This window comes from Heterodontus francisci, chromosome 24 (assembly GCF_036365525.1).
Source record: "Heterodontus francisci isolate sHetFra1 chromosome 24, sHetFra1.hap1, whole genome shotgun sequence".
Taxonomy (NCBI): domain Eukaryota; kingdom Metazoa; phylum Chordata; class Chondrichthyes; order Heterodontiformes; family Heterodontidae; genus Heterodontus; species Heterodontus francisci.
In genome coordinates this window covers 40,595,416-41,748,848 of record NC_090394.1, presented here as the reverse complement: position 1 = coordinate 41,748,848, position 1,153,433 = coordinate 40,595,416, and the positions used below count along the sequence as shown (strand labels likewise).

Here is a 1,153,433-nt window from a genome sequence, read left to right as displayed (position 1 = left end):
CCTAAATTCAATGAGGGAAACGTGGAAGCATTTTTTGTATCTTTTGAGAAACTGGCAAGGCAGTTAAAATGGCCAGCTGAGAGTTAGACTCTTCTCCTGCAAAGTAAGCCAATAGGAAAAGCACAGGAGGTTTATTCCCCGTTGCCAGATGAGAGTTCATTAAATTATGAACTGACAGAAAATGCTATCCTCAGGGCATATAAGTTAGTACTGGAAACCTACTGCCAGAAGTTTCGAACCCTCAGGAAGCAAGCTGATCAAACTTATCCGGAGCTTGAGAGAAGTAAGCAGCTGGCTTTTGACCAATGGTTGAGGGCTCTTACAGTGCAGCCCAGCTATGAAAACCTCAGATGGGCGATTTTGCTACAGGAATTTAAAAACTCTCTCCCACTCTCCATAAAGACCCATGTGGAGGAACAAAAGGTTCATAGAGTGAGGCAAGCTGCAGTTCTGGCTGATGACTTTGCTCTAATATACAATTCCCCAGGGGAAAACCTTTCCTAGTCACCCCCACAAATCAAAAAAGGACAAAGGGTGGGAAGGTGATAACAGCCCAAGCAGTCCTGGGAGAGAAAGGAAAGCAGGAGACACAGGGGGGGCCGCCTCCAACCAAAAATGAAAGTGCTATAAGTAGGAGTGAGACCCAGAGACCCGTGTGGTTCCATTGTAATAAAGCAGGCTATCTAAGAGCTGGTTGCTGGACACTACGGGGAAAGCCTGTAGGGTTAGTCAGGGCACACCCGCTCAGTGAAAGAGAAAGGACCCTGATGGAAAGCACAGCTGAACAAGTTGCGGCTTTAACTGCAGCAGTAGTAAGACCCAGAAAACATACTGCTGTGGGTGCAGGAAAATTTAATAGGATTCCTGAAGGTCATCAGGATTTTGTATCTGAAGGGAGAGTAACCCCATACCTCTCAAGTGGGTCAAGCAAGTCCTTGGTAATCCTCAGGGACACAGGGGCCACTAGATCCCTTTTACAGGGAAAAGGCCTGACCTTTCCCCCAGAGAGTGCAGTAAATACCAGAATGGTGGTGAATAGTTTTGGAGGGCAGTGTATGCCTGTACCTTTACACCGGGTGCACTTGGAGTGCAACCGAGTTTTGTGACCGGTGACCACAGGGATTGGTCCTAGCTTACCTGTGGACGGGGCTGACCTGCTCCTGGGTAATGATCTGGCAGGCGTGAAGGTGGTAGCTTCCCCAGTAGTGATAGAGAGACCGAAGGAGGTCAGAGAGACAGGGCAGTGGCAGGAGACAGTTCCCTGCAGTTCCCCTTAACGTGTAGTGAATCAGGCCATGCCCAAACCGGCTCCCCCAGAGGAGACTGAATTGGCACTGCAAGCAGATGACCATGAGGTCTGTCTGTCTGAAACTTTCTTTGGAAAGTTTGAGGACCCAGGGAATGGGTTAAATGATCTTCCCTAGCTGAAACTCAGCAAGCCAGCACAGTACTGAGAGAGTTAGCGCAGGCTGCCCAGACAGAAATTGAAGCAGAGGGAGTCCCTGATTACTACTATTTAAAGAATGAGGTACTGATGAGGAAATGGAGTTTTCCTCACAGACATGGGTGTGGGCTCCTCGCGTATTTTTTATTAGTTTTAACTGAGTTAGAGTTTTAAGGTTAATAAACTTACACCTTTCCTGTTTAAATCTGAGAAAACCTGTCTGTCTGGTTGATTTCTTTGCAGTTATAATTAGAGAGCAGTGAGCAAGGACTCACTGAGGGGAAGCTAAAAACACATGTTTTAAAAGTTAAACACCAGTATGACCAAACCAGGAAAAGGCTGAGAGGAGAGCCTTAGACCCCTTTCTCACCTGGTCATAACAAGCATAACTTTTGGAGAGGAAAAAAGATTTGGACCTATTCGAGACCAGAAAGGTAATCTGTGTGTGGAGACAGAAGACATGGGCTTAATAGTTCTTAATAAATACTTCACAAAAGAGAGGTCATTGTAGACATTGTAGTTGAGGAGGAATGTGAAATATCAGATGGGATGAACATGGCGAAGAGGAGATATTAAGGGGTTTAGCATTTTTGAAAGTAGATAAATTGCCAGGCCTGGATGAAATATATCCCAGGCTGCCAAGAGAAGCAAGGAAATAAATAGAGGAGGCTCTGACCATCATTTTCCAATCTTCTCTGGCTACAGGTGCAATACTGGAGGACTGTTAACATTGTACTGTTGTTTAAGAAGAGAGAAAGGGATAGAACGAGTAATTACAGGCTAGTCAGCTAACCTCAGTGGTGGGCAAATTATTGGTAAAATTTCTGAGGACAATATTATCATCATTTACAAAGGCCTGGATTAATCGAGGACAGTAAACATGGATTTGTTAAGGGAAGGTCTTGTCCGACTAACTTGATAGAATTCTTTGAAGAGGTAACAATGAGGGTGCCAAGTTTGATGCAGTCTACATGGATTTTAGCAAGACTTTTGCCCACACGGCAGATTGGTCAGCAAAGTAAAAGCCCATGGGATCCAAGGGAAAATTGGATCCAAAATTGGCTCAGTGGCAGGAAGCAAAGGGTAATGAGTTGACAGGTGTTTTTGTAAATGAAAGGTTGTTCCCATTGGGGTTCTGCAGGGCTCAGTACTAGGTCCCTTGCTTTTTGTGGTACATCCCACTGTTTTTTTAGACTTATATGTATGGGGCATGATTGAGAAGTTTACAGATAATTCAAAAATTGTCCGTGTGGTTGATAGCAAAGAAGAAACCTGTAGACTGCAGGAAGATATCAATAGACTGGTCAGGTGAGCAGAAAAGTGGCAAATGGAGTTCAATCCGGAGAAATGTGAGATATTGCATTTGGGGAGGTCAAACAAGACAAGGGAATATACAATAAATGGTAGGATTTTGAAGCGTAGAGGAGCAGAGGGACCTAGAAGTGCATGTTCACAGATCCTTGAAGCAGCAGGACAGGTAGGTAAGGTGGTTAAGGCGGCATTTTAAAAATATATATATTCATGGGCTGTGGCAAGACCAGCATGTACTGTCCATCTCTAACTGCCCCTGAGAGGTTGATGGTGACCTACCTTCCTGAAGGCAACTGATTGCCTTGCTAGGCCACTTCAGAGGGCAGCTAAGAGTCAACTACATTGCACTGAATCTGGAGTCACATATAGGCTAGACTGGGTAGAGATGGCAGATTTATTTTCCAAAGGACATGAGTGAACCAGATTGGTTTTTATGACAATCCGGTAGTTTCATGGTCACCAGCGTTCGCCAGAGCTGGCGGGCAGCCATAAAGGCGGGGCTAAAGTGTGGCGAGTCGAAGAGACTTAGCTGTTGGCAGGAAAAAAGACAGAGGCGTAAGGAGAGAGCCAACTCAAATTTTTCTGCAGCACCTGTGGAAGAGTCTGTCACTCTAGAATTGGCCTTTATAGCCACTCCAGGCGCTGCTCCACACCCACACACCACTGACCACCTCCAGGCGCTTACCCATTGTCTCTCAAGACAAGGAGGCCAAAGAAGAAGATTACTGATACTAGCTTTTTATTGCATATTTTATTTAATTAATTAAATTTAAATTCCCCAGCTGCCATGGTGAGATTTGAATTCATGTCACCAGATCATTATGCCAGGCCTCTGGATTACTAGTTCATTAAACATAACCACTGTGCTACCACACCTCTAACATGGGAGACTTTCCTTGATTGGTCAAGGCACAGAATACATGAGCAGGGAGGTTATCCTAGAACTGTATAAAACACCAATTAGTCCACAGGTAGAATTCTGTGTTAAGTTCTGGTCACCGCATTACAGGAAGGATGTGATCGCACGAGAGAGGGTACAGAGGAGATTTACATGGATGTTGCCAGGTCTGGAGAATTTTAGCTATGAGGGAAGATGGGATAGGCAGGGATTGTTTTCTTTGGAACAGAGGAGGTTGAGGGGAAATTTAATTGAGATTTGTAAAAGATGAGAGGCCGAGATACAGTGGGAAGGAAGGATCTATTTCCCTTAGCAGACCTAATAGCAGATCGATTTCCCATAACCGAAGGGCACAGATTTAAAGTAATTGGTAGAAGGATTAGAGGGGAGTTGAGAATTTTTTTCACTCAGAGGGTGAACTCACTGCCTGAAAGGGTGTTAGAAACAGAAATCCTCATGGTATTTAAAAAGTACTTGGATATGCACTTGAAGTGTTGTAACCTACAAGGCTGTGGACCAAGAGCTGGAAATTGGGATTAGGCTAGATAACTCTTTTTCAGTCAGCACAGACACAATGGGCTGAACGGCCTGCAGTGCTGTAAATCTCAATGATTCTATGGAACTGTGAGAGGGAGGGAGAGTTCCAACACTAAGGTGGAAATCTCACAAATACGCTCATGGTTACGAACAGAGAAAAAAACCAACAGAAACTCTGGGCAGCTGGAATGCAGTCCCCCTACTCGGGGCCACAATGGTGCCTGGCACGGGGGCAGTAGCCTAGGTCCAAACCCTCAAGTAGATGGAGAATAGCTGAGGGGGAGCAGTGGCCTGCTGCTAGCGAGGGGCATGTGGGAAGGGACCCAATACACACATAACATCTCACATCTGCTCTTAACGCCTTCAAATTAAAGGAGCTGGATCAGTATCCAGTTGGGAGGTTGGGATAGTCAGATTTTATTTGTGGCTATAGCATCTCATTGGTTGCTGGGAGCGAGGGTGTTGACTGTGAAGAGCAGGCGAGGGGTAATAACAGACGTGAGAGTAGATGAATATTCTGCAGTTTTATTTGATTAACTTTGGGAATCAGGGATCATTTGTACATAGCATTCCCTCACGAAATTCAATGGGTAGAATCCATGATAGGATAGATTGTACATGGGATGTGGAAGGAGATTGAATGGGTGGGTAGAGTCTTTGATAAGCTTAGCATGTATTCTCTTTCATATAGAAGAGCAAGGGGAGATCTAATCGAGGCATTTTAAATTCGATAGGGTACAAAAGAGAAACTATTCCCTCAGGTGGGGAATTCTGAACAAAGGGGTACAATTTCAAAATCAGGAAGCACTTCTTCACACAAAAGGTAATGGAAATCTTGAACTTTCTCCCCCAAAAGGATGTTGGGGTTAATTGGAGCTTTCAGAGCTGAGGGACAGATTTTTGCTGGGAAAGGTTATCGCGGGATAGGAAGAAAAAGAGCAAATGGAGTTGGGGTGCAGATCAACCGTGATCTGATTGAGGGGTGGAACAGGCTCAAGGGGCTGAATAGTCTCATCCTGTTCCTATTAGATCAAAAACAGCAATAAAGCAGGAGAGAAATTGATGGTTATAAGATGATAAAATGTTTGGCTTGGAATTGGTTCGTCGCGACTGGGATTTGTTCACTTACAAGGGGAAAGTTACAAAAGGTTAAACTGCTGGAATAAAATGGATGTACTAGCACATCAAACCTTGTAATGTGTCGAGTTGAAAAATAACACTCTGTATTTTCAATAAGATTTCTAAAGGGCATCTTTACCAGAGTGCCAACAGCTCTCAGCCCGGACAAAGGTCACTTACTGTCCCATTATAGCCAATTTGTGCTTACGTCCCACTGAGTAATGGGGTGCAACACAAGGTGAATTCATCCCAGATTCACAGAGAGGGTGAGGACAGGCAGTCACTGACTCTACAGATAATTGGACATGGCTAAAGAGTGACCAGAGAGTTTAGCCCATAATCCAGGCAGGACTGAGGGAGTGTTGCACTGTCAGGGGGACAGAATAGAGGGAGTGCTGCACTGTCAGAGGGTCAGTACTGAGGGAGTGCTGCACTGTCGGAGGGGCAGTACTGAAGGAGTGCTGCACTGTCAGAGGGGCAGTATTAAGGGAGAGCTACACTGTCAGAGGGGCAGTATTGAGGGAGTGCTGCACTGTGAGAGGGACAGTACTGAGGGAGTGCTACACTGTCAGAGGGGCAGTTTTGAGGGTGTGCTGTATTGTCAGAGGGACGGTACTGAGGGTGTGCTGCACTGTCAGAGGGGCAGTATTGAGGGAGTGCTGCACTGTCAGAGGGGCAGTATTGAGGGAGAGCTGCACTGTGAGAGGGACAGTACTGAGGGAGTGCTGCACTGTCAGAGGGGCAGTATTAAGGGAGAGCTACACTGTCAGAGGGGCAGTATTGAGGGAGTGCTGCACTGTGAGAGGGACAGTACTGAGGGAGTGCTGCACTGTCAGAGGGGCAGTATTGAGGGAGAGCTGAACTGTCAGAGGGACAGTACTGAGGGAGAGCTGAACTGTCAGAGGGACAGTACTGAGGGAGTGCTACACTGTCAGAGGGGCAGTTTTGAGGGTGTGCTGTATTGTCAGAGGGACAGTACTGAGGGTGTGCTGCACTCAGAGGGGCAGTATTGAGGGAGTGCTGCACTGTCAGAGGGGCAGTATTGAGGGAGAGCTGCACTGTCAGAGGGACAGTATTGAGGGTGTGCTGCACTGTTGGAAGGGCAGTACTGAGGGTGTACAGCACTCTCAGATGGACTGTCCTGAGGGGCTGCATTGTCAGATGTGTAGTCTTTCAGATGAGACATTAAACCAAGCCCCCAGCTGGCCTCTCAGGTGGATGTAAAACATTCTATGGCATTATTGTGAAGAAAAGCAGGGGAATTCACCTCAGTGTCCCAGCCAATATTTATCTCTTAGCCAACAACACTAAAACAGATTATCGATTAATTATCACATGGCTGTTTGTGGGATCTTGCTATGCACAAATTGGCTATGACGTTACTTACATTACACAGTAACTATGCTTCAAGAAGTACTCAATTGGCTGTAAAGCACTTTGGGAATTCTGAGGGACTATATAAATGCATTTTTTCTTTCCTTCTCACAAAGAAAGAGTCCTGAATTTACATTTTAACTATCCGGTTGTTTTCTCCCTGCTCTGAGCCCCAGTAGCTTCCTGTCCTGTGTGAAGGTTGTCACCAGGACAAGAAGAGACCAAAATGCCTCAATATAACCCAGCTGTGTGACTGTAACAGATCCTAATCCCCAGAGCTCAGGTAGCATCAGTCCAACTACTACAGTCTTATCAGACATGATTTTAACCAGAACAAGGAACAAAGAACAGTACAGCACAGGAACAGGCCATTCGGCCCTCCAAGCCTGCGCCGATCTTAATGCCTGCCGAAACGAACACCTTCTGCACTTCCGGGGCCCGTATCCCTCTATTCCCTTCCTATTCATATATTTGTTAAGATGTCTCTTAAACGTCGCTATCGTATCTGCTTCCACCACCTACCCTGGCAGCAAGTTCCAGGCACTCACCACCCTCTGTGTAAAAAACTTGCCTCGCACATCCCCTCTAAACTTTGCCCCTCGCACCTTAAACCTATGTCCCCTAGTAACTGACTCTTCCACCCTGGGAAAAAGCTTCTGACTATCCACTCTGTCCATGCCGCTCATAACTTTGTAAACCTCTATCATGTCGCCCCTCCACCTCCGTCGTTCCAGTGAAAACAATCCGAGTTTTTCCAACTTCTCCTCATAGCTAATGCCCTCCAGACCAGGCAACATCCTGGTAAACCTCCTCTGTACCCTCTCCAAAGGTGGGAATCGGAGTGCTAGCATCGGTTAAACTGACCAAGCATGACTCCCAGAAACTTCAAATCCCGGGCCACATTTCAATATCCCAATGCTGACTCCCACTCAATGACTGCTTGACACAATCTCCACAGCCCTGGAAACCTGGGTTTAAAACAGCAGGAGGGGAGGGAAGTAACGACCTCTGTTTTGACTGCCCCCCGCACCACCCCCCCCCCACACCTTTCCTGGATAATTCGCACAGGGTGGGCAGGGTTTAAACTCGCCATTTGCAGCTGTTCCTAATGAACCTTAAACCCCAGTATCTAGAGTACCACCTGACCACTGCTCCCAAATGTCTGTCCCCTGTCCTTTGACCTTTGCCAGAGTAGTGCAACTTCTTCCATTTCTTTCCACATCCATCCCAGTAACCGATGTGACTGAAATTCACATATTTTGGGTAAATCTGTGACTTGTCCTAAACTCACTGATCCGCCAGTTTTCTGCGTACATGTTCAGGCTGCAAATGTCACCCACTATCCGGTGTTCGATGGAACAGTGTAGACAGAGCTTTACTCAGTATCTAGCCCATGATCAAACAGTACTTGATCCTGGATATGACTCCCTGACATGGGATCCACATCACAGTACCGGGACCCCTCAGAACAATTCACCCTGAAAAAGTGATTTATAGCGAGTTTAGCCAACACCCGATCTAGGGGATGATGAGCGAGCTGACACCGAGGGAAGGGATACAAACTTGGTCGTGACCTGCTCCATTAAGAATAATTGATAGAAAGCTAATATGTCGTGACTGTCAATGCCTGTGACACCAGAGAAAGATAACACATTGACCTGTGAGCAGCAAGTGTTTGTGTTCTGTAATGTGAATTGATGATCCATTACATTCCTCAATATTAATCACCATCTGCTCCTCAGCTGTGCACCTGCCTCTTGCGGATATAAGCCATTTTGCTCAGAGCAGATCTTTTGAAATTATTTGGTACATTATTAAAATCTTCAACAAAGGTTTTCTTAATTTTGTGAAGAGGGAGTCCATCAGTTTAGCAGAGAACAAACATCTGTAAATCTCTCTCCACACTGTCCCATCAAACACTCCCAGACAGGTACAGCATGGGGTTAGATACAGAACAAAGCTCCCTCTACAGCAAATCTTATTCTGTTTTTTGAGCCATTCACAGTGGTAATTGTGCGATACAGGTGCAACCAACATTCTCAGAATAATCTTTCTAAATGTGTTTATTTTGCAATAGACCTATGCAAAAAAAAACACTGGGGCAGGTACAGCATGGGTTAGATACAGAGTAAAGCTCTCTCTACACTGTCCCATTAAACACTCCAGGGACAGGTACAGCATGTGACTCTCCGGTTTTGCAGGCAGGTGTACTGCTTGTGGTCTGAATGATACAAAGATGTTTTTTAATCTGTTGAACTGAAGTGCTCAACCTATCACCGCCTCCCTCCAACTCCCCTCTATTACCTGGACTGTTACTTCTGGCTGCAGTACAATCTCTACAATACCGTGCTGCTACACAAATCTCTGCACGGTATTTCCCAAGGACACATTGAGAATTCCCACACCACACTGGGAGTGATAAAGGGCATACTCGTCTTGACAATCCTCCCGGCCTCTGTCAGCGCTTGCTTCCAATTGTATCTGACACTCACTACATAATTCAGAAGGATAACACGCCACAATTTTCAGCATTAGCAGCAAGAACCAGCAGCTGTGATTTCTGATCAACCCAACGAGGAATGGAATCATGATAATTGGAGATCAGCACTTCAACTGTGAGCAGGTTAGCAGTGGAAATAATTCACTGCTGCATTAAACCTGACATACACACGTCTTAAACTGTTGTCATTATAGCAAATAATTTCATTTCCCTCCATGAGCAAAACTTTGAATTTAGCTGTTTGATCAAGGGTTAATGCCTATTTCTATCTCGCTTTCTCCGCATTGTCTCCATGCCAATGTTAAAAGATTTTTCACACAATCACTTCACAAGATGCCTTGTGACCCACAAGTTTGCACTTTTTGATACCTCCCTCCTTGTACTTCCGCACCCCATGTACAATCGCGATGGTTGCCTCTCATCCAACCTTATGTACCGTGAACAGTCTCACTGCACTCAGGTTCCCCTCTGTGTTCGCCATACTCCTCATCTTAGAATGGGCCAGATTTTTCTGTCAAAATACTGATTGAGCTAACGGTGCTCACAGTTATTTGCTCATAACATCGACAGCAACTTCAGGCCAGGGGTAGCAGCACGGTTAAACATCAAAATCCATAAGTTTTGTCTGAGATGTGCTGACCCACTGTCACCTTTGCAAAAACAGCATCTCACTGCCTGGCTCACCATCAACAGGCATTGAACATTATGAAGTTGCTGCATTTGTGTGGTAGATATAAACTAAACATGCCACAGATGATCAGAAACTGAACACGACTTTATCATTGCCACTGAGTACAAAGAGATCGCACAAACACTTCATGGTCAGGGCTGCAATAAATCACATTTTACATTCAACTATCAATTTCTGGCTCCAGTCTGGGTCGCGACCTCCAGTACGGTGCTGATTGTTACACTTGTATTCCTGGGTGAGTTGAATTTGTTCCACAAACAGCTCCCAACTCAGATTTTAGACACTTACAGGATTTGAGTGTGTCACGACAACGTTTGTTTTAGCTGCTTGAGTGGCCTGCATGGGAAGGAGGGAAGGGGAAGGGAGGAATGTAAGAGGGAAGGGGAAGGAGAGGACTGGAAGAAGGAAGGGGAAGGAGAGGACTGGAAGCGAGGGGGAACAGGGAAGGGATGAGTTAACTAGCGGAGCTCCAAGTCTCAGTGTAACGTGGCCTGAACTGTCGGACAATGTGAGCGCCCATGGGTTTGCCAGAGGGCAGACTCATGACTAATTGAGTCCAAAGTATGTCTGGAACTCCGAAGAGTTGTAGTCGTGTCAGCCGACACGCTCAATCCTCCACATGTCACACGAGGCAGGCATAAGTGTGGAGATCACCATTAAAATAGATTGAGAGATTTCTGGGAACACAGCAGCACTCCGGTGCAATGTCTGCAGATCAGGTGCTCCCTGAAAATCTTCATCTCCTCTGAGGCAGAAGGTCAAAGGTTCAAGGCTGACATTCCACCACACAAGAGAGGAAGCACCATACTACTGGACAGGCACGAGGGAGCGTTGCACTATAGCAGGAACAGCATTGAGGGATTGCTGTACTGTTGAAAGGCAGCACTAAGGGAGCATTGAGGAACCGCTGTACAGTTAGAGGGGCAGTACTGACACAGCAATGCATTGTCGGAGTGTCAAAACTGGGAGCATTGAAGTGTCAACGGGTCAGAACTAAGGGACAGTTGCACAGTTGATGAGGCAGTGCTGAGGGAATGCTGAACTTTCAGAGGAACAGTACTGAGGGAGTGCTGCACTGTCAGCGAGGCAGTGCTGAGGGAGGGTCAGTGTTGTAAGGTCAGTAAAGATGGGGCACAGCACTGTCAAAGGGAGTGCTGGGCTGTCAAGAGGGACAGTAATAAGGCAACTCTGCACCGTAGTTTGGTCAGTAAAGGTCGGGCAGTACTGACCAAGTGCTGCACTGTCGGAGGGGCAGTACTGAAGGAGTGCTGCACTGTCGGAGGGGCAGTACTGAAGGAGTGCTGCACTGTCGGAGGGCCAGTACTGAAGGACTGCTGCACTGTCGGAGGGCCAGTACTGAAGGAATGCTACACTGTCGGAGGGCCAGTACTGAAGGAGTGCTGCACTGTCGGAGGGGCAGTACTGAAGGACTGCTGCACTGTCGGAGGGGCAGTACTGAAGGACTGCTGCACTGTCGGAGGGCCAGTACTGAAGGAGTGCTGCACTGTCGGAGGGCCAGTACTGAAGGACTGCTGCACTGTCGGAGGGCCAGTACTGAAGGACTGCTGCACTGTCGGAGGGCCAGTACTGAAGGACTGCTGCACTGTCGGAGGGGCAGTACTAAGCAAGTGCTGCACTGTCGGAGGGGCAGTACTGAGCGATCACTGCATTGTCGGAGGGGCAGTAGTGAGGGGCTACTGCATTACAGAGGGGCAGTTTTGAGAGTGGACTCCATGGTCAGAGGAGCAACATCGAGGGGGCATTGCATTGTCAGAGGTCCATTAGTTAAAGAGTGCTGCACTATCGAAGCATTTATACTGAGGGAGTACTGAAATGCCAACGGGACAGCACTGAGGGAGTGCTACACTGTCGGAGGAGCAGAAATGAGGGAGGCCTGCACAGTTGAAAGGGGATAACTGAGGTAATGCTGCACTGTCAGGGCAGTACTAAACAATCGCTGCAGTGTTGGACGAGCAGTAGTGTTGGAATGCTGCATTATGGAGGAGCAGTACTGAGAGAGTGCTGCATTGTCTCAGTGAGAGCACTGTTGGAGGAGTAATACTGAGGAAGCACTGCATGGGTGGAGCAACAGTACTGAGGGTCTGCTGCACTGTCATAGGGCACGGTTGGAAAATCAGTGCTAAGGGAGTACTGCTCTGGCTGAGGGACAGGACTGAGGTGACGCTGCAGTGTCGGAGGGCAGTGCTAAGATACTGCTGTACTATTAGTGTAGTTGTACTGAGGGAGTGCCACACTATCAGAGATGCAGTACTGAGGGATAGCTGCACTGTTATAGGGTCAGTAGTGAGGGAGCTCGGCACAGCTGGAGCAGCAGTACTGAGCGTGTGCTGCGCTATCAGAGGGGCAGTACTGAGGGGACACTGCACTGTCAGAGGTGCAGTACTGAGGAAGATGTGCACTGTCAGAGGGGCAGTACTGAGGGAGTGCCACACTGTCAGAAGATGAGTAGCGAGGGAGCTCTATACTGTTGGGGGTGTGGGTGCTGAGCTGAGGTAATGCTGTGCTGTTTCAGGGGATGTTCTGAGGGAGCGCTGCACTGTCGACACGTCAATACTGGGGAAGCATTGCATTGTCTGATGACTAGCACTGAGTAAGTGCTGCACCGTCAGAGGGCCAGTACTGAGGCAGTGCTGCACAGTTGGGGGACAGTACTCAGGCAGTGCTGCACTGTCGGAGGGTCAGTAGTGAGGGATCGCTGCACAGTTAAAGGGGCAGTACTGAGGAAATGCTGCACTGTCGGAGAGCCAGTACTGAGGGAGCACAGCACTGTCGGTGGGGCAATAATGAGGAAGCATTACACTGTCAGAGGGCCAGTACTGAGGGAGCGGTGCACAGTTGGTGAGATAGTACTGAGGGTGGGCTGTACTGTCAGAAGGTCAGTACTGAGTGAGTGTTGCACTAGCAGAGGACCAAAATCAAAGGAGTGCTGCACTGTGGGAGGGGCAGGACTGTGGGAGGGGCAGGACTGAAGGAGTGCTGCTCTAACAAAGGTGCCATTTTTTTGGATGCAACATTAAGCTGAGACCTTGTCTGCCATCTCCAGTGGATGTTAACACTCCCACAGTCACTGTCAGACTTTCCTCCCTCCACCACTGGAAACAGATTCATTGGTTATTTGTCTCACAGCTATTTGCTCTGTGTAAAACTGATCTCATCCTATCCACACGACGACAGGTTTGTGAGATGTGATGAAATTCAATACAACATCCACCTTCCCTCCATTATTGTTCATGAGCTTATACTGATTATCTCTGATCCAGAACGCAAGGACATTAATTAACTGTCCCGTGTGTCAATGGAAATTTCAGGCTTGGCACCATTCTGAGCTACACCATGTCCATCTTGTGGCAATACTGAATATTGCAGCATGCCAGATTTTCACAGACTGCATAAGAAATCCAGCAGGTTTTCCTAAATGTCCTCCTTTTTAAAAAGGCGTCTCTGTAGGAAATTGAAAAGGAACCACGATCTCCCTATTTATGGGTAATTTAACTGTAGCCCTCTGTGTAATAAACTAATGGGGTCTGATTGGCTGCCCGCTTAAGACCCCACTTTCCATTGCAGATGTTGTTGGGTAAGGGTGTCAAAGGACATGGAGTAAATGTGGGTAAATGGAGTTGAAGTAATGATCAGCCATGATCAAATTGAATGGTGAGGGACTGAATGGCCTCTTCCAGTTCCAATGGAACAGGCTTGAGGGGCTCAACATCATGCCGAGCACAAAATTCATTGAGTTGGGTGCGTAAGGGGCTGTATGGCCTCCTGCTATTCGTGTGTAACAGGTTCAGCTCCCATAAATTACGAAAGAGTTAAAGTAGCCAAAATTACATCTCCCAATAGCTATCCAACTGAAAATTGTTGATATTAAATGAGAACAGGGTCAGAACAGCTTGGAGATCTATTATTAATTGGCTGTAATAAAAGCAAAATACCGAGGATGCTGGAAATCTGAAATAAAAACAGAAAGTGCTGTAAATACTCAGCAAGTCTAACAGCATCTGCGGAGAGAGAAACAAAGTTAGCGTTTCAGGTCTGTGACCTTTCATCAGAACTGGCAAAAGTTAGAAATATAATAGGCTTTGAGCAAGTGAAAGGGGGAGGGGGACGGGGAGAGGGGGGAGAAGAACAAAAGGGAGGTGTTTGATAGGGCAGAGGGCAGGAGAGATTAAATGGCAGAGATGTCACAGAACAAAAAGCAAAGGGAGTGCCAACAGTCATAGTAAAAGACAAAGCACAAGTCCGGAGAGAGTCAACATTCAGATGCTGCCAGCCCTGCTGAGTATTTCCAGCACTTTCTGTTTTTATTTCAGAATCAGCTGTGATGCTCTCCAAAGTCGAGTAGTTAAACGACTCTGTCAGTCTGATCTCACACACAAGCAGACAGCTAAACGAACATCTTGTCACCAATTGAACTGTTTTATGACAATGGGCACTGGAATCATTCATCTGTGAGTAGAGGTAATTGTGAGTATTGTCAGCAAGATCAAAGCTAACCACCAAACCATAACCACACCACTTCACATCAATCCCAAACAGTAAACATACAGGTCCCGCCCGCCTAGCCAATAAAAAAAACATTCCTTTTAATCATTATTTCATAAAGCTTTCCTGATTCTTGAAGACATGCAGTCCTGAGTTGCAGTGTGGGTGAAGTATAATGGAGGGTTCTTTTGTTCTTTTGGGCCTCCTTATCTCGAGAGACAATGGATAAGCGCCTGGAGGTGGTCAGTGGTTTGTGACGTAGTGCCTGGAGTGGCTATAAAGGCCAATTCTGGAGTGACAGGCTCTTCCACAGGTGCTGCAGAGAAATTTGTTTGTCGGGGCTGTTGCACAGTTGGCTCTCCCCTTGCGCCTCTGTCTTTTTTCCTGCCAACTACTAAGTCTCTTCGACTCGCCACAATTTAGCCCTGTCTTTATGGCTGCCCGCCAGCTCTGGCGAATGCTGGCAACTGACTCCCACGACTTGTGATCAATGTCACACGATTTCATGTCGCGTTTGCAGACGTCTTTATAGCGGAGACATGGACGGCCGGTGGGTCTGATACCAGTGGCGAGCTCGCTGTACAATGTGTCTTTGGGGATCCTGCCATCTTCCATGTGGCTCACATGGAGGGTAGAGCTTAGTAAAAGAGAGCGTCTGATCCCCCTCATAAATCATTCTAAAAAGGAATGGATTGAGCAGCTTGGAGATCTATTATTAATCAGCCAGGGACCAACATCTTCATTTTACCAGGCTAGTTCCAGGCAATGGTCAGTAGTTAAGGTTTATTAAGTATCTGAAAGAAGAATTGCTAAATATATGTCAACATATTAATGACACTTGTCAGAGTGAAAGGTGCTGGAGAAGGTGCAAGAACAGTGGAACAAAGCAAATATCTCCCAGGGCATGGGATTGGCAGTTCTTGGGATGGTCAATCACTACAAGGACCATAGTGGTTTAGTTGCATTTCCCAGCACTTGTCCTTGCCCTTTAATATTTTCCCTCCCCGAGTGTCTACTTCCTTCATAAAGTCATTAGCGGCTGTGTTTCCATAGCATCTTGTGGAAATAGATTCCAGATGCAAATAATCCCAGCAGTTCAGAGCCAGTCATGTTGGTGTGGGACTGCAGTCACTTATAGGCCAGACCAAGTAAGGACGGCAGGTTTCCTTCTCTAAAGGACGTTCGTAAATGAGATCCAACCTTCATCCAATATGGGCTGTGGTTTCAACTGTCATTATGGGATGATCATTCAGCTGCCCAAGAGTTAAAATCTACCTCAAAGAGTCAGAGATAAAACCAGACCGAGAGGGAGAAATACAGACATAAGGAGGGAGAGAGACAGAGAGATCAAGAGAGGCAGAAAGGAGAGAGGTGGAAGAGGAGGAGAGACAGAGGGGGAGAGAGAGATGGGGAGACAGAGTGGGGCAGGGGAGAGAGGTTATTTACGTTCCTGATATTTGTGCCTTTTTAATGGTTAAAAGCTTGAAGCCAATTGGAACAATGGCCACAGTGGGGCTGTAGCAAGTGACTTAGAATTAGTTACCAACCCTGGTAAAATGGCATTTGTTTAGTGAGAGAAGACAACCCAATTCTATCTGTCAGCTCCAATATCCCTTCCCTGTACACTGCCCGCTACTCCATACCTGTACAGCACTCGACTGGGCAATGAGACTTACTTGATCCCTGATTACTGATCGCTTCAGTGAGCCCTGCTGCTCACAACATGGAGAAATATCTGAGGATTAAGTTCACAGATAAGACACATTAACAGTAATAGCATCCTGGGACTCCCAGTGCAGACATCGCTGCAACTTGCTGCATCTCACCTGAAGCAGCTGTTCCTCCAACATTATAAATTATTGAATGCAACAAGGTATTAATACAGATATCTATTTGTAAAATAGATTTTGATATCCCTTGTTTCACCAAAAATAAAGTTGCCTGAAAGGGTGATGGAAGCAGATTTAGTGGTAATTTTCAAAAGGGAATTGGATAAATAAATATTTTAAAAGAAATTGCAGGGCTCTGGGGAAAGGGCAGGGCAGTGAACTAATTGTATAGTTCTTTCAAAGAACCAGCACAGTCATGAAGGCCTCCTTCTGTGCTGTAAGATGCAATGATAAACTGAAATTTTTGACACACCCAGTGCCCTGTGTAATTGATTGCATCAGATCAATGCACGCGAAAAATCGAACATCACTATTGGGAGAAAAGCACAGACCAGTGTCCTAACCAATATTTATCCCTCAACCAACATCACTAAAACACAATCTGATCATTTCTCACATTGCTATTTGTGGAACCTTGTTGTGCACAAATTAGCTGCCACATTTCCTACAGTACAACAGTGACTACACTTACACAAAAACAAGAAATGCTGGAATCACTCAGCAGGTCTGGCAGCATCTGTGGAAAGAGAAGCAGAGTTAACGTTTCGGGTCAGTGACCCTTCTTCGGAACTAAGTGACTACACTTAGTTGACTGAAAAACAACTTAGGACATCATGAGGTTGTGAAAGGCACTATATAAATGCAAAGTTCATTGTGGCTTTGACACATGGGCAGATTGTGTGAGTAAAGCAGATTAAATGATTGATCTGATCTGGGAGAGACACTAGATATTTTAACCACTGTGCTAGGTTGTCATGTTCTGAGTGAGAGTGGGCAATAATTTCTTTAGCTCTGTACAGAGAAACTTGGAGTGTTGATCCTATGGGTGACATTAGGGCTCCTTTAAGACATTATATTAATGCTGAATTGCTGGAGTGTGGAATTCAGCTAACTGTCAACTATAAATTGCAACCAGTTACTGAAATACTCACAGAGACAGGATTAATTTCAGTGCAGGGGGCATATCACTGAGAAAGGGGAGGAAATGTTTCCAATCAGAGCAGAACTTAGAAGCCCTGTGGGTACATGTGACTCTCTAATCAAAACACATCAAAGGACTTTTGTTTCTGGTTCCGTTATAAAATTAATTTGCTGACTCACTAGCCTCTCCGCAACAGGACAGAGGTTGGGTCTAAAGTCACAGATCGCGGGATCTTCCTGCAATGTTTTTAGTGCGTAGTTTATGAGTTGGAAAAGAAAGACTTACATTTTGATAGTGCCTTTCACAACCACAGGATATCCCAAAGCACTTTACAGCCAATGAATTACTTTTGAAGTGTAGCCACTGTTGTCTTGTAGGAAGACAGGCGATGTTTCTTGTGTAGGAAGTAATTCCTGGAGACTGGGGTGGTGAGTGTGATTGATATCAGTTATATTAATAATCTATTGATAGATTGGGGAGAATTGGGGTTACGAACTTAAGTTGTGCAAGTCAGAATAGACTGGATGTTGGGTCTCTGGAACGTGTTGCTATCTGGTGAGGGAGATGCTGACTCTCTGCCTTCAAGAAGAAGCTGGACTGGTTCCTGACTGGGGCAGAGACCACATTATATAGATAACACTTGTGGACTCCTGGGCTGGTTTTGATCGTGTGAGATGGCCAGAGAGGAAATTGCCAGAATATTTTTTCTCTTATTGGCCTTGGTTTTTTGCATGCTTTTATGTCTCTCCCAGAAGATTACATGTCTGTGGAGAGTGGGGAGGGAGGGGGGGATGGGGAGGTAGGGAGGAAGAGGAGCTTGGTGGGTATAAAGTGCCTAGTCACAATGCTCTGGCCATCGTGAGTGTGGGGCAGGCTCAATGGACCAGTTGACCTGCTCCTGCTTGCCATGTTCATGTGGGGTGACCATTGTACAATTCCAATAGGAGGTTGTTCAGATTTTGGGGGAAGGGTTACTTTAAAGAGACTGCAGCCTGGTGTTAATGCAGATCCCACCCTGCAAGTTGGGCCTCTCTGTGCCCAGGTTCAGGGACAGGGTTCAGACACAGGAAATTATTAAAACCTAGCAACAAATAAACTGACCCAGTGACTTTCAGTGCATCTGCTCAAACACACAGCCAGCAGATCCACAACACTGAGGCTACACTGCACATTCAGGCACTGCCAACCCTTCCACTGGCAAATGCAACATACAAACTTCTTAGAGAGCTTGACAGGGTAAATGCTGAGAGGTCGTTTCCTCTGGCTGCAGAGTCTAGAAATAGGGGGCACAGTCTCATTTAGGACTCAGCTGAGGAAAAATTTCTTCAATTGGAGGGTTGTGAACCTATGGAATTCTCTAGCCCAGAGGGCTATGAATGCTCAGCCAGTAAGTGTATTCAAGACTGAGAGTGATAAGACTTTTGGGCACTAAGGGAATCCAGGGTTATGGGGATAGGGCAGGAAAGTGCTGCTGATGTCGTTGCTCAGCCATGATCTTAATGAATGATGGAGCAGGCTCAATGGGCTGTCTGGACTACTCCTGCTCCTATTTCGTATGTTATTTGCCCAGCATTCCCAGCTCAGCAGGGTAACACAAATTAAACAGTATAGGTTGGAAGTTGGACCATGCGATCAGCTGTCCAGACCTCCTCCTGCCACCCCAGCATTCACAGTCCAGTAAAGACACTGCTCAACAAATGTAGGTGGGTTGACTCCCGGCCCATAGCTTAGATTGGAACCAGTTAATTGCTGCCCCCCCCCCACCCCCCCACTCCCAACCCACAAGTCAGGTTTCTTCCTCAATGCTAAGCTTTGTTTACATTTACTGTTGTGAATCCAAATCTCATTTTCTTTGGTACATAATCCATTTTGAAATACACTGAGTGAAGCAGCTGTTGGTTGGCAGTGTCAAAGTCAGGTCTGGTCAAGAATGTGAATCTTCAACTCTCTCTTTACCTCATTCCCATGGAATCAATCATTGATTTTCTTAAGTTTCAGGCATTTTTCATTGGGTTATCTCAGAAAAGGGAATACAGGATGACAATCCCACTTGCACGTGACGAGTCATCACTCACTTAAAACAGAAACAACATTTTAAAAACAAATTCACTCTCAGGTTGTGGGCGTCACAGGCAAAGTAGGCATTTATTACCCATCCTCATTCCCCCGAGTTTGGTACAACTGAGTGCCAACGCAGCAACTTCAAGGAAGAGTCAACCACATCAGTAACATACTGGGGATACCATTGACCAGAAACTTAACTCGACCACCCATATTACTGTGGGTACAAGAGCAGGTCAAAGGCTAGGTATTCTTTAGATAGTAACTCAATTCCTGACTTCCCAAAGCCTTTCCACCATCTACAAGGCGCAAGTGAGGAGTGTGATGAAATATTCTCCACTTGCCTGGATGAGTGTAGTTTCAACAACACTCTCAAAAGTACATCATCATCCAGGACGAAGCAGTTCGCTTGACTGGCACCCAATCAATCACCTTAAGCATTCACTCCCTCCATACCAACATATGAATTAGGAGCAGAAGTAGGCCATTCATCCTTTCCAGCCTGCTCTGCCATTCAATAAGATCATGGCTGATCTGTTTGTGGCTCGAATTCCACATTCCCATCTACCCCAATAACCTTTGATTCCCTTGCCTAACAAGAATCTATCTATCTCCGCCTTGAAAATATTCAATGACCCCATCTGCACCACCATCTGAGGCAGAGAGTTCCAAAGTCACACAACCCTCTGAGGGAAAAAATTTCTCTTCATCTCTGTCCTAAAAGGGTGACCCCTAATTTTAAAACTGTACCCCCCTAGTTCTGGACTCACCCAAAAGAGGAAACATCCTCTCCACATCCACCTTGTCAAGACATTCAGGATCTTATATATTTCAATCAAATTTCCCCTCACTTTTCTAAACTCCAGTGAAAACAAGCCCAGTCTGTCCAACCTTTCCTCATAAGACAACCTGCTCATTCCAGATATCAATCTAGTAAACCTCCTCTGAACCGCCAACGCATTTACATCCTTCCTTAAATAAGGAGACCAAAAACTACACACAGTATTCGAGATGTGGTCTCGCCAATGCCCTGTATAACTGAAGCATAACATCCTTACTTTAATTTTCTATTTCTCTCGTAATAAAGGATAGCATTCCATTAGCTTTCTTTATTACTTGCTGTACATGCATACTAACTTTCTGTGACTCATGCACTAAAACACCTAGATCCCTCTGCATCTCAGAATTCTGCAGTTATTCTCCGTTTAAGTAATACTCTTTTTTATTCTTCCTGCCAAAGTGAACTTCACATTTTTCCACATTATACTCAAATCTGCCAGAATTTTGCACACTCTCTCAACCTATCTAAAATCAGTCTGCAACCTCCTTATATCCTCTTCACAACATACTTTCCTACCTATCTTTGTGTCATCTGTTAGTTTAGCAACTATGTCATCGCTCCCCTCATCATTGATATAAATTGTAAAATGTTGAGGCCCCAGCACAGACCCCTGCAGGACTCTACTCGTCACCTCCTGCCAATCAGAAAAGGACCCATTTATGCATACTCTCTATTTTCTGCCAGCCAGTAAATCTTCTATCCATGCTAATATGTTACCCACTACACTATGAGCTCCTACTTTGCACAATAACCTTTTGTGTGGCATCTTGTCAAATGCCTTCTGGAAACCCAAGTGCACTACATCAACGGGCTCCCCTTTATCCACAGCGCAGGTTACTCCTTCAAAGAACTCCAATAAATTGGTTAAACATGATTTCCCTTTCACAAAACCATGCTGACTAATCCCGATCACCTTGAGTTTTTCTAAGTGCCCAGTTATAGCCTCCTTAATTCTAACAGCTTCGATTCTAACAGCTTCCTCACGACAGACATCAAGCCAACAGGCCTATAGTTACCGGTTTTCTGCCTCCACCACCCACGCCACCCCCAACGCCCCCCCCCCCCCGGGGACTTGTCATCCCACATCTCCATCAGTTTGCTCAGTACCACCTCCCTGGTGATTGTAATTTCACCAAGTTCCTCTCTTCCTTCCACCTCCTGATTTACAGTTATTGCCAGAATGTTTTTATATCCTCTATAGTGAAGACAGAAGAAAACTATTTGTTCATTTCATCCGCCATTTCCTTATTATCTACTATTAACTCCCTATTCTCTCTCTCTAGAGGACCAACACTCACTTTACTTACTCTTTTCCTTTTTAAATACCCATAGAAACTCTTGCTATCTGTTTTTATATTTCTAGATAGCTTCCTCTCATACTCTAATTACTTTTTCCTGATTAACCTTTCTCCACCACTGGCACATCATGGCAGCAGTGTGTACCATCTACAGTTTGCACTACAGCAACACACCAAGGCTTCTTCGCCAACACCTTCCAAACCCACAACCTCTACCAGCTCGAAGGACAAGGGCAGCCGGCGCATGGGGAACACCAGCGCCTGCAAGTTCCTCTCTAAGTCACATCCTAAGTCGCAAATATATTGTTAGGTAAAGAGTTCCAGGATTTTGACACAACAACAATGTGGGACTACATTCACCACACAGACTGCAGAGGTTCACCACTACCTTCTCATTTTGGGATGGGCAACAAATTCTCACCTTGCCAGCAACGCCCACATCCCATGAACGAAGAGTGACAAAACAGGACAACAGGTTTCCTTTCCTATAGGACATTATTGAAACAGTTAGATTTTTACAACAATCCAACAGTGTTCCTAGTCACGTTTACTGATACTAGCTATTTATTTCCAGATTTTTTTGAAACCAAATTCAAATTCTTAAACTATCAAGGTGGGATTTAAACTCATGTTCTCTGGATTATTTGTCCAATGGCTAAACCACTACACCGCTGTACCCTTTTGAGTCACCCTATTAACACAGGAACATTAGCAGATCATTCAACACTTGGCCCATTCAATGAGATCATGGCAGATCCTACACTAGGGAAGGGAACTACAGCGCCATAGGCATCACAGAGCTGACTTGCATTTTTATAATGCCTTCGCAACCTCAGAACATACCAAGTGACTTTACAGGTAAAAAAGTTTGACTAGTGTAGCCACTGTAGGAAAAACAGCAGCCAATTTGCACACAGCAAGCTCCCACAGTGATGAGATTAATAACCAGGTGATCGCTTTGTGATGTTTGAGGGATAAACATTGGCCAAGGACACCAGGGAGAACTTTCATGCTCTGTTCACCTGAGGGGACAACCAGGGCCTCAGTTTAATATCTGATCCAAACGGCAACTCCAACAGTGTGGTACTCCCTCAGTACGGACAGTGAATTGTTAGCTTGTAGTTTGCGCTCAAGGTTCTGGAGTAGAGCTTGAACCCATGACCTTCTGACTCAAGAGTGCTACCCACTGTGCCATGGCTGATACCTACATAAGAACATAAGAAATAGGAGCAGTAGGCCATTCAGTCCCTCAAGCCTGCCCTGCCATTCAGTAAGATCTGATATGACTGATCTGTCCCATGCCTCAACTCCTCTTTTGGGCCTGTTCCACATAACCCTCGACTCCCCGAGATTTCAAAAATCTATCCACCTCCTCCTTAAATACATTTAGTCACCTAGCCTCCACAACTCTGAGGTAGAGAATTCCAGAGATTCACTACCCTCAGAGAAGAAATTCCTTCGCATCTCAGTTTAAATGTGTGCCCCCTTATTCTGTAACTATGTCCCCTAGTTTGAGATTGCCCCACCAGTGGAAACATATTCTCAACATCTATCCTGTCAAGCCCACTTAAAATCTTATATGTTTCTATAAGATCACCTCTCATTCTTCTAAACTCCAATGAATAAAGGCCTAACCTGTTTAGCCGTTCTTGATAAGACAACCCCTTCATCCCAGGAATCAGCCTGGTGAACCTTTTCTGAACTGTCTCCAATGCTAGTATATCCTTCCTTAAATACGGGGACCAAAACTGTACACAGTACTCCAGGTGTGGCCTCACCAACATCCTGTACAGTTGTAACAAGACCTCCCTACTTTTAAACTCTAACCCCCTAGAAATAAAGGCCAAAATTCCATTTGCCTTCTTAATTACTTGCTGCACCTGCATGCTAACTCTTTGTGTTTCATGTACAAGAACACCCAGATCACTCTGTACTGCAGTATTTTGTAGTCTTTCTCCATCTAAATAATAATGTCTCTATTCTTCCTACCAAAGTGGTGACCTCACACTCTCCCACATTGAACTCCATCTGCCAAGTTTTTGCCCACTCACTTAATCTATCTATATCTACAGTTAACAAGGAGTTCTTCACATGCATAGGTCAATAGTCACCCTTCAGCGATCAATTATCATCTGTTATTCGTGGGATCCTGCTGTGCATAGAATAGCTGTCGCAATCACCATACTTCAAACTGTGTGAAGCACCTCAGATGTTTGATGGTCTAAGATGGGCGGCACAGTGGCTAGCACTGCAGCCTCACAGCTCCAGTGACCCGGGTTCGATTCTGGGTACTGCCTGTGTGGAGTTTGCGAGTTCTCCCTGTGACCGCATGGGTTTTCGCCGGGTGCTCCGGTTTCCTCCCACAGCCAAAGACTTGCAGGTTGATAGGTAAATTGGCCATTATAAATTGGCCCTAGGTAGGTATGAGGGGAAGGGTGGGGATGTGGTAGGGAATATGGGATTAATGTAGGATTAGTATAAATGGGTGGTTGATGGTCGGCACGGACTCGGTGGTTCGAAGGGCCTGTTTCAGTGCTGTATCTCTAAATAAAAATATAAACTAAGATCCGACATAAATCCAAGTGTTAGATATTCAGCATCAAAATACAGAGTATCTTGCTTTTGAATAATTACAGACATTTACAGTCTCTGAAAGTTTGCCGTTTTGCAGATTTTTCAGTAAGATCTGATATATTTATAGCAACTCTCAGGCTGGATAAAGGAGGTTGTATAGTCCAACACCACCATCTGCTGGCAGCAAGTAGGCATGGCCAGCATAACATATTTTAAATTCTGATGAAAGATCATCAACCTGAAACATTAACTCTCTCCCCATGTACTGCCAGACCTGCTGACTATTTCTACTTTGTTTTTACAACATATTTTAATTTCGTTCCATTCACAGTAGTAGGCCAAAAGCAAAATGCTGCGGATGTTGGAAATCTGAAATAAAAAGAAAATGCTGGATATACTTAACAGGTCTAGCAGCATTGGTGGAGAGAAAATGGTAACTCTTGTTTCTGTCTCCATAGATGCTGCCAGAGCTGCTCAGTGTATCTCGCATTTTCTGTTTTATTACTGTAGCAGGCTTTTCGGCCCTTCGTGTCTGTGCCAGCCCTTTGAAAGTGCTATCCGATCGATTAGTTCCACTCCCCGCTCTTTCCCACACCTGTAAATTCATCTCCTTCAAAGATCTATCCAATTCCATTTTGAAAGTTAGTATTGAATCCGTTTCCACCACTCTTTCAGGCAATGCATTCCAGATCACAACTGGTATTTTAAAAATTCTCATTTCCTCGCTGGTTCTTTCACCATTTATTTTGAATTAAGGTGACCAACTGTGGAACCCGACAGGAGCAAATCAGCTGCTTCAGGACAGTGAGAGAAAGAGGGAATTAAAAGTCACACAGTAAGAGCATGAGACAAGGATTGGACTTGTTCTTTTATTTTTTTTTTTAACTCCTGCTCCTCGTTTATGATTATTCTGACTTACATGAACTTTATACAAACTGTTCCCAAAGAAACATTTTTAAAACATAGAAAACAATACAGACTCTGAATATTAAAAAGTGCATACACCTCCTGTTAATAAAACATACAAATAAATTATCGAAAGGCAGCAACACATTCTCATGCACCTGCCCAAAATAACTTAAAAAATGGTTTCAGCAACACCAAATAGGTGATCTAATTTACAAGGAGAAAGATACACTACACATGGGTCTGGGAACTGGGCCAATATTGTTCACATCTCTCTTCTTTTCCAACTCCATTGGAAAATCTTGTTTGTAAGTTGTGCTGCACATGGAGCCTCACAAAGTCACCTGCACAGCTGTGAGCAGGGGCCCTTGCTGAGGGCGAGCCGAGTCGTGTCAGCGGCCGGGATGAGACCGCTCATTTCCTTTACCCCGCTCCCCACCTTACCAATATTTAGTGCCTTGGTGGGATGGGGCAAACCATTGGTGGATCAGTCAGCGCCTGTGGGGAGAATCGAGGAGTTATCGTTAAAAAAAAACCGCAGTCGCGACAAAAGGTCCACGGCCAACAGATCAACCAGCCTGCCCTCTGCACAGATGCTCACCGACCTACTGAGTGATTCTGGTGTTCCCTGTATATTTTCAAATTTGCGGCATCCGCAGGCGTGCTACCCGGATGCAATAGGCAGCGAGGCCGCTCTTAATTCTTTATTCCAGTGTTCAATGAAATAATAATGGCAGTGGAAGCTACGTGGGCGCAACTCTGACAGCCGAACACCACATTCAAAAAGAAAATACAAGGTGCAATTTACAAATCATTAAGTTGTCCAGGTCGACTCCTGGTATAAAGAATTTAAACCACCCACTTCTTATTGACCCGATTACATTCACATGAAAATCTGGCAGCGGCTAACAAAGCAGCAAGTTTACAGCACTACTGTACAAGCGTACTGTCCTGGAATATCGTTTCATATAGTATGGTGGGCCATACACATCCAGGGAGACTAGTCACAGGTAGCTACACCCATCAGAGGTCTTCTTCCCCTATTAAACAACGGTGCATGCGCAGGATGTTTTTATAAATCTCATTTTAAAGTCACTAACTTTGGTTTATACAGAGAAAGCAAGACCTCCTCGCTCTATAACTCAGGTCAATGATTTAATAGCTCTAGTTATACAACCCAAAAGGCCGTCTCACCCTGCTCAGTAAAAGAAACTAATGTAACAAGTCATTGGACTTTTGTGGGGAAATATGAGAAAGTGTACTTCCGCTGTCAGCTTAACATTTGTATAATGCCCCTGTTGAGAGATAATCAGAAATTAAACACTAGTGTTAATACGTCCCACCTCTAAGCAATATTTCCATTAGACCAGCGACTGAAATTGGGCGTCAGGAGTTAGTCTTTCTTCTGTGAAGAAATTAATCTTAAATTGCGTGCATCTCTGCAAAATATCAGATTGGCATGCATTTGCAGGTGTATTAATGAGGATCTATTGACAGATCCACAGCTGCCCGCTACCACTGCATGACAACATCCGTGTGTTTACGACTGGTAAACACACCTTTCACATATCATAGGACTGGGCCATGGGATCAACCTTTCCCCCGAGATCGGCACTGGGCCCTCGAATCGAGGTGCTAAACTGCTGCGACGCAGGATGTGCTCCCCATTTTAACAACTGTTCAAGTAGTGCCAATTAATTGTTACAAAAAGGTAATTAAACTGTCATCTCTCCCTCCTCCCAGCCCCATCTTCATTCTCACTGGAAACGTTCAGAATGCAGCGGGTTTAAAGCAAAATCACGCTCTGTCCACTTGTGAATCATGAGGAAGATGAAAGTATGAAAGGCAAGAATTTTTACAATCCAGTAGCCGACAGAAATATCAGGGAAGAATCATTTGTATTTTTACTGAGATGTCGTTTTGTTTCAAACACTATTAATAAAGAGGGAGTGAACTTCATCTTTGAGTCTACTTGTTTACAGCTTTCAGGAAAGATGATTCTGTTCATTATAAATTACTAATCTACAACCACTGGCACTGAACACACACCCGGGAAGAATCAAGTTGTGCAAACAAAGCAATGGAATCAGACAAGCCCACAGTCCGGAGAGTTCGGACTGTAGGACTTGGTATCAAATGCAATATTAAAACTTGCATAGTAATACATTGTGTTAAGTGCATGCAGACAGGAGCTGGAACAAGTGGAACAGCAAAATTATGCAGGAAGTCTCCTTTACGGACAGAAGTAAAATTGCAATTGGGTTCTGTGAATCAGCATGGCGTCAGCACCTGAATTATGTCCCCTCCACTGGCCTGGGCAGAGAATCCATCTCTTCCCCCCACTGGCCTCGGCAGAGCTTCACCTCACCCAGTCCCCAAACTTCCCCCTCGCCAGTGAAGACAAGTGTAGATCCTTTAGCACTATCAGCTATCTCAGCAGTGACAGCTGGCCGGGGGGGGGGGGGGGGGGGGGGTAGAGTCGTCGCACCTGGGATCCTGCTTTTCCTGTTGGTTCAGTTCCACCGCGGATGCTGCACTTGCCGCTGCACCATCAGAATAGCTGCTGAAAAGATTACGTTGGAGGAAAGGCTCTCAGAGCTTTAAAAAGAGATTGCTTTCGCTCGCTACAGGGTCTAGGAACCTGTTAAAACATGCATGGGAAAGCAAGATTTCTGTCAACAGACAGCTCCTGTAAAGTCCCTCATTGCCCCATACAGATGTTTGAGGGACAAGGATGTTACTGGATGTCACTGGATGTCTCTAAAACCCAACTAAGCCCAAATCAGAGAATGCAAGTTTAAAGCCGGCGAGCCAGGGTGAATGGCACTTGAGCAGGTTTCAATGAACATTATGGTGTACACGGTATCATTGAGGATAAAGAGACACTTTGTGGTTTCACTTTGCTGTCCCTATCTACTGACGTTTATAATTGCAAAGCTCTTTCCTGAATAGTTGAGCATAAAGTTGTCACTGCAACTAAGTGAAGGCAAGAGTTAATTGAACAAGCAAGGGACTGAACCACTGATGCTTTCCGTACAATGTGCGACCCAGTGAAACAAATCTTTGCTTCTGCAGAAAACACAAATGCGTTTGGATAATCCACAGCTTTGTTGGGGGCCAAAGACCTGTCTCACCATCTATTGCGTACTCCAGCCGTGGCTCAGCAACTATTGGTTAATGCTGCACATTAATACCCAGGTGCAAAACACAGAGATCCTCCCACACAGAAACTGCCAAGAAATAGACACACCTGTGCTCATCGGATTGGTGCAACCAGCACATGCTCTCTTCAGGTCTGGAGGCTTCAAGGCATTGTGGCAAATACTCAATGACAATAGATATAACCTACAGTCATCAAATTTACCCCTCTGCTGTTTGTGGGATCTTGCTGTGTTTACCTACGTAACAGTGACTACACTTCAAATGTACTCATTGGCTGTGAAGCACTTTACCATATCCTGAGATGTGAAATGTGCTATTATAAATACAACTTCTTTCCATCTCTCAAGTTCCACAATTTGAAGACCATTTGTTGTGAATTTCAAACCTTCATGTAATTTCCATTCTACGTTAGTAGGAACACATAAGGCTGATGCTGACATGTGCATGCAAAAATAGTACTGTCACCATCAAAGCCACCTCCTTTTGGCTTCTCTGTCGGGCAAGACAAAAACCTCCAATTAGTGGTGAAACCCCAGGGCTCAAGAAGCTACATGTATTACTTGGAGATTCAATCCCAATTCAGCAGCCTCGCAGTAGGATATTGGCAATGTCACATGCAGTTCCCCACCCAGTTACAGAGAAAGCTGGTAAAAGGCTCCTATAAATTTTAAAAGGCCAATCTCACCCATAACTAACTACACATCGCCAACACACCCTTGAGAGGATAACAGTGATGACATACATCAAACTGGGCAGCTCTGATCCGGTTTCACAATAGCGTAAACACCATTTCTCCAAGTCCATTAAAACCTCCTGAATAGGAAGCCCCATCTCAAATAAAAGTGAATCAGAGCATGGTCTGGCTGGGGTAATCGGGTAGTAGTATATAAGGATCCTTTTCCATGCTCAATTTCAACTGGGGTCTTTAACATTTGCTTTTGGACAGGAGGTTGGGAACAGAGCAGGAATTGCAAACTTAAGGCTCAAGAGCTGCACTCTTTTCCCATGATAGCGAAAATTGTACATTGGGTGTAGAAGGCAATTCAACACGTGGGTGGAGTCCATGATAGACTGTACAACATAGGTAACTGGCATATACCATAATTGGATAGGACTGGTCATTGGCTCCTTACAACTCATAAGTTTACATTATTACACTGGAGAACTAATCTGCCAATGTTTACTACCCTGAAATACGAGTGGACAAGGAAGAGTTAATAGCACAAAGCTGGAATGCAGTGCCTGACGGAGCAGTGGAAGCAGATTCAACAGTAACTTTCAAAAGGGAATTGGGTAAATACTTTAAAAAGGGAACAATTTGCAGGGCTTTTATGAAAGGGCAAGAGAGTTGGACTAATAGGATAGTTCTTTCAAACAGCTGCCAAATTCACAATGTGCCAAATAGACTCTTAGTGCTGAAGGAGGCTATGAAATCAGAAATCAAACTTTTAAAACTTTTTATGGAAGTTGTCTCTCGAAATTGAAACAAGAGCTTAATGTGAAAAAAAGACTAAAGTTTTTCCCTGTACTCAGTAAGAGGCTAAATGAATGTCATCCATCATTAGCCTAGGTCAGCTGTGTGATGGCTTATTAACCATATGGAAACTACTATTTGATTACCTTTGGTGCTCAGCAACCATGAACTTTCAACAGGGAGACCAAGTTCGCCCTTAACTCAAATGTAGTGACCCCCATAAATACCTTCTCTCAAGGTGAGGATATCACTGCCTAGGATATCAAATCTCAAAGTTCAGCCTCAAAAATTACACACAGGGCTCAATATTCACTTATTTCTGACTGAGCATTTGAGCTGAATTGTTTCTCTGGCTCACTGAAAGGTTAATCAGGGTAAGACCTCTGCAATCACGTGCCAATAGGTCATTTCAGGCCGTGACGTGGTGGCAAGACAGGAGATGTCTTTGGGACAGGTTACTGCAACGGAACTAGACTGAAGGATCTCTGTGAGGGGCTCTCAAGCCTTGGGGTATGCCAATATAGCACTCACCCACCAAGCTAACAGAAAATAGCAGAAGGTTATACTCTACCAATCTCACCCTTCTTTCTGCAGCAAAGAACTGCTACAACATGCAGACTGTGGCCATTTCAAAAAATGGGCACATTGTAACCAAAATAATCAAAGCTCCCATTCATTCCTTATGTGTTCACCTGAAACTTGCAGTTAAACAGTACTTAACATTGTGTCAAGCAAACAAACCCTAACTGGAGAAAATGAAACTGATTACTTAATTTGAAGGCTTCCTCTGAGCATGCAGCAGTCATGTTAGTCTTAAAAACATTTATAAAAAAAACTTTTTTTAAAAATCAAACCATTCATTGAACAGTACATAGTGTTATTCAGCAACAAAAGAAAGTTCTTAAGGTCAATACAAAGTGCTGTGTTAAAACCCACCAGGGAAGGCCAGCCTCTGGGGAAAAGAAAAGAAAATGATGAACTAGTTCCATGATCCTCACATACCACACTTCTGTCTCACGGGGCCGTTATTTGGTTTGATGACATAACAAAAGGCGCTTAAAATCAATATCCTCCCTAACCAATGTAGGCACAATAACCACAAAATAAAAATTAAAACCTTCCTCCAACAGAAAGCCGTGGTAATAAATGGAGAGTCAGAAAGAATGAGAGAAAGCATCATAAAACAAAACCAGACTAGCATTTTGGGAGAGCCTTTTTCCTTTTGATTTGTTTTTTTTTCTCGCGTTTACTTTTTGCTATGGCGCGCAGAGGACTGCATGCCACTAGTGACAATCTTTCTGGATTTAAATGTCTTTTCTGCAGGTTTCTTTCTGCTTGTAGGAGACTGAGCCCCCACCTCTGGCAGTGCTGACTTGGATTTGGCAGCAGGAAGCAGTGGGCGCTTGGTGGGAGTGACATCTTTACTCAACAGCTTCCCTCGCGTAACCGTTTTGCTGGTCAAGGTCAAGGCAGAGGCGGTGGCAGACGGTGGCTGTTCAGTTGTCAATCGCCTGCCCTCCTTGGCTGCCCCCTCACTTGGCACTTTTTTGCTCGCCATTTTGGAAGGTCCATCCACCGATTTCTTGGCAAGAATATTGCTCTTCCCCAAGTCGGCTGACCTCCGGCTCTCCTTCTGCCTCAATGCCGCCCGAAAGAATGACAGTCCTTTATCATCTGACTTGCTGCTGTCCCTTCTCAAATCAGTCCTCGAGCTGGTATCCGATGACTTTGCTTCAGTCATGGAGGAGCTGCTGCTCGAATTTCTGAGCCTTCTATTCTCCAATCGGCTCCCCGACTTAGCTTGTGACAGCCTGCCCGTGCTGCTGGCTTTGGAAGACGATGTTAGCCTGCGTTTTTCAGGAGAGGGGCTTCGTTTGGACCGACCTTCAGAAGTCTTGGACCTTCCAGGCACCTTTTTCCGTGTCGGGGAAGGAGAGAGCAACCTCGGTTTCTGCTGAGACGCTGACAAGGCAACTGGCTCCTGACCTTTGGCCGTGTCCTTTCGGAGGACCGGGTTCGACAAAGCATGCCGGGCTCCCACTTTTGGCTCAGCTTTTTCGCGCACAACAGAACCCTTCTGGGGGTTCTTCAGCGATGAAGACAAAGTTAACTGAGCTCTGGATGACGAGCCTTTGGCCTGCTCATGGGGGACTCTGGAAGCAGTGGCCTTCTTCTGCAGGCTCTCCGCATTCGCTGCTGTAGTCGCAAAGCCTTTTCTTTGTCTTTGCTCTTCGGCTGAAGAAGCACCACTGATACTCGGAGAGCGAGGGCTGCCCAGGCGAGGTGTGCTTTTCCGACTATCTAGAGCATCTAGCAAAGGGCTCAGCTTGTCCAATCCTCCCACATCATTCCCACATTGGTCCAGCTTTTTATCAAGGGGCAAAGTGGGTCTACTCTGCCCAGTTGCTTTTCCTGTGACTCTCAATTCCTCCTCTCGGACCATGCTTTCCATGACTGCCAGAGGCGCCCTGCCAGACTGTCCGGCATGAGACACCCCCTGGCCTGGCAATGGGGAGGTGCCTCGGTTGGGGCTCCTGCGCCCCAGTACGTCTGCTGTCGGAGACGGGCTGTGAGTCGGAGACTCGAAGGAGAATGGTGATGGAGAACTGGACCGCATGTGCAGCTTGCTGGATAGCGACCTCTGAGACTTAATTCCGTTCTCATTGAGCACCAAGGGACTGGCAAAAGAGGATCTGGACGACAGACTCTGGCGCTGGACACTCCTCACAAAGGGCCGAGTAGAAAACCCACCTGAACAACAGGAATAATTAATTAATCTGACCTTCAAACTGATTAAAAATTATGAGCAGCACAGATGTCACAGACCAGAGTGAAACTTCTTTATGATGTCACATTAACCACACCAATGGTACAGACATCATAAAGCAAGGTCAGCAGCTTCTGTCCTCAGCCCTTGGAATTAAAACAGCACTGCTTTTAAAACTTTTACCATAAAAAAATACAGTCTGACAGCAAGCAGCAGTGTCTTCAGTTGTCTCTCAGTGGGCAGCACTATCAGAATCAGAAGCTCTTGGGTTTAACAGCATCCACCAACCCCCCTCCCCCCACCGCCACTCACGACGTGGGCACATACCCAAGTTAACACTCCAGTGCAGTACAGAGGGAGTGCTGCACTGTCAAGAGGTGCTGACTTTCAGTTGAGACATCAAACCAGGGCCTCACGTGCTCTCTCGGGTGGACAAAGATCCCATGGCATAATTTCAAAGAAGAGCTGGTTCTCCTCAGTGTCCTGGCCAACATTTATCCATCAACCATCACAAACAAATTAGCTGGTCATTTTCTCATTGCTGTTTGTGGGATATCATTGTGCATAAATTGCCATATTTCCTACATCAAAACAGTGACTACACTTCACAATGTACTTCACTGGCTGAGAACTGTTTTGTGACATCTGGACATCACAAAATAATCAGAGAATCATAGAATGGTAATGCACAGGATTGCTGGTTCTTTGAGAGAGCTATCTGATTAGTCCCATTCCCCTGCTCTTTCCCCATAGCTCTGCAAATCTTTCCACTTCAAGTATTTATGCAATTTCCTTTTGAAAGTTACTGTTGCATCTGCTTCCACCACCATTTCAGGCAGCGCGTTCCAGATCACAATAACCTACTGCATGAAAAAGGTTCCATATAAATATATATCTTCCTTCCCTTCCCAATTTCAATCTTTTGAATTTCTCAATGGTAAAGACAGACGGACAGGCTTGCATTTATATAGCACTTTTCACACCCACCAGATGTCTCAAAGTGTTTTACAGCCAATGAAGTACTTTTGAAGCGTAGTCATTGTTATAATGTAGGAAACATAGCAGCCAATTTGCTCACAGCAAACTCCCACAAACAGCAATGTGATAATGACCAGATAATCAGTTTTTGTGAGGTTGTTTGAGGAATAAATATTGGCCAGGACACCAGAGATAACTCCCCTGCTCCTCTTCAAATAGTGCCATGGGATCTTTCACATCCATCTGAGAGGACAGACACGGCCTTGGTGTAACATCTCACCCAAAAGATGGCACCTTCAACAATGCAGCACTCCTTCAATACTGCACTGGAGTAACAGCCTTGATTTTTATGCTCAAGTTTCTGAGTGGAACATAAACCTTCAACCTTCTGACTCAGAGGCGAAAGTGCTAACCACAGTCAATATCTGGTGTATATTTCACAATTACCCGCGACACGTCCTGCATCTCTCACATGAGAATTAAGCAATGTTTGTCACATTCATAACATTAGCTTGACGAGGTTACTTTACAGCACAGCTTTCATCTGGTTTTCTTAAAACAGCATTTGGTTTTGTAGTTGAGAAGTTTGTGTGTGTATATATATATATATATATATATTAAATATATGGAAACACTATGGGTACCTGGGATCTGCTTTCACAAGTTGAAGAGTCACAATTAACACTGACCTTAACTCTGGAAAGCAGTGATTGACAGAAAAAGAAGCAATAACTGACTGGGAGAAGACACAGGGCCCCAAGTGGCAGACAGTGGAATGAGTGTGCCTTAATGTCCACACCATTTCAACTTCACAATCTGTCACACTTTCTTTCTGGATATTTAACTTTGGGGCAGGTGGGTAGGTGGGAGAGGAGTTGGTGGAAAGAGATGGAGGTTCTGTTTTTTTTTAATGGATTTTGTTACAGTAGAAATCAAATTTGCACTGCTCCACTCCTTTCTGTTCCAACTCTCAGACCTTTATTGCTAGAAATTAAGATTATTCAAATGTGGGGTTGGGGAACAGAAGGGCAGAGGAACATGCATAGACTGTACCATCATCCTGATCACTGCGGTCCTGTGTAAATTCCACAGATTCAGAAAGCGAAACGAGAGATGTCCGGCGTGACGATGCAGTGGAAGTGATGCTGGGCTGCTTGCTGCCTGTGAGGCGATTTACCCAGTGCTCACAGAGAGATGAGCTGGTAGATCCTGCAAAACATTACTATACATCTGTAACAGAGTAAAATATGTTTACAGAGAAACAAGCACACACAACCTCCAAGAGTGACCAAAACTGGACATCTCAGAAAAATGGCTTATTCGGCAGACAACATAGCTGAGGTACTAAATGAGTACTTTGCATCAGTCTTCATTAGAGAACAGGATGTTGCCAATGTAGCAGTAAAGGAGACAGTACCAGTATTTACAGGATTAAAATAAAGAGCTTCTTAAAAGTTAACAGTCCTCAAAGTAGAAAAGTCACTCCGTCCGATGGGATGTATGATCAGTTACTAAAGAAAGTAAGGCTCAGTGGCGCAGTGGTTAGTACCGCAGCCTCACAGCTCCAGCGCCCCGGGTTCAGTTCTGGGTACTGCCTGTGCGGAGTTTGCAAGTTCTCCCTGTGACCGCGTGGGTTTTCGCCGGGTGCTCCGGTTTCCTCCCACAGCCAAAGACTTGCAGGTTGATAGGTAAATTGACCCTAGTGTAGGTAGGTGGTAGGAGAATGGTGGGGATGTGGTAGGGAATATGGGATTAATGTAGGATTAGTATAAATGGGCACAGACTCGGTGGGCTGAAGGGCCTGTATCAGTGCTGTATCTCTAAAATAAAATAAAAAATGAAAAAGGCTGGAAATTAGAGGGGCTCTGGCCAGAATCTTCCAATCCTCCTTGGATATGGGGATGGTGCTAAAGAACTAGAGGACTGCAAATGTTACAGCCCTGTTTAAAAACGGTGAGAGAGATAAACCCAGGTGAGTCCACTTATCAGTGTTGGGGAAATTTTAAGAGACAATAATCTGGAAAATTATGGCTAATAAATGAAAGCCAGCACAGATTTGTTAAAGGCAAATCCTGTTTGACTAACCTGATTAGAGTTCTTTAATGAAGTAATGGAGAGGGGTGATGAGAATAGTGTGGTTAATGCTGTGTATGTGGACTTTCAAGAGGCATTCGGCAAAGTACCACATAACAGCAAAATTAAAGCCTGTGGGATTAAACAGACAGTGGCAGCAAGGATGCAAAACTGGCTAAGGAACAGAAAGCACAGAACAGTGGCAAACAGTTGCTTTTCAGACTGGAGGGAGGTACACAGTGGTGTTCCCCAGGGTCAGCATTAGGACCACTGCTCTTTTTTATATATATTAATGACCTAGATTTGGGCATACAGGACATTATTCCAAAGTTTTCAGATGATACGAAACTCAAATATAGTAAACAATGAAGATAGCAACTGACTTCAGGAGGACATAAATAGACTGGTTAAATGGACAGATGAAATTTCACAGAACTGTGAAGTGACACATTTTGGTAGGAAGAATGAGGAGTGGCAATATAAACTAAATAGAATTTTAATAGAGGTGCAGGAACAAATAGACCTGGGGCTGTGCCTACACAAATCTTTGAATGAAGCAGGACAAGTTGAGAAGGCTGTTAACAAGCATATGGGATCTTTGGCTTTATTAATAGAGACAAGAGTACAAAAGCAAAGGATTATGCTAAACCTAAAAAAAAAAACACTGGTTCAGCGTCAGCTGGAGCATTGTGCTCAATTCTGGGTACTCCACTTTGGGAAGGATGCCAAGGTCTTGGAGAGGGCACAGAAGATATTTACTAAAATGGTACCAGGTATGAGGGATTAGTTACATGGAGAGACTGCAGAAGCTGTGGTTGTTTGCCTTAGAGCAAAGAAGGTCAAGAACATGAATGGTTTTAATAGAGTAAATAAGGAGAAATGGTTTCCAGTGGCAGAATGGTTGATAACCAGAGGACACAGAATTAAGGTGATGAACCAGAGACGTTATAACCGCAGTGAATGGTTACAATCTGGAACTCACTACCTGAAAGGGTGGTGGAAGCAGATTCAATGGTAACTTTCAAAGGGAACTGGAGAAATACTTGAAGGGTAAAAAATTTATAGGGCTATGGGGAAACAGCAGGGCAGTCAGACTAATTGCCTAGCTCTATCAAAGAGCTTGCACAGGTATGATGGGCTGAATGGCCTCCTTGGGGGCTGTATTACTCTATGATTTCCATTACACATATTGGAAATGATACTGCAAAAGAAAAAGACCCCCTCCTCCCACTGCAGACTCACTAGAATGCTGTATGGCATCAGTATATACAATAAGAAAAACGCAAAAGTTTTTTAAAAATATTAGAACAATGCAGATTAGATGATAATATTAAATGCCTGTATCATGTTTAATCTATGAAAGATAATAGAAGCAGTCTGTTTGCAACAACTGAGTTGTCTAGAATGAGGAGCCATAGATATTCTATTAATTGTCAGTGATTTAAAAGAGGCAGGAGAAACTACTCGTAGTTGTGAGATTTTGGAAATTATTTCCAGGGTTAGTGGTTGTTGCAGAACTGTCAAAATTCCAGCTTACATTGGCTAGGTGGATGAAGGAAGAGAGATTGAAGGGACATGGGAACAGGGCGAGTAAACATAATTGGAACTCTGCTCGTGTGGAGGGTAAACACCAAAATGGACTGGTTAGGCCAAATGGTGTGTCTCTGTGCAGTAACTTCCATCTATATTTTCATGGTTCTATGGTTTGTTAGCAGCTAACAATACCACAAACCATCTGCAGCTGGCTCTGTGACCCAGTTCCTGATCTGAGGGGGTAAAATGAAACATTAAAAAGAACCAACTTGACAGTTTATCGGCAGTAAACTGTTTGACAGCACAGTGATGGCATTAATCCCTCATTACTGTCAGATTGCCTGGGGCAACTGAACAGTGTTAGATTTAGATTTAGAGATACAGCACTGAAACAGGCCCTTTGGTCTGTGCCGACCATTAACCACCCATTTATACCAATCCTACACTAATCCGCACTGACACGGAACACAAAAGTCCGAGTGCATCAGGCCTGTGTCCTCAGTACCTTGCTCTACGGCAGCGAGGCCTGGACAACGTATGCCAGCCAAGAGCGACGCCTCAATTCATCCCATCTTCGCTGCCTTCGGAGAATACTTGGCATCAGGTGGCAGGACTATATCTCCAACACAGAAGTCCTTGAAGCGGCCAACACCCCCAGCTTATACACACTACTGAGTCAGCGGCGCTTGAGATGGCTTGGCCATGTGAGCCGCATGGAAGATGGCAGGATCCCCAAAGACACATTGTACAGCGAGCTCGCCACTGGTATCAGACCCACCGGCCGTCCATGTCTCCGCTATAAAGACGTCTGCAAACGCGACATGAAATCGTGTGACATTGATCACAAGTCGTGGGAGTCAGTTGCCAGCATTCGCCAGAGCTGGCGGGCAGCCATAAAGACAGGGCTAAATTGTGGCGAGTCGAAGAGACTTAGTAGTTGGCAGGAAAAAAGACAGAGGTGCAAGGGGAGAGCCAACTGTGCAACAGCCCCGACAAACAAATTTCTCTGCAGCACCTGTGGAAGAGCCTGTCACTCCAGAAGTGGCCTTTATAGCCACTCCAGGCGCTGCTTCACAAACCACTGACCACCTCCAGGCGCGTATCCATTGTCTCTCGAGATAAGGAGGCCCAAAAGAAAGAACACTAATCCCATATTCCTACCACATCCTCATCTGTTCCTATATTCCCCTACCACCTACCTATACTAGGGGCAATTTATAATGGCCAATTTACCTATCAACCTGCAAGTCTTTTGGCTGTGGGAGGAAACCGGAGCACCCAGAGGAAACCCACGCAGACACAGGGAGAACTTGCAAACTCCACACAGGCAGTACCCAGAATTGAACCCGGGTCGCTGGAGCTGTGAGGCTGCGGTGCTAACTACTGCGCCACTGTGATCTCTTGCTATCGTTGGTGATGTAAACCTTTATCTCCCCAATAATTGGCGGCAATGCCAGGTAGAACAGTCAGTGGCATTTAGGCATGATTAACAAACAATCTTTAAAAAAAAAAAAAAAATTGTTTAAAAAATTTCAGAGAACACTCTGTCCAGAAACCCCAGAAGTTGATTGGGTCACTTCTGTTCAGCTCTGAAAACTTTTGCCAGCTCTCTTATCCTGACTTGTTTGCCCATCTGGTTGTTATAGTTCAGGATTTCTCAAAAAGCTTTTGTATTCACAACCAAAAATAGCAGCTCCATAAGCACACAGGCTGCTTCAAATCAAACCCTGCACCCACCAGATCAAACTTCACTATAAGACAAAAATATCAGATCACATTCAGGCTAAAACTAGGTGAAATTTATTGACAAGTAATGCAAAGAAGCCGCAAGATACTAAAATACAGATATAAAAAGTCCACAAAGGTTTCCAATAGCTTTTTAACAACTTGTATTTATTTAGCAGTTTTAACGTAATAAAATGTCCCAAGGCACTTCACAGAGATAGTCTAAGGATATATTAGGTCAGATGACCAAAAGCTTGGTCAAAAAGGTAGGTTTTAAGGAATGTCTTAAAGGAGGAAAGCAAGGTGGAGAGGTGTGGTGAGGGAATTCCAGAGCTGAAAAATATATTTCTTTTGCAGCTGGTTTAGCCAAAGGGCATTTGGATAAAGAGCCCTTCATAAACCCTTACAATGCCATGTTGCACATAAATGATATGAATGAACTATCTTTAGATGGCACTGAAATTGAGTAACCAAAGCTATGATTTATTGCCATGGGAAACCTCCACATCACAGCTTATTCTACAAAGGTGCAGAAATCCAAGACAACAAGAGGACTCAGATATTATTGTCTTCTTCACAAACATCTCCCTTAATGCTTCAAAGATTAAATTGGTCTCTTCCCCTCGTCTATCGAGCTACAGACATTAACATTAGAAACAGACTGTTCTCGTCACCTTCAACTGACTGAACTCATTGACACCAACCAATAAAATCTATTTTAGCCAGAAGATTTTGAATTAAATATGAAGGGGAAGTGTCGAGTCAATTCTATGCACTATCCAGTACCCACAGAAACAAGCTTCCTTCACAACAACAAATTTTCACATTCACTATTTCAAGTCATAAAATGTAACCAAATTCTCTCATTTTACCAACGAATATTTAAACCAGGGATAGAGGATAATCTCATCACTTTTATGTAGACAGATTTTGGAAAGATGTAAAGGTAACAGGGTTGTAGTGGTGGGTGATTTTAACTTCCCCTATATTGACTGGGACTCACTTAGTGCTAGGGGCTTAGATGGGGCAGAATTTGTAAGGAGCATCCAGGAGGGCTTCTTGAAACAAGATGTAGATAGTCCAACTAGGGATGGGGCCGTACTGGACCTGGTATTGGGGAATGAGCCCGGCCAGGTGGTCGAAGTTTCAGTAGGGGAGCATTTCGGGAACAAAAGGTGAAGTCACACGGGATCAGAGGTGAGCTGGCAAGATGGATACAGAACAGGCTCTGTCATAGAAGACAGAGGGTAGCAGTGGAAGGGTGCTTTTCTGAATGGAGGGCTGTGACTAGTGGTGTTGCATAGGGATCAGTGCTGGGACCTTTGCTGTTTGTAGTATATATAAATGATTTGGAGGAAAATATAGCTGGTCTGATTAGTAAGTTTGCGGACGACACAAAGGTTGGTGGAGTTGCGGATAGTGACTAGGATTGTCAGAGGATACAGCAGGATATAGATCGGTTGGAGACTTGGGCGGAGAAATGGCAGATGGAGTTTAATCCGGACAAATGTAAGGTAATGCATTTTGGAAGGTCTAATGCAGGTGGGAAGTATACAGTAAATGGCAGAACCCTTAGGAGTATTGACAGGCAGAGAGATCTGGGCGTACAGGTCCACATGTCACTGAAAGTGGCAACGCAGGTGGATAAGGTAGTCAAGAAGGCATTCGGCATGCTTGCCTTCATCGGTCGGGGCATAGAGTATAAAAATTGGCAAGTCATGCTGCAGCTGTACAAAACCTTAGTTAAGCCACACTTGGAATACTGCATGCAATTCTGGTCACCACACTACCAGAAGGACGTGGAGGCTTTGGAGAGGGTACAGAGGAGGTTTACCAGGATGTTGCCTGGTCTGGAGGGCATTAGCTATGAGGAGAGGTTGGATAAACTCGGATTGTTTTCACTGGAACGACGGAGATGGAGGGGCGACATGATAGAGGTTTACAAAGTTATGAGCAGCATGGACAGAGTGGATAGTCAGAAGCTTTTTCCCAGGGTGGAAGAGTCAGTTACTAGGGGACATAGGTTTAAGGTGAGAGGGGCAAAGTTTAGAGGGGATGGGCGAGGTAAGTTCTTTACACAGAGGGTAGTGAGTGCCTGGAACGTGTTGCCGGGGGAGGTGGTGGAAGCAGGTACGATAATGAAGTTTAAGAGGCATCTTGACAAATACAAGAATAGGATGGGAATAGAGGGATACGGTCCCCGGAAGTGCAGAAGGTTTTAGTTTAGGAAGGCATCAAGATCGGCGCAGGCTTGGAGGGCCGAATGGCCTGTTTCTGTGCTGTACTGCTCTTTGTTGTTCTTTGTTTTGCACTAGTCTCAGAAGAGCAGTATAACCAACACTGTTTGGGTGGATATGAAGCAAAATAGATTAAAATATGCAAAATATTGGCATGCTCACCATGTGACTCCATATTCCCAGTAACAGCCCTATCCACCCCTGAATGTGGTAACTCTTGCTGGGTAGAGTTCCAACAATGCTCTCTTGGAAATCACCCATTATCAGCATGTTATTTAACTATAGAGTGCATCACAACCAAGTCCAACCCTACATTTGCCAAATATGGGGGCACAGTCTCAGGATAAGCAGCTGATCATTTAGGACTGAGATGAGGAGAACTTACTTCACTCAAAGGATTGTGAATCTTTGGAATTCTCTCCTCAGGGGGTTGTGGATGCTCCATCGTTGAATACATTAAAGGCTGGGAGAGACAGATTTTTGGTCTCTCAAGAAATCAAGGGGTATGGCAAGCAGGCAGGAAAGTGGAGTTGAATCCCAAGATCAGCCATGATTGTTTTGAATGGCAGAGCAGGTTTGATGGGCCATATCATTTACTCCTGCTCCTACTTCTTGTGTTCTTAACATCCACACATGCACACCTTCCAGCAAGTCACTAGATAGCAATCAGGAGCTGGAACCTTGGCTGATTCGCTCTCTTCTCCCCCTCTGCCACTCCAAGCATACTGAGGCTAATTCCAGAAATATCTAACACATTACCTGCTAAAGAGCTGTTTGCTGACCAGGAAGGAATGGTGCTTCGCCGCTGGTAGAACAGGATGTATGCAGTCTGCTTGCAGACATCTTCATCTAAGAGCTGCTGAACATCACTGTCATCGAAACAATACCACAGCCCATCCACAGAGTTCTTGCAGTAAGCTACGTAATAGAATGGGAGAGACCGGGGGGTCAGTCAAACTCAACAACTGTATGTGCATGGATCAAAACAAAAGCAGCATTAGTACACCTGGTGATCAGCACATTGGCACAGTAAAGACTGATTGCCCACTCAGCTGTAGAGGAAGGGCTAAATTCTTGGACTCTCTTCCACATCCAGACAATGAAGGATGCTCTTCAGAAAAAGATGGTTCAGCAATCCAATTAGTGGATTGGGCTAATCCCAGTCTGCACACAGCAAGGCAAAGGGTCCCGTCAAAAAGACTTGGAAAACTTTTGGGTCTTACAAGCATGCGTCCCCCCTCCTCTTCCCATGGGAAACCTGCGGTGTTACTGAAATCTAAGCAGCTCCTGACAGCTGCAACAGGTACACACAGTTCAGCAAGACACTGGTTGGGATGGCAGACAGCAACAAAAACAGAGCAACACGAGGCTAGGTGCAGCATTGGGGGGCCCTACCAGTGTAATGCCCTCCTTGCATGGTGCCATGATGATTGCACACTGCGTACAGATCGTAGAGGTAGTCTTCAGGATCCCTGCCAAGCCCATAGGGTCTTCTCCATGGCGACCAGTGAGAAGGGAGGCTCCAGCTGCTCTGGCTGCGTTTCACCATGTGAGGAGTCATGTCCAGACCTGTGAGGGGGAATTTCACCAGGTTCTGTAGCTTGGTCCTTTTATCCCCTTCCTGTTGGAACGGAGACAGTGCAAATGTTTATTTAAAACAAAGATACGCAGTTACACAGCAAATACCAGATCAATGCAATGGCAATGGTGTGAAACCTTGGATGCTGAATACAACAAATACCAAATACTGTATACAGCACCCATTGATGCACAGAAAGTACCAGATTTACTCAGATTCATAACACTCTGTATAGGACACCCATCTTGACCAAAACATTACTTCAACTAAGACCGTAAACCACAAAACAGAAAGGGTTGCCTGATGTCCCTCTCCCCTGCCTCGGCCCCCCGTGACATCTTGGATGGAATCAAAAGCAAGGACACTGCTTTCGCCTCCCCCACCCCTCTTTAAAGCACTCACCTGTTTAAAGCGTTTCAGGTGGATGATGAGAACATCAGGAAGTGTCCACAAGCTCAGCTTGATGCTGCCCTGCTGAAGCTGCTTACAATGTGGGCAGCGCCAGGCATCATCTGGTGCTAGCTGTCAAACACAACAACAAAAGACAGGCAGTCAGAAAAGGCATTCCAACACTCAAAAAAAACCTCAAGAATCTAAAGACAGGAGCAGGTCAGTCACTCCAGCCTTTTCCGCATTCAAATAGATCATAAGTTAGCAATTACACCAATTATAAAACCTGCAATGTTGCTATTTGTTTTTGGCCACAACACTTCAATGTTGCTTTGGGGGAAGAAGGTTCTTCAGCTGATTCAAAGTAACAGTGCTAACAGACTGAACTATGCTGACACTTGCCAGCAGACAGCCCGCAGTAATTTTACAAGTGTTCACTAGAGCATTCCTGTAACTTCAAAGCATTGTTCTGCCCCGCACCATGTGGTCACACATGCACCCGTCCGCACCATGTGGTGTCACGTACAGATACACCCACACACAATATGTGGTCGCTCTCTCACACCCACACAAATCTTGCAGTCACACGTGTAAGGATTTGTTCAGAGCTAGTGCCCCCCTCTGCATTTACCTGTTCTTCTTTGGTGTAGAGATGAAAGCACTGGGATAAGGTGTAGGTCTGAGGTTGATGATGAAGCTGCTGCTGTTGACGAACACTCTCAGAGTCTGGCACGTATTCATCCTCAGCGCTCCCGAACAAGCTGCAAACCAAACAAGGGCACTTTAAATTTGGACACCAGAACTGTCCGAGAACACAAAACAATTCACCATAGTATCCTGCGCGAGACCCAAACTTTGGCTGGCTTAGATTGCTAGCCTGTCTGAATACATAGGAAGCCATGAAGAGATGCTTAGAAATACAGAAAGTTTACACAGCTTACTATTCTTTTGTGTCTCTGTCCCATTCCACAACGATCTTAATATGCTGGGGTCCACCAGGTCTGCAGGACTTCCACGCTCTGTAACAGAGGACAGCCAGTTCAAGTTACATCAAATGGACATGCAAACATTGTGGCCCTGGTTCCCCCTTAAATACTTTTAGGATTGAAGCCCAAGTCTCATGTGGGGGTAGAAAATCTAAAAGCTCAGTTTTAGTGTTAGATCGTAGCCTCAGTGCAACCAGAGCCCTGGGGCTAATCCAATGCAGGATTTATTAATAAACTCTAGACATTAATTCCTATTCTGCAGTCTCTAGGATAACTAACATTTTCAGGGAAAATCACCAAAAAATCTCAACAGCTTACATTTAAATAGTGCCATTAGCGCAGCAAAATGTGATAAAATTCTCTTGACATCACCCAAGCAACAACTAGTTCTGTTTATTCAGGCGGAATCAGTAGCATTTGCAGCCTGGGCACTGATTCAAGGGAGACATGTTAAAATGAACATTGGCTGTATATGAGGGTGGAGTACATAACTGAGCATTATAACCGAGGTAGGGTGTAACTGTGAGCACTATAACCAGGCTGACAGTGGCCAAAGACCAAAAGGAAGACTTTAAAAAAAAAAATCTGAATTTTTTTTGACAAGGCATCATGTAATTATAGCACTGTTAATGATCTGTAATGAATGCAAATGATTCCAGGCCACTCCAAATGTGTAGAAACATTCATTTTCCCTTTATTAACACAAGAAGTAGGAGCAGGAGTAGGCCATTCAATCCCTCAAGCCTGCTCCGCCATTCAATAAGATCATGACTGATCTGTCCCTGGCCTCAACTCCTCTTTTGGGCCTGTTCCGCATAACCCTAGACTCCCCGAGATTTCAAAAATCTATCCACCTCCTCCTTAAATACATTTAGTCACCTAGCCTCCACAACTCTGAGGTAGAGAATTCCAGAGATTCACTACCCTCAGAGAAGAAATTCCTTTGCATCTCAGTTTAAATGTGTGCCCCCTTATTCTGTAACTATGTCCCCTAGTTCGAGATTCCCCCACCAGTGGAAACATATTCTCAGCATCTATCCTGTCAAGCCCCCTTAGAATCTTATATGTTTCAATAAGATCACCTCTCATTCTTCCAAACTCCAATGAATAAAGGCCTAACCTGTTCAGCCTTTCTTGACAGCCCCTTCATCCCAGGAATCAGCCTAGTGAACCTTTTCTGAACTGCCTCCAATGCTAGTATATCCTTCTTTAAATACAGGGACCAAAACTGTACACAGTACTCCAGGTGTGGCCTCACCAACACCCTGTAGTACAGTTGTAATACTTTTAAACTCTAACTCCCTAGCAATAAAGGCCAAAATTCCATTTGCCTTCCTAACTACTTGCTGCACCTGCATGCTAACTTTTTGTGTTTTCTGCACAAGAACACCCAGATCCCCCTGTACTGCAGTATTTTGTAGTCTTTCGATTACCATCAAGACGGTGGATCAAAGATGCAGTAAGAAACCACAAAGTGTCAAGCAGACAGGTGAACTGTCCTCAAGAATCACTGATGTTTTAAATTTTGCAAGTTTTATACTTTGTATGAATGGCTATAAAAAAAAGTGCAAGGCAAACCACATAAACCTCGGTTTGATGTTTCATCTTCAAAAGTACGTGTACATTGCTTCAAGGATGCTATGCTGTCTCAGAAACAGGTTCATTTATCACCATCTATTATGGCATTTCACTGAAGTTGTTACTGTTATTTAGTATGCAACTATTTTAAGATCCCTTTTATATCATTCAGGTTACAAGCTGTGAACATCCTAAATGTCAAGCATTAAATAGTCAAAAGTTATCCGAAAATTGTGAAATACTACTACCCATGACAAAAATTATATAACTAGCTGCCGTGAATCAAAATTTCCATCCACCCCTAAATAGCTTTCTTGTTTACCTCCATTTGCTATACCGTACTGATTTGGTTAAAAATGAATTAACAGCATATAGTGAAGCAATATAACTTATCAATTTACTACATGTAGTAAATGTCTAAAAATATATTCTTCAATGCAAGTATTAGTAATGTTACAACCGAGGCAGGAGAAAGGCACTGTTTATTCTAGTCCACAGTCACAACACATTTTTAAATTTCCCCACTTACTGATACGGTCAATCATATGCTCTATTTTCCCCAGAACAGAACACACTAACCAGGTTTCTCTAATGAACAACAAAATTATCAGTTCATTATAAAACAAGTCTCAACTAGTAATGAAGTAAAACAAAGTTCCCTTTTTACCTTAGCCCCTTCACACTCACATATATACATGGGGTTAACTGAAAAAATAAAAGGGATTTTTATCAATTCAGAGCTCGGTTACAGACAAAAAAATACAACCCAGGCAGAGTACTTGCTCATTTTTTTTTGAAGAAAACAGATGAGATATGTTGTTTCAAAACTGGCACACAGTCTAACTTCTAAGTACACGTTGACAAGTCACTGGGATCTTTTAGAACAGTTCTTTTCAGGTGGCGTTGAAAACTAATTTAGTAGGCTTTCTTCAAAGATAGGAAACGAGATGAATCGACACAGTGGACCTCACAGGGTCTTTTATGGAATTGCTGGAAAGCGAGCTGGGTTGTTGTCTTCTCTCCTTTTTTGGGAATTCTCCAGCAGACTTGACTTTATCAGCCGCTCACTCCAGAAGGTAAAACACACACTGACACACAACCAAAAAGCTTGAGAGTTTTGTGCCTATCCCCGGTGCTCTCTGCTGCTGCTGGGCTTATCCAATCAAGGGACGCTCGTCACTTCTCTGCCGTTACTAGGGTTTCTGTTCTATCTTTAACTTGAGTCCTGTGACAACCAGTAACATTGTTGCCAATCCCATTCCTTCAGTGTCTCCTTGATGGCTTTTTTTTAAAAAACTGGTCCAACATTTATTCAATTTGACTATGAATTCCTTTTAAAAAATATTTAACAGAAATAGAATCACTTTCATAACAGAAAAATAAAGGTTAACTTGGAATATCAACTTGTCATGACCTCTACCTGACTAATAAGATCTCCTGTAATCCAAAAGTTAGTGGATAGTAGTTTTCTTGCACTGTTGTATATTTGCTAACCCAAAAGTTCCTAGCATTTTAAACCTAAAGATATTTGTCACAGCCTTGAGATCAATACCTACAACTAGTACAGTCTTAGTGAAAAGATTTTTTTTTAATCACTAGTAATGAATTAACATTTACAGTACAGGTTCTGTATCAACTCATGTCTTCACAGGAAGTCTGAAGCAATCATGAAATGAGTGTATTATTTTCACTCCCAGCTGTACATTTTGCCAAAAAGCTTAAGTGGGACACTATTCATTTAATGAAATAACTCACCAGTTTGGCCATTTAGGTGCTGGTAATGTACTGATTATGAAGCTGGTTGAGTCAGCTGCTTGTGAATTAGACTGATGGAAAAGTTTGCTGTTAAAAAAAAATGCTCACTGCTGAGCTGGACAAATACTTCCAAGCATGGGCCTGTTTCTGTGCTGTATAACTATGACAGGGAAAGCTGTCTCTCAATCATCCATGTGGCAAAAAATTATATACACTCTACCTCATTTCTGCTTTGGTTTAATAATTCAACCAACTTAACATTTGAAGAATAAAGCTTTTCAATCGCTCACCCGGATTTGATAAAGTCCCTCCTTATTCCCCCTTTTTTATCCTCCTCTTGCCCGCCTTGCCACTGAATGATCTAAAGCGTTTGAGCTCAGCCACTGCTGCAAAGACCCAGATTGACATGACAACCGACCAATCAGCTCCTGGCTGCCGCCAGATTCCCACGCTCATTCCCACGCCCTGGATAATCCAATGAGAATAAAGGGGGTGGCACTGATCTTCACATTGCCGTCTGCCGCCATGCGATGCTGTTGTCGAGTCGCAGTGCCGAGTTGCAGCAGGAAAGGTCGGAAAGAAGCCGCCACGCGGATTTCGGAAACCCCAAACTCGGAAATCCGCTATTTGGCAGAAATTTCTCACCCGTTATGATAACTGACCGTATAACGAGATCGGCGTCTAAGAAAAAGTACTAATGCATTTTTTAATAACTGTGTTACACAAGGACGGCACAGTGGCGCAGTGGTTAGCACCACAGCCTCACAGCTCCAGCAAACCGGGTTCAATTCTGGGTACTGCTTGTGTGGAGTTTGCAAGTTCTCCCTGTGTCTGCGTGGGTTTCCTCCGGGTGCTCCGGTTTCCTCCCACATGCCAAAGACTTGCAGGTTGATAGGTAAATTGGCCATTATAAATTGCCCCTAGTATAGGTAGCTGGTAGGGAAATATAGGGACAGGTGGGGATGTGGTAGGAATATTGGGATTAGTGTAGGATTAGTATAAATGGGTGGTTGATGGTCAGCACAGACTCAGCGGGCCGAAGGGCCTGTTTCAGTGCTGTATCTCTAACTAACTAACAAAGAGCTGTACAATTTTATATAGCTTAAAACTAAGAAAATGAACTTTTGCTGAACATACTATAAAGGAGCAGACTCAGTCTCACTCCAACTACATGTTAGCTACTGAACTTTTAACTTAGTGAACTCGGTTTATTCTGCGATTCCCTGCCATCTGTGAAATTTACCCCAAACCCCCGTTTCCAGGACACAGCTCATTATGTCACCGCTCCCGACTCTGACAAAAAAAAATCTAGCGAACGCAATGGGACAGAAACAGAGTAATTACCTTTCCGCCGCCAATTGGCACAAGGGATACTCTTCCTGAGGTGAAAGGTAAGACTTCCCCATGCCACCTCCAAGCACTCGCAGACTAAAGGGACCAACCTAGGGAAAGAGCCAAGGGAATGTAAATACATGAGCAGCTCCACGCCTTCACACTGATTTCAACACACAACAGCAGGGAGCCAGTAAAATCTCATAGCAAGTCAGTCAGCATCGGTACAGAAAGATTATGCCCCAAACAGTACCATCTTGATCTTATCCATGTTCTTTGCCCCTGTATTCTCCCAACCCTTCAGTTTCACATTCCTAGTATTCACAATCTTTATTCAATCTGAAGCTTGACGCAGGGTCATTTAGCTTATCCTTCCAGAAAGTATCTACAGCCCCACCCCACCCCTATCACAATGTCTGTTCAAGATCAGGAATTGATCCCTCCACTACCTGATCTCTTTCACCCTCTCTGAAGAGCTTCCTGACAGAAGTTTTAAATTTGCCTCTCTGATATCACATACATTCCCTGCTCAGACACCATCTTCCAAGGCCAAAGTGCCGGAGTCTTTCCCACCTCTTATAACTCAGCCTTCTGTTGCTAATGTGTCATAAATCTCCACGGAATGGAAGGGTACTATGGATAAAGAGGAGCAACTAACATGGGGGTCCTTAATGCAATTTAAAAGGGATGCAGATCCAAATCTAATAGCAGCAAAACCTAAGCATTTTAAAACGGATTGACTTAATCGCAGATTAACTTATCGAAAGCAACTCTCCTTCCCGACGCTTAGCATAATCATGCTTACTAAGAATCAAAGAGTGCTACCATGCAATTTTCATCTTTCACACAATGCAGAAAGCCAAAGAAAAAAAATCAGCAACTGAAGCACATTTTTTTGCAGATGGTTATGGATGACAGACACAGCAACAGGAACTAGACATCAAAACTTTGCCAATCAATCTCACTAATGCTTACATAGTAGATATATCAATTACTAAAGAGAACCATTAAATATTTAAATGCTCCTATTTACTGGTACACATCAACCCCTCCACTTGATGGTGCATTATGAGGAAATGCCCATTGCATGGTTAGTTATTAAACTTACAAATCTCATTATATTTTGGTTTTTCAAACTGGGATTCGCACAGAGTCCCCAAACTCACTGGTTTTCTATCAAGGGTCAGGCACACAGTTCCCTCATAATTCTGTGTTTTCTCACTAGCACATCATTTCTGTTTTTGTGCAAGAGTAAAAAGATATTTTCTGCTGCAGCAGCAGCATTTGCCTTGGAAATTAATGTGATATTGGCAGGGGACCCACACACTGAAACCACCAAATTCAATTGAAAGTGTGGGTGCGAACGCGTCTTTTTACCCTCTTTCTCCACTAACTGAAGTAGTTAAAATGCTCCATGAGCAAGACTGGTTGATAGTACAAAGCTGATCTTGGATCCCGCACTAGTGCTGTTACTTCTCCTGGAGTATGCCTTTAAATAGCGACTCAGTAGGTCATAGGAACCCAGCAGCTGCCCTTACCTCAGTGAACATCCCTGGCCTAAACAGATGTCGCATCTTTTCCAAAATATCTTTTTGCAGTCCTTCCCATGTTATTTTACGATCCAAACAGAGTACAAAGGGATGACCAAACCTAGAAAACGGATGCCAATAGGGAGTTAGAGAGGAAACACAGTTGAAAAGGAATCCAGATGTTTAATGACAAAGTTTCAGGGATTGTTCATTTAATCCTAATTTTTATTTCTCATTTAACCTCAAGCTTGTCACTACACTGCACTGTTAACCAGTTTACTGGATTAGTTAATTAAGTCAGAGGTTGGTTTATTTGATCATTTTGCCAACAGGACGGCAGAATTAGAATTCTGAATTGAATCAACAAATGAGTTTGTGTTTGTGAAAAACAGGGGCGGCACAGTGGCGCAGTGGTTAGCACCGCAGCCTCACAGCTCCAGCAACCCGGGTTCAATTCTGGGTACTGCCTGTGTGGTGTTTGCAAGTTCTCCCCGTGTCTGCGTGGGTTTCCTCCGGGTGCTCCGGTTTCCTCCCACCTCCAAAAGACTTGCAGGTTGATAGGTAAATTGGCCATTGTAAATTGCCCCTAGTGTAGGTAGGTGGTAGGAGAATGGTGGGGATGTGGTAGAGAATATGGGGTTAGTGTAGGGTTAGTATAAATGGGTGGTTGTTGGTCGGCACAGACTCGGTGGGCCGAAGGGCCTGTTTCAGTGCTGTATCTCTAAATAAAAGAAAACGGCTGCAAATGCCTGCACGGTGTCAACGTGCCACAAGAAGTGGACATTAGCCTTTGCAGCTTGGCCCCACAGCATCCAGAAGGTTCCAGGAAATTTCCACATCAGTTGGCAGTTGCAAGAGTTGATGTTTTAAAATAAAAAATCAACGATATTGACACACAAGACCAGTCAATAAGAGAACTAATGGATTTATATGGATTATAGTCATATATCAGCTAGATCTAACCCTGTTAGTTAAAGACCCATTTAGCTCGGTTTTATTGATGGCTACGGCCACACTTCACAGCAGCTGGCGAGTCATCTACTATTTATGGTTTAGTGTCACAATCAATTATTTCCAGACCAAATGTAGGATGGAGGAGGGGGCAGCTCACCACTCCCTCTGGAATGATGCAACAATGTGCCTCAAACCCATCCTCGCATCACCACCTGGTGCACTTTCATTTCAACTGGTCCATATGTCAACCAAGGACTAGAAGCGTTCTACCCTAACAGCTCACCACCCCCACAACCCATCCATCTGGTCTAAACTTAAAACCCAAAGATAAATGACTCCCATACAGCAACTATGTCAATAGTCATCAGTATGCAAATGAATCTTTTGGTAGTCTAGGGCAGGGTATCACTGCCAGAAAAAAAGGTTGGTATGGCTTTATGGTGCAGGAAGTTTTTGTTTAGTATTACAGTCGATGTCTTAGATCTGGACTGCAAATGAAGCAATCATCAGGAATGCAGTTAAAACAGATCATTTGAAGTTTGAAGAACACAGATTCAATGCCAACACAACAGGTGACTGAACAGTACCACTCAGAATGTCAACGAAATGTTACCCAATCTGTTGTAAAGCCCAGCACCTCATCTATCAAGCATTTATATAACACTTGAGAGTCAGGCTGTCCTTGGGAATGGGCATTTGAGGCACTTGGTATTCATGGAAAAACAAAAACAATTGTGGGAACAGATGGTCCCCAAAAATGTGGTAATTTTAAAACAAAAATCCTGGATCCTGCGCAATAGCAAGGGAATGCAACTTACTCAGCTTGTTAATGTAAACTCTGGCTAGTTAACGTGTCTCTTTATAGATTCAAGGCACCTCCAAGCACGTTGCTGCATGAGATGAATGATTTATGCATGTGTCTTCACTGGTATCACATCCTGCACTTCAACAACTGCACAACAACAATTCCATCCCTGAAACTACTACCCCACAACTTGGTGAGCACAAACATTCAATTACTTAAAATATTTAAAATAAAATCAACATTTCACTCCCAAAACAATTTACCTTTTTGCCTGCTGCCCAGAGCAGCAATGGTTACACACCAGCAGCATCCATTTCTCATAGCCTGAACCCTTGTTATACACTCTCTCCAGCTTGATCTGCTTCACTCCTCCATGGGAGTAGACTGTGGACCTGTGATCTGTGCTGAACTTCAGGTTATTTTGATTTATGTTTGTAAGCATCGCTGAGAACAAACAGAAATAGAGGATTAGAAACACACATAGATTACATAAACATCAAGACAGCTTTAATTACCAAAATTATACTCCACGATAGAGAGATTGATCACAGAATGTAAGGAAGCTGTTCTAGCCAAGGTGCTCTGTTCCCCCTACAGTCCCCCTCATGGGCTTAGCTAGTATGGGAAATAGCATAGTACAAATACCTTTGTAAAGTTCAGATTAAGAGATAGTGTAGAGGGAGTTTTACTCTGTATCTGCCCAGGGAGTGTTTGATGGGGCAGTGTAAATGGAGCTTTAATTTGCTTTCAACTGCTATAATTGATCTGGGATGGCTCAAAGTTGTAACTTGGTGACAGAAGTGGAAAAATAAGTATTCCACTCTGCACTGACATGCTTCATGAACAGAAAAGCAATCCAAAAACTCCATGAAAGATAACCAGCATTTCTTAACTGTCTATTTAACAGAGGTTTCCTAGAAAACACACACAGGCATACACCAAAAATAAATAGCCTAAGTTACAGGAGCTTTACGAAAACACGCTATTAGATACTGTGTTTTAACTCAATCACAGGCATACCTCTTTGACCAATATACACATCGGGTGTCTCAAAAGCATAGATACAGTCGTTTTCATGAACAGTGTCCAGGGCATCACCATCACTGAAGGTACGATGGAATCCATCATAATAAATTTCAGTTAGAACAATCTAAAACAAACATTTTAAGGAGTTAAGTAATGAAGGTGCAACATTTGACTCAAATAAGAATCTTAAATAATTGAAATGACTTGCTCAGTGGCTACACGGCACAGTAGCCTCAGTGACAGACTTAGCACAGTAAGCCCCACTATGCTCAAATTGAACAGCTCAGGATTCAAAGACTGGGTGATAGTCAGATCATGCAGTCAGTCACCTCTGAAGACGTGGATTGTACTGTAGCACAAGTTAATGGAATAAGTTATGTCTCTTACCGGCTGACAAGAGTTGTACGTGTAATCAGTATTGGCATTTGGAACCAAATTCCTAGTTAACACAAAGCCACAGCACAAACTGCTGGTTTTTGAGGATTCTGCATTGATGTCGCACCTCTCGGGGACATCCCAAAGCACCTTGCGTACAATTCATTACTTTATAAGTGCAGTCACTTATGTAGATGACTTTAGCGTCATGGACACACAGCAAGTTCTCACAAGCAAGATGCACACAGCACAAGAATGAAAACATTTACAGTCATTATACACCTGCTCTTCCAAAATCACTCTACCTCACCCCTTTCCCATTGAAAAAGTATCTTAACAGAACCATCCAGAGAACAAGTGAAAGAGAATCAGAAGAAGCCACTGCAAAGAATTCGGTTAAGGCAACCAAGCCAAGAAGAATGCGTGAGGGTCCTTTATATATGGGGAGGAGGGTGTTCAGTGGGGTGGGAGGGTGGATGGCAAGACTAGTGCTAGGTCAAAATCACCAAGCACTTTGAGATCAGCAGCATTGAATAGGAAATACTATCATTGTGAAAGATTCCAGTAAGCTAAAACAGCCGTTGTACAGTCAGCAGGGCAAGCAGTGACCTAGAAGAATGTTTTCAAGCAAAACTATCACTTATGACATTGAGTGTGGAAATATCTCATGATTAATCACACGAGAAATGGAGGAAATGGCTCAGCCCATACGAGTCTCAGCACTCAGATCTCCTCAAGGAGAAATGGCACACAGCAGTAGCCAATCTACCCTACGCCTGGGAAACAGGGGCAAGAGCTCGTCTCTCTCTTGTTGGGTCTCAATAATCACTGGCTCTGTCTTAAAAGCAGATTATCTTTCCAACATGGGTCACTATCTTAAGAGTGCAAAGGACAAACATCCCCTGATTGTCCTTTGAATGTGAAGGAGGAGTTAATGAGCCAATGAGATTATCAGCACTCAATGTTTTAACTAGTTGGGGTGCAGTGTCAAAAATTCAGAGAGATCCTTTTTCAGCTGACTGAATGGCGAGAAACGTCTCCTCAAAAGAAACATCTCATGCTGTTGGAGGGAGGCATGAACTATGAGCTGCTATACAATAAAACAAATATTATTGAAATAAGTGCAGTTCTTTTTACCCGTTTTCTTCCCTGTCCCCACATGAAAAAAAAGACTGTATCTAGAAAAAGCATTACAGGCTGTATTCATTGTAAACACTTGGAAGAATTCCTGGTATTTTGTCAACTGGAAATCCAGCAGAGTTTCCTGCCCTCTAGTGATCAAGACTGCGCACTGCTTTCAGCTGACAGATCACAAAATACCGCAGTCTGCTTCAACTGCAACCTGTTCTTTTCACGATATCTAATTGGTTGCTCTTCAGGAAGCTCTCCACCCAAACCATCTATAAATCCAGTTAACAGTCCAGGCAGTGACTTTGCACTGTGCCTGGAGATACTGCAGTGAAGGCACAGCAAACAATGCTGCAGTGGTGCTAACACAGGAACTACAGGATTACAACACTGAAAATCCAGACCAAGTCAAGGATGGGGAAATATTACAAATGCTGGAAATATAAACACCAGAAAACAAGTAACAAGTCTGCTATATCAGAGGAAAGAGGCTAATGTGCAAAAAAAAAATCAAGATTTACACATTTACTGTGCAGTTACAGCAATCTCTTTTAAAAAGTCAGACAGACTTGCATTTATATAGCACTTTTCAAGACTAGCGAACATCTCAAAGCACTTTACAGCCAATAAAATACTTGTCAATAAATAAAATAAAAGCAAAATACTGCAGATGCTGGAAATCTGAAATAAAAACAAGAAATGCTGGAAATACTCAGCATCTGTGGAGAGAGAAGCAGAGTTAACGTTTCAGGTCAGTGACCTTTCATCAGAACTGGCAACGGTTAGCAATGTAATAGGTTTTAAGCAAATAAAGTGGGGGTGGGGCAAGAGATAACGAAAGTAAAGGTGTTGATAGGACAGGGTCACAGAGAATAACTGACCAGGTGGTCATGGAGCAAAGGCAAACAGTATGTTAATGGTGTGCTGAAAGACAAAGCATTAGTGCAGAGAGGGTGTTAATTGACAGAAAAATGAACAGCCCTGGCCCAAAGCACAAACTTGAAAAACAACAGTGGGCAGACACATGATAAAAGAAACTAAACAATAAAACAAACTAAAGGCTGCGTTTGCTAACATAACCACTAGGTTGTGCTGTGCTAGCACATGCACAAATGCAGCCTCTTCCACGGAAATATCACTGTCTGCGACGTTCAGGCTGCTGCCAGGATTAAAGATGGCGCCGCTCAATTTAACACAGAAAAACAACTTCAACCCATGGCAGCACACAATGGACATGTTTAATACACGAGAACATTGCATTATTTAAAGTCTCATCAGAAGGACAGCACCTCTGACAGTGCTGCACACCCTCCGTAATTCTGTGACGTTTCACTGCCATCCCACTCTCCAGCCACTCACTCCCTCCCCCCACCCCCCAACCCACTCTCCAGCCGCTGATTCCCCGCTTCCCCCCACCCCCCAATCCCACTCTCCAGCCACTCACTCCCCGCTTCCACACCACCGCCTCCCTCCAGACACTAGCTCTAGGCCGCGCTGCTTCCCTCCTCTCGGCCACTCACTCTTACATCGTCCCATCACCCCTCGCGGCCCGCTTTGCTTCTTCAGGCAGAGAGAATGGCTGAGAGGAGGGAAGTGGCCTCCGGCCTAGAGCTAGCGTCTGGAAGGATGGTGGGGGGTGGTCAGTGGGGAGCGAGGGGCCGGAGGGGGAAAGGGGGAGGAGAGAGGAGCGAGTGGCCTGGAATGAGTGGCCGATGGGGAGAACGTTTTTCTGCGCATGCACTTGTCCTGGCAAGGCAACATGTAGGCTGTGCGCGCGCAGCATCCCGTTTGCACATCTTCACAGCTTGGAGCACTCTGATGACATCAGCGGGCCACTGCGTTGTCAGGAGTCACTTTGCAAACTAAAATAAAATAAACAAAGAAAAAATAACTAAAAATAAAAAGGGAGGCCCGTCATGCTCTGAAATTATTGAACTCAAATGTTCAGTCCGGCAGGTTTTAGTGTGCCTAATCGGTAAATGAGATGCTGTTCCTTGAGCTTGCGTCGATGTTCACTGGAACACTGCAGCAAGCCCAGGACAGATATGTGGGCATGAGAGCAGGGGGAAGTGCTGAAATGGCAAGCAACCGGAAGCTCAGGGTCCTGCTTTCAGACTGAGCGGAGGTGTTCCGCAAAGCGGTCACCCAATCTGTGCTTGGTCTCCCCAGTGTAGGAGGAGACCACATTCTGAGCAGCGAATACAGTATACTAAATTGAAAGTACAAGTAAATAGCTGCATCACCTGAAAGGAGTGTTTGGGGCCATGGATAGTGAGGAGAGAGGAGATAAAAGGGCAGGTATTACACCTCCTGCGATTACATGGGGAGGTGCTGTGGGAAGGGGACGAGGTGTTGGGGGTAGTGGAGGAGTGGACCAGGCTGTCAGAGGGAACGATCCCTCCAGAATGCTGATAGGGGAGGGGAAGATGGTTTGGTAGTGGCATCACTCTTGACATGGTGGAGGATGATCCTTTGGATGTGGAGTCTGGTGGGGTAGAAAGTGAGGACAAGGGGAACCCTGTCGCAGTTCTTGGAGGGAGGGGACGGGGTGAGGGAAATGGGCTGGACGTGGTTGAGGGCCCTGTCAATCACAGTGGGGGGAATCTTCGGTTGAGGAAAAAGACATATCAGAAGTGCTATCCTGGAAGGTTGCATCATCAGAGCAGATGCGTTGGAGACAAAGAAACTAGGAGAACGGAATGGAGTCCTTACAGGAGGCAGGGTGTGAGGAAGTGTAGTCGAGGTAGCTGTGGGAGTCGGTGGACTTAATATTAGTAGACAGCCTACCTCCAGAGACGGAGACAGAGAAGTCGAGGAAGGAAAGTGTCGGAGATGGACCATGTAAACAAAGAACAGTACAGGAACAGGCCATTCGGCCCTCCAAGCCTGCGCCGATCTTGATGCCTGCCTAAACTAAAACCTTCTGCACTTCCGGGGACCGTATCCCTCTATTCCCATCCTATTCATGTATTTGTCAAGATGCCTCTTAAACGTCGCTATCGTACCTGCTTCCACCACCTCCCCCGGCAGCAAGTTCCAGGCGTAAAGGTGAGAGAAGGGTGGAAATTGGAAGCAAAGATGAAGTTTTCCAGTTCGGGGTAGGAGCAGGAAACTATACCGATACAGTGATCAATGTACTGGAAAAAGAGTTGGGGGAGGGGGCCTGAGTAGGACTGGAACAAGGAAGGTTCGACATATCCCTCAGAAAGACAGGAATAACTAGGACCATGCGGGTACCCATAGCAACATCTTTTACTTGAAGGAAGTGAGTGGAGTTGAAGGAGAAGTTGTTCAATGTGAGAACAAGTTCAGCCAGGCAGAGGAGGGTGGTGGTGGACGGGGACTGGTTGGGCCTCTGTTCAAGGAAGAAGCGGAGAGCCGTCAAACCATCCTGGTGGGGGATGGAGGTGTGGAGAGATTGGATGTCCATAATGAAGAGGCGGCGGTTGGGGCCAGGAAACTGGAAATTGTAAAAATGACGCAGGGTGTCAGAAGAGTCACAGATGTCGGTGGGAAGAAACTGGACCAGGGAAGAAAAGATAGAGAAATGTACTTGTCAAGTAGTCACTGTTGTAGCAGACAACTGGTGCACAGAAAACTCCCACAAACAGCAATGTGATACTGACCAGATAATTTATTCTTTTGTGATGTTGATTGAGGAATAAATATTGGCAGGACACAGGGGATAACTCCCCTGCTCTTTGAAATAATGCCATTGGGTCTTTTACATCCACCCAAGCAGGCAGATAGGGCCTCGGTTTAATGTCTCATCCTAACGATGGTACCTCCGACAGTGCAGCACTCCCTCAGTACTGCACTGGAGTATCAGCATCGAGTTTTGTGCTCAAGCCCTGGAGTGGGACTTGAACCTTGAGCCTTAAGAGGCAAGAGCGTTACCAATTGAGACCGATTATTAGACCAATAAAGCACTGTGCACCAGCTTACACTTGAATAGGGTGTTAACGTAATAAAAAGTCCCAAAGATGTTCCAGAGGGGCCGCCTGGACACAAAGGGAGAGGATTAATGGAGATAGTTGCAGGTGAGGATGCTTTTAAAAGGTAGGAAGGGATGTGACAAGGTGGACAGCTTTAGAAGAAAATCCCAAAGTTCAAGACTGCGACTGCTAAAAATAGGACTCAAAAGCAGAGGGTGCAAACTGGGCTTCCTGAGCTCCGGCCAACACAAAGTGCAACTTATCCAGAACTGCGACCCCCCACCCTGTCCCACTCTCGCATCATCCCTGCACTTGGCCCTGTGCTACTCCCCTTTCCCGTCACACAAGAACTTCAAATTCCTCAACTCTATGGGCCAAATGGTCTCCTGTGCTGTACTATTTTACGATCCTATCCTAATCTACAAATCCCTGCATTCCACTCTTCCTCTCTCAAGGGATGAATAACCAGAAGGGATGCACTACACTCAGGGAGGAGGAGGAAGAAAGACCTAGATTTATATGGTGCCTGAAGACAACAGATTACTTTACAATGCAGTCATTTGCATTGACAAAGATGGCAGCCATTTTATATACAAAATGACTCCTGCTAACGCAGCTGCCCGGCGACGTCATCAGAGTGCTCCAAGCTGCACACAAGCGCAAACGGTCTCCTGCTCTCAGCGAGATGCTGTGCATGTGCAGCCTACGTCTTGCCAAGACTAACTGGCGCTTGCGTGGAAAAACGTCATCGTGTAACACCATCACATAATGCCGTCATTGCGCATCCGGACCTGGTCAGTCTTCGCACATGTGCCTGTTGTTCTTTGAGCCTGGAGGGAGCGCCAGAATGAGAGACTTTGAGGCTGGAGCTCGATCCCCACCACTTGCTCCCCCCAACTCAGCTACTTGTTCCCGCCCGACTGGCTGCTTTCTCCCCTCAGCCGCTTGCTCCAGACTTCAGCACTGCTCCCCACAACTCCCCTCAGCCGATTGTTCCCCACTCCCCGCCAGGGCAGGGGGAGCGGAGAGTGAGGGGCCGGAGAGAGGGTTGGCAGGGGGCGGGGGGGGGCAATGATGAGGTGTGGAGCGACTAGCTGATGGAGAAGGGGTACCAGCTTAAGGGAAGGCACCGGGGAGCCAGCAGTGAGAAGATGGTCAAAGGAGGGACCGATAGAGAGATGCTCAATGGCAAGGGGGGAACAGGGGACTGTTGGAGGTTGGCAGCCATTAAGGGGATTTTCGCAGTCTGTGTTTGCTGACAATGCAACCACTAGGTGGCGCAGTAGTTGCACATGCGCAAATGCAGGCTCTTCAACTGGAACGTCAGTGTCTGTGACATTCAGGCAGCTGCCAGAATTAAAGATGGTGCTGCTCAATTTATCACAGGAAATGCTTATGGCTAGATCATTCTAGCAAACTAACCTTACACTAAGTTGGATGGATGCTCAGTAAAATACTATGTAGTTATAGGATACTAACTGTAATCCTCAAATCCACTTAATATTCCAGTAATCCTATTAAATACAAAAGGAGTTTCATGATTGAATTTCCATTGGAAGATAGTGAATGGTCACCCCCATCGAAAATCGGGCAGAGTATAAAATGTGCTGCCAATTCGTTATTGTGATTTGTTTACATGACTGACCAAGACTGATTTCACCCGAACGCAGCTACTAGCTCCCGCCCCACTGGCCGCTCTCCCACCTCGGCAACTCACTTTCTCCCCCCTTCTCCCCACTGGCCACTTCACCCCCTCAGCCACTCGCTCCAGACCTCGCTGCTTCCCACATCCACGCCCCCGGCCGATTGTTCCCCGCTTTCCAGCTGCTCACACCCGCCCCCGCCCCAGCTGCTAGGTCTAGGCCACGCCCCTTCCCTGTTCTCAGCCACTTGCTCCCATGTTTTATCAGTCTCCACGCACCGCTCGAAGCAGCAAGGCAGGCCGCAAGGGGCGACGTAGGAGCGAGTGGCCGAGAGGAGGGAAGCGGCACGGCCCAGAGCTAGCGGCTGGAAGGCGGACGGGGGGTGAAGCAGGAGCGGGAGGCCAGAGAGCGGAGTGGCACAAAGTGAGGAACAATTGGCTAGGGGAGTGGAGGCAGGAGCAGTGAGGTCTGGAGCGAGTGACTGAGAGGAGGAAGTGTTGAGGCCTGGAGCGAGTTGCCGAGCGGGGAGAGCGGATTGTGAGGCGGGAGCGAGTGACAGGGATCGAGCTCCAGCCTCAAAGTCTCCCATTCAGCCGCTCCCTCCAGCCGATTGGGGGGCTGGATACGCGATGACATAATTCCGCACATGCGCCACTTAGTCCTGGCAAGATGTAGCTGCGCATGTGCGCAACTTGGCACTCTCTGATGTCGTCAGCGGGCAGCTGCGTTGTCAGGAATCACAGTTTGTTTTTCTATGATAAATTGAGCAGTGCCATCTTTAATCCTAACAGCTGCCTGAGCTTCATAGACAGTGACGATCCACTGTAAGAGGCTGCATTTGCACATGTGCTAGTATTGCACCACCTAATGGTTGCGTTGTCAGCAAACGCAGCCTTTTACATACTACAAGATCTCACAGACAGCAATGAAACAAATGACCAGTTGTTCTGTCTTTGTTGATTAGTTAATGGAGGAATATTGGCTGGGTCACAAGCAGAATTCTCTCCTTTCCTTAAAGCACTGTAGAAAAGAGAAGGCAGAGGGTGACCTGATAGGGTAGATGTAGAGATTTCCACATGTGGGAGACACCAAAACTAGGACTCAAATACAAGGTAGTCACTGATAAATCCAATAGGGAATTCAAGAGAAACTTCATTACCCAGAGAATGGTTAGAATGTGGAATTCACTACCACATGGAGTAGTTGAGGCAAATAGAATTTGAGAAGCTAAATAAGCATGAGGGACAAAGGCAAATAAGGATACATTGATGATGTTAGATGAAGAGGGGTGGAAGGAGCCAGTTTTGGGCTGTAAACTTGATTTACAAGGAGCTCCCTGCACTCCAAATAGTGCCATTGAATCAACAGGCAGAACATGGCCTTGGCTTAAAAGCTCATGTGAAAGGCAGCACACACTCAATATTACAGTCAGCTGATATTACACAACTCTAGTGGGAGATTTGAAATCCCAACCTTCAGAAGTGAGGGCTACCAACCAAATCAAATCAAACAGGCATCTCAGGGGTATGAGGTAGGTAGAACAAGCATACTAAAATACTGCTTCTTGTTGAGTGCAACATTTATGGAAATTCAGATACAATAGTGACTGCAGGAATTTAAGGACATCACATTCATCACCTCAGGACTATTGCAGTCCTGTTGCTTTCACAGCACTGCACAAATACACGACCTCTACCACCTCGAAGGTCAGGTCAACAGGTGCATGAACACCATCGCCTCTAAGTTCCCCTCCAAGACACATACCACCCCTACTTGGAAATATACTGTCATTCCTTCATCATCGCTAGATTTTATAAAATGTGCCACATACAAACAGCGCGAACAGTTTTGCACCCAAAGATTCCAGGAATATTGTTCAAGTATTAATTGTCCAGAGGAGGAATGCAGTTGGAGCCTGCACATACTTTACACAAAACATTAAACCAATGGTTTTAAATCTCGGTAGTCTAAAACTCTCTTTGACCGCCTCTTTACACCAACTCCACCTCATACCAGAACTCTTCCACCGACATCCTATCCCACACAACATCCTTCTCAGGCACCCTGCCTCATGAGCCTTCACCGGCTCTCACCTTCCCAGCACTTTGATTGTAAAATACTCATTTACAAATTCTAATTTGAACAGTCTGCACCTGGCCCCCTGCAGCTCAGCTCCATTTTCCCACCTCTCAGCAGAGCAGAATGCTAACTGAAGTACATCCAGCACAGAATGAACAGAAAGTTCCTCCAATTAAATATCGGGAAGGCCGAAGCCATTGTTTTCGGCCCCCACCATAACCTCCATTCCCTAGCCAACAAGCCCATCTTTCTCCCTGGCACTGTCTAAGGCTGAACCAGACTGTTCACTTCCTTATTGTCTTATTTGACCCAGAGATGAGCTTCAGACCACATATCCACACCATCACTAAGACTGCCTAGCTCCACCTCTGTAACACCACCTGACTCCACCCCACCTTAGCTCATCTGCTGCTGAAACTCTCATCCTTCCTTTCTTTACCTCTATACTTGGCTATTCTAACACACTCCTGGCTCACATTCCATGTTCTCCCCTCTGTAAATTCGATGATACCCAAAACTCTGCTGCCCATGTCCTAACACACAAGTCCCATTCACACATCACCCCTGTGCTCACAGTCCTACACTGACTCCCAGTTAAGCAACACCTTTATTTTATAATTCTAATATTTGTTTTCAAATTCATCCACATCTTTGCTTCCCCCTTCCACTCACCATCTCTCTAATCTTCTCGTACCCCACAACGTTGAGATATCTGCATTCCTCTAATTTTGGCTTCTTGAACACCCCTAATTTTATTCATTCCACCACTGGTGGCTGTGCCTTTAGCTGCCTGGGTCCTAACCTCTACAGTTCCCTCCCTAAACCTCTCCGACACGCCTTCCTCCTTTAAGACGCTCCTTAAAACCTATCCCTTTGACCAAGCTTTTGGTCACCTGCCTAATATGGCTCAGTGTCATTTTATTTTAATGCTTCTGTGAAGTACCTTGGGATGTTTTATTAGAATAAAGGTGCTATATGAATGCAAATTGTTCTTGTAGTAATCGTATTTTCAATGGAACATTTGATTAAAGGGAAAGATCACTTTATTCTCATCATGAGGAGGGATGTTGGTGAAAAATTGAATACTTTCCACATCAAACACCTAATGTCAGTAGCAAATATTCCTTGGTCAGGTACAACGCAATTAAAGAGAGAGTAAACCCCTCGACTCTGCCTTTCAAGGCTAAAACTTGAAGACCACTTACTAATCCAGTGCGAATCATCCCTCCCATTTCCCTCCCAGTTATCCAATCATTTCTCAAGTGAGATGGGCAATTTAGTGACAAACTAGGGATTACTTTGAGCTGTGGACTCTATCACACTAGACATCTGGATTCAGACTATCCAAAGTCACCACACAGGACCCTTACAGCCAGCAGAGAGGAAATTTAAGAACTTTAAAAAGTTTGTTTGGATAAAAGGAACACAGCATCGCAGGTGCGTCCCTCAACAGGAGGTAGCTGCAGGGGTGGCACTGCCAATGTAACGCACTTACCCATTTATGTGCCCCACAGTAGATTTTAACTGCCTCCTTCCTTTGTGGAAAAATCCTTAGTTGAAGAGCTTGTCCAGAGATCCCAGGATGCAGGCATTCCCTCGGAGCAAAGCAGACACAATTCACTGACATCAAGCAGAAGGTTCCTTGCGCAGCACGCCCAGGCACAGCTGTAGTCGGTCTGTTTTACCATCTGACTGGGACTACGGTCCTCTTTTAAATACGTTGCCCTCCAAGTTTTGCTGTGTTAATAGAAAAAGACTTCGCTGAGGACCCCCACGGAGCAGCACTTCAACAAAGGGATTTTCCACAAAGCTAGAAAGTAGTTTAAAGATGACGTGATGTGGGGCACGCAAAACAATAAATACTTTGACATTTAAAGTTGCCCTCCCCATTCCCCAGGCTACAGAGCCTAAACAGTCTACTTACACTATATGGATTTACAGTAGTCACAAGCTCAGATAAAGTGGATTAATCTTACTATAAAAAATATATGTTTACCTGATCAGTGGGGATTTTAGTTTCTTGCGATATTGCCTCACGGAGTTTAGCCACTGTACCTGACAGTGGAACGGCTACCCCAATTCGCATGCAATGTGAACATTTTCCTTCGTAAACCACGGTGATATTTAATGGCCTGCAAAAGAATAAAGGGAAGTAGGAGATACACTTATTTCCAGTCAGCAATAATTAAACTTGCATCCATGATTAATTTAGGGCTCTCCACTGGCGACTGGATCCAAGCAAAAGGAATCAAGCACGCAGCTATTGGTGAGAAAGGCAAATGGGAACAAATGTGCCATCAGTTTCCTCTCACCCGCCCCCCACAACCTATTCCCATGCTCCACTGACATCCCTGTGCAACCTACTTCCATCCACTCCCCTACCCCCAGCCCATGCAACCTATCCCCATCCTCCTCCAACGCTGTCCATGCTTTAGCCCATCAGCTGCACACTCACCCCCCAATGCCCGGCAATATGGCCTTCGCAGGCAAGCCAAGCCAGTTCTATTGACGCTGAAACTTTCTTACTTGCTAGTTTATCCTCTCAATATTGGTGGCCTGGAGGTTGGCAATGGTTCTTGGCAGAGGCTGTCATCTGAATCTATAGATTTACAGGACTTGAAGAGAAGTGGCTGCGTCAGCAAAATGCTGGGGGAAAACAAGCCCAAAACTATTTTCAGCAGGGCTTACAATGACTGGCTCCCTACCCTGCAGGAAGGCAAAATGCCTGGAACTGTGGCACTTTGCACTTCTTAATACTACCTTAACTAAGTTGTAGAGACAAATCAGTGCTCGACACCAACACGCACACTCTCGTTAGAAAACTGCCATTTGAACATAGGAGCATGGTTGAATAACTACAAATACATTTACTCTACAGAGAGCAAATTAAACTAATTACGTTGCAGCTACTCCATTAACACAAAGAATAAAATCTATTATGGAAAAAAGAGCCCCTTCACAGTGTTCAATATTTCACTACTTTATAGCACATTAACATGCAATAGCCTTGAAATTACACTTGTGCTATTCTGGCATATAAACACTTAACCTATTCACACTCCCGTTTTATAGGAGGTATGAACACATTTCTGGTTAATGGTTGTTAAAATAGCAGAGGAAGGAATTTCACAGACACATGAAGCAATCTGGCATGCGTGAGATACGCTGCCAATTCTATAGCATTTTTCTTGAACAGGAGATTTTTCAGCCTGTTTATATGAATGATTCCAAAATAGTGCCGACGCAAATTTTCTGACATCTCGAGACTGAAGCTCTGAAATTAGCTCAACAATGTGTTCTATACATAATTGAAAACAGCACCACTTTCATTTATGATTAGACAGTGACATAACCACACTGAAGGGCACATTTCAGCATGCATTATGTTCTTGAAACCGTTGGGCTTATGTTGCTGCCAGCCAGTCTGACAAAAAGCTGCAAAGTGTTTTACAGCCCACTGTGAGCCAGCAAGATGAATATCAGCATTCATAGCCACATTTCCCCTCCTCACCACAGCTCACAAAATGGCAGTTTTGTAAATACCAACATCCATTCAAAGTTGGCCAGCAAGGAATCGCTATCCAACGTTACACTACATCTTCATCGGAGGATTCAACGGAAAGTTGAAGAGATTGCAAAAGCACGACATCACAGATGAGTTTTGAGTCTGGGATTTCTCACTAGCTGTGAAGCTCCAGAAGGCACAGAGCAGAAGAAGTCAGGCTGCAAGTGTCAGAGCTCAGAATGGCATTGATAGAGGCTTGGGATGAGATTACGTGCCCACCCTAGCACATTCAGCCACGGGCAATGCTTGGTGTAAAAAAACAAAAAGGGATATATTTGTTTGTTCATTGACAAGAACCACTTACATAGGTGAGCCTTCAAGCACTATTAGCAGGAGTGTACCTTCATGAATCCAATACGTAGCTAGCCCAGGGACCAAAATAAACTATTATTGTAACTGTCTTACTGGATCTATCCAGCCCTCATGATTTACCCAACTTCAAAAAGCAGAAAAATAAACACACAACAGGCTGTGGTAAAACTGGACCTGAACACTGGTCCTGGATCACAGGGGCTCACCAATACATTCCTCAGACACCCCTACCCAACACAATGGCTTCAGAACATCGACTCAATTGGGGCAAGTCAGCCAAAATCCTGTGAAGCGGAACTGGTGAATGAAGGAGATTAAATATGCATCTGCGAACGCACCTTAAGAAAAAATTCAATATAATGCACCAGAAATGAAAATGCTCCAATTTTCCAACCGGAATGTCACTCTCAAAAAATATAGACTGAGAAATGGATACCATTGCCTCAGTCTCTCCAATGACACAGTGACAAGTCTATGCTACCACTCCTTGCACACTGGACCGTGAACTTGTGGAAGCCTGATGTGCAATTACCAACAAATTGCAAGATTCATTTTTAAAAAGAGGATCACAATATGGGAAGAGTGCAGTCAACACTAATGAATAGCTAACATCTAAATCGTTCTGATGAAAGGTCATTGACCTGAAACATTAACTCTGTTTCTCTCCACAGATGCTGCCAGACCTGCTGAGTATTTCTAGCACTATTTTGGTTTTATTTCAGATTTCCAGCATCTGCAGTATTTTGCTTTTATTATCCAAATCATTAGCCTTTCTCCTTCAGATTCTAAAAGACCTGCAGCACATTTCTAGCACTTGTTTGCTCCAGCCTTAAAAATAGTTGCTCGATTCCAGAGTTCCTTTCACAATCTAGACAAGTATCCTTTCCACCCACCCTCAATAAATTGTTACGGTTACTTAATTCACAAAGGAGTCAATACCTGCTCAATAAGGATTTGTTCCGCAACTTTTTACAGGTGTTTTTTTTACAACAACAACTTGCTTTTATACAGTGCCTTTAACGTAGTAAAGCATCCAAAGGCACGTCACAGGAGCGTTATCAGACAAGAATTGTCACCAAGCCAGAGCAGATATCAGCACAGGGTGACCAAACGCTCGATCAAAGAGATAGGTTTTAAGGAAGGTCTTAAAGGAGGAATTCCAGATTACAGCCGAGACAGCTGAAGACAGGGATGCCAATGGTGGAACAAAAGTTTGGGGGAAATAATTTTTATATAACTATGACCATCTACTTTGGCCTGTAAAGCAGCAATAGGTATAGCCTGGCAGAGAAAAAAAAGTCACTGAACAGGGGTGAGCTCCTTTAATAGGAATGAATAGAATAGAGCACAGTTCTTGCTGCAAGCAGCAAACTTTTCCAATCCAAACTGTGTTCCTGCAGCTGGGAGTTTCATTTCTGTCTCTAGTCTTATTTGATGCCAACTTGCTATGGGGGGGAAAAAACAGCACTTAAGCCAATACTCCTAAATGCTGTGCCACTAAAAGATACTTAAACTCATGGCTTCAGATTGCTCCCAACGCTAGACATCAGCTCTGCTTGTAACTTTTGTAAATACACCATTAGAGATACTTAAAACACAATTTTAAATCAAAAACATCAATTTCTCTCCAACAGCCAACAAGCATCTGAAGGATATATTCTGATTGCAGCCGAGATTAATTCCGTGGCACTGGCCCTTGAATTTAATAGTCACGAATTGTTGAGCTGACTCCTCCACATAGTTTACAGCAAGGTTCTCACTGCAGCTCAAATATTCTCAATACTAACTCATTTTAGAATGATAACACTGCATAATGAAATGCACTAAATGCAGCCTCAAAGTCCACTGCTGATCCCGTCACAATAAGTGCAAAATTCACTGTATTGCCCATTTACAAGCTATTAGAACATGGCTGATCTGTACTTCAACTCCATTTACTCGCCTTTGCCTCCCTTTCCCCGATATCCTTAACCAACAATTTATTCATCTCAGTTTTACTCCAATTGTCTCCCAGCATCCACAGGCTTTAGGGGAGTGTTCCAGATTTCCTCTACCCTTTGTGACAGAAATCACACATGCTAAATGGAAAAATATTAATTTCATCGTATGAAACTCTGCTTGAGAACGTTTTACTGGACATTACAAACAATTTTTAAAAACAAAAGCAGAACTGAACAGCTAAAAATGGCCACACACATTTGCATATGAGAAGACAAAGGCTGGCTGAGAGACAGAGGTAAATTACCCAGTCTAGCTGGAACAATGGGGGTGCTCTCTGATTCAATTAGCAAGATTGGTTTTGTCAATTGTGGTGATCAGAAGACATTGACACCCTTTGACTTTCAAAGAGCCAACACCCCCTCCACCCCCCGCCCCAACCAACCATGTCTGAACAGCCTTGAATTTCAAAGATCCTTCCAGAAGTTGCTGTTTCAAAGAGATGGTCACATGACATACATGCTGGTATAACACTGAGATTTTTGAACTGTGTCTGAGAGAGAGAAAAAGAGACTGAAATAGAACTCCAAGGAAAAGCTATCTCCCTCTCCAGCAAAGTCCCAGGGAAACCAAGGTGGTAGCTACTAAGTTTCAAGACTAAAGATCTTTACCGGTGACCACCAAGGCGGCAAATAAAACCTCTCTTCGGCCTTCTGGAACAAGAGAAGCAAGCCTGAAATTGTGTATGTGGCCCCAGCAAGGATTCCAAGACATTAACTTCAATTAAGAATATTACAACCCAGTATCTGAACTATTTATTCCAAACTTGACTTCAACCTCCCAACTCTTTCTTCCTCTCCGTATCTATGTGTGTGTGTGTGTGCCTCTCGTATGCATGTGAGCGTGGATGCATTGCGTATTTTAGTAATTTTAACAGGTGTAGAGTGATAAGGTTAATAAACTTACATCTTTCTTGCTTAAACTCAAGAAAACCTGTCCGATTGGTTCATTAGTAATTATATTCAAGGCACAGTGAGCAAGGGCTCACTGAGGTGGTAAGCTAAATCACTGTGTTTAAAAAGATAAACTCTGTTACAGCCAAACCAGAGAAGGGATGAGAGGGGAGCATGAGACCCCTTCCTCACCTGGTCGTAACACCTTAGATTGAAATAGTACTTCCCGATTTCACTCCTGAATGGCCTAGCCCTCATTTTGAAATTGGGCCCTTTTCACAGAATCACAGATTTGACACCATTCGGCCCATCGTGTCTGCACCCCCTCTCCGAAAGATCAATTTATTCCGTTCCATTTCCCCACCTTCTCCCTGTAACCCTGCACATTCATCCTTTTCATATAATAGTCTAATTCCCTTTTGAATACTTCAATTGAACCTGCCTCCACCATGTTCTCAGGCAGCATATTCCAGACCTGAACCACTCACTCCCTTTAGAATTGTACTCTTCTATATTGACTCTCCATGTTCTTCCTACCAAAATGAATCACTTCACATTTCTCTGCATTCTCTGTCCATTCCACCAACTTGTCTATGTCCTTTTGAATTTCTACACTATCATCCTTACAGTTCACAATGCTTCCAAGTTTCACATCATCTGCAAACTTTGAAATTGTGCCCTGTACACCAAGGTCTAGGTCATTAATATAGATCAGGAAAAGCCAGGGTCCCAACACTGATCCCTGGGGAACTCCACTACAAACCTTCCGCCAGCCCGAAAAACATCCATTAACCCACTATGTTTCCTGTCACTCAGCCAAATTCATATCCATGTTGCTACCGTCCCTTTTATTCCATGAGCTACAAGTTTGCTCACAAGTCTGTTGTGTGGCACTGTATCAAATGCCTTTTGAAAGTACATGTACACCACAGCATTGCCTCATCAACTCTCTCTGTTACCTCCTCAAAAAAACTCCAGCAAGGTAGTTAAACATGATTTTCCCTTAAGAAATCCATGCTGGCTTTCCTTAATGAACTCGCATTTGTCCATGTGACTATTGATTTTGTCACAAATTATTTTTTTCTAGAAGTTTCCCCACCATCGAAGTTAAACTGACTGGCCTGTAGTTGCTGGGCATAACTTTACACGTTGAACAAGGGTGTAATGTTTGCAATTCTCCAGTTCTCCGGCACCACCCTCGAGTTTAAGGAAGACTGAAAAATTATGGCCAGTGCCTCTGCGATTTCCACCTTGACTTCCCTCAGTATCCTTGGATGCATCTCATCTGGTCCTGGTGCTTTTTTCCACTAAGTACAGACAGCCTCTCTAATACTTCCTCTATCAATTTTAAACATCTCGATTGTCGGACTTACCTCCTCTTTCAACATTGCCTGGGTTGCATCTTCTTCCTTGGTAAAGACAGATGCAAAGTATTCATTTAATACCTCAGCTATGCCCTCTGCCTCCATGTATAAATCCCCTTTCTGGTCCCTAATCTGCCCCACTCCTCCTTTTACCACCCTTTCACTATTTATATGCCTATGGAAAACTTTGGGATTTCCTTTAATGCTAGCTGCCAGTCTCTTTTCATGCTCTCTCTTTGCTTCTTCACTTCTCCGCCGGACCTTCTATATTCCACCTGGTTCTCAATAATATTTTCTACCTGGCATCTGTCATAAGCAGAAGAACTTTTAAAATTGAGGCATTGCCAGACCAGGAGCCAATGAAACCACTATACATTTCAAAAGGGACATCCCCTTTATTACAGTCATTTAACTTCATTGCATATTGCAATGCTAAGCAGTGTCCACAGCAACTTGTACAAAAGAACTTGTGAAAATTGGGAGCAGTGATAAACTCTTACACAATATACACGAACATAATTAGAGACAAGCAGGTGTGCAGCACTAAACCAAGCCTCATCCTTCAATTCCTTTATACTGAGGGAACTAAAAAGTAGGGGGCAATTTTAACCTAACCCACCTAGTTCCCGTCGGGATCAAGGGGAACGCTGGTTTTACACCATAGCCGATGATACTCTCAATTGAAGTCAGTGAAAAGTAATACCGGTGTAAAACCAGTGTTCCACCTGATCACATGGGTTTCCTGCCCAGTGAGTTTGGTTACAATTGTCTCAGTAAACTTCTGTTAACACAGCGCCGACACCAGTTACACGCAGTTATCGTACTTCACTGATGGAACTGGTGTCAGAGTACACATCAAAACCAGTGAGTGGGCTACACAGTATGCATGACCCACACTGAGAATTGAGAGACTTCTAATAAGCATAAAAAGTGAGAAAGTGAGGTCTCCAAACCTGCAAAGTTTCAACCCTTTATAAGTTCTCAGGTCTGGGAATGGTTGCTTCCTGACTGGTGAATTTTGACTAATCAGGGTCCAGTCTTTCCCAACCCCACGCCCAAGAAATTTACGGAGAGTTGGGAGTCCAAAGCTGCTGCACTTTGCTTTGTTTTCACTTTGAGGGACTATCCAGCCCTACCTTACCACAAAACAACTGGAGAGGAGATTGCAACATCCACGCATGAAATAGTACTGGAACCCAAAGCCAAGTCCATCAATGCTTAAGTCTGAAAGTAAAAGTTGATCAGTAAGCAGCTGACAAAGTAAACCAACTCAATGTTTCAGATGGGAGCCTTCATCAGCTCAAGACCAAACCCTCCCTGTTTTACAACACTTGGAAAGTACTTCATTGGCTTTGGGCCATCCAGAGGTTGTGAAAGGTGCTATATTAAGGTAAGTTATTTCTTTCTCTGAACTCTGTATACCAAAGAAGGTTCTGAATCATTCTCTTTCAGACACCGATTTCCAGCTTAGCCTTTCATCTCCAATTTTTATATGGGTTCAAGACAAGGATCAACCGAGTAGCTGACTATGTCACAATAGAGTAGGTAATGTACATCCCAATCCTCTTACAGTAACTGGTACATCTGAAAGAAAACCCTAGAACCCTGATCAATGCACAACCAGACATCACAGAACTCATCAATCTAGATTATTTGCATTATCACAAAAAAGTCAGTTATAAACTGCAAATGACAAGTCTGAAACGCAGCATGCTTTCATCTAAACCAGGTTTACATTTGAACAAGTACAAATACTGCTACAGCCCTTGCAGTTAGTATAAAATCAACTCCTCCAGAACTGCTGTTCTGCTATATGCAATCACCCAGTTATTCTTGGAGCCTATGCTCTACACTATGTTTCCTCTTGTACGACCAAAGTATTTTCACCAGCTATTTTACATCCGATAATTCAAAGGCGTTCTCAGCACTAATAAAAAATGGAATTATGTTAATCTGAATTAAGCAAAATAAATAACCAGATAGTAAGAAATTCATGCTAAAAAGTTTGAAACAAGTAATGTGAATTAAGCAACTGATGGAAGAGTAGACTATATAGAAACCTGGACACAAAAGACAGAGCAAATGATTGAAGATTTGATTAGAAGGCTTCTGATAGCCATTAAGTCTTAATGTAAAAGTGATTAGTTTATTCCTATTAACTATAACTTTAATTTGTAATTTTATGCAGTTACGAGAAGCTCTACAAAAATTCCACAACTATTGCAGAAGGAAACAATCTGTTTGAAAAGCTGACTGATGCTTCAGTTACAATCCTGGGCTTTAGACATTGATTTTCTTTTAATATAAACTTAATTAGCATTTCTACACACTCAAGTTTCCATCTTTAACTTATTTTATAAAATTAATACACTGGACCAGCTTTCATCTAAATCAAAATTACGTTTGAACAAAAATGATTTGAATGTAGGGGGTATGATTGAGAAGTTTGCAGATGATACAAAAATTGGCTGTGTGATTGATAATGAAGAAGCTGTAGACTGCAGGAAGATATCAAAGACTAGTCAGATGGGCGGAACAATGGCAATCAATCCAGAGAAGTGTGAGGTAATTTGGGGAAGGCTAACAAGGGAAGGGAATACACAATAAATGGTAGGATGTTGAGAAGTGTACAGGAACAGAGGGACCTTGGAGTGCACGTCCACAGATTCCTGAAAGTGGCTGGACAGGTAGATATGGTGGTCAAGATGACATACCGGATACTTGCCTTTTTTAACTGAGGCACTGAATACAAGAGCTGGGAGGTTATGCTGGAACTGTATAAAACACTGGTTAGGCCTCAGTACTGCGTGCAATTCTGGTCACCGCACTATAGGAAATATGTGATTGCACTAGAGAGGGCACAAAGGAGATTTACAAGGATGTTAACTGGACTGGAGAATTTTAGTTACGAGGAAAGACCGGATAGGCTATGGTTGTTTTCTGTGGAACAGAGGAGGCTGAGGGGAGAACTAATTAAAGTGTATAAAATTATGAGGGTCTAGATAGAGTGGATAGGAAGGCCCTATTCCCTTTGGTTAAGGGATCCATAACCAGGGGACATAGATTTAGGAGGTTTAGAGGGAATTTGTTTTCACCCAGAGGGTGGTGAGGATATGGAACTGTTTGAATGGGTGGTAGAAGCAGAAACCCTCATAACATTTAAAAAGTACTTGCATAGGCACTGGAAGTGCCATAACCTAATAAGGTTACAGATCATGAGCCAGAAAATGGGATTAGGCTGGATGGCTCCTCATTGGCCTCTGTAGACACGGTGGGCTGAATGGCCTCCTTCAATGCTGTAAATTTCCAGGATTCGATTATAAGTACAAATATTGTTGCAGCCCTGGCAGTTATTGCAAAACCAACTTCTTCAGCCCCAATCTACAGCACTGCTGTATGCAATGGCACCAGGTATCAGCAATTCAGCAGATACTTTAGACTCCTTGAAATTAACAAATTCAATAGGGAAAGGAGTTTAGACTTTTGATAAAAGATGAAGGATTACTTCTGGGGAATTAAACACTTTCAGGCACAGTACGAAGTAATGCTAGGTCAGCTACTGCATGGTTAGATGCAGAGTAGAGCTCCCTTTGCACTGCCCAATAACTTGTCTCAGACCCAACCTCTGAAGCCTGCCTTCTCTACTGCACCAATGTGGCATTTTTCAAATGGGCTTATTGGGATTTCCAAGTTAGTGCCACATTATGGACAGTACTGTGCTATGGACATATGCCAAGAACTGGATTGTGTCTGTGTAAACTCATCACACAATTACTTTACAGGCAAACAGAAAAGTCTTCCATCCCATCAGTTGGAGGTGGATTTGAATCCTGATCCAAGAGTTGAGAAAGAGAAGTCGGCCAGTCAGCCCCTTGGCCTTGCACAGGTTATTCTAAGAGATTATGGCTGTTCGGTAGCTCAACTTCATTTACTTGCCTTTGCTCCACATCTTTTGATACCTTTATCAACAAAATCCATCAATCTCAGTCTTGAAAATTTTATTTGATCCCTAGCATCCAGTCTTTTTGGAGAAATGAGCTCCAGATTTCCACTGCCCTTTGTGAAAAAAGTTTTAAAGTTTAAAGAAATAGCAGCATTATTCTGCACCACGTAGTAGACAAACATATCCATTTGCAATAGTTTGAAACTCTGATAGAGGTGTAAAATCACTGATCAGACTTTCGTTGCATTTTCTTTTCCTTCAGATTCAATGCCATCTCCCATCCATTCCACAGCAAAGCGGTTCCATCTGCAAACAACTGACTAGATCCTGGGCTTTTCTGCCCTCCTCCCAGCCATGGTCTGGAACTCTGCACAAAGGCACAATCCAACTGCTCCTCAAAACAGCCAATTAGTCACTAATTGATTCAAAATTCCTCTTTTCCTCCCAAAGATTTCTCTTCCCAACAAAGCAACTGTCCACTCAATGCAGAGTCAGACCAAGATCTAAATTCTGCCCCAGTATCTGGTACAGTTCCAACTCCACTCACACCCCTGGCCATGATACAAGAAAAGCTCATTGTATGGGTGATTTCCCCCTCTCTCCCACCCAGTCTCCCATTTCTCTCCACTTATCGCACATATTCCTCCAAAACACCACCCGATATACAATTGCTCCAATCTGCATCCTCACTAAAAGCACTAAGCCACTTACTACTCAAATGCCTTCTCTCCTCGAACCTCTAAACTGTGGAATAGTTTCCTCTCTTCTGCAATGTCCAGGCTTTTAAATACCCTTGCTGCCTGGTGTCACCATATTCCTATTTTCTAATTTGCCTGGCTCTACAAGCCTTGCCCCTTTTCCGATTGAAATGTGTCACAATACAAAGGCACAAACATAATTCTGTGGGATGGCACTATAGCAGAAGCCAAATTCTTTTCATTTATTACTCAGTATCCTCTCCAAGCGAAGAGAAATACCAGTAGTGAAGCTGTCTTTAACCATTCATTCTTCAATAAACCAGACTGTTTCTCAGCTATCTCCCACTCTGTTCCCATCAGAGAACATGGTACTCTGAGAAGATTTGATCGTAAGAAATCTAAGTATATGGAGCAGTAGGATGCAGATTCTTATTGGATCCCTGTTCTGCACATTTAGCTGAGAGAACGAGAGAAAATAAATCTGGTAAATACTTTGACCGAGCAGATAACATGGCTACCAGCAATAGGTTACAGTGACATTGGTAAAGGCAAAGGATCAGCCTTTCTGCCAGTAATGACGCAAATGTGTACTTGTGAGGAGGAAACATCAACAACTCAATCTGAGTAAATGCTGCTCCTCCACAGAACTATATCCAGGTGTGCAAACCAAAAATGTACTGCATAGGTTTATTCAACATACTTCTCCTCAGCTGTGTATAGTCTGAATACTGTAAGTGACAAATTATTGGTGCAAAACCATAACTGTTTAAAACCTCATTCCTGATTCAGCATTCTGCTGTGTGTACAGTATTGTCTACCCCCATATACTGATAAATGCACAATGCTTCTCTTCACAAAGTTTATATTTCAAAGGGGCAGGAGATGCAAAACATTAAAATAAAGCCTCAGCACTTCTACTAATTTTCTTCAAGTACATGGCAAATATAGCAAGCGGTTAAACATTAAATTTATGTGCTTAATTGACAAGAATTAAAATGCTAGTGGGAACTGAAAGTAGCACAGCACCACAACAGATGACCTGCCTTCTGGCTGCTTTCCAAATTCATGGATCATGTGCAAAGTTCCACACAGCATCGATTCAAAGTCCCAGTCCTTCACTGGGTTTCCTTTCAGGCATTAAATGATTCTCTTTTTCCTCCAAGTGCAGGCACTATACAGATGTTTAGCCAATCAGCCTGCTGGCTGTTTCTAAATACTCTTCAGTACTCATTTACAAATACAACCAGGATACCACTGTCTGTGAACGTTCATCTGAAAACGATCAGTCGAATAGATTTTTTAAAATGCCTCCAACTGGTGGCATTTGCCCAGCAAGCTATAATGTCCAAATGTCCCTTGAAGCATGGTACTCAGATATGACATCTGGCTGCCCTAGGATACTGGCATCCTCTTTCTCCTCTCTCCCTCCCTCCCACATTGCTTCCTTCACCCACAGGAAAATACTAAGCAGATAGAGTTTCAGGCTGAAAGAATGTCAATCAGCATTTATCCCACTGTGTACTTGGGTCACTGACCCGAAACGTTAACTCTGTTTCTCTTTCCACAGATGCTGCCAGACCTGCTGACTGATTCCAGCATTTCTTGTTTTTGTTTCAGATTTCCAGCATCCGCAGTATTTTGCTTTTATTTATCCCACTGGACTACTTTAAAAACTCTGCTCCTTGAAGAGGAAGGCAGCCGGGCCCAAAACAAGAGTGATGGATTTTTAATCCTCTGAATCTCCTTGGAACAGAGACGATTAAGGGGCGATTTAAGAGAGGTGTTCAAAATCATGAGTTTGGATAGAAGTAGATAGGAAGAAATGGTTTCTACTGGTAGGAGACTCAGTAACACGAGGAAGCAGATGAGGAGAAATGTCAACCAGGCACAGTTGGTAGCAACCTCACTTCAATCAGAAACTTGCACGTTCAAGTTCCACTCCAGGACTTGAGCACAAAAACAAAGGCTGACACTCCAGTGCAGTACTGAGGGAGTGCTGCACTGTCGGAGGTGTCGTCTGCGGGCTGGAGGTTAAACAGAGGTCCCATCTGCAGCAGACATAAAAGATCCCATAGCACTATTCTGAAGAACAGCGAGAGTTTTCTCCTGGATAATATTTATCCCTCAATCAATTATCCGGCCATTATTACATCACTGTTTGTGGGATCTTGCTGTGCACTGCACTTAAAAAAAATGTAATTGGCTGTAAAGTGCTTTGGGATGCCCTGTGGTTGTGAAAAGCACTATATAAATGCAAATCTTTATTTCTTTACATGAGTTATGATGATCTGGAATACCTGATAGGGTGGTGGAAGGAGATTCAATAGTAACTTTCAAAAGGGATTTAGATAAATACTTAAAGGAGAGTTTTCAGGGCAATGGGGAAAGAGTGGGGGAGTGGAACTAATTGGATTGCTCTTTCAAAGAGCCAGCACAGGCACAATGGTCCGAATGGCCGCCTCCTGTGCTGCATGATTCTGAACTAGCTACTGATAATTTTGTGGCACAAAATTAACTCCCCTCTGGAATTTCCAATATTTGCAGTGTTTAGAATAATCACCTGACTGTAGCAGAGCTGGGGGATTAATAATAGCCAGGAATTATAACATTAGTAGCTGTAACTCAAACACTTACCGGGTCTGAAGCGGAGGGATGGGTAGGGAGATGCAGAGGAATGGGTCAAAGGTGTTGCTCTGTTTTTGGCAATGAGGACATGTCAATGAAGACCTACAAAGGAAAATAAAAGAGTAACAAAGTCATTTTATTTCCAACCTACCAAGGACAGCCACAACCAGACAGAAATTCAAGACTTCTTTCCAAATGGCTTGAAGATACAATGGCTTATAAGGGGTCCCATCCTGCAACGACCAGAGATATGTAGTTGCTGGCCCTTTAAATTCAAGGTACTGTACATAGTGGTTATATTACTGAACGAGTCACCCAAAGGCCTGGATTAATGATCCAGCAGCATGAGCTCAAATCCCACCACAGCAGCTGGGAAATTTAAATTCAATTAATAAATAAAAGCTGAAACAAAAAGCTAGCATCAGGAATGGTGACCATTAAATTACCAGATTGTTACAAAAACCCACCTAGTTCATTAACTTCCTTTGGGAACATAGTAACATAGAAAATAGGAGCAGGAATAGGCCATTCAGCCCTTCGAGCCTGCTCCGCCATTCATTATGATCATGGCTGATCATCCAACTCAGTAACCTGTTCCTGCTTTCGCCCCATATCCTTTGATCCCTTTAAACCCAAGAGCTATATCTAACTCCTTCCTGAAAATATATAATGTTTTGGCCTCAACCCATTTCTGTGGTAGCGAATTCCACAGGTTCACCACTCTCTGGGTGAAGAAATTTCTCCTCATCTCAGTCCTGAAAGGTTCACCCCGTATCCTTAGACTATGACCCCTGGTTCTGGACTCCCCCACCATCGGGAACATCCTTCCTGCATCTACCCAGTCAAGTCCTGTTAGAATTTTATAGTTTTCTATGAGATCCCCCCTCACTCTTCTGAACTCCAGCGAATATAATCCTAACCAACTCAATCTCTCCTCCTACGTCAGTCCCGCCATCCGAGGAATCAGTCTAGTAAACCTTCGCTGCGCTCCCTCTATAGCAAGAGCATCCTTCCTCAGATAAGGAGACCAAAACTGCACACAATATTCCAGGTGTGGCCTCACCAAGGCCCTGTATAATTGCAGCAAGACATCCCTGCTCCTGTACGCGAATCCTCTCGCTATGAAGGCCAACATACCATTTGCATTTTTTACTGCCTGTCGGACCTGCATGCTTACTACCATCCTGACCCAGTCTGGCCAATAAGTGACTCCAGACCTACAGCTTCAATGTGGTTGACTGTTAACTGCCCTCTGAAATGGCCGAGCAAGCCACTCAAGCAAGGGCAATTAGGGATAGCAATAAATGCTGACTCCAGTGAATGAAGAAAAGAAAGCCCAATAAAAATAAAGGGTCTTTGGGGGCTTTATGACCAGATCATTTTTTTTTTAAATTAAAGATGTTGATTGAGGGATAAGCACAGGCCAGGACATTGAGAACTCCGCTGCTCTTTTTCAAATAGTTCCATGGATTCTTTACATCCACCTGAGGGTGTAGGCGGGATCTCAATTTAATGTCTCACTTAAAAGATGGCACCTCCAACAGTGCAGCACTCTTTCAATCCTGCACTGAAATGTCAGCCTGGACTATGTGCTCAAGTCACCGGAGTAGGGCTTGAACAAAGAACAAAGAACAGTACAGCACAGGAACAGGCCATTCAGCCCTCCAAGTCTGCTCCGATCATGATGCCTGTCTAAACTAAAACCTTCTGCACTTCCGGGGTCCGTATCCCTCTATTCCCATCCTATTCATGTATTTGTCAAGAGACCTCTTAAACGTCGCTATCGTACCTGCTTCCACCACCTCCCCCAGCAGCAAGTTCCAGGCACTCACCACCCTCTGTGTAAAAAAAACTTGCCTCGCACATCCCCTCTAAACTTTGCCCCTCGCACCTTAAACCTATGTCCCCTAGTAACGGACTCTTCCATCCTGGGAAAAAGCTCCTGACTATCCACTCTGTCCATGCCGCTCATAACTTTGTAAACCTCTATCAGGCCGCCCCCTCCACCTCCGTCGTTCCAGTGAAAACAATCCGAGTTTATCCAACCTCTCCTCATAGTTAATACCCTCCAGACCAGGCAACATCCTGGTCAACCTCTTCTTTATCCTCTCCAAAACCTCCACATCCTTCTGGTAGTGTGGCGACAAGAATTGTACGCAAATATTCCAAGTGTGGCCTAACTAAGGTTTTGTACAGCTGCAGCATGACTTGCCAATTTTTAAACTCTATGCCCCGACCGAGGAAGGCAAGCATGCCGTATGCCTTCTTGACTACCTTATCCACCTGCGTTGCCACTTTCAGTGATCTGTGGAACTGTACGCCCAGATCTCTCTGCCTGTCAATATTCCTAAGGGTTCTGCCATTTACTGTATACCTCCCACCTGCATTAGACCTTCCAAAATGCATTACCTCACATTTGTCCGGATTAAGCTCCATCTGCCATTTCTCCGCCCAAGTCTCCAACCGATCTATATCCTGCTGTATCCTCTGACAATCCTCATCACTATCCGCAACTCCACCAACCTTTGTGTCGTCAGCAAACTTACTAATCAGACCAGCTACATTTTCCTCCAAATCATTTATGTATACTACAAACAGCAAAGGTCCCAGCACGGATCCCTGTGGAACACCACTAGTCACAGCCCTCCATTCAGAAAAGCACCCTTCCACTGCTACCCTCTGTCTTCTATGACCGAGCCAGTTCTGTATCCATCTTGCCAGCTCACTTCTGGTCCCATGTGACTTCACCTTTTGTACCAGTCTGCCATGAGGGACCTTGTCAAAGGCTTTAATGAAGTCCATATAGACAACATCCACTGCCCTTCCTTCATCAATCACCTTCGTCACCTCCTCAAAAAATTCAACGACCTCCCCTTCACAAAACCATTCTGCCTCTCGCAAATAAGTTCATTTGTTTCCAAATGGGAGTAAATCCTGTCCCGAAGAATCCTCACCAATAATTTCTCTACCACTGAACCTATGACCTCTGACTCCGAGGCAAATGTGCTCCCACTGAGCCACAGCTAAAATCTTGTATACAGTACATCAATGCATATGAGGCATTATTAGAGCAGGGGTTTGCACCAATTGATAGATAGCTAGTCAGAATAGTGCACCACACTTGGTATTTCACCAACTAAACTGCAAAGTTTGTAACCCAGGGAACACTCTAACCTCCTGAAATAGTCAATTACAGAGTATAACAGCCTGTGTGATGACAGCAGGTTATCTCCCCACCAGGGAAGTTGTTCCTGATGAGGGGGCATAGTAATCCAATAGTCCAACACCTCTACAATGTCACAATTCTTTTTATAAAATAACTCCTCCACCACTATTTACTGTTCACTTTAAACTCAAAGAAACTCTCACCTATACTGTGCCTGAAAGAGCTCCTGCACAAAGCTGCTTCTCACTGGAAGAGATGGTCCTTCACACAGCCCGTCTTCATTTTTTGGAGGCTATATAAAAGCAAAATAAAACTCATCATACAAAGCGCCCCATACATTGCACATATTATCAATGTGTCTGCAATCAATAGGGAAAGAATGAGAGATGTGGCAGGTCAATTTAAGTGTGTTTTACTGCAGATTTAGCACCTCTGGATCAGGGTAGAATTCATATTCATTATGTGCAACTAGAAATTGTTTTTTGGGGGAAAGGGTTTGATAGCTCATGCAGCTAAAGATGCTATTAAGACTGCCCAGCCTTATTAAAAACAAAAAGGCCAAGAAATGCACATAAAGTAAAAGCACTCAAGCCTAGTTATAGAGGATAAAGAGATGGCACAGGTAATAAATACATATTTTGCATCAATCTTTACAAAGTATGGTGGAAATCAGAACATAGATGTACTAAAAGTGAACATGGAGCAATTTTGAGAACTGTAGAAAAACAATTGATTCCGAAAAAAATACAGCAGCATTGAAGCGGGTCAGTCACCAGTCCCTGATGGAATGCACTCTACACTGCTAAATATTTGTTGATTGTCCATGTCATACGATCTGGTAAGTGCAATTATCCAACTGCTAGCCAAAGAATAGGAGAGCCAGAATGTCAATTCAGTGAGCTTCATGACAGCAGTTCATACTCTAGGCTTTGTGAAGGAAATCTGCCAGATTGCCAGATATTGTGCATACAAAGTCTCACTCTCACTCCTGGGGAGCAACTTACAGTAATGGTTCAGAGCATGAAAATATCTTCATTTTTATCTATCATCTTCAAAAACCAGAGACTCTTCCAAGTTCCTTTCAAACAGAAATAGTTCTGACTCTCTCACATTTGAAATAAGAATTGATGCAGTGGAAATCACAGCACTGTGTATCCTTACAACTGAGCTTTCCCTGCATGTGGCAACAGCCTTGACTGTGAGCAAAGGCAGTTGCAACTAGGAGGTCTTGTTCTCAACTGTGTTGTCAGAGATGGACGAAGCAGCCATTAACCTCAAATAAAACAGCTGAAGGGGGAGGAAAGGAGATAGATAATGCATTACATTGAAACACTTTTCCCAGGTTCTAGCAGCTAGTATGCAATTTTGGCCTAAAATAAAGACACTTGAATACCCAATCAGGCAGCAAGTCCTGAGAGAATTAGAGGAAAAACTGTATAAATATTAGACCCATGTATTTCTTGCATACAAGATAAATATGAAGGGCCAAATTGTCTTCTTCGGTGTTATATGATTCTATGAATAACACTTAAAATGAGCAGCCTAAATATCAAATTTATTTAATTTTTCTGTTCCATTTTTTAATTAAATATAAGCAATCATACCTTAGCAGCAGGCCTCCCGTTTGTTAAAACAATATTGTGCAGGTCCTCATGCACCCTGTCGAGAAGCCACAGCAGAAACTCCTGGGCATCGTGCTGTGAGTTGCCACGATACTGGAAAGCATTCTTGGATACGACATTCTGAAAGAAAATTTAAAAATACAAGTTTACTCCTCGGTATCCAATTTAAAGAACGAACTTGCATTTAAATCACATCTTTCACGTTCTATGGGGCATCCCTAGCACTTTACAGCCAATTATTTACTTCTGAAGTGCAGTCACAGTTTTATAGGCAATGTGCACGTGGTAAGGCCCCACAAAATGGAGCAGTTCATGTGTTTTTGGTGATGGAGAGGCAAACGTTGTCCAGAACGTTGCTCTTCAAAAAAGTCCCAGAGGATCTCTTGCATCTTTCCGAGCACGAAGATGAAGCCTGGTTTAACACCTCATGCGAAAGACGTATACAAGAATGAAGGAGAAAGCGAAGGTGATGATTACAGAGAGTAAGTGGGAGAGGATTTAAACAAATAAGGCAAAAGGAGCAAGTAAGGCAGAGGGAGAACAAAGCGAGGAGATCAACTGGAGAATGATGGCAGTGGGGACAGCATCTTCCTTGCCCTCGTGGTAAAGGATGGAATACTAGGTGCTATGGCAGAGAGCAGACAAAGGTTCAGGTACATACATCGACAGAGCAGGAAGTGGATTAAGTACATGAACATATGGGGAGCATACCAACACTAATAAACATGCCATTATTTAAACAGCAAGTACTCTCCTGCTGTCTTGGCCAACATTGTTCCTGCAAATACCACCACCAAAAACAGGCCATTTATCTCATTTACGATTTGTGGAATCCTGCTGTGCATCTGGGACAAAACTTTAGGGCAACTACAGTTGGTTCATAAATGAAGCCTTTGCCAGCATCACCCACATCCCAGGAAAAAATAATTTTAGGATGTACCTCTTGGCAACATCTATCTAACAAATTTGACCTGAATGACGATGGAGAATGCAAGCCTACCGCCACCCATGGCCCAATGCATTCCAACAGCCCTGATTACCTGGTGATAGTTAGCTCGACATCTGAATTGCAAGGGGCAGCATTCTGGTTTCCAGTGGATATGCAAAACTGAACAAAAAAAAAAGGAGTAGGTCATATGGCCCCTCGGGCCTGCTCCGCCATTCAATAAGATAATGACTGATCTTCTGCCTCAACTCCACCTTTCCATCCTTTCCCCATGTCCCCTGGTTTCCTTTGAGTTCAAAAATGTAACCGATCTTGGTCTTGAATATCCACAGCTCTCTGGGATAGAGAATGCCAAAGATTCACAACCCTCGGGTGAAAAAATTCCTCATCTCAGTCCTTAATGGCTGACACCTTATTGAAACTGTGACTCCATGTTCTAGAATCTCTAGCCAAGGGAAACAGCCTCTCAGCACCGACTCTGTAAAGCCCCCTAAGAATTTTATATGCTTCAATGAGATCACCTCTCATTCTTCTCAACGCCACAGAATATAGGCCCATTACACTCAATCTTTTCTCATATGACGGCCCTCTCATCACGGCAATCAATTTAGTGAAATAAAAACAAAGTGCTGGAAATACTCAGCAGGTCAGGCAGCATATGTGAAGAGAGAAGCAGAGTTAACGATTCAGGTCTGTGATCTTTCAGCAGAACTGGCAAAGAAACTGGTTGGAAAAGAATTAGGTTTTAAGCAAGTGGGGGGGGGGGGGGGGGTTTGGTGGGAAAGAGAACAAAAGGAAAGGTGTGTGATAGGGCAGGAATCAGGAGTGATTAAATAACAAAGCTGTCATGGGACAAAGGCATGGTGAAAATGAGTTTTGGTAAACGCCTTACTTCTGCTTTTCCATTCGTCCTACCAAACTGGATAATTTCACACTTCCCCACATTATGCTCCCCCTGCCACCTTCTTGTCCAATCACTTAACCTGTCTATATCCTTTTGCAGCCACGTTACATTCTCCACAGTTTACTTTTCCCACCTAGCTTTGTATTATCAGCAAACCTGGATATATTTCTTGATTCTCTCAGCTAAAGTATACACAGAAATTCATGGAAGTTATAACACAGAGACAAGCCATTTGACTCAAAATGTCTGTCTGTGTTTAGCCTCCACACATGCAGAATTCTAATCCTACCTAGCCACCCTGTTCCCATATCCCTTCATCTCCTTTTCATCCACCTATTAAATCTAATCTGGAATGTTGATACTATTTCTGCCTCAACCACTAGCCCTGGAAGTGAATACCACAGCCTCAAGTCGCTGGGTGTGAAGGTGGTTCTACAGACCTCTGTTCCAAATCTCTTGCATTTAATCTTGTATCGAAGGCCCCTCAGGGGCCCTCATGCGGAACCCAAACTGAGTGTCACTGAGCAGGTTATTGTTAAGCAAGTGCCGCTTGATGGCACTGTGATGACACGTTCCATCACTTTACTGATGATTGAGAGCAGGCTGATGGGGCGGTAATTGGCCGGGTTGGACTTGTCCTTCTTTTTGTGCACAGGACATACCTGGGCAATTTTCTACATTGCAGGGTAAATGCCAGTGTTGTAGCTGTACTGGAACAGCTTGGCTAGGGGCATGGCAAGTTCTGGAGCACTAGTCTTCAGTACTATTGCCAGAATATTGTCAGGGCCCATAGCCTTTGCAGTATCCAGTGCCTTCAGTTGTTTCTTGATATCATGCGGAGTGAATCGAATTGGCTGACGTCTGGCATCTGTGATGCTGGGGACTTCAAGAGGAGGCCGAGACGGATCATCAACTCGGCACTTCTGGCTGAAGATTGTTGCAAATGCTTCAGCCTTATCTTTTGCACTGATGTGCTGGGCTTCCCCATCATTGAGGATGGGGATATTTGTGGAGCCACCTCCTCCAGTTAATTGTTTAATTGTCCACCACCATTCATGACTGGATGTGGCAGGACTGCAGAGCTTACATCTGATCCATTGGTTATGGGATCGCTTCGCTCCGTCTATCGCATGCTGCTTACGCAGTTTGGCACGCAGATAGTCCTGTGTTGTAGCTTCACCACTGACACCTCATTTTGAAGTATGCCTGGTGCTGCTCCTGGCATGCCCTCCTGCACTCTTCATTGAACCAGGGTTGGTCTCCTGGCTTGACGGTAATGGTAGAGTGGGGGATATGCCGGGCCATGAGGCTACAGATTGTGGTTGAGTACAATTCAGCTGCTGCTGACGGCCCACAGCGCCTCATGGATGCCCAGTTTTTCATCGCGAGATCTGTTCGAAATCTATCCCATTTAGCACGGTGGTAGTGCCACACAACACGAAGGAGGGTATCCTCAATGTGAAGGCGGGACTTCGTCTCCACAATGACTGTGCGGTGGTCACTCCTACCAATACTGTCATGGACAGATGCATCTGCGGCAGGCAAATTGGTGAGGAGGAGGTCAAGTACGTTTTCCTCTCTTGTTGGTTCCCTCACCACCTGCCGCATACCCAGTCTAGCAGCTATGTCCTTTAGGACTCAGCCAGCTCAGTCAGTAGTGGTGCTACCAAGCCACTCTTGGTGATGGACATTAAAGTCCCCCACCCAGAGTACATTCTGTGCCCTTGCCACCCTCAGTGCTTCCTCCAAGTGCTGTTCAACATGGAGCAGTACTAACTCACCAGCTGAGGGAGGGCGGTAGGTGGTAATCAGCAGGAGGTTTCCTTGTCCATGTTTGACCTGATGCCATGAGACTTCATGGGGTCCAGCGTCGATGTTGAGGACTCCCAGGGCAACTCCCTCCCTACTATATACCACTGTGCCGCCACCTCTGCTGGGTCTGTCCTGCCGGTGGGACAGGACATACCCGGGAATGGTGATGGCAGAGCCTGGGACATTGTCTGTCAGGTATGATACCATGAGTATAAACTATGTCAGGCTGTTGCTTGACTAGTCTGTGGGACAGCTCTGCCAATTTTGGCACAAGCCCCCAGATGTTAGTAAGGAGGACTTTGCAGGGTCGACAGGGCTGGGTTTGCGTTGTCGTTTCTGGTGCCTAGGTTGATGCCGGGTGGTCCGTCCGGTTTCATTCCTTTTTATTGACTTTGTAGCGGTTAGATACAACTGAGTGGCTTGCTCGGCCATTTCAGAGGGTATGCAAGAGTCAACCACATTGCTATGGGTCTGGAGTCACATGTAGGCCAGACCAGGTAAGGACAACAGATTTCCTTCCCTAAAGGACATTAGTGAACCAGATGGGTTTTTACAACAACCGACAATTGTTTCGTGGCCATCATTAGACTAGCTTTTTAATTCCAGATTTATTAATTGAACTCAAATTCCATGGATTTGAAACCATGTTCCCAGAGCAATACCCCGAGTCTCTGGGTTACTAGTCCAGTGACAATACCACTACGCCACTGCCTGCCCTAAGGTGAGAGCGACTGCCCTTGACATCAAGACAGCATTTGACAGAGTATGGCATCAAGGAGCACTAGCAAAACTGAGGTCAATGGGAATTAGGGGGAAAACCCTCCGCTGGTTGGAGTCATATCTAGAGCAAAAGGAAGATGGCTGTGGTTGTTGGAGGTCAATCATCTGAGCTCCAGGACATCACTGCAGGAGTTCCTTAGGGTAGCAACCTAGGTCCAACCATCTTCAGCTGCTTCATCAATGACCTTCCTTCAATCATAAGGTCAGAAGTGGGGACGTTCACTGATGATTGCACAATGTTCAGCACCATTCATGACTCCTTAGATACTGAAGCAGTCCGTGTAAAAATGCAGCAAGACTTGGACAATATCCAGGCTTGGGCTGATAAGTGGCAAGTAACGTTCGCGCCACACAAGTGCCGGGCAATGACCATCTCCAACAAGAGAGAATCTAACCATCTCCCCTTGACATTCAATGGCATTACCATCACTGAATCCCCCACTAACACCCTAGGGGCCACCATTGACCTGAAACTGAACTGGAGTAGCCATATAAATACCATGGCTACAAGAGCAGGTCAGAGGCTAGGAATCCTGCGGCGAGTAACTCACCTCCTGACTCCCCAAAGCCTATCCACCATCTACAAAGGCACAAGTCAGGAGTGTGATGGAATACTCTCCACTTGCCTGGATGGGTGCAGCTCCAACAACACTCAAGAAGCTCGACACCATCCAGGACAAAGCAGCCCACTGTTTGGCACCCCATCTACAAACATTCACTCCCTCCACCACCGACGCACAGTGGCAGCAGTGTGTACCATCTACAAGATGCACTGTAGCAACGCACCAAGGCTCCTTTGACAGTACCTTCCAAACCTGCGACCTCTACCAACTAGAAGGACAAGGGCAGCAAATGCATGGGAACACCACCACCTGCAAGTTCCCCTCCAAGTCACACACCATCCTGACTTGCAACTATATCGCCATTCCTTCACTGTTGTTGGGTCAAAACCCTGGAAATCCCTCCCTAACAGCACTGTGGGTGTACCTACCCCACATGGACTACAGCGGTTCAAGAAGGCAGCTCACCACCACCTTCTCAAGGGCAAGTAGGGATGGGCAATAAATGCTGGCCTGGCCAGCAACGCCCACATCCCATGAATGAAAAAAAAATTCTTGACCGCTCAACTACCGGTAACAGTCTACTTCTAGTTATGCTGTCCTATCCTTTCATAATCTTAAACACTTCTAATAACAGCACTCCAATTAAAGGCTTCATCAATTAATACCTTTGCAGGCAAAGAAACAGCTGAATAAAAGACTGGCTAGCAATAAAACTGAGGGTTATAGGGCAAGTACAGATAGGGATAATAAAATGTTGCATGAAACTAGATACTTCCTGAGCTCTTGGGGCCAAGGGAATGTTGACAGGGAAGACAGCTGGTCAAGGACATGTAATGCAGGATGCAAGATTAGATTGGCATGCTGGAATTTGGCTGGATTCTGTAAACAGGGAGAGAGTTTGCATAATCTTTCTGCAGGAAAGTAAATGGGTTAGGGGTAGGTGATTACACAGTCTGTGGAAGAAGCCAGTTTGACAGGCCAAAGGCTTTGTTAATTTCAAGCATTGTGAGGTTAACATTCCATACAATGTTCCCTCTAAACTGCACAGCTATCGGAATGTATCGCATAGGGAACAAACAGGCCTCGCCGAACCAAAGTTCCCTTTTAAGATGCGTGCACACGCAGCCATCTTAAAGGGACAGCACAGTGCAACAGGTCACACACAAAGAAAAATTAGAGGGAACATTGATTCCATAGGCAGGCTATTTGACATTTGAGACATCCCTAAAGAACAAGGAGTCAAAACCCCTGTCTATCCTTAGCCATGAAACAGAAAAGGTTGGACTTCTTGTGAAATTGAAACTGCTCGAGAGATTATTGTATTTTTAAACCAAGATTTAAAAACGTACAAAGTTAAATGCAGGAAAAAAAAACAAAAAAGAAAGCACGGTGACATGTCATAACAGAAGAGGGGGGGGTGGAAATACTGAAACAGCAATCCAGAAAACCTATAGGAAAACAATCAAAAATGCTATTTAGCAATGCTTTGGAATAAGGATCAGTCACCTGCTACACATCAGCAATTCAGAACAATTGCTGACGGGGTCAAATTATTTTAATTTTATGTACAGTGACCAATTAAACTACTATACTGGCTCAAGACAATACTAAGGCTGCACAACACCTATGTTAAGTCAGTACCCCCAACCCCAACATTAAGTACACATATGCTCAACACCCACACACCCAGTTTTCAACAGATTACCACAGGGTGAAACACTGAATCAGTTCAAGTATTCAAGAGAGCGCTGGCCCAATTCCTGGTTTGGTAGCAGGGTCAGGGCAGTGTGCTTGGAGCAGGAAAAATTACTACTTGGGACTCACTTCAATCATGCAATTTTTGCCACGTTTTTACACTTGGATTCGCTTGGAATTTTCTAAATATACTAAACTATCCCGAACTCTCTGGGAAATCAAAACAATTTTTAAAAAATTCTGAATATTGAGCACACAAGTATAGACAATACTGCTGAAAAATTGCCAAAACCAATTCTGAAAGGCAGAATGATCCAGTGGGGCCTAAGCAGCTTTATTCATTCCCCATCCTTTGAAGCAGCATTAATCTCAAACCCCGACCATTACATCGCTGATCAGTAGCCAATGTTGAATATATTGGTCACTTTCACACCTTTCTTCCCCATTCCTAGAGAAAGAGGTGATTACAATCAATGAATTGTGAGCAGAGGATAGTAGCCCCTTTCTATTGCATGTACTTTGCAAGTACTGCTTTCTAAAAAAAAAGAAAGAGAGAAAGAAGAACTTTGCAAGTACTGCTACCGACCACTGCCCTGATGTCACCACCTGCACTGTGTAATAAATGAGGTACCTCCACAGAGCTGATATTCATCAAATGGTGTTTTCCATCTACACAAGCCTCAGTACAAGCAGCCGCCTGTTCTGATGACCAAAAAACTCAGCCTCTCTGCACAGGTCAGTGCTGCAACCTTCCTGCCCACTGATAAGACATATTTATATTATCACTTGTTTTATGGAAGCAAATACAATGAAATGAATGAGCAGTTAACATGCTACTGGTGGCATTGTTGGAGAGAAGAATGTTGGCCAGGATACCATGGGTTACTCTCCACTCTTCCTCCGGTACAGTCACAGAATCTTTACCACCCAGAATACAGACTGGGCACACACCTTCGCCAGCCTTTCTGGGAGGGTCAGGCACCAAAAACCTCAGCAAACTACAACTTCCAAAACACATGGATACCCACAAGCTTACTGCTTCATGCTGTGGAACCCAACCAACACCAGCTTGGCCCATAACAGATCTTCAGATAAATCTGCAATAAAAACACGAGGATAGAGATCTATAAACAGTTAACCAGGTGCATTAATTGTGTCTAAAGAGACTCATAGTCCCATATATCACACAACTACAAACAAAGAATTATTGATATGCTTAAGCGATCAGACAGTGTCTACAGATTAACATGAAATTAATATTGAACAGCTGCCACAAGCTAAGGATTTTCATATGTATAAATTATCAGCTTACGGTCACATTCCAAGTACAGCACAGGGAATATACACAGAGTAACCCCTCTCCTCACCCCAATGAAAGAACAGCTCTAAGAGTGATGTGTAACACAGACAGCTTTAAATGCTAGCCTGCAGTCAGAGAACAGATTTGCTGCTATTTTGATGGCCTGAAGTCGAGCTACTGAACAAAGATGATTCACTGGACTGAGTTCATAAACTCCCAAATGGGCTTTTCTGTTTGGGGCTGCATAACAGCACTGGCAATCTGCTGAACCCAGCTGCAATATCCCACTGCTGGTCAGTGATGAACAGCTGCTCATCCCTTATCCTGCCACAAAAATCTATATTTGGTTTTGAACAAACTGAGCCCCACATCAGTCTGTGCCTGATTGTCCTGAGTTTTGTCATTTGGGTTTAAAGTGATGCTCTAAACCTATGTGACAGTGGACTATTCACAGGTCAAATACAGATTGGAATGCAAGAAAACTAGGAATCAGTAAATACAGCAAAGACACAGCACATATCCATGGGAAATTCCACAATGGGGATTCCCAATTCATGACAAGTCAACAAGAGAATGAACGGAGTGTAGGCTGCAGAGTTGTCCCTGTGCATCAAGCTCCCTGCCACTACTCCTTTTTAAGTCCTGCATTCCCCAAGGGCAGGATCATAGTAACATTAGTTGGGAACATAATGACTACCCAATTACTACCTGCCAGGGCGACTGGATGAACAATTAAAAATGAGGGTACAAACAAATTCATTCAATCAGTAGTGAAAATATTAAAACACTCAATCGACCCAACAGATACTAGCTTCCTATCAAAGGGTGAAGTTGGAAAAACAGACAAACTGAACCACCACCATCCTTCCACATACATTCTTTACCTAATCCATCATGTTGATCTTTGAGTGCGATATACCGAACCTCTTCCTCCCCTCCCCACATATGCACAGCTACATTCAGATGGCACCAGACAGTTAAGATCCAGTCCTAACCAACAGAACAAAGAGAGAAAGGCTTGCATTTATTTAGTATCGAATCACTTTTCAAATGCCAAATTATTTCATGGACAATGAATTACTCTGAATTGCAGCCTGTTTTATAAGCAAATAGGCACATTTTACATTGTGGTAGTTTTGAATTGCAACAAGGTCACTCCTGCACCAGTACAACACCTTCCAATTTCCTATAGCCTCAGAGAGACTATGCCGAATTAGGAACCATTTGGGGTGAGGGCAAATCAGTTTGTGCGACCCCCAAATTAATTTCCAGCGGGCCCTCAGCAGCCATCACTTTGGGCTACATTTCAATCCAGATCCCAGGAGAAAATAGAAATAGAAAATGCTGGAAATACTCAGCAGGTCAGGCAGCATCTGCAGAGAGAGAAACAGAGTTAACATTTAAGGTCGACGCCCTTTCATCAAAGCCAATCTGATGAAAGGTCATCAACCTGAAAGTGTAGGATTGCGTTTATTTTATTAAGTACTGTTAGAACTTGGTTGTCATATCCTTAAGTATATCGGTTAAATTGTAACATAACCACATGGATAAGCTCAGTTGAATGTTAGCTAGAGTTCTTTACATGTCATGAAGCGATGAAAAGGACCAATTAAGACCGTGTAAAGATTATTTGTTTGAAAGTTGTTTGAGTGCGGATAACCCCAGGGAGACAGTTAGCTTTTTAACCAGTAAAGACTTTAAAAAAAAAAATCCCTGTCTGGTCACAAAGCTGTGAAACGAGATAAGCGTACATCAATCCCATTAAGTGGTCACTGTAGTTGAATAGCCACAGCAGTGTGGCACCAGATCAAGATATGAACTCTTGTGAAGGAATTCATACAATCAAATAAGCTTGAATCTGGAGGCCACCCCCACCACTGAATGACAATGACTCAAACCAGGCTCGTAGTACCATCATGGAAGGGCAGTTAGGTAATAACTGACAAATCAGACGAACAGAAGTGAGGTTTTACCTAATAGGGCACAGAACCAAGCTGGAAAAGGTGTATAAAGAAAGAACTTTTAAGGCCCCAAAAGCGCGCATCATCATCCAGAAGAAGACAGCAGACAGAGACAATCAAGAGACAAGGCGCTGCAGTTAACCAGAGTTCCATCATGAATGCAACTGCTGACCACTGCCCTTTGCAAAGTATCACAATTTTGTGCTTATTGTGGAAAACTTAATAAAAGTAAGCTTGTGAAAGCACCCTCGTACCCGTGTGGTTTTGTAGCTAGTCTGAACTGCAAATCCCTTTTAGATCTGCTCTCCTAACTTAAGACTGTAATTGTAACTGACCCAAGACTTACAACTAAATTAAAGCAAACCCCAGAATTTACAAAACATTAACTCCATTTCTCTCTGTACAGATGCTGACTGACCCGAGTATTTCCAATATTACCTGTTTTCATTTCAGAATCCGTCATCATTTTGCTCGTCAGAGAGAGGTGGTGTCCCATTTCTGCGCTCAACAAAAGTGCTTGTAACAGGTCAACTACATCACAGTAACTCCAAAATATCACCAATTTCACCATTCATCATCCTGCATCAATAATGAGCCCTTAGAACATAACAGCGCAGTACAGGCCCTTCAGCCCTCGATGTTGCGCCGACCTGTGAAACCATCTGACCTACACTATTCCATTTTCATCCATATGTCTATCCAATGACCACTTAAATGCCCTTAAAGTTGGCGAGTCTACTACTGTTGCAGGCAGGGCGTTCCACGCTCCTACTACTCTCTGTGTAAAGAAACTACCTCTGACATCTGTCCTATATCTATCACCCCTCAACTTAAAGCTATGTCCCCTCGTGTTTGCCATCACCATCCGAGGAAAAAGGCTCTCACTATCCACCCTGTCCAACCCTCTGATTATCTTATATGTCTCTATTAAGTCACCTCTTCTCCTCCTTCTCTATAACAAAAACAACCTCGTCCCTCAGCCTTTCCTCGTAAGACCTTCCCTCCATACCAGGCAACATCCTAGTAAATCTCCTCTGCACCTTTTCCAAAGCTTCCACATCCTTCCTGTAATGCGGTGACCAGAACTGCACGCAATACTCCAGGTGCGGCCGCACCAGAGTTCTGTACAGCTGCAGCATGACCTCGTGGCTCCTAAACTCGATCCCCCTACTAATAAAAGCTAACACACCATATGCCTTCTTAACAGCTCTATTAACCTGGGTGGCAACTTTCAGGGATTTATGTACCTGGACACCAAGATCTCTCTGCTCATCTACACTACCAAGAATCTTCCCATTAGCCCAGTATTCTGCAATCCTGTTACTCCTTCCGAAGTGAATCACCTCACACTTTTCCGCATTAAACTCCATTTGCCATCTCTCAGCCCAGCTCTGCAGCCTATCTATGTCCCTCTGTAACCTACAACATCCTTCGGCACTATCCACAACTCCACCGACCTTCGTGTCATCCGCAAATTTACTAACCCACCCTTCTACACCCTCATCCAGGTCATTTATAAAAATGACAAACAGCAGTGGCCCCAAAACAGATCCTTGCGGTACACCACTAGAAACTATACTCCAGGATGAACATTTACCATCAACCACCACCCTCTGTCTTCTTTCAGCTAGCCAATTTCTGATCCAAAGCACTAATTCACCTTCAATCCCATACTTCTGTATTTTCTGCAATAGCCTACCGTGGGGAACTTTATCAAACGCCTTACTGAAATCCATATAGACCACATCCACGGCTTTACCCTCATCCTCCTGTTTGGTCACCTTGTCAAAAAACTCAATAAGGTTTGTGAGGCACAACCTACCCTTCACAAAACCGTGCTGACTATCTCTAATGAACTTATTCTTTTCAAGATGATTATAAATCCTATCTCTTATAACCTTTTCCAACATTTTACCCACAACCGAAGTAAGGCTCACAGGTCTATAATTACCAGGGCTGTCTCTACTCGCCTTCTTGAACAAGGGGACAACATTTGCTATCCTCCAGTCTTCCGGCACTATTCCTGTCGACAATGACGACGTAAAAATCAAGGACAAAGGCTCTGCAATCTCCTCCCTGGCTTCCCAGAGAATCCTAGGATAAATCCCATCTGGCCCAGGGGACTTATCTATTTTCACACTTTCCAAAATTGCTAACACCTCCTCCTTGTGAACCTCAATCCCATCTAGCCTAGTAGTCTGTATCTCAGTATTCTCCTCTACAACATTTTCTTTCTCCACTGTAAATACTGACGAAAAATATTAATTTAACACTTCCCCTATCTCCTCCGATTCCACACACAACTTCCCACTACTATCCTTGATTGGCCCTAACCTATCTCTAGTCATTCTTTTATTCCTGATATACCTATAGAAAGCCTTAGGGTTTTCTTTGATCCTATCCGCCAATGACTTCTCGTGTCCTCTCCTTGCTCTTCTTATCTCTCCCTTCTTGACCAGACAGTGCCAGTTACCCAAAGGATAAATCTGTTCCTTCAACATGTATATATAAAGCATCCCCAACCGCAGCACATTTGTCTCCTGCAGTTAAGTGACAATTTACAGCTAGTTCTGATGGATTTATACCCATCGAAGGAGTAGATTAGAGTCAAAGAGTCATTACGGCACAGGAGGTGGTCATTGGTCCATTGAGTCCAAGGCAGCTCTTTGTAGAGCAATCCAATCAGTTCTGTTGCCCTGCTCTATCCCTGTAGCCCTGCAAGTTTATTTCCCTCAAGCGTCTATCCAATTTATTTCTGAAATCATTCATCGCCCCCCCCACTGCCACTAAAGGCCGGCTCGGGTCTGCAAATGAAACCTGACCCAAGCCCGACAGCACCACATCTGACCCAGCCAGAGTCCTTTAATTTTTTCCCATGCACGACCTGACCCGACCATCAGTTAACCTAGCTTCCGTTTTTCACTTTGTTGCTTATCTGCACAAACCTATAAAAACTGTAACTAAACAACCTTTCAAGTCCAAAAAGTACATCAACATTGGAGCCGTGTACCGGAGGTGGTGATGGAGCGTGTCCGACCCAACCTGAGCCTGAATGCCAGACCCAGAAGAGCGACTCAACCCGAACCCGACATGTTGTCAGGTCCCATCGGGTTCGGGTCAGGTAGCCATGCTCTAACTGCCACCACCCTCATAGGCAGCGAGCTCCAGCTCATACCACTCAGTGTGTAAAAATGTTCTTCCACACATTCCCCCTGCATCTCTTGCCCAAAATCATAAACCTATGCCCCCGAGTCCTTGTACCAACTAATGGGAATAGCTTTTCTTTGTCTACCTTATCTAAACCTGTCATAATCTTGTATACCTCTCTCCGATCTCTCTTCAATCTCCTTTGCTCCAAAGAGAGCAACCCCAACTTCTCCAATCTAATCTTGTAGCTAAATTCTCTCATCTCTGCAACCACTCTGGTAACTCTCCTCTGCACCCTTCCTAACCAGAACTGGACACAATACTCTAGTCGTGGCCTAACCAGAGCTTTATACAGGTTCAGCATAACTTTCCTATTTTTATACTCAATACCTCTATTCAGGAAACCCAAGATCTCATATGCTTTGCAACTATTCTCTCAATATGTCCTGCCACTTTCAAAGATCCATGCACATGAACCCCCAGGTCCCACTGTCCCTATACACGCTTTAGAACTGTGCCATTAAGTATATATTTTTTTTTATATAAGAGATACAGCACTGAAACAGGCCCTTCGGCCCACCGAGTCTGTGCCGACCATCAACCACCCATTTATACTAATCCTACACTAATCCCATATTCCTACCACATCCCTATACTAGGGGCAATTTATAATGGCCAATTAACCCATCAACCTGCAAGTCTTTGGCATGTGGGAGGAAACCGGAGCACCCGGAGGAAACCCACACAGACACAGGGAGAACTTGCAAACTCCACACAGGCAGTACCCAGAATTGAACCCGGGTCGCTGGAGCTGTGAGGCTGCGGTGCTAACCACTGCGCCACTGTGCCTCTCCCTACCCCTTCTGCCAAAATGCATCACCTCACACTGGTCTGCATTGCATTCCATTTGCCACTTGAGGCACCCCCAAACCCTTAACAGCCAGCGGCAAGAGAGGTGTATTTTGGCATCAAGATTCAGATCTGAAGAGGATTGGATAGTGCAATGAGTTAGACAGAGTTTTTATTTAAGGGATTTAGGTCACAACTGAAAGATTAGACAGTGAAAATGAAGATCACAATGCCTGCATTGTTAAATGACCCCCACAGCAGCTAACATAGGTATAAGAAAACCATTGCAAGAATGGGGAAAACAATGGCAGTTGTTTTTTGGGGACAGGTACAATTCAAGTGTGGCATGCATCTGGCCATGCTTCCAAACTGAGTGGAGGTGAAGGGCCAATTTACCTTAGTAGAGAGGTCAGTGACTAGGGGGCATAGATTTAAAGTGATTGATGGAAAGATTAGAGGGGAGATGAGGAAAAGTTTTTTTCACCCAGAGGGTGGCAGAGGTCTGGAACTCACTGCCTGGAAGAGTAGTTGAAACAGAAACCCTCAATTCATTCAAAAGAAGTCTGGATATGCACGTCAAATGCCATATTCTGCAGGGCTACGGACCAAATGCTGGAAGGTGGGATTAGAATGGGTGGAACGTTTTTCAGCTGGCACAGACACAATGGGCCAAGTGGCCTCTTTCTGTGCTGCAAACTTTCTTTGATTCTATTCTATGACACACAGCGAGAGGGACCAATTCACAGACAGAATTTGCACGTTTCGCAAAACATTATGAACAGATCAGTATTTGATCTGTGCAGGCAATGTGATTGATGGGCATCATCACTGGCAAAAGGGACTGGGGTGGGGCAAGAGATGAGGAGAATTATTTTTTATGCAGTGGGTTGTGAATTGGAATACACTGCCCGAATAGGTGGTGTAAGCAGATTCAACAGTACTTTTAAAAAGGGAAATTGGATAAATACTTGAAAACTAATCATTTGCAGAGCTGTAGAAAAGAGCAGGGGAGAGGGACTAATTGGATAGCTCAGCACAGACATGATGTGGCGAATGGCCTCCTTCTGCACTACAAAATTCTATGATTTTAATCATTGCTCAACAGTGGACTCACCAAGATTCAAACTGACTGCACATGGGACAGAAGGATAACCCCACAGGAAATGGCCTTGTTTAAAGCAAGTTCAATTCTTGTGGCAATGAAATGGAACTGAGATACAAATAGGCTGAAGTGAAGTGTCTGTTTTCACCACCTGTTGTCCCATTTGTCCCAGATTGAACTAAACTGAGTCACTGTGCAGAGGCATTTCAACAACAGTTACGGGTTCATTCTGGGCTGATAGGTCTCATTGCATTTTCAGTTGTTACTCAATTTCTACAGTCCTGCTGAGTGCAGAGCATGGTTTAAAAAGCTAAATCTAACACAATCTGCTTTAACAAGTGATTCTGCAGTGTCAGCTCCAGATCCTGGGTGACCAGAAACCATGCCATTTATATCTATACAACAGCCAGCCCATTAAATTGCACATGCTTAAGTTTGCATCTACTCAGTTCAACTTGTAATCTGCGAGCATGCACTTTGAATATTCATTCCGGGGATACGGGTATAGTTAGCATCCCTAGCTGCTCGAGAAGGTGGCGGTGGGCACTCTTCTTGAACTGCTACAGTCCACATGAAGGTACTCCCACATTACTTTTAGATAGGGATCTCCAGGATTTTAACCTAGTGGCAATCAAGGAATTGCTGATGCATGTCCAAATCTGGATGGAGAGTCTCCTCGGTGATGGCAGAAGGCACTTTGAGGTAATGTTCCCATGCACCAGCTGCCTTGACCTTCTATGTGGCAGAGGTCGTGGGTTTTGGAGGTGCTACCAAAAAGCGTTGCCAAGTTGCTGCAGTGCATCCTGTAGATGTACCTTGAGATGGCTTGGCCATGTGAGCCGCATGGAAGATGGCAGGATCCCCAAAGACACATTGTACAGCGAGCTCGCCACTGGTATCAGACCCACCGGCCGTCCATGTCTCCGTTATAAAGACGTCTGCAAACGCGTCATGAAATCGTGTGACATTGATCACAAGTCGTGGGAGTCAGTTGCCAGCATTCGCCAGAGCTGGCGGGCAGCCATAAAGACAGGGCTAAATTGTGGCGAGTCGAAGAGACTTAGTAGTTGGCAGGAAAAAAGACAGAGGCGCAAGGGGAGAGCCAACTGTGCAACAGCCCCGACAAACAAATTTCTCTGCAGCACCTGTGGAAGAGCCTGTCACTCCAGAATTGGCCTTTATAGCCACTCCAGGCGCTGCTTCACAAACCACTGACCACCTCCAGGCGCGTATCCATTGTCTCTCGAGATAAGGAGGCCCAAAAGAAAGAAAAAGAAAAAGAAAGAACCTTGTCCAAAGGTTTAATGCATTTCTAAAATCATACAGAACAAGTGCAAAACTACTTCACTGGGTTCCATGTCTGGGTTAAGCAGCTGAGCTTCCCAGTCGTTCAAAGACTTGGTCCTCCCAACTCCCACTGCTTTCCTCAATGGCTATGCCTCGAGGCATCCGCTAAAGTCGACTGTCTGGTTTTGGTGACCGCAGCAGCAAACAAATTATGAAAGGGAGCTTAGGATCAGCCTTTTAGGGGTGTGCTTACATTGCGTGAAAAGCAAGATGCAGCAATATGCTAAATGAAGCACAGCATACAGTTTCCTTTTCCTTCTCCCATTCAATATGCACAGGTTTTATCAATTACCTGTTAATAAAATCAAAACGTTAAACATTCTTTCTGGGATTGTCCTGCAGTCCAATATAAACTAAATTCAATTGAGCTAAGTGGATGGAATGTGCATTTATAATCCTGTGCCATATTCTAAACCAGCTGGCTCCATAACCAAAGACTCATGGATTTAGTTTTCCATTGACTGGATGTTTCAAAATTATGTACATGAGAGGCAGAGTCATCAATTAACTCCACACAAAAGGTATTTAAGAGGCCCCACCCTGGTTAGCCACTCTGCTGCGTCTGCAGATATTTAAATCCACTACACAAACATTCCATGAATTCAGTGGTCTCAAACCATATGCAGTTATGATAGCGCCTGGCTCCAGAAATTCATATTACGTACAATAGCAAATCCCAGTGGATGGGGAGCTCAGAGGGAGAGTAACAAGTTACAAAAACAGAAGCAATTTGTACAGTCTTAAATCAAGGTGAAAAAGATGGGGTCCACAGATCATGAAATAAAAGACCCAAGCAAAGCCAGAATGTTGTCCTAACCCCTAAAATTCAATAAAACCCTCGTGGCTCACTCCATTTGTCCTCTCCAGTACTGTGCCCGGTCACTGGACACATAGAGAGCTCCTATATGCTAGAGCGGTTCCATTCAGTCAAATGGAGCACAACAATCGAACTTTTTGAGAAACTAATCCACACATTCCCAACTCTGAGAAAATAAAAGTTACCCATTTTAGCATTGCACTATATCTTGTCAAATTCCAAGATTCCAACATGTTAACAGAAAAGGAGAGCACATTCCCAAGATGTTCTTTCACCTTGACCCCATGAAGTCTCATGGCATCAGGTCAAACAAGGACAAGGAAATCTCCTGCTGATTACCACCTACCGCCCTCAGTACTCTTCCATGTCGAACTGCACTTGGAGGAAGCACTGAGGGTGGCAAGGGCATGTACTGTGGGTGGGGGACTTTAATGTCCATCAATAAGACTGGCTTGGTAGCACCACTACTGACCGAGTCCTCAAGGACATAGCTGCTAGACTAGGTATCCAGCAGGTGGTGAGGGAACCAAGAGGGAAAAATATACTTGACCTCGTCCTCACCAATCTGCCTGCCGCAGTTGCATCTGTCCATGACAGCATTGGCAGGAGTGACCACCGCACAGTCCTTGCGGAGACGAAGTCCCCATCGTGTTGTGTGGCACTACCACCGTGCTAAATGGGATAGATTTCGAACAGATCTAGCAATGCAAAACTGGGCATCCATGAGGCACTGTGGGCCATCAGGAGCAGCAGAATTGTACTCAACCATAATCTGCAATCTCATGGCCCGGCATATCCCCCACTCTACCATTACCATCAAGCCAGAAGACCAACCCTGGTTCAATGAAGAGTGCAGGAGGGCATGTCAGAAAGCGCAATAGATTTCCTGATAAGCCGATGATGGTAAAACCCTCTTGTATCATTTAAGAGCCAGTTGGATGTTACGGTTGGTGCCAGGAGTAGGGAAGACGACAAATGTAGAGATTTGCCTCAAAGGTTAGGCTCTGATCATTGGGGCAGATGGTGGTGTAGTGGTAATGTCATTGAACCAGTAATATAAAGGCCAATGCCCTGTGGACATAGGTTCAAATCCCACCACGGCAGCTGGAATAATTTAAATTCAATTAATTAATAAATTAAATTTTTTTATAGGCAAGGGAATCAAAGGTTATCCGGGATAGATGGGAGTGTGGAATTCGAGACACAATCAGATCAGCCATGATCTTATTGAATGGTGGAGCAGGCTCGTGGGGCCGAATGGCCTACTTCTGCTCCTAATTCGTATGTTCGTATCTTCCAGCTTAATGAGAATAGCTACAATCCGATAGTCACCGGGCTAAAACTGAATGATGAACATATAGCAAACATTGTTCAGAGAAATATCCAATCATTAGAGATTGGATGATGGGAAATAAACTGAAAAAAGCAGAACAGTGCAAACAGAACTGAAACCAAACAAGTATCGATTGATGTGAATAGGGTAGTAGACACCTTTATTACCAAATGCCCAGGAGAAGGATGAAACCATGCACTGCAAGCACCACAGAAAATGACCCAAGTGTACAACAAATGGCAAACATTTTTTTTTAAAAATCACCCTCCATTCCATATGCTACAGGTGAATCACTGAACTAAGGTGATACCTACAGGGACCATCAAAATGAACAACCCTTAACCAGGCCAGCAGTCACCCTAGGAGGCCCGCTTACACAGTCAAGATGGCGTGGGTTACCAAAACACATTGGCTCTCCTACGGTGGACTGGCATCAGGAAAGCAGCCGAATGATAATATTTCACCACGACTCAGCGCCTCCAGCAGAGCAGACACTCCCAGCAACTCATCTTTCTCATTGTCTTTCTGCAGGTCTCAAGACTGAACATCTTCTTCAGCAATGCCAGACCTTAGCCGTCTCCCATTTATCTCTCAAGTTTCTTCCACTCGCACTTCATTTCGTTCACCTCCATTTCCACTGGTTTCACTCATTGTTTGCCTCTCTAATGCCCTTTGGACATCAAGTATGTTTCATCCTGTGGGATCGCGCTGGCATAGAATTACTACTTTATCTGTCCATGAACAATTGCTGCATTTCGAAAATGAAATTCATTGGGAAGCACCTTAAGACACTTCCACTCACTAAAAGTGCTTAAAATTTACAATCTGCTCAGAGACACAATGGTAGCTCCATCAGATCCAAGTGAAACTATATTTTAAAAGCCCTTCTGAAGAGGGAGGACCCTTTTTCAAAGCTTTGCAACATTCAGGCAAGACTATTGAGTCTTCTCTGCAACTACACTCCCTCAGGAATGGGAAAAGAGAGCAAATATATTCATAAAAATGAGTAGAGACAAAGGCCAAAAATATTCAGCATCAATTTAAAATACATCTTATTCAACTTAAACAAACCCAGAGGCAGATAGTCAGTCGAAGGCCCCATTCAAAAACGCAACATATTTAAATCTTTCCAGATCTCATTAGTTGCATAGAGTACCAAATCTTCATTCAGAATCAGTGAGCAATACCATTTCCCTCAGTTCCGATGAAGGGTCACTGACCCGAAATGTTAACTCTGCTTCTCTTTCCACAGATGCTGCCAGACCTGCTGAGTGGTTCCAGCATTTCTTGTTTTTATACCATTTCCCTAGTGTTGTTCTCTCTTCAGCGCAAGTTTTAATCTGTTGGGGACATTTTCAACACCATTGGTTCACTAACCATTGAGAATCACAAAGCACAGCAAGTGGCCATTCGGTCCACTGTGCCTGTGTCAGTTCTTTGAAAGAGCTACCAATTAGTCCCACTCCCTGCTCTTCCCCCATAGCCCTGCAATTTTTTCTTTTTCAAGTATATCTCCAATTCCTTTTTGAAAGTTATTACTGAATTTGCTTTAACTACCCCTTCAGGCAATGCATTCCAAATTATAACAATTTGCTGAGTAATAAAAAAAATTCTCATTACCCCGTGGCTCTTTTGCTAAATACCTTAAATCTGTGTCCTCTGGTTACCAACCCTCCTCTAATACCAAAAAATGGATCAGAACTGGTGCACTTCCACCAAGTGGCTCCATACAGGTTTCCTGCTTGCCCAACGAGGTGAAAAAGGAGGCAATTCAGACACTAGAAGGGTTTAAAATTGATAAGGAGGAAGTGTCTGTACTTAAAGTGGATAAGGCACCAGGATCAGATGAGATGCAGCCAAGGATACTGAGTGAAGAGTGGAAATTGCAGAAGCACTGGCCATAATTTTTCAGTCTTCCTTAGACTCGGGGGTGGTGCCAGAGGACTGGAGAATTGCAAAATTGTTCAAAAGAGGGTGTAAAGATAAGCCCAGCAACTATAGGCCAGTCAGTTTAACTTCAGTGGTGGGGAAGCTTCTAGAAAGATTAATTGTCACATGAACGAAAGCAGGTTAATTTTAAAAAGGCAGCACAGATTCCTTAGGGGAAAATCATGTTTAACTAGCTTGGAGTTTTTTTTGAAGAGGTAACTGAAAGGGTTGATGAGGGCAATGCAGTTGATGTGGTGTACATGGGCTTCCAAAAAGCATTTGATGCAGTGCCACACAACAGTCTTGTGAGCAAAATTATATCTCATGGAATAAACTGAACAGTAGCAACATGGATACGAAATTGGCTGAGTAACGGAAAACAGAGTATTGGTTAATGGACGTTTCTCGGGCTGGAGGAAGGAGTTCCCCAGAGGTCAGCGTTGGACCCTTGCTTTTCCTGATATATATTAATGACCCAGACCTTGATGTACAGGGCACAACTTCAAAGTTTGCAGATGATGCAAACCTTGGAATCATTGCGAACTATGAGGAAGATAGTATAGAACTGCAAAAGGGCATAGACAGGTTGGTGGAATGGTTAAACAGGTGCAGATGAAGTTCAATGCTGAGAAATGTGAAGTGATTCATCTTGGTAGGAAGAACATGGAGAGATAATATAAAATAAAGGGCACAATTCTAAATGGCATGCAGGAGCAGAGAGTCCTGGGTTTATTTGTGCATAAGTCATTGAAGGTGGCAGGACAGGTTGAGAGAGCGGTTAATAAAGCAGACAGTATCCTGGGCCTTATTAATAGGGGCATACAGTACAAGAGCAGGAGGTAATGTTGAAATTGTATAAGACACTAGTTCAGCCTCAGCTGGAGTACTGCGCCCAGTTCCGGGCACCGCACTTTAGGAAAGATGTGAAGGCATTAGAGAGGGTGCAGAATAGATTCACGAGAATGATTCCAGCGATGAGGAACTTCAGATATGAAGATAGATTGGAGAAGTTAGGACATTTCCTTGAAGAGAGGCCGAGAAAAGATTTGATAGAGGTATTCAAAATCACGAGGGGGCTGCAGAGTAGATAGGGAGAAACTGTTCCCAATCCCGAAAGGATTGAGAACAAGAGGGCGCAGATTTAAAGTAATTGTTAAGAGAAGCAAAAGCGACATGAGGAAAAACTTTTTCACGCAGTGAGTGGTCTGGAGTGCACTGCCTGAGAATGTGATGGAGGCTGGTTCAACTGAAGCATTCAAAAAGGAATTAGACTGTTATATGAAAAGGAAGAATGTGCAGAGTTACGGGGAGAAGGCACGAGAGTGGCACTAGGTGAACTGCTCATTCGGAGAGGGGGTGCAGACACGATAGACCAAATGGCCTCCTTCTGCACTGTAACAATTCTGCTGTAACAGCTAACCACACCTCTGTCCAAAACACATATATAAAGATGCCTGAAGTAAGTGGTCTATAACCAAGGAATATGTGTGGTACAGAGAGCAATGATAGAAGATGGAGAAAAATATATTTTGAAATTTGAAATGAGACATACATATTCAATCTTTAATCATGCAACAAGAATTTGTGGCACACAGGTAACGGCAGCAGGAGAGGAAAAAAGGACAAAAATGAAAACATCCACAGTAATGCTGTTTAGGTCGAAGAGGCACAACATAAGAATCCATGTCAATCAGCTAGATTCAACTGATAAATACAACAGTCACTCAACCCAACGGTACCGGTCTTAGAATTAGCTCTGACCTATTGCATGAATCTCAGTGCAAAAGGTACAAAATCTGGCATTAAGAATTTTACTGCCATGTAAAAACTGAATTGTTGACTTTTTTTTTGGAGAGATTATGGCAAGAGTAACTGTCAGTCTTACAGCAGAGATCAAAACCTTAAATCAGAGTGAGTATACAGTTTTCTGACCTTACAATTACATATCAATCGGTGTAGCTTAAACTTCAGACTGAAATTCTCTACAATTATCCTCCCAGTAGGTGTGAAAGAAATGGCTTAAAATACTGCAATTCAGATGCTTCAGTTATCAATCTCACAAAAGAGATTTGGTTGGGAAAACTACTTGGTCTCTCAGAGTTCAACCGCTCAAAGAACCCAGTATCTCCTGGTACAGCAGTCAATGATTTTTTTAAACTGAGACCAGGGATTTTGCATCAATGGACCTACCCTGAAGATTGCTGCACATATCACTGACCAAGCCTTAAATTTATCTTTCGCTAACTTCAATTTGGCCTACTGGCATTCAAGTAGAACATTTTAAGAAAAATGTTAGCATCACTGCAGCGGGAGAGATTTGGCTATTTACTCTTTATTCTTTAAACTCTAAAATGAGTGCATTTACAGAGGTCTGTGCTAACTGTGATGAACCGATTCAATTCCTGGACTAAACTCTTCAACTTAGGATCTTCTCCCATTTTTTCTTTCCAAGAGTATGTCTGAAGACATTGGTGAGTGAGGGGTTGAACTGTGGGTGCAGCTGGTACCAAGACAGGAACTGAACAACTCTATCACAGCTGTTACTGTTTCAAGTACAGCAGAGAAAAATAATTAATACATTGGATTTATTTAGCAGATATATGACATTACTGAATTATACCAAACATAAATTCCACCTTAAACCTACAGATCTCACACAGCTATCCAGTTGGCTCAAAGTTACACACAACCTTATAGCAATTAAATACATGAACAAGTCCAACAGCATCTCTGGAAACAAAAGATACATAATGTTTTAGATGTAATCCTTTTTCAGTTCTGACAAAAAAAAAATTACAACTCAAAAAATAACTCTCTACAGGGCGGCGCAGTGGTTAGCACCGCAGCCTCACAGCTCCAGCGACCCGGGTTCGATTCTGGGTACTGCCTGTGTGGGGTTTGCAAGTTCTCCCTGTGTCTGCGTGGGTTTTCGCCGGGTGCTCTGGTTTCCCCCCACAGCCAATGACTTGCAGGTTGATAGGTAAATTGGCCATTATAAATTGTCCCTAGTATAGGTAGGTGGTAGGGGAATATAGGGACAGGTGGGGATGTGGTAGGAATATGGGATTAGTGTCAAATTAGTATAAATGGGTGGTTGATGGTCGGCACAGACACGGTGGGCCGAAGGGCCTGTTTCAGTGCTGTATCTCTCAATAAAATACGATTTTTAATTTGAAATGTTAAACCAAATGCAGAAAGATTACAAATAAAATCCCAGGGAAGTTGAAATTTTAGAATAAGTTTCAATCTTCAGATAACTAGCAGCACCAAGCCAAACCAGGATAGCAACTGTATGCACAGAGAGCTACAAGATGTTCAGCCACAGCCTTCCTGTGAAAATAAATTACGTCACATCAGAAAATTACCAGCTTTTGTCAACTAGGAGAGATTAAATAAAAGTACCATCATATTTTCCGCTTCCACTCCTGGGCAGGTCTGGTCAGATCCATCTATTATATAAAAATCATTCCAATAGTCAAAGGGAATGCAACTTCCTCTCATGTGCTAGGGTGCAGCACTGCAATGTCCAGGCACCCTCCATGGTCATCAGGCAAGGACAGGATTAGATCAGCAACCAGGAGGGGGATCCCTAGTAGATTAATGCCTCCTCTATCCCTAGCCCCAAGCACCAAAGCTCAACTGTAGCCTCCAAATGCTCCCTTCGCAAGTATCAGCTAACTCAGCATGGTCCAGATAGGGAAACTGGGACTTCCTGCCCTCTATCACATTGAGAGCATTTTAGGACATCTCTGAAACACACCCTAAAAAAAACTCTCAGCCCTCTCCAAATGAGCTATGTAGGTTCCCATGTGCAGAGTGAATACACCATATTGTGTGTGTCACAAGCTGTTTTACTGCAGTAAAGCACCGTTCAATTCAATCCACCTGAAACAATCATCCAACTGATTCGAATTAAACCACATACCTAGGTGCAACACATGATATTTTAAAGTAGGGAAAAAAAAGGAACACTGCAAATGATGGTAATAAAATTGAACAGAAAATGCTGAAATTATATTGTAGGCCCATCAACACGCGAACAGAAGAGACAGGTTGTGGTATTATTTGTTTTTGCACGACGTTAAGTCAGTAATCCGATTAACATCATGGCCACACATGCTGGGCTCTGTGAAGCACCCTGGGCTTCCACCCCACCCCAAGTATCACACAGCACGAGGCACAGCACCAATAACTATTGCTATTCACTGGCCATATTCCAGGACTTGGGATGTCTAACATACTACAGTGCATTATTTTTTCCCCGGAGGAGAAAAAAAAAAGTACACAGTCACAAATTTAAGGCAAGCTCCCCTTTTAGCTTTGCTTAAACTAACTGCTGAAAGCAGTTTTATGAATCAAATTTGCACTGAGGTATTGGTGAAACATTACACAGCTGTTGCTGGTTTGTGTGAAGTCACTGCATATCCATCTCAACCAAATGACCGGATGTTAAGCTGTTCATTCTTTGTTGTCATCCAATGTCTCTTTAAAAAAAAATTCAAATGGAAAGGCTCCCTCTTTAAAGTTTCCATGAATTGTTTTTCTGAAATGAGAAATTGTCAACGAGGTGCTTCCTGAATCTGCAGATGTTTGTGACAGTTTTTCAAACAAACATAGAAACAGTGGGCTGAGTTTCCCTTAAATTCACTTTCCTTCCCTGTGTTCACATTGCAAGTTGTGCCCACAGGTTTCATTTTTGATCTGATAAAAATCAACTAGGGGAGAGAAAAATGTACAAAGAACAGTACAGCACAGGAACAGGCCATTCGGCCCTCCAAGCCTGCGTTGATCTTGATGCCTGCCTAAACGAACACCTTCTGCACTTCCAGGGCCCATATCCCTCTATTCCCTTCCTATTCATATACTTGTCAAGATGTCTCTTAAACGGCGCTATCGTATCTGCTTCCACCACCTCCCCTGGCAGCAAGTTCCAGGCACTCACCACCCTCTGTGTAAAAAACTTGCCTCGCACATTCCCTCTAAACTTTGCCCCTCGCACCTTAAACCTATGCCCCCTAGTAACTGACTCTTCCACCCTGGGAAAAAGCTTCTGACTATCCACTCTGTCCATGGCGCTCATAACTTTGTAAACCTCCATCATGTCGCCCCTCCATCTCCGTCCTTCCAGTGAAAACAATCCGAGTTTATCCAACCTCTCCTCATAGCTAATGCTCTCCAGACCAGGCAACATCCTGGTAAACCTCCTCTGTACCCTCTCCAAAGCCTCCACGTCCTTCTGGTAGTGTGGCGACCAGAATTGCACGCAATATTCTAAGTGTGGCCTAACTAAGGCTCTGTACAGCTGCAACATGACTGGCCAATTTTTATACTCTATGCCCCGACCGATGAAGGCAAGCATGCCATATGCCTTCTTGACTACCTTATCTACCTGCGTTGCCACTTTCAGTGACCTGTGGACCTGTACGCCCAGATCTCTCTGCCTGTCAATACTCCTAAGGGTTCTGCCATTTACTGTATACCTCCCACCTGCATTAGACCTTCCAAAATGCATTACCTCACATTTGTCCGGATTAAATTCCATTTGCCATTTCTCCGCCCAAGTCTCCAACCGATCTATATCCTGCTGTATCCTCTGACAATCCTCATCATTATCCGCAACTCCACCAACCTTAGTGTCGTCCGCAAACTTACTAATCAGACCAGCTACATTTTCCTCCAAATCATTTATATATACTACAAACAGCAAAAGTCCCAGCACTGATCCCTGCGGAACACCACTAGTCACATCCCTCCATTCAGAAAAACACCCATCCACTGATACCCTCTGTCTTCTATGACAGAGCCAGTTCTGATTCCATCTTGCCAGCTCACCTCTGATCCCGTGTGACTTCACTTTTTGTACCAGTCTGCCATGCGGGACCTTGTCAAAGGCTTTACTAAAGTCCATATAGATAACATCCACTGCCCTTCCTTCATCAATCATCTTCATCACTTCCTCAAAAAACTCAATCAAATGAGTAAGACACGACCTCCCCTTCACAAAACCATGCTGTCTCTCGCTAATAAGTTCGTTTGTTTCCAAATGGGAGTAAATCCTGCCCCGAATAATCCTCTCTAATAGTTTCCCTACCACTGACGTAAGGCTCACCGGCATATAATTTCCTGGATTATCCTTGCCACCCTTCTTAAACAAAGGCACAATATTGGCTATTCTCCAGTCTTCTGGGACCTCACCTGTAGCCAGTGAGGATGCAAAGATTTCTGTCAAGGCCCCAGCAATTTCTTCCCTTGCCTCCCTCAGTATTCTAGGGTAGATCCCATCAGGCCCTGGGGACTTATCTACCTTAATGCTTTGCAAGACACCTAACACCTCCTCCTTTTTGATAACGAGATGACTGAGACTATCTGCACTCCCTTCCCTAGGTTCATCATCCACCAAGTCCTTCTCTTTGGTGAATACTGATGCAAAGTACTCATTCAGCACCTCGCCCATTTCCTCTGGCTCCACACATAGATTCCCATCTCTGTCCTTGAGTGGGCCAACCCTTTCCCTGGTTACCCTCTTGCTCTTTATATATGTATAAAAAGCCTTGGGAGTTTCCTTAATCCTGTTTGCCAATGACTTTTCATGACCACTTTTAGCCCTCCTAACTCCTTGCTTAAGTTCCTTCCTACTGTCTTTATATTCCTCAAGTGCTTCATCTGTTCCTAGCCTTCCAGCCCTTACAAATGCTTCTTTTTTCTTTTCGACGAGGCTCACAATATCCCGTGTTATCCAAGCTTCCTGAAGCTTGCCAAACTTGTCTTTCTTCCTCACAGGAACATGCTGGTCCTGGATTCTAATCAGCTGACGTTTGAAAGACTTCCACATGTCAGATGTTGATTTACCCTCAAACAGCCGCCCCCAATCTAAATTCTTCAGCTCCTGCCTAATATTGTTATAATTAGCCTTCCCCCAATTTAGCACCTTCACCCGAGGACTACTCTTATCCTTATCCACAAGTACCTTAAAACTTATGGAATTATGGTCACTGCTCCCGAAATGCTCCCCCACTGAAACTTCGACCACCTGGCCGGGCTCATTCCCCAATACCAGGTCCAGAATGGCCCCATCCCTAGTTGGACTATCTACATATTGTTTCAAGAAGCCCTCCTGGATGCTCCTCACAAATTCTGCCCCATCCAAGCCCCTAGGACTAAGTGAGTCCCAGTCAATAATGGGGAAGTTAAAATCACCCACCACTACAACCCTGTTACCTTTACATCTTTCCAAAATCTGTCTACATATCTGCTCCTCTACCTCCCGCTGGCTGTTGGGAAGCCTGTAGTAAACCCCCAACATCGTGACTGCACCCTTCCTATTCCTGAGCTCCACCCATATTGCCTCACTGCATGACCCCTCTGAGGTGACCTCCCACAGTACAGCTGTGATATTCTCCTTAACCAGTAATGCAACTCCCCCACCCCTTTTACATCCCCCTCTATCCCGCCTGAAGCATTTAGCTGCCAATCCTGCCCTTCCCTCAACCAAGTCTCTGTAATAGCAACAACATCACATTTCCAAGTACTAATCCAAGCTCTAAGTTCATCTGCCTTACCTGTCATACTTATAGGCAATATCCTATCATACGGAACACAATTCAGCCCCTCCAAAAATCAGCTTTTCAGTTAAAGAATCATGATTACAGATATAGAAAGTTTTCTAGTGATCAACCAACCAGATCAAGCACAATCTATTCCTAAATAAACTAACCATCGTATCACTTGCAATGACAACTTTTAAAACAGAATCCAGGCCAATCAGCAGCTTTTTCTGATTCCCTCCATTACTATTAACAATTCTTCTGAAGAGGGGAAGAGATGGAGATAACAGCATCTGTTTGAAACTGAAATGGTTACAAGATGACATCTGATGATGGGAGACTGGAACCAGATCAATCCTGGGTGGCAGATTCAGTAACAGACTACCTCCACTAGGCAGGTCTGCAGGAATCAGAGCACTGCTCATGTTGATCCCATAGCCTGGCTCACTGAAGGGATGTGGAGAGGGGCAGGCAAGTCTGGTTCAATTCGGGAGTGGCTTCACCAAGTGATACAATCAGTGTCAAAGGCACTGAGTTTGCAGAGATGTCCAATTAATAGCAAAAACAAACCTCGCTCCAAAAACATTCAACTATTTTAAATGACAGTGAAGCCTGGGAAGAGATGCCATTATCAATCAAAATTTCTTCTGGAATTCCAATCTAGATTGTGTTCCGAGTCTCAAATCACAAAGTAAGAGTTTTTGAGAAAACATGCATGGTTCCACGACTGCTGCAGGTGCTCACAGCCATCATTCTCGGTAAAATGTGGGAAGCAGACACTGTGCAGTTGAAAATAAAGACGAAACCTCGCCCTGCTGCCTTTCAATCCAAGTCCCAGGAGTCACCTCCTGTATTACAATACCAAAATAATTCATGACAATTCATAGAAAAATAGATCCCCATGAACATTTAGAAACACTTGCATTTTTTGAAAGGTCTCATCACATTTCTCCATCATCCCAAAGTATGCCATTCATAGTAAATTACTTTGAAGCATCGGCACATATGTAGACAAATGCAATCAGCCATTGTGCATGCAGCGAGATTCCACCAATTACAATTCGATAAATAGATAGCTGCTCTTTTTCAGAAACAAAAAAAAAATCAGTTGAGAGTGCAATATTGGATTACTCCCTGGCCCTTCAAATAGTGCCTTGGAATCTTCATCAACCACCCAAAATACTCCAACAGGTAGATTGGGCCTCACTTTCATGTAACTGCTCAAGAACAGCACCACCAACCATGCAGCACTCCCTCAATACTGCACTGGTGGGGGTTGCAGGAAATCTGAAATAAAAGCAGACACTGCTGGAAACCCTTACCAGGTCAGGCAGCATCTGTGAAGACAGTGAAAGTAGGATTAACTTCACAGATCAATGAACCTCTCTACTTCTGAGGAAAGATCATCGACATGAACCATTGACCCTACCTTCTTTTCTCCGCAGATGCTGCCTGACCTGCTGAGGGTTTCCAGCATTTTGTTTTTAATTTTATACGCTCAAATCATGGACTAAGGTTTAAAATCACAGTCTTCAAATTCAGCTAAGTGTGGATTTACAAAAAGTTACATTTTTCAAGATTGCTGTCGGTGCAGCTTCCTTTCCAGAGAATACAAAATTGCAAATCTAGAGAATGCTCTACAAAATTTTTCTATAACAAGTGCCCCGTCAAATAAGATGCACTTCATTCATGTCTTTGCTCCTAAGTCTACAATACAAGAGCAAGTACAACCGCATTAATCCCACAAAAGGGATCAGCATCAGAATTTGTAGGCTTTTTCAAAAAAAAAATCTGTCCAAGCTCAAAACTCCAGAATCAAAGGGTCATTCTTTCAAAGTTCAGTTGCAACTTTATGTTGTTTGAAGGCAACAGTTGTTTTCTGGATGGTTACAGTTCATTACAGTACATTTTTATATAATGCTTTACCACTCCCTCAGTTGCCTCAAAGAATTTGAGTTGGAGTCATGAAGACTAGGAAGCTCTCAGATTGGATCCCCAGCCCAAGTTGATCATTATAATTAGCCTTAGTGCCATCATAGTGCGGGGAGAGGGGAGGGGAATGCAACTGGTTAGCAAGGTTTAAAAAGGTCAGTTTCTGCTTCTGATGAAACCTTCAGATCAGGATTAGAATTACTTCCGATACCGGCAGTCAAAAAAATCTGAGAACACTCGCCCAGCCTCACAGATGAGGAATGGACACTTAGATGATGCAGCAGAAGGCACTCACAACCCACACAGGTGTCAGCAGCTTCATGAGAGGTTGGGAACAGAAAACTGCTGGGAAGTACTCCTTGCACACTGTTTTCCCTCATCGGGATATTGCAGTGTCGTAGTTGTTACTGGATTAATAATCGAGATGTGAACTTCAAATCCCGCCATGGCAGTTTGACTTTAAAAAAAAACAGGGACCCTAACCCTAACATGTCGGATTGTCGTAAAAACACAACTGGTTTGCCAATATCCTTGAGGGAAGAAAACCTGCTGTCCTTACCCAGTCTGACCTATATGTGGCTCCAATCCCACACCAATATGATTGAATAACTGCCCACTGAAGTCGCCTAGAAGGCTTCTTCAAGAAGGTGAGGCTTATCACTACCTCAAGGCAAGTAAGCATGCGCAATAAATACCTGTCTTGCCAGAGACATCCACATCACAAGAATGAACTTTTAAAAGTCAGAATGCTGACCACCACAAAACCAATTTATTTCACTGATGAAGCTCCACATACTCCTTTTCCCACCCTCCGCCTGCCCCAATAAAGAATGTGGACCCGTGTTAGAATAGGAGAGGCAAGTGCCATGCTGCTCAGACAGTGAGTGCTCAACATGCCACAATGTACAGAGGCACTGCCCAAGAAGCACTGAGGAAAAGCAGGCAGAGTGCTATCTTAAGTAGCACAGCAGCAGGGATTCATGCAGCCCATGACATAGTGCAGCACAGATCAACACCAAATAGATGGAGAAAAGATTTTAAGCAGAGGTTCAAGCTTACAGTAGGCATGTGAATTCCCATTGGGCTGCAATGGTTAAACGAGGAGATCTTTCCCCAAATAGCTGCATATTTATTCCGACATTACAATTTGTATTGTGCAGGAAGGGAGAGAGATGGGGAGTTTTTTTTTTTAAATATAAATACAAATTGTTTTTACTCACCCTTCCAGAGGCAACAATTCCCCAATCAAGGGCTCCACTTGTATAGTTACAAAATATAGGCTGTTACAGGATGCAATGGAATGGGGAAAAATGTTCAATCAGCTGAAAAGTACAGTAGCCATTTTGTAGCAGGGAGAGGTAACCCATCAAGATGGTTCTCCTGGGGATCACTGATGCCCATTTAATTTGCAGCTCCAACTTGGAGCAAAAGACTTTACTTCAGCATTCAACTTATCTCAGGTGCAAACCGATTCAGAGTTTCTCCACAATGCTACGGACCATCCCAAACACTCAAGTACCATTCCGTCGAAAAAAAATACTAAGATTGAGAGAAAGACCATTTTCACGGCAGTCACTGAATTGCTTGAAGAGAATTTTCCCCCCCTTTCCAATTTGAAAGAAAAGCTAGGAGTTTTGGAGTCGGAACAAACAGGCTATGAAAGCTTTATATATTTGCTGGGGATACAAGCTGGGAAGCAACTTCCCAGGTTTGTAACCATGATCCCGCAGAGACACAACTGGAACACCATGGGGTAGTGAACTGAATTCTATCATAGGTTGGACAAAACCACAAGCATTTTACATTTGAGTACAGGCTGCAATTAACGACTGCTTCTTTTTGTATCAGCTTGCAATTTCCAAGTGTTTCATGCTGCAAAAGCCACTAGAATACCTTTGGAATTGTAGGACAGCAGCAAGAATGCTGATCAGCTGAAAATTCAAGGACAATCACAACAACCTTCGACAGAAGAGGCCTCTATACTAGCCATACAGTAAAACTGTACTCAGAATCGAATACTGTAACATATATTTGCACAAGGGGACACACATTCTCCCTAATGCACCTTTCTGCATATAGGAATCTGTAATTAAAGAATGGGTCTCTGCTAGTACCAGCTCTTTTGGGCCTCCTTATCTCGAGAGACAATGGATACGCGCCTGGAGGTGGTCAGTGGTTTGTGAAGCAGCGCCTGGAGTGGCTATAAAGGCCAATTCTGGAGTGACAGGCTCTTCCACAGGTGCTGCAGAGAAATTTGTTTGTTGGGGCTGTTGCACAGTTGGCTCTCCCCTTGCGCCTCTGTCTTTTTTCCTGCCAACTACTAAGTCTCTTCGACTCGCCACAATTTAGCCCCGCCTTTATGGCTGCCCGCCAGCTCTGGCGAATGCTGGCAACTGACTCCCACGACTTGTGATCAATGTCACACGATTTCATGTCGCGTTTGCAGACGTCTTTATAGCGGAGACATGGACGGCCGGTGGGTCTGATACCAGTGGCGAGCTCGCTGTACAATGTGTCTTTGGGGATCCTGCCATCTTCCATGCGGCTCACATGGCCAAGCCATCTCAAGCGCCGCTGACTCAGTAGTGTGTATAAGCTGGGGGTGTTGGCCGCTTCAAGGACTTCTGTGTTGGAGATATAGTCCTGCCACCTGATGCCAAGTATTCTCCGAAGGCAGCGAAGATGGAATGAATTGAGACGTCGCTCTTGGCTGGCATACGTTGTCCAGGCCTCGCTGCCGTAGAGCAAGGTACTGAGGACACAGGCCTGATACACTCGGACTTTTGTGTTCCGTGTCAGTGCGCCATTTTCCCACACTCTCTTGGCCAGTCTGGACATAGCAGTGGAAGCCTTACCCATGCGCTTGTTGATTTCTGCATCTAGAGACAGGTTACTGGTGATAGTTGAGCCTAGGTAGGTGAACTCTTGAACCACTTCCAGAGCGTGGTCGCCAATATTGATGGATGGAGCATTTCTGACATCCTGCCCCATGATGTTCGTTTTCTTGAGGCTGATGGTTAGGCCAAATTCATTGCAGGCAGACGCAAACCTGTCGATGAGACTCTGCAGGCATTCTTCAGTGTGAGATGTTAAAGCAGCACCTGTGCTCAGAAAAATCAAAACAAGTGACTGTAAGGAAACCCCCAAGGGGCGTGAACGACAGAAGGATCACCTGGCTTTCTCCATTTGATCCTCTGCTTCTGGAGAAAAGTCAGCTTGTCACCTCTTCCATGTCCAAGGTCAGGTGCTCGCCATTTGACAATGAAGTGCTTAGCACTTGCACCACAGTTACCCTCACCCGACTCCTAGCACACCCTTGCACCAGTTATCCTTACCCCTCACCGCACACTTGCATCAGTTAACCCCCATCCATAAACCCTTGCCCCCACCTCCACCACCCACCCCCCACCCCCCCACCCCAAGCACACAAACACAAACCCTTGCACTGCAGTACCAACCTCCCCCACTCACCCCATCCCACAACCACATCAATATCCAGGTTCAGTACTTTACAATTCAGGAGGCCATATTTAATTAAATGGCCTGTATGATATTGTTGGCACCCACCAGGCACACATTTATAAAATTGAAAAGAATCTGTGAACTCATGTGTCCAAATCCACCAATTAATATATTCAAGTTGAAATGATGCAATAATAAACACAAAGGGAGGATGCAATGAGTTTAGTGAGTTGGCAGAGGTGGAGGAAGAGGGAGAAAATCGGACAGTGACAGAGAAAAGATATTGTTTGTTCTGAAGCAGCACTGGGTGCCAATGACATATTTTTAAAAAGACACTTGTGCTTCAATTCCCAAATCATGTCTAGTTAGCACTGCTTTCCACAGGTTGGGTTGTAGGTAATTTCAGATCTAACACAACCTCCAAAAATGCAGCACACTCTAATTTGCATTTCACATTACTGCCATCAACAGTTCATTTTTATGCAAGATATAGAAGAATGAACTCATCCTCCTATTTGTATGTAATGTTCATTTTAATGATGACATCATTCAGAGACCTGGTTGGTAACTGTGCCAGAAAGCTAAACTAACACCGATGATATAAATCATTACCCAAGGGCGTTTCAGTTTCAACCAAGCAAGTTAAAATCAGCCTGAGGTACTCTTTCAATCCACTACTTCTCCGATGAGGTCATCAGTACTCAAGAGTTTAAACAAAAACATTTCAATAGAAGAGCAGAATTAAACAAGGACCAATAATGATGCTCATTTGTTAAAAAGGTGCATAGCACTTGAGCAGTTGGATGCTAGTTCATGTCCAAATTCCTAAAAATCAAATTCTCACATCCTGCAGACCTGCTGAGCAAAAGGCCTCGTTTTCCCCCTCAAAGACAGAAGCTGGAGCGGGGGGGTGTTAAAAGAAAAGGAAGGAGGGGAGGAACAAGGCGAGCCACCGCTCGGACACTTGATGTCACCTCTCAATGATTATAGTACAGCATCTCCAATCCACCCCTCATCTGCACAAACACTTTTCAAATATTTTGTGGGAACTCACTGCAGATACTGACACCCTCTAGGGAACCCCTCAAAATATCCACACATCAATGGGGAGTCTCTGTCCCAACTTCCAAAAGACAGTTTTGTTGGTGGACATTTCACATATATTAGTGCACAGCAACAGAAATAATGTGTGAACCAACATGTACGGAATACATGACACATGCCACATGATATACCTTAGTCCAGGCAGCCAAACAATTAATGGCTACTGAAGTTCTGATTTCCCTCTCAAAGGCACCAGTTTGGAAACCTACCATCCAAGGAAGGAATTTTGCATATTGAGAGTTCATAGATTAGAGGCAAAAGAATGATTTTAAAAAAATCAGTGTTCATTAATTATAACTTGTAGGGAATGAATTAGTGTGTCAATAAGCTCGCATTTTTAATTTCTGTGTTAAATATCTTACCTTAGCCCATATGGCCCACTTCAGCTTCTTCGCTGTCTCTTCACCACTGGCGACCATTCTTTCAAACTCTCGAAACCCATCCCTTAAAATGGTTCGTGGGTATAACCACCTTACAGGGAGAAAGGGCACCAGCAGAGCTTGTCCTGACAATGTTGTCTTTTCTTCAGATGCAGCAGTCAGTCCAACTCCAGTAGAATCTTCTGCTTCAACAGGAACGGACAGGGGATAAAGCGGGGGAATGGCACTGACTGGATTGCTCTACAGAGAGCCAGCATGGACCCGATGGGCTGAGTGGCCTCCTTCTGTGCCCTAATGACTCTGATTGCATGACAGAACCTCAATATCCTTCAAAAAGGGACTTGACATGGTCATCAAGGCAGTGACACAACTCCCACATTCTGCAGAGCTGGATCGGTCAGCAAATTGTTCCATCTTAGGAGGAAGTGGGGTCAAAGAAATACTCAACCGGGGTAATTGACTGGTTATTGATTCAACTACTCAAATTGGCACATTCACTCCTTCTAGGATATTTCACGCAAAATTGCAATACTTGGACAGTGAATCGCCCTACATGCAGGAACAGCCGCACGTCATACTAAATTACTTGCCCTAATCTCCTCCTCTACCCTCCAAAAAAATGCAACAAGTTCTGCATGCAGAATTTCCCAAGCCCCAGAAGACACTTTAGAATAGTGCGGTGAATCTTGGACACATGGCCTTTAAAAAGCCCAGACAAGAGAGAGAGGTTTCAGAGAAAAGTGACCTGAGAATTCAAAAACTCAAAATTAGGCTGAAAAAACGATTTCTCGTTGGAAAATAGATATCGGTTGGAGGGGAGGTGGGGGGAAAAGCTAATTCAAGTCTTTAATATGCCAGAAGAAATGGACAGAATCAAGTTAATTAAATGAATATAACTAAATGCCAAAAGTATAAAACTGGCGAACAAGAACAGAGATAAAAGAGAAATTTTCTCACAATCACCACTATTTATCTTTTTATTTTTATTTAGAGATACAGCACTGAAACAGGCCCTTCGGCCAACCGAGTCTGTGCTGACCATCAACCACCCATTTATACTAATCCTACACTAATCCCATATTCCTACCACATCCCCACCTTCCCCTACCACCTACCTATACTCGGGGCAATTTATAATGGCCAATTTACCTATCAACCTGCAAGTCTTTGTTACCTTTTAAAAGAACTAAAAATCTAAATTAGGAAAACAACTGAAGAGTGCAGGAATAAGAACAGATTATCAGACAGTGCAGAACACTGCGGTCCTAACCTTGTAAGGACCATGAGAATGTCATCTGAGCAATCCTCCATTGGGCAGGAGGAAATTCTTCTAAAATATTTAATTTTTTTTATTTGCTCCCTCCCCAGGACAGAAGGAATCAGTGCAACGGTGGAGGTGGGGTTCTCATTTTGTTAGTGGCCTGCTGGAAGGAGCAAACACCTTGATGACTACAACCTCTCCCAAGGGCAGATTACTAGTGACAGCAGTCAACCACCCCAGTCAAAAGCAGCAGCTTTTCTGGGGAAGCAAAAGAGGAAATATTTACACCTGTTTTTGCCTTCAATTCAACCACTATGGAAATGTATCATTAACCTTACTTCAAACCAAGCTGTGACAACAATAGGGCATTCTGCTCACTGGGAATACAGGCACTCCTTAATTCCTCTATAAACCTTTGCCATCACTCACAGCTGGGCTTCATCTGCTAATTCACTGACAGATCATCAACAGTTACTAACCAAAGCAGGAAGCCCTAAAAGGAATACCAAGTTACAGATCACTGTATTTTTATGTATTTGATATCCCTGGTCAGCATACAATATACACAGACAAACACTTATCTCAATTAAAGAATACACAACATCCGAGTGCCTTTCTCACAGATGACGATCACCAATATCAGTTCAGCTCCATCTCGATAATCCTTTCTGGATATATTCTTCCAAATTTCCAAAGCTTCATCCTCCAGCAGTGGTCAGCCTATTCAGCCTTAAGCTGTTTGCTGAGTTAGGAAGGCAACCTGTGTACTTAACAGGCCACACAACTGACCCCTCATGGCTTTCATGTACATCTAGAAGGCAAGAGTAAATGGTCCTACTTGGCACCAATTATTATGGTGGTCACGCACTATATTTTGATGCAAAGTTTCCATTGCTTCCTTTGGCTATTTTTATGACCAGGTGAGGGAGGGGTCTCAGGCTCCCCTTTTGCCCCATCTCTGGTTTGACCGCAATAGGATTTATCTTTTTAACATAGTGATTTAACTTATCACCTCAGGTGAGCTTTTGCTCCTTTTAATATAATTGCAAATGAACCAGACAGGTTTTCTTGCGTTTAAACAAGAAAGTAGTAAGTTTATTAACCTCAACATCTAAAACGATTAAAATTACCAAAATACACAACGCATCCTTGCTCACATTCACGTGAGCCACACGCACATACACAAATAGATGACAGAGGAAAGAACAGAGTTGGGAAGTTGAAGTAAAGTCCGGAGTAAATGGAATTTAAATACGGAGTCTCAGTGTCTTTAGTTGAAATTAAAGTCCTGAAGTCCTCGCTGGGCCACATGCACAATTTGAGCTTGCTTCACTGGTCCTGGAAGGTATAAGAGGCGCTTTATCCGTGTCCTCTTTGTTGTTGACTGAGAGGATCTCTAGATCCGAGACTCTGCTGAGAGTAAGAGAAAAAAAAAAAGAGATGTTCCTTCCCTGGATTTCAGTTACTGTCTGCCTTCTAAGGCACAATTCACAAACATCCAGAGTTACACAAGCAGTCATGTGATGTGACCACCTCTTTGTTTGAAACAGAAGCTTCCGGGAAAAAGGTCTTTGAAATTCAAGGTTCTTCTCTCAAGCTGTTCAAACATCCTTGGTGGGGGTGTGGAGGGGGTTGGTTCTTTCAAAGTCAATGGGCATCGATGGCTTTTGACGATCAACATTGGTCTAATTATCTAGAATGATTTTGTCAGAGAGCACCCCCATTGTTCTGGCCAGCCTTTGGCTTCTCATATGCAAATTGTGCGTGGCCATCTGAGCTGCTCTGTTCTGCTTTTTAAAAGTTATTTGTAACAGTCTCAGTAAAAAGTCTCAGGCAAAGTTCCAGACGACAAAATTAATATTTCCATTTGGGATGTGGGGTTTCCATCACACTATGATAACCTATTCTTATGACTCAGAGGCCACAATGAACTGCACCTAAGAATGCAATTGCAGTATTAAAAAAATTGGGGGCTCCAATTTTGCAAAATTCATTATTATTGGCTCCTCCACACAACTTTGGAAACCTCTGTTCGGACAATGCAAGGCAGGAAAGCCTTGCAAACCCCTAGTTTTCCTTTCACAAAACAAATAAGCAGAGAATCATAGATTGATACAGCACAGAAGGAAGCCATCTGATCCATCGTGCCTGTGTTGACTCTTTGAAAGAGCTATCCAATTAATCCCACTCTCCTGCTCTTTCCTCATAGCCCTGTAATATTTTCCTCCTTCGAGTATTCATCCAATTTCCTTTTGAAAGTTACCGCTTCCACCACCCATTCAGGCAATGTATTCCAGATCACCTCAACTTGCTGCATAAAAACATTTCTCACCATACCTCTGGCTCTTTTACCAATTTCCTGAAACCTGTCCCTTCTCGTGACCTACCCTCCCACCAGTGGAAACAGTTTCTTCCTATCTGCACTGATCAAAACACTCCATAATTTTGAACATCTCTATTAAATCTTCCCTTAACTGTCTCTATACTAAGGAGATTCCAGATTATTAAACCAAGGTGCAGCATCAAGGGGCCCTAGCAAAATTGAAGTCTACGGGAATCGGGGGGAAAACTCTCCAATGGTTGGAGTCATACCTAGCACGAAGAAAGATGCTTGTGTTTGTTGGAGGCCGATCATCTCAGCCCCAGGTCACTGGCTGCAGGAGTTCCTCAGGGTAGTGTCCTAGGCCCAACCATCTTCAGCTGCTCAATGACCTTCCCTCCATCATAATGTCAGAAGTGGGGATGTTTGCTGATGATTGCACAGTGTCCAGTACCACTCGCAACTCCTCAGATACTGAAGCAGTCCATGCCCACATGCAGCAAGGCCTAAACAACATTCAGGCTTAGGCTGATAAATGGCAAGTGACTTTGTGCTACATAAGTGCCAGACAATGACCATTTCCAACAAGACAGAATCTAACCAGCTCCCTTGACATTCACCCACAATAGTATCACTGAATACCCCACCATTAACATCCTGGAGGTTACCATAAATCAGAAACTTAGTTGCACCAGCCATATGAATACTGTGGCTACAAGGTAAGATCAGAGGCTGGGAAATCTGCAGCGAGTAACTCACCTCCTGACTGCCCAAAGCCTGTCCACCATCTCTCCACTTGCCTGGATGAGTGCAACTCCAACAAGACAAGAAGCTTGACACCATCGAGGACAAAGCAGCCCGCTTCATCGGCATCCCATCCAGCATCGGAGACATTCACTCCCTCCACCACCAGCACACACGTAGTATCGGGTACCATCTACAAGATACACTGCAGCAACTCGCCAACGCTCCTTCGACAGCACCTTCCAAACCAATAGCCTCTACCACCTAGAAGGACAAGGGCAGTAGACACATGGGACACCACCACCTGTAGGTTCCCCTCCAATTCACTCACCATCCTGACTTAGAACTATATCGCCATTCCTTCACTGTTGCTGGGTCAAAATCCTAGAACTCCCTCTCCAACAGCCCCATGGGTATCCCTACACCACATGGACTATAGTGGTTCCAGAAGGCAGCTCGCCACCACCTTCTCAAAGGCAATTAGGGATGGGCAATAAATGCTGGCCATGCCAGTGATGCTCACATCCCAATTAAATAAAAAAAATCAAATCTATTCTCTCAGAACAGGAGCTACTGTAAGTCAGCCAGTATACGGGTGATGGGTGAACAGGACTTGGTGCGAGTGAGGATATGGGCAGCAAAGATTTGAATGTGCTCATGTTTACATAGGATGGATATTCAATAACCTGCTCAGGTGGTCACTAGAAACCCTACGGCACCACATCAACATGGGGAGGGGCTGATTCTCTTGTTTGTAGATACAAGCAAAAACAGCCTAACTAATCAATCAGCTCACTATTTGTGTGGGATCTTGCTGTACAGGAAAACAGCCTTCAGAAAAATACTGTATGCCATTGTATGTGAAGCACAGAGATATTGGAGACACGTGAGCAGGCACTGTATGAAAACAAAACTTTTTCAATCCCCTGTCACATGTCTCAGGCTGTAGGCTTTCATTTGTTCCCATGCGATCGGTTTTGACCTTCCCACAGTATTTTAGGATTTTAAAAATATGCTCCATTGTGTTTTTCATATGAAATGAAGCACCCAGGAAATTGGCACTCTGTTGACAATTTCAGAATGTAATTAAAACCACATTTTTTGTGGATTACAGTTTGCTTCATTGCCAATACATTGATCCACGCCTGCTCGCACTCCAGTATGCTGTAGTCTCAATGGTTATGGCCCAATCACCATTTGTTCTGTGTCCATACACTTAATGCAACCACAAGACAACACATAATCGCTTTGCAGCACATTAGTCTCTGCGTAAGAAGGATGTGGGTTTGAGTCCTTCCTCAGGACTTCACAATCCAGGCTGACACTCTTGTGCCGAGCAAGCACCGCACTGCCGGAGGGGTCGTGTTTCCGACGAGATATTAAAGCAAGGCCCAGTCTGCACACTGAAGTGGGCACAAAAGATTGAGCAGGGGAGCATCACGATGTCATGACCACTATTTCACTTTCGTGCCTCTCTGCAGCTAGACAAAAAAGGCACAGCAGAGGTGTGGCAGCAAATGCATAACCTGGCTGGAGGAAGTGAGACACCCAGCTTTTGAAAAAGGTAAATAACCTCACCAAAAAATTCTGCAGAATTCACAGTATCATCACTAAAAGGGAACGTTAAGTGTTGCTGTATCCCTATATCGGAGCAGTGGCCCAGATCTCAGGCTGTGTCACAGATAATAGTTCATCAACAATCTTTAAATATTCCACTTTTCTTTTTTTGGAAACCACTTTCTGGGCCTGATTTCAGTTTCAGTTAATGATACACTTTCAATGCAGCAACATGGTGATTGACAATTAAATAATCCAACTTGTCTCGGGAGCAGGAGAGGATAAGTACAGCTTGAAAATTATAGTTCTAAGCTGCGTCTGAAAAATCACAATGCTTGCATCACCTCCTCTCCAAAGCAGGCAAAGTATCAAATTGCAGGAGTATGGGTCAAAGGACAAAATCAGCAAGCTCACTGCATCTTAAATATTACACACATCCACAGTACTCTAGAACAAAGAACGCTATGGGTTGCAACAGCTTACTGCTGTCTCTCAACATGCGAAATCTAAAAGAATACCTTCCCTCAATTGTGTCCCAATGCCACAACAGGCTCAGAGGCAGCTCCCATATAATATGCTCTGGGCTGCACCACTAATGAGTTAACTACTGCAACTGAAGCTAAAATAGAAACTAATGGATGTTCTGGGACATAATGCCAATGGAATTAGAGAATTATACCAGATCCTGAAATTAATGGTTGTTAGAGCCAACCCTCATAATACCCCCTCCTCCAAACGCCAACTCAAATCATACTGCAACATCATAATACACTGCTGACATTAAATGCAAGATGCTACAGCATTACCACACAGCAATCAGGACTCCAAACAGAAATCTGAAACTTCAGCCCAGAACATCTGAACAATTGTTCACACCAAAGACCATTTGCAGTTTTCAAAAGTTTAACATTTCAACAACTTGCTTTTATATAGCACCTTTAATATAGTGAAATGTCCCAACGTGCAAGTTTCAGAGCAAATGCCATTCCTAAAAAAAATGGCTCCCTCCTTCCATGACATACAACCATCACTCAACAAGTCTTCACTGTTACGACCAAGAAAGGAGGTGTGCACGGTTTTCTCTAGTCGCACTTCTCCATGGGTCACAACATATATTTAAACATTTACCCAGTTACCACTACAGCCAATTATATACTCTACTTTTTATTTCAGAATAAAATACACCAACCAGTTTTCTTTAATAAACAACAAAATAATCAGTTTATTATAAAACAAGACTTATCCAGTAACGAAGACATTAACACAGACTGAAATATGGAAGTTCCCTTTTTAAATACCCAACACACACACACACACGCACAAACAGGTTAAAGAAAAAAAAAATTAAGAAATTTTCTCTGCAGAGGTTTTTTACAAAAAAAGACAAAGGAATTCTTTGGCCAAATACTTGTTAATTCTTGAAGAAAAAGGATGCGATATGTTGTGTCCCAAAAACGGCATACAGTCTGGCGTCCGAGTACACGTAGACGGGTCACTGGGATCTTCTCTGGAGCAGTTCTTTTCAGGCGGTGTTGAAAAGTAATCTGGCAGGCTTTCCATGTGCTTCTCGGGAGAAATGCAGTATCAGGGGTTTTAGCTCTCACACACTGGATTCGCAGGGTTTTTTCAAACAGGTACTGAAAGAGGAGCTGGGTATTTTTCAGCAGGCTACAAACTCAACTGCTTTCAATACAATCCACACCCCAACTGAACCAAAACAATATCCCAAAAGTGAAACCTCCTGACCACCATAAATCTTAACATGTTATTTCTCTGGAAACATCTCCCCAAGTCACCAAGGTTTCTGTTGTTTATTGAGCTTAAGGCATATGACATCCAGTAAATGTTTGTTTTCAAACAAGAACTCTCGGTGACCCTTGTAAAAAACACATCCGTGGCATCTTTTCAGCTTTCCAAATGAACCAATGTCCATAATTCTAAAATACGTCCTCAAAAATAAATTTTAAAAAGCACTTTCATCATCACTTCACAGGATTTGTTGAGAATATAATCCAGTTATTGTCTCGTAACATGGCCTTAAAACTCAAAGGATGGCACAATGTAAAAAAAAAAGGAATAGAGTTGACAATTTTGCAGTCTGAAAGTCATTTGTGAGGAAGCTGCGTAGAGTTTGAGAATCAATAGCAGTCATCACACTATGACAGTCATGGTTATGCTCATGGATTTTCTTTTTTTACAGATAATTCAGGACAAAAAAGGACAATATGATCATGAAAGCCTAATGATTTGCAATTACAAAAAACCCAATCAAATGATGTCAAGTCGTCTATCGCCAGTCATCTGACATGCTCTATTGCATCATTAACTTGTAAGCAGACTTCGAATCTGTTGTTTACCAGGCTTTGATACCAGCAGAGGGTGCTAATACAATCAATATGCTCCATGTCCAATGCCTTTACATTGCATTGTTGCCAAATCCAGACATGGCAGTCCCACCCATAGCCTGCAGCATTACCCACTGTAAATGTGCCCGCTGCCATTTAGCTAACAGCACACAGCCCATTTCTGCTGGGACCGTTAAACTATTGCCAGTAGCGCAAGCTCCCAGTAGCCTAGTAAAGATACTGAGCCAGTTTCACACAGCATTTTTGTGTCACCACTCAAACTTGCATTATGGTGCAAGCACACCTCATGCAGCATCAAAGAACAAAAGAAGAACAGTACAGCACAGGAACAGGCCATCCGGCCCTCCAAGCCTCTTCATGCCTGCCTAAACTAAAACCTTCTGCACCTCCAGGGTCCATATCGCTCCATTCCCATCCTATTCATGTATTTGTCAAGATGCCTCTTAAACGTCTCTATGGTACCTGCTTCCACCACCTTCCCCGGCAACAAGTTCCAGGCACTCACCACCCTCTCTGTAAAGAACTTGCCTCGCACATCCTCTCTAGACTTTGCCCCTCTCTCCTTAAATCTATGTCCCCTAGTAACTGACTCTTCCACCCTGGGAAAAAGCTTCTTACTATCCACTCTATCCATGCCGCTTATAACTTTGTAAACCTCTATCATGTCGCCCCTCCACCTCCGTTGTTCCAGTGAAAACAATCCGAGCTTATCCAACCTCTCCTCATAGCTAATGCCCTCCAGACCAGGCAACATCCTGGTAAACCTCTTCTGTACCCTCTCCAAATCAACTCAGTATCTTCTTGGAGGCGTCACCAGCTGCAATTATATTTTTTTTTAAAGAATGTTTTATTTTAAATTTACTACAGTTCTATCCTGTGCCTCCAAATGGAGATCTGCCCTGCCTGCTTGCACATAATAAAGACTGGTCTCAGACTTCTGTACAGTCACCAATAGACCCAAAGGAGACCAGTGACTCAGAAAAGCTTGTGAAAGTGAGAGGATAGTGTAGAGTCAGCTTTGTATCACTAAGGGGTGGGGCGGGGGGGGATCTGTAAAAAGTTTGCATTTCTATAGCACCTTTCATGACTTCAGAATGTTCCAAATGTGCTTTACAGCCAATGATGTACTTTTAAAGTGCAATCACTGTGATAATGTTGGAAATGCACCCATACCTTTACAGCTAAGAATATTCGGTAATATCTATGATGCCAGGAACTGAGGTCGGCTTGCAGAGTTCCTCAGCTAGAAGCCATTAGCAGAAGCATTTATCCAGTGAGAGCATTATTTCTCAGCACAAAGCAATCAGCTGTCAGCCTCCCTTGTGCTGCCAATTCTGCATGGAGCACAGAACTGAAAATCTATTTTTTTTTATTTATTTCAGTTAAGGTTTGAAGAGGAGATTGAGCAAATCCAAATAATTTCCAGAATCTCAACATACAACCTGCAAATTTAGAGCCAGCCTTGCTGAGTACAGATTCATCGGATCCAAGCTGCACACTCTTAAAATGCTTAGAGTAAGATTTGAGACTGCCTCAAGAAAACGATCATGGGACAGGATGTCAGAAATGCTCCATCCATCAATATTGGCGACCGCGCTCTGGAAGTGGTTCAAGAGTTCACCTACCTAGGCTCAACTATCACCAGTAACCTGTCTCTCGATGCAGAAATCAACAAGCGCATGGGAAAGGCTTCCACTGCTATGTCCACACTGGCCAAGAGAGTGTGGGAAAATGGCGCACTGACACGGAACACAAAAGTCCAAGTGTATCAAGCCTGTGTCCTCAGTACTTTGCTCTGTGGCAGCGAGGCCTGGACAACGTATGTCAGCCAAGAGCGACATCTCAATTCATTCCATCTTCGCTGCCTCCGGAGAATACTTGGCATCAGGTGGCAGGACCGTATCTCCAACACAGAAGTCCTCGAGGCGGCCAACATCCCCAGCTTATACACACTACTGAGTCAGCGGCGCTTGAGATGGCTTGGCCGGCCATGTGAGCCGCAAGGAAGATGGCAGGATCCCCAAAGACACATTGTACAGCGAGCTCGCCACTGGTATCAGACCCACTGGCCGTCCATGTCTCCGCTTTAAAGACATCTGCAAACGCAACATGAAGTCCTGAGACACTGATCACAAGTCGTGGGAGTCAGTTGCCAGCGTTCGCCAGAGCTGGCGGGCAGCCATAAAGGCGGGGCTAAAGTGTTGCGAGTCGAAGAGACTTAGCTGTTGGCAGGAAAAAAGATAGAAGCGCAAGGGGAGAGCCAACTGTGTAACAATCCCGACAAACAAATTTTTCTGCAGCACCTGTGGAAGAGCCTGTCACTCCAGAATTGGCCTTTATAGCCACTCCAGGCGCTGCTCCACACACCACTGACCACCTCCAGGCGCTTACCCATTGTCTCTCAAGATAAGGAGGCCAAAGAAGAAGAAAATTTGCATCACAAAGCTTTTCAACCAATCCTTTAACGGTATGAATATTCTTTCCACTTTGCATATTGTGTCTTTTAAATACACATTTTTAAAAATGTAGTAACTGATATTTAAGCAGGTAAGGACAGGGTCAGCTTTTGCTACAAGTCTAGGACCAGTCAGCCGAACAATGTTTAGAGTCCAGGCTCACACAGGATAACTGGGTGAGGTTTGGTGGAATGCGCACTACCAGTGGCACCAGACCCCAACACGAGCCAGCAACTTTAGGAGAAAAATACAGTGTCTTCATTCACCAAAGAATATAATCGCTTTACAGTTTAAGAGAATGTATGCTTTCCATACATCTTTAGCCAGTATTTTTGACATTGGCGTTAGTACCAGCAGTCGTGCTGTTCCATGGGTGACCAAAAAAAAATCAGTCGTAGTTTTCACTGAATAATCTATAGCTAGTGATCTGCCATTGAGGAACATCACTGATGGCATCAGAGGGCACTCTCCTATACCAAGTGCATTTAGGCTCTGCATCACTACCTTTCCCATTTCAACAGTCAAGCTTGCCAATGTACTATGAGCAGCTCCATGTACATTACAAACAAAACACAGCTAACTGTAAACTTAAGTTTAATCAAGCTTTGCTTTGTAGTTTGAATGCAACAAACACCAGAGACTATTGCTGCTTGGAGGAGGAGGAAGGAACAGTTGTTTTATCCTCCTTTTTCCATTTGTTTACTGCCCTCTCCCAATGGAGCCAACTCCTTGCTGAAATACAGCCTCCTGGGCACTCTCCAGTATCTCATCAATCTTCATGTGTGAGGGCAGGTGGCGAGCACTGACAGAATAATTGACCACAAGGGACATTATACTCAAACCCATTCCTGTCCCCCACCTGATGCCTAGATATGTGCACTTCCAGCAGGGGTAACTGGGCATTGATCAGAAGCAGCAAACAAGGCAACTCGGGGTCAACTGTGAACATTAGTGCCTCTACCAACTGAGCCAAGACCAGTCTAACGCAATCAAAGCTGTAACCTTCCAGATCTATGCGGCTGATGGACACATTGCCTTCACCATCTGAGCTATCTGACAAGCCCCAATGCTGTTCTCTAACAAACATTTGAGATTTGTACAACTCGAGAAGGATGTTGAAACAGCATTTCACACAACTGACCACCAATTAGTGGGAAAGACAGAGAAACAAATTTGCAGGGAAAATACAGAGAGGTGCAAAAACTATAGCGTAGTGATAATGTGGGACTTTAACTATCCTAATATAAACTTGGCTAGAAATACTGTAAAGGACAGAGAAGGGAAAGAGTTTATGAAGTGTGTTCAAGAGAATTGTCCAGATCACTACGTTTCCAGTCTAACAAGGAAGGAGGCATTGATGGATTTGGTTCTGGAGAATGAGGTCAGTCGAGTGTATCAAGTGTCAGAAGGGGACCATTTTGGGGAACAGTGATCATATCATAAGGTTTAGGTTAGCTATGGAAAAAGTCAAGGATCAATCTAGAGTAAAAATACTTAACTGCAGGAGAGCTAATTTCAATGGGGGTGAACACAGATCTGGTCCAGGTAAACTGGAATGAAAGATTGGCAAGAAAAACTGTAACAGAACAATAAGCTGCCTTTAGAGAGGAGATAGTTCGAGTACAGTCCAGGTACATTCTCATGAGGGGGAAAGGTAAAGCAGAAAGCCAAAACAGAAAAAGGGTGCATATGACAGATGTCAGTGATAACACAAGTGAGAAACAGGCTGAATATAGAAAGTTGAGAGGGGAAGTGAAGAAGGAACGAAGGGCGGCAAAGAGAGCATGAGAAGAGACTGGCAGCTCTAATAAGAAAATCCAAAGTCTTCTATAGGCATATAAATAGTAAAAAGGTGCTAATAGAAGTACCCAACTGTGGTACTAAATGAGTACTTTAGGAAAAAGATGCTGAAGAAACTACCTCCTTTTTCACTGAGTTGAGACAGTGGATGGGCTAAATATTAATAAAGAGGTGTCAGAAAGGCTGGCTGTACTTTAAAGTTGGTAAGTCATCCGGATCAGATGGAATGCATCCAAGAATACCGAAGGAAGTAAGGGTGGAAATTGCAGAGGCACTGGCCATAATCTTCTAATCCTCCTTAGATATGGGGGTGGTGCTAGTGGACTGGAGAACTGCAAATGTTACACCCCTGTTCAAAAAGGATAAACCCAGCAACTACAGGCCAGTCAATTTAACCTCGGTGTTGGGAAAGTTTTCAGAAATGATATGCCTGGACAAACTCCCGAACAATGCACTCCAGATCCTAACCACTCGTTGCCTATCTACTCTGTCCACTCCCCTCATGATATTGAACATCTCTATCAGTAATGTCCTCTAAGGAGAACAATCCCAGCTTCTTCCATTTATCCACATAACTGAAGTCCCTCATCCCTGGAACCATTTTAGGAAATCTTTTCGGCACCCTCTCAGTGCCTTCACGTCCGTCCTAAAGTGCACTGCTGAGAATTGTACACAGTACTCCAGTTAAGGCCAAACCAGTGTTTTGTAAATGTTTATCGGAACTTCCTTGCTTTTGTACTTTATGCCTCTGCTTATAAAGCCCAGGATACCTTATGCCTTTTGAACCACTTTCTCAACCTGCCCTGTCACCTTCAACGATTTGTGCACATATACCCCAGGTCTCTCTGTTCCTACACCCCCATTAAAATTGCACTCTACCATTGCCTCACCACATTCTTGCTATCAAAATGCATCACTTCACACTTCTCTGCATTAAATGTCATCTGCTATGTGTCCACCCATTCCACCATCTGGATTGCTCTACGGAGAGCCAGCATGGACTCGATGGTCCTCGTCCTGACCCCTGGGGAACCCCATTGCACACCTTTCTCCATTCCAAAAGACAACCGTTCACCACTATTCTGTTTCCTGTCACTCAGCAACTTCATGCCCATGCTGCCGCAGTTACTTTTATTCCATGGGCGTCAGTTTTGCCGACAAGCCTATTATGTGGCCCTTTATCAAATGCCTTTTCAAAGTCCATGCACACCACATCAACTGCATGGCCCTCAAATAACCCGATCAAATTAGTTAAAACATGATTTACCTTTCACAAATCTGTGCTCGCTTTCCTTAATTAATCCACACTTATCCAAGTGACTGTTTTTTTTTCTTAATATATATTACACAGAGTCAGAGTGTCATTTACGGCATAGAAGGAGGCCATTCAGCCCATCAAGTCCATGCCAGCTCTCTGCGCAGCAATCCAGTTGGTACTTCGGTGTGCAGGACACAACTTCAGAATTTGCAGATGATACAAAACTTAGAACTATTGTGAACTGTAAGGAGGATAGTGATAGACTTTGTGAGCACATTGACAGATTGGAGGAATGGGTGGACACATGGCAGATGAAATTTAACGCACAGAAGTGCGAAGTGATATATTTTGGTAGGAAGAACGAGGCGAGGCAATGATAAAGAGTGCAATTTTAATGGGGGTAGGTGATAGAGCAGCTTGAGAAACTGGTTAAAAAGGCATACGGTATCCTGGGCTTTATAAATAGAGGCATCGAGTACAAAAGCAAGGAAGTTCTGATGAATATTTATAAAACACTGGTTTGGCTTCAACTGGAGCACTGTGTACAATTCCCAGCAGTGCACTTTAGGACTGGCATGAAGGCACTCAGAGAGTGCAGAAAAGATTTACGAGAATGGTTCCACGGATGAAGGACTTCAGTTAAGTGGATAAATCGAAGAAGCTGGGATTGTTCTCCTTAGAGGACATTACTGACAGAGGTGTTCAATATCATGAGGGGAATCGACAGAGTAGACAGGGAGAAACCGATCTCATTGGTGGAAGAATTGAGACCAGAGGACACTGAAATAAAGAAATGGCAACAGAACAAACAGCAAGAGGAGGAAAAACTTCTTTCGGCAGCAAGTGGTGAGGATCTGGAATGCATTGCCCGAGAGTGTTGTGGAGGCAGATTCAAGTGTAGTTTTCAAAATGGAATTAGATAAGCAATTGAAGAGAAAACATTTGCAGTCTGCAGGGAAAGGGCGGGAAGTGGGACTACCTGTGCTGCTCTTGCAGGGAGCGGGCATGGATGCGACCAGCTGAATGGCCTCCTTCTGTGCTGTAACCATTCTAAGAACTAAACAAAACAGTGAACAAACAATAAAAACAAGAAATGCTGGAACCACTCAGCAGGTCTGGCAGCATGTGTGGAAAGAGAAGCAGAGTTAACGTTTCGGGTCAGTGACCCTTCACCGGAACTGAGCAGAGTTAACGTTTCGGGTCAGTGACCCTTCTTACTTTATGAATTTGCTGGGCCAATGTAAACATCCCACAGATCAGAACCATGGATTGCTCTGCCAGTTAGTTAGCAATAGTAGATTGGTAAAACTGTAATTATGCAAGCAACTTTAAAAAGAAGCACATTGCGTCTCAACAGTGTTAAAGACATTTCCAGTGGATTTCATATCAGACCAGTAATAAATCTGTTGATGGATATATTTAATGCAGCAAATCATTTTCCTAATTATTAAGCATTTCCCAGCAACACCCAGAAAGGAGAGCCTGGCAGAACTGAAAATAATCTCACTGGAGACCAGAAGGCAGAGAAGATGACAATTGCTTCTGTACACCCACATTATCTACATAGTGCAGCATTTCAAACAGGTTATTTAACAAGCTGTCTGCAGCACTGGAGAACAAGTACAAAGGAAGAGAGGGGAGATCAGATGAAAATTCCCCTCCTCCCTTTCACCCCTGAAGCCACATACTGTATTGGATGATTTGTGGAGCAAACTCCCAAGAAAAGGAGCTGGAATCTTTACAACAGCAGGTTGCTGATGCAGGGTACACAGCCAAAAGCTAACCCCTGGGTTGGACAGTATCTGAACATTCCCCCATCCTGCACCGTACAGTGTTGGGTGTAATTTTATTTCCCTTTTAACATTTCTTCAATGTAAATTCACTTTAGGTGGATGCATCTTAGTTGCTCAACGCTGTCCCCTATCTAGGACAAAAATATTTATGACAGCACACTGTATCCTGACGAGATTAAGTGCACTGCATTCAAACTGCAGGCCTGACTTTCAGACATGCGAGCCAACCTCATACCACATGGCAGTAAAATATAGCAAGAATAACCTTAAATAAATGATCTGTCCAACACTACATAGCAAGCAGATTATAGGTGTGATTTGGGCACAGAGACTGCCTGCTCTTTTGTGAAATAGCTGCTATTTGAGTCCCAACCAGGAATTCTTCACCAAGCTGCAGTGACAGGAAGATGCTGAGAATAACATTCTGCAATCATTATGCTATGGAAGGTGTCTTCAAATAACTGATTAAGACAGCAACTTTATGGTATAATTTCACAATTCCCAAGGAGATTATTTTACAACCCAATGGGAAGACAAAAGGCAAAGAGACTAGTGTATTTTGCATTTATATAGCACCTTTAACATAGTAAAACATCCCAAAGCACTTCACAAAAGTGTTATCAAACAAAATCTTGACATCAAGATACAGGAGGAGATATTAAGTCAGGTGGCCAGATTCTTGGTCAAAGACAATGTCTTAAAGGAGGAGAGAGGTAGAGAGGAGGAGAGGTTTGAGGAGAGAATTCCAAAGCTTAGGACCTCGGCAGCTGAAGGCACAGTAGCCAATGGTGAAGCAATTAAAACAGGGAATACACAAGAGAATTGGAGGAGTGCAGATATCTCAGAGGGTCATAGAGCTGTAGGAGGCTATAAACATAGGGAGGGGGCAAGGCCATGGAGGGACTTTAAAACAAGAATGAGAATTTTAACACTGAGGCGTTGCCAGACAAGTGGACGTCAGCAAGCATAGGAGGCATGACTAAATTGGATTTGATCCAAGTTGCAATACAGGCAGCAGAGTTTTCAATCAGTTCAAGTTTATGGAGGGTGGAAGATGGGAAGGTGGCCAGGAGAGCAATGCAATAGTCAAGTCTAGGAGGTAGCAAAGGCACAGATGAGGGTTTCAGCAACAGAGGAGTTGAGACAGGAGTGGAGTCAGACAATGTTATACAGGTGGAAATGGGCAGTTTTGGTGATGACACTGACACGTGAGCAGAAGCTCATCTTGGGACAAGGTTGCAAAAAAACTGGTTCAGTTGCCAGGGAGAGAGATGGAGTTGATAGCTAGGGAACAGAGTTTGCAGCAAGAACCAAAGACAATGGCTTCAGTCTTCCCAATGTTTAGTTGAAGCAAATTTCTGCTTAACCAGTACTCGATGTTAGACAAGTAGCGTGACAAATCAGAGACAATTGTGGGATCAAGAGAGGTGGCGGTGAGGTAGAGCTGGATGTTGTCAGTATTCATGTGGAACATGATGCGTTTTCTGACAATGTTGTTGAGGGGCAACATGCCGATGAGAAATAGGAAGGGGCCAAAGATAGAACCTAGGGAGTTTCCAGAGACAACAGTGCAGGAGTGAAAAGAGAAGCCATTACAGGTGGTTTTCTGGCTGGAAGCAAAAAGGGGCAGTCTCACCCAGCTGGACGACAAAGGAGAGGCATTGGAGGAATATGATGTGGTCAATCATGTCAAAGGCTACAGAATGGTCGAGAAGTTTGAGGAGGGAAAGTTTACCATGCTCACAGTCACAAAGGATGACATTTGTGAATGTCTGTTTCTCTACTGTGGCAAGGACAGAAACTTGATTGGAGGGATTCAAACGTCAAGCTCTGGGAAAGATGGGCAAGGATTTGAGAGACACCAATGTGTTCAAAGAATTTTCAAAAAATAAGTCAATGCCATAGATCACATAAAATATTCTGCCATACTTAACCTCCAAACATAAATATCAAGATTACAAGATAGTTATTGTGATATGCCAAAGCTGCCTGATGCCCACTTACACTACAAAAGATTGCAAATCTTCCTTATCTAGGAAGCTTCATGTAGCTCTAGGTAGAGAAGAAAATGGGGGAGGTCTTTCATCCCCCAACACATTGACTCCACCTGGAGCGCAAAACTCACAGGAAGAGGCAGTGTTTTGTAATCAACAAATAAGCCTATTCCATCTGGACCAGTTAATAAGGGGGAGGGAAGGGTCAGCTCCACCTTTCTTGACCCAATTGTCTCTGATTTGTCACGCTACTTGTCTAACATTGTCTATTAATGTGAAAGAAAGTACTTGCATTTATATAAAGTCTATCAAAACCTCAAGATGTCCCAAAAAGCGCTCAACAGCCAATGGGTTACTTCTGAGTAAGAATTACTGTTATAACTTAGGCAAATGTTACAGCCAATTTGAAAATAGCAAGGTCCCACAAACAGCAATGAGACAAATGGACATGTCCTTTGGTTTTGGTAGCACTGGTTACTGAGGGAAGGTCCTAAAGTAAAAACAGAAAATCCTCAGGTCAGGCTCTGCAGGAGATAGTGCAAAGTACCGTGCAATCTTGTCACGCTGATCACCTGCAGAGCTCTCTCCTGGCTGGGAGAATTGCAATTATTAGGCAGCATCGATAAGGACCTACCAGACTCGAACTATATTTTAACTATCAAGTGAACGTGAAACCCTGCAAACTTGTGACCAGTCAATACTAAATCTGAGGAAAAGCTGGCTGTCCTTAGTTCAAAATTGCGACTTATTTTGATGCATCTTCAAAACAATTTAAAGAACCCCTCTCTTCCCAGATGATAGTTTTCAGTCCTGTATTGAACGGGGCACTAGTCCCGAGATGGGAGGCTGTGACCTCTCCAGCAATGACAGTCCTACCTTGAACTCCCGGCTGAGTTGCGGGGTGTATTCTGACGTCCAGAGGGCTCGGACCAAAGAAGCGAGCTGCTCGGTGACCTCTCCTCGCGTGTCCGCCTGGCATTTGGGTCGGAATAAAACCCCATTGGATTTGGGAGTCTTGTCCTGCTCCGGCAGCTCCACCTCGCCCTGGCCCTCTTCTCCCTCAGGAGGCTCCAGTGCAGCAGCCGGCCGCTCCCAGTACTGCTCCAGGGCCAGGAACTCGGCGAAGAGCTCGGTGTTGCTCAGGCACTGAAGCACGGCGTTCATGAAGCAGGTGTTCCCGTGGTTCTTGAGGCCGGCCACCCCGGGCGGTTGCCAGCGATCCCCGGAGGCCGGCGAGAAGCAGCTGTCGGAAGAGTCACTGTGGCCGGCCGCAGAGCTCTGGCCGGTGGCTGCAGCGGGGTTGATACCGCTCATCATCATAATGATGGAGGAGGCCGAGGAGACCACGCCAACCCCGGCCCCCAGTCCGATGCCCATTCCCATGGCCGCGCCGGCCATGGCCGCGCCGGCCTCGGCCGCTCGGAAGTTCTTGAAGCCGCCGTCGTCCTTCTCCTCCTCGGCCGGCTCCTCGGTGCCGAAGTTTGAAAGGGTGGACAGAGTCTTCAGCACTCGGCTCATGAAACTCCCGACCGAGCGCGCCGAGCCCCGCCGGAAAAGTTTCTTGCTGAACGACTTCTTCTCCTTCGCTGCCGACTTCGACATCTCCCCACCCTACACACAATTTCTGCAAAAAATATATTAAAAATGCAACACCTCCCAAAAAAAAAATCTGCAATTGCAAAAATAAGCTTAGAAATGTAAAAAAGATACAAATCGTAAAATTAAAGAAAATTGAGGAGGCAAAAACAGATCGCTTTCACTTATTAGGAACTTAAATTGAAACATTTCCAAATTGCAACTTGAAATGTTTTAAATTTGCAACTGTTTTTATTTTAACAGCAACAGAAATGTAACAATTTGTAGAATGCAAAAGAGAAACTTGAAGGGCGGCTTTTAAGTTGCAAAAAAAAAATCAATGGGAAAGTGTTAAGAATTGCAATGTAATAACTCAAAATGGGATGGGATGAATTTGAAGACGATATTTTAAAAGCACGGGAGAGTGCTGGATGTTGAAGTTTTAGTGGTGGGTTGCAGCCGCTCCCTCTCCGGGTCCCGGGCAAGTTTGGGTTTGTAGCTGGTTGTCAAGAGCGTGCCTGCGCCCCGTCCCCCCGGGCCTGTCCCCGGGCTGCTGTCCGCCTCGGCCGGGTGCGTGTTTTCAGTGAGGCGCCAGATCCATGAGGCGCCGCTCGGCTCCGCTGTCCGGTTCCCTCCCTCGGCCCGGGATCGGGATCGGCATCGCCCCTGCAGCCGGGCGGGGTCGCTGTGGCTGTGCGTGGGTTTGTTTTTCCTGCTGACTCTCCTTCCCTCGGCGCGGCACGGGATTTAATTCGATCGCCTCAGAAGCCTGTGGGCTGGCGGCCGCTGTCCGAGCCGGTGCTCTGGGTCCGGCTCATTCTTCTCCCGGAGACCCGGCATGTGCTGAGGGCTCCTGCTCCTACCGGCTCAGCCTTCCCACTCACACCGCCCCGCCGCTCTCATGAACCATCGCTCCGGCGAGCAGGCGGGCCTGCTCGCTCGCTCGGGTGGGCGGCATCCTTCCCTCTTTGCCATGGCAACCGCCGCGTCTTGGCCTGTTTGGCCTTGCATTGGCGCCTTCGAACATTGCCTTGCTTCTGATTGGGTGCAAATGATGCCAATCACCTGCCCCACCCTGCGGCATTGGTTGAAGTCATTTAAAGGGGAGGAAAATAGTGGGGGCGAGTAAAATTAATTTAAAGGGGAGGGAACTTTATGGAAAATGTCTCACAATTTTGTTTTCTTCCTGCTGTTCCCTCCTGATACAGTTTATGTTGCAATGCAACACAATCTGCTCCTGAGTTTCCGGTTCTATTTACCTCCCATTACCCAATAATAACTTGTATAAATACCGCACCTTTAAAATAGTAAAATGTCACAGCACCGTTATCAGAAAAAAATTCCACATTGAGTCACATGAGATTTTAAGACGGTTGAAATATGAAATATGACCAAATAGGCAAGTTGTAAGGAGCATCCTGAAGAAGAGACAGGTAAGGAGAGGATTGGGGGGAAATTCCAGTGCTTTGGGCCTAGGCAGCTGAAGGCACGGCCGAAGATGCTAGAGCAAAGAAAATTGGGGATCCTCAGGAAGCCAGAATTGGAGAAGGATAGAGTTTTACCTCAGTCGTGCGCTGAGTGTCACGGTAAATTAAAAACCTGAATTCTGGAGTAGGATTTGAAGTCACAAAGTTCTGACTCAGGAAAAAAGTTCTACAAGTTTATAAAGCAAAGGTTATTGGAAGAGCCACAAGTAAATCTTTCAGTCACTAAAACATCTGCTAATAAGCACCTAATTTCTTTTTTTCTGTTGTTACATGCCCCTCAGAGATAATCAGAAGAAAGCTAACCCAGTAGCAGGGTCATGGTTTGATGTAAATGTAATATTAAAATATTGGTCAAAACAGCAAGCCAATATTGGTGCCACATCATTCATGTATGTTGCCCCAGAGTGATAGTGAGCACCTCCCAATACATAGCTGTGACTAAGACATTTCATTCAATACAATGATTGCATCAGCGATGTTACAATAAAATCTGACCACAAGAACCACACTATACAACCACAGGTAGAAGACTCAGCAGTAAGGAGTAAAGTGGTGCACTAGCTTTTTAAATGTTATGTGATTGTATGTTTTGGGTCGAGTTTGTGGCTTGAAACACAAGTCAGTTTGAGGGAGGGGAGGAATTCTTTGCACATATAGATATAATGCCAGCATCAAGCTCAGACAGGGCAAGTATAGCACAAGTTGTAATGAATTGCTTTGTTTCATTTTCAGATATGTTTTAATCCTAAATGAGATTGATTCACTGATTTAAATTGCCAATGGCCATATTAGTTTAAATAGCAAGGGTCTCTTGCTATTGAAACACACTGTGCATCATTGTGAATGCCTGGTTGTGCCTGAGCCAACAGAAGCTTGAAAATGTGATGAGTCTTTGCAGACATGAGCGCTGATTGGAAGTATGAATCTATAATTGCATCAATATAATTTTACAGATACCTTTGTATGTTGCAATGTCAGTTGTGGTTGGGAAATTTGCAGGGCTATGGGGAAAGATCAGGAGAGTGGGATTAATTGGGTAGTTCTTTCACAGATACAAACAGAAATTGCTAGAAATACTCAGCAAGTCAGGCAGCACCTGTAGAGAAAGAAACAGAGTTAACATTTCAGTTCTGACAAAAGGTCATTGACCTAAAGCACCAACAGTATTTTTCTCTTGTTTTAGAGCTCTTTCAAAAAGCCTGCACAGACATGATGGGCCAAATGGCCTTCGCCTATGCTGTATGATTCTATGATATGTTAAGTTTGTCTGATTACCTGACCAGAAGGAAACTACAACAAAGTCCCTGAAACAGTGTCAGAATCATTTCTGCCTCTGGTGATTGATCAGACAGAAGACATATTGAACTCCTCATTAATGGAGATTAGATTAGATTAGATTAGAGATACAGCACTGAAACAGGCCCTTCGGCCCACCGGGTCTGTGCCGAACATCAACCACCCATTTTTATACTAATCCCATATTCCTACCAAACATCCCCACCTGTCCCTATATTTCCCTACCACCTACCTATACTAGTGACAATTTATAATGGCCAATTTACCTATCAACCTGCAAGTCTTTTGGCTTGTGGGAGGAAACCGGAGCACCCGGAGAAAACCCACGCAGACACAGGGAGAACTTGCAAACTCCACACAGGCAGTGCCCGGAATCGAACCCGGGTCCCTGGAGCTGTGAGGCTGCGGTGCTAACCACTGCGCCACTGTGCCGCCCCTAATAATTCAGCACAATATGTTACACTGATGCTGAAAGTGGATTGAGGGTCAAAACCTACAGGACTCACCTTACTGGTTAACAGAACTTTGTCTTTAAAAATGAAAAATACTGTTGCATTTCGTCAGAAGGAATAATTATTAAGGCTAATTGACCCATTAAGGACCTTTTTGATGTACACATGTTATATATGATAGTATTTGCCAAACTATTAGACTTGACTACTGGACTTCATAGCCTTATTTAATTGTAAATAAATATATAAATTGTAGTCTATAAAGCCTTTTATCATAGAATTGTAGAATCATACAGAAGGGAAGGAGGCCGTTCAGCCTATTGTGCCTGTGCTGGCTCTTTGGCAGAGCTATCCAATTAGTTCCACTCCCCTGCTCTTCCCCTTTAGAAGCTCACTGTGTAAAAAAAAAGGTTTCCTCATGTTGCTTCTGGTTCTTTTGCTGATTACCATAAATCTGTGTCCTGTGGTTATCGACACTTCTGTCATTAGAAACATTTACTCTACCAAAACCGTTAATGATTTTGACCATCTCTATTAAATCGACTCTTGACCTTCTCTGCTCTAAGGAGAACAATCCCAGCTTCTCCAGTCTCTCCAGATAATTGAAGTCCCTCAAATCTGGTACCATTCTGATAAATCTCTTCTGCACCCTCAACAGCCTTGACATCCTTCCTAAAGTGTGGTGCCCGGTATTGAACACAATACTCCAGCTAAGGCCAAACCAATGTTTTATAAAGATTTGTCATAACTTCCCTGCTTTTATACTATATTCTTCTATTAATAAAGCCAAGGATCCCATATGAAGTTTTAACAGCATTCTCAACATGTCCTGCTTCCTTTAAAAATTTATGTAGGTACACCCCCAGGTCTCTTTGTTCCTGCAACCCCTTTAAAATTGAACCATATAGTTCATGTTGCGTCTCCTCATTCTTCCTACTAAAATGCATCATTTTGTACTTCTCTACGTTACATGAAGTTTCATCTTCCACATAAATGCCCATTTCACAAGTCTGTGTCCTCCTGAATTCTGTTTCTTCCCTCCTCATTGTTTACTGCATTTCCAAGTTTCATGTAGTCTGCAAACTTTGAAATTATGCCCTGTATATCCAAGTCCAGGTCATTAATATATATCAAAAAGAGCAGTGGTCCTAACACCGATCCCTGTGGAATAACAGTATATACCTCCCTCTAGTAGTCTGAAAAGCAACTGTTTACCACTACTCTCTGCTTTCTGTTCCTTAGCTAACTTTGTATCCATGCCACCACTGTTGTTAATTCCCATGGGCTTTAATTTTGCTAACAAGTCTGTTACTTTGTCAAACGCTTTCTGAAAGTTCATATACACAACAACTGCACTACCCTCATCAATCCTCTCTGTTACTTCATCAAAGAACTCAATTAAGTTCATCAAACATGATTTAACAAATCCATGCTGATTTTCATTTATTAGCCCATACTTTTCCAAATGTCCCAATTTTGACCCCGATTATTGTCTCTAGAAGTTTCCCCACCACTGATGTTAATCTGACTCGCCAGTTGTTGCTAGGTTTATCTCTCTTCCCGTTTTTAAACAGGGTTGTAACATTTGCAATCTTCCAGTCCTCTGGCACCACTCCCATATCCAAGGAGAATTGGAAGATCGTGACCAGAGCCACTGCAATTTCTACCCTTGCCTCCGTAACCTAAGATGCATCCCATCTGGATCAGGTGACATTTCTACTTGAGGACTGCAGATGTTTTTAAATACATCCTCTTTATCCTATCCAATATTGCTACTGCCTCCTTTACTGCTACATCGGCAGCATCCTGTTCTCCAGTGAAGTCATATGCAAAGTAATCATTTATTACCTCAGCCATAGCCTCTGCTCCCACAAGACTATCTCCTTTTTGGTCCCTAATTGGCCCGACCCTTCCTTTGACAGCCCTTTTACTATTTATATGTTTCTGAAAGACGTTTTGATTCCCTTTTACGTTAGCTGCTAATCTGTTCTCATACTCTCCCTTTGCCCTCTTTTAAATCTCCTCTGTACTCTCTATATTCAACTTGGTTCTTTATTATGAACCTTACATTTATCATAAGCCTCCTTTTTCTCTCTCATTTTAACCTCCATATCATTAATCATCCAGGGTAGAGGCCTGCTAACCAACCTGAACCCGACGGGACCCGACGACATGTGTCGGGTTCAGGTTGGGTCGGGCCCATCTTCAGGGTCCGGCTTTCGGGTTTGGGTTGGGTTGGGTCGAGTCGGTTCGGGTCGGGCCGGACACACAGGGTAAGTGCTCTGCCGGTAAGTATTGAAATTAAAAAACTTACCTGAGCTGGGAGTCTGGAACGAAACTGAGTCTGCGCAGTGAGCGAGTGACATCACTATGACATCATCACGCATGCGCTGCAGGTTCGGTGTCAGGAAGGTAAGTAAACGGATGGTCGGGTTGGGCTCAGGTCAGGTCGAGTCAGGGCAGTGTCAGGTCAGGCCCGGGGCTAAATCAGAGGGACTCGGGCTGGGTCGGGCACGGGTCCACTGTGGAGATACAGAACCTTAGAAAATAGGCGACATGTTTAGAGAGAGGATCTGGATCGGCGCAGGCTTGGAGGGCCGAAGGGCCTGTTCCTGTGCTGTAATTATCTTTGTTCTTTGTTCTTTCTTTGGGTCGGGTTCCTTTTTCCCGACCTGAGCAGGCCTCTAATTCAGGGAGCTCCAGTTTTGGATGCCCTTCCTTTCCCCCTCATGGAAATATGACTGCTCTGTCCTCAAACCATTTCCCCTTTGAAGGTCTCCCATTATTCAATTACTGTTTTGCGTAACAATTTTTGATCCAGTCCCCTTTTCAATTTACTGAAGGGGCTGGATATTCTCAAGAGTTGAGAAGCCCTGCCGCCAGGACCAAAAGTGGGACCCAACTCTGCATGGGCTGACTTTGGGACCCTGGTCAGCATTTTACTGGAAGTGGCCAATTCAGAAGCTGATGCCAGGAATGCCATCCACAGATCCACAGGAACTTATCTGGCAGGGGAGAGACCATGATCAGTGGCCTTTGATCCTGTTCCAGGTAGGTTTTGAGTAAATTGGCTGTAACCAATTCTAGAGCTTCAGGTCAGAGAGTGCTTAACACCTTTCAGGTGGTGGTGAAGGATAATGAAGGAGGTGCCTCTGTTGACCGTACCTTCTTCATTAAGAAAATCCTTATTGGTGGTTGTGGATTCCAAGCTGTGGACATCTTCTGCCTGCAGGACTTCCCCAGCAGTTGATATTTCGATGTGACGTTCAAGAATGTGGCGGGATGCATCAAGTTCCTGAAGGTGTTCAAGGAGAGGGGAAACCAGGCACCACTGTTGATCCTCACAGTGGAGACACTCTTCACTCTGTTGTTGCAACGCGACCGGGTGGTGACAATCCACCTCTACAACCTCCATGTTCCTGTCGTGGATGGTACGTCGAGGGGGCCGGCAGCAGCACTGATGTCAAGGACCCATTTGGGATTTGGACCAGCAAGCGGCAGGTCAAGGTGACTTGAAGGTCGATGCCAACAGAGCCATCATCCATCCTCCCTCCAGCTTCGCAAATGGGGGAAGTCGAGTCTTCTTTGTCTATGCCGGGCAGCCCAGAGTTTATCGGACCTCTGGCAAATCTGGTCATATGGCAGCCAACTGCAGCACAGTAGTCTGCAAGAAGGAAGGCCATCAGACCAAGGACTGTAAACAGAGTAAGTGCTGCAACCTGTGCGGTGGGGCAGGTCACCTCTAGAAAACCTGTCCCAAACACTGCCTCAGTTATGCACAGGTGGCAAGGTCCAGGGAAAGGCCGGGAGAAGGAATGGTGAGCGCGTCTGGTGCTGGGAGGGAGACGAGCAATCCTCCCCACAGCGAGGAAAGTCTATCTGAGAAGGAGAAGAAAGGGGAGGCAGCTGCGCCCAGTGACCCAACATCTACCCCGTGCCCGGAAACAACTCCTCGACAGACAGAATCAATGGAGGAGGAAGCAGCAGATGGACAAACTGGTCAGTGGCAAGTGGTTAAAAGGAAAACCATAAAGAAGCTGCCTCCAAAAAAGGAACAGGTCGCCACCCAAACCAGTGGCAAGGGGAGGCTACCATCTGAGACAGACTACAGCAGTTCCTCCTCATTGGACGAGGAAGGGCCGGAAAGACGGCACCTGCAAAAGAAGCAGCAGAACTCAAAGAAGCTGGAAGAGCAAGGCCTCCAGCTCCAGGGCACTGGAAGCTGTGACGGACCCAGCGCACCCCAACCCCAAAGCGCCAAAACCAGCAAGATGCCCAGCGTACCCCAGCTCCGGGAGACCGAGAGCAGCGAAGTATCTGGCGCATTCCAGCTCCGGGAAGCTGGGAGCAGTAATGTCTCCGAGGAGAGACAGAGGGGAAAGAGACCACCTGCAGAGGACAGTCCAAGCCTTGCTGCCCACAAGACCCCCCGATGTCACCCCAGCGGAACAAAACCCCCATGAGTAACCAGGAGGGATTTCTGAGCCCAACGAATGTGAAACAGTTTGTGTACACTATGGGTATGCAGGAACATACCCAAGGACTGGGACCAGCAAGGACACCTGGTGTGGTAAGCAACACCCAACTTTAAAATGGGTATAAAGGTTGCTTCGATTAACATGCATAACGTTAAATCCATGACGCGATGTGTTTCAACCTTGGGTTACGTTGCCAAGGTCAAAGCCGACCTGCTGTTTCTACAGGAGTGTGGAATCCCGCACTTCAGCACTTACAGTCAATGGTCGCGATGGTGGTCCCACAAGCCATCGATCTCGTCCGGTGGAAATTATTCACTTTCCTCCTGCCTGGGTATTCTGCTGTGGGGAGGCGCAACTTCACCATCTCCGAAGTTAAGGAGGTGGTGGACGGTTGCCTCCTCGTAGCTGATGTAATGTGCAACAATGCTCCACTCCGGTTAATCAACGTGTACGCCCCGGTTCAATGCAGCGACCAACTGACCGTCCTCCAGCAGCTCCCACAGATGCTGGTGACATCCAGGCCAGTCTTTCTTGGCGGTGACTTTAACTGCATCATTGATGCAGCTGGACAGTCCAGCAGTGATGACAGCAAACTGGATACTACGTGCAGATTCCTAATGGAAACAGTAAAAGATGCCAAGCTGCACGATGTCTTCAGCAAACCTGCAGACGGAGCACAGCGTAGATACACCTGGTCAAGACCGGAAGGGTCTGCCCAATGCAGGATTGATTTCCTGTTTGTGTCCCGTGCTTTCACGGTCAGATCCACCAACGTCAAGCCGGTGTTCTTCTCTGACCACTGCCTCCTACTGGCTGACTGTCTACTGACAAGACGACTAGCAGGTCGGCAGGAGGACATGGAAGCTGAATGATACACTGCTAACCTCAGCGAACACTGAGGAACTCAAAAGAGATTACAAAGGTTGGAGAACCCGTGAAACCCCTCTTTGAGTCTCCGGTGCACTGGTGGATCAAGGCAAACATCAAGAGGTTCTTTATCCGCAAAGGTGCTGAGAGAGCAAGAGAGAGACAGAGGGAAATGTTCCGACTCCAGAAAAGAATGCAAAATCTGTTTCGGCTGCGGTCAATGGGGGTCGAGGTCAAGGAGGTTCTCCAAGATGTGAAGAGCCAACAGGCCGCGCTGTTTGCCACGGAGGCCTCCAAGATCATCTTCCAGTCCAGAGTCCACTCAGTTCAGCAGGATGAGGAGTGCTAGTGTTTCTTCTTCCAAAAGGTACGCAGAGAGCTCTGTGATCAGCAGCCTGAAGGAAGAGGATGGGTCGGTAACGTCTTTGCAGTCTGACATACTCTTCTTTGACCTCCTTGTCTCGAGAGAAAATGGGTAAGCGCCTGGAGGTGGTCAGTGGCTTGTGAAGCAGCACCTGGAGTGGCTATAAAGGCCAATTCTAGGGTGACAGACTCTTCCAGAGGCACTGCAGATAAAATTGGTTGTTGGGGCTGTTACACAGTTGGCTCTCTCCTTGCGCTACTGTCTTTTTCCTGCCAACAGCTAAGTCTCTTCGACTCGCCAGTCTTTAGCCCCGCCTTTATGGCTGTCCGCCAGCTCTGGCCATTGGCAACTGACTCCCACGACTTGTGGTCAATGTCACAGGACTTCATGTCACGTTTGCAGACTTCTTTAAAGCGGAGACATGGACAGCCGGTGGGTCTGATACCAGTGACGGAGCTCGCTGTACAATGTGTCCTTGGGGATCCTGCCATCTTCCATGCGACTCACAAAGCCATCTCAAGTGCCGCTGGCTCAGTAGGGTGTATATGCTGGGGATGTTGGCCGCCTCAAGGACTTCAGCGTTGGAGATACGGTCCTGCCACCTGATGCCAAGGATTCTCCGGAGGCAGCGAAGATGGAATGAATTGAGACTCTTGGCTGACATACATTGTCCAGGCCTCGCTGCTGTAGAGCAAGGTACTGAGGACACAGGCTTGGTACACTCGGACTTTTGTGTTCCGTGTCAGTGTGCCATTTTCCCACACTCTCTTGACCAGTCTGGACATAGCAGCAGACGCCTTTCCCATGCGCTTGTGAGAGACAGGTTATTGGTGATAATTGAGCCTAGGTAGGTGAACTCTTGAACCACTTCCAGAGTGTGGTCGCCGATATTGATGGATGGAGCATTTCTGACGTCCTGTACCATGATGTTCATTTTCTTGAGGCTGACAGTTAGGCCAAATTCGTAGCAGGTAGCCGCAATCCTGTCGATGAGTCTCTGCAGACACTCTTCTGTGTGGAATGTTAATGCAGCATTGTCAACAAATAGGAGTTCCCTGATGGGGACTTTCCGTACTTTGGTCTTCGCTGTTAGACGGGCAAGGTTGAACAACCTGCCATCTGATCTTTATGGAGGAAAATTCCTTCTTCTGACGACTTGAACACATGTGAGAGCAGCAGGGAGAAGAAGATCCCAAACAGTGTAGGTGCGAGAACACAGCCCTGTTTCAGGCCACTCAGGATAGGAAAGGGTTCTGATGAGGCGCCGCTATGCTGAATTGTGCCTTTCATATTGTCATGGAATGAGGTGATGATACTTCGTAGCTTTGGTGGACATCCGCTCTTTTCTAGTAGTCTGAAGAGACCATGTCTGCTGACGAAGTCAAAGGCTTTGGTGAGATCTATGAAAGCAACGTAGAGCGGCATCTGTTGTTCGTGGTATTTCTCCTGTAGCTGGTGAAGGGAGAACAGCATGTCAATGGTGGATCTCTGTGCTCGAAAGCCACACTGTGCCTCGGGGTAGACACGTTCAGCCAGCTTCTGGAGCCTGTTTAAAACGACTCGAGCGAGGACTTTCCCCACTATGCTGAGCAGGGAGATTCCACGGTAGTTGTTGCAGTCACCGCAGTCATGCATGTTCTTATAGAGGGTGATGATATTGGCATCGCGCATGTCCTGTGGTACTGCTCCCTCATCCCAGCACAGGAAAAGCAGTTCATGGAGTGCTGAGAGTATAGCAGGCTTGGCACTCTTGATTATTTCAGAGGTAATGCCGTCCTTCCCAGGGGCTTTTCCACTGGCTAGAGAATCAATGGTATCACTGAGTTCCGATTTTGTTGGCTGTTCGTCCAGCTCATCCATGACTGGCAGAGACTGGGCTGCATTGAGGGCGGTATCAGTGACAACATTTTCCCTGGAGTACAGTTCTAGGTAGTGCTCCACCCAGCGGTCCATTTGCTTGCATTGGTCAGTGATCGTGTCCCCTGATTAGACTTGAGGGGGGCGATCTTCTTGATGGTTGTCCCAAAAGCTCTCTTAATGCCGTCATACATTCCTCTGATGTTTCCGGTGTCAGAGGCCAACTGAATACGACTGCATAGGTGTTGTCAGTAGTCATTTGCACAGCGCCTGGCTGTTCTTTGTGCAGCGCTTCTGGCTATGTTAAGTGTTACAGATGTTAACTCGCTGGGGGCTTTCTTGTAGTTCAACAGTGCAATGCGCTTAGCGGCTATGACAGGTTCCAGCTCTTCAAAGTGAGATGGAAACCAGTCTGCATTCTGCTTCTCACGTTTGCCAAAGGTGGTTATTGCTGAGTCATAGATGGCGTCTCTGATGTCGGCTCATTTGGTCTCTGCATCCCCTGTAGGAGTGTTTTGAAGGGCTTTTTCAAGTGAATTTAGAAACTTATGTAACAGCTGTGGATAAAAAACTGAACTGAACAGAAACTGAACTGGAGTAGCCATATAAATACCGTGGCTACAAGAGCAGGTGAGAGGCTAGGAATCCTGCAGCGAGTAACTCACCTCCTGACTCCCCAAAGCCTGTCCACCATCTACAAGGCACAAGTCAGGAGTGTGATGGAATACTCTCCACTTGCCTGGATGGGTGCAGCTCCAACAACACTCAAGAAGCTCGACACCATCCAGAACAAAGCAGCCCGCTTGATTGGCACACCATCCACAAACATTCACTCCCTCCACCACCAACGCACAGTGGCTGCAGTGTGTACCATCTACAAGATGCACTGCAGCAACACACCAAGGCTCCTTCGAAAGCACCTTCCAAACCCGCAACCTCTACCACCTCGAAGGACAAGAGCAGCAGATGCATGGGAACACCACCACCTGCACGTTCCCGTCCAAGTCACACACCATCCTGACTTGGAACTATATTGCCGTTCCTTCACTGTCGCTGGGTCAAAATCCTGGAACTCCCTTCCTAATAGCACTGTGGGTGTACCTACCTCACATGGACTGCAGCGGTTCAAGAAGGCAGCTCACCACCACCTTCTCAAGGGCAATTAGGGACGGGCAATAAATGCTGGCCTGGCCAGCAACGCCCACATCCCATGAATGAATTTTTAAAAATAAAAAAATTCTGTTGATGCATGGGCGGCCCTTCTGCTTGGAGTGATGTAGCTTCTTTGGTTTGAGTCAAACTTTGCTGCACACCAGGGAGTGGTCGGTGTCGCAGTCTGCACTGTGGAAGCTGCGTGTGATTTGTATATTGGTTATAGAGGCTCGCCTTGTGACGATGAGGTCCATCTGGTGCCAAAGACTTGATCTTGGGTGCCTCTAATGAAACCTGGTGACAGGGTTTAGTATGAAAGAACGAGTTAGTGATGCAGAGGTTGTGATAGGTACACAACTCCAGCAGTCTCTGTCCATTCTCATTCATCCTTCCAATGCCATAGCGCCCAAGGCAGGAGGGCCATGAGCCATGGTCGGCCCCAACCCTGGTGTTAATGTCCCCCAGCAGAAACAAATGTTCGGTATTGGGGATGCTACTAATGATATTATGGAGTTCCTCGTAGAACTGTCTTTAACTTCAGGTGGGGAGCAGAGTGTTGGAGCATAGATGCTGAGTAGGTGTACTGGACCAGAAGCGGTGAGCAGTCAGATGGACAGTATGCGTTCCAAGAAATTTGAAGATGGCTCTATCATGCTGAGCAAAGAGTTTCTGATGGCGAAGCCCACTCCATGCTGTCTTGGTTCTTCAGGATCCCTACCCTGCCAGTAGAAGGTGTAGTCTTGCTCTCTTAGAGATCCGCTCACAGGGAGGCGTGTCTCCTGAAGTGCTGCAATGTCCACATTGAGTCTACTGAGCTCGTTGTTAATGATGGCGGTCTTCCGAGAATTGTTGATTTGTGTAAGGTCTTCCAACGGGCCAGGACACATAATTCTGACGTTCCAGCTTGCAAAACGAAGGGCTGGTACCTTCTTTCCTTTTTTTGTCGTGCTGTTTGGTGCGGTGTTACATACTAAGTCTGACATACTAAGGATTAGCAAATCCTTTTATGCCGGGCTTTACGACGTGAAGCCAACGGACTGCACTGCCTCCCAGTCCTTCCTGTCATCTGTCACGGAGGTGCTAGATGACAGCATGCGGGACAGTCTGGACAAACCGCTAACTCTGGACGAGCTGACAAAGGCCGTCAGTTCCTTCGAGACGAGTAAAACTTCCAGAAGCAATGGCTTACCGATTGAGCTGTATTCGGCTCTGTGGGACTGGATCGGCCCAGACCTGCTGGAAGTATACGAGAGTATGCTTCTGGCCGGCAGCATGTCAAAATCCATGAGGAAGGCATCATCACCCTCATCTACAAGCAGAAGGGGGTGAGGGTGGAAATTAGAAATTGGCGGCCCATCTCACTGCTTAATGTAGACTACAAGATTCTGTCCAAAGTCATAGCCAGTCGGATCAAGTCTGCTCTGGAGTTGGTGATTCACCCTGACCAGACCTGCACTGTACCCGGCAGGAAGATCTCTGATAGTCTCGCGTTACTCAGGGATACGATATACGGGACAGGGGGGTGGACACCTGCCTCATCAACTTGGATAAGGAGAAGGCTTTTGACAAGATATTGCACACATACATGATGGATGTGCTCTCCAAAATGGGGTTTGGGGAGGGAATCCGCAATTGGATCAAACTGCTCTACACAAACATCAGTAGCGCAGTTTCAATCAATGGGTGGGAATCAGAAAGTTTCCCAATCCAATCTGGAGTCAAGAACAAAGAACAAAGAACAGTACAGCACAGGAACAGGCCATTCGGCCCTCCAAGCCTGCGCCGATCTTGATGCCTGCCTGAACTAACACCTTCTGCACTTCCGGGGCCCATATCCCTCTATTCCCTTCCTATTCATGTATTTGTCAAGATGTCTCTTAAACGTCGCTATCGTATCTGCTTCCACCACCTCCCCTGGCAGCAAGTTCCAGGCACTCGCCACCCTCTGTGTAAAAAAACTTGCCTCGCACATCCCCTCTAAACTTTGCCCCTCGCACTTTAAACCGATGTCCCCTAGTAACTGACTCTTCCACCCTGGGAAAAAGCTACTGACTATTCACTCTGTCCATGTCGCTCATAACTTTGTAAACCTCCATCATGTCGCCCCTCCACCTCCGTCGTTCCAGTGAAAACAATCCGAGTTTTTCCAACCTCTCCTCAGCTAATGCCCTCCAGACCAGGCAACATCCTGGTAAAACTCCTCTGTACCCTCTCCAAAGCCTCCACGTCCTTCTGGTAGTGTGGCGACCAGAATTGCACGCAATATTCTAAGTGTGGCCTAACTAAGGTTCTGTACAGCTGCAACATGACTTGCCAATTTTTATACTCTATGCCCCGACCGATGAAGGCAAGCATGCCATATGCCTTCTTGACTACCTTATCTACCTGTGTTGCCACTTTCAGTGACCTGTGAACCTGTACGCCCAGATCTCTCTGCCTGTCAATACTCCTAAGGGTTCTGCCATTTACTGTATACTTCCCACCTGCATTAGACCTTCCAAAATGCATTACCTCACATTTGTCCGGATTAAACTCCATCTGCCATTTCTCCGCCCAAGTCTCCAACCGATCTATATCCTGCTGTATCCTCTGACAATCCTCATCATTATCCGCAACTCCACCAACCTTTGTGTCGTCCGCAAACTTACTAATCAGACCAGCTACATTTTCCTCCAAATCATTTATATATACTACAAACAGCAAAGGTCGCAGCACTGATCCCTGCAGTACACCACTAGTCACATCCCTCCATTCAGAAAAACACCCATCCACTGATACCCTCTTTCTTCTATGACCGAGCCAGTTCTGTATCCATCTTGCCAGCTCACCTCTGATCCCGTGTGACTTCACCTTTTGTACCAGTCTGCCATGCGGGACCTTGTCAACGGCTTTACTAAAGTCCATATAGATAACATCCACTGCCCTTCCTTCATCAATCATCTTCGTCACTTCCTCAAAAAACTCAATCAAATTAGTAAGACACGACCTCCCCTTCACAAAGCCATGCTTTCTCTCGCTAATAAGTTCGTTTGTTTCCAAATGGGAGTAAATCCTGTCCCGAATAATCCTCTCTAATAGTTTCCCTACCACTGACGTAAGGCTCACCGGCCTATAATTTCCTGGATTATCCTTGCCACCCTTCTTAAACAAAGGAACAACATTGGCTGTTCTCCAGTCCTCTGGGACCTCACCTGTAGCCAATGAGGATGCAAAGATTTCTGTCAAGGCCCCAGCAATTTCCTCCCTTGCCTCCCTCAGTATTCTACGGTAGATCCCATCAGGCCCTGGGGACTTATCTACCTTAATGCTTTGCAAGACACCCAACACCTCCTCCTTTTTGATAATGAGATGACTGAGACTATCTGCACTCCCTTCCCTAGGCTCATCATCCACCAAGTCCTTCTCTTTGGTGAATACTGATGCAAAGTACTCACCTTGCCCATTTCCTCTCGCTCCACACATAGATTCCCATCTCTGTCCTTGAGTGGGCTAACCCTTTCCCTGGTTACCCTCTTGCTCTTTATATATGTATAAAAAGCCTTGGGATTTTCCTTAATCCTGTTTGCCAATGACTTTTCATGACCCCTTTTAGCCCTCCTAACTCCTTGCTTAAGTTCCTTCCTACTGTCTTTATATTCCTCAAGTGCTTCATCTGTTCCTAGCCTTCCAGCCCTTACAAATGCTTCCTTTTTCTTTTTGACTAGGCTCACAATATCCCGCGTTATCCAAGCTTCCCGAAACTTGCCAAACTTGTCTTTCTTCCTCACAGGAACATGCTGGTCCTGGATTCTAATCAGCTGACGTTTGAAAGACTCCCACATGTCAGATGTTGATTTACCCTCAAACAGCCGCCCCCAATCTAAATTCTTCAGTTCCTGCCTAATATTGTTATAATTAGCCTTCCCCCAATTTAGCACCTTCACCCGAGGACTACTCTTATCCTTATCCACAAGTACCTTAAAACTTATGGAATTATGGTCACTGCTCCCGAAATGTTCCCCCACTGAAACCTCAACCACCTGGCCGGGCTCATTCCCCAATACCAGGTCCAGAATGGCCCCATCCCTAGTTGGACTATCTACATACTGTTTCAAGAAGCCCTCCTGGATGCTCCTCACAAATTCTGCACAGTGGTGCAGTGGTTAGCACCGCAGCCTCACAGCTCCAGCGACCCGGGTTCAATTCTGGGTACTGCCTGTGTGGAGTTTGCAAGTTCTCCCTATGTCTGCGTGGGTTTCCTCCGGGTGCTCCGGTTTCCTCCCACAGCCAAAAGACTTGCATGTTGATAGGTAAATTGGCCAGTATAAATTGCCCCTTGTATAGGTCGGTGGTAGGGGAATATAGGGACAGGTGAGGATGTGGTAGGAATATGGGATTAGTGTAGGATTAGTATAAATGGGTGGTTAATGGTCGGCACAGACTCGGTGGGCCGAAGGGCCTGTTTCAGTGCTGTATCTCTAAATCTAAAAATCAAAATCCAAGCCCCTAGCACTAAGTGAGTCCCAGTCAATATAGGGGAAGTTAAAATCACCCACCACCACAACCCTGTTACCTTTACATCTTTCCAAAATCTGTCTACATATCTGCTCCTCTACCTCCCGCTGGCTGTTGGGAGGCCTGTAGTAAACCCCCAACATCGTGACTGCACCCTTCCTATTCCTGAGCTCCACCCATATTGCCTCGCTGCATGACCCCTCCGAGGTGTCCTCCTGCAGTCAGACAGGGCTGTCCTCTCTCTCCTGCCTTGTTTGTCTGCTGTATTGAACCTTTTGCTGAGTCCATTAGGAAGGATGCGGGCATAAGAGGAGTGACAATCCCAGGCAGCCCAGGCATTCAGGTCAAAGCCTCCCTGTACATGTATGATTTCGTCGTCTTCTGCTTGGATCTGCTGTCTGTTCGCAGACTGATGAGCATCTGCGACCAGTTTGAACTGGCCTCGGGAGCCATAGTAAATTGCTGCAAGAGCGAAGCCATGTTCTTTGGGAACTGGGCCGACCGATCCCTTGTCCCCTTCACCATCAGGTCAGACTACCTGAGGGTGCTAGGGATATGGATTGGAAGGGCCAAAACATGGAAGGAGCAAGTAGCCATGGTACATTATAAACTGAGCATGTGGGAGCCACGTTCTCTCTTTATTGTGGGTGTGAACCTACATCAGGTGCAAAGTGATCACGTTGTTGCTGAATGTGGCGCAGGTCTGGCCCATACCCACTCCTGTGCCGTGGCGGTCACCCGAGCCATTTTCTGCCTTATCTGGAGATGCAAAATGGACCAGGTCCGGAGGGACACGATGTTCAAACCTCTGGATAAAGGCGGAAAAACATACCCAACATCGCCCTCATCCTGATGACCATCTTCGTGTGCAGCTGTATCAAGCTGTGCGTAGAGCCCTAATACGCAAACACCAAGTGCCACTACATGCTGAGGTTCTGTCTGTCTCCGGTGTTGTGAAGGATGGGTCTGGCCACATTGCCGCGGAATGCTGCATCCAGTTGGACCGTGCCATCCCACCTGTCCTTCGTGGAAAAGTTTGTGCAGAGAAACACCTTTGACCACCAATCCATCAGGCAGTGGTCTGCATGGAATGTCCTCAAGGCCCTACGGGAAAAGGAGATAGTGGATCCTGTTGGATGGTTCCCCGAGCAGACTGCCAAAGTCATTTGACAGAATGCCTTATCACCAGAACTTTCAAACAAGCACCAAGACGTAGCTTGGCTGGTGGTGTGAAGGGCCCTCCCCGTCAGATCCTTCCTGCACGCCCGGAATCTCACCGCCTCCGTATGCTGCCCCCGCGGTGGCTGTGGTGGGGAAGAGACTGCTGCCCACCTCCTTCTGGAATGTGCCTTTGCAAAGCAGGTGTGGAAAGAGAGGCATTGGTTTTTATCGAGGTTCATCCCTAGCAGCTCTGTAACACAGGAGTTTGTGCTGTACGGGCTGTTCCCAGGGATGCACACCAAGATAAATATCAACTGCTGCTGGAGGACCATAACTCGCGCTGAATTTTACCAGCCTTCTAAAGACAGGTTGGGAGTCGGAAGGCCTCGTAAAATGGCAGCGGAAGATGTCAGGAGGGGAGCCCGATGTCTTCCTGATGCCACAGTATATTCCTACCAGGCAGCCAATTAAGTACCACTTTGTGCCCCTGCTGACATTTTACTGTCATTAGGAGGTGCCACTCTGCATGGGGAGGCCACCAACTAAACCGTGGCAAGGGACAATCAAGCATAAAAACACTTTACTGGAGGAAGGATAACTAGGGCTGAATTTTACCAGCCCTCTGAAGACAGATTGGGAGGTGGGAGGTGCAGCATTCCGCGGCAATGTGGCCAGACCCATCCTTCACAACACCAGGGACAGACAGAACCTCAGCACATGGTGACACTTGGTGTTTGCGTATTGGGGCTCTACACACAGCTTGATACAGCCGCACACGAAGATGGTCATCAGGATGAGGGCGATGTTGGGTCCGGTGAAAGACACTCTTTGGTCTCCCAAAACTTGCTGGTCTTCCAGCGCAAAGAGTTGTCCACGACCGAGTGTTGCAGACTGGCACATTCCAAGGTCCAGGACTATGTGCTGAGGGATGCACTAAAGCTTGGGGCAGCTGCTGCAAAGGCTCAATGGGGAAAGACCACTGTGTAAGGTCCTCCCGCCATAGTGAACTGAGTGTCTGGACCCTTGGGAAACCCCTCGGGCTGTACACACCAAATATGGTTTTGCTGTAAAATGTACATGGCATGTAAAGTGAAATGGAAGGGTGGTGAGGCAACTCACTCCTGTAGTGAAGAAAACTGATTTCCTTTGCACTTTCTGAAATGTCAACTTGGTGCTATTTTGAACTGGTTTGTAATGTATTTTTTACAGATTTTTATGAATAAAGTCTATTTTTGAGGGAAAAAAAAGGAACACCATCCAATTGAGGATGGCGGGCCACCTCCCACAGCTGCCGGCCCAGTCAGAAGGTCAACAGTTTAGCAGCCACGGCTGAGGCTACAGGAAGGAGAGGGTGCCTCCGTGCTAAGGTGCCCTCAAAGATAAGGTAAGTTTGTTTATGTATGGGACCAGGCAGGACCCGATGATCGGTTAAGGGGGATGCACCATCCAGCGGTGGTGCCATATCCACAGAGGCAGCCATTGCCACCGGATGCCCCTCCATGAGCCATGGAGCTGCCATAAAAGAGGACACCCCGCAGGAACCCACTGGGAGGTTGCCACGGTTTAGCTGTTGGTCTCCCCATGCAGAGTGGCACCTCCTAATGGCAGTAAAATGTCGGCAGGGGCACAAAGTAGTACTTAATTGGCTGCCCGGTGGGAATATACTGTGGCATCAGGAAGACATCGGGCTCCCCTCCTGACATCTTCCGCTGTCATTTTACAAGGCCTCCCACCTCCTAACCTGTCTTTAGAGGACTGGCTAAATTCAGCCCTAGTTATCCTTCTTCCAGTGAAGTGTTTTTATGCTTGATTGTCCCTTGTTCTTTTCCATAACTCGTCAAAACCTGATGATAATATAATCACTGCCCCCAAATTCTCCCCCATTGAAATATGCTCCACTTGCCCCACTTCATTGCCCAGAAATAGATCTGGCACTGCTTCCTTCCTCATTGGGCTGGAAACACAATGATCATGAAAGTTCTCTGGTACACATTTCAGGAATTTTTCCCCCTCTTTACCCTTACACTGTTACTAACCCAATCTATATTAGGATAATTGAAGTCCCTCGTTAGCACTACTCTGCAGTTCTTGCATCTAGGAACATAGGAACAGAAGTAGGCCATTTAGCCCCTGGAGCCTGTTCCGACTTTCAGTGAGATCACTGCAGATCTGTGACCTAACTCCATATTCCACCTTTGCCTCAATCCATTAATACATTTGGTTAGCAAACAATCTTATCAATTTCCAATTTAAATTTAACAGTTGACCTAGCATCAAATGGCATTTGTGGAAGAGAGTTTCAAACTTTTACCATTCTTTACATGTAGAAGTATTTCCTAACTTCATTCCTGAAAGGCCTGGCTCTAACTTTTAGGCTGCATCCCCTAGTCCTAGACTACTCAACCAACGGAAATAGTTTCTCTCTATCTACCCTATCTGTTCCCCTTAATATCTTGAAAACTTCAATCAAATCGCCCTGTAACCTTCTAAATTCCAGGTAATATAATACTAGCTTGTGTAATCTCTTCTCGTAATTGGCATCCCTTGGCATCAAGGTATCATTCTAGTAAATCTACACTGCACTCCCTCTAAGGTCAATATATCCTTCCTAAGGTATGGTGCTCAGATCTGCTCACAGTACTCTAGGTGTGGTCTAACCAGGGCCTTGTATATCTGAGCATAACTTCTGCCCCATTGCATTCTAATTCTCCAGATATAAATAACCTTTTTGATGATGTTCACTGTGACATTTTAATGATCTGTGTACCTGGACTCCCAAGTCCCCAGACCTCCACTGTTTCTAGCTTTTCACCGTTTAGAAAGTACTCTGATCTATCTTTTTTTTGGTCCAAAGTAGATGACCTCACACTTGCCTACATTGAAATCCATTTCCCACAATTTTGCTCATTCACTTAGTCTATGAATATCTCTTTATAGGGCAGGATTTTTAGGCCCCAATGGGGGCGGCACGGAGGTGGGTGGGTGCAAAAATTAGCGCTGCCAGCCATCATGCCGGTTTGACGTTGTCGTTCCTGCCACCAGCGATTTTGCTCAGGATGGTGGAAGGCGGGACCTGGCAGTCGGCCCGATTTGGTTAAGTGGTAAATTAATCTTCTTAATGAGCTTATTGTCAGTTCATTAAGGGCCAGTTTTGAATTTTGGTGGCAGCTCATGAGTTTCACAATGGATCCAGAATGCTCCAGGTGCATTCAGGCAGCAACACAGCTGGGAGCCAGTCATGGCCACGCCAAGAAATTAGGTGGGCCCATAAAAGGGAGCACAGCTGAGAAGGGCACTCAGCCATTGATACACAGGTGCCAACGGGTGAGCAGAGGTTGCGGAGCGAGTGGTCTGTACGCGCTCGGACAGTGGAGGGGGTCCTGACCCTCCAGGTATCATGGGGCCATAAGGGGAGGGGTGTCCAGAAATTATTGTGAGTGCAGATGACCAAGAGCAAGGCAACAGCTGGATATGGGATTAAAATATTGGGTCGAGTACCGATGAGGATCAACATCCTCAGCAGCAGAGGCAGAGCCCTAGGCATGAGGAGGGCAGAGAAAAGGAACAAGGAGCAGGAAGGCAATAGAGGCCATATCCGCAGCATAGCGCGTACCACCGAAGAAGAAGCTACCTGGGCATGTCAGACAACCAGTGCCGCAGCTGTCTCCACCTATCTAGCCAGATAGTCACAGAAATTTGTGCCCTCATTGTGGAAGACCTCACACTTCGCAGCATTGCTCACCATGCCCTGCCAGTTGCAACCAAAGTCACTATGGCCTTGAACTTATTCACCTCTTGCTCCTTTCAAGGATCAGGGCGGACTTTGGTGGCATCTTGCAGGTCACTGATACCCTGTTTGTGAGAGCTGGGCAGTACATGCAATTTCAAATAGATGGAGCTTCACAGGCACAAAGGGCAATGGAATTCGCTTCCATCTCTGGATTCCCCCAGGTGCACAGCGTCATCGATTCCACTCATGAGGCCATCAGGGCACCGAGTGACCAGTGTTACAACCACGTGATGTGACGTGGGTGGATCCCACTGTTCAACTCCCCATCTGACCACAGCAAGTTTAATTTTATTACAGTTTAGCCCCTTTGTGTTCTTTTTTTCAAATAAACAAACAGGTTTCCTTGTAGGTTTTAAAACCAGAAAGTCAATTGTTTATTGATCAATATGCCTTATCCCAAAATTGTCGCAACCGCATCCACTCACACATTCGCTCACACCCATATGCACAAGAGACAGAGAAGGGAAAAAGGCAGGTGACTTTTAGTGGGGATGGGGGTGGGAAGGTTACGATAAACCTGTTGAATTCTTTTTGAAATCAAGTTCTCGATGGATGCAGGCCTGAAATGAGTGTAGATTTCTCTCTTGATTGAAGGTTCAATTGAAGATGGTGGGTTACTTCTAGCTCTCACTGCTGTATAATGTAGGTGTTGGATTCTGCAGTGGGGCACATGGTTTTTCTGACTTGGCCGGAACACAATCCGTTAGGATGTTGCTTCACCCTCTCTCTCTCTCTTTCTCTCTGACTGACTTTTTTTAAGGTAAAGCTGTTATCTTTCGCCTCCTATTAGGTGACGCTCTGGTCTCTCCCCATGGTGATCGCACAATGGCCCATGGCGTGGCTACTTCACACCTTCTTTGTTTCAGAAGAAGAATTCAATTCTGCAATGTTTTAGGATAGGTGTAGGATGGGTTCTGTTGACACTTCTTAGCTTTGAAGATTTGACCTTTTTCTTTGTCAGACAGTTTGAATACACAAAAGGCCAATCCCTTTTTCTTCAGTGGCCATTTTGGACCATTGTGCACTTTTAAAAATAAAGGTTCAATTTTTCAAGACAAAGTACATTTTTTCATAACTCTTCAGAGTTAGTCCATGATTGTTGTATCATTGCACTTCCAGTGTGCATGACATCAGCCCGTCAATTCATCAGCAGGAAGGGCTTCCACTCCCTCAACATTCAGGCAGTCTGCAACCACAACTCGAGCTTCTCGCATGTGTGCGCCTTCTTTCCTGGCAGCTGCCATGACTCCTTCATCCTCCAGCAGTCCAGGCTGCCGCAGCTCTTCATTCTAGCCCACAAACTATGTAGTTAGATTCTAGAGGACCAGGGATGTCCATTGAACGGATGGCTATTCACCCCTTTATGCAGCTTCGAGAGCCACAGAGGTGCAATGAGCCATCTGCTTGCAAGAGCCACCATTGAGCAGGCCATCGGACTTCTGAAAATGTGGTTCTGGTACCTAAACTGGTTGAGTGGCACCCTGCAATACACTCCTGCAAGGCTCTTGTACATTGTTGTGGTATGCTGTGCTCTCCATATCATGGTCCTCCACAGAGATGAGGATCTTGAAGAGGATAAAGTCAACCTTGGAATGACACCGCTCTTTGGAGGAAGAGGGGTAGGAGGAGGAGGAGGATGCAGAGCAGAGGTGCCCAGGCTGTGCAGGGAGGTGGCCAGGGCCAGCGCAGGACTCGAAGGTCTCATCAGGATGATGTCAACGCCAGGAACATCTGATCCAGTTAAGTTTCACCTGAACACTTCTAACCCCGCAGGACTGCATGCTCTGAAACTCACTTTGAGCTGCCTGTGAGAACACTTCCATTGAGGACGGAGCCTTGAATAGATCCACTCTTACCGCCAATTAATGATGCTCATCTGTCCAGTGGTCTCACTGACTTCCTTCAAATACCTTTTTCTTCCCTTCACTTCATCCCTCTTTGAGCGTTCCTCTCAAAGAATGAAAGCTCACACCTCTGGAGTCAAGTGTCAATATTTACAGTTAGCAGAAAGTAACACATTGCACATTAACAAATCACATAAACCCCATTGAACCGCTCAGTGTTCTGACCAAAGTGATGGTCTCCGCTTTCAGCCACTTCTCCGCTTTACTCTTTTTGTGGCCATGGATGAGGTGAAGGCAGCCTTCGCACATGTGTCTGCTTGTAGCTGAGATGCCTGTGACAGTCCTTGTCGTGGAGGTGCCAGTGGGGGCACCTCCAGAGACTGTTGACCCGGTGTCAATGCAGGGGCAGCCTCCATCATGGGGCCCTGCTACATAAATGCTCCCTCAGTCACCGGGGCCAAGGATGCCAATGATGATGATGGTGCCCCGTGAGCAGAGGCTCCCTCATCCTCATCGGTGACTACCTCAGCCCTTGGATGGTGTTCTGAATCACTGAAGGGGACTACCAGTTGGAGGCACAACTAGCATCTACTCCAAACATCTTTGCAGCACCAGTGCTGCTGACCGGTCCATGCTACAGAGTGTTGCATACACTCTGCACGTGTCAGTGCACTGTTCTTGCATCCACTCAGAGTGCTGCCTCATGTGGCTCACCATGATGTTGGCCACTCTCTGAATGGAGGAGCTCATGCGTTCAAAGCCCTGAGGCATAGTGGCACTAAGAAGCTGAATTGACTCCTCCATTCTCAGCCCATTACCCCAAACTGCCTCAGGGAACTGTGGGTACACATCTGTCACTGCTGGTCAAAGTAGAATCGCTTTTCTTGTGACACCAGAGGCTCTGCATCCGTGCCCAGCTGAGCATGGCTGTCTCTGTCCTCCAAGGGGGACTGCCCACAGCTTCCTCTGCCTTCCTCACCTCCCCCTGCTCATTAGTGCTGTGCTCGTCATCCAATGTCACCCTTTCTAACTGCACGCAAGGACCAACCGATGTGAGTGTATCTGTGCTGGTGGCGGGTGCGCTTGTAAGATGTGATGGTGCAGGCTGTGCTATCTCGGATCCTTGAGTTGGCCCATGTGACGCAACAGAACTCAGGCACTCGCCCTTGATGACTGAACCAGTGGGAGAGACAGAAGGAGATCATGAGAACTTGCCTGTGACAGCAGAAGCCTCTGCACTGCTGAGGCTTCCCAATGCAGCTGAGTATATGGCATATTGTCAGACAGGGAGGAGTGCACTCCACCCACTTCATGTACAGATGGCAATATCTTTTCATCTCCTCCGGGCATGCCCATCTCTCCGGCCCCTACTAGGTCCTGTGGTGCCACCCTGGCGATTTTCATTGCTGCCTTCTCCATTACAGTCCTCCTCCAGTGTGAGTCTCTCCCCCACATTATATCCACTTTCCTCCTGCAAGGACAAAAGAGAGATAAGGCACTGCTGGCCTTTCTTACCCATTCCAGTGACTCATTTACATATGAAGCTGCATGCATCAATGCTGCCAGGTCCTCAACAGTGCTAAGGCTCTGGGCATTGCTGAGGGGTCAGTAAAGTTCCCTGGGCACACACTGCTCCCACATTCAGGAGTGGCATGCACCCACAGCCTCCTCGGGTGATGTGTCTGCTTAAAACCCAGAGGCCTGTCAGCAAGGTCTCGTGTTGCACTCACTTGCCAGAGCAAAGGTTCAACTTTTGCTCCACACTACACTCCTGCTGCCTACAGTTTCAGCCAACTTGAGCCAGGCCTGCTTTGTTTGGCTGGCTGCCACCCTCTGGAAACAGCACCTCCCTCCTTTTTCTAAATGCCTCGAAGTAGTACCTCAAGGTCTGTATCTGTGAAACGAGCATCAGCTCTGCCCTGGTTGCCAACTCTCTGCCCCTACACCTGCTGCTTCCTGGCTGTCTCAGTAATGACTGCCATGATGCCTTTAAATCAGGCCCAACTTTGGAAGTCCTGCCTCCATCCTGCACCCACCACTTCGAATTGGCCGCCCAACCCACCCTCCAGTCAATTAACAGATCAGGTCTGCCAAAACTGTGGGCTGTGACTACTTCCCCACCCCCAATGGTAGATTGTGACCCTGAAATAGTCCCAAGGTCAAGTTCCCAACCCCAGAAGCAGAATCCTGCCCATAATTATTCAACTACACTGCTTACAATCCTGGCTATCTTTGTGTCATTTGACAAACTTGGATATATGGTTCTCTGTCCCATCATCTAAGTTGTTAATAAATATGGTGAATAGTTGAGGCCCCAATGCATATCTTTGCAAGACACCACTAGTCACATTCTGCCAATTAGAGTACATATCCATTATCCCTACTCTCTCTCTCTGTCTCCTGCTCCTCAGCTAATTTCCTAACCAGGTCAATCATTTGCCTTCAACTCTATGAGCTATACTTTTGTCTGTCTCATGGGGTCTTTATCAAATGCCTCTGGAAGTCCATATAATCACATCTTCAAAAATTCAGTCAGGTTCATCAGACATGACCTACCCTTTACAAATCCATGCTGGCTCTCTGATCAGCTGAAAATGTTCAAGATGTTCAGTCATTCTATCCTTAATTGTAGATTCTGGTAATTTCCTGACGACAGACTAACTGGTCTATAATTCCCTCTCTCACCTTTATTAAATAGTGAAGTGGCATGTGCAATTTTCCAATATAAAGGAATGGTTCACGAATCGAGAGAACTTTGGAAGGTTATAGTACGGGCACCTGCAGTGTTCTCACCTACTTCCTTTAAAACCCTGGGATGGAAAATATTTGGTCCTGGGGATTTAACACTCTTTAGTGCCATTATTTTCTTCATTATTGTTATTCTCATTATGTTAATTTTAGTGAGTCCTTGTCCCTGATACATTATTAGTTTCCTTGGGATATCATGCATACTGACCCCTTCCTCTACTGTAAATACTGATGCAAGATAATTATTTAATATTTCCACATTTCCTTATTTTCATTGACAATATCATCATCATTCAGTTTTCAAGGGGCTCACATTGCTCCTAACCACCCTTTTTTTCCTAATTGTAAAAAAATATTGTGTTAATTTTGATACCCCTTGCAAGTTTCTTTTCATACTCCCTTTTTGTAGCTCTTACTATCTGTTTTGTTACCCTTTGCTGTTCTATAATTTGCCTGCAGATTTACTCCTCTATCTCCTTCCTATTTGGTGTTTTAATCCAGATGAGAGGTTACTAAAAATTGAATATTTGTTAATTTTCATGTCAAACAGCTGAAGGTGATGATGGGCCTTCTCCTTGCACCACTGCAGTCTGTGTGATGAAGGTGCTCCCACAGTGCTGTTAGGGAGGGATTTCCAGGATAATAGAATTGGATCAGACCTAGCAGCAACTCTCAGTGTTCCCCGGCAGACCACACCACAGGACCACCATGTGCACATTCCTCCTGCCCCATGCATCCCCACTGTCTCTCCTCTCCCTCTGCCCCAAAGCAGGGCTCAGATTTACAACACGTACCCTCTGTCACTGCACCACTGAGGTCCTCAGCTCGGGAGGCTCCAAGCTTGGTCTGTGATTCTGTGAGGGAGTCTCACCCATCAAGGATGCACATCAGAAATTCAGGGATGCCTGGCCCACAATTTCTGATTTGTAATCTTGGAAGCAGATGATCAGAAAATCCTCCTGCCCAGTTTAATCCGTGTTCCTATCTGTCTCTCAAGCTAACAGATGTAGGTGCTCTAATTTTAGGATTTATCCACCAATGAGGCAAACTTTCCAACAGTTTCAAGCCCCCAGAATTCAGACAATTCAAGGCAAACATGCTATCGATACTGGAGTCTTGTGCACGAACTGCAGGGCTCAAAGTCTGCGTGTGATCCAGCAGATGGAGATGGGACTGTTCCCTCTGCCTTAGTTGTCTGTAATAACCCAGGTACTACCAACAACAACTTTTATTTATATAGTACCTTTAGCATGGTAAACCAACCACAAGGCACTTCATAGGAGCACTAACCAACAAAATGTGACACCAAGCCACATAAAGAGATAATAGGACTGATGACCAAAAGCTTAATCAAAGAGGTAGGTTTTAAGGAGTGTCTTATAGGAGAGAGAGTTAGAGGGGTGGAGAGGCTTAGGTAGGGAATTTCAGAGTTTAGGGCCTTGGCAGCTTAAAGCATATCTACCAATGGTGGAATGATAGAAATTAGGGGTGTGCATGAGGCCAAAATTGAAGGAGCACAGAGATCTGGGAGGGTTGTAGGGCTGGAGAAGGTCATTGCCATTGGAGTCAGGCTGCTCTGCAGCTCTTTTAGTTAATTAATTAGTATGATTAATTCTTAAACAGAAGGACTTAAACTCTTAAATCACATCATTTCTTTTTAAAGGGACACAAACAATAAATTCAAAATTCTAATAAAAAATTCAAATTATAATATTGTTCCTTATATCTACCTTGCACTCCATTCCCTCCAGTGCCCACCAGTCACAGAAAGCCTCAAACCTACCAGCAGACACTGCGTGCTCCCTCTCCAGGGACACCCGGGAAGGTTGCAGTACAGGGTACACTCAGCTTTGTGAGAGTGCTCGGCTCCTCCTGTGAAAGTCTGCCCCAGGAGTGCGGCTAACATTTTTTTCAAAAAATATACTTTATTTATAAAATTTATAAAAGTACATTACAAAACAGATCAAATTTGACAACACATGAAGTGCAGTACAGATCAATTTCTTTCCTTACAGTGTGTCGCACTCTGCAAGTGTAGTGAGGCACCTCAATTACAGGTTATATTCACAACGTACATTTCATGTCAAACATAGAGCTAGGAGCTGGACTAACAGTCAATGGCTAGGTGGCAGCACAGCATTGGCTTGTGAAACACTGCAGCCTTGCTCAGTTTACATGCCTGTGGGCTGCACTCATATCAAGGCATGGGTGATTGGGTAATCAAGACATAGCATTGATTATTCCCACCTCATGGGTTTATTGGGATAGGACCATAGTTTTCACTGTTACATAAAAATATAAGAATAGGAGCAGGAGTAGGCCATTTGGCCCCTCGAGCCTCACCCACCATTCAATAAGAACATGGCTGATCTGATTGTAGCCTTAACTCCACTTTCCTGCCTAACCCCCCACCCTGCCATAACTCTTGACTCTCTCGTCAAAGATCTGTCTAAAATCTGTCTAACGCAACCTTGTTACTGTGAAACATGTATTGATTAGAGATACAGCACTGAAACAGGCCCTTCGGCCCACCGAGTCTGTGCCGAACATCAACCACCCATTTATACTAATCCTACACTAATCCCATATTCCTACCAAACATCCCCACCTGTCCCTATATTTCCCTACCACCTACCTATACTGGTGACAATTTATAATGGCCAATTTACCTACCAACCTGCAAGTCTTTGGCATGTGGGAGGAAACCGGAGCACCCGGAGAAAACCCACGCAGACACAGGGAGAACTTGCAAACTCCACACAGGCAGTACCCGGAATCGAACCCGGGTCCCTGGAGCTGTGAGGCTGCGGTGCTAACCACTGCGCCACTGTGCCGCCCAAATTATGCCATTATTACTAGTTTTTCAGTACAATCATCAGTTATTGTGCTACATATTAATGTAACCCATGACAGGTTTGATTATACATTGTATCATTTAAAGATTTTTTAAAATCAAAACACTGATCTCAACACAGATCAGTAGTTCAGTCCTGTGCCTTTAATGTGAGGAAGCTTCCTGTCACTCAGAGCTAACTTTAGACAGCCATCTAACCCAGAGCAGAGGGGACATACTCTGAGGGTAAATGCCGGCAAACCCAGTCTGGAGATGTGGGCGTCACTGGCTAGGCCAGCATTCATTGCCCATCCCTAATTGCCCTTGAGAAGCTGGTGGTGAGCTGCCTTCTTGAACCGCTGCAGTCCTTGGGGTGTAGGTACACCAACAGTGTCATTCCAGGATTTTGACCCAGCGACAGTGAAGGAACGCCGATATAGTTGCAAGTCAGTGTGGGGCTTGGAGGGGAACTTGCAGGAGGTGGTACATACATATGAACATATGAATTAGGAGCAGGAGTAGGCCATTCGGCCTTTCTAGCCTGCTCCGCCATTCAATAAGATCATGGCTGATCTATTTGTGGCTCAAATTCCACACTCCCATCTACCCCTGATAACCTTTGATTCCCTTGCCTAACAAGAATCTATCTACCTCTGCCTTAAAAATATTCAATGACCCTGCCTCCACCACCTTCTGAGGCAGAGAGTTCCAAAGTCGCACAACCATCTGAGGGAAAAAAATTACTCCTCATCTCTGTCCTAAAAGGACGACCCCTAATTTTAAAACAATGCCTCCTAGTTCTGGACTCACCCACAAGAGGAAACATCCTCTCCACATCCACCTTGTCAAGACCATTCAGGATCTTATATACTTCAATCAAGTCTCCCCTCACTCTTCTAAACTCCAGTGAAAACACGCCCAGTCTCTCCAACGTTTCCTCACAAGACAACCCGCTCATTCCAGGTATCAATCTAGTAAACTTCCTCTGAACTGCCTCCAACGCATTTACATCCTTCCTTAAATAAGGAGACCAAAACTGCACACAGTATTCGTGCTATGGTCTCACTGTATACCTGAAGCACAACATCCTTACTTTTATTTTCAATTCCTCTCGTAATAAAGGATAGCATTCCATTAGCTTTCTTTATTACTTGCTGTACCTGCATACTAACATTTTGTGACTCATGCACTAGAACACCCAGATCCCTCTGCATCTCACAATTCTGCAATCGTTCTCCGTTTAAGTAATACTCTGCTTTTTTATTCTACCTGCCAAAGTGAACAACTTCACATTTTCCCACATTATACTCCATCTGCCAGATTTTTGCCCACTCATTTAACCTATCGCTATCAGTCTGCAAGCTCATGTCCTGTTCATAACATACTTTCCTACCTATCTTTGTGTCATCTGCAAATTTATCTACCATGCCATTGCTCCCCTCATCTAAGTCATTGATATAAATTGTAAAAAGTTGAGGCCCCAGCACAGACCCCTGCAGGACTCCACTCATCACATCCTGCCGATCAGAAAAGGACCCATTTATGCATACTCTCTGTTTTCTGCCAGCCAATCTTCTAACCATGCTAATATGTTACCCCCTACACCATTAGCTCCTACTTTGCACAATAACCTTTTATGTGGCATCTTGTCAAATGCCTTCTAGAAATCCAAGTGCAGTACGTCAACAGGCTCCCCCTTATCCACGGCACATGTTACTCCTTCAAAGAACTCCAATAAATTGGCCATGCTGACTATTCCCGATTACCTTGAGTTTTTCAAAGTGTCCAGCTATAGCCTCCTTAATGATTGATTCTAACACCTTCCCCACGACAGATGTCAAGCTAACTGGCCTATAGTTACCTGTTTCATGCCTCCCCCCCCCCCCCCCCCCCCACTTCTTGAATGAAAAATTAACACCAATGCATCTACTACCTCATTAGCCACCTCTTTTAAGACCCTAGGATGAAGCCCATCAGGACCTGGGGACTTGTCAGCCCGCAGCTCCATCAGTTTGCTCAGTACCGCTTCCCTGGTGATTGTAATTTCACCACGTTCCTCTCTTCCTTCCACCTCCTGATTTACAGCTATTACTGGAATGTTTTTTGTATCCTCTATAGAGAAGACAGAAGCAAAATATTTGTTCATTTCATCTGCCATTTCCTTATTATCTACTATGAACTCCCCATTCTTACTCTCTAGCAGACCAACACTCATTTTACTTACTCTTTTCCTTTTTAAATACCTGTAGAAACTCTTGCTATCCATTTTTACATTTCTAGCTAGCTTCCTCTCATACTCTAATTTATTTTTCCTGCTTAACCTTTTAGTCATTCTCTGCTGTTCTTTATACTCTGACCAATCATCTGACCTGTCTCTCATCTTTGCGCAATTATCCGCCTTTTCCTTACGTTTGATGCTTTCTTTAACTTCTTTAGTTAACCACAGATGGTAGGTCCTTCCCTTAGAATTTTTCTTCATAGTAGGAATATACTTATCCTGAGTATTCTGAAATATCCCCTTGAATGTCTGCCACTGCTTCTCTATTAATCTGTCTCCTAGCCTAGTAACCCAGTTCACTTCAGCTAGCTCAGCTTTCATGCCCACATAGTTGCCCTTATTTAAGTTTAAAATATTAGTCTTAGACTCACTCTTCTCTCTTCCAAACTGGATGTAAAATTCAATCATATTGTGATCACTGCTACCTTCTTCTTCTTCTTTGGCCTCCTTGTCTCGAGAGACAATGGGTAAGCGCCTGGAGGTGGTCAGTGGTTTGTGCAGCAGCGCCTGCAGTGGCTATAAAGGCCAATTCTAGAGTGACAGACTCTTCCACAGGTGCTGCAGATAAAATTGGTTGTCGGGGCTGTTACACAGTTGGCTCTCTCCTTGCGCTTCTGTCTTTTTTCCTGCCAACTGCTAAGTCTCTTCGACTCGCCACGCTTTAGCCCCGCCTTTATGGTTGCCCACCAGCTCTGGCGATTGCTAGCAACTGACTCCCACGACTTGTGATCAATGTCACAGGACTTCATATCGCGTTTGCAGACATCTTTAAAGCGGAGCCATGGACGGCCAGTGGGTCTGGTACCAGTGACGAGCTCGCTGTACAATGTGTCCTTGGGGATCCTGCCATCTTCCATGCGGCTCACATGGCCAAGCCATCTCAGGCACCGCTGGCTTAGTAGGGTGTATATGCTGGGGATGTTGGCTGCATCAAGGACTTCTGTGTTGGAGATACAGTCCTGCCACTTGATGCCAAGGATTTTCCGGAGGCAGCGAAGATGGAATGAATTGAGACGTCGCTCTTGGCTGACGAACGTTGTCCAGGCCTCGCTGCCGTAGAGCAAGGTACTGAGGACACCTATAGGTGCTACCTAGAGGTGCCTTTACTCTGAGGTTATTAATTAATCCTGTTACATTACACAATACCAAGTCTAATATAACCTGCTCTCTGGTTGGTTCCAGGACATGCTGCTCTAAGAAACTATCTCAAAAGCATTCTATGAACTCCTCATCCAGGCTACTATTGCCTATCTGATTTTTCCAGTTTTTATGTAAAATCACCCAAGATGGGCCTCCTATGGTATCAAGGACCTCAGCAACGAAGTCCTGCCTTCTGAGAGCTGCCAGCCAATCAGAGGCTGGCAGCTCTTTAACAGCAGTGCCACTGCAGAGGCAGTGGCTGCTGCTGGTGAAGCACCCAACCAAGGCCAAGGAGTGGCACTGGACCCAGGCCACAGGAAGGTCAGGGTGGGAGGGATGTTGCAGGGTGAGGGTCGCAGGGGCAGGAGGGTGTTTGAGGAAAATCGGCAGCAAGGGCGGGAGGTGGAGGCTCTCAACAGCAACCCCCCCCCACCTTCTTGATGACGGGTCCCTCGTTTAGGCACAATGCCTTTTAATGAGCCTCACCCACTACCTCCACACCCACTCTGGAGCTGGCAAGCAACCCCCACAGTTTTTCTTGCTGTGCTCCCCGTGCGGCAACAGGCCTGCATGCTGATGGGCTAACTGTGGCAGCAGTGGGATGAGGCCCTTAATTGGCCACTTAAGGCCCTCAATTGGCAGTGGGGCGGGAAGGTCATTCACAGGCCTTCTCACCCCGGATTTAATTTCACGGAGGCAGGAAGGTGACGGGATCCCCTGACCCGCCACCATCCCACCAAATTACATGCTCTCCCTGCCTCCAAACCTGTCGTGTGGGAGAGCATAAAACTCCTCCCAGTGTGTTTCACATCCAGCCATTGTGTATTTCACTCTCAGCCCAATGTGTTTCACACCAGACATAATGGGCTGAATTTTCCCTCTGGGGGTGGGAAACAGGCATTGGGACTGTTTCTGGTTCCCAACCCCACCCCTGGGGGAAACAGTCACTCTTTGAAATTTTGACCAGGGTCTACCACCCACCCATCCCCTTAATTAGCATAGAGACAGGTTCCCTGTCCAATTAAGGGCAACAGGTGGGCTCTCAAAGCTGGAGGACCAATCAAAGGCCTTCCAGCTTCAGAAAAGCACTGGCTCAAGTCAGGGGTAAGTAACTAAGGGACTTTCCCCAACCACCCCTCCCCCTAGAGCACTCGCCTGGCTGCAAGAACTATTTTTTAATTAAAGTTTTAAAAACATTGGTGAGAAGGTGCCTCCATGTTTAAGCACCCTCTGTTACTTGCCTGCCATCACAGCCTGCTGCTCCTCTCAAGCTGGAAAGCTTCTGATTGGCCCTCCAGCTTCAAGAGCCCGCCCATTGCCCTTTAATTGGAGACGGAACCTGTCTCCATGGCAATTGAGGGGCACCTCCGTGAAAATCCCAATGAGTGACTGTTTCCCCCCCGGGGGCAGGTTCGGGACCCAGAAACAGTCCTGACTTCTGTTTCCTGCCCCCGTAGGAAAAATCCAGCCCAGTGTGCTTCACACCCACCCAGTGTGTTTCACACCCAGCCCAATGACCAACTGGGATGCCTAAAACTTTGGTCCCCACAAATTTAGCAGTTGGACCAATGCCTGTGCAGATTGGGCATGGGCCCTCCCACTGCTACATTGGTGCATTTTGTGCCTGTTTTACACTCCAAAAAAACAGGTACAACCTGTACCCCTTACCCCTGAAGTGGTGGAACAGGTCCCTCATTTGTATCATCAATCACTATTAGCAGTTAGGGTTGGGCAATAAATGCTGATCTTGCAAGTGTTCCCATACCCTGACAAATCTGTTGTATAATGATTTGTATTTTTAGCTATGTTCTCACTTATTGTGCTTCTTTAAACTGTTGTTTGGTTTTGTCTCCCAGCTTTCTTCAATTTCTTGATTTCCCTGAGACATAGGGCCCAGTTTGTTTGTGTAATATATAAAAGGGGTGTTTAGGTCATTGACCAGGAACTGTACCAGAAGGTGTCACTGTGAGTCCTGGAGCAGTCGATTCACCTGGGGGTGAGTTCTGTGCAGCAAGAGCTGGGAGTTGAATCAAGTCTCACTGTCCAACAGGCTACGCACTGAACTCCAGGATTACGCAATCCCAGTTTCCAGGGAATTGCTTAGTTAAACTGCAGCTCCATGTCTCTCACGTCCTAAACAGGTATGTTCAACTTTTTTTTAATGCGAATTAGAAGGTAATTTAAACTGTAATAATACTGAAGAGAACAATTGCAGTTTGCACAGTTAAATGGATAATCAAAACAAAATCTCACTGGGTGTTGGTAAAAACTTTTTAATAACTAGTTAACCATTGTGTTTGACTGAAACTCTTTTTTTCTTCCTGAACTTTTTAAACTGCAGTTAAATGGGATTGATTGATACATCAGAGGGCATTTTCTGGTAAATTGTGTGTTTTTCTCCATTTTGACTCCAGGAGCTGAAGCACCTTGGAGTCGCTGTGTTCCTTTTTTTTAAAATGATGAACCACAAACAGTTTAGGAAAAAAAAGCACTTCAAAACTTTTTAAACTGTAGGAAGGGGCAGTAAATCCCCCAAACCCTTGGGGGAGTTGGAGTTAGTGAATACTTACTTAATAATTCACAGTGCTGCTGGTGAGAACAACTCTGATCGCTTCAAAAGAGGCAAACTTCTAAAAAGTTTTAAAACTGAGTTTATATATAAAGGCAGCTGGATCGTTTGTTAAAGAAGGACGCTGTTCTTTCCTTCTTTATCTGTAACTCCCTTCTCCCTCCTCCCTCACCCCCAGCCCCCCGCCTCCCCCCCCCCCCCCCCAAACAGTCAGCACTGATTTTCTTCTGGGGTGTGGGTCCCACAAGTGCTGGTCAAATTTGTGAACCTCACCTGGTTGCTCATTCTCCAAGTGTGAGCCCAATTGGGAAGCCCGGGTTTTTCCTCCAATGTGGGCATTATTTCCTGGTCGTCAACTGTAACTCATTTAAAATAACACTGACTGAAAGACTAAGTCAGCTAGCTATTTGACTGTGGGGAGCAGCATTATTATTGTTGGGGTCGGTTACCCATTTTACACTCCACCCGACTTTACTCACCATTGATCTCAAAGAATTCCGACCTGAAACCATCCCTTTCTTGGCCCGGTGAGTTGGGTTAAAATTGGAGCTACAATGTTCTTGCTATTTATTTTGTACTTGAGCAATGCCACTGGAGGTGGGCACATTTCTACTCTTGGGGAGGGGCACGTGGAGGAGGGGCTTGGGGTAGGATGGAGGAAAGAGGTGAGAGGGCGAGGGTGCAAAATGCGAGGAGGGAGAGAGAGGTGTGGGAGAGGAGGAGGTGGAGGTAGGATAAGAGGGAAAGGAGCAGAGGGGAGGGATGATGGAGATGAGAGGGGAGAAAGATGGGAGGGTAGAATGGGGTGGGGTAAGGGAAGGGAGGAGGGAAGGGGGTGAGAGAGGGGGAGGAGGGGAATGAGGGAGGGCTGGTGGGGGAGGGGCAGAGGTGGTATGGTGGAGACAGTCCTTTAGAGTTTACTGTGAAACCTCTTCCTGTGCTGAGGGCCCACTGTGGAGACACCATGGAATCGGGAACAAAGCGACTGAAGGAGAAGATCAAAGAGAAGCTGCCGGTGACTGGACCACAAGCTGCGACTGCCTCCGAGTTGGTGCGATGGTATTGCTACCACACCAACACCCATGGCTGCCGCAGGATTGTGGTATCAAGAGGCCGGCTGCGCAGGGCAGCCTGGGTGATCCTGACATTCGGCACAGTGGGCATCATCTTCTGGCAGTGCGCCCTCCTCATCACGTCCTACTACACCACCTCCGTCACCATCACAGTCCAGTTCCAGGAGATCACCTTCCCTGCTGTCACCATCTGCAACATGAACCCATACAGGTCAGTATCTGTGACCCTCAACCCGCAGCTCCTCGACTGTTTATCCTCAGCCTTCACTAACTCTACACTCTCTGTGAAGCCCAGGGTCTGTCCAAAAGAAAGACCTCCCATTTATATAGCATCTTTCACAATGTCAAGACATCCAAAAGTGCTTTATAGCCGCTGAAGAACTTCTTAAGTGTAGTCACTGTTGTAATGTAGGAAATACAGCAGACAATTTGCACACAGCAAACTCCCACAAACAACAAGATAATGACCAGAGTGTCTGTTTCAGTGATGTTGATTGAGGGATAAATATTGGCCAGGACACGAGGGAGGACCCCCCTCCTCTTCTCCTAAATAGTGACATGGGATCTTTTACATCCACCTGAGAGAGCAGATGGAGCCTCGGTTTAACGTCTCATCCAAAAGACTTCCTGGGGAGATGGTGGGAGCAGTTAGTGTTGATGCATTCAAATGCAAATTAAATAGATTTCTTGGACAAAACAATATTTTGGGATACAGTGCATAAATAGTTTTAGATCTGACATGTGCTAAGCGTAGCATGTTTGGGAGGAACAGGTGACTTTGGACCTATGGTTCCCAAAGCTCTCCACCACTGCGGGTTTCCTCACCTCATATCTGGGTCTTTGTAGACTAATTGATAAGAGATTGATTGCTATGATTAGTCAACATATCCATTATTGTTAAATCATGCAACTACAAGGATGGTAGAAGGTAAACCAGATGCCCTGGGCTTTATTGGTCCAGCAATTCCTATTTGCCCTGGGTTTACTCATGTCTCTTCACAGATACAATGCAACAAGACATCTCTTTGAGAAACTAGACCAGGCGACTCTGATTGCCATCAAGGAGCTGTACCACTTCACGAATGGTCCCAACAGCAGCCAGGCAAGAGCTCTGCCTGACATCGTCACAAAAGGCCAAGATGATGTAATGTTCCAGAACATTCCATTGTTGCAGATTGAGCTGATAGACCAGGAGTACAGTGTCGTGTCTGACCTCATCACCAGGAGACGCCACAGGGTCAAGGGGATGGTGAAAACCCAGTCCTTTGGGAGCGTCAACACACATAACAGGGCCAAACTGGTCGGCTTCAAACTGGTGAGTTATACCTCCAGCTTCCCAGCTTGTAATGAGACTCATTGGGCCCCAAATCTAACCTAGGCTGGGGTGCAGAGGTGGGGGGGAGGCAAAGCCGCATGCGGGGGCCAGGGGGCAGACCTGGATAGGCTGGATCTGGACTTCATGCCTGAATTTCTGCCATGGCCTTGTGAAGGCATCCAGGGCACCGAGAGCCCTGACTGACCAGAGCAAGCAGCCTGGGACCGACCACAGTGAGCAGCCTGGCATTGACCGGAGCGAGCGGGCTGACGCTGACCAGAGCGAGCGGGCTGACGCTGACCAGAGCGAGCGGGCTGACGCTGACCAGAGCGAGCGGGCTGACGCTGACAAGAGCGAGCAGCCTGGCATTGACCGGAGCGAGGGGGTTGACGCTGACCAGAGCTAGAGGGCTGGCGCGGACCAGAGCGAGCGGGCTGGCGCTGACCAGAGCAAGCGGGCTGGCATTGACCGGAGAGAACAGGCTGGGGCTGACCAGTGCGAGCAGCCTGGCATTGATCGGAGAGAACAGGCTGGCGCTGACCACAGCGAGCAGCCTGGCATTGACCGGAGCAAGCGGGCTGGCATTGACCGGAGCGAGCGGGCTGGCGCTGACCAGAGCGAGCGGGCTGGCGCTGACCACAGCGTGCAGCCTGGCATTGACCGGAGCGAGCGGGCTGGCGCTGACCAGAGCGAGCAGGCTGGTGCAGACCGGAGCGAGCGAGCTGGGGCTGACCAGAACGAGAGGCCTGGCGCTGGTTGGACCAAGCAGCCTGGCGCAGACCAGAACGAGCGAGCTGACAGTGATCAGAGCGAGTGGCCTGGCACTGACCACAGCCAGTGGCCTAGCGCTGACCAGAGCTCGTGGCCTAGGACTGACCAGAGCAAGTGGCCTGGCACTAACCGGAGCCTGTGGCCTGGCACTGACCGGAGCCCGTGGCCTGGCACTGACCGGAGCTCGTGGCCTGGCACTGACCGGAGCTCGTAGCCTGGCACTGACCGGAGCCAGCGGCCTGGCGCTGACCAGAGCGAGCAGGCTGATGTTGACCTTTTGCTGTTGTTGCTGCTGTTCCTTTTTGTGATGAGTATTCTCTTGTTTCCCTCTCCCTGGTGACAGTGCGACAAAAACGATGATAAAAATTCCACCTGCATCATCTACACATTCAATTCTGGCATAACCGCCATCCAGGAATGGTATCGGCTGCACTACCTCAACATCATGGCAAAGGTGCCCCATCAAACCAAACTGCAGATGGGTTACTCTGCTGATGACCTCATATTCACCTGTCTGTTCGATGGACTACCCTGTGATTCAAGGTTTATATATTCAGCTATAGATAAATTGGGCTGTTTGAATATTAAGCCGAGGCTCAGTGAGCAGTAATCAATCCTATGAATCAGGAGGTAGTGGGTTCAAGGCCCACTCCAGAGCCCTCAGCACATCATCCAAACTAACACTCCAGTGCAGTACTGAGGGAGCGTTGTACTGTTGGAGGGAAGGTCAGTTCAGAGGGACGCTGCACTGTCGGAGGGTCAGTTCAGAGGGACGCTGCACTGTCGGAGGGTCAGTTCAGAGGGACGCTGCACTGTCGGAGGGTCAGTTCAGAGGGACGCTGCACTGTCGGAGGGTCAGTTCAGAGGGACGCTGCACTGTCGGAGGGTCAGTTCAGAGGGACGCTGCACTGTCGGAGGGTCAGTTCAGAGGGACGCTGCACTTTCGGAGGGTCAGTTCAGAGGGACGCTGCACTGTCGGAGGGTCAGTTCAGAAGGACGCTGCACTGTCGGAGGGAGGGTCAGTTCAGAGGGACGCTGCACTGTCGGAGGGTCAGTTCAGAGGGACGCTGCACTGCCGGAAGGTCGGTTCTGAGGGACGTTGCACTGTCGGAGGGTCGGTTCTGAGGGATGCTGCACTGTCGGAGGGTCAGTTCAGAGGGATGCTGCACTGTCGGAGGGTCAGTTCTGAGGGATGCTGCACTGTCGGAGGGTCAGTTCAGAGGGACGCTGCACTGTCGGAGGGTCAGTACTGAGTGACGCTGTACTGTCGGAGGGTCAGTACTGAGGGATACTGTACTGCCGGAGGATCAGTATTGGGGGAGCGCGGCACTGTCGGAGGGTCAGTACTGAGGGATGCTATACTGTCGGAGGGTCAGTACTGAGAGGCGCGGCACTATCGGAGGGGCAGTACTGAGGGATGCTGTACCGTCGGAGGATCAGTACTGAGGGAGCGCGGCACTGTCGGAGGATCAGTAATGAGGAAAGTTCCACCATTGGAAATAGTTTCTCCATATTCACTCCTTTATCAATTTGAACCACCTCAATTAGATCACCCTTCAACTCGGTATACTCAACATCACTTTGTGTGGGGACATCATTCTGAGGCTGGGCATACAGTGTCTAAATGGGAACATTTGTCCTTTCTTTCCAATAACTGACCTACCCTGGCTGGTTGTGTTTCCTGTCCAGTTGCTAAGGTTTATGTCCGTCTCTCTCTCTCTCTCTCTTGCAGGAACTTTAGTCTAATGCACCATCCCCTGCACGGAAACTGCTTTACTTTCAACGGCGGAGAGAACAGAAGTGTTCTACGGACCATCAGCGGCGGCAGTGAAAACGGTAAAACCCACTGGACAAAACACATATACCTGCGACAGAAAGACAATGTCAAAAGTTAAAGAGAAAACAAACCAACATTTTACTCTGCTGATGTGGCCTACCCTTTACTCTGGGCTCCTGGTGCAGCCTATCCTTCACTATAGTCCACCCCACTCCCCTGCTTGGCCCCTACTCACTCCCCCACTCGTCACCCGCTCGCTGCTCAATCCCCCCGTCGCTGCTTGGCAACCCCCTCGCTTCTCCCCCATCCCGCCACTCGCTCATTACGTGGTGGCGTAAAGTGCATAGTGACATCAACAATGTAAGTGCGTGGTGACTTTGGCACACGCACGCACGCACGGATTAATGCTGGCAAATGTGGATGGACTTGGGATGACATAGGCCATCGGTCTGCATTGTCAGAAGACAAAATGTTTAATAACAGGGTGACATGAGGAATTCCTGCTATAGTTTGCTCAGCCTACATGTGCTGTGTAGCATGACCTGGAATACACCTTGTAGCAGACACCTGGGGGGAATTTGCTCTCCCCAAATTAAGTCCCTTACAGGAAGGTCTGTGAATGGCCTTCCCACCCTACTGCCAATTGAGGCCCTTAAGTGCGCAACTAAAAACCGTGCTGATTGCTTGCCGGCTCCGAGGTGGGAGCAGGAGCAGGGGCAGGGGGTGGGGGGAGTCCCCCGTTAAAAGGCACAGTGCCTGAATGAGGAACCTGGCACGTGAAGGGAGGGGCCCACTGAGAGCCACACTCTGCCCTTGCTGCTGACCCTCTCCCAGGAGACCCCTCCCACCTTGACCTGGGTCCAGCTCTGCTCCTGGGCCTCGGGTGAATGCTCCACTGGTAGCAGCCACCGCCTGGCGGTGGCACTGCTCAGTTACAGGGCAGCCGGCCTCTGATTGGCTGGTAGCTCTCAGAGGGCTGGACGTTTAGTTGCCGGGGTCCTTGATTCCGTGGAAAGCCCGCTGCTGTCCAGGTAAGTGCCTAATTAGCACTTGATGCACTTGGGCTTCCACATAAGGGGTGACACAGGAACTCACTTTTGCTGGAGGTCGACGCCCATCGCCCAGATAAAATCCTGGCCCATTCCAGCTCAAAAGTGTACATTTGACTACTCGATTCACATTTAACACGTTAACAGGTACCAGTGAAGTTGAACTGGTTCCAGTTTAAATCAGCTGGAAAAAGCTGCTTACAACTGGACAACTGGAGTCCCAACAGCCTTCCAGTTCTACTTGCCAGTTAACCCAGTTGCCCCAGTTTACATCAGTTGAGACCAGTTATGACCATTTGAAATTCGCAACTGGATCAACCTGGTTTTTCCTTCTGGGGAACGTGGCCTATCCTTCACTCTGGATCCCCGGGTAAATGAGGACTACTCTTTACTCTGGTGTGGGTTACCCTTTACTCTGCCCCTCCTGCTGTTACAGACTACTGTCAGCCAACAGCACAGAACAAGACAACTCTGGGTCCTTCGTAGTCTGAATAGCTCTGCTACTGGTTGGAGAAAACTATCTGAAATCTCTTATCACACATTTTGAATCTCCTTTCTCCTCCAGCAGTTTCCATTTTTCTCCTAAGCTTTGCTATAATTATAACCACTAGGTAGATGACCTTCAAGATAAACTTCTTCTTGCACATAAACTCTGACCGATAACCATCTTAATCTCTGACTGATAACCATTTCAATGTGTTCCTTGTTCCTACCCATTGTACTCTTATCAACTGGTTTCAACTTGACACCAAACACACTGTCACACTTCAATAGGTGTATGATTACTATCAATAACAACTAGAATTACACACTTGGACAGCAAAGGAGGCCATTCAACTCATCATGCCTGTGATAGCTCTCTGAAAGAACTTAGACCAGTTCCTTCACAGAGAATCACAGAATCACAGAATAATACAGTGCAGAAGAGGCCCTTCGGCCCATCGAGTCTGCACCGATGCATTAAAGACACCTGACCTGTCTACCTAATCCCATTTTCCAGCACTTGGCCCATAGCCTTGAATGTTATGACATGCCAAGTGCTCATCCAGGTACTTTTTAAAGGATGTGAGGCAACCCGCCTCTGCCACCCTCCCAGGCAGGGCATTCCAGACCGTCACCACCCTCTGGGTAAAAAAGTTCTTCCTCAAATCCCCCTTAAACCTCCTGCCCCTCACCTTAAACTTGTGACCCCTCGTAACTGACTCTTCAACTAAGGGGAACAGCTGCTCCCTATCCACCCTGTCCATGCCCCTCATAATCTTGTACACCTCGATCAGGTCACCCCTCAGTCTTCTCTGCTCCAGCGAAAACAACCCAAGCCTATCCAACTTCTCTTCATAGCTTAAATGTTCCATCCCAGGCAACATCCTGGTGAATCGTCTCTGCACCCCCTCCAGTGCAATCACATCCTTCCTATAATGTGGCGACCAGAATTGCACACAGTACTCCAGCTATGGCCTTACCATAGTTCTATACAACTCCAACATGACCTCCCTGCTTTTGTAATCTATGCCTCGATTGATAAAGGCAAGTATCCCATATGCCTTTTTCACCACCCTATTAACCCGCCCTTCTGCCGTCAGAGATCTATGGACAAACACGCCAAGGTCCCTTTGTTCCTCAGAACTTGCCAGTGTCAGGCCATCCATTGAACACTTCCATGTCACATTACTCCTTCCAAAGTGTATCACCTCACACTTTTCAGGGTTAAATTCCATCTGCCACTTTTCTGCCCATTTGACCATCCCGTCTATATCTTCCTGTAACCCAAGACACTCAACCTCACTGTTAACCACTCGGCCAATCTTTGTGTCATCCACGAACTTACTCATTCTACCCCCCACATAGTCATCTATGTAGTTTATATAAATGACAAACAATAGGGGACCCAGCACAGATCCCTGTGGTACGCCACTGGACACTGGCTTCCAGTTACTAAAACAGCCGTCTGTCATCACTCTCTGTCTCCTACAGCTAAGCCAATTTTGAATCCACCTTATCAAGTTACCCTGTATCCCATGTGCATTTGCTTTCTTGATAAGTCTCCCATGTGGCTTTGATGAAATCCATGTAAACTACATCAACTGCACTACCCTCATCTACACACCTGGTCACATGCTCAAAAAATTCAATTAAATTTGTTAGGCGTGACCTCCCTCTGACAAAGCCATGCTGACTATTCCTAATCAAATTTTGCCTCTCCAAGTGGAGATAGATTCTCTCCTTCAGAATTTTCTCCAATAGTTTCCCTACCACTGACATGAGACTCACTGGTCTGTAGTTCCCTGGCTTATCTCGACAACCTTTCTTATTTGGTGGGACCACATTAGCTGTTCTCCAGTCCTCTGGCACCTCTCCCATGGCCAGAGAGGAATTAAAAATTTGGGTCAAAGCCCCTGCAATCTCCACCCTCACCTCCCACAGCATCCTGGGACACAAATTGTCCAGACCTGGAGAATTGTCCACTTTTAAGCCTGCCAAAACCTCCAATACCTTGTCACTCCCTATGACAATTTGCTCAAGAACCTCACAGTCTCTCTCTCTGAGTTCCATATCTACATCCTCATTCTCTTGGGTGAAGACAGGTGTGAAGTATTCGTTCAACACCCTACCAATGTCCTCTGGCTCCACGCACAGATTTCCCCCTTTGTCCCTAATGGGTCCTACTCTTTCCCTGGTTATCCTCTTCCCATTGATATACTTATAGAATATCTTAGGATTTTCCCTACCTTTACCAGCCAGAGCTTTCTCATATCCCCTCTTTGCTCTCCTAATTGCTTTCTTAAGCTCCATCCTACACTTTCTATCCTCCACTAATGCTTCCATTGATTTGCTCTCCTTGTATTTGTTAAAAGCCTCTCTTTTCCTTCTCATCGTACCCTGAATGTTTCTGGACAACCATGGTTCTCTGGGCTTGTTGCTCCTACCTATTACCCTAGAGGGAACATGTTGGGTCCGTACCCTCCCCATTTCCTTTTTGAATGCCCCCCACTGCTTTTCTGTAGATTTCCCAACAAGTAACTCTTTCCAGTCTACCTTGGCCAGATCCTGCCTTATTTTACTAAAATTCACTCTCCCCAATCCAAAACCTTTTTTTGCAACTTGTCTATTTCTTTCTCCATAACAAGCTTAAATTGTACCATGTTGTGGTCGCTATCACCAAAAAGCTCCCCCACCAACACATCAACCACCTGTCCGGCTTCATTCCCCAGAATTAGATCCAGCACTGCACCCTCCCTTGTTGGATCCTCTACAGATTGAGCCAAAAAGTTCTCCTGTATACATTTTAAGAACTCCACTCCATCTAAGCCCTTAAGACAATGACTGTCCCAATTAATGTTGGGAAAGTTGAAATCACCTAATATAATTACCCTATTATTATTTTTACACACCTCTGCGAATTGCACACATATTTGCTCCTCAATTTCCCGCTGACTATCCGGGGGTCTATAATAAACACCTAGCAATGTGGCTGTCCCTTTTTTATTCCTAAACTCTACCCATAAAGCTTCATTTGATGCTCCCTCCAAGATATCATCTCTCCTTACTGCAGTGACTGACTCCTTAACTAATATTACAATGCCCCTTCCTCTTTTACCCCCTCCTCTGTCTCGCCTGAAGATTCTATATCCCGGGATATTGAGCTGCCAATCCTGCCCCTCCCTCAACCATGTCTCCGTGATGGCTACTATATCACAATTCCACGTGTCAATCCTTGCCCTTAACTCATCCGTTTTACCTGCAATACTCCTGGCATTAAAGTAGAGGCCTTCCATCCTGGTCTTACTCCCTTGAAACTTACTTCCGCTGTATTCCCTCTGACTTGTTTGCTTTCCTGTGTTTAGCTGTGTCCCTATTCTGCTGGGAATCTGTATCCCTTCCCCCTGCCAAATTAGTTTAAACTCCTCCCAACAGCACTAGCAAACCTGCCAGCAAGGATGTTAGTTCAGATGTAGACCGTCCCACTTGTACAGGTCCCACCTTCCCCAGAAACGGTCCCAGTGGTCCAGGAACCTAAAACCCTCCCTCCTGCACTAACTCTTAAGCCACGCATTCATCTGTGCTATTCTCCTATTTCTATACTCGCTAGCACGTGGCACTGGGAGTAATCCAGAGATTACAACCCGAGAGGTCCTGCTTTTTAGTCTACTGCCTAACTCCCTGAATTCTTGATGCAAGACCTCATCCCTCTTTCTACCTATGTCATTGGTACCAACATGTACCATGACCTCTGCCTCATCATCCTCCCCATTCAGGATGCCCTGCAGCCGTTCAGTGACATCCCAGACCCTGGCACCAGGGAGGCAACACACCTTCCTGGAGTCACGTTGATGGCCACAGTAGCGCCTATCTGTTCCCCTGACTATAGAATCCCCTATTATTATTGCTCTTCCTCTCTTTCCCCCTTCCTGTGCAGAAAGGCTGCTTGTGGTGCCAGAAGCTTGGCTCTGTCCGCACTCCCTGGAGGAACCAGCCTCATCAGCTTCCAAAATGGAATACCGATTTGCAAGCGGGATCCCAGGGGACTCCTGAACTACCTGCCTGTTTCTCTTGGACTGCCTGGTGGTCACCCATTCCCTTCCTTCCTCAAGTCCCTTCAGCTGCAGTGTGACCACCTCTCTAAACATGCTCTCCACGATGCTCTCAGACTCGCGGATGCTCCACAGTGTTTCCAGCCGCTGTTCCAGCTCTGAAACCCGAGCTTCCAGGAGCTGCAGCTGGACACACTTACTGCACACGTGCTGGTCCTGGGGACTGGAAATGTTCCCGGATTCCCACATGCAGCAAGAGGATCAAACCACGGCTTTAAGCTCTCCTGCCATGACTAAACCCTTTAAATTTAAAACTTTACAAGACTATTATAATAAAAAAAATCAACTAAGTCTTGCTAAAACAATGACTTACAATTCAATCCAGTTTGAAAAATACCCACCAGGACTTACTCACCAGTCAGCTGTGCTCTTTGGAAACTCTCGGCTCCCCTCACGCTCTTTGAGGACAGGGAGGAAATGAAAGGAGCTCCTCGCTCCCTCCTCACCGAACTCCCTCAGTCACAAAACTCCCACTTTAGCACTTTAATGCAGCCCCAAGTCAATACTCCAGTGCAAGCCTTCCCCGATCCCATTAATTATTTCTTCTTCATGTATTTACCACTTCACTTTTAAAAATTGTTGTACATTCTGCTTCCTCCACTATCTGTGGTTGGACATTTCATATCCTAGCAACCCTCTGCTTAACCATCTTTCTTCAACCTCTCCCTTTGTTCTTAAAGTGTATGTACTGTTGTTACCAACCCATCGCCCAATGGAAATAGTTTTTCCCTACATCAAGGCCTTTAATAATATTGAATCCCTCCTCTTAACCACCTCTGCACTAATAAATAATGTCCCTGTTTCTCTTCATGAAAGTTTCCCTTGGTATTTAAAAAAATACTTCCCGGCATCACTGGCAAGGCCAGCATTTATAAGTCCATCCCCAGTTTGAGAAGATGGCGGTGGGCCTCCTTCTTCAGCAATTTGATACAAGAGAAAGGCCTGCTAAACCACTTACAGGCGGCATTTAAGAGTCAACCATGTTGGTGCGGGACTGGAGTCACAGATAGGTCAAACTGGGTAACTATATCTCTGAAAGTTAGTGCTTTCAGCAGAGGACAGGATAAAACTTAGGAGGTGGTGCGGGGGAAAAAAATGAAAAAAACCTGCATCACACAGGAGCATTAACGAACAATGGCTGGTATCAGCCACGGCTCAGAGGGTATCTCTCTTGCCTCAAACAGGTCATGGGTTCAAGCCCCCCTCCAGAGACTTGAGCACATAATCCAGACTGACACTCCAGAGCAGTACTAAAGGAGTACCACACTGTCGGAGATGCCGTTTTTCAGATGAGACATTAAACCAAGGCCCCATCTGCCCTCTTCGGGCTAATCAAAGAGCAGCAATAGAATTCTTCCTGGTGTCCTGGCCAATATTTATCTCTCAATCAACATCACTAAAACCGATCGTCTGGTCATTCTCACATTGCTGTTTGTGGGAGCTTTCTGTGCACAAATTGGCTGCTGCGTTTCCTACATTACAACAGTGCCTACACTTCATTGCTGTAAAATATTTTGGGATGTCCTGAAGTTATGAAAGGCACTATATGAATATAAATCTTTCTTTCTTTTCTATCTCAAAGGCCTGAAGTTGACTCTGCACCTGGATGAGAATGAGTATAATCCATATCTGGTCACCTCAATGGGAGCAAAAATTGTCATTCATGATCAGAATGAACAGCCCTTTGTTGAAGACGTAGGGATTGAGATACAGACAGCAACCGAGACAGCCATGGGCCTCGACATGGTAAACCACCCAACCAGAAACTCGTCCACCAGGGCTGGGGGAGGAGGGGAAATTAAACATCATGCATGAGCTCATAATTCTGGTTCAACAGATGCCATAGCAAACCTCATGGCCTTCTACGAACCCTGTTTGGAACTGGAAACAAATGTCAGGGCTGTTTTCTTCGGGAGAAACAAGGAAGACTTTGAGGTTACCTGGCCAAAGGTTCTTAAAGGAACTGACAAAAATGTGGTGATGCAATTTAAAAATGTTGTTAGTTAGGAATAACGATGGAAGTGAGGGGGGACTTTATCACTCAGAAAGTAATGGAGTTGGCATAGAATGTTAATTGTATATTAATTGTGCTTAATTGTATGCAGGTGTTGAGCATTAACTGGGGTTTCACTTGAGAACATATAACAGATACTTATTGAAACTGGGGGGTTGGTTGAGTTGGGAGGTATATGCTTGTAATGTTTAACTCTGTAAATAAATGGAAGACTGAGTAAAGATTGGCTCCTGTACTATCCCTCACCAACTGTCTTTCTGCAATACAACACAGAAATGCAGCCAGTATAGATGGGCTCAGGAGCAATTTGATGTGTTTTTGGAGAGAGGGAGAGGGGTTAGGGAATTGATGAGAAAGTGAATAGGTGAGGTTCAGGGATATGGTGTGAGGGTGGTTAGGCTGGACTGAGGGAGCAGGGAGAAGGTGGGATTGAGGGGTGATGGGGAGAAGGTGGGTAGGTGGGGTTGCGGGAGATGGGGAGAAGGTGGGTAGGTGAGATTCAGATCTATGACCTGGAGATCTAATGGCTTGTTCAATATAGGGTGTAAGGATAAGCTCAGGAACTACAGGCCGGTGCCAGTCAGTTTAACCTTGATGGTGGGAAAGCTTTTAGAAACGATAATTGGGGACAAAATTATGAGTTCCTTGGATAAATGTGGATTATTTAAGGAAAGCCAGCATGGATTTATTAAGGGTAAATTGTGTTTAACTAATTTGGTTGAGTTTTTTGATGAGGGTAGTGTGGTTGATATGGTGTACATGAGCTTCCAAAAAGTATTTGATAAAGTGCCACATAACAGGCTTGTCAGCAAAGTTAAAGCCCATGGAATAAAAATGACTGTGGCAGCATGGATACGAAATTGGCTGAGTGACAGGAAACAGAGAGTAGTGATGAACAGTTGTTTTTCAGACTGGAGACAGGTATATAGCGGGGTTCCCCAGGGATAAATGTTAGGACCCCTGCTTTTCTTGATCTATATTAATAATCTAAACTCGGGTGTGCGGAGCACAATTTCAAAATTTATAGATGACACAAAACTTGGAAGTATTATGAACTATAAAGAGGATAGTTATAAACTTCAAAAGGACATAGACAGGCTGGTGGAATGGGCAGACACATGGCAGATGGCAGAAAAGTATGAACTGATTCATTTTGGTAGATGAATGAGGAGAGGCAATATAAATTAAAGGGTACAATTCTTCAGGGATGCAGGAGCAGTGGGACCTAGGGGTATATGTACATAAATCATTGAAGGTGGCAGGGAGGGTGGTGAAAACAGTTAATATAGCATATAAAGTACAAAAGCAAGGAATTTATGGTGAACCTCTATAAAACGCTGGTTTGGTCTCAACTGGAGTATTGTGTCCAATTGTGGGCACCGCACTTTAGGAAGAATGTGAAGGCATTAGAGAGGGTGCAGGAAAGATTCACGAGAATGGTTCCAGGGATGAGGAAATTCAGTTAGTGGATAGGTTGAAGAAGCTGGGATTGCTCTCCTTCAAGAAAAGAAAGTCAAGAGGAGATTTGATAGAAGTGTTCAGAATCATGACGGGTCTGGAGAGAGCAGATGGGGAGAAACTGTTCCCATTGACAAAAGGGTCAAGACCCAAAGGACAAAAGGCAACATGGAGAAAAACTTTTTTATGCAGTGGGTGGTTAGTATCTGGAATTCACTGCCTGAGAGTGTGGTGGAGGCAAACTCAATCATGGCTTTCAAAAGGATATTGGATAATTATCTGAAGGGAAAAAATTGCAGGGCTACGAGGAAAAAGCAGGGAAATAGGACCAGCTGAGTTGCTCTGGCAGAGAGCTGGCATGGACACGACAGGCCGAATAGCCCCCTTCTGTGTTGTAACCATGGGGCGGCACAGTGGCGCAGTGGTTAGCACCGCAGCCTCACAGCTTCAGCGACCCGGGTTCAATTCTGGGTACTGCCTGTGTGGAGTTTGCAAGTTCTCCGTGTCTGTGTGTGTTTCCTCCAGACTTGCAGGTTGATAGGTAAATTGGCCATTAGCAATTACCCCTAGTATAGGTAGGTGGTAGGGAAAATATAGGGACAGGTGGGGATGTGGTAGGAATATGGAATTAGTGTAGGATGGTCGGCACAGACTCGGTGGGCCGAAGGGCCTGTTTCAGTGCTGTATCTCTAAACTAAACTAAACTAAACAAAACATTCTATGATAAATGAAATGATGGGTTTAGTCTGCGCACAAAGGCTTGTTGTACTGTGCTGAATTCCCACTGCTGGGTTAACATCTGTGTGGAAACAGCGCACAGGAATGTGTTGAGTGTTTGTACACAATCTTCACTGATTGGAAGATCTACTTTGGTGGTTTTGTTAGCTGTAAATTGCCTCTTCCTGAAGACTTTCAGAACTGTGCTTTACACAGAGTCCTTTTTGTTGTTTCAGACTGTATTGAAGAGGCTGAGCAGCCCGTACAGTGACTGTACAGTGGACGGACTCGATGTGCCGGTGACGAACCTCTACAACAAGACCTACTCATTGCAGGTAAGGTTCCAGCTCACTTGCAGCCAGCGGCACAAATCTGAGGGTTGAAGGTAAAGACTGCAGACTGATGCCGCTGATTTTTCTGTTTCCCGCACAGATGTGTCTGCACTCCTGCTTCCAGATGGAGATGGTCCGTAGCTGTGGCTGCGCTCACTATGAGAAGCCATTGCCAGCGGAAGCAGAGTACTGCGACTACACAAAATACCCGGGATGGAGTGAGTTCACACTTCCTCTGCCTGTAGATATCTCCAGTTGTGTAGCATTCTGTCACATCCAAAGGTCATGACATAGCAAGTCACTTTGAAACATATTGACCTGTCTTCTTCTTCTTTTGGGCCTCCTTATCTCGAGAGACAATGGATACGCGCCTGGAGGTGGTCAGTGGTTTGTGAAGCAGCGCCTGGAGTGGCTATAAAGGCCAATTCTGGAGTGACAGGCTCTTCCACAGGTGCTGCAGAGAAATTTGTTTGTTGGGGCTGTTGCACAGTTGGCTCTCCCCTTGCGCCTCTGTCTTTTTTCCTGCCAACTACTAAGTCTCTTCGACTCGCCACAATTTAGCCCTGTCTTTATGGCTGCCCGCCAGCTCTGGCGAACGCTGGCAACTGACTCCCACGACTTGTGATCAATGTCACACGATTTCATGTCGCGTTTGCAGACGTCTTTATAACGGAGACATGGACGGCCGGTGGGTCTGATACCAGTGGCGAGCTCGCTGTACAATGTGTCTTTGGGGATCCTGCCATCTTCCATGCGGCTCACATGGCCAAGCCATCTCAAGCGCCGCTGACTCAGTAGTGTGTATAAGCTGGGGGTGTTGGCCGCTTCAAGGACTTCTGTGTTGGAGATATAGTCCTGCCACCTGATGCCAAGTATTCTCCGAAGGCAGCGAAGATGGAATGAATTGAGACGTCGCTCTTGGCTGGCATACGTTGTCCAGGCCTCGCTGCCGTAGAGCAAGGTACTGAGGACACAGGCCTGATACACTCGGACTTTTGTGTTCCGTGTCAGTGCGCCATTTTCCCACACTCTCTTGGCCAGTCTGGACATAGCAGTGGAAGCCTTACCCATGCGCTTGTTGATTTCTGCATCTAGAGACAGGTTACTGGTGATAGTTGAGCCTAGGTAGGTGAACTCTTGAACCACTTCCAGAGCGTGGTCGCCAATATTGATGGATGGAGCATTTCTGACATCCTGCCCCATGATGTTCGTTTTCTTGAGGCTGATGGTTAGGCCAAATTCATTGCAGGCAGACGCAAACCTGTCGATGAGACTCTGCAGGCATTCTTCAGTGTGAGATGTTAAAGCAGCATCGTCAGCAAAGAGGAGTTCTCTGATGAGGACTTTCCGTACTTTGGACTTCGCTCTTAGACGGGCAAGGTTGAACAACCTGCCCCCTGATCTTGTGTGGAGGAAAATTCCTTCTTCAGAGGATTTGAACGCATGTGAAAGCAGCAGGGAGAAGAAAATCCCAAAAAGTGTGGGTGCGAGAACACAGCCCTGTTTCACACCACTCAGGATAGGAAAGGGCTCTGATGAGGAGCCACCATGTTGAATTGTGCCTTTCATATTGTCATGGAATGAGGTGATGATACTTAGTAGCTTTGTACACTTAGTAGTGTAGTTAAAAATGCAGTATCCATTTTGTGCACAGCAAGATCCCCCAAACTGCAACAAGTTGAATTTACCGTTAGTCTCTTTAGATGGTGATTTTGGGGGAGGGATGTTCAGCAGTATATCAGGAAACGGATAACGGAGAGCTATGATCAATGCGTTTGAAATCATTAGGGGTTTTGATAGGAGAAGCTGTTTCCTCTGGTGGGGGCGTCCAGAACAACGGGTGATAGTCTTCAAATTAGAGCTAGTCTGTTCGGAAGTGAAATCAGGAAGTACGTGTTCACACAGTAGTGGAAATCTGAGACCATATGGATTTCATTATGTATTCGTCATTCGAGATTATTATGTTACGTGCGATTGTTTAAGAAACTGCTTTTGTTTTCCCACAGTTTCCTGCTATTACAGACTGCGCAACCAGTTCATTCAGGAGCAGTTGGTTTGCCAGAAGACCTGCCGACCTGCCTGTCAGTGAGTTCCTGAGATCCGAAACCTGACAATCATTCCGCAACTCAGAGAGAAATCTGGAGAGATGCACCAAAGATACAGAATTGTAAAATTTCCCCATAGCATTTACAACCCCGCACCTTCTCAGCATTTGTTACAGAGAAAAGCATCTCCCTCCCTACCTTCGGATTCTCAGACCACCCGAGCAAATACAGTAGAGAACCGGTGTCCAGTTCAAAGCTGGTCCTGTACTGGGCCAGCGTCCAGTTCAAAGCTGGTCCTGTACTGGGCCAGCGTCCAGTTCAAAGCTGGTCCTGTACTGGGCCAGCGTCCAGTTCAAAGCTGGTCCTGTACTGGGCCAGCATCCAGTTCAAAGCTGGTCCTGTACTGGGCCAGCGTCCAGTTCAAAGCTGGTCCTGTACTGGGCCAGCATCCAGTTCAAAGCTGGTCCTGTACTGGACCAGCGTCCAGTTCAAAGCTGGTCCTGTACTGGACCAGCGTCCAGTTCAAAGCTGATCCTGTACTGGGCCAGCGTCCAGTTCAAAGCTGATCCTGTACTGGGCCAGCGTCCAGTTCAAAGCTGATCCTGTACTGGGCCAGCGTCCAGTTCAAAGCTGGTCCTGTACTGGGCCAGCGTCCAGTTCAAAGCTGATCCTGTACTGGGCCAGCGTCCAGTTCAAAGTTGATCCTGTAGAGCCAATGCCCAATTCAATTTTCCTATCTTTGTATTTAGTAGCAAGCTGAGTCACTGAGGTAATGCTCTGTGTAATCTTTCCACAGTTCCAAGGAATGGACAATGACCATCAGTGTTGCCCAGTGGCCTTCATCACCATCTGAGGTGAGCAGAATCACCTGGAGAGATGTATCCATTACATACGAACATACAAATTGGGAGCAGGAGTAAGCAATTCGGCCCCTCAAGCCTGCACTGCCATTCAACAAGATCATGGCTGATATGATTGTAACCTCAACTCCACATTCCCACCTACCCCCAATAACCTTTCACCCCTTGCTTATCAAGAATCTATCTACCTCTGCCTTAAAAATATTTAAAGACTCTGCTTCCACCACCTTTTGAGGAAGAGAGTTCCTAAGACTCATGACCCTCTGAGAGAAAACATTTCTCCTCATCTCTGTCTTAAATGGGTGACCCCTTATTTTTAAATAGTGACCCCAAGTTCTAGATTCTCCCACAAGGGGAAACATCCTTTCCACATCCACCCTGACAAGACCCCTCAGGATCTTATATGTTTCAATCAAGTCGCCTATTACTCTTCTCAACTCCAGCGGGTACAAGCCTAGCCTGTCCAACCTCTCCTCAAAAGACAACCCGCATATTCCACGTATTAGTCTAGTAAACTTTCTCTGAACTGCTTCCAATGCATTTACATCCTTCATTAAATAAGGAGACCTATACTGTACACAGTACTCCAGATGTCCATCCTCTCGTAATTGGATTATTCATTTACTGTCACTGTATCAGATGAGAAATAGTGTGAATAGACATCTGCACACACTCATTCATACACACACACATTCAATTACCCACACTCACAAACAACCTTACACACATAGTCCAGTCAGTCACAAACCCAGTCACATCCATGAGCACTCACAAATAAAAACACATTCACATCATCTCACATGCTCACTCATTCTCATTACAGTCAGAAACACACACATAAAAACACATGCAAACCTACAACTGAGATACACACAAGCCCCCAGACACAAACACATACACTGACACCCATACACTCCCCTGAAAAGAAAGATAGATTTGCATTTAAATAGCACCTTTCATGACATCATGACATCCCAAAGCACTTTATAGCCAATTAAGTACTTTTGAAGTGTAATCACTGTTGTAATGTAGGAAGCGTGGCAGCCAATTTGCACACAGCAAGCTCCTAAAACAACCATGTGATAAATTGCCAGATAATCTGTTTTTTTGTGATGTTGATTGAGGGATAAATATTGGCCAGGACACTAAGGATAACTTCCCTGCTCTTCTTGGAAATAGTGCCATGGGGTCTTTTCACATCCATCTTAGAGAGCAAACAGCCTTGGTTTAATATCTCATCTGAAAGGCAGCACCCCCAACAGTGCAGCACTCCCTCAGTATTGCACTGGAAAATCAGTTTACATTTTTGTGTTCACATCTCTGAAGTGAGACTTGGACCCACAACCTTCTGTCTCAGAAGCAAGAGTACTACCAACTGAGGCACAGCCAACACACCCTGTACTGGTGAGCTTGTGCAACTTATCTCTGGGAGGGTGGAGCAGAGCACATGGAAGGTTTCTCAGGGAGTTGGATTGGCTCAGTGGTAAAGTGTATCGGACATGGTGAGGGGGAAGAGAGAAAAACAGCCTGCTGATGGTGTTACCGAGCTGCTCCCATTATGATCTTTGGCTGAATGTGATGAGATTATCTCACTCCATTGTCTTTCCTGTCATAGGAGTGGATCCTTCGTCTTCTGAGCTGGGAAAAAGGGCTTCATGGAAACAGAACATTAAGAAAGTAAGTTCTGATTTGTTAACTTGCCCTAATCTCCTCAGGGTGCTGCATCACCAGTACAGGATGGGTTTCACTGAGCTGGAGCCCTCTAGTAGCTCACCCCAGTGACATCCTTTGTGAGTCTGGACAGTAAGTGGCATTGAGCAATTCAACTGTGGTAGGATTACCACACATGCACACACTCAAAACCATACCTGGCAGGGCCTTTGTTGACCAGGTGACCAGGTGTTCCACACCACTTACCAACAACAGATATAAAAAAAACAGATGGGAAGGGTATTGGTCCATTGGGATTCTGTACAAGGGGCTTAATTAAGACCCTGTACAATGGAGGTGAATGGGAAGAGATTTCCTACATTACAACAATGACTACACTTCAAAAAGTACTTCATTGGCTTTAAAGCACTTTGAAGGCACTATATAATACAAGGCTTTCTTCTTTCACTGGGATTCCATGCAATGAGAGTTAGGGGCAGGGATTTAGCCTATTCTGTGCTTTATGTCTGTACTTAATAGGCATGTATATAACAGAGTGCACAGACTACACTGAGATTTCATGGTCTTATTTCCACTTGACAGGAATGAATTGGCCAATCTGGGCATCTTCTACAAAGATCTGAATCTGAGGAGCATCTCTGAGACAGCTGCAAATAATGTAAGTATTGGAATGATATGCATTGGACACCCTGATGGCCCATAAAGCTTACTGTGGGTGCTTGAGCCAAACAGAGCAGGAAGATCCCAGGTTTGTTCACTGGTCTGTGCTAAGCTAATTGATCTCAGTTGGGACAACAGCAGAGGCAGAGTGTCTCAGTGCCAGTGGGTTAGGGATTAGAATGTTGGTAAAGGTTCCCACTCCTGATTGGTATCCAAAGGTGCAGACTAGAAGTGGACCAAACTGGGATCAGGTGATTACGGGGATCAGTCCTGTGATACCTCTGTGATTGAATAGCTGATGACTATCACACATAAATAATAGTCTCCAGATGAAAATATCCATTGCTGAAATTGTATCCCAGCAAGGAGTCTTCAGGAGAGTTAAATAGGAACAGGAGTAAGCCATTCAGTCCCTGGAGCCTATTCTGCCATTCAGTTAGATTATGGTTCATCTATATCTTGACCTCCATTGTTTTTGTAACCCATAAATTTTTCTTAGGCAAGGATATTATCAATTTTAGTTTTGAAATTTTCAGTTGACCTCCAGCCTCAATATCTTTTTGGTGAGAGAGTTCCAAATCTCGACCACCCTTTGTGTGGAGAATGCTTCCTAACATCACTCATGAACAACCTAGCTATAATTTTAAGGTTATGTCCCTTTGCTCTGGACTCTCCCTATCAAATCCTTTAATAACCTTAAACACTTTCCTTTGACCACTCCTTAATCTTCTATATTCAAGAGAATACAGCCTTCTCTATGCAATCTGTCCTCATAATTTAAACCTTTTTGTCCCAGAGAGGAAGGGAGAGAAATGGAGAGAAAACAGTCCATGAAAGGGACTGCAAACACTGGCATTCCAACAATCATCTCTTAACTGTCAATCAAAACCATTTACCCCAGATGTCAATCACCTGGGATACTCTAGAATTCTAAAATAGCTTGATGCATTGATCCACAGCAAGTACATTCAACTGCCTGTGATAAATGATAATGACACATTGTACATCTTGGTAACTGATTGACTGAAGCATTCAAACAACACTTTATGGAGCAGGGGTAGCCAGCCATTTTGTGGTGAGGTGGTGGGGTGGGCACATTACAATTTCTGTCCTACATAGGGGGCTGGTGAGAAAATTTCGGAAAGATAAAGGCATTAAAAATTTATCTTACTATTAAAACAACAACAAACGTGCATTTTTGTGAAGCGAGCTTTAAATGAGAAGACTAATTTATTGACTTACTTTCTCGTTACTGTATTGAACACTGATTTAGTGGCATTGCTTTTGCTTGCATAAGTACTCAATCTCTGCCCGCACACTTGATGTAGCGATGCGGAGTATTCCAGATAGATGTCCATCTGTCAGGGGTGATCTTGATCTCTTTCTCCCACCCTCCCTCTTCCCCCCTCCCTCCCCCCACCTTCCCTCCTCTCTCAACCCTACCTCCCTCTGTCTCTCCCTTCCCCCCTTCATCTCCCCTCCCTCTGTCTCTCTCTTTCCCCTCCCTCTGTCTCTCTCTTCCCCCTCTCTCTGTCTCTTTCTCTCCCCCTCTCTCTGTCTCTTTCTCTCCCCTCTCTCTGTCTCTCTCTCTACCCTCTCTCTCTCTCTCTCTCTCCCCCTTCCCTCCTGTCTCTCTCTCCCTTTCTTTCCCCTCTCTCTCTGCCTCTCTCCCCCCACCATCTCTGTGCCTCCCCCTCTTTGCCCCCTCTCTCTGTCTCTCCCCACTTCTCTCTCTATCTCCCCTCTTTCTCTCTGTCTCCCTCTCTCTTCCCATTCTCTTTCTGTGTCTGTCTCTCACTCCCCACTCCACGTTCGCTGCTCCCCGCTGTCCACTGCTCGGTCTCCTCTCTCAGTTTCCTGCTCCCTGTTGCTCGCTCCTCGCTCGCCATCTGTGCACTCCCACCGTAAATGTGGATCATAGAGACAGGCTGTGAATGCCACATCTCTGCTGGGCACAGCCATATTGTGTGGGCGCAGGGTGCTAACAAACCTATAGCTGCCCACCGAGGTGCCTGACATTCTGGAAGTTTACACCCCCAAGCCGGATGGAAACCTTTAGAGGGTGGGACTCTGGCCCACAGGCCGTATGTTGGACAATCATTTTATGGAGGGACACAGGATGTTGGGAACTAGACTGAATTGAATGACATCCCACTGGAGAACATATCATCCCATCCCACCTGACTGCCGCTGTAATAAAGCACTTGTCACCTGTCTTCCAATAGCAACTTGGAGTATAATGTATCAGGTCAGTCCACTCAGCACAGAATGTTAAAATACAACAACTCGCATTTATATAGCACCTCTAGCATAATAAAACATCCCAGGGTGCGTCACAGGAGTGTCAAACAAAATTTGACACCAAGCCACACAAGGAGATATTAGACTAGATGACCAAACTGTTGGTCAAAGAGGTAGGTTTTAAGGTGCATCATAAAGGAGGACAGAGAGCCAGACAGGCTGAGAAGTTTAGGGAGGGAATTCCAGAGCTTAGGGCCTAGGCAGCTGAAGACACGGCCACCAATGATGGAGTGATTAAAAGCCAGAATTGGAGGAGTGCAGAGATCTTGGAGGGTTGGAGGAGGTTACAGAGGTAGGGAGGGACAAAACTATGGAGGGATTTGAAAGCAAGGATGTGAATTTTAAAAGTGAAACTTCGCTGGACTGGGAACCAATGTCTTGATTCTTCTCTGTCTTGTATCGATAAGGCTGGCCACTTTCTGCAAGTGAACTTTAAGAGCCCATGCTGTCGCTATAAAATATAATTCTAATTGAATGATCTAACCCAAACAATAGGCTCATTTAGTGAAGTAAAATACTGCAGTTGCAGGAAATCATTAAAAACTGGCAAAGGGGTGCAGACCTCAGGAGCCTGGTACCAGGTGCCAGCACAGGGGTCTGATCAGCGACTGCACCTCAAGTCCCAACCCGCACCTTCCCCAAATTCAGGGGTCCAGGCCATAATCGATGACTGTTTTAATACTTCCACCTCTCTCATTCCAGGTTGTCACCTTGCTGTCAAACTTTGGAGGCCAGTTGGGTCTGTGGATGAGCTGTTCTGTAGTTTGCATCATCGAGATTGTAGAAGTGCTCTTTATTGACATGTTCTTGATCGCCATGCGGAAAGGTGTGCAGACCATACGCAAGTGGTGGCAGAAGGAACAGGAGGAGCTGCCAACAACCACCAGTAACGCGGCTCGCGAAACTCCATTCTACATCAGTGATGAAGACCCACCAACTTTCAACTCTGCCCTCCAGCTGCCTCGTCCCCCTGTCCAAGACAGGCTTCCCCCCACTTATGAAACCGTGCGGATACGCAGTGGTTTCAACCCGGACACCTCCACTATGGAGTCCTGCAGTCATTGATTGCAGTGTTGGATGGATGTTTGACACTGTAATTTAGTTTAGCAGTAGAATGATCCATTATAGGAGGGTTGGGGGCGACCAAGCCAGCGTAGGGTGAGCAAGCATAGGGAGAGGTGAGCTGATGCAGCGGGAAATATGTCAGTGCAAGGAAGGCGTGAGCCAGTGCAGGGGAGGGGCAAGCTAATGTAACACAATCATTCGGAGCTAATGATTCCATACTTCCAGAAACTGTGCAGTCTTCTCATCTTTTATCTTTGTGATTCAATCAGTAATAAATGCTTGTTTCAAATCATTGCCAATAACAAACTACTGATTATCCAGCTGGAGCCAGTTCTGTCCATACAAAACAAGTTTGTTTGGTTCTACCATGTAACAAAAGTCACAGATTATACACAGTGTTTGAGAGGTTAGAATGACTATTGTTTTAGCTTGCTGCAGTAGCATGACCTATAACTGGTGTCTAACATATTGTAGGGGAGACTGGCATAGGGAACCATAGGATACTTGGCGTAACTTAGGTCCCTGTAACTTGAGAAAGCTTGCCTGCTAGACACACAAATTATATGAATACCTAATCAGAAGGAAACAAGCTCAGGAGGGAGAGACCCGAATCCTATGGATAGAGTAATCAAGAGGTTGACGAGGTGAATAATATAATCAAGGCAGGATGAGATCAGGGAAGGCAATAGATGGGGGATGATGTAATTAAGAAACAGTTTATCAAGTAAACCTCCTGTAAAACTGTATAAAATGACTACTGGAACACTGTACTAGCAGAACCCCTACAATCATTCATGAGAGTAGGACTTCTTGCATGCTCGGAAATAAAGATTGCTGATTTGTACAAGACATCCGACTCTCAATGCGTTTTTGGGTACCGGGGCAAGCCCTCATGCTTACAATATTTTATTGTAAAAATAAATCTGATTTAAAATTACAAATGGTTCACTCTCATCTGGTACTGTGTGTCTCAGTTTCAGCTCCTGCACATGTACAGTACACACCAGTTGGCGTTGTTCCCTGCATTTTCTTGCATTTGCCGCACAGTGACGATCATGAAGATTTCAAATCCAAGAATAAGATCATGTTTACCATGCAGCAGTGATCCCTGCATTCCTATATGCTCTGGAAACTTGGACAACCTACAGCAGGCACCTCAAAGCACTGGAGAAGTACCACCAGAGGTGCCTCCGCACAACCTTCCAAATCTTGTGGCAAGAAAGGTGGTCCAACAGCAGCCTCTTCTCCCAAGCCAACCTGCCCAGCATTCAGGCACTAATCACCCAAAACCAGCTGGGCTGGACGGAGCATCATTCGCATGCCTGACACCAGACTCCCAAAGCAGCTGTTCTACTCAGAAATTGGTTGCAGCAGGAGACTCCCCAGTGGACAACGCAAAAACTTTAGAAGATGTCCTCAAAGCATCCCTGAAGAGATCAAGCATCCCCGTTGACTTGAGAGTGTCCCTGGCTCGTGACCGTCCTAGATGGAGAAAGCTCATTCGGGAAAGCATTGTGCACCTTGAGGGACTTCATCAGGAACATGTGGAGGGGAAGTTGAGGCATTGGAGGGAGTGCACAAGCCTCCAAATGACTCATCTACCTGACCCTTCAAGCACCACTTGCCCCCTCATGTGGCAAAGTCTGCAGATCACGCATTGGACTTATTAGCCATCTCAAAACCCATCAAGCCTAGTGGAAGCAAGTCATCCTCGATCCCGAGGAACTGCCTAAGGCGACGATTGTACACAGCAGGTAAAAGGGAATGATTCACTCCCATCTGGTACTCTGTCTCAGTTTGACTATTTAGAACATTGGCGAGCTTTTATTTTGCACTCAGGATGGTGGCGTATTCTTGGTGCAGGTTTTGTACTGTGCCTTAGTGTTGAGGAGCTTTCTGACCTCTATCCCTCCAGTCACCATTCACAAACTCTGTTTACATCAATAATAGATAATTTAAGAATCTCCGGCAAGGAATATCCTGCAGGCTGCAAACATGGTCCAGCAGTTACCATTGGAATTGTTCCCTTTAGAAATGGCACAGAAGGAGGCCATTCGGTCTGCTGTGTCCATACCGACTCCCTGTAGAGCAATCCAATCATTCCCACTTCCAGGCTCCACCACTGTAGCCCTGTAAGTTTATTTCCTCAAGTGCCCCTATAATTCCTTTTGAAACTATTCATCACCTCCGCTTCCACCACCCTTGTAGGCAGTGAGTTCCAGGTCATTAGCACTCACTGCATTTAAAAAAAGTTCTTCCTCACTTTCCCCCCTGCATCTTTTGCCCAAAACCTTCAATCTGTGTCCCCTAGTCCTTGTACCATCAACTAATGGTAGAGCAGAGAAGGTCAAGAGGAGATTTAAGAGAGGTGTTCAAAATTAAGAGGGGTTTTGATAAAAGGACAAAGGTTTAAGATAATTGGCAAAAGAAACAGTTGAGAGATGAGGAAACTTTTTTTATACAGGGATTTGTTACGATCTGGGTTGTTATGATGTGCTGCCTGAAAGGGAGGTGGAAGTATGTTCAATAGTAACTACCTACATGGGAACTAGAGAAATATTTCAAAAGAAATAAGTTACAGAGCTATGGGAAAAGAGCAGGGGAGTGGAATTGATCAGATAGCTGTTTCAAAGAGTCAAGTCAACACAGGTATGATGGGCCACATGGCCTCCTTCTGTGCTGTAAGATACTGTGATAGTATAAGGAGAATTTGACTTCCATTCATGTGCAGAAAGTAACCAATAGCCTCAGGCAGTTCTGAAGGTTATCAGATTTTTTTAAAGACAGTTTAGCCCATTGCCATTGCCAGTTCCTTTCCCAATCACAACAGAGGGAGGCAGGGCTGTGATTTCAGCCCCAGCTCATTCAGGACAGGATGGTTTTGTGTAAAGGTCACAGCACCAATATACAGCAGCATATTATGACAGGTTGCTCTACATTCCTCTCAATTTAACACAAGTACCAAATGTGGAAAGAAATGAACCCCCCTTCCCACGCTCTACCCCTCGGAGACTCCCCTGCCCAACACTCTTCCCTCAGGAAACGCCTGCCCAACAATCTGCAATCTTGGGGATACCCCCACAATTAATCTACCTTTCAGGTGGATGTTAATTATCTCACAGCACAATTTTGAAGAACAGCAGAGGAGTTCTCCCTGATGTCATGGCCAATATTTTTTGCCAATCCCTCAACCATCAAAAAAACAGCTTTTAAAAAAAATTTTCATGTGATGTCAGCATTTGTTGCCCATCCCTGATTGCCCTTGAGAAGGTGATGGTGACGGTCAAGATCCAAGGTGAACCACTGGACAATGTGGATCATTTCCCATACCTTGGGAGCTTCCTCTCAGCAAGGGCAGACATCAACAATGAGACTCAGCATCGCCTCCAGTGTGCCAGCGCAGCCTTTGGACGTCTGAGGAAAAGAGTGTTTGACGACAAAGACCTCAAACCTGGCACCAAGCTCAAGGTCTACTGGGCAGCAGTGTTACCTGCCCTCCTGTATGCTTCAAAAACATGGACACCGTAGAGCAGACATCTCAAAGCCCTGGAGATAGATCACCAGCGGTGCCTCCGCAGGATCCAGCAAGTTCAGTGACAGGACAGGCACTCCAATATCAGTGTCCTCTCTCAGGCCAACATTCCCAGTATCGAGCCATTAGTGATGGCTAGTCAGTTACGCTGGGCGGGCCACACCATCCACATTCCTGACACAAGACTCCCAAAACAAGCTTTCTACTCTGAGCTCCGTAATGGCAAGGGGCTACTAGGAGGGCAGAGGAAACGCTACAAGGATGTCCTTAAAGCCGCCCTGAAAAATGTGACATCTCCACTGATCCATGGGAATCTGTTGCCTGAGATTGCCCAAAATGGAGAAGCATCTGTGAAGGTGCCAGCCAGTTCGAGCCACGTCAACAGGCCCAGGCAGTGACCAAGTGCAAACAGCGGAAGGAGCATTCAGAAATTCAAGCATCCCATTCACTCGCCTCACCAAACACCACCTGCCCCACCTGTGGCAGAGTGTGCGGATCCAGAATTGGACTATTCAGTCACCTAAGGACCCATAACTTTGGAGTGGAAGAAAGTCATCCTCGTTCCGAGGGACTGCCTAAGAAGAAGGAGGTGGTGAGCTGGTCATTTATCACACTGCTGTTTGTGGGATCTTACTGTGTGCTAATTTGCTGTCACATTTCCTACGTTACAATGGTGACGACACTTCAAAAGTACTGAACTGGATGTAAAGTGCTTTGGAATGTCCTGAGGTTGTGAAAGGCACTATTGAAATGCAAGTTCCTTTTAGAGAAGTGAAGGAAATCTCTCTCGAATCTTTTAAAAGAACTGCTACCCTTTTAGTTTGGATTCTGGGAGTGGAGAACACGAGTCAGCTTATGTGTGTTTTACTGTCAAATTCATTCGGGATGTTAGATCCATTTCTTCTTGTACCCACGCATTGTGAGAAGGAAGCTGATTTGTGGATGCTGGGCTCCTGGAATTGGGTCCCACTCTCACCTCCGATTCAGAGGGTCATGGGTTCAAGTCCTGCTCCAGAGACATGAGCACATAATCCAAGGTGATGTTTCAGTGCAGTACTGAGGGAGTGCTGCATTGTCAGAGGTGCTGTTTTTCAAATGATACATTGAAAGACCCTAGCTGCCTGAGCAAATTCATTTAAAAGGGCCATGGTCATATTCAAAGATGGGCAAGGAAGTTGTGCTGCTACACTGCCTAAATTCCTCCCTCAACCAACATCACCAAACACATTATCTGCTTACTCGTTCTACTGTTATACATGGGAGGTTGTTGTGCACAAACTTTTTCATCCCATTTTGTATAAAACAACAGTGACCACACTTAAAATATTTTTTTTTATTATTTGTTTCATGGGATGTGGGCCTCGCTGGCCATTATTGTCCATCCCTAATTGCCCTTGAGAAGGTGGTGGTGAGCTGCCTTCTTGAACCACTGCAGTCCATCAGGTGCGGGTACATCCACAGTGCTGTTAGGGAGGGAGTTCCTGGATTTTGATCCAGTGACAGTGAAGGAACAACGATATAATTCCAAGTCAGGATGGTGTGGGGCTTGGAGGGGAACTTGCAGATGGCGGTGTTCTAATGTGTCTGCTGCCCGAGGTGGTAGAGGTCACGGGTTTGGAAGGTGCTGTCAAAGGAGGCATGATGAGTTGCTGCAGTGCATCTTGTATATGGTACACACTGCTGCCACTGTGCGTCAGTAGTGGAAGGAGTGAATGTTGAAGATGATGGATGGGGTGCTGATCAAGCGGGCTGCTTTGTCCTGGATGGTATCAAGCTTCTTGAGTGTTGTTGGAGATCCACTCATCCAGGCAATTGGAGAGTATTCCATCACTATTCCTGACCTTTGCCTTGTAGATGGTGGACAGGCTTTGGGGAGTTAGGAAACGAGTTACTCATCACAGGATTCCTGGCCTCTGACCTACTCTTGTATCTGCAGTATTTATGTGGTTGCTCCAGTTAGGTTTCTGGTCAATGGTAACCTCCAGGATGTTGATAGTGGGGGATTAAGTGATGGTAATGCCATTGAATGTCAAGAGGAGATGGTTAGATTCTCTCTTGTTTGAGATGTCATTGCCTGGCACTTGTATAGAGTCATAGAGTCGTACAGCATAGAAACAGGCCCTTCGGCCCACCGCGTCCATGCCGACCATAATGCCTATCTATACTAATCCCACCTGCCTGCATTAATTCCAGATCCCTCTATGCCTTGCTCATTCAAGTACCTGTCCAGATGCCTGTTAAATGTTGCTACTGTTCTTGCCTCCACCACCTCCTCTGGCAGCTCATTCCAGATACCCACTATTCTTTGTGTGAAGAATTTACCCCTTTGATCCCCTTTAAACCTCCTCTCTCTCACCTTAAATCTATGCCCTCTAGTTTTAGTCCCCCCCACAATGGGAAACAGACTCTGGCTATCTACCCTATCTATGCCTCTCATAATTTTATATACCTCTATCATGTCTGCTCTCAGCCTCCTTCACTCCAGGGAAAACAGACCCAGCCTATCCAATCTCTCTTTATAACTCAAGCCCTCCAAACCAGACAACATCCTGTGAATCTGTTCTGCACCCTCTCTAGCTTAATCACATCTTTGCTGTAGTGCGGTGACCAGAACTGCACACAGTACTCCAAGTGCGGTCTAACCAACGTTATGTACAACTGTAACATGACATCCCAACTCTTGTACTCAATGCTTTGGCCGATGAAGGCAAACATGCCATACGCCGCCTTCACCACCCTGTCTACCTGTGTTGCCACTTTCAGGGAACTGTGTACTTGCACCCCAAGGTCTCTCTGCTCAACAACACTCCCCAAGGCCCTGCCATTCACTGTATATGTCCTGCCCTGGTTTAACTTCCCAAAATGCATCACTTCACACTTGTCTGCATTAAATTCCATTTGCCACTCCCTTGTCCACTTTCCCAGTTGATCTATATCCTGTTGTAACCTTAGACAACCTTCTTCACTGTCTACTATACCACCAATTTTGGTGTCATCTGCAAACTTACTAATCATGCCCCCTACATTCACATCCAAGTCATTAATAAATATGACAAACAACAGAGGGCTCAGCACCGATCCCTGCAGCACACCACTGGTCACCAGCCTCCAATCTGTAAAACAACCCTCCACCACCACCCATTTGCCTCCTGTCACCAAGCCAATTTTGTATCCAATTGGCTAGGTCACCCTGGATCCCATGTGTTCGAACCTTCTGGACCAGCCTACCATGCGGGACCTTGTCAAAGGTCTTGCTAAAGTCCATGTAGACAACGTCCATCCCCCTGGCCTCGTCAATCCTCTTGGTCACTTCCTCAAAAACCTCAATCAAATTTGTGAGACATGATTTCCCATGCACAAAGCCATGCTGACTATCCCTAATCAGGCCTTGCCTTTCCAAATGCATATAAATTCTGTCTCTCAGAATCCCTTCCAATAACTTTCCCACCACTGATGTACGGCTCACCAGCCTATAGTTCCCTGGCTTATCCCTGCTGCCCTTCTTAAATAAAGGCACAACATTAGCTATCCTCCAGTCTTCCGGTACCTCACCCATGGCTAACGATGATACAAAAATCTCTGCCAGGGACCCAGCAATCTCCTTCCTTGCTTCCCATAGCATCCTAGTTTTACACATGGTCAGGTCCTGGGGATTTATCCACCTTAATGCACTTCAAAACCTCCAACACCTACTCCGTTGTAATGTTGATATGCTCCAGGATATCGCTGTTCCCTCCCTTGAACTCACTAGCTTCCATGACCTTCTCCATGGTAAATACAGACGAGAAGTATTCATTTAAGACCTCGCCCATTTCCCGTGGCTCCACACATAGATTACCATACTGATCCTTAAGGGGACCTACTCTCTCCCTAGCTACCCTTTTACTCTTAATATACTTATAGAATCTTTTAGGATTCTCCTTTATCTTATCTGCCAGGGAAATCTCATAGCCTCTTTTCACCCTCCTAATTTCCCTCTTAATGGTGTGATTGTTACTTGTCACTTATCAGCCAAAACCTGGATATTGTCCAGGTCTTGCTGCATCTGGACATGGGCTGCTTCAGCATCTGAGGAGTCGCAAATGGTACTGAATATTGTGCAATCATCAGCGAACATCCCCACTTTTGATCTTATAATGGAGGGAAGGTTGCTGATGAAGCAGCTGAAGATGGTTGGGCCCAGAACATTACCCTGAGGAACTCCTACAGCAATGTCCTGGGGCTGAGATGATTGACCTCCAACAATCACATCCACCTTCCTTTGTGCTAGGTATGACTTCAACCAGTGGAGCATTTTTCCCCTGATTCCCATTGACTTCAATTTTGTTAGGGCTCCCTGATGCCACACTCGGTCAAATGCTGTCTTGATATCAAAGGAAATCACTCTCACCTCACCTCTTTTGTCCATATTTAGACCAAGGCTCTAATGAGGTCAATAGCCGAGTGGCCCTGGCAGAACCCAAACTGAGCATCAGTGAGCAACTTGTTGCTGAGCAAGTGTCGCTTGATAGCACTGTCAACAACACCTTCCACTAATTGGCTGTGAAACTCTTTAGATTGTCCTGAGGATGTGAAAAGTCGTATGTAAATGAAATCAAAACAAAAATTGCTGGAAATGCTCAGCAGGTCTGGCAGCATCTGTGGAGAGAGCAACAAAGTTAACGTTTCAGGTCAGTGACCTTTCCCTCTCAACAGATGCTACCTGATCTGCTGAGCATTTCCAGCATTGTCTGACTTTATTTCAGATTTCCAGCATCTGCTTTTCTGCTATGTAAATGAAGTCTATTTCAAACTGTGAACAGCCATCATCAAGGTGATGGAACCCTGAACAATGCAAATCCCCCCAAGGGACACTAATTCTGAGATCGCAGTCTGGATCTGCAATTCACTCTACTCCACCCTGATCAGTTGCATTCCAAAGATGCCAGCTCAATCATCACTGTCTGTAAAACCACATGTTCATTCAGTTCCTTGTCAGATAGCTGCCATTGCTACAGAAATCATTGCTTCAGCAATAGTACCTTCAATCGTGTTCTCTGATGAGGACCGAACAATCTTGTTTGGGTTATAATGAAAGGTCATCGACCTGAAATATTAACTCTGTTTCTCTCTCCACAGATGCTACCTGACCTGCTGAGTATTTCCAGCATTTTCTGTTTGTATTTCAGATTACCAGTATCTGCTTCAATAACTATAACTTATGCTGCACTTTTAATGTAGTAAAACGTTGCAAGATACTTCACAGGAGCATTATCAAACAAAATTTTGCACTGAGCTACACAAGGAGATATTAGGGCAGATGACCAACAGCTTGGTCAGAAGTAGGTTTTAAGCAGCGTGTTACGACCCGGTGAGAAAGGGGTCTAGGGTTCCCTCTCAGTCTTCACCTGGTCTTACCGTAACAGGGTTTAATTTTAAACACACCATGTTTTTAGCTCCCCCTTGGTGAATCCTTGTTCACTGCTTTCCAATTGTAAGGTAAAGAAACCAGCCAAACAGATTTTCTTAGGTTTAAAAAAAAACGTAAACCCTAATTCGGTTGATGCCTATGGATATGCGACACGCCCATGCTGGCATGCATACGCGATACACACATGCAGATAGAGATAGAAAAGAGCAGAAGAAATAAAACAGAAAAGTTTGAGGCAATTTCTGAAGATGGGTTTGGTTACTGTTCTTCGAGCTCGTTGTAGAGTCCTTGATTGTAGGTAGATCTTGTTTTTCGTTGGGGCCCAGTATTCTTCTTAAACCTTGTAGGAGACTTTTCTCTCTTGAGGTTTGTGTCTTCAGTGGATTTGGAATTCCATGAAAAACAGATGGGAGCAGACAGGAGAGGTCTTCTCAGTCCAGGGGCCACTCTCTGTGGCTAGTTCAAAAAAACCCTGGAACAGCCAGTTTATCCAGTCCTGGCTTTTGTGGATTGCATCACCTTAGCAGTCTCTGGACTGCTCTTCCTTACACCTTCAATGTCTGATGATCAAAATCCATTGTGGGTTAAGTGGACCATGGAATAGCCCTTTGTCTCCACAAGCACTGTCTGTTAGTATGCAAATATCCTTCCAGCCAAATGTCTGGTGATTTTTTTAACAAGTCCTTTCTTCACTCCAACAACAGTTTAAAATCGATGTTCATATGACAAAATTAATATGCCTCATTCTTGGCAGGTGGGGACCTGCATGACCAGCACCATGAAGGAGGAAAGAGAGGGAGAGAGGTGGAGAGGTTTAAGGAAGGAATTCCAGAGCTTACGGCCTATGCAGCTGAAAGCAAAGCTGCCAATGATGGGGCAAGTAAAATTGGGGATGTGCAAGAAGCCAAAATTGGAGAATACAGAGATCGAGAGGATTGTCGGGTTGGAGGAGGTTATAGGTACGGGGGCGTCATGAAGGGGTTGGAGGAGGTTACAGATACGGGGGCGTCATGAAGGGGTTTGAAAATAAGGATGAGAATTTTAAATTGAAGCTTTGTTGGACTGTGAGCCAATGTAGGTCAGCAAGCAAATGGGTAATGAGTGAATGGGACTTGGTGCGAGTTAAGATACAGGCAGCAGAGTTTTGGATGATCTGAAGTTTACAAAGGGTGCAAAGTGGGACCTTTGCCTCCATTTGCCACAGTTGAGTCTCGACACTAACTGTTGCCAGTCTAACAGTGACTAGCAGTGTAGAATTCTTTGAATATGCTTGGGTTACAATGCCCCCTGCAGTCGAATAGCATGCCGCGCTTACGACCCTGATTCACATAGGCTGAGACACTGAAGTGTATGCCCGTGTCATAAGAACATAAGAAACAAGAGTAGGCCATTCAGCCCTTCGAGTCTTCTCCACCATGCAACAAGATCGTGGCTAATCTTCTACTTCAACTCCTCCTTTATCCCTTATTCCCTAAATTTCCTCAGTATCCAAAAATCTATCAATTGCTGTCTTGAATATACTCAATGATACTCAATGATCCACAGCTCTCTGGAATAGAGAATTCCAAAGGTTCACAAACTTTTGTGACAAAATATTTCTCCTCATCTCAGTCCTAAATGGCTAACTCCCTTATTCTGAGAGCACATGTTCTATACTCCTCAGCCAGGGGAAACAACCTCCCAATGAGATCACCTCTTATTTTTCTAAACTCTAGGGAATATAGGCCTAGTCTGCTCAATCTCTCCTCATAGGACAATAATCTCATGCCAAGAATTAGTCCAGTGAGCCTTTGTTACACTCCTTCCAAGCAAGTATATCCTTCTTTAGGTAAGATGACCAAGACTGTAGACAGTACTCCAGGCATGGGCTCACCAAGGCACTGTATAATTGTAGTAAGACTTCTTTACTATTTTACTTCAATCCATTTGTAATAAAGGCTAATATGCTATTTGCTTTCCTAATTGCTTGCTGTACCTGCATGTTAACACCCAGGTCTCTCTGAATACCAACATTTCCCAGTCTCTCACCATTTAAAAAATATTCTGCTTTCCTATTTTTCCTTCCAAAGTGGATAACTTCACACTTCTCTGTAGTACATTCCATCTGCCATTTTCTTGCACACTCACTTAACATGTCTATATCCCTTTACATCCTCCTCACAACTTACTTTCCCACCTACCTTTGTAACAGCAGCAAACTTGGTTACATTACACTCAGTCTCCTCATCTAAGTCATTGATATAGATTGTGAACGGCTGAGGCCCTAACATTGATCCTTGCATTACCCTGCTAACCTGAAAATGACCCATTTATTCCTACTCTGTTTTCTGTCCATTAATCAATCCATAATAATATATTACCTGCAATCCCATGAACCCTTATTTTTGCAATAACTTCTCGTGTGGCAGCTTCTCAAACTCTTCCAGAAAATCTAAATATACTACATCCACTGGCTTCCTCTCATCTACCCTGCTAGTTACAACCTCAAAGAACCAACAGATTTGTCAAACATGATTTCCCTTTCATATATCCGTGTTGCCTCTAACTAATTATATGATGATTATCTAAGTGCCCTGTTACCACATATCTAAAAATAGATTCCAGCATTTCCCCTACTACTGATGTTGGGCTAACTGCCCTGTGGGTCCCTATTTTCTCTCTCCTTCCTTTCTTCAATAGCTAGGTTATGTTTGCTACCTTCCAATCCATGGGGATTGTTCCAGAATCTAGGGAATTCTGAGAGAACAAAATCAAGGCATCACTATCTTTGCAGCCATTCTTTAAAAGCTCTAGGGTGTAAGGGATTTAACAACTTTTAGTCTCATTAATTTTTCCAGTTTTACTTCTTTACCAATACTAATTTCTTTGTTCCTCATTCTTGCGAATCCCTTCATTCCCTACTATTTCCAGAATGTTTTTTGTGCCTGTGGATCTGGACCCCAGTAAGAATCAGTGCTGTTGGGTTGAGAGAGGGAGAGGAAGGAAAGAACACAAGAGAAATGGGAGGAGGGAAAATAAACACAGAAAATGGTGAGAAGTGCCTTTTTTGTAGGTTCCCAGTTAACATTTCAGTAATAAGTCTCCCACTGATAGCTGAGATGTTACATTTCTCTAAAGGAGCTATCTTGTGGCCTTTATTGGGATCACTCCCACCTCTGAGTCAGAAGGTGAGGGTTTGAACCCCACTCCAGACAGTCCTGGGTGTGGAGACTGGAGTTCCAGCTTAGCATTCCAGTGGTGGATGTGAGTGACCCTCATTGTATGAGTTGTGGGAGCCCATAATACCACCCCTCTCCCATCGACAGGTGTAAAGATTCTGTGTGTGTGTGTAACAGTTGGAAATTCTCAGGAGAATGAGTGTATATTGCATATTATTTACAGCACAGAAACAGGCCACAAAGTCCAACTGGTCTGTCAATGTTAATGCTCCACACAAGCCTCCTCCCACCCTTCATCATCTAATCCTATCAACATATCCTTCTATTCCTTTTTCCCTCATGTGCTTATCTAACTTCCCCTTAAATGCATCTATGCTATTCACCTCAATTACTTCCTGGGGTAGTGAGTTCCACATTGTAACCACTCTCTGGGTAAAGAAGTTTCTCCTGAATTCCCCATTTGATTGATTAGTGACTATCTTATACTTATGGCACCTAGTTCTGGTCTCCCCCCCCCCCCCCCCCCCCACAAGGGGAAACATCTTTACATCTACCCTATCAAACCCTTTCATAACCTTAAAGGCCTTTATCAGGTCATCCCTCAGGAAAAAAAAGGTTCAATCTTTCCTGATAGTTACGATCATTCAATTCAGATATCATTCCACAAAATATTTTTGGCACCTGCACTGTCTCCAATACTTTTATATGCTTTTTATAATCTGGACACCAAAACTAGTCATAGTACTTCAAGTGTGGCTTAACTAAGGTTTTATGCAAATTTAACATAACTTTTCAATCTATCTCTCTAGAAGTGAACCCCAGTGCTTTTTTCTGGTTTTTAACTTGCGTTGCTACTTTTAGTGATTTGAGTATCTGTATTCTCAGCTCTCTGTTCCCTTACCCTATTTAGACACTTGCTTGTAGTTGGAAATTCTCTTGTGCACCTATATGTATTTAAGGGAGTGTGAATGTGTTTCAGTAGGTGTATTATTTGTGAGTGTGATTGTATATGTGTCGTTATGTGAGTGTGTGTAGCTGCCGGTCTGTTTGATCTGGATGACTTGCTGACAAAGTCACACTGATGAGCCGGATTTGGTTGGAGTGGTTCGCTGTCGAGACTGATTGCCGGCGCCGGTCCTATTTTCTCGCCACACACTTGGGCAGACCAAGAAGGTGAGGCTGATTTTTTCCTCCTCTCTCTATCCTTTCTCCTGAATAAGAATTGCTGTCAGTCTCTCTCCCAGTGTAAAGTTACACCTTAACTCGTGTCTACTTGTTTTTCTGGTGTTTTGGGGCGACTCTGTGCCGCTTAATAATGAGTATTATTTACAAGGGGCACCTATTTCTGGCGGTGAGATTCTTGTTAATTGAATCCGGACCACTCTGGGTAAAACACACGCAATTTTCTAAATGTAATCAAGCAGAATTTTCCAAATCAAAAATTTAGAAAATGGCTCGTGCTTAATATTAATTAAAACTTCAATAAAATACCTGGACAAACTTCTACCAATATTCAATAAATATTCGTATTAACTGCAAATAAATTCAGCTGTATTGCTTTTTCTAACCATAATTTTGCATTATATATTACACAGAAATGTTAAATATGTAGCTCAGATTTATACTAAAACATGGAAATTGTGTAAATATTTCTTATATTGTAACTGTCTTTCTATATTATATGGATTCTTATATATAAATTCGTAATATTCCTAAAATATTAAAGATCTGAGTTGTTGCTGACCGAGTGGATTAGTGATTATCTGTCTCTCTCAGCCTGATTCTCGGCTGGAATACCCAGCGGCTCGCCCTCTCCGCCCAGCCGGGTTAAGCGCTCCTGCAGTGGGCACGGCTGTTGGGGGGTCCCTGGGGAAAGGAGGGCGATTTGGCCGGAGCTCGAAGATTATCCTGCAATTAAAAACCCAGTGTCCCACTCTTTGCTTCTGAACTAACAGGATTAGAAATATCGAGAGATTAAAATGAGTCCTAGCCGATTCCATATTTATATACACAAACCAACCGTTTAGTAATGACCCGTCAAACTGTTGAATTAGTGACAAATCTCCCAGACACTCAACGCAGTTGAAGGTAATTAGACCTGGAGTGTGAATTAAATACTAATACAGCCCTGCGATGAAACGATAGTTGTGAGGAGAGATCTGAGATACTGGGACTTGTTCCCACTGAACAAGAGAAGGGGGCGAGAAGAGAATGAGGAGAGAGCATTTCCTCTGGGTTGGGAGTCATTGAAGAAGAAATCAATATAAAATTATCACTGTGATGTAAAAGTGTGCGATGTTTTACCACAGCAAGAGAGCATTGCAACTTTATAGAGAACATTGGGTACATACTTGAAGCAGAGGAAGACACTAGGCTATGGGGAGAGAGTGAGATTAGTGTTGGATTGATTCAGGGCAATGGGGAGAGTGCAGTGCAGGGCAGTGAGATTAGTGTTGGATTGATAAATGGCAATGAAGAGAGTGCAGTGCAGGGCAGTGGGATTAGTGTTGGATTGATAAAGGGCTAAGGGGAGAGTGCAGTGCAGGGCAGTGAGATTAGTGTTGGATTGATAAATGGCAATGAAGAGAGTGCAGTGCAGGGCAGTGGGATTAGTGTTGGATTGATAAAGGGCTAAGGGGAGAGTGCAGTGCAGGGCAGTGGGATTAGTGTTGGATTGATAAATGGCAATGGGGAGAGTGCAGTGCAGGGCAGTGAGATTAGTGTTGGATTGATTCAGGGCAATGGGGAGAGTGCAGTGCAGGGCAGTGAGATTAGTGTTGGATTGATTCAGGGCAATGGGGAGAGTGCAGTGCAGGGCAGTGAGATTAGTGTTGGATTGATTCAGGGCAATGGGGAGAGTGCAGTGCAGGGCAGTGAGATTAGTGTTGGATTGATAAATGGCATTGGGGAGAGTGCAGTGCAGGGCAGTGAGATTAGTGTTGGATTGATTCAGGGCAATGGGGAGAGTGCAGTGCAGGGCAGTGAGATTAGTGTTGGATTGATTCAGGGCAATGGGGAGAGTGCAGTGCAGGGCAGTGAGATTAGTGTTGGATTGATTCAGGGCAATGGGGAGAGTGCAGTGCAGGGCAGTGAGATTAGTGTTGGATTGATTCAGGGCAATGGGGAGAGTGCAGTGCAGGGCAGTGAGATTAGTGTTGGATTGATTCAGGGCAATGGGGAGAGTGCAGTGCAGGGCAGTGAGATTAGTGTTGGATTGATTCAGGGCAATGGGGAGAGTGCAGTGCAGGGCAGTGAGATTAGTGTTGGATTGATTCAGGGCTACTTGGAGAAAATGGTGCAGTCAGCTGAGTTTGGATTATGTGCTCTAGTCTCAAAAGCACAGCCTTCTGACACTGAGGTAAGGGTGCTAACATTGAGCCTGACTGGCAGCTGAGTAGATTACTGGAGTTGAATGATTACAGTGACAGTACTTGAAGTAAAGTGACTTTGATAAGGTGTTGTACAACTTGATCTTTCCCACTGTGCCCAGCAGGATGGCTTGTCTGAAGTTGCAGCAATATTTCACCCGTGCACTGCATCGGCTGCAGAAAGGACCAGGTTACACCTACACTGAACTCCTGGTCTGGTACTGTGAGAACACCAACACACATGGGCCCAAGCGCATTGTGACTGAAGGGCCCAAGAAGCGGATGATGTGGTTCATGCTGACTCTGGTGTTCATGGGGCTGGTCTGTTGGCAGTGGGGAATCCTGATCCAGAGCTACCTGACCTGGGAGGTCAGTGTGAATCTACGGACTGGCTTCAGAGCAATGAACTTCCCTGCTGTCACTGTCTGCAACACCAACCCTTTCAGGTAAAGCTGTGCTGTTGAAATATTTCACCTCGGGGCTTTCCCCCACACCCACCTCCCTCCCTCCCTCCTGAGACACTTGGGAGGTAAATTCTGAGCTTTGTGCTCCCGACAGGGAGGGTCACGTGTCTGAAGGATGCACCATAAATTCTGTCGCAGGCGCTTTTCCAGTTGTTGTTTGGAAAGCCCTGCATAATGCATGTCTGATCTTCTGATTTGCGCTCCTGCCAGAAGCAAAAGATGGGAAGCTGCCGACCAGAGCAAACCAAATGGTCCCACTACCCATCTCTCACCTGTGCTGGGTGAACTGAGCTCAGCCGGCTGGCAGTGACTGGAGCATTGCCAATGGGCTCAGTGCCCGTAGGCCAGAGACGGAGAAATCAGGCAAGATTGATCATGATCCATTGACTCCCAGTGGAAAACACACCCAAATGGACATCGGGTGAGAACAGCATCAGGTGTTCTCGTGATCCCAAACATGCACCAACTCTCTCAGTCTAGACTCAACCTGTGAAGAATTGGCACTTTGGCAAATTGCTAAAATTAGAGCCAGGCCATTCAGGAATGAAATGGGGAAGCACTTCTTCATAAAAAGGGTAGTCAAAATCCAGAAGTTTCTCTTCCCAAAATTCTGTGGATGCTGGGGGACAATTGGAGCTATCAAGACTGAGATGGATAGATTTTTGTTGAGTCAGGGTATCAAGGAATGCAGCACAGAAAGAGGTTATTCAGGTCAGCATGCCTGTGCAGACTCATTGAACGGGTTATCCAATTAGTCCCATTCCCCTTCTCTGTCCTCATAGACAGAATTATTTTTCTTTTTCAAGTAATTATCCAACTTCCCATTGAAAGTGACTATTGAATTTGCTTCCATCAGCCTTTCAGGCAGGACATTCCATATCATAACTACTGTGTAAAGAAATTCTCCACATCTTGCTCTGGTTCTTTTGCAAATTATCTTAAATCTGAATCCTTTGGTTACCAACCCTCCTGCCACTGGAAACATTTTCTCCTTATCTACTCTATCAAAATCCCCCATAAGGAGCTGAGGCAGGTAAATGGAGTTACAGATCAGCTATCATCTAATTAAATGGCAGGTGGAACAAACCTACAGGGCTGAATGGCCTCCCTTGCTCCAGTAATTCTGAAGGTATGTTGGTTTCTTCCCCAACCATAATCACTGCCTTCAGGAGAGAAAGAGGAAGCACTCATGCTTCAGCTATACCAAGCCCTGGTTTGACCACAGCTGGAGTACTGTGAGCAGTTCTGGGAACCACACCTTAGGAAGGATATATATATTGGCCTTCGAAGGAGTGCAGTTTACCAGAATGATACCTGGACACCAAGGGTTAAATTACAAGGAGAGATTACACAAACTAGAGTTGTATTCCCTGGAATATAGAAGGTTAAGGGGTGATTTGACTGAAGTTTTCAAGATATTCAGGGAAACAGATGGGGTAGATACAGAGAAACTATTTCCGCTGGTTGGAGAATCTAGGATTAGGAGGCAGAGTCTAAAAGTTAGAACCTGACCTTTTAGGAAATTCGCAAACATTTCTACATGCAAAGGGTGGTAGAAGTTTGAAACTCATTTCTGCCAATGACAATTGATGCTCGATCAATTGTTAATTTTAATTCTGAGATTGATCGATTTTTGTTTACCAAAGATATTCAGGGATTTGGTGCAAAGAGTTAGGTCAGAGATGAGCCATATCATTATTGATAGTGGAACAGGCTCGAGGGGCTAAATGGCTTCCTCCTGTATCTATCTATTGGAAGGATCTTCTGGCTCTCTATTTTCACACAGTCTGTTCCCTGCTTCAGATACACAAGGTCCAAGCAGTTGTTGCAGCATTTGGACAAATTTGCCAAACTTGCACTGGAACGTATTTACATTTACAACCAAAATGGAACAATTCCAGAAGATTTCCCGTTATCACAGACAAACTGGAGCAAGGTGGCGTCACTAGTGATCATTGAGAGGAGTGACCAGGGGGAAGAGACTGTCCTACACATCCTGGGATCAGATCAAAGTCAAACCCACTCAGCAACAAGGAACTGGTCACAGACAGGGAGCTACAAGGTGGCACTACAACTGGTGAGCAAAGGCAGTGCAGTGTGTGTGTGTGTGTGTGTGCGTGCGTGGATGTGAGTGTATATTTGCTTGCGCGCATGTTTGTGCATGCATTTGTGTGCGTGTGTCTTTGCAGTGTTTCGAGCAGTATTAGTATAGTATTTGTGAGTACAGTAGATGCAGTGTTAATCAAGTTATTATGTACAGTATGAGAGTAGTTGGTGTACAATGCATAGTGCGTACAGTGTAGGTACAATCAGTGCAGTGTGCACAGTATGACACCATGTTTGTGTTTTCCTCCTAGTGCAATCAGGACAGGTCGAGCTGTATATACAGAAACTTCAGCACGGTGTTAGAGGTGATGAGTGAGTGGTACTCCCTGCAATACATGAGCATCCTGTCCAACACACCTCGATCAGACCGCCTGGTGATGGGCGAGCAGGGCGAGGATTTCATTCTGGCCTGCCTTTTCGGTGGGCAGCCCTGTAACCTTGAGTAAGTTTTTAGAACTTAGAAAGAAGCAACGTTTCCAAGGGTCTTATGCTGCAAGATGGCTACAGTTCTAATTGCATTATCCAATGGGGAAGGGGTGGCCTTCCTACTGGTTTTGCACCATTTGACTGATGGGATCAGTTATTTCTCAATTCCATAAAGATTAAACATCCATACCAGCCACCACATTAAACATTCACTCCCTCCACTGTGGCTGCAGCGTGTACCATTGACATGCAGCAACTCACCAAGGCTTTTTCAGCAGCATCTCCAAAACCTGTGACCTCTACCATCTGGAAGAACAATGGTAGCAGATGCATGAGAACACCACCACCTGCAATTTCCCCTCCGAGTCACTCACCATCCTGACTTGGAACTATATCACCATTTCTTCACTATTGCTGGGTCAAAATCCTGGAACTCCCTCCCTAACAGCACTGTCGGTGTATCTACACCACATGGACTGCAGAGGTTCAAGGTGGCGGCTCACTCAGGGCAACCAGAGATGGGCAATAAATGCTGGCTTTGTTAGCGACACGCACATCCCAAGAATGATAGCATAAGAATAAAGACGTGAGGTGCCCAAATCTGAGAGGAAGGGTATTTCTTCTTGATATTCTCCCCAGATTCTGTCCTGTGGGTTACCATTCCTTTAGGTAAAGCTCTGTGGTTAACCCAGTTAAATTCAGTACCTCACCTAGTGACTACTGTTGACATGTAGCTCCAGTCAAGGAACTAGCACCAGGACCTGAGGGTTTGAATTCCATGATTCAGTGGGGTGAAATTCTGTTGCTGCCCAAGCAGAGTGCAGAGTGGGAGGGCTCACCCTTGACTGAGCCTCTCTAGCCCTGGTGTATTGACCCCAATCGTGGTTATCCCACATCCTCTCAGCTGGGCAGCACAGTGGCGCAGTGGTTAGCACCGCAGCCTCACAGCTCCAGCGACCCGGGTTCAATTCTGGGTACTGCCTGTGTGGAGTTTGCAAGTTCTCCCTGTGTCTGCGTGGGTTTCCTTTGGGTGCTCTGGTTTCCTCCCACATGCCAAAGACTTGCAGGTTGATAGGTTAATTGGCCATTATAAATTGCCCCTAGGTGATAGGGACAGGTGGGGATGTGGTAGGAATATGGGATTAGTATAAAATGGGTGGTTGATGGTCGGCACAGACTCGGTGGGCCGAAGGGCCTGTTTCAGTGCTGTATCTCTAAACTAAACTAAACTAAACAAAACAATGCAGACCAGGATGGAATCTGGTGCCCACCTGTTCATTGATCCAATGGGGGAATAAAAGCAGCATGCCCAAAAATAATTCTGCACAGCAAGAGTCAATAACAGCAGATGGGGATGGGGATAAAAACCAAAGATAAAATAGCTCTCTTGTCTTTCAGGAACTTCACACAGTTGATGCATCTGACTTACGGCAACTGTTACATCTTCAACTGGGGTTTGGACAGGGAGGCACTAATAACATCCAACCCTGGTGCAGAGTTCGGTACAGTCTGCCTTGTATTTTTGTGCCATTAGTTATACTTTCTCCAAACCAAAGTTTCACTTTAATTGCGTGAACGGAACAGTCCATTAACTCACCAGTGGCAGCCTTAAGTGTTCAGTATGTCCAGTCTCTCTTCATATCTTTAAAATAATCCTTAACTGCCACTCAAACACCTGCACTATATTTTGTGTATTTCTATATGCATGTCTCCTTTCCTTTCTGTCCATCTGTCTTTCTCCATCTCTCTCTGCCACAATGTCTTTATCTATCCACCTCTTTCTGTTTCTCCCCATCTCTACCTCTTGCTCTCTGTTTGTCTCTTTCCTCTCTATTTCTATTTGTTGCTCCCTCCCTTTCTGTCCATCTCTCCCTCCGAAGTGCCAAATCAATTCCCACTGTCCAATTAAAACACCCTGCAAAAATCTACAATCCTTACTCGGTCTGAGCCAGACCAACGTGGTTAACTCTTAACTGCCCTCTGAAGTGGCCTGGCAAGTAACTCTGTCACATCAAGCCACTGCCTGAGTAACCAGGGATGGGCAATAAATGCCAACCTTGTCAGTGACTCTCCACGCCCCAAGAAAGAAAAACATGTTTTACTCAGTAGCGTGTACGTAGAGATGAATTGTCTTATAGTTTTTCTGGCGCAACAGCTGAGGGGATCTGTCTTGAAATGATTGTTGCTTTTTGCAGGACTGAAGCTGGTGCTGGATATCTCTCAGGAGGATTACAACCCCTTTCTTCCCATTGCAGCTGGAGCCAGGCTCATGCTGCACCAGCAAAACACCTACCCATTCCTCCAGAATCTGGGCCTGTATGCCAGGGCCGGCACAGAGACCTCCATTGGCATATTTGTGGTGGGTATAGCACTTGTCATTGTGTGACAGATTGTAGGGGCAAGGGGCTCCTCTTTTACCTCTACGAGCTGGGTTGCAATAGGAGCCCCAGACACGGAGGTGAGGAGAAGGAGAGATGATGCTTTCTACAGCTCTCAGCGCCTCCATTTCAGATTCTCGATTGGAGCATTGGTCCAGCTGACAACATCCAAATCAGCACAGACCAGGATCTTTCTTAGTCTGTTAGACTCAGTGCCATGTTGGGTGGTGCCTTACTCTTTGAGCCATTGGGTTCACTCATCAACGCTGGCACCTGGTGAGAGAAGGCTTGCCTCCACAGACTTGGCACCATTTAAAAAAAAATTTTTTTTTATTTCCAAAATATACTTTATTCATAAAAATCTGCAAAAATTACATTGCCAAACAGTTTCAAACAGCACCAAAAAATACAAACATTGCAAGGGAGATCAGTTTCCTTCTATACTATCATGAGTTTCTTCACAACCCTTCCATTTCACTATTGTCATGCCAATTACAGTTTTACATTTACAGCAAATGAAAATATCAATGATACAGTTCGAGGGGTTTCCCATGGATCCAGCCCCTCAGTTCAGCTTGGTGGGGGGGACCTTACACTGTGGTCTTTCCCCATTGAGCCTTTGCTGCGGCTGCACCAAGCTTTAGTGCGTCACTGCCTCTTACTGGCCGACTGTCACTTACAGGACGACCAGCGGGTTGGCAGAGGGACGTGGAAGCTCAATGCTACACTGCTGACCCCAGAGAACGTTGAGGAACTCAAAAGGGATTACAAAGGTTGGAGGACCGTGAAACCCCTCTTTGAGTCTCCAGTTCACTGGTGGGAAGCGATCAAGGAGAACATCAAGAGGTTCTTCATCCACAAAGGTGTTCAGAGGGCGAGAGAGAGACAGAGGGAAATGTCCCGACTCCAGAAAATTATGCAAAATCTACTCCGGTTGCAGTCAATGGGGGTCGAGGTCAAAGAGGGCCTCCAAGAGGTGAAGAGCCAGCAGGCCTCGCTCTTTGCCAAGGAGGCCTCCAAGATCATCTTCCGGTCCAGAGTCCGCTCCATCGAGCAGGATGAGACGTGCTCGCGTTACTTCTTCCAAAAGGTACACAGAGAGAGCTCTGTTATCAGCAGCCTGAAGGAAGAAGATGGCTCCGTAACGTCTTCGCAGTCCGACAAACTAAGGATCAGCAAATCCTTTTATGCTGGGCTGTATGACGCGAAGCCCACAGACAGCAGAGCCTCCCAGTCCTTCCTGTCATCTATCACAGTCTCATCAGATCCGAGCAGAAGACGGCGACGTCATCCATGTACAGGGAGGTTTTAACCTGAGTGCCTCCGCTGCCTGGGATTGTCACCCCTCTTATGCTCGCATCCTTCCTAATAGACTCAGCAAAGGGTTCAATACAGCAAACAAACAAGACCGGGGAGAGAGGACAGCCCTGTCTGACTCCAGATTTGATCGGGAAACTTTCCGATTCCCACCCATTGATTGAGACTGCGCTACTGATGTTTGTGTAGAGCAGTTGAATCCAATTGCAGATTCCCTCCCCAAACTCCATTTTGGAAAGCACGTCCATCATGTAGGTGTGCGATATCCTGTCAAAAGCCTTCTCCTGGTCCAGGCTGATGAGGCAGGTGTCCACCCTCCTGTCCCGTACGTAGGCGATCGTATCCCTGAGTAGCGCGAGACTATCAGAGATCTTCCTGCCAGGTACAGTACAGGTCTGATCGGGGTGAATCACCAACTCCAGAGCAGATTTGACTCGACTGGCTATGACTTTGGACAGAATCTTGTAGTCAACATTAAGCAGTGAGATGGGCCGCCAATTTCTGATTTCTGCCCTCTCCCCCTTCTGCTTGTAAATGAGGGTGATGATGCCTTTCCTCATGGATTCTGACATGCTGCCGGCCAGGAGCATACTCTCGTATACATCCAGCAGGTCCGGGCCGACCCAATCCCACAGGGCCGAGTACAACTCGACCGGTAAGCCGTCGCTCCCGGGAGTTTTACTCGTCTCGAAGGACTCGGCGGCCTTTGTCAGCTCGTCCAGAGTTAGCGGCTTGTCCAATCTCTCCCTCCTGCTGTCATCTAAGACCTCTGTGATAGATGACAGGAAGGACTGGGAGGCTGTGCTGTCTGTGGGCTTCGCGTCATACAGCCCAGCATAAAAGGATTTGCTGATCCTTAGTATGTCGGACTGCGAAGACGTTACGGAGCCCTCCCCGTCAGATCCTTCATGCACACCCGAAGTCTCGCCCCCTCCGCACAGTGCCCCCGCGTTGGCTGTGGTGGGGAAGAGACGGTCGCCCACCTCCTCCTGGAATGTGTCTTTGCAAAGCGGGTGTGGAAAGAGATGCAGTGGTTTTTGTCGAGGTTCATCGCAAGCAGCTCTGTAACACAGGAGTCTGTGCTCTACGGGCTGTTCCCAGGGATGCACACCGAGATAAACATCAACTGCTGCTGGAGGACTATCAATTCGGTGAAAGACGCCCTTTGGTCTGCCCGAAACTTGCTGGTCTTCCAGCGAAAAGAGTTGTCCACCACCGAATGTTGCAGACTGGCACATTCCAAGGTCCAGGACTACGTGCTGAGGGACGCACTAAAGCTTGGTACAGACTTGGCACCATACTCCAGGCTGACACTTCAGTGTAATCAGTGCTGCACTATCGGAGGTGCTGTCCTTTGGATTAGACCAAGGTCCCCGTCTTTCCTCTCAGGTTGACATAAAAGACCCCACAGCACTCTTTGTAGAACAAAAGAATTCTTGCTGGTGGCCTAGTTAATATTTATCTCTCAACCAACATCACTAGATGACCTGGTCATTATCACATTGCTGTTTGAGAGTTCATGCTATGTTTAAATTGGTTGTCATTTCTGCATAACAAAAGTGACTACACCTCAAAAGCATTTCATTGGCTGTAAAGGGCTTCGGGACATATTGAGGTCATGAAAGGTGCTTTATAATTGCAAATTTACTGTTCTTAACTGTTCATCTTGCCTTCTGTCTCTGGTCAGGATGAAATAGTGCGTCTGGGTGGTTCCTACAGTCACTGTACATTTGATGGTTCAGATGTGGATGTGAAGACTCTTTACAATACCACATACACAATGCAGGTACTCCAGTCCTTCAATCACACAGGTTCCTGTCTCTTTTTCCATCTTTTTTTCTCCCCTCCTAAAGGTGCAGCCTCATTCACAGCCTGGATTTTGATTTCAAGGTTTGTCATTCAGGGTACGGGTTCCTTGGACACTGGTTTTCATTGGGGTTTGGGTCCTGCAGGCGCTGACTCTCGCTGAAAGGGATTTGGTCCAATTGGGATTCTGTACAATGGGAGTGAATGGGAAGGGGCTTGGTCCATTGTGCACCTTTATTGGGAGGTCAGTAAGCTGTAGTAAATTTACTTTGTCTGGGAATGGAGCTTCTATGATATTGGTTTCTCTAATGTTCTGGTTATATTCTATCGTCAGACCTGTCTGCATTCCTGTCTCCAGAATCACATGGTGAAGTACTGCGGGTGTGGCTATCACAACTACCCTCTACCAGAGGGAGCATATTACTGTAACAACAAGGACAACCCGAACTGGGGTAAGTCAGTGTCTTAAGCTTACAGGCTCCGTCCAATGTTCCCTCTAAGCTGTGTGGGTGTGTGGCCATGCAGCAATCGGAAATGTGTCACACAGGGAATGAACAGGCCACGCACAAGCAGTGTTCCCATCAAGATATGCACATGCGCGGCTACGTATCCATCTTAAAGGGAATGGACATGTGACAAGCCAGTGCATACAGCAAACAAAAGTTAGAGGAACATTGGTCCAGTCTCTCAATATAAGGACTATATTAAACTGACAGGTTCCCATCATTGGACATAGAAACTGTATTAAACCGACAAGAGTCCTGTTTCTGAATGTAGTCCCATCTCTCTGAATATAGAAAGTGTATTAAGCCAATAGGGTCCCTTCTCTGAATATAGTCCTGTCCCTCTGAATATATAAACTGTATTTAGCTAATAGGGTCCAGTCTCTGAATACAGAGATTGTATTAATCCGACAGGATCACATCACTGAATACAGAGTGTGTATTAACCTGGTCCCAATGTCTGGCTCATGCATGTAAGAATATAACAAACAGGAACAAGAGTAGGCTATCTGATCCTTCGAGCCTGCTCTGCCATTCACTAAGATCATGACTGATCATCTACCTCAACTCCACCTTACTGCACTATCCCCATATCCCTTTATTCCCTTAGTATCCAAAAATTTATTGATCTCTGTCTTGAATATACTTAATGACTCAGCATTCTTAGCCCACTGGGATAGAGAATTCCAAAGATTCACTATGCTTTGAGTGAAGAATTTTTGCTCATCTCAGTCCAAAATGACTGATCCCTTATTCTGAGAATGTGACCCTATGTTCTAGACTGTCCAGCCAGGGGAAATATCCTCCAATATCTACCCTGTCAAGCCCCTTAAGAATTTTATATGTTTCAATGAGATCACCTCTTATTTTTTATACTCTGGGGAATATAAACCTAGCCTACTCAATCTCTCCTCATAGGACAGTCTCCTTATCCCAGGAATTAGTCTAGTGAACCACTGTTACACTCCCTCCAAGGCAAGTATATCCTTCCTTAGGCAAGGAGAACAAAACTGTACATATTACCCCAGGTGTAGTCTCACTAAGGCTCTGTATAATTGTGGTAAGACTTCTTCACTCAAATACTCCAATCCCATTGTAATAAAGGCTAATATACCATGTGCATTCCTAATTGCTTGCTGCATCTGCATGTTAACTGTCTGTGATTTGTGTACAAGGACACCCGGGTCTCTCTGATACCAACATTTCCTAGTCTCTCACCATTTAAAAAATATTCTGCTTTCTATTTTTCATTCCAAAGTGGATAACTTCACACTTCCCTGCCTTATATTCCATCTGCCATGTTCTGCACACTCACTTAACCTGTCTATATCCCTTCGCAGCCTCCTTGCATCCGCCTCCCAGCTTACTTTCCCACCTAACTTTGTATCATCAGCAAACGTAGGCACATTACACTCGGTCCCCTCATCTAAGTCATTGATGTAGATTGTAAATAGCTGAGGCACAAGCATTGATCCTTGCAGTACCTTGCTAGTTTCTAGCCTGCCAATCTGAAAATGTTCCATTTATTCCTACTCTCTGTTTTCTGTGCATGTAGATAAAGATGGATGCTAATATTGATATACCGAAAGATTATCATGAATGGATCAATAAAAAGGGCATAAGCTCACGATTAGAACTGGTAGCTTACAGGAGGAGAGGAGAAAGGATTTTTTCAGTTATTAGATTGTGGAATTCATTCTCAGAAGACGAATTAGATAAACACCCAAAGAAGAAAAATATAAGGAATTATGGGAATAAGTCAGAGAAATGGAATTAGAGTAGGTTGCAGCAGTTGCAAAGTTCGGATTGAATGGGCCTCCTCCAGTGCTGTAATTTAGTTGGTTCTAATCGCCACTGTTCTTTGTCCACTAGGTTACTGTTACTATCACCTGAAGGAGAAGATAGAAGCAGAGCATTCAGATTGCATGAAGAGCTGCAAGCAGCCCTGCAAGTGAGTACTGTAATGCTCAATTCTCAAACGCACAATCCAAGGAGGTCATTGGGGCCATCATTCCGTAGAAGCCCTGCCCCTCCTACACCCCATCGCACCACCTCCTTAATGGCTCCGGAGCTATTGTCTCCAGTCCTGGAGCCCATTCAAGGTATTGGTCACTCTCTGTGTGAAGTGTTGCCCTTGACATCCCCTCCTGGCCCTGATCAGGGACTGCAAGACCCCACAATTGTGCTGCCAAATTTTTAAATCAAAATTGGTGGGGTGGGGGGGCGGGGGAGTGTGGGGAGGTATGGGTACCAGTTCCAAACTTCAAGTGTCCAACTGGCATCCCATCTTCCCACAACTCCCACCCACATCCCCTCAATGGGCACCCATGATACAGCCACACAGCTTTCCCTCAAAAAAGCAGATGAGTCCCAATATTCAAGGGAGGAGTGGGGCTCAGGAGCAGAGGTCAGCAGTATATTGGGATTCCTGCTTCCTCACACTTGCGCAATACAAGCTCAAGGGTTTTTGGACACATTATGTCAAGACGACATATCGCACAAGCACATTGAGTAACATTTAATTGCTCCACTGAGACCATTAAAAATAGCACTGGTTGGAGCCTTCCTGGAGCTCAGAGTGGTGAATACACCACTGGTACTGAGTCCCACACAACAGCCAGGTGCCAGCTTCCATCCATAATTTGTGCTGTGATAGCCAATCTCAGCCAAGGTGGCAGCACAGCTTTGACAATGAGGCTCAGTGCCCCTTGAGATGGGAAATAGAGCCCAGTGTCATAAAGAATAGAGAATACATGCTGGGATAAAGGGTGGATTGTGAGTAGGGAGGGCAAGGCAATGGATCGGTTTGTAAATCAGGAGAAGGTTTTTGAAATCATTGTGTTTTGGAATGTTAATGGGGCATGTTAAATGAGCACAAATGGAAGAGAGGAGGATGAATTAAGAAAGAGAGAGAGAGAGAGACCAAAAAAGTAAGTGAGAAAAGATGAATGAAAAAGAGATGGAGAAAATGAGAGAGGGGAGGAAAGATTGAGTGAGAGGATGGGCAAGACAGCAAGGAAAAATGAAAGCAACAGAGAGACAGACAGACATACATACATTGGGAGCAGCAAGAAAGAATAAGTGATGCTAGAATGAAGAGATTATGAGAGTGACTGATAGACGGGGATTTATTGGGAGTAACTCACTCAAGCATCTTGTTTCCCTACAGTGAGACCCAGTACAGACTGACCATCTCTATGGCAGACTGGCCATCTGAATCCTCTGAGGTAGGCCGAGCTTCCAGTGCAAGTTGAAAAATATCTGATTAGCTCATTGGCTCAGTTGGTAACTGCACTGCCGTGCGTAGTAATAAGTTATTCAGAACAGGTGCATCCTAGGGTACATTCCTCTTCCCCACATCCACCCCCCACCCCCTGCCTCCACTGTCTGTACCGATACCAGCTGGGGCACGAGCTGTAGGAGGTGATTAGACTCATTATTGCTGGCTTCAGGGGGGAGGGGTGAAACTAGCCTAGGTTCCTGTTCCTGACAGGTGCTGGGAGGTGGAGCTGTGGCAGGGTCAGGATTGGGCATGTCCGTGATGCCGACACACACTATCCAGGCTGATACATGGCCACCTGGGGAAGGGAGGGTGCAGAGACCACACCTACACATTCCGCGGGACAAGGGGCAGAGAGGGTGGTCACTGAGCTCAGTTTATCATGGCAATTTCATGCCAACTAGGAAAAGGATTCTACATTAAATTTTAAATTCTGAAAGTGAGGGGAGAGGTCAGGAGAAATTTCTTGATACGGGGGGTTGTTGGAGCATGGAATGCTTTGCGATAGAGAATATTGAGGCAGACACAATTGTGTCTTTTAAGGGAAAATTGGATAAATATTTGTATCACAGGAAGATTCAGAGCTATGGGATGAGAGCGGGGCAGTGGGGGTAGATTGGTATTGTTATAGGTCTATGGGGGAGAGAGCAGGATACTGGGATTAGTTTGTGATTGATACAGGGCTAGGGGGAGAGTGCAGGATAGTGTTGGATTAATACAGCAATGATCTAGCATTGGGCCAAATGGCCGCCTTCTACGCTTAAAACTTCTATCATTTAAAGAGATATATACTATGGCCAGACTGTGATTGAGCCATACCTGGAGCAGTTCATTGGCATTTATTTCTTTTTCAAAAGTAAAATGTGTGTGTGTAGGGTTCCTATCTGTGTTGCACTGATTGTGAATTCTGGTTCCAGGAGCTGGCACTTACACCTCAGCCCAGCCATGTTCACTTGCCACTTCTTTCTTTCGGACCCTGGTCAGCTGGTCTGAGAGTAACCACCTGCTAACCGTCTAAGCAGAAAAACAAGAAGTTGCATTTATATAGCGCCTTTCATGCTCTCCGGACATTCCAAAGTGCTCTATGGTTAATTAAGTACTTTCGAAGTGCAGTCACTATTGTAATCTGGCAAGTGCAGCAGACAATTTGTGCACAGCAAGCTCTTTGGAACGTAATAATGTCTGAGAGTGGCAACCTTGGTTGATTTGACCTTTCTCTAATGCAAGGTTTTATTATTTTGTGCTCCTGGCTGGAGTCAGTCATCTCAGCACAGCACACACATGGAAACTGCAAGGTCCTGGGTTTGTGACTCAGCTACTCACTGGATAAATCTGGTGATCAATCGGAGATTTTGCTCCGAAAACCTTTCAATAAAAGTCTCTAAACTTGTTTCTCATTCGGAATTTCAGGACTGGATTTACCACATCTTGTCATACGAGAGGGATTCCTCAACTACTGTTAGTGTGAACAGGTGAGTTCCCAGAGTCAGCCAAATAGCAGGGTCCATGCTCCCAGATCTTAAAATATATTTGGAGATTTCTGGAGAGGGCTTTGAGCTTTTAACACTTGCTACCCTGTACTGGTAACCAGTACGTGGGCTGTCAGCAGCAGACACAGTAGGGAATGCCCTGTCTGATGTACAGATCAGAGTTTACAATAATAACTTGCATTTATATAGTGCCTTTAATGTAGAAAAGGATCTCGAGGCATTTCACAGGAGTGGTATCAAACAAAATTGGACAGCCAAGGTGTTCCCTTGGCTTTAGAAGGCTGAGGGGTAACCTAACTGAGGTATTTAAAATGATTAAAGGATTCAATAGGGTAGATAGAAAGAAACTATTTCCTAGGGGGTGGGAGGAGGAGTCCAGAACAAGCAGGTATAACCTTAAAGTTAGAGATGGGGAAATTGAAAATAACAGAACTGGAAAATTGGAGATATGCTGGAGAGTTGAGGAGATGAGTAACAGATACAACATGTAAGTGAACAGAATATATTTGAGAATAAAACTGGCATTTAACCATGACCTTAAATGTTTTACAGGACAAACATTCTGAAATTAAACATTTACTTCCAAGAGATTAATTACAGGACGATACGGGAAGACCCTGCCCTGACTGTAAGTTTCCACGGTGCACATCACCCTCTTCGATCTTCATTCCACACAGTATCTGTGGGCTCCACAGATCCTTTGCAGCTGCGACACAGATGGGGCGCGCAGTGCCAGACACTGCGGCGCAGACGGGGCGCGCAGTGCCAGACACTGCGGTGCAGACGGGGCGCGCAGTGCCAGACTGGAGTGAATAGTTCCCTTTTACCCGGATATGGATGGAGATTCAATGGGAGTCCATGATAGGGAAGCTTGTACATGGTGCGTGGCTTGATGGTCCAAATGACCTCTTCATGTTCCCTGCGCTCGTGTGTACATTTATACTGTAAGAAAAACCTTTTCCTGATGGTTCCTTGGCTGTTTTTCAGATTGATTGGCTTCCCTCCAAACTGGGTGGCCAGTTTGGGTTCTGGATGGGCGGCTCCATCTTGTGCATCATCGAGCTGACTGAGATCCTGATTGACTGCCTGTGGATCACCATCATCAAAGTGGTGAAGTGGTATGCGGAGCGCAGGTCCCGTCGAGCTCGGGTGCATTACTCCGACCCACCGCCAACTATGACCCAGTCAAATGAAGACCACACCAACGCTGGTTTCCAACCGGACCAAGCTGAAGCTCGTATAGAAAGACCATGTGCCCTGGCTATCCCAGGGACGCCCCCTCCTCAGTACGACTCACTCCGGATATATCCAATCCACCAGAGCGCCACAACTTGGAATTGTGGTGAGAATTGATGGGTCTTGTGAGCCACGTTCCACAGACGTTGGTGATGGACTTTCCAACAAGCTCAAGAAAATTTATCGCTGGTTCCTCACATGTCCTGGGAACTCTATGGCATAATCCATCTAGCTCATCCCCTAAAATACATGCACTACAATCTATAAAGAGAGAAAGAATTTGCACTATTCACGACCTCAGGATGTCCCAATCGCTTCACAATGAAGTGTAGTCACTTTTGTAATTTAGGAAATACAGGAATTTGCACACAACAAAATCCCACGAACAGTACCAAGATAAATAACCTGATCTGTTTTAGTGATGTTGCTTGAGAGATAAATATTGTCTAGAATACAGGAGAGAATGCTCCTGCTCAACTGCGAAAGTACTATGGAATATATTACATCCACTTGAGAGGGCAAATGTGCCCAGGTTTAATGCTTCATCTGAAAGACGGCAACTCCAATAGTGCTGTGTTTCCTCAGTGCTGCACTGGGAGTAGCAGTCTGAATTATGGGCTCATGTCTCTCATAAGGGACTGGGACTTGAATCCACAAACCTTCTGATTCAGAAGCAAGAGCGCTACCCACTGAGCCATGACTGATACTGCATTGAACACAGGAAATATTGACTCTGTTCCAATCACACTATATTGTGGTTTTAAATGTTTAGCCACAAATATGCTCCAAATGTGATGCATTGAACAGGCACCAAGGCTAATTTAAAAATAACGGTATGTTAAAAATTGCTTGCTTCGTGGAAAATAAAATAAAAATTGTTAAAAACATGCTATTGAAAAGTATGGAAATAAATGAGTGTTGTAGAGAGTTATGAACAGTGTGCATCTTGTGGGTATTGACATTCCAGAAACTTCTCAGCCATGACAAGTTTGGGGGAAACCAAACCAACCTTGGGCATTACCAAAATGTTACCATAATGCACTGGTTGACCATATGGGAAGGGCAGTAGGTTTAGTTCTGGAGTTCAAATCCCAGCGTGGCAAGTTGAATTGGCTGAATATGATAATTTGTGGGCTGGCACTTGGGAAATGAGCCTGAAAAGTGCCAGACTGTCGTAAAGATCCAAATTGGTTTACTAATGTCCTTTAGGGAAGGGATCATATCTGCTCCAATCTATATGGAACTCAAATCCCACACTGTGTGGTTGACTCTCATGTCCTATGTAAGCCATTCAGCAACAGCCACATTCTTGGGGACGAGCAATAAATGCAGTGCAGATTTCAAAAGCAAATATAAATCTGAAGTTCAACATCAAAAAAGGTACTAAAATCATGCCAATGAAATAGTAACAGCTCAATTCCTGGACTATACTTAGTTAACTGATTTCAGCCAGGGTGAGGGATGCTACAATTGGCGTCAGGATGCCCAAGGTTGGGGAGGGAAATTAGCCTGATGCCATCAAGCAACCATTCCGATAAGAGACAGAGAGAGAGAGAGAGTGTGTCAGTGGGAGGACTACTTGGTTTTGCCTTGCTTCCCACCACTGTCAAACATTGGGCCAACACAAGAACACAAGAAATAGGAGCAGGAGTAGACCATATGGCCCAATGAGCCTGCTCCGCCATGCAATGTGATCGTGGCTGATCTTAGCCTTCAACTCCACTTTCCCGCCCACTTGCCATATCCCTTGATTTCCTGAGAAACCAAAAATCTGTCCATCCCAGCCTTAAATATATTCAACAATGGAGCATCTGGGGGAGAGAATTCAAAAGATTCACTACCCTTTGAGTGAAGTAATTTCTCCTCATCTCAATCTTAAATGATCGGCCCCTTATCCTGAGACTGTGCCCCATGTTTTAGATTCCCTGACCAGTGTAAACAATCTCTCAGCGTCTACCCTATCCAGCCCCTTCAGAACCTTGTATGTTTCAATGAGATCGCCTCTCATTCTTCTAAACTACAGAGAATATAAGACCAGTTTACTCAGTCTCTCATCATCGGACAACCCCCTCATTCCAGGGACCAATTTAGTGAACCTTTACCTCCAATGCAAGTATATCCTTTCTTAAATGTGGAGACCAAAGCTGCACACAGTACTCCAATGTGGTATCACCAAAACCCTGTACAATTGTAGCAAGACTTTATTCCTGTACTCCAATCCCTTTGCAATTAAGGACAACATGCCATTTGCCTTCCTAACTGCTTGTTGTATCTGCATGCTAACTTTTTACGTTCCTTGTACGAGCTCATCCAAGTCTCTTTGAACAGCAACACTTACAAGTTTCGCACCTTTTAAAAAATATTCTGCTTTTTAATTCTTTGACCAAAGTGAACAACTTCACACTTCCCTAGGTTATACTCCATTTGCCATCTTGTTGCCCACTCACTTACCCTGTCTACAATCTCTTTGCAGCCTCTCTGTGTCCTCCCCACAGCTTACCTTTCCACCTAGCTTTGTACCATCAGCAAACTTAGATACATTACTCTCTGTCTCTGTCATTGATATAGATTGTAAATAGCTGAGGCCTCAGCACTGATTTTTATGTCGTCATTGTCGACAGGAATAGTGCCAGAAGACTGGAGGATAGCAAATGTTGTCCCCTTGTTCAAGAAGGGGAGTAGAGACAGCCCTGGTAATTATAGACCTGTGAGCCTTACTTCGGTTGTGGGTAAAATGTTGGAAAAGGTTATAAGAGATAGGATTTATAATCATCTTGAAAAGAATAAGTTCATTAGAGATAGTCAGCACGGTTTTGTGAAGGGTAGGTCGTGCCTCACAAACATTATTGAGTTTTTTGACAAGGTGACCAAACAGGTGGATGAGGGTAAAGCCGTGGATGTGGTCTATATGGATTTCAGTAAGGCGTTTGATAAAGTTCCCCACGGTAGGCTATTGCAGAAAATACAGAAGTATGGGATTGAAGGTGAATTAGTGCTTTGGATCAGAAATTGGCTAGCTGAAAGAAGACAGAGGGTGGTGGTTGATGGTAAATGTTCATCCTGGAGTATAGTTTCGCTGTTTGTCATTTTTATAAATGACCTGGATGAGGGTGTAGAAGGGTGGGTTAGTAAATTTTCGGATGACACGCAGGTCGGTGGAGTTGTGGATAGTGCCGAAGGATGTTGTAGGTTACAGAGGGACATAGATAGGCTGCAGAGCTGGGCTGAGAGATGGCAAATGGAGTTTAATGCGGAAAAGTGTGAGGTGATTCACTTCGGAAGGAGTAACAGGATTGCAGAATACTGGGCTAATGGGAAGATTCCTGGTAGTGTAGATGAGCAGAGAGATCTTGGTGTCCAGGTACATAAATCCCTGAAAGTTGCCACCCAGGTTAATAGAGCTGTTAAGAAGGCATATGGTGTGTTAGCTTTTATTAGTAGGGGGATCGAGGTCACGATTAGTAGGAGCCACGAGGTCATGCTGCAGCTGTACAGAACTCTGGTGCGGCCGCACCTGGAGTATTGCGTGCAGTTCTGGTCACCGCATTATTGGAAGGATGTGGAAGCTTTGGAAAAGGTGCAGAGGAGATTTACTAGGATGTTGCCTGGTATGGAGGGAAGGTCTTACGAGGAAAGGCTGAGGGACTTGAGGTTGTTTTCGTTGGAGAGAAGGAGGAGAAGAGGTGACTTAATAGAGACATATAAGATAATCAGAGGGTTGGACAGGGTGGATAGTGAGAGCCTTTTTCCTCGGATGGTGATGGCAAACACGAGGGGACATAGCTTTAAGTTGAGGGGTGATAGATATAGGACAGATGTCAGAGGTAGTTTCCTTACACAGAGAGTAGTAGGGGCGTGGAACGCCCTGCCTGCAACAGTAGTAGACTCGCCAACTTTAAGGGCATTTAAGTGGTCATTGGATAGACATATGGATGAAAATGGAATAGTGTAGGTCAGATGGTTTCACAGGTCGGCGCAACATCGAGGGCTGAAGGGCCTGTACTGCGCTGTAATGTTCTATGTTCTATGATCCGCAGCACTCCACTGTTCAAACCTGCTAACTTGAAAATGCACCATTTATGCCCACTCTTTGCTTCCTGTCTGTTAACCAATCCTCTATCCATGCTAATATATTACCCCCAAGCCTTTCTTGTCTTTTGTGTAGCACCTTATCGAATGCATTTTGGAAATCCAGGTATACTTAATCTACTGGTTCCCCTTTATCTATCCTACTAGTTACATCCTGAAAAACTCTAATAAATTTGTCAAACAGGATTTCCCTTTAGTAAAACCATGTTGACTTATTCTAATCATACTATACTTTTCTAAGTATTCTGGAGGGTGAGGGTGCAGAGCCAGATAAAGGCCTGCTCGGGTCTGGAAAAAAAAACCCGACCCGGACTCAACAGAACCACATCGGACCCGAGCCCAACCTGGCCGAGTCCTTCCATTTTTTCCCGCGCCCAACCCGACCCAATCACTGGAATGTTCACTTTCTCCAGTTGACAGCATTCATTTTACATCCATAGTGCACTCACTGTACTTACCACTTTTGGATGGATGGAATGGAAGGAAGCTGCAGCATGAGCGTGATGACATCATAGAGACGCTCACTCGCTCACTGTGCAGACTCAGAGTCTGTGGAGTCCGGATGCACGTTTCCCTCCTTGACGTCCCAGACTCCCAGCTCATGCAGGCTTTTCAAATTTTGATGCTTACTCAACTTCCCTTTTCTTCCCAGCAGAGACCCAGACCCGGCCCGACCCGGAAGAGCGAACCGACCGGAACCTGACACATGTCATCGGATCCCGTTGGGTTCGGGTCGGGTAGCAGGCCTTTACAACCAGAGGTCATGGTCCACATTGGTACCAACGATATAAGTAGAAAGAGGGATGAGGTTCTGCAACAAGAATTTAGGGAGCTAGGTAGCAGATTAAAAAGCAGGACCTCAATGGTTGTAATCTCTGGATTACTCCTGGTGCCACGTGCTACTGAGTATAGTAATAGGAGTTTAGAGCAGATGAATACGTGGCTGAAGAGATGGTGCAGGAGGGAGGGCTTTAGTTTTCTGGACACTGGGTATGTTTCTGGCAAAGGTGGGATCTGTACAAGTTGGACGGGTTGCACATGAACCGGAACGGGACCAACATCCTTGCTGGGAGGTTTGCTAGTGCTGTTGTGGGGTTTAAACTAATTTGGCAGGGGGATGGGATACAGAGTGCAGGTACAGTAAGGGGTGATGCACAATCAAATATAGAAGAGAAACTAAGTCAGTCTGGAAGGCAGAACAAATATAGACCTGTTAAGGCACAAGCGAATAATGCAAGGCTGGATTGCATCTATTTTAACGCAAGGAGTCTTACTAGTAAGGCAGATGAATTGAGGGCGTTGATTAACACATAGGAATATGATATTATTGCTATCACAGAGACATGGTTGAGGGAAGGGCAGGACTGGCAGCTCAATATCCTAGGGTATAAAATCTTCAGGCGTGATAGGGGAGGGTGTAAAAGAGGAGGTGGCAATGCACTGTTGATCAAGGAGTCAATTACTGCAGTAAGGAGGGATGATATCTTAGAAGGTTCCTCAAATGAGGCCATATGGGTAGAACTTAAAAACAAAAAGGGGAAATCACATGGCTGGGAGTGTACTACAGATTTCCAAACAGTCAGGGAGAGATAGAGGAGCAGATATGTAGGCAATCTCAGAGAGGTGTAAAAATAATAGGGTAATAATAGTAGGGGATTTCAACTTCCCCTATATTAGAGGGGATAGTATTAGTGCAAAAGGCTTAGAGGGGGCAGAATTCTTAAAGTGCATTCAGGAGAGCTTTTTGAGCCAGCACATAGAGAGTCCTACAAGAGGAGGGGCAGTACTGGACATAATCCTAGGGAATGAAGCCGGACAAGTGGTAGAAGTGTCAGTGGGGCAGCATTTCAAGGATGGTGACCATAACTCTGTAAGATTTAAGGTAGCTATGGAAAAGGGCAAAAATGGACTGGAAATAAAAGTACTGAACTGGGGGAAGGCAGACTTCAATATAATAAAACAGGATCTGGCCAAAGTGGACTGGGAGCAGCTTCTTGTAGGAAAGTCTACATCAGACCAGTGGGAGTCATTCAGAAAGGAAATAGTGAGAGTTCAGGTCCAACATGTTCCTGTAAAGGTGAAGGGTAAGACTAACAAGTCCAGGGAACCCTGGATGTCAAGGGATATAGAGGATTGGATAAGGAAAAAAGAGCTTATGGCAGATTCAGAGCGCTGAAAACAGCAGAGGTCCGAGAGGAGTATAGAAAGTGTAGGGGAGTACTTAAAAAGGTAATTAGGAGAGTGAAGAGGGGGCATGAAAAAACACTGGCAGACAAGATAAAGGAAAATCCCAAGGTGTTTTATAAGTATATTAAAGGCAAGAGGATAACCAGGGAAAGAGTAGGGCCCATTAAGGACCAAAGTGGCAATCTGTGTGTGAAGCCGGAGGACATAGGTGAGGTTTTAAATGATTACTTTTCATCTGTGTTCACTATGGAGAAGGACGATGTAGGTGTAGAGATCAGGGAGGGGGATTGTGATATACTTGAAGAAATTAGCATTGAAAGGGAGGAAGTATTAACTGTTTTAGTGGGCTTAAAAGTGGATAAATCCCCAGACCCAGATGAGATGTATCCCAGGCTGCTATCTGAGGCAAGAGAGGAGATAGCAGGGGCTCTGACACAAATTTTCAAAGCCTCGCTGGTCACAGGAGAGGTACCAGAGGACTGGAAGACAGCGAATGTGGTACCATTATTCAAGAAGGGTAGCAGGAATAAACCAGGTAATTATAGGCCAGTGAGTCTAACGTCAGTGGTAGGGAAACTATTGGAAAAAATTCTGAGGGACAGGATTAATCTCCACTTGGAGAGGCAGGGATTGATCAGGGATAGTCAGCATGGCTTTGTCAGGGGAGATCGTGTCTAACAAACTTGATTGACTTTTTCGAGGAGGTGACTAGATGTGTAGATGAGGGTAAAGCAGTTGAAGTAGTCCACATGGACTTCAGTAAGGCTTTTGATAAGGTCCCGCATGGGAGATTGGTTAAGGAGGTACGAGCCCATGGGATCCAGGGCAATTTGGCAAATTGGATCCAAAATTGGCTTCGTGGAAGGAGGCAGAGGGTGATGGTCGAGGGTTGTTTTTGTGAATGAAGGCCTGTGACCAGTGGTGTACCACAGGGATCGGTACTAGGACCCTTACGGTTTGTAGTGTACATTAATGATTTAGATGGGAATTTAGGAGGTATGATCAGTAAGTTCGCAGATGACACGAAAATTGGTGGTGTCATAAATAGTGAGGAGGAAAGCCTTCAATTACAGGACGATATCGATGGGCTTGTAAGATGGATGGAGCAGTGGCAGATAGAATTTAATCCTGAGAAGTGTGAGGTGATGCATTTTGGGAGGACTAACAAGGCAAGGGAATATACAATGGATGGTAGGACCCTAGGAAGTACAGAGGGTCAGAGGGACCTTGGTGTACTTGTCTATAGATCACTGAAGGCAGCAGCACAAGTAGATAAGGTGGTTAGGAAAGCATAGAATATTTGCCTTTATTAACCAAGGCATAGAGTATAAGAGCAGGGAGAGTATGATGGAACTGTATAAAATGCTAGTTCGGCCACAGCTGGAGTACTGTGTACAGTTCTGGTCACCACATTATAGGAAGGATGTGATTGCGCTGGAGAGGGTGCAGAGGAGATTCACCAGGATGTTGCCTGGGCTGGAGCATTTCAGCTATGAAGAGAGACTAGATAGGCTAGGATTGTTTTCTTTGGAGCAGAGAAGGCTGAGGGGGGGGACCTGATTGAGGTATACAAAATTATGAGGGGCATTGATAGGATAGATAGGAAGAAAATTTTTCCCTTAGCGGAGGGGTCAATAACCAGGAGACATAGATTTAAGGTAAGGAGCAGGAGGTTTAGAGGGGATTTGAGGAAAAACTTTTTCACTCAGAGGGTGGTTGGAATCTGGAACACACTGCCTGAAGGGGTGGTAGAGGCAGAAACCCTCACAACATTTAAGAAGTATTTAGATGAGCACTTGAAATGCCATAGCATACAAGGCTACGGGCCAAGTGCGGGAAAATGGGATTAGATTGGATGGGTGCTTGATAGTCGGCGGAGACGCGTTGGGCCGAAGGGCCTGTTTCTGTCCTGTATAACTCTATGACTCTATAAGTGCATTGTTAAGACTCCCTTAATAATAGGTTCCAGCATTTTCCCTACGACTGATGTTAGGCTAACTGGCCTGTAGTTCCACTGTTTTCTCTCTCCCTTTTTTGAAAAGCAGTGTAACATTTGCCAACTTCCAATCGGATGGGACCATTCCCGAATCTAAGGAATTCTGGAAAATCATAGCTAGCGCATCTAATATCTCTGCAGCTATCTCTTTTAGCACCCTGGGATGTAGGCCATCAGGCCCTGGGGATTTGTCAGATTTTAGTCCCTTAAGTTTCTCCAATACCTTTTCTCTGCTGATATTCATTTCTTCACTCTTTTTAGTCCCAAGGCTACCGTCTATTTCTGGTATGAAATTTATGTCTTCTACTGTGAAGACAGACACAAAATATTTGTTCAATGCATCTGCCATTTCCTTATTCCACATGATAATTTCTCCTGTCTCTGCTTCTAAGGGACCAACGTTTACTTTAGCTTCTCTTTTTATATACTTGTAAAAGCTCTTAGAATATGCTTTTTATATTTCTGGCTAGTTTACTCATATTCTATTTTTTCCCTTTTTACCAACTTTTGGGTGGTCCTTTGCTGGTTCCTAAAACACTCCCAATCCTCAGACTTGCTACTGTTTTTGCAACATTGTGAGCCTCTTCTTTTAATCTAATACTATCCTAATCTTCCTGGGTGAGCCACGGATTGATCTTTCTTGCTGAGTTTTTGTTTTTCAATGGAATGTATTTTTGTAGAAAATTTTGAATGGTTTCTTTAAATGTTTCCCACTGTTCATTTACCGCCATACCCAATTAAACTTAGCCAGTTCTCCCCTTATACCTATGCAATTGTCTTTGTTTAAGCTTAAGATTCTTATTTGTGTTTGGAGCATGTCACGTTCAAACTTAACATGGAATTCAATGGTATTATGATCACTATTTCCAGTCGATCTTTTACTATAACATTACTGATTAGCCCGGCTTCATTACATAATACAAAGTCTAGGCCAATATATAATGGATACATCAGCAAACTAATGGATGGTATTCTATAGAATTTGCACCTGATCAAGGGTCTACACCTTCAGGAGACAAGGGGGAAAACTGGGAATGCGTTGAATAAAATCTGTTCCACTTTAAGGTTGGGGAGGAACCAGAGTCAGGTTGTGACAGGACCTAACTTAGACCAGAAACCTGTTCCCCACCGCACCGCTCCCCCCCCCCCCCCCCCCCCACCATCCCCCATCAAGTCTCCAACCTACCTCCCATCCCCTTCCCCTCCCACCTTCCTGGAATGGAAACAAGACAATCAATAATTCATCAGATTTTTTCTTGATATTTGTGGAAAACTACAGAATGCCATTACATTGCAGCATGACATTGAATTGTGAATGCTTCTAACCAGGGACAGGGCACTAGGGTATTAATGACACATGACCTTACTTGGTATGAGGACAGGGGAGCAAGTAACATTAACTCATACATCCTAGAAACTCAGAATAAAATCATTTCCCTTAACTTAAACACAATGATCTAAATGTAAAGATGAAGGAAATCGCTGCTGGGAAATGGGACAATTACTCACTTTGCACACACCGTGAAACCATCGAACTTTCCAAATTAGGTGCAAGTTAGATACAAAGTAAAGATCCCTTTACACTGACCCATCAAACACTCCCAAGGGAGGTGCAGCATGGTTAGATACAGAATAAAGAGGCACCTTAGTTGCATCAAATTAGCTTCTCAGGCCAATTCGGGATGGGCAATAAATGCCAGCCTTGCCAGAGATACCACATCCTGAGAATGAATTAAGAATAATTAAAGGTTTTGCAGCACAGGAGGTAGTAATTTGACCCATTGCTCCTGTAGTGGCACGAGCTGTTCAAATGGAGCCATGCTGGGTACAGTTGAAACTGAATTGGAACTCTACTGGGGGACTTCCTGTTTCTTCATATTTCAGGTGAGGCATCTGCCTGTCCTTTCACTGCTGACAGTTTCTCTCGCAATTGTTCAACCTGAAAGAAATGCCTTGATTAAGAAAATCTATCCCTTCCACCCTCAGGCAGACGGAACATCACCAACAACAAATACACACACAGTCTACAGTAACTAAATGGCACTAAAGGCTGACTGAGTACAGGTTTAACCAGGATCTAACTGGCCAGGACTCAGACACAAAGCCTTTGCAACAGGTGTGAGTCAATTCTGCGTCTGTGAACTGAAAGGGGAGCTATGCAAGAGGAAGAAAGGTGTAATTATCAATCTGTGTAGAATGCCCTTCCAGTCAATTATGTCTGAGATTGCTTATCGGCCTTTCAAAGAAACAGTTTTACATGAAACTGCCTGCATGGCTGGAATACTGTGCACTGCTCTGAAGACCTGCTTGCAATTAAGTTGGGTTTGAAAGAGGAAATCAGGCTGTACAATGTGTTGACAATTTTTTCCACTGGCAGGAGGGTCAGTGATCCAGAGGACAAAGATTTAAGATAATTGGCAAAAGAGCCTGAGGGGAGGGGGCAGGGGTGGAGATGAGCAGTTTCTTCTTTACGCAGTGAGTGGTTATGATCTGGAAAGCATGGCCTGACAGGGCTGTGGAAGAAGATTCAATAGTAACATTCAAAAGACAAATGGATCAATACTTAAAAAGAAACGATTTGCAGGGCTAGGGGAAAAGAACAGCGGAGTGGGACTAAACAGATGGTTCTTTCAAAGAGCTTGCACAGGTAAATGACCTATTTCTGTGTTGTACGATTCTATGTTGGACAGCGGCAAAATGTGTAATTGGGCGAAAAGCAATTAATAATTCAGTTATTAAGAGCAAGAATGCTTCGCGTTTTGCTCAATAAGCTGTAGCAGCAGCATACAAACCAGGACAGCTCCAGATCTGGTCGGCTGTCCTAACCTGAGTTAGCTGGTCAATGCCTTGGTTCAAACGGTAAACATGGACGGAATGGAGAATCAGTCAGGTTCTAGCAACCACTGTTGGAATATCTATATGTAAGGATGTTGGCTGAAGACAGGATCAGACACTGGTGCGATTCCCCACGCAGCTGCATAGCCTTCTAATATGCTGCCCAGAATCAGGCATGAACCTAGTATTGGAGCACACACCAGCAAGGAGGCAACACCTTCATGATAGAGTGGGAAAGAAAATTTGGTGAAGGTTAAAAAAAAGTGCTGTCAGTAGAAAATAGAGGTACAGTCTTTGGCTCTTGCATTGGCTGGCTAACACCAGCTCCCTCTACACAGTCCCTTTAAACACACCCAGGGCAGGTACAGACCTAGAGCTGAAAAGAATGCAAGGAAGACAGACTTGCATTTAAATACAACTTTTCACAAACACTGGACATCTCAAAGCGTTTTACAGTCAATTAAGTACCTTTGAAGTGTAGTCACTAGTAGGAACATAGGAAATAGGAGGAGTAGGCCATTCAACTAGATCATGGCTGATCTTCTACCTCAACACCATTTTCCCCACACAGTCCCCTTGCTATCTTTAATAGCTAGAAATATATCCATCTTTGTCTTGAACATACTCAATGACTGAGCCTCCACAGCCCTCTGGGGTAGAGAATTCCAAAGATTCACCACCCTCTGAGTGAAGAAATGTGCTCCTCATCTAAGTCCTAAATGGCCCACATCCTATTCTGAGACTGTGTCCCCTGGTCCTAGATTCCTCCCCCGCCCCGTCACCCAGCCAGGGGAAGCATCCTTCCTGCATCAACCCTATCAAGCCCTATAAGCATTTTGTAAGCTTCAATGAGATCATCTCTCATTCTTCTAAACTCTAGAGAATACAGGCCCAGTCTCCTCAATCTCTCCTTATAGCCCAATCCTGCCATCCCAGGAATCAGTCTGGTGAACCATCGCTGCACTCCCTCTATGGCAAGTATATCCTTCCTTAGGTAAGGAGACCAAAACTACATAATACTCCAGGTGCGGTCTCAGCAAAACAATACAATTGCAGCAAGCCATCTTTACTCCTGTACTCAAATCCTCTTGCAATAAAGGCCAACATACCATTTGCCTTCCTAATTGTTTGCATGCTAGCATTCAGTGACGTATGAACAAGGATACCCAGGTCCCTTTGGACATCAACACTTCCCAATCTCTTACCATTTAAGAAATACTCTACATTTCTGTTTTTCCTACCAAAGTGGATAACTTTACATTTTTCCACATTATATTCCATCCGCCCATTCGATTAGCCTGTCTGTATCCCCTTGAATCCTCTTTGCATTCTCCTCGCAACTCGCATTCCTAGTTTTGCATCATCATCAAACTTGGAAATATTACATTTGGTCCCCACATCCAAATACTTTTTTTATTTGTTTGTGGGATGTGGGCACAGACTGGCTAGGCCAGCATTTATTGCCCATCCCTAATTGCACTTGAAAAGATGGTGGTGAGCTGCCTCCTTGAACCACTGTAGTCCTTGGGGTGTAGGTACAGTGCTGTTAGGAAGGGAATTCCAGAATTTTGACCCAGTGACAGTGAAGGAACGGTAATATAGTATCAAATCAGGATGGTGTCTGGCTTGGACGGGAACTTTCAGGTGGTGGTGTTCCCATGCATAGGTCAATGCCAGGTGGTCCATCCGGTTTCCTTTTCTTACACCTTGTAGCAGTTTGATATAACTGAGTGGCTTGCTAGGCCATTTTAAAGGGCAATTAAGAGTCAGCCACATTGCTGTGGGTCTGGAGTCACATGTAGGCCAGACCAGGTAAGGATGGCAGATTTCCTTCCCCTATGGGCATTAATGAACCAGATGGGTTTTTACAACAATCAACAATGGTTTCATGGTCACCATTAGGCTAGATTTTAATTCCAGATTTTTATTCATTGAATTTCACCAGCTGCCGCAGTGGGATTCAAAACCATGTCCCCAGAGCATTAGCCTGGGCCTCTGTCTTACATTACCACTACGCCACTGCCTCCGCCTTGATATAGATTGTTATTAGCTGTGCACCCATCACTGATCCTTGTGGTACCCCACTAATCACAGCCTGCCAACCTGAGAATAACCGTTTATTCCTACTCTCTGTTCACTAATTCTCAATCCATGCCAGTATATTACCCCTCCATCCCATGCGCTCTAATTTTGCTTACTAACCTCCTGTGGGGACTTTATCGAAAGCCTTCTGAAAATCTAAATACACCACATCCACTGTTTCCCCCTTATCTATACTCTAGTTACATCCTCAAAAAGCTCCAACAGGTTTGTCAAACATGATTTCCCTTTCACAAATCCACGTTGACTCTGCCCAATCCTACCATTATTCTCTAAGTGTCCAGTTATAACTTCCTTTATAATAGATGCTAGCATTTTCCTACTAATGATATCAGTCTAACAGGTCTGTAGTTCTCTCTTCCTCCTTTCTGAAATAGTGAGGTTACATTGTACCTTACAATCTTCAGGAACCATTTCAGAATCTATAGAATTTTGGAAGATGATTACCAACACATCCATTATCTCTACAGCCACCTCTCCCTTGGTTCTTTCGCATTTCTGGGAGGTTTTTTGTATTTTCCTCCATGAAGACAGACACAAAGTATTTGTTTAGTTTCTCTGACATTCCCTTATTCCCTATTAGAAATTCTCCTGTCTCTGCCTGTAATGGGTCCACATTGTAGGAAATGCGGCAGCCAATTTGTGCACAGCAAACTCCCACAAACAGCAATGTGACGACGATAGGATAATCTGTTTTTGTAATGTTGATTGAGTGATAAATATTGGCCAGGACAGCGGAGATAACACCCCTGCTCTTTGAAATAGTGCCATGGGATCTCCTACATCTACCTGAACAGGAAGATGGGGCTTCAGTTTAATGCCTCATCTGAAAGAGCACCCTCGACAGTGCATCACTCTCTCAGTACTGCACTGTTAGCCTTGATTTTGTGCTCAAGCCCTGAAGTGGGATTTGAACCTGAACCGTGTGACTCAGAGGCTAGAGTACTACCAACTGAGTCACGCTCAGCTCTTGAGCAGCTGGGAGTGTCAGTAAGAGAGTGAAGGTGTATAAGGGAGAGGGAGAGAGAATGAGAGAGTTAGGGAAACAAAGTATGCTTGTCAGAGTGTTTCAGAGTGAGGCAGAGTGTGAATAAATGAGGGACACTATGAATGAGCATGAGAGAAGTATAGTGCAGGAGAAAGAGTAAGCAAGGAAGAATAAGTTTGCAAAAAAAAGACAGTGAGGGTATGCGAGAGCCAGGCACATACACAGAGCTTGGAGGCTATAAGTTAGAAATGATAATTGTCAAACGAGCTTTCTCTCATACTTTTGCGTCAGTAGCTGGGAGCAGGCGTTGAAATCAGGAGTCAGTTATATTGACAAAACCTTCTAATAGGATATCTGAAGCACAAGGGGAACCACAGCATCATTATTTTTATTTCTGAAGAATTTTAATCAATTTAATAATCAAGGCAGCCAGAGATCTGCCATCTGGAAAGAGTTTATAAACCATCAGCTTTTTAAAATTCAGTCATTGGAACAGATACAGAGGGGGAAGAGAGATACTTTGCAAGAAACAAATTTCTTAAATGATCTGTGGCGACACTGATACTGAGCTGAGAGAGGGATAAATCATAAACACAAGTTAAGGTTTAAGAAATGAAGTGTCAGAATTGGTTGGTTGAAAGGCATGTGAGCAGCAAGATGCGAGAATACGCAGAGGGGATAATGATATAATATACACTCGTGCAGTTTTTTATTCATTCGTGGGATGTGGGTGTCGCTGGTTAGGCCAGCATTTATTGTCCATCCCTAAATGCCCTTGAGAAGGTGGTGGTGAGCTGCCTTCTTTAACCTCTGCAGTTCTTGGGGTGCAGGTACACCAACAATGCTGTTAAGGAAGGGAGTTCCAGGATTTTGACCCAGCGACAGTGAAGGAACGGCGAAATAGTTCCAAGTCAGGATGGTGTGTGGCTTGGAGGGGAACTTGCAGGTGGTGATGTTTCCATGCATCTGCTGCCCTTGGCCTTCTAGGTGGAAGAGGTTGCAGGATTGGAAGGTGCTGGTGACCCACAATATGGGAGAGAGAAAGAACTTACATTTATATTGCACCTTTCCTGATCTCAGCATGTTCCCAAGAGCTTTACAGCCAATGAAAGTGTACTGTAATGTAAGAAACACAGTAGTCAATCTGCACACAGCAAGCTCCCACTATCAGCAATATGTCAATGACCAGATATTTTTTTTTATTAATATTGGCCAGGACACAAGGGATAACTGACCCGTTCTTCTTCAAATAGTGTGATGGGAACTTTTACAACCACCTGAAGGGGCAGACTTGGTTTAACATCTCATTCTAAAGATAGCATCTCTGACAATGCAGCACTCCCCTCAGTACTAAATTGAGTGTGTCAGCCTGGACTATATGCTCAAGTCTCTAGAATGGAATTTGTACCCACAACCTTGACTCAGAGGTTAGAGTGCTGCCCACTGAGCCGCAACTGACATTTAATTCATTAACTGTAAAGTGTTTTGGGATGTCTTTCCATCAGTGCCTGACCTTCTCAGCCCAACCACTGTAGGAGTAGAGACCATAAATTCACAATTTGAGGAACCAGGACATGATCCCACATCTGCTCACAGCACAAGCTGCCAACACTGGGTGACAAAGGCAATCACATTCCTCAGCTCTGACATACTTCAACAGATCACAAGATTCCCTTTCCAGTTTCTTACCATGCATCCCCTGGCATTAGCACCCAGTGTGGGAATCACTGCATGCACACATGCACATACCCAACTCTCTCTCTCTCACCCACAAACACCCAACCTACTGGTTCTGAATTTACATTCATCCAGTTTGAACGCCCCACCCTCACATCACACTTCAATTTGAAGTGTCCCACATTTCCTGGTCCTATACGGTTTACACCCCTCTGCAAGTTGCCCTTTCAATCACTTCCATCCAAGGCAGAAATTCCAAAGCTTTTCCAACCAACTCAGGGATCAACCTTGTGGCTCCTCTCTGCTGAAGGGGCACTGGTCACAGAGTGTCCTAAAATACAAGCTGGTGTTGTAAACACAGAATATTCCACCCACACACTGCACAAAAGAACACAAGGTTACAACAAATGATTCTTTTATCGAAAGGTAGCCATTTACTTTTTTTTCTTGATGCCAACACAGGATGTTAAAATAAAACCCAGCGCCTCCACTCCCCAATCCACCACCGTTTGCAGCCTATAGAAACCTCAGCCAGATATACTTTGTGGCTAACACTTGAGTATTGTATTCAACTGCTGACAGAACCATGCAGGCATGCTCCACACAGTTCTGATTGGGGCGTGGAATCTTCTGCTTGGTCAATGCGGCACGTAGATCAGCCTCGATAGGGAGGCAGGGGCAGTAGGATGAGCCTGTGTGAGACTCAGGCTGGGAGGAGGCTGCACTCCCATGTGAGGCAGTATCTTAACATAAAGCCACACTGCATCACCTAAAATACCATCCTCTCCCGAACATACCTTCAACGTTCAGTTATTCCCCATCTTGCCAGTTTTCCTTCCTCCGCTCTGGGAGGCTTTGACTCCAGGTGCTGGGTCACCCCAATGGGTCATTTTCAATTACGTGAGCTGAACAGAAAGCATCAACAGGCCATCACATTAATCCTGGGCTTATCCTCCCCAAACACACATATATTTCCAGCTTTGGGAGAGGGTGGGGGGAGTGGGTGATGTCTCTGGATATTCAAAGTTGGGGGGGGGGGGGGGGGGGTTGGTTTTGGTCAATTTCTCCCTCCCTAACCCAGGGATACTGAGCTACTTGCAGCATTCTGATCACCAATTCCAGCTTATTCAGCACAGGACTGGAGACCAAACCTGGAACAGATACTCAGGGCCTAAAACCATGAGCAGACTCCCACTTGAACCTTTCTAAAAGAACACATCCTCAGATCTGAGCAGGAGAATGGAACACTCTCATCATTTGGTACAAGAGCCAATTAGAATTAGGGTAGCCCTCAACCACCAGAATGAAACAAATTTTGTTTATAAACAGTGTATGTGTCCCATTGTTGGGTGAGCAGGACTGCTGGTCAGTAATGGATGTTCCTCATGGCTGTGATTGTGCTGGTCAGTCTCCGGGGGAGTCCCTTCGCTGCTTGCCTGAACTCTTCAGGCTTTACTTTCAGGAGAGTCACAATCTGTTGCAGAGTCCGGGAAGGCTGTAAGCCAAGAGCATCCATGACATTGCTGAGGTAATCTGGAGACAGAAGAAACGCAACATTCCTTTTAGAAAGATTAAATTTCCTTGCAAAGCTCACCAAACAACACCTTCCATTTATATAGCACCCTTTGCAGAACAGCATCAAGGTTGAAAAGAGGACAGAATATAACCTAAAGGGGAAGTCACATTAACCTAAGGTTTTTAAAGCTTGTAGGTGCAAAGGAGTCAGGGAGAAGGTGGGCAGCTGAACAATTCTGAGGTCCTGGGTAAGAATGAATTTACTTTAATTCATTCACAGGATGTAGGCATCACTGGTAAGGCCAGCAATTATTACCCATTCCCAATTGCTCTTGATAATATAACCAGTTGCTCGCTAGGCCATTTTAGAAGGCAGTTAAGTGTAATAACCACGTTGCTGTGGGTCTGAAGTCACCTGTGCAACGACAGCAAACTTCCCTACCTGAAGGACATGAGTGAACCAGATGGGTTTTTACAATAATCTAGTCATCTCATAGTCACCATTACTGTTACTAGTTTTTTATTCTAGATTTTATTTAATTAACGGAATTTAAATACACCTGTTGTTGTGGTGGGATTTGAAATAATGTCTCTGAATCATTCGTCCAGGCCTCTGGTTACCAGTAACATAGCCACGATGCAAGCATATCCCTCAATATAGTCAGGATATAGGGAGGAGGAGGAAGATTGTGCCTGATGGAATATTTGGTGATTAGGAAAAATTCAGGGAATCTTTGCTTTGGCATGGCTATGGGAACGAGCAGGGGGAGCAGCATTAATTGAATAGCTCTTTCAAACAGCTTGGACCAAAGGGCCTCCTCCTGTGCTGTATGATTCTACCACTGACCATAGGAGAATCAATAAAACACAAATGCTTCTTCCCTGTTTACATTACACTTACCAATATCTGTGGCGAGTTGTTTGGTTGCGTGTGGGGTGAGCTCTGGGATCTGTAGAATGGATTCACAGTAAGTATGCATTGTTGCCCGAGCAATTGAGCCAAGCCAATAATCAGCCATGTTGTCCAACTCTGGTAACTCATCCCCTAGGAGAGATTACAAGCACACCAAGTGTTAAATCCCATCTGTGAGTGAAGACAAACTGAAACTCCACACACCTTCCATCACAACCCTCCATAAACTCCAACATGTCTACAACTTGTGTACCTGCCCACAATCGTTCTGCACCAAGTCCCCACTAACCCATCACCTCACTGACCCCCCACCCATCTCACTGGTGCACACTGGCTGCCCCGTCCACCTATCTCACCAGTGCGCATTGGCTCCCCCCACCTCCCCCGCTTCCCCCACCCAACCAGCCTCACTGGCGCCCCCTGCCCACCTCACGTGTCTACACTGGCTCCCTGCCCCACCTAGACTGCCTCCCTGCCCCGCCTCACTGGCCTCCTGCTTCCCTCTGCAATGCTTCCAATTTAAAAACTTTGTCCAGGTTCTCAATTCATGCTGAAGCCCAGCTACACTCTAGTTCTACAACATTCTCCAGCCTCACATTCAGCTTCGGACTGTGGGCTGCTGTAGACCCCCTCCTCGCCCCACCATCCTGACCCAACTCTCTTGGACTTGCCACTTAAACAACCCTGCTCAAATCCATCTTTCTCATCTACCCAAACCTCTCCACAACAGCTTGACTTCCATTTCTTATATCTCCGAAATGATTAGGAATTGGGTGAAGACTGCCTTAAAGTTTGCAGCAGTTAAGGAGTTCTAACTGGTCAGGATTATCATCAAATTTAAGCCCCGAACAGCTCCTAAGGCACCTTTCAAGCAGTACTCATGTGTGCAGTCCTAATATTCGACTGGGATGCTGTGGAGAGGTTACTCATGTGGACCCTATATCCTCACGTCCCTATCCCCTCTGCTCTAATCTAGATATTGTGTACATGTTGAAGACTTAACTTGTGATCAAGCAGCCAGGGTACAAGCTGTTTTTGGGGTGAAATTCCTCAATGGAAACAGGAGCATGGCTGCTTCACATCGGAGCATTAGGAACAGGAGCAGGCCATTTAGACCCTCAAACCTACTCAGCCTGCTTTGCTATTCCCAATCCATATAAAAATGCGACAGGATATTCTTGGGATTCGGAAGACTGTAGGGCTGGAGGAGGTTACAGAGATAGGGCAGGACAAGGCCATGGAGGGATTTGAAACCAAGGATGGGAATTTTAAAATCAAGGCATTGCTAAACCCCGAAAGATTGTAAGTCAGTGAGCACAAGGGTGGTGGGTAAATGGGACTTGTTGCGAGTTAGGATATGGGCAGCAGAGTTTTGGATGATCTTAAGTTTATGGAAGGTGGAAAGATGGGAGGCCAGCCAGGAGAGTGTTGGGATAATAAAGTCTAGAGTTAACAGAGGCACGGATGAGAGTTTCAGCAGAGGGCTGAGACACGGACAGATTTGAGCAATGTTTTGGAGGTGAAAATAGGCAGTCTTAGTGATGGTGCAGATACGTGGTTGGAAGCTCATCTTGGGGTCAAATACAACAGCAAGGTTGTGATAACAGTCTGTTACTCAATAGAAATCTATCCATCTCAGTCTTGAAAGCATCAATTAGCCCCCAGCATCTACAGGTTTTTGTGGGACAGAGTTCCAGATTTTCATTATCCTTTGTTTGAAGGCGTGCTTCCTGATTTCACTGAACAGCCGGGCTCTAATTTTAAGAATATGTCTTCAATGTTCTAAATTCACCCACCAGAGGAAATAGTTTATCTTTATCTAACCTATCAAACCCTTTTAACATTTATGACACTCAAGGGAACAAAAGCCATGCTTAGGCAAATTGTTCTCATAATTTAACCCTCCAGGCTCTGGTATCATTCTGATATAATTTTCCTCCATAACTGAGCTGCTAACAAAATTACATTCGGAGAAACAGCAAGCTTCAAAGTCACGCATTTGTCGATTAGTCAGTTGGTCCAATAACAGACACTAACAGGCACCCATTCACCCAACAGCCAGACAAACTTAACTCCACTTCGTCTATTTTTAAACTTTCACTTCCTGTCATTTAGTTTTTCTCCTCTCACACTGCAGTAAACACCACCACCCTGCTCGCCCACCCCCACTCCCACCCACAGCCCACACACCCTGCCTGCCTGCTCCTACTGTAGCCCACTCTCCCTCCACCCTGACCCCATTTACTCACCCTGCACAACCATCTGCCCGTATTAAGTTCCTATCCCCCTTACCTTGCTCTGGAGGGTATGGAAGCTTCCCGGAATGCAGTGCCAGCTCGAGTGCTGGATCCTCCTGTGTCACAAAGGGTTCCAGGTGCAGAGGCAGGGACATGATGTACTGGCCAATCTGGGAACAACAGATCCCACCGACAAGCAATGAGAATTGCAGAACCTTGGTGATGCTAATATACTTTGCATGCTCACTCCCCCCAATTCCTGTTCCAATGAGATGACAAATGCCAAATCACATCTCAAAGTATGAGCGAGGACAAGGGTTAAATACACACAAGCACATCCTGCAATGAGTAATGGCACTACCAGCGAGCAGCAGAGCTACTCAGAGCAGAACGTCCTAACCTTGTTTCTAACCCTGTGCCGAGTGTCCCCATCTCACTCAACAGGAGTGATAGTTAGCCTCAGGACCCCTGGCCAAGGAGGAGGCAATCAGCGAAGAGTTCCACTCCTGATACTTCCACAGGAAGTATAGTTATTGGGTGTAGCTATGTCAAACTGCATAGAGAAAGGTGATGTGGAAGAGACACACAAATATCCAAGCTATTTCGAGAGCCATTGGGAGTCGCTTTAACATGACAAATTCCTGTCTGTGCTAGAGTCTCGAACACATTAACATTGAAAATACAGAGCAGATTGATCAGCTTCTGAAAGGGAAAGGTGAACATTTCAGATATGACATCCTCCCAACCCGTTCCATCAGAACTCCAATTCCACCTAAAACATGAACTTGTTTTGTCCCTTTCAGGCTGGCCTGATGTGTACTTCCTGCATTCCGGCTTTTTCTTTTCATCGCCCTCCTTCATGGTTTTAAAAATGATCCAGCAATCAGCTACACAACTGGCCCTCTAAGCCACATTCGCAGTCAGGGAACACTACATAGCAATGGGATGGACTACTCGATCCTTCTCTGGATATCACTGTATCTACTTCACGCTTTCTCTTACATCAGGAACACTGGATTTGAGGCCCTGAGAGTGTGGTCACATGAAACAGAGGGGAGATGCTTCCCTCACAGGAGGATCACCCACGCTGGACTGTTGTTCAAAGTTTCGTTCCCAAACTGTACTATCCACAGGATGTACTGCAGCAATTCACCAAGGCTTCAACAGCACTTCCCAAACCCTCGACCTCCACCATTTAGAACGACAAGAGCAAGGGAACACCATCACCTCAGAGTTCTCCTCTAAGGCTCACACATCATCCTGACTTGGAAATATGTTGGCCATTCCTTCCCTGTCACTGGGTCAAAACGCTGGAAGTCCCTACATAATAGCACTGTGGGAGAATCTTCACCATATGGACTACAGCGGTTTAAGAAGGTGGCTCACCACCAACTTCTCATAGGCAATAAATGCTGGCCTTGCCAGCGGCACCCACATTCCGAGGATGAATAATAAATAATTTTTTACTCCGAAGACACACCTGGTCAGAGTGAGTAAAGAAATTAGAGAAAAAAAAGATACCAGACTAGTTTAAAAAAAAAACTGCTGCTGTTAAAAAATCATGTTTATTGAGTGGACAGAAACCACAGAATAATTTTTAAAAAGACTGACAAACAGTATTTTTAAGTGGCCTAAACAGCAGTTCATAAGATGGCTGAACATTTACATGGCTTCACCTTGCAAATTACAAAGCTATCAGAAAGGAGCTGGGCTGTCCGGAAGTGAACCACCAGAACCATCAGCTTCGACGAGTGCGAATGGCCCATTACCTGAACTACACTCAGACATTCAGGCATAATCTGTTTATTCAGGTGGATGCGGACCAGTTAAACTCATCACTTTAGACTATGGATCTGGAATGAGAGTTTCCCAGCTTGCTGTGACCATATTTGGTAACTGGCTAGATTGTGAATAGAGGTCATGTAGTAGCAAAGTAACCCTTTGAGTTAGAAAGAGACTGCTTCTCCGGAGTGTGTCAGAATTGCACACTAACCATGAGTGGATAACAGCAAGAGAACTCGTGGTCTCTCTCTCTCCAGCTGTTCTGCAAGCGTGTGCCCTGCCTGTATATGACCAGCCAAACACTGTAGGCAGCATCTTCAATATAAACCAAACAGCTGCTGATTTCAGAGGAAAAGACAGAGATCGTCCGTCAAGACTATAAATCGTCTCTGCGCAGAATCCAGGAAAAATTACTGATCACAGCCTGAAACCATCCAACACATCAACCTACAGGACTCGTATATAATTGACTTTCTTTTGGACACTCAAACAAATTAACCTACCCTCTCTTCTTGTAACCTACTTGTGTGTGTGTCAATTTCTTGGGTGCATGTGTGAGCGTGAGTTACAGCATTTTTATTATCGGGTATTAAGAGCAATAAACACTATTTTCTTTTCCTTTAAAACCTTACATGAAAACTGGTGTGCGTGTGTCTTTTACAGTCACAGCACTTAAACAGTTAGACTAAATTAACAAGCAAATTCTTTTAAAACACCTGCTGCCATCAACCGAGAGGCAGAAAGAGAGGGGAGACAACTCACCACTTCTCAACTGGTTCTAACAGCCGCTCATGAAAACAAGACACTTACATTGCTGATGTATTCAAGAGGAGCAAGGCTAAATGTTGGGAGATCCTCGGTTAGTGTCTCTCCCATTGTTCCTGTGTTCCAGGTCTTTTCAGGAGTGTAGGAAAAAACACAAGGGTCAATATAAACGTGACAGAGTAACTGAACATTGGTGCAAACCAAAATAATTATGGCACCAACAGAAATATTTGTGCTTATGCTATGTTTCTATTTCATCAACACAGCCGCTTCCCCTACTGACAACCACCATCCCCCAATGACCACCGCCACATCCCCCCCCTCCCCACCCACAGCAACCACCGCCACATCCCCCCTCCCCACCCACAGCAACCACGACCACATCCCCCCTCCCCACCCAGAGCAACCACGGTCACTTACCCATCCCCCACAACCACGGCAGTTCCCCCCCTCCCCTTCCTTACAACCACAGCCACATCCCCCCCCCCACCCCCCCACCACATCCTGCACAGCCTAGGAGTGAAGGATAAGCTCTAATGGGCTGAACAACCAAGCTCCCACCTTCACCTCACCTCCATCCTGGGCACCTGTGAGAGCTGTTGCTTGATGCGGAGTAACACAGAGTCAAAGGCGAGCTGATGTGCCTGCTGGTTGAGTCGGGTCAGAGCTGTGCGAACTTCTGACAGCAAGTTATTGTTTCCTGTTCCCTTTTCCTACAAAGCAGAAGGGAAGAATTTTAGTGATGAACCCTTAACCACAAGGGACCAGTGCACTCGACCTTTTGAAAGACAGTCATATTTTCCCCCTCCAGTTTTCTCACCTTCTCTGTTGTACAGAATGGAATCTTACCTTCAGCATGTAAAGCATTTCCATCAGACTGGCATATTCACTCGGATTTGCCTTCAGTAAATAATTATATTCTTGCCAAGGATTCTTGGTGCAAGTTTTTTTCTCAGAGAAGCTGGTTTCTTGTATACTGGTCAGACTGTGAGGACTGTATGACTCAGACAAATACTTGCCTGCGGTAGATAATATCCTGCAAGGGAGATTTGGTAAACTGGTCACAATCCGGCTTAAACTTGGCAAGGTATTGAAAAAGTGGAGAATAGTGTCTCTCTTTCTGTCGCTGCCCCATACATAGAATGCTACAGGACTGAAATAGACAACTGGACTGTGCCAGTGTTTATCTCTGCATCACTCACCTGCTTGAATCCCATTCCTCATACTCTTAATATTCCATTTCTTAAAATAAGCTTCTAATTCCCTTCAGAAGAATTTACAGACTTTGCTCCAAAAATGGTTTTTGAGAAGAGAATTACACATCTTAACCAAGCTCTACGTGAAGATCTTGTTTTCCACCTCCCAGTTAATTAATGCTTGTGATTACCTTAAGGTTGCTGATCAGTGGAGTCACTGTTAGCCCTTGAAGTGCTGAGGTTGGGTGGAGAAGCTTTTGGGCACACTGAGCAGAGAGAAGACACTGCCTGCATTAGGAACTCTCAATCTTGGATACTCAGCCTAAGTGGCATTAAGAAGGCTTTTCAATTACTCAAGCAGTCAGTGCAGTGAATGGCCAAGGATTCTTGGTGCAGGATGTTTTGTCAGAGAAGCTGGTTTCTTGTATACCAGTCAGACTGCGGACTGTATGACTCAAATACTTCCCTACGGTAAGGATCAGGAAAGCAGAACATTGGCTGGCCTCAGCTGAAGTGGCCAAAGGGATATGACAATCAGCAAAAAAAAATACAGCCAAGGCTCACACTGGCCATCCATTGGCCTCTGCTGGGAGTGTACACAGGGTAGGATCAAATCCTGTTGTGATGCCCTGTAGTTAGACAGGCAGCCAACACTCACTATCAAGTTTTACCCATGAATAACAGTCACTAGGGGATCAGACAGCAAGGAAAGATACCTCTGCAAGGGGTCAATGCCTTAGGGGAAGGTAGAAAATGACAATGAAAATTACAACATTGCTTAAAGACAAGAAACATAATCCTGGAATGGCTGCATTTGATTATGAGCTGCTAACCAGCCACCATGCCCAATATCGTGTGGCTCCTGGCGAGCACACTGCTTCCCAATAACCCAAATTGACATGCCCACCAGATTTCCACCCTTACCCTGCTGTAACCAGCCTCACAGGCATCCTACCCCCTACCTAGCCTCATTGGCTTAATACCACCCCCACCAGCTGCAAAGCTAGCCTTAATGGCTTCATATTTCACCAGAACCTGATGGCCTGCATCCTCGGGTCTTAAAAGTAGTAGCTGATGAGATAGTAGATGCATTGGTTGTAATTTTCCAAAATTCCTGAGATTCTGGAAAATCAGATTGAAAAGTAGCGAATGTAACTACTCTATTCAAGAAAGGAAGGAGACAGAAAGCGGGAAATTACAAGCCAGTTAGCCTAACACCTGTCACAGGGAAAATGCTAGAATCTATTATTAAGGAGGTTACAGCAGGGCACTTAGAAACTCGTAATGCAATCAGGCAGAGTCAACATGGTTTTGTGAAAGGGAAAATCGTGCTTGACTACTTTATTAGAGTTCTTTGAGGAAGTATCGAGCAAGATGGATAAAGGGGAACCTGCAGATGTGCTGTACTTGGATTTCCAAAAGGCATTTGATAAGGTGCTACATCAAAGGTTACTATACAAAATGATGTACGGGGTAACATAGAGTCATAGAGAGATACAGCACTGAAACAGGCCCTTCGGCCCACCGAGTCTGTGCCGACCAACCACCCATTTATACTAATCCTACATTAATCCCATATTCTCTACCACATCCCCACCATTCTCCTACCATCTACCTACACTAGGGGCAATTCACAAAGGCCAATTTACCTATCAACCTGCAAGTCTTTGGCTGTGGGCGGAAACCCACACGGTCACAGGGAGAACTTGCAAACTCCGCACAGGCAGTACCCAGAACCGAACCCGGGTCACTGGAGCTGTGAGGCTGCGGTGCTAACCACTGCGCCGCCCCATATTAGCATGGACAGAGAACTGGTTAGCTAACAGGAAGCAGAGAGTAGGGATAAATGGGGCATTTTCAGGTTGGCAAGCTGTAAGTAGTGGAATGCCATGGGGATCCGTGCTGGGGCCTCAATTATTTACCACCTATATCAATGACTTGGATGAAGGGACTGAATGTATGGCTACTAGATTTGCTGACAAGAATAGAAAAGTAATATATCATTTAAATGGAAAAAGATTGCAGAACTTTGCAGTAATGAGGAAAATGGGTGCCCTGGTACATAATTCACAAAATGTTAGAATGCAAGTATAGCAACTGATGAGGAAAGCAAACGAATGTTGTCATTTATTGCAAGGGGAATGGAATATAAAAGTAGGAATGTTGCTACAATTGTACAGGGCATTGGTGAGACCAGACCTGGAGTATTGTGTACAGTTTAGGTCTCCTTACTTAAGAAAGGATATAATTGCATTAGAAGCAGTTCAGAGGAGGTTCACTTGACAGATTCCTGGCATGAAGGGGTTATCTTATGAGGAAAGGTTAGACAGGTTGGGCTTATATCCATTGGAGTTTAGAAGAATGAGAGGTGATCTTATTGAAACATATAAGATCCTGAGGGGGCTTAACACGGTGGATGTTGAAAAGATGTTTCCCCTTATGGGACAGACTAGAAATAGGCAACACAGTTCAAAACTTGGGGGTCTCCCATTTAAGACGGAGATGAGCAGAAATATTTTCTCTGAGAGTTGTTAGTCTGTGGAATTCTCTGCTCCAGAGAGCAGTGTTGGCAGGGTCATTGAATATTTTTTAAGGCTGAGTTAGATAGATTCATGACTGACAAGGGAATCAAAGGTTATAGAAGGTAGACAGGAAAGTAGAGTTGAGGCCACAATCAGATCAGCGATGACCTTATCAAATGGTGGAGCAGGCTAAAAGGGCCGAATGGCCTACTGCTGCTCCTAATTCATATGTTCGTATGCACCCGCCCCTTCAAACCCCGATAGCCAGCCTCACAGACTTCTTTCTCCACCTTTATAACTAGCCCCATTAGACCCTCGTAGGCTTTAGTGGAAGTGTGCATGTTACTTGGAGCTGACCTGTTGGACAGTTGCTGTTCGTAGTCCCCACACTGCCGCAATAGTTCACCGCAGGTCGCTATAATTCTGAAATTAAAACAGGGTGCAATTAGAGACTGGAATGGAAACCGTCAGTCATAACAAACTGAGAACTTTGGTACAAAGCGAAACGAATGAAAACCAAAGCGCACGCACAACCTAGTAACAGTTCTCCAAATTCCATCTCCATAGCATCGCCTGAATTCACTCCTGCCTGAGCTCACTGGCTGCTGAAACCCCTATCCATGCCTTTGTTACCTCCAGACCTGAATATTTCAGTGCACTCCTGGCCAGCCCCCCACATTCTACTCTCCATAAACCTGAGGTCATCCAAAACTCTGCTGCGCCAAGTCCCGTTCACCCACCACCCCAGTGCTCACTGACCTACACTGGCTCCCGGTCAAGCAATGCCTCGATTTTAAAACTCTCAAACTTGTTTTCAAATCTCTCCATAGCCTTCCCCATCACTGTAACCTCCTCCAGCCCCTTAACCCTCCCAGATATCTGCACTCATTTAACTCTGGTCTTCAGCATTCCCAATTTTAATTGCTCCAGCATTGGTGGCTATGCCTTCAGCTGCCTAGGCCCTAAATTCCCCAAACCCCTAAGCCTCTCCACCACTCTTTCCTCCTTCAGGATATTCCTTCAAACCTCTCCCTTTGACCAAGCTTTTGGCCATTTGCCCTAATATCACCATATGTGGCTTGGTGTCAAATTTTTCTTGTCAACGCTCCTGTAAAGTGCCTTGGGACATTTTATTACATTAAAGGCGCTATATAAACACAATGTGTTTGATCACAAGTCGTCGGAGTCAGTTGTCAGCGTTCGCCAGAGCTGGCGGGCAGTCATAAAGACGGGGCTAAAATGTGGCGAGTCGAAGAGACTTAGTAGTTGGCAGAACAAAAAAGACAGAGACGCAAGGGGAGAGCCAACTGTGCAACAGCCCCGACAAACAAATTTCTCTGCAGCACCTGTGGAAGAGCCTGTCACTCTAGAATTGGCCTTTATAGCCACTCCAGGCGCTGCTTCACAAACCACTGACCACCTCCAGGCGCGTATCCATTGTCTCTCGAGATAAGGAGGCCAAAGAAGAAGGAAACACAATGTGTTGTTGAAAGCAGAAGAAGCTTACGGTTACTAGCCTCACTGAACATAAACATCAGTACCATTAAACATAGCAGCTTTCTCCCTGTCTCATACTGAATGGTGCCAATGTGGGGCCTGTCAGTCTGTCTACATCAAACCTCAAAGTCTGCTGTCACCCCGTCTGTCATAGCAACTCACAGCAAATAGAATAGAATGCAGAAAATGCCTTTCATTGGGATATCAGTTTTAAAAACATTTTGTTGACCCCTTAAACCAAACAGACTGACAAGGTAAGAAGGAGCATGAAACAGTGCATTAAACAGGCAGTGGGGGGGGGGGGGGGGGGTGCAAGGGTGAAGGCAGAGACACGTACAAAAGGACTGGGTACACTCCCAGCTATAACAATGTTTTATATCGGCAATCTGGGTGGAGAAGAGGTGGTGTATATCGACACATATATCACTGGCAGGGGGTATCAGTGACCGTGTTGGACTGACAACAAAAGGGTTGGGAGTTCCACTCTGTATTCACTTACTGCCCCATCACCTGATAGAGTTTTGGAATGCAGTCCAGTCTTCCTGGAACAAGGATCCATTGGAAATTTCCTCCAGTTTGCATTTCTTGCGGATAGACTGCAGAGTGCTGGCGAAGCTGGACACATACCTGGAGCAGAGAATTAAAACATCAGCTAGCATACCCCCTCTCAGGTGTAATTCAATCACATACCAACCACCTCCTTCCTTGAGAATTAACCTGTAACCTTTATATTTTAATCTCATTCAGAATAATCCGTACCACAGAGCATGTGACAAATTTAAATAGTCAACACAGATTATGTTCTGCATGAGTGCATCAGATGTTGGAACATAAAGAACAGTTGGTGCTGCTACAAGGGACTGAATTATAGTACAATGATCTGAATGCTTGCATGTGTATAAAACATGATTAGGTGGAAATTAATGAGATCAACAGTTTGTGTGCGGGGTCAGGTTGCAGCCACAGCAGACCAACACAGAGAAAGATTTCAGGCAGGAATCCCTCTGGACTGCCATGTTGATTTTCTAACAGTTCTGGAAAGGTTACATGATACCAAAAGTGATAGGTTGTTTAAAGATCAATGCATGGCTGCTGGCGGCACGGGGCCACTGGACAACAGAAGGGGCACTCACTTCAAGAAGAGAGCTTTCAGTGCTTTGAGCAGGCCGCAAACTGCAAGGCCATCAGTCAGTTTAACGCATCTGTCCACTGCCCCACTGGCCAGGCTGAAGAGTTTATTCACTGACTGACTGAGCTCCTGGACACAGTCGATCAGCTCTCCGCACTCCTGAAGCAGAAAAGCACACAAAGGGAATGGTTATCAACAAAGGAAGATGAACATATAAAATTGTCACTGAAGGAGAGAAACACAATTCATACTGAAGGACAGTTTTTTTTAAATTCATTTGTGGGATGTGAGCGTCACTGGCTAGGCCAGCATTTATTGCCCATCCCTAATTGCCCTTGAGAAGGTGGTGGTGAGCTGCCTTCTTGAACCGCTGCAGTCCATGTAGTGTAAGTACACCCATAGTGCTGTTAGGAAGGGAGTTCCAAGATTTTGATCCGGCGACAGTGAAGGAACGGCGATCTCGTTCCAAGTCAGGATGGTGTGTGGCTTGGAGGGAACTTGTAGGTGGTGATGTTCCCATGCGTCTGCTGCGCTTGTCCTTCTAGGTGGTAGAGGTCGCGGGTTTGGAAGGTGCTGTTGTAGATGCCTTGGTGAGTTGCTGCAGTGCATCTTGTAGATGGTACACACTGCTGCCACTGTGTGTCAGTGGTGAAGGGAATAAATGCTGAAGGTGGTGGATGGGATGCCGATCAAGCGGGCTGCTTTGCCCTGGATGGTGTCGAACTTCTTGAGTATTGTTGGAGCTGCACCCATCTAGGCAAGTGAATAATACTCCATCACACTCCTGACTTGTGTCTTGTAGATGGTGGACAGGCTTTGGGGAATCAGGTTGTGAGTTACTCGGTGCAGAATTCCCAGTCTTTGACCTGCTCTTGTAGCCACAGTATTTATATGGCTGGTCCAGTTAACTTTCTGGTCTATGGTGACCTCCAGAGTGTTGATGGTGGGGTGGAAATTGAGCAATTGTAATGCCTTTGAACATCAGGGGACATGAAGCAGCTGAAGATGGTTGGGCCGAGGACACGACCCTGAGGTACTCCTGCAGTGATGTCCCGGGGCTGAGATGATTGGCCTCTAACAATCACAACTATCTTCCTTTGTGCTAGGTATGACTCCAACCAGTGGAGAGTTTTCCCGCTGATTCCCGTTGACTTCAATTTTGTTAGAGCTCCTTGATGCCACACTCAGTCAAATGTTACCTTGATGTCAAGGGCAGTCACTCTCACTACACCTCTGGAATTGAGCTCTTTTGTCCACGTTTGGAATAAGGCTGTAATTGGATCTAGAGCAGTGTGGCCCTGGCAGAACCCAAACTGAGCATTCATTATTGCTGAGTAAGCGCCACTTAATAACACTGTCAATGACACCTTCCCGTACTTTGCTCTGCTACCTTTCACTCAATACATACAGTACATACAGGGGACCTGAACCAACCATCCCGCTCTATTTTGTTACTACTACAGCCCTTTCTGCCCTGATTATTCCTCTCCTGTTTCTCCTAAACTTCGAGAAGTCCATCCGACACTCTTTTTCCTCCTGGTGTTTCAGCCGTGTTGAAATCAAGGCTCATTCCACTGTCTCCTAACTTGTTTATCACAGAACCTCGAGTTTGTTTGAGCTGATCACCTCCCTTGACCTACACTTAATTTTTTTTTTTAAAAACTAAGCTTGATGACGATTATTTCCAATTCACTTTGCATTCACTTCATTGGCTGTAAAGTGCTTTGTGACGTCTGGTGGTCATAAAAGGCTCTATAATAAATGCAATATCATGACCCACAGTGAGACCCACATTACAAAAATCAAACATATTATACTGTACCGTTGTACAGACTGGTACTGCAGTGTACAGATTATACTGGTCATGTCCAGTCCACTCCATTCCACCTATTTACTGACAAATAAATTAAATGAAGACATTTTATGCCACATTCCTTTCTGCCAGATTTTAAACAAAACTAAAGGATCAGCAACAATTTCACAATGAGACCAGCACTAATTACCATGACATAACATCCACCCTGCCTTGTCCCTATTACAGTCTCCCCACTGCTGTTACACCAGTAGGATGCCAAACAGTGACCTGAGCAGAGTGCAATACGAGTCTTACCAGTGGGATTGCACTGATCTGGATGAGTAGGTTTGACCCCTCGAGGTCACCATACTGCAGCTGATAGGGCAGGTAAGGGCTGTGGATTGCTGCAACCAGTTCCGTTACCTTCACCAGATTGGCCTCGCCTGCAAATCAATGAAAATTAACCATTGTTTAAAGACTTGCTGCAATTTCCCAGTTTCCCCAGTGTATCGGTTCATTTAAGCTAGAGGCAATAAGTATCCAAAAATTTTTGTCCAGTGTTTAGTGCAAGTTAGTGTATAGAAAAAGAAAAAGAAAAATTACAACAAACTAAGAAGTAGATATAAATGATCTAAACTAAGATATGGCAGAACAGGCTGTGTGTTTGGACTGCAGAATATGAGTTTGAGGAGTGGGAGACTGTCCTGAGCGAACACATCTGCAAATGTCTCCATCTCGAATCGCCAGCTCAGAGTCACTGAACTGGAGTGTGATTTGGAGACACTCTTAGTATCATGACCCACAGTGAGACCCACATTACAAAATCAAAGGTATTATACTCTACCGTTGTACAGATTATACTGGTCATGCCCAGTCCTCTCCATTTCATGTATTTACTGACAACTAAATTAAATGAAGACACTTTATGCCACATTCCTTTCTGCCAGATTTTAAACAGAAGTAAAGGGAGGGGAGGCAGTATCTGAACAGTTTCCTCCAGGCTTTGGTCACAACTCGTAAAGAGGTGCAGGATCAGAATGGGGTTAGTGTAACCGTTAGTGTGCCGAGTAAGGGGAACCCAGGTGACATAAAAGAACAAAGAACAAAGAAAATTACAGCACAGGAACAGGCCCTTCGGCCCTCCAAGCCTGCGCCTATCCAGATCCTCTATCTAAACATGTCGCCTATTTTCTAAGGGTCTGTATCTCTTTTCTTCCTGTCCATTCATGTATCTGTCTAGATACATCTTAAAAGACGCCATCGTGCCCGCATCTACCACCTCCGCTGGCAACGCGTTCCAGGCACCCACCACCCTCTGCGTAAAGAACTTTCCACGCATATCCCCCCTAAACTTTTCCCCTTTCACTTTGAACTCGTGTCCTCTAGTAATTGAATCCCCCACTCTGGGAAAAAGCCTCTTGCTATCCACCCTGTCTATACCTCTCATGATTTTGTACACCTCAATCAGGTCCCCCCTCAACCTCCGCCTTTCTAATGAAAATAATCCTAATCTACTCAACCTCTCTTCATAGCTAGCGCCCTCCATACCAGGCAACATCCTGGTGAACCTCCTCTGCACCCTCTCCAAAGCATCCACATCCTTTTGGTAATGTGGCGACCAGAACTGCACGCAGTATTCCAAATGTGGCCGAACCAAAGTCCTATACAACTGTAACATGACCTGCCAACTCTTGTACTCAATACCCCGTCCGATGAAGGAAAGCATGCCGTATGCCTTCTTGACCACTTTATTGACCTGCGTTGCCACCTTCAGGGAACAGTGGACCTGAACACCCAAATCTCTCTGGACATCAATTTTCCCCAGGACTTTTCCATTTAAGGATAAAGACTGTCCAAAGGACAGCCAGACTTTGGAGTTGAAGGCTGCCTGAAGAGGGATGGGAGGGGACATGTAATGCGGTAGTTGTAGGGGATTCAATAATTAGGGCAACAGATAGCATCCTTTGCTAGCAGGGTCAAGAATCCCACATGTTATGTTAAGCAAATTAGGGAGGTGAACATGTGGCTGAAGGAGTGGTGTGGAAAAGAGGGGCTCCATTTCATGGGCACTGGCACCAGTTCTGGGACAGGAAGCAACTGTAGCACTGGGGCAAGCTCCATCTGAAACAGGCTGGTACCAGGGTCCAAGTAGAAAGGATAAATAGGGCGGTCACAAGGATTTTAAACTCGTAAGTGAGGGAGGGGGAGGGCTTGGGTGGAAAAGGTAGTATAAATAATAGTTCAAAAATAAAAAAAAAAGGAAAGAATCGAGTAACAGTCAGAAATTGTGCTTTAGGCACTACAGGTAAAGGGAAAACTAACAGATGTAAAGTAATTAAACCAGGAGACAGAAATAAGAAATGAGAGTGTGTAAAACATTAGGGCAGAAGGACAGATTAGGATGTGTTGCCCAAATAAGTATTCTTTACACAAACGCATGGAGTATAAGGAACAAACTGAATGAATAACTTGGAGGCCATTAAGTAGACGTGGTCAAGACTATTGGGACTGAAAACTAAATATACCAGGTTACAAGGTCTACAGGAAATATACAGGAAAAATGGTAGAGGAGTAGGAGTAGTCTTAGCAATTAAGGATAAAATTACTTCAATGCTAAGAAAGGATATAACAAGAGACAAGTAGGTAGTAGAGACTATGAGTAAAATTGAGAAATAGAAATGGATTTAAAACTGTAACAGAAGTTGTGTAGAGTGTCCCTGGTAGCAGCTGTGACGTGGTAGAATGCATATGTGCTGAGATTGGACAAGCATGTAGCAAAAGGCAGAATGGCTTTAATGGGGGATTTTAACTGTCATATAGATTGGAATAAGTAGACTAGCATTCCAGAAAGGCAGTGATTTTCTTGTGCGTGTCTGGGATAGTTTTCTGCAGCAATATGTCCTAGAAACAACAGGGAGCATGCCTTCCTAGATTTATTAATGAGTAAATTAGCCAGATTAAGTTAACAGCCTAATGGTGCATAAACACTTTTCTAATAGTAGTAATATGATTCGATTAAGTTCAACAAATCTTTTGAAAGGGAGAAATGTGAAAAAGCTACAGAGATTCTAGATTTAGGTAAGCCTGAGTTCAGAGACTGCCCACAGTAAACTGGGCAAATCCGTTAATGGTTAAAATGACAGATCAGTGGGAGGTGTTCAAAAAAGAATTTAAAGTGGTACAGAACTAGTTTATACCCTTAAGGAGCAAGAGCCAAATAATTTATTTATTTAGAGATACAGCACTGAAACAGGCCCTTCGGCCCACCGAGTCTGTGCCAACCAACAACCACCCATTTATACTAACCCTGCAGTAATCCCATATTCCCTACCACCTACCTACAGTAGGGGTAATTTACAATGGTCAATTTACCTATCAAGCTGCAAGTCTTTGGCTGTGGGAGGAAACCGGAGCACCCGGCGAAAACCCATGCGGTCACAGGGAGAACTTGCAAACTCCGCACAGGCAGTACCCAGAATTGAACCCGGGTCCCTGGAGCTGTGAGGCTGCGGTGCTAACCACTGCGCCACTGTGCCGCCCAATAAGACAGCTATGGAAAAATAAAGAGGTAAGAGAAACGATAAAACTGGAAGAAAAAGCATACAAAAATGCAAACAGCACAGATCCTAGCAAATGGGAAAGATACAAAGATGAACAGAGGGTGACAAAGCTACAAAAGGGAGTATGAAAAGAAACTTGCAAGGGGTATCAAAATTAACACAAAAAGTATTTACAATTACATTCGGAAAAAGTAAGTGGTCAGAAGCAATGTGGGCCCCTTGAAAACTGATAATGGTGACATTGTCAATGAATATAAGAAAATGGCAGAGATGTTGAATAATTACTTTGTCAGTATTTACGGAAGAGGTCAGCGTGCCAGACATCCCACGCAAACTAATATTCAATCAGGGTCAGGGACTCACCCAAATTAACAGTAACAAAGAAAATGAATGGCACTAAAGAGTGGCAAATCCCCAGGACCAGATGGTTTCCATCCCGGATTTTAAAGGAAGTAGGTGAGAACATTGCAGACGCCCGTACAGTAATTTTCCAAAGTTCATTCAATTCAGAAACTGCTCTTGTAGATTGAAAAATTTCATGTCACTCCTCTATTTAAGAAACGTGACAGAAAGAAACCAGGGAATATTCGACCAGTTAGCCGAACATCTGTTGCCAGGAAATTACTAAAGTCTGTAATTAAGGATAGGATGACTGAACATCTTAAACATTTTCAGCTGTTCAGAGGGAGCTAGCATGGATTTGTAAAGGGTAGGTCATGCCTGACAAATCTGACTGAATTTTTTGAAAAGTTGACTACAGTAGTGGACAGAAGAATGTCTGTGGATGTTATTTATATGGACTTCCAGAAGGCATTTGATAAGATCCCACATAAGAGACTGTTAGCTAAAGTTAAAGGTTATGGATTGAAAGCAACTTATTGAACTGCTTAGGAAATTGGCTGAACTGCAAGAGATAGACAGTAGGGATAATGGACAGAATGTGTCTCGTGGTGTCCTGCAAGGATTGTGTTAGGAGCTGAACTACTAACTGTATTCGCTGACGACTTAGATGATGCAATAGAAAGCCACATATCCAAATCTGATGATAGAAAGACAAATATCATTGTAAGCAGTGTAGGAGGAGTCATAACATTACAAAGACATATTGATAGATTAAGTGAATGAACAAAACTGTGGCAAATGGATTTCAATGTAGGCAAATGTGAGATCATCCACTTTGGACCTAAAAAGAATTGAACAGGGTACTTCTAAATGGTGAAAAACTAGTTACAGTGGAGGTCCAAAAAAATTGGTCGTCCAGGTAAATAGATTAAAATGTCATTAACAGGTACAGAAATAATCAAAAAAGCTAATGGAATACTCGCCTTTATATCTAAAAAGAAATCAAAAGAATAATAGGGGTAGAAGTTATGCTTCAGCTATACAAAGCCCTGGTTAGATCACACCTGCAGTACTGTGAGCAGTTCTGAGCACACCTTAGGAAGGACACAATGACCTTGGAGAGAGTGCCACATAGATTTACCAGAATTATACTTGGACTCCAAGGGTTAAATTACAAGGAGAAATTAAACAAAATAGGACTGTATTCACTGGAATTTAGAAAGTCAAGGGATGATTTGATCGAAGCTTTCAAGATATTAAGGGTAGATAGGGGAAAACTATTTTGGCTAGTTGAGGAGTCTAGGACCAGCTTTTAATGATTGTTACCCTGCACATCCAAATCCCTTTGATCGCCCACAGCTCCCAGTCTCTCATCATATGGAGCACATTCCAATTCATCTTTCTCAGATCCCAAATGGATGACATCACACTCCCCCACATTGAACTCTTTTTACCACAGTTCTGCCCAGTCACTTAGTCCCTAAGTAACTTCTTTCTCGCACCCTCAAAATTTTCTGCACCTCTTTTTCTTTCATTCTTTCTCGGATTGTGGACATCGCTGGCAAGGTCAGCATTTACTGTCCATCCCTAAATAACATTGTAAAGGTGATGGTGAGACACCTTCTCGACTACAAATGAGAAGTTTACTAGGGCAGTTCAGAAGCAACCATATTGGCATGGATCTGGACTTTCATATGTCAGACTGGGTAAGGACGGCAGATTCCTGCGCCAAAAAGGCATTAGTGAACCAGATGGGGTTTTACGATAATCCGGTTTTACAACAATCCGGTAGTTTCATTGCCCCAGTTACTGATACCTTTAATTAGTTAACTGAATTTTAATTCCCCACTAGCCATGGTGGGATTTGAACTCCAGTCTCAGGATCATTAGGCCTCTGAATCGCTAGTCCAGTAACATAGCCACTATGCTAGTGCACCCATAAACTTCATGCTGTTTGCAAACTTGGATATGCAACACTCTGTCCCTTGATCCAGGTGAATGAAAAGCTGAGGCCCCAGTACAGAATCCTGGGCAACACCACTTGTCACATTTGGCGCACCTCAACAATCTGGATTGGTCCAAAAGGTTCTGCACAGAAGCCCCAAGACGAAGATTCTCAGGCAATCTGCATCTTGTACAAGGTATAGCAGCTGTAAGGAACAAGGTCCCATCAAAGCAGGCAGTAGAAAGAGAGCTCCAGGTGACTAGATCCATCAGGAATTAAGGGATAGGAGGGTAAATCCACTGGTCCTGCACTACTAAGGGGAGATGTATTCAAAGTGCTGACAAGTTGGAAACAGGCAACGACAACCTGGGGCTGGTTCTCTGCCCCTTCCTTCCCTTCGGGAGCAGGATGAATTTACCCGGGTGTACATGGCAAGATCGATCTATTTCAAAGGGTTGGGTTTTGCGAGTTGGCTTGTTTGTAGGAATGCTTCTGCTCCAAGAGGAGAGTTACCCAATACGTTGCCCAGGATAAATGCCTTCCCTTACCCCTGCTATTCTTGTAGGGTACCAGGTTCAGTGTGCCAACATACCCAGATGCGGAAGCATTGCTGCCTCCAGGCCCTTAGCAAAGTGAACGGTACTGTCGTGGAGATCCAGCAGCATGAGAAGCTTGTCCTCCTGGCTTACTCTCTCCATTGCCGTGCTGAGGCAGACAGGGATTGATGGAACGATAGCCCCCAGGGTCTGGATCTGCAGCACAGTAACAATCTCACAGGGGTTCTTGAAGACCTGTCCAACAGAAAATGTTTTTCTTAAGTCAGTCATCGGTTACAAAGTCTGTACCTCAAAGTATAAAACTAGTCAAAATTGGAATAAATGTTAGCAAGAATCATAACATTAAAAAGTAATGAGATTTAATTCAATGTTAATTCTTCAACTGTGATTATTATTGGTGAAAATACCAATTCTTTTTGGACTATAAACTCTCACCCTTCATCCAGTGAATTCCATACAAAAGCAGAGACTACAGCATGTAATGTATGGGAACTATTACATCGAATTTACAGCACAGAAACAGGCCATGTGGCCCAACAGGTCAATGCTGTTGTTTATGCTACACACAAGACTCCTCCGGCCCTTCTTTATCTCACCCCATCAGCATATCACTGTTCCTGTCTCCCTCATATGTCTATCTAGCTTTCTATTAAATTCATCTATGCTATTCACCTTAAATACTCCATGTGGTAGCGAATGCATTCAGGATATCAAGCCTGCCCCTTTTATATGTAAAACTGACAGCCACGGCTCCATAGATAAGATTTTCACCTGAGTCAGCAGGTCATGGGTTCAAGTTCCACTCCAGAGACTTGAACACACAATCCAGGATGACCTTTCAGTGCTGTACTGAGGGAGTGTGGCATTGCCGGAGGTGCCGTATTTTGGATGAGACATTAAAATAAGACCTTGTCCACCCACTCAGGTGGATGTAAAAGATCCCACTGCATGATTCGAAGAACAGCAACAAGGTTTTTCCTGGTGTGCTGCCCAATATTTATTTAACATTTTGTTAACTACACTTTGAAAGTACTTGATTGGTTGTAAAGTGCTTTGGGACATTGAATATCTAAATGCAAGTTTCTCTTTTTTTGTGAAAGAGCAGTATCTAAACCACTGGCCACCCAGTTCCCCAAGTTCTTTCTTGAAAAGGATTCTGAAGTGTAATTGACCAGAAAGTCTCCGGTTCTTAAAGGGTTAAAAATCTGTGTTTTTATTTTCTTCTTTTAATAACACCCTGGGAACTGATTATTTTTAATTTTGCCTCCGGGGAACATGGCTTCAACAGCTTGTTCATTAATCATTTGCTTGGGAAAAGTTTTTTTTGGTGAATGTAGACCACTTAATAAAGGTTTCTCAACTGCAAAGAGGAACAATTTTCCTGATGTTTATAATGTTATGTTCCCCCTTTGTGTTAATGACACTGAGACCCTACACAGAAATTACTGATGACATTCTGAATGGGTTTACATGATAGCAGACAAAGTGGCGTCAAACACACACTTGATACAGGCATTCAACATTCCTTTGTCACTAATTACATATTGTTCATGCACCTAGGAAATACATCTGTGAGGAGTCTATGTACAGTATGAGAACACACTCTATCATGCAAAATCAGAGCAACACAGTAGGATAACACACAAGATGAATGTGCTCCAGCTAGATCATGTGTGGATAAAGGACACATTCTGCAACGCTGCTAGCACTTGTACACTTGTGGGTGAACCATCAACCAGTATCGTGTAGCACAATGAGAACGAGAGAGCTAGCTCCCAGAAATGTCTCCAAGTCACTTTATTTCATAGACACATATAACAAGTATTTTGACCTTCCCTCCATCGTATCAGCAGTAGGGATGTTTGCACAGTGTTCATTCAGTTCCATTCGCAATGCCTCATATAATGAAGCAGTCTGTGCCCCTGTGCAGCAAGATCTGGATAACATTCAGGCTTGACCTGATTTAATTTGCAAGTTAATGTGTGGGAAGCACTTTGGGAACCATATAAGGTTGCATCACAGAAAAAGGCAGTTCAGTCCATTGTATCGATGCTGGCCCTTTGCTAGAGAACTAAAAAAAAACTAAATCCAAAACTAATTCCACTGCCCCACTCTCTCCCTATAGGCTTGCATTTTCCTCGCTTCAAGTATTTAACCAATGTTCCCTTAAAGGATACAAAGGCCTCTGCCATTTCCTGTGGCAAAGCATTCCATGCTCCAACAAACTTGAGTGTAAAGAAATTTCTCCTAAACATTCCTCACTCTCAGTGATAACGTTAAGTTAATGGTCCCTCGTCACTGATTAGTGGAAACAGTGTCTCCCTATTCATTCTACCAAAATTCTTCAGAATTTTAAAAACCTCTATTAAGTATTCCCTTAGCCTTCTCTGCTGCAGTGGAAGTCGTCAGTTTCTCAAGGTTTACCTCATAACTATGGTTTCCTAGAATCACAGCATAGCACAGTACAGAAGGAGGCTTATATTCTGTGCCCCTATTTATAAAGCCCCCAAATATTATTGGCCTTTTATAGTGACTTTATCTACCTGCACTCTCACCTTCAGGGAATTCTGTATTTGAGCCCCTGGCTCTGTTTATCCTCGCCCTACGATGTCTTTCCATTGAGTAGATACTTTCATTCCTTGTATTTCCTCCTGCAATTATCAGTTCACATTACATTATACCCATTTCTCATTCTGCTAAACAATATTTTCCTTCAGTCTTGCACAATCCTCTTCACTGTCTGCCAACTAGCCTCTTATGAAAGATCAAAGGCCTTCTGAAAAATCAACATACACATCCACAGCATTCTCTTTATCTATCCAATCAGTCATTTCGACAAACAAAAACTCTACTCAATTTGTCAAGAACTTTGAGAATTGATAAGGCCCTGCATAAAATCAAAGTCTTTCCTTACTTCTGTCTGTGGCATGTTGACTTAAAAATACGTGTCTTTAAATCCACCCATACCCTCACCCCACCAACTCCGTGACTGTGCCTTTGTTCCTCTCCCTAACTTCCCGCCACCCTTCCCACCAACTCTCTTTAAAATTCCTTGTCGGGATATGGGCACCACTGGTAAGGTTGGCATTTATTGCCCTGAGGGGGGTGAGCTTGCTTGAGAATTACTGGTAGTGGTTTGCATACACATTCTGGCCACTTCAGTTGACCACATTGGTGTGTGACTGGGGTCACATTTGGTCCAGACTGGATAAGGATGGCACGTTTCCTTCCCTAAAGGAACATTAGTGAACCATTTGGGCTTTTAATGACAATCCAGCAGCTTTACGATCACTTTTACTGAGACCAGCTTTTAATTTCCAGATATCCTAAAACCTGAATTCAAATTCTCAACGACACATGATGGAATTATCTGGATTCATTTTGGTCGGAAGAACATGGAGAGACAATATAAAATAAAGTGGACAATTCTAAATGGGGTGCAGGAGAAGAGGGACCTGGGTGTATATGTGGATAAATCATTGAAGGTGGCAGGACAAGTTGAGAGAGCACACAGTATCCTGGGCCTCATTAGTCGGGACATGGAGTACAAAAGCAAGGAAGTTATGTTAAACTTATACAGAACACTGGTTCGGCCTCAACTGGAGTATTGTGTCCTGTACTGGGCACCACACCTTTAGGAAAGATGTGAAGGCATTGCAGAGAGTGCAGAAAAGGTTCACGAGAATGGTTCCAGGGATGAGGAACTTCATTTACATTGCTAGATTGGAGAAGCTGGGACTGTTTCCTTTGGAGAAGAGAAGGTTGAGAGGAGATTTGGTAGAGGTGTTCAAAATCATCAGTGGTCTGGACAGAGTAGATAGGGAAAAACTGTTCCCACTGGTCGAGGGATCGAGAACAAGAGGACACAGATTTAAATTATTTGGCAAAAGAAGCAATAGCGACATGAGGAAATCTTTTTCACGCAGCGAGTGATTGGGATCTGGAATGCACTGCCTGAGAGTGTGGTGGAAGCATGTTCGATCAAGGCATTCAAAAGGGAATTGTTATCTTAAAAGGAGGAATGTGCAGGGCTACAGGGAGGAGGCCAGGGAGTGGCACTAGGTAAATTGCTCCTTCAGAGAGCTGGTGCAGACATGATAGGCCGAGTGGCCTCCTTCTGTACTGTAACAATTCTGTGATTCTTGGTCTAGTAACAGAATCAATACACCACATTACACTTACTCAGGGTTCAACTCCAACCCCACTCCCCTCACCCCCAATGGGGCATTTTAATATGCGAAAGGTGCTTTATATTGTACTTCCAGCTTCTCCTGTTTTATTTCAGATTTCCTTTAACTTGCAGCTTATAAATAGGAACCAGGCCCATGCTTTTTTTCTCTCTCATGTCCCTAGAGAAATAGAAATATTAGCCATGCCTTTCACAACCTCACAGGATGTCACAAAGCTCTTTACAGCTAATAAAGTACTTTGGAAGTCCAGTCTGTTTTAATGTAGAAAATGAGACAGACAAATGTGTACACAGCAAGCCCCCACAAACAGCGCTGTGATAATGACCAAATAATATATTTTTTTTTAGGTGGTGGTTGAGGAATATTGGCCAGGACATTGGGGACAACTCCTCTGCTCTTCTTCAAAACAGTGTAATTTATGCCACCTGAAGGGACAGATAGGGCCACGTTTTAGCATCTCATCCAAAAGACACTTCGAATAGTGCAGCATTCCCTCAGTACTGCACTAGAGTGTCTGCTTGGATTATGTGCTCAAGTCACTGAAGTGGGATTGAACCCACAACCTTCTGACTGGTTCCCCCTTGTTTGTCATCCCATGTCTATGTACAGGTAAAGTTCCGGTCAAAGACTTGATTCCCTGTTAATGAGAGTCTTGACTATGGCTGACTGCCCTGAATAAGTTGCCTGCAGTTATGGAACACAGCATGCGAGATCCGGAGATATTTTACATGACATTTTGCATTTATTGCTTTTCAGAAGTAATGTCTTAATGTTTAATCTGCTAACACAAAGTTATTCCTGGAAATAGATCAGAGATAAGGCAGAACATTTAATACAATTGTAACAAGTCGTACTGGACTGGAGACTATACCCTCTGGGAAACAATTAAAAGGGAAAGCAAGAATTTTCAAATGCATGACATGGCGAGGGGAATATTTCCATTAAAGAGTGAAAGTGTACACCGAAATTCAGAAATAAAATCTCAACTACAGGAAACTTCATCCCTCTTAGGCTCCCTCTACAACCTGCTGCACCCAGTCCAACTCATTGCTTTGCCCGGCTCTTCATTACTATCTCTCTCCACGGTTCCCCATAGATTATACACGTGCATAAACAGACACCCGCTCACCCATCAAACAAAATGTGAAAAATGCAGTCATTGTAGTATACATGAACTTTTAGAAAGCCCATGACAATGTATTACCAGAATTCGTGATTGAAGCAGAGACCATGTCAACCTTTTAAGGATAAATTATTGAAGGAAAGAGGGTTAAAGAAATATGGATACAGGACAGGCAAAAGGAATTAGACTATTCCTCACATGGAGGATGAACACCATTGATAACCTTGCTTGGGACAACTGGGAGTGATGGGATAATGACCTTGTCTGCAAGAGTTGGGAATGATGACCTTGTTTGGGTGAGTTGGAGTGACAGGATGGCCACCTTATCTGGAATGCTGGGAGTGATAGGGTGATCATTCAGTGTTTTCTTAAATTATTTGAGAGAGTACAAGACCAAATAAGGTCGAGTGGCATTCAGATGGTGTGAACACAGCTCATATTTACTAGCAGTGTCAGTCTACAACAGTCAAGAGTGGGAACCCTGATCAGCCTTTCTTCATCCTCCAGCCCAGAGTTGAGGCAGTTTTGCAGGATCCTAACCATACCCTCAGTTGAGGTCAGCTAATTCAGCACAGGTCAGAGATTGAATTGTGAACCCTCCAGGTTTGTTGTGTTTCATTTATCAGTCCAAGAGGTTGGAAAGCCGACAGCTGGGTAGGGTGCACCCAGCAGCTGTTGGGATCTCCAGCTGACTGTCAACTCGGGGACTTTGAAAGTAGGGGAGAGAGAAAAAAGGGAGGCTTAAGAGAGGCAGTGAAACACCAAGCAGTTTCAGAACACTGTGCAACAGCAGCAAACAACCAGCTCACAAATTGTCATTAAACAAATTCCACTTACACAGTCCAGTGGTTAATGGAACTTGTTATCTGGATCAGTTCAGAAATTAAATTGTCAAGGTGTTGTTCTTTTTACTGTTATGGGAACATAAAAATGGGCACATTGCGATACCTGCAACCAGCTGAGAACAACTCTGCCCTTGCACAATCCCACTTGGCATTTTGAAGCTGTGGTGTCCAGACCAAAACATGGCACGTGAATGTTGTAAACTTGCCCGATTCGTCACAGCCACACACCACCCTCCAGCCAGCTGCACCAGTGCAGAAAAACAACACTTACTCCATAGGTGCTACAGTGGCCCTGGGATTGAGGTTCATTCCCACTGAGGTCCAGTCAAATAATCATTGGGGTACATTAGCATACACCGGACATCAGAGCCGGGAGTGTGTATGCACGCAAGCCAGAGATGGAAAGAGCAAGCGAGCATGCACGCGAGCCAGAGAAAGAGAGACAGACAGAGAGCAGGCGAGCGAGTGCGGGGGGGGGGGGGTGGGGGTGGGGGTGAATGAGAGAGACCACAGAAGCCAGAGACAGAGCGTGTGCGCGTGGACAAACAAGGGAAAGAGAGATCCCACGTGCGAGCAAGGGAGAATGAGAGCAGAGGCGCGAGGGGGCAGGGGCAAGGAACAGAGCGAGACAAGCATGGGTGGGCCAGCCGAGAGAGCCTGGGCCAGCCAGCCAGGTGAAGAGAGAGGAAGGGAGAACATGGGAAGGCCAGAGCAAGCACACGACACACGAATGCACAACAGGTGGCTCGGGTGCCGGGAGGGATCCCAATTACAAGCATCCCACCACTTAATACTGGTACTGATATTCTAATGTATCAAGGCAATGTGACGATTGCTATGGAATTTCCACATATTTTTGTTAAAACATGGAATCTATATTTTTAAACTAAAGAGGCTGACCTCTATTATTTTTGAAAGAAAGTTCAACAAACGTCGACTGGTAAACATCTTCTTCGTCTTCTTTGGCCTCCTTGTCTCGAGAGACAATGGGTAAGCACCTGGAGGTGGTCAGTGGTTTGTGAAGCAGCGCCTGGAGAGGCTAAAAAGGCCAATTCTAGAGTGACAGGCTCTTCCACAGGTGCTGCAGATAAAATTGGTTGTCAGGGCTGTTACACATTTGGCTCTCCCCTTGTGCTTCTGTCTTTTTTCCAACCAACAGCTAAGTCTCTTCGACTTGCCACACTTTAGCCCCGCCTTTATGGCTGCCTGCCAGCTCTGGCGATCACTGGCAACTGACTCCCACGACTTGAGATCAATGTCGCAGGACTTCATGTCGCGTTTGCAGACGTCTTTAAAGTGGAGACATGGACGGCCAATGGGTCTGACACCAGTGACATCGCTGTACAATGTGTCCTTGGGGATCCTGCCATCTTCCATGCGGCTCACATGGCCAAGGCATCTCAAGCGCCACTGGCTCAGTAGGGTGTATATGCTGGGGATGTTGGCCGCCTCGAGGACTTCTGTGTTGGAGATACGGTCCAGCCACCTGATACCAAGGATTCTCCGGAGGCAGCGAAGATGGAATGAATTGAGACGTCGCTCTTGGCTGTCATATGTTGTCCAGGCCTCGCTGCCATAGAGCAAGGTACTGAGAACACAGGCTTGATACACTTGGACTTTTGTGTTCATATATTTTTGTTAAAACATGGAATCTATATTTTTAAACTGAAGAGGCTGACCTGTGTGTGTTATTTTTGAAAGAAAGTTCAACAAACGTTAACCGGTAAACATATTTTACTGGAAAGCAGGAGATTTCAAGTAAACACAACAGGGGATTTGACTTGAGAGCTATTCTTTTTTGTGACAAGAGAGAATTTATGATTAGCATTCGACTTGCCTGAGAACTGCTTTTGGTTTCACTTTGAACTGTTAAAAGCCATTTTCTTTTTTGGACTAAAGAGGGAGTTGTTGGAGAGCAGAAGAACATCCAGGACACTGTTATGTCTCTTTGAAGAATCCCTGCTCTCGAAAAGCGAAAGCCTGTATGAAGTGGTACTGTTGCCTCCTGCATTTTTTAAGAAACCCTGAATAATTGCAGAAACCTTGCACCTTCAAATGAACATTGCATCGAATGTGTGAGTACGCTGTTGCTGAACACCTGCTGTAAGACCTATGTGAAGCCTTCTGCAGTTGAATTTCTTTTAACGCCTACCCAAAACGGACTGTTCAACCACCTCGCCTGGAAAGACTTCTAGTGGCCACCAACTATTCGACTTTGGGACACCTCGCCAAACTAAAGGACTTGCTTCTAGATCTTTGCAGTCTAAGTTGTTTTTTTTTATTCCTTCCATTCCTTTGTAACAGCTGTAAACAAAAATCCCTTTTTTTTTCCAGTTAACTAGTTTTTGGATATATCTGCATCTGCGTGAGGGCTAGGATAAAAATACGGGGCTTTAATATCTCAATTCGCTTATATATTTACTTCATTATTTGTTTAGACTTGGTTTTACAATAAACAGATAATTTTGTTGTTTATTAAAGAAACCTGGTTGGTGTGTTTTATTCTGGGGACAAATAAAGTATCTAATTGACTGTTTCGGTAAGTGGGAAAATTTATTGATATGTTGAATCATGAATGTATGAATTAACAGTGCACTCCTCCCACCTCGGTCGTAACACTAAACATGACACAAAATCACACAGCCCCTCGTCTCATCATTCGCAAAATATTGCTGGCCAGAACAAGAGTGCCACACTACTGTTCAAGCAGGTTAGGCCCCGTGTAAGCTGATACACTTAATGAGTTAGTTTCAGCTAGTTAACAGGGGGTGGGTATGGCGCTCTAATGGTTATGGCACTGGAGTAGCAAACCAAGAGATTGCAAGTTCAAGCACTGACCAGAAACTTAACCGGACCAGCCATATAAATACTGTGGCTACAAGAATAGGTCAAAGGCTGGAATTCTGAGGCATGTAACTCACCGCCTCACTCTCCAAAGCCTGTCCACCATCTACAAGGCACAAGTCAGGAATGTGATGGAATACTCTCCACTTGCCTGGATGGGTGCAGCTCCAACACTCAAGAAGCTCAACACCAGCCAGGACAAGTAGCCCGCTTGATCGGCACCCCGTCCACCACCTTCAACATTCACTCCCTCCACTACTGGCGCACAGTGGCAGCTATTGTACCATCTACATGATGCACTGCAGCAACTCACCAAGGCTCCTTTGACAGCACCTTCCAAACCTGCAACCTCCACCACCTAGAAGGACAAGGGCAGCAGATGTATAGGAACAACAGCACCTGCAACTTCCCCTCCAAGCTTTCATCCAGATTTGGAACTATATTGCCATTCCTTCACTGTCGCTGGGTCAAAATCCTGGAACTCTCTCCCTAACAGCACTGTGGGTGTACCTATACCAGATGAACTGCAGTGGTTCAAGAAGGCAACTCACCAACACCTTCTCAAGGGCAATTAGGGATGCACAATGAAAGCTGGTCTTGCCAGCAATGCCCACATCCCAAGAAAGGGAAAAAAAACATGTCAAGCTGTTCAACTGAATTCAACAAATTTGGCAGTTTGTGACTGCAAGAGCTTGTTGTAAAAACCCAACTCGTTTACTAATGTCCTTCAGGGAAAGGATCATTTCCACTTACCCAATCTGGTCGAAAAGGTGACTCCAGTTCCACACCACATGGCTGATTCTTAATGCCCTGGAGGCAATTAATAGGCAATAAATACTGCCTTGCTAAAGACACCTATATCCCAGAACAATTTATTTTAAAATAACATACTCCCTCTGGTGACTGGAATATGTTTTGACCCAAATGTAGTCAGGGCTGTCTTTCAGATGAGGCATTAAATAGAGACCCCTGTTAACTGGATGTAAAAGATTCCACGGCACTAATTTGAAAAATAGCAGCGGAGTTCTGCTCTGAAAAACTGCGCCATTGGAATGGTCCATCTACAGTTATACGCCATTATTCTAGTGCAGAAGATCCAGAAAATTATGGTGCAAGTAACTTAGGCCACATCATAATTTCCTGAGTGATTTGTGCTGCTCTACTGTTACCCTTGCCAAAACTGCGAGAAGTTTTAGATTGGACTGGTGGATTTGCTATTTATCCCTCAACCAAGAATCACAAACAGATTATCTGGGTCATTTATCCAACTGCTGTTTGTGGGAGCTTGCTGTGCGTAAATCAGCTGCCGCATTTCCTGTATTACCACAGAAACTATCAAAGTTCTCTGTAAAATTTTGTTGTTGTGCGGGGCTAGTTTTTATTCAAATGCACGGTACCTTCACAGAACAAGGCCTACGCAGTACCTTACAGGCTGCTGCGCGGTCGCACATGCATGCAGCTTAGCAGGAACATTGGTAACTACATTTCAAAACTACGTCATTGGCTGTAAAGAGCTTTGGGACATCCTGAGGTTTTGAAAGGCTCCATATAAATGCAAGATCTTTCTTTCTTTACATGAGTATGGGGCCTTTATTTGAGGTCTTGGTTATTACCTGACTGGTCCACTGTAGCTGGGAGTGCCATGTTGCCAGAAGAGTATCATAGAATTCTGTTAGTTGGTGATTCAGACTGAGGTCACTCTGACACAGCTCCTGCCATACAGAGACCAGCTGACTCTGCAGATTGCGAAGAACAAATTCAATCAAATGAGTAATATAATGCGAGTTCACTGCAACCAACAGCACACACCTAACCCCAAACCCACCCAAGGCACAATTACAGTTTAATTCACGCTTTTACTTCCTTTCCCTTCCTGTGTCTCCCAGCTGGCAGGCAACAAATATTCTATAATTCATGGGGATTCACAAATGCTAAGAGGCATTGAATAAGGATTGAGCATAGAGAGGGGGCATGAATAAAGAGCCACACTACCCCACATCGCCCCCCACCCAGTTCTCAGCTCCTCTCTCTGAAGGCACTCGGGGCTCACCCTGGGACTCATGCTGGCACTCGGGGCTCACCCTGGGACTCATGCTGGCACTCGGGGCTCACCCTGGGACTCATGCTGGCACTCGGGGCTCACCCTGGGACCCATGCTGGCACTCGGGGCTCACCCTGGGACCCATGCTGGCACTCGGGGCTCACCCTGGGACCCATGCTGGCACTCGGGGCTCACCCTGGGACCCATGCTGGCACTCGGGGCTCACCCTGGGACCCATGCTGGCACTCGGGGCTCACCCTGGGACCCATGCTGGCACTCGGGGCTCACCCTGGGACCCATGCTGGCACTCGGGGCTCACCCTGGGACCCATGCTGGCACTCGGGGCTCACCCTGGGACCCATGCTGGCACTCGGGGCTCACCCTGGGACCCATGCTGGCACTCGGGGCTGACACAGCTGCCTCCAGTACACTGCTCTCGTCGCCATTGTGTGTCTGCCTGGACAGCGAATGAGAGATGAGCCCAAACTTGCATTTCCTGGAAATCCACGTGGCAAGAGCTGCTGGATAGTGATCAGGAGCAGGGTCTCTACAACCTTCACCCACCCACCAAAGATGGGTTTATTAGCAAGAAGTGGAATCAGAGTCCGGGGTGGGTGTTCGGATGGAGGGGACTGAAGGAGGCTGAAGGAGGCAAGGATTGTTAGTGGCTGATTGACCATGCACATTGCCCAAAACGAAACAAGAACACAGCAGGCACGGAATTACCCACTGCTTATTGCCCAGCCACGTGACAGTAATTTCAGCTGTTTCTCTGGGAACCACTGTGGATATTCTACCCCTTAGACTTCAGGCAATCCCCATACTGCCCTCACCTCCCTCCACCCACCACAGGTGCCTGGCCGGTCCCTGCTTTGAGCATTGGGAAGAGAGCTCTGTATCCAACCTTGTGACACTTGTAGTAGTAGGTAAGCAGCTGGGGCATTCGGTCCACTGCCACAAACACTTTCACAAAAAGCCGGGCCTGATCTGAAACAGAAGCAATTACAAACAAGTAAATACTGTAACCTGACCCTCCCTAGATCTGTATTTATATCCTCTCCCACCTATAATCTTGCTAGTCTATCCTTTCAGGTGAATGCAAAACATCCCACAGCAGAGCCACGGAGTTCTGCCCATTGCCCTTATCAATATTTATCCCTCAAAGCAACATCATCAAAAACAGTCATTATCACATTGCTGTTCGGTGAGCGAATTAGCTGCTGTGCTTCCTACATTTAAACAGTGACTATGCTTCAAAAGTACTTTGTGAGATAAAGGCTGCAAAGCACTTTGGGACATCCTGAGATCATGAAAGGTGCTATCGAAATGCAAGTTCTTTATTTTATTTCAGTTAGTTTTAGGGGCGCCTCAGTGTGAGTAGGTTACTTGCCCAATGGCATCTTCCAATGCTGCTCCACAACCAGTACCAGCTGCTCGGAAGGCCCAAGTAAGGGGGGGTTGGGGTGGGGGAGGTGGTAAGGGAGGAAGAGGTGTGATGGCCTACCCAATTTGGCACATCTCTGGTCATCATTTTTAGACTTACCCAATTAAGACCATGTAGTGTGGATTAAGGCCAATGTGAGCCGCATGGAAGATGGCAGGATCCCCAAAGACACATTGTACAGCGAGCTCGCCACTGGTATCAGACCCACCGGCCGTCCATGTCTCCGTTATAAAGACGTCTGCAAACGCGACATGAAATCGTGTGACATTGATCACAAGTCGTGGGAGTCAGTTGCCAGCATTCGCCAGAGCTGGCGGGCAGCCATAAAGACAGGGCTAAATTGTGGCGAGTCGAAGAGACTTAGTAGTTGGCAGGAAAAAAAACAGAGGCGCAAGGGGAGAGCCAACTGTGCAACAGCCCCAACAAACAAATTTCTCTGCAGCACCTGTGGAAGAGCCTGTCACTCCAGAATTGGCCTTTATAGCCACTCCAGGCGCTGCTTCACAAACCACTGACCACCTCCAGGCGCGTATCCATTGTCTCTCGAGATAAGGAGGCCCAAAAGAAAGTGTGGATTAAGGCCAATGCATTCTCCGCTGATTCTTAACAACAAGCCACAATATGATGCCATTCTACTACACACCAAGGATTTGAGGAATATTACAGGGTCGAGCCCTACAGTAGACTTGTCCTCGGTGGCCGTGTAGATACCCACATTTTGAAATCATGTGGAACGATATGCACAGGAGGCCATTTGGCCCATTGTTCTTGTGCCAGCTCTATGAAAGAACGATCCAATTAATCCTACTACTCCTTTGCTCTTTCCCATAGCCTTGCCATTTTTTTTCTTTCAAGTATATTCCCTTTGAAAGTTACTACTGAATCAGCTTCCGCCACCATTTCAGGCTGTGCATTCCAGATTATCCTAGCTCACTGCATAAAAACAGTTCCCATCATCTCACCTCTGGTTCTTTTGCCAATCACCTTAAATCTTTGGCCTCTGGTTACTGATCCTCCTGCCACTGGAAAACAGTTTCTCCATATTTACTCTATCAAAACTGTTCATGATATTGAATGCTTCAATTAAATCTCCCATAACCTTCTCTGCTCTAAGGAGAACAATCCTAACCCCTCTAGCCTCCAAGAACGTGGCTAAAAAAAAACTTGCTGGAGACACACAGAGGAAATCCACCATGTTCTATGAATGTGATCCAGACAGATCAGGAAGCTTCCTGGTTCAATCCTGGAGTCAGCTGACCCCAGCTGTGGGAGGGGCTGACTGGGGTACAATTAGTTATTTATGTCCGAGCTATTCTGAGGTTTGGAGTTGTGGGGGGGAGGGGGGTGAAGTGAAGGGGCTGGTAGGATGAGGAAAATCAATAAGGGTTCTTATTTGTGATGAAATAGCCACTGACTCATCGTGTGAGGACGCTGGATGAAGGCTCAACTGAACAGTTGTGATGCCTGACCACGCTGATAAGTGAAGAACAGCCGCTTGGGCAGTGCACGGCAAGGTGGCTAACTTATCACATCAACTGCAGAAGAGGAACAAAAGAAGCAAAAGAGGAAAGGAGGGGTGAAAGAAAGCTCACCATCTGCACTGACAGCTGCTGGAGGGCACAAAGTGTGAAGAAGGGAGTTTGGTAAGTGAGGAAGTTCAGTAACGAGGGGAACTATAAATTAATTAAGAAAAACTAAATTTAATTAAATTAGCAAAATAAAGTTGGCATGACAGGTGATGTGTCGTGGCTGCAGTATGTGGGAGCTCCTGGATGCCATGACAATCCATGGCAACCATGTCTGTAGTATGTGTCTGCAGCTTGAGGAGCTTCGGCGAGGAGTCACTGAGCTGGAGGCCGAGCTGCAGAAATGCAATGCATCAGAGAGGGGGAAAGTTACCTGGACATTTCGTTCCAGAAGACACCCCTTAGGATAGGGTCATCTGTTTTGGTCAGTGGTTAGGGACAGGAGAGTGTGACTGCAAGTCAGGCAGGTAAGGGGATTGAGAAAGTGGGAGTGGAGGAACCTCAGCCCTTGCAACTGAGCAACAAGTTCAAGGTTCTTGCAGCTTGTATGGACAAGAGCGAGGGCTGTAGTGTGGATGAGCAGACTGACCACGGCATAATGATACAGTAAGCCGTTCAAGTGGGAGGAGGAAAAAAGAAAGCAGTGGTAGTAGGGGACAGTATAGTGAGGGAGATTGACACTATTCTCTGCAGTAAAGAACGAGAGTCCAGAAGGCTGTGTTGCCTGCCCAGTACCAGAGTTCAGGACATCTGCTAAGGGCTGGAGAGGAACTTACAGTGGGAGGGGGAGGATCCAGTCGTCGTGATCCATGTAGGTACCAACGACATAGGCAGGGCAAGGAATACACACAGTATGAGATGCTAGGCACCAAATTAAAAAGCAGAACCTCAAAGGTAATAATTTCTGGATTATTATCTGAGCCACGTGCAAATTGAAGTAGGGCAAATAAGATTAGAGAAATGAATGTGTGGCTCAAAGACTGGTGTGGTAGAAATGGGCTCCCATTTGTGGAGCACTGGCAGCAGTACTGGGAAAGTTGGGGCTGTACCACTGGGACAGTCTACACCTGAACCGTGCTGGGACCAATGTTCTAGCGAGCCGCATATCTAGAGAAGTAGAGAGGGTTTTAAACTAAATAGTAGGGGCAAGGATCAAATTTTGGAAGATGTGGTAAATCAAAGAGACAAGGCAAAAGAAACAGGTAATAATATGGGAAAAGATACAAACCGTGACAGGAAGGGACAGTGAGTACAAATCTAAGAGTAAATCAGCAGACGAGGCTAGAGGTTACAAAAATAATAAAAAGGACAAAACTAAATGCTCTGTACCTAAATGCACGCAGCAACTTGAAACAAAACAAATGAACTGAAAGCGCAAATAAAAATAAATAAGCACGATCTAATAGTCATTACAGAGACATGGCTGCGGGATGACAAAGATTGGGACCTGAATATTGAAGGATATACGACATTTAGGAAGGATAGGAAGCTAGGAAGAGGTGGAGGGGTGGCTCTGTTAATTAATAATGGTATTAGCACAATAGAGAGAGATGACCTAAGTTCAGGAAACCAGAATGTAGAAGTGGTTTGGGTCGCGATGAGAAATGATAAAGGCATGAAGTCACTTTTGGGAGTAGTGTACAGGCCACCTAACAGTAGCCACATGGTAGAATGGGGTATAAAGGATGAAATAATGGGTGCTTGTCAGAAAGGGCGTAATCCTGGGGGGTTTTAATCTACATATAGACTGGAAAAATCAGATGGGCAAAGGTAGCCTAGGTAAGGAGTTTATAGAATTCTTTCGGGATAGTTTCTTACAACAGCACATTCTGGAGCCAACCGGGGAACAGGCTATACTAGACCTACTATGGTGCTACGAGATAGGATTAATTCATGACCTTATAGTGAAGGCACCCCTAGGCAGCGGTGATCATAATATGATTGAAATGATTGAATTTTACATTCAGTTTGAGGGACAGAAGAGTAGGTCTAAGACTAGTATTTTAAACTTAAATAAGGGCAATTATGAGGGCATGAAAGCAGCTAGCAAAACTGAACTGGCAAAGTAGGTGAAGGGATAGGTCAACAGAGATGCAGTGGCAGACCTTTAAGGGTATTTCAGAATACACAAAATAGATACATTCCAACAAGAAAGAAAAGTTCCAAAGAGAGGAGTTCTTTGCAGACAGAAAGAATATGTACAAACATTGTGCCTGTTTCAGCTGAACAAAATAAGTAACAGCCATTTGCTGGTTCATTCTTCAGGGCAATCAGAGTCAAGCTGCCTGGTTTAGATTTCAAACAAAGCCTGGCAGTTAACTGTCAGTCACTGTAAACTGGTGCATTCTCCATAGCAATGCCTCTACCAATCAGAGTTCACTTGCCAACCAATCAGCACTCTCTTCTCATGCAGTATAAGTTGTTGTTTTCCCTTACATGGGTTATTCTTGCAGATTGTCCTGATGACTGCAAGACGAAAAGCTTCGACAACATCTCTTTTTTCAGCAATACTCAAGTTCCGTACTACCAAACAACTATTATTTTAAAAAGTTAAAGAGAGCATCATACTTAAAGAAAAAGCATATAATCACGCAAAGATGGGTGGCAGGTCAGAAGATTGGACAGAATATAAAAAGCAGCAAAGAACGACTAAAAAATTTATAAGGAGGGAAAAATTAGAGAGAGAGAGAAAGCTGGCTAGAAATATAAAGACAGATGGTAAGAGTTTCTATAGATATTTAAAAAAGAAAAGTTAACAAAGTGAGCGTTGGTCCTATAAAAAGTGAGTCTGGGGATTAAATAAGGGAAAATAAGGAAATGGCAGATGAATTGAACAGGTACTTTGCTTTGGTCTTCACCTTAGAGGATACAATTAACATCACAGAAATAACTGCAAATCAGGAAATGGAAGGGAGGGAGGGAGGAACTCAAGAAAATTACAATCACCAGGGAAGTAGTACTGAGCAAACTGCTGGAGCTGTGGGCTGACAAGTCCACGGGTTCTGATGGATTTCATCCCAGGGTCTTAAAAGAATTGGCTAGCGAGATAATTAATGTGTTGGTTTTAATTTTCTAAAATTTCCTAGATTCAGAGAAGGTTCCATTAGATTGGAAAATAGCCAATCCTTTACTCCTTTATTCAAAAAGGGAAGACAGAAAGCAGGAAACTACAGGCCAGTTAGCTTAACATCTGTCATAGGGAAAATGATGGAAGCTATTATTAAAGACGCTATAGCAGGGCACTTAGAAAAATTCAAGATAATTAGGCAGAGTCAACATGGTTTTGTGAAAGGGAAATCATGTTTAACCAATTTATTGGAGTTCTTTGAAGAAGTAACTTGCTGTGGATAAAGAGGAACCAGTGGATGTACTCAACTTGGATTTCCAGAAGGCATCTGATAAGGTGCCACATCAAAGGTTATTGTGGAAAATAAAAGTTCATGGTGTAGGGAGTAACATTTTGGCATGGATAGAAGATTGGCTAGCTAACAGGAAACAGAGAGTAGGCATAAATGGGTCATTTCTGGTTGGCAAATTGTAACAAGTGGTATGCCACAGGGATCAGTGCTAGGGCCTCAACTTTTTACAATTTATATAAATGACTTGGATGAAGGGGCCAAAGGTATGGTTGCTAAATTTGTTGATGGCACAAATATAGGTAGGAAAGTAAGATATGAAGAGGACATAAGGAGGCTACAAAATTATATATATAGGTTAAGTGAGTGGGCAAAGATCTGACAAATGGAGTATAATGTGAAAAAATGTGAAATTGTCCATTTTGGCAGGAAGAATAAAAAAGCATATTATCTAAATGGTGAGAGATTGCAGAGCTTTGAGATGCAGAGGGATCTGGGTGTCATAAAGCATAAATTGCAAACGGTTAGTATGCAGGTACAGCACATAATTCGGAAAGTTATTGTTTATTGCGAGGGAAATTGAATACAAAACTAGGGAGCTTATGCTTCAGTTTACAGGGCATTGGCGAAACCACTTCTGGAGTACTGTGTACAGTATTGGTCTCCTTATTTAAGGAAGGATGTAAGTGCATTGGAAGCAGTTCAGAGGAGGTTTACTAGACTAATATCTGGAATGGGCAGGTTGTCTTATGGGGAAAGGTTGGACAGGCTAGGTTTGTATCCACTGGAGTTTAGAAGAGTAGGAGGCGACTTAATTGAAACATATAAGATTCTGAGGGGTCTTGACAGGGTGGATGTGGAAAGGATGTTTACTCTTGTGGGAGAATCTAGAACTAGGGTTCACTGTTTAAAAATAAGGGGTCACCCATTTAAGACAGATGAGAAATTTTTTCTCTGAGGGTTGAGAGTCTTTGGAACTCTCTGCCTCAAAACGCGGTGAAAGCAGAGTCTTTGAATATTTTTAAGGCAGAAGCAGATAGATTCTTGATAAGCAAGGGGGTGAAATGATATTGGGGAAGGCAGGAATGTGCAGCTGAGATTACAGTCAGATCAGCCATGATCTTGTTGAATGGCAGAGCAGGCTCGAGGGGCCAAGTGGCCTACTCCTGCTCCCAATTCGTACGTTGGACTGACAAATGTGCCTCTGTTCCCAATACTTCTGATAGTTTCCAAAAAACCAGTGGTGACGAGTTAAACCATTAATCTTCTTTCAAAAAAAAAGTTTGGATTTCTGCTCTTTCCACAACCTAACTCTCCATACCAAAGGAAAAACCCTAATGTAGGAATAGCCACCGACATGCTGCACCATGGACATTTGACAAAATCATTGACTCGGCCACTGACATGGGGGCGAATAATCTGTACTTAAAGTATACAGCCAATCTGCCATCAAAACACAGTCCAGATTAAAACACATTTCTTCCTGTAAATTAACTAAGCATAAAAATATCAATGGAGAGCAACACAACTGTATTAGCTAGCCAGCATGTAATACCAATGCGAATTACTTTAGCAATTACTTTTGCTGCTAGGTTATTTTAAAACACATGTTTAAAGGCTTGAAGAAGAGGTGTCCAACATTGTGGAGTGGTGGTGGTGGGGGGGGGGGGGGGGGGCCCGGGGGGGGGGGGAACACATTACAATTTTTATTTTATATAGGGGGCTGGTGAAAAATTTCGGAAAGATAAAGGCATTAAAAATTTACCTATTAAAACAACAAAAGTGCACTTTTGTGAAGAAGCCTGAAATCAGAAGACTAATTTATTGGTCACTATTTTAGTGAGACACCTGGCATTTTTTGCTTGCACAAGTAGTCAATGTTTGCCTGCACACTTCTTGTGACGATGCTCTCTCCCATTTATCTCTCTCTCTGCCCCCTCACACTCTCTCTGTGCAGCGCCCCCTCTCTCCCCCATTCTGTGTCGCCCCCCGTTCCCCCACCCCCCCGTGCAGCCCTCCCTCTCTCCCCCACCTCTGTGCAGCTCCCCCTTCTCTCACCACCCCGTGCAGCACCCCACTCTCTCCCCTCCTCTGTGCAGCTCCCTATCTCCCCCCCTCCCCCACTCTGTGCAGCTCCCCCTCTCTCCCCCCCCCCTCTGTGCAGCCCACCACACTCCCACCCACCCTTCAATGTGCAGCCCCCCTCTCCCCGCCCCGTCCAGCCCCCAACACTCTCTCTCCCCACTCTGTGCAGCACCCCACTCCTTCTATCCCTCCGTCTGCGCAGCACCCACTCTGTCCAGCACCGCCTCCCTCCCCCCACTCTGTGCAGCACCCCCCACTCTCCCCACCTCTGCGCAGACTCCCACACTCTCCCCACCTCTGCGCAGACTCCCACACTCTCCCCACCTCTGCGCAGACCCCCACACTCTCCCCACCTCTGTGCCGCCCCCCACTCTCTCGCCACCTGTGCTGCCCCCCACTCACTCCCCCCTCTGTGCAGCCCCCCACTCACTCCCTCCATGCAGCCCCCCACTCACCCCCCCCCTCTGTGCTGCCCCCCACACTCGCCACCTGTGCAGAACCCCCTCGCAATCTCTGTGCACATCTTCCTCGCTCTCTCTGTGCTGTCCCCCCTCTGTGCAGCCCCCCCACTCTCTCCCCACTCTGTGCAAGCCCCACTCTCTCGCTCGCTCCCTGGCTCCGTGCCCCCACCTCGCCCTCTCCCGCTCCCTGGCTCCGTGCCCCCACCTCGCCCTCACCCGCTCCCTGGCTCCGTGCCCCCACCTCGCCCTCTCCCTCGCTCCGTGCCCACACCTCGCCCGCTCTCTTGCACCGTGCCCCCACCTCGCCCGCTCCCTGGCTCCGTGCCCATACCTCGCCCGCTCCCTGGCTCCGTGCCCCCACCTCGCCCGCTCTCTCGCTCCATGCCCACACCTCGCCCGCTCTCTCGCTCCGTGCCCACACCTCGCCCGCTCTCTCGCTCCGTGCCCACACCTCGCCCGCTCTCTCGCTCCGTGCCCACACCTCGCCCGCTCTCTCTCTCTCTCCAATGATTCCCATCTACTGGGTGACCTTGATGTGGGAGAGGTCCATAATCTGCATGTATAATAGTCACTTTTAACATTTGGCAGCCAAGCTTATTCTTACTATTTGACATTTCATCTCCTTACACCTAAGCTCTGCAATTCCCTCCCTAAACCTCTCTCTCCTCCTTTAAGATGCAGCTCAAAACCTACTCCTTTGACCAAGATTTTGGATGCCTGTTCTAATGTCTCTTCCTTTGGCTTCCTTTCAAATATTGTCTGATCACAGGGAAGTTAAGTGCCTGGGACATAATTGCTCTGGAGCGAGTTCAGAGAAGATTTTGACTTCAGTAAGGCGTTTGATAAGGTCCTGCATGGGAGATTGGTCAAGAAGGAACGAGCCCATGGGATCCAGGGCAATTTGGCAAATTGGATCCAAAATTGGCTTATTGGCAGGAGTCAGAGGGTAATGGTCGAGGATTGTTTTTGCGAGTGGAAGCCTGTGACCAGTGGTGTACCACAGGGACCGGTGCTGGGACCCTTGCTGTTTGTCGTGTACATTAACGATTTAGACGTGAATGTTGGAGGTATGATCAGTAAATTCACAGATGACACGAAAATTGTTGGTGTCGTAAACAGTGAGGAGGAAAGCCTTAGATTACAGGACGATATAGATGGGCTGGTAAGATGGGCATAGCAGTGGCAAATGGAATTTAATCCTGAGAAGTGTGAGGTGATGCATTTTGGGAGGACGAACAAGGCGAGGGAATATACAATGAATGGTCGGAACCTAGGAAGTACAGAGGGTCAGAGGGACCTTGGTGTAAAGGCCTGCTACCCGATCCGAAAACGACAGGACCGGACAACGTGTCGAGTTCGGGTCGGGCCGGGCCCATCTTCTGGATCCATCTTCCAGGCTCGGGTCGGTTCGGGCCAAGTCCAGGTCGGGTCGGGCCGGACACACACAGTAAGTAAGTACTCTGCTGGTAAGTATTGAAATTAAAAAACTTACCTGAGCTGGGAGTCCGGGATGAAACTGAGTCTGCGCAGTGAGCGAGTGACATCGCTATGATGTCATCACGCAAGCGCTGTGGCTTCCTGCAGTTCGGTGTCAGGAAGGTAAGTAAAGGGATGGTCGGGTCGGGCTTGGGGCAAAATCGGAGGGACTCAGGCCAGGTCGGGCTCGGGTTCGCTGTGGGAAAGGCTTGGGTTCGCTGTGGTTCGGTCGGGTTCTTTTTCCCGACCTGAGCAGGCCTTTACTTTGGTGTACTTGTCCATAGATCACTGAAGGCAGTAGCACAGGTAGATATGGTGGTTAGGAAGGCATATGGTAAACTAGCCTTTATTAGCCTAGGCAGAGAATATAAGAGCAGGGAGGTTATGATGGAGCTGTATAAAACACTAGTTACTCCACAGCTGGAGTACTGTGTAGAGTTCTGGTCACCACACTATAGGAAGGATGTGATTGCACTGGAGAGGGTGCAGAGGAGATTCACCAGGATGTTGCCTGGGCTGGAGCATTTCAGCTATGAAGAGAGACTGGATAGGCTGGGGTTGTTTTCCTGAGAGCAGAGAAGGCTGAGGGGGGACCTGATTGAAGTGTACAAAATTAGGAGGGGCTTTGATAGGGTTGATAGGAAGAAACCTTTTCCCTTATAGGAGGTATCAATAACCAGGGGGCATAGATTTAAGGTAAGGGGCAGGAGGTTTAGAGGGGATTTGAGGAAAACATTTTTTGCCCAAAGGGTGGTTGGAATCTAGAACACACTGCCTGACTACATTTAAGAAGTATTTAGATGAGCACTTGAAATGCCAGAGCATACAAGGCTACGGGCCAAGTGCTGGAAAATGGGATTATAATAAATAGGTGCTTGATGGCCGGCACAGACATGATGGGCCAAAGGGCCTGTTTCTGTGCTGTATAACTCAGTGCTCCCACCTTGCTCTCTCTCTCTGTGCCCCCACCTCGCTCTATCTCTCTCTCTATGTGCCCCCACTTCTCTCTCTCTCTCTGTCTCTGCCCCCACCTCACTCGCTCTCTTACCCTCTTGGCCCCCACCTCGGTCTCTCTCTCCCTCTGTGCCCCCACCTCACTCGCTCTCTTACCCTCTTGGCCCCCACCTCGGTCTCTCTCTCCCTCTATGTGCCCCCACCTCGCGCTCTCTCCCTCTCTCTGTGCCCCCACCTCGCGCTCTCTCCCTCTCTCTGTGCCCCCACCTCGCGCTCTCTCCCTCTCTCTGTGCCCCCACCTCGCGCTCTCTCCCTCTCTCTGTGCCCCCACCTCGCGCTCTCTCCCTCTCTCTGTGCCCCCACCTCGCGCTCTCTCCCTCTCTCTGTGCCCCCACCTCGCGCTCTCTCCCTCTCTCTGTGCCCCCACCTCGCGCTCTCTCCCTCTCTCTGTGCCCCCACCTCGCGCTCTCTCCCTCTCTCTGTGCCCCCACCTCGCGCTCTCTCCCTCTCTCTGTGCCCCCACCTCGCGCTCTCTCCCTCTCTCTGTGCCCCCACCTCGCGCTCTCTCCCTCTCTCTGTGCCCCCACCTCGCGCTCTCTCCCTCTCTCTGTGCCCCCACCTCGCGCTCTCTCCCTCTCTCTGTGCCCCCACCTCGCGCTCTCTCCCTCTCTCTGTGCCCCCACCTCGCGCTCTCTCCCTCTCTCTGTGCCCCCACCTCGCGCTCTCTCCCTCTCTCTGTGCCCCCACCTCGCGCTCTCTCCCTCTCTCTGTGCCCCCACCTCGCGCTCTCTCCCTCTCTCTGTGCCCCCACCTCGCGCTCTCTCCCTCTCTCTGTGCCCCCACCTCGCGCTCTCTCCCTCTCTCTGTGCCCCCACCGCGTCTCTCCCTCTCTCTGTGCCCCCACCGCGTCTCTCCCTCTCTCTGTGCCCCCACCGCGTCTCTCCCTCTCTCTGTGCCCCCACCGCGTCTCTCCCTCTCTCTGTGCCCCCACCGCGTCTCTCCCTCTCTCTGTGCCCCCACCGCGTCTCTCCCTCTCTCTGTTCCCCCACCGCGTCTCTCCCTCTCTCTGTGCCCCCACCGCGTCTCTCCCTCTCTCTGTGCCCCCACCGCGTCTCTCCCTCTCTCTGTGCCCCCACCGCGTCTCTCCCTCTCTCTGTGCCCCCACCGCGTCTCTCCCTCTCTCTGTGCCCCCACCGCGTCTCTCCCTCTCTCTGTGCCCCCACCGCGTCTCTCCCTCTCCCTGTGCCCCCACCGCGTCTCTCCCTCTCCCTGTGCCCCCACCGCGTCTCTCCCTCTCCCTGTGCCCCCACCGCGTCTCTCCCTCTCCCTGTGCCCCCACCGCGTCTCCGCCTCTCCCTGTGCCCCCACCGCGTCTCCGCCTCTCCCTGTGCCCCCACCGCGTCTCTCCCTGTGCCCCCACCGCGTCTCTCCCTGTGCCCCCACCGCGTCTCTCCCTGTGCCCCCACCGCGTCTCTCCCTGTGCCCCCACCGCGTCTCTCCCTGTGCCCCCACCGCGTCTCTCCCTGTGCCCCCACCGCGTCTCTCCCTGTGCCCCCACCGCGTCTCTCCCTGTGCCCCCACCGCGTCTCTCCCTGTGCCCCCACCGCGTCTCTCCCTGTGCCCCCACCGCGTCTCTCCCTGTGCCCCCACCGCGTCTCTCCCTGTGCCCCCACCGCGTCTCTCCCTGTGCCCCCACCGCGTCTCTCCCTGTGCCCCCACCGCGTCTCTCCCTGTGCCCCCACCGCGTCTCTCCCTGTGCCCCCACCGCGTCTCTCCCTGTGCCCCCACCGCGTCTCTCCCTGTGCCCCCACCGCGTCTCTCCCTGTGCCCCCACCGCGTCTCTCCCTGTGCCCCCACCGCGTCTCTCCCTGTGCCCCCACCGCGTCTCTCCCTGTTACCCCACCGCGTCTCTCCCTGTTACCCCACCGCGTCTCTCTCTGTGCCCCCACCGCGTCTCTGTGCCCCCACCGCGTCTCTCTCTCTGTTTCTGTGCCCCCATCCCCCCCCTCTCTCTGTCTCTGTGCCCCCACTCCTCTCTCTGTCTCTCTGTGCCCCGACCCCTCTCTCTGTCTCTCTGTGCCCCCATCCCCCCCTCTCTCTCTCTGTGCCCCCATCCCCCCCTCTCTCTCGCTCTCTTCCCCCCCCCACCCTCTCTCACTCACTGTCTGTCCTCCCCCCCCCCCCACTCTCCGTCCCCCCCCTCCACGCCTCTCACTTTTGCTCTCTCTCGCTATCTATCTATCCCCGTCTCTCTCTCTTTCGCTCTCTTCTTTCTGTCGCCCTCTGCCTGTCTCTCTCTCTCTCTCCCTCTCTGACAGTTGCAGAGAGCGGGAACTCTCAGCATTGTGGTTGGTCCGTTTCTTTTTTAAAAATCGCAGCCGTCAGATTCACAGCTGACAGGTGCTTAAAGCGAGATCTGCGCTTCCAAACCTCGGATAAGTTTGGGTTTTTGGCAGGCTTATAAAAAAAAATTGGAAACTGCCGGAAAAACCCAAACTTGTCTGAGGTTTAAAAGCACTGTTCCCACTCTAAGCCCATATCAACTGTGAAACTGACCGCTGCAATATTTTATCAGATTGTCTGGAAGAAGTCAATGGGAAATTTCTCATCCCTGAAATTACCAGTCACGGACCCCAAAACTTTTACCTTGTACATTGATGTCCATGTACGGACACATTGCCGACCACTGCTCTCATGTCTTAAGTGTTATTTGGTGTCATTTGCATTCTCTCCACTCAGTTCTCAGTGTGAATGATCAGAAATTGCTCACTGCTAGCCCCTGCTGTTTGGTTCCTGGCTTTGCACCCAAGCTTCTTATAGAATGTTACAGAACAGAAGGCCAGTTGCCTGTGTTTCTCTCTTTGAAAGAGCTATTCCCTTAGCCCTGTTCCCCCAAGTCTAGTTAACCTATCACCTGTGTCCCATGACCCACACTGACTCCTGGTCCAGCACCTCAATTTTAAAATTCTCATCTCGGTTTTCAAATCCCTCCATGGCCTCATCCCTCCCTATCTCTGTAACTTCCTCCAGTCCTACAACCCTCCGAGATCTCAGCACTCCTCCAATTCTGGCCCCTTGCGCACCCTAATTTTAATTGCTCCACGATTGGTGGCTATGCCTTCAGCTGCCAAGGCCCTAAACTCTGGTGCTTCACCCCTTAAATCCCTCCACCTCTCAATCTTTCTCCTCCTTTAAAATACTCCTTAAAACCTACCTCATTGACCAAGCCTTTGGTCACTTCTCCGAATAAGTCTTTATGTGGCTCAGTGTCAATGTTATTCTGATAATATGCCTGTGAAGTACGTTGGGACATTTTAAAAGCGCTATATAAATGCAAGTTGTTGCTCATTTTGAAACAAGGGGCAATAGATGGGTACTAAATGTTACTGTGTTCAAAGTAAATACACCATATATCCCATCAGCACTCACGGGGCCAGGATCACTCACCGACAGACTGAGAGTTGAACGCAGCTACAATCTGTGTGCTCGCCATGGCCTCCAGCCGGTTCTTTAGCGCCTCAAGGTGAACGCATTTCTCAGAATAATCCGGCGTGTCGACCAGCATTGCTAAGCTGTTCTGCATACTGGTCAGCTTGGCCGAGATGGTCTCGATATCCTGCGGGGAGTAAACAGTTTCTGTCACTGGATGGCACCATATAAAGAGCAGCTACCCTACCCCAGAGCAACCAAGGCGGCAGCATATGGCAAAGCTGGGATCCCAATCTGGCTACTATGAGAGTGTGTAGCACAGGTTACAACAAGGTATAACCACCCTGCTTTGGTTGGGGTGGGGTGGGGTGTTGTTCCATGGGAACTCAGCGACCTTTGGTATGTCATCCAGGTCAGTGTTCTTTATGGGTTGCCCTACACAGCACTGCGAGTCAGCAGACTTCTCGACCGTGATGGTCATCACAACTGATCCAAAGCCTATCTTCTTGTGACACATGTGCACAAGCGCATGTAGACAGACACAGACACACTTCCCACCAGCAGATACAGCCCAAGCTGATTTTACCAGTTTCGTCATACCAAGATCTCTTTGGCTATTTCTGACATTTCCTACCTGACAACAAAGCTCAAAACTGGCCCCTTCCTACTTGGTACAATACAGGGTGGCGCATTTACTAATTGAGCTTAACATCTCGTTTGAAGATGGCACCTCCAAAAGTGCAGTGCTCCCTCAGTACTGCACTGAGTGTGTCAGCCTGGATTAGGTGCTGAAATCTCTCCAGTGTGAAACTTGACCTCATGACCTTCTGAGGTGAGAGTGCTGCCCACTGAGCCATGGCTGATATCCAATTCATTAACTGCAAAATGTTTTGGGATGGTTTTCCATCAGTTCCTGGAGCAGAAAGCAGGAATTAACACTGTGGGGAATCTGAACCCACATCAGATCACAGGGCAGCACAGCAAGCTGCCAGTTCCAGACCCTTGTGACAGTACAATTTTAATATATTGCAGTCTGCTCACAATCCCCAACAGCGCAGCACCGAAACAGGCTCCGCTCCTACCTGCGATTTCAGTGTTTCTTCAATGTCTGCACTGAGCGTGCTCCACTTGTCGGCCTCCTGCAGTGCTTCAGAGGCTGACTGCATCCTCGACTTCACTTCATCGAGCTCGACCAAAACCTGCAGTACGAGCCAACAAACAGAAGCTGATCATCGGAAAGAGGAGGAGGAGCCCAGCTGGTTATTCGGTGGCCACCTGGGTGTTGACTCACCTTACCAGAGGCATTGGAGAAGGAGCAACTAAGATTCACAAAGATGATACCAAAACTGGGAGGGTATAGCCATCAGGAAAAATCAAGCATACTGGGACTCTTTTCTCTAGAAAAGAGAAGACTAATAGAGGTTTAAAATTATGAGTGAGATTGATAGGGTAGATGTAGAGAAGATGTTTCCACTTGTGGAGGAGACCAGAACTAGGGGCCATAAACATAAGATAGTCACTTATAAATCCAACAGGGCATTGAGAAGAAACTTCTTTACCCAGAGAGTGGTTAGAATGTGGAACTTGCTATCACAAGAGTAGTTGAGGCAAACAGCATAGCTGCATTTAAGAAGGGGAAGGGGGGGGGGGGGGGTCAATAAGTACATAAGGGACAAAGGAACAAAAAGATATGCCAATAGGGTTGGATGAAGTGGAGTCAGAGAAGACTCATGTACAGGATAAAAACTGGCATAGACCAATTGGGCCGAATGGATGTTTCAGTGCTGTACTTTCTATGTAACTGTTCGTGATAAAGGGTCCACCACACAAAACAATGAGTGCTACTGACTTCAGCCAAACTGACAGGCAGGGTACTCATTTCACTGCTTTGGGAGGAGAATTCTCTTTTTTTGAACAGAAATGAATAGAAGATTTTTTAGCATTTCAAGAACTACCAACATACATCATTGAGTAAGCATGAAACCAATCCAAGTCCCAAGTTATTTAACGTCTGTACCTGCATGGATTGCGCCGTGTCCTGTTCAAATTTCCGAATATCTTCCTTGACAAGGATCATTTGCTCCTTCAGAAAGGAAGCTTCCTGTTTCAGTGCCTCCACATCGCGGAGTGCCCTGGGCATGTTCTGTAGTGCCTGATGACTGGTCTCTGAGAGCAAAAGAGATTGTAAGAGAGAAAGGTCGTGCACATGTTACACAACTGGACATTTTGCAACCTGCACCAACTGAGAATAGTCATAGAGTTATACAGCACAGAAACAGGCCCTTCGGCCCATTGTGTCTGTGCCGGCCATACAGCACCCAACTATTCTAATCCCATATTCCTGCACTTGGCCCGTAGCCTTGTATGCTATGGCATTTCAAGTGCTCAACTAAATACTTCTTAAATGTTGAGGGTTCCTGCCTCCACACCTCTTCAGGCAGTGCGTTCCAGATTCCAACCACCCCCTGGGTGAAAAAATGTTTCCTCAAATCTCCCCTAAACCTCCTGCCCCTTACCCTAAATCTATGCCCCCTGGTTCTCGACCCCTCCACTAAGGGAAAAAGTTTCCTCCTATCTAACCTATCAATGCCCCTCATAATCTTGTACACCTCAATCAGGTCCCCCCTCAGCCTTCTCTGCTCCAAGGAAAACAACCCTAGCCTTTTCAGTCTCTCTTCATAGCTGAAATGCTCCAGCCCAGGCAACATCCTGGTGAATCTCCTCTGCACCCTCTCCAGTGCAATCACATCCTTCCTATAGTGTGGTGACCAGAACTGTACACAGTACTCCAACTGTGGCCTAACTAGCGTTTTATACAGTTCCATCATAACCTCCCTGCTCTTATATTCTATGCCTCGGTTAATAAAGGCAATTATCCCATATGCCTTTCTAACCATCTTATCTACCTGTGCTACTGCCTTCAGTGATCTATGGACAAGTACACCAAGGTCCTTCTGACTTTCTGTACTTCCTAGGGTCCTACCATCCATTGCGTTAGTCCTCACTTATGTCCTCCGGCTCCACACAAAGATTGCCACGTTGGTCCCTAATGGGCCCTACTCTTTCCCTGGTTATCCTCTTACCCTTAATATACTTATAAAACGCCTTGGGATTTTCCTTTATCTTGCCCGGCAGTGTTTTTTCATGCCCCCTCTTCACTCTCCTAATTACTTTTTTTAAGTGCCACCCTACACTTTCTATACTCCTCTAGTGCCTCCGCTGTTTTCAGCACTTGGGATTTGCCGTAAGCCTCCTTTTTTTTTCCTGATCCAATGCTCTATATCCCTTGACATCCAGGGTTCCCTGGGCCTGTTAGTCCTACCCTTCACCTTAACGGGTACACGTTGGCTCTGGACTCTCACTATTTCCTCTTTGAATGACTCCCACTGATGTGATGTAGACTTTGCTACAAGTAGTTGCTCCCAGTCCACTTTGGCCAGATCCTGTTTTATCAGATGGAATGATCACCATAACAAGGAAAAGGTTCACATTGAACAGATTTGCTGCTAATCCACACAATGTCAAAACAGACACATTCCCTGGGGGCCTCCTGTAAAAAATGGCACATTCCCCAGGGATCCCCTATAAATACTGATACACACCCGGGAACCCCTGTAAATACTGACACACTCCTGAGTAACCTCTAATTTACACATACCCAGATAAAGTGCGACACGCACCTTCAATCGCATTGTTCACCTCCTGAATGAACAACTGCAGCTTCATCACCAGGGTGGCAGCATGACTGTCTACCTTCCCAGGTTCCTCCTCCTGAACAGTCTTGAAAGCCCCATTCACCCAGTCCTTGACATCAAAGTTGTCATCCAGGAACTTCGAGAAATCCATTCTTCGCTGGTTAGAAAAGATGAATCTCTCTCTGTGGAAACAAGCCATATCTCAACAATGTTCCAATCATTCAACGTTGTGCCATGTCCAAGAGAAAACATATTTGTCAGTGTGACGGGATATACCCAAGGATATTACGGGAAGCGAGGGAAGAGATTTCCGCGCCTTTGGCGATGATCTTTGCGTCCTCATTGTCCACTGGAGTAGTACCAGATGGTTGGAGGGTGGCAAATGTTATTCCCTTGTTCAAGAAAGGGAATAGGGATAACCCTGGGAATTATAGACCAGTCAGTCTTACGTCGGTAGTGGGCAAATTATTGGAGCGGATTCTGAGAGACAAGATTTATGATTATTTGGAAAAGCATAGTTTGATTAGAGACAGTCAGCATGGCTTTATGAGGGGCAGGTCATGCCTCACAAGCCTTATTGAATTCTTTGAAGATGTGACAAAACACGTTGATGAAGGAAGAGCAGTGGATGTGGTGTATATGGATTTTAGCAAGGCGTTTGAAAAGGTTCCCCATGGTAGGCTCATTCAGAAAGTAAGGAGGCATGGGATACAGGGAAAGTTGGCTGTCTGGATACAGAATTGGCTGGCCCATAGAAGACAGAGGGTGGTCGTAGATGGAAAGTATTCAGCCTGGAGCTTGGTGACCAGTGGTGTTCCGCAGGGATCTGTTCTGGGACCTCTGCTCTTTGTGATTTTTTATAAATGACTTGGATGAGGAACTGGAAGGCTGGGTCAGCAAGTTGCCGATGACACGAAGGTTGCTGGAGTTGTGGATAGTGTGGAAGGCTGTTGTAGGTTGCAACGGGACATTGACAGGATGCAGAGCTGGGCTAAGAAGTGGCAGATGGAGTTCAACCTGGAAAAGTGTGAAGTGATTCATTTTGGAAGGTGGAATTTGAATGCAGAATACAGGCTTAAAGACAGGATTCTTGGTAGTGTGGAGGAACAGAGGGATCTTGGGGTACGTGTCCATAGATCGCTCAAAGTTGCCACCCAAGTTGATAGGGTTGTTAAGAAAGCGTATGGTGTGTTGGCTTTCATTAACAGGGGGATTGAGTTTAAGAGCCGCGAGGTTATGCTGCAGCTCTATAAAGCCCTGGTTAGACCACACTTGGAATATTGTGTTCAGTTCTGGTCGCCTCATTATAGGAAGGATGTGGAAGCTTTAGAGAGCGTGCAGAGGAGATTTACCAGGATGCTGCCTGGACTGGAGGGCATGTCTTACGAAGAAAGGTTGAGGGAGCTTGGGCTTTTCTCATTGGAGCGAAGGAGGATGAGAGGTGACTTGATAGAGAGGTACAAGATGATGAGAGGCATAGATAGAGTGGATAGCCAGAGACTTTTTCCCAGGGCAGAAAGGGCCATCACCAGGGGGCATAATTTTAAGGTGATTGGAGGAAGGTTTCGGGGAGATGTCAGAGGTAGGTTCTTTACACAGACAGTGGTGGGTGCGTGGAATGCACTGCCAGCGGTGGTAGTAGAAGCAGATACATTAGGGACATTTAAGCAACTCTTGGATAGGTACATGGATGATAGTAGTATGAAGGGTATGTAGGTAGTTTGATCCTAGAGTAGGTTAAAGGTTCGGCACAACATTGTGGGCCGAAGGGCCTGTACTGTGCTGTACTGTTCTATGTTCTACATGGCAGGGAAAGCTGGAAACACTCAGCCTGTGGAAAAACAGGAATCAACAACTCGAGTCTTCAAGGAAGGCCAACAGTTTGAAACATTGACTGTAGTTTTGTCCACAGATGATGTCTGGCCTGATGAGTGTTTCCAGCTGTATGTTTTTATTTCTGTATTTAGGAACATTGAAACAGGAGTAGGCCATTCAGCCCCTCAAGTCTGTTCTAAAAATTGAATGAAATCATAGCTGATCTATGGAGGTGAAAATAGGCAGTCTTAGTGATGGCGCAGATATGTGGTGGGAAGTTCATCTCCGTGTCAAATGTGACACCAAGGTTGCGAACAGTCTAGTTGAGCCTCAGATTGTTAACGGGGGAGAGATGGAGGTGGTGGCTTGAAAATGGAGTTTGTGGCGGGTACTAAAGAAATGATTGTGGTCTTCCCAATATTTAGTTGGAGGAATTTTCTGCTCATCCAGCACTGGATGTCAGACATGTAATTAAACAATTTAGAGAGTGGTGTTATAATCTAGATAGCCAGGTGGGGAAGGATAGAACTGGAGCCTAATCTTTACACACTGATGAGCTTTTATTTACAGAGACATACATTACAAACACCCAAACCCAACAACCACAGTTTCAGTCTGCTCCTACATCTAGGAGCAAAAGTGAATCTCCAGTTAACGCACATCACCTAAACACATTTAAACACTCAATTAATAAATGGAGAACCTAAGAAATAAGAGGGGTAGGCCATACAGCCCCCCGAGCTTGCTCCACCATTCAATAAGATCATGGTTGATCTGATCTTGGCCTCAAATCCACTTTCTTGCCTGTTCGCCATTACTCGACTCCCCTATTGTTCAAGAATCTACCTATCTCAGCCTTGAATACATTCAATGACCCAGCCTCCATAGCTCTCTGGGGTAGAGAAGACCAAAGATTCACAACCCTTTGAGAGAATTCCTCCTCATCTCCGTCTTAAATTGGCAACTCCTTATTCTGAAACTATGCCCCTAGTTCCAGATTCGCTCACGAGGGTAAACATTTTCTCAGCATCTAACCTGTCAAGCCCTCTAAAGATCTTCTTTGTTTCAATAAGATCACCTCTCATTCTTCTAAACTTCAATGAGTATAGGCCCAAATAGCTCAACCTTTCCTCATAAGACAACTCCTTCACCCCAAGGATCAATCTAGTGAACCTTCTCTGAACTGCCTCCAATGCAAGTATATCCCTCCTTAAATAAGGAGACCAAAACTGTACACAGTACTCTAGGTGTGGTCTCACCAATGCCCCATACTGGCAATAAAGGCCAACATTACCTTCCTAATTACTTGCTGTACCTGCATGCTAACTTTTGTAATTCATGTACGAAGCCATCCAGATTCCCCTGTCCTGCAGCATTCTGTTGTCTCTCTCCATTTAAATAACATTTTGCTTTTTTATTCTTCCTATCAAAGTGGACAACTTCACATGTTCCCACATTATACTCAATCTGTCAAGTTTTTGCCCACTCACTTAATCTATCTATATCCCTTCGCAGACTCTTTGGGCTGGATTTTCAATCCGCGGTTGTGAACCTGACAATCGGACCATTTCTAGGTCCAGACCCCAAGCCGGCCCAAATACTGGACAATAGGGGAGTCAAGGGCTATTTTAATATGCAAAACCCCTAATTGGGCCAGAGGTGAACTCGGCACCCAATTTGGGGCACCAGGCACTGCCTGGAAGCAGAAACTAGTGCTGGAGTGCAATGCTCAAAGGCAGACAGCAGCCATGACTGGGCTGGTCATTGCCTTGCAGAGTTGAGCAGGCAGGACAGTAGAGGGCCAACAGCCTCACAGTGCATACAAGTGGCCAAACGGTTAATCACAAAGTACTTGACCCGCTCTACTCAAGTGATGGCAACTTTGTGTCACCGCTTGAGCACCACAGTTTAAATAACCCTATTATTTCAACACTTTAATTCAGCAGCAACATCACATTATGGCTCCCCACAGTGCTTCCGACAGGTGCGCACTAGCATGCCCCAGTTTGTTCTCTCTTCCCGTTCGCTGTTTGAAAATTTCCTTCTGGACCTCTCCAGCTCACTAACAAGCTCTTCAATGAGCTTAATGAGCAGTTAATTGGAGGTGAGCAGGTTTCCTGCTTCCTTCACCCACCCTTGCTTTGAAAATGGCAGTGCGTTCCGGAGGTGTCGCGAGACTGATGCACCATCCGGGAGTACTATTTTCAAACTGTGCCTGCACCCGACCTCACCCCCACAGGCAAATGAAAATCCATCCCTTTGCGTTCTCCTCACAACTTGTGTTTCCACCTATCTCTGTATTGTCAGCAAATCTGGCTTCAATACACTCGGTCCCTTCACCCAAGTTATTGATATAGATTGTAAATAGTTGAGGCCTCAGCATTGATCCCTATGGCACTCCACTAGTTACAGTTTGCCAACCTGAAAATGACCCATTTATCCCAATTCTCTGTTTCCTGTTAGTTAGCCAATCCTCTATCCATGTTAATATATTACTCCCAACGCCATGAGCTCTTATCTTGTGTAGTAACCTTTTATGTGGCACCTTATCAAATGCCTTTTGGAAATCCAAATACACTATATCTACTGGTTCACCATTATCCACCCTGCTTGTAACATCCTCAAAGAACTCTAAAAAAATTTGTCAAACACAATTTCCCTTTCTTAAAACCATGTTGACTCTGCTTGTTTGTATTTTGATTTTCTAAATGTCCTGCTACTACTTCCTTAATAACGGATTCCAGCATTTTCCCGAGATGTTGCCCTATGGTTTCCTGCTTTTTCTCCCTCCTTTTCTTGAATAGGGGCATTACATTTGCGATTTTCCAATCCACTGGGCGCTGTCCAGAATCTAGGGAATTTTCGAAGATTACAACCAATTTATCCACTATCTCTGCAGCCACTTCTTTTAAGGCCCGAGGATGCAGGCCAATAGGTTGAGGGGACTTGTCAACCTTTAGTTCCATAAGTTTTCCTAGTACTTTTTCCTTTAATGATAATGACTGTTTTAAGTTCCTCCCTCCCTTTTGCCCCTGAATTTTCTATTATTGGGATGCTTTTAGTGTCTTCTACAGTGTCATCAGCAGACATATGGAAACTGACACTGTGATTTCAAACGATGTCACCAAGGTGCAGCTGGTAGATGAGAATTGGGATTGGGCTAAGGATAGATCTTTGGGGGACACCAGAGGTAACGGTGTGGGAATGGGAAGAAAAGCCGCTGCAGGTGATTCTCCGGCTACAACTGGATAGATAAGAATGGAACTAGGTGACTGCAGTCCCGGTGGACAGCAGCGGAGAGGCGTTGCAGGAGGATAGCGTGGCAAACGACGGTTGAGGAGGGAGAGGGATAGTTTACTATGGTCACAGTCAAATAGAATGGCCTGGTCTTATCTGAATCGCACTGCAGTATCTTTAACATTCACCCACTGGTTGGTGAGCCCATAACTGGCCATCATCACAACAAAAACTAAGGGAGAGGTTAGGGGAGATTGTTTTTGGCAGAAGGTTGTCAAGACACTGAATGCCCAGGCAGAAACAGTGGGCAAAGCAGGTTCCATAATTACTTTTACACGGAATTATAAAAAATTTACAGCACAGAAACAGGCCATGCGGCCCAAATGGTCCACGCCAGTATTTATACTCCACATGCCCTATTAGGTCACCCCCTTCAACATTCTCTTTTTTGAATAAAGAGTCCCAGCCTGTTCAGTCTTCCCTCATAATTATAAACTCTCAATTATGGTATCATCCTAAAGGGAAGTGGAGAAATACTTGAAGATGAAAACACTGAAAGGGAAAGACTCCCACTTCTATAGCTCAATTAAGTACTTTTGAAGTGCAGTCACTGATGCAATGTAGAAAATGCAGCAGCTAATTCCAAAAACAGCCACATCATAATGACCAGATAATCAGTTTTAGTGATGCTGGTATAGGGATAAACATTGGCCAAGACACCGGGAAGAAGTCCCATGCTCTTCTTCAAATAATGGACATAGAATCTTTCAACGTCCATCTGATATTTAACGAGGTTAAAGTCTCGTCCAAAAGCCGACCCTTGCAACAGTGTCGCGTTCCCTCGTACTACCCCTCCAACAGTGCTGTGTTCAGAGTGCTGCCCCTCCCAACAGTGCGGCGCTCCCTCGGCGCTGCCCCGCCGACAGTGCGGCGCGCCCCCGGCGCAGCCCCGCCGACAGTACAGTTCCGAAGAAGGGTCACTGACCCGAAACGTTAACTCTGCTTCTCTTTCCACAGATGCTGCCAGACCTGCTGAGTGATTCCAGCATTTCTTTTTTTTGTTGTGTTAGTACAGGGCTCCCTCAGTGCTGCCCCGCCGACAGTGCGGCGCGCCCTCGGTGCTGCCCCAACAGTACAGGGCTCCCTCAGTGCTGCCCCGCCGACAGTGCGGCGCGCCCTCAGTGCTGCCCCGCCGACAGTGCGGCGCGCCCTCAGTGCTGCCCCGCCGACAGTGCGGCGCGCCCTCAGCGCTGCCCCGCCAACAGTACAGGGCTCCCTCAGTGCTGCCCCTCCGATAAGGTTCTGCTCCACTGGAGTGGGACTGGAACCCATGATTTCCGGACTCAGAGACAATAGTGCTGCCCACTACACCACAGCTGTCACTAAGGGGATAAGGTTCATTCTTGCTAAGAGCTAGGACGAGCGCGATTGGCTGAATGGCGTCCTTATCTAATATACCCCGGATCCCTGTACCTCAAAACCCGAGTCCCACTGTTAGCTCGGTAAGGATTGCGTAACGCGACTCAGTACCTGCTCCCGGATTCAACACCCGCCCTTAAACAAACCGAAAACTGGGCGAGAAAAACAGCAAAATCCGCGTCTCTGCCGCCACGCAACCGGAAAGCGGATCGCACCCATACACTGTCGCAAATCATCCGCCGTAAAGTGGCCTGTGGCCCCCCCCCCCCCCAATTCGGTCGCCATCTTGGTAAGGACATTTCCAATGAGCGACATATGATCTGTGGAGTTTGGCAACTGGCAACCAAAATCAGGCAAGGGCCAGTTAGACGTCAGGCGTCTTTCCTACAGTGTCCTATTGAAGTGTTATCCCAGAACAGGGATCAAGAGCGGGAGCTCTGACTGATTTCCCCTTCTTTGTGTCAGGGAATGTAATGTCAGTCAATGCCAGCTTCTCCATCTTTTGTTTCACCCTGACTGGGCACAAACCCAGGGCTTTCTGGTCTATGCAGTTTAGTTCCACATCATGGAATGACTCAGCAAGGAGGGGGCCATTCAGCCCATCATGTCTGTGCTGGCTGTTTGAAACAGCTATCCAAATTCTCCCATTCTTTCCACATTGTCCTTCAAACGTTAACTTTTTAAGTATTTACCCAATTCCCTTTTGAAAGTTATGATTGAATCTGCTTTCAGCCAGTGCATTCCAGATCATAGCATGCTATCCCTCACGATTTGATCGTGAGAGACATGATTTCTCAGTCAAATCCAGCCTCGCTCATGATCCCACAGGATGGCTGCGAATCTCGCGATTTTTCTGCTGCTGCTCTTTGCAGAGCCGGATCCAGACCAGTTTGCTGATTCTCGTTTTGATGATTGCTGACTTGGTTACAGAGAACAGCTGTGCAAGGCTTCAAAGTTGCTGCTGGCTTTTTTAAAAAACAGATAAGCACCCCACAGAAAAGGCTGGAAATGGTGAACCAGGCAGGGCTGAGGCTCTGCTTAATGGGCCAGAGTTTGCTGAAGACAGTGTGTCAGGGGACCTGAGTGCTAGCGCCGCTTTTCCAGGGAATCACCTCCAAACCCCACTCTTGAGAGCTGTGCGTGCAAAGAGTAAGCGTTGCAATCACAGGCTGAGGGTTTGAGTTTGAAGCAAGGCTCTCCCAAGTGCCCATGGGACCAGGTGAGATGCTGCAGCAGTTGTGGACGATGGCCCAGCTGATGGTGGCAATGGACAAGATGTTTCGCACCTGGGCTGCCCAGAGCTTCGACAGGCTCCTGCTGAAGTGTTTCCGATACTTGTTCACCTTTCTGGGAGGTTCTGGGCTTCAGGGTGCTGACTGGTTACTGGGCCCAGCTGACAGATTGCATCAATGAGTGGGTGGCATAATTTGAGGCCATGGCCCAGCTCAATCTGAAAGTGTCACTTGGTGTCTGGAACATATACAAAGTACAATTGTCACCAGAACTGCAGAATCAGATGCTGTCAGTGTGACCGGAGCTAAACAACCACCAGAGCCATGGTCTTCAGGAAGTATCACAATCATCTGTTGGATGTGCTGGTGTGGGACAATCAGATTGCAGAGAAACAAAGAGTAATAATTCAGGTGGGGAAGGTATCCAAAAACCTCAGAGATTGGAAGAGCTGAAGAAAATCTGGAGACTGCTCACTGAAGAACGGAAAAGATTGAGCCAGGAATTCAAGAGATGCCTGGTACAAAGTTAGAGCAAGGACACGCCTGACCAGTGTCACCCGAATCCCCTCCCCTCCCCTCCCCTCTCTGCTCTACATGACCATATCTGTTTGTTAAATTACTTCAAGATATTGCAAATGAAAATTATTAAAACTAATAATTGAAACTGATAATTGCAATGTTCAAGTTTTATGGCTGGGAACCATATATATGGTATCCGGCCAACTTGCTTTGTTGAATGATAATTTTCTTTCATCCACTGACTCGAGATCTGAATTTATGTTTTTTTCAAAGCAATTAAAAAAAAACATGTCTTTGCGAGCAGCTTAAGATGGCTACCTAATTTGCAGCACTGAATCCTACAGGGCAAGGCCTGTAGGGAGGGAGATGAAATGTCTTCTCATCCCAGCAGGAACCAAGACCCAGGAAGTTTAAGAGAACTGCTTATTCTTTTTCTTTTAGCAAGAAGAAATACTGCCAACTACTATGCTTGAATCACTGAGTGACTGTCATGTGACAAGCCCCTCCCCATCTGTGGTTTTATGCTCGCGTTTCTCTGCAACAGAAAGGAATAGCATCTGGACTCTGACATGTGCAGACCCAAGTCGGGGTTCCTCTCTCTATCTCTCTTCCAGCTTGCAAGCTTCAAATCCTGCCTGACCACCTTTGCATACTGCGGCTACGATCAGAAGCCCTATTGGAGGAAATCATCTGTATCGCTGTCTCCAAGAGACCCACCAAACCAGTCATCTACCTCTTAAACTAAAAGCCTCAGATCCACTGAATTCAGCTTGAAGCCAGCCAAACCACCAAACCCCACAGACTGTATACCTTTTTCTTCTATGGATTCTGTTATGATCAGGTGAGGAGGGGTCGCAAGGCTCCCCACTTGCTCTTCCTCTTGTTTGACCGCAACAGGTTTTATTCAGATATGTGGATCATTGGGATACCTTCTGGGGAAGGTGGGACCTGTACAAGAAGGATGGGTTGCATCTGAACTGGAGGGGCACCAATATCCTGGGCGGGAGGTTTGCTAGAGCTCTTCGAGAGGGTTTAAACTAGTTTGGCAGGGGGATGGGAACCGGAGCTGCGGATCAGTGGGTGGGGTAGCTGTTGAACAGGCAGATACAGAGTGCAGAGAGTCTGTGAGGAAGGTTAGACAGTTGACAGGGCAAAGTTGCAGCCAGTATGATGGGTTGAAGTGTGTCTATTTTAACGCAAGAAGTGTCAGGAATAAGGGTGATGAACTTAGAGCATGGATCAGTACTTGGAGCTACGATGTTGTGGCCATTACGGAGACTTGGATATCACAGGGGCAGGAATGGATGTTGGATGTTCCAGGGTTTAGATGTTTCAAAAGGAATAGGGAGGGAGGTAAAAGAGGTGGGGGAGTGGCATTGTTAATCAGGGATAGTATCACAGCTGCAGAAAGGGAGGTCGTCGAGGAGGGTTTGTCTACTGAGTCAGTATGGGTGGAAGTCAGAAACAGGCAAGGAGCAGTCACTTTATTGGGAGTTTTCTATAGACCCCCCCAATAGCAACAGAGACACGGAGGAACAGATTGGGAGGCAGATTTTGGAAAGGTGCAGAAGTAACAGAGTTGTTGTCATGGGTGACTTCAACTTCCTTAATCTTGATTGGAACCTCCTTAGTGCAAATAGTTTGGATGGAGCAGATTTTGTCAGGTGTGTCCAGGAAGGTTTCCTGACTCAATATGTAGATAGGCCAACTAGAGGGGAGGCTATGTTGGATTTGGTGCTTGGCAACGAACCAGGCCAGGTGGCAGATCTCTCGGTGGGAGAGCATTTCGGTGATAGTGACCACAACTCCCTGACCTTTACTATAGTCATGGAGAGGGATAGGAGCAGACAGGATGGGAAAATATTTAATTGGGGGAGGGGGAGTTACAATGCTATTAGGCAGGAACTGGGGAGCTTAAATTGGGAACAGATGTTCTCAGGGAAATGCACGACAGAAATGTGGAGGTTGTTTAGGGAGCACTTGCTGCGACTGCTGGATAGGTTTGTCCCAATGAGGCAAGGAAGGGATGGTAGTGTGAAGGAACCTTGGATGACAAGAGATGTGGAACAGCTAGTCAAGAGGAAGAAGGAAGCTTACTTAAGGTTGAGGAAGCAAGGATCAGACAGGGCTCTAGAGGGTTACAAGGTAGCCAGGAAGGAACTGAAGAATGGACTTAGGAGAGCTAGAAGGGGACATGAAAAAGTCTTGGCGGGTAGGATTAAGGAAAATCCCAAGGCGTTCTACACTTATGTGAGGATCAAGAGAATGGCCAGAGTGAGGGTAGGGCCGATCAGGGATAGTGGAGGGAACTTGTGCCTGGAGTCGGAGGAGGTAGGGGAGGTCCTTAATGAATACTTTGCTTCAGTATTCACTGGTGAGAGGGACCTTGTCGTTTGTGAGGACAGCGTGAAACAGGCTGACATGCTCGAACAGGTTGATGTTAAGAAGGAGGATGTGCTGGAAATTTTGAAAGACATGAGGATAGATAAGTCCCCGGGGCCAGACGGGATATACCCAAGGTTATTACGGGAAGCGAGGGAAGAGATTGCCGCGCCTTTGGCGATGATCTTTGCGTCCTCACTGTACACTGGAGTAGTACCAGATGATTGGAGGGTGGCAAATGTTATTCCCTTGTTCAAGAAAGGGAATAGGGATAACCCTGGGAATTATAGACCAGTCAGTCTTACGTCGGTGGTGGGCAAATTATTGGAGAGGATTCTGAGAGACAGGATTTATGATTATTTGGAAAAGTATAGTTTGATTAGAGATAGTCAGCATGGCTTTGTGAGGGGCAGGTCATGCCTCACAAGCCTTATTGAATTCTTTGAGGATGTGACAAAACACATTGATGAAGGAAGAGCAGTGGATGTGGTGTATATGGATTTTAGCAAGGCGTTTGATAAGGTTCCCCATGGTAGGCTCATTCAGAAAGTAAGGAGGCATGGAATACAGGGAAAGTTGGCTGTCTGGATACAGAATTGGCTGGCCCATAGAAGACAGAGGGTGGTAGTAGATGGAAAGTATTCAGCCTGGAGCTCGGTGACCAGTGGTGTTCCGCAGGGATCTGTTCTGGGACCTCTGCTCTTTGTGATTTTTATAAATGACTTGGATGAGGAAGTGGAAGGCTGGGTTAGTAAGTTTGCCGATGACACGAAGGTTGCTGGAGTTGTGGATAGTGTGGAGGGCTGTTGTAGGTTGCAACGGGACATTGACAGGATGCAGAGCTGGGCTGAGAAGTGGCAGATGGAGTTCAACCTGGAAAAGTGTGAAGTGATTCCTTTTAGAAGGTCGAATTTGAATGCAGAATACAGGCTTAAAGACAGGATTCTTGGCAGTGTGGAGGAACAGAGGGAGCTTGGGGTCCATGTCCATAGATCCCTCAAAGTTGCCACCCAAGTTGATAGGGTTGTTAAGAAGGCGTATGGGGTGTTGGTTTTCATTAACAGGGGGATTGAGTTTAAGAGCCGCGAGGTTATGTTGCAGCTCTATAAAGCCCTGGTTAGACCACACTTGGAATATTGTGTTCAGTTCTGGTCGCCTCATTATAGGAAGGGTGTGGAAGCTTTAGAGAGGGTGCAGAGGAGATTTACCAGGATGCTGCCTGGACTGGAGGGCATGTCTTATGAAGAAAGGTTGAGGGAGCTAGGGCTTTTCTCACTGGAGCGAAGAAAGATGAGAGGTGACTTGATAGAGGGGTACAAGATGATGAGAGGCATAGGTAGAGTGGATAGCCAGAGACTTTTTCCCAGGGAGGAAAGGGCTATCACCAGGGGGCATAATTTTAAAGTGATTGGAGGAAGGTTTCGGGGAGATGTCAGAGGTAGGTTCTTTACACAGAGAGTGGTGGGTGCGTGGAATGCACTGCCAGCGGTGGTAGTAGAAGCAGATACATTGGGGACATTTAAGCAACTCTTGGATAGGTACGTGGATGATAGTAGAATGAAAGGTATGTAGGTAGTATGATCTTAGAGTAGGTTAAAGGGTCGGCACAACATCGTGTGCCGTAGGGCCTGTACTGTGCTGTACTGTTCTATGTTCTATGTTCTATTCCTTTTTAAAACAGTGGTTCTGCTTAGCACCTCAGTGAGTGTTTTACCTTTGCTGTGATCAAGAAGAACCAATTGGACAGGTTTTCTTGAGTTTAAATAAGAAAGAGGTGAGTTTATTGCACTTTAAAAAAACTAAACCCGATGTAGATAAAATAATAAAATTACGCTACACTTTCACTCACACATGCACATGAGAATCATACATACAAATAGAGTACAGAGTGAAATGAAATGGTTTGGTTTGGATTAGACTCCAGAACAAGTAAAAATTAATACACAGTTTGTGGGGTTGAATGATTTTGTTGTCTTCTGGCTGAAATTGTGATCTTGAAGTCTTTGGCTGGTATCAGTGCACTTTGTGGCTGACTCATCTGGCTCAGGATTTTCTTGGACACAGAATTGTAGGTCACTTTCTCCCTCTGGGGTCTCTGTCTGTAACAATCTTTAGGCTTGGATGGTCCACAGTCGCAGATAGTTTTTAAACTTGTGATGGTATCTGGAGAGAAAGTGACACACACACAGTCCCACCTGGGTTCCGCCTGGTTAGCATGAGATGCCTGTCTGCATCAAGGTCTCAGTAGTTTGTTAGCTGTGTGTAATGAAACTCCCAGTTTTACACAGCCTGGGGAGACAGTTACATGGTTCTCTCAATCCCCCCTTTGTTTTTAATGAGGTCGAAAGTCTAAAACCCAAAACCTCTCTCAGGTGGTATTGTCAGTCTTTATCTCCTGGAGTGACGTCTCCACTCATGGATGCATCAAGATGGCTTTGAATGTCTCACTAACAAGGGTGATATGGATAATCTACTCAGTTAGCCAATGCATTGTTCTGGATGGGCTTCTTGCTATATCTGTATCTCCAATTCGATGTCCTGGAATGTGAGGTATTTTAGATGCAAATTGTGGTGGACATCTTGGCTGCCAGTTTTTTAAAAAAAAGGTAACTGTAGGATCCCAGCTCCTTTTTTTAATTAAAAATTTAATGTCAGTTTCCAACTGATGAATTAAAAAAATCCTCCTTTGGCATGGCAGGTTCTCTTGACAACTCTAACTCAACCAATCTATCCTTCCCCACTCTGTAACCTATTTGTGTGTGTGTAAACCTCTAGTGTGTGTGTGTGAGTGAAAGTTTCTATGCCTCGGCTAATAAAGGCAAGCATCCCATATGCCTTCCTAACCACCTTATCTACTTGTGCAGCATGAATGTTACTTCCCTTATCAGCCCAAGCCTGAATGTTGTCCAGGTCTTGTTGCATGTGGGCACAGACTTCTTCATTATCTGAGTAGTTTCAAATGGAACTGAACACTGTGCAATCATCAGCCAACATCTCCACTTCTGACCTTCAGATGAGGGAAGGTCATTGATGAAGCAGTTGAAGATGTTTGGGCCTAGGACACGACCCTGAGGAGCTCCTGCAGCAATGTCCTGGGGCTGAGGTGATTGGACTCCAACAATCACAGCAGTTTTCCTTTGTGCTAGGTATGATCTATCCAGTGGAGGGTTTTCTCCCTGATTCCTATTGTCCTCAATTCTATTGGTTCCCCTCGAAGTCACACACCATCTTGTCTTGGAATTAGGTTGCTGCTCCTTCACTGTTGCTGAGTTATAATCCTGGAACTCCTTCCCAAACAGCACTGTGGGTGTACTTACACCACACAGACTGCAGCGGTTCAAGAAGGTGGCTCGCCACCACATTCTCAAGGGCAATTAGGGACAGGCAATAAATACTGGTTTTACCAGTGACACTTACATTCCATGAATGAATTAAAAAAAGGGCTCCTTTGTGCCACACTTGATCAAATATTGCCTTGATGTCAAGTGCAGTCACTCTCACCTCACCTCTGGAATTCAGCTCTTTTTGTCCATGTAATGCTGTAATGAGGTCTGGAGTTAAGTGGTCTTTGACAGAACCCAAACTGAGAATCAGTGAGCAGGTTATTGGTGAGTAAACGCTGCTTGATAGCACTGCCAATGACCTTCCATCACTTTGCTGATGATTGAAAGTAGACTGTAGGGGCAATAATTGGCCAGATTGGATTTGCTTTTTGTGGACAGGACATACCTGGTCAATTTTCCACTTTGTCAGGTGAATGCCAGTGTTGTAGCTGTACTGAAACAGCTTAGGTAGGGGTGTGACAAGTGTTCAGCACTACAGCTGTATTGTTATCAAGACCTGTTGCCTTTGCTGTATGCAATACACTCAGCTGTTTCTTGATATCAAGTGAGTGAATCAAATTGGCTGAAGGCTGGCATCAGTGATGCTGTGAACCTCAGGATCAGGCTGTGATGGATTATCCAATAGGCACTTCTGGCTGAAGATGGCTGCTTCAGCCTTGCCTTTTGCACAGATGTGTTGGGCTCTGCCATCACTGAGGATGGGGATGCCTTGGAGCCTTCTCCTCCCATTAATTGTTAAATTGTCCGCCACCATTCATGACTGGAGAGCTTTGACCTGATCCCTTGCTTATGGGATAGCTTAGCTTCATCTATAGGATGCTGCTTCCGGTGTCTAGCATGCATGTGTTGTAGCTTCACCAGGTTGGCACCTCATTTTTAGGTATGCTTGGTTATGCTCCAGGCATGCCCTCCTACACTCTTCATTGAACCAGGGTTGGTCCTCTGGCTTGATGGTAATGTTAAAGTGAGGGATATGCTAGGCTATGAGGCTACTGATTGTGGTTGAGTACAATTTTGCAGCTGCTGATAGCCCAAAGCACCTCATGAATGCCCAGTTCTGAACTGCTAGACCTGTTCTGAAACTGTCCTATTTAGCACAATGGTAGTGCCACAGAACACAATATGGGTGTCGCCAGTGTGAAGATGGGACTTCATCTCCACAATGACTGTGTGGTAGTTACTCTTACCAATACCATCATGGATAGTTGCATAGTTGGTGCGAACGAGGTCAAATTTCCCTCATGTTGGTTATTTCACCACCTCCGTAGGCCAAGTCTGACAGGTATGTCCTTCAGGACTCAGCCAGCTCAGTTAGTAACAGTCAAAGCCATCAAACGGCAAAGCCAGTCTTGGTGATAGACATTGAAGTCCCCCAACCTCTGTGACGGACATACGAATTAGGAGCAGAAGTAGGCCATTTGGCCCCTCGAGCTTGCTCCGCCATTCAATAAGATCATGGCTGATCTGTTTGTGTTTTGAATTCCACACTCCCATCTACCCCCAATAACCCTTGATTCTCTTGCCTAACAAGAATCTATCTACCTCTGAGTTAAAAATATTCAATGACCCTGCCTCCACCACCTTCTGAGGCAGAGAGTTCCAAAGTCGCACAACCCTCTGAGAGAAAAAAATTCTCCTCATCTCTGTCCTAAAAGGGCGACCCCTAATTTTAAAACCGTGCCCCCTAGTTCTGGACTCACCCACAAGAGGAAACATCCTCTCCACATCCACCTTGTCAAGACGTTCAGGATCTTATATACTTCAATCAAGTCTTCCATCATGCTTCTAAACTCCAGTGAAAACAAGCCCAGTCTGTCCAACCTTCCCTCAAAAGACAACCCGCTCATTCCAGGTATCAATCTAGTAAATCTCCTCTGAACCGCCTCCAACGCATTTACATCTTTTCTTAAATAAGGAGACCAAAACTGCACACAGTATTCGAGATGTGATCTCACCAATGCCCAGTATAACTGAAGCATAACATCCTTACTTTTATTTTCAATTCCTCTCTTAATAAAGGAAAGCATTCCATTAGCCTTCTTTATTACCTGCTGGACCTGCATACTAACTTTTTGTGGCTCCTGCACTAGAACACCTAGATCCCTCTGCACCTCGGAATTCTTCATTTAAGTAATACTCTGCTTTTTCATTCTTCCTGCCAAAGTGAACAACTTCACATTTTCTCGCATTATACTCCTTCTCATTGAGTAAATTTAAGGAGGAGATAGACAGATTTTTAATTAGTAATGGGTTGAAGGGTTATGGAAAATGGGCAGGAAAGTGGAGTTGAGGCCGAGATGAGATCAGCCATGATCGTATTGAATGGCGGGGCAGGCTCAAGGGGCTTAATTGCCTACTCCTGCTCCTAGTTCTTGTGTTCCATCTGCCAGATTTTTGCCCACTCACTCCACCTATCTATATCAGTCTGCAACCTTCTTATGTCCTCTTCACAACATACTTTCCTACCTATTTTGTGTCATCTGCAAATGTAGCTACCATGCCATCGCTCCCCTCATCTAAGTCATTAATATAAATTGTAAAAAGTTGAGGCCCCAGCGGGACTCCACTCATCACATCCTGCCAATCAGAAAAAGACCCAGTTATACATACTCGCTGTTTTCTGCCAGCCAGCCAATCTTCTATCCATGCTAATATGTTACCCCCTACAACAAGAGCTCCTACTTTGCACAATAATCTTTTATGTGGCACCTTGTCAAATGACATTGCTACCCTCAGTGCTTTAGATTAGATTAGATTAGATTAGAGATACAGCACTGAAACAGGCCCTTCGGCCCACCAAGTCTGTGCCGAACATCAACCACCCATTTATACTAATCCTACACTAATCCCATATTCCTACCAAACATCCCCACCTGTCCCTATATTTCCCTACCACCTACCTATACTAGTGACAATTTATAATGGCCAATTTACCTATCAACCTGCAAGTCTTTTGGCTTGTGGGAGGAAACCGGAGCACCCGGAGAAAACCCACGCAGACACAGGGAGAACTTGCAAACTCCACACAGGCAGTACCCGGAATCGAACCCGGGTCCCTGGAGCTGTGAGGCTGCGGTGCTAACCACTGCGCCGCCCTTCCAAGTGTTGTTCAACATGGAGGAGTATTGATTCATCACATGAGGAAGGGCAGCAGGTGGTAATCAGCAAGTTTCCTTGCCCATGTTTGACCTGATAACAGACTTCATGGGGTCTGGAGTTACTGGTGAGGACTCCCAGGGCCACTCCCTCCTGACTGTATACCACTGTACATTGGCTGAAAGGTATGATTCTGTAAGAATGACAATGTCAAACTTTTGTTGATCAGTCTGTGGTATAGCTTGCCCAATTTTGGCAGATGTTAGAACATTACTGGGCCTTTCTCATATTTTGGTGCCTGGGTTGATCTGTTTGATTTTATTCTTATTTGACCTTTTCAGCTGGGTGGATCATTTCAGTGGGAAGTTAAGGGTCAACCACATTGCTGTGGGTCTGGAGTTGCATACAAATCAAATCGGGTAATTAGAACATTAGAACATTACAGCGCAGTACAGGCCCTTCGGCCCTCGATGTAAGGACAGCAGATTTCCTGCCCCAAAGGGGCATTCATGAACTAAAATGGTTCTTACAGCAATCCAGTAGTTTTCATGTTATATTCCAGATTTATTGAATTTAAATTCCCCAGTTGTCATGGTGGGATTTAAATTCGTGTCTCTGCAGTATTTGTCCAGACCCCTGGATTACTATTTCTGTAATATAACCACTTATGCTATACCTGACAATTAACCATTAACTTACACTATCAAATTTTGAATAACTCAAATTTGGAGGTGATAATACCTTTATCTACAGTAGAGTAACTATTTTTAGTGTATTAATGCATTAAGGTGGGACACATGGGTTATGTTTCATCTTCTAAGGAGACAACTTTCAGCCAAGTGACTGTGGTGAGAGAGAGGATCCTTCTTTAACACGTGAGATAACAGGATTTTTAAAAAGTTTTTTTTAAAGCATCTTCAGATGCAGTAATATAGTTTTTGTAAAGCTGTTAGCAATTAAGTAAGCCATTAATGAGGTTTGTAAAGCAACTGTCAATCCAATATTGGTTTATGTTTAAAAAACACAAGATTTTTATACCAAATTTCTTGATGTTTAAGAATTTGTTTCAATTTATGAGATGATGGGATTGGCATTACTGTGAAAAGAACATTGTGATATTGAAAGTCACTGGCTTGCTGAACACACAAAGCATCTCCCAGGAGCCAGTGTGGAAATACACTATTGGGAGTAAAGGCCTGCTACCCAACCCCAAGGGACCTGATGACGTGTCAGGTTCGGGTCGGACTTCCGGGTCCGGCGTTCGGGCTCGGGTCGGACACGCTCTATCACAGGTAAATGGCTCCAATGTTAATTTAATTTTTGGACTAGAAAGGTGATTTTGTTATAGTTATTTTAAGCTTGTGCAGATCAGCAACAAAGTGAACAACGGAAGGTAAGTTAACTGATGGTTGGGTCAGACACAGGAAAAAATGGAAGGACTCTGGCCGGGTCGGATGTGGTTCTGTCAAGGCTCGGGTCGGGTTTTTTTTTTGTAGACCCGAGCAGGCCTTTAATTGGGAGTCTGGATACCTATGATCTGCAGATCCTGGAGACTGTTCAGGAGGACAAGAAAGCACAAAAAAACTGAGGAGTTTAAAAGATTTATTTTACTGTTCTCAACAGATAGAAATACTAAAACAGACCAAGAATAGTATGTCAAAAAGTAAAGCACAAACCTATCAGTTCACATAACTTAAAGTGCATTATCTATGGCTCTGTTAGAACATATTGCCCAAGTACCAGAAACAGAAGGAGTATATAATAACAACTTGAATTTATATAGCAGCTTTAATGTAGTAAAAGTCCCAAGGCACTTCACAGGAGCGTGATCAGACACCAAACCACAGGAGACATTAGGGCAGGTGAACCAAATGTTTGGTCATAGAGGTAGGTTTTTAAGGAACGTCATAAAGGAGGAGAGGTGTGGAGAGCTTTAGGAAGGGAATTCCAAAGCTTAGGGCCTAAACTTCTGAAGACATGGTGGAGTGATTAAAATCATGAGGAATGCAGAGTTTATCCTCCAAGGTTCTGTTATACCACCCTCTCTGTTACACACTCTTCTCATTATAAGGCTGTCAGTTATAACAGTGTTGCACTCCATCCTCAGAGATGAACAATGAACCCACTGCACAATACAATGGAAGTCGTCAAAATTTATTGAAGCAACAAAAGGGTTTTTAATATAAAACAAACTGCCAGAATATTAATATTGAACTTATGTGCAACATGTTAGCAATCGGATCACCTAAGTTTAACAATGAAAATGATAACAGAAATATGGTGATCCCCACCATCTACCACTTTATTAACGTACAGGGCTCAGGAAGGAGCACAGCATGCAGTTCCTGTATCTACAGACCCTTCCCTGCCCACCCCAGTGAATTAACATACAATCCAGAGCACAAATCGCAGTCCTTTGCAGCTTAAAAATATCATACAAAGCCTCAACCCATCTGTCTGCTAGGAGTGAGAAATGGAATTTATTACATAGCACCCAAGAACTTCAGGTATGTCCCAAAGTGCTTCAGATGCCATGAAATTACTTTAAAGTGCAGACACTATTGTTAGGCAGAAACATCAGATATTGCACACAGCAAGATCCCACAATCATGTCGATTGAGTGAAGAATGTTGGCTGGGGAGAAATTCTTGCTCTCCATTAAAATAGTACCATAGGGTCTTTTACATCCACCAAAACAGGCAGACATGGTTTAATGTCTCAACTGAAAAAAGGGCACCTTTGACCTCTGCACCAAGCGTCAGCCTAGATTATGGGCTCACTTGAACTTACAACTTTCTGATTCAGAGGTGAGAATGCTACCCACTGAGCCAAGGCTGACACACATTATGACATTGTTATTATTTACCAAGTAATTTCCAGGCTTTAACCTTCTAAATATATCAACTGGCATGCACCTTAAATGTAAGTTTACATAATCTGGATTGTAATGTTGTTTAAAATGTCTGACAAACCCACAAAGGTACAAAGCCTGACAGTTGTATTATTGCATTTTCTAAAATTACAAAAATATACATATATATATATAATATATATATATATATATATATAATACATACACACACTGATTGTATTTGCAAGACTAGTTTCTCTCATTTATTTCTTTGACAATTTCCAAGAACTTGCTTTAGTTTTTTGTAAATTGTCTTAACTCAGAAGGCTGTGCAGAATTTCCGATGGTATTTTCAGTGGCATGAGGTCTTCTAATCTTTGCTTTCTGACCACTAGTTAATTTCTTCAGCCAAGTAAGTCAGGCAAATGCCACCCCTCTGACAGCAGGTTGCTATTTCAATTAGGCACTAGGAAAGGTGTTACTTTCTTCTGCATATTGAGTAATGCAAGCACAGAGAAAATTAAAGCCAGTGTCCAAACTGGGCAACCAGTCACTTCATTTAAAAAGAAAAACAGACAGGCACACTTGCTGCTGGGCCTCTAGGTGTCACCATCACATACTGACCAATCTTATTCATGGTATGTGCTAGAGACACTAAATAGCAGACTGAGATTACTACACCACCTTTTTATAATTCACTCGGATTAAAGGGACAAATTACTCAACGATGTGGAACAGGTTCAAGGGGCTAAATGGCCTATTTCTGTTTTTACGTTCTTCCCCTTCCCACAGTATTAGCTTCTCCTGTCTCACCACAGTTGTTGATGTGTGATGGGTTATACATGTCGGAGAACAGCCATACTTCCAGCTACAATTAATGCCAAGGGTCCAAAGTGTAAAGAATTGGAGGACCTTGGAATTGGAAATTGAAAGGAATTAAATCATACACGCCTCCCTTCCGGTGGCTGTGTTTGTACTGGGAGTCCAATTCTGGATCCATGGGGTGTAAGTGATTGCAGTGAAGATATATAGTGTGCTTTGTAATCTAGTGGTAGAACACAAATGCTCCAATACCCCAAATAATATCTGTGCAAATTTCTACTGCTTGTATCTTCCATGCAGCGACTGTTAGATAGATGAGCATCTAATCAAACAGAACATTGCAACTCGTTGGTGGCGCGTGAACTGTAGCAAATCTCCATGGGCGAGGGTCAGGAAACATGAGCATTGCTGTGTAAGGGTGGGAGGCAAACTCATGACATCAGGTCTGGTACAATCAATCAACAGACTTTATACCCTTGCTCTCTAATACTTAATGGGTAAATGGCACATCAGTGTGGCACTGAGCCACACAAATCAAAAGGTATGAACTGGGGTGGGAGGTGAGGTGAGAGAGCATTCCCAATGTTTGGTGCTGGGTATGTGGTATATCTGTGCAGAGGGAAAGCACCCCTGCCTGTTGATGCTAGGATGTGCAGCATAATTGTGAGGAACAAGAGTACCTTCTGCACATTGATGCTGGATGTGTGGTGTAACTGTGGGCAGGGAGAGCAGCCCAACTTGTGCAGTATAACGAGCATTAGTGACCACAGTTCTTCATCTGCACTGAGCACCAATTCTATAGAAAAAGGGGAGAACAAGAACCAACATGGCAAAATTGGGGTTCCAAGCCTGTCTGGATCTGCCTAAAGTTGCAGTATTTCTCTGCGAGAATAAAGCTATCCCAATAATCATCAATCACTCTCGGAATGGAATCCAATATAATTCATGGGAATTCTGTGGCATTTTTGTGAAGAGAAACAGTGATAATGCTTCATGTTTGGGGGTGGAGTCCCCCAGGGGCTGTGCCCTTCTATGATCATCCTTCACACTGATCCCATTCACTCCTCATAGACTGCCCCACGTGTCTGTAGCTGGGAACTCGGTGACCTCCCCGACCTCAGTGAAGGGCTGTTCGTCCAAGGTGTAAAGTAGCTTGTAACGTAAGCGAACCTTCTCCTGAAAATGAGCACGAAACAGGAAGCGCACAAATTAATAAATAACCACAATCCACACACTTGGGTTGCCAACTCTCCAGGATTGTCCTGGAATCTCCAGGACACTGCTATGAGCAAATCTCAGGAGAAAAAAAAAAATCACAGGGGCATTAAAAGAAAAGATGATTATTTCATTTTCTTTTGAGTGCTTTGTAAATTAGTTATGAAAATATCGGAGATGGGAAAAAGACGGTTTGACTGATGGTCAAGAATCATCCAATCAAGTAATGGTGAGCCTGTTTACTGTCCAATTGGCTTGAGGCCTTGTGAGGATGAACCTATGAGTGTGGGAAGATGGGGCATTCTGTGGATGGACTAATGGGAATGGATAGGCAATGCAATGTGAGGACAGGGCTCTTGGGCATTATGGGGTCAGTTGGAAGTCCAGGAATACATTCTCACAGAGAAATAGAAACTGGGTGGTTTTATTTTAATTTAAAAAAGTCAACATATGAAACTCTCCGCCGAACAAAGGTGGTGGAGGGGTGCCACCACCACCCGGTAAACGGGACCTGGAACAAGCAGAGATCAGCAGCCCTGATAGCACGTTGACCTTTACACTTACCTCAGCCATCAGACACAAGGTGCTTGTAATAAAACCCGACTCCATCATAGCAACACAAAAGCCCTTCACCTCGATGAAAGGCAATTTGTTGCTTTTTTTTTTAAAAAAAGAAAAACAGTTTGAAATGACTCAATTTAAGAGGTGGAAATGGGACCAAAGGAAAAGGAGGGAAATTATAAAGCTGTTTCTTCAGAGCAGCAAAAGCAGATCCAACTTCATAATTGAGGTAAATAAAAGCAAAATACTGCGGATGCTGGAAATCTGAAAAAAACAAGAAATACTGGAAATACTCAGCAGATCTGGCAGCATCTGTGGAGAGTGAAGCAGAGTTAATGTTTCAGGTCAGTGACCCTTCATCAGAACAGAGGTGGCACAGTGGTTAGCACCACAGCCTCACAGCTCCAGCGACCCGGGTTTGATTCTGAGTACTGCCTGTGTGGAGTTTGCAAGTTCTCCCTGTGACTGCATAGGTTTCTGCCAGGTGCTCCGGTTTCCTCCCACAGCTAAAGACTTACAGGTTGATAGGTAAATTGGCCATTGTAAATTGCCCCTAGTATAGGTAGGTGGTAGGGGAATTGAGGGAAGGTGGGGATGTGGTAGGAATACGGGATTAGTATAAATGGGTGGTTGATGGTCGGCACAGACTCAGTGGGCCGAAGGGCCTGTTTCAGTGCTGTATCTCTAAATAAAATAAATAAAAGTAAAATTGGGTAGAGAAAAGTCTGTTCTCTTTCCAATGGCCGGGTATGCAGCAAGTGGCAAGGATCTGAAATGCACTGCCTGAGTGTGTGGTGGAGGCAGATTCAATCATGGCTTTCAAAAGGGATTTAGAGAAGCTCCTGAAGAGAAAAAATTTGCAGGGCTACGAGTAAGGGGAGAGGGAAGGGGAGAGGGACAAGCAGAGTTGCTCTTGCAGAGGGGCCAAATGGCCTCTTTCTGTGCTGTAAACATCCTATGATTCTACACAATACATGGCAAGATCAAGTGCACGGGTGTCCAATGGCCGGGTACACAGTGCATAGTGGGGTCAGGTGTACGGGCGACCAATGGTGGGAAGTGATGTGACAAAACCTCCCAGAATACGTCCAGAGTTGGTTTATCGAAAGCAAGATGTCCATCTAACCCTTACCTTCTGGGGATTGGCAAGGAGCATGATTTGCGAGATGACAGGAGGCGGGAGGACGGGATTACACGCGGGAAGCTCCGTGCCAGAGGCGGGCTGCAGCTTCACCTTCATCACCTGGAAACAAACAAATACCCAGAGCAATGAGGTCACGGCCATGACTCATCCAATACAACACCAAGGGAGGTTACACTGCAGTGTATAAATGGAGCAGACCCTCCCTCAGACACAAGGCACAGGTGAAGCACACATTAGCAACAGTCACATCCAGTTCAACTTGGATGCGATTGATGTGAGTAAACCGTGGCTTTTAACACCTTCACACAAACACACAATGTGCAATGAACACCCTTACCTTTGGCACTGCAGCTTGGAATACGATGCTCTTTATGGGTGTTGGTGCTGAGCTCAGCAGTGTGATGACGACGACCAACAGATCAGACCTCCCGAGGGGAGGAGCTTTGGCGAAGTGGAAGAGGACTTGGAAACCGTCTCTGTCAAAGGCTGTGATATGCGGAACACTACCTGCGGGATTAATGGGGGAAGGAAATGAAGCTGACTGTGCCAGAGTGACAGAGGGGAGAGACAACTGGGATCCTGCCCTACATTGTGGTGTTAGCTGATCTCACCAGGACAGCAATAAGGGGACTAAAACTGGCCTCAGCACCCATGGACTGGGAGGGGAGGGTGGAGCATCTCTCAGCCAGGCCTCCTGACTCCGTTTGGTATCCAGAGCCCAACCATTGGAGGCTGTGCTTTCAGCTGCCGAGGCCCGAAACCCTGGAATTTCGTCCTTAATCCTCTCTGTCTCTTCATCTCTCTCCTCCTTTAAGATGATCCTTAAAACTTTTTTGACCAAGATTTTGGTCCCCTCTCCTAATGTGTTCTTATGTGGCTAAGTATCAAATTTTGTCTGATTGTTCCAAGGCACTTCACAGTTTACTGCTTTAAAGGTGCTATATAAACGCAAGTTGTGGTCACAAAGAAAAGCATAGATGAGGGAGGCCTTTTGGCCCATCTAGCTGATTCCCCTTACAGGAATCCACAGGGCTCAATTGAAGTGTCTAGCTCCCATTCCTCTTCCCGAGCCCATTCCAGGTACTGATCCCTTTGTGTGTCAATGACTGCTTGCTGACCTAAAGTTCACCAACAAAACTGCATCTCCCCAACTGAATCCAGTAATCATTTTGAACACCAATAGATCCCAATCCCACTCGTCAAAACTCAGAAGGGTTGGAAATCCCTCTCTTGATGATTGCAAATGGTCACCCCTTCTCCTTCCAGTCACTCTTGTTGCACCTACTTGCTTTGATGCTCTCCAAAGGCACAAAGACATTCTTCAAGATGTCCTTGGTACCAGTTTGCTGGGGACTAGCAGGCGAGGGGTTCGGTGGAGCGGGTGAGACAGGCTGAGGAGGGGTGGCCTTGCAGAGCCCTGGCAGTCCAGAAGTTGCCCATTGAGGGCAAAGAGCCAGTGCTCTGAGCTGAGCTGAGGCTGTGGGAGAGCTGAGGTCTGAGGCAGTGGCCAGTTGGTGGGTCAGAGTCTGCTTCTGAAGATCCTTCAGCGTGGGTTTCACTTGTGGCTGGTCCCTGGTCAGATATCAAAAAGAATATTGTTATTTTGAAAAGAAAAGGAGGTTCAAATCATTAAATTGTTTTACGTGCCTTGCTCCCTGAAACAATCTTAGATTTGGCTAGAAGCCCTGAGACCCATTTTACAAACTGAGAGTACTGAAGGAGCATGACACTGTCAGAAGGGCAGCACTGAAGCAGAGAGACACAGAGAGAGAGAGAGAGAGAGCACCAGAGAGAGAGACAGAGAGAGGAATAGATGCTGCCTCTCACCATCGGACTGCCTGAGCTCGGGGCCCGAGAGATTGTTCCATCAGTGTCCTGCCCAGCAGGTCCAGGCTGGCCAGGCCGCTGCTCTCACTGGACGTGGAGCTCGGTATGGTTACAGCAGGTGTCGCTTCCTGTAACAGAGACACATCAGCACAGAGAATTAAACCAGAGTTGTATGTGGATTATAAAAGGGGCAAATTTTATACAAGTTTCCAGCGTGGTGGGAAACGGGTTGTGGGAGCATAGGGGAGAGGCTCTCCAAACCTTGCACAGTGTGACACACTCTACACACCCAAAACATCAAACAAACACATTCACTCACTCAACACACATTCACTCTTAACAAAGGGTCTAACAGCAGGGGGAGCAGGTCATGCACCAGAGGAAGAGGGAAGGTCACCCAGTTTCTTATGTTATTTACCTCGAATGTGTTCCAATTCATGGGCTCCCGTGCTTGCTGCATCAGTGGGGGATCATTCAGGCCTGGAAGAGTAATGTGTCAGTGAATCACCATACAGAAGCTAGCCGCACCCTCCAAACACTCTGCCCCTCACCAAGAGTGACCTCTCTGGGCACCAATCCATCACTTGATCCATGATTCTTGGACAGGGCGATCAGTGGGAAGCAACACTGACCATCTCCAATTTCGATCCACATTTTAGATCAATTGGAGAATATTTCTCAGAATAGTCAAAGGGGTAAAAGAGGGAAATGATTTCAAAGTTTGGGTGACAAAGGACAGTCAGCCCCGTTGATCCCATCTCGCTTCCCACTTACAGCACAACCCAACTGAGAGGCAGACAGGGCCTCAGTTTAACAGCCCATCTGAAAGACAGCACCTCCAACAGTGCAACATTCCCTCAGCACTGCTTTGGGAGTGTCAACCTGAATTATGTCCTCAAGTCTCTGGAGTGGGACCTTCTAACTCAAAGGGAAGTAAGATACAACTGAGCCAAGCTATCAGTTTCTTTCTCTGTGCTTATTTTGTGGATACATTAGGGATCGAAAGGCAATGCGAGATCAGCAAATGAAAGTTGTCATGGTACACAGTAATGTTGTTATTTAAGCTTAAGTTATGGTCGGGCCAGCACTCCGATGTCAACTGCACATTTGACCAATCGAGAAGAGAGATAGAAAGTAGCCAAAGGGGGGGAAACTGCATATTGCCACCACAGCATACTGTGGACGGAGACAGTCGCATGACTTAGTGCTATTTTGTTTCATTAAAGGGGCAGAATGTTACTCACCCAATGACATCAACTCTTCATCCAACCAGGGAGGCAGCTCCTTCCCGGAGTCTGCAGTCCAGAAGGTTCCAGGATTTCTAAAGTCCGACTCCAGATCAGTTAAATCTGCCAGCAAGGGATCGGCTTCAAAAATGAAATGACTGAGTTTAGATCCTGATTTTAAAAGTCGCGATTTCATTCAACCACAGACCACATACACGCTCACTTTTCTGTCCTAGATCCCCCCACCAACACTGGCACTCTGAATGCTCTATCCTCAGACCCCTCCCACATTCATACTCTGAACACACAGTCCTCGGCACCTCTCAAACACTTGCACTCTGACCCGACTCCAGCCTCCACACTCGCACACTGGGCACTTCACAGCTTTTCGGATTCAATATCGAGTGCAACAACTTTAGATTTTAACCAACACTCCAATTTTCTCTTGGACATTCTGTAACCATTTACACCTCCTCTGAACCAAACTACTGTTTCCATGTTTGTGCCTCTATCACCTGTTTTTGTCATGTAATCACTCTGGCCCTCTACACTTTTGTTCTTGCCCTAACCCATCATTTTCCCTGGCTCTGCATTTACTTAAAAACTGTTACTTGTTAACTTTGTTTTTCTCTCCACAGATGCTGTAACAAATGCTACTTGACCTGCTGCCTTTTTCCAGCATTTTCTGTGAGCTAAGAATTATGCCGACAACCAATTTAACATTGTCAGTAGGGCTAGCAGTGTGGTGCATCTGCGCATACTGGAAGCTACATATATTAATACACATGGCATTGTTCTTTGCAGACAGAAAGAACATGTACAAACATTGTGCCCGTTTCAGCTAAACAAGTGACATCTATTCGCTGGTTCATGCCTCAGGGCAATGCCTTGATCAATCAGAATCAAGCTTCCTGGTTTAAATTTCAAACAAAGCTTGGCTGTTAACTGTCAGTCACCGTAAACTGGTGCATTCTCCATGGCAATGCCTCTACCAATCAGAGTTCACTTGCCAACCAATCAGCACTCTCGTCTCATACAATATAAAGTTGTTTTCCCTTACATTGGTGTTCTTGCAAATTGTCCTGATGAATGCAGGACGAAAAGCTTCAACGTGTCTCAATTTTCAGCAATACTCATATAAACTTTGGTGAAACTGTGTATTAACGTCTGCCAGTTTCAGTGAGTAGCAGGCAAGTGCCCAGGATTACCTTTGGAGACTGCTTCTCTGGAGACGCTGTTCGCCTCGTGTCCCTCCACTATCTTCTTGTACGAATTGACCACGAGAGTCAGTGAATCATTGGCTTGTAGAATCTCCACTAAAAAAGTGGGAAAGGAATCAACATTACTGGGGTGTCTAAACTGGCACCTGGCTGGAAACAGTTCAATGACTCCCGCCCCCCACTCCCTTGCCCTGTTTCCCCCCAACTACGCCACAATCCACATTAAATAAGACACCCCACACCTCCAACCAGGAAACAATGTACATACCCAAAGCTTCATCATTATCTATGGTGTCGCTTGCGAGTCGGAACAGTGTCGGCCGCAGCTTCTCACAGCGCTGATACAAACCCTGTACACAAACAGCAGGGACCACAGTAAGACAGCACATGCCCAGGGTGAAAATAATAGTCAGATTGTTAAATTAGCAGAGAATAACAGATATCCAGGAGCAAATTACAGGCTGGAATCTGGTCGAAGGGTTCGGGTGGTTTGTATAAAATTGTCACCTTCAGTATTTCTCTCTGGTTTTCTGGCACACTGTCTCTCTCGTATAGGCTCAGCATCTCGCTCAGCAGCTTTGTGCTGTTGTTCACTTCCTCGATGGTTTGAATCCTTTTGCTGATTTTCTCAGCCTTCTCTTGGTCCTGTGAACAACTTCACTTTTAAGAATTTACTAGGTAACAAGAAAACGAATATATTTGTTCCCTTTTCTCTTCCAAGAAACCTTCAGCCTTACACTTCGAGGGCAGGCAAACAATGTGTTACACAAATCTTCAAGAGCGAGACTAGATGGGGAGTGTTGGTTGGCTGTTAACCGTGGCCACCTTCACAAAACACACATTTTCCAGTGAGTGCTGGAATCCCTGGCTGGATTACCTGCCTGGACACTAAGACTGATGGCAACCGTTGCCTTTGCAGCACCACCCTCCAGCCGAGTTCATCTGACATGCAGACCACAATCGTGCCTGGGACCCTGCAGAAAGTTTTGTACCCTACTTATCCACCGAACCAAAACTCATTTATCTTGTATCTCAACACCAGCTGCAGGAACTCGGTTATAAATATCACATTGCTGAGTTATTCCAACTGATTTGACTGAAAGACCTGCCCTCAAGTGCTGTTTAATGTACAGAGTCCTTCACCCTGCCTCATCACTGCTGGGTCAAGTGCATCATGAGATATAAACTGCTGCTAAAGGGGGTCAACGGGAATACACATTGTAGGGTTTAAGCAGTCAATGGGGATACATACTGCTGGGTTTAGTGTCAATAAGGATACAAATTGTAGCATTTAGGTTGTCAAATGGGGATACACACTGCTGGGTTAAGGTACAATGGGGATATACATTATAAGATTTGCATTGTTAATTGGGATACACACTGCCGGGTTAAGGTCAATAGGATACACACTGCTGGGTTAGGGTCAATGGGGATACATACTGCTGGGTTAGGGTCAATGGGGATACACACTGCTGGGTTATGGGGCAATAGGATACACACTGCTGGGTTAGAGTCAATGGGGATACACACTGCTGGGTTATGGGGCAATAGGATACACACTGCTGGGTTATGGGGCAATGGGGATACACACTGCTGGGTTAGGGTCAATGGGGGTCCACATTGTCGGGTTTAAGTTGTTAATGGGATACACGCTGCTCGGTTAGGGGTCAATGGGGATACACATGTTCCCGTAAAGGTGAAGGATAGGACCATCAAGTCAAGGGAACCTTGGATGTCAAGGGATAGAGAGGATTGGATAAGGGAAAAAAAGGAGGCTTATGGCAGATTCAGAGTGCTGAAAACAGCGGAGGCCCTTGAGGAGAATAGAAAGTGTAGGGGAGTACTTAAAAAAGTAATTAGGAGAGTGAAGAGGGGGCATGAAAATCACTGGCAGACAAGATAAAGGAAAATCCCAAGGCTAGGTTAGGGGTCAATGGGGATACGCACTGCTGGGTTAGGGGTCAATACGGTTACACTCTGCTGATTTGGGGGTCAATGGGATAAACACTACTATTGCCTGGAATTGTGTTTTACAGAAGTTGGAAGGAGCTGGATTGTTTGCCAGCCGTTCTGAATGAACTCACCTCTTTAATGACATTCTTGATCAGCCTGTTGGCAGCCTGCAAGTCCTCTGGGTTGTTGCTTTTGATAAGTCTTGCAAGGAGCTGTGGAGACAGGATTTTACAGAAAGGATTCACTTTTTCCACTTTCTTTGGGCTCATTTACAACTCAAGAGGGTAGAATTGGGAATCTCCAAGTGTTAGCCGGGTCTCAGTTGTTGGCCCTCTCGCCTCGCAGTCACAAGATTCTGGGTTCAAATCCCACTCCAAGGCTTGAGTACAAAAATCTACACTGACATTCCAGTGCAGTACTGAAGGAGTGCTGCACTGTTGGAGGTGCCATCTTTCAGATGAGACCTTAAACTGAGGCCCCATCTGCCTGCTCGGGTGGATGTAAAAGATCCCATAGCACAATTTTGAAGAACAGCAGGGGAGTTATCCCTGATATCCTGGCCAACATTTACCACTCAATCAACATCACAAAAAAAAATTATCTGGTCATTATCACATTGCTGTTTGCGGAACTTGGCTATGCACAAATTGGCTGCTGTGTTTCCTACATTACATCTGTGACTATACTTCAAAAGTAGTTGATTGTCTGTAAAGTGCTTTGAGACATTTGGTGGTTGTGAAAGGCACTATAGAAATGCAAGTCTTTTCTTTTTTCTACAACCCTTCAAATATTACATTTTATTTACTTTCCATGTTTGCAGTAAGATAATTTTTTTGTTGCAGAATTTCTTACACATTAAAAAGTCATATTCCATTGATTTGGCCAAACTTTACTGTCCCACCACCATTGAGATTGTGGGCATCAGGGTAGAGATAAGAAAAGACTTTACCTTTGTATTGCGCCTTTCACAATCCCAAAGTCGGTTGAATAAGGGAGGCAAGGTGAGAGAAGGTACGATTTGCGGTCAAAATCACAGATACAGAGAGGTCACATGGGATGACCAGGTCAAGGTAATGAAGAAGGATATAGATTGGGGAGTTGAGGTGAAGAGTGGTACTGAGGAAGGTCAGGAATGACGCAAAGTCGGAGGAGTGGAGCTAGGGAGTTAAGGAAAGTCAGGAGAGAGGTGCAGTTGGAGGAGAGGAGTTGGGGGATTTAAGGAAGGGCAAGTTGAAATCACAGAGGATGGGAAGGCTGGTCAAACACCTGACTAGGGTGGCAGTGCCCCGTGAGTGTTTGCATGTGGGTACTGTAGGAGTATATTTTTATAACCTTTGATTTCTCTTCATCATCAAAAAGCAAGCTCTTCATTCTCGGAGAAGGCGGTGGAAAAGGTTTTTCATCCGGTAATTTAGGATCCTTCTTTATGACACCTAAGGAATGAGAAACAAAACACGAGGAAGGAAAAGTTCAGGAAACCAGGATGTACAAGCAGTTTGATAAAGGCAAGAAGTCACTTGTGGGAGTGGTGTAGAGGCCCCCTAACAGTAACCACACAGTAGGACAGTCTTCACTATACAGCATACAAGTAACATCACAGAAATAGCCGCAAATCAGGAAATGGAAGGGAGGGAGGAACTCAAGAAAATTATAATCACCAGGGAAGTGGCACTGAACAAATTGTTGGAGCTGAAGAGTGACAAGTCCCCGGTCCTGATGGACTTCATCCTAAGGTCTTAAAAGAAGTGGCTCATGAGATAGTTGAAGCGTTGGTTTTAATTTTCTAAAATTCCCTAGATTCGGAAGGTTCCATTAGATTGGAAAATAGCGAATGTAACTCCTTTATTCAAAAAGGGAGGGAGACAGAAAGCAGGAAACTATAGGCCATTTAGCTTAACATCTGTCTTATGGAAAATGATAGAAGCTATTATTAAAGACATTATAGCAGGGCACTTGGAAAAGATCAAGGTAATCAGGCAGAGTCAGGCAGGGCGGCACAGTGGTGCAGTGGTTAGCACCACAGCCTCACAGCTCCAGCGACCTGGGTTCAATTCTGGGTACTGCCTGTGTGGAGTTTGCAAGTTCTCCCTGTGTCTGCATGGGTTTCCTCCGGGTGCTCCGGTTTCCTCCCACATGCCAAAGACTTGCGGGTTGATAGGTAAATTGGCCATTATAAATTGCCTCTAGTATAGGTAGGTGATAGGGATAGGTGGGGATGTGGTGGGAATATGGAATTAGTGTAGGATTAGTATATAAATGGGTGGTTGATGGTCGGCACAGACTCGGTGGGCCGAAGGGCCTGTTTCAGTGCTGTATCTCTAAACTAAACTAAAACATGGTTTTGTGAAAGGGAAACCAATTTATTGGAGTTCTTTGAGGGAGTTACATGTGCTGTGGATAAAGGGAAACCGGTGGATGTACTGTACTTAGATTTCCAGAAGGCATTTGATAAGGTGCCACATCAAAGGTTATTGTGGAAAATAAAAGCTCATGATGTAGGGGGTAACATATTGGCATGGATAGAAGATTAGCTAGCTAACAGGAAAAAGAGAGTAGGCATAAATGGAACATTGAAATAAAAACAAGAAATGCTGGAAATACTAAGGAGGTCTGGCAGCATCTGTGCAGAGAGAAGCAGAGTTAACGTTTTAGGTCAGAGACCCTTCTTCAGAACTGACAAATATTAGAAATGTAAAAGGTTTTAAGCAAGTAAAGCGGGGGTGGGGCAAGAGATAACAAAGGTGAAGGTGTTGATAGGACAAGGTCACAGAGAATAACTGACCAGAAGGTCATGGAACAAAGGCGAACGGTATGTTAATGGTGTGCTGAAAGACAAAGCATTAGTACAGAGAGGGTGTGAATGACTGTAAAGCACAAAGCAATCCAAGGACAAACATTAAAAAAAACCAGTGGGTAAGCACAGTGGAAACAAACTAAACAAACTGAAAAACCTAAAATAAAATAACCAAATAAAAAAGGGAAAAGAAAAAAAGAAAAAATAACTAAGCATAAAAAGGGGGACCCGTCATGCTCTGAAATTACTGAACTCAATGTTCAGTCCGGCAGGCTGTAGTGTGCCTAATCGGTAAATGAAGTGCTGTTCCTCGAGCCCACCATCTCATAAAATGCATGCAGTGTAGAAAGGATATTTAATATGAGCAGCACCTTTCTGAAATTGTTCTGCTCTCTTGAGGGAAGATTATACATGGGATGTGAAAAGGAGATTCAATGGGTGGGTAGAGATCATGACAGGAGAGATTATACATGGGGTGTGGGAGGAACCGTCCGTCTTTTGATTTACAAGGGAGTACAGGGTTATGGGGGGCAGGCAGGAGAGTGGAGTTAAGGCCACAATCAGATCAGCCGTGAGGTCATTGAATTACAAAGTAGACTCAAGGGGCCGCGTGGCCTACTCCTGCTCCTATTTCTTATGCTAGGCTTTGGATGAGATGTTAAACTGAGGCCCTGTCTGCTCTCTCACCTGGACATAAAAGATTCCATGGCACTATTTCGAAGAGCAAGGGAGCTCTCCCCAATGTCCTGGCCAATATCTGTCAGCCACTACCGTTAAAAAAATCTGATCACTATATTGCTTTTTGTGGGATCTTGCTCTGTACAAATTAGCTGTCTTGCTTCTACCCTTTAAAAGTTCTTTGTTGGCTGTAAAATGCTTCAGGACATCCTGAAGTTGTAAAAGGTGCTATAGAAATGCAAATTTTTTTTTTTGTTACTCACTGTTTGCTGAGTCAGTCACATATTACACACCTTGCTTCTTCAGCATCTGATAGGCATCTCTAATTTTTATTTCACTTGGTAGCCACAGTGTCCAACTGTACAACATTTCTATTATCTTGGTCTTCACTTGTTCTGAGGACCACATGCCCAGGTACTGCAGGGAAGAAAAAGCAGATCAAAAAAGGTCTGACTGGAGGGGATGGCAGTATTGGCCACCTTTAACTGAAATGCACTTGCTCAGGGAGTTTATAATGTGTCAGAACAAAGTCAGGGAATCCAGGAATAGAAAAGTGCTGACTGCCAACCTGCCAGAAAGGGTTACGTCATCCGTTAGGGTCTCCTCCAGTCAATAGAGCCACTTTTGGGGGCAAATCCTTTCAGCAAGGGGTGCATTTGGCAAGTTCTTAGGTGGCTGGAGGTGCGCGGATCAGACCCCATCTTGCGTACTGCGTTCAGTTCTGGGTACTGCAACCCAGGAAGAATATATTGGCCCTGGAGCAGGTGCAGCACAGATTCACCAGAATGAAACCAAGCTAAAAGGGTTAAATTACAAGGACAGGTTACATAGACTAGGCTTGTATCCTCAAGTACAGAAGATTAAGGGGTGATCCAATCAAGATGTTTAAGACGATTAAAGCATTCAATAGGTAGATAGGGAGCAACTATTGCCCTGGACGATTGGGGGGGTGGGGTGGAGTTTAGAACAAGAGGGAATACAGATTTAAAACTAAAGCAATGCTGTTTAGGGGTGATGTCAGGAAGCACTTCATAAAAAAGGTAGTGGAAATCTGGAATTCTCACAATCAAACTAAGAAAATTGGATATGAAAGCACCATAACATTTATCATTAGCACCAAAGCTCAAAGAAATATTATCAAGAATACATTCTACAGGTACCTTGGGTGATAAGACTTTAATTAGATCATTTAAAAATCGATATTTCCCAGCTTCGTTCTGAAAACGTTTTCCGCAGTTATTCATACAGGTCTCCAACACCTGTGGAAGACGACAATCAGGTCATCAAACTCCAAACAAACATCAAACCAAAACCAGACACAACAAATGGTGAGAGGTAAATCTATGGAACATGATCCTTAGGGAGAGAGTGGGAGCGATTAGTGAGCAAGAGGTCAATTTATGGAACTAACTCCCTGGGGGGGACATTGGGAGTGTGGATTTATTTGGATACTGTCTGAATAACTTGAGACATGACAGGTGGTGAGTGTGGCATGGCTTGGGAGGAAACGATTACTTAGAACCTCCGGTTCCCAAATCTCTTTGCCACTGGGGGTTTTCTCGTCTCATGCCTGGGTCTGTTGTGGACTAATTAATAGAGTTTGGTTGCTGTGATTTATGAACACATTCTTGTTGCATTATGCAACAACCAGGATGTTAGATAGTGAACTAGATGGACATTGAATTTTTTTGTCTACCAGATGCTATGATCCTGTGACATATTTTTGCATTAAGGAGAACAATGGATGTAGAGGAAATTTTAATGGCTGCATTTGCTGATAATGCAACCACTTGGTGGCACTGCAATGGCACAGGCGCAAATGCAGCCTGTGCCCGTAAAATGTCGCACTCTGCGACGTCAGGCAGCTGCCAGGATTAAAGATGGCGCTGCTCAAATAATCACAAGATGGCAACCTAAACACATGGCAGCACACAATGGCCGGGGAGGGGAGGGAGCGAGCGGGCCGGGGGGGGGAGGGAGCAAGCAAGCGGGCGGGCAGGCAGGCAGTGAACGAGCGGGCGGGTGAGCCAGCGGTCGGGGGTGTGGCGAGCAGGCAGTGAGCGAGCGAATGGTCGGGGCTGTGAGCAAGCGGGGGTCGGGAGCGGGGGGGAAGGAGGAGAGCGCGCCCACCACCAGCAAGGTCTTTGGCAGCACTCTCCCCGCTCCCCCCACCCCCGCTCACCTTGCTCCCCCCACCCCCAACCCCTGCTCTCTCCAGCCCGGATCCCCCACCATCTGCCCACGTTACGCGATGACGTCTTCTGCGCATGCGCCAACCAGTCCTGGCACTGCGGAACGCAACGCATGCGCAGAGGGTAGGAACCAATTTGCGCATGTGCGCATATTGGCGCAGTCAGATGACGTCAGCTGCCGGCTGCGTTGTCAATAATCACTGTGAATTTTAATTTAGCTCTATCCAGTGCTGTACATCCCCTGAGAGTGTTTAATGGGACATGTAGACAGCACTTTACTTAGTATCTAACCCATGGTGGTACCTGCCCTGGGAATGTCTGATTTTTTAAAATATATTTGTTCGTGGCATGTGGGCATTGCTGGCTAAGCCAGCATTTATTGCCTAGCCGCCCTTGAACTGAGTGGCTTGCTAGGCCATTTCAGAGGGCATTTTAAAAGTCAACCACATTACTGTGGGTCTGGAGTCACATGTAAGCCACACCAGATAAGGATAGCAGATTTCCTTCCCTAAAGGACATTAGTGAACCAGATGGGCTTTTGCAACAATTGACAATGGTTTCATGGTCACCATTAGGTTAGCTTTTAATTCCAGATTTATTGAGTTCAAATTTCACCACCTGCCATGGTGGGATACAAAGCCATGTCCACAGAGCATTAGCCTGTGCCACTGGATTACTAGGCCAGTGACATTACCACTCGGCCACCGCTTCCCCATGGGACATTTAGAAGGAGCTTTACTCTTCATCAAACCCACGGCATACCTGTGAGTGCTTGATGGAACAGTATTGAGGGAGCTCTAATCATTTCAGCCATGGCTCTGTTGGTTGCACTCTCGCCTTGAGTCAAAAGGTTCTGGGTTCAAGTACCACTCCAGGGCTTGAGCACAAAAATCTACGCTGACACTCCAGTGAAGTACTGAGGGACTGCTGCACTGTCAGAGGTCCTGTCTCTTGAATGAGGCGTTAAACCGTGCTAATTAAAGCATTATTTGGGTAGATAGAGAGCAACTATTTCCCTGATGGCAGCTGCCTGCTCGGGTGAATGTAAAAGATCCCATGGCACTATTTCGAAGAGCAGTGGAGTCATCCTCAGCCTTGGCCAATATTTATCCCTCAACCAACGTCACAAAAAAACAGATTATCTGGTCATTATCACATTGCTGTTTGTGGGAGTTTGCTGTATGCAAATTGGCTGCCACATTTCCTACATTACAACACTGACTACACTTCAAAAAGTACTTGATTGGCTGTAAAGCACTTCGAGATGTCCGATGGTCGTGAAAGGCACTATATAAAAGCAAGTCTTTCTTTCCTTTTCTTTCAGTATCTGAACTGTGGTGGGAACCTGTCCTGATGGGACTTGTTTTCAAGTTATGATGCTGCTGGTAATTAAACAGTTTTGTGTAAAGTTATGTGTTCACTGCAATCAGTGAATAAATCTCACCGTTAGTGCGTACAGCGCCTCCCCTTCTTGTGGCGATTGGATTTTGTGACCCAAAAGGCGTGTTGCAATCTGTGGGCTGAAGACAGAGGAACTTACATTTTCAATTGTCAGTCATTCTTGTTTTCTCACTCTTCATTTCATACCTTTTTGTACAGTGCCTGTACAAAGAGGGCATCCCAACATCAGGACCCATCATCCCATTACATTTGCCCTGATGCTTATATCATAGAATGATACTGCACAGAAGGCCCATTGTGCCTATTTTGGTACTTTGACAGAGCTATCTAATTGGTTCCACTCTTCCTGTCCTTTCCCTGTAACCCTGTCAATAATTCAGTGATCCTGGAACAGGGTTAAGAATAATAATCCAAATCGCCATGCACGTCTCATAGAACAAGTACAATCTCTCTCTATACCGTCACTTTGCTACCCAATCTCCTTCTTACCCCTCCAGCTCCAGATTGACCTGATCGCAAAATCCTTTGATGTATTCCCATTTCTCTTCAGTATTTAGAGGGTTGGTAGCTTTATCTTTAAAAGAAACACACAGACACATTAGAACAAACAGTGTGTGATGATGGTGCCACACCTAAGGCATCAACTCCTTTTATCCTCCAGTGATACTGACTGACCTGCTGAGTCGTTCCGCCATATTTCAGTTTGGTAGCAGCCTGGTTGAGCCTGATTCCGGCTTAGGGTTCCCAACCCACTATGACTATCCAGGAACTTCCTGGAATTAAAGATTAATATCCCTGGACACTATTGCAAGTAACCCAGGAGAAAAGGGACATTAAGAAAATGGGGTTCAGGTGGTTTATATATAGATTAATGGATACCAGGGAGTGAGTGTTTTTTTATATATAATAAAAACAAGAAATGCTGGAAATACTCAGCAGGTCTGGCAGCATCTGTGGAGAGAGAAGCAGAGTTAACATTTCAGGTCAGTGACCCTTCTTCAGAACTGGCAAATATTAGAAATGTAAAAGGTTATAAGCAATGAAAGCAGGGGTGGGGCAAGAGATAACAAAGGAGGTGTAGATAGGACAAGAGATAACAAAAGAGGTGTAGATAGGACACAGAATAGCTGACCTTGTCCTACCCTACTCTTGCCCCACCCCCACTTTACTTGCTTATAACCTTTTACATTTCTAATATATGCCAGTTCTGAAGGGTCACTGACCTGAAATGTTAACTCTGCTTCTTTCCAGACGCTGCCAGACCTGCTGAGTATTTCCAGTATTTCTTGTTTTTATTTCAGATTTCCAGCATCTGCAGTATTTTGCTTTTATTGTGAGTTTTTTTGTGTCTTTGTCTTGAATTCCAGATTTATTAATTTCACTATCTGCTATGGTGTGATTTGAACCCATGTCCCCAGAGGATTACTAGTTCAGTGACATCACCACTATGTCACCGCCTCCCCATAATAGTTACAGGATGGAATCTAATCAAGAGGTTTCGGATGTGTTTATATATATAGAATAATGGATGTCCAGGAGTGAGTTATAGGTTGGAATCTAATCAAAGGGTTTGGGTAAAGTGTGGAATTTAATATCAACGTTCCCTCTAAGCTGCACGGGTGCCACTACTGCACAGCATTCCGGAACATTATGTGCAGAGCAACAAAGAGGCTGCGCACAACAAAGAAAAATTAAAGGGAACATTGGTTTATATATAGAATAGTTGAGAGTTACAGGCGGAAATTTAATTGAGGGTTTGGGATTGGGGGGTGATAGGGTTTATATATAGGATAATGGATATCCATGATTGAGTTCCAGGTGGAATATAATGGAGGGGTTTGGGTCGTTTATATATAGAATAACAATGAGTTACACATTAACACATTAAGAAGGTAAGACTGTGGGAACAATGTTGAAATATTTTTTTTTTAGATTAGAGATACAGCACTGAAACAGGCCCTTCAGCCCACCGAGTCTGTGCCGAACATCAACCACCCATTTATACAAATCCTACACTAATCCCATATTCCTACCAAACATCCCCACCTGTCCCTATATTTCCCTACCACCTACCAATACTAGTGACAATTTATAATGGCCAATTTACCTATCAACCTGCAAGTCTTTTGGCTTGTGGGAGGAAACCGGAGCACCCGGAGAAAACCCACGCAGACACTGGGAGAAATTGCAAACTCCACACAGGCAGTACCCGGAATCGAACCCGGGTCCCTGGAGCTGCGAGGCTGCGGTGCTAACCACTGCGCCACTGTGCCAAATGTTACTTTGACCTCAGGACATTGGAATTATCCATGGCAAACCTGGAGAGACAGATCAAACAAGGAGAATTGGCATTCTTCCCAATTGGCTCTGGCCACTTCCCCATGCAGGGAGCTCATGGGTGGGCCAGTGTGAAGCCTCCTAGTCCTCCATTCTGTGCAATTTTTGCTGCTTAAAAGAAAGATCTGGCATCCACACAACAGCTTTTCATGACCTCAGAAGGTACCAAAGATCTTTACAACTACTTGTGAAGTACAGTCACTATTGTAATGTAGGAAACATGGCAGCTAATTTGTGCACAGCAAGCTTGAAAAAATGAGATAAGGTGTTTGCGCGGTCAGTTGAGGAATATTGCTTAGAACTTAAGAAAGGTTGTAGAGATAAGCCAGGGAACGACAGACCAGTGAGTCTCACGTCAGTGGTAGGGAAACTATTGGAGAAAATTCTGAAGGAGAGAATCTATCACCACTTGGAGAGGCAAAATTTGATTAGGAATAGTCAGCATGGCTTTGTCAGAGGGAGGTCATGCCAAACAAATTTGATTGAATTTTTTGAGCATGTGACCAGGTGTGTAGATGAGGGTAGTGCAGTTGATGTAGTTTACATGGATTTCAGCAAAGCCTTTGACAAGGTCCCACATGGGAGACTTATCAAGAAAGCAAATGCACATGGGACACAAGGTAACTTGATAAGGTGGATTCAAAATTGGCTTAGCTGTAGGAGACAGAGTGATGACAGACGGCTGTTTGAGTAACTGGAAGCCAGTGTCCAGTGGCGTACTACAGGGATCTGTGCTGGGTCCCCTATTGTTTGTCATTTATATAAACGACATAGATGACTATGTGGGGGGTACAATCAGTAAGTTCGCGGATGACACAAAGATTGGCTGAGTGGTTAACAGTGAGGTGGAGTGTCTTAGGTTACAGGAAGATATAGACGGGATGGTCAAATGGGCAGAAAAGTGGCAGATGGAATTTAACGCTGAAAACTGTGAGGTGATACACTTTGGAAGGAGTAATGTGACACGGAAGTATTCAATGAATGGCCTGACACTGGGAAGTTCCGAGGAACAAAGGGACCTTGGCGTGTTTGTCCATAGATCTCTAAAGGCAGAAAGGCAGGTTAATAGGGTGGTGAAAAAGGCATATGGGACACTTGCCTTTATCAATCGAGGCACAGATTACAAAAGCAGGGAGGTCATCTTGGAGTTGTACAGAACTTTGGTAAGGCCACAGCTGGAGTACTGTGTGCAATTCTGGTCGCCACATTATAGGAAGGATGTGATTGCACTGGAGGGGGTGCAGAGACGATTCACCAGGATGTTGCCTGGGATGGAACATTTAAGCTATGAAGAGAGGTTGGATAGGCTTGGGTTGTTTTCGCTGGAGCAGAGAAGACTGAGGGGTGACCTGATCGAGGTGTACAAGATTATGAGGGGCATGGACAGGGTGGATAGGGAGCAGCTGTACCCCTTAGTTGAAGAGTCAGTTACGAGGGGTCACAAGTTTAAGGTGAGGGGCGGGAGGTTTAAGGGGGATTTCAGGAAGAACTTTTTTACCCAGAGGGTGGTGACGGTCTGGAATGCACTGCCTGGGAGGGTGGTAGAGGCAGGTTGCCTCACATCCTTTAAAAAGTACCTGGATGAGAACTTGGCATGTCATAACATTCAAGGCTATGGGCCAAGTGCTGGCAAATGGGATTAGGTAGACAGGTCTTTAATGCATCGGTGCAGACTCGATGGGCCGAAGGGCCTCTTCTGCACTGTATTATTCTGTGATTCTGTGAACACTGGGGAGACCTTCCCTGCTCTTCTTTGAATAGTACCATGCGATCTTTTACATCCATTTGAGATGGCAGACAGGACCTCAGTTCAATGTTGCATCTAAAAGACAGTACCTCCGACACTGCAGAACACCCTCAGTATTGCACTGGAGCATCAGCCTGGATATTTATGCTCAAGTGTCTGGAGTGGAACTTAAACATATGGCCTTCTGACTCAGAGGCAGCAGTGTTACCCACTGAGCCACAGCTGACACCTACACATTGAGGTATTTGAACGATTCCCCCAGCTCCATGCACAGCCCATACGTGACTCAATCAGACTGCCGGATGTCTCACGTTACTTTTGACAAGAAATTTGTTCTGGGTGATGGGTGGGGGCATGCTCCACGAGAGAACAGTGCTAGGCATAAGCACGCAAAGGAACAAAGAAGCTGTATTCCTCAACATGGGTCTTCTACCTCACACTTATGCCAGCAGCTAGCAGCGCATGTTCCTGGTGCTGGCTTCAGTTTGGCTCTGTAACACGTTAGCACTAAACATGCCAGACAGTTCCAGCAGCGGAATTTTTCTCTCCTGAAATGACGAATCACAGTTAGATCCTTATCGGCTGATTTATAAACTTGGATGGAGTCTGTGCTCGAAGTTGTTAAAAGTCCTGTAATGACTAGATATTAAACTGCAACGAGAACATACAATTTATTCTGTACACAAATGAAGTACATTTACCTGGATTGTAAGGTGTTTTCTACTGAAATGAATGCACGAGGCTAAAACAATGACACCATAGCCACCAGTGTTACTACAAATACTCAGATAATGCACACACTTCTTGCATGTAATATAAAAAGAATTTCCTCACAGCCAAACCAGGACCTCCCCAAGAGCAACCCTTGCTGCTGAAGGCAGTGATGTTCTGTATCAAGGAGCAGTTACTCTGTTACAGCCACATGGCCCTGTGCTGATCTTGTGACTTCTCCCATGACTTCCGAATCAACCAATTTCTGCAACCACACTGGGTTGCTGCAATTCTCAGTTCACTTCCGTTATCAGAACGCCACAGTAGAAGCATGTTAAAATTAGGATCTTTCCACCCACCACCATCACCATATCGAATACAGCAGACAATGACTCGTAAATTGCCTTAGAGTATTAATTTTTAAGCAAAACTTGTGGAAATGGTCACGTTGCACTGTATAGACATGGATATTCGCAGGATTCCAGGGCAGAGAGTGTGACAGGTTAATGCACAGGCCGACAGGGCACCAGCCAGCATTCTGCACCACACAAACAGCAAGAAAGTGGGTGGAACTGCTGGATCAGTTTAATTTAAGCATAGTATATTGTGATATGATTTACTTAACTTTGACGGCAATGTAAAACACACTCAGGGTCAATTTCTTCCTGCATTTCAATAAACATTGCAACCGGTGGTGAGGGGGCGGCTAATATGATACTTTTCTTTAAAATGCAATAAATGGAGTTTGCTGCAATGCACTATTAGTTTAACACCCAGTTCATATCTGGGTGACCCCCCCCCCCCCCACCCCACCCCACTAACCATTTTTAACGGTTGGCCACAACTCAGTGGGTTGCAGTCTCACCACAGCCTCAGAAGGTGGTGGGATCAAGTCCCACTCCAGAGACTGGAGCCCATCTGCTAGGCTGACACTTCACAGCAGTACTGAGGGAATGCTGCACTGCCAACGGTGTTGTCTTTCAGATCAGATGTTAAATCGAGGCCCCATCTGCCCTCAGGTCGATGTTAAAGATCCCACGGCACTATTTGAAGAGCAGGGAGCTCTCCCTGGTGTTCTGGTCAATATTTATTGCTCAACCAACATCACTGATCATCATGTTGCTGTTTGTACACAAATCGGTCGTCACGGTTCCTGCTTTAAAATAGTAATTTTTTTTAATGGTGCCATAGGCACACCAGGCAGATCCAGCACCGGGATGCCAGGCAGTTGGTCACTGGATCACCCACTTCTACTCCTCCTCCCCTCATTCTCTCCATTCCTGTTATCTTTATTTACTGGCTCAGGGCCCAGTCTCGCCTCTTCCTCCCTTGTCCTGAGACTTTTACTCTGAAATTAACTCAAAGTGCCCGACAACACAGCCTCAGTCACTCTCCCCGGCCACTGGCCTTAGCCAGGGACTGAACCCCCTCCTCTTCCCCCTCACAGCGGGATGCCCACTCCCCTCCACCGCCCCGCCCGCGATGGGGGCCCCGCACTCACTCAGCCACGACTCCAGAGTCTCTCCTTCCTCCGCCGCCATCACCCGGGCTCCGGCTCTAATGGCCGCCCAAAAACAACACCGCCTCTTTTAAAGAGACAGGCCCGGGATCCGCCCCAACCTGGGGGCACGGGGAAACACGGTGGGGGAGGGGATACACGGGGGTGAGGGGAGATACACGAGGGTGGGAGGGGAGGGAGGGGAGGGGATACACGAGGGTGGGAGGGGAGGGGATACACGGGGGGGGGAGGGGATACACGGGGGGGGGGGAGGGGATACACGGGGGGGGGGGGAGGGGATACACGGGGGGGGGGAGGGGATACACGGGGGGGGGAGGGGATACACGGGGGGGGAGGAAATACACGGGGGGGCACGGGGAAACACGGTGGGGCACGGGGAAACACGGTGGGGGAGGGGATACACGAGGGTGGGAGGGGATACACGAGGGTGGGAGGGGAGGGAGGGGAGGGGATACACGGGGAGGGAGGGGAGGGGATACACGGGGGAGGGGAGGGGATACACGGGGGGGGGGAGGGGATACACGGGGGGGGGGGGAGGGGATACACGGGGGGGGAGGGGATACACGGGGGGGGGAGGGGATACACGGGGGGGGGGGAGGGGATACACGGGGGGGGGGAGGGGATACACGGGGGGGGGAGGGGATACACGGGGGGGGGGGAGGGGATACACGGGGGGGGGGGAGGGGATACACGGGGGGGGAGGGGATACACGGGGGGGGGAGGGGATACACGGGGGGGGGAGGGGATACACGGGGGGGGGAGGGGATACACGGGGGGGGGAGGGGATACACGGGGGGGGGAGGGGATACACGGGGGGGGAGGAAATACACGGGGGGGGGAGGGGATACACGGGGGGGGAGGGGATACACGGGGGGGGGAGGGGATACACGGGGGGGGGAGGGGGAGGGGATACACGGGGGGGGGAGGGGATACACGGAGGGGGGGGAGGGGATACACGGAGGGGGGGGAGGGGATACACGGGGGGGGAGGGGATACACGGGGGGGGGAGGGGATACACGGGGGGGGAGGGGATACACGGGGGGGGGAGGGGATACACGGGGGGGGGAGGGGATACACGGGGGGGGAGGGGATACACGGGGGGGGAGGGGATACACGGGGGGGGAGGGGATACACGGGGGGGGAGGGGATACACGGGGGAGGGGGGAGGGGATACACGGGGGGGGGGAGGGGATACACGGGGGGGGGAGGAGGGGATACGGGGGGGAGGAGGGGATACACGAGGGAGGGAGGGGAGGGGATACACGAGGGAGGGAGGGGAGGGGATACACGAGGGAGGGAGGGGAGGGGATACACGAGGGAGGGAGGGGAGGGGATACACGAGGGAGGGAGGGGAGGGGATACACGAGGGAGGGGGAGGGGATACACGGGGGGGAGGGGATACACGGGGGGGAGGGGATACACGGGGGGGGAGGGGGAGGGGATACACGGGGGGGAGGGGGAGGGGATACACAGGGGGGAGGGGATACAAGGAGGGGAGGGGAGGGGATACACGGGGGGGGAGGGGATACACGGGGGGGGGAGGGGATACACGGGGGGGGGAGGGGATACACGGGGGGGGGAGGGGATACACGGGGGGGGGAGGGGAGGGGATACACGGGGGGGGGAGGGGAGGGGATACACGGGGGGGGAGGGGATACACGGGGGGGAGGGGATACACGGGGGGGAGGGGAGGGGATACCCGGGGGGGTAGGGGATACACGGGGGGGGGAGGGGAGGGGATACACGGGGGGGGAGGGAATACACGGGGGGGGAGGGGATACACGGGGGGGGAGGGGAGGGGATACACGGAGGGGGGGAGGGGAGGGGATACACGGAGGGGGGGAGGGGAGGGGATACACGGGGGGGGAGGGGAGGGGATACACGGGGGGGGGAGGGGAGGGGATACACGGGGGGGGGAGGGGAGGGGATACACGGGGGGGAGGGGAGGGGTTACACGGGGGGAGGGGAGGGGATACACGGGGGGGAGGGGAGGGGATACACGGGGGTGGGGGGGGAGGGGAAGGGGATACACGGGTGAGGGAACGGGAATACACGGGGGCGGAGGGAACGGGAATACACGGGGGCGGAGGGAACGGGAATACACGGGGGCGGAGGGAACGGGAATACACGGGGGGGAGGGAACGGGAATACACGGGGGGGAGGGAACGGGAATACACGGGAGGGAGGGAACGGGAATACACGGGAGGGAGGGAACGGGAGTACACGGGGGGGAGGGAACAGGAATACACGGGGGGAGGGAACGGGAATACACGGGGGGGGAGGGAACGGGAATACACGAGGGGGAGGGAACGGGAATACACGGGAGGGAGGGAACGGGAATACACGGGAGGGAGGGAACGGGAATACACGGGAGGGAGGGAACGGGAATACACGGGGGGGAGGGAACAGGAATACACGGGGGGAGGGAACTGGAATACACGGGGGGGGGAGGGAACGGGAATACACGGGGGGGGAGGGAACGGGAATACACGGGGGGGGAGGGAACGGGAATACACGGGGGGGAGGGAATGGGAATATTCAGGGGGAGAGATATTCAGGGGGGGAGTGGATGGGGATATGAGGGTGTGGATGGGGATATGAAGGAGAGGGACTCGGGTTGTGGGGCGGATGGGGATATATGGGGGACGGCATATATGGAGTGGATGGGGGATACATAGGGGCAGGGATATGAAGGGGAGTGGGTATATGGTGGCAAACGGGGAGATGGGGGAAACAGAGATATATAGGGGAATGGAGATATGAGAGGAAACATTGGATGTGAGGGAAATGTGGATATAGGGTGGAACAGGGATAAGGGAGGAATGGGGATATCGGGGATATGAGGTGGAATGGGGATATGTGGGAGAACGAGGATATGTGGCGGAACGGGGTTTTGGGAGGGGGAATGTGGCTATGGGGGTTGGAGGGGAATGGGGAACTAGAAAGGAACAGGTAAATGGGGTAAAATTGAGATATGAGGGAAATGGGGATAATGAAGGAAACAGGAATATGGGAGGCAACAGTGATATGAGAGGGAACTGGGTGATGGGGATACGAGGGGGAACAGATATGGGGGGGAATAGGGGATAAGGAATGGAACGGGGATATGGAGGTGGAATATGGATATGGGGGAATGAGGAAATGGGAGATGGGGGGGGGGGGGGGGAACAGGAATGGAACAAAAGGGAATGATAGACAGATCAAGAGAGACAGACTGACCAAACGTCAGACAGGCAGTAACAGAGATCAAGCCTAGGAGACAGACACACAAAAAATGACATACAGCTGGTGGAAAAAATAACGAAAACAAACAAGTTCCATGCTCAAATATTTTGCCACACGAGGTTACAAATGCAGAAAATTCTAGTGGTACACTAGAGGCCCACTACTGTCTGAAAGCGAGAAGACAGGCTAACTGATCAGATGAAATGTGAAGAGGCTAGAAACTAATAGCAACTGAAACTATAAGCGCCTCTCTTCCAGATGCTGCATATTTCCAGTATTTTCTATTTTTATTTCAGGTTTCCAACATTGGCTATCTTCTCTCCAATTTATATTTCTTCTTATCCATCCCCAAATAACAAAGCAACAGCAAATTATAGCAATAACGTTTTAAAGGATACTTTATTTTATTTAGACCTCGATTAAAGAAATAAGGACATTTATGGTTTTGTTATGAGAGGTTGGCACAGCCACAATTATTGCCCATCCCTGGTGCCCTGAGTCAACCAGTTTTCAACTGCAGTCACATATAGGATAGACCAAGCAGCCATTAGTGAGCCAGTTTGGGTGATAATGACAATTTGACAGCCTTCATGGTCATTTTTGTTAGTGCCAGCCCACAAATTACCAGATTTACTGAACTATATTTCACAAGGTGTCCAGGTGGGAATTGGGCTGCGAGTCCAACACTACAGTTTAACAAATGACAGTACACATCAGACACTATATCAGACATTACCGTACGTTTTACTGAAATGGCTGACAGGAATCGTTTAGAATAAAGAAGCAGATGCTTTTATGGTTCTATTAAGAGGTTGTCATGAAAGCATCTGTTTGAATTCACATTGTTGTCTGGACTAACACTTGCGCTTTCTTCTAAAGAAAGACTGGCATTTTGATTTTGCATTACATGACCACTAGACATCCCAAAGCACTTTAAAGCCAATGAAGCATTTTTGAAGTGTATTCACTGTTGTAATGAAGGAAATGTGGCTGCCAATTGTTGCACAGCAATCTTCCACAAACAGCAATGTGATAATGATCAGATAACCCGTGCTTATGATGTTGATTGAGAGATAAATATTGGCCCGGATACTGGGAATAATTCTCCAGCTCTTCTTTAAAATAGTGCCATGGGACCGTTTACATCCAGATGGAGCCTCAGTTCAACACCTCATCCAAAAGATGGCACCCCTAACAGTGTAGCACTCGCTCAGTACTGCACTGGAATGTCAGTCTTGATATTTGTGTTGAAATCCTGGAGTGGGACTTGATCTCACAACCTTGTGACTTGGAGGAGAGAGTGTTACCAACTGAGCCAAGGCTGACACAGTACAGGAATTCCAGCTTCAAGGAGCACTGCAGCAACTTGACAAGGCTCCTTCCAAACCTGTGACCTCTACCACCTAGAAGAACAAGGGCAGCAGACACATGGGAGCATCACCACCTGCAAGTTCCCCTCCAAGTCACACACCATCCTGACTTGGAAATGTAGTATCACTGTTTTCTTTACTGTCACTGGGTCAGAATCCTGGCACTCCCTTCCTAACAGCACTGTGTGTGTATCTAAATCACCTGGACTGCAGTGATTCAAGAAGGTGGCTCACCACCACCTTCTCAACAGCTATTAGCGATGGTCATATTTTCTGGCCTTGCCACATCCCATGAACAAATTTTTTTAAAAGCTTCTAGTCCAGGAATCTCCAAACTACACCAGCAGATGCTACATATAAACCTTATGCTGATTCTCATTAATTTCCATGTTATATACATGAGAGAGGTTATAACCATCAGGAAATAGTGAACAGGCTGTGGCTCTTTGCTCTGGAAAGGAGAAGGCTGAGGGATGATCTAATAGAGGTCTTCAAAATTATGAAGGGGTTTGATTGGATCACCGTAGAGAAGATGGTTCCTCTTCTTGGGGAAGCCAAAACTAGAGGATGTAAAAACAAGATAACCACTAATAAATCCAATAGGGAATTCAGGAAAACTTCTTTAACCAGAGAGTGGTGAGAATGTGGAACTCATTACCACAGGAAATAGTTGAGGCAAACGGTATAGATATATTTAAGGGGAATTTAGATAAGTACAAGATGGAGGAAGGAATAAAGGGATATGCTGTTAGGTTAAATGAAGTAGGGTGGGAGGAGGCCCATGTGGTGCATAAACACTGGTATATACCAGCTGGGCTGAATGGCCTGTTTCTGTGTTGTAAGTTCAATGATACGGATCTTGGTGTTCAGATTTTAGGATTTATCAATCAGTGAAGCCAAAAGCAGCTCTTTGCAAACCTTAATTCAAAATTCAATACAGGAGTGAGAAATATAAATACAAGGAGCAAGTGGGCTGGGGTGCTCAACAGTCAGATAATCAAAGCCCAAGAAACCGCGTGTGGTCCAGCAGTCACGGGTTTGAGACTTAGAGCGGGCGAGTGTCATGGGGCAAGCTGGCTGGGGACAGGGCTGTCTCTCCCCTCTCTGCTTGAGTGCAACTCAATTATTCCCCAGCTCCGCTGGCCAGAGGGCTACAGTCACAAACCAGGGCCCAACACGGAGAGAGGTTGTTAATACACCAGATGGCTACATCCAGCAATATAAAAAGTTTGAGTATATGTATGTCCCCTTCCTGGACTATCTGTCAGCAGTGAAACATGTTCATTGAAGTCCGGGGTGCTGCATCATGTATGACCTCCCAAGTGCACAGGTCCCAGGAAGACTACTCTGGTCAATGGATGATCACTTGCTGCAGACGTTGACACACTTCTTTAGGCCCCAAAGACAACATCATCTCAGCCACACTCGGTCCTTGCTGTGAGGAAATTAAAATAGAATCAGTTCCTCAAAAAGTGTATGAGAAAAACATTAAAACATGCAACATTAACTAGTTAAAATATCCTGTTCAATGGGCTCCTTCCCCTGGGCTCCCCCTGTCAAGTATCAGATCCACACACCCATGTCCATAGGGTGCCAGGACTGGACATTGTACCTATCATCAGACAAGCTTACAGCACAGGAGACCATTTGGCCCACTGTGCCTGTGCCAGTTTGTTGGTAGAACTATCCAATTAGGCCCAACCGCACCAGACCCCACCCCCCATCCCCACAGCCCTGCAAATTCCAGATCATAAGAACTTGCTGAGTAAACAAAGATTTTCATCTCCCCACCAACCCCACAGTTTTTTTGCCAATTATATTAAATCTGTGTCCTCTAGTTTCAGACCCTCCTGCCAGTGGAAAATAGTTTCTGCTTACTTCATCACAACCATTCAAAATTTTGATCACCGCTATCAAATCTCCCCTTAACCTTCCATACTCGAAGGAAAACAATCCTAGCTTTTCCAGTCTCTCCACGTAACTGAAGTCCCTCATCCCTGGTAAAACTCCTGTGCTCCCTACCTGCTGCCCACTAAGAGCTAGTCGAAGGAGCTTCATCATGACACTGTACTTGGTGCCTATGAACTGTGTCTGTAGCGCTCTCAGTTCGGAGTTCAGCTCTGTTGGGGTCACACTGCCATTCGGCCAGGTCTGGAACAGGCTGGAATTCAAAGGGTCAGTTCTAATTAGCTCATTGTAAATCTGAATTTCTAAAACTGACTTGCAGGATGCCAGGACTACAGGGAGATGCAGGGGGGTTGCGGGGTTGATGCCAGGGAGAGAGCAATAGGAGATGGGAAGAGTTCTACCTGCCGGGAGAGGGGGAAGAGAGAGAGGAAGAGAAAGACAGAGAGAGACACACACATGGAGAGGGAAGAGACAGAGACACAGGGAGAGGGAAGGGACAGAGACACGGGGAGAGGGAAGGGACAGAGACACGGGGAGAGGGAAGGGACAGAGACACGGGGAGAGGGAAGGGACAGAGACACGGGGAGAGGGAAGGGACAGAGACACGGGGAGAGGGAAGGGACAGAGACACGGGGAGAGAGAGGGACAGAGACACGGAGAGGGGGAGACAGAGACACAGGGAGAGGGGGACAGAGACACAGGGAGAGAGGGACAGAGACACAGGGAGAGAGGGACAGACACACAGGGAGGAGGATAGAGATAGAGAAGAGAGACATAGAGAACGATGGAGAGAGAGAGACATAGAGAGGGATAGAAAGAGACCGAGACAGAGAGGGATAGGGAGAGAGAGAGACAGAGACAGGGAGACACAGGGTGAGAGGGTCAGAGACACAGGGAGAAGGAGAGAGAGAGACAGCCAGATACACAGCGAGGGCAGGGGGTGGAGGAGAAAGAGAGAGAGAGACAGACAGACAGGCCAGATAAGGGGGAAGGTAGGGGGTGGGAAACCAGAGAAAATGGGAGAGATGGGAAGAGAGTGAAGCCTCCAACACTTGCACCATCCACATTCATCACAAGTAGGTGCCTACATTGGGAAAATGCCAGTGACTATTCACCAGTTCCATGGGAGTCAATTACAAAGGTGCTGTTTATAACTTATTAACTGTGCAGCTATTTTGGACAGTCCTTCTCACCTCGTTACCCACTGTACAGTATTTAGTGATGGCCAATGTTCAGTGTAGATCCATGACGATGTCCCCAGGGAGCCTCGGTGCTGCCGTGTCTCTCTCCTGCAATTCTCTCTTCACCAACACACTGGTGGTTTTTCCGGAGCAGGAATTGAGTGAGTGGAAGCTGCAGCCTGCAGCGATCTGTGTTTTAGTGACTGGCAGAGCCCATAGGGATGGTGACAGTAAATCATACTAACACTGCTGTGCCTGCTATAAGCTGTACACCTCCCAGGGCAGGAGGGTAAGGTGGAATGGGCAGAATATTGTACCTGCTGCTTGAAGTAGGGGGAGGAGAAAAATTACAAATGGGAAGTGTTATGTTACAAACTGACGTATGTTCCATATAGCTCCTGTCCAGGTAGCCTGTGCAAAGCTTGCAAATGAGGCGGCGGCAAGACAGATACTTACCGCAGCACCATGCTACAGATCTTCTCTCCTTCTTCCGACAGGTTCAGCAGTTGCTCACGGGGCACACTAGGCCGGATCCACAAGTAGGAGTAAGCCGGTGATACCAGGTCCCGCAAAAGGGTGATGTGACCCTGCCAGCATGTAAAAAACACATTGCAGTTTGTTAACACTGGACTTTCACTGTTGGATCCTGGGTATGAACTCTAATAGGTTGGAAATCCAGACCAATGTCGGACCAGCAGAGGAAATGCCAGACCATCACAGGAAGTTGTTCCTGTCCTTATACATTAGCAGTCTGGGCAGATAACCTGTCCCTGGCCTCTGACTGCAGAGTCCTGAAAGAGGGGCAAGATTAAAAATGAGGTTTAGCATTGTTCCTACCTTCCGGTGTAGCAGCACCCGCTCGACATAGTCAGTGTGCAGGGCCTCTCCGTCCATCAGCTTGTTCCTGTATTCCTTCTTAACCAGGGCTTGCAGCTCTGTCACCAACTGATGCCGTGAGCTGGCACTCTCAATACGCCGCAGAAGGTGAATCCTGACAAATATGAGAAGGCAGCATGGGTAAGGATAGGAATATAGCAACAGGAGTAGGCCATTTAGCTCCTCGAGCCTGTTACACCATTCACCCAGATCATAGCTGACACACCTGCCTTTGCCCCATATCCTTTAACACCCCGGTTAACAGAAATCTATCTCAGAATTAAAATTAACAATTGTTCTAGCATCAATTAATGGAACTGCTACCTCACCCAACATTCCTCATTTTCTTTCACTGTGAGGGCTATCCCATTCTGTGGGAATTACTGTGTGCCAATCAGTTGGGCCCTGGTTGATGTTTACCCTCCTCAACCCGAGTACAGAGGCCAACTGTGGTGCCCCGACTAAGATTAGCTAACTCAGTACAGACCAGGAATAAAATCCAAATGGTAATGGTCTGTATGGCCATGTAACAAACCTGCATTTCTATAGCACATCATCATGATGTCCCAAATGCACCTCATGGGCAATGAATTAATTTTGAAGTACAGTCACTGCAGCAAGGACCCCCAAACAACAACTGGCCAAAACCCCTGCTCCACTTTGAATAGTGCCATGGAATCTTTTACATCCTGTACAGATCGATGGGGCCTCCATTTAATGTCTTACCCAAAAGGTGGCACCTGACAGTGCAGCACTCCCTCAGTACTGCATCAGAATGCCAGTATGGACGATATGCGCAGCTCCACAATGGGGCCTGCATCCACAAGTCTCTGACTCAGAGGCGACCACTCAGCCACACTGTGCAACAGAACCATGCTAGCTGAGGTATTTCCCACTGCATTTATAAACATTTGCCTCAGCAACTTTTTAAACTATCGCTGGATGGAGTACTTTTGGATGAATACTGCAAATAGATAGAACAAAAATTAATATACACTGACAGTAAGGATACATACTGCCGGTACAGGATAGTGCAGGTGTAGAATAGGGCACACACTAACAGCCTGGGTGGGAGACAGGGCACACCCTGCCACTGAGGACAGGGCACACCCTGCCACTGAGGACAGAGCACATGCTGCTGGTACCTGTGGAGAAATGCATTTAAAGGGTCTGCATGTGTGTGCTTGTGTTGTGTTGCACACTTGGATACTTACACACCTGTTGAACTCTGGCAGCTTGTCGAGATCCAGGAGTGCAGAATGGGTTGTGATCCTGGTCACAGCAAACTCGCTGACCAGCTCCTCTAGGATTCGACCTGGCCGATTTCCTGTAAACAAAAATAAAAGAACAGATTTCACACATCCTTCACTTCACTTGTGTTTCTTTTCCCTTTTCTCCAACTCATCTCTTGGGGTGGCATCTATGCTGCTGTAAAGCTGGCACTATCCTGTAGAAAACTACTCCAGTCTGTGTACTATCCTGTGCATAACATGTCTGACTCGTGCATAGGCTTGTGTGCAACGGATGCCAGGCTGCACAGTCCTGAGTACAACACAACCCAGCCTGCAAGCAACGAGTGCCAGCTTGTGTGCAGTCCTGTTTCTAATACTACAGCCTGCGCACAGTCCTGTGTGCAGTCTCTGTACAACACATCCTAGATAGAGTAAAGCGCTTTCCCTATTCACAGCACCTGAGAAGCCGGATCCACAGTTGGTGACAATGTCGAGTAAAGCCTCAGGCAGGAATCCATTCCGGGAAAAGTTGTGGATGAACAGATCGCCCTGGCGCTTGGACAGCTTGCTGCCATCTTTGTTCAGGAGGAGAGGAAGGTGAGCAAAAGCTGGCGGGTCCCAGCCGAAGGCCCTGTACATCAGCACGTGCTTGGCGGTGGAAGCAAGCCACTCCGTGCCCCGCAGAACGTGGCTGATCTTCATGTGGTGGTCATCCACCACGTTTGCCAAGTGATAGGTTGGAAACCCGTCCGCCTTAATGATGACAGGGTCTCCCTCCACACTGGCAGGATCCATCCTGTTCAGTCCATACACCAGATCTTCAAAGGGCTCGGCGCCCTCCTCCAGACGAAATCGAATAACATGAGGGCATCCTTGTGCCAGTCGCTCCTCGATCTGTTTTGAAGTCAGGTGCCTACAGCGATTATCATATCTGAAAAGGGACAGCATTTGTATTACAGGAGGAGTCAGAAGATCATGTGTACAAGTCCCACTTCAGAGACAAGTCCACAGTCCAGTCTAACACTCCCAGAGCAGTACTGAGGCAGTGCTGCCCTGTTGGAGGTGCCATCTTTCAGATAAGATGCTAAACTGAGACCCGTCTGCTCTCTCAGGTGGATATAAAATAAATCCCACAACACTACTCAAAGATGATCAGGAAAGTTCTCCCCAGTGTCCTGATCAATATTTGTGTCTCAACCAACATAACTAAAACTGATTGCCTGGTCATTATCTCAGTGCCGTTTGTGGAACCTTGCTGATTGGCTGCTGCGTTTCCAACATTACAACAGTGACTACACTTCAAAAGTACTTCATTGACTGTAAAACTCTTTGGGATATCCTGAAGTTGTGAAAGATGCTATATAAAGTTTATTTCATCTTAAATAAAGGATAGGCTGTACTGTATAGGACAAGGAGTACTGTATCATAAAGTCACAGAAATGTTAAGGCACAGAAGGAGGTCATTCAGCCCATCGTGTCTGCACCAGCTGAAAAAATCTAGCCACCTAATCGAATCCAACTTTCCAGCACCTGGTCCATAGCCTTGCAGGTTACAGCACTTCAGGTGCATGTCCAGGTACCTTTTAAAAGAGTTGTGGGTTTCTGCATCCACCACCATTCCTGAATTCCAGACACCCACCACCCTCTGGATGAAAAAGTTTTTCCTCATGTCCCCTCTCAGCCTTCTACCAATCACCTTAAATCTGTGCCCCCAGTAATTGACCTCGCCGCTAGGGGAAACAGGTCCTTCCTGTCTACTCTATCTAGGCCCCTCATAATTTTGTACACCTAAATTAAGTCACCCCCTCAGCCTCCTCTGTTCTAAAAAAAACAACTCTAGCCTATCTAATCTTTCCTCATAGCTGCAACTTTCAAGTCCCGGCAACATTCTTGTAAATCTCCTCTGTACTCTCTCCACAGCAATTATGTCCGTTCTGTAATGTGGTGACCAGAACTGTACACAATACTCCAGCTGTGGCCTAACCAGCATTTTATATAGTTCCAGCATTACATCCCTGCTTTTGTATTCTATACCTTGGCCAATAAAGGAAAACATTCCATATGCCTTCTTAACCACTCTATCTACCTGTCCTGCCATCTTCAGGGACCTGTGGACATGCACTTCAAGGCCTTTCATTTCTTCTACACCTCTCAATATCCTCCCATTTATTGTGAATTCCCTTGCTTTGTTTGCCCTCCTCAAATGCATTGCCTCACACTTCTCTGGACTGAATTCCATTTGCCACTTTTCCGCCCACTCAACCAAACCATTGATATCATTCTGGTGTCTACAACTATCTTCTTCACTATCAACTGTCAGACAAGGGACTACATTAGAGGACAGTGTGTACATTAAAGGGCAGGGCATACGTTATAGAACAGTGTGTATATTAAAGGACGGACCAAAGGTGAAAGCCTGCCCACATATTTTTAAACTATTTTTCTACAATTTCTTTAGGCAAGCAGGGCTAGATGGTTTACAGTTGACAGTGCGACAGAAGGTAAGATGATTGAAGGGGTTGGGGGGAAAAGGGTCAGAGGTTGGGCGTACGGCGGGGTACACTTGCAGGTAGTCCTGGTCCCAGTTTCTCCACAGTATAGTTTTGCACAAAGGAATCATATGAATATGAGTAGGCCACTTAGCCCATTGAGTCTGTTCCGCTATTCAATCAGATCATGGCTAAGCCTCTTCCTTCTAGTAAAAGAATAAAATCAAAGGAAGGAGTCAGAAGGATAGTTAAATGACCTGTGTCCATTGGACAGCTCCCTGTAACCAAATGCTTCAAACCTACTTTGGTGTCTGTCTCATTCTCAGTGCTTCCTTCTTCAACATTTCCAGACGCTGGGGGCTGCAGAAGCAATAATACGCTGCATTCTTCATTACCAGAGTCTCAGTGGCTTTTAAGTACAGGTCCAGTCGCTCCGACTGCTGGTATGGTCCACAGGAGCCTCCTCGCCGAGGGCTTTCATCAGGGGGGATACCTGTGTATCAAGTAAAACAGAGTGTGATTACTGAGTGTGCGCGACAGAGGGATTGTTATAGCTGAGAGCCTTATACCGATTGTAACAGAGAGTGTTATAACCAAGAATCTTCTATTATTGCATGTAACAGAGAGTGTCATAACGGAGAATTATATCGAGTGTGTGTAACAGAAACTATTATAACTGAGAGCTTTATACTGAGGATAAATAACAGAATGTTATAACTGAGAGCCTCCTAGTTCAAAGTTGCGCACAATACCTGCCCACTCCAGTACATCCTCAATATTTTCGGCTGCTCCAGGTACGAGACGATTCTGATCTGTATCTTCTATCCGTAGAATAAAGCTGCCTCCATTTTTTTTGGCAAATACGTAATTGTACAGAGCTGTGCGTAGTCCACCTAGGTGGAGGAAGCCTGGTGAAACAAGCAAAATTAACAGGATTTTAGAAGGACCCCATCAACAAAGTCATATCTGAGGGGCACTCCAATTGGCATATGGGTGATCTGGTGTAATTCAGAGCCACGGAAACTGGGAATAGAGTCTGAAATGTCCCCTAGTAAGATTTCAGGGAAATGTCCGATGACCTAAAATTGGACCTCAGCACCCAGGGGAGCAGAGGGCACACAACTGCATGCAGGGCAGGTGGAAAGGAAGGAAAAGGCAAGACTGAGGAGTGGGTTGCCATGAGGACAAGGGTTTTCATGGGAGTTTGGTGGGGTGAGAGCAGACATGGGGGGGGAAGGGGGGGCTGGGGTACGTGGAGGATGATGAGGGTGGGTAAGGAGTGAGAAGCAGTTATAGGTGGGGAAGGAGAGGGTAATCAGGGAGAGGGGAAAATGGAAGGGATTGAGGAGGAAGTTGGGATGGGAAGAAGGAAAGGTGTGAGAGGGAGGCATTGAGGGGAAGGGGGAAGCATTGAGGTGACAATTGGGAGAGGCTTTGAGGGGGAAGAGGAAAAGGCATTGAGGGGAAAGGGGAAGGCACTGCTGCAGAGGGAGAGGCACTGAAGGGGCAGAGGGGGAGACATTGAGGGGGCAGAGGAGGCGGCATTGAGGGGGCAGAGGAGGCGGCATTGAGGGGGAAGAGGAGGAGGCATTGAGATGGGAGTTGAGAGAGGCTTTGGGAGGTGGGGGTGGGGGCGGGGGGAGAGGCGCTGAAGTGGGAGTTAGGAGAGGCACTGGGGGGATGAGAGGAAGGGGGGAGGTGTTGAAGTGGGAGTTAGGCGAGTCATTGGGGGGATGAGGGGAAGAGGGGAGGTGTTGAAGTGGGAGTTAGGAGGGGATGAGGGGAAGGTGTTGAAGTGGGAGTTAGGAGGGGATGAGGGGAAGGTGTTGAAGTAGGAGTTAGGAGATGACGGAGGAATCGAACGATGGGCAGGTCTCAAACTGAGATGCCCTGTGGGCAGCTGGAACCCAGGACTCTGTTGAGCGGATAAATGACTTTCAAGCCAATAATACTCGACATTATTTGCATAATTTATGTATTATTGAATATTCATAAATGAATACTAATTGAGCAAATTTTGCTGCCTCCTATCACCAGTACCTGTGGGGCTTGGCCCGAACCGCACCCTCACCCCGTTCTCCGGCCGCTCGCCAGCCCCGGACCCACTGCACAGGCCTGATCCTAGTACCGCTTTCCACCCCACAGCCAGGCCAGAGGCGCCGGCCTGAGGCCCCAGCTGCCGAGTCTGGTACCTCAGTACCGCCAGCAACATCCCTGCACCAAAACTCGCCACTCTCCACACACTCCGAGATCCGAGCCCGACTGCGCACACAACTTCCGATCCGAGATATTTATATTGGGGGCGGGGCTTCCTGCTGTCAATCAACTCAATAGCCCCGCCCCTAGAGGGAGTGAGGGACAGTGACTGAGAGATGACGACAAAGAGACACTGAGGGTGAATCAGGGAAGTGAGAACTGGCAGCATCGGTGGAGAGAGAAATAGAGTTAACGTTTCAGGTCAGTGACCTGAAGTGAAAGACTTAAACAGACCCCACCGTCTCCAATACCCACAGATCTCTCCCTATTGAAACTATCACTGCAAGCGTCGATAATTCAAACAGAATAGTCGGTTGGCTTGTGCCATTCAGTAGCATGGAGGGGTGTGCTGGTGGTGGAGTGAATGGTAATAAATCAAGCACCACGCAGTCATAAAATAATATCTTTTATTGGATCTAAACAGTGAAAAATGTATTAAAAATATTGTCAGCGGCTTAGTTTTGATGTTGAACTTTGTCAATGATTAGTTGTCTCATGGTGGGGGGGGGGGGGGGGATGCGAGGGGAGAGAGGTCTGGTGGGTCACATAATTGTTATGGGGGCCGATTGTGATGGCTGTCAATCAACAGTTGGTGCAAACTGAGCCAATCCGTGGGCAAGGTCACGGAGTTGCAGAACCCTTGAAACCTTCGTGTGGACCCCACAATTGAGAACCCCTGTTTCAGACCATTTCCTGGTTGCAAGGCTGGGCTGGAGGTTCTGTCTCCAACCTAACAAGGCCATTCCTGGGCTGTGTTGTGTTATTGATTTCTCAACACAAATGTACCAAACAATCTGAGGTTGAATGGTAAATTGAATGAAGCGTTCTTTATTACAAAATAACAGTCTTTTAGGAGAGTTGTAAAATACACATGCTCACTATTCCAACCGTTGTATCACGTGTTGGCTTCGCATGATGATGCATGTTAGACTAGTTACATACTCAACAGTTAAAGCAATATCACAACATCCCCCTTTCCTTAAATGGAAGTTTCGTAAATTATAAACTATGTACATAATGAAACCAGATAGTTGTGAACAACATTTACACATGTATTGACTCTTATGTTCATTAATAAAGTGTCTCTGAAACATACAGGTGGTCTGCCAACTCGACCTGATCTTGTAATTGTGAAACTTTGTTGAGATTTGGCATGGTCAATTCTTATCCTTTGACTTGTAGGTTTGAACTGACAATTATCTTTGACTTGAATCATAGAGTCATAGAGTTATACAGCACAGAAACAGGCCCTTCGGTCCATGGTGTCTGTGCAGGCCATCAAGCACCTAACTATTCTAATCCCATTTTCCAGCACTTGGCCCATAGCCTTGTATGTTATGACGTTTCAAATGCTCATCTAAATACTTCTTAAATGTTGTGAGCGTTCCTGCCTCTACCACCCCTTCAGTCAGTGTGTTCCAGATTCCAACCACCCTCTGGGTGAAACTTTTTTTCCTCAAATCCCCTCTAAACCTCCTGCCCCTTACCTTAAACCTATGCCCACTGGTTATTCACCCCAATTGAGTGTGGCATGTGTCATTTTTCTGAGCTACACTCTCAGGACTCAAACTCGACACGATAGGAGTGTCAGGCCTGATTTTGCTCGATAACTCCTTCAGCTACCGTCTGTTCCTTCTTACCGTTGCTCCGTTCAAGGTGGTAACTTCATATGATCGTGGCTTGCTACAGATCTTTCACACTTCCACAGGGAATTATGTCTTCTCTTGTAGATGGATCATTCCAATCCTCTGTCCAATCTGTAGAGGGAGCAACTCCACACCTGCATGCCTGCCCTGTGTGACCCCCCCCCCATCCCCATGCCCACCCCCACCCCAACCCCGTCTCCCCAGTAGTTCTCCCCAAATCGACGATGATCTCACCAAGTGATGACTTGGAAGAGTTGTCCCAACTTGCCTTTCGAGCATGATCTCTGCTTTTAGCTTGTCCTTGATATGGACATTGCACTTCTGTGGTGGATCTATAGAGGGAACTGCATCATCTTTTACATGAAGAACAGCATCTCCTTGAAAACTGCCCATGGTATCAAATCTGCAAAGATACTTTTGTTTCAAATCCTGAATGGACTCAATGGAGGTCGCATTTACCTTGATTGTGTAACATTGGCCCATTACTAATCTCGTGAATCGTCACAATCTGGAGTTCACTGCATGCTGGTAGTCCTGCTACCACAGCATATTGATGAACCATTTTATGCAGTGAGTCTAGCTCTCGTTGGCTGTAGCATGGATTCCCATTTAGCCAGATATCCTTTAGTATCTGAAGTGTTGGTGCTTGCCCTAGTGTCATCCTTTAGTCGCAGCTTGTGCTTGCCACTCTTATTCAGGCATAGTGAAGGCTTCCAGCTGTGTAACTGCATTCATGTGGTGCACAACTGCTACTGTGTGGAAGGCTTGTTCATCTTCAGTGCCTTCTTCACTGATCATGTCCTTTCCTACCTCATGGACATGCTTTTGTTTAAATGGGTATTTAGCAAACTTTTTCCTGTTTTTCCACTATGCGGTGCCTCTTTCTTATTGAGTTGTGGCTTCTGAGTGTTTCATCATTGCCAGACCTACGGCACAGTCTTGTCCAGTGCCCCCTTAGACCATGCACCTTGCAGGTACCACCAAAGGCAGGACAATGTTTTGGTGTATCAGACCGCATTTGCCAGATGCCTTAGTCTGTCGAGGTGTCTTGGCTAGGTCGCCTATGATTGTTGCTGCTCCATGCGCTTGTATACATTGCTTGCTTGCGACTATAGCTTTGTACTTACTGCCTTCCCTAAGGAGACTTTCGGTGTTGTATCCTTTTTCGTTATCTAACAGGTCTTTTTGGAATGCCTCTGTTGGGGTTGACGCAATCACTAACTCCATTATCCTTTTGGACAATGCTGCACATTGCTTTCCCTTTCTCCTGGCATCTGCTGGCAAATTAATCGATGGGTTCTAGTCTGTATGCCATCAGCTCCAATTGATGGATCCTGAAATTAACCATGACCTTCAGTTGGTCTTCTAATGTCCACATTTTCGATGGGTCTTTCTGGTCTGCTTCTGACAGTCCAGAGTGTTGATGTGATGGAGTTCTTCATTACCAATCACAATTTTTATTGTTTGTTTGTCAAGCTCTGTGACAGCAAAATTCAAAAAGCACAATTCCATGCACTGCTTGAAGAGTTGGAACTCGTGGAACAGATCTTGAACCTTTCAGTTCATCGCTGGGTATTTTGTGGGTTTTTTAAATTCATTCATGGGATGTGGGCGTCACTGGCTATGCCAGCATTTATTGCCCATCCCTAATTGCCCTTGAGAAGATGGTGGTGAGCTGTCTTCTTGAACCGCTGCAGACCATGTGGGTTAGGTACACCCACAGTGCTGTTAGGACGTGAGTTCCAGGATTTTGATCTGGCGACAGTGAAGGAACGGTGATATAGTTCCAAGTCAGGATGGTGTGTGACTTGGAGAGGAACTTGCAGGTGGTATTGTTCCCATGCATTTGCTGCCCTTGTCCTTCTAGATGATAGAGGTCACGGGTTTGGAAGGTGCTGTCTAAGGAGCCGTGGTGCGTTGCTGCAGTGATCTTGTAGATGGTACACACTGCTGCCACTGTGCGTCGGTGGTGGAGGGAGTGAATGTTGTAGATGGGGTGCCAATCAAGCAGGCTGCTTTGTCCTGGATGGTGTCGAGCTTCATGAGTGTTGTTGGAGCTGCACCCATCCAGGCAAGTGGAGAGTATTCCATCACACTCCTGACTTGTGACTTGTAGATGGTGGACAGGCTTTTGGAAGTCAGGAGATGAGTTACCTGCCGCAGGATTCCTAGCCTCTGACCTGCTTTTGTAGCCACGGTATTTATATGGCTACTCCAGTTCAGTTTCTGGTCAATGGTAGCCCCTAGGATGTTGATAGTGGGGGATTCAGCGATGGTAATGCTGTTGAATGTCAAGGGGAGATGGTTAGATTCTCTCGTGTTGGAGATGGTCATTGCTTGGCACTTGTGTGGCATGAATGTTACTTGCCACGTATCAGCCCAAGCCTGGATATTGTCCACGTCTTGCTGCATTTCTACATGGACTGCTTCAGTATCTGAGGAGTTGCAAATGGTGCTGAACATTGTGCCAAACATCTTGTTTACATCTTGGTCATGGTGCCAAACATCTTGTTTACAAGAATACTGTGCTAGAGTGTTCCCCTTTTAATTGCTTTCTTTTTACAAAAGCTTCCCTTAAAAGGAAAAAACAGTGCAGGTCTGCTGTGCAAAAACACAGTGCAGATCTGCTGTGAAAAAAACACAGTGCAGGTCTGCTGTGAAAAAAACACAGTGCAGGTCTGCTGTGCAAAAACACTGTGCAGATCTGCTGTGAAAAAAACACAGTGCAGGTCTGCTGTGCAAAAACACAGTGCAGGTCTGCTGTGCAAAAACACTGTGACGATCTGCTGTGAAAAAAACACAGTTCAGGTCTGCTGTGAAAAAAACACAGTGCAGATCTGCTGTGAAAAAAACAGTGTAGGTCTGCTGTGTCGGACCTCTGCCACGCCCTGAGCTCTGTGGCTGCAGCAGGGGGCTTTCAGCCTGTGATCAAGGAGACTCTGCCCACAGAGCGCTTTCAATGGGAAAAACCCGAGCAGCAATAGTGGTGCCGTACCGCAGCCCTGACTCGAACCGACTCTCCGTCTTGTGATCCCGATTCTGCCCAATTATTGCCTTTTCTGCCGGCCGCCATTCAAACAAACTACCTCTTGCATCTACTCACACTTTCCCGGAATAACAATTTTTGAGGATGGCCATCGAATCTGTCTTTGATGCGCTGCCGCTACTTCCTCCAATGATCTGTAGTATTGTCCCAAACTCTATGGCTTTCCATTGGAGAAACTGTCATCCTTGATATCACGCTGGTGATCTCTGTCCAACATCGAACACCACTACTGACACGCTGAGCACCTCTACATTGCTGCTACTCTGTTGTGTTCTGCTGCCACCACATTATGTTATTGATTTCTCAACACAAACATACCAAACAATCTGAGGCTGAATGGTAATTTGAAGGAAGGGTTCTTTATTACAAAGTAACAGACTTACAGGAGAGTTCTGAAATACACGTACTTACTGTTGACTAATACTACTCCAGCTGCTGTATCACATTGGCTTACATTACTTGCTGTGATGAATATGTAGTCTAACATGCATCCACTGTTAAAGCAATATCACAACAGGTTGGCCTACAGATGTTGCACCAGAGCAGCTCTGGACGACTCTCTACCCTTGCAACATGCTATAAGTGTCAGCTGCAGCTCAGTGGGTCACAGGATCGTGGGTTAAGCCCCATCATCCAGGCTGACTCCCTCAGCACAGTACTGAGGGATCGCTATAATGGCCGAGGCACTGCCTTTTGGATGAAATGTTAAACTGAGGTCCCATCTGCCCTTTGGGGTGTGTGTAAAAGATCTCATCGTACCTTTTGAAGAAGAGCCGGTTGTTCTCCCCAATGTCTTGGCCAACATGTATTCCTCAACCAACATCACTAAAACAGATTATATGGTAATTATCACATTGTTGATTGTGGGATCTTGCTATGCACAAATTGGCTGTCACATTTCATACAACAGTGACTACACCTCAGAAGTATTTTGTTGGCTGTGAAGCACTTTGGCACATTCTGAAGTCGTGAAAGGCGTGATAGAAATGCAAATCTTTCTTTCAATAGAAATGATTACAGTGAGAAGTGCAAAACATTTTGTCCTTGGCTGCCCCAAGCTCCTTCATGTTGGAGCAGGCTCCTCTCTTCGCCATGCATTGTGTTGGAAGGGGTGAACTGGGTCCATGATTGGGCAGTTCATCCCCTGCTTACAGTGAGTCAGAGCATACTCTATTTTAGAACAAGAACGAGTGTTACCTATTAAGTATTCCAAGGAATCTGTCACAGGAAGTAAGTGTGACACTTACAAGAAGTGTACTTTTTATTTATTCATGGTTGCTGCAAAAGGCCTTTTCACAGCCTGATGGTCCAGGATTTCCACCTTTGGGCAAGCATTTATTGCCCTTCTTTAATTACCATTGAGAAGGTGGTGGTGAGCCACTCTCTTGAACCACTGCAGGTAAAAGGATTCTCACAGTGCTGTCAGGGAGGAAGTTCCAGGATCTTGACCCAATGACAGTGAAGGAATGGCAATATATTTCCAAGTCAGGATGGTGTGTGATTTGGAGGGGAATTGTTGGTGATGGTGTTCCCAGGCACCTGCTGCCCTTGTCCTTCTAGGTGGTGGGAGTTACAGGTTTAGGAGGGTGCTCTATACCAAAGAATTTTAATGTAACACTCGTGAACCCCAGCCCCTACGTGGCAATGTTCACTGTTAATGACCTTGGCTGGAATTTTAAAAACTTAGTCCCTGGTGAAATGGTGATACCTGTAGTTGGATTCTTCAGCGGGTTTTGCTGTCACTCTTTAACTGAGCCACAGCACTAGCATCCCACTACTGGGTTCCCCAAACACTTAGGGCGGGCAATTAGGGCATCTGACCAGCAATCAAGAATATAGACGGATGTGCTGGATCTATTAAAGGAAGACTTTCTAATTAAAGGGTCCACAGTATGAATTACATTGAGTGACAATGACTCACTGGCACATGGAATTTTGAGGCTGGAGCAATCACAGGAATGGAGAGGAGATCTTGGAAGGCTGTTCTCCACCCACCCAGTTTACCCCCCCCCCTCCCCGGCCTCTCTCTCTCTTACCTGGAGTCCCTGCTGTGGGACCTGAGGAGCTGCAACGAGGTGAGCTCTCCTAAGGACGAGAGGAAGAGGACAACCTCCTCAACCAAGCAGGAGTGGATGGAAGTGGCTGAGGAAGTCGGCAGCAGAAGTGTGGTCCCTCCAACCTGGAGACAGTGCACCAAGATCCAGGACCTCAGAAGGGCAGGAAAGATGAGGGACATAACACTTTCAGATGCCAACCCCCACTCTCTGACTTTCCCAGCATTCTGCTGCACAACACTCCTGACCAACACACCTTGCAGCTTCACTCATTCCTCATCTCTCCAGGCACAAACTCACACCCCATCTGAACAGCCAACACTCAATCATCCTATTGCCCTCTCGCACCCATGTCTCAAAGTCACCCTCTCCAAACGTTGCCCTTCCTTATTATCCACACAAGCCATTCCTAACACTCATAACCCTTTGCTTTCAGAAGAAGCACACAACTTCAGGGAGAGGTAGAGACCCAGAGGAGTGGCCCTCCTGTGACACGCACCTCGACAGCCACTGGCAATGCGCGCCCACCTGACCAACTGGGAAGAAGGTCTGGTTCCAGGAGGCTGCAGGTATCAGCAGCAACCTGCCTTGAAAATCTGAGCCTTCTGAGGCACTGGTACTCAGATATATTGAGAGAGCTGATTCACTATCTGTAGAACCCTGTGTTGGTGGTCTTTGTGTCCATTCCTTTTGCCCTGTGAAGCATGTGACTGAGGAGAAGGCAACACATGCTAGTACTGGTATTGCTCCCGCTGCTGCTGTTGTTGGTGGTGTTGTTTTGGCTGCTTCTTTTGCTCTTCATCAGAGGTGCAAAGTGAAACTGTATAAGCTGCTTCCAGACTGTGGTAAAGGCTGGCAGCAGGGAAGTGTAGCTGAAGGTGAGTGATGTGCAAGATAGGTGAAGTGACTTCCAAGCTGGCAATCACCTGTCAAATACTGAAAGAGTACTCTCTCAGAAGCAGTTCTGTGAGCAGTAGCTTCTCACCCGGCCATGGCGGGAGCTCTTCAGTTTCACTGATCAAAGGCTTCCCAGCCCGTCAGTTTCACTGAAGAAGCCCTCCCCACTGTGCCCGCACCTCAGTGACCCTGGTGAGTTCTGCACAGCTTGGGAAATAGGTCCGCTGCCTGTTAAAGCCAGAATCCTTGGTTGACACAGAATTAAATTGCTTATTAGAATATTTAAATGACCTACCGACTGCTACACAGGGGTTCCCTGCTCGTCAGCAAACCCACGCAGGTGAAACCCAGAAGGCAGCGGGATGACGTCAGGATCCTGACCCGCCATCACTTTTAGGGGATTTAACTCCCTGCCTGCACCTAAACCCACTTCCCCTTGCCTGAGAAAATTCTGTTACAACAAACAGCTAAAGACACAAGGGGGTAACAGGCTATGAGGTTAAGCGTCACCTGTGGAGCCAGTAAGAACTCATTGACTTCAACATACTGGGGCTTTGAGTGACACCAGTTTAAGGATTTAATATATTTACAGATATACGTACATAAAATCCACAATTAAATACATACAAATCGCAGTGCAAATGCCTTGAATTTCAGATTCACAACCAGAGGTTGAATTATTAAAATATATGGTCTCCATTTCATGGTGAGGCCCCAGAGGCTCTCAAAGACTAAGGGCCCAATTTTAACTCATTCAAAACACGTTCACTTGTACAGAATTAAAATTGGGACTGATTAGCGAGAAAGTTGTGAATCCCAGTCCAACATTACAAACGGCCTCATTCAACCCCACCAATCTCATTCCACAGGTCAAAGCCCCAAGGTCCCAATGGCTTGGGAATCGTCACAATACAGAATGCCTCAACATCCCTGTTTAAATTTATTAAAACCAACAAATTGGTTTTATTTAGTTCTCTGCTCAAATCTGTTGGGTAAACTTGAGAGAGCATTTTCTCGAAAGCAATGACACATCTACTTATATTCACTCAGATAGAAAGTATATTTTTGCATCAGTGGTTTGTATCCTATGAATTTCATGAATTAATGGATTTTACTGATAGTGATTCTGCCATATTCAAATCGAGTGGTAACGATATGGGATTCTGGTTTTGGCAGGTTTGGGTTCTGTTTTAAAATTCTCATCCTTGTATTCAAATGCCTCCAGTCGTGTCCTCCCTATTTGTGTAACCACCTCCAAGCCTCTTCTAGATTCACGATTTTAACTGCTCCACTATTGGAGGCTATGCTTTCAGCTTCTGAGGCCCTAAGCTCAGGAATTCCCTCCCTAAATCTCTCCACCTCTCTATCACTTTCTCTTCCTATAAGACACTCCTTAAGACCTGCCTCTTTGACCAAACCTTTGGTCACCTGCCCCAATATCTCTTCATTTGGCTTGGTGTCAAATTTTGTTTGATAACGCTCCTGCGAAAAGCCCTGGGATGTCTTATGATGTTAAAGACACTACATAAGTAAAGGCGGTAATAGTGGAGCGATAAAAATTGAGGATGCACAAGAGGCCAGAATTGTAGGGGCACAGATATCTCGTAGGGTTATAGGGCTAGAGGACATTATAGAGATTGTGAGGGGCGAGGCCACAGAGGGATTTGAAAACAAGGATGAGAATTTTAAAATTTAGGCATTACCTAGTATTTCGCTCAAGCATCAAGTGTGAGACTTGCATTCGGACTTGAGCCAGGGGCAGAAGGCAATGGACGGACTGAAATACTTGCCTTTTTAATGAAGTGGCTTTGTAACTTGCACCTCCAGTCACATGATGAGTGATGATTATTTAAGGTTACGAGCACACAAAGGGCTCTTGTCAATTCCTGGGAGGGAGCAAATGACTGTAATAAACCTGGCCTGTCTGACCCTGAACTATTACCAGATATTGTGCGTACATGATTATATTTTGGTTTGTAGGGAATGAGCACTTGCTTATGAATAAAGCTTGTGAATTCCCTGCATTGACAGAAATAACAGCTGATTTGTGATATCAGTGAGTGCAAGACAGAAATAGGATACAGGAAAGGGGAGAACTCTTGTAGTGTAATGCAATATTGTAAATCTATTTGGTATTTCCAGTGATATCAAAAGTATTTTTAAGTGCCCACAGAAGTTCTCAGGTTGACTGACCTCTGGCTCATTTCTCCTGTTATGCTTATTGAAGGGTCAACATTAAAATATGACATAAGACACACACACCTGACATCTCAAAACATTCAGTGCCTAAGACACTTTTGCAAAGGATTGAAGGTCTGTTGGAAACACTGCAGTACCTGCTCTCTGCCACCAGAGGTCCACAGTGATTCAAGTACTGAGCTCTCTCTAGTGGCAGAGGAGAGCTACTGCAACGTTTCAATCTGCTCCACAAACGCAAAGAATTTGCCCCATCCAATCCCTGCAGGTTCCAAAACAGCAGATCCTGGAATTCAGAGCTGTGGAAATTCCCCACTACACCTGCACTTACAGAAAAATTGAAGATTACAAATCTTGCAAGTCTGAGGCATTGTCTTCGATTCTCTCCACAGTGAAAAAGGAAAGTGTGCCAAAAAAACAGAAGGTGGTCAAGATGAGGAGCTGCCAGGACAGCAACAGATAGTTGCTGTATCCAAATGCCACTGCTGCAGAAATGGACTGTAAGCCAAGGAGAAAGAAAACAGTCACACAGATGAGGACAATGGTTATCTTCTTTATTGACTACGGTTCTGCACACAAACATATGAAAAGGGTCCGGCAAACCCATCCCCGTCCACATATGATGCGGCCATTTCAAACAATCAAGCTACCCCCTACACACGGGAAAGGGAAAAGTCAAGGGATCAACTGAGGGAAATTGCTGCCCAAAAAAAGCTCCCACAGAGTAACCTGGAAACCCTTCTAATCCCAGCTAACTCCCTGCTGTATCCAGGAACATGCTCTCTCAGGCAGAGGCACTGGCCATAATTTTGCAGCCTTCCTTAGATTCAGGGGTGGTGCCAGAGGACTGCAGAATTGCAAGTGTTACACCCTTGCTCAAAAAATGGTGTGAAGATAAGCCTCGCAACTACAGGCCAGTCAGTTTAACCTCAGTGACAGAGAAGCTTCTAGAAACTATAATTCAGGACAAAATTAATAGTCACTTGGACAAATGCAGGTTAATCAGGGAAAGCCAGCATGGATTATGAAGGGGAAATTGTGTTTACCTAACTTGCTGGAGTTTTTTGATGAGGTAACAGAGAGGGTTGATGAGGACAATGCTGTTGATGTGGTGTACACAGACTTCCAAAAGGCATTTGATAAAGTGCCACACAACAGACCTATGAGTGAAGTTATAGCTCATGGAACAAAAGGGACAGTAAGGGACAACATGGATACGAAATTGGCTGAGTGACAGGAAAAATAATAGTGGTTAATAGATGTTCTTCGGACTGGAGGAAGGTTTGTAGTGGAGTACTCTAGGGGTCAGTGTTGGGACACTTGCTCTTCCTGATATATATGAATGACCTAGACCTTGGTGTACAGGGCACAATTTCTAAATTTCTGGATGATATGAAACTTGGAAACATTGTGAACTATGAGGAGGATAGTGTAGAATTTCAAAAGGACATAGAGAGGTTGGTGGAATGGGAAGACAAGTGGCAGATGAAATTTAATGCAGAGAAGTGTGAAGTGATTCATTTTGGTAGGAAGAACACAAGAGACAATATAAAATAAAGGGTGCAATTCTAAAGGGGATGCAGGAGTAGAGGGACCTGGGTGTATATATGCATAACTCATTGAAGGTGGAAAGACAGGTTGAGAGCACGGTTAAGACAGCATACAGCATCCTAAGCTTCATTAATAAGGGCATTGAGTACAAAAGCAAGGAAGTTATGTTAAACTTGTATAGAACACTGGTTCAGCCTCAGCTGGAGTATGGTATCCAGTTCTGGACGTCACAGTTTAGGAAAAATGTGAAGGCATTGGAGAGAGTGCAGAAAAGATTCACAAGAATTGTTCCAGGAATGAAGAACTTCAGTTATGAAGATAGTCCCAATTTCTCCAATCTGTTTTCCTTGGAGAAGAGAGGAGATTTGATAGAGGTATTCAACATCATGAGGAGTCTGGACAGGGTAGATAGGGAAAAACTGTTCCCATTGGTGGAAGGATCAAGAACAAGGGTTGCCCAGATTTAAGGTAATTAGCAAAAGAAGCAATGGTGACATGAGGAAAACCTTTTCACACTGCGAGTGGTTAGGATCTGGAACGCAGTGCCTGAGTGTGTGGTGGAGGCTTGTTCAATTGAGGCATTCAAGAGGGAATTGGATTGTTATCTGAAAAGGAAGAATGTGCAGGGTTATGGGGAGAAGACTGGGGAATGGCACTAGGTAAACTGCTCTTTCAGACAGCTGGTGCAGACACAATGGGCCGAATGGCCTCTTTCTGCGCTGTAACGATTCTGTGGTTCTGTGATGTGCACATCTGTTGAAGGAGCACAGGGAATCCATAATCACCATACAATTCAGTCTGTTCCAGAGGATAATGACTCTCTCTGTAAAATAAATACTTCCGAACATGTAACCTGGCTTCTTGCCCAAAACGTTTCACACATGTTCCTAGTCCTGCCCATCGGGGAGTCCTTATTCCCTTCGTCCTTTTAAAAACCTCAATTGTATTTCCTTTAAAACTACATTTCAACTTTGACTTCACAAACTCCCTCCTGATAACTGAGCCCTGGACTGGGTATGGTTTTGGATATCATCCTATGTGCCTTTACAAGGTCTTTAATATCATACAACATCCACAGGGACCAAAACTCTAAGTGTGCTGGATGTATCGTAGTGCAATGTGATATGTAGTGGATACTGTGGCTGTATCATAGCTCAGTGAGATTAAAAACACTAAATATAGAATCGTAGAATGAGTGATTCCAGTAACTACCTGTACGAATTTGAAAATTGCGAAAGCCGGGCCGCCTTGCTGTGGGTACAGGATGCCCAAGGTGCTGTAGAGCTGAGTGTTGAAGCAACTGTCGCCCAACCCGAGCAGGAAGCTACTCACTAACGCTGCAGTGGGGCTGTAAATACAACAACTGTTACTGCCCTGCCCGTGATACCGGGAACCACCAACAGACCAATAAACTGCCCGATCTGGCATACCGCCCGGTGATCTGGCATACCACCCTGTGATCCCACTACCGCCCAATGATCCGGCATACTACCCGGCAATCCGGCTTACTGCTCAGCATCCTCACTACCGCCTGGTGCCCCCACTACTGCCTCGCAACCCCCCTCCCAACAAAATACCACTTGACACTGAAATGCTACCCAATATACCCCATGAACCCTGCAACCCTGCATCCCCAGTTACCGTGAAGCACTTGTTAACTGCTTGATATGACAGAGTCCTGCTGGGCCACTTCGAGGGCAGTGAAAAGTCAACCATGTTGCTGTGGGTCTCGAGTCACAAAAAAGAATGGGTAAAACAAGAAGTTTCCTTCCCTGAAAGATACTAGTGAACCAGTTGGATTTTTATGACAAGCCGACAGCTTCATGATCACTTTTACTGATCCCAGCTTTTTATTTCCAGATTTATTAAACTAATTCAAATTCTCAAACTACCCATTGTGGGATTTGAGCTCATGTTCTTTGAATTATTAGTCACGCAACAAAATCACATCACCGACTGCACCCCCCACAATCGCCACATCACCGACACCACCCCCCCCAATCGTCACATCACGACCCCCCCCACAATTGCCACATCACGACCCCCCCCCCCCAATCGCCACATCACGACCCCCCCCCACCCCAATCGTCACATCATGACCCCCACCCCCCCCCCCCCACTCCCCCACATTGCCACATCACCTACCCGCTAATCACTACTCTCCCTCACCATTACCATGCACACCCTGGATGGTCTGTACTCCACTGGTTGCTGGTCTCGGCTCCCATCTCTGGTCCTGCGGTTTCAGGCAGAGTATTCTTTTTACAGAGCAGGGGAGAATGGCCCAGGCAGTGCCCCCTGCTGAGGAATTGAGGAATTGGACAAGGACAGAGATGCCCTCTGTAGTCAAATTGCTATCTGGTGACTAATTTAAGTAGTTCAGGATCAGTAGAAAATGGGGATCTTTATCCTTGATTTCTCAAACCAATGGGAATTGTTTGATTCTGGCTTCAGGGGTTGTGTGGCTGGGGGAGGGGGATTGACTAAAGGGGGGGAATTGACTGGAGGAGGGGGATTCCTTTCTTTCAACAACTGCCAGCAAAGGACAGGTACAGCCGCTAGTGGCGATTTACCTGGGGTCAGGTAGAATGTGTAACGGCAACTTACCTGAGGAATAGGTCGAGCTCAAAACTGTGACTTACCTGGGGGACAGGTAGAGCTTGTAACTGTGACTTACCTGGGGGACAGGTAGAGCTCGAAACAGTGACTTACCTGGGGGACAGGTAGAGCTCGTAACTGTGACTTACCTGGGGGACAGGTAGAGCTCGTAACAGTGACTTACCTGGGGGACAGATAGAGCTCGAAACAGTGACTTACCTGGGGGACAGGTAGCACCCATAACTGTGACTTACCTGAGGGACAGGCAGAGCTCGTAACTGTGACCTACTTGGGGGACAGGTGAAGCTTGTAACTGTGACTTACCTGGGGAATAGATAGAGCTCATAACTGTGACTTACCTTTGGGACAGGTAGGGCCCATAACTGTGACTTACCTGAGGGACAGGCAGAGCTCGTAACTGTGACCTACTTGGGGGACAGGTGAAGCTCATAACAGTGACTTACCTGAGGGACAGGTAGAGCTCGTAACTGTGACTTACCTGGGGAATAGATAGAGCTCATAACTGTGACTTACCTTTGGGACAGGTAGAGCTCATAACAGTGACTTACCTGAGGGACAGGTACAGCTCGTAACTGTGACATACCTCGGGGAGAGGTAGAGCTCATAACTGTGAGTACCTGAGGAAGAGGTAGAGCTCGTAACTGCGACATACCTGGGGAAGAGGTAGAGCTCGTAACTGCGACATACCTGGGGGACAGGTAGAGCTCGTAACTGTGACGTACCTGGGGGAGAGGTAGGGCGTGTAGCGACTGCTGGTCGGGCCCACTATCGGGGTGTCACCTGGGATCATAAGGAAGATCAGGTAGAATGCCAGGAGATGCACAATGACTCCAAAAAGGATTGCTGAGGTACGTCGGAATTGGTTATTGACGCACAGCAGCCCGAAGATCCCACCCCCTGTAACAGAGAGACACACACTCATCGTCTGAATCCTTATTGAACCTGCCCTCGATTTCCAGCCATCCTCCGTTAAACTTCCATACAGGCCCACAAGGATTTCATCTATAAATGGGCCAATCAGGCAGACTTGCCAATGGGTCTTTCGGAAATGATAGCTGTCATGCCCCACCCACCCCAAGGCACTGCACCAGCTCCTAAGCACCCATTCAAAAGGGACGCAGGGTGGGTCTCCCTAATTTCCACCACCACAGTCTGTAACCTGCTGTCTGAATAGCACAAGCCCAGCGCTAGCGTGATGTGATTTGGCCCCTCCCAGTATATTTCATCCACAGAACAAGTTACTGAGTATGAAACTAAGAGCTGGCAGCACTGACCGAGAAATCACTGTGGATCAAGTTATGGCCTATAATCCCCATGTTCTCTCACCTTCCAGAAACTCATTCCAAAAAAGGGGGCCATTCAGTCTACAGGAACAGGAAGAGGCCATTTAGCCCCTCAAACCTGTTACATAGGAACAGGAGGAGACTATTCAGACCCTCAAGCCACTGTTCCGCCATTCAATTCGATCAAGGATGATCCATATCTTCCTCTGGGGAACAGAGTTCTAGATTTTCACTCCCTTTCCTGTTTCCTGATTTCACCGAGAATGTCCTGACTCTAATTTTAAGATTGCACCTCTTTTTCCCTCACAGGTCCTCCACACGACCTCCGACAATGCTCCCCCAAACTCCAGCCTCCCTCCTTCAACCTCTGACCTCCCTGATGACCTCCCTGCCCTGGCCTCCATACAACATCTGACCTTCCGCCCTCAACCCTCCCATCCTCTGATCTCCCTCCTGTGTTCTGATTGGCACGGACATTTTTCAAACTTACCGAGAATCTCTCCAATGCCAATGAACATCCCCGTGAGACCAACGAGACCCTTGGCCACTGTCCCGAACTGTCTGGTGGCTCCAATGCATGTCCCGTACACCCCACTGTAAAAGGTCAGCACCAGCCCTGGAACACCAACAACCCCAATACAAGAAACAAGAGTTAAACAGGGATTGTCCCATCAAACACTCCCAGGACAGGGACAGCACAGGTTAGATACAGAGTAAAGCTCCCTCTACACTGTCCCATCAAACACTCCTGGGACAGGTACTTAATGGGTAGACAGATAAGAACATAATTAATAGGAATGGGAATGGGCCATATGACTACTCAAAACTGCTTTGACATTCAATAAGATTATGGCTAAGGAAAAGAAAATAGGTTAGATACAGAGTAAAGCTCCTTCTACACTGTTCCATCAAACACTCCCAATGTGATGATAATCTAATTTTCCACATCAAATGTGAATATAGTATGCTGGGTCCGCCCCCATTAAGGACCAGGTCAAACCGACACCAAACTCAGGCCCTGGGGGCAGCGTGGGGGTGGAGGACGGGGGTGCAGTGTGGGGGTGGGGAGAGGGGACCCTCACCCCGGCCCCAGAAGTAGTGTTTTATTCTCAGATATTAAGTCTCACGAGATGTAGTCTGTCCGCTCGCTCACTCACCACTGTCCACTCGCTCACTCACCGCTGTACACTATTGTCACGCTCAGTAGCAGCATGTTCTTTGTCCGAAACAACCTCAACATTGACCCTGAAAAATAAAATTGAGCTCAATGAGGAGAGACAGAGAGAGAGAGAGAGAGGTCATGTCTAATTCTACATTAACTGTGAACGGTGAGGCTGGAGAGGTTTTCAATTTTGAATCTGTTGCGCATTGATCTGCGGCTGGGTCACTTCTGGAATCTCTTGCATCCATTTGCAGCATCCTCTCCCACGCCACACGGGAATCACAGGCCACTTCACACTCAGAGTCTGTTCCCAAGCCAAATGTCTCTCGTCACATTGGGGCTACGACCCTCCCGCTTCTCGGAACACTCCTGTCACCCCTCAATCACCGCACTGCCGCACACCCCAATCACCGCACTGATATACCCCCAAGCACCCCATTGCTGCACCCTTAATCACCGCACTGCCATAAACCCCAATCACCGCACTGCCATAAACCCCAATCACCGCACTGCCATAAACCCCAATCAACGCACTGCCATAAACCCCAATCAACGCACTGCCATAAACCCCAATCAACGCACTGCCATAAACCCCAATCAACGCACTGACACACACCCCAATCACTGCACTGCCATAAACCCCAATCACCGCACTGCCATAAACCCCAATCAACGCACTGCCATAAACCCCAATCAACGCACTGCCATAAACCCCAATCACCGCACTGCCATAAACCCCAATCAACGCACTGACACACACCCCAATCACTGCACTGCCATAAACCCCAATCACCGCACTGACACACACCCCAATCACCGCACTGACACACACCCCAATCACCGCACTGACACACACCCCAATCACCGCACTGACACACACCCCAATCACCGCACTGCCATAAACCCCAATCAACGCACTGCCATAAACCCCAATCACCGCACTGCCATAAACCCCAATCAACGCACTGATACACACCCCAATCACCGCACTGCCATAAACCCCAATCACCGCACTGCCATAAACCCCAATCAACGCACTGACACACACCCCAATCACCGCACTGACACACACCCCAATCACCGCACTGACACACACCCCAATCACCGCACTGCCATAAACCCCAATCACCGCACTGCCATAAACCCCAATCAACGCACTGACACACACCCCAATCACTGCACTGCCATAAACCCCAATCACCGCACTGCCATAAACCCCAATCAACGCACTGACACACACCCCAATCACCGCACTGCCATAAACCCCAATCAACGCACTGCCATAAACCCCAATCACCGCACTGACACACACCCCAATCACCGCACTGACACACACCCCAATCACCGCACTGCCATAAACCCCAATCAACGCACTGACACACACCCCAATCACCGCACTGCCACACACCCCAATCACCGCACTGCCATAAACCCCAATCACTGCACTGCCATAAACCCCAATCACCGCACTGACACACACCCCAATCACCGCTCTGCCATAAACCCCAATCACCGCACTGACACACACCCCAATCACCGCACTGACACACACCCCAATCACCGCACTGACACACACCACAATCACCGCACTGCCATAAACCCCAATCACCGCACTGACACACACCCCAATCACCGCACTGCCATAAACCCCAATCACCGCACTGCCATAAACCCCAATCACCGCACTGACACACACCCCAATCACCGCACTGACACACACCCCAATCACCGCACTGACACACACCCCAATCACCGCACTGACACACACCCCAATCACCGCACTGACACACACCCCAATCACCGCACTGACACACACCCCAATCACCGCACTGCCATAAACCCCAATCACTGCACTGCCATAAACCCCAATCACCGCACTGACACACACCCCAATCACCGCACTGCCATAAACCCCAATCACCGCACTGCCATAAACCCCAATCACCGCACTGACACACACCCCAATCACCGCACTGACACACACCCCAATCACCGCACTGCCATAAACCCCAATCACCGCACTGACACACACCCCAATTAGCGCACTGACACACACCCCAATCACCGCACTGACACACACCCCAATCATCGCACTGACACACACCCCAATCAACGCACTGACACACACCCCAATCAACGCACTGACACACACCCCAATCACCGCACTGACACACACCCCAATCAACGCACTGACACACACCCCAATCAACGCACTGACACACACCCCAATCAACGCACTGACACACACCCCAATCAACGCACTGACACACACCCCAATCAACGCACTGACACACACCCCAATCAACGCACTGACACACACCCCAATCAACGCACTGACACACACCCCAATCAACGCACTGACACACACCCCAATCACCGCACTGACACACACCCCAATCACCGCACTGACACACACCCCAATCACCGCACTGCCATAAACCCCAATCACCGCACTGATACACACCCCAATCACCGCACTGCCATAAACCCCAATCAACGCACTGCCATAAACCCCAATTACCGCACTGCCATAAACCCCAATCACCGCACTGCCATAAACCCCAATCACCGCACTGCCATAAACCCCAATCACCGCACTGACACACACCCCAATCACCGCACTGCCATAAACCCCAATCAACGCACTGCCATAAACCCCAATCACCGCACTGACACAGACCCCAATCACCGCACTGCCATAAACCCCAATCACCGCACTGCCATAAACCCCAATCACCGCACTGACACACACCCCAATCACTGCACTGCCATAAACTCCAATCACCGCGCTGCCATAAACCCCAATCACCGCACTGCCATAAACCCCAATCACTGCGCTGACACACACCCCAATCACCGCACTGCCATAAACCCCAATCACCGCACTGCCATAAATCCCAATCACCGCACTGCCATAAACCCCAATCACTGTACTACCGCACACCCCAATTACCGCACTGATATACCCTCAATCGTCATACTGCCTCACACCCCAAGCACCGCACTGACGTACCCACAATCGCCGCACTGACGTACCCCCAACCGCCGCACTGACGTATCCTCCAACCGCCGCACTGACGTATCCTCCAATCGCCGCACTGCCACACCCCCTCAATCGCCACAATGCCATAAACCCCAATCACGACACTGCTGTTCCCCCTAATCGCCGCACTGCCGTACCCCCCAATCGCCACACTGCCGCAACCCCCAATCACCACACTGCCGCACCCCCCCCAATCACCACACTGCCGCACCCCCCCCAATCACCACACTGCCGCACCCCCCCCAATCACCACACTGCCGCACCCCCCCCAATCACCACACCGCCATAAACCCCAGTCACTGCGCTGCCAAAAACCCCCAAACACCGCACTGCCCTACCCTGACTACACCTCAGTGACAAGTGGTGTCAGCTTGCAATTACATCTTTATTGGCAGGAACAAGAATCCAGAGCGAGTTCAACAGCCTTAGTCCCTTGAGCACACAAACAACTTACAGAATTCTGACGTGATCTGATCCACAGTCGAGGTCACTTTCTCTTTAAGCCTAGAAAACATCGAAACAAAACTGGCAGTTGTAAAGACTAAAATAATTTTAAAACAGAAGACTTGCATTTATATAGTGCCTTTCACAACCTCAGGACGTCCCAAACCACTTTACAGCAAATCAAGTACTTTTGAAATGTAGTCAATATTGTAACGTAGGAAATGTGGCAGCCAATTTGTAACAGCAAGATCCCACATCACTGAAGTGTTACTGACTAGATAATCTGTTTAAGATGCTTCTTGAACAATAAATATCAACCAGAGCACCGGGAGAACTTCCCTGTTCTTCACTGAAATATTATCATGGGATGTTTTACATCCACCTGCGAGAGTAGACTTGTTTTGTCCCTCAGTAGCAGATGAAAACAACAGCCTGGATTTTGTGCTCAGGTCTCTGCAGTGGGGCTTGAACCCATGACCTAGTGACTCAGAGGCAAGAGCACTAGCCACTGAGCCATGGCTGCCACACATTTGTTTTAAGTACTTTATTTTCCCAATGATTTTCTCGAGTTCTACACACACTGTCAATCCCAACACAGTGAGTTCCCGATCTCAGCCAGGGTTGTCTGAAGCAGGGTCAGGCAGCTCTCTCGCACTCCCGAGTGGCCAGTTTTAGAACAACACAGAGGTGGTGTCCTCGTGAGCATAGAACCGTCCGTGGCACAAGGAGGAGAGCCAGCGCGTTGGTTTCCAGTTGCGCACTTACAGCTTAGATTCAAGAAGTGGAGGATCATTGATTTCAGAGCTGTTGTCCTCTGGTCTGATGTTTTTCAGCGCAAGAAGGATGGCCGTCCCAGCGAGAGCGCACATGGACAACACGATAAACAAGGTACTCCTGTCATGATCTGACATAACAAAAAGAACTTGCATTTATATATCGTCTTTCACGACCTCAGGACATCCCAAAGGGCTTTACAGCCAATTGGGTATTTTTCTGAAGTGTAGTCACTGATGGAATGTAGCAAATGTGGCAGCTAATTGTGCATACAAGATTCCACAAATAATGAGCTAATGGCCAGGTAATCTGTTTTAGTGATGCTGTTTGAGGGATATATATTGGTCAGGACACGGGGGAGAACTCCCCCAGTCATCTCCAAATAGTACCATGGCATCTTTAGCATCCACCTGAGGGGGCAGGGGGATCCTCTGTTTGATTTAATTTGATTTAGATTTAGAGATACAGCACTGAAACAGGCCCTTCGGCCCACCGAGTCTGTGCCGACCATTAACCACCCAATTATACTAATCCTACACTAATCCCATATTCCTACCACATCCTCACCTGTCCCTATATTCCCCTACCACCTACCTATACTAGGGGCAATTTATAATGGCCAATTTACCTATCAACCTGCAAGTCTTTTGGCTGTAGGAGGAAACCGGAGCACCCGGAGGAAACCCACGCAGACACGGGGAGAACTTGCAAACTCCACACAGGCAGTACCCAGAATTGAACCCGGGTCACTGGAGCTGTGAGGCTGCGGTGCTAACCACTGCGCCACTGTGCCGCCCAAATGTTTAATGGCTCATTCAAACGACAGCACCTAAAACAGTGCAGCACCTCCTCAGTACTGCTGTAGAGTGTCATACTATAGAGTATGGACTCAAGTCTCTGGTGACAGGCTCAAACCCATGACCTTCAGGAGGCGAGATCCTGTACCAGTGGAACCTGTCTCGCAGCGAGTTGTTACCCTTTAATATCACTCAGAGCCTGAGCTTGTGGGGGCCATGTACAGATCATGCAATGGCCCCACGAGTGGGTCAGACACCCCGCAATGGTCAGAGGGGGCTGAGTGGATCCATATTAACTTGGCTGAATTTAATATCATTGTCTAGTGAAGTGCTGAGGCCCCAAGTTGGGCCTTTGCTCAAGGCCCCCGCATCCTAAATGCTCCCTCACTCCTCCACTCCCACCAACTCTTCCAAACACCCTGTTAGCCTCCATCACCCTTGTTACCCTGTCACTTTCCCACCATGACTCTCCGCCCCACCCTCCCATGATCCCAAAACCCACTTATCCCCAAAGCCCCTGTCAAAGCCCTCCATTCCTCACTTCCTCCACCCTCCCCCATACATAAACCAGGAAGCAAAGTCAGTTCTTTACCTGAGATCACTGTTGCGTCTCTCCATTGCAGGTAAACATAGAGGTTCCCAAACAGCATGCTATAAAAATATATTGAACCATTCAGATTAGAGGCACTAGACTGCATCAGTCACACAGAGCAAAACAGCAGGACTCAGAATCCCCTCACAGCAGCTCAATATGGGGCAGGCACCTGTAAAAGGATTGACAATACTGGAAAATCAATATCTCTTTTACGCTCAGATCCGTGTTTCAATGTTCCAGGACATGTAGAATTACATACAATTTACAGCACGGAAACAGACCATTTGGCCCACCTGGTCCATGCTGGTGTTTATGCTCCACACGCCCCTCCTCCCATTAAAATTGAGCACAGGCACAATGAGCCAAATAGCCTCCTTTTGTGTTGTAAATTACTATCTATAAGGGAGGGGAGGGTCCACTCCATGATAGCCCAAATGGGGGAAGAAAATTTGCCCCCATGGACACCCTTATCCTTACCATATCACCCCCGACCCCACCTGCGACCGCGCCCTCACCCTCACTACCCTGCCCTCATTCTCACACCCGACCCTGCCCTGACCCTCAACATCACATCCTGCAATTCTGCCGTCACTCACACCCCACAACCCCACCCTCCCCCACTGCGACCCTGCCCTGACCCTCACCCTTACACCCTGCAATCCCATCCTGACCCTCACCCACACACCCCACCTGCACTCTCACAACCTGTGACCCTGCCCTGACCCTCACCCTCACTATCATACCCCTCCAGAACAGAGCTCCGGCTGAAGCACTTTAAGGGATTTTACAGCCATCAGCTCATCTGAAAAGTATTAGGTTTATTGAGTTCAATCCTGCCAATTTACCATGGCAGAATTTGAACTCATGATCTCTGAGTTACCATAATCATTAGTTTACCGTGTTGGGTCTCCAGGAAGAATACTAAAGGATCTGCCTAGAGCTATGTTGCCCAGCTCTTGCTGGGGTCTGCAGTTCCCTTACCTGCCCTGTAACAGAGCCCAGAAGATGCCAGTGTTTCTGTTGATAGTGGTGTAGTCAGAGTTCAAGATAAGGAAACTCCCCTGAGCTGTCCAGAGCACTGAAAGAGCAGGAAGAATAGTTAGCTGATCTGTGGTGAGATAGTGGTCAGAACATTACAGCTGGGCTTGGAGACCCTGGCATAGGGAAGTGGACGGGGAACAGAAAGACTGCCAGCATTGCCAATCCTGTTGCTGCCCTGGTTAATTGGAAGCATGGACATCTGGTGAGGCTATGAACAGAGTTGGCTGCAGCCCCTGCCCCCACTCCCCGCCCAGTTCAATAGCCTGTGGACCCTCAATGTCCAGGCTCAAGCACAAAGATTGACCACTTGCTTAAAGCACTTGAGGGGGGTTCCGGTGAAATTGTACCCCAGGGTGGGGTGGGAGGGGGACAAGGTCCCTCAGGTTAGGACAGGAGATACACTGGTACTGAAATTTGGAAATAATTGGACAGGAAGTGCTGAGCATTCCACTCACCAGCTGCAGCGAATCCAATGAGGATGGAGGCAAGGTAGAGCGACCAAGTCATTGGCTTGCTGAACAAAACCACATAACCGCTGGAAAAAACAAACAAATCACACAACAGTAAAGAACAGGGAGAGGCCCAGCCAGTCAGAGCTTCACTGCAAGTGCTTATGCTTCAGAATCAGTCATAGAAACACAGGAGGAGGCCATTCAGCCCATCGAGCCTGTTACACAGAAACAGGAGGAGGCCATTTCACCCCTCAAGCCTGTTACACAGGAACAGGAGGAGGCCAATCAGCCAATCGAGCATGTTAGGAACATAGGAGGAGGAGTAGGTCATTCAGCCCATCGGGCCTGTTACACAGGAACAGGAGGCCATTCAGCCCATTGAGCATGTTATGTAGGAATAGGAGACCACCATTCATCCCCCTTTCTCAACCTTCCTTTCCCCCCCAGTTTGTGCAGTGCCATGATCTATTTTCACAGGCATCTGGATCACCATCCTGTGGCAGCTCCAGCTCAGCACTCCATAGGGTGGAAACTGCTAACCTGCCCAGGCAACATTTTTTTTCTTCAATGAGTAACTGAATAATCATAGTGTTTCATTATTTTAAATTAAATATAATTTGCTGAAAACACATAATCAGAATTATTTTTGCACTCAACTGAACTGAGGAGGACATTTGCCTGCAACCTCGCTCCCCCCAGCATTGGCTCATATTCTGTATCACCCACTGACTGTCTACAGATTCTGGCCCCGACAATCCCCAATTTTGCTGTGCCATGGCAGAGAGGGTCTGGTGTCTGATCACCCCATGGGTCAGGGCCATTTCCATGAAGTGGGTGGGTAGGCCCCACCTGTAGTGACACAACTGGATGAAAAAACTGGCAAAAGGAGGCCAGAGACTGGCACACAAGTCATTATAGAATCTCACAGCACAGAAGGTGACCAATCCTCCATCATGGTCTGTGCTGGCTCTTTGAAAGCGCTTTACAATTAATGTCACTCCCCCACCCTTTCCCCATAGTCCTGCGTGGATTTATAACTCAGAAGGAAAAAGAATGGAAAATTCTCAGGGTACAGACCAAGGGACTATCAATTGAATAGAGGGGGATAAGTTTTATCTTGGATGTGATGCAGGAGTGCGGGAGATGACCCAAGAGCAACCAGTCTTACCTGTAAACAACTCCACTGAATACCATTGACAACTTCGGTCCAACAACTGCGACCACAGATGGTGCAATGAGGTTAGAAGCTGAAAATACCCCATAGATGATGGCGAGGCTGGCAAAAAGCACAAGGAATTATGATGCAGGGCCGGTCATTCAGCCCTTCATTCCTGTTCCTCCCACAACAAGCACTAGCAACACTATCACAGATGCTAACCACCCACTGAATCGTCTTACATACCCCATGTAAAATTATGAGGATGATTAGAACAGGCAGACACCAGACAAGATGTGCTCATTGCCCATTGATACTGAGCAGCACTCTGCAGCTCAGAATTACAGCCCTGCAATCCTAACTCGCACCAAGTCCTGTTCACCCATCACTCCTGTGCTCATTGACTTACATTGGCTCCCAGTTTGACAACACCTTGATTTTAAAATGCTCATTCTTGTTTGCAAACCCCTCCAAGGCCTCATGCCTCACTATCTCTGTAACCTCCTACAGCCTTACATCCCTCCAAGATCTCTGCACTCTCCAATTCTGGCACATTACTTATTCCTGACATTGGTGGCTGTGCCTTCAGCTGCCATGGCCCTAAACTTTGAAATTCCCTCCCTAAACCTCTCCACCTCCTTTAAGAAGCTCCTTGAAACCCACCTCTGACCAAGGTCACCTGTCTAAATACTTATTCTTGGGCTTGGTGTCAAATTTTGTTGTATGAAACCCTTTGGGATGTTTTACTACATTACAGGCAATATAAAAATACAAGTTGTTGTTGTAATGGGTGTGTTAGGCTGACTGCCAAAGGCAACAGGGTCAAGTGAGGTCACTCAAGCAGAAAATTATTTTTATGGCAGTGCAGGGTTGAGGGGTGGGGAATGGTTCTGAATGTTCACCCTGGCCTCGCTATATGACCCCACACACAGCATGGAATTCCTCTGCTGTGGACAAGGCTCAAGGCTGAAATCAGGGTCCACTGAATCACGACAGCCAGGGCAATACCAGATTTCCAGCATGCCATGAAAGAAGGGAGAACAGTGTGGCACACGAGTATTAATGCCAACCAAATCCAGTGAATATGACCTCCCAACTTGGAGCAAAGAAAAGCAAACTTCATAATCCGCTGGGATTGGCATGGACTTGTCGAGATCAGCAGTTGGAAAAAAAAAACGACTCCACACGTGGAGTTACTTGATAGCAGATCCAGCAGTCGGGATTCCCAGCTACAGAACCCTAATCGATGTAGTCACTGGGTTTCAGGAATGCTCGTGGTCAGTAAGACTCCCACCAGAAGCACGGTGTAACATACAAACATACGAATTAGGAGCAGGAGTAGGCCCTTGAGCCTGCTCCGCCATTCAATAGGTTCATGGCTGAACTGATTACTCCACATTTCCACCTAACCCTGATAACCTTCCACCCCCTTGCTTATCAAGAATCTATCTACCTCTGCCTTAAAAATATTCAAAGACTCTGCTTCCACCGCCTTTTGAGGAAGAGAATTCCAAAGACTCACAACCCTCTGAGAGGATAAATTTTTCCTCATCTCTGTCTTAAATGGGTGACTCCTTTTTTTAAACAGTGACCCCCTAGTTCTAGATTCTCCTACAAGGGGAAACATTCTTTCCACATCCACCCTGTCAAGACCCCTCAGGATCTTGTATGTTTCAAGCAAGTCGCCTCTTACTCTTCTAAATTCTAGTGGATACAAGCCTAGCCTGTCCAATTTTTCCTTGTAAGACAGCCCGCCCATTCCAGGTATTAGTCTAGTAAACCTTCTCTGTATTGCCTCCAACGCATTTACATCCTTAAATAAGGAGATCAATACTGTACACAGTACTCCAGATGTGGTCTCACTATTGCCCTGTATAACTGAAGCATAACCTCCCTACTTTTGTATTCAATTCTCCTCATGATAAATGATAACATTCTATTAGCTCTCCTAATTACGTGCTGTACCTGCATACTAACCTTTTGCGATTCATGCACTAGGACACCCAGATCCCTCTGCATCTCAGAGCTCTGCAATCTCTCATCATTTAGATAATATGCTTCTTTTTTATTCTTCCTGCAAAAGTGGACGATTTCACACTTTCCATTATACTCCATTTGCCAGGTCTTTGCCCACTCACTTAACCTATCTATAATCCCTTTGTAGCCCCCTTATGTGTTCTTCACAACTTACTTTCCTACCTACCTTTGTGTCATCAGCAAATTTAGCAACCATACCTTCAGGCCCTTCATCTAAGTCATTTACATAAATTGTAAAAAGTTGAGGCCCCAGCACAGGTCTCTGTGGCACACCACTTGTTACATCTTGCCAACCAAAAAATGACCCATTTCTGCCTACTCTCTGTTTCCTGTTAGCTAGCCAATCTTCTATCCATGCCAATATGTTACTTCTTACACCATAAGCTTTTATTTTCTGCAATAATCTTTGATGTGGCACCTTATCAAATGCCTTCTGGAAATCTAAGTACAATACATCCACCGGTTCCTCTTTATCCACAGCACATGTAACTCCCTCAAAGAACTCCAATAAATTGGTTAAACATGATTTCCCTTTCACAAAACCATGTTGACTCTGTCTGATTACCTTGAATTTTTCTAAATGCTCTGCTATAACGTCTTTAATAATAGCTTCTAACAGTTTCCCTAAGACAGATGTTAAGCTAACTGGCCTGCAGTTTCCTGCTTTCTGACTCCCTCCCTTTTTGAATATTCGCTATTTTCCAATCTAATGGAACCTTCCCCCCTGAATCTAGGGAATTTTGGAAATTAAAACTAACGTATCAACTATCTCACTAGCCACTTCTTTTAACACCCTAGGATGAAGTCCATCAGGACCTGGGGACTTGTCAGCCCGCAGCTCCAACAATTTGTTTAGTGCCACTTCCCTGGTGATTGTAACTTTCTTGAGTTCCTCCCTCCCTTCCATTTCCTGATTTACAGTTCATACTGGGATGTTACTTGTATACTCAATAGTGAAGACCGATGCAAAATATCTGTTCAATTCATCTGCCATCTTCTTATTATCCATTATTAATTCCCCAGACTAACTTTCTATAGGACCAATGCTCACTTTGTTAACTTTTCTTTTTTAAATATCTATCAAAACCCTTACTATCTGTCTTTATATTTCTAGCTAGCTTTCTCTCGTACTCTAATTTTACCTTCCTTATCAATCTTTTAGTCATTCTTTGCTGTTTTTTATATTCTGTCCAATCTTCTGACCTGCCTCCCATCTTTGCACAAGAATAGGCGTTTTCTTTAAGTTTGATACTATCTTGAACTGTTTTAGTTACCCACAGATGGCGGGTTCCACCCTTGGAATTTTTCTTTCGCGTTGAAATGTATCTATTCTGTGTATTCTCAAATATCCCCTTAAGTGTCTGCCACTGCATCTCTATTAACCTATCCTTTAACCCGATTTGCCAGTTCACTTTAGCTAGCTCTGCTTTCATGCCCTCATAATTGCCCTTATATAAGTTTAAAATACTAGTCTTGGACCCACTCTTTGCTCCCTCAAACTGAACATAAAATTCAATCATATTATGATTGCTGCTACCTAGGGGAGCCTTAACTATGAGGTCATTGATTAATCCTATTTCATTGCACAATAAAAGGTCTAGTATAGCCTGCTCTCTGGTTGGCTCCAGAATGTATTGTTCCAAGAAATTATCCCGAAAACATTCTATATACTTTTCATCTAGGCTACCTCCGCCTATCTGATTTTTCCAGTCTATATGTAGGTTAAAATCCCCCACAATTATCGCTGTATCTTTCTGACAAGCTGCCATTATTTCTTCCTTTATATCCTGTCCTACAGTGTGGTTAATGTTAGGTGGCCTGTACACCACTCCCACAAGTGACGTCTTGCCTTTATGATTTCTCATCTCTACCCAAACTGCTTCTACATCCTGGTCTCCTGAACTTAGGTCATCCCTCTCTATTGCACTAATACCATCATTAATTAACAGAGCTACCCCTCCACCTTCTCCTAGCTTCCTGTCTTTCCTAAATGTCAGGTACCCTTTAATATTCAGGGCCCAATCTCTGTCATCCTGCAGCCATGTCTCTGTAATGGCTAACAGATCGTACTTATTTATTTCTATTTGCTCTCTCAGTTCATCTATTTTGTTTTGAATGCTATGTGCATTCAGATACAGAGCCTTTAGTTTTGTCCTTTTATTACACAGCTGTGGGGAAGGGGGCCTCAGTCCCCGAAAAAGGTTGTAGACTGATTCAACAGCCAGTAGTAAAGAGCTGGGGCCTCTCATACCTGTTGTAACCGCTGCCGGAGAAACTGGTATTGGTCAAACTCCTTATTACCGTTTGCTGCAAAAGACAAACATTGAAAGGGTTTACATTTATACATCTCTCAGAAACATCCCCAATTAATTACACTGAAGTGTAGCCACACTATTGCTGCACAGGCACACAAGGCAGCCATCTCCACACAGCAAGATCCCACAAGCAGCAATGAGATGAATTCATCTTTTTTTGGTGGCGTTGATTGAGGAAGGAATATTGAGTTAGGGTACCAGGTAGGACTCCTCTTCCAGTTCTGGGCATGGGATCTTTAACATCCACCCCAACTGGTAGATGGGGCTTTGGTTTAACGTCTCATCTGAAAGACAGCATTTCTGACAGTGTAGAACTCCTCAGTACTGCCCTGAAGTGTCAACCTAGATTATGTGCTCAACGGTGTGTGGCCATAGAAGATTTAGTAATGAATAATGAGCCAAATTTAGTTCATAGCCTAACTGTGCATGAACATTTTTTTATCCAATAGTGATCATAATATGATTGATTTTAATGTAGTGTTTGAAAGGGAGAAATGTGAAAAACCTACTAAAATTCTAGAAGTAAAACGGGAAAGGTAGCCAAACCATGACTTACAAGGGAAATTAGAGATAGCGTTAGATCCAAGGAAGAGGCATATAAATTTGCCGGAAAAAACAACAGACCTGAGGATTGGGAGTAGTTTAGAATTCAGCAAAGGAGGATCAAGGGATTGATTAAGAAGGGGAAAATAGAGTAAAAGAGCAAGCTTGCTGGGAACATAAAAACTGACTGTAAAAGTTTCTATAGGTATGTGAAGAGAAAAAGATTGGTGAAGACAAATGTAGGTTCCTTACAGTCAGAAACAGGGGAATTTATTATGGGGAACAAAGAAATGACTGACCAACTAAATGCATACTTGGTTCTGTCTTCACAAAAGAGGACACAAATATCATACCAGAAATGTTGGGGAACACAGGGCTTAGTGAGAGAGAGGAACTGAAGGAAATCAGTATTAGTAGAGAAATAGTGTTGGGGAAATTGATGGGATTGAAAGCCGATAAATCCCCAGGGCCTGATGGTATGCATCCCAGAGTACTTAAGTGGCTCTAGAAATAGTGGATGCATTGGTGGTCATCTTCCAAGTTTCTATAGACTCTGGAACAATTCCTATAGATTGGAGGGTAGCTAATGTAACCCCACTATTTAAAAAGGAAGGTACAGAGAAAGCAGGGAATTATAGACCAGTCAGCCTGACGTCGGTAGTGGGGAAAATTCTAGAGTCCATTATCAAAGATTTTATAGCAGAGCACTTAGAGAACAATGGTAGAATCGGGCAGTCAGCATGGAGTTACGAAAGGGAAATCATGCTTGACAAATCTACTAGAATTCTTCGAGGATGTAACTAGTAGAGTTGATGAGGGGAGACAGTGGATGTGGTTTATTTGGACTTTCAGAAGGCTTTCGAGATTAGCGTGTAAAATTAAAGCGCATGGTATTGGGGGTAGTGTATTGCGATGGATAGAAAATTGGTTGGCAGACAGGAAACAAAGAGTAGGGATAAATGCGTCTTTTTCTGAATGGCAGGCAGTGACTAGTGGGGTACTGCAGGGATCGGTGCCAGGACCCCAGCTATTCACAATATATATTAATGATTTAGATGAGGGAACTAAATGTAATATCTCCAAATTTGCAGATGACACAAAACTGGGTGGGAGGGTGAGTTGTGAGGAGGATGCAGAGAGGCTTCAGGGTGATTTGGACAAATTGAGTGAGTTGGCTAATGCATGGCAGATGCAGTATAATGTGGATAAATGTGAGGTTATCCACTCTGGTGGCAAAAACAGGAAGGCAGATTATCTGAACAGCTATAAACTGAGAGAGGGGAATATGCAGCGAGACCTGGCTGTTCTCGTACACCAGTCGCTGAAGGTAAGCATGCAGGTCCAACAGGCGGTAAAAAAGGCAAATGGTATGTTGGCCTTCATAGCGAGAGGATTCGAGTACAGGAGCAGGGATGTCTTGCTGCAATTATACAGGGCCTTATTCAGGCCACACCTGGAATATTGTGTACAGTTTTGGTCTCCTTATCTGAGGAAGGATGTTCTTGCTACAGAGGGAGTGCAGCGAAGGTTTACCAGACTGATTCATGGGATGGTGGGACTGACGTATGAGTAAAGATTGAGTTGGTTAGGATTATATTCACTGGAGTTCAGAAGAGTGAGGGGGGATCTCATAGAAACCTATAAAATTCTAACAGGACTTGACAATGTAGATGCAGGAAGGAGGTTCCCGATGGTGGGGGAGTCCAGAACCAGGGATCATAGTCTAAGGATACGGGGTAAACCTTTCAGGACTGAGATGAGGAGAAATTTCTTCACCCAGAGAGTGGTCACCCAGTCTGTGGAATTCACTACCACAGAAATCAGTTGAGGCCAAAACATTGTATGTTTTCAAGAAGGAGTTAGATATAGCTCTTGGGTCTAAAGGGATCAAAGGGTATGGGGCGAAAGCGGGAACAGATTACTGAGTTGGATAATCAGCCACGATCATAATGAATGGCAGAGCAGGCTCGAAGGGCCGCATGGCCTACTCCTGCTCCTATTTTCTATGTTTCTATACCCTAAAGGACAATGGTTTTACTTGCCAAAAAAGACAGTCACAGACAAGTAAAGAAGTGAGAAATAGCATAAAACTAAAAGAAAAAGCATACAGAATGCAAATAAAGCACAGATCTTTGCAAATGTGAAAGATACGCAAAACAGCAAAAGGTGACAAAACAGAGAGTAGAAGAGCTACAAAAAGGGAGTATGAAAAGAAACTTACAAGGGATATCAAAATTAACACAAAAACCTTTTACAATTACATTAGGAAGAAGAGGGTGGTCACAGCAATGTGGGCCCCATGTAAATATATAAAAGGTGATGTTGTCAATGAAAATAAGCAAATGTCAGATATGCTGAATAATTACTTTGTCAGTATTTACAGTAGTGGAAGAGGTCAGCGTGCCAGACATCCCAAGGAAACTAGTGTTCAATCAGGGACAGAGATTCAACAAAATTAACGTAAATAAGAAACCAGTAATGGAAAAATTAATGGCACTAAAGAGTGACAAATCCCCAGGACCAGATGGTTTCCATCCAGGGTTTTAAAGGAAGTAGGTGAGAACATTGGAGATGCCCGAACTACAATCTTCCAAATTTCTCTTGATTCAGGAAAGATTCCTTTAGATGAGAAAATTATGCATGTCACTCCTCTATTTAAGAAAAGTGACAGAGGGAAACCAGGGCATTATGGACCAGTTAGTCTAATATCCTTAGTTGGGAAATTACTAGAGAGTGTGTATTTAAGGATAGGGTGACAGAACACCTTGACAATTTTCAGCTGATCAGAGAGTCAGTACGGATTTGTAAAGGGTAGGTCATGCCTGATGAATCTGATTAGATTTTTTGAAGAGGTGACTAAAGTAGTGGACAGGGGAATGTCTATGAGTGTTATTTATATGGACTTCCAGAAGGCATTTGATCAAGTCTCCCATGAAACACTGTTAGCCAAGGTTGAAGGAAAATTATTGACCCGGTTAGGAAATTGGCTGAACGGAAGGAGACAGAGAGTAAGGATAATGGACAGGTACTCTAATTGGCAGGATTTGACGATTGGTGTCCCGCAGGGGGCCTCAACTATCTACAGTATTCATGAACTTAGATGATGGGATAGGAAGCCAAATATCCAAATTTGCCGATGACACAAAGATATGTAAGTAGTGTAAATGGAAGCATAAAATTACAAATATTGGTAGATTAAGTAAATGGACAAAAACTGTGGCAAATGGTTTTCAATGTAGACAAATGTGAAGTCATCCACTTTGGACCTAAAAAGGATAGACCAGGGTACCTTCTAAATGATGAAAAGTTAGAAACAGTGGAGGTTCAAATGACTTGGGGGCACAGTACACAGATCATTAAAATGAAATGAACAGGTACAGAAAATAATCAAAAAGACTAATAAAATGCTGACCTTTATATCAAGAGACTAGAATACAAAAGGGTAGAAGTCATACTTCAGCTGTACAAAGCCCTGGTTAGACTACACCTGGAATATTGTGAGCAGTTTTGGGCACCATACCTTAGGATGGATGTATTGGCCTTGGAAGGATTGCAGTGTAAATTCACGAGAATGACATCCCACAGAATTGTTACAGCACAGGACACGGCCATTCGGTCCATCGTGTCTGCACCGGCTCTCCGAACAAACAATTCACTTCATGCCACTCCCCTGCCTTCTCCCCATAACCTTGCACATTCTTCCTTTTCAGATAACAGTCCAATTCCCTTTTGAATGCTTCAATTGAACCTGCCTCCACCACGTTCTCAGGCAGCGAATTCCAGACCTTAACCACTTGCTGCATGAAAAAGTTTTTCCTCATGTCACTTTTGCTTCGCTTACCCATTACTTTAAATCTGCGCCCTCTCGTTCTCAATCCTTTTACAAGTGGGAACAATTTCTCTCTATCTACTCTGTCCAGACCCTTCATGATTTTGAACACCTCTATCAAATCACCTCTCAGCCTTCTCTTCTCCAACAGTCCCAACTTCTCCAATCTATCTGCATAACTGAAGTTCATCATCCCTGGAAACATTCTCCTGAATCTTTTCTGCACTCTCCAATGCCCTCATATCTTTCCCAAAGTGCAGCACCCAGAACTGTATACAATACTCCAAGGGTTAAGCAATGAGGAGGGATTAAACAAACTAAGTATGTATGATAGATTGGGAGAAACTATTTCCGCTAGTTGGGGAGTCTAGGACTCGGGGTCTTAGCCTAAACGTTAGAGCCAGATCTTTCAGGAGTGAAATTAGGAAGCACTCCTTCATGCAAAGGGGTAGAAGAAGTTTGGAACTCTCTTCCACAAACGGCAATTGATGGTAGACCAATTGTCAATTTTAAAACTGAGATTGACAGATATTTGTTCGCCAAAGGTATTAAGGGATATGGAGTTAGGTCACAGATCTCATTGAATGACAGAACAGGCTCGAGGGACTAAATGGCCTGCTCCTGTACCTATGTTCCTATGACTCGAACCTATGATCTGACTCAGAGGCAAGAGTGGTACCCACATAGCCAGACTGACCTTTTTTCCTTCAACAGTACTGACATTCAGTATGGTTCTTCTGAGTGACTATTTCAAACTAAGCTATTATCTGATTGAATGGTGGAACAAGCCAGAGGGTTGAAAGTTCTAGTATTAATCCTAACTTTATGACTTCTTGTCATCGACCAATAGAATTAATGTTTCACTATTTACTTTCAAGCTTTCCCAGAATACTGTTGTTAGCCCTCCACTTAACCTTCTCCACTCCTTTGAATACAGACTTAGATTTCAGCTCACTCATTGTAACTCAACTTCTCATTCCTAGAATCATCCTGGTGAATCTATACAGCAGCTTTCACACAGTGAAGGAAAGAGAGAGATTAAAGAAGTCCACGAGTAAAGAATTAATAATAAATCTGTCCAAATGCCCTTTAGGCCAGAGTTGGAGTGCTGTGTGTTATAGTTATGAGGAGAGACTTGAGTTGCTGGAACAATCTGTATTGGAGCAGAGAAGACTAAGGGGTGATTTATTGAGGTTTATAAAACTATGAAGAGTTTTGAAGATGCAGGGCTATAGTGACAGAGTGGGGCAATGTGATTAGTGTTGGATTGCTTGACCAAAGAGCCAGCACAGATATGATAAGCTGAATAGCTTGCTCTGTGCTGTAAACATATTATGGTTCCAAACAGAGAGTTTAATAGAGCTGGGCCCTGTGACTCCTGTTCAAATGATGTCATGATCATGGGTTGCTGGTGGGAGATAAAGTTATTTGAAGAACAGAGTTTCTGTTTGTGCCCTAGACAAGGGATCACATGCTGAGAGTTGATGAGTAAATAGTAACAGTCGCCAATTATTTGTTTCTCCTGCAAGGTCTAATTTCCCTTCTGTGGTTTTCTCCCCTCATCTCCAGTTGAACCCTTGCTGTTGCTCCTCCAGTACTTCACCCAAGTGGCATTCCTTACAAGTGAGTCGGACAGTGAGTGTCAGGAGATTGCTCGACTGTGGAGGGCATCACATCAAAGTCTGATTCCGTCCTCACCTAAGATCTCCACACGTGTACTTTCCAGAGGTTGTCACTGGATATTGATTGAGGGCAGTGATACTGGTTGTCACAGCCCTTTCACACCTTGCAGTGACTCTTATACAACACAACCTTACCCCAGTAAACTGTTACTATCACCCTGGGACACTGTAAACTAGTTGAATCCTTACTTTAGCTGCTAAAGTGCCACTTTAAACAATACAATGCCACTTTAACTCAAACAATGTTACTTTAACATTTCTCCCACCTCTAGTGTGATGCCAACACCAAACACATCTTCCCCTCCACTCCCCTTTCAGCCTTCTGAACCAACCATTGCCTCTAGAACACCCTGGTCCACTCCTCAATCACTCCCAACAGACCCCCTTTCCCACAGTAACTTCCCATGCAAGTGCAGGAAATGCAACATCTGCCCATTTACCAACATCTTCAGACCATAACCTCTGCTCTTTGTTTTTTGGACAGCGGTGATTCTACTTTGCCCATTTACACATCCTCTGTTCCCATCACCTCTTTTTGCCTTGTACCATCATCCCTTTTGTCACTTAATTTCTCCTGCCTTCCACCGTATCAGACCTTCCAGTTTGTTCTTTCCTCCTCTCCTGCCTTGTTTAAAAACCACTAGATCCCAAAGCACTCCCAGTTCTCGACCTGCAACTTTAACTTTTGTTTCTCTCTCCACAGATGCTGCCAGACCTGCTGAGTATTTCTAACTTCATTTCAGATTTCCAGCCTCCAAACTATTTTAATCCTGGATCCTGTGGCACTAGTACTCGCTGCCGTTATACTTCATTAAACTGGGTGAAAACTCACCTCTATGTTCCCGCAGGTGGTGAAGGCGGTGAAGATGAGCATGAAGCCCACTCCCAGAAGGTAAACGTTGATCAGCCTGCGATCGCCCATTGAGACTGCGAACGGCTGTGGCTGCTGCTGGTCAAAGAAACATGGGGGGGGTGGGGCGCCCGCTGTCAATCACAGGGAGGGGCGGGGCACAGACGATCAACTCCACGGAGAAGGGCGGGGACATACACTAGCGATCAAACCGGGAGGGGCGGGGCACCCGCTGTCGATCACATGGAGAGGGGCGTGGCGCTAGCTATCTGAAGATCGCATGTACAGGTTGTCAATCAGATCGAGAGGGGCCGGGCATTAACTGTCAATCAGACAGGGGGCGGGCTTTGGTGGTCTATATCATATTGGAGGGGGGTGGGGGGGCTGATGCAAGAGGCTTGCCGGATGTCAATCAATCACCCTGGCAGCAGAAACTTTGTTCTCTTCTGATTGCTTTCCCACAGCCTCTCTGGCTCCTTACTGGAGAAGGAGCAGCAGACACCCTCCAGCACCTCACCCATGTCTCCATGAATGAGACTAGGTATATCGCACAATATTCGACTGTGAGAGTCATCACAGCCTATCCCTATTCGTTTCCTCACCTGATATCGATATGCATTTCTCAGCAGGTGTGGGGTTACAGGATAGTCATCAGGAGTTAATTCTTGGTTAATTCTTCTCCCTAGCAGACAGACACATTTAGCCTTCCGATCAAGCTTTGTCCTCGATGGTGTCGAACTGCTTGAGTGTTCATTAGAGCTGCACTCATCCAGGCAAGTGCAGGTTAAGGGGACACAGGCAGTTAGCAGGAGAGGAACAGTGAGTAGTGGATAGATGGTGAGTGGGGGAGACTGAAAATGAATATGGTCAAATATATAATGAACAGGGGAATGTCCACCAAAGCTACTAAGCATCATCACCTCATCCCATGACAATATGAAAGCATAATTCAGCATAACAGTGCCTCATCAGACTCCTTTCCCATCCTGAGTGATGTGAAACAGGGCTGTGTTCTCGCACCCACACTGTTTGGGATCTTCTTCTCACTGTTGCTCTCTCATGCGTTTAAGTCTTCAGAAGAAGGAATTTTCCTCCACACAAGATCAGATGGCAGGTTGTTCAGCCTTGCCCGTCTTAGAGCGAAGACCAAAGTACGGAAAGTCCTCATCAGGGAACTCCTCTTTGCTGACGATGCTGCATTAACATCTCACACAGAAGAGTGTCTGCAGAGACTCATCGACAAGCTTACGGCTCTCTGCAACGAATTTGGCATAACCATCAGTTTCAAGAAAACGAACATTATGGGACAGGATGTCAGAAATGCTCCATCCATCAATATCAGTGACCACACTCTGGAAGTAGTTCAAGAATTCACCTACCGAGGCTCAACCATCACCAGCAACCTGTCTCTCGATGCAGAAATCAACAAGCGCATGGGAAAGGCGTCTGCTGCTATGTCCAGACTGGCCAAGAGGGTGTGGGAAAATGGCGCACTGACACGGAACACAAAAGTCCGAGTATTTCAAGCCTGTGTCCTCAATACTTTGCTCTACGGCAGCAAAGCCTGGACAACGTATGTCAGCCAAGAGCGACGTCTCAACGCATTCCACCTTCACTGCCTTCGGAGAATCCTTGGCATCAAGTGGCAGGGCCGTATCTCCGATGCAGAAGTCCTCGAGGCAGCCAACATCCCCAGCCCTACTGAGCCAGCAGCGCTTGAGATAGCTTGGCTATGTGAGCTGCATGGAAGATGGCGGGATCCCCAAAGACGTATTGTACAGCGAGCTTGTCACTGGTATCCGACCCACCGGCTGTCCATGTCTCCGCTTTGAAGACTTTTGCAAACGCAACATGAAGTCTTGCAACATTGACCACAAGTCGTAGGAGCCAGTTGCCAGCGATCGCCAGAGCTGGCGGACAGCTATAAAGGCAGGGCTGAAGAGAGGCGAGTCGAAGAGACTCAGTAGTTGGCAGGAAAAGAAACAGCAGTGTAAGGAGAGAGCCAACTGTGTAACTGCCCCGACAACCAACTTTACCTGCAGCACCTGTGGAAGAGTCTGTCACTCTAGAATTGGTCTTTATAGCCACTCCAGGCGATGCTCCACAAACCACTGACCACCTCTAGATGCTTACCCATTGTCTCTTGAGACAAGGAGGCCAAAAGAAAAGCAAGGAAGGGGGAAGTGGTGGTTTGATGGTAATGTCACTGGACTAGCCATGCAGAGGCCCAGGCTAATACTCTGGGGACATGGGTTCGAATCCCACCATGGCAGATGGTGAAATTTGAATTCAATTAATAAATCTGGAATTAAAAAGCTAGTCTAATGGTGACCATGAAACCCTTGTCAATTGTATCATTGACCATCTGGTTCACTAATGTCCATTAGGGAAGGAAATCTGCTGTCCTCACCTGGTCTGGCCTACATGTGACTCCAGACCCACGGCGATGTGGTTGACTCTTAAATGCCCTCTGAAATGGCCTAGCAAGCACTTAGTTTAGTTTAGTTTAGAGATACAGCACTGAAACAGGCCCTTCGACCCACCGAGTCTGTGCCGACCATCAACCACCCATTTATACTAATCCTACACTAATTCCATATTCCTACCACATCCCCACCTGTCCCTATATTTTCCCTACCACCTACCTATACTAGGGGCAATTGCTAATGGCCAATTTACCTATCAACCTGCAAGTCTTTGGCATGTGGGAGGAAACCGGAGCACCCGGAGGAAACCCACGCAGACACAGGGAGAACTTGCAAACTCCACACAGGCAGTACCCAGAATTGAACCCGGGTTGCTGGAGCTGTGAGGCTGCGGTGCTAACCACTGAACCCTTAGTTCAAGGGCAATTAGGGATGGGCAATAAATGCTGGCCTAGACATGAACGAATAAAAAAAAGAAAGAAAGCAGGGTGGCAGAGGCCAGTGACATGTGGAGAGACTGACAAAGAGCAGGTAAAATGGCCTTACTCCTCCCTATTTCCATTACCTCTCCAGCCCTACATCCCACTCCACAGTTCTCCATTCCTCTGACCCCGGCCTCCTTTGTATCATCCTCTTTAACCCTACCATTGGTAACTGCCTTCAGCTGTCTAGACTCAAACTCCCACCATAAACCCCTCCATCTCTCTCTCTTGAGACCACTGTTAAAACCCACCTATTTTTGAATATCATCTTCTTTATTTCACCATCCTTTTTTGCCTTACCTCTCTATGAAGTGCCGTGGGTCATTTGCTGCTACTTTTAAAGCACCAGTTATTAAAATTAACTAACATGTAATTTTTAAAAACAATTTAACATTTTCCAGGCACTCCCTTAGAAATGTATAGGAACATATGAACGGGAGGCAGCCATTTAGCCCCTCGACTCTGTTCCTCCGTTCAATTAGATCATGGCTGATCTGTATCTTAATACTCACCTGCCTTGGTTCCATAATTCTTAATACCCTAGCCTAACAAAAATCGATCAATCTCAATTCTGAAATTTCAATTGACCCCCAGCCTCAACAGGTTTTTGGGAATGAGATTTCCAGATTTCCACAACCTTTTGTGTGAAGTGCTTCCTGACATCACCCCTGAATGGCATAGCTCTAAATTTAAGGTTATGTCTCCTTGTTCTGAACTCCCACCACAGAAAATAGCTTCTCTTTATCAACCATATCAAATCCTTTAATCATCTGAAACACCTTGATTAGATCACCTGTTTATCTTCTATACAAGCCTAGTCTCTGCAACCTGTCCTCATAATTGAACTCTTTTAGTTCTTAACTTTCTTTGGCCTCCTTATCTCGAGAGACAATGGGTAAGCACCTGGAGGTGGTCAGTGGTATGTGGAGCAGAGCCTGGAGTGGCTATAAAGGCCAATTCTAGAGTGACAGGCTCTTCCACAGGTGCTGCAGAAAAATTTGTTTGTCTTTTTTCCTGCCAACTGCTAAGTCTCTGCGACTCGCCACACTTTAGCCCCACTTTTATGGCTGCCCGCCAGCTCTGGCGAACGCTGGCAACTGACTCCCTCGACTTGTGATCAATGTCACAGGACTTCATGTTGCGTTTGCAGACGTCTTTAAAGCGGAGACATGGACGGCCGGTGGGTCTGATACCAGTGGCGAGCTCGCTGTACAATGTGTCCTTGGGGATCCTGCCATCTTCCATGCGGCTCACATGGCAAAGCCACCTCAAGTGCCGCTGACTCAGTAGTGTGTATAAGCTGGGGATGTTGGCCGCCTCGAGGACTTCTGTGTTGGAGATACGGTCCTGCCACCTGATGCCAAGTATTCTCCGGAGGCAGCGAAGATGGAATGAATTGAGACGTCGCTCTTGGCTGACATACGTTGTCCAGGCCTCGCTGCCATAGAGCAAGGTACTGAGGACACAGGCTTGAAACACTCGGACTTTTGTGCTCCGTGTCAGTGCGCCATCTTCCCACACTCTCTTGGCCAGTCTGGACATAGCAGTGGAAGCCTTTCCCATGCGCTTGTTGATTTCTGCATCTAGAGACAGGTTACTGGTGATAGTTGAGCCTAGGTAGGTGAACTCTTGAACCACCTCCAGAGCGTGGTCGCCAATATTGATGGATGGAGCATTTCAGACGTCCTACCCCATGATGTTCGTTTTCTTGAGGCTGATGGTTAGGCCAAATTCATTGCAGGCAGCCGCAAACCTGTCGATGAGACTCTGCAGGCACTCTTCAGTGTGAGATGTTAAAGCAGCATCGTCAGCAAAGAGGAGTTCCCTGATGAGGACTTTCCGTACTTTGGACTTCGCTCTTAGACGGGCAAGGTTGAATAACCTGCCCCCTGATCTTGTGTGGAGGAAAATTCCTTCTTCAGAAGACTTGAACGCATGTGAAAGCAGCAGGGAGAAGAAAATCCCAAAAAGTGTGGGTGCGAGTTCCTAACAGTACCGCAGTAATTTTGTGCCTTCAGTATTTAGAATCCCCTTGGACTTTCATATACCTATGCTTATATTCTCTCCAGTAGGAGTGAAGGAATGTTTAATATTGACTGTTTGGGATACATTATTTGAAGTAAAGGATGTTTAATATTCTGACTGTTTGACATATTATTTAGCGCAACTATTGATTTTCACAAGGCATAGGCTTCCTACCAGGGCTCTGCTTCAGTTCTCAGTTCCTGGGACCGATAACTGATTTTAAAAAAGTATATGTTAGGTTTCTGTTTCTTTTTGCTGTGCATAGATACTCTCTTTGTTGGAATTCTCAGTGTCTGGGATGGTGATTATGCATCTACATGTGCTGGATCATGAGTTCTGTACCAGTGTGGAGCTAACTGTCTGCAAAGTTTATTCTGTATGTACAGGAAATAGAACTCAGCTCACATGATTTCCAGAGTAAAGTAGGAAATGGGTAATAATCCTTAATGGAATGGGAACAACTGCTGATTCAATTAAAATTAAAGAAGGACTTGCATTTATACGTCACCTTTCACAATCTCAGGACATCCCGAAGCACTTTATAACCAAAGTATTTTCAAGTGTAGTCAATGTACTAATCACAGGATCATAGAATGATACAGGACAGATGGAGGCCATTCAGTCTATTGTGCCTTTGCTGGCTCTTTGAAAAGGCTAACCAATTAGTCCTACTACCCTGCTCTTTCCCCAAAGCCCTGTAAATGGTTTCCCTTCAAGTATTTATCCAATTCCCTTTTGAAAGTTGTGATTGATTCTGCTTCCACCATCCTTTCAAGTAGTGCATTCCAGATCATAACAACTCTCTGCATAATTTGTTTCCTCATATCACCTCTGGTGCAGCAGCTAATTTGTGCACAGCCAGATCCCATAAACAACAATGAGATAATGACTAAATAATCTATCACAACACTATTAACACACTCTTTGCCTTTGCCCCATGACCCCCTTGTCAATTATTCTCTGTGACCCTCTGTCCTTTCAACACCTTCCCATTTGTTCTCTTTTGCCCCATCCCCGCTTTATTTGCTTAAAACCTATTACATTTCTAACCTTTGCCAGTTCTGATGAAAGCTCACTTACTTGAAACGTTAACTCTGCTTCTCTCTCCACAGATGCTGCCAAACCTGCTGAGTATTTCCAGCAATTTTTGTTTTTATTTCAGATTTCCTGCATCTGCAGTATTTTGCTTTTAATCTATTTGTGATGTTGGTTGAGGGAAAGTATTGGCCAGGATAACAGGGAGAACTTGCCTAGTGCCGTGGGAACTTTTACGTCCATTTAAAAGGGCAGATGAGGTTTTGGTTTAATGTCTCATCCAAAAGACGGCTCCTCTGACAATACTGCACTGGAGTGTCAGGCTGAGTTTATGTGCTCAAGTCTGGACTTTCTGACACAGAAGGGAGAGTTCTATCACTAATCCAAGGCTGACACAAATTAAAAACACCCCAACACCATCTCTGCTACTGTAGCTTGAGTGAAAGATTCAGAATGTGAAGCTGACAAATACTGACGCAGGGTGCGAGGCTGCAATTCAGAGGATACACTCGGACCGATTTTTAACTCTGTTCAAGTGGATGGGTTTTGGATGAGTTGAAATCTGGCCCATTGGAATAAATCTGCACCAGCAGGATTCTCAGTTCCACCGCACCCATGCTTCATATTATATCAGCTGTGCTGCGCCATTAACCACGTCCACCAGTTGCTAAGGGGACGAATCAGCTGCCAATCATTTAGTGCTAGCCCAGTCAATCACAACAGCCGCGCCCTCCAGCTGCAGTAAACCACCAATCAGCTGTGCGAGAACTACCATGGCCATCATCATGGCAATCAATGACCACGCCCACATAAGGCGATCTGCACAGATGCCACGGGGCGTTCCTAAACAAAGCCCCGCCCCTAGTAACCATCAATCATCTATTCCCGCCCCCAGTTGCTGCCAATCATATTTTAACACCGGCCCACGCGGTTAGGAAGCGGAAGTTGTCAGCGCTTTCCCAGCGGGCTTTGGGATCTCACGGACAGCGATGGCGGCTCGGGATGGTAGGTAGTGTTTGTGGCCGAGCGGGGAACTCGGGGCTGCGGCACAGTAACAGTGGGACACTGCTCTCCTAGTTGTCCAGTCCGTGCAACAGACCGACAGCCACACTGCAGGGGACCTCTCGTCATGGGACAGGCGCTGAACAGGGACCCGAGGCCCAATGAGGTCAAGAGATTAGCAAGAGACCCTAGTACAGGCGGGCAGGAGAGCCGGGGGCAAGGCGGGTGAGGTTGGGCAAGGGAGGGGAGAGTGGTCAAGTGACCTGGGTGTAATGGAGGGGGGTGTTGACGAGGCCCAGGTGTAACTGAGCAGGGGGGGGAGTGGGCAAGAGACCTGGGTGCAAAGTGGGGGGGGGGGGGGGGGAGGTGTTGGGCAAGAGACCTGGGTGCAGGGGAAGAGGGGGGTTTGGGGAAGATACCCAGGTTCCAGAGGTTTTTGGGGGGGTTGGTGGCAGGGGACCACAGTGCTGGAAGGTGGGGTGGGGGTGGCAAGAGACCAGGGTTCTGGTGGGGTAGGGGGGCCTTGGTGGTCTGGACTGTGGTGTGAGGAAGCAAGATTTATTCCAGAATTATGCTTGTGGCATCTTTGATAAATTTTAAGTTGTTATGGGGGATGGCAGGTGGCAACAGCTAAAATTCTGTGATTGTGGTACCTGCATCATGTGGGATATTCAAGATATTTAAAATCTGTTGAACGAGCTCCTTAGAGAAATGATGCAGTAAGAATTAGATACAAATTTGATTGATTTCTTTCAGAAAATGTTTTTTGATGCAACATGTGAATAATTTGTGACATGATGTGTCGTGATTGTAGGTTGCTTGGGAAGAGCTGATGACTTTGAACCGTGATTCCCAAAACTGGGAAACCTTGGGTGCTGAGGAACTGGGAGTTTTCATTCCATTATGGCTGGGTCTGTCATTGACTAATTCATCAAGATTGATTGCTATGATTAGTGAACGACTCCTTCAGTATTGTATTATGCAACTACAAGATTGGTGAAATCAAACTAGCTGGAGCTGAGACTTTACTGTTTATAGTAATTCCCTTGCTTTATGTGTGTATGCATGCATCAACTGTTGATGCTTGTAGTCAAGCTCAAGGTTTGAAGTTGAGAAGCAGAGGCCAACATTGTCACTTTCACCAGGATACTTTGAGCACATCCATCAGAAGGTGGTCAACTCACTTGGATGAATGAGGATGCAGAATGGGTGACTATCCATTGGAGAAAGAGTAGGCAGGCAGGTTTTGAATTGATGGGTGTTCAGTACCAGATACCCATGACCAGGGCATCCATGGGTGCAACCAGCTTGCCCTACCAGTTAATGAAAAAGACCAACTGGTCAAGAGATGGTGTAGCCTACATGTGCCATTGTCTCTTGCCACATCATGCAGAGGCAGGAGACGGAGGAAAAAAATCCACTAGGAAATACCAGCAGACTGCAGTGACTTGTGACAACCGCACCAATTTTTCCCCCCCACCAGCACCACGTCTGTAATTTGAGATTTGTCTTCAGTTGTCAATGTTTCTTTAAAAGAATTACTTCTCTGTATTTAACAGAACAGTTTTGGTATCTTCTGCTGATACCTTCCAAGGCAAAATAATTTTGGAGAAGAAAGAACAACCTGAAGTCGTAGTCTACATTGGAATAGATATAGCAATAGAATTGGAGACCAGCAAAGGGACTTGTTGCAATTTAGTTCTGAAAGGTAGGGTCTCCAGGGGAGTCATCCTAGGATGTCCCCGTGCTGGTTCATATAGAATAGTGGGGTAAGAGATGCATGACTGATGAGATGGTGTAAGTGGTGGGGGGAGATTTGCTTCCTGGGACAGAAGTGGTATGTACAGAATTGCTGCTGTTTGTCTGAACAGGACTGAGTCAAGTGGTCTCACTGCCCACTGGCAGTGCTTTGTGTGGAGGGGCAAAAGATGCAGAAGGAGAATAGGAATAGAATGATTATTCAAAGCTAGATGGGTTCAATTAATATAAGTGGCAAGGGTTCTGCAATATGCCCAGAATTGCTGCTTAGATCAGTACGTGTTAAGCCCAAAAAGATAAGGGATACAAATACAAATGCTGGAAATATTTCAGTTCAGACAGCATCAAAGGACTGTGAAACAGAGTTAACGTTTCAAGTTGATAACTTTTCATCAGAACTGGAAAAAGTTAGAAATGTAACAAGTTTTCAGCAATTACAGGGAAAGGGGGTGGGGGTGTGGGGTGGAGAGAACAAAAGCGAAGGTCTATGATAGAATGGAAGGCAGGAGAGATTAAATGACAAAAGGGATGCTGGTACAAGGCAAATGGTAAGGGGGTATTCTAGTATCAGGAAATGAAGGAGGGTGACTAGATAAAAGAACGATGTCCATAACATAATTAAATTTGATAGGAAACTTGAAAAGGAGTGGAAAGAAAAATTAGTAGTACTGGACTGAGAAACCAAAGTCAATTTCCATGAGATTAGAAGTGAAGTAGCCAGATAAAACTTGGCAAATAAGAGTGCACAAACAATGGGAAGCATTCAAACCAGAGAGGATAAACTAGACCTATTTCCATAAGCCGTGTAGGTGTTGTGACAAAAACTAGTTACTTGATTAGAGAAATTAGAGGCTTATGATAATTCTGGGGCTAATCAAGTGAAACAGAGAATATAGAAAGGTAGTAAAAAAGTAGAATGGGTTCAAGCAGATATGATGGACTAACTGGGGACAAGGGGGAACAGTAAAATATTTTACAAAAGTTAAAGAATAGTTAATGGATAGGGCAGATTGGAGGATGAAGGAATAGGAGAGAAACTGAGGTCATTGCTTTGTTTTTCACAAAAGAATGTGGTAGTGGAAATTGAAGGAAAGGGGGTGGATGGGAGCAATTTGATAGGATAATTGTTCTATGAGGAGGTAATGCTGGAAAATTGGTGGAAAGCAAAAGTGGAAATGGCGTGCGGCCCAGATACTGAGTTTTTAAAATATGGAGCTAGTTGGTGAGAGAAATAGCAGAAGCTCTGACTGCAACCTTTCAAAAGATGAAGAGCAAAAGTGCCCTATAGCAGCCATTCAGTGCAGACCGGAAGGACTGTGTCCCCTTCTGCAGCTGACATCCACCAGGACGATAAGTTGCACTTGTATGAACCTTTAACAGAAAATGCCCCAAGGCTCTTAATGGGAGCTATTATCAGACAAAATGTGACACCAAGCCGTCTAAGGGGACATGAGGGCAGGTAACAAAGCTTGGTCAAAGGGGTACATTTTACAACGCACCTTAAAGGAGTAGGGAGAGAATTCCAGAGCTGAGGGGCCAGGCAGCTGAAGATGTGACCTCCAGTGGTGGAGGGATTAAAATCTGATGTGTAATTAGCCAGAAATGGAGTAGCACCGAGATCTTGGAGGGTTGTAGGGCCAGTGGAGGCTAGAGAAAGGGAAACACGTAACCATAGTTGAATTTAAACACAAGGATGAGAATTTTAAAAGATCTGCTGCTTCATCCATTTAAAACTAATTGATCCCTCTTCAAACGTTGGTGGGGATCTAAAACATTCACGCAAACAGATGGAAAGGCCCTCAGTTTAATGACTTATCTGATGCACAGCCCCTCTAGCAGTGCAGTGCCCCATCAGGACTGCACTGGAGTGTCAGCCAAAATAATGAGCTGATGAATCTACCGCCACCTGGCTGGGGAGAGTGCTACCATCATAAAAGCAAAATAAACCCTGTTATTCTTCGCTATGTCACTTCACATCAAGTAAATAACTTATATAAAGCTTTCAAAATGTTTTGAGATGTTGTAAGGTGTGCTTTATAAACACATGCTGTCATTTCCCTGGTATGTGTGTACACATTTTGAGCAAAACTCTTTCTACTTTTTAAACAGTCAAAAATTGATTTATGGCCATCTTAAAACAAGTATGTACACAGAAATCTTACACAAGTTTTCTGCCCAATGAATTATGAGAGAAAATTACCCTCCTCTTGATTTTCCCCCACTCCCACCTCCTCTTTATCCTTAAGGAAGTTCATTAACCGTTTGTTCCTAGAACTAAATAAGCTTTTATTTTGTTTAAACAGGAAAGAAAGTCTGAGTGAATGTTTTCAGCTTACGGAGAGCAACCGTTCTCTCAGAACCGATCAGAATTTCGTCAATAGACGAGGTCTCCTTGCTTGGTGCTACTGGATTAGTTTCACGTGTAAGCATTGTGTATTAGGAGGTAGATTGCATTTGAGAGCTGTATGTAGTTTATTGAAGGGGTGAACTCTGTTTACCTTTGCCTTAGTAATATTATACTGGCCACTAGTTAATGTGTGTCAGCAGGCTATTTCCCCTTGAGTTATCACAGCCGAGCCTGATCCTGTCCTTAGCTGGTGCCTGTATGCACTCTAATATGTGTTTTGTTGGTTAGCAATCGGAAGAGAGCTTGCTTTACATAGTACCTATCAAATAATTGAAATGTTGGAAGGGGTTTTACTCAGTGAATTACTTAGTGACTGTTAAGCATCTAGAGTAGCCATTCTGCTCTGGTAAATGGCAGTGAATTGAATGACCGACTGGTCTGTGATGGTGTTGGCTAAGGGACTCGTGGGTCAGCAGGACACGAGGACACTCCAATTTTCGTCAAATCATGCTGGGGGCCTCTTAATATCTTAGGATGGTACTTGAGTACCAGGTGGTTCTATGTACACCAGACCTACTGTTGCAGATAGTGCCCAGTGAAAGTGTTTGGGCACTGCAGCCAATTGTAAAACTCTCATCCTTGCCCTAGTGAGGGTGGAATCTGACCTGTGAGGCTGACTATTGAAACCCCTACAATATTTACCACTGAACAGTGTGCCCTAGATTTAAAAAAATAAATTATATGCCAAATCTGTAGCCATCAAGCACTTAGTTTGGTGTTCTCTCGAGCTTGATACCAAAGGAGTGAAGTACAAATGGTATTGTCGTTAGTGGGCTGATTATTACTTTCTTGTTCAGCGCCCTGTAATGCTTATTATTTGAGGCTGAATTTCCATTTTTTGTAAGGAACAAGTACTTTCTACTACCACAGAGCTACTGTGGACCAACTGTTATGTTTACTTGTACAGTAAATCATCTATACCTTTAGAAATTCAAAACATTTAAAAGTTTGCTGGTAGATTTTTCCTGCAGTGATGCACATGGGCAGTTGAGACCAGGTGAAGCAGGGCTAGAAGCCTTGGGATAATAGGACCAGGGCATGCAGATAAAATTCAGTTACTTTTTTTATTTAATAAAAGTCATACATTCTATCACTTTTATAATACTTTGATTTCATATTTATAGTTAAATAGCAAAACTTTCACCAATTTGGGAAGTGGAGCAGTAGTTGGTTGGAGAGTAGGAATTTTGTTGTGGGAGCTGCTTGATGCAAAAAAAAAAAAAACTACTGTGCTGCCACTGATTAGATTTTTAACTACCAATGTGAAAGTTTACATTGTCACAGCTTTTGATTATAAAATACAAATGTTCTGTAGATAGCAAAGTGCATATAACTAAGAATTTCATTATATTGGATTAAGTGATTTGGCCTCATATTTGTTCTAGAGAGGAAGCTTTGCATTGTTAGCTTCACAGGGAGGTTTTGTACCTACACAAGTGGTTGCTTTTCCTGCAGGCTGAGTGGAATGGTAGGGCCCCAGTTTGTATTTGTGGGTTTTTTTGTTCCCGTGTCCAGTGAGGTTTTTGATCTTCGGCTGATTTTGGAGGTAAGTTGGATGAAGAAAGCTGCCTGGCAGAGACCCTTATCCTGGGCCTGGCAGCTGATTGTGTAGCAGCATTGGTTAATACTAAAAACAGATTTGCTGTTGGTTTTATTTGGGAATGAGGGAGTGGTTAAATTGAAAAATGTAAAATATTAGTTGATCTTCCATGGGATTGAACGCTGTGACTGAGATATTGGACTAGGGTGCGGATGTAATGCAGGCCACATCTTATCCTTATTTTATACGTTTCTGTTTAATTTGACAAGTCAAGTAGTTAGTGGGTGTAAAGGAATTTCTGTCCTGTACAAGCTCGGTAGTTGGGAGATACAAAACTGAGGTATTACAGCCCTACCAATGGTGGAAGGATGTAATTGCGGTGTGACGTTTTTACATAGGTCGTTTCTATTATAAATGGACCTGTAGTAATTTATAATGAGGGGTAAGTTGACACAAAAATGTAAAAAAAGGAGGCAGTAAGGTTCTGTAGGTATGAAGTGTGCTCACAAGATTTTTTAATATTTCGTAGATAAATGATAAATCTTGCTACTCGGATAGTTAACCTTGGAGTTTTATTGAATGTTTAATTGCAGGGGCAGACACTGGTGGAATGGAAACAGAGGCTTGCACAGACACAACCGTTCAGAAAGAGAAACCAAGCTGTGGGACAGCTGGTGAAGGGGACGCTCAGTCCTTACTGACCGAACAAATGGAGAACGAGAATGCACTCCCTCAGACTTCAGTCAGCAATGGTGGCGAGTCGGATGCTGAGAAGGAAATGGTAGACCTGAAAATTATTTGGAACAAAAACAAATATGATCTGAGAGTTGCACTGGATAGTACAGGAGCCAGTCTGAAAGAAAAGATTCACTCGCTCACAGGTGTGTTTTACTGGGAGGATGGATCCACATTAATTTACCAGATTTTCTCGTTGAGAATTAAATAGCAGAGGAGCAGGACAATGACAAAGCATGGTGCACTGAGAAATGCTGGAGTCCCTTGATTCTACCACTAATAGCCCTGAATTACATAGAATTTCCAGCACAGAAACAGGCCATTTGATCCAAGAAGTCTGTGCAGGCATTTGTACTTCACACAAGCCTCCTTCCACCCTACTTCATCTCACTCAATCAGCATCTTCTATTTCCTTCTCCCTTGTGCTTGTCTAGCTTCCCTTTAAAGGCACCTATGCTATTTGCGTCAAACACTCCATATAGTAATGAGCCCCACATTCTCGCCACTCTGAACAAAGAACAGTACAGCACAGGAATGGGCCATTCGGCCCTCCAAGCCTGTGCCGATCTTGAGGCCTGCCTAAACTAAAACCTTCTGCACTTCCAGGGTCCGTATCCCTCTATTCCCATCCTATTCATGTATTTGTCAAGATGCCTCTTAAACGTCTCTATGGTACCTGCTTCCACCACCTCCCCCGGCAGCAAGTTCCAGGCACTCACCACCCTCTGTGTAAAGAACTTGCCTCGCACATCCCCTCTAAACTTTGCCCCTCTCACCTTAAACCTATGTTCCCTAGTAACTGACTCTTCCACCCTGGGAAAAAGCTTCTGACTATCCACTCTGTCCATGCCGCTTATAACTTTGTAAACCTCTATCATGTCGCCCCTCCACCTCCGTCGTTCCAGTGAAAACAATCCGAGTTTATCCAACCTCTCCTCATAGCTAATGCCCTCCAGACCAGGCAACATCCTGGTAAACCTCCTCTGTACCCTCTCCAAAGCCTCCACGTCCTTCTGGTAGTGTGGTGACCAGAATTGCACGCAATATTCTAAGTGTGGCCTAACTAAGGTTCTGTACAGCTGCAACATGACTTGCCTATTCCCCAACCGATGAAGGCAAGCATGCCGTATGCCTTGACTACCTTATCCACCTGCGTTGCCACTTTCTGTGACCTGTGGATCTGTACGCCCAGATCTCTCTGCCTGTCAATACTCCTAAGGGTTCTGCCATTTACTGTATACTTCCCACCTGCATTAGACCTTCCAAAATGCATTACCTCACATTTGTCCAGATTAAACTCCATCTGCCATTTCTCCGCCCAAGTCTCCAACCGATCTATATCCTGCTGTATCCTCTGACAATCCTCATCACTGTCCGCAACTCCACCAACCTTTGTGTCGTCCGCAAATTTACTAATCAGAAGGACGTGGAGGCTTTGGAGAAGGTACAGAAGAGGTTTACCAGGATGTTGCCTGGTCTGGAGGACATTAGCTATGAGGAGAGGTTGGATAAACTCTGGGTAAAGAAGTTTCTCCTGAATTCCCTACTGGATTTAAGAACGGTACATATTTTGTGAATGTGGAAAGAACTCCCCTTGAATGGCAGGAAACTGGTTTTGCAGCATTTCTGTTCCTTTGCTTTTCCCTGACACCTGTGTAGTCTTCTCTCTCCTCCACTCTAAGAACTACTGAACCAGTTGGATTTCTACATGCTGAACTGTTAGTTGAAGTTTGATTGGCACTATATAAATTGGTGTTTTTGTCACTCTTGCTTGAATCCAGTCCAGCACCATGGGCTGAAGAGAATTTTTTCTGTGACCTGAAAGATTGGAACAGTAACAGTCCAGATGTTGGCACAAAGGTACAGTGCAAAATGGCAAAGTTTTGTATTAATTTTCTATGTTCTCACTTGAAGACCTTTTCAGGGAAATGGAAATATTAGTGGTGGAGGGATTGTTCTGACACTGAAGAATCGAGGGAGCTCAGTATCTAACCTGTGCTATAGCTGTTCTGGAAGTGTTTGATGGAATGGTGTAGGAGTTCTTTACTCTCTCTAGCCCATGCTATACCCGTCCTGGAAGTGTTTGGAGTGGTGTGGAAGGAGCTTTATTTTGTATCTAGCCCATACTGTACATGTAGGGTGACTGTAATTATAGATTCTTTAAGTGTGATATTGGAGTGACTGCCAGCTTTAGTGTACTTGATCCAGCAGGAGTCAGTGCCTTCAGGAGGGGAAAAAAATTGCTGTTCGAGTTTATTTAAGTATTGTACGCAGCCACAGATGGCAGCCCATGTGTATCTGGGTGTGCTGATCTACAGCTGTCATTCTCCCTTGCCCCCACCACCCACTGTCACTCCTCCAAAGCAATGGGTTCTTGATCTGTTCTGTCAGGAAGGGAGAGGTACTCTGCCTTCTTGTGTACTTTCTAATTATGCAGTTTCACAGCAAGAGGTCTCTGGACCATCTCCTACTAGAGGAAAAAGGATGTAGGGAGTGGGGGAGAGATTTCAAATTGGTTCTCTCATTTGCATAACCTATCGCAGGCGCTGATCCGTGTCACTGGCCCCAGTAGTGATGTACATTTAATCTGATTTTTCAAGGACTGGTCTAAGATCAACACTTTTGTTTGTCAGGTCTCACTCCTGCTATGCAAAAGGTCATGTACAAGGGACTGCTCCAAGAAGATAAAACCTTACGTGAAATTAAAGTCACAAATGGTGCAAAGATAATGGTAATTGGATCAACAATTAATGACGTTCTAGCCGTAAACACGCCAAAAGAGGTAGTACAGCAAGAGGCCAAAGCTGAAGAGCCCAAAAAGGAACCTCTATGTAGGCAAAAGGTAAGCACCTTATTTACAATAATCAGCATTGGGTAACACCTGATCTGGTGGCTGTTCAGCCCCATGAACCCCCACCCTTGTATGGAATGGGGGGAGGCCATTCTGCCATTCAATCACACTGTCACTCATCTGTAATTCGACTCCATTTTTACCACCTTTGCTCCATATCCCTTGACTCCCATCCCTAACAAAACTTCAATTGACTGTCTCTCCCTTTTTAGGAAGCAAGCAAAAATTAATTATCTCCATGTCATACTACGAGTTTTTATACTGTGTTGCTGTCACCATCTTGCACAGCCAGCCACACGAGCAAAGTGTGGATCTGCTGAGACTCAACAGGATTGGCCACCCAGGAGACTCGCTGACTGACTGCGGTGACTCTCTGCCGTCTTGCTTGTGGCTGCCTGTGGGGCCCATGCCTTGGTGGTTGGGGTGGTGTTGTGGGGGTCTGCTGGGAGGAAAGCTGACCACTGGTCAGGGTTACATGCATTGGCACAGCCTGACCCCTCTCTCTATCCTATGCCGGACTACCTTTTCTTCTACTGGTGTCCACAGTTGACATCTAACTAGTCAAAGTCCATGAGAGTGGGTATTTTGCCAGACTAAACAGGTGTTCTATATTCTCTCATTCTGTGCTTTTATCCTGTTTTTCTGTTAAACCCTGGCCAAACTTTTGGTTGCAACAGCCATTAGTGAGGAGACGGTAGTGTTATGGTATTGTCACTGGACTAGTAACCCAGAGACCCAGGGTAATGCTCTGGGGACATGGCTTTGAATCCCACCACGGCAGAAGATGGAATCTGAATTCAATTAATAAATCTGGAATTAAAAGCTAGTCTAATGGTGGCCATGAAAACATTGTCGATTGTTGTAAAAACCTGTCTGGTTCACTAATGTCCTTTTTTAGGGAAGGAAATCTGATGCCCTTACCTGGTCTGGCCGACATGTGACACCAGACCCAAAGCAATGTGGTTGACTCTTAAAATGGCCTAGCAAGACACTCAGTTGTGTCTCGGCACCACAAAGTCAATAAGGAATGAAACCGGACAGACAATCCGGCATTGACTAAGGCACAGGAAACGACAATGGCAAACTCAGCCCTGTCGACCCTGCAAAGTCCTCCTTCCTAACATCTTGGGGCCTGTGCCAAAGTTGGGAGAGCTGTCCCATAGACTAGTCAAGCAGTAGCCTGACGTAGTCATGCTCACGAAATCATATTTTACAGATGTTACAACCAAGGTGGGAGCAACGCACTGTCAATTCAGTCCCATCAGTCCACAGGTCGCAGCATATTAAGTAAGTGTTTTTTTTTTTCCCCACCCAACTGGAAAACAGACAAATTAAACACTCTAGTAAACCCCCACCCCCACACTCCAATATAAAACTGACAAACCAGGTATCTTTAGACAACAGATTAACTATTTATTAAAAACTAAATCTTAAATACTATTAAGATAAACCCATGTCTAAAGATCTTATAACTTCGTATTTTAACCTAACTCCCCCATTCTCTCATTCAAATCAAGGGTTAAGTGGTTTTTAAAAAGAATGTTTTAAAAAAAAAAGCTGTTTCTTTAGAATAAATAACTGCGTTATTAGTCTTTGTGGGTTACGTTTCTGATGAGTGAGATATCTTCGTGTAAAAACAAAATATCCAATGCACTCTAAGTCTCCACATGGATTTGATGAAACATTCCTTCAACAGATAGGCATTCAAAACATTCTGGCTGCTGCAGGCATCAAACAGTTCTTTCAAAGATGAGCACAGCAATAGGTCTACTTGAATTTTTAAAAATCGGCAGTCTTTTAGTAAAAGCTTTACTGAAAATTCCAGCAAACACAATCAGTCAAGAGAGTCAATCTTGAAGCCAAGACTCTTGGAAGTAAAGAAAAGGAGTTTTGCTACCTTTAGCAATACAAATGATCTCTTCAAAGGGTTTTTTCCTCCGGCAATTAACACAGCCTGTGACTTATTGTAGAATTTCTGCTGAGAAATAGACAGCTCTTTCCTTCAGTAAGCATGCTTTGCTGGTGTCTCAACTGGTATTAGCTGGTTTTTACAGATAAATTGAAACATTATGCCATGTGACCTCACTCCTTCTGTTGCCTAGGTAACAACTGCAGCTGGCACACTGTGCCTCATAAATCTAAAACTTCTCTCTCTGTTTGAAGCAGTGTGCCTTTAAGACAGAGGAGAAAAAAATACAGTTCAGTGTCCCAGACACTGCCATCACCATCCCCAGGTATGTCATGTCCCACTGGCAGGACAGACCCAGCAGAAGTGGCAGCACAGTGGTATACAGTTGGGAGGGAGTTGCCCTGGGAGACCCCATGAAGTCTTGTGGCATCAGGTCAAACATGGGCAAGGAAACCTCCTGCTGATAACCACCCACCACTCTCCCCTCAGCTGATGAATCAGCACTCCTCCATGTTGAACGCTACTTGGAAGAAGCACCTGAGGGTGATGAGTGCAGCATGTACTGGGTGGGGGACTTCAATGTCCATCACCAAGAGTGGCTTGGTAGCACCATTACTGACTGCTGGCTGAGTCCTAAAAGACATAGCTGCAAGACTGGGTCTATGGCAGGTGGTGAGGGAAAAACATATTTGACCTTGTCCTCACCAGTCTGCCTGTTGCAGATGCATCTGTCCATGATAGGAGTGACCACAACACCGTCCTTGTGGAGATGAAGTCCCATCTTCATATTGAGGATGCCCTCCATCGTGTTGTGTGGCATGACCACTGTGCTAAATGGGATAGACTTCGAACAGTTCTAGCAACTCAAAACTGGGTATCTGAGGTGCTGTGGGGCAGCAGCAGAATTGTACTCCATCTTTAACCTCATGGCCGGGCATATTCCCCACTCTATCATTGCCATCAAGCTGGGGAATCAACCCTGGGTCAATGAAGAATGCAGGAGGGCATGCCAGGAGCAGCACTAGGCATACCTCAAAACGAGGTATCAAACTGGTGAAGCTACAACCCAGGACTATTGCGGGCCAAACAGTGTAAGCAGCATGCGACAAACACAGCTAAGCGATTCCCACAATCCATGGATCAGATTTAAGCTCTGCAGTCCTGCCACATCCAGTTGTGAATGGTGGTGGACAATTAAACAACTAACTAGAGGAGGTGGTTCCACAAATATCCCCATCCTCAATGATGGGGGAGCCCAGCACATTAATGCAACAGACAAGGCACAATCTTCAGCCAGAAGTGCTGAATGGATGATCCAACTTGGCCTCCTCCTAAAGTCCCCAGCATCACAGATGCCAGTCTTCACCCAATACAGTTCACTCCACATGATATCCAGAAATGGCTGAAGGCACTGGATACTGCAAAGGCTATGGGCCCCTGACAATATTCTGGCAATAGTACTGAAGACTTCTGCTCCAGAACTTACCATGCGCATAGCCAAGTTGTTCCAGTACAGCTACAACACTGGCATCTACCCAGCAATGTAGAAAATTGCCCAGGTACGTCCTGTCCACAAAAGCAGGACAAATCCAACCTGGCCAATCACCACCTTATCATTCTGCTCTCTATCATCGGTGAAGTGATGGAAGGTATTGTCAACAGTGCAATCAAGCGGCACGTGCTTAGCAATAACCTGCTCAGTGATGCTCAGTTTGGGTTCTTCCAGGGCCACTCAGCTCCTGAGCTCATTACAGCCTTGGCTCAAACATGGACAAAAGAGCTGAACTCCAGAGGTGAGAGTGTCTGCCCTTGACATTAAGGCAGCATTTGACTGAGTATGGCATCAAGGAGCCCTAGTAAAACTGGAGTCAAAGGGGAATTGAGGGAGGGGGGAACTCTCCGCTGGTTGGAATCGTACCGAGCGCAAAAGATGATGGTTGTGGTTGTTGGTCAATCATCTCAGCTCTAGGATGCTGGAGGGGTTCCTCAGGGTAGTGTCCTAGGCCCAACCATCTTCAGCTGCTTCATTAATGACCTTCCTTCCTTCATAAAGTCAGAAGTGGGGATGTTCACTGTGCAATGTTCAGCACCATTCGCAACGACTCAGATACTGAAGCAGTCCGTGTAGAAATGCAGCAAGACCTGGACAATATCCAGGCTTGGGCTGATAAGTGGCAAGTAACATTTGTGCCACACAAGTACCAGGCAACGACTATCTCCAACAAGAGAGAATCTAACCATCTCCCCTTGACATTCAATGGCATTACAATCGCTGAATTCCCCAGTATCAACATCCTGGGGGTTACCATTGACCAGCAACTGAACTGGAGGTAGCCATATAAATACCATGGCTACAAGAGCAGGTCAGAGGCTTGGAATCCTGGGGCGAGTACCTCCCCTTGACTCTCTCAAAACCTGTCCACCAACTACAAGGCACAAGTCAGGAGTGTGATGGAATACTCTCCACTTGCCTGGATGGGTGCAGCTCTAACAACACAAGAAGCTCGACACCATCCAGGACAAAGCAGCCCACTTGATTGGCACCCCATCCACAAACATTCACTCCCTCCGCCACTGCGCAGTGGTAGCAGTATGTACCATTTGCAAGATGCGCTGCTGCAATGCACCAAGACTCCTTAGCACCTTCCAAACCATGAGCTCTACCACCTAGAAGGACAAGAGCAGCAGTTGAATGGGAACACCACCTGCAAGCCACACACCATCTTGACTTGGAACTATATCGCCGTTCCTTCACTGTCGCTGGGTCAAAATCCTGGAACTCTTTTCTTAACAGCACTGTGGGTGTACCTACACCACAAGGACTACAGCCGTTCAAGAAGGTGGCTCACCACCACCGTTTCAAGGGCAATTGGGGATGGGCGATAAATGCTGTCTTAGCCAGCGATGCCCACCCCCATGAATGAATTTAAAAAAAGAGAAAATAGTCCTAGCTTCTCCAATCTATCCACATAACTGAAGTCCCTCAACCCTGGAACCATTCTCCAATCTTATTTTGCACCCTGTCCAATGTCTTCACATCCTTCCTAAAGTTGGGTACCTAGCATTGGTTGCAATACTCCGGTTGAGACTAACCCAATGTTTTATAAAAATTCACAAAACCTCCTTGTTTTTGTACTCTATGTATGCCTCTTTTTATAAAACCCAGGATCCTGTATGCCTTATTAACTGCTTTCTCTACCTGCCCTGCTGCCTTCAACAATTTGTGCACATACTTCGAGGTCCCTCTGTTCCTGCACCCCCTTTAGAATTGCACCCTTTATTCTATATTGCCTCTCCTTGTTTTTCCTACCAAAATGTATCACTTCATGCATGTCGACATTAAATTTCATCTGCCGTGCGTCCACCTAATCCACGATGTCCTCTTGATGTCTCTCACTATCCTCGCAGTTCGCGATATTTGTTTTGTGTCGTTAGCAAACACAGCCTTTCAAAATTTGCTGACAATGCCACCACTCGGTGACGCAATACTGGCACGTGTGCAAATGCAGCCTCATTGACTGAAACATCACTGTCTGTGACGTCTCAGGCAGCTGCCAGTAATAAAGATAGTGCTGCTCAATTTGACACAAACTAATTGAACCAAACCCTCACCCCTCAATGGCTGCAATTGCCACCTCCAATCCCTCCTGCAATTGCTGCAGCTTCCTGTTCACTCTCAATTGCTGCTTCTCTTTGGTCCTCCTTCCCGCTGTTCATTCCCTGCCCCGCTGCCCAGTCAAGCGGGGGGTGGGGACAAGTCGGGAAGTGAGCAGCAAGCAGTCAAGAGCGGAAGAGGACAGCAGGATGGAGCTATGAAGAACCGGGATGGAGAAGTGGGCACAGGAGACAACAGTGGGAGGGAGTGGGGAAGACAAGTGGTGGTTGAGGCAGTGACCATGTGATGGGGGTGGGGTGGGTGGTGGCGGCGTCTGATATCATTATGTGGTGACATTGCCGCCCACATGTGCGGCGGCGGACCCGTACTGGCAAATGTTCGGATGCGTTGATGACATCAGTAATTGCTCTGCATTGTCAGGAGACACTCCAATTTTGAAATTGTGCCCTCTTTTCTGCATTCAGTCCCCCCTCCCTGCAATGGGCAGGGTGGAATTAAAATAGGGAACCCAGCAAAATCCAGTGTTCTGCATTACCGACGCTACCCTTCCTTGTGTACGCTGAATGTGAATAAAACACTGCATGTTTGCTTCCAGCAGGAATGTTGACGCAGGTGGAAAGAAAGCTCAGGGGCGATCTTTTAATGAAGGCTTTGATTTGTAAGTGGTATGGATAAATTGAACCCCAGTAAAGCGCAAACCCTGTGGCCGGGCCATGGACCCCAGCTCGGAAGAGGGAAAGTGAACAGGTGGAGCGGACTGCCCAGGGTGAGACGTTTTGGGGAAATGCGAGAGGGAGTTGGATAGATTTTTTTTTTTCAGTGAGGATATTGTTTGAGACAGCATTGGGTGCAATTTATTGAACTTTTTTCTAGTTCTGTATTTTGGTGTTCCTGCAGTTCACTGGAGGGTGTTCTGTTAAATGCAGATGACAGAATGCTCATGTTTCACTGCACTGTTACCGGAAGAACATTTTCAGTTGGGAGTTCTGTCAGTGATTTTGCTGAACACTTGTCCTTTCCCTCTGGTTTCCTTGACTGCTGCTTTTTTCCTTCTAGCAACACAGGAAAGTATTAGACAAAGGAAAACCAGAGGACATCATGCCATCCATTAAAGGTGTTAAGGTAAGTGGCTGCCTTTGGTGTTCGCTGTGCTTTGTAAATTTTCCATGGTGTTTCTGCCCCTGTCAGCTGTGACTCAATGGTGCCCTCTTGCACCCCTGAGTCAGAAGGTTATGGGTTTAAGTCTCACTCCAGAGACTTAAGCATAAAGATCCAGGCTGACTCTCCAGTGCAGTCCTGAGGGAGTGTTGTACTGTCAGGAGACCACAGCTCCAGCTTCTCGCTTTGGTTGGTGTGAGGCCCATGAGCCAGAGCTGCAATCCATGGCATTCCAGGTCATAATGAGATAGTGAGTTCCTGTTGATGATTTGTGCAAGGCCTTTTGAAAATCCTGAAGCCTTCTGCAGATTGAGGAAGTTTGGAAGACTGAAGAATGTCACTGACTGCCCATCAACATCAGTGCTGATCTTTTACTGCCAATAAAAACACTCAGACCGCATAGAATAAAGCTCCCTCTACACTGCCTCATCCTACGCTCCCAGGGTAGGTACAGTATGGATTAGATACAGAATAAAGCTTCCTTGACACTTGTCCTCCATTTCAAAGTAACCTGCACTGCACCAGTGTGACACTTCAATTTATTGTAGCTGTCCTTGTAGGCCTTATAAATGTGACTCTCAATTGGTGCGTGCTTAGGTCTGGTTTGGGCTGCCCAGTGGCCAAGACAACTATTAATTCTTCAATTATTCTGAAACACTCAATCTGAAGGTAATGAGACAGTGATGACCTACTGCCCCAATCCCTCATAAATGGAGCTGGGATCTTGCTTCTTTGCCTCCCTACTCACTGCTGTGTTGTTAACTGCTGCCCTCTGAACTCTGCAGGAACGTTTACCAAGTGTACCATTATCTGGCATGTATAACAAGTCAAGTGGAAAAGTAAGGTTAACCTTCAAACTGGAGCAGGACCAGCTCTGGATTGGAACCAAGGGTGAGTTTTACAACAGCACGTGTTCCTTTTGAATCATTGATCACATTCTCCATAACCCACTATGTATGGGGACTGATGCTTGCAAGTTCATCCTGGTCCGTTCAGCCTCTGAAGGAGGGATGTCATCAGGTACTATGTAAATGCAATTAGTTGCAAGGGAAGGCACCTGGGCAGTGTTCTGTCTGGTGACCACCTATCTTGTTAAGTGGGCTTTATTGTAGCTGATTTCTTTCTCCACCCTCAAAAGGGAATATATACTTGCAAAAAAAACAATTGTAAGGCTATGGGGAAAGAGTGGGTAATTTGATGGTTCTCTCAGCTGGCATGGGCACGATGGGCTGAATGGACTTTCAGTGCTACAAGATTCTGTGGTGGATGACTGTTATTTTGTTTTTAATAGAGAGAACAGAAAAAATCCCTATGGGCTCTATCAAAAATGTGATCACTGAACCTATTGAAGGACATGAAGATTATCACATGATGGTGAGTATTGAGGCCAGTGCCTGTTGACAGGTTAGCAACTGAATATGGAGGGGCAGGGTTTCTGGATATTGGGGGTACGGATCTATAAATATTAGGCTGTGTATGTATATATTGGTGAGAATGGGTTTGAGGTTTAGCGAGTCTTGATGCTGGATCAGGCATTGGCAGCACAGTTGGATGAGCTGGTTTTTGGAGGATGGAGAATGGGACGCTGACCAGGAGTAATAGTCTGGAAGAACAAAACCATAATTGACAGTTTTGGCAATGTATGAGCTGAAGGAGGGGTAGAGTTGGGTGATGGTATGGAGGTGTGACGCATCTTCATGATGGAAAAGATATGAAAGCTTAGCTTGGTGGTGGAATAGAATGTGGGGGTTGCATGCAGTCTGGTTGAACTTTATACAGTGTTTAGGGAGTGGATGGAGTCAGTGATGAGGCATGGTTTGTGACAGAGGCTACTGTTGGATAGGGCAGTGCAGAAGAGTGCAATTTCTATGTGATCTAGCTATCCCTTTTTTTTTCTTTGCCTCCTTGTATCCTGTTACTACAAAGGCATGTGGGCAAACTTTCAGACCTTTAGTGATGCCATTCTGTAACCAGCCCCCAGGGGGCACATGCACCTACACAGCCTTTATGCATTGTCAGAAACTTCAAACCCTTATCTGCTGATCTGTAATTAATGGCATTATGTTCCGGGCCAGTGACCAGTCTGCAACAATCTGTATCCAGTACCCAATTCCAAGTTTAAAATTTTGCATGATTAGTGCCACAACTGATTGACTACTCTAATGCACTCCCATCACCTCAACTCTTAAAAGTAGACACACTGAGATGGAAAGAAAGATTGGAGAGAGATTGTCCCACTCTCACAACAAAGGTTTAGAAAAATGGAGTGGGAGAAAATCAGGAAGCAGTACATAAATGACACCAAGTTTGGGTTTTAAAAGTCTTTTTAGATTGTAGAGCAAAAGGGAGAGTGGAGGAGAAAAGGGAATGGGTTGTCCCTAAGAATGCAAGTTTGATTTCCAGTGCACAATTCAGTGTTTTTGGGCACGTCCAAAGATTCTTGGCCCTTTTTAGTGCGAGTGTGGGATATTGTTAGTCCTAATTTTTGGGCTGAGTGAGGTGAGGTGGAGTTTTTTCATTGCCATTATTGTTAAACAGGCTTCAGAATACTCGCAGTTCAGGTGGACGTAAAAAGGTCCCTCAACATTAATTGAAAAGGAGTGAACTCTCCTGGTGTCCTGGCCACCATTACTTCCTTGACACCACAAAGAACAAAGTAACTGGTCATTTCAGATGCAGTATAATGTGGGGAAAATGAGGTTGTCCAGTTTGGCAGGAAGAATAGAAAAGCAGAATATTTAAATGGAGAGAGACTGCAGAATACATAGGGACCTCTGTGTCCTTGCACATGAATCTCAAAGTTAGCATGCAGGTACAGCAAGTAATTAGGAAGGCAAATGAATTGTTTGCCTTTATTGCAAGGGGGATGGAGTAAAAAAAGTAGCAAAGTCTTGCTACAACTGTACAGGGTATTGGTGAGACTGCACCTAGAGTACTGTGTACAGTTTTGGTCACTTTATTTAAGGACGGATATACATAAGAACATAAATAGGAGCAGGAGTAGGCCATTCAGCCCTCGAGCCTGCTCTGCTATTCAATGAGATCGTGGCTGATCTACTTCAATGCCATTTTCCTGCACTATCCCTTGATATTTTTAATATGGATTAATCTATCGATCTCAGTCTTGAATATACTCAACGACTGAGCCTTCACAGCCCTCCTGGGTCAGACAATTCCAAAGATTTACCACCCTCTGAGTAACGAAATTCCTCCTCGTCTTAGCCCTAAATGGCCTGCCCTTTATTCTGAGACACTATCTCCTGGTTCTATACTCCCCAGCCAGTGGAAACATCCTTCCTGCATCAACCCTTTGAGCCCTGTAAGATTTTTATATGTTTGAATTAGATCACCTCTATTATTTTAAACTCCAGAGAATAAAGGCCCAGTCTATTTAATCTTCCCTCACAGGATAATCCTTCCATCCCAGGAATTAGTTACATACAAATTAGGAGCAGGAGTATGCTGCTCCGCCATTCAATAAGTTTTTGGCTGAACTGATTACTCCACATTTCCACCCACCCTTGATAACCTTCCACCCCCTTGCTTATCAAGAATCTACCTACCTCTGCCTTAAATATTCAAAGACTCTGCTTCCACCACCTTTTGAGGAAGAAAATTCCAAAGACTCATGACCATCAGAAAAAATTTCTCCTCATCTGTCTTAAATGGGCGTCCCCTTATTTTTAAACAGTGACCCCTAGTTCTAGGTTCTCCCACAAGGGGAAACATCCTTTCCACATCCACCCTGTCAAGACCCCTCAGGATCTTTATATGTTTCAATCAAGTCGCCTCTTACTCTTCTATATTCCAGTGGATACAAGCCTAGCCTGTCCAATCTTTCCTCTTAAGACAGCCTGCCCATTCCAGGTACTAGTCTAGTAAACTTTCTCTGTACTGCCTCCAACGCATTTACATTCTTCCTTCAATAAGGAGACCAGTACTGTACACAGTACTCCAGATGTGGTCTCGCCAATGCCATGTATAGCTGAAGCATAACCTCCTACTTTTTATATTAAATTCCCCTCACACTAAACGATAACATTCTATTATCTTAATTACGTGCTGTACCTGCATACTAACCTTTTGCGATTCATGCACAAGGACGCCCAGATTCCTCTGCATCTCCGAGCTCTGCAATCTCTCATCATTTAGATAATTTGCTTCTTTGTTGTTCCTGCCAAAATGGACAATTGCACATTTTCCCACGTTATACTCCATTTGCCAGATCTTTGCCCACTCACTCAACCTATCTATATCCCTTTGTAGCCTCCTTATGTTCTCTTCATAAGTTACTTTCCTACCTATCTTTGTGTCATCAGCAAATTTAGCAATCATACCTTCAGTCCCTTCATCAAAGTCATTTATATAAATTGTAAAAAGTTGAGGCCCCAGCACCGGTCCCTGTGGCACACCACTCATTCCATCTTACCAACCAGAAAATTACCCATTTATGCCTACTTGCAGTTTCCTGTTCGCTAGCCAATCTTCTCTCTATGCCAATATGTTATCCCTACACAATGAGCTTTTATTTTCTGCAATATCTTTTGATGTGGCACCTTATTAAATGCCTTCTGGAAATCTAAGTACAATACATCCACTGGTTCCCCTTCATCCACAGCACATGTAACTCCCTCAAAGAACTCCAATAAATTAAACATGATTTTCTTTTCACAAAACCATGTTGTCTCTGCCTGATTACCTTGAATTTTTCTAAGTGCCCTGCTATAACATCTTTAACATCTGTCTTAGGGAAAATGTTAGAAGCTAAGTTAACTGGCCTGTAGTTTCCTGCTTTCTGTCTCCTCCCTTTTTGAATAAAGGAGTTAGATATGCTATTTTCCAATCTAACAAAACCTTCCCTGAATCTAGGGAATTTTGGAAAATTAAAACTAACGCATCAACTATCTCAATAACCACTACTTTTAACACCCTAGGATGAAGTCCATCAGGACCTGGGGACTAATCAGCCGGCAGCTCCAACAATTTGTTTAGTACCACTTAACTGGTGATTGTAATTCTCTTGAATTCCTCCCTCCCTTCCATTTCCTGACTTGCAGCTAATACTGGGATATTACTTGTATCCTCTATAGTGAAGACCAATGTAAAATACCTGTTCAATTCATCTGCCATCTCATCCATTATTAATTCCCCAGACTCCTTTTCTATAGGACCATTGCTCACTTTTGTAACTTTTTTTAAAAAATTATCTATAGAACCTCTTACTGTCTTTATATTTCTAGCTAGCTTTCTCTCGTACTCCAATTTTACCTTCCTGTCAGTCTGTTTGTCATTTCCCATATTAATACCTTTCTGTCTTGCCTTGTCTCTACTCAATTTACCATATCTTCTCAAATTTGATCCCTTACCCCCACTACTCAGTTTTAAACCCTCTCTGCTTCCCTCGTTCTATGGATTGCTAGAACACCAGCCCCAGCATGGTTCAAGTGTAGAGTATCCCAACGGTACAGCCACCACTATCCCCGGTACTGGTGCCAGTGCCTCACTAACCAGAACCCACTTCAACCACACCAGTCTTTGAACCACGCATTAATTTCTCTAATCTTATTTGTCCAATGCCAATTTGCATGTGGCTCAGCTAGTAATCCAGAGATGATTACCTTTTGAGGTTTGCTTAATTTGGTGACTAGTTCCTCATACTGACTATGCAGAACCTCTTTCCTTGTCCTGCCTATATCGTTGGTATTTACGTGGTCCACGACGACTGGATCCTCCCTCTCCCACTGTTCCTCTCCAGCCCTGAGCAGATGACCCGAACCCTGGTACCGGGTAGGCAATACAGCCGTCTGGACTCTCTGTTTGCTGCAGAGAACCGTGTCAATCCCCCGAACTATACTGTTTGTCTACTACTGCTACATTCCTCCTTTTTTTCTCCCTCCACTTGAATGGCTTCCTGTACCATGGTGCTATGGTCAGGTTGCTCATCTACCCTGAAGCCACCACTCTCCTCTAAACAAGCTGAAAACCTCAAACCTGTTGGACAATCGCAAAGGCTGAGGCTCCTGCACTCCTGTCCTCTGGGTCCCCTTATCTGCCTCAGCTGCAGCCACACTCTCCTGTCCCTGACCACTGACCAAATCAGAAGACCCTATTCTAAGGGCGTGACCGCCTCCTAGTACCCGTGTCCAGGTAACTTTTCCCCCTCCCTCCGCGGTATCTGCGGCTCGGCCTCCAGTTCAATGACTCTGAGCCGACGCTCTTCGAACTGCAGATTTGGATCACACTGGCATCCAGGAGCTCCCACATGCTGCAGCTATGACACATCACTTGCCCCACCATCCTTAATGTGTTTTAATTAACTAAATTATTTTATTTTATTTTCCTTTTTTATGTTTTCTGAAGCTTCCCACTCATTCCTTTACTATTTTAAATGTTAGGATTAGAATAGACCTTAATCACTTACCAGATACTCACCAAATGGGTAGCTTCTTCCTTAACCAATCACCTAGTTTGGTGAACCTTTGTTGCATTCCCTCTATGGCAAGTACATCTTTCCTTGGGTAAGGAGACCAAAACTGCACACACGACTCCAGATGTAGTCTCCCCAACGCTCTATATAATTGCAGTAAGACATCTTTACTCTTCTACTCAAATCCTCTTGTAATAAAGGCTAGCATACCATTTGCCTTCATTGCTTGCTGTGACTGATGAATAAGGACACCCAAGTCCCTTTGAAGTTCAACACTTCCCAGCCTCTCACCATTTAAGAAATACTCTGCATTTGTTTTTCCTACCAAAGTGGATAACATCTCATTTCTCCACAGGGTATTCCAAATTTTTGCCCACTGGCTTTGCCTCTCCAAATCTCTTTGAAGCGTCTTCGTATCCTCCTCACAACTCCCACTTGGAACCATAGAAAAGTTACTTCCCCTTAGTTTTGCATCTGCAAACTTGGAAATATTACATTTAATCCCCACATTCAAATTAATGATTGTGAATAGCTGGGGCCCAAGCACTGATCCTTGTGGTACCCCACTAGTCAGCCTACCAACCTGAAAATGACCCATTTATTCCTACTGTTTTCCGTCCTTTAGTCAGTTCTCCATCCATGCCAGTATATTTCTCCCTGCCCCCATTCCATACGCTCCAATTGTGTCTTGTGTGGGACCTTTTATCAAAAGCTTTCTGAAAATCTAAATATACCATGTCCACCAGTTTCCCCCTGATCTATTCTGTGAGTTACATCCTCAAAAAAAAAACTCCAGGTTTGTTAAACATTTCCCTTTCGTAAATCCATGTTGACTCTGCCCAATCCTACCATTATTTTCTACGTGTCCTGTTATCCCATCCTTTATTATAGATTCTAGCATTTTCCCTACAATTGATACACTAACAAGACTGTAGTACCTCGTTTTCTCTCTCCCTCCTTTGTTAAATATTGGTTACAATTGCCACCTTCCAATCTGCAGGAACCATTCCAGAGTCTATAGAATCTTGAAAGATGACCAGCAATGCATCTATCTCTACAGCCACCTCTTTCAACACTCTGGGATGTAGATCATCAGGTCCAGGGGATTTATCTATTTTAAGCCCCATTAATTTCTCTTCTACTTTTGTTTTTACTAAACTTGCAGTTCCTCATTTATACTGGTCCCTTGATTCTCCATTTATTTCTGGGAGGTTTTTAGTGTTTTCCTCAAGACAGCCACTGTATTTTTTTAGTTTCTCTGCCATTTCCTTATTCCCCATTAAATTCTCCTGACTCTGCTTGTAAGGGACCCACAGTTGCCTTTGCTAATTTTTTCCTTTTTTACATATATGCTTTTGCAGTCCACTTTTATGTTTCTAGCTAGCTTACTCATATTCCATTTTCCCTTTTTCTTGGTTCTCCTTTTTGCTTCCAAACCTCAGGCTTACCATTTTTTCTGACAACTTTATATGCTTCCTTTGATCTAATACAGTCCTCTTTCTTTCTTTAGCCACAATTGGAGCACTTTCCTTCCTGAGTTTTTGTGCATTAAAGGAATGTATTGTTGTAAGCTATGTATTAGTTCTTTAAATGCTCATTTAATTTCATTGGAAGCAGTTCAGAAAAAGTTCACTAGGCTGATTTCTGGGATGAAGGGTTTGTCTTATGAGGAAAGGTTCAGCAGGTTGGGCCTATACTCACTGAAGTTTAGACGAATGAGAGGTGATCTTATTGAAACATAGATTCTGAGGCGGCTTAACGGGGTGGATGCTGAGAGGATGTTTCTCCTCGTGGGGGAATCTAGAACTTGAGGGCACAGTTTCAAATTAAGGTGTCTTCCATTTAAGACTGAGTTGAAGAGGAACGTCTTTTCTGGGTTGTTGGTGCTTGGAATTCTCTTCCCCAGTGAGCAGTGGAGGTAGGGTCATTGGAACTCAGCCTTGAGCATATTCAGATTTTTGATTAAGAACGGAGTTGAGGGTTATGGGGGGGCAGGCAGGAAAGTGATAAGGCCACAATCAGATCCGCAATATCTTATGAATGGTGGATCAGGCTCAAAGGGCTGAATGGCCTACCCCTGCTCCTATTTCTTATCTTCACGTTTGTAGAAGCTTGCTCTCGTGCAAGAAAACAGCATGTAATTTGCAAACAGTCGTTTCATTTCATGGTAATGCAATGTATGTGAAGTGCTTTGAGATGCTTTATGTAAAATATTGGATGTTGTATAAATACAAGTCTCATTTCTGTAGCTGTAAAGAGGACCACTGTTGATTGGAGATCCGAACTGCAACAGCAACATATTTGTTTTCATTTTTCTTTCCAGGCATTTCAGCTGGGTCCCACTGAAGCGTCGTACTATTGGGTTTACTGGGTGCCTACGCAGTATGTTGATGCAATCAAAGATACAGTCCTTGGGAAGTGGCAGTATTTTTGAATGTGCCTCCACCTCTGGCAGTGAAGGATAGACTGAAACCAAAGGACTATAAAACTGATCAATTGGAACACTCATGTACTGGATTGTAATTCTTCCTCTCCTCCCCTCCCCAAACCTTGGAAGATGCCAACAATGATAAATAGATTTATAAAAATGCATTGAAGATCCTCACCTGGAGCTGGAGGTGGTCTGTTCAATCTGACTTTACCTAGAACTTCAAATTAAAAAAAAAAAACAGTTTCGAAGAAGGAAAACTCCAAATTATTCAGGAAGTTCTGTAAGAGCCACGATTACCCGCAGGTGATGCACTAGAAGCATTTTATTGTATCTGCTGTACCATGGATAACCTAGGCTTGTTTCTAAAGTCCATCCAGGGCTGTCTAACACAATACAGTGGGCCTCTACTTACTTGTACTTCTCAGCTGCCTGCTTCCCCCAATTTATCTACGTGTGGATCTGTTATACCAACCCAGTATAAAGCTTAATTGGAATGTTTATTTCTATAGACAAACTTGCATCACATGTCTGTTCTCAGGACATTTTACATTTGGTTGCCTTGTATTTAAATAACTTCCCCAGTTGCCCTTTCTAGTGTGCTGCCCAAACAGCAATTTTGACTTGCCTTGTTTGCAAGATCCAAGGAAAAGGGAGAGCACAGAGAGGAAATGGTGCACAGGTAAATTGTTTGTCTGCCTTCTAATCAATTTATAACTGGCTTTGCTAGTTAATTGCATAAAGAAATTTCCCAGGCCCAACACTATGCAATTAAGCAGAACCCACTATACTTCCACTAATTTCTGTTGCGGGACAAAGAAACCATATTTGGGTGAACCATGTGATTTCAACCTGTTGCCATAATGCGGTACCAATTTTAAGATGCATGACCATTTCCACTTCACTAGTTTCAGTTTCTGTAGGGTGTGGGGGGCAGGGGATGAGTTACAAAACATTTCAGCTTTGTCTATAATTTCAAAGTTTTTTCCCCTCCAATATTGAGACCACTTGTTCCAGATAGATGACAGCTTTACTTGGCACTCTGGATGGAGGAGATATAAGAGAAAGTGTTTGGGGTTGAAGGCTCCTCACTCTAGTGCCATAGCACCTCTTCAGTGCGCTGTCCTGTCTATCCATGTTCTCGATGTAAAGTTGGTAGCGTGCACATGGCCAGGACAGGCATAGTCAATTGAATTGTGTGTAAAAGGTGATTACATGTTTTTAAATAACTTCAAAATTAAACCCAATTCTTCTTTTCTTCCTTCCCCTGCCCTTCACAGCAAGCAAATGTTTGAGTAATTTTGAAATTAGAACACTGAACAAGTTCTCAAACCCAGTTAATATCTTGCACTTGATTAAGGATGATGGTCATTAGTAAGATGAGGTTGTGTAGGTTTTTCAGCTTGTTTGCTGTGTAGTTTTCTTATGTTTGAGTTGCTGAAAAGGGAGAGAGTTCTCAAACCTGTAAACTTCTCATCGGAGACTGAGTGGCTTGTGCTATCATTCACCTTCAGAATTTTCCAGAAAATACTAACTGTTTGGGACAGTGTAGAGGGAGCTTTAATCTGAATCCAAACAGTGGTTCAAACATCTCTATCCTGTTTTTTTCGGATGGGACAATGTAGAGGGAGCTTTACTCTCTAATGCTTTTTCTTTTCTTTTAGAGAAGGCTTTACTCTTATCTGACCCCTTTTTTTAAGTGTAGAGGGAGCTTTAATCTGAATCCAAACAGTGGTTCAAACATCTCTAACCTGTGCGGTATCTGCCCTGGTAGTGTTTGATGGACAGTGTAGACGGAGCTTTACTCTGTACAGTACTAGTACTGAATACTTGCACTTGTGGCAATAAATGACAGTTTCTAATCATTGATATCCTGACTTGGATTAGTATAGGTAATTGTGAAATGTTTTGATTTAATAAGTTTCTGCTAAGTTTATAGATATTAGACCTGATGACCATGAAAGGAAGTGGAATATTTCAAAGTAAATACCATCTTTTTACAAAAATCCTCTGCCCTGTTCTGGAGTTTTCCATGTGCACAAACTGATACTATGGCTTAGATTGTAAAGGGTCATGCAGCTTTTTAATACAACTGAACTTGCAGAATGCATGTTTCAAGCACCCCAATATCTGTTGATCTGAGGGAGTTGTCTTGGTTTTAGAGTTGCACTGCTTCTGATTTTAGTGCTGACCATTAGTTAGCCCAATGTTTAATTCTAAAGACTAGTCTTTATTGCCAATTAAAGTTTGTTACTTTACAGTATTAGATTTGTGTTGTCTTCTGTTGAGTTTGCGTGGAATATAGCCAAACACTCTTGTGGACTGCTGGGATTGGCTTTCCCTCACTATTGTCTGATTGAAGATGTCATGTATTGGAACATTGGCAAAGGAGTAGGCCTTTCTGCCTACGAATAAAAGTGAGTAAATGGAGTTGAAGTACAAGTAAGCCATGATTTGAATGGTGGAACCAGCTCTTGGGGCTGAATGGTCTACTCCTGTTCCTATAATAATTTAGATAATTACTCATATTTTCTATTGGATTCTTACTCACCTATGTAAACTGGTGTTTGAACTAAACTAGACTTTTGCATGGTCAGCACGCTCCCGGAACAGGAAGTTGCCAGAACCTGTCTCTGCAACATTTACAAACAAAACAGCTCCACGTGTCAGAGTGTCACTTTCGCTTTGTCGGCCCCGTCCCTACCGCGCTGCCACCGCTGATTCGCTGAAGCTTGAAAGCTTGGTCGTCTGTTCAGACGACAGCCAATTTTTGCCTTCTCCTTGCTCATTGGTTTTTAATGTCACACTCGCGTAGTCACGTGCATACGCTACCCAATCACAGCCCTCTCCGCTTGAGTTCTGGTCTTTTCAGCCAATCGGCGGGGCCGCGGCGCGCGCGCCCAGACCGGACGTGTGCGAGCGCGCGCTGTGGGTTGTCCGCTGGTGGTCGAGGTAGGAGCCATGGAGCAAACTTGCGGATTGGAGGCATTTCCTCACTACGAAACCTTCCACTGAGCCAGACAGCGAGCCAGGCCATGACTGAGCCCCGGCGGCTCCGAGTCCGCTTTCTATTAGCCGTACTGTTCCTGGTAGTAAAACAGGTGAGTGAGTCCGGGGGGTTGGGGACGCTTCCCTGTCTATGCGGGATAGAGTCAAGTTATACAGCATAGAAACAGGCCCTTTAATGGCCTGAAATCTCGCCCCAGACCTGGGGCTCGAGTCACCTGCCCTGTAGGGGATTGTCGGTGATCTCCGCAGTCGGCAATTTACATTTTACACTCTGCTCTGCGTCTTTGGGGATCCTGATGGTACAGCTCAGTGTGAATCATGCACACACTTGGATACTGTATCGCAATAACACCTGTTGAGCTTACTGAAGGAAGAGCAGTGCATTGTGTTAATGTGATGTAACGTGACGGACTATAATTGGAGGATATGAAAACAACTATTTATCCTTGAATTTATTCAAGGTTTTGGGAGTTTATTGTAAAGAAGTACCATGTTATTGAAAACATGAGTAATAGTGGCAGGTTGTAACTTAAAAATAGCGGATATTAAAAGACTGTGCGCCCAATTCCTACTATTCGTGTGAATAGTTACAAGTTTGTTAGATTGTTCAGTTGGTCCTCCGGATTTCGGACTGCTCCTGATAAGTATTTGAGTTGCATGCACAGACTGACATTTGGAAATATGTGGCTATAGCAGAGATCTGGCTGAAAGGGCAGGACTGGGTGTTAAATATTCCTGGATACAAGGTGTTCAGGAAAGATAGAAAAGGGAAAAAAGGGGGAGGGGTAGCAATATTGCAGTGCTGGAGAAAAAGGATGTCCCAGAGGGGTCGAGGACTGAATCGATTTGGCTAGAGCTAAGGAACACATTGCTCGGTGTTGTCTATCAACCATAGGAAGAATGGGAACCATGGGAAGAATGTAGAGGAACAAATTTGCAAGGGTGAAAAAATTGGAGTCAAAGGTCAGTAAGAAATAGTTCAGGCGCAGTTAAGGTATGTTCCTTCAAAGGGACAAGGTAGGATAAACTAATCCAGAGCTCCCTAGATAATGGAAGCGGTAGAGATTAAGATAAAGAAGAAAGTGTACTTGCGACAGATGCCAGGCAGAAAATACTATTGAGAACCAGGCTGAATATAGAAAGCTCAGAGAAGTGAAAAAAGCAAATCAGAGAAGCAAAGGGAATATGAAGAGATTGGCAGTTAACATAAATGGGAATCCCAAAGTCGTCTTTAGGTATATAAATAGTAAAAAGGTGGTAAAAGGAGGAGTGGGGCTGATTAGGGCCCAAAAAGGGGATTTGCGCATGGAGAGAGGGCATAGCTGAAGTATTAAATGAATACTTTGCATCTGTCTTTGCCTGAGTTGCATCATCTTCCCTGATAATGGTGAAAGAGGAGGTAATTCAGACACTAGAAGGTTTAAAATTAATGGGGAGGTATTGGATAGGCTGACTGTACTTCGATATGGCATCCGGACCAGATGCGATGCATCCAAGGATCCTGAGGGAAATGAGTGGAAATTGTGGAGGCACCAGCCATAATTTTTCAGTCATCCTTAGACTTGGGGGTGGTGCCAAAGGACTGGAGAATTGCAAACGTTACACCCTTGTTCAAAATAGGGTTTAAAGATAAGCCCAGCAATGGCAGGCCAGTCAGTTTAACTTTGGGGAAAATTCTAGAAAGAATAATTTGGAACAAAATTAATTACATGGACAAATGCAGTTTAATTAAAACCAGCATGGATTTCTTAAGGAAAAATCATGTTTAACTAGCTGGAGTTTTTTGAGGAAGTAACAGAGGGTTGATGAGGGCAATGCTGTTGATGTGGTGTACATGGACTTCCAAAAGGTTTTTGATGCAGTTCCACACAACAGACCTGTGAGCAAACTTGCAGCTCATGGAATAAACGGGACAGTGGCAACATGGATACAGAATTGGCTGAGTGATGGGAAACAGTAGTGGTTAATGGATGTTTTTCAGGCTGGAGGAGGGTTTGTAGTGGAGTTCCCCAGGGGTCAGTGTTGGGATCCTTGCTTTTCCTGATGTATATTAATGATCTAGACCTTGGTGTACAGGGCACAATTTCAAAGTTTGCAGATGATATGAAACTTGGAAGCACAGTGAATTGTGAGGAGGATAGTGTAGAACTTCAGAAGGACAGACAAGTTGGTGAAATGGGCAGACAGGTGGCAGATGAAATTCAGCGTGGAGAAATGTGATGTGATACATTTTGGTAGGAACATGGGGAGACAATATAAAATGAGGGGTACAATTCTAAAGTGGGTGCAGGAGCAGAGGGAGCTGGGTGTATATGTACATAAGTCATGGAAGGTGGCAGGACAGGTTGAGAGTGGTTAATAAAGCATACGGTATCCTGGGCTTTATTAATAGGAGCATAGAGTACAAGAGCACGGAGGTTATGTTGAACTTGTATAAGACATGTGTTCAGCCTCAGCTGAAATATTGCATCCAGTTCTGGGCACTGCACTTTAAGAAGGATGTGAAGGCATTAGAGAGGGTGCAGAAAAGATTCACGAGAATGATTCCAGGGATGAGGAACTTCAGGTATAAGGATAGCCCCACCTTCTTCAATCTAGTTTCCTTGGAGAAGAGAAAGCTGAGAGGAGATTTGATAGAGGCATTCAAAATCATGAGAGGTCTGGGCAGAAGAGAAACTGTTTCCACTCGTGAAAGGATCTGGAACGAGAGGACACAGATTTAAAGTAATTAGTTAATAAGCAAAAGCAACATGGAAGACTTTCACACAGTGAGTGGTTAACATCTGGGATGCACTGCCTGAGAGTCTGGTGGAGGCAGGTTCAATTGAAGCATTCAGAAGGGAATTAGACTGTTATCTGAAAAGGAAGAATGTGTAGGGTTACGTGGAAGGCGGGGGAGTGGCATAGATGAAGTGCTTGTTTGGAGAGCAGGTGCAGACCCGATGGGCCAAATGACTTCCTTCTGTGCTGTAACTATTCTGTGATTCTATCTAAAACTTGCTTGTCACTTCTTGTTTTTCTAATCTGTTCAGTATAGAGACTTGTTTTGGTGAGAGAACCTTGAATGAAAGCACTTTATCTATGCACTAGACTGTCCTGGATAAAATGAAAACCAGCTTTAATGTCACATGACTGCAATAGAATATGCATGGAGATTAAAGAGGGAAAAAAATTGAAAATCTGAAATAGTCTAATGCCTCTATCGATACTGATTGACCTGTTGTGAATTTTCAGCATTTACGGTAGGATGCCAGCTGGTAGTGGCAAGCTGGTACTGAACAATAGGTATTTTCCTGCTTATTTTTTCTAATCCCATGGCCATGTCAGGCTTGCAGAAATGATATTGTACAGATATCCGACCAAGAATGTGTAGCTGGAAGCAGTGATTGATCTGCAGATTCAAACCTACAATCTCATAGCCCCCATTTATAGTTATTTTTGTTGCAACATTCAAGTTGTAAAGTAAGTTTAAAATGTATCTGGCATAAACCCAAGATTCGAAGGAGACAAAAGATTGCCTTAAACTTACTTGGACATTGGCATTTCATGTTATGTGGTGGAATATTAATTTTACATTAATCCTTTTTTTAAATCACTTTTTATCCAGTGTGATAGAGACTACCTTACACAATACCAGGCTAGGGTAGGATATCTGAAAGTGTATCCCACACTACTGTATTATACATTAGTAAAATAATTCTAAGAATCTGGCATCAATATGTTACCTTTATATTACTGTACAGACTAGAAACGGAGTCTAGGAAAATAATTATGTAATTTTATTCCCCTCAATGCATGATGATTTTAGTTATTTTGAGCTCTCCATTTACTTTGACTATTGTGATATGTGGAACTTGAAGATCTACAACCCCAGATGGCTTTACCACAAGTAGTGTATTCTTTTTACAAACTGTCCTGAGTCCCAACAGTAGCTCTGTAAAGTATTTTGGCCCCCCTAAGATCCGGATGCAGTACATTTCTAAAGTTGTGCATATTTGAGGGACTAGTCACTTCCCCACTTACAATAACCTGCTTACTCTTTTTTTTTAAACTTGAGTATTGAATTATGATGAACTCTCCTCTAGGTGGCAGTTATAGTCTCTCAGCCGAGAAGTTCAGACGTTAACCTACTTAATATCTTTATTTACAAATAAATATCAACGCCATAACTGTGAAATAGTAGTACAAAATATATAAATATTCATGTAATTGTCAAATGTATGGTCCAGTTGTCCTTCATAAGAACAACTTTTGAATTGAGTGTACATCCTCTGTAAATGTATTGAATAAATTTAGTTTCTGAACAGCAAAATCAGACTGTCTTGTCTTAACTTTTGGTGCCAATTTATCCCTCGGGCAGGAATTGAAATTGATTCTTCTGTTCTGCCTGCACAGAAAAATCAATATTTCGAACATATGTAATAGAAGAAAAAACACACAGAATGAATACCCTTTAGAATATTATTTTGTCTATGCATTCAACACAGCAGTCTTTACAATAGAACCAAACTAGTTTTGTTTCAGTGGGATATGGTACCTCATTAAACGGAAGAAATAAACCATTCTGATTTTTTTTGATCAGTTCAAACTTTTCTACAACTAGATAATGTATATAGAGGAGACTGTTATTCTTTGTAGGTTTGAGAGCCTGAGTCATCTGAACCCCGAAGTATGTTACTGCTTTGCTAAAGTATTTGTGCCAGTGTATTGCTTCTAGTTGCTTAGCTTCATACATTGCTGAACTGCCTGACAGCAATTTTTCGTATCAGTGCTGCTGAAGTTAGGAACTCATTTAGTGGAGAATTAGAAGGATGAGCTCATCTTACTGTTCTGTGGTGTAATGTGCTGGTGTTCCAACATGTGCTGCAGATGTCTCCCTTGTATATGGTTTTTCCTTATTGAATTCTTGTGCACATTAGATGTCTTCCATTTTTGACACCAACATGATGGTGCTGTGTATTCTACTTAGAACACTAGCTACAGAGCCGGAGTCAGATGTAGTTTTATTTTTGCTGCTGAGGGGTTTAAGGATAATTTTTCTTCCTTTCTCCTTTTTTGGATCTTTACCAAATCACCTGGGTTTTCTCATTGCTACCTTATCTTCCAAATAACCATGAAAAAAAATCATGAACATCTCAACCTCACCACAATACAAGATAAATCAGTGGTTAGGTAATAAGTTTGGGTTCAGATGCCTGTGGATTAAAGAAGTAAGGGAGGTAGAGTACCACAATTTTGAGGTACTGCAAAAGAAAGCGTTTGTCTGATGTAGAGAAGTTTTTTATATCTAAATACCAGAAAATCTAGATAATAGTTAAAACAATATCTTGTTCATTAAGATGCTATGAAGTATAAAAACAAAGAGTTCATTATAATATCAAATATAGTGTAATATTGAGGCTGAGCAGAGTGCCGGCAGTACATAATATCCTCTCTTCCCTCAGGCCTCACGTGAAAGTCTTCTGTAGAGTGGGAAAAAGGTCATTTAAATTGCTCTCTTCCCTCACGTAATCTAGAATTTCAGGTTATCCAGCTGCTGGAGAGCTTCTCAACTAATGTAATTAACTTATTGCGATCTACATTCTTTTTTCATTGGCTGCTGATCAGAAGTAATCCATCACTTTTTGTAATTTAATATGAGCTTGGTTTAGGAAGTACATACAGCTTGAGCCTAGCCCACGTTTTGCCTTCCCTGATATGGCTAGAATCCCGAATTTTTCTGTGTAAGGAATTACAGGCCTCATCCTGCCATGCCTATGGCACAATATCCTGCATTAGAATTTGTAATTTGCTCATAATATGCAGGATCTTGCATTTTTAAAGATAGGCTGGAAATGAGACCTAAATGTTTGCTTGTTTATGTGGGTTGTATAACTTATTGACCAGATGACTGGGTAGAATATTACAGGGCTACCCTATTAGATGAGGCAGTTTTTTGAGTGAAAGAAGTACAAGCATATGACTTTTATTTTTTATAGATTGTAATCTGATAACTTTCCATTCCTTCTCGAGTATAATTTATAATAGATTTTTGAGCTCTCGCTTAGGAGACCTGACGTCAAATCAGTACCTTTGCAGACTTGATCTTGTCCTAGAAGATAGTTTGCTAGCCTCGGTGTGGTTGGATTATAGTTGTTTAGTCTCTGGTTACTCGCCTGCGGAATGACATTGATGACATCTGTGTAAGTTTGTGAAGTTGGCTGTCACAACTGAGGACTTGAGAGGAAGTAGAAAGAGTTGTTAGTGTAATTATTTGCCCTAAATGAACCCAGTTAGAACAATCAAGTGATTGTATGATAGCTTTGTCATTTATGATTTGAAGAAAAAATTCAAGCAATTCGCTAAGTGGAATGTTTTCACATTTAATTTACAGGGACAAATGAGATTTTATAGTTCTGCCCTTTTTACTCCAATTTAATTCACTAATCTAATGAAGCATAAGTGTGAATGATCAAGTTAATGAATCTAAAGCCCTAGAATAAGTTAAATTTATATTTGACTTTGGGGGTTTGGGTAACGTTGTCAAGGCCACATTTATTGCCAATCCTTGGTTTCCCTAAAATGCTGGTAGGTTGCCTTGAACTACTATAGTCCATGTAATCTGTAGTGATTGCTTTACACAGAGAGCATTAAGGGGGAACCATATATTGTGGGATTGGGGTTAAGTGCCTTCCGTGGCTCAGTTGGTAGCACTATTTTCTTTTTTCTCTCAATCTGATGGTTGCCGGTTCAAGTCCTACTTCTGAGACTTGAGCACAAAGATCTAGGCTGACGATCCAGTGTATTACTGAGTAAGTGCTGCTCTGTCGGCGGTCTCATCTTTTGGATGAGACATTAAACCCCTGTCCGCCCTCAAATGAACGTAAAAGATCCCGTGGCACTTTATTGAGGCAGAGCAAGGGAGTTATTTCTGATGTCCTGGCCAATATTTATTCTCAACAAACACTAAAACTGGTTATCTGGTTATTAACACATTGATGTTTTTGGGAGCCTGCACAAATTGGTTGCCACGTTTCCTACATTACAACAGTGACTACATTTCAAAAGTACTTCATTGGATGTAAAGTGCTTTGGGACTTGAGGTCGTGAAAGGTACTATATAAATGCAAGTTTTTTTTTCAAATGTAGGCCAGATTCAGTAGAGGTGGCAGGTTCCTTCTCTGAAGTACATTAATGAACTAGTAAAGTTTTTATATAGTCTGGGAGCTTTGATCATTTTCTTAGTACTACCCCATAAAGATTTATTGAATTCAGTTTCAAAATTTGCCATAATGGAAATTGAACACACTCTCCTTTTAGGTTGCTAGTCCAGTAGCAGAAGTGCTGCACTACAGTACCTGTTGTTCATTGTCAGTGATGTATGTTATTGTACAAATCTATTTAAAGACTATAGTTCTATGTAATGGGACACCATGTGACTTGTTAAAATGGTCCCTTTTATAGTGGATAATCCTGGAACTGTATTCATTTGGTGGATTAGTTGGCAGTGAATGCCTGATTCATGGGCTGACAGTAAGTATTCTGTATAGTTGGCATGAGCTTCATCAAAGCATCTAGCAAGTCTGCTCATTGAGCCTCTCATTTAATACCAAACCACATAATCCCACCTCTACTCACCTGGTCAGATAAGAACATGACACAACTTTTTCAGGAGTTGCAGGATGCAGAGCAGAGAACACTCTTCTACGTTGTAATTGTAAAGAGAAGAGTTTGAAACCATCTGTGCTGTCTGATCTTGACTTAGATATTGGAGGTTGGGTCTTGCAGCTTATATGGATAATAAAATGACAGTGTTACATAAAAGGCTAGGTCAAATCTCATGCCAGTCATCTATCAGAGATGCTGCAGCTTCTGACAGTACTGGTGCACTGTTGAAAGCTATGCTAGCTTTCAGATGAGAATTTAAATCAAGGTCCCAGTCTGTTGTCTTGGGTGAACGTAAAAGATCCCATGGCACTATTTGGAAGAGCAGGGGAATTGGAGACCCTGAAAAGTGAAGCTGCCTGACAAATGAAGTGTTACTTGAATAAAGGCTTTTTCTGTCTCAGCATACAGCATTCCTTTTGAATTCACCATTGAAGCCTTTCCTCCCTTGTTTTGCTGCATCACCATCTCCCTAGTGTCCTGGCCATATTTATCCCTCAACCAACATTCTTTTCAAAGATCTGGTATCACATTTGATGATTGAGAGTTTGGCTGCCATATTTCCTAGATTACAACAGTAACTGCACTTCAAAAATACTTCATTGGCTTTGAAGTGCTTTGACTTGTCGTGAGGTTATGAAATGCACTATTTCAATGCACGTTTGTTCTTAATGGCGCAGTTGAAGTAAAAAGCTGTCTGCTTCCCAAGCTCTGACTTTTGGCAAGACCTTGACCGAAATGGTTTGAAATGTTGAAAACCTGAAATAAATGTAGAAAATGCTGGAAATACACAGCTGGTCTACCAGCATTAGAAAAAGGGAAAAAAAGATTGTCAGAAGGTTGTGGGCTCACATTCCACTCCAGGGCTTGAGCATAAATATCAAGGCTGTACTCCCAGTGCGGTATTGAGGGAGTGCTGTACTTTAGAGTTGCTGTCATTAAACTGAGGCCCTGTCTCCTCTCAAGTGGATGTAAAAATCCCATGGCACTATTTCAACGAAGAGCAGGGGAACTAGCCAGTGTCCTGGCCAATATTTATCCCGTAATCGATATCACAAAGAAACATTATCTGGTCATTATGATGTTGCTTTTTATGGGAGCTTGCTGTGTGCAAGTCGGCTGCTGCATTTTCGACATTACAACAGTGACGACTGTTACAAACCTGTGAGGAGGGGTCGAAGGGCTCCCCTCTTGTCCCTCTCCTTGTTTGACCACAACAAGATTGTGTTTTTTTTTAAAGTGGATATACTTGCCAATTCATTGAGTGTTTAAGTATTTACGTGCTATGATCATAAGAACCAATCGGATAGGTTTTCTTGAGTTTAACAAAGAAAGAGGTTGGCTTTATTGTACTTAAACCAATCTAAGTAAAATAATAAACGATGCTCCAACTCTGTCTCGCTCTCTCTCTCTGCCTCTCTCTCGCTCGCTCTCTCTGGGTGCCAGAGAGTGAGAGACAATGTAGAATATAATACATCTTAGACCAATTACCTTTTCCTGGCCTTTGTGCAGACATTTTGGATTAATACACAATAGTAGCAGCAGCAAAGCAAGCCATACCAATTTGGTCCGCAACAGTCAACGTGGAACTCTTCCTGTTGGAACTTGTATTAGCAAACAGAAGATCTCTGAACTCTCCATTTCTCTGGGTCTGTCTACACCTGGAACCATGAAACTTTATCATTACCTCAGATTGCACCATGTGCTTTTTGACAGTATAATTGCTTAAATCTCAAGCGTTTTTTAAAAAAATCTTTGACTCTCAGAAATGGATAAAAAAACCTAGCCTACTCTGATTAAACTCCTTCATCCTGTACGCCACATTTTCACTCATAAATCCCAGCTCATATCTACTTTGAATCTACCATTGTTAAAAAAATTTTAGTGACACTAATAAAAATGTAGAAGGCTGTTGAAAATATGTGCACTTTATAATTCTGGGTCTATTTTACATGCCCAGTATCCTGTTGGATCTGTCTTCACGCATGTTCCGAATTCACCTGAGTCTATAATCTCTCTTATCCTGGCAGCATTGTTACTGTGGATCACATAGAAGCAGGAGTAGACCACTCAGCCTTGCAAGCATATTCTGTCATTCAATGATGTCATGGCTGATCTGTACTATAACTCTATTCACCTGCCTTGGTCCATGTCTCTTAATAACCTTGGCTACCAAAAATCTTATTGATCTCTGATTTTAAATTATTAATTGAGCTAGCATCTATTGCTTTTTTTGGGAGAGTGTTCCATGCTTCTATCACCCTTTCATGAAGCAGTGTTCGCTAACTTCTCTCCTGAATGGTGTGGCTCTGATTTTGATATGTCCCCTTGACCTAGACCCACCCCTCCCCTGCTCACCATCAGAAAAAGTTTCTCCATCGATTCCTTTCAAAATTCTAAAAACATCAATCATATCATCTCTTAAAACCTTCTTTATTTCAGGGAGCACGAGTCTGGTTTATGTAATTTCTCCTTAATTTAATCCTTGGAGCCCCGGTAACGTTCTGGTAAATTTGCACTGCACTCCTTCCAAGGCCAATCTATCTTTTGTAATGTGTGGTGCCCAAAATTGAACATCAGGGTTTTATATAGGTGTAGCAATACTTCCACCCCTTTATATTTTAGCCCTCTAGATATAAAGGCTAGTATTCCATTAGCCTTTATGATTTTCATCAGGGAACATAGAAAATTTACAGCACAGAAAAGGCTATTCAGCCCATTATGTCAGTGCTGGCCAATAAAAGAGCTATCCAGCCTAATCCCACTTTTCAGCTTTTGGTCCACAGCCCTGTAAGGTTATGAAACTTCAGGTGCACATCCAAGTATTTTTCAATGCAATGAGGGTTTCTGTCTCTACCACCTTTTCAGGCACTGAGTTCCAGATCCTCACCCCCCAGGTGAAAAAAATTCTTCTCAACCCCTCTAATCCTTCTATCAATTACTTCAAATCTATGGCCCCTGGTTATTGAACTTTCTGTTAAAAGAAATAAATCCTTCCTATCTGCTGTAGGCCCCTCAATATTATACACCAATTAAATCTCCTCTCAGACTCTTCTGTTCCAAAGAAAAGAACCCCAGTGTAAGGGAGACTGGCGTACAGCAGCATGGGATACTTGGTGTAAAACCAAAGCTGCCTAAAACTTGAGAAAAGCTTGTCTGTGAGACAGAGAATCACATGAATAATCTAATCAAGAGGTAGACGAGGTCAGGGGAGAAGGAACAGGGAGTCATATGATATGATCAAGGAAAGATGAAATTAGTGAAGAGAGTAAGATGGGAAGATGATGTAAATAAAGAACCCGCTTGTCAAGTAAACCTGTAACTGTATAAATTGACTGCTCAAACGTTGGTAGAATCTCTACGATCATTCGTGAGAGTAGAACTTCTTGCACTCTCATAATAAAGATCATTCGTTTGAACAAGACGCTGTACTCTAGCTGCAGCCTGACTAAAGTTTTATACAATTCCAGCATAACTTCCCTGCTGTAGTACTCTATGCCTCGGTCAATAAAGGAAAGAATCCCATATGCTTTCTTAACCACCTTATGTACCTGTCCTGCTACATTCAGGGACCTGTGGATGTGCACTCCAAGGTCCCTCTGTTTCTCTACACTTCTTAGTATCCTACCATTTATCATGTATTCCCTGGCCTTGTTTTCCCTCCCCAAATGCATTGCCTCACACTTTTCCGGATTGAATTCCATTTGCCACTTTTCTACTCACCTGATCAGTCCATGATATCTTCCTGCAGTCTACAGCTTTCTTCTTCACTATCGACCACACAGCCAATTTACATATCATCTGCAAGCTTCTTAATCATGCCCCCTAAATCATTGTAAGTCTAAATCATCGATATATACCGCAGACTGCAAAGGAGCCTGTACTGAACCTTGCGAAACCCCACTGGAAACAGCCTTCCAGTCACAATATACCTGTCAACTATTACACTTTGCTTACTGCCGCTGAGCCAATTTTGGATCCAACTCGCCACTTTGTCTTGGATCCCACAAGCTTTTAATTTTCCGGCAGTCTGCGATGTGTGACCTTATCAAAAACCTTGCTAAAATCCATGTAGATTACATCAAATATAACACCCTCATCAACCCTCTTTGTTATATCTTCAGAAAATTCAATCCAGTTAGTCAGACACTACCTTCACTTAACAAATCCATGCTGACTATCCTTGATTAATCCATTCTTTCTAAATGATGATTCATTTTGTGTCTCAGAATTGTTTCCAATAATTTGCCCACTGCTGAGGTTAGGCTGACTGGCTTGTAGTTACTAGGGCTATCCCTTCCTCCCCTTTTAAAGAACGGTTGCTAAACTTGCTGATGACACAAAGATGGGAAAGTAAGTTGTGAAGAGGACATGAGGCTACAAAGGGATATTGATAGGTTAAGTGAATGGGCAAAGATCTAGCAAATGGAGTATAATGTGGGAAAATGTGAACTTGTCTATTTTGGCAGGAAGAATTAAAGAAAGAAGCATATTATCTAAAGGGTGAGACATTGCAGAGCTCTGAGATGCAGAGGGATCTGGATGTCCTACTGCATGAATCGCAAAATGTTTGTATGCAGGTACAGCAAGTAATTAAGAAAGCTAATAGAATGTTATAATTTATTGCAAGGGGAATTGAATACAAAATAGGGAGATTATGCTACAGTTATATAGGGAATTGGTGAGACCACATCTGAAGTATTTTTTTATTTAGAGATACAGCACTGAAACAGGCCTTTTGGCCCACCAAATCTGTGCCGACCATCAACCACCCATTTATACTAATCCTACATTAATCCCATATTCCTACCACGTCCCCACCTTCCCTCAATTCCCTTACCACCTACCTATACTAGGGGCAATTTATAATGGCCAGTTTACCTATCAACCTGCAAGTCTTTGGCTGTGGGAGGAAATCCGGCGAAAACCCACACGGTCACAGGGAGAACTTGCAAACTCCGCACAGGCAGTACCCAGAATCGAACCCGGGTCGCTGGAGTTGTGAGGCTGCAGTGCTAACCACTGTGCCGTCCTGTGTACAGTATTGGTCTCCGTATTTAAGGAAGGATATAAATGCGTTGGAAGCAGTTCAGAGAAGGTTTATTAGACTAATACCTGGGATGAGCGCGTTGTCTTATGAGGAAAGGTTAGACAGGCTAGGCTGGAGTTTAGAACAGTAAGAGGTGACTTGATTGAAACATATAAGACTCTGAGGGGTCTTGACAGGGTGGATGTGGAAAGGATGTTTCCTCTTGTGGGAGAATCTAGAATTAGGGGTCACTTTAAAAATAAGGGGTCGCCCATTTAAGACAGAGATGAAGAGAAATTTTTTTCTCTGGGGGTCGTGAATCTTTGGAATTCTCTTCCTCAAAAGGCGGTGGAAGCAGAATCTTTGAATATTTTTAAGTCAGAGGTAGATAGATTCTTGATGAGCAAGGAGTTGAAAGGTTATTGGGAGTAGGCAGGAATGTGGAGTTGAGGTTACAATTAGATCAGCCACGATCTTATTAAATGGTGGAGCAGGCTCGAGGGGCCGAGTGGCCTACTCCTGCTCCTAATTCATATATTCGTATGTTAGCAGTCCTCTGGTGCCATGTCTGTAGCCAGAGAGTATTGGAAAATGATGGTCAGAGTAAAGCCTGGCTACCCGACCAAACCTGACTATGTGAATCGGGTTCGGGTCGGGTCAATATTCTCGGTCCAGCATTCGGGCTTGGGTCGGGTCGGGCTGGACTGTACTGTTTTGTGTTGTTTTCTTTTTAATCTATGATTTTTTTATGTTTCAGTAATATGTTTGATATTTTCAGGCAGCGTCGGACATGAGAAAAATTAAAGGACTTGGGCCCGGGCTGGGTTCAGGTTGGCTGTTGTTGTGTCTGGCTCGGGTTGGGTTTTAATTTTATACCCGAGCCAGGCTTTAGGTCAGAGCCTCCGCTATTTCTTCCCATGCTTCTCTTTGCAGCTGGGATACATTTCATTAGGGTTTGGTGATTTAGCCACTTTCAAAGCTGCTAAATACCTTAATATTTCCTCCCCCACTCCGTTTATCCCATCCAATATTTCACATTCCTCTTCCTTAACTACAATGTCTGCTTTGTTCCCCTCTTGTGATAACGGCCACAAAATATTCATTAAGAGCCATGCCCATGTCTTCCGCCTTCACACACACGTTACCTTTTTGGTCTCTAATTGGCCCTACTCTTTTCCTAGTTATCCTTTTGCTCTTTATGTATCTATAAAATATCTTTGTATTTGCCTTGATTTTACTTGCTAATTTTTTTTCTGTCCTCTCTTTGCTTTCCTAGTTTCCTTTTTAATTTCACCCTTGCACTTTCTACACTCCTCTAGACTTTGTGCAGTATTGAGCTCTTGGCATCCAACATATGCTTCCCTTTTTTCCCTTATCCTACTCAGTATGCTCTTTGACATCTAGAGTGTCTAGATTTGGGAGTCTCACCCTTTTTCTGCATGGCAACATATTTGTTCTGAGTTTTTCTATTTCCTCCTTGAGTCCTCCCATTGCTTGGATTTACCTTCAAGAAGCTGTTTCCAGTCCACTTTTGCCAATCACATCACAGCTTTAGTAAATTTGGCCTTTTCCGAATTTAAAACTTTTACTCTTGGTCTCACTTTATCCTTTTCCATAATTATGCCAAGTTTAATTAAATTATGATCACTATCACTAAAATACTCTCCCACTGCAAACTTGGAAGTATTGCGAACTGAGGAGGATAGTGATAGACCTCGAGGACAGGGAGAGGCTGGTGGAATGGGTGGACACATGGCAGATGAAATTTAATGCAGAGAAGTGTGAAGATACATTTTGGTAGGAAGAATGAGGAGAAGCAATATAAACTAAAGGGTACAATTCTAAAGTGGGTGCAGGAACAGAAAGATCTGGGAATATATATGTTCAAATCATTGAATGTGGCAAGGCAGGTTGAGAAAGTGATTAAAAAGGCAAAAGAGATCCTGAGCTTTATAAATAGAGGCCTGGAGTACGAAAGCAAGAAAGTTATGATGAATCTTTATAAAACACTGGTTCAGCCTTAACTGGAGTATTGTGTTCAATTGGATTTGAAAGCTTTAGAGAGGATGCAGAAAAAATTTACGAGAATGGTTCCAGAGATGAGGGACTTCAGTAAGTGGATAGATTGGAGAAGCTGGCATTTTTCTCCTTGGAAAAAAGGTTGAGAGGAGATTTGATAGAGGTGTTCAAAATCAGGAAGAGTCTAGATAGAGAGAAATTGTTCTCATTGGGGGAAGGGTTGAAAACCAGAGGACACAGATTTAAGGTGATTGGCAAAAGAACCAATGGCAACATGAATGAAAACTTTTTTTACACGGTGAGTGGTTAGCATCTGGAATGCACTGCTTGAGAATGTGGTGGAGGCAGATTCAGTTGTGGATTTCAAAAGGGAATTGGATAAGCACCTGGAGAGAGAAATTTATAGGGCTATAGGGAAAGGGTGGGTGGGGGGCGGGGGGGTGGTGGGTGACTAGCTAAATTGCTCTTGCAGAGAGCTAGCATGGACATGGCAGGCTGAATGGCCTCCTTCTGTGTTGTAACCATCTTATGATATTCTATTCTATTGATACCCTTTCCACCTGCCAAGCTTCATTCCCTAAAACTATGTCCAGAACTGCCCCTTCTCTTTTTGGGATTTGTACATAGCCTGGAGCACAGAGTTCTGCATTTAAATGAGTGCTAAAGTTGGGAATTTGGTGCAAGTGAAAATTCATTGCAGGCGGGGAAGGAGATGTTGCTTTTTATTCTTTTTGTTTTACCTCCAGTAGGTGGTGAGTATTCTTTTGTCTCCAACCTAGGAGACTGTAATTTACTATTACTGTACTTTAGTTAACGCATTACTAATTTAGTAATCAGATAAATAAGGTTTGATAGATATGGTAGGGCAGGTGGTGTGCCATAACTACAACATGTGGGAGTTTGTGGAAAGCATTGCAGTCCCAGACAATCATATCTGTGGTAAGTGTCTGCAGCTTGAGCAACTTCGGCCCAGAGTTTCTGAGCTGCAAACATTGTGGTGCACTGGGGAGGAGGAGAGTTACCTGGACCCTTTGTTCCAGGCGGTAAAGGCCTGCTCAGGTCACGAAAAAAAACCCGACCCGAGTCCCTCCATTTTTTTGCCACGCCTGACCCTACCCAACTACTGGACTATTACTTACCTTGCGACTCCCAATCTGCAAGAAGTTGCAGCATGAGCGTGATGTCATAGAGACGCTCACTTGCTCACTGCACAGACTCAGAGTTTCCTTCTTTGACATCCCGGACAGCCAGCTCAGGTAGGTTTTTTCACTTTTAACACTTCTTGCTGTGTGTCTCTGACCCAGACCCGGCCTGAATCGAGCCCGAAAGCCAGACCCAGAAGAGCGACCCGACCTGAACCCAAGACATGTTGTCGGGTCCCGTCGGGTTCGGGTCGGGTAGCAGGCCTTTACCAGGAGACAGTCAAACCCCTTAGGTTAACTAGAACTTTAGAGTTGGTTAGTGGTCAGGGACAGGAGAGTGTGACTGTGGTCAGGGGGCTATGGAGATCCAGCAGGTAGTGATGGTGGAGCCTCAACCCTTGAATTTAACCAACAGGTGCGAGGTACTTCCTATCTATGTCGATGAGAACAAGGACTGCAGGGTGGATGGGCAAACTGACCATGGCACCATGGTGCAGGATGCCATTCAAGTGGAGGGGAATGAAAAGGAATGCGGTAGTGATAGGGAACAGTATAATCGGGGGATCGATGCTTTTCTCTGTAGCCGTGACTGGGAGTTCTGAAAATTTTGTTGCCTGTCCAGTGCCAGGGTTAAAGCCATCTCTTCATGCCCAGAGACGAACTTGGAGTGGGAAGGGAGGATCCAGTTGTCGTGGTCCATGTAGGAACCAACGACATAGGTAGCACTCGGAATGACGTTCTGCTGAGAGAATTTGAGGAGTTAGGGTGCAAAATAAAAACAGAACCTCAAAGGTAATAATCTCTGGTTTGTAAGCTGAACCAATTGGCATAGGGTCTAGCAGATTAGAGAATTAAATGCATGGCTCAAAGAGTGATGTAAGAAGAAGGGGTTTTAATTCTTGGGGTACTGGCACCAGTACTGGGGGAAGAGGGAGCTGTTCCGTTGGGATGGGCTCCACCTAAACCAGGCTGGGATCGGTGTCCTGGTGAATCATATAACTAGGGTTGTGGATAGGACTTTAAAAGGGGGGAAAGGGGGTCAGGTGAAGGGAGATTTAGAAATCTAAAGACAAAAGTTGAGGCAATAGAGTGATTTGGGTAAAGACAAGCAGAGTGGGACAGAGAGTTTAACTGTAATAGTGCATCGGTGAATAAGGTATGAGGGGAGAGCTGGCTGAGGTTGATTGGGTAAATAGACTGAAAGGTATGGCGATAAATAAACAGTGGGAAACATTTTAAGAAACAATATCCAACCAAAATACATTCCATTAAAAAGCAAAACTCAGCAAGAAAGATCCATCTGTGACTTTCTAGGGAAATTAAGGATATTATTAGATTAAAAGAAGAGGTTTATAATGTTGCAAAGAATAGTAGTAAGCCTGAGGACTGGAAGTGGTTTAGAAACCAGCAAAGTGCGACCAAAAAGTTGATTAAAAGGGGAAAAAATAGAATATGAAAGAAAACTAGCCAGGAATAAAAGAAAATATAAGTTGGAAGAGTTTTTACAAGTATATGAAAAGTAGCGTACCTCAAGTAAACATTGGTCCTTTAGAGACAGAGACAGGTGACATTACCATGGGGAACTGGGAAATGACAGACATTGAACAAATATTTTGTATCTGTCTTTACAGTAGAACACACAAATTACATACCAGAAATACCAAGGGGCTATTATGAGTGAGGAACTTAAGGTAATTAATATCAGCAGAAAAAAAGCATTGAAGAAACTTAATGGACTAAAAGTAGACATATCCCCAGGACCTGATGGCCTATGTCCTAGGGTTCTAAAAGAGGTAGCTGCATAGATAGTGGATGCACTGGTTATGATCTTCCAAAATTCCCTAGATTCTAGAATGGTCCCAGAAGATTGGAAGTTAGCACATTTAACACTGCTATTCAGGAAAGGGGAGAGAGAAAATGGAACTACAAGCCAGTTAGCCTGACATCAGTCATCGGGAAAATGCTGTAATCTATTATTGAGGAAGTCTTAACAATGCATTGAGAAAATCATAGCATGACCAGACAAAGTCAACATAGTTTTATGAAACAGAAATCATGTTTGACACATTTATTGGAGTAGTTTGAGGATGTAACAGTAGAGTAGATAAAGGGGAACCAATAGTTGTAGTATACTTGGATTTCCAACAGGCATACAAAAAGCCAATATGCAAGATAAGGGCGCATGAAGTTGGCATGGAGAGAGGATTGGTTAACGGACAGGAAACAAAGAGTACTGATAAACGGGCCATTTTCAAGTTGGCAGGCTGTGACTGGTGGAGTGCTGCAAGGAGCAGTGCTGGGGCCTCAGCTATTTACAGTCTATATTAATGACTTTGACAAAGAGACCGAAAGTAATGTATCTAAGTTTGCTGAGGATACAAAGCTAGGTGGGAATGCAAGGTGTGAGGAAGACAAAAAGAGGCTGCAAAGTGAATGGGTAACAAGGTGACAGATGGAGTATAATGTGGGGAAGTGTGAGGTTATTCACTTTGGTAGTAAGAATAGAAAAGCAGACTATTTCTTAAAAGGTGTGAAACTTCTAAATTTTGTTGTTCAGAGACACTTGAGTGTACTTGTACAAGGAACACAGCAAGTTAGCATGCAGGTACACCAAGCAATTAGGAAGGCAAATGGCATGTTGGCCTTGATTGCAAGGGGATTGGAGTACAAAAATAAGGAAGTCTTGCTACAGTTGTACAGGGCTTTGGTGAGACCACACCTGGAGTGCTGTGCACAGTTTTTGTCTCCATTTCTAAGGAAGGATATACTTGCGTTAGAGGCGGTACAGCAAAGGTTCACTGGTTTGGTTCCTGGGATGAGAAGGTTGTCCTATGATGGAGCTGAGTAAATTGGGCCTATACTCTCTGGAGTTTAGAAGAATGAAAGGTGATCTCATTGAAACATACAAGATTCTGAAGGGACTTGACAGGCTAGACACCAAGAGGTTGTTTCCCCTGGCTGGGGAATCTAGAGCACAGGGGTACAGTCTCAGGATAAGAGGTCGATCATTTAGTACTGATATGAGGAGAAACTTCTTCATTCAAAAGCTTGTGAATCTTTGTACTCTACCCCAGAGGGTTGTGGATGACTATATTTAAGGCTGGGATAGACAGATTTTTGGTGTCTCAGGGAATCAAGGGATATGGGGAACGGGCAGGAAAGTGGAGTTGAGGCAGAAGATTGTACTCTCGTCAATGTGCTGTTGGTATTAAATGAGGATAGTAGACTTTAGATCAAAGTAACAGGAATTTGTTTACAGGGGCCTTGTCTCTAAGGTAATTTACATGAAGACTGAGCAACATGAGGTTCAGACTTGTGACATTACATCCTGTGATGATGCATCAAGTTTGTATACATAATTTACCCAGCAACAGCTTATGTACGTTATATTACATCTCCCCCAAGACTCTGACTTCATTCATCAGTACAGTAACGCTGTGGGTTCTCACGACTGCCATCGTGTCTTCTTTCACTTGTTTGCACTATTGAGTCTTTCGGTTCTTTTTCCTCACTTTCCTATGGGTGAGTGGAACTATTGAATGAACAGGGTTCTCTGTTTTCACTGTTGTTCGGGTGATCTGTTGGTTTTCCTAAGCCTTTCCTTCCTTAGCCAAGGTGTTTGGGCAGACAGGATAGAAACCGCTGCTGCTGTATCCAACTTGAAATTGGTTTTATTTTTCTCTACTAATATTTCTGCTTCCCAACAATCTTTGTTTTTCCTCTTGCACTTCTCCAAGGAAGGGAGTATTGATTGTTTGTTCTTCCTTTATTTTCTCTATCTTTTTACTAGTCTGCAGCATTTGTTTTCTGCTGCGACAGACCTGCTGAAGGTTCCCCCTTTTATTGCACCAGAAGCATTCAGCTTCCCGGGCTGGGCAAATATGCTGCTTCTGCTGCTCCCGGCCACACCTACTGCAATTCAGTGTTGCTGCCTTTAGATGTCTTTCCCGTCCCTCAAGCTTTCTGGTGCCATTATTCTCTGTCTTCTCAACAGACTCAACTGATCCCAGAATTTTCAAGGCTGGACTACCCCGATACCCCCGAACTAGTAGTCAATTATATTTTCGGACTTCTGCCTGCCTGCTCAATAGAATGGCTTTTTTCAACATCAAATCCTCTTTCGACTGAAGCTGGTCTGACAGTACTTCGTCTATAACCCTGATTACTATTCTAGCCTGAATCAGTTCCTCTTGCAAACTCCCGTAGTTGCAATTGTGAGGTATTTTATACAGATTGTTAATAAATGAATCGATATTTTCACCAACTTTCTGGGTGCGATTGTTGAACTTCGCCCTTTCCACGTTTACATTTTTTCCGACCTGAAATTATCCCTCCAATGCTTTTATTACTTTGCCATATGGGTTTTTTTTTTCATCAGTCCCCAGGGTAGTCAGAATGTCGTCCGCACAGTCTCCCATGGCGTAAAGCAAAACGCTGATCTGTTCTCTGTCCGGTCGTGCCATTAAACCTGATGCAGAATGGTACCTGTCAAATCTTAGAATCCATCTCTGCCACACTTCAGCCTGGTTGAGCCGTGCTGCTTTCTCAAAGCTCTCTGTTAAGGGTATCGACTTTTCCATGTTTTTGATCACTTCTGTTTTCTATACTACAAAAGTTGTTTTTATTGCTGCCACGATGTACTATCTTGTTAGTGTACTGTTAGTATTAAATGAGGATAGTAGACTTGGGGTCAAAGTAATATGAATTTATTTACAGGGGTTTTATCTCTAAGCTATCTACATGAAGAGTGAGGAACACGAGGTTCAGATTCGTGACATCACATCCTGTGATGATGCTTAAGGTTTATCTACATGATCTACCCAGCAACAGCTTATGTACATTATACTACAAAGATTAGCCATGATTGAATTGAATGGCAGAGCAGCCTCGAGGGATCGTATGGTCTACCCCTGCTCCTATTTTTTATATTCTTATACTGACAAATAAAGGTTTTCCTGAACGCATGTGAGAATTCTGTGCCCTCTGTATGTTTTACACTAATTTTAGCCAAGTTGAAATCTGCTGCTACTGGTGGCCAATCATTTCTGCACTTCTCAGCACTTTGTCTACATGTTTGCTGTTCTATCTCCCTCTGACTGTTTGGGGGTCCCAGCTCTGTAATTACTACTTTTTTTTGCTCCTCAGTTAAACCAATATGGCCTCATTTGATGATCTTTCTAGCTCATCATCAGCCCTCATAGCCGTGATTATTTCTTTAACCAATACTGCAACCACCCCTCCCACTCACTTTATCCCCCCTCTCTATCCAATCAGAAAATGCTGTAGTCAGGAATATGAGCTGCCATTCCCGCCCTTCTTTAAGCTACGTTTGAGTAATAGCTATGATATACTTCCAAGTGTCTACCTGTGCCCTCAGCTCATCTGCCTGATTCCCAGTATATACCACTTATCTCTGAACAATTCCTTTGTTGTCTATTTTCTAGCCTTTGTTTCCTTGACCTTCCATACTCGTTTACTAATTTTCTGCCTTCTGTTTCCAGCTTTGCTTCTGTCACTTCTGAATCTATGCTCAGGTTTCCATCCACCTTCCAAGCCAGTTAAACCCTCCCCAACAGCACTAGCAAACCTCCCACTACCATATTGGTTCTGGCCCTGTTGAGGTGCAAGCTGTCCAGCTTGTACAGGTCCCACTTCTGCCAGAACCGGTTCCAATGCTCCAGGAATCTAAATCCCTCCTTCTTGCACTCTCTCTCCAGCCACACATTCAGCTGTACTATCCTTCTACTTCTGTACTCATGAGCGCATGGCACCGGGAATAATCCAGAGATTACTATCTTTGAGGTCAGATTTTAAATTTCTTTCCCAGCTCCCTAAAATCTGCCTCCAGGACCTCATCCCTCTTTCTAGCTATGTCATTACCTATGGACCATACATCTGTCTGTTCATCCGGTGCCCTCAGTGACATCATTGACCCTGGAACTAGGATGGCAACATACCATCCTGGAGACACGTCTGCAGCCACAAAAGCGCGTCTTCTGTTAACTATCGAATCTCCTATCTCTCTTGCTTTCCTGACCTTCCTCCTCCCCCGCTACACAGCTGATCCCTCATGGTACTGTGGCCTTTTCTCTGGCTGTATTCCCCAGAGGAACCATTATGCTCACCAATATTTAGAAGTGAACGCTGGTTACAGTGTGAGATGCACTCAGGGGACTTCTGCACTACTGGCCTGGTGCCCCTTAACTGACTGGTAGTCACCCATTCCCTCTCTACCTGCCTGAACACACTTAAGCTGCAAGGTGACCACCTCTGGAAATGTGCTACCCGTGTAGCTCTCAGTTTCGCGGCTGCACCACAGTAATGCCAGATGTTGCTGAACCTCCAAAACCCTGAGTATGAGCTCCTCCTGCTGATGACACTTTTACACCTGTGGTTATCCCAGACACGAGAAGTGTCCTAGAGTTCCCAAGTGGAACAGGATGTACATTCAACAGAACTGAAGGGCCCTCTATTTATGAAACAACTAACTAAATTTGCCAGAAATAAACATAAGACTGACTTAGACCTAAGACTACTTAAAACTTACAAATTTAAAACATCTCAAACTTAAAAATTTATTAGACCACTAACAAAATTTCTTAGTTTAACCCACTGACCTAACTTGGAAAGAAAAAAAGAAACAGTAACACTCACCAACCAGTCAGCTACCTGCTCTCCTTTGACGTCACTCTGATTTGTTTTGTCAGCGAAAATAAGCTGCCACTGCTCTTTCTCCTTCTGTAACTCAAGACTACTCTCTATCCAGAGTCTTTTCTCCTGCTCTATTTATGCTGCCACTGCTCCTCCTCCTCCCACCGCTCAGGCCTGCGCTCTCACCTGTCCACTACATTTTTAGTGATTTGTGTGCATGGATCATGAAGTAGAATCAGTTTGTGTGGAAATTAGGGATAGCAGAAATCAGAAAACACTGGTGGGAGTAGTTTACAGGCCCTCTAACAGTAGTAATATTATGGGACAGAACATTAAACGGGAAATTATTGGAGTGTGTAAAAAAGATAATGTATTAATTGTGGGTGACGTTAATCTGCATATAGACTGGGACAATCAAGTTGGCAAAAGTGGTCTAAAAGATGAGTTTGTAGAATGTTTTCGTGACAATTTCTTGGAGTAATACGTTGTAGAACCGACAGGGATAAAGCTATCTTAGATCTCGTATTGTGTAACGAAGCAGGGTTAACAAGCAATGTCATAGTAAAAGATCCACTGGGAAATAGTAATCCTAAAACTATTGAATTTCATGTTAAATTTGAAAGTGACACATTTCAGTCACAAGCAAGAGTCTTAAACTTAAAGCCAATTACGAAGGTATGAGGGGAGAACTGGCTAAAGTTAATTGGGTAAATAGACTGGAAGGTATGGTGGTAAATGAACAGTGGGAAACCTTTAATGAAACAATTCAAAGAGTCCAACAAAAGTACATTCCATTTAAAAACAAAAACTTGTCAAGAAAGACCCATCCGTGGCTCCCTTGGGAGGTTAAGGAGAGTATTGGACTAAAAGAAGAGGCTTTACAACATTGCAAAAAATAGTAGCAAGTCTGAGGATTGGGAGTGTTTTAGAAACCAGCAAAGGACCATCAAAAAGTTAATAAAAAGGGAAAAAGTAGAATATGAGAGTAAACTAGCCAGCAATATAAAAACAGATTGTAAGAACTTCTATAAGTAAATAAAAAGGAAGAGAGTAGCTAAAGTAGATGTTGATCCTTGAGAGGCAGAGACAGGAGAAATTATCATGGGGAATGAGGAAATGGCAGAGGCATTGAACAAATATTTTGTGTCTGTCTTCACAGTAGAAGACACAAGTTCCATACCAGAAACAGGCAGAAACCTAAGGGCTAAAAAGAGTGAAGAAATTGAGGATATTGATGTCAGCCAAGAAAAAGTATTGGAGAAACTTGAGGGACTAAAATCTGACAAGTCCCCGGGGCCAGATGGCCTAGATCCTAGGGTTCTAAACGAGACAGCTGCAGAGATAGTGGATGCACTGGCTACGATTTTCCAGAATTCCTCAGGAGTGGTCCCATCAGATTGGAAGTTGGCAAATGTTACACCACTTTTCAAGAAAGATGGTAGAGAGAATACAGGGAACTACAGACCAGTTAGCCTAACATCAATCATTGGGAAAATGCTGGAAACTATTATTAAAGAAGTCTTAACATTGCACTTGGAAAAACATAGTATGATTAGAACAAGTCAACATGATTTTACAAAAGGAAGATCCTGTTTAACAAATTTATTAGAGTTTTTTGAGGATGTAACTGGTAGGGTAGATAAAGGGGAACCAGTAGATATAGTATACCTGGATTTTCAAAAGGCATTCGATAAGGTGCCACATAAAAGATTAATAGGCAAGATAAGGGCTCATGGTGTTGGGGGTAATATATTAGCGTGGATAGAGGATTGGTTAACAGACAGGAAGAAGAGAGTGGGCATAAATGGGGCATTTTCAAGTTGGCAGGCAATGAATAGTGGGGTGCCGCAAGGATCAGTGCTGGAGCCTCAGCTATTTACACTCTATATTAATGACTTGGATGAAGAGACAGAGTAATGTATCTAAGTTTGCTGATGATACAAAGCTTGGTGGAAAGCTAAGATGCGGGGAGGACATCAAGAGGCTGCAAAGAGATATAGGCAGGCTAAGTAAGTGGGCAACAAGATGCTCAATAATTTGCCTTCAATTCCATGAGCTTTCATTTTAGCTAACAGTTTATTTTGTGGAACCTTATCAAATGCCTTCTGGAAATCTATATTAACGACATCCATAGGCAATTCCCTGTCTATTACTTTAGTTACTTAAGAAATTCAATTAGATTTGTAGGAATCACCATAAATCCTGATTGGTACCCTCTAATCAGCGCAAATTATTCTAAATACTCAAGTCACTTTGCCCATAGATTTCAATAACTTCCCCACAACAGATGTTAGCCTAACAGGTCTTTAATTTCCTCGTTTCTCTCTTTGATGTACCACCTGTATCAGGCTGGGTTTATAGATCCTCTGTGTAGCTTCTGGATCTATCATGGCAGCAACTTGTGTTTTTTGTGTTCTTTCACTTGCTGAAGAAAATAAGGGAATAGGGAATAGTTTCCTTATAGTGGTAGCTGAAAGTGTGTAAAAATGTAAAGCTCAAATTAGCTCTTTGGAGTTATTCCTCAACGTTTTTGGAGTCCAGTTCAATTTTATTTTGAGATACAGCACTGAAACAGGCACTTCGGCCCACCGAGTCTGTGCCGACCAAGAACCACCCATTTATACTAACCCTACAGTAATCCCTTATTCCCTACCACCTACCTACACTAGGGGCAATTTACAATGGCCAATTTACCTATCACCTACAAGTCTTTGGCGGTGGGAGGAAACCGGAGCACCCGGCGAAAACCCACGCGGTCAAAGGGAGAACTTGCAAACTCCACACAGGCAGTACCCAGAGTTGAACCCGGGTCCCTGGAGCTGTGAGGCTGCGGTGCTAATCACTGCGCCACTGTGCCGCCAATGTATATGGCATTGGCACAATTGGCAGAAATTAATGCGTACACTTCTGCACCAATGGACTCCACTCTCAGACAATTATTGATACTCTTTTGTTAAAAATACAAAGGAACTAGGTTTAAAATAAAGGTTCCTATGACCTAAAGCCTTCATTGACATTTGCTCTGAAAATGTTACCTGACTAATGTTTTTGGCATTGAGCCAGCTTTGGGTGTGGTACAGTGCAGATCCTGTTCTTTAGGAGATTAATATTGTTGTAGTGATAAAGGCAGCACTAAAGGAATTGTATTTATTAACTAGGAAATTGCCGTTGTTCTACCAAGAATTCTATTTTAATGTTTCATTGAGTTTGACCTTGCATTTTACCTGTGTCTGAAAGCACATTACCAAGAAATGCTGCAGATCAAATCTTACAATCAATTGATCTGTTAGAATATACAACTGATCATCTCATATTTAAAATTATGGAATTGATGACCATAGCCTTGAGCTGCACAATGAACTAAATTTGTACAGAGATTTAAAGGTTAGAATGGCAGCCTAATGCTGCACTTGTTTTACTCCATTCCTTAAAGAAAAGTAGATATTTACAGTACAGAAGGAGGCAGTATATTTCCAAGTGTTCATAATAATTGCCACATAATCCTAATATCAGGAATGGAAATTAACATGCACATTTACAATTTCTGTACTGTGTGTCACAGCCTTCCCATGATTCTTTGTCTTGTGCTTTAAAGTTTAGTAGTCAAAAGTAACTTGCTTGCACAGTTGAATTCCCCTGACGTGGTGAAGTTCGGCTCCAGAGACAAGGGATTCTGGGCAGTATCCCCATTCCTGAATTCACTGAATTCTATCTCAGTTGCCATTAGGCTACTGCTAATCAGCAGTTTTAAAGTGTAAAGCAAACAAATACTAAGATGTTTATCTTAAGGAAAGCGCATTCATCTGAACATAATCATTTCACCCAAATATTAGAATTAGACTATAGAAATGTACATAATCCAGGTGTATGATGCGTATTTTAGATCACAAGATCTGAGACTCCTACAGTACCTCCCATAATGAGCAGGGGACGTTCACAAGATATGACGTGTTCCCATTGTCTAAAATTTATAGAGACTTGTATTTAAATTATATTGCATTCAGTAGGTGTGTGCACATTTGTGGAGTGAATCGAGGCAAGCCTGGTAACTACAAGGAACTGACTCGGAGAATATGCAGCTGATTCTGTACTTCTGCATTATGATGCAGAGAGTGAGTATATGTTCTGGGTTACCAGTCTATCATTGGAGTTGGGTTGCTTCCTTTTTTATTTTCCTTCTCAAAAAAAGAAAATCAATTGAAAATGTGTGGTGGAGAGGTCATATCTCCAGAGAGACAATGTTTCATTTCATGTTGAGTCATTACTGATCTTTTGCAATCTGTTCTGGGCTGGTTATGTTGACAAAAGTGGTGTGACTGAGGGCCTCATCCCCAGTGCATAAAGTAGCTTTCTGACTAAAGCATAACCTTGCTTGTCTAGCTCAGCATGAACCGTAGACAGGTTTAGGCCAGGAAATAAGTCACTATTTTTTTGGAAATCCACATATTAACGTTATAGTTCTGGTTGGAAATTCACAAGCTGAGTTCTAGAAAGCATTTTACTCCTGCATATTTTATCATCATAAGGTTATGATAGGGAACTCAGCAAATGTTCTACCAGGAGAAGCTGGTCATGCCAGTATATAGGGTGACGATTTACTATATTAGAGGTTTGTTAGTATCGGTTCTTTTTATTGAGCTGAGTTTTGTTGGTAAACTCACTAGCCACCCAAAGAGAAATATAGCAAAGGATAGTTAAATTATGGGCATTGAAAGTTTTTAATGTTGGAGAATTGAACATTTTCCCATTATTTTAGCACTCTTTTTGACAGCATCAAATATTCTTATGTTAGATATAGGAAAAAGAGCAGAGTGAAGCTCCCTATACTTACCTCAGATAAAGTGTCACCTGCTCCACACGTGTGGCAATTCCATTTTACACCTCGGCCCTCGCTTTTGAGTGACATGGCCAATTAGTGATGTGTTGTATTCTGTGTCACTAATTGGCCATGTCACTCAAAAGTTCAATGAGGGCTGATGGCTCAAATGGAAATACCATTCAGGAGCAAAATCAAGAAGCACTTTTTCATGCAAAGACTTGTAGAAATCTGGAACTCCCTCTCCCAAAATGCTATGGATGTTGTGGGATCATTTGGAGTCTGGAAACTGAGATGGGTAGACTTTTGTTATGTAAGGGTATCAAGGGGTATGGAACAAAAGTTGGCAAATGGAGTTGAGATGCAGATGATCCACGATCTAATTGAATGGTGTAGGAGGCTCGAGGAGCTGAATGACCTACTCCTGTTTCTAATGTTCCAACATATATTCTGGATGGAATGGGATTGATAGGCTGAATGGCCTTTTCTTGCGCTGAGAGTTCTTAAATTCTTAACTTCCTGTTGTGAGAAGGTACATGAGAATGGACTGGGAAAACCCCATCATTACTTAATATATTTTTGGTTAAATATTAGACTTGATTGTCCCCAATTTTATTCAAGTTTATTTTTTATTGGTTAACATAATCCATGCTTGACATTTTTGTCAACTATTTAATATTTAGGGCAAAAAAATCTCCTTGTCCCATCTAATTAAGGCCACTATTTAAAGTACAAATAACAACCGACTGCAATTGATATCCTAGACCTAGAAACATAGTAGGGGACCTGGTGAATACAGTTTTGCCACCATGTGTGACTTTGTATCAGGCTTCCCAAAGGAACTGCAACCTCATTGCTGCAGATGTCCTTTAACAGACCAAGACTTCAGCAAGTGAGTCAAGGAACTGCTGGAGTGTTTTGATTATTGAAGTACCTAGCATTTTAGGTATGAAACTCAAAGTTAATGTGAATCAGATAACCCTGTGTGCAGACCACAGTAGCGCCCAACACTATTTTGTAACCTTAGTCAGTATTCCCAGAACCTTATTATGGTCCACAACAACCTATATCAATATAGGGCGGCACAACGGCGAGCACCGCAGCCTCACAGCTCCAGTGACCCGGGTTCGGTTCTGGGTACTGCCTGTGCGGAGTTTGTAAGTTTTCCCTGTGACTGTGTGGGTTTCCTCCAGGTGCTCCGGTTTCCTCCCACATGCCAAAGACTTGCGGGTTGATAGGTAAATTGACCATTGCAAAAAATTGCCCCTAGTGTAGGTAGGTGGTAGGAGAATTGAGGGAAAGTGGGGATGTGAGAGGGCAAAATGGGATTGATATAGGATTAGTATAAATGGGTGGTTGATGGTTGGCACGGACTCAGTGGGCCGAAGGGCCTGTTTTGGTGCTGTATCTCTCTATGACTCTATGTTACAAGAAAATATAGATTTAAGTTTAGAATATAGCTTGAACAGGAAGTCCTTTAAATACAAATTTAGCATCTGAGATTTTCTACTCACAGTTTTATGCAATACTCTTAATCCGAAACTCTCCATCTGTCATTTGAGCATCCACAATTCAGTCAATAAGTAAACAGGCTTTGCAGGCTTAGTACAACTTTAAGCAAACTAACCATGAGCTTCATGGGCATTTGCCTAGATGCACATTGCATCCTGGTTAATGTTTGCTATTGTAATAAGTTCAGTCCTGATAGGTAAATGCTTTTTATTACTTTATGCATTTTTAAAGGGAAAATAGGATAATTATTTGAAGAAATGAAGAAAATAGAGCTATGGGGAGAGAGTGGAAAAGTGGAATTTATTTTGAGTTGCTTTAGCAAGGAACTGGCATAAATACGGTGGGCTGAATAACTGCCTGCTGTGCTGTAAACTTCTATGATTCTATGGTTACTGAGTAATTTGTGGGCAATTTGAGAGACAAATGGAGAGCTTTGTATTAAGTGTACCACAACAAACTATGATTAGAAAATCTCAGATTCTAAATTTGTATTTAAAGGACTTCCTGTTCTAGTTACATTTTAAACATAAATGTATTTTTTTAAGGAGAAACTATCTGATGACAGTGAGATCTACAGTGTGTTGGACCAAATAGTGAACTGAGAGTATATTAATGCTACCTCTTGTTTCTAAGGTTCTCACAGTGCCCTGTTCTGGCATTATACTAGGTGGAACAATTACTACATTAACTTGAAGGAGGTGTGGTTGAGAAGTTTGCCAAGGAATGTGAGTTAACACTTGCAGTTGCTGAAAGCTGTATTATGTTCTGGTCAGGCTGCACCTTGGATACTGCATTCAGTTCTGATCACTGAGGTGCAAGAAAAATATCCAAACCCAGGACAGCAATGCAGAGAAGGGTCACAGAACTGATCACTAGTGTCAGAGGGAGTATGAGGAATGATTAGAAATTTGTATTTGCAAAGAGTCGAAAGCTTGTTTCAGACATGGGGCCAGGACGCCAATTAATTTCTTTCATGACTATGGCAGATGGCGCACTTCCAGCTGGAAATGTGCGCACATTACTGTCCACCTTATTGGATGCTTACTAGGCCAGTTAACGCCTGAAAAATGGACCTGTGCACCTGAATTTATAGGCCTCAGAATTTAAGATCCTTGTCCTCAGTTTCAGATCCTTCCTTGGCCTCATTCCACCCTATCATTTTCAACCTTCTCCAGCCTTACACCCCTTCACAATTGTCTCAGTTTTCCAACTCCAACTCTCCCTCTTAAACGCCTCCATTCTCAACTTCCCTCTCCACCTGTAAAAACCTCTCAAATCCCATCTATTCAATCACTACTTCTGTCCATTCCTAACTCTCCCACCGTGGCTCAGTGATTGCTGTTTCATTCCTTTTATCTTTCATAAAAAATCTTTTCTTACCCTCTTTCTTCTTTACTGTGTAAAGCACTTTGGGACATTACTACATTAAAGGCACATTATGGGCTGAAATTTACACTGCTGCTGCCTAAATTGGCAGCGGACGAAAACGTTGCAGAGCCACCACGATTTTAAGCCCCGGTGGCTCATTTAAATAGTCAGGGTGCGCTGCCCCCCCTTCCACCCTCAATGACATGGAGGGGGTGGGCTGTCTGTGCCTGGCAATGGCGTCAGCTGCCTGTGCGCATTTATTTTGCCGCTCTCCCACCCCCCAATAACCATAGAATTAATTACTTGCCCTCTTCCCGCCCCCCCCCCCCTCCAAAACATTTACCTTGTCCACCTGGCCTTCACCCCACCCTCCCCCCACAAAGGGGGGGGGGGGAGGTTAAACTATAACCCTTCCCACCATCCCCTACACCATGATATTGCTTTGACCCTGTTTCCCGCCTCCCGCACTGACAAACTTACCTCCTCCCCGCCTCAGCTCCCTGGATGGGGTTCTGAAGGCGCGAAAGTGCCGGCCAGTGGCAGGCAGTTCGCACCGGGAGAGTAAGTTTTATTAATTCATTAAATTTATTCAAATATGTTAATGGGGGACCCATCCCCAAGCGGCGGGGGTCCGCCACGAGACCTCGCCGCCACCAGGAATATCGGGCCGGGCCCTCCTGGGTGTGTGATGGCCCTCTCCCCGAGGCATTTTCCGGCCCCCCCACTCCCACGACCTCCGACATCAGGGTGTCTGTAAAATTCAGCCCTGCATGTGTAAGTTTTTGTTATCATCATCATCATCAGGGGACCAGCTCCTAAGTTATTGTGAATAATTCACCTTCTGCCTGTTAGGATGCTCATGATAATACCAAGTCTTCTCTTTGCTCAGCTTTCCTTCAGGATGTGACTTAGTGGGTAGCACTCTCACCTCTGAATCAGTAAGTAGTGGGTTCAAGTCCCACTCCAGAGCCTTGAGCACAGAAATCTAGGCTGATGCTCCCAGTGCCATATTGAAGCACTGACTGAGGTGCCATCTTTTGGATGAGACATTAAACCCACACCCCCATCTATTGCAGGTAACAGTACCCATGGAACTATTTCAAAGAAGAACAGAGGAATTATTCTGGTGTCCTGGCCAATATTTATCCCTCAGTCAACATGACTAAAACAGATTAACTGGTCATTTTCAAATTGCTGTTAGTGGGAGCTTGCTGTCCACAAATTGGCTGCTGCATTTCCTACATTGCAACAGAGACTACACTTCAGAAGTACTTCATTGTCTGTAAAGCACTTTAGAATGTCATGAAAGTGCAATATAAATGCAAGTCTTTCTTTTATCTGGACTCTATCCAGTATGTTTCCTCTGGCAGGTTGGGAAGTTTGCTAGATGAGGAATGGTGGTTTTGAATTCCTGTTCAATCCTTCTGCCCCCCCCCCCCCCCCTCCACCAAAATTCAAATGGAAGTGTGAAGGAGACTCAAATTCTGAAGGTCTATAGCTTATGTTTTAGTTACTTTTCTTTCATAATTTTTTTGTATGTAATGTTTTCTGTTATATGTCATATTTTAGTACCGATTAGTGCAGTTTTCCATTAGAGAAGTATTTAATTGTGTGACAACTGATTGCATCTGGAACAAGAGTGGATAAATGGTCTATTATGCTCAACAGACTGGAACAAATGAGTCGGTAATGTATTGGTAGGTTGCAATTGCTGAAAGGGAGAACCAGTAGATTCTTGCTAACAGCGACAACTTCTATTCACATAAAATATCAATTGTGGGTGTGAAACTGGATCACCTTAGAGCAGGTGGAAACACCAGTAACTAATAGACTGAGACCAGGAGCTGCAGTGCATGCTGATTGTTGAATCTTTCCACCTGTTGTACATGGTGTCTAATACAGTGACTGCTCCTTTCCACACGCTTGTATTAGAGTTTGAAAAAACCCAGTTGCACAAGTTTTTAATTAATGGAAATTGCCTGGCAATTAATCACAGCACATTGGATTTGTAGACATTTCGGTAAATAACCACACATTTGGTGTGTCATAAATCTTGTTGCCACGCCAGCATCCAGATGGATGGTGATAGAATAGTAATAGCAGATGAATCAGCACTTTGCTCAACGACAGTAGGGACCAGCAGAGCCTCCCTGTGAATTCTTGTGCCAACATGAATCAACATGGAAAGTACTGTACTTCCTGTAGTTCATGGCCAAAATCTTTATTCTGCTTGTTGTAATTGCGAACCCTGTCATAGTGCACTTGGGAAGATGTTAGATCAGAACAGGATTGTGCTTGCCCACTGTGCTGTTCCCTTCTGTTGACTGATACTTGCTTTCAAAACTTATGTCATAACCACTACTTGCACAAAGTACCAAAAGGTGGTGCCATAAACTGCAAGGAGTCAATAGGTTTCAGGAATCAAGGGAGGGGAGAAGTGGTGAGGAAAAACAAATATTTTAAACAAAGCTAATATCAATAACTACAGTAGGCTGAATTATATGTGTGACAACTGATTGCATCTGTTGCATCTGAGAAAAATTCCTAATACAAGACATAACTTTTCTGTTTTTAAAAAAAAGTTCATTGGAACTAGAAATCTATCTTCTGGTTAGTTCAGCAGTTTTGTTAGAAATTTTCTAATTTGAGAAGCAGAGTACTGTGGTTCATGCAGATCGATTAGAAAGTGATAAAATTGTGTTGGTTGCTGAACAGACAGAAAATAGCACTTTTTAAAAGTCCAATCATTATAATTTTTTCCTGTAAACCACAGTGGAATTTGCTTGTCTTCCTTGGCTTATCAACTGTACCATTAGTCAGTCATTTTAAGGGTTTTCTAGAGCCTGCCGGATTGAACATTGAGTTCAATAATTTCATAGCATGACGAGCCCCCCTTTTATTTTCAGTTTTTTTCTTTTTTCTTTTTATTATATTTTGTTTTAGTTTGTTTCATCATTCATTTTTGTTACTATGTGCCTGCCCACTGTTTTTTCATGTTTGTGCTTTGGGCCAGGGCTGTTCATTTTTCTGTCCAGGAACACCCTCTCTGCACTAATGCTTTGTCTTTCAACACACCCTTAACATACCGTTTGCCTTTGCACCATGACCTTCTGGTCAGTTATTCTCTGTGACCCTGTCCTATCAACACCTTGCCTTTTGTTATCTCTTGCCCTGCACCCCCCCCCCCCCCCCCCACTTTATTTGCTTAAAACCTATTACATTTCTAACCTTTGCCAGGTTCTGATGAAAGGTCACTGACCTGAAACATTAACTCTGCTTCTCTGTCCACAGATGCTGCCAGATCTGCTGAGTATTTCCAGCATTTCTCTTTTTTATTTCAGGTTTCCAGCATCTGCAGTATTTTGCTTTTTTCTAAGGGTTTTCTGAGTAGCTTGAGATACACTGGAGTGATAAAGTAAAATGGAGACAGTCTTTTTAAACTATAGCCACTTATCTTCTCCGAAATAATAGAGCTCAACATACCTGGTTTTAGGTTCAGGCGGATCCCATGCACAGTGCTGCAGAACAAATGTGGGACTACCTCCCTGGTTGATTGGCACACCAATACTCGCTGTCTTGGCTCACATTGAATGCCTGATCACTTAGGCAACGTACCAAAGGGTGGGTGGCAGTCACAGAAGCATGCCCTAGCATAAGTAGGCATCCTTGACAAGAACAAATACTCCGATTTAAAAAAAAATGCAAAACAACTCATACCTGAATGTGAATAGTACCATGATTACTGCAAGATTCTACAATCTAATGACTAGGATCAGCCATTCTCTTCTAGGTGCTATCTGATGGCCAGCAAAGCAATACCTCTTCCTCCTCTCAGCCCATGGGCAGTTTCAGCATTTAGAGAAATATTTATCTTTCATTAACCAAAGCATCACATGTCGCACAGGGTGTGGGAATGGCAAATATAAAGCTATGTTATAATCAAGTAATGTGGAAATTCAAAGTGCCTGATGACCGTAACTATCTTGGACCTAGCAACTAAGAATTCAGCAGCACTTGGCAGTCAGCAGAGTACAATCTCCTTTAACCAGTGTGTGTTATTTCTTTAACTCCTTTATAGGTGTGTGCTAATCTAGACTGCATCTGCCAGGGGCAATAAGTGAGCAATGTTAGTGGTGCATGTGTTTTACCACAACAGTGAAATAATTTTGAAGTATTGGGCTGAAATTTATAGTCCCGCCGCCGAAATCGGTGGCGGGCAAAAACAATGGTGATTCATCCACGCTGGCTGCACGTTGCGAAGCTGCCGCGATATTAAGCGCAGCGGCTCAGTTAAATAGCTGGGGTGGACCGGGGATCCAAAGGCGCGGGGGTGCTAACGACAGGCATGACAATTGCTCCGGGACAGATGGCGGGAGTGTATCGGTAATTAATTTGTTTATTTTAATGAATTCAAATATTTAAATGGACCTCGTTGCCGAGCGGCGGGGGTTGGGGCACCATGAGGCCTCTCCGCCACCGGTAATATTGGGCTGGGCCTTCTCGGCCTCGAGGTCTGTTGCAGGTCTCTTCCGGAGGCATTTTCCAGCCCTCCCGCCATGACCCTTGACATCGGAGGATCAGTAAAATTCAGCCCATTGATTTTCTAATTCTTTTTTACAACTGACCTCATCCTCCTATTACCCACTATTGCACTATTTCCAGACAAGGGCATGAACAAGTGTTCTGTACTCTGACCTTTGCCGACTGTAGACTTAGGCCACCTGAGCTAGTTGGCGACCTCTAATTCGCCTTTCTCTCCCAGCGAAGATGTGCTTGGTCAGGGATCAGTGCCTCCTTACAGTACAACTGAGATCAGGAATGTGTGAAGAGGAACCTATGCCTTGCAGCTCCTTATTGCGTGATATTGGACATTGATCTGCTTTTAGCAATCTTGTATATTTCAGGGCATTCGATTCCTTAAAATCAAAGTTTATAAGCTTTGTTAAACAATACATGCCAAGAACTGAACCAAATGGGGCATCCTGGAGCCAGTGACACCTAACTGAGAATGTTTGAGTACAGTACATGCTAAGTCTAGATGAGAAGCTCCACTGAGAATCTCAGGCTGTAAAAGTGCTGATAAAGAAAGGGAGAATACAATATGAATGTAAACTAGCAAAAAACATAAAAATGGACTGTAAAAGCTTCTATAATAACGTAAAAAGGAAACGTTTGGCTAAAGCAAATGTGGGTCCATTACAGGCAGAGTCAGGAGAATTTAGAGAGAGAGAGATACAGCACTGAAACAGGCCCTTCGGCCCACTGAGTCTGTGCTGACCAACAACCACCCATTTATATTAATCCTACATTTTAATCCCATATTCCCTACCACATCCCCACCTTTCATCAATTCTCCTACCACCTACCTATACTAGGGGCAATTTACAATGGCCAATTTACCTATCAACCTGTAAGTCTTTGGCTGTGGAAGGAAACCGGAGTACCCGGCGGAAACCCATGCGGTCACAGGGAGAACTTGCAAACTCCGCACAGGCAGTACCCGGTATAGAATTTATAATGGGATATAGAGAAATGGCAGAGAAGCTAAATGATTACTTTGTGTCTGTCTTCATTGAGGAAGATACAAGAAATCTCCCAGAATTAGAGATCCAAGGGACTAGGGACAATGAGGAATTGAAGGAAATTAGTATGAGTAAGAAGGTTGTATTGGAGAAATTAATAGGGCTGAAGGTTGATACGTCCCCAGGACCTGATATTCTACATCCCAGAGTGTTGAAAAAGGTAGCTATGGAGATAGTGGATGCATTGGTGATCATCTTCCAAAATTCTATAGATTCTGGAACGGTTCCGGCAGATTGGAAGGTAGCAAGTGTCACCCCACTATTTAAGAAGGGATGAAGAGAGAAAACAGGGAACTACAGACCTGTTAGCCTTACAACAGTAGTAGGGAAACTGTTAGAATCTATTCTAAAGGATGTGATAAATGGACACTTGGATAATAATGATCTGATTGGGCATAGTCAACATAGATTTATGAATGGGAAATCATGTTTGACGAGCCTGTTGGAGTTTTTTGAGGATGTTACTAACAGAATTGATTAAGGGGAGTTGGTGGACGTGGTATACTTGGATTTTTAGAAGGCTTTTGATAAAGTCCCCCACAGGAGGTTGGTTAGCAAATTTAAAGCACATGGGATAGGAGGTAATATACTGGCATGGATTAAGGATTGGTTTACAGGCAGAAAGCAGAGAGTAGGAATAAACGGGCCATTCTCGCATTGGCAAACTGTAACTAGTGGGGTACTGCAAGGATCAGTACTTGGGCCCCAGCTGTTCACAATATATATCAATGATTTGGATGTGGGGACCAAATGTAATATTTCCAAGTTCGCAGATGACACAAAACTAGATGGGAATGTGTGTTGTGAGGAAGATGCAAAGTAGCTTCAAGGGGATTTGGACAGACTTAGTGAGTGGGCAAGAACGTGGCAGATGGAATATAATGTGGAAAAATGTGAGGTTATCCATTTTGGTAGGAGGAACAGATGTGCAGAGTATTTCTTAAATGGTAAGAGATTAGAAAGTGTAGATGTACAAAGGACAAAGGGACCTGGGTGTCCTCATCAATAAGTCACTGAAAGCTAACATGCAGGTACAGCAAGCAGTTAAGAAGGCTAATGGTATGTTAGCCTTGATCGCAAGAGGATTTGAGTACAGGAGTAATGAAGTCAATTGTATAGAACCTTGGTTAGACCGCACCTGGAGTGCTGTGTGCACTTTTGGTCCCCTGACCTTAGAAAGGATATTATTGCCATAGAGGGAGTGGAAAGAAGATTCACCAGACTTGTTCCCGGGATGGCGGGACTGTCCTATGAAGAGAGATTGGGGAAACTGGGCCTGTATTCTCTAGAGTTTCGAAGAATGAGAGGTGATCTCATTGAAACCTACAAAATACTTAAAGGTAAGATATTTCCCCTGGTTGGGGAGTTTAGAACCAGGGGACACAATTTCAAAATCAGGGGGAAGCCACTTAGGACAGAGATGAGGAAAAATTTCTTTACTCAGAGGGTTGTGAATCTTTGGAATTCTCTACCCCAGAGGGCTGTGAAAGCTCAGTCATTAAGTATGTTTAAAGTAGAGATTGACAGATTTCTAAATACCAATGGCATAAATGGATATGGGGATAGAGTGGGAAAAGTCATTGAAGTGGATGATCAGCCATGATGGTATTGAACGGCGGAGCAGGCTCAATGGGCTGACTGGCCTACTTCTGCTCCTATGTTCCTATGTGCTGCTATTGGCCTCAGTGTCCTTGTCCTCGGGAGAAAAATCATCAGCCCAAGTTGGACAGAGATGAATAGATATAAATTTGTATATTGATTTATTTTGTTTCTTTTTGAATTTTGACAGCAAATATCTTTTTTGTTTCATCAGTGTGCTGCCAGCACAGTGACTCTCCCAGAAACACTGCTGTTTGTATCCACGCTCGATGGGAATCTGCATGCTGTCAGTAAACGGACTGGGGAGATCAAATGGACCTTAAAAGAAGGTAAAACCTTTTTAGTGGAAGTAACGTTAAAAAAAAGTGATTTGCCATTGAGGCTTTTCTGCATATAACACAAAAAAATCACCAATGTGTTGCAGATAACTTACTGAATTTAATAGGGATGTAGTTAATTGATGGTAAGCTTTCTTCCCTTGCTTCTTGAAGCTGTAAACCCTGTACTATGTCAGGGCTTTAGGTGAAATAATTGTGGGGAACTGTCAGCCCAGTTCATACTAGGCTCGACAAAGCTCTCTGTAATTCAGGGCTAATAGTACTCAGTTGGCAATTTCACTCTGGGTAAATAGATATCTGCAGTGAGGCTGCTTTTCCATGGTTGGAGTTAAGGTACATTGTTTGGGGACTCTGACTCTATATATGGAGCAAACAAGCAGTTAATATTGTGGAGTGATATAATGTAGACCTAGCATTGGCTTTTCTGTGTTCAGAAGCACTGGAATATGTAGTACAGATGATACCTTGTGAGTCTGAGCCAGCACAAACTAAAACTAACAGCTGATGGAAACCTTTCACTCTGCTTACTATCAGCCTAGATCATCTACCAGAGTCTAACGGCTGCTGCAAGAAAAATTCTGTTATTAATTGCCCTTGGTGATAACACTACCAAGAAAGCTAATGTTAGTGAAGGTGCTGTGGGTTTCATTCAGGTTCTGGTGTGGAGTGCTGATTTTTTTTGCTGGCTATAAATAACCTCCCAGCTGTTGTAATGACCAAGAAACTCGTGATCTTTGATCGTAGAATATTGTTAATCAAAAACAAAAAACATGCAGGTGCACTGGCACTCTCTGCAGTATTAATACATGGATTCTCTTGCTCCATTAGTTTCCGCACTCAGTGAGTTTCCAGTCTTATTTGGGCTATGTGAGGAAGGTGGTGAGCAGATGTGAAGTAATTCCCTTGAAAGCAGGCAAATTAGAGATTAAGTAAAACATAGAGCTCCCTCCATGTCGGTTGCAATGCCTTGGTTGAAGACTGGTGTGAGGTGACCTGAGATGACACCAGAAACAGCATGGCAAAGAAAATCTAATCTAAGACACCCCCTCCCCAACCCCCCACCTCACCATAAAGTCTCTACATAAAAGTGAAACTGTAGTGATAGATAGATTTAACGTGGTTTTGGTGATATCTAATTACAGGACCAACACTCAATCATCAGTGTGAGAACTGACATGAGATGGTTTCACAGTTTGGTGGTCTGAAAGCTCTATACTATGCTTTTAGTTAAATGTAACACTTAGAATCATAGAACCTCTACACGAGATTATGACAGACTGTTCCTATCAGCTGATGTTACATTCCTATTAGTTAATGGCACAAGGTTAAGATTTTAGGCAAGAGGTATGGCAGGGGTGTGAGGAAGAACTTTTTTGCGCACTGATTAGTAATGACCTGGAACTCGCTGCCTATGAGGATAATGGAAGCAGAAATGATCATTGATTTCAAAGGAACTTGGATAGGCACTTGAGGGAAGTAAACTTGCAGGGCTTTGGGGATTGAGTGGGGGAATGGGACTGATTGGATTGTTCTACAGAGAGCCACATGGACTCGATGAGCAGAGTGACCTCCTTCTGTGCCATAATGACTCTGACTCTATGTGAATAGCTTGGTACTCCAGTAATGTAAGATGTTTGGCAGGCGAGTACAAACTCTACCAGCCTTCTGCTGTCAATTATCCCAACAGATTTCAAGAAAAATCTCCAGACTGCTTGGATAAATATAAAATGCCTGCATGTTCCATCTAAGTTTCCAGCATGGGTAGGTGAAGTTACTAGTGGGTCCATGTTTAGCACCATTACAAGGTCCGTGTTTAGCACCGTTACAGAGTCTGTCTTTAGTACCATTACATTTCTCAAACAGCACTGAATCTTGTCTATAATTTGTTTTTCAGATCCAATCATTCAGGTTCCAGTCTACCTAGCTGAGTAAGTTACTGCTAGAAATTATTATTTGTACTCTGAAAATTTCTGCAGAATTTAGACTTGAAGTGTTATGGCATGAAGACATTTAATCATATCGAACGTCAATACTTAGATGTCTTGCCCCTGGCATGTAACTGTTGGGCGTGGGGAATTGTTCAGTGTTTGCATAGAGCCATGCGATAGGTTGAGTATGAAATTTGACTTACTATACTTTACTACACTTTACTATCAAAAAATCCCCATTCATAAAAAAAGGGGCCAAACACATACCTCAAAAATATATCAGTCAACCTTTGAACACTATGGCAGTTTTCCATTCCTGCTTTATTAGTTCCCTGCCCTCCTGCCAATTTGGGAATGTTTATATTTGAACTTTGATTCCTTGATCTTCCCTCCTGTCCTAGTCTTTCTTCAGGAGCCTTCTTTGGTCTCCCTACCCTTATTAGGGCCTCACCTTTCTCACCAGTCTTAGCCTTATGTTTGTTCTGTTCCTGCAGCTCTTCCTGCCGTCCCTTAGACCCTTGTAATGTTTTTAGGTCCATTGTGCATCTGTGGCTTTTTTTCCCCGTCCATAATTAACCTTTAGTTTGATCTTTGATTCATGATCCCCATGATTCATGGCCTAAAGCTAACTGATGACTGCCTCTCAGTATTGATTTTTGTCTATGTGCTTTCCACCTTCAGTTGTATGATATTCATTTCCAGTTGTTCCTGGATGGCCTCTTGTGTATTTGCAATCTTTGAATCTTTGCCTCCCAGCCACGAAGTAACACATACTTAAGCACAGCTTCAATGTGTGCCTGTCTGATGTAGTGCTGTAGTCCCTTTGAACAATCAGATGATAGAAGCAATCATCTAAACTTGGCATGCCAAGCATTGACCATCAGCAGATCAGCCATGTTTGCCAATGTGATTTCTCAAAATAAGTATTGAGCACCAAGAGACTTTTTACTTGTATTTTGCGCACCCACTTTTCAAACCATTGTATTTGCCAGTTCACTGGTTGCAGTGCCAGAGAGGAGCACTAGAACCATAGCATGTTACAGCACAGAAACAGGTCATTCAATCCATTAAGTCTGTGTTTGTAATGGTATAAAACTATAGAATAGGAAAAAGGGAATGACTTGCAGGTTGATAGTTCCATTGAGGGATTCAGATTGTTTTATAAATCCCGAGAGAGTTGCTGATTATTCATGAATGTCATTTGAACCCAAATTAAATGCAGTTATTGCCTTTTGCTCATTGGTCTGTGTTAGTCAGTCTCTCCTGTAATGCGGTGCCTGTTTGATGCCTGGTTTACATAGAAATTTGTTTCTATTCTAATTGTAGGCCAGCATTTCTTCCAGATCCAAATGATGGCAGCCTTTATGTCATGGGAGGGACAACTAAAGAGGGCCTAATGGTAAGTTACAGAAGATTTCATTAAGCCCAAAGATGAGTTTTAATCCTGAATGTATCATTCAGTTACAGCACCAAGAATGTTATCTCCTCTGGTGTCTGTGCTATACCTACAAGATCATTTTTATAAAGCTGTTCCAACCTTTTGATTGTTAGGAAAGTTCACACTTCACGTGGTTGTTTGGTAATGTGCAGGAGCACCGATGGTAGTTGTCTTGCTTCTAATTCCAGCTTTAAACTTTAAATAAAACGTAACAAAAGAAAGCTTGGGATAAGAAGAGGCCATTCAACCCATCAAACTAGCTACTTTCACACTGCACTTACAGTCTACACGTTATAAACTCTACCCACCCACTGAATCTCCTTTCACAGCTCATGTACAATCTTGCATATCATGGACTCCACCTACCCATTGAATCTCCTTCCACACCAATGTTATGACTGGGTGAGGAAGGGGTCTCAGGCTCCCCTCTCGCCCCTTTCCTGGTTTGGCCGTAACAAGGTTTAACCTTTTTTTAAAAAAGTGTTTTAGCTTCACCTCAGTGATTCCTTACGCACTGCTCTCTAATTATAATTGTAAATGAACCAATCAGACAGGCTTTCTCAGGTTTAAACAAGAAAGGTGTAAGTTTATTAACCTGAATACTCTAACACAGTTAAAGTTACTAAAAATACGTGACGCAACCACACCAGCATGCATATATGATAAACAAATAGATACAGAGGGGGAGAAAGAATAAAGCTGGGGGGGTGCGGTTGGAGTAGTAAATAGAATTCAGTTACTGTTTTTAGTTTGGATGTAAAATCCTTGATTGAAGTTAAGTCTTGCAGTTCTTGCTTGGGCCCAGTGCACACTTTCAAACTTGTTTCACTGGTACTAGAAAGCTGAAAAAGTCCTCTTAAAATGCTTCCGTGGGTCCCTGGAACTTTGCTGGAGAGAGAGAGACAGAGAGAGAGAGGGGTGCTTTTCTCCTTGAAGTTAAATTGCAGTCTGCCCCAAACTTTTCTGAGAGGCACAATTCAATTAATTCCCAGGTTGGCCAGCAGGTTACTCATGTGACCAGCTCTTTGTTTGAAACAGCATCGCCTGCGAGGGTTGTTGATTCTTCAAAGCTTACTAGACATACTCGGTAGAGGAGTGGAGTTCTGGTTCTTACACAGATAATGGCTCTCAATGCCTTTTGATCATCACTGTTGCCCAGCCCAGTCTTGCTAATTGAATCAGGGAGCACTGCCATTGTCTCTCTATTCAACTGTCTCACAGAATGCAAATATGCAGCCATGTTTTCAGCCGTTCAGCTCTGTGGTCTTTTTAAACAAGTTATGTTCAATGTCCAGTAAAAGTTTAAATAGTGTTCCATATGAGGAAATTGATATGTTTCCATTTGGTAGGTGTGATTTCGTCGCACCAACATGTATAAATTCCCCTATAATGAACTCGATCTTCCCATTAAATCTCCTAAGGGAAAGTTCTGTATAAATATTCTCCAAAAGTAATCAATCAAAATTGCTGAATACTCATTGATGTTCACATCTCCAATATTTGGCCTTGGCCTGTTTTCCTGCATGGATAGATACTTCCATCATCATCATCTGAGCAGCACAGGAACCATTATATCTTGAACTATATTTTTGACTGTTTACCCATCCCTCAAATCTTATTCCTGACCAAATAATTTTCAGTTCCAAAAGCTCCTGTATTTTGGTTATTGTTGCCAACCCTTATATATTGCCCCTGTGGTTAAGAGGATAGTACTCTCGTCTCCCTGCTTGATATTTTTGGTGATCTGCTGCTTGCATGATTCACTAGGACGGGAAGGAAATCTCTCTCATGTTGTAGGTATCAGGTGACCAAGTCATGTTAATAATGGGAATGTGTTTCATCTTGATGCTGAGGATCCTGATTTCCTGGTCTGTTTCTAGGTTTTAGATTTCAGTGTAAAGAGCAGTACAATTTATATCATTGTCTTTTTATCTTCTGTCACAGTCGATAAAAGGACTCGTAAGTTGTGATTTAGTTGCTAAAATACTGCTTCAGTATACTATTAACTCCCTTGTGGTGTACAGTATTCTCTGGCAGTGAGAGAGGACAGGAACATTATTCCTAAAGCTCTGTGACTGTGTTGAAGTCCAAGGAGCATCTGCACAAGTGGCTGAGCTATGGACAGAATGCTGCAGCAGTGCAGGTCTGACTGAGACTGGAACAAGTTAATCTGCATGGGGAATCTAACATTTGTCCAGCATCTCAGATGAGTATAACCACCATTCAAATTGGAACTGCTGTTAAGGGCTGGAAAATGAGTAAAGGGCTTTTGTAACTCCCTCTGCAAGGAGAACGTTAAGTAGCATTTGGGAAGACAGAGTGACCAATACTGAGGCTATAAGAAAGAATGACCTGTGTGCAGTAACAGTATGAGAAGATTATTGTTGAGAGTACATGCGCACAGTATGGCTGTAGCTAGATACTTTTGGATAATGATGGAATAGGTCCCAGTGAGGAAGTAATCATGTCTAAGACTGAGCATGAGAAGGAACAGGAGTGGGGGGAGGGGGTGGGGGGGGGGGTGGAGAGTGACAATGAGTCGACAACTATGGAAACTGGCAGAGAGGGCAGCACTATACCAAGGTTTTAAGGCATCTGTAAGCAACCTGGTTTTAATGACTAACTGAAAACTAACAGATGTTATATGTTTCCTAAAATATAAATATATAAAATATAAAAAATCTTCCTTTTCAACATATTGCCATCACACATTCTAAATAATACATCAACATAGAGTTAAAAACCACTCCATTGAAGGGCATTGTCTGAAAGTCAGTCTCACCTCTCTGCTTATTGTCAAATACTGTTGCTTCTTATTTCAGAAACTGCCTTTTACCATCCCTGAGTTGGTTCATTCCTCTCCATGTCGGAGTTCTGATGGAATATTGTACACAGGTAAAGATAATTGGTTTATTAACTAGCTCTTTATCTCTTTGCATTGTTATAGAAAAGCAATTTTTATATATGTAGAGATCCCTCTCCCAGATGAAGGCTTCCCAGGTTACATACCACATCATAGCCAGCACTAAGAGCAGCAGTGCTAAGTTGTTCGCCAGTGTTTCTCTCCAGTGCCTGTCCTCCACTCATTATTCCTCCTGCTCATATCACAGACAATCTCAGGGACACAATTTATAGGTAACTACAGGTTTGAACCATCAGGTCCTATCACATCATGGCATAGCACATTGGAGCAGTATGCTGCACTGCTTCTACTAATCACCTTTTATTCAGATAAAGTCAGAAAGGCTTTGTTATTATAGTGTTTGCATACGTTCATGTCTTTGTATATGTGCTTGTACCTGTGTTTTTGTGTGTGCGCACATGTGCTGATGCCTGTGTGCGTACAGTTGTCTTTGTGTGTGACTGCTTGTACTTGTGTGCATATTCATAGTAGATATGTGAATAAATCATAATTTAATATAATTCTAATTCTGGGAGTAAACAATGCAAGAAGAAAAAATACAGTGTGAGAAATGGCTCACCACACCCATTCCTTCAAACAGATTAAGCACAGTTTTACATTGTCAGGGACTCCAGCCAATTTATTCAATCTCCAGAAACAGGTGAGTAAGCACAGATAAGTGGCGACTGGCCTGTGGAATTTTAATCTGGCACTGATAGACTGAGATCCTTTTACTAACATTAAAATCTGCCTTTTGCAACCCTGACTAGTTACATTCCTCAGACGAAATCTCCATAGTCCCAGAAGCACAGAAACAATTATGTTCCAGAGTCACTGGCAATTTCTGTATGCACTTATCCTTAGAACCTGTATTCATAGAATCATAAAAATTTACAGCATGGAAGGAGGCCATTCAGCCCATTGTGTCTGCGCTGGTCGACAGTGAGCCATCCAGTCCAATCCCACTTTCCGGTTCTTGGTCCATAGCCTTGTAGATTACGGCACTTCACGTGCATATTCAAGTACTTTTTAAATGTTATGAGGGTTTCTGCCTCTACCACCCTTTCAGGCAGTGAGTTCCAGATTCCCGACACCCTCTGGGTGAAATAATTTCCCCTCAAATCCCCTCTAAGCTCCTTCTTCTTAGCCTAAATCTATGCCCTCTGGTTATGAACCCCCTCAACCAATGGAAATAGGGCCTTTCTATCCACTCTATCTAGACCCCTCATAATTTTATGCACTTCAATTAGTTCTCCCCTCAGCCTCCTCAGTTCCAAAGAACACAATCCTAGCCTATCCAGTCTTTTCTCATAACTAAAATTCTCCAGTCCAGGCAACATCCTCGAAATCTCCTCTGTACCCTCTCTAGTGCAATCACATCTTTTCTATAGTGTGGTGATCAGAACTGCATGCAGTACTCAAGCTGCAGCCAAACCAGTTTAAAGAGTTCCAGCATAACCTCCCTCCTCTTACATTCTATGCCTTGGCTAATAAAGGCAAGTATGCCTCTTGACCACCTGTCCAGCCACCTTCAGGGATCTGTGGACATGCACTCCAAGGTCCCTCTGTTCCTCTATACGTCTCCTACCATTTATTGTGTATTCCCTTGCCTTGTTAGCTTTCCCCAAATGCATTACCTCACACTTCTCGGGATTGAATTCTGTCTGCCACTGTCCTGCTCACCTGACTAGTCTATTGATATCTTCCTGCAATCTACAGCTTTCTTCTTCATTATCACTCATACAGCCATATTTTTGTATCGTCCGCAACTTCTTAATCATACCCCCTACATTCAAGTCCAAATCATTGATATATACCACAAAACGCAAGGGACGTAGTATTGAGCCCTACAGAACCTCACTGGAAACAGCCTTCTAGTCACTACATCATTCATTGACTTTTTGCTTCCTGACTTTGAGCCAATTTTGGATCCAACTTGCCATTTTGCCATGGATTCCATCGGCTTTTACTTTTGTGATCAGTCTATCATGTGGGACCTTAACAAAAACCTTGCTAAAATCCATATAGATTACATCAAATACAATACCCACATCAACCCTCATTCTTACCTCCTCAAAAAGTTCACTCATCTTAGTCAGACACAACCTCCTTTAACAAATCCGTGCCGACTGCCTTTGATTAATCCATGTCTTTCTAACTGAAGCTTTATCCTGTCCTTCAGAATTTTTTCCAATAATTTGCCCACCACCGAGGTTAAGCTGATTGGCCTGTAATTACTCGGTCTATCCCTTTCTCCCTTTTTAAACAATGTCTTCCAGTCCTCTGGCACTGCGCCTGTAGCCAGAGAGGATTGGAAAATGATGGTCAGAACCTTTGCCAATTCTTTTCTTGCTTCCCTTAACAACCAAGGATGCATTTCATTTGGGTTTGGGGATTTATCCACTTTCAAAGATGTTAAACCCCTGAATATTTCCTCTCTCACTTTGATAATTTAATCTAATATTTCACACTCCTCCTCTCTGACTGCTATGTCTGTATCTTTCCTCTCTTTTGTGAAAACAGATGCAAAGTATTCATTAAAAAGCATATGCACGACCCCCCACCTCCACCCACAGGTTACGTTTAAGTTCCCTAATAGTCCCCGAATCTTTCTTTAGTTATTCTCTTGCTCTTTATGTATTTATAAAAAGTCTTTTGGTTTTCCTTGATTTTACTTGCCAATATTTTTTCACACCCTCTTTTTGCTTTTCTAATTTTCTTTTTAATTTTGCCCCTCCTCTACTCTTTTTATACTCTTCTAGGTCTTCTGCAGTATTGAGCCCTCAATATCTGTCATAAGCTTCCCTTTTTTCTTTATCCTCTCCTTTAAGTTCCTTGACATCCATTCCTGTATTAATCAGATATCTACCCAGCTCCTTTTGAAGACTTTAACTCTTTTCAGTGCTTGTCTGTTTCACATATCTACTCCTTTATGGGCAAATATATTTCAAAAAAAATTATAATTTTATTGATTAATTCAAAAGATTTATCTGTGACGCTGTTAACTCAGTGACAGCAGGCTTATTGGTTTACCTTGTAGAGGCTCAGTGCCAACTTTCAGACACTTCTTCCTACCTCCCCCTGGACCATGACCCCACCATCGAACATCAAACGACTGTCCACAGGACTGTCACTGACCTCATCTCCTCTGGAGATCTTCCCTCTACAGCTTCCAACCTCATAGTCCCGCAACCCCGGACAGCCCGCTTCTACCTCCTTCCCAAAATCCACAAACAGGACTGTCCCGGCAGACCCACTGTGTCAGCCTGCTTCTGCCCCACTGAACTTATTTCTTCCTATCTTGACTGTATTCTCTGCTGGTCCAGTCTCTTCCCACCTACATCTGTGACTCTTCTGACGCCCTACGCCATTTTGACAATTTCCAGTTTCCTGGCCCCAACTGCCTCCTCTTCACTATGGACGTCCAATCTCTCTACACCTCCATCTCCCACCAGGACGGTTTGAGGGCTCTCCACTTCTTCCTTGAACAGAGGCCCAACCAGTCCCCATCCACCAACACCCTCCTCCGCCTGGCTGAACTTGTTCTCACATTGAACAACTTCTCCAAGGAGTTCCCCTTGTCCTCTCTTTCCACCCCATCAGCCTCCATATCCAAAGGATCATCCTCCGCTATTTCCGCCACCTCCAGCGTGATGCCACTACCAAACGCATCTTACCCTCCCTTCCCCTGTCAGCATTCCAAAGGGATCGTTCCCTGCGCGACACCCTGGTCCACTCCTCCATTACCCCCACCACCTCGTCCCCTTCCCACAGCACCTTTTCCTGCAATCGCAGGAGGTGTAATACCTGCCCATTTACCTCCTCTCTCCTCACTATCCCAGGCCCCAAACACTCCTTTCAGGTGAAGCAGCGATTTACTTGTACTGCTTTCAATGTAGTATACTGTATTTGCTGCTCACAATGTGGTCTCCTCTGCAATAGGGAGACCAAGCGTAGACTGGGTGACTGCTTTGCAGAACACCTCCGCTCAGTCCGAAAGCATGACCCCGAGCTTCCGGTTGCTTGCCATTTCAACACTCCCGCCTGCTCTCATGCTCACATCTCTGTCCTGGGATTGCTGCAGTGTTCCAGTGAACATCAACGCAAGCTGGAGGAACAGCATTTCATTTACCAGTTAGGCACACTGCAGCCTACCGGACTGAACATTGAGTTCAATAATTTCAGAGCATGACGGGTCCCCCACTTTACTTTTATTTTTAGTTATTTTTTCTTTTTTTTATATTTTTTTGTGTTTATTTTATTTTATTTTATCTTAGTTCGTTCAGTTTGCCTACCCACTTTTTTTTCACGTTTGTACTTGTGGCTGTTCAGTTTTCAGTCCGTTAACACCCTGTCTGTACTAATGCTTTGTCTTTCAGCACACCATTAACATATTGTTTGCCTTTGCTCCATGACCACCTGGTCGGTTATTCTCTGTGACCTTGTCCTATCTACATCTTCTCCTTTGTTATCTGTTGCCCCACCCCTGCTTTACTTGCTTAAAACCTTTCACATTTCTAATATCTGCAAGTTCTGAAGAAGGGTCACTGACCTGAAACGTTAACTCTGCTTCTGTCTGCATAGATGCTGCCAGACCTGCTGAGTATTTCCAGCATTTCTTGTTTTTGTTTCAGATTTCCAGCATCCGCAGTATTTTGCTTTTATACTATTATTGGTTTTTAGTTTAGTTTAGTTTAGTTTAGAGATACAGCACTGAAACAGGCCCTTTGGCCCACCGAGTCTGTGCCGACCATCAACCACCCATTTATACTAATCCTACACTAATTCCATATTCCTACCACATCCCCACCTGTCCCTATATTTCCCTACCACCTACCTATACTAGGGGCAATTTATAATGGCCAATTTACCTACCAACCTGCAAGTCTTTTGGCTGTGGGAGGAAACCGGAGCACCCGGAGAAAACCCACGCAGACACAGGGAGAACTTGCAAACTCCACACAAGCAGTACCCAGAATTGAACCCGGGTTGCTGGAGCTGTGAGACTGCGGTGCTAACCTCTGCGCCACTGTGTGGTTTACTGCATCATTTCTGCAATTGGCATCAATTCCATGATTTATAATAATAATTCTGCATGTATTTTATTTGACGTCTCTGTTCCTCTCGCAGAAGCTGTTCTGAAATAGGGCAGTTTTTTAATAGCTTTTCATTATGACACTTGGCTGCCAAGTTGTAAGTTTTAAAATAATGTGAGGTGTTCTTTTTCTTGTACCAGGTAAGAAACAGGACTTATGGTTTGTAGTGGATCCCACGACTGGAGAAAAGCAGACCACGCTGACCACAGATATGTCAGAGAACATCTGTCCATCTGCCCCGCTCCTGTACATTGGGCGGACAGGTGAGAGTATTCAAAGGCTGAATCTGCGAATCAGGAATTAAGTTATGAGGAAAGGTTTGGGACACTGGGTTGCTCTGTAAAAGTTTTCGAGATTATGAAGGAAAATTGTTCACTATGGTGTAGGGTCCAAATCCCGGGGAGACAAGTTAACGATAAGTTGGGAGTCAGTGTCATTTATCGCATAGGAGGAGGCCATTCAGCCTATCGAGTTCATGCCGGCTCTCCATGGAGCATTCCAGTCAGTTCCACTCCCCCGCTCGATCCCTGTAGTCCTGCAAGTTTATTTCCTTCAAGTGCCCATCCAATTTCCTTTTGAAATCATTGATTGTCTCCGCTTCCACTACCCTCGTTGGCAGTGAGTTCCAGGTCATTACCACTTGCTGTGATAAAAGTTCTTCCTCACATTCCCCCTGCATCTCTTGCCCAAAACCTTCAATCTGTGTCCACTAGTCCTTGTACCATCAGCTAATAGGAACAGTTTTGCCTTGTCTAACTTATTTAAGCCTGTCATAATCTTGTACACCTCTATCAAATCTCCCCTCAATCTCCTTTGCTCCAGGGAGAACAAACCCAGCTTTTCCAACCTAACCTTGTAACTAAAATCCCCATCATAAAACCATTCTGGTAAATCTCCTCTGCACCCTCTCAAGGATCCTCGCAACCTTTCTAAAGTGTGGTGACCAGAACTGGATACAGTGCTCTATTTGGGGCCTAACCAAAGCTTTATAAAGGTTCAGCATAACTTCCCTGCTTTGTACTTAAGAAGCCCAAGATCCCATAGGCTTTGCTAACCACTCTCTCAATATGTCCTGCCACCTTCAAAGATTGTTGCACATGCACCCCCAGGTCCCTCTGTTCCTGCACGCTCTTTAGAACTGCACCATTAAGTCTGTATTGCCTCACCTTAGCCCTTCTGCCAAAATGCATCAGCTCACATTGTTCTCAATTAAATTCTATCTGCCCATTCTGCTAGCCTAGCTACGTCCTGTTGTAGGCAGTTCGTATCATCCTCATTGTTTGCTCCTCCAAGTTTAGTATTTTTGGCAAATTTTGAAATTCTACTCTGTATTCCAAGATCGAGGTCATTTATATATAGCAAAAAAAGCAGCGGTCCTGGCACCGACCCTTGGGGAATATGACTGTCTACCAGAAATAAAAACAGAAAGTGCTGGAAATACTCAGCAGGTCTGGCAGCATCTGTGGAGAGAGAAGCAGAGTTAACTTTTCAGGTCTGTGACCTTTCATCAGAACTGGTAAAGGTCAGAAATGTAATAGGCCTTGAGCAAGTGAAGTGGGAGGGGGGAAAGAAGAACAAAAGGGAAGGTGTGTGATAGGGCACCCCGCGCCCCCGCCACACTTCTCAGCATTGTTAGTATTGTCCAAAGGAAAGTGAAAAAGGCCACTACTATATGATACCAGTTCTGCTGCAGGAGTTGCCAGAAAACTGCCTAATAAATGACCGATAACCGCCTGTGGGACTCCACTCTGGATTTTCTGTCGGGGTTTATCTTCCTTCCAGAGACACCGACAAGGCAGTGAGGCAATTTACCCATAGCTGGGGATCTGGTTCGTGGGCACCAGGGTAGAACCACTCGTCAGTGGGCCTGCATGCCATGCATCTAAGGGCCAAGCCTCCTCTGAGTCCCCAGTAGTTTAGCCTGGGACCGTGAGGTGCCCAGTCTATGTATGCTGCCACAGGGAGATACTACATAGGGCTTGCTGACGGAGAGGCTATGTACTGGCAGGGAGAGGCTTACACACTCAGCTTTCTTTTTTGCAATACTTGTACTGCTAGCCAGCAGTGAGAGCTGAAAGTGAGAGGTGACAAGCAGACTAACCTCTATGCACCACCCACTACCCATCACTTGACACATCACATCAACTGGAGACTCACAATGGTGATTAACCTTCACCTAAAACAAATGATTAGGTCATTTACTTCATTGCTGTTTGTGGGAGTTTGCTATGCACAAATTGGCTGCCGTATTTCCTACATTACAACACTGACTACACTTCAAAAGTACTTAATTGACTGACCAGCACTTTGGCCGTGAAAGGCAAGGTCTTTCTTTCACATCGAAAAAGACTTCAGTGCTTGAAGGACAGGAAATCTACTATCTTTAGCATATGGTTCAGCATAATAAAACATTTCTCTGTGACGAGCTGGTCAGTAAAATAGTGTTAGGTATTATAGTTATGAGTTTCTATTACAGGTGCAATTAATAAAGGATGGCGGTGACATCTAGTGGTAGAAGTCGAGTAATGTGACAGAACAGAACAACCTTTAAATTTACTTTGTTCAAACATTTATAACACCACACAGTTCCAAGCTTCAAAACTATATCTGTCTGATAAATAAAATAACAATGGAATTGGAAGCTTCAGGTTGTGATATAAGTACAAGTTGTTATTGAAACAACCTCTATTAGTCCAACCAATTGTTTGTTTATACAGTGGCCTGTATTTTGCTGTCAGCAGTCACTGTCATTACTTCTCTGAAACTGACGGCAACTTCTGGAATCCATATATATGCAGTTAAACACGGAAATTCAGAACTTGCTGTCAGTGATCCTATGCTTCTCCATAGGATGTACTATTGAAGTCCCTGCAGTTTGTAATCAAGTAGAAATCACCGAACTGATGAGAATGTTTTATGCTGAAATATCACTGTTTAAAAAAAACCCGAAAAGTTATACTTTGTTAATGAGGTGTAACTGGATTTTTTAAAATGGTGTACTAAGTCATAAGTACTGCTGAAGAACCTCTCTGGCCCCGGAAAACTAATTTTATATTTGTGTAATGTCAAATTTTCCATTCTGATTTATTCCAAGTCTTTTAATATAATATAACAATTTTTTTTAATGTTTATGAAATTTTAGCTTTTAGTGTGTATGCCCCAATAATTTATTTCACTCTCTAAAATTTAAGTAAAAAGTGAAGGATAATTGATGTATTTTACTTCCTGGTTTGCTGTCTGTAAGAATACTTCAATATGATTGGCTGCTGATCCCACTTGATGACATTATTGTTGCTGAATGCCTAGCGATCCCCTTGACTTGGCTCCAGATTCAAACTAATATCGGGAAAAGTGAAATCCGCACACAGAGATCGCTAGATATTTATGGGCAGCTTTCTTCGAGGTCAGCAATGAGTGCCGGCTCTCCTCCGCTGATCACAAAATCCGGTATGATGTGTGCTGGTTGGGTTATTTTATATTTGCAGGGAATGCTGTTCTCTCATGACAGATAGCAGTGGATATATTGCGTAGTGGGATGAGTGTATAAGGACAATTTTGACAAAAACCTCAGATAGATTCTGTCATTTGAAATGTAACGGCAGGCAGCATTCATCTACTGTAGTGAAGCTGACATATAGTCCTGCAAACAAAAGGCCAATATTCTGACTGTAGCATTTAAACCCCTGTAAAATTCCTTGATTTATATTGAAAAAGAAAAGTTCTGAAGCTATTTGCTGAATGTTTTCCATTTCACATTTTGACAGAATATATGATCACTATGTACGACACCAAGACTCGTGAACTTCACTGGAATGCTACCTACTACGACTATTCTGCTCCTTTATGCAACGAGAACACAGACTACAGTAAGTTTTGTGTTTGTTTTAATTAGAGAACTTTAAAATTACATTTTCAGGAACTCACTGCCAGTTAGAATCTTTTGAACGTAATTTGAACCCACTTCCTGAGTGAAGTTTCAGCTCCTCATTTGCTGAAATCACTATTAGGCGGGTGAAATTGACGCAGATTCCATGTTTCTGATTTGTGCAGAAATGGCTCATTTTGCATCAAATGGGGATGGTTTGGTGGTGACTGTGGACAGGGAGTCAGGTGATGTCCTTTGGATGCAGAACTATGGCTCCCCCGTGGTGGGAATGTTCATTTGGCAACAGGACAGCCTGCATCGGATACCTCATCTCAATGTTGCCATGGAAACCCTGCGATACCTCACTTTTAACTCTCAGGACATCCGAATGATAAAGTGGAAGTATCAGTTCCCTAAAGAGCCCTCCACCACAAAGACCCAACTGGTGTAAGTTGATTCTTTCTTAATCCTAATGTAATCCCCTAAAGTCTAATAGATAACAACTGGTTTTCATTACCAGCATGGAAAGGAATATTATGGGATGCAAGGCAAAGGCTGCCAGAAAAACATTGCCTTTTTAACTTGTGTCTGTGCTCTAGTTATTCTGTCCATTGTTTGCTTCCCTCTGGCTTCTGTTAGTAATTCAGTGTAAATCATTGACAAAGGCCTCACCATTGCCTCTCTGCACTAGCTTCCAGAAGGCACAAACAAGTGCCTGGGGAGACTGTTCCTTTAGATTTCCTTCCTCACAGCAGTAAGATTGAACTTGTGAACTCAGAGGCCAGGGGGAATCAAACCTGCAGCTCACCACTGATACCGTGCAATAGTACTCCAAACTAGTATTGCAGCTTTAGTAGAGATACAGTTGAACTCCTCAGAGTTTACTTTCCAACTTGCGAAGCTGTATTTGAGACCACCATTATGAGACAAGGCTTTGTCTCTTCCAGTCACAGCTTTTCAATGAATAATACAACAACATAGTAAAGCATCCCAAAGCACTTCACAGGAGCATTATCAGACAAACACTAAGCCAAAGAAGAATATATTAAGAGGGGTGAATAAAAGCTTTGCCATAGAGGTATGTTTTAAGGAGGGTCTTAAAGGAAAAGAGGTGTAGAGACAAAGAGATTTAGGGAGTGAATTCCAGAGTTTAGGACCTAGAGAGCTGAAGGCATAGCCACCAATAGTGAGGTGACAGGAGCGGGGGATTCACAAGAGGCCACAGCTGGAGAATGCAGAGTCGTCAAAGGGCTGGAGGATATTACAGAGATAGGGAGGGGTGAGGCCATGGAGGATTTGTACATGAGAATGAGAAGTTTACAATTGAGGCATTAGTGGAGCGGGAGCCAGTGTAGGTCAGCGAGGACAGGGATAATGGGTGAGCAGGGCTTTATGAGGGTTAGAATACGGGCAGCAGAATTTTGAATGAGCTCAAGTTTATAGAGGGTGGAAGATGGGAGACTGGTCAGGAATTAATAACTTCTCGTAATTTAATTATAGTTCTTCCAAATTGTATGGTACTGTAATTGCAGAATTCTGGAAAGGATGGATTTACATTGAACTGTTTTGTTAATAACTCAATCACTGAGCTCACAATGCACAATGCTGCTCAATATATTTAGTGTGCTTCGTGCCACAACCAGTGAGCCCCAAGAGTAGATCACAACATTGAAATCACTGCAGGTTTTCCTTATTGTTTCTAACGTATACTGTTTAACTTTTATGTCAGAGCTTCATTCTGTGTACTTGTGTCAACAACAGCTATCAATGACTTTGATGCAGCATGACAATTAAAGCAGTGAAATTCTATGACCAGTATTAGAATCTATCTCTCGTACAATACATCTGTTGGGTTAATGAGTACCGTTAACTGCAGTCATTATTTTTATTTTATGTTCTTGAAAATTATCATGTGGATGTATGGTTTTCCAGTAATTAAACATGCTATGTATTTTAATCCTTATCCTTTTGTTACAGTCCCACACTTTATGTCGGGAAACATGCATCTGCCTTCTATGCCTCATCATCACTTGTCCATGAAGGTGTCGCTGTAGTGGTAAGTACACAACTCCGTGAGGGCCAGCACACTATCGTTGTGAAGTTACTTGCTGCAGGCTGATCTGGATTAGCAGCACTGGAAAGAAACATTGAGTTTCTGAAAAACGTGTAAATGTCAACAGGGAATCTTAACAACTTCTTGTTTTCAGAAGGATTGGGGAAAGGACTTGGGACAGAAAGTACTTTGCTTGCCTTTTATTAATTTACTCAGCTTTAGAGAATGCTGCATGGGAATTTGTTTTGATCTAAAAAAGGTACTGAACCTCCTGTCTTTTTCCCAGCCTCGTGGAATCACCATTGCCCGTGTTGATGGCCCCACAACCGATGATGTCACTGTGCGGGAGAGAGGTGCATGTGAAAGAACTCCAAGCACTCATGTCAGATATCCACAGGGGAATATCCTGTCATCTGGTAACCTCAAGAACCAATGGCTCTTCATAGGTATGTAATTAACCTCCCAGTGTTGTAATGACCAGGAAACTCATGATATTTGACTACAAAATATGTCTTAATCAAAAATTATATACAGGTGCACTGGCCATCTGTTTTGTGATAATACGTAGATTCTTTTGCACTGCTAATTTCTGCACTCAGTGAGTTCCCAATTTCACTTGGGCCATGTGAGGAAGGTGGTGAGCAGGTGTGAGGTAAAGCCGTTGAAAGCAGGCAGATTAGAAAAGTCTCAGCCTAGGAGCTCAAATTCCTGGTATGGGATTCCAAGCTGCAACCCTTCTGAACTAGAAATGAAAGTGCTCCCAACTGACCCATGCCGCTTTATTTAAGGCCTCCATTAAAATAGTAATAATGTAATTTTATACGAATGAATTAAGTGTGAATGAATGTATGGTTGCTAAATTTGCTGACGACACAAAGATAGGTAGGAGAGTAAGCTGTGCAGAGGACATAAGGAGTTTGCAAATGAATATAGATAGGTTAAGTGAGTGGGCAAATATTTGGCAGATGGAGTATAATGTGGGAAAGTGTAAACTTGTCCACTTTGGCCAGAAAAATGGAAAAGCAGCATGTTATTTAAATAGAGAGGCTGCAGAACTCTGTGATGCAGAGGGATCCGGGTGTCCTAGTACACGAAACACAAAAAATTAGTATGCAGGTACAGCAAGTGATTAAGAAGGAAAATGGAATGTTGTCATTTATTACAAGGGGTGTGAAATATAAAAGTATAGTTGTTTTGCTACAGTTGTACAGGGCATTGGTGAGACCACATCTCAAGTATTGTGTACAGTTTTGGTCTCCTTACTTAAGAAAGGATATAAGTGTATTGGTAACAGTTCAGAGAAGGTTCACTCAACTCATTCCTGGGATGAGAGGTTTATCTTATGAGGAAAGGTTGGACAGGTTGGGTCTGTATTCATTGGTGTTTAGAAGGATGTTTCTATGACTCATGTAAAGTGATCTTATTGAAATATAAGATCCTGAGGGGACTTGACAGGGTGGATGTTGAAAGGATGTTTTCCCTTGTGGAAGAGACTAAAACTCGGGAGCACAGTTTAAAAATAAGGGATCTCCCATTTAAGACAGGGATTAGGAGAATTTCCTTCTCTGAGGGTGATGAGTCTGTGGAACTCCCTTTCCCGGAGAGCAGGGCCATTGAATCTTTTTAAGGCAGAAGTAGAAAGATTCTTAACAAACAAGGGAGTCAAGGGTATCGGGGGTAGGCAGGAAAGTGGAGTTGTGTCCACAAACAAATCAGCCATGATCTTATAGAATGGCAGAGCAGGCTCAAGGGGCCGATTAACCTACTCCTGCTCCTAGTTCGTATGTTGGTATGTTCATATTTGTTCCTATTTATATAGTGCTTACCACAGTGCTGAAAGTCAGTGAATTGCTGTTGAAATGCAGTGACTGAGGGTTGGGTACAGATCAGCCATGATCAAATTGAATGGCAGAGCAGGCTCCAGGGGCTGAATGGCCTTCTCCTGTTCCTATAAACTAGGTACATACACCCGCAGTCACATGTGAAGTGGGCACATGGCAGACAGTGAGTGGACAGCTTGTAGTTTTTGTGATGTGCAACTATCAGTTAAAGCTTTACATATGGTGTTATCTTGTACATTAAGCTTTAATGTGGAATAGTGGTAGAGAACCTTTTCATTGAAAGAATCTAGCAGCCCATTTGATTTTTTGATTTGAAGGTCACCATGAGCTGCCACCCGTAGCACACACCACAATCCTGAGGACATTTCCAGATCCACTGAAGAAGAACGACAAGGCAGTCATCACTACAAAGACTAACACCCGGACTCTTGACGAAGTAAGTTGCAAGCAATTCACTTTATTTTTAAATGCTGATTTGTATCTATTTTTATCTCTCATGCTGTGCATTGTCTCTATATAAAGACAGAACTGCTTTAAACTCAGCTGCAAGGAATGCACTGATATGATTCTGCACGGTTGTCCTCTCTTCCTGAAGTGACATAGCTACTTCGAGGACATCACAAAAATGAATCCATGCCTTGTCACCTTGCAGCACATTGCTGCCTCATGCACTTCATTGGGTACAAAGCTGCACCTCTCAATCCCATTTACATTGACTTTTGAAAACAATTAAATATAATCCATAATCTGTGCTGAATATAACAAACATTATTATAAAATGGAACAACAGCAACGACTTGCATTTATATAGCACCTTTAGGGGTATGTCATGCCTGGCGAAACTGATTGAATTTTTTGAAGAGATGATTAAAGTAGTGGACAGGGGAATGTCTATGGATGTTATTTATGTGGACTTCCAGAAGGCATTTGAAAAAGTCCCTCATAATAGACTGTTAAGCTAAAGTTCAAACTCATGGAATTGAAGGTAAATTATCGACCTTTTTAGGAAATTGGCTGAACGGCAGGAGACAAAGAGAGAAATGATAATGAGCAGGTACTCTAATCGGCAGAATGTGATTAGTGGGGCTGAATCTTCTGTGCCGCCCCGCCCCCTCCCAGTCACATGGAGAGGGCAGGCTGTCCATCCCCGGCAATGGGTCAGCTGCCTGTGCGCAGGCGCTGATGCCATTTTTAAAGGGCTGTTAGCCCTACTGGGAAATTTAAATATTTAAAGATAAAGAAAATAAAAATAAATAAAGACATTTCTTCTGCCCCTTTCCCACCCTCACAGTAACAATGAAATTAATTATTTGCCCTCTTCCCCTTCCTAAAGCACTCACCTTGTCCATCTGACCCCCCCCAATTGCATAAACTTTAAACTCCAACCCTTCCCACCATCCCCTACTCCCATGATGTTACTTTGACCCCATTCCCCCCTATCCTGCACTGATAACTTGCCTCCTCCCCCTCCCCAGCAGTGTGGCGCCTCGTTTCCCTGGATGGGGATCCGAAGGCGCGGGAGTGTCGGCCACTGGGCCGAAGATCGTAGTGGGACATGAGGCGGTGGCGTAAGTATAATTTATTCATTCATTTTAATTTAAATATTCAAATGGGGGTCCCGTTGCCGAGTGGCAGGATGGCTGCCACGAGGCCTCACCGCCACCGGTAATATCGGGCTGGGCCCTCCTCAACAGCCCTCTTCTAGAGGCATCTTCAAGCTCCCCCCCCAACCCCAACACGGACCCCGACACCGGCCATGGTGTCTCGCAAGGATCTGTGTTGATGCCTCAACTATTCACTGTATTGTTGATGGGATAGAAAGCAACATATCCAAATTTGCCGATGACACAAAGATAGGCGATATTGTAAGCAGTGCAGATGAAAGTTGTAAAACAGTAAAGAGATATCAATAGATTAAGTGAATGGGCAAAACTGTAGCAAATGGATTTCATTGCAGGAAAATTTGAGGTCATCCACTTTGGACCTAAAAAGGACAGAACAGGGTACTTTCTAAATGGTGAAAAGCTAGAAAAAGTGATTGTCCAAAGCCACTTGGGGGTTCCAGGTACACAGATCATTAAAATGTCATTTGCAGAAAATAATCAAAAATGGCAAATGGAATGCTGGCCTTTATATCTATAACAGGAGTCGGCAACCTTTTCCTGAGTGAGAGCTACTTCTAATAAAGGAAAAGAATGCGTTTGCTGACAATGCCACCACTAGGTGCCACACTACTTGTGCATATGCAAATGATTGAAATGTCCGCGACGACACAGGCAGCTGCCAATAATAAAGATGGCGCTGCTCAATTTGGCACAAAAGGCCCTTCCCCCATAGCCACTTCTCTTTGCCCCCCAATCTAGCCTGTTCACTGCTACCCCTCGCCAGTCGCCTCTCATGCCCCCTCCCCGCCACACTCTCCCCACTTTGCGCTGACTGCTCCCTGCTCGAACACACCCTCACTGTTCACTCCCCTGCTTCATCGCTGTTTGACAGTCACTCCCTCGCTGCTCGGCCCCCTTGCTCGCTTGTTGCCCTGGCATTCACCACTGGGTTCCCCGCTCACCACTCATTCCCCCAGCATTCGCCGCTTGCTCCCTGCTCGGCCCCCCGCTTGCCACTCCTTTGGAGTTCGGCGCTGGCCACCACCGCTTGCTGTTCCCGTTGTGACATCAGTACATAGTGACATCAGTGCGCGGTGGCATCAGGATGCGCATGTGCGGATTAATGCTGGCAGGATGATGTGAGTGATCAGGAGCATTATGCGAGCTACTCAAAGGCCGGTTCGAACTACCAGTAGCTTGCAATCTATGTGTTGGCAACCTCTGATCTAGAGGAATAGAATACAAGGAGGCAGAAGTCATGCTTCAGCTATACAGAACCTTGGTTAGACCACACCTGGAGTACTGTGAGCAGTTCTGTGCACCACACCTTAGGCAGGATATATTGACCTGGGAGAAAGTGCAGCGTAGAATTGCTAGAATAATACCTGGACTCCGAGGGATCAGCTCCGAGGAGTGATTAAATAAACTAAGGTTATCTTCCCAGGAATTTAGAAGGTTAAAGGAGTGACTTGCTCAAAGTGTTCAAGATATTACGGGGAACAGATAGGGTAGATTGGGAGAAACTATTTCCGCTAGTTGGGGCGTTTAGTATGAGGGGCCAGGTCAAAAAGTTAGAGCCAGATCTTTCAGGAGTGAAATTAGGAAACGCTTCATGCAAAGCATGGTAGAAGTTTGGAACTCTGTTCCACAAATTATAATTGCTATATCAGTTGTTCATTTTAAAACTGATTAATACTTTTGCTTAACAAAAATATATCAAGGAATTTGGGGCAAAGGTGGGTTTGGAGTTCCCTTATAGATCAGCCATGATCTCTTTGAATGGCAGAACAGGCTCAAGGGGCTAAATGGCCTACTCCAGTTCCTATCTTCTTATTGCAGTAAAATATCCCAAGGTGCTTCACAGAAGCATTATCAAACAAAATTTGACATTGTGCCACACAAGGAGATATTAGGACAGATGACCAAAAGAAGTAGGTTTTAAGGAGAGATCTGCAGTCTTCGAAATCTGGGCTCTTGCCCATTCCCGATTTTAATCGCTTCATCATTGGTGGCTGTGCCTTCAGCTGCTGAGGTTTTAAGGAGGGTCTTAAAGGAAGAGAGAGGCAGAGAGGATTAGGGAGGGCATTCTAAAGCTTATGGCTGGAGGGATTTGAAAATAAGGATGAGAATTTTAAAATTGAAATATCACTGGGAGCCATTGTAGGTCAGCGGTGCATCAAGTGTTCTCGATTGGATCTGGTCAGTCTGCATCATAAACTTAAGGAAAGACAAGGTGCAAGTTAAGATACTGGCAGCAGAGTTTTGCATGAGCTCAAGTTTATGGAGGGTGGAAGATGGGAGGCTGTCCAGGAGAGCATTGCAATAGTCACGTCTAGAGGTAACATAGAAACATAGAAAAATAGGAGCTGGAGTAGGCCATTTGGCCCTTCGAGCCTGCTCCGCCATTCAATACGATCATGGCTGATCATCCAAATTCAGTAGCCTGTTCCCATTTTCTCCCCGTATCCCTTGATCCCATTAGCTCTAAGAACTATATCTAACTCTTTCTTGAATATGTTTAATGATTTGGCCTCAACTGCTTTCCGTGGTAGAAAATTCTACAGGTTCACCACTCTCTAGGTGAAGAAATCTCTCCTCATCTCAGACCTAAATGACTTACCCCTTATCCTTAGACTGTGACCCCTGGTCTTGGACTCCCCCGCCATCGGGAACATCCTTCCTGCATCTAGTCTGTCCAGTCCTGTTAGAATTTTGTAGGTTTCTATGAGATCCCCTCTCATTCTTCTAAACTCTAGCGAATACAAGCCTAATCAACCCAATCTCTCTTCATATATCAGTCCTGCCATCCCAGGAATCAGTCTGGTGAACCTTCACTGCACTCCCTCCATAACAAGAACATTCTTCCTCAGATAAGGAGACCAAAACTGCACACAATACTCCAGATGTGGTCTCACCAAGGCCTTGTATAATTGGAGGAAGATATTCGTGCTCCTGTACTCGAATCGTCTCGCTATGAAGGCCAACATACCATTTGCCTTCTTAACTGCCTGCTGCACCTGCATGCTTACTTTCAGCGACTGGTGCACAAGGACCCCCAGGTCTCGCTGCACCTCCCCCTTCCCAATCGCCATTCAGATAATCTGCCTTTCTGTTTTTGCCACCAAAGTGGATAACCTCACATTTATCCATATTATACTGCATCTGCCATGTATTTCCCCACTCTCTCAACCTGTCCAAATTACACTGGAGCTTCTCTGCATCCTCCTCACAGCTCACACTCCCACTCAGCTTTGTGTCGTCTGCAAACTTGGATATATTACATTTAATTCCTTCATCTATATCATTAATTTATTTTATGAATAGCTGGGGTCCTTCGCAATGATACCTGCGGCACCCCACTAGTCACTGCCTGCCACTCGGAAAAAGACGCGTTTATTCTTACTCTTTGTTTCCTGTCTGCCTACCAATTCTCTATCCATGTCAGTACCTTACCCCCAATCCCATCTGCTTTAATTTTGCACGCTAATCTCTTAAGTGGGACCTTATCGAAAGCCTTCTGAAAGTCCAAATACACCACATCCACTGGTTCTCTCTTATCTATTCTACTAGTTACATCCTCAAAACATTCCAGTAGATTAGTCAAGCATGATTTCCCTTTCATAAATACGTTGATTTTGTCTGATCCTGTCATTGTTTTCCAGGTGCTGTGCTATTACATCTTTTATAATGGACTCTAGCATTTTCCCCACTACTAAAGTCAGGCTAACCAGTCTATAATTCCTGTTTTCTCTCAACCTCCTTTTTTAAATAGTGAGGTTACATTAGCTACCCTCCAATCCGTTGGAACTGTTCCAGAGTCTCTAGAATTTTTAAAAATGACCAGCAATGCATCTACTATTTCTAGGGCCACTTCCTTATGTACTCTGGGATTTAGATTATCACGCCCTGGGGATTTATCGGCCTTCAATCCCATCAATTTCCCTAACGCCATTTCCCTACTAATACTGATTTCATACAGTTCCTCCTTCTCAATAGACCCTATGTTCCCCAACATTTCTGGGAGATAATTTGTGTCCTCCTTTGTGAAGACAGAACCAAAATATGTATTGGTCTGCCAGTTCTTTGTTCTCCATTATAAATTCCCCCGTTTCTGACTGTAAGGGACCCACACTTGTCTTCAATAATCTTTTTCTCTTCACATATCTATAGGAGCTTTTACAGTCAGTTTTTATGTTCTCTGCAAGCTTACTCTCATACTCTATTTTCCCCTTCTTAATCAGACCCATGGTCCTCCTTTGCTGGATTCTAAACTGCTCCCAATCCTCAAGTTTGCTGATTGTTCTGGCCATTTTATATTTCTCCTCCTTGGATCTAATACTATCCCTGATTTCTTTAGTAAGCCACAGTTGAGTCACCCTTCCTGTTTTATTTTTGCGCCAGACAGAAATGAACAATTGTTGTAATTCATCCATGCGCTCTTTAAATGCTAGCCATTGATTATCCACTGTCAACCCTTTAAATAACGTTCCCCAATCTATCATAGCCAATTCGCGCCTCATACCTTCATAGTTTCCTTTATTTAGATTCAAGACCCTAGTCTCGGAATCAACTCTGTCACTCTCCATCTTAATGAAGAATTCTAACATGTTATGGTCGCTCCTCCCCAAGGGATCCCACACAACAAGATTGTTAACTAGTCCTTTCTCATTACACAATACCCAGTCTAGGATAGCCTGTTCTCAAGTTGGTTCCTCAACGTATTGGTCCAAAAAAACCATCACGTATGCATTCCAGGAACAAAAGGTTCCAAGATAGTTGCTACAATTGTAATTTCTCTTTCCATTTTTTATTCACGCTCAATACAACAGCTTCCAAGCCTCCTATGATCTAAAACCAATTTTTGTCCCTGAAGTGACTTGGGTAGCTTGTTTCAGGATTGGCACTCATACCATGAACTGCTGGGATATATACTGGAAATAGTTTGGGATAGCCACTCTTTATTTATGACCTCTCTGATAGGTAGAAAAGCACCAAGTCAACAGACTATATATTTCAGACTAGACTATAAACTATATTTATTGGAAGGTATAACTTGTTACGAGTCATTCCATTTTTTTGTTAAATTTTGAGAATTTGTGTTTTAAAACTGAAAAGGAATCCATGGATGTGTTCTTTGTTTACAAGGGTCACTGAGAGGTTTGAATTGTAAACAGTTACTGGAAGGCACCTGTCTTCAAATAATTACCTGGCAGGGGTTGTTTTTGACTTGGGAAAGCTGTTTACAGAGAAGTGACAGGTCAAGGTTTTTAGAGGTCTGCAGGCTTGACTCCTGACATTGTTTATGGCTTCGCTTTGGGCAGTGAGTTGGGATATGGACAATAGTTTGAAATGACAGTTGGAGAAAACTTGCCAAGAAGAACAAACCACCCCATCTCAGTCTGTTCCAGCAGTTTGGAAAAAGCCTTCCAGTTTTCCATCTCTCGAGAAGCTGAAAAGCAAGTGTAATAAGCAGACTGAAACTGTGGCTGCATTCCTCCTATAAGGCCTGTGTCTGAAACCTCTGTTGTTGCATTTCCTGGAAGCCTACCCAAACTGATCTTCAACATCATCTGAAAAGAACTATTTGGGACGCCAAACCAAAACAAAGGCCATCTTTCCATATCTTCTCTTTCTTCTTCAAGAATTAGCAAGTATTTGACCCAAGTGTTTTTTTTTGTAATAGAGCTCTAAAACACAAATCATTTTATTTTTCTGGTTAACCGGTGTATGTGTGTTTGTGAGTGTGAGGGGTCATGGTAAAAGGGAACTTTAATATTTCAGTCAGTGTGTTTATGCTTTACTTCATTACTGGTTATAGAACATAGAACAGTACAGCACAGTACAGGCCCTTCGGCCCACGATGTTGTGCCGAACCTTTAGCCTACTCTAAGATCAAACTAACTACCTACCCTTCATTCTACTATCATCCATGTACCTATCCAAGAGTCGCTTAAATGTCACGAATGTATCTGCTTCTACTACCACCGCTGGCAGCGCATTCCACGCACCCACCACTCTCTGTGTAAAGAACCTACCTCTGACATCTCCCCGAAACCTTCCTCCAATCACCTTAAAATTATGCCCCCTGGTGATAGCCCTTTCTGCCCTGGGAAAAAGTCTCTGGCTATCCACTCTATCTATGCCTCTCATCATCTTGTACCCCTCTATCAAGTCACCTCTCATCTTTCTTCGCTCCAATGAGAAAAGCCCTAGCTCCCTCAATCTTTTTTCGTAAGACATGCCCTCCAGTCCAGGCAGCATCCTGGTAAATCTCCTCTGCACCCTCTCTAAAGCTTCCACATCCTTCCTATAATGAGGCGACCAGAACTGAACACAATATTCCAAGTGTAGTCGAATCAGGGCTTTATAGAGCTGCAGCATAACCTCGCGGCTCTTAAACTCAATCCCCCTGTTAATGAAAGCCAACGCACCATACGCCTTCTTAACAACCCTATCAACTTGGGTGGCAACTTTGAGGGATCTATGGACGTGGACCCCAAGATCCCTCTGTTCCTCCACACTACCAAGAATCCTGTTTTTAAGCCTGTATTCTGCATTCAGATTCGACCTTCCAAAATTAATCACTTCACACTTTTCCAGGTTGAACTCCATCTGCCACTTCTCAGCCCAGCTCTGCATCCTGTCAATGTCCCGTTGCAACCTACAACAGTCCTCCACACTATCCACAAGTCCAGCAACCTTTGTGTCATCGGCAAACTTACTAACCCAGCCTTCCACTTCCTCATCCAAGTCATTTATAAAAATCACAAAGAGCAGAAGTCCCAGAACAGATCCCTGCGGAACACTACTGGTCACCGAGCTCCAGGCTGAATACTTTCCATCTACTACCACCCTCTGTCTTCTATGGGCCAGCCAATTCTGTATCCAGACAGCCAACTTCCCCTGTATCCCATGCCTCCCCACTTTCTGAATGAGCCTACCATGGGGAACCTCATCAAACGCCTTGCTAAAATCCATATACACCACATCCACTGCTCTTCCCTCATCAATGTGTTTTGTCACATCTTCAAAGAATTCAATAAGGCTTATGAGGCATGACCTGCCCCTCACAAAGCCATGCTGACTGTCTCTAATCAAACCATGCTTTTCCAAATAATCATAAATCCTGTCTCTCAGAATCCTCTCCAATAATTTGCCCACTACCGACGTAAGACTGACTGGTCTGTAATTCCCAGGGTTATCCCTATTCCCTTTCTTGAACAAGGGAACAACATTTGCCACCCTCCAATCATCCGGTACTACTCCAGTGGACAGTGAAGACGCAAAGATCATCGCCAAAGGCGTGGCAATCTCTTCCCTCGCTTCCTGTAATATCCTTGGGTATATCCCGTCTGGCCCCGGGGACTTATCTGTCCTCATATCATTCAAAATTTCCAGCACATCCTCCCTCTTAACCTCAACCTGTTCGAGCATATCAGCCTGTTTCACGCTGTCCTCACAAACGACCAGGTCCCTCTCACTAGTGAATACTGAAGCAAAGTATTCATTTAGGACCTCCCCTACCTCCTCCGACTCCAGGCACAAGTTCCCTCCACTATCCCTGATCGGCCCTACCCTCACTCTGGCCATCCTCTTGTTCCTCACATAAGTGTAGAACGCCTTGGGATTTTCCTTAATCCTACCCGCCAAGACTTTTTCATGTCCCCTTCTAGCTCTCCTAAGTCCATTCTTCAGTTCCTTCCTGGCTACCTTGTAACCCTCTAGAGCCCTGTCTGATCCTTGCTTCCTCAACCTTAAGTAAGCTTCCTTCTTCCTCTTGACTTGCTGTTCCACATCTCTTGTCATCCAAGGTTCCTTCACCCTACCATCCCTTCCTTGCCTCATCGGGACAAACCTATCCAGCAGTCGCAGCAAGTGCTCCCTAAACAACCTCCACATTTCTGTCGTGCATTTCCCTGAGACTTGTTTTATAAAAACTGATAATTTTGTTGTTTATTAAAGAAACCTGGATGGTGTGTTTTATTCTGGGATAAAAATAGAGTCTAAATAGATTGATCGTATCAGTAAGTGGGAAAAAATTTAAATATATCTTGTGACCCGTGGAGAAGTGGAAATAGAATAAACAGTGCAATCCTCCCGCCTCGGTCGTAACAAACTTTATATAGAAGCATATACATATATCTAAATTTTTAAAAATAATCTTGTCTTTCCTTAAGTTTATGATGCAGAATGACCAGATGCAATCGAAAACACTTGAAGAAAGTTATCGGATGGACGGTGAAATGAAGCAGGCGACTGCAAGCGAGATTGTGCCTGACTTGGGAAACCAGGACATCCTGACTGTGACCATATTCACTGTGCTAGTAGGAGGCTGGGTGGTGTTTCTAATTATGTATCCAAAAGTAAGTTATTTTAACTACACAGAGTTTTGCGATGTACACCATTAACCTGATGTTACAGTGACCCCGCTGCCCCATCTCCTCTACATTAACCTGGTGTTACAGTGAACCCTCCTCCACCCCCAGCTGCTCGACATTAACCTGGTGTTACAGTAATCATCCCCCAGTTCTACATTCGCCATGTGTTACAGTGACCCCTCCACTGCCCCCGTCCCCAGCTCCTCTTCATTAACCAAGTGTTACAGTGAGCACTCCCCCACTCCTGCTCATTCATCCTCCTTGCTGGTCTGCCTCTCGCAGTACTCACTGACAGAAGTAAACTGATATGCCACTGGGCTTAAACACTACTGTGAGCTGTACTCCTGTGAGTCGGACATCTCCCAGTCCGCGCTTGATGCTCTCCTACAACTTCCTGTCATGGATGAGTTAGATGAAGAGCCCTCATCGCTGGAGCTTGAGAAGGCCATTGACCGTCTAGTGAACAGAAGGGCACCTGGCAAGGACGAAATCCCAGCCAAACTGCTCAAGCACGGAAAGTCCCATCTATTGCCACACCTTTATGCCCTTCTTCTCTGCTAGAAAGTAGGCTCTGTTCCACAGGAGATACGTGATGCCAAAATAATCACACTATACAAAAACAAAGGCAACAAAGGAGACTGCAGAAATTACAGAGGCATCTCACTCCTTAGCGTCATGGGGAAGGCCTTTGCTCGGGTCATACTTAAAAGACTCTATCTACTTGCAGACCGAGTGTATAGGAAGTGCGGTTTCCCTGCCAGCAGACCTACTGTGGACATTAAATCTTCTCCATACGCCATCTTTAAGACAAGTGTAGGGAACAGAGTATACCCCTTTACCTTACTTTCGTAGATCCCACTAAGGCATCTAACACTAACGGCAGAGCAGTGCTATACAAGATTTTGGAAAAAATTGGCTGTCCACCGAAGCTCCTCAGTCTCATCTGCTCCTTCCATGACAACATGCCCAGCATTGTACAGTTTGATGGCTCCACTTCTGACAGTTTCGTAGTGAAAATGGAGGGAAACAGGGTTGTGTCTTAACCCCCATGCTTCTCCATGCTTCTGATCTCCCCCGTCCCTGCAGATATGGAAGGAGTCTACTTGCACACTAGGTCAAACGGTAAGCTCTACAATCTATCAAAGCTGAAAGCGAAGACAAAAACACAGCACATCCTGATCAGAGAACTCCTCGACGCTGATGATGCTACGCTAGTCACTCACATGGAAACTCAGCTACAAAGACTCATGGACTGACTCTCCCATGCCTGTAGCTTGTTCTCATTGACTATAAGTGCCAAGAAAACTGTGGTCATGAGTCTTTGTAGCTGAGTTTCCATGTGAGTGACTAGCGTAGCATCATCAGCGTCGAGGAGTTCTCTGATCAGGATGTGCTGTGTTTTTGTCTTCGCTTTCAGCTTTGATAGATTGTAGAGCTTACCGTTTGACCTAGTGTGCAAGTAGACTCCTTCCATATCTGCAGGGACGGGGGAGATCAGAAGCATGGAGAAGCATGGGGGTTAAGACACAACAAGGTGTTGCATCTCCGCCCCGATCACACTAATTAACACCCCATTGGAAGTGGTTAACAAATTCAGATACTTTGGGTCCACAGTGATAGACAATCTGTCCCTTGATGCAGAGTTCGATACACGCATAGTGAAAGCAGCTACCACCTTTGGTTGACTCGTGAAACGTGCATGTGGTAACACCAAGCTGAGCCTTAGGACCAAGCTGATGGTTTGTAAGGCCTGTGTTGTTAGCACCTTGCTGTATGGCTGTGAAATATGGGCAACTTACAGTTACCAGGAAAAGAAGCTCAATACTTTTCATCTTCTCTGTCTGCAGCACATTATGGGTATATCCTGGCAGGACAAAATCACGAATGTGGCGGTCCTGTCAAGGACAGAGCTCTCAAATGTGTTGGCACTAATCGAACAGAGGTGACTTTGGTGGATTGCACATGTCCGCAGGATGGAAGACACATACCCAAGAACAAAGAACAGTACAGCACAGGAACAGGCCCTCCAAGCCAGCGCCGATCTTGATGCCTGTCTGAACTAAAACCTTCTGCACTTCCGGGGACCGTATCCCTCTATTCCCATCCTATTCATGTATTTGTCAAGATGCCTCTTAAACGTCGCTATCGTACCTGTTTCCACCACCTCCCCCGGCAGCAAGTTCCAGGCACTCACCACCCTCTGTGTAAAGAACTTGCCTCGCACATCCCCTCTAAACTTTGCCCCTCGCACCGTAAACCTATGCCCCCTAGTAACTGACTCTTCCACCCTGGGAAAAAGCTTCTGACTATCCACTGTGTCCATGCCACTCATAACTTTGTAAACCTCTATCATGTCGCCCCTCCGCCTCCGTCGTTCCAGTGAAAACAATCCGAGTTGATCCAACCTCTCCTCATAGCTAATGCCCTCCAGACCAGGCAACATCCTGGTAAACCTCTTCTGTACCCTCTCCAAAGCCTCCTGTATGGTGAGGTAACTGGGGCCAGATGACCAGTGGGGTGCCCAAAACTCAGCTTTAAAGATGCTTGCAAGTATGACATGAAGGCCCTAAATGTAGACTATTGCAGTTGGGAGTCACTAGTTGGCAAAAGAGGGAAATGGCAATACATCCTGTGAACTGGTGTGCACTACCACGACAAACTGGCTACAGCAGCTTGGCAACAGGTGCCAATGCTGAAAACAGCAACTCAGTGTCACTTGGAAGCTTCATGTGCGGCACTTGTGGCAGAACCTGCCTCTCAAGGATTGGCCTTCACAGCCATCAGCAAAGGTGTACCAAGAGAAGACACCCCACTTAAATGGATTGTTTTCTGCGAGTCCATCATCTTTCGTAGATGGGAGGATGACAACTGTGACCACCACCCCCCATCCCACCACCCCCCCCCCCCCCCCCCCCGCCCCGCAGTTCCTTTACATTAACTGGGTGTTATAGTGAACCCCCACAGCTCCTCTTCATTAACCAGGTGTTAGTGACCCCGACCCACCCACGCCCCAGCTCCCCTTCATTAACCAGGTGTTAGTGAGCCCCCGCCAGTTGCCCTCCATTAACCTAGTGCTACCGTGAGACTGATCTGAAGCTGTCCATGCTTACCTTGAGCTATAATGTTATGCCCTTGTTTAGTCTGGTGGGATGGGAGAAAGATTTAGAGTTTGAACTTTTTTTATCGTGAGCATTTGCCTCAGGAGTCAATCTGTTTACACTCCGATATATTGTTATGTAAGTTTCCCTGCCTGCTTTGAATCTTCACTTCTATCCTTTCTGTGGCAGAGGATGCACCAACAGCAGAAACTACAGCAGCAACAGCTGGAACAACACCTGGAAGAGAAATTCCAGCTGCTTCAGCAGCAGCCTTCACGCTCTGCCGACCAACTCAGGGCAGGATCTCCAGAATTCTCAGAAGAGGCAGCTCAGGTCTCCCAAAAAGATCCCCAGGGATCCAACTCCTCAGTTCAAGATAGCAGCAATCAACCCTCAGAACAGCCTCATGTTTACAGTTTGCACAACGGCACTGCCTGTTACGATGAAATAGTTGCTGGTTAGTATTTGAGCTTCTCTGTGCTAGTTTAGAAATATTGGTTTCCTTTCTTTATAAGTTGAAGAAAGACTGAAGTAACAGTGTGTAATGTGCCATCCTATCAAGGTTGAAAAGTAAGTAACTCCTGGAAATGTAGTGGTGGATAGATAGGCTTCCAATACATACCTAGAAATGACTGTGACAATAAAGATAAATGCCTATCAACTTCATTTGATTTCCCCATCTGCCTTTAATGTAGGTGACTTCTATTTTATATAGATTCATGCCTCCACCAAAACAGCCAAGAGAAAATGTCTCATTAGCAAGAGAAACTTTTGTATGTTAATATCGTAACCAGTAATTTCTAGGCTATAGTCTTCATTCATTTTGCTTTTGTCACTCTATTCTTACTGCTGCTGTCTGCCTCATTTCATTCTTTTTTCCTGTACCTCTTTCCTCCTGTCTGTCTGCTGTTCTTTCTGTATGTCATCACTATACACCATCCTGGACATTGGAAGTTGATGAGAGTGTTCTAGCCTGATTCTCTGATTTAATTTCTCTCTCTCTCTTTGTTATTTTGTCCACCTTGCTGTCTCCCCATTGATAGACACTATCGGAGATCTTTTTCAACATCAGTGGGCTGAAAACTGGCAGTAGTGGATGGGAGGCCTGTTATATACCTCGCCTGAAATCAGGTGCGATGTATAACAGGCGACCCATCCACTCCTGTCAGGTTTGGCAGTTTGTGTTTGTCCTGTGGACGAATTTTGACGCAGCAGATTTATATCTTGATGCACCTCCTCTTAGTTCCTTCTTTGTTTCAGCTGAGGATGTTCAGTGCTTGTTCAGATCAGGAATATAGGTCTGACGTAAAGAGCCCTAACAGGTATGAACATAGTGAGTGAACTGTGAAGCCTTCAGAGTATTTACTCCATGTACCAGGGGTTTAATGTGAAATCTGAAACAGAAGAGCTTTATCTCCTGCTTTCTGTCATCTTTCCTAAAATATACTTCTAAATTTCCCCTCTCTACACACTTTCCAATTAAATATTTAAAAAAAGAATGACTTATTCTTTAGCTTTTATCTAAAACTGTTACTATTCCCCTTTATAGCAAACTGTTCCAGTGATCTATTCTCGAGCTCAGTGTTTTAACGAGCAGCTGAGATCTCTCTGATGAGCTAAGAACGTGCTCCTTCTTTTTGTACCTTCCCCCAAAATATTTGTAACAATGAACTTCAACGAACAAATGGTCCCACTGATGTTCGGGAGATTAATGGAGTTCTGTCTTCCCTTTGCTCTAGATACTGGAACCAACTTGGTTACAATTGGAAAGATTTCCTTCAACCCAAAAGACGTGCTCGGTCATGGAGCCGAGGGAACATTTGTATTCCGGTAAGGCAAGGGAAACCTAGGGTGATAGGTCATCTTGCTTACAACAATAATAGAATGGATCAGAAAACAACACAGCTGCTATTGGGAAAGTAGCCTGGATACCAGTATCAAAGATGGAGCCCCTAGTTGCAGTGAACTTCACAATCAGGAATTTGTGTACTGGGGTATGAGTTCATGATCTGAGCATTGAGCTTCAGATGCTAAGTGGAGGCCGAATTCTCCCCCACACAGAGTGGAAGAGAATCACCCCCAAGTCATTCACCTGCGCTTCCTCAAAGGAATCTCCACAAAGTGACATTAGTGGAGGCTTGAGAGGGAACATAGGACAGGAGAAGGCCATTCAGCCCCTCGAGCTAGTTTTACCATTCGATTAGATCATGATTGGTCTATTTCTTAACTCCATCTAACTACCTTAGTTCCATAACCCCCAGAACCCTTGCCAAACAAAACTATATCAATAATAATAATAAATAAAAGCAAAATACTGCAGATGCTGGGAATCTGAAATAAAAACAAGAAATGCTGGAATTTCTCAGCAGGTCTGGTAGCATTTGTGGAGAGAGAAGCAAAGTTAACGTTTCAGGTCAGTGACCCTTCTTCAAAATTGGCAAATATTAGAAATGTAAAAGGTTATAAGCAAGTAAAGCGGGGGTGGGGCAAGAGATAACAAAGGCGAAGGTGTAAATAGGACAAAGTCACAGAATAGCTGACCATAAGGTCGTGGAGCAAAGGCAAACAATATGTTAATGGTGTGTTGAAAGACAAAGAATTAGTACAGACAGGGCGTTAATGGACTGAAAATTGAACAGACGCAAGTACAAACAAGAAAAAAAAACAGTGGGTAAGCAAACTGAACAAAGTAAGATAAAATAAAATCAAATCAACACAAAAAAAATGTTTTTAAGTAAAAAGAAAAAAAATAACTAAAAACAAAAGTAAAATGGGGGGCCCGTCATGCTCTGAAATTATTGAACTCAATGTTCAGTCCGCAGGCTGTAGTGTGCCTAATCGGTAAATGAGATGCTGTTCCTCGAGCTTGCGTTGATGTTCACTGGAACACTGCAGCAATCCCAGGACAGAGATGTGAGCATGAGAGCAGGGGGGAGTGTTGAAATGGCAAGCAACCGGAAGATCGGGGTCCTGCTTACGGACTGAGCAATATACTATATCAATGAACTATATCAATCTAGTTTAGACATTTTCAATTGAATCCCCAGCCTCAGCAGCTTTTTAGGGGAAAGAGTTCCAGATTTACACTACCCTTTGTATGAAGAAGTGCTTCCTGACGTTAATGTATCAGGTGTAAATCCTTTGTCAGAGATGTAATGCAGGGTCTCAGCTTGAAACATTTACCTGTTGTTTCTCTCAGAGTTGCTGTTATTCCACAACATTTTCTATTTTTAAATTTCTCATTTACAAGTTTTATTTAACCTCTCAAGTTTACAATAAGCATTTGTTCTACCCTCCGTAAACTTGGGGTCATCCAAAGCTCTGTTGTCTGTATCCTAACTTGCACCAAGTCCTATTTGCCTATCGCCCCTGTGCTTGCTGACCTGCATTGGTTCCCGGTCAAATAATAACTTGATTTTAAAATTTTCATCCTTGTTTTCAAATTCCTCCATGGCCCCATCCGTCCTTTTCTCTGTAATCTCCTCCAGCCCTACAACTCTACAAGATATCTGCACTCCTCCAATTCTGGCCCCTGAGTAGAGCACCCCAATTTTAATTGTCCACCATTGATGGCCATACCATCAGCTGCTGAGGCCCTAAGCTCTGGAATTTCCTCCCTACATATCTCCGCCTATCTACCTTGCTTTTCTCCTTTAAGATGCTTCTTAAAACCTACCTCTTTGACCAAGCTTTTGATCAACTGCACTAATATTTCTTTGTGGTTCGGTGTCAAATTTTGTTTGATAATGCTCCTGTCAAATTTTGTTTGATAATGCCTTGTGATGCTTTACTACATTGAAGGTGCTATATAAATACAATTTTTGTTGTTGTTGTTGTGGTAACTGATTTTCTGTTCATAACCCAGGGGCAGTTTTGATAATCGCAATGTTGCTGTAAAAAGGATCCTCCCTGAATGTTTCAATTTTGCCGACCGTGAAGTTCGGCTGCTTCGCGAATCTGATGAGCACCCCAACGTCATTCGCTATTTCTGTACAGAAAGGGACAAACAGTTCTACTATATCGCAATCGAGTTGTGCACTGCTACACTGCAGGAGGTGAGCCAGAGGCTTTTCTGTTTAATGACTTAAGTGTTTCTCCTTACTCTCTAGCAAAGGGCACAACCCCACTTATTTGAAGTTTTGGTTTCCTTGGAGATTCTTAATTGACCCAGTTGACGTTGCCAAGATTTTGAAGAGGCTGCCAGTGTTGATCTGGGCAAGTTGTTCACTTTGGTTGAAATACCAGAGGAAGCACCTTCAGAATCAGGAAATTAGAGGTTAAAAGGGAATCCAGGTTTTTTTTCATGCAAAGGGCAATGGAGTGAGGAAATATATGAGCAGTGAGGAACATTGAAGTAGTAGTAAGTTTGGGGGCGGCACAGTGGCGCAGTGGTTAGCACTGTAGCCCCACAGCTGCAGCAACCCGGGTTCAGTTCTGGGTACTGCCTGTGCGGAATTTGCAAGTTCTCCCTGTGACCGCGTGGGTTTCCGCCGGGTGCTCCGGTTTCCTCCCACAGCCAAAGACTTGATAGGTAAATTGGCCATTGTAAATTGCCCCTAGTGTAGGTAGGTGGGTGGTAGGAGACTGGTGGGGATGTGGTAGGGAATATGGGATTAATGTAGGATTAGTATAAATGGGTGGTTGTTGGTCGGCACAGACTCAGTGGGCCGAAGGGCCTGTTTCAGTGCTGTATCTCTCTATGACTCTAGATGGTATAATGGATTCAACAGGCAGCTGGAAATGTTTCTGATGAAAGCATAGACTAAAGGATAAGGTGAGAAGCTGTGTAAGTAGAGTTGCACACATATAAGATATATATATACACATACACATACAGCTTTACTCTCTCTAACCCATGCTTACCTGCCCTGGAAGTATTTGATGGGACAGTGTAGAGGGAGCTTCGCTTTGTATCTAACCTGTGCTATGCCTGCTCTGGGAGCGATTGATAATACATTGTGGTAAGAACTTTATTCTGACTCTAACCTGTGCTGCTCTTGAACTTGGAGTTTTGGTTCTAACACTGGGAACCAATAGACCCTGGTGTTCTGTTCCACATAACTATCTTACCCTGATGAATAATTATTCCTGATAAGTGTGATTCTTTTGCGCCCTATTTTGCTGGGTTAGATGGAAACATATTTTACTTCAATAATAAAAACAGAAAATGCTAGAAATATTCAGGTCTGGCAGAATCTGTAGAGAGAGAAACAGAGTTAACGTTTTGGCTCTGTGACCTTTCATCAGAACTGGAAAATGTTTTCCAATTCTGACAAAAGGTCGTAGACCTGATATGTTAACTGTTTTTCTCTCTCCAGATGCTGCCTGACCTGCTGAGTATTTCTAGCAGTTTGTTTTTTTTCAGATTTCCGGCATCCGCAGTATTTTGCTTTTATATTTTTCTTCAATTTGTTTACAGTACGTGGAAGGTTCCAAATTTGATCGCACTGATCTGGATCCAGTAACTGCGCTCTTTCAGACCATGTCTGGCCTGGCTCACCTGCATTCTCTTAATATTGGTAAGACCCTTCTCACATTCAGTGTTGAATCTAAAAATAGTACAGTTCATTTGACCCATCAAGTTGACATTGGGGTTCCTGCTTATGAGCCACCTAGTCTAATCCCACTCTCCCCTTTCCTCCCCATACCCTTTAATATTCCACCCAGTCTAATCACAGTATTCAGCTCTCCCCGTTGGCTTTCATATTCCACCCAGACTAATCCTGCTCTCTTGCATACTCCCATATACTTTAATATTCCACCCAGTCTAATCCTGCTCTCTTGCACACTCCCATATACTTTAATATTCCACCCAGTCTAATCCTGCTCTCTTCAACAATCCCATACACTTCAATATTCCACCCTGTCTGTTCCCACTCTCCTAATTGCTCCCTATATCTTTTAATGTCCCACCCAGTCTAATCACAATTTCCTGCTTGCTCCCCTTACCTTTTAATATTACACCAGTCTAATTCTGATCTCTTGTTTGCTACCCATAAATTTCGATCTTTGTCCTTTTTAAGCAACTATCTAAATCCCTTTCAAAGGAAATTGATTAACTCTACTCACCGGCATGGACCTGTTGCAACGAATGGCCTGTTTCTGTGCTGTAAATACCATGCAATTATTCAACAATATTTTGTGGCAGAGCATTCCACATTCTAACCATCCTTTGTTTAAAGAATTTTTTCTAACCTCCCCTTCAATTCCTTGTGATTACCTTAAAGGTATGGCTGCCATTCACTCTCGCTAAATGCTTCTGCATTACTATCTCCCTTCTCAAAACCATCTTCTTTGACCATATCATTAGTCACTTCTACTAACCTTTCCACCATGACATTCCATATCTGGTTGGCAGTGACATACTTTGGACAGGTTACTATGTTAAAGGTGCAAGTTGCTGTTGTTGAACAAATCTGATTCTCTCCTTTTTATTTCTGTAATTATGGTTCTAGTCCATCGGGATTTAAAACCACGCAACATCCTCATTTCCCTGCCAAACTCTCATGGGAACGTGAGGGCAGTGATCTCAGACTTTGGCCTGTGTAAGAAACTGTCCGCTGGGCATCACAGTTTCAGCCTGCGCTCTGGTATACCTGGAACAGAAGGCTGGATCGCGCCTGAGGTCTTACGAGAGGAGCCTAAAGACAAGCCTGTAAGTGCTGGCACAAACATATTCCGTTTAATGTCAAAACTAAACACATTGGATAAACAACCTCAGAAAATCAAAATTACACAGCTACAAAGAAACTCTGGAAATAGTCACCTGGTCAGTGAATAACTGATAGACAAAAGACAAGTTAACATTTTGATGGTGATCCTCCTCAATCAGAACCTGTCACAATAGTGCTGACAAATGGCTTTTTCCAAAAGGTTAATTTGTCTTTTCTCTCAGAGGCTGGCAAACCTGCTTTGTATCTCCAGCATTTTCTAATTTATGTGGCTGACTTTTCAGTTGTAAGTTCATTGAAGTGTAAGAATTTCATTCATATGTCTGAAACATATTTATAACTTAATCTCCATATATGGGCAGCCTTTCCATATTAAGAACTGCACATTCTTTCAATTGAGTTTGTGAACTGCTACTGAGAGTCAGGATAAGTGAGAGGACTGACATCAGGATTCAGGATAGGCAAGTGGGGCTGACATTAGGATTCAGGACAGGTGAGCGGGGCTGACATTGGGATTCGGGACCAGTGAGCAGGGCTGACATCAGGATTCAGGACAGGTGAGCGGGGCTGACATTGGGATTCGGGACCAGTCAGCAGGGCTGACATTGGGATTCAGGACAGGTGAGTGGGGCTGACATTGGGATTCGGGACTGGTCAGCAAAGCTGACATTGGGATTCGGGACCGGTCAGCGGGGCTGACATTGGGATTCAGGACCGGTCAGCAGGGCTGACATTGGGATTCAGGACAGGTGAACAGGGCTGACATTGGGATTCGGGACAGGCGGGCAGGGCTGACATTGGGATTCGGGACAAGCGGGCAGGGCTGACATTGGGATTCGGGACAGGCGAGCAGGGCTGACATTGGGATTCGGGACAGGTGTGCAGGGCTGACACAGGATTTAGGACAGATGAGCAGGACAGGTGAGCAGGGCTGACATTAGGATTCAGGACCGATGAGCGGGACTGAAATCCAGAGTGAGTTACTAACCCATTGAAGCAGTAAATGATGCTTGACATGAAGAGCTTTTAAAATGGTTACAGGGTGGAATGCTGTTTTTTCTAATAAAAGGAACCAAAATGTAACTAAATGGAGTCATTTGCGTACTGTGCGTGTGTGTGTCTGTCAGAACCACTTCAATAATAGTACTTGTATTTTCCCAACAGACGTATGCAATTGACATTTTCTCAGCAGGCTGTGTCTTCTACTACGTGGTTTCTGAGGGAAAACATCCATTTGGTGATGCGTTGAGGCGGCAAAGCAACATCTCATTCGGGAAGTACACTTTAGAGCATTTCGAGCAAGAGGTACATGGTAAGAATTAATTTATTTTTTGCTTATGATTATAGTGTGGATTTTGCAGCTCCCCGGCATCTTCAGCGCTGGGAATGGCTGGCTGCTATTGCATAGCTAGAAATAAACTGAGCTCAATTTTCTGAGCCTGTTATTTTAAATAATTAGCAGAGTCTCCCAAGGCATAGCTATGACCTTGCACCAACAGCTAGCCTAATGGGAGATCTGGAAAGTCTGGCCAGCAGTTCAGATGTGATCACTAAAATATTGTTTCAGTCTTGTTCAAATAGATTTGAAATATTTGTCAGCCTTTTGCAGGGCTATGAGGGAAGGGCGGAAATGATCATGTCCCTTGAAAGGATCTGCTGGAGTAAATGTTTAATGTAGCAGTGACTTTCATACGCACATGAATATCCCTGTGGTGCAAGTTGTCCAGAATTCATCACAGTTCTGCGACAGTCTCTGTTGTGAAACGGAGATGCCAAAGAAGAGTGCTCTCTAACATATATTCATTATGGCACAGAAGGTGGCCATTCAGGTCCATGCCAGCACACTGTAGAGCAATCCAGTCAGTCCCATTCCCCAGTTCTATTCCCGTAGCCATGCAAGTGTATTTCCTTCAAGTGCCTATCTCATTTTCTTTTGAAAATCATTGATCGTCTCCGCTTCCACCACCCTTGTGGGCAGCGGGTTCTAGGTTGTTACCACTAGATACGTAAAAAAGTTCTTCTTATTCCCTTGTATCATCTCTTGCGCAAAACCTTAAATCTGTGTCCTCTAGTCCTTGTACCATCAGCTAATGGGAACAGCATTTTTTGTCTACCTTATCTAAACCTGTCATAATTTTGTACACCTCTATCAGATCTCCTCTCACCCACTTTTGCTGCAAGGAGAACAGCTTCTCCAACCTAACCTTGTATCTAAATTCCTCCATCCCTGGAACCATTCTGGTAAATCTCCTCTGTACCCTCTCAAGTACATTCACACCCTTCCTAAAGTGTGGTGACCCAGAACTGGATGCAGTACTCTAATTGTGACCTAACCAGAGCTTTATAAAGGTTCAGCATATCTTCCCTGCTTTTGTACTCAGTACCTCTATTTATGAAGCCAAGATCCCATATGCTTTGCAAACTACTCTCTCACTATATCCTGCCACCTTCAAAGATCTATGCACATGAACACCCTAGGTTTCCCTGTCCTTGAACACTCTTCAGAATTGTGCCATTAAGTATATATTGCCTCTTCCTATCCCGTCTGCCAAAATGCATCACCTCACACTTGTCTGTATTGAATTCCGTCTACTACTTTTCTGCTTATTCTGCTAATTTATCCATGTCTTGTTGCAGTCAGTATCATCCGCACTGTTTGACACTCCTCCAAGTTTAGTATCATTGGCAAATTTTGAAATTCTACTCTGTATTCCAAGATCCAAGTCATTTATTTATAGCAAAAAAAGCAGTGGTCCTGACACTGACCCATGGGGAACACCACTGTCTACCATTCTCCAGTCTGAAAAACAACTATTTATCACAACTCACTTTTTTCTGTTCTTAAGCCAATTTCTAATCTAATTGGACACTGACCCTCCTATTCTATAAGCCTTAATTTTGGTAATCAGCCTTTTATGTGATACTTTATCATCCGCTGCATCCCTTCATCAATCTTCTCTGTTACTTCATCAAAAAATTCAATTACATTATTCAAACACAATCTGCCCCCAATTCCCTTCACAACCTGGGATGCAAGCCATCCGGATCAGGTAACCTATCCACTCTAAGCATAGCTAGCCTTTCCAGTACCTCCTGCCTATCAATTTTCACCCCATCCATTACCTTTGGGGCGGCACAGTGGCGCAGTGGTTAGCACTGCAGCCTCACAGCTCCAGGGACCCGGGTTCGATTCTGGGTACTGCCTGTGTGGAGTTTGCAAGTTCTCCCTGTGTCTGCGTGGGTTTTCTCCGGGTGCTCCGGTTTCCTCCCACATGCCAAAGACTTGCAGGTTGGTAGGTAAATTGGCCATTATAAATTGTCACTAGTATAGGTAGGTGGTAGGGAAATATAAGGACAGGTGGGGATGTTTGGTAGGAATATGGGATTAGTGTAGTATTAGTATAAATGGGTGGTTGATGGTCGGCACAGACTCGGTGGGCCGAAGGGCCTGTTTCAGTGCCGTATCTCTAATCTAATCTAATCTAATCTCTACCGTCTCCACTTCTACCAGTATTTTGTCAGCATCCTCTTCCTAAGTAAACACTGATACAAAATACTCATTAAATATTCTCGTCTTGCCTTTTGTCTCCAAGCATATATCACTTTCTTTGTCCTGAATAGGCCCCACCCCACCACTTACTACCCAGTAGAAGATTTTTGTGTTATTTTTTATTGTTAACTGCCATTCTATTCTCATATTCTCTCTTTACCAGTCAGAAATGTCAGCAGCAATGAATACACTAATGAAAACACAGATAAAGCAGTATAATAAGCTAAAAGATGGTAACATTCGCACAGAATTCTTTAACTCTAAATACAGTTCAGTGAGCGGGATTTCACATCCTGTTCTGCCATTTGCAGAGCTTCACAAAACAAGGCCGTATAAATTGGCTCAATTCCCCTATAACAAGTGTTGCTGGTAATGGCCTTTATTTAACATTGTTCCTTCTATCACTTTCCCTCGACTCTGACTTCTTGTTCAGATCGCAAAACTTTTTTTTTCAGAAATATACTTTATTCATAAAATTTGTAAAAATGCAGTACATAACAGTTCAAATTTGACATTACATAATGTGCAATACAAATCAGTCTCTTTCAGTACAATATATACATAAGAACATAGGAAATAGGAGCAGGAGTAGGCCATTTGGCCCCCTGTGTCTGCTCTGCCATTCAACTAGATGCTGGCAATAAATGCTGGCCTAGCCAGTGACACCCAAATCCCGTGAAAGAATTTTTTAAAAAGATCATGGCTGATCTTCTACCTCAATGCCATTTTCCTGCACTATCCCCAGAGCCTTGATATCTTTAATATCTAGAAATCTATCAATCTCCGTCTTGAATGTTCTCAATGACTGACCCTCCACAGCCCTCTGGGGTAGAGAATTCCAAAGATTCACCACCCTCTGAATGAAGAAATTCCTCCTCATCTCAATGCTAAATGGTCTACCTCTTAATCTGAGACTGTGTCCCCTCATTTTAGACCCTCCAGCCAGGGGAAATATCCTTCCTGCATCAACCCCTGTAAAAATTTTGTATGCTTCAATGAGATCACCTCTCATTCTTCTAAACACTGGAGGATACAAGCCCAGTATCCTCAATCTCTTCTCATAGGACAATTTCACTATCCCGGGAATCAGTCTGGTGAACCTTCATTGCACTCCCTCTATGGCAAGTATATCCTTCCTTAGGTAAGGAAACCAAAACTGTACATAATACTCCAGGTGTGGTCTCACCAAGGCTCTATATAATTGCAGCAAGGCTTCTTTACTCTTGTACTCAAATCCTATTACAATAAAGGCCAACATACCATTTGCCTTCTGAATTGCTTGCACCTCCATGTTAGCTTTCAGTGACTTTATGTGCCTCACTAACTCAGATCATACAGGTACTTTTGAGCTACCCATTGACTTGCTGAATATGTTTGTCAACCGCTGTGATACTGAGCCAGCAGCTTTCCAGACTCAAACCTCTTACCTGTGCTGACCTCAGTTGCTTGATCTTCATTGAGGAAGTGATTGCCCTGATGTAGCTGCCCTCAGCATGGACTGGTGGATGTGGTGGGGGGGGGTGGAAATCCCCTCCTCTTCATTGCTGCTCAGTGGCCCTTGATGGAATGTAAACACGTAAAAAGAGAATTGGACTTGGCTGTGGTGCCCTCAGCCCAATAGCTGATATGATTTGAAAATTTAAAAAGTTACACAATATCACTTTGTTTTTTTAGAGAATGTTGTAGGCAGACACCTGATTGAACAAATGATCAGTGAGGACCCACAGCAGCGTCCCTCCGCTCAGTGTGTCCTGAAACATCCCTTCTTTTGGACTAAAGAAAAGCAGCTTCAATTCTTTCAGGTAACTTCCTGCCAGGGGAAAATCAACCAGGTCAGTGAGGCCACATGAAGTAGGTGGAGAATGGGAAGAACATCTATGAACTGTCTTGGAAGGACTGATTTTCCAAATGTTCCTTCGACACTGAGCCTTGCCCACAAGGACCGCTGTTCAAGAAATCCCAGAGCTGTCCGTCATGATTTTCCGTTCTTTACTTTTAATGGATGGGAAATCTAGGGAAGTATGCCCCTGATTTCATGCTACCTGCACCCAGAGGGCTCAGCTCGCAAAACACATGTTTGGAAAACCTGCCATACAGTAACTAAATCTTACAGAGGAAGTGGGTGGCACTTATAATGCCTGTCAATTACTGTGTTCCTGACAATTAAACCAATGGCCAGAGACTATTTGCTTAGAAATCCCTAATGGATCAGAACTTACCAATGTCAGAAATGAGTAGCATTGTCCACAATGGACTGTTCCCAGTCATTTATACCTGTGTCCTACTGAATTCAATTTACTGATTGAAAAATTAAAGGTTAGTGATGGTTCTTAGAGCTGTATTCTTATGTAATGTCATCCTAGATAGTGGAGTATAATTCTCTCTTAATTGCAGCTAAAATGAAAAAAAAGTGAATGTTGAAATCTGAAATAAATAACAGGAAAAGTGCCAGACATACACAGCAGATTAGCCAGTACCTGAAGGAGGGCAGAAGGGATAACGTTCTGATGGAAGGTCACACCCCATCCAACACATTAACTCATCTCTTTCAGATGCTAACTGACCTGCTATGCATTTTCTGTTTGTTTTCTCACTTAAGTGGGTGCAATTTAAATTGCATGAATACAGGATCCAAAACAGCATAACTCATGTAGAATTCTTAGTAATGAGTTATCAGCCCAGGTATTCTAAAGTAGATGGGCTGAGAATTGTTAATTATGATTCCAGTCTCATTGCAGTGTTGGGTTAATTTTGTAACATTTAATGCCCCAAAGCTACAGTCTGCCGGAGTAGATCTAGATTTTACCCTTGTAACTGAGGTGGACATCGATTGCATTTTCTATTTAAATTGTATGAGTTAATTTCATCAAATGCAAAGAACGATCTGAAGCAACTAGTTTTTTTTATTCGTTCATTGAATGTGGGTATTGCTGGCAAGGCCAGCATTTAGTTGCCCATCTCTAATTGCCCTTGAGAAGTGCTGGTGAGCTGTCCTCTTGAGTACAACTGAGTGGCTTACTAGGGCAGTTAAAAGTCAACTGTATTACTGTGGGTCTGGAGTTACATATAGACCAGACCTGTAAGGACAGCAGATTTCTTTCCCTAAAGGACCTTGGTGAACCAGATGGGTTTTTACAGGAATCTGTGGACTATTAATCTGTTAGTGTAGTGGTTAATGCTAACTTGACATGAACCAGGGATTGAATTTGGGGCATTTTGGTCTGTATAACTCAGCTACTCTGTGGCCTGTGCCTTTACCCATTACACAGGTTGGTACAGTCAGTCTGTTGAAGTCTGATTATGTGCTGTCCAATTGGACTGAGTGATTTTATGGTTTCAAATTTTGAGCCTGTGACTACTCGAATTCCTAATAGGCATAGCCTGAAATATGCTGCAAGATGTGGAAACATAATACTGGAAAGTTACTGTACTGAAACGCCACATTCAAAGATTGCTTTGTGTTGTATTAGGATGTGAGTGACCGGATAGAAAAGGAACCATTAGAAGGGCCAATAGTTGGTACATTGGAATGCAGTGGAAGAATGGTGGTGAGAACAAATTGGAGGATGCACATCTCTGTCCCTCTGCAAACAGGTGAGATACCCCAGCATGGTGATTGATGCTGTTTAACACTGGAAATGCAGTTATAAATGTAGCAAATCCCAGTTTATAGTGTGATTTTTTTTCTCTTCCCAAGACTTGAGAAAGTTTCGGACCTACAAAGGAAATTCTGTGCGTGACCTTCTCCGAGCCATGAGAAATAAGGTGAGGAATAGGCTCCATGCCTGTTAGCCACAACATAGACTTAACATTCTTATAGGGTCCATAATGTAGCAAAACATATTAGGGGGCTTTTGACATCAAACGAGTGAGGAGAAGAGTTAGGGGAGGTGACCAAAGCCACATTTACAGGGGTAGTTTAAGGAGGCTTTTGGGGATGGGAGAGATGTGATGAGACAGAAGGGAATCACGGAGTGGGGCTGCAGTGGCTGAAAGCTTTACCTTGAAATGTGGATGGATGCACAGCAAGAATAATCTGTCAGAAGCAGACGTGAGCTAGTACATTGGGTCGGAGAGTTTGTAGGGATATATAGCTTCAATATCAATAGGGCGGCGCAGTGGTTAGCACCGCAGCCTCACAGCTCCAGGGACCCGGGTTCAATTCTGGGTACTGCCTGTGTGGAGTTTGCAAGTTCTCCCTGTGACCGTGTGGGTTTTCGCCGGGTGCTCCGGTTTCCTCCCACAGCCAAAGACTTGCAGGTGATAGATAAATTGGCCATTGTAAATTGCCCCTAGTGGTAGGGAATGTTGGATTACTGTAGTGTTAGTATAAATGGGTGGTTCTTGGTCAGCACAGAGTCGGTGGGCCGAAGGGCCTGTTTCAGTGCTGTATCTCTAAATAAAAAATCACAAATAGAAAGTTATGTATTTTGAAACATGGCTTGCTGCAGATTAACTGTACATCAATAAAGATTCATTCAGTTTCACCTGATACTGTTGTTTACCCTCAGACTTAATGAGGGTCTTGTCTGAAACATGTTTGGATGGTATCGGTTCAGTCCCTTGTGGTAATGGGCCAACAGCGCAAGACAGCCCATAATAAAGCACTGATTGTCAATGCCATTCAGCCGTAAGGATGGCTGGTGTGGGAAATGGAAAAATGTCACACTGGTGCAGTAGGGAGTGAATCTTCAGAATTTAAGCAGATTGGGGCAGAATGGAGGGAGCTTTGCTCTGCATATGCTATGGTGTACTTTACATAGGAGCCCTGATGCTGGTGGGTGCTTGAAATGGAAAGTGTTCCATTTCCCATTGTGGTCATCGCTCACCTCAATGAGCTCAAGAACATCTGATTATATTTTTAATAGTTTTAAAGATTGTTTTCACAAATCTGATGTAAAATGGATCTCCACAGAAACATCACTACCATGAACTGCCACTAGAGGTACAAGAGACGTTGGGAGAGGTACCTGACCAGTTTGTACAGTACTTCACATTTCGATTCCCAAACTTGCTGTTGCACACGTACAATGCAATGCGGATATGCAGCCATGAGAGGCTCTTTCACCCGTACTATCACCAGGGAGCTGGAGATGGGAGAAAATGAACCACCGTACTCACCTGCACTTCAGCTATACCAGAGCCAGAGAAGTTGGAAGAAATGCCCCAAGCAGCACGGGTATGTTTGTGGTATCCTTCCGTGGAACTGAGGGAAGTGTTCTTCAAGCTGGGGAGTTTCATGTCAGGTAGAACAAGACTACATCCACAGAGAACAGAAGAAACCTGTCTCACATAACCTCTGTGTTCTCTCTTGTGTTTGGAACCTCCCATCCCACAACAACAGTATGAACTGTTTTGCCAACAGAAGATTGGACAGGAATCCCATAGAAATTGTGAAATTGATCACATTGGGAGACAGCTCTGCCCAGGGGTGGTATATTACCAGTCAAATGGACTGTCCATCAGGGAGGTGAAGTGATCCATAATACTACTGCACCTTCTAACAATGAACCCACTACTGCAGGAAGGAAACTTTCTGTCTCCAGGTTAAGGAAGGCCAACTATGTTCTGGAGGCATAGTTGGGAGAAACTGGGCAGGTGAAAAATGAAAGGATGCTCCTCCGTTTATAAATGAACTGAATTGACTAATCATCAAGTTTGTGCCATACAGACAGCCACTGACGGGTGCAGAGGCTAAGACTAGAGGGCAGCAGGTGAAGATGCCAGAACAACAGGTTGTTTCATTATATATTTATAGTTTCAAACTGGAGGAATGGTTTCTTTAGTAACAAAGAATCATGATCAGGGGAGCAATGTTACTTAGTAATAATTTTACGCTGTCAGTATCTCAAAAGGGGAGAAAAATGGTACAGATCCCAACAACCATCAGTTCTTCGCAGAGTGTTGGAACAGATGATTCTATTGATTTGTGAAGAATCTGATAGTTGTGATACTGGCCAAGAACGTTTACAGGATAGCATCTTATACCAGTGGCTCAGAGAGCTCTTTTCTACACAGACTATTTTCATATAGATTAACTAATGTAACCTATTTTTTAAAAAAGAATTTAAATTATATCTGAACAACCAAAGTAATTTTACACATCAGTAAATGCATTTCCATCCTCTGATGTCTAGGATCGTTGCCATCATTTCCCACTCCTCCCCTGAAGCCCTGTAGGTTATGGCACCTGAAGTGCATTTCCAAGTATTTTAAAACGTGATTAGGGCTTCTGCCTTCCACCACCCTTTCAGGCAGTGAATTCCAGACCCCCACCATCCTCTGGGTGAAAAAATTCTCAACTCCCTTTCAATCCTTCCACCAATTACTTTAAATTTATGCCCCTTGGTTATTGATCTATTTCTCTGCTAATGGAAATAGTTAAAAAAAAAAAATACAAAAATTACTATTAAATAGTGCAATTGAAAATCAAACTGCCAAAGAGTTAGGAGTGGATGAAAAATGGGTTGCTTTGGAGGAATAGCTACAATAAGAGCTTTATAAGAGTTTATAAAACACTGGAAACTTTCTGAAGTGCACTATCTTTAGTCTGGGGTATGACTGTTTTCAAGACCTATATGCACTCTTTCATTAAAGTGAACTTTCTGACTGTTTTGCAATTATAAGCTATTTACACCGACTTTAGAGGGGCACTTGATACATTTGCCGTCAGTTCCATTCACAGTTCTTGACATTCATACCATCAATTCCATGGCTTTGCACTTGCAGCTCCTAACACATTTCTATTTTTTGACCCATTGGCACTATAGTTCCTGTTGAATTTGGCTGCTTTACAGTGAATTTCACCAGCTGGCTGTGCATTGGGAACTGGTAGTGCAAGCATCCCTAAAAGGACAATGTTAAAACAGCTGTATTTTCCACTGTATTTGTTAGGGACTCCTCTAAATATTTGCATCTCGACTAAGGCTGTCTATCGCTCAACCTTGCCTACTGCATATAACCACTTCTTATTCATCTGCTTACAACTCCCAAAAGAATGAAGACAATGAGCGCCACAGCCTGGTCTGACACTCAGGAGCAAATGAATGGCTTTAGTGGTGGTGGCAAGATGTGGATATTCTTTAAGTCAAGAGAAAGTGGTTCCTGGGGTGGTGGGATTTTGGAGGGACAAGGGAATGTTAACAGCAGTAACCTCACTCTCAAGTGAGCTACCCCTTCAGTGCTATGTTACTGTAATATAAATGTGATAAATGTTAGGGGTTTGTTTGTTACTTTCTTTATAAGCTTTGTACTTCAGTAACATGGGTCTTGCTGAACCAGTGTTAAAGCAAGTAAAATACAGCTAATTTCAATCCAATTAATCCTTTGAAAAGGCAAGCACCATTAAGTAAGTGGCAGGAACTGGCGAACATGTACTGGGTTGCTAACAGACCAAAAGCCCAGGACAGAGTATGAAGCAAAAGGTAGAGCCAGGCTTTCCTCAGCCTCCCACCCCCCAACAGAGCTTCACACACATTTTTGGGGGTAGGGAAAGAAAGGGGCTTATCAGAAAAAAAAAAAAATCACTGCTGCAATTAAATTGAGGGAGGAAAGTCATGTCAGTGAATTGTGGGGAAAGCCTCTAATTTTCTGATAAGCTGCCTACTGGTGCCAATGTTTAAGACTGCCAATGATATGGAACCTATTTTTGACAGGGCAGGGAAATAAATTATTTATGGATTTTTTTTTTAAAATAAAAAAAGTTTATCGAGTCAGTTTTATTGAAGCATACCTTCCTTTTGCTGGTCCTGTATTTCTTGAATTGATTGTATATAGAGTTTGCACTGTAAGTAGCAGCAGAAAAACCTTTTGTATTGGAAAGTAGAGGGTAAAATAAAATTCCAAAACACCTAGCATACTGGACTTTGTTCTAATTTAGAAAACACTGCTCCACACACTTTAATAGATAAAAGGCTTCACAGGCACCAGGTTAACACTATGGTCAGGGTGAAGAGTTTGCACCACTTTAAAATCATTCACCACTCCTGTAAACAGACTATCCCTAGCACATGCAGATGCCTGACTCATTCATCGAGAACAAATTTTGTAAAGACCCTTTAACAGCCACTTATACACACAAAGAAAAAAAAAAGAGGCAGTCTCCACAGATGTAGCAATGGGACCAAGGTGTGAAGAGCACTAAATTGCTCTGAAATGTGCTGTCAGTTTTTCTGTTCTGCCTCTAAATCAACACTGCAAGTTATTCAAGACAAATCACATACCGAACAGATCTTTATTTCTTTAATATGTTACATTAAAAAATCGTATTAAGTACAAAATGTTCTCCCGTTAAACAGAGAGAGACCAGTGTGAACAGCTATACAGAAAGTTGTTCTAAAAATGTTTGTCCAGCTGATCTCGGGATAGACTTTCTGGAATAGAAGTTAGGGCCAACGTTAAACATTCATATTGTGCGAGGTGCCCATTTCAGCCTCTCATCCAAACGCAACTACACACCAAACTGGAATCAGTCACTGCATCTTCCTACTGTTCAAGAGCACCAACTATCTAGGAACTAACCTGCTGTTCTTCAACTACTGGAGTTCCACATCTCATTAGAACAGGCTTTCATGTCAATGGGTGGGGGTGCAGGAAAATAGAGGAAGTGGCCAAGCCTCGACGGTTGCCCGAGAAGCAGTGGAACTCAAGGTTGTAAAGTGCTTTTTGACATTTGGATATAAAATTAGAACAACTGCACAAAGAGGAGTGAAAAAGCAAACTTCATGGCACACAATGTACAGCTTAATTTACATGATCCCATCTGCCTCAAGTCATTACACATAATGGAAAGCCATCATGCTTCTGCCCTTCCAAACTCAGTTCAAAACATCGTTTGCTTGGATATTTCAAAAAGTGTTTTAATACAAAAATCGAGCCTTACAAAAAAAAAATGGAGGGGTTTATTTACACAAACCTTTTGCCCCCTAAAAAGAAGAATTAGTCCAATCCAGTTAGGAGCAGATAGAAGTCAGCCAGTCAGAAGCTCCAGTCTTCATGCGGTGTGCTTGACCCGTGCTGCCACAGCTTTCGTGGTGAGCAGCTTCTCCACCATGGTGCGAGCGTAACGTAAACGGCTCGCCAGCTCCTTGCAGCAGCCATACTCCTCAATCATGCTCAGCTTGAATGTGTGGAACTCCCGCTTCTCATCGATGTAGGTCACTGCATTCATCAGTGGGCACAGAATGATCTTAGTGTGGTCCTGGAAGTGGGGGGGGGGGGGGGGGATGAAAAAAAAAAGTGTTCCTTGTATTTCTCAACTAAAAATAACTTCCAAATGGTGATTTAAAGAGGGGTTCTCACCTGAAAAAAGTTGATTTGGACGGTTCCATTGCTAAGATGCAAGACTATTGCACTGCGCGTCCTGAACCAGATCCGCAGGAATGGGAGCCTCGCCAACTCATCACCTTCCCGGGGGGTGATGTTGGCTCCTGCCTTTAACAAATGCTCGCTCATGTAGTTGTGGAAATATTTTAGCAGGGTCGCCTGCAAGCAAAACGATTCCATTAACAATTCTCCTATTGGCCATTCCTTCTATATGTTGAATTCCTTTCATGGTCCCAATTACTGACTCTGTTGGGCAATAAGCTGTCACCCAATTGAGGTCAACTATTCCCAACCCTCTTGAAGGTCCACAACTTTCCCTGGGGAGAAAGAAGACACTTGCCATCTTCCAATACTTTGGACAAGACTGAGGCCAGAGAGCAAGCATTCAATTGTAGTGGGGATTGGCCTTTCTACAATTCCAAGAGGAACCAGTGGAGCAGTAACCCGGTTTGATTTTGCCTGTCCCTAATCCCATGTAAAGAGATAATAATCTCAGATTTGTGTTAATAAGTAGGTTGATGTTTTCCCAGATACAGGTCAACATACCTGTTAGATCACCATCACATCTTTTCATACTGCCTTGGAAAACAGTACTGAAGTACTGTTTGCAAGCTGATTAATTGTCTGACAGGCCTGTGAAATGCTCTCTGGCTGTAACTATTTCTATATCAGCTGGTGGGATGGGTGGGATGTACAGGAGTTTAAAAATAACTCCCACAACCCATACTGCAGGGGGAAAAGGGATGGTGTGGATGGACAGACATGCACCCACTCAACTCCACCCCTGCAGGTATTCCACAGAGTTCAAACCCTCTCCTGACTGAGGCAGGAGTGATCCCACTAGGTTTACTCTCTATAAAATGTTAGATTAACAGTGCCATCTCCTAGCAAACTTGGCGAATCTCAGCAATTGATCTAATGCTTTATAACCAATAGCACAGATCAAATCTGGGGCCTTGAGTCCAAGTACCATGTTATGAGCTTCTGTTGAACGTCTACTCAGTTCTGGTAATTCTTCTGCAGCACCTCACCTTTTTACTTAGGTTGGGAGGGTAGGATCGAAAGTTCAGGTAAGTCTCAGTCATGTCCCGCTCGATGTACTGAAGACTCTCACCATCATTGTACATGATTAAACGAGTGGAATCATTGAAGAGAACACCAACGCTGTTGTCACATAACTGATAACCTAGAGAGTGATTTGCAGAGTCAGGATCAGACACTGTACAAGCTCCCAATATGCATGGGGAAAACTCCCTACTGATCAGATATCACATGAACCAAAATGAAAAAAAATAGTAATCTACGTCAAAGGCTTCAAGTGGCAGGATGCAGAATTACAAACAGATTTAAATATGGAGAATGTGAGCAAGCGTCCTGGGCCAGTGTGTTCATTAACCAGTGTCTCCACTCAGCAAGTTAGTGATCTCTTGTTTCTGGATGAGCCCAGTGTACAGGACAAGCCAAGCCTGCAAGGCTGAACCCACCATTTCCTCCACCAGGGGAGCTTCTCCCTCACAGCACTTCCCGAGTAGGCTGTGGGGCCCAACACCAGGGTCGTATTCAAGCAAATCCATTCCCTCCCAATTTCCAACAGCGCCAATTAAACTGCTCTACTTATCAGTCAGTTCAGGCTGAAATAGCCCTGAAAAATCAATCCAGACTCACATCCAGGCAGATAATCATAACCAAAAAAGACTGAAAGAAAATGGTGAGAGGACCCAAGGTATGTAGATACTAGTGCTCCATAATCACAGTATGACTGAATTATTACAGCACAGGAAGCAGCCAATCGGCCCTTCATCTTCGCACCAGCTCTCCGAAAGAGTAATTCCCTTTTGAATGCTTCAATTGAACCCGCTTCCACCACACACTCAGGCAGTGCATTCCAGACCTTAGCCACTCACTGCATGAAAGTTTTGCATGTCGATTCGGCAACCGATTACTTTAAATTTGTGCCCCCTCGTTTGCGATCCTTTCATGAGTGGCAACTGTTTCTCTCCATCTACTCGGTCCAGACCCCTCACGATTTTGAGCGCCTCTATCAAATCTCCTCAGCCGTCTCTTCTCCAAGGACAATAGTCCTAATTTCTCTAATCTATCTGCATAACTGAAGTTCCTCATCCCTGGAACCACTCTCATGAATCTTTTCTGTGCTATCTCCAGTGCCCTCATCTTTCCTAAAGTGCGGCACCCAGAACTGGACGCAATGCTCCAGCTGAGATCGAACTGGTGTCTTGTACAAGTTCAACTTCCTTGCTCTTGTCTTCTATGCCCCTAATAATAAAGCCCAGGATACTGCATGCTTTATTAACCATTCTCCCAACCTGTCCTGCCACCTTCACTGACCTTTGCACATATACACCTAGATCCCTCTGCTCCTGCAACCCCTTTAGAATTGTACCCTTTAAGGGCGGAGTTTGCTGACAATGCAACCATTAGGTGGCGCAGTACTAGCACATGTGCAAATGCAGTCTGTACCACTGAAACGTCACAGTCTGCAACGTTCAGGCAGCTGCCAGGATTTAATCACAGAAAAGCTTCAGCGCAAAAGTCCCCTCAAAGGTTGCAATCGCCACCTCCCCGCTCTCTCCTACACATGCGCCAGTTATATAGTACCAAGTCATCTTAATTCACGTAATTTGAATTACTTGAGGAGCAGTGACTGTCGTTTCATAAGGAAATATGGCAGCACACGATTGACATGTTTTGGTTGATACTCGGAAGAGCATTGCGCTGTTTAAAGTCATCAAAAGGACAGCATCTCCGAGTGCTGCACTCCCTCCATAATTCAATGAGGTTTCAGTGCCATCCCGCTCTCTGGATAATCATTCCCTACTTCTCCCGACATCCCACTCTCAGGCCGCTTCTTCTCTTCTCCCCCACCCACCTCACCCCCATCCTCCAGCTCTAGGCCGCGGGCCGCGCCTCTTCCCTCCTACGTCACCCCTCGCGGCCGGCCTTGCTTCCTTGGGCCACAGGGTGAGGAATTATCGAACATTGGAGTGAGTGGCCAAAAGGAGGGAGGCGGCACAGCCTAGAGCTAGCGGGGCGGGGGGGGGGGGGGGGGGGGGAGGGAAAGAGGGGAAAAAAAAAAGAGGAGAAATGATTTCCTGCGCACGCGTCAGTTAATCCTGGCGAGATTTAGACTGCACATGCGCAGCATCTCAGAGCATAGGAGACCGCTTGCGCATGTGCACAGCTTGGTGTGCTCTCATGACGTCAGCAGGCCACTGTGTTGTCAGTAGTCATGTTATTCTATATTGTCTCTCCAAGTTCTTCCACCCAAAATGAATCACTTCACATTTTTCTGCATTGAACTTCATCTGCCACCGGTCTGCCCATTCCAACTTGTCTATGTCCTTTTGAAGTTCTACACTATCCTCCTCAAAGTTCACAATGCTTCCAATTTTTGCTTCATCCTCTGATATCTACTATGCAGGCTACATATCAGGCACAAGCAGATACATTCTTACAATGCCAGTGGATTACACAAGTCATCTGAAAACGGCTGTCCAGACTGGTAAACTTACCCAAACCATATTTATCAGAGTAATCCACCCACTTGCTGACCCAGAAGATCGGTATACAGGCCGGGTCTTCAGCCTCCTCTACCAGGAGAGAGGGAGAGAAAGAACAGTGAACACTGCATTCATACATGCTCAGATTCAAAAACCTCAAATGGAGCAGGGGTGAAAAACAGAAAATGAGACAGTGACAGACAGGCCCATCTAGTAGGAAGGGCAACACATTAAATTTAATAAATTTGAGGTAACTTCATTTATAGGAACAGGAGTAGGCTATTCAGCACGATCATGGGTGGTCGTCCACTTCAATGCCTTTTTCCCCCACACCATCCTCATAACCCCTTATTTATCTTTACTATTTTAGCTAGATACTGATTCAGTCAATGTTTTACAGCACAATTACCCCAAAAAAAATCAATAAAAGGTAAGTGTGATTGCTAAACTAACTGATAGAAAATGTACAATAATTAATTGCACAGAAGGTTAACAGACCAACCATTACCTGGTTGGAGAGGTGACATCACTCTATCTCATTCCACTGCCATTAAATGTGACATCAATTCCAGGGGCACTAGCATTCCATCAGCACTCTAGGTGAACAAGACCTAAATTCCAACAACACAGCAAGAGCTACCATTTCTAAAATGCAGTTTCTGTACCTTGTCTGATGACTGCTTTGTCAGCTGGCCTTGCTGCTACTACACTGTTTAACTGCTGCAGCAGGTCCGAGAGGTAGAAATCATTGTACTCCCCTACTTCCCTGTAGAAAATAGAAATTAGTTTAGTCGTAAAAGTCATGTATTCATGAATGCGTGCAGTAGACAGAGGACTTGGTCACTCAAGCAACACCTATGCACCATGATTGATATCTAGTCCAAGTCATAAAGCATTCAAGGAGAAATGATAAGTCACCATATAAATAGAAGTAGTTTTTCTTCCTCCGGTACATTTTGGTAGATTAGAGCAATACAGCAACTGTAACTTAAGTTCAGGAAATTTAGCCAGTTTTACAACTGGATATTCTCAAGTAGTATCATCTGATGTCTTTCCTTCATTCATTTCCTTTCCAACATTTGAGCAGTCTACACATGGTACGAGTTGTAAAAGACTGGGTCCAGGTGGGAATAAAATCAACTGGTTTTTCCAACACTCAGAACAGTAAACTACTACAGGTTTTATGGGTAGTTCAGGGGTCAGAAACCTGTGGCTCTGGAGCCACATGCAGCTCTTCATCTAATTCATGGCTCCCAACATTTTCCAGTTGGATCACATTAACATGAAAAAAAAACTTAAGTAAAGTAAGCCACATTTTTATTGTGATTAAAGGCTAATTATGCTACACTTTATGGTTCCAAATAACGAAAATCACTGTGCTCTAAATAAACCTGTTGAGTGGTACAGCAACACCATATATATATAGATAATGCCTTCAATTCAAGGAATGGGTTTTATGGTTGTGAGCATCATCTTTCCTAATAAAGCCAAGATAAATTATTCTAAGTGTTATTTAGAAGCTTTTATTAATCATGACAATCAATACCAAAAAAATGTTAATCAAGTCAAAGTTTGTTTTAAAGATGACTTTAAAAAATTACAGTAAAGTCAATGCGATAATTCAGAGTTCGGTCTTGTTAATTGATTTTTCTCCTCCCGATACACAAATTCAATACATGTGTATTATATATGCAAATTATGCATTCTACCAAAGACACTTGGCAATTTGGTGAGTATTTGGTTTAGAAATGCAGAATTTTTGTCTCACGGCTCCAAATACTTTCTCTTTTATTCACACATGGGATGTCAGCATTGCTGGCAAGGCCAGCATTTGTTGCCCATCCTTAATTGCCATCAAGAAGGTGGCGGTGAGCTGCCTTCTTGAACCTCTGCAGTCCACCTGGTGCAGGTAAACCCACTGTGTTGTTAGGGAGAGTGTTCCAGGATTTTGACCCAGTGACAGTGAAGGAATGGTGATATAGTTCGAAGTCAGGATGGTGTGTAGCTTGGAGGGGAACTTGCAGGTGGTGGTGTTTCCATGCATCTGCTGCATTTGTCCTTCTAGGTGATAAAGGTCACTGGTTTGGAAGGTGCTGTCGAAGGAGGCTTGCAGTGCATCTTGTAGGTGGTACACACTCCTGCCACTGTGCATCGACGGTGGGAGTGCATGTTTAAGTTGGTGGATGGGGTGCCAATCAAGCGGGCTGCTTTGGGATGGTGTCAAGCTTCCTGAGTGGTGTTGGAACTGCAATCATCCAGGAAAGTGTAGAGTATTCCATCACACTCCTGACTTGGGCCTTGTAGATGGACAGGTTTTGGGGAATCTGGAAGCAAGTTACTTGCTGCTGAATACCCAGCCGCTGACCTGCTCTTGTAGCCACAGTATATGTATGGCTTGTCCAGTTCAGTTTCTGGCTAATGGTAACCTCCGGATGTTAATGGGGGATTCAGCGATGGCAATGCTGTTAAATGTTCAGGGGAGATAGTTAAATTCTCGGAGGTGGTCATTGCTTGACACTTGTGTAGCATGAACGATACTTGCCACCTATCAACCCAAGCCTGAATGTTGTCCAGGTCTAGCTGCACGTGGACATTGACTACTGAGGAGTTATGAATGATACTGAACACAGCAAACATCCTCACTTCTGACTTTATGATGAAGGGAAGGTCAGTGGTGAAGCAGCTGAAGATGGCTTAGCCTAGAACATGATCTTGAGGAAGTCCTGCAGCAATCTCCTGCGGCAGAACAACCACAACCATCTTCCTTTGTGCTAGGTATGACTCCAACCAAGGGAGTTTTCCCCCCCAACTCCCAGTGACTTCAAATTTAGTTAGGGGTCTTTGATGCCACACTCTGTCAAATGCTGTCTTGATGTCAAGGGCAGTTACTCTCATCTAATCTCTTGGGTTCTGGTCCTTTGTTCATGTTTGGACCAAGGCTGTAATGAGGTCTGGAGCTGAGTGGCCCTGGCAGTACCCAAACAGAGTATTGGTGAGCAGTTTATTGCTGCACAAGTGCTGCTTGATAGCACTGTCAATGATACCTACCATCACTTTGCTGATGATCTATTGATTCTGGAATTGCTGAGCTCTGTCTATTATAGCATGCTGCTTCTGCTCAGAATCACGACTGCACAGGAGGCTGCCATTCGGCCCATCGTGTCTGCACCAGCTCTCTGAAAAAGAGCAACTCCCTCAGTTCTATTCCCCTGCCTTCTCCCCATAACACTGCACATTCTTCCTTTTCATATAACTAATTCCCTTTTGAATGCTTCAATTGAACCTGCCTCCACCATGTTCTCAGGCAGTGCATTCCAGACCTTAACCATTCGCGTGAAAATTTTCTCCCCAGGTCACTTTTGCTCATCTTACCAATTACTTTAAATCTGTGCCCTCTCATTCACTATCCTCTCACGAGTGGGAACAGTTTCTCTATCAATTCTGTCCAGATCCCTCACGATTTTTAATACCTCTATCAAATCATGTCAGCCTTCTCTTCTCCAAGGAAAACAGTCCTAACTTCTCCAATCTATCTTCATAACTGAAATTCCTCATCCCTGGAACCATTCTCGGGAAACTTTTCTGTACTCTCTCCAATGCCCTCACGTCTTTCCTCAAGTGCAGTGCCCAGAATTGGATGCAATACTCCAGCTGAGGCCAAACTAGTGTCTTGTACAAGTTCAACATAACTTCCTTGCTCTTGTACTCTATGCCCCTATTAATAAAGCCAGGATACTTTAGTTTAGTTTAGAGATACAGCACTGAAACAGGCCCTTCGGCCCACCGAGTCTGTGCCGACCATCAACCACCCATTTATACTAATTCTACACTAATCCCATATTCCTACCACATCCCCACCTGTCCCTATATTTCCCTACCACCTACCTATACTAGTGGCAATTTATAATGGCCAATTTACCTACCAACCTGCAAGTCTTTTGGCTTGTGGGAGGAAACCGGAGCACCCGGAGAAAACCCACGCAGACACAGGGAGAACTTGCAAACTCCACACAGGCAGTACCCAGAATTGAACCCGGGTCGCTGGAGCGGTGAGGCTGCGGTGCTAACCACTGTGCCACCCTATACTGTATGCTTTATTAACTGCTCTCTCAACCTGTCCTGCCACCTTCAATGACCTATGCACATATACACCTAGGTCCCTCTGCTCCTGCACCCCCCTTTAGAATTTGTACCCTTTATTCTATATTGTCTCTCCATGTTCTTCCTACCAAAATCAATCACTTCAACGTTTCTCTCAATTGAGCGTGATCTGCCACCTGTCTGCCCGCCCATTCCACCAACTTGTCTGTCTTTTGGAAGTTCTATGCTCTTTAGCATGCATGTAGTCCTGTGTTGTAGCTTCACCAGGTTAGTACCTCATTTTCAGGTGTGCCTTGTGCAGCTCTTGGCATGCTCTCCTGCACTCCTCATTGAACCAGGGGACCCCTGGCTTGATTGTAATGGTAGAGTGAGGGATATGTTGGACCATGAGGTTACTGATTTATGGTTCAATATGATTTTGTTGCTGATCCACAGCACCTCATGGATGCCCAGTTTTGAGCTCAGTTCTGAATCTATCCCATTTAGCAGTAGTGCCACACAACACGACAGACACTATCCCCACTGTGAAGATGGGACTTCATTTCCACAAGGACTGTGCAGTTCTCACTCATACCAATATTATCATGAACAGATGCATCTGTGATGGGTAGATTGGTGAGGGCAATGCTAATCTGGATTTTCCTGCTCATTTTTGTTTCCTCACCAGCTGCCACAGGCTCAGTCTCAGATATGCCCTTCAGGACTCAACTAGCTCAGTCTGTAGTGGCATTACCAAGCCACTCTTGGTGATGGGCATTGAAGTTCCCCACCCAGAACACATTCTGTGCCCTTGCTACCTCAGTGCTTCTTCCAAGTGTTCAACATGGAGGAATACCGACTCATCAGCTGAGGTGTGGGGGTGATTGCAGTCGGTGGTAATCAGCAGGAAGTTTCCTTGCCCATGTTTGACCTTATGCCTTGGGAGTTCGGAGTCAATGTTGAGGACTCCTAGGGACACTCCCTACTGATTGTATACCACTGTGCCGCCACCTCTGGTGGGTCTGTCCTGCTGGTGGGACTGGGAGCAGGGATGGTGATTTGACTCCAGAACATTGGCTGCAAGGGATGATTTGGTGAGTATGTCAGGCTGTTTCTTGACTCATCTGTGGGATAGCTCTCCCAATTTTGGCACAAGTCCCCAGATGTTAGCAAGGAGGATGTTGCAGGGTTGACTGTGCAGGGTGTGTCTAGGTTGATTCCAGGTAGTCTGTTCAGTTTTATTCCTTTTCGACTTTGCTGTAGTGGTTTGGTACAACTGAGTGGCTTGCTTAAGTCAACCATATTTTTTAATTTTAGGCATTTAAAAAAAAACTCTTGCGGTTAAAAAAAAAAGTTGCTGACTCCCGCAGTAGTTTAAAACCTCAAACAGCTCAATGCACAATAGCATCATGTTGCACAACACTGAACCAATACAGCCTCCCAGGTTCAATTTCTGGTCTCCACTCATTCAGTAGATTCCATCTGGGCGGCAGGTCACTAAATTTGGCCTTTACATCCCTGGATTACAGGCAAGAGGAAAAAGAATCTGGAAAGATAACTCAACTACTTAAACCTGACTGGAAGCTGAAGGACTCAGCTCCACTGCGACAACACTACTCCCTAGAGGGACAAAATCTAACATGCACAGTCAACATATATAGAAAAAAAATCAAGAATTGCAATAGCTGAAGTTCCTCCCCAAATAGTCAAGAAAAGCTTGCTTTGATCTGCATGAAACTCCATCACTACCCAAGCTAAAACCCTATTTCTAATAGTAAGGGAATATTTACCTGGCCACTCCATCATCTTCAGACTTGCCTGGTTTGTCACCAGCTGGAACATCTATTGGATTAACGTTACAAAGATCAATCATTCAACAACGACACTGACCGTAATTAGAGAATCTCAAACCATTAGGGGAAGTGAATTACCAGCGGACTGTCTTGATAAGATTGGGACTGTGATGCTAGCAAATAGACCAATTCCCTTGGACTATAGGCAGAAAAAACATAAATCCTCCCCTTCAGCTTGAACCCAAATGATCCAGTGATTGGCAGAGACTTCAAACAAACATGGCGCATTTGTCACTTGCAAATGCTATTAAGAGCACAAGTTCAGATAGTCAGTATGCTATTCTACAGCATGGGGTGAGGGACAAGTCCTCCACTAACTCTGCCACATCACATCAGTCCCATGGATCCTAGTACATTCAATCGTGTGTTGGTGTATTCCTCAATATGCAGAAACTTCTGCCAGACATCACAGCTGCAAATAGAACATTAAGTAAAACCCCCAATATGACAACCTACAATCAGACAGGGCAAGTGTAATTTACTATGTTCCTAAAGTGTAAAGTTTTTAGACAGTGCCCCTTTCAACAATGAACAACTAACGTTACAGGTCCCTTCCTTTCAAACTAAATGTCTGGAAAGAGATCTCTTCTGCAGCACTGGATAAAGTATTAGTACTGGAGCAGTCAATGGTGGTGGAACAATTGGGACAAACAGCATCACACGCATGTTGGCTACAATTTATAATTTAGTACCAATACACCAAAGGAGCTTGATTGCAACACTGAATCATTAACTAAGAGGGAAAATGTTAAGAACATAATAGGAGCAGGAGTCGATCATGCAGCTCCTCAAGCCTGCTCCACATTCAATAAGATCATGGATGATCATCTGCCTCAACTTAATTTTCTCACCCACTCCCCATATCTCTAGATTCCCCCTCAGCCTTGAATATACTCAAGGATGGGAGCAGCAACAAACCTCTGGGTAGAAAATTCCAAAAACTCACAATCCTTTGCGTGAAGAAATTTCTCCTCATCTCAGTCCTAAATGATTGATCCCTTATCCTGAGATTGTGCCAGTGTTTTAGATTCCCCAGCCAGGGGAAACAACCTCAGTGTCTACCTCATCAAGCTCCTTCAGAATCTTGAATGTTTCAAGAAGATCACCTCTCATACTCTCTGGAGTTCAGAAGGATATGACCAATTTACTCAGCTTCTCACCATAGGATAACTCTCATCTCAGGAACTAATCTGGTGAACAATCACTGCACCACCTCCAAGGCAAGTATATTTATCCTCAGGTTATGGAGACCAAAACTGCATACAGTACTCCAGTTATGGTCTCAAAACCCTATACAATTATAGCAAGACTTCCTTAAAAGTGTACTCCAATCCCCTTGCAATAAAGGCCAACATGCCATTTTCCATTCTAATTGCTTGCTGTAACCACATGCTAACTTTGTGTTCCTTGTACGAGTACACCCAAGTCTCTCTGACCAGCATTTAAAAGTTTCACGCCTTCTAAAATATTTTGCTTTTCTATTCTCACTACCAAAGTAAATAACTTCACATTTCCCTCATTATACCCCATCTACCACCTTTCTGCTCACTTAACTGGTCTATAATCCCTTTGCAGTCTATGTCCTACTCATAGCTTATACCCCAGCTAGCTTAGTATCAGCAGCAAGTTTAGAAATATTACTCAGTCTCTTCATCCAAGTCATTAATATAGATTATAAATAAGACTCCAGCACTGATTCTTGCAGCACTCCACGTTACAACCTGCCAACTTGAAAATGCCCTGTTTATTCCTACTCTCCGCTTCCTGTCCCTTAACCAATCCTCGATCGACACTAATATTTCCCCTAACTCCATGAGCCCTTATCTCACCTTGCAGCCTCATTCGTGCACCTTATTGAATGCCTTTTGGAAATCTAATTATACTACATCTACTGGTTCCCCTTTATCTGCCCTACTAGTTTTTTGAGGATTGAACTAGTAAACTTGTTAAACACAATTTCCCTTTTATGAAACCATGTTGACTATGATTTTCTAAGTGCATTATCAAGACTTCCTTAATAATAGATTCCAGAATTTTCCCAATGACTGATGTCAGGCTAACTGGCCTGTAGCCCCCTGTTTTCTCTCTCCATCTTATTGAATGACAGTTTTACATTTACCAACTTCCAATGCACTGAGACTATTCTAGAATGTAGGGAATTTTGGGAAATCATAACCAGTACATCCACCATCTCTGCAGTTTTTATTTATTTTTTTTTATTAAAGAGCCCTAGGATGTATGCCATCAGATCCTAGGGATTTGTCAGCTTTTAGCCCCTTAAGTTTCTCGAATACTTTCTCTCTGCTGATATTAATTACTTTAGGTTCCTCACTCTCATCAGCCCCTTGGTTATCCTCCATTTCTGGTATGTAATTTGTATCTACTGCAAAGAGAAAATATTTGTTCAGCATCTCTGCCATTTCCTCATTTCCCAAAATAATTTATCCTGTGTAAGCTTCTAAGGGAAGAATGTTTACTTCCATTAGTTAACTTTCTTTTTTTACATACTTGTAAAAGCTCTAAATCTGTTTTAATATCCTTGGCTAGCTTACACGTTCTATTTTTCCCCTCATCAACTTTTTGGTTACCTTTTGCTGGTTGCTAAAACTCTCCCAATCCTCAGGCTTACTATCAACATTAAAAGGCTCTTTTAATCTAATACCATTCCTAACGTCACTAGTAAGGCATCTTTTTTGCTGAGTTTTTTTTTAGAAAAAACATTTGTTGAATATTTTACATCACTGAAAATCACTGTTTCCCATCATACCACTCTTGGTTGAGAGTGGCATATTCAAGTCTCAAACTTAATATGGAATTTAATTGTATTATGATCACTTTACCTCCAGACAATCTTATGTAATGAGATTACTAATTAATCCTGCTTCATTACACAATACTAGATCTAAAATAGCTTTATCCCCAGTACAGAAGCAAAATACTGCTGACGCTGGAAATCTGAAATAAAAACAGTAAATGCTGGAAATATTCAGCCTCATCAGAATGGAGGATAGATCACAGACCCAAAATGTTAAGCATTTCTCTCTCCACAGATGCTACCTGACCTGTGAGTATTTCCAGCATTTTCTGTTTCTATTTTAGCTTTATCCCTAGTTGGCTGCACAAACTATTGTTTTAGGAAGCTGTCACAGAAGCATTCTACAAACTCATCTTTCAGACTACCTATGCTGATTTGATTTATCCAGTCTATATGAAGATTAAAGTTCCCCACAATTATTACGTTGCCTTTGTTAAGTGGTCAGTTTAAAAATGGATCTTCTTGCTTCTAGATTGACAGATTCTTAATTCACCCAACTATAGTATGCATGAACACCAAGTGGAAATATCATGTCAAAAGAGTGGCCATCCCATCGCTGCTCAATATGCGGTACCTTTGTTAAGTTCAGTAAGTGGCCTCCTCATACTGGAATCAATCCCACCAGGAGCCAGAGAAAACCTGGGAGCCATCGTCAAGCATGTGGTGGGCAACCGGACAGGCAGGTAGCCAACCGTGAAGAACTCATCATTCAGCAGCTCGTGAATGTTGGGCCGTGCACTTGGATCTGATCGGAGCATCTTCTGTATGAGGTTGGCAGCTACAGGGTTGACGTGCTGGAAAACGTTTAGAGCAGTTAAATGATTATAAATGAATGTGGAGGACTACAAAAAGTTTATTACATGAAATTTACAGAACAGTAACAGACCATTCAACCCATCCATACCACCTCCTCATACAATTTCATCTCCCCCAATCATATCTTTCTATTCCTTTCTCCTTCTTGTACTTATTTAGCTTCCTTTTAAATGCATCAATGCTACTCACCTCAGCCACTTCATGTGGTAACAAGTTCCACATTCTTACCACTCTTTGGGTAAAGATGTTTCTCCTGAATTCTCTACTGGTTTGATTATAAAGCCTGGCTACCGGACCCCAACTACATGTGTCTGGTTCGGGTCAGGTAGGGTCTGAATTCTGCCTCCAGCATTTGGGCTCGGGTCAGGTTGGACTGTACTGTTTTATTTTGTATTGTTTTCATTTTAATCTATGATTTTTTTGTTCCATTAATATGTTTGTTATTTTGTCAGGTATGTAAAAAAAATTAAAGGACTCAGGCCAGGGTCAGGTTCGGGTTGGCTGTTGTCGGATCGGGTTTTAATTTTATATCCGAGCCAGGCTTTATTTTATTAGCAACTATCTTACATTTATGGCACCTAGTTTTGGATTCCCCACAAGTGGAAACATCTTGACATCCACCCTAATCAAACTCCTTCATAATCAAAGATCTCTCCATCAGGCATCACTCAGCCTTCTCTTTCCTAAAGAAAAGAACTCCAGCCTGTTTAATCTTTCCTGATGGATGATATCAGAACTTTGTTTTTTTTTTTAAATGTTGTCAGAAGTTAACATTACAACAAGGCAATAATAAATGTATGAAAGTAGTCCCCAGCAAAACAATCTCAAGGAATCCAGACTCCCATCCACTGATGGGTTTAAGGCAAACCTACCCAATTTAACACACTAGAGCTTTAAGTCCAATGCCCAGAGTAGTTGCTCAGTGCTAAGCACTCACCTTGGGAATATTATATTCATTTTTCTTTATCCTCAGGTACGTCTCTTTAAGACAGGAAGTTTCAAATGGAGGTTTCCCCACTAGTAGTGTATACCTGCAAGGGGGCAAAAATGGTGTGAGTAGGATGGAATTAAAACCCCCATTGAAACCCCCTCAGCAGTGAAGGATGAAATACTCACATAATACAGCCTAGAGACCAGACATCAACTTCAAAACTGTGCCCTTTCTTGCCAATCACTTCTGGGGCAATGTAGTTGGGTGTCCCACATAAGGTCTTCTTGCGCTCTCCTTCATACTGTACTGTTGTAGCCAGACCAAAGTCACCTTCAAAACAATCCACACCGCAGGTGAGTGATTATCCTGGTTACAACACAGGCACCATTTGGCCTGTCATGCCCATGCCAGCTCTCTAAGAGCAACTCAACTAGTTCCATTCATACCTTTCCCTGGAGGCCTGCAAATTTTCTCTTCAGAATTATCCAATTTCCCTTTGAAAGTCATGATTGAATCTGCCTCCAACACACTCTCATCCAGTGCATTCCAGATCCTAACCATGTGCTGCACAAACGTTCCTCATATCAAGGAACAAAGAACAGCACAGGAACAGGCCATTCGGCCCTCCAAGTCTGCGCCAATCTTGATGCCTGCCTAAACTAATACCTTCTGCACTTCCGGGGCCCATATCCCTCTATTCATGTATTTGTCAAGATGTCTCTTAAACGTTGCTATCGCATCTGCTTCCACCACCTCCCCTGGCAGCAAGTTCCAGGCACTCACCACCCTCTAAAAAAAGCTTGCTTCGCACATACCCTCTAAACTTTGCCCCTCGCACCTTAAACCCATGTCCCCTAGTAACTGACTCTTCCACCCTGGGAAAAAGCTTCTGACTATCCACTCTGTCCATGCCGCTCATAACTTTGTAAACCTCTATCATGTCGCCCCTCCACCTCCATTGTTCCAGTGAAAACAATCTGAGTTTTTCCAACCTCTCCTCATAGATAATGCCCTCCAGACCAGACAACATCCTGGTAAACCTCCTCTGTACCCTCTCCAAAGCCTCCACGTCCTTCTGGTAGTGTGGTGACCAGAATTGCACGCAATATTCTAAGTGTGGCCTAACTAAGGTTCTGTACAGCTGCAACATGACTTGCCAATTTTTATACTCTATGCCCCAACCGATGAAGGTAAGCATGCCGTATGCCTTCTTGACTACCTTATCCACCTGCGTTGCCACTTTCAGTGACCTATCGCCATTGCTTCTTTTGCCAGTCACCCTAAATCAGTGTTCTTTGGTTCTCAACCCATCTTCCAATGGAAACAGTTTCTCCCTAAATCAATTTATCCAGACCCCTCACTATTTTAAGCATGTTTATTAAATCTCCTCTCAACCTTCTCCTCTAAAGGAGAACAGCCCTAGCTTCTCCAGTCTATCCTTGTAACTGAAGTCCCTCATCCCTGGAACCATGAGGAGAGAATGAGGAGATTAGGCCTGTATTCTCTCGAGTTTAGAAGAATGAGAGGCGATCTCATTGAAGCATACAAAATTCTTACAGGGCAAGAAAGATGTTTCCTCTAGCTGGGTGGAGGTGGTGGGGGCAAGGATGGCTCTAGAATTAGGGAACACAGTCTCAGAATAAGAGGCAAGACATTTAGGACTGAGATGAGGAAGAATTCCTGCACTCAGAGGGTGGTGAATCTTTGGAATTCTCTACACCAGACGGCTGTGGAGGCTCAGTCACTGAATTACATTCAAGAGAGATTGATAGATTTCTAGATATTAAAAGATATCAAGGGATATGGGGATAGTGCAGGAAAGTGGCATTGAGGTAGATGATCAGCCATGGTCTAGTTGAATGATGGAGCAGGTTTGAGGGGCCGAATGGCCTACTCTTGTTCCTATTTCCAATGTCCCACTCAAATCTTTTCTGCATCCTCTCCAGTGCTTTCACATCCTTCTGAAAGTGCAGTGCCCAGAATTGGGCAACACTTCAGTTAAGGCAAAGAGAGTTTTATAAAGGCTCACCATAACTTCCTTGCTTTTGTACTCTATGCCTCTATTTATAAAGCCTAGGATCCCATTTGCCATCTTACCCACTTTCTCAACCTGTCCTACCACCTTCAATGATTTATGCACATATATCCCCAGGTCCCTCTGCTCCCGCAACCCCCTTTAGAATTGAATCCCTTAGTTTATATTGCCTTTCCTTGTTCTTCCTATGTCATACCATTCTGCATTAAATTTCATCTGCCATGGGTCTCGCCCATTCCACCAGCCTACATCCTCTTGAAGTCTCAGTAAAAAGAGGACAAAACTGCTAGAATGTAGGTGGGTCGTTGGGGGCTGTATCATTGGTCTCCTGGAGCTTGCTTGTTTGTGTGGGTGGGAGAATGTGGGCTATGTGGCACCATTCTCGGGTTGGACAGGTTTAGTGGCCCAGCTGATCTTTCCCTATCCTTTTGGTTATATCCAGTTGGTTTCCCAGTGGAAATCCTTCCATCCAAGGGATATGAATTAGAGGAGGGCCACGACCACAGGGAGATTGATCAGCACAGGAGGTGCTCTGTGCTCACTCAACCAAGGCCTGCATCAAAACACAGTAGACATAGAGGCATCAAACCTAAAGATAAATTTGTGACAAGGCAGCCAATGACAGGTAACTGTGAAGGTCTGTCTGACCATTATGCTGGATGGCTATTCAGAAGCACCCAAGCCATGTCATTATGACATGATACTGCATTAAGGCAGAACAGTCATTCGGTCCCAAAGCCCAACTGACTGCACCCAACATGCCAACTACATACTGAGACACTTTTGAACCTACATGGCAGCAGCTGGAGTGGCAAGAGTCCTCACAGGGGCCTGAGCAGCAGAAAGTCAGGTGCAGTGCTGGACTACCTTACCAGGGCGGCGCAGTGGTTAGCACCGCAGCCTCACAGCTCAAGCGACCCGGGTTCAATTCTGGGTACTGCCTGTGTGGAGTTTGCAAGTTCTCCCTGTGTCTGCGTGGGTTTCCTCCGGGTGCTCCGGTTTCCTCCCACATGCCAAAGACTTGCAGGTTGATAGGTTAATTGGCCATTATAAATTGCCCCTCGTATAGGTAGGTGGTAGGGGAAATATAGGGAAGGTGGGGATGTGGTAGGAATATGGAATTAGTGTAGGATTAGTATAAATGGGTGGGTGATGGTCGGCACAGACGCGGTGGGCCGAAGGGCCTGTTTCAGTGCTGTATCTCTAAACTAAAATAACATGAATCATTGTTTCTCTGGACATGCCAAGTCTGTCAACTGCAGTCTCTCAAAACGACAGAGACTTAATTTCCATTCACGCTGTTGTCCCTTACAGCCATGGCAAATGAGATGCACTCAAATTTTAACCACACCCATTACAACATTCTCCCTTTAATTGTCCCCGTCCCTTTAAATGGCACTTGCAATTTTGCGCACACCACCAACGACGCCCCTTACACTGGATGTAGGTCAGGGAACAGTGATGCACCTGGACTGATGTGGGTAACCCCGAATGTGTATGACTTGCACTGGTAGAGGAAAATTTGCCCCGCACTCACTGCCCAACTTCCCTTGGCAGTGTGGTGTATGGGCATGAGCAAATGAGCTCGATTTCAAAAAAAATATGTCCATGTAACAGTTTTGCAGGAGAACACCAATACGTGGCTATCCAGTACTGACACCCGGATAAGACACGGAACAATGCTTTACCTATCTTCACTTCCATATCATCATTGAGGAAGAGGTTGCCAAGCTTGAGATCTCGATGGATAACGTGGTTGTCGTGCAGATATTGGCCGCCCAGGATGATTCGCCTCAGGTAATACCGGGCCTCGGGTTCCGTGACAGCCTTCCGCCTCTTGTGCAATTCTAACAAAGACTGAACATTTTCGTTTTATTATCGTATCAAAGAGACGGTTGAAAAAGTTTCGCTAAGATCAGACAGAGGAGAATTACTGGCCGCACCCGATCCGCAGCAGGCGGATACGGGGCACCGGAGTCTGCGGAAACGGCTTTCCCTTGCTGGAGCAACAGCTATTCATGGTCACTTTACTGAGCCATTTGGCAAATAGATAGGGAGGTTGGTGAGGGAAAGAGCGTAAACAGGGAATATAGTGTAACAAACGTCCGATCCAATGAGTTTCAGTTGTTGACTCGGTGGCTCCACCTTCGTTGAGTAAACACGCCCGTCAGCCAACCCGCTCCGAGCTGCCGGATTTTTAAATATCAACTCCCTTTAAAGAGAGAGAGTCCCAACGAGGCGAACGGCCCGAGTTCAGAACAAACTCGAACTAGACCTAGAAGGGACGGGGTAGGGAAATGGACCCAGTGAAACCCCAGCGGTAGAAACTGACATGAGCTGAAACGAACAAAAGCCGAACGGTTAGAATTTAGCGCCCTGAGCGGATACATAGCGAGCAACCCACTCGATACATTGTTACCAGTTTGTCCACCTCGATACATTGTTACCAATCCCCCGGGAGGAGCCCCTTTGATTGGTGCCGTTGCCAGTGAGACTCCCCGCCCCTCTCCCAAATTGTTACAGTTGGTTCCACCGTCCGAACGCGGCGAGGCGCCACATTCTTTGTCCCGCAGCATCCCCGTTACAAACGGTCAATTCGGGCGGGGGTCGCGGGGTAATTAGATACAAGTCAGCTCCGGTTCTAGGGACTAGCAGCTCAAATTCCTATCCTGTACCCGCTCCCTGGACACTCACCCTCCGCCTGCACAGCTCCAGCACAACGTAGACGAAATCATCATCCTCGAAGAAGCCGTGAAAGCCCACCACATTGGCGTGGTTAAGGCTCTTGTGGATGGAGATCTCCATGGACATCTTCTCCCTCTGGTGTGGCTTCATCAGCAACGTCTTGGGCACGATCTTACCGGCAAACACCTCCTTGGTGTCCATGTCGGAGATCTCATAACATTTGGCGAAGCCCCCTTTGCCCAGGAAGCGGCCCCTCGTGTACCTCTTCATGGTCTTGGGGTTCACTAGGATATCGGGTATCTCCTTAGCCACCGGGGGGACCACCACCGGGGCCACTGCTCCCACCTTGGCTGACGGTTTACCGGACACCGTGGTCATTTTTAACTAGCTCAATACAGAAAAGGGAAATAAAAGTCCCAAGTCGAATGACGAGACTCCTTTCCGGGCCTGTCACACTCAGGTGCTGCTGCAATTGGAGAAAGGAGGTAGCAAAATCCCGGTCGCGTCCGTCCCAGGTCACCAGCTCGCAGGCTCTGATTCAAATCTGGAGCGTCGGCAGTTAGCGAGCTCAGCGACGCTTCCGATTGGCTGATTTTATTTAAATAGAACCCGGTGCCACGCTGAATGCCGGGAGCGAAGTTTAAATGCACCCGGGCGGCTGCCAGGCGACTGCGTGTGATTGACAGCACTGCCCACCAATCAGAGCGCGCTAAGCTTCTACACGCTATTTCCTGGGCAACGGAGGACAAAAATAGGCGGGGTCTTGAGCTCGGCTGAGGCCTTTCCATCGAAGCATGTCATTCACCCCAAATTTTTGCTCTCTTCAGAAGGCATTGACTCCTTGGTGGCTACAGGTCTCTGAAGCTCTGGCTCAGTGGATAACACCCTGGCCTTGTAGCTAGAAGGTTGTGGGCTCAAGCTTCTACTCGAGACTTTAACACAATCTTGACTAACACTCCTATGCCAGTACTGAAGGAGTGCTGCACTGTCGGAGGTGGCTGATGAGATGTTAAACACAGGCCCCAGCTACCCGCTCAGGTTGATGTAAAAGATGCCATCACTGTTTATGGGCTGCTCTCACCTGGCTCCATTCTTATCTATTTAATTGTAGCCAGAGATTCACCTGCAATGGCTTCTCTGTGCTCAAGCACAGTTGCCTCTGATGTCCCACAAAGATCTATCTTTAACCCCCTCCTACATTCTACATCTCAGGGACATCATCTGGAAACACATCAGTTACCATATGTATGCTGACAAAACCCAGCTTTACCACCACCTCCTTTCTTGACCCCTGCACTGTCTCTAAATTGCCAGACTGCTTGTCTGACATCCAGTACTGGATAGGCAAAAATATCTTCCAATTAAATATTGGGAAGACCAAAACTGGAATTTAAAAGGTGAAGGGGTGATTTGATCAAATTTAAGATATTAAGGGAAACAGCGAGAGTAGATTGAGAGTCTACAACTGGGTGCATAGTCAAAAAATTACAACCAGACCTTTTCAGAAGTGAAATTAGGAAACACTCCTTCAGGCAAAGGGTGGTAGAAGTTTGAACTCTCTTCCACAAATGGAAATTGATGCTAGATCAATTGTTAATTTAAAAACAGAGATTGATATATATTTTTGTTATCCAAAGGTATTGAGGGACATGAGGTAAAGCCTGGCAACCCAACCTGAACCCGACTAGACCTGACTACGTGTCGGGTTCGGGTTGGGTCAGGTCAATATTCCTCGTCCAGCATTCGGTTCAGGTCGGGTCGGGCTGGACACTGCTGCTTCCAGGAACTCGTGGGATCAGGCTCACCCATGATTCCCCACAACTCTATCTGCAGGAATAGCCTGCTGCTGGAACAGATGAACAGGATCACAAGTATTACCATTTGGACAAGGTAGAGCACAATAACATGTTTGGCATCATTAAATTTATTGCGATATTTGGGTTGGGTCGGGTCGGGCGTGAAAAAAAATTAAAGGACTTGGGCCCAGGTTGGGTTTCAATTTTATACCTAAGTGGGCCTTTAATCTGGGGCCAAGGTGGGTATATGGAGATAGATCGCAGATCAGCCAAATCTCAATGAATGATGGAACAAACTTGAGGGGCAAAATGACCTGCTCCAGTTCCTGTACTCACTGGGTGTGCCAAGGTGCAAGTTTACCTGAGTGTTTAAAATAAAAACAGAATGTGCTGGAAATACTCAGCAGGTCTGGCAGCATCTGTGCAGAGAGAAACAGAGTTAACGTTTCAGGTCAGGGACCCTTCATCAGAATCGTTCTGGCAACATTTATTGCCAATCCTTAATTGCCCTCGAGAAGGTTATGATGAGCCGCCTTCTTGAACCACTTGATCTTTGTGTAGGTACATCCACGGTGCTGTTAGGGAGGGAGTTCCAAGATTCTGACTCGGGGATGATGAAGGAGCACCAATGTATTTCCCAGTTGGGAATGTGTGTGTTGGGAACTTGCAGGTGACAGTGTTCCCATGTGTTTGCTGCCCTTGCTCATCCGGATGCTAGAGTTTGTGGGGTTTGGAAGGTGCTGGCAAAGAAGCTTTGGCGAGTTGAAGTGCATCTTGTAGATGGTACATATGGGAGGCACGGTGCACTGTTGGTGGAGGGAGTAAATGTTTAAGGTGATGGATGGGGTGCTAATCAAGTGAGCTGCTTCACCTGCCTGGTGTCAAGTCTCGAGTGTTGCAGCTGCACTCATCCCGGTAAGTGGAGAGTATTCCATCACACTCCTGACTTGTGCTTTCTAGATGGTGGATAGGCTTTGGGGAGTCAGGTGGTCAGTTATTTGCCGCAGGATTTCCAGCCTCTGACCTACTCTTGTAGCCACAGTATTTATATGGTTTCTGATCAATGGTAACCCCCAAGATATTGATGGTTTGCCCAGGTGTGGGTTTGCCTGGGTGTTCTTCACCTGGATTGTGATTCCCAACGGCCCCGTGCCAGTGGAGCAAAGCGAGGCAGCCTGGCAATTTCCAGGAGTCAAGGCAGAGTTGGCCGTGACCTTTCATGACCTTGTGGTGGGTAGTTGCTCAGGGAGGTGGGAGGTGCAGAGATTCATAAACAGAAATTAGAGGGTGGGGTACTGATGGGGATGGATGAACAGTCAAAAATAGAAAATAATTCCATGGAAAATTATTGTAAAGTTTCTCTTTGTGAGAAATGGATTATACGGAAGCATTGACTGTTCTGAATTAGACTGACTACTGGGGGCTTGATTATTTATATCTACACACAAGGCCTCCAGTTATGGCCCTGTTATGTATGGAGTACATGCTACACTGTATCCTATTTTTTACATTAAGGTACCAGACTAACTGCAGTTGTATGCATGTTCACCTTTTGACTGCTTAGCAATGGGAACAGTGCAGAAGGTTGGAACTGGAAATCATTGGGCGAGGAACAATAGTGAAATAGAGAGAGAGAGAAAGGCTAAGAGGAAATGAAGAATGTTAATAAGCATCGACTGGGGAATGGTGATAATTCAGGGTGCTCAAAAGACAAGGAGCTGCAGGTGAAAACCAAATATGAGCTGCAGAAGAGGGGGAGCTACCCTAGATCCAGAGAAAACAGGCCAGCAAACAATATAGAATGGCAGCTATGGATTTTTACAGAAAATATGGTATAAATAACCCAGGTGTGAGAGCAGGTTGTGTAGGGTCCCTAAATATTCTGGCCTGTAACCATAGTTAGCAGTGTTACCAGGTGATTATATTTATTTTTACTTCACTCTTGTTTTGTGTTTGATTTGAATATTGTTCCTCAAAGCTGTGGTCACAAGAGTGAGGACAAGGAGAGGCCATTCAGCCCATCTAGTCTCGTGTCCTGCTCCCTCTTGAATGACTCCAGAGTTTTTAATTCCACTCTACAAGTTTTAGGGTAAATTCCCTGATATAACGGTTGCAGCGGGAAACCATTACTGAAGAGCGGACAAAGTTAGAGGGTACAACATGGTTAGCTGATTCTCCAGCACTCATTCACTTCAACAGTGCCATCAAGCAGCACTTGCTTAGCAATAACCTGCCCAGTGACTCTCAGTTTGGGTTCTGCCAGGGCCACTCAGCTCCTGACCTCATTTCAGCCTTGGTTCAAACATGGACAAAAGAGCTGAACTCAAGAGGTGAGGTGAGAGTGACTGCGCTTGACATCAAGGCAGCATTTGACCAAGTATGGCATCAAGGAGCCCTAGCAAAACTGAGGTCAGTGGGAATCAGGGGGAAAACCCTCCGCTGGTTGGAGTCATACCTAGCACAAAGGAAGATGGTTGTGGTTGTTGGACGTCAATCATCTGAGCTCCAGGACATCACTGCAGGAGTTCCTCAGCATAGTGTCCTAGGCCCAACCATCTTCAGCTGCTTCATCAATGACCTTCCTTCAATCATAAGGTCAGAAGTAGGGATGTTCACTGATGATTGCACAATGTTCAGCACCATTCGCGACTCCTCAGATACTGAAGCAGTCAGTGTAGAAATGCAGCAAGACTTGGACAATATCCAGGCTTGGGCTGATAAGTGGCAAGTAACATTCGCGCCACACAAGTGCCAGGCAATGACCATCTCCAACAAGAGAGAATCTAACCATCTCCCCTTGACATTCAATGGCATTACCATCGCTGAATCCCCCACTATCAACATCCTAAGGGCTACCATTGACCAGAAACTGAACTGGAGTAGCCATATAAATACCATGGCTACAAGAGCAGGTCAGAGGCTAGGAATCCTGTGGCGAGTAACTCACCTCCTGACTCCCCAAAGCCTATCCACCATCTACATGGCACAAGTCAAGAGTGTGATGAAACTTGCCTGGATGGGTGCAGCTCCAACAACACTCAAGAAGCTCAACACCATCCAGGACAAAGCAGCCCGCTTGATTGGCACCTCATCTACAAACATTCACCCCCTCCACCAGCAACACAGTGGCAGCAGTGTGCACCATCTACAAGATGCACTGCTGCAATGCACCAAGGCTCCTCAGACAGCACCTTCCAAACCCACAACCTCTACCAACTAGAAGGACAAGGGCAGCAAATGCATGGGAACACCACCACCTGCAAGTTCCCGTCCAAGTCACACACCATCCTGACTTGGAACTATATCGCCATTCCTTCACTGTCGCTGGGTCAAAATCCTGGAACTCCCTCGCTAACAGCACTGTGGGTGTACCTACCCCACATGGACTGCAGCGGTTCAAGAAGGCAGCTCACCACCACCTTCTCAAGGGCAATTAAGAATGGACAATAAATGCTGGCCTGGCCAGCGACGCCTACATCCCATGAATGAATTTTTAAAAAGCAGTGCTCCATATGGATCACGTGACTAGGCCAATTTACCCTCTTGTGTAATGCAAAGTGCTTTCCCCTATGACTAATCCTGAACGGACCTACCTCTGAATTCAGGTCCATTTGGATGCGTCACTGTATCACCTCCCGCAGGAACAGGTGTTACTGTTTCTCCTCTCTCTCAGGTTTCACCTTCTCAAAGGCAATTTGGGATGGGCAATATATGCTGTCCTTGCCAGCATCCAATGAACAATAAGTGAAAGGTACAGGTATTACTATCTCTCCTCCTCTCCCCTCTCAGGTACAGGTGTCACCATTCTCATTTTTTGTAGGTACAGGTGTCATCATCTCTCCTCTCTCAGGTGTAGATGTCACTGTTATTGGGAAATATTAGGACAGATGACCAAAAGCTTGGTCAAAGAGGCAGATTTGAAGGAGTATCTTAAAGGAGGAGAGAAGGCAGAGAACAGGAAAATTTAAACAGGGAACTCCAGTGTTTAGAGCCTAGCTGAAGGCACATCCACCCATAGTGGGCGGACATGAGGGAAAGGGAAACACATTCTCAAACATACTCATACTCCAGGCGGTTGAAATTAATTTTTGACAGTAGCATAAAACAGGCTGCCTGTTTTACACCTGGCTGATCTTTGACTTCCATTAACATCAGACAGGTGGCTAATTTGCTATTGAGCCACACCAGAGCAAGATAATGTCCATGGAGCTGTCATTCACAAGGACTGTCTAAGGAAGGAGACAATAATAGTGCTTTGGTGTGTACCAAAGGAGGGGCAGGTTATGGTGATGATTTGGTGTGCTGAGGGTGGGACAGGTTATGGTGATGATTTGGTATGCACCAAGTGTGGGACAGGTTATGGTGATGATTTGATGTGTACCAAAGGTGGGGTAGGTTATGGTGATGATTTGGTGTGTACCAAAGGTGGGGCAGGTTATGGTGATGATTTGGTGTGTACTGAGAGTAGGGCAGGTTATGATTGTGCAAGCTCAACTTCAGTTCACTTTGTGGATCAACATCTCTCACTGACATTGGTTAGGTTGTTACACTAACCTTTCTGACTGTGCCACCCATCCCAATGCAGCAGTTTGGCCAATGCAGATATGCCCAGTGCAGGCTAACAAAGCAGCAACTTTATTTGATTTAGAGCCTCTGAGAGATCTGGGTCAGTAATGCCCTGGTCAATCAGCAAACTGAATATTGGCTGAGTGTTAAAAATCAGCAATTCACTGGAGCCTGATCAGAGGGGCAGCGCCACGCTGGCACAGGTGTCATCCTTTAAGTGAGATAAACTGAGGCTTTGATAAACTGAGAACTGATGAAAGGTCACAGACCTGAAACGTTAACTCTGCTTCTCTCTCCACAGATGCTGCCAGACCTGCTGAGTTTTTCCAGCACTTTGTTTTTATTTAACCCAATTTCTTTGCCCACTCTGCCTTCAACTGTCTGGGCCCCTAGTTCCTGTAATCCTTCCCTAAACCTGTCCCATTTATGACACACCTTAAAACCGACTAAACTTTTAAGTCATCTGTCCTAATATCTCATGTGGCTCAGTGTCAAATTTTGTTTGATTGCGCTCCTGGTAGCGCCTTGGGATATTTTACTATATCAAAGGTGCCATGTAAATTATTGCATCATTACACAAGGTCAGTCCTGCCCACACCCATCATTCTGTGGATTGGCCGCTAGCAGTGAGATGCAAAGCTCCTCCAGCTGGCCCACAGAGAGGGTCAAATGTGTGGGCTGGGTTGAGGGCCAGATACTGGGCTTCATCTGTACCAGACTGAGAAGGCCCTCAATACAAAACTGCCAACCATCTGGCACAAGTTGAAAATCTCCTTCAAGCAGCCTATCATGACAGCTGGTTTAGAAACATCCACTGTCAGTCAGCAGCAGTCATCTGACGTTAGGCAGAAAGCTGTTGGAACACAAGAACAGTCAAGGATGGAAAAAAAAGCCATTCAAACGTCGTCCTTCTGGTGCACCAACTCTATGAACGTAGCACCCAAATACTTTTTAAAAGTTAAAAGGGAAGCACGTAAGTATCTGAAAAAGATAATTGTGTAATGACAGGGTAATGCGATAGCAGTAAGAGTGCGAGCCAGGGGGCAGCTGGGAAGGTAAGTTTCAGTATAAAGTACTTACCTAGCGATTCGGCGGACGCGGACACAGGGACTGCTGGGTAAGTGAACTTATATATTCGGGCAGTGGCTAAACCTGAAACACTACACCTGTAGTGTCTCCCACCCATCCTCCTCCTCCTCCTCTAACCAAAAAAAAGAACTCTTGTGTGGAGGGTTTGGTAAGGTAAGGTTTTCCTTTATTTTTACTTAATCTCTGTGTCAATTTAGGGCAGAGGGGATGGAAGCTAGGGCAGTTGCATGCTCCTCTTGCAGGATGTGGGAGGTAAGGGTTACTACTAGTGTCCCTGCTGACTTCACCTGTGAGAAGTGCACCCAACTCCAGCTCCTCACAGACCGCTTTAAGGAACTGGAGCTGGATGAAGTTCGGATCATTCAGGCGGCTGAAGGGGTGATAGAGAGCAGTTATAGGGAAGTAGTGACACCTAAGTTACAGGATAAAGGTAGCTGGGTGACCGTCAGGGGAGGGAAAGGGAATAGGCGCACAGTGCAGGGATCCCCTGTGGCCGTTCCCCTCAATAATAAGTATACCGTTTTGGATACGGTTGGGGGGGGGGGGGGAACGACCTACCAGGGGAAAGCCACAGCATCCAGGTCTCTGGCACTGAGCCTGGCTCTGTGGCTCAGAAGGGAAGGGGGGGAGAATAGGAAAGCGATAGTGATAGGAGATTCATTGGTTAGAGGAACAGACAGGAGATTCTGTGGTCGCGAACGAGACTCCCGGATGGTATGTTGCCTCCTGGGTGCCAGGGTCAGGGATGTCTCTGATCGAGTCTACGGGATTCTTAAGGGGGAGGGGGAGCAGCCAGAAGTTGTGGTACACATCGGTACCAATGACATAGCTAGGAAAAGGGATGAGGACCTGAAAAGCGAATATAGGGAGTTAGGTTGGAAGCCACGTGCTCGTGAGGCTAGAAACAGAGAGCGAGTGCAGCTGAACACGTGGCTACAGAGCTGGTGTCGGAGGGAGGGCTTCAGATATGTGGATCATTGGGATACCTTCTGGGGAAGGTGGGACTTGTACAAGAAGGACGGGTTGCATCTGAACTGGAGGGGCACCAATATCCTGGGCAGGAGGTTTGCTAGCACTCTTCGGGAGGGTTTAAACTAGTTTGGCAGGGGGATGGGAACCGGAGCTACGGATCAGTGGATGGGGTAGCTGTTGAACAGGCAGATACAGAGTGCAGAGAGTCTGTGAGGAGGGTTAGACAGTTGACAGGGCAAAGTTGCAGCCACTATGATGGGTTGAAGTGTGTCTATTTTAATGCAAGAAGTGTCAGGAATAAGGGTGATGAACTTAGAGCATGGATCAGTACTTGGAGCTACGATGTTGTGGCCATTACGGAGACTTGGATATCACAGGGGCAGGAATGGATGTTGGATGTTCCAGGGTTTAGATGTTTCAAAAGGAATAGGGAGGGAGGTAAAAGAGGTGGGGGAGTGGCATTGTTAATCAGGGATAGTATCACAGCTGCAGAAAGGGAGGTCGTCGAGGAGGGTTTGTCTACTGAGTCATTATGTGTGGAAGTCAGAAACAGGAAAGGAGCAGTCACTTTATTGGGAGTTTTCTATAGACCCCCCAATAGCAACAGAGACACGGAGAAACAGATTGGGAGGCAGATTTTGGAAAGGTGCAGAAGTAACAGGGTTGTTGTCATGGGTGACTTCAACTTCCCTAATATTGATTGGAACCTCCTTAGTGCAAATAGTTTGGATGGAGCAGTTTTTGTCAGGTGTGTCCAGGAAGGTTTCCTGACTCAATATGTAGATAGGTCGACAAGATGGGAGGCTATGTTGGATTTGGTGCTTGGCAACGAACCAGGCCAGGTGGCAGATCTCTCGGTGGGAGAGCATTTCGGTGATAGTGACCACAACTCCCTGACCTTTACTACAGTCATGGAGAGGGACAGGAGCAGACGGAATGGAAAATATTTAATTGGGGGAGGGGGAATTACAATGCTATTAGGCAGGAACTGGGGAGCATAAATTGGGAACAGATGTTCTTAGGGAAATACACGACAGAAATGTGGAGGTTGTTTAGGGAGCACTTGCTGCGACTGCTGGATCGGTTTGTCCCGATGAGGCAAGGAAGGGATGGTAGGGTGAAGGAACCTTGGATGACAAGAGATGTGGAACAGCTAGTCAAGAGGAAGAAGGAAGCTTACTTAAGGTTGAGGAAGCAAGGATCAGACAGGGCCCTAGAGGGTTACAAGGTAGCCAGGAAGGAACTGAAGAATGGACTTAGGAGAGCTAGAAGGGGACATGAAAAAGTCTTGGCGGGTAGGATTAAGGAAAATCCCAAGGCGTTCTACACTTATGTGAGGAACAAGAGGATGGCCAGAGTAAGGGTAGGGCCGATCAGGGATAGTGGAGGGAACTGGTGCCTGGAGTCGGAGGAGGTAGGGGAGGTCCTAAATGAATACTTTGCTTCAGTATTCACTAGTGAGAGGGACCTGGTCGTTTGTGAGGACAGCATGAAACAGGCTGATATGCTCGACCAGATTGATGTTAAGAGGGAGAATGTGCTGGAAATTTTGAATGATATGAGGACAGATAAGTCCCCGGGGCCAGACGGGATATACCCAAGGTTATTACGGGAAGCGAGGGAAGAGATTGTCGCGCCTTTGGCGATGATCTTTGCGTCCTCATTGTCCACTGGAGTAGTACCAGATGATTGGAGGGTGGCAAATGTTATTCCCTTGTTCAAGAAAGGGAATAGGGATAACCCTGGGAATTATAGACCAGTCAGTCTTATGTCGGAAGTGGGCAAATTATTGGAGAGGATTCTGAGAGACAGGATTTATGATTATTTGGAAAAGCATAGTTTGATTAGAGACAGTCAGCATGGCTTTGTGAGGGGCAGGTCATGCCTCACAAGCCTTATTGAATTCTTTGAAGATGTGACAAAACACGTTGATGAAGGAAGAGCAGTGGATGTGGTGTATATGGATTTTAGCAAGGCGTTTGATAAGGAGGCATGGGATACAGGGAAAGTTGGCTGTCTGGATACAGAATTGGCTGGCCCATAGAAGACAGAGGGTGGTAGTAGATGGAAAGTATTCAGCCTGGAGCTCGGTGACCAGTGGTGTTCCACAAGGATCTGTTCTGGGACCTCTGCTCTTTGTGATTTTTATAAATGACTTGGATGAGGAAGTGGAAGGCTGGATTAGCAAGCTTGCCGATGACATGAAGGTTGCTGGAGTTGTGGATAGTGTGGAAGGCTGTTGTAGGTTGCAACGGGACATTGACAGGATGCAGAGCTGGGCTGAGAAGTGGCAGATGGAGTTCAACCTGGAAAAGTGTGAAGTGATTCATTTTGGAAGGTCGAATTTGAATGCAGAATACAGGCTTAAAAACAAGATTCTTGGTAGTGTGGAGGAACAGAGGGATCTTGGGGTCCATGTCCATAGATCGCTCAAAGTTGCCACCCAAATTGATAGGGTTGTTAAGAAAGCGTATGGTGTGTTGGCTTTCATTAACAGGGGGATTGAGTTTAAGAGCCGCGAGGTTATGCTGCAGCTCTATAAAGCCCTGGTTAGACCACACTTGGAATATTGTGTTCAGTTCTGGTCGCCTCATTATAGGAAGGATGTGGAAGCTTTAGAGAGGGTGCAGAGGAGATTTACCAGGATGCTGCCTGGACTGGAGGGCATGTCTTATGAAGAAAGGTTGAGGGAGCTAGGGCTTTTCTCATTGGAGCGTAGAAGGATGAGAGGTGACTTGATAGAGGGGTACAAGATGATGAGAGGCATAGATAGAGTGGATAGCCAGAGACTTTTTCCCAGGGCAGAAAGGGCTATCACCAGGGGGCATAATTTTAAGGTGATTGGAGGAAGGTTTCGGGGAGATGTCAGAGGTAGGTTCTTTACACAGAGAGTGGTGGGTGCGTGGAATGCACTGCCAGCGGTGGTAGTAGAAGCAGACACATTAGGGACATTTAAGCAACTCTTGGATAGGTACATGGATGATAGTAGTATGAAGGGTATGTAGGTAGTTTGATCCTGGAGTAGGTTAAAGGTTCGGCACAACATCGTGGGCCGAAGGGCCTGTACTGTGCTGTACTGTTCTATGTTCTAAAGTGGATTGCTCTGAGAGCTGGTACTGACACAATGGACTGAATAGCCTCCTTCTGTATTGCAAAGTTGTGATTTTAAAACTTGCTGGTATGAGCACCCCTTTTCAATATCTGCTGTAGACTAGATACTGCAGTGTACATATTTCCCTTGCCTATCCCCTGTGCTTTATAAACTGCCCCGGTGGCTGAAAATTACCATTTTTCATTTATATTTCAAGAAGAGAATTTGCAATGCACAAAAAAAGAGGTAACCATGAACATTTATTACATTTGCACATTAAACTTTCTACTACTTAAATCTTCAACAGATGTGACTGACAGCAAGTCTGAATATTGTTCTGGTGTTCCCCAGTTCCCTTTGGAGTATCACAGGCAGAGTGCACCTCAGAGGGAACCAGTTTGGAAACACTGCTGGAAAGAAGTGGCATGGGAAAATAAGGTACAGAATCTGGTTGACCTTCTAAAGATAGAGGGAGGCAGAGTAGGCAGTGCATGCAGTTGGCAACAGCAGTAAATCTAAGCTATGCTGAGAGAATGTGCAACATGGCCAAGGCTGGGCATTGTGGAACTGCACAATACATACAGCATGAAGCAAAACCGATGTCAATTGAATTTGGGGCATTTCTGGTACTTTTGCATCACTGCAATGAGTCACCGAGTGTTACATTATACGCTCTCATCTCCCATTATTCACATGCTTAGTCCCAGATAGCAAATGAGTTATCAATGGGAAGTACTGGCAGGAAGCAAGAACCATCCTAAAAGGGGAGAGTTAAACAAGGGGGTGGGGTTGGGGGGGGAGAAAGAGATTGGATGGATGAATTCAAGGTCAATGTACAATGCAGTCCTACTGTTCAAAGTTTCGCACAACCCTTATTCCAAGCACTGAGATGATCTCTACCCTCAGTTATGGCTTAGCCTGATGCCTTCCACAGGGAAGATGAACCTATGGGACACTGACCAGTCCAATCGAGTGAAGCAGGTGTCCCTAGAGGTAGGAAAGCACTAGGTGTAAACCCCCATCTACCCAATTTCCCAACACCCTTCAGCCATAGGAAGACCAAGAGCAACTAAATTACCAAAGAGCTCCCAATACCCAAAACCAACATATACCCAAACTGCTTGCCTCAAGCCCCCAAAATCTGTACTCTAATCCTTCTAAGGATATTCAAGTCTGCATAACTATGCAAGACATTAACTGCACATATCTACGAGCTGGGTTCAAATTTGTTACATGGCATGCATCCTACAGTGTGTTCAGAAACTGTAATTTTCTTTCTCTGTCAATTTAAAAAAAAAACTAAAAATTCTGTCCTCGGTGCCCCCATGAAGCCAATTCTCTTTCAATCACACCACTTTATCAGGCAACATGCCTTGCTTGAGGAGTTGGTCTGGATACATTTAGGTAACTAAACATCACCATTGGTTTGATAGGAAGTTTGGACCCTCACTATCAGCCCCCTGCCTTACCCCCGCACTAGTACTCACTGACATCCAAGCAACATCCAAAGTGTTGAAACAATGTTGCACATCTTGCTGTTGACTGATGCCCTCCAAGAATCCTGCCCCCTAGAGAGCTGTATCCTGCATTGCATCAGCGACAATCCCAATTGGTCTTGGGTTAGTTAAGCAGATTAAACAGTCACGAACTGTGCAAATAGCAGGTGGCAGGCAGTCTGAAGGGCATTTTACACAAACATTAAGTCTAGCATAGGTGAAATCTTGAGAGAGAAAACATATAGTCTTTACACTCGGCCACAATTGCAGCTCTTTTACAATTTAGAAGTGGATTAAACCTAATTGAAGTGTGCAAGATGCCCAGTGATGTAACATTTCACCACAGAAACAATTTCTAGAATAAATATAGTACATTCCCAGGCTCTAGATTTTCTCTGGCAATGTTCAGAGCCAGTTTATGATTTAAAATTGAAGTGAAAATTACCCAGACATAGAGAATCACTGAGTGTGGAGAAGCAGCAAGTCTTCACCAGCCCAAGGCTGAACACAGCTATAATTTAGAACACCCGGGTTTCCCTACGTTAGAGACACTCCATCACTTGGGAGTGCCCAGGCTGAACCTAGGCCTTCCTTCTGTCCAGTCGTTCACTTCCAGTTCCCCAATTAACTGGATTCTGCAACAAGAAAAACAAAGTTAAATGTAGAATGATGGATGCCCAGGATGGGTGGGCTTGAGGCTGGGAGCTAATGGAGGAGTTCAGATAGTTTATACATAAGAGTAATAGACACATGGGGACAGAGCTAGGATTGTGCAATCACACAGGACCCTCGGTGGATCCGGTGAGATGAGACTTGCACACTATTGCTAGCTGATTCCTGATCATTTGGTCAACTATTTTTATATTACCCATTGCAAACAGGATTATATATGTGCAGATTTGACACCAGATCAATCCAGCTGGGTGTTTTAGTATCTTTGTCTAGTAAAACATTGCAGCCGCAAACTGAACCTTTACACAAGACAAACACTGCTCTGATTAAGCGCGAGAAGGAAAAAAAGTGAGTAAATGCTTGTTCCATCAAAATCAGGAAATGACTGTGTAGCGGGACGGGATGGAAATGCTGTGTGTGCTTGTGTGCAGGTAGGCATGAGAGCACTGGTCACTAGAGCAGAGACATGCATTTTATCAGAAACTTCCCACAGCTCTTTACAGTAAATTACTATGCACCAGGCAATGTTATGTTGCTAAATACTACAAAGTCATTCTGCACATAGCAAGATCCCAAACATGTAGTTGAAATTATAGTTAACGCGTTGGCAGCTTCTAGTTGAGGGAAGAATGTTAGTCAGGACACTGAGAACTCCTTATACTTTTACATATAGTGCCATGAGATCTGGGGGCTTTAATATCCACTGAACAGGAAGATGGGGCCTTGGTTTAATGTCTCACCTGGAAGACAGCGCCTCCGACAATGCAGCACTCACTCAGCACTGAAATGGAGTGCCAGCCCTGATGATGTGCTCAAGTCCTAGTGCAAATGGAACCCTTCTGAGCCACTGGGGACAGCGCTACTGACTAACTGAGCCAGACCAACACAGCATCTGCTCGCTAACTCCTGGCTGGTGCACCTCTTTAGAATCCAGTGGAGAGCTGGTTGTAGATTGTTTTGAGTTAATTAGCGGTGGCGAGAACAGATCAACATCCTCCAAAGGGAAAGATTTAAAAATTAACATTTCTGCAGGAGCCAGAAGAGACGCAGGCAAATGAAGAAAATAAAAAAGTAAAAGCTGCAGGATTCAGCCAGCACAAACAAAACTGAGGATCTGAAGGCAAAACCAGCCACACCTCCATTCTATCCTGGAGGCTAAGGGCCCAGATGGGGCTGGAATGAAACAAGAACAGCTTAAATACTGAACTCTGTTCTCGCACTCATTTATGCACCCCAGGTATTTGCAGGTTTCCACCAAGAGCTTTACTAACGCAGGTTCCCTCCCCTTGCCGTACCTGTACTCGTGGTGCTCTGGAGAAAAAGGGCCGACTCATATCTGAGACAGTGGCAGGAATTTCTGGTAGTAGCTTTTTGTGACGTCCATCATAAGCTCCTGCGTGCACTCTGGGAGCTCACCAGCGAATAGGCCTGTCAGGAAAACACAACAAACCCATTTAAAAGTCAAACCCTCTCTCCTCAGCCCACAATGGACTGCAATCCTCTTGTATACGAGAGGACTTGCAATTATATAGCGCCTTTTGCAATCTCAGGATATTCCAAAGCATCTTGCAGCCAACAAAGTACTTTTGAAATGTAGTCGCTGAGGTAATGCAGGAAATGTGGCGGCCAATTTGTGCACAGCAGTGTGCCACAAAACAGCAATTTGATAATGACCAGATAATCTGTTTTTGTGATGTTGATTGAGGGATAAATATTGGCCAGGACAAGGGGATAACTCCCCTGCTCTTCTTTGAATAAGGCTATGGGATATTATATGTCCACTTGATAGGACAGACAAGATCTTGGTTTAACATCTCATCCGGAACACAACACCTCTGTCAGTGCAGCACTCCCTCAATACTAAACTGGCAGTGTCAGCCTAGATTTGGTGCTCAAAGCCCTGGAGTGGGACTTGTGCCACGTGCCAGTGAGGCTAGAAATAGGAAGATAGTGCAGCTAAACACGTGGCTGAACAGCTGGTGTAGAAGGGAGGGTTTCAGATATCTGGACCATTGGGATTTCTTCAGGGACAGATGGGACCTGTACAAGAAGGACGGGTTGCATCTAAACTGGAGGGGCACAAATATCCTGGCTGCGAGGTTTGCTAGTGTCACTCGGGAGGGTTTAAACTAGTGTGGCAGGGGGGGTGGGAACCAGAGCAGTAGGTCAGCAAGTGAAATAAATGAGGGGGAACTAGTAAATAAGGCCAGTAAGACTAAGAGGAAGAGCAGGCAGGGAAATGTTGCGGAGCACAGCGGGACTGGTGGTCTGAAATGCATTTGTTTCAATGCGAGAAGTATAACAGGTAAGGCAGATGAACTTAGAGCTTGGATTAGTACTTGGAACTATGTTGCTATTACAGAGACTTGGTTGAGGGAAGAACAGGATTGGCAGCTAAATGTTCCAGGGTTTAGAAGCGTCAGGCAGGATAGAGGGGGATGTAAAAGGGATGGGGGAGTTGCATTACTGGTTAAGGAGAATATCACAGCTGTACTGCAGGAGGACACCTCAGAGGGGTTATGCAGAGAGGCAATATGGGTGGAGCTCAGGAATAGGAAAGGTGTAGTCACGATGTTGGGGGTTTACTACAGGCCTCCCAACAGCCAGCGGGGGATAGAGGAGCAGATATGTAGACAGATTTTGGAAAGATGTAAAGGTAACAGGGTTGTAGTGGTGGGTGATTTTAACTTCCTCTATATTGACTGGGACTCACTTAGTGCTAGGGGCTTCGATGGGGCAGAATTTGTAAGGAGCATCCAGGAGGGCTTCTTGAAACAATACATAGATAGTCCAACTAGGTATGGGGCTGTACTGGACCTGGTATTGGGAAATGAGCCCGGCCAGGTGGTCGAAGTTTCAGTAGGGGAGCATTTCGGGAACAGTAACCATAATTCCATAAGTTTTAAGGTACTCGTGGATAAGGATAAGAGTAGTCCTCGGGTGAAGGTGCTAAATTGGGGGAACGCTAATTATAACATTAGGCAGGAACTGAAGAATTTAGATTGGGGGTGGCTTTTTGAGGGTAGATCAACATCTGACATGTGGGAGTCTTTCAAACGTCAGTTGATTAGAATCCAGGACCAGCATGTTCCTGTGAGGAAGAAGGATAAGTTTGGCAAGTTTCGGGAAGCTTGGATAACACGGGATATTGTGAGCCTCGTCAAAAAGAAAAAGGAAGCATTCATAAGGGCTGGAAGGCTAGGAACAGACGAATCCCTTGAGGAATATAAAGACAGTAGGAAGGAACTTAAGCAAGGAGTCAGGAGGGCTAAAAGAGGTTATGAGAAGTCATTGCCAAACAGGATTAAGGAAAATCCCAAGGCTTTTTATACGTATATAAAGAGCAAGAGGGTAACCAGGGAAAGGGTTGGCCCACTCAAGGACAGAGAAGGGAATCTATGTGTGGAGCCAGAGGAAATGGGCGAGGTACTAAATGAGTACTTTGCATCAATATTCACCAAGGAGAAGGACTTGGTGGATGATGAGCCGAGGGAAGGGAGTGCAGATAGTCTCAGTCACCTCATTATCAAAAAGGAGGTGGTGTTGGGTGTCTTGCAAAGCATTAAGGTAGATAAGTCCCCAGGGCCTGATGGGATTTACCCCAGAATACTGAGGGAGGCAAGGGAACAAATTACTGGGGCCTTGACAGAAATCTTTGCATCCTCATTGGCTACAGGTGAGGTCCCAGAGGACTGGAGAATAGCCAATGTTGTTCCTTCGTTTAAGAAGGGTAGCAAGGATAATCCAGGAAATTATAGGCCGGTGAGCCTTACGTCAGTGGTAGGGAAATTATTAGAGAGGATTCTTCGGGACAGGATTTACTCCCATTTGGAAACAAATGGACTTATTAGCGAGAGGCAGCATGGTTTTGTGAAGGGGAGGTCGTGTCTCACTAATTTGATTGAGTTTTTTGAGGAAGTGACGATGATGATTGATGAAGGAAGGGCAGCGCATGTTATCTATATGGACTTTAGTAAAGCCTTTGACAAGGTCCCTCATGGCAGACTGGTACAAAAGGTGAAGTCACGGGATCAGAGGGGAGCTGGCAAGATGGATACAGAACTAGCTCGGTCATAGAAGACAGAGGGTAGCAGTGGAAGGGTGTTTTCTGAATGCAGGGATGTGACTAGTGGTGTTCCGCAGGGATCAGTGCTGGGACCTTTGCTGTTTGTAGTATATATAAATGATTTGGAGGAAAATGTAGCTGGTCTGATTAGTAAGTTTGCGGACGACACAAAGGTTGGAGGAGTTGCGGACAGTGATGAGGATTGTCAGAGGATACAGCAGGATATAGATCGGTTGGAGACTTGGGCGGAGAAATGGCAGATGGAGCTTAATCCGGACAAATGTGAGGTAATGCATTTTGGAAGGTCTAATGCAGGTGGGAAGTATACAGTAAATGGCAGAACCCTTAGGAGTATTGACAGGCAGAGAGATCTGGGCGTACAGATCCACAGGTCACTGAAAGTGGCAACGCAGGTGGATAAGGTAGTCAAGAAGGCATACGGCATGCTTGCCTTCGTCGGTCGGGGCATAGAGTATAAAAATTGGCAAGTCATGTTGCAGCTGTACTGAACCTTAGTTAGGCCACACTTAGAATATTGTGTGCAATTCTGGTCGCCACACTACCAGAAGGACGTGGAGGCTTTGGAGAGGGTACAGAGGAGGTTTACCAGGATGTTGCCTGGTCTGGAGGGCATTAGCTATGAGGAGAGGTTGGATAAACTCGGATTGTTTTCACTGGAACTACGGAGGTGGAAGGGTGACATGATAGAAGTTTACAAAGTTATGAGCGTCATGGACAGAGTGCATAGTCAGAAGCTTTTTCCCAGGGTGGAAGAGTCAGTTACTCGGGGACTTCGGTTTAAGGTGAGAGGGGCAAAGTTTAGAGGGGATGTGCGAGGCAAGTTCTTTACACAGAGGGTGGTGAGTGCCTGGAACTTGTTGCCGGGGGAGGTGGTGGAAGCAGGTACGATAGCAATGTTTAAGAGGCATCTTGACAAATAGGATGGGAATAGAGGGATACGGACCCCGGAAGTGCAGAAGAACAAAGAACAGTACAGTACAGGAACAAGCCATTCGGCCCTCCAAGCCTGCGCCAATCTTGATGCCTGCCTAAACTAACACATTCTGCACTTCCGGGGCCCATATCCCTCTATTCCCTTCCTATTCATATATTTGTCAAGATGTCTCTTAAACGTCGCTATCGTATCTGCTTCCACCACCTCCCCTAGCAGCAAGTTCCAGGCACTCACCACCCTCTGTGTAAAAAAACTTGCCTCGCACATCCCCTCTAAACTTTGCCCCTTGCACCTTAAACCTATGTCCCCTAGAAGGTTTTAGTTTAGGCAGGCATCAAGATCAGCGCAGGCTTGGAGGGCTGAATGGCCTGTTCCTGTGCTGTACTGTTCTTTGAACCCACAACCTTTTAACTCAGAGGAGAATGCTACTCACTGAGCCATAGCTGACACCTTGAAAAGAAGAGGACACTGCACAATCTGGGACAACAGAAATAATTTACACCCACGAGTGAGGAGGCAAATAATTCAAAACAAGTGAGGACCATCAAGGTGAACGATGTCAGTGCTGGAGAATGGAAGTTTCCACTTCTGATACCCAGTTTCAGCATCAAGCGCTCCCAGGTCAGGAGCAGCATGGCTAGATGCAGCATAAAGCACTCTCTCTCTCCCCTTCTCAATCAGATCGTTTGAGAAGCTGTGGGAGTGAGGATACCTGAAGCAGAATGACAGGGCCCTTTTACTATGGGCCCCAATATTAACAATTAATATCCCCACTTTGAAGTAAAGGAAATAAATTATAGACTGGTGAAAGATTCTAGAAACCATTAGGTTCAGCTCCATCAGGTACTGCACTGATGTGTCAGAAGTGCAGAAATGTCTGCAACTACAAGAACTTGCATTTACATACTGCAACGTTTTAAGGTGCATAACTATGCTTAGTTTCCTCTGTATCCACCTCCCCATGCAAAGCCACACTATTACAAAGCAGTGTAGGAGAAGGCAGTATTACTAAAACAATAGGCACAATCACCACTTTGGACCCAGGCAATCAGGCACAATCCCAGATATTGTGGGTGTGAAGCTGGTGTTTTGACGTATTCACCTGGGCAGCCAGAGAAGACGGTGAAAGGCGGGACCACAGTTTCCGGTGGAAGTACAGTATTGTCCAGGATTTTGCAGCAATCTTTCAGAACACATCTCCGACCCTGTGGAGAGATAAACTTTGTACTTTGCAAGGTTAATCTGCAGCGCCGCACACTTACAACAGGCAAATATAGTGTTATCCTTTTCATTTGGAGACAGAAAGCCTTATTAGTCATTTATTATTCTGATCAAAAGCAGCAACTAAGGATCTGTATGCTATTGAACACTTTGTCCCTGACATCATCACCCAGTACTTGCTCTATGTGTAAGTGCATGTGCATGCATGCATGTGTAAGTGTGTGGGTACGTTTAAAACACAGCGGTTTAGGCCAATAAACAGCAGCAGCAGGAGACAAATAATAAGCATGTGAGCCTCCATCTGTCTGAGGCTGAACAAACGCCCCTGTCGCGATTGGCCACAGGACCTGAGAATCATGCAACATCTGGCAAGTGAACAAAAGACATCTGTTCGGTGGGTTAAAGGTGAACTTGGTCTTTGGATTCAGCTGTTGTGAAGAAAAGCTGATTTCTAGACAGAGCAACATAAACAGATGACCAAAACATACAATTACCCCCATACTATGAAATCCTTCCTTGCAACTCTAACTCCTCCCTCATTCCCTACCATGTCTCTTTGTAACTATATGTATACCCCCCAAAAAATGTAACCTTCAGCATACAATCCCTTACACCCCTGAATAGGTTAAACCCTGAGAAGGTCTTGTAACCCTACTTTCCAAGTTTCTACTTCTCAAGAGGCTCCGATTGTAAACCACATAACAGGAGGGCGCAGCACAGATAGAGTGGATATAGTGTGAACATGAGTAGGAGGCATTGTACTTACAATAACACAGTTCTTCCCTATGTGAACATAGGATCCAATCTGTGCAGCATTTACCACACAGTCTTCCTCAATGAACACATGGTCACCAATGTGCAGCGGGAAGAAGGCAACCCTATATTATAAAAGAAAAGCTTGATTCAATTATTGACATCTTGATCAATAGGAAATTAACAAACAGATGATTTAGCCCAGACCCACTCCTGTACAGCAGCTCACCCAAGGTCACAAAGTAGCACTGGCACAGACCCTTGCAATAGTCTGCTGTCCACCTACCTCTAATAATAGCAAACTACTGCAAGCCAACAGGATCTCTACATCCTCGCATGCTGAAATCAAGGGTTATTACAATCTCTGACTACAAGTCATTCTTTTTCAGGAAATTAGAACTGTGGAACTCCTCATCATCGCCAGGAAAATGAACATGATTTTAGGGCAAGGAGAAGAGGGTGTAATAACCCAACATGACAAAACTGCCCTTTCACAAGTTAATTAGAAGGCAGACTGCTACAATACAGCTCCGCTCCTCCATCCTACTCTAAGAAGTCCTGCTATGCAGAACTTTTGAGTGGAATCGGGCACTTGTCCAGCTGGACAGTCCAATAAGCTGACTCTCACCTAACCTTCAGCAGAAGATTCCAGATTGAGTGGTGCATGTGCAGTTAGCTCACCACAGCCAGAGCAGGTCAGGGCTACAAATAAGTACCACACTCCTGCACTAACTGAGGAGAAAAGAATAATCTGCAAAGGTTCCACTTCTGACCATTAGCCAAAGACTGTTGTTGGAAAGTGTGCATAAAGTTGTGACAGAATCAGTAGTGAAGTGTCCCCCCCCAACCCCGCAGACAGTCTGCAACAAAGGGCAGGGAACTGGGGTCTGGGGGGGCGGTGAGAAAAAAAAGGGCCCCGCTCCACAGGGCAGCAAACAGGGGGGAGGGGGGCAGAGAACCTTGGGCTGCCTGTCCCACTTTATAATCACCTTCTTAAACCCTCTGCCTCTCCCTCCTTTAAAAATCTTCAAATCCAGACAGAGATTTTAAAGCTTTATGAGAAATAACTGAAAGGGGAAGCAGGTAGTTAACTACATTTCTTGAAAAAGTATTTTTTTTTTATTCATTCATGGGATGTGGGCATCACTGGCTAGGCCAGCATTTACTGCCCATCCCTAATTGCCCTCAAGAAGGTGGTGGTGAGCTGCCTTCTTGAACTACTGCAGTCCTTAGAGTGGGGGGGGGTAGGACACAGTGCTGTCAGGAAGGGAGTTGCAGGATTTTGACCCAGTGACAGTGAATGAACGTAAAGGCCTGCTACCCAACCCGAACCCGATGACGTGTCGGGTGCGGGTCAGGTCAGGTCGCTCCTCTAGGACCGGCTTTCGGGCTCGATTAGGACACACACAGGAAGTCTTGCATTTTGCTCTGCTGGAGTGGAGAGTGTAAAAGTTGAAAAACTTACCCGAGCTGGAGGGTACGTCATGGAGGGAAACTGAGTCTGCACAGTGAGCGTCTCAATGACGTCATCACGTCATGCTGCAGCTTCCTTAATGCAAAAGTGGTACAGTGAATGTGTGCACTATGGAATCAAGGTAAGTAACCATTCCGGTGGTCGGATCGGGTCGGGCGCAGGAAAAAGTGGAGGGGCTTGGGTCCGAGGTGTTCTGTCGGGTTTTTATTTCCTGACCTAAACAGGCCTTTAAAAGGAACGGTGATATAGTTCCAAGTCAGGATGGTGTGTGGCTTGGAGGGGAACTTGCAGGTGGTGGTGTTCCCTTGCATGTGGTGCCCCAGGTGGTAGAGGTCACAGGTTTGGAAGGTGCCGAAGGAGTCTTGGTGAGTTGCTGCAGTGCATCTTGTAGGTGGTACACACTGCTGCCACTGTGTACTGGTGGTGGAGGGAGTGAATGTTGAAGGTGGTGGGTGAGGTGCCAATCAAGCAGGCTGTTTTATCCTGAATGGTGTTGAGCTTCGAGTGTTGTTTTTTTTTTGTAGCTGCACTCATCCAGGCAGGTGCAGAGTATTCCATTACACTCCTGACTGGTGCCTTGTAGATGGAGGATAGGCATTGGGAGACAGGAGGTGAGTTACTCGCCGCAGAATTCCTAGCCTCTGATCTGCTCTTGTAGTCATAGTATTTGTGTGGCTGGTCCAGTTCAGTTTCCAGTCAATGGTAACACCCAGGATGTTGATAGTGGGGGGATTCACTGATGGTAATGCCATTGAACATCATGGGGAGATGGTTAGATGTTCTCTTGTTTGAGATGGTCATTGCCTAGCACTTGTGTGGCGTAAATGTTACTTGCCACTTATCACCCCAAGCCTGATTGTTGTTCAGGTCTTGCTGCATCTGGATACAGGCTGCTTCGGTATCTGAGGAGTCGCAAATGGTGCTGAACATTGTGCAGTCATCAGCAAACTTCTTCACTTCTGACTTTATGATGGAGCGAAGGTCATTAATGAAGCAGCTGAAGATGGTTGGGCCTAGGACACGCCCTTGAGGAACTCCTGCAGTGATGTCTTGGGACTGAGATGATTGACCTCCAACAACCACAACCATCTTCCTTTGTGCAAAGTATGACTCCAACCAGCGGAGAGTTTTCCCCGATTGCCATTGACTCCAGTTTTGTTAGGGCTCCTTGATGCCATACTCGGTCAAATGCTGCCTTGATGTCAAGGGCAGTCACTCTCACCTCACCTCTGGAGTGCAGCTTTTTATGGAAATGTTACGAGTGTTTCAAAAATTAACTTCATGCCAGCTCTAGGGAAGTTTTTTTTAAAATTGCCACCGATCTTTGCTGTCATCTTGTGGCAGAGCACATATTTTCAAGTGGTATCTGATACATAACCTTCATCACGCTCGTTAATATAATTGCAGGGGCTTGTCTCAAATGTAAACATTCCTAATGCCTGTTATTATACAAACTCAGATTATTCTAATACACAAATCATCCCATTTTTCTCATTGTGACTTCAGAGTGCCTAGTATCTGCCATATTCAATCCCTTCCCAGCCCTCCTTGGCAAGTGTGAAAATGAGATCTAAATGATATATAAACACAAGCATTACACCCTACAGCAGTTAATGTATGCAGATTACACAGAATAAGTGCTTGCTTCAGGCCTGTCAATGACCATTACAAGTAAAGCCACTGTTCAGCCCTGGTAGGAGGTGTCAATCTGGAATCTGTGCGAAGCAGATGGATCTCAGATAAAAAGACCACCTCGTGTAAAATCAGATTTGATAGAAACTTCTGTAAGACAAAGAAAGGAGGACAAAGTGAGTTCTCAATCTACATGTTCAATCTATGAATCCTTCCCAGTGCCATGTTATTGTAATCTCTGGGTCTGTACAATGCAATAGCCTCACCCTTTGCTGAATTTCTTGAAAGGTGGGCGTATGACACTTCGGCTCTTGATGACACAGTGCCGTCCAACCCTCACATTCGCCAGGTCTCCACGGATGATACAATCGTTCATGACAATGGTCTGATTTTAAAAATAACACTGTCACAACAGATTCTCTGTATGAAGTAGCCACACAGGATAAAGTGTTAACTTTTTGTCAAAGCTGCATTTTTGTCAATCCATTTACTGATGTCAAGTGATCATTAGATTTGAATGAAATATTCCCAGAACAAGAGACACCTAGACATTCGTACAAACTTCTCAGGGAGTAAGTGCACTGACCGGTGCGGTACTGAGCCACACAGACCAGAGGGTCCCAGATCTGTGCTGTTATGTGACCTCAACCATGGCAGCAATCAGGGTGCTAGAATTAACTTCAACACTCCTGGATCTGGAGGGGAAGAAATAATGCAACCAGAATCTCAGATAGCTTTCCAATCAATTCTGCTGGGAGGTACTATGGGGTATTGTAGCATTGTGGTTATATTATTTGACTAGCAATCCAGAGGCCTGACTAATGATGCAGAAACGTGAGTTCAAATGCCACCAGGCAACTGGGCAATGTAAATTCAGTTAAAGAAATCTAGAATAAAAAGCTAGTATCAGTAATGGTTACCATGAAACCACTGGATTGTTGTAAAAACTCATCTGGGTCTTTTAGGGAAGGAAATCTGCCATTCTTCCCCAGTCTGGCCTGTATGTGACTCCAGACTCACAGCAATATGGTTAACTCTTAACTGCCCTCTGAAATGGCCTAGGAAGCACTCAGTTATACTCAAGAAGATGGTTCACTGCCAATTAAAGACGGGAAATACTAGCCTTACAGGGGACAATGGCATTCTCTGCGTGACAAAAAAAGGCAGCATCTCTGAATTGACATCAAGCCATATAAGGAAATGTTAGGACAGGTGATCAAAAGCTTGGTAAAGTGTTAGGATTTAAGGAATATTTCAAAGCAGATGAGAGGCATCGAGGCAGAAATGCTCAGGGAGCGAATTCCAAAGCTTAGGACCGAAACAGCTGAAGGCATGGCTGCCAATGACGTGGCATTGAAAATTAGGGATGCACAAGGGGTCAGCTCTGGAAGAGCAAAAAGATCTTGGAGGGTGTAGGGCTGGAGGCGGTTACAGAGATTTTGGGCAGGGGTGGGGTGGCAGGCCATGAACGGAGTTGAACACAAGGATGAGAAATTTAAAACTGAGCCATTACCAGACCAGGAGCAGGTCAGCGAGAACAGGGTGCGCAGAACTTGGTTCTTGACAGGATACAGGAAGCGGAGTTTTGGATGTGGCTCAAATGTGCATTTGAATAGGTTTCTGAACATGCCAACATCTGTTCCACTTACCTTCCCATTGAGAACTATGTTCTGGCTCCCACATAGCACAGACTGTCTGCTCACCTTGTTACCAGAGGCCTGTAGACAGAAAACATCATCTCAGATTAGCTCACAGAAATAGAGTGAAGAAAGTGGAAAGAATTAAAAAGTAAAGTCATATAAAATAGCTTTACCTGTGTCATTGTGTTCTTATAGGAAATTTCACATCACATTGTATTGTACCCTAGGAACCTGGCGTGGATATGGGACACATACTGACCTTTCCCCGGGTTCAAACCCACCCCAGGCTAACTGGGTGAAACCATCTCCATCTGCAGCCGACATAGACCCTATGTGAACTGAGTCTGGGTGGTGCCAATCTAGTTTCTAGCAGATATGGGCCACAACATTAATTGGTAGGGCCCAACCAAATTCACAGCTGTGAAAAATGTGTCACGGATTATGAAATCTTGGGTCTGCTGTGAAATCAGCTATTTTGCAAACTTTGCTCACCTTGCTGATTGGTTGATGGGGAGGGCTTCTGGTGCAGTCTTGAGAGAAGCAGTCTCAAGTATTAGCAGACAAGTGAATGCCAGAATGAGCAAACCAAAAAGGGACACAATCATTACTGCAGCACATTGAGTGAAAGAATTTGGAAGCCAAATTCTGCATGCCGATGGTGGAATACTATTTTGTACAAGCTGCAATGTTTCGTTGGATCATACACTGCGGGCAACGGTTCCACAGCACTTAGAGTCCGAAAACTATCGCAGCAGAAAGAGAGCATCCGCTAGAAAACAAACATGCAAAAAAAAAAAGCAACGATTTCAACTCTTTTTAAGAAGTCGACAGAGAGCTCAGAAAATCAGCAGCTGGTTACAATGGAACTGGTGGATGCTTTTGCAAGCGCCAACATACCATTGGAAAAACATGATCACCCAAAGCTGTGGGTATTCATTCAACGTAATGTGCAAAATAGTAGTTGCTTGCCAAGTGCAAATGAACGATGACAGGACTACTTACTGAAGGTTTTTGCCACACATTTTGAGGACATGAAGTCTCAGTTTAACACAAGAGTCTTTTGCAATTATTTGTGATGAGTCCACTGATGAACAAGACAACTATGTGCTGCATGAGCTACCCTCCCTGGTGGTCCATTGGTTAGAATTTGGCATTTTCACCATCGTGGCCAGGGTTCGATTCCCGGTCAGGGAATGAAAATGTCTTTTATTTTGCCAGCACAAACACAATGGGCCTAGTGGCTTCTTTCTGTGCTGGAAACTTTCTATGATTCTATGTTTTGTTGGATTTTATTTCTGGTAAGGCTAAAGATGTACAGTGCTCGCAGACTATATCCACTTAGAAGCTATTAATTACACCAGTTTCCCAAACGTTATTCAAAGCCATTTCAAAATACAGTGCAGATTTCAACAAAGTGTCTGCTTTCGTTAGTGACAATGCAACTTGGATGACAAATTCTTTCAAATCTGTGCTCCAAGGTGTAATGCCTAATGCTGTCCATATTACATGTAATGCACATACAATTTCTCGTCAGTGAGCTGTGGAAAAGCGAGTTGGGTAAAACCCAACAAGCTGCTCAGCTACATTAAAAAGATCTTCAAACACTGCCCTAGCCACAATCCTCGATACAGGCAAAACATTGCAAATGCAGCTGAAATTGGGGAACAAAACATCACCCTTCCTCCAGAGCCAGTAATTACACATTGGAATTTCTAGTTTCAGGCAGTGCAGTATCCTGCAGCTCACCTGAAATACTACTCAGGTTTAATCTCAGAAGAGCTCACACTGACACCGAAAACACAGGCTTTAACAGACATTGTAACCCTTCTAAGTGATACTCAGCTTAGTGAGGAGGTTCAGTTTGTTGCCAAGAATGCTACATGACTGATGAATTTAATCACTTGGTCTGAGTTTCGACAATCTACAAAGCTTACAATAAAGGGTGTACTGTTCTGGGCTGAAGCACAGTCAAACGAACAACACTCTATTGACGCTGAATTAAATATCTATGTTCAACAGGCGTTTTCTTGCATGGCAAAGGAGCTCTAACAGTCTTGCTTCTATGGGGTAGAGTCAAGTGGTTAAGAAAAAGCGGCTCAAAAGGTTTCAACAACTTTCTGAAAATTCCTGAAAGCTGTGCATATCTTTGACCCTGCACAAATACACCTGTTGATTGTGGATTTAAACTCATTTGATGCAATTCCTGGCTTTGGCAAGAATTATAGACTGGAGATCCCTGCTTAAAAAAGCATTGTGAAAGCAGATTGTACTTTGCCTGTGCTGTAGAAATGCAAGCGAGTTCACGAGTGACTGCAGCAGTTAGATGCTGCTGTTAATCAGGTCCAGACCCGGCCCCAGTTGACTCCATCGCGGAACAGCTCCTCGGCCACAGCTTCCAAGCGCCCGCGGGTGGTGACCGGCTCGAAGCGCATCTGCAGCGCAATGTCGGCGAGTTCCTGCTGGTACTGGAGCTCGAAGCTGTCGCCCACCTACATGAGGACGCGGTGAGCTTTCTCGGCGGCGATGGTGGGAGCTGATGAAATGTTTTATTACCTGCACCCCCTTCCCCCCACCCCCTTCACCCCACCGCTCCCCCTCACACACCCTTCCCCTGCAGCCCCCTCGCACCCCCTTCCCCCGACCGGCATCCACCTAGCCCTGAGCAGGGGCCCTAACAACCCCACTGCCTTATGGCTGTCTCGGGAGAGACCAAGGCTAAGGAAGTAAGCCCTAAAAGAAAATCCAGAGCGGAACACCGAAGGTGGTTATGTGTCACCTTTGGCATGTTTCCGGCAGCCATACCGGTGCCAAATGTCATGCTCTGCACTCCTTTGGACCCCACCAGGCCGAGTGGGTGTTTTGACGCTTGGGCAACTCACAACCTCCATACATCCGCCCAGGCATGCGCCAAGGAGAGGTCACTCCATAGTCACCTCACAGCGACCAAATCAACACGGAAGGCAGCAGTTATGGGTTATAAGTCCAGCTCAACTGGGCGCCATGGGTTGCCTTTGTCGGTGGGAGAGGTCATCGCATCTCACTGGACAGCTACCGCCCGCCTCAAACCGGGCAGCCCCCGGTCAGTAAGGTTCTGTCCCGCCACAGTCCACCTGCTTCAATGGGTGCTTGGAGCTCAGGGTCATTACCGGAAAAGTGGACTGCAACACCGCACCAAACAGCATGACAAAAAAAAGGAAAGAAGGTACCAGCCCTTCGTTTTGCAAGTTGGAATGTCAGAACTATGTATCCTGGCCTGTCGGAAGACCTTACACAAATCAACGTTTCTCGGAAGACCGCCATCATTAATAACGAGCTCAGTAGACTCAATGTGGACATTGCAGCACTTCAGGAGACATGCCTCCCTGCGAGCGGATCTCTAAGAGAGCAAGACTACACCTTCTTCTGGTAGGGCAGGGATCCTGAAGAACCAAGACAGCATGGAGTGGGCTTCGCCATCAGAAACTCTTTGCTCAGCATGACAGAGCCACCTTCAAATGGCTTGGAACGCAGACTGTCCATCCGACTGCTCACCGCCTCTGGTCCAGTCCACCTACTCAGCATCTATGCTCCAACACTCTGCTCAGCACTGAAGCTAAAGACCAGTTCTACGAGCAACTCCATAATATTAGTAGCATCTCCAATACCGAGCATCTGTTCCTGCTGGGGGACTTTAATGCCAGGGTTGGGGCCGACCATGACTCATGGCCCTCCCGCCTTGGGCGCTATGGCATTGGAAGGATGAATGAGAATGGACAGAAACTGCTTGAGTTGTGTACCTATCATAACCTCTGCATCACCAACTCGTTCTTTCATACGAAACCCTGTCACCAGGTTTCTTGGAGGCACCCAAGATCACGTCGATGGCACCAGCTGGACCTCATCGTCAAAAGGCGAATCTCTTTAAACAGCGTTCAAATCACACGCAGCTTCCACAGTGCGGACTGCGACACCGACCATTCCCTGGTGTGCAGCAAGGTTAGATTCAAACCAAAGAAGCTGCATCACTCCAAGCAGAAGGGCCGCCCGCGCATCAACACTAGCAGAATTTCTTATCCACAGCTGTTACATAAGTTTCTAAATTCATTTGAAAAAGTCCTTCAAAACAGTCCTACAGGGGATGCAGAGACCAAGTGGGCCCACATCACAGACGCCATCTGTGACTCAGCTATGACCCCCTATGGCAAACGTGTGAAGCAGAATGCAGACTGGTTTCAATCTCACTTTGAAGAGCTGGATCCTGTCATAGCCGCTAAGTGCATTGCACTGTTGAACTACAAGAAAGCCCCCAGCGAGTTAACATCCATAGCACTTAAAGCAGCCAGAAGCGCTGCACAAAGAACAGCCAGGCGCTGCGCAAATGACTACTGGCAACACCTATGCAGTCATATTCAGCTGGCCTCCGATACTGGAAACATCAGAGGAATGTATGATGGCATTAAGAGAGCTTTTGGGCCAACCATCAAGAAGATCGCCCCTCCTCAAATCTAAATCAGGGGACACAATCACTGACCAACGCAAGCAAATGGACCGCTGGGTGCAGCACTACCTAGAACTGTACTCCAGGCAAAATGTTGTCACTGAGACCGCCCTCAATGCAGCCCAGTCTCTGCCAGTCATGGATGAGCTGGACATACAGCCAACAAAATCGGAACTCAGTGATGCCATTGATTCTCTAGCCAGCAGAAAAGCCCCTGGGAAGAACGGCATTACCCCTGAAATAATCAAGAGTGCCAAGCCTGCTACACTTTCAGCACTCTACGAACTGCTTTGCCTGTGCTGGGACGAGGGAGCAGTACCACAGGACACGTGCGATGCCAATATCATCACCCTCTATAAGAACAAGGGTGACCGCGGTGACTGCGACAACTACCGTGGAATCTCCCTGCTCAGCATAGTGGGGAAAGTCTTCGCTCGAGTCGCTTTAAATAGGGTCCAGAAGCTGACTGAGCGTGTCTACCCTGAGGCATAGTGTGGCTTTCGAGCAGAGAGATCCACCATTGACATGCTGTTCTCCCTTCGCCAGCTACAGGAGAAATGCCGCGAACAACAGATGCCCCTCTACGTTGCTTTCATTGATCTCACTAAAGCCTTTGACCTCGTCAGCAGACGTGGTCTCTTCAGACTACTAGAAGAGATCAAATGTCCACCAAAGCTACTAAGTATCATCACCTCATTCCATGACAATATGAAAGGCACAATTCCTATCCTTTCCTATCCTGAGTGGCGTGAAACAGGGCTGTGTTCTCGCACCTACACTGTTTGGGATCTTCTTCTCCCTGCTGCATTCACATGCGTTCAAATCTTAAGAAGGAATTTTCCTCCACACAAAATCAGATGGCAGGTTATTCAACCTTGCCTGTCTAAGAGTGAAGATGACAGTACGGAAAGTCCTCATCAGGGAACTCCTTTTTGCTGATGACGCTGCATTAACATCTCACACTGAAGAGTGGCTGCAGAGACTCATCGACAGGATTGCGGCTGCCTGCAACGAATTTGGCCTAACCATCAGCCTCAAGAAAATGAACATGGGACAGGACGTCAGAAATGCTCCATCCATCAATATCGGCAACCACGCTCTGGAAGTGGTTCAAGAGTTCACCTACCACCAGTAACCTGTCTCTCGATGCAGAAATCAACAATCGCATGGGAAAGGCTTCCACTGCTATGTCCAGACTGGCCAAGAGAGTGTGGGAAAATGGCACACTGACATGGAACACAAAAATCCGAGTGTATCAAGCCTGTGTCCTCAGTAACTTGCTCTACGGCAGCGAAGCCTGGACAACGTATGTCAGCCAAGAGCGACGTCTCAATTAATTCCATCGTCGCTGCCTCCGGAGAATCCTTGGCATCAGGTAGCAGGACCGTATCTCCAACACAGAAGTCCTCAAGGCAGCCAGCATCCCCAGCATATACACTCTACTGAGCCAGCGGAGCTTGAGATGGCTTGGTCATGTGAGCCGCATGGAAGATGGCAGGATCCCCAAGGACACATTGTACAGCGGGCTCGTCACTGGTATCAGACCCACCGGCCGTCCATGTCTCCACTTTAAAGACGTCTGCAAACGCGACATGAAGTTCTGTGACATTGATCACAAGTCATGGGAGTCAGTTGCCAGTGATCGCCAGAGCTGGCAGGCAGCCATAAAGGCAGGGCTAAAGTTTGGCGAGTCGAATAGACTTAGCAGTTGACAGGAAAAGAGACAGGAGTGCAAGGAGAGAGCCAACTGTGTAACAGCCCCGACAACCAATTTTATCCGCAGCACCTGTGGAAGAGTCTGTCACTTGAGAATTGGCCTTTATAGCTTACCCATTGTCTCTCAAGACAAGGAAGCCAAAGAAGTAGTAGTTTTGGAACTCTGTGGATTGCAGAATCCCCCACCTTGCAAGGCTAGCTTGGCGCTGTCTGACAATTCCAACAAACTCAACGTGGAGAGAGCTGTGTCTAAACACAGACAGGTGTTCACAGCGCAGAGACAGGGAATGAAGAGAGACAGTCGAAGGTTGCTCCATGTTCACATTCAACCACTGACTTCAGTGATTAAAGAAAGTGACCTGTTTATAGTCAGCTTTTTACAATAGTTTTTGAGTATACAATTAATGCCATTTGAAACCAGAAACTCACAGAATCACAGAATAACACAGTGCAGAAGAGGCCCTTCGAGTCTGCACCGATGCATTAAAGACACCTGACCTGTCTACCCAATCCCATTTGCCAGCACTTGGCCCATAGCCTTGAATGTTATGACGTGCCAAGTGCTCATCCAGGTACTTTTTAAAGGATGTGAGGCAACCCGCCTCTGCCACCCTCCCAGGCAGGGCATTCCAGACCGTCACCACCCTCTGGGTAAAAAAGTTCTTCCTCAAATCCCCCTTAAACCTCCCGCCCCTCAGCTTAAACTTGTGACCCCTTGTAACTGACCCTTCAACTAAGGGGAACAGCTGCTCCCTATCCACCCTGTCCATGCCCCTCATAATCTTGTACACCTCGATCAGGTCACCCCTCAGTCTTCTCTGCTCCAGCGAAAACAACCCAAGCCTATCCAACCTCTCTTCATAGCTTAAATGTTCCATCCCAGGCAACATCTTGGTGAATCGCCTCTGCACCCCTTCCAGTGCAATCACATCCTTCCTATAATGTGGCGACCAGAATTGCACACAGTACTCCAGCTGTGGCCTTACCAAAGTTCTGTGCAACTCCAACATGACCTCCCTGCTTTTGTAATCTATGCCTCGACTGATAAAGGCAAGTGTCCCATATGCCTTTTTCACCACCCTATTAACCTGCCCTTCTGCCTTCAGAGATTTATGGACAAACACGCCAAGGTCCCTTTGTTCCTCGGAACTTCCCAGTGTCAGGCCATTCATTGAACACTTCCATGTCACATTACTCCTTCCAAAGTGTATCACCTCACACTTTTCATCGTTAAATTCCATCTGCCGCTTTTCTGCCCATTTGACCATCCCGTCTATATCTTCCTGTAACCTAAGACACTCCACCTCACTGTTAACCACTCGGCCAATCTTTGTGTCATCCGCGAACTTACTGATCGTACCCCCCACATAGTCATCTATGTCGTTTATATAAATGACAAACAATAGGGGACCCAGCACAGATCCCTGTGGTACGCCACTGGACACTGACTTCCAGTCACTCAAACAGCCGTCTGTCATCACTCTCTGCCTCCTGCAGCTAAGCCAATTTTGAATCCACCTTATCAAGTTACCCTGTATCCCATGTGCATTTGCATTCTTGATAAGTCTCCCATGTGGGACCTTGTCAAAGGCTTTGCTGAAATCCATGTAAACTACATCAACTGCACTACCCTCATCTACACACCTGGTCACATGCTCAAAACATTCAATCAAATTTGTTAGGCATGACCTCCCTCTGACAAAGCTAAGCTGACTATTCCCAATCAAATTTTGCCTCTCCTTCAGAAGCCAGAGATACATTCTCTCCTTCAGAATTTTCTCCAATAGTTTCCCTACCACTGACGTGAGACTTACTGGTCTGTAATTCCCTGGCTTTTCTCTACAACCTTTCTTAAATAGTGGGACCACATTAGCTGTTCTCCAGTCCTCTGGCACCTCCCCCATGGCCAGAGAGGAATTAAAAATTAGGGTCAGAGCCCCTGCAATCTCCACCCTCACCTCCCACAGCATCCTGGAACACAAATCGTCCGGACCTGGAGATTTGTCCACTTTGAAGCCTTCCAAAACCTCCAATACCTTGTCACTCCCTATGACAAGTTGCTCAAGAACCTCACAGTCTCTCTCTCTAAGTTCCATATCTACATCCTCATTCTCTTGGGTGAAGACAGACGTGAAGTATTCGTTCAACAATGTCCTCTGACTCCACCCACAAATTTCCCCCTTGGTCCCTAATGGGTCCTACTCTTTCCCTGGTTATCCTCTTCCCATTGATATACTTATAGAATATCTTGGGATTTTCCTTACTTTTACCAGCCAGAGCTTTCTCATATCCCCTCTTTGCTCTCCTAATTGCTTTCTTAAGCTCCATCCTACACTTTCTGTACTCCACTAATGCTTCCATTGATTTGCTCTCCTTGTATTTGCTAAAATCCTCTCTTTTCATTCTCATCGTACCCTGAATGTTTCTGGTCATGCATGGTTCTCTGGGCTTGTTGCTACTACCTATTACCCTAGAGGGAACATGTTGGGCCTGTACCCTCCCCATTTCCTTTTTGAATGCCCCCCACTGTTCTTCGGTAGATTTCCCGACAAGTAACACTTTCCAGTCTACCTTGGCCAGATCCTGCCTTATTTTACTAAAATTCGCTCTCCCCCAATCCAACACCTTTTTTTGCAACTTGTCTATTTCTTTCTCCATAACAAGCTTAAATTGTACCATGTTGTGGTCGCTATCACCAAAATGTTCCCCCACCAGCACATCAACCACCTGTTCAGCTTCATTCTCCAGAATTAGGTCCAGCACTGCACCCTACCTTGTTGGAACCTCTACAGATTGAGCTATGGGAAACCCCTCGAACTGTATCGTTGATATTTTCATTTGCTGTAAATGTAAAACTGTAATTGGCATGACAATAGTGAAAGGGAAGGGTTGTGAAGAAACTCATGATAGTACAGAAGGAAACTGATCTCCCTTGCAATGTTTGTATTTTTTGGTGCTGTTTGAAACTGTTTGGCAATGTAATTTTTATAGATTTTTATGAATAAAGTATATTTTGGAAATAAAAAAAAACCTCTACAGATTGAGCTAAAAAGTTCTCCTGTATACATTTTAAGAACTCCACGCCATCTAAGCCCGTAACACGATGACTATCCAAATTAATGTTGGGAAAGTTGAAATCACCTAATATAATTACCCTATTATTTTTACACACCTCTGCAAATAGCACATATTTGCTCCTCAATTTCCCGCTGACTATCTGGGGGTCTAATATAAACACCTAGCAAAGTGGCGGTCCCTTTTTTATTCTTAAACTCTACCCATAAAGCTTCATTTGATGCCCCCTCCAAGATAACATCTCTCCTTACTGCAGTAACTGATTCCTTAACTAACATTGCAATGTCCCCTCCTCTTTTACCCCCTCCTGTCTCGCCTGAAGATTCTATATCCCGGGATATTGAGCTGCCAATCCTGCCCCTCCCTCAACCATGTCTCCGTGATGGCTACTATATCACAATTCCACACGTCAATCCTTACCCTTAAATCATCCATTTTACCTGCAATACTCCTGACATTAAAGTAAAGGCCTTCCGTCCAGGTCTTACTCCCTTGAAACTTACTTCCGTTGTATTCCCTGTGCCTTGTTTGCTTTCCAGTGTTTAGCTGTGTCCCTATTCTGCTAGGAGTCTGCATCCCCTCCCCCTGCCAAATTAGTTTAAACTCCTCCCAACAGCACTAGCAAACCCGCCAGGAAGGATGTTAGTCCCCCTCTGGTTCAGATGTAGACCGTCCCGCTTGTACAGGTCCCACCTTCCCCAGAAACGGTCCCAGTGGTCCAGGAATCTAAAACCCTCCCTCCTGCACCAACTCTTAAGCCACGCATTCATCTGTGCTATTCTCCTATTTCTATACTCGCTAGCACGTGGCACTGGGAGTAATCCAGAGATTACAACCCGAGCGGTCCTGCTTTTTAGTCTACTGACTAACTCCCTGAATTCTTGATGCAAGACCTCATCCCTCTTTCTACCTATGTCATTGGTACCATGACCTCTGCCTCATCACCCTCCCCATTCAGGATGCCCTGCAGCCATTCAGTGACATCCCAGACCCTGGCACCAGGGAAGCAACACACCATCCTGGAGTCACGTTATTTTTTTTTTATTATTTAGAGATACAGCACTGAAACAGGCACTTCGGCCCACCGAGTCTGTGCCGACCAAGAACCACCCATTTATACTGACCCTGCAGTAATCCCATATTCCCTACCACCTACCTACACTAGGGGCAATTTACAATGGCCAATTTACCTATCACCTGCAAGTCTTTGGCAGTGGGAGGAAACAGGAGCACCCGGCGAAAACCCACGCGGTCACAGGGAGAACTTGCAAACTCCGCACAGGCAGTACCTAGAATTGAACCCGGGTCCCTGGAGCTGTGAGGCTGCAGTGCTAACCACTGAGCCACTGTGCCGCCCATTTGATGGCCACAGTAGCGCCTATCTGTTCCACTGAATATAGAATCCCCTATTACTATTGCTCTTCCTCTCTTTCCCCCTTCCTGTACAGACAGGCTGCTTGCGGTGCCAGAAGCTTGGCTATGTCCGCACTCCATGGAGGAACCAGCCTCATCAGCCTCCAAAATGGAATACCAATTTGCAAGCGGGACCCCAGGGGACTCCTGAACTACCTGCCTGTTTCTTTTGGACTGCCTGGTGGTCACCCATTCCCTTCCTTCCTCAAGTCCCTTCAGCTGCGGTGTGACCACCTCTCTATACGTGCTATTCACAATGCTCTCAGACTCGCGGATGCTCCACAGTGTTTCCAGCTGCCGTTCCAGCTTTGAAACCCGAGCTTCCACGAGCTGCAGCTGGACACACTTCCTGCACACATGCTGGTCCCGGGGACTGGAAATGTTCCCGGATTCCGACATGCAGCAAGAGGAGCAAACCACGGCTTTAAGCTCTCCTGCCATGACTAAACCCTTTAAATTTAAAACCTTAGAAGATTATAATTTAAAAAAACCAACTAAGTCTTGCTAAAACATGACTTACAATTCAATCCCATTTGAAAAATACCCACCAGGACTTACTCACCAGTCAGCTGTGCTCTTTGGAAACTCTCAGCTCCCCTCACTAAGGACAGGGAGGAAATGAAAGGAGCTCCTCGCTCCCTCCTCACCGAACTTCCTCAGTCACCAAACTTCCACTTTAGCACTCTAATGCAACCCAATTCAGCACTCCAGTACAAACAAGGGCAGCACTTACTAACTCTAGCCCCTGAAAACTGGTTTAAGCCAATTCTCTAATTAACAAGGTACAGCTGCAAGCAGACCCTGAGTAAACCCTGTTTAAAGCTGGTCTAAAACTCACCTTCTCCAACCCAAACAGCAACTGTTAAGTTAATCTGCTAAATAAAAGACAGACTAGACTTAAGATAAAATTAACCCTTAATTACCCTCAGTCACCAAACTTCCACTTTAGCACTCTAATGCAACCCAAGTCAGCACTCCAGTGCAAACAAACAACTCCCTTGTCTTTTGTTGTCTCAATTAGATAATTTTCATGGTTTGTTGCAACACCGTGAAATTTACAATTTAAATACATGAAATCATGAAAATCACAATTCTTAAAATGCTGTGACTGTGAAATTTTACTGTTAATTTGGTAGGGTCCTACTAATTGACAAAATCATTCAGAAACACTAGTGCAATGGGAACAGAAGCTCTTCGGAGATTAAGTAAGGCACCTTCACCCTGCATCTGGATGACTGAGATTTGACCTGAAAGCATACTAGCCAGACGGAGAATGATGATCATTAGTCGGTGCAGCACATCACAGAATTGTTACAGTGCAGGTGGCCATTCAGCCCATCATTTCCGCAACAACTCTCCGAAAGAGCAATTCACTTTGTTCCATTCCCCCACCTTCTTCCCATAACCCTGCACGTTCTTCCTTTTCATATAACCGCATAATTCCCTTTTGAATGCTTCAATTAAACCTGCCTCCACACTCTCAGGCAGTGCATTCCAGACCTTAACGACTCTCCATGAAAAGGTTTTTCCTCACGTTACTTTTGCTACATATCACATTATCCTACCCAAACACACCCCACTCACTACAGGGCATCCAGTCAAGAAAGAATGTGCATTAATAGAGCATCTTTCATAACCTTAAGGCATCCCAAAGTACTTTACAGCCTTTGAAGTATTTTTGAACTGCGGTCACCATTGTAATGCAGGAAACCCAGCAGACAATTTGGTAAAACAGCAAGCTCCCATGTACAGCAATGCGGTAACGACCAGATAATGTTTCTGTGATATTGATTGAGGGATAAATATTAGTCAGGACACCAGAGATTACTCCCTTGCTCTTCTTCAAATAGTGCCCATGGGATCTTTTAAATCAAACCGAACACACTAACGGGACCTTGGGTTAATATCTCATTTAAAAGGCGGCCCCTCCACCAGTGCGGCACTCCCTCAGCTGCCGATTTCCCCATTACTCAAAGCAAGACAAAAACTTGTCCGGCACCCTCACCGTCTCGATATATTCTGCCTTGTTATACAGGATCTCGCACAACTCCATCATCCCTCGGTTGTCGGGGCGACCGCTCCCCTTCTCACCCGGAAACACAACGTACACTTCCGGGACAAATGGAAAGTCGGAATAAAAATAAAATGTCCACTGTATTTCTTTTCAGTTTCCTTTGTCAAAATTTTATTCTGCATAAGTATCAATTAAAAGTAATAGTTTAACTAACATACGTGCGAAGACTTTTAATGATTGTCACTTGAACTGACCAATAGCGTCGAGAGTTACTGCTGTCGTTCCTCCATTCAGCTGACAGAAGGGGCGGGGCGCGCGTTGAGCTTGCGCGCGGATTGGTTAAAATTGGCGCGGGAATTGCAGTTCGTTTGCTGAAAATGCTTTAGGTTTGGTCCCACCCCATGTGAGGCATTGGCGGCTTGTCCACTTCGTTATTACACGGCGTCCTGTTAATAACCACCTGAGCCTCAGCTCGCAATGGAGAGTAGTTTGAAAAAGCCCCTGACCTGGGAAGCCAGGGAGCAGGTAAAGCAGAACCAATACTTTGGATCTCTATCTAATTCACAGCGAAACAACATGAACTCAATTCGTTATTTATTTTATTTACAGCTCAAAGAAAGGTTGGCCTTGCTCAAGAAAGAATATGCAAAGACAGTCTATAAATTACAGGTAAATATCCCCGTGTTATAACACATCATACGAATAGTGATAGAAACCTGAAATAAGAGTAGGAGGTGAAAATGTACAGTTGGTCAATCAGCATTGGCGTGAGCAGAGAGATTGATGTTTCTGGTGTGGGTTCTTCATTCTGACTGGTCCTACTTCTCAAGTGTTAACCTGTCGTTTGAAGTGCAGTCACTGTGATTATGTTGGTAGCCAATTTGTGTACAGCAAGGTACCTCCTAAAGCAAGTGAGAAGACTAAGCATATAATCACTTAAGACAACATAGTACGTTAGGTTGTCGGTTAGGCATTCTAATGAGTTATCCTTTGTGGCTTTACCTGGTCAAGTTCTATCTGTACCCCTGAGCACACACTAAGGTGTTGAATTTACCAAACCGAAATTAACTATCTGCTTAGATCACTTGGTGTGATACTTACTTCTGAGTTAGAAGGCTGTTGGTTCAAACCAACAAATGGGAGTTGAGCCCATTATCGATGTTCCGAAGAAGGGTCGCTGACCCGAAACGTTAACTCTGCTTCTCTTTCCACAGATGCTGCCAGACCTGCTGAGTGAATCCAGCATTTCTTGTTTTTGTTTCAGATTTCCAGCATCCGCAGTATTTTGCTTTTATTATATCGATGTTTATCTCTGACTGACTTGATGCCGGCCAGTCTGATATTAATCTCTTATTTTCTGCTACTAGCGTGCACAGAAGACTGAGCGGGTGAGGAAACATGTTAAAAGCACGATTGTGCATCAGAATAAGCTGTTGGAAGAGCAGAGCAAGACCCAGCTGACAACTGGTAGGTTTTCAGCAAATGATTTAACTTGAAAGTAGATATATCTTTCAGTTAACTATTTCTTGATCATAATGGCCTTGGTGCAGAACGTTGCTTGTGGTCCTGATTGGCTTTCCCACAAGAAACTGGAGTTGATGCTACTCAACTGTCCCTAATGTGGTTTTGTAATCAGCACTTATACATGTATGGGTCGTCTCCTCTGAGAGGAAGTGCCCTAGCTTGTCACCCACCTTTCTTCACCCCCCCCCCCCCCCCCAAACTCTGCCTCCCTGCTGATTAGAAACAGGAGGAGGCTATCCAACCCCTCAAGTCTGTTCTGCCTGCTGGCTTATTTACAGCTGTTACACTAATATTTTCAAAAAAAAGTTTTAGCCCCTTTATATTCAGATTGTTTCCTATTCTTGTCTCTGTTTCCTATTCTTTCCCCCTCTTCCCCCAAGGTAAAGAAATTCATGCCCTAATATATATTTCTTGAATCTCATTTTTAAGAAGGTGAGGCCTCACCATTTTTGGATACACGTCAGTCAAGCTCTCCATATCAAAGAAGCAGAGACCCAGTTGAAGACAGCAATGAGAAAAAATCAGCAGTGACCTTTAACCTCGAGCCGGAAATCATAAACTTCATTGGCAGCCCAAATTTGGCTTTGGCAAGCATATGTGAAAGTGTTGAAGACCCTTCAGCAGAATCCATCACTTCCCCAGTTGTGGAAACTGACCTTGTTACAAAGACAGACAGTCGAATTCAGAGTCGTCTGAAACTGAAGAAAAAAAGGTCATGTGAAATACTGACAAGGGAGCTGTGTGAAGCAGCCAATGGGGTGAATGAATCTCTGGTTGATGGTGGAGAGCCCTGTGTTAAAGAAATAAAAGAACTGGATCCAACTGTTAATGAAGAGAATGCAAGATCTTCCTCCTTTAACAGAGGCGGCGATGTATCTGAGTCACAAGGTAGAGATGTAAAGGAGAATGCACGGTGCAAAGTATTCCACGGTTCCCCTCAAGGTGAAGAACACTCTGTGTCGTTAAAGAATCGAGCACAGGTGGTGGAAAGTGATTGTTTGACCTCACCTGTGGGAAGAACTGTAAATGACACTGTTTGCTGCAGTCCTGGGGACAAGTCTACAGCAGTGTCTATGTGTAAAAATGAAGCTTTCATTTCAAGTGACCCAGAGGTACTAACTGAAGCTACCCAACCACAGCAAGCAAAGCCAAACTGCTCTGAAAACCTCATTGACGCCTGTGAGAGCAATGTTGCTAGTGAGGCAGTGGTGTTAGAACCAGATCGGCTGCAGACAAGTACTGCTGTATGTGAAGCTCCAGAAGATAGCCCACTGAACTCTTGTACCCTTGTTGAGGGACTTCTCTTCCCTGTTGAGTACTATGTGCGGACAACTCGACGCATGACTAGCTGTCAACGACGTGTAGATCTGGACGCAGTGATTCACAGCCACTTGGGAAAGTGCAGAAATGGTGGCAGAGGCAGATCTAGGAAGTCTGCACATGACCAGAGCTGTCCTGTAAAAGGTTCCCCTAAAGCAGAGGGAGAGATCAGCGACACGTTGTTACTTTTTAACAGTCAGGAGGATGATGTTGGTGGGTCTGATGCAGCTTCCTTGCAGCATGATTCACAGGACCCCTGGAATATTGCTGTTGATTCTCAGAGTATTAAATCAAGACGAGAGAAAGGGGGAAAAAGAGGCAGAGGAGAATCTATAAAATCCAAGCTCACTGATGCTGAGGTGTTTAAAGATCAGGAACATGCAGAGTGGACTTTAAATAACCATAGAATTCCTCATGTTCATGCTGTGACTTCTGATGTTCAGAGTGAGAGAGGGCGCAAGGGGAATGAAAGTAACTTCTGTCAGTCAGTGTCCAACACTAATGAACTGTATGGAAATACTGTAAATAACTTGAGTAGTCATGAGTTTTCAAGCAGTAACAACTTGAATATCAAGAGTTCCAATCTGTATCAGAATAAACTCAAACACATTGTGAAACCACTACAGAACTCTATCAAAAGTCAGACCAATGATGTGTTAGTAAGGCCTTTCAAAGAGGACACAAATAGTCCGTCAACAGCACAAGGGGAGTCTGTATTGAGTGTGCCAGAGCATCACTTGGGCTTAAACAGTGATACTGACAGTCAAGAAATGATCCCAGAGACTCAGCAAGATCTCTTTCTTGACATCTCATTGAAGAGGAATTTCAGTGGTACAAAGCAATCGTTTCCATTGGGGATTGACTCGAACAGAGCAGAAACTCGGTTACAAGTCTCTCAACCCAGAAGGAGGGTGAGGCTCTCAAAAGGTGAGCTTTGAGTGGTCATGCATTGTTGAATTTTAATAGATTTGACTCCAAATCTCCAGATTGATTTGCTTCGTTCTGAGCGCTGACATTACCGAGTGGGTAAAACACATTAGTTCTTGTTTAGGAGAAGGAAATAAAGAACTTGCATTTCTGTAGCACCTTTTCATGATCTCAGGATGTCTGAAAGTCCTTCACAGCCAATAGAATTACTTTGTGAAGTGTAGTCACTATTGTAAGGGACAGGGCTGATGACCAGAAAGATTGCAATGATTTATAAATGGGCAAGTTCATGGGGTCATTTAATTAGTCCCCAAGTTGAGTGTCTTGTGTACTATTTGATCCTTATGTAAATGTTTATTTTTTGGTTTTATCTTGAATCAATAAACAATGTCTGTTTTTTTAAAAAAACTTTAAAGAACTACCACATTTGTGAAGAAAAGTTTTTTTTTTTTAATGGTTTTTAACAAACACTGAGAGGGAAATCTAAATGTTTAGATACTGGACTGTTTTTGTAACAGATCTCGGTGTAAGCACTAATCCCAGTGCTGTGGAGCAAGTCTGGTGTATTCATTCACTCTGTACCATAGTTGGGCGTATGCTGCATGAGCAGCCTTGTAAATATAATTAAATAAAAACTTGGGCGATAGTACTTACCTCTTTGCCCATTTAATGATTTGTCTAACTTCTGTGACTGTTTGAAAAGTTCATTATGGATAATCTGTGAGGCAGGCTTGGTGGACCAGCTGGTCATTTCCTGCCCGTCAATTTCCATTTCCATTTGAGATTGCTGATGTAATGTGATTTGTGTTTTCCCAATAGGTAACTATTATCGTAGAACAAGTGCCGGCTCCAGGAAGTTCCCCGTGGGACTTGAAGATGGGACACTGACGTGCTCAGAACCATTACTCCCTGTTAAAAAGCCTATTGTCAAAAGGCTGTTTCACAGCCTGGAGGTCCAGGATTTTGACCTCCCTGACGAGGACTACGGTCAACTTAAAGAGAAGCTCCGAACCGAGTCATTGAGGAAATCACTTCTTCCTTCCCAGCACAATATAATTGACTGTACTGTGGAAACTCAGGTGAAGGCTGAGAATTGGGATACAGGGCACTGCGAAAATCCACATTCACAGGACATTAAACAAGCTACAGAAAACCTTGAAGAACCTCACCCACAAAGTAAGATGGCTCAGTCATTCCTAAAGCAAGAGATTTTGATATTCTAATCAAAATACATCAGTTTTTTAAAAAATGCCCAATATTTACCTTATTCTCTGTTTGCCAAGTTAAATATCCTTATAAACTAATGCACATTAACAGAGGTAGGACTGGAGATAGTGGATACTGGAGATATCCACTGTTTTTGTAATAGATCTCAGTGTAAGCACTAATCCCAGTGCTGTGGAGCAGTTGTCGTACAGGTTTCTCTTCACGCTGTTGACAGAGCTTAATCAGTCCAGCTATTTATAAACTATATCCATCCATAAGATTCTTTGTGTATATTAACTATAGACTGTATGCATATTAGCCATAATAGTGGTAAAGATATTCTGTATTGAGTGTGCAGGGTGAGCTGCAGTTCTCCAGTGACTTGGGTAGTGGCAGACTATGCGAGACGCTTTAAAGTTGGACTCAGACAGTCTCCATTTCTTGAAAGAAAGTGAATTTGAACTTTACATTTTGTCTGGTGCCAGTGAAGGCCCAAATCACAGTTTCCTATCGTCGCCTTGCAGCTGCTTTTACCCAGGGTGTATTCCAAGCAGTAATTTAAAAAGTTCAGTATAATAGTGAAATTAAAGAAGTGTACAGTCAGTCATAGTATTTAAGTTTTCATTAATTGTCAAGGAAACTTGATATAGGGATTTCCCAGAATTCTTACAGTCCACACCTTTGAGGGGGAGGAGCAATATTCATTATTTTCCGGTTCTGTTCTGGCCCCGCCTGGGATAACATTTAGTTGTTCTTTTCTTTTTCTGCAGGAGGGCCGGTAAATTATTAGTATGCTGATTAGGTCTGTACATTTCCTGCAACAGATAATGACACAGATAAAGAAACTCAAATGCATTGCACTGAAAACTATAGTTTACCATATCGTCAATAGGTCTTGCACTTGAAAGATTCTCCAGCTCTCCCTTTACCCATATCCATCTTGTGGATAGTTCTTACTAAGTATTATTTCTCATAGCCCTCAATTAGTCAGTCATTAGGACATAGAAGGAGACCAGTTAGACCTTCAAGTACACGCTGATTCTCTGTAGAGTAATCCAATCAGTCCCATTCCCCTGCTGTATCCCCACAGCCCAGCAAGTTTATTTCCTTCAAATGCCCATCCAATTTCTTTTTGAAATAATTCATCGTCTCCATTTCCACCATCCTCCTAGGCAGCGAGTTCCAGGTCATTACCGCTCGCATTAAAAAAAAAAGCTTGTCATCTCTTGCCCTAAACCTTAAATCTGTATCCCTTTAGTCCTTGTACCATCAGCTAATGGGAACAGCTTTCCTTATGTACTTTATCTAAACCTGTCATAATCTTGTACACCTCTATCAAATCTCCCCATAATCTCCTTTTACTCCAAGGAGAACAACCCCAACTTCTCCAACTTAACCTTGTAGCTAAATTCCCTTAGCCCTGGAACCATTCTGGTAACTCCTCTGCACCCTTTCAAGGACCCTCACATCCTTCCAAACCAGAACTCGACACAATACTCTAGTTGTGGCCCAACCAGCGCTTTATACAAGTTCAGCATAACTTCCCTACTTTTGTACTCAATATCTCTATTTATGAAGCCTAAGATGCCATGTGCTTTGCGAACTACTCTCTCAATATGTCCTGCCACCTTCTAAGATCGATGCATGTGCATCCCTCTGTCCCTGTACACTCTTTAGAACTGCGCCATTAAGTATATATTGCCTCTCTCTGTCCCTTCTACCAAAATGCATCACTTCACACTTCTCTGTAGTAAATTCGATCACCCACTTGTCTGCCCATTTTGCTAGCCTATCTATGACCTGTTGCAGTCGATTGGTATGGTCTTCGCTGTTTGTCATTCTTCCATGTTTGGTATAATTAGCAAATTTTGAAATTTTACTCTGTTTTCCAATATTCAAGTCATTTTTATATATATCAAAAAAGCAATGGTTCCAGCACTGACCCTGTCTACCATTCTCCAGTCTGAAAAACAACCATTTATCATGACTCACTGTTTTTATCCAAGCTGACATTGTCCCTCTTATTCCATGATCCTCAATTTTGTTAACCAGCCTTTTTATGTGGTACTTTTTCAAACACTTTCTTAAAAATTTCAATACTAGGATTAGTAGATTTTTGTTAGGCAAAGTTATTAAGGGATATGGAACCAACGTGTATAAAATGTTAGTTAGGCCACAGCTGGAGTACTGTGTACAGTTCTGGTCACCACACTATAGAAGGATGTGATTGCAGTGGAGAGGGTGCAGAGGAGATTAACCAGGATGTTGCCTGGGCTGGAGCATTTCAGCTATGAAGAGAGACTAGATAGGCTAGGGTTATTTTCCTTCGAGTAGAGAAGGCTGAGGGGGGACCTGATTGAGATATACAAAATTTATGAGTGGCATTGATATGATGGATAGGAAGAAACTTTTTCCCTTAGAGGGGTCAATAACCAGGGGGCATAGATTTAAGGTAAGGGGCAGGAGGTTTAGAGGGGATTTGAGGACAAAAAATTTCACCCAGAGGGTGGTTGGAATCTGGAACAAACTGCCTGAAGGGCAGGAACCCTCACAACATTTAAGAAGTATTTAGATGAGCACTTGAAACGCCATAGCATACAAGGCTATGGGCCAAATGCTGGAAAATGGGATTAGAATAGATAGGTGCTTGATGGCTGACACAGACACGATGGGCCAAAGGGCCTGTTTCTGTGCTGTGTAACTATGACTAAAGTAGGTAAGTGAAATTAAGGTATAGACAAGCCATGATCTAATTGAACAGCGGAACAATCTTGAGGGGCTGAATGGTTTTCTCTGTTCCTCTGTCTGCTCTTAATATTTTATTAAATGATATGCTGCTCTAATTTTGTGAAAGAAAATTTAAAAATGTACCATAGCAGATTTATCAGCATGTGAGAAAAACGGCAGGGTTGGGGGCTTCTGTTTCAAATGAGGGGAGAGTAGTAAGCAAAGATATTGTTTGCTCCATGTGTGGTGTGTGTGTGCAATCTGCTTATACAATGACAATGGGGGTTAGTTGTGCTTTTTTTTTAAACTCCCCATTGATGGGTGAGCATCAGATAAATGATCGGTTTATTGCTGTAGTGGTGAAAAATTTCATCTGCGTCAGTGAGAATTGCACAATTTTGGCTGTTGATCACCTAAATGTATGTATGTGCATCTGTTATCCAATATTGAAATATATCCCTGTTTGTTCATCGCTGGGGTGAAATCCTGGCACTCCCTCCCCAACAGCACTGAGAGTACCTTCACCATAAGGAATGCAGCATTTCAAGAAGGTGGCTCACCACCCCTTCTCTAGGGCAATTGGGATTGGCAATAAATGCTGGCCTGGAGGTCGAAATCTTGAACCACCAGGCTATGAAAAGGCCTTTTGCCACATTCCATGAATGAATAAAAAGAATTACACACTGGCCATTTGTTTTAAGGCTGGATATAAGGGAAAGCTAGCACCTTGTAATGGAGCTATTAATATACACATGTTTTTTCACCTAGAGAGTTCGGACTACAAGGAATTGAGCAGGACCCCAGAAGAACCAGTTGCAAATGATGTAATTTACCCTTATGGTCAGGAGATGCCAGAAACTACATCTGGCTATAAACTATTCTCTAGTGTTCTGCTGTCAACGCCTTCCTGTACTCCACAGGCAGGGAGCATCCACCAGCATGAACAAGGTGCAGGTAGCCCTATGTTCCCTTCACTTGGCTTCACTCCTGCATCTAGTTCTCCAGTCCTTTCCCAAAGCAGCTGTAGAAACCAGAATTGGTCCCAAACTGGCACACTGCCACATGTGTGTGAAGATGTTCGGAATAATGATGGGAACTATGGGCAAAAGTTACAGACGCCTGCTGAAGGAGTGGTGGCACCAGTAATTAGAGAAGGCACTCAGTGTATTTTGTCTGCAAGGAAACCTCTAGATAAGAAGGATGAGCAACCTGAGGAGCACTTCCATGGCAATTGTGGGATGAAGTTCAGTCAGCCAGCGGTGCTGAATGAGGATTGTGCTGTAAAATCTGCTGAAGCGGGCACTATTGAAGAGGTAGGTTTTTTTTTTTTATGGCACATGCTGGTCGATGTGGTGGTGAGGTTTGTTACCATGGAGAGTTAGAGTGCAGAATCCCTGATCTCGAGTATGCGGATAAGAGAGAAGTGCAAAGTGGAGGTCAGTGACTCTCCCACAAGGGGTGAGATTATTTGGTGGGCTCTCTGCTGAGCCAGGTGCTGCAACATGCCTCCCCTCTGGTGAAATATAAATGACTGAGGAGTGCAGATTTGAAAAGAGTGCCTTTTTTTTGTACTTCTCTGAACTGTTCCTGTCTATAACTGTATATAACCTTAAGCAGAAGAAATGCAATTTATTATTTCAGTAATATGCATTAAACCTGCCACCTTTGGTGGCTGCTTCCTTGCCCTCTTCTATGTTTCCCTAAATGCATTTGGTAGGAGACAGCTTTAACTAAGAGTATGTGTGTTTATGTAGCAACTTGTAAAGCCTGGCTTGGTTATAAAATTAAAACCCTACCACAGCCAACCCGAGCCCTTTAATTTTTTTCACGCCCGACACAAATTTCCTTCATCTGTTCCGGCAGCAGGCTATTCCTTCAGCTGGAGTTGTGGGGAATCATGGGTAAGACTGATCCTGTGACTTCCCAGAAGCAGTGTCCAGCTCGACCCAGCCCGAATGCTGGACTTGGAATTTCGACCCGACCCGAACCCAACACGTAGTTGGGTCTAGTCGCGTTCGGGTCGGGTAGCCAGGCTTTAGCAACTTAGCAGTTTTTACCTTTGGTTCATTTTTGAAACATGGATGGGGGACAGCACTGACTTTGTGTACACACCTGGAATCTGGCAATTTCTACTGTCTTGTGCAAGCTGTGTGTAATGATTTTCTTTTGAATTCAAAGTCTTTTAACTAACTTTGTGGGGTTCTTTTGTAGGAGAACGATGTTGTCTTGACTCCTGCTCTTCCTGACAGCCAGTTAGAGCAGAAACTGAAGAATCAAACATTGCAGCTAATCTCCAAGATACAGGTTTGTAAATACAGACCAATGCCAGAATTTAAAAGGTAATGTTTTCTCTGCAGTGATGCAACCTGGTTTAAAAACTGGTTCAATGGTTCAGAATATTGATAAGCTCTGTACTTGCCCCTCGGAGTGATGCTTGGAATTCTGTTTGGTTGAACAAAATCCCAAGAAATTAGCCATCGCAAGAGCAGGAGGAACAATCGTTTTCTTTTAAATAGGAAAGGTGAGCTTTTGCGCCAATAAAAGGACAAATTTATACCTGTTCTAATCAAGATTCTGGTGTAGATATAGAGGACGGTTTTATGAATGCACACTCCTGACAGGGAGCTGTGTGATTTCACAATATTTGCAGTTTGTGGGAGAGGCTTTCCATTGATAAAACCAGTCCTGTACAGCAGCCCTGGTTGCTACTGTGAAGCAGACTTGCTCTGTAATAGCAATAGCTTATCATTGTATTAATATTTAAGGAGGCTAAATGGTTTTATCACTTGTATTCGTAGAATCCATCCACTTCCTGTGTTATTGACTTGTGTACAGTATTCTGGATGCTGAAAGAGGCCAGAACTTTATGTATTGCCTGTGCTTGCGAAACAGCAGTGTTCCTGTGGGCCCCACAGGGGCTAAACCAGTGGACTAATATCCATACATGGACCTTCGATAAGGTAAGAATGTTTGTATTTTTCTTGTTGCGAATTATCTTCTGATCTGGTCTAGGATTCCGTGCTAAGTAATTCACTTTGAATAGCATTAACATAAATGTTTGACTCAAATGATTTAAATTCTGACAGAATTATGGATAGCTTGTCAAAATGATAAAATTTAGAGCCTTATCAGCCTCTCTTGTGATATGTAAGAATCTTCATACAGCTATCAGCTAATGAGGGTCTTCGCACACAATGGAGTCTTTGGAAAAGGTTGGAACAGTGTGTTATTAATAATAAAAAGTACTGATATATATAATGAATTTTAAACTGTTGCTGGAGTGAAGAAATGATTTCTTTAAAAAGAGATCACCAGACACTTGGCTGGAGGACATTTGCATACTAAGAGACGGTGCTTGGAGAGACAAAAGAATTGCTCACTGATTCAATTAACAGAGATTGGGCTGGGCAATGGTGCTGCACATCTTGTTGGGGCAAGAGATAGCACTACACCACCCCACCCCCCAACCGAGAACTTTGGAATCCACAAATGCAGGAGTGGTTACACCAGCTGGTCACATGACTAACCTGCTGGTCCAAGCTTTTTGAACTAGACGCAGGACAGTTTGAAGTCAGACTGCAGTTTGCAACTTAACCTGGAACAAGAGAACCTCTCTCCTGGCTGGCTGTTTCCTGCTTTCTCACAAGCCTCCGGACCCACTGAAGTCGCTTAGACCTCGAGGGAGAAGACTCTTACATTGAAACAAGTTAAAGTGTGCACTGGGCCCCAACGAACAGCAAGACTTACCGTCAACCAAAGACTCCACGTTGAACTCAAAGGACTAATTACAACCCATACAAGCCTCATACTTTTCCCCTTTATTCTTTCTAATTTTTCTGTCTCTATCTGCGTGTGTGTTTATTGCGTATGCATGCTAACGTGGTCACGTCGCGTATTCGTAGTCGTTAACCAAATTAGAGTTTAAGATTAATAAACTTCCACCTTTCTTGTGTAAATCTGAGAAAACCTGTCTGATTTGATTTCTTTGCCTTGCAATTGGAAAGCAATGAACAAAGGATTCACTGAGGGGGAACCAAAAAAATTGTGTTTTTAAAAATTAAACCCCGTTATGGTTAAACCAGGCAAAGGCTGAGAGGGAATCCCTAGTCCCCTTCTCACCTGGCTGTAACTAATATACATACACACTCCATTCTTTTTAGGTTTTGTCTTGTATACCCAGATTCCTTCCCCCCCCCCCCCGCCCCCCCATCCCCACCGAGGTTGGGAGGAGCCTTAACTTCCTAAATTAAGGTATACTCCAGCTCCCTAAAATATTACTGGCTTACTAACAGATATGACTTTTACAGTGCCTCGAACATCTTTTAAACTTGTGTAGTATGCTTAAAGCAAACCTAATTGTGTTTGTGTTTGGTATTTAACCTCCAATTTACCTTGTGTTTCATATTCACTAGTCTGCAGATGGATATAGCAGGGAGGGTAGATAATTGTGTCCCTAGATTGGGACCAGCAGATAAACCATTTGCTGGAGGACACAGAACAGCAGGCCAGCGATCTGTTACTTCTACTTTTCCCCCACCACCTCATTCTCTGTCAGTAGGAAGCTTTTTGGGGCATCTTGGGCACCTCCCTACTGTGACAAGGCTGTGATTAGGAGCTCCTCTGAATGTATCTGGAGTCTCTGCTTTGGCCTAATCTGGTTTCACATCACAAGTCGCTGATGTCTTAGTGCAAGTTAACACTTTTTCCAAGAGATTATGTTCACAGACCAGTTTTGTGTAATTTTGGTTTTGTGTAAAGCTTGTACTATGTTTTGGGATCAAACCTGAGCAGGAAGTGGGCTTAAAAGACTCTTCACAATTGTGATCACTAGTGAGGTGCAAGAGCCCTCTGCTTTTTGAATTTTTTGCCTGATTTTTGTGTTGATTTGGTTTCTACTCTCACTTTTGCAGGCTCCTATAATCGAACTCATCCCCATTCCAGATTCTGTGAACATCCTGTGTGTGGCCTTTGGAAGCCTGGAGATAAGGGAAGTGAAGTAAGGCTACAAAGTGCATTGACAAAACTGTGAAAATACTGCAGAACTGGTTGATAACACACGAATGATATTTGGCAGAGAAGTGGGGGGTTTGTGCTAAATTTAAAATTGTGGAGCAGTTTTGTATTCTGACTTATTTTGCAATTGGGAATTTTTGTGGTAGTTATACTTTCGTAGACTGGCTATTTTCATAAAAATAATCAATTCTACAGTATATTGTTACATTTTATAACTAAACATATCGGAGGCCAGGTGCTTCCTGACATAATGGGTGGGGAAAGCAGCAGGAGTGTCTTCCCTGACCCAATTAGATACCCCTCTTAGCGACTGGTAAATCGTATAACTAGGGCTGTCGAGAGGGCTTTAAACTAAATAGTCAGGGGAGGGTTCACGTGAGGGGAGATTTGGACAAGGCAGTAGTGCAGGATAATGTTCTGGGTAACAAAAACCTGACTGTGATAGAAAGGCACAGAACATCCAAGCATAAGAGTGCACCAGCAAATAAGATCAGAGTAGGGTAAAAATGGTAAAAATACAGAATTAAAGACTTGTTACGAATGCTGCATGCATTCAGATAGAAAGATAGATGAATTGATGGCACAAATAGAAATAAATGAGTATATGATAGCCATTACAGAGATGTGGTTGCAAGGTGACCAAGGCTGGGAACTGAAAATTCAAGGGTATTTGACATTTCGGAAGGATAGGAAGAAAAGAAAAGGAGGTGCGGTAGCTTTTATTAATAAAGGATGTGATCAGTACAGTAGTGAGAAATTATCTTTGCTCAGAAGATCAAGATGTAGAATCAGTTTGGGTGGAAATAAGAAATAACAAAGGAAAAAAAGTCACTGGTGGGAGTAGTTTATAGGCCCCCTAACAGTAGCCACACTGTTGGACAGAGTATAAATAAATAATGGCATGTAAGAAAGGTAATTGTGGGAAATTTTAGTCTTCATATCAGTTGGACAAATCAAATTGTCAACGGTAGCCTGGAGGGTGAGTTCATAGAGTGTATTTGGGACAGTTTCTTGGAACAGTACATTGTGGAACCAACCAGGGAGCAGGCTGTTTTAGACCTGGTAATGTGTAGTGAGACAGGATTAATTAATGACCTCATAGCAAAGGATCTACTAGGCAAGAGTGATCATAACCTGATAGAATTTCACATTCAGTTTGAGGGTGAGAAATTTGGTTCTGAAACTAGTGTCTCAAACTTAAATAAAGGCAATTACAAAGGTATGAAGACAGAGTTGGCTAAAGTGGACTGCGAAAATAGGTTAAAAGGTAAGACAGTAGAGAAGCAGTGGTAGACATTTTAAGAGATACTTCATGACTCTCAGCAAAGATATATTCCATTGAGAAAGAAAGACTATGAAAGGATGCATTATCTGTGGTTAATTAAGGAAGTTAAGGTTTCGTGGTAGGCCAGAAGATTAGGAAAAATTTAGAAACCAGCAAAGGATGGCTTTAAAAAAAAAATAGAGGGAGAAATTAGAGTATGAATGTAAACTAGGAAGAAATATTAAAACGGACAGTAAATGTTTCTACATGTTATGAAAAGGAAAAGAGTAGCTAAAGTAAGAGTTGGTTGCTCAGAGGATGAGACTGGAATTAATAATGGGAAACAAGGAAATGGCAGAGACTTTCAACAAGTATTTTGTATTTGTCTTCACAGTAGAAGACACAAAAAGCATCCAAAGAACAGTAGAAAATCAAGAGGCAAAAGGGAAGGAGGAACTTCTATCACTAGAGAAAAAGTACGAGGAAAACTGGGACTAAAGGCTGACAAGTCCCCTGGACCTGATGGCCTGCATCCTCAAGTCTTAAAAGAAGTGGCTGCAGAGATAGTGGATGCATTGATTGTAATCTTCCAAAATTCCCTAGATTCTGGAAAGCTCCCAGCGGATTGACAAACTGCAAATGTAACACCTCTATTCAAGAAAGGAGGGAGACAGAAAGCAGGAAACTATAGGCCAGTTAGCTAACATCTGTCAGTGGGAAAATGCTAGAATCCATCATTGAGGAAATAGTAGCAGGACATTTAGAAAATCATAATGCAATCAGGCAGAGTCAATATGGTTTTATGAAAGGGAAATGATGTTTGACAAATTTATTAGAGTTCTTTGAGGATGTGACAAACAGAGTGGATAAAGGGCCACCAGTAGATGTAGTGAATTTGGATTTCCAAAAAGCATTCGATAAGGTGCCACATAACAGGTTATTACACAAGATGAGAGCTCATGGTGTTGGGGGTAATACATTAGCATGGATAGAGGATTGGCTAACAGGTAACAAAGTCAGGATAAAGGGCCATTTACAGGTTGGCAAACTGTAACAAGTGGAGTGCCACAGGGATCAGTGCTGGGGCCTCAACTATTTAGGATCTATATGATTTGGATGAAGGGACCCAGTGTGTTATAGCCAAATTTACTGACTATACAAAGGTAAGTAGAAAAGGAAGTTGTGAGGCAGACACAGAGTCTGCAAAGGGATATAGATAGGTTAAGTGAGTGGGCAGAAATTTGGCAGCTGGAGTATAATGTCCACTTTGGGAAGATTAGAAAGCAGAATTATTTAAAGAGAGGCTGTGGTACAGAGAGATCTGGGTGTCCGTGTACATGAATCACAAAGCATGCAGGTACAGCAAGTAATTGGGAAGGCAAATGGAATGTTGGGAAGGGGGATGAAGTAAAATGTAGGGAAGCCTTGTTACAACTGTACATGGCATTGATGAGACTGCACCTAGAGTACTGTTTAAAGTTTTGTTCCCCTTAAGGAGGGATATGCTTGCATTGGACGCAGTTCAGAGAAGGTTCTCTAGGCTGAATCCTGGGGTGAAGGGATTGTCTTATGAAGAAAGGTTGAGCCTATACTCATTGGAGTTTAGAAGAATGAGAGGTGATCTTATTGAAAAATAGAAGATTCTGAGAGGGCTTGACAGGGTAGATGCTAAGAGGATGTTTCCGCTTGTGGGGGAATCTAAAACTAGGGCACAGTTTAAAAATAGACTGCGTTTGCTGACAACGCCACCACTAGGTGGCGCTGCAATGGCACATGCGCAAATGCAGCCTGTGCCATTAAAACGTCGCAGTCTGCGACGTGAGGCAGCTGCCAGGATTAAAGATGGTGCTGATCAAATAATCACACGATGGCAATCTAAACATATGGCAGCACACAATGGCCGGGGAAGGGAGGGAGAGAAGGGAGGGAGCGATCGGGCCAGGGAGGGGAGCGAGCCAGCGGGCGGGCAGTAAATGAGTGGGCGGGTGAGTAAGCCAGCCGTCTGGGGTGTGGCAAGCGGGCGGTGAGCGAGAGGTCGGGGGTCGGGAGTGGGTGGCAGGGGGAAGGAGGAGAGCGCACCCGCCACCAGCAAGGTGTTCGGCCCTCCCCCCTCTTACTCCTCTCCCCCCCCCCGACTCCCCCTCGCCCCCCCATCTGCCATGTCATAGGGGGTGATTAATGTTAAAGTGCATTAATATTTGGACAGAATTTTAAAGGCAGTATAACTTGAATTTTATAAGCATGTGCAGCTATTCCTTTGTATAACAGAATGACTTCAGTTAAAATACAATATCCCGGCATGCTGTACCTTCCCTTGGGGGTGTTTGATGGAACAGTGTAGGAGCATCTTTATTCTGCATCTAACCCATGCTCTACCTGCCCAGGGAGTGTTTGTTGGGACAGCGTCGAGAGAGCTTCACTTTTATATCCATTATTTTTATCTACTGTGCTACTACAATCCTAATGATTCAAGTGAATTTACAGCTTCATTCATGGAGATGTTGAAAACGGGCAACACCCCTCTGTCTTGAAACATGGCTGATTTTTCTACTGCTCCTCTTTGTTTTAAGAGTTTTACACTCCACGGAGAGAGGCTGCTTGGAACACACCTTGCTGCAGGAGGGAGATATAAACGCAGTGCTTGGACTGCCTGGAAGGAGGCTGGTCTGCTCTTGTGGCACTCTCCAGAGTCAACACATAGAACTGAGCACCCTGTCCAAAGAAGGAAGGTCAGAATCTGATATGTTATTTGTTCTTTATCTTGTTTTTGTTTTGATTTGCTTGGTCAGCAATATCTTAAAGCAGTAGAACATGTTAGTTAGGTGTTGTGTGTCTGATGCTTGTTTCCAGCATTAAAATAGTGCAAGATACAAGGGTTTAGAGGGTTCAAGAGTAATAGATGAAACAAGGAAGAGGGGGAAGTAGTTCTACATGTTGGAACACTAAGAGGTGAAGAAAGTGGAGTCACTGATGGAGGACAACCATCCCAGAGAGCATGCTGAAAGTATGTATTCTTGCTGGGAGCAAAGGTAACAAGGGTTTTTTATAGACCACTAGGTCAAAACATAAAGGAAGACGGGCAAGTCTGCATAGAGGGAAGGAAGGTCGGTCAAATGGAATGATTGGTTAAAACCTCTTGTTAGTATAATCTGATGTCAACTCAATGTCCAGGCAATCTAGATCTGACTGATAAATGTATTGTCTCAATATGAGGTTGGCCATTTAGACTGAGATGAAGAGAAATTTATTCACTTGAAGTGTTGTGAATCTTTGGAGTTCTGTACCCCAGAGAGCTGTGGATGTTCAAACATTGTGTATATTCAAGAATGATCAATAGATTTTTTGGATACTAAGGAAATTAAGGGATATGGAGATTGTGTAGGAGAGTGTTGTGGTCGAAGATCAACCATGATTGTGGATTGAATTGCAGAGCAGAGCCAAACTGCTTACTCCTGCTCCTATTTCTTATTGTGGCTGCTTTCTGACCCTCTTGAGTTAATGTTACAAAAGGTAAGGCTCATGTCAACTTGGTAAAGTCAAGTGATCCAGGTGTGATAGTGGATATGTGTACTATGATAGCACTATTTAATCAAGCAAGCTGCAGGAGACTGTGGTTCCCCATGACTCATCACCTTCAAGACTCGCAACTTGAATGGTTTCTCATTTCCCAAACCTGATATTAGTAAAGAACCGTGAAGAGGTCCTTTCTCAGCCCTCAAACAGCAAAATTGTGCCTGTATGCAGCTGGCGGAAGGCATGAGGAGAGAAGAAATATTTTGTGAGGTAATTGCAGTTTTGTGACTATCTGTCTGAATTCCTATGGTTAGGAGTGAGCGATGCATGCAGCTGATCCCACCCAATGAGATGGTACTAGCTTTCAGTGAAGTAGAAGGGGAGACAGAAGCTTTGATTGGATCAACTATAATGAGCAATATTGTCATCTGGTAAGTGCATGATTCCCTCTCACTGGATTAGAGTATCAGATGTACAAGTCGTTTCTGATTCATTCGTTGACTCTAACTATCCCTTTAGCTGGACAAGTCCTGTCGTCCTCGCCTGACTGTTTTCTACAAAGATTTCAGCTTGTGCAGTGAGGCTTAAATTAGTCGTATAAATATCTTGCAGTAATAAACTACTCTCATCAGAAGTAGTCTTACTAACCCTAAAATGTTAAAATACACAATCCTGATTCAGCTGGTTCTGCCTGCCTTGCCGTCTCTGTTGTTCCTTTCTCATACACAATGTCCCTCGTTCTCATTTTTTCCTTTATTTTCACTTATGGTAGAGGAAAAAAGGAAAATTAATCTTGACAAACCTCTTTTTCCTATCATTTTGGTGTCTCTAACAATGTTTTAAACCCCCTTTTTGTTTTTTCCCTCTATCAATCTTGGAGGTAGGAACACAGGAACCAGAGTAAGCCACTCAAGCCTGTTGCACCATTGTTAGATTGTGGTAAATTTTTAAGTCGAGTTTTCATTGGATTGATATTTTTAAATCTGTGTGATGGGCATTCTCTTCTAATGTGACATTCGACATTTGTGGACCACACATCCCTCACCTTCCTTGAAAGCCTGTATTCTGTACATATCACCTGCCTTGTACACCAACAAACTCATCAAGAATTAATAGTAGATGTCTGTACGAGCTGCTTTGGCTGTGTCTAAAATATTAAAGTAGCAACACCAGGTTTCTTAAGTGTAATCTTGCCATTTAATCAGAGTTTCAAAACGTATGAGTCGACCACTGGAGGATGGTGTCAGCTTGGATCGGCTGGTAGCATTCTCACTTATGGGTAAGAAGGTTGTAAATTTGAACCTCTATCAAGGACATGAGCTGACACTCCAGTGCAGTACTTGGAGAGTGCCACCATGTTGCAGATGCTATCTTTTGGGTGTGACATTAACCCAGGCCCTGACTACTACTGATTGAAGAGCAAGAAGTTCATAGAATGGTTACAGCGTAGGAGGAGGCCATTCAGCTGCATAAAGTTTTTCTTCATGTCACCTTTAGCCTATCACATTGAATCTGTGTTCTCTGGTTCTTGACCCTTCTGCCAGTGGGAACAATTTCTCTCTGTCTACTCAGTTTCGACCCTTCATGATTTTGAACAGCTCTTTCAAACCTCCTCTCAACATTCTCACCTCTAAGGAGATAAACCCCAGATTCTCCAATCTATCCACATAACTGAAGTCCCTCACCCCTGGAACTGTTCTCATAAACCTTTTCAGCACCCTCTCTAAAGTCTTCACATCCTGCCTAAAGTGAGATGCCCAGAATTGGACACAATATTCCAGTTGAGGCCAAACCAGTGTTTTATACAGATTTATCTTCACTTCCTTGCTTTTGCACTCTATGCCCCTATTTATAAAGTTCAGGATCCAATATGCCTTTTGAACCACTTTCTCAACCTGCCCTGCTACCTGCAACAATTTGTGCACTTGTACTCCCAGCTCTCTGGTCCTGTATCCCCTTTAGAATTGTACATTTTAGTTTATATTGCCTCTCCTCATTCTTCCTACCAAAATGTACCACTTCACACTTCTCTGTTAAATTTCATCTGCCACGTGTTTGCCCATTCCATCAGCTTGTCTGTCCCCTTGAAATCTATCACCTATCCTCCTCACAGTTCAGTATACTTCCGAACTTCGTATCATCTGCAAATTTTGAAATTCTTCCGTGTGCACCCAAGTCTAAGTCATTAATTTAGATCAAGAAGAGTAGTAGTGCTAGTACCAGCTCCTGGAGAACCCCACTGTATACCTTCCTCCAGTCCTAAAAACAATTATTCACCTCTACTTTCTGTTTCCTGTCACTCAGCCAACTTTGTGTCCGTGCTGCCACTTTCCCTTTTATTCCATGAGCTTCAGCTCTGCTGACAGCCTATTTGGCACTTTATCAAAAGCCTTTGAAAGTTCACATGCACCTCAACAACCCTGTCTGTTACCTCTTCAAAAAGCTCAATCAGGTTAGTTAAACACTATTTACCTTTAACAAATCCATGCTGGCTTGCCTTAATTAATCTATACTTGTCCAAGTGACTGTTAATTTTGTCTCAGATTATTGTTTCTAAAAAGCTTTCCCACTACTGAGGTTAAACTGACTGGTCTGTAGTTGTTGGGCTTACCCTTATACCCTTTTTTTGAACAAGTGGGGAACATTTGCAATTCTCCAGTCCTCTGGAACCACCTCTGTATCTAAGGAGCATTAGAAGATTGGGGCTGATACCTCTGCAGTTTCCCCCTTTACTTCCCTGAGCATCCTCAGATGCATCCCATCTGGTCCAGGTGAATTAACAATTTTATGTAAAGACAGATTTTCTAGTACCTCTGCTTTATCAAATTTTAGCCCATTGAGTATCTCCGCTTTCGCTATGCTTTGGTAGCATCATCTTCCTTGGTAAAGACAGATGCAAAATGTCCATTTAGCCATACCCTCTGCTTCAACGTGTAGGTCTCCCTTTTGGTCCCTAATTGGCGCTACCCCGTCTCTTGCTACCCTTTTACTAATATGCTGATAGACTTTTGGATTCCCTTTTATCTTAGCTGCCAGTCTCTTCTCATACTCTCCTTTTGCCCTTCTTATTTCCTTTCTCATTTCTTCTCTGAACTTTCTATATTTAGCCTGGTTCTCACTTGTATTATCAACCTGACAACTGTCATATGCCCCCTTTTTCTGCTTCATCATACTCTCTATTTCTTTTGTCATCCAGGGAGCTCTGGCTTTGGTTGCCCTATCATTCCCCCTTGTGGGGATGTACCTCGATTTGTACCTGAATCATCATTTTAAAAGCCCTTTGTTCAATTTATAGACTTGGGCGGCACAGTGGTTAGCACTGCAGCCTCACAGCTCCAGCAACCTGGGTTCAGTTCTGGGTACTGCCTGTGCGGAGTTTGCAAGTTCTCCCTGTGACCGCATGGGTTTCCGCCAGGTGCTTCAGTTTCCTCTCACAGCCAAAGACTTGCAGGTTGATGGGTAAATTGGCCATTATAAATTGCCTGTAGTGTAGGTAGGTGGTAGGAGAATTGAGGGAAGGTGGGGATGTGGTAGGGAATATGGGATTAATGTAGGGTTAGTATAAATGGGTGGTTGTTGGTCAGCACAGACTCGGTGGGCTGAAGGGCCTGTTTCAGTGCTGTATCTCTCTATGACTTGCCTCCAATCTTTGGATCTGTCCTGGGTAAACTAGAATCATTCTCAGCCCAGTGAGAAAGGCCCTCCTTTTTTACTCTAGATTGCTGCTAATCTAAACCTAACGAAACAATGATCACTGTTCCCTAAATGTTCCCCGGTTGACACTTGATCTACCTCATTCCCCAGAACCAGATGCAGCAATGCCTTCTCCCTTGCTGGGCTGGAAATGCACTGCTATAGAAAATTCTCCTGAACACACTTCGGAAACTCTTCTCTCTCTCTTCCCTTTACACTCTTCCTATCCCAGTCTTTATTAGGATAATTGAAGTCCCCTCATTATCACTACTGTATATAGATTTTGCATATCTCTGTAATTTCCTTGCAAATTTCTCCTCTATATTTTTCCCATTATAGAGTAGTGTAATGGCATGTCGTTTCTTAACTCAACCTCTCCAGGACATCCTCTCTCTCCAGCACAGTAATATTCTCCTTAATGAATACTGCCACCCCTCCTCCTTTCATACCTTCCCAATCTTTCCTGAACACTTTATATCCAGGAATATTCAGTACCAGTTCTGTGCCTTTATGAGCCAGGTGTCTCTTATCCGCACAACATCATATTCCCATGTGGTTATCTGCACCTGACCAACGAGTTCTCCAAATGTCTATGCCAACATTCCTCCCTCAGCCAACACTAAACAGATTAATCAGTCTTTAATTTCACTGCTGTAATGGATCTTGCTGTGTTTAAAACAAAAAGGTTGCTGCTTTTGCCATCACAGTAACAATATACTTCAATGGAATAAAAAGTATGTGAAGCAGTTTGAGGTATTTCTGACACACAGTAAATCACTATATAAAAGTACAATTTAAACTACTGCAGGTGTTTTAATCCCAGTATTCTCACAGCCTCTTCTGTTTAACTCCTCTCCCTGCTTTCTGTCTGCATCGCCTCATTGTTTTAGTTCACCAGATGTTTGTTAGGAGAGAAACTCTGTTCAGATTGATTTGTGTGTTTACCTCTTAGGAACTTAAAGACTGGCCATCTCCTGAAGAAGATCCATTTAAGTGAAAGCTACCCTGGCACTGTCTGCCAGAAGGCCTATTCAGAGTCTGTAAGGAGCAGTATTTATATCTTTATAACTGCAGAGCTGGTAATACTAGTTTGTGACATTTCTACTTCTGATTGAGGGGAGGGCATTGACAGCAGATTAGCAGGATAGGAGTTGTATCGCAGTGTGGATTTAATGACAGCGGGGACCGGGAAGTAAATAAGATGCTGCATGTAATACAGGTTTCTGTGACGAGAGGAAGTATTGTGAGGGAGAGACCCAGTCACCTCTGAAACATTAGCTTTGAATCCAGTTCAGACAGATGGAAGGAAAAATGTTTGTTTTTAAGGGTCTTAACTGGTAAATTTAACAGGTTCCTGGTTGGTGCAAATCCACAGCACAAAACTGGCATCATGTTGCATGTAAGTGTGAACTTCAGAGGCCACAGAATGTCTAATGTTGGAAACAGTAAATGCCAGTCTGATAGAGTAGGGAGCTGCTTGTCTAAATTTAGGGGTGAGCTTTGCTCTACATTTAATTCATGGAGGGCTGACGCTGAGAGCAAGAAGCATTGATGTTTTATCTAAAGTCCCGATTATTTGAGAGTAAACTATTCCAACAAAAAAAACCCTCCATTTATGGAAATGGGCTGTTTGCTTTTAATAAACTGTTTCAAGATGCAGATATGCACCTGTGGTACGGTCTCCACATCCCTGGATGAACAGGATTTATATATGTTTGCATGTTCATATTTAATTTCATTCACTTTGCAATTTGAGAACTGTACAAGGCCTGGACTAGTTGACTGATCACTTGATGAAACAGCTTGCATTAAAAACTGCAAATGCTAGAAATACACAACAAAACTATCTGCACCAGTAAGGAGACAAGAAAAATTAAATGTTTTGCATGTCACTCCTTTGTTAAATGTGACATCTGATCAAGGGTCAATACCTGAAAACGTACCATCTTCCCTGCCCCACCCACCCCAACTGTGCAGCTGCTGACAGTCCTGCTGTATATTTTTGACATTTGCAGATTTGTTATCTTTGCAGTTGCATTTCTGTCCGAGTTCATTTATGATCAAGTTTGTGAATTTTGCAGAAAAAATGGACAGAATTGCAGCATGCAATCTGCAAAGCAAAGATTAAAATCCCAGAATCCCTTGTAGTAAAATAGAAAGGGACTTGCTCTAAAGCAGTGGCTCTAACTACAAATGGATAGAATTATAAACACAGCTCCTAGCGCAGCAGCAAAAACAGATCTTCAAAATAAAAACTTGACAGTAATCATTTGCAAGTAAATATTTAATTTTTTTTATTTATGTATTTTAGGGTATATTATTCATTCTCCTCAGTCACCGGTATGTTGGCACCTGTAATGGATCTGTTGGAAGGAGAGTCTGTGTTTTGAGAATGGTTGGTGTTAATCCCATGAATGGCAAAAGTAGACCTGTCATGTCATACACACTTCCTCTGGAATGCAGTGGAAGGTAAAGTGCATTCTCTATTACATAGGCATCGATGCCCTCCTTTACAAAAGTGCCCCTCGATGATCAGTGTTACAGGGTTGTACACTAGAATGTTTCTGGTTCAGTCCTAAGTCTTCTAAATTAGCTGATCTCAATTGGATATTAGTTGGGGTCTCTTTATCCTAAACACACATATTCATCCAGCTCTCTGGAAGGGTTCCTGTGTAAGTGCCTTTCTCCCACCCCCCTGTTTGGTGCATGGTTAAACAACTGTGACTTCCAAGGAAGCTAACCCGTATCAGTTCCATGGATTAGAGTTCTGTAGAGTGAGAGGCAATCTACATCAACTATGTGAATCCAAAATGAAGTAGAGTGGGAATCTAGTTCTGTATCAAATATCAGGCATCAACCTGTGTTTCTATTTTGACCGCAATTGTTGACAACGCGATCAGTTGGCTCTTTTTTTTTTCTCCAATCAGTTTTCCCATAGGCATTATTGACTCCTACCCTCCCCCACCACTATTCCTGCTACCTCAGCAGGTTGTTTGTATCCAGTAACACAAAGCTTTAATGTAGATCATAGGAACCAATATGACTCCAGTTGCTGAATCGGATCCCACTGCATTACATTTACACTGATCAAAGTGGCACAGAGATCATTTTAACCAAATCCATCTGCTGGGAAACTGGAATTTGAATCGACCACCCCAATTTCACAGCCCACCCTGACTTTACTTTCCATTGAAGCTGAAGGAAATTAAAATTGGGTGGGAGTGTAAAACAAGCACCTGATCCAGTCCTGTCAGTCTCCTGGTGGGTGTTAGATTAAAATGTCCCCAAGCTCTCATAAAGTTGAGTGATCACGCTGCAGTGTTGGTTGTTTAAATTACTCAGCTCAGGAACAACAGCAGTGGGTAAAGTAGTTGTTTCTCACTTTTTCTCTTTTAAATGAATTTATTTCTGGAGCAGGTACCTTGATGGAGGTGTGAAGGACCAGTCCATTGCAGCAGTTGTAACCCCTGGAACCCTGGTGCTTTGGGATGTACTGTCTGGCCATATCTTGACTATGCTGCAGCATGGCCCCAATGTGCAGTGGTCACTTTTCCACTGGGCAGAGGCCAACTCCTGCCTCCTGGCCAGAAAGAACGACAGGACTGTGTATATCTACAAATGTATAGGAGCTGGAATGGTAGACGTATGATATTGCTACACCAAGGTTAATGCAAGAAAAGCAACTTTGCCATTTATTTATTTGAAACCTGTTTACCTCATCAGTCAAGTGAAAAGCACCAAAGATATTTGCAGGACAAAGACACTACAACGTGAAGAAGGTGACTTTGTTTCTTGTGCACTATGTAAAATTTTTCCACAATGTTTGGATTGATGTACTGAACTGTTGTACAGTTTCTGTTATTGCTGTAGGGGATGCCAGATATTAAAATCAGGACTGGCCTATTTTAGGAAAAAATTCAGAGGGCACTTTAACTACTTTGATTAAGTGTATAATATAGAAAATCCCCTCACATGTTTAGATGGAGTATTAAGACGTCACTGTTTCTTTCCAAATAGTGTGTGCTGGACGATCTGGGATAAGCACTGTGCTCTGTGTTACATTTTTACACATTATTTTGAAAATGAGCAGGAATCACCCTTGGGGATATACTTTCTTTTATTCACTGTTGATGGAAACAGTTCCTGAGAAGATAAAGTAGGAAAATCTGCATTATATTCATTCTCATGTTTTCATTGACAGCTAACCCTGGAGTTTACTTTTGTCTAACTGTCTGGCCTCTTCCCTATTGGCTGAGCTTGGCAACTTTGAAGGAGTCAGGGATGTCAACATATATCCCAACCCTCGTGCTCTCACCATACTAGTTTAAACAGATGGATGAGAGAGAGCAACAGCGTCACGGGCCTAAGTGGTAAAAGATGAATGATACAATTTGGATAAGAAATAATGTCCCATATAAACTGTGATGCAGATGCTACAACTCATATTAATGTTCTTACTCTGAATTCTGCAATGCCATGAAGTGTGCTGCAGTCTGGTGCTGCTCCTCCTTGGCCAATCAGTAAATAACTACCTGATTTTTGACCTATTTGAGTGCCAAACTGCTCTAATTGTTTGGATTACCCATGCAGCAGTTCATGAAGATGTCCTCACCCATGGGAACACCATCTCTGTCATGTAGTTGTGCACTAATAGATGTCTTTGATCAAGGCAAATCTTTTTAATTGTAGTATCACTGAAGGGAACATCATGGCAGCTGGTGGAATTTAAATTCAATTAATTAATTTTAAAAATCTGGCATTGAAAGCTTGTCTCAGTAATGGTGCCATGAAACAATCAGCGATTGTCGTTAAAAATCCATCTGGTTCACTAATATCCTTTAGGGCAGGAAATCTGCTATCCTTACCCAGTCTGGTCTACATGTGACTCCAGACCCACAGCAATGTGGTTGACTCTTAAATGCCCCCTGAAATGGCCTAGCAAGCCACTCAGTTCAAGAGCATTTAGGGATGGGCAACAAATGCTGGCCTTGCCAGTGACGCCCACATCCCATGAAAAATTTTTTTAAAAAATTCTAACATCGTCCCATGGAATGGCGCATAGAGTGGTTGAAAGACGCCCTTGCCGCCTCTCAGTACTGGGAAATGAGCCAACAGGTACGACTTACCGATGAAACAATGTATGTCAAGGCATCAAGAACAGTAGCCCATCTGAGCAAATATGGACTGCTATGGGAACAATCAATGTGGACATGGTACCAGCAGACACTGAAGAACTGCATGCAAGAATGTAAGCAGATACTATGTAGAGTGATGAAATACTGAAATAAGTTGGTAATACATTGTGAATGATTAGGGGATTTTCTTGGTGTTGGCAGTTTTACTAGCATGTTCAACAGTGGCTGTCTAGTGTCGTAAGATTGGAGGATACAGCTTGAAATCCCGTACATGGTAGCTTCAAGAGGATGGAGGGACACAAACTTTTGATCAGGCACTAAACCATTGGGAAAGATATTAAAGGAAGAGTCTGGGACCACCGAGCTGCTGGTTGTGTTAGTCAATAGGTTGTGGGTTCAAGTCCCACTCCAAAGAGCTGAGCTAAAAAATCTATGCTAATACTCCAGGGCAGTACTGAGGTAGTGATGTCTTTTGAATGAGATGTTAAACCGAGGCCCTATCTACTCTCTCGGATGGAAGTAAAAGATCCATGGCACTATTTCAAAGAAGGGTTGGGGTGCTAGCCCTTCTGTCCTGGATAATATTTATCCCTCAGACAACATCACTGAAAGTTATCTGGTCATTGTGACTTTGTTGTTTGTAGGACTTTTGTTGTGTTCAATTTGACTGCAGTGGCTCCTACATTACAACAGTGACTACACTTCAAAAGTACTTCATTGCCTTTGGGACGTAAGAGATAGATGTAGGTAAGGATTTGGGCAAAGCGATGAATCACCGCAAATCTCACTGGCCTACCTCTTGGAAATTCAGTACTTACCTTGTTTGAATGCTTTGCCTCTCAGCAACGAAAGAGCAAAATGAAAAAGATTAGAATAATATCAAGAGCTTTCATTTACATAGCACCTTTAACATGATAAAGGTTCCCTAGGTGCTTCACAAAATTTAGCACCGAGCCACATGAGATATCGGGGCAGATGAGGAAGGCTTTAAGCAGTGTCTTAAACGAGAAAAGAAGCAGAGTGGTTTAGGGAGGGCAATCCAGAGCTTTGGGCCTCAGCAGCTGAAGGCACGGCCACTAATGGTGGAGTGATTAAAATTGGGAATGCGTAAGAAGCCAGAATTAGAGCGCAGAGATCTCAAAGGATTAAGCTCAGTAGTAGGATTTTAGAATGATGCTTTTTAGTGGTACCTGAAGTAGATAGGGTGCATACTGATAAGGAGGCATAGGTGTGATTTATATCAGCGTTTGGATAGTGTCTTACCATGTCAAAGTGTCTCGAGTGCTTCACGCAATGAATTACTTTTGAAGTGCAGTAACTTAGCAAATGTGGCATTTCTGCAGCAGCAATGTGATGAATGACAAGTTCTATAGTTTTTGTTTTGTCATGTTGATGGAAGGAGGAATGATGGCCAGGGCACTGGGAAAGCATCCTGGCCTTTAAATAGTTTCATTGGATGCTGAATGTCTCCATGAAACACTGAATCAGGCAGACTGAACCTTGGTTAAACTAATCTGAAGGAGGGCACCTCTGATATTTCAACTTTGCCTTCGTGCAAGGCTGTAGCATCTTAGGAATTGCTGGATGAAAAAAGGCCAAGATCCATCTGATTTGTCTTCTACTATCATGGTAAAGGAAGACTTGCTTTTATATACTTGAACCAATTATAATGGAGTTGTTGGCTAATCATAGTAATCGCTATCAGTTGGTCTACAACAGACCGAGACATGAGGTGAAGAAAATCCCAGTGGTGGAGCCCAGCTTTGGGAACCATAGTTCCAGAACCACCTGTTTCTTACAAGCCTATGACACCACAAATCATTTCTCAAAGTATGCATAGTCATTTACATCACAGAAGGAGGCCATTCGGCCCATCGAGTCAATGCCAGCTTTTCAGGGAGCTATCCAGTCAGTCCCACTCCCCTGTTCGATCCTGTAGCTCTGCAAGTCTATTTCCCTCCGTCCAACTTCCTTTTGAAGTCATTGATTGTCTCCACCTCCACCACCCTTGTGGGCAATGAGTTCCAGATCATTACCACCCACTTTGTAAATGAGGTTTTCCTCATACTCCCTGCATCTTTTGCCCAAAACTTTCTATCATGTGTTCCCTGGTCCTTGTACCATTAGTTAATGGGAACAGTTTTTCCTTGTCTAACTTATCTAAGCCTGTCATAATCTTGCACACTTCTATTAAATCTCCCCTCAATCTCCTTTGTTTTAAGGAGAACAAACTCAGCTTTTCTAACCTAACCTTGTAACTAAAATCCCCCATCCCTGAAACCATTTTGGTAAATCTCTGCACCCTCACAAGGACCCTCATCCTTCCTGAAGTGTGGTGACCAGAACTGGATGCAATACTCTAGTTGGGGTCTAAACAGCTTTATAAAGGTTCAGCATAACTTTCCTGCTATTCTTAATGCCTCTATTTATGAAGTCCAAGATCCCATATGCTTTACTAACCACTCTCAATATGTCCTGCCACCTTCAAATATCGATGCATATGTACCCCCAGATTCCTGTTGCACTTTTTAGAACTGTGCCATTAAGTATATATTGCCTCTCGCTATTCCTTCTGCCAAAATGTATCACCTCAGACTTCTATGTATTAAATTCCATCTGCCACTTGTCCACCTACTCCACTGGCCTATTTATGTCATGTTGCAGGCGGTTCATATCTTCCTCACTATTTCCACACCTCCAAGTTTGGTGTCATAGGCAAATTTTGAGATTTTGCCGTGTTCCAAGATCTAAGTCATATATAGCAACGAGGAGTGGTCCCAGCACTGATCTTTGGGGAATACCATTGTTTACCATCCTCCAGTCTGAAAGGCAACCATTTACTATGACTCACTGTTTTCTGTCCTTAAGCCAATTTTCTTATCCAATTGGACACTGACCTCCTATTCCATGAACCTCAAGTTTGTTAGCCTGCCTTTTATGTGGTATCTTATTAAATGCGTTCTTAAACTCCATATAAATAATATCTACTGCATTCCCTTCATCAACCTTCTCTGTTACTTCATCAAAAATTCAATTAGAATAGTTAAGCATGATCTACCTTTTACAAATCCGTGCTGGCTCTCCTTAATTAACTCAAATCTCCCCCAAGTGTCTGATATTTTCCCTGATTATCTTTCTAAAACCTTACCCACCACTGATGTTAAACTAACTGGCCTGTAGTTGCTAGGACTGTCTTTGCACCCTTTCTTGAATAAGGATGTCACATTTGCTGCTCTCCAGTCCTCTGGCACCTCCCCCATATCCAGGGATGATTGGAAGATTAGGTAAAGCTCTTTAGTAACGTCACATGCAAGCTATCTAGACCAGGTGACTTATCTACCCTAAGCATAGCCAGCCTTTATAGTACCCCCCCCCCCCACTTTTTATCCTTTCTATTGCCTCTCTGCTTCAACTGATTTTTGTTTTTCAGATTCCATTTCCTTAATGAACACTGTTACAACGTATTCATTATAATTGCCTTGCACTGCGTCTGTAAGCATATATTCTCTTTGTTCCTGATAGGCCCCACTCCACCTCTTAGTACTCGCTTACTATTTACATGATGGTAGAAGATCTTTGGGTTCCCTATTATGTTGATTGCCAGTCTATTCTCATGTTCTCTCTTTGCCAGCCTTTTATTTTCCTTTTCACCTTCCCTCCCAACTTATTTTATACGGCCTGGTTCTCACTTCATGAGTTCACCTGACAGGTATCATATGCCCTTTTTTTGTTTCATCATAATCTCCATCTCCATGGTCATCCAAGGAGCCCTGTTTTTGGTTCCCCTACCTTTTGCCCTTGTTAGTATATACTTAGCCTTCACCTGTAGCATCTCTTCCTTAAAGATAACCCATTGTTCCAATACATCTTTGCCTGTCGGTCTTTGGGTTCATTCTGTCCTAGCTAGATCCCTTCTCATGATGTTGAAATTAGCTTTCGTCCAATCTAGACATTCTACCTTATTTTGTTCCTTGCTTTTCTGTATTCCTAGTCTAAACCTTATGATACAATGATCCCACAGACATTTGGCCCACCTCATTCCCAGCACCAGATCCAGCAATGCCTCCTCTCTAGTTGGGCTGAGAACATGCTGATCAAGGAAATTCTCCTGAACATATTCCAGAAATTCCTTTACTCTAAAACTATCCCAATCGATATTTGGGTAATTAAAGTCCCCAATATCACCACTCTATAGTTCTTCACAGTGATTTCCCTGCCGGTTTGCACCTCTATCTCACGTTTTTGGAGGCCTATAGAATACTTCTAGTAATGTGATCATACCTTTTTTGCTCCTCAACTCTAACCAAATGGATTCTGTCCTTGTCCCTTCAGGGACATCCTCCCTTTCAAACATTGTAATGTCTTCCTTAATTGGTACTCCTACCCCACCTCCCTTTTTTCCTTCTCTGTCTTCTCTGAATACTTTATATCCTTGTATGTTAAGCACCCAGTCCTTGCCATTTTAAGCCATGTTTCCGTTATTGCCACTACATCATATTCCCATACTGCTATTTGTGCTTGTAGCTCATCAATATTATTCACCACACTTTGTGTGTTTACAAACATACATTGTAATCCTGTCTTTGCATTCCTCGTGGTTCTTCTCAGTCCACTCCCATCTAATACAGAACTAGCTCCTTCTCTAGTACTGTCTAACACTCTCATGCTGACCTCACCCAATACTTTACTATTTCCTACTCCAGTGCTATCTGTCTCTCCCAACTCTCTGTGCACCTGGTGTTCCTGTATAATCTGGTTCTCACACCCCTGCCAAGTTCGTTTGAACCCTCCCCAATAGCACTAGAAAATTGCCCCACAAGCAAATTTGTTCCAACTCTGTTCAGGTGCAACCTGTACAGGTCCCATCTTCCCCAGAACTGGTCCCAGGAATCTAAAGTCCTCTCTCCTGCACCATCTTTCCAGCCACTCATTCAACTGTACTATCCTCCAATTTCTATACTCATTAGCATGTGGTACTGGGAGTAAAACAGAGATTACTATTCATTGAGGTCCTGCTTGCTAATTTCTTACCCCGCTCCCTAAACTCTTTCTGCAGGACCACATCCCTCTTCCTACCTATGTCATTAGTATCAATGTGAACTGCGTCTGCTGGCTGTTCACCTTGCACCTTCAGGGTGTTCTGCAGCCATTCAGTAACATCTTTGATCCTGGCACCAGGGAGGCAACACACCATCCTGCATTCACGTCTTCGGCCACAAAAACACATGTCTATTCCCTTAACTATCAAGTCTCCTATCACTATTGCTCTTCTAGTCATCTTTGTGCAACTGAGCCAGGTTGGTGCCATGGCCTTGACTCTGGCTGCACTCCCCAGCAGAACCATCACTTTCTTTGTATTCAGGACTGAATACTGGTAGGAGAGTAAGATGCACTCAGTGCCTCCTGCACTACCTGCCTGTTGCTTCTTGACTGCCTGGCAGTCACCCATTCCCTCTCTCCTTGCATACTCTTAAGCTGCGGGGTGACCACATCTATAATCCATGAAGCTCTCAAGCTCATGGACGCACCACACTGACGCCAGCTACTGCACAAGTTCCAAAACCTGGAGCTTGAGCTGCTGCAACTGATGAACTTACTGCGCATATGGTTATCCAGGACACACAGAAGTGTCCTGGACTTCCCATATCGCATCTGATGTGCACTGCAGAGGTTGGAGTAGCTCTGCCATTCCTCTATCTATTAGATTATAAACCTTGGTACTGCAAATAAACCCTGCTACTAATAAAACTAATAAACCCTACCAATAGTAGTAATAAACCTTAAAAATAAAAGATGTCTCACTAGCTACTCACTTGTTACTTATCAATACTTAATATTTTAATGTATATATTAGCATAGTCCATGTAATCAAATCCTGGTGCAGCATTTTTTCTTGCCACACTTTATTGTGGGTGTGTTATGGTCAGTGGTGCAAAGGGGGTTATTGGATCATAGTAAAATGAAAACACAAAGTGCTGGAAATACTCCATCTGTAGAGAGAGAAGCAGAGTTAATGTTTCAGGTCTGACCTTTCATCAGGACTGGCAAAGGTTAGAACTGTAATAGGTTTTAAGCAAGTGAAGGGCAGAGGACAGGAGAGATTAATTGACAAGGAAGTCATCAGGCAAAGGAAAGGGAGTGAGCTAATGGTGTGGTGAAAGAAAAAGCATTAGTGCAGAGAGAGTGTTGAAATAATGAACAGCTCTGTTCAAAAGCACAAACCTGAAAAACCAAGTTTAAGGCAGGCACATGTTAAAAAAAGATGATAAAAGAAAAGGGCCAGTTATGCTCTGAAAATTATTGTTTGGTCTGGAAAGCTATAGGATACCTAATTGGAAAATGTGGTGCTGTTCCTCGAGCTTGCATTGATGTTCACTGGAACACTGCAGCAGGCCAAGGTCAGAAATGTGGGCATGGGAGCAGGGTGATGAACTGAAACAGCAAGCAACCGGAAGCTTGTGGTTATGCTTGCGGACTGAGTGGAGGTGTTCCGCAAAGCGGTCACCCAACCTGCGTTTGGTCTCCCCAGTGTACAGGCAACCGCATTGTTAGCAGTAAATACAGTATACTAAATTGAAAGAGGTACAAGTAAATCACTGCTTCACCTGAAAGGAGTGTTTGGGGTCTTGGACGGTGAGGAAAGGGCAGGTATTACACCTCCTGCGATTGCATAGGAAGGGGACGAGGTGTCGGGGGTAATGGAGGAGTGGAACAGGGTTTCGCAGATGGAATGCTGATGGGGAAGGGAAGATGCCCTCTACCCTATCACACAGCTACCCTTTTGTTCTCCCCCGCCCGCACTTCAGTTGCTTAAAATCTATATCTTTAACCTTTGCCGGTTCTGATCAAAGGTCACAGACGTGAAACGTTAACTCTGCTCTCTTCGATGATGCTGCTAGACTTGCTGAATATTTCCAACACTTTCTATTTTTATTGCAGAGTTCCAGCATCCACAGTATTTTGCTTTTACTTTATTGGATCATTGTGCTGTGTTCACAGACTGCGCAGCCTCCCTAGGCAGCGTACACCTATGCTGGAAATGTGCAGCACAGGGGAGGGGCAGCGCATGCGTTATCCTTTAATTACCGTCGTGGTGCATGTTGGGATAGATTCCTTTCCAAGATGGCGTTGCGTCTTCTCTCTCGGTGCGTCCGCCGGTGGCCGCAACCTTGGAAGGGACCAAGGGCAGGCCCGAGCGTCGGGGCCCAGCCAGCCGCCGCCAGCAGCCACAGCTACTCTCAGCACGCTTGCAGCCGGGGGACTCGTGGCACGGCGCTCCGAGCTCAGGTAATAGGGTGGTGGGAAGGCCAGAGCCAGGACCTGATCTGGTCTGAACCCAGGGACACTGCAGTGGGTGAAGGGCGACCGGGAGTGACGCTGCTTGGGAGAGGAGAGGTTGCAGTCATATTTAATTATTAGAAATAATACACCACGTCGGATTGATTGCAGCTGGAAAATTCAAAAGAAAAGTCCTATGACTTTCTCTAACCGTTCTGGGAAGTTAGGGTTGTCTACAGCTTTTTGCTCTTCTAATCTCGGTTCGGGTAATTGCTAGGGTCAATTCTACAAGCTGGACAAGACGAAAATGAAGATTTGCATTTATATAGTACCTATTATTACCTCAGGACATCCCATAAGAACATAAATATGGGTAGGCCATACGACCCTTAAAGCCTGCTCGGCCTTTCAGTAAGATCATGGCAGATTTACCACGATCACACTTTCCCACCTGATCCCCATACCTCTTGAGTCCCTTAATATCAAAAAATCTATCTCTGCCTGCCTTGAATATATTCAACAACTGAGCATACACGCAGCCGTCTGGGGTACAGAATTCCAAGCATTCACACCTCTCTGAGTGAAGAAATGTCTCATCTCAGGTAGAGCCTCAACTCCATTTTTCTGCCCCATCCCCATATGTCCCAAAGTGTTCGACAGCCAACACAGCAGCCAATTTGTGCACAGCAAACTCTCACAAACAGCATTGTGATAGTGACCCGATAATTTGTTTCTTCGTGGCGTTGGTTGAGGGCTAAGCTCAGCTGACTCTCCCAGTGCAGTACTGAGGGACTGCTGCACTGTCGAAGATGCTGTCTTTCAGTGGAGACGTTACACTCAGATCCTTTCGTCCCTCAGGTGGATGTAAAAGATCCTGGGGTACTATTCAGGAAATTCTGGTGTTCTGGCCAATATTCATCCCTCAATTAACACCAGCAGGCAAGTGTCATTAAATAGAATATTCCTTGCTTCATGCTGATCTCACATTAAAGTGCAGAAAATGCCACCCTTCTTCCTTGAGCTCTGCTACCCCAACTGATTAAAGATCCTGCTGGCACTCTGTCCAGGTCATGAACAAAGGCTGCTTGGATGAGGCACTAAAGAGGTGTGAAATAAACAGAAAATGCTGGAACTGCTCAGCTGATCAGGTTGGATCTGTGGAGAGAGAAACAGAGTTAATGTTTTAGGTCAATGACCTTTTGTCAGAGCTAGAGTATTACTATTGGTGGAGTAATGCCCCAACGCCTCTTTCAGTGCTTCAGCTCACATCTTTTCCAGCTGAGTATTGATCGGGTTGGTTGTATGTTGTATGTGGCACTACCTATTTATCGACCTTAGTTCTGCTTTATAGTACCTACTTGGTGTTTCATCTGTACAGTTTTTCAGGCTATGATGTAATGTGCCTTCAGGCTTTGCATTTTGCAAATTAAATTAACCTGTTTGTTTCTTCCCTTTTGCAGAATTGCAGTCTGTTTGTACAGTCATTGCGCCAGTATGGGGATCTGCCTCCCCTCTCACTGGACAGCATCCGGGATCGAGTGCTGTACGTGTTAAAACTATACGACAAAATTAGTCCTGACAAGGTACAGAAATAACTTCACCTTCCCTTCGATGGGCTTCTGTAATAAGAATGGTACTACTCTTAGGAAATGTGACTATTATAGTAAAATCAAGTCTCCTATAATTTGCCAATTTTTCCAACAAGCCAGACCAAATTTTGTAGTAAGAGATTGTAGACTGTCTGCTCTCCATTGCTGGTGACACATATTAGTATGTGGTTTGAACGTATTATTTCCCCCCAACACTTGTTTTAAAGCGAGAAAGGTGCTTCACTTATAAAATAAACAATGAAATGAGACCCAAACTGAAGCACAGGGGCTGGAGCAGAAACCAGGAGCATGGAAAAGCCAGGATGTAGCTCTGAGCCAACAGACCAGTGGCGCGAGCCACCACACAACCTCCTTTACATGTCTTGCACAGCTTATGCAAGACATTATTTTATGCTTTTAAGATGAAATGTGTTTTAAAGTTGGCTATAGGTATGAGTCATTCTTTGTGTCTCAGACACATGGAAGAGGGGCAATATACAAACGCTCTGGGGATATTTCTATTGTATGGTATTTTTTAACTCTAGGGAAATCAGAGGCAAGATCTACTAATTGGTTTTACCAACGTTAAAACACAACAGCTTTACAGATGGAGATGCATCAAACTTTCCCAAGAATGTTCTGCTATTGTATGCAGCAAGACCTGGATAACATTCAGGCTTGGACTGAAAAGTTGCAAGTAACATTCGCACCACACAAGTGCCAGGCAATAACCATCTCCAATAAGAGATCAACATCCTGGGGTTACCATTGACCAGAAACTTAACTGGACCAACCACATAAATACGGTGAGCAGGTCAGAGGCTGGGAATTCTGTGGCAACTAACTCACCTGAATCCTCAGCACCCGTCCACCATCTACAAGGCACAAGTGAGGAGTGTGATGGAATACTGTCTTCATACCTGGATGAATGCAGCTCCAATGACACTCAAGAATCTCAACACCAGCCAGGACAAAGCAGTCTCCTTTATTGGCATGCCATCCAGCACCTTAAACGTTCACTCCCTCCACCACAGGCATACAGAAGCAGCAGCGTTTAGGATGTACAGCAGCAACTCGCCAAGGCTCCTTTGACAGCATCTTACAAACCTGTACCACCCAAGAAGAACAAGGGCAGCAGGCTCATGGGAACACCACCACCTGCAAGTTTTTTTTCCCCCAAATATGAACTTACTTCATAAAATTTGTAAAAGTACATTACATAACAGTTCAAATTTGACATTACATAAAATGCAATACAGATCAGTTTCAGCTTCCCCTTCAAGTCACGCACCATCCTAACTTGGAATATATTGCCACAACTTCACTTGCTCAGTCAAAATCTTGGAACTCCTTCCCTAATAGCACTATGGGTGTACCTACACAACACAGACTGCAGTGGTTCAAGAAAGCAGCTCACCACCACCTTTTCAAGGGAATTTGGGGATGAGCAATAAGTGCTTAAATTCAGCGATACTCATATCCCATGAATGAATTAAAAAGTTTATCTGGACCAGCTGGATTCTTGGAGCAAAGTCATTACATATAATCATTAATTATATAAAAATACTGTCCTGTCTTTTTGAAGTGTTAAACTTATGCAAAACTTGGCAAATGTCTGTCAGACACTGCAAGGGCAGGAGTGGCCAACATTTCAAAGTTCACACTACTGGAAAATAAATTACATAACAAAGAACTTGCATTTTTAAATATAACATTGTATGTTTAGTGATGTAACAAGAAGTATATTGTGGATCAGCAAGTATACAGTGCAAAGAGTAGGGAATGTTGCTTTTTATTTCCAGTTTTTAACTTGGAATCTAGATAATTGTGTCTCCTTCCACTTCTTTCCTGTCTTATTTCCTACTCTGTACTTGAGGCACCTTGACTTTGTTGTTCCCAAATGGGCACATTTAAGAGCTGCTGAAGAAGCCTTGTTAAGTTCCTGAGGTCCATTCCTGTCGATAATGCACGCTGCAGCCACAATATGCCAGTGGTAGAGGGAGTAGATGTTTAAGCTGGTGGATGGGGTGCCGCTCAAGTGGACTGATTTGTCCTGGAAGCAGTCAAGCTTCTTGAGTGTTGTTGCAGCTGCACCTACCCAGGCGAGTGATGCTAGTTCTCACTGCAGTGAATAGTTAATAATTTACAGGAAGATTGACATATTGCTTAGCTGGGTTGTCATGCTTAATTGTTTTTCATTATTGTTCAGCTAATTCTAACCCTCTGCTGCTGCCAATTACATTAATTAAACGTTCAGTTAAGAGATTCTGAAATTGTTTGGAAGTGTTTAAAGTATTTTATTGACTATTATTTGCTGCATTCTTTTACTTGTGTGTTATGTTCTTTCAATAAATGTGATAACGTTTAGCCTGAACAGAAGGTCCACTGGGCAGCCAACATGGGCTATGTGCAGTAATTATCCATCCAGCACTGTGCTATCCTGTCCATCAGATACAGAGAGTTGAACGTTTCAGGTCCTAGGAGATACTTGTGGATGTTGCCTTGATACTGTAGAGTAAAATGTTTATGGGGGAAAGCCAGAATTGCACCAGCCGCCAACACCCAGCCAAGCAGCAACTGGATGGAAGACTAAAATACCCTGGGTTATGGGGGAGAGGTTGTGTCAGAATTGGGAGCGGGGAGGGAGATCAGAAGCAGAAAACAGTGATACTGGCACAGTTTGTGTTTCCAGTCGGGCACTTGATGCAGGAAAAGGAGCAAGTTGTGAAAGTTCTGTACTAATTGAACTGCTGGCACCAGTGCTGTTTCCTCTCTCAATTCTGACAGGGATACTCAAATTTTAATGACTCATGACCATTCAGGTGGTAGATTTTCTGCAGTGATTTCCATGGCTGCAGAACAATGGACTGATGGAGTCCCTGGATAGAATGAGCCGCAGGCTTTATAGGTTGCTTGAGTATTTTAGAGGGTTGGCACAGCTGTTTGTTTGCACTTCCTGGGCTGCCAATGGAAGTGAATGAGCCTTAACGCCCCCCCCCCCCCCATCCACAAGGTGGTGAAAGGGAAAATCAGAGGGCATGTAACACATGGTTACTCTTGCAGCCTTCCTCCCGCCCTTGAGAAAAGCTTCTCCAAGCTCATTATGAGGCAGCAAATTCCAGTCTTTGGATAATAGCTGAAAGAAGACAAAGGTTATCTGTTCAGTGTTTCTCAGAGGGTCATTCCTGTTACTGGTTGGGCTGGATGTCTTGAATGATTCTTTGTGGGTTGTTTTTGTTGCATGCCTGAAACCTTCTATTTACAATGCTTTTCTTTTCAAAGCTTGTATTAAGCTCTCATTTCATGAAAGATTTGGGGTTGGACAGTTTGGATCAAGTAGAAATCATTATGGCCATGGAAGATGAGTTTGGTAAGTCCCTACAGTAGTGGATTGTGTTATACTCAGTATGTTGTGTTGCAGTCCTCCCTCCTCCTCCAGAGTCTGTAACTGGTGATGCGGTTCTCTCGATCCTCTGTCTTGCTCCCTTTGAGTTTTGTCCCCTTCCTGAAGACGCTGATGTGTACAATGGTGCAGGGTTCCACGCTCACGGACACGTTACCACAGTCAAGTAGCTAATCGTCCTGTGTGAAGCCAGATATACTCAGCCTATTCAACCTTAGGGGCATCACAGACTGTCTAGTCTTATACATATGCTCTTCCAATGATGGCACCATGCTCAGCTCCATTTGGAGTTCCTTGAAATGATTAAGCAGGGGTGGCACAGTGGTTAGCACTGCAGCCTCACAGCTCCAGCGACCCGGGTTCAATTCTGGGTACTGCCTGTGTGGAGTTTGCAAGTTCTCCCTGTGTCTGCGTGGGTTTCCTCCGGGTGCTCCGGTTTCCTCCCACATGCCAAAGACTTGCAGGTTGATAGGTAAATTGGCCATTAGCAATTGCCCCTAGTGTAGGTAGGTGGTAGGGAAATATAGGGACAGGTGGGGATGTGGTAGGAATATGGGATTAGTGTAGGATTAGTATAAATGGGTGGTTGATGGTCGGCACAGACTCGGTGGGCCGAAGGGCCTGTTTCAGTGCTGTATCTCTAAACTAAACTAAACTAAACTAATCCTGCCTGCATGCAGCAGGCTGCTAAGTGGCAAGTAACATTTGTGCCACGCAATGACCATCTCCAATAAGACAGCACTGAATCACCTCACCAAGACAATCAGTAGCATCACCATTGGTGACTCCCCCACCATTAACTTGCTTGGGGGTTGCCATTAATCAGAAACTTATCTAGACCAGCCACACACACACTGTGGCTACAAGAGCAGCAAGTGACTCACATGACTCCCCAAAGTCTCCTCTTCATCTGTAACTTTCGAGACTATGATGGAATACTCTCCACTTACCTGGATAGTGCAACTGCAACAACACTCGAAGCTCAACATCATCCAGGACCATCCACCACCTTCAACATTCACTCCCTCCATCACTAGTTCACTGTGGCTGCAGCGTATACCATCTACAAGGTGCACTGCTGCAACCCTCCAAGGCTATTTTGACATCACCTCCCAAACTTTCAACTACCATCTAGAATAACAAGGGCACCAGTGCATGCCAGGTGCCTCACTGCAGAACGGCTGCTCGATTTCTGCTCGCGTGTTACCCTGAGCAGAGTTGATTCAAGGTGATGATGAATGGTACTTGAGGGCAGGTGATTGAGGGGCTTTCTATCTGCAAGATTACCAAACACAATCTATGGGGTACAATGTGCAAGAATTGCTGTGTGCCCAGTGTGTGTGTGGGTGTTAATCTGTACATTGATCAGCTACTAGTCTGCAGGAGTCACTGATCTTCACTTCTGTCTGTTGCAGGGTTTGAGATTCCGGATGTAGATGCAGAAAAGTTAATGACACCTGATGAGATTATAACTTATATTGCAGACAAGAAGGATGTGTATGAATAAATTTTTCCCCCTGGAGACAAAAAAGGGTAAGAGGTTATCAGACGAGTACTTAAAGGGGAGGAGCAGTGTTCACTTTCTCACATTAACCTGTGCCTGGTCACAATATCATGATATCTGTTGGATGAGGACACGATTGACTGGGTTTGTTCTCTCCCAGATCTCCTGGAGTCAAAACTAGAGCACTGACACATTGTTATGGCCTCAGTGAAACTGTTAACATTAAAACCCGAGATATGAACCCCCAGATCAATTTAAAGAATTGCACAACAAGATTTCATGTTTTAGGACTTCTTTATAACAACTAAACTAAAATAAATGCCTGTTAACTAAATATTAATTTAGAACTATAGAAAAATTACAGCACAGGAGGTGGTCATTCAGCCCGTAGTGTCTGTGCCGGCCGGACAAAAAAAAATTGTCACCCAATCTAATTCCACCTGCCAGAACCTGGTCCATAGCCTTGCAGGTTACAGCACTTCAGGTGCATATCCAGGTACCTTTGAAAAGAATTGAGGGTTTCTGCCTCCCAGCATTCATGGCAGTGAATTCCAGGCACCCACCACCCTCTGGGTGAAAAAGTTTCTCCTCATGTCCCCTCTAATACTTCTACCTTAAATCTGTGCCCTCTGGTAATTGACCTCTCTGCTGGGGGATAGTCTATCTAGGTCCCTCATAATTTTGTACACCTCAGTTGTCATGCCTGAATCTCCACTGTTCTAAGGAAAACAACCCTAGCCTATCCAAACTTTCTTCATTGCTGTAACTTTCAAGCCCTGGCAATGTTCTTGTAAATCTCCTCTGCACTCTCTCCAGCACAATTATGTCCTTTCTGTAATGTGGTGACCAGAACTGTGCACAATACTCCAACTGTGGCCTAACCAGCGCTTTATACAGTTCCAGCATGACATCCCTGCTTTTGTATTCTATACCTCACCTGTAAAGGAAAGCATTCCATATGTCTTTTTCGCCACTTTATCTACCTGTCCTGCCACCTTCAGGGACCTGTGGATATGCACTCCAAGGTCTCTCACTACTTCTACCCCTCTCAATATCATCCCGTTTATTGTGTATTCCCTCGCTTTATTTGCACTCCCCAAGTGCAATACCTCACATTTCTCTGGATTGAATTCCATTTGCCACTTTTCCGCCTACTCAGCCAAACCATTGATATAATTCTGGAGTTTACAGCCATCCTCTTCACTAGCAACTATACGACCAATTTTTGTGTCATCAGCAAATTTCCCAATCATGCCTCCTGTATTTAAGTCCAAATCATTAATATGTACCGCAAACAGCAAGGGACCCAACACTGAGCCCTGTGAAACGCCAGTGGAAACAGCTTTCCATTCGCAAAAACATCAGTCGAATACTACCCTTTGCTTCCTGTCACTGAGCCAATTTTGGATCCAACCTGCCACATTCCACTTGTGTCCCATGGGCTTTCATTTTACTGACCAGTTTGTCATGTGGGACCTTGTCAAATGCCTTACTAAAATCCATGTAGACCACATCCACTGCACTTACCCTCATCAATCCTCCTTGTTACTTCCTCAAAAAACTCAATTAAGTTAGTAATTAATTAATTTGTAAGTAGCTGATACCCCAGATTACAAAGAATGGTATTTTCTTTACCTATTAAAATACTTGAAAATCTCACACCACACGTTACACAGTCCTTTTTGATGTCGAAAACCTTTGCAGTTAAAAGTCCCAGACTCCTCCCAGTAGCAATGGGTTGGATCTCCCAGATTTTTTCAAAAATCTATGTCCTCTTCACTCACTTCTCAGCACTTCCTACCTGGAAGTGAATAAGGCAGTTCCTGGTGATCCTGTTGGTCTTCTACTTCTCCGCAAGCTTCAACTTTCAAAATAGCTTCAAGTCTTTGCAGCCCTTTGCTGTATCAGGCTTCCGAGAGCAGGTGTTTCCTCTCTCTCCCTCTCTCTTTTTAGCAACAGCTGGTTGTCTTACAGTCTGCCTTGAGGCCACAACCACTGGTTTCCTCTTACAACCTGTCTGCCTTCCAAAAATCTGTTAAATTTATCTGCACTCAAAAGTCAATAGATTATTGCCCTGTTCCAATATGCAAAGTCCAGAAGTCTGGTTTCACAGAGCCACCTAGGCCTTCCATTGTTCCCGGGTATTAACGGCTGCTTGGTATATTTGCATCTTCCGAATCATTGTCTCCTTGTTTCTACCCTAACATCTGGGAGGGTGAAACCGATTGTTATTCAGGTGTTATCCCTGCAGTCTTTTTTCCAAAAAATTTTTTGTTCTGTGTTCTTTGTTGTCCTGGTAACCAAGACTTCTGTCTTGTCCTTTCGCAGAGTGGATGTGAGGTCACCTGACTTTCCAGATTCCATCTTAAACTTTTAAAAATCACAGTTTTTAAAACATAATCATATCACAAAGTCCAACATTCATAACAGCTGCCCCCTAAAAACAAAATTCATTACTTTAGTAAGATTTTTCTTATCGTATATAATGTGTAACTATTTCCATTATTAACATTTTATACTTTACACAGGTTAGGGTTTAATAATTCTGAGTCACTTTCCTCCATTATACCCCTTATTTAAGTTCTGGGTAGAGCATTGGCAATTACATTGCTCTTTCCTGTAACATTTACAGTCTTTAGAGTAAATGGTTGTAACATTAAACTCCATTGAAATAATCAGCCGTTCTTGGGTTTGAACCTTTCTAAAAATCTGAATGGATTATGATCGGTGTAATCTGTTATTTCCCCCTTGGCCATTGTTGACATATATTTCAAAATGTGAAGAGCCAATATGAGATCTCAATAGTGGAGTACTTCTGGTACTTATTGCATTTTCTAGAGAAATAACTGACTGGTTGTTCGATATCAGTATCATCTTCATGGAGTAATACTACTCCTCCTATATTACTGGCATCAGTAGCCACTTTAAAGGGCTTGCCAAAATTTGGTGCCACTAGAATGGGTTCATTTATTAAAATGGCCTTTAACTTTTCAAGCGCCATCTTACGCGGTTCTGTCCATTGGATCTTCATGCTCTTGGAGTTACTACTGTACAGAAGTTAGGAACGAACTTCCGGCAGAATCCACACATTGCTAGGAATCATAGTATCTCCCTTTCTGTCTTATGGACTGGAAAGTCTAGTATCGCCTGAACTTTAGCTTACCTAGGAAACACTTCACTGTGACCCACTACATGCCCTAAATAGGTGACCTTGACCTTAGCAAAATCGTTCTTTGCTAAGTTTACTACCAAATTGGTGTGCTCTAACCTGTCGAACAGAGCCTTTAAGGGTTTAACATGGTCTTCCCAGGTGTCACTGTATACCAACAGATCATCAAGGTGATAGTCATTTATGGCATAGAAGGAGGCCATTTGGCCCATTAAGTCCATGCCAGCTCTCCACGGAGCTATCCAGTCAGTCCCACTTCCTCATTTGATCCCCGTAGCCCTACAAGTGTATTTCCTTCAAGTGACCATCCAGTTTCCTTATGAAATCATTGATTGTCTACGGTTCCACCGCCTTCGTGGGCAGTGAGTTCCAGGTTATTGCCACCCGCTGCGTAAAAAAGGTCTTCCTCACATTCCCGATGGCATCTCTTGCCCAAAACCTTCAATCTGTGTCTACTAGTCTTTGTACCATTAGTTAATGGGAACAGTTTTTCCTTGTCCAACTTATCTATGCCTGTCATCATCTTATACATCTCTATTAAATCTTCTCTCAATCTTGTTTGCTCTAAGAAGAACAACCTCAGCTTTTCCAACCTAACCTTGTAACTAAAATTCCCCATACCTAGAACCATCCTGGTAAATCTCCTCGGCACCCTTTCAAGGACCCTCACATTCTTCCTAAAGAGTGGTGCTTTATAAAGATTCAGCAATACGTCTCTGCTTTTGTAGTCAATGCCTCTATTTATGAAGCCACAGGTAAACAATGCAATTGTTCAGTTCAGCAATCGTCTGGTTGGTCCACCCTTGAAATGTGGCTGGTACATTTTTCATACCAAATGGCATTACACTGAAATAGGCTATCTGGGGTCACGAGGGTGGGAATTATTTTAGCTTGGTCCGTCAAGGGGACATGCAATATCCTTTCAGCAAGTCAATTTTGCTAATAAAGACTGAATTCCCCACTCTGTCAATACAATCCTTAAGTGGTGGGATTTGATAAGAGTCTGTTTTAGTTACTGCATTGATTTTCCGATAATCAATACAAAATCTTTTGGAACCATTCGGTTTTGGTACTAGCACCACTGGAGAACTCAGCTACTTTGACTAGGCTCCATTACATCATTCTTTAGCAGATAATGAACCTCCTCTCTGACCTGAGTCAATTGTCAATTTATCAGGATTGAGTCGATAAGGGTCCTGTTTAATTGGTGTAGCTGTTCCCACATCAACCTCATGAATAGCCAGAGGAGTTCGACCTGGCTTACCTGCACATATGGCTTTAAACTCTATTAGCAGTACAGCTATATCCTTTTTGTGCTGTTCAGAAAGATAGTGTAGAACTGTATCAAAATTTTCTAACACTTCTGGGTTTGCCAGTTTTACTGCAGGTGGTTCAGTCTGAGAGTTCTCAGACTCTGCCCGTTTCTCCAGTTCCTCAAAAGTAACACTATTTTTAACGTCTTGTCATTTGACATATAGTTACTGGCTGACAAAGTTCACAGTCATAGTATCTTTTCAACATATTTACATGACACACTCTTTCACTTTTCCATCTGTCTGGGTTGCTAACCAAATAATTCACCTCACTAAGTTTTGTCTTAATGTAGTATGGTCCACTGAACCTAGCTTTCAATGGTTCCCCAGGCAAGAGCAACAAAACTAACAACTTGTCTCCAGGCTGTAAACTGCGTGCCTTAGCTGTTCTATCTGCTTGGGTTTTCATCACTTGCTGAGAAATCTTGATTTTTTTTTGGCCACCTCATTTGCCTTTGTGAGCCTCTCTTGAAATTCTGACACTTAATCTAAGAGGGTAGTTTCCTCTTCCTGTGCTAAAAATCTCAATGAGTTTAAGTGGATCCCTAACCTCATGCCCATAAACCAATTCAAATGGACTGAAACCAGTGGACTCATTTGGTGTGTCTCTGGTGGCAAATAAATTTTTTTTTTTTAAATCCTCTTATTCCAATCATAAGGGTAGTCAAAACAATAAGCCCTTATTATACTTATTAGGGTTTGGTGATAACCTTTCCGAAGCACTTTGTGACTGCGGGTGATAAGCAGAAGATTTGAGCTATCTCACTCCCAAATTACTCACGACCTCTTGAAATGCCCCTGACATGAAATTTGGCTCCTGGTCTGACTATATATGGATTGCCAAAAAAAATTGTGAAAAACTGAATTAACCCCTCAATCACAACTTTCACTAATCTTTTTCAAAGGTATTGCCTCGGGAAACCTAGTGGAAAAAATCCACGATGATTAGGAGAAACTTGTGGCCCGATTTAGTTGTGGATAAGGGTCCGACACAATCCACAAGAACCCGACTAAACGGTTCTTCAAAAACAGGTATTGGAATTAATTGGGCTGGCTTAATCGAAGGCTGTGACTTCCCAACTACCAGACATGTATGGCAAGCTCTGCAAAATTCACCATATCCTTATGAAAGCCTGGCTAATAAAAATGCTATCTTATCCTGGCCTGAGTGTTTCAAATACCCACATGACCTGCCACTGGGATCTCATGGGCATTTCTCAAAATTTTACTACCGTACCCTGGGAGAACAACAACCTGATGAACTATAGCTCAATCCTCATCAGCGGGCCTCTGGGGATGTCTCCACTTTCTCATTAGAATGTCATTAATATAATGACGTTTGGAGACATTTTCAGATTCTGCCTCTGAACACCCTGTTTGAGACAAACTTCCTTTTGGGCCGCAATCAAAGACGATCTGCTAAACAATTCACCGTTGCCTTGAAGCTTTTTCCATCAACATCCCCATTCAAATCCTAGAAAAAAAGTCTCAGCCAACCAAATACCCTAATTGTCCTCCACAACAGCTGATTACTTCTCATCTTGTGAGCCAGGGATCTTGTCACCAGACAATCTGGGAATATTTCAGGAAATTCCTCCTGCAAAACTTCAGTTTCAGCAACCCCTGGCTTTTCCGAAACTACTGGAGATGCCAATACCTTATCTCCAGCTAAGTCATTCCCTAGTAACAAATCCACCCCTTCGATATGCAAATCTGGGACGATTTCCATTATTAACAGACTGGTGACTAAATCACATTGCAATTTAACTTTATCCAATGAAATGGATAAATGACCCCCCTCAGTGCCCCACACCAAGATTTTCATATTCACAGCACTACTTGGGGAAAAATCTACATCCTTTGCTGCCATTAATGACTGAGTTGCCCCATATCTTTAAGCAGCACAGTCAGCTTGCCTGCCTCATCTGACAAATATGGGGACTCCATACCGCTGAGCACAAAACTTCTATGCCCTTCCAGGGACCTGACTTAATTTGTTAGCACACAAGGGGGAATACTTCTGTTCACTAGCCAACATCACCAAAGCTACTGGCTTGTCAACAGTGCCACTTATTGGGCAGGCTTTCAGTAAACCTACTAAAGCTACTGGCTTGCTCTTTAATTTCCAGCATACTAATTTTATATGCCAGTTTTTATTACAAAAATAACAGTCCTTTTGATTCAACCCTAGTTTTCTGACTATCCTTTTTACTACTTTGAGGGTTACCTATATCCTTTCTGTTATAAAACTGAATCTCTTCTCATTATCCACTCTCCTATCTTTCCAACTCCTCTGAAAGTTTCCAAATTAGGGCCTTTAACTACTGCTTTTATAGGTCAATTCATAATCATCTGCCATTTCTGCGGTGTTCCTTATTTTACCAACTTTGTTCTTCCAGGTGGCACCTTATTCCTGAAGGGATACTATTTTTAAATTTCTCCATTAGGATTGCTTCTGTAGGATTTTCAAAGTCTTGTTCAATCTTCAGGGACCAATACCAACATTTGAATATGACTTGCTTCTCTCCAGCAAATTCCATAAATGTCTGACCCTGTTTCTTAAATTCCTGAATTTTTGTGTGTAAGCCTCTGATACCAACACATTAGCATTGAGAATTGCAGTTCTAACCACTTCATAATCATTTGACCGTTCCTCTGAAAACTGTTGAATACACGCCTAACGTTTTTCCTACTAACATACTTTGCAGTAAAATTGTCCAATTTTCTTTCGGCCATTAATTGCAACCTCATAGCAATTTTTTCAAATGACACAAAGTACATTTCAACTCCTTCCTCACTGAATTTAGGTACTAAGTGAATATTCCTTGCAAAATCAAAACCAGTAGTTAAATCGGATTCATCCTCAAACTTTCCTGCCACTCCCTGTTAGCATAATCTAAGTTTTTCGTTGTCCGGTTCAAATTTCCTGGCATTTCTTTTTGCCATATTATTTTTCTTACTCTTTTTCAAACTCAAGTTTTGACCATGTTGGAATTGTCTGTCCCTTTCCTCTTTTTTCAAGTTCCATTTGCCTAATTTGTAACTGACTTCTAGCTAACTCAATCTGAGAGCTACCAGGATCACCCTTTTCTTAGATTAGATTTTTAGATTAGAGATACAGCACTGAAACAGGCCCTTCGGCCCACCGAGTCTGTGCCGAACATCAACCACCCATTTATACTAATCCTACACTAATTCCATATTCCTACCAAACATCCCCACCTGTCCCTATATTTCCCTACCACCTACCTATACTAGTGACAATTTATAATGGCCAATTTACCTATCAACCTGCAAGTCTTTTGGCTTGTGGGAGGAAACCGGAGCACCCGGCGAAAACCCACGCAGACACAGGGAGAACTTGCAAACTCCACACAGGCAGTACCCGGAATCGAACCCGGGTCCCTGGAGCTGTGAGGCTGCAGTGCTAACCACTGTGCCACTGTGCCGCCCTCGAGGTTAAAATGCCAAGCCAACACTTCAAAACTTTCTGCCTTTTTGGCTTTTGATTTTAAACTAACCCTTACTTGCTGTACCACCGCCATTAACGTGTCCACTGTGAACTGTGTTAAATCATTTGAGAATCAAATCCTCTCTCTCCACTAAGGTTTGAGCATTAAAGGTAGACATGCTGACTTTTCCTTATAAGTAGTTTGTTTAAATTCTAGCAAATTCCAATGTACCCATTTTACAGCCTCTGAATTTGTATTCTGATCCGAGCCCCTAATTTGTTACGACCTCCGTGAGACCACTAATGTTAAAATCCGAGATATGAACTCCCAGATCAATTTAAAGTATTAAAGAAGATTGCACGTTTTAGGACTTTTGTTATAACAACTAAATTAAAAGAAATCCCCAGTAACTAAATAGTACTTTGTAAGTAGCTAATACCCCAAACTACAAAGAAAGGTATTTTCATTACTTTAAAACATGCTTGAGAAACCTCACACCACACTTATACATTATAGTCCTTTTTGATGGCAAAATCCTTGTTTAAAAATCCAAACTCCTCCCAGTAGCAATGGGTTGGATCTCCCAGACCTTTTCAAAAATCAGTGTCCTCTTTGCTCACTTCTCTGAGCACTTCTGACCTGGACGTCCGTGAAAATGGAGATTCCTGGTGATCCTGCTGGTCTTCTACATCTGCATAAGCTTCAGCTTTCAAAACAGCTTCATGTCTTCGCAGCCTTTTGCTGTATCAGGCTTCTGAGAACAGGTGTCCCCCCCTCTCTTGGCTGCAACCGCTGGTTGTCTTCCTTGCAGCCTGTTTTCAGGCCTAAACCGCTAGGTTCCCTTCTTACAGTCTGCCTTGAGGCCACAACCACTTACAGCCTGTCTGCCTTTCAAAAATCTGCTAAATTTAACTGGATTCAAAAGTCAATAGCTTATTGTCCTGTTCCAAGATGAAAAGTCCAGAAGTCTGGTTTCACAGAGCCACCTAGGTCTTCATTGTTCCCAGGTGTTAACTTCTTGGTATATTTGCATCTTCAGAATCACTGACCCCCCATGCTGTTTAAGACCCAAATGTCTGGGAGGGTGAAACCCATTGTTGTTCAGGTGTTATCCTTGCGGCTTTTTTTCCCCAAAATGTCTTTTTATCTGTGTTCTCTGTTGTCCTGGTAACCAAGACATTTGTCTTGACCTTTTGCAGAGTGGATGTGAGGTCACTTGACTTTCCAGACTCCATCTTAAACTTTTAAAAATCACAGTTTTTAAAACATAATTATGTTACAAAGACCAGTGTTCATAACATGTCTTATTGAGCATCGTGTCTGAAGAATGGCTCTTTGAGTTGATGTTGGAGGGTTCGGGGTGTTGGTACCCATGGAACTGCCCTGGCTACAGTCGATCTTTGGGGTTGGGGTGGGAACAGAGACCTCCCAATCATGTGAGAGAAGGTTGTTTTATGAATCAATCAGCACATTTCCATGGCCGTGGTGTGAATAGGTGCTGGGAAGGTATTATCAGATCATCTGCACACTTCACTCAGTCAGGCACTGATAATGAAATAAAAGGTTACCCTTATCTCCCCCAGCAGGAGGCACTACATCTGGCCCAGAGAAAGAACTCTGCTGAATCCCATCTCCCCTACCCCCAAACATCTGCAGTCTAAAGGACTGTCCCCTCTGTAGAGCTGGCTAACTCAGCATAGACGAGTTCGGACCTGGGACTGAAGAAAGGCTACTTTACCCTAACTAGTACTGACATCACAGCTGATGAGTGACGCCTTTTGATTTCCAAAACTGCTTTGGAAAAATTAGAAAAATAAATATTAAATTCTGAAACCTGTTTTTGGCTTTGCAGGTGCTTGCTGCTGGGAGCATGTGAAACACTCAGTGTGTGGGGGATCACAAGCACTGCTTGAAGTACAAGTGCTGCTGTATGGTTTTTGTTGTCTGATTATGTTTGTTTAACCAGTGATATTTCAAGTTCTTGAAGACTTGACTTCAGGAATGAATAAATTACTATTGGATACTTGAGCCTGGACATGTCTGCTGTTTATTCCCCAACTGACTCTGATCCTCTTCCTCTCCAGGAATTCTAGACTTCTGAGCTTCAGTGGGCATTCTTGTTCTTTGTTATGGACAGGAGGCCATTCAGCCCCTTGAGCCTGTTCCACCATTCAGTGAGATGGTGGCTGATCTGCATCCTAATTCCATTTACCTACCTTGGCTCCCTAATCGCACAATACCCATTGCTAGCAAAGATATATTGGTCTTGGATTTAAAAATGATTCATTGAGCTAGCATCTGTTGTTTTTTGTGTGAGACATTTCCACATTTCTACCACCCTTTGTGTGAAGAAATGTTTCTGAACTTCTCTCCTGAGTAGCCTGGCTCTAATTTATGTCCCCTTATCCTAGACTCCCCCACCAAAGGAAAAGGTTTTTCACTAGCTACCCTATCCATTCCTTTCAATATCCTAAAAATCTCAATCAAATCACCCCTTAACGCCTGTATTCAAGCCTGCTGTATTTCTTTGTTATGGAACCAAGGCAAGTAGCTGGAGATAAGGTTTAAATCAGCATATTCTAATTGAATGGTGGAATAGGCAAAAGGGGCTGAAGGGACTCCTGCACCTGCCTATTCTTCAGCTCCTGGCCTCTATGTAACCAGCTGGTAGGGGGGAGTTGAAGTTAGGCCACAGACTCCAGCCTCTTGATTCCCTTACCTGTTTGTTTGACAACTTGCCTTTCCTCAGCACAAATAATTTACTTTTGAAATTGATATTCCCTCCATATGAATCCAGTCTGCAATACTGTTAAATTCCTGCCAGTTACAGTACTAATGTATCAGTGTCTCTGGCCACAGGGGTTGCATGGTACTGCTGGTATTCGTAAAGTGAACATTAATCATTGGGCTGTTTCAGTTCATTTTGCCAATTTGATGCTTGCCACCTAGTGACAATGTGGTGTGGCACTGAGCCATACAACCATAGAAAAATTTCGGCATAGATGGAGGCCATTCAGCCCATCGTGTCTGTGCTGGCCGAACAAACTAGCCACCCAATCTAATCCCACCTTCCAGCACCTGGTCCATAGCCTTGCTGGTTACAGCACTTCAGTTGCATGTCCAGGTACCTTTTAAAAGAATTGAGGGTTTCTGCCTCCACCACCATTCCTGGCAGTGAATTCCAGACACCCTCCACCCTCTGGGTGAAAAGGTTTTTCCTCATGTCTCCTCTAATCCTTCTACCAATCACCTAAATCTGTACCCCCTGGTAATTGACTTCTCTGCTAGGGGAAACAAGTCCTTCCTGTCTACTCTAGGCTCCTAATCATTTTGTACACCTCTATTAAGTCACCACTCAGCCTCCTCTATTCTAAGGAAAACAACCCGAGTCTATCCAATCTATCCTCATAGCTGCAACTTTCGAGTCCTGGCAACATTCTTGTAAATCTCCTCTGTACTCTCCAGAGCAATAATGTCCTTTCTATAATGTGGTGACCAGGACTGTACACAATTCTCCAACTGTGGCCTAACCAGCATTTTATGCAGTTCCAGCATTACATCCCTGCATTTGTATTCTATACCTTGGCCAGTAAAGGAAAGCATTCCATTTGCATTTTTCACCACTTCATCTACCTGTCCTGCCACCTTCAGGGACCTGTGGACATGCACTCCAAGGTCTCTCACGTCTACCCCTCCCAATATCCTCCCGTTTATTGTGTATTCCCTCGCTTTATTTGTCCTTTCCAAATGCGTTACCTCACACATTTCTGGATTGAATTTCATTCGCCACTTTATTTTAATTTTATTTAGAGATACAACACTGAAACAGGCCCTTCGGCCCACCGAGTCTGTACTGACCAACAACCACCCATTTATGCTAATCCTATATTAACCCCATATTCTCTACCACATCCCCACCATTTTCCTACCACCTACCTACATAAGGGGCAATTTACAATGGCCAATTTACCTATCAACCTGCAAGTCTTTGGAGGTGGGAGGAAACCGGAGCACCCGGCGGAAACCCACGCAGACACGGAGAACTTGCAAATTCCGCACAGGCAGTACCCAGAACTGAACCCGGGTCGCTGGAGCTGTGAGGCTGCGGTGCTAACCACTGTGCCGCCCTTTTCCACTCACTCAACCAAACCATTGATATCTTTCTGGAGTCTACAGGTATCCTCTTCACTATCAACTACACGGCCAATTTTTGTGTCAACAGCAAATTTCCCAAACATGCCTCCTGTATTTGTCCAAATCATTAATATATACCACAAACAGCAAGGGACCTAACACTGAGCCCTGTGGAACGCCAATGGAAACCGCTTTCCATTCACAAAAACATCCGTCGACTACTACCCTTTGTTTCTAGGCCCTGAGCCAATTTTGGAAACAACCTGCCACATTCCCCTGTATCCCATGTGCTTTCATTTTACTGACCAGTCTGTCATGTGGGACCTTGTCAAATGCCTTACTAAAATCCATGTAGACCACATCCACTGCACTACCCTCATCAATATTTCTTGTTACTTCCTCAATTAAGTTAGTAAGACATGACCTTCCCTTAACAAATCCATGCTGACTATCCCTGATTAATTCATGCCTTTCTAAGTAGAAGTTTATCCTGGCCCTCAGAATAGATTCTCACAATTTTCCCACCACTGAGGTCAGATTGACCGGCCTATAATTATTTGGCCTATCCCTTGGACCCTTTTTAAACAATGGTACAACGTTTGCAGACCTCCAATCGTCTGGTACCTCCTGTGTCTAGTGAGGATTTGAAGATGATCTTCAGCACATCTGCTATTTCCTCCCTGGCTTCCTTTAACAACCTGGGATGCAATCCATCCAGCCCTGGCAATTTATCCACTTTCGAGGATGTCAGACCCTCTAGTACTTCCTCTTTCATTATGCTTATTGTATCTAATATTTCACACTCCTCTTTAACTACAATGGCTACATCAACCCTCTCCTTTGTGAAGAGGGATGCAACATTTGCATTTATATAGCATCTTTAATGCAGTTTTAAAAAGTCCCAAGGAGCTTCACAGCAGTGTTCAGACAAAATTTGGCACAGAGCCAAAGGAGGAGACATTAGGATAGATGATCAAAAGATTGGTTTTAAGGAATGGGGCAGGCAGAAGAGGTTTGAGGAGGTAATTTCAGAGCTTTGGGCTTAGACAGCTGTAGGCATAGCTACCAATGAGGTCAGGGATGTGCAAGGGCCCAGTCCCAGTTTTGATCCCTGGTTTGTGCTGAGTTGGTGATTTCAGCCAGAGCCAGTTACATTGAATTACATTGTACTGCACAGAAACAGGCCATTCGGCCCAACTGGTCCATGCTGCCATTTATGTTTCACAGGAGCCTCGTCCAACCTTATCTGAAATAAAAGCAAAATGCTGTGGATGCTGGAAATCTGAAATAAAAACAAAAGACAACATGCTAGAAATATTCAGCAGGTCTGGCAGCATTTGTGGAGAGAGAAACAGAGTTAATGTTTCAGGTCACTAACCTTTCATTAGAATTGGCAAAGGTTAAAAATGTAATAAGCTTTTAGGTCACACACCTGTTACATTAACTCTTATACATGATGGAAACAGCAAAGGATACGGTGATAGGTTTAGAGGAGATAAGAAATAAAAACAAAGTGCTGGAAATACTCAGCAGATCTGGCAGCATCTGTGGAGAAAAAGAGTTAATGTAACAGGTGTGTGACCTGGAAGCTTATTACATTTTTAACTTTTGCCAATTCTAATGAAGGTTAGTGACCTGAAACATTAACTCTGTTTCTCTCTCCACAAATGCTGCCAGATCTGCTGAGTATTTCTAGCACTTTGTTTTTATTTCTTATCTCCTCTAACCATGTGGGATTACTGCAGGGTTAGTATAAATGGGTTGTTGTTGGTCGGCACAGACTCGGGCCGAAGGGCCTGTTTCAGTGCTGTATCTCTAAATAAATAACCATATCACCGTATCCTTTGATTGCTATTTCCATCATGTATTTATCTAGCTTCATTTTCAATGCATCTATGCTATTCGCCTCAAACACATTCTAACCACTCTTTGGGTGAAGAAGTCTCTCCTGAATTCCTTATCGGATTTATTCGTGATTGTTATATTTATGCCTCCAAGTATTGGTCTCACCCATGAGTGGCAACATCTTTACACCCATCCCTCCAAAATTTCAAAGATCTTTATCAGGTCACCACCCATCAGCCTTTTTTTTAGAGAAAAGAATCCCAACTTATTAAGTCTTTTGTGATAGTTATAAGCTTTCAGTTCTGTTGCAAACATTTTTTTGCACCTTCTGCAGTACTGCCATATCCTTTTTGTGATATGGAAACCAGAGCTAGGTCACTCTTAAGTTGCGGCTGTGGGGCGTACTCAACACAGACCAGGTGATTCCCATTCCTTCTCCAAGTCAAGAATCCAGCACACTCATTCCAAGTTGTGCTCACACTCCGCCAAAGTGACAGGTTAGAAAATGGTCTTGAGAGAATGCAAAATCACGATGGACCTGAGGGGCAACGTGCAAAACAGGCTAGAGAGAAATACTTCTTTAGAAAGAGAGGGTGTCACATTCACGCCCAAGCCTACCTTCCCGCGAGGGTCACTGAGCAGTAAACAGGAGCTCGAGTCTTTCGTCCCGAGTCTAGTACGAGACGGGGGTTTCGGGATCCTGACAAACTGGCGGGCGCAGCCGAGGCGAAATGTGACATTATTTCTGTACTTTTTGTTTTTACCGCGTAGCGGCACAAGCGAGCAGTATTTTCCTGTAAATATGCAGCATTTCGCTGCACCTCAAATTCTCCAACGTATACAGCACTTTATCTCTAAAAGGCACCAAATTAACTATCTATCTATAAATATATATATTTCCCGTTTAATTTATCTATAATGGGACTGGCAGAAGAGTCTGTCCAAGCTGGCACTTCTCAATGGGCCGAATGCCCGCATCCTGTCCTGTAAGTCAAAGCAAAATACTGCGGATGCTGGAAATCTGAAACAAAAACAAGAAATGCTGGAATCACTCAGCAGGTCTGGCAGCATCTGTGGAGAGAGAAGCAGAGTTAACGTTTCGGGTCAGTGACCCTTCTTCGGAACTCAGGGTCACTGACCCGAAACGTTAACTCTGCTTCTCTTTCCACAGATGCTGCCAGACCTGCTGAGTGATTGCTGTCCTGTAAGATTGTTTTCTCTCGATTCCCTTTCACTGATCTCTTCCCTCCAGCTCTTTTCTCTTTTCCTGCTTTCTCTCTCTTTCCTATTTTCTCCCTTGTCCTTTTCCCAATGCCCCGCCATTGTTGGCTCTTCCCCCTCTGACAAACACACAGATCTTTGTCCCATTTCCCTGAGCGGTTCACAGGCGGAAATCCTCTCCGGCTGCCTCCCAACCACAAGCGCTGAGATATCGGCAGCTCCGACCCATCCTCCTGCCGCCCTGCCTGTCACTTCGATAAATGCAGCTCCCGCGCCGGCCGCCGCTTGCTGCCTTCTCCCGGCACCTCAGCCTCCTCCACTCCAGCCACTTGGCAGCAGCGAAGAGGCGGGACTATGTTGACCCGGGCTGGTTGTCTGCTGCTTCTCACCAGCGCAGGTAACCCGAGCATTCACTCCGACACCGAGGGCCAGCCAAAGGCTCAGGAGCGGAGCGTTTCCTGAGATTCTGGGATTGTTCTGCACTTTGTTTATTGCATCGCATTCTATTCTGTTAGATTATAGTATGTTGTAACTTCTACATTACGTGTTTATGGGGGACGCGATGGGGCCTCACTGATCCGAGAAACCTTTGTGTTTGGAAATTGCTCCTCCACGTGTATAACAGGACTGTCTGTCCCAGCGCTGACTGACTGTATGTGTTTAACAGGACTGACTGTCTAGTGCTGACTGTTTATGACAGGACTGTCTCTCTAGCCCTGACTGATTGTATGTTATAACAGGACTGAATGTCTAGTGCTGACTGTATGTTTATAACAGGACTGTCTCTCTAGCCCTGACTGATTGTATGTTTATAACAGGACTGACTGTCCAGTGCTGACTGTATGTTTATAACAGGACTGTCTCTCTAGCCCTGACTGATTGTATGTTTATAACAGGACTGTCTCTCTAGCCCTGACTGATTGTATGTTTATAACAGGACTGACTGTCTAGTGCTGACTGTATGTTTATAACAGGACTGTCTGTCTAGCGCTGACTGATTGTATGTTTATAACAGGACTGTCTGTCCCAGTGCTGACTGACTGTATGTGTATAACAGGACTTTCTGTCCCAGCGCTGACTGACAGTTTATAACAGGACTGTCTCTCTAGCGCGGACTGACTGTATCTGTTTAACAGAACTGTCTGACCCAGCGCTGACTGGCTGTATGTTTATGACAGGTCTGACTGTCTAGTGCTGACTGTATGTTTATAACAGGACTGTCTCTCCAGCCCTGACTGACTGTATGTTTATAACAGGACTGTCTGTCTAGCCCTGACTGACTGTATATGTATAACAGGACTGTCTGTCTAGCCCTGACTGACTGTATATGTATAACAGGACTGTCAGTCTAGCCCTGACTGACTGTGCATAACAGGACTGTCTATCCCAGCGCTGACTGACTGTATGTGTATAACAGGACTGTCTGTCTCGCCCTGACGGACTGTATGTGTGTAACAGGACTGTCTGTCCCAGCGCTGACTGACTGTATGTGTATAACAGGACTGACTGTCTAGTGCTGACTGTATGTTTATGACAGGACTGTCTCTCTAGCCCTGACTGATTGTATCTTTATAACAGGACTGACTGTCTAGTGCTGACTGTTTGTTTATAATAGGACTGTCTGTCTAGCGCTGACTGATTCTATGTTAATAACAGGACTGACTGTCTAGTGCTGACTGATTGTATGTTTATAACAGGACTGTCTGTCCCAGTGCTGACTGATTGTATGTGTATAACAGGACTTTCTGTCCCAGCGCTGACTGACAGTTTATAACAGGACTGTCTGTCTAGCGCGGACTGACTGTATCTGTTTAACAGAACTGTCTGTCCCAGCGCTGACTGGCTGTATGTTTATGACAGGACTGACTGTCTAGCCCTGACTGGCTGTATGTTTATAACAGGACTGACTGTCTAGCCCTGAATAACTGTATATGTATAACAGGACTGTCAGTCTAGCCCTGACTGGCTGTATGTTTATAACAGGACTTACTGTCTAGGCCTGACTGACTGTATATGTATAACAGGACTGTCTGTCTAGCCCTGACTGACTGTATATGTATAACAGGACTGACTGTCTAGCCCTGACTGACTGTACGTTTATAACAGGACTGTCTGTCCCAGCGCTGACCGACTGTCTGTATATAACAGGACTGTCTGTCCCAGCGCTGACTGACTGTATGTGTGTAACAGGACTGTCTGTCCCAACGCTGACTGACTGTATGTGTATAACAGAACTGACTGTCTAGTGCTGACTGTATGTTTATAACAGGACTGACTGTCTAGCCCTGACTGGCTGTATATGTATAACAGGACTGACTGTCTAGCCCTGACTGACTCTGTATGTATAACGGGACTGACTGTCTAGCCCTGACTGGCTGTATGTTTATAACAGGACTGACTGTCTAGCCCTGAATAACTGTATATGTATAACAGGACTGTCAGTCTAGGCCTGAATGACTGTATGTTTATAACAGGACTGACTGTCTAGCCCTGACTGGCTGTATGTTTATAACAGGACTGACTGTCTAGCCCTGAATAACTGTATATGTATAACAGGACTGTCAGTCTAGCCCTGACTGGCTGTATGTTTATAACAGGACTTACTGTCTAGGCCTGACTGATTGTATATGTATAACAGGACTGACTGTCTAGCCCTGACTGACTGTACGTTTATAACAGGACAGTCTGTCCCAGCGCTGACCGACTGTCTGTGTATAACAGGACTGTCTGTCCCAGCGCTGACTGACTGTATGTGTGTAACAGGACTGTCTGTCCCAACGCTGACTGACTGTATGTGTATAACAGAACTGACTGTCTAGTGCTGACTGTATGTTTATAACAGGACTGTCTCTCTAGCCCTGACTGACTGTATGTTTATAACAGGACTGACTGTCTAGCCCTGACTGACTGTAAATGTATAACAGGACTGACTGTCTAGCCCTGACTGACTGTATATGTATAACAGGACTGACTGTCTAGCCCTGACTGACTGTGTGTTTATAACAGGACTGACTGTCTAGCCCTGACTGACTGTATATGTATAATAGGACTGACTGTCTTGCCCTGACTGACTGTATATGTATAACAGGACTGACTGTCTAGCCCTGACTGACTGTACGTTTATAACAGGACTGTCTGTCCCAGCGCTGACTGATTGTATGTTTATAACAGGCCTGTCTGTCCCAGCGCTGACTGACTGTATATTATCACAGGACTGTCTGTCCCAGCGCTGACTGACTGTATGTGTATAACAGGACTGACTGTCTAGTGCTGACTGTATGTTTATGATAGGACTGTCTCTCTAGCCCTGACTGACTGTATGTTTATAACAGGACTGACTGTCTAGTGCTGACTGTATGTTTATAACAGGACTGTCTCTCTAGCCCTGACTGATTGTATGTTTATAACAGGACTGTCTGTCTAGCGCTGACTGATTGTATGTTTATAACAGGACTGTCTGTCCCAGTGCTGACTGACTGTATGTGTATAACAGGACTTTCTGTCCCAGCGCTGACTGACAGTTTATAACAGGACTGTCTGTCTAGCGCGGACTGACTGTATCTGTTTAACAGAACTGTCTGTCCCAGCGCTGACTGGCTGTATGTTTATGACAGGACTGACTGTCTAGTGCTGACTGTATGTTTATAACAGGACTGTCTGTCTTGCGCTGACTGATTGTATGTTTTTTACAGGACTGACTGTCTAGCCCTGACTGACAGTATATGTATAACAGGACTGTCAGTCTAGCGCTGACTGACTGTATGTTTATAACAGGACTGTCTATCCCGGCTATGACTATCTGTCTGGTGTATATGTGTAACAGGACTGTCTGTCTAGCTCTGACACTCTGTCTAGTGCTGACTGACTGTATCTGGATGATAGGATTGTCTGTACCTGTGCTGACTATACGTGTATAACAGGACTGTCAGTCTAGTGCTGACTGACTGTATCTGGATAATAGGACTGTCTGTCACAGCATGGCTGTATATGTAGAACAGGACTGACTGTCCCAGCGCTGACTGACTGTATGTGTATAACAGGACTGTCTGTCTAGCCCTGACTGACTGTATGTTTATAACAGGACTGACTGTCTAGTGCTGACTGTATGTGTATAACAGGACTGACTGTCTAGTGCTGACTGTATGTTTATGACAGGACTGTCTCTCTAGCCCTGACTGATTGTATCTTTATAACAGGACTGACTGTCTAGTGCTGACTGTTTGTTTATAATAGGACTGACTGTCTAGCGCTGACTGATTGTATGTTAATAACAGGACTGACTGTCTAGTGCTGACTGATTGTATGTTTATAACAGGACTGTCTGTCCCAGTGCTGACTGATTGTATGTATATAACAGGACTTTCTGTCCCAGCGCTGACTGACAGTTTATAACAGGACTGTCTGTCTAGCGCGGACTGACTGTATCTGTTTAACAGAACTGTCTGTCCCAGCGCTGACTGGCTGTATGTTTATGACAGGACTGACTGCCTAGCGCTGACTGATTGTATGTTTTATAACAGGACTGACTGTCTAGTGCTGACTGTATGTTTATGACAGGACTGTCTCTCTAGCCCTGACTGACTATATGTTTATAACAGGACTGACTGTCTAGCCCTGACTGACTGTATATGTATAACAGGACTGACTGTCTAGCCCTGACTGACTCTGTATGTATAACGGGACTGACTGTCTAGCCCTGACTGGCTGTATGTTTATAACAGGACTGACTGTCTAGCCCTGAATAACTGTATATGTATAACAGGACTGTCAGTCTAGCCCTGAATGACTGTATGTTTATAACAGGACTGACTGTCTAGCCCTGACTGGCTGTATGTTTATAACAGGACTGACTGTCTAGCCCTGAATAACTGTATATGTATAACAGGACTGTCAGTCTAGCCCTGACTGGCTGTATGTTTATAACAGGACTTACTGTCTAGGCCTGACTGACTGTATATGTATAACAGGACTGACTGTCTAGCCCTGACTGACTGTATATGTATAACAGGACTGATTGTCTAGCCCTGACTGACTGTACGTTTATAACAGGACTGTCTGTCCCAGCGCTGACCGACTGTCTGTGTATAACAGGACTGTCTGTCCCAGCGCTGACTGACTGTCTGTGTATAACAGGACTGTCTGTCCCAGCGCTGACTGACTGTATGTGTGTAACAGGACTGTCTGTCCCAGCGCTGACTGACTGTATGTGTATAACAGAACTGACTGTCTAGTGCTGACTGACTGTATATGTATAACAGGACTGACTGTCTAGCCCTGACTGACTGTATGTTTATAACAGGACTGACTGTCTAGCCCTGACTGACTGTATATGTATAATAGGACTGACTGTCTTGCCCTGACTGATTGTATGTTTATAACAGGACTGACTGTCTAGTGCTGACTGTATGTTTATAACAAGACTGTCTGTCTGGCACTGACTGATTGTATGTTTATAACAGGCCTGTCTGTCCCAGCGCTGACTGACTGTATATTATCACAGGACTGTCTGTCCCAGCGCTGACTGACTGTATGTGTATAACAGGACTGACTGTCTAGTGCTGACTGTATGTTTATGATAGGACTGTCTCTCTAGCCCTGACTGACTGTATGTTTATAACAGGACTGACTGTCTAGTGCTGACTGTATGTTTATAACAGGACTGTCTCTCTAGCTCTGACTGATTGTATGTTTATAACAGGACTGACTGTCTAGCGCTGACTGATTGTATGTTTATAACAGGACTGTCTGTCCCAGTGCTGACTGACTGTATGTGTATAACAGGACTTTCTGTCCCAGCGCTGACTGACAGTTTATAACAGGACTGTCTGTCTAGCGCGGACTGACTGTATCTGTTTAACAGAACTGTCTGTCCCAGCGCTGACTGGCTGTATGTTTATGACAGGACTGACTGTCTAGCGCTGACTGATTGTATGTTTATAACAGGACTGACTGTCTAGTGCTGACTGTATGTTTATAACAGGACTGTCTCTCTAACCCTGACTGATTGTATGTTTATAACAGGACTGACTGTCTAGTGCTGACTGTATGTTTATAACAGGACTGTCTGTCTTGCGCTGACTGATTGTATGTTTTTTACAGGACTGACTGTCTAGCCCTGACTGACAGTATATGTATAACAGGACTGTCAGTCTAGCGCTGACTGACTGTATGTTTATAACAGGACTGTCTATCCTGGCGATGACTATCTGTCTGGTGTATATGTGTAACAGGACTGTCTGTCTAGCTCTGACTCTCTGTCTAGTGCTGACTGACTGTATCTGGATAATAGGATTGTCTGTACCTGTGCTGACTATACGTGTATAACAGGACTGTCAGTCTAGTGCTGACTGACTGTATCTGGATAATAGGACTGTCTGTCACAGCATGGCTGTATATGTAGAACAGGACTGACTGTCCCAGCGCTGACTGACTGTATGTGTATAACAGGACTGTCTGTCTTGCGCTGACTGATTGTATGTTTATAACAGGACTGTCCTTCTAGTGCTGACTGACTGTACATTTATAACTGGTCTATCTGTCTAGTGCTGACGAACTGTATGTGTATAATAGGACTGTCTGTCTTGCGCTGACTGATTGTATGTTTATAACAGGACTGTCTGTCTAGTGCTGACGAACTGTATGTGTATAATAGGACTGTCATCTAGCGCGAACTGTCTATGTGTATAACAGCACTGTCTGTCTAGTGCTGACTGGCAGTATGTCGATCCTGCAAAGTTCTCCTTACTAACATCTGGGGGCTTGTGCCAAAGTTGGGAGAGCTGTCCACAGACTAGTCATGCAACAGCCTGACATTGTCATACTCACGGAATCATATCTTACAGACAATGTCCCAGACACTGCCATCACCATCCCCGGGTATGTCCTGACCCACCAGCAGGACAGACCCCGCAGAGGTAGTGGCACAGTGGTATACAGTAGCGAGGGATTTGCCCTGGGAGTACTCAACATCGTCTCGGGACCCTATGAAGTCTCATGGAATCAGGTCAAACATGGGCAAGGTAACCTCCTACTGATTACCACCTACCGCCCTCCCTCAGCTGATGATTCAGTACTCCTCCATGTTGAACACCACTTGGAGGAAGCACTGAGGGTGGCAAGGGCACAAAATGTACTCTGGGTGGGGGACTTCAATGTCCATCACCAAGAGTGGCTCGGTAACACCACTACTGACCGAGCTGACCGAGTCCTAAAGGACATAGCTGCTAGACTGGGTCCGCGGCAGGTGGTGGGGGAACCAACAGGAGGGAAAAACGTACTTGACCTCGTTCTCACCAATTTGCCTGCCGCAGATGCTTCTGTCCTTGACTGTATTGGTAGGAGTGACCACCGCACAGTCCTTGTGGAGACGAAGTCCCGCCTTCACATTGAGGATACCGTCCATCGTGTTGTGTGGCACTATCACCGTGCTAAATGGGATAGATTTCGAATAGATCTAGCAATGCAAAACTGGGCATCCATGAGGCGCTGTGGGCCATCAGCAGCAGCAGAATTGTACTCAACCACATCTGTAACCTCATGGCCCGGCATATCCCCCACTCTACCATTACCATCAAGCCAGGAGACCAACCCTGGTTCAATGAAGAGTGCAGGAGGACATGCCAGGAGCAGCACCAGGCATACCTCAAAATGAGGTGTCAACCTGGTGAAGCTACAACACAGGACTTGCATGCCAAACTGCGTAAGCAGCATGCGATAGAGCTACGCGATCCCATAACCAACGGATCAGATCTAAGCTCTGCAGTCCTACCACATTCAGCCGTGAATGGTGGTGGACAATTAATCAACTAACTAGAGGAAGTGGCTCCACAAATATCCCCATCCTCAATGATGGGGGAGCCCAGCACATCAGTGCGAAAGATAAGGCTGAAGCATTTGCAACAATCTTCAGCCAGAAGTGCCGAGTTGATGATCCATCTCGGCCTCCTTCTGAAATCCCCAGCATCACAGATGCCAGACTTCAGCCAATTCGATTCACTCCGCATGATATCAAGAAACAATTGAAGGCACTGGATACTGCAAAAGCTATGGGCCCTGACAATATTCCGGCAATAGTACTGAAGACCTGTGCTCCAGAACTTGCCGCGCTCCTGGCCAAGCTGTTCCAGTAGTGCTACAACACTGGCATCTACCCTGCAATGTGGAAAATTGCCCAGGTATGTCCTGTACACCAAAAGCAGGACAAGTCCAACCCGGCCAATTACCGCCCCATCAGCCTACTCTCAATCATCTGTAAAGTGATGGAAGGTGTCATCAACAGTGCCATCAAGCAGCACCTGCTTAGCAATAACCTGCTCAGTGATGGTCAGTTTAGGTTCCGCCAGAGCCTCTCAGCTCCTGACCTCATTAAAGCCTTGGTTCAAACATGGACAAAAAAGCTGAACTCAAGAAGTGAGGTGAGAGTGACTGCTCTTGACGTCAAGGCAGCATTTGACTGAGTACGGCATCAAGGAGCCCTAGCAAAACTGAAGTCAATGGGAATCAGGGCGAAAACCCTCCGCTGGTTGGAGTCATACCTAGCGCAAAGGAAGATGGTTCTGGTTGTTGGAGGTCAATCATCTGAGCTCCAGGACATCACTGCAGGAGTTCCTCAGGGTAGTGTCCTAGGCCCAACCATCTTCAGCTGCTTCATCAATGACCTTCCTTCAATCATCAGGTCAGAAGTGGGGATGTTCGCTGATGATTACACAATGTTCAGCACCATTCGTGACTCCTCAGATACTGAAGCAGTCCGTGTAGAAATACAGCAAGACCTGGACAATATCCAGGCTTGGGCTGATAAGTGGCAAGTAACATTCGCGCCACACTAGTGCCAGGCAATGATCATCTCCAACAAGAGAGAATCTAACCATCTCCCCATGACATTCAACAGCATTACCATCGCTGAATCCCCCACTATCAACATCCTAGGGGCTACCATTGACCAAAAACTGAACTGGAGTAGCCATATAAATACCGTGGCTACAAGAGCAGGTCAGAGGCTAGGAATCCTGAGGCGAGTAACTCACCTCCTGACTCCCCAAAGCCTGTCCACCATCTACAAGGCACAAGTCAGGACTGTGATGGAATACTCTCCACTTGCCTGGATGGGTGCAGCTCCAACAACACTCAAGAAGCTTGACACCATCCAGGACAAAGCAGCCCGCTTGATTGGCACCCCATCTACAAACATTCACTCCCTCCACCACTGATGCACAGTGGCAGCAGTGTGTACCATCTACAAGATGCACTGCAGCAATGCACCAAGGCTCCTTAGACAGCACCTTCCAAACCCGCGACCTCTACCAACTAGAAGGACAAGGGCAGTAAATACTTGGGAACACCACCACCTGCAAGTTCCCCTCCAAGTCACACACCATCCCGACTTGGAACTATATCACCGTTCCTTCACTGTCGCTGGGTCAAGATCCTGGAACTCCCTTCCTAACAGCACTGTGGGTGTAGTTACCCCACATGGACTGCAGCGGTTCAAGAAGGCAGCTCACCACCACCTTCTCAAGGGAAATTAGGGATGGGCAATAAATGCTGGCCTGGCCAGCGACACCCACATCCCATGAATGAATTTTTTTTTAAATGTGTATAACAGGACTGTCCGTCTAGTGCTGACTGACTGTATGTTTCTCACAAGACTGTCTGTCTAGCGATGACTGACTGTATGTTTATAACAGGACTGTCTGTCTACTGCTGACTGACTGACTGTGGATAACAGGACTGTCTTGTCTAGCGCTGACCGACTGTATATATATAACAGGACTGTCTGTCTAGCGCTGATCGACTGTATGTATATAACAGGACTGTCTGTCCCAGCGCTGACTGACTGTATATGTATAACAGGACTGTCTGTCTAGCGCTGACCGACTGTATGTGTATAACAGGACTGTCTGTCCCTGTGCTGACTGACTGTATATGTATAACAGGATTGTCTATCTAGTGCTGACTAACTGTCTGTGTACAACATGTCTGTCTGTCCCAGTGCTGACTGACCGTATGCGGATAACAGGACTGTCTGACCCAGCACTGACTGACTGTATGCGTATAGCAGGACTGGCTGGCCCAGCACTGACTGACTATATGTTTATAACAGGACTCCCTGTCTAGCGCTGACAGACTGTATATGTATAACACAATTGTTGACTGTATGTGGATAATAGGACTGTCTGACCCAGTGCTGACTGACTGTACATGGATAACAGGACTGTCTGCCCCAGTGCTGACCGACTGTGTATAACAGGGCTGTCTGTCCCAGCGCTGACTGACTGTATCTTTCTAACAGGACTGTCTGTTTTGCCCCGACTGTATGTATATAACCAGACTGTCTCTCCCAGTGCTGACTGACTGTATGTGTATAACAGGACGGTCTGTCCCAGCCCTGACCGACTGTATGTGTATAACAGGACTGTCTGTCCCAGCGCTGACTGACTGTGTATAACAGGACTGTCTGCCTCAGCACTGACCGATTGTATGTGTATAACAGGACTGTCTGTCCCAGCGCTGACCGACTGTTTGTGTATAACAGGACTGTCCGTCCCAGCACTGACTGACTGTATGTTTATAATAGGCCTGTCTTGTCTAGCACTGACTGACTATGTTTGTAACGGGGCTATCTATCTAGTGCTGACTGACTGTGTGCATAAGAGGACTGTCCTGTCTAGCGCTGACTGACTGTATGTGTATAACCTGACTGAGTATGTGGACTGTCTCTCTAGCACTGACTGATTGTGTGCATACAACTGGAGGATAACACAATTGAGAACCAGGCTGAATATAGAAGGTTCAGATGGGAAATGAAAAAACAAAAAGAGAGAGTATGAGAAGAGACTCGCAGCTAACATAAAAAGGAATCCAAAAGTCTTGTAAAGGCATATAAGTAGTAAAAGAAGGATTATGGATCTAAAAGGGGATTTACACATGTACGCATGGCTGAGGTACCAAATGAGTACTTTGAATCTGTCTTTACCCTGGAAGAAGATGCTGCCCAAGTCATGGTGAAAGAGGAGGTAGTTGAGACACTGGATGGGCTAAAAATTGATAAAGAGGAGGTGATAGAAAGGCTGACTGTTCTTAAAGTTGATAAATCACCAGGACTGGATCAGATGCATCCGAGGATACTGAGGGAAGTAACGTTGGAAATTACAGAGGCACTGGTCATAATCTTCCAATCCTCCCTGGATAAAGGTGTTGTGCCAGAGGAATGGAGAATTGCAAGTGTTATACCCTTTTTCAAAAAAGGGTGTAAGGACAGCAACTACAGGCCAGTCAGTTTAACCTCGGTGGTGGGAAAGCTTTTAGAAACAATAATTTGGAACTAAATTAACAGTTACTTGGACAAAGGTGGATTAATTAAGGAAAGCCAGCATGGATTTGTTACGAGCAAATCATGTGTGACGGACTTGCTTGAGTTTTTTGATGAGGATAATGCGGTTGATGTGGTGTACGTAGACTTCCAAAAGGCATTTTATAAAGTGCCACACAACAGTCTTGTCAGCAAAGTTAGAGCCCATGGAATAAATGGGACAGTAGCAGCATGGATACGAAATTGGCTGAGTGACAGGAAACAGAGCAGTTGTGAAAGGTTTTTTGGACTGGAGGAAGGTATACAGTGGGGTTCCTGAGGGGTTGGTGTTAGGACTCCTGTTTTTCTCGATGCATATTAATGACCTAGACTTGGGGTTCAGGGCACAATTTCAAAATTTGCAGATGCCACAAAACTTGGAAGTATTGTGAACTGTGAGGAGGATAGTGATAAACTTCAAAAGGACATAGGAAAGCTGGTGGAATGGGCGGACAAATGGCAGATGAAATTTAATGCAGAAAAATATGAAGTAATTCATTTTGGTAGGAACAATGAGGAGAGGCAATATAAAATAAAGTGTACAGTTCTAAAGGGGGTGGGTGCTTGAGCAGAGGGACCTGGGGGCATACATGCACAAATAATTAAAGATTGCAGTTTGAGAAAGCGGGATCCTGAGCTTTATGAATAGAGGCATGGAATACAAAAGCAAGGAATTTATGATAAACCTGTATAAAACACCGGTTCAACTGAAGTATTGTATCCAATTCTGGGCACCACACTTCACAAAGGCTGTTTAGGCATAAGAGAGAGGGTGCAGAAAAGAATCACGAGAATAGTTCCAGGGATGAGGAACTTCAGTTACATAGATAGATTGGAGAAGCTGGGGCTGTTCTCCTTGAAGAAGAGAAGATTAAGAGGAGATTCGATGGAAGTATTCAAAATCATGAGGGGGCTGGACAGAATGGATAGGGAGAAACTATTTCCATTGGCAGAAGGATCAAAAATCAGAGGACGCCAATTTAAGGTGTTTGGCAAAAGAAGCAATGGCGACACGAGGAAAAACTTTTTTACGCAGTGAGTGGTTAGGATCTGGAATGCACTGGTTGAGAGTATGGTGGTGGCAGACTAACTTGAGGCTTTCAAAAGAGAATTGGATAATTATCTGATGGGAAAAAGTTAGCAGGAATACGGGAAAAGGCTGGGGAGTGGGACTAGGTGAGTTTCTCTTTCAGAGAGTAGGCACAGACATGACGGACAAACGGCCTACTTCTGTGCTGTAACCATTCTATGATTTCATGACTGTCCCAGCGCTGACTGACTGTGTGTACATAACGGGACTGACAGACTGTCCAGGGACTTACTGACTGTGCGTGGATAACTGGACTGTCCTGATGCTGACTGTCGGTGTGTATATAACAAGACTGACTGTCCCAGTGCTGACTGTGTGCAGATAACAGGACTGTGTCCCAGTGCTGACTGTGTGCGGATAACAGGACTGACTGTCCTGGTGCTGACCGACAGTGTGTGTATAACAGGACTGACTGTCCCGGTGCTGACTGACTGTGTGCGGATAACAGGACTGACTGTTCTGGCGTTGACTGACTGTGTGCGGATAACAGGACTGACTGTCCTGGCGTTGACTGACTGACTGTGCGTGGGTAGCTGGACTGACTATCCCGGTGCTGACTGTGTGCGTATAACACGCCTAACTATCCTGATGCTGACTGACTGACTGTGTGTGTATAACAGGACTGACTGTCCTGGCGCTGACTGACTGTGTGTGTATAACAGGACTGACTGTCCTGGTGCTGACCGACAGCGTGTGTATAACAGGACTGACTGTCCTGGTGCTGACTGACAGCGTGTGTATAACAGGACTAACTGTCCTGGTGCTGACCGACAGTGTGTGTATAACAGGACTGACTGTCCCAGTGCTGACTGTGTGTATATAACAGGACTGACTGTCCCGGTGCTGACTGACTGTGTGCGGATAACAGGACTGACTGTCCCAACGCTGACTGTGTGCAGATAATAGGACTGTGACCCATCACTGACTGTGTGCATATAACAGGGCTGACTGTCCCACTGCCGACTGTGTGTATATAACAGGACTGACTGTCCTGGTGCTGACCGTGTGCGTATAACAGGACTGACTGTCCCACTGCCAACTGTGTGTATGTAACAGGACTGACTGTCCTGGCGCTGACTGACTGTGCGTGGGTAGCAGGACTGACTGCCCCGGTGCTGACTGACTGTGTGCGGAAAACAAGACTGGCTAACTGTCCCGATGCTGACTGACTGTGTGTATATAACAGGACTGACTGTTCCAGTGCTGACTGACTGTGTGCGTATAACAGGACTGACTGTTCCAGTGCTGACTGACTGTGTGTGTATAATAGGACTGACTGTTCTGGTGCTGACTGACAGTGTGCGGAAAACAGAACTGGCTAACTGTCCCGATGCTGACTGACTGTGTGCGTATAACAGGACTGACTGTCTTAATGCTGACTGACTGTGCATGAGTAGCAGGTCTGCCTGACTGTCCCAGCGCTGACTTGTGTGTGGATAACAGGACTGGCTGTTCCAGTGCTGACTGACTGTGTGCGTATAACAGGACTGATTGTCCTGGCGCTGACTGACTGTGTGCGTATAACAGAACTGACTGTCCCGGTGCTGACTGACTGTGTGCGTATAACAGGACTGATTGTTCCAGTGCTGACTGACTGTGTGTGTATAACAGGACTGATTGTCCCGGTGCTGACTGACTGTGTGCGTATAACAGGACTGACTGTTCTTGTGCTGACTGACTGTTTGTGTATAACAGGACTGACTGTTCTTGTGCTGACTGACTGTGTGCGTATAACAGGACTGACTGTCTCAGTGCTGACTGACTGTGCATGAGTAGCAGGTCTGCCTGACTGTCCCAGCGCTGTCTATGTGTGGATAACAGGACTGACTGACTTTGTGCCGGTAACGGGATGGATTGATTGTGTGCTGATAACAGGACGGAGAGGCTAGCACTGACTGTAACGGGACTGAATGCCTCAGTGCTGATTGCGTGTCTATAAGAGAGCCCCGGCACTGACTGACTGTGTGTTTTATGTGTGTGTGTTTTTGGTACATGACTGAACGTGTATGTAACAAGGTCATAAAAGATCCCATGGTGCTATTTCAAAGAAAAGGAGGGTAGTTTTTCCCTTGTGCGCTGGCGCATTCTTTATCCTTTGACCAACATCACTACAACAGATTATCTGGTTGCTCACATTGCTCTTTTTTGGGGTCTTACTGTGTAAAAACTAGCTGGCATGTTTCCCACATTACAACACAGACTACACTTCAAAAGTACTTTATTGGCTGTAAAGCTTGTTGAGATGTCCTGAAGTCGTGAAGGGTGCTTTGTAATGTAAGTCTTTCTTCTCTCTTTGTGTGTCAGGGCTTAGACTTTTCTTGTTGCATAACCTGCTGCCACTCGCAGTCTAGGGTCATGGCTGAGTAGTGGGTGAGAAACGATAATATGACAAGAGTCGACGCCTTTAGGAGGGGAAGAGAATGGGGGAAAGGAGTAAATAAAGACAGAACAACAGCTTGTATTAATATAGTGCCTTTAATGTTGTAAAATGTCCCAAGGCACTTCACAGGAGCAATATCAAACAAAAATTGACACTGAGCCACATAAGCAGATATTAGGATAGATGAGCAAAAGCTTTGCCAAAGAGGTAGATTTTAAGGAGTGTCTTAACGGAGGAAATTCCAGAGCTTAGGGCTTCGGCAGCAGATGGCACGACCACCAATGGTGGAACAATTAAAATTGGGGATGCCCAAGAAGCCAGAATAGAAGGAGAACAGAATCCTGGAGGCTTGGAGGGCTGGAGGAGGTTGCAGAGATTGGCAAGCACGAGGCCATCAAGGGATTTTGACACAAGGATGAGAATTTAATAGAGAATTCAAACTTCTGCAACAAGATGAGTCATTAATCAGAGTCTGTCCTGCAGGATTTCTGCTCACTTCGGCGAACCCAGACTGCGGTGGCGTTCTGCTGCCCGGTGTCAACCATAGAATCCTACAGTATTCCCGCTTGGTGACTGACTCCGTCAATGGGACCAAGTGTTCCTGGATTCTGCAAGTGCCCTCTTCAGAGACTGTTGAGTTAGAGATTCTCTCCTACCAGACGGTGTCCTGGGCAGAAGCCAGCTGCACCTCTGCTTACCTGGCCATCCAACTGGGGCCAACACAGAAGGAAAGACGGTTCTGTGGCCTGTTCTGGAGCGTTCCTGAGGTTGGCAGAAAGCTAGTGATCCGAGGGAAAGGGCCCGGTGTTATCACCTTACATGCAGCAGCCTCCGGCATGAAACAAGGATTCACTCTGCGGTACTCGGGTGAGTTGTGATACATTGTAAACCACATGAGGCATTTGGAAATGTTGACAAGCTTTCTACAGAGAGTGGGCACTTGAGTCTGCGTGTGTGTATATTTGACTATCCGTGTTAACTGGGTGTCTCTCTGACTCTGTGTGTGATTCTTTTATGTGTCCATATATGCGTGTGTTTGTGTGTCTGACGCGTAGAAACATAGAAAATTGGCAACACAGAAGAAGGCCATTCAACCCATCATGTCTGTGCTGGTTGAAAAACAGTGATTCAACTTAATCCCACTTTCCAGCTTTTGATCCGTAGCCTTGTAGGTTATGGCACTTAAAGTGCATACCCAAGTATTTTTAAATGTGATGAGGGTTTCAGTCTCAACCACCCTTTCAGGATGCGAGTTCCAGACCTCGACCACCCTCTGGGTGGAAAAACATCTCTTCAAGTCTCCTCTAATCCTTCTGCCAATTACTTTAAATCTAAGCCCCCTGATTATTAACCATTCTGTTAAGGGGAATTGGTCCTTCATAGCCACTCTAAGATCCTCACAATTTTATACACCTCAATTAAATCTTCCCGTAACCTTTGTTACAAAGAAACCAACCTCAGTCTACTCAATCTTTCCTCATAGCTAAAGTTCTCAATTTTTGGCAACATCCTTGTAAATCTCCTCTGTAGCTTCTCTAGTGCAATACATCCTTTCTGTAATGTGGTGACCAGAACTGTAAGCCATACTCTAGCTGTGGCCTAACTAGTGTTTTATACACAGTTCCAGCATAACATCCCTGCTCTTATACTCGATGCCTCAGCCAATAGAGGAAACTGTCTTGTATGCCTTCCTAATCACCTTATCTACCAGTCCTGGGAGTTTGCTCTGTACATACTGGCTGCCCTGTTTCCTGCATTACAACAGTGCCTACACTTCAAAAAGTACTTCATTGGCTGTAAAGCACTTTGAGACATCCGGTGGTCATGAAAGGCAGAATCACAGAATTGTTACAGAGCAGAAGGAGGCCATTCATGCCTGCACCGGCTCTCTTAATGAACATTTCACCTAGTGCCATACAGAATCACAGTATATGTGATTCGGCACCATATAAATGTGTTTTTTTTTCCTGCTATCTTCAGGGATCTGTGGATATACATGCCTAGGTCCCTCTGTTCCTCTACACTTCCCAGTATCCTACCATTTATTGTGTATTCCCTTGCCTTGTTTGCCTTCCCAAATGCATTACTTAACAACTTCTATGGTTTGAATTCCACTTGCCACTTTTCTCTCCACCTGATCAGACCATTGATATCTTCCTGCAGTCTACAGCTTTCTTCCTCACTATCAAGCACACGGCCAGTTTTTGTATTATCTGCAAAATTCTTAATCATGTCCCTACAAATACCCACTGGAAACAACCTTCAAATTACAAAATCACCTGTCGACCTTTAACCTTGGATTCCCGCCACTGAAACAATTTTGGATCCAACTTGCCACTTTCCTTTGGATCCCATGGACTTTTATTTTTTTGACCAGTCTGCCATGTGGAACCTTGTCAAAAGCTTTGCTGACTCTTGCTTGTGTTTACATGTACTTGTCTGTATATCTGACACTGTGTGCACTTGTGTCTGTGTGTCTGACTCTGTCGGTATGTTTGTCACTGGTATGTGGATGTTGCCACTATTTGATGTCAATCAGACATTAAACATGGTGTAAGTGATGAGGAAGCGATGCAGCATAAGTGATATTAAAATTCCAGCCGTGTACCTGAGTGCCAGGTCTGCCTATGGAATGCCAATAATGTTTTTTTTCTCATCCCTAGTGTTTGTACCAGATGCAGACCATAGAGAAATTGACACAAGAGCCTTGGTGTTGCCAACCACGACTCCATTACTCTCCTTGGTCTGGGGAAAGGGTAAGCAAGTTGACCTCAGCCAAGGAGAAGCTGTAACGTTCCCTACATCAACAGGACAAGGGCAGCAACTCATTCTGGAATATCCCAGCACGCCGACTGTGCAGGAGAGACAAGGGCCTCTCTGGACCTATCAGTCTTCCTCGTCTCCTGGAAATCCCAAACTCCCAGCCCATTCTTCGGATCGAGGATTGGGGACTCGAGCTCAGTCAGAGCCAGGAAACATCCCAGCAACAAAGGATTCCCAGTCAGATTCCAGAGCCACATTGCACCCCAAATGTCTGGAAACACAAAATTCCCCAGAAACACCTAAAACTTCTCAAGGTCTTGCAAACCATAAAATTGCTGCTGTTTCAGATTCCAGTCCCAGCCCACATTCCAAACCCATCTCCATTCCTCGATCAGCCTCCCTCTCCAGCCCCGGTCTGAGCCCCGCCTCTCTCTCCAGCCCCGGCTCGAGCCCCACCTCCCTCTCCGGCCCTGGCCCGAGCCCCGCCTCCCTCTCTGGCCCTGGCCCGAGCCCCTCCTCCCTTTCCGGCCCTGGCCCGAGCCCCACGTCCCTCTCCGGCCCTGGCCCGAGCCCCACCTCCCTCTCCATCCCCGGTCTGAGCCCCGCCTCCCTCTCTGGCCCTGGCCCAAGCCCCACCTCCCTCTCTGGCCCCGGCCCGAGCCCCACCTCCCTCTCCGGCCCCGGCCCGAGCCCCACCTCCTTCTCCGGCCCCGGCCCGAGCCCCACCTCCCTCTCTGGCCCTGGCCCGAGACCCACCTCCCTCTCCAGCCCCAGTCTGAGCCCCGCCTCTCTCTCCAGCCCCGGCTCGAGACCCGACTCCCTCTCTGGCCCTGGCCCGAGCCCCACCTCCCTCTCTGGCTCTGGCCCAAGCTCCGCCTCCCTCTCCGGCCCTGGCCCAAGCCCCGCCTCCCTTTCTGGCCCTGGCCCGAGCCCCACCTCCCTCTCCAGCCCTAGCCCGAGCCCCACCTCCCTCTCTGGCCCTGGCCCGAGCTCCACCTCCCTTTCCGGCCCTGGCCCAAGCCCCGTCTCCCTTTCTGGCCCTGGCCCGAGCCCCACCTCCCTTTCTGGCCCTGGCCCGAGCCCCGTCTCGCTTTCTGGCCCTGGCCTGAGCTCCACCTCCCTTTCTGGCCCTGGCCCGAGCCCCACCTCCCTTTCTGGCCCTGGCCCGAGCCCCGTCTCGCTTTCTGGCCCTGGCCTGAGCCCCACCTCCCTTTCTGGCCCTGGCCTGAGCCTCACCTCCCTCTCTGGCCCTGGCCTGAGCCCCGCCTCCATCTCTGGCCCCAGCATGAGCTCAGGCTCCACTCTAACCCCTAATTCCAGATCGAACCTCAACTCAACCCTAACCCCCAGCCCCAACTTTCTGTTCTCTCTGCTCTTACCTGACAATATAACCATGATCAATAACACACAGTTATTAAGTTTGAAGAAATCATTAGCTCCATCTTCAGCTCCTCAAAACAAAGACCAAGAGAATGTGATGGGTCAAGGCAGAACCAAACTGAGTGGCCAGCCTGTCTTGGACTCACCAGAAGCACCCTGGACCATGTTCCCCACATCACGCACAGAACCCAGCTCAGGGCAGCAGCCGCTGCTGACTGGCACCTGGATGGTGGGACTAACTGAGATGAACATGAGTGGAGAAGACGTGGATACCAGAAGTGATGCTAATACCCACCTGGTCAGCACTTCACCAGGACGACCAAAATCCCAGCCAAAGTTCTCAACAGAACTTCTAACCAACGCTTCACCAAAAACTGTACAAGCGTCAACAACCCAATCAGCAGGGAGGATTCCACCACCTTTTGCAACGGCATTTAAATTCTCCTCAGTCACAGCAAGCATTTCGGGAGATGAGGTTTCCCTTGGTCAACAGAAGAACAGACAGTGGGACTTCTCACGCCCACATGACGTCACTGTTTTGGCAGGCCACAAGGTTGAACAAGTGACACGGTCCCAGCCACAGTACGAGGTGAAGGTTCCAGTCACATTGTCGACCGCAGCACATGACCTTTCAACCCATCTAAGTATTCTTGCCGATGAGGAAGTGGTAGAGATGTTCCCAGGGAGTGGTTCTGTGAGCAAGGTGGAAAGATCCAGTACAGCAGGCGACACAGCACAGACCGAGAGCCAGGACCAAAGCTCCCTTCTGGGTGTCTCTGCCAGCCCCAATAAGCTTATCACACCTCAGTCCAAGCAAGACAGGAAACAGGAAAATGAGTCAGAGCAGTACATGCCTTTCTCCTCTCAGACCACCGACATTCCTACATCAGAATTGCTCTCCACTCAAAATACAAACACACAAAATCTCATAAACAGTCCCAAGATGGATTCAGCGGCAGGAGCAGTGAATCAGCTGGATACCACACATTGGAAGTTAGATTTCAAAGGCACTTCATCAACTTTTGATGGAACCATTACACCAGCTCTCAGCCAAGAAATGATTAAACCTGTGTCCAGTTCCTGGAATATGTTTGAAGTTCCTGAGTTAATGACCCATTCTTCAAACCTTCCAGTTCAGGAAGTTACTAATGGCCCTGAAACAGATACAGCAACACTGAGCTATGAGTCAGGATACAGTAGCAGTGCACGTCTCTCTGAAATATTTTCAGCAGCTGCCTCTCCGGGTGGTGCCATCACAACACAGCGAGCTCGATCCTGGTTACCAGTAACGGATGAAAATACACCCACAACACAAGGGGTATCATCTACAAACAGAAACCCCAGCTCCATTTCATTCACTCCAGGTGTGAGTCTCTCTGCCATTTCTGTTGATGTGAGTGGAAGTGAAATGGTGCCAAGTGAAGTGACAGGGCATAGTGGTGGTGGTACAGGTAGGGGGTCTGAGATTGAGAGTGCTAGAGACACCACGGTGGAGGACAGTGGGAATGTGACTTTGTTCACCTTCACCAAGGATAGAATGACCAAGGTTTTGGCAACACGCAGCCAAAGATTAGAGGTTACCCCAAGGGCTAAATGCAGTTCAGGAATCTCACTCATTTCTGGCTTACCAGGGACTGAAAAGGATGGTAGCGGAATTAATACTCTCCGTGACAGTGCTACAGAAATGATGGCTACCACAGAACCTTCTGGTAAAACCCTTTGGTTTGAGGGAGAATCCAATTCAGCCTCAAACTCTGGAGGTGAAAATATGGCAGGGTCTCCAACCAGGGGAAACATTGCACCTGGGGTCAGAATCCCAACATTCAGTCCAAGAACACCTGCATCAGAGCCCATCACACCACACTCACCAGCAAACATAAGCGCACCACCTGCTGAAGTTGACCGCAGCATATCTCCACCCAAAGGGATCTTTCCAACCAGTCTGTCATTCACATGGTTTCCAAGGAGATCTTCAACAAGCTTGCAGGGGTCTCCATCACTGACCAGCAGCAGAGGAACCATTGCTCCAAATTCAAGTAAAACCTCAATGCCCAAATCTGACAATCCAACATCATCTTCAGGAAGGACAATTGAGCCACAAACATCTGATGCAGAGAGGCTTAGAGAAACCTCAGCATCAGCAATGAACCAAACTTTCCAGGAGGTGACTGAGTTGAGTAGACCAACAGTTGCCTCGACGACACCATCCTATACTCCAGGACCCTTGGATCAAACTCGGTCTGATACCAGATCCCCGACATCTCTTTTGCTCTCAGTTCTGACCCACTCTGCTATTTCAGTGACAAACTTGGCACAGCTTCTGCCATCTGCATCCACATTTGAGACAGCATCTCAACCATCATCTGACCAGACTGACATGGGGCGATCACAAACAATTGGCCGTTCCTCTGGTGTCTCAGATAGTGAGGAACCAGCCTTGCCAACCACCGTCAATTTGAAGTTTACAACTCCTCCTACAGTTTTTACTCCTGCTGAAGAAGAATTTGCAGCCAGTGTGGGACCTCCCTTGTTGTGGACACTCTGGGTGAACCAGTTGGGATCGCTGCCTAATGATGGTTCTCCAGAGTCCAGTGTCACACATGCTGGCACAAAGGATCTTAACAGTGAGCTGTCCCAATCAGCTGAGTCTGGGGTAAATGAACGGTGGCAAGGGAAAATATTGTCAACGCCTACTGTGGTGCATTCTGCCACCACTGAGGGCTTTTGGACATGGAGTCAGTCCGATTTCGGCACAGAGTCAACCAGTTCTGGGGTTGTCCCAACCTTGGGGTCCTCAGCTTCTTCTGAACGAGACGCGTCACTTTCAGCAGTTACAATGATATCCAAATCAGTGATAACTCACAGGATTCCCACCACATCAACGCCAAGCAGTGACAACGGCTGGACACTGGACAGGGATAGCAGCTGGACAACAAGCAGGGATGGCACCTCTCTAACCTCGCCCACTCCGGGCATTGGAACGCTGGTGTCACTGATGCCAACGCCCCAGCCACTGCATCCTAGTGTTGATCTGCCCCTCAGCTCAATACCATCGGAGAGAGCCTTGCAAACCACAATGCACCAACATACAGCAGGCACACTCGGGGAGGTGATGAACTCAGTCCCATCGTTCACACCAACAGAGAAACATAAGCAGATTTTCATTGTGGAGAATGAGCGGCCGCTGATCAAAGGTGAGTTTAGTGATCAATTGTCCAATCCCAAGCTTGTATGGTTGGAACTGATTTCTGACCCCAGGCCAGAGTTTCTCTGCTTATTGTGTTCAGGAGCATCAACAATCTCTGCATGGGGCTATTGTAAACACAGTCAGAAAAATTCATTCCCCAGCGTTGGATGAGAGGGCGTGGGGAGGTTGTGAGGGTGGATGATGATGATTCTCGTGAAAGTAACTCAAGAAACCAAGAGGGTCTGTCCAGGGGCACCATTAGTGACACAGCAACATCACCACATTTCCGCTGTAGAACTGTGGGATATAGAGAAAAGAAAGAACTTGTATTTATTTAGCACCTTTCCCAATTTCAGGATGTCCCAAAGTGCTTTGCAATGAAGTACTTTTTGAACTGTAGTCACTGTTATTATGAAGGAAATGCGGCAGCCAGTTGTACACAGCAAGGTCCCACAAACTGATAACGACCAGATAATCTGTTTTAGAGATGTTGGTTCAAGAATAAATATTGAGCAGGACACCAAGGAGAACTGCCCTACTTTGCTTCATCATAGTGCCGTGGGATTTTTTATATCTACCTGAGAAGGCAGATTAGCGCTTGGTTTAACATCTCATCCAAAAGACCACACCCCTGCCACTGGAAACAGTGGGATATAGAGGGGAAACACTGGAAAAAAGTAGGATATGGAGGGAACACACTGGAAACTGGGATATAGAGGGAACACACTGGGAACAGTGGGATATAGAGGGAACACACTGGGAACAGTGGGATATGGAGGGAACACACTGGAAACTGGGATATAGAGGGAACACACTGGAAACTGGGAGAGAGGGAATAAACTGGGAACAGTGGGATATAGAGGGGAAACACTGGAAAAAAGTAGGATATGGAGGGAACACACTGGAAACTGGGATATAGAGGGAACACACTGGGAACAGTGGGATATAGAGGGAACACACTGGGAACAGTGGGATATGGAGGGAACACACTGGAAACTGGGATATAGAGCGAATACACTGCGAACAGTGGGAACACAGTGGAAACTGGGATATAGAGGGAATACATTGGGAACAGTAGGATATAGAGGGGACACATGGGGAACAGTGGGATGTAGAGGGCACACACTGGAGAAAGGTGGGATATGGAGGGAACACACTGGAATATAATCATAGTCATAGAGATACAGCACTGAAACAGGCCCTTCGGCCCACCGAGTCTGTGGCGACCAACAACCACCCATTTATACTAATCCTACGTTAATCCCATGCTCCCGATCATATCCCCACCATCCTCCTACCACCTACCTACACCAGCGGCAATTTACAATGGCCAATTTACCTATCAACCTGCAAGTCTTTGGCTGTGGGAAGAAACCGGAGCACCCAGCGGAAACCCACGCCATCACTGGGAGAACTTGCAAACTCCACACAGGCAGTACCTAGAACTGAACCCGGGTCACTGGAGCTGTGAGACTGCAGTGCTATCCACTGCGCCACTGTGCAGCCCTATAGAGGGAATACACTGGGAACAGTGTGATATGGGGTAACACACTGGGAACAGTGGGATTTAGAGGGAAAACACTGGAAACTGGTATATAGACGGAATACACTGGGAACAGTGGGATATAGAGGGGATACACAGGGGAACAGTGGGTTATGGAAGGAACATACTGGGAACAGAGGGATATAGAGGGAACACACTGGCAACTATGGGATATAGAGGGAACACATTGTAAACTGGGATATAGAGGCAACACACTGGCAACTTTAGGATATAGAGCGAACACACTGGGAACAGTGTCTCCTTCTCTGTCTCCATCTCTGGGGATAGGTTGTCTACTAATATCCATTATAAGCCCACCGACTCCCACAGCTACCTTGACTACACTTCTTCACACCCTACCTCCTGTAAGGACTCCATTCCATTCTCCCAGTTTCTCTGTCTCCGACGCATCTGCTCTGATGATGCTACCTTCCATGACGGTGCTTCTGATATGACCTCCTTTTTCCTCAACCGAGGATTCCCCCCACTGTGGTTGACAGGGCCCTCAACCGTGTCCGGCCCATTCCCCGCACCTCTACCCTCACCCCTTGCCCTCCCTCCCAGAACTGTGACAGGGTTTCCCTTGTCCTCACTTTTCACCCAATCAGCCTCCATATCTAAAGGATCATCCTCCGCCATTTCCGCCACCTCCAGCGTGATGCCACTACCAGTCACATCTTCCCCTCCCTTCTCCTGTCAGCATTCCGAAGGGATCGTTCCCTCCGCGACACCCTGGTCCACTCCTCCATTACCCCCACCACCTCGTCCCCGTCCCATGGCACCTTCCCCTGCAATCACAGGAGGTGTAATACCTGCCCATTTACCTCCTCTCTCCTCACTATCCCAGGCCCCAAACACTCCTTTCAGGTGAAGCAGCGATTTACTTGTACTTCTTTCAATGTAGTATACTGTATTCACTGCTCACAGTGTGGTCTCCTCCACATTGGGGAGACCAAGCGCAGATTGGGTGACCGCTTTGCGGAACATCTCCGCTCAGTCCGCAAGCAGGACCCTGAGCTTCCGGTTGCTTGCCATTTTAACACTCCCCCCTGCTCTCATGCTCACATCTCTGTCCTGGGATTGCTGCAGTGTTCCAGTGAACATTAACGCAAGCTCGAGGAACAGCATCTCATCTACCGATTAGGCACACTACAGCCTGCCGGACTGAACATTGAGTTCAATAATTTCAGAGCATGACAGCCCCCCATTTTACTTTCATTTTTAGTTATTTTTTCTTCCTTGTTTTTACATTCTTTTTTACATTTTTTGCAATCTTTTTTTGCATTTATTTCATTTCATCTTAGTTTGTTCAGTTTGCTTACCCACTGTTTTTTTTCAGGTTTGCACTTGCTGCTGTTCAATATTCAGTGTATTAACACCTAATCTGTACTAATGCTTTGTCTTTCAACACACCATTAACATTTTGTTTGCCTTTGCTCCGTGACCTTTTGGTCAGCTATGTGGCCTGGTCCAATCTAGATCTCCTTTGTTATCTCTTGCCCCACCCCCACCTCACTTGCTTATAACCTGTGACTTTTCTAATATTTGTCAGTTCCGAAAAAGGGTCACTGACCCGAAACGTTAACTCTGCTTCTCTTTTCACAGATGCTGCCAGACCTGCTGAGTATTTCCAGCATTTCTTGTTTTTATATTATATAAAAGGAAGGCACTGGGAACAGTGGGATATAGAGGGAACACACTGCTAACAGTGGGATATAGATGGAACACACTGGGGAACAGTTGAAAGTTGAATGTATTTGAAGGACGGGAGTGGCAGGTGGGGTTTGAGTGAGAATGTCCTGGAGAAGGGAGTAGACGATTTGTGGGAGTGGGTTTATCAGAGAGACCACACTGGCAGCGGAAGAGAAATCACAACAAGTTTTCAGTTCAGATGTTTCCATCTGCAGTCATTGTGTATGAGCTTTGCTCAGGGTTTGGTCTAAATGTTGATGTGGAAAAATGATCAAAGTTTCCAACGGTCTTATCAATAAAACAACCCTGTTGATGGACAGCAGCCAGCATGCAAACCCCAGGCTTCAGTCAGATGTTCCATAGCCTGAAGTACTGACAGACAAGCCAGGCTGTCTAACACAGAATATTAATATTTCATAACAATTTCTGTTGTAGTCAGACTCCTTTATTGGTTACATTTCTTCCCAGGTTGAATTTTACTTAGAATTTCCAGCACAGAAACAGGCCTTTTGGCCCATCAGGTTGATGTTTATGCTCCATACAAGCCTTCATTCACCCTTCTTCATACTCTATCAGCATATCCTTCTATTTCTCCCTCATGTGTTTATCTAACTTCCACTTAAATGCATCTATGCTATTTACTTCAACTACTCCTTGTGGTAGCAAGTTCCACATTTTAACTTCTCTCTAGGTAAAGAAGTTTCTCCTATTCCGTATTAGATTCAGCAGAGATTTTATATTTATGGCCCCTAATTTTGGACCGCACTTCTAAAGTACTTAATTGGCTGTAAAGTGCTTTGGGAGATCCTGAGGTTGTGAAAGGTGCAAAGGAATATAGAAGGAAGACACTGGAAACAGTTAAAAGTTGGATAAATTCAAAGGACAGGAAAAATACAAGTTCTTTCTTTCATTGTGTAACATGGTCACTCTTGCATCCTGAGTGCCTTGGTACAGGGAAGGAGAGTGATATCTTCTCAGAGATTGTTATAAGTCTTCACCCCAAATAACAACTTACATTTATATTTATTGCAGTAAAATGCCCCAAGATGCTTCACAGGAACATAATCCATCAAAATTTTGACACTGTGCCACATAGGGCAGATGAACAAAAGATTGATCAGAGTTCAGTTTAAAAGAGCATCGTAAAGGAAGAGAGGCAGAGAGGTTTAGGACCTTGGCAGCTGAACATGACTGCCACTGGGTACACTGAAAATTGGGGTGCTCAAGAGGCCAGAATTGGAGGAGCAAGAGTTCTTGGAGGGGGTGTGAGGCTGGAGGAAGTTACAGAGATAGGGAGGGGCAAGGCCATAAAGGGATTTGGACACAAGGATGAGAATTTTAACTTCTTGTCTCTTCCAGAGGGTGTTACAGTGAAGATTCCGGCAAAACTTGTTTTGGACATGAGCTTCACCCTCCCCTTGGGAGACCCGACATCTGAGGAATACCAGAACCTGGCCGAGGATTTCAAATACAAAGTGAGCATTCAAAATCGCGTTCCCTTCCATAGAAGTCTCCTCCCAGCCACCTTCTTGCACAGTAGTGTTGGTGTTTTAAGACAAAATGTAATTGTGCTGTTGTGCGATGTGCTTGCTTCCCCACTCTTGGAGCTGATAAGAGTCTCAACAACATGCAGAGGCTTCTGGTGTGCTCCTGACCCCAGCCTGTGGCAGATGATGTCGCGAGGACACAATGAGATTCAGTTACATGCGAACTCCACTGTTTATCAGCTGTTGTTTGATGCTGTGATTGACTAGTTTCTGCTCACTAATTTAAGTTCCCATGTTACCAATTCCCTAAGCATTGTGGATAAACTGTGCATTCACAGCTCCAGGAGAAAGTGTTCTGGTTATTCTTCCTCCTTGGTGTAAGGCTGGGTAACTGCTCACATTGGTAGTTTTTACATAGTCTTATAGGAAAGTGAGATCATTTTCATCCGATTTTCTGCAGGTTTCTCCATTTTATAAGAAAGTTCCAGGATTTCATCAGTTGCTGGTTAAACACTTCAGGTGATTAAAGTTAAACTCATTGATTTACTCACCGTGCAGTCTCATATTGAAAGTTTCGTTCAATGCAACATTGGCACTTCCCAAAACTTCTCACATTAATACTCTGCCTTTCCTCCATCATTAATACTGTCTACCAATACCTCCATCATTAGTAGTCTGTAGCATTAGAGAGTAATATTTTGTGAACATTGTTTTTGGGGCATCACGTGAATACAGTGTGGCTGTTGCCTGTGGAGGTTACGTGTGTCTGGGTTGTTGCCTGTGGAGGTTATGTGTGTCTGGGTTGTTGCCTGTGGACGTTATGTGTGACTGGGCTGTTGCCTGTGGAGGTTACGTGTGTCTGGGTTGTTGCCTGGGGAGGTTACGTGTGTCTGGGCTGTTGCCTGGGGACGTTACGTGTGTCTGGGCTGTTGCCTGTGGACGTTACGTGTGTCTGGGCTGTTGCCTGTGGAGGTTACGTGTGTCTGGGCTGTTGCCTGTGGACGTTACGTGTGACTGGACTGTTGCCTGTGGAGCATACGTGTGTCTGGGTTGTTGCCTGTGGACGTTACGTGTGTCTGGGTTGTTACCTGTGGACGTTATGTGTGACTGGGCTATTGCCTGTGGAGGTTACGTGTGTCTGGGTTGTTGCCTGTGGACGTTATGTGTGTCTGGGCTGTTGCCTGTGGACGTTACGTGTGTCTGGGTTGTTGCCTGTGGACGTTACGTGTGTCTGGGTTGTTGCCTGTGGAGGTTACGTGCGTCTGGGCTGTTGCCTGTGGACGTTACGTGTGACTGGGCTGTTGCCTGTGGAGGTTACGTGTGTCTGGGCTGTTGCCTGTGGAGGTTACTTGTGTCTGGGTTGTTGCCTGTGGAGGTTACGTGTGTCTGGGCTGTTGCCTGTGGAGGTTACGTGTGTCTGGGCTGTTGCCTGTGGAGGTTACGTGTGTCTGGTTTGTTGCCTGTGGACGTTACGTGTGACTAGGCTGTTGCCTGTGGACGTTAGGTGTGAATGGACTGTTGCCTGTGGAGGTTACGTGTGACTGGGCTGTTGCCTGTGGACGTTACGTGTGTCTGGGTTGTTGCCTATGGAGGTTAAGTGTGTCTGGGTTGTTGCCTGTGGAGGTTTCATGTGACTGGGCTGTTGCCTGTGGAGGTTTCATGTGACTGAGCTGTTGCCTGTGGACGTTACGTGTGACTGGGCTGTTGCCTGTGGAGGTTTCATGTGACTGAGCTGTTGCCTGTGGACGTTACGTGTGACTGGGCTGTTGCCTGTGGACGTTACGTGTGACTGGGCTGTTGCCTGTGGACTTTACGTGTGTCTGGGTTGTTGCCTATGGAGGTTAAGTGTGTCTGGGTTGTTGCCTGTGGAGGTTAAGTGTGTCTGGGTTGTTGCCTGTGGAGCTTTCATGTGACTGGGCTGTTGCCTGTGGAGGTTACGTGTGACTGGGCTGTTGCCTGTGGAGGTTAAGTGTGTCTGGGTTGTTGCCTGTGCACGTTACGTGTGTCTGGGTTGTTGCCTGTGGAGGTTTCATGTGACTGAGCTGTTGCCTGTGGAGGTTTCATGTGACTGGGCTGTTGCCTGTGGAGGTTTCATGTGACTGAGCTGTTGCCTGTGGAGGTTACGTGTGACTGGGCTGTTGCCTGTGGAGGTTAAGTGTGTCTGGGTTGTTGCCTGTGGACGTTACGTGTGTCTGGGTTGTTGCCTGTGGAGGTTAAGTGTGTCTGGGTTGTTGCCTGTGGAGGTTTCATGTGACTGGGCTGTTGCCTGTGGAGGTTTCATGTGACTGTGCTGTGGCCTGTGGAGGTTTCATGTGACTGGGCTGTTGCCTGTGGAGGTTACGTGTGTCTGGGCTGTTGCCTGTGGAGGTTTCATGTGTCTGGGTTGTTGCCTGTGGAGGTTTCATGTGACTGGGCTGTTGCCTGTGGAGGTTACGTGTGTCTGGGTTGTTGTCTGTGGATACTATGTGTCTGTATGTGTTCCAGTTGTTGTCTTAATTCACCAGCCTGTTTTTGCAGCACGGGGAGCGTGCTGATTGAGTTCGATGTCGTCTTCAGTGCAAAAGAAATCCAAGCTTATCTGCAGGACCCCAATTTGATCTTCAATATTACCGGCTTGCACAATGCAATCGCTGGCGGGTTTGAGATTGGCGGAGCCCAAGTGGTGAGAGTGTATGTTTCAGGTAACTACCAGCCAACTACTGTACAAATCCTACCTTCTCTAAACACACACACACACATTGTGACCATGGCAGGGATGGGAGGACTCCCATGGTCTCTCTCCATACAATGTCTTTCCCTTCTTGCCCCTCCTCTCTTCAGTCTTCTTGAATATCGAAGATTAAGGGGTGATTTAACTGAGGTGTTTAAGATGATTAAAGGATATGATAAAGTAGATAGAGAGAGAAATATTTCCTCTGGTGGGTGGAGTGCAGAACAAAGGGGCATGACCTTAAATTTAGAGCTAGGCGTTCAGGGATGAATCACTTTCACACAAAGAGGAGTGGAATCTGGGTCTTTTTTATTTGTTTCATGGGATGTGAGCGTCGCTGGCAAGGCGAGCATTTGTTGCCCATCTGTAATTGCCCTTGAGTAGGTAATTGTGAGCTGCCTTATTGAATTTCTGCAGACCATCTGATGCAGGTGCACCCACAGTGCTGTTAGGGAAGGTGTTCCAAGATTTTGATCCAGCGACAGTGAAGGAATGGTGATATATTTCCAAGTCAGGATGATGTGTGGCTTGGAGGGGAACTTGCCTGCCAGCTTGACTCTTTCCCCCAAAAAGGCTGTGGATGCTGTGGATCAATTGGAAATTTCATAACTGAATTCAAAAGATTTTTGTTGGGTAAGGGTATTAAAGGTTGCAGAAGCAAGGTGGATAGATGGAGTTAAGATACAGACAGGATCTAATTGAATAACTTCCTCCTGTTTATTTACTGTTGTTTTCAAATTCCTACTTAGTTTGAGGGGCTGAAGAGTTCCCCTGGACCTGACCCAGCAAAAGTCAGCAGGAAAGGAGGGCGAGAAATCCCCTCAAATAATAATAAATAAAATTAACTGTTTGTGCTTTTTCATCTTTGTCTGCAGAGGATTTCATTGCTTTGTGTGGTGAGGTGTTTTCCTGCCAGACTGGGTTCTACTGCATTCACAGCGAGACGAAGAATGTGAGCTGTACCTCCCTTTGCCATGCTGACTACTGCAAAAACAGCGGTATCTGCACTCACAACCGGGGCCAGGGGCCCATGTGCCAGTAAGTGACACATTTTTCCACTCGTTCAGGGTGGTTGTTGGCTTCAGTCTGGGCCAGGAAACTTTAACAACCTTGTGCCAGCTGCTATCTGACTTATCTCAAACCTTGGAACAAGAGTAGTCCATTTAACACCTTGAGTCTGTTCAGCCGTTCAGTGAGATTGTCGCTGATCTGTGACCTAACTCCACATATCTGCCTTTGCCTCATATCCTTTAATGCTTCTGGTTAACAAAAATCTATCACTCTCAGTTTCAAAATTAATAATTGATCTAACATCAATTGCCATTTGCAGAAGAGAGATGCAAACTTCTACCACCCTTTGCGTGCAGAAGTGTTTCTTAATTTCATTCCTGAAAGGTCTGGCTCTAATTTTTAGACTATGCCCTCAGTCCTAGACTCCCCAACTAGTAGAAATAGTTTCTCCCAATCTACCCTATCTGATCCCCTTAATATCTTGAAATCACCCCTTGACTTTCTAAATTCATAGAAATTTAGAAAATAGGAACAGGAGTAGGCCGTTCAGCCCTTCAGGCCTGCTCCGCCATTCAAAAAGGATCATGGTTGATCGTCTAATTCAGTACCCTGTTCCCGCTTTCTCCCCATATCCCTTGATCCCTTTGGCATTAAGAAATATATCTATCTCCTTCTTGAATATATTTAATGTCTTGGCCTCCACTGCCTTCTGCGGTAGAGAATTCCACAGGTTCAGTCTCCACTGTCTTCTGCGGTAGAGAATACCACAGGTTCACCACCCTCTGAGTGAAGAAATTTCTCCTCATCTCGGTTCTAAATGGCATACCCCATATCCTGAGACTGTGACCCCTGGTTCTGGACTCCACAGCCCTCGGGAACATCCTCCCTGCATCTAGCCTGTTTAGTCCAGTTAGAATTTAATAGGTTTCTATGAGATCCCCTCTCATTCTAAACTCTAGTGAATATAGGCCTAGTCGACCCAATCTCTCCTCATACATCAATCCTGCCATCCCAGGAATCAGCCTAGTAAATCTTCTTTGCACTCCCTCCATGGCAAGAATGTCCTTCCTCAGAAAAGGAGACCAAAACTGCACACACTACTCCAGATGTGGTCTCACCAAGGCCCTGTATAACTGCAGTAAGACATCCTTGCTCCTGTACTCAAATCCTCTTGCAATGAAGGCCAACATACCATTCGCCTTCCTAACTGCTTGCTGCACCTGACTGCTTGCTTTTAGTGACTGATGTACAAGGACACCCAGGTCTTGTTGCACCTCCCCCTCATTTAAGAGAATGCAGCCCTAGTTTGTTTAATCTCACCTTGTAGCTTAATCTTTTGTCTAGGTATCATTCTAGTAAATGTACGCTGCACAATATATCCTTCCTAAGGTGTGCTGCCCAGAACTATTAACAGTGCTCCAGGTAACAAGCTCATGAGAACACTACCACCTGCAAGTCACACACCATCCTGACTTGGAAATCTATCACTGTCCCTTTATCAGCACTGGGTCAAAATCCTGGAATTCCCTACCTAATAGCACTCTGGTTCAAGAAGGCAGCTCAATACCATCTTCTCAAGGGCAATTAGGGATGGGCAATAAATGCTGGCCGATTAATCTCATGAATAAATAAATTTGGAAAAAAAAAAGAGGCCGTAGATTTAAGATAATTGGCAAAAGAACTGGGGGGAAATGAGGAGTTTTTTTTAGAGGGTTGCTGTGATCTGGAATGCACTCACTGAAAGGGTGGTAGAAACAGATTCCATAGGAACTTTCAATAGGCAGACATATATTTGAAGAGCACTAATTTGTTGGGTTACGACGAAAAAGCTGGTGCGGGACTTAATTGGACAGCTCTTTCAAACAGCTGGCACAAGCATGATGGATTGAAGCCTCGAATGAAGAATCATCATATTTTATTGCAGGTGCCCTGTGGGCATTGATTACTGGTTCATGGGTCCCAGGTGTGACCACAGAATGACCCGGCAGAGCCTGATCGGAATTGCGTTCGGTGTCGTGCTCAGTCTCCTGGTTGTCATGGCAGCTGTCGCATTCGCTGTCCTGAGGAGGTTCAAGATCTTGTCGATTGAGGCTAAAATCGACCAGACGAAAAGCAGGTAAGAGAAACACCCAGTACAGCTGGTTCCATGTCTGTCAACCGAGTTTAGAGCAACCCTAGAGAGAAGGTGGGAATGGTTCATGATGGAATGGGAGATGTAAGAAGATCTGTAACATACCTCTGGGTTCAAACCCCCAATTTTCCTGCAACTGGAAGGGATCTGTTGGGCCGAATGGCTTGTTTCTCTGCTGTAAATACTATTAATACATTGTAACAGTGTCTGCTGTGATATCTGAAAATTCATGGCAGCAGTTTTAAATTCTATCCGTGGCCCTTCCCCAAGAGCATGGTATCACCCAAATGACCCCCCTGAAGGCGAAAAGCTTGGCCGCTCCTGCTCTCAGTGCTATATTTGCAGCGTGCACTATGATTCCCTGAGGATCTTGCTACTTCCATTTTGAAATACTACCAGCTAAATAAAATTTTGCACCTCAGAGATCAAAGGTGATGGATTTAATTAACATGGAAATAACACCAAAAACCATTGAAATAGAGAAGTAGCTGCATGGGATTCCTGAGAATGGGAAGAGCCATGATGATAGAAGGAAACATGGGGTAATGGCTCATTAATCACAGGAGTCTGACCTGCTTCTCACTGGGGCACAGACAGGGCTGATTTATGAGGCATGAGCACTGCTTCATCTGCCACACCTCCAAAGGTTAATTAGTACCAGCAAGTTGTGCAAATTGCCTCATTAATATGTATGGTTTACTGGTCTCTGTGCCTCTTGGTTATGTCCTTATCGGTTGCTGTTCAGACAGATTTAAAGAAGTAGATTTAATAAACAGATTTATTCTTTCAGTCAAAATACCTTACAGAAGGCAGCAGCATAAAGGACACAAGTGAGACACTGTCTTCTCGCTGTTTCTATCCTTCGCTCTCTCTGTTGGTTTCTGCCTGCCTCTGTTTCTATTTGTCTATCTCACTGTTTCTCATTCATAGAATGCTTACAGCACAGGAGACCATTTAGTCCGTCTTGTCTGTGCCAGCTCTCTGCAATAACAACTCAACTAGTCCCATTCCCCTGCCCTTTACCCATAGCCCTGAAAATGTTTTCTCTTCAAGAGCTTATCCAATTCCCTTTTGAAAATCATGATTGAATTTGCCCCCACTCTCAGCTCTCAGCCAGTGCATTCCAGATCCTAACCACTCACTGCATAAAAACGTTTTTCCTCATGTTGCCGTTAGTTCTTTTGCCAATCACCTTAAATCAGTGTCCTCTGGTTCAGAAACTGGGACAGTTTCTCTCTTTCTACTCTGTTGAGACTCCTCATGATTTCGAACATCTATAAGCAAACCTTCTCTCCACCTCTTCTCTGAGAGCAGCCCCAGCTTCTCCAGTCTATCCGTGTAACCGAAGTCCCTTATGCCTGGAACCATTCTCGTAAATATTTTCTGGACTGTCTCTAGTGCCTAAAGTGTGGTGCCCAGAATTGGACACAATACTCGAGTTGAAGCCGAACCAGTGTTTTATACAGATTCATCATAACTTTCTTGCTTTTGTACTCTATGGCTAGGATTTTATCCAGGTGACAGGGTTTCGACATGCATCAAAAGTGACTCCAAGAACTCTGCGTCGTCTTTTCTGTTAGAGGCCTGCTGAATCAAGTGCCAACTGGACAAACAGTAGATCAAGGACCCTGGCAATGGAAGTCCAGCCCTCTGAGAGGCCGGCAGCTCTTTAACTGAGCAGCGCCACCGTGGAGACAGTGGCTGCTGCTGGTGGAGCACCCACCTGAGGCCTAGGACCGGCGCTGGACCCAGGCCACAGCTAGGGGGGGGGAGAGGTCATGTGAGGAAGGGGGTTGTGGGGGTGGGCGGGGGGGGGGGGGTTGGGTCTCAGCAGGCGCCTCCCCCTTCCCGATGCCAGGTCCCTGGTTCAGGCACTGCCCCTTTTAATGAGGGACATTCTTCCTACCAAAATGTATTACTTCATACTTCTCTGCATTAAATTTCATCTACCATGTCCGCCTATTCCAGCAGCCTATGTCCTCTTGAAGTCTATCACTATCCTTCTCACAGTTCATAATATTTCTGTGTCTCTGTCGCACTGTCCCTCCCTCTTTATCCATCTCTTTCTTCTCTCCCTCCTCCTTTCTGTCATTCTTTCCATTTCCCTCTCATGATCACAAGGAAGAGGAGTGATGTTTGAGTGCTGTGGAAAGTGTAGGGAGGGAATGGGACAGAGAGAGTGAAAGGAATGGATGGAGCAAGGAGGTGGAAATGTGGCAGTGAGACAGAATGGGATCCGGGCTCAGCACTCCATGTACTTCTGAGATCTACAGACCAGGAAGATTCCAAGATCCATCCTGTTTGTCTTAGCTAGGGCAGCAGTCGGGGAATGAGAATTGGCCTCAGTGCCCTGAGCTGGGTGAATGGGGGCACGGAAGGGGTGGGAGAAAATCAGACTGGATTTATAGTCAGAAGAAAAGTCACAAACTGAAAAATAAATCGGAAAGGCTGCAGCCCAGTCAGTGAGTGGAGCGAAGAGTTAATAAACTAGAACACAAGCTCAGACAGGGCCTAAAGACCAGGCTTCCTCCCAGTCCGCTTGCATCAAGGAGCTCCTTGTTTCCTGCTCCCCTGAGCTGCATTTCCTTAGCTGCTAATCTCAAACATTTGGTTTCAGTACTAGCAACCGGGATTGTATCACTTAGAGCTGGAGGAATCTCACTCCCGGCTTATGAACAGGGTCTGTGTTTGCTATGGCAGCCTACCCTTCCTCCCTGCTTCCTTCCCAGTCCCTCCCTCTCTCTTCCTTCCCACTCCCCTCCTCCTCATCCTCCCTCTTCCCCCACCCACCCCCTCTTGCCTGGTCCAAGTGGCCAATGAAAGTTAGTTGGTTGCACTGCAATTAACAACTAGACAGACAGTGAGATTACCCATTCAGACAGTGAGTTTATCTACAACTATATTGAAGAGGTGGGGGCTATGTCACGGGATGGTTGCAGTGTTTGATTCTCGATACAACCACTTCTGGTGCTGCATTGAAACCTGCGGTGTTCAGTTCAGTTTGTGGCACAGCTGGACATGACTTGCTACTAACTTTCAAAACCAGTCGGGTTTAATAACAGTCCCATCAACACTGCCTGATTAGCCTGTCACTGTACCATGTTCCCAAATCTGAAATGATTAGTTTGGGACATTGTCATCCAGCACAGTGCCTTTTTACAGACTACCCACTCCGGAATGTAGAAAATGAGGCATGTTGCTGGAAGCGGATGTTTCCTCGACTCCAACTATGCAGCAGCTAAAACTTTACAAGTCCTTGAAGCCTGTCTTGAATTTTCCCTTTTATTGTTTGAATTTTGCTAACAAGCCCCAGGGAGTCGGAGAGAAACAAAGACATGCACAGCAGCACAGATCTGAGCAACTTATCCTCGGTTAATCACTTAGAAACCTTTCAGGGATCCACAGTCCAATGGAAATGTGTGTACGTATACACGCACACACTCAAATACATATGTATATATACACATATTTGTGTCTGAGCCACTAGCCCAGTGTGTGAAAAGACAGTGTTTTTCCCACTGTCCCATCATGTGGAAGAACAGTGTCTGACCTCCCCGTAACAGCCCCATCCTCTCAAGAGTTTCATTTTTTGTTCCCTCTCCCTCTGACTTTGTTCGAAAACCAGCTAGAAGGTGACAGACCCCAGAAAAGGCATCCAGAAAAGTGATGGAAGGAGTTGTCGACAGTGCTATCTAATGGCACTTACTCAGCAATAATCTGCTCACTGATGCTCAGTTTGGGTCTGCCAGGGCCACTCAACTCCTAACCTTGGACCAAACATGGACAAAAGAGCTGAACTCCAGAGATGAGGTGAGAGTGACAGCCCTTGACATCAAGGCAGCATTTGACAGAGTGTGGCATCAAGGAACCCTAGCAAAACTGGAATCAAGGAGAAAAATCTTCGCTGGTTGGAGTCATACCTAGCACAAAGGAAGACAGTTGTGGTTGTTGGAGGTTAAGCATCTCAGTCCCAGGACAACACTGCAGGAGTCCCTCAGGTTAGTGTCCGAGGCCCAACCATCTTTAGCTGCTTTATCAATGATCTTCCCTCCACCATGAGGACAGAAGTGATGATTGCTCCATTCGCGACTCTTCAGATACTGAAGCAGTCCATGCCCGTATGCAGCAAGACCTGGACAACATTCAGGCTTGGGCTGAGAAGTGGCAAGTTACATTCGCATCACACAAGTGCTAGACAATGACCATTTCAAACAGGAGAGAATCCAACCATCTCCCCTTTACATTCAATGGCATTACCATGGTTGAATCCCCCACTAACAACATTCTTGAGGTTACCATTGACCAGAACCTGAACTGGACCAGCCATATAAGTACTGTAGCTACAAGAGCAGGTCAGAGGCTGGGAATTCTGTGGCGAGTAACTCACCTCCTGACTCACCAAAGCTTGTCCACGATCTACAAGGCACAAGTCAGGAGTTTGATGGACTACTCTCCACTTGCCTTGATGGGTACAGCTCCAATAACGCTCAAGAAGCTTGACACCATCCAGGACAATGTCGCCCGCTTTATTGGCACCCCATTTACCACCTATACACAGTGACAGCAGCGTGTACCAGCTACCAAGATGTACTGCAGCAACTGACCCAGGCTCCTTTGACAGCATCTTCCAAACCTGCGACCGCTACCACCTAAAAGGAGCAGATGCATGGAAACACTACCACCTGCAAGTTCCTCTCCAAGCCACACACCACCCTGACGTGGAATTACATCACCATTCCTCTACTGTCGCTGGGTCCAACGCCCTTCCTAACAACACTGAGTGTACCTACACCACATGGACTGTAGCAGTTCAAGGCAGCTCACCACCACCTCAAGAGCAATTAAGGAAGGGCAATAAATGCTGGCTGAGCCAGCGACACATACCGTGAAAGAATTTTTAAAAATATGCGGTATGGAACTGTCATGCAGTGCCATCCCACAATGGCAGAGCTGGGGCCCAGAACTGACTAGTGGACAGAAACATGGGTAGAAACTCTAGCCCCCACCTGCCCCCTATCATCCTATACAAAGCTTGGACTGAGTGCCCAGGGACCAGACTCAAACACTTTCAGGAAGGAATGTTCTGAGTTTTGTATTTTTTTTCTCTCCAGTTACAGGCGCTTCAGTCGGTTTGATGATTTCTCCAATCAATACCAATCCCAGTCCTGGCTCAACTACTCAGTCAACTCGTTGGATAATCCCGGTTTCAGTAACTCAGATGAACTGATCCACCTGCAGATGTTGGACAGGAGTTACTACTCCTGTCATGAGGAGTCTGTGACCGGTACCTACAGCAGCTGGAGGAGAGCCCCACATGGTCACTCAACCTTCAGGCACAGGTAAAGATCATTCATAATAAAACAAGCTACAAAGGAAAATGGTGGAATATCATTAAAAGTTAGCAACAAGAAAAAAAAACACATCAAAGCACAGACTGTCCAGTCAAGGTCTGAGTCTCTGATGCCCAACTCTCCAATCAAAGAAAGATAGGTTTACACTTACATCCACCATCTACAAGGCACAAGTACAGGAGTGTTTTGGAATGGGATACCTTTCTCATCTCAGGACGTTCCAAAATTGCACACAGCAAGAGCCCACCAACAGCAACATGATAATGACCAGATAATTTATTTTAAGCGATATTAGTTGAAGGATAAATATGAGTCAGGACACCGGGTATAAATTTTCCTGCTCTTCAGAATAGTGTAATTGGATCTTTTATTTGGATCCACCAGAGAAGGCAGCCAGGGCCTCAGTTTAATGTCTCATCCAAAAGCCATTTCCAACAGTACAGCACTCCTTCAGTACTGCTCTGGAGTGTGAGCCTGGAATTTGTGCCTAAGCCTCTGGAATGGGACTGAAACCCACAATCTTATGACTCAGAGGCGCGTCTGTGACCGATTGAGCCATGGCTGGCTGAAAGCCTGTCTCTGGTACCCAAACCCTCCATCCCCTTCCAACATCACATCCCAACCTGGTAGATTGTAAATGTTTCTCAGAAATTGGGCTCCGCCTGCCTGTGACGGTTGCTACCAAAAAGACATTTGTTTGATGGTACCTGTCAGGTTTGCAACTGTTTATTGGATAGCAAGAGGCTCAGTTTTGCTGCTGTTGGTTGAAGTTCTCAGTTGGTGGGTGGATGTTGGGAAGTTTGGCATGATCCTGAAATAACATCTGCACCAAGATTCGGGTGGTGACTGGGGGGGGGGGGGGGGGGGCGCGGCGTGAGGGACAAACAATGCTGCCCCACTGCAACAGACCAGTCCCATCCCCTCGTCACCCTGCATTGTCAAAGGGTACGCAGTAGCTTTTTCCTTTAACCTTAATCTGGTTAATTATGGAGGAGCTGCTCAGAACCCAGCCTCAGAAGGTTAGAGGGTTAATCTGCGTGTGCAGTTGTCCTGATAGCACTGAATAATTACTGGTGTCAGCTCCACCCACTTAATCTTAAGGCAACGAAGGTCTGTGATTTATATGATGCACAGTGTCGACTGCAATTTACACAATCCTCTGCCCAGACTCAGCAAGACAACACTCTCTAACAGTGTCTGATCTTTGTGGAGGAATGGCTCATTGGGTGAGGGGGCCATATCACGTTATTGAGCCAAGGGCAGACTCCTTTGAGCCTCAACATTGGCCGTGTTGTGTCTGCTGATCCCAGGTCAAGTGGTTGAGAAACAGAGGGATGTGGAAGGGGAAAAGAGATAGGGGAAGGAGGGGGGAGAAACATCACTCCAGGTTTCCATGCCTGATCACAACCCCGTTGGAAAGCGTGCATGCAGATGTGGGCAGAGGACTGCTGCTGAAGGTCAGTTAGAACCTTCGGCTTCGCACAGCCAACTGCTAACTACCACAGTGACTTATCGCTCAGAGTACTCGGAATGCTGGATGTATCCAAAGGAAGCAATTTTCTCAGTTAACTATTTTTTGCTTCAGTTTACAAAACAACCTGGATGTCAGTATCAGCAGCATGCACGAGTACGCTGGGGACTCCGGGAAAGCCAGTGACTTGTCGGTTTACAGCTGGCCCGTTGAACCTTTCCAGTGGTCACCTGTTCCGTTCCTGTACCAGCTGAGTAGGGACAAGCCTGTGAGTATCTTCCTTCGATCCAGTTTGCTCCCTATTGTATTTTCTTGGAATAATGCCCCAGATTATCTGCCTGCTTCCAGACCATCAGCAGGAGGCACTGAGTACCCAGACACAAATGCCTTGGGATGATCTTTCCTCCCTGCAGGAAGATGCCATTGTTTCCACTCAGGTCAGGAAGCAAGTTGAGCAGGGCTTAAGTGTCTGTCCTCCATGTCAGCACTCATTGATACCCAAATGTAAACACCATACACAAATCCAGATCACCAAAGCAGAGATTCTGCAGTCCAACTGAATGGTCTGATCCTGTCCCCTTACTATAGTGAAGTTAGTTTGTTCAGCCAAGAAGCAGTGAGATGTGTTAGAGATAATTTACAAAGGCTCAGACAAAATGCTTAATCTCAATCTGCAACTTACTTTGCTAAAATCATACATTCCCAGAAAAGTCAGTCACTGCATGCTTCAGCAAAAGCAATGAGTGACACCTGCACCAGACATCTTGAAGGAGCCGATAAATTAGCAAAATATTTGGTTAATATTTTTAACACTAATTTCAAATCTGATTTTAGGCTGAACTTGGACAGTTTATTAAAATTACTAACTTACACCAGTAGAGATTCTTGTGATGTTAGGACAGAGCAATCATATCAACACTCAACAGATTTGTTACAATGGAATGAAAATGTGCATGTTTCATTTAGAGTCTGGGCCATGACGCCTTTTCTGTGGTAGTTTAACTAGGGGTCACTCACTGTCTGGTGTACCACAACAGCACAGCCAGCATCTGTGGAACTGGACCCAGCCCACAATCTGTGCTAGCAGGAGAGAAGGGTGGGGGGAATAACTGGAGCTAAAGAAAAGACAAAAGGGGGCATTAATTATAGGAAAGCATAAATTATAGAAGAACATTTTGGAGGAATTTAACACAAGAGTGAGTATGTGGAACTCACTGCTACTTGGAATGGTTGAAGCATTGATGTATTTAAGGGGATGCTTGATGTATACATGAGAGAGAAATGATGAGGGATACAAGTCCAACCTGCGAAGAGGAGGCTCGTGATATAGACACCTGCATTAACTAGTTGGGCTGAATGGCCTGTTTCTGTGCTGTAGATTCCATGCAAAAAAAAAAACACATCACTTCTTCCTTGCAGTTTAAAGCCAGGAGGCCTCGTTCATACTGTGAAGGGATGGAACTAGTGAGCATGGAAAGAAACTGGACAGCTTGAAAACATGCGGAAAAATCATCATCCTTTTCCTGAAGGTCAGGCATGTTTTCCTCTGCTTGGGTTGGGAGCAGTACACCCACCACCACACTATCTTTTTCCATGTTATTGTACTGGATGCACTGTGCAAAAACAATCAGCCGAATACTTGGCTTTGGAGTTTAATGTCGCTCCCATGAGTGCAAGCTTCCTGTGGAACCAGGTTACGGCAGCAGATTAAAACAACACGCATCTGCTGACTGCACTCTGACCTCGGGCTTGTGCTGAACAGCAAGCCCTTTTGCTTTGTGTATACACGGGACAGGGCACCTTGCTCAAACTTTAAAAAATCATACACAGCTTTGAAGTTTGGATGAAGACACTGCAAGAAGAGAGACATCACTGTCCAGAGATAAAATCAAAGCAAATAAATGACAGAAGAGAAGGAATATAAATGCTGAGCAGCGAAAAATGTCATGATTTATTAATATTTGAAGTAACTTCATAATTCAACACAACCAAATTATACATTTTACAATCACATTCTATTTGTAAACAGTTAAAAAGCCACTGACTTGTTTGCATCTTCCAACAGACAGTTATAACGAAGGCAATGAAATGGTGGCATTGTCTGCAGTGTTAAAATCGTGTCCTGGTTTGTCTGCTCTCTGTACAAGCACGAATGAATACATTTAGTGGCAAAAAACAAAACAAAAAGTGTAAAAACTCGTTTTCTGTAGAACTCTTATATGCAAACTCTTACATTTAAAACGGCCTCTTACGGATGAACAGTATGATTCTGTAAACCACCAGAGCTGGTTACAGTATGCATAGTTACAGATCTCAGCCAGTTTTTCTTAAGTACAACAGTCAATTGGACACAGTCACAATAGCAAAATACATTTAGCCACTCGATAATGGGAATATAAAGGAGGGAAAAAAGTATATATACTACAACATGTCAGCAAAATCCACCTTCACTCACTATTATAAAAAGACAGCAATTTCAAAGCAATAACTGGAAACTCCGGCTTTAAGCAGTTTAACTTGGCAAAAAGTAACTTTTACAGAGCAGTTTAATTCAGTGCTAAAAGTTGGGGGTTTCCTACACAAATCTACCAGGAGTTTCTAACTTGTTGGAGGCGGGGAGGGGGGAAACTATTTCCTGAGAACCATGCTCTCTCTCGTTTCAGGATATAGAGGAATAGAAAAAAAAAGAACATGGTCAAAACACTGTTCAATATTCCCAGAGATAGAACATCTTCATCTGCAATTTTTTTTGTAATTTTTTAAACTTTTTTTAAATTTTTTTAAATTTTTATGAATGATGGAAGAGTAAACATTTCCCCTCGAAAGTCTGTAAACAAGAGGGCACGACCAGGGCACCTCCAAAAAAAATATGAAAGCTCTATTGAAAGTGCTGTACCCTCCTGGCTTGCAGGGTGGGGTTGCAAGTCACAGCTGCTGCCCACAGTGTCACACTGTAGAGATTAAATTCTTTAGGTTTTCTTTTATCATCTTATTAAAACGTTTTGAAAAGAAACAGGTTGGTGCAATACTTTTTGAAACTGCAAGGTCAGTATGATAACTTGACCTTGCTCTACAATACCACATTAAGGTAAGTACATGTCAAGGCATATTAAAGAGCACACTTTTTTGTCCATTTTTTTTTCCTTGCTAAAAGAACATCCTTGAGTAAACATTTACACTTGAACTACCCTCTCCCCCCCCACCCCGCCCTATTGCCAATCGGACAGGGAGACAGTACTCAGTGCAGATTAACAGCTCACACTCCCATCAGCCAACTCAAATAAAGTTTTGGAATTTAAGGAACTAACATGATGAGTGCACACAAACTAGCTCATTTGAAGCAGTTTTTTTTTCTTTTTAAATGGATAGCACTATCTGGAAGTATAAATATATACTTTTTCACATTTTTTTTTTAAACTATTGGCCTGCATGATTCAAGTATTAAAACTGATATGTTCTGGGCTAAAAGAAAGTGGAAATAAAGGTGCAGAACGGAACATTTCCACAGGTGACCCCTTTTCCCCATCTCTCTCGTGCTGTAGGTGAAAAGTCCGATTAGTGCTGCTTTTCATGTCGAGGTCACAGTTTGAGTCATGAGTAAAGTTCAGATGGACTCTCCACCTCCGAGGTGGTCAACAGGGAGGAAAGCATTGATGGGGGAGGGGCTGCCGATTCCCCGCGTGTCATTGCTGCTTGGGGTTCCCCACAGGCTAGTGGAATAATTGGGGGTGCCCCAGAGTGAAGTGCCGTGGAGGTCTCCACTACCTGTTCCTGACAGCCCAGCACCATTCCAGTGATTGAGATCATTGCGGTTTGAGAATGGGTGGGAACTGTCAATGGATGCGATACGGTTCTGGCTGGATCCCAGAGATTGCCAGCTCAGAGATGGCGTCAGCGACTGGCCTTGTGCAAAGAAGCGATTAATCTCGTCTTCACTGGCAAACTCAGCAAGAATGGTAGTGTTCCCTAAAACACACCTGTAAGTCAAGGAGAAAGGAGTCAATCGCAGTTAACAATTTGTATGCATACAGCACCTTGAAATTAAAGAAACAAGCCATGGTGCTTTACAAAGGGGATCAGAAAAAAAATTAAAAGAAACTGACGTAAGCCATTTAGCAGAGATGAATAAGTGATCAATAGCTGGTTTGAAAATGTGGGTTTTAAGAAGGTTTGCAAAGCAGGAGAGGGAAGTGGAGAAGCGGAAGGGAGAAGAGAGAAGCAGAAAATGAGCTTTGTCGCCTTGACGTTGTGTTGAAGGAAATTTTATTAATCTACAACAAACAGTGCAAGATCACAGAGATGGTCAAAGGAAGAGCAGAGCATCAGTATATCTGTGGAGGCCCCAAGATATATTCTTGGGTGGACTCCAGGGGCTTGTGTATAAAGGTGGGAAGAGAATCCATTGCTGGAAATGCACTGACTAGGTTCAGATAAACAGGACTGGAACCATGTCTGCCCATCTCAGAGTCAGGCAGTGGAGGGGATGAGAGGAGAGGGAGGAGGATATCAGGTTAATCATATAATGCGGTTGGCTACTGCACAGAGGATTTGTGGCGTAAACCAGGACGGCCTCTGCTTTGTGAAGAGCAGAAGCCAGGCTTAAAGGAGTCAAACTGGAATCTTCATCAGAGACAAGTACAGACCTGGAAAGCAACATGTCAAAGCCCCAAGAGACAGGGAAGTTAGAGGTGGTGCAGTACTTGGAGAGGGCAGACAGGTTCAGGGTTGGAATTTAGACGGGTAAGGCTGCTGGTCTTGAAAGTGAAAGGCACAGTGAAGAGAGAGCTATTAACAGTGTTAGTCAGGGTAATTGAACCGTCAGAAACTGGATGGCGAGGAGAAGGTGGATGTTATGGACAAGATGAGCTTGGACAGTACAGAAACTGTATAGGGGGAATGACAGGAGCAAGGAGCCGTGAACAATTTGGTTGAACAAAATCAAAGGCGAGAGCGCAGTTCAGCAAACCAATGGCAGCACAGCTGTTGTAATGGGTAGAAGGCCAAAGGAGAGAGGTTGGTGGTTGGGGGTAAATAGGGGGTATGTTGGTGGCAAAGGAGATGGGAAAGTGGCTAACGGCGGCCTTGGCTGTTGTAACATTCAAAATCCCTGCATCACCAAATGTACTTCAACCCAGCATCTTTCACAGCAGATTAAAGGCTGGTTAAACCTCAGTATCTATCAGTCCCACAGAACTCCTGCCTCTAGTGGATCCTTCCTCTTCAACTGATAACACACGCTGAACAAATCAGAAATTGCTGTAGGTGAAGAACATAAGACCATACGGTCCTTCGAGCCTGCTCCGCCATTCAATACAATCATGGCTGATCTTCTGCCTCAACTCCACCTTTCCGCCTGCTCCCCATATCCCTTGATTCCCCGAGAGACCAAAAATCTAAGTGTTAAATACACTCAACGATGGAGCAGTCACAACCCTCTGGGGTAGAGAATTCCAAAGATTCACAAGCCTCAGTGAAGAAATTTCTGTGCATCTTATTCCTACATGATCAACCCCTTATCCTGAGACTCTGCCCCCATGTTCTAGATTCTGCAGCCAGGGGAAACCACCTCAGTGTCTACCCTGTTAAGCCCCTAAAGAATCTTGTATGTTTCAATGAGATCAACTCTCTCTCTTCTAAACTCCAGAGTATAGGCCCAATTTACTCAGCCCCTCATCCCAGGAACTAATCTAGTGAACTGCACCACCTCCAAAGCAAGTATATCCTTCCTTAGAAATGGAGACAAAAACAAAGTATAGTACTCCAGGTGCGGTCTCACCCACGCCCTATACAGTTGCAGCCAAACGTCCTTATTGTTGCACTCCAATCCCCTGGTATTAAAGGCCAACATGCCATTTGCCCTCCTAATTGCTTGCTATACCTGCATGTGGTCCTTGTACAAGTACAACACAAAAAGGAACCCAAAAATCTTCTACCAGCAAGTAAACGGGTAGTAAGAGATGCAGTGAGTCCTATTAGGGACATAGAGGGTAATATACACTTAGAGGCACAGGGCTAGGCCAGAATACTTAAGGAATACTTTGTATCAGTGTTTACTAAGGAAGAGGAATCTGCCAAAATATCAGTAGAAGTGAAGACAGTAGAGGAAATGGATAGGGGAAAAATTGAGAGGGAGGAGGTACTGGAAAGGTTGGCTATGCTTAGGGTAGATAAGTCACCTGGTCCAAATGGCTTGCATCCCAGTTTGTTAAAGAAAGTGGGGGTGGAGATAGCGCAAGGGTTTGCCATAATCTTCCAATCTTTCCCAGATATGGGGGAGGTGCCAGAGGATTGGAGAGTGGCAAATGTGACACCTTTATTCCAGAAAGGGTATAAGGACATTCCGAGCAACTACAGGCCAGTTAGTTTCAGTGGTGGGTAAGGTTTCAGAAACAATAATCAGGGGGAAAAAAAACCAACAAGCACTTGGAGAGGTTTGAGTTAATTAAGGATAGCCAGCACAGATTTGTAAAAGGCAGATCATCCTTGACTAATTGAATTTTTGATGAAGTAACAGAGAAGGTTGATGAAGAGAATGTGTGGATGTTATCCATATGAATTTTAAGAAATTGTTTGATAAAGTACCGCAGGCTATTCTAGACCTGGTAATGTGCAATGAGAAAGGATTAATTAATGACCTCATTCATAGTAAAGGAGCCTATAGGTAGCAGTGATCATGATATGATTGGATTTCGCATTCAATTTGAGGGAGACACCAGTGGGTCTAAGACGAGCGTTTTAAACTTAAATAAAGACAATTACAAGGGTATGACGACAGAGTGAACTGGGAAATTAGGTTAAAGGGTAAGTCAGTAGAGATGCAATGGCAGACATTTAAGGAGATATTTCATAACACTCAAAGATGCATTCCAGTGAGAAAGACAGAGTCTAGGTGAAGGATGCACCACCCATCGCTAACTATGGAAGTTAGAGTATTAAATTAAAAGAAAAAAAGCACAATTCTGCGAAGATTAATGGTAGGTCAAAAGATTGGACAAAATTTAAAAACCATCAAGGAATGACTAAAGATAGTAAGGAGGGAGAAATATAAAAACAGATAGTAAGAGTTTCTACAAGTATTTAAAAAGCAAAAGAGCAACTAAAGTGAGCGTTGATCCTCTAAAATGTGCGCCTGGGGAATTAGTAATGGGAAATAAAGAAATGGCAGAAGCATTGAACAGATATTTTGTGCCTGTCTTTACTGTATGGGGAGGCGGTAGCGTGGTGGTATTGCCAGTGGACTAGTAACCCAGAGACTCAGGGTATTGCTCTGGGGCCATCCCACCACGGCAAAAGGTGGAATTTGAATTCAAATAATAAATCTGGAATTAAAAGCTAGTCTAATGATGGCCATGAAACTATTGTCGATTGGTGCAAAAACCCCATCTGGTTCATTAATGTCCTTTAGGGAAAGAAATCTGATGTCCTTATCTGGTCTGGCCTACATGTGACTCCAAACCCACAGCAATGTGGTTGACTCTTCCATGCCCTCTGAAATGGCCTAGCAAGCCACTCAGTTGTATCTAATCGCTACAAAGTAGATAAGGAATGAAACCGGATGGACCACTCAGCATCAACCTAGACACTGGAAATGACAAACGACAAACCCAGCCCTCTCGACCCTTACTAACATCTGGGGGCTTGTGCCAAAATTGGAAGAGCTGTCCCACAGACTAGTCAAGCAACAGCCTGACATAGCCATACTCATGGAATCATACCTTACAATGTCCCTGACATCACCATCCCTGGGTATGTACTGTCCCATCAGCACAGAGGTGGCGGCACAGTGGTATACAGTCGGGATGGAGTTGCCTCAACATTGACTCTGGACCCCATGAAGTCTCATGGCATCAGTTCAAACATGGGCTAGGAAGCCTCCTACTGATTACCACCTGCTGCTCCCCTCGGCTGATGAATTGGTGCTTCGCCATGTTGAACACCAACTGGAAGAAGCACTAAGGATAGCAAGGGCACAGAATGTATGCTGGATAGGGAACTTCAATGTCCATCACCAAGAGTGGCTCGGTGGCACCACTACTGACCAAACCCTAAAGGACATAGCTGCTAGACTGGGCCTGCAGCAGAGGGTGAGAGAACCAAGAGGGAAAAACCTTGACCTCATCTTCACCAATTTACCTGTCACAGATTCATCTGTCCATGACAATATTGGTAGGAGTGACCACCGCACAGTCCTTGTGGAGACAAAGTCCTGTCTTCACATTGAGGATACCCACCATCGTGTTGTGTGGCACGACCATCATGCTAAATGGGAGAGATTTCGAACAGATCTAGCAACTCAAAACTGGGCACCCATGAGGCACTGTGGGCCATCAGCAGCAACAGAGTTATATTCAACCACAATCTGTAACTTCATAGCATCCCTCATTACCATCAAGCTGAGGGACCAACACTGGTTCAATGACGAGTGCAGGAGTGCATGCCAGGAGCAGCATCAGGTATACCCAAAAATGAGGTTTCAGCCTGGTGAAGCTACAACACAGGACTACTTACATGCCAAACAGCAGAAGCTGCATCTGACAGACAGGGCTAAGCGATCCCATAACCAACAGATCAGATCTAAGCTCTGCAGTCTTGCCACATCTAGTCGTGAATGGTGGTGGACAATTAAACAACTAACAGGAGGCAGCTCCACAAATATCCCCATCCTCAACGATGGGATAGCCCAGCACATCAGTGCAGAACACAAGGCTGAAGTATTTGCATCCATCTTCATCCAGAAGTGCCAAGTGGATGATGCATCTCAGCCTCCTCCTGTGGTCCACAGCATCACAGATGCCAGTCTTCAGCCAAACCGATTCACTCCACGTGATATCAAGAAATAGCTGGATACTGCAAAGGCTACGGGCCCCGACAACATTCCGACAATAGTACTGAAGACCTGTGCTCCAGAACTAGCTACGCCCCTAGCCAAGCTGTTCCAGTACAGCTACAACACAGGCATCTGGCCGGCAATGTGGAAAATTTCCCAAGATTGGCCTGTACACAAAAAGCAGGACAAATCCAACCCGGCCAATTACCGCCTTATCAGTTGACTCTTGATCATCAACAAAATAATGGAAGGGGTCGTCAACAGTGCTATCAAGTGGTACTTACTCAGCAATAACCTGCTCAGTGACGCTTAGTTTGGATTCCACCAGGGCCACTCAGCTTATGACCTCATTACAGCCTTGGTCCAAGCATTGACAAAAGAGCTGAACTCCAGAGTTGAGATAGCGACTACGCTTGACATCAAGACTGCATTCGACCGAGTATGGTATCAAGGAGCCCTAGCAGAACTGGAGTCAATGGGAATCAGGGGGGAAACTCTCCACTGGTTGGATTCATACCTAGCACAAAGGAAGATGGTTGTGGTTGCTGGAGGTCAATCATCTTAGTCCCAGGTCATCACTGCAGGAGTTCCTCATGGTAGTGTCCTAGGCCCAATCATCTTCAGCTGCTTCATCAATGATCTTGCCTCCATCATAAGGTCAGAAGTGGGGACATTCGCTGACGATTGCTCAATGTTCAGCACCATTCGCAACTCCTTAGATAATGAAGCAGCCCGTGTCCAGAGGCAGCAAGATTTGCACAACATCCAGGCTTGGGCTGATAAGTGGCAAGTAACATTCTCGCCATACAAGGGCCAGGCAATGACCATCTCAAATAAAAGAGAACCTAACCATCTCCCCTTAATGTTCAACGGCACTACAATCACTGAATCCCCCACTATCATCCTGGGGGTTACCACTGACCAGAAACTGAACTGACTAGCCACAAATACTGTGGCTACAAAAGCAGGTCAAAGGCTGGGGATTCTGCAACGAGTAACTCACCCCCTGACTCCCCAAAGCCTGTTCATCTACAAGGCACAAGTCAGGAGTGTGATGGAATACTCCCCACTTTCCTGGATGAGTGCAGCTCCAACAACACTCAAGAAGCTCGACACCATCCAGGACAAAGCAGCCCACTTGATTGGCACCCCATCTACCACCTTCAACATTCACTCCCTTCACCACCGACACACAGTGGCAGGCAGCAGAGTGCACGATCTACAAGATGCAGCAACTCAGCAAGACTTCTTCGACAGCACCTTCTAGACCTGCAATCTCTAACAGCTAGAAGGACAAGGACAGCAAATGCATGGGAACACCACCACCTGCAAGTGCCCCTCCAAGCTGCACACCATCCTGACTTGGAACTGTGCCACCATTCCTTCACTGTCGCTGGGCCAAAATCCTGGAACTCCCTTCCTAACAGCACTGTGGGCATACCAACCCCACATGGACTGCAGCGGTTCAAGAAGGAAGCTCACCACCGCCTTCTCAAGGGCAATTAGGGATGGGCAATAAATGCTGGCCCCAGCCAGCGACACCCACATCCCATGAGCAAACATTAAAAAAAACTGAAAGACACAAATAAGATCCCAGAAATACAGGTACATCAAGAGGTGAAAGGGAGGAATGAACTTAAAACACCAGGGAAAGGGTACTGAGAAAACTATTAGAACTAAAGACTGACAAGTGTCCAGGACCTGATGGACTTCATTCTAGGGTCTTAAAAGAAGTGGTTGGAGAGGTAGTAGATGCATTGGATGCAATTTTTCAAAATTCCCTAAATTCTGGAAAGGTCCCAGCAGATTGGATAATAGTGAAAGTAACTCCTCTATTCAAGAAAGGAGGGAGACAGAAAACAGGAAACTACAGGCCAGCTAGCTGAACATCTGTCATAGGGAAACTGCTAGAATATATTAAGGTGTTAATAGCAGGGCATTGAGAAACCCTTAATGCAATCAGGCAGAGTCAAAATCGTTTTCTGAAAGGGAAATCATGTTTGACTAATTTATTAGAGCTCTTGAAGTAACATGGATAAAGGGGAACCTATAGACGTGGTGTACTTAAGATTTCCAAAAGGTATTTGATAAACTGCCACAAAATAAGAGCTCGTGGTGTAGGGGGTAACTAACATATTAGCATGGATAGAGGTTTGTTTAGCTAACAGGAAGCAGAGAGTAGGGATAAATGGGTCATTTTCAGGTTGGCAAGCTGTTACTAGTGGAGTGCCACAGGGATCAGTGCTGAAGCAACTATTTACAATCTATATGAAGGACTTGGATGAAGGGACCGAATGTATAGTTGCTAAATTTGCTGATGACACAAAGATAGGTAGGAGAGTAAGTTGTGAAGAGAACATAAGGGGTCTGCAAAGGAATCATCATCATCTTCTTAGGCCTCCTTGTCTCGAGAAACAATGGGCAAGCGCCTGGAGGTGGTCAGTGGTTTGTGAAGCAACGCCTGGAGTGGCTATAAAGGCCAATTCTAGAGTGACAGGCTTTTGCACAAGTGCTGCAGAAAAAATTGGTTGGTTGTTGGGGCTGTTACACAGTTGGCTCTCTCCTTGCGCTTCTGTCTTTTTTCCTGCCAACTGCTAAGTCTCTTCGACTCGCCACACTTTAGCCCCGCCTTTATGGCTGCCCGCCAGCTCTGGCGATCACTGGCAACTGACTCCCCCGACTTGTGATCAATGTCACAGGACTTCATGTCACGTTTGCAGACGTCTTTAAAGCGGAGACATGGACAGCCGGTGGGTCTGATACCAGTGACGAGCTCGCTGCACAATGTGTCCTTGGGGATCCTGCCATCTTTCATGCAGCCCACATGGCCAAGCCATCTCAAGCGCCGCTGGCTCAGTAGGATGTATATGCTGGGGATGTTGGCCGCCTCAAGGACTTCTGTGTTGGAGATACGGTCCTGCCACCTGATGCCAAGGATTCTCTGGAGGCAGCGAAGATGGAATGAATTGAGACATTGCTCCTGGCTGACATACGTTGTCTAGGCCTCGCTGCCGTAGAGCAAGGGACTGCGGACACAGGCTTGATACACTCGGACTTTTGTGTTCCGTGTCAGTGCGCCATTTTCTCACACTCTCTTGGCCAGTCTGGACATAGCAGTGGAAGCCTTTCCCATGCGCTTGTTGATTTCTGCATTGAGAGACAGTTGAGCCTAGGTAGGTGAACTCTTGAATCACTTACAGAGCGTGGTCGCCGATATTGATGGATGGAGCATTTCTGACGTCCTGTCCCATGATGTTCGTTTTCTTGAGGCTGATGGTTAGGCCAAATTCGTTGCAGGCAGCCGCAATCCTGTCGATGAGTCTCTGCAGACACTCTTCAGCAAAAGATGTTAATGCAGCATCGTCAGCAAAGAGGAGTTCCCTGATCAGGACTTTCCGTACTTTGGTCTTCGCTCTTAGATGGGCAAGGTTGAACAACCTGCCACCTGATCTCGTGTGGAGGAAAATTCCTTCTTCAGAAGACTTGAATGCATGTGAGAGCAGCAGGGAGAAGATCCCAAACAGTGTAGGTGCAAGAACACAGCCCTGTTTCACGCCACTCAGGATAGGAAAGGGGTCTGATGAGGCGCCGCTATGCTGAATTGTGCCTTTCATAGTCTCATGGAATGAGGTGATGATACTTAGTAGCTTTGGTGGACATCCGATCTTTTCTAGTAGTCTGAAGAGACCACGTCTGCTGACGAGATCAAAGACTTTGGTGAGATCAATGAAAGCAATGTAGAGGGGCATCTGTTGTTCGCGGCATTTCTCTTGTAGCTGGCGAAGGGAAAACAGCATGTCAATGGTGGATCTCTCTGCTCAAAAGCCACACTGTGCCTCAGGGTAGACACGCTCAGTCAGCTTCTGGACCCTGTTTAAAGCGACTCGAGCAAAGACTTTCCCCACTATGCTGAGCAGGGAGATTCCACGGTAGTTGTCGCAGTCACCGCGGTCACCCTTGTTCTTATAGAGGGTGATGATATTGGCATCGCACATGTCCTGTGGTACTGCTCCCTCGTCCCAGCACAGGCAAAGCAATTCAAAGAGTGCTGAAAGTATAGCAGGCTTGGCACTCTTGATTATTTCAGGGGTAATGCCGTTCTTCCCAGGGGCTTTTCCACTGGCTAGAGAATCAATGGCATCACTGAGTTCTGATTTTGTTGGCTGTACGTCCAGCTCATCCATGACTGGCAGAGACTGGGCTGCATTGAGGGCGATCTCAGTGACATTTTCCCTGGAGTACAGTTCTAGGTAGTGCTCCACCCAGCGGTCCATTTGCTTGCGTTGGTCAGTGATTGTGTCCCCTGATTTAGATTTGAGGAGGGGCGATCTTCTTGATGGTTGGCCCAAAAGCTCTCTTAATGCCATTATACATTCCTCTGATGTTTCCAGTGTCAGAGGCCAGCTGAATATGACTGCATAGGTGTTACCAGTAGTCATCTGTGCAGCGCCTGGCTGTTCTTTGTGCAGCGCTTCTGGCTGCTTTAAGTGCTACGGATGTTAACTCGCTGGGGGCTTTCTTGTAGTTCAACAGTGCAATGCACTTAGCGGCTATGACAGGTTCCAGCTCTTCAAAGTGAGATTGAAACCAGTCTGCATTCTGCTTCACACGTTTGCCATAGGGGGTCATAGCTGAGTCACAGATGGCGTCTCTGATGTGGGCCCACTTGGTCTCTGCATCCCCTGTAGGTGTGTTTTGAAGGACTTTTTCAAGTGAATTTAGAAACTTATGTAACAGCTGTGGATAAGAAATTCTGCTCGTGTTGATGCACGGGCAGCCCTTCTGCTTGGAGTGATGCAGCTTCTTTGGTTTGAGTCTAACCTTGCTGCACACCAGGGAGTGGTCGGTGTTGAATATAGACAGGTTAAATGAGTGAGTAAAAATTTGGTAGATGGAATTTAATGTGGGAAAATGTGAACTTGTCCACTTTGGCAGAATGAATAGAAAAGCAGTACATTATTTAAATGGAGAGAGACTGCAGAACTCTGCGGTACAGAAGGATCTGGGTGTCCTGGTACATGAATCACAAAAAGTTAATATACAACCACAACAAGTGATTAGGCAAATGGAATGTTGCCCTTTATTGCAAGGGGAATGGAACATAAAAGTCGGGAAGTTTTGCTACAGCTGTACAGGGTATTGGTGAGACCACATCTGGAGTACTGTGTACAGTTTTAGTCTCCTTAAAGGATATAATTGAATTAGAAGCAGTTCAGAGAAGATTCACAGAGATTAAGGCCAGGTTGGGCCTATATCCATTGGAGTTCAGAAGAATGAGTGGTAATCTAATTGAAACATGCAAGATCCTAAGGGGGCTTGACAGGGTGGATGCTGAGAGGATGTTTCCCCTTCTGGGAGAGACTAGAATTTGGGGGACACAGGTTAAAAATAAGGGGTCTCCCATTTAAGACAGATGAGGAAAAATTTTTTCTCAGTCTGTGCAATTCTCTTCTCCAGAGTGCCGTGGAGGCAAGGTCATTGAATACTTTTAAGGCAGAGTTAGATAGATTCTTGATTGACTCCCTTGTCAAAGGGTATAGGGGTTGACGGAAAAATAGAGTTGAGGCCACAATCAGCCATGATCTTATCAAATGGCAGAGCAGGCTCGAGGGGCCGAATGGACTACTCCTGTTCCTAGATCGTATGCTCACATAAAAGGCTGATTAATAAAGTTGAGGCTCATGGAATAGCAGGGTCAGTGTCCAATTAGATAAAAAAAATGACAAGGACAGAAAACAGCAAGTCGTGGTAAATGGTTGTTTTTCAAACTGGAGGATGGTAGACAGTGGTGTTCCAGAAGGATTAGTGCTGGAACTACTGCTTTCTTTTTGCTATATATAAATAATTTGGATCTTGGAATACAGAGTAGAATTTCAAAATTCGCCGATGATGCCACACTTGGAGGAGTGACGAACAGTGAGGATGACCACCTGCAACAGGACATAGATAGGCTAGCAGAATGGATAGACAAGTGGCAGATGAAATTTAATACAGACAAGTCTGGGTTGATGCATTTTGGCAAAAGGGATCAGGTGAGGCAATATAGACTTAATGACGCAATTCTAAAGAGTGTGCTGGAACATAGGGACCTGGGGGTGCATGTGCAATCAATCTTTGAAGGTGGAAGGACATATTGAGGGTGGTTAGCAAAGCATGTGGGATCTTGGGCTTCATAAATAGAGGCATAAAATACAAAAACAGGGAATTTATGCTGAACCTTTATGAAGCTCTGGTTAGGCCCCAACTAGAGTACTGCACCCAGTTCTGGTCACCACACTTTAGGGAGGACAGTCCTTGAGAGCGTGCAGAGGAATGGTTCCAGGGATGGGGAATTCTAAGTTACAGTGTTAGGTTGGAAAAGCTGGGGTTGTTCTTTCCAGAGCAAAGGAGATTTAATAGAGGTGTACAAGATTATGACTTAGATAAGGAAAACCTATTCCCATTAACTGATGGTACAAGGCCTAGGGGACACAGATTGAAGCTTTTGGGCAAGAGATGCAGGAGGAATGTGAGGAAGAACTTTTCTTTTTTAATGCAGCAAGTGGTAATGGCCTGGAATCTGCTGCCCACAAGGGTGGTGGAAGCTGAGACAATGATTTCAAAAGGAAATTGGATTGGCACTTGAAGGAAATAAACTTGCAGGGCTACAGGAATTGAGCAGGCGAATGCAACTGACTGGGTTGCTCTGGGGAGAACCAGATAGATGCGATGGGCTGAATGGCTCCTTCTATGCCCTAAATGACTGACTCTAATTTCCTGAAAAGCAGTGTTACATTTGCTAACTTCCAATCTGCTGGGACTGTTCTAGAATCTAGGGAATTTTGGAAAACCATAACCAGTGCATCCACTATCTCTGCAGCTACCACATTTCAAACCCTAGAATGTAAGGCTTTTTTAGTTCCTTTATTTTCTATAATACTTTTTTTTTTACTGCTTTTTTCCTTTAATTACTTTAAGTTCCTCATTCTTATTAGCCCCTTGATAACCCTCTGTTTCTGTTTGTATATTGTTGGCTAGGTTACTCTCAATTTGTTTTTTTACCTTTGTATCAATCTTTTGGTGCCCTTTGCTGGTTTCTAAAGTTCCCAAACCTGAGGCTTCTGATTATTCTTAGCAATATTAAAAGTCTCTTATTTTAATCCAATACTATCCTTAACTTCCCTAGTAAGCCACGGATGGATCTTTCTCACTGAGTGTTTTTTTAAATGCAACATATTTTTATTAAACATTTTGAATTGTTCCTTTTCATGTTTCCCCATGGTTATTTACCGCTATACCTTTTAGGTTATTTACCCAATCAACCGTAGCTAGCTCTCCACTCATACCTATATCATTGGCCTTGTTTTGGACTCTAGTATGTCGCTCTCAAACTTAATATGGAATTCATTCGTATTCTAGTCACTTTTTTCCCCCAGAGGATCTTTTACTATGAGATTACTAATTAACGCTGCCTCAGAACGAATACTGGATCTAAATTGTTTTATCCCTTGTTGGTTCCACAATGTATTATTTTAGTAAACTGTCACAGAAGTGTTCCACTTTACCATGGTTGCACAGGTTTATTTACCTCTGCCAGCTGAAAAGGAAGAAGGTAATCTAGAATTGTACTACACAGAATGCAAGATACAACTGGTCCATGCCAGTGGTTAAACTTCTCGTGAGCCTCCTCCAACTCCATCAACATTTCCTTCTCCCTCACATACTTAACTAAGTAAAAATTTACACGTGGAGGCATGGCTGAGGTACTAAATGGGTACTTCTGTACTCATCTGTCTTTGCCAACGAAGATGATGCTGCCCATATAGTGAAAGAGGAGGTAGTAGAGACACTAAATGGGCTAAAAATTGATAAAGAGTTGGTAAGTCACCAGGATTGGATCAGATGCATCAGAGAACACTGAGGGAAGTAAGGGTGGGAACAGCGGAGGCACTGGCCGTAATCTTCCAATTCTCCTTAGATATAGGGATGGTGCCAGAGGATTGTAGAATTGAAAATGTACACACTCGTTCAAAAAAGGACGTAAGCAACTAGAGGTCAGTCAGCTTAACCTCAGTGATGGGAATGCTTTTAGAAACAATAATTCGGGAAAAAATTTACAGTCACTTGGACAAATATGGATTAATTAAGGAAATCCAGCACAGATTTGTTGAGGGCGAACTGTGCTTAACTAACTTGCTTGAGTTTTTTTGATGAGGTAGCAGAGAGGGTTGATGTGGTGTTAATGAACTTCCAAAGGCATTTTGATAAACAGCCACATAACAGGGTTATCAGCAAAGTTGAAGCCCATGGAATAAAAAAAAAGGACTGTAACAGCATGGATAGGAAATTGGCTGAGTGACAGGAAACAGAGAGTCGTTGTGAAAGGTTGTTTTTCTGATTGGAATAAGGTATATAGTGGAGTTCCCCAGGGGTTGGTGCTAGGATCCCTGCTTTTCTTGAAATATATATTAATGATCTAGACTTGGGTGTACAGGACACAATTTCAAAATTTGCAGGTCACACAAAACTTGCCAGTATTGTGAACTGTGAGGAGCTTAGTGATAAACTTCAAAAGGCCAGACAGGCTGGTGGAATGGGCGGGCAAGTGGGAGATGAAATTTAATTCAGAGAAGCGTGAGGTGATTCATTTGGTAGGAAGGACGACAAGAGGCAATATAAAATAAAGGGTACAATTCTAAAGGGAATGCAGGAACAGAGGGACTGGGTATATATGCACAAATCATTGGAGGTGGCAGGGCAGGTTGAGAAAGTGGTTAATATAGCCTACAGGATCTTGGGCTTTATAGTGGGCAGCATAGTGTACAAAAGCAAGGAAGTTATGATAAACTGTATAAAACACTGGTTTGGCCTCAACTAGAGTATTGTATCCAGTTCTGGGCACCACAATTCAGGAAGGGTGTGAAGGCATGATAGAGGGTGCAGAAAAGATTCATGAGAATGGTTCCAGGGTTGAGGAACTTCAGTTACACTGATAGATTGGAGAAGCTTGGGCTGCTGTCCTTGTAGAAAGGAATATTAAAGGGAGATCTGATAGAGGTGCTCAAAATCATGTGGGATCCAGACAGAGTAGATAGAGAGAAACTGTTCCCGTTGATGGAAGGATCGAGAACCAGAGGACACCTATTTAAGTTGATTGGGGGGGGCGGGGGGTGGGGGGAAGCAACGGTGACATAAGGAAAAACTTTTTTATGCAGCAAGTGGTTAGGAGCTGGAATGCACTGCCTGAATGTAGTGGAGGCAGATTCAATTAAGGCCTTAAAAAGAGAATTGGATAATTATATAAAGAGAAAAAATTTGCAGGACAAAGGGGAAAAGGCAGGAGATTGGGACAAGGTGACTTGCTCTTGTAGAGAGTCAGCACAGACATGATGGGCCGAATTGCCTCCTTCTGTACTGTAACCATTCTATGATAATTCTCTGACCCATAAGGTAAATTTTTGAGACAGGAAAGCACTAAACATTAGGGAGCACAGTTTACAAACAGACTTGTGGTGTTGGGGAAGGGACTGGTTGTGGGGCCCCCTAGTGTTAAAGTAAAAACTCCCAAGACTTTCTGCCACTTCATTCTCTCAAATCCACAGCTTGGTTAAGTCAAGGATCAAACTTTTCATTGCATGAGACAATCCACTCACTTTTTCCACCCCTTCCCCCTCTGGGAAATGTAACCAGGTTCCACCTCAAGCTTGCTAATCAAACTCAGGTCCAACTTACATGTGCAGAGATTTCTGTGCCTTGGCTGCCTCTTCTTTCGAGCTGTAACAGACCAAAGCGTTTCCATGGGGCAGGTTAAGGTGGAATGTTATTAGTGGGCCGTGCTGCATGCACAGTGTACGCAAAGTGGAGCCATCAATCTGAAGGTTAAAGACACAGCAAGAGTCCAGTCAGCAAGATTAATACAGGTCTGTAGTATTTATATAGTGCCTTTAACATAGTAAAATGTCCCAAGGTGCATCACAGGAGCGGCTAACAAAATTTGACACTGAGCAATAAAGGACTTATTAGGGCAGGTGGCCAAACAGCTCAGTCAGAGGTAGGCTTTAAGGAGCAGCTCATAGGAGAGGGGTATATGGAGGGAATTCCAGAGTTTAGAATCTAAGCAGTTGAAGGTATAACCGTCAATGGTAATGTGAAGGAATTGGAGACGTGAAGTTAGACTAAGAGTCCATATCTAGACTGCACACTAACTGGCTGATGTGAGAGACTGAGAAACAGTGCTGAAGAGAAGCTCCCAATGTATAAAATACTGGGAGTTATTGGACAATTACACTGAACTGGATCACTGAGAGGGGAGAAACATAAAACTGCACTAGGTCTGTATCACATTCTCAGTACACTGATAGGGCTTGCAGACAATCAAGTGAACTACACAATGTGATACTGAGTCACACAGTTTCCATTGAATGTAAAGTTAGCTGTGGCAGAATGGGCTGGAGGGGAAGCAATCTAATCAACCAGGGTTCCAGTTTTCCAGTGACCCAGAAAATGTCTGTGTGTAGGTGAGACTGGACTGCAGACTCTACATGCCTACAATCACACATGGTGAAGGCCATTTGAAGGCAGCAGCAGAGGACTTTGGAGGAGGTGGAAAATTAGTGACGTTTGCACAGATTCATTTGCCCATAAATTAAATGACGAAGTTTACAATAAGTAAACAACCTTGACTCTACCCCAGCTGCAGTCAGGCCAGCTGTCACTTTCCCTTTCTTAATGGTGACAGACTCAGGGATCCTGAGTAGACAGTCCCTGCTTAGCTTCTGAGTCAAGATTCAATTAACTATGGTGGAAAGGAGACAGGAGGGGTGCACAGCTTGAAAAAGATGCATTCGCTTACCTGAGGCGTGAGGTTCTTGAGAACAAGCCAATTGGTTATTCTCCCTGAGCTGATGTCACCCCAGCTTGGACCTGCAGTAGATCAAACAAAAGGATGTAACTAACAAAGGTAAATCACGCCCGACCATCTGCCCCGTCACTCTCACTAATGTCTCAAATCAGAAGGTTCCCACTCTTCAAACGAGCCAATATAGCAGAGCTCCATCCTGCTTGAAATCAACAACTGATGCAGTAGAGCAGTCCCGGGGCCCTGACCCGCTACACACTACAATGGATACAAGTCTGACAGCAAGCTCTCAGCACCGACTAAACAACCTGCAATCCAAGCCCCAACATAATGCAATAACCATTTAAAACCATACCTGCAGAGAAAAGTGAAATTAAAAGTTATTTTTCAATGATTGTGAAACACCTATTTGTTTATAGACTACAGAGGACAAGGGGGAAGGAAATAAAAGAATTTTAACTACAGGGGAGAAGTATCAGCACCAAGTTTAAAAAGGCTTCACTCCAGCATTATTATTGAGTGTGCACTAAAACAGGCCTTGGAGCTTTCCCCAGTGGCTCAGGTGAGTAAAGGCACCATTTGCTGTGGTACTGAGCAACAGGGAACAAGGAGGACCCAGATCCCACCATTTCCCCACCCCCAACAACCAATCGGTCATTTCCACTGGTTTGGTGGTAGAAGCACGAAAGCTAGTTTCAGCTGCCATTTATAGAGAAAGGAAAGGATATGGAAGTCAGATTGCCACCATCCAATTGAATCTTCCAGCCAGATAGCTAACACCTGGTAAGTGGGCGAGGTCAGGCTTGGGCTCAACTGTGGCTCCCCATGCTCCATTAGCCTGCTGGCACAGACCTGGCAACTGTCCGAGGCTGAACCAGAGAGTATGCAGTTGGTGTCAGAGTTGACCCGAGATGAGCTTCCATCACTAAGACTGCCTATTTCCACCTTCGTAAAGTCGCCTAATTCCATCCCTGCCACAGCTCATCTGCTGCTGAAGCCCTCATCCATGCCTTTGTCCAATCTAGACTTGTCTCCTCCAATGCACTCCTGGCCTGACGTCCACATTCTTCCATCCTTAAAACCTGAGGTCATCCAAAAATCTGCTGCCTGTGCGCTAACCTACAACATGCCCCGTTCACTCATCACCCCTCTGCTCTCTGAGCTACACTGGCTCCTGGTTAAGCAACACCTCTAGTTCAAAACACTGACCTGGTTTTCAAATCCGTCCACGGCTTCACCCCTCCCTAAATGATTTCCTCTGAGATACCTGCACTGCTCCAATTTTATCCTCTTAAGTATTCCTGTGTTTAATTGCTCCACCTCTGGCAGCTGTGCCTGTCGCTGCCAGGACCCAAAGTTCTGTAATTTTCTCTCTAAATCATTCCGCCTCTCTAACCTCCTTTAAGATGCTCCTTAAAACCTCTCTCTTTGACCAAGTTTTTGGTCATCTGCCCTAGTATCTCCTTACGTCACATTTGTTTGATACCGCTCCTGTGAAGCGCCTTGGGACATGCACTTAGAGGAACAGAGGAATCTTGGTTTGCATGTCCACAGATTCCTGAAGATAGCAGGACAGGTAGCCAAAGCATAGAATGTAAAAGCAAGAAGATTAAGCTTGAGCTGTATAAAACACAAATAAAAACAGAAAATGCTGGAAATACTCAGCAGGTCTGGAGCATCTGTAAAGAGAGAGCTAATGTTTCAAGTCGATGACCTTTCATCAGAACTCAGTTAACTCGTCTCCACAGATGTCGTCAGACCTGCTGAGAAATTCCAGCATTTTCTGTTCTTATTTCAGATTTCCAGCATCCATAGTATTTTGCTGTTGTGTAAACACTGCAGGTTGGGCGTCCAAAATCCAGCACCCTCAGGACTAAGACCGTGCCGGATTTTGGACAATAAAATCAGGCAGTCTATCCTAGGCCAAATTCAATGAATAAGAGATACATGACTGGGGTACAAAGCTCTAAATGTGCATCCACCCAAACTTCAAAAGCATTCACTCCTTCACTGCTTCTATTTCCCATGTCAATGTTTTGTTACCCCTCTTGGTCAGATTGCCAATTAGTGCAATCTTAAACGTTCCTGAATTGATTTTCACATTGGGCGTTGCATGATTCTGAACAGACTTTAATTCTGTCCATATTTGCTAATTAAAACCCAGCTCCTGATGGCGAACGATATCAATATTTTCAAAAATGTTCGGATTTCAGACAACCAGATTTTGAACTTCCAACCTGTAGTTAGGCCACAGTTAAAGTACCATGTACAGTTCTGGTCATCGCATTACAAGAAGTATGTGACTGAACTAAAGAGGATAGAGGTTTACGAGGATGTTGCCAGGAATAGAGATTTTAGTTGTGAGGAAAGATTGGACAAGCTGGGGTTGATTTCATTGGAACAGAGGGAGGCTGATCAGCATTTTAATTGGTGTATTAAATTATGAGGGGCTTAGATAGAATTGCTAGTGAAGACCTATTTACCTTGGCAGACAGATCCATAACTGGGGGCACAGATTTAAATAATTGGCAGAAGGATTAGAAGGGAGTTGATGTACAAGAGCTAGAAAATGGGATCAGGGTAGATAGCTCTTTTTCAGCATGATGGGGCAAATGGCTTCCTTCTGTGCTGTAAATTTTTTGATTCTATGTTTTATGATGTTAAAAGACGCCACAGAAATACATGTTGTTGAAGTTCACATGAGGCACCCAATAGCTGCTGGTACCTGTGGGTTCATATCCAGCATTACAGGAAGGAGCACAAAAAAAAGTGAGTGGGTGAGAAAGAGTAAGGAAGAGAAAAAAAAGATAAAAGAAACCAATGCACAATTGTTTTTTAAACAATCACTTCAGAAACTTACTTTGTCAATACTATAATGAGACGTGCAGTAACAAAGCTCTCAACCATCTGGTTTGCTTTGAACTGCTGCCAATCCTTAATCTCACTTACTGCAGTAAGAGGGAAAAGCCGCAACCCACCCGCCTCTTACCAGGGTTGTATCTGGACTCGGAAGTCCCCCATCCTCCACCCACACGCAGCGAGTTATTTCCCCACGAGGACGAAGGCTTCTGATTGGTCAGCCCTGGTGGTGGGCGGGACGGAGCGGTAGTGTTTTTGGGTGGCAGGGGGACTTTCCACAGCTCATGAGCCAGGGAAGCATTGGTAACCGGACCAGGAGACCAAGTAGATTTGGGGTCACCGATTCTGGCTGCGAATTGAAAGCACAAATAGGTCAGCATTCAATCATTAAATACTTGCCACACACAGACTTGCTGCAGCTTCATACAGCATTACGAGTTTACAAATCCTCAGCTTTTAAATTTAGAGTTCACAACCAACTTCCTTAATATGTGCCAAACGACTTGCTTTGTGAGGGATGGGTGCAGGTTGTAGTCTGGCTGTGATCAGTCCCAGTAGGGAGAGAGGAAGCAACATGCCTGGACAGTCCCTTGCCACCTCCTGGTAGATGGTTACTGGGCAGCATTAGTGACCTAGTGATAGTGTGCACCCACTCCCAGACCAGAGGCCAGGCTAACAAGCAATAAAACAGAGGAGGAGAAAATGGAGGTAAATTTATCCAAATCCTCCCATTAAAAAATGTTAAAGAAATGCCTCAGTTACAGTGACATCTGCAAACCCACACAGGCTGCAGGTGAAATGTAATGCAAATAGGCTTTGCATACTGACATGATTGTGTCATGGTTAGTGCCAGGCTTCGTATGAAGATTCCTACCTGGAGTGCTTTGTGCTGTACTGCTGAGGGAACTATTGTAGCTGGAGGCACCAACAAGGGACCAGGCACTAGTTGAAGGCAGCGTGGTGTTCATAGATGAGGATGACCCTGTTGAACATACATAAGGTGGTGCATCAATGACTTATTGGGAGCTGCGCACACAAATTAATTAAACACAGGAAATACATTAAAAAAACAGAAAAAATACATAAGCAAAACTGTTCCTTCTGGCTGTTAAATGATGAGGTAGGTGAGTGCAGTAAAATCTAAAAATTGAGATTTTTAAACACAAAACACACAATTTTTCCCAAAGCATCAGTGCTCTCACCCAGGAACTTTCCCTTCCTCATCAGAGAAGCCAGTCATGCACTGTATGTTTTAAACATTGACCTGTTTCACACTGACTTCACTTTAGGCAATTTCCCCAATGGAACAGATATTCACCTGCTAGAAAATGCTGCTTTAGCGTTGAATAGCCACAGGAAGTCACTTGACAATTACACCCACAGGTTAGGTTGGTAAAGTATCAGCTGTCGCTCAAAGGGTAGCATTCGTACCTCAGAGTCAAAAAGTTGCGGATTGAAGTCCCACTCCAGAGAATTCATCCACACTAAATCTACTGCAGAAGCAGAGCTGCACTTTTGGATGAGCTGTTAAACCGAGGCCCCACATACCCTCTCAAGGTGGACACAAAAGATTTTGCAGCACTATTTGAAGAATGGGGCGTTCTCCTGCTGTCCAAGCCAATATTTATTCCTCAACCAACACCTCTAAAGCAGATTATCTGGTCATATTACAATGTTGCTTGGGGGAAGTTACAGTGCACAAACTGACTGCCACATTACCTACATTACAACAGTGACTACACAAAGTAATTTCATTGGTTATAAAGAGCTTTAGGCCATCTTGAGGTTGTGAAAGATGCTATAAATGCAAGTCTTGAAGTAGCACACAACTGGGTGGTGCAATTGGAGGTTGGGAGGGCAGTGAATGAGTGGTGGGCAATACTGTGAAGGCAAATCATCAGATGCCTCAGACTTGTTTCTTCCTCTAAGGAATTGTCTTGAGAATAAGAAATTATGTTAGTCTCTGGAACACGATTCACTTTCCAGTGAAGAGATGCATGCTTAATATACCTTTAGCTGAACTTTAGGTGCTGTCTCTCTCTCTCCTTTAAATCTGCCATCATCGATCCCTCCTCAAAAACCAACCCTTGACCACAGTGTCCTTGCAAAGTGCCACCCCATCTCCAACCTCCCTTTCCTCTCCAAAGTCCTTAAAAGTGCTGTCACCTCCCATATCTGTGCCCATCTTTCTCGGAACTCCATGTGTGAATCTCTACAATCAAGTTTCCTCCGCTGCCTGAGTACCATAATGGCTCTGATCAAAGTCACAAATGACATCCTACGTGACCGTGACAAAGGTAAACTATCCCCCCTCGTCCTGTCTGCAGCATCTAACATGGTTGACCACAACTCCTCCTCCAAAGCCTCTCTGTTGTTAACCAGCTGAGGGGGACTGCTCTCACCTGGTTCCATTTCTTATCTAATCGCATCCAGAGCATCACTTGCAGTGGCTTCCCTTTCTGCTCCCACACGGTTCCCTCTGGTATCCCCAAAGCATCCATCATTCGCCCCCTCCTATTTCTCATCCACATGCTTCCTCCTGGCAACATCACCCGAAAGTAGAGTGTTAGTTTTCACATGGACACTGATGGCAGAGAATGAGTAAAAGGTTAATCAGGAGAAAGAAATTAGAGTATGAGAGGAAGCAAGAGTTTCTCTGTGTATTTCAAAAGGAAGAGTAAGTAAAGTGAGTGTTGGCCCTCTGGAGAGTGAGAATAGGGAGCTAATCGATAATAAGGAAATGGCAGATGAAATGAACAAGTATTTTGCTTCTGTCTTCACTATAGAGGATACAGTAATAGCTGTAAATCAGGAGGTGGAAGGAAGAGAGGAACTTGAAGTTGCTATCACCAGGGAAACGGTACTGAACAAACTGATGAAGCTGCAGACCGTCAAGTCCCCGGGTCCTGATGGGCCTCATCCTAGGGTCTTAAAAGAGGTGGCTAATGAGATAGCAAATGCATTGGTGCTAATTTTTCAAAATTCGCTATATTCTGGAAAGGTTCCATCAGACTGGAAAGTAGCAAATATAACCCCTCTATTCAAGAAGGGTGGGGAGAGGGGGGCGGGGTAGAGGCAGAAAACAGGTAACTATAGGTCAGTTAGCTTGACGTCTGTTGTGGGGAAGATGTTAGAATCGATCATTAAGAAGACTATAGCTGAGCACTTAGAAAAACTCAAGATAAGTGGGAATAGTCAGCATGGTTTTGTGAAAAGGAAATCATGTTTAACCAATTTATTGTGCTGGCCAGGGGCTGCAAGTAGTACTGAATCTGTTACAAACTGCTGCATAGCTCATGAACTGAAGTAACCTGAGCTCAGACACTGCTGAACAGCTCATGAACTTAAGTAACCTGAGCTCAGACACTGGCCTGTGCTGGTAAAAACCAGTTTGAACTAATTCATTTATGTGAAAGACAAGAGAGAGATCACAGGAATAGAGGCTTATTTGGACACGGAGTGATACCGGGGTCTTTGGGCCTGGGCCAATAAGGAGAAGATACAAATGAGGTGAGCAGGCCTAAACCGACAGGAAAGAGACAGCACAGCTCTAAGAGATAAGAAAGAGAATAAGTATGGAGAATCTCGGGCATAGAGCCAGCGAGAAACTCCGGACACCAACCATCGCGGAAGTGGAAGACCCTGCGTCAGCAACGCGGCGACGACGTAAAAAAGAGAGAGAACGGAACGCCTGACCAGCGTCAGCTCTCCCCTTTTTCGGGTATTATCCTTTGTTTTCTGTGACTAGGTCAGGTAAGGTCAGAGGAACCTAGTGGGTGTGCGCATCGATTCTAGCTAGCTTTGTCATTAACTGTATAACCCAGTTTGAGTTGCATGCTTTTATCTAACCAAGTGTATAAACCTTATTCTTACGTTGTACAACAACGTGAATAAAGTAAATTGATAGTTAAAGAAAGGACTGAGTTTCCTCCTCTTGGTACTAAGCCATTAACCGTAGCTGGTGGATTAGGTGGAGGGTGGCTCTCCTGTAACCCCGATATCCCAAACACCCAGCCTGAGCCTGAATTAAGAGGATTTAGTCCCACGTGACGGCCAGGATCAAGTGGGCGAAGGGAATAAAGGGGCCAAGGGGGAGTTGACTCCGCGCCACGGTTTACAATTGGAGTTCTTTGAAGGAGTAGCGTGCGCTGCGGATAAAGGGAAGCCCGTTGACATACTGTACTTGGATTTCCAGAAGGCATTTGACAAGGTGCAACATAGAAGGTAATTGCGCAAAATAGGAGGTCATGGTGCAGGAGCTAACATATTAGCATGATAGAAGATTGGCTGGCAGAAAACAGAGAGTATGCATAAAGGGGTCCTTTTCTGATTGGCAGGATGTGATGAGTGGAGTCCCGCAGGGGTCTGTGCTGGGGCCTCAATTTTTTACAATTTATATCAATGACTTAGATGAGGGGAGCGATGGCATGGTAGCTCAATTTGCAGATGACACTAAGATATGTAGGAAAGTATGTTGTGAAGAGGACATAAGGAGCTTGCAGACCGATATAGATAGGTTGAGTGGGCAAAAATCTGGCAGATGGAGTATAATGTGGGAAAATGTGAAGTTGTTCACTTTAGTAGGAAGAATAAAAACGCAGGAGCATTACTTAAACGGGGAACAACTGCAGAATTCCAAGGTGCAGTGGGATATCGGTGTTCTAGTGCATGAGTCACAAAAAGTTAGTATGCAGGTACAGCAAGTAATAAAGAAGTCTAATGGAATGCTATCCTTCATTACGAGAGGAATTGAAAATAAAAGTAAGGATGTTATGCTTCAGTTATACAGGACATTGGTGAGATCACATCTCGAATACTGTGTGCAGTTTTTAATCTCCTTATTTAAGGATGGATGTGTATGCATTGGAGGCGGTTCAGAGGAAGTTTACTAGATTGATACCTGGAATGAGCAGGTTGTCTTATGAGGAAAGGTTGGACAGACTGGGCTTGTTTTCACTGGAGTTTAGAAGAGTGAGGGGATACTTGATTGAAGTATATAAGATTCTGAACAGTCTTGAAAGGTGGATATGGAAAGGATGTTTCCTCTTGTGGGGGTGTCCAGAACTAGGGGGCACTATTTTAAAGTTAGGGGACACCCTTTTAGGACAGAGCCGAGGAGAAATTTTCTCTGAGGGTTGTGCGACTTAGGAATTTTCTGCCTCAGAAGGTGGAGAAGGCGGGGTCATGGAATATTTTTAAGGCGGAGGTAGATTGATTCCCTTGCCTAACAAGAATCTAAGATTATTGGGGGTAGATGGGAATGTGGAACTCGAGACAGAAACAGATCACCCATGATCTTATTGAATGGCACAGCAAGCTCGATAGGCCGAATGGCCCACTTCTGCGCCTAATTCGTATGGTATGGACACCCAGCTCTACCACACCATCACCTCTCTTGACTCCTCCACTGTTGAATCATTCTGCTTATCCAGTGTCCAGTACCTGATGGGCAGAAATTTCTTCCAATTAAATATTGGGAAGACCGAAACAATCATTTTCAGTCCCCTCTCCAAACTCCTTCCCCCTCCCTGCCAACAGTCTGAGACTAAACCAGACTGTTAGTAACCTCAGTGTCATATTTGACTCTGAGATAAGCTTCTGATAAAATATCCGCACTAACACTGCATATTCTCACCTCTGTAATATTGCCCGAATTCGCCCGTGCTTCATCTCATCTGCTGCTGAAACCCTCATTCATGCCTTTGTTACCTCTAGACTTGACTACTTCCTGGCTAGCCTTCCAGATTCTATCCTCCGCAAACTTGCGGTCATCCAAAACTCTGCTGCCCATGCTCTTACTTGCACCAAGTCCCATTCACCTATCAGCCCTGTACTTGATCTAGATTGGCTCCTGGTCAAGCAACATCTTTATTTTAAAAATGTCATCTTTGTTTTCAAATCCCCCAATGACCTTGCCCCTCCCTCTCTCTAATGTCCTCCAGCCCCACAACACTCCGAGATATCTGCACTTATCTAATTCTAGCCTCTTCAGCATCCTCAATCTTAATTGCTCGACCATTGGTGCCTAGGCCCCCAAGTTCTGGACTTTCCTCACTACACCCCTCTAGCTCGCTTTTCTCCTTAAGACACTTCTTACAATCTACCTCTTCGACCAAGCTTTTGGTCATCTGACCTAATATCGTATGTGGCCTGGTGGCATAGTTTGTTTGATAATACTCCTGTGAAGCACCTTGGGACTATTTATTACATTAAAGGTGCTATATAAATATAAGTTGTTGTTGAAAGAACACATTTCAAGGATGACACCTACCATTGTTCCTGTCCCTGAGGAGGTCAAGATCCCGGGCAGTAGAGATCGAAAGACTAGTCATCACACTTCCAGGAGTGACGTAAGGGTCAGTTTCAGGGTCAATGTTTTGATAACCTTTCCAAGGCTCACCAGGGCGAAACTCTAGTTGGAAGAATCATCAAACAGTGAAGGTGAGTATTCTAGAGGGTGCCAGATCCTGGGAAAACACTTAGACTCAGGGACTCTGAACAGAGGAACCCACAGATCTGAAACTCAGTGCATAGAGAACACACAACTCACCAGTATCTCAGTGCACTGGTAGTTCACCCAGCCGGTGAATGTTTTTCCCTTATTTATTTTTTAACACTTTAAAGAATAATACTTTAATGCTTGGAAGAAAAGGTCATTTGGTCCATCAATCCCACTGCTTCCACACAGTCCATGTTTAACAGGAAATATGAGCCTGCTCCACCATTTAACTAGATCATGGCTGATATTCTACCTCAATGCCATTTTCCCACACTATCCCCATACTCCTTGATGCCTTTAATTCTGGAAGTCAAACTGAGGAAAATAAACTAGAAACCCACTGGTCAGTTTGCAGCTGAAATAGACAGAATCATGAAGGCACAGAAGGAGGCTGTTCAGCCCATCTAGTCCATGCCAGCTCTCAGTAGAGCAATCCTTTTAGTTCCACTCCCACCCACCCCCCCAATCCCCGTAGCCCTGCAAAGTTAATTTCCCTCAAGTGCCGATCCAATTTCCTTTTGAAATGATTGATCATCTCCGCTTCCACAACGCTTGTAGGCACTGAGTTCCAGCTCACTACCTACCACTTGTTGCGTAAAAAAATCTCTTCCTCACTTTCCCCCTGCATCTCTTGCCCAAAACCTTCAATCTGTGCCCCCAGTCCATGTACCATTAGCTAATAGGAACAGCTTTTCTTTCTCTACCTTATCTAAACAGTCAACTTTGTACTCCATCAGATCTCCCCTCAACCTCCTTTGCCCCAAGGAGAACTCCCGTCTCTCAATGTTACTTTATAGCCAAAATTCCACATCCCTGCAACTGTTCTGGTAATTCTCTTCACCCTCTCAGAATCACTGAATCGTTACATCACAGGAGGCCGCCATTCGGCCCGTCGTGTCTGCGCCAGCTCTCCGAAAGAACAGTTTACCCAGTGCCGCTCCCCAGCTTTCTCGCCGTAGCCCTGCACATTCTTCCTTTTCAGATAACAATTCAATTCCCTCTTAAATGCCTCGATTGAACCTGCCTCCCCCACAATCTCAGGCAGTACATTACAGATCTTAACCACTCGCTGTGTGAAAAAGTTTTTCCTCATGTCGCTATTGCTTCTTTTGGCAATCACCTTAAATCTGTGTCTTCTTGTTCTCGACCCCTCTGCCAAGGGAACAGTTTTTCCCTATCTACCCTGTCCAGACTCATGATTTTGAATACCTCCATCAAATCTCCTCTCAACCTTCTCTTGTCCAAAGACAGTTTCAACTTAGAGTCAGAGTCATTTATGGCACAGAAGGAAGTTCCTCATCCCTGGAATCATTCTCATGAACCTTTTCTGCATTCTCTCCAATACCTTCACATCTTTCCTAAAGCATGGCACCGGAACTGGACACAATACTCCATTTGAGGTCGAACCAGTATTCTATACAAGTTTAACATTTAACTTCCTTGCTTTTGTACTCTATGCCCTGATTAATAAAGCCTTGGATGCTGCATGCTCTATTAACCCCTCTCTCAACTTTTCTTGCCACCTTCAATGATTTATGCACATAAACAGCCAGATCCCTCTGCTCCTTTAGAATTGCACCATTTTATATTGTCTCTCCGCTTTCTTCCTGCTAAAATGAATCACACTTCTCTGCGTTAAATTTCATCTGCTACTTGTCGGCCCATTCCACCACTCTGTCTACGTCCTTTTGAAGTTCTACACTATCATGCTTGCAGTTCACTGTGTTTTCAAGTTTTGTATCATATGCAAATTTTGAAATTGTGCCCTGTACACCAAAGTCCAGGTCATCAATATACACCAGGAACAGCAAGGGTCCCAACACCTGACCCTTGAGGAACTCCACGACAAACCTTCCTCCAGTCCGAAAAACATCCATAACCACTACTGTTTCCTGTCACTCAGCCAATTTTGTACCCATGTATCTTACCGTCCCTTTTCTTACTTCACTCATAAATCTGTGCGGCACTTTATCAAATGCTTTTTGGAAGTCCATGTACACCACATCAACAGCACTGCCCTGATCAACCTCCTCTGGTACCTCATTAAAAAAACTCCATCCAAGTTAGTTGAACACAATTTGCCCATCACAATCCATGCTGGTTATCCCTAATTAACCCGCATTTGCTCAAGTGACTATTAATTTTGCCCTGAATTATTGTTTCTAGAAGCCTCCGCATCACTGTGGTTAAACTGACTGGCCTGTAGTTGCTGGGCTTTATCTTTACACCCTTGTTCAAAAAAGGGTGTAAACATTTTAAGTTCTCCAGGCCTCTGGCACCACCCCTGAATCGAAGTAGGATTGGAAGATTATGGCCAGTGCCTCCGCAATTTGCACTTTCACTTCCCTCAGTATCCTTGGATGCATCTCATCCGGTCCTGATGCCTTATCAAAAGTACAGCTAGCCTATACAATATCTCATCAATTTTAAACCCTTCCAAGTGTCTGAATTACCCCTTCTTTCACCATGACCTGCACAGCATCTTCCTTGAAAGACAAAGTATTCATTTAATACCTCAGCCATGACCCTTGCCTCCATGTATAAAACCTCTTTTTGGCCCCTAAACAGCCCCACTCATCCTTTCACCAGCCTTTTACTATTAAGATGCACAAAGACGACTTTTGGATTCCCTTTTATATTAGCTGCCAGTCTCTCTTCATACTTCCTCTTGGCTTTTCTTATTTGCTTTTTCACTTCTCCTCAACCTTCTAAACTCCACCTGGTTCTCAGTTGTGCTATCCACTTGGCATGTCATAACCACACCCTTTTTTCTTCATCTTAATCTCTAATTCTTTCAAGGACCTTCACATCCTTCCTAAAGTGTGGTGACCAAAACTGGTCACAATACTCTAGTTGTGGCCTAACCAGAGCTTCATTAAGGTTCAGCCTAAGGTCACTGCTTTTGTACTCAACATATGAAGCCCAAGATTCCATATGCTTTGCAAATTACTCTCCCAATATGTCCTGCCACCTTCTAAGATCTATACACAAGCCGCCCCAGGTCCCTCTGTCCCTGTATACTCTTCAGAACTGTGCCAGTTAGTACATGTTGCACCTACCTATCCCTTCTGCCAAAATGCATCACCTCACACTTGTTTATTAAATTCCATCTGCCACTAGTCTGCCTATTCTGCTAGCCTATCTATGACCTGTTGTAGTTGATTGGTATCCTCACTGTCTGCCACACCTGTAAGTTTTACTCTGTATTCCAATATCCAAATTATTTATAAATATAAAAAAAGGTCTGGTCCTTATCACAAACTTGGGGAAAACCACTGCCTACCATCCACCAGTCTCAAAAGCAACCATTTACCATGACTCGTGTTTTCTGTCCTTAAGCCAATTATCCAAGCTGACACTGAGACCTTTCGCTGCTCAACTGTAACCAAATGGATTCCATCCTTGCCCCCTCAAAGACATCCTCTCTTTCCAACATGACAATGTCTTCCCTAATCAGTACTGCCAATCCATCTCCCTTTCTTCCTTCCCTATCTTTTCTGAACACTTTGCATCCGTGAATATTAAGCATCCAGTCCTCACTATTTTTAAGCCATGTTTATATTATTGCCACACAGCTATTTGTGGTTGTAGCTCACCAACTTCATTCACCACACTTGATGTGTTTACATACATGCATTCGAAATCTGTCTTTGTATTCTTCGTAGTCCTTCTCATCTGCTCCTATCTAATATTGTACTTCCTTCTCTAGTACTACCTAACACTCCCAATCCTTTATGCACCTTATTCCTCTTTTCTACTTCTATACCCATCAACCACAAGAGTGAACCTCCCATAAAGACACTGGTCCCAACCATGTTGAGGTGCAACCTGTTCTTTTTGAATAGGTGCCTCCTGCCCTAGAACTGGCCCCAATGCCCCAAGAATCTGAATCCCTCCCTCTTGTGCCATGCCTCAAGCTACGCATTGATCCTCCTCTATTTTCATATTTCTACTCACTGGCATGTGGCACAGGGAGTAATGAGAGATTTCTACCTTTGAGGTTCTACTTTTTAAACTTCCTCCCTAGCTCCTGAAAGTTAGACTGTAGGACCTCAATACCTGCCCTCTCTGTTAAATTGGTACTAACTTGCACCACAACTTCTGGCTCACTCCCTTTCCCCTACAGAATATTCTGCACCCTCTCTGATGTCCTTTACCCAGGCACCAGGGAGGCAACACACCATGCAGCTCTCAGGATGATGGTTACAGCAATGCCTGCTTGTCCTCCTAACTATGGAATTTTTTTTTTTAAAAACACTTTGCTGTTCTTTTTACCATCCCCCCGCCCCTGCCCACTGGTGCCGTGGTATGGACAACATTCCTTCAAGGTGTCATCACATCCCACAGTCTCCAATGCGGAGTACCAGTTTGAGAGTGGCACATGCTGAAAATCACTGCACTTGCTACCTCTTCCAACTCTTTTGGACGGCCATCCATCCTGAGCCCCCTCTGCCTGTGGGGTGGCTGCCTCCTGGAATGTATGGCCCAGGAAACTGTCAGCCTCCCTGATGCTCCGCAGTGACTCCAGCTGCCCCTCAAACACAAAAGCCATGAGACTGAGTGCAAGTAGCTGGATAAACTTTATACACAAGTGGCTACCAAGACACATGCCGTATCTTGACATTCCCTCATGGCGCAGGAATTGCAAGCAACAGGTCTCAGTTTCCCATTCATCTTAATGTTAACGTTAAGTTAAATACTAAATGCAAAATTCAACTAAACTTTAGAGAGAGATCAAACTTTAAGACCCCCTCACTCACCAAATTCCCTGAGTTTAGTACTCTGTGGAAGCAGTACTCCGTAGAACTGGTCTGTGCTGCAGATTAACATTTCAAGTAGAACCTTTCATTAGAAACCAGAATTGGCAAATACAATGGGCCAACTGGCCCTGTCCTGTATTGTAAACCTCTATAGTGATATTACACCTTTTGTTGTGCGACAGGTCATACATTTAGAGTATCTGTGATGTTAAGAGCCTCCATGCAATTGGCTGGACTTCCAAGCAGTTCTGTGCATCAATGAGAGTAGAATTTTGCACTGCTGCATGTGGTTTTATCAATGTGGCAAGTATAACGAGCAACCAAATGCTAGCAACAACACTGGCCAACACCAATCTAACCACTGCCCCTCCCCTTCTTGCATAGATGCACCAAAACCACAGTGTGTTCTGTTCCACTGATTCACCTAGAGACCTCTGTCATAACACTAACATATCCCATAAACATTGGACCATAGCAAGGTGGCATATATATTGGGAATTAAATAAAATGTGACTGCTCATTTGAAAGTGTACACACAATTAAATCCTAATGAGATCAAGCTGCAAACTCTAAGGGCGGTACTTAATGTAGGTGACATTAAGTCATCTGCCGGCTCTCGCACTGCATCACCTTTCAGGAAGGCCCCCTGAATTAAGTGCTAATCAGGCACTTAAGTGGACCATGGCAGGCCTTTCCCGGAATCAAGGACCTCGGGGGCTAACGTCCTGCCCACCGAGCTGTCAGCCAGAGGCGGTAGCTGCTGTGAGAAGGATATTCACCCAAGGCCAGGGTCAGTGCTGAATCCTGGACTCAGGTAAGTGATGGCGAAAGGGGTTTCGTGAAGAGGGGGTCACGGGATGAGGAAGGTGTAGGGAGGTCGGCAGCAAGGGCTGGGGTGGCGGCGCTCAATGACCCACCCCCATGCCAGCTCCCTCAATCGCACTGAAGGCCTTTAAAAGAGGGACCCCCCCCCCCCCCCACCCTATCCACCAGGAGCCAGCAAGTAGCCCAGAAGGGGTTTGCATGTCGTGCTCAGAGTGGCAACAGGCCCGCCTGCCGCTGGGTTAATACCAGCAATGGCAGGAAGAGGCCCTTAATTGAGCATTAGTTGCCCCTCAACAGCCTCAATTGGGGGCAGGGTGGGAAGGCTGTCCAGGGGCCTTCCTGCCACGGACTTAATCGGGGTAGAGGCGGGAAGGTGGTGGGGTCCCCAACTGCCACAATCCTGCCTGATTAAATGCCCTCCCCGCCTCCAAACTTGCCACAGGGGAGTGCATAAAATCCAGTCCTAAGTGTTTCATATTTGTTATTTCAGGTGAGCGTTACAGAAAGGATACACGGTGTTCAAATTACCACACACAAATACAGCTCACACAGGGCAGTCGTGCCTTATGCCACAAGATACCTGAGGGAGATTATTGCATTTTTAGGAAATTCCTTCTCGAAACCTCTCCACCTGTTCCTCCTTTAAGACACTCCTTAAAACCTACCTCTTTGACCAAGCTTTTGGTCATTTGCCCTAATAGCTCACGGTCATATTTTGTTTTATAATGCACCCGCGAAGCACCTTGGGATGTTTTACCACGTTCAAGCTGCTATATAAATAAAAGTTGTTGTTGAATTGAGAGCAGTTCTGTGCATTCACTGGGGACTGGATCACTTTGATGCCCTGAATTCTGAAATTGGATTGGGAGTCACATGAAGCTCCTGGTTTTAGAATTCTGCATCTATTGTGGACTTGAATCTTACTGAGTACACAATGTCTTACCTGGTGGCCAATTAACATTACTAGAGAGCTTATCACTGGGTGATTTGGCACTTGGCCAGCCATCTCCAACAGATCCAGGAGGACTGGCCAGAGAGTTCATAGAAATGTCAAAGTGACCAAAAGGAGATTCTTCAAGCAACTTGCCAGAACAAATACTAAGACCACTTGAAGTAGCACCTGGGGATAGAAAGAAAAAAAATGCTTTGTTGCAAACTTTATCACAAAACTGCAAAACAAAAAAGTGTGATGGCAACAACTCAAACATCTGCATAAACTGGCCCTATTCATGTCTCTACTAAGACACAGGATTCCACAATCCAGAGATTGCCTCTGTAAACTATTCAAATGACCAAGGACTAACATTAACAGGCAGAATATCAGTGAGTCATTGATGCCTTACCATGTTTGCTGGAGTTTTGATCTAGAGAGGAATTAACAGGAAGGTTCTCTGAGGCAGTCCATTGCTTCAGTCGTGACTGTTGGGATTGTGGCTCTTTCAGGTTAACAATACTGCCAAAATCCAGGGGTACATTCAAGTTTGGATTCAAGCCTAAGGAAGCAAATTAATTCTGTGTTAGGGGAGCAAAAGGCAGACCCATACACCCTTAAGATGCAATGTTAACAATGCAACTCCTCAGACCAAGTAACAAAATCGCATATGGTATACATCCTCCCTCCTTCTCTCCATTGACACTGACTTGTTCAGATAGTTACACAGAGTGCAGCAGCTCACTGGTACCTCGCTTATCGAGTGTGACAAGTAATTGTCAGCAGGCCATTCTACCCTGGAGAGACTCACAGCAGAGCCTGACCTGTCATTCAGAGTGTGGGATTAGAGTCACATGTAGGATCGACCAAGTAGTTGCGGCAGATTTCCTTCCCTAAAGGCCAGTGGTGAACCAGTTAGGTTTTTGTTAAATGACAATCTAACAGCTTTTCACGGTCACTTCCCCCCCGGGCCAACCAATAAATAACCAGATTTATTGAATTCAATTCCACAATGTGCCCATGGTGGGATCCAAAGTAACGGCCTTTGGGATGCTAGCCCAGTACCTGACAAGTGCCGAAGGAAAACACTCAACCCAGACTCAATGGGGAGCCTTCAGTTTCACTCTGGGATATGCTTGTAGACCAAAGATTATACAAACAGATTATTCACCTCTTGACATAGACCTTTCTTGAGTGGCAGCCTTCCTCCCTGCATGTTGATGGATGGGTGAACCTGGTATGTGGTTGTTTGCATTACACAGTGGAGGACTGAGGAGGCTGTGGTTAGGGCTGCTGTCAGGAAGAAACATTCTGGGCATGGAATAGTGTAAGGGTATGTGGGAAAGGTGAGCAGCTTGAGGCACTGTGGGATCAGACTGCCCTGGACTGGGTTGGGGAAACCCACCTAAAGGGTAGCTGCTGTACGAGGTGAGCGAAGGCGGCTCTTTTGTTTGCAGCTCGTGAGGGGTGGGGGGCATGAGGTTCTCCGGGAAGGGCTTCATGGAGGGCTGATGCATTGGCTGCTGTTGCGGCGGAGGCTGCTGCTTCAGAAGGCTTGTATCCAGTTGACGGGAGTGTTGCAGCATCTGTTGCATGTTGAGCACACGAGCAGCCTGAACATGTGGGGAGGGAAAAAAAGATGTTAAGTGGCAGCACAACCTAAATGCAGAGATAGAGTTTATTAGGAAACATTGTTAGCTCCTTCCCACGTCAAATATCAGCAACACAAACCTTTAACATTCTAAAATCCACTGTGATTTTTAGAAATTTCTAGGTTGCATAAGGTTTTTATTTCATTGCCGGAACGAAATTGCTGCCCCTTTTGAAATAAACAGCTCTGCTAGATGAGATGGTGAGCTTAACATGTAATGGAGGTGTTGGGGAAGGGGAGGGGGGGGGGGTTGGTTGGGGTAGTCAGAAATTCAAGCTTAATTCTTTAAAGACCACCAAAATACATTTAGCTTTAGATTTAGAGCACACTCACACACAGCAACAAAACTTAAACAGCATGAGCGCAGCCACCATCCACCAATACAGTCTCAGTGCATCCAAACCACCCCTTCAACTTAGCCCGAGTGCAGCCAAATCCCCCAACACAGCCCCAGTGCTATCAAACAACCCTTCCTCCAACACAGCCCTGGCGCGGCAGCAGCCGCCCCCAACACGGCCGCCGCTCCCTCCCCAACACCGGCCTAGTGCAGCCAACACTCCCCCAACACCGCCCCAGTGCAGCCACCAACTCCTCCAACACCGCCCCAGTGCAGACACCAATTCCCCTAACACCACCCCAGTGCAGCCATCAACTCCCCTAACACCGCCCCAGTGCAGCCACCAATTCCCCTAACACCGCCCCAGTGCAGCCACCAACTCCCCTACCACCCCAGTGCAGCCACCAACTCCTCTTACACCGCCCCAGTGCAGCCATCAACTCCCCTAACACCGCCCCAGTGCAGCCAATTCCCCTAACACCACCCCAGTGCAGCCACCAACTCCCCTAACACCGCCCCAGTGCAGCCATCAACTCCCCTAACACCGCCCCAGTGCAGCCAACTCCCCCAACACCACCCCAGTGCAGCCACCAACTCCCCTAACACCGCCCCAATGCAGCACCAACTCCCCTAACACCGCCCCAGTGCAGCCACCAACTCCCCTAACACCGCCCCAGTGCAGCCACCAACTCCCCTAACACCGCCCCAGTGCAGCCACCAACTCCCCTAACACCGCCCCAGTGCAGCCACCAACTCCCCTAACACCACCCCAGTGCAGCCACCAACTCCCCCAACACAGCCCCAGTGCAGCCACCAACTCCCCTACCACCCCAGTGCAGCCACCAACTCCTCTTACACCGCCCCAGTGCAGCCATCAACTCCCCTAACACCGCCCCAGTGCAGCCAATTCCCCTAACACCACCCCAGTGCAGCCACCAACTCCCCTAACACCGCCCCAGTGCAGCCATCAACTCCCCTAACACCGCCCCAGTGCAGCCAACTCCCCCAACACCACCCCAGTGCAGCCACCAACTCCCCTAACACCGCCCCAATGCAGCACCAACTCCCCTAACACCGCCCCAGTGCAGCCACCAACTCCCCTAACACCGCCCCAGTGCAGCCACCAACTCCCCTAACACCGCCCCAGTGCAGCCACCAACTCCCCTAACACCGCCCCAGTGCAGCCACCAACTCCCCTAACACCGCCCCAGTGCAGCCACCAACTCCCCTAACACCGCCCCAGTGCAGCCACCAACTCCCCTAACACCGCCCCAGTGCAGCCACCAACTCCCCTAACACCACCCCAGTGCAGCCACCAACTCCCCCAACACAGCCAACACTCCCCACCATCACCCCAGTGCAGCCACCAACTCCCCTAACACGGCCCCAGTACAGCCACCAACTCCCCTAACACTGCCCCAGTGCAGCCACCAACTCCTCCAACACCGCCCCTGTGCAGCCAACTACTCCCCCAACACCGCCCCTGTGCAGCCAACTACTCCCCCAACACCGCCCCAGTGCAGCCAACTACTCCCCCAACACCGCCCCAGTGCAGCCACCAACTCCCCCAACACCGCCCCAGTGCAGCCACCAACTCCCCCAATACCGCCCCAGTGCAGCCACCAACTCCCCCAACACCGCCCCAGTGCAGCCACCAACTCCCCCAACACAGCCCCAGTGCAGCCACCAACTCCCCCAACACAGCCCGTGCAGCCACCAACTCCCCCAACACAGCCCGTGCAGCCACCAACTCCCCCAACACAGCCCGTGCAGCCACCAACTCCCCCAACACAGCCCGTGCAGCCACCAACTCCCCCAACACAGCCCGTGCAGCCACCAACTCCCCCAACACAGCCTCAGTGCAGCCAACTACTCCCCCAACACAGACCCTATGCAGCCACCAACTCCCCCAACACTGCAGCCAACTCCAACACAGCCCATGCAGCCAACTACTCCAACACCGACCCTGGGCAGCCAACTACTCCCCCAACACCACCCCAGTGCAGCCACCAACTCCCCCAACACAGCCAACACTCCCCACCATCACCCCAGTGCAGCCACCAACTCCCCGAACACGGCCCCAGTACAGCCACCAACTCCCCTAACACTGCCCCAGTGCAGCCACCAACTCCTCCAACACCGCCCCTGTGCAGCCAACTACTCCCCCAACACCGCCCCTGTGCAGCCAACTACTCCCCCAACACCGCCCCAGTGCAGCCAACTACTCCCCCAACACCGCCCCAGTGCAGCCAACTACTCCCCCAACACCGCCCCAGTGCAGCCACCAACTCCCCCAACACCGCCCCAGTGCAGCCACCAACTCCCCTAACACAGCCCGTGCAGCCACCAACTCCCCCAACACAGCCCGTGCAGCCACCAACTCCCCCAACACAGCCCGTGCAGCCACCAACTCCCCCAACACAGCCCGTGTGCAGCCAACTACTCCCCCAACACCGCCCCTGTGCAGCCAACTACTCCCCCAACACCGCCCCAGTGCAGCCAACTACTCCCCCAACACCGCCCCAGTGCAGCCAACTAGTCCCCCAACACCGCCCCAGTGCAGCCACCAACTCCCCCAACACCGCCCCATTGCAGCCACCAACTCCCCCAACACCGCCCCAGTGCAGCCACCAACTCCCCCAACACCGCCCCAGTGCAGCCACCAACTCCCCCAACACAGCCCGTGCAGCCACCAACTCCCCCAACACAGCCCGTGCAGCCACCAACTCCCCCAACACAGCCCGTGCAGCCACCAACTCCCCCAACACAGCCCGTGCAGCCACCAACTCCCCCAACACAGCCCGTGCAGCCACCAACTCCCCCAACACAGCCCGTGCAGCCACCAACTCCCCCAACACAGCCCGTGCAGAGCCAACTACTCCCCCAACACCGCCCCTGTGCAGCCAACTACTCCCCCAACACCGCCCCAGTGCAGCCAACTACTCCCCCAACACCGCCCCAGTGCAGCCAACTATTCCCCCAACACCGCCCCAGTGCAGCCACCAACTCCCCCAACACCGCCCCAGTGCAGCCACCAACTCCCCCAACACCGCCCCAGTGCAGCCACCAACCCCCCCAACACCGCCCGTGCAGCCACCAACTCCCCCAACACAGCCCGTGCAGCCACCAACTCCCCCAACACAGCCCGTGCAGCCACCAACTCCCCCAACACAGCCCGTGCAGCCACCAACTCCCCCAACACAGCCCGTGCAGCCACCAACTCCCCCAACACAGCCCGTGCAGCCACCAACTCCCCCAACACAGCCCGTGCAGCCACCAACTCCCCCAACACAGCCCGTGCAGCCACCAACTCCCCCAACACAGCCCGTGCAGCCACCAACTCCCCCAACACAGCCCGTGCAGCCACCAACTCCCCCAACACAGCCCGTGTGCAGCCAACTCCCCCAACACAGCCCCAGTGCAGCCAACTACTCCCCCAACACAGACCCTATGCAGCCACCAACTCCCCCAACACTGCAGCCAACTCCAACACAGCCCATGCAGCCAACTACTCCAACACCGACCCTGGGCAGCCAACTACTCCCCCAACACTGCCCCATTGCAGCCACCAACTCCCCGAACACCGCCCCAGTGCAGCCACCACCCCCAAAATAGCCCCAGTGCAGCCACTAACCCCAACACAGCCGTAGTTCAGTCACCACTACCCCACTCAATACAGCCACAGTGCCACCACGCCCCCATCCCCAACACAGTCCCAGTGCAGCCACCCCCCACTGAACACAGCTGCAGTGCAGCCATTCCCCCACCCCACACCCCAATAAAGGAACCAGTGCAGGCACCAGCCCTCCAACAACAGAATTTTCTTCGAGGGGCAAGGTACACATTAGAGTTTATACACCAGGACACAGAACACTTCCCAACTTGGTCATGGCTTTACTGAAATCAATCGTATACTTAAGTCAGTCACAGTTTATCTCTAGAGTTCTCAAGTTCTACAGAGAATTTTGCAGCAGGCTTTACCTGTTCTTGAGACTGACGCATGGGTCCAGGCAGATTCCTCTGATTCTGTGCCTTCTGTTGCTGAAGCAGCAGTCGCTAATATTAAGCAAGGACAATAAAAATGTCAAATGGAGCAATCAATGGCTCAAACTAATTGCACACTAGACATCAAAAAACTGGTCTTCGAGCAGGGCTGAACCTGTCACATTCTACAGTTTTAACCCATTTGAAGATATTTAGATTATTGTATTCTAGGTCTCTGGGGGAGGTGGATTACCCAATGGCACAGAATGTCTTGTCCATGTTGGTACTTAAGAAGCTTGAGGAGCATTGGGTGTAGACTGGCTGTTTAGGTTACTCTGGTAATGGTCAGTTAGACAGCCTTCTTGATGGACAGAGCCCTGGGGCCAGAGAAGTACCATTGTGGAATAAAAACATTGTGGAAATACTCAGCAGGTCTGGCAGCATCTGTGGAGGGAGAAACAGAGTTAATGTTTCAAGTCTGTGACCTTCCACCGGAACCATTGTGGAAACTGTTGTCCACCATGCCCTTGGTTTAGGATCTGCTCTGAAAATCTGCACATCTGAAAAGGGCAGTTTCTCCTTAACTCTGCAATGGACTGACAGCATTAGACACAGGTACCTTTCTTTTTCCCTTGCTTGCTTTTACTGATGCTTGAAGCACGGAATCTCAGCATGACAGGGTTAGAGAAATGTTCAGTCTTCCAACTCCTCTCAGTTTGATTCCCACACGGATGAGTCAGTGGTATCTCCCAGCCCAGGGTGGGTGGGGGGTGGCGGCTTGCGAGTAAAGAAATCACATCTGCCTTCGAAGTACCTGCCATTTGCTTGCCACATTGGTAGATGGATTGAATAATTGCATGCCACAGAACAAATCCCAATCTGTTCGACTTGCAGCTATTTTCTTAGGGAGATGTTTGGGAAGGGGAAGTGTTTGGAACGGATGGAGGTGGGGAGTGCGGGGGTAGAGAAGGCAAGGGTATTCTCTCCAGGAATGGACCACACGCATGCGTATGCTGCAAGTCAAATAGGCTGAGCTCAATATCCATTGCCAATAAATGCTGCTTTTTTTTTGGCTGCTATATGGGATGCAGTGTTCACAGGCACTTCCTCTTTACCTTATCTTTCAATCACCTCTCTGCCCCAATATCCAACTCCACAGTGTGGTGGACCCTGCCCTCACCTAACACCATGAGCAGTTTCCAGTAGAGATCGTTGATAGTGATCAGAAAGAATCCAGACTAACACAGGGCGCTGAGACCCATTACAACACCCCTACCACTGCCTGGAGATCAGCTAACCCAGTACATATCAGGGGTTGAACCTGGGATTTTCAGTCTAAATAGCACAGCTACTCTAGGGATGAGCTGAATGGAGGAGCACACTGGTTCACTGCTTTCTACTCATATACAGAAGGTTCATAGAAACACACTGTTGCTGTACCTGTAGCTGGGAGATCTGTGAAAGTTGAGACAGCTGGTTCAACTGGGAGAGCTGGTTCAGCATGGCTACCTGTTGGGGGCCAAAATTCAATAGTGCAGTGTTTAGGCTCCCATTGGCTGTTGCATACTTCAGTAATGATGCCGGAACCTTTTAGAAAAGGAAAGAATTTTTAAATGGGCCACTAGGATTCAAACATTTTCTAAACATTCAGCCTTTCTGGCTGGTTGTTAATTGGTAGCCAGACTACAACTAACTTTAGTTCTAGTGGTTTCTACAGGTACTTGGAAGCTCGTAAGACGTTTTTAAAAAAGTGCAGTATGCATGGTTGAGAAATCAATCATATTTCAAAAGACAAATCATCCCCACAGCACCCCATCCCCTCCACTACAGCGTGAGCCAGAGTGACTTGTACCCTCCCCTCAGCACCATGCAGATATTGTGATGTTGCCACCTGTCAAGTATGCATCCGAATATTTGACATCCCAGGCACTGGTGCGCCCAGAGCCAGCTGGCCAGTCTTCCCACCAAGTGGGGAAGTACACCATCACCCCAACCGATCGTCAACCAGCAACACAAATCTATCTGCTCTTTTTTTGTAGCTTGTTTTATGTTACTATGGCATACACGCCCGTACTTCCGAAAATCAAAGAACGCAGAGAAAGTTCTGCATTCCAAATAAAGGCTGGCTACCCAACCCAAACACAACGGGACCCGACGTGTGTCGGGTTCGGGTCAGGTCGCACTTCCAGGTTCAGCATTTGGGCTCAGGTCGGACACGCTCCATCACAACCTCAGGTAAGTGGCTCCATTGTTAATGTACTTTTTGGGCTTGAAAGGTTGTTTTGTTAGTTATTTTAAGCTTGTGCAGATCAGCAAAGTGAAAAACGGATGATAGGTTAACTGATGGTCGGGTCAGGTGCGGAGAAAAATGGAAGGACTCGGGCTGGGTCGGGCTCAGACGTGGTTCTGTCAGGCTTGGGTCAGGTAGAATTGGCAGACCCGAGCTGCCCTTTAATTCCAAACATGCAACAGTCCCATTTAGTAGACCCACCTTCCTGAAGTTGGAGACAGATGTGTGGAAAGACACTTCTGATACATAAAGTCACACAGTACCGCATTGCTATTAAAAAACATTGCTTGGGTGATACAAATAAAGATGTTAAGCATTTACTGCATTGTCCCTCCCACATCTCCCTCCCAAATAATTTAGAACGAGTTCCAATGGGGCATCAAGCCACTTTACTTATTAATGAATACAACCAAGGACACTTGCTCACCACCCACACCAAGAATTAAATTGAAAATTTGGCAAGTGGCCAAACACTTGTTGCTTGCAATTAACTCAATGGAACAAAAAAGGGGATAAAAACTGAGAACAGCAAAGGAAATCACATCAATGTTTGTGTACCTGAGGGGATAATAATGGAGGAGGCACTTGAGCGCGGAGATTAGGCTGAGATGAGTTAAGAGGTTGTGCTGGAGGCTGTTGCATGCCCCTGGCTTGTGCTGCTGCATTGCTGCCGCCAAATATATTCGGATTGCCATTCTGTAAATGGGAGCACAAGCAGCATCAGAGCAAAGGTCCGTGAAGTGCAGCTTCATAGCACAAAGACCCACATATAGAGTCAGTATAGGGAAACACAAGAAATAATAATGCACTGAACATTCAACAGGCTTCATATCAACAGTCCCAGCACTGATAATTGCCTGTGTAGGTTCCTTCCGATTTAAACTGAACTATGGCTTCCTCTCACCTTTTTAAAATGAACCCACCTATCCCCAAATTTCTAGTTGCGACTCTTCTTTCAACCAACCAACCCCTTATCTCTTCAGTTTCTGCAAAAATTACAAATGTAAAATACATTAGGAAAGTGGTTTCAATTCATTTCTTTTCAACTTCAACTCAGCTGTGATGTTGGTGGGGGAGGGGATGGGGAATGACACCAATTAACCTACCTTGCACCCCTTCTGCAAAGAAAACCACCCCCATTCCAGGTTGGGATCTCTGAGGCAGGTCACAGCTCCTTTCCTTTCTTAGACAAGAATTGCTTATTACTCTCAACACCATCACTTCCCTAACCATGAGGACAGTTCTAATAATTAGGCGAATGAAGGTGTTGTTTGCACTCAACAAGCCAGTGATCTATTAGCAAAATATTGCACATAAAAAAAGTATCATGACCTGCACTACTCATTCATAGCTGCTACATGCTCTGATAGCCATCCCTAAATGAGCTGCAGAGAGTCTGCAAAGTACAGTGATCCGGGAACTGCTTTTTGTTGGGTACATGATACATCACTGCTCCAGTGTGCTTGAACAGAAACGGTGGGATCCATAACAGCTTCTAACTGAAGTGGATAAATATTTAAGTTGAAAACTTAAGAGGGTGCATGGAAAGGCTTATATAATGGGATTAAGGTATCTCTTTCAGTAAACTGGCACAACAGAAATTGTTCGAATTGCCTTTTTCTGTGCTGTTAAGTTCTACTTTTGGCTGCCGGTTTGTGCCATAATTTCGTACCAGTTTCTAATCTCAAATCAGGAAGAAAGTGCCAGAAGAGCTAAAATTACAAGATCTCCAGTATTCTAGGGGACTAGCTGAAGGTCGCACATGAACTTGCAAGCAAACACCTCAAAGCAACACCACCAGACATTGCCTGCCTGTTTTGAGTGGGAAAATGGGGTAGGGCGAGAAGGGGCAAGAAAAAATTAAGCAAAAATAAGGACGGGCGAAATGTTTCGAACAACCCTAAATATTTCACTGAAATGAAGGTTATCTCTCAACACAGTCGAGTTGACTCCCTGCACATGGAAGTTTGTGAACAGACTCACCTGTCTAACAGAATTCAAGTTTTGCATGCCCAGCCCCACTGAGCCAAGGGCCTGATTAGGTAGTGCACTGTTTGAAGGGGGAAGCTTCATGCTTGGTGTGGACATGTACGGTAAGATTTGGGGCTCTTCTGCTATAATGCCATCTTGATTGGACAGAGACAAAGACAGCTGGGCAGGGGAAGCGGGGTTGGAAAAGGCACACAACGGAAAGCCCATCAGCAGCAGAAAGGCAGGACATGGCAGGAACAAGAGAAGAGACGACGGGTTAGCATCTATTTGAAGTTCACAAGCAGAGTTAAATGGCTTGCTACCAACAGAAGCATTCCATAATGCACAAACAAGTCACATTACAAAGGCTGGCTTCTGCCAGATACAGCATACAAAGTGAGTACAGCCACACTGTGATGGAAAACATTTGAACAAGCAGCTGGTGATAAAGATTTTTGAGTATATCTCAACATTGCCCATGTACAAGACGATCCCCCTACGTTCAAATCCCAGTGACACAAATTCCTAGCTTTATAAGCGAGTACAAGTACAATAAAACATGAACAATTGGAGTTTCATTACTGTCAGTGGTTCTCTGAAAGCTTCTAAATTTACATTAGGGTCCTGTTTCCAGAGTGGAATCCAGATAAAGAGTAGTGATGGCCCATAGCCAGAATCAAATCAGCCTCACATCCCACTTTAGTGTCACTCAAGTCTACAAAATTAGCTGGGGTGATAAAAAGTACCTATCAATTCATCTGCTTCTGTTACAAGGCCAGAACTGGAGAGAATACTAACCTTATCATAATAAGGATTGCGTTCCATGGAAGACTCTTTGGAAATCTGACGAGAAGCATGTCCTTTGCCTATAATGCCATTATATTCTCCAATGTTCATGCCGTGCTTGTCCATCTCCATTCTCTTGTCTCTTAACATACCTGGAAAGGGGAAAGGTGCAGGCACGTTTTCTCACTGTTGATGAAATGACGTCAGCTAACAAAGATGATACTCTGGTCTGAAAATTACCATATGTGACTGGAGGATGTTAATTTTAGTTTAATGCAATAGCAGCTTACCAACAGGTATGTCCATCTTATTGCTCTTTGTTTCTTCAGCAGACTCCCTCTGTAACATGCAGAAACCACCTTGAATATTCAGAATTCTCTGCACGCAGGTAAACTCACATCTGGATTACCATCAATAGGAAGCCTAGGAGACCATTTCTCCCATTCCAAGGTACAGTCCCACCCTCGGGGTATGGGATGGTGATCAAAGAACAGGTCATCTTTCTGCCTTTTTCAGACAGGAAATTGAATGGTAGGTGAGTGAATGTCAATGGCAGCAAAGGGCAACTTTGAGTTGAGTACCTTGGGTCAGGCAGATGGATGTCATTCAAAACCACGGCTACCTATCACTGCTGGATAACGAGCACTGAACCACCACATTCAAGTGTAAGTGAAACACATGCGTACTAGAGATGGCAGTATTCTGGATCCCAGCTAAAGAGGAGCAGAGCTTCTTTAATATGGAAAATAATGACAAACTATAATTTTTTTGACACAGCAAGCAAACAGTGATCACCAAGACTGAGCACTCCATATTGCATTAACAAGTAGTACCATCATTAAGAGTGCCATTTAGGGCGGCACAGTGGCACAGTGGTTAGCACTGCAGCCTCACAGCTCCAGCGACCTGGGTTCAGTTCTGGGTACTGCCTGTATGGAGTTTGCAAGTTCTCCGCGACCGCGTGGGTTTCCGCCGGGTGCTCCGGTTTCCTCCCACAGCCAAAGACTTGCAGGTTGATAGGTAAATTGGCCATTGTAAATTGCCCCTAGTGCAGGTAGGTGGTAGGAGAATGGTGGGGATGTGGTAGGGAATATGGGATTAATGTAGGATTAGTATAAATGGGTGGTTGTTGGCCAGTTTCAGTGCTATATCTCTAAATAAAAAATGAAAAAGAACGTGCAGTTCAGTTCCACCATGAGCGAGACACACACAGCTCCTGCTAGGTTATCACATTCTTCAACCCTGTTCCCTTCACAAACAATTCAGGAATCCCAAAGCACTTTCATGCCATCACAAAACCTCAGAACAAGATTGAAATCAATCATCCTTTCAGTCTGAAGATGCTTTGACCCCCTCTTCTAGGCTAGACTAGGCTTGCACTAAGGCCCCAGAACAGGAAGGACATACTGACACATATCCCTGACCCCTTATCTGTCCGAGAGAAAAACACCATCTCTCTGTGGCCAGGACCATTAGTGATCTGGACAAGGGCCCAACCCATAGCGTTAGTCAGGTATTTTGTCTGCACACTGAAGGGGTGGGGTGAGAAAGACAAAGGAGGGAACTGAAAAGTTACCACATTGTACTTACAGGAAATCCAATGCTAGAGAATTGCTTCATTAATTGATTCATCCACATATCATCCGGTTTGCTTCCCCCTTTCATCATGCCCTAAAGAGAGAAAATCCAGTCACATGTGAGACACTGGGAGCAGGTAAACCAAAAAGTACTGATTCAAAATCCAAATCCTTCTTGAAAAGAATGCTTTGTGACACTGGCACTCACCGTATACACATATACCCTATGTTACTTGAGAGTGATTTAGTTTGAGAGATGAAGTGTGTACTGCTTTTCTTCAAAATTTTCTCACCTGTCTCTCCTCTCTGCATTACATGCCCGTGTCTGAGATCAGGCACTTGGACATGTTCACTAAGTGACACTTTGCAGTGATCCTCCAACATGTTCCACTACACAGTTTGAAGGATACAATCTCAGATGAGGAGGGCCAGGAGAAAAGCACTAAAACAGGCTCTGACGACTACCCAAAGCAACATTTAAAATATGACTGTTAATTGATTGTCACTGTACTGGATTCCAGGGCAGCACCATTTACAGCAATACACAGGTACTTGCAGTGGATTTTTAAATTAGATACATTGAACTGATAGCCACATAATTAGTTAACTTGTTACAGCTGACATCATGAACCTTTTATAACATGTTAGCAGTACTTTCTGTAAAATCTAACAAGTACAGAAGGATCTGAGCAAGGTTAAAAGGTGAGTGTTTTAAAAATAAAGAGGCATTACCATACACACAATACATCTTTGAGGTCCATGGTGCAAGCAACATGGTTGGCAAAAGGTTCTACCTTGTGAGCTATCTTCTTTGATGCCCAGTTTGAAGAGGAACTGTTATCCTGCGAGATGTTGCTGTTCCAAATCACCGATTCCCCTTCCTCCTCGTCCCAGCTGGAATGACGAGTTCCTGGCACCGATGCTTCCTCATCACCCCAGCCATCTTGCATAGGTTTGGGGGCTGTAAACCGATTAATGAAAACAACCATCAAGGAAACTGTGGTCTGGATTTCCCACCCCCTCTCTTTTACAAAACAAGGACTGAATATTTGAGCAACACTGGTCTTAGCCTGGGATGGTGGAGTAATATTTTCTACAATTTATTTATTGCGTACATCCGATTGGGTTAAAGACATGCAGGAATGTTAAACACCCGATCAGAACAGTCTACAGCCCAGTACAATGATATGCCAGAAGGTGCCTTGCAGGGCTGTTGGCGTAATTGTGCACACAAAGAAATATGTGTATATTTTTATATGTATTTTCACAACCTCAACCAGAAGGAGGACGACATTTAAGAATGCAGGCCTTTTTCTTGGGAGAGGGGTCACAAAGGCACTTCTCTCTCAGGGGGAGAAGGAAGGCAGGCTGACTTCATGCTTTTACTAGTGGCCCGACATTTCTAGGGCCTTGACAGTAGGCTGCCTGATCATGTACTTGAACAGGGAAAGGTGCTCCACACTGGGGAAACCTAAAGATGGGAAAGAATTCAAATAAAATAGGGGTGGAGTAACAATGCCCATCAATAGATGCAAAAATCAATAAGTGTATTTTGTAGTTAAATAATCAAGACACCTACACCAAGTGTTGAGAATGAAATCTGTGCAATTGGCAGAAAAAGGGGTTAAATGCAGTGGAGGAAGGTGCACTTGTTAATGAACATTAAACAAGATAGCATGCCTTATGTAAATAGCCAAACTAGTAATGGAGCTCATTACTCAAAGCCCCAGTGCACAATGAATCACACCTACTGTTCAAACTTGCACCAGTGTTAAAATGATAAAGTGTTATGAGTTTTACCAGGTCTATTTGGAGGTGGCGGGGCAGCTGGGGTGCTGCCCCAGCCAGAGGTACCAGCACTGTCATTAACCGGCTCTCTCCAGCTGGCTCCTGTATCCATGGGTTGACCCCAGGCTGCTGTTCCATTGTCCACTGTCCCAGTTAGAGCAGGCGGTTCTCCCCAAGATGATTCTGGCTTTGTCTGAACGGTGCAAGGTTCTCCCCAACCTTTATTAAATAAAAAAAAACAAAAAAAAAAACTTGCCCAGTTGATATCCTTATCAACACAAGGTGCTCTGCCACTTTGGTGCTAAAATGAAGAGTATATGGTACTTGTTTGGGAGAGAGAGTTGGAATACAAACACTTCATGATTTCCAGAGTTGTAAGATGCACAGATTTCTCACAAATCAAATATAATGCATCCTGGTCACTCACATGCAATACCCCAAGTATAAAACACAAAGAACCTGCTGTAGCCATCTTCCTCCTACCCCCACTCACACAAAATCAGACCCTCCTTTTAAGTCTGTCACTACCAATGAAATTACAGCACAGGCTCCTGTGTAGCATACCTCACCTTACCTCTACATAAAAAAGGGCTACTGGGCACTGATCTGAACAGGAAACCTGACTGATGGTACCTTCCTTAAACCAGGTGCAGACACTGACTGATATGCATCAGGTGTCTTAGCTGGGATCAGTTATCTCAGCAGAGGCTACCGATCCAACCCTGGTCCTTACCGAGCCATAAGTGTAGCTATTTCAGACCTTTCCTTCACCATTCCACAAACATCACGTCTGGACAAGAGGCCGGCGTGGCGACAAGATAGGCAAGAGTGGGCCGAGGGGCAACACCCAGCCTAGCCTCACTGCTCCACCACAACGCATGACAGATTCTTAACACCACGGGAGGTTTCTGGGTATATATCCGGTCCTAGCACTCAAGTGCAGCATAGCAGAGCTCTAACAATCTGAGTCATGCATCAGGCCAGAGGTTGGAAGTTGAGATGTGGGGAGACCGGAGTTATTGTAAAGTGGATAAGGTGAAGGTAGACAAGCTAAAGCTGCATCAGCAGGCCTGACTATGAAAACCATACAGCTTCAATAAACCACCTCATCCCTTCTTGCTGCAACCGCAACATAAAAAATAACTAAAGTTTTCCAGAGGGTCTTGTTGATCCATTGAGTGTCTGGGAGGGGAAGGAAACAAATGAACCACACTTGGCTTCCAAATCAAAGCAGACTGGTTTCCACAATTCCTGGTGTCACTTCCAGTATTTCAAGGAACAGAACTAGGCCATTCAGCTAGAAACCTGCTACCCGACCCAAACCCAACAGGACCCAACGACATGTGTCGGGTCGGGCCCATCTTCCAGAGCCGGCTTTCAGGCTCGGGTTGGGTCGAGTCCAGGTCAAGTCGGGTTGGGTCAGGCCGGACACACATGCTAAGTGCTCTGCTGGTAAGTATTAAAAATAGAAACTTACCTGAGCTGGGAGTCTGGGATGAAACAGAGTCTGCGCAGTGAGCGAGTGATGTCACTATGACGTCACCGTGCATGCGCTGCAGCTTCGTGGAGCTTCCCAGTCAGAAGGTAAGTAAAGGGATGGTCGGGTCGGGCTGGGCCGCATAGTGGCGGGTTCGGGTTGCGTCAGCCGGGCTCGGGTCCGCTGTGGTTCGGTCGGGTTCTTTTTCCCGACCTAAAGCAGGCCTCTACATTCAGCCCTCGGGCCTGCTCTACCATTCTATCAGATCATGGCTGATCTGTAGCACAAATCCATTTATCTGCCTTTGTCCCATATCCCTCGATACCCTTGCCCAACAAAAATCAATTCATTTCAAACTTGAAAATTTATATGTCCCAGCATCCAAAGCCTTCTTGGAGAGAGAGTTCATATTTCCACTACCATTTGCGTAAAAAAGTATGTCCCGATTTCACTCCTAAATGGCCTAGCTCTAATTTCAAGATTGTGTTCCCTTGTTCCGGATTGCACATTAGGTGAAATAGCTTTCCTATCATTTTAAAGACCTCAATTAGATCACCCCTCACTGACCTAAACTTAAGGGAACAAAAGCCAAGTATATGCGACCTGTCCGCAATTTAACCCCTTTAAGCCCCAGTACGATTCTGGTGAATCTGTAATGTACCCTCTCCTGGGTCAATATATCCTTCCTGAGATTAGTTAAAATAAAGAGAGAGAAAAAAAGAGGCGCCCAGGAGAGGAGCAGCACAAAGGAAAGGCCTGGGAGAGGATCAGCACTGTGATCAGATGGAGAGTCTAAACCAGACAAGAAAAACAAAATCGTGAAGTAAAGTCACAGGACAAAAAGTCAAGTGGGGCAGGTACGCTGGTAAGCTTTCAAGTTTGTTTAAATTTATCAACTCTGAAATAAGACTGGATCAGTTAATTAGTATAAAACTCTAAAGCCATTTATCATATAATTAAAATCACTGTGCAATTAAGATCTAGGGGATAAAGTTAAAATTAAAATCGAAAGGGACAGTAACATTCAAGGATTCAGAATTTTTCAATACATTAAAATAGAAGGTCTATAGATAAGAAGAGAGTAAAAATATTTACGTTAATCCCCTATAAAATAAAGTGACATCAGCACAAGGGAAGCAACTGATTGGTATGTAGCTCGTGAGTGTTGGTGAGTGCTTATTTATTTAAGTCTTAAGTTTATTTCTGTTAAGTCAGTTAACAGTCTAATAAGAGACATGGCAGAGCATCTCAGTCCCGTGGAGTGCACATCCTGCTCCATGTTGGAATTCCAGGACACTTCTCATGTCCGGGGGCAACCACATGTGCAGGAAGTATCATCAGCTGCAGAAGCTCAAACTCCAGGTTGAGGAGCTTGAGCAACAGCTGATTTTGCTGTGGTACACCCGTGAGACTGAGTCTCGTGGATCGTACGTTTCTGGATGTGGTCACCCCGCAGCTTAAGGGTGTGGGGGCAGAGAGGGTACGGGTAACTGCCACAGTCGAGAACCAGGCAAGTAGTGCAGGAGTCTCGAATGCATCGTGCTCTCCAACCAGTGTTCAGGTCTGAGAGTGATGGAGTGCTGGCTCCTTTGGGGAGTGCAACCAGAGCTGCTGTAGGGGCTTGGGGGCGGGGGAGGGGGTGGGTGCAAGAAGAAAATTGGGAATGTAATAGCAAAGGGGAATTCTGGAATTAGGAGAAAAGACATGAGTTTCTGCAGCCACTGACAGGAATCCAGGATGGTACGTAGTCTCCCTGGCGCCAGAGTCAGGGATGCCACTATGTAGCTGCAGAGCACTCTCAGGCAGAAGGGTCAACAGTGAGCAGTCGTGGTCCATAATGGTACCAACGATGTAGGTACAAAGAGGGATGAGGTCCTGCAAATTTTAGGGAACTAGGAAAGAAACTAGCAAGCAGGACCTCAAAGGTCGTACTCCAATTTGCTCCTGGTGCCATGCGATAGTGAGTGTAGAAATAGGAGAGGAAAGCAGATGAATGCGTGGCCGGAAACATAATGCAGAGAGGGACAGCTTTAAATGATGGGATCGGTTCTGGGGGAGATGGGACCTGTACAGCTGTACGGGTTGCACCTGAACAGATCCGGGACCAATGTCCTTGCGGGGAAGTTTGCTAGCGCTACTGGGGAGGGATGAGAACCAGGAGGTAAAATTAGAAAGGAAAAACAAGGTGCACAAAGAATTGAGAGACAGACAGATAGCATAGAGTAAAAAACAGTAAGGTACTAGGTGGTGTCACAGTAAGAGGAAATACTATAACGCCTAAACTGGGTTTACTGAGCATGTATGTTAACACATGGGGTGTGGTAAATAATGTTAGTGAGCTGCAGACAGAAGTAGCCACGTGGGAATGTGATGTGGTGATAACGGGGACCTGGCTCAAAAAAGGACAGGGAAGGATAGAGAACCAGAGGACACAGATTTAAGGTGACTGGGGGGGATAAAAGCAACAATGACAAAAGGGGAAAAAAAAATTTTTTTTTTTTTTTTAAACTCAGCTAGTGGTTAGGATCTGGAATGCACTGCCTGAGAGTGTGGTGAAGGTAGATTCAATTGAGGCCTTCAAAAGAGAACTGGATAATTATAGAGAGAAAAAATTTGCAGAGTTACAGGGAAAAGGCAAGAGTGGGATGTTAGGTGAGTTGCTCTTGCAGAGAGCCAGCACAAACATGATGGGCCGAATGGCCTCCTTCTGTGCTGTGACCATTCTGTGATAATTCTGTGACTGGGTACTAAATATTCCTGGATACAAGGTGTTCAGTAAAGATAGAGAAGAAATTAGGAGGGGTGGCAGTATCGATTAAGGATAATGTTACAATGCTGGAGAGAGGGGATGCCCAAGAGGGGTCAAGCACAAAATCTATTTGGTTACAGCTAAGCAACAAGATAGGTGCCGTTACACTACAGGGTGAATTCTATAGGACACCGAGTGGGAAAGATAGAGGAACAAATTTGCAAGAAAATTACAAAGATGCAAAAAGCATACAGTAGTGATAATGGGGGACTTATAATTATCTGAATATAGACTAGGATAGTAATAGTTCAAGGACGGGGAGGGGGAAGAGTTTCTGAAGTATGTTCAGGAGAATTTTCCATATCAGTACCTTTCTAGTCCAAAAGGAGGCATTGCTGGATCTGGGGAATGAGGTGGGAAAAGGGGATCAATCGGCATTAGGGGAGCATTTTGGAGACAGTGATCATAAAGTTTAGGTTAGCCATGGAAAAGGACAACGAGCAATCCAGAGTGAAAATAATTAATTGGGGGAGGGCCAATTTCAACAGAGGAGAGAACAGATCTGGCCCAGATAAATTGGAATCGAAGACTGACAGGCAAAACTGCAATTGAACAGTGGGCTGCCTTTAAAGAGGAGACAGTCGGGTACAGTCGACATTCATTCCCACAATGCAGAAAGGTAGGACAAAAAGCCAGAGCTCCCAAGATGACAAAAGAGATAGTAAGTATGAAGCAGGAAAAGGGTGCGTATGACAGATGTCTGATTGATAACAGGTGAGAACTAGGCTGAAAATAGAAAATTCAAAGGTGACATGACTGGATCAAATGTATCCAAGGATACTGAGAGAAGTAAGGGTGGAAACTGTGGAGAAACTGGCCATAACCTTCCAATTCTCCCGAGATACAGGGGTGGTGCCAGAGGACTGCAGAATTGCAAACGTTGCAACCTTTTTTGAATAAGGGTGCAAGGTTAAGCTCAGCCACTAGTCAGTTTAATCTTGGGGATGAGAAAGCTTTAAGAAACTATAATCAGAGACAAAATTGGCACTTGGACAAGCGTGGATTACTTAAGGAAAGCCAGCATAGATTTGTTAAGGGCAAACCGTGTTTAACTAATCTGATTGAGTTTTTTTGATGAGGTAACGGAGGGTCGATGAGGGTATTGCAGTTGATATGGTGTACATGGACTTTCAAAAAGCGTTTGATCAAGTACCACAGGCTTGTAAACAAAGTTGAATCCCATGAAACACCTTCTCTTCTTAGGCAGTTCCTCGGGACCCAGGACGACTTGCTTCCGCTCCAGTTCAGCACGTTCTAACATGGCCAACTAGTCCAATGTGTGAACCACAGACTCTACCACGTGTTTGACGAGTTGGATAGGCGAGTCACTTGGGAGGCTATGCACTCCTTTTACTGCCTGGACTTGCCTCCGCATGATCCCATCAAAATCTTCCTTCTCGAAAGCACATTTTCCACTTAGAGTCGTCGAGAGACAAGGGCTCTTATGACTCAGTATGTATGTTGGATTTCTTCGGTGATGCTTTGAGAATGTCCCTAAAGTGTTCCCTCTGTCCTCCTGGGAGTCTTTTGCTGCAGTGAAGCGCAGAGTAGAGCAGTTGCTTCAGGAGCCTGGTGTCAGGCATGCAAGTGACTTAGCCCGCCCTGCGAAACTTGTTTTGGGTGATTAGAGCCATGATGCTGGGAACGTAAAAGTTGAAAAAGCCATGTATCAGCTGAAAAACAACAAGGTCTCTGGAGCAGACAGAATTTCTGTCAAAATCCTGGAACATGGTGGTGATGTGCTCCTGGCGCGATTGCACAACCTCATATCCCTTATCTGAGAAGAGCAGCACATGCCAGGGGATCTTGGGGACGCCGTGATTGTGACCATTTTCAAGAAAGGAGACAAATCTAATTGTGGCTGTCTGCCACAGGGAAGATCTTCGCAAAGGATTTTCCTCAACTGCCTCCTTCCAGTGGTCGAAGAATTCCTTCCAAAATTGCAATGTGGATTTCGTCCAGTGTGAGGCACTACAGATATGATCTTCACTGCACAGCAAATCCAAGAAAAATGTGGAGAGCAGCACCAACCGCTGTACATGGCCTTTTTTGACCTCACGAAAGCCTTTGACTCCGTTAATCGTGAGGGTTTATGGAAAGTCCTCAAGTTTGGCTGCCCTCAGAAATTTGTCACCATCTTCGCCTACTACATGATGACATGCAAGCCGTAATCATTACCAATGGAACCACCACAGACCCTATCTCAGTGAAGACTGGCGTTAAACAAAGGCTGTAGCATTGCATCAACCCTCTTCTGCATCTTTCTCACCACAATTTTGCACCTCACCTCCAGCAAGCTCCCCACCATGGAATAAAAGGGACAATGGCAGCATGAATATGAAGCTGGCTAAGTGACAGGAAACAATGGTGTCAACAATCGTTTTTCAGACTGGAGGAAGGTATACATTGGGGTTCCCCAGGGGCCAGTATTAGATTTTTAGATTTAGCTTTAGAGATACAGCACTGAAACAGGCCCTTCGGCCCACCGAGTCTGTGCCGACCATTAACCACCAATTTAGACTAATCCTACACTAATCCCATATTCCTACCACATCCTCACCTGTCCCTATATTCCCCTACCACCTACCTATACTCGTGACAATTTATAATGGCCAATTCACCTATCAACCGGCAAGTCTTTTGGCTGTGGAGGAAACCGGAGCACCCGGAGAAAACCCACGCAGACACAGGGAGAACTTGCAAACTCCACACAGGCAGTACCCAGAATTGAACCCGGGTCGCTGGTGCTGTGAGGCTGCGGTGATAACCACTGCGCCACTGTGCCGCCCTACTGCGTCCTACAGTATTAGGACCACTTCTTTTCTTGATCTATATTAATGACTTAGACTTGGGTGCGCAGGCAATAAATTTCACAATTTGCAGGTGACAGAACTTGCAAGTATTGTGAACTGTGAAGATAGTGATAAACTTCAAGATGACAGACAAGCAAGTGGAATGAGCAGTCACATGGCAGATGAAATTTAATGCAAAGTGTAAAGTTGTAAGAATGAGGCAAACCAATATAAAAGATAGGATACAATACTTAAGAGGGTGCAGGAGCAGAGGGACCTAGGGGTATATGTGCACAAATCGTTGAAGGTGAGAGGGAGGTTGAGAAAGCAGTTAAAAAGGCATAAGGGATTCTGGGCTTTACAATTAGAGTCAGAATGTACAAAAGCAAAGAAGTTATGGTGAACCTTGATAAACCACTTGTTCGGCCTCAACTGGAGTAGTGGCCAATTCCGGGCACCACACTTTAGGAAGGATGTGAAGGCACTGAGAGGGTGCAGAAAAGGTTTACGAGAATGGTTCCAGGGATGCGGGACTTGAGTTACATGGACAGATTGGAGAAACTGGGGTTCTCCTTAGAGAAGGTTGAGAGAAGATTTGATAGAGGTGTTCAAGATCATGAGGGGTCTGGACAGAGTAGATAGGAAGCAAGAATCAGAGGACATCAATTTAAATATTGCTGAAAATACACATGTTGGGATTCTTACAGTTCCATGCGCTATAAGATTGGTCTTATTGGCAACCTCATAAATAGGGCCCGAGTCATTTACTCACCATGCAAGCTTGATGCTGAAATAGGGCGAATCAAAGACATCCGGCGTGATCAGATCATTTCTTGTATATCGTGCAAACTTATGAATGGGCCCAAGGCTGTCTTTTTCAGCCCCGAAAAGTGCCCAGTCTACCTCAAATTACCCTGGAAGGGTAACACATCCCAAAAATTTGAGCAACAGGTAAAGCAAGCTGTTACAGGCTGCTACTATGCAGTAACATGTATGGTGTTCACCACTAACAGGATGCTGCAGTCAAGCCAAAAAGATGCCCTGCCTATCACACAAATGAGTAATGTGACATATGAATTTCAATGCCAGTGAGATGCTAGATATATAGGCCATACATCCCAAAGACTGGTGGATCGCAACATTTCCCTTCTGCTGTTGGCAATGGTTAAGGTACAGGCCACACCCAACCAGCCCGTGCTTGCAAAACTCAAAACAGTGTCCAACATTAGATGTGATTCTGCGATTGGACAACATTTGCTAAATAATCCACACTGTGCTAAGAATTACACTGACAACCAATTTAAGATTGTCAGTAGGGCTTGCATGTACTAGAAGCTAAATACAATATACAGGGCGCCGTTCTTTGCAGGGACAGAAAGAACATGTACAAACATTGCACCTGTTTCAGCTGTACAGAATAAGTGACAGCCATTCGCTGGTTCATTCCTCAGGGCAATGCCTTGACCAGAGTCAAACTACCTGGTTTAAATTTCAAACAAAGCTTGGCAGTTAACTGTCAGTCACCGTAAACTGGTGCATTCTCCATGACAACGCCTCTACCAGAGTTCACTTGCGAACCAATCAGCACTCTCTTACCATGCAGTATAAATTGTTTTCCCTTACATTGGTTATTCTTGCGGATTGTCCTGATGAATGCAAGATGAAAAGCTTCGACAACATGTCTCTATTTTCAGCAATACTCAAGTTCTGCACTACCAAACGACTATCAATTTAAAGTGACTGGCAAAAGGATGAGAGGCAACATTAAGAATTTTTTAACGTATCAAGTGGTTAGCATCTGGTATGCACTGCCCAAGTGTGTGGTGGAGGCAGATTCAATTGTGGGTTTCAAAAGGGAATTGGATAATCTTAAGAGAAAAAGATCTGCAGGGCTACAGGAAAAGGCAAGGGATGAAGGGATTGTCTTATGAGGAAAGATTGACCAGGTTGGGTCTATACTCATTGGAGTTTAGAACAATGAGAGGTGATCTTACTGAAACGTATAAGATTCTAAGGGGGCTCGACAGGGTAAATGCTGAGAGGATACTTACCCTTGTGGGGAAATCTAGAGGTCGGTGACACCGTTTAAAAATAAGGGGTCTCCCTTTTAAGACGGAGATGAGGAGAAATTTCTTCTCTCAGACGGTCATTAATCTTTGAAACACTCCTCCCCAGAGAGCAGTGGAGGCTGGGTCATTGAAAATATTCAAGGTTGAGTTACAGATTTTTGATCTACAAGAGAGTAAAGGGTTATGGGGGCAGGCAGGAAAGTGGAGTTAAGGCCACAATCAGATCAGCCATGATCTTATTGAATGGCGGAGCAGGCACCAGGGGCCGAAGGCCAACTCCTGCTCTTATTTCTTATAATCTTTTGAGCGGGACGAGCCAAGTTGCTCTCGCAGAGAGCTGGCATGGACATGATGGGCCGAATGCCCTCCTTCTGTGTTGTAACCATTCTATGATTCCAAGATTCAAATGGCCAACTATACTGTACAGCTAACCAATTAAACCTTTGTTCGTACATGTAGCAAGCACGTTATTACACAACCGCTGTAATTCAAATTGCAAGCATTTTGTTGTGAGGAGGCCAATGCTTGCCCACTGTATACCATATCTATTCTCATAACGCACTGCTTGAAATCTGATCGGATTCTTCTAGATGGTATTATTCCACACATCAAGGTAAAATACTATCTAAGCAGTCAACTGGTTAGTACATTAACTACTACAGTAAAGGCACAGTGGAGACATACAAGTGGCTTACAATACAGTAGATGCTTAGCTCATCACAACATAACAGGCATTTACAGATTAGATCCAGTTACAGGGATTAAGTGTTTTTGGCACCTCACTTGCCGACACCAGGGTTACTGTGCCTGTTTCAAGTAGTCTAGCTTTCTTTCCACTTGGAACAATCCACCCAAGATAGATTTAAAGCAACATGTACCACTCCCTACATGAGTGAACCAGAATGACTCCACTGGTCGTCAGTCTCCCCACCCCATACTTCTCAGGCAGCAGAGGGTGATACCTCTGCTGGCTACTTGCCACCCATTGGACCCATGTGCTACCATTCAGTAGCATGTAAACATCACCAAGGGGTGTTACTGAGCCTCAATGTTAGGCTCCCTTTTTCTTAGTTTCTTCCATCCATGTTAACTCAAACCATTACTTCACCAGCTCCCATTTCCTTCTTCCTTTTAAAACCAATGCCTTACTTTCTTTCAAAGTATGCAGCTTTGTAATCTTTGGCTGATGTTCTGCCCCATTCGCTCATGCATAAATTATTACCCCTCCATGTATAACATTGCCCAACAGTTGGTCTTAAGCACATTTGCAATCTACTCTTGAATGCCAGCAGCTCTGGGTACACTTACAGTTGGGTGCATTGTTCACAGACACCCGATATTGTCTGAAGCACCACCACAAAGGGAGCACCTTGTGGTAATGTGAAGCATGTCATTCAAGGGGTTACTGATGTATGAGCTCACTATCAATCTATATAGCACTGCTTCATGTAAAGGAAACAATTCTGAGAACCTAACAAGGTCAAAAGGTGAACACCAAGCAGGAAGAAAGGATAAAATGTAGCTTAGAATTGAGTGATAAGGCAATATGCTTTGGAAGACTTGAGAGAGCAGGGATGTGATGACTGAATGGTCATCCTCCAAAACACGGAGATGCGCAGCAATCTGGAGTGGGAGCAGCAACAGTCATGGGCATGGAGACGTACTGATATCAAGGTGATTAGGCTGGCTAATAATGGGCTGCACATCTGCATATGAGTTTTAAGCATGCACCACTGCAGAGAGCAGATTGTAGTGGATCACGGCTGGAGTAACTACAGTCATTGGGAGGAGGTGATGTCGACAACTGAATCTGTACGTTAAATGTACAGTGCACTGTATCTTCTTATATCTTGAACAGGATCATCCAAAAGTCAAGTTGGACTGTGACATGAACTCATTTCCCCAGTTGAAAGCCCAATGCTTTGGGCACTGCAAATGTAAAGATGGTCAACTTAATGCACCTTACAAAATGGGGCGGGTTAAAGGATGGTTCTTATTTGGAACTTGACAAAAATCTATGCCTTTGGATTCTGAATACAAATGACTGCATTTATATAGCAGCTTCAATGTAGTCAATGTCCCCTAGGCATTTCATTGAAAAGCAGGGAAGAAGAAACAGTTGAGGAGATTAGAGCTTTTTTTTGCTGCAAGTTTTAGATGAGTACAGGGCTTAAGACGCTGGAATTATTTTTCTCACAGCAGAGATCGTTATGGAGAGAATTGACAGATATGTTCAAAATTGAGGGTTTTGGTTAGATAGAGAGAAACTATTTCCAGGGCAGGGAGAGTTTGTAATCAGGACACAGATTTAAAGGTAATTGGTAAAAAATCCAGGGTAGATGAGAATTTTATTTTTTAAAACGAGAATACTGTTATGATCTGGAATGCACTGCCTGAAAACATGATGAAAGCAGATTCAATGGTAATAAAAGGAAATTAGATATATACTTGAAAAGGAGAAATTGCAGGGCTATGGGCAAAAAGCCGTGAGTGGGACAAATTGGATAGCTCTTTCATAGAGCCAGCACAGACACAATGGGCCAAATAGTTTCTTTCTGTGCTGAATGAATCTACAAGCAGAGAAACAAGATGGAGGGGTTTAGGACTCCACACCTAAACTGGGTTAGCGGGGTGGGGGTCAAAAGAATGCAGGGGATGTCCTAATAGACATGGCTGGAGGAGGCTGCAGAGATAGGATGAAGCAAGGCCATAGAAAGATTTGTAAATGAAGGCAAAAGGTTGAAATTCAATGCATTGTAGAAGGAGGTGCTACTGGAGGCTGGTGAGAACAGGTGGCAATAGACAATCAGGATTTTGTGCACGCAACAAGGTTTTGGTTAGGTTGGAATTTACGTAGGATGGCATTTGGGATACTAGTGAAGACGGAAAGTGCAGTCAGCTGATAGCTCAAGTGTGGATAGTGTTGCAGAGTTAGACGCTAGTGGTTTTGCCAAGATATGGGGTTTAAATCTCAGCATCAATCTTAACATATTTGGCCATCCCATTATCACAGTCTTCATGAAAAAAAATACAGATTTCTCAATATAGGATAGGAATCAGAACATATAATGAATGACGTGAAAAACAGACTGTATTCACTGGCTTTGGCCTGAGCATCACCTGCAATGGCATCGCTTGCTGCACCTGCACAGTCACCTCTGGTGTTATTCATCGTCTTTGGCTCCCGCGATAAACTTCATTCCCTGGCTACCAACTCCATCTCTCTCCTTGGCAACTGTCGAGGCTGAACCAGACTGGTCGCAACATTGCTCTCATACTGAACTGAGATGAGCTTCCGACCACATAACTGCACCATCATAAAGTCCGTGTGGAGAAGAATTCCCGTCTTCACACTGAGGATACCCTCCATTGTGTAGTTTGGCACTATCACTGTGCTACATTGGAAAGATTCAAAACAGATCTAGCAGCTTATAATTGGGCATTCATTAGGCACTGTGGGCTAACAGCAGCAGAATTGTATTCAGCCACAATCTATAACCTTATGGCCTGGCATATCCCTCATTCTACTATTACCATCAAGTCAGGGGATCATTCCTGGTTCAATGAGTGCAGGAGAGCATCCCAGGGGCAGCACCATGCAAACCTAAAAATGAGGTGCCAACCTGGTGAAGCTACAACGCAGGAACAACTGCATACTAAGCAGTGGAAGCAGCACCTGACAGAGAAAAGCAATCCCACAACTAAGATCAGATCAAAGCTCTGCAGTCCTTCCACATCCAGTTGTGAATGGTGATGGACAACAAAACTCAACGGAGAAGGTTCCACAAACATCCTCAATGATGGGGGAGTCCAGCACATCAGTGCAAAACACAAGGCTGAAGCATCTTCAGCCAGAAGTACGAGTGGATGATCAATCTCGGCCTCCTCCCGAGGCCTGCAGCATCACAGATGCCAGTCTTCAGTCAATTTGATTCACTCCACATGATAGCGAAACGGCTGAAGGCACTGGATACAGCAAAGGCTATGGGCCCTGACACCATCCTAGCTGTAGTACTGAAGACTAGTGCTCCAGAACCAGCTGTGGCCCTAGCCAAGCTGTTCCAGTTCAACAGCAGCACTGGCATCTATCCAACAAAATGGGAAATTGCCCAAGCATGTCCTGCCCACAAAAAGCAGGACAAATCCAATCCGGATAGATACCACCCCATCAGACTACTCTCATTCATTGGCAAAGTGATAGAAGGTATTGTCGACAGTGCTACCAAACAGCACTTATTCAACAATAACCTGCTCACCGATGCTCAGGGTCAAATTTGGTTTCGGCAGGGCCACTCTGCTCCAGACTTCATTACAGCCTTGGTCTAAAAATGGACGACAGCTGAATTCCAGAGGTGAGCTGAGAGTGACTGCCCTCGACATGGAGGGGGGGGGGGGGGGGGGGGGAGAAAGAGAGCTCTCAATGGTTGTGGTTGTTGCAGGCCAATCATCTCAGCCCCAGAACATTACTGCAGGAGTTCCTTAGGGTTGTGCCCTCGGCTCAACCATCTTCAGCTGCTTCAACAATGACCTGCCCTCCATCATAAGGTCAGAAGTGGGGATGTTCGTTGATGAATTCTGTATTCAGTATCATTCACACTACCTCAGATACTGAAGCAGTCTGTGCCTGCATGCATTAAGACCTGGACAACATTCCAGGCTTGGGCCGATAAGCGCCAAGTAATTTTCACACCACACAAGTGCCAAGCAATGTCCATCTCCAACAAGAGAGAATCTAGCCATCTACCCTGGACATTCATTGAGTCAGAGTTAAACAGCACAGAAACAGGCCCTTCGGCCCAACGTGTCTGTGCCAGCCATCAAGCATCTATCTATTCTAATCCCATTTTCCAGCACGTGGCCCGTAGCCCTGTATGCTATGGCATTTCAAGTGTTCATCTAAATATTTCTTAAATGTTGTGAGGGTTTCTGCCTCTATCACCCCTTCAGGCAGTGTATTCCAGATTCCAACCACCCTCTGGGTGAAAACAATCTTTCCTCAAATCCCCTCTAAAACTCCTGTCACTTACCTTAAATCTATGCCCCCTGGTTACTGACACATCCGCTAAGGGAAAATGTTTCTTCCCATCTACCCTATCCATGTCCCTCATGGTTTTATACACATTCAATGGCAATACAAATGCCGTATCCCATCCCCCCTCCCCCCACCCCCCATCAACATCCTGTGGGTAAGCATTGACCAGACTCTTAATTGGACCAGCCATACACATACTGTGGCTACAAGAGCAGATCAGAGGCTGGGAATTCTGAGACAAATAACTCACTTCCTGTCCACCATCTACAAGGCACAAGTCAGGAGTGTGATGGAATACTCTCCACTTGCCTGGATGAGGAAGAGGCTTGATACCATCCAGGACAATAGCAGCCTGCTTGACTGGCACCCAATCACCTCCTTCAACATTCACTCCTTCCACATCAGCACACAGTGGCAGCAGTGTGTAACATATATAAGATGCACTGCAGCAACTGACCAAACCTCTTTCTACAGCACGTTCCACACCCACGATTTCTACCACCCAGAACAGCAAGGGCAGCAGGTGCATGGGAACACCAACACCTGCAAATTCCCCTCCAAGCCATACACCATCCTGACTTGCAACTATAATCGCTGATCCTTCAATGTCACAGGGTTAGGAACCAGGAACTCCCTTCCTAACAGCACTGTAGGTGCATCTACACCATATGGACTGCGGTGGTTCAACAAGGCAGCTCATCACCACCTTCTCAAGGGGATTAAGAGGAGTAACAAATGCTGGCCTTGCTAGTGACTCTCGCATCCCATGAATGAACAAAAAAAAAATCTCAGCCTTCCTATTTCCACCTCCACATCGCCTGACTCTGGCCCTGCCTCAGCTCATCTACAGCTAAAAACACTCATCCATGCCTATATTACTTTTGTCCACCATTCCAACTAACTCTGGCCACCCTCCCACATTCTTCCCTTCGTAAACCTGAGGTCATCCAAAACTTGGTCGCCCCTGACCTTAGCTGCAGTAAGTCCCGTTTCCGCCCGCGCCCCCTTGTCCCCCCCACCCCATCAACTGCGCTCACTAACCTAGACTAGCTCTTCGTTAAGCAACACTTAAATTTTAAAATTCCCATCCTCGTTTTCCTTTTTCCATGAGATCCACCTCCTGCTCTCTCAACCCTATCCCCACGTAACTACTAACCATCCAACTTCCCTTCCTGGCTCACACATCAGCTGACATTAATGGTGGTCTCTCCTCAGGTTGTTTTCGTCTCTTCTTCAGATCTGTCATCACTATTCTCCGCAAAAACACCTTTGACCCCTCTATCCCTGCAAACTACCAGCCCATCGCCAGTGTCCCTTTCTCTCCATAGTAGTTGAATGTGTTGTCATCCCAAATTCGTGCACATCTTTCCTGGAACCCCAAACTTGAATCCCTCCAATCAAGTTTCCGCCCCGCTACAGTGCCGAAATGGCTTTCAAAGTCACAAATGACATCTAATGTGACTGATAAAGGCAAACTATCCCTCCTCGCCCTGTCTGCAGCCTTGTACATAGCTAATCACACCATCCTCCTCCAACATCTCTCCACGTTCATTTAGTTGGGTGGGACTGCACTCACTTGGCTTTGTTCTTATTTACCTGTCATCAATGGTTTCACTTCCCATTCCTGCAGTTACCTCTGCCACTCCCCAAGGATCTAGCCTATTTATCCTTTACATGCTACCCCTCAGCAGCAGCATCCGAAAACTATTTTCCACATGTAGGCTGACAACACCTCACTTGACCCTCCACTGTCTATAAATTGTCAGATTACTTATTTGATATCCAGTACTGGATGAGCAGAAATTTTCTCCAATTAAATATTGGGAAGACTGAAACTGTTGTCTTCGGCCCTCATTACAAACTTTGCTCCCTCACTACCAACGCCATCCCTCTCCCTGGCAACTGAGGCTGAAACAGACTGCTTGTAACCTTGGTGTGATAGTTGACTGAGATGAGCTTTCAACCACATATCTGTGCCATTACTAAGGTGACTTATTTCCAACTCCATAACATAACCCAACTCTGCAGCTGCCTCTGTAAACTTGAGATCATCCAAAACTCTGCTGTCCATATCCTAACATGCACCAAATCCCAGTTACCCATCATCCCTGTGCTCACTAACCTACAGTGGTTCCTGGTTAACCAATGCCATGATTTTAAAATTCTCATCCTTATTTTCAAATCCCTCCATAGCATGCCTCCAACGCCCAACCCCACCCAATCTCTGCAATTTCATGTCCTAAAGTAAGGCGTGGCTCAGTTGGTAGCACTCACACCTCTGAACCACAAGGTTCTGGGTTCCAGTCCCACAAAAATCAAAGCTGACACTCCAGTACAGTACTGAGGGAGTACTGCACTGTTGGAGATGCCGTCTTTCAGATGATACTTTAAACCGTGTTGGCCCTATCTGCCTATTTGGGCGGATGTAAAAGATTCCATGGTAATACTTCGAAGAGGAGCAGGGAATTTATCCCTACTGTCCTGGCCAATATCTATCTCTCGATCAACATCACAAAAAAGAGATTAATCGAGTCATTATCACATTGGCGTTAGTGGGAGTTTGCTCTGTGCAAATTGGCTGCTGCTACATTACAACAGTGACTACACTTCAAAAACAGTACTTCATTGGCTGTGAAGAACGTCAAGATGTCCAGTGGTCATGAAAAGCACAAGTCTTGGTTTTGTTTCCCCCCTCCAATCCCACAATCAGAGATATCTCTCATTCCAGCCTACTGGGCATCCCCGATTTTAAATCGCTCTACCATTGGTGGCTGTGCCTTCAGCTGCCTTACCCTAAGCTCTGGAATTTCCCCCGCTAAATCTCTCCACCTCGCTCTCTTCCTTTAAGGCATTCCTTAAAACGTACCTCTTTGACCTAGCCTTTAACCTGCCCTAATACCTCATGTGGCTCGGTGTCATATTTTGTTTTATTATGCCTCTGTGAAGCACTGTGGGACATTTGTTGCTTTAAAGGCACGATATAAATACAAGTGGATTTTGTTTTCGAATCTCTTCATGGCTTCGCACTCCATCATCTCCTCCAGCCCCACAATTTTCCGAGAGATCTGCACTCATTTAATTCTGGCTCGAGCATCACCGATTTGAATCACACTACCATAGGTGGCAGTGTCTTTGGCACTAAGCTTTGATATTCCTTCCCTAAACCCCTCTGTCTAACACACTTCCTCCTTTATGAAGCTCCTCTGACTAAGTTTTTGGCCATCTGCGCTAATATTGCCTTAAGTGGCTTGGTGCTCAAATTTTGCTTATGACTCTCCTCTGAAACACCTTGGGATGTTTTACGTTAAAAGTGCTATATAAATACAAGTTGTTGCAATAAGGGAATCCAACACTGAGTTTGAGAACAGAGATATTTCTGTCAGTGAATCAGTAACAAAGGAGGCAAAAATTCAACTAGCAGTAGACGCTTAAAGGAATAGTTTAGAAGGATTTTTTTTTAAAGTTATTAGAATATAAAGTGCTTTATCAAGTGGCTGAAGTTGATCATGGTATTTAAGAGGGAATTAGATAAACAGGATGAAAAATTAATGCACGGGGGGGAAAGAGAAACACAGCACTCAGCAAAATGGGATTGAGGTAATTGGCTTGAATGGGTGAGCCTGTACCAGCTTGAAGTTAATGGGTTTAATCGCCTCCTGAACTGAAAAACCTATAGTTCCCAAAAGTATAAAGCTGAAGACAGGAGATATGCCCAATGACCTCCTTTCAGCACAAACGCCTGTTTCTGTTCTAGAACATCAACATACTGCAGAGTTCTAGTTCCATACTTCAAATGACAGGCCACTGCTAAAAATGGCAAGAGAAATGAGCATTTTGGGAGACCATGTGCTTGCTCTATAAAGCAGTATTTATGATAGCCTGCACTGTACTTAACTCTGAAATCTTAAGATTAATCTTCTAGCCAGCTTTTCTCGGCCTCACTGGGTACGAACATACGAGTTTGGAGCAGGAGTAGGCCACTCGAGCCTGCTCCGCCATTCAATAAGTTCATGGCTGAACTGATCACTCAACATTCCCACCTACCCCCAAATATAGGATTTCTTCCTGTGTTATTAACTCTTACATGGTCGACCACTACTGATTTTCCACCTGCTACTATCAATTGGTCACAAATTATTCCTCAATATGCTGAATTCTAGTTACAAATGGGAAATTCACAGTCCAGTCGGTTTGTATCCCCATCAGCTAGAATCACCTATTCTCTCGCACTCTACTGCTTTGTCTATATATCTTTTCTGGCTCCTTACCAGCTTTTCCTTCCACATCCTGACCTGCATAAGCAATGAGTAACCATCTGAACTTCTTTAATCTCTTGAAACTTCCTTCCACTTAAACCTGCTCATCATCATTTGCTTTGTTCCTTTCAGCATTTATCTCCTTATCTTGATGCCTTGCAGTTTCTTAAATCAATTCCTCTCCCAGCCACTGATGAATCACGTGACTAACAATCAGCCTTTCACTCCCGAGCGGGAGATATTATTTACTGTTTGCGTCTTGTCCTAGTCAGTTCACTCACCCTTCTGCTTGCTTGCTCTGCAATGGTTCACTGACCCACTTTAATATTAGCCTCTCTGCCAACTCTTCCAATTCACTGACTGTTAGTTACTCACTTGTCAAATAAAAAAGTGAATGCTGCAAGTCTAAAATCACAGAAAATGCTGACAATATAAACATTTGTAAAGAGAAGAGACAGATGTCAGGAATAACCCATATTGTTGATCAGTTTTCTCTTTTGGAGGTTCGCTGATCTGCTGTACTAGCTTGAAAGTCCAGACACGATGCTGTTCACTGAAGAAAAAGTCAATCATACAAAAGGACAAACACTGGTTATAGCAGGTTATGCTGAACTCTACCAGGACATAAAAGATACCTGGTCTTCTGTTAATTGCACAAGTGGACTGCACTTTGCCACTTGTGAGACGATGCATCAATCACACTAATGACACTGCTTGCCTGACATCCAGTACTGGAAGAGCAGAAATTTCCTCCAATTAAATATTGGGAAAAATGAAGCCATTATCTTCAGCTCCTGCTACAAATCCCACTCCCTTGCCACCGACTCCATCCCTCTCCCTGTCAACTGTCTGAGGCTGGACCAGACTTCACAACCTCAACGTCATATTTGACTCCAAGATAAGCTTTCAGCCCCATATCCACGCTATTACAAAGACCACCTACTGCCACCTCCATAATATTGCCCAACTCCACCCCTGCCTCAGCTCAGCCACTGAAACACTCATTTAGGCCTTTGTTACCTCCAGACAGAACTATTACAATGCACATTTCGAACCTTTGCCAGTTCTGATGAAAGGTCACTGACCTGAAACGTTAACTCTGCTTCTCTCTCCACAAATGCTGCCTCACTTGCTGAGTATTTCCAGCATTTTTTGTTTTTATTTGTTTCGATTCCAATGCACTCCTGGCTAGCCCCCCACATTATACCTTCTGTAAACTCGAAGTCATCCAAAACTTGCTGCCCGTGTCCAAATTCGCACCCAATCCCGGTCACCCATCACCCCTTTGCTCTCTGACCTCCACTGGCTCCCTGTTAAGCAATGCCTCAATTTAAAAATTCTCATCCTTGTTCCCAAATCCCTTCATGGCCACGCCACAAACCCCTTCCCTTAACTCTTCAATCTCTTCCAGCCTCACAACCCTGCGAGATATCGGTGCTCCACTAATTCCGGCCTCTTGTGCATCCCTGATTTTAATTACTGTACCATAGGTGGCTGTAACTTCAGCTGCCTAGTTCTTAAGTTCTGAAATTCCCTCCTTAAACCTTTCCACCTTTTAAGACACTCCTTAAAACCTACCTCTTTCACCAAGCTTTTGGTCATCTGCCTTAATAGCTCATGTACTCTGGGTGAAAGACTTCAATGTCCATCATGAAGAGTGGCTAGGTAACACCACTACTGACCAAGCTGGCCGAATCAAAGGACATAGCTGCTAGACTGGGCCTGCGTCAAGTGGTGAGGGAGCCAAGAGGGAAAATATACCTGACCTTGCCCTCACCAATGTGCCTGCACATCAGTGCAAAAGATAAGGCTGAAGCATTTGCAACAATCTTCAGCCAGAAGTGCCAAGTGGATGATCCATCTTGCCTCTTCCTGAAGTCCCCAGCATCACAGATACTAGTATAAAAGCAAAATACTGCGGATGCTGGAAATCTGAAACAAAAACAAGAAATGCTGGATTCACTCAGCAGGTCTGGCAGCATCTGTGGAAAGAGAAGCAGAGTTAACGTTTCGGGTCAGTGACCCTTCTTCGGACCCTTCTTTGTCAGTTCCACAGATGCTGCCAGACCTGCTGAGTGAATCCAGCATTTCTTGTTTTTGTCACAGATACTAGTCTTCAGCCAATACTATTCACTCTGCATGATATCAAGAAATGAACTGAAGGCACTGGATACTGCAAAGGCTATGGGCCCTGACAATATTCTGGCAATAGTACTGAAGACTGCAAAAAGGACAAATCCAATCCAGCCAATTATCGCCCCATCAGTTTACTCTCAATCATCAGTAAAGTCAACAGTGCTCTCAAGGGGCACTTACTTAGCAATAACCTGCTCAGTTTGGGTTCCGCCAGTGCCATTCAGCTCCGGACCTCATTACAGCCTTGGTTCAAACATGGACAAAAATAGCTGAACTCCAGAGGCGAGGGGAGTGTGACTGCCCTGGACATCAAGGTAGCATTTGACCAAGTATGGCATCAATGAGCCCTAGCAAAACTGGAGTCAATGGGAATCAGGGGAAAAGTCTCCGCTGGCTGGAGTCATACCTAGAGCAAAGCAAGATGATTGTGGTTGTTGGAGGTCAATCATCTCAGCTCTGGGACATCTCTGCAGGAGTTTCTGAGGGTAGTGTCCTAGGCCCAATCATCTTCAGCTGCTTCATCAATGACCTTCCTTCAATCATAAGTCAGAAGTGGGGATGTTCGCTGATGATTGCACAACGTTCAGCACCATTTGCTACGACTCAGAAACTGAAGCAGTGTAGAAATGCAGCAAAACCTAAACAATATCCAGTCTTAGGTTGATAAGTGCTAGACAATGACCATCTCCAATGAGAGAGAATCTAACCATCTCCCCTCGACAGTCAATGGCATTACCATCGCTGAATCCCCCACTATCAACATCCTCGGTGTTACCATTGACCAGAAACCAAACTGGAATAGCAAATACCGTGGCTACAAGAGGTCAGAGGCTAGGAATCCTATGGCGAGTAACTCACCTCCTGACTCCCCAAAGCCTATCCACCATCTACAAAGGCACAAGTCAGGAGTGTGATGGAATACTTTCCACTTGCCTGGATGGATGCAGCACCAACACTCAAGAAGCTTGACACCATCCAGGACAAAGCAGCCCGCTTGATTGGCACCCCATCCACAAACATTCACTCCCTCCACCACCGGCGCACAGCGGCAGCAGTGTGCACCATCTACAAGAGGCACAGCAGCAATGCACCAAGGCTCCTTAGATAGCACTTTCCAAACCCGCGACCTCTACACCTAGAAGAAGACAGCAGATGCATGGGAACACCACAACCTGCAAGTTCCCCTCCAAGCCACACACGATCCTGACTTGGAACTATTTTGCCGTTCCTTCACTGTCGCTGGGTCCAAATCCTGGAACGCTCTTCCGAACAGCACTGTGGGTGTACCTACCCCACATGGACTGCAGCGGTTCAAGAAGGCAACTCACCACCACCTTCTCGAGAGTAATCAGGGATGGGCAATAAATGCTGGCCTAGCCAGCGATGCCCACATCCCATGCAAGAAATTAAAAAAAATAAAAGGGATATGGGAATAATGTGGGAAAAAGGCACTGAAGTGGATGATCGGCCATGATCGCATTGAATGGTGGAGCAGACTCAATGGGCTGAATGGCCTGCTCCTGCTATGTTCCTAAGTGAACCCAAGATCATCCATATTCACGATACTGAGTCATCAGCAAAACTGCAAGCAGAGTGGATAGCCGCAAATCTTGTGTGCAGCTGTTCTACTGGTACTGCCTATGATTTGGACCTAACTACAACCATCAGCCTCCAACATACATTACCACACCATTTCAGTTAGAAACACATCTCAAACGATGCCATCTATCCGTGGTCTGAAATTGAACCCACTATCAATTATACAACAACTTGCATTTATATAGCACCTTTAACATAGCAAAACATCCCAAGGCACTTTACAGGAGTATTATAATATTTGACACCCAAGTCACAAAAGCAGATATTAGAACAAATAGATAACCAAAGGCTTGGTCAGAGATAGGTTTTAAGTAGTCTCTTAAAGGAGGAGAAATGGGGAGGTTTAGCAAAGGAATTCCAGAGATTAGGGTCTAGGCAGTTGAAGGTACTTCCAGAAATGGTGAAGCAAGTAAAGTCCAGGATGCGCAAGAGGCCAGAACTGGAGGAGCCCAAAGATTTCAGAGGGTCAAAGGGCCAGAGGACTTTACAGAGATAAAGCGGGGAGGCCATGGAGAGATTTGAAAGCCTGGATAAGGAAGGTTGAGGAGTGCTGAAGGGTTGGGATAGGGATATGGGAAGCCAGAGTATCCAAGAGGTGAGAAATAAAAAAAGAGGCATCACAGCAGGAGAATGTGTGTCGAGGAGGAATAAAGAGAAAAGGAAAAAAGTAGTGGGAGGGGGATGAAAAAAAAGGAAATAGAAATGATAGGCTTAAGTCTGGAGCAAAAGTGAAACCACACACACAAACAGACGCACAATGAGAAAATCAAGTTACATAGGCATGTTTACATAGCAAGATTAACAAGCTATCCCACCAGCAATCCCAAAGCAGAAGTGAAGAAAGGTAGCAAAGAGATGGCAGTGTATAGCTTATGTCTCTGAGTCAAGAGTAGCTCCTACTGAAGTCAATAAAATAGTATACAAATCTATTTTCATAGTTCCCATGATATCTTGAGCATTTAATGCGGGTCACCCACTATCAGCAATATAAACAACATGCTCGAGGAACCCACTGCATCATAGGTTCACAAATGGACCAGATTAAGGAAACAGATTAAGAGTAAATGCATCAAGTCGATTCCCTGTGCTTCTGCTGAAACCAGAACACCCCCCAAGCCACTGACACCCAATTCCAAAAGTATATGCGGGAACATAGGAGAAGACCATCTGGCCCCTCGGGTCTTCTCTGCCATTCAATACCATCATAGCTGATCTTCTAATTCAACTCCACTTTCCTGCCTGCTCCCCATATACCTCGATTCCGAGACACAAAAATCTGTCTCTCCGAGTCTTGAACATATTCAACAATTGAGCATTCACAACCCTCTAGGGTAGAAAATTCCAAAGATTCGCAACCTTTTCAGTGAAGAAATTTCAGTCCTAAATGATCGACCCTTTATCCTGAGGCTGTGCCCCCATGTTCTAGATTCAGCAGACAGAAAAACCACCTCTCAGTCAAGCCCCTTCAGAACCTTTTTATGTTTCAATGAAATCACCTCCCATTCTTCTAAACTCTAGAATGTACAGGCCCAGTTCACTCAGCATCTCATCATAGGACAACCCTAACATCCCAGGAACTAATAAAGTGAACCTCCGCTGTACCGCCTACAAGGCAAGTATATCCTTCCTTAGATATGGAGACCCAAGACTGCACACAGTACTCCAGGTGTGGTCTCACCAAGGCCCTGAACAACTGTAGAAGTCTTCCTTATTCTTTTACTCCAATCCCCTAGCAATAAAGCCCAACATGCTATTTGCCTTCCTAATAGCTTGCTGTACCTGCATGCTCACTTTGTGTTCCTTGTATGAGTACACCCAAGTCTCTCTCAACATTAACATTTAGAAGTTTTATGCCTTTTAAAATATTCTGCTTTTTTATTCTTACGACCAAAATGAATAACCTCACACCCCCAAATTATACTCCATCTGCCACCATGTTGCCCATTCACTTAACTTGTCTATATCTCTTGGCATCCTCTTATTCCCACCTAACTTTGCATCATCAACAAAAAGTAGATTCATTACTCTTGGTCTCTTCGTCTAAGTCATTAATATAGATTATATAATAGCTGAGGCCCCAGCACTGATCTTTGCAGCACTCCATTGCCAACTTGAAAATGCCCCGTTTATCCATACTCTCTGCTTCCTGTCCATTAACCAATCCTCTATGCATGCTAATATATTACCGGCAACTCCATGAGCCCTTATCTTGTGCCTTAGGCTTTTGTGGGGCACCTTATCGAACGCCATTTGGAAATCCAGGTATACAACATCCACTGGTTCCCATTTATCTACTCTACGAGTTGCACCCTCAAAAACCTTGAATTTGTAAACAAGAGTTTCCCTTTCGTAAAACCATGTTGACTTTGTCTGATCATACAATGGTTTTCTAAATGCATTGTTAAGACTTCCTTAATAATAGATTCCAGTATTTTCCCAACAACTGATGTCAGGCTAACAGGCCTACAAGTTCCCTATTTTCCCTCTCCCTCCTTTCTTGAATAGCCAAGTTACATTTGCTAACTTCCAATCTGTTGGGACCATTCTAGAATCTAGGGAATTTTGAAAAATCATAACCAGTGCATCCACCATCTCTGCAGCTACCTCTTTTAGAACCCTTGGATGTAGACCATCAGGTCCTGGAGATTTTCAGCTTTTAGTCCCTTAAGTTTCTCCAATACTTTTCTTCTTCTGCTGATATTCATTACCTTAAGCTCCTCACTCTAATTGGCCCCTTAGTTACCTCTTTCTCATATGTAGTTTGTTTCTACTGTGAAGACAGACAAAATATTTGTTTAACCACTCTGCCATCTCTTCCTTCCCCATGATAATTTCTCCTGTCTCTGCCTCAAAGGGATAAATTTTTTTTACTTGGGCTACTCTCCTTTTTACATACTTATAAAAGCTCTTTCCATCGGTTTCTATATTCCTGGCTAGTTTGCGCTCATTCTATTTTTTCTCTCAAACTTTTTGGTTCCTCTGTGCTGATTTCTAAAACACTCCCAATCCTCAGGCTGACTACTATTCTTTGCAACATTTTAAGCCTCTAGTCAGCCACAGATGGATATTTCTTGCTGAGTTTTTTTTTTAAATGGAATTCATTTTTGTTGAATATTTTGAATTCTTTACATTTATCCCCACTGCTTATTTACCACCATACACTCAATCAACTGTAGCCAGCTCTCATACCTATGTAATTGCGTTTGTTTAGGTTTAAGATTTTTGTTTAGGACTGCAGTATGCCACTTTCAAACTTAATATGGAATTTAATGTATGATCACCTTTTGCCGCCAGAGGATCTTTTGCTAGGAGATTACTAATTAAACCTGCCTCAGTGCACAATATTAGATCAAAGATAGCTTTATCCCTAGCTGGTTCCACCACATATTATTCCAGGAAACTGTCACAAAAGCATTCTACAAACTCATCTTCCAGACTACCTTTGCCAATTTGATTTGTCCAGTCTATAAGAAGATTAAAGTTTCCCACAATTATTGCATTGCCTTTGTTACAAGCTCCGGTTATTTCTTGCTTAATGCTCAGTCCAATAGTATAACTACTGTTCGAGGGCCTATAAACTACTTTTAACAGCATTTTCTGATCCTTGTTACTCCTAATGTCCAACCATACTGATTCTACCTCTTGATCATCGGAACCAAAATCTTTTTTCACTAATGCCCTCTTGTCACCCTCAGCTATCAGGGCTACTCTTCTTTTTCCATTCTGTCTGCCTTTTCAAAATGTTGCATACACTAGAATATTCATTTCCCAACCTTGGTCACCTTGTAACCATGTCTCTATAACGGGAATTAGATCTAAAGCAATAAAAACAAGAAATGCTGGAAATACTCAGCAGGTCTGGCAGCACCTGTGGAGAGTGAAGCAGAATTAACGTTTCAGGTCAGTGACCTTTCATCAGAACTGGCAAAGGTTAGGAATGTAATAGATTTTAAGCAAATACAACCCCCCTGCTCTCCATGCCCACATATCTGTCCTATGTTTGCTGCAGTGTTCCAGTGAACATCAACGGAAGCTCGAGCAACAGCATCTCATTCACCGATTAGGCACAGTACAGCCTGCCAGACTGAACAATGAGTTGAATAATTTCAGAGCATGACGGGCCCCCTTTTTATTTTTACTTTTTTGCTTATTTTATTTTAGTTTGTTTCAAGGCTGCGTTTGCTGACAACACAACCACGAAGTGGTGCAGTACTTGCACATGCGCAAATGGAACGTCAGTGTCTGCGATGTTCAGACAGCTGCCAGGATTAAAGATGGCGCTGCTCAATTTATCACAGAAAATGCATCCAAGGGTATTCAGTATTTAGGAAGGACAGGCAAAAAGGGAAAGGAGGAGGGGTAGCATTGTTAGTAAAGGAGAAAATCAATGAAATAGTGGAGCTAAGAAACACCAAGGGGCAGAAAACGTTGGTGTGGGTTGTCTATAGGCCCCCAAACGGTAGTGGAGATGTAAGGGATGGCATTAAACAGGAAATTAGAGACGCATGCAATAAGGGTAAAACTGTAATCATGGGTGACCTTAATCCACATAGAGATTGGTCAAACCAAATTAGCAATAATACTGTGGAGGAGGATTTCCTGGAGTGTGTTCGTGACCATTTTTTAGACCAATACGTTGACAAACCAACTAGAGAACAGACTATCCTGGACTGGGTATTGTGCAATGAGAAAGGATTAATTAACAATCTTGTTGTGCGGTGACCCTTAGGGAGGAGCGACCATAACATGATAGAATTCATTAAGATGGAGAGCGAAGTAGTTGAATCCAAAACTAGGTTCCTGAATCTAAATAAAGGAAACTACGAATTGGCCATGGTAGATTGGGGAACTTTATTAAAAGGGTTGACAGTGGATAAGCAATGGATAATATTTAAAGAACGAGTGCATGAATTACAATTATTCATTCCTGTCTGGCACAAGAAAAAAACCAGAAACGTGGCTCACAAAAGAAATTAGGGATAGTATTAGATCCAAAGAGGAGGCATATAAAATTGACAGAAAAAATAGCAAGTCTGAGCATTGGGAGCAGTTCAGAATTCAGCAAAGGAGGACAAAGAGGGTGATTACGTGGGGGAAATAGAGTATGAGAGTAAACTTGCAGGGAACATAAAAATTGACTGTAAAAGTTTCTATAAATACGTGAAGAGAAAAAGATTAGTGAAGACAAATGTAGTTCCCTTACAGTCAGAAAAGGGGGAAATTATAATGGGGAACAAAGAAACGGCAGAACAATTAAACACATACTTTGGTTCTGTCTTCACAAAGGAGGACACAAATAACCTCCCAGAAATGTTAGGAAACCAAGCGTCTAATGAGAGAGGGGAACTGAAGGAAATCAGTGTTAGTAAAAAAAAAAGTGCTAGGTAAATTAATGGGGTTAAAGTCTGACAAATCCCCAGGGCCTGATAATCGACATCCCAGAGTACAAAAGGAAGTGGCCCCAGATATAGTGGATGCATTGGTGGTCATCTTCCAAAATTCTATAGACTCTGGAGCAGTTCCTACAGATTGGAGGGTGGCAAAAGTAACTCCACTATTTAAAAAAGGAGGGAGAAAAAACAAGGAATTACAGACCAGTGAGCCTTACATCAGTAGTGGGGAATATTCTAGAGTCTATTATAAAGGATGTGATAGCATAACACCTGGAAAGCATAAACGGGATCGGGCAATGTCAGCATGGGTTTACGAAAGGGAAATCATGCTTAACAACTCTACTGGAGTTCTTTGAGGATGTAACTAGTTGAATAGATAAGGGAGAACCAACAGATGTGGTGTATTTGGATTTTCAGAAAGCTTTTGATAAGGTCCCACATAAAAGGTTAGTGTGCAAAATTAAAGCACATGGGATTGGGGGTAATATATTGGCATGGATTGAGAATTGATTGACAGACAGGAAACAGAGTAGGAATAAACGGGTCTTTTTCCAGATGGCAGGCAGTGACTAGAGGGGTACCGCAGGGATCAGTGCTTGGGCCCCAGTTTTTGACAATATATATTTATGACTTGGGTGAGGGAAGTAAATGTAACATTTCCAAGTTTGCAGACAACACAAAGCTGGGAGAGAAAGTGAGCTGTGAGGAGGATGCAAAGAGGCTCCAATGTGATTCGGGTGAATGGGCAAATGCATGGCAGATGCAGTACAACGTGGATAAACGCGAGGTTATCCACTTTGGTTGTAAAAACAGAGGCAGATTATCTGAATGGTGATAGATTGGGAAAGGGCGAGGTGAGAGACCTGGGTGCCCTTGTACACCAGTCGCTGAAAGCAAGCATTCAGGTGCAGCAAGCAGTTAGGAAGGTGAATGGTATGTTGGCCTTCATTCCAGGAGGATTTGAATACAGGAGCAAGGATGTCTTACTGCAGTTATACAGGGCCTTGGTGAGACCACATCTGGAGTAGCGTGTGCAGTTTTGGGCTCCTTATCCGAGGAAGGATGTTCTTTCCATGGAGGGAGAGCAAATAAGATTTACTAGGCTGATTCCTGGGATGACAGGATTGACGTAGGAGGAGAGATTGGGTCAACTAGGCCTATATTCACTAGAGTTTAGAAGAATGAGAGAGGATCTCATAGAAACTTATGAAATTCTAACAGGACTAGACAGGCTAGATGCAGGGAGGATGTTCCTGATGGCTGGGGAGTCCAGAACCAGGGGTCACAGTCTCAGAATATAGGGCATGCCATTCAGAACCGAGATGAAGAGAAATTTCTTCACTCAGAGGGTGGTGAACCTGTGGAATTCTCTACCGTAGAAGGCACTGGAGATCAAATCATTAAATATATTCAGAAGGAGATAGATATATTTCTTAATGCCAAAGGGATCAAGAGATATGGGGAAAAAGCGGGAACAGGGTACTGAATTAGACCATGATCTTTTTTGAATGGCGGAGCAGGCTCAAAGGTCCTACTCCTACTTTCTATGTTTCTATGCTTATGGCTAGATCGTTCCAGGAAATTAACTTTACATTAAGTTGGATGGAAGCTCAGTAATATGCTATGTAGTTATTGGATACTAACTTTAATCCTCAGTTCCATTTAATAATCCAGTAATCCGATGAAATACATAAGGAATTTTATGATTGAATTTCCATTGGAAGATAGTGAATTGGCACCCCGATCGATGGAAAAGAAAATCGGGCAATGTATAAAATGAGCTGCCAATTCGTTATTGTGATTCGTTCATATGACTGACTGGGACTGATTTCAGCCGAACGCAGCTACCAGCTCCCGCCCCAGACCTCGCTACTCCCCGCCCACTTCCCTGGCCGATTATTCCCCGCTCTCCAGTCAGTCCATCGGTTGCTCCCCACTCCAGGCCGCACCACTTCCCTCCTCTTGGCCACTTGCTCCCATGTTGGATCAGTCTCCACCCACCGCCCGAAGAAGCAAAGCAGTCTGGAGCGAGGATTGAGGGGAGAAAACATCGAGGCCTGGAGCGAGTTGCCGAGGGGGGAGAGCGGCTAGTGGGGCGGGAGCGAGTGACTGGGATCGAGCTCCAGCCTCAAAGTCTCCCATTCAGCCGCTTCCTCTAGCCAAGTTTGGGGGGGGGGGGGGGGGGGGGGCTGGATACTTCGCATGCGCGAAGATGGACCAGGCGCGGATACTCGATGAAGTCATCCCGCACGTGTGCAGCTTAGTCCCGGCAAGATGTAGCTGCGCATGTACACAGCTTGGTGCACTCTGATGAAGTCAGCAGGCCACTGCGTTGTCAGGAGTCACTTTGTTGTTTCAACATTTTTTTTAACCATGTGCCTGCCCGCTGTTTTTTTTCATGTTTGTTCTTTTATGCCAGGGCTGTTCTTTTTTATGTCAATTAACATCCTCTCTGCACTAATGCTTTGTCTTTCAGCACGCCATTAACATATTGTTTACCTTTTTTTGATTATTTGATTAGAGATACAGCACTGAAACAGGCCCTTCGGCCCACCGAGTCTGTGCCGAACATCAACCACCCATTTATACTAATCCTACACTAATCCCATATTTCTACCAAACATCCCCACCTGTCCCTATATTTCCCTACCACCTACCTATACTAGTGACAATTTATAATGGCCAATTTACCTATCAACCTGCAAGTCTTTTGGCTTGCGGGAGGAAACCGGAGCACCCGGAGAAAACCCACACAGACACGGAGAACTTGCAAACTCCACACAGGCAGTACCCGGAATCGAACCCGGGTCCCTGGAGCTGTGAGGCTGCGGTGCTAACCACTGCGCCACTGTGCCGTCCACTCTGCTCCATGACCTTCTGGTCAGTTATTCTGTGTGACCCTGTCCTATTAACACATTCCCTTTTGTTATCTCTTACCCCACCCCCACTTTACTTGCTTAAAACCTATTACATTTCTAACCTTTGGCAGTTCTGATGAAAGGTCACTGAGCTGAAACGTTAACTCTGCTTCTCTCTCCATAGATGCTGCCAGACCCGAATATTTCCAGCATTTCTTGTTTTTATTTCAAATTTCCAGCATCTGCAGTATTTTGCTTTTATATTAGATCTAAAGCATTTATCTCTATTTCTGCCACTAGTTAATCTATATTACAAAATGCTTCACGTATTCAGATACAGAGCCTTAAATTTTTTTTACTATTACTCTTTGCACAGACCTTATTCGCTGATGCACTATTACCATTTAACACTGTCCCCTCTGCGTGTCTTTCCCCAAATCACAACATTGCTCTATTGCCTCAACTTTTCTCTTTAGATTTCTAAATCTACCTTCATCTGACCTCTAATGCACCGCCTTCCCCCCCCCCCCACCCCGCCTTTTTAATTTAAAACCCTACTCACAGTCCTATTTGTACAATTTGTCAGCATACTGATCTCAGCCCATCCCAATGCAACAGCTCCTTCCTTCCCCAGTACTGGTGCCATTGCCCCATGAATCAAAACCCCTTCTCACACCACTCTTTGTCCGCTTGACCCTATGCCAATTGGCATGTGACTCAGCTAACAATCCAGAGATTATTACCTTTGATGGGCTGCGTTTTAATTTGGACCCTAACTCCTCAAACACTACCTATTCGACCTGTTGTTGGTTCCTACATTTACCTACGAAGACACATTGAGGTCACTTGCCCTATACAGAAACAGCAGAGAGAGACAATACTTGAGTATTTGATGAATTGGACAGCCTGCTTGGCTGAATAAATCCACCCAATTTAGCAGTAACAAACTCCTCCATCCACCTCATCTAGTCACCATATTTGTACAATAGGCTCACACACTATCACGGTGTGCAATGAAAATTAAACACTTTCTCCTAAATCTATTAGTCATTAATCTCCCAACTAAAAAGCCCACTTACACACTCCCAAAAACACAATTAATTCTACTGGAAGGTAAAAGCAGTCAAAAATTTCAAAACCCTACTGCTGCCTTTAGGTCCCGATGAAGTACAAAGACTTCACGTGAAATAACCTGACAGAAAGAATCCACCCTCGTTACAAATGCACACCTGTCATCTCTGAACACATCTGACAGCACGATCCAAGGTGGTAAACAGGAGTTACTAAATAAACATATGTACACAACAGATACACAGGCACACAGTGCTGCATCTAAATACAGGGCAGTTTCTAACGAACTGACATTTCCAAATATACGACAAAACCAAAAAAAATCAGAACCTCAAATTTCACCCTTTTGTTTCTCACTTCTGAAGCTGCAAAGCAGAGTGATAAACTTACCGGAGCCACTGTTCTCCTTGTTTTGCATGGCACTTGGCGGTGGCATTTGCTGCAGCAGCTGCTGTTGGTGTTGTGGTGGGGTCTGCTGCAGTGTTGGCGGAGGCTGGACCTGTGCTGGCTGCTCTGAATTGTGACCACTGCTCTGTGCGTTTTTGTTCCACATGTTCACACCCTTGTAGTTGTATTTGCTTGGGTCCCCCCAAGCGGCAGTACCATCATCGATTTCCATTTTACGTCGAATTGACTCCGGAGAAGGTTCCTCCCAGCCTGTAGGTTCCTCCTCTTTTGATGGAGCTGGCATTGGACCATTCAGCCAACCGGAGCCAGAAGCTTTATTTGCAGGAGGTGCAGCTCCCCAAGAACCATTACTGTCCTGTGGCTTGTTCCAGTCTGCAGAGTTACTTGGCTTGGTGGGTTCCCCCCAGCCCTGGGACTGAACAGGCTTGGTGGGCTCCCCCCAGCCCTGGGACTGAACAGGCTTGGTGGGCTCCCCCCAGCCCTGGGACTGAACAGGCTTGGTGGGCTCCCCCCAGCCCTGGGACTGAACAGGCTTGGCGGGCTCTCTCCATCCTGTAGTACTATTGGGGTTTGAATTGTTGCCACTTGCCCATGCGCCTCGGCCTGTGCCTGGTCTCCCAGGTTCATTCCACCCAGGCACAGATCTATCGCTGTCATTATCCCAACCACCTGAGCTAGTCTTCTGTGATTCCCCCCACTGGCCACCCCTTGAATTCTCTCCCCATCCATCAGCTCCAGACATTGCCCAACCTTGGTTTGATTTCTGCCCATCAACCCATCCCTGTTTGACCTTTTGTGCATCATTCCACGCAGCTGATTTCTCCTCTTTATTACCTCCCCATGTTTGATTACTCTTTAGCATTCCTGTAGCAGCAGAATTATCCTCCCACCCCCCTTGGCTGCTTGAGCCTTTGGTGTCTCCCCACCCTGTGTGGCAAGAGACTGTAGCAGGCTTTGGATCTCCCCACTCAGATACTGAAGAGGTATCATTACTGTTAGGGCCAGGCCCATCCCCCCACCCCCCTGAGTTCGAAGTTTGAGAAACACAACCCCCCCAGGCCTCTGTTCCATTGTCAGTTTTTCTCTCGCTCTTCGCTGAAGGTTCAATATCCCAGGCAGTGTTCTGTTTGATTGGAATCTGCCCCCAGCCTGTATTGGACAGGACACGTGGGTCCAAGTCAGTTCTACTCAGAATATTTTGGACCATTCCCGGTTGGTCAGGTTTCCTTTTCTCACCACGTCGGCTATTGCCATCACCACTTCCTACACTCATTCTATCATGGCGACTCCCCGTGCTCTCTGTGCTCCCCTCACTGTCCGCAGTACCTGAAGTTGACGGAGTTTTGACCCACATATTGTTCTGTTCACTTGACTGAGACAGAGCAGAATTCTGATTCTGGCCACAAAGAGCATCATCTAGACTTTTCCATCCATTTGTTCCCTTCCTATTACCACTTCCATTTAGACCATTATTGGAATGTTGATTGTTAGGCAGTTTGTTCCATTCCCCATTTGAGACACTAGTGCCGGTGTTTGCATTTGGTGCTGGGTTTCCCCACACTCTTCGATTCCCTCCGGAGCCTGTAATGTTCCCTGCCCCCCAAGCCATATTGTGAGAGTTGACCACACCAGATTCCCACGCAACTCCCCCTCTATTGCTTCCCCCATTACTTTTGTAAGCAGTACTCACAGAACCATTAATAGCAGATTGTGCTAGAGTTGCATTCACAGTGTCACCACTAGCTTGCCCCAAATTACTGCTTGAGCCTGGACATTTTTCTCCAGAGTAGTTAGTGCCGGGTGTACCCCAAGTCGTACCATAAGACCCACTGTTCATTCCCTCACTAACTCCTCCATTGCCAAGTTGAGAAACAGAAGTGCCATTTGTAATTGAAGAGGCCTGAAGCTGAGATGGGTTTACTGTGCTCATTCCTAAGGGTACACCCCAGGCCCCAGGCCCTGTAAGTTTAGGCAGTTCATTTGTCTGCATTGAACAAGTAGAGTTTGGTAAGCTAGAGGTCAAAGGGTTAGTAGTGTTATTTGGTCCATTCATTTCAGTGTTAAGGTTTTGAGGTTGTCCACTGAATGAAACGTTCCTTGTACCAGTAACTTCTGCATCAGAATTCTCCTGCAGTCCTCCCCACGAACCATGAGCTGATAGTCCCATATTAACACTCTGATTATTCAGCATTTGACCTACAGTGCTACGTTGAACATTGGTGCCAGAATCGCTACCTGGCACAGGTCCTTGCACAGTATTTCCATCATTTTCCAAAACGGGCCAGCCACCTAGATTGGCATTTGGATTCAAGGATCCAGTTGATTTGGAACCTATGCTGCCCCAAGCATTCAGTTTACAATGGCCACTTTCTGGTTTACCATCTAAGTTTTCTGCAGAACCCTGACATGTGCTTGACAAAGGGCCTCGAGATCCTCCCCAAGGCCCGTTAATACTTCCATTTCCTACATTATTGCTGACATTTCCAACCACAAACTGGCTCGAAGAAACATTTCCATTGCCTGTTCTGTTGCCATCACTGTCACCAACTGTGCTCCCCGAAGCCATGATATTGAGGTTCTTCTCTGACCCAGAGCTTGAAGCAGAGTCAACGTCCATACATTCTGAAGCTAACTCTGGGTCACTGCCAGTGATTGAAGGCCAGGCTTCTTTGTCGGACCCGTCTACAATAACTTTATCCCAATTTGTAGAAGAGTCACTGTTGGTAGAGACAGGTCCCCAGTGAGAATTTTCATAATGCGATCCCAAACCACTGTGGTTTAAATCTGTAAAAAAGGAATCTCAAGTTTACATTTTATCCACTCTAACAGAATCAAATTATCACTGGGTCATTATTTCTCAAACATGGTTATATTCTTACTGAATTCCATTGTTTTCCAATTCATGCACGGGAGAGGTGCCAATAACAATTTCAATTCCCCTGCTTGACAATGGAGCAAACCTCACACTGAGTGCAGCCACCATACCATGCAAATATCGACATCTCATGGCAGATTGGTACTGGTGAAACTTTCCAAATGGGAAAAAGGACAAAAGTGCAGCCACTTACATGGAAACAGACTTTTGTAGATTCTTGTGCTGCACTTGAAAGAAAAAGTGAACCCACAGTTCATGTAACCCAGAAGATAAAAATCTCTCCTGCTTCGCTGAAAAGACTGATCTTAAAAGGGTATTTTCTATTGAATTGCCCAATCCTATAATATTTATCAATAGTGGGCTGAATGTGGTAACCATGAACACCTGCCCCCCACCACACTTCCAATTTATGGAGCAGAACCTCATCAAATAGCAACAGCAGTGAAGTTCTGTACATAAACCCTGCTCTTGGGTGCCTCTAATCCATGTAACATTCATAAAGGAATGTCAGCAGCAAATGTCCTTGCAAAAAGCAAATGAAATGCTGAAATATATTGCTAGACGAGTTGAGTACACACTGGAAGAGATCATGCTAAAATTATACAAGTGCCCTAGTCACAATGCACCTTAATTATTATTCAGTTATGATCACCAAATACAAGGTAAATACTCAAGCTATGCAGTAGGTCGAGAGAAAATTCACCAGGCTGATCTCTGGTATCCAAGCACTGAGTTATGAGCAAGGGCTGCAGAAACTTGAGCGATTTAGTCTTGAATAGGAAACTATCTGTACCATTAAATGTCTAGTCTAAGATAAATCTGGAGTGATTCCTCAAAGAGTGACTAGACCTGGTTGACAGGGAACACTGGTTAGCTCTGGTGCAAGAACAATTTAGAGCCTATGTGATTTCACTATACACAGAGTGATAAACACAAAGTGGCCTTCAGATAGAGTAATTCAAGTGAAAACCCAAGTCTAAGATTGTTAGATGAGAAAGAGGAAGTGTTTTTTTTCACTTGTCAAGCATGAGTAAAGATGGGTCAATTTATTTCCCTTATCTGTATTTATTTTGTACTCTTGCAAAAACACTAGTGGATTTCCCATGAAACTACTTTGAGTGTCTGGAGCACGTAGCTGCTAACTCAGCCTGTTCCTTTAAGGCTGCTGCACGCTCATTGTTGGCAAATTCAGTTTGTAAACAACAGGGGGAACATTTGAGGGCAATTGTAATTGCATGTGAATTTCAGTCTGCAGGTAAATGATTGGTAGCGTCTTTCCAAAAGACTGTTGTGCATCAATAACCAAGCGTGTCTGATGAATGCAGACTTGACAAGATAAATATATAAATAGGGAAACACTTCCATTTCCAACACCCGCCATCAATAGAATGCCGGTTTAGCACTTAATTATGGACAGGATTGAGTTATGGACTCGCACTTCCCACTTAACTGGGTTGAGACTGCCCAAATAGGATCTTTACTGCCAAAGAGGAGATGATCAACCCATCAGTAAATGGCTTTGCTGTCACTTTTCAAAAGCAGGATAGATTAGATTAGATTATTAGATTAGAGATTAGAGATACAGCACTGAAACAGGCCCTTCGGCCCACCGAGTCGGTGCCGAACATCAACCACCCATTTGTACTAATCCTACACTAATCCCATATTCCTAACAAACATTCCCACCTGTCCCTATATTTCCTTACCACCTACCTATACTAGTGACAATTTATAATGGCCAATTTACCTATCAACCTGCAAGTCTTTTGGCTTGTGGGAGGAAACCGGAGCACCCGGAGAAAACCCACGCAGACACAGGGAGAACTTGCAAACTCCGCACAGGCAGTACCCGGAATCGAACCTAGGTCCCTGGAGCTGTGAGGCTGCGGTGCTAACCACTGCGCCACTGTGCCGCCCTAGTGGCCAATACAAAAATTGCAAGGTACAGTAAAACTCATGTATGCATATCAGCAGCTCAAAGAAAGAAATACATCAAGTTTCCTAACATGATGAGCATGGAAGTATGTCAGGCACTGACCTTACAGCTTAGTAACCAGGTGAGATTCAAACTAAGGTTTGTAAACCTACTAGTCCCAATATAAACTTCATTCAGCATAAAGTTTCAGTGCTGCATCAATTTCAGATAGACAGCACTCTAGCTTCAGAATATTTCTTGGACTGCTAAGTTAGTGGAGAATGTGGTAGCATAGTGGTTTGTTACTGAACTGGTAATACAGACGCCTGGACAAGATCTGGACAGGTTCAAATCCTACCATGGAAGCTGGAGAATTTAACTTCAGTTAAATAAATCTGGAATAAAAAGCTAGGATCAGTAAGGGTGACCATGAGGCTACTGAATTGTTGTAAAAAACCATCTGGGTCACCCATTTTCTTCAGAGAATGAAATGTGCCATCCTTACCTGGTCTGGCCTGTGTGTGATTCCAGACCCACAGCAATGAGCTGATGCTTAACTGCCCTTTGAAATGGCCTGGCAAATCCCTCGAACCGCCTACCTAACAGCACCGTAGAGTGCCTTCACCATACGGACTGCAGGGCTTTCAAGACGGCAGCTTAAAACTAACTTCTCAAGACGAATAAATACTGGCCTTGCCAGTGGCGCCCACATCAATGAATGAATTTTAAAAATCTGTCGCAGGGTATAGAGGGGGGCAGGGCAGTAAAGCTGGTCTTAATTTTCTCAGGCTAAGTGGGAACTGGCGGGGTGGGGGTAGGGGGGTTGGCAGCAGGGTGAAAAGAGGAAAACAAAGTAAATCAGCAACAGTTTCCACTCACTGTCCAGTAACCAAAATTAGAAAATGCATGTGCGTAGGCAGGAACAAGCTCGTTGTGATTCCTACCCTTGTACTCAAATGGTTCACTGACTAGACTTACTGTGCTGGCCACTGTTGGAACTATGCCAAGCCAATTGTCAACAATTTTAGGAGAAACAGGAGGAAAAGTTGGGAATATAAAATTGCATCCTCAGGAAGGGAACAAATATGTGCACAGCACAAAATATTTAGATGAAAGGGATGCATGAGTTTTCAAATCAGCACAAACATTAAAAATATAGACAAACAATACGCAGAATAAAACTAAATTAAGTTTGTTGAATGAGAACTTTTACTTGGTAAATGAGGGGACACTTATAATCATCTTTCCTATCATCCCCTCCTTATGCAACACAAGTAACTGGTAACAAATAGAGTGTTTTGCATTCCTGATTTTGAACTTGTTGCTTTTCCTTCTCCCCTGTGGCAAAGGTACCTTCGCCAGCCAGTACAAACTAATCTAAACCATCTGTTGGTCATTAAACAAATTATGGAACATGTGCATCACACTGTGTAGGTGCTGAGAATCTCAATTTCACACTGTAGCCTTGTCCAAGTATTTGATTAAGCACCTAATTGTTTGCCAACAGATAACTGGTGGTGGAGAATGTAGAGACTAGTCATTAAGTCAGAGACAGCTAGCACAAAGTCAACTTTTCTAACTTCTCTATTTAATTTTACGAACTCTAACTAGCAAAACACCTTTTTGTAACATTAGCCTGCAGGATAAGCAACTGATCTTTTAATACCACTATGTCCAGCATGAATACTACCATGGTGCCAGTAATATCAACGGAGTGGCCATTCTGACAATGAAATTACATGCGAAGAATAAAGAAAACATGCCTTCGATAGATTGCATTCGGCAGGACACATGATGCAGCTGTTGCCATTTCGCAGATACACAAAGGAGAAATAATCAGAATATATTCCCACAAGCTTAACTGGCACGTGGGCAACCACAGGAGATTAAAGCAAACATTCAATCTAGAAACACCTTGCTCTCTTAGATCCCGTTCCTTCCAGAAAGCAATGCTGAATTAAAGCTCATTCCTCCCTCAGCTGGACTGTGCAGCTTCAAATTTCTCTACAACATGGCTGCCAAAGCCTCCCCTGGAGCTGATTTTGTCCCTCTGCCAAGGTTAGTCTGAGCAGTCTCTCATGCCACATGCAAAACTAAAATCATGCACTACCCAAGCAGCAACATTTTAAAACCTAAATCTTAGTTTAACAGCAAAACTAAATGATTAACAAGGCACGTAATGTCATGCAGTCTAGCATCGTCTTAGTGATAATTACGCAAATCCCTTTTTACTGGGAGGTGAATTGAAGCCCCTGCCATCGGTGCACACTAGTCAATATTGAAATGCAGCCAACAGAAGCACAGCACAGAGCAGCACTGCGCAAGCTTTGCTACAAACATTCAAGAAATGGCTGCTGGGGAAAATGCAGCCAAATCTCACAGCGAGCACACGGCCTCAGCATCAGAGCTCCAGGCGAAGTCAGGACTATGCACCTTCTCGTCCTTTTGTTAGAAACTTAACTTAAGTTGATTCATTTGTTTTAAAATCCACAATGAAAAAGCAATGTTTGTTGAATTATTTTGCATAAGAGCAGAAAAGAAAATTCCAGCCACAGTGCCTTGCACTTTTATTCTTTTCATGCCACAGGGTGAGCAGAGTGCGGAAATTGGCTACCAAGGAGAAATCAAGGACAAATGAGGCTGTTTGTCTGCCATGAGCTCAAGTGAAGCAAGCTGCTTGTGAGTTGCTAGGGTAGTGTTCCTATCACACAGGCTGTAGTCAAGTGTAATGCAAGATCCGATGAATGCCTTGCTAAATATACTCAGTTACTCTGTAAAACTTATATTTAATTCATTACAAACTGTATTAGCTGCTTTCTGTTTACCAAGTCTGGTGCCAGCTCAATTAAAGTATACAATCCAATTGGAATTTATCAAAACACTGTCAACATGCTGATTTTTTTTTTTTAAAAAGGATTACATAAATGCCGATCATTTCAAACAGTTAGGAAAAGGGAACCAAAGAAAAGAAAAAAGGTGTTGAGAGCAGCTAACCTAGTAATTGAAGTCACCCAGCAATTTGGACAGCTTGTTTCTATTTGAAAACCTATCCAATGCTCACCAATTAACATTTCCTCTTGTTCAGAAATTTTAGCACAGAATGTGGCCACTGGCCCACTATGTAAAAGCTTTCTCCACTTTGATCCTATTTTCATCTTCTTTCCAAAACCCTTTAATATTTTTCCTCTACAAACATTTACCCAATTCTTTCTTAAAAGCTGTCATTGATTCAGTTTCAACAAGAACTATAAACTGCATTTATATAGCCCCCTTAACACAGCAAAACGCCCCAAGGTGCTTAACAGGAGTGTTAATTTTTTTTTGACAGCCAACCACAGAAGGTATCAGGACAGTTAACCAAAAGCTTGATCAAAGAAATAGGTTTTGAGAAGCATCTGAAAGGAGACAAAGGCAGAGGGGTTTTTGGAAGGGATCTGCAGATCTTGATGCCGAGGCAGTTGAAAGCATGACAGTCAATGGTGCAGTGATTAAAATCTGGGATGCGCAGAGATCTCGAACACTTGTAGGGCTGGAGAAGGTTGCAGAGATAGAAAAGGGCGAGGTCACAGAGGGATTTGAAAACAAAGATGAGGATTTTAAAATTGAGGCACTGTTGGACCGGGAGCCACTATAGTTCAGCAAGCACAGGGGTGTTAGGTGAATGAGATTTGGCGCGAGCTAACATACGGGCAGCAGTCTTGGATGAACACAAGTCTACATAAAGTCAAAGATGGAAGGCCAGTCAGGGGAGTATTGGAACAGTCAAAGGCATAGACAAGGGTTTCAGCAGATGAGCTGAAGCAGGGTCAGAGTCGGATGACGTGACAGCGGTGGAAATAGGCAACCTTAGTGATGCAACATGTAAGTGGTCCAAAACTCAAGCTCAAGCACACCAACAAGGTTGCAAACAGTCCGGCTCAGCTTTAAATAGCTGCCAGGGATGGAAACAGTTATCAGAGAATGGAGCTTGCGACAGGGAACACAAACAATGGCTTTAATCTTCCCAATATTTAGTTGGAGGGGAAATTTCTGTTCATCCAATGTTGGATGTTGAACAAGCAGCATGGCAAATATGAGTGCATGGTGGGATCAAGAGAGGTCATGGTGAGATAGAGCAGCCTGTCATCAGTATGCATGTATTTTCAGATAATAGCACCAAGGAGCAATATGTAGATGAGACACAGATGAGACGAGAGGTAACAATGCAGGAGTGAGAAGAGAAGTCATTGCAAGTGATTCTCTGGCTACGATTCAATAGATAAGAAAGGAATCAGGCAAGGGCAGTTCCACCCAGCTGGACGATGCAGGAGAGGCAATGGAGGAGGATGGTGTGGTCAACTGTGTCAACAGCCCCAGACAGAGCGAAAAGGATGAGGTCAGATAGTTTCAAACACAGAATATCATGTATGATAATGGCCTATTCAGCACTGTGGCAGGGGGACCTGATTGGAGGGATTCAAACACGGAATTTCAGGAAAGATGGGCATGAATTTGGGAGTCAACACGTTTAAGCATTTGAGATGATAGGAAAATTGGAGATGGGGCAATAGTTTGCAAAGACACATAGGGCGGCACAGTGGTTAGCACCGCAGCCTCACAGCTCCAGTGACCCGGGTTCGGTTCTGGGTACTGCCTGCGCGGAGTTTGCAAGTTCTCCCTGTGACCGCATGGGTTTCCGCTGGGTGCTCCGATTTCCTCCCACAGCCAAAGACTTGCAGGTTGATAGGTAAATTGGCCATTGTAAATTGCCCCTAGTGTCGGCAGGTGGTAGGAGAATGGTAGGGAATATGGGATTAATGTAGGATTAGTATAAATGGGTGGTTGTTGGTTGGCACAGACTCAGTGGGCCGAAGGGCCTGTTTCAGTGCTATGACTATGACTCAAGGGTAATTTTTTGAGGAAGGGGGTGATGGCGGCAGATTTGAAGGCAAGGGTCCAGTACCTGAAGGAAAGGAACCATGAATATCAGCTTCATTACTCCTTTGTAATAGATTCCATATTCTAATTATTTGCACGAAATACTTTGTTTAAACTGCCAATTTTTCTTTGCATTACTGTTTATTCAACAGGCTTAGGATTATACAGCATGCAAGTGTACAGTATATTTTGTGGGATAAGGGTTACTGGCAGCTTAACTGTACAGAGTTCCTGTTTATTTAGCTCTGAGGACGTAGGTGCGACTCCCAGCACGGCAGAAGGTGGAATTTGTATTCAATTAATAATTCTGGAATTTAAAGCTCGTCTAATGATGGCCATGAAACCACTGTCGATTGTTGTAAAAGGCCATCTGGTTCACTAATGTCCTTTAGGGAAGGAAATCTGCTGTCCTTACCTGGTCTGGCCCACATTTGACTCCAGACCGACATTAATGTGGTTGACTCTTGCATGCGGTGAAATGGCCTAACTGCTACGACGTCAATAAAAAAAGAATGAAATCAGACGGACCACCCAGCATCGACCTAGACACTGGAAACGACAATGACAAACCCAGTCCTGTCGACCCTGCAAAGTCCTCCTTACTAACATCTGGGGGCTTGTGCCAAAGTTGGAAGTGCTGTCCCACAGACTAGTCAAGCAACAGCCTGACATAGTCATACTCACCAAATCATACCTTGCAAACAATGTCCCACACACAGCCATCACCATCCCCAGCTATGCCCTGTCGCACCGGCAGGACAAACCCAGCAGAGGTAGCTGCACAGTGGTATACAGTCGGGAGGGAGTTGCCCTTAGAGTCCTCAACATCGACTCTGGACCCATGAAGTCTCATGGCATCAAGTCAAGTGGGCAAGGAAACCTCCTACTGATTACCACCTACCACCCTCCCTCAGCTGATGAGTCAGTACTCCTCCAGGTTGAACACCACTTGGATGCAGCACTGAGGGTGGCAAGGACACAATGTACTCTGGGTGGGGGACTTCAATGTCCATCACCAAGAGTGGCTTGGAAGCAACACTACTGACCTAGTTGGCAGAGTCCTAAAGGACATAGCTGCTAGACTGGGTATGCGGCAGGTGAGGAGGGAACCAACACGAGGGAAAATCATGCTTGACCTCGTCCTCACCAATCTGCCTGCCGCAGATGCATCTGTCCATGACAGTATTGGTAGGAGTGACCACCGCACAGTCCTTGTGGAGACGAAGTCCCACCTTGACATTGAGGATACCCTCCATCAAGTTGTATGACACTACCACTGTGCTAAATGAGATAGATTTCGAAAAGATCTAGCAATGCAAAACTTGGCATCCATGAGGCGCTGTGGGCCATCAGCAGCAGCAGAATTGTACTCAACCACAATCTGTAACCTCATGGCCCGGCATATCCCCCACTCTACCATTACCATCAAGCCAGGAGACCAACCCTGGTTCAATGAAGAGTGCAGGAAGGCATGCCAGGAGCAGCACCAGGCATATTTCAAAATGAGGTGCCAACCTGGAGAAGCTACAACACAGGATTTACTTGCATGCCAAACTGCGTAAGCAGCACGCGATAGAGCTAAGCAATCCTATAACGAACGGATCGGATCTAAGCTCTGCAGTCCTGCCACATCCAGCCATGAATGGTGGTGGACAATTAAACAACTATCCCCATCCTCAATGATGGGGGAGCCCAGCACATCAGTGTGAAAGATAAGGCTGAAGCATTTGCAACGTTCAGTCAGAAGTGCTGAGTTGATGATCCATCTCAGCCTCCTCCTGAAATCCCCAGCATCACAGATGCCAAACTTCAGCCAATTCGATTTACTCCGCGTGATATCAAGAAACGAGTAAAGGCACTGGATACTGCAAAGGCTATGGGCCCTGACAATATTCCAGCAATAGTACTGAAAACCCGTGCTCCAGAACTTGCCACGCCCCTAGCCAAGCTGTTTCAGTACAGCTACAACACTGGCATCTACCCAGCCAGGTGGAAAATTGCCCAGGTATGTCCTGTACACAAAAAGCAGGACAAGTCCAACCCAGCCAATTACCGCCCCAATCTACTCTCAATCATCAGTAAAGTGATGGAAGGTGTCATCAACAGTGCCATCAAGAAGCACTTGCTTAGCAATAACCTGCTCAGTGACGCTCTGTCAGAGCCAGAGTCACTCAGCTCCTGACCTGATTACATCCTTGGTTCAAACATGGACAAAAGAATTGAACGCCAGAGGCGAGGTGAGAGCGACTGCCCTTGACATCAAGTCAGCATTTGACAGAGTACATCATCAAGGAGCCCTAGCAAAACTGAAGTCAATGGGAATCAGTGGGAAAACTCTCTGCTGGTTGGAGTCATACCTAGCGCAAAGGTAGATGGTTGTGGTTGTTGGAGGTCAATCATCTCAGCTCCAGGACATCACTGCAGGAGTTCCTCAGGGTAGTGTCCTAGGCCCACTCATCTTCAGCTGCTTCATCAATGACCTTCCTTCAATCATAAGGTCAGAAGTGGGGATGTTCACTGATGATTGCACAATGTTCAGCACTTTGCGACAACTCAGAAACTGAAGCAGTCAGTGTAGAAATGCAGCAAGACCTGGACAATATCCAGGCTTGGGCTGATAAGTGGCAAGTAACATTTGTGCCACACAAGTGCCGGGCAATGACCATCTCCAAGAAGAAAGAATCTAACCATCTCCCCTTGACATTCAATGGCATTACCATCGCTGAATCCCCCACTATCAACATCCTAGGGGCTACCATTGACCAGAAACTGAACTGGAGTAACCATATAAACACCGTGGCTACAAGAGCAGGTCAGAGGCTAGGAATCCTGCGGCGAGTAACTCGCATCCTGAATCCCCAAAGCCTGTCCACCATCTACAAGGCACAAGTCAGGAGTGAGATGGAATACTCTCCACTTGATTGGATGGGTGCTGCTCCAACAACACTCAAGAAGCTCGACACCATCCAGGACAAAGCAGCCCGCTTGATTGGCACCCCACCCACAAACATTCACTCCCTCCACCACCGATGTACAGTGGCAGCAGTGTGTACCATCAACAAGATGCACTGCAGCAACGCACCAAGGCTCCTTAGATAGCACCTTCCAAACCCGCGACCTCCACCAACCAAAAGGACAAGGGCAGCAAATGCATGGAAACACCACCACCCTCAAGTTCCCCTGCAAGTCTCTCACCATCCTGACTTGGAACTATATTGCCGTTCCTTCACTGTCACTGGGTCAAAATCCTGGAGCTCCCTTCCTGACAGCACTGTGGGTGTACATACCTCACATGGACTGCAGTGGTTCAAGGAGGCAGCTCACCACCACCTTCTCCAGGGCAATTAGGGATGGGGAATAAATGCTGGCCTAGCCAGCGACGCCCACATCCCATGAATGAATTTTTTTTAAACGGTAAATACTGTTCTGTGCATTCTGATGATGGAACTTAAGTGCACAAAACTTAATTAACTGATTACACAGAATTAACAGAAAGGTGGATTAAGGAAAGGGTGAAAGCAATGAGGAATAGAGGATGTAGAGCAGAGGAGCGATTTGGGTAAATATCAGCACAGTGGGTCAGGAAGAGACAGAGAGCTTAACAAAGGTAATGGGACATTAGTGACTGGGCTATCAGGGAAGAGAGAAAAAAAAACTGAAGCTAAAGGCACTATACTGGATTTGTGAAGCATTCACAACAAAATAGGTAAAATAGCAGACAGAAATAAATGGGTTTGATCCAATAGACATTATGGAGACGTGGTTGCAGAGTGAAGGAGGTTGGGAATAAAATATTCCAGGATACTTGACCTTTAGAAGGTACAGGCAAAATGTAAAAGGAAGAGAGGCTGCCATGATAATAAATGATGGAATAAAGACATGGAGAGAAAGGATCTTAGCTCAGAAAATCAAAATGTGGGATCAGTTTGGGTAGAGCTAAGAAAAAAAAACAAAGGGCAGAAAACAATGGTGGAGGTAGTTTATAGGCCCCTAACAGTAGTTGCAGTGTCAGGCAGGGTATATACACATCAGAAAATTCGAGGCGCATGTAACAAAGATAATGCAGTAATCATGAGGGATTTTAGCCTTCATATAGACTGGGCAAACCAAATTTACATTAATAGTGTGGGGGCAAGTTCATGGAATGCATTGGGGACAGTTTTCTCGATCAGTATGTCAAGTAACCAACTAGGGAACAGGTTATTTTAGATCTACAAAAGCAAAATACTGCTGGGATACTGGAAATCTGAAACAAAAACAGAAAATACTGGAAATATTCAGGTCAGGCAGCATCTGTGGAGAGAAAAAGTTAACGTTTCAGGTCTGTAAGACCTTTCATCAGATCTAGTTTTGTGGAATGAAAGACAGGGTTAAATAACAACTTTGTAGTAAAGGAGCCTCTGGTAGAGGCCTGCTACCCGACCCAAACCAGACGACATGCGCCGGGTTCGGCCCACCTTCAGGGTCCGGCTTTCAGGGTCGGGTCGGACACACACTTTAAGTGCTCTACTGGTAAGTACTGAAATTCAAAAACACTTACCTGATCTGGGAGTCTGGGATAAAACAGAGTCTGCGCAGTGAGTGAGTGACGTCACTATGACATCATCACGCATGCGCTGCAGTTTCAGTGTCAGGAAGTTAAGTAAACGGATGGTCGGGTCGGGCCCGGGCCCACTGTTGTTCGGTCGGGTTCCTTTTACCCGACCTGAGCAGGCCTCTAGACTCTGGGGAAGAATATATATGAAATGATAGTTTATATTCAGTTCGAGTGTGCTCTGGTTAAGTTCAAAACTCAGGTCTTACATCTCAAAGCAAACTGCATAGCTATAAGGGATGAGTTGCTACGGTAGATTGGGAAACTCCATTAAAGGCATGATGGCAGAGAAGCAATGGCAAAGATTTGAAAGAATTAGTTAATAATTTGCAAAGATTATATATTTCCATAAGAAATAAAAACCTCACAGGAAAATGTGGTCCATCCATGGCCACAAGTGAAAATGGTATTAGATCACAGGAAGAAGGTTACAATGTTGCCAAAGAGTACTAAGCCTGGGGATTGGGAGGATTTTAAAATACAGCAAACGACGACATGGGGAAAGAGCTGGAATCTATTATTAAGGATGCAATAACGGGGCATTTAAATGTGGTTATAACTAGGGCGGATAAGGGGGAAAGTCAGTGAATGCTGTTACTTGGATTTTCAAAAAGCATTCGATAAAGTGCCAAACACAAGAGGCTGTTACACAAAGTTAGGGCTTATGGGATTGGGGATAATATATTAGCATGGATTGAAGATTGGTTAATGGACAAAAAGTAGGAATAAACAAATCATGTAAATAATGGGGTACTGCAAGGATCAGTGAGTGGGCCTTAGGTATTTACAATCTATATTAATGGCTTAGATGAAGGGATAGTGTGTAATTTATTCAAGTTGGCTGATAATACAAAGCTAGGTGGAAAAGCAAGCCATGAGAACACAAAGAACCTGCCAAGAGATAATAAACAGGTTAAGTGAGCGGGTAATAATGTGTCAAATGAAATAGGATGTGAAGAAGTGAAGTTATCAACTTTATAGTATTTTTTAAAATGGCGAGAAACTAGGAAATGTTGATATTCTGAGGGATCTCTATGTCCTTGTATACGCATCACAGAAGGTTTACATGCAGGGACAGCAAGTAATTCGGAAAACAAATGGTATGTTAGCCTTTATTGCAAAGGGTTTAGAGTATATCAAAAGATTAGAGGGGAGATGAAGAAACGTTTTTTCACCCTGGAGTTCACTGCCTGAAAGGGTAAGTTGAGGAAGAAACCCTCAACTCATTCAAAACAAGTCTGGATATGCACCTCAAGTGCCATAATCTGCAGGGCTACAGAGCAAATGCCGGAAGGTGGAATTAGAATGGGTGGAATGCTTTTCGGCTGGCACAGACATGATGGGCCAAGTGGCCTCCTTCTGTGCCATAAACGTTCTATGATTCTGTAAGAACAAAGAAGTCTGACAGCAACTGTATAGGGCCTTGCTGGGACCACACCTGGAGTACTGTGTACTGTTTTGGTCTCCTTACCTAATGGAGGATATACTTGCCATAGACTGAGTGCAATGAAGGTTCACTAGACTGATGCCTGGGATTTGGGGATTGTCCAAGGAGGAGAGATTCAGTAAACTAGGCCTATATTCCCTGGAGCTTAGAAGAGTGAGGGGTGATCGCATTTAATCATATAAAATTTTGAAGGGTTCTGACAGAGTAGATGCTGGAAGGATGTTTCCCCTGGCTGGTGAGTCTAGAACTAGGAGCCACATAATAATATGGGGCTGGTTACTTGATACTGAGATGAGGAGAAATTTCTTCACTCAAAAGCATTGCAAACCTTTAGAATTCTCTAGCGCAGAGAGCTGTGGATGCTCCGATGTTAACTATGATCAGATTGGAAATCGACAGATTTTTGGATACTAAGGGAATCAAGGGATATGGGGATAGTGCGGGAAGGTGTAGTTGAAGTAGATCAACCATAATCTTATTGAATGGCGAAGTAAGCTGAACGGCCGACTCATGTTATGTTCTTAGAAGCAGGCCATTTGAACCAACTGACCTATGCCAGTGTTTATGCACCACATGAGCCTCCTTCCAACTTACTTATTCTAACCCTCATTTAATACTGGATTTTGGTGCAGGCCTCAAAAAGGTTAAATATATGCAAAGTAAAAATAAGAATCAGAGTGAATTGCTGGCAATTGCCAGCATCTCCATGGACACCAGTCAGGTTTTTGCCTAGCCAATTTCTCATAGCTGGACTGCGAAATCTGATACTGGGTTCCAGGATCTTTCACTGCAGCGTGGAGAGAATATCTTTTCTTTCTTCCAAGGTTAACTACTAAACTGTGAACCTGCCGTACAGCAGAGTATACAGACAGGAATTCAACTTAGGGGCAAGGATGGGTAACAGGACCCAGTATCTCACTGAAAATACAGACTGTGATTATAATGAAAGGATCTCATAGAATTTGCCACTTATTGCTCATTACTCACACTGGCTGTATGGAAGTCCGAATAGACCGTAAACCTCCATATTCTGATCTTTACAAGACTCTGCTGGCTTGCGTAACTAGTTCCCTTTATGTTGGTATTAACTAGGGTGAGGTAACCTACTGCAAGTTCTACACTCACAGCAGCTGAAGACAGACAATCCACACACCATAGCTAATTGAAAACAATGGAACATTTTAACTGGATTCTACATTGTATCCATGCCATTTTATCTCTTTCCTTCTCTTCCCCCAAACACAAAACCCACCTTGCAAACAAAGTTGGCGACCTCTGTGCTTAGCAGGTCTCCATTTTAAAAATGTGGTGCTTTTCAAAACCAAAATAATCAAGATGATTCCAAGGCAGTCTTGACACTCCATCCCCTCTCCACCCAGCATACCATTACCCTACTGCAGGTAACGTTAAAAACTTTTCTGCCTTTTAGTGTGATGTTTGAATGGGTTATTTCCCCCATGGTGATGGCTGGGATGGTTTCAGACTGAGGATATTCATCTTACAATGCATCAGCTGTATAGCTAAGCCCACTTTGGTTGTAGAGAGACAGGACACAGAAAGCTTACTGGTGATTACTAGGGACAAATTCCCATGGCTTTAGCCATATGCCAACACACGGTTGCTCTAATTCCATCCAAACCTGCGATCAAATTGTCAAATCCTCACAGGAAAGTCAGATTAAGTACACTTTCCATGCAGAAGATAATTACTGTGAAGTATTACTGTAAAAAAGTTATAGAAATAGAATGAATAAATAAATATAGAAAATAACACTCACTCAGTCTTTCTTCACAAGAACACTGCTGCACTAAGCAGGCTGACCACTGCTAATCTAGACCAAGCTTTTCTATGAACCAGCCCAACACTGGAAGGATCACTGACCTGAAGCGTTAACTCTGCTTCTCTCTCCACAGATGCTGCCAGACCTGCCGAGTATTTCCAGCATTTCTTGTTTTTATTTCCAACACAACACATATTGGGCTATCAAGTTCTAAAATTACTGAACTGGCATGTTCACACATTGAAATCCCCTTTACAGGTGGGAACATCTGTTGCAAAATCCACATGGAGGACTGCCCAATAGTGAATATAATTAAAGTAAGCCCTCACTACAAAACACCAGCCACAGCCTCCTACACAGCACACAGATTAATGCCCCCTTAAACATACAAATCAAAGCAAGTGGATCAAATAATTATCTTCGGAAAATTACAATTTACTAATTCAATAAAGACGTTATGATGTCACTCTGGCGTAGTAAAGAGCAAATAGGTTTTATTTGTAAATCTAAACAAAGTGAGGTTGGACCTCTAATTTAGAATACCATAAAATTATGTACACTTGGTAACTCTGACTCTTGGATCCTTCTTTGCTCATTGATTGAGTCACTGCAGTGACTCAATTACAGAATTTGAGAGAAATAGTGGCCACTGGAAAACTGGAAGTGCACTGGTCAATCAGAACCATAACCTTCAGATACCGTACAGTTCCAAATTTTGCAGTTTTCTCTTAAATGGAGACTTTACCTCATAAGGGAATGACACAAGCTAAAGTTTTCCACACAGTTTCTCCAGAAACAACCTAGAATTGAGATTGCAGAAAAGCTATAGATTAATCTCAAGATTATATGGAAAAAGATTACAGAGTATCAAATACCTACCCAAAAATAGTATTAAAGGTCCTTCGTGTAGAAGTAAAATCATAAATTAAAAATAAATTCTGATCACAGAAAGCTAACTGCACCTTCAAAAAGAATAGTCGGGGGCCAGGAGTTAGTTCAGTTTCTGTTGCATCATGTAGTCGAGCTGGATGCCCAAACTACAGCCCCTTGCCAACCTGGTCCTTGAAGCCCAGGCAACTCAGTCCTTTGCGCACCTAAATTTCTCTCTTCTGCTGCAAGCTGGAAGCCCTGAAAGGTATGTTAGCGCTAGTGCACTATTGTTGGATAAATCGTAAATCAGAACCCCAAGATCTGTTAATGTCAGTAACTTGAGATATCTGCAGATTACTAGGAACATTGATTTAAATGTAATAACTCTTCCTCCCAACGCACTACATCAGTGAAAAGTGTGGGCAATTCTATTGAGGGCTGTGGATTTTGCCACTGATTCTCATCACTGTGGTGTCCTGGTCTCAGCCGAGATAACCAGAACATGAATTAAAAGGAAGAGGTGCAGGGAGACCCTCACCCTCAACAACTCCAGCACCCACTTAGTCTGATAGGGGACAATAGCATCAAAGGCATGGGAGCAGCTACCTGCCCATCATCCTGGCTGTGAATGGCCTATGGCAGAAGGCGCGCGTGCACAAGCGCGCGAGTGGAGAGCTCCTCAAAACAGCCCCAAAAATGCTTTCAAAATGACAAGTGCATCATTTAACAGTGCAACAGATGTCTGATCACAATATTAGCATTTAGTAAGACTCCACAGAGAGAAAACAGCACTGTTCCCAGCCCAGACTGACCTTGTAATGCAGACACATTGAGTTTTAAAAATAACCTAATGCTATTCCCCTACAGATGCTTAATGAGGATCCCTGGCAGTCAAGTCTACATGAGCTCTGATATTACTCATTAGGTGCATGTACAATTGGAAAAGCTTTTAAAGCTGCTCCTGAGCCCCATCAGAAAAGACACTTCAGAGAAACATGCAAGTCTGTTGATGCTGTACCAAACATAAAACACGACAGATGCACCAGGAGGCGAAGCAAGCTGGCTGAACCCAACTAACGTCCCCAGTCAGCAATCACAAGCACACCCAGCAAGTATCATTTAAGCAGCCACTGCCAAAATCCCTTCTCATTTTTCAGGAAGTGCAAAATCAAGCCACATAGTGACAGAAAGAAAGGGAATGAAAGGGAAGACAGAAGGAAAAAAGAGAAGGGAGAGAAAATATAAAGCTTTAGTCACCTGACTGGTTAGGGGAGTGGCTGACCAAATCCCGAATGGGAGGCATGCCTATGAAAAAGCAAGAGAACCATAAAAGGTGTCAGGGTTCAATATATTCTCAGCTCGCTCCTGATCAAAGAGTAAAATTGAACTTTCTCTCATCACAATTAAAGCAATAAAAACATCAACATATTTCCAAGATTTTACCCAGCAGTTTATCAGTGATCCTTAGCTTTAATTTAATGAGCGGCACAGTGGCGCAGTGGTTAGCACCGCAGCCTCACAGCTCCAGGGACACGGGTTCAATTCTGGGGACTGCCTGTGCGGAATTTGCAAGTTCTCCCTGTGACCGCATGGGTTTTCGCTGGGTGCTCCGGTTTCCTCCCACAGTCAAAGACTTGCAGGTGATAGGTAAATTGGCCATTGTAAATTGCCCCTAGTGTAGGTAGGTGGTAGGGAATATGGGATTACGGTAGGGTTAGTATAAATGGGTGGTTGTTGGTCGGCACAGACTCGGTGGGCCAAAGGGCCTGTTTCAGTGCTGTATCTCTAAATAAATAAATTCTGTGATTTTTTTTTTAAAACAGAAGCTGTCCCAAGACAGAGTGCTCTCAGAGTGGCTCTCAATAGCATTATGCTGCAGAAAAACTGACTCATTTAACAGCACTTAACTGCAACAAGTTCTATCAGGAATAAACTCTCCGAAGGTGGCCCAAATCACAAGAATCAGATTTAATTCAATGATAGCGCTTTGATACAACATTACCTCATGGATGGAAAGGAAAACCAAAAAATGAAGACATGGGAGTGGGATGTGACAGCGAGGCTCTGCTTCACCACTGCATGTGGTTTGAGCAAGTGAGAAGGCTGGTGAGCTACTGGGCTAAGTTTGCTTATGAAGACTGTCAGAGATGCCGTCTTTCAGATAAGATGTTAAAGTGAAGCCCTTTAGGGTGGATGCAAAAGATCCCAAGGCATTATCTGAAGAGCAGGATGTCCTAACCTACATTTATCCCTCAACCAACATCTAAAACCACAGATGAACTAGTCATTTATCTCAGTTTGTGGGACATTACTGTGCGCAAATTGGTTGCTGTGTTTTCTACAAGTATCTACACATCAAAAGTGGCACTTTGGTACATACGGAGTTTGTGAAAGTCGCTAAATAAATTCAAGTTAATTTTTTTCTCGAATATAGTATGCAGTGGGCCAAAGTCACAAAACACAAGGGCTAATATTAGACATGTAGACATGGGCGGCACAGTGGCGCAGTGGTTAGCACCGCAGCCTCACAGCTCCAGGGACCCGGGTTCGATTCCGGGTACTGCCTGTGTGGAGTTTGCAAGTTCTCTCTGTGTCTGCGTGGGTTTTCTCCGGGTGCTCCGGTTTCCTCCCACAAGCCAAAAGACTTGCAGGTTGATAGGTAAATTGGCCATTATAAATTGTCACTAGTATAGGTAGGTGGTAGGGAAATATAGGAACAGGTGGGGATGTTTGGTAGGAATATGGGATTAGTGTAGGATTCGTTTAATGGGTGGTTGATGTTCGGCACAGACTCGGTGGGCCGAAGGGCCTGTTTCAGTGCTGTATCTCTAATCTAATGTTAATGCTGCAGGGACCTGTTGGGAAATTTGAACTCAATCGACAGCAACATCTTGAGTCGTCACAATATCAACACAACAATGCAAAACATTCTGCTTTAATATCCAGTACATGACATCAACCCCAGTGACATGTAAAGGGGCTGTGCCACTCGACTGCTAACTCGCCCCCCATTAAGGCTTTAATACAATATAAGGAAGTCAGCTGAGAAGGACCGTCACCAACTGGAGTGAAAAGTAGAGAGAACGTAATCCTTAGATTGCCAAAGGGTGCAGAGATTCCTGCCTTCCTGGGCCAATTTGCTTTGATTGTTTTCAATGAAAGTGCTACAACACTAATAAATGCTTAGCGGTCTAGGCACAGATATCAGGAGGACCTAGACAGTATTAACACCAACATATGCTTCAATTCCCACTTTGCAGCCCCATACATCTATTTCCTTCCCATTCCCATCTAAAACTTAGTTATTAACTTTTCTAATCTATTGCATCTTTCCCAAAATGAAAGAAAAAATATTAAGCAACGCATTTAGCAATAAGTACTCAGCATCCAAATTTCCCAAACTGCCATATCAAAGTTGGGTGAGGGGAAGCTGAATTTGTGATGAACCTGCAAAAGTTCAGCAAAACAAAAGCTGTCAACTTGCTGGCAATGGCAAAATGTTGCCACTTTCAGAAAGTATAGAGCTTCCCCCGCTAGCAACATTAACAGAACTTTGCCTTTTGGAGGCAACCATGTCTGGTTGCTACTTAGTGGGAAACACTTGGCGAAGGACAGTGGTCACAGAGTTGCAAGTGGGCATGTGCAGCTGCTGTGGAAACTGACCTACAATATAAACAGGGAACTTTTTAAGCACGAGGACACATGGTTGGTCCTGAAATTGTGCAAGTCTTCTCAGCAAGCTTTTATTCATTTTTCTATGAAAGGGAAATGGATAAGCACCTGAAGGGAAAAAATGTGCAGGGCTACGAGGAAAGGGTAGTGGAGTGGGTCTAGCTAAACTGCTCTTTCAGAAATCCAGCATGGGCTCGATGGGCCAAACGGCCTCCTTCTGTGGTGTACCCATTCTATGCATCTCAGATTGGCATTAATCATGCATTAAAATATTGTCTGAAACTCACAGAAAAAGGAGTTTGTGGAAGTCTATTGACAAACACACCTGAAATTAAAAAAAATAAAACAGCAGGAGCTTCAAGTAACGATAACCAGCAAACAGATTCAACATTTTCACAACAGGATCCCACAATCTGTATGGGTTCAACATTAAAAACAGTTTAATATATCTGTAAATTTTTCAATTTGAAAGGGTCCCTTTCATTTGTGTTAACTGGCCAGGAACACTACATCATGTGGCTGGGGAGGGAGTACAAGAATGAAAGAACAGAGTAGAATACACATCAGCAAAACCTACTGATACTCAAGTGTGCTGTGCCAGAGTTGGAACCCTATAACCTTTAGGATGCATCTGTAGAATGGTTTAGTGCATCTGTACTTAAATTAGTGCCAGAGTGAACTTTCCAGAGACTAGCATAAAGGTCACTACACTCAGAATTTAGATACCTGAGCAATTACAATGGAAGCAACAGACACTGTTAACAGAATTCCTATCTGAAGACAGGAATGCCGCTTCAACGGGCTGAAGATACAACCCCAAAACATTCAAAAAGTAAACTTTTAGATTTACAGTTAATTGATCCTTTTTTGGAATGGAGGAATCATGCACTTAACTAAAATCTATAATTTAGTCACTGCCATTATCCTTAGTATCGTGATCAGCTAGCTTGAGCATTGAGCAATAATGATAAGCAGGTATAGTCAAGCTGCTACAAAGGAGAAAATTTGGTCTAATATCAATGAATTCTTATCAGAAGTTTACGTGCGGCTGAAGGAGAAGGTATTGCTCAGTGTTTTGTGTTCTGCAGAATCAGTTACCTGTGTGACTTTTGCTGCTGTATTGCAGCTGCCCGTTGGTCAGTGGTTGTAGAGTAACAGCACTGCTTCCAGACAGGCTGGTCAGTACTGGTGTTGCAGTCCCAACTGCAGTTGGTAGCTGCTGACCCCTTTTCAGCAGTTGCTTTTGCTCCTGGTGTCGAAAGCGTGGTGGTACTTCACGAGGTGGATAACGAGACAAGGCTTGCTGCTGAGTGTTGGCTGGGACCCGCTTGGCATTGCTATTGTTGCTGGTAGTTGTGGAAGTGCCGCTGTTAGGGTTGGCAGGCTGAGGCTGGCTTTGACTGGTCTTGGTTGGTTCTGGCACTTGAGGAAAAAAAAATCAAAGTTAGTACCAACTGCATAGACAGCTTATTGAACATTTGCTGCATCAATGAGCACTGACGAACAGGAACAGGGCAGGAAAGAAAGATCACGCTCTTAATCTGATTAATTTCATGTCCAAATTTCTGGAAAATACAAGCAATGGATAGCAAAATCCAGAGCTTCCTTTTACTGAAAAGCTTTACAGGTTCCCCACTTTCTCTCTCCCCTCGCCAGGAAAAGGATGATGCAAGTTTCCAGGAAAAGAATGGGCTGCATAAATGCACACAGAAATAGTCAGTCGCTTAAAGAATTCCAAAATTATTTGCAAGAATATTTATACCAGACTAGCTTGAATACAGATGGATTATTTACAGGCCCATGTAGGCGCTCAGGCAGTTAACATCAATCCAAGTACTCAGCTGCAGAGTTACTTAAATAGCAAATACCCAAATGTACTGGATGAAGAGAAGTCTAAACAAAAAAACTCCTACAGCCTGCTGGCAAAGCATACCAATTCTCCCTGCAATATACAATACCAATCTCTCAACTGGTTTAATTTTCCTTCAAAGTGCAACACCCAGAAACAGTAACCTTTGCCAAAGTATTTTCATTGGATGGATCTCAGCAGATTTTAAATGAGGTTCATCATTTCACCTTAAATGCCTTTAAAAAGTTATTTGCCAAATTAGGCACAGCTAAAAGGTCCCTGACAACATTTTCAGAGGTGGAATTTAACCGACAGCTCGTGATTTGATATGAAGCCAAAAATACGCAGATAGGAAACATACATCAGGCAACATATAAATGGAGGCGGTATCCATGCAGCATTCTGCATGCCCTATGTAACAGAATGCTGCACAAAAATACTGTATGCATGAACCAAAGACAAACTTCTGACCACAGTAAAAATTTAAATGCATTGCTGTTCTTATTGCCATGGAGTAGAAAAGGACATGGCCACATTTAGCATTCATCGGCAATGCTCACACCCCCGGCCCATGTAGCCAGCATCACCCACTCAACCACTGAGATCACTGGAAGGCTCCATCTTATTCCATTGTCTCCAAACGCCTTATATAAAAGGCTGCGAATAAAATCCTTCTTCTGTACACACTACCCCCTGCCATGCAAGATACTGCAGATGCAAATAAACTTGTTATAAGCCTCATACAGAAACAGATTGGAGTGTTACGGATGTAGTACTTGAAATCTTCACATCATTAGGACTCAATGCAAAAGAGAAGCAGTTACAAATCTCAGCAATACTTTCAAGGACACAGAAAATAGGTATTTATTCCTGTGCACAGCAAGCCAACCTTCCCCACACCCCACTTAGCCCCCACCCCAAACCAAAGCAAGGTTGGCACAGCACTGACCTAATTTTCTACTATTTCACAGCTGAGTGAATACTGACAAGAGGCAGGCAGAACTGTCCAGGCACATGGCAGTTGAAAGCAGACAGCTCAGTGGATGCTCACGATGCAGCACATTTGATTACCTGAATTTTTCTGAAGCAAACGGATAGATTTCCCTCCCAAAAATTGTAAATTATATCCTCTTTGTTAGCTGGGCTCTCAATTATTCTAATGTGAGCAGACTGTCTGTGCTAAGTGTTTATGTGGAATATTGAGCTGGGTGGGTTATGTAGCTCCCTTAGCTCATCAGTTATACTATACATTTCCAAATTCCAAGGGCAGTAGGGCATATGTCCAGTAGAAGCTAAGCAGACATCACCCCGTTCCCCACCCAACACCACCACCACTGCACCCCCACCACTAAAGACACTTGCTTTCTGCTGCATTCTAGATTGCAAACTTTGAAGATCAGTGTCTGAGTGAATGCTACAAATCTAAACATTAATGCTTCATGTGTTTGCTGCACCACAAATGATCAACTGTATAAGTCAGCTAACAGCCGGGATGTCTCAGGATTTGAAGACTTCACTGGGGAATAAGCATGCCTTTATTACAACAGAGCAGATGAATCAAGTTCAAATGGTTATTTTTCTTTTAATTTGTACATAAATAAATTCTTGGTGATGTCTGAAGACAATCTCACAGCAACTAGAGTTTTCAAAATATATCTAGATGTCAGCTGTCAATCCTTTAAATATTAAAATGGAACAGACAATTCAGTTGCTGCGAGACAAGAAATACAGTTTCAGCACAACTGTTACTAGGATAGAGATCAATTATAAACTATCAGCAATGCAGCGAAACAGGTATAACCCAAGATGATGCACTTGTAAGGGGATGGGTAATCTGCTAGTCACGTTTTATACTATTTACTAAATACAAAGATTTGGCATTCTACAGGGCGTTACCGCACCACAGAAACATCTCAAAGCATTCCACTGTGAATTATCTTTAAGTGCTGTGACTTCTGCAGACAAATGCAGCAGCCATTTTGTACACAGCAAGAACCCACCAACAATTAGCTAAGCAGTGTTGGCTGAGAGGGGACTGCTGTCCTTGAATTCAGATAACTAAACACAGATCAGATTTGAGTATTAATCACTCTCACTATAAGACAAATTTCCCAGGAACACAAGAACAATGGGAACCAGTACAACCAAAGTTGGTTTATCAGTCACACTGCTGAATCAGTTATACAGGCGGCTTTTATGTACATTTATTGGGGATCTAATTGGAGCTTGAAACCTTGCTCTGATATCTTCAGAACAAGGTTCATATCTATGTTTTGCTGTAGCAACTCAATTCAACCTATAATAAACTGGACTCAATTAACAACCATGAGGTTCAATTTCCCTTGATAACCAAATCTGGGTGAAATTCCGTGATATGTCTAATTACCTTTCCCTCCCGCTTCAAAATGTCCCAGTAACTGTTGCCTGTAAGTTTATCACTGCATGGTAAAGAAATGCATGCAATACAAGAGTAGCAGAATAGGAGCAGGACAGGAGCTCAATGATTTTATTCATTGAGTAAACTAGAAAGTCCCAGGTTTGATCGTCAGTTTGTATTGAGCTATAAACTATCAGCAATGCAGCTAAACAGGTATAACCCAAGATGATGCACTTGTAAGGGGATTGGGTGGGCGGTGGCGTAGTGGTCTCACTGGACTAGTAACCCAGAGACCCAGGGTATTTCTCTGGGGACATGGGTTCGAATCCCACCACAGCAGAAGGTGGAATTTGAATTTAATTAATAAATCTGGAATTAAAAAGCTAGTCTAATGATGGCCATGAAACCATTGTCGACTGTTGTAAAAAAAAAACATCTGGTTCACTAATGTCCTTTAGGGAAGGAAATCTGCTGTCCTTACCTGGTCTGGCCTACATGCGACTCCAGACCCACAGCAATGTGGTTAACTCTTACATGCGCTCTGAAATGGCCGAGCAAGCCACTCAGTTGTACCTAACGGCTACAAAGTCAAGAAAAAGGAATGAAACCGGATGGACAACCTGGCATCGACCGAGGCACCGGAAACGACAACGGCAAACCCAGCCCTGTCGAACCTGCAAAGTCCTCCTTACTAACATCTGGGGGCTTGTGCCAAAGTTGGGAGAGCTGTCCCACAGACTAGTCATGCAACAGCCTGACATAGTCATACTCACGGAATCATACCTTACAGACAATGTCCCAGACACTGCCATCATCATCCCCGGGTATGTCCTGTCCCACCAGCAGGACAGGCCCACCAGAGGTGGTGGCACAGTGGTATACAGTAGGGAGGGAGTTGCCCTGGGAGACCTCAACATCGACTCCGGATCCCATGAAGTCTCATGGCATCAGGTCAAACATGCGCAAGGTAACCTCCTACTGATTACCACCTACCGCCCTCCCTCAGCTGATGACTCAGTACTCCACCATGTTGAACACCATTTGGAGGAAGCACTGAGGGTGGCAAGGGCACAAAATGTACTCTGGGTGGGGGGCTTCAATGTCCATCACCAAGAGTGGCTTGGTAGCACCACTACTGACCGAGCTTGCCAAGTCCTAAAGGACATAGCTGCTAGACGGAGTCTGCAGCAGGTGGTGAGGGAACCAACACGAGGGAAAAACATACTTGGCCTCGTCCTCACCAATCTGCCTGCCGCAGATGCTTCTGTCCATGACTGCATTGGTAGGAGTGACCACCGCACAGTCCTTGTGGAGACGATGTCCCGCCTTCACATTGAGGATACCGTCCATCGTGTTGTGTGGCACTATCACCGTGCTAAATGGGATAGATTTCAAAAAGATCTAGCAATGCAAAACTTGGCATCCATGAGGCGCTGTGGGCCATCAGCAGCAGCAGAATTGTACTCAACCATAATCTGTAACCTCATGGCCCGGCATATCCCCAACTCTACCATTACCATCAAGCCAGGAGACCAACCCTGGTTCAATAAAGAATGCAGGAGGACATGCCAGGAGCAGCACCAGACATACCTCAAAATGAGGTGTCAACCTGGTGAAGCTACAACACAGGACTATCTGCATGCCAAACTGCGTAAGCAGCATGCGATAGACAGAGCTAAGCGATCCCATAACCAACGGATCAGATCCAAGCTCTGCAGTCCTGCCACATCCAGCCGTGATTGGTGGCGAACAATTAAAAAAATAACTGGAGAAGGTGGTTCCACAAATAACCCCATCCTCAATCATAGGGGAGCCCAGCACATCAGTGCAAAAGATAAGGCTGAAGCATTTGCAACAATCTTCAGCCAGAGGTGCCGAGTTGATGATCCATCTCGGACTCCTCCTGAAGTCCCCAGCATCACAGATGCCAGACTTCAGCAATTCGATTCACTCCGCGTGATATCAAGAAACAACTGAAGGCACAGGATACTGCAAGAGCTATGGGTCCTGACAATATTCCGGCAATAGTACTGAAGACCTGTGCTCCAGCACTTGCCGCGCCCCTAGCCAAGCTGTTCCAGTGCAGCTACAACACTGGCATCTACCTTGCAATGTGGAAAATTGCCCAGGTACGTCCTGTACACCAAAAGCAGGACAAGTCCAACCCGGCCAATTACCGCCCCATCAGCCTACTCTCAATCATCTGTAAAGTGATGGAAGGTGTCATCAACAGTGCCATCAAGCGGCACTTGCTTAGCAATAACCTGCTCAGTGACGCTCAGTTTGGGTTCCGCCAGGGTCACTCAGCTCCTGACCTCATTATAGCCTTGGTTCAAACATGGACAAAAGAGCTGAACTCAAGAAGTGAGGTGAGAGTGACTGCGCTTGACATCAAGGCAGCTTTTGACGGAGTATGGCATCAAGGAGCCCTAGCAAAACTGAGGTCAATTGGAATCAGTGGGAAAACCCTCCGCTGGCTGGAGTCATATCTAGCGCAAAGGAAGATGGTTGTGGTTGTTGGAGGTCAATCATCTCAGCTCCAGGACATCACTGCAGGTGTTCCTCAGGATAGTGTCCTAGGCCCAACCATCTTCAGCTGCTTCATCAATGACCTTCCTTCAATCATAAGGTCAGAGGTGGGGATGTTTGCTGATGATTGCACAATGTTCAGCACCATTCGTGACTCCTCAGATACTGAAGCAATCAGTGTAGAAATGCAGCAAGACCTGGACAATATCCAGGCTTGGGCTGATAAGTGGCAAGTAACATTCGCACCACACAAGTGCCAGGCAATGACCATCTCCAACAAGAGAGAATCTAACCATCTTCCCTTGACATTCAACAGCATTACCATCGCTGAATCCCCCACTATCAACATCCTAGGGGCTACCATTGACCAGAAACTGAACTGGAGTAGCCATATAAATACTGTGGCTACAAGAGCAGGTCAGAGGCTAGGAATCCTGCGGCGAGTAACTCACCTCCTGACTCCCCAAAGCCTGTCCACCATCTACAAGGCACAAGTCAGGACTGTGATGGAGTACTCTCCACTTGCCTGGATGGGTGCAGCTCCAACAACACTCAAGAAGCTCGACACCATCCAGGACAAAGCAGCCTGCTTGATTGGCACCCCATCTTCAAACATTCACTCCCTCCACCACCGACGCACAGTGGCAGCAGTGTGTAGCATCTACAAGATGCACTGCAGCAATGCACCAAGGCTCCTTAGACAGCACCTTCCAAACCCGTGACCTCTACCAACTAGAAGGACAAGGGCAGCAAATACATGGGAACACCTGCAAGTTCCCCTCCAAGTCACACACCATCCTGACTTGGACCTATATCGCCGTTCCTTCACTGTCGCTGGGTCAAAATCCTGGAACTCCCTTCCTAACAACACTGTGGGTATACCTACCCCAAATGGACTGCAGCGGTTCAAGGCGGCAGCTCATCACCACCTTCTCAAGGGCAATTAGGGATGGGCAATAAATGCTGGCCTGGCCAGCGACGCCCACATCCCACGAATGAATAAAGAAAAGAGATCTCGGCCCTACCAACAGTACAGATATTACAACTAACCTTAAACCATGCTGAGTTAGCAGATCACTACTCGGAGGCCCTTGCTAGAAGTGCTTATATGTGTATGTCAGGCGAGGACGGGGGACTAGGATTTCTTGTAATGGTTGAATTGTCTGCAAACTTGAAGAAAAGCCACTTGGGAAAGTTACTGGAAGAGCTCACAAGACTACCAAGCAAAGAGTCAACCTTTAGAGAGAGAGATACAGCACTGAAACAGGCCCTTCGGCTCACCGAGTCTGTGCCACCCATTTATATTAAACCTACATTAATCCCATATTCCCTACCACATCCCCACCTTCCCTCAAGTCTCCTACCACCTACCTACACTAGGGGCAATTTACAATGGCCAATTTACCTATCAACCTGCAAGTCCTAGACTGTGGGAGGAAACTGGAGCACCCGGCAGAAACCCACATGGACACAGGGAGAACTTGCAAACTCCGCCAAGACAGTACCCAGAATTGAACCCAGGTCGCTGGAGCTGTGAGGCTGTGGTGCTAACCACTGTGCCGCCCTCTTGTTTTAAAATGCCTGGTTATGCCCACTCCTTTCTTCCTATCGGTTATCTATATCCATGGTAATATATTACCCCAACTCCATGAGCCCTTATCTTGCCTATTAACTTTTTTAACTTTCTGGGAGGAGAGAGAGAAGAAAAAAACATAGGAACAGAAAGTGTAGAGCAGAAAGGCGGCAATTTTCCACATGAAGTTAATCCTACAGCAGCACCATAGAAGCACCGAAGGATTTTAATATCTACCAATACCTGTCCCTAAACCTAATGTTCATGTTATGAAAGGTCAATATTTCTTTATCCCATTCATGGCACTATCAATGTAAACTGAACACAATATTCTTTATCTGATCATTTAATAAAGTTTTCAAGGCATCATCTTAAGGCAAGCCATTTCCTGTCCTTGAGGCTCCACACTATCAGTGGCAGCAATTGCTCGAGTCGCTCTGAACAGGCTCCAGAAGCTGGCCGAGCGCGTCTATCCTGAGGCACAGTGTGGCTTTCGTGCAGAGAGATCGACTATTGACATGCTGTTCTCCCTTCGTCAGATACAGGAGAAATGCCGCGAACAACAGATGCCCCTCTACATTGCTTTCATTGATCTCACCAAAGCCTTTGACCTCGTCAGCAGACGTGGTCTCTTCAGACTACTAGAAAAGATCAGATGTCCACCAAAGCTACTAAGTATCATCACCTCATTCCATGACAATATGAAAGGCACAATTCAACATGGTGGCTCCTCATCAGAGCCCTTTCCTATCCTGAGTGGTGTGAAACAGGGCTGTGTTCTCGCACCCACACTTTTTGGGATTTTCTTCTCCCTGCTGCTTTCACATGCGTTCAAATCCTCTGAAGAAGGAATTTTCCTCCACACAAGATCAGGGGGCAGGTTGTTCAACCTTGCCCGTCTAAGAGCGAAGTCCAAAGTACGGAAAGTCCTCATCAGAGAACTCCTCTTTGCTGACGATGCTGCTTTAACATCTCACACTGAAGAATGCCTGCAGAGTCTCATCGACAGGTTTGCGTCTGCCTGCAATGAATTTGGCCTAACCATCAGCCTCAAGAAAACGAACATCATGGGGCAGGATGTCAGAAATGCTCCATCCATCAATATTGGCGACCACGCTCTGGAAGTGGTTCAAGAGTTCACCTACCTAGGCTCAACTATCACCAGTAACCTGTCTCTAGATGCAGAAATCAACAAGCGCATGGGTAAGGCTTCCACTGCTATGTTCAGACTGGCCAAGAGAGTGTGGGAAAATGGCGCACTGACACGGAACACAAAAGTCCGAGTGTATCAGGCCTGTGTCCTCAGTACCTTGCTCTACGGCAGCGAGGCCTGGACAACGTATGCCAGCCAAGAGCGACGTCTCAATTCATTCCATCTTCGCTGCCTTCGGAGAATACTTGGCATCAGGTGGCAGGACTATATCTCCAACACAGAAGTCCTTGAAGCGGCCAACATCCCCAGCTTATACACACTACTGAGTCAGTGGCGCTTGAGATGGCTTGGCCATGTGAGCCGCATGGAAGATGGCAGGATCCCCAAAGACACATTGTACAGCGAGCTCGCCACTGGTATCAGACCCACCGGCCGTCCATGTCTCCGTTATAAAGACGTCTGCAAACGCGACATGAAATCGTGTGACATTGATCACAAGTCGTGGGAGTCAGTTGCCAGCATTCGCCAGAGCTGGCGGGCAGCCATAAAGACAGGGCTAAATTGTGGCGAGTCGAAGAGACTTAGTAGTTGGCAGGAAAAAAGACAGAGGCGCAAGGGGAGAGCCAACTGTGCAACAGCCCCAACAAACAAATTTCTCTGCAGCACCTGTGGAAGAGCCTGTCACTCCAGAATTGGCCTTTATAGCCACTCCAGGCGCTGCTTCACAAACCACTGACCACCTCCAGGCGCGTATCCATTGTCTCTCGAGATAAGGAGGCCCAAAAGAAGAAGAATAGCACAAGACCTTCCCTGCACCATTTTTAGAAGATCACAAGGCTTATCCTGCTGCACTTGAAGTGGGCAAACTAATAACACTTTATTATCTTCTAGCCAACGGTTTTATACAGTTCAGTTTCCTAGTTTTTAATCACAGGACAGTCTGCATAAATCAGATCAACACCAAACCACTTTTCAATAACTGAGGTACAGACAGAATGAGCCACTCCAAGACATGCTCATACTGCTTGCAATGAAAACTGCTTTCAGATGATGCAACTCCAATGCAGCACAAAACAGTGACTGACCCGCCATGTTTTTAATATAAAAAGGGTTCTGAATTTAAGAATTAGTTTCACACTCCCAGGTTTGGTCTCCAGTCTGCTGAGTTAGCATATTACAGCTGGGGAAGGCACTACAATTGACCATTGAACTTAAGTTAGAGATGGGAAAAAGTCAGCCAGGATTCACACTCCTGATCACTCCGCAATAAGGCCTTCTTGAAATCATGTGTGGAAGTCAGAAATGGATTGATGGGACTTGACCATGATATCCTCTACAGCTGGATAGCCGGCTTATAAGTTAGTCTTGGCACACCCACAAAAAATGGGATGTGGAAAGCAGGGCTCCCAATACTGACTGCTGTCCAATGGAAATGCATGAACAAGGATATCGCAGTAAAAACAAAAATTGTGTTTCGAGAGCAACATCTTCCACAGTCAGATAACCAATCACCACCTGAGAGCTTCACAGGCTCGCTGACACCCATGAAACCCAATCCCAGTCTCAGTAGCTTCAGGAAAAAATGAGGAATACGTTCTTGGGAATGGGGTAAAGACACCAGTCTCAAATCAGCTTGTATTTAGGACATCAATGAACAGGCAAGGTCTGCATTGGCCAGTGCACTTTGTACAAACAAAAAGGTTACATAGCAGGGACAAAAACCTAAAAGTGTAGTGACCTTTATGTATGCAAATATGGCAACTCGTTTGGACACAACACAGCAAGATCTCTTAAAACTGAATGACCAGTTAATCTGTTACAGGCAGTGGGGGGGTTAAGGAAGAATTGTTGACGGGACACAGGGAACTACTTACTCATCAAATAGTCAGTTTGAGATGTTTAACAGAGGGGTGAGGCCTTCCGTTAGTTTATATTCAAAATAGGCCACCTGAAGTAATTGTATATTCAACTGCCACCATTATCACTGCCAAATAGCGCCCGATGGCACCACAGATTCACAATTTCACTGGCCATGAGGCTCCACTGGCCTCTTAACAGTAAGATTTCTTTCAGGAGCAGCAGCAAAGAACATAGGACTTCGGAGCAGGAGTAGGCCATGCGGCCCTTCGAGCCTGCTCTGCCATTCTGTAAGATCATGGCTAGTCTGATTGTGTTATCAACTCCACTTTCCTGCCTGCCCCCCACAACCCTGGACTCCCTTGTCTATCAAAAATCGAACTCAGCCTTGAATAAATTCAATCCAGCCTTCACTGCTTTCAGGGAAAAGAGAATTCCAGAGACTAACGACGCTTTGAGAAAAAACTCTCATCTCAGTCTTAAAAGGGAGACCTCATTCTTAAACTGTGTCCCCTAGATCTAGTCTCCCCAATGAGAAAAAAAAACATCTCCCTGGTATCCACTCTACCAAGTCCCCTCAGGATCTTATGTTTCAATAAGATCACCTCTCACGCTTCTAAACTCCAATGGGTATCAGTCCAAACTGTTCAACCTCTCTTCATAAGATAAGCCCTTCATCCCTGGAATTAGTTGAGTGAACCTTCTCTGAACTGCTTCTAATGCAATTATATCTTTTTTCAAATAAGGAGACCAAAACTGTACACAGTACTCCAGATGTGGTCTCACCAAGGTCCTGTACAGCTGCAGTAAAACTTCCCTACTTTTATACTCAATTCCCCTTGCAATAAATGCCAACATTCCATTTGCCTTCCTAATCACTTGCCATACCTGCATACTAACCTTTTGTGATTCTAAGATTCGAAGAGGAAGGAGTAGACTCATGGATCTCTATTTGACCACTCTTGGGGCCAGATAAGTATCTTCCGCCACCTTCTGCACTGCACAACCCTCACCCATAAGTTCTCCCACATTCCAGACCATTCTGCTATTCACACTCTTCCCACCCCACCCCACCACATTATCCGACCATGAGCAATGTTATAAGGGATCAATTAGTTTAATATACAAGCAGTTAAATGTTCCTACAAATTATCCAATCAGACTGGAATACTCTGCCAGGAGCGGTGTGTCTGACAACTTTCTGTGGAAAGTTAAGCAATCAATAAGAACAGAAACTGCTGTCCACAAAGTCAACTCTTGTAACCATAAAAAGGCTATAAAGTAATCCTCTGAATTGTGGTATTTTGTACTGGACAAAATATTTATTCAAAGGGATATTATAACATGCTGGCAAAAGCACCAATTAGAGAGAAAAATCAGCAAACCACTTAAATGTGTCCTTTCTATTACAACACAAGAGTGCCCCCCGCCTTTTTTTTTTGCTGACCATCAGAATGTTATCTGCACAGCACATCTGAAGATACTAAAATTGAGGCACAATTTCTGGTTTGGGCAAAACCAATCACTATTCAAATCATTTTACCAGGCAACATTTTGCTAAACAAAGATTTTGAGTGATGGCATCCCTCTCCAAGCAAAATGCAAGCCCTGCTACAATCACTTTAGATTACAGGTTTGTCTCCTACAGCAATTTCAGCAATTGTGGAAGTGCAGTTTATCTGCTGGTGCCAAATTTGCCCAACAAAGCCTCAACTAAAGAACAATGACATACGTCAAGGGTTTCTACATTATCTGCTCCAAGCTGCATTCCATATCTCAGTGGCTGCTATAAGTGAGCATCCAATCACTGGGACCAGCCAGGTGGAAAGAAATGGGCTTTTCCAGCTCCTTAAATTCTCAACTATTAGCACCCACATTTGGCTCTGGAGTAAAATCAACAAGTACAATGATATTATCTGGAAATCAATAGCCAGTAACAAATATTTACTCATGGGTCAACCACAATTTTTGTTCATGACAATCGAGGCAAGCCTTGCAAGATGGGATGTGCCTTTCAAACATCATCCACTCCCCACCCACCCCAACCCCACCACCATGGTCAAAGTAAAAGTGGCATTTTTCTATACTAGGATTCAATATGATTGTCCTTCAAAGGGATAAGGTAGAACACAGGAACGAGAAAACAGCATTCAGATCACCCAGAATATTGTCTCTGTGTTCTTGTTAGGATTCCCTCTAATTCTAACACACAGGAGTAAATACATATATTGGAATGCATTCCAGGAATATTCAACTTAAAGGTCTGCCCGGGTCTGCAAAAAAAAAAAACCCCGACCTGAGCCCTTCCATTTTTTCCCGCACCTGACCATCAGTTAACTTACCTTCCGTTTTTCACTTTCTTGCTCATCTGCTCAAGCTTAAAATAACAAAACTACCTTTCTAGTCCAACAATTAAATTAACACTGGAGCCACTTAGCTGTGATAGAGCGCGTCCGACCCAGCCTGACCCGAGCCCAAATGCCGGACCCGGAAGTGCAACCCAACCCGGCCCCAACACGTCGTCGGGTCCAGATCAGGTAGCAGGCCTTTAATTCAACTCCTTCCTGTCTTGAGCAGAGCCGTTATCCATCCACCCGCCCACCCCTCTGCCCCAATTCCGCTGAATTGGGAAAAGTTTCAACTAAATTTGCGTTCAGTACAGTAGCTGGCAATTGACAATGCAAATTAACCCAAGATTAAAGTAGCTGCTCAAGTTACATATAGTCCCTTTGCAAGCAGTTTCATTTTCCTTGCTGCTTTGAAGTCTGATGTAAATATATTTGCTCTGGATTGAGTTTAGTGAATTATAGCACCCAGCTTCTGGTTCTGCATTTCAACTGGTGAAACGCAGTCTTGTGGTCGCTTATTTTTAAGTGCAACAGACGAATGCTTAGCTTCACAAAATCCTGTGAGATTACGTTTAAAAGAACACCCACCCCCACCAAAAACTGGATGCAAGGCTTAAAGATAGGTGATCAGATAGGTCGCTCCACGCTCAGAACACCCGATGCAACCTAAACACAAGCACCAGTGGCAGAGACCAAGACGAAATCTGGAATATTCATGGGGAAAAAAAGGGACCTCCCCATTGAGAGCTGTGCAACCAACAGCCAACTCTGCCAAAGTGGACTGGGAAAATAAGAAGTGCAACAGTAGAGCAGTGGCAGACATTTAAGGAGATATTTCATAACTCTCAAAGACGTATTCCATTGAGAAAGAAAGACTCTAAGAATACACCATTTGTGGCTAACTAAACAAGTTAAGGATGGTATCAAACTGAAAGAAAAGGCAATCAATGCTGTTAAGTTGAGCGGTCAGCCAGAAGATCGGGTAAATTTTAGAAACCAGCAGGGAATGACTTAAAGGGGAGAAATTAGAATGAGTGTAAACTAGCAAGAAATATTAAAAAGACAGTAAAAGTTTCTATAAATGTTCTAAAAAGGAAGACAGTAGCTAGAGTAATTTATTAGAGTACTTTAAGGATGTAACAAGCAAAGTGGATAAAGGGGAACGGGCAAATGTAGTGTATTTGGATTTCCAAAAGGCATTTGATAAGGTGCCACATAAAAGAATAAGAGCTCATGGTTTTGGGGGTAATATGGTAACATGGATACAGGATTGGCAAACAGGAAAGAGTCAGGATAAAGGGGGCATTTTCAGATTGGCAAACTGTAACTAGTGGAGTGCCACAGGGATCAGTGCTGGGGCCTTAAATATTTGCTGTCTATATTAATGACTTAGAATGAAGGGACCAACTGTATCATAGCCAAATTTGAGGATGATGCACACTGTTTGGGATTTTCTTCTCCCTGCTGCTCTCTCATGCGTTCAAGTCTTAAGAAGGAATTTTCCTCCACACAAGATCAGGGGGCAGGTTGTTCAACCTTGCCCGTCTAAGAGCGAAGACCAAAGTACGGAAAGTCCTCATCAGGGAACTCCTCTTTGCTGACAATGCTGCTTTAACATCTCACACTGAAGAGTGTCTGCAGAGTCTCATCGACAGGTTTGCGGCTGCCTGCAACGAATTTGGCCTAACCATCAGCAAGAAAATGATCATGGGACAGGACATCAGAAATGCTCCATCCATCAATATCGGCGACCACGCTCTGGAAGTGGTTCAAGACTTCACCTACCTAGGCTCAACTATCACCAGTAACCTGTCTCTCGATGCAGAAATCAACAAGCGCATGGGAAAGGCTTCCATTGCTATGTCCAGACTAGCCAAGAGAGAGTGTGGGAAAATGGCGTACTGACACGGAACACAAAAGTCAGTGCATCAAGCCTGTGTCCTCAGTACCTTGCTCTATGGCAGCGAGGCCTGGACAACTGTCAGCCAAGAGCGACGTCTCAATTCATTCCATTTTCGCTGCCTCTGGAGAATCCTTGGCATCAGGTGGCAGGACCGTATCTCCAACACAGAAGTCCTCGAGGCGGCCAACATCCCCAGCTTATTACACACTACTGAGTCAGTGGTGCTTGAGATGGCTTGGCCATGTGAGCCACATGGAAGATGGCAGGATCCCCAAAGACACATTGTACAGCGAGCTCGCCACTGGTATCAGACCCACCGGCCGTCCATGTCTCCGCTTTAAAGACGTCTGCAAACGCGACATGAAGTCCTGTGACATTGATCACAAGTCGTGGGAGTCAGTTGCCAGCGATCGCCAGAGCTGGCGGGCAGCCATAAAGGCGGGGCTAAAGTGTGGCGAGTCGAAGAGACTTATCAGTTGGCAGGAAAAAAGACAGAAGCGCAAGGAGAGAGCCAACTGTGTAACAGCTCCGACAAACAATTTTTTCTGCAGCACCTGTGGAAGAGTCTGTCACTCTAGAATTGGCCTTTATAGCCACTCCAAGCGCTGCTCCACAAACCACTGACCACCTCCAGGCGCTTACCCATTGTCTCTCGAGACAAGGAGGCCAAAGAGAGAGAGAATGAAGGGACCAACTGTATTGTAGCCAAATTTGAGGATAATACAAAAGATAGGTGGGAAAGCAAGTTTGAGGGAGACACAAAGTATCAAGTAAGAGATGTAAATAGGTTAAGTTGTGGAAGTGAGCAGAAAGGCATGGCACTATGCTTAATGGGAAATATAGCCAAGTTAGGAATAGTAGCTTTGCTGAGCTTTGATTTTAAGTGGCAGAAACCACAATGAGATAGTTAAAAGTAAAGACTGAGAGTGTGAGATTGCAAAGAATAGCCGACACCGGTAATTAAAGAAACATCTGTTCTTTATGGCCTGATTGTGTGACTCCCTGTGGTTTGGAACAAATGGACTCCTGTGAATCAAATGATGTCCATCCCTGTGTGAGTGATAAGGAATGTAGGGCCCCTCTTATCAGTATGTACTACCCTGCTTTGGGTAACTGCAGACTGCACGAAACACTCAGGAATGTACACCTAATAGAGATAGCAGGATGCGCCACAATTACTTGTCACAAGGTAGAGACAGAACTCATGATCAATGTAGGGAGTGAGACCAGGATGTTTATTGATGATTCCTATGCTCTTGCTAATTAGCTTGCTTGTCCACTTTCTTTTATCTTGCTGGTACAAAACAATATTTTATTAGTAACAAGTATGTATTGAGAATAGAGTGTATTGTTAACCTCAGTAACAGATGTACTGCATGTCACCACGTGGGTGAAGTCGAATTGTACCACACTGATTGGTTAAACAAGGAGGTGTAGCATGAATCTTAAATGTATAAACAGTAGTACCTGTATCAAAAACTTCACTTACTCTGGTGGACCAGACAGACTATGGATGGAGTCAGTGTCGTTGTATTAGAGTAAGTCAGCCGGCTAAATGTGCAAATAAAGTAATTGATTTTACCTACACATCCGACTCAGTATATTTACTGAACCAGACTGAATGCGAAAAGAACTCATTTACAAAGTGAGTGGGCAAAAATTTGGCAGATGGAGTATAACGTGGAAAAATGTGAGGTTGTCCACTTTGGCAAGAATAGAAAAGCTGATATACATGGAGAGATTACAGAATGCTGCAGTACCGAGCGATCAGGGTTCCATTGTACATGAATCACAAAAAGTTAGCTTGCAAGTACAGCAAGTAATTAGGAAGGCAAATGGAATGCTGGCATTTATTGCAAGAGGGATGGAGTATTCAAGTAGGGAAGTCTTGTCACAATTGTGCAGGGCATTGGTGGCACTACACCTAGAATACTGTGTACTGTTTTGTCTCCTTACTTATAGTATATAGCTGCATTGGAAGCAGTTCAAAGAAGGTTCACTAAGCTGATTCCTGAGATGAAGAGGTTGCCTTATGAGGAAACGTTGAGCCTATATACACATTGGAGTTTAGAAGAATGAGAGGTGCTCTTATTGAAGCATAAGATTCTGACGGGGCTTGACAGGGTAGATGCTTAGAGGAGGTTTCTCCTCATGAGGGAATCTAGAACTAGGGGGCACAGTTTCAAACTAAGTGCCAGAGATCCCTCCCAAAATTGGCTTCAGAATCCCCTCCCCCTAACTGTTCTCCAACAGTCTGTACTCCAGCTGATTTTACACTGTTCTTTTAATGAGGAATCTGAGTCAGCTCCCAGCCTTCATACACTTCATTCAGTCTTTTATAGGCTGATGGCAGACCTGTTCGTCCAGGTAAAATCAAGTCTACAAGCTTTTCAACAGACTACAGGAAGATATATTAACAGTATGATTATCAGGAACAGGCACACAGGTGCCAAACTAAAGGAACAATTTAAAAGCAGCTCAGATTGCTTTATTTAAAGTTGTGGCGGAAAATAATCAGTAGCGATTATAGGAATACAACTAATGGGAGACGCAAATGATCTACCAATACCACAGTGAGGCAGTCACAGCACTCCACTGATAAAGCCATATTCCACTGCGGTATCCGACACCTGACGTAAAAATAAAGAGAGAGGGTGAAAGAGTGCAACAGAGGAGATTGTGCTCCTGGGATAGTGGCCCAAAAAAATGCCACCTTTAAACTGTCTTAGTTTTATAATCCACAAACACTATTCCATTCCAACTTTAATTTTTCAATTACTGCTGTTAAATAAACCCTTTGAGACAAAGCAGAAAAGTTTTTACATATTTTTTGCATTGTCAAAAGGCAAGCTTTAAAGACCTAGTTAATCACACAAACCTAATAACTATTAAACATATCAGGTCTCATCTAATACTACGCAATAATCACCAAAATAAGCACTTTGTGGTGTATAAAGCTTCACTGTCGTCACCCATTTTCATACCTACAATAGTTCAAATCAGGTACACGTGCTCGGGGTGAGAAAATTATTTCTCCATTTACAGCTACCCCATGTTTTGACAGTGCACCTCCCCCAGCCGCCTTTATAAAAATGACTTAAACCTCAACTACTCAACAGATAAGCTACAAATCATTTCAAAAGGTCTCACTAATTAAGCAGCTGTTACAGATTTTCCCCCTCCTCCCTGGGCATGATTTTAGATGCCTCTAGAGATGAAATTTAGCTGCATTTAAGTCTTCACACATTCTTCTGACAAATGTTAAGAACATACACTCTCAGAAAACAAAGAACCTCTAAGTGTCCAGTCTACAACAAACCTGAACAGAATCCACAATTTCGGATGGCGGTGGGGGGTGGTAAAAAGAGGGGTTCTCGTGGCAGCCTTTTCCCAATTTCTGTTGCTTTCCCACTCTGCAAACTTTTAGAAAATGGAGAAGCATGGTGTCATTTTACTGCTACAAAACAGCACTGTTTGCCAACTCCTCCAACTAAAACTGGGTTAACTTGAGAAGTCTAGCAACTTCTTATGCAGTCAGCGTAAATCAAAGGCAGATGGGCCCACTTGATCCAACCAGAATCAATGGAACTCAGCAAGACAATCCTAAAACTGAGAACAGCCGCAATAGGCAAATATATGCAGACCTGTAGCCAAATTTCTCGCCTGCTCTCTCCTGCAGTTTTTACTGTACATTTCCTATCTTTTGTCATGCCCCAAGGAGATGTCAGCTAAGGAATGTTGAGGGCAAAGCAAAGGGAAATCTGATTTTCAGGCAGATACATGTAAGTTGCAGTGCTAGAAGTTCTGTAGGAAAGGGGTTGGCAAGAATAGTAACCGCATCTTTATGCAAGCTAACCTGTCATATCTCAAAGGCAAGCAGCATACACCAAACTGCACATCATTCAACAAGTTTTTCCTAAATTACCATATATCCAACACAAAAAAGTGAAAGTAGTAAAGAATTTGCATTCATACAGTGCCACTCACATCCCCAGGCTGTCCCAAAGCACTTTGTCAATTAAGTACTTTTTTGAAGTGTATTCACTATTGTAATGTGGAGAAATGTCGCAAATGATTCATGCACAGCAAAGTCCCACAAACAGCAATGAAATAATGATCAGCTATTCTGTTTTCAGCGATATTGGTTAAGGGATAAATATCGGGCCAAGACACAGAACATGTTGCTCGTTTAATAGCACATCCCAAAAATGGCACATCCAGTGCAGCACACTTCAGAACTGCATTAAAGTCTCAACCTAGATTCTGTGCTGATTACTCTGCAGTGGGCTTTGAACCCACAAACTTCTGACAAGTGTATGGCCACTGAGCCACAGCTGACACCAAAGATCTTTTAACTAGCGAGATTGGTACTGTATCTTTAAATGAACATTTAACTCTATAAATGAGGAAAGCAGATGATTTTCAGCTTCAGTGCTCTGATAGTGCAGCTCAGCAAACGTCAAACCCTATCCAGAATAGCAAACCGTCGATAGTTCAAGGAAGGGTGCCAGGCGAATCTACGGCCACAGACAAATCTAAGAGTGATATGGGCCGTTAAGGTGTCTTAACTGGATTGGTTTGCAGCTTGGGCCGAGCTGAACTGTTGGGTGTGGGTTTTCCATGTGACAAGCTCCCAATATCTGCAGAGTGCACTCCACGTGCGGGTTCGTCCCACCCCACCAGCATCCAGCCCTCAATTAAAATGGAGTTCCAGAGAGAAGTTGGCAATGGGAAATTCTTTTGCAAGCTGAAGGCTGCCACTTCAAATAAATTAAGTCATCTATCTCCACACATTTGTTTATTCTCTATGTTAGCAAGTCAATGAATAAATCTCCAAAGTAATGTCCTTTAGGAGGAAGGTTTGGGAATCTAACATTCCTCTGTCAGCCACCACCACCAAAAAAAATGAACTGGTTATGGCATTTGGATGTGAGCAATTTGGCCGCTGTTTGCACTTCTATAACAATGACCACATGTTAAAAATAATTAATTGGCTGCCAAGTGTTCTGAGACATCATGAGAACATGAAAAGTGCTGCATAAATGAAAATTCTCTCATTTGTCAAGCCTGGTTATCTCCACAGAAATAATGTTTGAGTGGGTAGACTAACCCACAGAATTTAAAACATGAATTTTATAAACATGCCAGCTATCAAGTTCAATAAGCCTTTTTCTTGTCATACCCCTCAGTCACTTCTCTTTCAGCGAAACATATCCAATTGCCCTTGAACCCGATGTTCACATCAACTCATGAGTTGCTCCAATGAGGTGCGCTTGCTGGGGGACTTCAGGGATGGAGAGTGAGAAAATCTTCTGAAAGAATATATTAAGAGTGAAAGCAATTGTTCAAAATCGTTCTGATCTTCTCAATTTTCAGACCTCTCCACTGTTGAGCATCTTTGCCTAAGAGCTTAGCCAAACTATTCCTCAGGCACTCTCAGTGGTGTTTTGAAACCCTCATCTTTGGAGAGGCATGACCAAGGCAATAGGTGACTCCTTCCCATTTTCCTATTCCTTTCTTTCAGGAAATGCTGGTTTCCACTTGGCTGCTCACTGCTTCAGTAGTTTGGAACTCTGCAACATTTCAACTCGTCCCACTTACCCTTTGGGTGACAAAGACCTACCGGAATTTCTATCTTACTCCAAACTTGTTCATTTTTAAGCAATCTCCCCAAGTACAAGTTCTAAACCAATAGGCTTAAAAAGGTGTCCATTTTAGGTCTTCAGCACTTGAATGGCCTTAAAACTTTCGCAGCTTGCTCCCTTCCATTTGGCAGCAGCACTGAACATGGTCACAGGTTCCTTGAGATTTCATTTCCAAATGACAAATAATTGAATGGACTTTGACATTTAATTCAGTCCACACAGTGAAACAAATATGAAATCCAAGAAATTCAGCAAGAACTTAAAACAAAGCCCAATTTCTGTTACTGGACGCTAAAGCTCGCAGATCCAGCCAAAAGCTACCACCAGCTTTTGAGAAATCCGCGATCCTAATAATAACCACAGTGTCGGGTTCAAACAGGAAAACCACAATTTCACCCATTTGACATAACCAACATTACTGATTGTACAAAGAAAATATATCTTACATCATGAGCATGGAATGATTTCTGCACAATTCTGTAAAGAAAGTGACTTGGAAAAACATGCATCAATTTCTGAAACCATGTCAGAACATTTGCAATTGCCTTGTACTTGTGCTGTTCTAATTCCATAAAGCAAAATTAGACTTCAGGTGGGATTCATTTCCTGCACCGAACTGGCGATCACTTGGAATTCACAAAGAACCTTGAAATTACTAGAGCTCCAAAGTGCCACGTTTGCTCTAATGCAGCAAATTTTGTTGGTTTAAGTATTTTATGCAGATAATGAAAAACATAAACAGAGTTATCACTATACTGGGGTCAAAAGGAGGTTACAATAACTTACAAAACAGCTAAAATCCATCCTCCAGAACGTTCAATCAAACTGTTAATATTTGAGATTCTGTGATTGTACAGCACCTTCAAAAGGCCCCATTTATCGCGACTTGGCTGTACTCCACCAAACTACTGAAAATATATCTAGCTGGGAATTAAACAGACTTCAACTTCCTCAAAAGATCCTAACGACTTGTCGAAAAGTTTGTTTTCCACTCTGTCCTCCCCCACTTACACACCAGTCCTGACCAACATACTACTGAAAACAACTTAACCACAGGTGCAAATCAATACTTGAAAAAGACATTCCTAGATCTGGATGTGGACATATGATGCCTTAAAACTGAGTTCCAAACTACTGAAGCAGTGAGCAGCCAAGCAGAAGCTAGCACTTCCTGACAGGGAGTAGGAAAATGGGAAGGAGTCACCTACTGCCTTGGTCATGCCTCTCCAAAGATGAAGGTTTCAAAACACCACTGAGTGTCTGAGGAATAGTTTGGCGAGGCTCTTAGACAAAGATGCTCAACAGTGGAGAGGTCTGAAAATTTAAGATAATAATTTTAAACAAATGCTTTTACTCAGAATAAATTCTTAAAATATTCTCACTCTCAATGTCCCTTAAGTCCCCCAGCAAGCACGCCTCATCTCAGATGAGGGATATAAGGTTTCTCAGGAGTGTATCTCCACCATGTTTCAAGATTTGATGCTTCCGGGACACTGTAATCGTGACTATACTCAAGAAAGGAGTCAAGACTGATTGCAGCAACAACATTAGAATCTCCCTGCTGTCTGCCACAGGGAAGATTACAAGGATCCTCCTCAATCACCTCATCCCAGTGGCTAAAGAACTACTTCCGGAGCCGCAGTGCAGTTTTCGCCCAAGAGACACCACAGATATTATCTTCACTGCACGATAAATCCAAGAAAAATGCAGGGGAAAGCGCCAACCGTTGCACATGGCTTTTTGACCTCACAAAAGCCTTTGACTGTCAACCGCAAAGGCTTATGAAGCATCCTGTTCAAATTCGGCTGCACTCAAAAGTTGGTCACCATCCTCCATCTACTCCACAATGACATGCAAGCCATGATTCTCACCAAAAGAACCAACAGAGGGCCTTTCTCAGTCAAGAAAGACTGGATCATCGCACCAACTCTCTTCTCCATTTTCCTTACTGCAATGCTACACCTCATCTCCAGTAAACTACCCACGTGGGTGGTGACAATCTACAGAAAAGATTCAATCCAAAACCAAAAATCACACCAGCCTCAGTCTTTGAGCTTCAATAGGCAGATGATGCTTGCATATGCACCCACTGTGAAACTGAGCTCCGGATCAGACAACTCTTCTCCGAAGAATATGAGAAAATCAGTCTTTCACTAAAGACATGGAAAACAACAGCCCTCTTCTAACCAGCTCCCACAGCACAACACCTCCCTCTATCAATCATGATCAATGGCAAAAACTTGGAAAGTGTGGACTATTTTCCATATCTTGGGAGCTGCTTTTTGGCAAAGGCAAACAGACGAGGATCACCTCCAATGTGCCAGCTCAGCCTTCGCCCAACTGAGGAAGACAGTACTTGAGGATCAAGATCACAAATCTGAGATTAAGATCATGGTTTACCTTGCAGCAGTGATCCTTGCATTCCTATATGCTTTGTAAACTTGGACAACCTACAGCAGGCATCTCAAAGCACTGAAGTACCACCAGAGGTGCTTCCACAAGATCCTCCAAATCCAGCGGCAAGAAAGGTGGTCCAACAGCAGCCTCCTCTCCCAAGCCAACCTGCCCAGCATTCGGACGCTAACCATCCAAAACCAGCTGGGCTGGATGGGGCATCATTCATATGCCTGACACCAGACTCCCAAAGCAGCTGTTCTACTCAGAAATTGGTTGCAGCAGGAGACTCCCCGGAGAACAACGCAAAAACTTTAGAAGATGTCTCCAAAGCATCCCTGAAGAGATCAAACATCCCCGTTGACTTGAGTGTGTTTGTGGCTCGTGACCGTCCTAGATGGAGAAAGCTCATTCGGGAAAGCATTGTGCACCTTGAGGGACTTCATCGGGAACATGTGGAGGGGAAGTTGAAGCATTGGAGGGAGTGCACAAGCCTCCAAACGACTCATCTACCTGACCCTTCAAGCACCACTTGCGCCCTCATGTGGCAAAGTCTGCAGATCACACATTGGACTTATCAGCCATCCTGGGACTCAGGAAGGGTTCAAACATGGTACTGTTGGAGTCAACACTGCCTCCCAGCCTTCTAACTCATCAAGAGTGTTTACATGGAATAGAATGGGGTTGAAGACATCATAAGCACCACTGGATTCCATTAATTTGGACGTTACCACACAAAATAGATCACAAGGCAACAATTCAAACTGAAGATGGTAGCATGTGACTGTCAAGTAAAACCAGAAATTGAATTACCATGAACTGAAGCTATTGTAATGTATGAGAGTCTATATAGCTTTAAAAACAAAATAGTGTACTCAGCATAACAACCTGGGGGAGAGCCTATCAGCAGTGAAATGACAAAAGGATGGTTTTGTATAAGTGAAGGAAAATGGAATCACGTAACTGGCACTACAGTGATAAGAGTTTGCCAGAGAACAAATACAACATGTTCTTTAAGGAACAGCAACCAACAACTCATGATTCTACGTGAATTCTCCAACATCCTACTCCTCTGAAACTTATTCCCGTCCCCTCAGGTAAATAGCTGAATTGGGCTTTGCCTCAATAGAAACAAAGTTTCTTCCAGCTAGACTTCCCATTTGAAATTTCAATGTCATCGTCTTCCCCACAAACTACTTTACACGTTACAGAAACCTCATTCCAGACTCTGCCACAGTTCCGAGCCAGACTGGGTGGGTCGAAAGGAAGCCGGTAGCCATCACATGCCCACGAGGTCCTTCAACATCTTTATTTTCAGTACCACGAGCTCTTCCAAATGTTCAACAAGATCAACAGTTAAGCCAACCCTACAACAGTCAGCATCTTGGACAAATTGGAACAAAGGAGGAGTAGGCCATTCAGCCTGTCGAGCCTGCTTCACCAGTTAGACAATTTACCTCAACGCCATTTTCCCGTGCTAACCCCATATCCCGTCATTCGTATCCAGATATCTATTGATTTCAGTCTTGAACGTGCTCAATGATTGGAATTCTCTACCCCAGAGGGCTGCGGAAGCTCAAAGATTCACCACCCTCAGAGAAGAAATTCCTCCTCATCTCAGTCTTAAGTGGCCTACCCCTTATTCTGAGACAATGTCCCCTGGTTCTAGACTCACCAGTCAGCGGAAACATCCTATCTACATCCACCCTGTCACGCCCTGTAAGAATTTTGTACGTTTCAATTCTTTGAAACTCTGGAAAATACAGGCCCGGTTTCCTCAATTGCTCCTCATAAGACAATCCCGCCATCCAAAGGATTAGTCTGGTGAACCTCCACTGCACTCCCTCTATGGCAAGTATATCATTCCTTAGATGAGACCACCAAAACTGTACACAATACTCCAGGTATGGTCTCACCAAGGCTCTATACAATTGCAGCATCTTCTTTACTCCTGCACTCAAAAGACCCCCTTGCCTTCTTAAATGCTTGTTGTACCTGCATGCCAGCTTTTAGTGAATCATGAACAAGGACACCCAGGTCCCTTTGGACATAAACACTTTCCAACCTCTCACCATTTAAGAAATACTCTTTCTGTTCTTTCTACCGGAGTGGATAACTTCACACTTATTCACATTATATTCCATCTGCCACGTTCCTGCCCATTCATTTAGACTGGGCAAGTCTACTTGAGGCCTCTTCACAACTCACATTCCCACCCAGTTTTGTCTCATCAGCAAATTTGGAATTACTACTTTTGGTCCCAACATCCAAATCACAGATTGTGGAAAGCTGTGGCGCCAGCACTGATCCTTGCAGTACCCCACCAGTAACAGCCTGCCATCCTGAGAATGACCCATTTAGTCCTACTTTGTTTTCTGTCTGTTAGCCTATTACCCTCAATCCCATGTGCTCTAATTTTGTTTAATAACAGAATTGGAAGATAAACACCCCAATGTCTTTTTTTTTTGCTCTGAAACATGTTCCCATCTCAAGCTTCTGACTCTTTGTGGAGGTTTGGTTCCACAAATACCAACTGCCTGCAGAAACCTGCTCTAACTGGTTATTACTTATGCAGGTCCTTAAGCAGCTTTACAATCATGGTGACAATTACAACCAAGCTAAAACTATCCTCACCTAACATTGCAACAGGAGCTGAATCCTTGGAGAATTCAGGTGTGCCAAGGTCAATCACTGCGTTCCAGCCAAATCAGCACTGAGTAAGAACAGAGGCCAGGACCTTCCTCATGTGGATGGCTCAGCTACTCACTAGATAAACTGTAGGTCGCTGGAGGGTCACTAACTACAAATTTAATGTGGCCTAACGTTTATCTAGGTTAAATGCTCCATTTAATTACCCCAGAAATTTTTTTGTGGGTTTTTGAGAGCGAGGAATTGAGTAGACAGAAAAGAGATCCTAAGGTTTTACGTATAGAACGTTTTTTTAGGCATCACAACATTATGCCACATCTAAATGGCCCAAAAGACCTTGCTTTAATGCATTATGAAGTTCTGTTCCGATAGACACTGTTTACAATATATTAGAGTCAGAGTCGTATAGCATAGAAACAGGCCCTTCGACCCGTGTCCATGCCGACCATAATACCTATCTATACTAATCCCACCTGCCTGCATTAATTCCATATCCCTCTATGCCTTGCTCATTCAAGTACCTGTCCAGATGCCTCTTAAATGTTGCTACTGTTCCTGCCTCCACCTCCTCCTCAGGCAGCGCCTTCCAGATACCCACTATTCTTTGTGTGAAAAATTTACCCCTTTGATCCCCTTTAAACCTTCTCCCTCTCTTAAATCTATGCCCTCTAATTTTACTCACCCCTACCATGGGAAGCAGACTCTGGCTATCTACCCTATCTATGCCTCTCATAATTTTATATACCTCTATCATGTCCCCTCTCAGCCTCCTTCACTCCAGGGAAAACAGACCCAGCCTATCCAATCTCTCTTTATAACTTAAGCCCTCCAAACCAGGCAACATCCTTGTGAATCTTTTCTGTACCCTCTCTAGCTTAATCTTAGTATACAACACTTAACACATACTTAGATATTCACAGATCAGGCTACTGATCCATACTAAATCAACTCTCAATGAACTCTGAGCCACGAATCATTTCCCTGAAGAGAAACCTTGACCACACAACTCAAAAATCAATTCCATAGCAATCAGCAGCAATCAACCTAATTAGTGCCAAATACGAAGATCAAGAGAATAATACAATAAAACTAGCCACTGAATATAGGTACAAAGTTAACTTCAACTTCATCCTTCTGGGATAAAAGAAACCACAAGAGTTAGATAGAAACAATATGTTGGTTTTAAATAACACCATGAATAGTGAAAACACTGCTTCTCCAATCTTTCTTGCCTATTTGTTAAATATGAAGTAATTGCCTCCTTGTCTCCATAAACCCTTTGTGAAAGGAAGGAGGCTCATTGCAATGCATCAATCCAGCTTTACAATGTTTCAGGTTTCAACACACCTACCAAATTTACACAGTTACATAGTATTTGTAGCACAGGAACAGACCATTCGGCCTGCTATGTTCCACATGAGTCTCCCCCCCCCACCCCTTCAACCTATCTTTCTATTTCTTTTGCCCCCATATACATACCTGGCTTCCCCTTAAATGCATCTATGCTATTCACTTCAAACACTTCAGATGATAGCAAGTTCCACATTCTCACCACTCTCTGGGTAAGGATGTTCTTCCTGAATTCCTAAGTAGATTTATTAATGACTACCTTATATTTATGGTCTCTGGTTTTGGACTGCTAACAAGTAGAACCATCTACAGCTATCCAATCAAACCCCTTCACAATTTCAAAGACCTCTATTACAGTACTTTCCAGCCTTCTATTTTCTGTAGAGAAATGAGCCCCAGCCAGTTTCCGCCTTTCGGGATAAGAAGAACATTTCAGTGCTGGTATCATCCTTGGAAATGATTTTTGTCCCTTCTCCAGCGCCTCAGGTATTTACGTTGGAAATTTCCTTGAACGTTCTCCTGATCAACCACTGTAATTTCCACAAAAATCTTAAGAACTCCTCTGACTGTGGCTAGATTTGACCCAGAGGGTGGACTCTCTGCCCCACCAATTTCCCAGAGTTTGCGTTGCCGTTACCCTTTCAACATAATGATATTCCCTTGTTTTCTTATTGACTCTGGAGCTTGCGCTTGTCTGACTTTTCCTCAGTCCGTTTCAAACTTGAGTCAGCATTGTACTGCTCTTGCGCACACTTTTTAATTCCGCCACATTAATAACAGTGATCAATCTGAAATGAAGTAACAACCATGTGTGGGATCCTTGGTTTGTTTCCTTCTCCCACGCTACCCCTTTCCCCTGCTCTCTAAACACAACCCGGGAAAGAAAGCTGAAACCAACTGCTGGGTCTCAACAACTATTTGCACTTATATAGCACCTTTAACTTCACGGACATAGTCTCTCTGCAATTTTCAGTCTATGTAAATAGCACCAAAGGGAAAGAAAATCTAATATGCAAACTATGCATTTCACAACTTCATAAACTGCAAAACTGGAGCGCTGATTGTCACTGAAATTGACACTAAACATGATTCGCATAAAGTGAGCTATCTTGCAAAGTAGTGACTTGTGTAGATAAACATGGCAGTCATTCTGTGCACAAGTGCCCATGAAGAGGAACAAAAGGGCAAATTCATCTGTTTGAGTGATGCTGGTTGAAGGAGAATGTGGCCAGGATAAGGAGGGAAATCCAACTTTTCTTCCAATAATGCTCCAGGATCTTTTATGTCCATTTAGGTACATGGGGCCTCAGGTTAATCGCTTGAAGGATGAATTCTCAGACAAGGCAGCATTCCATTGAAAGGTCTGTCTGGTTCATATATTCAAAGGCTGGAATGGGGTTTGAATTCATAACCTTCCAACCTAAGCAAGTGCTAACTACCAACTGAGTCAAACTAACACTACAATTTTCTCAGGAAAGTTGGATCATGGATAACTGTAGTTAAAACATGGGAATTAATCTACAAAATTCTTGATTATCAATATGACATTGAAGGAGTACTTCAAATGTAAAAGAATTCATTAGTGAGAGCCAGAAACAACGTTCTATTAAAGTTTGAAACAGCAGCGAGTTATGTAGTGGAACAGCACTTCCGCTGCAGAGTTTGTTTATCTTGTGCATTATCCTCCATCACTTCTGTCCATCTTTTACATTTCAGAGCAACAGTGAAGAAAACTCTTTATTCATTCTCCAGAATGGTTTCTGCTCCTTGCACATTAGTGAGTGATGGTGTGCCTGTTTTCTGTCACAGGTGTGTGAGGGTTTGTAGTGGTCACCAGCACCTACCTATAACAGCTGGGCCAATAGGGGTTCAAAATTCATTTGACAGAACTGGATGATTGTTAGCTAAATCCACTTTGGAGCAGCTTATATTGGATCATTCTGAAATACAATTTCTGGAAAGATAAATGTAGAGTGCAATGCAAGCTCATGCAGCTCTTCAATAAGACTATGCTATCAAAAGCCACTTGAAGTAACATTCCAATACTTTCATATGGGCAATATTCACTGTCCAATTTAATGCTGTGGTTCGTTGTCACTCATCCCCTTTCTAACCTCACCTTCTTTCGAATGCGTTCTGAAACTCTAATTCAATTGTCATTAGTGGTTCTGGAGAGCTTGGTTCTTGCATCAGACAGCTTTGTTAAAAAATTCAATCAAAAGTACTAACATAAACCAGGTACTTGGCAACCAATAACCAGAATCTCAACAGAGTAACACATCAGAGCAACTTGTGATTCACGAGGAAACATCAAATCAGTTCTCTCAATTAAAAACTAAAGGATCGGGCCATTATCTAAGTTGCCGAGTAATACAACATTCACCGTGCAGTTCTCAATCCACAAAGTAACAAAGACATTGGTTCAGGCATTAATGATGAGAATAAGGAAACACAATGAGGATGGATACACCAGCTTCACAAAGTTGCTCTGAATTCCCCACTAATAAAATCTGTTACTATATTGGAGGTTTTTCAGGAAGGCCCAGTTCCCAAGACAGGCAATCTTAAGAATAAAGCAGTACTCCCATGGAACTTCTACAGATGAAACTCAAGATGAGGGCTGCAGAGTTAGGCACAGTGGCAAGAATCAACAGCCCACACTTAAAAACCACTGTGTACCAGTACGGCAGATGTTACAAACCTGAATCGTTGGTGTTTGGGTCCATTTAGAGCTGCATTTCCATCACTGGCCTGTTAGCTCAATCTCACTCACACTGCCATTATGTGCTATTAAAAGTAAGTAGCATGAAGTCCAGCTCGACAGAGTACTGCTTCTGTATAGTGCTTAACTCGGAAAATTTGGTGAGTGACGAAATTCAGCACAGCGAGGGAACAGGTGCTGTTCTGGTATTTCGGAAAACAGCGAGACCTGAAGTCGAGAGGCATTAATTAGGTGAGCAGGTAGGTGCTTGGTTGGTGAGTTTTTTTTCTCAAAACGAGGGCAGTAGTTTAAACTAGGATTGGGAAAATACAAGTACTGTAATAAATTTATAGCTTATCTAGTTAAAACAACTTAACCAATAACTACAAATAATCCTTGAATAAACACTTCAAACTAATTAAATAAATTAAATAAGGTTTTTCTAACATATGGCAGAGCAGGTTGTGTGTCTGGGTCTGCAGAATGAAAGTTTGTGGACAGCAACACTGTGCCAAGCAAAAACGTCTGCAAATGTCTCCATCTCAAATCTCACCGGCTCAGAATCATTGAGCTAAAGTGTGTGTTAGAGAGACTTGGTCACATAAGATAGGGGGAGGAATTGCTGGACAGTTTCATCCAAAATGAAGTCACACCCCAAATGAAAAAAACAGGTTCAGGAAAAGGAGGGTGTGGCTGTTAGGGAGCCGGATAGCAGGGATTTAGCAGAGGTTCAGAAGACCGCAGACACTGGTCCTGTCCAACAGGTACAATGTACTTGCTACCTGTGAAGATAATGCAACAGATTGCAGGGAGTACAGCCAGAATGCAGACAAGGACACTGTGGCTCAGAAGGCTGTTCATGGGTGGATGGGAGGTTGAGGGGTGGTGGAGAGAAGAATAGAGATGTGGTAATAGGGAATTCTATAATTTGGGGGGGGAGGGGGGTGGAAGATAGGGATAACGTCCTCTTCAGCCAAGAATGAGAATTCCAAAGGCCTACCCAGTGCCAGGGCATGGGATATCTCACGGCGGCTGGAAAGGAACTTGGATAGGGTAAATCCCGTTTATCACAGTCCTTGTTGGAACAAATGACAGATACAAACAGGGGAGAGATCCTGCCAAGAAAGAGCATCAGGATTTAAGCTCTAAATTAAAAACCAGGATCTCACGGGTAATAATGTCTAGACGGCAAAGTGGGGGTGGGGGGTTGAAAAACTGCCTGGGAGGTTGAGGGGGTGGGGAGAAACAGGGGGACAGCCTGGGGGGAAAACGGGAGGTGGGGGCAGGAAGAGGATGACAGCCTGCCAGGGTGGAGATGGGAAGTGGGACAGGGGGAGAATGACAGCCTACCAGTGTGGAGAGGATAGCGTGGGAAGGTGGAGGGATGGAATGGGACAGCATGGGGGGTGGGGGTAGAACGTGAGATGGAATGGGAATGATGAGAGGGATAAAAGGAATGGGATTGGTCTAGTATGAGGGTGACAGCATGGGAAGGATGGAATGGCACGGGAAGGTTATTTGAAGTACTGCTGCAATTAAAATACTAACTTCACTGCAAATGTTTTGTGGGTCTCTGCTTGGATTTAAAATTTGTTGGAAAAGGTGTAGTACCAGACAACTGGCAAATAGCTAACTTAATTCCTACATTTAAGGAGGGTGACAGAACCTGTCCAATGAAGGCCAGTCAGCTTAACATTGGTGGTAGGTAAACTATGGAATCCCTACTAAAGGAGAGAACAGAGCAACTAGAAAAGAAATTAACAGCGTGTCTGGATTTCAAGAAGGAAAATCTTTCTTGGCCAACCTTAGTGAATGTTTTGAGGAGGCAACGGTGTAGCCAATAGTAATGCAGAAATAGTAATTTATCTGGATTTTCAAAAGGCCTTTGATAAGATGCCCCATAATAGAAGAATGAATAAGGTCAGAGAATGCAGAGTCAGAGAATAGGTGACAGAATTGGGTTGCTAGCTGGTTTCAAGACAGAAAGCGGAGAGTGGGAGTACAGGGTAGTTATTCAGAGTGGCAGGAAGTAGTGTTCAACAAGGATCACTGCTATTCACAATTTACATTTAACAATTTGGACTTGGAAATCAAAAATGCAATTTCTAAATTTGAAATTACACCAAAATGGAAAGGGGGAAGATAGTCAATACTGAGGATGACAACAAATTACAAGAGGATATTAACATGCAGAATGGTCAAATTAACAAATGAAGTTCAACACAGATAAATGTGAGGTAGTACATTTTGGTAGGAAGAATTAGGTCACTTATTACTTGGAAGATGAGTATCTCAGTGGGGTAGAGGAACTAAGGGATCAGAGTACAATACACCAATCACAAAGTTGCGTCACTGGTTTACACGGCCATTAAAAAAGACAAAGCAAAAACTAAGCTTTATTTCTAGAGGGACAGATTTGAAAAATAGGGAGTTATGTTAAACCTGTATCAAAGAACAAAGAACAGTACAGCACAGGAACAGGCCATTCAGCCCTCCAAGCCTGCGCCGATCTTGATGCCTGCCTAAACTAAAACCTTTTGCACTTCTGAGGTCCATATCCCTCTATTCCCATCCTATGCATGTCAAGATGTCTCTTAAACGTCTCTATGGTACCTGCTTCCACCACCTCCCCTGGCAACAAGTTCCAGGCACTCACCACCCTCTGTGTAAAGAACTTGCCTCGCCCATCCCCTCTAAACTTTGCCCCTCTCACCTTAAACCTATGTCCCCTAGTAACTGACTCTTCCACCCTGGGAAAAAGCTTCTGACTATCCACTCTGTCCATGCCGCTTATAACTTTGTAAACCTCTATTATGTCGCCCCTCCACCTCCGTCGTTATAGTGAAAACAATCAGAGTTCATCCAACCTCTCCTCATAGCTAATGCCCTCCAGACCAGGCAACATCCTGGTAAACCTCTTCTGTACCCTCTCCAAAGCCTCCACGTCCTTCTGGTAGTGTGGCAACCAGAATTGCACGCAATATTCTAAATGTGGCCTAACTAAAGTTCTGTACAGCTGCAGCATGACTTGCCTATTTTTATACTCTATGCCCCGACCAATGAAGGCAAGCATGCCGTATGCCTTCTTGACTACTTTATCCACCTGCGTTGCCACTTTGTGACCTGTGGACCTGTACGCCCAGATCTCTCTGCCTGTCAATACTCCTAAGGGTTCTGCCATTTACTGTATACTTCCCACCTGCATTAGACCTTCCAAAATGCATTACCTCACATTTGTCAGAATTAAACTCCATCTGCCATTTCTCCGCCCAAGTCTCCAACCGATCTATATCCTGCTGTATCCTCTGACAATACTCATCACTGTCCACAACTCCACCAACCTTTGTCATCCGCAAACTTACTAATCAGACCAGCTACATTTTCCTCCATTTACTGAAGTCCATATAGATAACATCCACTGCCCTTCCTTCATCAATCATCTTTGTCACTTCCTCAAAAAGCTGAATCAAATTAGTAAGACACGACCTCCCCTTCACAAAACGATGCTGCCTCTCGCTAATAAGTCCATTTGTTTCCAAATGGGAGTAAATCCTGTCCCGAAGAATCCTCTCTAATAATTTCCCTACCACTGACGTAAGGCTCACCGGCCTATAATTTCCTGGATTATCCTTGCTGCCCTCCTTAAACAAAGGAACAACATTGGCTACTCTCCATTCCTCTGGGACCTCACCTGTAGCCAATGAGGATGCAAAGATTTCTGTCAAGGCCCCAACAATTTCTTCCCTTGCCTCTCTCAGTATTCTAGGGTAGATCCCATCAGGCCTTGGGGACTTACCTACCTTAATGCTTTGCAAGACACCCAACACCTCCTCCTTTTTGATAATGAGATGACTGAGACCTTAGTTAGACCATTTAAGAGTACTGCATGCAGTTTTGGTCACATTATAAAAAAGGATGTAGAGGCACTGGATAGGACACAGAGAAGAGTTACAAGGATGATACAGAAATGCATGGGTATACCTATCAGGAAAGGATGAACAGGCTCTCTTGAAAAAAAATGGCTGAGGGGTGACCTAATAGAGGTCTTTAGAAATATGAAAGGTTTTGACAGAATGGATAGATAGAATGTTTCCACTAGTAGGAAAGAGCATAACTAGAGGCCATCAATATCAGATAATCACCAAGAAATCTAACAGGGAATTGAGAAGAAATGACTCAACCCAGAGTGGTGAAAATGTGGAACTCACTACTACAGGGAGTGGTTGAAGCGAACAGTATAGAAGTATTTAAGAGGAAACTAGATAAGCAGATGAGGAAGAAGAAAGTAGAGGGACACGATGATAGATTTAATTGAGAGGAGGCTCAAGTAGAGCATAAACGCCAGGATGGACTGGTAGGGGCCAACAGCCTGTTTCTGTCCAGTAAATCCTATGCAAGTACCAGCCTTAGTCCAGCAAACCTGTGCTTTAGAGTATTACACGTGCTGAACTTGCCAGAGTTATATGCTTTTGAAATAGGGTATGCAAAAAGATGAAGCATTGGTAGCACTAGACATGATTGAAGACAATTATACTGATCGGAAGGTTGCAATCTTCCGCCACCCTGTGCATGCCATGATAGAGGGTCTTGCAAAACCTCTATATGGCAATAACCTTTAAAGACAAAAGAAACAAAAAATGTAATTCAGACTGTACCTGATAAAGGAAAGGGATATTTGCAAAAAAATTAAAATCATAGAATGAAAGTAACTGAAATGGTTGCGAAACATTTTTACTGGGCATTAAACTTGAGGGGAATCTTTCAGAAAACCCTCAAAACCAATGATTTAATCTCTTGTGGGGAAAGCTAGCAGTATCTTTGGGTGCCTCCTCCTTATCTCCAATTTAAAATAAACTGTTTTCAGTAATTAAACAAGAGGCCATTCTCCTGATGCCATATTACTCCACCAACACGGAACTCTGCAGTCATGTCACATCACATACTTGAAGACACTGCTCTAGTGGTAAACACGACCAAAAATATTCATTCCTGGGATGTGGGCGTCTGAACATTTCCTTCCTACACCATTCCCCCTAAATATTCTATTGGGCCAACCATCACAAGTCGTTCTATCCTTGCAGTATCCAAGCACTTACACTTAGGAATGAATGTATTCCAGCATAAAATACCAAGCTGGTTGCAAGTTGAGGTACCGTCTTAAGTAAAAGCATACATCATAAACATGTCTAATTCCCAAGTATAAATACAATGTATACCTTTAGATAAAGCCATAAAGCAGAAGTGACAGCATCACACAATACCACTGCATGGCATGCAAGATCTGCATCAGCTGTTCTGTCATTAACCCATTAGTCCAGGGATTGAGCTGAAAAATTTCCTCATCTGCGTAGTTCAGCACCAGACCAGGTGCTGCCTTTCATCATTTTTTTTTTAAGAATGGGTAGAAGATAAGAATCGGAGGGCAAGTAGTTCGAGATAGTATTGCTGAAAATAGAGACATTTGTCAAAGATTTGGATCATTTGAAAGAATACCAATGTAAGGGAAGCAACAAATGTATACTATATGAGAAGAGTGTGTTGATTGGTTGGCAAGTGGACTCTGATTGGTAGGGGTGTTGCCAAGGAGAATGCACCAGTTTATGGTGACTGACAGTTTTGTTTTGCCAAGCTTTGTTGGGAATGTAAACCAGGCAGCTTGACTCTAATTAGTCAAGGCATTTCCCTAGGAACAGGAGTAGGCCTTTCAGCCCATCGAGCCTGCTCTGCCATTCAATACGATCATGGCTGATCATCCACTTCAATGCCTTTTTCTCACATACCCTCATATCCCCTTGTCATTGGTATTTAGAAATGTCAATCTCTGCTCAATGTACTCAAATGACTGAGCTGTCACAACCCTCTGGCATAGAGAATTCCAAAGATTCACAACCCTCTCAGTAAAGAAATTTCTCCTCACCTCTGTCTTAAGCTACACTATTCCTGTACTCAAATCATACAAACATATGAATTAGGAGCAGGAGTCAGCCACTCAGCCCTTCGAGCCTTCTCCGTCATTCAATAAGTTCATGGCTCAACTGATTACTCCACATTTCCACCTACCCCCGAAAACCTTTCACCCCCTTGCTTATCAAGAATCTATCCAACTCTGCCTTAAAAATATTCAAAGATACTGCTTCCACTGCCTTTTGAAGAGAATTCCAAAGACTCACGACCCTCAGAAAAAATTTCTCCTCATCTATCTTAAATGGGCGACCCCTCATTTTTAAACAGTGACCCCTAGTTCTAGATTCTCCCACAAGGGGAAACATCTTTTCCACACCCACCCTGTCAAGACCCCTCAGGTTGTTTTATGTTTCAATCAAGTCACCTCTTACTCTTCTAAATTCCAGTGGATACAAGCCTAGCCTGTCCAATCCTTACTCGTAAGACAGCCCGCCCATTCCAGGTATTAGTCTAGTAAACCTTCTTTGTCTGCCTCCAATGCATTTACATCCTTCTTTAAATAAGGAGACCAATACTGTACACAGTACTCCCAATGTGGTCTCACCAATGCCCTGTATAGCTGAAGCATAACCTCCCTACTTTTGTGTTCAATTCCCCTCATGATAAACGAGAACATTCTATTAGCTTTCCTAATTACATGCTGAACCTGCATACTAACCTTTTGCGATTCATGCACTAGGACACCCAGATCCCTCTGCATCTCAAAGCTCTGCAATCTCTAACCATTTAGATAATATGCTTCTTATTTATTCTTCCTGCCAAAGTGGACAATTTCACACTTTCCCACATTATACTCCATTTGCCAGGTCTTTGTCCACTCACTTAACCTATCTATATCCTTTATGTCCTTTTCACAACTTACTTTCCTACCTTTGTGTCATCAACAAATTTAGCAACCATGCCTTTGGCCCCTTCATCGAAGTCATTTATATAAATTGTAAAAGTTGAGGCCCCACCACAGATCCCTGTAGCACACCATTCTTTACATCTTGACAACCAGAAAATGACCCATTTCTGCCTACTTTGTTTCCTGTTAGCTAGCCAATATTCTATCCATGCCAATATGTTACCCCCTGCACCATGAGCTTTTATTTTCTGCAATAACCTTTGATGTGGCACCTTATCAAATGCCATCAGTTCCCCTTCATCCACAGCACATGCAACTCCCTCAAAGAACTCCACTAAAAAGTGGTTAAACATGATTTCTCTTTCACAAAACCATGTTGACTTTGCCTGATTAGCTTGAATTTTTCTAAATGCCCTGCTGCAACGTCTTTAATAATAGCTTCAAAACATTTTCCAAGACAGATGTTAAATTAACTGGCCTATAGTTTTGTGCTTTGTCTCCCTCCCTTTTTGAATTAAGGAGTTACATTAGCTATTTTCCAATCTAACGGAACCTTCCCCGAATCTAGGGAATTTTGGAAAATTAAAACTAACCTATCAACTATCTCTTCTAGCAACTAGCCACTTCTTTTAACATCCTAGGATGAAATCCATCAGGACCCAGGGACTTGTCAGCCCACAGCTCCAACAATTTGTTCAGTACCACTTCCCTGGTGATTGTAATTTTCTTGCATTCCTCCCTCCCTTCCATTTCCTGACTTACGCTAATACTGGGATGTTGTATCGTCAATAGTGAAGACTGATGCAAAATACCTGTTCAATTCATCTGCCATCTCCTTATTATCCATTATTTATTCCCCAGACTCACTTTCTATAGGACCAACGCTCACTTTGTTAATTTTTCTTTTTTAAATATGTATAGAAACTCTTACTGTCTTTATATTTCTAGCAACTTTCGCAATCTAATTTTACCTTCCTAATCAATCTTTTAGTCATTCTTCGCTGTTTTTTAAATTCTGTCCAAGCTTCTGATCTGCCTCCCATCTTTGCACAATTATAGGCTTTTTCTTTAAGTTTGATACTATCTTTAACTGTTTTAGTTAACTACAGATGGTGGCGGGTCCCACCCTTGGAATTTTTCTTTCTCGTTGAAATGTATCTTTCCTGTGTATTCTGAAATATCCCTTTAAATGTCTGTCACAGCATCTCTATTGACCTCACCCTTAACCTGATTTGCCAGATCTTGTGATAAAGGCCAACATACCATTAGCCTTAATTGTTTGCTGCACCGGCATGTTAGCTTTCCATGACTTGACAAGGACATCCAGGTCCCTTTGTACATCTACACTTTCTAATCTCTTACCATTTAAGAAATACTCTGCACATCTGTTCCTCCTACCAAAGTGGATAACCTCACATTTTTCCACATTATATTCCATCTGCCACATTCTTGCCCACTCATTAAGTCTGTCCAAATCCCCTTGAAACCACGTTGCACCTTCCTCACAACACACATTCCCACCTAGTTTTTTGTTATCCACAAACCTGGAAATATTAGATTTGGTCTCCACATCCAAATCATGGATATATATTGTGAACAGTTGGGGCCCAAGCACTGATTGCTGCGGTACCCCACTAGTCACAGCTTGCCCGTGCGAGAATGACTCGTTATTCCTACTCTGTTTTCTGCCTGTTAACCAATCCTTAATCCATGCCAGTATATTACCGCCTATCTCATGTGCTTTAATTTTGCTAACCCATCTCCTGTGGGGGACTTTATCAAAAGCTTTCTAAAAATCCAAGTATACCACGTCCACTGACTCCCCTTTATCAATTCTGTTAGTAACATCCTCAAAAAACTCCAACAGATTCATCAAACATGATTTCCCATTCATAAATCCATTTTGACTATGCCCAGATTATTAACCAAGTGTCCATTTATCAGATCCTTTGGAATAGATTTTAGCATTTTCCCAATGACTGATATAAGGCTAACAGGTCTGTAGGTCCCTATTTTCTCTCTCCCTCCCTTCTTAAAATAGTGGGGTGACATTTGTGACCTTCCAATCTGCAGGAACCGCTCCAGAATCTATAGAATTTTGGATGATCACCAATGTATCCACTGAGGAATGAACTAGTGAATGGCTGTCACCTATTTTGTTCAGCTGAAACAGGCGCAATGTGTGTGCATGTTCTTTCTGTCTGCAAGGAACAGGGTCCTGTGTATTAAGATATGTCGCTTCCATGTACATGCGCACACATTGCAAATGTTGTCCAATCGCAGAATCACATCTAATGTTGGACACTGTGTTTAGAGTTTTGCAAGCACGGGCTGGTTGGGTACATTTGCGAAGTAATCCGCAGCGTGCTAAGAATTACACTGACAACCAATTTAAGATAGTCAGTAAGGCTCGCAATGTGGCGCATTTGCACGTACTGGAAGCTACATATATTAATACACATGGCCCTGTTCTTTGTAGACAGAAAGAGCATGTACAAACATTGCGACTGTCAGCTAAATGAAATAAGTGACAGCCATTCGCTGGTTCATTCCTCAGGGAAATGCCTTTATCAATCAGAGTCAAGCTGCCTAGTTTAAATTTCAAACAAAGCTTGGCAGTTAACTGTCAGTCACTGTAACCTGGTGCATTCGCCATGGCAATGCCTCTCCTAATCAGAGTTCATTTGCCAACCTATCAGCACTCTCTTCTCATACAGTATAAGGTGTTGTTTTCCCTTACATTGGTCGTTCTTGCCCTTTGTCCTGATGACTACAAGACAAAAAGCTTCGACAACATGTCTCATTTTCATGACATTTTCAGCAATACTCAAATCAACAGTATTAGAAAAGCTTTACATTTGAAAATGGAGGAAAGCAGGTGGCCTTATGGTGATGGAGAGAGACGAGGTGGTGAAGAACAAGACCATCACCATGCTCCATTATGCACAAGTCAAAAACAGATGCCAGCTTTTCATATTAGGGAAATCTCGTGCTGCATTGAAGGTTGTTGCCAGAAACAGAATGAAAGCTTGTCCTCTTTTTTCTGCAAGTGTTATACACACAGATATGCTTTGCGTGCTATGTATTTAGCTCTGTTAATTTCCTGCTAAGACACCATCTGTCCCACCTAAACAGAACATGATTGTGCAAACAACCAAGTCCATTACCCGTCGCTATGACACACGCATCGGTTCAGTGCACCATGTGAAATAAATCCAGTAGCCAATAACCACTGCAGTAGGCATGTGCAGCTATTTGTGTAACCACTCCCTCAGCCCAGCTGCCACCAGAACCACTAGAATTCTAACAGTCAAGATTTTAATTCTATAAGGCTTCCCAGCAACATATTCTAGTTACTGAACAGGAAGGAATGCTTGTTCTTGCAGCCTGATCTTTTAAAGAGCTTCTGACAACGTTAATGGCTCTAATACCCCAAAGCAGAACCAGAGATCAAAGCGTCAGGAAAGCAGGAGGTGTAGGAGAGGGAAGAGGAGGATCAGCAGCATGCTAGGAACACCAGCATGCTCCATTATGCACATCAAAAAAAGGCAGTACATTTTTAGGAAAGGCTTCTGCAGAGTTTGAGCAGTTTTTTTTTAAATGGATAAAAAGGTCCAAGTTAACCGTAAGGGATACACAGCTTGTGACCACAGGCTACAAAACCCAGCTTGCCAAACCAGTTAATCATTCTTGTACTGAAAAAAAAACTACATTGCTGAAATTTAAAGTCGTCCTTGGGGAAAAGACTAACTTAGAAACATAAGAACAGGAGTAGGCCATTTAGCCCCTTGAGCCTGTTCTGCCATTCAATGAGATCACAGCTGATCTGCGATCTCACTCCAAGAGACTTAGCAGAGGAGACAGCAAGAATGCACAAGACTCGGTCTGTGGCATCACCCAATCTTTTGTACTGAATTAGTTTTTAAAAAATGGGTGGGGGGCAGGCTTTGAGCATGAACACAGAGGAAAATAACATTTTAAAAATAACCCTCCACAGAGGGTAGCTACTGAAATACCATCCAAAATCCAGTTAGAAAATTGTGAGCTGGGGCAATGAATATTAACAAGTTACTTGCTTTGGTTGGGGTGAGGAAGTAAAGAGAAGGGAAAAGAACACATCGCAGCAAAGGCTGACACAGTTCTCTGAAACCTATCCATACAGAATTTCCACTTGGGGTGGTATCATTGAATGACTATTAAAAGAATAACATTTTCCCCTCCTTAGCCCAGATGGGCTGCAGCCAAGTGTTGCACTCCAATGCAGGCTCGGCTGAGATCTGCTAACCCAGCAGATGGACAATCAAACCTAGGAATTTTGGGGTCTTCATGGCTCAACGTCTTACAGGGTTTGTGACACAAAGTTATTGTGGGCACTCTGTTCAGTTGCATTTCAACCAGGTTAATGCTGAGAAACCACAAAAGATGTGTGGGGGGGGGGGGGGGGATTTGATAAAAGGGAAAGCTTATCCAAGTAGTCAGTGAGAAGGTGGTTTTAAAATCAACCTGCAAGTCAGATGTAAAAAAAAATCTGTATCATCACAGCTCCCTCAGTGGAAGGTACACACTTGGAGACCATGATTTTCATAAGGGTTATGAAATCAGATGAACCACAGTGAAATGAGATATTGAAGTTGCGAAACCAACATTGAGCAGATACAATTTCCTTCTTAAATGTATGCAGTCATGACATTTTGCTACCAATACCCAAGTCAATTGCTCAGCTATTAAGTGGAAGACTAAAAATACATCAGTGTTTCATATTATTGCCTGAACTCGCCCACCTTCCGAACAAAAGGACATACTCACCAAATCAAATGTGTACACCAGCTTGACTATAGCACATTTTTGGAATTGAAAATGAGATAACACAATGTTTGTGTCTACAGAAAGCCATTATCAAGCACTGTCCTAATGACTTCTCTGAAGATCATATTCTAAACAATACCCATACCATATATCTACAGGGATCAATCAGGCACTCGCCATACTCTCTGCTATCTGATCAAGATTGCTTTTAAAAAAGCACTTGCATCTTCCTAGCTAGACATTTTGAAAATAAATTACTCATTTATAGTTGTGCTAGATGAACAGTTTATTCACAGTCTATATCCCTGTAGACAACCTAGTAAGCCAGGCAAATAGGACTAGAGAACAATTTTAAATTATCAAAAAGCACATTTAAAACCATTTAGCCAGGAGAACTTCTTGATTCACAAAGGTGATACATGTTTGGAACAAACTGTCAGGTTCATAGGAGAGATAAAAATATTCGAGGTTCAAAATACAGTTGAATATTGCAATGGGAGAGTTCGGGTGCTGGAGGAGTAAATTTCAGTGCAAGAATTAGAGCACCTGTGGTAATGATAAACTATCCCTCCTCATCCTTCTCGACCCATCTGCAGCCTTTGACAGTCGTCCACACCATCCTCCTCCAATGCCTCTCCATTGCTTAGCTGGGTGGAACCCCTCTAGCTTGGTTCCATCCTTATCTAGCCACAGAATCACCTGCAATGGCTTCTCTTCCTATTTCTGCACTATTAATTCTGGTGTCCTCCAAGGATCTATCCTTGTCCTCCCTTTAATTTCTGATTTACATGTTACCCCTCCGCAATATCAGAGAATATATCAGGTTCCATGTGTATGCCAAAGACACTCAGCTCTATCTCACCAGTACCTTTCTCTATCCCTCCACTGCCTCTGATTTGTCTCACTGCTTGCCTGACATCCAACACTGGGTGAGCAGAAATCTCCTCCAATTAAATTTTGGAAGACTGAAGTCATTGCCTTTAGTCCCAACCACAAACTCCACCTCCCTGACCACCGTTTGCATCCCTGTTAACAGTCTTATGCTGAGCAAAACCATTTGCAACCTTGATGTTGTGTATGATGCAGAGATTAACTTGCGACAAAATATCCACACCATCACGAAGACTGCCTACTTCTGCCTCCATAACATGCTCTACTCCAATCCCGCCTCAGCTCATCTGCTGCTGAAATCTTCATTCATGCCTTTGCTACTTCGAGACTTAACTATTCCAATGCTCTCCTAGCCAGCCTCCCATCTTCCACTCTAGATAAACCTGTGCTCATCCAAAACTCTTCTGCTCAGATCTTAACTCGCTCCAAATCTCAATCCCCCAGCACCCCTGTGCTTACTGACTTTCACTGGCTCCCTGTTAAACGACGCCTCAATTTTGAAAACCTCATTCTTGCTTTGAAATCCCTGCGACCTTGCCCCTCCCTATCTCTAGCCTCCTCCAGTCTTCAAGAGCTCCGCACTCTTCCAATTTTGGCCTCTTGCACATCCCCGATTTTAATCGCTCCACCATTGGTGCCCACACTTTCAGCTACCTTGACCCTAAACTCTAATTCCCTCCCTAAACCTCTCCATCTCTCTTTCCTAAGATGCTCCTTAAAACCTACTTCTTTGACCAAGCTTTTCATCATCTGTCCTGATATCTCCTTCTGTGGCTCAGTATTTATATTGATAAAGCTAAGTGCCTTGGGACGTTTTACTACATTAAGTGCGAGAATTAGGGTAGCAGACGGCTGAACTTCAATGGGAGAGTTGGTGAACTAGAGGGGTAAATTTCAATGGGTCGAATGGCCTTTTATGTTCACAAGCAGTAGACTGACTTTCCAATGGTCAGTCAACATGGCAATTAGCCACAGTGAACCAGATGTTCTCAAATTTGATCCCCAGCCAGTACTGTTAACTGAACCACCCTGAGGTGCAGTAGAACACATACAGCTTCAATGTCACTCGTCCAAGGGGGAGGGAAGAAAAGATTAACCTAGTAAAGGCAGAATCACGCATTGCTACAACTGACTTGCTGAAGCAGTCCACTGACATTCCTTGTCTCTGTTCATGGATGAATACCAACCATTTGAGACAACCAATAGCGTACTTTCCCAGGATCGGCTGACTCTAGGTTTGCCAGCAGGCCCTCTGCAATCAATGAAATCGCTTCAATTGCAACAGTTGCTCCATGTCTGACACAGTTGCAGCAGTCTAAAGGCAATCACAACCAATATAATAGACCTCTGAAGTAAATGGTTTGACATTTTAACAAAATGTTGGCATAATTCGTTTTCTTTGAATATATAGTATGGGAGGTGATGAAGGGTACTTTGAACAAAAATGATTGGAATTTATAAAAAAAAACTTGAATCAACATCCTTCACCAACATATTATTCAATGAAGAAAATAAACCAATCACTGCTTAGTGAACTTGACTTGCAGTCTTTTCACTTGGAGCAAGCAGGTTCCATGCACAGATCATGAGCACTAGTGCCTTCAGTACTTCTTAGTTGGAGTTAAGTTTTAAAGGTGTTCCCACCAGTAGATTATACTGATTGATCACTTAACACTGAACTGAAAGTGTCACAGAGCTTTGAAAGTGAAACACTGTCCCCAATCTCTTTCTGGTATCCTCCAATTTACGCTTCATCTCCTTTCCTGTTCCCTTCTCCCAGCAGCAACAGCAAACATTGAACCAGCACTTTGAAACTTGCTGTCGACCACAATACTATTAAGTGAAAGTATTGCCCAGTGATGCAGACAGGTTAGTCCTATTTAGTCAGAAAACTAAGTTACATAGCAACACTGCCAGGGAGACAACGTAAAAAACTTACTAAGCAACACACAATAACTGATCAATAGACATCATCTTACCTTTGCTTTTTTGTTCAATTGCCTGTAACAAAAAAAATCTGTCATTTTAAGAAGAAACCTTAAACCTAAAATCACTAAAGCAGCTGCATAAATGGATTACACTCTCTTAAGCAAACATATTAGATTAAATTTCAAAAATCCATGAAAAGAACACTTCACTACAAAAACTTATGCACCACAGCCAGGTGATACATCAGAACAATTGCGGAAACAACGTTTCACAATAGCACATTTTTAGGTATTTATTACAGAAAGGCAGCCTGTATTACACATGGGCAGCTGACTATTCCTGAAATGTATTCCCACCCTACCACCTTAACCCCATATAAATTGAGGAACTGCTGGTGCTATGCAAATATCAGTCTATGAATTCACTGAATTAAGGTAGGTACCGGAAAGTGACGTATGGTAAACACTCTTTAAAGGGGAACTGTTAGAGAAGCTTTGCGAGCCTATGCTCAGGTTCCATCTTGTACAGAGTACTCCATTCTGTAATTAACAGTTTCTGGGCAGGCAGGCAGCATCTGGAACATGTCCAAAATCAACTCAGACCTTCAAGGCCCCTACATGGCTGGTACAAGCTGGAGTCAAAGATAATGTTGAGTAGTTCTGACCTGCTGGTAGATAAATCAGTCAACCACCATACAAGGAGTGCTTCTACCCTTTCCCATACATGTAAGGAGACAAACAGCTTATGCTTGATGTCTTGAAGCCCACTATAAACATGGATGAGGGATGGCCAAGGAGCTTTCACTCACTGCTAGCAGCGAGAGGAAATCTTTTGAATCCCAAGCTACTACAGTGACTACCACTTCAAAAGTACTTCAATGGTTGCAAAGCACTTTGGAACATCCCAAGGTCATGAAAGGCACTATATAATTACCATTAAAGAAACACTTGCATTTAAAGTAGACAGCAGCTCCAAGCTCATCTCTAACCATCTAACAGGGAGTTAAAATATAATAAAAGTACCTGAAATGGGATTGGGTTAGGTGTGGTTGTATAGATAGGTACGTAGCACTGCATCAGATGCTTTGGTAAAGAGACATGTATAATTTGTGGCACACCTTACTCAGGTAAAAAGCTCATTTGGAAGGCTATCCCTCAAGATGTAAGTGAAAAGATCTTCAAGATGCATGGACAAGAATCCCAGCTTCCTCCAAAAGGTATCGCATACATTATATTTATTTTAACTATCTCTATTCGATTATATTGGGAGGTGAGTTTGCAGCTGCTGTCTCTGGTTAGATGCAGAGACTTTTGCTACTAGATGTATCAGAGGAAACAACAACTGGACAACACACACAACGATGCACAGGTTGCCATCCTCGCTGAACTCAGTGGCAGGGTGGCAAACTCACAATCCAGCTTTGCATGACATTGGTCCAGTTATTATATCTTCAGCTGTAGGTCATTACACTATAGCGCTTCCATGACCTTTACCCTTGGTTTACTTTAAATGCAAATCTTTCTTTAACGGTAGTTATACAGTGCCTTTCATGACCTTGGGAAGAAATAGATATTCAGATTTGCACACTTAGATGGGGTTATTAATTGGTGGGTTGAGGTCCTTTCCTGTCAGATGTACCAGGTAACCTACAAAGCAGTGTATGTGTATTATGTTACTCTATATTCAACCAATACCCGAGAAAGCATTGAAATTTTTCTACAGCCAATAAAATAGATTGAGAGGTACTAAATACTCCATGTCCAAAACTTCAAAGTTTTCTAATAAAGATTACTCCAAGGCAGGCAGCTGCATCCATCACTGCCTACCCCACAATTACGCACTAGCATTTTGAAGAGTCTTAAACGTGTCCTAGACAAAGGGATCATTTCATTTGATCATGTTGCTCGAAGAGTAACAGACAGTAAATACCTTCTTCAAAGCGGCTTCCTTTTTTTTCTTGTCGTCTTTTCTCTTTTTCCTTTCTTCCATCAACTGTTCTTCCTTTTCTTGCACTCTATCCCTTTGAAACAAAACCAACAGGATTCAGGGCACACTATCAAGTTGCATTTTCAATTTGTTGCTGTAACGGCAGACTTGATCTGACATGACTGGAAAATAGGAACAGCTCCATAAAAGCTACTTAGCTTTATTTTAACCTTTCAATTAGTAGCTCATTAAAAACTGTCGATATGCAACAGGGCAGCAGGCTTTAGCCTTCAATCGTTTTTTTTTTAACTTGTTCAAAGTATCTTGATTTTACAAGTGCTTCTGAATCTCCCAAGTCATTAGAACAGAAAAATGTAAAAAGTCTGCACTAACACATGCATATATCTAACCAATTAGCTGTTACCTAGTCTGTATGAGCAGACAAACACATACTGAGGAATGCACCATTGGTTGGTTTTAGTGTCATAATAGGTAAATAGCCTAATGGACGACAACTATTTCTGCAGGGATCACATTTACTAATAACCACAGGGGTGCAGGAGACCAAATCCACAAGCACAATGACCTGGTCTAAAAACACTTGTACCTACAGGCAAAAGACTTCTGAGAAAAGCTGCATATTTTTTCCCTATTATTCTAAAATAGGTCTTGCTCAGACTAAGTTTTTAGGATTCAGCAAACAGCTTTTTCCCTAATTGCAGTTCTCTTGCCACTGGCTGCAGCTAACACAAGCCTGCCGATTCCCATTGTTCCAGCTGTAGTGGAAACCCTTGCTCATTGGTTCTAAGAGCTGCCACTGGATTTGCCACTTCCACTTTTGCATGACTGCAGAATGGTGCCAGGCAGCTATAGAAACAAAGCAGAATGGCACGAAGAGACCAATCACCCTCCAATATCAGTCACTGAAACATAAAAGTTCTTTCTGAAACCTAGATGAAGGGGAAAGGCCCATGGTGCACGACAGTGCCAAAATTGTACAGTAAAGCACACATTCCCTGAGAAGCTCAGACTATATCAGTCCAAAAATAATTTTTATAAACAGGAGATATTAATCCTTATGGTTATAGTGTTTGAAGGAAGTTTACTGAATTGCACCTACTTAACAAATACCTCCACACTTGCTGTACACTGCTCCAGAATTGCTGGTAAGATTTTGAATTTTTTTTTTAAGGAAAATTGTCTTTCCACCACCACTACAATATTATAAGTTTCACTCCAGCTAGGTCATGATGGGAAATACAGGGTTATGGCCAAAAATGCTCTTACGCATTAGTGCGGGGAAAGGGGAAATTCCACACACCAGTTTACTGCTGTCTTGAAGCATAATGAGGGAAACAAGGGGTAGCAGAGAATGCATAGAGGTATTTCCTTTTATGGGATCAGCTTGGCTCCTTTGGTAGCATTTTCACCTGCAATCCTAAATTGTGGGTACCAGTCCGACTGCAGGAATCGAGTAAATTATGAGGGTCAACACTGCATTGCAGTACTGAAGGAGTGCTGTATTGTCCAGGATGTTAAACAGATCTAGACAGTGGCCATAAAACATCCCATAGCACTAATCCAGCTAATCACAGCCGAGCAAAGCCATTCAGGCCATTTTAATCCATGCATCCAAAAAGGTCCAAAAAACTACCAGGACAGTATCCAAATTATTTCTTCAATGAATCCAAGGTTTTTGCTTTCGTTACTCTATCCAAATCTATTCCTTACTGATCATTCTGTGTGAAGAACTTCCCAAATCAGTTCTAAAATTAACTTTTACTATTTTCAACTCATGTCCTTTATCCTACATTCCAAGTAATTCTGTATTCATCTTTTTCTATTCATTTAACAATCTTAACTATCCTTTTTAAAAATTCACCTCCGATGCTTCCCTTCAGACTCAAATACCCACAGTTCACCAGTCTTTCCTCAGGATCTGCCATGTCCAAGGATGAGCTTTGAATCTACTCTTCGGAGATCAGAACTGAATGAAGTATGCAAGGTGCAGTCTGACCACGGCACTAGATAACTTGATTTTCTGATTTGTACTCCACTATTTTGGCTATGTAGCTCAACATTTACTAGCTTTGCAGATTTTTGTTCTGTTTTGGATAGACTCAACTTCTCTAACCAAGACTCTCAGATCCCTGTTGGCTACATCCTTAACAATTACATCACAAATCAAGTACTGTCTCACCTATTTTTCGGCATGTGCAGCACTTCACACTTACCTGCATTACTTTCCATCTGCCCAATTACATATTTTGTCCAACTAATTCTGGAATTGCAAGAGAAAGGAGTTCCATCTTCTGACCAGCTTCACTCCCTCAACCAACACTAGCAGAAACAGATTAACTGCTCATTCATTCGTGGCTCACTGTTGTGGATATGTTGGCTGCTGTGTTAGCCTGCACAACAGTGACGGCATTAAAAAAGCAATTTAATGCCTGTAAGGTGCTTTGGGATGTCCCGAGGATGTGATAAACACTGTATAAATGCAAGTTCTTTTTGTCTAACATTTAGGATTATGAGGCTGTTCAGCAGAACATGCTGTACTTGAAATTACAACTCTCTTTCCATCTAGGTGCACTAATGATCTATAAAGTGATGCCTCTACAAAGATTAATTTATAACTCAGTTTAGTGGAGATGCATATATCAGTCTTATTCTTTGAGTTTTCATCTGGGTGTTAAAGCAACACAACTGGCTCCAGTCCCCCAAGAAAAGACAACTCAGCTACAATTCCCACTCCAAACCATCCTGCAGCGATTCCCTGCTAGAAGTGTGCAGTTGTGGCTGTCAGACAGGCACTGCCAACCTTATCTGCTCTAGGGACAGGAAAGACATATGTGTGTCCCGAGGACACGACTGGAGCCAGATGTGGTAATTCCCATGGTAAAAACATGCAAGACTCAGAGGTTTTGACTGGGTGGATGTGGAAAGGATGTTTCCCCTTGTGGGAGAATCTAAAACTAAGGGTCCCTGTTTAAAAATAAGGAGACGCCCATTTAAGACAGATAAGGAGAAATTTTTTCTGAGCATCATGAGTCTTTGGAACTCTCTTCCTCAAAAGGAGGTGGAAGCAGAGTCTTTGAATATTTTTAAGCCAGAGGTAGATAGATTCTTGATAAACAAGGGGTGAAAGGTTTTTGGGATTAGGCAGGAATGTGGAGTTGAGATTCCAATCAAATTAGCTGTGACCTTGTTGAATGGCGGAGTAGGCTCAAGGGGCCGAGCGTCACTAGGATCTTTTCTAAAAGAGTTCTTTACAGGTAGCATCGAGAATTAATCTGGCAAGTTTTTCCAGCTTCTCAGGAGAGATGCAGCATCAGGGATTTTAGCTCTCCCACACTGGATCTTTGCAGAGTTTCTTCAAAGAGCTAGAGAAAGAGGTGAGCTGGGTGGCTTCTTTTTCCTTGGCAGGCAAAACACCAACTGTCTTCAAAATAGTTCACACCCCTACTGAACTGAAATATCCAAACCCTAAACAGAAAGTCAACCGCCTGACCTCCATAAACCTTGACATGCGGCTTCTCTGTAAAAACCTTCCCCAGGTCACCAAGGTTTCAGTTGTTTATTGAGCTTAAAGCACATGATTTCCAGCACAGTTTGTTTTCAAACATCTCAAGTGTCCTTTCAGTGATCTTGGTAAAAACAAAACACATCCATGGAATCTTTTCAGTTTTAACACCAGTCCTCAAAAACTTTTTTTTTTAATGGAAGCACTTTCGTAATAATCAGACTATTCAGATCTACAGATTGTCAGTTCTCGCTTATACGGATTACAAATATTTTTAGCGTGCGCAGATGGACGTGTTGAAGAAATCGGTAATTTATCAGTAATTTTTAATTGTTTGCACTTACTCCTTGCCTCTGCTTTCACTTGATATAGAATGTTCTGAAGTTGCATCACACTTATAGCAGCTGATTTTTCATTGACTTCCAACCATCTCAGATTCTTCCAGATAGTGGGTAAGTGCATGGGATGATGGCAGTGGCTCGGTCTGTCATCATCATCATCAGCTTGCTGGAAGACTTCAGAGTTTGGATCTGTTACACTGGCCAATATTTAATAATCTGCCATCGCCTCATTGGCAGCTTCTTGGTATATTCAGCTATGCGTTCATGTCGTCAGTGTCTATTTCGACACTTGCTTTTAGATCATGGAAACTGTATCCATCATAATTCAATCATACTTTCATGTATTTCTTCTTCAGTGAAGTCTTCGAAATCCTCCTGGTCATCTCTGTTGATTTCAGTTTCGAATGCAGCACCCAGGACACGCTTCCAAGAGTTTTTGATAGTTGATTATCACTTCTTGCCAGGCCAGATATGTAGGTGCCCTCTTTTAGAGAGTTTCTTGAAGCAACTTGCCACGTCATCCTCACTGTCCACCATCTCTTGATCAGTTCTCTTCTGTAGTTACATTTGAAGGTCGATATGATGCCTTGGTCAAGAGGCTGAATTTTCAAAATAGTGTTTTTCGGCAGATAGACGCATTTGATGTTCCCATCTCATGTTACCAGGTTCTCTGAGGATGGGTGTGAAGGCAGTTGTCAAGCAACAAGATGACCTTCACTAGTTTCTTCTGTCCAAGATGTTTTCTGACGTTTAGTTCCATCATGAATTCGTACCCGTTTTTGAAAATTTGAGTCATCCAACCTTTGGTGCTATTTTGAATATTGGCATGGTAGTGATTTTAGGTTATGATGGAAGAAGCGTGGCTTGGCAAATTTTCCGTTAAGCGCAGTCAGCTTGTGTCAACCAATTTTGCTGCAGCAAACGAGCACTGTCAACCTCGTCTTTATCTGTTTCAATCCAGATGTTTCGTTGGTGTTGTTACTCGAAGCGAGTTCTTCTCTGGTAACATTTTGTAGGACAGGGCCATCCCATCACAGTTGTAGACTTGTTCTTCGGTGTATCCTCCGTCTAAAATTTTCTGTAATTCAGCGGGAAATGATGTTGCAGCTGAATCATCCGCATACCATTGTTCTCCTCTTATAGTAACTTGTAAGATGCCGTGCCAGTTCTTGAATTTTGCTAAACATCCTTTGCTTGCTTCAAACTGAACTGGGGCACAGGTATTTTCATTGATTTGCTGGCAAAACTTCTTAGCTTGACCCTGAGTAACAAGACTCTCAACTGGGTGAACCATGTGCATGCGGCTTTGTTGAGAGGTGCGTTGTCGGCATTTCGGGCTTTCACTCTTGCTTGGCCACCTTCATTCATCCTGATCGACACCCTCCTCAACCTCTCTTTATCTTTAAGCCACCCACAAAGCGTTGATTCAGCAATTCCCATTCTTTTTGGAAAGGATGCTTACATAGCACCTTCCTTGATCTGGTTGATGACTTTCAGCTCCTTGGCAATGGTAGAAGATCTCTTTCGTAATTCAGTAAACATGATTTCGCATTGATTGTTTTATGGGCATTTAGAAGTACAGATGGCCCTATCCTAAATTTGATCCATATTTATACAAAGAAAAATGGCGTTCAATTACGATGGGAAAAGTACACTAGTTAAGCCCCTTAATTTGTCACAAGGCTGCCATCTAATCGGCTGGTTCTAACCATGTGTTTTATCAAAAATTTACTAAAACAAAGCGTAACCGATAAACCAGCAATTAAAGAAACACAGTTACACGAAAATTAAATATTTATTTCAACTCATTTCGACAAAGTGCGACTGAAATTAAAAAGTTTGACAATAAAGTTTCATTTTATTAAATTGCTGTTGGGTGGCGATAAACTTAAATGAAAACTCTGGGGTCCAAAATGGACCTGCGTTATAGAGTTCCGCATTAAAACAGGGCGCTAGTAACAGCCTGAAGGTCATTTCCAAGTCAGTGCTATGGAAGAAAAGTCTTTTCTCATACGAAGCATGACTAGATCGCAAGTATTACAGGAAGCAAACATAGGAAATATGAGGCATTATGTTTTAGGACATGGTGCAATGCATATTGACCCATGCAAAGCCCGCTCAATAAAATCTACTTCCACTCTCATTTGGAACACCCTCACGAACTGATTGACATTTGGTGTCACCAACCACTTCCTAACAGTGAAGATGCTCTGTGTTAAGAAAATTACATGGAACAAATATCACAGAAAAGGGCCATTCAGTCCAAACAGTCAATGCTCTACTCGAGACTCCGCCCATGCTTCCCCATCTAATTACCAGCATACCCCTCTATGCTTGAAATACACAACTCAGCCAGCATTGTATAAAGAGAAAAGACAGGTTATGACATTTGGGGTGTACCTGTCAATCAGTTCTAATAAGGGTGACACATCGGAATAATCATAAGCTGTTTTTTCTCTTTAGAGATGCTGACTGACTAGCTGTTTATATCAAAGTTTTTGCAATTTCAGATTTCCAGCATTCAGTCTTCCATTTTTATGTAATGATGGGAGCAAGCATTCAGTGGACACAATACAAACATGCACCACAAAGCCAATACTACCCATCTAGGCTGAGGGACAGAGACAGAGTGAAAAGGAGTACTGGTTTGCTTGATGCCAAGTCAGGAAAAACCCAGCCAGCTTTGAAGTGCCTCTACCAACCTATTAGTGACACTGACAAACTCTAACTTCATTTACACAACTCTGTCAATCATTACCTCCAATAACTGGTTACTGTGACCCTAGATCTCAGTAGTAAAGGTACCAACTGTGCACAATGTTCAATTTCACCCATATTTTTATGAGCTCCAAATGTTAGCGCGAGATTGGCATACAATTGTATCATGTCGTTACAGGTTTTGTTCGGGTGTTCCAGCAGGCATTGGAGATAGTTTGCTTTTTAAAGTCTCAATTTCAATATGGGAATCTCAATAACTGCAGGACCCCTAGTTCAAGCTCTTTCAAATGAATTGAGAAACTATTTTATGAATGAAATATTAGGAATTGAACTTGGACGTGGGAAAAATAGATTTTAAAAAATCAATTGTTGGTGTTGGAGATCCTGAAAAACAGATGTTCTTCTGGAATTTCCATCATACAGAAATACCTGTTGATTTGATCCACAAACCTTTCCTTCTCAACCTACTCACTTTATTCTGATACACATTGAATTATGTGGTTTGTAGGGACTGCCTTGCTTTCTTACATACCTCTACTTTGTGCATAAAAATGGACTTAACTTGCATTTACTGCATCTTTCAGAAGTCTAAATGTGTAGCAACCATTATGCACACAGCAAAATCCCATAAAAAATGAGATGAGGGACTGGTTAATCTGTCATTGGTCATGCTGGTTGAGGAGCAGAATGCTGGCCAGAACATAAGAAATAGAAATAGAAAGACCATTCGGCCCTTCCAGCCTGCACAGCCATTCAATATGATGGCTAATCTTCAACTTCAATTCCACTTTCCTGCCCCATAATTGGTGTCTTGCAATTCAACATAAAAATATTTTGGAATTCTTGGTTATCTGTTGTCCTAATTTCCACTGTAACCTGGAAAAATCCAGATTTTGGTGCTGGGTGGGGGAAATAGTAGGGGAAAAAATCTGTTTATCACAGTAGCTATGCACAATACCAACTAGAAACTGCAGCACCTCATCGCTGCTATGTAACTTCAGACAGGGAAGGGACGGAGAGAAAAAAGTCTGGATTTAACCAGATTACAGTGGAAATATATTGGAGATACAGAAAACCAACAATTCCAAAATATTTCCACATTGAAAAGTCCAAGTAAACTCATGGAAAAAATCATCCAACTTCAGTTCTGTGTTAGACAAATACAATCTTCCTGCATCCCTGATCTGCAGTAAAATAAACTGCAAGCTCACAGCCTTCTCATTCTTACACTGTGATCAAGATATCAACCCAGATTATGGGAATTTCTTTCATATAAATATTGCCCATAATTATCTTCAGATAGCACGACTCTATAATTTGTGCAATGGATGCTTTTGCTGGTTTAATGAATTAATGAATATTTTACTGCTGGAGCCCTGCAATCACTAACAAACTGCTGACCTGTTAACCAACTTGCAGTCACTGGATTCTGCAAAGCTGTACCATGCATCTCATTTCAGCGACTTCTATCAGAGCACACATCTGTTTCAGTATTTACAAAACTGATCCCCAGGCAGAAAGGAAATGGTTGTGCAAGTTGGTGAGTGGGATGGGCAGGGCCGAGTGAGAGTGTTGGGGCAGAAACGTCGTACATGGCCATGCTGTGGCCATTGGTTTAATTTCTTAGAGAACGTTAACTGGTCATTAAATAGCAGTGAATTTTTTTGCAGCAAGGCAATAAACCAGACTCCACACCACAGGTGTAGCAGCACACTGTCCAGAATATCTCTCAATATCTGCAACGAGGGGCCTCAACTGACATTCTAACGACTGAAATGGCAAATTCAGAGCAGAGAATGCAAACACACAACTCTCTCCGTTGGTTGCAATGACAGAACAGAATCAGGAAAAGGACAGGTTAAGGATACCGAATGAATAACATGGGGGACTGGTGTGTTTGCACTCTGAGTCTCCTTACTGCATGGCACGACCAGCATCTTTAGAGATCAGGTCGCAAAGTGGAATGCAAGACAGGGACAACAATCCACCAAAATTACTCTCACACGACAGAATCCAAGTAGTTTTGTGCTCCACTTTCCTTGGGATCTCAATCCAAGCTGTTAATGCATCTTCACTTCAGAAGACTGAGCAAGGCACTGCCATCAGTGAAACAACACTGGCCTCGGGTTTTCCTAAGCAAATGGATGGAATCAAGAAATGCAGCACCCATAATCAGTGGCAAAATCCTAGAAAATTACAGAAACTCACAATAAGAACAAGCTTTCCATTCCCCAGCAGCCATGAATGCAAACTGACAGAACTGTGGAATTTGACCCCACCAAACTCAGGAAAATCCGAGAAACTGAGGTAAAGCAGCACTCAACATTTTTGGTCACCGTACAGCAGAAACCCTGGCCATGATCTTGCTAAAAGACAAGGTGATGAGAGGAGACAGCAGCTCATTCTTCACTCATTTAACATCCATATAAATCTAAGCTCTGCACAGCCATCCATTTTCATGACTGCAACTACCTCTTTTTGAGTTTGGTTTCTGCATGAGTTAAGTGGAAGGTAAACCAGAGACCACAATACAAATTAAAAATACTTCCACAGCTACCCAACTGTGAACTTTCCCAAATTTTCGGACTTGGGAGAATACCACAAATACTGAAGACTAAAAATTTCAAACATGGTGGCCATACCCAGTTAAAAATCAAAGTGCACAAAATGCCCAATTCTGACCAGATTCTCCTGCATTGTCCTATCCTTGGATATTATGGCAATTAAACTCAGGGCTAAGAGAGGACAAAATACAACCCAAACATCCAGCAGTCTTGGAGTATTTTGGAAGTCGAGATGATCAGTAAGTGGATCAGATTAGCAAAATGGAATCCATTTTGGGAACAAGCTTCATAAAGCAACTCTGTGAAATCACTTCTTCCATTCATCATGGCATTGACAGGTGCCTGGGAGACAACTCCAATAAACCTTTCTGCACTCTCCTGCCCATCTACACTGCACAAGAGTACCAGTGTGATGACGATGAAAATGCAGATTTGGTATAACTCAGCATTAATACACCCTGCGAACATTTCCAAGTTACCCAAGGGGCAAATGTCAAACTAATCGGAATCAACAACTGAGGCTAGATTGCAATCAGTCATCCAGCAGCATCGTGAACTGCTGCTAAAACTACTAGAGCTACAAACAATTCATCTTGTAATATAGTAATTAGATTGAAAGCCAGTCAACCTGGCGAGCTGAAACAGGTCTTGCCCCACCATTGCTGAAGATAGATTCCCAAAAATACCTCAACTGACTATTTCAAAAATGTCAGTGGCATATTTGGAAATTGTTTTATAGCAGTTTTATCCCCACTAATGTAAAATCAATTGTAAGGAGTTACATTGATCACTGTTGATTGTTCTAAGCATTTCATTTTCAAGCTCTGGAAATCCCCTCATGCCCCTTCTCACACAACCATATAAACAAAGGTGATTCCAGGTTGTCACCATTTGCTCCAACTGGCCTCAATAATACCATAATATGAAGAGGAAACAGGAACATGACAACTACCCAGTGAACACTATTGGAAAGAGGTAACGTTTCCTGAATACAGTTACTTCAATTTATGCTAGGTTGCCTGGAATAAAAAAAGGACTTTCAAAGCATTGCCAGCAAAGGCACCAAAACGCTCAGGGAAAAAAAAGCATCTTCAATAAATTTCCTGCCAGCAACATTTAGATCTGGTCTGCCAGTTTAAGCCTGACTTAGCACATCTTTTGTTTTCTAGTACAGGATGGTGACATCAACATGCATTCACTCTTGCTGACTGGTATGAATCGTCTTTCAATATCAAGCAAGGAACCACCCACACTAAAGTCTTATTCATTACTTTTTTAATGAACATGTATGCATTCTTTCCAATATTACCAAATCTTCACAGCAGTATGAACAGGTTTGGTTGCAATAGAATTGAGTCAGGATACTTTTATACTGAGACCCCCCCCCCCCCCCCCCCCCCACCCGCCTCCCATTACCACTGCACGTTCCAACACACGGTTCTCATGAAACTAGTGACAACCTGAGGTGAAACCTGCTAGGTTTCACCAAGGCCTTGTGAAACTTGGAAGATTTACCTTCGGAATTTAGCATGCCAGGCAAAATTCTTGCATTGGGAACTGGTGGTGTAAGAACAGGCCTTGCATTATACAAAAGCAGGAACAACACGGACTTGGTATAAAGCACAACAGCTCAGGAAGGAAGCAAGGATGTAGAGATGGAATTTATCATCAAACCGATCAGAGCTAGCAATAAAAAAAACTCCCCACTTTTAGTCAAAAGCTTGACTCTAAATGCATGCTCCCTCCTTGATACAGTTTAGGATTTAAAAATCTTAAATTCCTCTTAAAACCCAATTTTGATATTTCAGAAGGTAGGTGAACTGAACAAAGAGTATTTTTCGTAAACCAGTGGTCTGAAAAGCCATAAACAATCATTCAATAACCAATGTTGTGCTGATTTGCACTTGAATGTGGCCCTTCACTCCCTCCCTGTGTTTGGGAGACAATTTAACAGTGCCCTTTAATAACAGCCTTTTCTCCTGCTGGCCAGCAGTTGGCTCTGTAGCTACAATGGGGCAATTGTTCCCACTCCAGACAGTCTTAGACAAACATTCACAACCACCAACACCCACTGCAAAGTACATCCCTTATTACCAAACCTGACCTCCTTTTAAGGGAATACACTGACAGAGGAGGTTGCAATAGCCCGTCTTTAAGTATAGGCCTACAGGATTAACAAAAACCCCAACAGCAACAATCCAACAAGCAAATGTGAAATGCAGTTGCTTCATGTGGTGTGAAATGCATTTCATTCGGCTGGGATAAAGGACATTTTGACCAATTCCACATCATTTACAGTCAAATACGTGCTAGGGTGGACAATACAGTTTTTCAATCTGGTCTTAACTACCATTTCAATGTCCACCAATAAAACCAAATAAGTCAAACCCTTTCATGCACCCTCCTTCTGTATCTCAGTTTTACTCTCTTGTCAATAAGATATGAATAGAGTGTATTTTATTAAGGCAGCTTCTGCTTCTCTTTATCTCCTTCGGCCATGTACCTTTTTGCAGCTGGTATGGGAAGGTCCCCAACCTCATGCATCTACCAATGTCATGCTATATCAATGTCACCCACTGTACAGAAATCATAGCAACTTAAAGCATGGAATGAGGCTATTCAGCCCATCCTGTTAGCACCAGCTGACAAGTAGCCATCCAGCCAAACCCCACTTTCCAGCTCTTGGTCTGTAGCCTTGTAGGTTATGGAATTCAAGGGCATAACCAAGTACTTTTTAAATATTATGAGGGTTTCTGCCTCTACCACCTTTTCTGGCAGTGAGTTCCAGATCTCCACCACCCTCGAGAAACAAAAATTCCCCTCAAATCCCCTCTAAACCACCTACCTCTTACCCTAAATCTCTGCCCCCCTCCCCCCCCCCCCCCGCTTATGGACCCCCTCAAACGAGAATAGGGCCTTCCCATATACTCTGTCTAAACCCCTCATTATTGTATACACTTCAATTAGGTTACACCCCAGCCTCCTCAGCTCCAAAGAACACAACCCTACCCTACCTTTCCTCATAACTAAAATTCTCCTTTATTAGCTGAAGCAGAGTATATTAGAGCTGGGACGTTATGCTGGAACTGTATAAAACACTAGTCAGGCCACAGCTGGAGTACTGCATGCAGTTCTGGTCACTGCACTATAGGAAAGATGTGATTGCACGAGAGAAGGTAGAGTGTAGATTTACGAGGAAGTCACCGTCACTCTTTTTAAACAATAGTACATTAGCTGTCCTCCAATCCTTGGGAACCACACCTTCAGACAGACAGCACTGGAAAATGATGATCAGGGCCTCCACTATTTCTTCTCTTGCTTCCCTTAACAACCCAGGATACATTTGTATGGGCCTGGGGATTTATCCACTTTCAAAGATGCTAAACCCCTTGAAACTTCCTCTCATTATGTTAATTTCAACTATTAATCCATCGTCCGGAACTGATGGCATACAGACTGCAGTCCATGGAGACCATCGATCAATTTGACAGCAGATGCCGCGAGAAAGGAAATGTTGACAGGCAGAGAGATCTGGGCGTACAGGTCCACAGATCACTGAAAGTGGCAACGCAGGTGGATAAGGTAGTCAAGAAGGCATACGGCATGCTTGCCTTCATCAGTCGGGGCATAGAGTATAAAACTAGGCAAGTCATGCTGCAGCTGTACAGAACTTTAGTTAGGCCACACTTAGAATATTGCGTGTAATTCTGGTCGCCACACTACCAGAAGGACGTGGAGGCTTTGGAGAGGGTACAGAAGAGGTTTACCAGGATGTTGCCTGGTCTGGGGGGTATTAGCTATGAGGAGAGGTTGGATAAACTCGGATTGTTTTCACTGTAACGACGGAGATGGAGGGGCGACATAATAGAGGTTTACAAAGTTATAAGCGGCATGGACAGAGTGGATAGTCAGAAGCTTTTTCCCAGGGTGGAAGAGTCAGTTACTAGGGGACATAGGTTTAAGGTGCGAAGGGCAACGTTTAGAGGGGATGTGCGAGGCAATTTTTTTTTTTTTTTTTTTACACAGAGGGTGGTGAGTGCCTGGAACTTGCTGCCGGGGGAGGTGGTGGAAGCAGGTACGATAGCGACGTTTAAGAGGCATCTTGACAAATACATGAATAGGATGGGAATAGAGGGATACGGATCCCGGAAGTGCAGAAGGTTTTAGTTTAGTCAGGCATCAAGATCGGCGCAGGCTTGGAAGGCCGAATGGCCTGTTCCTGTGCTGTACTGTTCTTTGTGCTCCACCTGATTGCAATGTCTGTATTATCCCTCTCTTTTGTGAAAACAGATACAAAGTATTCAATAAGAACCATACCAATGTCCTCCGCCTTGACACACAGGTTACCCTTATGGTCCCTAATAAGCCATACTCATTCTTTAGTTATTCTCTTGCTCTTCATGTATTTAGAAAAATCTTTGGGCTTTCCTTGATTTTACTTGCCAATATTTCACATCCTCACTTTGCTTTCTTAACTTCCTTTTTAAATTCACACTACACTTTTTATACTCTAGGTTTTCTGCAGTATTGAGCCTTCGATATCCGTCATAAACTTTTTTTCTTTATCTTCTCCTTTAAGGCCCTTGACATTCAAGGGGCTCTAGATTTGTTAGTCCCACCCTTTTTGTTTAGGGGAACATACTTGCTCTGAACCCTCACTATCTCTTCTGTCAGTGCCTTCAACTGACCTGGCAATGACCTACCTTCAAGCAACTGTTCCAAGGTCACTTTGTATAAATCACATCTCGGTTTAGTTAAATTAGCTTTCCCCCAACAGAGAACTTTTATTCCTGGTCTATCTTTGTCCTTTTCCATAACTAACCTAAATTTAAACGGAATTTTGATCACTTCCACCAAAGTGCTCCCCAACTGATACCCCAACTGATAGAGCTTTACAGCACAGAAAAAGGCCCTTCAGTCCAACGCGCCTGCGCCGACCATCAAGCACCCGTCCTAACTAATCCCATTTCCCCGCACTTGGCCTGTAGCCTTTTATGTTCTGGCGTTTCAAGTGCTTATTTAAATATTTCTTGAATGTCAAGAGTGTTCCTGCCTCTACCACCTCTTCAGGCAGTGTGTTCCAGATTCCAACCACACTCTGGGTGAAAAAATTACTCAACTCCCCTCTAAACCTCCTGCCCCTTGCCTTAAATCTATGCCCCCTAGCTATTGACCTCCCCGCTAAGGGAAAAAGTTTCTTCCTATCTATCCTATCAATGCCCCTCATAATTTTGTATACCTCAATCAGGTCCCCCCTCTGCCTTCTCTGCTCCAAGGAAAACAACCCCAGCCTATCTAGTCTGTCTTCATAACTGAAATGCTCCAGCCCACGCAACATCCTGGTGAATGTCCTCTGCACCCTCTCCATTGCAACTGCACCCTTCCTATAGTGTGGCGACCAGAACTGTACAAAGTACTCCAACTGTGGCCTAACCAATGTTTTGTACCACTCCATCATAACCTCCCTGCTCTTATATTCTATGCCTCGGCTAATAAAGGCAAGTGTCCCGTATGCCTTCCTAACCACATGTGCTGCTGCCTTCAGTGATCTATGGACAAGCACCCCAAGGTCCCTCTGACCCTCTGTACTCCCTAGGATCCTACCATCCATTGTATATTCCATTTCCTTGTTAGACCTCCCAAAGTGCATCACCTCACTTCTCAGGATTAAATTCCATTTGCCTTAGCAGCCCATCTATATCGTCCTGTAGTCTAAGGCTTTCCTCCTCACTATTTCCGACACCACCATTTTCGTGTCATCTGTGAACTTACTGATCATACCTCCTACGTTCACATCTAAATCATTAATGCATGCTACAAACAGTGAGGGTCCCAGCACCGATCCCTACGGTACACCACTGGTCACAGGCTTCCACTCGCAGAAACAACCCTCTACCATCAGCTCTGCCTCCTGCCACTAAGCCAATTTTGAATCCAATTTGCCAAATTACCCTGGATCCCACAGGCCTTTACTTTCTTAACCAATCTCCCATGCGGATCCTTATCAAAAGCCTTCCTGAAGTCCATGTAGGCTACATCAACTGTTTTACCCTCATCTACACCTCTAGTCGCCTCCTCAAAAAATTCAATCAAATTTGTTAGATACGATCTCCCCCTGACAAAGCCATGCTGACTATCCCTGATTAATCCCTGCCTCTCCAAGTAGAGATTAATCCTGTCTCAGAATTTTTTCTAATAATTTCCCTACCACTGATGTTAGACTCATTGGCCTATAATTACCTGGTTTATCCCTGTTACCCTTAAATAATGGTACCACATTCGCTGTCCTCCAATCCACTGGTACCTCTCCTGTGGCCAGAGAGGATCTGAAAATTTGTGTCAGAGCCCCCGCTATCTCCTTCCTCGACCACATAGCAGCCTGGGATACATCTCATCTGGGCCTGGGGATTTATCCACCTTCAAGCCCGCTAATGCTAATTTGATCAAGTATATCACAATCCCCTTCCCTGATCACTACACCTACATTGTCCCTCTCCATAGTGAACACAGATGAAAAATAATGGTTCAAAACCTCACCTATGCCCTCCGGCTCCCCACACAGATTGCCTCTTTGATCCTTAATGGGCCTCACTTTTTCCCTAGTTATCCTCTTGCCCCTAACATACTTATAAAACGCCTTGGGATTTTCCTTTATCTTGTCTGCCAGTGATTTTTCATGCCCCCTCTTCGCTCTCCTAATTACTTTTTTTTTTTAAGTACTCCCCTACACTTTCTATACTCCTCCAGGGCCTCTGCTGTTTTCAGCACTCTGAATCTGCATTAAGCCTCCTTTTTTTTTTTCCTTATCCAATCCTCTATATCCCTTGACATCCAGGGTTCCCTTGACCTGTTGGTCCTACTCTTCACCTTTACAGGAACATGCTGCACCTGAACCCTCACAATTTCCCTTCTAAGTGATACCCACTGGTCTGATGTAGACTTTCCTGTAAGAAGCTGCTCCCAGTTCACTTTGGCCAGATCCTGTTTTATCATATTGAAATCTGCCTTCCCCCAATTCAGTACTCTTATTTCCGGTCCCTCTATGTCCTTTTCCATAACAATCTTAAATCTCAGTTATGGTCAGTATCCCCGAAATGCTCCCCCACTGACACTACCACTTATCCGGCTTCATTCCCTCGGATTAAGTCCAGTACCACTCCTCCACTTGTAGGACTCTCTACGTGCTGGCTCAAAAAGTTCTCCTGAATGCACTTGAAGAATTCCGCCCCCATTAAGCTTTTTGCACTAATACTATACCCTCTAATATAGGGGAAGTTGAAATCCCCTATTACCCTATTATTGCACCTCTCTGAGATTTGCCTACATATCTGCTCCTCTACCACTGCCTGACTGTTTGGAAGCCTGTAGTACACTCCCAGCCAAGTAATAGCCCCCTTTTTGTTTTTAAGTTCTACCCATATATCCTCATTAGAGGAACCTTCTAAGATATCATCCCTCCTTACTACAGTAATTGTCTCTAATCAACAGTGCAACGTCAGCTCCTCTTTTACGCCCTCCTCTGTCATGTCTGAAGATTCTATACTCTGGGATATTAAGCTGCCAGTCCTGCCCTTCCCCCAACCATGTCTCAGTAATAGCAATATCATATTCCCATGTGTTAATCAATGCCCTTAATTCATCTGCCTTACTAGTAAGACTTCTTGCATTAAAATAGATACAATCCAGTGTTGCATTATTTGCCCGAGCCTTAACAGATGTACATTTACTCTGTCCTCTGGACTGACTTAGCTTCACATTTATATTTGATTGTACAATACCCCCTACTGTGCTTCCACTCTGTATCCCATTCCCCTGCCAAATTAGTTTGAACCCCCACAACAGCACTAGCAAACCTCCCAGCAAGGATGCCGGTCCCGTTCTGGTTCAGGTGCAACCTGTCCCATCTTATACAGATCTCACCTTCGCCAGAAACAGGCCCAGTGATCCAAGAATCTAAAGTCCTCCCTCCTGCACCATCTCCCCAACCATGCATTCATCTGCTCTAACCTCCTATTGATACATTCACTAGCCTGTGGCACTAGAAGAAACCCAGAGATTACAACCTTTGAGGTCCTACTTTTTAATCTACCGCCTAGCTCCGTAAATTCTTTTTGAAGGACCTCATCCCTCTTTCTACCTATGTCATTGGTACCAACGTGGACCACGACCTCCAGCTGTGCACCCTCACCCTCCAGAATACTTTGTACCGCTCAGTGATATCCAAGACCCTTGCACCAGGGAGGCAACAAACCATCCTGGAATCACGCTTGCGACCACAGAAAGCCTAGCTGTTCCTCTAACCATAGAATCCCCTACGACTATTGCCCTCTGGTCCTTTTTTCTCCATCCCAGCACAGCTGAGTCAACCATGACATTCCAGTCATACTCTCGGTGCATTCTCCAGAGGAATCCTCTCCCCCATCGGTACTCAGAACTGAATACCGGTTAGAAAGTGGGATGACCTCTGGGGACTCCTGCACTACCTGTCTTGACTTCTTTGTCCATCCGGCATCCACCAAGTCACCCTCCGACTGTGCTCTCCTATGCACCGGCTTGACTACCTCCTGAAACGTGCCATCCACGTAGTCCTCCACCGCGCGGATGCGCGACAGTGACTTCAGCCGCCGCTCGAGCTCTGAAACCCAAAGCTCAAGCTTCTGTAACCGGAGACACTTTCTGCAGACATGTTCACCAAGGTCCCATGGCACTCCCACGACTTCCCATATTGCACAGGAGGTACATTCCGCTTGGCCAAGCTGCCCCGCCATTACTTACTTTCACAATGAGAAAAAAAACTTGCTAGTGTAATAACTTACCAGCTATTTATAATCAACTTTTATCCCCTGTACCTTTGAGGTTGAGAAAGAAAAAGAGCACCTATCACTGCCCCCAGCCAATGAAAATACCCACATTTAACTTATAGTCTCACTCCATGCAAACAGCACTAGAATAGCCAGTAAATACAAAAAATTTACAAGTTATCCTAGGGCTTTAATTTAAAAGGAACCTTTTTTTTTAAAACTTCTATCAGTTATCCCCAGTCAATAACAGATGCCGCCACCGACCAATCAGCGCCCCGAATTTCAGTGATGTCACTATTCTTATTTTTTTAACTAAATCCAAACAGAGCTCGCACAGGAACAGTCAGAGAGCCTGCCGCTGCCCCGGATGTCAGGCAGGTCAAGGGCCTCGAGCCCCGCTCTTTATTTATAGGTTTTCAGCCCCGCCGCTGCCCCTTCCACCTGCCTAGCCTCATTCCCTAAAACTATGTCCAGAATCACCCCCTCTATTGTTGGGCTCGCTGCATACTGGCTAAAAAGTTCACCTGAATGCATTGTAAGAATTGTGCACCCTCTGTGCCTTTCACACCAACTCTATCCCAGTTCATGTTAGGGGAGTTGAAATCCCCCAGCATTACTGCCCAATTGTTTTTCCCCTTCTCAGAGATTTGTCTACATATTTGCACTTCTATCTCCCTTTGACTGCTTAGGGGTCTATAACATTCTCCGAGTGTGACTGCCCGTTTTTTGTTCTTCAGTTCAACCCATTATGGCCTCATTTGATGATCCTTCTACCACATCATCCTTTCTCACAGCTATAATTGTTCCTTTAATCAATATAGCGACCATCCTCCTTTTATATCACTCTATCTTGTCTGAAAATCCTGTAACCAGGAATGTTGAGCTGCCATTCCTGTCCTTTCAGCCATGTCTCAGTAAGAGCTATAATATCACACTCCCACGTCTCAATCTGCGTTCTCAGCTCATCTGCCTTATTCGCTAGGCTTCTTGTACTGAAATATAAACTATTTAAACGCTGCCGAACTCCATTATTGTCTATTTTCTAGCCTTTGTTTCCTCTGCCTTCCAAACTCAATTATTAATTTTCTGCCTTCCATGTCCAACCATACTTCTCTCCCTTCTGAATACACTCTCAGGCTCCTATCTCCCTGCCAAACTTTAAACCCTTCCCAACAGCACTGGCAAAGCCTCCTAGGAGGATATTGGTCCTGACCCTGTTCAGGTGCATCCCGCCCAGCTTGTACAGGTCCCATCAGCCCCAGAAGCAGTCCCAATGCCTCAGGAATCTAAAGCACTACCCCCCTCCTGCAACATCTCTCCACCACCTATTCATCAGCTCCATCTTCATATTTCTGTACTCACTAGTTCATGGCACCAGGAGTAATATGGAAATTACTACCTTTGAGGTCCTGCTTTACAAACTCTGTCCAAGCTCCCTAAACCCAGCCTTCAGGACCTCATCCCTCTTTCTGCCTATGTCATTGGTGCCAATACAGACTTTGACCTCGACATTTCACCTGCATCCACCACCACCCCACCCCCCCCAAATATCCTGCAGCCACCCAGGGCTGACCCTGGCACCAGGGAGGCAACATACCATCCTGGAGTCATGTCATCAGCCACAGAAGCTTCTGTCTGTTTCCCTCACTATTGCTTTTGGGTGTCATGGGCTTGGATCTGCCAGCACTCCAGAGGAACCCACTCTCAAGAGTACTGAATACTGGATGGAGAGCGAGATGCACTCATGGGATCCCTGCCTGTCTCATCCTCCTTATCCTTCTGACGGTCACCCATTCCCCCTCTTTGCCTGCACATTTTTAAGCTGCAGGGTGACCACCTCCAAAAAGTGCCATCCACGAAGCTCACAGCCTCGATGTCTGGTAGTAACTCCAGTCGCTACTCAAGCTGCTCTAACTGGTGACACTTACTGCACATGTGGTCGTCCAGGCCATGAGTAGCGCCCAGGATTTCCCACATGGCACTGGATGTGCATTCCATGGGGCTGAAGCTCCCTGCCGTGCCTTTACCTTCTGGAAACACTTACCAAGTACTTAGCAATAGGCAGCTTCTGTGGTTGGGATATTATAGCTGTTTTGAAGATATCGCTTTTGTTATCGGGGATTTCGCTGGAGGCTCTCTCCCCCGCTTTAACTCCTCACTCACTGCGCTAAGTCTCCACCCATCGCCGCCGGTGTCTCAAATTCCCCAAATTAATTACTCTGCTGATGCAGTACTCCATCTCACTTGACTCTGTGCTGCATACTTCCGCCAAATGGCACAACACAATTTGGAATAATGTGGGACAATCAAGTATACTGACATGCTATCCAACTGTTCTCAGTTTACATTACACAAACCAGATAGGATTAACCCTCATGGCTCAAACGTATCAAGTGAGTTGCTGCAAGTACAGAACAGGAAAGTCCCAGTTTCAATTGCCAATTTCACATTAGCACCCGAGAATTGCATTTTTTTTTCTTTTTCGGGGGGTGGGGAAGAGAGGAAAGAGATCGTCCTGGACTGTGTGCCCATCTATGCCCAGTCATGGGGGTAGAGAGCAGCATTGGACATTGGTGTGGTGCCCCACACAGCTGAATAGCCAACCACAACTCACTCACCAATAGCAGCCATCTGGGTGAGGTAATGAAGGATAAACAGTGCCCATGTAGAAATACCTCTGTTAAGGGATCATTGAGAAGTGGGAGAAAATTGGACACAATTAAGACCAAGACAAATGCCCAGACAGTAATCTAAAGGCTGAAATCAGCAGAGCTGGTCGAATGGCAAAATCTATCCATATTTACATCACTCTCAGTTACTCACCATTATTGTTCCCAGTTCCCTGTTGTATAGACTACATTAACAAACTTAAAGGGATATCATATTATGAATCAATGCTGATATGACAACTCAGCCTTACAATGTAGAACAACCTGACAGATTAGGGCACTTCCTATGTATAAAATGTGTGGTTCAAAAGGCTTACTACTGAATGTTTTATAGTTCTGTATATAAACAAAGGATTAGAATCCAAGCTGGATTTGAATCGGCACCCTACAGTATCTGATCCCCTTCCCCTCTATTGCAGGGATTAAAATAAAAGCAACTTACACAAAGAAGTTAAGGCCATGATTAAAGATCCCAAGGAATGATTTCAAAGAAGAGCAAAAGGAGTTCTCCCTGACATCTTGGCCAATATTTATCCCTCAAGCAATACCTAAAATCATCACATTGCTATTTGTGGGACCCTGCTGTGCGCAAATTGGCTGGTACATTTCCTACTCTTCTTCTTAGGCAGTCAGTCCCTTGGGAATGAGGATGACTTTCATTCACTCCAGGGTTGTGGGTCCTTAGGTGACTGAGTAGTCCAATTCTGGATCTGTACACTCTGCCACAGGTGGGGCAGGTGGTGTTTGGTGACGTGAGTGAATGGGATGCTCAAATTTCCGAACGCTCCTTCTGCTGTTTGCACTTGGTCGCTGCCTGGGCACATCGACGTTGTTCAAACTGGCTGGTGCCTTCACAACCACAAGGGGGCTCGCTGAGGCGGTCAGCTAGTTCATTTTTATGGCAAAGTCAACCCCGTGGAGCCGGCGCTCTTGTTCTGATTTACCTTTCCAGAAGGAGGTGTATCCACTACCTTGTTCTTTGAACTGGTCTTCTCCTGCCCGTGTCTCACTCATGGCAGCGATATCAATCTTGTAGTGGCGGAGTTCTCGGGCTATGTTAGCGGCGTGCCGTTCAGACCTGTCTCTGCTGGGGTTATCCACAAGAGTCCTGATATTCCAGGTCCCGAAGTTCATTTTGAGGGGTGAAAGATGCCTGTGCGTGGGTTCTTTTAACGTGGGGTGGACGTTGCGCATCAACGACTTTGCAGTCCGAGCAAAGCAAGGTCTTTGTCAAATGGCAGGCATTACAACAGTAACTACACTTAAAAAGTACTTTATTAGTTGTAAAGCACTTTGGGACAGCCCGAGGTTGTTAAAGGTGCTATATAAATGCAAATCTTTCTTTCTTCAGAGAACACAAATATAAAATTAAGTTCTGAGCAAATTTTTATTTTTTATAAACTTTGTCCCCACAGGGTGCAATATAGACTCTTAGTCAGAAGTCAAATTAGTTGAGATCGTTAAGGTGGCGAGGGTAGGAAGTGCAACCTACAATAATCATACATGGATCTTAGAACAGAGGCAGCTAAGGGGTGACTTAATTAAGATGCACAAAATTATGAGGGGCCTAGACAGAGTAGACAGGTAGGGCCTGTTTCCCCTAGCGGAGAGGTCAATTACCAGGGACACAGTTAAGGTGATTGATAGAAGGATTAGAGGGAACATAAGGAAAAGCTTTTTCATCCATAGGGTGATGGGTGCCTGGAATTCATTGCCCAGATCGGTGGTAGAGGAAACAACCCTCAACTCATTGAAAAGTTTCCTAGATCTGCACCTGAAGTGCTGTAACCTGCAAGACTACGGACCAGGTGCTGGAAGGTGGGATTAGAATGGGCAGCTAGTTTATTTTCAGCCAGCACAGACATAATGGGCTGAATGGCCTCCTTCTGTGCCATAACTTTTCTATGGTGCTATGGTACTATTATACTCTATCTGCTACCTTCCTGCCCACTCATTGAACCCATCTCTCTGCAGATTCTTTGTGTCCTCCTTACAGCTTACTTTCCCACCTAGTTTTATATCAGGAACTTGTGTACATTGCACTCAGTCCCTTCATCTTTGGGATATCCGGTGGTCATGAAAGGCACTATATAAATGTAAATCTTTTTTTCTAAGGCAGAGGTTCTCAACTTTTTTTGCATCTGAGGCCCCATGCTATAAATATTTCACAGACCCTCAACACAACATGTGTTTTTACTGTACAAGTTTTACAATTGAACATATAGATGTACTATTTTTGTTTTACTTAATGTGAAACTTGTTGCTGGTGCTGAGCAACAATTCTGCCAGGATGTGCAGCTATCTCCAACAAGCACACACGTTGGCATGCTTGATTATGCTCAAGTGGGCAGACCATCCCTGTGCGGTGGGTAGACGGTCACTGGAGCTAATAAGAGTGCTGTTGAGACCGATCATACAAATGGCCATACTAGTTCTTGCTGTTCTTGTCCGTATTAATGAGCCAAGCAGAATGCTGGTTTTGACTGACAACATGGGACTGGACTGATGACCACGAACCAAGCGCTGGTTTCCAGTTCATGTCCTGTGCAGGGCCGTAGCCAGGGACTAAAGTGATACTATGCTGGTATTGATTGGTGACTTGCGTCTGGAAGGTAAAACTCTGCCCTGGATACTAAAACCAGATCGGCATTAAATTTACTTTAAACTGCCTGCATGGTGGAGACAGGTAGACACTGGTGGACCCTCTGAAGTCATCTTGTGGACCACCAGTACAGAACCCTTAATCTAAGCCATTAAAATAGATTCGAAACCCAGTACTGATCCTTGTGACTCCTCACTAGCAACAACCTGCCAATCTGAAAATGACCTGTTTATTCCTACCCTCATTTTCTGTGTTTTAAGCAACCCTCTATCCATGCTAATATTGCCCCAATCCCATGAACCCTTGTCTTGTATAACACCCTTTCGTGTGGCACCATATCAAATATCTTTTGAAAATACAAATATATTACATCCACTGGCTAAAGGCCTAAAGGCCTGCTCGGGTCTGCAAAGGAAATCCCACCCGAGCCCGACCCAGCCTGAGTCCTTCCATTTTTTCCTGCGCCCGACTCAACCATCAGTTAACTTACCTTCTGTTTTTCACTTTGTTCCTTACCTGCACAAGGTTAAAATAGCTGTAACAAAACCATCTTTAAAGTCCAAAAAGTAAATTAACATTAGAGTCACTTACTTGAGGTGGTGATAGAGCGTGTCCGATCCGACCCGACCGGAGCCCGAATGCCGGACCCGGAAGTGCGACCTGACCCGAACCCGACATGTCGTTGGGTCCCAGTTGGGTAGCAGGCCTTTATTACTGGCACCCCCTTTATCTACCCTGCTAGTATAACCACCTTTCGTGTGGCACCATATCGAACATCTTTGAAAATATTACATCCACTGCCCCCCCCGCCGCTTTATCTACCATGCTAGTTACATCCTCAAAAAATAGATTTGTCAAACATGATTTCCCTTTCAGAAAACCACGCTGATTCTGCCTAGTATGATTTTCTAAGTGCCCTGTTATCACATCCTTAATGAATGCCAGCAGTTTCCCAACAACTGATATTAGGCCAATCAATTCCCCCAATCAACCTCTTCAATTGCGGTGTTACTTTGCTAATTTCCAATCTGTATAAGAATCTAAACCAACACAGACAATATCTCTGCAGCCACCTCCTTTAGAACCCATGGATATCGGCCATTGGGTCCAGGGGATTCGTTGTCATTTAGTCCCCTTAATTTCTCCAATACTTTTCCTTTACCAATATTAATTACTTAAAGCTCCTCACTCTCATTACACTCTTTGTTTCTCTCTTTTATTTGTATCTATGAAGACAGACAAAATATTTGTTTAACAACTCTGCCATTCCCTTATTCACTATTATAATTTCTCCTATCTCAGACTGTAAGGAACCTACATTTACTTTCTCTACTTCCTTCCTTATTACACACTAGTATAAGCTCTTACAATCAGTTTCCTGTATAACAGTGACTATACTTCAAAAAAAGTACTTCATTAACCTGTAAAGTGCTTTGAGATGTCCTGTGGTCATGAAAGGCGCAAAGTAAATGCAAGTCTTTTTTTCTATTTTTATATTTCTTGCTAGCTTACTCATTCTATTTTTTCCCTCATGAATTTTTGGTGATCTCTCGCTGGTTTCTAAAGCTCTCCTAATCCTCAGGTTTACCATTACTCTCAGCAACATAAACCTCTTAATTGAACACTATTCTTAACCGGCTAGCCTCCCACGTTCTACCCTCTGAAAACTTGACGTTATCCAAAACTCTGCTGCCCATACCCCAACTCTTGCCAAATCCCTTTCACCCATCACCCTTGTGTTCGCTGACCTAAATTGGCTCCTGGTTCAGCAACAACTCGATTTGAAAATTCACATTCTTGTCTTCAAATCCCTCCATGGCCTCACACCTACTTATTGGTCTTCTCCTGCCACACAATCCTCCGAGATGTCTGTGCTACCCTAATTCTGGCCAATAGAGCATTCCCAATTTTAATCGATCACTGGTGACTATTCCTTCAGCTGCTTGGGGGCCAAGCTCTGGAACTCCTTCTCTGCACCTCTCCGCCTCACTTTCCTACTTTAAAGCACTCCTTAAAATGTACCTCTGACCAAGTTTTTGGTCATGCACCCTAAAATCTTGTGGCTCGGATTTTGTTTTGTAGTGCTTCTGGGAGACGTTTTATTACGTTAAAGGCACTATACGAATACTACCTCTTTCGTTAGCTTCAGATGGATCACTTTTTCCACATTTTTGTCAATGGAATGTAAATTGAGAGAATTATGAAATATTTCTTTAAATGTTTGTCACTGCTCATCAACTGTCATGTCTTTTAATCTAATTTTCCAATCTATCTTAGCCAACTCACTATTCATACCTATGTAATTAGATTCAAGTTCAATACTCTAGTTTCAGACATAAGTACACCATTCTCAAACTTAAGGTGAAATTCTATTTTATTATGATCATTCTTCCCCAGAGGATTCTCCAAGAGATTACTAATTAATCCTACCTCGTTACACAAGGCAAGATCCAAAATAGTCTCTTTCCTGGTTGGTTCCATGATGTACTGTTCTAAGAAACTGTCAAATTCATTCTACAAACTCGTCCTTCAAACTACTTTTGCCAATTTGATTCAAGTCCCTCACAATTACTGCACTGCCTTTCTTACAAGGTCCCCTTATTTCTTGATTAATACTTTGTCCAACAGTATAGATACTGTTAGGAGGCCGATAAACTACTCCCATCAATGTTTTCGGCCCCTTATGTATCTCCACCCATAGGTGATTCTGCTTCCTGCTTTCCCAAGCAAAGACCCTTCCTCACTACTGTCCTTATGTCATCCTTTATCAGGGCTGCCACCCACCTTTTTTCCATTTTACTTTTTTACTAGGTACGCTGCCATCATGATCCATCCAAGAGCCGATGCTCTGGAAAACAGTTGCAAGAGAATTGCATAAATTGTCTAGCTCCAAATACAATATTGTTTTCCTGATTGTTAGCAGGGGCTATGAAGCTACACTCTAAAGCTCTCCAGAAGCTAGTTAATGTAGGTTTCATCCCATGCACAATAAAATTTAGGTACTTCTCCCCCTTCCAAATTCCTATTCATTCAGTATTACCAGAGCTTACGGCAGGCACGCAATCAAGTCACATGCTTCTTTCAATGTTACTCTCACTGTCTGCCAGAAGGCGTCCAAGGTCGTCCATTTTGCCTCTGCTGCAACATTTCTCTTCCAGTTTCACCTGTCTGAGCGGGCGGATAGCAGAAGGAATTGCTTGTCCTTGAAATCACTTGTAGCTGACTTGAGCAGGCACAGTCACATTCTCGCACAACTTCATGTGACGCTGATTAAAATGAAAACTGAAGAAAATGTACAATTATACTTTTCTGTCACTGCTCTGTATTTCCAATTTGCTTTCAGGCACATTGATATAATGCCATACTTCAATGCCCTCATTCTTTTGTTTTTCACCTTTTCTGATGCTCTGTATGGAATTTTTCCAATTCCTCACACTGTGGCTTTTGTTGAAAATCCATCAATCCACACAAATATTCCAAACAAAATTTCATGTTTCATGATGAAAATGAGATAGATTCGATTTTCAGTCCCCACCTGAATTATCCCACAATACTACGAAAATATATGTTATTTGAAGTTTCTTGGGTTAATTTCTGATGCCCAGGAGCCTGCAGGGGCTCAGTTCTTTATTCAGCCTTTTTTAGCTTGCCATAACGTAGTCAGCTGTGACAAATTCCCAACATTGGATGTGCCAATTGTGGATACAGCAAGCAGACAATAGCCATTCCCGACAAGACAAGGCACAATCGACTGAGGGGCGGGTGAGAGCAAGCTGACTGTGAGAAGCATAACCACCTCAAAAAAATATATAAGTGCCCATCTTTCTAAGAAGTCAGGCAGAAGACAGAGGTGATTCATTTTTAAATATACAGTCAGTCTGCATTCCCAGCACCTTACCATGTTGTAAAACTCTTATCTACTGCAACAGCTCAAGGCCTTTGAGGGGACGTCAAGTAATGTTGATAAAACAAATGTATTTGCATATAAATCCTGTCAAAACCATTTAAGAAAAAAAGTGAGCAACAGGAACCCACAAAGGGTTCAGATCAGATCCAGGGTGATTGTGGCAGAAGAGCCCCTGATGTAGCTTTTTGATCAGTGCATTTGTTAAACCAACTGAATTATCAATCCTGAAGCAATCTCTGCATGTCCAATTTATTTGTTCACTCCCAAGCAAGTAGGCAATAGCTATGTCCATCCCATTTACTTCCTTGCCTCACTAAGAGGACATAGCAGTTAAATATCTGCAGCTGTCCTGTAAATATAAAAACACTTTAATGGACACTTTACATATAACAGCGTGTCAGTTTCTAAACCGGTGCTCTACACAAAGTACTTTTTCAAGTCGGAACCTAGTGCCAGTAGTACAGGTCAGTGCCAGATCAAAGCCACTGGTCCGAATCCAGCATTTCTTGTTTTGGTCCAACAGACCTGTTTAGCCTGATTTGTCAAAAGGTTCATTCTAATGACACTCAATTTTTCCACTTGGTTTGGTCAGTCTAATGAGGCGCATACAGGTTTCTGCTACCACTCATTACTATAACAATATTTCCTTGCATCTCCTCTTCATCCTACATCCCCCCCATCATTCCCTAAGCAAGACAGCTAACATTTGCTCGCAGGTCTCTACTGATCAAGAGATTTGAACATAGCCAACTCCCCTCATATTACATGTAGACCATCTGACTAATATGTAGTTTGCCAAAATTCACACTTGCAATATGGGGAAAGTCATAGTAACGACCTTGTGCTCTTTCCGTAATTTGCCATCTTGATTATGTAACAGTATGGGGCTGGTGTGGGGGTGGTTGCAGCAGCAAAGAGTTGTGAAGTAACAGTGATCTCGTAATAAATCCTAGGTTAAAGATTAGACAGAACAGCTGCCATCTAGGATGCTGCACAATGTGCATCAGCTGAGGTTCAGTTGGTAGCAAGCACTCTTGCCTGATTCAGAAGGCTTTGCGTTCAAGTCCCACTCAAGAGTTGAGCACAAAAATCAAGGCTGACACTCCAGTGCAGTACTGAGGGAATGCTGCACTGTTGGAGGTGCCGTCTTTTGGATGAGGGGTCAAACCAAAGCCACATCTGCCCTGGTTATCCCCAGTGTTCTGGGCAATATTTATCTGCCAATCAACATCACAAAGAGAGTTCATCTGGTCAGCATCATGTTGCTTTGTGGGAGTTGGTTGTGTACAAATTGGCTGCCATTGCTCTTATAACAGTCACTGCACTTCAAAAGTACTTCACTGGCTGGAAAGCAGAGACATCCAGTGTCTGTGAAAGGTGCTATATAAATGCAAGTGCACTTTTCTTACAATGATGGGTTGATGCAGCATAACATGGCCATGCAACAAATCGAGACAGATCAACACCAATCCATTGTGAAGTTTTCTAATTGATGCAGGTCTAAATTTTTAACCCTTCTAAAGCTAAAGGAGGGAGAGGAATTTCTGAAATGTGTTCGGGGGAACTTCCTTGACCAGTTTGTCTTGCGCCAACTAGGAACCAGGCATTGCTGGATCTGGTGCTGGGGATGAGGTGGGCCAAGTGTCTGTGGGGGAACATTTGGTGGAGTAATCACCACAGCATAAGGTTTAGACTAGTATTGGAGGTGTGGAACAATCTAAAGTAGAACATCTGAATTGGAAGAGGGCTAACTTCAATGAGATTAGATTAGATTAGAGATACAGCACTGAAACAGGCCCTTCGGCCCACCGAGTCTGTGCCGAACATCAACCACCCATTTATACTAATCCTACACTAATCCCATATTCCTACCAAACATCCCCACCTGTCCCTACCACCTACCTATACTAGTGACAATTTATAATGGCCAATTTACCTATCAACCTGCAAGTCTTTTGGCTTGTGGGAGGAAACCGGAGCACCCGGAGAAAACCCACGCAGACACAGGGAGAACTTGCAAACTCCACACAGGCAGTACCCGGAATCGAACCCGGGTCCCTGGAGCTGTGAGGCTGCGGTGCTAACCACTGCGCCACTGTGCCGCCCGATGAGATGAGATGAGAAGGGATCTAGCCAGGGTAAAATGGAACCAAACACTGACAGGAAAAACTGTAATGGAAAAATGGGTGATCTTTAAGGAAGAGATGCTTCAGGTACAGGCTAGATACATTCCAACAAGGGGAACCAAAGCTAGGACTCCTTGGATGACAAGGGGGATAGAGAATATAATGAAACAATAAAAAGAGTGTATGATGCATGTCAGGTGAATTCTTCAAGTGAGAACCAGGTCAAATACACAGCTTGACAGGGGAGGAGAAGAGGAAAATAAGACTGGCAAAGGGAGGATATGAGAATAGAATGGTAGTCAACATAAAAGGAACCCAAAAACCTTCTTTCTACATGTAAATAGCAAGCAGGTAGCAAGAGGCGGGGTGGGGCCTATCACAGACAAAGAGGGTGATAGATGCCTGGAGGGGCAATGCAAGGCTACAATGTTCAATCAGTACTTTGTATCGGTGTCTACCAGGCAACAGGATGCTGAAACAATATCAGTACAAGTGGAAATGGTAGGGGTAATGGATGGGGTGAAAATTGAGATGCAGAAGGTACTGGAAAGGCTGGCTATGCTTAGAATGGATAAGTCACCTGGTCCAGATGGCTTGCATAAAGGCTGCTAAAGGAAATGGGAGGGGAGATAGCAGTCTTCCCTAGATATGAGGGAGTTGCCAGAGGATTGGAGTGGCAAATGTGACACCTTAATTCAAGAAAGGGTGTAAAGACAGTCTGAGCAACTACAGGCCAGTCAGCTTATCAGTGGTTGTTAACATTTCAGAAACAATTATCAGGGGGATAAAAATCAATGGGCATTTAGAGTTCTGAGCTAAATTAAGGATAGCCAGCATGGATTTATGAAAGGTAGATCATGTTTGACTAATCTAACTGAATTTTTTGATGAAGTAACTGAAGATTGATGAAGGCAATGAGGTGGATGTTGTCTACTTAGATTTTAAGACAGCATCTGACAAAGTACCACAAACACCTGGTTAACAAAATTAAGGCTCATGGAATAGGAGGGTCAGGGTCAGCTTGGGTGAAAAATTGGCTTAAGGACAGAAAACAGTGAGTTCTGGTATATGGTTATTTTTCAGACTGGAGAATGTTAGACAGTAGTGTTCCCCAAAGGTCAGTGCTAGGTCCACTGCTTTTTTGATACATGACTTGGATATTGGAATACAGAGTAACATTTCAAAATTTGCAGATGATACCAAACTTGGAGAAGTGGCAAACAGTGAGGGTGATACAAATTGACTGCAAAAGGACATAGAAATGCTAGCAGAATGGGCAGACAAGTTTCAGACGGAATTTAATAGAGAAGTATGAGGTGATGCACTTTGGCAGATGGGATTGGGAAAGTTTAAATAGACTTAATGGCACAGTTCTAAAAAGTGTGCAAGGATAGAAAGACTTGGGGGTTCACGTGCATAGATCTTTGAAGGTGGCAGGACATTGAGAGAGTGTGATCAGCAAAGCATATGGGATTTTGGGCTTCATATATAGAGGTATTGAGTACAAAAGCAGGCAAGTTATGCTGAACCTTTATAAAGCTCTGGTTAAGCCACAACTAGAATATTGCATTCAGTTTTGGTCACTGCACTTTCAGAATGATGTGAAGGTACACAGCAGGTTTACCAATATAGTTCCAGGGATAAAGGATTTTAGCTATACAGTTAGGTTGGAGCAAAGGAGATTGAAGAGAGATTTGATAGAAGAGTACAAGATTATGACAGGTTTGGATAAGGTAGACAAGAAAAACTGTTCCCATTAGATGATGGTACAAGGACTAGGGGACACACATTTAAGATTTTGGACAAGAGATGCAGAGGGGATCTGAGGAATAACTTTTTTTTTCTATGCAGCTAGTGCTAATTACCTGGAACTCACCGCCTATGAGTGTGGTGGAGGCAAAGACAATCAATGATTTCAAAAAGAAATTGAACGGACACTAGAAGGAAATGAACTTGCAAGGCTATGGGGATAAAGCAGGAGAATGGGACTGACTGGATTGCTCTATGGGATGAGCTGCGATGGACTCAATAGGCCGAATGGCCTCTTTCTGTGCCATATATTACTATGACTCATTTCTCTTTTCTGAAGCATCTTGGGATATTTTACTGTGGATGGAAATTCAGGCTCATTTGTCTGCATGCAGTAGCTAGGCTAAGTCAGTAACACTCAGCTCAGACGGTTGTAGGATCAAGCCCAGTTTGCTGACTCGCACACATACCCTAGATGGATACTTTAGTGCACTCTGTGGATGTGCTGCATTGCTGGATGTGCCCTCCTTTGGATGCCGTTGCTCATGGCCTCTTTTACCTGTTCAGATAAATACTGAAGATTCTGAGGCATTATTCCGGGAGAAGCGAAGAGTTCTTCTCCTGACATATCCTTCTTGACCAACACCAATAAAAGCCGTAACCGACTGCCAATTTTAGCTACACACTCATCACTTCAAAATAATTCTATCTTTGAGAAGTATTCGGAGAGGCTTGAGAGGTGTAATATGGTGCTGTATGAGACAAACCATTAGTAGCATCTGTTAGTACACATACACTCCTGTTTTATATCTTTTGATTCCAATCTATCAAATATAACTAATTACACATCCTGTTCAGCCTTAAGAAAATTATCCACAATGCTGCTCAAGTTGCAGTAGTGCATTTGATTAGTGTGCTAATAAAATGCCGCCAGGTAAAGAAAATAAGTACACAACACATCACAACATTCAAACTAGAAAAGAATGCAGAGCGCAGTAGCACAGCGCAGCTTTCAAATAAAAAGGTTCAGAAATGGGAAAGCATATCCTGCATTGCAAGAGGCTAGAGACTGGTTGAACAGGAAGCCACGAACAACAAAGCCCCTGGATGCAGTTCAGGTTGCTGCCCAGAGGAAGCAGTAAATTCCTTCCAAAACATTCCTGTGGAAAGCTTCTATAGTGACCCCCAGTCACTTCCTTTATTTGTCTGCACCCCAGATATAAAATATGAATTAAAGCATGGCTACCCAACCAGACGACATGTATCGGGTTCGGGTCGGGTCTCTCTTCCGGGTCTGGCATTCGGGCTCAGGTCGGGCTGGACATGGACACAGTGCTGCCTTAATCAGGGAGGGAAGCAATCTTCAAAATTTGAACATTCAGCTGGGATGTCAAGGCAGGAAACATGCTGCCGGAACGAAGGATCACAACATTTGGACAAGGTAGAGCACAATAACATGTTTGATATAATTAACTTTATTACGGCAGTCTAGTCAGGTCAGATCGGGCACAGGAAAAAAAATCAAAGGACTCGGGCCCGGGTTGGGTTGTACCCGTGTCGGGTTTCAATTTCATACCCAAGCAGGCCTTTAACATCAGTAGGGTAACTGTCATTTCCACCCCTCATCAAAGATCAAGAGGTGAATTTAACCAATCACTTCAGGAAGCTGAAGGAAAGCCCTCGTCATCCATTTACACCATACACCAACTTGCCCTGCACTGCACTTATGAAACTATAGAAAGACCATGAGTTCTGTGAACAAATGATGCAACGTACAACTGCCACTGCATAAACCATAGGCAGCCATCTGAAAATGATCATATGCCAGGTAACAAAATGTCCACAGCAAACAGTAGTTAGTAGATGACTAGCTTGTAATAGAACCAAACACTCCAACAGCCCATCAGAAACCAAAGCCTGTACTCACAGTAGCTCATAAGGATTTGTTGGCAGGTTGAACAAAGACTCCAAAAAAGCTTCTGGTTAATTGAAGCACAAAGTCCGCATTAAAAAATGTACTAACTGGTCAGTCACACCCTCTATTGTAGCAGGGCATTACGGAACATGCTGTTCCTAGTTTGACAGGCCAGTGGCAATCTGAAATGGAGACACAAATGGGAAGCCTGCAGATGCACGGCCTCACCCGGTCCCAAATCTAGAACTGGCCTCCAAGCCTCTGATCAGAAGGAAAACAGCAGCTTCAGATCTTCCTCCTCACCCCCAACTTTAGAACACACCGAGCCCTCAATATGCATCTCCCTCTTTGGAGTGACCAAGGCCAGAAGCTCAACATGAGTAGAATCATGGCACAAACTGGAACACTGGTCCATTGTGCCATCAAAGCACTCAGTTAAAACAAACACCAATGTACCAGATATTTTTGCAGAGCTGCTGCAGTAAGCTCTATTCCAAGCATTTTATAAATACAATCTACTTTGGAAGTTGTGTCCTCTCCTGAACCATACACTGATCCTGCAGGAAGCCTGAAGAATGTATTAAGCAAAGCAGGGTTTGTCTACAAAACTTGGAGCAGATATTTCAGCAAGTTTAAAAATACTTATGGCTTGGCTCATAGAGCACCATATCACACACCTCAAGCCTCTCTAAATACTTCACAAAGTAAGAATTATTTTGAAGCGAAGAGATGAGTGCGTAGCTAAATATGGCAGCCATTTTGTACTTTGCAAGATCCCATCAAAGGCAATGAGAGGAATGACCAGTTACAGCTTTTATTGGTGTTTGTCGAGGAAGATGGGTCAGGAGGAGAACTCTTCGCTTCTCTCGGAATAATGCCTTAGAATCTTCAGTATTTGTGAAAGTGCACCTTGTACACCAACTCTGGCTGTATAGGCCTATTAATAACCAGGCATTGTAAAAACACACCAAAGGAATACAGTTACAAGCTACAATTAGGCTGTGATAGATAAACTGCACATTTTTGGGCCTCAAAAGTTTCTAGACAAATGTATCAGCTATCTGTAACATCAAGAATATGCAGCAGTTACAAATTAAATGCACTCTCATACTGGAGCTGGTGTTGAAATCTAGTCTGAAATAAAAATCTATACTGGTGGGCTCCATCCTGCGAACAGATGCATTTGGGCTTGTACTGAGTTAACTCATTTCAGCCAGAGCAGCAACTGGGTCATTACAATCAATCTCGTGCCTCATGTCACAGGGGGCAAGGGTAGGGTCATCCCGTGTTACTGTTCCCGATCATCAGCATCTCTTATTGGAAGAGCACGTATGTGGGCATCAGGTGACCACTTCAACAAACTGCCAATCCCTACAGTCAGGGCCATACTGAATAATGGCAAGTTGAACGAAGTACCAGAGGACATGCAATGCTGAGGGAACCACTCCCAATATGGAGGCTCTCTTCAGGACAGGGTGGGGGATAAAATTGGAGAAAGAGTTCTGTGCAGTTATACACTATTGTGAAGTAGCAGAACACACTCTTCACCTACAGTTTCTGTAGCACCAAAACGAGAATCTGAACATAGGCCAGGTGGGGACAGAGAAGTAGATAGAGAGACATGTGGTACACTAATATTTCTTGGTGGTGATTTTGCAGTGAGGAAAAGATTCCCAGTGCTCTTGATTGGAGATGGTACACAATGCAAGGAGGCAATGGATGAGAGTTTCACCCTCTGGTTTGTGATTATTTAAGTCTCCTACAGCATACTTCCCAATAGCAGCAGTTAAGTGAAAGGAGAGATGCACGAGGAGTTCTGTGAACATTGCAATTCTTGAGGTGCCACTGCTGATTTAATTATGAGCATCACCCGATTCCATGTCAGTTCTCTCACTTGTCTAGTTTTACTGAAGCAACCCCTATGGTTACTGCACCAGGCAAGTCATATGCGTAATATAGTCCTGTATCTCTAAATTTTCAGAATCTGGTTAGGAACCATGATCCACAAGCAAAAATCATCACAGTGCTTCCTGCTCCCTTTCACCCTCACAGTTATGTGATTCATTTTGGCTGCAACTTCATTGGAGTAAATAGTCCTCAGCTTTAAGGACACATTTTCCCTACTGCAGTAATGCAGTTTCATAACGGATAATGAGTTAAAAACAAGGCTCATCAAAAACACCTATAATTACTGCCAAGAATAATTACTGGAAACAGCTTTCAAATTTCGGAAGTACTGTGAAAAACAATTGTAAAATAACAGGCTAGCACCAAGACATTCACCACAGGAGTTCAGGGCACGGGTTGGGGGCTGGGAGAAGAGAGAGAACAGATATACTTGAAATGTTTGCATTTATGTAACACCTCATTATATCTCAATGTCTCAAAGTTTCACATACTTCAACTGTTATGCAAGCTAGCGGAGAAGCAAATATTCTTCAGTTTTTAAGAACATATCAGCCCCTTAATGTTTTCAGCACTGATACAATGAAATAAAACAAAGGAGCTCAATTTACATAAGATCTGACAAAATTCCAACCAGTTACCCAATACCCACCTGAAGTTTGAGCTGCGGTATAAAATAATCCCCATTACCTCCTAAACTCAATCCCCCACAATACAGCTTTTCAACAAAATCTTGAGATATATCTGTAAATTAAGAAAACTTGTCCACAAACCCAAATGCCTGTTGTCATTATTTTGGTCACGCTTTTCTGTTAATATTTACCATTATAATTTGCTACATTAAGACTTCCCATTTAGTTTATTAGATCAAATACTACGATGAAGTGCAGGATGCTTCTGAAGCCTCACTTCCAACTCTTTTGTCAACATGTATGTAAAAAAAAACTTATACTGATTAACTGATTTTTGGCAACAGGCAATTTAGCAAGATTGCAAATGGTTTGGAAAACAGATATCAGAAAATTTACAGGTGTAGATCAAAGGAATATGTCCAAACCAGTAAGAGGAAAATGTGGGATTTCTAGATAAAGTGGGTTGATGGGGAAGGGAGAGAGAAACTACAGGATCCTTCTAGGTGAATAAATGAACAGCTAAATGGCCTGCCACTTCACTAATTCAGGTGAACTTGTACTAACATAGCACCTTATTCCCTCCACAAGTTAAGTCAAAGTGCTTTATAACCAATTAATTGCTTACGAACTGCTGTCCCATGGCAGTTTTACATCAAACTCAACAATCAGCACCTCGATTTAATGCCTCGACACAAGAGACAGAACCTCCCACAATGCAGGACTCCTTCAGTGCTGCCCTGGAGTGTCTGCCTAGATCCTCTCCTTTACACATGGAATGGGACTTGAACCCACAACTTTCCATTCTTAGACTATAGAGCTACTAATGAGCCAAACTGACACCAATTGACTGAGCCAGCATTGTTATAATGAAAAGCACAGACTCTCTTGGACTCTATTCCCTTCCTTCAATCACCCCTCCCTCAATATGTCAAAGGAAAACTTTCAAAACTTCAGCAGATAAACCTTCTAAACCCAGTCAGGAAAGAATTTGTAATGATATGGCACCTTTCACATGCTCAGCACATCATGCACACTGCACAGCTGACTATGAATTGCAGATACTTACATAAGTGGACATGGATCTGCACACAGCAATATCCCATAAACAGCACGAGATAAATGACGTGATCTGTCTTATATGGTCTTCTCATTTGCAAAGTAATGGGCGGCTATGAAGAAATGTGGTAGGCTCATTATCCTTTGTCACTGGAGATATGACAGGGACACTAGCTACATTGGCAGAGCACTGAATGAACTGAAAAGTAATATCCTTAAAACTACTTTTATAAACACCATCCATTCCTAAAGATTCAGAACCATGAAAGAAAGGTACCTGTTCTCAGTGTGAAATAGGTGGTTCTGTACCCATTCGCATTAAGTGAAAGGATACAGCAATTAAAATTATAAAACGCAGAAGTCAGTACTGCAACTAGAGAATACCAGTGTACAATACTCTACCCACCGCTCAATAGTAATATAAAAAGTATTTCTTTGAGGAGCTCCAATGCCTCTGAAGTTCGTGGTGGTGGTGCGGTGAAATAGTCGATGAAAGGGAGAATTGGAGAAAAAGAGTACCTCCACGACCTGGGAAGACAGCAGAACGGTATCCCTGAAGAGTAGTGGGGAAAGAAACCAGATTAACAACTCTAAATGGACAGGGCAGTGATCCCCAGATTGAAAAAGTGTCAAGAACAAGCCATCTATCACAATATGGGCCACTGAAGAGTTAAATTACTGTCATACAATTTATCAAATTTAGCAACAGTAACATTACTTTTCTGTCAGAAATTGGGGAATTTTTTGCCACAATCACCTGCAATTTTCCAGTGGCCTTGGCACTAAAGTAAGGAGGCCAACTTGTAGGGGAGGTGCAGCATGCAGGAAAACAAATGGGAACAATCATCCCTTCTGGCTTTTCCTTTCATGTAACCTGTGGTTCTGAATAAGTAGATTAATTGAAAAAAAACTACATTGTTTTCAATTTCCTGTTAACTGGCTTTGACACTCAAGAATTGCTATACTACAGATTAATAAAGGAGACACAATCACAAAAAGGAGACACTTAGATAAAGAAAAGCCAATAAACTATTTGATAAAAGTAACTGCTAACTAAAATGTGTAAATAAAATTAAACTTTGGACATTGTTCAAAGGACTAAAAGGAGCAATGTAACAATTACATAAGATTATACAATAATAGTAAGGAAAAATTTTACCAAATGTTACACAGCATAATTTCAAGCCACTTGTATGTACCTAGTAACTATTAAGGATACACTTAACTCAAAATTTCCTCAGTTTATAATCATGCTGTCCAGAGTATTTCTCAATCCATTCCACTCAATTTTAGGAATTACAAATTATCTCCCAGCTACCCTGGAGTAAACTACAGTGCAGGCCTAAACCTCAAATCATGCTTTCCATTTTGAAATATTTAAATCTCCATTAAAGTATATAATCAATGCATCTCACAGGTGTAGTTTTTTCATCCTATTAGAATACCATTAAGGAAATTGTTCTTAAACAAGTGCTTCCCATTTCTCTCCAGGTGAACTGGAGAAATAGGTTGGCACAAGCTAATATTCACCACCATACCATTCAGTACTTGCTCAACCAGAAGTAAAAATCTTTAAATACAATTTGCTCAGCTCTCCTACGTACAAAATGGTTGCCAGGGTGTTCTGATGTAGTTTTACAGTTCAAACTTATATTTATCAGAATCACAATATTCACAGCCCTAAACAAGTGCTGCCAAAATAATACACAATGCTCCTTAACATTTAATAAATACTTTTTTTTTCAAACAAAAGCTTACCTACCAAATATAAAAATGTTGGCTAGGATCCTAGCAGGCTCAGCCACTGGTCTGTTCTAGGTGTTCCAATAAACCCAGCTTTGTTTGTACAACAAGAGCAGTGTGTGTCTAGCACTAATTGGGAAAGCAATCCATGTGAGAACAAATACAGGGAAACTTCTGGAGTGTGGAGCATGTACTTTCCACAAACCAGAAACAACCAGGGAGTTAGAGGGCATGTAATTCATGTTAACAACACAATGAGAAATGAAAGGTCACCACTCAGTCACTGAGCCCTCTGCATGATAATGATCATTTGCCTTCCTATTTAAGGGATACCTTCAGCATGACTCAGCCCTGGTTTACTGCAGCTCTGGATCACAGCCGATGAACCCAGTTCCATTTGTGTCAAACACAAAGTTTACATAATTTTAAAGCACAGACAGAGGCTTCCTACATATATTGATATAATGTAATTTACAGTAACTTTAAGCACAAAAAACACATGCAATTATAAGTTAAGAAAACAATTACAACCATAAGACTGTAAGCAACACAAACCTCAAAGCAAGTTGTTGCAAAATAACTTTAACAAATGGTGGTGCCTTGATATATTCGAATATGTTTAACATCTTTTGTTGTCCCAGTCCCTCAAAAGTAAAACTTCAGTTTTCCTAGATAACTGTACAGTTACATGATATCAGGGACTATGGGTCCACAGAATTAGCAAAGAGAGCAAGACTTCAGTCGTTAGCAGCATGCATCACAATCAACTGGCTCAAATTTTAGTTATCCTAAGGGACTGAGAAAGCTGTTTGAACGTTAAATCTCAACATATTGAAATCTCAGCATATATCAATACTTATCAAGTTCAACTTTGGTTATTTGGAAACTCCAGAGTAAACATGAGCAAAGGAAGCTTTCCAGTAAAACTAACATCCTAGTTTTCCTAGCCGAAACTGATCAAGTACAACAGCTGATTTTTGCTCTTCTCTGCTGGGCCAGACAAAGGTCAATGGCAGAAGTACACAAAGTACATACCCCTAAAACTGTCCTCTGCTGTGGTTCAAAGAGTCAGGTTTGATCCTGAGCTGAATTAGGTGAGCTCTGGTATGATAGGATAGGTGCTAAAGGAGGTTAAGGGAGGAAACAGTTGATCACAATCCCTGCTCCTGATCACCATCCAATTAACACAGGGATTGGGCTCAGCTAAGGCACCTGTTATTACACGGTTAAGACCTTTATATGATGACAGATTACTTGGATATGTCCTAGCCATTGAACTGTTCTCCCCAGTAGGTCAGTTCTTATAACAGAGGAATAGGAAAAGTAAAACTGAGGGGTGGAGGGAGGAGGCAAAATGAGCAACGGTTTTAAAAAATCCCCAGATTCCCCACCGCCCCCCCCCCCTCACATTAAAACTGCAACTCCCAAGCCAACCCCTGGAAACAGTGAGATTTAAACTCCCATTTTTTATCACTTTTACTATTGCCTCCTTCAATGCAATACCTCAGAAACTCAGCATTTGGGGTAAAAGATGGATACAAGACCAATGTAGGTTTACGTACCACCTTTCACAATCTCAGGATTTCCCAAAGCACTTCACAGCCAAAGAGGTACGTTTTGAAGTGGTCACTGATGTACTGTAGGAAGCGTGGCAACCAATTTGAACACAGCTATGTTCCACAAAAGGCAATGTGATAATGACCAGATAATTTGTTTTTGTGTTATTGATTGAGGGATAAATATTGGCCAAGACACCAGGGAGAACTCCACTGCTGCTCTTTCAATAGTGCCATGGGATCTTTTATATCCACCTGAGGGGATAGACAATGCCTAAGTTGAGCGTCTCATCTGAAAGACAACACCTCCGACCCTGCAGCACTCCCTCAGTACTGCACTGGAGTGTCAGCCGAGATTTTTGTGCTCAAGTCTGTGGAGTGGGACTTGAACCCACAAAACTTCTAACTCAGAGGCATGATTGCTACCAAATGAGCCACAGCTGACACTCTGATCTGACTTCACCTACAGGAAGCACCCTTTCCCTTCAACCTTGTTCCTACCCAGGACTTAAGTTAGTACATGACTGCACTGACCATGGAAACAACTTTCTCAATTCAGGTTTATATGCAAACTCAGCATCGCATTTGACCGAGTTGAGCTAGCAACTCCATATCTTCTCCAGGATAAAGATGACCTATTTCTGCTTCCAATATTGCTTGCCTCTGCCCAACTGCCACTAAAACCCACAGCCATGACCATCACCCCCAACTTGACTATTACAATGCTCTCCTGGCCAGTCTCAGCCTCCCCCACTGTGAACATGAGCTCTATGAAAATGTTGCTGCTTGTATCCTACCACACCATATCAAAGTCACATTTCATACCTGCCCTGTGACTTTTATTGGCTCCTAGTTCCCCAATACTTCAAATATTAAATTCTTATCCACAGACACAGGCAGACAGACTTGGATTGATACAGCGCCTTTCACAACCTCAGGACATGCTAAAGCAACAATTTATATAGCATCTTTAACATAGTAAAACATCCCAAGGCGCTTCACAGAAATGTTAAAATTTCATGCTGAATCAGAGATATTAGGGCAGATGAAAGAGGTAGGTTTTAAAGAGCATCTTAAAATGAGGAAAGAGGTTTAGAGGGAATTCCATCGCATATACTCATTCACAACCAAATTTTTCTTGGGTTTAACTGAACATTTGCAAAGGCACCTTATATTCTGCTCACTAGGTTCCTGTAAAATTTTAAAACCCTTATAATGTTTGATGCTACCCTTAAAGGTTGGATCCACAGTAGGTGAATGATGTTCTAATGACAGGATCCAGAGACAAATCCAGGGTCGAGTTTCCTAATTGCAGGAGATATTGGCATTTCTAATTTAGAGACACCCAATCCTCCATTCCTACTTCTAATACTATCCAAACTCAGCACCTTGGCAGCTGAAAGCACAGCCATCAATGGTGCTGCAATTAAAAAGGGAGATGCGCAAGTAGCCAGAATTGGACGAGCAAAGATCTGAAGGTTGTAGGGCTGGACGAGATTACAGAGATATGAAACGGCAAGGCCACGGAGAAATTTGAAAACAAGGATGAGATTTTAAATCAAGGTGTTGTTTAACTGGGAGCCAGTGTACATCAGTGGGGAGACGATGGTGTAGTGGTAATGTCACTGGGCTATAAATAGAGGCCCAGGCTAACGCTCTGAGGGCATGGGTTCAAATCCCATCACAGAAGCTGGTGGAATTTAAATTCAATTAATACTATTGAAAGCTAGTGTCAGTAATGGTGCTATGAAACTATCAATTGTCGTAAAAACCCATCTGGTTCACTAATGTCCTTGAGGGAAGAAAGTCTGCTGTCCTTAACTGGTCTGGCCTACATGCGACTCCAGATCCACAACAATGTAGTTACTCTTAACTGCCCTCTGAAATGGCCTAGCGAGCCACTCGGCTGTCAAGGGCAATTAGGGATGGGCAACAAATACTGGCCTTGCCAGTGACGCCAACATCCCATGAAAGAATAAAAAGAGCACAGCTCCATAACCTCTTCCAGCCCTACACCACTGCCCTGAACTCTCCGTCCCTCCCCTCCCACCACCATTAGTTACTACAACCATCTAGCCCTCCTTCTTTGGAATATCGCCCTGAATCCCTCTGCCTCTCCACCTCAAAAAGAGGCACCTGAGTTTTTGAATATCTCTCCAAGATCAGTCTTTGGTTCAGCGAGATTTTTTGCCTCAATGCCTCTGAAACATCTACGTTTAAAGACACTATAAACTCATCAAGTTGTTGGTGTAAATACCATAAAAAAGGAATGAGGATCCTACCTCTTCTGAGCTTTGTGAGGGAATGCACTACAAGGTACGGTGCTGAAACACACAGAAGGCAAGTTCACCCTGGAACTTAGAGTCAGAGTGATACAGCACTGAAACAGGCCCTTCGGCCCGAGTTTGTGCCGACCAACAACCACCCATTTACACTAATCCTACATTAACCCCATGTTCCCTACCTTCCCTCAATTCTCCTACCACCTACCTACACTAGGGGAAATTTACAATGGCCAATTTACATATCAACCTGTAAGTCTTTGGAGGTGGGAGGTAACCGAAGCACCCGGCGGAAACCCACGCAGTCACAGGGAGAACTTGCAAATTCCGCACAGACAGTACCCAGAACTGAAACCGGGTTGCTGGAGCTGTGAGGCTGCGGTGCTAACCGCTGCGCCACTGTGCCGCCCAACTTAGTTGATCTCAGCTTGGGAATCTGTTTGCCTGGGGGAAGTCAACGAGGACCGCAGCTCTAAATCCAGGGTGCAGGTGAGGACGAGAATGTTCAACTGGGTCTCCATTCCTAATCGCTATCAAGTGCACACTTGTGGACATTAGACATTAACATTAGTGATCTCATTGTTGAATGTGCTAACATCCTGACAAGGCCATTCCGCTGATCTCCTTGGCCAGTGTCTCACCTTCGATAAACTTGAGTTCATCCAAAACTCTGCTGCCAGTCCCGTTAATTCCTGTGCTCTGGAGCACACATTCTCATCCCAATGTTCAAATCCCTCCATGGCACTGTCCCTCCCCCAGCCCTACAACCCTTTAAGAACTCTACATTCTTCCAACACTGGCCTCAAATGCACCCTGCCTTCCTTCATATCACCATCGGCCCTGTTTTCAGCTGCCTAGTCTGCAAAGCTCTGGAATGCTCTCTGCCTCTTTCCTCCTTTAAGAAGCTCCTTACAACCAAACTCTTTGACCAAGCTTTTGGTCATCTGTCCTAATGTCTCTTATTTTGGCTCGGTGTAAATTGGGGTCTGATTCTCCTCCTGTGAAGCATCTTGGGACATTTTGTATCAAAAGTGCTACATAAATGGAAGTTACAAGAAAAACAACCACTTTGGTAAGATACAGAGGAACAGCCATCACCCATAAAAGGTGGAACAAAATGAATACTTCCAACATGACTATACACAGTGTTAAAGCCTTCTCTGGAGTAATCTTAAAAAGTCTATTTTCAACCATCCTGTAATAACTAACAATCATTTACAGACTAATTAAGCAGCCATCTGAAAGGTTAATCACACTTGAAAACCACTGCTGAATTATTTTGAAATCGGCAGAGACCACCTCTTTCTCCAGTTCATTTTTACATCATTTCTCTTGCAGTGAGGCTGATTTTTTCAAAAATACTTTATTCATAAAAATATGTAAAAGCACATTACATAACAGTTCAAATTTGATATTACAAAATGTAATACAGACCAGTTTTTTTCAATACATGAGGTGCCTCACTACATGTGCCATTTCAGGCTATATTTACAATGTACATTTACATTCCATGTCAAACATGCTCTGGTGCATACAGCCCGAGGGGTTTTATGTGGGTTGCAGCTCCTCAGTATACTACAATGGGAGGGCCTTAGACGAAGGCTGATCGATTCTTACAAAATGCACGCTATCAGTCAGCATCTAAAGGGAAAAGGCAGGTATAGCCCCACCATGTCATACACCTGAAAGGTTAACCTGCTTTTTCCCTTCCAGATGTTAACTCATCCTATCTACTTCCAATATTATTTTAGTTCATTATTTCCAACATTTGCAATTTTCCTATTTATTCTGTTTCTTCACAGCAGAATTCAAAGACCGTGGGGGTCGGGGCTTCATTTGCTTTTAACTTGTGGGTGAAGGTCACACTTTCTCTCCCCAAATTCAAGATGAATATCGTTAACCACAAAATGAATTAAATGCAAATCTTACCTGTTTTGTTTCCCTTGAGCTTCTTTGGTAGCGTTAGCCTCCAATCCTCTGCAATTAAACAGGCTACAATCAGAAAGCCAATATATGCATTATTTCTAAAAATAGAACGCAGTGAAAGGCCGAGTGCGCTGCAATGCGGGGTTTGCACACAGGCCCAGTCCTTACTACTGCTGCAGCAGGAAAGGGGCCCAGTTGCCCTCCTTCCCCCCCTCTTCTTCTTCTTCTTCTCCTCCGCCCCCCCCCCCCCGGGCCCCGGTTAGCGGCGGCACGGCATCAACAAAACGGACAGCGGGACTGAAAGCGACCAAGCCGGCTCGCTTCCCGCTCGCCCGAGGGAAGATAACTTCACACACCTCATTAATGTAAAGTGCAGCAGTGAGAAATTCGAAAGCTAATCATGCGAGTAAGGCTTTAACAGTGAGTGTGCGAATGGCCGCGGCGCCTAACACAGCGCTCCCTTTCGACAGCCGCCATTTTCTTCTAACTGACAGGAACTAGCCCAGGAGCGCGCGGCTGGGCACTTCCGGTCCGCAAATGGCTGATCACATGGCAACCGGGTGGGAGGACGCCATAGCAACCGGCACAGGGGAGTCAGGGGCCAGGGGCCTGGTAGGGGCAAGCAGACCGCAGGTTGACAGTTCGGTCTGAGAGACGCGCATAGCAAGTAATAAAAAATGTATTAGAGTTGAAGAAGGAGTAAGTGCCAGTGGGACTAATTGGATAGTTCTCTCCAAGATCAGGCACAGTGGGTTGAATGGCCGTTTTCTGTGTTCTATGCATGTATCTCACTTTGGGGGGAAATGCAGCTCAATATTCCCCACACCCAGTTTTCTCCCTTACAGGGTTACAACGACACGAGGTGCTAGTCACCCTTGCCCATTGTTCATGGAATGTCAGTGGGATATTCCACTGGGGAAGGCGTCACTGCACAGTCCTCGTCAGGTGATCTCACAGCTGCGCTTTCCAACCTCTATATTATTGTTATTCCCATAGAATATTCTGCACTCGGCACTTCTACTTTGACCAATTGCTGAGTTCACAGAGTTTTCATTCTGCAAAACTACTCACCTCTGCAGTTGATCTACTTCATTCAGACCTCATTTATTTTGTTATATATACACAGTACTGTTTACAATCTTAAATTTTATGGTGAATTTTTCTACCCACCAAAGTGATAGATATGTGTTGGTGGATGGAACAATTCCCCATGTTTTGAGCTGAGTATCAGCATCAGGCAAAGCACAGAGAAAATCCACTCACTTTGAGGTCAAGCATATCATGAATTAAATGTAGAATAAAGCTCCCTCAACACTGTCCCATCAAACACTATCAGGGCAATTTATACCACAGTTTAAATGAGAAGTAAAGCTTTCTCCACAATTTTAGAAGTACCATGTCCCCTTCTGTGCCAAAGTGAGATTTTCCTTTCTCACAACCCCCGACCTTGTGTCTTGTCAGATTGTGTCTGTTATTTTTGTCCTCTGTTTTGCTCTCATGCTCTTTAATGTCATCAGTTGAATCAATATCTGTACCCCAATCATTGATCTGGATTATTCTATACAGAGTTCTTTAGTTCACTGATCAAGAGAAGTACAAAATAACAACACACAGTTACAGGAGATTGATGAATTGGATAGGGCAAAATGATATATGCGATTTGAAGCTAAGTGTGCAAGATGCAAATCCCTTTCTTTGTCTCACAAGTTCTAATGGATTTCCAAATCCAGTGTATATTGCTGGGGGTTGTAGCCTGGTGGTGTTGACATAATTGCATTTATGCATATACCTATATTGTATATATAAGCTGAGCCCTTCAAGCAGGGATGGATGAAGGCTTGAGTTAGGCTTTATTTCAGATTTCCAACATCCCACAATATTTTGCTTTTATATTATTGGGGTAGGCTTTGCTCAGTTTCTAGGCTGAACTACACCAATCTGAGGCCATCACATCTCACACACTAAGAGGGAAAATGGAGAGAATCTCCGATTGATCCCTGGCACCTCCTGGCCATCAGCTACAGGAGACATTAGCAGTGACCTGCGAGCAGATTATATGTTCACCCCCTTAGTTGGTTCGCCTTAGCTCCTCTTCTGATCAGCTGGTCACTGTCCAATGGCCCTACTAGGACACTGGGTGAGGATGGGACCTGGTTGTTATGCATGAAATGTTAGAAGCTATTATTAAAGATGTTATAGCTGAGCACTTAGAAAAGTTCAAGGTAATCAAGCAGAGTCAACATGGTTTTGTGAAAGGGAAAACATGGTTTTGAGAAAGGGAAATCATGTTAAACCAATTTATTGGAGTTCTTTGAAGAAGTAACATGTGCTGTGGATAAAGGGGAACTGGTGGATGTACTGTACTTAGATTTCCAGAAGGCATTTGATAAGGTGCCACATCAAAGGTTATTGCAGAAAATAAAAGCTCATGGTGTAGTGGGTAACATTTTAGCATGGATAGAAGATTGACTAGCTAACAGGAAACAGAGAGTAGGCATAATTGGGTCATTTTTGGTTGGCAAGATGGAACGAGTGGTGTGCCACAGGGATCTGTGCTGGGGCCTCAACTTTTTACAATTTATATAAATAACTTCAATGAAGGGACCGAAGATAAGGTTGCTAAATTTGCTGACGACACAAAGATAAGTAGGAAAGTAAGTTGTGAAGAGGACATAAGGGGGCTACAAAAGGATATAGATAGGTTAAGTGAATGGGCAAAGATCTGGCAAATGGAGTATAATTTGGGAAAATGTGAATTTGTCCATTTTGTCAGGAAAAATAAAAAAGAAGCACATCATCTAAATGGTGAGATATTGCAGAGCTCTGAGATGCAGAGGGATCTGGGTGTCCCAGTGCATGAATCGTAGTTTAGTATGCAGGTACAGCAAGTAATTAGGAAAGCTAAAGAATGTTATCATTTATTGCGAGGAGAATTGAATACAAAAGTAGGGAGGTTATGCTTCAGCTATGCAGGGCATTGGTGAGACCACATCTGGAGTACTGTGTACAGTATTGGTCTTATTTAAGGAAGGATGTAAATGTGTTGGAAGCAGTTCAGAGAAGGTTTACTACCTGGAATGGGCGGGTTGTCTTATGAGGAAAGGTTGGATAGGCTAGGCTTATATCCGCTGGAGTTTATAAGAGTAAGAGGCGCCTTGATTGAAACATTTAAGATTCTGAGGGGTTTTGACAGGGTGGATGTGGAAAGGATGTTTCCCTTTGTGGGAGAATCTAGAACTAGGGGTTACTGTTTAAAAATAAGGGGTCACCCATTTAAGCAGAGATGAGGGGAAATATTTTCTATCAGAGGGTCATGAGTCTTTGGAACTCTTCCTCAAAAGGCGGTGGAAGCAGAGTCTTTGAATATTTTTAAGGCAGAGGTAGATAGATTCTTGATAAGCAAGGGGATGAAAGGTTATTGGGGGTAGGCAGGAATGTGGAGTTGAGGTTACAATCAGATCAGCCATGATCTTATTGAATGGCGGATCAGGTTCGAGGGGCCTATTTCTGCTAATAATTCGTATGTTGTGCAGTATGTTGACACCAGCACAACATCTAGGCTTGGGCTGGAAAGTGGCACTCAATACGACAAACAATTCCCATCTGCAACAAGAAAAAGCCTAATAACTCACCCCTGGTCTGCAACAGCACCATCAATAACAAGATCTCCAGCAGCAATACCTTGGGAGTTACCACTGACCAGAAGCTTAACTGTACCAGCCATATGAACACTCTGGTTACAGGACACAGGGCAAAGGCTGGGTAGTCTGTGACAAGTGGGTCACCTCCAGATCCCTCAAAGCCTTTCCACCAGCTACAAAGGCTAAAGTCAGGAATGTAATGGACTCACTTGGATATGTGCAGCTGCAACAACACTCAAGAAGGTCAACACCATCCAGGCTTTATTGACATTCCTCCATTGGATTCAGTATTTATCCCTCCACTGTGGTTACAGTATTTTTCATCTACAGGAAGCAATGGTTAAGCTTACTACTGCAGAACCTCCCAGGCCCACTTGGGAATCCACAATCTGTTGAATGCAGAGTTGAGTGTGCTACCAACTGAGCCAAGCTGACACTTACCAAGAAAAATCAACTATAAACAAACTGTTCACCCAGTCATAAAAATCTCTCTATCTGAAGGCTGACTGATTCCAACAGATGATCTTATCAGCATCAACAGGGATGGGACCAATAGCCATGACTCAAAACAATTCAAGAGGTGTCAATGTAAAGATATAAATAAAATGGAGGTGGGCATCACAACTGAGACTCATATTGTCCCCTCTCAATTCCACAATTCCCCAGCCTCTTTCAGGGGTCACCAGATAGTGAACAGGGGCAAGATCCTGTGCTAATTTTTCTTCTTTCTAACCGAGGGGTACTGAGGCCAAGTATAGCATCCAGCTGAGACTAACTCCATGCAGTCTTGAATAAATAGTTAGATCTATGTCACTTATTCAAAACTCACTCATTTTGTGGGATAGAAAGTTTATTTCTCTCCCTCGGATTCCTTCATTCACTCTATCTCCTTCCCCTTGTAATACAACATACAAAAAAAGCAGACATGCCAACCCCAGCATCTCCTAAATCTTGAGACAAACTCTTAAAAATCAAGAGATATGGTATAAAAATCATGAGTTTCTATTTTTTCCAAACATAAACCAAAATAGGTTGAGTTGATTTATAAACTGGTGGCTTATTTAATCTGTAATAGGTCAGAGCTCTTTACAAAAAACGATATGTCTGTATTTAAAAATGCTTTACAAAAAACCTTTTAAAAATCTTACCTGTTATCCGAGTATGATCATGGCTATCCAATTTGTTCTACTCCCAGCACTTTCCTCCATAGCCCTGCAACTTTCTTTTTTTCCCCAAGTACATATGTAGGAACTAACTCCCCTCTCCCTAGTCACTGGAGATAAAAAGAGTGAGTGATTGCTTTACACACTGTATTGGAGAAGAAGCAATGCCCACAATGCAAACCAGAATTTGGGTTGAACAGGGCAAGAGCCCAGATTGAATACATGAAGATATAGAATTCAGGTGTTAGTGAGTTTGGATATTTAAGGCCCGTAGTGTCAGAGGAAGGAGAGAATAAGGGAGGGGAGAGGAGCCCTTAGTTTGATGGTCAAACAACGTTGTTGCTCTGTGCTGCTTTTGGTAAGCTGCGGAAGTTAAAATTAACACTGAGCTTCTGAGAGCTGAATAGAGGAAGGTGAGGACCCAACTCTCAGAGTGAGAGTCAGTGCCCATGTGCTGACCTATCTCCCAAAGTGAGCCTGAATCTGCCTAGCATCACTCGGCACTTCAGTAAGAGTTCCAGGCAGTCACACAAAGGCACAATGAGGAACAGGACAAAATGGAAGTCCCTGTGAGTGGCAACTTTGCTTAGGCTCCAGGCTGAACAAAGCAATGTGCTTCGGCAGGCCTCACTTCCAATTTCCTCTGCAGTCAGCTCTCTGGAGTCTAGCTCATGCATGGGTGTGACCAACTGGAGGCACATGCACAGTCCCAGACCAGGTGGGCATGAACCAAAGGACTGGTAAAAATCCCGAGTTTTCAGCACCCTCTCGCAAAATCATGACAGAGGGTGAACTTAACTGAGAAATCGCATTTCTCATGATCAATTTGCAAGAGTTGGCATATCTGAAAAAGGCAGACAAAAAAAGACCAGCTGATGCATTGAGGCTGTCCTGTGCTGTAGTGTTGCAACTGGCAACAGGTTCCCCCCAAACACCCTGGTGTTCCCACACACAAGCAGCCATGTAATCTCCAGGGAAAGGAAAGATTTAAAAAAAGCCCTGGGCCAATTCAGGGAAAGAAGGATTCTGGGAAATTCTTCCCTGACCACCAAAGGAAATCAAAAACCAGTTCCAAGAACTCTACGCATGAAGGAGCTCTTAAAGAAACAGAGGCTGTCTTGTGTGTGAACACAGGGTTTTTGTTTCAACAATCTGTTTTGAGGTTTCTCTCCAATTTTTCCTGTTTATTGGCAAAATCCTGACCTTGCCAAGTATGATTGCAAACTACCATAAAATGTTGTGAATATATCACACCCCCCTATATTGTGGCCATTAAACTGTGCAAAACAAAGTGCAACTTGTACAGTAGGTTGAAAAGGAGTCATTTCAAAGATACACTGTAGAAAACTGATAAATGATGGTGTGTATGGTTATACCATTTTTTCACCTTTAAACACAAAGATGAGAATGCTATAATTCAATAAATCCACAATGTTTGATGATTGGAAGGACATAATGCATTTGAAATGTCAGATGCAAGTGGCTAAGGAGTGTCACTCGTTTATTGACAATATTCCTTTATCAACTGAGTGCACTTTGCAGCCAGAAATTATTCTTGAATTTGAGCAACACTATATGATACTCACCAGATCTGGCTCAATGCAAGGAAGGTTCATTTGAAAAGGTCAAATAAAAAAGGCAACTTTAATCTTTTCAATTTATGATGGATTTGCCCAACATACCTGGACTCTGCTCCCTGCTACCACCCCAGCAACTTGACACTCAGTAAGCATGTCTAGGTGTGGTGGATCTCTCTGAAGAAGGGAGAGAACTTTTAAACTTGCTCAGTGCTCACAATGACTCAGGGAATCAATAGTATACAACTGAGTTCTTGGTCACTCTCACTTTCCAGCTTGGCACATGGAGATTGGGCAATGAAGTAAAGTTACTGGAGGAGACTCGGTGTCTGTTGAACTGTAGCCCAGAATATGTCAGGGTTTTTAAGAGAGATTTGGTGAAAGGGAGAATACAGAGAAAGGAAGCATGTATCCACTGACATCGTGCACTAATGGGGCTCAGCACTATTGTGATGGTACAACACTTCACAGATAATGGCACAGGTCCTGAATACAATATACAATAAAAGCTAGACCTTAGGTGGAGTACTGAAACAGCTGATTCCTAACTAACATGGAGTAACTCTGCCAAGGAATGCTATGCTTGGATCAGAATATCAAACTGCAAGCAATAAAAAAAAAATTCTTGCCCCACAACCTATTGAACAATTCATTCATTCAGAAATAAACAACACAACAGAACAGAATGAACATGAACAAATTTCATGAAATAGACAAAAATAAAACATCAAGTTTAAACTTGACTGCAGAATGACTGTATTAAAAGCTATATAACTATAAAAATAGAGGTCTGTACAATAGGAGTGAATGGGGAAGGGTTTGGCCCGTTGGGATTCTGTACAATGGGAGTGAATGGGAAGGGGTTTGGTTCTTTGCCATTCTACACAATGGGAGTGAGGGGGAACATTTTTTACTTATAAGGTTTTACAAACAGAAATGAAATTATCAATATGTTAATCTGATTTCTGGTAGTGTAGGTTGAAATAAATACTGACCAGACACTGGAAAAAACTTATTGCTCTTTTTTACTGGTGCCTTGGAACTGGATCAGGCAAACAGGGCCTCAGCAAGGTTCATTTTGCAGTATGTATTTGATGTCTGTGAAAATTTGCAAAGTCTGTTTATTCCATTTTGAAGATCTTCCTATCCCTAAACACCTGTGTGATGCAGTTCCATGGGTGCAGCAACCCTTTAGTACCTGCCCAAGTGGCCATTCTTCATGTGTGGGCTTACACAGTGAGTGCCGTCAGAGTATGGAACACCAACCGATTTGACATTACACAGAACCAATAATGCTTTAACCTTTTTCTCACTGAATCTTCCAACAGCTTGTAGTGAGAGTCCACTATACCCACCTCAACCATTCTCTCCTATTGTCTGTGACAGAGGCAGTTCCACAAATCTACATGAGGCTACTGGTTGCGTCACTGAGGGCCAATCGTATGTATCTCTGCAGGGGTTGTGCACTGTGAAACGGTAATAGTGAGTCCTATGGGTCTTGATTACAAGTACAAAGAATTCCATGGGTTTAGCAATATAGCGTCAAATAGCTTTACTGAGGGATGAGATATGAACAAGGAGAGATTTTATCAGTTTACTTCGGTTTGGTCTAAGACAAACCATATTTTGCTGTGAAGTGCCTTTCACCAAACTTCAACTATCTTGAAAATGAAGAAATTAAATACGAAAATATTCAGTTCCTCTCAAACTGATAAAATGTGACAGGGTTACAGCAGCACTGACACAACTCTTTTTTTTAAATTCCTGAACTCCAGTTTTTCTTTCTTCCTCTTTTGTTGACTAGTTACCACACAGAAACAAGTCATTCTAATCAGTCTTAGTGTTTTCCTTCTTATCCAGTGTTATCCCACTACCGGTACCCTGTAATATTCTTTTCTCAAATAGATTTTTTTTTAAAAATAAGTCACAACCCTCGCTTATTTCAGAAGATTCTGCATTTTACCTACCCCCACTGTGTAACCAGTCTTTTCTAACCACCCCTTATTCTGATTCTTTTAAATTTATGCCCTTTCATTTCCATACACCTCTAACTAGGGAACGTATCTCTTGTAATTCAGCCAAGTAGACATCTTCATACCTAAGCCTAAACAGCATGTGCCAGCTGTTCAGCAACAGACAGCATCACATCTGAGCCTGATTCTATCCTACATAATGTCCAGAAAGGCACACAACCATCTGTGCCTCTGACTGACATTCTGGGAGAGGGCAATGCAGTGAGACATTGCCCATGAACCATGGTGAGTTGCATCGCTGTTACAGCGATGAAAATAGATTTGCGTTTGTCAGTGGTCACAATAGATATTTACATGAGGGTTTTCTGGCTTGAGTCATTTGCCTATCCATTGGACTAGTGACTGGTGTAAATCCCATGTAAAATGGGTGTTATGAGCTGAACAGTATGGAAATTGGAGTGCAGCCTTTGAAAAAAACTGATCAACTTTCACGCTACAGCATGTACACTGTGGGACAACCGGATGGAGCAGTGCTTGTCTCTCTCATGTGACTTGCAGATAACTTCATTGTCTTTTCAGCCTACTGTTCAAAACATCCACAGCAGGGCATGGCACCAAGCAAGAGGAGAAGAACCCAGAACTTTACCCCCACTCGCTCTGACTGCAAATCATTGTGACATTATTCCCCATTTAGTTCTGGCCTCCTCACCCGCAATGTCAACGTTATGAAGGGCATGGCAGGCTGGAACTGTTGGTGACGCACAAGCTATAGCTCCTCTTGACCTAGCTTGGGGGTGAAAGCGTATCTTTATAGAATCATAGAATGTATACAGCACAGAAGGAGACTAATCAGCCCGTTACGTCCATGCTGGTTCTCTGGAAGAGCAACTCACCATGTCCCACTCCCCTGCCTTTACCCCATAGCCCTGTAAATTTCTTTCGCTTCAGATAATTATCCAATTCTCTTTCGAAGGCCTCGATTGAATCTGCCAACACTCTCAGGCAGAGCATTCCAGATCCTAATCACTCGCTGCGTAAAAACATTTTCCTCATGTCGCCATTGCTTCTTTTGCCAATCATGTTAAATCGGTGTTGTCTGGTTCTCGACCCTTCCGCCAATGGGAACAGTTTCTCCCAACTACTCTGTCCAGACCCATCATGATTTTGAACACCTCTATCAAATCTCCTCTTAATCTTCTCTTCACCAGGAACAGCCTGAGCTTCTCCAATCTAACCATGTAACTGAAGTTCCTCATCCCTGGAATCATTTTCATGAATCTTTTCTGCACCTTCTGTCATGCCTTCGCATCCTTTCTGAAGTGTAGTACCCAGCATTGGACACAAAACTCCATTTGAGGCCGAACCAAGGTTTTATACAGGTTCATCAAAACTTCCTTGCTTTTGTACTCTATGCCTCTACTTATAAAGCCCAGGATCCCATATGCTTTAGTAACCGCTTTCTCAACCTGCCCTGCAACCTTCAATGATTTGTGCACATACACTCCTAGGTCCCTCTGTTCCTGCACTTCCTTTAGAATTGTACCTTTTATTTTATATTGCCTCTCCTCGTTCTTCCTACCAAAATGAATCACTTCACACTTCTCTGCATTAAATTTCATCTACCACTTGTCCACCCATTCCTCCAGCCTGTCTAAGTCCTCTTGAAGTTTATCACTACCTTCCTCACAGTTAACAATATTTCCAAATATTGTGTCATCCACAAATTTTGAAATTGTCCCCTGTACAACAAAGTCTAGATTATTAACATTAAAACCCAAATGATACTTTCCATGACCAATCTTAAAGAGGCACGTGCTCCTCCGTGACTGTTCAGACCACCCTTACTGGGTTATTATCCATTGGAACATGAAGTAGGTTTGGATGCCGAGACACCATGTGTTGACTGGATTTTCTTCTTTGAAGTAGTCACAGAGAGACAAATTTTGAAATATGAAGATATTGTGCCAATTTCCAGCATATCTGGTGTTGGCTTGTAGGATTTTCTATGTGTTGTCATACATAATATGCACATTGAGGGAGTGGAAGCCTTTCCTGTTCAGATAGTTGAGGGCGGCTCTGTAGGAGCCCTTGGGGAAACCAGCAAACCCATAATGTGGATGGATCCATCTCGCTGCTACCTCACTGTGATGCAAAGCTGATGAATTTGCCAGTAAAGGGTGTCAGTCACCTGACAAATGCAAGTCTGCACTGCGCCCTGACCGATACCACAGAGATTGCTTGTGACTGTCTGGAATGAGTGCATTGGTAACCTCCACATCTACAGTGCAGGCAGTTGACCACTGTTTCAAGTTCTCATGCAATAAGGTGACACTGCCCCTTTGGTGAAGCACACTTCTTATATGCATCTCCTCATGAAGGTCCTTATATAACCTGTGCTGCCTGTATATTCTATGGGAAGGGAGGGCTTGCATTTTCCTTAAATGCTGCCTGAGTCTCAATTGCTCCATCCAATGTTGTTCTTCCTCCATTATAATGGGATACAAGGGCCTTCCCATAGGGAACACCATCCCTGCTCCTGAGAAGCCTCACTGTGGGGCAGGGATGAGGGTGTTGGGGGATAACTGGTGCAAGGGGAATAACCCTGTCAGAAGCAGAGAGAAGCAAGTCTAGGTGTTGTAGACGGAATGGCAACACAAATAATGGATACAGAAAGTGTTTCTCAGCTGCAGAAATGCTCGAGATTCTTCTGTCTCACAAAACCCCAATGTGCAGCTGCTGCACCTTCTGAAATGCTGACTGAACCCAGAGGACGTTAGAAGTATACAAGCAGAAAACTGGAGGCTGCAATTCTACTGGTGCTCATTATAATAAGGTCTCAGTGGATGGAAGGTCTAAAACAGCAAAACAGAACCTGGGGGAAAGCGTTGCAATGGCAGAGATTGGGTGGAAATGGCTTCTGCCCAAAAAAATGTGCACCGTTTGTACACTTCACATTCTGGAAACAGCGAGGAAATTCACCCTACTATCTTGGATCTTGATTACTGCTTTATTTCTGTGTATTAATGCAGAGCAGAACTATCTTCAGTTACTCTCCTGGGTCTATAAATAGCTGCAGAGCTCCTGAGTAGACTAGACTGTTACTGTAATTAGATCTGAAAAGTCATTGTGTTTAAGTTATCTCCCTGAAATTGTGGCACAAACCCAACACCGTTCATTATCAATTATTAGTTTTCTCTCCCAGAACCTTCTTGCACTATCTAGTTTGTGTGGGTTTTTTTGTTTAACAGGATGAAGGACACGGCTGGGTTGTAAATAATCCCGCATTCCCACAGACTGCAGCCTGTCTGCTGTCATGGTTACAGGGCCCATAAAAGTCCCAGGGTTCTGTATCTAATGCAGTGGAGTGATGTGCATCAATAACACCGACAGTCCCAGCTTTTAGATTAAACATAATTGATCCTGTATATGAACGCTGTAAAGAATGTTGATATTTGAAATGCTTCATAAACTTTCTGCCTGTTGTCCCGATGCCACATTACAGGCATATTTGAGCAATGAAGTTAGACAAATATCATTTTGGTTTCCGCAGGGAAGTCCGATATAAAGCTGGACAGATCTTGCTGTCAGGACCCCTTATTAAAGGGGCACTCAATATTGGAATAATTTTAAAGGGATAGTCTCGCCATCAGGTTTTATTTGTACAGAGTGATTGAGGATGAACTTGGTCTGCAGCTGAAGTGCAAATTGGGCAACAGTGAATTGTAGGCCATTTTATACCCTCTCAATTTTCTTTTCCATCGAAAACCAGGGAGGATGTCAAACAGGCGGCCAATTTGCTATCACCCATTTTGCATAACCCCCCGCAAGGTCAATTTTACCTCCAAGTGTCAGCCGTGGCTCCAGTGGTATCCTTCACCTCTGACTCATGAGGTCTTGAGTTCAAAACCCACTCCAGGTATTTGAGCACAAAATCTAGGCTGACATTCTCGTGCAGTACTGAGGAAGTGCTGCACTGTCAGAGATACTGTCTTTCAAATGAGATGTTAAACTGAGGCTCCATCTGCCCTCTCAGATCCCACAGCACTATTTTGAAGAAGAGCAAGGGCATTCTCCCCGGTGTCGTAGTCAATATTATCCCTCAACCGATGTCACAAAAAAATGATTACCTGTTCATTACCACACTGCTGTTTGGGGGAGCTTGCTGTGCACGAATTGGTTGCCACATTCCTACATTACAGCATTGACTACACTTCCAAAGTACTTCATTGGCTGTAAAGCACTTTGCGATGTCTTGAATTTCTATAGCATCTTTTATAATCTCAAGTCTTTCTTCCATAGTCTCACTGTTATGACCCCTTTTAGAGGGGTCCTCCCACCAGCAGGATTTCTTTTTTCTCCTCTCCACTCTTGAGGTACTGACTCATCATGGACTACAGTACCACAAGCACTTGGCTGCTCAAATGTCTATTCCCCATGTCGAGAGATTGACACAGACCACAATAGTTCCCACATTAGCCCAATGAACTCTCAAAAACCAGCATCAAGAATTTCCTCTGAGCCAGTAGAGCATTAGAATAGTCAAATAAAAGCAAAATACTGCAGATGCTGGAAATCTGAAATAAAAATAAAAAGTGCTGGAAAATACTCAGCAGATCTGACAGCATCCACAGATGCTGCCAGACCTGCTGAGTATTTTCCAGCACTTTTTGTTTTTATATTGGAATAGTCAAGTCTGGAAGTGACAATGGTATGGATGAAGGTTTCAGCAGCAGATGTGCTGAGATAGGTAAAGGCAGAGGCAGGTGATGTTAGAGGTGAAAGTAGGCAATCGTTGCGATGGGGAAGATATGAAATCAAACACTCAGCTCAGGGGCAAATAAGATGCCATGGTTGCAGCATGACAATGGTCAGCAATGGGGCTGGAATCAGTGGTAAGGAGATGAACTTTGTGGCAGGGGCCGAAGACAATAGCTTTGGTTTTCCCAAGAGTTGAGTTGGAAGAAATTGCAGACTGTCTGCGCATGGTTCCATAGCATTGTATTATCTGCAATCCGAGAATCCTGAACAATCCGACACTCTTTCAGGGGAGCCGATCTGTCACTGTCCAAAACTGGATGTTGGACAAGGGCCCTGACAGCATGGAAACAGTGGAGGGGTTGACAGGTGGAGTTGGGTGTCATGTGTAGATGTGAAAGCTGACCCATGTCTGAGGACGATATTATCAAGTGGCAGCATGTCAATGAGGAAAGGTCGGGGGCCAGAGACAGATCCTTAGAGGAGTCCAGAGATAACAATGTGGGATGGGGAAGAGAAACCATTGCTGGAGATGCTCTAGCAATGGACAGATGGATAAGAGCACTCCCACTGAGCTGGGCAATGGAGTAAAGGTGTTGGAGAAAGCTTTGTGTGGTCAACTGTGTCAAAGGCTACAGAGAGTTTAAGAGATAATGCCCCACTGCGTTTCTTGGCAAACAAGTTATATGTTTTTCTTCCCCTCTCTCCTGAAGACACTGATTTTTGTTGTATGGCATTTCCATCAATGCTAGCAGCCCTCATGTACTTCACCCGAGAGGTAATACCATGATCTGCACCTCCAGTGGGAAGCCATGCTTGCAACAACAACTTGCATTAATATAGCGCCTTTAACAGAGTAAAATATCTCAAGGTGCTTCACAGGAACATTATTGGACAAGATTTGACACCAAGTCACATAAAGAGATATTAGGACAGTGACATAGGTTTTAAGGAGTGATTTAAAGGACCAGAGAGAGAGGTGTAGAGGTTATGGAAGGAATTCCATTAGGGCCTCGGCAGCTGAAGCCACAGCCGCCAATGTTGCAGCGATTAAAATTGGGTGTGCAAGAGGCCAGAATTGGAGGACTATAAAGATCTCGGAGGGTTGTAGAGCTGGAGGAGGTTACAGAGATAGGGAGGGCTGAGACAATGTAGGGATTGGAACACAAGGATGAGAATTCTAAAATCAAGACATTATCGGACTGGGAGCCAATGTAGGTCAGTGTGAACATTTGTGACCTGTGCTTCTTGCAGCCCAGCTCCCTGCTGCCAACACAGGTTTGCAGAAACAACCTTTACATGTGAGCTGAGACAGCCAGTCAGTGTCAGCGGGCTATTCCACCTTGGAAACCTCACTTTAATTACAAACTCACCTAATGTCCACACATGCATTAGATTGGAGCATGTTGCGGTTGGGAGCAGGAACCCTGGTGAATTCTGGCCTCTCTAACTCAGGACACAAGGCCAATTCTAGTAGCCCAAATGCTACCCTAAAAATTGAACCTGGGACCTACAGGTACAAATGTTAGACAGGGTGCAGCTTTTGCCCGCAAGGTCATTGGGGGAGGTGCTGGTTATGTGATTATCAGGGTTTAACTAAAGCAACCTGATTAAGAATGAGGAAAAAGCAGCTGGTTACACAAATGACGTGTAAAGGAGTGATGTTTTCTTTTGAGCAGCTGATGCACATGAACGACACAGAACTCTGTCACATGGTCATACATGATTAAACAGCTGCTGCTTCTCACATCCCCATGGTAATGAGCAGCCATTAGTTCTAGGCTCATAGATTCACTGCCTTGCCTCCAGGCTTCAATTCCATTTGGAGCATTATTACAGCACGCCAAGCTCTCGCAGCCCGGAGAACAGGCACTGAAGTTATTAAAGTCAGAATTCAATCCCAGCCTTTAAATTACAGAGAATTATGGAAGAACGACCTTGTGCTACTGTTTTAAGTAGAGGCGATCTGGATGGCCTGGCTGAGCAGAGTCTGCTTGCAGAAGAGCTGCAAAATTGCGTCACTCAGATTCAGTTGCAGTCTGCAATGACCCTGGCGTTGTTGGAATGGCTGCCAGACTATACAAAACCAGAGCAAGAGATGAATTGGTAGAAGCAGCAAGCAGAGAGAGGGGGAGGGGGTTAGCTCAGGGCAGTGTGTGGCTTGTGTCCACCATATTACAGATTATGAATTTCTGATCCTAGTACATCAATATGAAAATTTCTTCCACCTGAACTAGGGTTGCCAACCTTCCAGGATTATATGGAAATCTCTAGGAATTAAAGATCAATCTCCCAGACAACTTCTGCAAGAGAAAAATCATAGGCATTAAAAATGGTGTGTTTTTTCATTTTCATTGAACACTTTTGTTTATTAGTTCTGAAAATATTGGAGATTGGCAAAAACAAAAGGCTGTTTGACTGGCAGTCAAGAATCACCCAACTGGGTAATGGGAAAGTCTGCTCCCTTTCCAATTGGCCATAGGATGGTGGTATGTTACAAGGATGGACATGTCGGGCAATCAATGCGGGTGCAGGTCAGTTGGGGGCTGGACATCATATGATGAAACCTCCTGGAATACATCCAATCAGAGTTGGCAATTCCGTTGAACTCTCAATGTGATTGCAATTGCACCATCTCCCACTCCAACTCATTCTTTTGTAGGACCTCAAAAACCATCCAACTCTACGACCTTTCCATCTCTTATAATTTGCAGATATTTGACCTCAAATCACTATTTCCTGATCTACTTAATAAACTTTGTACTCTTTTCAACTTTGTTGGTGTCCTGCACCACCCTTCACCAGGGTATACCAAAAAAGAAAAAGTATGGGGAAAGTCTGAGCAGAGAAACAGTGCATGGCTACAGGAAGAGTCACTGTGGAATGCTCTCAGCAATCTCAAGGAAGCTGTCTTGTACACAGCGATGCAGTGGTTAGCACCGCAGCCTCCCAGCTCCAGCGACCTGGGTTCGGTTCTGGGTACTGTCTGTGTGGAGTTTGCAAGTTCTCCCTATGACTGCATGGGTTTCTGCTGGGTGCTAAGGTTTCCTCCCACAGCCAAAGACTTACAGGTTGATAGGTAAATTGGCCATTGTAAATTGCCCCTAGTGGTGGTAGGAGAATGGTGCGGATGTGGTCGCGAATATGGGATTAATGTAGGATTAGTATAAATGGGTGGTTGTTGGTCGGCACAGACTCGGTGGGCTGAAGGGCCTGTTTCAGTGCTGTACCTCTAAATAAATAAAGGTGTGGGCAGAGATTTAGGAGCAAGTTGTCCACCCTCTTGGCTGCAGTTCCTGTATGCCCCATTGTGAACAGGGCAATGGGAAGGAAAATGTCATGGACGTTGAATTTGCTTGTTTCACCTTTATTGAAAAAAGCAAGCATTCTTTCTGATCCTCAAATTGGTTCACTGATTTAAATTGTTCATGTAAATTGAGGGATGGGAGAGATGGCATTTGATATTGTCTGAATGAGCTAATTGTGTTTCCATTCTGAATAATTGGTTGCACCTCAGCTGACAGACCAACTTGCTAGGAAACTTGTGAATTGAGTGAAACATTGCAGATGCTTCTGCTATAAAAGTCTGAATCCAAGAGAGCCACACTTGCATTGATGTATTTATTTGGATATTTTTATATAAAACATTATTGTATTCATGAATGTAGGGGGTGAATTTCTGTAGGGCATATGTGCTATGTCTTGCATAAATATCATTAAGATTTGTTGGAAACTTGACATAAGAATTAAAGCATTAAAACCAAGTCTCCTAACCAGTACCAAAACTCTTGTGACTTCTGGGCATTGATTAGACCAAAGATTGAATGTAACTCCATGATGTTAGCCCATGATTCAATACAGTCTGTGTGGTTCTACTGATGCACAAGTTGTTGCATCTCACTAAATGCACCTTGCAGGTAACCAGGATTTTTGTTTATTTTGAAACTAAAATGAGTGTACTATTTCGTCAGAGATTCTTACAGAGGGTAACTGACCCATTATGGACTACTACCTCATTTATGTTCATAAAGTGTACTGCCTGTATTTGCCAAACCTTTGTGGTTCATATCTCTTTAACTCTAAACAATAATTATTGTGGTCTGTAAAACCTACACCCCAAAGTGATTGTGATAACGTAAACACTAGACTATGTAAGGAGATTAGCAAGCAAGACCTCAAAGGTAGAAATCTCCAGATTACTCCTAAGGCCATGTGCTACTGAGCATAGAAATAGGAAAATACACCAGACGAATGCGTGGCTGGAGAGATGGTGCAGGAGGGAGGGCTTTAGATTTCTGGGGCATTGGGACCGGTTCTGGGGAAGGTGGGACCTGTACAAGCCAAACGGACTGCACCTGAACAGGACTGGGACAAATATCCTTGCAGGAAGGTTTTCTAGTGCTGTTGGAGATGGTTTAAACTAGCTTGACAGGGGGATGGGAACCGGACCGCAGCCTTAGATAGGACTATTTCAGAGCAGGAAAGGGGAGGCAGAAAATTAGTGAGTGACTGTGAAAGACAGAAGAAGCAAAGGTTAAAAAGTGTGCAGCACAGGAATTTGGCAGTGTTAAAGGATATTTATTTAAATGCAAGGAGTATATTAAATAAAGCCGATGAGCTGAGGGCACAAACAGACACATGGCAACATGATATTGTTGCTATAATGGAACCTTGACTTAAAGAGACCAAAGACTTGCAGGTTGATAGGTAAATTGGCCATTATAAATTGCCCCTAGTGTAGGTAGGTGGTAGGGAATATGGGATTGTTGTAGGGTTAGTACAAATGGGTGGTTGTTGGTTGGCACAGACTCGGGGGGCCGAAGGGCCTGTTTCAGTGCTGTATCTCTAAATCTAAATCTAAGACTGGCAACTCAACATACCCATATATAGAGTTTTCAGGCGGGATAGAGAGGGAGATAAAAAAAGGAGGGGTGTAGCATTATTAGTTAAAGAATCAATAACAGCTTTGAGGAGGGATGATTTGCTAAATGAATCATCAAATGAGGCCATATGGATGGAGCTCAGAAATAAAAAAGGGGCAGCCACATTACTAGGAGTGCACTATAGACCCCCAAATAGTGAGATGGAGGTAGAAGAACAAATATGTAGGCAAATTTCTGAGTGCAAAAACTATAGGGCAATAATAGTTGGGGATTTCAACTACCCCAATATCAACCGGGATACAAACAGTGTGAAGGGCACAGAGGGGACAACTATGTTCAAGAGAATGTTTTTAGCCAGCACATAACAAGCCCAACGAGATGGGGTGCAATTCTAGATTTAGTCTTCAGTAATGAAGCTGGGCAAGTGGAGGATGTAACAGTGGGTGACCATTTTGGAGATAGTGACCATAATAAAGTAAGTTTTAGCATAATCATGGAAAAGGACAAAGATAAAACAGGAGTAAAAGTTCTAAATTGGAGGAAGGCAAATTTTAAGAAGCTGAGAGGTAACCTGGCAAAAGTGGACTGGATACAGCTACTTGAAGGAAAATCAATGGCAAACCAACGGGAGGCATCCAAAATCTGGATTCTATAGGCACAGTGTAGGCATATCCCCACAAAGATATAGGGTGGTACGGCCAAATCTAGAGCCCCCTGGTTATCTAGAAGCTTACAGGGTAAGTTAAAGCAGAAAAAGAAAGCTTATGACGATCACAAAAATCTTAATACTTTAGAAAGCCTAGAGGAGTATAGAAAGTGCAGGGTTGAAGTAAAAAAGTAAATTCGAAAAGCAAAGAGAGGACATGAAAAAATATTGGCAGGTAAAATCATGGAAAACCCAAAGATGTTTTATCAGTACATTAAGAGCAAGAGGCTAACTAAGGAAAGGGTAGGGCCTATCAGAGATGTACAAGGGAACTTGTGCGTGGATGCAGAAGATGTAGAAGGGTTCTTAATGAGTTTTTTGTCTGTCTTCACAAAGGAGAGGGTTGATGTAGACATTGTAGCAAAAGAGGAGCAGTGTGAAATATTAGATATGATGAGCATAGTGAGAGAGGAAGTACTCGAGGGTCTGACATCCTTGAAAGTGGATAAATCGCCAGGGTCGGATGGATTGCATCCCAGGTTGTTAAAGGAAGCCAGGGAGGAAATAGCAGATGCGCTGAGGATCATCTTCAAATCCTCACTAGATACAGGAGAGGTACCAGACGATTGGAGGTCTGCGAATGTTGTACCAGTGTTTAAAAAGGGTGCGAGGGATAGGCCAAATAATTATAGGCCGGTAAGTCTGACCTCGGTGGTGGGTAAATTGTTAGAATCTATTCTTAAGGACAGGATAAACTGCCACTGAGAAAGGCACGGATTAATCAGGGATGGTCAGCATGGATTTGTTATGGGAAGGTCATGTCTTACTAACTTAATTGAGTTTTTTGAGGAAGACAAGAAGGATGGATGAGGGTAGTGCAGTGGACGTGGTCTACATGGATTTTAGTAAGGCATTTGACAAGATCCCGCATGGCAGACTGGTCAGTAAAATGAAAGCCCATGGGATACAGGGGGAATGTGGCAGGTTGGATCCAGAATTGGCTTAGGGCCAGGAAACAAAGGATAATCGTCGAAGGATGTTTTTGTGAATGGAAAACGGTTTCCAGTGTTGTTCCCCAGGGCTCAGTGTTGGGTCCCTTGCTGTTTGTGGTATATATTAATGATTTGAACTTAAATGTGGGAGGCATGATTGGTAAATTTGCTGATGACACAAAAATTGGGCGTGTAGTTGATAGTGAAGAGGATAGCCGTAGACACCAGAAAGATAGCAATGGTTTGGTTGAGTGAGCGAAAAAGTGGCAAATGGAATTCAATCCAGATAAGTGTGAGGTAATACATTTGGGGAGGGTAAATAAAGCGACGGAATTCACAATAAACAGGAGGATATTTAGAGAAGTAGAAGAAGTGAGAGACCTTGGAGTGCATGTCCACAGGTCCCTGGAGGTGGCAGGACAGGTAGATAGAGTGGTGAAGAAGGCATATGGCATGCTTTCCTTTATTCACCGAGGTATAGAATTCAAAAGCAGGGATGTAATGCTGGAACTGTATAATACGCTGGTTAGGCCACAGCTGGAGTCTTGCATACAGTTCTGGTCACCACATTATAGAAAGGACATAATTGCTCTGGAGAGAGTACAGAGGAGATTTACAAGAATGTTGCCAGGGCTCAAAAGTTGCAGCTTTGAGGAAAGATTGGATAGGTTAGGGTTGTTTTCCTTAGAACAGAGGAGGCTGAGGGGTGACTTAATAGAGATGTACAAAATTATGAGGGGCCTAGATAGGGTAGGCTGGAAGGACTTGTTTCCCCTAGCGAAGAAGTCAATTACCAGGGCGCACAGATTTAAGGTGATTGGTAGAAGAATTAGAGGCGACATGAGGAAAAACTTTTTCACCCAGAGGGTGGAGGGTGTCTGAAATTCCCTGCCAGGAATGGTGGTGGAGGCAGAAACCCTCAATTCTTTTAAAAGGTACCTGGACATGCACCTGAAGTGCTGTAACTGGAAAGGCTATGGACCAGGTGCTGGAAGGTGGGATTAGATTAGGCAGCTAGTTTTTTCGGCTGGCACAGATACGACAGGCTGAATGGCCTCCTTCTGTGCCGTAATTTTTCTATGGTTCTATGAGATTACTGCAAGTAAAGTAATTGTTAAGCCCTGGTCAGGCATTTCTGCAAAAAGACTCTAGAGAAAGGTGCAAGATCTGGAGAGAAGAGAACAAGATCAGCTTTTTTTAAATTCAGTTATGGGATGTGGGTGTTACGGTCAAGGTCAGCATTTATTACCCATCCCTAATTGGCCTTGAGAAAGTGGTGGTGTGCCGCCATCTTGCATTGCTGTAGTCTGTATGGTGAAAGTGCCTTCACAGTGCTCTTAGGAAGGGAGTTACAGGATTTTGACCCAGTGACAATATATTTCCAAGTCAGCATGGTGTGTGACTTGGAAGGGAACTTGCAGGTGGTTGTTTCCATGTGCCTGCTGCCCTTGTCCTTCCCAGTGGTAGAGGTCGAGGGTTTGAGAGGTGCTGTTGAAGAAGCCTTAGCGGGTTGCTCCAATGCATCTAGTAGATGGTGCACACTGCCACCATGGTGAGCGGTGGTGGAGGCAATGAATGTTTAAGGTTGTGGATGGGGTGCCAATCAAGTTGACCCCTAGATAGTTTTAAGCATCTTGATGCACTCATCCAGGCAAGTGAAAAGTATTCCCTCACAGTTCTGACTTGTGTTTTGTAGATGGTGGAAAGACTTTGGGAAGTTAGGATGTGAGTCACTCGCCATAGAATACTCAGCTTCTGAACTGCTCTTGTAGCCAGAATATTTATGTGGCTGGTCCAGTTCAGCATCTGGTCAATGGTGACCCACTGCGATGTTAATGATTGGAGATTTGGCGATGATAATGCCGTTGAATGTCAAGGAGAGGTGGTTAGATTTTCTCTTGTTGGGGATGGTCATTGCCAAGACTCTTGTCTGCCTCAGATATTACTTGCTACTTGTCAGCCTAACCCTGAGCGTTGTCCAGGTCTTGCTGCAATTGGGCACGGACTGCTTCAATTCTGAGGAGTTGCGAATGGAACTGAACATACTGTAATCATCAGCAAACATCCCCACTTCTGACCTTATGCTGGAGGGAAGGATGGAAGCAGTTGTAGATGGTTCAGCCTACGACACTACCCTGAGGGACTCCTGCAGCGGTGTCCTGGGGCTCAGATGATTGACTTCCAATAACTACACCCATCTTCCTTTGTGCCAGAATCAACACCAGCCAATGGAGACTTTTCTCCCTGAATTTTTTTTTATTTGTTCATGGGATATCATCCATTTTACTAGGGCACCTTGATGCCACACTTGGTAAAATGCTGCCGAAGTGTCAAAGGTAGTCACTCTCAACACTTCTGGAATTCAAGTCTTTTGTCCTTGTTTGGACCAAGCTATGTAATGAGATCTGGAGCTGAGTGGCCCTGGTGGGTCCAAAAGCAACAATAAGTAAAGATGCTTCTATGTATACCCCCACACACTGTACACCTACAGGAAAAAAAACCACACAGGAGCTTCACACACTGTATCCCCACACTTTAACCCCAGACTGTAACCCCACAATGTAACAACCATGCAGCACCCCTACACAGTTACCTGTACATTGTACCCCATTCACACTGTTCCTTGTCACAGTGTACCCCATACACTGCAAATCCACACGCTGTACACCCGACACTAGCCCACACCATACCACAACACACTGTAACCCCCACATTATACTCATTGCGCATTCTACCCCCATACACACTCAACCCCCACACAGTGCCCCACACTTGGTACCATCCCCACACTATACCCCAACATACTGTATCCACACTGTCACATCCCACACTGTATCAGCCTCACACTGTACCCACGCACTATATCCGCACATTGCATAACCCACACACTGTTCCATGCTCTGTACCCCACCACACTGTATCCCAAACTGTAACCCCATATATTGTACCTCCACACACTACCTCCACACTGTCCCACACACATGGTACCCCCTGTTGTATGGTTGTTTGGTACGCTGCCGCCTTAGTTAGTTTAGCTTTGAGAGAGTCTTTAATCAGGAGTAATTAAAACACAAACCTTTTTTACATTATAACTATGTACAGCTTCACACCAGTCTGTTTGACCTCTCTGAAGACACGCTGCATCTCTCGTCAAGTCTCTCTCACATGTGATCTCTTACATCATGATGGTAGAAGGTATTCTTTACACTTTCTCAACATTAACCCTTTCAGACCCTTATACTACACCCTCCACATGTTGTACCCCATACACACTGTTACCCCTACACACGTTATAGCCCCACATATTGTTCCCTCACACTCCTAGAATCCACTGTACCCCCCACGCATTGTAACTGCCCCACATGTTGTACCCATACACTTGACCCCCACATGCTGTACCCCACACACACTATATCTTCACACACTGTACCCCCAGACGTTGTACCCATCAAATGCTGTACACCCACACGTTGTACCCCCCCATATGCTGCACACCTAAACACTACACACCCCACACACTATATCGCACATGCAGTACCCCACATGCTGCATCCCCACAAGCTGTACTTTCCCCACATGTTGTATCCTCACATGCTGTAGCCCCACATGCTGTACCCTCATACATGTTGTACCCACACGCTGTACTCCCCCACACATTGTAACCCCCATACAAGAGATATAGACAGGTTTAGTGAGTGGGCAACAAGATGGCAGATGGAGTATAATGTGGGGAAGTGTGAGGTTATTCACTTTGATTGTAAGAATAGGAAAATAGCATATCTTTTAAAAGGCGTAAAACTTGTAAATGTTGATGTTCTGGGGACTAGTGGGTACTTGTACAAGAAACACAGAAAGTTAGCATGCAGGTACAGCAAGCAATTAGGAAGGCAAATGGCATGTTCGCCTTGATTGCGAGGGGATTGGATTACAAGAATAAAGAAATTTTGCTACAATTGTACAGGACTTTGGTGAGACCACACCTGTGTGTAGTTTTGGTTTCCATATATTCCTTGGAGGCAGTAAAGCAAAGGTTCACTAGGTTGGTCCCTGGGATGATAGGGTTGTCCATTGATGAGAGGCTGATTAAATTGAGTGTATATTCTCTGGAGTTTAGAAGAATGAGAGGTGATCTCATTGAAACATACAAGATTCTGAAGAGGCTTGACAGGGTAGACACTGAGAGGTTGTTTCCCCTGGTAGGGGAATCTAGAACATGGGGGCACAGTCTCAGGATAAAGGGACTGAGATAAGGAGAAATTTCCACTCAGGGGGTTATGAATCTTTGGAATTCTCTACCCAGGGGTTGTTAATGCTCCATCATTGAATATAATTAAGACTGAGGTAGATTTTTGGTTTCTCAGGGAATCAAGGGATATGGGGAGCAGGCAGGAAGGTGGAGTTGAAGCTGCGAAGATCAGCCATGATCGTATTGAATGGCAGAGCAGGCTCGAAGGTCCATATGGTCTACTCCTGCTCCTATTTCGTATGTTGTTACACCTTAAGCCCATCCCGCTGCACACTCATGCTGTACCCGACACACTGTACCCCCACACACTGTGCCCTAACACATGGTACCCCCCACACTTGGTACCCCCATTCTCTGTGTCCCCACATTGTTTGTTTAATAAAAGTGATCATGAAGCTTGTTGATTCTCGTGGGAACCCTACTGGTTCACTAATGTCATTTAGGAAAGGGTTCCTCCTGTCCTTACCTGGTCTCTTACCTGTGACTCCTGTCCCAGACCAACGTGATTGACTCTTAACTACCCTCTGAAGTGACCGAGCCAGTCTCTGTGTTGTATCAAAATGCTACAATCACACGAACTGCACAGCAGTGCAAAATGACAGTGTACCACCGCCTTCTCAGGGCAACTAAGGATTGGCAATAAATGCTGGCCTTGCCAGCGATGTCCACATCCCAAGAATGAATTGAACAAAGTAATAAGTGCATGCCCACACCTGAGAACGATAAACTGTTAGTGATACCCATAGGGAACATTTTCATCACTTTTCTCAGCCAGCCTGCAATATCCACAAAACAAACAGTTCATTGCAACTGAACATAACCAGCATGACAGACACTGAGGCTAGTACTGACCCCTGAAGGTAACTTTCCCCCAATTTAAATAACTAGACAGTGAGCTGCTTATGTGAGGGGCACAGAAACCCTGGGTTCAGATGCAATAGACACTCAGGAGTTTTACTATGAATAATCTGTCTTGACCTGAAGTGGCTACCATTACTTGAAAGGATAGCACCAGGGTCTGTGCTGATCACACTCTCTCTTTAACTCTACAGACTTGCCCCTAAGGCTCCTATAATGCATCTATATTCAGGCAATAAAATTCTAGCCTGTGTCAAAAGGCTTTCAATTATCTCAAATGCACTTCCTAATACGCTGGCAATTCCTTTAGACTGATGCATGCAGAGTGAAAGGTCTTCACAGGACTCTGTGGGGAATTACAGGAATGTGGATTGAATTACACTCCTCTCACCCCCTGGCAAAGGAAGAGCTTTGTGCATGTATATTTATATATCTGTGCATATGTGTTTATGTGCCTGTGTGTGTATACACACATCTGAGTATATGCGTTTGTGGTCTTTCTGATTGTGCGTGTATCTGTCTATCTGTGTGTATGTGTATCTGTTTGTGTCCATCCTTATGAGTGTGTGTCTGAATCTGTCTATGTATGCATGTGTATGTCGCCTGACAGTGTGGTGGAGGCAGGTTCAATTGAAGCATTAAAAAGGGAATTGGACTGTTCTGTGAAAAGGAAGAATATGTAGGGTTACGGGGAGAAGGCGGGGGAAATGGCATTAGGTGAAACGTTCATTAGAAGAGCCAGTGCAGACACAATGGGCCAAATGGCCTCCTTCTGTACTGTAACAATTCTGAGATTCTGTGATTCTATACATGTGTGTACTTGCGTGTGTGTCTCTCTATTTATATACATATGAATGTCTATGTTTTATGTGTATGCATGTGTCTGCAAATATGTATATATATGCATGAGTGCACACATATTCAGGCAGAACATAGTGTCATGCAGACCCCCACCTGCCAAGAATGAGGCATATTAATTTTGTCATATGAACATTGATTTTAAACTGTTGCTGGAGCGAGGAAATTACTTGTTAAACACATCAGCCGTGGCTGGAAAAACATTTACATACAAACTGACAGTGCTTGTGGAGACAAAGGACCATTCCCTGACACATTCAACCCACAATGGACTTTGATCACCAGACATTGAAGGTGAGGAAGCTCACATTCCAGGATGACTACTAAGATGGCCGAATCCACAAACAGACACGGTCAAACCAGCTTGTCACAGGACTAACCTGCTGGGCAACCTGAGTTTTTTTGAATTGTACAGCCAGTTTTGAGAGAGAGACTGTTTGCTCCTGGACTGAGACGACGTCTCCTGTCTACTCCCATCTCCTTCTCACAAGCCTCTGAACCCATTGAAGACACGTGAACTTCAAGGGAGAAAAATCTCCTACATCGAACAAGGTTTAAGAAGAATACTGGGTGCCAACGAAAAGCAAGATCTACCTACAATCAAGGACTCTACAGCGAGCTCGAAGAACTGTAACCAAAACCATCTTCAGACATTGCCTCAAACTTTTCCGTTTTATTTCTTCTGCTCTTTTCTGTCTCTATCTGCTTGCGTGTATTGCGTATGCATGCTAGCGTGAGCACGTCACATATCCGTAGGCGTTAACCGAATTAGAGTTTGAGTTTAATAAAGTTCAACCTTTCTTCTTTAACCCTAAGAAAACATGTTTCGCTGGTTTCTTTGCCTTACAATTGGAAAGCAGTGAACAAGGATTCAGGATTCACCAAGGGGGAGCTAAAAACACGGTGTGTTTAAAAGTAAATCCTGTTACGGTAAGACCAGGTGAAGGCTGAGAGGGAACCCTAGACCCCTTTCTCACCTGGTCATAACATTAGATTAACTGTTTATGGGAACTTCTGAACTAGGTTACCCTCCCCTGGATTTCCTCTCTGCTGCTTTCAGGCTCTTGTTAATTGTTTGGAAGACTGCTGCCTGGGCTCCTAATATCGAGCCTACAAATCAGGGTGGGGAGCTCCATCTACATTTCTCACTCAGATTAAGATGGTGATTTGGTCTGCTCCTACCTAGACCTACACAAAAACTATTTAATGTTTCCCAAACAAAGAGGGAAATCTCCTTTTAAATACAACCCTTCTCATGCCCATGCTGTACCTGACCCAGAAAAGTAACTTAGGATCAAAGGTCAGGACATTAATCACAAAAACAGTCTTGATAGACATAAAAGACCATAAGAGTCTAATCAATCCATGTGCAAACTCCAGCCTATGTGCATGTGGGAAGAAGCATCAACATTTCCAACACCCAGTATTATAAAGTTAGCTCTGAGACACCCCAGGGCCAGAGAACCATGCCCTGTTTATGGTATCTGAGATTATTAATAATAATACAGATTTTTAAAAATAAGTCAGAGCTCATCCAATATGAACAACATTGGAAAAACACTGTTTGAGGACTCAAACAGGAGCCCTGTACCTACGTCTGGCTCCATGGCATGTTTAATATACTCAGCACTGTCTTGAGGCGGGATTCGGAAGGTAGGAGGCCATTCAGATTTACTTGTTCAACTCCCAGGTATTTGCAGGAGTCCAAAATTGAACTAAAGGCACCATAACAGATAAAACCATGTTGCAGTAATTTTGATCTGCTCCTGGATGTCTGCAGCACACTCTATATATGGTGGAGACAGTCTTAACCTAATATAATAGTGGCAGAAAAGAAGCCCTGCACCAACCTTTATTCTTTTTACTGGCTTGTTTTCTAGTTTAAACAAAAACTCATTTCACTAAGAACCCTTGGAGTGGCAGAAATATGAGTTATTTTAAAAAATTCATTCTCGGGACGTGGGTGTTGCTGGCAAGATCGGCATATGGCCATCTCTAGTTGTCCTGAGAAGGTGGTAGCACAACTGAGTGGCTTGCTACACCACTTCAGAGGGTACTTAAGAGTGAAACACATTAGTGTGGGACACAAGCTATGTAAATAAGTTCTTGGCACAGTACAAAAAAAGTACACACCCCTCAAAGGCAAAAGCTTCACTTGTGTCACAGGAGCAGCAAGTTGCAAGCTCTATAATCAGGGCTGGGGTGGTGGAAGATCTGCTGAGCTGAGTCTAGAGCAGGCTGAGGCCTGGTTACAAAGTATTGGAGACATTCCTGAGAGAAGGTCACAAGTAGGTCCCCTCAACCCAGTGGTTTCAGTCTTTATGTGTAGGTTTACCCATTAATAGTTCCACACCAACATGGTTTGCCTCTTTGCCCTCTGAAGTGCATTCAAATTGAGCTAAATCAGGACAAGACATGAAGTGACAGGGTGATGGCTTATTGGTAAATGTGTCAGAGATCCCCACCGTATGAAACAGGGACCCTCGGTTCCAACTAGCTGCTCTGGCAGTTAGCTGTCTTTTGCAGCCTGTTGATAACAGAGAGCTGTGCCATAGGATAATTGGTGCTGGGAGCCTCTGCTGACTCAATGCTGCGTTACTGGCTGCTCTGCTTATAGCAAAACCAGATGGCAGCAATCAATCTGTCGCAGGTCAGCAGCCTGACAGAGAGCCAGGCCTGCAAGTAACAGCGCAGTGTAATTAACAGTGTAATTTCCGGCAGTGTCTCTATACTTCACACGTGGGTGATGGGTTCACGAAGGTAACAAGCACCTGACAATCCCCATGATTTATAAACTGACCCCAAGTGAAATGGAATAAAATTAACCCCCATTGGACTGGCTTCAGTGAGGCTCTGGCAGCCTGGAATTTACTTAATTAGTGGATCGAATTTCATTGTTTTGGCTAAGTTTTTAAGTTAGGTTCCCACCAGGGCCATGTAACATGTCTGGGTAACAACACACACCACTGGCTAACCCTGCCAGGAAGAGGATCCAGACTCCCAGGAATTATCCCAGCTCCATTCTACTTACACCACACTCTCAGTATAAGGCTCTCAGTTATAATACTTCCCGTTACACCCTATCCTCAGTTTAAGGGCAGTGTACAAGGAACTTTTCTCTGTACCTAACCCATGCCATACCTGCTCTGAGAGTGTTTGATGGGAGTTTTACACTGTATCTAACCCGTGCTGTACCTTTCATGGGAGTGTTTGATGGGACAGTGTAAAGGGAACTTTACTTTGTATCTAACCCAAGCTGCACCTGACCTGACATTTGGATAGTGTTCCAATTTTCATTAGTAACATTCCAGAAAATTCAGTGGGTGGGAGTGCTGAGAGCGGAAGCATAAAGTAAAACTATATATCAAAACACAGAGAGAGGATACCTGGATGCCACCAGATTTATGGTCTTGCCTATATCCCAAATCCCTTTTGGCTGATTGGCATTATCCGAATAACTGCTTATTTCTGGTATTTAATTACACTGATCAATAATGGATGACACATGTCCTCTCCAATTTACTGCAGCATACAGTGCATAGCTAGGGAGTCCAGTGCTAGGGAACCACTGGCTTAGATAAAGGGAACAGTGGGATATAGAGGATACACACTGGAGACAGCGGGATACATCGAGGGTGTACACTGGACAATAATGGGATATGGAGAATACATGCTGGGAACAGTGGGATATAGAGGCGAACTTTTGGGTTGACTGGGGAAGAGTTGAATATAGAGGGGATACACTGGGAACAGTGGAATATAGAGGATACACACATCAACAGTAGAATATAGAAGGGACATACATGGAACAGCAGGATATAGAAGGGACACACTGGGGAACAGTAGGATATAGAGGGGACATGCTGGGAACAGTTGGATTCGGAGAAGACACTGGGAAGAATGGGATATAGAAGACAGACACTGGGAACAATGGAATATAGAGGTGACGCACTGTAAGAAGTGGGATATGGAAGGTAAAGACTGGGAACAGATGAATATATAGGGGACACACTGGGGAACTGTGGAACATAGACAATTTGCACTTTGGTACAGTGCAATAAGTTAAGGTTGCAGTGCCAAGCACCTTGGCTAGTGCCCATTCCCCCTATTTTGAGCTATGGTAGTGACTGTGAGCACACTATTCAAATATTAGAAGCCTCATAGCCTAGCTCAATCCTGTGTGGGTTGCCGCTTAGGTGGCTGTATTTTCTCCTCTGTACCCAGACACTAGCTAGGAGCTAAATTGAATCACTCCTATTCACTGCCGCAGTTAGTATCAGCTAACTCAGCATGGGTGAATGCCACATTCAGCCACTTGTAGCGTCTAAAGAACATTCTTATTGAACCATTGAACTCTCTCCTGAGATTTCACATATATCTTCATATGTAACTACTAACTGCAGGAAAATGCCCCATATGACAAAGGTGCAGGAACCAGGAGATGTTTCTTTATAATACAATAGTGACTACTGTTACAACCGAGGCGGGAGGATTGCTCTGTTTATTCTAGTTCCACATCTCCACGGATCACAACATATATTTAAATTTTTCCCACTTACCGATATGGTCAATCACAGACTCTATTTTTATTCCAGAATAAAACACACCAACCAAGTTTCTTTAATAAACAACAAAATTATCAGTTTATTATAAACCAAGTCTTAACCAGTAACATAGCAGAAACACACAGATTAAAATATAAAAGTTCCCTTTTTACCTTAGCCCTCACACACACACATCGGTTAACCAAAAAAAAGGAATTTTCATTTTAGAGCTCTATTACAAAAAAAAAGAAAAAAACACTTGGGTTAAATACTTACTAATTCTTGAAGAAAAAAAGAGATATGGAAAGATATTCTTTGTTTTGGTTTGGTTTCCCAAATGCGTATAGACGGCTGTTTCCGGGATCTTCCTGGAACAGTTCTTTTTAGCTGACGTTGAAGATCAGTTTGGGTAGGCTTTCCAGGAAATGCAGCAACAGTTTCAGTCTGCTTCTTACACTTGCTTCTCAGCTTCTCGAGAGATGGAAAACTGGCAGGCTTTTCAAACTGCTGGAGCAGACTGAGTTGGGGTGTTTTGTTCTTCTTGGCAAGTTTTCTCCAACTGTCTTTTCAAACCATTGTCAATATCCCAACTCACTGTCCAAAGCGAAACAATAAACAATGTCACAAGAGACAAGCCTCCTGACCTCTATAAATCTCGACCTGTCACTTTTCTGCAAACATCTTCCCCAAGTCAAAAACAACCCCTGTTGGGTAATTATTTGAAAACAGGTGCCTTCCAGTAACTTAAATAAAAGCAAAATACTGCAGATGCTGGAAATCTGAAATAAAAACAATAAGTGCTGGAAATACTCAGCAGGTCTGGTAGCATCTGTGGAGAGAGAAGCAGAGTTTCAGGTCAGTGACCTTTCATCAGAACTCCTTATTTATGCCTTCCAGTAACTGTTTGTATTCAAAGCCAGGCCTCTCAGTGACCCTGGTAAAAAAAAAAAATCCATGGAGTCTTTTCAGTTTTCCCAAAATAAACCAATGTCCAGCTCTAAGGAAAACTTGCAAACTCCACACAGACAGTACCCAGAACCAAACCCAGGTCACTGGAGTTGCAAGGCTGCGGTGCTAACCACTGCACCACAGTGCCACCCTGGTTTATTAAGATAAAGGCCTAAGCAACTTATGGAGTCCATGGGGCGGGACAGTATTGTGGAGCAGTAGTGTGCTGAGCAGGCTGAAGGATCAAATGTTTTGGAATGTTATTTGTGTCTGTGTGTCCTACATCAGCCATTATGGCAGATTAAGTAATTATGAGGGTTAAATATCATTAAATGTGGAATTGTGGTAATAGATTGGTGCCTGTTTGCAAATTGAATATTAATATAAAAAATTGTTACTTCTTTTCTCTGTGGGAAAAAATGACTAAAATGCTGCCAAGCCTAATTATATCTGGCTTTAAATTAATCACTCCTGCTTAATGTGTTGCTGTGGTGATTAAGAAGGCCTTTGTGTACAACAGTTCTGACTTCGGTTCAAACAGATTTTCACAGGAGCTGGGAATCAAAATATCGAGTCGATCACAGACACTCAACACCACAGAGAGAGAGACTGTGACACAGTCTGGAAAGGGACTAATTAATTCACTCAATTGCTCGTGGACATCATAGACTCTGCCGTAAGTGCTGCTCCAGGCTTCCCTCTTAATTTACACTTCGATGATGTGTGACTGATATTGCACAGGTTGGTGCTGATTTGTTGCTGATATCTTTTTTTCTGGTACTGGTGTATTTGGTAAAGAGATCACAGAGTGGTTTGGGACTTCTCTGATTCTCTCTCCAACCCTCCCTCCATGAACTGGCTCCTCCTCCACCAGCAATACAAGGAGGGAAATTAAACACGCAAGACACCACAAACTTGCTCTCAGTCACCTCCTTTTGTAGGAGGCCAGCACAAGCAGGCACCTGGGGACAAGCTGCCGGTCCACTTGCTCGGTTGACGCAGAGTGTGACAGAAACAGACTTAAAAGGGTGGGGGTGATCACAGAAACAGTCACCATAAGTAGTCTTAAGCACAGGAGATCTTGGGTTTACGGATTAACGAACAAGTGGAGTGAGCCTGTGCTGCAGGCTGGGATCGACTCAAGCTGAAGCCGCTGCCTTTATTGCAGGTGTGAGACTGGGAGTGGGCTGCAGTGTCTCTGAATGAGTTCACGTGGTTATGGAAGTATTTGTACAACTTGTGCGCAGGCAAATGACAACTGAGAGCGATTTAAATATAGTTAGAATGAAAATGGCAGAGGTATAAAAAGGCAGCGTTTGGCTTGTTGGGATTTCTGTCAATGTTCTGTTTGGGACCCTTAAATTTTTAGTAGACAATGATACTAAATACAACTTTTTTAAATTTATTCTCTGGCAAGACCAGCATTTATTGCCCATCCTCACAGCTCCAGGGACACGGGTTCAATTCTGGGTACTGCCTGTGCGGAGTTTGAAAGTTCTCCCTATGTCTGTGTGGGTTTTCGCCGTGTGCTCCAGTTTCCTCCCACAGCCAAAGACTTGCAGGTTGATAGGTAAATTGGCCATTGTAAATTGCCCCTAGTGTAGGTAGGTGGTAGGGAATATGGGATTGTTGTAGGGTTAGTACAAATGGGTGGTTGTTGGTTGGCACAGACTCGGGGGGCCGAAGGGCCTGTTTCAGTGCTGTATCTCTAAATAAATAAAATAAATTGTCATGAATTGTGGCCGATTGGACTCTGACACCTCAATGCATTGTGAGAAGCCGACCAGTGTAATTCATTACATGGACCGGGGAAAATATTAATACAACTCACCTCAACCACTCCCTGCTGCTGCGAGTTCCACATTCTGTGGGTAAATTCCCTCTTTTATTTATTAATAACCATCTTATACTCATAGCCTCTAGTTTTGGTCTCCCCACAAGTGAAACAGTTTCTCTATGTCTACCATACCAAATCCTTTAATAATTTTAAAAGCCCCTATCAGGTCACCCCTTGGCCATCTCTTTTCTAGAGTAAAGAGCACCAGCCTGTTCAGTCTTTCAGTGATACGTTAACCCTGTTTTTCTCTCCACAGATGCTGCTACACCTGCTGAGTGTTTTCAGCATTTCTGTTTTTATTTCAGGCTTTCAGCATACAGATTGTCACCAGCTCCAGCTTTCTATCCCTCTGTCTGCCCCACTGGCTGTATTTCCCTGTGTGTCTTTCCCAACTCTCACCTACTGCTCACTCTGAGCTGCTCAGTACAGGCTGAGGATGTGACATTAGCTGCCTCTCCTTTCTTGAATCCCCCTTGGGAGTTGGTCCTAGAACTCCCCTTTCATCCTCCACATGTAGCAACACATATTGAGTTCCAGTTTTCTCCTCTCCTCTCCTTTCCTGGCTGGGGTACAGTTATTTAGATACCAGCAGCCCCCTAGCAAGTGCCCATTTTTCACATGCAAGTTGAAACAACAAGGGCGGCACAGTGGCGCAGTGATTAGTACCGCAGCCTCACAGCTCCAGCGACCTGGGTTCAGTTCTGGGTACTGCCTGTGCGGAGTTTGCAAGTTCTCCCTGTGACTGCGTGGGTTTCCGCCGGGTGTTCCGGTTTCCTCCCATAGCCAAAGACTTGCGGGTTGATAGGTAAATTGGCCATTGTAAATTGCCCCTAGTGTAGGTAGGTGGTAGGAGAATGGTGGGGATGTGGTAGAGAATATGGGGTTAATGTAGGATTAGTATAAATGGGTGGTTGTTGGTCGGCACAGACTCGGTGGGCCAAAGGGCCTGTTTCAGTGTTGTATCTCTAAATAAATACTGACAAGCTATTTGACCATGGAACCACCATAGCTGAGCCTGATCCTACACCTTCCTGCAAGGGTCACTGTTAGCAATCAGCAGCAGGATTATTTTTATCTCTCCCCTAGACTGGGGTTATTCAACCAAAGAAATTGGCACAGCCAAAGTTGTCCTTGTCCTCTGCTGAACTACATAACATTCAGCGTTGGTGGTTTGGGGCAGTTACAGTAACTGTTGTGGCTGAGATCAGCTGATACTGCAGAGACAGGGGTCAAACCTGGGTTCTGGCTTGTCGGACAAGGATGATACACTTATTCACAGCCACCAGCAGAGCACCTGTGTTGGGATTAGCCCAGAGCTGTGCCTTCCTGGTGCAACCTCCTATCTTTCTCCTTTGCACAACATACAACTGCACTAAGGCTCTGTGGATGAATTTTACATATATATGGTCTGCCAATCGGCAAGGCTTTTCTCCTTCTTAAAAGTAGGGAAAACAATTGTAAAGAAATTGAATCGGACAACGGCAGCAAGTCAGTAGCCTCAAGGCTGTGTCATTAATGAGCTACCTGACAAGTGGCAAAAACAGTGGCTACAGTACATGTTTCTGTCTCTGGATTTTAAATGGAAGGAGTTGAGGTGACAGGGAGAGAAATTATATAAATCCTTGGCAGCTGCTGCAGGCGACCAACACACACCACAGCATTCTGGGTAATTCATAATGGCTTCCACTGATCAACTTGCATTTATATAGCGCCTTTAATAAAACATCCCAAGGGACTTCACAGGCACATTATCAAACAAAATGCCTGACACTGAATAACAAAGAAACATTAGTACAGGTGACCAAAAACTTGGTCAAAGAGGTAGGTCTTAAGGAGCATCTTAAAGGAGGGTAGAGAGACAGAGGGGTTTAGGGAGGAAATTCCATAGTTGAGGGTGTGGTCAGCTGAAGGCATAGCTGCCAGTGGTTGAGTGATTTAAATCGTGAACGCGCTAGAGGACAAAATTGGAGAAGTGCAAAGATCTCAGAGGGTTGTAGGTCAGGTGAAGTTAACAGGGAGGGGCGAGGCTATGGAGGGATTTGAAAACAAGATTGAGAAATTTAAATTTAATGCCTTACTGAACTGTGGGGACCCAAATACTCCAGGGATGAGGCACTTCAGTTATGTGGAGAGATTAGGGAATTTGGGATTTTTCTTTTTCTAACAGAGAAGGTTAAGGGAAGATTTAATACAGGTGTTAAAATTAAGAACGGTTTTGATAGAGAGGCAGAAACTGTTTCCACTAGCAGGTACCATGGCATCGGGTGGAAATTAAATTCAATTAATAAATTAAAATCCGGAATTGAAAGCTTAGCAATGGTGGCATCATCGATTATTGTAAACACCTTTCTTTAAGGAAATCTACCTTCCTTACCTCGTCTGGCCTACGTGTGACTCCAGACCCACAGCAGTGCGGTTGACTCAACTCTTAACTGCTCTCTGAAATGGCCTAGCAAGTCACTCTGTTGTCAAGGGTAAGAAAGGATGGGCAACAAATGCTGGCCTTGCCAACAACGCCCACATCCCATGAAAGAATAAAAAAGTAGCCAAAGGGCACAGATTTAAGATAATTGGCAATAGAACGCGGGGTGGGGAGATGAGGAAACTTTTTTTTTTAAACGCAGCAAGCTGTTATGATCTGGAATGCACTGTCTGAAGGTTTGGTGGAAGCAAATGCAATAGTAACATTCAAAAGTCAATTGTATAAATACTTGTAAAGAAAAAATTGCTAGGGCTATGGAGAAAGAGCAGGGGAATGGTGCTAATTGGAGAGTTCTTTCAAGGAGCCAGAACAGGCATGATGGACCGAATGGCTTCCTTCTATGATGCCTAGTTGTTACATTATTGTGTTCACTGTACTGCTGTAGATGGTACCTCAAAATATGAATTGAAAGCATGAATGGTGGAAATGGTTTCACACTGTGCTGAGGCCAAATTACCTTTTATTCCTCAGGGTGTGTCTGTGAGACCATCAATGTCTGCCCCCTCAAATGGATGTAAAAGATCCCAAGGCATTACTCGAAGAACAGTGAATCCTGCCTAATACAATCCCTCAATCAACATTATCAAAACAGTTTATCTGGTCATTATCAGTGTTTGTGGGATCTTGCCTTGCACTGATTGGCTGCCATTGTCTTCTACATTACAGCAAAAGTACTTCATTGGCTGTAAAGCTTTTTGATGAGTCCCAAGGTGGTGAAAGGTGCTATATAAATGCAAAGTGGTCCATTCTTTTCATTTGCTGAGAAGATGCTGGTCATCCAGGAGAGTTGGAGGAAAGTGGGATGAGCTCCCAGCTGGGTGGCATGAAGTAGTTTGGACTGTGAATGGAAGCAAGATCATGCCATCGCAGAAAGGCAGCTGTGGCATAGACACCAAAGGGGCATGGCTGAGAGGCAATTCTTCGAAGAAACTGTTCGGGATTTTTTCATGTTGCAAACACTCTAAGAACTGTGGAATCTCAGTGCATAATAATGTAATTAACTGATCAGTAAAAGGGAGTGGCACCTATGTAACTGTTGTGTTCAGTCTGAGCTGCAGATTCATTCTGAATGCTGAGAATGTGCACAGTGCTTTAAGTGAGCTGAGATTCAGCATGGCAGCCCACCCCTTCTTGTCGGAGTCCAGAACATGCTAGCAGATCCGCAGTTTCCAGACAGCCAGGGAGGTGGTGTGATGTGGTGGCAGCGAGACGTTTCCCTGGAGCTTCTGTCTTTTTAATGAGGTTCCTGTTTCTCGGAGACGCTCACTCCTTCATTCAAAATAATCGCAATTATACCTGCAGTCAGGGACTGGGCGGGGGTGTCTACTTTTAACACACGATATGATCATGGGTTGAGCCACAGACAGCAACAGGTGCTGTGTGTGTGTGTGTGTGGATGCAGCAAATGCAAATTTCTCTGCAGTGGATGAAAGCCATCGAGTCAAAAGCAGTAAGAGATTCACTGGGCGGCAGCGAATTTGTGCAGTAATCGAGTTCCTTCACACTGCACAAAAATGTAAGAGCCGCCAACACCTTAAACACAGATGTTTATGAATGTTGCATCAGCTCATGGTTAAGCCAGTGTCAGTGAAGGAGCTGCAGCCGCACCAGATCAGTCCCCTCTTACCAGTCTTAGTTTAGAGATACAGCACTGAAACAGGCCCTTCGGCCCACCGAGTCTGTGCCGACCATCAACCACCCATTCATACTAATCCTACACTAATCCCATATTCCTACCACATCCCCACCTGTCCCCATATATTTCCCTACCACCTACCTATACTAGGGGCAATTTATAATGGCCAATTAACCTATCAACCTGCAAGTCTTTGGCATGTGGGAGGAAACCGGAGCACCCAGAGGAAACCCACGCAGACACAGGGAGAACTTGTAAACTCCGTACAGGCAGTACCCAGAATCGAACCCGGGTCCCTGGAGCTGTGAGGCTGCGGTGCTAACCACTGCGCCACTGTGCCGCCCCAGGTGCTTCTTCACCTTAGAGTCATAGAAGGGGGCCAATTGGCCCATCGTGTCTGTGCCAACCCTCTGCAAGAGCAACACAGCTAGTCCCACTCCTCAGCCTTTTCCCCATAGCCCTGCAAATTTTTTCTCTTCAGATAATTAGCCAATTCTCATTTGAAAGCCTCCACCACACTCTCATGCAGTGCATTCCAAAGCTTAACCATTCACTGCATAAAAAAGGTTTTTCCTCTGATACCTTTCTGCACCCTGTCCAATGCTTTCATATCCTTACAGTGTGATGGACGCAATACTCAAGTTGAGACCGCACCAGTGTTTTATAAAGGTTCACTAAAACTTCCTTGCTTTTGTATTTTATGTCTCTATTTATAAAGCCCAGCATTCCCTATGCCTTATTAACCACTTTCTTAACCTGCTCTGCCACCCAGGTACCTCTGCTCCTGCATGCCCTTTAGAATTGTATTTTTTATTTTATATTGCCTTTCCTCATTTTCCTACCAAAATATATCACTTTGCACTTCTCTGCATTAAATTTCATCTGCCATGTTTCCGCCCATTCCAACAGCCTATCTATGTCCTCTTGAAGATTATCACTATCCTCCTTAAAGTTAACAATACTTCCAAGTATTGTGGCATCTGCAAATTTTGCTCACTTATTCTTTCATTTTTGTATGTTTTTTTTAATGTCCATGGTTAAAATTAAAAAATGTTAACTTTGTGTCTTTTAAGATATTTTACAGGTTTCTTAATTCCCACGGTCTGGCAAGTGTAGTTTATATTCTGGATTACTTTTGTTCTGCCCCTGTCTTTCTGTATTCAAACTACTCCCTGTCTCTCCCTAAGAGCAAGTGCCTTGTTCTGATGCCCTTCACGTTCCCTCATCGCCTGAGTACAATTATGTTGGTTGTTAGGAGGGGGATAATGGGTCACAACTATGGAACTAACCTACTGCTTTTTATCCAGTGTTGTTAACGATCAATTCTAGACATCATCCCCAGATCTTCTCTTCTGACTTGCCCTCCCTGACTCTAAAGAGCAGCCCCCCTCCATTATCCCTGATTGCCTCGTCCAACTCACTCGGAACCTCCTGAACTAGGATTGCACTCCGATGCACTACCACATGGTGGTGCCACTGGTCAGTACATGGGGAAGCTGCATCTTACATCAGTTGGTCACAAAGATGGTCACTACAGAGGGAGCGATGACCACTACGCAGGATCAGTAATGGCCACTACAGAGAGACGTGGCTACTACACTGAGACAGATGGTCACTGCACAGAGAGAGAGTTGGTCACTACAAAGAAAAAGATGGTCACTGCACAGACAGATGGTTACCATGCACATAGGGAAATGGTCTTTAAACAGAGACATGGCCATTACACAGAGAAGCCGATGGTCATTGCAGAGAGGGAGAGGTGGTCACTACAGCAAGAGAGATGGTCACTGCACAGAGTGATAGATGGTCATTCCACAGACAGAAGAAGTGGTCACTACACAGATAGAGAGACAGAATGTCACTACAGCGAGAGAGATTACAGGAGTACAGGAAGATTACCACTCCCGAGAGAAAAATGGCCAATACAGGAAGAGGTGATCACTGCACTAACACAGAGAGATGTTCACGACACTGAGAGATGGTCACTACAGAGAGCAACATTCTCACTATAGAGAGAGAGAGAGCTGGTCACGACAGAGAAAGAAATGGTCATTACAGAGGGAGAGAGAAATGACCACAACACAAAGAGAAATAGCCACAACAGAGAGAAGTGGTCATGTCAGTGAGAGAAATGGATACTGCACAGAGTTGATCATTACATAGAGAGAGATGGTCACTGTAGACAGATATGATCACTACAAAGAGAGAGAGATAGTCACTACACACAAAATGATGGCTCTTACACAGAGAGCGATGGTCACTACATACAGAGACGTAGTCACGACAGACAGTAATATTCTCACTATAGAGAGGGAGACAGATGGGCAGTACACACAGAGAGATGGTCAGTACAGAGAGAGAGAGATAAACACAACACAGAAAGAGAAATGGCCATGACAGAGAGAGGTGGACACTACAATGAGAGAAATGGTCATTGCACACAGGGAGCGAGGGTCACTACAGACAGAGAGAGATTGTTACTTCACCGAGGCAAATGGTCAATACACTGCTGGTCATTACATACAAAGAAAAGGAGATGATCATAACACCGAGATACAGAGCAATATAGAGAGAGAAATGATAACGCAGGGAGCAAGACAGAAATGGTAACTACAGAGACAGATGATCACTACACAGAAAAAGATAGTCACTACAGAGAAAGAGAGGTAGCTCGATACCACACAGAGATGGTCACTCCACAGAGAGAGAGAGAGAGAGAGATGGTAACTATGCAAAGATGGTCACTGCACAGAGAAGGAAAGATGGACACTACTGAGTGAAATGGTCGCTACACAGACGGGAGATGGTCACTGCACAAAGTGTCAGATGGTCACGACACAGAGCGAGTTGGTTACTACACCGAGTCAGATGGTCACTACACTGAGCGAGTTGGTTACTACACCGAGTCAGATGGTCACTACACTGAGCGAGTTGGTTACTACACCGAGTCAGATGGTCACTACACTGAGCGAGTTGGTTACTACACAGAGTCAGATGGTCACTACACAGAGTGAGTTGGTTACTACACAGATGAGAAATGATCACTACACAGAGACAGAAGGTCACTACAAGGAGAGAGAGATTTTCACCAGAGAAAGAGATGGTAAAAACACAGATGGAGATGGCCACCATGCTGAGAGAGAGGGCTGAGCACTACACAGAGAGAGATACGGTCACAACACACACAAATGGTCATGACACAGTGAGGAATAGTCACTACACACAGGGAAAGAGATAGCCTCTACAGAGAGAAATGATCACTTCAAAAAGAGCGAGATAGTCCCTGCTATTGTTTAATAACAAACTCTGACATTATGTGATTAGTCACAGGCTCTGACAGGTGGGGACATCCATAAATCAAGGTTACCTTTGGAAAACAATTAAGAAGTAATTATTTGAGCAAATATTGATTTCCCTGAGTCTGCAGAATCAGCAGAGGCTGGATACAGATAATTGGGATCTACTTTGACATGAGGTTGGACTGGACACAGGGCCAGGAAATCAAAATGCTAATAGGAAGATATTAGGACTCAAAGAAACAGTAGTTGGCTATTCAGTCCCTTGAACCTGTTCCACCCTTCAATCAATCATGGCTGCTGTGTAGCTAAACACTGCTTACCTGCCTTTGCTCCATATCGCTTTATACTCTCGTCCAACAAAAATTTATCAATCTCGTCTTGAAAGTCCCAATTGTCCTCCAGTATCCACAGCCTTTTGGGGGAAGACAGTTCCAAATTTCCACTCCTATTGTGAAAAAGTGCTTCCTGATAGAACCTCGGCTCTAATTTTAAGGTGATACTGCCTTGTTCTGGATTTCCCACCAGTGGGAAAAGTTTCTCTCTGTCTCCCGATAGAGTAAGGTTTAACTGGTGTGTTTCGAAGCACAGTGGATCTCCATTGCCTTATGTCCTTTCCAACTTATTTCCATTCTTTTCCTCCCACAATTTAGTGGCAGTGGGGGGAAAAGGGGGCCCAACTCCTGGGGGACGATGTTATCACATAGAATATGCAGCACTGAAACAGGCTATTTGGCCCAACTGGTCTGTGCTGGCATTTATGTTCCACTCAAGCCTCCTCCTATCCCTCAATCTGGTCCTATCAACATATCCTTCTGTTATTTTTTCTTTCATGTGTTTATCTTACTTCCATTTAAATGTTACACTGACACTGCCCTGTCCACACCACTTGCTGATTAGATACCACTCTCGATTTTGTGAGGTGGGTGGGGTGGAAGCTATCGGCATACCCAGAGACAAGACACACTCCAGATACAGTCTCCTCCCCAGCTCCTGCTACATATCTCCAGCTCAGCTCCATCCTTCCCCCATTAAACGTGAAGCTGCCTTCTTGTATCAGTTCTCATAGCTCATTAACATGCTCCTCCCAGCTTTGATTCTCACTGATTGCTTACTCAGTATAACCCTCCATTGCTATTCAAATTCAAATAATTAATTGCAGTAAAATTACCACTGTAGGAACGAGTGTGATTAAACACGTCAGACAGACACCACTCACAGTCAGCAGACAGAGCACCTGATTATAATGTTCCAGCTCACAGAGCAAGCATCATCTAATATTCCATTGTCTTCCCTTTGTACTTCAGTGACAAGCAAGTGAAGGGCTCTTTCCCGGCTCTTGAGTCTATAAACCAGGCCCTCATGTTTACATAATCAGAGAATAGAGGTTATTAACCAGGAACTAGGTGGCACAGACTCAAACTGTAGAGAGCTTTAAGAAGACATGTCCTCTCCCTCTCAGTCCCTCAGTTACTCCCTCTCGGTCTCCCTCCCTCAGTCTCTCATTGACTCCCCTTATAGCCTCTCCTCCCCTCAGTCTGTCCTCTCTCTAACAGCCTCCCCTCCCTCTCAGTGCCTCATTAACTTCCCCTCTCTCCTTCCTCTCTCAATACCCTGTTAATTCACAAGGCCAGGAGATAGATGCAAATGAATAAGACCTTTTTACCCATTCAGAGGGGCCCGACATCCATTCCAATCACCAGCATTTCTTATTTATTCATTCTTCGGGATGTGGGTGTTGCTATTTATTGCCCATCCCTGCTGCTGGTGAGCCATCTTGAACTGTTGCAGTCTGTATGGTGAAGGTGCTTCCCACAATGTGGTGTCAGCCATGGCTCAATGGGAAGTGCTGTTGCTTCTGAGTCAGAGGGTTGTGGCTTCAAGTCCCACTCTGAACACAAAATCTAGGTTAACACTTCAGAACTGTACACAGGGAGCACTGCATTGTTAGAAGTGCCAGCTATCAAGTGAGACATTAAACCAAGGCCCTCTCAAGTGGACATAAAAAAATCCCACAACACTACTTCAAAGAAAAGCAGGGGAGTTCTCCTGGTGTCCTAGACAACATTTATCCCTCAATCAACATCATTAAATCAGATTATGTGCTTGTGGGATCTTGCTGTGTGCAAATCGGCTGCTGTGTTTCCTACAACAGTAATTGGTTGTAAAGTGCTTTGGGACATCAAGAGGTTGTGAATGGCACTATACAAATGCAAGTTCCAGGATTTTGACCCAGTGGTGATGAAGGAACAGCTGATATATATCCAAGTTGGGTTGGGGAGGAACTTGGAGGTGGTGTTTCCATGCATCTGCTGCCCTGCAGGTTGTGGGTTTGGGAGATGCTTGCTGACTGTTAAATGATTCCAGTGCCCTGTGTCATGAAGCCAGTGAAATTGGTAAAACAGATTAGTCTGATTCGACCAGGATGCAAGAAATGTCACAGAGGCCATTGCCTGGAGTTCCAGAGAGGGACACCCCATCCAAACTAGTCATAATAAAATCCAACTCAAATAACAAACTGAAATGCACCTTTTGGGAGGATTCATCATGTAGCAAGTAGGAATCCCAGTTGATTCTGCTCTATCCAGCCCAGGAGCACAATGGCCAACTGAAGTTGCCCAATCGATGTCTTGCCTGAGATCAACTAACTCTGCACAGACCAGGGAATGGAACAGGGACCTCTGGCTGTATATGATTCAGTACCACAGTGGGAAAATGTATTCACCCAATCAGCCACTTGTTAGTTGATAGAACACATCATCGATCTTTGGCATAAAAAAAAACACTACTTTAGAAGCAGAACCACCCACCTCTAACCCTGGACCAAGAGGCAGGTACATTGTCCAAGTGTAGGGCAAGGCTGCCACTTCAAACGCCATCAACAACATATAATCCACCCTTCTGATTTCATCAGTTCCATTCAGAGTCCTTCCCCCAAATTATACCATCTTAAATCACAATTATTGCCTGTCTATCAGCCACATAAAAGAGTGCAGCCTGAATGTCTGTGTAATCACTCCTGGTCATGCTCATGTGTTAGGACGATGCTCAGGTTTTCTTCTGCTACCTTGCCTCTCACTGAAATAATGTCTAATCTGCCTTCAGCTTGAGGTCTTGCGGTATCAGGGTCAAGATGTGTAAAGGTTCATTTCCTGTTTTAACTGTAATGCTGACCATTGCTTACAAGTTTTCTAAATCGCTCAACAAACATCCGTCGCTCAGAACAAATATTGTCCTGTCTTTTTAATGAGGTGTTTACGTCCTTCTGGCTGCTGCGAACAGCAGTTTTGAGTTGATTAGCTTAGCAGCAGAAATGCGGAGAACAGAAATCAGAATCACAGATTGCCAAGGTAATGGAAGAGGTAATATACAGACCGAGACACACACTGACACTACTAGCATTTCTGGCTGGTCTCCCACATTCTACTCTTCGTAAACTTGAGGTCATCCAAAGTCTGCTGCCCATGTCTCAACTCACACCAAGTTCCATTCACCTATCACCCCTGTGCTCACTGACCAACAGGAGTTCCCGGTCCAGCAATATCATGATTTTAAAATTGTCATCCTTGTTTTCAAATTCCTCCATGGCCTGGCCCCTCCCATCTCTAATCTTCTCCAGCCCCACACCCCTCCAAGTTAACTGCACTCCTCTAATTCTGGCCTCTTTGAGCATCCTTGATTTTAATAGCTCCACTGTTGGTGGCCGCGCCTTCAGTTGCTTAGGCCCTAACCTCTGGAATTCACTCCCTACACCTTACTACCTCCGTAACTCACTTTCCTCTTTTAAGACACTCCTTAAACCTACCTCTTTGACCAAGCTTTTGGTCACCTGATCTAATATCACCTTTCATGGCTCAGTGTCATATTTTGTCCTATAATGCTCCTGTGAAGCACCTTGGGACATTTTATTATGTTAAAGGTGCTATATAAATATAAGTTGATCTTGTCGTTCTATATGCTTTTAATGTAGCAAAACACCCCAAGGCACTTCACAGGAGTGTTATCAAACACAATATGACAACTATTTGAGCCACATAAGGAACAGGTGACAATAAGCTTGGTCATAGAGGCAGGTTTTAAGGAGTGTCTTAGATGAGGAAAGAGAGAGGCAGAGAGGCTTAGGGAAGGAATTGTAGAGCTTATGGCCTTGGCAGCTGAAGGCGCAGCTGCCAATGGTGGAGTGAAGGAAATCGGGAATGCGGAAGAGGCCAGAATCAGAAGACGCGGAGCTCTCGGAGGATTGTAGGGCTGGAGAAGGTCATAGAGATAGGGAGGGACAATGCCATGGAGGAATTTGCAAACAAGCTTTTCAAATTCCCCAATCGCTGGTAAAGGGGATGACTGTGAAAGGTGACGACATGTGATGACTGAGGGCCTCCATCTATCAACAACGGGCGCATGACAGTAGCATTTGAATGAGATGCGTGTACTATAAAGGAATGATTCAGCACAAGGGATGGCTCTACTGAGGCAGATTGTCTGGGTTAGGAACAGGAGCAGGCCATTCAGCCCTTCAAACCTGTTCTCCCATTCAATCAGATCATGGCTGATCTGTATACTAACTCCATCCACCTGCCTTGGCTCCCTATTCTTTAATACCCTAGCTAGCAAAAGTCTATTGATCTCATTCAAAATTTATAAGTTGAGCGAGCATCTAATGATTTTGTGGGAGACAGTTCCACACTTCCCACCAGAAGAAATAGTTTCTTTCTACCTACCCGATCAATTCCTTTCAAAATCCTAAAAACCTTAATCACACAACCCCTTAAACTTCTTTATTCCAGGGCATACAAACCTAGTTTATATAATCTTTCCTCAATTTAAAACGTGGAGCCCTGGTAACGTTCTGGTCAATCTGTGCTGGACTCCTTCCAAGGCCATTATATCGTTTCTACAGCCCAGAACTGCTCACAGGACTCCAAATGTGTTCCAACCAGGGCTTTGTATAGTTGTCGCAAAGCTTCATCCCCATTATATTCCAGTCCTCCAGTAATAAAGGCTAACATCCCATTAGCCTTTTTGATTTTTTTATACCTACTATATTTTAGTGATCTGTGTATGTGGCCCCTTAAATCTCTTTGGACCTTTAATGTTCCTAGCTTTTCACCATTTAAATAATACTCAAATCGATCCTTTTGTGGTCCAAAATGGATGAACTCACACTTAACTGCTTGAAATCTGTTTGCCACAGTTTTGCCCACTCACTTCATCTAACAACATCTCTTTGGAATTTTATGCTCCAATCTTTATGACTTACCACCAATCTTTTATTATTGAACACACTTGGATATATGGCTCTCTATTGTGTTAACTAAGTCACTAATAAATACAGTAAATAGTTGAGGCTCCAGCACAGATCCTGTGGGACATCACTAGTCACTCTGTCCGAATTGAGTACATACCCATTATCCCTACTCTCTGTCTTCTACTGCCTAAAAGAAAACCCAATTATAATGAAGACAGATGTTGGTAATGAGAGTTATGACACTTAGAATCGATCAACCAATGCCAATATCAAGGAGACAGAACCCAGTTTATTTATTTAAAGATGGTGTGGGAGACACTAGGGGAGGGTGGTGGGTTGATTTCCAAAATGGCTGCAGGACAGATACCAAGTCCACAGCCAATTACACGTACAGTTCATCAAGGGGCAGTGGCTTCATAACAGTACCTCTCAGTATACACTTTGGCACTCTTATCCCAAGTCGTTATTGGTCCGTGTCCTGTCATCATCATTCCTGGCAGAATCAGCTGCTCTCCCACCAACTCTTCCCAGCTCACCTCCTCCAGGAGCTCCCTCGATTGGCCCCCCTTCAGCTCAACTCCTGGGAGTAGGAGGGGTCTTGTGTGAAGTATCAACACCAGCATAGACGTATCTATGCTGAAGACTCTATGTGATTCTAATATAGGTTTGGTGAAGTGTGATGGGGTGGGGGTGAGATGGAAAGGGGGCAGGGATGTGGGTGAAAGGAGCAGGGGCTAGAAGGGGTGTAGTGGAGATGAAACAAGGTGAGGTGAAACGCGGCTGTGGCGGAAGAGGACAGGCAGAGATGAGGGTGAAACAGGACAGTGGCGAGATGGAGCACTGCATGACGGGGTGGATGCAATATGGGGTGGGGCAAGACAGGGTAGGGTGAGATGGGTGGGGTGAGACAGGGCAGGATGAGACGGAGCAGAGGCAAGATGGGGTGGGGACATAATGGATGGGAGTATTATGGGGTGGGGACGAGGCAGGACGGGGAAAAACAGGAAGAGAGCGAATGAAGTAGGACCGAGATGAAGCAGGGGCGAGATCAGGATGACGTGAGATAGGGCAGGGGCAGGATAGGATGCTGGTCGAGACAGGATGGGGGATCTGACGGGCATGACGGAGTGAAGACTGGACAGGTTGAGATTGTGGGGGGGGGGGGTGAGACAGTCAGGCAGGAGGAGAATGTCTGTTGTGACAGACACAGCTGTAGACTCAGCGCGTAAGGGATTATCAACAGGAATCATTGACAATTCACAAACCAAAGTCTTGCTCTGCTGATACATGTATTTTCTAACACGCTGAGCACATCACTCACTTTCACACCACCTGTGAGTTATTGGGAGCAGTTTACTGTCTGTGAGCCCCTGGAATTAGACACAGAGCTTTTGTAATTAGAAAATGAAACAAGCTGCTTTGATGCCAGGCCTGTTGCTGAGCTGATAATACAGTAATAGGCCTTCCTCTTGGATAAGCTGCTAATGTCTAAAAGCTTTATCCAACTGCAAACATATCCAACCAGTGGGACCAAACACTCCCAGGGTAGGTACAGCACAGTTTAGACACAGAGTAAAGTTCCTCTACACTACCCCATCAAACACTCACAGGATAAGTACAGCATGGGTTAGATATAGGGTAAAGTTTATTTATTTATTTAGAGATACAGCACTGAAACAGGCCCTTCGGCCCACCGAGTCTGTGTCGAACATCAACCACCCATTTATACTAATCCTACACTAATCCCATATCCCTACCTTCCCTATATTCCCCTACCACCTACCTATACTAGGAGCAATTTATAATGGCCAATTTACCTATCAACCTGCAAGTCTTTGGCTGTGGGAGGAAACCGGAGCACCCGGCGAAAACCCACGTGGTCACAGGGAGAACTTGCAAACTCTGCACAGGCAGTACCCAGAATTGAACCCGGGTCGCTGGAGCTATGAGGCTGCGGTGCTAACCACTGCGTCACTGTGCCGCCCAACTTTCCTTCTGAAAGTTTCCAATAATGCGTTTGTATCACAGTCCATTGTGTAAAAATTCCATTTCTTATATAATCACTCCCTGAGCAATTTTTTTCAAAAATATTCTCAGGATAAGGGCATCTTTGGCAAGGCTGCATTTATCGCCCACTGAGAGATGCCCTGTGAAGATGGTGGGCCTTCTTCTTGAAATGATTTTTTTTTTTTACAATTGAGTGGCTTGTGAGAGGCGATAGCCTCAGAATAAAGAACACTGGTTGGGTTTGTTACTTAAAATAGTTGTTCTGAAACCAGTATCTCATGACGGGCCCCTATTATTTTGAAGAAGAGCAGGGGGAGTTCTCCCAGAGGTTGCAGGAGATGCAACACCTGCCCTTTTACATCCTCCCTCCTCACTGTCCAAGGCCCCAAACATTCCTTCCAGGTGAAACAGTGATTCACCTGAACTTCTTTCAATTCAGTATACTATATTCACAGCTCATGATGTGGTCTCCTCTATATTGGAGAGACCAAATGCAGACTAGGTGACCGCTTTGCAAAACATCTCCACACCAAGCCAAAGAAGGTGGTCAGATGGTACCAGCAATTGAGTGTTTGCACATGAATTGCACCAATCAGAATGTTTGTAGTCCCTGTACTGCATATAATTACATCACATTTAAGCACAGAACTGGCCTATTCAGTCCAGCTTCTCCATGCCAATGCTAATACTCCACACAAGCCACTCCCCACCCTGATCATAGACTCATAGAACTTACAGCACAAAAAAAGGCCATTTGGCAAATTGTGCCAGTGCTAGCTTCTCAATGGGAGAGGTCTACTTTTCTTTGGAATTCTCTGCCCCACAGCTCAGTCATTGAGTACGGTTAAAGCAGAGATTGACAGATTTCTAAATACAAATGACATGAAGATTTGAGGATAGCGTGGGAAAAAGGCATTGAAGTGGATGATCAGCCATGATCATATTGAACGGCAGGGCAGCTCGATGGGCTGAATACCGACTCCTGTTCTTATGTTCCTATTCAGTCCCCAAGCCTGACCTTGAGCTTCCAGTTGCCTGTCATTTTAATTCTCCACCTTGCTCCCACTCTGGCCTTTCTGTCCTTGGCCTGTTACAATGTTCCAATGAAACTCAATGCAAGCTTGAGGAACAGCACCTCATCTTTTGACTGGGCACTTTACAGCCTTCTGGACGTAACACTGAGTTCAACAATTTTAGATCATAACCCCTGCCCCCATTTTGTTTCATTTTTCTTTGCTGGTTTGATTTCTTTTCTTTCATTTCTCTTGTATTTCCTTATCTTTGCGTTGGACCGCAGCTATCCTGCTATTCACACCTCCTATAGACATATCTTTTGTTTCTTTATTTGTCCCATTACCACTCATTTTGGCCTTGCACCACGAAACCTTTGGTCACTTAATCTCCCCTGTCCTCCTCCCGATCACAGACCTTCCCTTTTGTTCTTCTTCCCCCCCCTCCCCCATTTCACTTTCTCAAAGCCTATTACATTTCTAACTTTTCCCAGTTCTGATAAAAGGTCACAGATCTGAAATGTTAACACTATTTCTCTCTCACAGATGCTTCCTGCCTGCTGAGTATTTCCAGCATTTTCTGTTTTTAGTTCTCCCTGGTGTCCTGGACAATATTTACCTCTCAAACAATATCACTAAAACAGATGATCTGGTCATTATCACATTGCTGTTTGTGCGACCTTGTGCGCAAATTAGCTGTCATGTTTCCTACATTACGTTAGCAACTATACTTCAAAAGTACTCGATTGGCTGTAAAATGTTTTGGAACATTCTGCGGTTGCGAAAGAAGTTATAGAAATGCAAGTTATTTCTTTATTCTTTCTGAATCAGACATTAAAGGCTACTTGCCCCGTGCTCCCTGTAGCAGTGGTTTAAGTGACTTGCTTCCCACCACTGGAAAGAAACATCGCCTCCTGCTACCTGCACAAGAAAAGTCAAGAGGGAGCTGTCAACCAAGTGCGTATGGCCAAACACTAACTCGACTAGCAATCTGCAGGACAGGATGACCAAACCTAGACTTCAGGGCCAACAGGACCTTGATGGAAAGGAGGGCCCTGGACTGAATGCCATCATAGTCTGGTCATTGAGGCTCAAAGTAAAACGTGACAAGCAACAATCTGGCGAGTGACCTGTGCCAGGAGGTACAGCAAAGAGGAAGTACAGCAGGAGCAGGACACAGCTATGACACCCCTCATCACGGAATAGCGCCCAACCAACACAGTTTAGGTTGAGACATGACAAATACTCTACAGAACCACACTCCATGAAAATCCCTGTGGGAGAGGAAGGGGTTCGGGTAACAAAGGAGTAGAGTATAGAAAGTTGGCTGTGTTAATGCCCCTTGTCTATCTCTTTTATATTGAACCAATTACAGATGTTTAGCAATTAAAAGTGGTAATAAATTCCCCTTCTTAAAGGGGAATCACTAATAATCTAACAACAGAAATTTTAAAAGAAACTTCACTTAAGGGGCCATTGCTAAGGCACATAGATTTCTATCTCTTTTATGTAAACCAATCAAAGTCTTTGTCAATTAAAAGAGGTAATAAGTGTCCCCTTCTTAAAGGGGCACCACTAATAAACTATAAAAAAAAAACATTTTAAAGGAAATTTAACAATTCCAATTAAAATGGCATTCCCAAGGGTGATGATGCATTCCAGCCCCTCTAATGCCCACTGGTTGCGGAATGCCTCAACTGTACCGGCCGTCAATACGTGCTCTCTCTCCAGCAACACCTGGGCACAATGTCCCTTGTTGATCAGTGTTCAGCAGTATGACAGTGTTTGGAGGCTGATGTTACAGGGAGAAGTACTTTAATGTCTCTGTAATAATTGTCCAATATCACAGCCTCCGGTTACACCTGTTCTTTAAGAGGCCCCTGCACTTCATCTACAAAATTAACTTAATAATGTCAGTCATTTGTCATTTTCAAGAGGGCTTTCATATTAAAGGCATTTAGAAGAGATTAAAGTAGCATGTCCGGCCCTTGCTGCTGCTCCTGCACTGATTACTGATGCCTTTCATCACTGCCAGCAGCAGCTAATTCTGTAAAAGTGACTGGTGACAGGGACCAATCAGTCCCTGTGATCTGTGTGTGTCAGTGCCACTCACTCAGTGATGTGGGCACACAAATTGCATCAGAAGGTCCAGAAGGCCAGGTTGAGAGGTCAGCTCAGAATCTGGATTTGCCCAGTTTGGATTGTGCTGACTCAGCAGTCACCTGGCAGCAGGCCTGTGAGAAGTAAATTAATGCATTAATGTTGTTGGATGAACAATTCTGAGAATCTGAGTTCCAATTCCTCCATGAACAGTTTGAAAATTTGGAATTCAGTTTTTAAAAAAATCTGAAATAAAAAGCTGGGATCAGCAAAACTGACCATGAAGCTGTTGGATTGTCATTAAAAAACCCTACTAGTTCATTAATACCACTTAGAGAAACAAATCCGCTGTTCTTACCCAGTCTGCGCCTATATGTGACTCTAGTCCCATACCAATGTGGTTCACTCTTAATTGCCCTATGAAGTGACAAAGCAAGATACTCAGTTGTATCAAACTGCTACCAGCAATTTAAGAAGGCGGCCCAGCATGACCACCTCAGAGCAACTAGGGATGGGCAATAAATGCAAGCCAAGGAAACATAATATTGCACCATATCAACAGAAGAAATAATAAATGTGTACAAGATATTGGTTAGGCCACAGTTAGAATATAGTTTTGGGAGCCCCATGGAATGGTCATTAAAGCCATAGAGAGTGTACAGCATAGATTTTAAATGATAGTTTTGAGGAGAGTTAACAAGGTTAGATGTAGAAAACCATTGGATCCAGTAATAGGAGGAACTGGGATGTGGGATCTCATGGGCCCAAGGGTTTTCTTTCGACCACCCAATCTCTGACCTTGTGATTGGGTGCCATCAATTATCCAGAGTGTAAAACAGTCTTCTAAATGTGGAGTATCAGTCAACAATGACTTTCATTTATATAGTGCCTTTTGGGTAGTAAAATTTCCTAAGGTGCTTCGCAATGCTATTAAAATTTGACACTGAGCCACATAAGGAGATATTTGGACAGGTGACCAGAAGCTTGGTCTTAGAGGTAGGTTTTGAGGACTGTCTTCAAGGAGGAGAGATAGCGAGGTGGAGAGGCTTTGGGAGGGAATTTCAGAGCTTAGGGCCCAGGCAGCTGAAGCTGGAGTGATTAAAATAGGGAATTCACAAGAAGCCAGAATTGGAGAAATGTAGAGAGTTTGGAGGGTTATAGGGCTGAAGGAAGTTACCCAGAGAAGGAGGGGTTTGGTCTTGGAGGGATTTCAAAGCAAGCCAGTGTAGGTCAGCAAGTACAGGGGAGATGGGTGAATGGGACTTGGTGCAAGGTAGGATGTGGGCAGCAAAGTCAAACAGAAACAGTTCCAAAGAGGGCACTGGGTGATAATCAGGCAGAGGAAGAGGCAGTTAATTCCCCCCAACCCTCCTTAGTCAAGAGACACTGAAGGGTGATGGTGGACTCAGCTGACTCAGCACAAACCCGAGACAAATCCTGCAACATTCTGGATTCGAGTAACTCAGTACCTTCAACAACTGAGCCCTGGAACCCCCTTCCCCGAATTCTCCATTCCTTTGACTCCGGCTTCCTGCGCATCCCCCCACTTGTTTCACCCCACTGTTGGTGGTCGTGCCTTCAGCTATCTGGGCCGTAAGCTCAGAGATTCCCTCCCTAAACTTCACAACTCGCTCTCCTCCTTTAAGACGCTAATTAAAACCCACCTCTTTGAACCAAACTTCTGGTCACCTGGCCTGATATCTCCATCTTTGGTCCCACGTGTGTCTGATAAATAAAGATACGCATTTATATTGCGCCTTTCACAATCTTAGGACGAAAATCAGGCGGGGCATGAGCCTGTCTCTCAGAAAATCAAGGATATTGGGGAGCGGGCAGCAAAATGGAGCTGAGCCGAAGATCATTATCCATGATGGGATTGAATGGTGGAGCAGGCTCGAGGGGCCGAATGGTCAACTCCAGCTCCTGTTCTAATGTCTCCGTCAGTTTCGCGGCGGCGTCTCAAAGTTAAAATTGACCCAAACTGTCCAGTGGCCGGGATATTCCCACGAGTTGGGACTGCGTTGAATTTGATTTTCCTGAGTGACTTCCCACCTCCTTGCGGCAGTGATCCTTAAGCAAAAGAATAGGAATTCGATCGGTTTGTACTTTCTCAGTACCTTTCCGCCCTGCCAGACTGTATCCGCTTTCTCCTGGTCTCGGGGGAGGTGAGCTGTGCCAGAGTTGAATTGCAATGAGTCGGCCTGAGCTTTTAAACTGGAACCCTGACTGACGGCAGCTATCAGTCTCTTCAAAATGAAACCACTGGATACCGAGAGAAACTTGACCCCTGGTTCATTTTACTTCAGAAATACAACGGCTGAAAGTAACACTTGCACTGCCAACAAGTACTTTCACCACCCACATCAACCCAATTGCTGCTGTACTTGGACAGGAATTTTCCTCGACTGTTTTAACGTCCGTAATGTTTTCCACCAATTACAAAAAAAACCGCATGAACCCAGAACTTAAAACAGCAACTTCACATTTCAGCACGAATTCCACTTCACTTGCCAATGGCACCGACATCCTTTCTTTTGGTTTGCAAACGCATAATAAATTACAGTTGTCATTAAGCAGGCTGCCAACAAAAGGACGACATGATCGCTGAATCGGTCCAAGGGTTTTATTTAAAGATTGTGATTTCGGGTCTGGCAGGAACCTTGACTGCAGGTCCGGCATCCGCTCTGGACACACGGATTTAAAGCGCGATAATAATACTTGAAAGAGAGAGAGCGCGAAGAAGTAAATACAATCAAATAAAAAGCCATATTGGATTGCTCAGTTAGTACCAGGAGAACGAGTGCATACAGACGGATCTATACAGAGAGAGAGAGAGATTTATACACACAGAGGGGATCTGTACAGAGGGAGAGATCAAGGCAAAGAGTGAGGTAGAAATCTGCTTCGAGAGGGGGAGATGGTGAACAGAGACGGGGAGAGATGTGTGCACTGAGACGGGGAGAGATGGAGCACAGATACGTGGAGAGATGTGTGCACAGAGACGGGGAGAGATGTGTGCACAGAGACGGGGAGAGATGTGTGCTCAGAGACGGGGAGAGAACTGTGCACAGAGGCGGGGAGAGAACTGTGCACAGAGACGGGGAGAGAACTGTGCACAGAGACGGGGAGAGAACTGTGCACAGAGGAGGGGAGAGAACTGTGCACACAGAGGAGGGGAGAGAACTGTGCACAGAGACGGGGAGAGATGGAGCACAGATACGTGGACAGATGTGTACACAGAGACGGGGAGAGATGGAGCACAGATACGTGGAGAGAACTGTGCACAGAGACGGGAAGAGAACTGTGCACAGAGACGGGGAGAGATGGAGCACAGATACGTGGACAGATGTGTGCACAGAGACGGGGAGAGATGGAGCACAGATACGTGGAGAGATGTGTGCACAGAGACGGGGAGAGAACTGTGCACAGAGACGGGGAGAGATGGAGCACAGATACGTGGAGAGATGTGTGCACAGAGACGGGGAGAGATGTGTGCACAGAGACGGGGAGAGATGTGTGCACAGAGACGGGGAGAGAACTGTGCACAGAGATGGGGAGAGATGTGTGCACAGAGACGGGGAGAGGTGTATGCACAGAGACGGGGAGAGAACTGTGCACAGCGACGGGGAGAGATGGAGCACAGAGACGGGGAGTGATGGAGCACAGAAACGGGGAGAGGTGTGTGCACAGAGACGGGGAGAGGTGTGTGCACAGAGATGGGGAGAGAACTGTGCACAGCGACGGGGAGAGATGGAGCACAGAGACGGGGAGAGACGTGTGCACAGAGACGGGGAGAGACTTGTGCACAGAGACGGGGAGAGATGTGTGCACAGAGACGGGGAGAGAACTGTGCACAGCGACGGGGAGAGATGTGTGCACAGCGATGGGGAGAGATGTGTGCACAGAGAAGGGGAGAGGTGTGTGCACAGAGACGGGGAGAGATGGAGCACAGATACGTGGACAGATGTGTACACAGAGACGGGGAGAGATGGAGCACAGATACGTGGAGAGAACTGTGCACAGAGACGGGGAGAGAACTATGCACAGAGACGGGGAGAGATGGAGCACAGATACGTGGACAGATGTGTGCACAGAGACGGGGAGAGATGGAGCACAGATACGTGGAGAGATGTGTGCACAGAGACGGGGAGAGATGTGTGCACAGAGACGGGGAGAGAACTGTGCACAGAGACGGGGAGAGGTGTATGCACAGAGACGGGGAGAGAACTGTGCACAGCGACGGGGAGAGATGGAGCACAGAGACGGGGAGTGATGGAGCACAGAGACGGGGAGAGGTGTGTGCACAGAGACGGGGAGAGGTGTGTGCACAGAGACAGGGAGAGAACTGTGCACAGCGACGGGGAGAGATGGAGCACAGAGACGGGGAGAGACGTGTGCACAGAGACGGGTAGAGACTTGTGCACAGAGACGGGGAGAGATGTGTGCACAGCGACGGGGAGAGATGTGTGCACAGCGATGGGGAGAGATGTGTGCACAGAGAAGGGGAGAGGTGTGTGCACAGAGACGGGGAGAGATGGAGCACAGAGATGGGGAGAGACGTGTGCACAGAGACAGGGAGAGACTTGTGCACAGAGACGGGGAGAGAACTGTGCACAGAGACGGGGAGAGACGTGTGCACAGAGACGGGGAGAGACGTGCACAGAGACGGGGAGAGACGTGTGCACAGAGACGGGGAGAGAACTGTGCACAGAGACAGGGAGAGATGTGTGCACAGAGACGGGGAGAGGTGTGTGCACAGAGATGGGGAGAGATGGAGCACAGAGACGGGGAGAGACGTGTGCACAGAGACGGGGAGAGACTTGTGCACAGAGACGGGGAGAGAACTGTGCACAGAGACGGGGAGAGACGTGTGCACAGAGACGGGGAGAGACGTGTGCACAGAGACGGGGAGAGAACTGTGCACAGAGACGGGGAGAGATGTGTGCACAGAGACGGGGAGAGATGTGTGCACAGAGATGGCGAGAGAAATGTGCACAGAGACAGGGAGAGATGTTTGCACAGAGATGGGGAGAGATGCTGCACAGAGAAGGGGAGATATCTGTGCACAGAGACGGGGAGATATCTGTGCACAGAGACAGGGAGAGATATTTGCACAGAGACAGGGAGAGATGTTTGCACAGATATGGGGAGAGATGCTGCACAGAGAAGGGGAGATATCTGTGCACAGAGACGAGGAGAGATGTTTGCACAGAGATGGGGAGAGATGCTGCACAGAGAAGGGGAGATATCTGTGCACAGAGACGGGGAGAGATCTGTGCACAGAGTCGGTGAGAGATCTGTGCACAGAGACGGGGAGAGATGTGTGCACAGAGACGGGGAGAGACTTGTGCACAGAGACGGGGAGAGAACTGTGCACAGAGACGGGGAGAGACGTGTGCACAGAGACGGGGAGAGACGTGTGCACAGAGACGGGGAGAGAACTGTGCACAGAGACGGGGAGAGAACTATGCACAGAGACGGGGAGAGAACTGTGCACAGAGACGGGGAGAGATGTGTGCACAGAGACGGGGAGAGATGTGTGCACAGAGATGGCGAGAGAAGTGTGCACAGAGACAGGGAGAGATGTTTGCACAGAGACGGGGAGAGATGTTTGCACAGAGACGGGGAGAGATGCTGCACAGAGAAGGGGAGATATCTGTGCACAGAGATGAGGAGAGATGTTTGCACAGATATGGGGAGAGATGCTGCACAGAGACGGGGAGACATCTGTGCACAGAGACGGGGAGAGATGTTTGCACAGAGACGGGGAGAGACGCTGCACAGAGACGGGGAGATATCTGTGCACAGAGACGGGGAGAGATCTGTGTACAGAGACGGTGAGAGATGTGTGCACAGAGACGGGGAGAGATGTGTGCACAGAGACGGGGAGAGATGTGTGCACAGAGACGGGGAGAGATGCTGCACAGAGACGGGGAGAGATCTGTGCACAGAGACGGGGAGCGATGGTGCACAGAGACGGGGAGAGTTGGTGCACAGAGACGGGGAGAGATGCTGCACAGAGACGAGGAGAGATCTGTGCACAGAGACGGGGAGAGATGCTGCACAGAGACGGGGAGAGATGGTGCACAGAGACGGGGAGAGATGGTGCACAGGGACGGGGAGAGATGGTGCACAGAGACGGGGAGAGATGGTGCACAGAGACGGGGAGAGATCTGTGCACAGAGACGGGAGAGATGGTGCACAGAGACGGGGAGAGATGGTGCACAGAGACGGGGAGAGATGGTGCACAGAGACGGGGAGAGATCTGTGCACAGAGACGGGGAGAGATGGTGCACAGAGACGGGGAGAGATGGTGCACAGAGACGGGGAGAGATGGTTGCACAGAGACGGGGAGAGATCTGCGCACAGAGACGGGGAGAGATGCTGCACAGAGACGGGGAGAGATGGTGCACAGAGACGGGGAGAGATGTGTGCACAGAGACCGTGAGAGATGGTGCACAGAGACCGTGAGAGATGGTGCACAGAGACGGGGAGAGATAGTGCACAGAGACGGGGAGAGATTTGTGCACAGAGACCGGGAGAGATCTGTGCACAGAGACGGGGAGAGATGGTGCACAGAGACGGGGAGAGATGGTGCACAGCGATGGGGAGAGACCTGTCTATGGAGACAGGGAGAGATCTGTGCACGGAGACGGGGAGAGATGGAGCACAGAGACGGGGAGAGATGGAGCACAGAGACGGGGAGAGACCTGTGCACAGAGACGGGGAGAGATGGTGCACAGAGACGGGGAGCGATCTGTGCACAGAGACGGGGAGAGATGTGTGCACAGAAACGGGGAGAGATGGTGCACAGAGACGGGGAGAGATGGTGCACAGAGACGGGGAGGGACCTGTGCACAGCGATGGGGAGAGACCTGTCTACGGAGACGGGGAGAGATCTGTGCACGGAGACGGGGAGAGATGGAGCACAGAGACGGGGAGAGATGGTGCACAGAGACGGGGAGGGACCTGTGCACAGCGATGGGGAGAGACCTGTCTACGGAGACGGGGAGAGATCTGTGCACGGAGACGGGGAGAGATGGAGCACAGAGACGGGGAGAGACCTGTGCACAGAGACAGGGAGAGATGGTGCACAGAGACGGGGAGAGATCTGTGCACAGAGACGGGGAGAGATGGTGCACAGAGACGGGGAGAGTTGGTGCACAGAGACGGGGAGAGATGCTGCACAGAGACGAGGAGAGATGGTGCACAGAGACGGGGAGAGATGGTGCACAGAGACGGGGAGAGATCTGTGCACAGAGACGGGGAGAGATCTGTGCACAGAGACGGGGAGAGATGGTGCACAGGGACGGGGAGAGATGGTGCACAGAGACGGGGAGAGATCTGTGCACAGAGACGGGGAGAGATGGTGCACAGAGACGGGGAGAGATGGTGCACAGAGACGGGGAGAGATGTTTGCACAGAGACGGGGAGAGATCTGTGCACAGAGACGGGGAGAGATGGTGCACAGAGACGGGGAGAGATGGTGCACAGAGACGGGGAGAGATGTGTGCACAGAGACCGTGAGAGATGGTGCACAGAGACGGGGAGAGATGGTGCACAGAGACGGGGAGAGATCTGTGCACAGAGACCGGGAGAGATCTGTGCACAGAGACGGGGAGAGATGCTGCACAGAGACGGGGAGAGATGCTGCACAGAGACGGGGAGAGATGTGTGCGCAGAGACGGGGAGTGATGTGTGCACAGAGACCGGGAGAGATCTGTGCACAGAGACGGGGAGAGATGTGTGCACAGAGACGGGGTGAGATGTGTGCACAGAGACAGGGAGAGATGGTGCACAGAGACGGGGAGAGATGGTGCACAGAGACAGGGAGAGATGGTGCACAGAGACGGGGAGAGATGTGTGCACAGAGATCGGGAGAGACCTGTCTACAGAGATGGGGAGAGTTCTGTGCACGGAGACGGGGAGAGATGGTGCACAGAGATCGGGAAAGATGTGTGCACAGAGACCGGGAGAGACCTGTCTACAGAGATGGGGAGAGTTCTGTGCACGGAGACGGGGAGAGATGGTGCACAGAGACGGGGAGAGATGTTTGCACAGAGACGGGGAGAGATCTGTGCACAGAGACGGGGAGAGATGGTGCACAGAGACGGGGAGAGATGGTGCACAGAGACGGGGAGAGATGTGTGCACAGAGACCGTGAGAGATGGTGCACAGAGACGGGGAGAGATGGTGCACAGAGACGGGGAGAGATCTGTGCACAGAGACCGGGAGAGATCTGTGCACAGAGACGGGGAGAGATGCTGCACAGAGACGGGGAGAGATGCTGCACCGAGACGGGGAGAGATGTGTGCGCAGAGACGGGGAGTGATGTGTGCACAGAGACCGGGAGAGATCTGTGCACAGAGACGGGGAGAGATGTGTGCACAGAGACGGGGTGAGATGTGTGCACAGAGACAGGGAGAGATGGTGCACAGAGACGGGGAGAGATGGTGCACAGAGACAGGGAGAGATGGTGCACAGAGACGGGGAGAGATGTGTGCACAGAGATCGGGAGAGACCTGTCTACAGAGATGGGGAGAGTTCTGTGCACGGAGACGGGGAGAGATGGTGCACAGAGATCGGGAAAGATGTGTGCACAGAGACCGGGAGAGACCTGTCTACAGAGATGGGGAGAGTTCTGTGCACGGAGACGGGGAGAGATGGTGCACAGAGATCGGGAAAGATGTGTGCACAGAGACCGGGAGAGATCTGTGCACAGAGACGGGGAGTGATGTGTGCACAGAGACCGGGAGAGATCTGTGCACAGAGACGGGGAGAGATGTGTGCACAGAGACGGGGTGAGATGTGTGCACAGAGACAGGGAGAGATGGTGCACAGAGACGGGGAGAGATGGTGCACAGAGACAGGGAGAGATGGTGCACAGAGACGGGGAGAGATGTGTGCACAGAGATCGGGAGAGACCTGTCTACAGAGATGGGGAGAGTTCTGTGCACGGAGACGGGGAGAGATGGTGCACAGAGATCGGGAAAGATGTGTGCACAGAGACCGGGAGAGACCTGTCTACAGAGATGGGGAGAGTTCTGTGCACGGAGACGGGGAGAGATGGTGCACAGAAACAGGGGGAGACGGTGCACACAGCGAGCTCGACAGGAGCGGCTATTGATTGAGCGCCTGTGTAATTTCGCCTGATGTAAATGCCCGCCTATTTACACCCGGCGCCGCGCCACGCATGCTAATGAGTTACACTGGGTAAACCCACAAATTAATTAGTGAAAGTAACTGTTAACTTACTGAATCACCAGTGCCGCCGCCGAGTGATGCTGGGATGTTCAGCTCGCCTCCCTGTGCAGTGGTGTCTCTGTGCTGAGGACCATGCTATTACACTCCGTGTCAGGCTGTCAAGGTGAAAATTCAGAAAAAGCTGCTTTATATTTTTCCTATTTAAATTTCCGAGGGTCTCAAGTAACATTAGGGGATCACATGTTGCTCGCTCGTTTCGGTCAACCTAGTCACATGACTAAGGTCACAAGTCACATGATAATAAGAGCCGATGAAGTGTCATTGCACCGATAACCGGCGAGACTAAGGGGGTTCTTGCCTGGTTCACAGTCTGGGTAATGGACACCGAGTGGAGAAGCACCGTGGGCGGAGGATTCAAACACAAATTTCTTTTTCCATAAAGAACCAGAGTGCAGTAAAATGCCAAGGCGGTTACATTTTCATGCATAATTGATGCCTTCTCCCTCCCTCCCACTTTACAAGCTCTGCTATTTGGACGAATGCCAACTTCATTTCAATATTCTCCTTTGTTAACTTCTGAATCTGCGCCTCCCGTCCTCCCAGCTTCAGCACTGCAGTCTGCCGTGTACTGCGTACAATGAGAACCCATGGTCTGTGTACATTGAAGGCTGTGTACTGGTTACTGTGGGATGTTGTGTACAGTGTATACTCGGACATTGTGGGTTAGATTAAAACAAAGACTTGCATTTATATAGCGCCTTTCACGATCTCAGAGAGTCCCAAAGCACTTTACAACCAATGAAGTACTTTTGAAGTGTAGTGTTAGGGGACAGGTAGGAAATGATAGGGGTGGTTTCCCTTTTTACTTCTCAACCAACTGCAGACAGTGTTTTTATTAGAATTGTGTTTTAACCCTTGAGTGTTTTAATGGTCAATAAACAGACAGATGACAGTTTTTCTCGTAGATTCAAAGAAAGATGAATGTTTATTGAACAAAACCCTGAAAATCTGCAACTTCACCCATACACACACACCCATGCACATGCACAAGAGATGATAGAGATTAAAAGAGAGCAAGGATTTCGGTCTGGTGTTTTTAAAGTTCGTTGTGAAACCTTGTTTGTTTTCCTGGGAGGAAAACATAAATGATGCAGGCCTGTTCCTCCCTTTCTTCTGGTTCACTGGAGTCAGGCGTTGGAGGGTTTCAGGTGGATGGATACTTGGCTGCAGACTTCTTAGGTTAAATCACAGTGACAGTTCGAGGACGAAGAATCTGTTTCAATCTCTCAGATGGAAAGTTTTCAAAGGCCAGCTTTTTGTCTCTGCCTCTAGGTAGTTTTTTTTAAAGATGGTGTTCAGCAGGGCCTTCTTGGCTGGAATAGATCTCTCTCAACCTCCTAGCTACTGGCTTTCTGTCTTGGTTCTGGATTTCTACACAGAAAAGTATCTTTTTAAAAAATCCTTATCAGGCTTGGTTTCTGTCAAGTGACTAAAGTTGCTGTCCCCTTTATTTTCACACAATGTCTCGGAATGTGTGGCCACTGTTAGACAATAGTGTTTGAATGCTGTTCATCTTGATAAAGTGGCGTTTGGTCACACCTATTATCCTGAGTTTGAATCGGGAGACTCTCGGTCTGCAAAAGTCATTGTTAGTCTAATTGGTTGAAAAGGTAGCCATGATCATTGAATATGGGTCCATTAGCATTTCTAATGCTTTCTTCAAGGCTAGTCCAGACATGATCATGGCTTCAGTCTCCATCCATCACTATGTATACTTGCAGTACAGGAGAGGTCACCTGACTTCTTGCTCCATTTTGACATGTAGCAAAAGTGTGTCCATTTTTGAAAGTTAATTAGTCATAGAGAGATACAGCACTGGAACAGGCTGTTCGGCCCACTGAGTCTGTGCCGACCATCAACCACCCATTTATACTAATCCTAAATTAATCCCATATTCCCTACCACATATCCTCCTACATTAATCCCATATTCCCTACCATTCTCCTACCTACACTAGGAGCAATTTACAATGGCCAATTTACCTATCAACCTGCAAGTCTTTGGCGGTGGGAGGAAACCGGAGCACCCGGCAGAAACCCACGCGGTCACAGGGAGAACTTGCAAACTCCACACAGACAGTACTCAGAACTGAACCCGGGTCGCTGGAGCTGTGAGGCTGTGGTGCTAACCACTGCACCACTGTGCCACCCCATTCATTAATTCATCAGTTCATTTTTATAGTTCATAATTGCTCCTTGCATCAGCATGACAGTAGTCACTGTTATAATGTGGGAAACACAGCAGCCAATATGCACACAGCAAGCTCCCACAAACAGATAACCAGATAATCTGTTTTGTGCTATTGATTGTGCAATACGTATTGGACAGGACATTGGGAATAATTTCTTCAAAATAATGTGTGGAATCTTTTACATCCCCCTGAGAAGGGGCAAACAGGGCCTCAGTTTAACATCTCATCTGAAAGACAGCACTTCTGACAGTGCAGCACTCCCTCAGTACTACACTGGAGTGTCAGTCTTGATTATTGTGCTGAAGTCCTGGAGTGGGACTTGAATCAAAAACTTTCTAACTTAGAGGCAAGAGTGCTACCAAATGAGCCATGGCTGACACCATATGCTGCATATGCTGAAGTATGTAATATATACACTTGTTTGCTCTGTATCATATATGTCAAGAGGACATGTACTGCGTATGCAGAAGTGTGGGTATTGTACAAGTCAAAGTGCAGTGTGATATATACACCGAGGTTCTGTATACTAAATACATTGAAGTGCCTACACTAAGGCACCCCATAATACACAAGTTGAGGGGCTATATGCACCGAGGTGGTTCATACATCAATGAGTCATGCACTGTATATTTTAAGCTGTGTGCACTTACTGAGGTATGTGTACCTTGCACTGAGGTCCATGTAACCTATACTGAGGAATGTATACTGTGCATACTGAGGTCTGTGTACCCTATATTGAGGTGCATGCACTACACATACCAAGGTGCGCATACTCCATACAGAAGTGTGTGTACTACATGTACTGATGTCCATGTACTGCATGCACTGAGGTGTGCCTACCTGGTACTGAGGTGTGTGTATTGTACACATTGAGGTGTGTGTACCCTATACTGAGATACAGCTACCCTAGACTCAGGTATATGTATTGTGCATACTGAGGGTCATGCACCCTACACTCAGGTGCATGCATTGCATATAGTGAGGTACATATACCTTATACTGAGGTGCATGTACTGCACAAACTGAGGTGTGTGTACTCTACACTGAGGTGTGTGTACTGCAGATACTGAGACTCTTGGACTCTAAACTCATACTGCATATACTGAGGTGTGTATACCCTATACTGAGATGTGTGCAACCTATACTCAGGTGTGTGTATTGCACAGTCTGAGGCCCCTGTACCCTATAGTCAGGTATGTGAACTGCACCTACTGAGGTATGTGTACCCTATATGGAGGTGCATATACCCTATACTGAGGTGCATGTACTGTGGATACTGAGGCCTGTGTACCTTATACTCAGGTGTGTAAATTGCACATACTGAGGTGCATGTACTCTATACTGAAGCGTTTGCACCCTAAACTGAGGTGCATGTACCATATACTGAAATATATGTACTGCACATATTAAGGTGCATGTACTCTGCACTGAGGTACGTGCACTGCATAAACGAAGGAGTGTGAACCACTCCTGGAGTGCACATACCATATACTGAAACCTGTGAACTGCACATATTGAGGTGCATGTACTATAAACTGAGGTGCATGTACCTTATACTTAGGTGTGTGTACACTATATTGAGATACGTGTAGCCTATACTGAGGTGTGTGTACTGCACATATTGAGGTGCCCATACCCTATACTGAGTGCGTATACTGTACATACTGAGGTGCATGTACCCGATACTGATGTGCACAGACCACATCCTGAGACACACATAGCCTATATTGAAGTGCATGTACTGCATTTACCGAAGCATGTTCTGTGCATAGAGATATGTGTACCCTATAATACAACAGTGACTATGCTTCAAAAAATACTTTATTGGTTGTAAAGGGCTTTGAAACATCCAATGGTTGTGAAAGCATGATATAAATCGAGTCTTTCTTTCTTTCCCCTTCCTATACTGAGATGGGTGTACCCTATACTGAGGTATGTATACCATAAACTGAAATTTGTATACCCTATACTGTGGTGTGTGTACCCTATACTGAAATGTATGTACTGTCCATACTGAGGTGTGAGTATCCTATACTGAGGTGCGTGCACCTATATTGAAGTGTGTGTACCGCAACTACTGAGGTGCATATATTGCATTTACTCATGCATGAATTGTACATACTGAGATGCATGTACCTTGTTACTGAAGTGCTATTTGGGAGGGATTTCCAGGGTTTTGAGCTGGTGACAGTGAAGGATCAGCAATACAGTTCCAAGTCAGGATGGGGGTGTGACTTGGAGGGGCATTTGCAGGTGGTGGTGTTCCCATGCATCTGCAGCCCTTGTTCTTCTGGGTGGTAGTGGTCATGGGTTTGGAAGGTGCTTTCGAAGGAGCGTTGGCAAGAGGCTGCAGTGCATCTTGTAGATGGTACACACTGCCGCCATTGTGTGCCAGTGGCGGAGGGAGTGAATGTTGAAGGTGGTGGATAGGGTGCTGATCAAGTGGGCTGCTTTGTCCTGGATGGTGTCAAGCTTCTTCAGTGATATTGGAGCTGCACTCATCCAGGCAAGTGGGCCGTATTTCATCACACTCCTGATTTGTGCCTTGTAGATGGTGGACAGGCTCTGGGGAGTCAGGAGGTGAGTTACTTGCCACAGAATTCCCAACCAGTGACCTGCTCTTGTAGTCACAGTATTTATATGGCTGTCCAGTTATGTTTCTGGTCAATGGTAACCACCCCTTTCCACCACCACTCCCGCGCGCCCACCCCACCCCCGCCTGGCTATTGATGGTGGGGAATTCAGTGATGGTAACTTTGTTGAAAGTTCAGGGGAGATAGTTAGGTTCTCTCTTGGAGATGGTCATTGCCTGGCACTTATGTGGCATGAATGTTACTTGCCACTTATTAGCGCAATCCTGAATGCTGTCCAGGTCTTGATGTATGCAGGCATGGACTGCTTCAGTGTCTGAGGAGTTGTGAATGGTATTGAAAACTGTGTAACCATCAGTGAACATCCCCACATCTGACCTTATGCTGGAGGGAAGGTTAGTGATAAAGCAGCTGAAGCTGCTAGGCCTAGGACACTACCTTGAGGAACTCCTGCAGTGATGTTCTGGGGCTGAAATGATTGACTTCCAACAACCACAACCATCTTCCTTTGTGCTGGGTATGACTCCAACCAGTGGAGAGCTTTCCCCCTGATTCCCATTGACTTCAATTTTGTTCGGGATCCTTGATGCCACAGTCAGTCAAATGCTGTCTTGATGTCAAGAGCCGTCACTCTCACCTCACCTCTTGAATTCAGCTCTTTTGTCTATGTTTGGACCAAGGCTGTAACGAGGTCTGGAGCAGAGTGGCCTTGGCAAAATCCAGACTGAGCATCATAGGGTGGGTTATTGCTGAGTAAGTGCTCTTTGATTGCACGGTCAACAACACCTTCCATCACTTTGCTGATGTTTGAGAGTAGACTGATGGGGCGATAAGTGGCTGGATTGTATTTGTCCTGCTTTTTGTGGACAAGACATACCGGGGCAATTTCCCACATTGTAGGGTAGATGCCTGTGTTGTAACTGAGGTGGGTGTACCCTATAGAGTTGTGCATATAACCTATACTGAGGTCCCTGTTCCATATACTGAAGAACGTGTACGCTATCCTGAGGTGTGCGTACCCTATACTGATGTATGTGTACTCTATACTGAAATGTATGTATTTTCCATACTCAGGTGTGTGTACCCTATACTAAGGTTGTGTACTGCATTTACTGATGCATACACTGTGCATACTGAGATGCGTGTTCTATATACTGAGGTGGGTGTACCCGATACTGTGGGGCATGGAACCCGAGACTGAGGCGTGTGTACTTTGTTCTTCAAGATATTTTCTCCTTCATAGGTCACCAAGGAGCTGTATACTGTGAGCTCTTAAGTGTGGTTCTGCACAGTTTTTCTAAATAGCTAATTTCACTGCGATTTTTTGTATTGCTGCATAAAAATCACCAATGTCTTTGTTTTAATTCTGCTTTCTATTGTTCTCAATTTCACCCTACCTCACCATTTTGCTTTCTCTCTTTGACTTCCTAATTCTCTGTCATTCTGTCTCTTGTGTCTCTGCTTTCCTCTCTTTCCGTTTGTTTTCCCTCTCTGTCTCTTCACTGTCTTTATTCCTGTTTGTCCTCACTGTCACTCTCTCCCTTTTTGTCTCAGTCAGAATATTGACTTAATATATGCAAATGACATGAATTAAACTGATTGTACTTTCCCTCACTCTTCCTCAATAAGTAATAATAATAAAAGTATGACATTTGAAAATACTTTCCTAAAATTATAGCCTAAAAATATAAAACTTGCTTGTGTTTTATTTGATATGTATGTGTGTGAGTGTGTATACACACTGTGGCACCTGAATACCTCAGTGTCTCAGGCAACACTAATAATTAATAATAATTTTATTGCTTCTCAATTTACATTTTTAATATGATGGATTTAGAATCAGGGACTCATATGCCAATATTCAGATTAAAATTTCATTTGAAAATAAAGTCATCTCCTAAAATGAAATGCACTTACTGGCTCGACATTCATTTAAATTCTTAGCACATGGTAGTGCCTGACAGTCGACAATGCAGCACTAGGATAATGAAAGACTCGGCTTGGAGCTCGATTTGCACCACACAGAAACTACCAAATTCCTTCCATGAACCATCTATTCTCGCAGAAACTTTCACCCCCACCCTAATATTGCTCTGTCCAAGGCCATTCCTCCTCCTCTGTCCCTATCATGGAGATTCTGCTGATTCTTGTTCCAAACAGTTCTTCAGCCAAGGTCAGAGGTAACCTCACAAACTGTAAGTGTCAAAGACTGTGAAAGTGCGATGTGTGAGCAAGCCCGCTGTGCCTGGTCTCCCAGCAACTGCTGTTTGCGAATGTCCCGCTCTGTTCAGAGAGAAGGAGCTGTAGGACACTGCATCACACAGTAGAGGCCGAGTTGGTTTTTCCTCAATGCATTCAGCAGCATCATAGTCACATTAACTGGCCCGTTTAGTTAATGATATACACATCAGATATATCTTCCTGGCATAAAAAGACATGCAGATTTTTTTTTAAAAAAACACTGAACACCCTTTTGAGAAAACACGACCAGACAATTCCAGGCTCCTTTTTTCTGCCACAACTGCCTCCTTAAGCTCCTTCTCCCAACTCCTCCATGCCCACCTCAAACACCAAATAGCAGGAGCTGATGGATTTTTCTTCTTGAAGTCAGAGACATCATCCTCAGTTTCTGTCACCCACCTTCCTCTCCTCGCCCTCCCTCCCTCACTAAACCTCCCCCTTCCATTCTCCCCCACCCGCATCCCTCTCTTCACTCTCCTTTCGCCCTCCTCCTCTCCTCCACCCACCCCAACTCACCCTCCATTCCACCCTCCTCTTCCCCTTCCTTCCATTCTCTCTCCCACCCCCACTGACTCTTCCTCCCATCCTCCTTCTCCCCTCACCTCCACCCTCCCTCTCTCCTTCCCACTTCCATTCACCAACCTACCCACCCCCACTCACCCTCCTCCTCTGATTCAGCTGCTGGACCAGGAACCTGAAGGTTACAATGATAACTCTCACCCTGGTAAACTGCGAAGGCGAAGTTGACACATTTGATAAACACGAAAGCTGTTGGATTTGTCAAATAAACCCAACATGCTCATCACTGACTGGCCCTGCTCCCTCCAAACCCCCTCGCCTACATGGCTTAGTCTACACGAACTCCAGTCCCACATCCCTCTCAATATCCTCTGGAATGACCGAGGGAGTCACTCAGTTGTGCAATGACAGTGGAGTAATTGCAGCCTCGGGAGTGTGATTCCAATGATCAGTTCGAATGATGTCGATGGGAGGCATGCAGAGGCTAGTTTTACCCAGACTGGATCAGGGAATCAGCTAGTCATGGTGATGAGGTTTTAACCGTTTACTGACCAGGAAGTGGATTTGCTAAGGGGAGGGTGGGGGTGGTTGGAGAACCGGGCAATATTCCAAATGCTCCAATAACTGGATCATTGATTGGGCCCAACTACATTCGATGCGCCTTTTCCATCCCTGTTGGAGAGCAAACGGCAGATTTGGTTCCCCCGCTAGGCATGGGGCAGATAGATTATTTTTCTAGCAAAACGCCTTTATTAAAAATCATATTGTTTGCCACTCCCCACACATCATCACCAAATTGTTCATCTCTGAGCTGTGTGAAAATCTTCCAGTGGCTGGACAGTGAGATTGTGAATACATGGTACAACTGACTGAAGGCACAGTCTGCCCCACACCTGACTGCTGGAAGAGGAACCACTCTCAGTGCTTTCACTACATTTCAGCCCAGTTATTGAACAAATTAAAAGCCACATTTGTATTAGACATTTTTGCTGTTAAATTTAGACTGATTTTTCTGATTCAAACCTCTTGTTCTCAGTTCTAAACAAGCATGTAATTTTAACGAGTTACTGGGAAAAGCTCCGTGGATTTTTACCGTTAGATACAGAATAAAGTTTCCTCTACATTGTCCCATCAAACACGTCAAGGTCAGGCACAACAGTAGTGTGTGGACAGAAGATAATTAAGTTCAGAATGTATTGCCCACCTACAAAACCTTCATATTTGTACAGATAAATTCAATGAAACTCAGTCAATAATAATTTGTATTGTGCAATAGTCAGGTCACAGTGTTGCAGGAAGCGCTGGGCTCCCAGTTCCAGGGAGGATCCCAGCATGGAGAGGAAACAGTGAAGATTCAGTGAACTAAGTTCAGGAGTGAGATGTTAGAGTTACGAAGAAAGGGCATAAAAAACTGGTGCTTTTTCAATAGGACACAGCAGGTTAAGGAGACATCCGGCAGAGGTTTTCAGCGCTGTGAATCGGTAACAAGGGGCACAGACTGAAGATTAGCATTAGCAGAATGGAGAAGAAATTTAGATCAAATGTTTTCAGTTGTAGAACATGGATTGTTCGACCACAAAAGACTGTTGAGGTATTTGCTATGGGGAGGGAGACTGTAAAAGATACAGAGAAATGGATTTAACAGTAGATTGCCGGGTCTCTTGGACTGAAGCTAAGTGTAAATGGGACACTTGTGGTTACAGCTCTCTGAAATCCTCGCCCAGTCCCTTGGTTAGTGCATTCATTTAGTACAAGTTTTCTTGATCCTTTCCACCTAAAAGTTAACCATAGCATCTGAGCACGATTTCCCGTTGGATTCTCTTTTCAGCCCTCAATTTATTTTGTCCTGTTTGCCCCATTCTAGTTTCTGCACTGCCGAGTTCTCCAGTAACTTCTACCCAGCCACTCCTCCTGTTAAGGTTCCAGCTCCTGCTCTGTAAAGCTCTATGTTTCTAAATACACAGTATTTTCTGCTAAAGGTTGCACGTCTCTATCTTGCAGGGACTAATGGTGGATCTGGGGATAATTAGCTGTGACATTCGTGGATCTTCATTTTCTGTGTTGATGAATTTGGTCTAAATGCTGGTGGGGATCATGTTTTCCTTCATTCCCTCTCACCCTCCCACAAGCTGAAAATCATCCCACCCTCATCTGCCCTGGTAAATATGGACACTGTACAGCAGACATCTCAAAGCCCTGGAGAGATATCACCAGTGGTGCCTCTGCAAGATCCTGCAAATTCAGTGGCAGGATGGGTGCTCCAATATCAGTGTCCTCTCTCAAGCCATCCCCAGTATCCCACACTGGATATCGCTAGTCAGTTACGCAGGGCGGGCCACATCGTCTGCATGCCTGACACAAGACTCCCAAAACAAGTTTTCTACTCCGAGCTCTAGCACGGCAACAGGTTACCAGGAGGGCAGAGGAAACGCTACGAGGATGTCCTTAAAACCTCCCTGAAAAAATGTGACATCTCCACTGATTCGTGGGAATCTCTTGCCTGAGACCACCCAAAATGGAGAAACAGCTGCAAAGCTGTCAGCCAGTTCGAACAACATTGACAGGCCCAGGCAGCGACCAAGTACAAGCAGCGGAAGGAGCGTTCAGAATTTCGAGCATCCCATTCACTCGCCTCACCAAACACCACCTGCCCCACCTGTGGCAGAGTGTGCAGATCCAGAATTGGACTATTCACTCACCTAAGGACCCACAACCCTGGAATGGAAGAAAGTCATCCTCGTACCCAAGGGACTGCCGAAGAGAAGTTGTTGTCCTGGTATATTTAGATCTCCCTGAGTCTTCACCTGTCACCCCTTCATTTCCTCACCCACCCTGTCCTACTCAACCCCACCATTAATGGCAGAGTCTTCACCACCTTGGCCTGCATTTCTGGCCCTGACTTCAATGCACCGCTGATTTTATTTTATATTGATTTCAGATTCTCTGGCCTGCAATAACTGTGACAAAAGAACACACAGATTGAAGCAGGGGCCTCTTATTGTCCTATTTTTGTTTGTTACATTCATACTGCTCAGGCCTGCTCTGGAGCAATAAAGAAAGACCAGATGAATTAATTCAGTGTTATGTGCAGTTACACTGAATGCACTAAAATCAAGACTTCTATTCATTATCACTTGATGAATTTTCAATTCTGCTCAGCTGTTACAGGCTGCTTTTGATGATCTTGTTCACTTGGTATTAGACAGACCAATGCAAGATATGGAGGTGCACAGCAAGTATCATTCACAGTATGTTACTGGGACCAGGGAGCTGGTCTCTCTCCCACACTGACCCAGGGAGCTGGTCTCTCTCCCACACTGACCCAGGGAGCTGGTCTCTCTCCCACACTGACCCAGGGAGCTGGTCTCTCTCTCTCACAATGACCCAGGGAGCTCGAGGAAGCACTGAGGGTGGCAAGGGCGCAGAATGTACTCTGGGTGGGGGACTTCAATATCCATCACCAAGAGTGGCACGGTAGCACCACTACTGACCGAGCTGGCGGAGTCCTAAAAGACATAGCTACTAGACTGGGTATGCGGCAGGTGGTGAGGGAACCAACAAAAGGGAAAAACATACTTGACCTCGTCCTCACCAATCTGCCTGCCGCAGATGCACCAGTCCATGACAGTATTGGTAGGAGTGACCACCGCACAATCCCTGTGGAGACGAAGTTCCGCCTTCACTTTGAGGATACGCTCCATCGTGCTGTGTGGCACCACCATCGTGCTAAATAGGATAGATTTCGAACTGATCTAGCAATGCAAAACTGGGCATCTATGAGGTGCTGTGGGCCATCAGCAGCAGCAGCAGAATTGTACTCAACCACAATCTGTAACCTCATGGCCCAGCATAGTCCCCACACTACCATTACCTTCAAGCCAGGAGACCAACCCTGGTTCAAAGAAGAGTGCAGGAGGGCATGCCAGGAGTAGCACCAGGCATACCTCAAAATGAGATGTCAACTTGGTGAAGCTACATCCCAGGACTACTTGCGTGCCAAACTGTGGAAGCAGCATGCGATAGACAGAACTAAGCGATCCCATAACCAACGGATCAGATCTAAGCTCTGCAGTCCTGTCACATCCAGCTGTGAATGGTGGTGGACAATTAAACAATTAACTGGAGGAGGTGACTTCACAAATATCCCCATCCTCAATGATGGAGGAGCCCAGCACATCAATGCAAAAGATAAGGCTAAAGCATTTGCAACAATCTTCAGCCAGAAGTGCCAAGTGGATGATCCATCTCGACCTCCTCCTGAAGTCCCCAGCATCACAGATGCCAGACTTCAGCCAATTCGATTCACACCGCGTGATATCAAGAAACGACTGAGGACACTGGATACTGCAAAGGCTATGGGCCCTGACAATATTCCAGCAATAGTACTGAAGACCTGTGCTCCAGAACTTGCCGCACACCTAGCCAAGCTGTTCCAGTACAGCTACAACACTGGCATCTACCCGACAATATGTAAAATTGCCCAGGTATGTCCTGTACATAAAAAGCAGGACAAGTCCAACCCGGCCAATTCCCGCCCCATCAGTCGACTCTCAATCATCAGTAAAATGATGGAAGGTGTCATTGACAGTGCTATCAAGTGGTACTTGCTGAGCAATAACCTGCTCAGTGACGGTCAGTTTGGTTTCCGCCAGGGCCACTCAGCTCCTGACCTCATTACAGCCTTGGTCCAAACGTGGACAAAAGAGCTGAACTCAAGAGGTGAGGTGAGAGTGACTGCCCTTGACATCAAGGAAGCATTTGACTGAGTCGGGCATCAAGGAGCACTAGCAAAACTGAAGTCAATGGGAATCAGGGGGGGTGGAAACTCTCCGCTGGTTGGAGTCATACATAACACGAAGGAAGATGGTTGTGGTCGTTGGAGGTCAATCATCTGAGCTCCAAGACATCACTGCAGGAGTTCCTCAGGGTAGTATCCTAGGCCCAACCATCTTCAGCTGCTTCATCAATGACCTTCCTTCAATCATAAGGTCAGAAATGGGGATGTTCGCTGATGGTTGCACAATGTTCAGCACCATTCGCGACTCCTCAGATACTGAAGCAGTCAGTGTAGAAATGCAGCAAGACCTGGACAAAATCCAGGCTTGGGTTGATAAGTGACATTCGCACCACACAAGTGCCAGGCAATGACCGTCTCCAACAACAGAGAACCTAACCATCTCCCCTTGACATTCAATGGCATTACCATCGCTGAATCCTCCACGATCAACATTCTGGGGGTTACCATTGACCAGAAACTGAACTGGAGTAGCCATATAAATACCGTGGCTACAAGAGCAGGTCAGAGGCTAGGAATCCTGAGGCGAGTAACTCACCTCCTGACTTCCCAAAGCCTGTCCACCATACACAAGGTACAAGTCAGGAGTGTGATGGAATACTCTCCACTTGCCTGGATGGGTGCAGCTCCAACAACACTCAAGGAGCTCGACACCATCCAGGACAAAGCAGCCCGCTTGATTGGCACCCCATCTACAACCATCAACATTCATTCCCTCCACCACCGACGCATAATGGCAGCAGTGTGGACCATCTACAAGATGCACTGCAGCAACGCACCAAGGCTCATTAGACAGCACCTTCCAAACCCACAATCTCTATCAACTAGAAGGACAGGGGCAGCAAATGCATGGGAACACCACCACCTGCAAGTCCCCCTCCAAGTCACACACCATCCTAACTTGGAACTATATTGCCATTCCTTCACTGTCGCTGGGTCAAAATTCTGGAACTACCTTCCTAACAGCACTGTGGGTATACCTACCTCACATGGACAGCAGCAGTTCAAGAAGGCAGCTCACCACCACCTTCTCAAGAGCAATTAGGGATGGGCAATAAATGCTGGCCTAGCCAGCGACACCCACATCCCATGAATGAATAAAAGAAAATGAACAGGGAGCTGGTCTCTCTCTCACACTGACCCAGGGAGCTGGTCTCTCTCTCACACTGACCCAGGGAGCTGGTCTCTCTCTCTCACACTGACCCAGGGAGCTGGTCTCTCTAGGAGTGACCCAGGGAGCCGGTCTCTCTCTCAGACTGATCTCTCTCACACTGACCCAGGGAGCCGGTCTCTCTAGGAGTGACGCAGGGAGCCGGTCTCTCCCTCACACTGACCCAGGGAGCCGCTCTCTCTCTCTCACACTGACCCAGGGAGCCGGGCTCTCTCTCACACACTGACCCAGGGAGCCGCTCTCTCTCTCACACACTGACCCAGGGAGCCGCTCTCTCTCTCACACACTGACCCAGGGAGCCGCTCTCTCTCTCACACACTGACCCAGGGAGCCGCTCTCTCTCTCACACACTGACCCAGGGAGCCGCTCTCTCTCTCACACACTGACCCAGGGAGCCGCTCTCTCTCTCACACACTGACCCAGGGAGCCGCTCTCTCTCTCACACACTGACCCAGGGAGCCGCACTCTCTCTCACACACTGACCCAGGGAGCCGCTCTCTCTCTCACACACTGACCCAGGGAGCCGCTCTCTCTCTCACACACTGACCCAGGGAGCCGCTCTCTCTCTCACACACTGACCCAGGGAGCCGCTCTCTCTCTCACACACTGACCCAGGGAGCCGCTCTCTCTCTCACACACTGACCCAGGGAGCCGCTCTCTCTCTCACACACTGACCCAGGGAGCCGCGCTCTCTCTCACACACTGACCCAGGGAGCCGCGCTCTCTCTCACACACTGACCCAGGGAGCCGCTCTCTCTCTCACACTGACCCAGGGAGCCGCTCTCTCTCTCACACTGACCCAGGGAGCCGCTCTCTCTCTCACACTGATCTCTCTCACACTGACCCAGGGAGCCGGTCTCTCTAGGAGTGACCCAGGGAGCCGGTCTCTCTAGGAGTGACCCAGGGAGCCGGTCTCTCTCTCACACTGACCCAGGGAGCCGCTCTCTCTCTCACACTGACCCAGGGAGCCGGTCTCTCTCACACACTGACCCAGGGAGCCGGTCTCTCTCACACACTGACCCAGGGAGCCGGTCTCTCTAGGAGTGACCCAGGGAGCCGGTCTCTCTCTCACACTGACCCAGGGAGCCGGTCTCTCTCTCACACTGACCCAGGGAGCCGGTCTCTCTCTCACACTGACCCAGGGAGCCGGTCTCTCTCTCACACTTATCTCTCTCACACTGACCCAGGGAGCCGGTCTCTCTCTCACACTGACCCAGGGAGCCGGTCTCTCTCTCACACTGACCCAGGGAGCCGGTCTCTCTCTCACACTGACCCAGGGAGCCGGTCTCTCTCTCACACTTATCTCTCTCACACTGACCCAGGGAGCCGCTCTCTCTCACACACTGACCCAGGGAGCCGGTCTCTCTCACACACTGACCCAGGGAGCCGGTCTCCCTCTCACACTGACCCAGGGAGCCGGTCTCCCTCTCACACTGACCCAGGGAGCCGGTCTCTCCCATTGAGACCCAGGGAGTTGGTCTCTCTCACACTGACCCAGGGAGCCGGTCTCTCCCATTGAGACCCAGGGAGTTGGTCTCTCTCACACTGACCCAGGGAGCTGGTCTCTCCCATTGAGACCCAGGGAGTTGGTCTCTCTCACACTGACCCAGGGAGTTGGTCTCTCTCACACTGACCCAGGGAGCTGGTCTCTCTCTCACACTGACCCAGGGAGCCGGTCTCCCTCTCACACTGACCCAGGGAGTTGGTCTCTCTCACACTGACCCAGGGAGCTGGTCTCTCTCTCAAGTGCCAACTGGAGCAGACATGAATTTTCTTTGTTTCAGCCCTAGTTTCAGATTATTTATTTTATTTTTAAAATTTATTTAGAGATACCGCACTGAAACAGGCCCATTGGCCCACCGTTTCTGTGCCGACCAACAACCACCCATTTATACTAATCCTACATTAACCCCATATTCTCTACCACATTCCCACCATTCTTCTACCACCTACCTATACTAGGGGCAATTTACAATGGCCAAATTACCTATCAACCTGCAAGTCTTTGGCTGTGGGAGGAAACTGGAGCACCCAGCAGAAACCCACACAGACACAGGGAGAACTTGCAAACTCCATACAGGCAGTACCCAGAACTGAACCCGGGTCGCCGGAGCTGTGATGCTAACCACTGCGCCACTGTGCTGCCCATTAAATGTTGGGCTATCAGTGGTAGCCATGTCTCAATGGTAGCACTGTTCATCTTTGAATAAAAGTTTGAGGGTTCAGGCCCTACTCCAGAGACCCGAGCCCAATGTCCAGGCTGACACTGCAGTCATGTCTTTGGAGTGGGATTTGAACCGAGCCAAGACGGACACCTAAAAGTTTGGTTCACACAGCAGGGGTCGAAAAAGATGCAATACAATAGTTAGAAGGATCTGTGCAGGTAGAGAAGGTGCAGTACAGGAGTTTTGTGGTCGTGCAGATTATGAGCTTCACTTTGTATCTAACTCGTGCTGGACCTGCTCTGGGCGTGTTTGATGGGGCAGTGGGGATGAAGTTTTACTCTGTATCTAAACCATACTGCATCTAGCCTAGGATTGCTTAAGTAAATAGAGAACTGATCACTTTTGAACAAAATATATTATAAATATTTGACGATCTTTCCTCCATCCCTACTCCCATCTTATGTTCCTTTAACTATAAATGTCAGAGTATTAAATATTAAATTAAAATAAATTCTGTTGAACAACACTGTTTCTATTCTCAAACAGATTGTGACATTCAGCAGTTTATACACAATTAACAGCAAATTGACACCGTGAGTGGCTTTAAAGCAATTCATTAGGAATTGTAATTAAATGTTACACAGGATGGAACTAACAATTACCCTGAACAAATCATCTGTTAAATTATTAATAAGAGTGGCAAAACCATTCATCAGCAAGCACAGAGAAACAGATTCGCCAACAGTCATTTTAAGAATCAACCTGGCAACTAAGGGTCTGGTGGGAGGGAGTGGGGAGTGGGGAGCACAGGGAGGGGCCTAGGTCTGGGAGGAGCTAAAACTGTGTGTCTGCCCCCACCCCCCCTTCCTCCACTGGCACAACTGAGATTGGGAACCTCGAATGTGGGAAGTGAAGATAATGAATTCAACCCACTTCTCACTCCCATTCCACCTCACCTCAATATTCTCGGCCATCTCCTCACACCCTGTCCATCATGTAGTTAGGAGAAGAATCCACAGTTAGGGTAAGAATCAGACAGAGCAAGGCAGACAGAATTTTATCTATACAACACCTTATCACATCTCTCAGAAATGCCCCAAAGCCCTGCACAGGAGGCCATTCAGCCCTTCATGTCTTTGCCAGCTCTTTGCTCGAGCAGTGTTATCCAGTACATTAGCCGCTAACTACATGTGGCTATTTGGGAATATAGATGTGGCTACTTGCAATTCGGATTAGTAATATACATTGTGGTTGGGCCTGTGATCTCATTGCTCATATTCGCATGGTGCATGCATATGAATTTTAACCTTTTTGTGCATTTGTTGGTAAAATATGAAAAGCAGAGTGTACAAATTTTTAAAATCATTGTCAAAGTTATCATTATGAATGTTTTACATCCTTGATTAGTGAATGATGGCAGAGGCTCAGGCAAATAAACACAAATGAAGTACATTTACCTGTATTGTGTTTCAGGTGTTTTACAATAAAATTAGTGCATATCACTGAAACAATATCATTGTAGCCACATCTGTGACCAGTCAGCAATTTCCATTGTACAACACTGTGATGGACCAATTCAAACCTAATCTCAGTGCCCCGTTCTCTCCTTGTGGCCCTATATCTCCCTGTACATGGATACCTTCCTTCTCTCTGTCTCTCCTTCCTTCCCTCTCTGTGAACCTTTCCCATTCTCTCACTCTCTTTTCCTTCAATGCAACAAGCACAACAAACTGCAGAACAGAAATAAAGACTACAACTTGTGCTCAACACCTGCCTCTTAATCAGCAGTCATTGGGCAGGGACTAGATACTCTATGCCTAGATACTGTCAGTTACTCACTGCTAATTTAAGAGTGAGAGGTTAACCGAGCTAATAACACATTTTCACAGGTCAAATATGATCTGTTCTCCCTCATCTGGCTGTGTGCTTCTAATAAATATCACAAGCAGTTAAAAAGAATTGAATGAAGGAATATGCAGCTTTCAACAACCTTGAATAAGTGAGCTTCAACAGTTGATAGCTCCTGATTATGAATTAACTCCCTGACAATAATCAGTTTGTACAATCTGGCTCCTTTTAAACAGCCAGAAAATTGAATTATCCAAACAGACCTGGTCTCCCATGTATTCTGATCATTGGTAGCATCGTGTATCTGAAGTCTCTGGGTTAATATTAAATCCATGGGCGTCTAAATAATTTTAGTTGGGAACAAGTAATGTGGTGATGTCTCCGAATGGGGCAGGAGTCTCCAGGACACCCTTTGATAGATCAATCTTAGAATGTCAGGTTCTGAGCATCAAATAAACAATGGGGGCAGTGCGGGGTATCAAAAACATGTAATACAATATGTCATGACATACAAAGGACAGTGAGTGTCCCTGTGATGCACTGTATGATAGACACAGGTGACATTACCCATTTGCCCTGGTCCCTTTGTAGTAAGTTGACTTCAGCCATGGTTGCCCTTTCAGTCTCATCCCACTCTCCATTCTCCTAAAGTTAGCAGAGGAATTAAAATAAAATGAGCCTCTCCATGGTCACCCAGGCCCTGGATTGTGGCTGCGTGTGGTTCACCAATATCTGTGTGAAAGATAATGAGATGCTCTACCACACTGAGAGCAGGGCACAAGCTCACATATTATGGAGCAGTGGGATGTTGGTGCTAATCTTTGACCTCCGAACCTGTAGAATGGCCAATCTATGGCACAATATTGAGGCGATGGTCAATTATCTGTGGGATAATGAGGAGTCCTCCCTGTGCAATTCTTGGTCCTATATTGCAGCTGGTAAACGTTAACATGGGAAGGTATCGTATACCCGTTCACTTATAAACTAATGATAGGAAACCAGAGGGGGAAATAGGGGGAAAGATTTTACAAATGAATCCAGACGAATCCTGTCCATTGAGCAATGAATCCAGAAATAATAATTGTTACCTATCAACAAGAATAGAAACAAAAACAAAGCAATGTCAAGGAGGCAGTGTGATGGATATAGTTGAGATACGAGAACTTGTGGAGAGATATTCGTAAGGTTTCCTCCAAATGAAGAAAGGAGAGAAATGGTGTCTATTAATGAGGATGGTCTGAGAGAAAGCACAGAGAGATGGCGGCAGGATAAAGGAGCAGGCCTGAGAGAGAGCACAGAGAGATGGTAGCAGGATAAAGGAGTCGGCCTGATAGAGGGCACAGAGAGAAGTAGGCAGGATAAAGGAACGAGCCTGAGAGAGAGCACAGAGAGGTGGTGGCAGGATAAAGGAGCGGGCCTGAGAGAACACACAGAGAGATGGTGGCAGGATAAAGGAGCAGGCCTGAGAGATAGCACACAGAGATGGTGGCAAGATAAAGGAGCAGGCCTGAGAGAGAGCACAGAGAGATGGTGGCAGGATAAAGGAGTGGGCCTGAGAGAGAGCACAGAGAGATGGTGGCAGGACAAAGGAGCAGGCCAGAGAGAGAGCACAGAGAGATGGTGGCAGGTTAAAGGAGCAGGCCTGAGAGAGAGCGCAGAGAGATGGTGGCAGGATAAAGGAGTGGACCTGAGAGAGAGCACAGAGAGATGGTGGCAGGATAAAGGAGTGTGCCTGAGACAGAGCACAGACAGATGGTGGCAGGATAAAAGAGTGGACCTGAGAGAGAGCACAGAGAGATGGTGGCAGGATAAAGCAGTGGGCATTAGAGAGAGCACAGAGAGATGGTGGCAGGATAAAGGAGGAGGCCTGAGAGAGAGCAGAGAGAGGTGGTGGCAATATAAAGGAGCAGTCCTGAGAGAGGGCACAGAGATGGTGGCAGGATAAAGGAGTGGGCCTGAGAGAGAGCACAGAGAGATGGTGGCAGGATAAAGGAGCAGGCCTGAGAGCACAGAGAGATGGTGGCAGGATAAAGGAGCGGGCCTGAGAGAGAGCACAGAGAGATGGTGGCAGGATAAAGGAGTGGGCCTGAGAGAGAGCACAGAGAGATGGTGGCAGGATAAAGGAGTGGGCCTGAGAGAGAGCACAGAGAGATGGTGGCAGGATAAAGGAGCGGGCCTGAGAGAGAGCACAGAGAAATGGTGGCAGGATAACGGAGAGGACCTGAGAGAGAGATGTTGGCCGGATAAAGGAGCGGACCTGAGAGAGAGCAAAGAGAGATGGTGGCAGGATAAAGGAGCGGACCTGAGAGAGAGCAAAGAGAGATGGTGGCAGGATAAAGGAGCGGACCTGGGAGAGAGCACAGAGAGATGGTGGCTGGATAAAGTAGTGGACCTGAGAGAGAGCACAGAGCCATGGTGGCAAGATAAAGGAGCGGATCTGAGACAGAGATGGTGGCCGGATAAAGAGTGGACCTGAGAGAGAGCAAAGAGAGATGGTGGCAGGATAAAGGAGTGGACCTGAGAGAGAGCAGAGAGAGATGGTGGCAGGATAAAGGAGTGGACCTGAGAGAGAGCAGAGAGAGATGGTGGCAGGATAAAGGAGTGGACCTGAGAGAGAGCACAGAGAGATGGTAGCAGGATAAAGGAGCGGACCTGAGAGAGAGATGGTGGCAGGATAAAGGAACAGGCCTGACAGAGAGTACAGAGAGATGGTGGCAGGACGAAGAATTGTGCCTGAGAGAAAGCAGAGATTGATCATGGTAGGATAAAAGAGCAGGTCTGAAAGAGACCAGAGAGAGATGGTGGCAGGACAAAGGAGCGGATCAGAGAGTGAGCTCAGAGAGGTGATGGCAGGATAAAGGAGCAGGCCTGAGAGAGAGCACAGAGAGATGGTAGCAGGATAAAAGAGTGGGCCTGTGAGAGAGAGCACAGAAAGATGACGGCAGGATAAAGGAGCAGACCTGAGAAAGAGCACAGAGAGATGGTGGCAGGAGAAAGGAGCGGGCCTGAGAGAGAGCAGAGAGAGATGGTGGCAGAAGAAAGGAGCGGGCCTGAGAAAGAGCAGAGAGATATGATGGCAGGAGAAAGGAGCGGGCCTGAGAGAGAGCAGAGAGAGATGGTGGCAGGATAAAGGAGCGGGCCTGAGAGAACACAGAGAGATGGTGGCAGGATAAAGGAGCAGGCCTGAGAGATAGCACACAGAGATGGTGGCAAGATAAAGGAGCGGGCCTGAGAGAGAGCACAGAGAGATGGTGGCAGGACAAAGGAGCGGGCCAGAGAGAGAGCACAGAGAGATGGTGGCAGGTTAAAGGAGCAGGCCTGAGAGAGAGCGCAGAGAGATGGTGGCAGGATAAAGGAGTGGACCTGAGAGAGAGCACAGAGAGATGGTGGCAGGATAAAGGAGTGTGCCTGAGACAGAGCACAGACAGATGGTGGCAGGATAAAGGAGTGGACCTGAGAGAGAGCACAGAGAGATGGTGGCAGGATAAAGCAGTGGGCATTAGAGAGAGCACAGAGAGATGGTGGCAGGATAAAGGAGGAGGCCTGAGAGAGAGCAGAGAGAGGTGGTGGCAATATAAAGGAGCAGTCCTGAGAGAGAGCACAGAGAGATGGTGGCAGGATAAAGGAGTGGGCCTGAGAGAGAGCACAGAGAGATGGTGGCAGGATAAAGGAGCAGGCCTGAGAGCACAGAGAGATGGTGGCAGGAGAAAGGAGAGGACCTGAGAGAGAGGTGTTGGCCGGATAAAGGAGCGGACCTGAGAGAGAGCAAAGAGAGATGGTGGCAGGATAAAGGAGCGGACCTGGGAGAGAGCACAGAGAGATGGTGGCTGGATAAAGTAGTGGACCTGAGAGAGAGCACAGAGCCATGGTGGCAAGATAAAGGAGCGGATCTGAGACAGAGATGGTGGCCGGATAAAGAGTGGACCTGAGAGAGAGCAAAGAGAGATGGTGGCTGGATAAAGGAGTGGACCTGAGAGAGAGCAGAGAGAGATGGTGGCAGGATAAAGGAGTGGACCTGAGAGAGAGCACAGAGAGATGGTAGCAGGATAAAGGAGCGGACCTGAGAGAGAGATGGAGGCAGGATAAAGGAGCAGGCCTGAGAGAGAGCAGAGAGATGGTGGCAGGACGAAGAATTGTGCCTGAGAGAAAGCAGAGATTGATCATGGTAGGATAAAAGAGCAGGTCTGAAAGAGACCAGAGAGAGATGGTGGCAGGACAAAGGAGCGGATCAGAGAGTGAGCTCAGAGAGGTGATGGCAGGATAAAGGAGCAGGCCTGAGAGAGAGCACAGAGAGATGGTAGCAGGATAAAAGAGTGGGCCTGTGAGAGAGAGCACAGAAAGATGACGGCAGGATAAAGGAGCAGACCTGAGAAAGAGCACAGAGAGATGGTGGCAGGAGAAAGGAGCGGGCCTGAGAGAGAGCAGAGAGAGATGGTGGCAGAAGAAAGGAGCGGGCCTGAGAAAGAGCAGAGAGATATGGTGGCAGGAGAAAGGAGAGGGCCTGAGAGAGAGCAGAGAGAGATGGTGGCAGGATAAAGGAGCGGGCCTGAGAGAGAAAACAGAGAGATGGTTGCAGGAGAAAGGAGCGCGCCTGAGAGAGAGCACAGAGAGATGCTGGCAGGAGAAAGGAGCGGACCTGGGAGAGAGCACAGAGAGATGGTGGCAGGATAAAGGAGCAGATCTGAGACAGAGATGGTGGCCGGATAAAGAGTGGACCTGAGAGGGAGCACAGAGAGATGGTGGCTGGATAAAGGAGTGGACCTGAGAGAGAGCACAGAGAGATGGTGGCAGGATAAAGGAGTGGGCCTGAGAGAGAGCAAAGAGAGATGGTGGCTGGATAAAGGAGTGGACCTCGAGAGAGCACAGAGAGATGGTGGCAGGATAAAGGAGTGGACCCGAGAGAGAGCAGAGAGAGAAGGTGGCAGGATAAAGGAGTGAACCTGAGAGAGGGCAGTGAGAGATGGCGGCAGGATAAAGGAGTGGACCTGAGAGAGAGCACAGAGAGATGGTGGCTGGATAAAGGAGTGGACCTGAGAGAGAGCACAGAGAGATGGTGGCAGGATAAAGGAGTGGACCTGAGAGAGAGCAGAGAGAGATGGTGGCAGGATAAAGGAGTGAACCTGAGAGACAGCATAGAGAGATGGTGGCAGGATAAAGGAGTGAACCTGAGAGAGAGCAGAGAGAGAGGGTAGCAGGATAAAGGAGTGAACCTGAGAGAGAGCAGAGAGAGATGGTAGCAGGATAAAGGAGCGGACCTGAGAGCGAGTACAGAGAGATGGTGGCAGAACGAAGAATTGTGCCTGAGAGAAAGCTGAGATTGATCATGGCAGGATAAAGGAGTGGACCTGGGAGAGAGTACAGAGAGATGGTGTCTGGATAAAGGAGCAGGGCTGAGAGAGAGCACAGAGAGATGCTGGCAGGATAAAGGAGCAGACCTGGGAGAAAGCACAGAGAGATGGTGGCTGGATAAAGGAGTGGGCTTGAGAGAGAGCACAGAGAGATGGTGGCAGGATAAAGGAGTGGGCCTGAGAGAGAGCACAGAAAGATGGCGGCAGGATAAAGGAGCGGACCTGAGAAAGAGCACAGAGAGATGGCGGGAGGATAAAGGAGCGGACCTGAGAAAGAGCACAGAGATGGCAGCAGGATAAAGGAGTGGGCCTGAGAGAGAGCACAAAGAGATGGTGGCAGGATAAAGGAGCGGGCCTGAGAGAGAGCACAGAGACATGGCGGCAGGATAAAGGAGTGGGCCTGAGAGAGAGCACAGAAAGATGGCGGCAGGATAAAGGAGCGGACCTGAGAGAGAGCACAGAGACATGGCGGCAGGATAAAGTAGTGGGCCTGAGAAAGAGCACAGAGAGATGGTAGCAGGATAAAGGAGCGGACCTGAGAGAGAGCACAGAAATTTGGCGGCAGGATAAAGGAACAGGTCTGAGAGAGAGCACAGAGAGATGCTGGCAGGATAAAGGAGCGGACCTGGGAGAAAGCACAGAGAGATGGTGGCTGGAGAAAGGAGTGGGCCTGAGAGAAAGCAAAGAGAGATGGTGGCAGGATAAAGGAGCGGGCCTGAGAGAAAGCACAGAGAGATGGCGGCAGGATAAAGGAGCGGACCTGAGAAAGAGCACAGAGAGATGTGAGCAGGAGAAAGGAGCGGGCCTGAGAGAGAGCACAGAGAGATGGTAGCAGGATAAAGGAGCGGACCTGAGAGAGAGCACAGAGAGATGGTGGCAGGATAAAAGATTGGACCTGAGAGAGAGCAGAGAGATGGTGGCAGGATAAAGGAGTGGGCCCAAGACAGAGCACAGAGAGATGGTGGCAGGATAAAGCAGCAGGCCTGAGAGAGAGCACAGAGAGATGGTGGCAGGATAAAGGAGCAGGCCGGAGAGAGAGCACAGAGAGATTGCAGCAGGATAAAGGAGCAGGCCGGAGACAGTGCACAGAGAGATGGTGGCAGGCTAAAGGAGCAGGCCTGAGAGAGAGCAGAGAGAGATGGTGGCAGGATAAAGGAGTGGACCTTAGAGAGAGCACAGACAGATGGCGGCAGGATAAAGAAACGGATCTGAGACAGAGATGGTGGCTGGATAAAGGAGAGGACCTGGCAGAGAGCACAGAGAGATGGTGGCAAGATAAAGAGTGGACCTGAGAGAGAGCACAGAGAGATGGTGGCAGGAAAAAGGAGCAGGCCTGAGAGAGAGCAGAGAGAGGTGGTGGCAAGATAAAGGAACAGGCCTGAGAGAGAGCACAGAGACATGGTGGCAGGATCGAGGAGCAGGCCTGAGAGAGAGCACAGAGAGATGGTGACACTTTAAAGGAGCAGGGCTGAGAGTGAGCACAGAGAGATGGTGGCAAGATAAAGGAGCAGGCGTCAGAGAGAGCAGAGAGAGATGGCGGCAAGAAAAAGGGCAGCCCTGAGAGAGAGCACAGAGAGATGGTGGCAGGACAAAGGAGCGGATCGGAGAGTGAGCTCAGAGAGGTGATGGCAGGATAAAGGAGCAGACCTGAGAGAAAGCACAGAGAGATGGTGGCAGGAGAAAAGAGCGGGCCTGAGAGAGAGCAGAGAGAGATGGTGGCAGGAGAAAGGAGCGGGCCTGAGAGAGAAAACAGAGAGATGGTGGCATGAGAAAGGAGCGGGCCTGAGAAAGAGCAGAGAGAGATGGTGGCAGGAGAAAGGAGCGGGCCTGAGAGAGAGCAGAGAGAGATGGTGGCAGGATAAATGAGTGGGCCTGAGAGAGAAAACAGAGAGATGGTGGCAGGAGAAAGGAGCGGGCCTGAGAGAGAGCACAGAGAGATGCTGGCAGGAGAAAGGAGCGGACCTGGGAGAGAGCACAGAGAGATGGTGGCAGGATAAAGGAGCAGATCTGAGACAGAGATGCTGGCCGGATAAAGAGTGGACCTGAGAGGGAGCAAAGAGAGATGGTGGCAGGATAAAGGAGCGGACCTGGGAGAGAGCACAGAGAGATGGTGGCTGGATAAAGGAGTGGACCTGAGAGAGAGCACAGAGAGATGGTGGCAGGATAAAGAAGTGGGCCTGAGAGAGAGCAAAGTGAGATGGTGGCTGGATAAAGGAGTGGACCTCGAGAGAGCACAGAGAGATGGTGGCTGGATAAAGGAGTGGACCCGAGAGAGAGCAGAGAGAGATGGTGGCAGGATAAAGAAGTGAACCTGAGAGAGGGCACAGAGAGATGGTGGCAGGATAAAGGAGTGGGCCTGAGAGAGAGCACAGAAAGATGGCGGCAGGATAAAGGAGTGGGCCTGAGAGAGAGCACAGAGAGATGGTGGCAGGATAAAGGAGCAGGCCTGAGAGCACAGAGAGATGGTGGCAGGAGAAAGGAGAGGACCTGAGAGAGAGGTGTTGGCCGGATAAAGGAGCGGACCTGAGAGGGAGCAAAGAGAGATGGTGGCAGGATAAAGGAGCGGACCTGGGAGAGAGCACAGAGAGATGGTGGCTGGATAAAGTAGTGGACCTGAGAGAGAGCACAGAGCCATGGTGGCAAGATAAAGGAGCGGATCTGAGACAGAGATGGTGGCCGGATAAAGAGTGGACCTGAGAGAGAGCAAAGAGAGATGGTGGCTGGATAAAGGAGTGGACCTGAGAGAGAGCAGAGAGAGATGGTGGCAGGATAAAGGAGTGGACCTGAGAGAGAGCACAGAGAGATGGTAGCAGGATAAAGGAGCGGACCTGAGAGAGAGATGGAGGCAGGATAAAGGAGCAGGCCTGAGAGAGAGCAGAGAGATGGTGGCAGGACGAAGAATTGTGCCTGAGAGAAAGCAGAGATTGATCATGGTAGGATAAAAGAGCAGGTCTGAAAGAGACCAGAGAGAGATGGTGGCAGGACAAAGGAGCGGATCAGAGAGTGAGCTCAGAGAGGTGATGGCAGGATAAAGGAGCAGGCCTGAGAGAGAGCACAGAGAGATGGTAGCAGGATAAAAGAGTGGGCCTGTGAGAGAGAGCACAGAAAGATGACGGCAGGATAAAGGAGCAGACCTGAGAAAGAGCACAGAGAGATGGTGGCAGGAGAAAGGAGCGGGCCTGAGAGAGAGCAGAGAGAGATGGTGGCAGAAGAAAGGAGCGGGCCTGAGAAAGAGCAGAGAGATATGGTGGCAGGAGAAAGGAGAGGGCCTGAGAGAGAGCAGAGAGAGATGGTGGCAGGATAAAGGAGCGGGCCTGAGAGAGAAAACAGAGAGATGGTTGCAGGAGAAAGGAGCGCGCCTGAGAGAGAGCACAGAGAGATGCTGGCAGGAGAAAGGAGCGGACCTGGGAGAGAGCACAGAGAGATGGTGGCAGGATAAAGGAGCAGATCTGAGACAGAGATGGTGGCCGGATAAAGAGTGGACCTGAGAGGGAGCACAGAGAGATGGTGGCTGGATAAAGGAGTGGACCTGAGAGAGAGCACAGAGAGATGGTGGCAGGATAAAGGAGTGGGCCTGAGAGAGAGCAAAGAGAGATGGTGGCTGGATAAAGGAGTGGACCTCGAGAGAGCACAGAGAGATGGTGGCAGGATAAAGGAGTGGACCCGAGAGAGAGCAGAGAGAGAAGGTGGCAGGATAAAGGAGTGAACCTGAGAGAGGGCAGTGAGAGATGGCGGCAGGATAAAGGAGTGGACCTGAGAGAGAGCACAGAGAGATGGTGGCTGGATAAAGGAGTGGACCTGAGAGAGAGCACAGAGAGATGGTGGCAGGATAAAGGAGTGGACCTGAGAGAGAGCACAGAGAGATGGTGGCAGGATAAAGGAGTGGACCTGAGAGAGAGCAGAGAGAGATGGTGGCAGGATAAAGGAGTGAACCTGAGAGACAGCATAGAGAGATGGTGGCAGGATAAAGGAGTGAACCTGAGAGAGAGCAGAGAGAGATGGTAGCAGGATAAAGGAGTGAACCTGAGAGAGAGCAGAGAGAGATGGTAGCAGGATAAAGGAGCGGACCTGAGAAAGAGCACAGAGAGATGGTAGCAGGATAAAGGAGCGGACCTGAGAGAGAGCACAGAAAGTTGGCGGCAGGATAAAGGAACAGGTCTGAGAGAGAGCACAGAGAGATGCTGGCAGGATAAAGGAGCGGACCTGGGAGAAAGCACAGAGAGATGGTGGCTGGAGAAAGGAGTGGGCCTGAGAGAAAGCAAAGAGAGATGGTGGCAGGATAAAGGAGCGGGCCTGAGAGAAAGCACAGAGAGATGGCGGCAGGATAAAGGAGCGGACCTGAGAAAGAGCACAGAGAGATGTGAGCAGGAGAAAGGAGCGGGCCTGAGAGAGAGCACAGAGAGATGGTAGCAGGATAAAGGAGCGGACCTGAGAGAGAGCACAGAGAGATGGTGGCAGGATAAAAGATTGGACCTGAGAGAGAGCAGAGAGATGGTGGCAGGATAAAGGAGTGGGCCCAAGACAGAGCACAGAGAGATGGTGGCAGGATAAAGCAGCAGGCCTGAGAGAGAGCACAGAGAGATGGTGGCAGGATAAAGGAGCAGGCCGGAGAGAGAGCACAGAGAGATTGCAGCAGGATAAAGGAGCAGGCCGGAGACAGTGCACAGAGAGATGGTGGCAGGCTAAAGGAGCAGGCCTGAGAGAGAGCAGAGAGAGATGGTGGCAGGATAAAGGAGTGGACCTTAGAGAGAGCACAGACAGATGGCGGCAGGATAAAGAAACGGATCTGAGACAGAGATGGTGGCTGGATAAAGGAGAGGACCTGGCAGAGAGCACAGAGAGATGGTGGCAAGATAAAGAGTGGACCTGAGAGAGAGCACAGAGAGATGCTGGCAGGAAAAAGGAGCAGGCCTGAGAGAGAGCAGAGAGAGGTGGTGGCAATATAAAGGAGCAGGCCTGAGAGAGAGCACAGAGAGATGGTGGCAAGATAAAGGAACAGGCCTGAGAGAGAGCACAGAGACATGGTGGCAGGATCGAGGAGCAGGCCTGAGAGAGAGCACAGAGAGATGGTGACACTTTAAAGGAGCAGGGCTGAGAGTGAGCACAGAGAGATGGTGGCAAGATAAAGGAGCAGGCGTCAGAGAGAGCAGAGAGAGATGGCGGCAAGAAAAAGGGCAGCCCTGAGAGAGAGCACAGAGAGATGGTGGCAGGACAAAGGAGCGGATCGGAGAGTGAGCTCAGAGAGGTGATGGCAGGATAAAGGAGCAGACCTGAGAGAAAGCACAGAGAGATGGTGGCAGGAGAAAAGAGCGGGCCTGAGAGAGAGCAGAGAGAGATGGTGGCAGGAGAAAGGAGCGGGCCTGAGAGAGAAAACAGAGAGATGGTGGCATGAGAAAGGAGCGGGCCTGAGAAAGAGCAGAGAGAGATGGTGGCAGGAGAAAGGAGCGGGCCTGAGAGAGAGCAGAGAGAGATGGTGGCAGGATAAATGAGTGGGCCTGAGAGAGAAAACAGAGAGATGGTGGCAGGAGAAAGGAGCGGGCCTGAGAGAGAGCACAGAGAGATGCTGGCAGGAGAAAGGAGCGGACCTGGGAGAGAGCACAGAGAGATGGTGGCAGGATAAAGGAGCAGATCTGAGACAGAGATGCTGGCCGGATAAAGAGTGGACCTGAGAGGGAGCAAAGAGAGATGGTGGCAGGATAAAGGAGCGGACCTGGGAGAGAGCACAGAGAGATGGTGGCTGGATAAAGGAGTGGACCTGAGAGAGAGCACAGAGAGATGGTGGCAGGATAAAGAAGTGGGCCTGAGAGAGAGCAAAGTGAGATGGTGGCTGGATAAAGGAGTGGACCTCGAGAGAGCACAGAGAGATGGTGGCTGGATAAAGGAGTGGACCCGAGAGAGAGCAGAGAGAGATGGTGGCAGGATAAAGTGAACCTGAGAGAGGGCAGAGACAGATGGTGGCAGGATAAAGGAGTGAACCTGAGAGAGGGCACAGAGAGATGGTGGCAGGATAAAGGAGTGGGCCTGAGAGAGAGCACAGAAAGATGGCGGCAGGATAAAGGAGCGGACCTGAGAAAGAGCACAGAGAGATGGCGGGAGGATAAAGGAGCGGACCTGAGAAAGAGCACACAGAGATGGCGGCAGGATAAAGGAGGGGGCCTGAGAGAGAGCAGAGAGAGATGGTGGCAGGATAAAGGAGCGGGCCTGAGAGAGAGCACAGAGACATGGCGGCAGGATAAAGGAGTGGGCCTGAGAGAGAGCACAGAAAGATGGCGGCAGGATAAAGGAGCAGGTCTGAGAGAGAGCACAGAGAGATGCTGGCAGGATAAAGGAGCGGACCTGAGAAAGAGCACAGAGAGATGGCGGCAGGATAAAGGAGTGGGCCTGAGAGAAAGCACAGAGAGATGGCGGCAGGATAAAGGACTGGGCCTGAGAAAGAGCACAGAGAGATGGGAGCAGGAGAAAGGAGCGGGCCTGAGAGACAGCACAGAGAGATGGGAGCAGGAGAAAGGAGCGGGCCTGAGAGAGAGCACAGAGAGATGGTAGCAGGATAAAGGAGCGGACCTGAGAGAGAGCAGAGAGATGGTGGCAGGATAAAAGATTGGACCTGAGAGAGAGCAGAGAGATGGTGGCAGGATAAAAGAGTGGGCCCGAGACAGAGCACAGAGAGATGGTGGCAGGATAAAGCAGCAGGCCTGAGAGAGAGCAGAGAGAGGTGGTGGCAGGATAAAGGAGTGGGTCCAGAGAGAGAGCACAGAGAGATGGTGGCAGGATAAAGGAGTGGGCCCGAGACAGAGCACAGAGAGATGGTGGCAGGATAAAGGAGCAGGCCGGAGAGAGAGCACAGAGAGATTGCAGCAGGATAAAGGAGCAGGCCGGAGAGAGAGCAGAGAGAGATTGCAGCAGGATAAAGGAGTGTGCCAGAGACAGTGCACAGAGAGATGGTGGCAGGCTAAAGGAGCAGGCATGAGAGAGAGCACAGAGAGATGGTGGCAGGATAAAAGATTGGACCTGAGAGAGAGCAGAGAGATGGTGGCAGGATAAAAGAGTGGGCCCGAGACAGAGCACAGAGAGATGGTGGCAGGATAAAGCAGCAGGCCTGAGAGAGAGCAGAGAGAGGTGGTGGCAGGATAAAGGAGTGGGTCCAGAGAGAGAGCACAGAGAGATGGTGGCAGGATAAAGGAGTGGGCCCGAGACAGAGCACAGAGAGATGGTGGCAGGATAAAGGAGCAGGCCGGAGAGAGAGCACAGAGAGATTGCAGCAGGATAAAGGAGCAGGCCGGAGAGAGAGCAGAGAGAGATTGCAGCAGGATAAAGGAGTGTGCCAGAGACAGTGCACAGAGAGATGGTGGCAGGCTAAAGGAGCAGGCATGAGAGAGAGCACAGAGAGATGGTGGCAGGATAAAGCAGTGGACCTGAGAGAGAGCACAGACAGATGGCGGCAGGATAAAGAAACGGATCTGAGACAGAGATGGTGGCTGGATAAAGGAGTGGACCTGGCAGATAGCACAGAGAGATGGTGGCAAGATAAAGAGTGGACCTGAGAGAGAGCACAGAGAGATGGTGGCAGGAGAAAGGAGTGGACCAGAGAGAGAGCACAGAGAGATTGTGGCAGGAAAAAGGAGCAGGCCTGAGAGAGAGCAGAGAGAGGTGGTGGCAATATAAAGGAGCAGGCCTGAGAGAGAGCAGAGAGAGATGGTGGCAAGATAAAGGAACAGCCCTGAGAGAGAGCACAGAGACATGGTGGCAGGATCGAGGAGCAGGCTTGAGAGGGCACAGAGAGATGGTGACAGGATAAAGGAGCAGGGCTGAGAGTGAGCACAGAGAGATGGTGGCAAGATAAAGGAGCAGGCGTCAGAGAGAGCACAGTGAGATGGTGGCAAGAAAAAGGGCAGGCCTGAGAGAGAGCACAGAGAGATGGTGGCAGGATTAAGGAGTGGGCCAGAGAGAGCAGAGAGAGATGGCGGCAAGAAAAAGGGCAGCCCTGAGAGAGAGCACAGAGAGATGGTGGCAGGACAAAGGAGCGGATCGGAGAGTGAGCTCAGAGAGGTGATGGCAAGATAAAGGAGCAGGCGTCAGAGAGAGCACAGTGAGATGGTGGCAAGAAAAAGGGCAGCCCTGAGAGAGAGCACAGAGAGATGGTGGCAGGATTAAGGAGTGGGCCAGAGAGAGCAGAGAGAGATGGCGGCAAGAAAAAGGGCAGCCCTGAGAGAGAGCAGAGAGAGATGGTGGCAGGATAAAGGAGCGGGCCTGAGAGAGAAAACAGAGAGATGGTGGCATGAGAAAGGAGCGGGCCTCAGTAAGAGCAGAGAGAGATGGTGGCAGGAGAAAGGAGCGGGCCTGAGAGAGAGCAGAGAGAGATGGTGGCAGGATAAATGAGCGGGCCTGAGAGAGAAAACAGAGAGATGGTGGCAGGAGAAAGGAGCGGGCCTGAGAGAGAGCACAGAGAGATGCTGGCAGGAGAAAGGAGCGGACCTGGGAGAGAGCACAGAGAGATGGTGGCTGGATAAAGGAGTGGACCTGAGAGAGAGCAGAGAGAGTTGGTGGCAGGATAAAGGAGTGAACCTGAGAGAGAGCATAGAGAGATGGTGGCAGGATAAAGGAGTGAACCTGAGAGAGGGCAGAGAGAGATGGTGGCAGGATAAAGGAGTGGACCTGAGAGAGAGCACAGAGAGATGGTGGCAGGATAAAGGAGTGAACCTGAGAGAGAGCATAGAGAGATGGTGGCAGGAAAAAGGAGTGAACCTGAGAGAGAGCAGAGAGAGATGGTGGCAGGATAAAGGAGTGAACCTGAGAGAGAGCATAGAGAGATGGTGGCAGGATAAAGGAGTGGGCCTCAGAGAGAGCAGAGAGATGGTTGCAGGATAAAGGAGCGGTCCAGAGAGAGAGCACAGAGAGATGGTGGCAGGATAAAGGAGCAGGCCTGAGAGAGAGCAGAGAGATGGTGGCAGGACGAAGAATTGTGCCTGAGAGAAAGCAGAGATTGATGGTGGCAGGAGAAAGGAGCGGGCCTGAGGGAGAGCACAGAGAGATGGTGGCAGGATAGAGGAGCAGGCCTGAGAGAGAGCACAGAGATGGTTGCAGGATAAAGGAGCGGTCCAGAGAGAGAGCACAGAGAGATGGTGGCAGGATAAAGGAGTGGGCCTGAGAAAGAGCACAGAGAAATGGGAGCAGGAGAAAGGAGCGGGCCTGAGAGAGAGCACAGAGAGATGGTAGCAGGATAAAGGAGCGGACCTGAGAGAGAGCACAGAGATGGTGGCAGGATAAAGGAGCGGGCCTGAAAGAGAGCACAGAGAGATGGTTGCAGGAGAAAGGAGCGGATCTGAGAGAGAGCACAGAGAGATGGTGGCAGGATAAAAGATTGGACCTGAGAGAGAGCAGAGAGATGGTGGCAGGATAAATGAGTGGGCCCGAGACAGAGCACAGAGAGATGGTGGCAGGAGAAAGGAGCGGGCCTGAGAGAGAGCAGAGAGAGATGGTAGCAGGATTTGTGGGCGGCACAGTGGCGCAGTGGTTAGCACCGCAGCCTCACAGCTCCAGGGACCCGGGTTCAATTCCGGGTACTGCCTGTGCGGAGTTTGCAAGTTCTCCCTGTGTCTGCGTGGGTTTCCTCCGGGTGCTGCGGTTTCCTCCCACATGCCAAAGACTTGCAGGTTGATCGGTTAATTGGCCATTATAAATTGTCACTAGTATAGGTAGATGGTAGGGAAATATATAGGGACAGTTGGGGATGTGACAGGAATATGGGATTAGTGTAGGATTTGTATAAAATGGGTGGTTAATGGTCGGCACAGACTCGGTGGGCCGAAGGGCCTGTTTCAGTGCTGTATCTCTAAAACTAAAAAAAACTAAACTAGATAAAGCAGCAGGCCTGAGAGAGAGCAGAGAGAAGTGGTGGCAGGATAAAGGAGTGGGCCCGAGACAGAGCACAGAGAGATGGTGGCAGGATAAAGGAGCAGGCCGGAGAGAGAGCACAGAGAGATTGCAGCAGGATAAAGGAGCAGGCCGGAGAGAGAGCAGAGAGAGATTGCAGCAGGATAAAGGAGTGTGCCAGAGACAGTGCACACAGAGATGGTGGCAGGCTAAAGGAGCAGGCCTGAGAGAGAGCACAGAGAGATGGTGGCAGGATAAAGCAGTGGACCTGAGAGAGAGCACAGACAGATGGCGGCAGGATAAAGAAACGGATCTGAGACAGAGATGGTGGCTGGATAAAGGAGTGGACCTGGCAGAGAGCACAGAGAGATGGTGGCAGGAAAAAGGAGCAGGCCTGAGAGAGAGGAGAGAGAGGTGGTGGCAATATAAAGGAGCAGGCCTGAGAGAGAGCACAGAGACATGGTGGCAGGATCGAGGAGCAGGCCTGAGAGGGCACAGAGAGATGGTGACAGGATAAAGGAGCAGGGCTGAGAGTGAGCACAGAGAGATGGTGGCAAGATAAAGGAGCAGGCGTCAGAGAGAGCACAGTGAGATGGCGGCAAGAAAAAGGGCAGCCCTGAGAGAGAGCACAGAGAGATGGTGGCAGGATAAAGAGTGGAACTGAGAGAGAGCACAGAATGATGGTGGCAGGAGAAAGGAGCGGACCTGAGAGAGAGCACAGAGAAATGGCGGCAGGATAAAGACTGGACCTGAGAGAGAGCACAGAGAGATAGTGGCAGGATAAAGGAGCAGGCCTGAGAGAGAGCACAGAGAGATGGTGGCAGGATAATGAAGCAGTCCCGAGAGAGCGCACAGACATGGTGGCAGTATAAAGTGTGGAACTGAGAGAGAGCACAAAGAGATGGTGGCAGGATGAAGAGTGGACCTGAGAGAGAGCAAAGAGATGGTGGCAGGATAAAGGAGTGGACCTGAGAGTGAGCACAGAGAGATGGTGGCAGGATAAAGGAGTGGACCTGAGAGAGAGATGGTGGCAGGATAAAGGAGTGGACCTGAGAGAGAGCAGAGACATGGTTGCAGGATAAAGGAGCGGTCCAGAGAGAGAGCACAGAGAGATGGTGGCAGGATAAAGGAGCAGGCCTGAGAGAGAGCAGAGAGATGGTGGCAGGACGAAGAATTGTGCCTGAGAGAAAGCAGAGATTGATGGTGGCAGGATAAAGGAGCGGGCCTGAGAGAGAGCACAGAGAGATGGTGGCAGGATAGAGGAGCAGGCCTGAGAGAAAGCAGAGATTGATGGTGGCAGGATAAAGGAGCGGGCCTGAGAGAGAGCACAGAGAGATGGTGGCAGGATAGAGGAGCAGGCCTGAGAGAGAGCAGAGAGATGGTTGCAGGATAAAGGAGCAGGCCTGAGAAAGAGCACAGAGAGATGGTAGCAGGATAAAGGAGCGGGCCTGAGAGAGAGCAGAGAGAGATGGTAGCAGGATAAAGGAGTGGGCCTGAGACAGAGCACAGAGAGGTGGTGGCAATATAAAGGAGCAGGCCTGAGAGAGAGCACAGAGAGATGGGGGCAGGATAAAAGAGAGGGCCTGAGAGAGAGCACAGCGAGATGGGAGCAGGATAAAGGAGCGGGCCTGAGAGAGAGCACAGATAGATGGTGGCAGGATAAAGGAGCAGGCCTGAGAGAGAGCAGAGAGAGATGGTGGCAGGATAAAGGAGCAAGCCTGAGAGAGAGCAGACAGAGATGGTGGCAGGATAGAGGAGTGGGTCTGAGAGAGAGCAGAGAGAAATGGTGGCAGGATAGAGGAGTGCGCCTGAGAGAGACCGCAGAGAGATGGAGGCAGGATAGAGGAGTGGGCCTGAGAGAGAGAACAGAGAGATTGTGGCAGGAGAAAGGAGCAGGACTGAGAGAGAGCAGAGAGAGATGGTGGCAGGATAAAGGAGTGGGCCCGAGAAAGAGCACAGAGAGATGGTGGCAGGATAAAGGAGCAGGCCGGAGAGAGAGCACAGAGAGATTGCAGCAGGATAAAGGAGCAGGCCGGAGAGAGAGCAGAGAGAGATTGCAGCAGGATAAAGGAGTGTGCCAGAGAGAGAGCACAGAGAGATGGTGGCAGGATAAAGGAGTGGGCCAGAGACAGTGCACACAGAGATGGTGGCAAGATAAAGGAGCAGGCCTGAGAGAGAGCAGAGAGATGGTGGCAGGACGAAGAATTGTGCCTGAGAGAAAGCAGAGATTGATGGTGGCAGGATAAAGGAACAGGCCTGAGAGAGAGCACAGAGAGATGGTGGCAGGATAGAGGAGCAGGCCTGAGAGAGAGCAGAGAGATGGTTGCAGGATAAAGGAGCGGTGCAGAGAGAGAGCAGAGAGAGATGGTAGCAGGATAAAGGAGCAGGCCTGAGAAAGAGCACAGAGAGATGGTAGCAGGATAAAGGAGCGGGCCTGAGAGAGAGCAGAGAGAAATGGTGGCAGGAAAAAGGAGCAGGCCTGAGAGAGAGCACAGAGACATGGTGGCAGGATAAAGGAGTGGACCTGAGAGGGAGCACAGAGAGATGGCGGCAGGATAAAGGAGCGGATCTGTGAGAGAGCACAGAGAGATGGTGGCAGGATAAAGATTGGACCAGAGAGAGAGCACAGAGAAATGGTGGCAGGAAAAAGGAGCAGGCCTGAGAGAGAGCACAGAGACATGGTGGCAGGATAAAGGAGTGGACCTGAGAGGGAGCACAGAGAGATGGTGGCAGGATAAAGGAGCAGGCCGGAGAGAGAGCACAGAGAGATTGCAGCAGGATAAAGGAGCAGGCCGGAGAGAGAGCAGAGAGAGATTGCAGCAGGATAAAGGAGTGTGCCAGAGAGAGAGCACAGAGAGATGGTGGCAGGATAAAGGAGTGGGCAAGAGACAGTGCACACAGAGATGGTGGCAAGATAAAGGAGCAGGCCTGAGAGAGAGCAGAGAGATGGTGGCAGGACGAAGAATTGTGCCTGAGAGAAAGCAGAGATTGATGGTGGCAGGATAAAGGAACAGGCCTGAGAGAGAGCACAGAGAGATGGTGGCAGGATAGAGGAGCAGGCCTGAGAGAGAGCAGAGAGATGGTTGCAGGATAAAGGAGCGGTGCAGAGAGAGAGCACAGAGAGATGGTAGCAGGATAAAGGAGCAGGCCTGAGAAAGAGCACAGAGAGATGGTAGCAGGATAAAGGAGCGGGCCTGAGAGAGAGCAGAGAGAGATGGTAGCAGGATAAAGGAGTGGGCCTGAGACAGAGCACAGAGAGGTGGTGGCAATATAAAGGAGCAGGCCTGAGAGAGAGCACAGAGAGATGGGAGCAGGATAAAGGAGCGGGCCTGAGAGAGAGCACAGAGAGATGGTGGCAGGATAAAAGAGAGGGCCTGAGAGAGAGCACAGCGAGATGGGAGCAGGATAAAGGAGCGGGCCTGAGAGAGAGCACAGATAGATGGTGGCAGGATAAAGGAGCAGGCCTGAGAGAGAGCAGAGAGAGATGGTGGCAGGATAAAGGAGCATGCCTGAGAGAGAGCAGAGAGAGATGGTGGCAGGATAGAGGAGTGGGCCTGAGAGAGAGCAGAGAGAGATGGTGGCAGGATAGAGGAGTGCGCCTGAGAGAGACCGCAGAGAGATGGAGGCAGGATAGAGGAGTGGGCCTGAGAGAGAGCACAGAGAGATTGTGGCAGGAGAAAGGAGCAGGACTGAGAGAGAGCAGAGAGAGATGGTGGCAGGATAAAGGAATGGTCCTGAGAGAGAGCGCAGAGACATGGTGGCAGCAAAAAGGAGTGGCCCTGAGAGACAGCACAGAGATATGGGAGCAAGATAAAGGAGCAGGCCTGAGAGAGAGCACAGAGAGATGGTGTCAGGATCAAGGAGCGGACCTGAGAGAGAGATGGTGGCAGGATCGAGGAGTGGACCTGAGAGAGAGCACGGAGACATGGTGACAGGATAAAGGAGTGGGCCTGAGCTAGAGCACAAAGAGATGGTGGCAGGATAAAGGATTGGGCCTGTGAGAGAGCACAGAGAGATGGTGGCAGGATAAAGGTGCATACCTGAGAGGGAGCACAGAGAGATGGTGGGAGAATAAAGGAGCGGTCCTCAGAGAGAGCACAGTGAGATGGTGGCAGGAAAAAGGAGCAGGCCTGAAAGAGAGGAGAAAGAGTTGCTGGCAGGATAAGGAGTGGACCTGAGAGGGAGCACAGAGAGATGGCGGCAGGATAAAGGAGCGGATCTGTGAGAGAGCACAGAGAGATGGTGGCAGGATAAAGATTGGACCAGAGAGAGAGCACAGAGAAATGGTGGCAGGATAAAGGAGCGGGCCTGAGACAGAGATGGTGGCAGGATAAATGAGTGGACCTGGGAGAGAGCACAGAGAGATGGAGGCAGGATAAATCAGCGGGCCTGAGAGAGCACAGGGAGATGGTGGCAGGATAAAGGAGTGGGCTTGAGAGAGAGCACAGAGAGATGGCGGCAGGAAAAAGGAGTGGGCCCGAGGGAGAGCACAAAGAGATGGTGGCAGGATAAAGGATTGGGCCTGTGAGAGAGCACAGAGTGATGGTGGCAGGATAAATGAGATGGTCTGAGAGAGAGCACAGAGAGATGGTGGCACGATATAAGAGCTGAACTGAGAGAGCACAGAGAGTTGGTGGGAGGATAGAGGAGCAGGTCTGAGAGAGAGCAGAGAGAGATGGTGGCAAGATAAAAGCGTGGACCTGGGAGAGAGCACAGAGAGATGGTGGCACGATAAAAGAGTGGACCTTTGAGACAGCACAGAGAGATGGTGGCAGAATGAAGGAGTGGACCTGAGAGAGAGAGCACGGAGACATGGTGGCAGGATAAAGAAGTGGGCCTTGGAGAGAGCACAGAGAGATGGTGGCAGGACAAAGGATCAGACCTGAGAGAGAGCACAGTGAGATGGTGGCAGAATCAATGAGCAGGCCTGAGAGAGAGCACAGAGAAATGGTGGAAGGATAAAGGAGCGGGCCTGAGAAAGAGCACAGAGAAATGGTGGCAGGTTATAAGAGCGGATCTGAGAGAGAGCACAGAATAATGGTGGCAGGATAAAGGAGCGGACCTGAGACAGAGATGGTGGCAGGATAAAGGAGCGGACCTGAGAGAGAGATGGTGGCAGGATAAAGGAGTGGACCTGAGAGAGAGCAGAGAGAGATGGAGGCAGGATAAATCAGCGGGCCTGAGAGAGCACAGGGAGATGGTGGAAGGATAAAGGAGTGGGCTTGAGAGAGAGCACAAAGAGAAGGTGGCAGGATAAAGGATTGGGCCTGTGAGAGAGCAGAGAGAGATGGCGGCAGGAAAAAGGAGTGGGCCTGAGGGAGAGCACAAAGAGAAGGTGGCAGGATAAAGGAGCAGGCCTGAGAGAGAGCACAGAGAGATGGTGGCTGGATAAAGGAGTGGACCTGGGAGAGAGCACAGAGAGATGGTGGCAGGATAAAGGAGCAGGCCTGAGAGAGAGCACAGAGAGATGGTGGCAAGATAAAGGACTGGGCCTGAGAGAGAGCACAGAGAGATGGTGGCAGGATAAAGGAGCAGGCCTGAGAGGGCACAGAGAGATGGTGGCAGGATAAAGGAGTGTGACTGAGAGAGATCTCAGAGAGATGGTGGCAAGATAAAGGACTGGGCCTGAGAGAGAGCACAGAGAGATGGTGGCAGGATAAAGGAGCAGGCCTGAGAGGGCACAGAGGGATGGTGGCAGGACAAAGCAGTGGGCCTAAGAGAGAGCACAGAGAGATGGTGGCAGGATAAAGGAGCGGGCCTGAGAGAGAGCACAGAGAGATGGTGGCAGGATAAAGGAGCGGACCTGGGAGAGAGCACAGAGATGTGGTGGCAGGATAAAGAGTGGACCTGAGAGAGAGCACAGAGCGATGGTGACAGGATAAATGTGCGGGCCTGAGAGAGAGCAATGAGATGGCGGCAGGATGAAGCAGCGAGCCTGAGAGACAGCACAGAGAGATGGTGGCAGAATGAAGGAGCGGGCCTGAGAGAAAGCACAGGGAGATGGTGGCAGGATAAAGGAGTGGACCTGAGAGAGAGAGCACGGAGACATGGTGGCAGGATAAAGGAGTGGGCCTTGGAGAGAGCACAGAGAGATGGTGGCAGGACAAAGGATCAGACCTGAGAGAGAGCACAGTGAGATGGTGGCAGAATCAATGAGCAGGCCTGAGAGAGAGCACAGAGAGATGGTGGCAGGATAAAGAGTGGACCTGAGAGAGAGCACAGGAGATGGTGGCAGGATAAAGGAGCAGGGCTGAGAGAGAGCACAGAGAGATGGTGGCAGGAAAAAGGAGCAGGCTTGAGAGAGAGCACAGAGAGATGGTGGCAGGAAAAAGGAGCAGGGCTGAGAGAGAGAGCACAGAGAGATGGTGGCAGGAAAAAGGAGCGGTCCTCAGAGAGAGCACAGAGAGATGGTGGCAGGATAAAGGAGCAGGCCTGAGAGAGAGCACAGAGAGATGGCGGCAGGAAAAATGAGTGGGCCTGAGGTAGAGCACAAAGAGATGGTGGCAGGATAAAGGATTGGGCCTGTGAGAGAGCACAGAGAGATGGTAGCAGGATAAAGGTGCAGGCCCGAGAGGGAGCACAGAGAGATGGTGGGAGAATAAAGGAGCGGTACTCAGAGAGAGCACAGTGAGATGGTGGCAGGAAAAAGGAGCAGGCCTGAAAGAGAGGAGAGAGAGATGCTGGCAGGATAAGGAGTGGACCTGAGAGGGAGCACAGAGAGATGGTGGCAGGATAAAGGAGCGGATCTGTGAGAGAGCACAGAGACATGGTGGCAGGATAAAGGAGCAGACCTGAGAGAGAGCACAGAGAGATGGTGGCAGGATAAAGGAGCAGTCCTGAGAGAGCGCAGAGCGATGGTGGCAGGTTATAAGAGCGGATCTGAGAGAGAGCACAGAGTAATGGTGGCAAGATAAAGGAGCGGGCCTGAGACAGAGATGGTGGCAGGAGAAAGGAGCGGATTTGAGAGAGAGCACAGAGAGATGGTGGCAGGAAAAAGGAGCGGTCCTCAGAGAGAGCACAGAGAGATGGCGGCAGGAAAAATGAGTGGGCCTGAGGTAGAGCACAAAGAGATGGTGGCAGGATAAAGGATTGGGCCTGTGAGAGAGCACAGAGAGATGGTAGCAGGATAAAGGTGCAGGCCTGAGAGGGAGCACAGAGAGATGGTGGGAGAATAAAGGAGCGGTACTCAGAGAGAGCACAGTGAGATGGTGGCAGGAAAAAGGAGCAGGCCTGAAAGAGAGGAGAGAGAGATGCTGGCAGGATAAGGAGTGGACCTGAGAGGGAGCACAGAGAGATGGTGGCAGGATAAAGGAGCGGATCTGTGAGAGAGCACAGAGACATGGTGGCAGGATAAAGGAGCAGACCTGAGAGAGAGCACAGAGAGATGGTGGCAGGATAAAGGAGCAGTCCTGAGAGAGCGCAGAGCGATGGTGGCAGGTTATAAGAGCGGATCTGAGAGAGAGCACAGAGAGATGGTGGCAGGATAAATGAGTGGAACTGGGAGAGAGCACCGAGAGATGGAGGCAGGATAAATCAGCAGGCCTGAGAGAGCACAGGGAGATGGTGGCAGAATAAAGGAGTGGGCTTGAGAGAGAGCACAGAGAGATGGCGGCAGGATAAAGGTGCAGGCCTAAGAGAGAGCACAGAAAGATGGCGGCAGGATAAAGGATCGGACCCGAGAGAGAGCACAGCAAGATGCTGGCAGGATAAAGGAGCGGGCCTGAGAGAGAACACAGAGACATGACGGCAGGATAGAGGAGCAGACCTGAGACAGCACAGAGAGATGGTGGCAGGATATAAGAGCGGAACTGTGAGAGAGCACAGAGAGTTGGTGGCAGGATAGAGGAGCAGGTCTGAGAGAGAGCAGAGAGAGATGGTGGCAGGATAAAGGAGTGGACCTGGGAGAGAGCAGAGAGAGATGGTGGCAGGATATAAGAGCGGAACTGTGAGAGAGCACAGAGAGTTGGTGGCAGGATAGAGGAGCAGGTCTGAGAGAGAGCAGAGAGAGATGGTGGCAGGATAAAGGAGTGGACCTGGGAGAGAGCAGAGAGAGATGGTGGCAGGATAAATGAGTGGACCTATGAGACAGCACAGGGAGATGGTGGCAGGATAAAGGAGCAGGCCTGAGAGAGAGCACAGAGAGATGGTGGCAGGGTAATGGAGTGGACCTGAGTGAGAGCACAGAGAGATGGTGGCAGGAAAAAGGAGCAGGCTTGAGAGAGAGCACAGAGAGATGGTGGCAGGATAAAGAGTGGACCTGAGAGAGAGCACAGTGAGATGGTGGCAGGATAAAGGAGCGGATCTGAGAGAGAGCACAGAGAGATGGTGGCAGGATAAAGATTGGACCTGAGAATGAGCACAGAGAAATGGTGGCAGGAAAAAGGAGCGGGACTGAGAGAGAGATGGTGGCAGGATAAAGGAGCGGATTTGAGAGAGAGCAGAGAGATGGTGGCAGGATAAATCAGCGGGCCTGAGAGAGCACAGGGAGATGGTGGCAGGATAAAGGAGTGGGCTTGAGAGAGAGCACAGGGAGATGGTGGCAGAATAAAGGAGTGGGCTTGAGAGAGAGCACAGAGAGATGGCGGCAGGAAAAAGGAGTGGGCCTGAGGTAGAGCACAAAGAGATGGTGGCAGGATAAAGGTGGAGGCCTGAGAGGGAGCACAGAGAGATGGTGGCAGGATAAAGGAGCAGTCCTGAGAGAGCGCAGAATGATGGTGGCAGGATAACAGAGCGGGCCTGAGAGAGAGCACAGAGAAATGGGGGCAGGTTATAAGAGCGGATCTGAGAGAGAGCACAGAGTAATGGTGGCAGGATAAAGGAGCGGGCCTGAGACAGAGATGGTGGCAGGATAAAGGAGCGGGCCTGAGACAGAGATGGTGGCAGGATAAAGGAGCGGATTTGAGAGAGAGCACAGAGAGATGGAGGCAGGATAAATCAGCGGGCCTGAGAGAGCACAGGGAGATGGTGGCAGAATAAAGGAGTGGGCTTGAGAGAGAGCACAGAGAGATGGCGGCAGGAAAAAGGAGTAGGCCCGAGGGAGAGCACAAAGAGATGGTGGCAGGATAAAGGATTGGGCCTGTGAGAGAGCACAGAGAGATGATGGCAGGATAAAGGTGCAGGCCTGAGAGAGAGCACTGAAAGATGGCGGCAGGATAAAGGATCGGACCTGAGAGAGAGCACAGCAAGATGCTGGCAGGATAGAGGAGCGGGCCTGAGAGAGAGCGCAGAGAGATGGTGGCAGGATAAAGGAGCAGGCCAGAGAGAGAGCGCAGAGTGATGGTGGCAGGATAAATGAGATGGTCTGAGAGAGAGCACAGAGAGATGGTGGCACAATGAAGGAGTGGACCTGAGAGAGAGAGCACGGAGACATGGTGGCAGGATAAAGGAGTGGGCCTTGGAGAGAGCACAGAGAGATGGTGGCAGGACAAAGGATCAGACCTGAGAGAGAGCACAGTGAGATTGTGGCAGAATCAATGAGCAGGCCTGCGAGAGAGCACAGAGAGATGGTGGCAGGATAAAGAGTGGACCTGAGAGAGAGCACAGGAAATGGTGGCAGGGTATTGGAATGGACCTGAGGGAGAGCACAGAGAGATGGTGGCAGGAGAAAGGAGCAGGGCTGAGAGAGAGCACAGAGAGATGGTGGCAGGAAAAAGGAGCGGTCCTCAGAGAGAGCACAGTGAGATGGTGGCAGGATAAAGGAGTGGGCTTGAGAGAGAGCACAGAGAGATGGTGGCAGGATAAATGAGTGGGCTTGAGAGAGAGCACAGAGAGATGGTGGCAGGATAAAGGAGCAGGCCGAAGAGAGCACAGGGGATGGTGGCTGAATAAAGGAGTGGGCTTGAGAGAGAGCACAGAGAGATGGCGGCAGGAAAAAGGAGTGGGCCCGAGGGAGAGCACAAAGAGATGGTGGCAGGATAAAGGATTGGGCCTGTGAGAGAGCACAGAGAGATGGTGGCAGGATAAAGGTGCAGGCCTGAGACAGAACACAGAAAGATGGCGGCAGGATAAAGGAGCGGGCCTGAGAGAGAGCACAGAGACATGACGGCAGGATAGAGGAGCAGACCTGAGACAGCACAGAGAGATGGTGGCAGGATAAAGGAGCAGGCCAGAGAGAGAGCGCAGAGTGATGGTGGCAGGATAAATGAGATGGTCTGAGAGAGAGCACAGAGAGATGGTGGCAGTACATAAGAGCGGAACTGTGAGAGAGCAGAGAGAGATGGTGGCACGATAAAGGAGCGGACCTGAGAGAGAGCACAGAGAGATGTGGCAGGATAAAAGAGTGGACCTATGAGACAGCACAGAGAGATGGTGGCAGAATGAAGGAGCGGGCCTGAGAGAGAGCACAGAGAGATGGTGGCAGGAAAAAGGAGCGGATATGAGAGGGAGCACAGAGAGATGGTGGCAGGATAAAGGAGCGGTCCTCAGAGAGAGCACAGTGAGATGGTGGCAGGATAAAGGAGCAGATCTGAGAGAGAGCACAGAGAGATGGTGGCAGGATAAAGATAGGACCTGAGAGGGAGCACAGAGGGATGGTGGCAGGATAAAGGAGCGGATCTGAGAGAGAGCACAGAGAGATGGTGGCAGGATAAAGATTGGACCTGAGAGAGAGCACAGAGAAATGGTGGCAGGAAAAAGGAGCGGGACTGAGAGAGAGATGGTGGCAGGATAAAGGAGCGGGCCTGAGAGAGCACAGGGAGATGGTGGCAGGATAAAGGAGTGGGCTTGAGAGAGAGCACAGAGAGATGGAGGCAGGATAAATCAGCGGGCCTGAGAGAGCACAGGGAGATGGTGGAAGGATAAAGGAGTGGGCTTGAGAGAGAGCACAGGGAGATGGTGGCAGAATAAAGGAGTGGGCTTGAGAGAGAGCACAGACAGATGGTGGCAGGATAAAGGTGGAGGCCTGAGAGGGAGCACAGAGAGATGGTGGCAGGATAAAGTAGCAGTCCTGAGAGAGCGCAGAGTGATGGTGGCAGGATAACAGAGCGGGCCTGAGAGAGAGCACAGAGAAATGGTGGCAGGTTATTAGAGCGGATCTGAGAGAGAGCAGAGTAATGGTGGCAGGATAAAGGAGCGGGCCTGAGACAGAGATGGTGGCAGGATAAAGGAGTGGACTTGAGAGAGAGCACAGAGAGATGGAGGCAGGATAAAGGAGCGGGCCTGAGAGAGCACAGGGAGAAGTTGGCAGAAGAAAGGAGTGGGCTTGAGAGAGAGCACAAAGAGAAGGTGGCAGGAAAAAGGATTGGGCCTGTGAGAGAGCAGAGAGAGATGGCGGCAGGAAAAACGAGTGGGCCTGAGGGAGAGCACAAAGAGAAGGTGGCAGGATAAAGGAGCGGATTTGAGAGAGAGCACAGAGAGATGGAGGCAGGATAAATCAGCGGGCCTGAGAGAGCACAGGGAGATGGTGGCAGAATAAAGGAGTGGGCTTGAGAGAGAGCAGAGAGAGATGGCGGCAGGAAAAAGGAGTGGGCCCGAGGGAGAGCACAAAGAGATGGTGGCAGGATAAAGGATTGGGCCTGTGAGAGAGCACAGAGAGATGGTGGCAGGATAAAAGTGCAGGCCTGAGAGTGAGCACAGAAAGATGGCGGCAGAATAAAGGATCGGACCTGAGAGAGAGCACAGCAAGATGCTGGCAGGATAAAGGAGCGGGCCTGAGAAAGAACACAGAGACATGACGGCAGGATTGAGGAGCAGACCTGAGACAGCACAGAGAGATGGTGGCAGGATAAAGGAGCAGGCCAGAGAGAGAGCGCAGAGTGATGGTGGCAGGCTAAATGAGATGGTCTGAGAGAGAGCACAGAGAGATGGTGGCAGGATATAAGAGCGGAACTGTGAGAGAGCAGAGAGAGATGGTGGCAGGATAAAGGAGTGGACCTGGGAGAGAGCACAGAGAGATGGTGGCACGATAAAGGAGCGGACCTGAGAGAAAGCACAGGGAGATGGTGGCAGGATAAAGGAGTGGACCTGAGAGAGAGAGCACGGAGACATGGTGGCAGGATAAAGGAGTGGGCCTTGGAGAGAGCACAGTGAGATGGTGGCAGAATCAATGAGCAGGCCTGAGAGAGAGCACAGAGAGATGGTGGCAGGGTAATGGAGTGGACCTGAGGGAGAGCACAGAGAGATGGTGGCAGGATAAAGGAGCAGGGCTGAGAGAGAGCACAGAGAGATGGTGGCAGGAAAAAGGAGCGGTCCTCAGAGAGAGCACAGTAAGATGATGGCAGGAAAAAGGAGCAGGCTTGAGAGAGAGCAGAGAGAGATGGTGGCAGGATAATGGAGTGGGCCTGAGACGGAGCACAGAGAGATGGTGGCAGGATAAAGGAGCAGGCCTGAGAAAGAGCACAGAGAGGTGGTGGCAGGAAAAAGGAGCAGTCCTCAGAGAGAGCACAGTGAGATGGTGGCAACAAAAAAGGAGCAGGCTTGAGAGAGAGCACAGAGAGATGGTGGCAGGATAACGGAGTGGGCCTGAGAGGGAGCACAGAGAGATGGTGGCAGGATAAAGGAACAGGCCTCAGAGAGAGGACAGAGAGATGGTGGCAGGATAAAGATAGGACCTGAGAGGGAGCAGAGAGAGATGGCGGCAGGATAAAGGAGCGGATCTGAGAGAGAGCACAGAGAGATGGTGGCAGGATAAAGATAGGACCTGAGAGGGAGCAGAGAGAGATGGCGGCAGGAAAAAGGAGTGGGCCTGAGGGAGAGCACAAAGAGAAGGTGGCAGGAAAAAGGAGCGGATTTGAGAGAGAGCACAGAGAGATGGTGGCAGGAGCAAGGAGTGAGCCTGAGAGGGAGCACAGAGAGATGGTGGCAGGATAAAGATTGGACCTGTGAGAGAGCACAGAGAGATGGTGGCAGGATAAAGGTGCAGGCCTGAAAGAAAGCAGAGAGAGATGCTGGCAGGATAAGGAGTGGACCTGAGAGAGAGCACAGAGAGATGGTGGCAGGATAAAGGAGCGGATCTGTGAGAGAGCACAGAGAGATGGTGGCAGGATAAAGATTGGACCTCAGAGAGAGCACAGAGAAATGGTGGCAGGAAAAAGGAGCGGGCCAGAGAGAGAGCACAGAGAGATGGTGGCAGGATAAAGGAGCGGACCTGAGAGAGAGCACAGAGAGATGGTGGCAGGTTATAAGAGCGGATCTGAGAGAGAGCACAGAGCAATGGTGGCAGCATAAAGGAGCGGACCTGAGACAGAGATGGTGGCAGGATAAAGGAGCGGATTTGAGAGAGAGCACAGAGAGATGGTGGCAGGATAAATGAGTGGACCTGCGAGAGAGCACAGAGAGATGGAGGCAGGATCAAGGAGCGGGCCTGTGAGAGCACAGGGAGATGGTGGCAGGATAAAGGAGTGGGCTTGAGAGAGTGCACAGAAAGATGGCGGCAGGAAAAAGGAGTGGGCCTGAGGCAGAGCACAAAGAGATGGTGGCAGGATGAAGGATTGGGCCTGTGAGAGAGCACAGAGAGATGGTGGCAGGATAAAGGTGCAGGCCTGAGAGAGCACAGCAAGATGGTGGCAGGATAAAGGAGCGGGCCTGAGAGAGAACACAGAGACATGACGGCAGGTTATCAGAGCGGATCTTAGAGAGAGCACAGAGAGATGGTGGCAGGACAAAGGAGCACACCTGAGAGAGAGCACAGAGAAATGGTGGCAGGAAAAAGGAGCAGGCCTGAGAGAGAGCACAGAGACATGGTGGCAGGATAAAGGAGCGGACCTGAGAGAGAGTGCAGAGTGATGGTGGCAGGATAACGGAGCGGGCCTGAGAGAGAGCACAGAGAAATGGTGGCAGGTTATAAGAGCGGATCTGAGAGTGAGCACAGAGTAATGGTGGCAGGATAAAGGAGCGGACCTGAGACAGAGACGGTGGCAGGATAAAGGAGCGGATTTGAGAGAGAGCACAGAGAGATGGAGGCAGGATAAAGGAGCGGGCCTGAGAGAGCACAGGGAGATGGTGGCAGGATAAAGGAGTGGGCCTGAGAGAGCACAGGGAGATGGTGGCAGGATAAAGGAGTGGGCTTGAGAGAGTGCACAGAGAGATGGCGGCAGGAAAAAGGAGTGGGCCTGAGGGAGAGCACAAAGAGATGGTGGCAGGATAAAGGTGCAGGCCTGAGAGAGAGCACAGAGACATGACGGCAGGATAGAGGAGCAGACCTGAGACAGCACAGAGTGATGGTGGCAGGATAAATGAGATGGTCTGAGAGAGAGCACAGAGAAACGGTGGCAGGTTATCAGAGCGGATCTTAGAGAGAGCACAGAGAGATGGTGGCAGGACAAAGGAGCACACCTGAGAGAGAGCACAGAGAGATGGTGGCAGGACAAAGGAGTGGGCCTTGGAGAGAGCACAGAGAGATGGTGGCAGGACAAATGATCAGACCTGAGAGAGAGCACAGTGAGATGGTGGCAGGATAAAGAGTGGACCTGAGAGAAAACACAGAGAAGGTGGCAGGATAAAGGAGTGGGCTTGAGAGAGAGCAGAGAGAGTTGGTGGCAGGATATAAGAGTGGACCTGAGAGAGAGCACAGAGAGATGGTGGCAGGAAAAAGGAGTGGGCCTGAGAGTGAGCACAGAGAGAGAGTGGCAGAATAAAGGAGCGGTCCTGAAAGAGAGCAGAGAGAGATGCTGGCAGGATAAAGGAGCAGGTCTGAGAGAGAGCACAGAGAGATGGTGGCAGGATAAAGATTGGACCAGAGAGAGAACAGAGAAATGGTGGCAGGAAAAAAGAGCGGGCCTGAGAGAGAGCACAGAGAGATGGCGGCAGGAGAAAGGAGCAGTCCTGAGAGAGCGCAGAGCGATGGTGGCAGGATAAAGGAGCGGGCCTGAGAGAGAGCAGAGAAATGGTGGCAGGTTATAAGAGCAGATCTGAGAGAGAGCACAGTGTAAAGGTGGCAGGATAAAGGAGCAGCCCTGAGAGAGCGCAAAGAGAGATGGTGGCAGGATAAAAGGGTGGACCTGAGAGCGAGCACAGAGAGACGGTGGCAGGATAAAGAGTGGGCTTGAGAGAGAGCACAGAGAGATGGCGGCAGGAAAAAGGAGTGGGCCTGAGGGAGAGCACAAAGAGATGGTGGCAGGATAAAGGATTGGGCCTGAGAGAGAGCACAGAGAGATGGTGGCAGGATAAAGGAGCGGATCTGACAGAGAGCACAGAGAGATGCTGGCAGCCTAAAGGAGTGGACCTGAGAGAGAGCACAGAGACATGGTGACAGGATAAAGGAGCGGACGAGAGAGCACAGAGAGAAGTGGCAGGATAAAATAGTGGACCTGAGAGAGAGCACAGAGTGATGGCGGCAGGATAAAGGAGCAGATCTGAGAGAGAGCACAGAGAGATGGTGGCAGGATAAAGATTGGACCTGAGAGAGAGCACAGAGAAATGGTGGCAGGAAAAAGGAGCGGGCCTGAGAGAGAGATGGTGGCAGGATAAATGAGTGGACCTGGGAGAGAGCAGAGAGAGATGGAGGCAGGATAAATCAGCGGGCCTGAGAGAGCACAGGGAGATGGTGGCAGGATAAAGGAGCGGGCTTGAGAGAGAGAACAGAGAGAAGGAGGCAGGATAAAGGAGCGGGCCTGAGAGAGCACAGGGAGATGGTGGCAGAATAAAGGAGTGGGCTTGAGAGAGAGCACAGAGAGATGGCGGCAGGAAAAAGGAGTGGGCCTGAGGTAGAGCACAAAGAGATGGTGGCAGGATAAAGGATTGGGCCTGTGAGAGCGCAGAGAGATGGAGGCAGGATAAAGGAGCGGGCCTGAGAGAGAACACAGAAAGATGGCGGCAGGATAAAGGATCGTACTTGAGAGAGAGCACAGCAAGATGGTGGCAGGATAAAAGAGCGGGCCTGAGAGAGAACACAGAGACGTGACGGCAGGTTATCAGAGCGGATCTGAGAGAGAGCAGAGAGAGATGGTGGCAGGACAAAGGAGCACACCTGAGAGAGAGCACAGAGAGATGGTGGCAGGATAAATGAGATGGTCTGAGAGAGAGCACAGAGAGATGGTGGCAGGACAAAGGAGTGGGCCTTGGAGAGAGCACAGAGAGATGGTGGCAGGACAAAGGAGCGGGCCTGAGAGAGAGCACAGTGAGATGGTGGCAGGAAAAAGGAGTGGGCCTGAGTGTGAGCCAGAGATGTTCGCAGGAAAAAAGAGCGGGCCTGAGACAGAGCACAGAGAGATGGTGGCAGGATAAAGGAGCAGTCCTGAGAGAGCGCAGAGTGATGGTGGCAGAATAAAGGAGCGGGCCTGAGAGAGAGCAGAGAAATGGTGGCAGGTTATATGAGCGGATCTGAGAGAGAGCACAGAGTAAAGGTGGCAGGATAAAGGAGCGGCCCTGAGAGAGCGCAAAGAGAGATGGTGTCAGGATAAACGGGTGGACCTGAGAGAGAGCACAGAGAGACGGTGGCAGGATAAAGGAGTAGGCTTGAGAGAGAGCACAGAGAGATGGCGGCAGGAAATAGGAGTGGGCTTGAGAGAGAGCACAGAGAGATGGAGGCAGGATAAAGGAGTGGGCTTGAGAGAGAGCACAGAGAGATGGCGGCAGGAAATAGGAGTGGGCTTGAGAGAGAGCACAGAGAGATGCTGGCAACCTTCAGGAGTGGACCTGAGAGAAAGCACAGAGACATGGTGACAGGATAAAGGAGCGGACGAGAGAGAGCACAGAGAGAAGTGGCAGGATAAAAGAGTGGACCTGTGAGAGAACACAGAGGAATGGTGGCATGATAAAGGAGCGGACAGGAGAGAGATCAAAGAGAGATGGTGGCAGGATAAATGGGTGGACCTGAGAGAGAGCACTCAGAGATGTGGCAGGATAAAGGAGCAGGCCTGAGAGAGGACAGAGATGGTGGCAGGATAAAGGAGCAGACCTGAGAGAGAGCACAGAGAGATGGTGGCAGGATAAAGCAGACCTGAGAGAGAGCACAGAGAGATGGTGGCTGTATAAAGGAGTGGACCTGGGGGAGAGCACAGAGAGATGATGGCAGGATAAAGGTGCGCGCCTGAGAGAGAGCACAGAGAGTTCGTGGCAGAATGAAGGAGCGGGCCTGAGAGAGAGCACAGAGAGATGGTGGCACGATAAAGGAGCGGGCCTGAGAGAGAGCACAGAGAAATGGTGGCCGAATAAAGGAGCAAGCCTGAAAAAAAGCACAGGGAGATGCTGGCAGGATAAAGAGTTGACCTGAGAGAGAGCACAGAGACATGGTGGCAGGATAAAGGAGCGGACCGGAGAGATTGCAAAGAGAGATGGTGGCAGGATAAAAGGGTGGACCTGAGAGAGAGCACAGAGAGATGGTGGCACAATAAAGGAGCGGGCTTGAGAGAGAACGCAGAAATAAGAGGCAGGATAAAAGAGTGGACGTCAGAGAGAGCACAGAGGAATGGTGGCAGGATAAAGGAGCGGACAGGAGAGAGATCAAAGAGAGATGGTGGCAGGATTAAAAGGTGGACCTGAGAGAGTGCACAGAGAGATGGTGGCACGATAAAAGAGCAGACCTGAGAGAGCGCACAGAGAGATGTGGCAGGATAAAAGAGTGGATCTGAGAGAGAGCGCACAGAGAGATGAAGGCAGGATAAAGGAGCAGGCCTGTGGGAGAGCACAGAGAGATGGTGGAAGGAAAAAAGAGTGGAGCTGAGAGAGAGCGCAGAGAGATTGTGGCAGGATAAAAGAGGGGGCCTGAGAGAGAGCACAGAGAGGTGGTGGCAGGATAAAGGTGTGGGCCTGAAAGAGAGCACAGAGAAGTGGTGGCAGGATAAAGGAGTGGGCTTGAAAGAGAGCACAGAGAGATGGTGGCAGGACAAAGGAGTGGGCCTGAGAGAGCATAGATAGATGGCGGCAGGATAAAGGAGTGGGCCTGAGATAGAGCACAGAGAGATTGTGGCAGGTGAGAGAGAGCACAGAGAGATGGTGGCAGGATAAAGGAGCATACCTGAGAGAGAGCACAGAGAGATGGTGGCAGGATAAAGGAGCAGGCCTGAGAGAGGGCAGACAGAGATGGTGGCAGGATAAAAGAGTGGATCTGAGAGAGAGCACAGAGAGATTGTGGCAGGATAGAGGAGCAGGCCTGAGAGAGCACAGAGGGATAGTGGCAGGATAAAGGAGTGGACCTGAGGGAGAGCACAGAGAGATGGTGGCAGGATAAAGGAGCGGATCTGTGATGGAGCACAGAGAGATGCTGGCAGGATAAAGGAGTGGGCCTGAGGGAGCACGGAGAGATTGTGGCAGGATAAAGGAGTGGGCCTGAGAGGGAGCACGGAGAGATGGTGGCAGGATAAAGGAGTGGATCTGAGGGAGAGCACAGAGAGATGGTGGCAGGATAAAGGAGTGGGCCTGAGAGGGAGCACAGAGAGATGGTGGCAGGATAAAGGAGCGGACCTGAGAAAGAGATAGTTGCAGGATAATGACGGACCTGAGGGAGAACACAGAGATGGTGGCAGGATAAAGGAGCGGATCTGAGAGACAGCACAGAGAGATGCTGGCAGGATAAAGGAGCAGGCCTGAGAGAGAGCACAGAGAAATGGTGGCAGGTTATGAGCGGATCTGAGAGAGAGCACAGAGTAATGGTGGCAGGATAAAGGAGCGGACATGAGACAGCGCAGAGTGATGGCGGCAGGAAAAAGGAGTGGGCCTGAAGGAGAGCACAAAGAGATGGTGGCAGGATAAAGGAGCGGGCCTGAGAGAACACAGATGGATGGTGGCAGGATAACGGAGCAGGCCTGAGAGAGAGCACAGAGAGATGGTGGCGGGATAAAGGAGCGGGCCTGAGAGAGAGCACAGAGAGATGGTGGCAGGATAAAGGAGCGGACCTGAGAGAGAGATGGTGGCAGGATAAAGGAGCGGGCCTGAGAGAGATCACAGACAGATCGTGGCAGGAAAAAGGAACTGGCCTGAGAGAGACCACAGTGAGATGGTGGGAGGATAAAGATAGGACCTGGGAGAGAGCACAGAGACATGGTGACAGGATAGAGGAGCAGGCCTGAGAGAGCAGAGAGAGATGGTGGCAGTATAAAGGAGCAGGCCTGAGAGAGAGCGCAGAGTGTGGTGGCAGGATAAAGGAGCGGGCCTGAGAGAGAGCACAGAGAAACGGTGGCAGATTATAAGAGCTGACCTGAGAGAGAGATGGCGGCAGGATACAGGAGCAGGCCTGAGATAGATCACAGCGAGATGGTGGCAGGATAAAGGAGTGGGCCTGAGAGAGAGCACAGAGAGATGGTGGCAGGATAAAGGAGTGGGCCTGAGAGAGAGCACAGAGAAATGGTGGCAGGATAGAGCAGCAGGCCTGAGAGAGCACAGACACACGGTGGCAGGATAAAGGAGCGGATTTGAGAGAGAGCACAGAGTAATTGTGGCAGGATAAAGGAGCGGACCTGAGACAGAGATGGTGGCAGGATAAAGGAGCGGATTTGAGAGAGAGCACAGAGAGATGGAGGCAGGATAAATCAGCGGGCCTGAGAGCGCACAGGGAGATGGTGGCAGGATAAAGGAGTGGACTTGAGAGAGAGCACAGAGAGATGGAGGCAGGATAAAGGAGCAGGCCTGAGAGCACAGAGAGATGGCGGCAGGAAAAAGGATTGGGCCTGAGGGAGAGCACAAAGAGATGGTTGCAGGATAAAGGATTGGGCCTGTGAGAGACCACTGAGAGATGGTGGCAGGATAAAGGTGCAGGCCTGAGAGAGAGCACAGAGAGATGGCGGCAGGATAAAGGAGTGGGCTTGAGAGAGAGCACAGAGAGATGGTGGCAGGATAAAGGATTGGGCCTGTGAGAGAGCAGAGAGATGGTGGCAGGATAAAGGAGTTGGCCTCAGAGAGAGCACAGAGAGTTGGTGGCAGGATAAAGGAGCAGGCCTGAGAGAGAGCACAGAGAGATCATGGCAGGAAAAAGGAACAGGCCTGAGAGAGACCACAGTGAGATGGTGGGAGGATAAAGGAGCGGGCCTGAGAGAGAGCACAGAGAGATGGTGGCAGGATAAATGAGCGGACCTGAGAGAGAGATGGTGGCAGGATAAAGGAGCGGGCCTGAGAGAGAGCACAGAGAGATCATGGCAGGAAAAAGGAACAGGCCTGAGAGAGACCACAGTGAGATGGTGGGAGGATAAAGATTGGACCTGGGAGAGAGCACAGAGAGATCATGGCAGGAAAAAGGAGCAGGCCCGAGAGAGACTACAGTGAGATGGTGGCAGGATAAAGTAGCGGACCTGAGAGAGAGATGGTGGCAGGATAAAGGAGCGGACCTGAGAGAGAGCACAGAGAGATGGTGGCAGGATAAAGGAGCAGTCCTGAGAGAGAGCACAGAGATGTTCGCAGGATAAAGGAGCGGACCTGAGAGAGAGCACTGAGAGATTGTGGCAGGATAGAGATTTGTGCCTGAGAGAAAGCAGAGAGATGGTGGCAGGATAAAGGAGTGTGCCTGAGAGAGAGCACAGAGAGATGGTAGCAGGATAAAGGAGCGTGCCTGCGAGAGAGAGCACAGAGAGATGGTGGCAGGATAAAGGAGTGTGCCTGCGAGAGAGAGCACAGCAATATTGTGACTGACTATGTTCTGAGGTAACTCAAAGTGTGATGTCACAGGGAAGAAGTTGAGTGATTGTTTGGTGAGTTTTTTTCTCTTTTCTCTCTAAAGTATTCGTTCAATTAGGAGCTGGGAAATTAAAAATATTTTATATCTGTATAAGAGGGTCTCGAGGTATTAATTAAATTTGATAGTTTAAACAGGGTACAAACTAGATTGTCAAAGATAGAATAGAGAGGCTTTTTTTTTTAAGAATGGTTACAGCACAGAAGGAGGCCATTCGACCCGTGTGTCTGTGCCAACTCACTGCAAGAGTAACTCACCTGGTCCCACTTTCCTGCCTTTTCCCTGTAGCCCTGTAAATCCTTTCTTTTCAGATCATTATCCAGTTCTCTTTTGAAAGCCTTGATTGAATCTGCCTACACCCCACTCTCAGGCAGTGTGTTCCAGATACTAACCACTTGTTGCGTAAAAAACATTTTTCTTCATGTCGCCTTTGCTTCTTTTGCCAATCACCTTAAACTGGTGTCCTCTGGTTCTGGATCCTTTGACCAATGGGAGTTATTTCTCTCTATCTTCTCTGTCCAGATTTTGAACACCTCTATCAAATCACCTCTTAATCTTCTCTTCTCCAAGGAGAACAGCTCTAGCTTCTCCAACCTATCCATGTAACTGAAGTTCCTCATCCCTGGAACTGTTCTCGTAAATCTTTTCAGCCCCCTCTCTAATGCTTTAACATCCTTTCAAATGTGTGGTGCCCAGAACTGGACACAATGCTCCAGTTGAGGCCGAACCAGTGTTATATACAGATTTATCATAACTTCCTTGCTTTTGGACTCTACGCCTCTGTTTATAAAGCCCAGGATCCCATATATTTTATTAACCGCTTTCTCAGCCTGCCCTGCAACCTTCAATGATTTGTACAGATATATTCCCAGATCCCTCTGCTCCTGCACCCTCTTTAGAATTGTACTGTTCATTTTATATTGCCTCACCTCACTCTTTCTAACAAAATGAATCACTTCACACTTTTCTGCATTAAATTGTATCTGCCACTTCTCCACTAATTCCATCTGCCTGTCTACGTCCTCTTGAAGTTTATCACTATCACTATTTTCCTTAAGTTTTGTGCCATCCGCAAATGTTGAAATTGTGCCCTATACCCCCAAGTCTAGGTCATTAATATATATGAAGAAAAGCAGGGGTCCCAACACCGACCCTTGGGGAACCCCACTCAATACCTTCTGTAATATTACCTGTTCCTTTGGTATGTGAACTATTGTAAAATTCACAGGAATACAATTAATATCTGAAGAATACATGGGTTTTTATTGTAACTTAAATTTGAACATAAATACACACAGCTACTGCAGGAGCACACCCAGGAGACGATGGTATCGTGGTAGTAATCTGCTGTCCTTACCTGGTCTGGTCTACATGTGACTCCAGAGCCACATGTTTGTGGTGACTCTCAACTACCTAACAAGCCACTCAGTTCAAGGGCAATTAGGGATGGGCAACACTTGCTGGCCTTGCCAGTGACACCCATATACCATGACAGAATTTAAAAATAATTTGGTCCTAGGAATTGAGGTGGGCCAAGTGAACCAAATGTCTGTGGGGGAGCACTTGGGTAAAGTAATGCAGAAAAGCAAGGAATGATATAATGTAAAACATCTAAATTGGAAGAGGGCCAATTTCAATGCAGTGAGAAGGGATCTAGCCAGGGTAAAATGGAACCAAAGACTGACAGGAAAAGCTGTAACGGAACAATGGGTTATCTGTAAGGAAGAGATGCTACAACCTAGGTACATTCCAACAAGGGCGTACGGTAGGGGAACAAAAAACAGGGCTCCTTGGATGACGAGGGAGATAGAGATTATGCTGAAACAAAAAAAGAGGGTATATGATGCATGTCAGGTGAATTCTTCAAGTGAGAACCAGGCCAAATATAACAAGTTGAGTGGGGAGGTGAAGAGGAAACTAAGACTGGCAAAGAGAAAATATGAGAATAGAATAGCAGTCAACATAAAAGGGAACCACTGATTTGTCAAAGGCAGATCATGCTTGACTAATCAATTAGAATTTTTTGATGAAATAACAGAGAAGGTTGATGAAGGGAATGCGATGAACGTTGTCTATATGGATATTAAGAATGTGTTTGATAAGGTACCACATAAAAGGGCAGTTAACAAAATTGAGGCTCGTGGAATAGGAGGGTCAGTGTCCAATTAGATAAAAAAATCGGCTTAAGGACAGAAAACACTAAGTCATGTTAAATAGTTATTTTGTTTTCAGACTTGAGGATGGTAGACAGTGGTGTTTCCCAAGGGTCAGTGCTAGGACCACTGCTTTTTTGGCTATATATAAAATGACTTGGATCTTGCAATACAGAGTAGAATTTCAAAATTTGCTGGTAATGTAAACTTGGAGGAGTAAACAGTGAGGATGATACAAATCACCTGCAATAGGACAGAGATAGACTAGCAGAATAGGCAGACAAGTGACAGATGGAATTTAATACAATCAAGTGTGAGGTGATGCATTTTGGTAGAAGGGATAGGGTGAGGCAATATATACTTAATGGCACAGTTCTAAAGAGTGTGCAGGAACAGAGGGACCTGCAGGTGCATGTGCATCAATCTTTGATGGTGGCAGGACATTGAGAGAGTGGTTAGCAAAGCATATGGGATCTTGGACATCATAGATAGAGGCATTGAGTGGGGGAGTAATGCTGAACCTTTATAAAGCTCTGGTTAGACCCCAACTGGAGTACTACATCCAGTTCTGTTCACCACACTTTAGGAAGGAAATGAGGGTCCTTGAGAGGGTGCAGAGGCAATTTACCAGAATGGTTCCAGGGATGAGGGATTTTAAGTTACAAGGTTAGGTTGGAAAAGCTGGGGTTGTTCTCCTTGGAGCAAAGGAGATTAAGGGGAGATTTGATAGAGGTGTACAAGATTATAGCAGGCTTAGATAACTGATGGTACAAGGATTAGGGGACACAGATTGAAGGTCTTGGGCAAGAAATGCAGGGGGAATGTGAGGAAGAACTTTTTTATGCAGTGGATGGTAACGTCCAGCCCATGAGGATGGTGCAAGCGGGAACAATCAATGCTTTCAAAAAGAAATTGGATAGGCACTTGGAAATAAACTTGCAGTGCTACGGGGATCAAGAGGGGCAATGGGACTGACTGGATTGCTCTGCAGAGAGCTGGCATGGACTGGATGGGCCAAAAGGCCTCCTTCTGTAAATGACTCTATAATTCTGTATCTACAACAGATTCAAATTTATCTACAATACAATTAACACACAAATATAACTACTGTACATTCAAACCTATCCAGTGTATCCAAACATATCGATAAAATATCTAAACATATCCACAATATATTCAAACATATCTACATTGTATCCAAACATATAGTCATGATCTTCCAAAACTACCTTGATTCAGGAATTGCCTCCTTAGATTGTAAAATTGTCACTGTCACTCCATTACCTAAGAAAGGTAGGCGAGATGAATTACGAAATTATAAGTTGTGGGGAATATACTAGAATCTTATGAGGGAAAAGGTGACTGAGCACTTGGACAAACATGAACTGATCAGAGAGAGGCAACATGGACTTGGGGGAGGTCATGTCTCATGAACCTCATTGAATTTATTGGAGTGGTAATGAAAGTCGTAGATAAAGGAATATCAGTGGATGCTATTTATATGGACTTCCAGAAGACATTCGATAAGGTTCCACCCAAGAAATTATGAGCAGGAGTAAAGTGTTAAGGAATAAATTGAATCTATTGGTACAGAACACATGGAATTAGATTGTGCGTAAATGATATTAATTACATTTGAAATGAGCTGTGAAGATGTTTTATCTTTTTAAAAAATTCATTCATGGGATGTGAACATTGCTGGCAAGGCCAGCATTTATTGTCCTTGGGAAGGTGGTGGTGAACTGCCTCCTTAAACCGCTGCAGTCCATATGGTGTAGGTACACCCAGAGTGCTGTTAGGGTGGGAGTTCCAAGCTTTTGACCCAGCGACAGTGAAAGAATGGCGATTTCGTTCCAAGTCAGGATGGTGTGTGAATTGGAGGGGAACCTGCAGGTGGTGGTGTTTACATGTGTCTGTTGCCCTTGTTCTTCTCGGTGGTAGAGGTTGCAGGTTTGGAAGGAGCCTTGGTAAGTTGCTGCAGTGTATCTTGTAGATGGTACACACTGCTGCCACTGTGTGCCAGTGGTGGAGGGAGTGAACGTTGAAAGCAATGGATGGGTTGCTGATCAAGCAGACCTCTTTGTCCTGGATGAGGTCAAGTTTCTTGAGTGTTGCTGGAGATGCACTCATCCAGGCAAGTGGAGAGTATTTCATCACACTCCCATGATTGATAGGCTTTAAGGAGTCAGGAGGTGAGTTATTTGCCACAGAATTCCAGCCCCTGGCCTCCTCTTGTAGCCACAGTATTTATATAGCTGGTCCAGTTAAGTTTCTGGTCAATGGTAACCCCAGGATGTTGATATTGGGAGATTCAGTGATGATAATGGCATTGAATGACAAGGGAGATGGTTAGATTCTTTCTTGTTGGAGGTAGTCATTGCCTGGCATTGTGTGGTGTGAAAATTACTTGTCACTTCTCAGCCCAAGCCTGAATGTTGTCCAGGTTTTTCTGCATGCCGGCACGGACAGCTTCATTATCTGAGGAGTTGCAAACTGAATTGAACACTGTGCAATCATCAGCAAACATCCCCACTTCTGATGTTATGATGGAGGGAACGTTATCGATGAAGCAACTGAAGATGGATGGGCCTACAACACTACGCTGAGGAACTTGTGTAATTATGTTCTGGGGCTGAGATGATTGGCCTCCCATTGACTTAAATTTTGCTAGGCTCCTTGCTGCCACTCTGTCAAGTGCTGCCTTGATGTCAGGGGCATCTTGGAGAATGAAGTGGGCACACTGGTTCAATTACCTCTTTTTTTTAAAAACTATTCTTCAATGACGTATCTTCCCTTCAGGAAAATGACAAAATGACAGTGTATTGACCGAAATTCTTAACCTGCCTGTATCTCACAATACAAAAATCTACCTGTGCAAATTGAAGCAAATATTTCTACAGAGCTGTGTTTTCCTGGCTCTTCTCTTTTCATTCTGTCTGTTTGCAATGAATAGCACAAACACAAAGCATGGAGCAACTAAACCAGAAGAGTGCTACACAGGAACTGTGCCAGCAAATCCTTGTCTACAGTTCATCAAAAGTAGGTGAAGTTCTATAATACAATTCAGACAATGCACCTGAAAAAGAATTGTGCTCTGAGGATCAGTTTAGTTAAGGACATTCTTGGCTGTTCTTTGTTGTAGGCATTGGATTCCAATGCAACACATCAAAGGAAAAACTACAGCAGTACCAGTGTCAGCCCCACTTCCAGCCTGCATTCCCAAGTGTTCTGCTCTCCCTAGACATTGACTGGCTCATAGCTTTCAAAACCTCTCACTGCGAACTGTAACCACTTTTCAGCTGATTCATTGGGTTTATTTTTTTTCCCCTCACTTGCTGATTCTTGATTCTGAACTGCACCATTGTTTGAAACTCTGCGCCAGGCAGATTGTTAAATAATAGTCCTGTTTTTACAAGCAGCTTCTCAAAGCCCAGGCATTTGGATGGATTCCAGGGCCCTTATTGCTGTGCACTTGGTTTCTTGTATGAGCCAAGAGCTTCAATACACAACTGAAACACTCAGCCAATCTCACTTTAACCTTGGCGACCAGACAAATGGAGGTCCAGGAAATATGCTGCTGGCCTTTGCTCATTCCACAGTGTCAGCTGTGGCTCAGTGGGTAGCACTCTCACTTCTGAGTCAGAGGGTTGTTGGTTTAAAGTCTCACAACAGATATTGGAGCCTATAATCCAAGCTGGTACTCCATTGCAGTACTGAAAAAGTGCTGCACTTTCAGAGACACTGGGCTGGATTTTACTGCCCCCCGTCGTTTTTTGTGTCAGGGGGCCAGAAATTGCCTCTGGGAGAGGGCCACCATGCATCCCGATGCCGGGAGGACCCAGCCCCAATAGTACCGGTGGCGATGGCAAGGCCTCATGGCAGCTCCCCCAGCTGCTTGGTGAAAGGACCCCAATTTGAATATTTAAGTAACTTTAAATGATTGATTTAATTAAGCTCATATCGTCACCTGATGTCCCAGTGCAATCTTCGGCCCGGCAGCTGGGACTCCTGCACCTTCAGATCCCCGTCTGGGGAAACGAAGCACAACACTGGTGGGGAGAGGGGATGGTGGGGAAGGTAAGTTTATCAGTGTGCAGGGGGTGGTGCGGGGGTGGGGAGAATGGGTCAAATTAATGTCATGGGTGTAGGGGATGGTGGGAAGGGCTGTAGTTGAAAGTTGGTGCAGTTTGGGGAGGGGAAGGTCAGATAGTAAAGGTAAATGTTTTGGGGGAAGGGCAAATAATTAATTTGTTATTGGGAGGGAGTGGGAGAGGGGCAAAAAGAGATGTATTTATTTTAATTCAATTTACTGTTAAATATTTAAATTAGCTGGTAGGGCTGACAGCCCTTTAAAAATGACGCCAGCACCTGCGCACAGGCAGCTAACGCCATTAACGGCGATGGACAGCCCACCTTCTCCATGTGATTGTGGGGACTGGGGAGGGGGGGGGGGGGGGTTGGGACAGCCCGCCTCGGGGATGCAAATGGGGCATGCACGGAAGATTGCAGCGGCTCTATGGCATGCGGCCCACATGGGCGGGCTGCCGCTTTTCAATTGTCGGCGAGATTACAAAATCCAGCCCACTGTCTTTCAGATGAGATGTTAAACTGAGGCACCATCTGTCCTCTCATGTGGATATAAAAGATCCCACAGCACTCTTTTGAAGAACTGCAGTGGAGCTCGCCCCCATGTCCCAGCCAATATTTACGTCTTAACCAACATCACTATAACAGATTATTTGGTCATTATCACATTGCTGTTTGTCAGACCTTGCTGTGTGCAAGTCGGTTGCTATATTTTTTACATTACAACAGTAACTGCACTTCAAATGTACTTCATTGGTTGTAAAGCACTTTGGGATGCGCTAGGGTGGTAACGATGACTAAAGACAAGCTAAAATAAACTGGCACCAAGCTCTTGCCGTCAATGGTTGTCTCACAGTAACATCAGCCTCGCAGTGGCATAAATCACAACAAAACCAAATCAAAACATTTCAATGAATTTCACTTGATTCTGTCCATTCCAGTTTCGTTTCCAAACAAATTACTCATTAAAATAGCAGGGCTAGATTTGTCTAAATTGTGTATTTTTAAATCTAGGATGTGAAGGCCAGGACAGCAGAGACAATTCAGAGAATTCTCCCGTGACTTTCTTTCACCAATCAGCAATCCTGGAATTGTTTGCAGCTGTCATGAATTGTAAACAAAGCCAATTTGGTTATGGAGACTTGGCATAGCGCCCATTGCTGAACTGCAGTGGGGTAAGGGCACGGACAACAAATAAAACATCTGAATTATACAGGAGGATGTATTAAGTGAAGAGATGAGGAACTGCGGCAAAAGCATTGCCCATGTCACTCAGTGACACTCCTTCCTCTGACCTGCTGTAGCATTGTGTTTCCCCACCTCACTCAAACAGTCACAGCTTGAGACAGCTGTAAAGCATGATGTGTTTCTCATATAAATTAAGCATAGGAATTTCAGCACAGGCTGTGTCCATTACTAATTAATCAGCTCTCGTTTACCTCTCAACCAAATGGCCATTCCATCTGCTTCTTTTCAAAATGTTTCACTCAACAAAGAAAGGTACAGTAAAATTGAGTCGTAAGTGTTCGTTTCTATGGCGACAGCAACAACGACAATGGCCCCTATTGCCAGGAGATACCGGAATGTGAATTAGGATTTGTGCGAACGAATTCTGCTGTGTTGGGGTAAAACAGGGAATTGGCTCTACACACACACACACAGACATTGCATTGGAGACAGTGCAAGAAAGATTTACAAGGTTGATACCAGAACTAAAAGGGTGCAACTATCAGGAAAAACTAATAAGCTGGGGCTTTTATCTCTCGAAGAAGACGACTGAGAGGTGACCTGATAGAAGTCTTTAAAATTATGAAGAGTTTGATAGGGTAGATGTAGAGAAGATGTTTCCACTTGTGGGGAAATCCAAAACGAGAGGCCTTAATTAGATGATAGCCTCCTGATAGAATTCATTGTTTCATACATTGTGTTGATTTCACTGTCCCATACTTCGAATATTTTGAAATTCCTGTTGGGTTTCTGCTTTGGGCACAATTGGCAATCGGATGCAAATTGCACTGAAAATTGCACTAGTTTTCTGAATTCATTTTTGTGGCTCAAATTTATTTGCATATTCACACTTAAAATCTTCCATGAATCAGCGCAATCAGCCAGCATTTTAGAATGTAATTCTTCTATTTTTCCTTGCATTTAAAAATATTCCTTGATATATTTTTTTTTTTAAGAGTGGTAACCTAATACAGTTTTATTGATACAACTGAAATTGGGTTTATCACAAAAAATACGCATTTTTGAAAAGTTCACCAACTGAGTGTAACTGGATTTTACATAACTGAAAATGATTTAAAAAACTTTACTGAACCATTTGCTAGTTTCATTGACTAGTCAGTTTTTTAGTAACTTGACTATTTTGCAAGATTTCAAAAGATGGTGTCCTTGCATCTAGAATAAGTAATTTTAAGAGCCTCTTTGAAGGGCCGCAAACAGGAACAATTGGTAGAAACTTGTCAGGGGCTGGATTTTGTGCTGGAGGCGGGACTCCCGGCACCAGGCTGAAAAGATGGGGGGAACCCCAACTCTGCCTTTTCGTGCCTACCACCCTAACCCCGGAGCGATCCTCCAGTCTATTTGATTCACGATTTTAGGGGGCGGGATCCCCGTCCCTTTAAAGACTTTAAAAGGGGTGGGGATCGCACCTCCAAGAGCTGCTGGCCAATCAGAGGGCTGGCAGCTCAGCAGTATCAGCAGTGCCACTGGGAGTGGTGGCCAATACCAGTACTGCAGGGCCTCAGACCCAGGCCCAGCAATGGAACCCCAGAGCAGAGGTAGGGTCACCGGGGCCAGTCCAGAAGGCCCCTTTGAGGGGTGGTGGGGGATAGTTGTTCAGTCCGGGGGGGGGGGGGGGGGCGCCCTGGGGGCAAAGTTGTTCCCTGTGGGGGTCCTCTATGGGTCACAAATTGCCACGGACGAGGGACTCCCCCCAACCCCGGCCGCCCCACCAAGCCCCCAGGGAGGGCCCCTCATTTTACAAGGCACCCTCCCTGTGCAGCAGAGGCCGCCCCTGCCACTGATTAGATCCGAGCGGCAGTGGGAAGAGGCCAGTAATTGGCTGTTAATAGGCCACTTAAGGGCCTTAATTGGCCTCTGGGCAGGAAGGCACTCATGTCCTAGTATGTGGGAGCTGGTGGACACCGGTGCGATCCACAGTGGCGACATCTGTAGCAAGTGTTGGTTGCTCGAGGACCTTTTGCTCAGAGTTGATGAGCTGAAGTCCGAGCTGCGGACACTGCGATACATCAGGGAGGGGGAGAGTTACCCAACACTGTGTTTCAGGAGACAGTCACACCTCAGATTAATTACATCAAATTTGGAGTGTGGTCAGGGACAGGAGGGTGTGACTTCGAGTGAGGCAGGTATGGAGATCCAGAATTTAGCTTTGGAGAAGCCTCAGCCAGTGCCCTTATCCAATAGGTACGAGGCTCTTGCTCCCGGTGTGGACGAGGGCACAGACTGCAGGGAGGATGAGCGAACTGACCACAACACCGTGGTTCAGAGCACCATTCAAGTGGGGGACAAAAAATAAATGTAGTAGTAATAGGGGATAGCATAGTTAGGGGAATAGATACTGTTTTCTGCAGCAAAGATAGGGAGTCCCTAAGGCTGTGTTGCCTACCTGGTGCCATGGTTAAGGACATCTCTTCTGGGCTGGCGAGAAACTTGGAGTGGGAGGGGAAGGATCCAGTTGTCGTGGTCATGTAGGTACCAACGGCACAGATAGGACGAGGAAAGAGGTTCTGCTGACGGGCTATGAGCAGCTCAGGGCTAAATTAAAAAGCAGAACCACAAAGGTAATTATCTCCGGATTACTACCTGAGGCACGTGCAAATTGGCGTAAGATAAATAAGATTAGAGGTAAACGCATGGCTGAAAGATTGGTGCAGGAGAAATGGGTTCCAATTCATGGGGCACTGGCACCAGTACTGGGGAAGGAGAGCACTGTTCCATTGGGACGGGCTTCATTTGGACCATGCTGGGACCAGTGTCCTGGCGAATCGTATAACTAGGGTTGTAGATAGGACTTTAAACTAATTAGTGGGGGGGGGGGGGTGGTGTTCAATTGAAGGGAAGTTTAAAAAATCAAAAAGAAACGAGAGAGCAGAGGTGCAGGGCAGTGAAGAGGCGAATGACAATCAAAGTGTGACAGGAAGGGGCAGAAAATATAAGCAGAAGAGCGCAGCAGAAATTAGAACCAGAATGAGTAATAATGGTAAAAAGTCAAAGCTTAAGGCTCTTTATCTGAATGCACACAGCATTTGTAACAAGATAGATGAGTTGACGACACAAATAGAAATAAATGAATATGACTTTATAGCTATTTACAGAGACATGGTTGCAGGGTGACCATTACTGGTAACTCAATATTCAAAGGTATTCGACATTCTGGAAAATAGGCAAAAAGGAAAAGGAGGTGGTGTAGCTTTGTTCATAAAGGAAGGTATCAGTGCAGTGGTGAGTAGTGATATAGGTGCAACAGATCATGACGTGGAATCAGTTTGGGTGGAAATAAGGAAAGCAAGGGGAAGAAGTCATGGGTGGGAGTCGTCTATAGGCCCCCGAAGAATTGCCTCATTGTAGGACAAAGTATAAATTAGGAAATAACGGAGGCGTGTAAGAAGGGCGCTACAATTGTCATGGGTGATTTTAATCTGCATATTGACTGGACAAATCAGATTGGCAGAGGTAACATGGAAGACGAATTTGTAGAGTGCATCAGGGCTTGTTACTTAGAAGAACAGTTTGCAGAACCTACCCAGGAACAAGCTATTTTAGATCTAGTAATGTGTAATGAGGTAGGATTAATAAGAGATATCATAGTTATGGATCCTGTAGGGGGTAGCGATCACAACACGGTAGAATTTCAAATTCAGTTTGAGGGCGAGCAACTCTGGTCTCAAACCAGTGTCCTCAACTTAAACACGAAAGAGTTGTCTAAAGCGGGCTGGGAAAATAGACTAAGAAGGAGCTCAGTGGATGAGCAGTGGCAGACATTTAAGCAGATATTTCGTAACGCTCAGCAAAAATTTATCCCGGTCAAAAAGAAGGACTCGATGAGAAGGATGAACCACCCCTGATTAACAAAGGTAGTCAAGGAGAGTATCCAATCAAAAACTAAGGCATACAAAGCGGCGAAAACGAGTGGGAGGCCGGGGATTAGGAATTTTTGAGGAACCAGCAGCGGATGACTAAAAAGCTAATAAAAAGGGAGAAAATTGATTATGAAAGTAAATTGGCAAGAAATATAAAAACAAACAGCAAGAGCTTCTGCAGATATATAAAAAGAGAGTAGCTAAAGTGACCCTTGGAGAATTGATAACAGGGAACAGGGAAATGGCAGATAATTTAAACCAATATTTTGCATTGGTCTTTTTTTTTTAGAGATACAGCACTGAAACAGGCCCTTCGGCCCACCGAGTCTGTGCCGACCATCAACCGCCCATTTATACTAATCCTACACTAATCCCATATTCCTACCAAACATCCCCACCTATCCCTATATTTCCCTACCACCTACCTATACTAGTGACAATTTATAATGGCCAATTTACCTATCAACCTGCAAGTCTTTTGGCTTGTGGGAGGAAACCGGAGCACCCGGAGGAAACCCACGCAGACACAGGGAGAACTTGCAAACTCCACACAGGCAGTACCCAGAATCGAACCCGGGTCCCTGGAGCTGTGAGGCTGCGGTGCTAACCACTGCGCCACTGTGCCGCCCGGTCTTCACGGTGGAGGACATTATAAACATCCCATAGATATCAGATAGGCAAGGAGCTAATGTGAGGAAAGGTCTTGTAACCGTCTCTATCACAAGGGACAAAGTATTTGACAAACTAATGGGACTAAAGGCAGACAAGTTGCCAGGACCTGATGGCCTACATCTAAGGGTTTTAAAGAAAGTGACTGCAGAGATAATGGAGGCATTGGTCGAAATATTCCAGAACTCACTGGATTCCAGGAGAGTCCCTGCGGATTGGAAAACCGCAAGTATGACGCCCCTGTTCAAGAAGGGAGGGAGACAAAAAGCGAGAAAGTATAGGCTGGTCAGCCTAACATCGGTCGTTGGGAAAATGCTGGAGTCCATTATCAAACAGAGTCAACATGGTTTTGTGAAAGGGAAATCATGTTTGACAAATTTGCTGGAGTTCTTTGAGAATATAACAAGCAGAGTTGATAAAGGGAAACGGGTAAATGTAGTGTATTTGGATTTCCAGAAGGCATTTGATAAGGTGCCACATAAAAGATTATTGCACAAGATAGGAGTGCACGGTATTGGGGGTAATGTATTAGCATGGATTGAGGATTAGTTAACTCACAGAAGACAGGAAGTCGGGATTGATCGGTCTTTTTCAGGTTGGAAAGACGTAACTAGTGGAGTGTCACAAGGATCAGTCCTAGGGCCTCAATTATTTATAATCTATATTAATGACTTGGAGGAGGGGCAGATTGTAATATATCCAAATTTACTAACGATACGAAAATAGGTGGGAGGGCATGTTGTGATGAGGACACATGGAATCTGCAAGGGGATATAGATAGGTTGAGTAAGTAGGCAAAAACTTGGCAGATGGAGTTTAATGTAGGAAAGTGTGAGGTCATGCACTTCGGTAGGAAGAATCAAAAGGCAGACTATTATTTAAATGGAGAGACACTCCAAAACAGTGCAGCACAGAGGGATCTGGGTGTTCTTGTGCATGAAACACAAAAAGTTAGCATGCAGGTGCAGCAAGTAATTAAGATGGCAAATGGAATGTTGGCCTTTATTGCTAGGGGGTTGATGTTTAAAAATAGGGAATTCTTGTTACAACTGTACAGGGGGGTCGGTGAGGCCGCATCTGGAATACTGTGTACAGTTTTGGTCCCTATATTTAAGAAAGGATGTACTGGCATTGGAGGCAGTTCAAAAGAGATTCACTAGGCTGATTCTTAGGATGAAGGTGTTGACTTATCAAGAATGGCTAAACAAGCTAGGCTTTTATTCATTAGAGTTTAAAAGAATGAGGGGTGATCTTATTGAAACGTACAAGATTCTGAGGGGGCTTGACAGGGCAGATGTTGAGAAGATGTTTTCACTAGTAGGGGAGTCTCCAACTCGGGGACATAGTTACAGAATAAGGGGACTAGAGGCCTGCTATCTGAACCGAACCTGATGGCATGTGTCGGGTTTGGGTCAGATCGGGCCCATCTTCAGGCTTGGGTTGGGTCGGGCCGAGTCCAGATCAGGTCGGGCCGGGCCGGACGCAGGGTAAGTGGTCTGCTGGTAAGTATTAAAAATAAAAAAATAAAAAACTTACCTGAGCTGGGAGTCCAGGACGAAACCGAGTCTGCGAAGTGAGTGACGTCATCACGATGTCATCGCGCATGCGCTGCAGCTTCTTGCAGGTTTGGTGTCAGGAAGCTAAGTAAAGGGATGGACGGGTCGGGCTCTGGTCAGGTCAAGTAGTGGCGGGTTCGGGTCGGGTCGGGTCAGGCTTGGGGCAAAATCAGAGGGACTCGGGCTGGTTCGGGCCCGGGTCTGCTGTGGTTCAATTGGGTTCAGGTAGTGTTCTTTTTCCCGACCTAAAGCAGGCCTCAAAAGGGACACTCATAAGACTGAGATGCGAAGGAATTTCTTCTTTGAGGATAGTGAATGTCTGGAATTCTCTACCCGAGAGCTGTGGAGGCTAGATCATTGAAAGTATTTAAAGAGGGAGATAGAATTTTGAAATATCGGGCAGTTGAGGACTATGAGGAGCTGGCACGAAATAGGAGTTGAGGTCTGGGGCAGATCAGCCATGATCTTATTGAATGGCGGGGCAGACTCGAGGGGCCAGAAGGCCTACTCCTGCTCCTATTTCCTATGTTTATGTTCTTATGCCCCCAGAAAGATCGCTGGTCAACGGGCCCTCTGCCTCACCACCTCCCCACCATCTGCCGCAATACTCTGTGCCCCCCTTGCCTCCGATCCCACCTCGGCGGGGTGGGGGGGACTGTAAAATCACGGCCATGGTGATTAATTCAGTCTGGGGGTGTGGCCAGTTTTATGGAGACAGGACTAGCTTCTGGTGCCATGTTTTTTAAATGAGCGCAAAAGATTGCAGAAACTCGATTTGTACTGGACGTACTGGTTTGGCCAATTTTGTGTGAATTGTGCTCAAAAAAAGTGCAACCTGACAGGAACTCTACCTCATTGTGTTTTGGGAAAGAGAATGTATATTATCCCTTTGTTCCCGTTAACACTGCTGCCGTGTAAAGCACAGAATAATTATTTTATTACCCTTCAATATGATAACCGGAATATTCTTTCTAACAATTACCCTGATCCTGCCAATATTGAAGGCACTGATTGTTACTGTGATACAGTTTGATCACCCTGAGCCTCAAAGTGTTCATTATCCATGTGTGAACTCAGACAGTAAAATCACAATGGCTAATAATCAGCAGCAGCTTCCTTGTGTCCAGTGATACCCAGGCAAATCAGTTACCTGGGGACTGAATGTGGTCACTTGTCGTCTGTATGGTAATGGGTGGTACATTAACAATGGAGTCATTGAGGTGCTAAATAGGGAACACCATAAACAATATTAAAACATTGCAAAATCATCACAGTAAAAAAAAAGGAAGTACAGAGGGTCACAGGGACCTTGATGTACTTGTCCATAGATCACTGACGGCAGTAGCACAGGTAGATAAGGTGGTTAGGAAGGCATATGGGATACTTGCCTTTATCAGCTGAGGCACAGAATATAACAGCAGGGAGGTTATGATGGAGCTGTACAAAATGCTAGTTAGGCCACAGCTGGAGTACTGTGTACAGTTCTGGGCACCACACTATAGGAAGGATGTGATTACACTGGAGAGAGTTCAGAGGAGATTCACCAGGATGTTGCCTGGGCTGGAGCATTTCAGCTATTAAAAGAGACTGAAAAGGCTAGGGTTGTTTTCCTTAGAGCACAGAAGGCTGAGCGGGGACCTGATTGAGGCATACAAAATTATGAAGGGCATTGATAGGTTAGATAGGAAGAAACTTTTTCCCTTAGCGGAGGGATCAATAATCAGGGGGCATAGATTTAGGGTAAGGGACAGGAGGTTTAGAGGGGATTTGAGGAAAAAAAATTTCACCCAGAGGGTGGTTGGAATCTGGAACACACTGCCTGAAGAGGTGGTAGAGGCAGGAACCCTCACAACATTTAAGTATTTAGATGAGCCATAGCATACAAGGCTACGGGCCAAGTGCTGGAAAATGGGATTAGAATAGACAGGTGCTTGATGGCTGGCACGGACATGATAGGCCGAAGGGCCTGTTTCTGTGCTGTATAACTCTATGACTCTATTCCAGGACACCAGCTAAAGGATTTTCAATTCAGTGTGAAAGCAAACTAGCAGAAAATAAAGTTAAACAAGATTATCTTTTTTTACTGTGATCATTTTGCAATGTTTTAATATTGTTTATGGTGTTGTTCCCTATTTATATTCCCTTATCTTATTTGTCCTCCCAAAATGCATCACCTCACACTTCTCAGGATTAAATTCCATTTGCCACTGCTCTGCCCATCTTACCAGCACATCTATGTTGTCCTCTAATCTAAAGCTTTCCTCCTCACTATTTACGACACCAATTTTCATGACATCTGCAAACTTACTGATCATACCTCTTATATTCATGTCGAAATCATTAATGTACACTACAAACAGCAAGGGTCCCAGCATCAATCCCTGCAGTACACCACTGGTCACAGGCTTCCACTCGCAAGAACAACCCTCGACCATCACCCTCTGCCTCCTGCCACTAAGCCAATTTTGGATCCAGTTTGCCAAACTGCCTTGGATCCCATGGGCTCTTACCTTCTTAACCAATCTCCCGTGCAGGACCCGATCAAAAGCCTTACTGAGGTCCATGTAGACTACATCAAATGCCTTACTCTCATCTACACATCTCGTCACCTCCTCGAAAAATTCAATCAAGTTTGGTAGACATGATCTCCCCCTGACAAAGTCATGCTGACTATCTCTGATCAATCCCTGCCTCTCCAAATGGAGATTAATCCTGTCCCTCAGAATTGTTTCCCTACCACTGATGTTAGACTCACTGGCTTGTAATTACCTGGTTTATCCCTGCTACCCTTCTTGAATAATGGTACCACATTCCCTGTCCTCCAGTCCTCTGGTACCTCTCCTGTGGCCAGAGAGGATTTGAAAATTTGTGTCAAAGCCCCGATCACTTCCCTTGCCTCACATAACAGCCTGGGATACATCTCATCTGGGCCTAGGGATTCATCCACTTGTAAGCCCACTAAAACAGCTAATACTTCCTCCCTTTCAATGCTAATTTGTTCAAGTATATCACAATCCCCCTCCCTGATCGCTGCACCAACACGTCCTTCTCCACAGTAAACACAGATGAAAAGTAATCATTTAAAACCTCACCTATGTCCTCCAAATCCACACGATTGTCATTTTGGGCCCTACTCTTTCCCTGGTTATCCTTTTGCCCTTAATATACTTATAAAACGCCTTGGGATTTTCCTTTATCTTGTCTGCCAAAGTTTTTTCATGTCCCCTCTTTGCTCTCAATTACTTTTTTTTTAAGTACTCCCCTACACTTTCTATACTGCTCTAGGACCTCCGCTGTTTTCCGCACTTGGAATTTGCCATAAGCCTCCTTTTTTTCCCCCTTATCCAATCCTCAATATCCCTCGACATTCAGGGTTCCCTGGACTTGTTGGGCCTCCCCTTCACCTTTATGGGAATATGTTGGCCCTGAACTCTCACCATGTCCTTTTTGAATGACTCCCACTGGCCTGATGTAGACTTTCCTACAAGTAGCTGCTTCCAGTACACTTTGGTCAGATCCCGTTTTATCATATTGAAATTGGCCTTCTCCCAATTCAGTACTTTTATTTCCGGTCCCTCTTTGTCCTCTTCCCCAACTACCTTAAATCTTAGAGTTATGGTCACTATCCACGAAATGCTCTCCCACTGACACTTCTACCACTTGTCCGGCTTCATTCCCTAGGATTAGGTCCAGTATCGCCCCTACTCTTGTAGGACTTTCTACGTACTGGCTCAAAAAGCTCTCCTGTATGGACTTTAAGAATTCCGCCCCCTTTTAAGCTTTTTGCACTAAGACTATCCCAGTTGATATTGGGGAAGTTAAATTTCCCCTATTATTACATTATTATTTTTACACCTCTGAGATTTGCCGACATATCTGCCCGATTGTTTGGAGGCCTGTAGTACACTCCCAGTCAAGTGATTGCCTCCTTTTTGTTTTTAAGTTCTACCCATATGGCATTTGAGGAACCTTCTGAGGTATCATTCCTCCTTACTGCAGTAATTGATGCCTTGATCAACAGTACAATGCCACCTCCTCTTTTACACCCTCCCCTGTCGTGCCTGAAGATTCTAACGCTGGAATATTGAGCTGTCAGTCCTGCCCTTCCCTCAACCATGTCTCTGTGATAGCAATAATCATATTCCCATGTGTTAATCAACACCCTCAATTCATCTGCCTTACTACTAAGACTCCTTGCGTTAAAATAGATGCAATCCAGCCTTGCATTATTCGCTTGTGCCTTAGCAGGTCTAGATTTGCTCTGCCTTCCAGACTGAGCCAGTTTCTCTTCTATATCTGACTGTGCATCACCCCTTACTGTACCTCCACTCTGTATCCCATCCCCCTGCCAAATTAGTTTAAGCCTCCCCCCAACAGCACTAGCAAACCTCGCAGCAAGGATGTTGGTCCTATTCCGGTTCAGGTGCAACCCGTCCAACTTGTACAGGTCCCACCTTCGCCAGAAACAGACCCAGTGATCCAGGGAACTGAAGCCCTCCCTCCTGCACCATTTCTTCAGCCACACATTCATCTGCTCTATCCTCCTATTCCTATACTCACGAGCACGTGGCACCAGGAGTAATCCAGAGATGACAACCATTGAGGTCCTGCTTTTTAATCTGCTACCTAGCTCCCTAAATTCTTGTTACAGGACCTCATCCCTCTTTCTACCTATGTCGTTGGTACCAATGTGTATCACAACCTCTGACTGTTCAGCCTCCCCCTTCAGAATGTCCTGCAGCCGCTGCATGACATCCTTGACCCTATCACCAGGGAGGCAACATACCATCCTGGAGTCACGTTTGCAGATGCAGAAGCGCCGATCTGTACCCCTTAAGCTAGAATCCCCTATCACCATAGCTCTCCCACTCTTTTTCCTCCCCTCCTGTGCAGCTGAGCCACCCATGGTGCCATGAACTTGGCTCTTGCTGCTTTCCCCTGAGCAATCTGCCCCAACAATATCCAAAGCGGTATATCTGTTAGAGAGGGGCATGGCCACAGGGGACTCCTGAACTACCTATCTTCCTCTACTCACCCATTCCCTTCCTGCCTTTGCAGCATTTGCCTGCGGTGTGACCACCTCGCTAAACATACTATCCAGAACAATCTCAACATCATGGATGCTCCACAGTGAATCCACCTGCAGCTCCAGCTCCGTAATGCAGGTAGCCAGTAGCTACAGATGGACACACTTCCTGCACACATGGTCATCAGGGACACTGATTTCCTACATAGCGCAGGAGGAGCATATCACGGGTGAGAGCTCTCCTGTCATGACTTACTTTTATATTACTTAGTTACTCCCTTTAATTAAAAAATACTAATTACGCTAGGGGCCTTGTTCTACTCCAAACACTACCCACTAAAACCTAAATCCTCACCTTTGCTTTTGAAGCTACTGATAAATCCTACTAAAAATCAATACAGTTCACTTGTTAAAATAAACCTTACTCAAAAAAAAAGCTGCTCACTTGTTCCTTATTAAGCTATTTACACATGCACCCTAACACTGGTGTACTAACTCAGCTATTAGTTATTGCTACCAGCAGTTACTCACCAACCAATCACCTTGCAGCTTTCCTGTGACATCACTGTTCACTTTGTTTTCAAACTCCGGCGCGCCTGGACTCCGCTTCCGTAAGGTAAGTGACTTGGCCACGATCCTCGGGCTCTATTTATTCACTCCTCTCTCAGTGTTCTCCCCTCAGGTCTGCTCCACTCCCGGAAGGTAAGTGACTAGGCTGTGATCCTCGGGCTCTATTTATTCGCTCCTCTCTCAGCGTTCTCCCCTCAGGTCCGCTCTGCTCCCGGAAGGCAAGGAATGATCAGTGTTTTGGTTGGATTGCCATCTAGTGGCTGTCACTGTTTCGCCAACAAGAAGTGGAGAAAAAAAAGCTTTATTCACCACCTCAGCATGTCCCGAAATACTTTACAGCCAATTAAGTATTTGAAGTGGTAATTATTGTAATATAGTAAACATGGAAGTCAATTTACACAGTAAGATTCCACAAAGAATAATGTGATTATCAGATAATCTGTTGTTTGAGTGCTAAATATTGGCAAGGCCACCAGGGAAAACTCCCCTATTCCTCTTCAGATTGTACCATATGATCTTTTTCACATCCACCTACAAAAGGCAGACAGGGCTTCAGTTTAACATCTCATCTGAAAGATGGCACGTCTAACAATGCAGTATTTCCTCAGTACTGCAATGGTGTGGCAGCCTAGATTTTATACTTAAGTCACTGAAATAGAATATGAAGCCACAACCTTTTGACTCAGAGGCAAATGTGCTACCCAATAGGCTACGGCCGACACCTAACCTTAACAGCATCTCCTAGGCTCATTTACCAATTGGACAACTCTGGGTCCAGTGTCTCAAAGGTTGATGAAATGGGTGGGAAACACCATGAATTAGTCCAAGAAATATGCAGAAAAACAAACCATGTTAACAGCAGCTACCTTCATGACAGGATCTCAGTCTTTGTAAAGTGCTAGACAAAGACAAGTTTGTGGAGGAAAAATAAAGAATTTGCATTATATAGCACCTTATCACCTCCTTAGGACTTCACACCCAATGAATCATAGCTTCCCAGTTTTTAAAGAATTACCGATTTGGTCCCATGTTCCAATCTGCGTTCTCCATTGTTTTGAATTTGATTTAAAAGTCTTTCAAAAAGTTTTCAGAAACTTGAAATGCACTTTTCTCTCATGGAGTGCCATTATCTAGTTTATCCGTAACTCCTCCACAAATTCACAGCTTTATTGAGCAGAACCTCCCCAGATTGAATCAATGTCACTCAACTGGATTTGAATGGTTTTCCTGTCACTGTCTTGGATTATTCCAAACATTTCTCAGAGTAAAGGAGTTCCCCTCTTATATATTCTAAATTTACTTTTCACTAATGTCTGTTCATGCTCTCTGATTTGGTGTACTTTTAAGTAAATATTCAGCAGAAAATCCAACAGGTTTATCGATAAGATTCTGAAACCCAGCTGAGTGATAAGGTACTGAGAAACCTCAATCACTTGAGAAATCCTGAATACAGTATTTTACACAGTGCATCTTAATCTCTTCAAATTATTTTGGTGGATTTGTAGATTGTGTTCTAGGTCATTCTGTTGTATGTAGCTGCTAAAATAGATTGCCTGCATACTTTTAAGTATAACCAGCTTTTAGACACACTGCTTTTCTCTATACTTAGTAACATTGTGTACTAAGCTACAAGAAACCTTTTGTTGAGTTACACTAGTTTCCCCCCCCGCCCAAAAAAAGAGAGATTTTGATGCTGTCAGATCACAAAATGGTGAGATACAGATTTGTGTCCACTGGGGTGAAGAAGCAACAAGCCAAGGCCAAGCTTAACCCCAAATTGAAGGGTGGAAAGACAGCCTCACACCCTCACCTGGAAGCAGGCTGCTTAATCACAGTCTCAGTGCATGCTTAGGTAGATGCAGAGAGCGAGCGAGAAAAATAGAGATGGGATATAACTGTATTAAAGTATCAGTCTGATCAGCCAGAGAACACCACAGGCCAAGGGAACCAGGGTCATTTGAGAATTTTGTTGGGCCACTCAATAAAGGTGGTTTATAGTAATTTTCACACAGTTGGATAGCTTAGCAGTTTGGTGCTGAACTAGCAACCCAAAGATCCTGAGCTCAAATCCCATGATAAGCTGTGAAAGTTAATTCTTTATCTGCGACTTCATGGTTTAGCACCAGAAAGTGACCATGAAGCTGTCAAAAATTCAACTGGTTCACTAGTATATTTCAGGAACAAGAACCTTGCTATCCCTAAACATACTTGTGACTCCAGTCCCACACTATGTGGCTGACTAAAATGGCCTGAGTGTATTACACAGAATTTACTACAGAAACAAGACATTTGACCCAACAGGTTCATGCTAATGTTTATGCTCCACACAATCCTCCTCCCTTGATCTAATCCCAACAGATCCTTTGATTCCTTTCTCTCATTTGTTTATCTAGCTTCCTCTTAAATACATCTATGCTATTGATCTCAATCACGCCTTGTTACATTCTAACCACTGTGGGTAAAATTTCTCCTGGATTCCCCATTGGATATAATTGTGACACGTATTTATGGCCCACAGCTCTAGTCCTCTCTGCAAGTGCAAGTATCTTCGCTACATCCACCCTAGCAAACCCTTACTAATCTGAAAAACCTTGATCAAGTCAACTGTCTTCAGTTTTCTAGAGAAAAGAATCCCAGCCTGTTCAATCTTAAATGATAGGTATCACCTCCAGGGGAGCGTAATAAATGCTGGCTTGCCCATATCCCAGTAACAGTAAAGCTAATCCTCTACCCTGACCTATGACTAGAGCAGGTAAACGCCTCACGTTTCAAACCCAAGCACCAGCTTTGCCCCGATACTTTGTTCCCTCCATAATCAGCAGCTCTTTAGACAGTAAAGCATACAGAATATTCAATGTTCCGATTTTAGTCAAGAATTGAACAAAGCAGACTGAAAACAACACTGCACGGGTGAATAAGGACCGGCCTGTTTTTTTTAAGCAGAATCATTGCGACAACTAGTGGTAAGGAATTGTACTGCAACTGCGTGATAAAATTCAGATTGTTCCTCCAATGGCTATCTCAAAGTTACCATGGCATTAGCGCATATTGAATAAAAAATAGTTTAAAGCCTGGAATTCAAACACTTCCCGAAGAGTACCCATAAAACAGAAGAGATTACAGTGTCAATCCAAGTGCAGAAAATGTCCAGTAGATCTTATATTATCTAAATGGTGAGAGATTGCAGAGCTCGGAGATGCAGAGGGATCTGGTATCCTAGTGCATGAATCGTAAAAGGTTAGTATGCAGGTACAGCAAGTAATTAGGAAAGCTAATAGATTATTGCTTATTGCGAGGAGAATTGAATACAAAAGTCGGGAAGTTATGCTTCAGTTATACAGGGCATTGGTGAGACCACAGTGGCTAGCACCGCAGCCTCACAGCTCCAGCGACCCGGGTTCAATTCTGGGTACTGCCTGTGTGGAGTTTGCAAGTTCTCCGTGTCTGTGTGGGTTTCCTCCGGGTGCTTTGGTTTCTTCCCACAGCCAAAAGACTTGCAGGTTGATAGGTAAATTGGCCATTATAAATTGCCCCGAGTATAGGTAGGTGGTAGGGGAATATAGGGACAAGTGAGGATGTGGTAGGAATATTGGATTAGTGTAGGATTAGTATAAATGGGTGGTTAATGGTCGGCACAGACTGGTGGGCCGAAGGGCCTGTTTCAGTGCTGTATCTCTATATCTTGATGAAAGGGCACAGACTTGAAACGTTAAACTGTTTCTCCACAGACGCTGCCAGACCTACTTAGTGGGCTTAGCACTTTGTGTTTTTATTCCAGTAGATCTTTTTGACCTTAACACCTGGCAAACCTGTCTGCAATTAATTGAAAAGGTCAGACAAAGCCCACATATATTCTACAGAAGCTTGCTCAACACTCTTCTCATTGCAAGCTTGACTGAGCCCAGCCTGCGGGGTGGGCAGGGGGAAACTACATGCTGTCAGAATGTCACTTGTTTGAATCTCACTTGGGGTCACCAAGTCATTCTTGATAGGTAGATACAATGAGCCGCATATTTTAGGATGAGGATGGGAAACAGGAGGCTGTAGGAACTGGGCACTGCTTGCCACTAACATAGATCATGCTGGATCCAAAAGCACTGACCTCTTACAGCCTGACTTTCAGGCTCCCGTTTCCTATCCTAATCCGAAAATATGCAGCTCATGGTATCAACCGCTCAAGAATGCAAGATTAAGTGACCCCACAGAGAATTCAAAGCAGTGACTTTCTGACCCCACATTTTCCATCCCCCACCCAGACTGGGCTCAGTCAAGTTTGCATTGAGACAAGTGTTAATACATGGGCTTTGTCTGACATTTCATTTAATTGCAGACAGGTTTGCCAAGTGCTCAGGTCAAAAGGATCTGCTGCACACTTTCTACATCTGGATTGACATTATATTGGAATTACACCCCATGTGGTGTCAAATCAAAAAGGTTGGAAATTGCTTTCTAGAGTCTCTGTGCTGCAGAGGCAGTTCAAATCCTGCATTTGGATTTCAGCATCTGTGCAAAGCAGCAAAAGCTTTCCACTGATGCTAAACTTGTTAATGCATCCTGTATTTTAAGAAATTTTTGTTTCAGCTTCCTCATAACGGCTGGGTTGGAAGCACTTTCTCCTATCAATATCCATTGCCTAAAGAAAAGCAATAAGTGACTATTAATCCAAGAGGGATATACCCCAATATTAGCCCACTCAAGAAACCCTCCCCCCAACTACCCCACACATGAAACCCCAACTATGAGCCCATGTGAAACCCCCACTATTATCCCAGGTGAAACACCAGCTATTCCACCTCACACACTCACTCATGAAGCAGCAGTAAGTACATGCAAATCTTGATGCCATTAACCAAAAAATAATCAATACTGTGGGAGTAAAATCTTGTGGTGCATGAGGTTTTTTATTGGTGTTACTGTGGAGTGGGAAAGAGCTCAGTGACAGTATTTACACCAACTATAATGAATTCAATGAAAATTTATTCAGTCAAAAGATGACACAGTGAGGCTTTACTTTATACTGCAAATCATCAGGCAAAACATTTACATTAATTACACTGTCAGCTTGTATACACAGCTATAAAAAAAGTTTAGTGAAAAATTTTCACAGTAGTTCCCAGTGTAGTCTGATAGTTCACATAAAAATGCTGCAGCATAATCTGCCCATACCCATGGTCAAACATAATTCTGTACAAAAACTGCTAATTTATAAACCCTCAATATTACAGAAAACAAAATCTCCGAAGTTGCAGTAGACTCAGCGCAGAATAGCAATGTCCGAGTGAATATTTACAAAGCTTCTAATGTATTTATTACAGGATCTGATCAAACATTCCAGCCACCCCACCTAATCAGTTTCTGCCGTTCGTAGGATGACAGATGATCGGACCTTCTGGTCACTGTCCTTATCTTTGTCTTTGCTCTTTTTAGACTTTTTCTTTTTATGTTTGTGTTTCTGTGTTTTGTCGAGTTCAGACTCAATGCCCAAATGTTTCTTGTGCTTTTTGTGCTTCTTGTGCTTCTTGTGTTTCTTTTTCTCTTTTTTCTTCTTTTTCTTTTTGCTGTCCTGAGTGTCCTCTGAGCTGACACTGCTACTGCGGCTCCGTGTCTGGCTCTCGCTTGGACTGTGGCTCCTAGTGCAACTGGGGCTCGGGCTGCTATGGGCGTGACTTTTATTGGTGCTGTTTCTGGAGCCCACAGACATCCCCTTGATCTCTCTTGTTTGGTCCGTGATCTCTTTCACCTCCCTTCCCTCCTTCAGTGCACGTTCATCCTCACTCTCACTGTTGCTTTCGCTGTAGTCAGGTTCAAAGGCAGCTTCATCAGTTTCCCTGGCCAGGTCCAGGGAGTGTCGAGAATGCCGGGCAGAGCGGCTGACTGGCCCTGGGGGCTTGTTGCGGCTGTGATCTTTGTCACCTCGTCCAACAGAATGCTCTTGATCGTTCTTATCAGTCGTTGTTTCAGCCCGGTGAGAGACCTTATTCCCACTTACTTGCTTGTCCTTATTGCTCCTTGTTTCCAATGCATGTTTCTCCTTCTCTCGGCTGGAAATGGCTGATTTTGGTTCTTCAGTGGCACATCTGGACTCGGACACACTCCTGTGGTCCGCCTGCGGCTTCCTGTCTTTCCCAGGACTCTGGTCATTTTTCCTGGGCTCTGTACTACCTTTCCTGCTATCTGTCTGTTGTTCCTTGCCTTTTTGGCTGTGTACCAGCTCTTCACTTTTACTGGGAGAATCTCGCCTCCTGACATCTCGGCTTCGCTCCTCTCTGCGTTTAGAGATTGGGATCTGCCAGTCAACACTTTCCACCTTCCCATCAACACAAGGAACTGAGTCTTTGTTTGAGGCTCCTCGACTGCCTGGCTCTAACTTTTCAGCCACTCGGTCTTTTGAAGGTTGAGGGGGATTTTTGCCAATTGCTGACTCAATATCCCGCTCTGTAACTGTTGGCTTATCGAGCTGAACCGGAGTTTTCTTCTTCTCTGAAGTCTCCTTGTCGGGCACACCATGCTCCTTATCTTTGATCTTCAAAACTTTCTCACTTGAGCTTTTTGTTGGTGCTTTGGGCTCCTGCTGAGCTTCATCCAAGTTCAGTTCTTTTGCAATTTTTGGGGCTCTCTCAGCAGGGACTGCCTCTTTATCAGTTTGCTTCACTGGGTTTGCAGACTTCACACCTGCACCTGGCCCAGAGCTTGCAGCTTTCCCAACATTTAATGCAGCAGCTGCTGCTATCTTTCCTTCATCTTCATCAGTCTCATAATCTTCCTTCTCCCACTTGGATCGAGGAACTTGAACAATGACAATCTCATCTTCAGCTGGGGGTCTGGTATCGCTGTTGTACTCCTCCATAGTCTTGATCACTGTCTTCTTTGCATCCAATTTCTCTTCAGTTTTCCTAATGGGGCTCCCTCCAGCAGAACTGGTACTGGGGGTGGAAAATACGAGTAAAATTACATCATTTATTTTATTGTCAGCTCTCCCTCCCCTACCTTCAATAGCTAAAATTCCCAATTCTGGTCACACAGAAAAGACTCATCTCATGCAGAAGAGATGCAGCATGGAATGCACTTCCCTACACAGAGAGGAAACCAGAGTGTGTAAGCATGGTGATCTCATGCACCCACCCTAAACCTCCTGGGTACAGTTGGTGCATGAGTGGGGCGGTGCGGGGGAGAACACTTTGAGAGGTCAGTTTATCGTATACAACGGTGGGTGAGAAATATAATGTTGCAGTCTTACACTGAAAAGAAAGGCTTGATTTTTCGAAGCAAGTTTGATTCCAGCTCAACAGGATGTTTTACAGCTGCTGCAGTGAAGAATCAAACTACAGCAGGAAAAATAAGTGGCAGTAATCAGATAAACGTGCTTATAGGAAGACTCAGAAGGTTACAAAGAACAGTACAGCACAGGAACAGGCCATTCGGCCTTCCAAGCCTGCGACGATCTTGATGCATTCCCTCCCTGCTCCTACAACTGGATTTACAACTGCAATAGGCTGAGCATTGTTCTTTGTTGGGGGAAGTTGGGAGATTGATAGATTTGAAAATCACTAATGTTGGCACTGGCTACCAATATTATCTGGAATCAGAGAATGCCAAAACTTGGCAATGGTAACAGATCCATACCACAGGAACACAAACTGGGATCCTCAATAACATTTCAAACAAAATACAAAAGAACCAGAACCATGCTCTGGCCCCCTTCCCCAGAAACCAGACCATCTGATATTAACCACTCCAAATATAGGGCTAAGATCTGAAGCATGCTAACCTTGTGTAATCTACCAGCGTTGAACCAGCCACCTCGCCCCCAGCCACTTTCCTCCTCGTCTTTGTTCTCACTTTCTCAGGTTTGGATTTCCCACCGTTCACTTCCATCAACTCTGCAGGTTCTTCCAGTGCAGCTGGGGACTCCCCACTCACAATCTTCTTTCCACTCTCGCGGTTTATTTTGATCTTCCTTACTGGCACATTTGCTGGAGTGGCCTTCTCCTTGTCAGAAGGCAATTCTATATGTTTTTCTGTTGCTTTCTCAGTGCCAGAGTTGAATTTACCTTTCACTGAAGGTTTTGCTGCCTCAGGTGTTTCTACTTTTGATGATTTAGTTGGAGGTGTTCCGAGCTCTCTCTCTGTCACTTTTTCGTCAGTTTTCCTTTTGCGCTTGTCAGCTTTCACCTCAGCTTTAATTGGTTTATCATCTACTTTGACTGCCTTTTTCGATTTGTCCTCCCTACTGACTACTTTTTCATGTTTCTCATGTCTAGACTCCTCCCTGGAGTAATCCTTTCTTTGCTTTTCCTCTTTTGCAATCTTCATCTCTTGGTATTCACGTCCCATTTTAAGCTGCACCTTCCTGGGCAGAAAGAATTTCTCACTTTTCGGCAGCAGATGGATTTTTGGCCCCTCTACCTTGGGAGGACATTCCTCCCTAGTTTTCTTGATGCTGGGCTCACTGTGAGGGGATTTATCCCTTTCTCTCTCTATGGGCTTTTCTTGAGGTGCTTTTGCTGTTTTCCCTGAGGATTCCTTCTTCGGTGTACCACTCTCTGCTTTCCGTTTCAGCTTTTCACCCTTTGCTTTTGACTTTTCCTTTCTGTCCTTGTCGGATGTGGCTTTGTAAGGGATCGAGTCTCCTTCCATGGGCTCATCTCTCACAGGTGTTGCATCATCTCTGCTGAGGGGCAGAAACAAGGAGGATCCCTTCCCTTCATCGTCAGCAGTCGCCCCAGTCTTCTTCCCATCCCGAGAAGACTCTGCATTAGTGGCAGACTCCGTTTCATCTTTTTTCTTCTTCCTGTGTTTTTTGTGCTTTGTGCCTTTTGAGTCAGGGCGAAGGCTCTGCACTTCCTTTTCCTTGGACCCCCTTGGTTCTTTTGCAGCATGACTTTCTCTGTAAGAGTACTTTTCTGGGTAATTGCTAGCGCTAGCCACGTTACGACCCCGGGAGGCCTGTTCCACTGGATACTCCTCCCGGCGGCCCCGACTGTGAGGTGAACCTTCACGCCTAGTACCAGCCGTGCCAAACCGTTCTGGAGAGAAGTGGTCCTTATTTGTGGGAGACCGAGGTCGTGGCTGATTACCACCGCTGCAGCCCTTATAATATTCGTACCATGCCCTGCATCGCCTTTCCCACTCTCTGTACCGCTCCCTTTCGTAAGGGTCTCTTGGATCACGAGGCCTATCGTAAAGTTCTCTGTAGTCGAAAGGAGGTGGCGGCTCTCTGTAGCGATCGAAATACTCGCGATCATTTTCACCCTGTGGCGCACTTCTTTTGTAAGGAGAATGGGTTTTGTAATTCGGAGATCGGGAACGGGAGCGATAGCTTCTGTAGGATGGTGACCTCGATCTGGACCTGTGAAATCCACGAGATCGGGATCTGGATCGATAACCCCGACTCTTTCCACTACCTCTTCGATACGAAGGAGACCTAGAATAGGAACGACTTGGGGACCGACTGACTGACCGAGAATAAGATCGTGAGGAATGAGATCTGGACTTGGAATAGGAGTAAGAGCTTCCACTGAATGATGATCCACTATATGAGCGTGACCTGGACCTGAGCAGGAAGTGAAGAGTAAGGTGATTACGTATCAAATGTCACAACTCAAATATTGTAAACAAACAACTGAAATGCAGGTTTCTACCGTATGTCTGGAAGCCCATTTGGATTGGAATAGAAAACTTCCATTGGGGACTACATGTTTCCCAATATAGAACGGTCATTGGAACCAAGGAAAAGGTGCAAGATACATTCAACATAATAGTTCTGGGATCAGATGATATAGTTACTTTCAAACACTTGAAAATATAGGGCTACACCTAATTAAGCAAGGAAGGTTATTTGACGGTGGGGGCAATCTTAAATTTAAAAAGTGGCGGCGATCCGGGAGGGAGAAAAGGTGGGAGGGGGTCCGGCCAGGGAGGGCGGAGTAGGAGGGGTCCGGCCAGGGAGGGAGGAGTAGGAGGGCATCAGGCAGTCAGTCTGTCTGGAAGCAGGTTTCTGGCAACACTCACTACCTTGTCTGCTGCCTACAGATTTCAGCTGTTCCAAAACCAGACGGTAGCAGCAAAGTGGAGCTAACTGATGAGATCCATTATTCTGAAGCCATGTTGGGCATTACACTTGGAATAGTAAACCTCTAATGTAAACTTTGAAAACTACAGACAACAAAGTCCTGCAGATAGCGTCAGAGAAAAACAGTATTTATCTGGATGACATCACAGAGTCTGTTCTGTGAAACCACGATAGGGATAGACAGCTGAGGTGTCAATTACAATACGCAAAGAAACCAGAGCAGCCTTTGATCTCTTTGTGGGTTGGGGGAAAGATGAGACTCCTCTCCAAATATAAAATGCAGGCAAAGGGGAAGAATAAGACAGCAAGATTTGACTTTGCATCATTAAAGATCAGGTGGGTATTTAGAAGGACATTCTGCCCCTTCAAACATTAAGTTGCAAGCATTCCAGCAATGGACAAAAACTAGGATTGAGAGAAGCACTGAAGAGGTGTGGGGGTAGCTTCAGTGTAAAAGTACTTCCCCCAGCTATACAGGATCAAAGGAGCGATGAACACTCTCCCTTTACAGGAGATTGTCATTTTTGTTACAGCAGCAAACAACTGTTCACCCATCCTTCGTGGAAAAGTTTCCACGGAAAAACATCTTTGACCACCAATCCATCAGGCAGTGGTCTGCACGGAATGTCGTCAAGGCCCTACAGGAAAAGGAGATGATGGATCCGGTCGGATGGTTCCCTGAGCAGACTGCCAAAGTAATTTGGCAGAATGCCTCATCACCAGAACTTTCAAACAAGCATCAAAATATAGCTTGGCTGGTGGTGCGAAGAGCCCTCCCTATCAGATCCTTCCTGCACGCCCGGAGTCTCACACCCTTTGCACAATTCCCTCAAGGCTGTGGTGGGGAAGATACGGTTGCCCACCTCTTTCTGGAATGTGTCTTTGAAAAGCAGATGTGGAAAGAGATGCAGTGGTTTTTGTCGAGGTTCATCCCAAGCAGCTCTGTAACACAGCAGTCTGTGCTCTACGGGATGTTCCCAGGGACGCACACTAGATAATCAACTGCTGCTGGAGGACTATCAATTCGGTGAAAGACGCCCTTTGGTCTGCCCAAAACTTGCTGCTCTTCCAGCGCAAAGAGTTGTCCACGACCGAATGTTGCGGACTGGCTCATTCCAAGGTCCAGGACTACGTGCCGAGCGACACACTAAAGCTAGGGGCAGCCGCGGCAAAGGCTCAATGGGGAAAGACCACTGTGTAAGGCCCCCCTCACCAAGCTGAACTGAGGGGCTGGATCCATGGAAAACCCCTCGAACAGTAGCCAGAAAATGTTTGTTTGCTGTAAAATGTATATGGCATGTCAAATGAAATGGAAGGGTTGTGAGGCAACTCACTCCTGTATTGAAAGAAACTGATCACCTTTGCACTCTTCCTATTGTTTGACTTTGTGCTCTTTGGAACGGTTTTGTAATTATTTTTTTAAAATTTTTTTTACAGATTTTATGAATAAAGTATATTTTGGAAATAAAAAAAGCAAACACACTGTTCTGACAGGCACATGTGATGGTGCAGTATGTGCTGTTGTCAGATCAGACTGTCACTCCATTGATAGGTCAAACAAATCAGCATCACAAATGAGCTTTCACTTTTTACCTGCTGCAGGACTGACTGAGATCTGCTATGGTCAGATTTCACGACAAGTCGATTACCTGGAGTAGGAACGTCTGCGTTCCTTCTGGATTTTTCTGTACTCCATTAACTCTTTAGCAAAATCATTGGTGAACTCATCAAGCTTTGACTTTTTCTTCTCCCTAAAGTGTTTTTGGTGGTGAGGGTGGGGGCAAGAGAAAAAACAAAACTTAATAAAACAAAGAGTGAAGACCTTTAAATATTTAACACAGTAATCACATCTATGAAGCTTGCAGTATGTGAACAGTCTTAACATGCTAGCTGCAGTTTTAACTGTCCCACCTTTATGCACCCATTAAAATGCTCAATTTACGCAGCCACAAAGGCTGCTCCCCTCTACTTAGAGGGCGCTGAACAAATACAAAAATGAAACTTGCACAATGGACATTTATGGTATTTGGAAATGAAATGCAAGATTATTAAAAAAAAAGTAAAAGAAAAATTATTTGAAACATGACCCTGTTGGTTTCCTCCACTGCTGACTGTTAGCCATTGGGCCCTCCAGAAGCAGTGCTGCACCGAAGATAAATAAAAAGTGTTAAAGGGTTTGGGCCCATCTTGCTAATTGTCAGCCCACTCGAATTGGTAAGCAATGAGTCCTTTTGCTTGCTGGCCTAGGTTAGTGTTCTCATTCGTTGTCTGGCAGCCAAAAATAATGGTTGTGCTGCATTATTTTAATTTACTCCACATGAACCTGTCACGTGAGAACACAGACTGAATCAAATTTTGTTCAGAAATGACATAAGTAATGGGCTGAGTTTTAACAAAGTCACTGTTGTGAAAAATTTCAGTCTTCCCAGGCTGCATGTGACTACCAGGGGCACATTCAATCAAATGCTGGTCTTTACAGACAGATTTTGGTTTCAAAATTTCTTTTTGCAATTACTGTGGAATGTCTAGCCCCTGCCCTGCATTCAAGAGTCAACACTTGAAACAGTTTTTTATATGCCAATACCAGGACCACACAGAAACACAGTGTACTGTAGTTACAGATCATTAACTGCTGAAACAGAACATAAAAGATACAATTGGGAAAAGGTATTTCAAGCCTCACGGTAACTCTCAGCAGGACTCCTAAGGTAGTGACTGAACTTTAATTGCAGTTAATGCAATTATTGCAACAAAATGATGAACGTCTGCCGATTAGTCCGCATCTCACAGACTAAGAGTTTTTTTCGGGTAGAAAACCATCAGAAGAGTTCTGATGAAGGGCCCATCAGAAACATTAACCTGTCTTTTTCATGCATACCTATGTATGATCTGCATTTTATTTTTATTTCAGGTTTTCAACAGTTATAGTTTAAATAATAACTCCGATGACATTTCAACTGCAGCCAACTTCAAAGGAAGAACCCCTTTATATACACCCACAACAGAAATTATACAAACTTTAAAAACAACTTAATCACTCACTCTTCTTTTAGCCGTCGCTGCTCCCTGTAGAACTCCTCTCTGGACAGTGGAGGTACTTGTGTGACTGTTGGTATTACACTGGCAGGAGCTGCTGGGGTGGCAGGAGGTACCCATGGGGCAGATATCGTCGCCGGAGCTGGAGGGAATCCTGGAGGAGGAATGCTAAATCCTGTGGGTGGGGGTTGGCCAGGAGGAAACTGTGGAGGAAACTGAGGGGGAGGCACTCCTGGAGGAAGAGGAACTGGGTGAGGTGGAGGAGGATATAGGGCTGGGGGATGCACATACACTGGTGGGGGGTTTGTAATTGCCTGTGTTCGGCTTCTTGGAACACGATCACTCTGCTGATGCCCTCTGTTGGATGGCCTAGGGGAACAGATTTAGAAAGAGGTAAACCGAAATACTGAGCTGCAGTAATAGCAGTCGATCTGTAAACACCTGAAAGGGTTAATGTTTCCGATGTGGTACCCACTTTCAGCACTTGCCATTATTGAAAATGCAGTGGTGGATATTCTCAAACATGGTATTTCAAGGTAAATGCTTCAATGTCCTGTGGGAAATCAGGGAACCAAGATGTCAGGAGCAACACCAGCTCCCAGAGATCCTTGTGGACACTCAGCCAGAAACTGAGTAGAAAGTCATTTCACTCAATTTACATCACTCTCTCTGAAAAACTAAAGAAGCATACAAAATTGTATTCGCTACATATAACCTGTCACAATGCAAATATATACTTAAATGAAATGAAGATTTATTGAAAAAATGTGAACCAACATCTGAATGAAATAGTTAAGAATGCATAATTGAGTCAGTGCCATTTCTATAACCATATCTATGGAATAAAATTAGAAATTAGCTAAACAATAGCTTTATTTTGGTAATTAGGTTGAGTGGAACGAGGGAAGAGGGAAATATTACTTTCACTTATATTGGGTTTCATCACATTAAAACATCGCAAGCGTACCACACCACCTGTGTTTCAGCGCACAGTCCTATGCTGTGAGCCAGCTTAGAATGTAGCCCAGACCGTTGGGATGAGTGTCCCTTCTATTTAAGGGCTACAGAAATCACCAGGGATCTAGTGGGTGAAAGCTGACAATACAGAAGTACTCACAATTCAAATGTCAAGTGTACGCAGAGAAGCCACAGTGATGCAGTACACATGGTTCTCTAAAGTTGGGGCTGTGTCAAGAATGTTAGGGGGAACCAGAGTGCTTTATGCTACACTTATTTTGTGTTATACTCAACCTTGGTGCGTCAGGTTAAAAGGATTTCTGATCAGCATTCAACCTTGACCCTGGAATTGCTTGCTAAAAGGGAAAAAATTCTACTCCCAAAAATGAGGGGAGAATTTACAAAAAGCTTTCATAGTTACATAAAATTTTAAACTAGCCAGGGAGGTACAATTCTTGAGGTTGCATACAGAACTCAGCATGGTTCCTACTTACACTTCCCAGCCAGGTCTGTTTCCTGGAGGTCTAACACCACTGGTCCTCATTGGCTGACCTAAACATAAAGGTAATAGAATTTAATGCTTTGATTCAGTTTTTATAACAGTCAATCTGAAAACCATTTCCTAAATAACAAACCTGTTGTGGGTATTGACTGTCCATGTGAAGCAGGATGACCAAGAACAGGAACTTGATAACCCTGAAATGGAGCACAATGACAATTAAGCCAAAGTAATGGGACATCATTAGCTGGGTAGACACAAGTTAATTCACAGCTTAAACCAAGTGCAAGCCAATGAACCAAGGTCCTTCCCAGTTATTCTCATTGAACAGACTCCCAGTGGTCCTCACTCATTGTATAAAATTCCAACAGACCAAACTCCTTCCCATTGCAATCTCAATGGACCAAACAACTTGCCCCATAGAATAAAATTTCAACGGAACAAACTGCTCCCCATTCATTCGCATTGCATAATGGCAAGACCAGAAATGTCAGTTTTTCCCCAGTCCACAAAAACTTTCACCTCTTTACAGGCAAGAGATCATATAATTTATCAGTGGGCTAGACTGTAAGGAAACCTCAAATTCAAAGTACACTTCACCAACTTCAACCGTCAATCTAGATCCATACATCACTTTTGGTTAATCATCCTGTTGTTGTGAAAGCTGAAGTTAGTTACCTTTTAGTTTTACAGTTTAAAGAGTCATTGAGTTCCTGTGAGGAAGGAGGATAAGATTGGCAAGTTTCGGGAACCTTGGATAACGCGGGATATTGTGAGCCTCGTCAAAAAGAAAAAGGAAGCATTCGTAAGGGCTGGAAGGCTAGGAACAGACGAATCCCTTGAGGAATATAAAGACAGTAGGAAGGAGCTTAAGCAAGGAGTCAGGAGGGTTAAAAGGGGTTATGAGAAGTCATTGGCAAACAGGATTAAGGAAAATCCCAAGGCTTTTTATACGTATATAAAGAGCAAGAGGGTAACCAGGGAAAGAGTTGGCCCACTCAAAGACAGAGAAAGGAATCTATGTGTGGAGCCAGAGGAAATGGGCGAGGTACTAAATGAGTACTTTGCATCAGTATTCACAAAGGAGAAGGACTTGGTGGATGATGAGCCTAGGGAAGGGAGTGTAGACAGTCTCAGTCATCTCATTATCAAAAAGGAGGTGGCGTTGGGTGTCTTGCAAAGCATTAAGGTAGATATGTCCCCAGGGCCTGATGGGATCTACCCCAAAATACTGAGGGAGGCAAGGGAAGAAATTGCTGGGGCCTTGACAGAAATCTTTGCATCCTCATTGGCTACAGGTGAGGTCCCAGAGGACTGGAGAATAGCCAATGTTGTTCCTTTGTTTAAGAAGGGTAGCAAGGATAATCCAGGAAATTATAGGCCGGTGAGCCTTACGTCAGTGGTAGGGAAATTATTAGAGAGGATTTACTCCCATTTGGAAACAAAGGGACTTATTAGCGAGAGGCAGCATGGTTTTGTGAAGGGGAGGTCGTGTCTCACTAATTTGATTGAGCTTTTTGAGGAAGTGACGAAGATGATTGATGAAGGAAGGGCAGTGGATGTTATCTATATGGACTTCAGTAAAGCCTTTGACAAGGTCCCTCATGGCAGACTGGTACAAAAGGTGAAGTCACATGGGACCAGAAGTGAGCTGGCAAGATGGATACAGAACTGGCTCGGTCATAGAAGACAGAGGGTAGCAGTGGAAGGGTGCTTTTCTGAATGGAGGGATGTGACTAGTGGTGTTCCGCAGGGATCAGTGCTGGGACTTTTGCTCTTTGTAGTATATATAAATGATTTGGAGGAAAATGTAGCTGGTCTGATTAGTAAGTTTGCGGACGACACAAAGGTTGGTGGAGTTGCGGATAGTGATGAGGATTGTCAGAGGATACAGCAGGATATAGATCGGTTGGAGACTTGGGCGGAGAAATGGCAGATGGAGTTTAATCCGGACAAATGTGAGGTAATACATTTTGGAAGGTCTAATGCAGGTGGGAAGTATACAGTAAATGGCAGAACCCTTAGGAGTATTGACAGGCAGAGAGATCTGGGCGTACAGGTCCACAGGTCACTGAAAGTGGCAACGCAGGTGGATAAGGTAGTCAAGAAGGCATACGGCATGCTTGTCTTCATCGGTCGGGGCACAGAGTATAAAAATAGGCAAGTCATGCAGATGTACAGAACCTTAGTTAGGCCACACTTGGAATAATGCATGCAATTCTGGTCGCCACACTACCAGAAGGACGTGGAGGCTTTGGAGAGGGTACAGAAGAGGTTTACCAGGATGTTGCCTGGTCTGGAGGGCATTAGCTATGAGGAGAGGTTGGATAAACTCGGATTGTTTTCACTGGAACGACGGAGGTGGAGGGGCAACATGATAGAGGTTTACAAAGTTATAAGCGGCATGGACAGAGTGGATAGTCAAAAGCTTTTTCCCCAAAGTGCAAGAGTCAGTTACTAGGGGACATAGGTTTAAAGGTGAGAGGGGCAAAGTTTAGAGGGGATGTGCGAGGCAATTTCTTTACACACAGGGTGGTGAGTGCCTGGAACTTGTTGCCAGGGGAGGTGGTGGAAGCAGGTACCATAGAGACGTTTAAGAGGCATCTTGACAAATACATGAATAGGATGGGAATAGAGGGATACGGATCCCGGAAGTGCAGAAGGTTTTAGTTTAGGCAGGCATCAAGATCGGCGCAGGCTTGGAAGGCCGAATGGCCTGTTCCTGTGCTGTACTGTTCTTTGAATAGCAAAGAAACAGGCCCTCCGGCCCATCGTTTCTGTGCTGGCCATCAAGCACCTATCTATTCTAATCCCATTTTCCAGCACTTGGCCCATAGCCTTGTATGCTATGGCGTTTCAAGTGCTCATCTAAATACTTCTTAAATGTTGAGGGTTCCTGCCTCGACAGCCCCTTTGCGTACTGTGTTCCAGATTCCAACCACCCTCAGGTTTAGGCCGAAGCAGTTGAATTTCAAATTCATGCCACATGCAACTTGCTGTTAAATTTCATGAAAAACCTGAACTTGGAGGTTTATATCACCCTTTCCATTTTGGTCCCTCTTTGTCATTCTATTTTTTCCTGGCCTCTCTATCTCTTTTATTTTTCTATTCCTGGTCCCAAGTGTTACATGCAATAAATTGCCTCTTCTTGTAGGGTTGGTCTGCTAGCTGCATTCTGCTCATGAAACCTGCTGTGTAAAGTTGGGGGACAAGGATGCTTTTTCAAAGGTGGGTGTAAATTACCCTTTACGTGTCAGTGTATCATGCAAGACAGCTTGTAGCTGTACGGCATGGACACATGATCAATGACTTACCTTCAGTGCAGAGGTACTGCTCGTGGACATAGATGGATTGCTAGTAGTTATTCCAGTAGTGGCAGTGACGACAACCGTTTTGCCGAGTTCACTGAAAAGGAAAGAAGAATAAAACACTGCAAACAGTTGAGATTTAACTTCAAAACTCATTCCCTGTTTAGTGACTGTGGGAATGTGTGAACAGCATCCATTTTAGTTCTTCAGGGGATTTCATGATTATTTAAACAATATTCTATTTGCCTATACGCCATGTGTCATTAGAACACTGATACAAGAGTCCAAGTTCTTCAGCTGACTCCCATTGTTGTCCTGGCCTAAAGTTAATACTGTAACCAGCTCCCTCCATTTCCATCATAAACAGCTGCACAGAACAGCTTATACCGACATACTGGGCTGAATTTTACCAACCCCTCAATGCCGTGGGTCGCGGTGGGGGGTGCTGGTAAAATTCTGTAGGGAAAGGCCTGCCTTGACCCCCGACGTCGAGAAGGGCCCGCCGCACATTACTGGCGGCAGGGCCTTCATCGAAATATTTAAATTAACCATGAGTAGATGTAAACCAACTTACCTGCTACTGACAGCGGCTGTCCCATGCCGATTTTATGGCCGCTGATCGCACCCAGCGTGCCTTCGGAGCTCCATATGGAGCTCTGAGGCAAGAACCTGGTGTGGTTTGGGGGGGAAAGAGGGGCGGTGGTGGTGGAGGGGAAATTAAGTGTAAAATTTTCAGGGTGGGAGGGATGGGGAAGTGTGGAAAACAATTTTTATTGGCTGCGTGGATAGTGGAAAGGGGCTGAATAGCAAATGAGAGGGGTTTTGGGGGGGGAGGGGGGGTAAGTTTGGTTCAGGCATAAACTAACTTCTGTTAATATAGGGTAATACAAAGACCATCGGGGGGTTTGGGGAAGGGCCTCCATCAACTAAGTATTTCATAAAAACTAATACTAATACATCTTTAAAAATTTAAATCTTTGCTAGGGGCTTACAACTCTTCAAAAAATTGCGCCGGACGCCGTAGCTGACCCCTCTGTCATTTGGGGTGGCCGCTCTGCCCTTTCTATTTAAATCAGCCCCCACGCGTAATATCACAGGGGCTGCGTGGCAGCACATCCATGTCGGAAGGCCACCGCTCTAACAGTGTGTCGTTGCGGAGCGCTGATAAAATGTAGCCCAATGTTTTTAAAAGTAAAGCTTTAGAAGTGGAAATAAGTTGACAATTAAGGGAGGTGATTCAAAGCGATAGATTGGAACAAGGGAATTATAGACCAGTTAGCCTAACATCTGTTGTGAGGAAACTGCGAGCCTATAATTAAGGATAGAATGACTTGAGAATTTTCAGCTGATCAGAGAGCCAGCATAGATTTGTAAAGGGTACAACATGCCTGAAAAACCTAACCGAATTTTTTCAAGAGGTGACTACAGTAGTGGACAGAGCAATGTCTATGGATGTTACTTACATAGATTTCCAGAAGGTATTTAATAGTCTTGTTATTTGTCAGCTAAAGTTGAAAAGTTAGAAATTGAAGCTCATTGAATTGAAGGCATATTATTGAACTGGTGAGGAAATTGGCTGAGCGGAAGAAAACAGAGAGGGCAGGTACTTCAATTGGCAGGATGTGACTAGCGGTGTCCCGCAAGGATCTGTGTTGGGGCCTCAACCTAAAGGCTGGCTACCTGACCCGAACCAGATATGTGTCGGTTCGGGTCGGACACGCTCTATCACAACCTCAGCTAAGTGGCTCCACTGTTAATGTACTTTTTGGACTAGAAATGCAGTTTTGTTAAGTTATTTTAAGCTTGTGCAGATCAGCAACAAAGTGAAAAATGGAAGGTAGGTTAACTGATGGTCGGGTGGGGTCAGGTGCGGGAAAAAAGCGGAAGGACTTGGGCCGGGTAGGGATGTGGATCTGTCGGACTCAGGTCGGGTTTTATTTGCAGACCTGAGCCAGCCTTTACCTCAACCATTCACTTAGATCATGGCACAGAAAGCCACATGTCCAAATCTGCTGATGACACAAAGATAAGGTGGCATTGTAAACAGTGTAGATGGAAACATAAAATTACAAAGAGATATTGACAGATTATGTGATTGGGAAGAACTGTTAAAGATGGATTTCAATGCAGGCAAATGTGAGCCCATGCACTTTGGACCTAAAAAGGCTTAAACGGGGTACTTTCTAAATAGTGAAAAGCTAGAAACAGTGGAGTCCAGGGAGACTTGGGGTCAAGTACACAAATTAAATTGTTATGAACAGGTACAGAAAATAATCAAAAAGAAATGCTGGCCTTAATATTGACAGGACTAGAATACAAGAGGTCAGAAGTTATGCTACAGCTATACAAAGCCCTGGTTAGACTACACCTGGAGTACTGTTAGTAATTCTGGGCACCACATCTCAAGAAGGATAGACTGGCTTTGGAGGGAGTGCAGCGTAGATTTATCAGATTGACATTCAGACTCCAAGGGTTAAATTACAAGGACAGATTACACAAACCAGGGCTGTAATTCCCTAGACTTTAGAAGGTTAAAGGGTGATTTGAACAAAGTTTTTAAAGGTATTAAGGGGAACAGATAAGGTAGATTAGGAGAAACTATTTCCGCTAGCTAGGGAATCTAGGACTTTTGGGGGGGGGGGGGGGGGGGGGGGCGGGTGGGGAGAAAAGAGTCCAGAAATTAGAGTCAGAACTACCAGGAATGAAATTAAGCAACATTTTTCATGCAAAGGGTGGCAGATGTTTGGAACTCTCTTCCGCCAATGGCAATTGATTTTTCAGCAATTGTTAATTTCAAAACTGAGGTGATACGATTTTTGTTAACCAAAGTTATCAAAGGATATAAGGCAAAACAGGATATATGGAGTTAGGTCACACATCAGCCATGAGCTCAATGAATGGCGGAGCAGGCTTGAGGGGCTAAATGGCCTACTCCTGTTCCTAGGTTCCTAAAGGCATAAGGCAAGAGGTAGGTTTTGAAGAGGCTTTGGAAAGTGGGGAGAAATGCAGCAAGGTGGAATGGTCTTGGAGAGAAATTGCAGTATTTGGGGTGACAAGAGCTGAAGACTTGCCTCTAATAAACTAGAGGGAAGGTGTTGGGATACACAGCAGTCCAGACTCAGGATAATAAACCGGGATACGCGTTATTCAGGTTAAAAAATTTGAGTCACCTTTCACTGTCCTCAATAACGCTCATCGCCCTCCCACCCGAAAGGCACGGTCATGGTAAACATTTGAAGACACAAGCAACTGAATAATCACCAAGTGAAAAATCTAACTGTTGAATTAAAAATTGGATTTTTAAATGTTTTGAGCCTTTTAACAGACTTTTTTGAGGAGGAGGAGTTAGTAATCATACAAAAAAGTTTAATCTATTTAAGTCATCCAGCTATCACAAGAGTTGGTTGAGAAGCATCACATTGCAGGCTGGAATCCAATCCAATCAACAGCGCTGTCACAAAGCACTTCATGCAAGGAATGATTAATACCTAGAATGGTATTCTGGATTACATAGGACGGGCAAAGATTTTGGAATTGTTCAAGAGGCAGCTAGACACTGTGATGGTGCTTCTATGGAAGGATAAAGGACAATGGCTGAGTGGCGGTTGATATATAACAGATATTCAGGAATTAGATACGAACTAGAACCGAATCAAGAAGCATATTTTCAAGAAGAAAATGTTGAAATATTGTTTGTAATGGTAGAAACGTGTAGAACCATTTGTGCATTTAACGTGTAGCAATGGCACAAAAAGTATGGGGCTGAATGGCCTCGTTTTATGCAGAAATTCCTGCGATGTGATCCATGAAACAATTTTCTTAAAAAAACTGACAGCAAGAATGGAACTTACAGAATATCCCCTTCTTCGTGCTTTGGAGGTAGCTGATGAACATGAACTGCGGCTGTTGACAGGTCCGGAGCAGGGTTGTTGGCAGTGGAGGAAGTTCTACTAGTTTTCACAGGAGAAAGAGCACGTACTGGGACAGAGGCTGCACTTGGAAGGGAGACTGGGGCAGATGTGTGGCCAGTTGGAGTAGTAGTGCTGACTGGCATGTCAGGTGGTTTTGAGATGGCTGTTCTGCTTACAGGGAGAACGGGCTGAGGGTTAAGCTGGGGCAATGGCCTCAGAGCAGATTGTTGATTGTGCACTTGATGGGACGGAGTTTGTCGCTGCTGAGTCTGCTGTTGCTTGCGAGTTCTTTTTGTGTAACCAGTTTCATTTTTGAAGTTGTTCACAGCCTGCAAATAAAATACTATGGCTGAGAATAAGTTCCGAAATTCCATCCCTTCTATTCCTAACACACACCTCAATAAATTGTTCTTCCATTTGCACTCGAATTTCTAGAATTTTACTCAAACAGCAGTTTAGGGATGCATTTTATATCAAAGACAGATCTGATATAAACTAAACTGTAACTTGCTACCAAGCTAGAATTGTACAGGATTATACATTGTTAGTCAATTGGATTTAGGATGATAATGTAATCACCAGACAGATCCATTTTATTTTTGATACATGCAAATTTAATATAGAAACGATTAGATTTTGAATTAGGAATTCTACGTTAGGTGGAATACCTGTCTTAAAAATTTGTTTGCAATCAAAGCATCAGGAGAAACATCCGTCTGGTGGCAAGTTGGGCAGGTGTGTTCCTCAGACTCCAGTAGTGATGTTCTGATACCTGCACACAGCAATAGGAGGGAAAGAACAAATTATAGTTGAGACCAACAATATGACAATACTGAGAAGTGCAGAGAACAATTAGATCATTGGACAAGATAAGATAGCGAATAGAGGAATCCCAGTGGCTGACTGCTAAGGGACTTGCTTGAATAGCAATGCAGATGGTCACTTACAATCATCACAGTAACTGTTTCCACAGCATGGTATGACAACAGCATCCATCATAAGATCTTTGCAGATAAGGCACAACAGTTCATCAGGGATTGGATCTTCCTCTTCGGATGATGACGAGGGCTCTTCAGGCAAGAATGGTGGCTTTTCTTTCTTGCCCTGAGCATATGCTTCTCTAGAACACAAAACATTTAATAGTTAAGTACTGAACCTGCAGCAAAGAATAATAAGAGACAAATGCTAAAAATATTAAAGACAGCAATTCTGAAATTACAGAGCTGAACTTGGTGAAAAAAAGGTCTAATGTTTTGGATGCAAACACTTCATCAGAATGGGCAAAGATTTTATACTCAAAATCCTGGTCTCTCTTTTCACTGGAGGTAGATCAAACAGAAATCAATAAAATTGATACCCAGCTTAATGGCATTTGAACTATGAGGAGAGGGTGAACAGCCTGGGACTGCATACTTCAGAGAAGAGAAGGCTCAGAGGAGTAATTACATAACTATTCGAGATTCTTAAGGGATTCTCAAACTTAGAAGGTGTGACAATCTCAAACATATTAAGGTTCAATTTATCTATTCCCTTAAGAACTGCAGAGATTTTATGTTTAATTACTTGGTTGGTTAACATGGGGAATGACTGCCCAGGAAGATAATTATGATAGTGTGGAAAAACATTAACGTGAGAACTGCACAGCTGTGGAGCTTAAACCCCTTGCATAATGTCAGTCCCACACATGTATTGGGAATTTTTAACTAAGACTGACTTTCACAAGCAGTTCAGTAGTGGAGTTAATAGAAATTTTAAGTACTTACGCATCAATTGTGGGTATAGCGTATTTCCCAGTGTTAGTGAGCATTGCACCCTTCATATTTGGATCATCAACTTCTACCATAAAACTGCGGGGAATCCCTGTGCTCTTCTTAATCCTTGGCACAGCTTCAAAATTTTTATCCTGAATTTTTGCAAAAAAATTGAAGTATTTATTTATTTTTTTTAAAACTAAATGTAATTGTCTTGCCCAGATAAAACAGCTGCTCCCATACATTAGTAATCTTGCGCAGTTGCAGAGAATTTAGCGCTGAACTAGCATACATCCCAGAGCGACCACCTTGACTTCGAAGATCCAGTTGTGTAGCTGTATTGCGGAGTAGCGGAACACATTAAAGCCAAGCAGTGGGCCAATTTCCCATGGAACCCGGTTTCACTTTGCCAGGCAAGCCCAATGCCAGGTCAAAACACATTTTGAATTGTCTTAATGTTATAACTTGCTATGGTGCAACTCTATCAAAAGGTTAAAAGGAAATCCATCCATCTCAGCAGCGAATAATGGCAGACTGAATGAAGCTGTTTAACACTATTAGATTTGCTCACATGTCCATCAGATGACCAAGTACTTCAAGTGGACATCACAAACAGAAATATCAAAGGCTCCATTCAAGATAACACTTGGTTAATACAATAAAAGTACAGCCTGCAGCAATATTGTTTTGCTACTAGTACAAATTCTAAATACATTTCTGAAGTATCTCCGACTGGACCAACTTGTTCCTCCAGTTTAACCATTGGCCAGAGAAGGCAGGGAGTTTCAGGATCCCACTTCAACAGCAACACACAGTATTGTTACTACAAAATATAAGGTTGAACCAGGTTTACCCACCCCATTTGTTGGGCAGTTTTTAATGTAATGGCCAGGTTTTCCACAACGAAAACAAGTATATGTTGGAGGAGGAGGACCCAAAGGTTTCTTCATGTAACTAGGAAAGAAAATGTAAAAAAAAATTAATATACACTGTCAATTGCTATCTGTGGAGTAACAACCAAGATTGAAATTTTGAATTACAACTTCTTTCCAACTTACTTGACTGGATCATATTCTTGGCCAGACTGAGTCATCATTGCCTTAATTTTATCTTCCTCTGAGGCGTTAGCTTCAGCCAGATTGGCCGTCTGTTTGATAGGCGTGTGTTACAAAAAAAATTACCACCCAGAATTTACTGTGCACTCCAGTCCACATCCTGTAAAGAGTAGCAGGAAGCCCTGTCCCTAGTGCTCTTATACTATCAGTAAGTCCACTTATATATACATACATATATACACACACCACCTTCCATCCAGTTTGTCAATGATCTGGGCTGGGGGGGGGGGGGGGAGGGGAAAAAAAGAGTTCCTCAAGCCTGTTACCTGCAACCAAATTACAATATTTTTTAGGAAGGCGAAGATATTATCCAATTTTCAATTTAATGTTTCAAGGTCCCTAGTGAAATTCTCAATGCCATGCCACAACTTCAATAAGGAGGATCGTGAGATCAACGTGACCATTTGCAATTTTCAAAGACCGAAACAACCCTAAAATCAAAATTATATTGTCACGTTAAAAAAAAGGAAATTCTCCAAAAAAAAATTAAAGCAGAAATGCTCTTCTGTAAGAAAAAAATTGCTAAGATTTTTTTTACTGAAACAGATTATTTTGGGGGTGGCGGGCGCAGGGGGCTGATGGTCAAATGAGAATTATGTCCACATTTCATGGAATCTTGTCTCAGCAAAAAGACAAAGCCAATGAAGAATGCTGGGTCAATGACTATGAACTGGATAAATATAACTCACTTCTGGATAAATGTTGCAGCCTCAGCAACAAGTTCAAAAACCCAGTTCATTTAAAAATTAAATTGAAAAAACTATTTGAATGGCTTTGAATTAAATGGGAGGGAAAATGTAAACTTGCACAAAGCAAAAACAGCATTGTGAGGAGAGTTATTTTTGATTAGGGAGGGGAAATGTGACTTACAGTCACTATCTTCTCTTTCTTCAATCTACAGTAATTAAAACCTCTAGTTTTGCTGATTGTCCAACCATGGGAGATCTAATGTAGCAGAATTCCTTGATGCTCCCATACAGCTACACCTAGCCATTTGAGTTATATTCCTCACTGCTTACACTCACTCAGCACCATTTCAAACATTAGCAGCGCAGCACACACATGTACAGTGAAACCCTTGGTAAGATCAACTCTGCTGACATTTCATTGGAAACGGATATTTAAATTCCTGTAAATTCTGCTTGTGTGGGTCACCATTTACCAGTTTCTCAACCTATGTTTTTATTGGGTATTCAGGCTTTTTGATTTGAAATGAAGTCAACTATTAAAACTCTGAACGTAGACATTACACACTGCGATGTGCTCTTTTTCAATGCCTGCGTACTTCAAGTTAATAGGACTTAAAGTGGCAGGTTGTAACAAAAAACAGCCACTAAAATAAACTGTAATGTAGTGGCATGCAATACAGTACAGGGAGGAAAGATTTTGCATCGTGCTCGCTATTCTTCATACAATATGCCCCCAATTGTGGCTGTGCCATCCGGGAAACACTGCAATTTCCAATAAGTTGGAAGGCAGATGTGACATAAGACTGAGGAGTTAATGCAGCCCAATCCTGTGGACCTGCTGTCACCCAGTTCAAGGACTGGGATTCCTGGAAAAATCTAAACAGATGCAGCATTTATTCCTAAGGAAACACAAGATAACTTGCAGAGTAGCAACTTCTGAGGTTCTCTCATTGTCACTTCGAGATTGAGTCTTTTCCAGTGGGATTTTACAGTCAAGAAAACAGCATACAAGCAAAAACCACTCAATCCCCATCAGACACTGCACCAAAGATTGTTAAAAGCATGTTGTAACTTCCAAAACATTCAGAATCTGCACACATCCTCTGTGCGAAATAAAAATCATCCACACTGCAAGTGGGGGCAACTTGACAGCATTTTTCTTACTTTTAAAGAACGTTAAGTCAATCCACTCACTGGCTCAGATATCGCCACCACCCACCCCCTCCCCAATACAACACAGACTCTCAACTAAGCTGGGAACACCCCTCCCCTTTACGATAAGCACAGATATCACCTGCACCACAAAACAGTTAAGCACCCTCCCACCATAACCAAAGTAAGCTCGCATTATAATCAGGGTAAACCCCATCCCCGCAATAGCTCAGGCAACTAACCAACTATAATTGATAACCTCCCCGTAACACAGAGTCCAGCCTTACTATAAATGGATAATCTGGGTAACTCCCTTGCTATAATTGTTAACTCCCCACCACCCCGCCCCCCCCCAACAACCTGGATACTTTCCTTGCTCCCCATTATAACCTGGATAACTCCCCCATTATAACATAACCAGCCCTATAACTTGGAGAACTCACCTAATCTCCAATTACAACATATATCCACACCTATAATCTGGGTACCTCCCTCACATCTCCTAGATAACCAACCCTGTAAACTGGATAACTCAACAGTCTAAGATTTTGGCAAATACCTCACGAAGCTCTATATCCCCATGTCCCCAAGATCAAAATCCATATAAGCAGAAATTGATTAAACATCAGATTTTTAAAGTATTGAACGGTAATGAACACACTATTGCACCAAATAGCAGCGTATTACTGGTTTACACTAATCAGAATGGACTCATTATGCTGGGTTTTGCAGATGGAAGAACTACTTCAGTTGCATGGAGAAATACTGTCCATCTCTAAGTCCTGGTTATCAGAAAGTGGACGTGTGTTATTTATTTGTTCCTGGGATGTGGGTGTCGCTGATTAGACGAGCATTTATTGCCCATCCCTAATTGCCCTTGATAAAGTGGTGGTGAGCTGCCTTCTTGAACCGTTGCAGTCCATATGGGGTAGGTACACCTACAGTGCTGTTAGGAAGGGAGTTCCAGGATTTTGACCCAGCGACAGTGAAAGAACGGCGATATAGTTTTTGCTAGCCCCAAGGGACTTGTTCCGCTCCTGTCATCTTTGGCTGCAGTATTCCTCATCCTTCAGTGATTCCACACAATAAGTCAAATATTAAACTGAACCTGTCAGTAAGATTTTTATTCCTACACCACCTAATTCAGGGAGCACTCCCATGGTTACTTACAGGGTTTTCTTTGTAATCAAAGACCAAAGGCAGCTTAAAAAGTCAGTATATATTCAGTTAGGACTCCAATTTACTCAAATATTGATCAATGCTGGTAAGTTTCTTTTCCAATAGCAATTCAAAACAAACCTGTAGGTAGTCACCTGAAAAGGAAAGCCTGGGGGACAATTGGAATATTAAGGCAAAGCTCACATGAAGAATGAGGAGCACAACACAGACCTAAAGGCGAATATAACTTGTTAACCATAAATAGCTGACTTTGGAGGGGGTGGGGGGTGTGAAACAAATTTTCCTTGCTAGTTATATAGCACTGTAGAAGACAGGCTTCACACCAATGGAGCTGGGAAAGAAATTAGGACAGGTGTCATTGGCTGATCAGAATTTCACTACAATTAAATCTTTTGTGTAATCAAGATCTTCTTAGAGCCTCATGATCAAAACAGGGTTTCAAATTAAGTTTTTACCAGAGTGGTATGAAAACGTTGAACTAAATGGCATTCAGACATAACATAGTTCAGGAATTTCAGTTAAGGTTCAAGAACTCTGGCCTGTCCGCATGGCAAATGAGTTCAACAGTATTAAGTAAGGTATGCAATTAGTTTTGACCCCCGGGTGAAAGAGCCAGTGTGTGTAACTTGATATAACGAGTGGCTTCTTTCACTATCAAGTTGTGCATTTCAGATTCCAAATACGTGCTTCAGTTAGTAAGTGTCATTTTCCAGTTGCTGGATGATTTAAACCTTTCCCAGGCACAGACGTGGATGCTGATATACTGCAGCACTTACCTTCATAGAAGCAGGCTTTTAAAGACTTATTCGCAGCACAACTTAAACAACTTAACCAGGATATTAGGGATTCCATACACAGCTGAGATACCAAGTTATTATGCACGAGTGCTCCCTGAATAGAGTCAAAGCGCAGCCTAGCACTTGCATAATTATGATTTGAAGATACTCCCCGATATCATCCAAGTAAGTCAGCAGGAAAAGGTCTGGATTGATAACAGATTCCTTCCTTGTAGTATTTGGATTTTTGTGGAGTATTTGCACTTGATACATCAAAACTGAAAATTTTCTGAGCCAATTTTCCTTCTAGCAAAAAGACAGCTCATGGGAGATACTATTAGTAATGAACAACTTCTTTTTGGACTGTCCTTAGAATTTAGTGGAAACTGTATGAAGAATGAACAGGCCCAGTAATGGCCACAACTAGGAAACTCCTCCTTTGCAGGTGCAGCAGATTTTCAAGCCAGGCTCTGGAACCGGTCAATGTAGCAGCTCTACTGGCTAAGAGGAAATGTTCTTACTCTTCCAGGCAGATGATGAAAAATAAGGTATTCACATGGGATGCTGATACATGTAAGTAAATAGGAGGGATGCCACATGTTGCTAAGCATCCACTGCGATCTGTCCCATTAGATCACCTGATTTTTGATGTTGAGAACAGAGATATTCTTGAGCAACCTCTGCATTTCAGACAAAATTCACAAATTGTATTTAAATGTACCTTAGAAACAATTAGAATCAAATCACTGGGAAAACAGGATGCTACACAAAGAAACCACTCAAATTCAACGAATGAGCCTCAGTGCTTGAAAACCATTCAACTAAATGCCCACTGGAATTCAATGCTGTGAGGCTTGCAAATTAACAGACCATCAGATGAGAAAACCTCACTGCTCACCCATTCTCTATGCATTTAGTAATTTAGCTCTTATTCCATGATGCAGCAAAGAGTTTGATCCCATCAAGGTTTAACTGTACTGCTCACACAAAACAGATTTGTTTGAACCCAAACAACATTTCACTTTATATAAAAAAGCGGCTAGAAATGATCAACCGCAGATACCAGTGCATGCATGTGGGGTTCTGCAGGTCTACACCTCCCCACCCCCCTAAAATAAGGATGTGTTTCCTGTGCATATAGTAACAGTGGGTTTAAATTGAGACGAACCGGAGAGATCTGCAAACCAGTAGGGTAAGTACAGTAAGTTAAGGCAATGTAAATACGAGTGGTAACTGGTATCTGCATCTTTTTCTCTTCATGCCACAAGCATCCACTAACGTGACTAATACTTGTCTCTCCCTATAGATCAGCAAAGGCACAGCAACAAAAAAGATTTCATGTAAGTTTACAGTCTGTGTTCAAACAAATGACCACCCATGTACACCCTTTCCAACATATGGTCTTAAGAGAACATAGTTTATTGCATTTAGTGGTTTACATTTACAAGGTCAATGCTAAGCTATGCACGGGTCAATACAACACAGGGGATTGGCATACACTTATTCAATTCATGGTTATTTGACTGTAATAGACATTGCTATAAAATTCAGGAAAAATTTACACACAAGAATTATACTTTCAAATAACAGATGTAACTTTCATTTCTTGGCTGCATTGCGGAGATAACAGTCCTGTTGTTTACAGCCGTACACGGATTTGACGGTGCTAAAGGTGAGAACCTTCATACCAATCACTGTCTCCAGTGATCTGGGCTTTTTCATTCTTCTACCGCCTTCTTTACTGGCGAGGTGTTCAAAGCCAACAGAGGTGAAATAACCCATTTAGCATTCCCCATATCCCAGATTAAAAAAAAAAGACAATTAGCTAAGGTTTTATTTTGCTGCATTTTCAAACTGACCGAAGTAGGCGTGCATTATGGTAGCTAGGTGAGGCTGTCGAGGGACTCCCCTTTCATCATCCCCATATTACTCACTCTTTACAGGATATTCAGTTTATATTAATGTTCCAAGTTATTAACATTTACACAAATTACAATATCTTTTAATGACAATATAAATGCATTTGAAAATATGTAACATTATGCAAAATAATATACAATGCATTAATGTAAATTTGCACTGGATAATGTATGGACAATTACAGATTAGTGCATCATTTAATACAATTAAACTTTGCAAAGAACTGAATTTGCAGGAAAACAAAACACCACTAACAGCAAGAAAGAAACATTTTCTACCTTTGTAAGCTGGGCCAGAGAGATAGATGTTCCAGAGTCATCAATCTGTTAATGGAAGAATTAAATACACATTCACATTTAAACCATGATAAGGCACATAGTTCAAACCCAAATAGACAGTCTGGTCATTACTTACATTTTAGCTACAAACTCACCTGAATAAACATTCTTTTACAATGTGCATTTAGGGTACATGTATTGTGTGTGTGTGTGTGTGTGTGTGTGTGTGGCAGGGGGGGGGGTGGAGCAGGAGAGAGATAAGAAAAAAGTTCACACTACAATGAAACGCTCTTAAACGTTTGGATTCAGACTGTACTTTAATAGATGAACAGATGAACAACACACAATATGAGCTCAACTCTAAAGCAGTAAGTGACTTTGCATACAGTTGCCACTACAACAGAACAGAACTGAAAAGGATTTAAAATGTTATGCATACAAAATGAGAGAGAGAGAGAGAGAGAGAGAGAGAGAGAGAGGAGAGGAGAGGAGAGGAGAGGAGAGGAGAGGAGAGAGAGAGAGAGAGAGAGAATAAGCATCTTGCATCAAGGTTAATTTTCAGAAAGTATTGCATGGGAGTTGCTGGAGGGGGGCAAAGTGTCAGCTCCATGTGTTGATCACAATGTTTTGAGCAGCTAAGGATGTGTCGATGACAATGGGGTTGTAAGAAATACTAAGATCCAAAACTGCACTCCAGAAATTAAATGTACGACTGGGGCCATTACTATCATCCAATGTCCAGTTAGTATATTCGAATGTGTTGAGAACATCAAGTCTAATTTACAGAATTAGCAAGTACATATGTATGAGTTGAGTTCTTCACATAAAGTATGGCTGAAACAAGGAATCTTGGATAGGCATGACAAACCAAGTGATCTGCCCTACAAGCCTTTATCGACAGTGTACAAGAACGCTGCCTGCACAGGACAGCTGGTGCCTTGGAGGCACTATTTCCCTTGGGCACCACGAAATAGACTAGAAGCCTTCTCCCTTCACTCATTTCAATAGTGAAATTATTTCTGCCATGATATACTGTACTTCATGAATAAAAATATTGATTGATCTATGAACTTAAAGAAAAGATTTATTCTTCATATATTGTCCTGTATGTGTATGTTTTTTCTGCTACTCCATTGCTCACCTCCCGATACTAGATATTTATAATTGTATGATTCAATACAAGTGAGTCAATGTCCTGTGCCCTCGTTCAGATTATCTGAGGGAATAGCATGTCCTTTAACTGAGTCAGTAGCAACAGAATGAGTGCATAAATTGACTTTTCTGGAAGACAATAATAGGTATTCTTGTAATCAAATGTGTTCTTTTAAAGTTACGGCACTAATTCTGCATCAACAACAGTTGTTAAAGTTGGAGCAGGTGACAGCATTACGGACTGGGATTTTAAATATTAGAGGATCTTGGAATGTACTGCAAATAGGGAATCTAGGCCAAGTGTAAAATCTTTAGGTAAAAATTGAGTTAGAGGGTAGGAGTTAATTGGACCAGGTCAAATGGATGTAATTCACCCTGATCATATGCTCTGTCCTAATTTTTTAATACTTTGATTTGATATAACATAGCAAAACTCAGGGAAATTTGTGAAGCAGAGAAGTAGAAGTCGTTGCAGCACAGGAAGTTTGCTGGAGTACAGGCCGAGGAATCTGGGAGGCATAAAACTGAGGTCCTTCAGTGCCACTACTGGGAGAAAAGGTGTAATTACAGTATGACATGCTTATACAAGCAGCTCCCATTACAAATGTGGATAAAGGAAGTGGTCACATCATATCTCTAGTACATTTCCAGTCAACCTCCTTTGGAATTGCACACAGAAACCGAAGACCACGTGTCATCTTGTGGAGTTGAGGGTGCAAAGGTGGGAGGAATAATTTGACCAGGCGAGAGTTGAAATTTAGTCCCCATTTTGAAGTCATACAATCTATTCTTAATTTTATAAATGTTTTGATTTTATATTATGTATAAAGGCCTAGCGTAACTTGCACAGCAGAGTTAGTTGGACTATCTGCAGTACAGGCAGAGAAGCTGGGAAGACACAAAACTAAGGTGCTGCAGTGCCACCACTGGCAGGAGAGGATATGACGAGATAAGATATGTAGTTCCTACCGTAAATACGAAAATAGAAATCAATAAATAGAATCATAGAATGGTTACAGTCGATTCTCTACAAGAGTACCTTAGCCAGTCCCTTTTTCCTGCCTTTTCGCTGTAGCCCTGCGAATTTTCTCTCTTCAGGTGCTTATCAAACTCCCTTTTAAAAAAATCAATTGTATCTGCCTCCATCACACTCAGGCAGTGCATTCCAGATCCTAACCAGTCGCTGTGTAAAAAAGCTTTTCTCACATCACCATTGGTTCTTCTGCTAATCACCTTAGTGTCCTCTGGTTCTTGACCCTTTCGCCAATGGGAACAGTTTCTCTCTATCTAGGCCCTTCATATCATCAAATATCCTCTCAACCTTATCTCTAAGGAGAATAGCACCTGCTTCTCCAATCTGTCCACATAACTGAAGTCCCTTATCCCTGGAACCGTTCTCATTAATCTTTTCTGCATCCTCTCAAATGTCTTAACTCCTTCCTAAGTGTGGTGCCCAGAATTGGACACACTACTACAATTGAGCCTGAACCAGTGTTTTATAAAAAGTTCATCAGAACTTGCTTGCTTTTGTACTGTCTACCTCTATTCATGAAGCCCAGGATCCTGTATACCTTTTTAACCATTTTCTCAATGGGCCCTGCCACCTTCAACAAGTTGCTCACATATACCTACAGGACTTTCTGTTCCTGCACCCCCTTTAGAGTTGTGCCCTTCATTTTATATTGCCTCTCTTATTCCTCCTACCAAAATGTATCACTTCATGCTTCTCATTCCACCAGCCTATGGCCTCTTGAGGTCCATCACTATCCTCCTCAGTTCCCAATACTTCCAAGTTTTAAGTCATCTGCAAATTTTAAAATTGTGCCCTGCACACCCAAGTCCAGGTCATTAATATATATTAATTGCATACCTTCTTCCTGTCTGAAACATTGCTCACCACTACTGTTTCCTGTCACTTAGCCAACTTTGTGTCTATGTTACCATAAAAGAGGTCAGGATATGCGCACTTAGAGGATTTATTTTTGCAGAAACAGTTTCTCTCTGTTGTCTCTGCCTTCTACTTTATGATTCATCTACAACATTTAGCAAAAAGTGGATTGTGTTAATGGGCTAAATATGAAAAAACCCCACAAAACTGCTTTCAATTCATTTATTTGCATTAAAATTGGACTTAAACCACAATCATTTTTAAAACTTAATTTAGATTTCAATACCTCACTAATCCCTACGACAGGAGTTCAAGGTTTTGGTTCCTGTTAACCATGTAGGTACAGAAGAGTCTCAAGGGCCATGTATAAACTTACATCTACTTTCCCATTGATTTGCACAGATCTTAAGTTGGTGATATGGGCATTCAGGTTTGGGATTTATCCAATGAGGCAACAGGGCCAAGAACGATCCTTAACAATGCCCGACCTGTTTTGGGCATCTTAACATAAAGGATACACAAAGAATAAAATGGGTGCAGCGAAGATGCACCAGATGTTACCGTTACATGGAAAAACTTGAGTTAAATTGCTTTTTTCACTGGACTTCAGAAGTTTAAGGGATGATTTGGTACAGCACTTCAAGATTATGATTGGTTATTAAGTAAAATAGAGGGACACTGCTTCCATGTGTCACAGATGTAAACGAGAGGGAAGAAACACATCACAAAAAAGGAAGTTAGACAAATTTACATACAAGGAAGGTAGAACGTGGAATTCTCTGCCATCAACCATTATTGCATCAATGTCAATAAATTCTCTTTAAAGGGATTTAGGTAGTTGCTTGAAAAAAATTAAAAAGGTATGCAGAACGAGGAGAGTAGAATTAGACGATTAGCCTCACATGGAGAAATATTCCATAAAAACTTGGTCAGAATGGCTAGTTTCAAGTGCTGCAAAATTCTAGGATTCTGGGTTTAAAAGGACTTTGAATGAAATTAACTCAAGTTAAGATTTGGCAAATAAAAAGATTGGCAAAAGCGATTTTTCCCACTCCCAAAATAAACCTTTTTTTGCTCCAGAATACCTATAAAGTGGCTAAGACCAGCGGAGGGATTAAGCAACTATATATAAAATATATATTCAGAGCACTTTGGGTGGTGGGGGTGTTAGATCAGCCTGGTTTTTGATTTATCCTGCCCTTGCACATTGCAAAGTGATTCTGGATGCATTGATGCAAATGTAGTACAAGGCATTTTCGATTCCCCTTCTGTGCAATTCTGTTAAACTCAGAGGGACACTGACAGTTGATAAATGATTGCTGGACCCTGTTATTCATAAGACACAACTCTCCATGTGCAATGCAATGTAGACTGACAAGCAATTAAGGAAACATACAGGAATGGAATACAGCAGGCTTTCATGTTTAGATGCTGCAAGCGTGCTTTATTGGGTTTGGGTTACTTCCTTCATTATGCTCGATTTAGTGTTACATTTATGGTATTCAAGGACAAAAATCAAGCACTGATCTGCTAATGCTACTAAGCATTTTCAATGTAATGTTACAACAAATCCAGTCTAAGTGCTCCAAGTCCACTTGATGTCTTCACAAGGAGTGGTAGGTATTACATTTATCTTTGCCACTCCTCAGACTGGCCAACCATATTCTAATAAAGATCAACTTGCCCAATGTCCCAATACCAAAGACTCACATATGTAACAGCAGCATTGGGTATCTTGCTGGGACAGCACAGAGAAAGTTTTATTCTGCATCTAATCTATATTTCAAATTGTACTGAGTGTATGATGTTAATACGGTGTAAAATATATTTCATTACCCACCTAAACAAATGATCAGAATGATCCAACTGCACCCCCACCCACCAAATTTGCAAAATACTAACCAACCTCTAAACAGATAAAACTGATTACTTACAACTCAAGTCTAAACAATATTACCAGAAGACTTGTTTATATCTCTGGCGAGTGCTCCCGTTCAGCATTAGTAACAATGTATTTAATTGTTATTCAGCACTTATAAAACTCTATACTGGAACCACGCATATAGCCAACATTTAAAGAGCATGCCTGAATTCCATAAAAAGCTGCTTTATGGTCTAATAATTACATAGCTTCAATAATCAAAAACAACCCCAATAGTGACTTGCTAGGTTTTGCCTGCAGAAAGATTATACTGAATTGGGAGAACAATGATACAGCCCATAAAGTATTAAGAGATTTTTCTTCCCAGCAAGTGTTTTACTTGAGCTACTTCCATACAATGTGCTGCTCATGCTAGTACCACAGGATTCTGAAAAACAGGATTTGTGCAGCCGCCTGCAATCAGGTGGTGATCTTTTTGGAATTTCCTAAAGCAGCGGGAAGACCCAACAGAAATTAGACTTGTCGGTGGTCTGGTTTAATCAATCCCAACATGTTTACCCACAAGTTGTACTGGCACTGTTAAGCATGTCCATAAAAGCAGCTTTTGAGTGCCAAAATCAGTTACAGCAAAGTTAATTCAAAATTATACATGAAAAGTCCGACAGCAGTCAAGTTTAATTGGCTATCAATGAGGTAATCAGCAAGAAATATCAGTACAAAATAGTGGCATGTGCTCTCAGCACCAGTGACGCCAGCTAAACACAATAAAAAGCCATATTGCAGCTGGTGATCCATTTCATTCCATCCAAAAATCTGCATTTAATTCCTCTGATGGTTTCATCAAAAACTGAGGCAGTTATACTGCTGCTAGAGTCTACAGAAATTCAAAAAGTTACAAAGAGACCAAGGTACACTGTAGCAGGTAATTTATAGTCAGACGTGCAAGTATATTGATATTGCTATGCAATTACTATTCAAGACAGTCTTCCACCCACTTTTTTCATTGCAGCACAGATCAATAGTTCCAGCAGACCAAAGCCTTGCTTAACTAAATTAAACCCTAATGCAGTGCATAGAATATCGTCCCTTTTCTACCAGTGCCCAAGACTTACAAACTAATATCAATTTTGGGTGGTGACTGATTTAGAGAACAGTACAGGGCTGCAACATAACTGCAACCATACATCAAATAGCAAAACTAAACTTTTTTATGTTGCTTTCACCTTTATACAGAACATGGAAATTCCTGGTATTAATCTGCAGTAATGGCAGCACAATAGTTAATCCCATTATTTCAATGTCATATATTGAGGATATGGAATGCAATGGCGAGAGTGTTCATGTCAGCACTGCAGCTAGTACAAATTAAACACCTGCTTCATATCAATAAGATTGAGAAGTGGAGTGTTATTAAGCATGAGCTCCAAGATTAGCAGTCAAACATCTCAAATTTAGCACAATTTGGAACCTGTTTTGAAGCCTTGAGATTATATCAGGTAGCTCATTCCCAGTTGCCTGCCATTTCCTGTCTAATACTACCTAAAAATACTCCAATTCAGCCAGTTATTTATAGTACCATCTAATCCCAAACCAGTCATTTAGCCATATGGACCAATTTTGTCAGCTAGTCTCTAAGATAGGATATAGGAGGAGCAAGTTTCCCCTAACTGATCGTGTGTAAATATTCAATGCTTTGCATAACTTTCAATAACTGAAAAGAATGGCTTTAGGCCTCACCAACTTAATCTTATTAAAGATCAATTGATAGCACTAGGTACCTAATGCCCTATTAAAATAAACATCCTGACAAGATTAAACCCAGATTTTGATGCCTAACTGTTTTGAGATGAACAATGGTTGCGGGATTCAGTCTACAAAGAGTATATAAAAGACGTTCACATTGAGACGGATGTAAAATACCCCAGGTATTATGCAAAAGAGCAGGGTATTTTCTGGTGTTTTAGCAAACATTTCTCCCTCAATCAATATCAATGTTAGATTATCTGGTCAATCTTTGGTTAAAATTTTGTGGGACTGTTCTGTATGCAAATTGGATCTTGCATTTAGCTATATATGTGACTATACTTCAAAATTAATTCATGGGATGTGAACACTGAGGTACCCCGAAAACTGGAAGTGGATATATAAATTCAAGTTCTTTCTTGACTGAGATTTAAAAAAACTTAAATGGTTGAGTTATAAGGAGTTTCATATATTGACCAACTACTTAGTAACTGATTGGTTAATAGATCACTACAATCTATTGCCATTTCTAAATTTGGGCATCTTCAGATTCTAACAACTTAATCTATGGCAACAGCATTACCATACAGTACAAGACAGCACCAAGTTCCGCACCATTAAGTGATGAGATGTGGGTTTTGTGCATCCATGGCTAACACCGTTGTTTTGTCTGTCAGAGTCAGATTATGCTGTGGATAAACACTAAGCAGAGTCCAAGTACCTTCTTAGAGAAAAGCTACCCAAGCTACTCTTTTGTACTTCTCTTCAGACAATTAAAAATAACAAGTTAAACAATGGCTTGGGGCAGGCAACATGGTAACACAATACTTGAGGGGTTCAGATGAAGTGTCAAATTCCATCAGTTTCTGAACCTCACTATTAACACTCCTAACTTTAAAATACAGAATGTAATGTTAATGATTTCTTAGCTGCAAGTACAAGGCTTGAAGTTGACAGGAAGCAGTTTTAAAACTGTACATTACTGGATCAGGAACAAAAAGGTAATAAAAATGGAGCAATATGAATATGAAGCAAATGGGGTTTTTAAAACAGTTAAATCGATCAAGTCTTAAATGGGGATTTGAAAACAACTTCTCCCTTCCGATAAAACCCATCTACCTTTTCTGTTTCGACCATAATCATCCATAGTATATTTGTATATCCCACTACCACTGCTAAACACTGACCTCGCTTAGCTTTCCCTGCAGTCTGGCAACTAGGTCTGACACCTCTTTCTCTTGCCTTCCCCTGCTGCCTCCGTGAGCAAAAGGATAAAACTTGACAAAACACAAGGAGGAAAACTATGAGTTCAAAAACAGTAGAAAATGTAAATAAAGAGTAACAGATCAAGACAAACACATGGTGGAAAACAGTGGCACAAATAGGTGGCAAATGAGTTAAACATTTTGGCAATTATTGAATGCGAGCACAACAAACCTCCAACATTATGAGTACAAAAATATAAAAGGGAAAGCCCTGACATGCCCATAACTAAAGGAAAATAAAAGCTCTCAGCTTAGGGAAACATTAAGAAAAATATTGAAGTATACCATCAATACTGCTAGAAAATAGCAAGAACTCAAATTTACTGTAACATTTCTTCATTACTGAGGGTTCGCTCTATAAATTACAGTATTCAAGTAGTTTAAGCATTCAATACTTATTTGTAAGCAATATTTTGCCAAATGCACCCATGAAATTTGTAAACGGTGATGGTACAGGGCAAACTAATGGATTATGTTAATTTATAGATTACGATGAAAGTTTTAAACCATTGTATAGATTACAACACTAAGCTGACAAAAATCCAAGTACAAGAGCTCTACCATAAACTTCTCTCATTAAGTCCTTTCTTTGAAATGACTGATGTGATCTTAAGATTGTTACAAACTGCAGAAGTCTGAATACAGTTTACACTTGATTCAAGTTATCTGCTCAATCTTTTAGCACTAAATTTCCACTTGGCTGTATTTACATTGCTTAATTCAAAGCATTTGATAGCTGGGAAATTTAAGTGCAAAAACCTTCCAAATAACAAGTATTAAGCTTAGACATGTTCTAGTGTTGGAGGACGAGGTTGGACACAGCATGCTCCCAAACATGGACATATAGGGACATGAAAAATCATTCCCTCCCCATTCCTATTCTAAGAGTTACCAATAGATAGGACTAATTGGTACCAACGTTCCAAACTCAAGATCACAGAGGGCTTACCATGTGCCACTTCAGTCCCAGTGATTTGAGCCAAATACCAGGGCAACCTCTAATACTGTTACATACCACACAGTTGGTTCAATACTCCTCCTTGCACCATTTGTGCATTGCGCTAGTGTTGTTAAAATTGAGCAGCTGGTCTGTCAGTGAAGTAGCCCAATGTTTAGTTATGCATTTAGGCCTTGTCCTTCATATATTAAAGCAAGGTCACATTTGCCTGCGCCAGTGATTGAGACAAATGTTTAAGATTGCATTACATAATTAAAAATAGGGTGCTCTCAGATCCTAACAAACATTCATCCTTCAACCAATGAAAAAACTGTTTTGCCATTCATTTGTGTTGTTTGGAGGACACTGTTGTTGTTAAATGGCTGTTGCACTTGTATACCCAACAGTCACTCCACTCCAAAACAAACTCCTCTTGTTGAGCACTTCCAGATTTGAATCGAGGAACTATATAAATATCAAAGTTGTTTTTTATGAAAGTTTATCAAAAGAAAAATTACTGGTAAAGGTCACCTACACTAGTACTTATTTTTGTGGCAGGAGAACTGAGAATATGAGGAACCCATTAAAATACTTAATATTCTAGTGCATTTTTCTATTGACATTCGGATAGGGGCAAATGGGTCCATTATCCACTGACTGCATAAACTGATGAAGACCTCCAAATGGAGTTGCTTGTGCTGTTTCTAAAGCTCATTTGCATTTTAACTAAATCTCCCAATTTTCTTGATTTTTAAACTAAACTTCAGCAGCCGTGGCTTTTATAAGCCTGGTTAATACCATAATTTGGCTAGCAACTCCACTGTACCTTGAAAAACATGAAGGATGTGACCAGAATGCTTGGAAATCTTTTGACACATTGAAATTAATATAGGGCTCAGAAATCTTAGTGCAAGGTGTATGGAAGTTCCACAACTTTACTCCCTCAAAGTGGAATTCAATTAACCCTTTGTGGTAAAAGTGCTCAACATCTATATAAAGATACATTTATAAATTTTTGAAGTGCATTGATAAATAGGTGCTAAATATTTAAAAACAGACAGCATATAGCTAAGCCTTTAAATAAAAAAAAAATCAGTAGCTTAACATTGTTTTATTTTCCATTTAAAAATCTACTGGAATATTCAAAGATCAAAGAAACTACATGGTCTTCTTTGGAATCTTGTGCATTAGCTCAATGCAAAGCAATACAGAGACAGAAAAGGCCTAATTCTTTACATAACCTGGAATTTACCTGGGCTGTAATGGAAAAGCTGCAATTTTTACTGTAAATTACACTAAATTCGGATTTAACAATGTAAATATCATGGCAGACACCAGCCCTTTCAAAAGTCTCAGTTAAGTTGAAACTACCAAAAACGCAGAACAAGTCCACAAAAGCAATTTTATGTGGATTAGGAAAATTGAATAGAATGTTTGCAAGCTACTTTTCAAGTTAAGTTTCCTAAATGTGTGGAGATTCAAAATCAAACCAAACATTTAGCGTTATTAACTGGCTACATTATTAATAAAGTAGGCAACCAAATTCTCAACGTGCCCCACTAGCACAAAGTTTAACATGAAAGTTTATTTGAGGATATATATTTTATAAAACGGCTCAAACAAAAAGCATTCAACTTTTACTTCACAGTTATCACATAGAAGGACAAAACAGCCAGAATTAAGCTTTAAATTGACAAGTCAGGGGATTTCTGTGGCGTGCAAGTGAAAAATCATGTACATACGGTATGAAATAGTTTATTACCAATACAGACATAAAAATATACCAGTTTAACTTAAATAGCACCACAAAAGCCTACTGACTTCCATTTATTTGCAAAGTTCTGTGGCCAGAAAAGGAAAATCAAACAGGATTGAATATTTCTGTTTAGTGATACTTGTCAAATTTTAGTTTGTTTGAGCTCAAAGTTTGAAAATAATTGTGCTGTTATGAAAATAGAATATTGAGGAAGGAAGTGTTAAAACTGCATAAATTCAACATCTGCTTTATATCCATTAGATACTGGAGTCTAATGTGGTTTTTCATGTGCCTTATCATAGTGTAAAGAAACTGGTTCCACCATCAAGAAAACATACCTATTAAATCATAAAAAGTTGAGTGATACAATGTGAAATGGAAGATAATACACTTCAAACATTCTTTATTTGAATAAACAGAATGCACATAATAGCCTATACACATGTAATACTAAAAGACAGACATCACATGAACACTTTCATGTTCACCATAGCAAACCGTTGAACCACAAGCTCTGAAAATGATCATACACTGATCTGTACAACAATGAGTCATACAGAAATTAACTAGCATTTTCAATGTGAAATACAGTGCATAATCTTGCACCATTATCAGGTCACACATACAGATATGTGCAGATATGGGCATTATTTCTAAATATTATCCATCATATTATCCATTTAAAATACTATGAATGCATTTTAGTTGGCATTACAGAACATACCCTGGTCAGGTGTGTATTATGGTATACTTAGTTTACGCATTGCTTTGAAAACTACTTGAAAAATCATTAACATTATTTTCTAATGGTTATCATTCATTTAAAATTAGCAACTTAGATTTAACATATCAAGAAAAGAAAGGTTCAGATTGTATTTTTGTTTTACATACTGCTTTCGATGTCCCACTTGCTGGTTCAGAACGATCTCTGGAAAGCAGAAGACAATTTGTAAAGATGTTACAGTCAAGTGCTTTTCATTCACAAGATAAACAAGATAAAAGATACCTACAAATAACAAGATGAAGAGCAGGAAAAAAATCATTTTCTGATAAAATGTACAGCAGCAGAGAGAACTGCAGAATCCTTCTATTATGAATTCTCAATCAACAATGATATCATAGCGGGCTTTCAAAGAAAAAGCTTGAGGGACTATTCATAACAAAAAAATGGCCAAAATGGAGTTTCAAAACAAACATAAATTGTACTTCTCAAAAAAAGGACACATGGTTCACTGTCACTTAGGCAAGGCTGTTAGTTCATCCTGCCTAAAAAACGTCAGCGATCCTGCTTGCCTTATCTTGGTTGAAGGGATGTGCTGTATGTTACAAACACATAAACTACAAACTACTTGAATTCAGAATGTGTTAACTAAATTAAAGTCCAGTAAAATTTAGCACTTAAGTTATCTAGAAATCCCTCCACAACAATCATAAAGGAGCTTAAAAACAGTTGTGGACAGTTGGCGAGAGAAAATTAATCTAACTTGAGCACTGACAACATTCACCTCGACACTCATGTTTACACCCCAAAATAATAGAAAATGGTTGACAACGTTCTGTCTTGAAACTCCCTGCAGCAATTCCACTGACCCAAGCAAGAGGTCAACAGGCTACTAAATCCAGTGTGCTTTAATTAAATTAAATTCTAGGATTTGAGCCCTCGAGTCTGCAGCAATAAGGGAGTCCCATCTTGTCTACTCCAGTGGTTCAAGTGGATGTTTATAATCCCACAACATTGGAAAACTCCTTGCTCTTCACACAAAGTGTCCAAACCAAAATCTTCCCCATTAGCCAACAACAGATTCGTGGCCAATCATCTTATTGCTGTTTGTGGAAGCTTGCTGAGCACACAATGTGTTTTCCCTTCAATACGGGCGGCACAGTGGTTAGCACCGCAGCCTCACAGCTCCAGTGACCCGGGTTCAATTCTGGGTACTGCCTGTGTGGAGTTTGCAAGTTCTCCCGGTGTTTGCGTGGGTTTCCTCCGGATGCTCCGGTTTCCTCCCACATGCCAAAGACTTGCAGGTTGATAGGTAAATTGGCCATTAGCAATTGCCCCTAGTGTAGGTAGGTGGTAGGGAAATATAGGGACAGGTGGGGATGTGGTAGGAATATGGGATTAGTGTAGCATTAGTATAAATGGGTGGTTGATGGTCGTCACAGACTCGGTGGGCCGAAGGGCCTGTTTCAGTGCTGTATCTCTAAACTAAAACAATAACCGCAGTACTGCAATTCGAAGTAATTTGTTGTACTTGAAGCACTTAAGGGTGTTTAAATCACAATGCTGTATAAATGCAAATATTTTCAACATCACCTTATATGCAGTCTACTCAATTTAAAGTCACAATTCAAAATCCCAAATTCACATCATAAATACTTAATTTCCACATTGCTTTGATATTTACGCTTAATTCAACAGTGGATATAACTTTTAAGCACAAAAAATGGCTGAATTGTAAGACAAAGTATTTATATGCAACACATCATTGGTTTAGGCAATTTCTATGAATGTCTTATCTAGTTTAAAGAAACTGTACTTCAATTTACTAATCTAGTGTCAATACATCAGCAATAAAGACAAACTTCCTGCTTTGAAGTCTGATTCAGGTACAGTAACTTTCTTTCCCTACCCAACATTTGGTTACTGTTGTAGCACTATTTTCTTTTTGAGTTTAAAGTTTGGAAGAATTTGTCTTTGCCACGCTTTCCCTTGTTCTTTCTATTCAGTTTAGCTTTTCCTATTTGAACATTCTTGGGACAGGAGTGAAAATGCGCCTAATTACAAATAAATCACGTCAAAAGCTTTAAGGACTAACAAAATACATTATACCGAAAGAACAGAGTGTCTATTGCACCTCACAGAAATGGCCCAGAACACTACACATACTAGTTGTCACATCTGTGCAAAGGAATGCAATGAAGGTTCTACCCCAACAGAAAAACATCTACTTAGTATTTATAGCACAGAAACAGGACACTTGGCCCAACACGTCTATGCTGGCATTTTTGCTCCACATGAGCATCCTCCCACCCTACTTCACCGAACCCATCAACATATCCTTCTTTGCCTTTCTCCCTAATGTTTATATCCAGCTCCCCCTTAAATGCATCTATGCTATTTGTCTCACCTACTCCTTGTCATAGCGAGTACCCATAGAGTGATGAGAATATGGAAAATAAGTTTCTCCTGAATTCCTTATTGGATTTATTAGTGACTATCACATTTATGGCACCTAGTTCTGGTCTTACCCGCAAGTGAAAACACCTCTATGTCTGCCCTAACAAACCCTTACATAATCCTGAGGGCCACTATCAGGTCACCTCCCCCAGTCCTCTCTTTTTTAAAAAGAGAGGAGTCCCATCCTGTTTAATCCTGCCTGATAGTAGAAGGTTAGAACTGGAGAGATTATATCTAAATTATTTTGCACCTTCGCCAGTGTCTCTATATCCTTTTTTTAATAAATGAGACCATAACTGTTCACAGTCGGCCAAGAGTGGTGTAATCAAGGTTCTGAAAAAAACGTACAAACTTCTCTGCTTTTCAATTCTTTTCCTCTAGAAGTGAACCCGAGTGCCTGATGGTCCTTTTTTATGGTTTTAATCAGCGTCATTGCTTTAACTTGTAACTGTACCCCCAAATCCTTGTTCCTATATCCCATTTGAACACTTAATTTTTGATAAATATGCGGCCTCCTTATCCTTCCGACCAAAATATACCACCTCACACTTAACTGTATTAAACTTCATTTGCGAGTTATATGCTCCTTCTGCAAGTTTGTGTCTGTCTGTATTTTGTCACAGTCCTCTCATGCCTCAATTTGGTGTGATCTGCAAATTTTGAAATTGTACTTTCGACACCAGGTAGTTTTCAAATCGTTTGTTAATCATGAACAGAGGTCCCAACACCGATCCTAGTGGGACACCATTTCCCACTGTTTTCCAGTCTGAAGACACTGGTGTCTAAATTATTGGAACTTGAATTTGCATGATCTTACAATAGTAACTCTCAAATGACTGACTATAAAGCTGGGGGGTAAAAATCACATATTTGAAAACATAGTTATATTTAACATGCAAAGGAGTGACATGAGGGAGATACGGAACAGGAAAACTTCAAGATTAAACAGTGTTCCTTTAAGCTGCTTTTACTTCAACTTGTGTATCTCCTCATACAAATCAGCAGAGGGAACCAGTATATTTTGGGTTAAATACTGCACTTCCCCTGGTGCGAATAGAATGGCATTTTGAAGCATCCCACATTTCCAGTTACCTCTGGCTTGTTAACTCCCATCATAATAAAATGGCTTCATTTTCTTCCCAACGCATCCCCTTGAATTAATATATGCCCCCATCAGGTACTCATTATCCTCAAATGCATTACTGGCTAACCAAAAAAATCTGATTCAGGTACTCTTCCTCAGATCGGTAATTTTGAAAAAGCCCAGCTATTATGCCAAGTGATCACTTTCAGAAAGTTGATTAAGGATTCACACAACAGCCCCAGCAGCGTAATGATTAAATTAAAAAAAATTGACTAGATTCTGCTGTATTTATTTAGCCAAGTTCAGAAGGAGGCAAATTGAGAACATGAACAATTGCAACAAAGTGAATATTGGTGGTTTTTGAAAGGGCAAAAACAAAGAGAAAAATCAAGTCATTTGATTAGGGAGGTCAAATTATAGAGCATAGCCATTACCAGCCTTCAATGCTTTACAACTCGCATCTATCAGTGCGTCATGCTTCTTTGGAACGATTGCATTGTTGATGGATAAATTTGGAGGTGACACAAATAGCACAGATGCATTTAAGGGGGAGCTGGATATAAACATTAGGGAGAAAGGCAAAGAAGGATATGTTGATGGGTTCAATGAAGTAGGGTGGGAGGAGGCTCATGTGGAGCAAAAATGCCAGCATAGACGTGTTGGGCCAAGTGTCCTGTTTCTGTGCTATAAACAAGGATACACAAATCAATTTATGTCTGCAACTTGAGGCACATGCAAATTAATGGGAATATCAATGCAAACATTACATATGGTCTACATATTGACCTAAACAGCTATTAAGTCAAAATAATGGACATTGTCTTGAAGTCTGGAGATGCCAGATCTTTTGGCAATATTTCAGTTATAACCTCAGACTTGAGGTGAATGTTCAACACATGAAAGGGTCAAGGTCTGTCTGATGGCTCATGCTTGGCTTGGATTACTATCTGCTAAGTTAGTTTAGTTTACAGTAGCAAGAAAGGAGGCACAAACAATGGATAGCAATGCAATCAGAGTCCATTCTTGTCTCTTCCAGGTCGAAATCTCAAAGTTTTATGTCACTTTGTCCTTGAACTTTAGAAAAGAATTCTTAAACAGTGTGTCAGTCACATTTCTATATTTTTGTGCATTTGGTATGCACTTTGCGCTCACATTGACACAACCAACCATTATTCATTACTGCGGTTATCCAGCCTTTTGTTTCCTCTAAAACCAGAACATCCGCATATCCACATTATTCATCAAAATATCTAACGATACATTACAGACTTAGAGTATTGTAATGTGTTGTCAGCCTTAAACACTCAGCAAAACCTTATCTGCCAATCATCCACATCTAAAACAGAAAAATGAAGGATGGGAGAGTGCCTGTCCATTTCACTCAGTTCCAGTTAAATCCAGTTCCACTATAACCAATACACAACCTCCGGTCACTTAAATGTTCAAGTGCATCTCTCAGGCATCCACTGAAGTCCATGATTGTACTAATTGCTAAAACGCAATTCAGAGGTATTCAGCTCTGAAAGACAGAAATCATTCTAAAGCTCTAAAGATGCTAATCAGCATATTTGGCATGAAAAAAATTGCAGATACTTACATGACAAATGTTTTGCCAGCAGATTTAACACCTCCAATAGGAATTCTTTTTATAATGACTGATGAATTCTTAGGGATTAGAGCATTATCATCGGTATATTCTGTAAAGAATTAAGAGACCGTTATTCCAGAAGTGTCAGATTACAAAGAATAAATTGCACTCTCTAGAAATACGACAACTGCAGAGTGCGCGCCACTTTCACTCAGTTGCTTTAATAATCCGGAAACTATATGGATCAGACATCATCTTCTTCCTAGGATGGCTTTTGGATAGGCGGGTGAAGCGGAGGTTCTCCTGATTGGCTGACATAACTTCGGCCCAAACCTCCATGGATAAGCAACATGAATGTTGATCCTTAGCTGAAGTTACCGAAGCCGATCGGGTGAACCCTTCAGGAAATTCCCAGCACTAATCTGGCCTGGCCCTTCAGTGCTGAATTGTTCTAGGTGCTCTCTTTCAGATGTATTTTCAGTGGGACATGATCAACATTACAGGAAAAGATATATTTTTTTCACAATTTGGAAGATGGTTGCAGGAACAGCCAAAGAAACACATCTTAGTTAATAAAATAAGTCCAATTAAATCAAGGAAAGTCAGTCTGGTGGACTTGATTTATTTGTTAAGCCAAAGAGCTTGTCACTTTAAAGCATGTCTCGGCAGGGTGGGGGAGAAAGAATATCTAATAATAGTGCTGGATTAGTTTTGAATGAGCACAATGTAATGTTGAGAATTTGAGCAGTGCAACACATCGTAGGATGTGTTGCTTTTCAAAACTAAAGGTTTCCTGTGTGCGTAGAAGATATATGGCCTAAAACCACCTCAGCAGCATTGCATCTTTTCACAGTTGTATTAGTTTTAACATTTTTAGTAAAAAGGAACCCATTTCATTACTCAACACAGCTCTGATTCCTAGTTTCATTACCGCACAAGCATGGGACCATGGATGCATTATATGCAACAGGGGACAGTGGAATACAACACTTGCCCGGCCAGTGGGAAAAAGCCTTATAACTTGTGTTGAGAATCACAACACGATTTCCCCTAACTCTATCTGGCTTTAATGTTGTAAACTTGAATTTGAAGAAATGTATTAAAATGAAATGGAATAAAACTTGAAATTGATTAAACGGTTTTTGTATTAAACACAAACTTGGACTTCTTACTGCATAGCATTAAATGGTTAACAACCAAGTTAGCAATCAAAACCATATGGAACAAAGGCATCTGAATCATTCATGATGGAGAAAAATACTGACATATCTGAAATTTCAATCTTCTAAATTTTACTTTTTCCAAAGCCACAGTCTGAACTTACTAAATTGTATGGGCACTTTTGCTAAACTCAGGTTTTTAAAACTGAATTCATGCTTGGTCGAAGGGGTAGGTTTTTAAGGAGCATCTTGAAGGAGGAAAGGGAAGCAAAATTTCAAACGGCCAATTTGAGATTTGAACTCATTCTTTGGATTATTCAAGGCATCTGGATTACTGGCCCAACAGCTCGCATGAGTCCAAATGGCAAAGTAAACTTTATTGTTCAATAGGCTAATTTTCATGATTTATTAGTTTATTTCCTGTGATGACAGAAAAAAAAGATGTTTGAGAAGGACAAGAATGCTGTGCCATTTAATATTATACAGCTAAATTGTGCTCCTTTGAGGCAATGTGTTTACGAAAACAATCAGAATTTAACAGCTGTTTTGTCAGAGAACTTTGCAAATCAAAGCGTTTGTCAGCTTTGGCTCCAGGACAAAAGCAACACCAATTTAAATAACAGGCCTTTCCTTTCAAATATGAATTTTTTGATGACCTGAGATGGCTCCCGGGTGGTCAGCTGCTCCTTCTCTCCCCCACCCCACCTCCCCATCTCCTCTGTTTTACTATTTAGAGTTTCTGGCTCCAATAGTGGGTGCAGTTCAGTCCCAATTACAAGTTAGTTCAAACTGCCCATCACTGACCATGCCTGTTGTGATGAAAGATATTGACCTGAAACATCAACTCTTTCTCTCTCCACAGATGCTACCTGACCTGAGTATTTACAGCATTTTTTGTTTTTACTTCAGATTTCCAGCATCTGCAGTATTTTGCTTTTGCATGCCTGCAATTTGCTTTCCTCCGTGTCACAAATTTGGACTTCTCTGGACATCAAGACAGTTTGTGCACTGGACTCCCGCCAGGATACCTTCGCTGCTTTTCTTCCTCAGCCTCTGCACCAAGTGACTTCTCATCCTTAGCAATTTCAATCTCCCATCTCAATTCATCATGCTCTCGCCTCAGAGGGCCAATCGTCCCTTAATCGCTCCCTCCATATAAACTCCCCAACCCATATTCACAGCCACCCTCTTGACCGTGCCATCTCAGTTGGCCTCGCTCCTCCCATTTTGTGAATCACAGATAAGACCATCTCTGATAACTTCCTATATTACTCTCCTCCCACCACCTCAAACCCAAGAAATAAAACTCTCTCCCAATTCAATTACAACTTCACTTTGTCTCGCCTTTGGCCCTCCATTCACAGTATTCTTGCAGCTATGAATCTACTCAAACACACCATCACCTCAACATTTGATGTCCAAGTCCCCATTAAAACCACGACTCGTTCACTCTGGCTGTTCCCCATGGTACAGTCTTCATCACTACTCCCTCAAATCCAAGGGATACAGACTTGAATGGTTACAGAGGACAACTGGCTTAGCTGTTCACCTCCAGGTCTGGTTGCCAAAACTGCTCACTATTCCAGGATCATCCTAGAATGCAAAGATAACCCCCAGCTTCTTTTGTCTACTGCGAACAGTCTTAAGCCCCTCTCCCTTCCCCTCCACCCTCACCTCCAACAAATGCAAGGAGCTCCTGGACTTCTGTCACTAAGATCGAGGCCAGCCAATTAACTGCTTCCCATATCCCAACTTCCTCTAAGGCTCCCTCTCCCCTCCTGAGCCCTGAACTTGACCCTCTCTACTTTCTCTCCTATTGCCCCATATACCCTCTTCGAGCTCAACTTGTTAATGACACCCACCTCTTTCTCCCTCAACCCTATTCCCACTAAACTGTTGACCAGCCAACTTCCCACCTTGGCTTTCATGTTAGCGGATTGGTTAACCATTCTCTCTCCTCAGGTACTGTTCCCTGCTCCTTCAAATCTGTCATCACCCACTTCTCAAAAAAAACCCTTGATTCTACTCCTCTGCAAAGTCCTTAAACATGCTGTCACCCCAAAAATCTATACTCGTCATTGATGGCACAGAGGCGGCCATTCGGCCCTTGGAGTCCATCCTTCTCGGAACTCCTTATTTGAATCCCTCCAATCAGGTTTCCATCCCGTCACAGTACCAAAATGGCTCTCAAAGTCACAAACGACATCTTACGTGATTGCAAAGATAAACTAACCCTCAATCCTTCTCGACCTGTCTGGAGCCTTTGACATGGTTGACCACACCATGCTCCTCAAACGCCTCTCTGCTGTCGCCCACCTGGGTAGGACTGCACTTGCCTGGTTCCATTCTGATCTATTTAATCATATCCAGTGAATCATCTGCTCCAGCACTGATACCTCTGGTGTCCCCCAAGGATTTATCCTTTGCCCCCTTCCATTTCTCATCTACAAACTGCCCCTTGGCGACATTTAAAAACACAGCATCCACATGCACAATGACAACACCCAGCCCTACTTCACCTCTCTCAATCCCTCCACTGTCTCTAAATGGTCAAACTACTAATCAGACATCCAGTACTGGATGAACAGAAATTTCCAAAATAATTGTCTTCGGTTCCCACCAGAAATTTTATTCCCTAACCATCAACTCCATCCCTCCCCCGGAAACAATGAAGCACTGTTCTCAACCGCTGCGCCATATTTGACCCAGAGATGAGCTTCCAAACACCTACCCCTGCCATCACTAAGACTGCTTCCAGTTTCATAACATTGCATAACTCTGCTCCTACCTCAGCTCGGTGCTAAAACCTTCATCCATGTCTTGCTTACCTCGAGACTTGATTATTCCAATGCATTCTTGGCCAGCCTCCCACGTTCCACCCTCCATAAATTTGATGTCATCTAAAACGCTGCTGCTCACATTCTAACTCACAATCAGGACATTCACCCATATGCCTTGATCACTGGGCTACACTGGCTCCTGGTTAAACAATGCCTCGATTTTAAAACTGTCATAATTGTTTACAAATTCCTTCATGGTTCACCCCTATCTCTAATCTCCAACCTCCTAGGATATTGGCACTCTTCCAGTTCTAACCTCTTGGGCAACCCTTAATTTAGCAGCCATGCCTTCAGTTACCAAGAACCTGAGCTCTGGAATGCCCTCCCTAAACCTCTCCGCTTCCCTTTCCTCCTTCAAGATGCTCCTTAAAAACCTACCCCTTCGACCAAGCTTTTGGTCATCTGCCCTAATATCTCCTTTTGTGGCTTGATGTCAAGTTTTGTTTGATAACACTCCTGTGAAACACCTTGGGATGTTTAATTACATGAAAAAGTGCTACATAAATGCAAGTTGGAGTTGTAGATTAAACTGTATGGTTCTTGATCTGTAAAAGTGCAATAGACTGGATTGCTACTCAAGTTATTCTTTCAGTCCCAAATCAATCCAAGGGAAAATGTGGCTATTTTTAATTTCTTAGTGTCTTATTGGCTATCTAAATGAAACCAATTTTAAAGGCACTCAGGGAAGGAATGCCTGTGGGATACACTGATGCTCAATACTGTGTAATAGATGGCCTAACGACTATTTACGAAAGACATACACATTTACAAAGAGGAGTCAGGCAACACTTGTGCTGTATTCCTAAGAAATTAGAATGGTAAACAAAAACAGAGCAGTTATAGAAAAAGAGCTTGTTGTCTGCTCACTATTTACATCTGCAATCCCCAACAGGCTGAAAAAATTCTATGCAGCAAAATTCTATTTGACAAAAGTATTAAAATACCATCCATATTTATAATTTGCCAGAATAAAATCAAACTCCAGTAGAATTTTGCGTCACATATCCATCACATAAAACTAGAACACAATCATACATGCCAACTGGAGTCCTGAAATTAAGGAACTCAAGAACATAAAATAGCTCCGATAATGACTAACTTGTCTCCAATTCAAATTGCACAATGAAAAATAAATATATGGATCTCTTGAAATATTCTTCACTTGTAGCCTATTTTATGACAGCCAGCTCAAATCACTAGAGATCATGCAAAGTCTCAACCAATCAGAACTCTTGAAATTATCCACCAAAATATCTACCTGGTCCAATGTACTACATTACAGCTTATTCCATCAAATCAAGATCAATGAAGACACACACTAACCACTTAGTTTCTTTGTTCCAGAATTCACTACTAAAAGGAGACACCTTAAATATGGCACATGCACCAAAAAGATTTAATGAGAGCACGTACAATGACTAACTAAGCACAGCTCACTGTATAACTTGCATTTAGATAACATTAATGCAGTCAAACATCCCATGGTGCTTCACAGCAGTATAATCAGATAAAAATTGACAGTTATAGGAGAATTTGGTCAAAAGATGCAAATTTAAGGAATTTAAGTATGAGAGTGGTGAGGTTAAGCGAGGGAATTAGAGGGTCTTGACAGCTGAAAGCATGGCCATCAATGGAAGATAAAAAGTGTAGGACGCATCAGAGGCCAGTTTTCAGAGGATTGTAAGTCTGGAAGAAGTCGAAGAGATAGGGAGGAGGGGAGCCATGGAGGGATTCGAGAAATAATCTCTCAATTTCAAAACGGAGGTGTTACCAGACCGGGAAACAATGTAGGTCAGTGATTACCAGTGATGGGTAAATGGAACTTGGTGAACTTTGGATACAGACACCAGAGATTAGGATCATAAGTTTATTGAGAGTGAGGGATGGGAGGCTTACCAACCAACAAAGCAGTGGAATTTTTTTAATGTCCAAATCAGATGTCAAGGCTGTTAACAGCTGCTTCAGTCTGATACATTGGCCAGGAAGGCAAATGGAGTCAGTGGCATGGGAACGTAGCTTATGGCAGTGACTGAACACAATATCTTTGGTCTTCCCAATATTTAATAAGGGGAAATTCCAGCTCACCCAGGACTGGACGTCAGACAAGCAGTCTGACAGCAAAGGCAGTGGAGGGGTCAAAAGGGGTGTTGGTGAGGTAGAGCTAGGTGTTGTCAGCACAAATGTGGTACCTGTGTTTTGGATGATGTAACGATTACAAAAGTGACTACACTTCAGGAGCGTTTCAAAGGCTGCAAAGCAATTTTGGACGTCCTGAAGTTTTGAAAGGTGCTAAGCACAAGTCTTAAGTCTTTCATGTCCACAATATATTGCAGGAATGCACCAATAGATCCTGCAGGACTCAACAACTGTGTGGGAGCAGGAGAAGTTCTCTGGCTACACCTGGATAAGTAAGAGTGGAACTAGGCGAGAGCAAATACTCAGTTGGACAACAGAGGAGGCACATTGGAGGAGGATGGTGTGGTTAACTTTGTCAAATGTTGCAGGCAGGTCAAGTTGAGAAAGTGCATCGTAGTTATAGTGGATGTCATTTCTAACACAGCATAAGCTACTGAACACACAGCAAATTTCTTCGCCAATTATATTGCTTGATCAAATAGCTATAACTTCACGAACGCAATAAAATGTCAGCACATTTGACCTACATCAAAGGGGCATGCCCAGACTCACTTTTTTTTCCAATATTTTTAAGGTGTTCTTTCAGTTCAGAGACCTTGATAACAAATCAACACCACTAATTCCCATGAGGAAAAATGTATGGCACATCAGCTCTCACACGTTTGAAAACTGTAAAACCAGCATTATGATTTAAAAATAAATAGTTAAGAATGTAATGGTATATAATACCTACATACCATGCAAAAATTTACCTTAAAATAAAATTATTTTGCAGCAATTCGTTTTAAAAAGAATGCATTCAGGAGGATTCAACTTGGGTTCGACAGCCTAAAACATGCCTCCAAATCTCTTAAGATACTTGCTAATTTCATTTATACGTAACACACTGCTTCAGTCATCGTCTTAAGGACACTCCGAGAAGGGTCTGGTGGGGGTGCTGGGCCCGGTGGAGAAGGCTAGATGACCTCCAACGTACATTACAGGAGATTGAGTTCTTGCACGGGTCATTTATAAGCTCAAGATTGCTTTCTAAATAAGCTGTGCTTCCGCCCTCCCAGGGTTTATGAACAACAAAGAGCAAGGGAACGCATTTTCATCTTTGGGGGGGGGGGGGGGGGGGGGAAGAAACAGATGTTGCCGATACAATTATTTTCAAAAACACAGATTAAAAGGATTGTGCTAAAACAAGTTAGAGCGTGGCGCCAGACACAAATTTAATGCGCTTGGTTTCATATGCCTGAACGTGAAAACAAGATGTCCTTACGAATTCGGACAAATCCAGCAAACATGCGCCATCTTGTCTACCATAAGGTATGAGTGAGACAACATTAAACAAAGGACAGATACATAAACATTTTTTAAATGGATAAAAGTCACTGTGGTTAATTTACCTTCCTTAGTCTGAGCGTTGGTGATCTGTAAATCGCAGTCTGCCGCTTTCAGCTTTTCTCTGGCCATGATGGTTTTCTTTAGATCACTCAAAGAAATATGAAGCCCATCGAAAGTGACCGTGTCATAGTTCAGTTTAGAGGAAAATTTGTAATGTACACACGACATTTTTGTTTTTTTTTTGAATGGGACAAGCCTTACCCACAAAAATGTTTTACCCTTTTACCACTGCAAAACACAAAAACAAAAAAAAATCCTCTTTTTCACAATTTAATTTCCATATCTGAAATTCAAGTATTTAGACTTTGTTGTATTAAAGCAATTTTATGAATAAAACACTATACTGGATCGTAACGTCAGGAAATCACTGGCTTCCTTTCAACTGCACATTGCACAAAATTAAATACTAGCTGTGTTACTCACTAATAAACCGGACAGTTCAAAAGTCAATGGTATATTTTAAACGTCCAAGAAATTGTACGAAGTCCAAAGGATTTATTTCCCAAGGTAATGAGTTCAAAAATATTCAGTTTATTTTCCCTCTTCCTTTTTATTACAAAGCCGCAATGCAGTACGTCTCGGCGCAGTTTTTTTAAAATCTAAGAGAATCAAGTCGACGTTTGACTCTTGAATTCATTTCTTCGGAAAATCCTGTTGCAACGATTGTGTCTAGGTTCGTTTCTCGCCCACAGACACTGTCCTCAAGAGCATCTGAGTATCGTCTCTCCTTTAAAGTGGGACTGGGAAGGGTTTTTTAAAACTAAAAGGTCACTCGTATTAATGGTAAAGCAGAAGAGGAAAAAAAACATAATAGCAGCAGCCACACAACACACACAAGGCCCAGCACCACCAGAGCTATGCCTTTTTCCTCAGTATTTCTCAGGAGCAAGTGGAATCCATGGCCTTTTGTTCGAAAGAATGAAGGGAGAAATCGGAAATAAGGGAGGGGGGAGGGAGGGAATGGGAGATGGGAGTTGGCTGTTATGCGGGAACGCAGAGTCCGAACTCCGAATGGACGGCACACAGTAGAAAGGCCGGCTTCCTGGCGGGTGGCTTCCTAGGCTCAGCTCCAAACGATAGGCCCGTCCGCGTTTCTTAGACACATCTTCAGACTGCAGTGCCCTAACACTCGCCCACCACTAAACCTCGCTAATAAACTACACTAAAAAAAACATTTAAGTACTAAACTATTACAAAGGGATGGCGCATTAAAGCCGAGTTCAGACAAGTCCCGCACTTTCAAACCGACACCACCTCTCCGCCACAACAATGGCGTCTCCAACGCAATAGCGCCAGGGGTCTCCCACAGACCGGCGCAGGGGCACTCGCGTCACAATCACCATGAGAGAGTGATCACGTTGCGGAAGTGACGCACACCTCCTGTCAATCACCGCGCTTTGTCCCCCACCCCCACTGATACAGCGCCAATTCCACCACCGCCAAAAAGCCGCGAGATTGAGGTGGGCGCTCGAGCTTTTTTCGTCTGCCTCAGATGTAAGATGGCGTTTGTTGGAGCGGTGGTGGGTATCTTCTTGTAAAAGTTATTTTTCTTCATTTTTAAAAAAAATGGTTATGTTATCGGTTTCTTCAGCTTGCTAAGAACGGATAAAGCGCGGTAAGATCTAACGGGTAGAGTGACAGTTCGTTTATGGTGAACTATTTTTGATTATTCCTTAACATTTGTTTTAATGTAAATTCTGAAATTGCTTTTAGAAAATAATCTTTGTATATTAATATAGAAGTGGTTGGGTTATATTGAACGTGCGCGCCGGATGGGGGCATCTTATTTTCTTACCCTTAGTTGCTTATTCTGTGCCCCAGGATGGACTGTTCCAGTTCAGTACAAATGCCTTAACCTCCTGTTATATCGTGTTCACTCACTTGGCAGATTTTTGTATTTCACGTAATCCTAATAAAAACTATTAAATAACTGGATAGTTTATTCTAAAACGTGCAGTAATTGGGGCGCAAATTCTTTTACCCAATTTCTCCCCCCCCCCCACCCCCCCAAAAAAAGGTTTCCTTTCATTCATGTCATTTGGTAGTTATTCATTTTAAATAAATTCTTTGAACCAATGCAATGGAAGGCTGTTGCTAAATGGGTCTTCTGATTCAGTTTCTTATAATGCTGATGTTAAATAGGCAACATATACTGTTGTCACTTGGTGTATTAGTTTGAATGCACTGTGAGGAAATCTCATTTCCATCAATATTCTTGAATTTTTTATGGTAGTCTTAATGCCTCCCATCAAGTTTCTTCTGTTGTTGCCATCACTTGCAACCACGAGTGCTTTTTCCTAGTTTACACAGCTCACAATGTTCATTGCAGATACAACCCAAGTTTGGAAGGATAGAGTTTACAATTGTGCAGCTCGGGCAGAAAGGGAATGGGTGACCGCTAGGCAGAGTAGAAGAACTAGGCAGGTAGTGCAGGAGTCCCCTGGGTCCATCTCCCTTTCTACCAGATTTTCTGCTTTGGATACTGTTGGGGGAGATGCTTCTCAGGGGAATGCAGCAGGAGTCAGATCTGTGGCACCACGGGTGGCTCAACTGCACAAGAGGGGAGGAAAAAGAGTAGGAGAGCTATAGTGATAAGGGGATTCTATCATAAGGGGTACAGAAAGGCATTTCTGTGGCTGCAAATGTGACTCCAGGATGGTATGTTGCCTCCCCAGTGCTGGGGTCAAGGATGTCACTAAGCGGCTGCAGGACATTGTGAAGGGGGAGGGTGAACAGTCGGAGGTCGTGGTTCACATTGGTACAACGATGTAGGTAGAAAGAGGGATGAGGTCCTGCAACAAGAATTTGGGGAGCTAGGTAGCAGATTAAAAAGCGGGACCTCAAAAGTTGTAATCTCTGGATTACTCCTGGTGCGAGGTGCTAGTGAGTATAGGAATAGGAGGCTAGAGCAGGTGAATGCATGGCTGAAGAGATGGTGCAGGAGGGAGGGCTTTAGTTTCTTGGACCACTGGGTCTGTTTCTGGAGAAGGTGGGAGTCTGTGCAAGTTGGACGGGTTGCACCTGAACCAGAATGGGACCAACATCCTTGCAGGGAGGTTTGCTAGTGCTGTTGGGTGGGGGGTGGTTTAAACTAATTTGGCAGGGGGATGGGATACAGAGTGGAGGTACATCCAAATAAAGAAGAGAAACTAAGTCAGTTTGGAAGGCAGAGCAAATATAGACCTGTTAAGGCACAAGAGAATAATATAAGGTTGGATTGCATCTATTTTAACACCAGGAACCTTACAAGTAAGGCAGATGAATTGAGGGATAAAAACAAGAAATGCTGGAAATGCTCAGCAGGTCTGGCAGCATCTGTGGAGAAAGAAGCAGAGTTAACGTTTCAGGTCAGTGACCCTTCATCTGAACTCTGACCTGAAACATTAACTCTGCTTCTCTTTCCACAGATGCTGCCAGATTTGAGTATTTCCAGCACTTTTTGTTTTTATTTCAGATTTCCAGCATCTGCAGTATTTTGCTTTAATTTTGAGATGAATTGAGAGCATTGATTAACACATGGGAATATGATATTGCTATCACAGAGACATGGTTGAGGGAAGGGCAGGACTGGCAGCTCAATATTCCAGGGTATAGAATCTTCAGGTGTGACGGGGTGGTGTAAAAGAGGAGGTGGCATTGAACTATTGGCCAAGGAGTTAATTACTGCAGTAAGGAGGGATGATCTCTTAGAAGGTTCCTCAAATGAGGCCATATGGGTAGAACTTAAAAACAAAAAGGGGGTAAAGCCTTGCTGGGAGCGTACTACAGGCCTCCAAACATTCAGGGAGAGATAGAGGAGCAGATATGTAGGCAAATCTCAGAGAGGTGTAGTAATAGTAGGGGATTTCAACTTCCCCAATATTAGAGGGGATCGTCTTAGTGCAAAAGGCTTAAAGGGGGCGGAATTCTTAAAGTGCATTCAGGAAAGTTTTTTGAGCCAGCAAGTAGAAAGCCCGACACGAGAAGGGACGGTACTGGACCTAATCTTAGGCAATGAAGCCGGACAAGTGGTTGGAGTGTCAGTGGGGGAGCTTTTCGAGGATAGTGACCATAACTCTGTAAGATTTAAGGTAGTTGGGGGGAAAAGGACAAAGATGGACCGGAAATAAAGGTACTGAATTGAGGGAAGGCCGATTTCAATATGATCAAATAGGATCTGGCCAAAATGGACCGGGAGCAGCTTCTTGTAGGAAAGTCCAGATCAGACCAGCAGGAGTCATTCAAAAAAGAAGTAGAGTTCAGGGCCAACATGTTCCCGTAAAGGTGAAGGGTAGGACCAACAAGTCCAGGCAACCCTGGATGTCAAGGGATATAGAGGATTGGATAAGGGAAAAAAAAAAGAAGGCTCATAGCAGATTTCGAGCGCTGAAAACAGCGGAGGCCCGACAGTAGAAAGTGTAGGGGTGTACTTAAAAACAAAAGTAATAAGGAGAGCGAAGTGGGGACATGAAAAAACACTGGTGGGCAAGATAAAGGAAAATCCCAAGGCGTTTTATAAGTATATTCAGGGCAAGAGTATAATCAGGGAAATAGTAGGGCCCATTAAGGACCAAAATGGCAATCTGTGTGTGGAGCCAGAGGACGTAGGCGAGGTTTTAAATTAGAACTTTTCATCTGTTCGTTATGGAGCAGGATGATATAGGTGTAGAGATCAGGGAGGGGGATTGTGATATAATTGAACAAATTAGCATTGAAAGGGAGGAGGTAGTAGCAGTTTTAGCAGGCTAAGAAGTGGATAAATCCCCACGCCCAGATGAGATATATCCCTGGCTGCTCGGTGAGGCAAGGGAGGAGATAGCAGGGGCTCTGACACGCATTTTCAAATCCTCTCTGGCCACAGGAGAGGTGCCAGAGGACTGGAGGACAGTGAATGTGGTACCATTATTCAAGAAGGGTTGCAGGGATAAACCAGGTAATTACAGGCCAGTGAGTAGGGAAACTATTGGAAAAAATTCTGAAGGACAGGATTAATCTCCACTTGGAGAGGCAGGGATTAATCAAGGATAGTCAGCATGGCTTTGTCAAGGGGAGATTATGTCGAGCAAATTTGTTTGAATTTTTCGAGGAGGTGACTAGATGTGTAGATGAGGGTAAAGCAGTTGATGTAGTCTACATGGACTGCAGTAAGGCTTTTGATAAGGTCGCACATGGGAGATTGGTCAAGAAGGTAAGAGGCCATGGAATCCAGGGCAATTTGGCTAATTGGATCCAAAAGTGGCAGGAGGCAGAGGGTAATGGTCGAGGGTTGTTTTTGTGAGTGGAAGCCTGTGACCAATGGTGTACCACAGGGATTGGTGCTGGGCCCCTTGCTGTTTGTAGTGTACATTAATGATTTAGAAGTGAATATAGGAGGTATGATCAATAGGTTTGTCGATAACATGAAGATTGGTAGTGTTGTAAATAATGAGGAGGAAAGCTTTAGATTACAGGATGATATAGATGGGCAGAGCAGTGGCAAATAGAATTTAATCCTGAGAAGTGTGAGGTGATGCATTTTGGGAGGACTAACAAGGCAAGGGAATATGCAATGGATGGTAGGACCCTAGGAAGTACAGAGGGACCTTGGTGCACTTGTCCATAGATCACTGAAGACAGCAGCACAGGTAGATAAGGTGGTTAGGAAGGCATAAGGGATACTTGCCTTTATTAGCCGAGGGATTGAATATAAGAGCAGGGAGGTTATGATGGAGCTGTATAAAACTCTAGTTCGGCCACAGCTGAAGTATTGTATACACTTCTGGTCACCCCACTATAGGAAGGATGTGATTGCACTGGAGAGGGTGCAGAGGAGATTCACCAGGATGTTGCCTGAGCGGAAATGTTCCAGCCATGAAGAGAGACTGGACAGGCTAGTAGGGTTATTTTCCTTAGAGCAGAGAAGGCTGAGGGGGGACCTGATTGAGGTATACAAAATTATGAGGGGCATAGATAGGACAGGGAGGAAGAAACTTCTTCCCTTAGCGGATGTGTCAATAACCAGGGGGCATAAATTTAAGGTAACGGGCAGGAGGTTTAGAGGGGATTTGAGGAAAGATTTTTTTTCATCCAGAGGGTGGTTGGAATCTGGAACAAACTGCCTGAAGAGGTGGGAGAGGCAGGAACCCTTAGAGTATTTAACAAGTATTTAGATGAGCACTTGAAACTCCATAGCATACAAGGCTACGGGCTAAGTGTGGGGAAAATGGGATTAGAGGATAGGGGCTTGATGGCTGGCTTGGACACGATGGGTCGAAGGGCCTGTTTCTGTGCTGTATAACTCTATATGACTATAAGCTGGGTGTTTTTCCAAAGCTTAGTGGGACACCGTATGAGCGCTTAGTATACCTATCTTTATATCTTATTGACATGGTAATGAAAACAGAAATAGTGTAAAGGCTGATTTTAAAGAAGGCATTTGGGCATAATGTTGGTTATTCTCAAACTGACCAGGGTTGAGAACATGGAAGAAAAATCCTCTGCATAAGTTTTAATGGTTATGCATTAAGTTGGCGTTTATTGCAAGGGGAATCAAATAGACAAACATATGAATTAGGAACAGGAGTAGGCCACTCGACCCCATCGAGCCTGCTCCGCCATTCAGTAAGTTCATGGCTGAACTGATTACTCCACATTTCCAATTATCCCCGATAACCTTCCACCCCCTTGCTTATCAAGAATCTATCTACATCTGCCTTAAAAATATTCAAAGACTCTGCTTCCACTGCATTTTGAGGAAGAGAATTCCAATGACTCATGACCATCAGAAAGAATTTCTCCTCATCAGTCTTAAACGGTGAACCCCTTATTTTTAAACAGTCACCCCTAGTTTGAGATTCTCCCGCAAGGGGAAACATCCTTTTCACATCCACCCTGTCAAGATCCCTCAGGATCTTATATGTTTTAATCACTTCGCCTCTTATTCTTCTAAATTCCAGCGGATACAAGCCTAGTCTGTCCGATCTTTTCCACCCATTCCCGGTATTAGTCTAGTAAACATTCTTTGTACTGCCTACAGCGCATTTACATTCTTCATTAAATAAGGAGACCAGTTCTGTACACAGTACTCCAGATGTGGTCTCACCAATGCCCTGTGTAGCTGAAGCATAACCTCCCTACTTTTATGTTCAATTCCCCTCGCGATAACATTTTATTAGCTTTCCTAATTACATGCTGTACCTGCATGTTAACCTTTTGTGATTCATGCTTTAGGACACCCAGATCCCTCTGCATCCAGAGCTCTGCAATCTCTCACCATTTAGATAATATGCTTTTTTTATTCTTCCTGCCAAAGTGGACAATTTCCCACTTTCCCACATTATACTACATTTGTCAGGTCTTTGCCCACTCACATAACCTATCTATATCCCCTTGTAGCCCCCTTATGTCCTCTTCACAAGTTACTTTCCGACCTATCTTTGTGTCATCAGCAAGTTTAGCAAACATATCTTTGTTCCCTTCATCCAAGTCATTTATATGAGTTGTAAAAAGTTGAGGCCCCAGCACATCCCTGTGGCCCACCACTCGTTACATTTTGCCAACCAAGAAAAGACCCATTTATACTTACTCTCTGTTTCCTGTTAGCTAGTCAATCTTCTATCCATGCCAATATGTTACCCCCCACACCATGAGCTTTTATTTTCTGCAATAACCTTTGATGTGGCACCTTATCAAATGCCTTCTGGAAATCTAAGTACAGTACGTCCACCTTTATTCCCCTTTATCCACAGCACATGTAACTCCCTCAAAGAACTCCAATAAATTGGTTAAACATGATTTCCCTTTCACAAAACTATGTTGACTCTGCCTGATTGCCTTGAATTTTTCTAAATGCCCTTCTATAACATCTTTAATAATAGCTTCTAACATTTTACCTAAGACAGATGTTACGCTAACTGGCCTATAGTTTCCTGCATTCTGTCTCCCTCCCTTTTTGAATGAAGGAGTTACATTCGCTATTTTCCAATCTAGAGGAACGAACCTTCCCCGAATCTAGGGAATTTTGGAAAACTAAAACTAACGCATCATCTATCTCAATAACCACTTCTTTTAACACCCTAAGATGAAGTCCGTCAGGACCTGAGGACTTGTCAGCCTGCAGCTCCAACAATTTGTTTAGTACCACTTCCGTGGTGATTGTAATTTTCTTGCATTCCTCCCTCCCTTCCATTTCCTGACTTAGATCGAATACTGGGATGTTACTTGTATTCTCAACAATGAAGACCGATGCAAAATATCTGTTCAATTCATCTGCCATCTCATTATTATCCATGACTAATTCCCCAGACTCAATTTTTATAGGACCAACGCTCACTTTGTTAACTGTTTTATTTTAAAAATATCTATAGAAACTCTTACAATCTGTCTTGTATAAATATAAAAGTAGGGATGTTTTACTGCAGCTTTACAGGACTTTGGTGAGACCACATCTGGAGTACAGTTTTGGTCTGCTTATTTGAAAAAGGATAGAATTGCATTAGAAGCAGTTCTGAGAAGGTTCACATGACAAATTCCTGGGATGAAGGGCTTATCGTATGAAGAAAAGCTGAGCAGGTTGGGCTGATACCCATTAGAGTTTACAAAAATGAGAGGTGATCTTATTGAAATATAGAAGATCTTGAGAGGACCGGACAGAGGGTGGTTGCTGAAAGGATGTTTCCTCTTGTCAGGGAGACTAGAACTAGGGGGCAGGGTTTAAAAATTAGGTCTCCCTTTTTAAGACTGAGACGAAGAGGAATTTTTTTTTTCTCACGGTCTTTTTGTGCAATTCTCTTCTCCAGAAAGCATTGGAGGCTGGGTCATTTGAATTTATTCAAGGTTGAGTTAGAGAGATTTTTGATAGACAAGGGAGTCTAGGGTTATTGGGGGTGATGACAGGAAAGTGGAGTTGAGACCACAACCAGATCAGCCATGATCTTATCAAATGGTGGAGCAGGCTCGAAGGGCCGAATGGCTTAGTCCTCCTAAGTCCTATGTTCGTAAGTCTGTCTTCAGTCTACAATGCTGTGTGGTGTAACTGCAGTTCCCTGCTCTACTTGCTGCTACAAAAAATGACTGCATAAAAAATAAAATTAAGAAAAAACTGTGGGTTTGAATATTCAATTGGATAGATTACTATCTGTTCAGACTTGTAGCACCAACAGAACAAAGTTACGATGACTTGATTTAACAGCATTTTTAACACAATGTATACCTATATAGATAAGAATATGATAACTTATACGAAGGGAGACCTGGTCATCCTCTGTCATATAAAAAGGAAAAATGCTGGAAATATTTAGCAGGTCAGGCAGCATCTGCAGAGAAAGAGAGTTAATGTTTCAGGCCGATGACCTTTCATCAGAACCTCTTAGTTGTATTCCATAACAATATTAACTGGGATAGTTTTAGTGTGAAAGGAATTGAGGGAACAGAATTCTTGAGGTGCGTTCAGGAAAGTGTTTTTGCCCAGTATGTAGTAAATCCAAGAAGAGAAGATGCAGTTTTAGACTTAGTTTTAGGAAATTAAGCTGGGCAGATGGAAGGAATGGCAATGGGTGAGCATTTTGGTGGTAGTGATCATTATTCAGTCAATTTTAACTTAATTATGGAAAAGGACAAGGATAGAACAGGAGTTGGAGTTCTCAATTGGGGCAAGGCCAATTTTACTAAGCTGAGGAGTTACTTAGCAAATGTGGACTCGATACAACTACTTGTGGGTAAATCAGTGTCAGAGCAGTGAGAGGAATTCAAAGGGGAGATTCAGGGGGTACAGAGTAAACACGTTCCCACAAAGAAAAAGGGTGGGATGGCAAAATCTAGAGCCCCAGGGGTGTGGAGGAGCTTACAGGGTAAGATAAGGCAGAATAGGGCGGCACAGTGGCGCAGTGGTTAGCACCGCAGCCTCACAGCTCCAGGGACCCGGGTTCGATTCCGGGTACTGCCTGTGTGGAGTTTGCAAGTTCTCCCTGTGTCTGCGTGGGTTTTCTCCGGGTGCTCCGGTTTCCTCCCACAAGCCAAAAGACTTGCAGGTTGATAGGTAAATTGGCCATTATAAATTGTCACTAGTGTAGGTAGGTGGTAGGGAAGTGTAGGGGCAGGTGGGGATGTTTGGTAGGAATATGGGATTAGTGTAGGATTAGTATAAATGGGTGGTTGATGTTCGGCACAGACTCGGTGGGCCGAAGGGCCTGTTTCAGTGCTGTATCTCTATTCTAATCTAAATCTAATCTAAAAGGAAAGCATGTCCTACACAGAATTCAATACTACAGAAAGCTGAGAGGAATATAGAAAGTGGAGGGGTGAAATCAGGAAAGCAAAGAGAGGGCATGAAAGAATATTGGCAAGTAAAATCAAGGAGAACTCAAAGATGTTTTATCAATACATTAAAAGTAAGAGGATAACTAAGGAAAGAGCAGGGCCCATGAATGACCAAAAAGGTAACCTATGTGTAGGGGCAGAAGATGTTGGTGTTGTTAATGAATACTTTTACATCTGTCTTCACAAAAGAGGGAGATGATGCAGATAGTGCAGTTAAGGAGGAGGAGTGTGAAGTATTAGATGTGATAAACATAGGGAGAGAGGAAGTATTAATGGGATTTGCAGATGAAATGTACCTCAGCCTGTTAAAAGAAGCAAGAGAGGAAATAGTGGAAGGTCTGGCCATCATTTTCCAGTCCTCAATGGATACATTTGTGGTGCTGGAGGATTGGCAAATTGCTAACGTTGTACCTCTGTTTTTTTTGAAAAAAAGGGAGTGAGGGATAGACCGAATAATTACAGGCCAGTCAGTCTAACCTCAGTAGTGGGCAAATTATTTCAATCAATTCTGAGATAGGATAAACTGTCACTTGGAAGGGCACAGATTAACCAAGGATTGTCAGCATGCATTTAAGGAAAGATCTTGTCTCACTAACTTGGTCAAATTTTGGGTACAAGAGGAGGGAATTGTACAATGTATTGAATAGTGAAAGTTTAAGTGCATATTTGAAGAAAATTACTGAGTATTGTGACTTGGGGAGTTAGGTATAACAATTTTATAAACCGTGTAATGTTTGGAGGTGCTGTTTAAAAATAAACTTCACATTCGTATACCAATTAGTGGGTTATAAAATTACTTGAACCTGTGGTTTATTCATTGTATTGACATGCCTGCTTTTGTATAAAGGGGATGATTTTTGAAAGTGTTGTACCCTGGAATGATTCTGAACTTCCTGTCATCGTATCATAAAATTTTATAGCAGAGGTGGACAATTAAGCACATTGCATCTGTGCCAGCTCTCTAAAAGAGCTTTGTATGATCTCAGCCCCCTGCTATTTCCTCACCCTTTTTAAAAAAAAAACCCTTTATTCTCACTGCTTCTGCTGTGTCGTCCATGTCCGAAACAAGGCTCCTTCGACAGCACCTTCCAAACCAATGATCTCTACCTCTAGAAGGATGAGGGCAGCAGGTGCATGGGAACACCACCACCTGCAAGTTTCTCTCCAAGCCACACATCATCCTGCATTGGAACTATGCTGCTGTTCCTTCACTGTCGCTGGGTCAAAAACCTGGAACTCCCTCCCTAGCAGCACTGTTGGCGTACCTACAGCTCAAGGACTGTAGTGGTTGAAGAAGGCAGCTCACCACCTTCTCAAGGGCAATTAGGAATGGGCAGTAAATGCTGGCCTAGTCAGCAATGCCCACATCCCATGAACTAATTAAAAAAAAAACGCTTATTTTTACAAGATGATGCCTGCCTCTCCTTTCATTTTTTTTTGATAATTTGTTCTTGGGATGTGAGCGTTGCTGGCAAAGCCAGCATTTATTGCCAATCCCGAATTGCCCTTGATAAGGTGGTGCTGAGCTGCCTTTTTGTACTGCTGCAGTCCATGTGGTTTGGGTACACACAATGCTGTTGGGGAGTTTCAGTATTTTGACCCAGCGACAGTGAAGGAACAGTGATGTAGTTCCAAGTCAGGATGGTATGAGACTCGGAGGGGAAATTGCAGGTGGCGGAGTTCCTGTGTGTCTGCTGCCCTTGTCCTTTGAGGTGGTAGAGGTCGTGGGTGTGGAAAGTCCTATCAAAGAAGCCTTGGTGAGTTGCTGCAGTGCATCTTGTAGATGGTCGACACTGCTGACACTGTGCACCGGTGGTGGAGCGAGTGAATGGGGGTGCCGATCAAGCAGGCTGCTTTGTTTTGGATAGAGTTACACAGCCCTTTGGCCCATTGTGTCCGTGCCAGCCATCAAGCCCCTATCCATTTTAATTCCGTTTTCCAGCACTTGGCTCGTAACCTTGTATGCTATGGCATTTCAAGTGCTCATCTAAATAATACTTAAATGTTGTGAGGGTTCCTGCCTCTACCACCCCTTCAGGCAGTGTGTTCCAGATTCCAACCACCCTCTGGGTGCAAAAATCTTTCCTCAAATCCCCTCTAAACCTCCTGCCCCTTACCTTAAATCTATGCCCCCTGGTTATTGACACCTCCGCTAAGGGAAGAAGTTTCTTTATATCTGCCCTATCTATGTCCGTCATAATTTTGTATACCTCAATCAGGTCCCCCCTCAGCCTTCTCTGCTCTAAGGAAAATAACCCTAGCCTGTCCAGTCTCTCTTCATAGCTGAAATGCTCCAGCCCAGGCAACATCCTGGTGAATCTCCTCTGCACCCTCTCCAGTGCAATCACATCCTTCCTATAGTGTGGCGACCAGAACTGTACACAGTACTCCAGCTATGGCCTAACTAGCGTTTTACACAGCTCCATCATAATCTCCCTGCTCTTGCCTTTATTAGCCGAGGCAGAGAATACAAGTATCCCATATGCCTTCCTAACCACCTTATCCATCTGTGCTGCTGCCTTAAATGATCTATGGACAAGTGCACCAAGGTCCCTCTGACCCTCTGTACTTCCTAGGGTCCTACCATCCATTGTATATTCCCTTGCCTTGTTAGTCTTTCCAAAATGCATCACCTCACACTTCTCAGCATTAAATTCTATTTGTCACTGTTTTGTCCAACTTACCAGCCCCTCTATCGTCCTGTAATCTCAGGCTTTCCTCCTCACTATTTACGACGCCCCCAATTTTCATGTCATCTGTGAACTTACTGATCCTACTTCCTATATTCACATCTAAATGATTAATGTACAGAAACAGCAAGGGTCCCAGCACCGATCCCTGTGGTACACCACTGGTCATAGGCTTCCAATCACAAAACAACCCTTGACCATCGCCCTTTGCTTCCTGCCGTGAAGCCTATTTTGAATCCAATTTTCTAAATTGCCCTGTATTCCATGGCCTCTTACCTTCTTGACCAATCTCCCGTGTGGGACCTTATCAAAAGCCTTACTGAAGACCATGGAGACTACATCAACTGCCTTACCCTCATCTACACATCTAGTCACCTCCTCGAAAAATTCAGTCAAGTTTGTTAGACTTGATCTCCCATTGACAAAGCCATGCTGACTATCCTTGATTAATCCCTGCCTCTCCAAGTGGAGATTAATCCTGTCCCTCAGAATTTTTTCCAATCGTTTCCCTACCACTGATGTTAGACTCACTGGCCTGTAATTACCTGGTTTATCCCTCCGACCCTTCTTGAATAATGATACCACATTTGCTGTCATCCAATCCTCTGGCACCTCTCCTGTGGCCAGAGAGGATTTGAAAATTTGTGTCAGAGCCCCTGCTATCCTCCCTTGCCTCACATAACAGCATTTATCTTATCTGGGCCTAGGGATTTATCCACTTGTAAGCCTGCTAAAACAGCTACTACCTCCTTCCTTTCAATGCTAATTTGTTCAATTATATCACAATCCCCCTCCCTGATCGCTACACCTACATCATCATTCTCCATAGTGAACACAGATGAAAAGTAATCATTATCCTCCGATTCCACACACACATTGCCACATTGGTCCTTAATGGGCCCTACTCTTTCCTTAATATACTTATAAAGCACCTTGGGATTTTCTTTTATCTTGCCCGCCAGTGTTTTTTCATGCCCCCTCTTTGCTCTCCTAATTGCTTTAAGTACCCCCCCTCTCTCTTTCCATACTTCTCGGGCCTCTGCTGTTTTCAGCGCTCTGAATTTGCTATAAGCCTCCCTTTTTTTCCTTACCCAATCCTCTATATCCTTGACGTCCAGGGTTCCCTGGACTTGTGGGTCCTACCCTTCACCTTTACGGGAACATGTTGGCCCTGAACTCCTACTGGTCTGATGTAGACTTTCCTGGTTTATCATATTGAAATCGGCCTTCCCCCAATTTAGTACCTTTATTTCCGGTCCATCTTTGTCCTTTTCTATAACTATCTTAAATCTTACAATTATGGTCACTATCCCCGAAATGCACCCCCACTGACACTTCTACCACTTGTCCAGCTTCATTCCCTAGGATTAGTTCCAGTACCACCCCTTCTCTTGTAGGACTTTTTACGTGCTGGCTCAGGAATCTCTCCTGGTTGCACCTTAAAAATTCTGCCCCCTTTAAGCCTTTTGCACGAAGACTATCCCAGTTGATATTGGGGAAGTTGAAATCCCCTACTATTATTACCCTATTATGGATGGTGTCGAGCTTCTTGAGTATTGGAGCTGCACTCATTCAGGCAATTGGAGTGTATTCCATCACATTCCTGACTTGTGCCTTGTTGATGATGGGCAGGCTTTGGGGAGTCGTGAGGGTTCTTTTCATTTTAACAAAGGTTTTATGATAAATATTTTATGTCATATTACATTTTACTGGATCAGTTTATTTTACACACCTAATATATATTGGAAGAATTGTTACTACAGAGGAAATATCTGCTTCCATTCATAGTTTTATTTTCATAAATCTGTTTGCTATTTAATTTATTGTGATAACTGAAGTTTTTCGCACTATTTATACAGCAAACCTGCAAGCTAAATCTTTCTTTAAAAAAAAACATGAATGACATTTTGTTGAAATGAGTTGTGGTACAAAAGATTTGGGAGTCAGGAGGTGGGTTACATGCTGCAGAATTCCCAGCTTCTGAACAGCTGTTGTACCCTCCCTATTTATATGACTAGTTCAGTTAAGTTTCTGGTTAATGGTAACACCCAGGATGTTGTTTGGGTGGGGGCATGTAATTCAGTGGTGGTAATTCCATTGAATGTCAAGGGCAGATGGTTAGCTTCTGTCTTGTTGGAGATGGTTGGCACTTGTGTGGCGCGAATGTCACTTGCTACTTATCAGCCCAAGCCTGAATGTTGTCCAAGTCTTGCTGCACGAACTGTTTCAGTATTTGAAGAGTTGCGAGTGGTACTGAACACTGCAGTCATCAGTGAACATCCCCATTTCTGACCTGATGGGAAGGTCATTGATGAACCAGCTGAAGATGATTGGGTCTCGGATACTATGCTGAGGAACTCCTGCTGAAATGATTGGCCTCCAACAGTTACAACCATCTTCTTTTGTGCTAGGTATGACTCCAATCAGTGCAGAGCTTCCCCTTGATTTCCATTGATTTTAAATTTTGCTCGTGTTCCTTGATGCCACATTCGGTCAGATGCTTCCTTGTTGTCGAGGGTTGTCATTCTCGCCTCACCTCTGGAATTGAGCTCTTTTGTCCATGTTTAGATCAAGGCTGTAATGAGGTCTGGAGCAGAACCCACACTGAGCATCAGTGAGCAGGTTGTTCTTGTTAAGTGCTGCTTGATAGCACTGTCAGCAGCACCTTCCATTACTTTGCTGATGATTGAAAATCGGCTGTTGGGCCAATAATTGGCCGGATTGGATTTGTCCTGCTTTTTGTGGACAGGACATGGCTGGAAAATTTTCTACGTTGTCGGGTTGTGTCTGTATTGTAGTTGTACTGGCACAGCTTGGTTAAGGGTGCAGCCAGTTCTGGAACACAAGTCTTCAGTACTGCAGCTGGGATGTTGTCAGGGTCAATTTTTGCAATATTTTATCACAACCTGTTATTGTTTGGAGTATTGCTTTTAACCTTCTTTGTTTCGATGTAATATCCCAATTTCTCTAGTCTCTGCTCATAGCCTAATCCTCTCACCTCAGGTATCAGCGAATTTCGTCTACGTTTTTGCCATAGTCTTGACATCCTCATTCAGTCTTGGAATGAGCCACAATTTGTCACAGTTAAACTTTGGGAAGACTAAAACCATCGTCTTAGCTCAGCTACAAATTTTGTACTTTTTGACAGCGACTCTATTCACCCCATCCCATGTTCCATGTTCACTTGTTCAAACTGAACCAGAAGGTAGAGAACCTCGGCTTCCAATTTGTGCCTGAACTGAGTTTTTGACCATGTCCTTTCCATCACAAAGACCACTTGCTTTCAGCTATAACATTGCCCACTTCAGTCCATCTGCAGTTTAAGCCTTCATTCATGCATTTATCGGTTCTAAACTCAACCATTCCAATGTTTTTTCTCATTTTCCGCCTCCTGTAAACTTGCTCAAATAAAACACTGCTGCCCGTATTCTATCATACAGCGAGTCGAGCTTTCTCATCTTGCCTATTTTTGCAAACCTACATTGGCTCTTTATCCTTCAATGCTTTAAATTATTTAAAATGGTCATCTTTGAGTTTGTCCCTTGTCCCTCTCTTTCTCTGCGAACTCCTGCAGGCTTGCAACTTCCCCTCCTGTCCTGGTTCTCTGTTCCTCTGACTCTGGCTTATGGAAAGTCAGTGGCATTTTGAACAAGCTAACACTAGAGAAGCGTGACAAGCTATGCTTTGAGCTCCTCAATGTGTGTGTAGACACTATACTGGTTTTAAAAGGGATTGTTGTAGTAATGTTTCACTCTCCTCCTTTTCATCCTCGCATCATGTGGCTCTACCTTCAGCTGCCGAGGTCCAACATTGTGGACTTCCATTTTTTTTAAACTCCTTTTCTGCTCCAACTCCCTTTCACTTTGGCCTCTTCGGCCAAGCTTTGGCTCACCCAGCTGTGGCTCAATTGGTAACACTCTCACCTCCGAGTCACCAAGGTTCCGATTTCAAGTCCCACTCCAGGGCTTGAGCACAAAAGTTAAGACTGACACTCCAGGGAGCTCTGCATTGTTAGTGGTGCTGCCTTTTGGATGCGTCGTTAAACTGAGGTCCCAGCTACTTGCTTGGGTGGATGTAAAAGATCCAAAAGCACTGTTCTGAAGAAGAGTAGGGGAGGTATCCCCGGGTGTCTTGCACAATATTGATCCCTTGATCAGCATCACAATAACAGATTATTGGGCGCTATCACGTTGCTGTTTGTGGGACTTTGCTGTGCGCATACTGACTGCCGTGTTTCCTGCATTACAGAAGTGACTACACTTCAAAAGTACTTCATTGGCTGTAAAGTGCTTTGGGCGGTCTGGTGGTGAAAGTTGCCATATAAATGCAAGTTTTTTTTTCTCTTTTCACCCATCCTAATCCCTCCTCTTGATGGAGTGTCCAGTGCCCGAATTTTGCGGTCAGTGATGAAGCATGGGCATCACTATTGACCTTGAAAAAAGCTGCCCATAGAGATCTAGTGATTTCGAAGGTATGGTTTCTCCTTTCCTAAGTGGGCCCACATCAGAGACGCCATCTATGAGTCAGCTTTGATCACCTACGGCAAAAGTGCGAAGAGAAATGCAGACTGTTTTCAATCTCACTTTGAAGAGCTGGAACCTGTCATAGCCGCTAAGTGCATTGCACTGTTGAACTACAAGAAAGCCCCCAGCGATTTAACATCCGCAGCTCTTAAAGCAGCCAGAAGCGCTGTGCAAACAACTACTGGCAACACCTATGCAGTCATATTCAGCTGGCCTCAGACACCGGAAACATCAGAGGAATGTATGATGGCATGAAGAGAGCTCTTGGGCCAACCATCAAGAAGATCGCCCCCATCAAATCTAAATCGGGAGATATAATCACTGACCAACACAAACAAATGGACCGCTGGGTGGAGCACTACCTAGAACTGTACTCCAGGGACAATGCTGTCACTGAGACTGCCCTCAATGCAGCCCAGCCTCTACCAGTCATGGATGAGCTGGACATACAGCCAACCAAATCAGAACTCAGTGATGCCATTGATTCTCTAGCCAGTGGAAAAGCCCCTGGGAAGGACAGCATTACCCCTGAAATAATCAAGAGTGCCAAGCCTGCTATACTCTCAGCACTACATGAACTGCTATGCCTGTGCTGGGACGAGGGAGCAGTACCCCAGGACATGCGCGATGCCAATATCATCACCCTCTATAAAAACAAAGGTGACCGCGGTGACTGCAACAACTACCGTGGAATCTCCCTGCTCAGCATAGTGGGGAATGTCTTTGCTCGAGTCGCTCTGAACAGGCTCCAGAAGCTGGCCGAGCGCGTCTACCCTGAGGCACCGTGTGGCTTTCGTGCAGAGAGATCGACCGTTGACATGCTGTTCTCCCTTCGTCAGATACAGGAAAAATGCCGTGAACAACAGATGCCCCTCTACATTGCTTTCATTGATCTCACCAAAGCCTTTGACCTCGTCAGCAGACGTGGTCTCTTCAGACTACTAGAAAAGATTACTAAGTATCATCACCTCATTCCATGACAATATGAAAGGCACAATTCAACATGGTGGCTCCTCATCAGAGCCCTTTCCTATCCTGAGTGGTGTGAAACAGGGCAGTGTTCTTGCACCCACACTTTTTGGGATTTTCTTCTCCCTGCTGCTTTCACATGCGTTCAAGTCCTCTGAAGAAGGAATTTTCCTCCACACAAGATCAGGGGGCAGGTTGTTCAACCTTGCCCGTCTAAGAGCGAAGTCCAAAGTACGGAAAGTCCTCATCAGGGGACTGCTGTTTGCTGACGATGCTGCTTTAACATCTCACACTGAAGAGTGCCTGCAGAGTCTCATCGACAGGTTTGCGGCTGCCTGCAATGAATTTGGCCTAACCATCAGCCTCAAGAAAACGAACATCATGGGGCAGGACGTCAGAAATGCTCCATCCATCAATATTGGCGACCACGCTCTGGAAGTGGTTCAAGAGTTCACCTACCTAGGCTCAACTATCACCAGTAACCTGTCTCTAGATGCAGAAATCAACAAGTGCGTGGAAAAGGCTTCCACTGCTATGTCCAGACTGGCCAAGAGAATGTGGGAAAATGGCGCACTGACACGGAACACAAAAGTCCGAGTGTATCAAGCCTGTGTCCTCAGTACCTTGCTCTATGGCAGCGAGGCCTGGACAACGTATGTGAGCCAAGAGCGACGTCTCAATTCATTCCATCTTTGCTGCCTCCGGAGAATCCTTGGCATCAGGTGGCAGGACCGTATCTCCAACACAGAAGTCCTCGAGGCGGCCAACATCCCCAGCTTATACACACTACTGAGTCAGCGGCGCTTGAGATGGCTTGGCCATGTGAGCCGCATGGAAGATGGCAGGATCCCCAAAGACACATTGTACAGCGAGCTCGCCACTGGTATCAGACCCACCGGCCGTCCATGTCTCCGCTTTAAAGACGTCTGCAAACGCGACATGAAGTCCTGTGACATTGATCACAAGTCGTGGGAGTCAGTTGCCAGCGTTCGCCAGATCTGGCGGGCAGCCATAAAGACGGGGCTAAAATGTGGCGAGTCGAAGAGACTTAGTAGTTGGCAGGAAAAAAGACAGAGGCGCAAGGGGAGAGCCAACTGTGCAACAGCCCCGACAAACAAATTTCTCTGCAGCACCTGTGGAAGAACCTGTCACTCTAGAATTGGCCTTTATAGCCACTCCAGGCGCTGCTTCACAAACCACTGACCACCTCCAGGCGCGTATCCATTGTCTTTCGAGATAAGGAGGCCAAAGAAGAGAAGAACATGTAAATCTCGTGCCAAGTCAAGAGTATGTTTTGGCGTGCAGGGACAGTGTTGTCAGCAAGCAGCCAATCGCTTTGAAGTATTCACACACAGCAAACGAGAAAGTTAAAAGCACTTGATAGGTTTTTAATTTAAATGTTCAGATAAAATACTGAGATTGTGGAAAGGTGCTATGTAAATGCAAGTTTTTTTTTCACTAACCCACATCTTTTTATACCTTAATTGTCAATTAATGACGTACTGTGGCCTCGAGAATTATACCTAATAATGATGTTGAGCTGACTGATCTATAGATACCTGGTTTATCCCTTTTGTGACCAGGGTGTTAGATTGGTAACCCTTCAGTTGTCTGGCACAATTTCCATATCGAAGGATGTTTGTAAGATTGTGGCCAGACTCTTGTTTTTTTAAAACTGACTTTCCTCAGCATTTTAGTGCATACCAACAGGGAACAGTGCCTTTTCCGCTTTGAGTTCTACCAGTTTTTTCGTAAATATGTTATGGAGTTAGTTCTCTAGTGTATTGGAATGAGTACAGAGATAAACAGCAATTAAACTTAAGTTGATAGAAATTGATAGTCTGTTAGAGGAAAAACTCGAAGTTCAAACCAGGCTGGATTCAACCATGATGGCTTTTGAACTTAGAAAAGTGAGGAATCACTCAAATATTTAATCATTTATCAAAACAGCAGCTTTGATTATAATGCCTGCTGTATAGTCAGAATCACCTCTGTGCTTTATTGGTGGTTGGAGGAAAGGAAACAAATACTGGAACTAGATAAGGGAACAGATGCCCAGCATTGGATGTAGGGAATAGAAGACCTGATCAGAATAATTGTTTGAAAAGGTGGCCGTTGTGAAAGAGGAGAGGACGAGCGGTGTAGGGGTTTAGGGAGGGTGTTCATTGTCGGGTTGAGGGTACTGTCATGTTTCCCCTAAGCAGGAGAAGATTGCACAGAAAGTCTACAATTACCAACACAGGTTGGAATCTCAAACCTGAAGGGAAGGCCAAGTCATAGAGTCGTACAGCATAGAAACAGGCCCTTGGGCCCACCGCATCCATGCCAAACATAACGCCTATCTATACTAATCCCACCTGTCTGCATTAATTCTATATCTCTCTATGCCTTGCTCATTCAAGTACCTGTCCATATGCCTCTTAAATGTTGCTACTGTTCCTGCTTCCACCACCTCCTCAGGCAGCTCATTCCAGATACCCACTATTCTTTGTGTGAAATATTTACCCCTTTGATCCCCTTTAAACCTTCTCCCTCTCTTAAATCTATGCCCTCTAGTTTTACTCACCCCTACCATGGGAAGCAGACTCTGGCTATCTACCCTATCTTTGCCTCTCATAATTTTATATACCTCTATCATGTCCCCTCTCAGCCTCCTTCGCTCCAGGGAAACCAGACCCAGCCTATCCAATCTCTCTTTATAACTCAAGCCCTCCAGACCAGGCAACATCCTTGTGAATCTTTTCTGCACCCTCTCTAGCTTAATCACATCTTTCCTGTAGTGTGGCGACCAGAACTGTACACAGTACTCCAAATGTGGCCTAACCAACGTTATGTACAACTGTAACATGACGTCCCAACTCTTGTACTCAAAGTCATGGGGTCTTTTTTTTCTTCCAAGTACCTCACCCCTTTTCTTTAATAGTAAGTTGTATTGTAAAATTCTTTTGATGTGTTTTTTTTAAAGTAGGAGATGCTGAAAGAGTCTGTTGTCTTCTGGGCCATTACAGTGATGTCAGTTATAAATAAGGTAGTTGTGAGCTTCCATGCAGCTCCGTAGCAAATGATGGTTTGTGAAATTTCAAACTTGTGTATGAATCTCTGCAGAGCAGGGCGATTCTGTGAAGTGACGAGGCAGAGAAAATTTGTATTCACAGCCAGTAAGTTAGTTTGAATTTGTGCCTCCTCCTGTTTGCTTTCAGATTCATTCTGGTATGCAGACAGATGGTCTTAGTCACATTGCTGGAATAGGCCTAGCAAGAGGGAAACTCGATTTGAAGATCTTCATGTTGGAATAAGTTAGTTTGCAAATTCCCTGATTTTCAAGAGTTATTCATACAGTGGCTATGTCTGTTGCAATTTGTACTACAGCCTTGTATAATCTTGTGCTAGATTTGTGATTTTTTTTTTTAATTCCAAGAGAAGTTATACTTTATTTCTCGTATGCTCAAGACTCACTCATCTCACATAACATTGGGTTCAGTTATTTGCACATGTTTGCATTATGCCTCTATATTCAAGTTGTCATGGTCCTATAGTTTTTTTTCCTGGGAATATGCGGTTTCCCTTTAAGGTTTGTAAAGGATCAGTATTGCTTTAAGAACCTGGATGCTTCAGGAGTTATAGAAAGGTGCATTTTCGTTGCCTTAGAAACAGCCATTTGGAGACTGCGATTCAAAGGGTGCATTCTCATTACCACAGAAACAGCCACTGGGAGTGAATCTCATGCGATACATTTGCTTCAACTCAATTTTGAACTGGCTTATTAGTTGAAGACCATTTGTTCTAACAGAACACACAGATACAGAGGACACAGCTGTGATGAGCACACCTGAAAAAGAGCTCTCAACCAGTTAAACTGAAGGAAGATGATTTTAGTCTGTTTAATTATTATTTGTCAAAATTCTCGAAGTCAAGCCAAAACGGAGATCTTTGGTAATTTAAATTGAAGGAAGGGAAGTTAGACTGTGACAATCTTTGATCCCTCAAAAACTCTAAAGTCAGATTGACTCTGTTGAAAGTGTTTGCAAGTCGTTAATTGTTGAAATGCGCTGGAGAAGGAAGCAACATTCTGTGAGGACTTCAAGCAACATTGGACTGTAAATTTGCAAGGACTCTAATTTTTTCCATTTTAAATATTTCTATCTTCATAGTGTTTAAGAATTTAGTTCTTCTAATTAAAGAATTAACTTGTTGATTTCAAGTCACCTGGTTTGGTTAGCCTCATTCGGGGGTTAATAGATGGTACAATTTGGCTGGGTCTTTCTTTAATTTGGCAAGTTTTAAATGATATGTTAGGTGATCTGTGGAGCGACAGGATTGAATTATCAGTGCGTTTCTCCCACCACAATCAGAATTGTATATTTTGATTGGGGTCTTTGACTGGAGCGGTCGGTTGTAACAAAGTCCAGATCTTTTATACAATTATTGAGAACTGTAATGGTGACAATGATATCCCTTGGGGATGCCAAAGTTTACACCCCTCAAATCTGAAATGGCCTTTACCACTTTTTGTGTCCCACAATCGACTTTCCATCTGTGCTGTCACACTCCCTTTAATGCCATGTTCCCTAATTTTATCAACAAACCTCTTATGTGACATCTCATCGAAGGCCGTTTGAAATGACATTTGCACAATGGCAAAGTTTATGACCTTTATTGAGACATACTCTTACATTATATCTTTTAAGCAATTGTTTAACTTAATTTTATTCGTGTTTTGTGATATCTTGAGATTGTGAAAGGTGCTGTATCAATGCAAGTTCTTTTTTGTCACTAACCCACATCTTTTTATAGATCAATTGTCAATTCATGACGTACTGTGGCCTCTAGGATTCTACCTAATAATATTGAGCTGACACCTCCCTTGGAGAGGAAGAAACAAATTTAGCTTGAATTTAACAAGATAAAACTTAATGAGAAAAACAGTTAATATTTGTGTCCTGAATTGTGGATTTATGCTTGGTTAAACCCATTGCATGTGGTGGTTGAATAAATCACAATGGTTAATTAATTGTGAGCATTCTTCGTGTCAAGATAGAGCAAAGTGCATCTGATTACCAATATGTGCACTGCCAACCTGAAAAAAATGGCAAGTGCTGAATAAAATCATTCTTCCGAAACTATATTAGCTTACTGTAAAAAAAAAACTGTAGCGTTAGTTTGAATACTATAACCTTGCATTTCAGTTAATAGTTTTACAGCTTTATCTGTACCTTATGGCGACATTATTGCATTGTGATCACTTCCATGTATCTGTTAGTCAATATAGTTTTTTTTTGTGGCCTGAGCTCTGTTTTATTGAGGAAATATGTTGGTGAAATGGCAGAAATTAGGACAGTTTAGACTCAAAATGCATCTTCTACATCATTTTACCTATTTCTAAGGTTACTGATGAGTGAGGTGCATCTTGTACCATTTTTGATTAGCACAGTTAGGTGGCAAGAATTAATCAGTCCTGAGGAATAACTTGCTGTATAAAATAAAATTTACATTTCCATGGGTGTATTTGTTTTCTTCTCCACTGCTGCTCCCACTCCAAAAATATATATTTAAAAAAAAAAAATTCTCCTTTTTCTTGCTCAGTGCTGCATGTCTGCAAATCTTGAGTTGCTGTATAAATTCTGATGCATGTTTTATGCAAACTGTAGTTTTTACATTGTTTAAATTGGGAGAAAAATGACAGTTGTGGCATTTTATTTTGTGTTCTATTGCTAAGGGAAGGCAGATTTTTAAGCCAGTTATTTACATTGTGTCCGTTATTTGACAGTATGGACACTGTAACAGACAATAAGTCCTTCTTGGGCTACATAAGTAAAATGCAACTAAGGCAGTGCTTGTGTACTGACATCATTTCAAGTTTCACCACCTATTTCTGGACCGAGAGTAGTCAGGGGATGACCTGATTTCTTTCCTGTAACTGCTTTTGAGAGTCTTTCTCTTGAGCGATACAAAGGAGTCCCCTAATTTATTTTGCCCTCTCCCTTTCCCTCCTCCCACCCCTGTTTCCCATTATCTTTTTTTCTACACGCCACCACCCACAACAATCCATTAGAATTTGGAGCTTGTGTAGGGATTGAGGATGGTGCAGTATGTTGGTACGGCCAGTGAATTCAAGTAGTTGTCCTAAGAAGTCTTGTTACAAACGCAAAATACTGCGGGAGTTAGAAATCTGAAACAAAAATGGAAAATGCTAGAAATACTCAGCAGGTCAGGAAGTATCTGTGGACAGAGAAACAGAGTTAACATTTCAAGTCTGTGACCTTTTCATCAGAACTCAGTGAAGCCTTGAAGGAAGAGGAGTGGGTAGGATAACCTAGTGGGTGTTAATAGGCTCGCAATTCAGAGGCCTGTCCAATAATTCAGAGATTGAGTTCAGTTTAAGTATATGAATTCAATGGCAAACAATGAACATCAATGGGAAACATTTAAAATGGTATTCAACAGAGCCCAGGAAAAATATGTTCTGCAAAAGAAAACAGACTAAATGCTAATGAGACACCATGGTTGAATGAAGATATAGGGAAAATTGAGGGTAAGGAAGGGGGCATATACTAAGTATATGGACAGCAGAGGAGAGCAAGATGAGGGAGAATACCAAGAGACTAGGACAGAAGGCAAATAGGAACTATTAAATTATCAAGGAACAATAAACAGAAAAAAATCTAGGAATGACCAAGTGGAGGCATTGTTACACATATTTAATGTTCCATTAGAAAAAGATTTGGTGCCAGAGGACTGGCTGTTATACCTTTTTATTTAAGAAGGGATGTCCACGAAACTGTAGATCATGCATCTTAGTATTGATATTATGAAAAGTAATGGAATCGCTAATAAAGGAGAAAATGGAAAAATATACAGAAACTAAAAATATAATGTTTTTAGTCAGCAGGGATTTCAAAAGGAAATGTCTTGAACATACTGTCATGGTCATGTAGTTTTTTTTGCGGGAATACGCGGTAGGCCCTTAAGGCTTGCAAGGGATCAGTATTGCTTCAAGTATCTGGAAGCCTCAGGAGTTATAGAAAGGTGCATTTTCGTTGCCTTAGAAACAGCCATTTGGAGACTGCGATTCAAAGGGTGCATTCTCATTACCACAGAAACAGCCACTGGGAGTGAATCTCATGCGATACATTTGTTTCAACTCAATTTTGAACTGGCTTATTAGTTGAAGACCATTTGTTCTAACAGAACACAGATACAGAGGACACAGCTGTGATGAGCACACCTGAAAAAGAGCTCTCAACCATTCAAACTGAAGGAAGAGGATTTTAGTCTGTTTAATTATTATTTGTCAAAATTCTCAAGTCATGCTAAAACGGAGATCTTTGGTAATTTAAATTGAAGGAAGGGAAGTTAGACTGTGACAATCTTTGATCCCTCAAAAACTCTAAAGTCAGATTGACTCTGTTGAAAGTGTTTGCAAGTCGTTAATTGTTGAAATGCGCTGGAGAAGGAAGCAACATTCTGTGAGGACTTCAAGCAACATTGGACTGTAAATTTGCAAGGACTCTAATTTTTTCTATTTTAAATGTTTCTATCTTCATTAGTGTTTAAGAATTTAGTTCTTCTAATTAAAGAGTTAATTTGTTGATTTCTAGACACCTGGTTTGGTTAGCCTCATTCGGGGGTTAATAGATGGTACAATTTGGCTGGGTCTTAAATTTGGCAAGTTTTAAATGATATGTTAGGCGATCTGTGGAGCGACGGGATTGAATTAACTGTGTTGGTCCCACCACAATCAGAATCGTCTATTTTGATTGGGGGTCTTTGACTGGAGCGGTTGGTTGTAACAATACAAACATACGAATTAGGAGCAGGAGTAGGCCACTTGGCCCTTTGAGCCTGCTCAGCCATTCAATAAGTTCGTGGCTGAACTGATTACTCCACATATCCACCTACCCCCAATAATCTTCCACCCCCTTGCTTATCAGCAATCTGTCTACCTCTGCCTTTAAAATGTTCAAAGACTCTGCTTCCACTGCCTTTTGAGGCAGAGAATTCCATCTTCTCACGACCCTCAGAAAAAATTTCTCCTCATCTGTCTTAAATGGGCGACCCCTTATTTTTAAACAGTGACCCCTAGTTCTAGATTCTCCCACAAGAGGAAACATCCATTTCACATCCACCCTGTCAAGACCCCTCGGGATCCTATATGTTTTAATCAAGTTGCCTCTTCCTCTTATAAAAACCAGCGGATACAAGCCTCGCCTGTCCAATCTTTCCTCGTAAGACAGCCCGCCCATTCCAGTTATTAGTCTAGTAAACCTTCTCTGTACTGCCTCCAGCACATGTACATCCTTCCTTAAATAAGGAGACCAGTACTGTACACAGTGCTCCAGATGTGGTCTTATCGATGTCCTGTATAGCTGAAGCATAACCTCCCTACTTTTGTATTAAATTCCCCTTGTGGTAAACAATAACATTCTGTTAGATTTCCTAATTATATGCTGTACCTGCATACTAACCTTTTGCGCTTCATGCACTAGGACACCCAGATCCCTCTGCATCTCCGAGCTCTGCAATCTCTCACCATTTAGATAATATGCTTTTTATTTCTTCCTGCCAAAGTGGACAATTTCACACTTTCCCACAGTATACTCCATTTGCCAGGTCTTTGCCCACTCACTTAACCTATCTATATCCCCTTGTAGCCCCCTTATGTCCTCTTCACAAGTTACTTTCCGACCTATCTTTGTGTCATCAGCAAGTTTAGCAACCCGACTGTCATGACCAGGTGAGAAAGATGTTTAGGAGTCTTTTACTGTCTTCACCTGGTCTTATTGTTACAGGGTTTAATTTTAAACAGTGTTTTGAGCTACCCCTTTGTGAATCCTTGTTCACAGCTTTCCAATTATAAGGCTAAGAAATGAGTACACTAGGTTTTCTTGAGGTTTAAAGAAGAAAAGTGAAATTTCTTAAACGTAAGCTATAATACGGTTAACGCCTACGGATAAAGGACACGCCCACGCTATCAGTCACACAGAATACACACATGCAAATGCGGACAGAAAAGAGCAGAAGAAAAATAAAATGGAGAGGTTTGAGGCAGTCTGTAAAATGGGGTTTCTTGTTACTGTTTCTGTATTTCCAGCTTGCCTTAGAGTCCTTGATTGTAGATAGCTCTTGCTTTTCGTTGGGGCTCCGTATTCTTCTTAAACCTTCTTCACTATAGGAGACTTTTCTGTCTTGGTGTTAATATGTCTTCAATGGTTCCTGAAGCTGGTGAGAGTGAGAAGAGAGCAGACAGGAGAGAGGTGTTCTCAGTCCAGGAGCTAACAGCCTTCTGATTTCAAATTCCTTGTTGGAAGTTCAAATTCAAAACAGCCAACAGTCATGTGACTAAACTGGGCTGACAACATCTGTTTGTGTATTCGGCCATCTTAGTAGTTAACCTGGAATGCTTCAACGTCTGGTAATCAAAAGTCCATTGTGGATTAAATTGGAGCAGGGAATAGCTCCTTTCTCCTGTTGATATACTGATGGTCTCTCTCTAGCCAGTCTTCAATTGTTTTTTTAAAGCAAGTTCTTTCTTCAACAATATTTTAAGATCAATGTTCATGTGGCGAAATTAATTTTCCTTATTCTTGGCAGGCTGGGGCTTGCCTGATGCATACCTTTGGTCCCTTCATCTAAGTCATTTATATAAATTGTAAAAAGTTGAGGCCTCAACTAAGGAGGTCAAATTACTTAGAAAATAAGAACATGAATGGGGTAGAGGAGCAAAGAGGTCTAGGAGTACAAATGCACAAATCACAATAGTTGCAACACAAGTCAATAAGGCAATAACAGAAGTAAACCAACCACTGGTTTGTTTTGAGGGATGGAATTGAAAAATAGAGTGGTCACGCTCAACTTGTATTGAACCTTGAATAGCTTACATTTAGAGTACTGTGTACATATGCCATATAAAAATGTTATTGAGGCACTGGAGAAGGTGCAAAAAAGACTTGCAAAGATAATGTCAACTGCAGGATTATACACCTCAGAAAAGGTTGAACAAGTGGTTTTTTTTCTTTTGAAAAGAGAATGCTGAGGGGTGAATGAACAGAGGTTTTGTAAAATTTATTAAGGGTTTTGATAGTCGTCAGTGAGTGTGGAAGAGCAAAACTAGAGGCCAGCAACATAAGATAGTCACCAAGAAACCAAATAGGGAGTTCAGAAGAAACTTATTTACCCAGAGAGTGGTGAGAATGTGGAACTAATTACCATGGAGTAGTAGAGGCGAATAGTATAGATGTGTTTAAGGGGAAGCTAGATATGCATATGAGGGGAATTCGAGGGTTATCTTGATAGCTGAGGAAAGATGTGAGGAAACTTGGAAAATAAAAGCCAGCATGGTCTGGTTGGGCTGTATGGTCTATTTCTGTGCTATATATTCTATGTAATTGTTTAAAAACATGTCAGGAAACTGTAACAGGGAATAACCCGTGATCTCAGTACCAATGACTGAAGTTATCAGATTATTTTAAAAACCCAACTAGACAAGTTTAGTGAGGTGGCAGATGGAGCCTAATGTGGGGGAAGTGGGAGATTATTTGCTTTGGTGTTAAGAATAGGAAAGCAGAATATTTTTTAAAAGACATGCAACTTGTAAATGTCAATATTCAGTTTGACTTGTACAATGAACACAGAAAGTTAGCATGTAGGTGCTGCAAGCAGTTAGGATGGCAAATGACATGTTGGCCTTTATTACAAGGAGATTGGAGTCCAAGAATAAAGGTCTTGCTTCAGTTGTGCAGGGCTTTGGTGAGACCATAACTGGAGTAATGTGTGCAGTTTTTCTCCATATTAAAGAAAGGATATACTTGGATTTGAGGAGGTACAGCGAAGGTTCACTAGATTGGTCCCTGGGATGAGAGGGTTGTTCTGTGATGAGAGGCTGAGGAAATTGGATCCATGTTCTTGAGTTTAGAAGAATGAGGTGATGTCATTGAAACATAGAAGATTCTGAAGGGGCTTGAAAGAGTCGATAGTGAGAGGTTGTTTTCCCTAGTTGGGGAATCTAGAACACGGGGACACAGTCTCAGGATAAGGGGCTGATCATTTAGGACAGAGATGAGAAATTTCTTCACTCAAAGCGTGGTGTATCTTTGGAATTCTCTACCTCAGGGTTGTGGATGCTCCATTGATGAATATATTTTAAGGCTGAAATAGACTTTTGTTCTCCGGGAAGCGAGGGATATGAGGGGCGGGCGGGAAAGTGCAGTTGAAGCTGAAGATCAGCCATGACCGTATTGAATGACACAGCAAGCCCAATGGGCCATATTGCCTACTCCAGCTCCCATTTCTTATATTAAGTTCACTAGAACTGCAACAACACCTTGCATTTACAAGGTGCCTCTAACGTAAAACATTCCAGAGTGTAATCAAACAAAATTTGACACCGAGCCGTGTGATATTAGGATAGATGACCAAAAGCTTGGATAGGTTTTAAGCAGTGTCTTAAAGGAAGCGAAAGAGTTAGAGAGAGATGGAGAGGGCGAGGGAGGTAATTCCAGAGCTTGGGGATTTGACTGGTGAAAGCATGGTTGCCAATGGTGGAGCTGTTCAAGTAGATGTGCAAGAGGCCAGAATTGAAGGAGTGCAGAAATTTCTGACACTAATGACCTTTGGTTAACAATGAAATTTTTTCACTAATCAGGCTTGTGTGTGATTACAGTCCCACATAATTGACTGAAATCAAGCAATTCATTTGTTTCAAACTAAAGAAGCAGGTCCACCACCACCACCTCAGGCCACCTAGCGATTGGATTGAGAATGACTGACTGAAAATCAACCAAGACTGTTCAGAGATGTAAAGTACGAGTTAAAATAGAGAACAAGAGAGGTTGGAGGCTGGAAATGAGAGGAGAAATATGTATCAAATGACACATTGTTGCTTTTATCCCTTTCAGGTACGAGTGATGCGAGAAGACCATCACCATATTTGATAACAGTATTCAAGTCTTAATCTGTGCATTTAATTTTCAACTAAAAGGGGGGAAGAAAAGGCATTTAGATATTAAATTACAAATCTTAATTCTAATATAGAATTGAGACACTAAAGACTACACCGTTATTTCCATTCATAAGTCAATTAGATCTTAATTTGCTTGGAATTTTAAATGAGGTGCAGAATTTTCAAATTTGTAGTTATTGTTTGAAGCTCCAAAGAAGGCATTTTATGCTGAAAGAGTGCTTTCTAATGTAACACTTAATCTATTGTTAACCTATAGTTTCAAATTCTAGAGGCTTGCTGAGAATGTTGAACAAATCAAGCTAAATGTCAGTTTTAGTGTCACTTACTGACTTGTCCTAGGAGTGGTTGATAGTATAAAAAGTGAAAACTTTTTAGTTCCTTAGAACTGACATCCCATTTTGATGAGCACTAAAACTATTCACCGAAAAATGTTTTTATATTTCTTTTTGAAGCCTTCATTCTCTCCACCCAAGAAAGAGAGAAATTCTCTTCGGGTTTCGGGAACCTTGGATAACGTGGGATATTGTGAGCCTAGTCAAAAAGAAAAAGGAAGCATTCGTAAGGGCTGGAAGGCGAGGAACAGACGAATCCCTTGAGGAATATAAAGACAGGAGAAAGGAACTTAAGCAAGGAGTCAGGAGGGCTAAAAGGGATTGTGAAAAGTCATTGGCAAACAGGATTAAGGATAATCCCAAGGCTTTTTATACATTTACAAAGAGCAAGAGGGTAACTAGGGAAAGGGTTGGCCTGCTCAAGGACAGAGAAGGGAATCGATGTGTGGAGCCAGAGGAAATGGGCGAGGTACTAAATGAGTACTTTGCATCAGTATTCACCAAAGAGAAGGACTTGGTGGATGATGAGCCTAGGGAAGGGAGTGTAGATAGTCTCAGTCATCTCATTATCAAAAAGGAGGAGGTGTTGGGTGTCTTGCAAAGCATTAAGGTAGATAAGTCCCCAGGGCCTGATGGTATCTACCCCAGAATACTGAGGGAGGCAAGGGAAGAAATTGCTGGGGCATTGACAGAAATCTTTGCATCCTCATTGGCTACAGTTGAGGTCCCAGAGGACTGGAGAATAGCCAATGTTGTTCCTTTGTTTAAGGAGGGTAGCAAGGATAATCCAGGAAATTACAGGCCGGTGAGCCTTACGTCAGTGGTAGGGAAACTATTAGAGAGGATTCTTCGGGACAGGATTTACTCCCATTTGGCAACAAACTTTATTAGCGAGAGGCAGCATGGTTTTGTGAAGGGGAGGTTGTGTCTCACTAATTTGATTGAGTTTTTTGAGGAAGTGACAAAGATAATTGATGAAGGAAGGGCAGTGGATGTTATCTATATGGACTTCAGTAAAGCTTTTGACGAGGTCCCTCATGGCAGACTGGTACAAAAGGTGAAGTCACACGGGATCAGAGGTGAGCTGGCAAGATGGATACAGAACTGGCTCTGTCATAGACAGAGGGTAGCAGTGGAAGGGTGCTTTTCTGAATGGAGGGATGTGACTAGTGGTGTTCCGCAGGGATCAGTGCTGGGACTTTTGCTCTTTGTAGTATATATAAATGATTTGGAGGAAAATGTAGCTGGTCTGATTAAGTTTGCGGATGACACATAGGTTGGTAGAGTTGCGGATAGTGATGAGGATTGTCAGAGGATACAGCAGGATATAGATCGGTTGGAGACTTGGGCGGAGAAATGGCAGATGGAGTTTAAAAGGACAAATGTGAGGTAATGCATTTTGGAAGATCTAATGCAGGTGGGAAGTATACAGTAAATGGCAGAACCCTTAGGAGTATTGACAGGCAGAGAGATCTGGGCGTACAGGTCCACAGGTCACTGAAAGTGGCAACGCAGGTGGCTAAGGTAGTCAAGAAGGCATACGGCATGCTTGCCTTCATCGGTCGGGGCATAGAGTGTAAAAATAGGCAAGTCATGCTGCATATGTACAGAACTTTAGTTAGGCCACACTTAGAATAATGCGTGCAATTCTGGTCGCCACACTACCAGAAGGATGTGGAGGCTTTGGAGAGGGTACAGAAGAGGTTTACCAGGATGTTGCCTGGTCTGGAGGGCATTAGCTATGAGGAGAGGTTGGATAAACTCGGATTGTTTTCACTGGAATGACTGAGGTGGAGGGGCGACATGATAGAGGTTTACAAAGTTATAAGCGGCATGGACAGAGTGGATAGTCAGAAGCTTTTTCCCAGGGTGGAAGAGTCAGTTACTAGGGGACATAGGTTTAAGGTGAGAGGGGCAAAGTTTAGAGGGGATGGGCGAGGCAAGTTTTTTACGCAGAGGGTGGTGAGTGCCTGGAATTTGCTGCCGGGGGAGGTGGTGGAAGCAGGTACGATAGCGATGTTTAAGAGGCATCTTGACAAATGCAAGAATAGGATGGGAATAGAGTACGGTCCCCGGAAGTGCAGAAGGTTTTAGTTTAGGCAGGCATCAAGATTGGCGCAGGCTTGGAAGGCCGAATGGCCTGTTCCTGTGCTGTACTGTTCTTTGTTCTTCTTTGAATAACCAGCAGACCTGTGTTTTTTGGTTTTCTTAGTGTGTCACACTCTTCAGTTACTTGTAATTTATTTATATATATTTATATTTAGAGATACAGCTCTGTGTTTGTATAGCTATCAGTGAATGATTGCTTTCCTGAATTAACAAATCGTTAAAATTAAGCAGTGTTCAGATTTTTTGGGATTCATGTGTTTTCTTGTGCCCCCATCCCAGTCCCAGATTATGTACCTAAATTCAGTGAAGTTCAGGTGCCCTGTACAGAGGGAAAAGGAAGAGAGACTGGAAAATAAATGGAACTGAATTAGTTGTCGAATATTATTTTGAGGGCTGGCATCAAATAGCTTGTCCCCATTTGGGTGTTTAACAAGTACCTTTGGAAGCAGTAGGAGGATGAGAGAGAACTTTGTTTTTAGGCTAGTACAAAGTGATTGGACAAAAGTTTCTTCAATTAATTTGTCACTGTCTATTTCAGGTCGTGATCTGAAACATGGCTGAAAGAAGGCCTGGAGAGCCATGTGACCAAGCATACGAGCAGGCCTGGCAGCAGAAGTGTAAGCTGGCATATAACTGCAAGGAAGGGCTGGGTGTAACCAGCCATGCTGATGGTCCGACTGCATCTGTCGAGGCTATTAGACTTCAGGAATTACTGTACAGAATCTTATGCCTCTTACGGCTGGTAAATACTTGATTTTAACCACCATATTTATGTCTTAATTCAAAAGGTTTTATGCCACTTAAAATGTCAGTCTCATTTTTCAAGAAGTCATTTCTCAATACACTGAGCTGTACAGGCTCAAACAGAACAACTGATTCAATTGTATTTCCATGTACTTTTCAAAAAATTATAAAAATTGAGTTTCAAACGGACAAAAATAATGTCCATAAAAAGAAAAGTTTTTAATCGATTTTCAACACCTAGTTGCTTTGTATTCTTTCCTCGAGTTAAGCTAATCCAGCCACCAAGTATTTTCTGAAGCAGAATTATTGAATGTTGCAATAAAATAAATATTGTGGGGAGGTAATTCCCAATGGCTTTGCAGTTACATATTAACTTGTGATGCAAATTTAGCAGCGAATCATGGGAGGGATTAGAATGCACTTATGTTGAGGTATTACATTGGCAACCTGGAAAAACAGTGGGTGGGTCGAGGATTCGATGAATACTTTGGTTTATGCCTTTACCACAGATTGAGAATAGTGCCTGCATTCAGTTATGATTGCTCTGTTGCTTTTGAAGGTTAATCAATCGTAAATGTCAACACAACTGACTACTTAAAATGGGAATTAAGTTTGAAACCGCAACAACCATTCAGATTCCTTCCGAATGGCATTGTTGTATTTAGATTTGACTACTGTTTCTTTAACTAAATTGACTCTGTTCTGAACCAAAACATGTTAATTTTCAATATATGGGTTAATGCAGCCCAGGTTTAAGTTAGATCAGACTTCTGATAAGGTGCATGCCAGAGAATGTGAGATGGCCACCACGTTCTGTTATCACGTCAGATGTCGGAGAAAGCAACACCAGTAGATGACTCTATATAACAAAAAAATCGATTTATTTAATAATAAAAGCAAGAATTTGGGTGGATATTATTCAATGCAAAATACAATGGAGTGTTCGAACCAGTTAATTTGCCCAATTCCAGAATACTGGTTGTTCTTATCATCTCTGTCGGCAACATCTTTTTATGAAACAGCTTAGTTTTCAGTCTCATCTCCTCTAGAATGCAATGTTGCAAATGACATGTATGAGTTTCAAATGCCCATGATGTTCACGAATATTAAGGACAGGATTGAGGAATAGTGAAAGCTGAGCATACATTCGACCCTTTTTGTCCTTTAAAGAAAAGGCAACAGACACTTGTGAACAAAGGCATAATACGTGAGAATGATATGTAAAGTTGAACACAGTCTGAATCCTTAGTACCTGGTAAAGTTTAACCATCAGCTTGCACCTAAATGAAGCAAACCATGCATCTTTCTCTTCACCAGTTTCTGGACACTGCGTATAAGTCTGCTTGTTTGAACGTTGGATAGCAAACTGAAAATTACCTTTTAGTCTGCATTTGTTGGCTATCAAAGAGCCCTTGTCTTAATTGATTTTTGAATAGAGGGCATGGTTTCATTGCATGCAGCTATGAGTCTCCTTTCTTCAATACTGATCCTTAGTAAAGAGAGAGCAGCCACCATTTTAAACCCTGGATTTAAAAAAAACTGAAATGAAGATGAATTCCCATTTGGACACATTTTGAAATTTTCAAAATGAGGGAATGAATATACTAGTTCATACTGAGTTTCAAATTTAATGTTCGATTTGAATTCACCATTTTGACGGGTATGTATTTGGTCTCTTCCGTTCCTTTGAAATTTGCACTTCAATAACCAGAACCCATAGTGAACAAGCCCTACTTTACATCCAGTTGTTGGGGAAGCCATGCAAGTGCTCGCAGCATTTCTCTTTAACTACAGAAGGTGAAATAGATTTATATGTTAAAATTGTGCCGTTAGAACATAGTTGTAGGAAAAACACATGAAGATACTGGCATATTTGTTACTAATTTAACTTTTATTGTGGATTGTGCAGATTATTTAACGTACCAGAACTGCATGTAAGGTCATTCAGACAGTGTGATCAGATTCATTTTCCTTTGTTTAATTTTGTTAATAAATTTGATTTGCAAAAACACTTTGTCACATTTATTTATGCATGTCATTCTCTTGAGATTGATTTCATCTTATGGCAGTTTATGCACTTCATGCATGGAGACTGAGTTTTACAATTTTTTTTAATAGTTTGATGAATATCTGTCTTTAAAAAGTTGTGTGTAGTGATTCTCTACCATATGGTATCTGCAGAAATGCTTTTCAGGAAAGTAATCCAGCTCATTGCAAGATGGTAAATGAAAGTGTAGCTTCTGTTTACCAGATACAGTTTCTTCTCTAGCTACTTACTTTATTTAATGTATCCAATGCTCTTTTTCATTTTCTGTAAGATCGAGGTTGCTGCTGCCTCCCCAACCCCTCTAGAAATAATGCTATGCTCTACTCCATAAGAGTGAGTTGGTGTCTTGTTCTTTACTACTCCATTTTTGACATACCGATGAGAGTGCTTTTTTTTGTCTGACTTGGCTGTTTTTTCTGTTTTCACGCTTCTACCTGGGGAGTTTTTTTCCATTACCTAGCTAGTGCCAGTTGAGGCACTGTCGGGGAAGAACTCAACTCTCAAACCTTGGAAGCAGTAAATTTAATTTTATTTAGAGATACAGCACTGAAAGTCTGTGCCGATCATCAACTACCCATTTATACTAATCCTACATTAATCCCATATTCCTACCACATCCCCACCTTCCCTCAATTCCCCTACCACCTACCTATACTATGGGCAATTTATAATGGCCAATTTACCTATCAACCTGCAAGTCTTTGGCTGTGGGAGGAAACCGGAGCACCCGGCGAAAACCCACGCAGTCACAAGGAGAACTTGCAAACTCCGCACAGGCAGTACCCAGAATTGAACCTGGGTTGTTGGAGCTGTGAGGCTGAGGTGCTAACCACTGTGCTGCCCTATTCTCTGGTTTCCTGGAAAACAAAAATTGGAGCACCCAAGAAGGTCATTTGGCCTATCGCACCTCTACCATCAACTGGCGCAGACAGTTGTAATTCAATTTCTCTGCCCTTTTTGTTACCCTTTTATAAAAACGTTCTTACCCACTTTCCTTTTTAAATGATGTATTTGCTACTATTTTAATAGTTACTTCAGGGTAACAAATTTGTAATTTTTTTCGGAGCTTTTTTTTTTAGCTCTGTTCAATCACCCAGTAATAACGATGTCCCCTTTCTACCTTCAATCTGGTCTTTGTAGATTTGTAGCACACACGATAATCTGAACCCCATTTCCAGTTCTTTGACATGGCGGGCAGGCAACTTGCTTTCACAGCTTAGCCAATACTGATCTCTAGCTACCAAGTGATGCAGAAGAGTGACCCCGGAGAAACACTTGGCCAACGTTGTGCACTTTCTGCTGCCATAATGTACTTGGTTTGTGAGTAATCATAAACTCATATACATCATTCCACTCTGTGCCATAGCACATTGGTATCCCAGTGGTCTGTGCGATATCTCTTGCTTAAATGGAAGAGTAATATTATTTGTCAAAGAGTTATTGGATCTATTAACTCTGCTCCCTGTGCTGTGTCTGCAGAGTCATGAAGTGCAGTATATTTATTAGAGTTCATGGTGCAAGGATACTTAGATTTTTGGTACACAATTGTAGGAAATAAAGACTGGCATTAAAATAGTGTCTTATGTTTCTCAAGCCTTCTGGAGTGCCCTGATGCAACAAACTACTTTTTAAAGTTGAGTCATTGTTTTGCTGGTGAACACAGCTATCATTTTGCACACCACAAGTTCCCTTGTGGGATGAATGGCCAATTAAATATTTTATGGCTGTGGTGGCTGAAAGTGGAGTTGGAGAACTCCTGTCTGTTCTTTGAATAGTGCTGGAGAATCTTTAACATCAATATGAACCTGTAGGCAATAGACAGTTTAATGTCTGGTACGAAGGACATCTTGCCCAACAATGTAGCACTCACTCCAGTGCAGTACTGAGCATTAATTAAAATGTGTGTGAACTCTCAACCTTCTGACTGGAGGGGTAAAATTGCTACTGAGTCAAAGCAGTGCGTATGCTATTTTTTTTATTTATGGTTTTACATATCTTTATTCACGTGAGTGATTGAAAGCAACATAATTACTTCCCGTTATGTGAGTATGTAGATACCCAGCTCGTATCTAGGATCCCTCCGTTTATGTAATTGTAGTACGGGTAGTGTGCCTGTGTTTTTCCTGCATTCTGCTGGAATTAAAACGGGTTTGTAGTAATTCTGAAATATGAGAACATTGTCACCATGTTCCTGAACGCAATATCCCATGGGACAGTGCTTTCACCAATTCGAGCTACGGAGATTCATCAACAGCTCCCTTTCCAGAGATCAATCACGACGGATACAGAATCCTGAATATATATTTACGTATTCCTATCTGTGGTCTCCAGGTAAAACTTTCCAACAGTATTCATCTTGAGTCTGGGTTTCGTCAACAAGTACCTTCGTTGTCGTGATGTGACCTATATAGGATACTGCATTGTATTAGCCACAGTGCTGTCTACTAGGCTTGCTTACCTCCAACAGCTTAATTGTTCTCATTTTGCAAATTTATTAAGGACCAAGAGGCAAAGCTGGTATATGGCGTTAGGTCACAGATCAGCTATGATCTCATTGAATGGCAAAATAGGCTCCGAGGGCTAAATGACCTACTCTTCCTTTAGTTCTTGAAGAGGTGTATGCTATGAGGCTGTTTCCTGCTCTAAGGTATACAGTGATAGGTTGATGTTAGCCACAAATTAACTTCACTGCTTGGTTCTGGATCTCGGGAAGCTATAAAGAGCTTTTTTAATATGTATTTTACACCACATGCTTACCTTGGTTTAGGATTTGACTGTCACTGCAGAAAGACCAAAGTGCCTTTTAGCTCATCTCAGTGGGGGCTTGAAGGAGTGATCAACTTCCAACTTGGATTGTATAAGATTCAAAGAAAAGGCCCATAAAGTTGCCAGAAATAGTAAACCGGAGGATTTTGGAACACAACAAAGAAGGACCAAGAAACTGATCAAGAAAGGGAGAATAGAATATGAATGTAAACTAGCAAAAACATAATGGACTATAAAAGCTTCTATAGGTACATAAAAAGGAAATGTTTGGCTAAGACAAATGTGGGTCCATTACAGGCAGAGTCAGGAGAATTTATAATGGGGAACAGAGAAATGACAGAAGCTAAATGATCACTTTGTGTCTTGTCTTCACTGAGGAAGATGCAAGAAATCTCACAGAATTAGAGATCCAAGGGATTAGGGAGCAAGAGGAAGGAAATTAGTATGAGTAAGAAGGTTGTATTGGAGAAATTGATGAGGCTGAAGGTTAAGTCCCCAGGACCTGATATTCTACTTCCCAGAGTGTTGCAAGAGGTAGCTATGGAGATAGTGGATGCGTTGGTGATTATCTTCCAAAATTCTATAGATTCTGGAACGGTTCCTGCAGATTGGAAGGTGACCAATGTCGCACCACTATTTAAGGAGGGAGAGAGAAAACAGGGAACTACATAACAGCCTTACATCAGTAGTAGGGAAAATGCAAGAATCTATTCCAAAGGATATGATAAGTGGACACTTGGATAATCTGATTGAGCATAGTCAACATGGATTTATGAATGGGAGATCATGTTTGGCAAACTTGTTAGAGTTTTTTGAGGATGTTACTAACAGAATTGATAAAGGGGAGTTGGTCAATGTGGTATACTTGGATTTTCAGAAGGCTTTTGATAAAGTTCCCCCACAGGATGTTGTTTAGCAAAATTAAAGCACATGGGATAGGAGGTAATGTACTGGTATGGATTAAGGATTGGTTAATAGGCAGAAAACAGAGAGTAGGTATAAACTGGTCATTCTCGCGTTGGCAGGCTGTGACTAATGGTAGATACTTAGGCCCCAGCTGTGCACAATAGATATCAATGATTTGGACGTGGGGACCAAATGTAGTATTTCCAAGTTTGCGGATGACAAAAAACTAGGGAATGTGTTGTGTGAGGAAGATGCAAAGCGGCTTTAAGGGGATTTGGATAGGCTTGGTGAGTGGGCAAGTACGTGGCAAATGGAATATAATGTGGAAAACTGTGAGGTTATCCACTTTGGTCGGAGGAACAGATGTGCAGAGTGTTTCTTAAGTGGTAATCAATTAGAAAGTGCAGATGTACAAAGGGTGTCCTTGTCAATAAGTCACTGAAAGCTAACATGCAGGTACAGCAAGCAATTAAGAAGGCTAATGGTATGTTGGCCTTTATTACAAGAGGATTTGAGTACAGGAGTAGTCAAGTCTTACTTAAATTGTATAGAACCTTGGTTAGACCAGTTTTGGTCCCCATACCTAGGAAGGATATTATTGCCATAGAGGGAGGGCAACGAAGGTTCACCAGATTTGTTCCTGGGATGGTAGGACTGTCCTGTGAAGAGAGATTGGGGAAACTAGGCCTGTATTCTCCAGAGTTTCGAAGAATGAGAGGTGATCTCCTTGAAACTTACAAAATACTTTAAGGGGTAGACAGGGTAGATGCAGGTAAGATGTTTCCCCTGGTTGGGGAGTCTAGAAGCGGGACACAATTTCAAAATAAGGGGGAATCCACTTAGGACAGAGATGAGGAGAAATTTCTTTACTTAGAGGGTTGTGAATCTTTGGAATTCTCTACACCAGGGGGCTGTGGAAGCTCAGTCATTGATTATGTTTAAAGCAGAGATTGACAGATTTCTAAATCCCAATGACATTAAGGGATATGGGGATCGTATGGGGGAAAAAGGCATTGAAGTGGATGATCAGCCGTGATCGTATTGAATGATGGAGTAGGTTCAATGGACTGAATGGCCTACTTCTGTTCCTATACACCAGGATTTAGAAAGGTCACAAAGAATCAGAATTGCATATCTTTAATAAATCCCTTTAAGATCCCCATTTTGGGCTGTACAAAGCTGCACCAAGTTCAGGGTTACCTACTGCTTTATTTCACAGCTTAACCCACAGATTAACATTTTGGTGGAGTGGACTGGGCCCCAGTTGAGTCTGCCAATAACACACAATTGTCTGCAAAAAGCAGCACAATACTTGCAAAAATGTGTACAACAGGCGCCAAGTCCAGTCCTTACATTATCAGACAAGAGGTTTGTGGATGAAGGACAGTGGACAGCCTCTTGTTGGCTATGTGATCTTGTTACCCATTTAGCTGGTCTGTTGGTATTTGGCATCTGAAGCACTTTTTTTTCTCTCAATGAAGATTTGAACTATTTTGTTGCATTTGGATAAAAGTAATAATTAGGAAAATGCTGTTCCAGAAATCCCATATACCAGGATCAAAAATCCATGTTGGCAACATGGAAAGAATAGGTAGATAAATTGCTTGGGAGTTCAGGAAACCATGGAGCTGAACTGATGAGCTGAATTGTAGATTTACCAAACGTGATTTAATCTGGAGCAATGACAGGTGTGTAATTGATGGATTGATATTGGGAAATAATATTCCCTGTATTTGCTAAAAAAGGTCTGTACATAATGTTATAGAATCAGAGACAGTTTAAGGGTCAGAAAGAGGCCACTTGGCCCATCGTGTCTGTGCCAGCCCTGCAGCTTACAGCATTTGAGGTGTAGACCCAGACTCCTTTTGAATGAATTGAGGGTTTCTGCCTCAACTACCCTTTCAGGTAGTGAGTTCCATACTATTACCACCCTCTGGGTTAAAAAGTTTTTCCTCATCACCCCTCTAATTTTTCTACCAATCACTTTAAATCTATGCCCCTCATCACTCTCTTCTTTGCTAAGGTGAATAGACCCTTCACTTCCACTATCCAGGCCCCTCAAAATTTCCAAGAACAACCCCAGCCTATCCAATCTTTGGTAATAGCTGCATTTTTTCAGTCCTGGTAGCATCCTCGTAAATCTCCTCTGTACCCTCTCTAGTGCAGTTACATACTTTCTGTAATGAGGTGACCAGAACTGCACGCAGCACTCTAGTTGTGGCCTAACCAATGAGTTATACAGTTCCAGCATAATCTCCCTGCTCTTGTATTCTGTACCTCGGCTGATAAAGGAAAGGATTCCATATGCCTTCTTAACCACCTTTATCGATCTGTCCTGTTACCTTCAGGGATCTGTGGACATTCACTCTAAGGTCCCTTACCTCCTCTGCACTTCTCAGTATTTTCCCATTAATCGTGTATTCCTTTGCCTTGTTTGACCTCCCCCAATGCATCATTTCACACTTCCATTTGCCACTTTTCTGCCCATATGACCAGACCATCAATATCTTCCTGCAGCCTACAGCTATCCTCCTTGCTATCTACCACCTGGTCAATCTTTGTGTCATCCTCAAACTTCTTGATCATGCCGCCTACATTTACGTCCAAATCGTTCACGTACACCACAAAAAGCAGGGGACCCAGTACTGAGCCCTGCGGAACACCACTGGAAACCGCCTTCCATTTGCTAAAAGAGCCGTCAACGATTACCCTTGTGTTTCCTGCCACTGAATCAATTTTGCATCCACCTTGCTGCATTTCCCTGGATCCCATGAGATTTTATTTTTTTAACCAGTCTGCCATGTGGGACCTTGTCAAAAGCCTTGCTAAAATCCATGTAGACCACGTCAACTGCACCACATTAATCGATCTCCCTTGTTACTTCTACAAAAAGTTCAATCAAGTTGGTCAGACAGGATCTTCCCTTAACAAATCCATGCTGACTATCCTTGATTAATCTGTGCCTTTCTAAGTGACAGTTTATCCTGTCTCTCAGAATAGATTCCAATAATTTGCCCACTACTGAGGTTAGACTGACTGGCCTGTAATTATTTGGTCTATCCTTCGCTCCCTTTTTAAACAGAGATACAACGTTAGCAATTCTCCAATCCTCTGGCACCACACCTGTGTTCAGTGAGGACGAGAAAATGATGACCAAGACCCTCTGCTATTTCCGCTCTTGCTTCTTTCAACAGCCTAGGGTACATTTCATCTGGCCCTGGTGATTTATCAACTTTCAAGGATGCTAATCCCATTAATACTTCCTCTCACCCGATGTTTATCTCATCCAATACTTCACACACTTCCTCCTTACTATAACATCTGCATCGTCTCCCTCTCTTGTGAAGACCGACGCAAAGTATTCATTAAGAACCATACCAATATCTTCTGCTCCTACACATAGGTTACCTTTTTGGTATGTTTTAACTAGAATAGCTAAGTGGATGTAAATCACACGAGGCTTTCCAAGAGTTAAGCAGGTATTTATATTTATTCACTTTGAGTCGAAGATTGAAGTAAATTCTGCTCATGACATACTTGAGCAGTGAACTGGTGAGAATGGGAAGCACCTTTCAAGAAAATGGTGACTGGCTACCTACAAGTGTACAAAAATGTCCATCTTTACAGTAATGTCTGCCAATGAATAATGTAACCTGCAATAGATGTACTATACAAGATTTACATCCTCGTTTAAATAACTATGGTTTATGCAAATAAAGAGATTATTTGGGGGGGGGGGGGTGGTAGGGTCAGTTTTTCCCCTAATTTTATTGAATTGTTGCTAGTCTGCAAAGTTAGAAAGAGAAGGAGGATGATTGAATATTGGGAAATAATTGTGGTGGGTAGATGTTAATTTTTTTTATTAGTTTGTGGGATGTGGGCGTTGCTGGCTATGCCAGCATTTATTGCCCATTCCTAATTGCCCTTGAACTGAGTGGCTTGTTGGCTATTTTGGAGGGCATTTTAAGAGTCAACCACATTGCTGTGGGTCTGGAGTCACATGTAGGCCAGACGAGGTAAGGACAGCAGATTTCCTTCCCTAAAGGACATTAGTGAACCAGATGGGTTTTTGCAACAATCGTTTCATGGTCATCATTAGAGGAGCTTTTTAATTCCAGATTTATTAATTAAATTCAAATTTCGTCATCTGCCATAGTGGGATTCAAACCCATGTTCCCAGAGCAATAGCCTGGGCTCTGGATTACTCATCCAGTGCAATTACCACTACGCCACCACCTCCTCCATTGGAGTTTGGTGATTGTATCCGTGCTAGGGAATGGAGGTGCTTTGCGGGACATATCTGGAACATTGATTTAAAAAAAAATCAATCTTGGGATGTGTTCATCACTGGTAGTTATTCTCCTTCCCCAGTTGCCATGAGTAGGTGGTCCACCTTCTTGAACAGCTGATAGAGATTTCATACAACGCAGTGTCTTGTTCGGGCAGTTAAGAGTCAATGACATTGGTGTGGGAGCTAGAACCACATACAGGCCAGTCCGGATAAGGGTGGTAGGCTTGCTTCCGTAAAGGGCATTAGTGAATCCGTTGGGCTTTTCGAGCAAGCAACCGCTTTGTGGTCACTTTTACTGGTGTAGGCATTTTATTTCAACTTTTTTTAAAATTGAATTCAAACTGCCAAGGTGGAATTTGAGCTAATTTTGTCTGAAATATTAGTTCAGGCATCTAGATTACCAGTCCAGTAACGTAACGACTTAAACAGTGATCCTGTGTATAGGCACAGCTAAAAAGAAATGCTAGATTGCATTAAGCAGAGGGTGGGGAGGGGAAGTGAGGGGAAAAACAAGAAAATCTTGTTCAATACAGAATACTGGCTTAGGTTAAGAATGAAAAAGATACAAATGGTTCTTAGCATGTTTTTGTATGGATAACATGGTTCTTGTTTAACTTGTAGAAAGTAGTCATGATTTTGAGAGGAGGTGATCTTTCAGTTGGCCTTGAAGGTATTAATTGCAGATTATACTTGTAGCTAAACATAAGTCGCAGAACTGCTTTTTCAATTATTAATGAGGTATTTTTAGACAAGGTAAAATGTTGATATTGATTTATGGTGACAATTGGTCAAAGTAACAAAATTAAAAAATAACTTGAAAAATCTGCGTTGAATGTCTTCAGGAATTAACTCTTGATTTTGCTAGGATAGTCTGTGGCTGGGGTGAAGATAGTCATGGTGTTCTTTTGTATGAGACACACGTTTGGAGGGCTTGGTGACTCAATTTGATGTCATGGGGCATCAAACAAATGGTTTTGAAATGTTTTTGCAGCCTGTAAAACTGGCTCATGGAGTTCAGGATGTATTAACGACTTTTCAACCGAGTGTTACTTTTTTCTATTGGTTTCCCTCGGTTGCATTGGTGCTGATCCAATGCTGTAAATGTCATAAATCCACTTCTAGTATTTCTTAACTTGAGAATAAGGTTAGTTTTTAACCTATAAATTAGCCTATTTAACAATAATACTTCACATTCGGATCTATGTTGAATTTTGACATCTTTGCCTGTCTCTTGAAAATTGGAAAATAACACATTTGGAACCGCATTGGTGTAGGTTAAAATGATTTCTTCAATTTGTGTCAAATCAATTTACCAAAGCAAAGATACAAGACCTATACACAAAACATAATAAATGTATCTAAAATATTTGGAAACATTCCACAGGGAGCTAACTTCCCATTTTTCCAGCTTCAGACTTTGATGCTGAAAGTGCCAGCAATGTCGTTTAGTTCGATCAAGATTTTCTTTCATGCATAGTACAATGTAAGTTTTTATTAGAGCTGCTACATCCCAACATGCTCATGCTCAGACAGAAAGATGATGAATGCGACACCATTTAAAAAATTTGCTTGCAGGGTGTGGCTGATGATGGAAAAGCCACAATTTTATCGTCCATCCCTAGTGTCCCTGAGGAGGCGGTTATGGGCTTTTGCCTTGAATCGCTGCAGTCTTTGTGCTAATCAATCTCCCATTGTGTTAGATAAGGAATTGAATGATTTTTGACGCAGTGTTGATGAAGGAAGCACACCCTGTGTTCAAACCAGGATGGTGGAGAACTTGAAGCTGCTGGTGTTCCCATGACATTGCTGCTCTTGCCTCCTTTGTGGTATAGGTTGCAGGGCTGGAAGATGCTGTAGATGTAAGCTTTGTGAGTTCCAGCAGTATGTCCTGCAGAATGCAGAATGTACATAGTGCAACCACAGTGTATCAGTGGTGGAGGGGTCATATTGAGAGATAACAATGAAGGAGACTGTTCTGTTCTGAGTTGTGTAAAGCATGTTGCAGCAGCACCCAATTAGGTGAGTGGACTATTCCATCGTGCTGTCAACTTGAGCCTCGTAGATGGTAGCAAGGCCAAAAGATGAACTACTCGTCAGAGTACTGAGCCTCTGCCCCGCTCTTGCAGCCATGTTGGTCCTATTAAGCTTCTAGTCAAGATGTTGATGGTGGGTCACTTGCAATAGTGATGCCATTTAAGTTCAGCGGTAAGTTTATTTTGTTAGAGTTAGTTATTTCCTGACACTTGTTGGTGTGAATGGTATCTGTAACTTGTCAGCTGAATGTTATCCAGGTTGTGCCATAGGCTGCACGGACTCCATTATTAGAAGAGTTGAGAATTGAGAAAGGGTCATCGAACAGTGATACTTGTGCCTTTGATGGAGGGAAGTCATTAATGAATTGGCTGAAGCTGGTTGCTGTACTGAGGCACACTTGTAGCAACATCCTGAAGTAGTGATGGTTGGCTTTTGCCAACCATGACTGTCTTCCTTTAAGTATGACTCCAGCTGCTATTGACCTCTGTTTTGCTCCTTGGTGCCATGTTGGGTCAAGTGCTACCTTGGTGCATTGGCAGTGGCTTTTTATCTGATATTTAGCTTGTCTTTTTATCTGAATGATGGTGGTGATGATGAGGTTTGAAGCTTTTGAAGATGGGATTGCTCATTAAATATCTCAGTACTAATGTTGTTCCCCTATTTAAGAGATTGTCATAAGGTTTACCTGAAGTGGAACTACAGTGTTACAGTGACTAACCAATGGAGACCAAAGTACCTTTCTGAAATACCCTACAATTGACTTGCACTTTGCAGTGTTTCATAAGCATTCTAAACAAACTGTCCTCATCAAACAGGCCCTTTATCCTGCCTAACTCTTGATCGAAGAGAATTTGCCTGTTCTTTTTGATAGACCATTTTTGGTCCTTCATTTTAAACTTGGGGAAGGGACAGCTTCTATTTTAAATTGGAATTTCTGTTATTACCATCTTTCAAATGACTAGGTGTCTTCAATGGAAAAAAAGGCAAGGAGAACTTTATAGAATCATAGAAATTACAGCACAGAAGGATGCCAGTGAGTCATTGTACTAGTGCTAGCTCATCAAGTCCCCCTACAAAATCTGCTCCCTTGCTACTAATTCCATTCCTCCTTTCTGACCACTGTCTCAGACTGCACCAGATCATTGGCACGCTTGACATCCTGTTCAACCTTGAGTTGAGCTTCAAACCCCACATCCTTTCTATCATAAAGACTGCTTACTCCCATCTGTGCAACGTTGCCCATTTCTGCCTGTTTCAGTGCCTATTCCACTGAAACACGTAACTTGCCTTTGTTGTCTTCAGATTTGACTTTTGAATATTCTCCTTGTTTGCCATGCAGTCACCATCCTCTAATCCCCAGCTTATTCAAATCTCTGCTACAGATAACATATCCCTCTCCCCTTCATCGTTGATTATAGCAGCTTCCTGTCCTCCAAAGAATTGAATGTAAAATCCTTGTCTTTTAAAAAATCTCTCTCTAGTTTTACTGCATTCCAACTTTGCAACCTCATTCGCTCAAGTCGGCTAGATATTTTGGGGCCCCACTGAGGTTGGGAACAGAGGCGGATGGGGCCTGAAAACGCTATCATCAGCCTATGTGCGGATTCCTCAGCCCCATACCCGGCGCTGGCCATTTTAGGGGAGGCAGGTTCCGCACCCAGCAGGGCATCCTGCCCCCACAAGGTGGGCAGCCGTTTAGGCTCATTGAGCCTTGATATGGGTCGTTAAAGGAGTTCAACAGGGATTTTCCAATCAGCCTCCAGTTTCTTGACATGATGGAGAACAGTCTAACTGCTTGGAGATGCGCACCCAGTGGCAGGCTGGGGGCCAGTGCTCCAGGTGCAGCCAAAGGCTGCCCAGAGGTACTCCCCATGCTCACCCCCTGCAACAGTGGTGGCCTGGCTGCTTCTATTGTAATTTTAAAAAATAAGGTTCATGAGAGGCACCTTTATGTTGAAGCGCCCTCTCCATTACTTACACTTTACTGCAGCCTGATGTTTTTCTCAAGCTGGAAGGCCTCCGATTGGTCCTTTAGCTTTGAGAGCCTGCCTGTTGCCCTTAATTGGACAGGGAACCTGTCTCCATGTCAATTAACGGTGCACCCTGGTCAAAAATGCAAAAGGTGTCTGTCCCTCCCTGGGACGGGTTCAGGACCTGGCAACAGTCCTGCCTCTTGTTCCCCACCTCGAAGCTAAATTTCACCCCAAGCTTTTAGAATTAGTATTAGAATTAGAATTAGAACATTACAGCACAGTACAGGCCCTTCGGCCCTCGATGTTGCGCCGACCTGTGAAACCATCTGACCTACACTATTCCATTTTCATCCATATGTCTATCCAATGACCACTTAAATGCCCTTAAAGTTGGCAAATCTACTACTGCTGCAGGCAGGGCGTTCCACGCCCTTACTACTCTCTGAGTAAAGAAACTACCTCTCACATCTGTCCTATATCTATCACCCCTCAACTTGAAGCTATGTCCCCTCGTGTTTGCCATCACCATCCGAGGAAAAAGACGCTCACTATCCACCCTATCTAACCCTCTGATTATCTTGTATGTCTCTATTAAGTCACCTCTCCTCCTCCTTCTCTCCAACAAAAACAACCTCAAGTCCCTCAGCCTTTCCTCGTAAGACCTTCCCTCCATACCAGGCAACATCCTAGTAAATCTCCTCTGCACCCTTTCCATAGCTTCCACATCCTTCCTATAATGCGGTGACCAGAACTGCACGCAATACTCCAGGTGCGGTCTCACCAGAGTTTTGTACAGCTGCGGCATGACCTCGTGGCTCCGAAACTCGATCCCCCTACTAATAAAAGCTAACACACCATATGCCTTCTTAACAGCCCTATTAACCTGGGTAGCAACCTTCAGGGATTTATGCACCTGGACACCAAGATCTCTCTGTTCATCTACACTACCAAGAATCTTCCCATTAGCCCAGTACTCTGCATTCCTGTTACTCCTTCCAAAGTGAATCACCTCACACTTTTCCGCATTAAACTCCATTTGCCATCTCTCAGCCCAGCTCTGCAGCCTATCTATGTCCCTCTGTACCCTACAACATCCTTCGGCACTATCCACAACTCCACCAACCTTAGTGTCATCTGCAAATTTACTAACCCACCCTTCTACACCCTCTTCCAGGTCACTTATAAAAATGACAAACAGCAGTGGCCCCAAAACAGATCCTTGCGGTACACCACTAGTAACTAAACTCCAGGATGAACATTTGCCATCAACCACCACCCTCTGTCTTCTTTCAGCTCGCCAATTTCTGATCCAAAGCTCTAAATCACCTTCAACCCCATACTTCCGTATTTTCTGCAATAGCCTACCGTGGGGAACCTTATCAAACGCCTTACTGAAATCCATATACACCACATCCACTGCTTTACCCTCATCCACCTGTTTGGTCACCTTCTCGAAAAACTCAATAAGGTTTGTGAGGCACAACCTACCCTTCACAAAACCGTGCTGACTATCTCTAATGAACTTATTCTTTTCAAGATGATTATAAATCCTGTCTCTTATAACCTTTTCCAACATTTTACCCACAACCGAAGTAAGGCTCACAGGTCTATAATTACCAGGGCTGTCTCTACTCCCCTTCTTGAACAAGGGGACAACATTTGCTATCCTCCAGTCTTCCGGCACTATTCCTGTCGACAATGACGACATAAAGATCAAGGACAAAGGCTCTGCAATCTCCTCCCTAGCTTCCCAGAGAATCCTAGGAGAAATCCCATCTGGCCCAGGGGACTTATCTATTTTCACACTTTCCAAAATTGATAACACCTCCTCCTTGTGAACCTCAATCCCATCTAGCCTAGTAGCCTGAATCTCAGTATTCTCCTCGACAACATTTTCTTTCTCTACTGTAAATACTGACGCAAAATATTCATTTAACACTTCCCCTATCTCCTCTGATTCCACACACAACTTCCCACTACCATCCTTGATTAGTTCTTCTTGCTCTGCTTTTGCTCATCTCCATCCTTGCTTTGTCCCACTATTGCTGGCATGTTATTTCAACTGCCTCTGTGCATGTGGGAGAGGGGTCTAATTTTGTAATGGAAGTGGCTTGCATGCATTTAAAAATAAACATGAACAAATGCTTTTTTGCTATTATTAAATGTGTATTTGCTGCCATTCACCTGTAATTCATTGGCAGCTCATTGGCTGCACTATGGCAGATCTCTGTGTTAGTTCAGTTTTTGGAGGGGTGCAGAGAAGAGGAAGATGAGAGAAGTGTACATTGAATGTAATGGGTAATATTGTCATTTGGTGAAGCAACCAGTCTAAATTTTTACACATTAAATTGTGCCTTATTTGATGTATTTTGATAAACACGTACAGCAGTATTGAATGTTATTATATGTATTTTTGCACCTGATTGAATGTAAACATTTTTGGATTTCTTTTCAGAAGAACTACAAAGAGGCCGAAGAAGATTGTAAAAGTGGTAAGTTGCCTACAATCGCTTACTTTAATTATATGTTTAAATGCAATGTCATGTATCCAGTTGAGGTTTTTCTCTGGGATTGTTCTTTCGGAGAGTTTTAAAATTGAAAAAAGGAACAAATTACATATGTGTAGTGTGGCTTTTGGTGATACATGTACTGTTCACATGATAAATTAACTGTTCTGTTCCCAAGTCTTATGTTTCCACGAAATTCTGGGAGAGAACCTATTAAGAGATGTGTTGGCATCAATAGTTCCAGAGGGAAAACTGAAGGATGTTTATGATGCTTTGTGCGATTGTAAGACTGCGGACTGTATGGTAGGTCAGCGTTTTGGCGATTGAAATATGTTTTTTAATTAATGCAATTTCAGTAGAATTCATAGCGCACACAAAGCACATGTCGCTTTATGCTTCCAGAATGGAGCCTCCTCAAATCATCTGAGACGGCTACTGCACTTGCTGACAGAGTCGCAGGTAAGATATTAATGTATAGGTGTAGAACTTAAATATGTTTTCCTTCCTCCAAACAAGTAATGCAGAAGTGCTTTACATTTTTGGGATGGTGGGAGTTTGGGTATATTGCCGTATCACGTTAGGTACAGAATGGATGAAGTGTTAGGATTAAGTTCCTCTTACTGTCATGAAAAACATGTCTTATCTCTAACCACTGAGAAGCACACTCAGCTCTGTCAGTGCGATATGTCCATTTCTTTAATCAGCAATCTGTGGGTGAGAATGCTGTATTAGATGCTGATACTATTTTCACGGCCACTAAACATTCCTTTTGACCAGGACAGCTGCATTCATAGAGTTCAATGACAATCTGGGCTAGATCAATCTAAGGCACAAAAGATGGGAAGACTGAATTTAACCACTGCTGGTTTTAACCAATGATTTTAACCATCATTGTAGTTTGATATTTTGTCTACTGCTTTATTATCAACGATACCTCCTGGTTAAGTCCTTAAAAAGGGTTTCCTTGAAATATTTCTTACATATGAAGCAAATGGGAGTATTCTGGCTGCTTTTGCAAAAGAGAGGTCCAGAGTCACCTCACAAGTTCATGTGTAAGTTGAAATATTTGAAGCTTCTGTGTATTATTATGCTAACTGTGAATGTTCTGGAGTTTCTCAGAAAAATCTGAGAATTGTAAACCTCTAGATTTCTAGTACCAGGTAGAACCCAGAGTGGTACCTCCCCTTCTTTGTTAAAGTGGGTTAAAATACTTCCTAGGGAGGGAATAGGTATGTGATTCATGTACAGTGGTTTGCACAATATTAATAAATGTGTTGCAGATACTTAGTTGCATTTGTAAACAGTGATGCAGAAGATTAACAAGAAACATTAAGGATTTTTTAATTATTTGTGAATTTTCCTTTTTTTTAACAGGCTACAACTAACGGTGCTCTCTTATCAGAGCAAGATGCCAAAGGTGTGTGCTGACATTGTGAAGCAAAACACAGTCCTGCAACAAATTATACTACTTTTAAAAATATGAATAGTGTCTGTCACTGATGGAGCCTTTATTGGTGTGTCTCCATGATAGAAAGTTGCGCACACTTTACTGATGACGCGCCCCATATGGTGTTTGAGTAACTTCACTCGAGGTGGCTTTAAAGACTGGTTAATACAGCACTCTTAATATTTGTCACTATTCAGTGCATATACAGCATCTATAAAAAGAAAAATAGGGTGATGTTTTGGATCCTTCATCAGAACTGGAAACTAGAAGGTATGAGACCCTTTATAGAATAAAAAGAAAATTTCTTTGAGTTATTCGAACAGGTATTATGCTAAATATTATCAGGGACACTTATTTATCAACACTGTTGGGTGGCCCTGGGATCTGAGAGCACTGGGAGGGGCCAGCAGATCCAGGAGAACTTTGAAATGGGTCTCGAGGTCTGGTTATGGTGGGAGGTGGTTCTTGTGGTCTCGGAGTACAGGAGAGTTGAGGGATGTATGTGCATCGGAAATCCTTGGTAGAGGAGTCTTAGAAACTGGGTGCATTGCGGGTGGAGGTTCCAGTGTCTGGGCGCATTGTGGGTGAGTATGGGATTATGGAACTCAAAACAGTACAAGGATTGAAGAATGCAACGTAGAGATTCTGAACATGAAGGGGAATTAGAATTGGGGAGTGGGGTGTTTTGAGAGAGGAATCTAGGGCTCCATCAGACTGTGTACAAACTTCTTTATTGAGCAGCAATTACCAAAAGACTAAAAATAATACATTTGAATTTCTTAAAATATTTCTAATCTATATGTTTGTGCACATTGTTTTCCTGTTAACCACTACACCTCCCATCCGCATGGAATGGCAAGAGCTCCCTTTAATCTTATCATTTGCTTCCTAGTTTTTCTGTAACTTTATTAATATGAATTTAAAATAAAACTTCAAGTCGCTGTAGTTTTTTCCTTAAAAATTGGAGCATAGGATGGCTTGTGGAACAGCATACTGCTTAATGGAGTGATGGGAGAAGAGTTTTAAATGGGTGGTTCATTTGAGAACACGGGTGGAAGTTAGAGGAAGAATAAATTTTCATTGCTCTTGTGAAGCTCTTGAGAGTTGATTTGAAGACCAGCCCTGAGAGTAAGCTGCCTATTTGTAATCGAAGAATAGGATAGAATGATACAGCACAGAAGGAGGCCATTCAGCCCATGGTGCTTTTGTTGGCTCTTTGAAAGAGTTATCCAATAAGTTCCACTCCTTTGCTCTTTCCCTGTAGCCCTGCAAAATTTTTCTTTACAGTTGTATATCCAGTTCCCTTTTGAACATTACTGTTGAAATACATAATGCAGTCATGTATCTAAAAACCTGTTTTGAAAGGAGAAGGATAACAGCTTATCTATATTTCTGATGGAGGGCGGGTGGCGATACAACTGATCCTAATAAATGAACTAATAAATGACAGCTCTTTGCTGAAGAACCAAAAACATACAGAGAGAGTTTTTTTTGCTCCTTTGCCGTCTTGTGGTTAACCACATTGAGTGACAGTACTGTGGAGAGATGGGACGGTGATTTATCACTGACATTTCCCACACGGTGCATTCAGTTTTAGCTTGAACCATTTGGGCAAATGGCTTCAAGTAACTTGAAGAAAATCAGAAGGGAAGAGTCTTCTAGAGTTCTACTGTGTGTGCCTTTTTTCCTGGATGTTGACATTCATAAGCCACTAATAGTGATCGCTAGACCATGTTCCTGCTCCCTCTCTGGGAAGGCTGAATGCCTATTCAGAACACCTCACACAGAAAAGTGATGTTTCCAATTGTCTTTCAGAAAATGATTGTCGATGGAAGTTTCGTCCGCCCCCACGAGGTGTTATTGGAATTGATGAGTATTCCTTGTGTTGTCAGTAAGTTTCTGATTATTAATGGGCCTCTAGTGATGTGAGTAGAACTGTGCTATATTTATAAGAACAGAAAATGCTGGGAATACATAGAAGGGTCAGGCAGCATCTGTCGAGAGAGAAACAGAGTTACCTTTAACTTACATCAGAACTGGAAAAAATTGAAGATGTAGCAGGTTTTAAGCAAGTACAGAGGCAGGAGGAGGGGAGGAAAGAACAAAAGTGGAAATCTGTGGTCGGGTGGAAGGCAGGAGAGGTTAAAAGACAAGGAATGATGATGCAAGGTTAAAGAGGGTGGCAGTGGGGCAAGTAATCAGTAGCTGGTGCTCCAAGGTGATAGTTTGTGGTGTGCTAGGGTACTGATTTCCTGATCAAGATTTCTCACTTGACAATGTAATCACTTCAGCTATACTTTGGAGGAAATCTACCTAATGGATATATGTCTTGTGTACTTCCTAGTGTCTGAACTTGTTTGCATTGGAGATAAGTGAATTAAGGGGGAACAGGATTTAGATTTTTAAGATGTTAGGAGGTGTAGATGTAAGCAGGCTTTATGACTTGAATTTAGTGTACAAATAGAGGGCAGAGCTTTAAAACTTAATAAGGCTCGGCAGAGACTACAAGGCTTATTTTTGCTCAGAGGTGAATGTGTGGAACTGATTCCCAGATCAAGTAATTGAAGATGTATTGTTTTTTTGGGCTTTTTTTTTTGAAAGAGTTAAGTACCTTGATTGGAAATGGGATTCAAGGGTAAAAGTGTATGTATCGACTGAGATGATTGAATACTTTATGGGATACATGATTTCTCAGCTACTGACCACCTTGCCTTCAAATCTGCCATCATTATTACTTGCCTTTTTTAAAAAAAAAAGCCCTTGACCTGTCTGTCTTTACAAACTACCACCCTATCTCCAACCTCCCTTTTCACTCCAGAGTCCTTGACTGTTGTTGCCTCCTGAATCTGTGCCCATCTTTCCCGGGGCTCCATATTTGAATCCCTCCAATCAGCTTCCCACTTTTAGAGTCATAGTCATAGAGTTATACAGCACAGAAACAGGCCCTTCAGCCCATTGTGTCCATGCCAGCCATCAAGTACCAAAACTGCTCTTATCAAAGTCACAAATGGCAACCTATATGACTATGACAAAGGTAAACTAACTCACCTCATCCTTCTCAACCTACCTGCAAACTTTGACACAGTTGACACCATCCATCTCCAACTTCTCCCCTCCGTCATCCAGCTGGGTGGGACTGCACTAGCCTGGTTCGATTCTTCTCTATTTAATCATAACCAGATAATCACTTGCAATGCCTTCTCCTCCCACTCTTGCACCATTGCCTCTGGTGTCGCTCAAGGACCTATCCTTGATCCCCTCCTGTTTCTCATCTGCACACTCTACCCCTGACAGCATCATCCGAAAACATATGTATGCTGACAATATCTAGATCTACCTCACCACCACCCCTCTCGACCCCTGCACTGTCTCCAAATTGTCAGATTGCTTGTCTAACATAGAATCATAGAATAGTTACAGCACAAAAGGAGGCTATTTGATCCATTATGTTTGTACCACCACTCTGCAATAGCAACTCAGCAAGTCCCACTTTTTTATTCGTTCATGGGATGTGGGCGTCGCTGGCTCAGCCAGCCCCCTCGCCCTTTCCCCATCGTCCTGCAAATTTTTTCTCGTCACGTGCTTATCCAATTTTGTTTTGAAAGCCTGATTGTATCTGCCTCCACGACACTCGGGCAGTGCGTTCCAGATGCTAACCATTTGCTGTGTAAAGAAGAAATTTTCCTCATGTCGTCATTGGTTCTTTTGCCAATCACCTTCAATCTGTGTCCTCTGATTCTCAACCCTTATGCCAATGGGAACAGTTGCTCTCCATCTACTCTGTCCAGCCACCTCCATGATTTTTCACACTTCCATCAAATCTCCCCATAACCAGCTCTTCTCTAAGGGGAACAACCCCAGTTTCTCCAATCTATCCATGTAACTGAAGTCCCTCATCCCTGGAATCATTCTTGTCAATCTTTTCTGCACCCTCTATAAAGCCTTCACATCCTTTCTAAAGTGCAGTGCCCAAATTTGGACTGTTGAGGACCAATCTATTTTATAAAGGTTCATCATAACTTCCTCGCTTTTGTACTCTCTGCCTCTATTTCTGAGGCCCAGGGTCCTGAATGCCCCTTTCTCAACCTGCCCTGCACCTTCTACACTTTGTGCACATATACACCCAGATCTCTCTGTTCCTTCAGGACCCCAGTATGAGCTTCTGTATCCGTGCCATCATTAAGACCACCTATTTTCACTTACATGACATAGCCTGACTCCGCCCCTGTTTTAACTCATCTGCTACTGAAACCCTCATCCATGTCTTTGCTGCTTCTGGAGTTAACTATTCCAACAAACACCTGGCTACAACTCTGCTGTCTACACTAAATCATACCAAGTCTTGTTCCTCCATTAGCCCTGTGCTTGCTCACCTACATTGGTTCCTGGTTAAGCTAAGCCTTGATTTAAAATATTTCATCCTTGTTTCAAATCCCTCTGTGGCCTTACCCCTTGCTATCTCTGCAACGTCCTCCAGCCGACAACCCTCAGAGATATCTACACTCTAATTCTGACCTCTTGAGCATCAAGTTAATTGCTGCAACTTTGGCAGCTGTGCCTTCGGTTATCAAGGTCCTAAGCTCTGGAATTCCTGCCTTCAAGCGCTCTCTACCTTTCTTTCCTCCTTTAAGGCGCCCCTTAAAGCCTACCTCTTTGACTAAGCTTTTGGTCATCTGCCCTAATATCTCCTTATGTGGCTCAGGGTCAAGTTTTGTTTGATAAGACACCTGTGAAATTCCCTGGGACATGTTACTACATTAGAGGTACTATATAAATGTAAGTTCACCTGTACACATTGTACTGTGTTGTTAATATTTTACCTTAATCCATGGAGTACACTTGTGTCGCACAAATGTTTGTGAAACCTTGACAGTAGTTTGACCAACTTTATGGAGAATGGGTAAAAGCACTCTACCTCATGTACATCTCATTCTCCTATCAGATATTGTTGTGGTTTCCTGGCTTTTCTGTCTACAGTTCTGCATGCGGCGCAGTGGCTAGCACCGCAGCCTCACAGCTCCAGCGACCCGGTTTCGGTTCTGTGTACTGCCTGTGCGGAGTTTGCAAGTTCTCCCTGTGATCGCATGGGTTTCCTCCAGGTGCTCAGGTTTCCTCCCACATGCCAAAGACTTGCGGGTTTTTAGATAATTTGGACATTGTTAAAAAAAAAATTGCCCCTAGTGTAGGTAGGTGGTAGGAGAATTGAGGGAAGGTGGGGATGTGAGAGGAAAAAATGGGATTAATGTAGGATTAGTATAAATGGGTGATTGATGATCAGCATGGACCCGGTGGGCCGAAGCGCCTGTTTCAGTGCTGGATCTTTCTATGACTCTATGCTTCAGTCCTATGTGGTGCACTATGGAATATGGCAATGCTCAATCCTATTCCTTGGCATAAGTGGCACTGTATGTAATGTTATAAAACTGTTTGGATTTATTAAAATTAATTAAGCCAGTTTGTGCAGTTATGTTATATGCAACTTTTCAGGAACAAGTTGATATAGATGGAAGGTGGTGTCACGAGAGAATAACATGCTGGCTTACAAAACAACCTACATTGATATAGTGCCTTTAATGTAGAAATGTCCCATGTCAATTCAGAGGATGCAGAAAATTGCTTAGAGAATGTCGAGATAAAATCAAGTAGCTTCTATGTTTATTGACTTGGACTTAATGGTGTCTGTCTGTACTCAACATTTCACCCTGGCACAGATATTTGGAATGTGGAGCATGCCATTTTGAGGATTTCTGTGTGTTTGCTCATTCTGACACCGAGCTGCTAGAATGGCGAGAACGACATGCCTACAGACGACTTCAGTATCAGCAGCAAAGGGAGCAGCATCAACAATTAGGCAATTATAGTGAAAGATTGATCGAGAAATGGATAAATAGTCCAAGTCCAGACGTAGTGGTAAGATAAAATGTTTTTGCTCGCATAGCACATTAGTTGTAACCTTGTATAGTTTCCTGTTGCACGCTACTTTACATATTAGGTTTACCGGGTTGCTTGCAATTTTCCAAAGCTAATCTCTCTGCTTATACAATGGTTGTCCCCTCCTCAGTGGGTGTGTCAGGGAGGCTTAGAGATAGTATATGGACTCTATAAGGTTGAAATGGCCTCAAGTTGATAGAAGTTAGTCCTCTGGCAGATTCATCTCAGTGGGACAGGGCAGATCCACAATTTGCCACAGCTTTGATGATTGACCAGGCAGCCTGGGTCATTGATGGAATTGGGGCTGGGGAAAAGAGACCTCACCAGGAGCTGGGATTTCTCTGCACAGCTCTGTATAATTCTATAAGTCAATGTCCTAATGGGTAGTAAGGTTCTAGGATGACCAGCCGCAGGCACTTGATCAATGCTTTGTGCTTCTAAGTTGTGTGCTTTTAACCCATGAAACTCCAGCAGTCCCTCGACAATGGCTGCATCTAAACCTTGCATTTTGAGCTCAAGTTTTCCTTGCCTGTCAGAGATCAGGCTGAGCAAAACAATTCTCTTGTCTGAATTAGCCCTAGTTGGATTTTGTTTACTGTACCAAGTTCCTGTTTAGTTCCTATGAAGATTAGGGTTGCTTGCTGTGTAACTATTTGTTCAGCAGTTTATGGACTTAATCTTAGGTGGTTTCTTTTCCATCTGTTGGTGAGCAGGGAGCCCAGTCATGATACTTCAGGCATGATTGCAATTGTGTGGGGCAGGTTTGATGGACCAGATGGTCGCCTTGCCTGTCATATTTGTATGTTCATAATTGGAATTCGATTTCTTGGCAAAAGTTAGCAGAACTGTGCTTTACATGTTCATGAACTCTCAAATCGTTGGTGGGGTCTTCTGGGTTGGAAAGTTTGCTTAAGGCTTACAATTGGCATTCTTAATGGTAGTTTGATGAACAAAAACTTGTATATATCTGACAAAGGTCTGAAAATGATCTGGGCTTGATTTCTGTACCTCACTGCAGTGCAATGGTCAAAAGAAGAATACTTGTTGCAAATTCTATAACATATCTTAATTGAAGATAAAATTAATGCATTCTTAGGATAGCAGCAAGACTGGAGAAGAGATTTGGGAGACGCAGACAATCATTCAGGGAGTCAGTGGACACTGGGGAGATTTAAGAAACATTTCAATGGGCAAGTTCGTATTTCTCTAAACCGATAAATTCAGAGGGACTAAATGGCGATCCTCAACTGTGCAGTTTTCTTGTGTATTTTGGCTCATTTCATTCTCATTGTATAGAATTGCATAGGAAGTAGTCCAGAAGCTGGTTAAACAAACTTATTGTTATAAGGTTTGGATTTGATATTTGTTCTCTGGGAAACGTATCCTGATCAGATTCTTTCCATTGATTAATACCATGATAAAATTTAACGGAACTGCAAGGAACTGTTTCAATATACCATGATTGCCACCAAATGACTATGTGCAGAAGCTAAGTGATCTAGCAAAAATGAACAAGAACAGATAACAGTCAGCAAATCATGTGCCCTCAATGTCTGGTTTAGAACTAACTTGTTACTTTAATAACTTTATAAAAAGAAATTGCTTTTCCTTGTACCTGAGCAACCCAGAATTTTTTTCTGCATTTCTAATATTTCCATCAGTTTCTTCCACTTGTCCGTTTCTCTATTATGGTGAGCATTCAAAATATCTAGTTGGTACTGTACATGGATCGGATGCTGAAATAGGCACAAACTGTACAGTACCAGATGTCAGTGAATAATTCCTTATACCCAATGTGTACAGTCCTGTACATGTACTGGAGCTGCCACGCAATACATTTTAAAAAGATTGTGTGCAGAAATCCCTTGCAAATATTGCCATAACCCTGGGTACACCAATTTCCAAAAGACCGTTTCAGCTAACTGAAGGAAAACATTGCTATTATTGTAGAAAATAATTTTCTTTAGACACAGCGACAGATATAATGTGCTACTCAACAAATTAAGAAATACCGTCGGTGGTGGACAGAAATCTGATAATCATGGGATTGCCTAGGGTTTGGATACTGCAGTTTAAAAATGTATGATGTTGCTGAATCTGAATTGTGGTCTGTTTGTATTCCAAAGTCAACTTGAGGCTAACCACACCTTTTTGTAGTGGTAACCAACTATTCGCTATGTTATTTGCTTATCTATTTGTGATTTTCTTCACTAGGTGAGTGGGGCTGTTGAAGGTGTGAGAGTGGAATGCAGTCAGGAGCTGAATCAGGTCTCTGATGGCAGAAAATATGACTTTGCATGGACATTTGCTTTTACTTGTGATGTAAGTTTAATAAGGGGGCTTTCCAAAAAAAGCTAGTCGTTTTTGGCTTGTTTGCGTACTCAAAGCATTGCTACATATTTTATAAAATCCAGGCATATGAATAAAAGCTGATTCATAAATGAAAGATTTTAGTCATGTCTGGCAGTTGAGGGCTACAGTTGGCCTTGAACTTGAGAGACGAAAAAAAAGTTTCTGCTTTTTGTCAGTCTTCAGCGTTTCAAAAAATGAACTGTTCTCATAAGTAGAATGGAATCAGAGTTCTTCATTTGTTCCTTGTTCTATGACCAAGGATTACGACTGCCGTAACTTCACATTAAGAAGTTAAGCACCAGTACTCATGACCTGTCACTCGCGCAATTTCCTTTCCTTTGTTCTTGAAAAAGCTGATTCCTCGATGAGCTACAGTTCCACAAGTAACAGCAGCCTGCTGAAAACTACATTTGTGAACATCAAGTAAGAATAGGATCAGGCTGGACTGTGATTCTCTGCAGAGTTGAGCAACTTACCCTTGCTTAAAGTCTACTTTGGCTACTGGAGTGAGATACAAAAAGGGTGTAGATCTCATTTTGAAGTCTGACTTTGTCTTTTTATATCATGTCATTTCAAGTTGAATAGCAACTGTCACACAAAACAGAAAATGAAATTGCTTGCAGTGTTGGAGATCTCTGCAATGCAGATGAGGATTTGGGAGATGCAAAAATGAAGCCCAACAGTGTTACTCCTGACAGGAAGATTACAGTGTGAAAAGTTCACAAAGGCAGTTTCCATTATAAAGATGGACTCAATAGTTTATAATGGAACAAGTTATCAAAAGGAAGTAAAGCTTTGGATACTGGTGTGCGCAGACATGACATTTTTAATACACTACAAATACATGCCATCAGGTTCATTAGCATTTCCCCTAAGCCTTCTGCATTCATTGCTTAAAACATCAGAACTAGACAAAACAGTTTGAAATGCTTTGTACCTGTTTACAAGAATAGCTTTGGTGAGGGTTTGCATAAACAATATAATCACTTTTTAATGTCTGCAAGGTTATTGTAATCAAGTCCGTTTTTGTTTTCCAACAGCCTCCACGGTTACTCCATCACGTTGCATTTCTGAGTAATGCTTACACACCATATTTCCACATTGCGTCCATTGCTGCTGGTGACTCTGACAGTCTCCATCCGTATTCCATATTGTCCAAATGTCAAGAGTGGAGTCGAAACTTAAGTGGACAGAACAGGACTGAGGAGCATGTTTACCAAATTGTAGTCAAATTTTCTTCAGACGTCTTCGGAAATTTTCAGCAAACCATATTTTTTGACTTTGGATCAGAGCCAGTGCTAATGCAGACAGTTACTGTGTCTGCGCTGTCAGATAAAGGTATTTAGTTGTTTTTCGCAGTTTGCATTCATAAAACTAAGGACACAATGAAGATTGAATAAGATAAATTGGGAAACAATGGTGCAAAGCTTGGTTTTAAAAACCTGCAATTTGTAAAAGGAAGAGTAAACGGAGGTTAAGACTTCCACAGTTCTGAGCTTCTGGGAAAGAATGAGTTTGTGTAAGAGATGATGTGATTAGTCTTGATTTCAACACCGTGAAGTGATGTCTTAGAAGTTCGGTAAAATCAAGTATTGAAGTGGCGCCCCAGGTTTATAACTACAAGGGAACAGTCCCACGATGTCGTGTGAGCTTCAACATACTGTGCCATGGAATCTCAGATGTTGGTTTGTGACAGTGGTGCATTGGCATTAACTTCAGGACTGTATTAATCCAACAATTGCATTAATATAAAAGCAAAATACTGCAGATGCTGGAAATCTGAAACAAAAACAAGAAATGCTGGATTCACTCAGCAGGTCTGGCAGCATCTGTGGAAAGAGAAGCAGAGTTAACGTTTCGGGTCAGTGACCCTTCTTCCGAAGAAGGGTCACTGACCCGAAACGTTAACTCTGCTTCTCTTTCCACAGATGCTGCCAGACCTGCTGAGTGAATCCAGCATTTCTTGTTTTTGTAATTGCATTAATATGTCGCCTTTACTGCAGAACACATGCAAGCTTTTTAGAAAAGGAAGGGAAGAATGGACTGTGACTCATGGTGTGAGATTTAGGAGAGCTGATTGAAAGCTTGGTCGAACGGAAAGGTATTGAAAAAGTTTATAAGGTGGTGAGATAGCGGGGGATTTCTAGAGGCAAGAATTTGAAATCAGGCTAAGGTCGCTGAAGAGTCTGTACTGGTGGCTGATGGAATGATATGGATTGATTGCCTCTTTCTTCTATATTCTTGGATCTTTTCCTGGTTTGACTTTAATCACGAGAAACTAGATTATTTTGTAGTCCTTGTATGAAGGAAGAATGTATTGTGTTGTGAAGGTGTTGAATGTCTGTTCCTTAGCTGGATGGAGAAGGAAGAAGAGAAACTATTTGATTTATTTAAATATTTTTTTTGACAGGTACAGAAGCATTGTTACAGCATCAGCAGCAATCCCTTACTACATCACAGCGCTGGGATTCAACATGTAAGCAAGTGGTTGATTTTAGACCTCAAGAACTGTCTGATCTTGATCTAACACTATTGATGACCTATCAGATTCCCGCTGCTGCTGACCAATTGTTTACCCGGTCAGTTCTGGACAAAGCCTTGAACAGACACAACTATCATTCTCGCTTCCATGATCTTCTCTACATAGAGGAAAATGCACAAAATAAAGATATAAGCAAGTAAGACTTTTCACATTTTCACTTTCTGGAAAAGCTGAAGGCTTGGGGGTTCTGCTGAAACTTCGAGAATGTACCAATTCATGTGCCATATACAATCGGATCCCTCTTCCTGGGTTCAGGGTTACCCCAGAAAGTCCTCATAATCTCACAATTTTATTTTCCTCCCCTATTTTCTTTGCCAATTTTCTCTCCTCGCTTCCTCTGCATTCACCTAGTGTCTCAACCATATGCTGACAACTCTGCTGTGAGCCTCCATAGTGAGTGTTGGTAGGCTATTCAGCCAAGGAGAGCTGTTACAGCTGAACCTGCTGCTATTCGCACTTGCACACTGATATTAGATGTTGCTGGATGACAATGTTTGGCTGCTTTCTTTTCACCTCCTTGGCCCAGAATGTTGATAATTGTAGTGACTTGACCGCTGGCCATGCTAATTTCTGCTACGTGTGTGAAGACCCAGAACCCTTTTAGTTGAATGCTTCAGCCTCACACAGCACTGAGCCAGCATCCAGCCATTTTTTTACCATCCCCCATAGTTAAATTTAAAATTACAACAAAATGTGCCAAGAATGCATAGATTGAGTGCAGTTTTGAAAATTGGCCTCTGGGGCTCAGTTTTATTTTATTTTTTTAAAAAAGAGCTTGGAATGTTCCTTTTTTTTGGCGGGGGCAGAAGGAAAGGATGTCTGCGGCTAGGGTACATAGTCTTGATAGTTAACCTGTGATTCAGACTGGAAAGTGCACACATGCAGTTATCTGATGCGGTGAGGATAAGATCAGGTTTGCCTGTGGTGCCCCCAAAATCCAGTAGCTGGCTGTCATTGCACGCATGCATGAAGAATGGTTTCTTGAGCAAGTTATTGGAAAAATGGTACTTAGCAAGAGTCAGGATCTTGAGCAGAGAAGGAGGAAAAAGGATGAACATTATTCAAATCAAGAATCATTTTTTTAACCTCAAATGACTATAAACCATTTGAGCTTTTCTGTGATGTTGAAATCTCACAATTGGATTCCTACTTTGTGTATGCGAATCATCCATTATTCTCTAGGTCCTTTTGGAGGGTAACGTGATGGGAGAAATATCATGCGGCCTAATTTTTAAAACATTGCTGTTCCTTGATTAAAGTTTTTTTCTCATTGTACTAGGTTTAATATCAAAGCAAGTTTGCACATAACAACATCCTATGCGGTTCCTGGCAATCATGGCGCTGCTCGGCATGTTCAGAATGGTCAACTGTTTGCTTGTGTTTTGTTGAGTGATACCGTGATAACCAAAGACACTGCTGCTGGGAGACTGGTGATGGAAAAGGTTACCAGTGTTCTGCTGATACCCCTCAGCAAAAAAAAGGGTCTTGTGTCAAATCAGGGGAATAAGGAGAAAGTGTACGAAGCACTCGTGGAAGATAGGTCCAGGGAATGTATGCTGCTGAGGCTCTCCAAAGAGTGCTGTGAAGATCTGAAACTTCGACCGGAGAGGGATATAGAGGCAAGTTTATATGAAGTTTGGTAAAGCTATGAGATATTCCAATGTTTTTTCACAGAAATTTCTTCCCACCTCCATAGACCATTGGTTAGAAGCCAGATACAAAACTTGGATTGAGGAATTCAACCTGTAATTTGGGAAACTTAAGAATGCTGAAGAATGGCTGCCTCTCTCTCAACTCAAACAGAATGCAACAGTAAATGCAAAGTTAATACCATTGCAGGATTTGAACAAAGCATTTTCTTCAGCATTCACTAGTGAAATTAATTACGTGATTTATATTTCATGCTTTAAAAAAAAATTGGTTGGCAGCCCGATTTGACACTAAATGACTGAAGCTGAACGTATTTGCTCAAGATGTGGTCTGACTGCCACTTCCACTGCTGAAGAGTTTTAACTGATATTCTCTGTATTGTACTCTACTGACCTGGTTAAAACATTATTCTGTTTCATTTGTTGATTGCTTCTCCATGTTGATTGGCTACATCAAGGACTAAGTCTATTAATGCCAGTATACTTCCTTCAATTTTACTTTTTGCTGCACTGGTCATACAATATGCATATCACCTTTTTAAAAAATAATGAATTATGATGAAATACTTGTATGCAGCACTTCACACATATTTAAATTGAATTTCAACTACTGCTCGTCACCCACTTAGCGATTTTAACCCTTGGCGTTAAGTTTAAATTTGCAGGGTATGGGTCTGTGATGATATAACCTTGAAAGAAGGGCAGAAAGGCAGAGTTAGAAATTCAAGTCTCCAACTGAATCAAAACTTACAACTGCACTGAAGGAGCCTTGTCATAACCAGATGGCCAGTGCAATCTAATGTTTGAGGTCTACTCAACCTTTTGTCAATAAGTTCTGAAGTTAACTTATTCTCTGAAAATGTGTGCCTGGTTTATGATATTTCCATAATGCTGATGGGAGCAAAATAATTTCGGGGTACAGATGATATTTACAGGTACTTTTATTCCCATATTATTTGGCTGTAGATTGCCAGTGCGGGGGACATAATCACTGACCAACGCAAACAGATGGACCGCTGGGTTGAGCACTACCTAGAACTGTACTCCAGGGAGAATGCTGTCACTGAGACTGCCCTCAATGCAGCCCAGCCTCTACCAGTCATGGATGAGCTGGACATACAGCCAACCAAATCGGAACTCAGTGATGCCATTGATTCCCTAGCCAGCGGAAAAGCCCCTGGGAAGGACAGCATTACCCCTGAAATAATCAAGAGTGCCAAGCCTGCTATACTCTCAGCACTACATGAACTGCTATGCCTGTGCTGGGACGAGGGAGCAGTACCCCAGGACATGCGCGATGCCAACATCATCACCCTCTATAAAAACAAAGGTGACCGCGGTGACTGCAACAACTACCGTGGAATCTCCCTGCTCAGCATAGTGGGGAAAGTCTTTGCTCGAGTCGCTCTGAACAGGCTCCAGAAGCTGGCCGAGCGCGTCTACCCTGAGGCACAGTGTGGCTTTCGTGCAGAGAGATCGACTATTGACATGCTGTTCTCCCTTCGTCAGATACAGGAGAAATGCCGTGAACAACAGATGCCCCTCTACATTGCTTTCATTGATCTCACCAAAGCCTTTGACCTCGTCAGCAGACGTGGTCTCTTCAGACTACTAGAAAAGATCGGATGTCCACCAAAGCTACTAAGTATCATCACCTCATTCCATGACAATATGAAAGGCACAATTCAACATGGTGGCTCCTCATCAGAGCCCTTTCCTATCCTGAGTGGTGTGAAACAGGGCTGTGTTCTCGCACCCACACTTTTTGGGATTTTCTTCTCCCTGCTGCTTTCACATGCGTTCAAATCCTCTGAAGAAGGAATTTTCCTCCACACAAGATCAGGGGGCAGGTTGTTCAACCTTGCCCGTCTAAGAGCGAAGTCCAAAGTACGGAAAGTCCTCATCAGAGAACTCCTCTTTGCTGACGATGCTGCTTTAACATCTCACACTGAAGAATGCCTGCAGAGTCTCATCGACAGGTTTGCGTCTGCCTGCAATGAATTTGGCCTAACCATCAGCCTCAAGAAAACGAACATCATGGGGCAGGATGTCAGAAATGCTCCATCCATCAATATTGGCGACCACGCTCTGGAAGTGGTTCAAGAGTTCACCTACCTAGGCTCAACTATCACCAGTAACCTGTCTCTAGATGCAGAAATCAACAAGCGCATGGGTAAGGCTTCCACTGCTATGTTCAGACTGGCCAAGAGAGTGTGGGAAAATGGCGCACTGACACGGAACACAAAAGTCCGAGTGTATCAGGCCTGTGTCCTCAGTACCTTGCTCTACGGCAGCGAGGCCTGGACAACGTATGCCAGCCAAGAGCGACGTCTCAATTCATTCCATCTTCGCTGCCTTCGGAGAATACTTGGCATCAGGTGGCAGGACTATATCTCCAACACAGAAGTCCTTGAAGCGGCCAACATCCCCAGCTTATACACACTACTGAGTCAGCGGCGCTTGAGATGGCTTGGCCATGTGAGCCGCATGGAAGATGGCAGGATCCCCAAAGACACATTGTACAGCGAGCTCGCCACTGGTATCAGACCCACCGGCCGTCCATGTCTCCGTTATAAAGACGTCTGCAAACGCGACATGAAATCGTGTGACATTGATCACAAGTCGTGGGAGTCAGTTGCCAGCATTCGCCAGAGCTGGCGGGCAGCCATAAAGACAGGGCTAAATTGTGGCGAGTCGAAGAGACTTAGTAGTTGGCAGGAAAAAAGACAGAGGCGCAAGGGGAGAGCCAACTGTGCAACAGCCCCAACAAACAAATTTCTCTGCAGCACCTGTGGAAGAGCCTGTCACTCCAGAATTGGCCTTTATAGCCACTCCAGGCGCTGCTTCACAAACCACTGACCACCTCCAGGCGCGTATCCATTGTCTCTCGAGATAAGGAGGCCCAAAAAAGAGATTGCCAGTAACTAAGTAGTTTGGATGACTATGTTACTGTTTTGAGGGAAAATAAACTTTGATACCTGCTGTTGTTTTATAATGTGCTCAGTATTCTGTTCTTTCCCTCAGTTTTTCTGTAGTGTTTGCTATATTCCACTAATAATCTCAAGCTCTAAAGGTTTGGTGTCTTTTGCTGAAAGTTTTGCAGTATCTGCCACATCCATTGTTGCTTTATCTGATATAAAATGAGTGGACTGGATGTCTGTCATTGACTACTGCACAGAAATAAAATTTGATATTGCTGTTTTGAGTCTGTAAGATGCAAAATGGGGTTTTATGCTTTCAAAATAACAAATTTTAGTGCAGCATTTGGCTCCATAGATATTGTGGACTCTGTTTAAGTGGTCATCTTGCATTGTGAGTACTGTGCGCCAGTATGATCCAGAAGTAGCCACACTCGACTTGATGTCCAATGGAGTACTATAATGCAATGTAGCACCGGAGCCCTCAAGCCCACCCCAACACCCTGACTACCCATGCTGTTGCACATCACATCCATATCCATTTATCACAATCCTCTGCAAAGTTCAGTGAATTGAGGAAAATGAATGTCTCCCCATCCACCAGGACCTCCAAATCGTCCCTCAACACCACTTGACGGCGTGCAAGCCCTTTTGGACCCATGAGCTTAAAGTTCAACAATGCGACTTCAACCCTGATGAAGCTTGGAAAGCTGAATGGAATTCACAAGAACTCTCAAACAAACATCTCATGCAAGACCTAATGCAGAAGATCCTTGGCTTCAACCTTCGCCAAAACTCATGGGCAGCACTAAGCACATCAGCTCAAACCATGGCAGATATGGATACTTAATGCACAAATGGAAAATTTAAAATTCTCCCATGTGTAATTGTCGTAACCCAGAACACACCATGGAACATATAATTGAGTGCCTGATTCACAAATACAAAAGAGCCATTTTCAAGATACACTTGGGTACTCCTGACATAAATTTCTGGCTTAACCACATGAGTGCAAACATTACAATTGTTGCTCTACAATCAGATCTGCCTTAAGAAAGAAGAATTGTGAGCCTCAAAAAAAACTAAGAACGATGCAATGGTGAATCACTGTAGTACGGTCCAGCTTACTCGTGCAATCAAAAATAAAACTGGTAACTGAGTGTTTTTCTCCTCTCACTTTTGCTTAATATGGAACTGTCAAATATTGAGATAAAACTCTCATATATAATGGTTGTATGAGCATTTTCCGAGGTTTTTTTTTGTTTCTTTAATGTTTTTGAATTGCTTATTGATCTCTTGGTTCATCCAACAGGTGGAACTTCAGTTTCAGTTGAACCGTTTACCCCTCTGTGAGATGCACCTAGCTTTAGATAATCTTAAAGACTGCAGCCTGGTCTCCCCAGACATTTCTTCTCTTGTGCTTGATTTGCCAGACAGGTATGGAACACTTTTGATTTGTTTTCCAGTGTCTGCCAAATGCAGTGTTTTCCCAAATAACTTAATTGCATCTCGTACTAAATCTCTTGGGATGCAATGGGGGTGAAGGGAGGAGAGAAGGAGAAACATAACTGAGGCGATCAAAATTATAATGGTTCTTGAATCAGCAACTTTAAGGTTGTTTAAGAAATGGTGACACCAATATTATATCCTCAGGAAATGCTGGAAGCACTCTGCTTTGGTTTTGAGAATGAACCAATATACAGACAGAAAGTACCTCCATATCAGTCTGTTAGTTATCCTTTGCAACAATAGTTTGTGAAGAGCCTTGTAATGATGTTTGTTTACAGGTGAGAACTGACAATCATTTTGTTCAGTTAGCTATGTCAGAAATATAATAGTTCATTTTTGGATGCTCACCTATTCCTGTTCTTGAGTCATAGTACTTAGATTCATTTTGCATTATGATGACCTGAATTGTTGTTGATTTTTGTCTTGCCTTTTCCTCTGTCTCAAAATTGTTGAAAGTTAGCTGCTATCAGCCCTGTGTCCTTGTGGTGTCAGGAAAAAGCAGCCTGCTATGGCTTCTGATGGTTTTGCAAGATCAAATAAGCTCTTTTTTCTGTTAAAGGAGCATGTTTTGCTTGTTGGGCAGGTGGAGAAGCATTTAAATTGTATTTGTTGCATTTTTTCAGCTATGGATGAGTTTTGCAAGTATTGCTGAAATGAGACGGTGTGGAGTGAACCATGTGCTAAAACTTTATGAAGAGACATTTCTTTTTTCCTTAAGCCCTTGAGAAGCACGTTGTGATGTTTTTCTGTTAATGTATGTTGTGAGAAGATAGGTAGGGTGCTGAATATAGAAATTGGTACTTTTTTGTTTCAGGTAATTTGTTTTTTCTTTCCTTAATAGCTATGGAAACGTAAGGCAATGGTGTAGATATAAAGCAAATGAACACCTAACGTTCGCAATGATGGTCCCCATTTTGTCTCTCAGGGACTGGGAAAAGCAGCTGGATCCAAGGCTGAACTCCAAACAGAGGAAAGCAGCTGGTGTTATTACAGCTCCCATATCGTTCAGTCTCCCACCGATTCTCCTGACTGGGCCGTGTGGCACTGGGAAAACTTTCACTTTGGCACAAGCAGTCAAACAATTGGTGAAAGACTCTGACAAAAGGTAAAGTTGATGGATGGACCTGAAAATAATAGTAAAATTTCCAGGCTTCGCTGCATGAGTGATGCACAAACAGGCATATGTTGAAGTGTTTTAGGATTGTGCCAGATTGTTCCTTGCAACCCAGCTTTCTCTCTCGTTTTCTCTCCTCTTTGCCCATTTCAAATGGTGACTCTTGCTGGCATATGGGAAATGGCTGTTTTTCTGGAACTTCACCCCAAGTATCTGCTTCAAGTCTGTGAGACTACACACTGAGTGTTGATTGTTGATTTGGTTGTGTTGGAGTTGATTGCACCTGATTATGATCTTTGTATTAGAGTCTGCATGTGCCCTTCTAGCAAGGATTTACATGTAGTAAGGGCGAATGGGAATCGAGGATGTATGTGTGGTTTGTCTTTCCCCTTTCTCTCTGTCCATGAGGTGCTGAAGCCAATTCTGGCCTTGCTAACATTCCAACTGAGACCAGCTAACTGAACAGAGTCCAAGAATTCATGTTTCTGGTCTGTACAGCCCAGTACCACATCGTACAGCACATTTATTGATCACCACTGGAGTTGAACTTTTGTGACTCGGGAAGTTCCTGATGGCGGGGATCAGTTCCTTTGGCGTGGAAGGCAAGAGGGGGGAGAGAGAGACAGATCAACACAGAGGTTACTGTCATAATCTTAAGGTACAACTTTCCATTTTACAACTGACTCACATTTGTGTTTCTTCCTGTGTCAGGATTCTGTTCTGTACTCATTCAGATACTGCAGCAGACAATTTCATAAAGGACTACCTCTCTCCTATTTTTGAAAACGATGCCAGTGATATGAGACTTCTCAGGTGAGGTCATGATTTACTAAAATATAAATAACATACTGTCAGTTTATGGTCCTTGCAAAAATCCCTACGCGTTTAACCTCTCCCACCCAGTATTTAACAGATTCGTGATCTGTTCGGTTGGAATTGGCAATCAATGCTGTCCTTCTGTGACTAAGGAAAAGAGGAAAGCTTTTCTCTCTTCATAATAAAAATCAAATGGCCACTTCTAAGTTGATTTAAGTGTAGGTTGATGGATATATCACTTTGGTATTGAAGGACATCATTTGACGCATTGTAGCTAACTTTCCCACAGAAACCACTTCTCAAATTTTATTTCTTTGCTCTTCCTCAAATCTTCTGAATTATTTGTTTTTATCTATTTACTTCTTAATTGTGAAGTCCTGGTAAATCCTATGATTTCTTACATTTGCATTTCACTAATGGCCTGCCAGGATGTGCTTCAACCATTAATATTTGATTTAATGGCCAAATATGCTGACCCATTATGTATGGGATGTAGAAGGGAATGCTTACATTTAAGCACCGAATTGTACACCTTTTGTATGTAATGTTAATGTCATCTTGGTGCATAACAGTTGGGGTCAAATTTTGCTCAAGTTGAATGCATTCCTTGTTGCGAACTCAATCATTAATTCAAATGCATTTGGGATAGATCGTAGAATTTTGTAGCATTGAAGAAGGATATTCAGCCAACTGTCCCTGTGCTGGCTCTTTGAAAGAGCCATCAAATTACTCCTAGTCCCCTGCTTTTTCCCCATAATCCTACAAATTTTTCCATTTCTGTTTTTGGAAGTTACTATTGAATCTGCTGCCACCATCCTTTCAGGCAGTGCAGTCCAAGTCGCAACAACTCGCTGGGCAAATAAAACCTCTCCTCATCTCTCCTCTGGTTCTTTTGCCAACTAGTGTAAATCTGTGTTCTCTGGTTAAAACTCAACCTTGTTTTCTAGAATTTATCACAAGAACAAGTGTGTGAAAACTGTGCATCCCACAGTACAACGTTACTGTCTAATTGCTCGGAACCAGTCTTCATTCCTACTGCCAAGGAAAGATGATGTACTCAGGTGCCAGGTGGTTGTGACAACTGTGAGTTCATCAAAATACCTCTGTTGTGCTGACCTGCAACATGGTACGTTTATACCCTGCTCAAAGCTTCCGTTATTTGTCTGCACTGCCCAGTAATATATTTTTGATGCATGTGTTTCTCCACCACTAGAGGTCCTCACAATACTGTTTTAAAATAAAAATAAAACAAAAGTGGTCGAGCTGTACAGATCTAGGAAGTGAGAATGGTGCAGTAACTTGAGTGAGTTAGAAAACCAGTCCCACATGTGGGAATAAGGATTTTCAGCACCTTTGTACTCAGAATTTTTTGTAGCATATGTCACAAATGTATTTTCAGTAAATAAGTTAGAAGCATTCGGGGTTGTTCACCTGCTTCCTGATCTTGCAGTGATATTTGTACTGAAACTGTAACAAAAGCAGTATTTCACAGAAGCTCATGAAAATGTTCCAATGGAAATGTTGAGCATGATTCTGATTTAAGGCAGTGGGTTGCAAATTGTAATTTTATGCTTGTAAGTTACAGTTTACAATTTTTGTATGTGTTCTGCAGCAGAAAGCCATGACAGTGGAAATGTTAACAGCATCATGAGAATGCTTTGCCTACTGTTGCTGCAGATAAATTGGTGATGTGTGGTGCTGCAGATAAATGGATATTTTATGTGAAAGACACACTGATCTAATATTTTGTGATACTGGGGGCAGTTGGAGTGGTTATCACATGTATGGTTTTGATCAAATACCAATCTTAGCTGGATTCTCTGAAGAGAATAGAAGGAGGCATAAAGCTTCCCAGTAAAAAGAATGAGAGAAAAAACAACAAATAGCGGGTTAACGAACAGTGTTTCATAGATATCTAAAACCAACTTGCTGCTTGGTCTAGCTGAGAATAACATTATACAAAAGGAACCAAAAGTGTACAGAAACTGGTAGGGTATTTCTTTTCTCAATATGGACCTGATTCAAGATTGGAATTTGATCAGGTCAAACTGTTCCCAAAGATTATGTTTGCTTAAATCTAAATCCACTACTAGCTGTTATTTTTGTTACTGCTTGATTCTGCAGCAATGAAACATTAAATCAGGGTTGTCCAACATAAGGCCCGCGGGCCACACTCTGGCCCACCAAAGGCTTTGATCCGTCCCGCCGATCATGCTGCACTTTGTTCTGGCCCGCCAATCAAGGCGTGCGCTTCGTTCAGGCCTGTCAGTCGTGGTGCTGTCAATCATAAGCGCTGGCCAATAAAAGGTGTTGGGGGAGGTAGGTGAATTCATTGAGGCGGTGGTGAAGAGGTGAGCTCAAGGTATCTGCGGTGGAGATGGGAAGTTGAAGTCAGCGGCGGTGGTGGGGAAGAAGGGCAATCGGCGGCGGAGAAGGGAAGTCGAAGTCGGTGGCGGGAATTGGTGGCAGAAAAGGGAACTCTGAGTCGGCGGCAGGAATTAGCGGAGAAGGGAAGTCAGAGTTGGCGACAGTGGAGAGGTGAACTTGAGTCGGGGGTGTGGGGGGAGGTGAGTTTCTGCTCCTGGTGCATGGTGGGTGAAGGGAGGAATTGTTGAATAAAATCTAGTAATTTTTTAAAACCCAGTATGCCTTATTTCTTGTACCCAGGTTAGAGTCAGAGATTGAACCCATAGAAAAGTCACGGCACAGAAGGAGGCCGTTCAGCCCATCATGTCTGGGCCGGCTGAAAAGCTAGCCGCCCATTCTAATCCCACTTTCCAGCACCTGGTCCGTAGCCTTGCAGATTACAGCACTTCAGGTGCATGTCCAGGTACCTTTTTAAATGAGTTGAGGGTTTCTGCCTCTGCCATTGATCTGTGAATTCCAGACAACCACCACCCTTGGGTTAAAAAGTTTTTCCTCATGTCCCCTCTAATCTTTCTACCAATTACCTTAAACCTGTGCCACCTGGTAATGACCTCTCTGCTAGGGGAAACAGGTCCTTCCTGTCTACTCTGTCTAGGCCCCTCATAATTTTGTACACCTCTATTAAATCACCTCTCGGCCTCCTCTGTTCTAAGGAAAACAGCCCTAGCCTATCCGGTCTTTCCTCATAGCTGCAACTTTCGAGCCCTGGCAACATTCTTGTAAATCTCCTCTCTACTCTCTCCAGAGCAATTGTGTCTTTCCTGTAATATGGTGACCAGAATTGTATGCAATTGGCCAAGGTTGTAGTTGTGTGCTGTGAAGTGTCAACCAGGGAAAGCATAAGGCTTGTTGGTAGTTTTGTAACAATTTGGAAGTTAAGAGTCGCTTCCCTCTCGTAGATGGCGGCCCATGGAAAAAAAAAGAAAAGGAAGATTGATGTTGAATGGCGAGCATTCAAATGCTGTTGGACCATTGATTTTTTTATTCGTAAGCTAAGTTTTTAATGGTTTTATCTTTTAAAATTTGCTCACCGGCCCCCTGGGCTGAGCAAAATTGGTAATGTGGCCCCCCGCACAAAAAGGTTGGACAGCCCTGCATTAAATCCTCAAAATAGAAAATGTAAGTTTGTTAGTGTGATAGCAAATGTGATTTGTCCAGAAATACGTTTCTACTTTTACAGGAATAAGTGAATTATCTTGGAGCTCCCTTCCCCAAAATCCTGGGATAAAGTTGAAATTACAACTGAAGGAACTGAGTTTGCAATCGTGAGGCCATTAACTTGTGTTAGTAAACCATCCAAGCATTTGGAAGCTGTGTGAATGAATGTTTTTTCATGTGTCCAGCAACAAGGCCGGCAACTGCAACAAGAATGATTTGTAACATAGGTTTTGCATCCAATAGTGAGTTGCTGTACAGAATTTAGTTGCTATATCTGAATTATGTTTACAGGAAGCTGAACCAGTAATGCTGTTGAATGTTTACAGGGACTAGGTGTAATAAAGAGGGGCAAAACTGTAACTTTTGAAGCTCCTTAGTATATCTTCAGAACATCCCAAAGCACTTCACAGCTAATGAATTATTTTGACATTTAGTCAATGTAATGTCGGCAAAAGTGGAAGTCAAATTGCAAGTAGTAAGGTCCCACAAACAACAAGGAGATAACTGACCAATTAATTTATTTTGGTGTTGTTGGTTGACCAACTGATGTTGGTTAGGACAGGAGAAAAATTCATACATTTGTTTAAATAGTTTACATCTACCTGAACAGGCAGAAAGGGCCTCATTTAATGCCTTATCTGAAGGACGACATCTGATAATGCAGAAATCCTTCAGTACTGCACTGAGGCGTTGGTTCAGTTCGTACGCTTAAGTTCCTGGAGTGAGGCTTGAACACGCAATCTTCTGACTCAAATGGAAGTGTTGCCATTCGGCCAAATTGACAAGTAAAACAAAGAATGTGGAGAAGGGCAGTGAAGATGAGAAAAAATATATGTAATTCAGCTTAGTAAGACTTGCTTGCATAGCTAGTCTGTTATTGTGAGTGAGGAAAAGATGGGGGAGAGGGAGAGAGCATAACCCAATACTTTAAATAATGAAGCAAATTGATACTTTGAGAACAATTTTATACAAAACAAGGTTTCAGGATCCAGCGGGTGAGCTTGCAAACGAAACTTGGGGAATAACTTATTTAGAGTTGGCTTATAAATAAAACTGCAGATGTTGGAAATAATAACTGTAAATGTTGGAAACCTGAAATAAAAACACAAGTATCAGATATATATCTACCATCTCAGCCAGTATCTGAAAAAGAGATGGGAGGTTAATGTTTCAGGTGTGGCTGTACATTTGTACCAATGAAACGTTCATGTTAAGGGTGCAGCCATTCTTTCTCCTCTGTGCATTTTCATTGGAGACCTGGCATTATATGGAGTCTTTTGGTAGACAGATGGACACCAGGATTAAACTACGAAACTTGTTTTTCCTGTGCTAATGAAGTTTTAAATATAAATGATCACAGGATATTCTGTGGATTAAGTGAACTTTGGGAGACATTGAAAGCTTGTTCTATACTATAAATTGTAGAATGATTTGAAATGTGGCAATAGAAAGCTAAACATTGATGTTTCATTGATCTTAGAAGCACCACCTTCAAAAGAAATTACTGCGGGAGGCTGTTAAACAGCAGCTAAAGCAGGGCTCCTAAAATAAGTATGATAGATTGCAAACTAATCTCTTAAACTTTTGTCTAGATAAGTCTAATAAGTCAAGTTTTACCTTTTCATTCTATTGATTTTACCTTTTTTAAATCTTCAATATCTGGAGGTGTATAACCAGTTTTTCACTTCATTCTTGAATAATGATTCTTATGAAGGAGCAATTAAGAATTACCAAATAATCTGTGTGGTGTCCAAAGTTAGCCTATTAATATTTGATGGCACAGTTGATAATTAATCATTCCCTTCAAGGGATAAGATCTGATTCCAGTCGTAGTCTATACATTGCTGACTGAAATCGTGCTTTTCGTCTGTTTCTTGTATTCCTTTTCACAGTGAAAAGTGGCAACGCAGGTGGATAAGGTAGTCAAGAAGGCATACGGCATGCTTGCCTTCGTCGGTCGGGGCATAGAGTATAAAAATTATATAACTTTAGTTAGGCCACACTTAGAATATTGCGTGCAATTCTGGTCGCCACACTACCAGAAGGACATGGAGGCTTTGGAGAGGGTACAGAAGAGGTTTACCAGGATGTTGCCTGGTCTGGAGGGCATTAGCTATGAGGAGAGGTTGGATAAACTCGGATTGTTTTCACGGGAACGACGGAGGTGGAGGGGCGACATGATAGAGGTTTGCAAATTATGAGTGGCATGGACAGAGTGGATAGTCAGAAGCTTTTTCCCAGTGTGGAAGAGTCAGTTACTAGGGGACATAGGTTTATGGTGCGAGGGGCAAAGTTTAGAGGGGATATGCCAGGCATGTTCTTTACACAGAGGGTGGTGAGTGCCTGGAACTTGTTGCCGGGGGAGGTGGTGGAAGCAGGTACAATAGCGACGTTTAAGAGGCTAAGAGGCAGCTTGACAAATGCATGAATAGGATGGGAATAATAGAGGGATACGATCCCCGGAAGTGCAGAAGGTCTTGGTTTAGACAGGCATCAAGATCGGTCCAGGCTTGGAGGGCCGAATGGCCTGTTCCTGTGCTGTACTGTTCTTTGTTCTTTGAAGTGAAGCGATAACCATACTTTTTGAATAGGTACATGAGGCATATAAACAAAATGCAAAAATGTTCAAATATGGATCCTAGTTGCTAATAAAGTAAGAGTTGGATGTTCACATAAATTTTGCCGTGTTAGTATCTGGTTTAGCACCTGACCCATTGACAAGGCAAAATAGATCAGAAACTGCAAACTGAATCCACTAAGTACACATCTTCTGATTTCAGTTTGTCAACTTCTGCTCACAAACATGGTAACCATTCCTAACTAAGTTAATTTGGTCTTTACTCCCCATTCCATTAAGGTTTATCTTGTGATGTTTTCTCTGCTGTTTCGTAGACCTTTGGCTAATCTGTTCATCTCCTTTTTCAGTTGAGCTTCCTTGATTTCTGTCCATTGCTCAAAGGCATCTAATTTACCTCCTTCTGGTGTAAAGTCTTCCTGCTGCAAAAATTATCTTAATGAAAATAGCAAGACAGATAACATCGGAGGAATGCTGTTCATAGGACGATTCAGTAATCAGTGACTTAGATAACTTTAAGTAAAAATATGAGTGTCATAGTAACATTGGAGGCTTGAAGAGGGGAGCAACCAGACTGCTCTGGTCACAAGAACAAAAGAAGGATATCCTTTCTGGAGAAAAATTAGTAACCTGTTGATTGTTTGGGTTTAGTTTGTTTTGTAGACATTGAAATTAGTGGCCTCAGGTTAAAACATCATGGAGGGCTAATTCCAATTTAAGTCACAACTGTCGTCTTCAGTAACTGCTTATGGTATCTATGATGAGCAGTTATACTTTCTGCTTAAAAGATGCATAGAAATTATAACGTGTTGGGTCAAATGTCCCATTAACCAGTCTGTGTCAGCGTTGACCTCCATGCAAGAATAGCTCTGATCACATTTACCCTCCATGTTTCTGTAACTCTTTATCCCCTTTTCCTTCATTCGTCTATCCATGGGACAGACGTAAGGTATCAAGTACAGAAACATGTTGGTTTTGAAGTAAAAATCAATACTTTATTTAATTTTGTTCCTTTAGATATATTTTGAAATGCACCTATCTTAGCTTTAAAAGTACAAATATCCGCCTCTGTTCTCAGAAATTTCTCCGCATTCTTATTAAATAAATTCATTGGGTAGAACAATGTTCACACTCCACTAATCTTGTTTGTATTACTATTGATTTTCCTGATTCCGAAATTGTTTGAATCCAGCAAGTGGGGCATTCCTGCTCTTAATTACCTTAACTAATTAGGTGCGTGAAGAACATGTGTGTGTGTGTTTGTGCATGCGTTGGATCATTGGTGTCATGAGTCATGGCGGTATTGGAATGCAGGTTTAATTTTGTGCACTACCGAGTGCCCAGTGGTGAGTGGTGACCAAGTGTCTTTCCTGATGCTCTACTCTGCAGATTTCCAATGAGAATATAAGCATTTTTTAAGACTTTGACCACGAAAGAGAGAATATTTATTCCTACTTCAATTTATGGAGACGTTAATGTATTGTTTTCCTAGTTGTGATGAAAGTTTCAGCATTATGTTCACCGTGGAATGAGACTGGTGAAATGTTGGTTTTACTGCAGTTCATGTGAAACCTTTAATGTAACTAGCATGTGCAATGTTCTCTATCTATGAGGATGGTGTGCATCAGATTAAAGTTTCCACCTACCTGGTATGTGTCCTTTATTCTTAGTGTTCTGCAGTGGCATTATTGTGCAGTGATGCTATAATCAGCATAACGAGGAAGAATGAACTAGTATTTAAATAGCGTCTTGCGTCCTCGGGATGCTTTGGTGCTTCACATTCTGTGAATTACTTACTGAAGTACAGCCACTTGTTTATGTAGATAAATTCAGCAGCCAATTTGCATAGAACAAGATTTCACAAATGGCTAGTGAGAGAAATGACTTTTTTGAACTCTGTACTCTCCTGCAAGTAGTGTCATGACTTCTTCGCTGTCCACCTAAACAGACATAGGGCCTTATTTTAATGTCTCATCTAAAAGATGGTATCTCTGGCAACGTAGCACTCCCTCAGTACTGCAGTAAATTGTCACTTCAGATTGTGTACAAGTCCTGGTCTGGGGCTTGAACTCTGGCAAGAGTGCTTGCTACCAATTGATCCAAGCTGAAATTATGATCTAAATCAGAGTGTTGTAGCACTGTAATTAATTGTTACTGGCATGGTTTATAGTTTATTGAGAACGCATTAAATTGTGGACCATTTGATTGCAAGTGATGAGGAAGCTGAATTTTAATCTAACAATTTATGACATTGTTTGAGATACTCAGTAAAAGTCATAGTATTATCACTTGTATCAAGTTATTGAGAGCTAGAAGTTGGTGATAAAACTGAATTCAGGTTAAGGGGTTGTAGATGACATGGTAAGCTATGGGAGCAAAGTTTAAGTAGTTTATAGAGGTGATTTGAAACTGGAAATGAATTGCAAGGCTTATTGTTCTTGTCCCCTTTAAAAAAAAATGTTGTCTGAAGTTTTTTTTTAAGCCAGATAGAATATTGTTTGTTCCAAATAAACTGGGTAAATCCAAGAAAGATGTGAACAGGATAAAGATTGAAAGAAAATAGGCTACTTTATTTATGTAGGTGGAGAATGTGCAGAAAAAAAGTAGTTTGTGTTAAACACAATCATTTCCTTCTCTGCTTAAGGTAATCAACTTGGGTATATGAAAAGTTCAAATATTTAGTAAAATGTTTTAGCAGAGTTGCACTTGAATGCATGTGTATCTTACTCCCTTTTTTTCAATAATACTTGCATCACTTACTAAAGAACTATTCAGTGTCAGCAAATAATTCTAAAAGCTCTTGCTCCTGAGCCATTTGAGATAGCAGCTCTCAATGACCATTAGTACTCTGGTTTTGTTCGAAATACATTTTGCACCAGGAAAAGTAGGAAATCGAGGACAGTAGTTCTCAAACTGAGGTGCATGGACCACTGGGGATCTATAGAGACTTTGCAAGGAGTATGCAAATTAATATGAAAGTACTTGTAGACAGGGTCGGACTTATGGCTGGGTGACATGGGCACCCGGAGGTGGGCATGGTGTGAGGTGGATGTGGAGTGCGGCAGCCACATGTGCAGCACAGAGTGATCTGGCAGTCTGACCGAGGAGGGGAGCACGCATGGAGACATACTGAGAGCAGCACTGAGATCGCTATATGTGGAACTAATATAAATAAATATTTGTAAGTAAATACCTGTTTTCTTAACATTATTAAAACACTTTACATGCAGCACTTTCATACAATAATTATTAAAAAGTATTGTGATTGAGATGGGGGGACGCTCTGTGATCACTAATCAATTTGAAAAAGGGTCCTTCGATCAAAACAAGTTTGAGAATCACAGATCTGAGACACGAAAACAAAAGCAATTTTGACAATTCCTCTCTTATGTAGTAGACATACTTTTGAATGTTTAATTTCTCGCTGTTTACATCCTACTTTGCACTAGGTTCCAGCTACCCTGCCATTTTTCCAATGTTCAACAATTCTGAAACGCGCTTGTCATTTTAAGGGAGATATTATGTTTTATTTGCTCTCTCCACAATTAAATTAGGGTAATGGAAACCATGCAGTGAGTTACGGGCTGTAATGTGATTGAGGAGGTGCCAGATGATGTCCGTGACATTTTTAGAGCGGAGCCTGAGTAGTCTAGATAGAGGGTGGGAGTGGGTCTGATTGGAGAACAGGTCTGGCGTGAAAGAGGGGGCTGGACAGATCTTGTGCGAGTCAACGTTCTCAGCCATCACTCTAGTGAAGTCTAAATACTGCTCGCAACTGCTGAACAGAAGCCTAGATACTACACTTAAGATGTTGTGATGGAGTCTACGTGTGCAGACTGCTATCTGAAAATTTGACCTGTTGAATGTACTGCTAGGTGCACTGACTTTAGATTCCAAGCTTGTACTTTTTCTGGGACAGGCTTTACTGGCAAAGGAAACTGAAAGTTTCAGAGTTCTGGGGAAATCAAAACTGGATGAAATCAGGTAAAACAAACCGTCAGATGATCAGAGGTATTACCAGAGCTCAGGTTTCAGTTTACAAGATTACAGACTGTAGTGTTGAAGCAAGCAGCAAGCTGTTTTTCTTTAAAAAGAGGCAAGCTGCTGTGATTGGAACCTATTTTTCTGAGGGCTGGCTTGGCAAATACAAGTTGCTGCAGCTGTTGTCAGTACCTTAGAGTTACCAGTAGAATCTCACCATCTCGACTGTCGTAAGCAGGGTCGAGGTTGTTTGAGAGGCAACAAGACTGAACCGTGAAGGGAGGCCTGCAATGTTTACGTTTGTTGAGAAGGCATCACATCTGTGTCTGCATTTTTGAAGATGGGATCTGGAGATCTACCTGGAAAATTCAGAGATCTGGAGAACTTTGTGGCCGTAACTGGTGCTATCTTTGCTGAAAGGACTGCCCAGAAGATCCATCTTTGATGCAAATGATAGTTAACGTGTAATCTTTAAGTTATATATAAATATCTATCTCGACCGCGATTTAATCGTTCATGTTTAATTTATGTTGGTTTTGGTTTGAGTGTTAAAGTAAAAATTTATAAAAGTGAAATCTTGTCTGTTTTCTTTCTAAATTGGGGTCGGTTGGTGGATTGGATTCTTTTGGTTTGTGATCTCCATGTTGTGCCTGATAAATTCATGACAGAATTTCAGACTTTAGTTGAAAAGAAAGACTGCAATGTTTTGTACTGAAAGGTAGTAGATGTTTATTAAGTAAAAATATATGTGAAGTACATTGTGTGAGGAATTTTCTACTCAAATGGATGAATAGGGCCAAACCGTTGTCGCTGTAACCTGTGGTTAGTTATTGGTTTCTGTTGGGCAATACTGCATTACAGGCAGAATTAGAAACTTCCACTCAAACTACTCAGTTAGTTCAGTTGCCCACCTCCTGCTTCAGAACCCAATCTGATTGTGTTCATTTACTTTTCCCAACCCAAAACAGAAGCCTGTGTTATTTGCTGAATTATGAATTGGTTGAACGAACTATTGACTTGCAAGTGCTTCACACGAGCCTCCATGGTGACTGCAAAGTGACTGTTCCTTCCACAAGTTAGAAATTGTAATGATGAATGCAATGCCATAGTGAGTTTTGTTTTGCAGTTAGATTATTCTGAGATATGGGTTTATGCACATTCAGCAAACATCTTTATACTATGTTGCTGATCTATTTGTGCATACATCCAAAAAGTCAGTTTTATGTTAGAGTTCCAAACTCTTTTCCATCTGGTAAATGGGCTTCACACTCTGATTTTCAAAATTACTTTGGGTTGTGCCCCATTGCTGTTGACAATTTTTTTTATATAGTGCAGTCCAAATGTTTTTGACCTTGGGATCATAGGATACGCTGATTGGTAGGGCTGATGCACTGTCAGTTAGATAAAAATTGATCAAGCTACACAAATCAATGCTTGTTTCGAGGTATTCATTGGGGGTGGGAGGTAAGCAGCATTGTTGACTTGACACAAAAAGTGGCTATGCTGTTTTTTTAGAGCAAAGCAACTCTGTCCTTGGACTGTCAACTGAAAACAAAAATGAAACTAATATTATGAACAGTGTTGAAACTTTTTATTTTGTGCACTTTTTAATGTCCCCAATTGCTTGATTGCTGTCCTCCCCAGAGCTTCAGTACCCCCTCTGCCCAGGAAAGTGGTGAGCCTGGTCTGTCAGTGCTGGGCTGGCAAAGTAAGGTACACTTCTGCAATAAAGCATGGAAGCAATGTTTCCTCTATTTTTTCTTTGTGTGCAGCCTGTTTATTGCACTGCGCGGTACAATCCAGATTGCTGCACGGCTGTGTACCCATGCAGCTTAGGGGTAACATTGCATAGGATGGGGGATTGATCTATGAGTCTGTGATAACTTGATTATGTCCTTTGAAAAGAGAACATATTTTGTTCTTCCCTCCCCGCCCCCCCCCCCCCCAGCTTGCACTGCTCCTGACACATATGCAATGGAGGAGATATTAGTTTTTTATGTGATTATGGGACTGTAAAGTTTGTTGACTATTTAGTGTTCCTGTGGCTGAAGTTTTGAAAGTTAAAGAGCATTCAGATTGTCTCAAGCAAATTGTTCACCTGTGAATTTTTAATACCAGAGGACGCAAATTTAAATGTTAATTTCTGTGTTTCTTTCTTTTCCTGCTTTATCATTCTAAGGTTAATCAGGTTATAGAAGACAATACAATTAAAGGACATTGAGGCAGACAGTGTAAATGAGGTTGAGGTAATTGGTTGTGCTGCTGGAAAAAGTAGGCATGGTTGATCCATGAAAAAAGTCATGAGTTGTTGGGCCAAATGGTCTTTTTTCTGTTCTTGCATCATACCTTAGAGCCTCTTGTTTCACTATATCTAATGCATTGCTGTAGCTGACTGCATTCTGCACCAACTTCTAGTTATGTGAATGTTCTCTGTTGCAACTTATTGTGTAGAAAAGGATTTTGCTGTCCTATGGATACAGAGTTCAGATGTCAGCGGCATTGGTTAAAAAGTTGAAGAGGTAAGTTCACCAGTGTCTAATGAGGGATTAGCTGCCAATAGGGCTGCCCCTGGGCAGATGTTGAGGAGCAGCTAGAAAAAATGGCTGATATTTTATATTGTCAGATTGAAATCGGGTAGTAATAATCCCTCAGTGTAGGATCAGAGAGCTTGCCTGATGGAGGGTGAAACGTCTGTTTATTTTAGGATCGTGCAAGTTCAGTACATTTCTGAAAAAGCAGTCTAAGAAGGTTTTTAAAAAATATATATATTTCATAGGAGATGGCATTACTGATCAGGCCGTCATTTATTGCCTGGTGCTTGTGAAAAGGTAGTGGTGGACAGTTGGTTTGAATTACAGCAGTCTATGTGGGAAAAGTGCACCCACAATGCTGATCGGTACGGAGTTCCAGGATTCTGATCTAGTGGTAATGAAGGAACAGTGATATGTACCCAAGTGAGGATGGTATGTGTGATTTGGACGGGGGTTTGGAGATGATAGTGCTCCCATGTTCCTACAGACTAGTCTTTGTAGGTGGTTGAGGTTGTGGGTTTGGGAGGTGTTGCTGGAGAAGTCTTGGCGATTTGCTGTAGATAGAATACTGTCAGGCAAGCCCCCACCTGTCAAGAATGAGGAAAATTAATTTCGCCACATGAACATTGATCTTAAACTATTGTTGGTGAAGAAAGAACTTGCTTTAAAAAAAGTTGAAGACTTTGGCTGGAGAGAGACATCAGCATCTCAACAGATAAGTACTTCAAAAGGACAAAGGAGCTATTTCTGGCTCCCATTTAATCCACAATGGACTTTTGATTACCAGACGTTGAAGCATTCCAGGTTAATTATTAAGATGGCCGAATACACAAACAGACGTGGTCAGGCCAGTTTAGTCACATGACGGACTGTTGGCATTTTTTGAATTTGAACTTCCAACAAGGAATTTGAAATCAGAAGGCTGTTAGCTCCTGGACTTAGAACACCTCTCTCCTTCTGCTCTCATCTCACTCTCACCAGCTTTGGGAACCATTGAAGACCTGTGAACACCAAGAGAGAAAAGTCTCCTACAGTGAATAAGGTTTCAGAAGAATACTGGACCCCAACGAAAACTAAGAGCTATCTACAATCAAGGACTCTAAGGCGAGCTGGAAACACAAACAGTAACAAGAAATCCCCTTTTAGAGACTGCCTCAAACTTCTCCATTTTATTTTTCTTCTCGTTTCTGTCCCTATTTGCATGTGTGTAACGCATGCTAGCATGGACGTGTCGTATATCCGTAGTAATTAATCGTATTACAGTTTAAGTTTGTTTAATAAATTTCACTTTTCTTCTTTAAACCGAAGAAAAACTTGGTGTGCTCATTTCTTTGTCTTGTAATTGGAAAGCTGTGAACAAGGATTCACCAAGAGGGACCTCAAAACACTGTGTTTAAAATTAAACCCTGTTAGAATAAGACGAGGTGAAAACAGCAAAAGACTCCTAGACACCTTGCTCACCTGGTAATAACAATATCCTGACTCGTACCCATTGGAGGGACATTTTACAAGGTATATGAGTAGCTAGAAATAGTGTGGTTGAAGGACTTTTTCAGATTTGCAAACTTGCAGTTTATTTTAAACTGCAAAAATTGGCTGATGCAAATTTCTAATTATGTAGAATTTAAGATGCAGACAGAATCACTGATTAATTTGAATTCATAGGGATCTTGGTGTGTACTTGAAACCCTATATTATTTCTGTAAACCCTACTTTGGTGATGAGCTGCTATCACAGTCCTGAAGGGATTAATTGCCAGCAGGGTTGTTCCCTTGTTTGTGCTGAAGTGCCTTGCTGTGAGTTTTTATTGCAGACTGTAGGTGGTCTGTGCTGGAGTTGGCCCTTGTTTTGATATGTTGTACTTTGATTTCTGTTCCTTTGGAGCAATCAGAGCATCAGATTGATCTTTGTACTGCTTGAATCAAATGGATTAGCACAGGAAGGGGGAGGGTCCGTGCTCAAGCAGGTACAGATTGCTGGGGAGGAAATGGGCAGAAGAGAGCTGTTGGGAATGTTCACCTGGCAACCCAGAAATTATTCTTGGTGAAAGACCAAGATTGGCAAATGTGCACCATACAACACAAGTGCTAATTTGAGCTCAGTGCTGTGTTAGTCTCAGCTTTCTAACAGTTTTACCTTGAACTCTGCCACTCACCATTTCAGATGAATTCAAACTAAATCTTGTGACCGGAAGCCAAAAGTCCCTATTTGTATGCTATGGCGTGGATGTCGGATTTGAAACTAAACTTTGGTGTAGCAGGACATGGGGATATGCAGTGTCAGGTTGAACATCAGTTGGCATTCAAATTAATGGGGCAGGGTAGGGGGAGATTTAGGGACTGGAAGGCAGTTTCTTCGTGGGGTTTATTTCAAATATAGTAAGTAGTTTTTTTTTAAAATGAGTTCTGTTTTAACGAGGACCAGGGAAGAAGGGCCCGACAGTAACTGATATTATTGGACATTAAGATCTTCCAGAAGGTTTAATTTAATTTAAAGGGTTAAGTCATGGCAGGAGAGCTGAAAGCCGTGGTGTGCTCCTCGTGCTCCATGTTGGAAACCGGGAACAATTCCAGTGCCCGGGACCAGCATGTATGCAGGAAGTGTGTCCAGCTGCAGCTCCTGGAAGCCTGGGTTTCGGAGCTGGAGCAGCAGCTGGGGACACTGTGGAGCGTCCACGAGGCGGAGAGTATCGTGGATAGTACGTATAGAGAGGTGTCACACCACAGGCTCAGACCCTACAGGCAGGAGGGGAATGGGTGACCACCAGGCAGAGCAAGAGGACTAGGCAGGCAGTGCAGGAATCTCCTGTGGCTATTCCTCTGCAAAACAGATATACTGCTTTGGATACTGTTAGGGGAAATGGCCTCTCGGGAAAGCAGCGACAGCCCAATTCGTTGCACCACGCTTGGCAATGCTGCACAGGGGAGCAGTAAAAAGTGTGGGAATGCAATAGTTATTGGGGATTCAATTGTAAGGGGAATAGATAGGTGTTTCTGTGGCTGCAAAAGAAACTCCAGGATGGTATGTTGCCTCCCTGGTGCTGGGGTCAAGGATGTCTCAGAGCGGTTACAGGACATTCTGAAGGAGGTGGGTGAACAGCCAGTGGTCGTGGTACACATTGGTACAAACGACATAGGTTAAAAAAAAAAAAGGATGAGGTCCTAAAAGCAGAATATAGGGAGCTAGGAAGTAAGTTGAAAAGTAGGACCTCAAAGGTAGTGAGCTCAGGATTACTACCAGTGCCACGTGCTAGTCACAGTATAAATAGCAGGATATATCGGATGAATACGTGGCTGAAGAGATGATATGAGGGGGAGGGTTTTAGATTCCTGGGGCATTGGGACCGGTTCTGGGGGAGGTGGGACCAGTACAAACTAGGCGGGTTACACCTGGGCAGGATCGGGACTGATGTCCTAGGGGGAGTATTTGCTAGAGTGGTTGGGGAGGGACCAAGGCTGGGAAATGAACATCCAGGGATATTCAGTATTTAGGAAGGACAGACAAAAAACAAAAGGCGGTGGAGTTGCATTGCTGGTTCAAGAGAAAATTAAGTTAATAGTGAAGAAAAATATTAGCTCTGACGATGTAGCATCTGTATGGGTAGAGCTGAGAAACGCTAACGGACCAAAAACATTAGTGGGGGTTGTATATAGACACCCAAACTGTAGTAGTGATGTTGGGAATGGCATTAAACAGGAAATTAGAGTTGCATGCAATAAAGGAACATCTGTAATTATGGGTGACTTTAATCTGCATATAGATTGGGCAAATCAAATTAGTCACAATATCGTAGAGGAGGAATTCTTGAAGTGTATACGGGATGCTTTTCTGGATCAATACATTGAGGAACCAACTAGAGAACAGGCCATCCTAGACTGGGTATTGTGTAATAAGAGGAATAATTGACAATCTGGTGGTGCGAGACCCCTTAGGGACGAGCGACCATAATATGATATAATTCTTCATCAAGATGGAGAGTGACGTAGTTGATTCTGAGACAAGGGTCCTGAATCTTAGTGAAGGAAACTACAAAGGTATGAGGTGTGAGTTGGTCATGACGGATTGGGAAACGTTCCTTTAAAGGGATGATGGTGGATAGGCAATGGCAAACATTTAAAGAGTGCATGGATGAACTGCACAATTGTTTATCCCTGTCTGGCGCAAAAGTAAAATGGGAAAGGTAGCCAAACCATGGCTTACAAGGGAAATTAGAGATAGCATTAGATCCAAGGAAGAGGCATATAAATCTGCCAGGAAAAACAACAGACCTGAGGATTGGGAGCAGTTTAGAATTCAGCAAAGGAGGACCAAGGGATTGATTAAGAAGGGGAAAATAGAGTACGAGAGCAAGTTTGCGGGGAACATAAAAACTGACTGTAAAAGTTTCTATAGGTATGTAAAGAGAAGAAGATTGGTGGAGACAAATGTAGGTCCCTTACAGTCAGAAACAGGGGAATTTATTATGGGGAATAAAGAAATGGCTGACCAACTAAATGCAAACTTTGGTTCTGTCTTCACAAAGGAGGACACAAATATCCAACCAGAAATGTTGGGGAACACAGGGCTTAGTGAGAGAGAGGAACTGAAAGGAATCAGTATTAGTAGAGAAATGGTGTTGGGGAAATTGATGGGATTGAAGGCCGATAAATCCCCAGGGCCTGATGGTATGCATCCCAGAGTACTTAATGAAGTGGCCCTAGAAATAGTGGATGCATTGGTGGTCATCTTCCAAGATTCTATAGACTCTGGAACAGTTCCTACAGTTTGGAGGTTGGCTAATGTAACCCCACTATTTAAAAAGGAAGGTCGAGAGAAAGCAGGGAATTATAGACCAGTCAGCCTGACGTCGGTAGTGGGGTAAATTCTAGAGTCCATTATCAAAGATTTTATAGCAGAGCACTTCGGGAACAGTGGTAGAATCGGACAGAATCAGCATGGATTTACGAAAGGAAAATCATGCTTGACAAATCTACTAGAATTCTTCGAGGATGTAACTAGTAGAGTTGATGAGGGGGAGCCAGTGGATGTGGTTTATTTGGACTTTCAGAAGGCTTTCGACAAGGTCCCACATAAGAGATTAGCATGTAAAATCAAAGCGTGTGGGATTGGGGTAGTGTATTGTAATGGATAGAAAATTGGTTGGCGGACAGGAAACAAAGAGCAGGGATAAATGGGTCTTTTTCCGAATGGCAGGCAGTGACTAGTGGGGTACCGTAGTGATCGGTGCTAGGGCCCCAGCTATTCACGATATGCATTAATGGTTTAGCTGAGGGAACTAAATGTAATATCTCCAAATTTGCAGATGACACAAAACTGGGTGGGAAGGTGAGTTGTGAGGAGGATGCAGAGAGGCTTCAGGGTGATTTGGACAAGTTGAGTGAGTTGGCTAATGCATGGCAGATGCAGTATAATGTGGATAAATGTGAGGTTATCCACTTTGGTAGCAAAAACAGGAAGGCAGATTATTATCTGAACGGCTATAAACTGAGAGAGGGGAATATGCAGCGAGACTTGGCTGTTCTCGTACACCAGTCGCTGAAGGTAAGCATGCAGGTCCAACAGGCGGTAAAAAAGGCAAATGGTATGTTGGCCTTCATAGCGAGAGGATTTGAGTACAGGAGCAGGGATGTCTTGCTGTAATTATACAGGGCCTTGGTGAGGCCACACTTGGAATATTGTGTGCAGTTTTGGTCTCTTTATCTGAGGAAGGATGTTCTTGCTATAGAAGGAGTGCAGCGAAGGTTTACCAGACTGATTCCTGGGATGGCGGGACTGACGTAGGAGGAGAGATTGAGTTGGTTAGGATTATATTCGCTGGAGTTCAGAAGAGTGAGGGGGGATCTCAAAGAAACCTATAAAATTCTAACAGGACTTGACAGGGTAGATGCAGGAAGGATGTTCCCGATGTTGGAGTCCAGAACCAGGGGTCATAGTCTAAGGATACGGGGTAAACCATTCAGGACTGAGATGAGGAGAAATTTCTTCACCCAGAGAGTGGTGAGCCTGTGGAATTTGCTACCACAGAAAGCAGTTGAGGCCAAAACATTGTATGTTTTCAAAAAGGAGTTAGAGAGATCAAAGTTTAAAGAGATCAAAGGGTATGGGGCGAAAGCGGGAACAGGCTACTGAGTTGGATGATCAGCCATGGTCATAATGAATGGCGGAGCAGGTTCGAAGGGCCAAATGGCCTACTCCTGCTCCTATTTTCTATGTTTCTGTGGGTCAAGTGGCTGAACAGGATGGCTTTGTTCAAACTTGCCAGTGTTGAGCTGGGAAAATTTTGTTTTATCCATAATTTGTTGTGAGATAGGCGCTCAGATGGCAAGGGAACAGTTGTAGCTGGGTATCATCGCTCTGCCTGTGAAAGCCATCCACAATCTGCATGTAGATGAAGAATAGGAGGGGAATAAGGATGAAGCATGCTGGGGGTGATCATGCAGGCACAGAAGGATAAACCATTGTCGGAAATATACCAGCTTATATGATACATGTAGAAATATGAGAATGGTAACAGGAAAGTGGAAGAAGGAAGAGATGTTGGACAATGGTGTGGTTAACTATTGAAAGCTGCATAACTCGAGGAGAGATTTTGCACTGGAGTCAAAGTCAGAGAATGTCATTCAGTTTTTGAATGCAGCAGTTTCAATTCTGTAGGCTGGACAGAAACCAGACTGACAGGATTTGAACAGGAAGTGGTGGGCATTGAAGTGCAATGAATATACATAATAGTCAGTCATGCTGATAGCTAAGATGCGTAATGACTCCATTTACCACGAGTAAGCATTACCAAATTCCAGAGAAATGAATGCCATCACAACAGGGGCTTCTTGTCTGATTGGTGCATTTTCCCTCTTGTGTCATAAAAATTCCATTGACATACTCTGGACTATCCCTGCAACGAGTTTCATGAGACCATTCTTGAGAACGAATTATTGCTCACAGCTGCCAGCTTGAGTAAAGAAATAAAAATTCAAAGCTCGGCAATGATGCATGGTTAGTAGTGTAAATTCAAGTTAATTGTTTTTGTGTGCAAAAGGTAAAAAACAACAGTAGAAAATCTTCTGTCTTTCATTCGGTCGTGGTACTTTCCAGATGCTCTCTTCCTCTTATAGGGCTCATTTTACGTTATAGCAGGTCATAATCCTCTATCTGACCTGGATGGGATTGATATTGATACTGTGCCAGAAATATGAGTGCCCCCAGCACTAACATTGTTCTTTATGATGGCAGAATAAAAGTTGGTGTAGGGAGAATAAAGTGACCGCTCTTTCAGTGTTGATTTGAAAGCACTTGACTGTCCAATTGGCTGTTCTGTTTTGGTAGAAAATGTATGAACAATATGAGAGGCTGTTGATGAAGAAAGAGGTTGCATTTGTATAGCATTTTTCATCTTCTCAGGACCTTCCAAAGTGCCTTGCAGCCAATGAATTACTTTTGAAGTTTAGTCATTGTTATGTGGTACTTCTCTGGCTACGTGTTTCATCAGGTAGCCCTTACTCCATAACAAAACAAGCCAACAGTACAATTGTGCACGTCTGGAATCGATAACTGCTTTGTAGCATTTATAATTGCTAATTATATGGTTAGTGTCAGTGCTGATTGATATGCTAGCAGCCTTAGTAATGCACCATAATAGAGGTCAGAGGAGCAGAGATCCAAGTCTAGCTACCACAGTCTCAGAAAAAGCAATCTTTGCTTGAGGCTGACCAATTGTTACCTGGTGAGTAAAAAGTATTAATGTGGAAGATCCTGTGGTTATAACCTGGTGTGAACAATCTGATCGTTTCTGTACTGGTTTGAAACAATGATGTAATGATGGTTGATTGATCTGAGGCACCATCTGAAATGATTGAGCTGTAGAAGTGTTGAAGTTGCAGTTTAAATGACTAGCGGCTCTTAAGGGAGGTGATGGACAGTCTGCAGCCATAAATGTGGATGTTGGTGCCTGCATAGAATTGGAAGTCATGAGTTTGGATGCTTTTATGTTAATAAATTGATGTAAGTGAAATTGTTAACTGGATATAGGTACCTGGATATAGGTACTTAGATGATGGGTGCCCTCCTCAAAGCCAAGTCATACGCAAAATGTGTCTCCATATCATACGCCTTCTGCTGCACCAGTGTTGCAATGTTTCTGACAGTTGGACAATGTGCAAGATGAGATTTGCATAACAAGCTTCTGATTCTTCCCTCCCTCCCTTTGATGCCTGGTTCATGTTTTGCATTTGTTCTTCGTGGCAAAATCACAAACAAGCTTTCTGTGTAGGGGATAAAAACACCAAGTGTTGGAAACACTCAGGTCTGGTAGCAACTGTGGAGAGAGAAACAGAGTTAGCATTTCAGGTCTGTGACGTTTCATCAGAATCTGAACACACCTTAAATGTTAAGTCTCTCTCTGTCGACAGATGCTGCCAGAGCTGCACAGTGTTTCTAGCACTTTCTGTTTTTATTTCAGATTTCCAGCATCTGTAGTATTTTGTTTTTACATTATTACTGTGTAGGGAATTGTAGGTGTAAAGCTGTGCCCCACCATTCTGTGGCACTGCTACTTTTAAAATCTATTCATTGAAACTAAAAGCCAAACTGAAGAATTTGACAGTCAAGCTTATTTGGTAATAACCTGAAATTCTGTAGACACAGTGACCACAGTAATGATACAATTATTGAAAAAGGTGATTGCAGAATTAAAAATGATTTTACTCAATTTATCTGTAAAAACAATGGATGAAATTGCTCCATCGGGTTTTATGAAGTCTTTTTCTCAAAAATTCAGTCAATCCTTGTAATGAAACTGGATATAGGAAAAGGAAGTCTGTCGGCTTTGTTGAAGTACCTCATGTCTTTATTTCATTTTTTTTTTGATACTGGCTTTTAAATCATTCATGCTGCTACCAGTCATCCATAATTCTAGTTGAAGTTCAAATAACTTGTTTTCAGAGCTTTCGACAGTGGATTCAAATTAAGAAATCACTAGTGGGATGTTGATATGGTATGCTCTATTTAACTCGCTCAATTGTGACTGTTAGTCGCAAATTTTGGTTGGTCCTTATTTAAATTCATCCTGGAGTTGTGTGAACAGAAGAAATTGAGCACAACCCAGACTGAAACTGTAAGATTTATATTATTGAAGTACAATAAGTTATGTTCATCCTGCTGACCTGATTTTGTTTGGTTCCTGTCAGTTGTTAGTTTAAGAACGATGCAGTACTTTACAGTTTTGACCACTTGTTGATAATCATTCAGTAACTGGAGGAGGAATTCTATGGTTTGTGACTAATAGGTGTTTTCTGGAAAAATGTTGTATTTTGACACTAATTTGATTCTGAACATGTGTGGAAAGTACAGATGGCTGGGAGGATATTGCAAGGTCAGATTGCACTGGAAAGGGTTCAGGTGATAACCTCAAAGTTCACAGGCAAGGACTTCAGTACTAACTGGAACCTGCATCCGATAAGCTCTGGTGCGCTGAATTAATGTACCCCTGGTCTATCAATGAATCTTGACTACAATAAATAGCTTTATTTATTTAGAGATACAGCACTGAAACAGGCCCTTCGGCCCACTGAGTCTGTGCCGACCAACAACCACCCATTTATACTAACCCTACAGTAATCCCATAGTCCCTATCACCTACCTATACTCGGAGCAATTTACAACGACCAATTTACCTATCACCTGCAAATCTTTTGGATGTGGGAGGAAACCGGAGCACCCGGCGAAAACCCACGCAGACACAGGGAGAACTTGCAAACTCCGCACAGGCAGTACCCAGAATCGAACCTGGGTCCCTGGAGCTGTGAGGCTGCGGTGCTATCCACTGCGCCACTGTGCTGCCCATTTGTGGAGTACAGCGGATGTGTAGTCTGTCTCGTGTTAAATAGAAAATTGAAAATATTGTATATATTTTGCCAAGAAGTTGTTTCTGAGAAGGATAGGCACAATGCCTTATGTCACAATTGGTAATTTACAATACATGCAATTGTGACTATAGGCGAATCTGTCCTTTCTGGTCCTCATACCAGTCTCTTGAAAACGCACATTCTCTGGTGTTAAGTATGCAAGTGTAGTTTCTCGAGTGCTGAGTATTCCTATACATACAACTGCATGATGAACGGAAAACTAGCAGCCAGCTCTGGGACTTTTATCCAGCTGATCTCCTTTGATGTCAAAGCAGGATTGATTGAAAAATTCAAAGAAACAAAATGTTTAGTCTTCGTAATAAGCAACAGGGATATAAGGGCTTGTAACCATTATAATTCCTTCCTGTATCACTATAAGTTTGTCATTTATCTCAGCAGCATAATTTTAGACCCATATGTTTGTGTCTGCTGCTAGGATAAGGGAGTCCCTTTTAGCAGTGTAAATGTAGAGATCCTGGTGCACAGATCATGGACACACATCCACAAGCTCTGACTCTGGTTCTGTGGTCTGACTATCTTTTTTTTTAAAAAAAGTAAGAAAAATACATAGCAATAGCAAGTATTTGCAAACGCGACTGTCTGCATGGTAATAACTACAATGAATGATCAACTTCTGTTTGATTGTAGCTGCTGACACAGTGTTTGGCCTGATTGAGACCTGAGTAGGGGTGTTTCCTGCTGTGGGCTGAGGCAGGGAAGAAAGGAGCAACCTCACGGTTTGCATTTTTACAATTCCTGGTAGGGACATGATTGCCTGTTGGGGGTCTTGCCCATTTAGTGGAGCGCAACTCAAGATACTAAGATCATTTTTTTTTGTTTAACTAAGTGGTGTAGGGGGGTGCGGGGAAGGAAAATTCATGTTTTTTGTTGTAGGTTGCAACCCCCATATTGTAGTGATGGGGCATGTATCAAATCCTGTAAATGAAGGTTGAATGAAAGCCCTTGTGACTGATTTTGGATTTTGCTGATGGTTGTGATCAGTTCTCAGTGGGTTACAGATATAAAAATAGAAATAATTATTTACCTTTTTCATTTCAATTAGATACCAGCATGCACAGAACAGCAGAATTCGAGATATCATGTCACCCTTAGTGGCCTTACCATTTAATTGGCAAATATCTGTGTACCTTTTTGTGTTCTCTTTTATTATCGACCAGTCTAGTGCTTATTCTGATCCCTTTGCCTTTATTGTGTGTGACAGTAAGCATCTCACATGTCTCCTCTTCCTCCTCCTCATGTAGTCATGCTCAAATGGGAGCGGCTGTGCCAACCTTTGGAGAAGGTGGGGGAATTTGGGTTTAATTGTTGCATTGTATGTATAGCATGTTGCTTTTTTATATGCTGTTGTCATTGCGTCATTAAAGACTTGTGTCTTTAGTTTGGAAAAACAGAAGCATTTATTTCCAGGGATCTCTCTCTTGTTCCTTGGAGAACACAAAGCTGAGAATTAAATACTTTTTGCTTTTGGGATTTCATGAACTAATCACACAGTGAAAATTGCATACATGTTTTTATCAAAAATCACTAACTTTTGTTTATTGATTGAGATAGCTGCTTTAGATGAGTAATTTTGCCCTCTGGGGACCATCTAGTACCAACCTGTTCCTATAATTTAACCACGAGTTTACTTAATTTATTAGGAAAGCTACCAGGCTCTTGTAATATTTGACTTTAAGCCATCTGCTAGATTTTTCCAGAGGTGTGTCATCCAGCAGCTCTTATGAAAGCAGCAGATCTTGGTTTTGTTTCTGTAGGAACAGGAGTAGACCATTCAGCCTCTAGAGCCTGTTGCTAGTAGCATATTCTATCTGCACTCTAAATTTGCAATCCTTACTCAAGGTGGCCTTTTACTCTTGGGGAAAAGTTAACAATACGTTGGTTTAACTTTGTTTGACCTGGTTAATATGAAAATGAAACATTGCTTGGCCTGAGATTGGTCTGTAGCCTATGAAGATGTTGGCTGAAGAGGCCGAAATTTCTAAAATGGCAACTGTCAATAGGATCTGGAATACAGACGGGTGAGTGGTTGCTGAGTGTTTGGTGACTGGATCCTCCACAGGGCTTTCCCTGAGTTTTACAATGATAGAAGGGTACAGTTAGTCTGAGCTTTAGATCTCTGGAGCATGCCTGGAGGTTTCAGTCCCTGGATGAGGCAGTAGAACATACACTTTCCAGTATGCAATGTAGGGATACTTGGATGGACAGCCACGTCCATCTTAATATAATTATGCTATTCAACAGATTTGGGTTGCCGGAGCAGATCAGTTCTCTTATTAAAGAGCTCCCTTTCGATGGTCTCTGTGAAGCTTATTGAGCTTTGTAAGGCCAGTGGGCAGTTTGCAGCCCTCTGCTGCTTCATTTGATGATCTCCATCTCATATTCACACTTGTACTACAACTCCCTTTCTTTCTGCCCCAACTTGCAAGAAAATAAGCAGCTTGTCCATTGGAATCAGTGAGATGTCTTGGATTATTTCAGAAAATAGTAAAATAAGTCCCATTCATAAGATTTTACTATAGATATTGCTTTTTTTTTTGGATCAGTGTATGTTGGGATATTGGTGTCTTGACTGTCAGAGTATCAGTTTTACTATAATGGGGCATGGTCAATCAATAACAAAAGAATTAGGTATTTTGATAAAATGACGAGAATGTTCTTCAGGGTTCAACAGTTTGTTTATATATAAGAACAGATATCAGCTAAAGTTATAAAAAATATTTTGTGCCTTGAGAAGAATGAAAGGAAACCACAGTGGGAGCTCATGCTGCTGATAAAAATCCCTTTGGTTTACGAGGCCATCCAATAGCACATGTGCAATTCCCATTGAGGTTATGTTAAAAATTCTGAGGCTGTCTGTCACTTGGACTAGTTTTGGTCTTAGTATAGGAAGGCTGGCAGTTACATAATCCCACTCGCTTACTTTGTGGCTGCATTCATTCTGCTTGGAGAGAGGTGAATTATTTCTGCTCTTAAATTACACTCTGGCCTTTTTACTTGAGATAATTGCTACTATCATTTATGTGACTATGGGTGCTCGAGCAATTTTACTCATTTCAAAAGCAAAATATTGCGAATGCTGGAAATATGAAATAAAAAAAACAGAATGCTGGCTTTGCAGCTGGTGGCTGGGGCCACTGCCTCCTTGTTAAATTCTGGCCCATCTCTCTGACTTTGACCTCTTGTGGATCCTGCCCTGTTCTTTCCATCATTGGGAACCTTGCTTTCTGTTGCCCAGACCCCATGGCCTTGAATTTGCTCCTTAAGCCCCTCCACCACCCTATTTCCTCCTTTTAGACCCTCCTGAAGATCAGTCTTTTGGCCATGCTTTTGGCATCCATTTTTCTTTTGGTTGCACTTCTGTGAAGCCACTTGGAAGATTACTTACATTAAAAGCGCTATGTAAGTGCAAGTAGTTGTTGTTGTGTTGAGGTTTGGCCAGCTTCTACGCTAATAATTAACTCATTTTAATTTAATAGTGCTTACAGTGTACTTATTACAACTGATAAATGATCCTAATGATGAGGAGTACACATGCTGGGATGGGAGGGTCAGAGGGGACAAGAGGGAATCCCTTGGCTGATGTTGCACAATGGGTCCAATTTCATTGCTGATCACCTGGAATGATGACTATTCAGACTCCATAGAGAAGCCCAGCAAACAAAGTTTGCCTGAAATGTGCAGGTAAGTCATTGTCATTGTTAGCTGTACATAGCCTAAGATTGAAATGAAGTATTTTCTAATGAACACTGGACGTTTGAGATAGGTGAAGATTTTTTTTTGTTTAAATGTGTTGTCTCTCCGCAGGCTACTTCACACACATTTTGGTGGATGATGCTTCTCGAGCTATTGAGTGTGAAACCATTATGGCTGTTGGATTGGCAGATAACACCACTAGAGTAGTCCTGTCTGGAGATCCTATGCAGGTAGACCATATTACAAAATATTTTATTTAATAGTGACAGTTTTTGCTACACTGAAATAAGTCCTTGATTCATCATGAAAGGGATGATGTCTCTTATTCCTGCCACATAGAGTCCGAGTTTTGTCATTCTTCAAATTAAAGGTTGCACTTCTCATTATAAGTTGAATTTCTTTACTTATTATTGCTTATTCCCTTCTGTATAAACACTGTGCCTGCGCAGTGATTAATGCAGAGATACAGGCAAATATTTCACAAATGTTGCATTTAAACTCATCAGAATGTTTGCACAATTACCCCTGCATTCTGGTTTTAAAAGTCAGTTTAATGCCTATTATAGTGCTGTCCTAAAGTAAAATCTTTCCTCCCTAAACTTGAAACAAGTGCCAAACGTCAAATTCTATGTTGAATCGGACCCATTATTGGATCTTAATGACTTATGAAGTTTTCAAATCTTGAATACAGTCAAACTGGTTTAATTTGTGTTACATTAGTATGCCTGTCTGGTAAGAATCAAGATTTAGATTTAGATTTAGAGATACAGCACTGAAACAGGCCCTTCGGCCCACCGAGTCTGTGCCGGCCATCAACCTCCCATTTATACTAATCCTATACTAATTCCATATTCCTACCACATCCCCATCTGTCCCTATATTTCCCTACCACCTACCTATACTAGGGGCAATTTATAATGGCCAATTCACCTATCAACCTGCAAGTCTTTGGCATGTGGGAGGAAACCAGAGCACCCGGAGGAAACCCACGCAGACACAGGGAGAACTTGCAAACTCCACACAGGCAGTACCCAGAATTGAACCCGGGTCCCTGGAGCTGTGAGGCTGCGGTGCTAACCACTGCGCCACTGTGCCGCCCACATTTTCATTGTGAACCATTGTTTTCACAAGGTTAATCTGTACACCTCTGTTTCCATATCCAAAGCAAATTCCAAAACTCAGGTTACCATTGCTCGTGCCTCATGAATATCAAAAAACAATTTATGCTTATTCATTTTTGTTAAAAGTTGCAGTTTTGGCAATCTGAAATACAAAAAAATACAGAGCAGTTTGTAAAGGGACCAATTTCCTACAATTTGGGTGTAGTCTCAAGCACACTTTTTATTTAAAAATAAAGCTATGTCCATATTGGAAAAGCCTTCTCTTTGCAATCACTGAGCATTCTGCCATTCTGCTGCGTGTTTCCAGATCTTTCTGTTGTGTAACTCTGGGTCAGTGCTAAAATGACTCTGATAACCCTTGCTGTTTAAAAACTATGTCTTTTGGATTTAGCAAGGTAATGACGTGAAAACCCAGGCATCTTTTGAAACAATTGGATACAGAAATGGGGGTGGAGGGTGGAATTTAGGACCTTTCTGGATGTATGAATTAAGATGGGTCACATGGTCCTTCTCTTAATTAATTATCTTGTGATCCTGTGACTGTAATTATCAAATAATGCCACTTAACAGTTTGCTTTTAGCCAACTGTACACAAGAATTAATTGAAGCCACTCCTTAGTGCTTTTATATTGAGATTTTTGCTAGTGTCTCTGCTTTTAGCAGGCAGTAGTTAGCCTGGTTTATGGCAGACTAAGCAACACTTCCACTTTGGGAATGCAGCAAAAACGTAAAAGTGCCCATTGAGGCTGAACTGTCCATGAGGAATGTTACCACTGCAGTTTTTAGTTGTTATCTTTCCTTTTGGAACTTGAAGAAAGTCTAAAATATTCAGTTTTAAATGACCTCACTTTATGTGTTAAAATGAACTGAAGACTGTGTTTTGTCCGGACAAAAGATACTATACTTGAATCAATTATCAACTAATTAACTTCTTATGTTTGTTTATTGTTGCATCAGTACTTTGATTTTTACCATGCAGTGAAAATGAGTTTTTCAAATCAATAAGCATTAACCAGGTCTGACTCCATGCATTTAATCCAAAAGTCTTCTCAAGGTGCAGAAAGGGAAGGGGTGGGGGTCAATTAGGGACCAAAAGAAGCAACTATGCATGGCGAATGAGGGCCTAAATGAGTACTTTGCATCTGTCTTTACCAAGGAAGGAGATACTGTCGAAGTCACAGTGAAAGAGGAGGTAGTTGAGATACTGGATGGGCTAACAATTTGTAAACATATAGGAGCAGGAGTTGACCATGCAGCCTGTCGAACCTGTTCTGCCATTCAATACCATCATGGCTGATCTTCAGTTTCACTTTCCTGCCTGCTCCCCATATCCCTCAGTTCCCTGACACCAAAAATCTGTTTATCTCAGCCTTAAATGTACTCAACAATGGAGCGTCCACAACCCTCTGGAGTAGAGAATTACAAAGATTCACAACTCTGAGTGAAGAAATTTCTCCTCATCTCAGTCCTACAAGATTGGCAGCTTATCCTGAGACTGTGCCCCCAATTTCTAGATTCCACAGCTAGGGATAACAACTTCTCAGCATCGACCCTGTCAAGCCCCTTCAGAATCTTGTATGTTTCAATGAGATCACCTCTCATCCTTCTAAACTCCAGAGAATATAGTCCCAATTTACTCAGCCTCTCATCATAGGACAACCGTCTCATCCCAGGGACCAATCTCGTGCACCTTCGCTGTACCACCTCCAAGGCAAATCAATCCTTCCTTCGATATGCAGACCAGAACTGTGCACAATACTCCAGATGTGGTCTCACCAAAGCCCTGTACAATTGTAGCAAGACCTCTTTGTTCTTGTACTCCAATCCCCTTACAATAAAGGCCAACATGCCATTTGCTTTCCTAATTGCTTGCTGTACCTCCATGCAAACTTTCTCTGTTCCTTGCACAAGAACACCCAAGTCCCTCTGAATGGCAACATTTCCAAGTTTCACACCTTTTTAGAGAAATATTCTGCATTTCTGTTCTTACGACCAAAGTGAATAACCTCACATTTCTCCACATTATACTTCATCTGCCACCTTGTTGCCCATTCACTTAACCTGTCTATAACTCTTTGCAGCTTCTCTCTGTTCTCATAGCTTGCATTCCCACCTAGCTTTGTATTGTCAGCAAACTTAGATATATTACTCTTGGCCTCTTCATCTAAATCATCAATATAGATCGTAAATAGCTGAGGAGGTGTTAGAAAGGCTGCCTCTACTTAAATTTGATAAGTCACCAGGGTCAGTTGGGATGCATCCAAGAATGCGGAGGGAAATAAGGGTGGAATTGCGGAAGTACTGGCCATAATATTTCAATCCTCATATATAAGGGTTGTGCCAGAGGACTGCTGAATTGCAAGTCTAACGCCCTTGTTCAAAAAAGGGTGCAAGGAACAAGCCCAGCAACTATTGGTCAGTTGATTTAACCTTGGTGGTGGGAAAGCTTTAAAACTTTTAAAACTTAAAACCTGGGGCAAAATTAACCGTCACTTGGACAAATGGGGATTAATTAAGCAAAGCTACCACAGATTTGTTAAAGGCAAATCATGTTTAACTAGCTTGATTGAGTATTTTGATGAGGTATCAGAGACAGTTGGTGAGGGTAATGCATTTGATATGGTGTACATGGACTTTCAAAAGGCGTTTGATAAAGTGCCCCATAATCTTACCAGCAAAGTTGAAGCCCATGAAATACAAGGGAAAGTGGCAGAATGGATACAAAGTTGACTGAATGACAGGAAGTAAGGAGTAGTTGTGAACGATTGTTTTTTCCCCCAGGGAACAAAGAGAACAAAGAACACTACAGCACAGGAACAGGCCATTCGGCCCTCCAAGTCTGCGTCGATCTTGATGCCTGTCTAAACTAAAACCTTCTGCACTTCCGGGGTCCGTATCCCTCTATTCCTATCCTATTCATGTAGTTGTCAAGCTGCCTCTTAAACGTCGCTATCGTACCTGCTTCCACCACCTCCCCCGGCAGCAAGTTCCAGGCACTCGCCACCCTCTGTGTAAAGAACTTGCCTGGCACATCCCCTCTAAACTTTGCCCCTCGCACCATAAACCTATGTCCCCTAGTAACTGACTCTTCCACCCTGGGAAAAAGCTTCTGACTATCCACTCTGTCCATGCCACCCATAACTTTGTAAACCTCTATTATGTCGCCCCTCCACCTCCGTCGTTCCCGTGAAAACAATCCGAGTTTATCCAACTTCTCCTCATAGCTAATGCCCTCCAGACCAGGCAACATCCTGGTAAACCTCTTCTGTACCCTCTCCAAAGCCTCCACGTCCTGGTAAACCTCTTCTGTACCCTCTCCAAAGCCTCCACGTCCTTCTGGTAGTGTGGCGACCAGAATTGCATGCAATATTGAAAGTTGGGCCTAACTAAGGTTCTGTACAGCTGCAGCATGACTTGCCAATTTTTATACTCTATGCCCCGACCGATGACGGCAAGCATGCCGTATGTCTTCTTGACTACCTTATCCACATGCGTTGCCACTTTCAGTGACCTGAAGACCTGTACGCCCAGGTCTCTCTGCCTGTCAATACTCCTAAGGGTTCTGCCATTTACTGTATACTTCCCACCTGTATTAGATCTTCCAAAATGCATTACCTCACATTTGTCCGGATTAAACTCCATCTGCCATTTCTCCGCCCAAGTCTCCAACCGATCTATATCCTGCTGTATCCTCTGACAAAGCTCATCACTATCCGCAACTCCACCAACCTTTGTGTCGTCCTCAAACTTACAAATCAGACCAGCTACATTTTCCTTCAAATCATTTATATATACTACAAACAGCAAAGGTTCCAGCACTGATCCCTGCGGAACACCACGAGCCGCAGCCCTCCAAAAGCACCCTTCCACTGCTACCCTCTGTCTTCTATGACCGAGCCATTTCTGTATCCATCTTGCCAGCTCACCTCTGATCCCGTGTGACTTCACCTTTTGTACCAGTCTGCCATGAGGGACCTTGTCAAAGCCTTTACTGAAATCCATATAGACAACATCCACTGCCCTTCCTTCATCAATCATCTTCGTCACTTCCTCAAAAAACTCAATCAAGTTCGTGAGACACGACCTCTCCTTCACAAAACCATGCTGCCTCCCGCTAATAAGTTCGTTTGTTTCCAAATGGGAGTAAATCCTGTCCCGAAGAATCCTCTCTAATAATTTCCCTACCACTGACGTAAGGCTCACCGGCCTATAATTTCCAGGATTATCCTTGCTACCCTTCTTAAACAAAGGAACAACTTTGGCTATTCTCCAGTCCTCTGGGACCTCACCTGTAGCCAATGAGGATACAAAGATTTCTGTCATGGCCCTAGCAATTTCTTCCCTTGTCTCCCTTAGTATTTTGGGGTAGATCCCATCAGGCCCTTGGGACATCTACCTTAATGCTTTGCACGACGCCCAACACCGCCTCCTTTTTGATAAGGACACGATCCAGACTATCTACACTCCCTTCCCTCGACTCATCATCCACCAAGTCCTTCTGTTTGGTGAATACTGATGCAAAGTACTCATTTAGTACCTCGCCCATTTCCTCTGGCTCCACGCATAGATTCCCTCCTCTGTCCTTGAGTTGGCTAACCCTTTCCCTGGCTACCCTCTTGCTCTTTATATACGTATAAAAAGCCTTGGGATTTTCCTTAATCCTGTTTGCCAGTGACTTTTCATGACCCCTTTTAGCCCTCCTGACTCCTTGCTTAAGTTCCTTCCTATTTTCTTTATATTCTTCAAGGGCTTCGTCTGTTCCCAGCCTTCCAGCCCTTATGAATGCTTCCTTTTTCTTTTTGACTAGGCTCACAATATCCCTCATTATCCAAGATTCCCGAAACTTGCCAAACTTATCCTTCTTCCTCACAGGAACATGCCGGTCCTGGATTCTAATCAACTGACGTTTGAAAGACTCGCACATGACAGATGTTGATTTACCCTCAAACAGCCGCCCCCAATTTAAATTCTTCAGTTCCTGCCTAATATTGTTATAATTAGCCTTCCCCCAATTTAGCACCTTCACCCGAGGACTACTCTTATCCTTATCCACAAGTACCTTAAAACTTATGGAATTATGGTCACTGTTCCCGAAATGCTCCCCTACTGAAACTTCGACCACCTGGCCGGGCTCATTCCCCAATACTAGGTCCATACGGCCCCTTCCCTAGTTGGACTATCTACATATTGTTTCAAGAAGCCTTCCTGGACGCTCCTTACAAATTCTACCCCATCCAAGCCCCGAGCACTAAGTGAGTCCCAGTCAATATAGGGGAAGTTAAAATCACCCACCACTACAACCCTGTTGCTGTTACATCTTTCCAAAATCTGTCTACATACCTGCTCCTCTACCTCCTGCTGGCTTTTGGGAGGCCTGCAGTAAGCCCCCAACATCGTGACTGCACCCTTCCTATTCCTGAGCTCTACCCATATTCCCTCTCTGCATGACCCCTCCGAGGTGTCCTCCCGCAGTACAGCTATGATATTCTCCTTAACCAGTAATGCAACTCCTCCACCCCTTTTCCATCCCCCTCTATCCCTCCTGAAGCTTCTAAATCCCGGAACATTTAGCTGCCAATCCTGTCCTTCCCTCAACCAAGTCTAGGTAATAGCAACAACTTCATAGTTCCAAGTGGTCACTGCTTTTTTGATATATATTAATAATTTAGACTTGGGTGTGCAGGGCACAATTTCAAAATTTGCAGATGATATAAAACTTAGAAGTATCATGAACTGTGAGGAGGATCGTGATGAACTTCAAGAGGAGATAGATAGGCTGTTAGAATGGGCGGACACGTGGCAGATGCAATTTATTGCAGTTGTGTAAAGTGATACATTTTAGTAAGATGAGGAGAGGTAATATAAAACGAAGGATAAAATTCTAAAGTGGGTACAGGAGCAGAGGGACCTGGGGAAATATGTGCACAAATCATTGAAGGGAGCAGGGCACATTGAGAAAGTAGATAAAAAAGCACATGGGATCCTGGGCTTTATAAATTGAGGCATAGAGTATAAAAGTAAGGGAGGTACAGTGAACCTTTATAAAATACTGATTTGTCCTCGACTGGAGTATTGTGTCCAATTCTAGACACCGCACTTCAGAAAGGATGTGAAGGCTTTAGAGAGGGTGCAGAAAAGGTTTAGGAGAATGGTTCCAGGGAAGAGAGACCTCAGTTCTTTAGATTGGAGAAATAGGGGTTGTTCTCTTTAGAGAAGAGAATATTGATTGGAGATTTGATACAGGTGCTCAAAATCATGAGGTGTCTATCCAGAGTAGATAGGGAGAAACTGTTGGCGGAAGGGCCAGAGGACTCTAATTTTACGTGATTGGTAAAAGGACCAGTGGCGACATCAGGAAGAACTTTATTACACGGCAATGGTTAGGATATGGAATGCACTGCTTAAGAGGGTGGTGGAGGCAGATTCAATTGTGGCTTCCCAAAGGGAACTGGATAAGCATCTGAAGAGGAAATAAATTGCTGGACCACGGGGAAAGGGTGCAGGAGTGGGGTTAACATAATTGCGCTTGCAGAGAGCCAGCACAGACACAACGGGCTGAATGGCCACCTCCTTTACTGTAACCATTCTATGAATTAAAACGATCCTTTAACAGGTAGAGTAACATTGATAGAATTGAGCATGCATTCTATATATAACTTTCATGAAATCACCTGACAGGACAATTTGTACAAAAAGAAGGGAGCAATACAACGTGGGCAAAAAAATCACCTCAAGATTCCGTAATTTCAGCTTTCAAACAGAGGTTTTAGAAAAGGAACATGGGTTCCCTCTGCTGGCTGAACTCAAATATCTGATGAACTGTATTGGTCAGGAGAGTCCCAGGTTCAATCTCTGGACTGTGCTGGGCTCGGTTGATACTAGCACTGTGACAAATCAGACTCTACTTTTTTGATAAAAGCGATATACTGCAGATGCTGGAAATCTGAAATAAAAACCAAGTGCTGGAATTACTCAGCAGCTCTGGCAGCATCTGTGGAGAGAGAAACAGAGTTAACGTTTCAGGTCTGTGACCTTGCATCAGAACTTGTTTGAGTTAGGGGGTAAAACTGACTGGGCTTCATATTGCTACATATTAGCAAGCCTTGCTGGAAAAGATATGAAAACAGAGAATGCTGGAAATACTCAGCAGGTCTGGCAGCATCTGTGGAGAGAAGCTGTTAACTTTTTAGGTTGATGACCTTTCATTAGAAAAGATGATGTTGCATGAGGTGAGAATAAGTTTCAGCTGAGATCCTCTTTCTGATCTCCCACTTCTGCCAAATAGCCTGCACATTCATTATCACACCTTATGCAAAAGTCTTGGCCATTTTGCTGAATGCTTGGAGAACGGCAGACAGCTGTGGTAGTTCAGCTAGCAAATAGTCAGTGGATGAACGAATCCAATTCCTTTTTGGTCCTCTCTTTTCTTGTCTGATTATTCTCCCTATCCTTCGGGGTGTTGTTCCCAATTGTAACCTGCTTTTCTGGGTGAAGTTCTGCCACCATGTTTTTTATTGGTGTTTGGAGGCTTCTGTGTGACAAATATCATATATTATTTAACGTATTGTGATACTGTAACCTTTTCATCACTGGAATAAGGAGTAAATTGTTCTCTTACCTTTTTAATTGCCCATGTTGGGGCCGGGTATTTCCTTTTGTAACAAAGAAATATAATTAATGAACTGTGTGCTTTAATTCCCTGGGATCCATAGTTGTAGCATGGTCTAGCAGTGGAATCCAATTTCTCAGCAGCTTTGCAAATCATATTTTTAAAAAATTATAAGAAAGCTACTTGGAATCCTGATTGGAAACTGGAAATGTAGAGAAGAGGTCAGATCAATACAATAGGTTTTACTGAAATAAGTTTTCAGACAGGATCTGGACTAGAAGAGAGTAATTTTTATGTTTTTGTATCTCTCCTTTGTGTGGAGTAGGTTTATGCAAATACAGAATGTTGGTGACATAACGGAGATGCTGTGCTAGCAGTTACTGAGCTGAACAGTGTGAAGGAACTGAATGAAAACACAGCTGAAATCCACAGAAGCTAAAACCACCACCACCGCCACCCCACCCCCCCCCCCCCAACCCGTGTTCATGACAATCTCTGCTGATTATCAGCTCCTTCACACTGTTGGGTTCAGCTTACATGTGATGTAAGTAATTGTTAAAAATGAGCTGCTTTCAGAGTTTTAAAAAATGCTCAATTGTCTGGTTTAGATTAATCCTGCATAAATGAAATGTATGCAATGGAAGGATTCTGATACAGCATTGTGATAGTTGGGAATCTCTATCTTAATGTAGGGGAGGGTACGCATGGCATGACTGAATTTGCCAAAGGGGTTTTCTTTTAAAAGTTGCCACCCACTGTTTAAAAACCAATCATTGCGGCCACTCAGACCAACCTTAATAGGCCCTTACATTATTAACCAAAGTGACTGGAGACATGTTTCAGCCCACACATACATTTTACTTTCAGCTAAATAGATTCCATTTTAAACTATATAATTTTGTAAAGAGCACATCTTGGCTGCTGGTAGAAAGTGTGATGTGAGATTTTGGTTTCCTTTTGAGCTCTAATGAGCCCACAGACGAGTCCTGCTCCTCCAGTAGTATCCTTCATCTCAGCAATTATAGCACCATTCACTGGCTTTTCCAGAGAAACAGCTCCAAGTCCTTTATGCCCACTGCTGATTACTGTCTCACCCAACCCGCTCCCCATCAGTTAACCTTACTGACTTGCCCTGTATCTCCCTTTCACCTTTCATGGAACCCTGACCCACTCCCACCTTGTGCTGCAACAACCATTGACCAAGTTATGTCATCCTCAGAAATGGTTGCTGCCTCACAAGCTACACCTTCACCATCCAACAAGGTGAATCTATTGATATCCTGGGGCTCGGAAACCTGACCTATGGCCAGTGACTCCTTCCCCTCACCAGAGCCTTTTTGCCTGATTACACATGCCCCGTCCAAATGATGGCAGCATTGTGGCTTTCATCAAGTCCTTTGGTGGAAAGAGGGGAGGTGGTGGTGTCGTGGTATCGTTACTGGACGAGTAACCCAGAGACTTTGGGGACGTGAGTTCAAATCCCATCACGGCAGAAGGTGGAATTTGAATTCAATTAATAAATCTGGAATATAAAAGCTAGTCTAATGATGGTCATGAAACCATTGTCTTTTGTTGTAAAAACCCATCTGGTTCACTAATGTCCTTTCGGGAAGGAAATCTGCTGTCCTTACCTGGTCTGGCCTACATGTGACTCCAGACCCACAATAATGTGGTTGACTCTTCCATGCTGTTTCAAATGGCCCCGCAAGCCACTCAGTTGTATCCAACCAGTACGAATAAGGAATGAAACCGGATGGACCACCTGGCATCGACCTAGGCACCAGAAACGACAGCGGCAAACCCAGCCCTGTCGACCCTGCAAAGTCCTCCTTACTGACATCTGGGGACTTGTGCCAAAATTGGGAGAGCTGTCCCACAGATTAGTCAAGCAACAGCCTGATATAGTCTTACTCACCGAATCATACCTTACAGACAATGTCCCAGACACTGCCATCACCATCCCTGGGTATGTCCTGTCCCACCGGCAGGACAGACCCAGCAGAGGTGGCAGCACAGTGGTACACAGTTGGGAGGGAGTTGCCCTTGGAGTCCTCAACATCGACTCCGGACCCCATGAAGTTTCATGGTATCAGGCCAAACGTGGGCAAAGCAACCTCTTGCTGATTACCACCTACCACCCTCCCCTCAGTTGATGAATCAGTACTGCTCCATGTTGAACAGCACTTGGAGAAAATGCTGCGGGTGGCAAGGGCGCAGAATGTCCTCTGGTTGGGGGATTTCAATGTCCATCACCAAGAGTGTCTCGGTATCACCACGACTGACCGAGCTGGCCGAGTCCTAAAGGACATAGCTGCGAGACTCGGTCTGCATCAGGTGGTGAGGGATCCAACAAGAGGGAAAAATATATTTGACCTCGTCCTTACCAATTTACCTGCCGCTGATGCATCTGTCCATGGCAGTATTGGTAGGAGTGACCGCCGCACAGTTCTTGTGGGGACAAAGTCCCGTCTTCACATTGAGGATACCCTCCATCATGTTGCGTGTAGCAGCAGAATTGTACTCAACCATAATCTGGAACCCAATGGCTGGCATATCCCCCACTCTACCATTACCATCAAGCTGGGGGGACGAACTCTCGTTCAATAAAGAGTGCAGGAGGGCATGCCAGGAGCAGCACCAGGCATCCCTCAAAATGAGGTGCCAAGCTGGTGAACTACCCAGGGCTACTTGCATGCCAAACTGTGTAAGCAGCATGTGATAGACAGGTCTAAGTGATCCCATAACCAGCAGATCAGATCTAAGCTCTGCAGTTCTGCCACATCCAGTCATGAATGGTGGAGGACAATTAAACAACTGACGGGAGGAGGTGGCTCCACAAATATCCCCATCCTCAATGATGGGGGAGCTCAGAACATCAGTGCGAAAGATAAGGTTGAAGCTTTTGCAACAATCTTCAGCCAAAAGTGCTGATTGGATGATCTATCTCTGTCTCCTCCTGAGGTCCCCAGCATCACATGCCAGTCCACAGCCAATTTGATTCACTCTGCGTGGTATCAAGATACGACGGAAGGCACTGGATACTGCAAAGGTTATGGGCCCCGACAATATTCCGGCAATAGTACTTAAGACCTGTGCTCCAGAACTACTGCGCCCCCAGCCAAGCTGTTCCAGTACAGCTACAAAACTGGCATCTACCCAGCAATGTGAAAACAGCCCAGCTATGTCCTGTATACAAAAAGCAGGATAAGTCCAACCCGACCAAGTACTGTTCCATTAGTCTACTCTCAATCATCAGTAAAGCCCTTGACATCAAGGCAGCATTTGACCAAGTATGGCTTCAAGGAGCCCTAGCAAAACTGGAGTCAATGGGAATCAGGGAAAACTCTCCGCTGGTTAGAGTCGTACCTAGTGTAAAGGAAGATGGTTGTGGTTAATGGAGGTCAATCATCTTAGCTCCAGGCCGTCACTGTAGTAGTTCCTCAAGGTAGCGGCCTAGGCCCAATCATCCTCAGCTGCATCTTCCATTAATCATAAGGTCAGAAGTGGGGAAGTTCGCTGCTGATTGCACAATGTTTAGCACCATTCGCAACTCCTCAAAGACTGAAGCAGTTCGTGGAGAAATGCAGCAAGACTTGGACAATATCCAGGCTTGGGCTGATAAGTGGCAAGTAACATTCGCACCACACAAGTGCCAGGCAATGACCATCTCCAACAAGAGAGAATCTAACCATCTCCCCTTGACATTCAATGGCATTACCATTGATGAATCCCCCACTCTCAACATCCTGGGAGTTACCATTGACCAGAAACTGAACTGGAGTAGACATATAAATACCATGGCTACAAGAACTGGTCAGAGGCTCGGAATTCTACGGCGAGTAACTCACCACCTGACTCCCCAAAGCCTGTCCACCATCTCCAAGGCACAAATCAGGAGTGTGATGGAATACTCTCCACTTGGCCTGGATGAGTGCTGTTCCAACAACACTCAAGAAGCTCAACACCATCCAGGACAAAGCAGCCCAATTGATTGGCACCCCATTCACTCCCTCCACCACTGATGTACAGTGGCTGCAGTGTGTGCCATCTACAAGATGCACAGCAGCAACTCACCAAGACTCCTTTAACAACACCTTCCAAACCTGCGACCTCTACCACCTAGAAGAACAAGGGCAGCTGATGCCTGGGAATACCAACACCTGCAATTTCCACTCCAAGCCACTCAACAACCTGACTTGGAACTATATCGCTGTTCCTTCACTGTCGCTGGGTCAAAATCCTGGAACTCCCTTCCTAACAGCTCTGTGCGTGTACCTACCCCACATGGACTGCAGTGATTCAGGAAGGCAGCTCACTACCACCTTCTCAAGGGCAATTAGGGATGGGCAATAAATGCTGGTCTAGCCAGCCCACATCCCATGAACGAATAAAAAAAAAAATTTCTTTGGGCACTATTCCTCATTCACTTCCCTCTTCCATCTTTCATTTCAAGTCCTTCTCATTTGCTGCCCTCAAATCCCAATTTAGCT

The 1,153,433-nt window shown here is 44.6% G+C and overlaps 17 protein-coding genes and 1 long non-coding RNA gene across 46 annotated transcripts in view; 8 read left to right on the top strand and 10 right to left on the bottom strand.

The window, feature by feature from the left end:
• Window positions 1-24,824: 24,824 nt before the first annotated feature.
• Window positions 24,825-137,082, bottom strand: usp31 (ubiquitin specific peptidase 31). Its single transcript, XM_068056056.1, has 16 exons — window positions 135,430-137,082; window positions 82,080-82,217; window positions 80,679-80,767; window positions 77,319-77,411; window positions 63,908-64,043; window positions 52,746-52,875; window positions 51,989-52,169; window positions 49,976-50,087; window positions 48,450-48,547; window positions 43,728-43,805; window positions 43,418-43,547; window positions 42,799-42,918; window positions 42,213-42,438; window positions 41,577-41,735; window positions 34,303-34,458; window positions 24,825-32,255 (listed from the first exon to the last, which is right to left on the bottom strand). The coding sequence occupies exons 1-16, from the start codon at window positions 136,153-136,155 to the stop codon at window positions 30,751-30,753; spliced, it is 4,077 nt and encodes a 1,358-aa protein (XP_067912157.1). The 5' UTR covers window positions 136,156-137,082; the 3' UTR covers window positions 24,825-30,750.
• Window positions 137,083-170,317: 33,235 nt separating this feature from the next.
• Window positions 170,318-195,579, top strand: LOC137383344 (amiloride-sensitive sodium channel subunit gamma-like). The gene is made up of 13 exons (XM_068056055.1): window positions 170,318-170,510; window positions 171,884-172,222; window positions 173,014-173,326; window positions 174,441-174,640; window positions 175,830-175,933; window positions 183,098-183,261; window positions 185,941-186,039; window positions 186,137-186,254; window positions 188,043-188,121; window positions 188,878-188,935; window positions 190,557-190,618; window positions 191,195-191,270; window positions 194,276-195,579. The coding sequence occupies exons 2-13, from the start codon at window positions 171,903-171,905 to the stop codon at window positions 194,636-194,638; spliced, it is 1,956 nt and encodes a 651-aa protein (XP_067912156.1). The 5' UTR covers window positions 170,318-170,510; window positions 171,884-171,902; the 3' UTR covers window positions 194,639-195,579.
• LOC137383345 (uncharacterized) lies at window positions 171,156-176,096 on the bottom strand. The gene is made up of 3 exons (XR_010977384.1): window positions 176,035-176,096; window positions 175,761-175,962; window positions 171,156-172,201 (listed from the first exon to the last, which is right to left on the bottom strand). It is a non-coding gene; the product is annotated as an uncharacterized lncRNA (long non-coding RNA).
• A 3,123-nt stretch (window positions 195,580-198,702) lies between the features above and the next one.
• Window positions 198,703-226,044, top strand: LOC137383343 (amiloride-sensitive sodium channel subunit beta-like). 5 transcript variants are annotated; one of them, XM_068056054.1, is made up of 13 exons: window positions 198,703-198,762; window positions 210,232-210,552; window positions 212,374-212,647; window positions 212,928-213,118; window positions 214,501-214,604; window positions 215,298-215,461; window positions 218,485-218,583; window positions 218,938-219,055; window positions 220,979-221,057; window positions 222,276-222,333; window positions 223,797-223,858; window positions 224,429-224,504; window positions 224,864-226,041. In XM_068056054.1, the coding sequence occupies exons 2-13, from the start codon at window positions 210,233-210,235 to the stop codon at window positions 225,227-225,229; spliced, it is 1,911 nt and encodes a 636-aa protein (XP_067912155.1). In that variant the 5' UTR covers window positions 198,703-198,762; window position 210,232; the 3' UTR covers window positions 225,230-226,041. The 5 variants fall into 5 exon arrangements, with proteins under 5 accessions (XP_067912155.1, XP_067912153.1, XP_067912151.1 ...); XM_068056052.1 differs by lacking the exon at window positions 198,703-198,762 and adding an exon at window positions 207,587-207,911 and having other exon boundaries at window positions 210,229-210,552; window positions 218,962-219,055; window positions 224,864-226,044; XM_068056050.1 differs by lacking the exon at window positions 198,703-198,762 and adding an exon at window positions 207,589-207,911 and having other exon boundaries at window positions 210,229-210,552; window positions 224,864-226,042.
• Window positions 226,045-241,395: 15,351 nt separating this feature from the next.
• Window positions 241,396-299,460, bottom strand: cog7 (component of oligomeric golgi complex 7). 4 transcript variants are annotated; one of them, XM_068056045.1, is made up of 18 exons: window positions 299,372-299,460; window positions 292,194-292,390; window positions 290,531-290,679; window positions 289,596-289,712; window positions 288,532-288,700; window positions 274,687-274,769; window positions 273,355-273,477; window positions 262,775-262,973; window positions 256,651-256,778; window positions 254,545-254,699; window positions 253,922-254,038; window positions 252,272-252,337; window positions 249,046-249,232; window positions 248,769-248,909; window positions 248,242-248,325; window positions 245,705-245,819; window positions 243,401-243,544; window positions 241,396-242,517 (listed from the first exon to the last, which is right to left on the bottom strand). In XM_068056045.1, the coding sequence occupies exons 1-18, from the start codon at window positions 299,428-299,430 to the stop codon at window positions 242,351-242,353; spliced, it is 2,400 nt and encodes a 799-aa protein (XP_067912146.1). In that variant the 5' UTR covers window positions 299,431-299,460; the 3' UTR covers window positions 241,396-242,350. The 4 variants fall into 4 exon arrangements, with proteins under 4 accessions (XP_067912146.1, XP_067912148.1, XP_067912147.1 ...); XM_068056047.1 differs by lacking the exon at window positions 299,372-299,460 and adding an exon at window positions 298,734-298,891; XM_068056046.1 differs by lacking the exon at window positions 299,372-299,460 and adding an exon at window positions 298,791-298,891.
• An 11,377-nt stretch (window positions 299,461-310,837) lies between these two features.
• Window positions 310,838-335,594, bottom strand: LOC137383341 (ADP-ribosylation factor-binding protein GGA1-like). Of its 2 annotated transcripts, XM_068056043.1 has the most exons (17): window positions 335,433-335,594; window positions 329,626-329,710; window positions 329,180-329,255; window positions 326,704-326,802; window positions 325,837-325,960; window positions 323,404-323,504; window positions 322,203-322,283; window positions 320,626-320,763; window positions 320,387-320,468; window positions 320,107-320,214; window positions 318,917-319,039; window positions 318,091-318,152; window positions 317,673-317,800; window positions 317,131-317,417; window positions 316,183-316,352; window positions 315,834-315,944; window positions 310,838-314,101 (listed from the first exon to the last, which is right to left on the bottom strand). In XM_068056043.1, the coding sequence occupies exons 1-17, from the start codon at window positions 335,470-335,472 to the stop codon at window positions 313,991-313,993; spliced, it is 1,926 nt and encodes a 641-aa protein (XP_067912144.1). In that variant the 5' UTR covers window positions 335,473-335,594; the 3' UTR covers window positions 310,838-313,990. The 2 variants fall into 2 exon arrangements, with proteins under 2 accessions (XP_067912144.1, XP_067912145.1); XM_068056044.1 differs by lacking the exons at window positions 326,704-326,802; window positions 329,180-329,255; window positions 329,626-329,710; window positions 335,433-335,594 and adding an exon at window positions 326,112-326,245.
• A 3,342-nt stretch (window positions 335,595-338,936) lies between these two features.
• On the bottom strand, window positions 338,937-350,004 carry ears2 (glutamyl-tRNA synthetase 2, mitochondrial). The gene is made up of 9 exons (XM_068056042.1): window positions 349,772-350,004; window positions 348,484-348,639; window positions 348,035-348,224; window positions 345,701-346,173; window positions 345,229-345,337; window positions 343,972-344,125; window positions 343,591-343,721; window positions 342,068-342,206; window positions 338,937-341,480 (listed from the first exon to the last, which is right to left on the bottom strand). Exons 1-9 carry the CDS (start codon window positions 349,941-349,943, stop codon window positions 341,397-341,399), a joined length of 1,608 nt encoding a protein of 535 aa, XP_067912143.1. The 5' UTR covers window positions 349,944-350,004; the 3' UTR covers window positions 338,937-341,396.
• An 8,194-nt stretch (window positions 350,005-358,198) lies between these two features.
• Window positions 358,199-386,089, bottom strand: LOC137383672 (UNC93-like protein MFSD11). Of its 3 annotated transcripts, XM_068056838.1 has the most exons (13): window positions 385,982-386,089; window positions 379,032-379,087; window positions 374,756-374,863; window positions 373,591-373,670; window positions 373,076-373,172; window positions 372,092-372,150; window positions 370,694-370,832; window positions 369,939-369,988; window positions 366,459-366,524; window positions 365,770-365,895; window positions 364,719-364,893; window positions 362,590-362,725; window positions 358,199-360,324 (listed from the first exon to the last, which is right to left on the bottom strand). In XM_068056838.1, the coding sequence occupies exons 1-13, from the start codon at window positions 386,069-386,071 to the stop codon at window positions 360,172-360,174; spliced, it is 1,335 nt and encodes a 444-aa protein (XP_067912939.1). In that variant the 5' UTR covers window positions 386,072-386,089; the 3' UTR covers window positions 358,199-360,171. The 3 variants fall into 3 exon arrangements, with proteins under 3 accessions (XP_067912939.1, XP_067912941.1, XP_067912940.1); XM_068056840.1 differs by lacking the exon at window positions 373,591-373,670 and having other exon boundaries at window positions 385,982-386,008; XM_068056839.1 differs by lacking the exon at window positions 362,590-362,725 and having other exon boundaries at window positions 360,157-360,324.
• A 6,802-nt stretch (window positions 386,090-392,891) lies between these two features.
• On the top strand, window positions 392,892-420,061 carry ubfd1 (ubiquitin family domain containing 1). Of its 2 annotated transcripts, XM_068056040.1 has the most exons (8): window positions 393,858-393,880; window positions 397,031-397,149; window positions 399,268-399,555; window positions 402,043-402,251; window positions 408,842-408,907; window positions 409,729-409,834; window positions 410,235-410,317; window positions 417,694-420,061. In XM_068056040.1, exons 1-8 carry the CDS (start codon window positions 393,873-393,875, stop codon window positions 417,802-417,804), a joined length of 990 nt encoding a protein of 329 aa, XP_067912141.1. In that variant the 5' UTR covers window positions 393,858-393,872; the 3' UTR covers window positions 417,805-420,061. The 2 variants fall into 2 exon arrangements, with proteins under 2 accessions (XP_067912142.1, XP_067912141.1); XM_068056041.1 differs by lacking the exons at window positions 393,858-393,880; window positions 397,031-397,149 and adding an exon at window positions 392,892-392,972.
• Window positions 420,062-420,147: 86 nt separating this feature from the next.
• Window positions 420,148-508,780, top strand: ern2 (endoplasmic reticulum to nucleus signaling 2). 3 transcript variants are annotated; one of them, XM_068056036.1, is made up of 22 exons: window positions 420,148-420,899; window positions 458,384-458,498; window positions 460,402-460,435; window positions 461,762-461,834; window positions 464,696-464,768; window positions 470,012-470,134; window positions 473,636-473,737; window positions 473,922-474,183; window positions 475,714-475,792; window positions 476,076-476,235; window positions 477,948-478,066; window positions 487,412-487,597; window positions 490,900-491,167; window positions 492,450-492,540; window positions 494,576-494,765; window positions 496,130-496,229; window positions 497,166-497,365; window positions 498,546-498,693; window positions 502,606-502,733; window positions 504,402-504,525; window positions 504,629-504,696; window positions 505,847-508,780. In XM_068056036.1, exons 1-22 carry the CDS (start codon window positions 420,597-420,599, stop codon window positions 506,036-506,038), a joined length of 3,138 nt encoding a protein of 1,045 aa, XP_067912137.1. In that variant the 5' UTR covers window positions 420,148-420,596; the 3' UTR covers window positions 506,039-508,780. The 3 variants fall into 3 exon arrangements, with proteins under 3 accessions (XP_067912137.1, XP_067912138.1, XP_067912139.1); XM_068056037.1 differs by lacking the exon at window positions 505,847-508,780 and having other exon boundaries at window positions 504,605-504,685; XM_068056038.1 differs by lacking the exons at window positions 504,402-504,525; window positions 504,629-504,696; window positions 505,847-508,780 and having other exon boundaries at window positions 498,546-498,686; window positions 502,606-502,704.
• Window positions 508,781-509,155: 375 nt separating this feature from the next.
• Window positions 509,156-529,534, bottom strand: plk1 (polo-like kinase 1 (Drosophila)). Its single transcript, XM_068056035.1, has 11 exons — window positions 528,998-529,534; window positions 527,992-528,160; window positions 524,454-524,598; window positions 524,275-524,368; window positions 523,096-523,315; window positions 519,644-519,695; window positions 514,439-514,539; window positions 513,786-513,863; window positions 511,287-511,441; window positions 510,232-510,414; window positions 509,156-510,130 (listed from the first exon to the last, which is right to left on the bottom strand). Exons 1-11 carry the CDS (start codon window positions 529,364-529,366, stop codon window positions 509,924-509,926), a joined length of 1,773 nt encoding a protein of 590 aa, XP_067912136.1. The 5' UTR covers window positions 529,367-529,534; the 3' UTR covers window positions 509,156-509,923.
• An 11,211-nt stretch (window positions 529,535-540,745) lies between these two features.
• On the bottom strand, window positions 540,746-567,180 carry dctn5 (dynactin 5). 3 transcript variants are annotated; one of them, XM_068056032.1, is made up of 7 exons: window positions 567,098-567,180; window positions 554,421-554,489; window positions 553,038-553,156; window positions 549,679-549,790; window positions 548,794-548,911; window positions 543,966-544,098; window positions 540,746-542,633 (listed from the first exon to the last, which is right to left on the bottom strand). In XM_068056032.1, exons 1-6 carry the CDS (start codon window positions 567,146-567,148, stop codon window positions 544,001-544,003), a joined length of 567 nt encoding a protein of 188 aa, XP_067912133.1. In that variant the 5' UTR covers window positions 567,149-567,180; the 3' UTR covers window positions 540,746-542,633; window positions 543,966-544,000. The 3 variants fall into 3 exon arrangements, with proteins under 3 accessions (XP_067912133.1, XP_067912134.1, XP_067912135.1); XM_068056033.1 differs by having other exon boundaries at window positions 548,794-548,896; XM_068056034.1 differs by having other exon boundaries at window positions 554,475-554,489.
• Window positions 567,181-567,505: 325 nt separating this feature from the next.
• On the top strand, window positions 567,506-592,467 carry palb2 (partner and localizer of BRCA2). 3 transcript variants are annotated; one of them, XM_068056030.1, is made up of 14 exons: window positions 567,506-567,631; window positions 567,716-567,775; window positions 568,474-568,573; window positions 569,063-570,877; window positions 571,697-572,053; window positions 575,579-576,123; window positions 577,022-577,114; window positions 577,609-577,770; window positions 579,721-579,806; window positions 583,658-583,816; window positions 584,915-585,031; window positions 589,246-589,333; window positions 590,605-590,762; window positions 591,711-592,467. In XM_068056030.1, the coding sequence occupies exons 1-14, from the start codon at window positions 567,584-567,586 to the stop codon at window positions 591,940-591,942; spliced, it is 4,020 nt and encodes a 1,339-aa protein (XP_067912131.1). In that variant the 5' UTR covers window positions 567,506-567,583; the 3' UTR covers window positions 591,943-592,467. The 3 variants fall into 3 exon arrangements, with proteins under 3 accessions (XP_067912131.1, XP_067912130.1, XP_067912132.1); XM_068056029.1 differs by having other exon boundaries at window positions 569,060-570,877; XM_068056031.1 differs by lacking the exons at window positions 589,246-589,333; window positions 590,605-590,762; window positions 591,711-592,467 and adding an exon at window positions 581,482-581,563 and having other exon boundaries at window positions 569,060-570,877; window positions 584,915-585,001.
• Window positions 592,468-600,523: 8,056 nt separating this feature from the next.
• On the top strand, window positions 600,524-617,164 carry ndufab1b (NADH:ubiquinone oxidoreductase subunit AB1b). The gene is made up of 5 exons (XM_068056028.1): window positions 600,524-600,715; window positions 602,167-602,289; window positions 605,578-605,665; window positions 607,114-607,231; window positions 616,989-617,164. The coding sequence occupies exons 1-4, from the start codon at window positions 600,551-600,553 to the stop codon at window positions 607,203-607,205; spliced, it is 468 nt and encodes a 155-aa protein (XP_067912129.1). The 5' UTR covers window positions 600,524-600,550; the 3' UTR covers window positions 607,206-607,231; window positions 616,989-617,164.
• Window positions 617,165-622,623: 5,459 nt separating this feature from the next.
• Window positions 622,624-664,857, top strand: si:ch211-14k19.8 (mucin-2). Of its 3 annotated transcripts, XM_068056019.1 has the most exons (11): window positions 622,624-622,733; window positions 637,640-638,023; window positions 639,820-644,493; window positions 649,081-649,196; window positions 649,669-649,727; window positions 651,726-651,889; window positions 652,794-652,956; window positions 654,854-655,045; window positions 660,172-660,399; window positions 661,997-662,150; window positions 663,302-664,857. In XM_068056019.1, the coding sequence occupies exons 1-11, from the start codon at window positions 622,691-622,693 to the stop codon at window positions 663,374-663,376; spliced, it is 6,252 nt and encodes a 2,083-aa protein (XP_067912120.1). In that variant the 5' UTR covers window positions 622,624-622,690; the 3' UTR covers window positions 663,377-664,857. The 3 variants fall into 3 exon arrangements, with proteins under 3 accessions (XP_067912120.1, XP_067912122.1, XP_067912121.1); XM_068056021.1 differs by lacking the exons at window positions 649,669-649,727; window positions 652,794-652,956; window positions 654,854-655,045; ... (1 more) ...; window positions 661,997-662,150; window positions 663,302-664,857 and having other exon boundaries at window positions 651,726-651,821; XM_068056020.1 differs by lacking the exons at window positions 649,669-649,727; window positions 652,794-652,956; window positions 654,854-655,045; ... (1 more) ...; window positions 661,997-662,150; window positions 663,302-664,857 and having other exon boundaries at window positions 651,713-651,821.
• LOC137383332 (trinucleotide repeat-containing gene 6A protein-like) lies at window positions 663,808-856,980 on the bottom strand. 5 transcript variants are annotated; one of them, XM_068056022.1, is made up of 24 exons: window positions 856,837-856,980; window positions 856,484-856,531; window positions 812,469-812,559; window positions 810,590-810,611; window positions 766,873-767,196; window positions 763,360-763,407; window positions 743,687-746,488; window positions 711,817-712,023; window positions 710,811-710,977; window positions 710,030-710,110; window positions 708,730-708,778; window positions 708,452-708,591; window positions 706,241-706,378; window positions 704,833-704,979; window positions 703,390-703,464; window positions 698,592-699,033; window positions 697,833-697,982; window positions 697,433-697,609; window positions 690,677-690,817; window positions 685,280-685,387; window positions 684,536-684,754; window positions 681,541-681,611; window positions 680,421-680,560; window positions 663,808-665,859 (listed from the first exon to the last, which is right to left on the bottom strand). In XM_068056022.1, the coding sequence occupies exons 1-24, from the start codon at window positions 856,839-856,841 to the stop codon at window positions 665,487-665,489; spliced, it is 6,165 nt and encodes a 2,054-aa protein (XP_067912123.1). In that variant the 5' UTR covers window positions 856,842-856,980; the 3' UTR covers window positions 663,808-665,486. The 5 variants fall into 5 exon arrangements, with proteins under 5 accessions (XP_067912123.1, XP_067912126.1, XP_067912125.1 ...); XM_068056025.1 differs by having other exon boundaries at window positions 698,826-699,033; XM_068056024.1 differs by lacking the exon at window positions 711,817-712,023.
• Window positions 856,981-993,844: 136,864 nt separating this feature from the next.
• rbbp6 (retinoblastoma binding protein 6) lies at window positions 993,845-1,044,854 on the bottom strand. 6 transcript variants are annotated; one of them, XM_068056014.1, is made up of 19 exons: window positions 1,044,763-1,044,854; window positions 1,043,528-1,043,753; window positions 1,036,010-1,036,109; window positions 1,031,042-1,031,078; window positions 1,027,380-1,027,469; window positions 1,019,528-1,019,572; window positions 1,013,477-1,013,565; window positions 1,013,276-1,013,372; window positions 1,012,431-1,012,570; window positions 1,011,615-1,011,787; window positions 1,011,336-1,011,439; window positions 1,010,608-1,010,996; window positions 1,006,763-1,006,853; window positions 1,003,585-1,003,645; window positions 1,003,444-1,003,501; window positions 1,001,999-1,002,361; window positions 1,000,606-1,000,707; window positions 996,653-998,437; window positions 993,845-995,807 (listed from the first exon to the last, which is right to left on the bottom strand). In XM_068056014.1, the coding sequence occupies exons 2-19, from the start codon at window positions 1,043,691-1,043,693 to the stop codon at window positions 994,229-994,231; spliced, it is 5,469 nt and encodes a 1,822-aa protein (XP_067912115.1). In that variant the 5' UTR covers window positions 1,043,694-1,043,753; window positions 1,044,763-1,044,854; the 3' UTR covers window positions 993,845-994,228. The 6 variants fall into 6 exon arrangements, with proteins under 6 accessions (XP_067912115.1, XP_067912116.1, XP_067912114.1 ...); XM_068056015.1 differs by having other exon boundaries at window positions 1,044,720-1,044,850; XM_068056013.1 differs by having other exon boundaries at window positions 1,043,949-1,044,849.
• A 97-nt stretch (window positions 1,044,855-1,044,951) lies between these two features.
• Window positions 1,044,952-1,153,433, top strand: part of LOC137383327 (probable helicase with zinc finger domain) — a 429,894-nt gene continuing 321,412 nt past the window's right edge. The window contains 17 exon segments of the mRNA XM_068056011.1: window positions 1,044,952-1,045,045; window positions 1,076,921-1,077,124; window positions 1,093,599-1,093,635; window positions 1,093,829-1,093,953; window positions 1,094,053-1,094,109; window positions 1,095,025-1,095,067; window positions 1,096,913-1,096,988; window positions 1,100,809-1,101,007; window positions 1,103,243-1,103,350; window positions 1,104,421-1,104,718; window positions 1,105,791-1,106,058; window positions 1,107,202-1,107,541; window positions 1,111,802-1,111,926; window positions 1,112,924-1,113,103; window positions 1,113,824-1,113,925; window positions 1,114,876-1,115,054; window positions 1,140,325-1,140,443. Of these exon segments, the coding sequence (XP_067912112.1) occupies window positions 1,076,936-1,077,124; window positions 1,093,599-1,093,635; window positions 1,093,829-1,093,953; window positions 1,094,053-1,094,109; window positions 1,095,025-1,095,067; window positions 1,096,913-1,096,988; window positions 1,100,809-1,101,007; window positions 1,103,243-1,103,350; window positions 1,104,421-1,104,718; window positions 1,105,791-1,106,058; window positions 1,107,202-1,107,541; window positions 1,111,802-1,111,926; window positions 1,112,924-1,113,103; window positions 1,113,824-1,113,925; window positions 1,114,876-1,115,054; window positions 1,140,325-1,140,443 (2,445 nt within the window). The 5' untranslated portion in view covers window positions 1,044,952-1,045,045; window positions 1,076,921-1,076,935.

Coding starts and splice junctions, on each gene's coding strand:
- palb2 (XM_068056029.1), top strand. CDS start 567,584: ATGGAGAGTAGTTTGAAAAAGCCCCTGACCTGGGAAGCCAGGGAGCAG. Junction 576,124..577,021: donor AAGCGGGCACTATTGAAGAG/GTAGGTTTTTTT, acceptor GTTCTTTTGTAG/GAGAACGATGTTGTCTTGAC. Junction 583,817..584,914: donor ACCCTGTCCAAAGAAGGAAG/GTCAGAATCTGA, acceptor TCCTATGGTTAG/GAGTGAGCGATGCATGCAGC.
- ubfd1 (XM_068056040.1), top strand. Junction 402,252..408,841: donor AACCTCTATGTAGGCAAAAG/GTAAGCACCTTA, acceptor TTTTCCTTCTAG/CAACACAGGAAAGTATTAGA. Junction 408,908..409,728: donor CATCCATTAAAGGTGTTAAG/GTAAGTGGCTGC, acceptor TGAACTCTGCAG/GAACGTTTACCAAGTGTACC.
- cog7 (XM_068056045.1), bottom strand. CDS start 299,430: ATGATCTGGAATGCACTGGCTGAAAGCAGATTCAATCATAACTTTCAA. Junction 249,233..252,271: donor GAACAGCAACTGTCCAACAG/GTCAGCTCCAAG, acceptor TCTCCCTTGCAG/GATATTATCTACCGCAGGCA. Junction 242,518..243,400: donor ACAACTCGCCACAGATATTG/GTAAGTGTAATG, acceptor TTCTGTCTCCAG/ATTACCTCAGCAATGTCATG.
- LOC137383672 (XM_068056838.1), bottom strand. CDS start 386,071: ATGGGCGATCGCAGGCTGATCAACGTTTACCTTCTGGGAGTGGGCTTC. Junction 374,864..379,031: donor TCCGGCAGCGGTTACAACAG/GTATGAGAGGCC, acceptor GCTTTTTGCCAG/CCTCGCCATCATCTATGGGG. Junction 373,173..373,590: donor CATTGGATTCGCTGCAGCTG/GTGAGTGGAATG, acceptor CTGCTCTTTCAG/TGCTCTGGACAGCTCAGGGG.
- LOC137383343 (XM_068056050.1), top strand. CDS start 207,820: ATGAGCCGGATTTGGTTGGAGTGGTTCGCTGTCGAGACTGATTGCCGG. Junction 219,056..220,978: donor CAAGGACAACCCGAACTGGG/GTAAGTCAGTGT, acceptor TTTGTCCACTAG/GTTACTGTTACTATCACCTG. Junction 221,058..222,275: donor AGCTGCAAGCAGCCCTGCAA/GTGAGTACTGTA, acceptor GTTTCCCTACAG/TGAGACCCAGTACAGACTGA.
- ern2 (XM_068056036.1), top strand. CDS start 420,597: ATGTCACACTCGCGTAGTCACGTGCATACGCTACCCAATCACAGCCCT. Junction 464,769..470,011: donor TGATGGAATATTGTACACAG/GTAAAGATAATT, acceptor TTCTTGTACCAG/GTAAGAAACAGGACTTATGG. Junction 470,135..473,635: donor CCTGTACATTGGGCGGACAG/GTGAGAGTATTC, acceptor ACATTTTGACAG/AATATATGATCACTATGTAC.
- LOC137383332 (XM_068056022.1), bottom strand. Junction 704,980..706,240: donor CTCCATTATTATCCCCTCAG/GTACACAAACAT, acceptor CTTTTCTAAAAG/GTTCCGGCATCATTACTGAA. Junction 684,755..685,279: donor TACAGCACAAAGCACTCCAG/GTAGGAATCTTC, acceptor TTCAATTCGCAG/CCAGAATCGGTGACCCCAAA.
- ndufab1b (XM_068056028.1), top strand. CDS start 600,551: ATGGCGTTGCGTCTTCTCTCTCGGTGCGTCCGCCGGTGGCCGCAACCT. Junction 600,716..602,166: donor GCACGGCGCTCCGAGCTCAG/GTAATAGGGTGG, acceptor TCCCTTTTGCAG/AATTGCAGTCTGTTTGTACA. Junction 605,666..607,113: donor GGCCATGGAAGATGAGTTTG/GTAAGTCCCTAC, acceptor TGTCTGTTGCAG/GGTTTGAGATTCCGGATGTA.
- usp31 (XM_068056056.1), bottom strand. CDS start 136,155: ATGTCGAAGTCGGCAGCGAAGGAGAAGAAGTCGTTCAGCAAGAAACTT. Junction 80,768..82,079: donor ACGGGAGGCCTGCTGCTAAG/GTATGATTGCTT, acceptor GCTTTTATATAG/CCTCCAAAAAATGAAGACGG. Junction 52,170..52,745: donor TGTGTATATTGGTCAAAGAG/GTATGCCTGTGA, acceptor GTTTGTTCTCAG/CGATGCTTACAAACATAAAT.
- LOC137383341 (XM_068056043.1), bottom strand. CDS start 335,472: ATGGCGGCGGAGGAAGGAGAGACTCTGGAGTCGTGGCTGA. Junction 320,764..322,202: donor TCAAGAATGTCATTAAAGAG/GTGAGTTCATTC, acceptor AGTTGTTCACAG/GACCAAGAGAAGGCTGAGAA. Junction 320,215..320,386: donor AGATAATGATGAAGCTTTGG/GTATGTACATTG, acceptor CCACTTTTTTAG/TGGAGATTCTACAAGCCAAT.
- si:ch211-14k19.8 (XM_068056019.1), top strand. CDS start 622,691: ATGTTGACCCGGGCTGGTTGTCTGCTGCTTCTCACCAGCGCAG. Junction 649,197..649,668: donor CCGAGGATTTCAAATACAAA/GTGAGCATTCAA, acceptor GATTTTCTGCAG/GTTTCTCCATTTTATAAGAA. Junction 651,890..652,793: donor GGTGAGAGTGTATGTTTCAG/GTAACTACCAGC, acceptor CTTTGTCTGCAG/AGGATTTCATTGCTTTGTGT.
- rbbp6 (XM_068056014.1), bottom strand. CDS start 1,043,693: ATGTCGTGTGTACATTACAAATTTTCCTCTAAACTGAACTATGACACG. Junction 1,019,573..1,027,379: donor TGCAGGGAAAGCTAAGCGAG/GTCAGTGTTTAG, acceptor TTCCATTAACAG/ATTGATGACTCTGGAACATC. Junction 995,808..996,652: donor ACGCTGGTAGATTACACAAG/GTTAGCATGCTT, acceptor TTCCACCCCCAG/TACCAGTTCTGCTGGAGGGA.
- LOC137383344 (XM_068056055.1), top strand. CDS start 171,903: ATGGAATCGGGAACAAAGCGACTGAAGGAGAAGATCAAAGAGAAGCTG. Junction 175,934..183,097: donor CAGCGGCGGCAGTGAAAACG/GTAAAACCCACT, acceptor TCTATCTCAAAG/GCCTGAAGTTGACTCTGCAC. Junction 188,122..188,877: donor ACCTGCCGACCTGCCTGTCA/GTGAGTTCCTGA, acceptor ATCTTTCCACAG/TTCCAAGGAATGGACAATGA.
- dctn5 (XM_068056032.1), bottom strand. CDS start 567,148: ATGATGGAGTTGTGCGAGATCCTGTATAACAAGGCAGAATATATCGAG. Junction 553,157..554,420: donor ACATAGTTCTCAATGGGAAG/GTAAGTGGAACA, acceptor TTTTAAAATCAG/ACCATTGTCATGAACGATTG. Junction 544,099..548,793: donor CGTCTTCTCTGGCTGCCCAG/GTGAATACGTCA, acceptor TTTTCCTGACAG/GCCTATTCGCTGGTGAGCTC.
- ears2 (XM_068056042.1), bottom strand. CDS start 349,943: ATGTTGCTGGCGGTACTGAGGTACCAGACTCGGCAGCTGGGGCCTCAG. Junction 348,225..348,483: donor GGATGTACTGGAGTGGGCAG/GTATTGTGCGCA, acceptor CTTGATACACAG/GTATCCCCCCTGATGAAAGC. Junction 344,126..345,228: donor AAGCTGCCAGAGTTCAACAG/GTGTGTAAGTAT, acceptor CATATTTGTCAG/GATTCACCTTCTGCGGCGTA.
- plk1 (XM_068056035.1), bottom strand. CDS start 529,366: ATGACCACGGTGTCCGGTAAACCGTCAGCCAAGGTGGGAGCAGTGGCC. Junction 524,599..527,991: donor TGATATGGAAGTGAAGATAG/GTAAAGCATTGT, acceptor ATTGTTTTGAAG/GTGACTTTGGTCTGGCTACA. Junction 511,442..513,785: donor CTCTGATAAATATGGTTTGG/GTAAGTTTACCA, acceptor ATCACTCTCTAG/GTTATCAGTTATGTGACAAC.